This window comes from Dendrobates tinctorius, unplaced genomic scaffold, assembly GCF_039654945.1.
Source record: "Dendrobates tinctorius isolate UK_male_01 unplaced genomic scaffold, ASM3965494v1 ptg000159l, whole genome shotgun sequence".
Lineage (NCBI taxonomy): Eukaryota > Metazoa > Chordata > Amphibia > Anura > Dendrobatidae > Dendrobates > Dendrobates tinctorius.
This window is the reverse complement of record NW_027361826.1, coordinates 6,038,482-7,191,914: the sequence shown is the minus strand read 5'-3', so window position 1 is coordinate 7,191,914 and position 1,153,433 is coordinate 6,038,482. Positions and strand designations below refer to the sequence as shown.

The window sequence follows — 1,153,433 nt, the reverse complement described above, 5'->3', positions numbered from 1 at the left end:
GAATAAAAAAAAAAAAAAAAAAAACACCTGCAAAAGTTTCCTAAGCAAGTAAAGGTAAAGGAAGACTGCTGACTTGACAGATTGTCCAGATGGCAGTCATTGACACATTCCACAAGAGGGTAAGCCACAAAAGGTCATTGCTAAAGAAGCTGGCTGTTCAGAGTGCTGTATCCAAGCATATTAATGGAAAGTTGAGTTGAAGGAAAAAGTGTGGTAGAAAAAGGTGCACAAGCAACCGGTATAACCGCAGCCTTGAAAGGATTAAGAAAACGCCATTCAAAAATGTGGGGGAGATTAACAAGGAGTGGACTGCTGATGGAGTCATTGGTTCAAGAGCCACCACACAGACGTATCCAGGACATGGGCTACAAGTGCCACATTCCTTGTGGGCCAAGGAGAAAAAGAACTGGACTGTTGCTCAGTGGTCCAAGGTGTTGTTTTCAGATGAAAGTAAATTCTGCATTTCATTTGGAAATCAAGGTCCCAGAGTCTGGAGGAAGAGTGGAGAGGCCACAATCCAAGCTGCTTGAAGTCTAGTGTGACGTTTCCACAATCAGTGATAGTTTGGGGAGCCATGTCATCTGCTGGTGTAGGTCCACTGTGTTTTATGAAGAACAAAGTCAGCACAGCTGTCTACCAGGGAATTTTAGAGCACTTCATGCTTCCCTCTGCCAACAAGCTTTTTGGAGATGGAAATTTCATTCTCCAGCAGGACTTGGCACCTGTCCACACTGCCAAAAGTACCAATAACTGTTTTACAAACAGTATCACTGAGCTTGATTGGCCAGCAAACGTGCCTGACCTTAACCCCATGAGGTATTGTCAAGAGGAAGATGAGAGACCCCAGGCCCAACAATGCAGAAGAGCTGAAGGCTGCTCTCAAAGCAACCTGGGCTTCCATAACGCCTCAGCAGTGGCACAGGCTGATCGCCTCCATGCCACACCGCATTGATGCAGTAATTGATGCAAAAGGAGCCCTGACCAAGTATTGAGTGCATTTACTGAACATACATTTCAGTAGGCCAACATTTCGGATTTTAAAATAATTTCGGAAGCTTGTGTTATAAAGTATTCTAATTTACTGAGATAATGACTTCTGGGTTTTCATTGGCTGTAAGCCGTAATCATCAACATTAACAGAAATAAAACACTTAAAATAGATCACTCTGTAATGACTATGAGTTTCACTTTTTGTATTGAAGAACTGAAAGAAATTAACTTTTTGATGATATTCTAATTTATTAAAAAGCACTTGTATATCACCTTCTCTGCTCCACAACTGATCCAAAACCCAACATCCTCCATAATCCAAACCTTCTATTTCCATCTCCAACACGTCTCTATCACTGCGCCACTTTTCTGCAATGCACTACCTCAAACAATTCAACTAATAGCTATCCCCCATGTTTTTAAGCGTACTTTCAAAACATCTCTTTAGACTGACCTATCACCTCAACTCACTAACCTGACACTCCCGTTCCATCATTCTTCCTCAGAATGTGATCCCGCATCCTGAACCCTCTCAACATCCTCCAGGCACCAAATAGCACTTGGTAACTGTACTTAGATCCAGGCTGATGACTGGATCATGTAGCTTATTTGAAATGCCCTATAAGGCCTCTTTCACACTTCAGTCTTTTGACGTCAGTTCCAAACCGTTAAAGTGTGAAAAAACGGATCCGTTGCAGATTTTGAAAAAAAAACTGTTGCACCGGATCCGTTTTATTGGACGAGAGAGATAGAGATTTTTGTGCAAGAATGGCTTTTGGGGTTAAATTAGATGAATGGAAATTCATCCGGGCATGCTCAGTTTAAAAAAGTGGAATCCGTTGACTGATTCCGTCATTTGACGCATTTGCCGCCCATAGGCTTCCATTCTAGCCAACGGCGGAATACGACGTATCCGTCACAATGCGTCTTTTCAACGCAGACAAAAAACGTTACTGAGACTGGGACGGAATGTCTTCCAACAAGACAATGATCCCAAACAGAGAAAAATCTACAATGGAATGGTTCACAAATAAACGTATCCAGGTGTTAGAATGGCCAAGTCAACGTCCAGACCTGAATCCAATCGAGAATCTGTGGAAAGAGCTGAAAACTGCTGTTCACAAACGATCTCCATCCAACCTCACTGAGCTCGAGCTGTTTGCCAAGGAAGAATGGGCAAGAATTTCAGTCTCTCGAAACGGATAGAGACATACCCCAAGCAACTTGCATCTGTAATCGAAGCAAAAGGTGGCGGAACAAAGTAATAAGTTAAAGGGGCCGAATAATATTGCACGCCCCACTTTTCAGTTTTTGAATTTCCACAAAAATGTAAAATAACCAATAAACTTCGTTCAACTTCACAATTGTGTCCCACTTGTTGTTGATTCTTCACCAAAAATTTACATTTGGTATCTTTATGTTTGAAGCATGATATGTGGGAAAAGGTTGAAAAGTTCCAGGGGATTGAATACTTTCGCAAGTCACTATGTGATAATTTGTGTTGTCTGTACATGTCTATGCTTAATTGTAAAGTGCTGCAAAATATGTTATTGCTATATAAATAATTATTAATGAAATTATGTTCAAATGAATGGTAACATTCAAAATGTGACAACTTATCCCACAAAAAAAGCCATCATATGGCTGGGCTGATGGAAAAATAAAGTTTTGGCTCAATGGAAGAAAAAAAGAAAGCCCATAAATGAAAATTGGATTAATATTGAAAACTGAATAAAACACAAATGAGGTGATGGGGAATGAAATAAGTGGCAGTAAAAGTTTCAGCCTGTTGGGTCATTTATGACATTCAAGTTATAAATAGAAGAAAGTTTGTATAAAGAGGAATGTGACATCCCCACCCACAATTCTCATTCTGTTGCCCGTACGTTTCATCAGCCTATTATCTCTCATAAATGATACCAGATTGTCCTGTCACGAACAGAAAACAGACCTAGTAATACCTTCATGTATAATAGACAAGCAGAGCGAGGTAATGGAAATGTGCACGGCTCAGGAGAAACCACAGTCATGCAAATGAGAGAGCAGGTTCTGTGTCTGCAGCCCATTCATAGCATCCAGCAGCAGCCGCCTCATTGTGACCCTCAGCTCATTATATGGCCACTACAAGAACAAGGGTCACAACTGCAGACAACAGGCGACAAACATAACGTGCACCGACTTTACGCCCCCGGCACGCACACCCGACTGTACGCACCCGGCACGCGCAACCAACTGTGCGCAACCGACTGTACGCCCCCGGCACGCGCAACCGACTGTACGCCCCCGGCACGCGCAACCGACTGTGCGCAACCGACTGTACGCCCCCGGCACGCGCAACCAACTGTGCGCAACCGACTGTACGCCCCCGGCACGCGCAACCGACTGTACGCCCCCGGCACGCGCAACCGACTGTACGCCCCCGGCACGCGCAACCAACTGTGCGCAACCGACTGTACGCCCCCGGCACGCGCAACCGACTGTACGCCCCCAGCACGCGCAACCGACTGTACGCCCCCGGCACGCGCAACCGACTGTACGCCCCCGGCACGCGCAACCGACTGTACGCCCCCGGCACGCGCAACCGACTGTACGCACCATCCAGACACTTTTAGTGTTACAGACATCATCTCTGCATATGGTTAATGGTTTATGTAAATGTAACCATGGCATTTACACAAACAGGACGATCACATAACTGTAGTTACTGTAAAGGCAAGTGGCGCCAGTGACGCGTCGAGCCCCTCAGTGACGCCAGTGACGCGTCGAGCCCCTCAGTGACGCCAGTGACGCGTCGAGCCCGCCAGTGGCACCAGTGGCGCGTCGAGCCCCTCAGTGACGCCAGTGACGCGTCGAACCCGCCAGTGGCGCGTCGAGCCCCTCAGTGACGCCAGTGACGCGTCGAGCCCGCCAGTGACGCGTCGAGCCCACCAGTGGCGCGTCGAGCCCCTCAGTGGCGCTAGTGATGTGTTGAGCCCCTCAGTGGAGCAGCCCGCACCATTCCTGGGGTCAGGCACTTGTCTAGGACACAGGCTTCTCTCTGTATTACAGGTTGTCTGACCTCCGCACTGAATGATTCTACCCGCAGGACACAGCACTAGCAGCCTGTACCGGAGGCCCCACATCCCGGCCCCCTGGTAAGTGACACGTCCACTTGTCCGTGCACTTACAGGGGGCCCAGCTGTCATATACAAGCCTCGTCCATTTGAGCGCTTACTTTACTGGTTAGGTCCAGGTCAGACTCTCCGTTCCTCAGCGGTTCTCCGTCGTAACTGCAATCCGAGTCCTCCGCGTCAGGCTCTGGAGAGAACATTGAAGCTGGGACCGGGGACTCGCACAGACTCAGCTCCGGCTGCGCTGCTGATGGAGACGCCATCTTGGAAACTCTAGCGCTTACCTTCCTGGCGCTCATTACCATGGACATGGTGCCCCGCCTCTGTGCTCTGACCCTCAGTCCTGATTGGCTGTTGCTGTGTGAGACCAACAAAACTGATATTAGTGAGACGCCCCTGCCAACAGTCAGAAAAGTTACGGTACACGCCCCCTTGTGGGCGGAGGAAATAACTTCTAGTGTGTGTGCGGTTGTGCGCAGCAGTGTGACGGTCTTGCGGGTGACTGCCAGCTTTAGTAATAATAGTGAGTGTATAGTGTGCGGCAGTGTGTGCGGTGCTGCGGGCTCAGTAATAATAGTGTATAGTGTGCGGCAGTGTGTGCGGTGCTGCGGGCTCAGTAATAATAGTGTGTAGTGTGCGGCAGTGTGTGCGGTGCTGCGGGCTCAGTAATAATAGTGTGTAGTGTGCGGCAGTGTGTGCGGTGCTGCGGGCTCAGTAATAATAGTGTGTAGTGTGCGGCAGTGTGTGCGGTGCTGCGTGCTCAGTAATAATAGTGTGTAGTGTGCGGCAGTGTGTGCGGTGCTGCGGGCTCAGTAATAATAGTGTGTAGTGTGCGGCAGTGTGTGCGGTGCTGCGGGCTCAGTAATAATAGTGTGTAGTGTGCGGCAGTGTGTGCGGTGCTGCGGGCTCAGTAATAATAGTGTGTAGTGTGCCGCAGTGTGTGCGGTGCTGCGGGCTCAGTAATAATAGTGTGTAGTGTGCCGCAGTGTGTGCGGTGCTGCGGGCTCAGTAATAATAGTGTGTAGTGTGCGGCAGTGTGTGCGGTGCTGCGGGCTCAGTAATAATAGTGTGTAGTGTGCGGCAGTGTGTGCGGTGCTGCGGGCTCAGTAATAATAGTGTGTAGTGTGCGGCAGTGTGTGCGGTGCTGGGGGCTCAGTAATAATAGTGTGTAGTGTGCGGCAGTGTGTGCGGTGCTGCGGGCTCAGTAATAATAGTGTGTAGTGTGCGGCAGTGTGTGCGGTGCTGCGGGCTCAGTAATAATAGTGTGTAGTGTGCGGCAGTGTGTGCGGTGCTGCGGGCTCAGTAATAATAGTGTGTAGTGTGCGGCAGTGTGTGCGGTGCTGGGGGCTCAGTAATAATAGTGTGTAGTGTGCGGCAGTGTGTGCGGTGCTGCGGGCTCAGTAATAATAGTGTGTAGTGTGCGGCAGTGTGTGCGGTGCTGGGGGCTCAGTAATAATAGTGTGTAGTGTGCGGCAGTGTGTGCGGTGCTGCGGGCTCAGTAATAATAGTGTGTAGTGTGCGGCAGTGTGTGCGGTGCTGCGGGCTCAGTAATAATAGTGTGTAGTGTGCGGCAGTGTGTGCGGTGCTGCGGGCTCAGTAATAATAGTGTGTAGTGTGCGGCAGTGTGTGCGGTGCTGCGGGCTCAGTAATAATAGTGTGTAGTGTGCGGCAGTGTGTGCGGTGCTGGGGGCTCAGTAATAATAGTGTGTAGTGTGCGGCAGTGTGTGCGGTGCTGCGGGCTCAGTAATAATAGTGTGTAGTGTGCGGCAGTGTGTGCGGTGCTGGGGGCTCAGTAATAATAGTGTGTAGTGTGCGGCAGTGTGTGCGGTGCTGCGGGCTCAGTAATAATAGTGTGTAGTGTGCGGCAGTGTGTGCGGTGCTGCGTGCTCAGTAATAATAGTGTGTAGTGTGCGGCAGTGTGTGCGGTGCTGCGGGCTCAGTAATAATAGTGTGTAGTGTGCGGCAGTGTGTGCGGTGCTGCGTGCTCAGTAATAATAGTGTGTAGTGTGCCGCAGTGTGTGCGGTGCTGCGGGCTCAGTAATAATAGTGTGTAGTGTGCGGCAGTGTGTGCGGTGCTGCGGGCTCAGTAATAATAGTGTGTAGTGTGCGGCAGTGTGTGCGGTGCTGCGGGCTCAGTAATAATAGTGTGTAGTGTGCGGCAGTGTGTGCGGTGCTGCGGGCTCAGTAATAATAGTGTGTAGTGTGCGGCAGTGTGTGCGGTGCTGGGGGCTCAGTAATAATAGTGTGTAGTGTGCGGCAGTGTGTGCGGTGCTGGGGGCTCAGTAATAATAGTGTGTAGTGTGCGGCAGTGTGTGCGGTGCTGCGGGCTCAGTAATAATAGTGTGTAGTGTGCGGCAGTGTGTGCGGTGCTGCGGGCTCAGTAATAATAGTGTGTAGTGTGAGGCAGTGTGTGCGGTGCTGCGGGCTCAGTAATAATAGTGTGTAGTGTGCGGCAGTGTGTGCGGTGCTGCGGGCGCAGTAATAATAGTGTGTAGTGTGCGGCAGTGTGTGCGGTGCTGCGGGCTCAGTAATAATAGTGTGTAGTGTGCGGCAGTGTGTGCGGTGCTGCGGGCTCAGTAATAATAGTGTGTAGTGTGCGGCAGTGTGTGCGGTGCTGCGGGCTCAGTAATAATAGTGTGTAGTGTGCGGCAGTGTGTGCGGTGCTGCGGGCTCAGTAATAATAGTGTGTAGTGTGCGGCAGTGTGTGCGGTGCTGCGGGCTCAGTAATAATAGTGTGTAGTGTGCGGCAGTGTGTGCGGTGCTGCGGGCTCAGTAATAATAGTGTGTAGTGTGCGGCAGTGTGTGCGGTGCTGCGGGCTCAGTAATAATAGTGTGTAGTGTGCGGCAGTGTGTGCGGTGCTGCGGGCTCAGTAATAATAGTGTGTAGTGTGCGGCAGTGTGTGCGGTGCTGCGGGCTCAGTAATAATAGTGTGTAGTGTGAGGCAGTGTGTGCGGTGCTGCGGGCTCAGTAATAATAGTGTGTAGTGTGCGGCAGTGTGTGCGGTGCTGCGGGCGCAGTAATAATAGTGTGTAGTGTGCGGCAGTGTGTGCGGTGCTGCGGGCTCAGTAATAATAGTGTGTAGTGTGCGGCAGTGTGTGCGGTGCTGCGGGCTCAGTAATAATAGTGTGTAGTGTGCGGCAGTGTGTGCGGTGCTGCGGGCTCAGTAATAATAGTGTGTAGTGTGCGGCAGTGTGTGCGGTGCTGCGGGCGCAGTAATAATAGTGTGTAGTGTGCGGCAGTGTGTGCGGTGCTGCGGGCTCAGTAATAATAGTGTGTAGTGTGCGGCAGTGTGTGCGGTGCTGCGGGCTCAGTAATAATAGTGTGTAGTGTGCGGCAGTGTGTGCGGTGCTGCGGGCTCAGTAATAATAGTGTGTAGTGTGCGGCAGTGTGTGCGGTGCTGCGGGCTCAGTAATAATAGTGTGTAGTGTGCGGCAGTGTGTGCGGTGCTGCGGGCTCAGTAATAATAGTGTGTAGTGTGCGGCAGTGTGTGCGGTGCTGCGGGCTCAGTAATAATAGTGTGTAGTGTGCGGCAGTGTGTGCGGTGCTGCGGGCGCAGTAATAATAGTGTGTAGTGTGCGGCAGTGTGTGCGGTGCTGCGGGCTCAGTAATAATAGTGTGTAGTGTGCGGCAGTGTGTGCGGTGCTGCGGGCTCAGTAATAATAGTGTGTAGTGTGCGGCAGTGTGTGCGGTGCTGCGGGCTCAGTAATAATAGTGTGTAGTGTGCGGCAGTGTGTGCGGTGCTGCGGGCGCAGTAATAATAGTGTGTAGTGTGCGGCAGTGTGTGCGGTGCTGCGGGCGCAGTAATAATAGTGTGTAGTGTGCGGCAGTGTGTGCGGTGCTGCGGGCGCAGTAATAATAGTGTGTAGTGTGCGGCAGTGTGTGCGGTGCTGCGGGCTCAGTAATAATAGTGTGTAGTGTGCTGCAATGTGTGCGGTGCTGCGGGCTCAGTAATAATAGTGTGTAGTGTGCGGCAGTGTGTGCGGTGCTGCGGGCTCAGTAATAATAGTGTGTAGTGTGCGGCAGTGTGTGCGGTGCTGCGGGCTCAGTAATAATAGTGTGTAGTGTGCTGCAATGTGTGCGGTGCTGCGGGCTCAGTAATAATAGTGTGTAGTGTGCGGCAGTGTGTGCGGTGCTGCGGGCTCAGTAATAATAGTGTGTAGTGTGCGGCAGTGTGTGCGGTGCTGCGGGCTCAGTAATAATAGTGTGTAGTGTGCGGCAGTGTGTGCGGTGCTGCGGGCGCAGTAATAATAGTGTGTAGTGTGCGGCAGTGTGTGCGGTGCTGCGGGCTCAGTAATAATAGTGTGTAGTGTGCGGCAGTGTGTGCGGTGCTGGGGGCTCAGTAATAATAGTGTGTAGTGTGCGGCAGTGTGTGCGGTGCTGCGGGCTCAGTAATAATAGTGTGTAGTGTGCGGCAGTGTGTGCGGTGCTGCGGGCTCAGTAATAATAGTGTGTAGTGTGCGGCAATGTGTGCGGTGCTGCGGGCTCAGTAATAATAGTGTGTAGTGTGCGGCAGTGTGTGCGGTGCTGCGGGCGCAGTAATAATAGTGTGTAGTGAGCGGCAGTGTGTGCGGTGCTGCGGGCTCAGTAATAATAGTGTGTAGTGTGCGGCAGTGTGTGCGGTGCTGCGGGCTCAGTAATAATAGTGTGTAGTGTGCGGCAGTGTGTGCAGTGCTGGGGGCTCAGTAATAATAGTGTGTAGTGTGCGGCAGTGTGTGCGGTGCTGCGGGCTCAGTAATAATAGTGTGTAGTGTGCGGCAGTGTGTGCGGTGCTGCGGGCTCAGTAATAATAGTGTGTAGTGTGCGGCAGTGTGTGCGGTGCTGCGGGCTCAGTAATAATAGTGTGTAGTGTGCGGCAGTGTGTGCGGTGCTGCGGGCTCAGTAATAATAGTGTGTAGTGTGCGGCAGTGTGTGCGGTGCTGCGGGCTCAGTAATAATAGTGTGTAGTGTGCGGCAGTGTGTGCGGTGCTGCGGGCTCAGTAATAATAGTGTGTAGTGTGCGGCAGTGTGTGCGGTGCTGCGGGCTCAGTAATAATAGTGTGTAGTGTGCGGCAGTGTGTGCGGTGCTGCGGGCTCAGTAATAATAGTGTGTAGTGTGCGGCAGTGTGTGCGGTGCTGCGGGCGCAGTAATAATAGTGTGTAGTGTGCGGCAGTGTGTGCGGTGCTGCGGGCTCAGTAATAATAGTGTGTAGTGTGCGGCAGTGTGTGCGGTGCTGGGGGCTCAGTAATAATAGTGTGTAGTGTGCGGCAGTGTGTGCGGTGCTGCGGGCTCAGTAATAATAGTGTGTAGTGTGCGGCAGTGTGTGCGGTGCTGCGGGCTCAGTAATAATAGTGTGTAGTGTGCGGCAATGTGTGCGGTGCTGCGGGCTCAGTAATAATAGTGTGTAGTGTGCGGCAATGTGTGCGGTGCTGCGGGCTCAGTAATAATAGTGTGTAGTGTGCGGCAGTGTGTGCGGTGCTGCGGGCTCAGTAATAATAGTGTGTAGTGTGCGGCAGTGTGTGCGGTGCTGCGGGCTCAGTAATAATAGTGTGTAGTGTGCGGCAGTGTGTGCGGTGCTGCGGGCTCAGTAATAATAGTGTGTAGTGTGCGGCAGTGTGTGCGGTGCTGCGGGCTCAGTAATAATAGTGTGTAGTGTGCGGCAGTGTGTGCGGTGCTGCGGGCTCAGTAATAATAGTGTGTAGTGTGCGGCAGTGTGTGCGGTGCTGCGGGCTCAGTAATAATAGTGTGTAGTGTGCGGCAGTGTGTGCGGTGCTGCGGGCTCAGTAATAATAGTGTGTAGTGTGCGGCAGTGTGTGCAGTGCTGCGGGCTCAGTAATAATAGTGTGTAGTGTGCGGCAGTGTGTGCGGTGCTGGGGGCTCAGTAATAATAGTGTGTAGTATGCGGCAGTGTGTGCGGTGCTGCGGGCGCAGTAATAATAGTGTGTGTAGTGTGCGGCAGTGTGTGCGGTGCTGCGGGCTCAGTAATAATAGTGTGTAGTGTGCGGCAGTGTGTGCGGTGCTGCGGGCGCAGTAATAATAGTGTGTAGTGTGCGGCAGTGTGTGCGGTGCTGCGGGCTCAGTAATAATAGTGTGTAGTGTGCGGCAGTGTGTGCGGTGCTGCGGGCTCAGTAATAATAGTGTGTAGTGTGCGGCAGTGTGTGCGGTGCTGAGGGCTCAGTAATAATAGTGTGTAGTGTGCGGCAGTGTGTGCGGTGCTGGGGGCTCAGTAATAATAGTGTGTAGTATGCGGCAGTGTGTGCGGTGCTGCGGGCGCAGTAATAATAGTGTGTAGTGTGCGGCAGTGTGTGCGGTGCTGCGGGCTCAGTAATAATAGTGTGTAGTGTGCGGCAGTGTGTGCGGTGCTGGGGGCTCAGTAATAATAGTGTGTAGTATGCGGCAGTGTGTGCGGTGCTGCGGGCGCAGTAATAATAGTGAGTGTGTAGTGTGCGGCAGTGTGTGCGGTGCTGCGGGCTCAGTAATAATAGTGTGTAGTGTGCGGCAGTGTGTGCGGTGCTGCGGGCGCAGTAATAATAGTGTGTAGTGTGCGGCAGTGTGTGCGGTGCTGCGGGCGCAGTAATAATAGTGTGTAGTGTGCGGCAGTGTGTGCGGTGCTGCGGGCTCAGTAATAATAGTGTGTAGTGTGCGGCAGTGTGTGCGGTGCTGCGGGCTCAGTAATAATAGTGTGTAGTGTGCGGCAGTGTGTGCGGTGCTGGGGGCTCAGTAATAATAGTGTGTAGTATGCGGCAGTGTGTGCGGTGCTGCGGGCGCAGTAATAATAGTGTGTAGTGTGCGGCAGTGTGTGCGGTGCTGCGGGCGCAGTAATAATAGTGTGTAGTGTGCGGCAGTGTGTGCGGTGCTGCGGGCGCAGTAATAATAGTGTGTAGTGTGCGGCAGTGTGTGCGGTGCTGCGGGCTCAGTAATAATAGTGTGTAGTGTGCGGCAGTGTGTGCGGTGCTGGGGGCTCAGTAATAATAGTGTGTAGTGTGCGGCAGTGTGTGCGGTGCTGGGGGCTCAGTAATAACAGTGTGTAGTGTGCGGCAGTGTGTGCGGTGCTGCGGGCTCAGTAATAATAGTGTGTAGTGAGCGGCAGTGTGTGCGGTGCTGCGGGCTCAGTAATAATAGTGTGTAGTGTGCGGCAGTGTGTGCGGTGCTGCGGGCTCAGTAATAATAGTGTGTAGTATGCGGCAGTGTGTGCGGTGCTGCGGGCTCAGTAATAATAGTGTGTAGTGAGCGGCAGTGTGTGCGGTGCTGCGGGCTCAGTAATAATAGTGTGTAGTGTGCGGCAGTGTGTGCGGTGCTGCGGGCTCAGTAATAATAGTGTGTAGTATGCGGCAGTGTGTGCGGTGCTGCGGGCTCAGTAATAATAGTGTGTAGTGTGCGGCAGTGTGTGCGGTGCTGCGGGCGCAGTAATAATAGTGTGTAGTGTGCGGCAGTGTGTGCGGTGCTGCGGGCGCAGTAATAATAGTGTGTAGTGTGCGGCAGTGTGTGCGGTGCTGCGGGCTCAGTAATAATAGTGTGTAGTGTGCGGCAGTGTGTGCGGTGCTGGGGGCTCAGTAATAATAGTGTGTAGTGTGCGGCAGTGTGTGCGGTGCTGGGGGCTCAGTAATAACAGTGTGTAGTGTGCGGCAGTGTGTGCGGTGCTGCGGGCTCAGTAATAATAGTGTGTAGTGAGCGGCAGTGTGTGCGGTGCTGCGGGCTCAGTAATAATAGTGTGTAGTGTGCGGCAGTGTGTGCGGTGCTGCGGGCTCAGTAATAATAGTGTGTAGTATGCGGCAGTGTGTGCGGTGCTGCGGGCTCAGTAATAATAGTGTGTAGTGAGCGGCAGTGTGTGCGGTGCTGCGGGCTCAGTAATAATAGTGTGTAGTGAGCGGCAGTGTGTGCGGTGCTGCGGGCTCAGTAAGAATAGTGTATAGTGTGCCGCAGTGTGTGCGGTGCTGCGGGCTCAGTAATAATAGTGTGTAGTGTGCGGCAGTGTGTGCGGTGCTGCGGGCTCAGTAATAATAGTGTGTAGTGTGCGGCAGTGTGTGCGGTGCTGCGGGCGCAGTAATAATAGTGTGTAGTGTGCGGCAGTGTGTGCGGTGCTGGGGGCTCAGTAATAATAGTGTGTAGTGTGCGGCAATGTGTGCGGAGCTGCGGGCTCAGTAATAATAGTGTGTAGTGTGCGGCAGTGTGTGCGGTGCTGCGGGCTCAGTAATAATAGTGTGTAGTGTGCGGCAGTGTGTGCGGTGCTGCGGGCTCAGTAATAATAGTGTGTAGTGTGTGGCAGTGTGTGCGGTGCTGCGGGCGCAGTAATAATAGTGTGTAGTGTGCGGCAGTGTGTGCGGTGCTGCGGGCTCAGTAATAATAGTGTGTAGTGTGCGGCAGTGTGTGCGGTGCTGCGGGCTCAGTAATAATAGTGTGTAGTGTACGGCAATGTGTGCGGTGCTGCGGGCGCAGTAATAATAGTGTGTAGTGTGCGGCAATGTGTGCGGTGCTGCGGGCTCAGTAATAATAGTGTGTAGTGTGCGGCGGTGCTGCGGGCTCAGTAATAATAGTGTGTAGTGTGCGGCAGTGTGTGCGGTGCTGCGGGCTCAGTAATAATAGTGTGTAGTGTGCGGCAGTGTGTGCGGTGCTGCGGGCTCAGTAATAATAGTGTGTAGTGTGCGGCAGTGTGTGCGGTGCTGCGGGCTCAGTAATAATAGTGTGTAGTGTGCGGCAGTGTGTGCGGTGCTGCGGGCTCAGTAATAATAGTGTGTAGTGTGCGGCAGTGTGTGCGGTGCTGCGGGCTCAGTAATAATAGTGTGTAGTGTGCGGCACTGTGTGCGGTGCTGCGGGCGCAGTAATAATAGTGTGTAGTGTGCGGCAGTGTGTGCGGTGCTGGGGGCTCAGTAATAATAGTGTGTAGTGTGCGGCAATGTGTGCGGTGCTGCGGGCTCAGTAATAATAGTGTGTAGTGTGCGGCAGTGTGTGCGGTGCTGCGGGCTCAGTAATAATAGTGTGTAGTGTGCGGCAGTGTGTGCGGTGCTGCGGGCTCAGTAATAATAGTGTGTAGTGTGCGGCAGTGTGTGCGGTGCTGCGGGCGCAGTAATAATAGTGTGTAGTGTGCGGCAGTGTGTGCGGTGCTGCGGGCTCAGTAATAATAGTGTGTAGTGTGCGGCAGTGTGTGCGGTGCTGCGGGCTCAGTAATAATAGTGTGTAGTGTACGGCAATGTGTGCGGTGCTGCGGGCGCAGTAATAATAGTGTGTAGTGTGCGGCAATGTGTGCGGTGCTGCGGGCTCAGTAATAATAGTGTGTAGTGTGCGGCAGTGTGTGCGGTGCTGCGGGCTCAGTAATAATAGTGTGTAGTGTGCGGCAGTGTGTGCGGTGCTGCGGGCTCAGTAATAATAGTGTGTAGTGTGCGGCAGTGTGTGCGGTGCTGCGGGCGCAGTAATAATAGTGTGTAGTGTGCGGCAGTGTGTGCGGTGCTGCGGGCTCAGTAATAATAGTGTGTAGTGTGCGGCAGTGTGTGCGGTGCTGCGGGCTCAGTAATAATAGTGTGTAGTGTACGGCAATGTGTGCGGTGCTGCGGGCGCAGTAATAATAGTGTGTAGTGTACGGCAGTGTGTGCGGTGCTGCGGGCTCAGTAATAATAGTGTGTAGTGTGCGGCAGTGTGTGCGGTGCTGCGGGCTCAGTAATAATAGTGTGTAGTGTGCGGCAGTGTGTGCGGTGCTGCGGGCTCAGTAATAATAGTGTGTAGTGTACGGCAATGTGTGCGGTGCTGCGGGCGCAGTAATAATAGTGTGTAGTGTACGGCAGTGTGTGCGGTGCTGCGGGCTCAGTAATAATAGTGTGTAGTGTGCGGCAGTGTGTGCGGTGCTGCGGGCTCAGTAATAATAGTGTGTAGTGTGCGGCAGTGTGTGCGGTGCTGCGGGCTCAGTAATAATAGTGTGTAGTGTGCGGCAGTGTGTGCGGTGCTGCGGGCGCAGTAATAATAGTGTGTAGTGTGCGGTGCTGCGGGCGCAGTAATAATAGTGTGTAGTGTGCGGCAGTGTGTGCGGTGCTGCGGGCGTAGTAATAATAGTGTGTAGTGTGCGGCAGTGTGTGCGGTGCTGCGGGCTCAGTAATAATAGTGTGTAGTGTGCGGCAATGTGTGCGGTGCTGCGGGCGCAGTAATAATAGTGTGTAGTGTGCGGCAGTGTGTGCGGTGCTGCGGGCGCAGTAATAATAGTGTGTAGTGTGCGGCAGTGTGTGCGGTGCTGCGGGCTCAGTAATAATAGTGTGTAGTGTGCGGCAGTGTGTGCGGTGCTGAGGGCTCAGTAATAATAGTGTGTAGTGTGCGGCAGTGTGTGCGGTGCTGCGGGCGCAGTAATAATAGTGTGTAGTGTGCGGCAGTGTGTGCGGTGCTGCGGGCGCAGTAATAATAGTGTGTAGTGTGCGGCAGTGTGTGCGGTGCTGCGGGCTCAGTAATAATAGTGTGTAGTGTGCGGCAGTGTGTGCGGTGCTGCGGGCGCAGTAATAATAGTGTGTAGTGTGCGGCAGTGTGTGCGGTGCTGCGAGCTCAGTAATAATAGTGTGTAGTGTGCGGCAGTGTGTGCGGTGCTGCGGGCGCAGTAATAATAGTGTGTAGTGTGCGGCAGTGTGTGCGGTGCTGCGGGCTCAGTAATAATAGTGTGTAGTGTACGGCAGTGTGTGCGGTGCTGCGGGCTCAGTAATAATAGTGTGTAGTGTGCGGCAGTGTGTGCGGTGCTGCGGGCGCAGTAATAATAGTGTGTAGTGTGCGGCAGTGTGTGCGGTGCTGCGGGCTCAGTAATAATAGTGTGTAGTGTGCGGCAGTGTGTGCGGTGCTGCGGGCTCAGTAATAATAGTGTGTAGTGTGCGGCAGTGTGTGCGGTGCTGCGGGCTCAGTAATAATAGTGTGTAGTGTGCGGCAGTGTGTGCGGTGCTGCGGGCTCAGTAATAATAGTGTGTAGTGTGCGGCAGTGTGTGCGGTGCTGCGGGCTCAGTAATAATAGTGTGTAGTGTGCGGCAGTGTGTGCGGTGCTGCGGGCTCAGTAATAATAGTGTGTAGTGTGCGGCAGTGTGTGCGGTGCTGCGGGCGCAGTAATAATAGTGTGTAGTGTGCGGCAGTGTGTGCGGTGCTGCGGGCTCAGTAATAATAGTGTGTAGTGTGCGGCAGTGTGTGCGGTGCTGCGGGCTCAGTAATAATAGTGTGTAGTGTGCGGCAGTGTGTGCGGTGCTGCGGGCTCAGTAATAATAGTGTGTAGTGTGCGGCAGTGTGTGCGGTGCTGCGGGCTCAGTAATAATAGTGTGTAGTGTACGGCAATGTGTGCGGTGCTGCGGGCGCAGTAATAATAGTGTGTAGTGTACGGCAGTGTGTGCGGTGCTGCGGGCTCAGTAATAATAGTGTGTAGTGTGCGGCAGTGTGTGCGGTGCTGCGGGCTCAGTAATAATAGTGTGTAGTGTGCGGCAGTGTGTGCGGTGCTGCGGGCTCAGTAATAATAGTGTGTAGTGTGCGGCAGTGTGTGCGGTGCTGCGGGCGCAGTAATAATAGTGTGTAGAGTGCGGCAATGTGTGCGGTGCTGCGGGCGCAGTAATAATAGTGTGTAGTGTGCGGCAGTGTGTGCGGTGCTGCGGGCGCAGTAATAATAGTGTGTAGTGTGCGGCAGTGTGTGCGGTGCTGCGGGCTCAGTAATAATAGTGTGTAGTGTGCGGCAATGTGTGCGGTGCTGCGGGCGCAGTAATAATAGTGTGTAGTGTGCAGCAGTGTGTGCGGTGCTGCGGGCGCAGTAATAATAGTGTGTAGTGTGCGGCAGTGTGTGCGGTGCTGCGGGCTCAGTAATAATAGTGTGTAGTGTGCGGCAGTGTGTGCGGTGCTGAGGGCTCAGTAATAATAGTGTGTAGTGTGCGGCAGTGTGTGCGGTGCTGCGGGCTCAGTAATAATAGTGTGTAGTGTGCGGCAGTGTGTGCGGTGCTGCGGGCGCAGTAATAATAGTGTGTAGTGTGCGGCAGTGTGTGCGGTGCTGCGGGCGCAGTAATAATAGTGTGTAGTGTGCGGCAGTGTGTGCGGTGCTGCGGGCTCAGTAATAATAGTGTGTAGTGTGCGGCAGTGTGTGCGGTGCTGCGGGCTCAGTAATAATAGTGTGTAGTGTGCGGCAGTGTGTGCGGTGCTGCGGGCTCAGTAATAATAGTGTGTAGTGTGCGGCAATGTGTGCGGTGCTGCGGGCTCAGTAATAGTAGTGTGCGGCAGTGTGTGCGGTGCTGGGGGCTCAGTAATAATAGTGTGTAGTGTGCGGCAGTGTGTGCGGTGCTGCGGGCTCAGTAATAATAGTGTGTAGTGTGCGGCAGTGTGTGCGGTGCTGCGGGCTCAGTAATAATAGTGTGTAGTGTGCGGCAGTGTGTGCGGTGCTGCGGGCTCAGTAATAATAGTGTGTAGTGTGCGGCAGTGTGTGCGGTGCTGCGGGCTCAGTAATAATAGTGTGTAGTGTGCGGCAGTGTGTGCGGTGCTGCGGGCGCAGTAATAATAGTGTGTAGTGTGCGGCAGTGTGTGCGGTGCTGCGGGCGCAGTAATAATAGTGTGTAGTGTGCGGCAGTGTGTGCGGTGCTACGGGCGCAGTAATAATAGTGTGTAGTGTGCGGCAGTGTGTGCGGTGCTGCGGGCGCAGTAATAATAGTGTGTAGTGTGCGGCAGTGTGTGCGGTGCTGCGGGCTCAGTAATAATAGTGTGTAGTGTGCGGCAGTGTGTGCGGTGCTGCGGGCTCAGTAATAATAGTGTGTAGTGTGCGGCAGTGTGTGCGGTGCTGCGGGCTCAGTAATAATAGTGTGTAGTGTGCGGCAGTGTGTGCGGTGCTGCGGGCGCAGTAATAATAGTGTGTAGTGTGCGGCAGTGTGTGCGGTGCTGCGGGCGCAGTAATAATAGTGTGTAGTGTGCGGCAGTGTGTGCGGTGCTGCGGGCGCAGTAATAATAGTGTGTAGTGTGCGGCAGTGTGTGCGGTGCTGCGGGCTCAGTAATAATAGTGTGTAGTGTGCGGCAGTGTGTGCGGTGCTGCGGGCTCAGTAATAATAGTGTGTAGTGTGCGGCAGTGTGTGCGGTGCTGCGGGCTCAGTAATAATAGTGTGTAGTGTGCGGCAGTGTGTGCGGTGCTGCGGGCGCAGTAATAATAGTGTGTAGTGTGCGGCAGTGTGTGCGGTGCTGCGGGCTCAGTAATAATAGTGTGTAGTGTGCGGCAGTGTGTGCGGTGCTGCGGGCTCAGTAATAATAGTGTGTAGTGTGCGGCAGTGTGTGCGGTGCTGCGGGCTCAGTAATAATAGTGTGTAGTGTGCGGCAGTGTGTGCGGTGCTGCGGGCTCAGTAATAATAGTGTGTAGTGTACGGCAATGTGTGCGGTGCTGCGGGCGCAGTAATAATAGTGTGTAGTGTACGGCAGTGTGTGCGGTGCTGCGGGCTCAGTAATAATAGTGTGTAGTGTGCGGCAGTGTGTGCGGTGCTGCGGACTCAGTAATAATAGTGTGTAGTGTGCGGCAGTGTGTGCGGTGCTGCGGGCTCAGTAATAATAGTATGTAGTGTGCGGCAGTGTGTGCGGTGCTGCGGGCGCAGTAATAATAGTGTGTAGTGTGCGGCAGTGTGTGCGGTGCTGCGGGCGCAGTAATAATAGTGTGTAGTGTGCGGCAGTGTGTGCGGTGCTGCGGGCGCAGTAATAATAGTGTGTAGTGTGCGGCAGTGTGTGCGGTGCTGCGGGCTCAGTAATAATAGTGTGTAGTGTGCGGCAATGTGTGCGGTGCTGCGGGCGCAGTAATAATAGTGTGTAGTGTGCAGCAGTGTGTGCGGTGCTGCGGGCGCAGTAATAATAGTGTGTAGTGTGCGGCAGTGTGTGCGGTGCTGCGGGCTCAGTAATAATAGTGTGTAGTGTGCGGCAGTGTGTGCGGTGCTGAGGGCTCAGTAATAATAGTGTGTAGTGTGCGGCAGTGTGTGCGGTGCTGCGGGCGCAGTAATAATAGTGTGTAGTGTGCGGCAGTGTGTGCGGTGCTGCGGGCGCAGTAATAATAGTGTGTAGTGTGCGGCAGTGTGTGCGGTGCTGCGGGCTCAGTAATAATAGTGTGTAGTGTGCGGCAGTGTGTGCGGTGCTGCGGGCGCAGTAATAATAGTGTGTAGTGTGCGGCAGTGTGTGCGGTGCTGCGGGCTCAGTAATAATAGTGTGTAGTGTGCGGCAGTGTGTGCGGTGCTGCGGGCGCAGTAATAATAGTGTGTAGTGTGCGGCAGTGTGTGCGGTGCTGCGGGCTCAGTAATAATAGTGTGTAGTGTACGGCAGTGTGTGCGGTGCTGCGGGCTCAGTAATAATAGTGTGTAGTGTGCGGCAGTGTGTGCGGTGCTGCGGGCGCAGTAATAATAGTGTGTAGTGTGCGGCAGTGTGTGCGGTGCTGCGGGCTCAGTAATAATAGTGTGTAGTGTGCGGCAGTGTGTGCGGTGCTGCGGGCTCAGTAATAATAGTGTGTAGTGTGCGGCAGTGTGTGCGGTGCTGCGGGCTCAGTAATAATAGTGTGTAGTGTGCGGCAGTGTGTGCGGTGCTGCGGGCTCAGTAATAATAGTGTGTAGTGTGCGGCAGTGTGTGCGGTGCTGCGGGCTCAGTAATAATAGTGTGTAGTGTGCGGCAGTGTGTGCGGTGCTGCGGGCTCAGTAATAATAGTGTGTAGTGTGCGGCAGTGTGTGCGGTGCTGCGGGCGCAGTAATAATAGTGTGTAGTGTGCGGAAGTGTGTGCGATGCTGCGGGCTCAGTAATAATAGTGTGTAGTGTGCGGCAGTGTGTGCGGTGCTGCGGGCTCAGTAATAATAGTGAGTGTGTAGTGTGCGGCAGTGTGTGCGGTGCTGCGGGCTCAGTAATAATAGTGTGTAGTGTGCGGCAGTGTGTGCGGTGCTGCGGGCTCAGTAATAATAGTGTGTAGTGTGCGGCAGTGTGTGCGGTGCTGCGGGCTCAGTAATAATAGTGTGTAGTGTACGGCAATGTGTGCGGTGCTGCGGGCGCAGTAATAATAGTGTGTAGTGTACGGCAGTGTGTGCGGTGCTGCGGGCTCAGTAATAATAGTGTGTAGTGTGCGGCAGTGTGTGCGGTGCTGCGGGCTCAGTAATAATAGTGTGTAGTGTGCGGCAGTGTGTGCGGTGCTGCGGGCTCAGTAATAATAGTGTGTAGTGTGCGGCAGTGTGTGCGGTGCTGCGGGCGCAGTAATAATAGTGTGTAGTGTGCGGCAATGTGTGCGGTGCTGCGGGCGCAGTAATAATAGTGTGTAGTGTGCGGCAGTGTGTGCGGTGCTGCGGGCGCAGTAATAATAGTGTGTAGTGTGCGGCAGTGTGTGCGGTGCTGCGGGCTCAGTAATAATAGTGTGTAGTGTGCGGCAATGTGTGCGGTGCTGCGGGCGCAGTAATAATAGTGTGTAGTGTGCGGCAGTGTGTGCGGTGCTGCGGGCGCAGTAATAATAGTGTGTAGTGTGCGGCAGTGTGTGCGGTGCTGCGGGCTCAGTAATAATAGTGTAGTGTGCGGCAGTGTGTGCGGTGCTGAGGGCTCAGTAATAATAGTGTGTAGTGTGCGGCAGTGTGTGCGGTGCTGCGGGCGCAGTAATAATAGTGTGTAGTGTGCGGCAGTGTGTGCGGTGCTGCGGGCGCAGTAATAATAGTGTGTAGTGTGCGGCAGTGTGTGCGGTGCTGCGGGCTCAGTAATAATAGTGTGTAGTGTGCGGCAGTGTGTGCGGTGCTGCGGGCGCAGTAATAATAGTGTGTAGTGTGCGGCAGTGTGTGCGGTGCTGCGGGCTCAGTAATAATAGTGTGTAGTGTGCGGCAGTGTGTGCGGTGCTGCGGGCGCAGTAATAATAGTGTGTAGTGTGCGGCAGTGTGTGCGGTGCTGCGGGCTCAGTAATAATAGTGTGTAGTGTACGGCAGTGTGTGCGGTGCTGCGGGCTCAGTAATAATAGTGTGTAGTGTGCGGCAGTGTGTGCGGTGCTGCGGGCGCAGTAATAATAGTGTGTAGTGTGCGGCAGTGTGTGCGGTGCTGCGGGCTCAGTAATAATAGTGTGTAGTGTGCGGCAGTGTGTGCGGTGCTGCGGGCTCAGTAATAATAGTGTGTAGTGTGCGGCAGTGTGTGCGGTGCTGCGGGCTCAGTAATAATAGTGTGTAGTGTGCGGAAGTGTGTGCGGTGCTGCGGGCTCAGTAATAATAGTGTGTAGTGTGCGGCAATGTGTGCGGTGCTGGGGGCTCAGTAATAATAGTCTGTAGTGTGCGGCAGTGTGTGCGGTGCTGAGGGCTCAGTAATAATAGTGTGTAGTGTGCGGAAATGTGTGCGGTGCTGCGGGCTCAGTAATAATAGTGTGTAGTGTGCGGCAATGTGTGCGGGTGACTGCCAGCTTAGTAATAATAGTGAGTGTGTAGTGTGCGGCAGTGTGTGCGGTGCTGCGGGCTCAGTAATAATAGTGTGTAGTGTGCGGCAGTGTGTGCGGTGCTGCGGGCTCAGTAATAATAGTGTGTAGTGTGCGGCAGTGTGCGGTGCTGCGGGCTCAGTAATAATAGTGTGTAGTGTGCGGCAGTGTGTGCGGTGCTGGGTGCTCAGTAATAATAGTGTGTAGTGTGCGGCAGTGTGTGCGGTGCTGCGGGCTCAGTAATAATAGTGTGTAGTGTGTGGCAGTGTGTGCGGCGCTGCGGGCTCAGTAATAATAGTGTGTAGTGTGCGGCAATGTGTGCGGTGCTGGGGGCTCAGTAATAATAGTGTGTAGTGTGCAGCAGTGTGTGCGGTGCTGCGGGATCAGTAATAATAGTGTGTAGTGTGCGACAGTGTGTGCGGTGCTGCGGGCTCAGTAATAATAGTGTGTAGTGTGCGGCAGTGTGTGCGGTGCTGCGGGCTCAGTAATAATAGTGTTTAGTGTGCGGTGCTGTGGGCGCAGTAATAATAGTGTGTAGTGTGCGGCAGTGTGTGCGGTGCTGTGGGCTCAGTAATAATAGTGTGTAGTGTGCGGCAGTGTGTGCGGTGCTGCGGGCTCAGTAATAATAGTGAGTGTGTAGTGTGCGGCAGTGTGTGCGGAGCTGCGGGCTCAGTAATAATAGTGTGTAGTGTGCGGCAGTGTGTGCGGTGCTGCGGGCTCAGTAATAATAGTGTGTAGTGTGCGGCAGTGTGTGCGGTGCTGCGGGCTCAGTAATAATAGTGTGTAGTGTGCGGCAGTGTGTGCGGTGCTGCGGGCTCAGTAATAATAGTGTGTAGTGTCCGGCAATGTGTGCGGTGCTGCGGGCTCAGTAATAATAGTGTGTAGTGTGCGGCAGTGTGTGCGGTGCTGTGGGCTCAGTAATAATAGTGTGTAGTGTGCGGCAGTGTGTGCGGTGCTGCGGGCTCAGTAATAATAGTGAGTGTGTAGTGTGCGGCAGTGTGTGCGGTGCTGCGGGCTCAGTAATAATAGTGTGTAGTGTGCGGCAGTGTGTGCGGTGCTGCGGACTCAGTAATAATAGTGTGTAGTGTGCGGCAATGTGAGCGGTGCTGGGGGCTCAGTAATAATAGTGTGTAGTGTGCGGCAGTGTGTGCGGTGCTGCGGGCTCAGTAATAATAGTGTGTAGTGTGCGGCAATGTGTGCGGTGCTGCGGGCTCAGTAATAATAGTGTGTAGTGTGCGGCAATGTGTGCGGGTGACTGCCAGCTTAGTAATAAGAGTGAGTGTGTAGTGTGCGGCAGTGTGTGCGGTGCTGCGGGCTCAGTAATAATAGTGTGTAGTGTGCGGCAGTGTGTGCGGTGCTGCGGGCTCAGTAATAATAGTGTGTAGTGTGCGGCAGTGTGTGCGGTGCTGCGGGCTCAGTAATAATAGTGTGTAGTGTGCGGCAGTGTGTGCGGTGCTGCGGGCTCAGTAATAATAGTGTGTAGTGTGCGGCAATGTGTGCGGTGCTGCTGGCTCAGTAATAATAGTGTGTAATGTGCGGCAGTGTGTGCGGTGCTGCGTGCTCAATAATAATAGTGTGTAGTGTGCGGCAGTGTGTGCGGTGCTGCGGGCTCAGTATTAATAGTGTGTAGTGTGCGGCAGTGTGTGCGGTGCTGCGGGCTCAGTAATAATAGTGTGTAGTGGGCGGCAGTGTGTGCGGTGCTGCGGGCTCAGTAATAATAGTGAGTGTGTAGTGTGCGGCAGTGTGTGCGGTGCTGCGGACTCCGTAATAATAGTGTGTAGTGTGCGGAAGTGTGTGCGGTGCTGCGGGCTCAGTAATAATAGTGTGTCGTGTGCGGCAATGTGTGCGGTGCTGGGGGCTCAGTAATAATAGTGTGTAGTGTGCGGCAGTGTGTGCGGTGCTGCGGGATCAGTAATAATAGTGTGTAGTGTGCGGAAATGTGTGCAGTGCTGCGGGCTCAGTAATAATAGTGTGTAGTGTGCGGCAATGTGTGCGGGTGACTGCCAGCTTAGTAATAATAGTGAGTGTGTAGTGTGCGGCAGTGTGTGCGGTGCTGCGGGCTCAGTAATAATAGTGTGTAGTGTGCGGCAGTGTGTGCGGTGCTTCGGGCTCAGTAATAATAGTGTGTAGTGTGCGGTAGTGTGTGCGGTGCTGCGGGCTCAGTAATAATAGTGTGTAGTGTGCGGCAATGTGTGCGGTGCTGCGGGCTCAGTAATAATAGTGTGTAGTGTGCGGCAGTGTGTGCGGTGCTGTGGGCTCAGTAATAATAGTGTGTAGTGTGCGGCAGTGTGTGCGGTGCTGCGGGCTCAGTAATAATAGTGAGTGTGTAGTGTGCGGCAGTGTGTGCGGTGCTGCGGGCTCAGTAATAATAGTGTGTAGTGTGCGGCAGTGTGCGGTGCTGCGGGCTCAGTAATAATAGTTTGTAGTGTGCGGCAATGTGTGCGGTGCTGGGGGCTCAGTAATAATAGTGTGTAGTGTGCGGCAGTGTGTGCGGTGCTGCGGGCTCAGTAATAATAGTGTGTAGTGTGCGTTGCTGCGGGCTCAGTAATAATAGTGTGTAGTGTGCGGCAGTGTGTGCGGTGTTGCAGGCTCAGTAATAATAGTGTGTAGTGTGCGGCAGTGTGTGCGGTGCTGCGGGCTCAGTAATAATAGTGTGTAGTGTGCGGCAGTGTGTGCGGTGCTGCGGGCTCAGTAATAAAAGTGTGTAGTGTGCGGCAGTGTGTGCGGTGCTGCGGGCTCAGTAACAATAGTGTGTAGTGTCCGGCAATGTGTGCGGTGCTGCGGGCTCAGTAATAATAGTGTGTAGTGTGCGGCAGTGTGTGCGGTGCTGTGGGCTCAGTAATAATAGTGTGTAGTATGCGGCAGTGTGTGCGGTGCTGCGGGCTCAGTAATAATAGTGAGTGTGTAGTGTGCGGCAGTGTGTGCGGTGCTGCGGGCTCAGTAATAATAGTGTGTAGTGTGCGGCAGTGTGTGCGATGCTGCGGGCTCAGTAATAATAGTTTGTAGTGTGCGGCAGTGTGTGCGGTGCTGCGGGCTCAGTAATAAAAGTGTGTAGTGTGCGGAAGTGTGTGCGGTGCTGCGGGCTCAGTAATAATAGTGTGTAGTGTGCGGCAATGTGTGCGGTGCTGGGGGCTCAGTAATAATAGTGTGTAGTGTGCGGCAGTGTGTGCGGTGCTGCGGGATCAGTAATAATAGTGTGTAGTGTGCGTAAATGTGTGCGGTGCTGCGGGCTCAGTAATAATAGTGTGTAGTGTGCGGCAATGTGTGCGGGTGACTGCCAGCTTAGTAATAATAGTGAGTGTGTAGTGTGCGGCAGTGTGTGCGGTGCTGCGGGCTCAGTAATAATAGTGTGTAGTGTGCGGCAGTGTGTGCGGTGCTGCGGGCTCAGTAATAATAGTGTGTAGTGTGCGGCAGTGTGTGCGGTGCTGCGGGCTCAGTAATAATAGTGTGTAGTGTGCGGCAATGTGTGCGGTGCTGCGGGCTCAGTAATAATAGTGTGTAGTGTGCGGCAGTGTGTGCGGTGCTGCGGGCTCAGTAATAATAGTGTGTAGTGTGCGGCAATGTGTGCGGTGCTGCTGGCTCAGTAATAATAGTGTGTAGTGTGCGGCAGTGTGTGCGGTGCTGCGGGCTCAGTAATAATAGTGTGTAGTGTGCGGCAGTGTGTGCGGTGCTGCGGGCTCAGTATTAATAGTGTGTAGTGTGCGGCAGTGTGTGCGTTGCTGCGGGCTCAGTAATAATAGTGTGTAGTGTGCAGCAGTGTGTGCGGTGCTGCGGGCTCAGTAATAATAGTGAGTGTGTAGTGTGCGGTGCTGCGGGCTCAGTAATAATAGTGTGTAGTGTGCGGAAGTGTGTGCGGTGCTGCGGGCTCAGTAATAATAGTGTGTAGTGTGCGGCAATGTGTGCGGTGCTGGGGGCTCAGTAATAATAGTGTGTAGTGTGCGGCAGTGTGTGCGGTGCTGAGGGCTCAGTAATAATAGTGTGTAGTGTGCGGAAATGTGTGCGGTGCTGCGGGCTCAGTAATAATAGTGTGTAGTGTGCGGCAATGTGTGCGGGTGACTGCCAGCTTAGTAATAATAGTGAGTGTGTAGTGTGCGGCAGTGTGTGCGGTGCTGCGGGCTCAGTAATAATAGTGTGTAGTGTGCGGCAGTGTGTGCGGTGCTGCGGGCTCAGTAATAATAGTGTGTAGTGTGCGGCAGTGTGCGGTGCTGCGGGCTCAGTAATAATAGTGTGTAGTGTGCGGCAGTGTGTGCGGTGCTGGGGACTCAGTAATAGTAGTGTGCGGCAGTGTGTGCGGTGCTGCGGGCTCAGTAATAATAGTGTGTAGTGTGTGGCAGTGTGTGCGGCGCTGCGGGCTCAGTAATAATAGTGTGTAGTGTGCGGCAATGTGTGCGGTGCTGGGGGCTCAGTAATAATAGTGTGTAGTGTGCAGCAGTGTGTGCGGTGCTGCGGGCTCAGTAATAATAGTGTGTAGTGTGCGACAGTGTGTGCGGTGCTGCGGGCTCAGTAATAATAGTGTGTAGTGTGCGGCAGTGTGTGCGGTGCTGCGGGCTCAGTAATAATAGTGTTTAGTGTGCGGTGCTGTGGGCGCAGTAATAATAGTGTGTACTGTGCGGCAGTGTGTGCGGTGCTGTGGGCTCAGTAATAATAGTGTGTAGTGTGCGGCAGTGTGTGCGGTGCTGCGGGCTCAGTAATAATAGTGAGTGTGTAGTGTGCGGCAGTGTGTGCGGAGCTGCGGGCTCAGTAATAATAGTGTGTAGTGTGCGGCAGTGTGTGCGGTGCTGCGGGCTCAGTAATAATAGTGTGTAGTGTGCGGCAGTGTGTGCGGTGCTGTGGGCTCAGTAATAATAGTGTGTAGTGTGCGGCAGTGTGTGCGGTGCTGCGGGCTCAGTAATAATAGTGAGTGTGTAGTGTGCGGCAGTGTGTGCGGTGCTGCGGGCTCAGTAATAATAGTGTGTAGTGTGCGGCAGTGTGTGCGGTGCTGCGGACTCAGTAATAATAGTGTGTAGTGTGCGGCAATGTGTGCGGTGCTGGGGGCTCAGTAATAATAGTGTGTAGTGTGCGGCAGTGTGTGCGGTGCTGCGGGCTCAGTAATAATAGTGTGTAGTGTGCGGCAATGTGTGCGGTGCTGCGGGCTCAGTAATAATAGTGTGTAGTGTGCGGCAATGTGTGCGGGTGACTACCAGCTTAGTAATAAGAGTGAGTGTGTAGTGTGCGGCAGTGTGTGCGGTGCTGCGGGCTCAGTAATAATAGTGTGTAGTGTGCGGCAGTGTGTGCGGTGCTGCGGGCTCAGTAATAATAGTGTGTAGTGTGCGGCAGTGTGTGCGGTGCTGCGGGCTCAGTAATAATAGTGTGTAGTGTGCGGCAATGTGTGCGGTGCTGCTGGCTCAGTAATAATAGTGTGTAGTGTGCGGCAGTGTGTGCGGTGCTGCGTGCTCAATAATAATAGTGTGTAGTGTGCGGCAGTGTGTGCGGTGCTGCGGGCTCAGTATTAATAGTGTGTAGTGTGCGGCAGTGTGTGCGGTGCTGCGGGCTCAGTAATAATAGTGTGTAGTGGGCGGCAGTGTGTGCGGTGCTGCGGGCTCAGTAATAATAGTGAGTGTGTAGTGTGCGGCAGTGTGTGCGGTGCTGCGGACTCCGTAATAATAGTGTGTAGTGTGCGGAAGTGTGTGCGGTGCTGCGGGCTCAGTAATAATAGTGTGTCGTGTGCGGCAATGTGTGCGGTGCTGGGGGCTCAGTAATAATAGTGTGTAGTGTGCGGCAGTGTGTGCGGTGCTGCGGGATCAGTAATAATAGTGTGTAGTGTGCGGAAATGTGTGCGGTGCTGCGGGCTCAGTAATAATAGTGTGTAGTGTGCGGCAATGTGTGCGGGTGACTGCCAGCTTAGTAATAATAGTGAGTGTGTAGTGTGCGGCAGTGTGTGCGGTGCTGCGGGCTCAGTAATAATAGTGTGTAGTGTGCGGCAGTGTGTGCGGTGCTTCGGGCTCAGTAATAATAGTGTGTAGTGTGCGGCAGTGTGTGCGGTGCTGCGGGCTCAGTAATAATAGTGTGTAGTGTGCGGCAATGTGTGCGGTGCTGCGGGCTCAGTAATAATAGTGTGTAGTGTGCGGCAGTGTGTGCGGTGCTGTGGGCTCAGTAATAATAGTGTGTAGTGTGCGGCAGTGTGTGCGGTGCTGCGGGCTCAGTAATAATAGTGAGTGTGTAGTGTGCGGCAGTGTGTGCGGTGCTGCGGGCTCAGTAATAATAGTGTGTAGTGTGCGGCAGTGTGCGGTGCTGCGGGCTCAGTAATAATAGTTTGTAGTGTGCGGCAATGTGTGCGGTGCTGGGGGCTCAGTAATAATAGTGTGTAGTGTGCGGCAGTGTGTGCGGTGCTGCGGGCTCAGTAATAATAGTGTGTAGTGTGCGGCAGTGTGTGCGGTGCTGCAGGCTCAGTAATAATAGTGTGTAGTGTGCGGCAGTGTGTGCGGTGCTGCGAGCTCAGTAATAATAGTGTGTAGTGTGCGGCAGTGTGTGCGGTGCTGCGGGCTCAGTAATAAAAGTGTGTAGTGTGCGGCAGTGTGTGCGGTGCTGCGGGCTCAGTAACAATAGTGTGTAGTGTCCGGCAATGTGTGCGGTGCTGCGGGCTCAGTAATAATAGTGTGTAGTGTGCGGCAGTGTGTGCGGTGCTGTGGGCTCAGTAATAATAGTGTGTAGTATGCGGCAGTGTGTGCGGTGCTGCGGGCTCAGTAATAATAGTGAGTGTGTAGTGTGCGGCAGTGTGTGCGGTGCTGCGGGCTCAGTAATAATAGTGTGTAGTGTGCGGCAGTGTGTGCGATGCTGCGGGCTCAGTAATAATAGTGTGTAGTGTGCGGCAGTGTGTGCGGTGCTGCGGGCTCAGTAATAAAAGTGTGTAGTGTGCGGAAGTGTGTGCGGTGCTGCGGGCTCAGTAATAATAGTGTGTCGTGTGCGGCAATGTGTGCGGTGCTGGGGGCTCAGTAATAATAGTGTGTAGTGTGCGGCAGTGTGTGCGGTGCTGCGGGATCAGTAATAATAGTGTGTAGTGTGCGGAAATGTGTGCGGTGCTGCGGGCTCAGTAATAATAGTGTGTAGTGTGCGGCAATGTGTGCGGGTGACTGCCAGCTTAGTAATAATAGTGAGTGTGTAGTGTGCGGCAGTGTGTGCGGTGCTGCGGGCTCAGTAATAATAGTGTGTAGTGTGCGGCAGTGTGTGCGGTGCTGCGGGCTCAGTAATAATAGTGTGTAGTGTGCGGCAGTGTGTGCGGTGCTGCGGGCTCAGTAATAATAGTGTGTAGTGTGCGGCAATGTGTGCGGTGCTGGGGGCTCAGTAATAATAGTGTGTAGTGTGCGGCAGTGTGTGCGGTGCTGTGGGCTCAGTAATAATATTGTGTAGTGTGCGGCAGTGTGTGCGGTGCTGCGGGCTCAGTAATAATAGTGAGTGTGTAGTGTGCGGCAGTGTGTGCGGTGCTGCGGGCTCAGTAATAATAGTGTGTAGTGTGCGGCAGTGTGCGGTGCTGCGGGCTCAGTAATAATAGTTTGTAGTGTGCGGCAATGTGTGCGGTGCTGGGGGCTCAGTAATAATAGTGTGTAGTGTGCGGCAGTGTGTGCGGTGCTGCGGGCTCAGTAATAATAGTGTGTAGTGTGCGGTGCTGCGGGCTCAGTAATAATAGTGTGTAGTGTGCGGCAGTGTGTGCGGTGCTGCAGGCTCAGTAATAATAGTGTGTAGTGTGCGGCAGTGTGTGCGGTGCTGCGGGCTCAGTAATAATAGTGTGTAGTGTGCGGCAGTGTGTGCGGTGCTGCGGGCTCAGTAATAATAGTGTGTAGTGTGCGGCAGTGTGTGCGGTGCTACGGGCTCAGTAATAAAAGTGTGTAGTGTGCGGCAGTGTGTGCGGTGCTGCGGGCTCAGTAACAATAGTGTGTAGTGTCCGGCAATGTGTGCGGTGCTGCGGGCTCAGTAATAATAGTGTGTAGTGTGCGGCAGTGTGTGCGGTGCTGTGGGCTCAGTAATAATAGTGTGTAGTGTGCGGCAGTGTGTGCGGTGCTGCGGGCTCAGTAATAATAGTGAGTGTGTAGTGTGCGGCAGTGTGTGCGGTGCTGCGGGCTCAGTAATAATAGTGTGTAGTGTGCGGCAGTGTGTGCGATGCTGCGGGCTCAGTAATAATAGTGTGTAGTGTGCGGCAATGTGTTCGGTGCTGGGGGCTCAGTAATAATAGTGTGTAGTGTGCGGCAGTGTGTGCGGTGCTGCGGGCTCAGTAATAATAGTGTGTAGTGTTCGGCAATGTGTGCGGTGCTGCGGGCTCAGTAATAATAGTGTGTAGTGTGCGGCAATGTGTGCGGGTGACTGCCAGCTTAGTAATAATAGTGAGTGTGTAGTGTGCGGCAGTGTGTGCTGTGCTGCGGGCTCAGTAATAATAGTGTGTAGTGTGCGGCAGTGTGTGCGGTGCTGCGGGCTCAGTAATAATAGTGTGTAGTGTGCGGCAGTGTGTGCGGTGCTGCGGGCTCAGTAATAATAGTGTGTAGTGTGCGGCAATGTGTGCGGTGCTGCTGGCTCAGTAATAATAGTGTGTAGTGTGCGGCAGTGTGTGCGGTGCTGCGGGCTCAGTAATAATAGTGTGTAGTGTGCGTCAGTGTGTGCGGTGCTGCGGGCTCAGTATTAATAGTGTGTAGTGTGCGGCAGTGTGTGCGGTGCTGCGGGCTCAGTAATAATAGTGTGTAGTGTGCGGCAGTGTGTGCGGTGCTGCGGGCTCAGTAATAATAGTGAGTCTGTAGTGTGCGGCAGTGTGTGCGGTGCTGCGTGCTCAATAATAATAGTGTGTAGTGTGCGGAAGTGTGTGCGGTGCTGCGGGCTCAGTAATAATAGTGTGTCGTGTGCGGCAATGTGTGCGGTGCTGGGGGCTCAGTAATAATAGTGTGTAGTGTGCGGCAGTGTGTGCGGTGCTGCGGGCTCAGTAATAATAGTGTGTAGTGTGCGGTGCTGCGGGCTCAATAATAATAGTGTGTAGTGTGCGGCAGTGTGTGCGGTGCTGCAGGCTCAGTAATAATAGTGTGTAGTGTGCGGCAGTGTGTGCGGTGCTGCGGGCTCAGTAATAATAGTGTGTAGTGTGCGGCAGTGTGTGCGGTGCTGCGGGCTCAGTAATAAAAGTGTGTAGTGTGCGGCAGTGTGTGCGGTGCTGCGGGCTCAGTAACAATAGTGTGTAGTGTCCGGCAATGTGTGCGGTGCTGCGGGCTCAGTAATAATAGTGTGTAGTGTGCGGCAGTGTGTGCGGTGCTGTGGGCTCAGTAATAATAGTGTGTAGTGTGCGGAAGTGTGTGCGGTGCTGCGGGCTCAGTAATAATAGTGAGTGTGTAGTGTGCGGCAGTGTGTGCGGTGCTGCGGGCTCAGTAATAATAGTGTGTAGTGTGCGGCAGTGTGTGCGATGCTGCGGGCTCAGTAATAATAGTGTGTAGTGTGCGGCAATGTGTGCGGTGCTGGGGGCTCAGTAATAATAGTGTGTAGTGTGCGGCAGTGTGTGCGGTGCTGCGGGCTCAGTAATAATAGTGTGTAGTGTTCGGCAATGTGTGCGGTGCTGCGGGCTCAGTAATAATATTGTGTAGTGTGCGGCAATGTGTGCGAGTGACTGCCAGCTTAGTAATAATAGTGAGTGTGTAGTGTGCGGCAGTGTGTGCTGTGCTGCGGGCTCAGTAATAATAGTGTGTAGTGTGCGGAAATGTGTGCGGTGCTGCGGGCTCAGTAATAATAGTGTGTAGTGTGCTGCAATGTGTGCGGGTGACTGCCAGCTTAGTAATAATAGTTAGTGTGTAGTGTGCGGCAGTGTGTGCGGTGCTGCGGGCTCAGTAATAATAGTGTGTAGTGTGCGGCAGTGTGTGCGGTGCTGCGGGCTCAGTAATAATTGTGTGTAGTGTGCGGCAGTGTGTGCAGTGCTGCAGGCTCACTAATAAAAGTGTGTAGTGTGCGGCAATGTGTGCGGTGCTGCGGGCTTAGTAATAGTAGTGTGCGGCAGTGTGTGCGGTGCTGCGGGCTCAGTAATAATAGTGTGTAGTGTGCGGCAATGTGTGCGGTGCTGCTTGCTCAGTAATAATGGTGTGTAGTGTGCGGCAGTGTGTGCGGTGCTGCGGGCTCAGTAATAATAGTGTGTAGTGTGCGGCAGTGTGTGCGGTGCTGCGGGCTCAGTAATAATAGTGTGTAGTGTGCGGCAGTGTGTGCGGTGCTGCGGGCTCAGTAATAATAGTGTGTAGTGTGCGGCAGTGTGTGCGGTGCTGCGGGCTCAGTAATAATAGTGTGTAGTGTGCGGCAGTGTGTGCGGTGCTGCGGGCTCAGTAATAATAGTGTGTAGTGTGCGGCAGTGTGTGCGGTGCTGCGGGCTCAGTAATAATAGTGTGTAGTGTGCGGCAGTGTGTGCGGTGCTGGGGGCTCAGTAATAATAGTGTGTAGTGTGCGGCTGTGTGTGCGGTGCTGTGGGCTCAGTAATAATAGTGTGTAGTGTGCGGTGCTGCTGGCTCAGTAATAATAGTGTGTAGTGTGCCGCAGTGTGTGCGGTGCTGCGGGCTCAGTAATAATAGTGTGTAGTGTGCGGCAGTGTGTGCGGTGCTGTGGGCTCAGTATTAATAGTGTGTAGTGTGCGGCAGTGTGTGCGGTGCTGGGGGCTCAGTAATAATAGTGTGTAGTGTGCGGCAGTGTGTGCGGTGCTGCGGGCTCAGTAATAATAGTGTGTAGTGTGCGGCAGTGTGTGCGGTGCTGCGGGCTCAGTAATAATAGTGTGTAGTGTGCGGCAGTGTGTGCGGTGCTGGGGGCTCAGTAATAATAGTGTGTAGTGTGCGGCAGTGTGTGTGGTGCTGTGGGCTCAGTAATAATAGTGTGTAGTGTGTGGCAGTGTGTGTGCGGTGCTGGGGTCTCAGTAATAATAATGTGTAGTGTGCGGCAGTGTGTGCGGTGCTGCGGGCTCAGTAATAATAGTGTGTAGTGTGCGGCAGTGTGTGCGGTGCTGCGGGCTCAGTAATAATAGTGTGTAGTGTGCGGCAATGTGTGCGGTGCTGCGGGTTCAGTAATAATAGTGTGTAGTGTGCGGCAGTGTGTGCGGTGCTGCGGGCTCACTAATAATAGTGTGTAGTGTAGTGTGCGGCAGTGTGTGCGGTGATGCGGGCTCAGTAATAATAGTGAGTGTGTAGTGTGCGGCAGTGTGTGCGGTGCTGCGTGCTGCGGGCTCAGTAATAATAGTGTGTAGTGTGCGGCAGTGTGTGCGGTGCTGGGGGCTTTGTAATAATAGTGAGTGTGTAGTGTGCGGCAGTGTGTGCGGTGCTGCGGGCTCAGTAATAATAGTGTGTAGTGTGTGGCAATGTGTGCGGTGCTGGGGGCTCAGTAATAATAGTGTGTAGTGTGCGGCAATGTGTGCGGTGGTGCGGGCTCAGTAATAATAGTGTGTAGTGTGCGGTACTGCGGGCTCAGTAATAATAGTGTGTAGTGTGCGGTGCTGCGGGCTCAGTAATAATAGTGTGTAGTGTGCGGCAATGTGTGCGGTGCTGCGGGCTCAGTAATAATAGTGTGTAGTGTGTGCGGTGCTGCGGGGTCAGTAATAATAGTGTGTAGTGTGCGGCAGTGTGTGCGGTGCTGCGGGCTCAGTAATAATAGTGTGTAGTGTGCGGCAGTGTGTGCGGTGCTGCGGGCTCAGTAATAATAGTGTGTAGTGTGCGGCAATGTGTGCGGTGCTGGGGGCTCAGTAATAATAGTGTGTAGTGTGCGGCAATGTGTGCGGTGCTGCTTGCTCAGTAATAATAGTGTGTAGTGTGCGGCAGTGTGTGCGGTGCTGCGGGCTCAGTAATAATAGTGTGTACTGTGCGGCAGTGTGTGCGGTGCTGCGGGCTCAGTAATAATAGTGTGTAGTGTGCGGCAGTGTGTGCGGTGCTGCGGGCTCAGTAATAATAGTGTGTAGTGTGCGGCAGTGTGTGCGGTGCTGCGGGCTCAGTAATAATAGTGTGTAGTGTGCGGCAGTGTGTGCGGTGCTGCGGGCTCAGTAATAATAGTGTGTAGTGTGCTGCAGTGTGTGCGGTGCTGCGGGCTCAGTAATAATAGTGTGTAGTGTGCGGCAGTGTGTGCGGTGCTGCGGGCTCAGTAATAATAGTGTGTAGTGTGCGGCAGTGTGTGCGGTGCTGCGGGCTCAGTAATAATAGTGTGTAGTGTGCAGCAGTTGGTGCGGTGCTGGGGGCTCAGTAATAATAGTGTGTAGTGTGCGGCAGTGTGTGCGGTGCTGCGGGCTCAGTAATAATAGTGTGTAGTGTGCGGCAGTGTGTGCGGTGCTGCGGGCTCAGTAATAATAGTGTGTAGTGTGCGGAAATGTGTGCGGTGCTGCGGGCTCAGTAATAATAGTGTGTAGTGTGCTGCAATGTGTGCGGGTGACTGCCAGCTTAGTAATAATAGTGAGTGTGTAGTGTGCGGCAGTGTGTGCGGTGCTGCGGGCTCAGTAATAATAGTGTGTAGTGTGCGGCAGTGTGTGCGGTGCTGCGGGCTCAGTAATAATAGTGTGTAGTGTGCGGCAGTGTGTGCGGTGCTGCGGGCTCAGTAATAATAGTGTGTAGTGTGCGGCAATGTATGCGGTGCTGCTGGCTCAGTAATAATAGTGTGTAGTGTGCGGCAGTGTGTGCGGTGCTGCGGGCTCAGTAATAATAGTGTGTAGTGTGCGGCAGTGTGTGCAGTGCTGTGGGCTCAGTATTAATAGTGTGTAGTGTGCGGCAGTGTGTGCGGTGCTGCGGGCTCAGTAATAATAGTGTGTAGTGTGCGGCAGTGTGTGCGGTGCTGCGGGCTCAGTAATAATAGTGTGTAGTGTGCGGAAGTGTGTGCGGTGCTGCGGGCTCAGTAATAATAGTGTGTAGTGTGCGGCAATGTGTGCGGTGCTGGGGGCTCAGTAATAATAGTGTGTAGTGTGCGGCAGTGTGTGCGGTGCTGCGGGCTCAGTAATAATAGTGTGTAGTGTGCGGAAATGTGTGCGGTGCTGCGGGCTCAGTAATAATAGTGTGTAGTGTGCGGCAATGTGTGCGGGTGACTGCCAGCTTAGTAATAATAGTGAGTGTGTAGTGTGCGGCAGTGTGTGCGGTGCTGGGGGCTTTGTAATAATAGTGAGTGTGTAGTGTGCGGCAGTGTGTGCGGTGCTGCGGGCTCAGTAATAATAGTGTGTAGTGTGTGGCAATGTGTGCGGTGCTGGGGGCTCAGTAATAATAGTGTGTAGTGTGCGGCAATGTGTGCGGTGGTGCGGGCTCAGTAATAATAGTGTGTAGTGTGCGGTACTGCGGGCTCAGTAATAATAGTGTGTAGTGTGCGGTGCTGCGGGCTCAGTAATAATAGTGTGTAGTGTGCGGCAATGTGTGCGGTGCTGCGGGCTCAGTAATAATAGTGTGTAGTGTGTGCGGTGCTGCGGGGTCAGTAATAATAGTGTGTAGTGTGCGGCAGTGTGTGCGGTGCTGCGGGCTCAGTAATAATAGTGTGTAGTGTGCGGCAGTGTGTGCGGTGCTGCGGGCTCAGTAATAATAGTGTGTAGTGTGCGGCAATGTGTGCGGTGCTGGGGGCTCAGTAATAATAGTGTGTAGTGTGCGGCAATGTGTGCGGTGCTGCTTGCTCAGTAATAATAGTGTGTAGTGTGCGGCAGTGTGTGCGGTGCTGCGGGCTCAGTAATAATAGTGTGTACTGTGCGGCAGTGTGTGCGGTGCTGCGGGCTCAGTAATAATAGTGTGTAGTGTGCGGCAGTGTGTGCGGTGCTGCGGGCTCAGTAATAATAGTGTGTAGTGTGCGGCAGTGTGTGCGGTGCTGCGGGCTCAGTAATAATAGTGTGTAGTGTGCGGCAGTGTGTGCGGTGCTGCGGGCTCAGTAATAATAGTGTGTAGTGTGCTGCAGTGTGTGCGGTGCTGCGGGCTCAGTAATAATAGTGTGTAGTGTGCGGCAGTGTGTGCGGTGCTGCGGGCTCAGTAATAATAGTGTGTAGTGTGCGGCAGTGTGTGCGGTGCTGCGGGCTCAGTAATAATAGTGTGTAGTGTGCAGCAGTTGGTGCGGTGCTGGGGGCTCAGTAATAATAGTGTGTAGTGTGCGGCAGTGTGTGCGGTGCTGCGGGCTCAGTAATAATAGTGTGTAGTGTGCGGCAGTGTGTGCGGTGCTGCGGGCTCAGTAATAATAGTGTGTAGTGTGCGGAAATGTGTGCGGTGCTGCGGGCTCAGTAATAATAGTGTGTAGTGTGCTGCAATGTGTGCGGGTGACTGCCAGCTTAGTAATAATAGTGAGTGTGTAGTGTGCGGCAGTGTGTGCGGTGCTGCGGGCTCAGTAATAATAGTGTGTAGTGTGCGGCAGTGTGTGCGGTGCTGCGGGCTCAGTAATAATAGTGTGTAGTGTGCGGCAGTGTGTGCGGTGCTGCGGGCTCAGTAATAATAGTGTGTAGTGTGCGGCAATGTATGCGGTGCTGCTGGCTCAGTAATAATAGTGTGTAGTGTGCGGCAGTGTGTGCGGTGCTGCGGGCTCAGTAATAATAGTGTGTAGTGTGCGGCAGTGTGTGCAGTGCTGTGGGCTCAGTATTAATAGTGTGTAGTGTGCGGCAGTGTGTGCGGTGCTGCGGGCTCAGTAATAATAGTGTGTAGTGTGCGGCAGTGTGTGCGGTGCTGCGGGCTCAGTAATAATAGTGTGTAGTGTGCGGAAGTGTGTGCGGTGCTGCGGGCTCAGTAATAATAGTGTGTAGTGTGCGGCAATGTGTGCGGTGCTGGGGGCTCAGTAATAATAGTGTGTAGTGTGCGGCAGTGTGTGCGGTGCTGCGGGCTCAGTAATAATAGTGTGTAGTGTGCGGAAATGTGTGCGGTGCTGCGGGCTCAGTAATAATAGTGTGTAGTGTGCGGCAATGTGTGCGGGTGACTGCCAGCTTAGTAATAATAGTGAGTGTGTAGTGTGCGGCAGTGTGTGCGGTGCTGCGGGCTCAGTAATAATAGTGTGTAGTGTGCGGCAGTGTGTGCGGTGCTGCGGGCTCAGTAATAATAGTGTGTAGTGTGCGGCAGTGTGTGCGGTGCTGCGGGCTCAGTAATAATAGTGTGTAGTGTGCGGCAATGTGTGCGGTGCTGCGGGCTCAGTAATAATAGTGTGTAGTGTGCGGCAGTGTGTGCGGTGCTGCGGGCTCAGTAATAATAGTGTGTAGTGTGCGGAAATGTGTGCGGTGCTGCGGGCTCAGTAATAATAGTGTGTAGTGTGCGGCAATGTGTGCGGGTGACTGCCAGCTTAGTAATAATAGTGAGTGTGTAGTGTGCGGCAGTGTGTGCAGTGCTGCGGGCTCAGTAATAATAGTGTGTAGTGTGCGGCAGTGTGTGCGGTGCTGCGGGCTCAGTAATAATAGTGTGTAGTGTGCGGCAGTGTGTGCGGTGCTGCGGGCTCAGTAATAATAGTGTGTAGTGTGCGGCAATGTGTGCGGTGCTGCGGGCTCAGTAATAATAGTGTGTAGTGTGCGGCAGTGTGTGCGGTGCTGTGGGCTCAGTAATAATAGTGTTTAGTGTGCGGCAGTGTGTGCGGTGCTGCGGGCTCAGTAATAATAGTGAGTGTGTAGTGTGCGGCAGTGTGTGCGGTGCTGCGGGCTCAGTAATAATAGTTTGTAGTGTGCGGCAATGTGTGCGGTGCTGGGGGCTCAGTAATAATAGTGTGTAGTGTGCGGCAGTGTGTGCGGTGCTGCGGGCTCAGTAATAATAGTGTGTAGTGTGCGGTGCTGCGGGCTCAGTAATAATAGTGTGTGGTGTGCGGCAATGTGTGCGGGTGACTGCCAGCTTAGTAATAATAGTTAGTGTGTAGTGTGCGGCAGTGTGTGCGGTGCTGCGGGCTCAGTAATAATAGTGTGTAGTGTGCGGCAGTGTGTGCGGTGCTGCGGGCTCAGTAATAATTGTGTGTAGTGTGCGGCAGTGTGTGCGGTGCTGCGGGCTCACTAATAATAGTGTGTAGTGTGCGGCAATGTGTGCGGTGCTGCGGGCTCAGTAATAGTAGTGTGCGGCAGTGTGTGCGGTGCTGCGGTCTCAGTAATAATAGTGTGTAGTGTGCGGCAATGTGTGCGGTGCTGCTTGCTCAGTAATAATAGTGTGTAGTGTGCGGCAGTGTGTGCGGTGCTGCGGGCTCAGTAATAATAGTGTGTACTGTGCGGCAGTGTGTGCGGTGCTGCAGGCTCAGTAATAATAGTGTGTAGTGTGCGGCAGTGTGTGCGGTGCTGCGGGCTCAGTAATAATAGTGTGTAGTGTGCGGCAGTGTGTGCGGTGCTGCGGGCTCAGTAATAATAGTGTGTAGTGTGCGGCAGTGTGTGCGGTGCTGCGGGCTCAGTAATAATAGTGTGTAGTGTGCTGCAGTGTGTGCGGTGCTGCGGGCTCAGTAATAATAGTGTGTAGTGTGCGGCAGTGTGTGCGGTGCTGCGGGCTCAGTAATAATAGTGTGTAGTGTGCGGCAGTGTGTGCGGTGCTGCGGGCTCAGTAATAATAGTGTGTAGTGTGCGGCAGTTGGTGCGGTGCTGGGGGCTCAGTAATAATAGTGTGTAGTGTGCGGCAGTGTGTGCGGTGCTGCGGGCTCAGTAATAATAGTGTGTAGTGTGCGGCAGTGTGTGCGGTGCTGCGGGCTCAGTAATAATAGTGTGTAGTGTGCGGAAATGTGTGCGGTGCTGCGGGCTCAGTAATAATAGTGTGTAGTGTGCTGCAATGTGTGCGGGTGACTGCCAGCTTAGTAATAATAGTGAGTGTGTAGTGTGCGGCAGTGTGTGCGGTGCTGCGGGCTCAGTAATAATAGTGTGTAGTGTGCGGCAGTGTGTGCGGTGCTGCGGGCTCAGTAATAATAGTGTGTAGTGTGCGGCAGTGTGTGCGGTGCTGCGGGCTCAGTAATAATAGTGTGTAGTGTGCGGCAATTTATGCGGTGCTGCTGGCTCAGTAATAATAGTGTGTAGTGTGCGGCAGTGTGTGCGGTGCTGCGGGCTCAGTAATAATAGTGTGTAGTGTGCGGCAGTGTGTGCAGTGCTGCGGGCTCAGTATTAATAGTGTGTAGTGTGCGGCAGTGTGTGCGGTGCTGCGGGCTCAGTAATAATAGTGTGTAGTGTGCGGCAGTGTGTGCGGTGCTGCGGGCTCAGTAATAATAGTGTGTAGTGTGCGGAAGTGTGTGCGGTGCTGCGGGCTCAGTAATAATAGTGTGTAGTGTGCGGCAATGTGTGCGGTGCTGGGGGCTCAGTAATAATAGTGTGTAGTGTGCGGCAGTGTGTGCGGTGCTGCGGGCTCAGTAATAATAGTGTGTAGTGTGCGGAAATGTGTGCGGTGCTGCGGGCTCAGTAATAATAGTGTGTAGTGTGCGGCAATGTGTGCGGGTGACTGCCAGCTTAGTAATAATAGTGAGTGTGTAGTGTGCGGCAGTGTGTGCGGTGCTGCGGGCTCAGTAATAATAGTGTGTAGTGTGCGGCAGTGTGTGCGGTGCTGCGGGCTCAGTAATAATAGTGTGTAGTGTGCGGCAGTGTGTGCGGTGCTGCGGGCTCAGTAATAATAGTGTGTAGTGTGCGGCAATGTGTGCGGTGCTGCGGGCTCAGTAATAATAGTGTGTAGTGTGCGGCAGTGTGTGCGGTGCTGCGGGCTCAGTAATAATAGTGTGTAGTGTGCGGAAATGTGTGCGGTGCTGCGGGCTCAGTAATAATAGTGTGTAGTGTGCGGCAATGTGTGCGGGTGACTGCCAGCTTAGTAATAATAGTGAGTGTGTAGTGTGCGGCAGTGTGTGCAGTGCTGCGGGCTCAGTAATAATAGTGTGTAGTGTGCGGCAGTGTGTGCGGTGCTGCGGGCTCAGTAATAATAGTGTGTATTGTGCGGCAGTGTGTGCGGTGCTGCGGGCTCAGTAATAATAGTGTGTAGTGTGCGGCAATGTGTGCGGTGCTGCGGGCTCAGTAATAATAGTGTGTAGTGTGCGGCAGTGTGTGCGGTGCTGTGGGCTCAGTAATAATAGTGTGTAGTGTGCGGCAGTGTGTGCGGTGCTGCGGGCTCAGTAATAATAGTGAGTGTGTAGTGTGCGGCAGTGTGTGCGGTGCTGCGGGCTCAGTAATAAGTGTGTAGTGTGCGGCAGTGTGCGGTGCTGCGGGCTCAGTAATAATAGTTTGTAGTGTGCGGCAATGTGTGCGGTGCTGGGGGCTCAGTAATAATAGTGTGTAGTGTGCGGCAGTGTGTGCGGTGCTGCGGGCTCAGTAATAATAGTGTGTAGTGTGCGGTGCTGCGGGCTCAGTAATAATAGTGTGTAGTGTGCGGCAATGTGTGCGGGTGACTGCCAGCTTAGTAATAATAGTGAGTGTGTAGTGTGCGGCAGTGTGTGCGGTTCTGCGGGCTCAGTAATAATAGTGTGTAGTGTGCGGCAGTGTGTGCGGTGCTGCGGGCTCAGTAATAATAGTGTGTAGTGTGTGGCAGTGTGTGCGGTGCTGCGGGCTCAGTAATAATAGTGTGTAGTGTGCGGCAATGTGTGCGGTGCTGCTGGCTCAGTAATAATAGTGTGTAGTGTGCGGCAGTGTGTGCGGTGCTGCGTGCTCAGTAATAATAGTGTGTAGTGTGCGGCAGTGTGTGCGGTGCTGCGGGCTCAGTAATAATAGTGTGTAGTGTGCGGCAGTGTGTGCGGTGCTGCGGGCTCAGTAATAATAGTGTGTAGTGTGCAGCAGTGTGTGTGGTGCTGCGGGCTCAGTAATAATAGTGTGTAGTGTGCGGCAGTGTGTGCGGTGCTGCGGGCTCAGTAATAATAGTGAGTGTGTAGTGTGCGGCAGTGTGTGCGGTGCTGCGGGCTCAGTAATAATAGTGTGTAGTGTGAGGCAGTGTGTGCGGTGCTGCGGGCTCAGTAATAATAGTGTGTAGTGTGCGGCAGTGTGTGCGGTGCTGCGGGCTCAGTAATGATAGTGTGTAGTGTGAGGCAGTGTGTGCGGTGCTGCGGGCTCAGTAATAATAGTGTGTAGTGTGCGGCAGTGTGTGCGGTGCTGCGGGCTCAGTAATAATAGTGTGTAGTGTGCGGCAGTGTGTGCGGTGCTGCGGGCTCAGTAATAATAGTGTGTAGTGTGCGGCAGTGTGTGTGGTGCTGCGGGCTCAGTAATAATAGTGTGTAGTGTGAGGCAGTGTGTGCGGTGCTGCGGGCTCAGTAATAATAGTGTGTAGTGTGCGGAAATGTGTGCGGTGCTGCGGGCTCAGTAATAATAGTGTGTAGTGTGCTGCAATGTGTGCGGGTGACTGCCAGCTTAGTAATAATAGTTAGTGTGTAGTGTGCGGCAGTGTGTGCGGTGCTGCGGGCTCAGTAATAATAGTGTGTAGTGTGCGGCAGTGTGTGCGGTGCTGCGGGCTCAGTAATAATTGTGTGTAGTGTGCGGCAGTGTGTGCGGTGCTGCGGGCTCACTAATAATAGTGTGTAGTGTGCGGCAATGTGTGCGGTGCTGCGGGCTTAGTAATAGTAGTGTGCGGCAGTGTGTGCGGTGCTGCGGGCTCAGTAATAATGGTGAGTGTGTAGTGTGCGGCAGTGTGTGCGGTGCTGCGGGCTCAGTAATAATAGTGTGTAGTGTGAGGCAGTGTGTGCGGTGCTGCGGGCTCAGTAATAATAGTGTGTAGTGTGCGGCAGTGTGTGCGGTGCTGCGGGCTCAGTAATAATAGTGTGTAGTGTGAGGCAGTGTGTGCGGTGCTGCGGGCTCAGTAATAATAGTGTGTAGTGTGCGGCAGTGTGTGCGGTGCTGCGGGCTCAGTAATAATAGTGTGTAGTGTGCGGCAGTGTGTGCGGTGCAGCGGGCTCAGTAATAATAGTGTGTAGTGTGCGGCAGTGTGTGTGGTGCTGCGGGCTCAGTAATAATAGTGTGTAGTGTGAGGCAGTGTGTGCGGTGCTGCGGGCTCAGTAATAATAGTGTGTAGTGTGCGGAAATGTGTGCGGTGCTGCGGGCTCAGTAATAATAGTGTGTAGTGTGCTGCAATGTGTGCGGGTGACTGCCAGCTTAGTAATAATAGTTAGTGTGTAGTGTGCGGCAGTGTGTGCGGTGCTGCGGGCTCAGTAATAATAGTGTGTAGTGTGCGGCAGTGTGTGCGGTGCTGCGGGCTCAGTAATAATTGTGTGTAGTGTGCGGCAGTGTGTGCGGTGCTGCGGGCTCACTAATAATAGTGTGTAGTGTGCGGCAATGTGTGCGGTGCTGCGGGCTTAGTAATAGTAGTGTGCGGCAGTGTGTGCGGTGCTGCGGGCTCAGTAATAATAGTGTGTAGTGTGCGGCAATGTGTGCGGTGCTGCTTGCTCAGTAATAATAGTGTGTAGTGTGCGGCAGTGTGTGCGGTGCTGCGGGCTCAGTAATAATAGTGTGTAGTGTGCGGCAGTGTGTGCGGTGCTGCGGGCTCAGTAATAATAGTGTGTAGTGTGCGGCAGTGTGTGCGGTGCTGCGGGCTCAGTAATAATAGTGTGTAGTGTGCGGCAGTGTGTGCGGTGCTGCGGGCTCAGTAATAATAGTGTGTAGTGTGCGGCAGTGTGTGCGGTGCTGCGGGCTCAGTAATAATAGTGTGTAGTGTGCGGCAGTGTGTGCGGTGCTGCGGGCTCAGTAATAATAGTGTGTAGTGTGCGGCAGTGTGTGCGGTGCTGCGGGCTCAGTAATAATAGTGTGTAGTGTGCGGCAGTGTGTGCGGTGCTGGGGGCTCAGTAATAATAGTGTGTAGTGTGCGGCAGTGTGTGCGGTGCTGTTTTGGCTCAGTAATAATAGTGTGTAGTGTGCGGTGCTGCTGGCTCAGTAATAATAGTGTGTAGTGTGCCGCAGTGTGTGCGGTGCTGCGGGCTCAGTAATAATAGTGTGTAGTGTGCGGTAGTGTGTGCGGTGCTGTGGGCTCAGTAATAATAGTGTGTAGTGTGCGGCAGTGTGTGTGGTGCTGTGGGCTCAGTAATAATAGTGTGTAGTGTGAGGCAGTGTGTGCGGTGCTGTGGGCTCAGTAATAATAGTGTGTAGTGTGCGGCAGTGTGTGCGGTGCTGGGGGCTCAGTAATAATAGTGTGTAGTGTGCGGCAGTGTGTGCGGTGCTGCGGGCTCAGTAATAATAGTGTGTAGTGTGCGGCAGTGTGTGCGGTGCTGCGGGCTCAGTAATAATAGTGTGTAGTGTGCGGCAGTGTGTGCGGTGCTGGGGGCTCAGTAATAATAGTGTGTAGTGTGCGGCAGTGTGTGTGGTGCTGTGGGCTCAGTAATAATAGTGTGTAGTGTGTGGCAGTGTGTGTGCGATGCTGGGGTCTCAGTAATAATAATGTGTAGTGTGCGGCAGTGTGTGCGGTGCTGCGGGCTCAGTAATAATAGTGTGTAGTGTGCGGCAGTGTGTGCGGTGCTGCGGGATCAGTAATAATAGTGTGTAGTGTGCGGCAATGTGTGCGGTGCTGCGGGTTCAGTAATAATAGTGTGTAGTGTGCGGCAGTGTGTGCGGTGCTGCGGGCTCACTAATAATAGTGTGTAGTGTAGTGTGCGGCAGTGTGTGCGGTGATGCGGGCTCAGTAATAATAGTGAGTGTGTAGTGTGCGGCAGTGTGTGCGGTGCTGCGTGCTGCGGGCTCAGTAATAATAGTGTGTAGTGTGCGGCAGTGTGTGCGGTGCTGGGGGCTTTGTAATAATAGTGAGTGTGTAGTGTGCGGCAGTGTGTGCGGTGCTGCGGGCTCAGTAATAATAGTGTGTAGTGTGTGGCAATGTGTGCGGTGCTGGGGGCTCAGTAATAATAGTGTGTAGTGTGCGGCAATGTGTGCGGTGCTGCGGGCTCAGTAATAATAGTGTGTAGTGTGCGGTACTGCGGGCTCAGTAATAATAGTGTGTAGTGTGCGGTGCTGCGGGCTCAGTAATAATAGTGTGTAGTGTACGGCAATGTGTGCGGTGCTGCGGGCTCAGTAATAATAGTGTGTAGTGTGTGCGGTGCTGCGGGCTCAGTAATAATAGTGTGTAGTGTGCGGCAGTGTGTGCGGTGCTGCGGGCTCAGTAATAATAGTGTGTAGTGTGCGGCAATGTGTGCGGTGCTGGGGGCTCAGTAATAATAGTGTGTAGTGTGCGGCAATGTGTGCGGTGCTGCGGGCTCAGTAATAATAGTGTGTAGTGTGCGGCAGTGTGTGCGGTGCTGCGGGCTCAGTAATAATAGTGTGTAGTGTGCGGCAATGTTTGCTGTGCTGCGGGCTCAGTAATAATAGTGTGTAGTGTGCGGTGCTGCGGGCTCAGTAATAATAGTGTGTAGTGTGCGGCAGTGTGTGCGATGCTGCTGGCTCAGTAATAATAGTGAGTGTGTAGTGTGCGGTGCTGCGGGCTCAGTAATAATAGTGTGTAGTGTGCGTCAGTGTGTGCGGTGCTGCGGACTCAGTAATAATAGTGTGTAGTGTGTGCGGTGCTGCAGGCTCAGTAATAATAGTGTGTAGTGTGCGGCAGTGTGTGCGGTGCTGCGGGCTCAGTAATAATAGTGTGTAGTGTGAGGCAGTGTGTGCGGTGCTGGGGGCTCAGTAATAATAGTGTGTAGTGTGCGGCAGTGTGTGCGGTGCTGCGGGCTCAGTAATAATAGTGTGTAGTGTGCGGTGCTGCGGGCTCAGTAATAATAGTGTGTAGTGTGCGGCAGTGTGTGCGGTGCTGCGGGCTCAGTAATAATAGTGTGTAGTGTGCGGCAGTGTGTGCGGTGCTGTGGGCTCAGTAATAATAGTGTGTAGTGTGCGGCAATGTGTGCGGTGCTGGGGGCTCAGTAATAATAGTGTGTAGTGTGCGGTGCTGCGGGCTCAGTAATAATAGTGAGTGTGTAGTGTGTGGCAGTGTGTGCGGTGCTGCGGGCTCAGTAATAATAGTGTGTAGTGTGCGGCAATGTGTGCGGTGCTGCTGGCTCAGTAATAATAGTGTGTAGTGTGCGGCAGTGTGTGCGGTGCTGCGTGCTCAGTAATAATAGTGTGTAGTGTGCGGCAGTGTGTGCGGTGCTGCGGGCTCAGTAATAATAGTGTGTAGTGTGTGGCAGTGTGTGCGGTGCTGCGGGCTCAGTAATAATAGTGTGTAGTGTGCGGCAATGTGTGCGGTGCTGCTGGCTCAGTAATAATAGTGTGTAGTGTGCGGCAGTGTGTGCGGTGCTGCGTGCTCAGTAATAATAGTGTGTAGTGTGCGGCAGTGTGTGCGGTGCTGCGGGCTCAGTAATAATAGTGTGTAGTGTGCGGCAGTGTGTGCGGTGCTGCGGGCTCAGTAATAATAGTGTGTAGTGTGCAGCAGTGTGTGTGGTGCTGCGGGCTCAGTAATAATAGTGTGTAGTGTGCGGCAGTGTGTGCGGTGCTGCGGGCTCAGTAATAATAGTGAGTGTGTAGTGTGCGGCAGTGTGTGCGGTGCTGCGGGCTCAGTAATAATAGTGTGTAGTGTGAGGCAGTGTGTGCGGTGCTGCGGGCTCAGTAATAATAGTGTGTAGTGTGCGGCAGTGTGTGCGGTGCTGCGGGCTCAGTAATAATAGTGTGTAGTGTGAGGCAGTGTGTGCGGTGCTGCGGGCTCAGTAATAATAGTGTGTAGTGTGCGGCAGTGTGTGCGGTGCTGCGGGCTCAGTAATAATAGTGTGTAGTGTGCGGCAGTGTGTGCGGTGCTGCGGGCTCAGTAATAATAGTGTGTAGTGTGCGGCAGTGTGTGTGGTGCTGCGGGCTCAGTAATAATAGTGTGTAGTGTGAGGCAGTGTGTGCGGTGCTGCGGGCTCAGTAATAATAGTGTGTAGTGTGCGGAAATGTGTGCGGTGCTGCGGGCTCAGTAATAATAGTGTGTAGTGTGCTGCAATGTGTGCGGGTGACTGCCAGCTTAGTAATAGTTAGTGTGTAGTGTGCGGCAGTGTGTGCGGTGCTGCGGGCTCAGTAATAATAGTGTGTAGTGTGCGGCAGTGTGTGCGGTGCTGCGGGCTCAGTAATAATTGTGTGTAGTGTGCGGCAGTGTGTGCGGTGCTGCGGGCTCACTAATAATAGTGTGTAGTGTGCGGCAATGTGTGCGGTGCTGCGGGCTTAGTAATAGTAGTGTGCGGCAGTGTGTGCGGTGCTGCGGGCTCAGTAATAATGGTGAGTGTGTAGTGTGCGGCAGTGTGTGCGGTGCTGCGGGCTCAGTAATAATAGTGTGTAGTGTGAGGCAGTGTGTGCGGTGCTGCGGGCTCAGTAATAATAGTGTGTAGTGTGCGGCAGTGTGTGCGGTGCTGCGGGCTCAGTAATAATAGTGTGTAGTGTGAGGCAGTGTGTGCGGTGCTGCGGGCTCAGTAATAATAGTGTGTAGTGTGCGGCAGTGTGTGCGGTGCTGCGGGCTCAGTAATAATAGTGTGTAGTGTGCGGCAGTGTGTGCGGTGCAGCGGGCTCAGTAATAATAGTGTGTAGTGTGCGGCAGTGTGTGTGGTGCTGCGGGCTCAGTAATAATAGTGTGTAGTGTGAGGCAGTGTGTGCGGTGCTGCGGGCTCAGTAATAATAGTGTGTAGTGTGCGGAAATGTGTGCGGTGCTGCGGGCTCAGTAATAATAGTGTGTAGTGTGCTGCAATGTGTGCGGGTGACTGCCAGCTTAGTAATAATAGTTAGTGTGTAGTGTGCGGCAGTGTGTGCGGTGCTGCGGGCTCAGTAATAATAGTGTGTAGTGTGCGGCAGTGTGTGCGGTGCTGCGGGCTCAGTAATAATTGTGTGTAGTGTGCGGCAGTGTGTGCGGTGCTGCGGGCTCACTAATAATAGTGTGTAGTGTGCGGCAATGTGTGCGGTGCTGCGGGCTTAGTAATAGTAGTGTGCGGCAGTGTGTGCGGTGCTGCGGGCTCAGTAATAATAGTGTGTAGTGTGCGGCAATGTGTGCGGTGCTGCTTGCTCAGTAATAATAGTGTGTAGTGTGCGGCAGTGTGTGCGGTGCTGCGGGCTCAGTAATAATAGTGTGTAGTGTGCGGCAGTGTGTGCGGTGCTGCGGGCTCAGTAATAATAGTGTGTAGTGTGCGGCAGTGTGTGCGGTGCTGCGGGCTCAGTAATAATAGTGTGTAGTGTGCGGCAGTGTGTGCGGTGCTGCGGGCTCAGTAATAATAGTGTGTAGTGTGCGGCAGTGTGTGCGGTGCTGCGGGCTCAGTAATAATAGTGTGTAGTGTGCGGCAGTGTGTGCGGTGCTGCGGGCTCAGTAATAATAGTGTGTATTGTGCGGCAGTGTGTGCGGTGCTGCGGGCTCAGTAATAATAGTGTGTAGTGTGCGGCAGTGTGTGCGGTGCTGGGGGCTCAGTAATAATAGTGTGTAGTGTGCGGCAGTGTGTGCGGTGCTGTGGGCTCAGTAATAATAGTGTGTAGTGTGCGGTGCTGCTGGCTCAGTAATAATAGTGTGTAGTGTGCCGCAGTGTGTGCGGTGCTGCGGGCTCAGTAATAATAGTGTGTAGTGTGCGGTAGTGTGTGCGGTGCTGTGGGCTCAGTAATAATAGTGTGTAGTGTGCGGCAGTGTGTGTGGTGCTGTGGGCTCAGTAATAATAGTGTGTAGTGTGAGGCAGTGTGTGCGGTGCTGTGGGCTCAGTAATAATAGTGTGTAGTGTGCGGCAGTGTGTGCGGTGCTGGGGGCTCAGTAATAATAGTGTGTAGTGTGCGGCAGTGTGTGCGGTGCTGCGGGCTCAGTAATAATAGTGTGTAGTGTGCGGCAGTGTGTGCGGTGCTGCGGGCTCAGTAATAATAGTGTGTAGTGTGCGGCAGTGTGTGCGGTGCTGGGGGCTCAGTAATAATAGTGTGTAGTGTGCGGCAGTGTGTGTGGTGCTGTGGGCTCAGTAATAATAGTGTGTAGTGTGTGGCAGTGTGTGTGCGATGCTGGGGTCTCAGTAATAATAATGTGTAGTGTGCGGCAGTGTGTGCGGTGCTGCGGGCTCAGTAATAATAGTGTGTAGTGTGCGGCAGTGTGTGCGGTGCTGCGGGATCAGTAATAATAGTGTGTAGTGTGCGGCAATGTGTGCGGTGCTGCGGGTTCAGTAATAATAGTGTGTAGTGTGCGGCAGTGTGTGCGGTGCTGCGGGCTCACTAATAATAGTGTGTAGTGTAGTGTGCGGCAGTGTGTGCGGTGATGCGGGCTCAGTAATAATAGTGAGTGTGTAGTGTGCGGCAGTGTGTGCGGTGCTGCGTGCTGCGGGCTCAGTAATAATAGTGTGTAGTGTGCGGCAGTGTGTGCGGTGCTGGGGGCTTTGTAATAATAGTGAGTGTGTAGTGTGCGGCAGTGTGTGCGGTGCTGCGGGCTCAGTAATAATAGTGTGTAGTGTGTGGCAATGTGTGCGGTGCTGGGGGCTCAGTAATAATAGTGTGTAGTGTGCGGCAATGTGTGCGGTGCTGCGGGCTCAGTAATAATAGTGTGTAGTGTGCGGTACTGCGGGCTCAGTAATAATAGTGTGTAGTGTGCGGTGCTGCGGGCTCAGTAATAATAGTGTGTAGTGTACGGCAATGTGTGCGGTGCTGCGGGCTCAGTAATAATAGTGTGTAGTGTGTGCGGTGCTGCGGGCTCAGTAATAATAGTGTGTAGTGTGCGGCAGTGTGTGCGGTGCTGCGGGCTCAGTAATAATAGTGTGTAGTGTGCGGCAATGTGTGCGGTGCTGGGGGCTCAGTAATAATAGTGTGTAGTGTGCGGCAATGTGTGCGGTGCTGCGGGCTCAGTAATAATAGTGTGTAGTGTGCGGCAGTGTGTGCGGTGCTGCGGGCTCAGTAATAATAGTGTGTAGTGTGCGGCAATGTTTGCTGTGCTGCGGGCTCAGTAATAATAGTGTGTAGTGTGCGGTGCTGCGGGCTCAGTAATAATAGTGTGTAGTGTGCGGCAGTGTGTGCGATGCTGCTGGCTCAGTAATAATAGTGAGTGTGTAGTGTGCGGTGCTGCGGGCTCAGTAATAATAGTGTGTAGTGTGCGTCAGTGTGTGCGGTGCTGCGGGCTCAGTAATAATAGTGTGTAGTGTGTGCGGTGCTGCAGGCTCAGTAATAATAGTGTGTAGTGTGCGGCAGTGTGTGCGGTGCTGCGGGCTCAGTAATAATAGTGTGTAGTGTGAGGCAGTGTGTGCGGTGCTGGGGGCTCAGTAATAATAGTGTGTAGTGTGCGGCAGTGTGTGCGGTGCTGCGGGCTCAGTAATAATAGTGTGTAGTGTGCGGTGCTGCGGGCTCAGTAATAATAGTGTGTAGTGTGCGGCAGTGTGTGCGGTGCTGCGGGCTCAGTAATAATAGTGTGTAGTGTGCGGCAGTGTGTGCGGTGCTGTGGGCTCAGTAATAATAGTGTGTAGTGTGCGGCAATGTGTGCGGTGCTGGGGGCTCAGTAATAATAGTGTGTAGTGTGCGGTGCTGCGGGCTCAGTAATAATAGTGAGTGTGTAGTGTGTGGCAGTGTGTGCGGTGCTGCGGGCTCAGTAATAATAGTGTGTAGTGTGCGGCAATGTGTGCGGTGCTGCTGGCTCAGTAATAATAGTGTGTAGTGTGCGGCAGTGTGTGCGGTGCTGCGTGCTCAGTAATAATAGTGTGTAGTGTGCGGCAGTGTGTGCGGTGCTGCGGGCTCAGTAATAATAGTGTGTAGTGTGCGGCAGTGTGTGCGGTGCTGCGGGCTCAGTAATAATAGTGTGTAGTGTGCAGCAGTGTGTGCGGTGCTGCGGGCTCAGTAATAATAGTGTGTAGTGTGCGGCAGTGTGTGCGGTGCTGCGGGCTCAGTAATAATAGTGAGTGTGTAGTGTGCGGCAGTGTGTGCGGTGCTGCGGGCTCAGTAATAATAGTGTGTAGTGTGAGGCAGTGTGTGCGGTGCTGCGGGCTCAGTAATAATAGTGTGTAGTGTGCGGCAGTGTGTGCGGTGCTGCGGGCTCAGTAATAATAGTGTGTAGTGTGAGGCAGTGTGTGCGGTGCTGCGGGCTCAGTAATAATAGTGTGTAGTGTGCGGCAGTGTGTGCGGTGCTGCGGGCTCAGTAATAATAGTGTGTAGTGTGCGGCAGTGTGTGCGGTGCTGCGGGCTCAGTAATAATAGTGTGTAGTGTGCGGCAGTGTGTGTGGTGCTGCGGGCTCAGTAATAATAGTGTGTAGTGTGAGGCAGTGTGTGCGGTGCTGCGGGCTCAGTAATAATAGTGTGTAGTGTGCGGAAATGTGTGCGGTGCTGCGGGCTCAGTAATAATAGTGTGTAGTGTGCTGCAATGTGTGCGGGTGACTGCCAGCTTAGTAATAATAGTTAGTGTGTAGTGTGCGGCAGTGTGTGCGGTGCTGCGGGCTCAGTAATAATAGTGTGTAGTGTGCGGCAGTGTGTGCGGTGCTGCGGGCTCAGTAATAATTGTGTGTAGTGTGCGGCAGTGTGTGCGGTGCTGCGGGCTCACTAATAATAGTGTGTAGTGTGCGGCAATGTGTGCGGTGCTGCGGGCTTAGTAATAGTAGTGTGCGGCAGTGTGTGCGGTGCTGCGGGCTCAGTAATAATAGTGTGTAGTGTGCGGTAATGTGTGCGGTGCTGCTTGCTCAGTAATAATAGTGTGTAGTGTGCGGCAGTGTGTGCGGTGCTGCGGGCTCAGTAATAATAGTGTGTAGTGTGCGGCAGTGTGTGCGGTGCTGCGGGCTCAGTAATAATAGTGTGTAGTGTGCGGCAGTGTGTGCGGTGCTGCGGGCTCAGTAATAATAGTGTGTAGTGTGCGGCAGTGTGTGCGGTGCTGCGGACTCAGTAATAATAGTGTGTAGTGTGCGGCAGTGTGTGCGGTGCTGCGGGCTCAGTAATAATAGTGTGTAGTGTGCGGCAGTGTGTGCGGTGCTGCGGGCTCAGTAATAATAGTGTGTAGTGTGCGGCAGTGTGTGCGGTGCTGCGGGCTCAGTAATAATAGTGTGTAGTGTGCGGCAGTGTGTGCGGTGCTGGGGGCTCAGTAATAATAGTGTGTAGTGTGCGGCAGTGTGTGCGGTGCTGTGGGCTCAGTAATAATAGTGTGTAGTGTGCGGTGCTGCTGGCTCAGTAATAATAGTGTGTAGTGTGCCGCAGTGTGTGCGGTGCTGCGGGCTCAGTAATAATAGTGTGTAGTGTGCGGCAGTGTGTGCGGTGCTGTGGGCTCAGTAATAATAGTGTGTAGTGTGCGGCAGTGTGTGCGGTGCTGCGGGCTCAGTAATAATAGTGTGTAGTGTGCGGAAATGTGTGCGGTGCTGCGGGCTCAGTAATAATAGTGTGTAGTGTGCTGCAATGTGTGCGGGTGACTGCCAGCTTAGTAATAATAGTTAGTGTGTAGTGTGCGGCAGTGTGTGCGGTGCTGCGGGCTCAGTAATAATAGTGTGTAGTGTGCGGCAGTGTGTGCGGTGCTGCGGGCTCAGTAATAATTGTGTGTAGTGTGCGGCAGTGTGTGCGGTGCTGCGGGCTCACTAATAATAGTGTGTAGTGTGCGGCAATGTGTGCGGTGCTGCGGGCTTAGTAATAGTAGTGTGCGGCAGTGTGTGCGGTGCTGCGGGCTCAGTAATAATAGTGTGTAGTGTGCGGCAATGTGTGCGGTGCTGCTTGCTCAGTAATAATAGTGTGTAGTGTGCGGCAGTGTGTGCGGTGCTGCGGGCTCAGTAATAATAGTGTGTAGTGTGCGGCAGTGTGTGCGGTGCTGCGGGCTCAGTAATAATAGTGTGTAGTGTGCGGCAGTGTGTGCGGTGCTGCGGGCTCAGTAATAATAGTGTGTAGTGTGCGGCAGTGTGTGCGGTGCTGCGGGCTCAGTAATAATAGTGTGTAGTGTGCGGCAGTGTGTGCGGTGCTGCGGGCTCAGTAATAATAGTGTGTAGTGTGCGGCAGTGTGTGCGGTGCTGCGGGCTCAGTAATAATAGTGTGTAGTGTGCGGCAGTGTGTGCGGTGCTGCGGGCTCAGTAATAATAGTGTGTAGTGTGCGGCAGTGTGTGCGGTGCTGGGGGCTCAGTAATAATAGTGTGTAGTGTGCGGCAGTGTGTGCGGTGCTGTGGGCTCAGTAATAATAGTGTGTAGTGTGCGGTGCTGCTGGCTCAGTAATAATAGTGTGTAGTGTGCCGCAGTGTGTGCGGTGCTGCGGGCTCAGTAATAATAGTGTGTAGTGTGCGGCAGTGTGTGCGGTGCTGTGGGCTCAGTAATAATAGTGTGTAGTGTGCGGCAGTGTGTGCGGTGCTGCGGGCTCAGTAATAATAGTGTGTAGTGTGCGGCAGTGTGTGCGGTGCTGCGGGCTCAGTAATAATAGTGTGTAGTGTGCGGCAGTGTGTGCGGTGCTGCGGGCTCAGTAATAATAGTGTGTAGTGTGCGGCAGTGTGTGCGGTGCTGGGGGCTCAGTAATAATAGTGTGTAGTGTGCGGCAGTGTGTGTGGTGCTGTGGGCTCAGTAATAATAGTGTGTAGTGTGTGGCAGTGTGTGTGCGGTGCTGGGGTCTCAGTAATAATAATGTGTAGTGTGCGGCAGTGTGTGCGGTGCTGCGGGCTCAGTAATAATAGTGTGTAGTGTGCGGCAGTGTGTGTGGTGCTGCGGGCTCAGTAATAATAGTGTGTTGTGTGCGGCAATGTGTGCGGTGCTGCGGGTTCAGTAATAATAGTGTGTAGTGTGCGGCAGTGTGTGCGGTGCTGCGGGCTCACTAATAATAGTGTGTAGTGTAGTGTGCGGCAGTGTGTGCGGTGATGCGGGCTCAGTAATAATAGTGAGTGTGTAGTGTGCGGCAGTGTGTGCGGTGCTGCGTGCTGCGGGCTCAGTAATAATAGTGTGTAGTGTGCGGCAGTGTGTGCGGTGCTGGGGGCTTTGTAATAATAGTGAGTGTGTAGTGTGCGGCAGTGTGTGCGGTGCTGCGGGCTCAGTAATAATAGTGTGTAGTGTGTGGCAATGTGTGCGGTGCTGGGGGCTCAGTAATAATAGTGTGTAGTGTGCGGCAATGTGTGCGGTGCTGCGGGATCAGTAATAATAGTGTGTAGTGTGCGGTACTGCGGGCTCAGTAATAATAGTGTGTAGTGTGCGGTGCTGCGGGCTCAGTAATAATAGTGTGTAGTGTGCGGCAATGTGTGCGGTGCTGCGGGCTCAGTAATAATAGTGTGTAGTGTGTGCGGTGCTGCGGGCTCAGTAATAATAGTGTGTAGTGTGCGGCAGTGTGTGCGGTGCTGCGGGCTCAGTAATAATAGTGTGTAGTGTGCGGCAGTGTGTGCGGTGCTGCGGGCTCAGTAATAATAGTGTGTAGTGTGCGGCAATGTGTGCGGTGCTGGGGGCTCAGTAATAATAGTGTGTAGTGTGCGGCAATGTGTGCGGTGCTGCGGGCTCAGTAATAATAGTGTGTAGTGTGCGGCAGTGTGTGCGGTGCTGCGGGCTCAGTAATAATAGTGTGTAGTGTGCGGCAATGTTTGCTGTGCTGCGGGCTCAGTAATAATAGTGTGTAGTGTGCGGTGCTGCGGGCTCAGTAATAATAGTGTGTAGTGTGCGGTGCTGCGGGCTCAGTAATAATAGTGTGTAGTGTGTGCGGTGCTGCGGGCTCAGTAATAATAGTGTGTAGTGTGCGGCAGTGTGTGCGATGCTGCTGGCTCAGTAATAATAGTGAGTGTGTAGTGTGCGGTGCTGCGGGCTCAGTAATAATAGTGTGTAGTGTGCGTCAGTGTGTGCGGTGCTGCGGGCTCAGTAATAATAGTGTGTAGTGTGTGCGGTGCTGCAGGCTCAGTAATAATAGTGTGTAGTGTGCGGCAGTGTGTGCGGTGCTGCGGGCTCAGTAATAATAGTGTGTAGTGTGAGGCAGTGTGTGCGGTGCTGGGGGCTCAGTAATAATAGTGTGTAGTGTGCGGCAGTGTGTGCGGTGCTGCGGGCTCAGTAATAATAGTGTGTAGTGTGCGGTGCTGCGGGCTCAGTAATAATAGTGTGTAGTGTGCGGCAGTGTGTGCGGTGCTGCGGGCTCAGTAATAATAGTGTGTAGTGTGCGGCAGTGTGTGCGGTGCTGTGGGCTCAGTAATAATAGTGTGTAGTGTGCGGCAATGTGTGCGGTGCTGGGGGCTCAGTAATAATAGTGTGTAGTGTGCGGTGCTGCGGGCTCAGTAATAATAGTGAGTGTGTAGTGTGCGGCAGTGTGTGCGGTGCTGCTGGCTCAGTAATAATAGTGAGTGTGTAGTGTGCGGTGCTGCGGGCTCAGTAATAATAGTGTGTAGTGTGCGGTGCTGCGGGCTCAGTAATAATAGTGTGTAGTGTGCGGCAGTGTGTGCGGTGCTGCGGGCTCAGTAATAATAGTGTGTAGTGTGCGGCAGTGTGTGCGGTGCTGCTGGCTCAGTAATAATAGTGAGTGTGTAGTGTGCGGTGCTGCGGGCTCAGTAATAATAGTGTGTAGTGTGCGGCAGTGTGTGCGGTGCTGCGGGCTCAGTAATAATAGTGTGTAGTGTGTGCGGTGCTGCGGGCTCAGTAATAATAGTGTGTAGTGTGCGGCAGTGTGTGCGGTGCTGCGGGCTCAGTAATAATAGTGTGTAGTGTGCGGCAGTGTGTGCGGTGCTGCTGGCTCAGTAATAATAGTGAGTGTGTAGTGTGCGGTGTTGCGGGCTCAGTAATAATAGTGTGTAGTGTGCAGTGCTGCGGGCTCAGTAATAATAGTGTGTAGTGTGCGTCAGTGTGTGCGGTGCTGCGGGCTCAGTAATAATAGTGTGTAGTGTGTGCGGTGCTGCGGGCTCAGTATTAATAGTGTGTAGTGTGCGGCAGTGTGTGCTGTGCTGCGGGCTCAGTAATAATAGTGTGTAGTGTGCGGCAGTGTGTGTGGTGCTGCGGGCTCAGTAATAATAGTGTGTAGTGTGCGGCAGTGTGTGCGGTGCTGCTGGCTCAGTAATAATAGTGAGTGTGTAGTGTGCGGTGCTGCGGGCTCAGTAATAATAGTGTGTGCGGTGCTGCGGGCTCAGTAATAATAGTGTGTAGTGTGCGGCAGTGTGTGCTGTGCTGCGGGCTCAGTAATAATAGTGTGTAGTGTGCGGCAGTGTGTGCGGTGCTGCTGGCTCAGTAATAATAGTGAGTGTGTAGTGTGCGGTGCTGCGGGCTCAGTAATAATAGTGTGTGCGGTGCTGCGGGCTCAGTAATAATAGTGTGTAGTGTGCGGCAGTGTGTGCTGTGCTGCGGGCTCAGTAATAATAGTGTGTAGTGTGCGGCAGTGTGTGCGGTGCTGCGGGCTCAGTAATAATAGTGAGTGTGTAGTGTGCGGCAGTGTGTGTGGTGCTGCGGGCTCAGTAATAATAGTGTGTAGAGTGCGGTGCTGCGGGCTCAGTAATAATAGTGAGTGTGTAGTGTGCGGCAGTGTGTGCGGTGCTGCGGGCTCAGTAATAATAGTGTGCGGCTGTGTGTGTGGTGCTGCGGTGACTGCCGGCTCATCAGGGCCGGACTGAGACTAAAATTCAGCCCTGGCATTTGACGTTACACAGGCCCTCTAGTCACATGGTGACTGTATAATATCTTTGCAAAACACAAGCAGCGGAGACACCATCACGTTTCTCAATGCAAGCAATGACTAGCCAGGTCTTTCCCCGGAAGGAACAACCACGGGAAGGGCAGTCTCCAATGAAGGAAACCACCTATGCCAAAACATGGTATCCATCCACAGACGGCTGTTTCAGGGTATTTGCCCCTCATCAGTGTGGAGTAGGAAACTGGCCAGTAGGAGCAATGCCTAATAGAAGACTGTGAAAAATGAGGATGAATGAACTCATGGAGATCAACATCCAACACTGCGGAGACACCATCACATGTTTCTCCACACTGATGAGGGGCAATACCCCGAAACAGCTGTCTGTGGATGGATACCATGTTTTGGCATAGGTGGTTTCCTTCATTGGAGACTGCCCTTCCCGTGGTTCCTTCCCGGGGAAAGACCTGGCTAGTCATTGCTTGCGTTGAGAAACGTGATGGTGTCTCCACGGCTTGTGTTTTGCATGCTTTACATATTTCCCATAAGGGATGGGGGCATTGCTCTAGAATCACTGCGTTGAGAAATGTGGCGCCCCTGAGGCTCAGTCGCCACAGAGGTACTGCACCTTCTCCTAAGGTGTAGTGCCCCTCCAAATAGGTAAGTTGGGAACTCCTTTCCACACTCCAACACCTGCACCCACACACAGGATAGTTCAGCAATGGACCAGATTGCGGCTCCATGCTTAGAGGGTAGCAGAACACCATTCGTGGGTCCTTGCTTCGTAACACGAGATGTGCTAGGAGGTGGGTGGAGTTAGATATAAAAGAGTGGGAAAGTTTAGAATTAGAGTTCAGTCTGTAGGTCAGTCAGAAGAGTCTGAGGACGGATCCCTGGAGGAGGGATGGAGGAAGGACTGCTGCAGCCGCCTCAGTGATCTGAGTCGGCTGGCACGGGAAAGGAACAGAGGGAGAAAGACGTAGAACTGCAACCTAAGCTTCCATAAGAGAGAGAAGGAACAGCGCGGAACGAGGGAGTAGGAGAACAGACAGGAGTTGTGGGTTGGAAGAGGAACCCTGCCTATAGGTTCTCAGCGCAAGGCCGGGGCCCAGTCCCCGAAGTTGTATGGACACTTATGGTTCTGCAGCAGACACCGGTGGAGTAGTTGGCTGTAAATGCACTACTCCCATCCAAGACTTGGGGAACAACAGCATCTGTATACAGAGCCGGGACTCAGGATAAAGGGAGTCCCTGAAGTAGGCTACAGCTGTCTGCCGTACAAGGAGAGTTGTTAGGAACATCTGACAGGAGGAACTTCAGAGTACCACGGTACTGGAGCTCTTCACACTAAAAGGCGCAATAGAGGAGTAGTTCAGGAAAGGTACATGTTGGCGGAGTGTTGGAGAGGAGAAGCCTGACTTGCCCGGGAGGTTGATTGAGTCTCTGCCCCGGAATCAGGCACCAGTGTGTACCACGAACTGTGAGTAAAGCTTTGGAACTACAAGCCCTGGTGTCTTCCATTCAATTGTGCGCCAACGCCGCCAGCACTGCTACATCTGGGTAACAACATTCCTCACACCGCCTGCGCCTATACACTGCCCTGGGGTTACAGCTTCACCTGTGGGAAGCTACACCATCTATGCTGCAACACACTATCAGCCCCAGAGGATCTGCACGCAGCGTTGGCTTAACATCTTGCTTGCCAAACACCACAGGTGGCGTCACAAACTATTCCATTTCATTAACTGCAATTCACCATTCACTTAGGTGCCCAGGGCCACGGACCGGGTCACCACTGCTGTGACACATCCCACTGACACCGGCCCGGTACCGAGTACCCCACAGCCCTGGGAGGGCGACCCAGAAACATGTGATGGTGTCTCCGCAGTGTTGGATGTTGATCTCCTTGAGTTCAGTCATCCTTATATAATATCTTTGTACACTTGTAGGTTACAAGAAGTGAGAGGAGATTAACACGACTATATAACATGTAGTCACAGCTGTGCCCAGTATTTCAGCTCAGTCCTATTAATTGCTTTTAGGTACAGTACTCCTCCCAAAGCTCTGTCCCCTTTTGTACGCACGGCGACAGAATTTCTGGAAGAACTGCTATCCATTGGGCAACCAGACCCCCTGGTCATAGCTGCCCCTATCATACTTCCCAACTTTTGAAGAAAGGAAAGAGGGACAAAGACTGCGGTGCACGCAGCGCGCCGCTGCAAATGTTAGGCCACGCCCGGCTACACCCATTTCGCAACTAGTCACACCCATGTCCACGCCTAATCGCACCCATTTAGCACTGCTGATCACACTGACTGGTACTGAGGGCACAGTGGTTGGCATTATGGGCACACTAATTGGCACTAAGGAAGAGAGAAAACAGAGAGGGAGAGAAAAAAGAGAAAGAAAGGCGAGAGAGAAAGAAAGAACAGAGAGAGAAAAAGAAGAAAGAACAGAGAGAAAGAAAGAGAAGAGAGAAAGAACAGAGAGAGACAGAGAAAGAGGAAAGAAGGGGAAAGAAAGAACAGAGAGAGAAAGAAAAAAGAAAGATTAGAGAGAGAAAGAAAGAACAAAGAGAGTGAAAGAAAATGAGGGAAAGACAACAGAGAATGAGAAAGAAATAACAGAGAAAGAAAGAAAAAGAGAGAAAGAAATAAAGAAAGATTCTATAAAGATACTATAGCAGCCCGGCTCCCATTGTAATGCCCACCTGAGCCTCCCGATGCAGGACATATCATGATCCGCTCACATGGCCGGCATCCCCGATTCCAAGGCGATCCTGCTGTCGGAGGAGGACACGGTAATGGATCTGAAGCATTTCTGGTTCTGTCACATTCTCCTCAAGAAATTATCTCATTTCCGGTCAGCTTCCAGCACATCACTTCCGGTGGAACGTCATGTGTGTGTTTTAAAATGCTCCTCGGGGCTCCGCCATGTACTCCTGTGTCTGTGGGAAAAGCCCGCTTTGTATGCTTCGTACACACTTGGCTCCGCTCCGTACATCCCGTACACATATGGCTCCGCTCCGTACATTCCGTACACACGGCTCCGCTCCGTATACCCCATACACACGGCTCTGCTCCATACATCCCGTACACATATGGCTCCACCTCGTACACACGCGCCTCCGCTCCGTACACCAAGAACACACATGGCTCCGCTCCACACACCTCATACACACACGGCTCCTCTCCATACACTTCGTACACACACGACTCCGCTCCTGATTATGTGACCCCTGACTCCTCCCCTCCTGTGACCTCATCACAGGTCCTGTGAACAGAGAAGAGATCAGGCAAGCGACGCTGTGAGTGGCTGCGGGGCGAAGGTCTCATGCTACAGCGAGGATGGGGTGCGTGGGGAGGGCGTGGCGGCTTATCTCCTTGCAGTGCGGGAGGGTTGGAAACTATAACCGCCATGCCCGCAGAGGGCTGGCGGCAGGAGCAACAGCCAGGCCAGTGGCCGCATCAGCTGGCAACCTGCCAGATGATCGGGCGCTGCCGCCCACGGCCCACATGACAGCAGCCCACATGACAGTGGCCCAGCGGGAAAATGCCCGGTTGGTTATATTACCAATCCGGGCCTGCTACACACTCACTATTATTACTGAGCTGGCAGTCACCGCAGCACCACACACTGCCGCACACTACACACTCACTATTATTACTGAGCCGCAGGCTCAGTAATGCTTCAGATCCATCACCGTGTCCTCCTCCGACAGCGCAGACAGCAGGATCGCCTTGGAATCGGGGATGCCGTCCTTTTGAGCGGCTCATGATATGTCCTGCATCGGGAGGCTCAGGTGGGCACTACAATGGGAGCCGGGCTGCTATAGTATCTTTATAGAATCTTTCTTTATTTCTTTCTCTCTTTTTCTTTCTTTCTCTGTTCTTTCTTTCTCATTCTCTGTTCTGTCTTTCCCTCTTTTTCTTTCTCTCTCTCTGTTCTTTCTTTCTCTCTCTAATCTTTCTTTTTTCTTTCTCTCTCTCGCTGTTCTTTATTTCCCCTTCTTTCCTCTTTCTTTCTCTCTCTGTTCTTTCTCTGTCTCTCTCTGTTCTTTCTTTCTTGCTCCTCTTTCTTTCTTTCTCTCTCTGTTCTTTCTTCTTTCTCTGTTCTTTCTTTCTCTCTCGCTCTCCTTTCTTTCTCTCTTTTTTCTTTTTTCTCTCTCTGTTTTCTCTCTTCCTTAGTGCCAGTCAGTGTGCCCATAATGCCAGCCACTGTGCCCTCAGTACCAGTCAGTGTGATCAGCAGTGCTAAATGGGTGCGATTAGGCGTGGACATGGGTGTGACTAGTTGTGAAATGGGTGTGGCCGGGCGTGGCCTAAAATTTGCAGCGGCGCGCTGCGCGCACCGCAGTCTTTGTCCCTCTTTCCTTTCTTGAAAAGTTGGGAAGTATGATAGGGGCAGCTATGACCAGGGGGTCTGGTTGCCCAATGGATAGCAGTTCTGCCAAGAATTCTGTCACCGTGCATACAAAAGGGGACAGAGCTTTGGGAGGAGTACTGTACCCAAAAGCAATAAATAGGACTGAGCTGAAATACTGGGCACAGCTCTGACTACGTTATGTAGTCGTGTTAATCTCCTCTCACTTCTTGTATCCTACAAGTGTACAAAGATATTATATAGTCACCATGTGACTAGTGAGCCTGTGTAACTTCAAATGCCAGGGTTGAATTTTATTCCCAGTCCGGCCCTGCCACAATGTATGGTGCTGTCTCCGCTCCGGAGAAAGTTTCATACTCTGCTTAGCAGTCTATAATGAACATCTACATATTAGGTGGAGTTGGTGCGAATTGATTCACACATTGTATCTGTGATCTGTAGTCACTGGCACGAGAAGGGAGTACAGCCTCTTACCCGATGGTATCTGCGGCTCTTCTTTTGATTAACCAAGAAAATACAGCTGGCTGTCGGGTTCTCATGAATTGGCCAATTTGTGCGCCAAGTGCCTTCTTTTTTTAATTTATTTTCTATATCAGTAATTCAGTTCCAATTTCATATATTCAATGTTTGCATATTCTAGACTTTCAGAGAGCTTCTTATTTGATTAGCTGGCCTGGCATGATGTCATTGTTGTGGCATGACGCACGTGACATCATGCCAGGCCAGCTAATAAACAGTGGATGCTGGCACGCAATAGGCGATAATCCCTCCCCCATATCTGCGGTGACACAGAAGACTGTTGTGCGAATTGGAGGTGCGTATCAATTGGCACCAACTTTATCTCTTAGGGCTTAGACAGATCACGTTGCAATCTTAGGACTGGCCATCAGCTCTCCTGTCCGGAGCACGACAGCTGCATAGAAATACATGCTGACACGATCAGGAAAGGTGTCGGGCCAGTCCGAAGATTGCGATACGATCCTCTAACAAATAATCCGGCCTTCTGTCTGCGCCGTCAGGGACTTAGTTCTATAGAAAAATAGTAAAAATATTGTGAAATCACAACAGGTAAATCAAATCCAAAAGATGTGCCAGATTTATTTCGAGACATGTCCAATACATTTGGCTTATTTTACGGCAGCATACTTTGGGATCAACACTTGAATATCAGAAATTTTTTCCCATCCCCCATTGTGACACGAATAAAACCTTCCCCATCTGATATGACACCTCTCTCTTTAGCTTCAAACTGCACATAATGTTGGGGGAAGCGACCATAATCTGTGCTCATTTGAAACGCCTACAGCAAAATGGGAGGAGGCACAACGGTCCTCATTAGAGATAAGCCGTTCCACTCACGGGACTTCGGTCCAGGTCAACGGTACCTGACCAATCTCTTACCATCTGTGAAAAATACTGATGGAAAATACTGACCAAATACTGAACGTGTGAAAGTGGCCTTAGGCTGTGTTCCCACAGTCAGTATTTGGTGAGTTTTTGATGTAGCAGATTTTCTACACCTATTATGAAAATTAGGCTACTTATGGCTTGTTGTTTTTTTCTCATCCCGTTTTTATTACATTACGACACTGCAGTTATCTCTTGCTAATGCGTCATATTTTAAATAAAATTGGGTGGTTTTTGATACTTCCTGGTGTTTGGCTTTGACTAAACTTTATTGATACAGTCATATGTGGATTACATGCATTTTAGCTCTGTGCAGAAAAAAAAACCCACATGCATTTTTTTCCCTGCTAATTTTCCCCATCTAATGTAATTCTATGGAAAAAATCTGCACATAGAATCATAGAATCATAGAGTTGGAAGGGACCTCCTGGGCCATCTGGTCCAACCCCCTGCTCAAAGCAGGATTCGCTAAATCATCCCAGTCAGATGTCTGTCCAGCCTCTGTTTGAAGACTTCATTGAAGGAGAACTCACCACTTCTCGTGGCAGCCTGTTCTACTCATTGATCACTCTAACTGTCAAAAAGTTTTTTCTAATATCTACTCTGTGTCTCCTCCCATTCAGTTTCATCCCATTGCTTCTAGTCTTTCCTTGTGCAAATGAGAATAAAGTTGATCCTTCTACAATGTGACAGCCCTTTAGATATTTGTAGACAGCTATTAAGTCTCCTCTCAGTCTTCTCTTTTGCAAACTAAACATTCCCAAATCCTGCAACCTTTCCTCATAAGACAGGGTTTGCAGACCGGTCACCATTCTGGTCGCTCTTTTCTGAACTTGCTCCAGTTTGTTGATGTCTTTTTTAAAATGTGGTGCCCAAAACTGGACACAATATTCCAGATGAGGTCTGACCAAAGAGGAGTAGAGGGAAATAATGACTTCACGTGATCTAGACCAGTGGTCCCCAACCTTTTTTGCACCAGGGACCGGCTTGAACCAAGACCATTCTTCCATGGCCCGGCAGGGCGGGGATGGAGGTGTGACAGGGGCGGGGCTTTGGTCATAAGGGGGCGTGGCTATGGACGCGGTTGTAGTTTAGCAATGCATACATACATTTAATTATAACATTTATAATGTGACTCAGCTCACCATAGGTTTTGAATGAGTGGGAGCACCTGGCTTGTTTCTGTTTCAGTGGGAGCACTGGGCTACTTCTACTGATGACCGTCACTGCTAATGATGATTGGAACCTACAAGGAAATGGAGCATTGAGCACTTAAGAACAATTGTACTGGAGTACTGTACATGCTGATTATTTTCTAATCATCAGAAAATGTATGTGTGGTCCCCCCCGTCCAGCTCTGTGTGGCTCCCCCTGTTGTATGCATGGCTCCCCTGTCCCATCCTGTATACATGGCTCTGCTCCCACTCTCCCATCCTGTATACATGGCTCTGCTCCCATCCTGTATACATGGCTCCGCTCCCATCCTCCCATCCTGTATGCATGGCTCTGCTCCCATCCTCCCATCCTGTATGCATGGCTCTGCTCCCACTCTTCTATCCTGTATACATGGCTCCCCTGTCCCATCCTGTATGCATGGCTCCGCTCCCATTCTCCCTCCCCTGTGTATATGGCTCCGCTCCCATTCTCCCTCCCTAGTGTATATGGCTCCGCTCCCACTCTCCCTCCCTAGTGTATATGGCTCTGCTCCCATTCTCCCTCCCGTGTATATGGCTCCGCTCCCATTCTCCCTCCCCTGTGTATATGGCTCTGCTCCCACTCTCCCTCCCTAGTGTATATGGCTCCGCTCCCACTCTCCCTCCCTAGTGTATATGGCTCCGCTCCCATTCTCCCTCCCCTGTGTATATGGCTCCGCTCCCATTCTCCCTCCTGTGTATATGGCTCCGCTCCCACTCTCCCTCCCCTGTGTATATGGCTCCGCTCCCATTCTCCCTCCTGTGTATATGGCTCCGCTCCCATTCTCCCTCCCCTGTGTATATGGCTCCGCTCCCATTCTCCCTCCTGTATATATGGCTCCGCTCCCATTCTCCCTCCCCTGTGTATATGGCTCCGCTCCCATTCTCCCTCCTGTGTATATGGCTCCGCTCCCATTCTCCCTCCTGTGTATATGGCTCCGCTCCCATTCTCCCTCCCCTGTGTATATGGCTCCGCTCCCATTCTCCCTCCCCTGTGTATATGGCTCCGCTCCCATTCTCCCTCCTGTGTATATGGCTCCGCTCCCATTCTCCCTCCCGTGTATATGTGGCTCCGCTCCCATTCTTCCTCCTGTGTATATGGCTCCGCTCCCATTCTCCCTCCCCTGTATATATGGCTCCGCTCCCACTCTCCCTCCCTTGTATATATGGCTCCGCTCCCATTCTCCCTCCCCTGTGTATATGGCTCCGCTCCCATTCTCCCTCCCCTGTGTATATGGCTCCGCTCCCATTCTCCCTCCCCTGTATATATGGCTCCGCTCCCACTCTCCCTCCCCTGTATATATGGCTCCGCTCCCACTCTCTCTCCCTTATATTTATGGCTCCGCTTGGCTCCCCCATCCTCCCCATCATACTTACCCTCACGTCGCTGAACTTCCTTCCCGTCGCTGCACGTCCCTGCATCTCGCGGCGCTTCAGCTTCTTCCTGTGCGGAGCGGTCACGTGCTACCGCTCATTAAGGTCCATGAATATGGATGCCACGCCTATGGGAGATGAGTGGCGTCCATATTCATGACCTTAAATTAGCGGTAGCACGTGACCGCTCAGCGCTGGATGAAGCCGCCGCTGGATGAAGCCGCCGCGGGATGCAGGGTGAGTATCAGCTGCTGCACCGCCCCCCGGCTCCCCTTGTGTCCGCGGACCGGCAAGGGCACTGCAACGGCCCGGTGCTGGGCCGCGGACCGGCGGTTGGGGACCCCTAATCTAGACTGTATGCTTCTGTTAATACATCCTAGAATTGCATTTGCCTTTTTTGCTGCTGCATCACACTGTTGACTCATATTCAGTCTGTGATCTATTAGTATACCCAAGTCTTTTTCACATGTGCTGTCACTTAGCCCTATTCCTCCCATTCTGTATATGTTTTTTTCATTTTTATTGCCCAGATGTAGTACTTTGCATTTCTTCCTGTTAAAAACCATTCTGTTAGTTGCTGCCCACTTCTCCAGTTTATTTATATCTTTTTGAATCCTCTCTCTCTCCTCTAGTATTAGCTATCCCTCCTAGCTTTGTGTCATCAGCAAATTTAATCAGTTTACCCTCAATTCCTTCATCTAAATCGTTGATAAAGATGTTGAACAATACAGGGCCCAGGACAGAGCCCTGTGGTACCCCACTTGAGACATTCTTCCAACTGGATGTGCAACCATTTACGACCACTCTTTGGGTCCGATCACTAAGCCAGTTATGAATCCACCTAACAGTTGCCTTGTCCATTCCATACTTAGTCATTTTTTCAATAAGGATTGTATGAGAGACTTTGTCAAATGCTTTGCTGAAGTCAAGTTATACTATATCTACAGCATTTCCTTGATCCACCCAATCAGTGATTCCGTCATAGAAGGAAATTAAGTTAGTCTGACATGACTTATTAGTTACAAACCCATGCTGACTCTGTTTAATCACTTCATTCTTATCCAGGTACTGACATACATGTTGTTTAATAATTTGTTCAAAGATCTTTCCTGGTATAGAAGTCAGACTCACCGGCCTATAGTTCCCTGGGTCCACCTTCTTCCCCTTTTTGAAGATAGGAACAACATTTGCTCTTCTCCAGTCTTCTGGCACTTCTCCTGTTCTCCAAGAATTTTCAAAGATTATGGAGAGGGGTTCAAAAATTTCTTCTGCTATCTCCTTCAGTACTCTGGGGTGTAATTCATCTGGACCTGGAGACTTGAATTCATTTAGGTTAGCTAAGTGTTTCCTCACTATCTTTCTGTTTATAGATATCCTGGATTCTTCTATTCCCTTAATAGGACAGTGAAGAACAGTTGATGTTACATTTCCTTTCTGAGAGAAAACAGATGCAAAATAGGAATTTAAAAGTTCAGCCTTCTCCACATCCTGTCTTACCATTTCATCATTTTCATCCTGTAAAAATCCTATAGCATCTTTGACTTTTCTTTTACTTTTGACATATCCCCAAAATCCTTTATTATTGCTTTTGACATCTCTTGCAAGCCTCAATTCATTTTCAGCTTTAGCTAATCTGATTTGTGCCCTGCAGGTTCTGCAGACAGCATTATATTCTTTTAGATATGCCTCCCTCTTTCCATTTTATAAACATTTTTTCTTCTTTTTTAGCATGTGCTTAAGTTCTGTGTTCATCCATCCTGGTTTCCTTAAATGCTTCCTATTCTTCCCTCTTTTCGGAATTGTTAACAACTGTGCTTTGAGAATTTCATTTTTCATGATTTCCCATCCTTCCTGGACATTTTTGTCTTTAAGGATATCCAGCCATTGGATCCCTCCAATTCTCTTTCTGAATCCCTTAAAATCTGCCTTTCTGAAATCTAACCTTGACGTCTGAGTCTTCACAGGTCTTCCGCCTCTAGTTATCCAAAATTCTAAAATAGCATGGTCGCTACCTCCTAGGGTCCCAGCCACTTTTACCTCCTCAACCATTTCCTCCCTGTTTATAAGGATTAGATCCAAGGTAGCAGTTCCCCTTGTTTTCTCCCCTACCTTCTGGAAGATAAAGTTGTCAGCAAGAGAGGATAAGAATTTCCTTGACCTGTTAGTTTTGCCTGAGAGAGATTCCCAACAAATGTCTGGATAGTTGAAATCTCCCATGACAACTATGTCATATTTTTTGGAGAACTTGGCCATTTGATGCATAAAGAGTTCATCCTTATCTTCAGCTTGCACAGGCGGCCTGTAGTAAATGTCTACAATGGTGTCCTTTCCATTGTTCTGTCCTTGTATTCTTACCCAAACAGTTTCCACAGAACTCCCAGTCTCTGAAGCTTCAATCTCTGTGCAGATATACGCGTTTCTAACATACAATGCGACACCTCCTCCTCGTTTATCAAGTCTGTTTCTTGCAAATAAGTTGTATCCTTCTAGTCTTGTATTCCAATCATGTGTATTGTCCGACCAAGTTTTAGTGATTCCAATGACATCATATTTCTTGTCCTGTGTTAGTAGTTCCAATTCTCCTTGTTTGTTGCCCATGCTTTGTGCATTAGTATAGAAACATTTTAGTTTGTGATTGGTTTCTCTTTCTCCAATATTTTTATTAATTAGATTCTTTTGTCTTTGTTCTTCCTTTCCACTTCTAATAGCAGAGTTCTCAATAGCATTTGTCAGGTGTATGGCTTTTTCTGGTCTTTTGCTTCCCTTCCCATGTTGTTCTAGTTTAAAGCTCTCCTTACAAGTGTAGCAAGGCGACTTCCAAATACATGTTTTCCAGTCTTCGTAAGGTGCACCCCATCTCTAGCAAGTAGTCCATCGTATAAATAATTCACTCCGTGATCCAGAAATCCAAATCATTGCTGACGGCACCATCGACGTAGCCAGTTGATCACCTGCAGAATCTTATTCCACCTCCTTGTTCCATGGCCATCCACTGGGAGGATGGAAGAGAAGACCACCTGCGCTCCCAGTTCTTTCACTTTCTTGCCTAAGTCTTCAAAGTCTCTGCAGATGGTTTCCAGATCATTTCTTGCGGTGTCATTTGTCCCCACATGTAGTAGCAGGAATGGGTAGTCATCTGTAGGTCTGAAGAGTCCTGATATCCTGTCAGACACATCTTTAATTTTTGCACCTGGAAGACAGCACATTTCTCTTGAAGTTATATCCGGTCTGCAGATAGCGGCCTCTGTTCCTCTCAACAGGGAATCCCCCATGACCACCACTCTCCGTTTCTTCTTCACAACATTTTTCTTTCTCCATCCAGGAGGACTCTGAAGGCGTACAAGGTTGCTGTTTGTTGGCAAAGTCTTATCATGATGTATTTCTTCATCGTTTTCCTGCGTGAGAGCCTGGTACTGGTTCCTGAGAAGTATGGGTGCTGACTGCCTCCCGATCCTCCTGCTTCTCTGGGTCACATGTCTCCATTCCTCTGTTTCTTCAGTTGCACTTTGAATTTCTTCTCTTTCTGTAACATGAAGAGATAATTCTGCTCTGTCCAAGAACTCTTCACCTTCCTTAATGATCTTCAACGTAGCTAACCTCTCTTCGAGATTTTGCAACTTTTCCTCCAACAGGGACACAAGCTTGCATTTGTGGCATGTGAAGTTTGGCTTTTCCACTGGTAAGTCTGTGAACATGTAGCAAGAAATGCAGCTCACCAAATGGCTCCTGGCCTCTTCCATATTGAGATTTCTTAAAAACAATGAAAGATGAGCCAAAGGTTTTCCGATTTCCTCTTTTCAGCTGCAACGGCCAAAACCCAGTGATCGATGAGCTCGCGGAGACTCTTCACTTATCCCAGAAGGCACTGGGAATATGCAAATGATCTCCTCAAGACTCTTCTCAGCATACCCACAAGAGAAATTGACATGTTGTGAATTTCAAAAAGGCACCACAGATCCATTGATGTGGCATAAATAAAATCCGCAGTGGGCATGAGATCTCTAGAAATCCCATCCACTTTGCTGGATTAGTTACATGCTGCGTTTTTGACACAGGTAAAATATTTAGGGTCAAAAACTGGTGGTGGGAACCCAGCCCTTAGGGTTTATGCACATGTTGACTTTTTCAGGCTTCTTACACCGGGAACTTGTGTGTGAGAAAGGACTAAAAAAACACCAAAAATAATGACCATATTCCCAACAATGTGAAAACGACTTGCTGTGCATATGGTCCATCTTTTGGCACTTTTAACAGCTTCAGGCATCAAAAGCCAGGAAGCGGCTACAAGAAATGTCCTGTCCACTCTTCTGGTGGTCTAAGGTCAGAAACCATCACTATTTTATATGTACAGTATAATGTAAAAAAGAACAATAAGAAAATAGGGGGGGAAGCCAGCACTGCTTAAGGTTAGAACGCATAAATTGAAGTGCATATGCACATAATATCCAGCTGTATTCAAAAATGAGATATTTGGCAAAAAAATTGATCAATTCAATTGAGCCACCCCGCCGCGCCAAGGCAATCTCGTGGGGGGTCCTACTCTACATTTATAATAAATACTGTGCCATTACGGCCTCCTAAGAGCATGACCACATCAAGTGCAATCTGTACCTGAACATTGCTGGATCGCTCCCATGAAGCCAGATGAAGCAAGTGCAGATGAAGGCCAACCAGGTCTGAACACAGACATATCAGGATTGACCTCCACACATTGCCCAACCAGCAAACATAGATGAAGGGCGATATTGGCCCAGACACAGGTGCACAATTAAATAAAGCTTGGGGCAGGGCGGGGCTGCCGTGTGTGTGCACAGCAGCCTAGATCCATCATAATGAACACAGAAAAATTTATAGCGGACATAGCCAAGCGTGCACGGCAGCAGTGGTGGTGAGCCACAAACCAACAACAAGAAAATAGGGGGGGAAGCCAGCACTGCTTAAGGTTAGAACGCATAAATTGAAGTGCATATGCACATAATATTCAGCTGTATTCAAAAATGAGATATTTGGCAAAAAAATTGATCAATTCAATTGAGCCACCCCGCCGCGCCAAGGCAATCTCATGTGGGGGGTCCTACTCTACATTTATAATAAATACTGTGCCATTACGGCCTCCTAAGAGCATGACCACATCAAGTGCAATCTGTACCTGAACATTGCTGGATCACTCCCATGAAGCCAGATGAAGCAAGTGCAGATGAAGGCCAACCAGGTCTGAACACAGACATATCAGGATTGACCTCCACACATTGCCCAACCAGCAAACATAGATGAAGGGCGATATTGGCCCAGACACAGGTGCACAATTAAATAAAGCTTGGGGCAGGGCGGGGCTGCCGTGTGTGTGCACAGCAGCCTAGATCCATCATAATGAACATAGAACAATGTGTCAGCAAAAAAAAACATCAGAAAGGACGTCCAAGTAGACGCCAGAAATGGTAGTTCGGGAAAAAAACACCATCATTTTAATGAAAAGTCTACACCTCCATCTATAGGACGTTGTGTACACATACCCTTAGGCCAATATCCACATCAATGTTTCAGGTCTATGATGCACCTGCCACCTGTGGTTCCTCGAGAGCCTAATGTATGTTTAAGAACCTATTGAGTTCAGGTCAGGAGACCCACGGATGGTCCATACTCAGACCATGAAACATGGATGTGTGAAACTGGCCTAATAAAATTCAAAAAACATGAAAACAGAAAGTGTCCATGGATTGTGTCTGCAGCAGCTCAGCTCCATTTAAGGGCTCATGCAGATGTCTGTGGATCTCGGTCTGATTACGGACAACAATGCACAGACTGGCTGTGGGACTGTCTCCAAGAAATATAAGAAACTGTCATGCTTTGGTCCGGAGACCTGCAGCCAGTCCGTGCATTGCGGTCCATAATCAGACCGAGATCCAAGTACAGGGTGGGCCAGTTATATGGATACACCTAAATAAAATGGGAATGGTTGGTGATATCAACTTCCTGTTTGTGGCACATTAGTATATGGGGGGGGACTTTTTAAAATGGGTGGTGACCATGGCGGCCATTTTGAAGTCGGCCATTTTGGATCCAACTTTATTTTTTTTCAATGGGAAGAGGGTCATGTGACACATAAAACTTATTGAGAATTTCACAGGAAAAACAATGTTGTGCTTGGTTTTAACATAACTTTATTCTTTCATGAGTTATTTACAAGTTTCTCTTTGTTTACAGCCATTAACATGTTGCAGAGGTTAACAAATGAGGAGCGGATAGAAATTGTGTTGATGTCTGGTGAACGCAGTACCCGGGTCATTGCAGCAGATTTCAATGCAAGACACCCTACCATTGCCATTTTATTTAGGTGTATCCATATAAAGGGCCCACCCAAAAAGTTTGCCTCATCACTGAACATAATGTTCTGTGTAAACTGAGGGTCCTGTTCCAATTTTTGTTTTGCCCATTCTGCAAATTCAGCGCGTCGTTCTGGGTCACCAAACATTCCCATTTTATTTAGGTGTATCCGTATAAATGGCCCACTCTGTACATCTGCATAACCCTAAAGGGAGTCTGAGAGCAGTATGATGTATGGGCAGAGACTGATTCAAGCGATATGTCACTTACTAAGCTGCTTGTTGGAGATTATCACTACAGAACTAGTCATCTGCCGTGATGTGGCGTTCTCCTGCTGTGTATAACCCCCCACCACAACTAATTAGCAGCTTTCTGCCTATGCAGAGTGCACACAGACCACTGCCAATCAGCGGTGGCTGTGGGTTATACAAAATTCAGAGAACTGCTATATCTGCAGAAAATACAACAGTGATTTTATCAAGCAGCCCAAAAAGTTATACATCCCTGGAATCAAGGCCTCTGTCCCTACATCATGCTGCTCTCAGATGACCTTGGTGACAGATTCCCTTTAAGTTACATAAACTGTACTGAGCTCTAATTCTACATGTAATCTAATTTACTGTGGATCAAACCTTCTGCATTAGGTGATGTCCCCTGCAAAAATCCAGAAGAAATCTAGGCCTTTTTCATAGGTCTCACTTACAACCCTTCCTCTATGCCTACACTGAACTTGTATGTATTTTTAAATGAAAACACCAAGAACTTGCATTCAACTTGAGTGTGCGGTGAATTTACTTTACTCAGGCCTTTTTCACATGTTAGTATTTGGCCTGTATTTTACATCAGTATTTGTAAACCATAACCAGAAGAGCAAGGACAGTACACAGAGAACTATAGCTGAAAGACTGACGCTTTCTGTGTTTTGCAGAACTTCCTGATTTTGGCTTTCAAATACTAATGAATTATTGGCCAAACCATGTGACTGAGGCTGGGGTCAGACTTGCGTGAAACTCGGACAAGTATATAAAGTATATATAACTGTTCTTTATTATTCAGCATAACTGGAGGTTTTTGGACTGTGTTTGAATGGTCTAGATGAAAATATTAAGTTTACTTTGGTGTATTCAGAGAAAGAAATACAATTTCTAGATGTACTTGTGAAATTGCAAGATATGAAGTTCTACTCATTTCTTCTTGTGTAGAGCAAGACAGGGAGGGGGGGAGCAGTTGAATAAGCCCCACGCATCGGACCGGACCGTGGCAGTTTACATACATCTGAACCGATATAAAAAAGGTATTTATGCATGAAAGGTGCGGGGTCAGGGGGAAGCAAAAGTACTAAGAGAATCCTTATGTGACACACAATTGAATGATGTCATTATATGATATCTCAAAAAAGGGGAGACAGATTCCCTTTAAAGGGAATCTGTCACCGGAAGATGGCGGGCTATGTAAATGCCCTGCATCTGGTATGATGGACAGTGTTTAAACTTTTTTTCACCACCCCATCCGTGGCCCCTGTCCACGAACTTTTCTGGAATTTTAGTAGTTCGACTACATAGTTTGCGCATGCGCAAAGCAATCTTGCTTCACGCACACGCAGTATGCTTTGCCCAACTGCAGGCAAAGCTGAAAATCATTACTGCACATGTGCCGGTACACTATGTCCCAGAAGTATTTTGCTGTGTTCCGGGACATAGTGTACCGGCGCATGCGCAGTAATGATTTTCGGCTTTGACCGCAGTTGGGCAAAGCATACTGTGCGTGCGCGAAGCAAGATTGCTTTGCACACGCGTGAACAATGGAGTCGAACTACTAGAATTCCGGAAAAGATCGCGGACGGGGCCACGGATGGGGTGGAGAAAAAAAGAAGAAACACCGCCCATCGAACCGGACACAGGCCATTTACATAGGCCACCAACTTCTGGTGACAGATTCCCTTTAAAAATCACTGGCCAATGTTGGGCCGATGTCTATTAGAAATAGATGAATATAAGAACCCACCACTTATTTCTTATAAACGTTAAAAAAAATTTAACGATAGATTGGTCCGTTTGGATATAGGTCCCAAAAGGTCTTCTTTTCAACCTTCCCTTACTGGTAAAAATTGAGTGGGATGTTATCCATGCATGGATGTATAAATTGCAATAATATGTTGAAGGGGGATTTTTTTTCATCCGGATACTAATCAAAAAATTTTTATTAATCATTTCTTAACTTGTTGCAGTGATTATGTAATCTACCTATTGCAATGTCCCTGTAAACTATGGTACGTGGGTGAAACCACGTGGGATTTTAAAACCTGAGTGAACCACCATAGGTATACAATAAGAAAGAAAAAAATGGATTTGCCAGTTCCAAAACACTATGTGGAACATGGCCATACTGAAAAAAATTTGAGATTTCGCCTTATAGATCATGTACCCTCGTTGAGACGAGGAGGTGACAGAATTAAGCTCTTGAAAATTAAGGAACTTAAATGGATTAGGAAATTGAATACACTGAGACCCAATGGGTTAAATGTTGATTACAAATTGCATATAACACTGACTTTTATATTTTGTGGTTTTCTTCCTCTTATTCTGCTCTGAATCTTGCCTCTTTATGGATGTAGTAATTTTGATGGAATTAATTTTATTTTTTCTTCTTTTTTTAGATAAACTGTGAAATGAGAAATTATTTCAAGAATCATGGTCTATGACTTACCCTATTCACACAGTTCCCTGTCAAATGAATTATATACGATCACTTCTTTGGTCTGCTTGTTATATTTATGATGTGTATTTTTGTTATTAAAATGGAAATCTTCTGGGCATGTTATATAGAAGTTCTTTTATACTCACATTTTGCTGGTATATGGCAAATGAGGTATATGATACCCTATTGGTATAAGGGGTTGAGATGATGCCTGTCACAGGGCATGTGTCTCCCCCATTTCCTTTTATGGTGGGTAACCAGCCCCAGCTAATCGGGGGGGGTGCACACCATTGCGGGTTCAGCCTCAGCCGTTTTTATGTAATGTTGAGTTTTGAACTTTCTAGTTATTTGTGGATCTCTTTTTCGAGATATTGAGGGCTGTTATATGCTCCTTTTTCATAAAAATAAATATATGGTCCATTGTATTACCATTTTTTACATCATGGGTAATAAAATATTTTTTGCCCTTAAAGTTGCTGCATTTGTGGAATTTCTAATACCCATGTTTGGATTTTTATCCACTTTAAAGTTGTGGACATGTATGTCTTGTGCAGTAACATTTGAATTTCCATTGCTCGTGTGTGAGCCTCTATTTAAAAATGTAGACTTTATTTGTCATGCGCAATCACGTTTTGCCAGAAATTGAAATGGAGTCGGTGATAGGAATCGTCTTCGGCGCATGCGCGGATTGATGTGTATTCCCGGTCATATGATCTTTGTGTTCTTTCCTGAGACATGCGCACTGTGCTTGGCAGGACGCCGACATAGGCGAGCGAGTATATAGAATGGGGTGAGTCATGACAATGATTTATGATATACAGCTGTATGTTAATTTTCAATTAATGTATAAATCGGCATTTACATGTTAATATATGTATGTTATGGCACTGCACTTTATTACATTTAGGTCCATGTGGACCTTTGATGCACTTTATGCAGGTCACTTTTATATGAACTATTATACTCTTTTTTTTGTATGTGATTTTGATTAAGCATGTTCAGTTTCCTGTACAGCATAAATACCTTGTATGTGCACTATTGTGCTGCTTGAGAAAGGCTCAACATGGGCCGAAATGTCGCTGTGATGGGCTACTAAAACTAAGCACCTTTAGGGTATGTGCACACGCTGCGGATTCCGCTGCGTTTCTGCAGCGTTTTTGGCCACTGCGGACCCGCAGCAGTTTTAGCTGCGGTGTACAGTACCATTCAAATGAATGGTAAAAAAAAAACGCTGTGTAGACGTTGCAGAAAAATCCGCGCGGATTTGCTGCGGTTTTGAAACCGCAGAAAGAAGTGACATGTCAATTCTTTCTGCGGAATCCGCTGCGGGTTCCTATCTCCACCATTGTGGAGATGGTGAATCCGCAGGACCAAACCGCAGGCAAAACCGCAGATAATCCGCAGGTCTTTTGACCTGCGGTTTATCTGCGGTTTTTGCAAAATCCGTGCGGATTAATCCGCAGCGGATTCCGCAGCGACTGCACACACCCTCAAAGCCTGAATCTGAACAGTGTGCTGCCTCCATTTTTGTTTGGATCTTACATACAAGGTTTCGTAGATGCCTGGGAGGGTTTTGCACCCTTAGGCCTCATACTCACTGGCGATAAAATCGGCCGATTGCAGATTTTTGATCGGATTGCACTCTGACCCATGTTAGTGAATGGGTGACATCTCACTTGCGATTTTTTTCTCAGCCAAAATCGGTCTGAGAAAAAAAATCACAGCATTCTGTGATTTGCAGCGCTTTTTGACAATAGAAGTCAATGGGTGCGATAAAAAAAGGACCAAAAACGGACCATCCGTTTTTTTAACAGATACATCACCATTCGGTGGTATAGAACACTGTAAATAGTCCTGTAAATGACTGTAGAAAAGAGTGGCTGGGAGAAAAAACGGATGGAAAACGGATGGAAAAAAAAAAAATCGCAAAATCGCATGACACTGGCATAACACTCCACCCTTTTTTCCAGTCCAGAAATCGGACCATTTTTTAAATCGCCAATGTTTATGAGGCCTTAGTGTGACTTTTTTTGTGCTTTTTTTTCTCCTTTTTGATATATTAGATATTATATGGGGCTTTGCGTGTGGAGTGTGGCGTGATACACATGCTTATATATAACTGTTTATAATTCAGCCTTATTAATATTTTTAATGAGTACATTCATAATAGCGGGCGATTTACTAAGTTTCTTTTCACAAATAACCTTTGACCTTTTATAAGTTCTAAAGCCACCCAGTAAAAAAGGTGAATGGGACTCTTTACAAATCTCATTCATATTAATGTCAACTTTAGAATAAAACCAACAAGCGTCAATCCTAGTGTGCACATGGCTCCTCATACAGGGCAGTGCCAGCCTCCATTGCCACAACACAACAGCAGCGTCTGAGCACCAGAGGCAGAATAGTCACGAAAGCGGAAGTTACAAAGAAATAACAGCTTCTCAGTCCAGGACCGCCCACAGGGAATTGCTCAGCCAATTAGGTTGCAGATCGAAACCGAGGCGTGGACCCTCGTGACGTCATCACAGCGCCAATCAGCGCTCGGAACCAAAGCCATGGGGCTGGTTCTGGTGAAATGCTAGGACCAGTGACGTCACACGGCTGGCGAGCTGCACAGGAACGGCTCTCCATTCGGTTGGGAGCGGGGAAGGATGTGAACTCGTGCGGTTAGTGGAGATCAAGGTTCCGGTGAGGAATTCTCTGCTCCCCGGGATCGTCTGGAGCAGGTCAGTGTGTGACTGAGGGACTTCATTACATGGGCATGATGTATAACAGAGACCGAGCACCCGGCCAGGTCAGCGCTGTCTGTGGCTACATGGCGTGGTGTCAGCTCCTGGGCCTCAGCAGCCATGGCCTCCTCCTCAGGGAACTTTACAGGCAGAGCCCTCTGTGCTGACAACTTTGTGTGGTGGTGGCCGATACTTCCTCTTGTCTGACAACTTCCCCTTGTGGCTCACAGATGACCTCTCCTGACAATCTCTCCTCAGACTGGGGTCATGTTGTCCGGGCTTCTTAAGTGTTTACACCAAGACGTGCCGTCTTCCCTACCGCGTCTCTATATGTGAAGCCATTGCTTTGTGTTATGTAGCACTGGCATAATCCACAGTGCAGTACAGAGAGGAGCCCCCCCCCACGGCCATCCTCCGGTCTGCTCCCCCCCCCCCACGGCCATCCTCCGCGGACCCCCCCCACGGCCATCCTCCGCGGTCTGCTCTAACCCCCCCCCCCCCGGTCATCCTCCGCGGACCCCCCCCACGGCCATCCTCCGCGGTCTGCTCTAACCCCCCCCCCCCGGTCATCCTCCGCGGACCCCCCCCCCCACGGCCATCCTCCGCGGTCTGCTCTCCCCCCCCCCCCCCCACGGTCATCCTCCGCAGACTGCCCCCCCCCGGTCATCCTCCGCGGTCTGCTCTCTCCCCCCCCCCCACCCCACGGCCATCCTCCGCGGTCTGCTCTCTCCCCCCCCCCCCCACGGTCATCCTCCGCAGACTGCCCCCCCCCGGTCATCCTCCGCGGTCTGCTCTCTCCCCACCCCCCCACCCCACGGCCATCCTCCGCGGTCTGCTCTCCCCCCCCCCCCCCCCCCCCCGGTCATCCACCGCGGTCTGCTCTCCCCCCCTCCCCCCCACGGTCATCCTCCGCGGTCTGCTCCCACTTTCTGCCCCCTCCTTGTACTCTTATTACTGCTTGGACAACCCATTCTCAATCAGCACCCCAGTCTAATAACACTTATACTCTCCTCCGGTGCTGAAGTGCGTGGCAGCCAAGCTCTCACTTCTTCCTGATGTCTGATTTGTCTGAAGGCAGGGAGAGTAAAGCCAGTGCTGATTGGCTGCAGGTATCACATGACATAACAATGTCACGCAATTCCCGGGAAAGCCATTGCTGACACCATTAGAATGGTGTTGGTATCGGAGGTGAGTATAAGTCCATGGTCACATGTTCAGTATTTTACATCAGTGTTTGTTCCACTCCTGATTTTGGCTTACAATCGGAGGAAAAGTATAGTAGAAACCCGTCACCACTTCCGTATTTATCACCCACTCCTGGTTTTGGCTTATAAATACTGATGTAAAATACTGAATCTGTGAATGTGGTGTGTTTATTATTTTACTGGGGGGAACATGCTGATTGAGAGAAATGGGATTTTCTGAGTTGTGGACAACCCTTTTAAGTTAAAGGAGTTTTTTGGGCCTGTAGTATTGCTTACTGATCCTTAGTATAGGTCAAAGGTATTGGGTGAGTGGAGGTTTGACACCTGGTGCCCCACCAATCAGCTGTTCTTAGCTTCTGGGGCGGCTAGATGTAACCACTGAATGGAGCTGCACAGCTCGGCATGGTTCATTGTGTAGCAGCCACTGCTTGGTACTGCAGAACAGCTCCTATATTTTACTGGCTGATGACAGCTGACTGGTGCCAGGTGCCACATGCCTACCAATCTGATACTGATGTCCTATCCCCAGGATTGTTTTTCGGTATTATATGCCCAGACACCCATTATAGCCAGCCTAATCCACCAATCTGTAGGTTGGGAAGGAAGAGAAAATTGGCCATATTGAATTGCAGCACCATTTTTTTCATCTGGGGAAAAGTGGTATCCATCAGCAACATTTAAAAAAACAAAACAAAGTATACACATTTGGCAGAGCCTCCTTGTGTGTGTGTGTGGGAGATTGGAACGGATGTCCGTCTGACTGCTATCTACAGTGATTGGACCCCCTTTCTCACTGGCGGCTTTCACAATTAGTGGACAGACTTCACTATTTGTTCGTTTTATCAATTTGTGACCCTTACACTATGGTCACACTAGGCATTTTTTTAATGCAAATTTTCAGCTGTGTTTTACAGTACTAAAGCAAGAAGGCAGGGCCTTCACCCTATTCTGTCCCCTAGCCTTGTCCCTACCTGCCAGTGGAGGTTAGCACCCTCATGGACACAAATGGCACCCCCCTGCCCGATGGCTGTCCCTATAAGACCCTATTGCGATGACATATGTAGGGACAAAAAAATGTATTGCGGTACTAGATATCTGGAGCCAATCCTCTGGACAGTATTCAACAGACAGCACAAGAAAGATTAGATTGAATATATATTCAGTGTCAGGATAGTGTTAGATTGTAGATACAGATATCATATGCAGTTAGTATACATGTATATCTCTCAACACAGGAACATATGCATAGCTCATCACATGTATCCATCTATAACCTTGGTAATCACAAGGTTCTCACCCAAGTACAACAAAACAATCCTATAGTGACATGTAGAGAGCAAAGCAATGCAACAGGCATCAATAAGTGACCTCCCAAAATTAGAACTGCACCCACTGTTGCCCAGGAGGGTGTAGGACCCTCAGACATAGGCAAAATACGTCAAAAGATGTGCACAAACTGCTCACAACGAAACCTAGCATGTGCAACACTCGACGCGTTTCTTCTCAAATAAGCTCATCAGGAGTACTGTACATGCTGCGCATTTCATCACGGAATACCGAAATGAAAAATGACTTGGCTCATAGAAGAGTAGATGGCCTTGTAATAAAGTGCCTCGTGCATGCTCTGATTAAAACATCCTGATGTGGATGCAAGATTTTGCCAAGCCCCACTCTATTACATTGCTATGTATATTTAGGCTGTGTTTTTGTTTTTTTTTTTTTTTTTTGCTGCATTTTACAGTACCGGCAAAAGCTATGTGATTTCAGAAATCTCATGGGCACACTTACGGTAATTTTTATTTTTTCCCCTATAGAGTTTGAGCACACTTACCTCTTTTGAAATCTGCAGCAGGTCCATCCTTTTCAGGGTTTTTTTAATCCATAAAAAGCAATGAGTGCAAGAACACAGTATGCAAACTTTGCTGTTTTTGGTGAGTAAAACTGACTTTATTAAACACGTATTATGGACATCACATGTAATCGGCAGACAAAAAAACACAGCAAAACCTGCTTTATGAACATAGCGTTTTTACTGCCCAGAGAACACTGCACGTGAGTATAGCCTAAAGAAGGGACAAAAAGTGTGCATGGACTTTCTGAAGTCTCATAAGCTTTTGCTGGTTCTGTAAAATGTTGCTTTTTGCAGAGAAAATGCAGCAAAACATCATGCTGTGTGAACAAAGCCTTATTATATCAAATTATCCATTTCTTTATTTTTTTGATCAGGTTATTGAACCCATGTAAACAGTAAGAGGTGATTGTGCCAGGCCAAAGAGCGCGGTGGCATGGAGGAAAAAGAGAGATGTGGAGAGAAATCCCTGTCTTCATGAAAGGTTTAAGAACCCGTTTTGTTGTTGTTCTCATACTTCACAAGGAATATTGCTCTGGACCATTTTCATAAAGGAACACGGCACTGTTTGTTTTTTGTCTTTTTGTTCCGTGTATGAAAACACGGGATATAAATCACATGAGCCATACTAGGACCTACTGTGCACACTCGCTTTAAAGGGCTTTTCTTGGATATCCTCTTCACTGTTTGTGGCTTGGCCCCAACTTTGATTTCCAACCATGAGCTGTGTACCGTGGAAAGGGGATAAGGCGAAATCTGGAAACGAGTTTCAGGAGCCTCTGCCAGCACACATCTACCACGAAAAGCAGCGCCGGGAGCTCTGTGCCCTTCATGCCTTGAACAATGTCTTCCAGGATGCTGGAGCATTTACTCGGGAAGCCCTTCAGGAAATATTCCAGAGGTGAGATGTTAAGGAAATACCTGTGATATGTAGACCACCAATCTTCATTGTCAGGAATATTGGGACAAGTTTATTATCTCTTAAACATAGAAAGCATAAAACTTGACTGGGCAGAAAAAAATGTTTCATAGTGGTGCACACTAGTGATGAGCGAACGCAGTCGGGTAAGGTGACTTCAGTGTGCTCTAATAATACAGGTGTTTTTCACAAAATTAGAATATCATCAAAAAGTGAATTTTTCACTTCTTCAATACAAAAAGTGAAACTCATATTATATACAAACAGAGTGATCTATTTCACGTGTTTATTTCTGTTAATGATAAAATGAAAACCTGGCACTCAACTTAATGCTTGTCGAGGCAGTTTATTGTAGTACCAGAATACGTTTCGGTCAATATAGACCTTCTTCAGTTACGTGCTAGTATGTTTGAAAGTAGCTTGAAGGAGGGCGCTTTTTATGTTGTTCACTGATAACGCCAGTGATCAAATGGTCAGAATGCTGCTGTAACGCAGGATAATCTTAATAGTTAAAAATATCAGCGCAGCCTGGTCCTCCTAGACGTGGGTAAACACTGGCGTTATCAGTGAATAACATAAAAAGCGCCCTCCTTCAAGCTACTTTCAAACATACTAGCACGTAACTGATGAAGGTCTATATTGACCGAAACGTTTTCTGGTACTACAATAAACTGCCTCACCAAGCATTAAGTTGAGTGCCAGGTTTTCATTTTATCATATATGGTTTGGGAACCTAACTTGGCACCACTACAGTAGTGCACACAGTGTTTTCTACTATTTCTGTTGATGATTATGGCTTACAGCCAATGAAAACCCAAAAGTCATTATCTCAGTAAATTAGAATACTTTATAACACCAGCTTGAAAAATGATTTTTAAAATCCAAAATGTTGGCCTACTGAAATGTATTTTAAATAAATGCACTCAATACTTGGTTCGGGCTCCTTTTGCATCAATTACTGCATCAATGCGGCGTGGCATGGAGGCGATCAGCCTGTGGCACTGCTGAGGTGTTATGGAAGCCCAGGTTGCTTTGATAACAGCCTTCAGCTCATCTGCATTGCTGGGTCTGGAGTCTCTCATCTTCCTCTTGACAATACCCCATAGATTCTCTATAGCGTTAAGGTCAGGCGAGTTTGCTGGCCAATCAAGCACAGTGTTTCTGTTTGCAAACCGGTATTGGTAGTTTTGGCAGTGTGGACAGGTGCCAAGTCCTGTTGGAGAATGAAATTTCCATCTCCAAAAAGCTTGTCAGCAGAGGGAAGCATGAAGTGCTCTAAAAATTTACTTGTAGATGGCTGTGCTGACTTTGTGTCACGACCCAACAGGGGTCAGTCCAGCAGACGGCATAACACACACTCAACGGGATGGTAAAGGGGAGAGGAAGGCTCTAACAATAAGGAATGAGGGATGGGACACCTCCTGAGCCTGTCCCTGCTCTCCCCTAATGCCGTAAGCAAGCCCCCCCCCCCTCCCCCACCATCATGTACCTCGTCCCTAACTGGTACCTCACAATGCCCTGGCTAGTGCACTGGCCGACAAGGGCGCTAGCTTCACCACTGAAAATAGTACAGGCATCGGGGATACTGACAAGGTAAATACACAAAACTTAGCTTCAGAATCCTCTGCCAAGCTCCACATCGCAGAGGATACAGAAACAGGACCCCCAAAATCCAGAGAAGAAGCAGATTCAGCGCTGAAACTACAAGGCGGGTCCACATGGAATAACATTCACCAGCAGTCAGCTGATGCGTCATGTGACTACTTAAAGGATGGTGGAAGTGGTCACCACCCACATCAGCTAACCAGCAACAAGCTGTCAGCAAGGAAAACTGACATTAACCCTTGCTGGCCTGAAAGGAAAAAAGCTACATTTAAATAGTGAAATCAGAGCTACCAGGCATCCAAACCTGAATCGTGACACTTTGGTCTTGATAAAGCACAGTGGACCTACATCAGCAGATGACATGGCTCCCCAAACCATCACTGATTGTTGAAACTTCACACTAGACCGCAAGCAGCTTGAATTGTGGCCTCTCCACTCTTCCTCCAGACTCTGGGACCTTGATTTCCAAATGAAATACAAAATTTACTTTCATCTGAAAACACCACCTTGGGCCACTGAGCAACAGTCCAGTTTTATTCGGTCGTCCATGACAGCACCACCTGAGAGGGGATCCGCCCTTCAGGAACAGGAAACCTACAGATACAAAAGGGCGGCACCTCTCCCACGCATCAGTTGGTTTCCTGTTCCTATAGGACGGGACTTCCTACAGATGGTCCATCATGGAGTCGTCGAGGGATTCCCAGGCCGGCTGACCGACCCAGGTAGCGAGGGGGTCTCCTACCTCGGTCAAGCTCAGGTCCCTGGATGCGCCACGGTGGGGCCGGGTAGGTCACCACGACAGTGGTTGGAGCAGGCGGAGCAGAGGGTCCGGTGGACAGCCGTCTCCATAGGGCCGGCACAAGGTATGTATGACCCCTGAAACCCCTCCTGTTGCATTCACCCGGTCTCCGCTTGCTCCTCTCTCTCTCTCGCCGGGGGCTGGCGGTCGCGCCTGTGCGGCGGGCGCAGGTCGGCGCATGTGGGGGCGGCAGGCATTCCGGAGCCGGGGGCGCCGTGCCGGCTCCTTTCCGCGCGCTCCCGCGGTCTTGATCGCGCGGCGGAAGTGACGCAGCGGAAGGGGCGGGGCCGGGAACGCCGAAACCGGAAGTCGGGTGCCGGCCGGCTTTCCGGCATGCGCCGCCAGTGCTCGGCGGTCTGGGGCGGCGCGCGGTACCCAGGGGGGGGGGGACGGAGCATGCGGGGGGGGAGGACCCGGGGGGGGAGGTGCCGCGCCAGAGCCCTGCTGACCCGGACACTGTGGGAGGCATTAAAAGCACAGGAGGTGACGCTGCTGGGGTGCTTCTGAAGGCCCAGCAATGGATTCGACAGAAGCCCCCACAGAGCAGCAGGACGAGGCGCAGGAGCGCCCAGAGAAACAGGCCACAGTGAATTTACATGCGAGTGGCCAGCAGAAGAAGAAACGGAAGGGCGAACAAAGCCACAGAAGTTCCTCCAGGATAAAGGACCCTCCTGCCTCCCTCCGTGACCCGGTACCTGCCTCATCTGCATGGGTAAGAGATCTCCGTGAATGTACCCTGATGCAGTGTTTTATTTTGTTCTTTCGCAGGCAAGGAAAGCTACGGGGAAGCAGAAGCACAGGGAATGTGCCCTCTGTAATTGCCCTTTGCCAGACGGACACCCTAAAAAGTTGTGTCAGCCATGCGTGCGACAAACGGTAGGGGTTGGATAGGGGTACCCTAGGGGTAGATTGACAGGCCCTTACACTCTTCCCCGTCCATACAGGTGGCGGAAGAAACACCGGACTTCACCACAAGCCTGAGGGAGATAATCAGGACAGAAATGAAGGCCCTATCTAAAAAAGACTCCTCTAAGGGAAGAGATGTTAACCTCTCTGGTTCAGAGTCCTCGGCCGCACCTGGAATCGATATCTCCTCAGATTCCCCGGCCTCCACTTCATCATCTTCAGAGGAAGACTCGAGCCGTTTCTGCTTTCCCTTAGACCAGATGGATAAGTTAGTTAAAGCAGTAAGGTCCACCATGGGGGTAGCAGACACAAAACCGGAACTTTCGGCACAGGACGTGATGTTCGGAGGCCTAGATCCCAGAAAGCGCAGATCCTTCCCGTTGAATGATAAAGTCCAGAACCTAATAGATAGAGAATGGAAAAAGCCTGAAAAAAGAGGTTCTTTGCCACCTGCCTTCAAACGAAGGTACCCGTTTGATGACCCAGTGGTAACCAAATGGGACAAGGCCCCTAAGCTGGACGCGGCAGTGGCCAAAGCCTCCAAAAAGTCCTCCATACCTTTCGATGACATGGCCTCCTTAAAAGACCCGCTAGATAAAAAAGCGGATTCTTTTCTGAAAGGAACATGGGAGATGTCAGCGGGTGCCTTGAGACCAGCGGTAGCGGCCACATGTACGGCCAGATCCTTGATGGTCTGGCTGGATCAGCTGGATTCCCAATTGAAGGATGGAACCTCAAGAGCATACATTCGAAAAGCTTTACCAGTTATCCAAAGTGCTGCTGCTTTTCTGGCTGATGCGTCAGCAGATTCTGCGAGGATGGCGGCTAGGACCGCAGGTTTATCCAACGCAGCTCGAAGGGCTCTCTGGTTAAAATGCTGGCCAGGAGACATCCAGGCCAGATCTCGACTCTGTTCCATTCCTTGTGAGGGTGAATACCTGTTTGGGCCCGTCCTGGATGAACTTTTAGAAAAGGCCGGGGACGATAAAAAGAAGTTCCCCAGTCTGTCGAACCCCTCTTTTAGACGCCCCTTTACCAGGAAAGGATATTTCCGTAGGAGGCCGTCCAGGGATCAGGGCAGATGGGACGACAAAAGAAGGAGAGGTACTGGATTCATGTTCGGAGGAGGGGGGCGCCAGGAAGGTCCAGCACGGGACACTAAAAAGCCGCCCCAATGACTAGTTGCTCCGGTAGGGGGGAGACTAGCTGCCTTCTACCCGGCCTGGGCATTAATCTCTAATAGCAACTGGATACTGGGGGTGGTAACTGCGGGCCTGCGACTAGAATTCTCCCGGGTTCCCCAAGATCGTTTTAAGGTCACTCCTCTTAGGTCATCCTCATCAGAACAGTCTGCCCTGGAAGCTGAAGTTCGGGATCTTTGCCATAAAAAGGTCCTAACTAAAGTTCCAGAGGAAGAAAGGGGGAAAGGTTTCTACTCCCCTTTGTTCCTGGTCCGCAAGCCAGACAGTTCCTTTAGGACCATAATAAATCTTAAATCCCTCAATGAATTCCTGGTCACACGTCCATTTAAGATGGAAACAATTAATTCAACAATAAAATTACTGTTTCAAAACTGCTTCATGGTGGTGTTAGATTTGAAAGATGCCTACTACCATATACCCATTCATGCAGATCATCAGAGTTTTCTCAGAGTGGCAGTGCAGTTAGATGGGTCAGTTCAACATTTCCAGTATGCGGCCCTCCCCTTTGGGGTGGCAGTCGCTCCCCGTGTGTTTACTAAAGTAGTAGCGGAAGTTATGGCCCATCTACGTGAATCAGACATTTTAGTAGTTCCCTACTTAGATGACTTCTTGATTGTAGGGAAAACGGCTAACCATTGTTTGCAACAGCTACAAAGGGCAAGGTCTGCCCTAGAACGGTTAGGATGGCTGCTTAACATTAAAAAATCTCGGTTACAGCCGATGAGAATCCAACAATTCTTGGGCCTCATCCTAGATTCCGAAAAACAGGAATGCCGTCTGCCCCCGGAGAAGCTGGTTCGCCTACACTATCAGGTCCTGAACGCTTCCAATAACCCGACCATGTCCCTCAGGAAAGCCATGTCCCTTCTAGGTTCACTTTCCTCCTGTATCCCGGAGGTCCAGTGGGCCCAGTTTCATTCAAGAACTCTACAGGGCGAGGTCTTAAGGCATCAAAAAATGCTTGGGGGTTACTTAGAGGGCCAGCTAACCTTGTCCCGAAACACAAGGGAGTCCCTAGAATGGTGGCTAGACGAGAATAAATTATCCAGAGGGGTTCCCTGGGAATATGACATATCCCGCATAATCACCACGGATGCTAGCCCTTCCGGTTGGGGGGCTCATATGGGGGAAATTCTGGTCCAGGGCCTATGGGAGCATAATCAGATAGAGATGTCATCCAACTTGAAAGAATTGACAGCAGTAGAGCTGGCGGCTAAAGAACTGCTTGTGTATCTACAGGGCCATCATGTGCGAGTGTTCTCCGACAATCTGGTCACCGTAGCGTATATCAACCACCAAGGCGGGACCTGTTCCAAATCCCTGATGAATCTAGCAGAACGGCTGTTCCAGCTAGCAGAGCAGCATTTCCTATCATTAACAGCTCTACATATAAAGGGGAAAGAAAACACCACGGCAGATTTCCTGAGCCGCAATCTCTTAAGGCAAGGAGAATGGTCCCTAAAAAACTCTATCTTCGACCTGATTGTACAGAAGTGGGGACTGCCAGAGATAGATCTCTTCGCCACCAAGGAAAACAGGAAAGTAAGGCAATTTTGCTCACTAAATCCCAGAGAAGACCCCCTGGCGGTAGACTCCTTGCTGATAAAGTGGGATTTCGGGCTATCATATGCCTTCCCTCCCCTATCGCTATTACCTCTAGTGGTGAGGAAAATCAGGAGAGACAGAGCGAAAGTTATAGTGATCGCTCCGTTTTGGCCCAGGAGGGCTTGGTTCTCATGCCTCAGGACCATGTCAGTGTCCGATCCTTGGGTCCTGCCGGAGATCCCGGATCTCCTATCCCAGGGCCCAGTCTTTCATCCTCAGGTGGCTGGCCTACATCTGACGGCGTGGAGTTTGAACGGACACTGCTGAAAGATAAAGGCTTCTCCCCAGACCTGGTTGACACTCTACTTAAAAGTAGAAAGATCACTACTACCAAGATCTATGTCAGAATTTGGAAGAGATTCCTAAAGAACTCTAGAGTAGTCGCTGGGGGTTCGGCTCCTATAAATCAAATCTTAGAATTTCTTCAGAAAGGTCTAGAAATGGGGCTCTCCACTAGTACCCTCAAAGTACAAGCTTCAGCCTTGGGGGCCCTCTTTAGCTGCAACATCGCGGGTAATTACTGGGTCAGTAGATTCATCAAGGCAGCAGGTAGATCCAGGCCAGTGGTGAAGGATAGATTCATGCCATGGGACTTGAACCTAGTCCTCACAGCCATGACAGAAGCTCCATTCGAACCCATCTCATCAGCCTCTATAAAAAACCTGTCCCTCAAGGTAGCCTTCCTGGTAGCTCTAACCTCAGCTCGTAGAGTAAGCGACATCCAGGCATTATCTAGGCGTCCTCCTTATTTACAGTTTAAGGACGATAGGGTAATACTCAGACCTGACCCGGCGTACTTACCGAAGGTAGTTTCTAGCTTTCATAGAACACAGGAAATAGTCCTTCCATCCTTCCTCCCTAATCCAGCTAATGAGAAGGAAGAGAAATTACACACCTTAGATGTTAGAGAATGCCTTAAAGAATATCTGGCGGTTACTGACCCCTGGAAAAAGGAGAATGCCCTATTTATCTCCCATCAAGGTCCCAGGAAAGGCTGTAGAGTGTCAAAAAATACACTAGCTAGGTGGATTAGAGAGGCTATTTCAATTGCATACACCTCAAAGGGCAGACCAGCACCTGCAAAACTGAGGGCGCATTCCACCAGAGCCATGGCGTCCTCGTGGGCCGAGAGATCAGAAGTCTCCATTGACCAGATATGTAAGGCGGCTACTTGGTCCTCTCCGAGCACCTTTTATAATCATTATAGGCTAGACTTGGGTGCTTCCACAGACCTCTCTCTTGGTATAAGGGTACTGCAGGCTGTAGTCCCTCCCTAAAATAGTTATTACTCTCTGTAAATCTCTCAGGTGGTGCTGTCATGGACGACCGAATAAAGTCTTAGTTACTCACCGGTTAACGGTATTTTTCGGAGTCCATGACAGCACCCGTATATTCCCCCCCCCCCTTTTGTAGTTTAAATTTGGATATGCACTTCTTTCTCTTATATGTACACTAGTAAGGAATAGTTGTATAAAAAACACTGTGTATAAATTTTGCTATTAACCATTGTGGTCCTCTTGTGCTCTGTAATCCAACTGATGCGTGGGAGAGGTGCCGCCCTTTTGTATCTGTAGGTTTCCTGTTCCTGAAGGGCGGATCCCCTCTCAGGTGGTGCTGTCATGGACTCCGAAAAATACCGTTAACCGGTGAGTAACTAAGACTTTTTTTCTCCTTGGCCCAGGTAAGACACTTCTGGTGTTGTCTATTGGTCATGAGTGGCTGGACACAAGGAATGCGACACTTGTAGCCCATGTCCTGGATACGTCTGTGTGTGGTGGCTCTTGAAGCAATGACTCCAGCAGCAGTCCACTCCTTGTGAATTTTTAGTGGCCTTTTCTTAACAATCCTTTCAAGGCTGCGGTTATCCCGGTCGCTTGTGCACCTTTTTCTACCACACTTTTTCCTTCAACTCAACTTTCCATTAATATGCTTGGATACAGCACTCTGTGATCAGCCAGCTTCTTTAGCAATTACCTTTTGTGGCTTACCCTCCTTGTGGAGTGTGTCAATGACTGCCTTCTGGACATCTGTCAAGTCAGCAGTCTTCCCCATGATTGTGGAGCCTACTGAAACAGACTAAGGGACCTTTTTAAACGCTTAGGAAGCCTTTACAGGTGTTTTTTGTTAATTATTCTAATTTACTGAGATAATGACTTTTGGGTTTTCATTGGCTGTAAGCCATAATCATCCACATTAACAGAAATAAACACTTGAAATAGATTACTCTGTCTGTAATGACTCTATATAATGAGATTTACTTTTTGCATTGAAGAACTGAAGTAAGGTAACTTTTTGATGATATTCTAATTTGTCGGCCGTCATCAGCGTTGATATCAGAACTTAATCATGTGTCATGCTGATGCTGGCAGTCCTAGGTCAGAGGCACCTGTGGCTTAATTAGGTCTCATCCAGGTTTCTGGTTTTCTCATAGGAGTGCAATCCACACTCTGGATAGCACTTGTACCTATGATAGCCTATGGGGCTATTGACATGTTCATTTCTTTATAAATATAGATATTCTCTCACAAAAATGAGTACACCTCTCACATTTTTGTAAATATTTTATATCTCTTTCATGGGATGACACTTTGATACAATGTAAAGCAGTTGGTTGTGCAGCTTGTATGACAGTGTTTAGTGTCCTACTAAATAGCTCACAACCATTAATGTCTAAACCGCAGGACATAAGGCTGTGTCCCCACGGCGTTTTTTTCGCGGTATTTTTAGCGGTTTTTCCTATAAAACCGCTAAAAATATGCTTCCCATTCATTTCTATGCATTTTGCACTTTTTGTGCATACTGATGCGTTGTTTACCGCGAAAAAAACACAGCATTCTCATTCATTTCGCGGATTTTTCTATTTCTATGCGTTTTGAAAATGCGTGGAAAAAACGCATCAAAAGCACATGGTTTCTGCGCAAAAAACGTGCAGAAAAAAAGGCGTGGTTTCTAGGAAGGGAGTCAGGTTTTCCAGCAAAAATTTTCTGCTACGTGTGCACTTAGCCTAAAAGTGAGTACATCCCTAAGGTAAAATGGCCAAATTATACCCAATTAGCCATTTTCCCTCCTCCGGATTCATGTTACTCATTAGTGTTACAAGGTCTCAGGTGTGAGTAGGGAGCAGATGTGGGAAATTTGATGTTATCGCTCTCACACGGGAAGGTCAACATGGCTCCTCATGGCAAAGAACTCTCTGAGGGTCTGAAAAAAAAAAAAAAATTGTTGCTCTTCCTAATGATAACCAAGGCTATAAGACGGCCAACACCCTGACGCTGATCGTGTAAGTGTATGTGCACACGTGGCGGATTCGTCTGCGGATTTTTCCGCACGGAATCTGCAGAATCCGCAGGTCAAAATACCTGCGGATTTCCTGTGGATTTCTAGTGAATTTTGTGCAGATTTGGCCTGCATTTTTACACCTGCGGATTCCTATAATGGAATAGGTGTAAAAGCCCTGCGGAATCCATACAAAGAATTGACATGCTGCAGAAAATAAACCGCTGCGTTTCTGCGTGGATTTTTCCGCAGCGTGTGCACAGCGGTTTTTGTTTTCCATAAGATAATTTGATGCTGTACATCCCATGGAAAACTGCTGCAGATCTGCACGGCCAAATCCGCTGCAGACCAGACGACTTTGCAATGTGTGCACATACCCTAACAAGACAGGGTCCACTCAGAACTGTAGTGGTAGCTTGGTGAGAATAGATAAAACTTTTAGTATATTAATAAATTGAATAAAAATGTGAATTTGGATAATTATAATATCTACTATATAATTATATCTAATAGATATAATTATATCTATTCCTTATTTAAGGAAGGCATATTTTTGCATTTTTATTTAGCTTTTATTAATATAATAAAAGTTTACTTTTAGCTATTCTCACCAAGTTACCACTACATTGATTTTGTGAGATTGGAAAATATTTGATCACCTGGGACCTAAGGGCCCCGTCACACATAGCGATCTCGCTAGCGAGATCTCTGCTGAGTCGCAAGTTTTGTGACACAACAGCGATCTCACCAGCGAGATCGCTGTGTGTGACAGTGATCAGCCCCCCTGCCGGTATCGCTGATCGCTGTAGGAAAGCCCTGGACTTTTCTTTGGTCGCTGGTCTCCCGCTGGCCAGCACGCATCGCTGAGTGTGACCGGCGGGAGCCCAGCGATCAGCTGGTAACTAATGTACACATCGGGTATCCAAGGGACGTGCGTCCCTTAGAAACCCGATGTGTACTTTAGTTACCAGCGCGCTGATGCAGGGAGCTGGTAACTAAGGTACACATCGGGTATCTAAGGGATGCATGTCCCTTGGATACCTGATGCGTACCTTAGTTACCAGCTCCCTGCATCAGCGCGCTGGTAACTAACGAACACAGCAACGCCGTGCACTCAGCGTCGCTGTGCTGATCGCTGGTGAAGCTGTCTGTTTGACAGCTCACCAGCGATCATGTAGCGACTCACCAGCGATCCTGACACGTTGATATCGTCGGGATCGCTGGTGAGCCGTTGTGTGACGGGGCCTTATGTCCTTGTTATCTTGTGCTAAATTGCACATAGAACAGGCCTCACCATGGTCGAACTAAGAAGCTGAGTGCACATGCTCGGCGTCATATCCAGAGGTTGTCTTTTCAAAATAGACTTCTGAGTACTGCTAGCATTGCTACAGAGATTAAAGGGGTGTAGGGTGCGCTTGTCAGTGCTCAGACCATCTGCCACCACACACTGCATCACATTGGTCTGCATGGCTGTCATCCCAGAAGGAAGCCTATTCTTAAGATTACGCACAAGAAAGAGCACAAACAGTTTGCTGAAGACAAGTAGACTAACGGCGTGGATTGCTACAACAATGTCTTGTGCTCTGATGAGACCAAGATAAACTTGGTTCAGATGGTGTCAAGCATGTGGAGGGGGCAACCAGGTGAGGAGTACAAAGACAATTGTGTCTTGCCTACAGTTAAGCACGGTGGAGGCAGTGTCATGGTTTGGGGCTGCATGAGTGCTGCCGGCTGTGTGGGACTACAGTTCATTGAGGGAACCATAAATGCCAACATGTACTGTGACACACTGAAGGAGAGCATGATTCTCTCCCTTTGGAAACTAGGCCGCAGGGCAGTATTCAAACATAACAACCCTAAACAAACCTCCAAGATGACTACTGCCTTGCTAAAAAAAACTGAGGGTAACGGTGCTGGACTTGCCAAGCATGTCTCAAGACCTGAATCGTATTCAGTATCTGTGGGGCATCAAAAGGAACGTGGAGGAGTGCAAGGTCTTCAACATCCACGAGCTCTGTGATGTCATGGAGGAGTGGAAGAGGTTTCTAGTGGCAACGTGACCTTCATGCCTAATAGTGTTAAGGCAGTGCTTGAAAAAAAATGGTGGACACACAAAATATTGACACTTTGGGCACAATTTGTCCTTTTTCAATTAGGGGTGCACTCCCTTTTGTTTCTAGACATTAATAGCTGTGTTGTGAGCTATTTTAGAGGGCGCAGCTAAATTACACTTTGATGCAATGTACAGTAGTCAGTGTACAGCATGTATAAAAGTGTATCCAAATCTAGGCGGTCCACTATAATGCGCACTTCCAACAATACTATATCCCAAACAACAAATGGAAGAAAAAAGGCGCGTAAGTTTTTTTTGTTCTTTTAAAAATAAACTTTTCATTGAAACATTCAAATATAAAAGCTGCTTAAAACAGGGAGAAGTGACAATGAGTGCCACATCACCGGAGGTATATGGGATTCCACAAAAATAAATGTAAATCAGTTACCGTATATACTCGTGTATCAGCCGACCCCCCCCCCCATTTTGCCACAAGAAACTGGGAAAACTTATTGACGTATAAGCCTAGGGTGGAAAATGCAGCAGCTACTGGTAAATTTCAAAAATAAAAATAGATGCCAATAAAAGTAAAATTAATTGAGACATCAGTAGGTTAAATGTTTTTGAATATTCATATTGAATCAGGAGCCCCATATAATGCTCCATACAGTTCGTGATAGCCCCGTAAGATGCTCCATACAAAATTTGCCCTATATAATGCTGCACAAAGGTTAATAATGCCCCCATAAGATGCTCCATAGATTATGCCCCAATAAAATGCTCCATAGATTACCCCATAAGATGCTCCATAGAATATGCCCCCATAAGATGCTCCATAGAATATGCCCCCATATGCTGCTCCATAGAATATGCCCCCATATGCTGCTCCATAGAATATGCCCCCATATGCTGCTTCATAGAATATGCCCCCATATGCTGCTTCATAGAATATGCCCCCATATGCTGCTTCATAGAATATGCCCCCATATGCTGCTTCATAGAATATGCCCCCATATGCTGCTTCATAGAATATGCCCCCATATGCTGCTTCATAGAATATGCCCCCATATGCTGCTTCATAGAATATGCCCCCATATGCTGCTCCATAGAATATGCCCCCATATGCTGCTCCATAGAATATGCCCCCCATATGCTGCTCCATAGACTATGCCCCCCATATGCTGCTCCATAGACTATGCCCCCCATATGCTGCTCCATAGACTATGCCCCCCATATGCTGCTCCATAGACTATGCCCCCCATATGCTGCTCCATAGACTATGCCCCCCATATGCTGCTCCATAGACTATGCCCCCCATATGCTGCTCCATAGACTATGCCCCCCATATGCTGCTCCATAGACTATGCCCCCCATATGCTTCCCCCATAAGATGCTCCATATATTGTGCCTCCATATGCTGCTGCTGCGGAAAAAAAAAAAAAAAAGCCATACTCGCCTCTCCTGCTCAGGACCCGGCACCTGAGATATTCACCTGTCCGGGGTCCATCGCTGCTCACAGCTGTCTGCTGCTTCCTGTGTCAGTGACTGCTAAACGTCACGGACACAGGACACAGCAGACAGCGGTGAGCAGCGATGGACCCCGGACAGGTGAGTATCGCTATACTTACCCCCTCCTGGCATGGTCTCTGCAGCCCCGCTTCTCCACGGTCTGCCTTCAACGGTCACGTAATACCGCTCATTACACTCATGAGTATGCGCATATTCATGAGTTTAATGAGCGGTACCACGTGACTGCTGAAGGCAGGAAGGGAGACCGTGGAGAAGCAGGGGGCTGCAAAGACCGCGCCAGGGGGGTAAGTATGATCTGACCCCCCCCCCCAGGTATATGGCTCGTGTATAAGCCGAGAGGGGGACTTTCAGCCCAAAAAAATGGGCTGAAAATCTCGGCTTATACACAAGTATATACGGTATATATCTGTCCAATAGTGCAGTAAGAAATAGATATACACTTCAATCAACAATCAAGTATTTAAGGGAAAAAAAGCTCCTGAAAAAATAGTACAAATTGACAATAACTGGAGAACAATACTCATATGACCAAAGAGAATATGGACTGAATGGGGATATTGAAGGCAGGAGACCAGTACATGACGGGAAGCCCTCTTCTAATAAACAGTGCTCTAGGTCAAAAGAGGATCCTAAATAATTTTCTATCCAGACCTGTCACATGCAAAACACATATACCGTATATACTCGTGTATAAGCCGAAGATTTTCAGCCCTTTTTTTTGGGGCTGAAAGTCCCCCTCTCGGCTTATACACGGGTCATATACCTGGGGGTCAGCGGGGGGGGCGGGGGTGTCACAGATAATACTCACCCATCCTGCTGCGGCCTCTGCAGCCCCCTCGTTTCTCCACTGTCTCCCTTCATGCCTTCAGCGGTCATGTGGTACCGCTGGAAGGCAGGAAGGGAGGCTGCAGAGATGTTCCAGGATGGGTGAGTATAGCGATATTCACCAGTCCTCGTTCCCACGCTGCTCACCGCCGTCTGCGGCTTCCTGTGTCCGTGATGTTTAGCCAGCAGGGGGCGCGGTGACGTGGTTAGTGCGCGCCACGCCCTCTGCTGGCTGAACAGTCACTGACAGAGAACGCGCAGACAGTGTTGAGCAGCGATGGACCCTGGACAGGTGAATATCACAGGTGCCAGGTCCTGAGCAGGAGAAGTGAGTATGGCATTTTTTTTTTTTTCCAGCAGCATATGGGGGCATAATATATGGGGCATCATATGGGGGCGTATTCTATGGAGCAGCATATGGGGGTATAATCCATGGAGCAGCATATGGGGGCATAATCCATGGAGCAGCATATGGGGGCATAATCCATGGAGCAGCATATGGGGGCATATTCCATGGAGCAGCATATAGGGGCATAGTCTATGGGGCAGCATATGGGGGCATATTATTCTATGGAACATCTTAGGGGGCCATTATTGACCTTTGTGCAGCATTATATGGGGTGTATTTTGTATGGGGCTCCTGATTCAATATGGATATTCAAAAACATTTAACCTACTGATGTCTCAATTAATTTTACTTTTATTGGTATCTATTTTTATTTTTGAAATTTACCAGTAGCTGCTGCATTTTCCACCCTAGGCTTATACACGAGTCAATAAGTTTTGCCAGTTTTTTACGGCAAAATTAGGGCGGGTCGGCTTATACACGTGTTGGCTTATACACAAGTGTGTGTGTGTGTGTGTGTGTGTATGTAATATATATATATATATATATATTATACACACACACACACACACTGCGTAAGCTGACCGTATTTCACACCTGCACAATGTCCTTTTAGTGTGCTTTTACTGCGGAAGTGGACTTAACATGCATATAATCTGCACAGAACTGTATCAATCAGCAAAAAAAATTGTCAGATACAAGGAATTGGTTTAAATAAAGCTGCAATATTTTTTTTATTACATGCCAAAAAGATGCAAAAACTGCAGTGTGCAAAATGTGATAAAAATTACAAGTAACTTAATTTACATAGTAGGTGCAGGCAGACACACACACACACACACACACACACACACACACACACACACACACTGCGGCTGATGACTGCCATACTCGCTGCACGGCTGAGCACCATTGTAGGTACATACAGCTCACTATGCCGCCCCAACCACTGGAAGTGGGCAGTCAGTGAGGATAGAACGTCATTTTCTCCCTATGGCTGCACTTTCAGAAAACCAGCCCACCATTATTTACAGTATATGCTATTTGCTGGCAGATTACTACGATTTCTGCAAGTAAGGTTCCACATACGCAAAAATATACCTGATAGGGTCTCCATATTGATAGTCTATTCTTAGGGGATCTTAGAACTATGGATTATGTACAGTTCTGCCTTTGCTGACTAGGGTCCGTGGCCATTGGCTGCCCATGCCATTGCTTTATGCATGGGGGCTGGATCCCATCTGCATCATGCATAATCCGGAAGGTCTTTCCATAAGGTTTCCTTCATATGTCTGTATAAAACATATACGGTACGTGAAATACCAGTGCCGGCGTCGTCAGTGTTTTTCCAGTATGAATAGAGAAAAAATAAAATTACGTTTGTCCTCTACTTTGCAATAAGCCAACAACTAAGTGAAAGAAAATTCACAAAATAATAAAGCATAAATGGATATTCATAGTCAATACAATAACCTACTCAAAAAATGAATACACCAAACGGAGTCCAAAATATTAAGACTCAAATTTATTACATAATTACAAATGAATAAACAGAACGAGACATGGTAAAATACCCTAATATATAATTACAGCAAAATACATATAAAAAGACATAGTGACCACTACAAATAGATATTCATACAAAAATGATAAGGATAATAATACTAATAAAGTGCATAATATATATGGGCTGAAAAATCAGCTACTCATAAAGTGCATAGAAAATATATAGTATATAAATCCAAATCATATATACCCGTAATGTGTGGCTCAATGTGTCCAGGCTCCCTCCAACGTACGTTTCGCCCACCGTGGATTTTTCAAGGAGTGTTTTCTTGTGGTTTGCATGGACACACGGTGCATGTAAAATCACGGATATGTGAATAGCATCATGGATCATAATGGGTACGTGTTGTATCTGTGAAAAAAAAAAATGCATACCGCACCTACTGGAGACACGGGGCATGTGAAGGAGGCCTAAGAAAGTGTTTTCTGCACTCCTAAGCCATGGTACCAGCCATACAGAGCTGTAATGTGGCAATGTGCACAGGTCTCTGGGATGTATTGTTGCTTTTCACTGGGGATGTTTTTTCACATTTTTCCATTATCTGGCTTATTGTTTTTTTTGTTTACGTTTTTACTTTTGCATAATACTTGTATTATTTCCTTTAAATTTCTTTCATGTTTGTGATTCTTTGCAGATTGTCCCCCAATACATTGGTGACTCCACATAAGAAAAACATGTTGGGAAATGGAAACTATGACGTTAATGTAATTATGGCAGCATTGCAGACAAAGGGTTATGAAGCGGTTTGGTGGGATAAGAGAAGGTAACTGTGTATAAATAGTGCTTGTATTGTACATTAGCACCCCACTATAAAGCATCGTGACCTCCAGTACTGTACGGTATGACGCTCGCTAGCAAGTATCGGAGACAATGACCTAGTTGCTGGAGCAATGATTTTAGGGCTTGGTAAGATCATGTTCCCAACTGGCAGATACTGTCACATTCAGCGAAGTGAGACTCGCAGAAAGAGCACTAAGGTTGAGGTCTTCCCATAATTAGGGGATAACTTACCATGGGAGAGAGCACCGCAGATCTGGAAGTGTCGTGCCCATCCTGCTGCACTTAGTTAAAACTGCAAGGATGGGTTTCTCAACAATGCCCCAATGAGATACTTCAAGTAAGGTGTGACCGTAATAAGCATTTGAAGGGGCTTTACACTCAGGCCAACAGTACAGGAAGGGGGCCAATATCTTGCTGGTTCTTGTGTTGTCATTGATTAGCTACAATAGTAAATTGTCACTACCATATGGCTTCACTGGAGGCGTACCAAGGGGTCTACAACGCTGGAGTATTGGAGAAAGAATGTGCATTTTCATAGCTGCTATATGTATTTTTTCTTTTACATTTTGTCAACTGGGTGACCGACTTTCCTAAGGAAAAAAAAAAGTTATTTAAAGTTAATGTAAGGCTATAGAGTATTAAGCTGAGCTATCCTCACTAGCTCTAACCACATGGTTATAGCTGTGGCCGCCATCAGGAGAGGAGATGATGTTGCTTGATCATCTGATCTGTGGTGGGTCGCAGATGATTTCCCGCTCTAGTCAACGGACTGCTGCAGCCATTCGAAGGTCCGAGTAAAGAGACATCATGGCCCCCTGTCCTGTTGGAGCCACAGGTTAGAGACAGTCAGTATATCAGTTACAGTACACGGGTAGTCTGCACTCCGTTCTTCTTCTGATGGTGCATGTGGGGAAATGGAAATGAAGCCGAAAGAAACCCCGACACTCACGTGTTGATAGTTCATTCATTCATTTAATCATATTTCACAGGTAGGTTTTTTTTTTTTTTTTTGTGCTTTTTAAGTAGCCAAACCACTACTATTATACATTTAGATGATTTGCCCTACAGATAATCAGTTGTAAGGCACATTTACAACTTTTTTTTTTTTTATAGAATATTTACGCAAAAAAAATGTGATATCAGGAATTTGAATTTCTATAGAGATAAAATCAAAATTGTTCAATCCCCATTGTAAATTTTGCTAAAAAAACCTAACTTGCAGTCTTTACACGCTCTGCAATATACCAATAAAACAAGAACAATTGAATTAACAGAATTATTAGAACAAGTGTTTCTCCAAATTCAGTAGAAAATGCCACACTTACTTACTTTTACAGTCTCACAATGATTCATCCTCTTCAAGACAAGCATCTTTTGTAGAGCCCCTTTGGCCGTTTTGTTATGCTGCAAATATGATGTGTAGCCAGACCCCAACTTCTAGGAGAATTCCTTAGGAATCTTAGCCCATTTCTCATGGGCAGCAGCCTCCAGTTCACTAATGTTCTTGAGTTTGCATGATACAATTTAGAAGTCAAATCAAAGATTTTCTATGGAATTTAAGTTAGGTGAATGTGACGGCTACTGCAGATTATTCAGAGACATCTTAATCCAAGCCATGGTTGACTTAGAGGTTTACTTGGAGTCGCTGTCCTGTTGGAAAGGCCAATACTATCCAAGCTTCAGCTTTTTCACAAAAGGCATGACATTTTTTCCTGATACTTCATTGCATTCATTTTGCCCTCCACACGCTGCAGGTTTCCAATGTGAAAGGAAGGAAAGCAGCCCCAGAGCATCACCAAGCCACCACTGTGCGTCACTGTAGGAAGGGTGTTCTTTTTAGCATTTACTTTATTCTTTGTCCTAAATACATAGCACTAGTCCACAGGCCTGCAAATTCTAGTTTTTACTCATAGCTCCAAAGAACAGAAACCGAAAACGTATGTATGGGTGGCGCTCATAGCAATCCAGCATCAAAAACCATAGAGGTCTCAAGGAGACCTCTGGTTGTCATGACGACGAACTGATGACCTCATATCACATGACGGGGGTCACCAGTGAGCGCATTTCTGGCCGTATGGCCGGGAGCACTTGATAAATGCCGCTGTCAGAGTTTGACAGTGGCATTTAACTAGTTAATAGCAGCGGGTGGATTGCGATTCTGCCCGCGGCTATTGCGGGCACATGTCAGCTGTTCAAAACAGCTGACATGTCCCGGCTTTGATGCGGGCTCACAGCCGGAGCCCACCTCAGAGTGGGGGTGCTGCCATCGGACGTAAAATTCCGTCCATTGGTAGAAATGAGTTAAAAAATTATGGGATCCCCAGCTTTTACAATATGTTGGTCCCTGGAGGTCCCAGCCGGGAGATATTAATTCCATATTTGCTATCATAATTTTATCTTTCCATAAATAGGAAGCATGACGTAGATATTGTCATCAATCTGACCAGTATTAATTTGGAGCTTCTGACGAAATCGGCAGATGATGTACGATGATGTGTCTAGTTCACCACTATGTCACAACGTCAAAAATATGTATCTCATATCGGTCATTTCTTTGTCAATTCTATAAATCAAAGTATTCATATTGGAGTCTGAAATTGAGCAGTTTGCTTGCCTTTCTGGTCACATTAAGGCCAAGGTTGATAAATTTATGGCTGGTAGAGACAACCTATCGCGTCTCCTTCAGCTGTGCCTGGTCTCCGATCCATCAAATAACCAGCTTTAATTACCTGTTTGCAGCAGAGGGAGGGTCCCCGATGCAGAGGTCATATGGAGTTTAATATAGTGCTGAATTTTGCTCCATTTAATCTATGATGAAAACTGAGATGGCTTTATAGATTTTACAATTAGCTTAATTATTGACATCTATGGTTTGATTCCTTTGACTCTGTGGATTGGATGGGTTGTTTCCAGCATCTAGTGAGAATTTCATATCAGCAGCAGCTTTTAGAAATCTATTTACTTAAAAAATTGGTGACAAGTTCAGTACTTATTTCGCCTGCTGTATATGGGCCTTCAGACTGGCGTAAGATCAGAATTACTGTCGATGTTATAAGGGATTTTCCTGAATCCCGTGTCGCTATGATTTAATTTTATGACTCGTGTATGTGCTTATGATGGGATTTACCAATGTAAGTCGGATCAGGACACACCTAAGTATGCTGAACACAAGAATTTTGTAATTTTTTTTTATTTTTTTTGTAATAAAATTTTTGCCTTATCTTCTGGATGTCAGAGTATCAAATATATGTTATGGTATTTTTTTATCTGATTCTATTTCTTACTCTCTCTGTAGGGATGTTGGCTTGATCTCACTCTCTAATGTTACTGGATTCATTATGAATCTTCCATCCAGTCTCTCTTGGGGACCCCTGAAGCTTCCCCTTAAGAGGCAGCACTGGATATGTGTACGTGAGGTCGGTGGCACTTATTTCAACCTAGACTCCAAATTAAAGAGGCCTGTGAGGATTGGAAATGACGATGATCTAAGGTAAGCTGGATAGTTAGTCATCTATGTAACCCTGGCTTCCCAGCAGAATCTGAGCAGTGTTTTTTTGTTTTCGCCAGTGTTTGCCCAATAAGAGAACAAGCTTTGGCATGAAATTTTTACAAGCTGTGTTAGAATACAAAATCATTAGCTTCATCAATGCCTTAAATAAATAAACCAAAAAGAATGAATTGTTGCTGATACCAAAGCCAAAAAATGAGTGCTTCAGCAGCAGTTCCTTTTTATTGACTTCACATATCCACAGTTCGCAGTCCAAACAGGGGCCGTGATGCACTGACTGCCTGCAGCATCCTGAATTGAATTTGGCAGCCTTGTATATGTTTACGATGCTGGCTAGTTCGGATAAGTAGACATGCGGACCACAAAACATACATGTGCACAATCAACCTTTGTTAAGGTTTCAGATTTTGAGATTTTTGTTACGTTTTGCATGTTACCCATGACTTCACCTTGCACCTCCAAGGAAGTCTGACAAAAAGAAAAGGTCCTCTGTGCCGAAAATTAAATACTGTGGAACGTATTGATGAAAGATTTTTGGAGTAAAAAGCTTTGAAAAGTTGCTAAATTCTGGCACAACACAAGGCTGAACTAAAATTTTGCATCTTATGGCATTCTCATGTCATTTTCGCCCAGCTCCGACAAAGTGGGTATACTGGAGAGGGATGGGGAGATTGTAACCCCTGCTTGTCAAAATTATGACAAGTTGTGGATGTTCCTTACACCCCAAATCTTACTACAGTCCCCAATTGAAGTAAGATTTCTGACGAGGCGTACACAGAGGTGCACGTCACTTGTCCAACGCTCCTGAGTAATTAACAGAGTACCAGCATGAAGAATTTCAATCTTGATGAATTGGGGGCCTGTGTTTTATACATTTCTCAACATTGATATTGCAACACCAAGAAGAAAAAGTCGTGGAATTATGGAAATCACATGATGGCTAGACATGCTAATATAGGAAGATGAGCTGATCAGGCAACATTCAAACTCTCTCTTTATGCAGGTTTTTCCCTTGAAATTCGATTTGCGGAGAAGTTATTCTCTGCGAATTTACTGTATATACTCGAGTATAAGCTGAGGCCCCTAATTTTGCCACAAAAAAACTGGGAAAACTTATTGACTCGAGTATAAGCCTAGGGTGGGAAATGCAGCATCTACTGGTAAATTTCAAAAATAAAGATGCTCCATACAAAATACGCCCCATATAATGCTGCATAAAGGTTAATGATGACCCCATAAGATGCTCCATACAAAAATATGCCCCATATAATGCTGGACGAAGGTTAATAAATGGCCCCATAAGATGCTCCATAGATAATATGCCCCATATGCTGCTCCATAAAGGTTTATGGCCCCATAATGTGCTCCATAGAATAATATGCCCCATATGCTGCTCCATAAAGGTTGATAGCCCCATACATATATATGCCCCATATGCTGCTGTTGCGTTTTTTTTTTTTTTAAAATGACATGCTCACCTCTCGTCGCTGGGGGCTAGGTGCCGGTGTCCAGAGCAGACAGGGACAGTGGCGTGCTATGGGGGTCAGGTGTCAGTGTCACCGCTGGCTCAGGCCCCCGGCACCTGCAATATTCACCTGTCCCTTTTGCACCGCCGTGCGCCGCTCTATCTTCCGTGTCTTTGCAGTGACTGTTTAGGCAAAGGGCGCGCACTAACCCCGTTATCGCGCCCTCTGACCTGAACGTCACAGCCAGAGGACGCGGAAGACACCGTGGCGGTGTAACGGGGCCAGGTGAATATCGCATGCCTCCCCCCGTCCTCCCCGTCATACTTGCCCCCTCCTAGCGCGGTCTCTGCAGTCTCTGCTTCTCCGATGGTCTCCAGCACCGGCAGCTCCTTCAGTGTTCAGTGGTACCGCTCATTAAAGTAATGAATATGCACATATTCATTACTTTAATGAGCGGTACCACGTGACCACTGAACACAGGAAGAGCTGCGGTGCCAGAAACCATTGGAGAAGCAGGAACTGCAGAGACCGCGCCAGGAGGGGGTGAGTATGATTTGACAGCCGCGCTCCCCTGCCGACCCCTGGGACAATGACTTGAGTATAAGCTGAAAGGGGCACTTTCAGGCTAAAAAATCGGCTGAAAATCTCGGCTTATACTCGAGTATATATGGTAACCTCCCTGATTATACTCTGGGTTCTCTCTAGACCCCAGAACATAATAAACATATATAAAAAATTTTTTAAAAAAATCTTAGCAATCACTGCCACCCGTCCGGTGCATCCTCTGATTCTCTGTCACTTGTGATGGAATCCTTGGGCCTCTCGCACTGTCGAACCTCTGACTGCCACGGCATTCCGGAAGGTGCTGCACAAGCAAGCTGGAAGTTGACTTTGTCTTCATGATCTCCTGTGAGCATTCCATTGCGAGCCGTGGGGGATCAGAATGTGTGGCAAGGACCAGACTGGTAGCATAAAGCATCAGAGAGTCTGGAGACTTGAGTGGTAAGGTTAGTATAAGAATTTTTTTTTTAACCAATATGGTCAGAAAAAATGACGTCTAACGGCCACATTTTGCTAGTCCTTGTAGAGGCGAATAATAAAGTCCAAATTTTGGTGCATTCTGATTTATTTATTTGTAGAACTCCATTCCACTCAACATTATTCTCTCATTTCTGATGTTATATGCAAATGGTTGAAAACTGAAACACATTTTTCCAAGCGTCTTGATTTATTCACTATCAAGTAGAGTTGAGTGACTTTGGTCGGATCGGGTTTCGTGAAACCCAACTGAAACAAAATTTGAGTCGGATGAAACTGGTCTGACTAGGACAAAAAAAGTCGGAGTTTCGTCCGAAACCCGACCCCAATGCAAGTCAATGGGGAATAAAAGTCGGCATTGAGCAGATGACATTCATCCACTCAATGCCGGCTTTTATTCCCCATTGATTTGCATTGGGGTCGGGTTTCGGACGAAACTCCGACTTTTTTTTGCCCTAGTCGGACCAGTTTCATCCGACTTAAATTTTGTTTCAGTCAGGTTTCACTAAACCCGATCCGACCAAAGTCACTCAACTCTACTATCAAGTGTTAGTGTCACATGCAGAAATACATTTTATTTTACTCACTCATATGGCGCCATTAATTCCACAGCATTTTACAGACATCATTGGCATTCTCTCCATTGGGGCTTACAATCTAAATTCCCTATCAGTATGTCTTTGGAGTGTACTGAGATGCTTTAAACACCTTGACATGTTTGATTCTGGGACTATTAATGGTATGACAGATGGCATAATGTACTGTAGCCAGATCCCTCTAGTCTTCATTCCGCGTACAATAACTCTGCGTTACATTGATTTGGTTGTGGGACCATTTGTGCCGCCACTTCTCCAAAGTGCCCCAGGAGACACAACGCCAGACCGCATGTTGCTCGTTTACTGTGAGCAGCCTGTAAGAGATAAACATGATACCATGGCCTGCAGTGTCTCCGGGCATGTTTTTCATTGTACACATTTGGGACATCATTGGTCACCAATTGTATAGTGAGCTGCCAGCAGCAGATCTTGATGATTTAGCCAAGTGCATTCAACATGGCAAAATTTTATTCGTACAACCATTAAAGCACCACTGCAGCATTATTTTCTTTTCACCACTGGAGTGGTACAACTAATATACTGAATATATTCGCGTAAAAGCTGAGATTTTCAGCCCATTTTTTGGGGCTGAAAGTCCCCCTCTCGGCTTATACGTGAGTCATATACCAGGGGGTTGGTGGGGGTGTCAGATCATAATGACCCCCGCTTCTCCCACAGTCTCCCTTCCTCCCTTCAGCGATCACGTGGTACCGCTCATTAAAGTCATGAATATGCGCATATTCATGATTTTAATGAGCTGTACCACGTGACCGCTGAACACAGGAGCCTGAGACCGTGAGAGAAGCGGGGGGGGCTGCAGAGACCGCGCCAGGAGGGGGTTAAGTATATGCAGTATTCAACTGTCCCCGTTCCAACGCTGCTCGCCACTGTCTGCCGCCTCTGTCAGTGACGGTCAGGCAGCAGAGGGCGAGATGACGTAGTTGGTGCGTGTCGCGCCCTCTGCTGCCTGAACAGTCACTGACAGAGGACCTGGCAGACAGCGGCAAGTAGCGTTGGACCGGGGACAGGTGAAATATCTTAGGTGAGGTGAGTATGTAATTTTTTTTTTTTTCTTTATTTGCAGCAGCTGCATCTTATGGGGGCATAATCTATGGAGCATCTTATGGGTGCATAATCTATGGAGCATTTTATGGGGCCATAACCTTTATGGAACAGCGTATGGGGCATATATATCTATGGGGCCATTATTAACCTTTGTGCAGCATTATATGGGGCATATTTTGTATGGAGCGTCTTATGGAGCCATCATGAACTGTATGGAGCATTATATGGGGCTCTTGATTCAGTATGGATATTCAAAAACATTTAACCTACTGATGTCTCAATTAATTTTACTTTTATTGGTATCTATTTTTATTTTTAAAATTTACCAGTAGCTGCTGCATTTTCCACCCTAGGCTTATACGCGAGTCAATAAGTTTTCCCAGTTTTTTGTGGCAAAATTAAGGGGGGTCGGCTTATACACGAGTATATACGATAAGTACCTTGGCTTTAGTAATTTTTACTTACCAGCCACTGTTATCAGAGCCGCTTTGATCCAGATCCGCCATCTTGTGACCACAACTTCTGAATGAAGCTGTCTATCTAACCTGTGATTTCCATCGTTCCACAACTCACCCTTCTCAGTGTTGCACTTTCAATGTTGAGGAATGTAGATATACTGTTCTGTGTAAAGGTTTTAGGCAGGTGTGAAATTAAATGCAGCAAAATAAGAATGCTTTATAAAATGGTGTCAATGGTTTATTTTTACCAATTTACAAAATGCAAAGCGAATGGGGGAAAAAGGTCTTAAGTCATTACTTAATATTTAGTGTGGCCACCTTCTGCCTTCACAGCAATTCTTTGAAGTACGTTTGCACAAAGTCTTGGATTTTGTAGAATAATAGTCAGGTATATGAGTAACCCAAGTACATTTTTCATATGTAGGGTGTAATTTAGTCATTAATGGGAATTTGTCAGTAGAATTAACCTAACCCTCCTGGACAGTCTATAGGAAATTGAATAAAATTATAACTTGATATGTGCAGTCATCTTATTCCTAAGATGTCCATGTTTTATATGTAAAAATGTAAGTGAGCTGTTAAGATCTATTGGCCGGACACTGATCACCCTGAGAATCTGCCTCCAGAGATTAGTTTAAATTAACTTGGGTGTTGGCAGTGTGACATGTAATGACTGACAGATTGCCCCCCCTAATATTACAAAAAAGCCTCCTTCATATAAAACTTGCTGGTGAAGAAAACGGTACCGGCCACTGGCGCTTGACGGTGTCTCTTCTCGATGACCCCATCGTGAAGTCAGACCTACAGAAGTCTCTCAACACATACTTTGCTGTTAACTCTGTTGTGAAAACAGACCCTTGAATGATGTGGGAGGCACAAGAGCGTGGTCGGGGGGGGGGGGGTTCTTATTAAACATGGGGCCCGTATAAAACGTGAACACACTCAGGAGATTGCTTGTCTGCTCGGGGAGATTGGCGACCTGGAAAGATCACACAAATGTTCCCTAACAGATGAGTCATTGCTGGTTAAACGCAAGTCACTCCGAACTCTACTCTTTTATGTAAGGCAAAAGCTGTTTTTTTTCCAAATGTAGTCGTCATTATTATGAGCATGGTAATAAGAGCAGCAAGTAATTAGCTATAGCCCTCCGGGTACAGAGATCCAACACGTAAGTTGCTTCTATCCTTTATCAGTTGTAACAACGCAAACATTTCCTTTCCGACATTACCGATGCGTTTAAAAGCTTTTATTTCTCCATGTACTCTGTGTATTAAAATAATCCGGTAACACAAAAGTTTGACTTCAAGTCCCACATTCAAACATACATAAGAGTCTGGGTTACTGACTTTGTCTTACACCAACACAGATTTTTTTGAGCTGCCCTTAACTGAAGGGGAATTACAGACAGTCATGAGAGTCCAAGTCTGTGAAGGGCCCCTGGCCCGGATGGGCTCTTCTTACCCTACAACAAATAGTTCTTAGAGTATCTTTCTCCTCATCTAATTTCCTGCTTCAATGCAATATTTGGCTGTCCCTCTTTCCTGGGGGATTCATTATGAGCTCATATATCACTCTTTCATAAGGGAGGAAAAGACCCATCTGTGTGAAAGTGCATTGCACCCGCTATGCTAATACATATTGGCAGAATAGGACAGCAAATTTTATCACCAGCGTCCCCCCAACATGTTTCACCGCTCTAGCGACGTCATCAGGGGATGGGACAAGCCTATGTCTTATCCACTGATGACGCCGTAGGCGTGGTGAAACATGTTGGGGGGACGCTGCTGCTAAAATTTGTTGTGCTATTCTGCCAATATGTATTAGCATACCGGGTGCAATACAGTTTATAAATATAAATTAGCAGCAATACGGCATAAAGGTACTGCAGACTTCTGAGACAGTTTAGGGACAAAACGTTTTATGCCCTTTTGTATATTCTTTATTTTAATTAATAGAAATATAAGTTAAATTTTATGGTCTTCTAGGGAGGGTTTATTTGGGGTTCTCCCCAGTTTGGCAATTACTCTGTAGTATAGGCCTGAAGTCAAACCTGTTTCCATGGATTTCTGCTCTGTACACCAAGCCAACTACCAGGCTAAAGGCAAATGGGGTCTTGTCTCGAGAATTTGCTATTCGCAGTGGTACACATCAGGGATGCCCACAATCTCGTTTAAATTTCATACTTGCATTAAAGCCGTTCCTCAAAAGGCTCCGGTCCAACATGAATATTAAGGGCCCTTGTATTTGCGGCTCTTCTTACAAGATCACTGCCTATGCAGATGATCTGCTTTTCTTTATTAATAATCCGGCCACCTCACTCCCAAACTTGATGGCAGACTTCCATACATACAATGGCCTATCTAATTTTAAAATCAATTTCTCCAAATTTGAGGCTTTCAACATTAAAACTTTTCCCTCCATTTTAGTGCCTCCGAAAAGTGCTTTCAGCTTAAAATGGGCTAATTCAGCTATAAAATATTTAAGGATAGAGACAGAAGTTTGCCATATTCTCTTAATTTCTCTACACTTCTTTAATCGGTACAGGGGGACTGCTCAAGCTGGATGAGTAATGCTTTTACATGGTTTGGTAGAAATGCAATCTTTATGACGAACATCCTTCTGAGTATCCTGTATGTCATTCAAGCCCTATCGATTGAGGGTCCCTCGTCCTTTTTCAGGAGTCTTGCTTCCGTTCAAGCCAAGTTCATATGGTGTGGTAAACCTTCTGTTTCAGCAGAAAAACGCTCAATTGTTCAAAGTCCTCAGTGGGCATAGCTTTGCCCGATTTCAGATCCTATTATATAGCTTCTCGCCGCTCTAGAATTCTGGATTGGTATAAGAATGGGAGAGAGAGAAACTGGGTTGGGATCAAGCAATGCTTTACTAATATCCCTTTGACAGCTATTCCTTGGTTTGACTTCTGTTAGGATTTTCACCAAACTTCTTATCCCACGATTGGGGCCACTGTTGCTTGCTATGCTCATCCCACGGTTCGTTCTCTTACCTTAGTTATCTTCCTCTATATTCCCTACTTTGGGTGATCCACTTTTTCCCCTGGGGATAAAATGCGACAGTTTTTCATGCTTGGATAAATGGGGCTTGCTTCAGAGTGTCTCACTTTGGGGATGGACATATCTGGCCTTCAAAGGAATGCCTTCTCATTCTCTGTACCCTCTCTCACCTGGGTACAGTAATATCAAGGCGCATTTTGAGATTGCGTTTTCGGATACAGGACCGTTAAAACACACTTTATCCTTTTTCTACTCCTTGCTTATCGAACCCCCAACCCAACCAGTTTTCAAACCCAATGAGAAAGTGGTTTGGGTCATTCTCTAACGAAAGATCAGTGGGAGCATATTTTCACCTTAACGCATAAATCCTCTATCTGCTACTGTGTAAATTTTTCTCTAGGTTGTAGAGTCCCAACTCGCCTGCACGCTCTTTCCAGAGGCAAGTCCCTTGTGTTGGAGATGCAGGGAGGAGGAGGGTGACATTTTACACTTTTTCTGGTCTTGTAGGCTTTTGAGTTTTGTTTTGTGGGTTGGGGGGGGAAGCCGTTGATATGGAAAACCATCTAATTTCTGACCTGGATCCGGTGCTTGTCCTTCTCCATCACTGGATGGATCACGTTCCTTTAAAAATCGGCAGGCGTTCTATATTAACGCTGTGCAATCAGAGCTAATGTGGTATAGCAGAAGTATACTCTATCTCATTACAAAAATTAACAGCAGCACTCGTCCTCTCGTAGTGCCCTGATCTCTGCAGCAGAGCGGTGCCTGGTTATAACTAACACAGTATAGCTGAGTTTGGCCCAGTGTGATGTCCTTTATGAATGTGCTCCATTGATTGGCCCAGTCATGTCCAGAAGCTCACAAATTTGTATGTTTTCTATTTTGCATTAAGCTACTGTGATGAAACATATCACTTTTTTTTTTTAACAAACAAGCTGCCACATTTTTTACTATTTTACTAATCAACTGATTTTTCTCTTGACAGAAATTTTTTACATCAGCAACTAAGGGGCAAAAACTGCGAGCTGCTCTTGGTAGTGCCAGAGGAGGTTGAAGTTCATCAGCGTTGGCGGACTGATCTGTAAAACATCCTTGTGACTTTTTTTTTTTTTTTATCATTATTATAATTTTCTCATTCACTACAGTTTTATTACCTGTTGTTGACAATCTGTTAATGGTGGAATTCGGTCTCTTCCAAAAAAAAAAAAAAAAAAAAATCAGATGAAGTGGAGCCCTTGGGCATTTTCTTTTTTGTATCTGACTGTGCAATATCCAGCAGTAACCCAAAGGTTACATTCTCTTGTCTGTATGGATGCCGGAAGAGGCTTGTTCATTTTCAGTATTTTCTTGAGCGTGCAGTGGAAACCATGTGGCATAGGTCCGTACGCGAGACTAAGAATAAGCCCATGCACACCAGTTTTAATGGAAGCTATACAGTGCAATCTTCATATATTTTTTTTTTTTTTTTTTCTTTTTTTTTTTTTTCAACATTATGGATTTATGCTGTCCGTTTTACAGGGCAACTGCGTGCTATCAAATGTTAACAACTGGCCCACCAGTAAACATGATATATTTTTTTCAATCTATGTACCATCTTGTGACATTTATAAAGAAACTGAGCCAAACTATTGTATGCACGATATCTAAACGCCTACGCTGTTGTTCTCAACTATTAAGTGCTCTTTTTTTAAGAATTCTGAAAATCCGGACATGACTTGGTGAGTGTAAATAGCACAGTCCCATATATGCAGCCGTTACCCCCGTGTCGGGACAGAATTAATGGTGCAATCAGGGGAGTTTACATGTGCAGCCAAAATATGGCCTGTTTCAGATACTTGAACATGTTTATGAAAATCCTTCTAGAAGGAGATGTGGTGACGGAGGATAAAAGTAAGTCTGTTTACAGGTCTGTTTACACCGATTACCTGTCCCACAATCAGTGCCAGCTTTGCAGTGTGGGGGGTAAAGAGGACGAAATGTGGAACATGGTGTCCTCCATTCTCTTTGTACAGTTGCTGCACCAAGAAAAACCCTTCTTGCCAGTCCTCATCACTTGTGATGTGGTAAGCTGCCTATTTAAGAGACCTACTTATCTGACATATCTGTGTATTATTTCATATGTAGGTAAATCAGACCTAAGTGTTACCTATCCACGCCTTGGCACAAGGAACAGCTGGATTTTTGTCCACAAAACGAGATTTTTGACCAAAGTAAGTGCTGTTACAAGAAAGCAACTTTAATGTTTAGCCTACGTTCACACATCCGTGTGTGACGGTCTGTTTGCGGACCATGATGTACGGACCGTCCGCGGGTCTACTGATCCAAAATTGATAGCGTTACAGGTATATATATGGGGTTGTCAGGTTTGGGTCAGGAGATCCACGGCAGACAGGCCATACATTAGTACTCAGACCGTGACGCGCAGATTTGTGAATGTAGCATTAGAGCCAGTATTTTGTTGGTAAACCAAGCTGTCTTCACTTACAGAGTACGTACACACGAGTAGCCATATTATAGATTTTTCCAGTGGATGTAAATGTTAAGAGTAGATGGATTTTGCGAATTTTCTTAGATTCTGCCCCACATTGTTCTACCGTATAGGTGAAAATATCTAATCGCGGAGTCCCAGCTCATTGAGCAATGCACCCTAAGGGCTTAAGCACACCTCCTATTTTCTCGGACAAGTGCTACCCTTAGGTATGAAAGCCATCCATGAAAACTATGATATTCTGTGGTGCTGTGCACATGTCCAGTTTTCTCCTCGCAACGAATGGTCCTTGGATTAAAATCTGACAGGTTTCCAATTTCTTCCAAGTGTCTGATCAAAATTAGCGCAGCACGGTGAAAAAAATTGGTCCATTGTTTTTGGGTTTTTTTGTTGCTCATGGACTAACAATGGAGGGATAGAATTTTCCCACCACCTTCTCCACTTCCGAGGAAAAACTGATGCCACTCTGACCATAGTAATCGGACCATTTTGCTTGGCTAAAGAGAAGATGGTTGACCCTGCCCTGATGCTTCTTTTAACCCATTGGGGCCAATGAAAAACTTGATCTAAGTACTCACCTGTTTGTCGTCTTATAGACTTAAGCTGGAACGGCAGTCGAGAATATCCAATGTAGCCCTATTCAGATTCCTACTCGTGGTGGTCAAGCAGTTAAGAAGCAAGGGGGTTGACTCTAGCAGGGGTGCCCCAGTGATCAGACCTTGCTCACCTATCCTGTGATTAGATTATATAAGTTATTGGACGACACTACTAATATAGCAATTTTTTTGTGTATGCATCTTATTTGCAAAACTTTGTCTCTTTGGTTATACATTGCAAACCCAGTTGTTAATGTGATCCTGCAGAGTCCGTCTATCTGACCCCTGCACTGTCTGTATGTAGGCAGGTATAGGGGGGGCAGACGGAGTGGAGCAACCAGTAACTGCAGTGACCAGTAACATAACTTATTGTTTCGCTGCCTAAAATCCATAGAGGCATAGTGGTTTGCAGAGGAGCTCTATCAGTAAGATATTTTTAATCAAGACTATTTGTAAAATTGCTTTTCTGATTCACTGGGGCAGTAGCAGACAAACACAAGTCTACAAAGCCTAGGGAAGGTGATTTAGGTGGTGTCTTAATCTGTGTTAATGACTGATGCTGTATGAACATCACTTTTTGTTGCAAGGAAATGCTGTCAACGCTTAGTTTATTTTAAGAGGCAAAATACTTAAGGTGTCTTAATTGGTTTCCAGCAGTTAAAGGTGACCTGTCACCAGGTGAAAAGTGGCCAGGATTTTTATTTGATTTTTGTTGTCTTGCTCCCCTGAGTAAGTATTTTTTAGTGTTTTTTTAAAGCCGACATGCCGTTCCAGAGATGTGCTCTTTATTTATTGCCACTTTTTATGGTCTTTTTAAGAGGGCGTGGCTTACAGGGTAATTATGGAGAGTAGCTTAAAGATGTGCCTCCTAAAGAATTTGGTGAGCCACACCCCCTTGGAAGACTTTTAAAAGTGGCAATCTGTAACAAGGCTCATATCCCTGGAACCGTATGGCAGATTTTAGAAAATCAAAAACTGGCATACTCAGGAGAGAAGGGGGCATTCCTAGAGTTGAGCGACTTTGGTTGGATCGGGTTTCGTGAAACCCGAATGAAGCAAAATTTGACTCGGATGAAACTGGTCCGACTAGGGCAAAAAATGTCGGCGTTTCGTCCGAAACCCGACCCCAATGCAAATCAATGGGGAATAAAAGTCGGCATTGAGCGGATTTATTTCCCATTGACTTGCATTGGCGTCGGGTTTCGGACGAAACTCCGACTTTTTTTGCCCTAGTCGGACCAGTTTCATCCGAGTCATTTTGTTTCATTTGGGTTTCACGAAACCCGATCCGACCAAAGTCGCTCAACTCTAGGCATTACATTAAAAAGTGGCCAGTTTTTTTCTTTTATCTGGGAAGAGGTCTTCTTTAAATCATCAGTTTTAGTATATAATTTTCTATTGTCCACACACCTGTTCTTGCAAAATCTGATAAAGTGATCGTTATTGGTTAGCGTAACTGATAAGATGTTGTTAGCACACATGATTTAGAAAAACGTCTTTCAGTGCTGCTATTAATGAAACCAAGGAATGGTTTTTGAGCAGAAACTTATTGTAAATGTATTTGGACTAGTTTGGTTTGATCTTGAAGTACAGGCCATGGTTACACAGCAGCCTTCATCTGCAAGGTCTTTATCACCAATGCTTATAAATTGGGGATAGCGTTATGCAAACAACTACTGTTGTAATGGTTGGTTTTTGTTTTCAGTTATACTGTGGGGAAAAAAGTAATTAATACACTGCTGATTTTGCATGTTTTCCCACCTTCAAAGAATGGAGAGGTCAGTAATTTTTTCTCGTAGGTACACTTCAACTGTGAGAGACAGAATTTAAAAATAAAAATCCAGAAAATCACATCATATGATTTTTACATTATTTGTATTTTATTGAATGAAATAAGTATTTGATGCAGTAGAAAAACAGAACTTAATATTTAGTACAGAAACCTGTGTTACAGAGGTCAGACTTTTCCTGTAGTTCTTGACCAAGTTTGCACACACTGCAGCAGGGATTTTGGCCCACTCCTTCATGCAGATGTTCTCCGCATCTTTCAGGTTTTGGGGCTGTTGCTGGGCAACATTGAGTTTCAGCTCCCTCCAAATATTTTTCTATTGGGTTAAGTCCTGGAGACCGGCTAGGCCACTTCATGACCTTGAAATGCTTCTTATGGAGCCACTCCTTAGTTGTCCTGGCTGTGTGTTTCTGGTCATTTTCATGCAGTAAGTCCAGGTCACGACCTATCTTCAATGCTCTTACTGAGGGAAGGAAGGAAGTTGTTGGCCTAGATCTTGTGATACATGACCCTATCCATCCTCCCTTCAATACGGTGCAGTGGTCCTGAATCCTTTGCAGAAAAAGCACCCCCAGAGAATGATGTTTCCCTCACCTTGCTTCACAGTTGGGATAGTGTTTTGAGTTGTACTCATCGTTCTCCTTCCTCCAAACACGGCAAGTGGAGTTGATCAAAAAGTTCTATTTTGGTCTCATCTGACCACATGACCTTCTCCCTTGCTTCCTCTGCATCAGCCAGATGGTCATTGGTGAACTTCAAACGGGCCTGGACATGTACTTGTGTGAGCAGGGGAACCTTCCATGTACTGCAGGATTTTAATAGATCACGACGTAGTGTGTTACTAACCGTGATGTTTGAGACTCTGATTCCAGCTCACTTCTGGTTATTGACCTGGTTCTCTCGTCTAGTTCTGGGCAGATTCCTGACCTTTCTTAGAAACATCCTTACCCTATGAGGCGAGATCGTGCATGGAGCCCCAGACCGAAAGATTGACAGTCATCTTGTGTGTGTTCCATTTTCTAATAATCGTGCAAGCATTTGTTGCCTTCTCACAAAGGTGCTTGACTATTGTCCTGTAGCCCATCCCAGCCTTGTGCAGGTCCTCAATTTGGCCCCTGGTGTCCTTAAACAGCTTTGGTCTTGGTCATAGTGGAGAGGTCGGAGTGTGATTGAGTGTGTGGACAGGTGTCTTTTTATACAAGTAATGAGTTCAAACAGGAGCAATTAATACAGGTAATGAGTGCAGAGTAGGAGGGCTTCTTAAAGAAACACTAACAGGTCTGTGAGAGCCAGAATTCTTGCTGGTTGGTAGGTGATCAAATACTTACAGTATTTCATGTAATAAAATGCAGTTCAATTATGTAAAAATCATACAATGTGATTTTCTAATTTTTATCTTTAGAGTCTGTCTCTCACATTTGAAGTGTACCTACGATAAAAATTACAGACCTCTCCGTTCTTTGAAGGTGGGAAAACTTGCAAAATCAGCAGTGGATCAAATATTTTTCCCACTGTACATTGGTTTTGTTCTTTTATGCTTAATTTCTCTTCCAGCTGAGGTAAGAAACTTCAGTAGCAGCTGTGTACTATAGGCTGCTAAGTATCGTGCTATGTTTTGCTGGTTATGTTTTATCATTGCAGGAACTGGTGTGTTAGAGTACTGCCCAATCTATTTGTACCACCCAAAAAAATCCTCTTAACTGGCTTGGGCCAGGGCTCCATAGACATTTCTACAGTGCAATTTATTACATTTTGAAATTACAGTAAAAAGGTGTGTTGTCACTAATATATGAAGCATAATAAGTCGCACATGTATAGACAGTGACATGTGGTTTCCCCCCCAAAAAAAATCCAACATACACATTCAGTTTGATTCTCCCTCTAGTACATAAGTAGCAATAATGCATATCTATCATGATTGCAAAGAATAATATTCACAAATCTAAATGTTTCCGTGAAGGCTAGGTCTTCATGGTAAATGGTTTACAGCTTACAACACATATGGTCTAGACTGGAAAAGTTGAACTTCACTAAAAAAAAAAATATTTTTTTTTTTCAATAAAGTCTGAAAATGGAGCGCAGAAACAGAAAATATAAATTGTTGAATTTTTTTATGCTATTTTCTGTGCTATTTGTTTACAGAGAAAATGTATTTTGTTATCCAAATATAAAATAAAGTAAGAACATAACCTTAGTGTGGTGGTTTTTTTTTTTTTTTTTTTTTTCTTTCTAATCATTCTTTAGGCTCTGTTTACAACGTTTTGCCCTTCAAAATGTCAAATGGTGCTTCATCCCATCTGAGCCATGTTGTAAGTGATATTCAACCACTTTTGGGGTATCCCAGCTTTCAGGAAAAATTGTATAACAAATTTTGGGTTCCATTTTCTCCTATTACTCTCGTGAAAATGATAAATTTGGTGTCAAAGTAATATTTCCAGGATGTCCTTCCTGACGGCACCATGGAGATCGTCCTTCTCATCCTTATAGGGCCAGTATTCAGGAAACACGCGAGAGGTTAAAGGGCTCCTCCTACCCACCACCTTCAGTGCTTTTCCAAGTACCACATCAGGCTTGATGCAACCAAATTTTTATTAAATTCCCATACAATGTTAAGACACAATAGTAATCGGAAATCATCAGGGAGGGAACTAACCGTGCTGTCAGGATGGACTCCTGGAAACCTAATTACAGGTAGTTCTAGTACCCATTTTCCAGGATGTCCCTCCTGACAAAACCAAGGAGAATACCAAAGTACCTGCTTAGGGTGGGACCACTGCATGGAGAACTTTCCTTCCAAAGTGCAGTCTGTTGACCTGACAACATGTCCAATTTATAGAGTTTACAAAATGTGTTCAATCTGGCCCAAGTTGGGGCCCTACAAATCTGCTCGACTGATGACCCCACTCTCTCAGCCCAGGAGGTGGAGACTTCTCTAATCGAGGGGGCCTTTAGGTTTTCCAGAGGGGAAATCCCTTCTGAACTGTACGCTAGGGATATTTCCAAAATAATCCACCTCGCTATAGTGTGTTTGGAAGCTTTCTTCCCCCTATTTTTGCCCCCATACAGAACAAACAGAATCCTGCCTCCAACTCCGAGTGGCCTCTAAGTACCTGATGACCGCCTGCCTAATGTCCAAGCATGGAAGAGGGATGCCTTCTGGATGTTAACAAAAGGAGGGTAAGATTATCTCCTGGTTTAAGTTCTGGACAGACACCACTACCTTGGGCAGAAAGGTCGGATCTAGTTTAAGGACTATTCTATCATCCAGAATCTGGAGGTACAGATCCCGAATGGACAGGGCTTGGATCTCCCCTACTCTTTTGGCGGTGGTAATGGCCACTAAGAATGCTGTCTTAAAGTTGTGTTCTTGATCTACTTGTGTGCTCTGCGGCCACGTAAGGTTTTTTTTAAAAAATTTTTTATACAAAGGGTGTTAAGGGCTATATTTAATTCCCACGTGGGCACAGATCGCCTTATATTAGGTCTTCTGTATCGCTTTAATCAACCTTGCCACCCACGGGTGAGATGCCAACGGATGATTGGAGAAGACTTGAGCATCTGGACTTTAAGTGTGCTTGGTCTGAGACCTTTTATATGTATATAGGTGGGAACCATGGAAAATATGACATGAATATGATAACTGGGTGCAACACTGTGCCAAGAAGATTAAATAAATAAAAATTGAGAAGAGACACACAGGAAAACATGCACACAACAGCAGAATGTCCATGTGGAAAAAGGGTGTAAGATGATACCATTACGCCTATGGAGACCAAGTTAACGAAGGTGGCGGGTTCTATGAATGCTTGGAAGCAAAAGGCGGACGATTTGGAAAACAGGATGCGCCGAAATAATATCCGCATTATTGGTCTACCTAAACGCTCGGAAGGTCAGCACCCAGAGCAGTTTCTGGAGGACCTCCCTGGGAGATAAATTCTCCTCTGTGTTTGCTATTGAAAGGGCTCAAAGGGTCCCTACAAAATCCCTGCCTCCGGGAGCCCCACCTCGGCCCTTACTGGCACGCATCCTCAATTGTAAGGACAGGGATGCCATTCTGCGCCTCACACGACTAAAGAGTCCCATCAAGTTTAACAATGCTGTAATATCTATTTTTCCGGACTTCTCCATGGAGTTGCAGAAGCAGCGGGCACAGTTCATCGAGATTAAGAAGCGGCTCAGAGACAGAAACATTATGTATTCAATGATATATCCGGCCCGGCTCCGAGTTGTTCACGGAGGTACTTCCGTGTTTTTCACTGATCCAGCGGAGGCAACTAAGTGGCTATGATCCCACGTGGGATCCCCAGCGAAGGAACCCTGATATGGCGACTGTTGATTGAGATCCTTTTGAGTAAAGGTATAATTGGAGCTCTCTCGGCGAGTATCCAATTACCAACAATACCGGACACTGTGTGCAGTGATGGTATCCCCTTGTTTATTTTTTGATAGGGGTGAGAGACTATGCTCCTATAATAGGTTCCTGTTTTGTTTTTTCTTTCTCAAGGATTGTAGTTTTTGTAGTTATTTAGGTAAATGCCGCAGCCAATGCCAATTTTATTCTCTAGGTGATATCTCTGCACTCTGTTTGGGTACCGCGATGCAACATTCGGATAGGCGGGAATGGGTTCTGAGCTGATTTGTATTACCTGGAATGTTAGAGGAATAAAAACCCCCCCGAAAAAAAAAATCAAGGTGTTCTCACAAATTAGACAATATCGCCCTCATATTGTGGCTCTGGTTGAGACACACCTGACCAGGGATACGGTTCGGTGTGTGCAGAAGCTGTGGGTACAGTGGTTTATACATGCTTTTCACACTAGTTACTCGAGGGGAGTCTCATTGTTAATACATAAAGATGTTCGGTGGGAGATCAGAGAGGCCCGGAAAGACCCTGAAGGACGGTTTGTGTTTGTGCATGCGCTGATCAACTCTCAGAAATATGTTATTTTGTGTATTTACAACCCTCCTCCGGCCAACATGTCAATTATCCAGAAGGCATTGAGTTTCGCCCTGAATTACCTGGATGCCCACGTCATTTGTATGGGAGATTTTAATTTGGTTATGAAATAATCATCTGGATAGGTTGAGACTGGGCGATGGAGTACAGAGTGGGACCCTCCCCTTGGCTGCTTCCCAGCTATCTCAATTTATGGCGGGTAGTGGGTGGCTGGATCTATGGAGAATACGTCATCCTGAGGCGAGGGAGTATGCTTACCATTCCTCCACTAAACGCTCTCTGTCCCGTTTAGACTACATTTTTGGATCCAGCAGCCTAGCAATATGGGTTGATAGTATTGAACATGGCAACAGGGGGGTTTCGGACCATAGTCCGGTTGTTCTTAAGCTTAAATATGGGCTATCGACTAATAGGACAACATGGAGGCTGAACCCCTTTTGGCTGAAGTTGATAAAATCGCCAGATAGAACGATCGATCAGTTGCGTTGCTTCGTCTCGTCCCACCCTGAACCCCGAGATATTAATCTATTTTGGGATACTCTTAAAGCTTATCTGAGGGGTTGTTTATCCTCTACGATCTCTTATATTAAGCGGGTGACATCGGGGATGGATGGAGAGATGGAGCGGCGTCTGAAAGATTCGGAGGCAGCCTACATATCTAATCAAACAAATAATAAGGTAGAGTGGTTGACTGCTCAAAGGCTATATACTCAATATATTGACACTAAAACCAAGCGTAAATTATTTTTTGCCCGGCAATCTTATTTTGAGATGGGGAATCAAGCAAGTAAATTTTTGCCGTATTTAGTACGACAACATAATACAACCAATAGTTTTGCAGATTCGCAGTCTGGATGGTACTTTAGTTTCTTCAACTGAAGAAATTCTGAAATGCTTCTCTGATTTATTATATTTCATTGTATAACTCTAAAACTGATAGTGATGGCCCGGAGTGTTTAAATTATCTGTCAGATATGGCGTTTCCCACACTAAGCCCTCCCCAACAGGCCTTTATGGATGCTGAGTTTACTTTGGAAGAGGTGGAGGATGCCATAAGGGATATGGCCTCTGGAAAGGCCCCTGGACCGGATGGATTTTCTGTTGAACTGTATAGAAAATACCAGGAAATACTGGCCCCCCTTTTGTTGACGGTGTTTTGTGAGATTTGGGAGGGAGGTTGCATGCCGGAATGCTTTTATGAGGCCAATATAATAGTTCTTAAAAAAGAGGGGAAGGACCCTCTAGATTGTGGATCTTATCGACCCATATCATTGGTAAATGTAGATTATAAGATTTTTACAAAAATTTTGGCCAAAAGATTGAACTCGGTCATATTGGACCTCATACACTCTGACCAAACTGGTTTTATGCCTGGTAAGAGCTCCTCCATTAATATTAGACGGGTCCAGTCGGTGGTCCAATATAGTTCTCTGGTACCGGACAACAAATGGGCGTTGGCATTGCTTGATGCGGCCAAGGCCTTTGACTCTTTAGAATGGCCTTTTCTTCGGGCATGTTTGCAGAGGTATGGTTTTGGTGATAAATTTCAAAAATGGTTCAGTATTTTATACATGAAACCCAAGGCCCGGGTCATTGTAAATAATTCCATATCTGAGCCATTTTCACTGCATAGGGGAACTCGTCAGGGGTGCCCCCTCTCCCCGGCTCTGTTTGCTCTTGAGGCATTGGCAATTCGCATAAGATCTTCCCCTAATATAGCTGGCATAGAGATAGCGGATCGGACAGACACCATAGGCTTATATGCTGACTATATGGTGATATTTATGGACAAAGCTTGGGAAACCCTGACAAAAGTGATTGCTATTATTAATAAATTTGGTAAATATTCTGGCCTATATATAAATTGGGAGAAATCCGCTCTGATGCCTCTCTCCCATGCTCCAATGCCACGACTTGAGACTCTTTCCTCATTGCCCATTGTAACCAGTTTTAAATACCTGGGTGTCCATGTTTCTCAAGACAGTAAATTGGATTTAGAACTTAACATATCTCCATTATTGGAGATGGTCAAAGCTAAATTTACGATCTGGGGTAAACTTCCACTGTCTTCAGCCGGACATATTAATTTAATTAAAATGATATTACTCCCCAAGCTTAGCTGTTTTCTCCAACATAGTGCTGTAGTGGTGCCCAGATCCTTTTTCGCTAATCTGAACTCCCAGGTCACATCCTTTATTTGGGGAAAAACCAGGCCTAAGCTTAAACTATCCACTCTGCAGAGACCGAAGAGGGGAGGGGGGGGCGGCGTTACCAGATTTCTTTCTGTATTATCTGGCTGGGCAGGCCAGAGCCATAAGCACATGGATGCCCGGCGTCCGCCTCCCTAATTCCGAAGATCTACTTCATGCCGCACGAATTAGTTGCCCACTGAGTTTTTTGGAAATGAGGAAAGCCAGTGTCTCACGATTGTTGCCCCTGCTCCGTCTAGCACGATCAATATGGAAACAGATCAAAAAAGTGGTTGGATTTGCGGATATTGTGGCTGAGATGCCCCTGTGGAATAATGGCTATCTCCCGATGCTACTTGAACATCCATCTGCTGAGTTTTGGGCTCATAATTACTTTTGTGGTCACCTCATAGAACAATGTACAAGAAGTTTCCACACAATGGTACCTTGTAAAAAGCCATCTTTATTTAAATACCAATGTCACAACATTAAAAAGAACATTAAAAAGAAAGGTGCTGGATCAATATGAGAGACAAAACGCATGTAAACACCATATAATGATATATTCATGGGAGGCTGCAAAAACAATATGCAGTGTGAACACCAAAGAGATTTTTTTTTTTTAATTTTTTTTTTTATATCTCTTTGGTGTTCACACTGCATTTTGTTTTTGCAGCCTCCCATGAATATATCATATGGTGTTTACATGCGTTTTGTCTCTCGTATTGATCCAGCACCTTTCTTTTTAATGTTCTTTTTAATGTTGTGACATTGGTATTTAAATAAAGATGGTTTTTTACAAGGTACCATTGTGTGGAAATTTCTTGTACATTGTTCTATGAGGTGACCACAAAAGTAATTATTGGTATGTTGTGGTACTATATCCAGTATTATTTATTAATAGCTGGTTTGGGCAATTTTTGTGAATATAGAGTTTTGGGCTCAGTATAGTGTCTTTACGATAGGTGATCTGTATGATCATGGAACTTTGATCTCTTTTGAACAATTACAGATTACTCGCAATGTCCCGAGGTCCCAGTTCTTTCGTTATTTACAACTAAGGACAGCTTTTCAGTCACCCATGAGATGTATGCGTATGGATGGCACTCTCTACCTTTGATAGGGATCTTTAAATAACAGGGCCCCCAGGGTCTCATCTCTTCTCTGTATACGTATATGCTGTCAGTGGGGACAGAATCTACCATAGACTCCGTTAGGAAGAAATGGGAAAGGCTCATCCCAGATACACAGGAAGAGGAATGGGAAGAAATTCTAGAGTCATCGATCAGAGTATCTCCATCTATTAACAGGATGATACAATTATATATTATGAACCAATCATATTTGACTCCAACTCGACTCTTTAAGATGGGCCGATACCAATCATCGGAATGTTTGAGATGTCATTCCGTAGATGCAGATTTTATCCATATGATTTGGAGTTGTCCTATCGTTGCACAATATTGGAGGGAGGTGACATCACTATTGACATCTCTGGTACAAGCTCCTGTTCCCCTTGAGCCGCTGGTTTGTTTATTTGGAGTATGGGATGAGGAGACATGGGGTCAATATGTTGGAATTTTCCTAAGGGAGACACTATTTATGGCAAGAAAGGTTCTGGCTTTGCGATGGATGGGGGGGTTATCTCCTCTTGGATCCTGGGTCAATTTAGTGAATTCAGTTATCCCATATGAACGTACGTTGTATCAGAACAGAGGCTGCCCAGGTAAATTCGAAAAGATTTGGGAGAGGTGGAATTCCTCTCACCTCACTCTATAGAGTGGAGATGTCACATAATAAATAGCTAGTTAGGTGAAAGTAGGCTGCAGAGTAGTTTTAGTTTTTGTTCTTGTAGGAATAGTCATGGTTTAGAAGTTAGGTAGATTTCATCGCTGGAATAACAACACAAGGTCATTGTGATTTAATAGGCATTATGCTTTATTTTATTTGCATATAACTGGTGTGTACATTTTACTTTTTAATGTCATAGGAAACATGCATATTTTGTATTATGCTTAACGTCATGTACCAATATGTGTATTGTGCACCTGTTTATGGTTCAATAAACGAATTTAAAAAAAAAAAAAAATCCAAAAGGCTAGACTGGACTTTGCTAAAAAAAAAAAAAAAACATCTAAAAAAGCCAACACAGTTCTGGAAGAACATTCTTTGGACAGATGAAACCAAGATCAACCTCTACCAGAATGATGGAAAGAGAAAAGTATGGCGAAGGCGTGGTACAGCTCATGATCCAAAGCATACCACATCATCTGTAAAACACGGCGGAGGCAGTGTGATGGCTTGGGCATGCATGGCTGCCAGTGGCACTGGGTCACTAGTGTTTATTGATGATGTGACACAGGACAGAAGCAGCCGAATGAATTCTGAGGTATTCAGAGCCATACGGTGTGCTCAGATCCAGCCAAATGCAGCCAAACTGATTGGTCGTCGTTTCATACTACAGATGGACAATGACCCAAAACATAAAGCCAAAGCAACCCAGGAGTTTATTAAAGCAAAGACGTGGAATATTCTTGAATGGCCAAGTCAGTCACCTGATCTCAACCCAATTGAGCATGCATTTCACTTGTTAAAGACTAAACTTCAGACAGAAAGGCCCAAACACAAACAGCAACTGAAAACCACCACAGTGAAGGCCTGGCAGAGCATCAAAAAAGAGGAAACACAGCGTCTGGTGATGTCCATGAGTTCAAGACTTCAGGCAGTCATTGCCAACAAAGGGTTTTCAATCAAGTACTAGGAATGAACATTTTATTTACAATGATTTAATCTGTCCAATTACTTTTGGTCCCTTAAAAAACAGGGTGGCACATGTTATCCCTTTCTGTCATGTGACGTACTATCCCGTCCATGTGCCCTGGGACTTAATCCCCAGGGACGGGATAGTACGTCACAGCGATCAGCGGCGCCCACATGGTGAGCGCCGCTGATCGCGGCCGGGTGTCAACTGATTATCCCAGCTGACACCCGGCACAATGTGTAAGGGGCGGTCACGGACCGCCCCCGGCACGTTAACCCCTTGCACACCGCGATCAAACACGATCGCAGTGTACCGGGGGTTAAAGGGAAGCATCGACAGGGAGAGGGCTTCCTCCGTGCTTCCCTGAGCCCCCCACAGCAGCGCAATGTGCAGCGCTGCTGCAGGGGGCTCCATCCCTGCAGGTCCCCGAATCCAAGATGGTGACGGGGACCTTCGGGGGCCTGCAGGGAGCTGTCTTCCTCAGTGCCTGCAAAGCGCAGGCATGAGGAAAGCCTGTGCAGTGCCTGTGACAGATCAGCGATCTGTCACATGACAGGTATGTCCCCCCTGGGACAATGTAATAAAGTTAAAAAAAAAAAAAAATTGCTAAATTAAAAAAAAATAATCCCTAATTCAATTTTTGGAAATAAAAAAAAACAATAAAAGTACACATATTTGGTATCGTCTCATCTGTAACAACCCGCCTTTATAAAACTGTCCCACTAGTTAACCCCTTTAGGCCTCTTTCACACATCAGGTTTTCGCCGTCAGGCGCGATCCGGCGCTTTTGACAGAAACCGGATCCGGCGAAATGCAATGCCGGATCCGGTTTCCCCCCCATTGACTTGCATTTGCGCCGGATCGCGCCGGATGGCCATGCGTTTCATCCGGTTTTCGCCGGATCCGGCAATGTGTCGCGATCCGGCGTCTGGAAAAAACGGCTACTGTAACGTTTTTTGTCTCCGGCGAAAAAGCCGGACACGCCGGATCCGGCGCGTCCGGCTTTTTCACACAATGAAAGCCTATGAGCGCCGCAATGCGCCGGATCCGGTTTTTTGGTCTGAGCATGCTCAGTAGCTCTGCCCACAAGACATATATAAAAGCAAGACAGTGGGACCCACAGCCACACCCAACATGCCACCCAAGAAAGCAACCAAGCGAAGCAGAAGGCAGGAGACCACTGCAGCACCATCAGCACCACCACCACCCCAAATGGAGCAGCAAATGGAACATGCTGAGGAGGGGAGGCCAGCAGCAGATGAGAGACGGTAATTATCAAATCCCCCATTCCTCCAAACTAGGGCTATTGAATATCAAGATATTCATTGGCCCTTTGTTTCTCTTTATTCAACAGCCGCCCAATAGCTGCAGCAGCAGCAGCAATGGCAGCAGCTGGAACACCACCCACAGGCATGGAGTGTGGCCACCAGGAAGACAGCACATCATCTTCTGGGAGCCCTCCCTCGCATCGTCAGCGTTTGACGGTAAGTTTTTATTTCCAAAATCCATCATCTCTGTAATATATGTCTATTCATTGCCTTTTATTTCAAAACAGGATTCACAAGATGAAGAGGAGCTCCCAGAAGAAGAAGGAAGGGGTGGACAGACACCTGGAGTGGGCTCACAATTGGTAAGTTTTTTGCATCAAACGCAGAAACACAACATCACACAACACATAGAAAACAATGTTCTGCAGACCACACACAGCAAACAAATGCCTACATCCAAAGACATAACATTTTTTGTTTTCTTCTCTAGTCTTCCCAATCTGGTGCTCGGCCAAGAGGTCCTCGCAGTGCCTCCCAGGGTCGTCGGCGACAGCAACGCGGCGGTCACCAGCGTGTAAGTATAAATATTTTTGCTTTGTTTTTTTGCACTTTTTATTTCATTTCTTATGTGGAGGCTAATTATGTTATTTTTGTCTTTTTCTTTAACAGCCTTCACAGCGTGCTCCCGACTCTGACGGTGAGGATGGAGGACTCGATGTGGACCACCTCATCGATCTCGTCAGAGAAAGGGAGCCGCTCTGGAATATGGCTGACCGCCGCCATGCTGACCTTATCGTTACCCGACGACTCTGGGAGGAAATCTGTTCGCTCCTTGTGGGCCGCTGGGAGGACCTCGATGTTCGGGCCCAGATTACAGAGCGTAAGTATATACAGTACCGGTTGCTTGATGTAAACCAGTGTTTCCCGAACTCCAGTCCTCGTGGTCCCCACGGATCATGTGTTCAGGATTTCTATTTACTATGGAAATCCTGAAAACATGAACCCTGGGGACCATGAGGACTGGAGTTTGGGAAACACTGATGTTGTATACTAACCACTCCTTTCTCGTTTCAGGGAACAGAATTGTGAATCGGTGGCGGTCTGTGAGGGATCGTTTCAAGAAGGAGTTCAATAAAGAGATGCGGGCCCCAAGTGGATCTGGAGGACGCAGGTACAAGTACGCAGAAGCCCTGTCGTTCCTCCGGGAAACAATGGTCACCAGAAGGTAAATATTACACACCACATGTGAAAAAAAATGTTAGATGTAAATTTTTTTTTCAGCCAGGGCCATACCATGTCAGTATTTTAATTGGTTTTTTTTCTCTTTATTCCACAGCACGGTGAGCAGCACTCGGGAGCCTGCACGATTGGACCCTTCTGAGGCGATCCATGAGGGGACCGGCACCGAGGGACACTTCGACCGCCCCGGTACATCTGCACCTTCCCAGCCTTCCCACACATTCGACCCATCTGTCCCATCCACCAGCACAGGAGCATCGTGGCCGCCTACATTACATGAAGCTGCTGGTGAGGAGATCGCTTTCCCTTTACCCCACCCTTCTGCCCCTGCCACCTCTAGTACACCTGCGGGTACTGGGCGGCAGCGGCAGAGGGGTCAGGAAAAGACTTATGCGCCAGAGTTCTTGCATCTGAATGCATCTTTCCAGAACTGTCTAAAAGTCTTGTCAGAGCAAATCTCCGCAGGCTATCAGCAGATCAACTCCAGCATTCTGGAGGTGAAGACACTTCTGCAAACCATGCATTCAGAAGCAAGATCTTCGCCAAACCACACCTTTTTCAGGTCTGTTGTGGAGCGCATGGAAACGCTCTCTCCTGCCCAGCAGATGCATGTAATGCATTCATGCCACGCTGCTCTCCAGCAAGTTACCTCCCAACCTCCTCCTCCCACCACAGTAGTTCCTCCACCTGCACCCCCTCCAGCCACTTTCCATCCTCCCCCTCCTATTATATCCTCCCCCTCCTATTACATCTACACCCCCTCCAGCCACTTTCCATCCTCCCCCTCCTATTACATACCATCCACCTCCCCAGCACCAGCAACCTCCCCAGCACCAGCAACCTCCCCAGCACCAGCAACCTCCCCAGTACCTGCAACCTCCCCAGTACCTGCAACCTCCCCAGTACCTGCAACCTCCCCAGTACCTGCAACCTCCCCAGTACCTGCAACCTCCCCAGTACCTGCAACCTCCCCAGTACCTGCAACCTCCCCAGTACCTGCAACCTCCCCAGTACCTGCAAACTCCCCAGTACCAGACATCTCCCCACTTCCAGCAACCTGCCCCGTACCAGACATCTCCCCACTTCCAGCATCCTGCCCCGTACCAAACTCCTTCCCCATACAACTTGCCATCAACATCATCTGCTCCTACAGTCCCTGCCCAACCCTCCACTCCACCACCCACCACCTCTTCTGCTTCCCACATGTCCACCCATTCTGTAGTTTTTTCCACACCTTCACCTCTAACTGTTCCTTCCCCACCACGATCCCAGTCCTCTCTCCACACTCCCATTGTCGAAGTGTCCCACAGCCCCTCCAGCAGTATTTCCACCACACACTACACAGATTTATAATGTGTGTATTTAAATAAAAATGACCAGTTTTATGGTTTCAAAGCTTTATTAAACAAGTTTATTAAAATTTTAAAAAAGTTTACTAAAAAAAACATTTTTCAATAAAAGTTAAATTATTTTACACTGGTTGTCTGTCATTTCTTTCTGCGGCGAAAAAGGTTAAATACAGGGTATTTAAAAGGTGAAATGGTATTCAAAACTAGGTATATAACTGTGGGTAAATTTTAGCTTTTTGCCACAGTTGTGTTCCTGGTTGTGTTTGAAGCAAAGTATTTCACCTAAAAAGTTGTGTTTATTGTTGGTGATTTCCTAACAATGTACACAACTTTTGTTAAAAGGTGAAATACTTTGCATAAAACACAACCAGGTACACACCTGTGGCCTAAAGCTAAAAATAGAGACCATGACAAGATAGCCAACTTTGGTTGGCAAAGGTATATACTGTTGGTACAGAAGGTACACAAGTTTGGTTAGGGCACAAATCTTTCACACTCTGTCATCCTGCCTGTGTACTCTGCCTTGAGGTGACATAAAGTATAGTGCAAAATTGTCCCTCATTACTGAAACCGTCACAGAACTTCTAGTGGTAATGTCATGGTAATCTTGCAAGGTGGTTTCTTCAGAGGTGTCCTCAATGGAAATGGGTTCCTTGCAGATAACAAAATTGTGGAGTACCACGCACGCTTTGATCACCTCGTCCACAGTTTCTGTCTTGAGGTTGATCGCAGTCAATAGGACCCGCCATTTGGCTGTCAGAATACCAAAGGTACATTCAACCATTCTTCTTGCTCTTGTGAGGCGGTAATTAAAAATGCGTTTTGGTCTTGTCAATCCTCTGCTAGAGTACGGTTTCAAAAGGTGTTCTGACAGCTGGAAGGCTTCATCCCCTACACAGACAAATGGCATAGGTGGACCAGATGTTTGCGGCAGCAGTCTAGGTGGTGGGAACTGGAAGGTGTTTCCATACAGTTTACGCCCCATGGCAGACAGTTTGAAAACTTGAGAGTCATTGGAGCGGCCATAGGCCCCAATATCAACCGCAATAAATTTGTATTCCGCGTCAGCGATGGCCATGAGGACAATTGAAAAATATTTCTTGTAATTGAAATATTCCGATCCCGATCCAGCTGGCTTTACAATGCGGATATGTTTCCCGTCCACAGCGCCCAAGCAGTTGGGAAACTGACATATCTGTTGAAACTTGTCAGCAATTTCAATCCACCTCTCTGTTGTGGGCTCTGGTAAAAACTCTTCAGCTAAGGAGTCCCACAGTGCACGGCATGTGTACTTCACTATTCCAGATATGGTGGAAATCCCGAGTCTGTACTGGAAATGCAGTGACGAAAGGGATTCTCCAGTTGCAAGAAATCTGTGGGGAATTAAAAAACAATAAATTAGTTTTAAATCACAGCATTACATACCAAAACTGACCTATAACACTTGGAGATACAAACTACCACCAACAAGATTGCAGTGAAAGTGTGCTCTGATGCGAGCATATCCAATAAATGTGGCTTACCTTAAAGTCACCATCAGACGCTCTGCGGGTGAAACAGAGAAGCGGCAATAGGTGTCCGCTTTTCTTATGAGGTGTGCAATGCGCTCCACCAAGTAATCAAAATTCTCCATTTTCATCCTAACATATCCAAAAAATTTATCCGGGTTTCGTCGAAGGTCCATGCATAGTGTAGAATAGACCCCACGCGTCATTCTCTTGGCTGTGATGGGGTGGATCCACAAACGTCGTCTACGATGCCTGATGCGCCGCTGTCTCGCTCTCTCCTCCAGAACAATCGCCCTCAAACGATTCGCCTCCGCTATAAAATCCGCCAAATTCTTCAAAATATTTCCAATGACAACATCCATCTTCGCCAGTAACTTGCTCTTCTCTCCAACCTGCACTTTCTCCTCTACAACCTGTCAAAGAAGGGCTGTAGGAACATGCTATATATAGTTTTCCAGTAGCCAATCCTGTTCGGAAGGCCACAAGGGTCAATTTTAAAAACCGGATCCGGCGTAATCCGTCGAAAAACGGATAGAAAAACGGATGAACCGGATGAGACGGATCCGGTTTTGTCTGTCAAGAAAAAGACGGATCCGGCAGAAAACCGGATCCGTCACATCCAGTTTTACGAAACATTTGCCGGATCCGGCGTTCCGGCACGACGCCGGATCGCGCCTGACGCCGAAAACCTGATGTGTGAAAGTAGCCTAAGTGAACCCCTTAAAAAATAAAAATAAAAAACTAAGCAAAAAATGATTTATCATACCGCCTAACAAAAAGTGCAATAACGCGCGATCAAAAAGACGCATATAAATATCCATGGTACCGCTGAAAACGTCATCTTGTCCCGCAAAAAATGAGCCGCCATACAGCATCATCAGCGAAAAAATAAAGTTATAGCTCGCAGAATAAAGCGATGCAAAAATAATTATTTTTTATATAAAATTGTTTTCATTGCATAAAAGCGCCAAAACATAAAAAAAGACATAAATGAGGTATCGCTGTAACCGTACTGACCCGAAGAATAAAAGGGCTTTATCAATTTTACCGCAGGCGGAACGATGTAAACGCACCCCCCAAAAGAAATTCATGAAACGCTGGTTTTTGTTCATTCTGTGTCCCAAAAATCGAAATAAAAAGCGATCAAAAGCTGTCACGTGCCTGAAAATGATACCAATAAAAACGTCAACTCGTCCCGCAAAAAGTAAGACCTCACATGACTCGGTGGGTCAAAATATGGAAAAATTATAGCTCTCAATATGTGGTGATGCAAAAACTATTTTTACAATAAAAAGTCTTTTAGCGTGTGACAGCTGCAAAAAATAAAAACCCGCTATAAATAGTAAATCAACCCCCCCCCCTTGTTATCACCCCCTTAGTTAGGGAAAAATAATAAAATTAAAAGAAAATGTATTTATTTCCTTTTTCCCGCTAGGGTTAGGGCTGAGATTAGGGTTAGGGGTGTGTTGGGGTTAGGGTTGGCGTTATAATTGGGGGGTTTCCACTGTTTGGGCACATCAGGTGCTCTCCAAATGCAACACGGCATCTGATCTCAATTCCAGCCAATTCTGCATTGAAAAAGTCAAATGGTGGTCCTTCCCTTCCAAGCTCTGCCATGCGCCCAAACAGTGTTTTACCCCCACATATGGGGTATCAGCCTACTCAGGACAAATTGCAAAACAACTTTTGGGGTCCAATTTCTCCTGTTACCCTTAGGAAAATAAAAAATTGGGGGCAAAAATATCATTTTTGTGGAAAAAAATGATTTTTTTATTTTCACGCCCGGGCGTTATAAACTTCTGTGAAGTCCTTGGGGGTTCAAAGTGCGCATCACACATCTAGATAAGTTCCGTGGGGGGGTCTAGTTTCCAAAATGGGGTCATTTGTGGTGGGTTTCCACTGTTTAGGTACATTAGGGGCTCTACAAAGGCAACATGACACTTGCAGAGCATTCCATCAAAGTCTGCATTCCAAAACGTCACTACTTCCCTTTCGAGCCCCGACGTGTGCCCATACAGTAGTTTTCTCCCACATATGGGGTATCAGCGTACTCAGGACAAATTGGACAACAACTTATGGGGTCCAATTTCTCCTGTTACCCTTGGGAAAATAAAAAAATGGGGACTAAAATATCATGTTTGTGGAAAAAATATGATTTTTTTTTATTTTTTACGCCCGGACGTTATAAACTTCTGTGACGCACGGGGGGGTTCAAAGTGCTCACCACACATCTAGATAAGTTCCTTGGGGGGTCTTGTTTCCAAAATGGTGTCATTTGTTGGGGGTTTTCACTGTTTTGGTACATCAGGGGCTTGGGGCTTTCGAAATGTGACATGGTGTCAAGTCAAATGGCGCTGCTTCCCTTCTGAGCTCTGCCATGCGCCCAAATAGTCGTTTACACCCACATATGGGATATCGGCGTACTCAGAACAAATTGCACAATAACTTTTAGGGTTCTGTTACCCTTGGAAAAATAAAAATTGGGGGTGAAAAGATCATTTTTGTGGAAAAAATGATTTTTTAATTGTACCGCTGTACGTTATAAACTTCTGTGAAGCCCTTGTGGGTTCAAAGTTCTCACCACATATCTAGATAAGTTCCTTGGGGGGGGGGGTCTAGTCTCCAAAATGGGGTCACTTGTGGGGGGTTTCCACTGTTTCGGTACATCAGGGGCTCTCCAAACGTGACATGGCGTCCGATCTGAATTCCAGCCAATTTTGCATTGAAAAAGTCAAATCAAACGGCGCTCCTTCCCTTCTGAGCTCTGTCATGCGCCGAAACTGTGGTCCCCCCCCACATATCGGGTATCAGCGTACTCAGGACAAACTGCACAATAACTTTTGCAGTCCAATTTCTCCTGTTGCCCTTGGTAAAATAAAAAAAAATTGAACCTGAAGTTTTTTTTTGTGAAAAAAAGTTAAATGTTCAAAAAATTCCTGTGAAGCACCTGAAGGGTTAATAAACTTCTTGAATGTGGTTTTGAGCACCTTGAGGGGTGCAGTTTTTAGAATGGTGTCACTTTTGGGTATTTTATATCATATAGACCCCTCAAAGTGGCTTCAAATGTGATGTGGTCCGTAAAAATGAAATGGTGTTGCAAAAATGAGAAATCGCTGGTCAACTTTTAACCCTTATACAGTCATATGTAAAAGTTTGGGCACCCCTATTAATGTTAACCTTTTTTCTTTATAACAATTTTGGTTTTTGCAACAGGTATTTCAGTTTCATATATCTAATAACTGATGGACTCAGTTATATTTCTGGATTCAAATGAGGTTTATTGTACTAACAGAAAATGTGCAATCTGCATTTAAACAAAATTTGACCGGTGCAAAAGTATGGGCACCCTTATTTTCTTGATTTGAACACTCCTAACTACTTTTTACTGACTTCCTGAAGCACCAAATTGGTTTTGTAACCTCATTGAGCTTTGAACTTCATAGCCAGGTGTATCAAATCATGAGAAAAGGTATTTAAAGTGGCCACTTGCAAGTAGTTCTCCTATTTGATTCTCCTATGAAGAGTGGCATCATGGGCTCCTCAAAACAACTCTCAAATGATCTGAAAACAAAGATTATTCAACATAGCTTTTCAGGGGAAGGATACAAAAAGTTGTCTCAGAGATTTAACCTGTCAGTTTCCACTGTAAGGAACATAGTAAGGAAATGGAAGAACACAGGTACAGTTCTTGTTAAGCCCAGAAGTGGCAGGCCAAGAAAAATATCAGAAAGGCAGAGAAGAAGAAGAATGGTGAGAACAGTCAAGGACAATCCACAGACCACCTCCAAAGACCTGCAGCATCATCTTGCTGCAGATGGTGTCACTGTGCATCGGTCAACAATACAGCGCACTTTGCACAAGGAGAAGCTGTATGGGAGAGTGATGCGAAAGAAGCAGTTTCTGCCAGCACGCCACAAACAGAGTCGCCTGAGGTATGCAAAAGCACATTTGGAAAAGCCAGTTACATTTTGGAAGAAGGTCCTGTGAACTGATGAAACAAAGATTGAGTTGTTTGGTCATACAAAAAGGCATTATGCATGCGCTGTATTGCTGACCGATGCACAGTGACACCATCTGCAGCAAGATGATGCTGCAGGTCTTTGGAGGTGGTCTGTGGATTGTCCTTGACTGTTCTCACCATTCTTCTCTGCCTTTCTGATATTTTTCTTGGCCTGCCACTTCTGGGCTTAACAAGAACTGTACCTGTGTTCTTCCATTTCCTTACTATGTTCCTCACAGTGGAAACTGACAGGTTAAATCTCTGAGACAACTTTTTGTATCCTTCCCCTGAAAAGCTATGTTGAATAATCTTTGTTTTCAGATCATTTGAGAGTTGTTTTGAGGAGCCCATGATGCCACTCTTCATAGGAGAATCAAATAGGAGAACTACTTGCAAGTGGCCACTTTAAATACCTTTTCTCATGATTTGATACACCTGGCTATGAAGTTCAAAGCTCAATGAGGTTACAAAACCAATATAGTGCTTCAGGAAGTCAGTAAAAAGTAGTTAGGAGTGTTCAAATCAAGAAAATAATAAGGGTGCCCATACTTTTGCATCGGTCAAATTTTGTTTAAATGCAGATTGCACATTTTCTGCTAGTACAATAAACCTCATTTGAATCCAGAAATATAACTGAGTCCATCAGTTATTAGATATATGAAACTGAAATACCTGTTGCAAAAACCAAAATTGTTATAAAGAAAAAAGGTTAACATTAATAGGGGTGCCCAAACTTTTACATATGACTGTAACTTCCTAACAAAAAAAAATTTTGGTTCCAAAATTGTGCTGATGTAAAGTAAACATGTGGGAAATGTTACTTATTAAGTTTTTTTGTGTGCCATATCGCTGTGATTTTAGGGTATAAAAATTTAAGTTGGAAAATTGCAAAATTTTAAACATTTTCGCCAAATTTCTGTTTTTTCACAAATAAACTCAAGTTATTTGAATGAAATTTTACCACTAACATGAAGTACAATATGTCACAAGAAAACAGTGTCAGAATCAGTGGGATCCATGGAAGCGTTTCAGTGTTATTACCTCATAAAGGGACAGTGGTCAGAATTGTAAAAATTGGCCCGGGCATTAACCTACAAACCACCCTTGGGTGTTAAGGGGTTAAGGAGCTGAAATTCCTAAACCCTTCATCCAATTTTAATGTGGATACCCTCAAATGAAAGCTGAAAGTCTGAACTTCATCTGCATCTGAATTGTTTTGTTTAAAATTCATTGTGGTAATGTCTAGAACCAAAATTAGAAAAATGTCTGTCCAAATATATATGGACCTAACTGTAAATCCTGCCTGAAGGAAATCCAAAATCTTTGGAATATCCGGCAGGCTGGAGTCTATATTGCAACTGCCACATTCCGAACAGAATCTCTTCCAGATTTTATTATAGATTACCTAGGTGACCGGCTTCCTACTCGCCTGGATTGTAGTAATAATGTGGATAGACTCTGGGCCCTTAGGATGTTCCTCTCAGGATCCAAGCCGACAGATGGAGTCTTTCCAGGTCATGGTGGAAGACTGTACCTTGATGTATTAAGTCTTCCCTCCGGGAATCTTCCTGAGCAATCATGGAATGAGCGCTACTGAGGGAAATGCATATGACAGCGTCCAGTTCCAATTTTGGTTCAACGCGTCAATCCCTTCTGGATTGTCTGCCGGATTCAGGGAGTAAAATCTGATAACCTTTGAATTCTTTCTTGTTGCAAACAGGTCTGTACCCCAAAGTTGGCACAACTGCTGGAATACCTCCCCATTTAACTCCCACTCTGTATCCCAGATCTTCCATCTGCTCAAATATTCTGCCACGTCATTCTGGGATCCCTCCAGATGAACCACCAAGACCGATAGGACTGTTCTTTCTGCCCAGGCAAAGATCTTTGATGACAAATCTTGAAGCGCACGGTGATTCAGGCCTCTTTGGTGGTGCAAGAAGGATACTGTTGTCATGTTGTCTGACATGATCTTGACGTGCTGTCCTAACAATGGTCGATTCAGTCTTGGGGCTTCCCACACAGCGTGAACTCCCTGTAGTTTGACGGCTATGACTGGATCTCCAATAGCCAACTGCTCTGAAGTATCCTCCCTTCCAGATACACTCCCCATCCTTCCTTGCTGGCGTCTGTGGGCAGTACTATACAATGAGAATTAATCCACTGGATGCCCAGCCAAAGATTGTTGGGATGAGTCCACCAGAGGAGCAACTTCCTTATCGCGAGGGATAAGCACATTCCTTGGTTGAGCGTCATCTGCAGTTGGTCCCAGGAGGATAGAATCACCCTCTGTAATGCACTGGAGTGGAATTGGTCCCATTGGACACATTGAATGCAAGATGTTAGAAGATCTGGGACCTTCATTGAAGTCCTGATCGAACCGCGGCTCCCTAGGAACAGCTGGCCTAGCTGTCATGGCTTTGTTTTTCCTCTGGTAGGAAGGATGTTCTCAGCCTGGAATCTAGCAGGAACCCCAAGAAAAATTTCCTGGTTCCCAGCACCAAGTCTGACTTCTTCCAATTTAGAACCCAACGTAGACACTCCATTGATATTATCTTCCCCTTGTGAGCCTGAAGTTCTTCCACTGAATTGGCCAACAGCAGGAAGTTGTCCAGAAACAGAATTATAATTATACCCATCTTCCTTAAATAGGCCACGATTTCTGCAACCAGATTTGTAAAGACCTGGGGAGCTGAGAACAGACCAAAAGGAAGGCACTGAAATTGGAAGTGGCAGGTCCGATTTTGAATTTGTACTGCGAACCGCATGAATTTCTGAGAGGAGGGATGTATTGGCACATGATAATACTCACTTTTTAGCTCTAGTGTGCACATAACTGCATCTTTGTTTACTAGGGGATTTGTTGATCTTATTGATTACATCTTGAATCTCTTGTTTTTTACCCAGAAATGTACCGGTTTTAGGTTCGCCTGAGGGTTTCCTGATGGTGAATAGAGTTGAATAGTGGCCCTGGCCTTCATCTGACCAAGGAACTGGTATTATCACACCACCCATCCTATGCTGACCACACAAGAGAACTGGCGGACAGTGATCAAGGAGCTATAAACCTTTCGGGAGGGACCCCAGAAAACTACTGTGTACCTTTCTGCAATGGTTCTCAGTCCATTGGTCCTGGGTAATGTGCCACCCCCCTATGTGGATGGAGTCATTGTCTCCTTGGTACTGAGCCTAATCCAAACAGGGAGCCTCTACCCCTTCCCTCTTTTGGGTTACTCCACCTACACGATCTTCCTTTGCCTCTATATTACTGTTTCCGGGATGGCCTAGGTCTCTGAAAGGACTGAAAACTAGTTCTATCCTCAGGGAACCACATCTTTTTAGCGGATACCTTTTCTAAAATTTTGTCTAAGGCAAGCCCAAACACATTTTTAGAGGCGTTATCCCTTGACCAAGTCTTCATCCAGATGGCCCTGTGGGCCGCATTAGATAAAGAGCTGTTCCTGGCCACGAACCTGACCGCCTTGGCGGAAGCATCCACCATAAACCCCGTGGCGGGGTCATTAGAGCGAGAGAAGCTAGAATGTCTTTCCTATGTGTTTGTTTACTAAAATGTTCTTCCGGTTGCCCGATTAAACAAAAACAAGGATCTAGCAACTAAAGGTGGCAGCTATGTTGGCCTTCATTATTGCCACTGACTCTTCCCAGGCCTTCAGAAGATTACCCACCTTTCTATCCATCGGCTCTCTCATGCACGAGGAGTCCACAAATGGTATAGAAGTCTTCGTGGCCACCTTGACCATAGGAATGACAGTCTTGGGAATATCTTCCCATATTTTAATGTCCTCAGGTTCAAAGGGCAAACAAATCGTGAATTCCCTGGGGTATTAGCAGATGTTTCTCTGCGTCCTCCCACTCCTCCAGGATCATAGCTCGGATATGATTGTTTACCGGAAGCACCCGTTGTTTTTGGGATCTGAGACCCCCCAAACATCTCGTCCTGGATTGACTGCAGTCTTGGGGCTTTCTCCACCTGCATTTTGCTTCTGACTGCCTGGATAAGCCCGTCAGTGTCCTCTGACGCAAAAAGATATCTTATGCCCCTGTTCCGATTCTCTGAAATTACCTCTCCTTCCTCCTCTTGGTCCGATCCTATGAACTGGAGCTCCACTCCATCTCCAATCGCAGTCTTTTAGCTCGTGGACCTGGGTTGGTAGTCTAAGGTGGGGAGAGGTTAGAGATGGAGGCCTGGACCTCTTCGTGGATTATGGACTGCATCTCTGAAAGAAAAGACGGCTGCTCATCTCTAAAAATTTTATGTCACGCTGGCGCCTTGGCAGGTTGGCGCGAGCGAGGGGGTTGTGGCTCCACTGTGCCACAAACCAGACTACCCTGGAAAGGGCTTGACTAGGACAGCTACCTCCGTCTTCGCTGGAGCCTCTGATGGTGAGGTCAGGCTTGTGCGGCAGGTAGCTGCCAGGTACCTCTCCAGGGTGGTGTCTGGCTGTGGCTGCTGAACCAACTGGGAACCAGGACGCCAGGATAGGTGCGGGCGACTGGCAGACAGGCAGAGCATGGCGGGCATGGCTGAGGCACTGTAAGGCGGGCACGGCTGAGGCACTGGCAGGCGGGCACGGCTGAGACATAGGGACATGGGCAGGAAGGAGTGGTGTATGGAATAAGTAGAGACCTGTTAACACAGCAGGTGCATATACTGGCAGGAAGGAGTGGTGTATGAAGGAACAGGTTTGAACCTGTTCACACTGGAGAAGAACCGCAAGGCTGCGGTGAGGATCTGCAGTTAGCAGCAAGAGGTTCAGCAGAAGCAGAGCAAAGCAGAGCCACAGGAGTGCGGAGTACAGGCAGGGCTGTAGGAGTGCGCAGCATGGGCAGAGTGCGGAGCACAGGCAAAAAGAGAGGACACAAGGATAGACACAGCAAGGAAAGGAGCCACAGATGAGGAGACTGAGAGACCGAGGTAGGACTAAGTTCAGACAAGGTAATGGTGCGAGACAAGGTACTGGAACAAAGACACAGAGAGCCGCATATACTGCATCCTGGAGGGCAGAGCAGACAGATGCGAGACAAGGCAAGGGACAAAAGCACAGGGACCAGGATATACTGCCTCCTGGAGGGTGGACAGGACAGGTACAAGTCAAGGCTAGGAACAATAGCACAGGGACCAGGATATTCTGCCTCCTGGAAGGCGGACAGGTGCAAGGCAAAGCTAGGAACAAGGACACAGAGACCAGATTTTCTGCCTCCTGGAGGGCGGCAAGACAGGCACAGACACAGGACTAGGAATCAAGCCTCCAGAGAAGGCGAAACACAGGATAGGACCTGGCAACTTAGCAGCAAGACACTGAGCTAAGACATTGCTCAGGCTCCTACCACCAGGTGGACCTGCCCTAAATACTAGAGGCCTCTTGGTAATTAGCCAGGGACACATTAGACAGGTGCACCCTGATTCCATAAGAACCAGAGAGTTCTGATGCCACCCCCCCTATACATACAGCCAGGAAGCATGCAAAGAGCAGGCAGGAAGCAAGAGGCACACAGCATGGAGCCCGCAGCAGACAGAACACACAGCAAGGCCTGGAGCAGTGAGTAAGTTGGTGTTTGGGGGATGCGAGGCCATGCAGTGATGTCGGCAGGGTTGTTACATTTTAATGGTGCAGCCCTCACAAAGTAGTTTCCCATAAGCCTCAGGTAATTTCACATTACAAACAGGGCATCTCTTGGATTTCATAGTAGCCTTGCCAGACCTCTTAGGGGTAGGGAGTGCAGTGGCAGGGGTTCCCTTATCCTGATTAGTATAGAAATGAGAATAATCAGGCTCCTGCATTACTAGTGAGACTGCATAGATATAAATTACCAAGCAGTCCTGCTCTCTTCTGCCTGCTTCCTACATTGTGCCTGACCACATGCAAAGTGACCCCTGAGACAACGGCAATATTTTATTACCTGTCTTCTTTCTTCAGTGTTCCACCATGAAACGCACGCCGAAATCGGAAATTACGATGGTGTGTTCATGACATCACTGGATGTGCGCCAGTCCCTCATATCACGTGTCTTCCCGGAAGAGGTTGCACATCGCCGGCTGGCGTCTGATCTGAGAGCCCTCTTTGGCAGAAGGACCTCCTTCTTGGAGTGTTGACCGCGGGCCTGTTAACATAAGCTGTGCTGCAGGACTCCCCTGAGCCCTATCCGGTAATCTCTGCCTCGCTCTCCTGTCACGTGTCTCCCCCCCCCCCCCATGCAGGGAAAGGAAAACTACTGAGGGAGGTGGGTGGGAGGGGCCTTTTAACCTCTCGTGTGTTTCCTGTCCCTGTAAGGATGAGAAGGTTGACCTCCATGGTACTGTCAGGATTGACTCCTGGAAACCTATTTTTACCGGAAGATTTAATATCCATTTTTACTGCTTAATCTTATAAAATCCTGTAAAGCACCTGTAGGATCAATATGCTCACCAGACCCTTAGATCAATTCCTTGAGGGATATAATTTCCAAGTAGTGTCACTTTGTGGGGAGTTTCTACCTACTTGGCACTACAGTGGCTCCTCAAATTCAACATGATATCCACAATCTATTCCAGCCAAATTTGCTGTCCAAAAATCGAATATTGCTTCTTTACTTCCAAGCCCTGCCGTGTGCGTTTTTGAGTAGACCACAAATGGGGTATGTATGCTTTTGGAAAAAATTGCATATAAAATTTTGCGATCCATTTTATCCTATTAATCCTTGTGAAAAAGACAAATTTGCAGCTAAAACAACATTTTTACTTGGGCGGGTGGGACAAATTTTTATTTTCACATCCAAATATGATAAAATCCTGTGAAGCACCTGTGGGTTGAAAATATCCAACACACTTCTAGTTGAATTTATTGAGGGGTCTAGTTTTCAAACTTGGGGTCACTTGAGGGGAGGCACTACTGTTTTGGCACTTAAAGATCTCTGTCAATGCAACATGGTATTCGCAATCTATTCTTGCCAAATTTGTGTTCCAAAAATCAAATGGCGCTCCTTCCCTTCTGAACTGTCATTTGCCCAAACAGCAGTTGACTACATATGGGATATTGCAAAAATAGGGGAAAATTGACCTCACAAATTGATACTCAATCACCCACTGTGAAAATGAAAAAATTGGGGCTAATACAATATTTTAGTGGAGAAAATTATTTTTTTTCAATCCACTTTGCAATAATTTCTGTGAAGCCCTTGAAAGGTTAACAAATTACCTGACTTCAGTCTATTTTTAGTGGGTGGTGGGGTTCACTAACTATATAGGCCCCGCAATGATTTCAAAATGCTAACAGTTTGTAAAAAAAAAAAAAGTTAATAATTTTGCAGAGATGTTTTTGAAAATGTACAAATCCTAGAAAAATAGGTGTTTGAAAAGTAATGCTGACATAGTAGATATTTTTGGAACACTATTTACTGTATATACTGGAGAGTATAAGCTGACCCGAGTATAAGACTAGGCTCCTATTTTTGCCACGAAAAACTGGGAAAACTCATCCCTATCCTTGTAAGCATGGCTCCCATCAAAAAAGCGTAAAAAAAACCATCCTACTTGCCCTTCCTGCTCTCCCTTGCAGCGTCTGCTTCTTGTTCCGGTGCCAGCAGCTGCTTTATTTTTGTACGCGACACATGGAAGGGACGTCATGCGCTGCTTACAAGCAGAGCACAGCTACCGGAATACTCACTGCTCTTCACGCCGGGACTGTGTGCGTGGAGGGCAGTGAGTATTCAATTCTCTTTAGTAGCAAGCACCGTGTTGGCTGCAGCCGCTGTGCGGTCACATGTCCCTGCTACTTAAGGGAATGAATATTTTCTGCTCTCTCCATGCCTATGGGAGTGGAGAGAGGTGAATATTCATTGTTTCTTAAGTAGCGGGTACACGTGATCGCCCGGCAGCTGCTGGAACTTGGCGACTGACACTGTGCGCGCTATTACAGAGAAATGAATATTCACTGCCAGCGTAATGAATTTTCAGATCTCTTTATAGCAGTGGGCACAGGAGTTAGCTGCAGCCACCGGCTCCTGCCTCTGTAACCCCCTGCTCCACCGCTGCCATCGTAACCATGAATAAGGCTTGTTTAAGCTGAAACGCATACGTGTACCACTGGGGTGACCGCCATCAATTTTTAAAGTACCCTAATAAATCGTGGGTTTATGCATACTCACCCGCTGCCTCGTTGGGTTTCCTTCTTTTCGCTTGATTGCTCAGCCTGATCCTGGGCACTTCTGTACATGACTCATCTGGTTCCTGCTTCTACTCTGTCAGTGAGCGGACTCTCCTTCTTCCCTTCCCCCTCTCTATGCTAATACTTCCTATAGGGGGAATTCCTACGATATATAGGGAGATGTTGGCATACTTAATTCTGTTCAATATGAAGTGCTAAAATTAATATTATAATTAATAATATTGAGCATGATTAATTCCAGCCTGTCGGTTTGGCCCTCCACAACAGTCAGTCTTACATGTGGCTCCTCTGGAAAATTAATTGCCTACTCTCTTGGTCTATTGGGATGTTCAGATGTCCATATTTTTATTCACCATACACTCCAAAAAAAGAGAAGAAAAAAGTCATGTCCAGTTTTGTTTTATGTCACAAACTTCACAACTTCACAAATGCAAATTATGGTTAAAAAATCTCAGCACACCGAGGGGTATGTGCACATAATGTCTTTTTCAGACTTGAAGAATAGAATACAAAAAAACTAAAAACAACTTTATTTGTCAAACATATTTAAAAACGCTCAATGGTGTCCCAATACATCATTAATGGGAATCTGTCACCCCATTTTAGCCCTATCAGCTGCCGGCACCACCATCAGGGGCTTATCTACAGCATTCTGTAATTCTGTAGATAAGCCCCCCCCCCTGATGTATCCTGAAAGAGAAGAAAAACAAGTTAGATTATACTCACTGGGGGGGGCGGGTGCGACGGGTATTGCGGTCCGGTCCGGCGCCTCCCATCTTCTAGAGATGACGTCCTCTTTCTTACTTCTGCCGCGGCTCCTGCGCAGGCATACTTTTTCTGCCCTGTTGTGGGCAGAGTAAAGTACTGCAGTGCGCATGCGCCGCGAAAGGTCAGAGAGGTCCGGCGCCTGCGCACTGCAGTACTTTACTCTGCCCTCAACAGGGCAGAGTAAGTATGCCTGCACCGGAGCCGCGGCAGAAGTAAGGAGGTGGAAGGCATAGTATGAAATGGGAGGCACCGGACCGCGACACCCATCGGACCTGACCGGACCCCGGGGTGAGTATAATCTAACTTGTTTTTCTTATCTTTCAGGTTACATCGGGGGCTTATCTACAGAATTACAGAATGCTGTAGATAACCCCCCAGACGGCAGTGACGGCAGCTCATAAGGCAGAAAAAGGGTGACAGATTCCCTTTTAAATACTGTATAATATGATGTATACAGGGATATTAAGAGCCAAAATTGGTATAATTGCACTTGCGTAGACCTCAGGGGAAAAAAGCTATGACTATGTATAAAGAATAACAAAATGGCCTCAAGATCAATATAAATATAACTGAACAAAGCCCTAAATATATTTAAGGATTCTACGAAAACCCTCGGACAAGCCCTTCTGAATCCTTATGTTTGTCCTCAGTAAAATCATAACAGCTGTACTCCCCTCTGGTGTCAGTGCTGTTACAGCAATGTCGGCACTGGCTCTCCGGCGCTTTCATGACATTGTCACATGATTCCTGTGGCCAGTCAGCCCTGGCTTCATTCTCCCCGCCTTTGAATAAATCACACACATATGGAGGGAGAGTGGAGCAGCCGCTGATTGGCTGCAGGGATCATTTGACATAAGTTGTGACATTCCTACATACTATTTATTTTTCACACCCACTGGTGACCAAAAAGGTTACTGTCCTAAAATATCCTAATATGTTAATGGAAAGAGTTGAAAAACACTGATTTATACTTTCATATTTCACCCTACATGGGAGCATATAGTTTCCAACCAGAAGTGCCAATAAACTCATCAATTTCTTGGAAACAAGGGAGGATTAAGTATAAGACAATTACTCCATAGATTAAAAACATTGGAGGAATTTATATCACCTAGTGGCCAATAACTGCAGTACATGCAAATCAAACCTTTCTGTGCTACTAAACGTGAGGCCGATCTCACGAAGGCCACAAAACTTTTGATGGCGTAAATGGAATCTGTCACCAAGTTTTTGCTACCCCATCTGAAAACAGTATAATGCAGGGGCAGAGTCCCAGATTGCAGCGATGTGTCACTTACTGGGCTGTGTGCTGAAGTTTTGATTAAAAACTTTTTTTCTTGTCACCCATGACAGCACCAATGAGAGAGGGGATCCACCCTTCAAGGACAGGAAACTTTCAAGATAAAAAGGGCAGCTCCTCTCTCCGCATCAGTGGTTTCCTGTCCTTGACAGGGGAACCTTCACCTGCATGGCGGAAGCAGCAGCGTTGCTGAAGAAAGAAGACAAGTTACCAGACCTGGGCCGGTCGGTTGCAGCAGGGCACCGTCTCCGATTCGGCTGGCGCCAGAGGTACTGGAAGCGCCGCGGGGGAGCGATGGGGTGTCGGTCGTGCAGGAGAATGCGGTGCCATCACCGCATAGTTAGCCGACAGCCCTGCGTCCCAGCGCGGTCACAGAGAGCGGCCGGAAACCGGACGTCGCGCTCTGATGATGCAGCCGGGACCTTTCGCCCAGGAATACTTCTGGGGGTGGACACCAGAAGCTGCAGGAGACGCCGGCAGATCCCCTACAGTCATAGTACTTAAGGGTGGATTGCCGGCTAGGCAGGGGCACCAGTGTAGCAATGGAGGCACAGCAGCAGAGTCTGCAGCCACAGCAGCAGCATTGGGAGCCTCAGCAGCCACAGCGACCCCTGACGCCAGCCTCACCGGGGTGGAAGTTCCAGACTTTCCAGCGGGACACGAAGGTCCAAAGATTCCAGGATGGAAGATTACGCGGTCCCTAAAGGAGAGCTTTCGGACGACGTCCTGCCTCCTGTTCCAGTACCCTTCAATTTCCTCTGAGTGGTGAGTGAACTACGAGAATGCCATTTTAATAATGCAAATCTCTCCTCTGCCTGGCCTTCTGGTAGAAGCCCCCTAGAAAGTGTACAGGGAAATCGAAGCACAGAGCCTGCGCTTTGCGCTGGCAGGATCTGGCTATCACATGGCCCAAGAAATTATGCCAGGCGTGTATCAATGACACGATGGCCAATGAGACCCCTGACTTCTCTTCCACCTTAAGAACTCTCATCAGAGTTGAGGTGGAGAACTCATTAAAGTCCCGGTCCTTCTCAGGGGAAACACCAAGAAGGGATACGACCGAAGTGTCTCCCTCATCGTCGATGGCATCTGACAAGGGAGTTCAGCGAGATATTTCAGAATCCTCGTCAGAAAGTGACTCGGGCTTGGGTTATTGCTTCCGTCTGGAAGAGGTGGACAATTTAGTTAAGGCGGTAAGGTCCACAATGGGACTGATCAACCAGAAGCCCAAAAAGTCTAAGATGTCATGTTTGGCACCTTGGACAAGAAGAGGAAAAACTCTATGCTTATCAATGAGAAATTGCTGAATCTCATCAGTGAAGAGTGGGAGAAGCCGGATAGGAAAGGTGCCCTGCCATTCTCCTTCAAAAGGAAGTACCCCTTTGAGGATGAGGCCACCTCATCCTGGAGTAAGGCTCCCAAATTGGATGTTACCATATCCAAGGCCTCAAAAAGTTCATCCCTCCCCTTTCAGGACTCAGGATTATTGAAAGACCCTCTTGATAGAAAGGTTGACTCCTTTCTTAAAGCAACATGGGTGTCATCGGCAGGAGCGCTGAGACCAGCCATTGCAGCAACTTGCACAGCGAGGTCCCTCATGGTCTGGCTGAGCACATTGGAAGACCAGATGGCCGACAATTCATCCTGTGACGCCAATTAGGACCACGCTCCCAGTAATTAGTGGGGCGGTGGCTTTCTTGGCAGATGCATCGGCCAACTCCACCAGACTGGCCGCAAGATCTGCCACCTTATCTAATGCAGGCAGGAGAGCAGTCTGGCTAATGAGTTGCCCAGGCAAAAGGGAAACTATGTTCACCTGTGAAGGTCAATATTTATTTGGCTTGGCTTTGGATGACATTTTAGAAAAAGTGACCGATAAAAAGAAAGGGTTCCCGAAACCCCCCCTTCTCGTCCTTCAGGCAGTCCTTTTGGGGGAAAAGATACAACTGAAGGAGAACATCCACAAAACATGAGTCAGAGGTACTGAGCCTCTTAAAGAAAAATGTTCTGCAGGATGTGCCAGCAGAAGGGGAAGGCTTCTATTCTCCCCTGTCTCTAATAAAGAAGCCAGATGATACGTACAGAACGATTTTCAACTTGAAGGGCCTGAACAAATTCTTGAAGATTCCGAAATTCAAGATGGAATCAATAAAATCAGCAATTCAATTGCTCTTTCCGGGTTGTTATATGGCCATCCTAGACCTGAAAGACGCGTATAACCACGTTCCAATACACGTAGCGTTCCGGAAATGAGTGGCGGTACCAGTTGGGGGAACCACAAAGCACCTCCAGTACTAGGCCCTTCCCTTCGGCCTGGCAGTGTCCCATCGTGTATTCACGAAGTTAATAGCGAAGGTTATGGCCCACCTCATAGAAAGAAACTGACTGGTCATCCCATACCTGGATGACTTCCTAATAGTAAGCCGTTCTTTCACTCACTGCCACAGTCAAGTGAGAGACATAGCCACCATCTTAGAAAGCTTACAGTGGTGTTTGAACCTAGAAAAATCAAGATTGCACCCACAAAAGACACAAACTTTTCTAGGACTTTAACTCGACTCTTGCCAGCAAGAGTGTCGCCTACCAGAGTAAAAGAAGGAAAAGTTGCTCAGTCTCCTCTCCAGATCAATACAAGATCTAGTGATGTCCCTCAGAAGCACAGTGAAGTGGGGCTAAAGGCCCCTTTACATTTAGCGATGCACCAGCGATCCGACCCGGTCAGGATCATTGGTGCATCGCTAAATGATCGCTAGTGAGCTGTCACACAGGCAGACCTCACAGCGATGCAGCAGCGACGCAGTGCACGATACTCACCTTTCACACACAGCGATCCTGACGTCCTCCCGCCCGCCTCCACGCGTCGCTCGTCATCACAGCAGGAAGCCCAGCAGGAAGCTGACGATGAGAAATGGAGCCGGACATTCTTACACGATCAGCGATGGACAGCGGGGGAGCCGGTTGGAGGTAAGTGTCACACATAGCGATATCGCTATAACGTCACAAAATCGGTGACGTTATAGCGATATCGCTATGTGTAAAACCCCCTTTAATCCACTCGAGAGTTGCAGGGGTTCGTCTTGGAAAGCCAACATTCATTGCAAGGGCATCTGGAGGGTACACTGACACAGCCTTGGGAGGTTATACATTCACTCCGCTGGTGGTTGGGACTAAAGTCCCTTCGGGAGGGGGGGTCCTCTGGTTTCCTCACGTCACCAGGGTAGTTACCACAGACGCCAGTCCCAGGGGCTGAGGAGCACATCTGGATGACCATCTGGTTCAAGGAACATGGTCAGTGGTAGAAAAGAAAGCTTTCTCAAATATGTTGGAACTTCTGGCGGTAGAGAATGCGTTGCAGAGTCTCCTACTGTTCCTACAAGGCCATCTTGTGAAAATATTGTCAGACAACCAGGTCACAGTGGCATACCTAAATCATCAGGGGGGTACACAGTCCCATTCCCTAATATGTGTTACAATATAACAGCAGATTTTTTGAGCCACAGACCACTTCTGCAGGGTGAATGGTCCCTCAAAACAGCAATATTCAGATGTTTGTTGGACGTGTGGGGGAGGCCAGAAATCAACCTTTTTGCCACTCGGCAGAACAGCAAAGTAGAGAGGTTCTGCTCCCTGGATCCGAAAGAAAATCCCCAGGTGGAAGACGCCTGTTCGGATCAAATGGGACTTCATGCTGGCCTATGCCTTCCCCCCAATCTGTCTAATACCAGCAGTTCTCGGGAAGATCAGGCAGGATGGTGCTAGATTAGTACTCATAGCCCCCTTTTCTCCCAAGAGACCCTGGTTCTTTTGGCTGAGGAACATATCAGTCATGGAACCATGGGTCCTTCCGGAGATCCCGGACTTTCTAGTGTCATGAGCGCTTCAGAGGTGACAGGCTATCATCCTGCATCAGGCCTCAGAAGGTCTGAGTGCCTGTCCATACAGACTGCTCCCTGAACCATCTGCCTCTAGGACCCAGCGTCGACCTCCTCCTGCCCTGAGAAGTTTGGATCTATTTAGTTAGTGGCTCAGCTGTGACCCAGTGAGGGTAATGGCTTCATTTCCACTTCTGCTTGCTAGACTGTTGGACCTTCTCAAAGTGCTCCAGTTTGGTGTCTGGAATCCCTCTTCTGGTATCCGTATCTGGTGATTCAGCTAAGTGTTCCCCTGGTTGTCTCACCTTTCCGTCTTTAGCTTAGCGGAGACTGCCTAGCGCGCATCTCTCTCCCGTTCCCTATTCAGGACTAGGCCCCAGGGAGATTCAGGGCTACAGATTCCGGCTCGGCGATTGGTGAGGAACCAATATAGGGACTCGGTAGGAGTTCTAGGGAGATATCTAGCCTAGGGGTCTCCAAATCCCTTCCTTAGTGTCTGGGCCCCTTCCCCATTTCCCTTTATGTTACATTTGGTTTTCCCTCACTGTGCGTGACATCTAGCTCCAAGGGCTCGTGTTCCATCCACAGGTGACTGGGCTGCACTTAACAGCCTAGATCTTGAGAGGTCACTGCTAGAGGGTAAGGGATTTTCTACCAACCTGGTCTCTACCATGCTTGCTAGTAGGAAGCCAGCCACTACAAGAATGTATGGTAGGACCTGGAAAAAACTCTTATCAACTACAGGGTCTTCTCTGGAAGGAAAGGTGCCCCTAAAAGAAATCCTGGAGTTGCTTCAGAAGGGGCAGGAACAGGGCATGGCAGTTAGTACCTTGAAGGTTCAGGTATCAGCCTTAGGGCTCTGTATAATTACAACCTCACAGGTAATCAGTGGGTGGTCAGGTTTATTAACGCATGCGCTAGATCCAAACCAGTCGCGGTTGTCAAGTTCCCTCTTTGGTACTTGAACCTGGTCTTGACTGCTTTAACAGAACCCCCTTTGAGCCTTAACTGATGGGTCCATAAAACTGGTTGCACTAAAGACTTTACTCTTAGTAGCCCTTACATCAGCACGGAGAATAAACGATATAAAGGCCCTGTCAGCAGATTCTCCCTTTACCATGGTAATGGACGATAGGCATGATGAGGTTTTAAAACTATTCTATCTGCCTAAAGTAGTATCTAGGTTCCATAGGTCACGGGAGATGTCTCTACCTTCCTTCTGTCCTAACCCAAAGAATGATAGGGAAAAGAAATTCCACACCTTAGATGTCAAGAGATGCCTCCTTCACTATTTACTAGCAACAAAACCTTGGAGGAGGGATAGGGCTCTGTTTAATCTCCTTCCAGAGTTCTGGGAAGGGGATGGGAGCCTTTAAGGGTACCCTATCCAGGTGGATAAGGGAAGCTACCTGGTTGACCTATGTAGGCGCAGGAAGACCGGTCCCTGATGACCTGAGGGCCCACCCTACAAGAACGATGGCATTATCTTGGGCTGAAAGAGCAGACATGTCCATATAACAGATCTGTAAGGCAGCTATGTGGTCGTCACCTTCCACCTTTTATAGCCTGGATCTTTCTGCTTCTTCTGATCTCACGTCTGGAAAAAGGGTTCTACAGACTGTGGTCGCTCCCTAATAGAGTAATTCTCTTGTTGGTGCTGTCATGGGTGACAGGAAAACACATATATTACTTACCGGTAATGTATTTTTACGGAACCCATGACAGCACCCTTATATTCCCTCTGGTTACAAAGCCATCACCTTCTGGTTGGTGGGTTATTGTACATAGTTTTCCATTTAAGGTGAGGTTAAGGATAATTGATATAATCAGTATAGTTTGTATAAATGTATATACATGTGTGTACACTAACTCTGAGGTCCTCTCATGCTCTGTAATCCACTGATGCGGACAGAGAGGATCCGCCCTTTTTATCTTGAAGGTTTCTTGTCCTTGAAGGGCGGATCCCCTCTTTCGTTGGTGCTGTCTTGGGTTCAGTGAATACACATTACCAGTAAGTAATATATGTGTATCTGCAACACATCTACCAGCTCTATGAATGCCAAGCCCTGTATAAACCCCCCAAATAACATAGATTGGCAGGTTTCTGCACACACTGGCAGTTTTCTCCATATGCACAGTGGTGGGAGTGGGGTTGGACTACCTTTCAGCAGGCCAAGTAGTCCTTAGGTGATAAAACAGTGATTGTATCAAAACCTACAGAAAGCAGCCCAGTAAGTAACATATTGCTGGAATCTGGGTCTATATCTCTGCATCATGCTGCTCTCTTATTAGGCAGCAAAAACCTGGTGACAGATTTCCTTTAACGTACTGTAGGTCAGTGAATCCAAATTTATTCTATTCCTCTGATTATGAAACAACCACCCTACTTCTAAGGGACAGCCGTATTATCAATCTGAGTGCAGTCCAACAAAAAACCAGCTCACACCCTGATCAATGTTAGTCTATGAGTCCATGCACATATCTGATTTTTTTATTTTAATTTTTTTTCTATTCCATTGGTCAAAAATATTTTGCATGTCCCAGTTTGATCCAATATTTGGATCACATTCGCCCTTGCAAGTCAATGAGTCTATGGAAATCATAAAACTGCACTTGGATGGCATCAGAGTGGTCTATTTTCTGCATACTGACACAATGGAGAAGATGGAACAATGTTTTCCTCCATCTTCTGTGGGCTACGGCAGCTGACCCGCTGAGCTACATACTGTAAGTGAGGTGTATCTCAGTCCCACCAGGTGAGCTACTCCTGTCACCCTATTGTCCTCCATCACCGGATAAGACCCTATTGCCCTTTGATACATCACTGGTTTATTGAGAGAGAGTCTCGACTACCACCGATATCTCGGCAAAAATCTTGGAAGGGCGGAAGTTGATAAACAAATCTCTCTATATAAAAATGAATGTGTGTGTGTATATCACCAATCACGAAGCATCTTTCATTTCACCAGAAATGGCTGGTTAAAAGCTGAGCTGTGATTGGTTGCTATGACCAACAGTTTTCCCACTTGACAACACCTCAGCAGACTCTGACATGGTGGGAGAAATATAGCATCTTCAGGAACATAAGCTCCCAGCCATTGTCTGCCCCCTGAAAGGAACACATGACAGAAATAAAGACCCCCCCCCCCTCCTGTGCCCATATACCATCACACATCCTCCATCCTATAGGTACATCTTCCCTCTTAAAGGGATTATTGGCATGGAAGTCAGAGCAAATCCATCCAGCGCTTTGGTTTTGACCTCTCTTAACCCCTTCCTGACATCCGACGTACTATCCCGTCCATGGGACCCGGGCCCCTATGCCCATGGACGGGATAGTACGTCTACCGCGATCAGCGGCGCCCACGTGGTGAGCGCCGCTGATCGCGGCCGGGTGTCAGCTGACTATCACAGCTGACACCCGGCACAATGTGTCAGGGGCGGTCACGGACTGCCCCCGACACGTTAACCCCTTGCACACCGCTATCAAACATGATCGCGGTGTACCGGGGGTTAAAGGGAAGCATCGGCAGGGAGGGGGCTCCCTCCGTGCTTCCCTGAGCCCCCCACGGCAGCGCAATGTGCAGCTCTGCTGCCGGGGGCTCCTTTCCTGCAGGCCCCCGAATCCAAGATGGCGACGGGGGCCTGTAGGGAGCTGGCTTCCTCAGTGCCTGCAAAGCGCAGGCATGAGGAAGCCTTCTGCACTGCCTGTGACAGATCGCTGATCTGTCACAGTGATCTGTGATGTGACAGATCAGCGATCTGTCACAGAACAGTGATGTCCCACCTGGGACTATTTAATAAAGTAAAAAAAAAATAAAGTGTTAAAATAATTTTAAAAAAATCGCCAAATAAATTACAAAAAAAAAAAAAAAATATTCCCCCAAATAAATCCATTTTTTGAAAATAAAAAAACAAAACAATAAAAGTACACATATTAGGTATCGCCGCGTCCGTAACGACCCGCCCTATAAAACTGTCCCATTAGTTAACCCCTTTAGCGAACCCCTTAAAAAATAAAAATAAAAAATGGAGCAAAAAATAATGATTTATTATCATACCGCCAAACAAAAAGTGTAATAACGCGCGATCAAAAAGACGCATATAAATATACATGGTACCGCTGAAAACGTCATCTTGTCCCGCAAAAAACGAGCTGCCACACAGCATCATCAGCGAAAAAATAAAAAAGTTAAAGCTCGCAGAATAAAGCGATGCAAAAATAATTTTTTTTATATAAAATAGTTTTCATTGCATAAAACCGACAAAACATAAAAAAACGACCTAAATGAGGTATCGCTGTAACCGTACTGACCCGAAGAATAAAACCGCTTTATCAATTTTACCGCACGCGGAACGGTGTAAACGCACCCCCCCCAAAAGAAATTCATGAAACGCTGGTTTTTGTTCATTCTGCGTCCCAAAAATCGGAATAAAAAGCGATCAAAAAATGTCACATGCCCGAAAATGGTACCAATGAAAACGTCAACTCGTCCCGCAAAAAATAAGACCTCACATGACTCGGTGGGTCAAAATATGGAAAAATTATAGCTCTCAATATGTGGTGATGCAAAAACTATTTTTACAATAAAAAGCGTCTTTTAGCGTGCGACAGCTGCCAAACATAAAAACCGCCATAAATAGTAAATCAAACCCCCCGTTATCACCCCCTTAGTTAGGGAAAAATAATAAAAAAAATGTATTTATTTCCATTTTTCCATTACGGTTAGGGCTGAGATTAGGGTTAGGGGTGTGTTGGGGTTCGGGTTGGAGTTAGAATTGGGGGTTTCCACTGTTTGGGCACATCAGGGGCTCTCCAAATGCAACATGGCGTCTGATTTCAATTCCAGCCAATTCTGAGTTGAAAAAGTCTAATGGTGCTCCTTCCCTTCCAAGCTCTGCCATGCGCCCAAACAGTGTTTTACCCCCACATGTAGGGTATCAGCCTACTCAGGACAAATTGCAAAACAATTTTTGGGGTCCAATTTCTCCTGTTACCCTTAGGAAAATAAAAAATTGGGGGCAAAAATATCATTTTTGTGGAAAAAAATGATTTTTTTATTTTCACGTCCGAGCGTTATAAAATTCTGTGAAGCACTTGGGGGTTCAAAGTGCTCACCACACATCTAAATAAGTTCCGTGGGGGGTCTAGTGTCCAAAATGTGGTCACTTGTGGGGAGTTTCAATAGTTTAGGTACATCAGGGGCTCTCCAAACGCACATGACACCCGCAGACCATTCCATCAAAGTCTGCATTCCAAAACGTCACTACTTCCCTTCCGAGCCCCGACGTGTGTCCATACAGTAGTTTTCTCCCACATATGGGGTGTCAGCGTACTCATGACAAATTGGACAACAACTTTTGGGGTCCAATTTCTCCTGTTACCCTTGGGAAAATGAAAAAATTGGGGACTAATTGATCATGTTTGTGGAAAAAATACGATTTTTTTTATTTTCATGCCTGGGTATTATAAACTTCTGTGAAGCCCTTGGGGGTTCAAAGTGCTCACCACACATCTAGATAAGTTCCTTAGGGGGTCTCATTTCCAAAATGGGGACATTAGTGGGGGGTTTCCACTGTTCAGGTACATTAGGGGCTCTCCAAAGGCAACATGACACCCGCAGACCATTCCATCAAAGTCTGCATTTGACAACAACTTTTGGGGTCCAATTTCTCCTGGTACCCTTGGGAAAATAAAAAAATGGTGACTAAAAGATCATGTTTGTGGAAAAAATACGATTTTTTTATTTTCACGCCCGGGCGTTATAAACTTCTGTGAAGCACTGGGGGTTCAAAGTTCTCACCACACATCTAGATAAGTTCCTTAGGGGGTCTAGTTTCCAAAATGGTGTCTTTTGTGGGGGGTTTCCACTGTTTTGGTACATCAGGGGTTTTCCAATCGCGACATGGTGTCCGATCTCAATTCCAGGCAAAAACGTCAAATGGCGCTGCTTCCCTTCCGAGCTCTGCCATGCGCCCAAATAGTGGTTTACCCCCACATGTGGGGTATCAGCGTACTCAGGACAAATTGCACAATAACTTTTAGCGTCCTGTTACCCTTGGGAAATTAAAAATTGGGGTGAAAAGATCATTTTTGTGGAAAAAATATGATTTTTTAATTGTACTGCTGTACGTTATAAACTTCTGTAAAGCTCTTGTGGGTTCAAAGTTCTCACCACATATCTAGATAAGTTCCTTGGGGGGTCTAGTTTCCAAAATGGGGTCACTTGTAGGGGGTTTCCACTGTTTAGGTACATCAGGGACTCTCCAAACGTGACATGGCGTCCGATCTGAATTCCAGACAATTTTGCATTGAAAAAGTCAAACGGCGCTCCTTCCATTCTGAGCTCTGCCATGCGCCGAAACAGTCGTTCCCCCCACATATCAGGTATCAGCGTACTCAGGACAAATTGCACAATAACTTTTGCAGTCCACTTTCTCCTGTTACCCTTGGTAAAATAAAAAAAATTGAACCTGAAGTACTTTTTTTGTGAAAAAAAGTTAGATGTTCATTTTTTTTTTAAATATTCAAAAAAATTCCTGTGACGCACCTAAAGGGTTAATAAACTTCTTGAATGTGGTTTTGAGCACCTTAAGGGGTGCAGTTTTTAGAATGGTGTCACTTTTGGGTATTTTCTATCATATAGACCCCTCAAAGTGGCTTCAAATGTGACGTGGTCCGTAAAAATAAAATGGTGTTGTAAAAATGAGAAATCGCTGGTCAACTTTTAACCCTTATAACTTCCTAACAAAAAAAAAATTTGGTTCCAAAATTGTGCTGATGTAAAGTAAACATGTGGGAAATGTTAGTTATCAAGTTTTTTGGGTGCCATATCTCTGTGATTTAAGGGCATAAAAATTCAAAGTTGGAAAATTGTGAAATTTTCAAAATTTTCTCCAAATTTCCGTTTTTCTCACAAATAAACGCAAGTTATTTGAATGAAATTTTACTACTAACATGAAGTACAATATGTCACGAGAAAACAATGTCAATCACCGGGATCCATGGAAGCGTTCCAGAGTTATGACCTCATAAAGGTACAGTGGTCAGAATTGTAAAAATTGGCCCGGTCATGAACGTGCAAACCACCCTTGGGGGTGAAGGGGTTAAAGGGATCTCCGGTATGGAAGTTAGGACCGTTCCACTCAGCTCTGTGGTTCTGACCCCAGGGTCTCTTAAAGGGATCATTGGTAGAGTTGAGCGACTTTGGTCGGATCGGGTTTCGTGAAACGCGGCAAACAAAATTTGAGTCAAATGAAACTGGTCCGACTAGGGCAAAAAAGGTTGGAGTTTCGTCCAAAACCCAACCCCAATGCAAGTCAATGGGGAATAAAAGTCGGCATTGAGTGGATGAATGTCATCCGCTCAATGCCGACTTTTATTCCCTATTGACTTGCATTGGGGTCGGGTTTCAGACGAAACTCCGACTTTTTTTGCCCTAGTCGGACCAGTTTCATCTGACTCAAATTTTTTTTCAGTCGGGTTTCACGAAACCCGATCCGACCAAAGTCTCTCAACTCTAATCATTGGTATGGAATTTAGGGCAAATCAACTCTGCGCTTTGGTTTTGACCCCAGGTCCTTCTTAAAGGGATCTCCGGTATGGAAGTCAGGGCAATTGCCTTCAAATGCTCTGGTACTGACCCCAGGCTCTCTTAAAGGGATCTCCTGCATGGAAGTTAGGGCAAATCCCTCGGCGCTCTGATTCTGACCCCAGGGTTCTATTAAAGTGATCATTGGTATGCAAGTCAGGGCAAATCCACTCAGCACTCTGGTTCTGATCCCAGGCTCTCTTAAAGGGATCCCCAGTTTGGAAGTTAGGGCAAATCCACTCAGCGCTCTGGTTCTGACCCAAGTCCCCTCTTAAAGGGATCCTTGGTACGGAAGTGAGGGAAAATCCACTCTGCACTTTTGTACTGACCCCAGGCCTCTATTAAAGGGATCATTGGTATGGAAGTCAGGGCAAATCCACTCAGCACTCTGGTTCTGATGCCAGGCCTCTCTTAAAGGGATCCCCGGTAGGGAAGTTAGGACCGTTCCACTCAGTGCTCTGGTTCTGACTCCAGGCTGACTGGATGATGTGGGATATTGGGGGTAGTAGTCCGGTAGCTCTGGCTGACGGGATGATGTGGGACATTATAGTGAATGTGGCTATGCGGAGTGTGTGGGGCTATACACTCAGCTTTATATACACTCACTGGCCACTTTATTAGGTACACCTGTCCAACTGTGTGTTAAGACTTAATTTCTAATCAGCCAATCACATGGCGGCAACTCAGTGCATTTAGGCATGTAGACATGGTCAAGACAATCTCCTGCAGTTCAAACCGAGCATCAGTATGGGGAAGAAAGGTGATTTGAGTGCCTTTGAACGTGGCATGATTGTTGGTGCCAGAAGGGCTGGTCTGAGTATTTCAGAAACTGCTGATCTACTGGGAATTTCACGCACAACCATCTCTAGGGTTTACAGAGAATGGTCCGAAAAAGAAAAAAAATCCAGTGAGCGGCAGTTCTGTGGCCGGAAATGCCTTGTTGATGCCAGAGGTCAGAGGAGAATGGGCATACTGGTTCGAGCTGATAGAAAGGCAACAGTGACTCAAATTGCCACCCGTTACAACCAAGGTAGGCAGAAGAGCATCTCTGAACGCACAGTGCGTCGAACTTTGAGGCAGATGGGCTAGAGCAGCAGAAGACCACACTGGGTACCACTCCTCTCAGCTAAGAACAGGCATCTGATGGCTACTTTCAGCAGGATAATGCGCCATGTCATAAAGCTCGATTCATCTCAGATTGGTTTCTTGAACATGACAATGAGTTCACTGTACTCAAATGGCCTCCTCAGTCACCAGATCTCAATCCAATAGAGCATCTTTGGGATGTGGTGGAACGGGAGATTCGCATCAGGGATGTGCAGCCGACACATCTGCGCCAACTGTGTGATGCCATCATGTCAATATGGTCCAAAATCTCTGAGGAATGCTTCCAGCACCTTGTTGAATCTCTGCCACGAAGAATTGAGGCAGTTCTGAAGGCAAAAGGGGGTCCAACCCGTTACTAGCATGGTGTACCTAATAAAGTGGCCAGTGAGTGTATATATATATATATAATCATTATAATTTGTTATAACTAACCGTAGTTAGTTACTATGCCCGGGTAGCGCCGGGCTCTTCAGCTAGTTATATTAGAAGTAAGATATGGTGAGAAACCTTTTTCATATTACTGCATGCGGCGATTTATGCGTTTAATAAACTAAAAACTCAGAATGACCAAAATGTTTATGTTCCTAAGCAGATCTGCATTTTATATGGTCGTGTCTAGAGTTGAGCGAAATGGGTCGAAAAATTTCAAAAGTCGGCTTTCATGAAACGAAACCCGACCCTAGGATGAGGTCGGCCACGAGGTCGGCGACTTACGCTCCAAAGTCGCGTTTCAAAAGTTTGTTTTGCGCTCTTTTTCAGCCAATCAGGATCCACGGACACTGTGGGCAACGTGATGACATAGACAGGGGTCACCACCATCTTTCAGAAGGGCATGCAAGTGATTGGCTTGCTTTGGTGGGCGTCACAGGGGTTATAAAAGGGCATGCACGCCGACCGCCATCTTACTTCTGCCGATCTTAGCATAGGGAGAGGTTGCTGCTGCTGATTCTGTAGGGAGAGCGTTAGGCAGGGAAGAAGAAAAAAAACTGCTTCTGCTGCTAGCGATTTTGCCTGTACAACACACCAGTCACTGTGTGTGCAGTGCAAGGGGAGGCTATATTGTGGTGGATCAGCGGTGTTGGTTGTTAGGCTGCCTTCTAAGGCTTCCTGACAGCTGCATTGCTGTTTACCCACTGCTCTGCAAACTGCTTTTTTCAAAGCAATCCCAATTTTTTTTTTTTTTGTCCTGCTGAGGTACTGAGCGTGCATTTTTTCACACCATACAGCGTCAGTGGGCCTCACACAATCCAAAAGTGTCCATTGTCCACTAGTTTCTGCAGAAATTCAAAATCTCCCTTATCCTGTAGTCACTTTTTTCACACCTGTGCCATCGAGCCTGTGACATAGCGCTCTGATATTCAGTGGGCCTCACACAATCCAAAAGTGTCCAGTGTCCACAAGTGTCTGCAGAAATTCAAAATCTCCCTTATCCTGTAGTCCCTTTTTTCACACCTGTGCCATCGAGCCTGTGACATAGCGCTCTGATATTCAGTGGGCCTCACACAATCCAAAAGTGTCCAGTGTCCACTAGTGTCTGCAGAAATTCAAAATCTCCCTTTTCCTGTAGTCACTTTTTTCACACCTGTGCCATCGAGCCTGTGACATAGCGCTCTGATATTCAGCGGGCCTCACACAATCCAAAAGTGTCCAGTGTCCACTAGTGTCTGCAGAAATTCAAAATCTCCCCTGTCCTATAGACACCTTGTACCTTGTTTTACATTACTATATAGTTTGTTGGATTTTGTCTACATTTCTACAAAAAATGAGGAAGGCTGGTGGAAGAGGCCGTGGAATTGGGCGGGGGTTGGCAGCTGGTAATGATGGTGTTGGTGGTGGATCTGATGGTAGTGGCAAGAGCAAAATAGGACCAAATGCAGGAGGTGTTGAGCCTGCGTCATTGTCTGGCTCCATAAGGCTTCGAAGGCTTAGTTTTCTAGGAGTTGGCAAACCGCTTTTAAAGCCAGAGCATCAGGAAAAAGTTTTGTCTTACATTGCTGACTCAGCCTCCAGCTCTACCGCCTCCTCTTCTGAAGTTGTAAAAAATAAAAGCACTGAGTCGTCATTGGAGGCTCATGTTCATGAACCACACCTTTCCTTGTGTCCTTCACCCCAACCAAGATTGAAGGATGACGCAGGCCATACTACTGATTACTCCATGGAGCTGTTTCACATACCATGCCTGGATTATCAAGTGTAATGGTGAATTACCCAAGCCAAGATGAATCTGACATGGAGTGCACTGATGCACAGCCGCTGATAGATGATTCTGCTGGTACATTCACTCAGAGCACTACATTGTCCTCGCAGTGTACAGAGCCAGATTCTGACCCTGATGAGACTCAGGTGCCCCTTCCCGCACACTAAACCACCATACACGGTGACACAGAGGAAGGTGCACATGACATTGAAGAGGAGGTGATGGATGACCCAGTTGTTGACCCAGATTGGCATCCATTGGGGGAAGAGGGTGCTGCTTCCAATAGCTCAGATGAGGAGGAGGAGCATCCACAGCAGACATCGACATCGCAACAGCTGTTATCTGGCAGGCCCGGAGCACTCCCAAAGACAGGTTCCAAAAATCAAAAGAGTTGCTGGACAGCTTGTCCAGAGGGTCAAAAGATCACAGCGTGCTAGGCCGCAAAATGTCTGCCAAAGTAGGAAGAGTGCAGTGTGGCACTTTTTTGAACAAAATCCTCATGATCAGGCCAAGGTTATCTGTAAGAAGTGTGCAAAGACCTTTAGCCGAGGGAAAAATCTGAAAAATTTGAATACCAGTTGCATGCTTAGACATTTAACCAGCATGCACTTGCAAGCGTGGACACAACACCAAACCTCAAGTGCCACATGTGCAACTGATCACAAAGAAGGTAGTCAACAACGCTACATTGTTTCCCCCACTGTAAGCCCACCGGTTAGCACAGCAGCAAATGTTGAGGTGTCGTTGCAAGGACACAGCAGTCAGGGAATCCCACTGTTATATCAACGAAATACTGAATCTAGGCCATCAGAAAGAACACCAACTCCATCACCATCATCAACCCTCTCTGTCCACCCTGTCCACCGCTACTTCCACCATATGCAGCTCTCAAGTCCAGCTCACCCTCCCAGACACTATGAGTAGGTCAAGAAAGTACTCAGTCTCTCATCCGCGTACACTGGGTTTGAACGCCCACATTGCCAAACTAATCTCGTTTGAGATGATGCCCTATCGGTTGGTGGAAAGCGCAGCTTTCCGCGAACTCATGGCCTATGCAGTACCACGCTATGACCTACCCAGTCGCCACTTCTCTCGCAAAGCCATCCCAGCCCTCCACCATCATGTAAAAGACCGCATTGTTCATGCACTCAAGCAGTCAGTGAGTGGAAAGGTGCACCTCACAACTGATGCATGGTCCAGTCGGCATGGCCAGGGCCGTTACGTGTCCATCACTGCGCACTGGGTTAATGTGGTGGATGCAGGGTCCACAGGGGACAGCGGTGGTGGGCCAGTGCTGCCTAGCCCACGGTATAGGAAACAGTTGGCTGTAGGCGTTCGACCCTCCTCCTCCTCCTCCTCCAGAAGCGAAAGCTCGTCCACAGAGCGCAGTCGTACGAGCACTCCATCTGCAGCTGCCACTGTTGCACACGAGGTGTCCCCCTATCGAGCAACTAGTGGAAAGCGTCAGCAGGCTGTGTTGCAGATGATGTGTTTGGGCGACAGACACACCGCCGAGGTGCTGGCCGAGTACTTGAAGCGACAAACTGAGTCATGGCTGGGCAGTGTACATCTTGAGGCAGGCAAGGTAGTTAGTGATAACGGCCGTAATTTTGTGGCAGCCATAGCCCTTTCAAAACTCAGCCACATACCTTGCTTGGCACACACCTTGAACCTGGTGGTGCAGTGCTTCATCAAAAATTATCCGGAGTTAACAGCCCTGGCCCAGAAGGTGCGAAGACTGTGCGCGCACATCCGCCGGTCGCCTGTACACTCCGTATGCAGAAGCTGCAGCGATTGCTCCACCTTCCCAACCACCGCCTCATTATCGACATTGCAACAAGGTGGAACTCCACCCTGCACATGGTGGAGCGGCTGTGCGAGCAGAGGCAGGCCATAATGCATTTGTGGGAGGATACACGGCCAGGCACTTTGAGAGCAGACATGGAGTTGACAGGTGTGCAGTGGTCGAAGCTGAAAGACCTCTGTAAAGTCCTTCAGTGTTTTGAGGAATGCACACGGCTGGTAAGCGCAGACGACGCCATCCTAAGCATGAGCATCCCACTTATGCGTCTGCTCATGCAAACTTTGACGCACCTTAAGGAGCAGGCGTCTGCAGCCAATGTTGATGACGAGGAGGAGGGAATCCTTGATGACATTCAGCCATTGTCTGCTCAGGGACCTCTCCTGGACGAGGTGAAGGAAGAAGAGGAGGAGGAGGATGATGATGGGGATGATTACTTAGGGGAGGAGGATGCATCTCATGGGGCAAGTGAAAATGTTGGCGTGGCAAGGTCTGGTACAAGGTTTGTGCGTGACTGGAGGGATGTGGATTTGCCAGAAAGTGTTCCTCCACCCAGCACTCGCAGTGCATCATTGACACCGGGAACACTGGCCTACATGTGAGATTATGCCTTGCAGATCCTAAAAAGGGACCCCCGCATTGCCAAAATGATGAACGATGACGACTACTGGTTGGCCAGCATCCTGGATCCACGCTATAAAGGCAAATTACAAAACCTCATGCCACAGGAGAACCTTGACCTAATATTGGCTAATAAACAAGCAACTCTGGTAAATCGGTTGCTTGAGGCATTCCCAGCACACAGCAGCGGTGATGGTTCTCACACGAGCCGTACGGGCCGGGGGCAGCTTGGCAGAGGTGTTCATGGTGCACACAGCAGAAGTGGCGTTGGAGACAGGGGTTTCATGACAATGTTGTGGACTGATTTTTCAAGTACCGCTCACACAACTGGTAATACTGCATCGATGGAAAGTGACAGGAGACAGCAGTTGTCAACTATGGTTACAAACTACTTTTCCTCCCATATCGATGTTCTCCCACACAGGTCATTCCCCTTTGACTATTGGGCTGCTAAACTGGACACCTGGCCTGAATTGGCACAATATGCCTTACAGGAGCTCGCTTGCCCAGCTGCAAGTGTGCTATCGGAAAGAGTCTTCAGTGCAGCTGGATCAATCCTGACAGAAAAAAGGACCCGTCTGTCAACCCAAAATGTGGATGATCTAACCTTCATTAAAATGAACCATGCAAGGGTTTCCAAGGATTTTGTCCCACCTTCCCCTGATGACACATAGGGTGACAGAAAAATGGCTTGCTTTGGTCCACCTCTTCCTGGGACTTGACCTATTTCGCCTTTTGCATCAGCTGAATGTCCAACATCAACATATGCCACTTTCTAAAACTCCCTAACTGTGCTGCCTCCCCCCCCCATGGCCTGGGTCACCACCTAGCGCACGACACCGTGCGAGTGCCGTTGCCCTGGACAGGTGGGTAGGCCGACTCTTGGGCGCGGGTACTGGCACAGGGTCCCTCATAGTGCAATCAAGTGTCTCTGACGGTGGTGGTGCACACTCGCCGTCAGACACACCGCCGTACTATGAGGGGCCCAGTGCCAGTACCGACGCCCACGAGTGGGCCCCCCTTGCTTGGGCAGGGCCCCAGCATTTGCAATCTTTACCTCTCCCTGCTCCTCCGCTGTGTAGTCTGGGCTGTCAAATCCATACTGGGCCTGACACCGTCTGAGCCTGCCTCCTGATGTATAGACATATATTTTGAATGTGTATGCTATCCATACATGTTATCCGGGGATACGGTACCTTTTCTAACCTTTGTGCAATCACGTGCAATCCATACTGGGCCTAACACCGTCTGAGCCTGCCTCCTGATGTATAGACATATATTTTGAATGTGTACGCTATCCATACATGTTATCCGGGGATACGGTACCCTTTCTCACCTTTGTGCAATCACGTGCAAGCCATACTGGGCCTAACACCATCTGAGCCTGCCTCCTGATGTATAGACATATATTTTGAATGTGTACGCTATCCATACATGTTATCCGGGGATACGGTACCCTTTCTCACCTTTGTGCAATCATGTGTAATCCATACTGGGCGTGAGAACGGCTGGCGAGCTGTTAAGCAAGCTACAGCACCTGTGGTTTGCACACGTAAGTTTTTCATTTTTTCAGGAATGACGGTTAGGCCTAATTCCGGAACTGCGGTTGACCTGCACTTACTGGGAAATCATCGTTTGCGGGTAATAATTGTAATCAGTGATCCCCATCACTAACGTTGTTCAGCGGGTTATCTGCACCTGTTAGCGACAAACGCTGGCCTTTTCAGTGTAGCGCACATGCAGCCACGGACATGTAAGGGCATGACACACCAGTTATTGGCCAATCTCATGTGCCAGAGCCTCACGTGTCCCTCTAGTAAGCCGGACTCGGACCGCGGGGCATGACGGAGTCTCGTTCGTTAACGGAATTAAGCTTGCAATGTGTGCATCTGTTCTGTAGCTGGCATGGTTGAGGTTTCCCAGGTGGAGTCGAATTTAACCGTATGCTCCACTCCCACTCCCACTCTGGTGGTGCCCTTCTGGACATTCCTTTAAGGTTCAGCTTTGCAACCATACTGCCCACGTAAAACAAACACTTTGCCTTCATTAACACTGTTTGGAGAGTCATGACTCGTGGGAATAACGCCGCTCAATCAGTTAACCTGCTAGAGAGATCCTTCGTTGCTCCCAAGCATGACATCACACTCCCTAGGAGGAAGGTAATGCCACTGTGGCGACCGTACTCCTGGGGGCGACACAAGTGCACTGATGCCCAGCCACTGCTCGATGAATCTGCTGGTACATTGACCCAGACCACTACATTCCCCTCGCACGCTACACGGCCTGAATCTGACCCTGATGAAACTCAGGTTACCCTTCCCATATACAGTTCCATCTTACACGGTGACAAAGAGGAAGCTGCAGATGAAAGTGCAGGTTCGGCCCACCCGCCATCAGACACACCACCGTGCTATCAGGGGCCCTGTGCCAGTGCCGTCGCCAACGAGTGGGCCCCCCCTGCTTGCTCAGGATCACAGCACTTGCAAGGTTGAAATACTGTGCAGTGAGATGGAAGATGGGGACAACGAGGAGTCCAGACTAGTACAGGGATTCCCTAGCGAGGAGACTTATTTGATTGTTTTCAATGTTGGGACAGCAATTTTTGGGGAGCACTATACTCTGGAGAATGATAGATGGCGCCCACCATACACTGGAACATTCCAAAGGTGGACATCAGACACTGGAGCAGCATTTACAGGGCCCATTATAGACTAGAGCATTAGAAATGGGGCCCATTATGTTTGGAGCATTATTTGGGCCCATAAAACAGTGGAGCTTCATCCATGGGGACCAACATATACTGTAGCATTATGTGGAGCTCATCATATACTGTTTCAAACATTATATGGGACCAATGATTCTGTATGGAGAAATAGATGGGCCTCGTCATGAGATGTAAAAAGTGAAGTATTTTTCATTCTACTATACCGCTATTTCTCTGCCGTATCGGAGCATGATGAGTTGTGGTATGTGTTAAAGGGGCGCTCTTTCGCCCAGGGCACATGAAAACCTGGAGCCAGCCCTACCCCCCCACAACTTTAGCCAAATAACCCCCATTTTTCAGTGCGTAACTTGTATTATGAAGTTAATTAAGGTTGACAAGCTTAAGTAAGAAGAATTGATGCTTTTGGCATTCAAATGAGCACTGTAGGTGTGTTTCCTGTCCTCCTCTCACTGCCGACTTTTATTCCCCATTGACTTACATTGGGTTTCGTGTTTCGGGACGACCCCGACTTTTCCCTATAATCGGCCGATCTTGCTCGACCCGACTTTTGGAAAAGTCGGGTTTCACGAAACGAAACTCGACCCTAGAAAACCAAAAGTCGCTCAACTCTAGTCGTGTCCTAAGGGAGAAGAGTATTGGAAGAATATTGTTCAATACATGAGTTCAACGTGAGCAGAACTAAAGTCTTGCTGCTCGGAGCTTCACAGCGCAGCCAGTCATCTGAATACCCCGGCCAACCTGCTGGCTTTCCCTCTATCTCACCCTATTGTTTGGTTGACAGCAATGGCTTCATTGAGCCAGAGAGAGGCGCATATAGGTGGAAACCAAGCAGGTGGGAAGGTGCACTTAAATGATTTTCCCTGCCGTGATGCACTGAGCGCCCATACTTGGTTTCAACAGTCATCCGGTGCTCACGGAGTCCCTTTAAGACATTATATGTATGTAGATCGAGCGGACACTGCTAGTTTAAAAGGGCGGCAGGTGCCGCACTCTCAGTGCATCGGTCAGGAACTGTCATAACGCGATTAATCTGCAGATTAACTATATTTGCAGGATAATAGCAGGATCAAAAGTGACCGGTTCGCTTTAATTCCCAAATTTCAAACACACTTCTTGGTATTTTTCTGATCTCTCTTTAAATGGCCTTCAGCTTGATCTCAAGCGATGGTGACTTTATGGATGCACGATCTGTAGGAAGATCAATCTTGTACAAACCTAAATAGTTTCTCCACGGTCTTCAACGCTGTTATCTTGATGGTAACAAGCTGTCGGGTTGCTGGTCTTTTCATCTTCTCCTTGTTCCTTCTATTCTTCCTACCATGATGTCCTTCTCCAGTGATTGCTCTCTTCATATGATGTGTCTAAAGTAGGAAAAAGTCAAAGACAAAGTCATAGCTTGGTGATCCTTGCTTCAAGTGACATCTGGCTTGATTTGTTCCCAAATGTATTTTGTTCTTCTTGCCATCCATGTTATTGATAATATCCTTCCCAGCACCACAATTATGTACATCACTAGAGAAAAGACCACACTATGTACGAGCCGTGTCTTCGTCACCAGTGAAATGTTCCTCAATTTGTAGTCCTTGTCCAGTGGCTTCACTGTTGATTTGCCTATAACTATTCTCCTACTGACCTCCAGTGTCGTTGCTGCATCTTGAGCGATGCGAGTAGGTTTAAATCCTTTAAACTTCCAGTCCAGTTTCTTTGTGTTGAGTAGCAGTCCCATGTTTCAGCTTTCCATCTTGACACTTCGTAATAAGTCCTTCCTTTCATCTACGCTTGTTGCTATCAATGTCATATCTGCGTATTTAACCCCTTCCCGACATGCGCTGTACTAAAACTGCTCTGCGGGAGATGCGTTCCCGCATACAGGAGTACTAGTATGGCGCACTGTTCATGCGGCCTCACACGGAGTGCTGCGGCGATAGGGTTCGGGTGTCAGCTGTCTCAGCAACGTCCACGATCAGTGCTAGCAACGATCGTGGGCATTTAACCCCTCTGTTGCCGCTGTCAGTAGTGACAACGGCATAGAGAAGCACTGCAAAGGAAAGGGGCTCCCTGCGCGCTTCCCTCAGAGCAACACGATGCGATAGCGTTTGTTCTGATGGTCTCCATGAAGACCCCCGGCTACAGTATGGCTGCAGGGTCCTGCAGGGAAGGTGGCCCGTGAGGCATGCCTCCTTCCCTGCCTGTCAGATTGCTGATCTGATACTCTTCAGTGCAGTGTCAGATCAGCGATCTGATGTAATATATTAATGTCCCATACTGAGAAAATGTAAAATAGTTAAAAAAAAGTGTAAAAATATATTTTTTTAAATCCCTAAATAATTTTTTTTTCAAATACATTTATTTATGTAAGTAAAAAAATCAAAAGTACACACATTTAGTATCGCCAAGTCCATAATGACCCGCTCTATAAAACTATTCCACTAGTTAACCCTTTCAGTGAACACCGTAAAAAAAGGCGAACAAAAAAGTGCAATAAAATGCAATCAAAAACACGGATGTAAATAAAAATGGTACAGTTGAAAACGGCATCTTGTCCCGCAAAAACCAAGCCGCCATACAGCTCCATCAGCAGAAAAATAATAAAGTTATAGCTCTCAGAATAAAGTGATGCAAAAATTAATTATTTTTCTATAAAAGTTTTTGTGTAAAAGAGCCAAAACATAAAAAAAAATATAAACGAGGTATCGCCGTAATTGTTCTGACCAAAAGAATAAAACTACTTTACCAATTTTACCACATGCGGAACTGTATTAAAAAAAGAAAACAACAATTCCTGAATTGCTGGTTTTTGTTCATTTTGTCTCCCAAAAATAGGAATAGAAATCAATCAAAAAATATCATGTGCCCAAAAATGGCACCAGCAGAAACGTCAGCTCGTTCTGCAAAAACAAGTCATAACATGTCTCTGTCGGCTGAAATATGAAAAAATTGTAGCTCTCAAAATATGGTGCTGCATAAGCTAGTTTTCAAAATAGAGTCTTTTAGTGTGTAACAGCAGCCAAACATAAAAACCCAATATAATTCTGGTATTGCTATAATCACACCGACCCAAAGAATAAAGTCGCCTAATCACTTATACTGCACGAGGAACGGCATAAAAAATAAATGAAACCAATTCTTCACCTGCTGTTGATTTTTTTTTTTTTCATTTTTCCTCCCAAAGACCGCAGGCTTGGCACACATTTATCCTGCGCTCTGCACTGAGCACTTACACCAGGGTTTCCATGTAAGTCTCTGAAATACGGGATTCAGACAGAATCTCTGGTGGAAGATTCCCGATAATGAGGCAGGTGGAGGCACTAATTATTCCAGCATATTTTACATTCAAAAAGTCAAATGGCGCTCCTTTCATTCCAAGCCCTGCCATGCGCCCAAACAGTTGTTTTCCTCCACATATGGGGTATCTGCGCACTCAGGAGAAATTGCACAACAAATTGTATGGAGCAATTTCTCTTGTTGCCCTTATAAAAATGCAAAATTTGGAGCTAAAAAATATTTATCTGAGAAAAATGATTTTTATTTATTTAATTTTTTTCAATTGTCACGGCTTAACGTTAAAAACTTCTGTGAAGCACCTGTGCTCATCTAGATAAGTTCCCTAAGTGGTCTAGTTTCCAAAATGGGGTCAGTTCTTGGGGGTTTCCACTGTTTAGGCGCATCAGGTGGCTCTACAAACATGTAATGGCGTTTGCTAATTATGCCAGCATATTTTACATTCAAAAAGTGAAATGGTGCTCCTTACATTCCGAGCCCTGCTGTGCACCCAAACAGTAGATTTCCCCCACATATGGGGTATCTGCATGCTCAGGAGAAATTGCACAATAAAATGTGTGGTCCATTTTCTCCTGTTACCCTTGCGAAAGTAAAAAAAAAAAAAAAATAGGTATAAAGGAAAAAATTTTTAAAAGTAAATTTTTATTTTTTCCTTCCACATTCCAAAAATTCCTGTGAAGCACCTGAGGGGTTAACAAACTTCTTCAATGTGGTTGTGAGCACCTTGGGGGAGTTCAGCTTTTAGAATGGTGTCACTTTTGGGTATTTTCTGCCATATAGACCCCTCAAAGTGACTTCAACTGTGAGATGGTCCTTAAAAAAAATGGTTATGCAAATTTTGTTGGAAAAATGAGAAATCGCTGGTCAATTTTAACCCTTATAACTTCCTAACAAAAAAAAAGTTATGTTTCCAAAATTGTGCTGATGTAAAGTAGACATGTGGGAAATGTTATTTATTAACTATTTTGTGCGATATATCTCTCTGATTTAAGGGCATAAAAATGAAAAGTTTGAAAATTGCAACATTTTTGCCAAATTTCTGTGTTTTTTTTTTTTTTTTTTAACAAATGCAAGTCATAGGAAAGAAATTTTACCACTATCATAAAGTACAATATGTCATGAGAAATCATTCTCAGAATCACCGGGGTCCGATGAATCGTTCTAGAGTTATTATCTCATAAACTGACAGTGGTCAGAATTGTAAAAATTGGCCTGTCAGGAAGGTGAAAACAGACTTTGGGGTGAAGGGGTTAAAATAGTTGATTATTTGTTCAGCAGTTTTGAATTCTTCTTTTTCGGCAAGTCCAGACATCCTGAAAATAGCTTCTGCATATACTGTACTGTAAATTGAAGAGAAATGATGGCAAGATGCAGCCATGTCTGACGCCTCGCTCTACTTTGAACCATGCCGTGTCACCATGTTCTTTCTGTTCAGACTGTTGCTTCTTGGTCAATGTAAAGGTTCCCAATGAGGCTGATCAGATGGTTCGGCACATCCTTATCCTTCATGGTATTCCAAAACTTATGGAAATCTACACAGTCAAGGGCTTTGCTGTAAAGGGCCTGTCACACTAAGCGATATCGCTAGCAATATCTCTATAACGTCACTGGTTTTGTGACGTTATAGTGATATTGCTAGCGATGTCGTTATGTCTGATACTTACCTCCGACCGGCTCCCCCGCTGATTATCGCTGATCGCGCGAGAACGTCCTGGGCTGTTTCTCGTCGTCAGCTTCCTGCTGGGCTTCCTGCTGTGGAGACGAGCGACGCGTGGAGCCGGGCGGGAGGACGTCAGGATCGCCTCGTCTGACAGGTAAGTAGCGATCCCCGTCCCCAGCGATGTCGCTAGTGAGATCTGCCTGTGTGGCAGCTCACTAGCGACCACTTAGCGATGTACCAGTGATCCTGATCGCGTCATATCGCTAGTCGGGATCGCTGGTGCATCGCTAAGTGTGACAGGACCTTAAGTCAATTAAGCAAAAACAGATCTTGTATTCTTTGGCCTTTTCCATTATCTGTCTAATGTCAGCAATCGCATCTCCTGTTCCTCTGCCTTGAAATTGGGTGGTTGACAGCTTAAGCAGTTGATAAACCGTTGTATTGCAATCCTTTTGTACAATCTGACCTGTATTGTTTCCTGATTTCAAGATTTCTCTAATTCGAACACAAACGTTGTGTTGCCTGGTTGGAGCCCCCCCCTTTCAATTATTGTGTCAGTATTGCACATTATGTTGTGCCCACAGAGATGACTATTTTATAGTACCAAAATAGATTTAATCCTTGTTACATTATGGTCTTGGATATGTTTTGCTTCTTGTAGAATATGTTGTATTTAGGAGTCATTCTCTACAATGTATGTAGCCGAGCGCTTATTATTTCTTGCTATATTTCCCACTTTGCTGTTTGTTACTATGTTATATATTTTAAGGCCATGGAGTTTCATGATTGCCATTTCATTCTACTATTTTTATCTGATGGTTTTAGTGATTCACTTATGACGCCTTTGTAGCATTTTAGTGACTTAATAGTTTACATCTCTATACATATTTACCTTGCACTTCTCCCGCTCGGTCTGGTGCAGCTTCCACTCTGCAATTCCTATTTTTGTCTTGTCTAATTGCATATACGTCAATAAATGAACTTATATTTTTCATATTTTCTCGTGGTCTATCCCATAATTTCTCATAAACGATGTCTGTTTGTGGTAGGTGCTCGCTAGCAGTTGCACTATTCTATTTTAGGCCGAGCTATTACAGAAACAATACGGACCCACTGATAAAAATCTGATCCAAAACACTGATGGAGCTTGGTCCGCCTTATTCCCTTGTGAGAGGAGAAGTGATGAGCCTGAATGAGGCCTTACGGTGCTTTCACATTGCGTTTTGTCACTTGTTCGTTGATCCCATCGGGGGGGCTTATGTCTGAACCCTCTATCTCCCCCCCCCCCGCAAAACGGTATTCTGATGTACGCGCCAACGGGGTCATAGATTATATTGGTGCCTACACTGAATAGGCATCATTTTGGGGCGTGCACACCTACTGGAGACTGACACCTAGACGCAGAGGGTTTGGACTTATTTCTCTACGTGAGCAATGAATGTGTGACAAGATGCAAAGTGAAGGTACCCTTAGAGATCACAGCATGGAAGGACATGTGCACAGATTTGCAGTTAAGAGGGCAGGGCAAGGTTTGAGGTTATCTCGGGTCACAAAGGGAAAAAGACAGGCAATAGACAAGGAGGAAAGCACCGTATTGGAGTGGTGCTGATGCAGGCAAATTAAGGCAGCAGAACTCTGCATAGGAACACAGCCACCACTGCAGTTGAGCAGCAGGACATGATCAGTGCTTATAAGCTTTTTTGTATAAAAAAGAACAAAAGGGATGGCACTCACCGTTCTGAAGAAGTGAATTTATTTTCAGATAAAAAGCATAGGCTCGGGAGAGATGTGTGAACTGTGGACAACGGCCGTTTCACGTGCGCTTCAATGGTTCCGTTGAAGCGCAGTTGGCGTGAAACGGCCGTTGTCCACAGTTCACACATCTCTCCCGAGCCTATGCTTTTTATCTGAAAATAAATTCACTTCTTCAGAACGGTGAGTGCCATCCCTTTTGTTCTTTTTCATACAACGTAGCTATGCATGTTTTTCTTTGGATTGAGCACCTGTTCTGTGGGTAGCTGACGTCCAGCCCAGGTGTGTGTTTGTACCGCACTATAGTGCACATCAAGCTGGCGGCAGTGGTGCCGAATTTTCTTCTTATAAGCTTTTGTCAGTGGAGCTTGCAAGCATAGCACTGAAGCTAGCCAGGATCGCACTCTAAGCTCCTGATCCAGGCCAGCATCACAGCTATCATGCTCAGTCGATGCTGCAGAAGAAAGTTGCCACATATAGCAGCATCGTGGCGCACAGTTCGGGCACAGTGGTGAGACTATGCTGCTAGTCTGAAGTATTTCTGAAAAGTCACAGTAGGACAGACTCTCTAATACACATAGCCCAAAGATGTTTTACATTGGCAGTGATAAGCACCAATCTATAACATAATCGTAATCCGTGCCCATTTACTTCTGTTCAAGTGCTGAAATAATATGGAGGGCTTAGGAACGACCCTTTGTAAGGAAACCCTTTGTAGCAGGATGTTTAGTTTACATGGACAGCTGAACTGGTGACCAATGTAAACTTTTAGGTTTGCATAAAAGATCAGCATTAATCAATAGGTACAGCCTCACAAAGTAGCTCTTGAGCAGCCATGAAATAGACATGCGGGTCTACTGCCATTACACTAATCCATAACATTTGGTTATACGATATCCAGGATCAGTGAATTTAATGTATTTTTTTTTTCACGATCATAAGCACAATTTTACTTTTGCACAAAGGGGCAAAGTGATCTCAGCCTACTAAGTGTCCATACGTGTGGCATCCTTTTGCATCAGTTCCTACATCAATGCGGCGTGGCATGGACACGATCAGCCTGTGGCACTGCTGAGGTGTTATGGAAGCCCAGGTTGCTTTGATAGCAGCCTTCAGCTCATCTGCATTGTTGGGTCTGGTGTCTCTCATCTTCCTGTTGACAATACCCCATAGATTCTCCATTGGGTTTAGGTCAGGGGAGTTTGCTGGCCAATCAAGCACAGTGATACTGTTTGTAAACCAGGTATTGGTACTTTTGGCAATGTGGACAGGCAGGTGCCAAGTACTACTCGAGTATGACATTTTCAACTCCAAAAAGCTTGTCGGCAGAGGGAAGCATGAAGTTCTCTAAGATTTAGTGGTAGATGGCTGCGCTGACTTTGGCCTTGATAAAACACAGTGGACCTACACCAGCAGATAACATGGCTCCCCAAACCATCACTGATTAATTGTGAAAACGTCACGCTAGACCTCAAGCAGCTTGGATTGTGGCCTCTCCACTCTTCCTCCAGACTCTGGCACCTTGATGTCCAAATGAAATGCAAAATTTACTTTTCTCACGGAGTGTGTCAATGACTGCCTTCTGGACATCTCTCAAGTCAGCAGTCTTCCCCATGATTTTGGAACCTACTGAAACAGACTAAAGGACCTTCTTAAATGCTTGGGAAGCCTTTAAAGGTGGGGGTTTTTTTTATTATTCTAATTTACTGAGATAATGACTTTTGGGTTTAAATTGGCTGTAAGCCATAATCATCAACATTAACAGAAATAAACACTTTAAATAGATCACTCTGTTTGTAATGACTCTACATAATGAGTTTCACTTTTTGTATTGAAGAACTGAAATAAATGCACTTTTTAATATTGTAATTTTGAGAAGCACCTGTATATCTTGAAAAAAAATCCCCTTCTGTCTATTGTGTATGTAATCCTCTTGTTTCATGTTATCCATAAATTCATGAAAAAAAAAAGTTTGAAAATGGCATCGGCCGCACCTGTGCAGTAGCAACTATCTGCCTGCGCGGTAGAATCTATCGGATTGCTGATAGCTGCTACTGTGCAGGCGGCGCCATTTTAGTGGAGACAATTTTTTTTTTCTCTAGCAAGATGGCGCTGCTGGCACTTGCGCAGTAGCTGCTATCGGATCACTGATGGCTGCTACTGCGCAGGTGCAGCCGGCGCCATTTTCAAACTGATTTATGGATAACATGAAAGATTTTTTTCTTCTTCAAGATATCTATACAGTGGGTACAGAAAGTTTTCACACCTCTTTAAATTTTTCAGTTTCATTGCAGTCGTTTGGTAATTTCAAAAAATTCATTTTTTTTCTCAATGTACACTCTGCACCCCATCTTGACGAAAAAAAAAACCACAAATGTAGAAATTTTTGCAAATTTATTAAAGAAAAACTGAAATATCACATGGTCATAATTATTCAGACCCTTTGCTCAGTATTGAATAGATGCACCCTTTTGCGCAAGTACAGCCATGAGTCTTCTTGGGAATGATGCAACAAGTTTTTCACACCTGGATTTGGGGATCCTCTGCCATTCTTCCTTGCAGATCCTCTCCTGTTCCGTCAGGTTGGATGGTGAACATTGGTAGACAGCCATTTTCAGGTCTCTGCAGAGATGCTCAATTGGGTTTAGGTCAGGGCTCTGGCTGGGCAACTCAAGAATGGTCACAGGGTTGTTCTGAAGCCACTCCTTTGTTATTTTTGGTGTGTGGTTGGGGTCAGTCATGTTGGCAGGTGAACCTTCGGCCAAGTCTGAGGTCCACAGCAGTCTGGAAGAGGTTTTCATCCAGGATATCTCTGTACTTGGCCGCATTCATGTTTCCTTCAATTGCAACCAGTTGTCCTGTCCCTGCAGCTGAAAAACACCCCCATGGCATGATGGTGCCACCACCATGTTTCACTTTTGGGATTGTATTGGGCAGGTGATGAGCAGTGCCTGGTTTTCTCCACACATACCGCTTAGTTATCACCAAGAAGTTCTATCTTCGTCTCATCAGACCAGAGAATCTTATTTCTCATAGTCTGGGAGTCCTTCATGTGTTTTTTGCAAACTCTATGCGGACTTTCATATGTCTGGCACTGAGGAGAGGCTTCCGTCGGGCCACTCTGCCATAAAGGCCTGACTGGTGGTGGGCTGCAATCATAGTTGACTTTGTGGAACTTTCTCCCATCTCCCTACTGCATCTGTGGAGCTCAGCCACAGTGATCTTGGGGTTCTTCTTTACCTCTCTCACCAAGGCTCTTCTCCCACGATTGCTCAGTTCGGCTGGACAGCCAGGTCTAGGAAGACTTCCGGTGGTCCCAAACTTCTTCCATTTAAGGATTATGGAGGCCACTGTGCTCATAGGAACCTTGAGTACTGCAGAAATTATTTTGTAATCTTGGCCAGATCTGTGCCTTGCCACAATTCTGTCTCTGAACTCCTTGGCCAGTTTCTTAGATCAAATGAGAATCATGAGGTCTGACATGCACTGTAAGGTCTTACATAGACAGGTGTGTGCCTTTAAAAATCAAGTCCTATCAGTTTAATTAAACAGCTGGATTCCAATGAAGGAGTAGGACCATCTCAAGGAGGATCACAAGGAAATGGATAGCGTGTGACTTAAATATGAGGGTCTGAGCAAAGGGTCTGAATACTTATGACCATGTATGATATTTCAGTTTTTCTTGTAGAAATTTTTGCAAATTTATTAATTTTTTTTTTTTTTTTCCAGTCAAGATGTGGTGCATAGTGTACATTAATGAGAAAAAAAATGAACTTTGTTGAATTTAAAGGGGTAAAGAGTAACGAGGAATGCCGCCGCCTGACTACACATGCCGGATCCCGCCGCTGCCTGCCCACCCACCTCCATGCAGTCACAGCCGGCAGGAAAGACCGCGGCTTGAGGCCTGTGCTGGAGATTGGGTGCGGCCACCCTCTGGTGGCGCCGCACACCATCTCCAGCACAGGTCGCAAAACACCGTCTTTCCTGCCGGCTGTGAGAGGGGTGTAATGAGGGGGAGTAATGAGAGGGATGCCGCCGCTTGACTACACTCGCTGGATCCCGCCGCTGTCTGCCCACCCACCTCCGTGCAGTCACAGCCGGCAGGAAAGACTGCAGCTTGAGGCCTGTGCTGGAGATTGAGTGCGGCTACCCTCTGGTAGCGTCGCACACCATCTCCAGCATAGGCCGCAAAACACCATCTTTCCTGTGACTGCACGGAAGTGGGTGGGCCGCCACTCCTAGAGCCACAAAGCTGCCCCCATCATGATGTTACTGCCCTCCCGACGCGATAGCATCGGGCACACATCTAGTATTAAATATTCAGCATGTAAACTAGGGGGCAGGTCATCGTGGGATCAGTGACCTGTCAGAAGCCATACAGATTAATATGTAATCAGAGCACCACGTGAAGACCTCCCACAGGCCGCCTCGGAGCACGAGAATATCATTAACTCAAAACTGAAAATAAAAGTTAAACAACAACCACAAGATGGATATCATTGACCAAGGTAACATTTTAATCAGTATAACGGCGCCAACCTGACACTGTCCGGTTCCCTTTAAAAACATAGACGAACAAGACAGGGTTACACACTGTTGCACCAACTAATGCTATAGCAATTGACCTGTTAGCTTGTATTATTAGACAACATAATTGGATGGAGGGTTTTAAATATGTAAATCTGAAAGAAAAGATTTCTCTTTATGCAGATGATCTCTTATTTAATTGCTGGTCAGGAGCGTGTGGAGGTTAAACCTGAAATGTCTGTCTGGACCTGGTTGGCCTTTATCTGCGCTCACCTTTCTGGCTCCATGGGAGTGATTCAGAAATGCTTCAGGTACAGTTTGCATTTAATATGGTCTTGCTTTTAATACATTTAGGAGGCCGCAATGGCACAGCGAATATAAAAAACGTAGAGTAGGACTGCCCCATATGAGATTGCCTGGGCGCGGCGGGGTAACACAAATGACTGATCAATTTTTTGCTAAATGTCTCATTTTGAAATAGTTAGAAATTAATATGTGCATATTATGTATTGCGTTCTGACCATAAGCAGCGCTGGCTTCTCCCCTTTTTTTACAATACAAAATTTCACTTCCAATTGAAATGGTATCGGATATGGTGTTAACTGAGCACCCTAGGGTGCTAACAGAGTGACTGCGGCATACTCAAATATGTTTGAATCGCTGCTGCTGCATGTCTCACAGCTGTTCGACAGCAGCAATACATGCAGGTATTTCCTGTTTGTTAGGCAATCCCTGCTTGTGTTGCGGCTGTCGAACAGTCGTGAGACATGCAGCTGTAGCCACTCGAACATAGTATTCGAGTGCACCAAAGCTTTTCTGAGCACTTTTGTTAAACACTACTCGGGACTTTTTTTCCGATCTGTATATCTCCTTGAATAGGAGTGTTGGACGCTTTGGTAAATGCAAAAGATGCTAAAGGCCTTATACCTTTCATGTATAACTCCTCATTATTAAAAATCCTGGTAGGCCCTATGGAAGTAGTGAAATCCAGATGGAAGACGAATATGGGACAAATTACTGAGAGATGGAATATTTTACAATCAATATGCAAAGTATCAATAAATACGGCCCAAAGAAGATCCCAAATATTTATCAGACTATATAGAACTCCCAAACTGCTATATAGGATGGGCCTCAGGACAGATGATTGTTGCCCACATTGTAGGGAACATGGTGCAGACTTGGTCCATATGTTTTGGTCCTGCTCACACTTGGTTGGGTTTTGGGAGGAGGTGGGAAGATTGGTTAGCGAGGTCTTTAAAATTCAAATAACGTATCTCTTAGCCCCAAACAGAGAGTGTGTTGGACTATGTGGGAGAAATTGGAAACTCATCCCCATTACATCTGGCTATAGCTAAAATACAGCAAAAAATAAGGGAGTTTAAAACATAACTTAATAAATTTGTTTTAAAAAACTTAAAAAGACAAGTACAATAATAAAAAGGAAAAAGCAAAAATTGCTAGTAATATGGTGCGCAAAGAACTTATCACCTCAACCCCTATATCAGGACTGAATAGGGGTAGTGTCTCTGTGTAATAATTAATTTCAAACTTCTGAAGATGGAAGAATGGATCAGTGAAAAAAAAATGGACCAAATGTGCAACAAATGGATTGCAACCCTAGGTCCCCACTAATCCAAATGTAGCCTCAAAGGACAGTAATGGGGAAATTATCACTCAGCTTCTATGACCTATTCATTAACTGATGTTGTAGCATGTATGGTGGTTACAAATCATCCCACTCTCATACAGATAATGAGCTACCGCACATACAATTCTGAGTGATTAAACACACAGATTTCATGCATAATATGATCCTATTTGGGGTAGTCAAATGTATTACTAAGTAAAGCTACAGTATCAACTTTCTATTATCAATAAATTCTCCGAGTGGTTAGTTACCATTTCTGATGGTCACACCGTTAATCAAACACAAAACATAGAATGAAATTCCTTTAGGACAAAGACCACAACCATAGATAACTGCTGTCATTTATAATGAAAAAGGAATGCTCTCACCCATTAGGTCAGAGGATTGCCATACGACTGCAAGAGTACCAGTGTCAGTGTTCTGGGTAGAGGTCCCCTTTAACTATCTCCCGACGCCTTTCTCCATGATTCATCACGGGAGTTTGCCATAAACACTGTGGTTCATCATACCACACACACGAGGAAAAAAGGCAAATCGGACATAATTTCACACAAAATCCCAAAAATGGGCTGGACAAAATTGTTGGCACCTTTCAAGTTAATATTTGGTTTCACACCCTTTTGTGGTAAATAACTCCAATCAATCACTTCCCATAACCGTCAACAAGCTTCTTAGGCTACGTTCACACGTAGCGGAAATTAGCGCGAGAATTCCGGATTCCATTCCACAGGAAAATCGCATTTTAAATTCCCGCGCAAAAACTAGCATTTTGCAAGCATAATTATCTTGCAGAATGCTAGCGTTTTCCAAGCAATCGGGAGCATCGCTCGGAGAACTGATTGACAGGTTGGTCACACTCGTCAAACAGTGTTTGACGAGTGTGACCAACTGTTTACAACTGATGCTGCCTATGCAGCATCAGTAGTAAAAGATAGGATGTAAAAAAATAATAGAACAATATTTATTTTTTTAACCGTCCGATGTCCCGCCTCTCTCCACGCTTCTGGTCCCAGTAATCCTTTGCGAGAATGACCGCGATGGTGTCCGTTCTCGCGGGATCACGACGTCTTGCGGCCATTCGCGATGACATCAGAGCGTGACGTCTTGCAGTCATTCGCGATGACGGAGCGCGACGTCATAGCGAATGACCAAGATATTGCGATCCCGCGAGAACGGACGCCATCGCGGTCATTCTCGCAAAGGATTACTGGGACCGGGAGCGTGGAGAGAGGCGGGAAGGCTGCGTGGGACGTCGGAAGGTAAGAATAACAATATTTTTTATTTTAAATTCTATTTTTTACAGGGATATGCTGCCCGGAGGACAGTCTCCTCTCCTCCGGACCGCAGGTACCATCCGCAAATGTTCTGCTTACTTTTCGCATGGTGTGCACAGCCACATGCGGAAAGTAAGCAGAACAATGCATTCCTATGGGTGCAGGATCGCCGCGATTCCGCTAAATTAATGAACATGCTGCGTTTACCGCGAAGTGACTCCGCCGCGGAAAAAAATGCATTAGCACAGCATTGCGGAATCCCATAGGAAGGCATGGGATGCTTATTTTTCGCGGCAAAATCGTGTTTAAAACCGCCGCGAAAAACGCTACGTGTGAACTCAGCCTGACACCTCTCAACTGGAATTTTGGACCACTCTCTTCTTTTGAAAACTGCTCCAGGTCTCTCTTATGTGAAGGCACCTTCTCCCAACAGCAATTTTAAGATCTCTCCACAGGTGTTCAATGGGATTTAGTCGGACTCCTCTTGCTGCCACTTCAGAACTCTACAGCGCTCTGTTTCCATCCATTTCTGGGTGCTTCTTGAAGTATGTTTAGGGTCTCCTGGAAAACCCATGACCAAGGACGCAAATCCAGCTTTCTGACGCTGGGCACTACATTGCAACCCAAAATCCATTGGTAATTTTCAGATTTCATAGTGCTTGCATACAGTTCCAGAGGCAGCAAAACAACTCCAAAACATCTTTAAACCTCCACCATATTTGACTGTAGGTACTGTTTTCTTTTTAGACCTCATTCCATTTTAGGTAAACAGAATGATGTGATGCACCAAAAACCTTACCTTTGCCTCATCTGTCCACAAGAGGCTGTTCCAGAGGGATTTTTCGCTTACTCACTTACATTTTGGCAAACTGCAGTCTAGCTTGGTTTTGGCAGTAGTGAGGTCCTCCGCTTTATCCTTCTATAGCGATTTTCAGTCAAATGCCAATGGATAGTTCATTTTGACACTGATGTAGCCTGAGAATGCAGGACAGCTTGAGTTTCTTTGGAACATGATTGGGGCTGCTTATCCACCATTGGACTATCCTACGTTGCAACCTTTCATCAATTTTCTCTGCCATCCATGGAGATTAGCTACAGTGCCATGGGTTATAAATTTATTGATTATGCTGCGCACTGTGGACAAAAGAACATCAAGATCTCTGGAGATGGACTTGTAACCTTGAGATTCTTGATATTTTGCAACAATTTTTGTTCTCAATTCCTCAGTTCTCTTCTCTATGCTTAGTGTGGCACACACAGACACACAATACAAAGTTTGAGTCAACCCCTCTCCTTTTTATCTGGTTTCAGGTGTGATTTTCATATTGCCCACACCTGTTGCTTGCCACCGGTGAGTTTGAACAGGGATCACATGCTTGAAACAAAAGTTATTTATCCACAATTTTGGAAAGATGCCGACAATTTTGTTCAGCCCATTTGACATTTTATGTGAAATTGTATGTTTTTTTTTCTTGTGTTCCAACACATAGGAAATAAACGTGTGTGTGTATAACACATGAGTAATTGCATTAATTTTTTGGTAGCATTTCAATGGTGCTTACACTTTCGACTGATTGTACATCAAAAAGGGGGCCATTGCAAAATTTGGTAAATAAGGTGGGGGGGGGGGGGTTTATGGATTAAATGCCCAGTGGTAGTGTTAGAGGTACTGGAAAGATGCTGAATTTAACTTTCTTCTCCTCTAAAAGCAACCTAATATTTCAGATATGAAACACCTTACTGTATGGTTCTCATATTTAAATTGTTGTCTAGATATTGTACTCAGTATAATATTAAAATGTGTTCTGATAGACAAGAGAGAAGGTTGGGAGCGAAAGATTAGGACAAGAATATATGCACAAACAATAATTGATACAAAATTGTACTCTATTTCTTGGGACTGTACAACATGATTTTTTTTATCAACCATTTTGGAAGACGTAAAGGTTTGCTCAATAAAAAGGTTTTTAATTAAAAAAAAAAAAGGACAATGGTCTATGTATTTATGTGCAAGAAAATGAATATTTATGAATAGTTATGAGTAAATCGCTGCCATTTGAATGAGACTCCAAGTAGACATAATGTAAAAGGCCTACAACAGCAATAAAACAAATGAGAATTCTCTCTCCTTCCAGCTTTAATAGTTTCAAAAATAAAATAGAACACACAAAAGCACGAAAACCGTTCCAACACAATCGTCTCTTCAGGTAAAAGTCCTGCAGAATGAATATGTTCGTGAAGTTATACTCTGGTGGTTACACCTTCTCCCCTGTGAAATATCAATTCCCCCCTCCAATGGGGTGTTGGTCTATTCAATGTTTGTAGAGAACAAACCACAATTTCTCTCCCAGGCACGTAGTACATGTAAATTGTACAGTCGCTGGTTGGATTCTGCACAGTCACCAATTTATAAGGAAATTTTTTTTTCCCCCGCCACAATTTTTTTTTTTTTAATTAAGCAAACATTTTAATTTTTATTAATGGTTAGTTTTTCATGGGGCAAACACTAAAATATTTACACCTTAAAGAAGTGAAAGGCACCTGCATAAAATCAATATACAACTTTTCATGACAAAATGTTGTATAAAGGAATGACTACATTGGAGTGCACCAGAAAAATCCTTATGTCATGCTACGAAAGGTTCCGCCATGATTTGTCAGTAACCAGCGTAACCAAGAATTGCAAAATTTCTATTGTCTCAGATGACAGCACACTGGATTGGTGAACACCGGGCATGCAGAGGACCCAAAGACGTGGCCAGCTGAGGGAAGATGAGTCTAATTTCTTGATCTCCTGGTAAATGAAATGAGAAAAAAAAAATTCTCAAGATGACTAAATGTTGTGTAAATTATATTTTTCCAGGTATTGGAGGGAGAGCTCCAGACATCCCTGTTGATGGTCCTAGGAGAATCTAAGTAGGGGAAGAAAAAAAAACCATGTCAGAGTCCAGCAAAACTGTTCACTTATATTTTACTATATATCTTAAAGAGGATCTTTAACTAAGGGTACTGATCACAAAGTGTACTAGTGGCTGCAAAGTGCAATAAAGTGTTTATTTTTGCCTCTCTGTTAAAGAAATATTAGGAATTGAAGTCACTAATGAGTTAGATTTTTACAAAAGTTAAGTGGGCGTTAACAGATAGTTTTCACTGAGGGCGTGTATGATGCTGATCAATCAAACAGGAGGTAGAAAACCACTCCCCCATCATAGCTCAGAGCAAGTTTCTCAGTGTGAGATGTAACTATACAGCTCTGCTCTCCTGGTCTGATTACAAACTGCTGGGCGTAAGAGCAGAGATGCCCAACACCTCTCAGATAAGGCTGTCATATGTCTCACACAGGAGCAGCTTGCTCTGCTCTCACTGCAGAGCAATTTCAAGTTTGTGAGCACAACAGACTTAAAAGAGGTTGTGTCACGATAAAGAATACATTTAACCAAGCAGAAAAGGTGGAAATAAATTACAAAACTATTTTAGTTATTAAAAATTATGCTCAATTCAAATAACCAGTTTCATCTCCCTGGTGCTATTTCATCTGCAAGCTTTATCCGTCCTTTGAGTGACTGAAGTGTGTGTAGGGGGAACAGTGTGTGTGTGTGTGTGTGTGTGTGTGTGTGTGTGTGTGTGTGTGTGTGTAGGGGGAACAATTACATGCTTCTGTGCCTCCAGGAATCTGTTCCCTGCCTGAGATGAGGGCAATAATAATAATCTTTATTTATATAGCGCCAACATATTCCGCAGCGCTTTACAGTTTAACAGTTTCAAAACACAAGTCATAAGTAACAACGCTAACAATACAATAATTAAAGCAAAATAAGACGACCCTGCTCATGAGAGCTTACAATCTACAATGAGGTGGGGGAGAAACAGAGTACAGGTGTGTATTTACAATGGTGTATTTACAATGAAGGTCCAGCCATCTTGCGGGAGTGAAGGATGGATGGAGATAGTGAATGGGCTACACACGCACACTTACACAGAGAATGACTTTGATTAGTGAATGTGATAGGCCGCTCTGAACAGGTGTGTTTTGAGGGAGCGCCTAAAACTATGCAAATTGTGGATAGTCCTGATTTCTTGGGGTAGAGCATTCCAGAGGATAGGAGCAGCACGGGAGAAGTCTTGGAGTCGGGAGTGGGAGGTACGGATTAGTGCAGAGGTTAGTCGAAAGTCGTTTGCAGAGCGCAGCGATCGGGCAAGGAATATACGTTATGCAAAATAGGGATGGGGAGTTAGGGGGACCTCTTATGATGTGTAAGGAGGTGTGCGAGGACCATCTCGTGCCTCCTCTCTCATGAATACCGAGCACATGTGTCACGTGCGGCTTCCTAACGTTTTATTAATGTAATGTGCGGTTTTCTAATGTTCTTGTATTGTGTAACGTGCTGTATTATAATGTGATGTTCTCTTAATGTTTTACTACTGTAATGTAAATGTACTTTAGCTCAGGGACAGGATGGGGTACAAAGCTTCAGGGATATAGGGAAAGGATTTCCTGCCTTAGGGCAGAGCCCGGGCAGTCTTGCCCAGGGCGAGACAACAGGGAGAATAGAAGGTTTCCCCAGTAATGGGAATGAATCTACTCTAGACTGGCGAGCAGTGCGGACGGGCACTGGCTTAACGGAATCATCTTCAGGGGGAATTCGGGACCTGAGACCAGAAAGGGAAGCTGCTGCCATGTAACATACGGATGGGACGCCAATTGTTCACAGGGACGACAGGGAAAGTTCAGGAAGCTTTGCCCTGTGAGTACTGTGCCCCTGCTGTGACTGTTTAATAAAGTTTAATCGTTGGAACAGGAGCTTGGCTCTGTGGTGTTTCACGAAAACGGGACTCCCGCAACTGAAAGGAGTACTCTGCTACACACAGGACAAGTGAACGTGGAACGGAGGTAATGAACTGTACAGCCATACCGAAGTCTGTTTAAATTTTCATGTACAAGGTGCCGGGGTGCTCGCTTACTGTTGCTTGGTAGACTCGCCCAGGTCGCCTTGTTACACATGCTCGGCCACTCAAGAAAGATAAAGCTTGCAGACGGAATAATGCCAGGAGGCGCTATGGAGCATACTTCAGAAGCTGAAAGCTTGTTGTTTTTTGAATGGAGCATAATTTTTAACAACTGTAAATTGTTGATTGGTATGGTAATGGTAAATTGGTATGGTATGGTAAATTGTATGATTGGTCAGCATGACACCAGGAGAAGAAGCACACAAAGTCAGTGAACTCTCTCTGATAACACTGATAACACACACTTGGCGACTTACAAATTGCTTGCTTACACCAGACATAAGTATGATACTGACACATTCAGTAATAAGGAGAGCTGATAGACGTGTTTGTAATGTGACACAGTTAACTCAGATGCACTGCTCCTCACCCCACACAGACTCACGCAGGAGGTTAAACTAATATCAGAGCTGTATCATTACATCTCACACACTGAGAATCCTGTTCTAGGCTATGATGGGGCATGTTCGAGTGTTGCTGCTTGCTTATGGTTGGTCAGAGAAATACATGCCCCCAGTGAAAACTGTCTGACAAGACCCACTTGGACAAAAAGTTAACTCATTAGGTGCAAATACTTTGATAGCTAATATCTCCACAACAAAGGCAAAAAAATATTCCGTTCTGCAAACATTATTACATCATGTGAAATAAATTAAAACATGAAAAAATAGGAAAAAGGTCCTCTTTAAACAGTAATAACATGTCTTCCGATAAGTTCAATTATATTGGTTTCTTTAGGGCCTAGTTACACAAGTTTTTGGTCCTAGATGCTGTCCAATGCACACTGAGTATTTGGTGAGTTTTTTTACACCTGTATTTGCAGGCCAAAACCAGGAGTGGGTGATAAATACAGAAGTGATGCAAATGTTTCTATTATGCTTTTCCTCTGATTCTTCCACTCCTGAGTTTGGCTTACAAATACTGGGGTAAAAAAAAACCCCTCACCAAATACTGGATGTGTGCACATGGCCTAAGGCAGAAAATGGATGCTTGAATGAGGGTTAGTAACTTTTTACATGTATCACAACTGATTTTTTTTGCAAAGGCTTTTACCGACCCCCCTGAGTCTCAGTACTAAGAACAAGAGAATGATAAAAAGATAGGGGGCCTAGAAGTAGTGTTCCCATAACCCTGATTCAATTGTTATCATGGCCCACAGTCATAGCACAGAGGATCATCCTGGGCAGGAATAACAATTCTTGCAGTTAAATGTGACAGACTAGCAGTTTGTCTTTGTATATACATTACCTGTCTCTGTTGTAGCTGCTGCTGCTGTTCCATCTGCAATTTTTCTGTCTCAAACACTACTGGTAATACTAAAATCATGAATGAGGTGGTTCCTATCCATAATGCTGAGCGTGAAAAGCTGTGAAAAGCACACAGGAATTACTAAGCAAATAAGCAGAACGAATGAACTGTAATTATGATGTTCTTCAACCTAAGGCTCCATCAAAGGGGTTGTCCAAGCATAAAACATTCGTAACCGATCCTTCAGAGAGATGATCATTATCACATCGGTGGAGTCCATAGTCTAGAATCCCCACTTATCAGCTGTACCGGCTCCGACGGCAGCAGGATGTAAACACAGAGGAGGCGAAACAGCACAAATCTGTTTTATGTGTAGTTGTCGCTGACAGGTACTGCAGATCAGCTGCTACATCAATCAACAGTTCATCAGTGTTGGCGCTGGTTGTTAAACCCCACCCAACTGATGATGATCCAGCCTTAACAGGAGGTCATCAATATCCATATGAATGGACAACCCTTTAATCTTATCATGGCCTTCATTTAACATATAGACTGGATTGTAAACATAATTCAGGTGAATTACCTATAAATTTTTTTGGCAGCACAAACGGAGAAGTCAAACGTCACTCCTGCAGCACTTCGTAGACTGCCTGGAAACATCTCGGTCAGGCCCCATATCCTTTCTGATAGCGTCTCATCCAGCTAAAAAAAATAATCTACTTTACAGACAGCCCATTTCAAGAGGAATTCTGTTCAAAGCACTTCATTTAGGGCTCATTCAGACATCAGTGATTTTCCTCATACGCAAAAATACCTGACCAATTTTTATCAGATGTTCACCTGTTTAGTCAATTTATAATTTTTTTTACCATAAGAGTATTATCAGAAAAAAATAATTATTATATACTAGCTATGAACCCGTTCTACGCCCGGGTGGCGAGCATTTTTATTGGTATATGGTCTCCTATCCTGGTATGCATGGTCCCCCCTCATCCCCCAATCCTCCCCCAATCCTGGTATGCATGGTCCCCCCTCATCCCCCAATACTTTTCTGATGAAAGAGAAAATCAGTCAACACAAGGATAGCATTTGGGTGCTGAATGACTTTTCTCTCCTTACAGGGATTGTCCACTAGTTACAACCCTTTCTCATTCCTCATGTCTGATCTTGCTAAACCCATCTACGCTCACCTCCTGTGCTGGCACCGTCCTAGCAATGTCGGCACTCGTGTTCCCGGGGCTCACATGACGTTATGTTACATGAGCCCTGCGTCTATTCAGAGCTCGCTCCCTTGCCTTCAGACAAATCCAACCATCAACAGGAAATCATGGCTGCTCTGACTTCCTCTTGATGTTCGAAAGTGCAAGAAGCCGGTGCTGATAAGGTTGTGTCACACGAGCCCTGCACCTTATGTGAGCCCCGGGAGTGCCAGCACCGCTAGCAATGGAGGTGAGTATAAGTGATTTTATCATAACGGGGCCAATGAGGAATGAAAAGCAATCGACAACCCCTGTAAGAAATAACCAGTAAACACATTGTGGCTAAAGCTGTGGTCCGGCTTTTGCTTCTGTTATGTGGCAGTCTGGTAGGTCAGGGGTTCTGTTATTTATTCACTTGAACATTTTCTCCCACTCCTGTCTGTGGGCCCCGGGGTCACCGTCCACTCCTGTCTGTGGGCCCCGGGGTCACCGTCCACTCCTGTCTGTGGGCCCCGGGGTCACCGTCCACTCCTGTCTGTGGGCCCCGGGGTCACCGTCCACTCCTGTCTGTGGGCCCCGGGGTCACCGTCCACTCCTGTCTGTGGGCCCCGGGGTCACCGTCCACTCCTGTCTGTGGGCCCCGGGGTCACCGTCCACTCCTGTCTGTGGGCCCCGGGGTCACCGTCCACTCCTGTCTGTGGGCCCCGGGGTCACCGTCCACTCCTGTCTGTGGGCCCCGGGGTCACCGTCCACTCCTGTCTGTGGGCCCCGGGGTCACCGTCCACTCCTGTCTGTGGGCCCCGGGGTCACCGTCCACTCCTGTCTGTGGGCCCCGGGGTCACCGTCCACTCCTGTCTGTGGGCCCCGGGGTCACCGTCCACTCCTGTCTGTGGGCCCCGGGGTCACCGTCCACTCCTGTCTGTGGGCCCCGGGGTCACCGTCCACTCCTGTCTGTGGGCCCCGGGGTCACCGTCCACTCCTGTCTGTGGGCCCCGGGGTCACCGTCCACTCCTGTCTGTGGGCCCTGGGGTCACCGTCCACTCCTGTCTGTGGGCCCTGGGGTCACACTCCTGTCTGTGGGCCCTGGAGTCACCGTCCACTCCTGTCTGTGGGCCCTGGAGTCACACTCCTGTCTATGGGCCCCGGGGTCACCGTCCACTCCTGTCTGTGGGCCCCGGGGTCACCGTCCACTCCTGTCTGTGGGCCCCGGGGTCACCGTCCACTCCTGTCTGTGGGCCCCGGGGTCACACTCCTGTCTGTGGGCCCTGGAGTCACCGTCCACTCCTGTCTGTGGGCCCTGGAGTCACACTCCTGTCTATGGGCCCTGTAACATGGCAGCGAGCAGTGTGACCGCCAGGAACAGACCGCACTGACTGCAGCATCGCCCCATAATCACCTCCTCGTCATCCTCATCCTCCTCTTCCTCGGTGTCCGGGTTCCTAGCTCCGATGAGAGGGGTTTCCAGGGGCAGCTCAGACGGGGACGCCATGTCTTCTCAACGTGCGGGAACACTCAGGGGTCACACCACCGGAACGACGTCACTGGAAACAAATACCGGCACCACACGATAGGGGTGAGCGGTAAAACGCCGGCTGCCTCCTAGTGGCGAGCTCAGGATCTGCACGCCAGAGAGCAATAAAAATGCTGGAAAAGGGAATGAGTGCAATGTATGGAGGAGGCGACCAAGAGCGATGGGGAGGAGCACGTGGCTAGAAGAAGTATCTGATATGATAAATAAACACAGGTCCTCCTTTATCTCATGCCATCTGGGCCGCAGTCATACAAGAACCGAGACTTGCAGAAATGTAGAGACCCCCGGTAACACATTGCGGGTCTGGAGCACACGCCGCAGGTCCGATTACACAGCGTTAGGGCAGGAGATTTTTATAGATCCCATCCACTTTTTTGGAACTGTAAGGGTATGTGCACATGTTGCGGATTGCTGTGCGGAATTTTCCGCAGCCTTTGGCAGAATCCGCTGGTCAAAATCCACACGTTTTTATGCGGATTTCGTGCGGGTTTCGCCTGCGTTCTTACACCTGCGGATCCGCAACGTGAGCACATACCCTAAGACGCAGCGCAGGGTGAAAAATGAATCCCGAGCACACAGCCTTAGGCCACGCTCGCACGTTATAAGAATCATTTTTATTTCTATGGCGCCAACATATTCCGCAGCACTTTACAATTTAGGTCTCCTTCACAGTCCATTTTTTAAGGACTGCAAAAAACACACACACCCATTGTATCCTATGGTGGTGAGCACATGACTTTTTTTTTTGTTTTACTGGCAGCACCAAGCAAATGCGTGCCACTCACACACTGATGACATCGCCTCAATACCCAGCACTGATACCGGCGGAGCGGAGCATTCAGCTGCATCGAAATACATGCAGCCGCACACTCCGGTCCCGAGTGACAGCGACAGTGTCGGATATGGAGACGCGGGTTTCTCGCATTGCAGTTGCAAGTGTGACCCCGGCCTCACACATATCTCACAACCCAAGAGTGAGGATCCTGCTCGCAAGCTTACAATCCCTGAGGAAAGAGGGGAGACACAAAGGGTATGTGCACACTAGGGTGACCGCAAAAAATCGATGTCAGAATCTTGTTCGTCTGGACCCCACAAAACGATTCCCCTTTCCAGATATTGAGAGAGCCAAAATTTGAGCTCGATCAAACGACGTTAACCCGTGCCGCTCGTCGCTCAAAGTTTGTAAAAATCCAAATTGAGGTATTTTAAGATTTAGGTATTTTGCATAGTCTGTTAGACTATAAAGAATGTGACAACAACATTGCAGAAATAGCCCTGACCAAATTTTCGAACCATTTGTGGTATTTGAATGCAGAGTTGGTGGGATTATCGTTTTTTGATCCCACCATTACAGACAATGAAAAGTTGTTAATGGCTAATAAATTGCTCAGTAGCACAGATGAACCATCAGAGCACGCTAACCTACATGAGTTGATAATTTTACATAGTTATCTTATCTATTCTAGAGCTTTTGTTAAAGTAGTTTTTGAAACGTCAGAATATAATGCTCGGCATTTGCTTACAACTTGCAGGACATATTGCTTTTGTTCTTCATCTTTTGTCAGAAGGTCGTTAAAGTCCGTTACTTCCTACGTCTTTTAATTTTTCTTTCCTAACTTTTGGATTTACAACCCTAGCGTGCTCTGATGGTTCATCTGTGCTACTGAGCAATTTATTAGCCATTAACAACTTTTCATTGTCTGTAATGGTGGGATCAAAAAACGATAATCCCACCAACTCTGCATTCAAATACCACAAATGGTTCGAAAATTTGGTCAGGGCTATTTCTGCAATGTTGTTGTCACATTCTTTATAGTCTAACAGACTATGCAAAATACCTAAATCTTAAAATACCTCAATTTGGATTTTTTCAAACTTTGAGCGACGAGCGGCACGGGTTAACGTCGTTTGATCGAGTTCAAATTTTGGCTCTCTCAATATCTGGAAAGGGGAATCATTTTGTGGGGTCCAGACGAACAAGATTCTGACATTTTTTCCCCCCATATGAGATCCGGTCACCCTAGTGCACACGTTGCGGACTGCTGTGCGGAATTGTCCGCATATTTTGGCAGAATCCGCAGGTAAAAATCCGTGCATTTTTTATGCGGATTTTCTGCAGTTTTTGTGCGCACTAAATCCGCGGGTAAAACGCAGGCCTTAGGAAGGTATTTTCAGTCCAACTGCTATTTGTATGGAAAATGGACCTCACACAGACAGCTCTTCATCATTGCTGGTTCTCCAGTTTTCAGGAGTAGTTTGCTTCTTTTTGGTGGCTTTATTGTTTGTGGATTATTCTTTATGGATCAGATTCATCATTGCTATCCTGCCAGTTTGTTTGGTGTGACTACTAGTGATGAGTGAGCGTGCTCGAGTGCTAATCGAGTGTCTTCGGCACGCTCTAATACTATGTTCGAGTCCCCGCGGCTGCATGTCTCATGGCGGTCTAACAGCCACAACACATGCAGCGATTTTTTTAACAAGCACGTAACCCTGTTGAACAGCCGTGAGACATGCAGCCTTGTGACTCAGTATTAGAGCAAGCTGATAGATAGCACTGGAGCACGCTCACTCATCACTAGTGACGAACACTCACTAAGGCTAGTTTCACATTAGCGTTTACGGCCGTTGCTAAGCCCCGCCCCCCTGCTGCGCCTCCGCCGGTAGCTCCGCCTGCGGACGCATGACGCTGCATGCTGCATGCGTCCTGCGTCCCCTATCTTTAGCACTGGGGACGCAGGCTGTGCGCAGTATGCGTTTGGCGGCGCATGCGTCCTTTTGACGCTGCGCCGACCAGCGCCAAACGCAACAGGCTGCAATTTGGTGCGCTCAGTTCAGCGTCAAAAGGACGCATGCGCCGCCAAACGCATACTGCACACGGCCTGCGTCCCCAGTGCTAAAGATAGGGGACGCATGACGCATGCAGCGTCATGCGTCCGTAGGCGGAGCTACCGGCGGAGGTGCGGCAGGGGGCGGGGCTTAGCAGCGGCCGTGCGCAGCCCGACGCTGCAGCCGTAAACGCTAATGTGAAACTAGCCTTAGTGACTTTTTGATTTACAACAAATTCTTCAGTTTGTGCCTTTTTTTGCCAAGTTATCTTTTGAGGTTTGGTTTGTTGTCTAATTTTTACAGCAATGTGACTTTTCCAGATGTTTTAGGACTCGTGCACTTTGGATTGCACTTGGCCATGCAAGTCAGTGAGTGCGTGGGCAACACGGGACTGTACTTGGATGACATTTGAGTGTAGTCCATTTTCCACGGCCTGACAGATGGAGAATTTTTTTTTGTGCATCTTCTCCTCATCCAAAGAAATCGGACCACACTGTGACCAAACACCGGTTAGTGTGATTTGCATAATTGACTCATCGATTTTGAAGAATTTGACAAAAAAAATCAGCGAATACAAGACAAAAAAAGGAAAAGTGACTTCAAGACATTGCAAGGTCAAGGGCACCTGGTTCGATTTATGAACAAAACTAGTGGATCTGCTATGTGGATGGGAATACAGAGCTGCACACGGAGCCAGTCAAAAAGCAAATTGCGGGCGTGACTGATCTGATGAATTTTGAGGCTTCCGTGAATGTAGCCTTAGGCCGGTTGCACACATCACCTTTTTTGGCATGTGTGCAAGCTGTTAGTTTTGTGGATAACAATGAATGTGACTTTTCACGTCCTGGGTTTTTTTCAGGGAGGGTCTGAAAAAAAAGAGAGCTGTATCCTACTTTAACCCCTTCCCGACATGCGCCTTGCATGTACTGATATGCGTGAGCTGCGTTTCCACAAACAGCAGTACATGTACAGCGGCACGATCACGCGGCCTCATGCTGAGCGCGGTGTCAACTGTGTGAGAGCTGACACCCCGCAGCAATGCCCACGATTGGTGCTAGACATTTAACCCATCTGATGCCCGTTAGTAGTGACAGAGGCATAGATGAACATCACGCAGGGAATTAATTGATGGCAGGGTCCTGCAGGGAAGGTGGCTGAGAGCCTCCTTCTCTACTTGTCAGATGCGGATGTGATACTCTGCAGTGCAGAGTATCAGATCAGCGATCTGACACCATACAGTGATGTCCCAGGATGGGACAATGTAAAAAAGTAAAAAGTGTAAGAATATTTTTTTTAAAGTCCACAAATAAAGAAAAAAAAAATCAAATGTTTTTCCAATAAATACATTTAATTACATAAATAAAAAAATAAACAATAAAAGTACAAATATTTGGTATCACCTCGTCCGCAACGACCCGCCCTATGAAACTGTTAACTAGTCAACCCCTTCAGTGAACGCCATAAAAAAAAGAAAAAAAAAACGAGGCAATTAACGATGCCAAGGAACAAAAAGTGCAATAAAACGCAATAAAAAATACAAATGTAAATAAATATGGGAGTAAATATGGTACCACTGAAAACGTCATCTTGTCCCGTCAGCCGAAATATGGAAAAATTATAGCTCTCAAAATGTGGTGATGCAAAAACTAGTTTTCGCAATAAAAAGCGTCTTTTAGTGTGTGACAGCAGCCAAACATAAAAACCCAATATAAATCTGGTATCACTGTAATCGGCGTAAAAGAATAAATAAAACCAATTCTTCTGTGGCGCCCCCAGGAGTATGGCTGCCACAGTGGCTTTGCCTTCCTCCAGGGAGGATGATACCAGGCTTGGAAGCAGTGAAGGGTCTCTCTCGCAGCTAACCTATACATGCAACACAGTTCCACTCCAGGCCAGCAGGGGGGACTCTGAACCGGAATTGAAGGGAGAAGTGCTCTCTGGGGGCCAAGAGGAAGGAGTGGTCAGTTAGTGTGAGGAGGGCCATGTGTGTAGACATGTGGAGAGAAGCTGGAGGTTGAGCTGAGGAAAGAGAGCTCCCTCACAGCGAGAGCGCATGAACTGGAGCCTGGTCTCCACGGTTGTACGGATACTAACGGTCCTGCAACAGACACCAGAGGAGTAGGAGGCTGTAAGTGCCCTACCCCCATCTAAGACTCGGAGGCACAACAGCACGGAGTGAGCCAAGAGAGGAATAGCGGCTACGGCTGTCTGCCATACGAGGAGGGCTAGTAGAGGAGAATTAGGAGGAACTTCAGTGTAACTCAGTACTAGGAGTACTTCACTGAAATAAGCGCTAAGAAGGAGACTGCACAGTCCATCTGCTGAGAGAATCCTGAGCTGCTTCCAGGCTAGCCTGCTCCGGTACCATCTGTAATCAGGACCCTGGACTGCATTTAACAAGTAAAGGTACAGAAATTGCACCCCACTGTGTCTTTTGTCTGCTTCCTACCCTTCTGGCACTGCTACATCCCCGAGCCAACCACATCTACACTGCCCTGGGAATACAGCTTCACCTGTGGGGAGCTTTCATCTTTGCTGCACCATACCATCAGTCCCAGAGGATCTGCATGCAGCGTTGGCTTAACATCTCACTTGCCGAACACCACAGGTGGCGTCACGAACTATTCCATTAACTACATTCCACCATTCAAACTTCCCCTATTATTTTGGCGCCCAGGGCCACAGACCGGGTCACCGCTGCTGTAACACATCCCGCTGACACCGGCCCGGTACCGAGTACCCCACAGCCCTGGGAGAGCGACCCACTTCACCTGCTGTTGATTTTTTTCATTCTGCCTCCCAAAGATTGCAGTAAGGCTCGGCGCACATTTATCCTGCGCTCTGTGCTGAGCACTTACACCGGGGTTTCCGTGTAAATCTCTGAAATACGTGATTCAGACGGAACCTCTGGCAGAAGATTCCCTATAATGAGGCAGATGGAGGCACTGTGGATGATTTAGGACATGTGATCCGGTGGTGTCCGTCTTTTCAGGATTGCATAAAAGTGCCGTCGGCCATAGTTTTGTGCACTTCTGAAAAGGACAACGCTGAACAGAGGCTAGACAGAGTCCAGAGTAAGGCTATGTGCACGAGTTGCGGATTTTGAGTTTTTGCCACGAAAACGCATACAAAAATCATCCCATGTAATCCTATGGCATTCTGCACATGCTGTGCTAATGCTGCATATTTTTCCGCGGCGGAATCACATCACGGAAAAATATGCAGCATGCTCATTCTTTGTGCGGATCTGCTTACTTTCCGCATGTGGCTGTGCCCACCATGCGCAAAGTAAGCGGAAAATATGCAGATGGTACCCAGGGTCTGGAGAGGATTTGCTGCGGCTGTACGCAGCGTCCAATCCGCAGCAAATACTGAAGGAATACGCCCCATGGAAACATACCTTAATATGGCTCTACTTCCCTTCTGTGCTTTGCACTGTGCCTCAGAAGTAGTTTTCAACCATATATGAGGTATCGGTGAACTCAGGATACATTGAAAAACAATTTTGGGGGTCCATTTTCTCATTTTGCCCTTGTGAAAATACAAAATTTAGAGCTAAAAAAGATTTTTGCGGGAAAAATTTAATTTTTGCAGCTTAATGTTATAAACTTCTGTGAAGCACCTGGTGATTCAAGGTGTTCAATACACATTTAGATAAATTCCCAGAGGGGTCTAATTTCCAGAATGGTGTCACTTGTTGGGGGTTTCCACTGTTTAGGCACATCAGCGGCTCTCCAAACGCAGCATGGCTTCCACTAATTATTCCAGTAAAATTTACATTCAAAAAGTCAAATGGCGCTCCTTCCCATCCGAGCCCTGCCATGTGTCCAAACAGTAGATTTCCCCCACATATGGAGTATCTGCATTCTCAGGAGAAATTGCACAACAAAATGTATGGTCCATTTTCTCCTGTTACCCTTGCGAAAGTAAAACAAAAAAAATTAGGTCTAAAGGTAAATTTTTGCGAAAGAAAAGTAAATGTTTATTTTTTTCCTTCCAAGTGCCATAAATTCCTGTGAAGCGCCTGAAGGGTTAATAAACTTCTTGAATGTGGTTTTGAGCACCTTGAGGGGTCATGTAATTTTTAGGGATTTTCTGTCATATAGGCCCCTTGAAATGTGAGGTGGTCCCTAAAAAAAAAATGGTTTTGTAAATTTTGTTGTAAAAATGAGAAATTGCTGCTCAACTTTTAACCCTTAAAACTTCCTAACAAAAAAATTGTTTCCAAAATTGTTTTGATGTAGACATGTGAGAAATGTTATTTATTAACTATTTTGTGCAATATGACAGATTTAAGGACATGAAAATTAAATGTCTGAAAATTGCAACATTTTCGCCAAATTCCCATTTTTTTTTCAAAAATATATGCAAAGAAATGTTACCACCATCATGAAGTACAATATGTCACGAGGAAACAGTCTCAGAATCAGTGGGATCTGTTGAAGCATTCCAGAGTTATGATCTCATAAAGTGACAGTGGTCAGAATTGTAAAAACTGGCCTGGTCAGGAAGGCGAAAACAGGCTTCGGGGTGAAGGGGTTAATCTTCGTTGTGGCTCAAACTCACCAATGCAAGTCAATGGTCACGTTTATATAAAAAAAAAAAAAAGTACACCGTTGTCATCCCTCCACGCTTTGTATTTTTAATGAGTAGGAAACATTAAGATTCTTTCAAGCCTGGAAAAAGAAGGATGGCAGGTGACGCAATCCATATATACCCGATCACTGCCTGATCCCCCGCAAATTGTGTCTGCGGACCCTTGAAGCACTTGGCGTTGTGAGAACAGTGGAGTTCGTTCTTTGGGTTTTTGCACATCTGTTTTTTTTTTTTGTATGTTTGTGATACAGAATGATTTTTAAGGTCATGAAGTAAACTATGGACTAATTTATCAGAAGTCTCCCTATTAATATCAGGTTTCATTCTGAGGAGGAGAAACTAATCTGTAACTGGCAGCAGACCTCTTTTTTGTCCATGTGCACTGGTACATTGACCATAATGGGTGCGTGCACTCTCCATGTACGGTCCGTGGCTCCCAAGGATAGCAAACATCTGTATAATCGACTCGTCTGAATGAGCACTAAAGCGAAGGCTACAAGATAACATGTGTTGCCTGATATTAAGATTACATTTAATCATTTTTTTTGTGTTGCACCCTGAGACCTAGAGCAACTGACACTATAATAGTTTCCAAAAATCTATTTTCTGACACTGGCCACACGCAACTCGCTTGCCAAACCCTCCAATGCGAGTCGCATAGATCTTACCTGAGGTCGCCTGCAGATGAGCGTATGAAACATTATCTGAGCTTCATCCAGAAAACTTGGACCATTTTTAACAGTGTTCGATCCGTTCCCATACATTAATAAATGTAAATGATCATATACAGGTTCCTGGGTTTATAACAGATGTAGCCGTAAAAATCAGATGCCACTCGGATGGTCTGTTTGGGATCAGATTTTCCTTTACACACCCTTAGACTTGAATGAGCGAGTCTCAGCCAAAACTCGGGATAAAAGCAGCGCATTCTACAATATTTTTCTTCGGATTGAGAAAAATCATCTGAACAGCCCTATTGAATAACACGAGTCAGTGTTCTGTCCGACAGGTCTGCTTTATACTCTCATCTGAATGTGCCCTTATTCACAGCTGTAAACTGGCTGTGTCACTTCGAGTCCCAACAGCGGTTTCTGTTGTGCGATACATGTCCCCGTGCAGCCCCAGCTACTTGTACTGAACTGTGCGGAGGAACGTTAGTCTATAATTCTACAACAAATACAGTGTGTGAGACCACCAAGATTCATTACAATGCATTTGGAGTTTACACCTACAATTACAAAATAAAAATGTAAAAGACGACAAAAAAAAACAACACACTTTAAAATAAGCACTATTGTATTCAAAATTTATATAGAAATAAAACTATTAAAAATGCACCATCGGCAGGCAATATACACAAATGTCATATTCAATTAAGAAAAACCCCAAAACTCATGAGGTTTGACTGGTAATTTTGCTACTCGGGGAGAGATTGCTAGTAGAAATTACATTTTATAAATCTAACATTGAACTTTTATATACAAATAAATAATTGAACTTTATGGAATGAAGCTAAAGGTCTGCTGAAGTGAATGGGGAGAATGGTCCCAATAAGATGAAAGACTCCTGGAGCCGAGGTGGGATTAGGAGAGGAGCATTATCAATATTCTGGACGATGAACGTACTCCGTCGTGGGCCGATTCTGGATCATTTGGGTTTCCTTTCCGCATATTTCATTCATTTCCTTCGTCCACTCAAGCTCTTCATTTCCTCCAGCTCCTTATCCTTTAGATGGGATTCTGCTGTAGCCTCGGAGAGCTATTGATGTAGAAAATGGGAGAAAGATGAAACATATTGCATATTACAGCCTTCACATGCACAGGCTCACCCACCGTCCCACATTACTATAGAAGTGCTTCATGAACTTACTGACACAGCCATAGATCAGGATATTGCATGCAACCAAAGGTCGAATTATAAAGTCAACCATTGCACGGATCATACACTTATGCAACCATTTCCTCTACTACACGCTTACAGGCCACGGTGACAACTCGTTCTCGAATGCCGCTGCTGAAAGTGTCACTTCCATATACCTGATCTCCCTTGTTACCTGAGCACTTTCCAATCAGAAATGGATGTGTGCAACCGAGATGTATTACTGATGTACCATGAAGAGTAGGTAACACTTGTCAATGTTTCTCATAATAGAGAAAGAGAAAAAAACTTTATAAAAGGTAAAATAAAAATGTAACTGCTAACCATACTCTTCTAAGCAGGGAAAGGAAACCGTGAGCACAGTGCTTCCTCCATGTAACGGGGCATGACATTTTTAGAAGTACAAGTTATAAAAATAGAGTTCTAGACTGTGGGGCGTGGCTATGTAGTGGCTGAGAGAGGACGCATTCAGGGAGAGCTCCTCACATCCTGACATTGATCCGGTCAGTGGACTCGTGGTGCCGCGGCATACCTGCCGATATTGGACCCACTGGACTGTGGAACACGCCTGGACCCCCACGGGAGGCCGAATCTCGGCGGGCAGATAGCGGTAAAGGCCGGGGCAGCCGACAGGGCTTGCACGAGGCGGCGGCCATTTTCAGAAGCGCGCGCTCTGTCTGTGAGAGATGCGGCGCTGGCTCCCCCCTCTCAGCGCTGACAGGACGGTGAGCACATATCCTGTGGATCTGAAAGGGAGAAGCGGTGAGTGCTCTGGAAGATTGGGCCCCGCACTCCCCTTTAAGTCACCCAGCTAGTCGCTGTTATTACTCCAGGGTCCTCTGGACCCATCCCTGGCTGCTGTCTCTGTGGGCACTGTGGATCCCTCCCCAGTCATAAGGCCTCTCGGTCACTCCCTAGAGCCTGGATTTATCCTCCTGTGTGGCCCTTCTGCTCTGTGCTGGCCCTAGGACACTTGCTATTATTATATTACAGCACTGCTGTGCTCATAACTTGGACCTGAGAGTCCCCTGGACATACCATTTCTGTTACCCGGCTGTGCCATATTGCTATTGAAAATGAACCGCTCCAAGGGGGCAGGAGCAGCTGAAAAATTGAGAGAGTTTGCTAGACCTGACCATTCTGACACTACGCGGTCCCTCAGAAATAACCCCTCACAGGCTCAACTTAAAAACAGTCCCTCTGAGGGTGAAGAGGAGAGTGAGCAGGAGAAATTAACCCTCAAGCAAGCATTTGAACAACTGATGCAGGCCATCTCCTTAACTAGGACATCGCTGACAGGGAAAATAGAGGACGTGTATACCGAGGTGGGGCGTCTTCGACAAGATATGCAGGCCATGAGAGGGTGTATTACGGAGGTGGAGTCAAGGGTGTCCAAGGTAGAGGACACCATTGCACCCATGGAAGCCAAGCTTACGAAAGCGGCGGGCTCGGTGAACGCATGGAGGCAAAAAGCAGATGACCTGGAGAATAGAATGCGTCGGAATAACATCCGAGTTATTGGTCTGCCGGAACGTTCGGAAGGTCAACATCTGGAACAATTTCTGGAAGATTGGCACAAAACCTCTTTGGGAAATGATTTCTCCCCAACATTTGCTGTGGAAAGGGCTCATAGGGTTCCTACAAGACCTCTTCCTCCTGGAGCCCCACCTAGACCTTATTTGGCACGCCTTCTCAATTGCAGGGACAGGGATGCGTTTCTACGTCTAGCTCAACAAAAAAGTCCCATCAAGTTCAACAATGCCACGATCTCAATTTTTCCGGATTTCTCCATGGAACTTCAGAAAGAACGAGCACAATTCATGGAAATAAAGAAGCGGCTCCGGGGGAGAGGAATATCGTGTACTCCATGATCTATCCGGCCAGGCTCCGGGTGGTCCACGAGGGTTCTTCTATATTTTTTACAGATCCAGCGGAGGCGGCTGAGTGGTTGCGGTCCCACAGCGGGTCTGCTGCGAAGGAATCCTAACGTCTCTACTGTTAATCAAAATTCTTTTTATTGATGGTTTGAGTGGAGCTTTTTCCACGGACGTCCGGATTACCAACAATACCGGACACTGAGCTCAGTGATGGTATCCCTGTGTTTATTTCGTGATGGGAGAGCAGGACTTTGCTCCCGTATTGTTTTTCCATTTTGAGGTTTTTTTTTTATAGTGGTTTTATTTGTTTTCTAGGTATAATTCGCAGCCAGCAGCAATTTCAGTTTGTGGGTAGTGTCTCTAAATTTTACCCAGGTACTGATGTAGGCCATATCCAGTGGAGTAAATATGGGGTCTGAGATGATATGTATGACATGGAATGTGAGAGGTATAAAAACCGCCCAGAAAAAGATCAAAGTCTTCTCGCAGATCACATTGTGGCCTTGGTGGAGACGCATCTGACCAGGGATACAGCTCGGTGCGTTCAGAAGCCTTGGGTACAATGGTCTGTTCATGCATTTCATACTAGTTACTCGAGAGGAGTTTCACTGTTGGTGCATAGAGATGTTAGATGGGAAGCCAGGGAGACCCGGAGGGATCCTGAGGGTCATTTTGTCTTCGTATATGCATCGATAAATACCAGAGTTCTAGACTGTATAATCAGTTGATGATGGAAAGAAAGAACCCCAGATGTCACTCGTAGGTTGTTCATGGCATGTTTTTATACAATCATCAGGAATACCAGTCAAGATTCCACATTTAATATTGGGTCTGCAAGCCCTCATTCCATTATTTTCTATTTGTGTTCTACTTTGCTTTTCCAATTCCCAGGTGTCTATATTGTGCTGGGTCCTCAGTTACTCCTATTATAAAGATAATATATTTAAAAAAAATAAACACACCACTATCACACATTTTAACCAATCCGCATATAATATATATGGCTAGCTGACAACAAAATAGACGTCAGCTATGTTATTAAACTGGAAATCCTGATCATTGCGATCGTTAGGGATCCTCAGAATGAAAAGATTGCAGTGCTAAATAATGAGTGGGATGGCGCTACAGCTCCCTGCAGTCAGTGGATAGAAACAGTATAAAACTTTGAAGGTGGGCAATGCTAGACTTGCTCTGTTGCCCCTTCATAATCAGGAATAGTGACGTCTCTAAGGTTCGACCACCACTGATCAGAAGGTGTTGACATATTCCAGTTGTAAACCATCAATTTATGATTACAGAAGATCTTTACAAATAGTAAAAGAAGAGCGTTATAAACTTTGTTACAAACCTTGGCAATGATTCAACAGGACTGGCGATCTTCACACCGATCCTGATGAGTGGGTTTGGTGGAGTGCGAGGCTCAGGTTATCATCTATCCTATGGATAGGTGATAACGGTTTTTTTTTTTTTTTTTTTTAACACCAGCAAAAAGTTGCATCCACACTTATACAGGTGTCAGAGATTATATCACTTTAGACCATTAGTTACCATGTCCAAAAGCAACTCTACTTTCAGACGAAGCAAGTTATTCTCCTCCTCCAACTGCAGATTCCTCTTCTGAAGATGTTGGACTGACTTCTGTGATCCGGTACCCCCTGATTCTATCAGAAGAATGTAGTGTTATATCGAATCCAACAGAAAACAAACTGATTACATTTATCTCCTATTCACACCACTAGAATTTTACGATATTGAGCACTTTTTCCCCCCTTTGTTATGCACAAGCAAGCCAACGTCTAAATTCTACTACTGGACAAAAACCCTCAAGATGACACCGTAGACGGCCATGGATCAGCAGTACTCCAAATCCATTTCTAATTCCTCTAATCCGGCCAGAGTTCTCAGTCTTTTGGCTGATGAATTATTCAACCAAACAAACTAGAATGGCACCCATATGTAAGAAATCGGAGAAACTGATTGAATTTGACTTTTATAATAACCAAAATGTAACAATATAATTCTATAATAGATGATTTTAAGTAAAATAATGTAATGATTCCGAACTGCAACCCTTAAAGACTGGGTGATTTTTCTTTTGGTATGTTTGTCTCCCCTCACCCCTGCTTTAAAAATACATGACTTCTTTAATTTTCCGTTAACACAGACAAGTTAAGTCCCCGGACTACCTCTCTCGGACAGGAAGGTAGGTCACAGTCCCGACGTTGTTCCGAAGTCAGAGTTCCCATGCAGTGCGACGACCTGTGAATGCTCCCGCACCTCGGCTATTGTATCATCCTGCCGTGGCAGAGCGCGGTAGTGCAGGAAGATCAACACATTGGTCTGCACGGTGGACTCGTCAGGACCCCAGATTAGGCGATTAAATTTCATTCCTTATTTTAACACTTTTTGTGTGACTATAGGTGCATCATACATTGAGGAGGACCATCATACATTTTAGGGGCTACTGTGGGGGCCCTCAAAATATGGGAACCAATATACAACTTGGGTACTAATGTGGGAAACGTCAAAATGTGAGGACATCATACCCTGCCGCAGGGGAGGCAGCGGCCCCCGCCACACTCCACCCCTGCCGCAGGGGAGGCAGCGGGCCCAACATACTCTGTACAGGCAGTGGGCTCAGTGCTGAGATATCCGCTGGATGAGGAGTTTGTGCTGGTTGGGAATAGATGGAGACGGTGCTGGAAATATGAGAAGTCAAATGTGTCTTTGTTTTAATCTCTGCAGCAGAATCCTGGCTGGAGAAGTTGTCGTGTTGGTCTGGGACAGATGGAAAAGACGGGAAAAGTGAACAACTCCATAAGTCCATCAGAAAGAATGTCAGCTGTAAGTCACTATACTGTGTATATCTGTACTGCAATCTCCTATCTGTTCTGCAGAGCTGGTATCTACCACTATATGATCACCATATGGCTGTAATATCAGTGTTGATCTTTGTATAGTGATTTATTTTTAGTAATAGCATAGTCTTCGGCTGATGTTCCCCTATGCCCACCAGAGCATCATTAGCCACTAGGGCATCAGTGATGAAGACACATGAGCTACAGGTAAAGAATGGAGAGGACGACTTTACCAGGGTTAATAAGGTAATTCCAGAAGAGTTCTCAAGGTTCACTCTCATGGTTTGTACAAATATGAGCCAAAACATTGCCTGCACTCTAATAATGCACTTACCAGTAATCCACTGGCCATTTTCAAACTTCAGACTTTGCCCTGCAATACTGATACTGGGGGCCCCATAATCCAAACCAAGCTCCACCTCCTTTGTCGTACGGTCCAGCTAGAAGAGAAAAAAAAAAAAAAAAAAAAAAAGGATGAGATAGGAAATCTAAGTAATCATGGAATAAATAATAGTGTATCTAGTGCAAAGAGTAATTCATGGAGTAATTAATTCCTTCCTGACATGCCTATTCTCCGTGTTTGTTTTTTCCTCCCTTTGTTCTAAGATCCATAACGTATTTTTCCATCCCCATAGGGCTTGTTTTTTTGCGAGACGAGTTGTACTTTTGAAATGACACCATTCATTTTATCATGTGAATCAATTAAAAAAAGGTAATAAAAAAAAAAAAGTCAAGTGCAGCAAAATTGTGACTTTTTTTTCAAAGTGTATTTAGTGTTCATTATACAGTACCGCTTGTGTCACCATTTTCTGAGACTCCATAAAATTTTCATCTTTCGGTCGATGGGGCAGCGTGAGGGTATTTTTTAGGGGTAGACAATGTTCTGGTCACCTGTTATTGCATTTTTACAATGTTACGACGGCCAAAAAAACCATTATTGTGGCGTTTAGATTTTTTTTTCTCATTAAGCTGTTTATCCATCAGGTTACTTTTATCTTTTGATAGGTCAGAATTTTATGGATGTAACATCACAAGTGTATTTTTTATTTTCTTTATTTTTAATGGGGGGAAAAGGAGACTATTTGAACTTGGATTTTTTTTATATTTGTAATAATTTTGTCACTTCTCACTTTATTCATTCCCTTTGGCAACTTGAACTTGCAATCATCCGACAGTTTGAGCTATATAAAGAAATACTACAGTATTGCCCCCTATGAAGAACTGTCCTGACTGGCACAGGGGTCTTCAGCAGACCCCCCACGGTCATCATAACCCATTAAAGCCCAGCGACAGTGTCATGGGGGCGCCTATGGGCACGTAGAATGACGCTCCCACATGCGGTAAATGTGTCCATCTAGAAGTGGGAAACAGAACGCACAAATTGGGAGATACCCTAAGGAGGGAGAATGTTGATAACGCTCACCTGGTGGAGGGGTGACCGGCACAACTCCTATGTAGGCATTAAGAAAAGTAGCTGCTCCTGCCCCATGGCTGGTGTATGAATCCTCCGTGAGATACTGGGTCCAGTTGGATGAACACGTAGGTGGGCTGCACTGCAGGAGTGAATTCTTCAGAAATCATGAGGAAAAGGCTTTTTATTCACAACATGTTTCAATGTCGTTCCTGGAGTCTTTTTCAAGTGAAAAAAACCAAACTTTTTTTCACTTGAAAAAGACGGCGGTACGGCATTGATATTCGTTGAAAATAAAAAAAAAACAAAAAAAAAAAACCTTTTACTCATCACCATTTCTGAAGAATTGATTTAGTCCAGCAGCGCAGCCCACCTACGTGCTCATTCAACTGGATCCCATGCTGTAAGGGTCACTGTCAGAGATTGACAGTGGCATTTAATAGGTTAACGGCGGCGGAGCTTTGCTGCACACGCTACTGACAGACGAAGACTGAATAACACAGCTATCATGATGGGAAAAGTGGGCTAGTCAGGTAGCCGACATATGATGTAACTATGTCATATGTTGGTAAGGGGTTAATGACATCCTTACAAAGCCCTTTCCCACCCTGCGCAGTAAAACAATGTGCAGAGTCGTTAAAAACAGCAAGTTTTTTTTTTTAAAGCCACCTTCTTTCACGTGACAGTGCCTACCTTTGGAGCAGATTACACTTCCTTTTTTCTCATTAATAGTTTTTCAGTAGAAAAAAACCCTCCTCATATAAAAAGCAAAAATAATTAACATTGAAATAAATTGGAAAAGTCTTTCAAACTTTCTTAGCATTTGAAAATGATGTCTTCACATGACCGATGATTTTCTTGAAGCAGAAAACACTCACTGAATCACAAACTTCATTTCTTGCTATCCAGAAGCATTCCGTTAATATTCTCTTTGTCATCTACTATAACTAAATTAAAGTTTTTGTAAAAATAGGCAACTCTGCAGCACAGCCCCCCCCACACTGACTGCCAGAGATGAGCCGACAGCTGCCCAACAATCACACTCCGCTCCAGCACATCTCTGCAGTGAGGAGAGCAGACGTTCGTCGCTGCTATTGTGGGGGCGTGATCTTCTTTCCCCAGTGTGTTGCGGCTTATGATTGGTCAGTGTCAGAAAGCGAAAAGTACACGCCTCCAGTGAAATCTCTCTGGTAACGCCCACAGGGACTTTAGAGAATGTTAACTGTTGGGGTGTCAAACACTGACTGGCTGCTAATATCTCGCAAAAGAGAGACAAAAACAATAAAAAAAATCTCATTCTGCTCTGCAGCAGCCATTACATCATGTGTCCAGTTCAACATGAAACATTTGGTGAAAGGTCATCTTTAATTGCTTGGTATTTTGGAAACCTGAAGCTTTTAAAGACCACTCAAAAGCTTAAATGTATGAACAACAAATGAATAAGCTAAATAACATTTTGAGAGCATTACCGAACTGACCAAAACTCAAAGGCTCTCCCAAAGGATTAATTACTAAATGCATAGATACATAGGAGTACAAGCCAAAGTGTAAAGGAAATATCTTTATTTAAACTTTTAAAAGGAGAGTATCAGATATAGGCAAAAACCACACATAAATATCCTTCCTGAATAATCAAAGTCATGAATCATGATAAAAACACAAAAGAATATAGCAGTGGAGTCAGTATGGTGAACCACACTTCCCAGAAATATATATAATTGGATAGAAAAACAGTGGAACAAAGTCCTTTTAAGGGTATATGTTTCCACGGTCAGGAATGGCTCAGGATTTGACGCAGGTGAAATCTGCATCTGAGGTCAGTGGCAGGTCACCTGCGTTTTTGATGCGTTTTTCCCCATGATTTGTTTTGTCATTTGAAATAAAGCTAATTGAAAGTTGGCTTCTGGGAAGGAAAACAAAGGACTTCCTGTTTGCAGATATACCTTCCACGTGCCCCTGACATATGCCATATGGCAGCATACGCTTACTATAAAACACCAGTTGATGAATTCTATACTTAGTAAATTAGCTTTGTAAATATATTGTATGATTTCTCTTGTTCCAATTCCAAAATGCAACCTACAAATTCAGAGCAGCAGTCTCACAGTTCAGATTTTAGAGCCGAAATTTCCCCACATTTCTGCTTGTCTGCACAAAGTCCAAGCTTCTTATGTGCTCTGCTGCTGTAATCTGATGTAAGGACTAATACTCCCAGTGTATTATATGAGCTCAGATAAAATGTTAATCTCATTACAAGCTTAACCCCTTCATGACCGGAGGGGTTTTCGGTTTTGGGTTTTCGTTTTTCTCTCCCATTCTCAGAGCCATAACTTTTTTTTATTTTTCCCTTAATATGGCCATGTGAGGGCTTGGTTTTTGTGGAACAACACCATTGGTTTTCACATATCATGTACTAGAAAACTGTAAAAAAAAATTCCAAACTTTGATAAAAATATAAACAAAAAAAAAAAAGCGCCATTTTCCGATACCCGTAACATGTCCATTTTTCGTGATTTGGGGCTGAGTAAGGGCTTATTTTTTGCACCCCGAGCTGGTGTTTTTAATGATACCATTTTGGTGCAGATACGATCTTTTGATCACCCGTTTTTGCATTTTAATGCAATGTCACGGCAACAAAAAAAAAAAAACGTAGTTCTGGCGCTTTGACTTTTTTCTCACTATGATGTTTAACGATCAGGTTAATCCTTTTTTTGTATTGATGGATCGGGCAACTCTGAATGCGACGATACCTAATATGTTTATGTTTGATTTTTTTTTTGTTTTATTTTTAATGGGGCGAAAGGAAGGTGATTTGAACATTTATTATTTTTTTTTTTTTACTTTTGACACGCTTCAATAGCCTCCATGAGAGACTAGAAGCTGCCAAAACCCGATCTGCTCTGCTCCATACAGGCGATGACCAGTTTGCCTCCATGTACTAGAATTACTTGCTATGAGCACCAACCACCGGGTAGCGCTCACAGCAAGCCAGCAGTGACAACCATAGAGGTCTCCAGGAGACCTCTGGTTGTCATGCCAACAAACCGGTGACCCTCGATCACGTGACGGAAGTCACCGGTGGGTGGATTTCCTGCCCGATGGCTGGAAGCACGAGTTAAATGCCGCTGTCAGCGTTTTGACAGCGGCATTTAACGGGTTAATAGCCATGGACAGATCGCAGTTCAAAACAACCGGAGCCAACATCAAATGGAGGGAGCCCAACATCTGCGTACTATTATGCCTGACGTCAGAAAGGGGTTAAAGGGAATCTGTCACCAGGTTTTTACTACCCCATCTGAGAGCAGCATAATGTAAGGGCATGGACCAAGATTCCAGCAATGTGTCACTTACTGGGCTGCTTGCTGTAGTTTTGATACAAACACTATTGTCTGCTACAGATCTAGCAGTTCTCTAAACGCCGAGCTCTCTATAACCCCGCCCAAACCACTGATTGGCAGTGTTCTGTTTACACTGAGCATAGGCAGAAAGCTGCCAGTGGTGGGGGCGGAGTTACATGGAGCTCATTAATATGGAGGACTACATGGCAACAGATTTACTAGTCCTGTTACAAGAATATCCTGCTGATCAAACTGATTTTACCAAAAGTACAGCAAGCAGCCAGTGAGTGATACATCGCAGGAATCAGGGTCTCTGTCTCGACATTATGCTGCTCTCAGATTAGGTGGCAAAAACCTGGTGACAGATTCCCTTTAAACAGAAAACTGAACCATTAAGGCCGGGTCTTAATTTTGATGATCATCTTATATCATTATTAAAATGAAACTGCATCTAATCTGTTGTCCAACCCTTCCAAAACAGGTATGTATGTGTTCAGCTGATCTCAACATCCAATGATCGCACTTTTAAGCTCACGACTAGAAATGTAACATGACTGCAGGCAAAACACCCATCTTGGGTTGAGTCTGAAACAGCAAGTAAACAGGTTTAAATGAGAGACTAGAGGAAAAAAAAAAAAGTGATCCAGCTTGAGACGGAGGCAGCTGCAATTTTACAACTTAAAAATATGTTGGTTCTTCAAAAATCTCTTATAGCAAACACCAAGCACACCAGTGAGGAGGATCAACGCGTTTCAACTAAAAAATGTCTGTCATGATTTTTTTTAGTTGAAACGCGTTGATCCTCCTCACTGGTGTGCTTGGTGTTTGCTATAACCCCTTAATGACCGCCGATACGCCTTTTAACGGCGGTAATTGAGTGTACTAAAACCACAGCGCCGTTAATTCACAGCGCTGTGGAGAAAGTATATAGCGCCCCCCAGTGTCGGATCTTCTCCGGGGTCTCAGCTGCCAGGGGTAGCCGAGACCCCAGAGAACATGAATCGGTCGGTTTTTACTGACCCCGCTTTTGCGATCGCCGTTATTAACCCTATAACGGCGACCACAAAAAAAAAAAAAAAAAAAAGGCTGTGATTATGCATTAAATTTCTCTTTCCTCTGATGTGATCGCACATCAGAGGAGTGAGAAATAGGGTCCCCGATCACCCCCGGTACCTCTCCGTGGTCCTCACTTCCCTCCTGGTGGTCCCGCCGGCGTCCTCCGATGGGCGCCGCCATCTTGAAAATGGCGGGCGCATACACAGTGCGCCCGCCGGGAATCTGCCGGCTCCGGCTGGCAGATTCCATTCATTATTTTGATCACTATGATAAACGATCATAGTGATCAAAATAAAAAAAATAGTACATAACCCCCCCCCCCGTTTATCACCCCCTTATATAGGCAAACATAATGAAATAAAGAAAATATTTTTTTTTGTAAATTTTGTTGTAAAAATGAGAAATCGCTGGTCGACTTTTATCCCTTATAACTTCCTAACAAAAAAAAATGTTGCTTCCAAAATTGTGCTGATGTAAAGTAAACATGTGGGAAATGTTATTTATTAAGAAATTTGTGTGACACATCTCTCTGATTTAAAGGCATAAAAATTTAAAGTTTTAAAATTGCAAAATTTTCGCCATATTTCTGTTTTTTTCATAAAAAGACTTATCGAAGAAATTTTATCACTAACATGAAGTACAATATGTCACGAAAAAACACTCAGAATCAGCGGGATCCATTAAAGCGTTCCAGAGTTATAACCTCATAAAGGGACAGTGGCCAGAATTGTAAAAATTGGCCCGGTCATTAAGCTGCAAACTGACTCTGTCACTAAGGGGATAAGAGATTTTTAAAGAACCAACATATTTTTAAGTTGTCCAATAAAGCTTTGTAAAATTGCAGCCGCCTACATCTCAAACTGGATCAATTTTTTTTTTCCTCTTCTTCCTAATTGATGTGGATGCTCGCCACAGTCCGTGCTGGGCGTTGGCAGGCTTGGGGATTGCATTGCAGACAGGTAAGCTGACACTTTCTTTACTTATCCTAAATGTGGGACAGAACCAAAATCTGCGTAAAGCCCCTGATGGTGCAGTAATCCTATGTTGACTCCATTTAGACCTACATGACTACCATACCTATTTATTTTGGCACATGGACTAAATAAAAACATCGCCATAAAAAGAAAAATATAACACATACTGCGTGCAAGTTGGAAAGCGATGCCGATTTTCTAGCTGGCGTTTTCTTCGGACTAAAGGTGTTTCCAAATAGAGGCATCTTGCCTATTTTCCAGGTGGATTCCAGAGCGGAGCAGCTAGGCCTACAGTGTGTATACTCTCCTACAAAAAGAAAGAGGGAAAACCCGCACTGATTAATGCCATCGACCCTCAGTTTAGAGGTTGTACAGGCTAATGTCATGGTGCTCCTCCGGCAGATGTCAGATCCTCCAACAATCATGACGGCTGCACCACAGAGACAGGTAATAATGCAAGAAATAAAAAAGGACAGGACAATGGGCTAGCACGCTTCATCAGTTAGGGTATGTTCACACGTGGCTTTTTTTTTTTTTTTTTAAGTTTTTTCTTTTTTTCTGCAGCAAAAAAAATTGTTGTTTTAAAGTACCAGCAAAGCCATTTTGATTTCAAGAATCTCACGCACATGCCTGTGCTTTTTTTCTTTGCATTTTTTTTTTTAATCAGCAGCATGTCAATTCTTACAGTGTTTTTGCAGTATTCTTCACCCATTCTAATGAATGGGAAAAAATGAAAACGCAACGATTTTCCTGCAGGAAAAAAAAAACCCTGCAAAAATGCCACGCGTGAACATACTGAAGAGGTCTTGGTGTACACAGGGGTCAATGCACAGTCATGCTTCAATTAAACTCTCTCCATAGGCTTTAGGGCACATAGAGGGTGGGCTATAATCTCTATCAGCTCTGGATGGTTACGTCTCCAAAAGCAGCTACTGCAGGAAAAGGGCATTGCCAGCTTACCGAGGGGGTCCCAGTCATTGGCATTGCCCGGCCTTAGGGTACATTTCTGCAGTCACTATGTGACCGCAGACTTTTGAATCCTCACAGAGTGCAGTGAGGACGCTATTGCCGGTACTTGAACACAATGCATGCGATCTGCACACATGCGGTCACACACCGACTAGACTTTTTTGGCCTAACTCAATGCTTGTCATTGGATATAGAGAGTTCTATTTCCTATAATGCAAAGTGACTGTCCAATGTGTTCCCACCGGTTATGTATTTCTGTCATATCTAGCCGCAGCCAATAGCAGTTCATGATCCACATCCATGGCCTTGTTCTCTATCACTTTTCCATGTTCCAGTCATTCCCTATGGCACAGTCCACTGAGATCACCAGATCCTCATCTATCCTGTTCCTATAGAATGCATGGCATCAGTCATGGTCCCCTCGCCGTACCTTACCATGAGGGCAGGGTGCCTCTAGGCCAGTCTGTCACTGTTATGTGCTGATGCAAGTAGCCCCTCTAACATGCACGGTCCCAGTAATTAACAAGTGCTTTAAGAAATTATGATGATTTAACATCTACATCCCGGCAGACGGCTAACCATGATGTGCACACGACCTAAGGCTGAGTGCAGACGTACTTTTTGGACCTGTGGATTTTTCCACGCAGAATGGAAGAAATCCGCAGGTTAAATGACCTGCATTTTTCCTGCGGATTTCTTCCATTTTACATGCAGTTTTCATGCGGTTTTCCACTGCGGTCTACCCCCTGCGGATTTGGTGACAGGGGAGGTGGAAAACCGCACAAAAGAAGTAACATGCTGCGGATTTTGTACCGCAGGAAAACCGCACGAAAAAATCTGCAGCGTCTGCACAGCTTTTTTTTTTTTACATTGATTTAAAGGCTACTGTACATCACAATTTAGAAATGCAACGTTTCTGCGCGGTAAAATCCGCTGCAGAACCGCTGCAAATCTGCATCGTGTGCACACAGCGTAAAGCCTTATTATTCAGACCTCGGATTGTTCTTGCATGTAAAGACCCAGGCCAATGTTCTTCAGTGTTTAGGATAAGATTTCTATCACTGTCTCAGTTTTTACCATCAGATTTTCACTCTAAAAAAAATTTATTACAAAGCTTCTCCTACCCATTAGGACTTGTGCACACGTTGAGTTTTTGCATTTTTTGGTGCATAAACCGTGTTATACCACCAGCAAAATTACTGACATAGCTGAAATCTCATTCTGCTTTTATTTGAATCATCAGGGCCCCACAGAATAACACGAGCGCTGTCACAACAGCAGTGAGCAGCTGTGCGATCTTTACGGTGGCGTACATGAGCCCCTCCAATGTTCGGTACGGGCAGTAGACGGGCCCAATGCATTTGTCACACCACAACTCTGGGAGCAGGGCCGCCATCAGGGAATTACTGCCCTGACTGGCATATGGGGCCCGGTGGGCAGAGGGGGCCCGCATCGGGCCTGGTCCCTTCTGCTCACCGGGCACATACCGGCAGGTAAACCGGGCCCTCGGCGCTGCGGGAGCAGCTAAACATTATTGACATGCGGGCCCGTCAATAGTTAGCTGCCACTGCGTCAGCTGCAGCACGCACCTCGCCGGCGTCTGACGTCAGTGTCAGTCGCCGGCCAGAGCGTGCTGCAGCGTGGAGGGATAGAGCTTCGCCCGTCCCTAGAGTGCGGGCCAGGTAAGAAATTGTTTTTGTTTTGTTTTTTTTGACAGCGGCGATCCGGGGGGCCCAGGGGCAGAATGCTGGACTGAGGCAGAATGCTGGAGACTGGGGCAGAATGGAGATACGGGGCATGATTGGAGACAGATCGCACAGGATCATGGGGCAGGATGGATACAATGGAGATAATATGGGGAAGAATGGATACTCATGAGGGCGGGATGGGAGAACATATGGCTACAGCCAGGAATGAGACACACGGGTTCAGGATGGGGGATATTATTACCATAGGGGCTAATTAAGGGATATTATTACTGCAGTGATGTATTTAATTTTTTGAGTATACTGTTTTAAATGGGGGGGTGGTCCTGTTACTGTGCAGAGCGACACTATGTCGCCTTTTTTTCTTCATGTGGTGTAACGTAGAAGTTGGGAAAAAATAAGTAATGTGTTCTGCAAGCTGTGCTCTAGATAACTGTGTTATTTCCTGCAGAGACGAGTTCTAGCTGGAAGACGTGATGGCGATCTGTGCTGGATGAATGAAAAGCAAGGATGAAGGACTTCACCTAGAGACATCACTGGTGAGTCAGTGTGTTACCTGTACCCTGACACTATACACTGTATACTATATACAGCGGTCCTGTGTATAATGTCACCAGTGATCACTGTTACCTGTACATTATATACAGAGCTCCTGTGTATAATGTCATTGATCACTATATTACCTGTACACAGACGCTGCATACTAAATACAGATCTCCTGTGTATAATGCCAATTATGGTGATAGTATTATGTTTTTTTTATTAATGATCAGTATTGTAGTATTCAGTCACCATGTGGTGGTAATATGTGGTCTGGTCATGGAGTGGTGGTATTTGTCCCTTGTATGTGCTATTTGGTCACTTTGTGGTGGTAATATGTGGTCTGGTCATGGTGCGGTGGTATTTGTTCCTTGTATGTGATATTATTCGGTCACTATGGTAGTAATATGTTGTCTGGTCATGGAGTGGCGGTATTTGTCCCTTGTATGTGATATTATTGGTCATTTTAAAAATTGAAAAATAAATAAGAATATACCTAAAGTGTATTGCATATTCTAACAAATATTTAATAGGTTACAGTAGAGTACTGCCTGGCCAAAAGAGTCTACCCTGTTATGGTGGCGGCTTAAAAAAATCTTTTGTCCAAAGCAAAAGCTGCCGGCTATGTGTGTGATCTGGTGATGGGAACTGTTAATGTGTGACTGGTGAGAAGTGTTTTTCCAAGAGAGAGCGGTGGGACTGTGGACAGTTTGAGGGTGGACGGTGGAGCCTGGGCGGAGTCTCAAGGGGGCCCCAAAAATTTTGCCAGTATTGGGCCCCGAAATTCCTAGTGGCAGCCCTGCCTGAAATACTGCTCTTTTCTTACTTGTGATCCTCTTTCTACACCAATGCACAGCAGTGACTGACTGACAGACGGCACAGCGCTGACCGCTCTCCTACACGCGGAGCTCCAGCCCATTACCTGCCTCCCGCTCCCGACGTACTCCTAGAGTAGACACCGGACCGTATAGTGAGCGTTACCAACAAGCCAGATCGCGCATGCGCGCACACCACTGGACCCAACGACTGCGGCTAGGAGGGGGTGCAAATATTAGAAACACTAAATACAACTAAACAATGCTAAATTCTGTCCCTTATAAACCAGTTATTCTCTTAATAAATCTGTACCATTATTGCTTATGTGCTTAGAATTGAAATAAAACTATAGATATATAAAAGCTTGACCCCCCCTCCTTGAACGAATGGTTTAACCCCAAGCGTTCGTTGCTATAACAACATTTACGGGGTTTAACTGCCTCGCTGTTCGGACCATACCATTTGATAAAAGGTGGGGGATGCAATACAGCACTGAGGAGACGGGCAGGCCGCTGGGACACACTTTGTATATGTACGTGCGGTGTAGTAAGGCCGAGTAATCCGCGTCGTCGTGTTTATCATGGTACAGTCCGACTGGTTTCCTTGGTAGCCCAGGACGCCGGAAGTAGCTGGTGGCCACTGTAGGGTGGCTGAAGGTAAGGCAGCGATGTGTGGCGGGGAGAGGACACGACACTGGGGAGCAGTCACCAGCGCCGTAAACTGAGTGCACGGCCATATAGCGGGGTGTACCGTGAGGGTGAAAGCTGGGGCTGCCCGGATCCGTGTCATGGGGAGATCAGAGGGTTTCTATGTAGTAAAGGAATCTGGAAGGTTATCACCGCCTTAACCCTTGATATGCTCATGTCAGTAACTGACAGAAAAACGCCTTGATCGCTTTCTGTTTGCGCTCTGCAGCGTTATTACAGGGAAATCCATGATTTTATGAAGGTGCACCTGAAGTGGGTGCTTCCCCCGGGCCGGAGCACCTAACCCTGGTCTCATGTCCCCTGATCCTTCATATCCAGCCCCTGCACCCCCTTGTGAGGTCCCTGGCTTCAGCGGGTTACTGCCCCCCGCACCTATTCATGTTGTGCGCTTGATGTCGGGGTCACGGCCTTGATTGGCGATGTATGTAGACCAGCACCCTGATGCCAGTGTCCTCAGCACCGGCACAAAAACCGTGACAATGAGCGCAGACGCAAGATTGCCTCCCTGGTGGCAGCGAGATCGCCAGCAATCGGGAAGCGGGCTCTGAGAATGTAAATGACCTGAGGAGACAGACTTTCATTAGGTGCTATAGGTGGGATGAAGCACCTAACAGGACATTTACTTATTTACAAAATCACGGATTTCTTCGGAATAACAGTGCGGAGAGCAATTAGAAATATAACAATGCATTTATCTTTGTTACCTACATGAGCATATAAAGGGTTAAGAAGGGCTAGAAAGCATGCTGGCAGATTCCCTTAAAGGCTCATGCAGCCCTCCATGCAAATCAGTCTGATCTCGGACCGCAGTGCACAGTCCGGCCGCGGGGCTCCTGACCCGAGCATGATAGACTCACAAAAATACATGAATCTGTTGTGTTCCAGCTTAGAGACTCATGGCCAGTCCGTGCATTGCTGTTCAACATCGGACCGATTTGCACGGACGACCAAATGAGCCCATTAGAACAATAATTAGGAATCACAATTGCCATCTGTTCCCACACGTCCATCATCAGATGGTTTCCCTTATATGACAACTGGTTCAGTCAGATGACTCTATAACATGGACGACGATCGCATCACAGTGCCCAGACTGGCCGGCGGCTCTCCTGAGCATGACATAGAAATACCTGCTGTCATGATCAGGTCAGGAGAGCCTCCGAGCATTGTGGTCCGATTTATGCGGCCATCTGACCTCGGCCTTAACCTGAGCCTAGCCTCAAGGTCTGAGCAACTTTGAAATAATGACCAAATTGTGAGGGTTATCAAGGGAGGACATCCTGTAATTTAGCAACAGGGTCGTGAGGGTGCAAATCTCAATTATTTACATGGATAGCAAAGGCTAGTTTGTCTGATTTGCTCTTAAAGGGTCATCCCATCTTCACATGGGTATTGTTGGATAGTGCTTCTCAAAACAAGCAATTGTGCCGATTAACATTTTCTGCTTTCCTTGAGATGTTGACACTTTTCTTTTGTCTTGAAGCTGGCCAGGATCGCTAGAGCATGCTGGTTGCAGCTTCGGCGCAGTGCCTACAAGCAAGACAGTAGTGGTGGTCGGTCACCTTGACAACAAGCTGTAAACAAAAGAAAAGTGAAAATATCTCAAGAACGACTGCAAATTGTAACAGTCAATTTAAAGAATGCTTGTTTCTATAAAAAGTAAATCTTGGTAATAATAAACACAAAATTCTCCACCCCTGTAAACCATCAAAAGTGCCTAGACCATGGAGAATTGGAAGAAGATGGCCAGATCTGATGAATTCCATTTCTTTTCCATCGTGTTGGCCACTAGGTCTGTGTTTGATACATACCTGGGGGGGAGAGCTGGCACCAGGATCCACGTTGGGACCACTTTGCTCTGAGCAATGATTTTGCTGGGAAATCTTGGTTTCTTGGATTGGACTACATTCCGTTGCATGTGGATATTACTTTGACACTTATTGTCAGTAGTTTTCCCTTCTAGTCATGGGCTCTTTTAGCTGAATAATGACCTTGACGAAAAAACTCAGGAAAGGTTTCAGGAACATGACAAAGTGCAGGGTGGCGACTTTACCTCTAAATTCCAGGGATCTCAGTCTAAGCAAGTACTTATGGGATATGCCTGCCAAATTCCAGGCCTTACGGGGGTATTGCCATATACAAAATATGGCTACTATTAAAATTAGACTCGGCACTGAGAGTGGAGACTTGCTCCTTGGCAGCCAGGGGTGTCAGTGGGACAAGGACTGTCCTGAATAGTAATTTCTGAAAAGTTGTATTTGATAGGTCTCTCCTTAAAGGGAATGTGTCATGACATGTCACCTATATAAACTATTGCATACCACAGAAGAAAAAAAGCAGGACAAAGGCACAGCTGTATGACCTCGGGTTAATGAAGCTGCACACACATCAGGGAACACGGGTGCCACTTCCAAGGAAAATAGTCTGCATATCCATAGAGAAGAAAGTGGATAGGCACAATCCGTCCCGTGCAAAGAATATCCTTTATTGTGGCATCAAGTTACCAACAGCAGGCAGATAAAACCATGGAGCAAGTACAGACGATGATCGTTTCGCACTTACATTGCGCTTCAACAGGCCATATGTAGGACAAAGCTCACAACATATTTAAAAGCAACCATTGCCCTTGTCCCACCCACCAAACATCAGGTAACAGCATCTCATTAATTATGAACAAGTGGAAAGCAAAAAAAAAAAAATTGCAAAAGACAAATTACTTAAAAACAAATAAAAAAATCACAAAAACACAGCCATGTCGATTTTATCATTGAAACCTGATGGGCCTTGAGCACGAGTCCGAATAATCCATCTAGCCATGGATTCATGGATGTGAAATACTGAACGTGTGAACGTGGCTTAACAGGAATTAAATGAATGACTCTACAATCCTGGTATTAGCAGCTCATATTAATATAAAGCAAGAGAACTTTCAAAAATGATTATGCAGCCATTCTGTCACGGGTGTGTCAGAATCTGCAGACAGTCCTACTGCCTCTAGCTTCAGAAATTCTCTGCATTTGGCTTTGCAGACACCTCCTTAACCCTTCTGACTCTTTGACCCAGTGGCAACATTTCTCCAGCTCTAATTGACACACCTGGACTTGTGTGTTTATAGACTCCCAGACTGCTGCTGTGAGTTGTCAGTGATATTTCCATTTCCCCTTGTTGAGGCTTGGAGCTATAGCAGTCGGCCGTCTTCTTCTTTTGTGTTGCTAGGGGACATCTCTATTACATCTCTGAGTCTTCTCAAGATAAGTGTTCCCCTTGTTCATCTATCCCAACTGCCTTTAGTGGTAGTGGGGATCGACTAGTTGGACCACGTCATTCCTAACTAGGGCTTATCGCCAGGGCAAGGCAGGTTCCTGCTCGGCGATAGGTTCAGAACCTATATAGGGACATTTAGGGCAGACAGGGTGACCTTAGACCTGCCTAGAGGTTTCCACCCCCCCCCCCTCCCCTTCCCTAGTATTGGGCACATTTCCCCTCATCCCTTCATGTTGCACGTAGTCTTTCCTACGCTGTGCGTGACACATTCTTACAATAAATTCACCGGCTTCAATTGATCCCATTTAACTGTTCGTTCTTTGTTCTTAGTTTGACAATGGACTTAATTAATCGTCTGAATTCCCCTATGGCTCTTTATGTGGAAGACTTGACAGAACATCCTTTGGAGCTGGAGAGAAGAAGGGAAACAGCACGAAAAACTGTGTGCGAATCTCCAGCTTGTATCCTTGAATAATTGCTACTATAACAATATTTTAAATTAAAGGGGGTTTCCACTTATAGAAGAGTGGCTCTCAAACCTGTCCTGTCTGGTAAAATAAAATGAAGTAATACTCACCGTCACCAAGTCCAGTGTCAGCTGTCTGCCACTGATCCAGACTTAGTGTTTTGGCTGCAGCCGTGACACTACGTTGACAGCTCACATCTCTGCTGCTGCCAATCACTGAGCACAGCAGCTCATGATGCCTCAAAGATCAGCTGCAGTGGTGATGTGAGCTGTTGACATAACGTCACCACTGCAAACAAAACACTAATACCAAAGCAATGGCAGAGAGCAGGAACTGGACCAGGGGAGGGTGAGAGCTATATGATTTAGTTATGAATGCACCCCCCCCCAACCTTCAGACTCCAGACAGAAGGAATCAGGACGAGGGGACCAGTTTTGGAGACGACAGCCCTCCAAGACAGAATAGAGATTATGTGTTATACTTCCTGGCCCTGTGTAAGTTTAGAAAAATAATAATAAATAAGTAAAGAACAAAAAATAGATCTTTTTCCTTTTAAGTCCTTTAGGCTACTTTCAGACTTCAGGCTTTCGGTATCCGGCATGGTGCGGCGAAAAAACGGACTTCCGGATCCGGCGCCTGTTTCGACCAGATCCGGCTTTTTCCCCGTGCTATTTCATTACCGCCACATTACGCCAGATGGCAATGCAGCGCGTCCGGTTTTTGCCCTATCCGGTTAAAATAGCCGGTCCGGCGTCTGGAAAAAACATTGCATGCAATGTTTCTTCCAAACGCCGGACCGGTTTTTCGCACTGCGCATGCCCGGAAGACCTTCTCTGCCAGGAATATATCCGGCAGAAAGAAGGATCCGGTGTCTGCGTTTGCGGCAGGATGCGGTAGTCCGGTTTTTCGCCGCACCATGCTGGGACAAAAAGCCTGAAGTCTGAAAGTAGCCTTACTTTTTTAGGGAAAAAAATGTATATGTGGATCTATAAGAGTAGATCTGTATAAGTAGTTTGTCAGTTTGCTAGTTATTTTTGGTCACATCGCCTTGAAATTCTTTTTAATTAAAATCAAAGTTACCAGCCCAAAATTTATAGCAGTTCCGCACATAAGAAGGTATCAGAATTGCGCACTTTCTAAAACGTCCCTAGCCAATAGCTGGGAGACACCTGATGTTTAAGGCACCCCTCCCCTATTGGGAGGTGCCTTAGCAACTTTAGTTATCAGTGTGTATCCTCCTACCTCCTGTCTGCATTTGATCTTGTCCGTCCTGTCTGCATTTGATCATGTCCCTCCTGTCTGCATCTGATCCTATCCATCGTGTCTGCAACTTGTTTCTGAGTTTGTGCTGCCACTACCCAGACCTGAGCCTGATCTGCCTTGTTCGCACCTATACCACTATTTGCACCTGTGATCCTGTACCCGAGTCCTTCCTGTGTTCCTGTACCCAGGGTTGCCAGTAGGAATTTCGGGGCCCCATACTGGCAAAATTTTCGGAGCCCTCTTGAGACTCCGCCCAGGCTCAACCCCAGGCCTGCCTCCACCCCTCAAACTGTCCACAGTCAAAAAAAAATTTAAGCCGCCATCACGACAATGTAGACTTTTTTGGCTGGGTCCTAATTTACTCTAACCTATTAAACATTTTTTTTATATATCCAATACAATTTAGGTAAATTTTTATTTATTTTTAAATTTTTAAAATGACCAATAATATCACATACAGGGGACAAATACTGCCACACCATGTCCAGACCACATATTACCACCATATAATGACCAGATATACCACATACAAGGAACAAATACCCCACACCATGTCCAGACCACATATTACCACCACAGTGACTGAGTAATATCACATACAAGGAACAAATACCACCACACCATGTCCAGACCACATATTACCACCATATGATGACCAATAATACCTCATATTGACTGAATACTACAATACCAATCAGTAATAAAAATAACACAATACTAATATCACCATAAGTGCCATTATACACAGGAGATCTGTACTTAGTATGCAGTGTCTGTGTACAGGTAATACAGTCATCACGGTGACATTATACACTATATACAGAGCTCCTGTGTATAATGTACAGGTAATGCAGTGATCACTGGTGACATTGTACACAGGACCGCTGTATATAGTATACAGTGTATAGTGTCAGGGTACAGGTAACACACTGACTCACCAGTGACGTCTCTAGGTGAAGTCCTTCATGTTCGCTTTTAATCTTTATCCAGCACAGACCGCCGTCACTTCTTCCAGCCAGGGCTCGTCTCTGCAGGAAATAACACAGTTATATAGTGTATCGCTTGCAGAATACATTAATTATTTTTTCCCAAATTCGAAACTATACCAGATGAAGAAAAAAAGGCGACAGTGTTGCTTTGCACAGTAACAGGACCGCCCATCCATTTAAAACAGTATCATCAAAAAATAAAATAAATACATCACTGCAGTAATAATATCCCTTAATTAGTCCCTATAGCAATAATATCCCCCAACCTGCCCCCTGTGTGTCTCATTCCTGGCTCCAGCCATATGTTCTATCCTGCCCCCATGTGATGTCCCATCCTGCCCCATCTGTCCCATGATCCTTCCCCATCTGTCCCATGATCCTGCTCCATCTGTCTCCATCCTGCCCCATGATCCTGCCCCATCTGTTTCCATCATATCCATTCTGCTCCATGATCATACACTATCTGCCTCCATCCTGCCCCATGATCCTGCCCCATCTGTCCCTTGATCCTGCCCCATCTGTCTCCATCATATCCATCCTGCCCCATGATCCTACACATCTGTCTCCCATCCTGCCTCATGTCTCCCATTCCTCCCCCGTGTCTTCCATTCTACCCTTGTGTCTCCATTCTGCCCCGGGCAGGATGGAGACGCATGGTCCATGGGTCTCCATCCTGCCTGTGAAAACATAGTGCGGTTGCCACTTTCAATAAAAAAAATAAAAACCTTTGCTCTTATCTGACCGCGTTCCTGCGGCGATGATCTCTTCTAGCGTTTCAAGCACGCCCTTGCCAGTGAATGACAATGACGTCATACTGTGGCGACGTGCACGCTGAGGTCACTGCCAGCCTTCGATTGGCTGGCGGCTTTAACTATTGCCTTGTGGGCCCGCAAGGCAATAGAGTAACCGAACCTGCATCTCGGACGCAGGTTTTAGTTACTACAATCGGAGAATCCTGCCGCTGGGGCCGGATCAGCAGAAGAGATGGGGCCCAAAGCGGGCCACCTCTGCTGACTGGGCCCCATACACCAGTCAGGGCAGTAATTCCCTGATGGCGGCCCTGCCTGTACCTATCCTCCTTGTGCCTGATCCAGCATTTTTCTACCAGTCCTGTTTCCCTACCCCTTTGGAGTCCGGTGCTGTGACTCCGGTGTCTGTCCTGGAATAACATCTGGTGTACACCTGGGCTTTAGTCTAACCACACTACCAGGTGCTAATGTGAAGAACCAAGTAGTTGTTTACTTACACCCATCAAAGCTCTCCCCGGACTGTGGCACAGTGGTTCCTCAACCACATGCGTAACGCCGTAGCATGGTGATCCTTGTTTCAAATAACAAGTTTAGCTTGATTTGTTCCAACATTGATTTGTTTGTTCTTCTTGCCGTTCATGGTATTGATAACATCCTTCTCACATCACCACATTTCAAAAGGAGTCAATTGTTTTTCTCTTTTGTTTATCACCCAGGTTTTGCATCCGTATGTTACCACAGAAAATACCAAACTATTATTACGAGCCATGTCTTTATCGCGAGTTAATTGTTCCTCAATTTGAAGACGTTGTCCCGTGACTTCATTGTTGATATGCCCATAGCTATTCTCAGATTGACTTCCTGTGTCGTTGCTGCATCTTGAGTGATCATTGATCCATGTTGGTTGAAATCCTTTACAACTTCCATTATGTCGCCATCCATCATAAATGTTTCCCAGTTGTATTTAGCAGCGGTCATTACCTTTGTCTTCTTTGTGTTGAGTAACAGTCCAATGTTCGAGTTTTCCATCTTGACTCTCCGTAGTAAGTCCTTCCTTCCATGTACACTGTTAGCGTGGCTGGTCTGGAGCCGGAATCTCCAGGAGTGGACCCTCTGGGCCTTGGCACCGAGGGGCCCCGGGCGAGCTGCCAGGTGGAACAGACCCCTATACAGGGACCGTTAGGAGCAGGCCCAGGGGTTCGAGTACCACGGTAGCCTGTACTGAGAGAGGCGGCTCAGGATGGACTGGAGTATGACTGTGGGACTGAAGTGTAAATGACAGAACAGAGCTGGAACACAGGAGACAGGAGTGGAGTAAGACTGTAGACTGGAACGTGGAGGCACTGAAGTGTAGATGACAGGACAGAGCTGGAACACACGAGACAGGAATGGAGTAAGACAGTAGAGTGGAACGTGGAGGGATGGCTGGAGCAGGAACACAGGAGACAGGATTAGAGGAGGACGGAAGGACTGGAGCAGGATGGAACAGGAACACCGGAGGCAGGACTGGAGAAGGACAACAGGACGGAACAGGAACACTGGAGGCAGGACTGGAGTAGGACGGCAGGACTGGAGCAGGATGGAACAAGAACACCAGAGGCAGGACTGGAGTAGGACTGCAGGACTGGAGCAGGATGGAGCAGGAACACCGCAGGCAGGACTGGAGTAGGGCAGTGGACACGGATAGCCGGACTGCGAGGCTGCTGCAGGGAGCACATGAGAACGGGACTGTGAGACTGCAGAGAGCACATGAAGAAGCGAGGCCCAGTGTGCTAGGAAACACAACGATCAGGCGCCTCCCTCAGGGGGAAGCGGCCTGATATGCCGCTGTCTGGTCTGCCATTGGTCGGGGTGCTTCCGGGTCAGGGCGTAGCCGGAGCACAAGAAGCAGAAGGGAGGCGCGGCCGCTGCCTATGGCACATGCGCATTGCATGCAAAGATGCCGTCGGCCGCGCGCCAGTCAGAGGTGACCGCCGTGGCTGTCGGGCGGCGAGGGGATGTGGCGTGGGAGCGATGGCCGGGTGAGTATGCAGAGACTGTGTGACATACACTTGTTGCTATCAGTGTTGTATCGTCTGCATTCTCCAGCAATTTTGATTCGTTCTTTTTTGTGAGGTCCAGACTTCATGAAAACAGCTTCTGCTTATAAAATGAAGAGAAATGGTGACAGGGTGAAGGCTTGTCTGATGCCTCGCTCTACTTTGAACCATGCCGTGTTTCTTTTGGACTGTTGCTTCTTGGTCGATGTGAAGGCTCCTAATGACGCTGATCAGATGGTTTGATAAACCCATGTCCTTCATAGTATTCCAAAGTTTCTGGTGATCAACACAGTAAAAGGTTTTGCTGTAGTAAATGAATCAAAAATAGATCTCCTTGTTGTTATTCTTTGGCTTTTTCCATTACCCAGCAATCATATCTCTTGTTCCTCTGCCATTTCTGAATCCTTTGTCGAAGTAAGGCTGTAGTCATCTTTTTACGATCTTCAGTTGTATTTTATGGCATGAGGTATGAGTGCAATAATATGATCGTTTCCACAGTCAGTAGCATACGTGTGTATACATGTGGTAATAGTTTCATTCCTACTCAAAGAAGGTGAATAGACACAAAAATATTCAGAAAAAAAGATATAGTTTTATTAGATACATAAGAATAAGATCCATACAATGTAAAAAAAAAAAATGAAAAGAACTTGAGGGGATGAAAAAGTCCTATAAAGGGAAAACACAGATAGTGGTTATAATTAATAGATAGCGTTACACTTCCACAATGTGGCCGGAATAGAAAAAGTAATAAAGTCCTTAAAACCTTATTTAGTTTTACATAGTAATTCCCAGTGGATACAAATATAAAAGACCATGTACAAACATAATAAAAAGTGAAATAATGTGGAAAAGTTCAGTTACCAAATACAAGTACCCAGGGACTCCAATGTACTTTTCGCCAGTAGATTAATATGGGTTTTACTCTTATGCATCTAATAAAACTATGTTTTTTTTCTGAATATTTTTGTGTCTATTCACAATCTTTGAGTAGGAATGGAGCTTAACAGTGAATATTCATATAACTAATGTGCATTGATTAGTGATTTGTTTCACTTTGTTGTTGCTTATGTAGTAAAAGTAGTTGCGAAAAAAAAATTCTGCAATCCAAATTAATCACTTTCTTTGACGTACCTGTAAGCTTTCCTTGTTGGCTCTGTGGAATCAGTAAGCCAAAAGATGGCACATCTGGAGCAGCACTTAAACAGTTCTGTCACTGATGATTTGGTAAGGTTAAGTATTTTCTCCTTTATTCTAATAATTTTGTGTGGACCACAATGAAGACAAACTCAAAGTATGACGAAATTATTTGGCTAAACAAAAAAAAAAAAAACAACTTTATAGGTAAAAATAATGTGCTAAAAATTTAAAAATCAGCCATATCTGTGACTGTCACCCCAATAAATCGAGCACTGGCGGCTTCAGTGGTCTGTGTTAGGACTGGAATTTTTGGATGACTATGACTATGCAGTGAGGTATCTCTTGGCTAGCTCCCTGCCATCACAGCTCTGCCTCCAGCACTGACAAAGTATATCCTACTTTTATAATACACTCTATGCCTCTGCAGACTGTCTGTCCCTGTGTAGTACCCTGCCTGCCCAATTTTATCTTTTGCTGTCTGCACCAGAGTGTGTTTTTGCATCATTGTCATATGGTTCTTCTCAGAGCTCAACTCTCCTGCAGCTCTCCATGATGCTTGTAATTACTAGGCAGTGCAGAGATGAGCACAGTTTCTTGGTCACTGCTGACTGATCAGGGATCGAAACTGCAAATCCTGCTCTGTTGATACATATGACAATGGATTATTTTCTGCCATATGCGCCAACAGAGTAGGATGAACAATTTCACATCACTGATTTGTCAGCAGAAGGTAAAAATCACAACTCAACTCTGCACTGTCTAGTAATTGCAAGCTCCGTTAGAGTGCACGAAAGTTGAGCTTTGCTATAAAACAGTAAACTGATAGGCCACAATGTAAGATTTTGAACGCCCCCCTCCCCATCCTGACTAAAAAATCTATACATATATTTTATTTGTATATACGTCCCCCATCCTGGTATATATCTCCCATCTTGGAATATGTCCCTCGTTCTTCCGCTGATGTTTAATGTATAGGAGAAAACAAACCATTATACTCATTAGGGGAGTACATAGAAGTCATGGGGCTCCATAGAAGAAGTATAATGCACTCCCCATACTCATGCATAAAGTATACTGCATCCCCATAGTCATCCATAAAATATAATGCATTCCCATAGTTATCCATAAAATATAATGCACTGCACCCCATAGTCATCCATGTAGTAGTATGGCAACTGATTTCAAAATAAATACTCACCTTTCCTTCACTCCCTCACCTCCCGGCATTCTCTTGTGAAGCCAGCAGCTGAGTTCGGCATGTGACAAGAGCGCATGACATCACTGCCAAACGCACCGTCACGTTCACACAGATGTCAGCTGGTGGCCTGTGATTGGCCACAGCGTGTCTTGCCATGCGCAGGCCCCTGACCCGCCGGGCCCAGTCACAGTGGCGACCATGGTGTTTACCCTGCCTAAACTATTTTATCTTCTGCCCAGGGATGTAATGTACAGGGGCATACAACGCTCAGGAGCATAGACTTGGGTCAGGAGCATGTGAGGAGGTAGGGGTCTGCAGCACTGAGTAGATGCAAGTTCTACTGGGAACTCTAGTTATAAGGGCTCTTTTTCAAGTTATAATATTTCTGGTACTGGAAAACCAGCACCAGAGATATCCTTGTACATGTGTTTAATATGTGTGTCATACGTATGGCAACTGTGTGCCGCTGAGCTCAGTGAGTTCACTGTAGTTGACTGTGAGACTTTTTCTAAACGGTGCTAGCGGTGATCTCCTTGACGTCATCGCAGTTCAGGGACCCAGCTGGGAGTGCAGCCTCAGTGACTTGCGGTAACCTTCATGAGGTCACCGCTGGTTACTGATGCTGAGCTCACAGCAGCTTATTCTCCAGTGGTTTTCAGCATGGACGGTCACATCTTGGCACCATCCAGGTTGAAAGCTATTTATGGGGCAGGACGTTGGACAGGTGTGGGATATGGTTGTTTTTTTTGTTTGTTTTTATTACAGATGACCATGGCTTCAATTAAATGGGTGTTAGGTGAATATTTTTGTTTATTTTCTGGCTTCTATGTAATTGGATGTTAGGTGAGTATAACGGGTTTTTTTTTAAATAAAGTAAAAGTGTGTTTTGTTTTTATTTCAAATAAAGGACTTTATACTGACTTTGTGTTTATTTACAATATAATTTTAGGATTAGTAATGGATAGGCGTCTTATGATTGGAACGGAGTTGTAGTAGTGATATTACAACCATTAGGGGAAGCATCGGCAGTTAGCGTTGTCAGGATATATCCAGAGGTCAGTACATGGAGCAGCAGTGTAGTTAGAAGGATAATCAGGAATTGTAGTCAGGATATAGCCAGAGGTTGGTACACGGAGCAGTAGGATCTTAAGGATAAGCGGGAATCATAGTCAGGATGTAGATAGAGGTCCTTAAATGGGAGCAGTAGGATCTTGAGGATAAGCAGCACGTGGGAAGAGGCTAGACTAAAGACTGGGAGCTCAATCTCGCAATGAAGGAAGTGTAGTGCCAGGTTTAAGTAGGGTGTTCAATCAGGAACTTGGACTGGAGACATCAGGAACAACACAGGTACTAGTATCTGATTTAGCATGGAAGTGTCTAGCAAGCTGAATAGAGAGCTTGGCAAAGCACCAGAATTGGCACATCTAATAGATGCACCTTTTCTGGGACGGCTGCTTTTTTTAGACTGGGAGGGGAACACCAGCCACTAGCTGTCTGCTATAGCTTGACTGGTTGTCAAAAATGGGGGTACCTCACGCCGTTTTTTAAATTAGTGATTTAAATAATTAAATACTGCATGGGGACCTCTATCCTTGATAACCAGCCTTGCTGACAGCTGAGGGTTAAATACTCCCATCAGCCACCTGCTCTTGCTGTTATCAGGGACAGCAGGTGTAGGCTAATGGGAGTAGTAGTCCCATCAGCCAATGCCTGTGACCGGAGGTAACACTTCAACTTTCGACAGGTGAGGGATATGGTTATTTTTTATTTTTGTTTCTTTACAGGGGACAATGCCTTCAGGGGATTAGGTGTTAGGGCCCCGTCACACATAGCTATCTCGCTAGCGAGATTGCTGCTAAGTCACAAGTTTTGTGACGTAACATAGAATCTCACCAGCGAGATCGCTGTGTGTGACAGCGATCAGCGACCGGCCCCCCTGCCGGTATCGCTGATCGCTGTTGGAAAGCCCTGGACATTTCTTTGGTCGCTGGTCTCCCGCTGGCCAGCACGCATCGCTGCGTGTGACAGGCGGGAGACCAGCGATCAGCTGGTAACTAAGGTAAACGCAGGGTTTCTAAGCATGGCGCTGTGCTTAGAAACCCGATGTGTACCTTAGTTACCAGCCGCTGATGCAGGGAGCTGGTAACTAAGGTACACATCGGTTTTATAAGTGACGCACGTCCCTTAGAAACCCGATGTGTACCTTAGTTACCAGCTCCCTGCATCAGCGCGCTAGTAATTAAAGTACACAGCGACGCCGCGTGCTCGGCGTCGCTGGTCCTGATCGCTGGTGAAGCTGTCTGTTTGACAGTTCACCAGCGATCATGTAGCGACTCACCAGCGATCCTGACACATTGATATCGTTGTCGGGATCGCTGGTGAGTTGCTATGTGTGACGGGACCCTTAGTCTTAATTTTAAACCTGATTACAACTGTCAACATTGTCCCCTGCTTGCGCTGATCTCCGTGCAAGCAGGGGACAATGATGTGAGTGGTCTTCAGCACCCAGCTCCAGGGAACAGCGCAAACAGAACCGTTGATTTCCAGGCGCTGGTACGTATTCCGTGTGTCATCAGTATGCACATGTGCGCGATGTTTTGCAACCTGTGCTTCTGGTAAAAAATGGACATGTCTGCTTGTTTTGCCCACGAACACATGGTCTGTGGAAACAAACTGACATGTGTGCAGACCCTTTCATTTGAATGGGTCTACATGTGTAATTGTCTCCGGTATGTGTGAAAACTGTCACCACACGTACTGGAAACATGGATGTGTGAAAGAGCCCTTTCAACTACATGAATCTGGATGCACAGTGGGTTAGATAGAGATGAAAAAAAATACACAAAAGGTACAAGAAATGTTAGGTTGGTCTTAGCCTGTATATTAACAATAAGTATACATTTACTTCGTTTTTTGAAAAATAATGTGGGAATGATCCTTTAGTAATATTTATTCCATATTAATTTAACCCCTTCCCGACCCATGACGCCTACGTAGGCGTCATGGTATAAATCAGCCTCCTGCGGGTCGGGTGACCGGGGTCAATGAAAGGTCACCCGACCCGCGCGCGCGCACACACAGGACCCTTCATATTTCACCATGGGGGGGGCTTAGTCCCCACGTGGCTACGATCGCTCTTATTGGCTGTTGAAAGTGAAACAGCCAATCAGAGCGATACTAATATTTCATCAATGAAATTTGATGAAATATTACAATCCAGCCATGGCCGATGCTGCAGTAGCATCGGACATGGCTGGAGACACTAATTTAACTCCCCCACATCGGCTGGCGGGGGAGATGGGTCCCTGCCACGGACTGACGGCAGCGATCGGCTGCTGCTGTCACAATCTGCTCCCTCTCCGCTTCCCACCGCAGTCTGATCACTCCCCTCCCTCACCCTCCACGGTGCCTCCGAGTCCCGCTCTGGCTCCCGGTGTCCCGGCTCATGGGCGCCGCCATCTTGGAAAATGACGGGTGCATGCGCAGTGCGATTGTAATATTTCACCAATGAAATTTGGTGAAATATTACAATCAAGCAATGGCCGATGCTGCAATAGCATCGGCCATGGCTGCAGATACCGATGAGACCCCCCCACTGACTGATGACACCGATCGGCCGCTGCCACCGACTGATGGCACCGGTCGCCGCAGTCATCATCAGCTCCCCTCCCCCTTCCTTCTGCTCCCCCAGCCTTCCGATTTTCCCCCCCCCCCTCAACCTCCCTGGTACCTCCTGTCCCTCTGGCCCTCCCGGTGTCCCGCATTATGGGCGCTGCCATCTTGGAAAATGGCGGGAGCATGTGCAGTGTGCCCGCTCGAATCTGCCGGCTGCAGATTCATTTATTTATTTTGATCACTGTGATAAACTCTCACAGTGATCAAAATAAAAAAAAGTAAATAAACCCCCCGTTTATCACCCCCATAGGTAGGGACAAATAATAAAATAAAGAAAATATTTTTATTTTTCCATTAGGGTTAGGGTTGGAATTAGGGTTAGGGTTGGAATTAGGGTTAGGAATAGGGTTAGGATTAGAATTAGGGTTAGAATTAAGGTTAGGGTTAAAATTAGGGTTAGGGTTGGAGTTAGGGTTGGGATTAGGGTTGTAATTAGGGTTAGCGTTGGAATTAGGGTTAAGGTTAGGGGTGGGTTGGGGTTGGGATTAGTATTATGCTTGTGGTTAGGGTTAGAGTTGGGATTAGGGTTAGGGGTGTGTTGGGGTTAGAGTTGTGGTTAGGGTTATGATTAGGGTTGGGATTAGGGTTAGGGGTGTGTTGGGGTTAGGGTTGGAGTTAGAATTGAGGGGTTTCCACTGTTTAGGCACATCAGGGGGTTTCCAAACGCGACATGGAGCCACCATTTATTCCAGCCAATTTTGCGTTCAAAAAGTCAAACAGTGGTCCCTCCTGTCATGATCCAGGTTGGATCATGTCAGATAAAAGCACTAGTAACCTTTTTTTTTCTTTAAGCTGTGCTTAAGTTTGTGTTTTTGCCCCCAGTGGCCATTAGGATTATTACACAGTGGTGTCTTTTGTGCTAAGTTTTCCCCCGTTGGTGGTGAGCATCATTTAACTCTGGTTTCTTTAGTTAAGTGCACATGATTATAATGCAGGTGTGATTGCTCTGGCTCTGCTATATAAGAGTCTCAGGTGTTGCAATCATCCTTGGTGGAGGAAGGAGCTGGAGAGCGTTCCTTGCAGCACTGTCTGAGCGCTGGTGTGGAAGGAGTCATAGGGGATTTCCTGACAACTCTGACAGAGCTTGGTGGCAGCCATTCAGGAGGAAAGCTGCATTCTGGTGGTGGACTCCGTTGCCGGGAGCAAGAGCAACAGAGTAAAGCTAAGTGGTGTTTCCCTGTTTGTGTTTTTTCTTAGTGTGTATTAGTACAGCGGTGGGGCCAGTGCCTGTGCCACCCAGCTCCCTAGTAAGGGATAGGTGTAGGGTGTGCTAGGGCGACAGGTATCCTGTTTGGCGCCCGGTGCGGAACCGGCATAGGGAACGTTAGGAGTGTTAGGGACACTGACTCAGGGGAGTGCAGACGGTCTCCACGTCCCCGTTCCCTATAGCAGGGCCCGCCGTTGTAACTGTTTCCCCTTTCCCCGTGTCTTGTTGTTTTAGTTACCGGCCTGTGGGTCTTGTCACACAGGACAGTTTCATGTGCCGTGTCTTGTTGTTTCAGTTACCAGCCTGCGGGTCGCGTCACACAGGACGGGTCATCGTGACACCTCCATTACGAGCCCCAACGTGTGCCCAAACAGTGGTTTACCCCCACATATGTGGTATCAGCGTACTCAGGAAAAATTGCACAACAACTTTTGAGGTCTAATTTCTCCTGTTACCCTTGGGAAAATAAATAATTGGGGGCTAAAATAATTATTTTTGTGGAAAAAAATGATTTTTTATTTTCATGGCTCTGCGTTATAAACTTCTATGAAGCACTTGGGGGTTCAAAGTGCTCACCACACATCTAGATAAGTTCCTTGGGTGGTCTAGTTTCCAAAATGGGGTCACTTGTGGGGGTTTCCACTGTTTAGGTGCATCAGGGGCTCTGCAAACGTAACATGACACCCGCAGACCATTCCATCAAGTCGGCATTTCAAAACGTCACTACTTCCCTTCAGAGCCCTGACGTGTGCCCAAACAGTGGTTCCCCCCCACATATGGGGTACCAGTGTACTCAGGAGAAACTGGACAACAACCTTAGGGGTCCAATTTCTCCTGTTACCATTGTGAAGATAAAAATTAGCGGGCTAAAAAAAATTTTTTGAGGGAAAAAAAATATTTTTATTTTCATGGCTCTGTGTTATAAACTTCTGTGAAGCACCTGGGGGTTCAAAGTGCTCACTATGCATCTAGATAAGTTCCTTAGGGGGTCTAGTTTCCAAAATGGGTTCATTTGTAGGGGAGCTCCAAAGTTTAGGCACACAGGGGCTCTCCAAACAAGACATGGTGTCCGCTAACGATTGGAGCTAATTTTCCATTCAATAAGTCAAATGGCACTCCTTCCCTTCTGAGCCCTGCCGTGCGCCCAAACAGTGGTTATGAGGTACCAGCGTACTCAGGACAAACTGGACAACAAAGTTTGGGGTCCAATTTCTCCTGTTACCCTCATGAAAATAAAAAATAGCGGGCTAAAAAATAATTTTTTGAGAAAAAAAAATTATTTTTTATTTTCTCTGCTCTGCATTATTATCTTGTGTGAAGCACTTGGGGGTTCAAAGTGCTCACCACACATCTAGATAAGTTCCTTCGGAGGTCTAGTTTCCAAAATGGGGTCACTTGTGGGGGAGCTCCAATGTTTAGGCACACAGGGACTCTGCAAACGCGACATGGTGTCCGCTAACGATTGGAGCTAATTTTCTATTCGATAAAGTCAAATGGCGCTCCTTCCCTTCCGGGCCCTGCCGTGCGCCCAAACAGTGGTTTATGACCACATATGAGGTATCAGTGTACTCAGGAGAAATTGCCCAACAAATTTTAGGATCCATTTTACCCTGTTGCCCATGTGAAAGTGAAAAAACTGAGGCTAAAAGAAAATTTTTGTGAAAAAAAAGTACTTTTTTTTTTTTTTTGACGGATCAATTTGTGAAGCACCTGGGGTTCAAAGTGCTCACTATACATCTAGATAAGTTCCTTGGAGGGTCTAGTTTCCAAAATGGGGTCACTTGTGGGGGAGCTCCAATGTTTAGGCACACAGGGACTCTCCAAACGCGACATGGCAACCGCTAAATATTCCAGCATATTTTCCATTCAAAAAGTCAAATGGCGCTCCTTCCTTTCTGAGCCCTGCCGTGCGCCCAAACAGTGGTTTATGACCACATATGAGGTATCGGTGTACTCAGGAGAAATTGCCCAGCAAATTTTAGGATCCATTTTATCCTGCTACCCATGCAAAAATGAAAAAATTGATGCTAAAGAAAATTTTTGTTGGAAAAATAAAAATGTCCATTTTTTCTTCCATGTTGCTTTAGTCCCTGTGAAGCACTTGAAGGATTAATAATCTTCTTGAATGTAGTTTTGAGTAGCTTGAGGGGTGCAGTTTTTAGAATGGTGTCACTTTTTGTTTTTTTCTGCCATATAGACCCCTCGAAGTGACTTCAAATGTGAGATGGTCCCTAAAAAAATGGTTTTGTAAATTTTTTTAAAATAAGAGATCGCTGGTCAACTTTTAAGGCCGGCGTCACACTAGAGAGGAATACGAACGAGTGAGAGGCGATAAAAAAACGCATTGCCCACGGACCAATGATTCTCTATAGGGTAGCTCCCATCAGCCGTATTTTTCTCGCGTATTTTCTACGGTCCGTGCCAATCGCAGCATGCTGCTATTGTCAGCGTATTACGACTGTAGTACGCCAATGCAAGTCTATGGGTGCGCTAAAAATACGCATTACACACGGACCACCTGTGTGACTTGCGAGAAATACGCACCCGGTGTCTTTTAGAAAAGCCGGCAATTCAGTGCACTATACAGTAAAATCACACTTGCAGGTTTAATAAAGAAACGAAAGAATAGACATAGACACATAGAATACATATATATATACACACACACACACACACATGTCATTGAGACACATATATATTTGGGGACTCCCCGCAGCCTCAGTGACATCAGCAGGAGTCCCCGGCTGATCTGTGAATGAACTAATGACCGTGGGAAAAAAGTCAGAAACTTTCCCACGCTAATTAGATCATCTACAGGCAGCCATTGAGGCTGCGCAGAGCTGAATCAATTCATTTTGTAGTAGATTACAGTGAGGCTGGTCACATTAGCACCGGTCCTCATTGTAAACTATTTAACCCCTTCTGATGGATTGCAATGTGGGACATGACTGAACGGCGGAGAGGTAAGGATATTGGTGATTTTTTATGTTATTTTTGTTGCAGGTCATGGTTTTATTTTGGATTACCAGACTAATAAAAATTTGTCAAAAACTTGGTGTATTTATTTCATTAAAAGACTTTTTAATTAATGTGTGTCTGTGGTTTTTAACCCTTTCTTAGTATAGGGTTAATAATGGATTGGTGTCTTATTGACACCTCTCCATTATTAATCGGCTTAATGTCACCTTACAATCAAATGGTGACATTAACCCTTTGTTATATTAACCCATTTGCCACCACTACAGGGCAATGGGAATAGAGAGGATAAGTGCCAGAATTGGCACATCTTATAGATGCGCCATTTCTGGGGTGTCTGGGGGCAGATTTTTGTAGCCAGGGGGGGGGCAAAAACAATGGTCTCTCTCATGGCTATTAAAATCTGCCCTCACTCACCTGCTTTACCTCTCTGGTTGACAAATTACAGCGGGAGCCCACGCATTTTTTTACAACGAATTACCCCCTTAAATTAACACCTACACCTCCCAAATTTTGCACACAAACCCTCATCTAATTATTAGTCAGGGACATATAAAAAAAACATGAAATGAAATGGTTTACTGTATGTAAACCATGTGTCATTTCATGTCGGGTTGGGGAATGATTTGACAGAAGCCGGCAATTGAATTAGCAGCTATTCTGCTATGAAGAACTGTGTGAAATATAAATATATATATATGTGTCTCAATGCCATGTGTATATATATATATATATATGTATTCTATGCGTCTAGATCTATTCTTTCGTTTGGATTTGAAAACCTGTCATTGGGCTCCATTATAGGTCCGTTTTGCAAGCCTGCGAGAAAAAAACGGTATACGGATCACATACGGATTACATACGGATGCTTACTTGAGAAAAATACGCGGCCTCACCCTGACAACGGATAACATACGGAGCACTATTTAGGGACCAATTATGCGTGTTACGGCCGTACAATACAGTCCGTATTTTTCTACCTTATGTGTGAATCCAGCCTAACCCTTATAACTTCCTAACGAAAAAAAAAAATTTGTTTCCAAAATTGTGCTGATGTAAAGTAGACATGTGGGAAATGTTATTTATTAACTATTTTGCGTCACATAGCTCTCTGGTTTAACAGAATAAAAATTCAAAATTTGAAAATTGCGAAATGTTCAAAATTTTCGCCAAATTTCCGTTTTTTTCACAAATAAACTCAAAAATGATCGACCTAAGTTTACCACTAACATGAAGCCCAATATGTCACAAAAAAACTATCTCAGAATCGCTAGGATGCGTTGAAGCGTTCCAGAGTTATTACCTCATAAAGGGACATTGGTCAGAATTGCAAAAAATGGCCAGGTCATTAAGGTCAAAATAGGCTTGGTCATGAAGGGGTTAAGTCCAGACTTGCAGAAAACAGCAATTGTTTATTTTATAAAGGATAATAAACTCACTAGAAAAGCCCTTACAAAGTCATTTAATTCCAGGGTATGTGTCAAACATCACATCTTAATTTATATTTCCCATCATTGTCTTAATCCAGGTGATTGAATCTCCAGAGACATGTGGGACATTATGTGGACGTTTTACACCGTGGTCTAATCCTACGGAACAAAGGGAAAGGAGTAAAGGTACTGTGTGCACATTGTGGAAGAGCTCACCCACATTGAACCTGGAGGCATTTACTAGTTGTAATTTCTTAATTTCTGTTTTCTGATATTAGATCACACTCTACTAATTAAAAAAAAATTAAAAAAAAAAATATATACATATACATACACACACATACAAAATAGAACACAGCAGCACATGTGCATGAATCTAGGCCATGTGAAAACGCAGGAAAACATTAAAAACATTCAATTTAGATTAAACTTATAAATTTTTCAAATAATTTTTTACAAAAAAAAACATTTTTTTTTTACTTACAGTAAGTAATAGATGAATAATGAAGGTTCTTAATGCACAAACTGGCCAATTCATGTATACCCATCAACCACTGGATTTCGCAACTTGCACGTGTTCACACTAGAAGGTGCTGATCTCTTTTTTTTTTTTTTTTTTTTTTTTTTTGCTTATTTAAGTAAGTCTGGATGCTGGCTGCATCCAGTCTGATCTCTAGTGTAGAGCCGGGACCCATCAGAGGGAGGTCACCTCGCCGTGGTTCATGGGCATACATGAATTGGCCAGTTTGTGCACTAAGAACCTTCATTTTTCATCTATTACTGTCAGTAAAAAAAAAATTTGGGGTAAAATATTTGAAAAATTTTGAGAAGTTTAGTCTAAATTGAATGTTTTTAATGTTTTTATGTGTTTTCACATGGCTTAGATTCATGCACATGTGCTGCTGTGTTCACACTAGAAGGTGCTGATTTTTTTTGTGTGTGTATATATCACACACACACACACACACACACACACACACACACACACACACACACACACACACACACACTCAGTCATAGCCAAAAGTTTTGGCACCCTAGATATTTTTCCAGAAAATCATTGCAACAGCAAGTAGCCAAAACAAAGAAGTTTTATGTAGAACATTATATTTCAAAAGGAGACAAACTGCAGCATATAAAACACAAAAAAGTAAAAAAAAAACCTGAAAAGACAAAGTTACCTAAGTTGGCTAATTGGTGCAGAAAATCTGCAGCATCAAAACCCCACCAAGTACTCATCATGGGAACTTAGTTTAAATCCCAGAATAATTATAATGTTCTAAAAGGATATGTTCACATATTGAGGTCTTGTTGCATTTTTTTGTGCCGTGATTAAAAAGAGAAAATGATGTTTTGCCACAATTTACCAAAATCATGGCAAAAAAACATACCACAACAGCAATGTGTGAATACAGTCTAAGAACTCCATGCTTAAAAGAGTTTTAATCCAATGAAAAGTGTCTTATTTAGTCGATTAGGTATTATTGCTGGTTTAAAAGAAGCTGAAGAAACCTATAGCCTAAAATCATAATTTGTAATGGTATTTATTTCCAATTTTTGCACCAAATTATTTAAAATGGTGTACAAAAATCTTCATTTCACTATAAGAATAGCAAACCAACAGTCAAACATGGTGGTAGTGTAACAGTTTTGGGTTGTTTGACATCTGCAGGAACTGAATCAATATTGATAAAACAAGTAATTATGCTAATTTTGTAGGAAAATCCTCATAGAGAATGTCTGCCTGTCATTCATGTCCTACAGCTCAAGCGCTATTTGGTTTGGCAAACAAACAAGTCTTCCTTGAAAGGTTCAGAAGAAACCAAATTAAAGGAAATCTGTGTGCAGGATTTCACCCCCCAAACTTGGCTTGATGTTGCAGTGACTTGTGAAAGTATTCACCCCCTGCCATTTTTCATATTTTGCTACCTTACTGTCTGGAAATTCACTTTTTTATTTTAGGGTTTATATCAGTTCATGCAAACAACATGCCTACAACTGTGAACATTTAAATTCACGGTCCTGTGACCGTATACCGTGTGTGCACACCGCTGAGACCTGTGAGGTCAACAGGCTCGGCATTTATGTTTATACCTTGGGCGTCTCTGTGAGATTAACAGAGCTCGCCAGCGCACATTGGATGACATATTATCCGCGTGTGCTATACCGCCATATAGCGCGTCTGCCATTATATAGCAGCAGTTTAACACCTCTGCACGGTGGACCCCGGGCGGCGAACGTACTTTGTTATTTAATATTTAATGCGTTCCGCCGTCCCTAACAGGTTTAGTTGGAAGGTGTACCTTTTGTCACTGTCTCAAATCACTGACAAACTGAAACAGGTTTTGCCCAAAAATACCCCTGTATTTCGCACAATCTATCTTCCCCGTGACTCAGACCATTTTCCCTGTGACTTCTGCCGAAAATCATCCCCAGAGCATGATGCTGCCATTACCATGTTTCACTGTAGGGATGGTGTTCTTAGGGTGATGACCTGTGATTGTTTGGCTCCAGACATACTGTTTATCTTGGTGGCCAAAAAGTTCAATTTTGGTCTCATCTGACCACAGCACCTTCCTCCATACATTTAGGGAGTCTCCGACATGTCTTTTGGCAAACTCAAAATGAGCCTTAGAATTTTTGAGTGTAAGTAAAGACTTTTTTTTTCAGCCCACTTTTCCATAAAAGGCCAATTCTATGGAGTGTGTGGCTTATTGTGGTCGAATGGACAGATATTCCAATCTCTGCTTGGGAATTCTGCAGCTCAGAATTCTGTCTGACTTGTTTGGAGATAACCTTGGTCTTCATGGTGTTTGGTTAGTGGTGCCTCTTGCTTAATGATGTTGCAGCCTCTGTGGCCTTTAAGAAAAGGTAAAGTGTATATACTGACAGACATATGACACTTAGCTTGCACATAGGTGGACTTCCTTTCACTAAGCATGGGACTTATGAAGGTACTTGCTTGCACCAAAAGGGGTGAATACAAAGCACATGCCAATTTTTAGTTATGTGATCGCATAAATTTAATTTGAGTGAGGGTCACCATGTCCTAATCCTGAGACATATACTATATGTGGAAAAGCATATACCTGTAGACACGTCAGCCTGAATACAAACGGAAGGCTTCTGGACAACCTTGATGCATATTTCACAATCCAACCACTGCTTCGCTTTGAGGTTGTCCAGGAGCCTTCCCTTTGTATTCACTCTGACATGTCTACAGGTATATACTTTTTCCACATTAGGTCCTTATCTTGAGGTACATAAGCAGACATTTTGTTCTACACACCTGTATCCATTGACGGTCCATTCAAGATGGAATTTAGTTTTAGTTTTGGCAGTTACCATTCTGACACTCCATCTATCACCATGTATATAACCTAAAAAGCTATAAAGTTATGACTCCCAATAAGTCAATAAAATACAATTTTTATTAGGAAAAGCAAAAAGAACACAAATGCTAAGGATGGTCAGAAAAAATAAATATATCGTATATGCAAGAGTATACAAGAATTAACTTACGCAATATTGATAGAAAGTCAGTGGCAAGGGGTAGTCAAAAAGTGGCTAGAGTAATTCGATTTTGACTACGTCATTGATGACAGGTTTTATTTCATTTTCACTGAAACAACTTCTAAGCTAATTTATGACCTCATACTGTGATACAAAAAGGAAGTAGAAGCTAAACAGTTCCAAATTTTTAGCTTAGAATAACTGCGTTGAAATAAAAAGAAAGAAAATTCACCAAATGTTTCCATACATATGGAAATCAAGCCAAATGTTCGTAAGGGTGTGAACCAGTATGTGGTTTCACCAACAAAAAGGAGTATCCTGCATCCCGGTTGGGGTGTCCATGTTCTTCAGGTGTTGTGATCTGGAATACATCCATATAGTTTTATACTTTAAATTGTGCTCCATGTGCAATATTTTCTCAGGAAGAGGATGCTTTGAAGCTGGTTTTGCCCACACTTTTCTTCAACCCTTGTGCTCAAGTCTCCAAACAAGACCATATAGTCCTCTTTGCGTACAGCAGTCAGTTATTCAGATCAAAGTTGAAGCACCAATCCAGCGGGGTTTTTTTATTACAGCGCTAGAATGGTTCTTCTAGTCTAAGGTCCCTGACCCTAGTCTTATACGTAGCCGCCCCCATCTTCACCTTCTATCGCCACTTCGCTGGTCGATCTCCAGCAGTTTGTGACCTGCCGGATTGCTTCACTATTTGCTGCGTGAGCCTATCACTTTTTAATGCAAGTCTAGGACATCCTCATTCTGGCTCTCAGCCTTACATTGAGATCTTGAGACGTAACTTCTGACTTCCGATCTGGTAGAAGTTGCTGTCACAAGATGGTACCATGGACCGGAGCAATGTTGATAAAAGGTGAAGATGGCGGCGGCTAAGTATAAGGCTACCGGCAGGGACCTTAGATTAGAAGCACCATTCCAGTTCAGAAAAAAAACAACAACCCTGGAGTGGGGCTTTAAGTTGTTCCTGTTCTCGTTGTTTCTCAAAATAACAAAAGTCAATTAATAGTGGACATGAACGTTTCTACTATAGTGATGCATTTTTCTAATAATTTTGATATTTATGTGATTGACAGAATGTATAGAGAAAAAGATGGAGAGATTCACATGCAGATTGAAGAAATCTATGACAAAAACAGACTATGCAAAATATCCGAAAACACAAGAAAGTGCCAAGAAAGTAAGAAAAAGCCATAAAACAACCGCGCATTTGGGTATGTGCACACAAAGTCTTTTTCAGGGGGATTCCGCCTAGAATTCGCGTGAAAAAGCACCGCAAAAAAGCAAACAAACGTGCACATCAGTGTAAAAATGACATTACTGTGCACATTGTGAGGTAGCGCTGTCATTCAGTTAGGGGATTCTCGCTTAGCCGCCACAAAACCAGATCCGGCAGTGGTTTTCATAAAGCAGTATAGTCCATGAGGTTTATTCATCATCATAAACCAAAGCAATATGCAACAGCATATAAACAGCAGAGCGTCCATTATAGCTTCACTCTGTAAACCCTGTGTTCACACAGGTTGTACAATGTCCAGCATACAGGCTCTCTTAGCCTCATTTATCTCACCCATGTCCGGGTCTCCTCATGGCTGCTTCAGCTTACTGCAGACGTTCATTCCCTCCCCTGAGAACTCTCAGATACGTGCAGCCATTCACCACAGCCCCTCCATAGGCTGTTAGCCAGGAAGCTCCATCTCAGTGGGACCTTCCACACTGGACCAACCAGGTCCCTGCATTCCCCCATGTGACCTACCCTGGCCACCTTATATGGTCCGTAGCCACGCCCACCGGGTCACATGTCTATGACCTCATCACAGGTCCTTCACACACACATATGCACTTTACAATAGAGTTATTAAACACACCCCCAGGGTGGGTTTGTAGGTAACTAGTCCCTGACACATTGAACCAGCACCTCAGCAGTATCACTGCTGATTAACACACACACAAATCTCCATCTCAAGGCCACCCACCTTGAGATACATAACAGTCATTCAGTATCTTGCCATTCATCCACTCTCCTGGGACATCCTGGTTCATCCATTCATTCATCCATTCATTCTCTGGTTCACCAGTTGTGAGTTCCCCTTCTGGACTCCCTCTGGTGGTGACGGGAGGTGGTGCGGCTGGTTTGATCGGTGGAGATCTGCCACCTGAGAATGAGGATGACGATTGGATCTCAGGATTTTCAGATTGGATTTAAGACAGCCGAAGCCCTATTCAGTTGCTGGTGATTCCTTCTGGCTTGTCAGCTCTTAGTTTTCAGCCCTGTTCCAGTCATCTAAAGCTAAGTTTTTCTGATAATGTTCACACTTGATTTTGTTGGTCTATTCAGTTTTTTGTGTGGTCTGCCAGCCCCGGCTGGGGGCTGAGCTGAATTTCCACTCTTATTTATCAGTATTTTGCCAATTGGCTTTTTGTCCCTTACTAGTTCGATCTCTTTTTGCTCTGTCTCAGAATATTTCAGAGTGCTGATACAGTGGGAGAAGTCTAGTGACGTCAGGGTTAATTTTGCTATCAGAAGTGTTGGACATTATTTTTGTAGGGTTTTTTGCAGGTTGCAGACAGTGTCTTCCCTTTCCTGTCTAGTTAGTTTGGGCCCCATCATTTGCTCAGCCTATTTTCCTGCCTGTGTTTGTGCCTTCATCTTGTTTCACCGTCAATACATGTGTGGGGGCTATCTATTCCTTTGGGGTCTGCTCTGGGGGCAGTTAGTTTTCCCTTTTCTTGCTTTAGGCTTATGTAGTCCTCCGGCCGTGACGAGGCATCTAGGTTCATTGTAGGCACGCTCCACGGCTTTTGCTAGTTGTGTGGTAAGATCAGGGATCTGCAATCTGCATAGTTACCAACCACTCTGGTTTTCTGTGGCTTTGCTTGTTTTGCCTTTTTCTCCTCGGTGACCCATTCATAACAACACCCCCTAGTGGACATAGTGGTCACTACACCACATACCTCCCCCCTTTGTTCAAACTTGTGGGGTTGAACACACAACATTACATCAGGCTCTCGAGACCGGGCACTCATTACACCTTGCCCCACAGGTCGAGAGAACAGTCTCCATCTGTCATACGGCCTCATCTCTACGTTAGGCCTCCCCCGCCCCCAGCGGTCAGAGTACCGGCCCTTATCTTTGGCCCTCCAGTTACAGTCTGTCTGCATCATCAGACACTGTTTGGTCACCACATTCCTCTCCCTGTTTGTTCCGTTTCCCGACCATCTCCCCCGGTTGGTACGGTCATCAGTCTTAATCAGGCCTACTGTCTGGCCTGAGTCTGACTCATTCAGGGTCTCACAGGAACTACGGTCTCTCAACGTCATCCTGCCAGTCGAACTACCACTTGCTGACATTCTTCGGCCATCTGCCCTGTCACTTCTTGGTGGAACCCTTCGGGTCCTTACATCTTGGGTTGAAGGCGGCCGCCACTTGGTGTTCCGAACCTCTTTATTGATTCGCCGACGGTCCAGCCTCAACTGCTCAATCTCTTGCAGGTACCCCACTCGATACTCCAAGAGCATCTGAAAGTTTCTCAGGCTTTCCACGGAGCCAACCACCAGGACGGGAATCCTACCCTCTTCACTGGATACCTGGTCTTCATCATCAGGAGGGATCCTCACCCTCACCACACCGGAGCCATTTACGAGGTCTTGCATTACCTTCCCGAATCTTCCAATGATTCTTCCAATCAGACCTTTGGGAACCGGAACAACCTCTTTCCGCAAACCTAACCGATCCATAGCCTCTCTTGCTAACTCTAGGCGTCGAGCAGCTTTCATATTACTCCACCTAACCAACTGTTTGACATGGAGACACTGCAGTCGCATGTTTTTCAGGACAGCCACCCGCTTTGCTGTGTCTTCCCTGGCTGACATCACCAACTGCCGAGTCTCAGGCGCCCAGTGCACCTTACACGCTTTGACCGCCTCTTTGAAAGCCTCATGCACACCTTCCTCAGCACAGGCCTCTTGCATGTCTTTTGGTACATGAATCACAAACTTTAAGGTTGTGGCCTTGCTCTCTTCCTGGCCAGGAGGCTCTGGCTTTACCACGGAGACTTCCCTCACTACAGTTACCCCGAACGGGTGACTGTCTTCTTCAGTTCTCAGCTCCTCAACCTCACAAGTTCTCATCTATTCCCGACCGTCTGCCAAGACGGGCATCGGCAGCTCCGTTCCACCACCCGTCGGACCCGGCCGCTGTTCCTCACTGTCCAAGTTCTCCCGCAGAAGACCACTTACTGTTTCTTCAAGCTCCAAGACCTCTTTCTCGAGCTCCTCAACCCTGTGCTCGGCCATTTGTCTCAGGACTCTTTCTCGTTCGATATGTCCTTCCACTGTCTCCTTTATTAACTGTATCTCACGATCTTGTTCTCTTTTGGGCAGCACGTGGCACACTACTACATCTTTAATTATATTGTCAAAGGGTACCACTGGATCAGTCCCGTCAGCCGAGTGAACCGTCTCGTTACCGTTTAACCGTGTTTTTACCCCAGTCGTCTCATCTCCCAGCCCACCATCCGTTATATCACGAGATGTCAGGTCCGTAAGTTGGGCAGATGTACTTCTTCTTCCGGTCAGTTCTACCTCTGACCTGTCCACGTCAGGAGCCGTCACTGTCTCAGTGTATGCTGGCCCCACAGTCGAAACGTCTCCATCGTCCGACCATACGTCATCAAACTAAACAAAGTCCCGGCCCCTCTCCAAGGCATAGACTAAGTCCCGTGGTATCCCGCCCCCTTGGCACTCACCACCTATGGGCCCCTCAAACATCACTCTGTCTACTGTATAGTTCACCGTGACCCCATGTTTACAGCGAACCTGGACCATTCTCTCGGTCAGACAGAAAGTGAGAGGAGATCCTGTCAGAGTCACTTGTCACTTTGAGTCCAGCCAACCCGAGACTTCTTCTCGGTGCAGCATTACGGTACACACCTGTGGCCCGTCATTATCCGGAAAGAATATTCCACATTCAGAAAACAACATACACGAACATTGCTGTTCCTCTTTTGACACACCGGCCCCTTTCTGGACCACCCCAATTTGGGTCACTGCCCCCTCCCGGGACCCCACCCCTTTTTGGGTCACCTCCCCCCTCTGGGACTCCACTTCTTTTTGGGTTACCACCCCATTTTGGGTCACCGCCCCCTTCTGGGACTCCACCCCCTTTTGGCTACCACCCTGATTTGGGCCACCGCCCCCTTTCGGGATTTCCCCATGTCCGTTTTACCAGTCTCCATAGACCACAGTTCACACAACATAGTTTGTCTCTTTTACGATACCACACAAGTCCTTGTTGGCACCACCACAGCTCCTGCTGTCACTGATCACCGACACCACCTGCTGCTGTTCACACACAGCAGCTGGTGTCCTCTTCGTAATCTCGCCGAGTTACATGAAGCCGCTTGTCCCCTTTGTAACCCCGCCGAATTACAGAAGGCTGCTTGTCCCCTTCGTAACCCCGCCGAGTTACAGGAAGCCGCTTGTCACCTTCTTGACTCCCACTGAGCCACCGCAGGCTGAGTTGAGAAAAGAAGAAAAAAACACACCACACAAAACTCACGTGTCCTTTCTGTGTGCTATTCAGGACGTTCCGTCTCCGCCTGAGACTGTCCAACACACAGGGCGCATCGGGTGCTATTCAGGGAGCGGCCCTCCTCCCAGGGTTTCCCAACACACCGGTCTCACCAGGTCCAGGGGCTTAGCGGGTGCTCTTCAGGACATCCGTCTCCTCCTGAGACTGCCCAACACTCACGCCTCACCAGGTCCAAGGTCATACCACGTGCTCCAGGGATCCGATTCTTCTCCCAGAACCTCCCAACACTGACCCTCCAGGACCTTGCTCACTGAACCCTCCAGGTACACAGTCTTTCCCACTGACCCAGGTCAGTACAACACGAACGCCAGTCCGTTACCTGTGTCAGCCCCACAGGTCCTCGGATACCTCTTCTTCACAGAGGCACCCTATCAATCACCAGTCTCTTTCTCACTGACCCCGGTCAGTACAACACGGTTTTCACAACAGTCACCTGCTGGCCACGCAGGTTCTCGGACCCTTCTACCGCAGAGGTATCCTATAAGTCTCTTTCTCCTGGGGAAACGGCCGCACTGGGCTCACCGATCCAGACAGTGCCTTACTCACTAGGCCGCCCCACGGGGCTCACCGATCCGGACAGTGCCTTACTCACTAGGCCGCCCCACGGTTCCAGAACCACAGCCGGGCAGTGGCTTCCCCAACCGTCAGCCCTCCTGGCTCAGCGTTGCCCTTAGCAACCGACTTTGCTGTCCTCTTCCATTGCTCCCAGCAACAATGCTACAACAATGCCCATAACTTTCTCCACCAATTGTGAGGTAGCACTGTCATTCAGTTAGGGGATTCTCGCTTAGCCGCCACAAAACCAGATCCAGCACGGGTTTTCATAAAGCAGTATAGTCCATGAGGTTTATTCATCATCATAAACCAAAGCAATATGCAACAGCATATAAACAGCAGAGCGTCCATTATAGCTTCACTCTGTAAACCCTGTGTTCACACAGGTTGTACAATGTCCAGCATACAGGCTCTCTTAGCCTCATTTATCTCACCCATGTCCGGGTCTCCTCATGGCTGCTTCAGCTTACTGCAGACGTTCATTCCCTCCCCTGAGAACTCTCAGATACGTGCAGCCATTCACCACAGCCCCTCCATAGGCTGTTAGCCAGGAAACTCCATCTCAGTGGGACCTTCCACACTGGACCAACCAGGTCCCTGCATTCCCTCATGTGACCTACCCTGGCCACCTTATATGGTCCGTAGCCACGCCCACCGGGTCACATGTCTATGACCTCATCACAGGTCCTTCACACACACATATGCACTTTACAATAGAGTTATTAAACACACCCCCAGGGTGGGTTTGTAGGTAACTAGTCCCTGACACATTGAACCAGCACCTCAGCAGTATCACTGCTGATTAACACACACATAAATCTCCATCTCAAGGCCACCCACCTTGAGATACATAACGGTCATTCAGTATCTTGCCATTCATCAACTCTGAGACATCCATATAGCGCCCCCTAGTGGACATAGTGGTCACTACACCACAACATGTTCAGTCTTTTGTTACTTCTTTTAACCACTTCAGGGTATAACTGAGTTATTATCTCAAGTTTATCACCATAGGTCTCACATGAACTTACTGGGTCAGAATGCAAAGTTTGTAAAGGGGACCACAATCTGTAACAGGGACCCCAACTTTACATGTAAAGAAACTGTCTGGTCACTTAAAGCACCAGTTCACAGGTCAAAAACTGCAAGCTCTGCACCTCATATTCATATGTAAATATTACCATACACAGGGCCGGACTGGGACAAAAAAGCAGCCCTGCCACAAAAATCCCACCAGCCCACAAGCTATAACACTCATCAGCCCCAAACAGTGAATTTTTGCTATACTTTGTCGTCCCCTCATCACTCTCTTAAAGGAGTTATTTGAAGAGCCACAGGTGAATGGCACCACAGTGCGTATGATTGACCACAGCTCCATTTACATGGTGCTCTTCAAAGCTACGTTTCCCAGGATCATGGGGGTCCCAGCGGTCAGACCACAACAAACAGAAAGTCATCCCCTATCCCCACATAATGCTCCATACAGTATTATGTGCCCCATATATTACTGCATACTGTAAAATGAGCACCTTATATTACTTCATACAGTATAATGGGCCCAATATATTACTTCATACAGTATATTGGGCCCCATATATTACTTCATACAGTACAATGGACCCCATATATTACTTCATACAGCATAGTGGGCACCATATATTACTTCATACAGTATAATGGGTCCCATATATTACTTCATACAGCATAATGGGCCCCATATATTACTTGATACAGTATTATGGGCCCCATATATTACTGCATACAGTACAATGGGCACCATATATTACTTCATACAGTATAATGGGCACCATATATTACTTCGTACAGCATAATGGGCCCCATATAATTCTTCTCACCATACCCCGCTGCTCTGGTCTCCTCAGTGTATTCTGATCCTCCACACTGCTTGGCACAAGGACATCATTAAATTTACGTATATAATTGTCCACTTGTACTGATAGTAATAGTGATTTGTTTGTACCCTGTTGTCTGTGGCTGGCCCACTTTATGGGGGTGCTCAGGGCATATGATTATACACCAGTAAAAAGTATCAAAGGATCAATGTGACCGGTGCCGCCTAGTTTCCTACCCCTCTTATTCTACCGGTACTGTGGGCACACTGAATGGTACTGAGGAAAAGAAAGAAAAAGAAAGAACAGAGAGAGAAAAAAGAAAACAGAGAGAGAAAGAAAGAAGAAAGAAAGAAAGGGGAAGGAAAGAAAGAAAGAAGAAAGAAACAGAGAGAGAAAGAAAGAGGGGGCAGAAAAAAGGAACAGAGAGAGAGAACGATGGGACAGAAAAAAGTAACAGAGAGAAAAAAAGAAAGATGGGAAAGAAAGAGGGGAAAGAAAGAACAGAGAGGGAGAAAGAAAGAGGGGAAAGAAAGAACAGAGAGAAAGAAAGAGGGGGAAAGAAAGAAACAACAGAAAGAAAGAAAGAAAGAAAGGGGAAAGAAAAAAGAACAGAGAGAGAGAAAAAAATAAAGAAAGAGAGGGGAAAGAAAGAACAGAGAGAAAGAAAGAAAGAGAAAGAAAGGGGAAATAAAGAAAGAAGAAAGAAACAGAGAGAAAGAAAGAGGGGACAGAAAAAAACAGAGAGAGGGAGAAAGAAAGATGAGACAGAAAAAAGGAACAGAGAGAGAGAAAAAAGAAAGAGGGGAAAGAAAGAACAAAGAAAGAAAAAAAGAAAACAGAGAGAAAGAAAGAGGGGAAAGAAAGAACAGAGAGAAGAAGAAAGAAAGAAACAACAGAGAAAGAAAGAAAGGGGATAGGAAAGAAAGAAAAAAGAGAGAAAGAAAGAGGGGACAGAAGAAAAGAACAGAGAGAGAGAGAGAAAGAAAGATGGGACAGAAAAGAGGAACAGAGAGAGAGAGAAAAAGAAAGAGGGGAAACCAAGAACAGAGAGAGAAAGAGAGGAAGAAAGAACAGAGAGAAAGAAAGAGAAAGAGGGGAAAGAACAGAGAGCGAAAGAAAGAGGGGAAAGAAAGAATGAATGAAAGAACAGAGAGAAAGAAAGAGGGGACAGAAAAAAGAACAGAGAGAGAAACAAAAGAAAGAGAGGAAAGAAAGAACAGAGAGGGAGAAATAAAGAGGGGAAAGAAAGAACAGAGAGAGAAACAAAGAGGGGAAAGATAGAACAGAGGGAGAGAGAGAGAGATAAATAAAGAAAGAAGACAGAGAGAGAACAGAGAAAGAATAGAAAAAAAGAGGGGAAAGAAAGAGAACAGAGAAAGAAGGAACAGAGAAAAAGAAAGGAAGTCCTGCCCTGTATATATATCCACATCAGCGCAGGCAGATGGCGGCCCCCCAGTCCTGCCCTGTATATATATCCACATCAGTGCAGGCAGATGGCGGCCCCCCAGTCCTGCCCTGTAATATACATCCACATCAGCGCAGGCAGACGGCGGCCCCCCAGTCCCTGTATATACATCCACATCAGTGCAGGCAGATGGCGGCCCCCCAGTCCTGCCCTGTATATACATCCACATCAGTGCAGGCAGATGGCGGCCCCCCAGTCCTGCCCTGTATATACATCCACATCAGTGCAGGCAGATGGCGGCCCCCAGTCCTGCCCTGTAATATACATCCACATCAGTGCAGGCAGATGGCGGCCCCCAGTCCTGCCCTGTAATATACATCCACATCAGCGCAGGCAGACGGCGGCCCCCCAGTCCCTGTATATACATCCACATCAGTGCAGGCAGATGGCGGCCCCCCAGTCCTGCCCTGTATATACATCCACATCAGTGCAGGCAGATGGCGGCCCCCCAGTCCTGCCCTGTAATATACATCCACATCAGCGCAGGCAGACAGCGCCCCCCCCGTCCGTGTATATACATCCACATCAGTGCAGGCAGATGGCGGCCCCCCAGTCTTGCCCTGTATATACATCCACATCAGTGCAGGCAGATGGTGGCCCACCAGTCCTGCCCTGTAATATACATCCACATCAGCGCAGGCAGATGGGGGCCCCCCAGTCCCTGTATATACATCCACATCAGTGCAGGCAGATGGCGGCCCCCCAGTCCTGCCCTGTATATACATCCACATCAGTGCAGGCAGATTGTGGCCCCCCAGTCCTGCCCTGTAATATACTGTACATCCACATCAGTGCAGGCAGATGGCGACCCCCCAGTCCTGCCCTGTAATATACATCCACATCAGCGCAGGCAGATGGCGGGCCCCCAGTCCCTGTATATACGTCCACATCAGCGCAGGCAGATGGCGGCCCCCCAGTCCTGCCCTGTATATACATCCACATCAGCGCAGGCAGATGGCGGCCCCCCAGTCCTGCCCTGTAATATACATCCACATCAGCGCAGGCAGACAGCGGCCCCACCGTCCGTGTATATACATCCACATCAGTGCAGGCAGATGGCGGCCCCCCCAGTCCTGCCCTGTATATACATCCACATCAGCGCAGGCAGATGGCGGGCCCCCAGTCCCTGTATATACATCCACATCAGTGCAGGCAGATGGCGACCCCCCCCAGTCCTGCCCTGTATATACATCCACATCAGTGCAGGCAGATGGCGGCCCCCCAGTCCTGCCCTGTATATATATCCACATCAGCGCAGGCAGATGGCGGCCCCCCAGTCCTGCCCTGTAATATATATACATCCACATCAGCGCAGGCAGACGGCGGCCCCCCAGTCCCTGTATATATATCCACATCAGCGCAGGCAGATGGCAGCCCCCCAGTCCTGCCCTGTATATACAGGTAGTCCTCGACTTACGACGTTGATCCGTTCTTACGCGGCGTCGTAAACCGAATTTCGACGTAAGTATGTTCATACAGTACTGTACCATAATAACAGTACTGTACTGAAAAACACTTAGCCTATCCTAACACCTATCCTAACACAGTACCCTACATAATTATCAATAAACACATAGGTACAGTAAAATATTGTGCAGTACGTTTAATAATGAAATACTGTACTGTAAGTACTGTAACAGTAATAAACAGTGTACTCTAATAAAAGTATTAAGTTACGTACCGGTAACGGTATTTTTCGGAAGCCCATGACAGCACCACGAGAGAGGGGATCCGCCCTTCGGGAACAGGAAACCTACAGATACAAAAAGGGCGGCACCTCTCCCACGCATCAGTTGGATTACAGAGCTTGAGAGGCTACCATGGTTAGTACACCGCATATACACAATATATACAACCTATCTATCCTATTTACAATTCTTTAAACCATCTCCCACAGAAGGTGAAGTCGCAAAAACAATCCTCTAAAGGGGTGCACCCTTCTACGTGAACAAGGGAGGGAACACTAAGGGTGCTGTCATGGGCTTCCGAAAAATACCGTTACCGGTACGTAACTTAATACTTTATTCGGACTCCCATGACAGCACCACGAGAGAATTACAGAGATGTAAACTAAATTAGGGAGGGACTACAGCCTGCAGCACCCTTGGCCCGAAGGTGAGATCTGAGGAGGCACCCATGTCTAACCGATAGTGGTTAAAAAGGTAGAAGGAGAAGACCAGGTGGCCGCCTTACATATCTGGTCAATTGATACTCCCGATCTCTCTGCCCAGGATGATGCCATGGCACGGGTGGAATGCGCCCTCAGGTTCTGTGGAGCCGGACCGCCACCTGCTGTGTAGGCAAGAGAGAGAGCCTCCCTAATCCACATTGCTAACGTGCGGTTTGACACTCTATACCCTTTCATGGGACCTTGGAAGGATAAAAATAATGCGTTCTCCTTCCTCCAAGGATCTGTGGCTGCTAAATATTTAAGTAGGCATCTCTTAACATCTAGAGCCTGAAGTTTTAGTTCTGCCTTCCTTCCTCCCTAATCCAACCAATCCTAAAGAACAATCTCTTGTGTCCTATGAAAATGAGATGCTACCTTGGGAAGGTATGCCGGGTCTGGCCTTAGGATTACTCTATCCTGTAAGAATTCTGTGTATGGAGGTAATCTGGAAAGTGCCTGTATGTCGCCTATTCTACGTGCAGATGTTATTGCTATCAAAAAGGCTGTCTTAAGTGATATCATCTTTAGTGAAGCAGAATCCAGAGGTTCAAACGGTTTCTCTGTCATGGCTGTCAGGACTAAATTTAAGTCCCAAGGCATACACCTATCTTTGAGTATGGGTCTTGATCTGGTAACTGCCTTAATGAATCTTGCTACCCAATGGTTACCGGCAATGTTGCATGCAAATAAGGCCCCTAAAGCTGAAACTTGCACTTTCAATGTGCTAGTGGAAAGGCCCAACTAGAGACCCCTCTGGAGGAATTCTAGGATCTGTTTTACAGGTATTCCATCCCTGATATTAAACTCACAGGTGGACAGGAATCACCTCCAGGTTCTAGCATATATACCTGTGGTGGTTTGTTTCCTACTTTTTAGGAGTGTATTGATTACATTTTCTGAGAACCCTCTATCCCTCAATAGTGTCCTCTCAAACACCATGCCGTCAAACGGAGTCCCGCTACTTGTGGGTGGTTGACTGGCCCCTGGTAGAGGAGATCTGGAAGGTTCGGCAGTACCCAAGGATCGCCTACTGACATGGTCCTCAACCATGCAAACCAGGTCCTTCTGGGCCAGAAGGGGGCAATCAATATGACTCTTGCCCCGTCTTCCCTGATCTTCCTCACTACCAGAGGTAGAAGGTTCAAAGGCGGAAAGGCGTAAGCCAGCGAAAAGTCCCATTTTATTAGGAGGGCGTCCACTGCCAGTGGATTTTCCCTGGGATTTAGGGAACAGAAAGTTTTTTCCTTCCTGTTTTCCTTGGTGGCAAAGAGGTCCACCTCCGGTCGACCCCATTTGCGGACAATCTGATTGTAGATGTCTGAGTTTAAGGCCCATTCTCCCTGCCTTAGGGCCCTGCGGCTTAGAAAGTCTGCCTTCACGTTGTCTTTTCCGCTGATGTGGAGCGCGGTTAAAGATAGAAAATTTTTCTCTGCTATCTGAAGGAGACATTCCGTTATCCGCATCAGGGCGTTGGAGCGGGTTCCACCTTGGTGGTTGACATAGGCTACCGCTACCTGGTTGTCCGAAAGTATCCTCACATCATGGCCCTGTAGATACATAATGAGTTTTTTAATGGCCAATTCAATCGCCAGCAGCTCCCTCTGGTTAGATGAGATCTCAGCATCGGAGTTCCACTGTCCCTGTACCACTATGTCCCCCATATGGGCCCCCCAACCCCAAGGACTAGCGTCTGTGGTTATTACGCGGGTTATCTGTACCACCCAGGGCACCCCCGAGGCTAAATTTCCGACATCGAGCCACCACCTAAGAGATGTAATAGTTGAGGGGCTTAGCAATACCTGACCCTGCAAGAAGCCCTCTAAGGTTCTGCTATTAACCAGGACGTCATTCTGAAGGGCCCTAGTGTGGAATTGTGCCCACTTGACCGCTGGGATACATGAGGTTAGGGAGCCTAACAGGGACATAGACCCTCCATGACCCTCAGGCAGGCTATCAATTGCCCGAAGAACCTGCTGCTGTATCTGCTGTAATTTATCTACGGGTAACAGACACTGCTGGGTTTCTGAATTTAACAGCAAGCCTAGAAACTTCTGGACCTTTAAGGGCTGAAATCGGGACTTTTCGTAATTTATAATCCATCCGAGGTTCTCTAATCTGGACTTAGCTTTTTTAATCTGAGATAGACAATGGTCCACTGAATTTCCCACAATCAAAAAATCATCCAAGTATTGGATAACTAAGATATCAACTTCCTGTAAATGAGCCATAACCTCGGCCACTATTTTTGTAAATACCCGGGCCGCTGCTGAGAGACCAAAGGGAAGGGCTCTATATTGATAATGACGAATTATACCGTCTATTGATACCGCCACTCTCAGGAACTGCTGGAAATCTGCGTGGATGGGCACATGATAGTATGCGTCTTTTAAGTCCACTACCGCCATAAAACACCCTTCAAACAGCATCTTTATTGTAGAACTAATGGATTCCATTTTAAAGGTGCGTTTAACCAAAAATTAATTAAGGAAACGTAAATTAATAATCGTTCTGAATGTTTTATCCGGCTTTTGGATTAGGAATAAGGGAGAGTAGAATCCTCTTCCTCTCTCAGACTCTGGAACCTCTATCAGAACGTTTTTTAGACACCAGTTCAAGACCTCTGCTTCTAAAGCCGCTTGCTCGAAGGGTGAAGACCTTAAGGGTGTTGGTTTAAAGGTATCCCGTGGGACTTGAGTGAACTCCAACCTGAGTCCGGTGGATATCACATTGCGCACCCAGTCACTGTTGGTGACCTGTAGCCACGCTGGGAGGAAGGATGACAGTCTACCCCCCACGGGAATTGCTAGTCATTGGTTTTGTCTTTTACGCTCTCTCGACGAGCGTCTGAACATGAAGCCCGTACCTCTTCTCCTTCTATCCTCCCATCTGGGACGGTCTCTATTAGGTGAAGGGTTACGTCTTCTCCCTTGACCGAATCTCCTCCTATTAAACGGACGACGGTAAGATGCGGACCAAAGGTTTGGGAATTTCTTTTTATCATCCCCGGCCTTCTCCAGTAATTCATCCAGGACTGCTCCGAATAAATATTCCCCCTCACACGGGATAGTACAGAGTTTCGCCCTGGACTGAATATCTCCCGGCCAGCACTTCAGCCACAGGGCTCTCCGAGCCGCATTAGAGAGTCCTGCTGCCCTGGCGGCCATTCTGACTGCATCAGCCGAGGCATCCGCTAGGAAGGCTGCACCATCCTGGATTATTGGAAGGGCCCCCAAGATTGCCTGTCTAGATGTTCCCTGTTTTAACTGCGACTCTAACTGGTCCAGCCAGACCATCATGGACCTGGCCGTGCAAGTCGATGCTACTGCTGATCTTAAGGAACCGGCTGCCATCTCCCAGGTATTTTTAAGGAAGGTATCTGCCTTCCTGTCTAGAGGATCTTTAAGGGACCCCATGTCCTCAACGGGTAGCGAGGATTTTTTCGATGCTTTCGCAATAGCTGCATCTAATTTGGGGGCCTTGTCCCAAGTATTCATTGCTGTGTCGTCAAAGGGATATCTCCGCTTGAGGGCTGGTGGTAGCAACCCTCTTTTATCTGGCTTTTTCCACTCTCTGCGGATGAGATCCTGGATCTTTTCGTTTAGTGGGAAGACCCTACGCTTCCTCTGCTCCAGCCCCCCGAACATCACATCCTGCATGGATAATTGAAGCTTCGGCTCCTCCACCTCCATTGTTCCTCTGACCGCTTTTACCAATTTGTCTACTCGGTCGAGCGGCAGGCAAAACCGACCAGAGTCCTCTTCTTCTGAGGAGGACGAGGGAGATGAAATATGGGAGCCCTTACTTCTCCTCCACCCTGTCGAGGAATCCGACTCCATCGGGTCCTCACCCCTTACACTCTCTGGTTGGGACAGGGATCTTAGGGTTTCCTTCATCTCTGCCCTTACTATATCCCTTAAACACGTCACTACTGCGGGCGATTCCTCCGCCACTGTCTGCTGGATACAGGGGGGACATAACTTTTTGGGGCATGAATCTGGTAACGGGCATGCACAGAGTGCACATTCCCTGTGTCTGGTTTTACTCGTAGCTTTCTTCCCCTAGAATAAAACACAGAAGGAGGCCCCGTCACTGAGTGAACATTCACGAAGATCACTTACCAGTGCCACAATCAAGTACCGGAGAATGAGGGGGATTTTTCTCAGTCGATGTTCCTGTCCGCCTAGCGGAGCTCTTATGACTGGACTGGTCACTTCGTCCCGGATGCTCCTTACTGTCACGGGCCTCTTTCTTCTTCTGTTTGACCTGCCTAAGGTCATCCAGGGGCGGCAGTGAAGATTGTCGCTGTTGCTGCCGTTGCTGCTGCTTTTGCTGCTGCTGCTGCTCCTGCTCGCTCTCCATTACTGGCTTGCAATAATGTGGCCAAGGCAAGGCACCCATCTAGGGTCCTGCCTATATACCCCTCCTCCGGACAGCAGATATCCTCCTGCCACGCCCCCCCCTAATAGGGCCCCCCTCCCCAGCTGGCGCCGCTTTCGGCAGGGGAACCGGCGCTTACCGGCGTCCTCCCGATGGGCGCCGCCATCTTGGGTCTCCGTGCCTGCGCAGTGGCGCCGCCGACCCGGAAGCGTCCCGAGGCTCCGCCCCCTGACGTCACCGCGACTCCGACGTGACCGGAAGTCACGCGGGACGCCCGGGCACTGCACTATGGAGCGCTCCCCGGCCCCAACGCTCTGCAGCCGCGCCGCCCCCCCCCCGACCACCGCGATCGCGCCGCTGGAATTGGGAGTCCCATGGGGTATACTCACCGGCGCGGTCTGCTTATGGAGACGGACCTCCTCCGGACGCCGCTCCCTGCTGACTACGCCACTGCCGTGCCACCCATCCTGAGCCACCGTGGCGTCTTCCAGGAGCTCCGCACCAGGCCGAGGTAGGAGACCCCCTCGCTACCTGTACCGGCCGGCCGGCCTGGGATCCGGTCATCTGCAGGATCCCGTCCCCTCAGGAACAGGAAACCAACTGATGCGTGGGAGAGGTGCCGCCCTTTTTGTATCTGTAGGTTTCCTGTTCCCAAAGGGAGGATCCCCTCTCTCGTGGTGCTGTCATGGGAGTCTGAATAAAAAATAGTATGTACGTACTGTACTGTAACAAACAAAGAGAACAATTCCAAAGAGAGAACAGGCTTATTGGGAGGAAGCTGCAGAAGGTGCTGGAGATACTGGGGCAGCTGAGTCAAGAGGGGCAGCTGAGGTAGAGGGTACAGGTACAGGATCTGTTGCAGGCCTTTCTACCTTCTTGAAGTACTGCTGCAGGTTAGTCTGGAAGGAGACCATCTTCTTCTCCTCCAAGATCTCCTTGTAACACCTAAGGGAATCCATGACTCCTCTGGCAACCCTAGTGTACCTCTCCATGTTGGGATCCTCAGCCTCAAACCTTGACAACCCTTCCTGTATCAGGGCAAAACCTCCTGCCAAGCCCTGCCTTGTAAATCTCTTGGGTTCTGGGGTTGGTATGTCTTCCTCTTCCTCTGTCATCTGCTTCTCCAGTTGAATAAGGTCCTCAGCAGATAACTCCTCTCCATGAGATGCCAGTAGCTCTGTGACATTATCATTCTCCACCTCCAGATTCATTGTCTTACTCATAGCAACAACGTTCTTTATGACACTAGTCACTGACTCTTGAACCCCTGTGAAATCATTCACAAACTGGGGACATAGTTTTTCCACACACCATTCATACTGGTCTGCTTAACCTCATCCCAGGAATCAACAATGTTCTTCACAGCATCAAGGATGTTGTATGTTTTCCAGAAATCCTTTAGAGTCAAGTCCTTATTCTTTTCAGTTGCTCCTAAATCATTACCAATGACCCTTCGGAGGTAGTAGGCCTTGAATGTAGCAATGACTCCTCGGTCCATAGGCTGTATTAGGGCAGTGGTATTAGGTGGAAGGTAAACCACCTTGACATTAGGGTGAAAGTCATCCAGATGGGCAGGGTGTTCAGGGGCATTGTCCAGAATTAGCAACACCTTAAAGGGGATATACTTGGAGGTACAGTACCGCTCCACGCCTGGCACAAAATGGTTGGTGAACCAGTCCTCAAACACTGCAAGTGTCACCCATGCCTTCCTATTAGACTTCCACATGACTGGTAGTTGACCCTTCAAAATGCCCTTGAGTGCCCTTGGATTCTCAGCCTGATACACCAGCATGGGCTTCAGTTTGTAGTCGCCAGCAGCATTGCCCCCAAGAAGCAAAGTCAGTCTCTCCTTGCTGACTTTATGACCTGGTGCTGACTTCTCATCCTTAGCGATGTACGTACGGTTAGGCAAACGTTTCCAAAACAAGCCTGTCTCATCCACGTTGAACACTTGTTGAGCACAGTAACCCCCCTCTGTAATTATCTCAGCCAGTGCTTTAGGAAACTCACTTGCTGCTTTCTCATCACCACTAGCAGCTTCACCTTGCACTTTAATGTTATGGAAATTGGCACGATCCTTAAACCTCATAAACCAACCCCTACTTGCCACAAACTCTTCACTTTCACTTCCTTCCCCCTTTTCTCTTTTCAACGCCTCAAACAATCGCCTAGCCTTCTACTGAATAACCTTAAGGCTCACAGGGATACGGCGTTGATTTTGGTCTTCCAACCAAAGCACTAATAACCTTTCCATCTCAATAATAAGCCCACTACGCTGCTTTATCACTGTCGCTTTCATAGGAGCAGATCCTTTCACATGTTCAAGGATACGATCTTTATCCTTGATAATCGTAGCGACAGTCGAACGACTAAGTCCTAATGACCTGCCAATGTCTGTCGCTGTTTCCCCATTATCAAATCGCTTTATGATATCCAATTTCACCTCCATGGTGATGGCCTTCCTTTTCTTTGATGCACTGGCATCAGAAGAGTCTGGCTTACGTTTGGGAGCCATAATGAAGGGCGTTATGGCGTGCAGGAGACTCGTTTTCCTCGGTCTAGAACCGCGTAACCGAGTACAGTACAGTACCGTACTGTATTCTTCCGCTGCTGCACGTAGTTTGCGTTACGATGCAAAACCGCGTAAGTCGGAATAAGGCGTCGGAATAAAGCGTCGTAACAACGAAATGACATAACTTCAGACCGTCATAACCCGAGAACTAACTGCACATCCACATCAGCGCAGGCAGATGGCGGCCCCCCCAGTCCCTGTATATATATCCACATCAGCGCAGACAGATGGCGGCCCCCCAGTCTTGCCCTGTAATATACATCCACATCAGTGCAGGCAGATGGCAGCCCCCCAGTGACCAGTCCCTGTATATACATCCACCCTGGCAGATGGCGGCCCCCCCAGTGTGTGTATGTATATATATAATATATATATATTATCCATCATCACATCAGTGCACCCCCCCCAGCCTCTTTTAACTCACCCCCGGCCTCAGCCAAGGCCCACACTGCTTTGAATGAACTTCAGCCTGCCCTGAGCCCGGCGCGCGGGGGTAGGAGTCGAGTCGCGCACAGCAGCTCCCACTGCCCAGCCTCCTCTGGTCCCTGGATAGGCTGGATAAATTCCTGCTTCCTGGCCTGGGTGAGTCGGTGAACACAGGCAGCCAGTCACGGAAGAAGAGCATAGCAGAGGGCAGAGGCACGCGTTTTCCGGCTCTCCGCCCTCAAAGAACGTCCGACGACGTGCAGCACGTTCTCAACCCCCTAGGGTGCCGCTGCCTGCCGCCTTGCCAGCAAATTTAAAGGGCCGCCAGCAGGAAAAAAGAGGCCAGTGGTGGCGGCCGCCGCCGCATTATCTGGCAAGCGGCCAGAGGAGCGGGCGCCCAGCCAGCGGCCCATAACTGCATGAAAATGGCGGCCCAGCGGGAAAATGCCCGTTTGGGTAAGTGGCCTATCCGGGCCTGACCATACATAATAATATGTACATATTGTAAGGTAGCGCTGTCATTCAAGGTTGGGGACACTCGCTTGGCAGCCAAATAATCACGTCAGGCACGGATTTTCCATAAAACAATAACAATCCATGATGTTTATTCAGGCGTCATAAACCCACAGCAGCAACATAAAGTTCATATAATCAGCATAGCGTTCATGACAGAGCTTCCCTCTGTTAAGCCTGTGGTCACACAGGTTACGCAATGTCCAGTACTCAGGCTATTCAGCCTCACAGATATCTCACCCCGTCAGGGTTACCTCATGGCTGCTTCAGCTCACTGCAGACGTTCATTCCCTCTCCCTGGGAACTGTCAGATGCTTGCAGCCATTACTCACAGCATTCACGTGCTGTCAGGCAGGAAGCCCCATCTCCTAGCGGGACCTTCCACAACGGACCAACCGGGTCCAAGCATTCACCTATGTAGAATGATAGAATCATAGAATCGTAGAGTTGGAAGGGACCTCCTGGGCCATCTGGTCCAACACCCTGCTCAAAGCAGGAATGTGACCTACCCTGGCCACCTTATATGGTCTGTAGCCACGCCCACCGGGTCACATGGCTATGACCTCATCACAGGTCCTTCACACTCACATAGTCTTTTACTATCAGCGTTTTCAGACACACCCCTGACACATTGGAACAAAAGATTAGCTCTGCTGATCAGCAAATAAGCAAGCCTTCATCTCAAGGCCACCCACCTTGAGATACATTACGATCATTTAGCATCTTACTCCTATCAGGACATTGGAAATGCTTATACGCCTGTCCTGGGACACCCACACAGCGCCCCCTAGCGGACACAGTGGTCACTATGCCACAATATTCATTACTAAGCATGCACAAGAATAATTCTTAAAAGAAGTACTCCCGTGATTTTATTTTTATTCTCACATCTATTAACGGATAGTAATGTGAATGCAGATAATGAATTGCAATACTCATCGGTTGCCATCCTCGGCCATCTTCAATGGTGCTGCTTCGGTCTGCTGTAGCATCATGTAACCGAATTTGTAACGTTCCAGATCACAGACCGTGTTCTGTGCGGAGCAGTTGTTACTTTTTCTTTGCAAGTCTTTGAGACCCAGAAAGAGGCTAGGTACCTTGTTCTGTTTCACATACATTTACATGGATGACATTTAAAGGGAACCTGGCAGCACGATTTTGCATGTTAGGCCGGGGTCACACTTGTGAGTGCAATGTGAGAAACTCGCGCGAGTCTCTCACATCAATACCGACACTGCTACCGGCGGTACGGACCAGAGCGTTCAGCTGCATAGAAAGACATGCAGCCGCACACTCTGGTCCCGAGTGCTGATGGCAGTGCCGGCTATTGATGCGCAAATTTCTCGCATTGCACATGCAACTGTGACCCCAGCCTTAAATTAAAGGTATGATCATAATGGCGCTGTTATACAGATTAAATAGATACCTATAGTGAAGAAATCCGCATGATCGTACTTCTTTATTCAGCATTTTTTGTTTTGGTGCAATGCGCTTTAGGTGCATAGGGGCAGAACTGTGAGTAGGGTCTTTGGCTCCTTCCCTGGCCCCTTATTCACTGAAGGTATCAATTTATTTTGCATACAGCGTCGTTATGGCCATGCCTTTAATTTAACATGCAAAATCGTGCTGCCAGGTCCTCTTCAAAAAGTGACCTCTGCTCCACTCATCAGAGACTGATTCAGCAAGTCATAGATGTGGTCACATGACACTGTAGCGCATCGGTTCGTAGCTGGAAACAGCAGAAGACAGCAACCGGTGAGTATTGCAATACACTCTCTGCATACACATTACTACTGTATGTGCCAATAGATGGTAAAATAAATAAAATCATTGAAGTTCCCTTTAAAGGGAACTGGTCACCAGACTTTCCCATATAAAGTAGAGACAGCACTTGTACGTCCTTAAAGGGAACCTGTCATCAGATATAACTCTGTTAATGCAGTCAATCTGCACGCAACCGAATGCAGCGGGAAGAAAATTATCTGTATTCTCCCCGCCAGCATTCGGTATTCAGTCATGGTGGCGGTGCCGGTTCAGTCACTGCTCGGAGTGTACAGAGCGGCCGCTGTAACCACACCCTCGGCCCTGACTGACACTGGCTTTACATTGCGGCTGCCTATCAGTCAGGGCCGGGGGCTCGTTTACAGTGGTCTGACTGAACCAGCACTGCCCCCATCCTTATGACTGAATACCGAATGCTGCAGGAGACAATAAAGATCATTTTCTCCCTGCTACATTCGGTTGCGCGCAGGCGCCGGACAGCATCGTAACGCTGATAACCTGCAGATTAACTGCATATCTGCATGTTAACAGCGTTATTTCTGGTGACAGGTTCCCTTTAACTACAGCATTGTACAATGCAGTTTATATGTCCCCAATCCGTTCTGCAAGGCAAAAAAAAAAAAAAAAAAATACTGTCTGGTCCCATGGGCGTCTCTGGTTTTAGACCCCCTCTACTTGCGATCCCCATCTTCCTTTATGTGGATGATGCATCCTACATCATCCACACAGTGTCCTCCATCGAGCTCCTGCACAGGTATACTACTCTCTGCTCAGCCGAGGGCAGAGCAAAGTATTGTAGTGTGCATGCGCAGGGAAAGACTAAAGTGCGCCGGCGCATGCACACTACAGTACTTTGACTGGGATAAGTGATAAATTATGTTTATTGGACAACCCTTTTAATTGTATGTGGAGCACTACCAAAACAGTAATTCATAAAATAAAAAGTTTTGATGATAATTCATTAATATAAATCTTTAATATGTTTATTAGGAAATGAAACCAAGACTAGTCGAATTATGCCAGTTTCCAGGAATTTCATATAGTGACCCCTTGCCTTTGCCACACGATATATCACCATGTATCATTATTGAAAAAGTGCTGTCAGCCCATAAGAATACTGGGGCAAAGGTACGTCTGCATAACATTCTATATTCAATACTGGTATACTATTCGTTTTCCTGGACAGCGCCATACCATACCAAACAAGACTGGCCAACCATCTCCCGTGTAGGGCAGAGAAGAATCATTGGAATTTCAATAGCCAACCCTTTTGTTAGGCTGAGTTCACACGTGGCGTTTTTTTTGCGTTTCCGCGGCGGTTTTAACCGCGCGATTTTGCCGCGAAAACGCGAAAAATAAGCATCCCATGCATTCCTATGGGATTCCGCAATGCTGTACTAATGCTGCGGTTTTTACCGCGGCGGAATCGCTTTGCGGTAAAAACCGCAGCATGCTCATTAATTTGCGGAATCGCGGCGATCCCGCACCCATAGGAATGCATTGTTCCGCTTACTTCCCGCATGTGGCTGTGCACACCATGCGGAAAGTAAGCAGAACAATTGCGGAAGGTACCCACGGTCCGGAGGAGAGGAGACTGTCCTCCGGGCTGTGGGTACCATATCCCTGTAAAAAATAGAATTTAAAAATAAAAAATATTGTTATTCTCACCCTCCGACGTCCCACGCAGCATTCCTGCTTCTCTTCACGCTCTCGTTCCCAGTAGTCCTTTTGCGAAAATGCCCGCGATGGTGTCCGTTCTCGCGGGATCGCGAAGTCTCACGGTCATTCGCGCGACGTCATCGCGAATTACCGCGAGACGTCGCGATCCCGCGAGAACTGACGTCATCGCGGGCATTTTCGCAAAGGATTACTGGGAACGGATGCGCGGGACGTCGGAGGGTAAGAATAACACCATTTTTTATTTTGTTTTTACATTCTATCTTTTACTATTGATGCTGCATAGGCGGCCTCAGTAGTAAAAAGTTGGTCACACTTGTCAAACACTATGTTTGACGAGTGTGACCAACCTGTCAATCAGTTCTCCAAGCGATGCTACAGATCGCTTGGAGAACGCTAGCATTTTGCAAGCTAAATACGCTTACAAAACGCTAGTTTTTCCGCGGGAAAATCGCGGGAATTTAAAATGCGATTTTCCCGCGGACTGGAATTCCGGAATTCTCGCGGTAATTTCCGCGAGAGTTCCGGTACGTGTGCACTTAGCCTAAGGCTGTGTGCACACGCTGCGGATTTTGCTGCGGTTCCGCAGCGGTTTTGGCCACTGCGGACCCGCAGCAGTTTTTGCTGCGGTGTACAGTACCATGATTCCCTATGGGAATCAAAAACCGCAGTGCAGACGGTGCGGAATTTTCCGCGCGGATTATCTGCGGTTTTCAATCCGCAGAAAGAAGTGACATGTCAATTCTTTCTGCGGATTCCCCTGCGGTTTGCCATCTCCTCCATTGAGGAGATGAAAAACCGCAGGGCCAAACCGCAGAGCAATCCGCAGGTCTTTTGACCTGCGGTTTCACCTGCGGATTTTACAAAATCCGCGCAGATGAATCCGCACCTAATCCGCAGCGTGTGCACACAGCCTAAAGGGGACACAAGCTGCTGCCAGAGGTGTCGGACACCATGACTGAAGCATCATAGGCCCTTTATAGTCAATAGCGCCGATCTGGCACTGTTGTGTCATGTGACATTTCCACGAGGAGTTCCATTTTTCTGTAATACAGCAGAAAAAAGGAACTCTGAACACTATGTGAACCTAGGCTAATCTGTTAATTGTTTGGAGAAACTAAAAATTAATTTTAAGCCTGATATTTGCCTTCCTATCACCAGATTTGCTCCACCAGGGAACTGCATCGAATTCTTACTACTCCTGTCTTCCAGAAAATCCTTCTGGACTGCTATTGGTGGATCTTTCTAGACAGATACATAGTAAGGTTTGAACATCGCATATACATGTTACAAAGCAAATGTGTTACAAATATTATAAGTTGCGTGTGAACGTGGCCTAAGGATAGGCCATCAATAAAAAGTACCGGACAACTCTCTTGATTGTTGTGAAACAAAACTTTTTAAAAAGTTATCATATTTTGTTGGCATGATTAGCTTGTAGTGTGTGATTAAACATGTTTTTGTAGCCCGATGCAGAATGCCAAAGTACGCTGTTTGACCGGGTTGCGGAGAGCTACATCCAGTTGCTTATCTTGTGTCAAGGTTCTTATCATGGGGATGCTTTCCTTAATGTAAGTCTGTGTTGTTGGTGACAAATCATTGACTAATGCGCCATTATATCACTAGCCTATTGATGACTTAACCCCTTAACGACCAGAGGTATTTCAGTTTTTGCGTTTTCGTTTTTTCTTTCCCTTCTTCCCAGAGCTATAACTTTTTTTTATTTTTTTGTCAAAATGGCCATGTGAGGGCTTGTTTTTTGCGGGACAAGTTGTACTTTTGAAGGACACCATTGGTTTTAACATATCCTGTACTGGAAAGTGGGAGCAAAAAATCCAAGTGTGGTGAAATTGCAAAAATAAGTGCAATTCCACATTTTTTTCTTTTTTACCATGTTCTCTAAATGCTAAAACTCACCTGCCATTATGATTCTCCAGGTCATTACGAGTTCATAGACACCAAACATGTCTAGGTTCTTTTTTATTTAAGTGGTAAAAAAAATTCCAAAATTTGTCAAAAAAAAAAATTGTGCCATTTTCCGAGACCAATAGCGTCTTTGTTTTTTTGTGATCTCGGGTTGGGTATTTTTTTTGTGCGCCGAGCTGACGTTTTATTTATACTATTTTGGTGTAGATACAATCTTTTGATAGTCCGTTATTGCAATGTAGCGGCGACCAAAAAAACGTAATTCTGGTGTTTTGAATTTTTTTTCTCGTTGCGCCGTTTAGCGATCGGGTTAATTCTTGTTTTTTATGGATTGCTCGGGGGATTCTGAACACGGCGATACCAAATATGTGTATATTTGAATCTTTTATATTTTTATTTTGAATGGGGCAAAAGGGGTGGGTGATTTGAACTTTTATATTTTTTTAATATTTTTTAAAATTTGTTTTTCTACTTTTTGCATGCTTCAATAGTTTCCATGGGAGACTAGAAGCTGCAGTACTTGGATCACCTGTGTGATCACCTGTGTGTAGCAGAAATGCTTACTTGCTATGAGCGCTTCTGGTAAGCGCAAATTAAATGCGGCTGTCAGAGATTGACAGCGCTCATAGCAGTTCATCAATGACAACCATAAACGTCTGCAAGGAGACCTCTGGTTGTAATGCCAACCCATCGGTGACCCGCGATCATGTGACGGGTTACCGTTGGGCGGGAAAAACTGCGCACTTCCGGTAAGCACGAGTTCAATGTCACTGTCAGAAATTGACAGCAGCATTTAACTACCGATGTCGGAAAGGGGTTAAAGTGTAACTGGACTTTTAATTTTTATTTCATAAATTAATAGTACACATTTAAATGAGCAACTTTGTAATACCTGTGGGGATGTGACTCGCTTAGGTGCAGCGGGAGACAAATGTGAGACAGGTTCTTCCACAGTGCTTGCAGTTTATTCACGGCATAAACGCACAAGGCAACGTAACAGCAAACAAATAGCCTTTTAGCTCAGGCAAAATAACACAACGTCCGTAGTTGTAGACTCAGAGCAGGAGTCTCAGCACACATGGGAGGTTTAGTCCTCCCCACACACAGCTCCCTGGTTCAGGAGCAGGTCACATTATAAGGCTGTAGCCACACCCACGTTCCCAGCAGCTGACTGGTCACCTGACTGTGACCTCACCACAGGTCCTTCAAACAAAAACAATAACAATATCTGTTATGCTTTACTTCTGCCTTACATTATGGAGATAAGCCATTTATGAGACACATATCTCCCATCAATTACACGACCCTTAGCCCTGCCACATACCTCCCCCCTCTGCCTAAAGCCGTGGGGCTTGGCACTTTCACCTACCAGGCAAGGGATTCTGGAGAGGGCATCGGCATTACCATGTAGCTTCCCGGCCCTATGCTCTACATGGAAACTGAAGTCTTGTAGGGCTAAGAACCAGCGGGTGACCCTAGCATTCTTGCCCTTGGTTTCCCTCATCCACCTGAGTGGGGCATGGTCGGATATTAACCTAAACTTCCGTCCCACCAGGTAGTACCGTAATGTGTCCACTGCCCATTTTATGGCCAAACACTCCTTCTCTACAACTGAGTAATTTCTCTCACAAGAAGTCAACTTCCTACTCAAGTAGAGAACAGGATGCTCCTCCCCACGTATCTCTTGGGAAAGGACTGCACCTACCCCGACATCTGAGGCATCTGTCTGGAGGACAAATTCACGTTTAAAGTCTGGGGCCACCAAAACGGGCTGCTTACAAAGAGCTCCCTTCATTTCTTGGAAGGCTGACTCTGCTTCTTCGGACCAGCTGACCATCACTGACTTTGTCCCTTTAAGCAGATCAGTTAGAGGTGCAGCCATTGTGGCGAAGTTTGGGATAAACCTCCTGTAATATCCCACAATCCCCAGGAAGGCTTTAACTTGCTTCTTTGACAGAGGTCTCGGCCATGTTTGAATTGCCTCCACTTTATTGATTTGGGGTTTGATCTCGCCACGCCCCACTACATATCCGAGGTACTTGGCTTCTTCTCTCCCCAAGGCACACTTCTTCGGGTTTATTGTAAACCCCGCCTCTCTTAGAGCATCAAACACTGCTTGGACCTTTTCCAGGTGAGTCTCCCAGTCCGGGGTAAAGATGACGATATCATCCAGGTATGCGGCAGCGTATAGCTTATGAGGTGCAAGGATTCTATCCATCGCCCTCTGGAAGGTTGCTGGAGCTCCCTGTAGGCCAAACGGCATCCGGACATACTGGAAGCACCCGTCTGGTGTGGAGAATGCCGTCTTCTCCTTGGCTTCCTGTGCCATGGGGATCTGCCAATATCCCTTGGTCAGATCCAAAGTGGTTATGTACCTGGCAGGTCCAAGTCTCTCGATGAGCTCATCAACGCGTGGCATGGGATAAGCGTCGAACTTGGAGACCTCATTCAGCTTCCGGTAATCGTTGCAGAACCTCCATTCACCATCAGGTTTTGGGACCAGGACAATTGGGCTCGACCAGCCGCTCTTGGATTCCTCAATGACCCCGAGCTTCAACATACGCTGCACCTCCTTGGAGATTACCTCTCGCCGGGCCTCAGGAATACGATATGGTTTCACGTTCACCCGCACATGTGGCTCGGTCAGAATTTCGTGCTCCACCACCTTCGTGCACCCCGGCAACTCTGAGAACAGGTCGCGGTTTTTCTGGAGTAACTCCCGGCACTGCTGCTTCTGGGCCTTCGATAGAGTCTCCGCTATGGTAACGGCTCCAACCTCCCCTTCTAGGTTGCCCAGCAAGCACGGAGTTACCGCTGGCTCTCTATCTTGCCACGGCTTGATAAGGTTAACATGGTAAACCTGGTATGGCTTCCGTCTTCCGGGTTGGTGGATCTTGTAGTTTACGTCTCCCAGTTTCTCCACCACCTCATATGGCCCTTGCCACTTGGCCAAGAACTTACTTTCCACCGTCGGTATTAGCACGAGAACTCGGTTTCCCGGATTGAACTGCCTCACTCTGGCTGACCGGTTGTAGACCCTGGCCTGAGCCTCTTGTGCCTGGCGGAGATGTTCTTTAACAATGGGCATCACCTTCGCCACCCTCTGCTGCATCAGTGCCACATGCTCAATGACGCTTCTGTGGGGCGTGACTTCGGCTTCCCAGGTTTCCTTGGCTATATCTAGGAGACCTCGCGGATGCCGGCCGTACAGAAGCTCGAAGGGGGAGAACCCCGTGGAGGCCTGGGGAACTTCACGGATAGAAAACAGTAAATACGGTAAGAGACAATCCCAGTCTCTACCATCTTCCTCTATGACTTTTCTCAGCATGCTCTTCAGGGTCTTGTTAAACCTCTCAACAAGGCCATCTGACTGTGGATGGTACACTGAAGTCCTCAGCTGGGAAATTTGCAAGACTCTGCACAATTCTCTCATCACCTTGCTCATAAAAGGTGTCCCCTGGTCGGTCAGGATCTCCTTCGGCAAACCCGTCCGGGAAAACACATGGACCAGCTCACGGGCTATACTCTTCGCGGAGGAGTTTCTCAGGGGAATGGCCTCAGGATAGCGTGTGGCATAGTCCAGGATGACTAATATATACTGATGGCCCCGAGCTGATTTAACTAAGGGACCGACCAAGTCCATGGCAATTCTCTCAAATGGCACCTCAATAATGGGCAGTGGCACAAGAGGGTTCCGAAAATGAGATGTGGGGGCAGTTAACTGACATGTCGGGCAGGACCTGCAATAGTTTACTACTTCCCGGTGACACCCAGGCCAATAGAACCTCTGTACAATCCGTTCCTGGGTTTTTTCCACCCCCAGGTGTCCCCCCAAGATGTGTGAATGGGCCATGTCCAACACTTTTCGTCTATAGGGGCCTGGTACTATTAACTGCTCTGCCACCTCCTCCCTTATTTTCGTGACCCGGTACAACAATTCCCCACTCAACATAAAATGGGGAAACCTTGTGTCTGCTCCCGGCTCTTGTGCAACCCCATTAATGACGGTGACATTGTTAAAGGCTTCCCTTAGTGTGGGGTCCCTATGTTGGGCAGTCCCAAAATTCTCCCCGGCCACCCCTAACTCCGGGATGTCAGGTACAGGGGACCCTTCCTCTTCATCCCCAACAAGGACACATAAAGGGAACTCGTCTGCCTCTGGTGGTGGCGATACCTCAGTGGGGTGGATTGGTTCCCTGCTCTTGCTAGCACACTCAGAACCCATCCCCCACAGATCCCAAAACAGACAGAAATCCCGGCCAATAATTATGGGATGCAACAAGTCTCGAACAACGCCAACTTCATGCGACTCGGTGCCATGCGCCGTTTCAATCTTCACCCTAGCCATAGGGTAGTCCTTTGCATCGCCATGTATGCACCGAACACCAATCTTTTTACCCGGGAGTATGTTTAGAGGAAAACTGGCCCTCACAAGGGTCACCAAGCTCCCGGAGTCCAGAAGCGCCATTACTGCTCGACCGTTCACCTTCACGGGACACGCTTGTGGCCCCTTGTTAGGTAGCGAGTTCACACTGCAAGCTGGATATGCGTAGTATGAACTACGGCGTCCCATGCTGCAGTCCATCTGCTCGGTGGTCTGGGGACAACGGGCCGCTATATGTCCTGGCCCATGACACTTCCAGCAAATAACACCCGAGGGGACCTTGGGCACCGCCTCCCCCGCCCCTTTTGACCTTGGACGCACCACCCCTTTTTGTGACACCGCCCCCTGCTGGGACCCCCAATATGGAATGGGCTGCTTCCCCAAGGAACCTTCCATCCCCTGGTATCTCTCGACCAGCCCAACCATTTCATCAGCATTTTGGGGATCACCCTGGGCAACCCAAGTCTGTAGAGGTCTCGGCAGAGAATGCACAAACCGATCCATCACAACTCGCTCTACCATCTGTGCAGGGGAAGCCGACTCTGGCTGCAGCCATTTCTGGACCAGGTGCAACAGGTCAAACATTTGGGAGCGCGGGGGTTTGTCCCGGTGATAGGCCCAACGATGCACTCTCTGTGCCCTGGTAGTCATTGTTACCCCCAAGCGGGCGAGAATTTCCGCTTTTAATTTGGGATACTCTCTGGCATCTTGTACCGTCAGGTCAAAGTACGCCTTCTGGGGCTCCCCCGTTAGGTAAGGGGCCAGTACCTCCGCCCACCGCTCTGGCTGAAGTTTTTCCCTCTCAGCCACCCTCTCAAACACCGTCAGGAAGGCCTCCACATCATCCTCAGGGGTCATTTTTTGTAATGCGCGTCTTACCGCCTTCTCGACGTCGGTGGCATCAGCCCGACCTGGGGTTGGGGCGCTCGTCCTGCCCTCCTGGATGGCGGTTGCCAGAAGCTGCATCTGCTGCCGTTGTTCCTGCTGGCTTTGCTGGAACTGCTGCCGCTGCTCCTGCTGGCTTTGCTGGATCTGCTGTAACAACAGCTTGTTGGTTTCCTGCTGCAGTGCCTGGGACTGGACCAGGTGTTTCATGAGGTCCTCCATGATTCCAGGCAATGCTTGTTGCCCCGCTGCAAACTTCACCCAGGACATGCAGCAACTGTCTCAAGTCTCTGCTGGGACCGCTGCCCGCACGTGTACCACCAATTGTGGGGATGTGACTCGCTTAGGTGCAGCGGGAGACAAATGTGAGACAGGTTCTTCCACAGTGCTTGCAGTTTATTCACGGCATAAACGCACAAGGCAACGTAACAGCAAACAAATAGCCTTTTAGCTCAGGCAAAATAACACAACGTCCGTAGTTGTAGACTCAGAGCAGGAGTCTCAGCACACATGGGAGGTTTAGTCCTCCCCACACACAGCTCCCTGGTTCAGGAGCAGGTCACATTATAAGGCTGTAGCCACACCCACGTTCCCAGCAGCTGACTGGTCACCTGACTGTGACCTCACCACAGGTCCTTCAAACAAAAACAATAACAATATCTGTTATGCTTTACTTCTGCCTTACATTATGGATAAGCCATTTATGAGACACATATCTCCCATCAATTACACGACCCTTAGCCCTGCCACATACCGTACATACTGGAGTATAAGCCGAGATTTTCAGCCCATTTTTTGGGGCTGAAAGTCCCCCTCTCGGCTTATACTCGAGTCATTTACGGGGGTCAGCGGGGGAGGGGAAGCGGGGTGTCAGAGACCATACTCACCCCCTCCTGGCACACGGTCTCTGCAGCCCCTCTTCTCCTATGGTCTCGGTGCCGCAGCTCTTCCTGCATTCAGTGGTCACGTGGTACCGCTCATTAAAGTCATGAATATGCGCATATTCATGACTTTAATGAGTGGTACCAAGTGACCGCTGAAACCTGGAAGACCTGCGGCGCCGAGACCATGGGAGAAGAGGGGCTGCAGAGACCGTGCGCCAGGAGGGGGTGAGTATGACGGGGGAGCCATATTCACCAGTCCCCGTTCCATCGCTGCGGCCGCTCTGTCCTCCGCGTCCTCTGTGACGTTCAGCAGAGGGCGCGATGACGTAGTCAGTACGCGCCCTCTGCTGAACGCCACTGCAGAGACCCGGGAGACAGAGCGACGTGCAGCGATGGAGCGGGGACCAGTAAATATCGCTAGTGCCAGGGGCCTGAGCCAGCGGTGACCCTGGCACATGACCCCCAGCGACGAGAGGTGAGTATGTAATTTTTTATTTTTTTTTTCAATAGCAGCAGTAGCAATATATGGGGGTATTTATCTATGGAGCATATTCTTGGTCCACCATTATCTCTTGTGCAGCATTTTATGGGGGGTATTTATCTATGGAGCAACTTTTTGGACCACCATTAACTCTTATGCAGCACCACCCTCGGCTTATACTCGAGTCAATAAGTTTTCCCAGTTTTTTTGTGGCAAAATTAGGGGCCTCGGCTTATACTTGGGTCGGCTTATACTCGAGTATATACAGTATGTATTATCAGAGAGATCTAGATCTTCTTCTTTCTCCTCTTAGACTGATGTTTCCTTCTCAAAGATGTCAATTCCCAGGTAAATTTTGTCTTCAGTGAAGACTGATTATTACATTGCTGAGATAGACGACAGTTGATTTTTATAAGATTCTATCTCAGTAATGTATTACTCTGGCTTCACTCAAAACACATTTTACCATGGAATGAGAATTTTGAAAATTAATGATCAGTCCTGGATGAGAAAGAAACTGATTTGTTTGATAAGATATATTGCAAAGTTGCTTATTTTCATGTTTGCTATTAACTTATGAAATAAAAATGAAAACAGTTACTCTTTAAATCAAACATAAGTCTAATGGCATTTTATTGGCTTAAAACTTAAAGAGGTATTCTTATCTCCAAGATCCTATCCCACTATGTAGGAGGTGTAATAAGAATAATAATAATAGCAAACGCCTTCAATTAGAAATGTAGTATATAATTTTTCTGATTCGCTATTTTTTCTTAATGTGCAGGCATTGCAGGACCTTAGGTATCCATGGTTACTAACATTGATATACTGACAGCTAGCTAGATGGTAGTGGTCATAACCATGGATACCTAAGGTCCTGCAATGCCTGCACATGAGGAAAGAGACATAGTAAATCAGAAAATTCTATACTACATTTATAATTGGAGGTGTTTGTTAATATTATTATTATTACACCTGCTAAATATTGGGATAGGATGTTGGAGATAGGAATACCCCTTTAACCCGTTACTGACATGACAACAAGTTACGTCGTATGCCAGATCCTCTAGTTTGATGTGGGTCCAGGAACTGAGCCTGCATCTTTCCCAGCAGATGATGGCTCTAATACTCAGCAATCATCTGTATCTAACAGCCTTGCGTGCAGCAGAACTACACCAGCGACTGCTAACCTGTAAATACCATTGTTAATCTCTGACGGTGCCATTTACAATGCAGCAGCAGGGAGATGCCTCATTTCGTACTCCCTTTAGTGCCTTGTGATGTGATTGCAGAGCGCCGGTGTGGTGCCATGATGGCCGGGGGTCTGCTGAAGCCCCGTGTGCTTGTAATGACGTCACTCCTATGAATGCTAGCTTCTAGCTGATGTTCACAGGAGACAGTGATTTCTGCTATATGCAGCAACACTGTGGTATTACTGTACATAGCAAAAGCGATGAGACGATTGCAGGTTCAAGTCCCCTAAGGGGATCAACAAATACAGTAAAAAGTAAAATAAAAAGTATTTATAAAAAAAGTATATATATAATGTATATATATATATTTATTATGCTCAGATCACGCCCATTTTGCGCTGTTAAAAATAAAGAAATGAAAACATACAAATATGTGGTATCAATATGTCCTTAAATAGTCAAATCTATCAATATATAAAATTAATTAATCCAATTCATAAATGGCATAATGAGAAAACAAATTGGAATGCCAGAATTAAGATTTTTTTCGTTCACTGTAACATTGCATAAAATTGCAATAAGCGGTGATAAAAAAAAATATTGTATTTTTTGTATTGTACTCCAAAATGGTGTTAATAAAAAAGTTATCTCAGGGTGCAAAAAATAAACTATCAGACAGCCCCTTAGACCAAAAATTAAAAATGTTACAGGTCTTTCGAAAATGGAGACAAAAGCTAATTTTTTTTTTAATTTCTGATTTTTTCCTCGCCATTTAGAAAGGAAAACACACAAATGGAAATTAGCCAAGACAGAAAGGGGATAAAGATGTAGTCCACTACTTGGACAACCCCTTCTTAAATGTAATAGTGCATCATAGAAATAAAAACCCAAAATGGATACTCCCCTCCTGCTTCGGCGCCATTCCAGTGATGTAACAACAGCATGTGAGCATGTATTTTTTCTTTCAGCTCTCTGAGGTATTAGATGACAGTCTCCAAATACTGAATGTGTGCACGTGGTATAAATGTATTCTTCCATTCCAAACAGGTTTTCCCATCTGTTCTGAGCCAGGCCGTATACAGCAGTTTTTGCTTTTCTTTTCCCCAATCGATGCACCAATTCCAATCAGATGATTTCAAAACTGAGCTCTGTAATCTATTGTGGCAATGGTTTGGAGGTAAGAAATGTCGGGTTTGCAGTTTACTTTATATGTATCTATCAAATAAAAAAACTAAAAGGAAATGTGAAAATGATCGATTTATTTATTGCAATTATATTAGGACATTGAATGTGAAGCCAACACCTGTGTAATGCAGGTTTCTTAAAAGATTTCTAGACTTTTTATGAAGACAAAAAGTTTGTTACATTTGTACCGTATTCCGAGCACCATGCCTGATATCTGTGTCATTTACCATATCATTTTACTTTTCTTCAGAGGATGTGAAAGGATGGCATGTTAAAGTTTGGGCCCCCCTGGTCAAAATTACTTTTGTTGTGAAAAGCTCAGCAAGTTGAAGATAAAGTTAAAGATTACACATTTCATTTGTATTTTAGGAAAAAAAAATGTATTCCGTATTTTTTTCATCTTTTACATTTTAAAAATGACAAAAAGGAAAGTGGGCCAATGCAAACGATTGGGCACCCTTGGAGATTTGTTTGCCTAGATAACTTTGACCAAGGTTTCAGACTTTAATTAGCCTGTTAAGGCCCCGTAACACTAAGGCCTCTTTCACACTTCAGTTTTTTACAATCAGTCACAATCCGCCAGGTTTTGAAAAAAACGGATCCTCAATTTTCTTTTGAGGATCCGTTTTTTTTCCCCATTGACTTCCATTAATGGCGGATTGTGACGGATTGCTGTCCATTGCATCCGTTTTTTTTGAGGATCCGCCAAAAGTTGCTGTCCGTCACCATCCTCAAAGATTTCAAAACGGAGCTTGCAACGTTTTTTTCTCTGGCTGATCCTCCTCATTTAACCCGAAATTCTCTCTCTCTCTCTCTCTCCTTTTCCAGGCTGCGATTCCTTTAAAATTCTTCATTTGTCGGATCCGTCAAAAAAATGGACAGGTGGCATCCGTTGTCATCAGTACTAAAACGGATTTGCCATCTGTCCTTTTCGCGGATTTTGACTGATGCAAAAAACTGAAGTGTGAAAGAGGCCTAAGCGATATCGCTAGCAATATCGCTATAACGTCACTGGTTTTGTGACGCAGCAACGATATCGCTAGCGATATCGCTATGTGTGATACTTGCCTCCGACCGGCTCTCCCGCTGGTTATCGCTGTTTCTCGTCGTCAGCTTCCTGCTGGGCTATCTGCTGTGGAGACAAGCGACGCGTGGACGCGGGCGGGATGACGTCAGGATCGCCTCGTCTGTCAGGTAAGTAGCGACCCCCGACCGCTGCTATGTTGCTGGTGAGATCTGCCTGTGTGGCAGCTCACTAGCGACCACTTAGCGATGCACCAGCGATCCATATCGTTGTCGGGATCGCTGGTGCATCGCTAAGTGTGACAGTACCTTTAGGGTTATGGCTTGTTCACCATTAGGAAAGGCCAGGTGATGAAAATTGTCCAGCTTTATAAAAATCCAGCCTCCTCTAACCTTGTGCCAAAAAAAAAACAGCAGCCATGGGTTCTTGTAAGAAGCTGCCTAGCACTCTGAAAATGAAAATGGTGGAGGCTCACAAAGCACAAGAAGGCTACAAAAAGATGGCAAAGCGTTTTCAAGTTGCCCTTTCCTCAGTTTGAATGTAATTAAGAAATGGCAGTTAACAGGAACAGTTGAGGTCAAGATAAGGTCTGGAAGACCAAGCAAAATTTCAGTGAGACCCGCTCTTAGGATTGCTAGAGAGGCAAATCAGAAGCCCTGCTTGATTGCAAAAGAACGTCAGAAACATGTAGCATACTCTGAAATTGTGGTACATTGTTCTACTGTTCAGAGACATCTGCACAAATATGATCTTCATGGAAGAGTCATCAAAAGAAAACTTCTCCTGAGTCCTCACTATAAAATTAAGCCTCAGAAGTATGCAAAGGAACATCTAAACAAGCCTGATACATTTTGGACACAAGTCCTGTGGTCATGAGATTGCAATAGAACTTTTTGGCCACAAAGATCAAATCTATATGTGGAGGAAAAAAGGCACAGAGTTTCAGGAGAAGAACATCTTGCCAACCATTAAGCATGGGGTGGATCAATCGTGCTTTGGGATTGTGTTGCAGTGAATGGCACAGGGAATATTTCACGGGTACAGGGAAGAATGGATTCAATGAAATTTCAACAAATTCTTGATGCAAGCATAACACCATCTGTAAAAAAAAAGCTGAAAAGAGAATGGCTTCTACAATTGGATGATGATCCTAAACAAACGGCAAAATCCACAATAGACGACCTCAAAAGGTACAAGCTGAAAGTTGTACATTGGCCCTCACACTCCCCTGCTCTGAACATCATTGAAAATCGGTGGCTAGACCTCAAAATAGAAGAGCATGCAAGGCGACCTAGGAATCTTACAGAACTGAAAGAATTTTCCAAGGAAGAATGGATGAAAATCCCTCAAACAAGAATTGAAAGACTCTTGTCTGGCTGCAAAAAGCATTTACAAGCTGTGATATAAGGTTCTCACCATGCAGGGTGCCCAAACTTTTACATTGGCCCATTTTCCTTTTTGTACATTTTAGAAATGTAAAACAAGAAATTATATAGATATTTTTGCCTAAAATACAATGGAAATGTGTCATCTGTAACTTAAGGCTTTTTAATCATCAACTTGCTTAACTGTTCACAATATCAGTAAATTTGACTAGTGGTGCCCAAACTTTTACATGCCACTGTAGATAAAATGTTCTCATAGGTATAATGGGTAAACCAGTTATTTCGAAAAATAAAAACTACCAGTACCCTGAGGTCACATGAGCATATTTCACAGTCCGTATGTAGACTGCAAATGTCAAAACCGGTGGCAGGTCCCCCAATCAAAACTTACAACTTCATATGTGTCTAGGAGGGCTCACATCTGCGTATAAATACGCCTAGTGCAATGCGATAAAAAAAAAATCGCATTGCACTTGCACCAATGTTAATCAATGAGTCCGTGCTGATCTGCGAGTTTCTCATAAAAGCTGGTCCCTGTCTTAATGAGACTTCATAAAGTATTGTCACTTTGGACTTCTGAGTGCTGTTAACTGTCGTTAAATGTATGTTTAGAAATCTCAAAAGATATTACTTTTATGATGTATATGTATCTTTAATACTGATTTAAAGGAATTTGGCCGATATCCAGAGTCTATAACACTTGGGACTATTTAAATTTGGAGCCAAAAGATGACACCACAAATATGAAAATAAAGCAAAAGAAAGGTGAGCTTTTATTATTGGAAAGTGAGAGAGCATGGAGGATAGTGCTTATTTTTGTATATCAGTTACAAATGTTTTCAAACAGTTTAAAGGGTTTTCCCATCCTCTTGGTTGGGTTTGCCTGTATAATTAAGCTTTTTTGTAATCTGCTGTTTATTAAAATTTTCAGCTGTTCTTAAATTATTAACACACTTTAATTTTTTGTTGTGTTTTTTTTCATACGTTTTTTTTTAGCTTACTTGTGTTGCAGTGTACATGCTAATAACGTTTACTGCCCCCAGAGTAAAAAAAATTAAAAGCAAAACAAAAACTACTTCCTGTAGAACCATACCTCTAGATTACGATATGATTGGACTGGAAAAAAAAAATCACACAGCACTCAGACCATGCGAGTGCTGTCCAATTTGTTACACACCGATGTCCTTTGAAGCAGTCAATTCTGCAGCCGCGTAAAGTAAAATCACAGCGTGACCCGACAGAAAAGAATAGATAGATTACATACAGTATTTACACATAGAATAGATAGATATACAGATGTCAGTGACCTACATACGGTATTATATATATATATTTATATATTACATAGAAGAATAGGGAGCAATTCTGCAGCCATGTACAGTAAAATCACAGCAGAACTCTACAGCATAGATGGATTACAGGCAGTATATACACATAGAATAGATATATAGATGTCAGTGACATATACAATTACTACAGTGCGTGTGGAGCTTACTGTACATGTATTTAATTAAAAGAATAATTTTCTGAAAAAAGTGGCGTGGGCTCCTGCCTAATTTTCTTAACCAGCAGAGGAAAAGCTAGAGGATGATGGTTATAGCCTGAGAAGGGGGGTAATACATATGGCGCTTCCCAGGCTATTAGTATCAGCTGACAGCAACCAGCAGAGGGAAAGCTAGAGGATGATGGTTATAGCCTGGGAAGGGGGGTAATACCTATAGTGCTTCCCAGGCTATTAATATCAGCTCACAGCTGTATAATTAGCTTTTACTGGCTATTAAAATGAGTGACCCCCCAAAAAAAGACGTAGTGTCCCCCTATAATTAATCGCCAGCAAAGGCTAGGCAGATATCTGTGGGCTGATATTAATAGCCTAGGAAGGGGCCATGAATATTGGCCTCCCCCCAGGCTAAAAACATCAGCTCTCAGCCACCCCAGAAAAGGTGCATCTAGAAGATGTACCAATTCTGGCACTTAGCCTCACTCTTCCCACTTGCCCTGATGCGGTAGCAAGTGGGGTAACAGTTGGGGGGGTTGATGTCACCTTTGTATTGTCATGTGACATCAAGCCCAGAGGTTAGTAATGGATAGGAGTCTATAAGATGTCCCCATTACTAATATCATAGTCATATTGTATAAAAACAGACACCCAGAATAAAGTCTTTTAATTGAAAGAATGACACAGACTCCTTTAATAAATCTTAATTAAACCAAATTTACAGCATAGACTATTTCAGTGAAGCCATTGTCCCCTGCAAGAGAAGTAAAATAAAAAAACAATAATATCCCTCACCCATCAGTCATTCTGTCCTACGCAGTAATCCATGTCTGGGGGCTGAACAGTTTTCAACCTGGATTGTGCCAAGATGCGACTGTCCTGGCTGAAAACCACTGGAGAATGAGGTGCTGCAAGCGCAGCATCAGTGACTAGTGACGTCATCGAGGTTACTGGCATTCACTCAGGCTGTGTACCCAGCCGGGCTGAACTGCGTTGACATCGTGAGTTCCCCGCTAGCACTGTGAGAAAGTCTTTTGAGGAGGCTGCGGGCTGCTAGTTTTAGGCTGGGGGGAGGCAATATCCATGGCTCCTTACCAGCCTGAAAATACCAGCTCCCAGCTGTCTGCTTTAGTAAGGCTGGTTGTCAAAAATGGGGGGACCCCACGCTGTTTTTTTAAATTTATTTAAATAATTAAAAAATACAGCTTAGGGACCCCTCTATTCTTGATAACCAGGGTTGCTGACAGCTGAGGGTTGCAGCCCCCAGCTGAGTTTTGCTTGGCTGGTTATCAAAAATACAAGGGAACCCACACAGATTTTTTTTATTTATTTACAGTGCAGGCCACTCCTGCTCTCACTGATATTGGCGGCAGCAGGCGTCGGCTGATAAGAGCAGTAGTCCAGTCAGCTGACAACAGTTACCGGAGGTAAATGTTATACCTACTGTCACAACTGCTGGCTCACAATGTCTTTTGACAGTGTGGGAACCGTGGCTGTCTGACCAGCAGTGATAATTTTACCGCCGATCAGAAGCTGTGTTTGCCGCGCTGTCATGCACATAACAGCATGGCAAACTGGATGTTTGGACCTACCCATTTAAGTGAATGGGGTCCGGGTTCAGTTTTGGGTCTGAGTTCTGTTCTAGTACCCAAACCCGAACATTTCCTAACTGTGCGGCCAAATCCTCCGGACCCAAACATCCAGGTGTTGGCCAATCTCTACCCATAACCTGTCTGATGTCACCGCGAGAATTTTCTCACGCTCGTGGTGCCATCAGGAAGGTTATAGGAGTTCACCGCGAGACGCTGCTCAGTCTCTCTGCTGGATGACAGCTTGTATAGTCACAACATGCAACCATGCAGCCTGCCATCTAGATGAATCGGTAGCAGTGTGGTGACATCCTGCTCTACTTGACTTTTCTGCAGCAAAAACACTGCAAAAAATGATACCTTCATTTTTGCAGCATTTCTTTCACCACCCATTCAAGTCAGTGGGTGAAAAACGCTGAAAAAATGCTGAAAAAAGTGACATGCTCCATGTCCAAAAAATAATGAAAAGCACAAAATACTGATGACAAAAAAACAATGTGTGTGCACGAGATTTCTGAAATCTCATAGGCTTTGCTGGTATTGTAAAAGCAGCTGAAAATTAGCATTAAAAAACGGAGCAAAAATGCCCAGTGTGAACATAGCCTAAATTGTAAAGTGCTTCTTTTTACAAGTTCTATCTGATAATAGCCATCGATGAAAATGGGAATAAACATTTTATCCAGTACCTATTTAGTAATATATATTTATGTTCTTTAGCTTGTGGTTATGTTTACCTTTGTTAGGCTACCTTCACACTTGCGTTTTTTTTGCGCTGCGTTTTTTGCGCACACAAACGCATTTAAAAAACGCATACAAATTCTGCGGGTTTTTTGCAGCATTTTTGTGCGCATTAAGCAAAAAAACGCAGCGTTTGTATGCGTTTGCATGCGTTTTCAATGCATTTGCGTTTTTTTGCACATTGTTTGTCGTCACCAAAAAAAATCAAGATAATCTTACAACACACACCACCAATGGGACATCAGTGGCGGTGTGGAATGGTAATATATAGACCCTGTCTACAGCCGTATTCTTCACGTTTGCTTGATTTTTCTCATGTCAACATGGATCTCCGCTGGAAGAGCTTTCACTTCAACTTGGATTTGGACATCGCGATGGCTAGGGCATATGCAGTTGCTTGCCATGAACCAAAGAAAAGAGAGAGACAGCGAAGACGGCAGCGGCGGCGTTTGTGGATTCATCTGATTGTTGAACTCCGGGAAAGCCGTGGGGTGTACCACACCCTCTACAGCGAGCTACAGGCAAACCCAGATAAATTTACAGATTATATCTGGATGTCCCAAGAAAGCTTCAGGGATTTGCTGGCTCGTGTCCAAGAATCCATCTGGAGACAGGACATACAGCTCCGTCGTGCGATTCCTCCTGCGGAACGGCTCCTGGTGACATTACGGTACGTAATATTTAAAAACAAGGGGAGGTGTCTCCTTTTTTTTTTTGTGACATGTACTAATCAAAACCTAGCCTAATTATTTTTCTTGAATGTACTAATTTTTTATTTTATTGTTTTGAAAAACCATATACAGAAATATTAATTTTACTTCTTTCTCTGTTTCACAGATTCCTGGCGACTGAAGAGACCCTATCTTCGCTACACTTCAAGTACCGTATTGGAATCTCCACCTTGTCTGGAATTGTTGCGAACACCTGCCGGGCTCTCTGAAACGTTCTTTGTCCAGAATTTATGCCGCTGCCCACCGCTGAAAAGTGGATTGAAATTGCTGACAAATTCTGGACAGTCTGCAATTTCCCCAACTGTTTGGGAGCTGTTGATGGTAAACACATACGGATCATCAAACCCAAAAGAACTGGATCGGAGTACTATAACTACAAAAAGTACGTTTCAACAGTACTCATGGCCATTGCGGATGCCGGATGTATGTTTGCAGCAGTGGACATTGGAGCATTTGGCCGTGGTAATGACTCCCAGGCTTTTAAAAACTCAGACATGGGCCGGAGGTTGTATGGCAACCAATTTAATTTCCCTATGCCACGGCCTCTTCCCCACATCGAAGCTCCACCACTGCCCTTTGTAATGGTTGGGGATGAGGCTTTTCAAATGTGTGCAAACCTACTGAAACCCTACTCCAGCCGTGACTTGGACCACACCAAAAAAATCTTTAATTACAGGCTGACCAGGGCCAGAAGAACTGTAGAGTGTGCTTTTGGGATTCTTGTCTCCACATGGCGAATTCTCGGCACAGCCATTAATCTTAAACTTGAAACAGTGGATGAGGTGGTTAAGGCGTGTGTGGTTCTACATAATTTTGTGATGGCTAAAGAGCACCTGACCTTTGAATTCGATGATGCTGCTCCTAACCCATTGCCTGAATTCACTCAACACCCTCTCAGGTCATCCGTTGAAGTTGGCCAAATGAGGGACCAATTTGCGGCCTACTTTATCTCTGATGTAGGACGGGTGCACTGGCAAGATGAAATGGTGTAAAAATGTTTTCGTGTGTGTATGTTAATAAAAAACCTGTTTTGATACCTGTACCGAGTGCACTATGTCTTTTTACACACCAATAAAATAAACAACTTCCCATGTATACCTGTGAATTCATGATGTTCTCACACCTGGACAGGTAAATAAACATACGAGTTAAACTGCAGCATCGCTAGTCTGCGTGAAATATATTGGTACGTAAGCGACGCTGCAGGTTAAACATCATATGTGTATTCACCTGCCCATGATTGATAAATAGTTATAATACTAGGCCTGGGTATTGGCCATATGATGTGTATTTTACCCATCAGTTGATTCAACACACACTTAGTAAGAGTATGTTGTTAATTACGGTACAAGCTATATCTATAATCCCCCTGGCTTAGTATCAAAATAAGTGAAATGAGGATCGTAAAAACAGCCCATCCTCAAAACACTTTTTATGACACCTTGCAAAGTTTAAGGCGCATTGTGTGTACGGTGCAGTGTGTGTAGGTGGCGCAAAAAATATTAATCAAACGTTATTATGGTAAACCAGAAATTTAAATTTATTTTTAACCAAAGAATTATAACAAACTATTTTTTTCTGCGTTTGGTGGCAGATGGTTGCAAGTTGGGGGTGTGCAGTGAAGATGAACAGCTTATAGTGGATGAAGGTGTTCTAGGGCAACAAAACTTGCGGGGGAAGGGAGGCCAGTGATGGGAATGGAGCTAGACACACTAGGAGGAGAGGACAGAGGTTCAGTGACAGTGGTCCTAACTGTTTTTTTTCTCCTTAAACCTGCCTGGACCTCCTTGGGCCCAATGCCCGCCTTGATTGTTGACCCCGCCTGGAACTTTGGGCAAATAAGGAATGTGGGTCCCCCGTCTGCTGCTGTGGCTGCTGCTGATGCTCTGTGGTGGCGGTGGCAGTGCTCATCCTTGCAGGAGGACTTGTGGCGGCAGTGATGGTCCAGGTTTGCGGAGTGGTGGTGGCAGGGCTAGTACATGTTATAGTGTTGGCGGCAGGGCAGTTCCATGTTTAAGAAGTGGTCACGGTGGCTGTGCTCCAAGCATGCATGGGGGTGGCGGTGGTGCTCCAGACAGGAGCAGCGCTTGCCATGGTGGTGTCGGTTAAGTGACCAGCAGCACTCAGACTTGTGGTGGTGTAACGGTGGGTGTCCTGGCTTTGAATAGAGGTGTCTGTGCAGTGGTATGCAACACAAGTCGATAGTGAGGTGAAGCGAGTCAATGGTGGCACAGTTGGAAATGACACCACTGACTGCTGCCCATACCGATTCTGCTGCATAGCCTGCAAGAAAGCATTGTTGCAGGCCTGCAGCATACTCAGCTGATGCTCAGGACTAAGGTGTTCCGCCATGCCCTTTTCAATTTTACTGAAAAAATGGTGCGCTGGTCTGTTGAGGTCGGCCTCCAGACGGTCAAGGTGCTGTGCGACAGAGTGGAAGCGGTGTTCCATGTGGTTAAAACCACGTTCCATGAGTGAAAAACCGCTTTCCACTCTGTCTGATAGCGACTTGAGGCTGGCATTAAAGGCCTCGCTCAAATGCATAAACTCGGGCAAGACATTCCTGTCCAAGGCCCTCTGCCGCTGGCGGGTAGTGCCCGCATAACCAGTGGCAGAGACCTGGGACAGGGAAACACCTGATTGACCAGCTTCCTGGTCAGCAGCTGTCCGTGTTGCAGACATGCAAGGTGCTTCCTGGCTGTCGGATGGCTGAGACGGGTCCGAGGTCGTCCGATGAAGGACCGCTCCAGGGGCAGGTTACAGGGTGCTGCTCCAGGTGCTGTGGAAGAAAGGAAAAACATTCCTATCATGCATTTACAAGAAGCATCAGCTGTGGAGTAGAAAAACACAGATTAATAAAAATAAAAAGCAAAAAATTATAATACTTACACTCTGGTGGCAAGGACCGGTCTTAGGAACTGCAAAGCTTGATCGTACTGGTATTTTGTTCTGGTCCTTTCCTCTGAACCACTGCGACCCTGCCCCTCAGCACGAACATCAGCGTTGAAGCGGTCCTTGATCGAGCGCCAACGTGCTCGGACTTTGTTCACTGTTGGAAAAACAACATTTAAGAATTATGTATGATGCACGATATATGCTACCATTAAACCCAACAGTGCCATCACGAACAAGAGTCAATGCGGCACAATACAGCAATACAATACCCAAAGTAGTCACTGTTGAGCCAGATGACACTGTTGGGTTTCCTGCTAGAATATATCTAGCAGGAAACCCAACAGTGCCATCACGGACAAGAGTCAATGCGGTACAATACAGCAATACAATACCCAAAGCAGTCACTGTTGAGCCAGATGACACTGTTGGGTTTCCTGCTAGAATATATCTAGCAGGAAACCCAACAGTGCCATCAAGGACAATAGTCACTGCGGCATAACAGAGCAGGGAAATACTTACTAAACGCCTTTTTGGAGGTTGCAGGGGCGCTGTCCCAGCCATCCATCAATGCTGCGGCCACCTCATTCCATAGCCGCCGGGTCACCACATTGTCTTTGTACAGCTGGTCACGGCTGTCCCACAACGGGGCACGCTCCTGGACCAAGCGGATAAGGTGCTCATTATCCAGGTAGACGTCTTCATCCCGTTGTGGAACCTAGAGAAAAAACATTCATTAGAATATTTGAATTTTGTGTGAATAAAAAGTTAAAAAAAGATCCAGAAAAGAGGAAAGATAGAAGATAAAAAATAAAGGACACAACAAATCATTTGATACTTACATTCCATATCACCACCGGGACTTGGCTTGGCTGCTCATGCTGTTCGCCCTCGCTAGTCGCGTCCGCTGAAGATGACAATGTCTGAAAAAAAAACCCAAAAATGTTAGATATTTTGAGAAGCAGCAGATATACTTACCAAACGCACGAAAATAATCACCTCGTTCTGCTTGCGTCAGTTCCTGCTGGGATGGTGAATATTCCGAAGACATACTGCATGAAAAAATAATACAAAGAATTAGTACATATACAATTTAAAAGGACAGGCATACATTAGATGTAATAATACTCACATTCTTGCCACTGCAGCTGGAATTGAAAATCGTGTCTTCTTTTGCAGTCTGCTCTCCAGGCTGTCTCTATAGTTGTGGTACAGTTCTGGCAGACACCTACTTTTATACAGACATGAAGTTTTTGTAGTTGGGGTTTTTTATATCTTGTCTAACCAATGGACACCTAAAAAACGCATGCGCAAAAAACGCATATGTGCGCATGCCAATGCGCATGCATGCGCACCCATAGACTCTAATGTTAATTTTTTGCGCAAAACGTGCGCATGCGTTCTTTTAAAGCGGTTGGGCGGACCAAAAAATGCAACATGTAGCGTCTGGAAATTATGGACGCACACTGGAAAAAAACGCAGTGCACAAAAAACGCATACAAACGCATACCAATGCGCATCCATGTTAAATATAGGAAAAAATCGCATGCGCACGTATGCGCAAAAACGCAGCGCAAAAAAACGCAAGTGTGAAACCAGCCTTATGATTATATGACTAATGTTTTTCAGGATTTTCAATATTTAGTTTGTTCTACTTTTTAAAGAAATCGTACATAAAATAATGAAAAATTGTGATTTCATGGAATCATATGATGCACAAACCATTGGTGAAAATGACCTCATAAAACATTGTTCTATCCATCCAAGTATGCCAACTATGTGCTTGGCTTTTGTCTTACTGGGTTCTTGGCATAGCCTAGAAAAGTGATTCTCAACTCCAGTCTTCAAGGGCCCCCAACAGGTCATGTGTTCAGGATTTCTTTAGTATTGCACAGGTGATGAAATTATTAGCAAGACATCAGAAATGACCACAATTTCTCTTTATAGTATTAAGCACAAATCATGACCTGTTGGGGGGCCTTGAAGACTGGAGTTGAGAAATACTGGTCTAGTGCACTGGGACAAAATGTGTCCATTACAGTCAATGGCCCCATCAGCGCAAATGTCTGAATGCCAATTTCCAGGCCCCGACAGAGCCACTAACCATAGGGTAAAACACAAAGTGTACCTTACTTTAGGTAAAATGAGATTCTGTTTTTTTACAATTTTCCTTTGAAGTATATTCGTCTAAGCAGGTTGTGACAATTTTTTTTGCACAATTTTATTGTGGCTTCAATTCTGAACTATTTGTGGCAAAAAGACCACCCTAAACCTGCTCTTATAAACGCTTTATAAAATGTTTTCAAAACTGATTGCAATTTGAAATGTATCCCATAAAGAGTTTCTTTCAACCATTTTTTTTTCATCTTTTATGTTTTTTTCCCACATTTATAGACTCAGATGCCCTTTGGTTTAGTTTATCAAATGCAGAAGAGCTCAATGGATTTTCATCCACCTTAGGTTTTAGATCCAGAAAGTGTTCTGTAATTAAACCATCTAGAAAGGTTTGTTGAACAAAAAAAAGTTACATATAAAGTCAAGTTTTTACTGCATAAACCACTACTAATTTACAATAACTGTCATGTATATATTCTCTTAGTGTTAGGGTACATTCAGACATCCGTTTTTCACGTATGAATCGATTACTATGTTTTTCATGGACAGAACTCATTCCTATGATAAAAGCCTAAAAAAACTCAAAAGTGTGTATAAACTCCCATTACATCCGATACGAATTTTAAAGATCAAAGCACCTAAACGAATAATCTCACAGTAACAGTATATTGCGGAAAATTATCCACAAGTAGTCTGACTCAGAGATTAATTAAAAAAAAAAAATCAGGGATGAACAAATATAAGGTGAAATCAAATACAATAGGTTTATTAAATATACATATAAAAATTGGTATAATAAAGTCGGCTAAAAAGCACTGAGAATAACAATACAAAGATGTGTTGAAACCTATGCTGGTTCTCAACGCATAGAGAATAATTCCAAAACAGTTGTCAGGTTGGCCACTAAGTGGGCAAGCATCCTGTGTGACTATTTAGAAACCAACATATATAGTAACTAATGGTCAAACAATAGCAGTCCAAATAAGAGCCAATATAATTGAACCAAAAATGTGTCCCAAAGAATACAATCCAAACTCTAAGTGAAATGCAGGGCAGATCCCATATGATGGAGACTGAGCAGCAATATAAAGCCACTCAGACACAATGCAGCACTAAGAAAGGAGTATAACAGTACAAATAAATAGCCACAGTGTGTACCATAATAATCACCATTGCTACCATTCACAACCTGCAACCTATTGTCATTTCATTCCTATAGAACTTGTATATGACATAGGTTTATCAAAGTATCTGTTAGGCGTCTGGTTTCTGAGTCTGCTCTGCAGGAATCCAGAGCCTCACATTCTGCGGTCTCCTGCTGTCTATCTACTGCAGAGAAGATTACTTTGCAGCAGACCGCTCCAGAGACTAAGTTCCTCTGTGCTCCTACTGGGCATGCTCACGAGGCGCTCTCCCATTGGAGATCGGGAGTCATGTGCCCAGGTCCTGCTCCAGATCTCATTGGTCCATCTCAGAGATCTGGAAGGTCCCACACGGCTATAAAAAGCGCGCATGACCGTTTGGCCATGCGCTAGTATAGACTTTTCAAGCTACATGTGTGAATGATGACGGATGTATGACTGGTGACTGACTCAATTGAAACCCCTTCCCTCTGATATTACGCATGTGGATAGGGAATTAGTGCAGCAGTCAGCGCCAGTCAGTGGCAAGCCTTAGGCCACTGTGCACACCGCACCTCTACTCTAGCATCCGACATTGCGCCTGCCTCCTAGCTTTGTCGACTAGCGGCCGTGCCCTACGCCACGCTGCAGTTGCAGCCCTCCTTGGCGTCCGCAGTAGCGATGCCGCACACACGGTAGGTCTAGACGGACGCAGCTCCTCTGCCTTGTGTCCTGCTCCTGTGACCAAATACTGTGTGTGCATTTCCCTGTGGCCTGTGACACTAACAGGCTCAGCGTTTTCGTATGTTTATGTTGTGGCGCCTCTGTGTGTGAACATAGCTCGCTTTGCGCACTTCGGGTGAAGTCTAACCCGTGTGCATTATACCGCCATATTGCTCGTCTGTCATTACCTAGCAGCGGTGTAACACCTACTGCACGGTGGACCCCGAGCGGCGTACGCACTTTATTATTTTTTATTTAGTGCGTTCCGCCGTTCCAAACAGTATCAGGATGATCATAATATAAAGTGCTGGTCATGTATACTATAAAAAGCTAAAGGCGCAGTAGTGCAGAGCAACATAGATAAATCCTTGAGGCCATTATTTACAATGGGACTGTAACAGGAATTAACACAGTAATGTGCTAGCTGCACCTCGACGCACGTTTCACCGTCTGGCTTCATCAAGAGGCGCGGATAATTTAAAACTGGGCAGATGAAAATAGATCCAACAAAAAGCAGCAGCTGTGAGAACGATCCTCCATGATAGCGCAGTTGCAGCTAATCAAGCTGAAGACACGTCAGCAGAGAGGGTCACTGCCACAGTCATATGTTCAGATGATATCATTACCTCGTCCATTCATTATGCCGATGGGTTCCACAGTCAATAATAGTACGTATCTCCAAAGTGTCAGCAATACGTAACTGAGTGTAACCACAGTGAGTCAGTGCCTTCACTGGCGTGATGCTGCGCCCGTTGACAACATCAGCGGGTGGCATCACATGTGATGGGAGGAAGGATCAGATGATCATTCCCCCCATCACCACGGCAATCAGACGTGGTGGAGCCGACCTCCCCGGCAGCGCATGGCAGGAGTGCGTCTATGCTGTCTATAGAAAGGGGTGAATACATAGAATCATAGAATCGTAGAGTTGGAAGGGACCTCCTGGGCCATCTGGTCCAACCCCCTGCTCAAAGCAGGATTCGCTAAATCATCCCAGTCAGATGTCTGTCCAGCCTCTGTTTGAAGACTTCCATTGAAGGAGAACTCACCACTTCTCGTGGCAGCCTGTTCCACTCATTGATCACTCTAACTGTCAAAAAGTTTTTTCTAATATCTAATCTGTGTCTCCTCCCATTCAGTTTCATCCCATTGCTTCTAGTCTTTCCTTGTGCAAATGAGAATAAAGTTGATCCTTCTACAATGTGACAGCCCTTTAGATATTTGTAGACAGCTATTAAGTCTCCTCTCAGTCTTCTCTTTTGCAAACTAAACATTCCCAAATCCTGCAACCTTTCCTCATAAGACAGGGTTTGCAGACCGGTCACCATTCTGGTCGCTCTTTTCTGAACTTGCTCCAGTTTGTTGATGTCTTTTTTAAAATGTGGTGCCCAAAACTGGACACAATATTCCAGATGAGGTCTGACCAAAGAGGAGTAGAGGGAAATAATGACTTCACGTGATCTAGACTGTATGCTTCTGTTAATACATCCTAGAATTGCATTTGCCTTTTTTGCTGCTGCATCACACTGTTGACTCATATTCAGTCTGTGATCTATTAGTATACCCAAGTCTTTATCACATGTGCTGTCACTTAGCCCTATTCCTCCCATTCTATATATGCTTTTTCCATTTTTATTGCCCAGATGTAGTACTTTGCATTTCTCCCTGTTAAAAACCATTCTGTTAGTTGCTGCCCACTTCTCCAGTTTATTTAAATCTTTTTGAATCCTCTCTCTCTCTTCTCTAGTATTAGCTATCCCTCCTAGCTTTGTGTCATCAGCAAATTTAATCAGTTTACCCTCAATTCCTTCATCTAAATCGTTGATAAAGATGTTGAACAATACAGGGCCCAGGACAGAGCCCTGTGGTACCCCACTTGAGACATTCTTCCAACTGGATGTGCAGCCATTTACGACCACTCTTTGGGTCCGATCACTAAGCCAGTTATGAATCCACCTAACAGTTGCCTTGTCCATTCCATACTTAATCATTTTTTCAATAAGGATTGTATGAGAGACTTTGTCAAATGCTTTGCTGAAGTCAAGATATACTATATCTACAGCATTTCCTTGATCTACCCAATCAGTGATACCGTCATAGAAGGAAATTAAGTTAGTCTGACATGACTTATTAGTTACAAACCCATGCTGACTCTGTTTAATCACTTCATTCTTATCCAGGTATTGACATACATGTTGTTTAATAATTTGTTCAAAGATCTTTCCTGGTATAGAAGTCAGACTCACCGGCCTATAGTTACCTGGGTCCACCTTCTTCCCCTTTTTGAAGATAGGAACAACATTTGCTCTTCTCCAGTCTTCTGGCACTTCTCCTGTTCTCCAAGAATTTTCAAAGATTATAGAGAGGGGTTCAAAAATTTCTTCTGCAGTCTTCTACAGTCAATCATTCCGCCTGTTAAGGGCTTATTAAACATCATAATGGGAATGGAGCGCAAAGGAAAGCAGGAATCCATGCAAGGGGTCAAACCTCATTATTAATTTTTCCTTTAAATATATAGGGGCAATTAAACTAGAAAATAGCTAACAGACATACCACAGGATATATCCATATCAGTCAGATCGAAGTAACCGTTATTGATATATATAGTACATAAATTCACAGTTTAGCATATGATAGATCTAAATAGGTCTAAGTAGAGATCCTCGCATCTTAAATGTGATTTTATCACATGTATCTATATAAACAATAAAATCCTAAAGATCATAATTACGGTAAAATATGGTAGCATCAACAGAGTTTAACTATAGCTGATCAACAATTCCATATTGATATCTGTTATTTCGTGCTCAAGAGAGGACCCCAATACGTTCAGTTGTGAAGATGACTCAATAGACCCGGGGCTAGTAATGATAGTGCTAGTAATCATGTACCAATTTTTATATGTATATTTAATAAACCTTTTGTATTTGATTTCACCTGATATTTGTTCCTCCCTGCTTTTTTTTTTTTTATTAATCTTTAGGTCAGACCACTTGTGGATGATTTTCCACAACATACCGTTACTCGTTCCTATGATAGTCTATAGGGCTCTTCACAAATCTGATTTTTTTTTGTCAGATCGAGTGGTCCATGCAAAATCGTGAAAACATGCCCGATTTTCATCCGAGTGTTGGATCAAAATTGCCAGTGTAGGTTGTGACAAAGTAGTGGAGGGGAGACATGTGTCACTACGCTTAATGGCGTCAGTGAAGTGAAACCCAGAATATTTTCCTCCAGCACACTATGTGTTGTGAGGATTAAGCTAAGTTGCATAAATGCGCTGTCTTTTATGTGGACATCCATTGAGTGGGTGGGAGGATGTTCACCTTATCTCCCCCTTGCAGAGCCCGCACAACTGTGTGCTGACAAGACCTGTGTGATGTAAGCAGAAAAAGGGAAAAGACCACTGTGAAATATGCACACCACTTGTAATATGTAAAAAGGAAAAACTTTGACAAAATGGAGTTAAAACATACGGTAATTAAAAACACGCATGTATCCCTTCCCCTTCTACAAGAAAAGGAGCCATGACAATAGACATTAGGTCTAAAATAGACCAGCCGGTGATATATCCAATGTAACAGCAATTTTACAATAATTTACATAGGTTACAATAAACCATCAAGCATGGTAGCAATTCTGAATACAATTATACTGGCTAAGGTAGTCAAGGCGCAAATATAAGATGCAAAATATATACTTATCTCTTATGTGTAAACAGACCCCTATGAATCAGGCAGCACACTCAAATGTAACAGAACTCTGTATTCAGGAGAGTAGATGCTGAATAAATAGCCAGAATCTCATTAAAATATAGTGCTACAGAGTCCCCTAACTGGAAAATCCATCAGCCCTGCGGAGCTAACAGGCAGGTGGCCACCATATATTTTTCATCTTATGTTTGCGCCTTGACTACCTTAGGCTAGTTTCACACTAGCAAATCTCATAGTCCTTTTTCAGAAAGGCAAAGTCACTTCAATACTGAGCTCAACATATTCCACAAGAAGGTATATCATGTGGAAAAAAAGTGAAACTAAGAGAAAATATTGATTGTTAAAAAATGATTCTTTATTAAATATTATTAAAAGGAGAACTTAAAAAGACAGGGCAAATGGCCTCCAAAAAAAGGGGGATAGGCTGCGGCAAAACAATATACAATGATGTAAAAAATAATAATAATAATAATACACACACATGAATAACCCTGTAGATTTGAATATAAAAATGATTCTTGCATGCAAAAGTAATAGTAATAATTCCTGCCAGAGTCAGTGCACCATAGTAGATGACAATAAACACATTGCTTGTTACTACTAGGTTTTGCAAAAAAGGCAATATTGCACGTTGCCCGTGTGGCTATGGAAAAATGTAGATGTAAATTAGATGTAAATATAAAGAGGTATTGACATGCAAAATAATCACTGCAGGGTTCAACATGCCTCAGTAGACAAAAGCCATTGTTTGTTACTGCTGAGTATCTGCAAAGGAAACAGTATTGCACATTGCCCATGTGACTATTAGCGTCCTGAGTGTGCTAAAGGGTTAATGAGTAAAGTGTGCCTGGCAGAGGGCTAATGGATACATAAAGCAAGTGGGAACATGATGGGGGAACCTGGTTATGGTAAAACTTTTGGCTGTGCCACACAGGGATAGATTAGGTTAATGTGTTGAGGCGATAGGTCAGTCTGAATAATTGTGTTTTCAGGGCACTCTTAAAATTGTGGGGATTGGGACTAATCGTATTGACCTGGGAAATGCATTCCAAAGAATTGGTGCAGCACGTGTAAAGTCTTGGAGACGGGAGTGGTAGGTTCTGATTATTGAGGATGCTAACCTCAGGTCATCAGCAGAATGGAGGGTATACTCAAACAAGGGAGGAGATGTATGGTGGTGCTGAGCCATGGAGGGCTTTGTAGGTGAGGGTAATAAGTTTATACTGAATTCTGGAGTGGATGGGTAGCCAGTGTAATGACTGGCACAAGGTAGAGGCATCGGTGTAACGATTGGTGAGGAATATGATCCTGGCTGCAGCATTCAAGACAGATTGGAGAGGGGAGAGTTTGGTAAGAGGGAGACCGATTAGAAGAGAGTTACAATAGTCGAGATGAGAATGAATAAGAGAAACAATAAGCGTTTTTGCAGAGTCAAAAGTAAGAAAAGGTCGAATTCTAGAGATGTTTTTGAGGTGCAGATGACAAGAGCGAGCCAGTGATCGAATGTGGGGGGCAAAGGAAAGCTCGGAGTCAAGTATGACCCCAAGACAATGGGCATGTTGCTGGGGAGTAATAGTGGAACCACACACAGAAATGGCAATGTCGGGTATAGGTACATTAGTAGAGGGAGGAAACACAAGGAGTTCAGTCTTTGACAGGTTCAGTTTCAGATATAGTGAGGACATGATGTTAGACACAGCGTTTAGACAATCGCCGGTGTTTTCTAGAAAGGCTGGCGTGATGTCAGGAGAAGAAGCGTATAATTGGGTGTCATCAGCATAGAGATGGTACTGGAAACCAAACCTACTGATTGTTTGACCAATAGGGGCAGTGTACAAGGAGAAGAGGAGGGGGCCTAGAACCGATCCTTGAGGAACCCCAACAATAAGGGGAAGGTGAGAGGAGGAGGAACCGGCAAAAGATACAGTTAAAGAGCGGTCAGAGAGATAGGAGGAGAGCCAGGCGAGAACGGTGTCCTTGAGGCCAATGGAACGGAGCATAGTGAGGAGGAGCTGATGATCCACAGTGTTGAATGCTGCAGAAAGATACAAGAGAATTAGCATGGAGTAATGACCATTTGATTTAGCTGTTAGTAGATCATTAGAGACTTTAGTGAGGGCAGTTTCAGTAGAGTGTAAAGAGCGGAAACCGGATTGGAGAGGGTCGAGAAGAGAGTTATCAAAGAGATAGCAGATGAGACGGGAGTGGACCAGGCGTTCCAGGAGTTTAGAGATGAAGGGAAGATTAGAGACAGGTCTATAGTTAGCGGCACAGTTTTGGTCGAGGGATGATTTTTTAAGTAGTGGATGTATGATGGCATGCTTAAATGAGGAGGGAAAGATACCAGAAGAGAGAGAGGTTAAATATTTTAGTTAGGTGAGGGGTGACAGCAGGGGAAAGGGACTGGAGGAGATGTGACGGAAATGGGTCACTGGTGCAAGTGGTTGGTTGAGAAGATGCAAGGAGCCTGCTTACTTCTTCTGTGACTGGTTCAAAATCAGAGAGTGAGCTAGATGCAGTGGGGGATGAGGACAGTGCATGGTATGAGGTGATTGGGAGATAATTTCCTGTCGAATCTGGTCAATTTTTTCTTTGAAGTAATTGGCCAGATCGTCAGCTCGGAGCTCCGTGGTTGAGGCCTGTACTCTTGGGTTGAGTAGAGAATGAAAAGTGTCAAAGAGACATTTCGGGTTATTGGACAGTGAGGTAATGAGAGTGTTGAAATAGGTTTGTTTGGAGAGATGAAGGGCAGTGTTGTATGTTCTAAGCATAAACTTATAATGGATGAAATCTTCGTGTAGATAGGATTTTCTCCACAGACGTTCGGCGCACCTGGAGTACCGCTGCAGGAAATGTGTTTGCTTTGTGTGCCAGGGTTGTCACCGTCTGTGTTGTGGTGTTCTATATATAGGGGGTGCAAATTCATCCAGGGCACTTTGAAGTGTTTTATTATAATGCTTCAATGCAGAATCAGAACATGAGAGGGACGAGATAGGGGCCAATGAAGACTGCAAGTTCTTCATAAGTTTCTGGGTGTTAATGGCCTGTATGTTTCTATAAATATGGACAGTGGGGGTGACCTGAGCAGCCTGGCAGTTCTTGATAGAGAATGAAAGAAGATTGTGGTCAGAGAGCGGGAGAGGGGAGTTTGCAAAATCATCCACTGCATAAAGCCGAGAGAAGACCAAGTCGAGGGTGTTTCCGTCTTCATGCGTTGGAGAATTAGTAAGCTGCGAAAGGCCAAATGAGGAGGTTAGAGATAAAAGGTGAGTAGCAGATGGGGAGAGGGGAAGAGCAATGGGGATGTTGAAATCTCCCATGATGAGGGTAGGGATGTCACAGGAGAGAAAATGTGGAAGCCAAGTGGCAAAATGATCCAGGAACTGATGGGAGGGGCCGGGAGGACGATACACCACCGCCACTCGCATGGAGAAGGGGGTGTAGAGTCTGACGGCATGGACCTCAAAAGAAGGGAAGACTAGTGAGGGTATTTGAAGAATAACCTGAAAGGTACATTTTGGTGATAGGAGCAGACCAACGCCTCCACCTGCTCTATTGTCTGATCTTGGGGTATGAGAGAAGTGTAGTCCCCCATATGAAAGAGCAGCAGCAGCGGTAGTGTCTGACTGCTGGATCCAGGTTTCAGTAAGAGCCAGGAGGTTAAGAGAATTAGAAAGGAAAAAGTCATGAGTGAAGGAGAGTTTGTTACACACTGAGCGAGAATTCCAAAGTGCACAATTAAGAGAGACAGATGGCATGCAGGGAATATTAATAAGATTAGAGGGATTTCTGAGTGTAGCAGTTGGGGGATTTGACTTTCTATAACATGGGGGACCAGGGTTGGGAGCAATGTCTCCTGCGACTAGGAGAAGGAGGATAGAAAGAGTGAGCAGATGGTTAAGTGATTTGTGAGAGCATCTCTCATGTTGAATGGTGGGACTGACTGGATCTGTGAAATTTAACAATGTGAAAAGAGCATGAGTGCTATACATAGGAGAGGAAAGGAGTGAGGGGCCGATATGGATGGAGCGTAGAGAGTTAATGCCAGGGCGGTGGATGTGTGTGAATGCAGCGGCCAGGATATAAATTACACAAATGCATATGGTATATATTTGTTGTACTCCAAATGTACAGGGAGTAGATGTATATAAATGTCTTATCTGTCTCCTGCCCTGTCTAACTGCCATGTTATAACTGCCAGTACTTTGATACATGTACTTAGATTATATGTGCATAAATGCTCCCCCTAGCTATGTCTGAATATATAGGAGGTTAAGGCTAAGATTTTTTTTTTTTTTTTTGCTCTCTCTCTTCTCGTTAATCAATCAAACTAAATTGAGACAGCAGGACCCAATAAAATGTTGTGGTCAGATAAACAGATGTCCAGCACTACATGGATCATAAAGCACTTTGAAAAGTTTCTTGACCTCACAACATAAGGGGACAAGCAGAGTAAGGGTACCGTTACACCTAGCGATGCACCAGCGATCCCGACTAGCGATATGACGCCGTCAGGGTCGCTGGTGCATCGCTAGGTGGTCGCTAGTGAGCTGCCACTCAGGCAGATCTCACCAGCGACATTGCTGGGGACGGGGATCGCCACTTACCTGTCAGACGAGGCGATGAAGACGTCCTCCTGCCCGCCTCCACGCATCACTCGTCGTCACAGCAGGAAGCGCCGCAGGAAGTGACCGACGAGGAATGGTCCAGCAGTTTCTCGCGCGATCAGCGATAAGCAGCGGGGGAGCCGGTCGGAGGTAAGTATCACATGCAGCGATATCGCTAGCAATATCGCTGCTACGTCACAAAATCGGTGACTTTACAGCGATATTGCTAGCGATATCGCAGTGTGTAACGGGGGCTTAAGTTGAAATAACTATATACCAGATGTAAGCTTGCATAGTTGAAAACTCATATATAGCATTCAAGATTAACTGCTTGCTGACATTGAATGGAGTGGAGAAACACAGGAGTTGATTCAGAGCAGAGATTGAAAGAGCTGGTTACATTGAATGGAGTGGAGAAACACAGGAGTTGATTCAGAGCAGAGATTGAAAGAGCTGGTTACCTGTATGAAGAGACTAGAGATGCGTGTCACATTCATCCATGTTATAACATCATTGTATACTGTTTTGCCGCAGCCTATCCCCCTTTTTTTGGAGGCCTTTTGCCCTGTCTTTTTAAGTTCTCCTTTTAATAATATTTAATAAAGAATCATTTTTTAACAATCAATATTTTCTCTTATTTTCACTTTTTTTCCACATGATATACATTCTTGTGGAATATGTTGAGCTTAGTTTCACACTAGCATTGGAGGAGCTGCGTAGGGATGCAAGGTTCCTCTGTGAAGCTCCGCCCACAACCACTCCTCCTCTGTTCAGCTCCACCTATGTCGGCATACGGCCTGCATACCTATCTTTAGCATTGGGCACGCAGGCCATGCCGATGTATGTTTTGTTTTGACGGTGCGGCGACCGCAACAAAATCCAAAACGACGGCATGGCCTTTTTACATATTATAAGTGGTGTGCATATTTCACAGTGGTCTTTTCCCTTTTTCTGCTTACATATCCTGCTTCCACTGATTTTACACCCCGTTGTTTAGGTATGTATATTATATTATTAGTTGTGCGCCTGGTGCACTTTTGTTATAAGACCTGTGTGATGTCACAGTCATGTGATCAGTCACATGGGGGAGGAGTCACATGGTCTGGGGCTTAAATAGCTGGGCTCCAGAGGCAGTCTTTGTTCAGCAGGACTGGAGGGAGGACCTCCAGTGGTTTTTGTCCTGAGGAGAAAAGGCTGAACCTGTTTTGTTGCAGAGCAGGCTGCTTCCCGCAAACGTATGGACTCTGTTACAGCATTTTGTTTTCTTTGTTGTTTTCCTGTTTTGTCTGAAGGGCTGTGTTTACTTTTCCCTTCTTGTTGGTTTATGCTGCCATATAATAAACCAACCGAAGATTTAAATGGACAGTGTTCCTGTTTTCTCCCTCTGTGTACCACCGAGTGAGTTGAACTACCATAAGGTCTGTTGGTCCAAGAAAATAATTTGGACAGCGCTAGGATAACATCCGTTTGTGATCTGTTTTTCACAGACTAGTTCATAAGGGAAGCTGGAGAAACTTTTTTTTCTCATCAAAATTGATGAAATTTAGACCAAATTCTGATAAAACTTGGAGCACACAGAGTAAAAACGCTGATGAAACTCGGTATCTTTTCCTCGTCATGAAAAAGAAAATGGACGTCTGAATAAGTCCTTACTCTTTGTTTCTTTGCTACTCTTGAGAATATACTGTATGGAAAGGAGATTTGTGGCAGAAATATTTGCAATTGTTTTTTAATTTTGTGAATAATTAAAAAGTTTTCACTTGCTAAAGTTAAATTAAAAGAGCATAGGTGGTTATGTTTTGTTTTTTTTAGTGTGACACTGGGTTGTCAGAATTTTTTGTCTGAATGCCGGCAAAGTATTTGGAGAAAGATAAAAACAAAGGTTCCATCCCAGTTTTTATACAGTTTTGGCTTTCTTGGCCTTTTTTCATAGAATATGAATGATAACACCAAAACTTATACTCCACTCATGGTTAGTGGTTGGGTGAAGCCATTTATTGTCAAACTACTTTGTTTTCTCTTTTTAATTCATAATGACAACCCAAAACATCCAATACACGGTGTTAAGAGATGGGGTATAAGTGAACTTTTGATCAGGGTCATTTGGCTTTCTTCTGGCGACTCGACCATGCAGCCCATTTTTCTTCAAGTGCCTCCTTATTGTGCATCTTGAAACAGCCACACCGCTAGTTTTCAGAGATTCCAGTATTTCAGCTGATGTTATTTGTAAGTTTTTCTGCATCCCAAACAATTTTCCTGGCAGTTGTCCCAGGTAAGGATGTTACCTTTAGCAGCCATTCAAACCCATTTGTGTCAACTTCTGTGCATGTTATCAGGACAAAATCACCACGGTATGTAAAATTTAATCAGGGTCATTTGAATGTTTTGGGTTGTCATTATGATTTAAAAAGAGAAAACACAGTAGTTTGACAATAAATGGCTTCACCCAACCACTAACCATGAGTGGAGAAAAAGTTTTGGTGTTATCATTAGTGTTGAGCGATACCACCCGATACTGAAAAATATCAGATCGGAATGGATCAGCCAATCTAAAAAAAAGTATCGGGTATCGCCGATTCCGATCCCGGAAGTCTCATTCAAGTCAATGGAACAGAAATATCGGAATTAGAAAAACCCCGTTTTTTCCTGTAGGTTAATTCTACATGAAGAAAAACAACTAATAATAATGTAGAATGTATTGTGGGAGGTGTAGGAGACATTAAAGGCATAGAGTTTTAGCCCAATCAAAAGGAATAGCAGTAATTTTTTTTTTTTTTTTAAGACGTTCGTAGTTACAAAGATATTGACTATGTTAAAGTCTTTAATATTTTGTCAGATATGTATGTTTCACTACTTCCATGCTCTTCACCTTCTTTTTTACTTCTCCCACACTTTCTCCTTCATCATCCTCAGCAGCAGCATCTTTTTCATCAACTTCTTCTTCTTCACCTTATTCATCTGCTTCTTCACCTTCTTCCTATTTTTTTTTTTTTTACATTCTTCATATTCTTTTTATTCAACTATTATTCGTCTTTATATTCTTCTACTTCATCTTCTTCCTATTCTTCTTCTTCATCATATTCTTATTTGTGTCAGACATTCCTGTAGTTGTAATCTATAACAGTTTGAAGAGTACACCTTCCGTTCAGCCTGTCACAAAAGATTTACAACAGGATTTGTCCGCGTTCAGTTGGGCCTGCAGCAGCAGGCCTTTTCCAGGGGCACCACGAGGAGGAACGGACTCGCCCCCATACACTGCTTAGTCTTCTTCTGCTTATAAATTAGATAATATCATTTGCTCAGATTTTTAGTCTTATGCTTAATGTTCTTCTGCTTTTGGTTTTTATGCTTCTTGTTCTTCTGTCTCTTGTTGTTCTGCATCTTGGTTTGGTGGTTGTCTTCATGTTCTTTGTCCTCTTGGTCATCTTCTTCAGGGTCATCTTTTAGGTATTCTTCTGTGTGGTCTTCAGGGTCGTCGTCTTCAGGGTCATTGTCAGGGAGATCCAGAGTGAGAATCAAAAACCATTTCCACAAGCTTGAACTTGGAAAAGTAGCAGAAGGTACAAGAAGGCTGAGGAACTGCCGAGAACCAGCTGACGGTGCTGGAACCCGGATGAGTAGCATAAGGAACAATAGCAAATGGAACTAGCGAGGACCAGCTGACGGTGCTGGAATCCGGAGGGGCAGCAGAAGGAACAAGAGCCAATGGCACAACTGTGGACCAGCTGACGGTGCTGGAACACTGTTTCTAAGCAGGAGGTACCTGTGCTACAAAGCACTACCAAGGACCAGCAGACGTTGCTGGAATTCGGATACCAAGAAGGAGGCACCTAGGCCAAAGGCTCTGCCGAGAACCAGCTAACGGTGCTGGAACCCGGATGGGTAGCAGAAGGTACCCAGGAAAAAAACAAAGTTGCAAGGCCGTGAGCCGGCCGCAGTTACCGAAACCCACTGTCCTACAGGGGGTGCTTGTCCTATTGGCACTACGGAACCAGCCTTTATTACCAGAACCCGCAGCCCACATAGGAAGCACCAAAACTGCAGGCACCATAGACTCAGCTAACCCGACCGCAACACGACAGGACAACGTATTGGTGGCAAAGTGACGTTGACACTACCCGGAAACAGCAGGCGTGCTGGAACCAGACTGGGCAGGAGGGAGTGCCCGTGCCAAAGACACTTCCGAGAACCAGCTGACGGTGCTGGAACCCGGATGGGTAGCAGAAGGTACCCAGGAAAAAAACAAAGTTGCAAGGCCGTGAGCCGGCCGCAGTTACCGAAACCCACAGTCCTACAGGGGGTGCTTGTCCTATTGGCACTACGGAACCAGCCTTTATTACCAGAACCCGCAGCCCACATAGGAAGCACCGAAACTGCAGGCACCATAGACTCGGCTAACCCGACCGCAACACGACAGGACAACGTATTGGTGGCAAAGTGACGTTGACACTACCCGGAAACAGCAGGCGTGCTGGAACCAGGCTGGGCAGGAGGGAGTGCCGGTGCCAAAGACACTTCTGAGCAGCAGCTGGCGATGTTACCCAGGATCAATCACGGAGCAGGCTGAGGCCTACTTGGAGCAAGTTTTACATCGGTTGTAAACTACAACTGATTGTAACCCTGCTCCACTTAGGCCTCAGGCTCTACTGTCTCTAGTATTTCCCCTGGCCTCCAACCCCGCAAGTTGCTCTGAAGTGGCGTCTGCCCAATCCACACTTGTTCCTGGGTTACAGGGGCTCAGTCACGTCAGTGGATCCCCTGATGTGTGTCCGGCAAGGTTTCCTGCTCATTCCTCATTCACACTACTAGTAATGGGAATGTGGATAGAGCAGGAGACATTGCCGGACACACATCAGGGGATCCACTGACGTGACAGAGCCCCTGTAACCCAGGAACAAGTGTGGATTTTGCAGACGCCACTTCAGAGCAGCAACTGGCGGGGTTGGAGGCCAGGGAAAATACTAGAGACAGTAGAGCCAGAGGCCTAAGTGGACCATGGTTAAAAATCAGTAGTAGTGTGACTGTGTAGGCAGCAGGAGACTTTGCCATCCACACAGCATGGGAGCAGCTAGCATTACTGAACCCCACTAACACAGGAGCTAGTGTGTTTTTCTCTGTGAAGACGGCACTTCTGAACACGAACTAGCGTTGTTGGAGCCCAGGTTGAGGCATTAAGCAGGCTGAGGCCTGATGTTGTTGGCATGTGGATGGAGCTGGAGACTTTGCCGTCTACACAGCAGGGGAACAGCTGGCGTTACTGAACCCCACTAACACAGGAGCTAGTGTGTTTTTCTCTGTGAAGACGGCACTTCTGAACACCAACTAGCGTTGTTGGAGCCCAGGTTGAGGCATGGAGCAGGCTGAGGCCTGATGTTGGCATGTGGAGGCAGCAGGAGACTTTGCCGTCTACACAGCAGGGGAACAGCTGGCATTACTCAACCCCACTAACACAGGAGCTAATGTGTTTTTCTCTGTGAAGACGGCACTTCTGAACACCAACTAGCGTTGTTGGAGCCCAGGTTGAGGCATGGAGCAGGCTGAGGCCTGATGTTGTTGGCATGTGGAGGCAGCAGGAGACTTTGCCGTCTACACAGCAGGGGAACAGCTGGCATTACTGAACCCCACTAACACAGGAGCTAGTGTGTTTTTCTCTGTGAAGATGGCACTTCTGAACACCAACTAGCGTTGTTGGAGCCCAGGTTGAGGCATGGAGCAGGCTGAGGCCTGATGTTGGCATGTGGATGGAGCTGGAGACTTTGCCGTCTACACAGCAGGGGAACAGCTGGCGTTACTGAACCCCACTAACACAGGAGCTAGTGTGTTGTTCTCTGTGAAGACGGCACTTCTGAACACCAACTAGTGTTGTTGGAGCCCAGGTTGAGGCATGGAGCAGGCTGAGGCCTGATGTTGTTGGCATGTGGATGGAGCTGGAGACTTTGCCGTCTACACAGCAGGGGAACAGCTGGCGTTACTGAACCCCACTAACACAGGAGCTAGTGTGTTTTTCTCTGTGAAGACGGCACTTCTGAACACCAACTAGCGTTGTTGGAGCCCAGGTTGAGGCATGGAGCAGGCTGAGGCCTGATGTTGGCATGTGGAGGCAGCAGGAGACTTTGCCGTCTACACAGCAGGGGAACAGCTGGCATTACCGAACCCCACTAACACAGGAGCTAGTGTGTTTTTCTCTGTGAAGATGGCACTTCTGAACACCAACTAGCGTTGTTGGAGCCCAGGTTGAGGCATGGAGCAGGCTGAGGCCTGATGTTGGCATGTGGAGGCAGCAGGAGACTTTGCCGTCTACACAGCAGGGGAACAGCTGGCATTACTGAACCCCACTAACACAGAAACTAGTGTGTTTTTCTCTGTGAAGACGGCACTTCTGAACACCAACTGGCGTTGTTGGAGCCCAGGATGAGGCATGCAGCAGGCGGAGGCCAACTTGCAGCTGGTTTTATAGTGGTTGTAGACTACTACTGATTGTAACCGTGCTCCACTTAGGCCTCTGGCTCCACTGTCTCTAGTATTTCCCCTGGCCTCCAACCCCGCTAGGTACAGCTCTGATCTGGTGTCAGCACAATCCACACTTGTTCCTGGGTTACAGGGGCTCTGTCATGTCAGTGGATCCCCTGATGTGTGTCCGGCAAGGTCTCCTGCTCTGTCCACATTCCCACTACTAGTAATGGAGGAACTTGAGTAGGAGGAGGAGTCAATGTGTACAGACTGGATTCCTGCAATCCGTGGAGTTGGCAGAACACGTACAGCGCCACTCTCCAGATCTGTACCAGGCTCCACAACATTGACCCAATGGGCAGTGAGGGAAAGGTATCATCCCTGTCCATGGTTACTGGTCCATGCATCGGTGGTCAGGTGGACCTTGCTACTGACGGCGTTTAGTAGCGCATGTTTTATTTTTCCCTCCACATGTTTCTGCAGGGCAGGGACGGCTCGCCTGCTGAAATAAAAGCGGCTGGGCACGGTGCATTGTGGGACTGCCAGTGCCATGAAGTCCTGGAAGGTGTCAGTCTCCACCAGCCTGAATGACAGCATTTCAAGTGCCAGTAGTTTGGCAATGCCAGCATTCAGAGCCTGTGCTCGGGGATGGTTTGCCGAGTATGGCCGCCTTTTATCCCATGCCTGTGCTACCGATGGCTGTCGAGTGGCCTGGGAGTGTGAGGATGACTGGGAACGTGTTGCTGTGGGTGGAATGTCACAGGGTCTCCGGACAACAGTGCCAGAGGTTCTTCCTTGTGAGGAAGCCGAACCAGCTGTGTGTGAGCTGGAGGAAGAGGCCCCAACACGAGCTGAAGAGGTGGTAGGTGGTGCTGTACGTTGGCCTACGTCTTCAGTGTGTCTGTGTAACTCCACCTCATGCTTGGTCTGCACATGTTTCCACATATTAGTGGTATTGAGGTTGCTGACATTTTTCCCTCTTTTGACTCTCTGATGACACAGCTTGCATTTGACAAAGCAAATCATCTGCAACTGTGTCAAAAAAGGACCACGCACTGCAAGTCTTGGGAACGCCCGTTTTGCCTTTTGAAAGAGGAATGCTCCTAACGGGTGCCGAAGTGGAGGCTACAGGCAACCAAGTCTGCCCCCTCCCTCTCCCTCCTGTTTTGGCCGTTCGGGGAATCTCTTCCTCAGAGCTGCTCCCACCACCTTCCTGTTCCTCACGCCATGATGGGTCAAGGACCTCACCATCTACACTCCCCTCTTCAAACACCAGCTTCTACTGGGTTGTCTTGCCAGCACCGTACGCACCAGAAAGTGGCACCTGTGTCTCGTCATCATCTGATGCGTACTGAGGTGTGCTGACCATAGGCACTGGCCCAACCGCCTCTTCAGATTCAGAGGGACAAAGAAGTTGCGCATCACTGCATACTCCCTCTTCTTCACATTCTGGAATGCCGCTTGGCTGGACCCCTCTTTCCAAGCCAACAGATTCAGAGAACAGAAGTAGAGACTGTGATGGCTCCTGTCCAGGGCTCTCTGACTGCCTGGGCACTTTGGCAGGTGGTGAAGAGACAGATGGTTGCTCTTCGGTGCTCTGGCCCTGAGGGGATGTGGAAGTCATTTAAGTCAATGCGTTAGCTGCCATCCATCCGACAACGGCTTCAATTTGTTCCTCCTGCAGCAGTGGGGTACGGCGCGGTCCTACAAAGCTGCGCATAAAGGACTGTTGTCTGCTAAAACTGGGGGCTGCTGACTCACTGGTGCCCGCAGCAGGCACAGAATCCCCACGTCCTCTCCCTGCAGAATCCTCACGTCCTCTCCCTGCTGAAACTCCACGCTCACGTGCCTTACTCCCTGCCTTCTTCATCTTGCTAGACTGATAAAGATAGGCAGAAAAATACAAAGGGGGGCTTAGTGTGCTTATTCCTGAACAGCTGGTTACAGGTAGAAGAAACACTAATTTTATGAAGTGTGTGTGGACTATACTTTAATAGGAGCTAATGTGGCCTACACAACTTTTAAATGTAGTGTTTGGTGAACTTTATTGTTTTTTTTTGTGAAAAAAAACTAAAAGGATGTGACCAAAGATTTGACAGTGATATTATCACCAACTTTTTGGAGCTATTACAATGCAGGCAGGTAACCTACAATGCAAAAGATGAGGCTCCCAAAAAATTGGGTAATACTAATCTGGCTGCAGCTGAAGGGCACAAGCCAGAAAAAAGGCTCCTCTATCTACTCCTATATAGTGTTTGCAACCAACCAATGTAGATGGATATGGATGGATGCACACTAAAAGGAGAAGAAAAAATGAGCTGCAATTAAAGAAAAATATGTGTGAGGCAGTGACGCACGCTGAGCGGCCTACAACAAGACGTAGCTGCAGGACACACTACTCAGCGTGAGCTGCACTCACACACAGTCCGAGACCTCTCAGACAGCCGTGAACAGTGCAGCTAAGCGGGCACTAGCACTGAAAGGCTGCAGAAAGGCTCCGCTGTCTACTACTAGTGTTTGCAACCAACGTATATGGATACGGATGGAAGCACACTAGATATAATTTTTTAAAAATAAGCAGCTCAAAAAGAAAAATATGTATGAGGCTGCAGTGAGGAACGCTGGGCGGCCTACAACCAGGTGTGGCCGCAGGACCCACTCCACAGCATGAGCTGCACTCACACAGCCCTTGCTGACAGCCGTGAACACTGCTGCTAGGGAAAAGAAAGCTACAGTGGTGGTTTATGTAGCCTGGGTAAAGCACAATATTGTTTTCAGAATCGCTATTTCTAACTGTCCCTCACAGTCTTCAACAGCAGCCTGTCCCTAACTGAATTCACAGCAGAGTGACCAGAAATGGCGGCGGCTTTTATAGTGCATCATGACATCATTTCAGCAGCCAATCACAGCCATACCAATAGTTAACATGCCTACATGCCTTACAGGATGTGCCCACACTTCTGAGGATTCCCATTGGCTGAAGCAAAGCGAGCGGGCTCATAGCATTATGGGAACTTCCGATTCCGGTATCCGATATGAAAAAAGTATCGGAAGTCAGTATCGGAATTCCGATTCAGCTAATATCGGCCGATACCCGATACTTGCGGTATTGGAATGCTCAACACTAGTTATCATTCATATTCTCTGAAAAAAGGCCAAGAAAGCAGAAATTCTGCCGGGGTATGTAAACTTTTAAGTACAACTATATATAATTTAACCCCCCCACAAAAAAAGTGTTTATATTTTGATTAAGAAAATAAAACAGAACAAGTTATAGGTGCACTTTTAACATTATTCCATCCAAAAACAATTACAAATATAATGGACAGGAACAGGAGTAAGTGACGCATTTCAAACACGGTTCTTTATGAAGCTTGATAAAGAACAAGTGTTCGAAACGCGTCGCTTGCTCCTGTTCCTGTCCATTATATTTTTAAATTGTTTTTGGATGGAATAAAGATTACTCTGAAAATTTTACCAGAAGCTGGAACATTTCCTCTTTTTCCTGCAATCGCTACACACGAGTGGTCGGCTCGTGGTTCCGTGCACACTGGACTCCTATAAATTTCAACGGTGAGCTGGCATTATCCTGTTTTCATACTTTAACATAACATATCATGGCATATTTTCAATGTGCACATTTAGGGGCAAATTCATAAATAAATGGCGTAGTGCACGCTCAGGCGTCTCCAGTCATGCTGGAGTAGAAGGCAAGAAATTCATTAAAAGGTGCACTCCACATAATGAATTTGGCACCTCTTCTGAGTGGGGGACTAGTTATCAGAAATGCTACACCAGTCAAGGACTGAAGTAGCATTTCTAGCATACAAACCTCTGGCACATTTGATGAATTTGACTGGCATATGTGGCCACGCTCCATCCCTTATCCTCCCCAGCTATCTCCAGAGGGAACTGATTCAAACTGTTGTGAAAATGCCAACAAATTTACACAAGTGACATAAAAGCTTTCATAGAATGGTAGAGTTGGACGGGACCTCCTGGGTCATCTGGTCCAACCCCCTGCTCCAAGCAGGATTCACTAAATCATCCCAGACAGATGTCTGCCCGCCTCTGTTTGAAGACTTCTATTGAAGGAGAAATCACCACCTCTCGTGGCAGCCTGTTCCACTCATTGATCACTCTGTCAAAAAGTTTTTTCTAATATCTAATCTGTCTCCTCCCATTCAGTTTCATCCCATTACTTCTAGTCTTTCCTTGTGCAAATGAGAATAAAGATGATCCTTCTACAATGTGACAGCCCTTGAGATATTTGTAGACAGCTATTAAGTCTACAAATTGGCCCCTATATTTATTCCATCTAGTTATTTAGCGATTTTACATTTTACTTCAATCATTTCTTGTTCATCTTTTATTCTTTAGAATTCGTCAGCAGCCAACCAGACTTCGTTACACAAGAAAGAGGCAACTATTTCATATGAACATCTGCAATTTTTGACAGGTAACAGTGAATCTTAACACAGCAGAACTCCTTTGATGCGGCATTAATGAATCGTAATAGTTATCGGATCATATATCACGCTAGATTATTGAACGATCTTGGAAAGGTATTAGAAACTAAACAGCAAGTTAAAAAAATAAAGTTTAGCAAACAATATCAAAATTAATTTTAGCATGCAATATGTTACTAGAATGTTGGTACCGGAAAAAATGGTACCCTTGTCATCAGTGTTTTGGACCAATGTACCATCTGTTTTTTTCTGGTAGGGCATAAGAAAAATCTACAAAACAAAAAAAACACAGTCATTTTTAGTGCATTTCTGATGCAGAAAGCGTATGTACTCCACATATGAAGCTTTGTCAAAGCCAAAAACAGGAAGTGTCAAAAACATGACAAACCAAAAACATACAAAAACCAGAGTGTCAAAAGCACGATAAAAGCGCAATGAAAAAATACAAGTAACTTAATTTACCTAATTAGTTCAGAAATGCTGCAGAAAATCTGAAAACTCAAAAATTGACCAAAAAGCTCATCATGGGAACGTAGCTTCAAGATTATAAAATAACAGATCGGAGGAATTCCATGTGCCATTTTTCATGTGACAGTTGAAGTATAATTTTTTTCTCACTTGTCATCCGTCAGCAGTATGTATACAATCCATTTTTTACAGCAGCAGCTATCATTTACAGGACCAATTTACAGTTTCTTAGGTTATAGACTTGCAATTTAAATAAATACTATTGTGACTCTGTATGGAATCCAATTTTTTTTTTCTACACACTCAGTTGAATGGGTGAATCTCATCTGATTTACAGAAGAAACTAGTGCTGGCTGGATTTTTTTCACACACATGTTCGGTCACTGAAAAAAAACAAACAAAAAAAAAACCCGATCCTCCGCACTGCCCCCCTTGAATAACATTGGCCCGAGTGCTCTCTTTTTTTTTTTTTTTCACGTACAGCACTCAGACCAAAAATATGGTTGTGTAAATGAGCCCTATAACTGGAAATTTCTCATCCAGGCAACACAGTTAAGGAAATGACAAACTTATTTTGTGAGTACACAATTTTTCAATTTTTCTGTATCAACTACAGAAGGAGAATGTTTCATTAAATTTAGAATAGAGTTTGAGTCAATTTTGATTTAATTTTTTTTTTTTTTTTTTAACAATGTAGATTTCGAAGCAAGAAAAGTAGCAAAGCTGAAGAAAGACACAGTAAACACCCAAACTCAAGAGGTAAAAGTAGCAATTATTATTACATCTCCCCACTCCTAATGGTCAGCAAATCTCCAGAAGCTGGGGGATAAAACGCATGGTCCAGGAATGGGCCAAGGCAGGATACGCTGATCACATTGACATCTGCAGCCAATCACTTGCCTCAGTACAGTTGTCAGGTGACTCATCCTGACCTTCTGTCCTGGGGAAAACAACAGGGGCAGTAGTATTGGGCAATGGAGGAATGAACTGGTGAGTAGACGTTCATTTGGTATTTTAAAAAATTTCCTGGCTTTGGTTACATTTTTATTTTAATGGAACCTCTCAGCTGATTGCTGCTGCCTAATCCTGGGACAGCAAGAATCAGAGCCTGGCTGTGTGATTGAAGCCAGTTTCTCTAAAACACATTTCAGAGAAAATATAGTTTGGACATCTGGTCGGGGACCATAGTCTGAGACAAGACTCTCTGGATTTTCGCTGCACCACTCTGAATGATTGAAATTTCTCTCCTATGTGTGTACATAGGAGAGACTTGTGAATCCTCACTTCACGAGCACTGCACGCTGTGAGGATTCACCGGTGCCGGCAATCATGTGACCACAAGTATGCGATATACATAGTCCCAGCCACAATCCGACTCTTTCCAACCTCGCTCAATACATCTGTATTGAGTGAGGCCGTGCCCATCTAGTTGGAATATGGCAGGGAGTATGTATATCGCACATAGAGTGATTGCAGACTTGTAATTTAAGACCTGACAACCCCTTTAACTTTTTCAGCACTTTGTGTAACTCTTCCATGAGATCAAACCAGACTGGACTTGCCTTTGTTAGCGCATAATTAGTCTACTTTTTAGAGTATACAATTTGTACTGAAAATGCATTTTTCTCCTACGCCTCATTGGGGGACACAGAGACAGTGGGTGTTATGCTGCTTGCCACTAGGAGGACACTACACCTTCTCGCTGGATGAGATATCTCCAGTTCATGCTTAGTGTCTGTAGGAGGCACTTGGGTCTGGTTTCAGACCCCACCGTTTTTATTTTATTTTTTAATTTTTCTGTAAATTTTTATTTTTTAATTAACGGAGTGAAGGGGGCGATGGTTCCTTTCTACGGCCCGCTCTCCCCTGAACCAACAACAGGCAAGCACGTGGATTAACCCTTCATGTACACTTTCCTGCGATGTTTGGGGCTGATTCCTCTAGCAATTGGCGATGATCCTTACAACCGGAGTCTGGTAATCCACGGATATGAGGGCAGGCACACGGAATGGAGAAGACTGGACAGCGCTTACTTAGGCACTGAATCAGCCCCATAGCTCTCCATCCCCCTATCATAGGGAGGATCGATTGAGCATGGCCCCTTTAAGAACTCCTCCAGCTCTGCTACATCAGCCCAGAAGGATGAGAACCTGCATCGATGGCCGGACAGCGCTGAGCACTGGAGTGGAGGTATGGGGTTGAGTCCTAGCCCCCTGGGAGAAGCGCTGATGTAGCATCAGTGGCGGTGCACCCCCCCATCGCGACCCTCCCCTCGGCGCTACCGCGGGTAGACCGAAAAATTTAGTCCCCGACTTCCTGGCCTGCTAGGCCTCAATTTTAATAGCGCCGCCCCGCCCACCGGCATCTTCCACGGGTAGGCTCAAAAATTTAGCCCCCGGCTTTTCCGGCCTAATAGGGCGCAATTTGAGTAGCGCCGCCCGCGCTATTATCGCCGCCCCCTCGCCTTGGCGCCTCTCATCCCTGACGAGACGCGCAATCCTAGTCTCGGGGCCATATCTTTTTACCTACAGCCTGCTCTGGACGAGCTGTGAGGCGAGCATTCTACCGGATACCGGGTGACACCGCAGGGACACCACTATTCCTCCCGGAGGACACAGGATAGGACCGGATAAGCTGCATCTGCCCTCAGATTAAAGCTTAACCCCATCCCGGCACGTTCCCTGCAGCTGCAGCAGACTCTGCCGTTAACCCTTTCAGGAGCACTATGTCTCAATCTAAGGAAGCTAAACGGGCTGCTAAAAAGCGCACTGCGTTTTCTTTCCATGTGTACCACTTGCAAGTCTGCCTTACCTAGTGCACAGACTAATCCGTTATGCACTGACTGTGAAACAGCCTGCGCCGCGACCTGCGCTCAGTCGCCCCTCGCCGCCGTTGCTGACGGGCCTCCTGCGTTTAGTACCCCTGAGTGGGCTGCATCCCTGTCACGGTCGGTGGAGTCTGTGATCCAGGCTATATTCTCCCTCCGGGAGGACTCTTTAAGCCAGAAGGCGTTCTTACCCCCGAGGAGGGCTCTGGCGGCGGGCGGGAACCGTCCAGCAGGGTCCGTACTCGTTCAAGGGATGGTCAGGCCTCTAGAAAGCGGACTCATGACGCTTCCCCTAGTCCCGTTCGCGCCTCTGCATCTGCGACTCCGGTCTCTCGCTCTCCCTCTCCTGGAGTTCTCAGCGAGCACGACTCTGAATTCGAGTCTGACACGTCAGCCCCTCAGAATCCCCCAACTGATCAAGAGTCGCTTGATTCTCTTATAGAATCAGTCAACAGGATTCTGAAGTTGGATGAGGATAATGTTCCCGCTCCAGCACATCCTATCTCACTTAAGAAAACCAAGTGTGTGCGCAGGTTATTTACCCGCCATCCGGACTTTAAGGAAGTTGTCCAAAAACCTAGGGATCGTCCGCATAAGCGGTTCACAGGGCAAAAGTCTACTCAGGCTAAATACCCTTTTGATCCAGACCTAATGAAGGATTGGTTACAGTCCCCTCCGGTGGACCCGCCTGTATCGCGCCTTGCTTCAAAAACGCTTCTATCCGTTTCTGAGGGTTCCTCAATCAAAAACCCCTCCGATCGTCAGATTGATTACCTGGCCCGTTCAGTTTTTGAAGCTTCAGGAGCAGCACTTTTTCCATCTTTCTCGGCAATTTGGGTCACTAAAGCAGTGGCCGCTTGGGCAGAGGTCTTGATCACTTCCTTCCAGGGCACCAATCTTCCTCCGGAGGCAACCACGGTCGCCAGGCAGATAATTCACGCAGTGGACTTTGTAGTGGACACCTCTTTTGATGCCGCCAATTGCGCTGCTCAAACTGCCGCTAATGCGATCTCCATTAGAAGAGCACTATGGCTCCGCGACTGGTGGGCGGATGCCACCTCTAAAAGATCGTTGACTTCTCTCCCCTTTCAATCGGGTCGTCTTTTTGGAGAGAAACTAGATCAGCTCATTTCTGATGCTACTGGGGGAAAAAGTAAATTCCTCCCTCAACAAAAAGCTGCTCGGCCGTTTCGCAACCAACAGCCGACGCGCTTTCGATCCTTACGCAACAACTCCAGTTGGTTATCCTCTACCTTCTCTTCCGGATCAGGTCCATCTCCACGCCCAGACAGAGTCTCCCAGGTCTCGTACAGACCTAGCCGCTCTTGGAAACCCAGACCTAGGGCTTCTGGATCCAAGGGAGCCAGATCTCAGATCTACCCAATGACTTGTTGCGGTATCTGGCGGACGCAGACAAAGTAGGCTGTCGCCTACTTTCCTTCAGCCACACCTGGCTCGCGATCGTCCACGACAAGTGGGTCAGGGAGCTGGTGTCCTCCGGATACAAGATAGAGTTTTCCTCTCTCCCTCCAACTCGCTTTTTCTTTTCATCTCCGCCCAAGGGAAAGACAAGAGCCTTCCTTCAGGCTGTTCAGGCTCTCTTAAGAGACGGAGTCATCATTCCGGTCCCTCATCACGAGAGGTTCAGAGGATTTTATTCAAACCTCTTTGTGGTTCCAAAGAAGGACGGCACGATGCGACCCATTCTGGATCTCAAACTGTTAAATCAGTTTGTCACGGTTCGGCGATTCCAAATGGAATCTCTCCGATCAGTTGTCGCTTCCATGGAAAAAGGAGAGTTTCTAGCATCCACGACATCAAGGACACTTACCTTCACATTCCGATCTGCCCGTATCACCAGCAGTTCCTGCGTTTTGCAATTCACGAGGAACACTTCCAGTTCGTTGCCTTGCCCTTAGGACTCGCCACTGCCCCCATGGTCTTTACCAAGGTCATGACAGCTGTCATGGCCATTCTTCACTCTCGGGGAGTAGTAGTGTTACCGTATCTGGACGACCTGCTCATCAAGGGTCCGTCCCTTTCAGCCTGCGAAGAATCTGTGGAGATAACAGTAAATACAGTTTCACGCCTGGGGTGGAAGATAAACTTCGCAAAGTCTTCCCCGAAACCGGCTCAGCAGATTTCCTTTTTAGGAATGATCTTGGACACTTCCCACAGGTTGGTCATTCTCCCTCCAGAAAAGACGCAAGCCTTACAACAGGCAGTGCGGACTCTTTCCCATTCAGGTTCTCACTCCATTCGTTTCAGCATGAGAGTTCTCGGAAAAATGGTGGCTGCCATGGAAGCAGTACCATTTGCACAGTTCCATCTCCGTCCCTTACAACACGCGTTGCTGTTAGCTTGGGACAAGAACCCGTTCTCCCTGGACCGTCGGATCCTTCTGCCCCTGCGGGTCAGACAAGCCCTCAGGTTGTGGACTCTGAGGTCCTCCCTGAATCAAGGGAGGTCTTTCCTCCCATTAAGATGGTTGGTAGTAACCACCGACGCAAGTTTTCTCGGCTGGGGTGAGGTCTTTTGTCACCACACGGCTCAGGGTCGTTGCTCGACCCGAGAATCACGTCTCCCCATCAACATTTTGGAGATACGAGCGATCAGATTTGCTCTACAGAGTTTCCACCATCTCCTCGCAGGTCACCCCATCAGGATCCAAATAGGACAACGCCACGGCTGTAGCGTATATCAACCGCTAGGGAGGTACCCAGAGCAGGATGGCCATGCACGAAGTGAGTCACATCCTCCATTGGGCCGAGACCAACCATTCACCCATCTCAGCAATTCACATCCCTGGCGTCGAAAATTGGGTGGCAGATTTTCTCAGTCGCCAAGGCATTGCCTCGGGAGAGTGGTCTCTTCATCCGGAAGTCTTTCACCACATTTGTCTTCGTTGGGGGACTCCAGATTGGCCTCCAGACTGAACAATAAGGTGTCTCAGTTAATTGCCCGATCGCGCGATCCATGCGCCATCGGAGCGGACGCCCTAGTTCTGCCATGGCACCGGTTCAGGCTCCCATACATCTTTCCCCCTCTTCCCTTGCTTCCGAGGATCATCATGAAGATCAAAGCAGAGGGGGTACCAGTGATCCTAGTGGCGCCAGATTGGCCGAGCATGGTATGCAGAACTAATACAGCTAGTCGCCGATGTCCCCTGGCGACTTCCAGATCACACGGATCTGCTTTCTCAGGGCCCGATTTACCACCAGAACTCGGGGCTCTGTCTTTGACGGCTTGGCCGTTGAATCCTGGATTTTAGCACAGGCTGGATTCTCTCTCGACATGATTTCCACCATGATTAGTGCTTGGAAGCCTTTATCCAGGCGTATCTATCACCGCACCTGGAAAATCTTCTTTTCATGGTGCAAGGATCATGGTCATTCCCCTCTGGTGTTCTCCATCCTGGGCATATTGGAGTTCCTTCAATCCAGATTAAAATCAGGCCTCATGCTTAGCTCTCTCAAGGGCCAAATTTCGGCATTGTCAGTGCTTTTCCAGCGAAAAACTGCCACCAAGCCTCAGGTCAGGACGTTTATTCAAGGAGTTTCCCATGTGACGCCTCCTTATAGAAGGCCATTGGAATCATGGGACCTTAATCTGGTTTTCGGGGCCTTACAGGAGGATACTTTTGAACCGCTGCAGGACGTGTCATTGACCATCCTCTCTTGGAAAGTGGTCTTTCTAGTGGCAATTACGTCAATCAGACGAGTTTCGGAATTGGCAGCTCTGTCCTACCGTTCTCCGATCCTGAATTTTCATCAGGACAAGGTAGTTCTTAGGACGCCCCCGTCCTTCCTGCCCAAGGTCGTTTCCTCTTTCCATCTCAACGAGGAAATTGTTTTGCCTTCCTTTTGTCCGGCGCCAGTCCATCGCATTGAGAAGGCCCTCCACACCCTGGATGTGGTTAGGGCGCTGAGACTGTACATCTTGTGGACGGCTCCCTTCCGCATGTCAGATGCCCTATTCATACTTCCTGAAGGGCATAGGAAGGGCCTAGCTGCTTCAAAAGAAACGCTAGCCATGTGGATTCGCTCAGTGATTCAGGAATCCTACCGTGTCAGGAATACGCCTGTCCCAGCCGGGATTAAAGCGCACTCTACCCGGTCAGTGGGCGCATCTTGGGTCACTCGGCACCAGGCCTCGGCACAACAGGTCTGCAAGGCTGCAACTTTGTCCAGTCTGCATACTTTTACAAAACATTACCAAATTCATTCTCAGGCCTCTGCGGATGCAGCTCTCGGCAGACGCATCCTGCAATCGGCAGTACCTCAGTGTTGACTCAGTGGTACATGAGGTATTAGCAGATGTATGCTCCCCAACCAGGGACTGCTTTAGGACGTCCCACTGTCTCTGTGTCCCCCAATGAGGCGTAGGAGAAATAGGGATTTTTGTGTATCACCGTAAAATCCTTTTCTCCGAGCCATTCATTGGGGGACACAGCACCCGCCCTGTTTAGCCTACTGGCTGATTTGTAGCATTCTTAGGTTTTGACATAGTTATGGTTATTGTTGACTGTTTAACCTCCTACTGCTTTTTCACTGAACTGGAGATATCTCATCCAGCGAGAGGGTGTATACTGCAGGGGAGGAGTTCACTTTTTTTCTGGTTTACTTAGTGTCCTCCTAGTGGCAAGCAGCATAACAAGCACTGTCTCTGTGTCCCTCAATGAATGGCTCGGAGAAAAGGATTTTACGGTGAGTACACAAAAATCCTTATTTTACAATGGAGTCATGCTCTTATTGCCATTTCTACACAATTGTGGTAAAAAGTTATTTTATTTTTCATGACTATCACCTATAATATCTTGATCAGCGGGTGTCCAACCATTGAGACCCCTTCAGTGATTGACTGAATGGGGAATGGTTTGCCCTGTTAGAATGATGCGGCAGTGCACGTGCTCAGCTTGTTCTCTATTCTTTGCCTTTGGGGCTTCCTGGCAGCCTCATTGAGAATGTATGACTGCAGATAAAAGTTCCCCGTCAGTGCTTAAAATGTTGCTTTCTGTAAATTGATTGGTGCGGTTCCCGAGTGATCAGGCACCCACTGATCAGATAGATGTATAGGGGATAACTTATTTTCATTGGACAAACCCTTAAAAGGCTCCTCAAGTCATTTGTAACTATCTACAGACTTAAGAAGTGCGTTGTGTTTTCAAAATTTCTCTAACCACATAACGTTTCTCTATTACTTGCAGTGTCATTCAGCTTCGCATAAAACAAACGTTGTACACATGGCGTTCAACCTGCATGGACACAGTCCTCTGGTTCAGTATTACCTGGAAAAGCAGAAAGCGGACTCACAAGCCGGCGTGAGCGTCCTAGTGCACTGGACCGAGACTCAGAAGCCGGCGTGAGCGTCCTAGTGCACTGGACCGAGACTCAGAAGCCGGCGTGAGCGTCCTGGTGCACAGGACCAAGACTCAGAAGCCGGCGTGAGCGTCCTGGTGCATAGGACTGAGACTCAGAAGCCAGCGTGAGCGTCCTAGTGCACAGGACCGTGACTCAGAAGCCGGCGTGAGCGTCCTAGTGCACAGGACTGAGACTCAGAATCTGGCGTGAGTGTCCTAGTGCATAGGACTGAGACTCAGAAGCCGGCGTGAGCATCCTAGTGCACAGGACCATGACTCAGAAGCCGGCGTGAGCGTCCTAGTGCACGGGACCGAGACTCAGAAACAGATACCATATCCTGTCCAAGAAGGCTTATATCCGCTTTATATTTTGTAATTGTCCTGTTTCCTAAATAGTTAGTAATTTATTCATTGTTATGTAAATATATCTCATTTTTTAAAACTCCAAAACCTATTGTTGGATACGGATTTTTGATAAGATAAAGGAAGAGAGATGTGTTAGGACTTAGGCTGGTTTCACATTTGCGTTTTTTAGCGCTGGAAAAAAACGCATACGTGCGCATGCGATTTTTCCCCTATATTTAACATGGGTGCGCATACCTGCGCACTTGTAAGCGCATGTATGCGATTTTCATGCGCTGCGTTTTTTTGGGGTGTGCGTTGGTATTTTCCAGACGCTGCATGTTGCATTTTTTGGCCCTTGAAAAAATCGCATGCGCACGTATGCGCACGTTTTGCGCTAAAAATGGCCATTATAGCCTATGGATGCGCATACGTGCGCACTGGCATGCGCAGGTATGCGCTTTTTTAGCGCAGCGTTTTTTGGGTGGTGTCCACTTTTTATCCTAGTTAGAATCTTCTAAAGTCCAAAAAAAAAAGGCTATATAAAGGAGGTGCCTGCCAAAACTCTGCCACTACTACACTAGACAGATTGAAGAGCAGACATTCAACCAAGAACCCATTATATCAGCGAAGAATGTGAGTATATTACATTATATGCCTGTCCTTTTAAATTATGTATGTACTAATGATTTTTATTATTTTTACATGCAGTATGTCTTCAGAATCGGAGTATTCCCCATCGCGGCAGGAATTGGCGCAAGCAGACCGTGAGGTGATTATTTTCGTGCATCTGGTAAGTATATCTGCTGCTTCTCCAAATCTCTTACGTTTTTTTCAACTTTCAGACATCGTCATCATCATCTGCGGACGGGAATAGTGAGGGCGAACAGCAGGAGCAGCGAAGCCAATTCCCGGTGGTTATACGTAATGTAAGTATCAAATGATTTGTAATGTTTTTTTTTTTTTTTTATCTTCTATTTTTACTCTTTTTTTTGTTTCTTTTTTTGTAACTTTTTAGTCAATTTAAATTTGATTATTCTAATGAATGTGTTTTGTCTAGGTTCCACAACGGGATGAAGACGTCTACCTGGATAATGAGCAGCTCATCAGCCTGGTCCAGGAGCGTTCGCCGTTGTGGGACAGCCGTGACCGGCTGTACAAGGACAATGTGGTGACACGGCGGCTATGGAATGAGGTGGCCGCAGCGTTGATGGATGGCTGGGACAGCGCCACAGCATCCGCCAAAAAGGCGTTTAGTGAGTATTTCCCTGCTCTGTATTGTGCCGCAGTGACTGTTGTCCTTGACGGCACTGTTGGGTTTCGTGCTAGGCGTATTCTAGCAGGAAACCCAACAGTGTCATCGTGGTCTACAGTGACTGCTTTGAGTATTGTATTGCTACATTGTGCCGCAGTGACTGTTGTCCTTGACGGCACTGTTGGGTTTCGTGCTAGGCGTATTCTAGCAGGAAACCCAACAGTGTCATCGTGGTCTACAGTGACTGCTTTGAGTATTGTATTGCTACATTGTGCCGCAGTGACTGTTGTCCTTGACGGCACTGTTGGGTTTCGTGCTAGGCGTATTCTAGCAGGAAACCCAACAGTGTCATCGTGGTCTACAGTGACTGCTTTGAGTATTGTATTGCTACATTGTGCCGCAGTGACTGTTGTCCTTGACGGCACTGTTGGGTTTCGTGCTAGGCGTATTCTAGCAGGAAACCCAACAGTGTCATCGTGGTCTACAGTGACTGCTTTGAGTATTGTATTGCTACATTGTGCCGCAGTGACTGTTGTCCTTGACGGCACTGTTGGGTTTCGTGCTAGGCGTATTCTAGCAGGAAACCCAACAGTGTCATCGTGGTCTACAGTGACTGCTTTGAGTATTGTATTGCTACATTGTGCCGCAGTGACTGTTGTCCTTGACGGCACTGTTGGGTTTCGTGCTAGGCGTATTCTAGCAGGAAACCCAACAGTGTCATCGTGGTCTACAGTGACTGCTTTGAGTATTGTATTGCTACATTGTGCCGCAGTGACTGTTGTCCTTGACGGCACTGTTGGGTTTCGTGCTAGGCGTATTCTAGCAGGAAACCCAACAGTGTCATCGTGGTCTACAGTGACTGCTTTGAGTATTGTATTGCTACATTGTGCCGCAGTGACTGTTGTCCTTGACGGCACTGTTGGGTTTCGTGCTAGGCGTATTCTAGCAGGAAACCCAACAGTGTCATCGTGGTCTACAGTGACTGCTTTGAGTATTGTATTGCTACATTGTGCCGCAGTGACTGTTGTCCTTGACGGCACTGTTGGGTTTCGTGCTAGGCGTATTCTAGCAGGAAACCCAACAGTGTCATCGTGGTCTACAGTGACTGCTTTGAGTATTGTATTGCTACATTGTGCCGCAGTGACTGTTGTCCTTGACGGCACTGTTGGGTTTCGTGCTAGGCGTATTCTAGCAGGAAACCCAACAGTGTCATCGTGGTCTACAGTGACTGCTTTGAGTATTGTATTGCTACATTGTGCCGCAGTGACTGTTGTCCTTGACGGCACTGTTGGGTTTCGTGCTAGGTGTATTCTAGCAGGAAACCCAACAGTGTCATCGGGGTGTACAGTGACTGCTTTGAGTATTGTATTGCTAAATTGTGAAGCAGTGACTGTTGTCCTTGACGGCACTGTTTTTTTTTATCAACAGTGGACAAAGTCCGAACACGTTGGCGTTCGATCAAGGACCGCTTCAACAGTGATGTTCGTGCTGAGGGCCAGGTTCGCAGTGGATCTGCGTCAAGGACCAGAACTAGATACCGTCACTATCACGCGTTGCAGTTCCTAAGACCGGTCCTTGCCACAAGATCGTAAGTATTATACATTTTGGGTTTTTATTTTTATTAATCTGTGTTTTTCTAATCCACAGCTGATGCTTCTTGTAAAGGCATGGTAGTAATGATTTTCCTTTCTTCCACAGCACCTGGAGCAGCACCCTGCAACCTGGCCCTGGAGCGGTCCTTCCTCGGACGTCCTCTGACCCGTCCCAGCCATCCGACAGCCAGGAAGCACCTTGCAGGTCCCACACACACACAGCTGGTGACCAGGAAGCTGGGCCATCAGGTGTTCCCCTGTCCCAGGTCTCTGCCACTGGTTATGCGGGCACTACCCGCCAGCGGCAGAGGGCCTTGGACAGGAATGTCTTGCCCGAGTTTATGCATTTGAGCGAGACATTTAATTCCAGCCTCAAGTCACTGTCCGACAGAGTTGAAAGCGGTTTTGCACTGATGGAACGTGGTTTTAACCACTTTGAACACCGCTTCAATTCTGTAGAACAGCGCCTTGACCGTCTGGAGGCCGACCTCAACAGACCAGCACACCATTTTTTTAGTAAGATTGAAAAGGGCATGGCGGAACACCTTAGTCCTGATCAACAGCTGAATGTGCTGCAGGCCTGCAACAATGCTTTCTTGCAGGCTATGCAGCATAATCGGTACGGTCAGCAGTCAGTGGTGTCCTTTCCACCTGTGCCACCATTGACTCGCTTCACCTCACTACCGACTTGTGCTGCATACCACTGCACGGACACCTCTCTTCAAAGGCTGGACACCCACCGTTACACCACCACAAGTCTGAGTGCAGCTGGTCACTTCACCGACACCACCATGGCAAGCGCTGCTCCTGTCTGGAGCACCACCGCCAATCCCATGCATGCGTGGAGCTCAGCCACCACTAGGCAAACATGGAACAGCCCTGCCGCTACAACAACATGTAGTAGCCCTGCCACCACCACTCTGCAAACCTGGGCCATCACTGCCGCCACCAGTCCTCCTGCAAGGACGAGCACTGACCAAGAAGAGCAGCATCAGCCACCTCAGCAGCAGCAGCCAACTCAGCAGCCGCCACCTCAGCAGCAGCAGCCACCTCAGCAGCAGCCGCCACCTCAGCAGCAGCAGCAACCACCTCAGCAGCAGCCGCCACCTCAGCAGCAGCAGCAACCACCTCAGCAGCAGCAACCACCTCAGCAGCAGCTGCCACCTCAGCAGCAGCCGCCACCTCAGCAGCAGCCGCAACCTCTGCAGCAGCAGCCGCCACCTCAGCAGCAGCAGCCATACCAGCAGACGGGGGACCTACATTCCATATTTGCCCCTACTTCAAGGCGAAATCAATCAAGGCGGGCATTGGGCCAAAGTCGGTCCAGGCACACAAGCCTACGGCGACATGCCATTACAACTAATGTAACTGAACAGATTTCCTCTCCTACAAGTGTTCCAAGTTTAATTCCCTTAACTGGACTACCTTCCCCCACAAGTTTTGTTGCCCCTTCCCCTCAAACACCGTCTTCAACTGCAAGTGTTGCATATTCCCTGCACACCCCCAAATTGAAACCATCTGCCCCCAAACGCCGTAAAAAATAATTTTTAAATTTTTTTTTTGTGATAAAAAATAAATTTACATTTGTGGTTCACCATTAATAAGTTTCATTAATGTTGTTTGCGCCGCTCACACACACTGATGGGTAAATACATGTTAAAAACCAACCCAAGGGCTAGTATAGTCATATGTGAAATAACATGGACTAGTATAGTCATTCCAAGGCCTAGTGTAATAACTCTAGTTTTACCAAATAGAATCTGGTTTCATGAAAAACAAATTGTTGAAACTTGTCTAAAAAATAAAGTTTCTTTCTAGTTTCACCACTTTGTTTTTAGTGAAACAAGATGCTAGTTGTTTAAAATGCTAGTTGTTAAAAATCGAGTTATTACAGTAGGCCTTGGTATGACTATACTAGGCCGTGGTATTTCACATATACTACTAGCCCCAAGGCCTAGTATACTCATATTTGAAATACCACGGCCTAGTATAGTCATTCCAAGGCCTAGTGTAATAACTCTAGTTTTACAAAATAGAATCTGGTTTCATGAAAAACAAACTGTTGAAACTTGTCTAAAAAATAAGTTTCTTTCTAGTTTCACCAGTTTGTTTTTGGTGAAACAAGATGCTAGTTGTTAAAAATCGAGTTATTACAGTAGGCCTTGGTATGACTATACTAGGCCGTGGTATTTCACATATACTACTAGCCCCAAGGCCTAGTATACTCATATTTGAAATACCACGGCCTAGTATAGTCATTCCAAGGCCTAGTGTAATAACTCTAGTTTTACAAAATAGAATCTGGTTTCATGAAAAACAAACTGTTGAAACTTGTCTAAAAAATAAGTTTCTTTCAAGTTTCACCAGTTTGTTTTTGGTGAAACAAGATGCTAGTTGTTAAAAATCGAGTTATTACAGTAGGCCTTGGTATGACTATACTAGGCCGTGGTATTTCACATATTACTATACTACTAGCCCCAAGGCCTAGTATACTCATATTTGAAATACCACGGCCTAGTATAGTCATTCAAAGGCCTAGTGTAATAACTTTTAATGGAGCAGATTACATTCATCCACTCAATGCTGACTTGTATTCCCCATGGACTTTCATTGGGGTTGGGTTTTGAGTGTTGTGTTTTGAGAAAATCACATACTTTGTTTTAAACTATTTGCACAATTTTATCTTGAAAAAAAATGGTTTCCTGATTCATGGCCTGCAGCTTTGCTCATTCCAATATATTTAACGCAGACTAGCAATGCTGCATTTTAACTCGTATGTGTATTTACCTGCCCAGGTGTGTGAACATAACAAAATTCAGTTATACATGGGAAGTTTTTTAATTAATCGGAGTTTAAAAAATATAGTGCACTCAGTAATGGTATCAAATAAGGATTTTTATTACCATAAACAACAACATTACACCATTTCATCTTGCCAGTGCACCCGTCCTACATCAGAAATAAAGTAGGCCGCAAATTTGTCCCTCATTTGGCCAACTTCAACGGATGACCTGAGAGTGTGCTGAGTGAATTCAGGCAATGGGTTAGGAGCATCATCGTCCAGTTCAAAGGTCGGGTGCTCTTTAGCCATCACAAAGTTATGTAGAACCACACAGGCCTTCACCACCTCATCGACTGTTTCAAGTTTAAGATTAATGGCCGTGCCCAGAATTCGCCATCTGGAAACAAGAATCCCAAAAGCACACTCGACAGTTCTTCTGGCCCTGGTCAGCCTGTAATTAAAAATTTTTTTGGTGTGGTCCAAGTCCCGGCTGGAGTAGGGTTTCAGTAAGTTTCCGCACATTTGAAAAGCCTCATCGCCAACCATTACAAAGGGCAGTGGCGGAGCTTCGGTGTGAGGAAGAGGCCGTGGCATAGGGAAATTAAATTGGTTGCCATACAACCTCCGGCCCATGTCTGAGTTTTTAAAAGCCTGCGAGTCATTACCACGGCCAAATGCTCCAATGTCCACTGCTACAAACATACATCCGGCATCCGCAATTGCAATGAGTACTATTGAAAAGTACTTTTTGTAATTATAGTACTCAGATCCCGTTCTTTGGGGTTTGATGATCCGTATGTGTTTCCCATCAACAGCTCCCAAACAGTTGGGAAAATTGCATACTGTCCAGAATTTGTCAGCAATTTCCATCCACTTTTCAGCGGTGGGCAGGGGCATAAATTCTGGGCAAAGAACATTCCAGAGAGCCCGGCAGGTGTCAGCAACAATTCCAGACAAGGTAGAGATTCCAATACGGTACTGGAAGTGTAGTGAGGATAGGGTTTCTCCAGTCGCCAGGAATCTGTGAACAGACAAAGAAGTAAAATTAATATTTATGTATATTATTTTTAAAAACTATAAAAAAAATATTAGTACATTCACGAAAACTAATTACCCAAGGTTTTGAATACTAAATTTACAAAAAAAAACATCAGACCACACCCCTTTGTTTTTAAAACATACCGTAATGTCACCAGTAGCCGTTCCTCAGGAGGAATCGCACGACGGAGCTGTGTGTCCTGTCTCCGGATGGATTGTTGGACACGAGCAAGCAAATCCATGAAACTTTCGTGGGACATCCGGATATAATCAGTAAATTTCTCCGGGTTTGCACGTAGCTCGCTGTAGAGGGTGTGGTATGCCCCACGGCTCTCCCGGAGTTCAACAATCGGATGTATCCACATACGCCGCCGTCTTCGCTGCCTCTCTCTCTTCCTTTGTTCATGGCAAGCAACTGCATACGCCTGAGCCATCGCGATGTCCAAATCCAAGTTGAAGTGAAAACTCTTCCAGCGCAGATCCATGGTCACGAGAAGAATCAAGCAAATGTGAAGAATACTGTAGACAGGGTGTATATATATTAACATACCACACCCACAATGAAGTCCCATTGGTCTTGTGTGTTGTTGAATGGTTGTTTTTTCTTTTTTGTGGGGTTTTTCCAAAATCTGTAAAAAAAACGCAAACGCACAAAAAACGCATACAAACGCGCAAAAACGCTGCGTTTTTTTCCTGCATGCGCATTAAAATGCTGGAAAAAAACGCAGCGTTTGTATGCATTTGTATGCGTTTTTTTAATGCGTTTTTTTGCGGGAAAAACGCGCTGCAAAAAAAAGCAAGTGTGAAACTAGCCTTAACGCAGTTATCATAAGCATAAATTACCTTATCTCAGGTTAAGTTGAGTTTCCACAAACACTGATATTTCCGTTCCAGTTGCTGAATAATGCTGCTGTTACCACAATATTTCTTCAATAGGGGCTTTCTCACACTGCCGTATGACATGGCTGAGCACTATGAGATGTTTTATCGTATTGCACTCGGCCCAGTGTTATACTATGGAGCAGTACAGATCTGATGTTTTTCTCATGCTGATTCAGCATAAGAAAAAAAAAATTGCAGCACGCTGCGAGTGCATCCTATGATTGCATTGCACTCACCCATACAAGACTATAGATGTGTGAAACCTCGGACTGCACTCGAATGATATCCAAGTGCAGTCTAATTACTGTGGACACCGGCAATGGAGGTGATGGAAAGATTACTTTCTCCGTCTCCTCTGCACCTGTCCTGTGATTCTCTCACGTGAGAATTGGATCACAGTAAAATGACCCTCATTTGCGTATGCCATCTGATTCTCTCGCATGAGTCATCGGATGCTACTCGCCAGTGTGACTGCAGACTAATGAATCCCCCCAGCGCTCACACTGTGAGTTATACATACTCCTGGCCAGTGGGCGTAACCTCATTCCATACACTTGTATTGAGCAGAGGCTGCGCCCCGTATAGCAATGCCAGTGGGTGTGTCCAACTAGAGGACACGGCATCAATAAATGCAAGTGTATGGAGCGAGGCCGCGCCGACTGGCAGGGGGTATGTATAACTCATACATATCCTCCGTTCCCGGGTCACAGAGTGACTGCAGATTTGTTGGTTTTCACTGTACAACCCCTTTAATTGCCATCTTAGATGCTAAGACACCGTCTCCTGACACTACTGCTCTCTGTTCTGTAGACTGGAGGCCACCTTAAACTTGACGTCTACAGAACAGCCAAGATCCTGACGCACGCGCAGAATGTCAGAGTCCCGACACAGTGACAACATCGCGTGGCGTTGGGACTTTGACATCCTGTGCATGCGTTTGTGCTATTACAGCACGTTGGGCCTCCCGAGCCTCACTGGTGGATTCCTCAGAATTATGAGTTAGGTGAGTATATTTTGTGGGGGCCCTTGTAAAGTGTGGGGTCTATTTAGTTTGGGGGCTAACAGGGACCCTATTATACAGTATGGGAGCAAAAGTGGGGCCACTATACATCGTGGAAGCTAATATGGGGGCTGTTATACAGTTTGGGGGATAAAGAGAACCTGTCATCAGGGTTATACAATAAAAGCCCACGGCCAAGACAGCGTTGGCACAGAATTTAAATAAGGAAGAAGATATACCGCAGATGTGCCATGGCAGAGCCGAAGACCCTACCCACAGTCCTGTCCTGATGCATGGAGACAAAAACTGGGCTATGGATTTCTTCACTGAAAGTATGCATTAAATCAATATACCAGCTCCATTATGGCAATGCCTTTAGTGTATGTATAACCCTAATGACAAGTTCACTTTAATGAAGGGGCCATTATACATAGTTTGGGGGCTAACAGGGACCCTATTATACAGTATGGGAGCAAAAGTGGGGCCACTATACATCGTGGAAGCTAATATGGGGGCTGTTATACAGTTTGGGGGATAAAGAGAACCTGTCATCAGGGTTATACAATAAAAGCCCACGGCCAAGACAGCGTTGGCACAGAATTTAAATAAGGAAGAAGATATACCGCAGATGTGCCATGGCAGAGCCGAAGACCCTACCCACAGTCCTGTCCTGATGCATGGAGACAAAAACTGGGCTATGGATTTCTTCACTGAAAGTATGCATTAAATCAATATACCAGCTCCATTATGGCAATGCCTTTAGTGTATGTATAACCCTAATGACAAGTTCACTTTAATGAAGGGGCCATTATACATAGTTTGTGAGCTAATGCTGGGGCAATTGTATAGTTTGGGGATTAATGTGAAGGCTATTATGCAGTTTGGGGCTTACTATGGGGGTCATTATACAGTGTGGGAACTAATGTGGGGGCCATTATACATTGTGAGGGCTTCTGTGGGGGTCATAATACTGTGCTTTGGGGGAGCAGTGGGGACATCATACTCTGTATAGTGGAGCTATGGGGGTATCATTGTTTACAGTCGAGCTATGGGGGGTATCATACAGTGTATAGCAGCGCTGTGGGGACATCATACTCTGTAAAAAGGAGCTGTGGGCCCACCATACAGTGTATAGAGGAGCTGTACATTGGGGGACTCAGTGAACATTATTAAATGTTAAGTGGGCACTATGAGTATTGTGTCCATCAAAGGGGCAAAATATGGACACTTTTCTAGGGCCTTTGAACAGGGCATTTTCTAGTGGACAATATTTCCATCTAGAGGGCACAATGGAAGCATTATTATGTAAGGGGCACAATGGTGGTCATTACTATGTGGGGTAGTAAGAGGAGCGCGGTTATTGTTCCACACAGCAGGTGCATTGATAGTGACACATATGGCAGCAGCAGCTCAGTATTGGGGTATCAGCAGGATGAGGAGTTTGTGCAGGTTGGGGATAGATGGGGATGGGACTGGAAATGTGAGAAGTCAAATATGTCTTTGTTGTAATCTCTGCAGATGAGTCCTGGCTGGAGAAGTTGTATAGTCTGTCTGGGCCAGATGGAAAATATGGGAAAAGTGAACGACCCGGATCAGAAAGAACATCAGTGGTTATGTCACTATACACTCACTGGCCACTTTATTAGGTACACCATGCTAGTAACGGGTTGGACCCCCTTTTGCCTTCAGAACTGCCTCAATTCTTCGTGGCAGAGATTCAACAAGGTGCTGGAAGCATTCCTCAGAGATTTTGGACCATATTGACATGATGGCATCACACAGTTGGCGCAGATTTGTCGGCTGCACATCCCTGATGCGAATCTCCCGTTCCACCACATCCCAAAGATGCTCTATTGGATTGAGATCTGGTGACTGAGGAGGCCATTTGAGTACAGTGAACTCATTGTCATGTTCAAGAAACCAATCTGAGATGATTCGAGCTTTATGACATGGCGCATTATCCTGCTGAAAGTAGCCATCAGATGTTGGGTACATTGTGGTCATAAAGGGATGGACATGGTCAGCAACAATACTCAGGTAGGCTGTGGCGTTGCAACGATGCTCAATTGGTACCAAGGGGCCCAAAGAGTGCCAAGAAAAAATTCCCCACACCATGACACCACCACCACCAGCCTGAACCGTTGATACAAGGCAGGATGGATCCATGCTTTCATGTTGTTTACGCCAAATTCTGACCCTACCATCCGAATGTCGCAGCAGAAATCGAGACTCATCAGACCAGGCAACGTTTTTCCAATCTTCTACTGTCCAATTTCGATGAGCTTGTGCAAATTGTAGCCTCAGTTTCATGTTCTTAGCTGAGAGGAGTGGTACCCAGTGTGGTCTTCTGCTGCTGTAGCCCATCTGCCTCAAAGTTCGACGCACTGTGCGTTCAGAGATGCTCTTCTGCCTACCTTGGTTGTAACGGGTGGCAATTTGAGTCACTGTTGCCTTTCTATCAGCTCGAACCAGTATGCCCATTCTCCTCTGACCTCTGGCATCAACAAGGCATTTCCGGCCACAGAACTGCCGCTCACTGGATTTTTTTTCTTTTTCGGACCATTCTCTGTAAACCCTAGAGATGGTTGTGCGTGAAAATCCCAGTAGATCAGCAGTTTCTGAAATACTCAGACCAGCCCTTCTGGCACCAACAATCATGCCACGTTCAAAGGCACTCAAATCACCTTTCTTCCCCATACTGATGCTCGGTTTGAACTGCAGGAGATTGTCTTGACCATGTCTACATGCCTAAATGCACTGAGTTGCCGCCATGTGATTGGCTGATTAGAAATTAAGTCTTAACACACAGTTGGACAGGTGTACCTAATAAAGTGGCCAGTGAGTGTATATAACTGTACTATAATCTCTTATATGTTCTACAGGACCAATATCTACCAATTTATGGTAGAACTTGCCTCAGACAACCATTAATAACCTCATACATAGCAGCCAATATGTGTAAGTGCTGAGATTTCTATGGGTGGCGCTCATACTCCATGCTCAATAAATCAAAATTATTTAGAAATTCTGTTTATTTTTCATCATTTGCACATCATTAATATGGTCTATTAATCCTCTAATTTCCAGAATTCTACAAGTTTTTCTTTCTTGGTGTTGCAATTACAATATGAGGGAATTTATATACCAATATTTGTTTTTCTTGGTTAAAAAGCATCATCAGTTTCCACAGAACTTTACAACCATCATTATTCCTGACCCTGTTATATATTGTATATATTCATGTATCGATCAATACATATCTGTATCTATAGCTCTTTATATAGATGTATCTATAGGCAGCTTCGCCTCTGCAACATAAGAGTGTCCTCCACTCTCTTTCTGCTTAGACTATGCAAAAAAAAAGCCTTAGGGTTCTGTTGCTTTTTTTTTTTATAAAGCAATGAAGCCCTAAGCAGTAACACAAGGGTCCACAATTTGACAAAATCTGAAAACAAAGGATTTTTCTGAGGGTTTGATATAGTAAAGACATCCCCCAGTTCTCACCTTACATTTCTTTCTAAAGTAAAAAGAGTTTAAAAAAAAACCTCCTCTATACTTACAGGTGCTTCTCACAAACTTAGAATATCATCAAAAAGTTAATTTATTTCAGTTTTCCAATACAAAAAGTGAATCTCATATATTATATAGAGTCATTACAAACCGAGTGATCTATTTCAAGTGTTTATTTCTGTTAATGTTGATGATTATGGCTTACAGCCAATGAAAACCCAAAAGTCAATATCTCAGTAAATTAGAATGCTTTATAACACCAGCTTGAAAAAATGATTTTAAAATCCGAAATGTTGGCCTACTGAAATGTATGTTCAGTAAATGCACTCCGTACTTGGCTGGGGCTCCTTTGGCATAAATAACTGCATCAATGCGGCATGGCATGGAGGCGATCCGCCTGTGGCACTGCTGAGGGGTTATGGAAGCCCAGGTTGCTTTGATAGCAGCCTTCAGCTTGTCTGCATTGTTGGGTCTGGTGTCTCTCATCTTCCTCTTGACAATTCCCTATGGGGTTAAGATCAGACGAGTTTGCTGGCCAATCAAGCACAGTGATACTGTTGTTTGTAAACCAGGTATTGGTACTTTTGGCAGTGTGGACAGGTGCCAAGTCCTGCTGGAGAATGAAATTTCCAGTGGACCTACACCAGCAGATGACATGGCTTCCCAAACCATCAGTGATTGTGGAAACTTCACACTAGACCTTGGAAATCAAGGTCCCAGAGTCTGGAGGAAAAGTGGAGAGACAGGCAATCCAAGCTGCTGGAAGTCTTGTGTGAAGTTTCCACAATCAGTGATGGTTTGGAGAGCCATGTCATCTGCTGGTGTAGGTCATTATGACAGAAAATACCCAAAGGTGACACCATTCTAAAAACTGGAACCCTCAAGGTTCTCAAAACCATATTCAAGAAGTTTATTAATCCTTCGGGTGCTTCATAGGAATTTTTAGAATGTGGAAGGAAAAAATGAACATTTAACTTTTTTTCTTTCACAAAAATGTTCCAATTTTGTTTTTAATTTTAACTAAGATAAAATAGCATGCCTATACCCCATATATGGGGGAAAACTACTGTTTGAGTGCATGGCTGGGCTCGGAAGCCATTTGACTTTTTGAATGCAAAATTTGATGGCGTAATTAGAGGACACCATGTTGCATTTAGAGAGTTCCTGATGTGCCTAAACAGTGGAAACCCTCCCCCACAAGTGACACCATTTTTTAAACTAGACCTTTCATGGAACTTATCTAGATGTGTGGTGAGCACCTGGAACCCCCAGGTGCTTCACAGACGTTTATAACATTGAGCCATGAAAATAAAAAATAAAATCTCACAAAACTTTTTTTTCCATTTCACAAATATAGAAGAAGAAAACGGGCCTCAAAATTTGTTGTGCAGTTCTCCCGAGTACAACGATACCCCATATGTGGTTGAAAACTACGGTACTTTTGAGTCACAGTGCAAAGTTCAGGAGGGAAGAAGCGCCATGTTGGAGTTCAGATTTTGCTGGAATGGTATGAGGATGCCATGTCACATTCGCAGAGCCCCTGAGGTGCCAGAACAGCAGAAACCCCCCATACGTGACCCCATTTTACAAACGCCTCCAGATGAATTCATCTAGTGGTGCAGTAATCATATTGACACCACATGTGCCACACAGAATTCTACACTATTAGGCGGTGAAGAAAGAATAGTTACATTTCTACCACTAAAATATTGTTTTAGCCCCAAGTTTTAATTTTTCTAAGGGCCAATAGGAAAAAAAATTGACCTTTGTTGTAAAAATTTCACCTGAGCGTGCCAATGCCCTACATGTAAACAGGAAATATTTTTCAGGCACAGTGCAAAGTTAAGAAGGGAAGAAGCGCCATATTATAGTGCAGATGTTATTGTTATGGTTTGCGGGTGCCATGACCCACTGGGAGAGCCCCTGAGGTGCCAGAACAGCAGAACTCCTCATAAGTGTCCCCGTTTTACAAAATACACCTCTTTATGAATTAATCTAGGGGAGCAGTGATCATATTGACACCACAGGTGTGTCACAGAATTTTATACCAATGCGCTGTGCAGAAAACATAATTACATTTTTACTTAAAAAAAAATTTGTTTTAGGCCCAGATTTTATATTTTCACGAGAAATGGGTAAAAATGGTGCCAAAATTTGTCCCACAATTACTGCTGAATGTAGAAAAGAGTGAAAAATTTAAAACGGGACGGAATACTTTCTGTAACCATTTGTACACCTCTAAAATTCATCTATGAGTGCAGTGATCATATTGACACCACAGGTGGGTCCCAGAATTTTATGCCAATGGGCAGAAAAAGCAAATAATTCCATTTTAAACACCAAAATTTAGTTTTATCCCAGATTTTACATTTTCACACTTGTAAATGGGTAAAAAAACAACAAAGTACAAAAATTTGTCCACAATTTCTGCTGAATGTAGAAATACCCCACATGTGTTTGTACAGTACTGCTTAGCCACATGTTGAGACTCAGGAGGGACAGAGCGCTAGAGCGCAAATTTTCCTAGAATAGTTTGCGGACTCCATATACAGAGCCCCTAAGTGCTAGAAGAGCAGAATCCCACCTCAAGTGACCCCATTTTGAAAATTATACCTATTTGGGAATTTATCTACAGGTGTAATGACAATATTGACTATTACTGAGTAAATTGCAAACTGCCGTTGTAGTGACCAGTACGCTGTAGTGACCTTAACTTTGTGGTGCCCAGCTCTTGCTTCTGGAGACACGCATCCATAAATTAGGTGGGGTGTCATCGCTACAAAAATGCCAAATACGTGGATGCTAAATGTGGTATAGACACACTGTGCGGCTCAGAAGGGAGGGGGGCATTTGAATTTGGGAGCTCTGAATTCGTTGGATTTCTTTTGGGGTGTGAGGAGCCATAGCGCTTTTACAGAGTCTTTGTGCTACCAGTAATGTGGAAGCCCCCTATATTTCCATTGACAGATGACAGACCTGATTGGGGATTTGCTTTTTTTGTGGATTGAGTTGAAGCTTTTATTGGGAACATTTTTCATAACATTTGGGATCACATTTATCCGGCATTCTACACAGAGCACTTACTTTAGGGTTTACATCTAAATTGCTGAGTGACGTGTGTCACGACTGCAACCGGGCCCAGCCGACGCCTCCACGTCGCCCGACCATGGCGACGTTGGGTGAGCGTCCCAGGTGGGGATGGAATGTGGACCCACTGGACCACATAGGGTAACCTGGACCTACCCAGACTAGGGAAGGGCAGTGAGCAGGGTTTGTGGCAGCTGAGCATGTGGAAGAGATGGTGACATGCAGAACTATATGACACCGCACAGCTTCAGGTATGAAGACATAAAGTTTACTCAAACGAAAACACAGTACATGAACAAAACATAACTATGCCAGGCTCGCAATTCCGCACATCAGAGAAAGGTACACATCTCAGGATAACAAACGAAGGCATGAGGACATCACGGGTTGATGCAGTCCAGGGTCATCTGGCACAGGCATACTAGGAAGGCCACTCAGGCCTCAGGCGTAGCACAGGCTCAGCAGGAGAACATCAGACACCGACCTCAGACAGATGTCAGACGATGACAGGGGTAATCACGGGTTGATGCAGTCCAGGGTCATCAGGCATGGGCATAACAGAATTGCCTCTTTCTCAGGCCTCAGGCGTAGCACAGGCTCAGCAGGAGAACAGACACCGATCCAAGACAGACGTCATCACAGGGTGGACTGTTGTGAGTTCATTTTTCCCCTTCACCGTCTATGTCTGATGAACTCCCTCTTCTGGTGAAGGAAGGTAGTGAGGCTGATTACCAAACACCTGATCTGGTAGATGATGACTGGGTAACAGGAAATTCTGACTGGATATAAGGCAGCCGACGCCCTTCTGAGTCGCTGGTGATTTCTCTGCTGGATTCTTGGAGACCAGTCTGATTCCTGCTTCCCAAAGATAAGTTTTTGCTCTGCTATTGAACTTATTAGTTTTGTTTACCTTGTTTTTTGGAGTTCAGCCATCCCCGGTCGGGGGTGTGCTGAGTTCCATTTTTGTCTCTGATCAGTTTGTCTCTTTGCTCTGTCTTCACAATTTACCTGAGTGCTGATATAGTCTTTTTGAAGTCCTAGCGACTTCAGGGCCTGTTTTTCCTATCAGACGGTTGGTAAATTTTTTTGGTAGGGTTTTTTACGGATTGCAGACAGCAGCTTTTCTATCCTGTCCTTTTTAGTTAGCTTGGGCCCCATCGTTTGCTCAACCTATCTTTCTATCTGTGTTAGTGTTTTCATCTTGCTTCACCGTCATTACATGTTGGGGGCTGCCTATTGCTTTGGGGTCTGCTCTGGGGCAGTTTAGATTTCCCCTTTCTTTCTTTAGGCCTATTTAGTTCTCCGGCTGTGATTGAGGGGTCTAGGGCATCGTAGGAACCCCCCACGGCTACTGTTAGTTATTGTGGATAGGATCAGGGGTCTGCAATCCGATAGCTACCAACCTCTATGGTTTTCTGGACTTAGCTTGTATTTTTGTTTTTCCCTCCTTCGGTGACTCATTCATAACAGAATCACCAGCCATACCGCAGATCCTAGGGTACTCAATAGCAGGAAAGAATTGTAAAAAAAAAAAAAGAATTTTTTTTTTGTGTATATTTTTTCCTCTATGTCTCTGAGAGGCCGTAGGGGGAATTTTTTTTTCTTTCTCAATGGAGATGAAGCAATTGTCTGATCGTGAGGAGAAGCTCACTGCTGAAGTGCGGGGAATTTCCGCCTATCTTGCTCATTCACATGCTACTGAACCAAAGATCCCTACTCTTGATGTGTTTTTTGGGGATCGGTCTAAATTTTTGAATTTTAAGAATAATTGTAAATTATTTTTTGCCTTGAAGCCTAACTCGTCGGGGAGCTCTGCGCAGCAGGATAAAATTGTCATCTCTTTGCTGCGAGGCGATCCCCAGGATTGGGCGTTTTCTTTGAAACCTGATGATCCTATTCTGAATAATGTGAACGCATTTTTTCAAGCCTTAGGGTTTGTCAGAAGCCGTAAAAGATACTATGGTGGGATTTCCTGTTCCCTCTGGTCTTGACGATTCTATGTCATTAGCCATTCAGGTTTGATCGGCGTTTGCGTGAACGCAAAACCGCATGAGAGGTGTTGCCACCTGTTGAACAAATGTCTGAACCTATGCAATGTGATAGAGTTTTGTCTAGGGCGCAACATCAGGAGTTCAGAAGGCGTAATAAGCTGTGTTTCTTCTGGGGTGATGCCTCGCATATTATTTTTGTCTGCCCTAAATGAGAGAAACGTTTTGCACACACATTTGCTGTGGGTGGTGTTCAACCTAAGTTTCTTCTGGCAATTACTCTGATCTGCTCCCTGTCCACATTTTCCGCTAAGGCTTTTGTGGATTCGGGAGCAGCTCTGAACCTGATGGACTTGGATTTTGCTAAACGTTGTGGATTTCCCATGACACCTCTGCGGATGCCTATCCCTTTGAGGGGTATTGATGCTACTCCTTTGGCGAAGAATAAACCGCAGTTTTGGACCCAGGTGGTAATGCGGGTCGCCCCAGACCATCAAGAGAATTGCAGATTTTTGGTGTTGCATAATACCATTGTTCTGGGGTTTCCCTGGTTGCAAATCCATAATCCAGTTTTGGATTGGAAATCTGTGTCTGTGGTGAGTTGGGGTTGTCGGTGTGCCCTTAGTGATGCTCCTGTTTACTCCAACTCTCCCCAGTTGCATGATGTTCCTGACTATTTGGCTGATTATTATGATGTATTTAGTGAGAATCAGTCTGCTTCTTTGCCTCCTCATAGGAGTTATGACTGTGCAATTGAGCTGAGCCCTGGGTGTAAATTTCCCAAGGGTCGACTTTTCAATTTATCTGTACCCGAACACGAGGCTATGCGATCCTATATTAAGGAGTCGTTGGAGAAGGGTCATATTAGACCATCCTCTTCACCCTTAGGTGCTGGGTTTTTTTTCGTGGCTAAGAAAGATGGGTCATTAAGGCCTTGTATTGACTATCGTTCCCTCAACAAAATTACGGTTAAATATCAGTATCCGTTACCCCTGATTTCTGATCTATTCTCCAGAGTTAAAGGTGCTTGCTGGTTCACAAAGCTTGACCTCAGGGGGGGCATATAATCTTATTCGCATTAAGCATGGGGATGAATGGAAGACGGCGTTTAATACTCCAGAGGGACATTTTGAGTACCTGGTGATGCCTTTTGGGCTCACTAATGCCCCTTCTGTCTTCCAGTGCTTCATGAATGATATTTTCCAAGATTTGGTGGATAAATTTTTGATCATCTATCTGGATGATATTTTGATCTTTTCCAAGGATTGGGACTCTCATGTGGAACATGTTCGGACTGTGTTCCGGATTTTGAGGGAGAATTCCCTGTATGTCAAGGGATCGAAATGCCTTTTTGGTGTAGAGAGGATTTCATTTTTGGGATTTATTTTGTCTCCGTCAACTATTGAAATGGACCCGACCAAGGTACAGGCTATTTATGATTGGGTTCAGCCCACTTCTTTGAACGCCCACCAGAAATTTTTGGGTTTTGCTAATTTTTATCGTAAATTTATAGCTAATTTTTCTGGTATTGCCCAACCATTGACTGATTTGACTAAGAAGGGTGCTGATGTGCTGAATTGGTCTCCGGAGGCTGTTTCTTCCTTTCAGGAGCTGAAGCGAAGGTTCACTTCTGCTCCGGTTTTGCGGCAACCTGATGTCTCACTCCCGTTTCAGGTAGAGGTGGACGCTTCTGAGATTGGTGCAGGAGCTGTTTTGTCCCAAAAAGATCCTGTAACATCTAAAATGAATCCCTGTGCTTTCTTTTCCCGAAAGTTCTCTCGATCCGAACGAAACTATGATGTGGGGAATCGGGAACTGTTAGCCATGAAATGGGCATTTGAGGAGTGGAGACATTGGTTGGAGGGAGCTAAACATCAAGTCGTGGTCCTTACTGACCACAAGAATTTGATTTACCTGGAGTCTGCCAAAAGCTTGAATCCTAGACAGGCTAGGTGGGCCTTGTTTTTCACACGTCTTGATTTTGTGGTCTCTTTTCTTCCGGGCACTAAGAATGTCAAGGCAGACGCCCTCTCTAGGAGTTTCTTTGCTGATTCTCCTGTTGTGACCAAGCCTGCTATCATCTTAGGTGAGGGGGTAGTTCTTTCTGCCATCTCGCCCGATTTGAGACGTGCTCTGGAAGAGTTTCAGGAGGACAAACCTGAGCGTTGTGCCATTGGAAAATTGTATGTTCCTGACCAGTGGAGGAAGAAAGTGATGTCTGAAGTTCATTGCTCTGCATTGGCTGGTCATCCAGGTATTTTTGGTACTAGAGATTTGGTGAGTTGGTCTTTTTGGTGGCCCGCCTTGTCTCGTGATGTCAGGAATTTTGTGCAGTCCTGTGGGACTTGCTCTCGGTCTAAACCTTGTTCTTGCTCTAGTGGGTTGTTGTTGCCTTTGCCGGTGCCCAGGAGGCCATGGACCCATATTTCAATGGATTTTATCTCTGATATGCCTGTCTCTCAGAGAATGACTGTTATTTGGGTGATTTGTGATAGATTCTTTAAGATGGTCCATCTTGTACCACTCCCTAAGTTGCCATCTTCCTCAGAGTTGGTGCCCTTGTCTTTGCAACAGGTGGTTCGCTTGCACGGGATTCCTGAGAACATTGTATCTGACAGAGGAGTTCAGTTTGTGTCTAGATTTTGGAGGACTTTCTGTTCCAAGCTGGGAATTCAGTTGTCCATCTCGTCTGCGTTTCACCCTCAGACCAATGGGCAGACGGAGAGAACAAACCAGACTTTGGAGTCGTATATGAGATGTTTTACTTCTGCTGATCAGGATGATCGGGTTTCATTTTTGCCCTTGGCTGAATTTGCTTTAAATAATAGAGCTAGTTCTGCCACTTTGATGTCACCTTTTTTTTGTAACTTTGGGTTTCATCCTCGATTCTCTTCAGGGCAGGTGGAGCCTTCTGCCTGCCCAGGTGTTGACACTGTGGTGGAGAGAATGCACCAGATCTGGGACCAAGTGGTGGATAAGTTGTCTCTCTCCCAGGAAATGGCCTAGCGGTTTTCCAACCGGCATAGGACCATTGGTCCCCAGTTTAAGGTGGGTGATATGGTTTGGTTGTCATCAAAGAATATCGCTATGAAGGTGGCTTCTCCAAAGTTTAAACCTAGATTTATTGGACCTTACAAGATTTTGGAGATTCTTAATCCAGTCTCTTTTCGATTGGCTCTTCCTGTTACATTTAAGATCCATAACGTGTTTCATAAGTCTCTGTTAAAGAGGTTTGTTGAGCCAGTAGTTCCTGTGATGGCACCTCCTGACCCGGTATTGGTTGAAGATAATGTGGAATATGAGGTTGAGAAGATACTGGATTCTCGCCTGGCTAGACAGAGACTCCAGTATTTGGTTAAATGGAAGGGTTATGGCCAGGAGGATAATTCTTGGGTCCCTGCATCCGATATTCATGCTGAAAGATTGGTTCGTGCCTTTCATCGGGCCCTTCCTGATCACCCTGGTGGCGTGGATGAGGGTTCAGTGACCCCTCCTCAAGGGTGAGGTACTGTTGTGAGTTCATTTTCCCCTTCACCGTCGATGTCTGATGAACTCCCTCTTCTGGTGAAGGAAGGTAGTGAGGCTGATTACCAAACACCTGATCTGGTAGATGATGACTGGGTAACAGGAAATTCTGACTGGATATAAGGCTGCCGACGCCCTTCTGAGTCGCTGGTGATTTCTCTGCTGTATTCTTGGAGACCAGTCTGATTCCTGCTTCCCAAAGATAAGTTTTTGCTCTGCTATTGAACTTATTAGTTTTGTTTTGTTTACCTTGTTTTTTGGAGTTCAGCCATCCCCGGTCGGGGGTGTGCTGAGTTCCATTTTTGTCTCTAATCAGTTTGTCTCTTTGCTCTGTCTTCAGAATTTACCTGAGTGCTGATATAGTCTTTTTGAAGTCCTAGCGACTTCAGGGCTTGTTTTTCCTATCAGACGGTTGGGACATTTTTTGGTAGGGTTTTTTACGGATTGCAGACAGCAGCTTTTCTATCCTGTCCTTTTTAGTTAGCTTGGACCCCATTGTTTGCTCAACCTATCTTTCTATCTGTGTTAGTGTTTTCATCTTGCTTCACCGTCATTATATGTTGGGGGCTGCCTATTGCTTTGGGGTCTGCTCTGGGGCAGTTTAGATTTCCCCTTTCTTTCTTTAGGCCTATTTAGTTCTCCGGCTGTGATCAAGGGGTCTAGGGCATCGTAGGAACCCCCCACGGCTACTGTTAGTTGTTGTGGATAGGATCAGGGGTCTGCAATCCGATAGCTACCAACCTCTCCGGTTTTCTGGACTTAGCTTGTATTTTTGTTTTTTCCTCCTTCGGTGACTCATTCATAACAGTGGACCCCAGGGAACTGGCGGAACATCGAGACACAGGCAGGACAGGAACACTGACATGGCAACAGGTAATCGGCTGGTTAGATCCAGGCAGAGCCGTCACCGGGAAACACTGGGAAACAAGGTTGGAGACTCCCCAGGAATACAGGCGGGGCTGACTCTGGAACACAGGCTGGACCACGGACTGGACATTGAGACACATCAGAACACAGGCAGGACAAGAACTCCGGCATGGCAACACAGGTCATCGGCTGGTTGGATCACAGCACAGTCATCACCGGGAAACAAGGCTGGAGACTCCCCAGGAACACAGGCTGGACCACGGACCAGACATCTGGACTCAGGCTGGACAAACTGGACTACGGACTGGACATCGAGACACATCAGGACACAGGCAGGACATCAGGACACAGGCTGGACATCAGGAAGGACATCAGGACTAGGATAGAACATCAGAACACTTGCATCAGACTCCGGACATCTGGCAGCATTCAAAAGGCTCTGGCCATTAGGCCGCGGTCATCAGGCTCCAGACACCTGGCAGCGATCAGCGGGCTCTGGGCATCAGGCAGGGAAGGATAGGATATGGACATCTGGTGGAGGATGTCAGGCACTGGACATCAGGCCACGGTCATCGGGCTCCGGACATCTGGCAGTGACCTAAAAAGGAACTCAAGCGGTCTGGTGCAAGCCCCGCCGCGTAAGACTGGAACTGGCCAGGGATTGCACTGAATAACAAGCTGAGCACAGAGTAGTATAAACTCATTGGACACACCGACTCCTACTTCCAAGATGAACCCAGGTTATGGATCGCCTTCCAGGGCAGTAGGGATACTCGCTACCGGGCCGCTTCTCAAAGGGGCAGTGTCACAGTAGCGATGACCCGATCCGTGGCCCTGGGCATCCAATAAAAGGGGATATTTCCAGAGGAAAAATAAAGTTTGTAAAGTGTTCGTGACTCTACCTGTGGTTTCTGGTCAGAAGTGACCATCGCTGCAGTGCAGATCCTCTGGGACTCATGGTGTGATGCAGCAGAGTTGGAATAGCTCTCCACAGGCAGAACTGTCGTCCCAGGGCAGTGGTGGTAATAAAGATGTTGTGTTTGATGAGGATAGTAGATGTAGCAGTGCCAAGTGGGTGTTGCAGAAAGAATTCAGAGGACACAGCTGGGTGCAGTTCCAAAGCTTTACTCACAGTTCTGGTGCGCACAGATGCCTGCTTGGTGCTGTGTCCTTCAGGTGAGGGCCCCAGTCAACTCCCAGGCAGATGGGGAACACCTTTCCAGCACTCCCTTCAGTATATGCCTTTCCTGGCCGTCTCACTGTGTTCCTTTCTCGCCTCTTCCTACGCAACACCTCACAGTCAGTGTCCCAGGCCAGCAGCCGCAGACCTTGTCGGATAACGTACTCTGTGCGTTTCCTTGCTCCCTTTTGGCTGCCTTTCTGGCAAAGATAACTGTGGTTTGTGGCTGAGGTACCTAAAGGTGCTTCAACTGTCGGCTTGCTAGCTGAGTCCGTTGTCCACTAAGCTAGGGGCCGATACCCTTCTGCGACCTGATCTTTCCACCTGACGTCCGTCAGCGTGGAACGAGCCCCACAGGCAGTATGGACACTGCTCCGTGCCTCTAGGATCCCTTCCCTCTACAGGGAACTTCCTTCTGTTACTGTCCTTCCCAGCAGCTCCTCCCGACCAGGAGCTGCTCCACATGTCCTATCACTTCTTCCCCTATGGGAAGACTGACTGAAATTCCCTTCTATTTTCCTGCTCTAACCTTCAAGCTCCACCCACCTCTCAACACCCTTTCCTGCCCAGCAGGGATAGAGCACCTGCTGCTATAGTGTGTGATAGATACGAGTGCTAGAGTACTGTTGGGTATTAGAGTGCTGTCAGGTGCCTCCACCTTACCTGGCAAGTCGGATACCACACCTCTGGGTGAGGTGCAGTACCTCTGTGGCAACTGAACCCTTAGGAGCGTCCCAGTTAGATCACAGAAAGTCAGTAGCAAAGAGTCAGTGTCACTGGGCACAGGGTTCAGGACACATTAGGACTTCAGAAACATGCAGCAGGAATCAGGACAAGGACTTTGGTATCAACACATAAACAGGATAAGTCCAGGAACTCAGACATGAGCTGTCCCAAAGCTGATAACAGAAATGGATCTGGGAATTCTGCCCCCAGAGCAGGTGGAAGACAGGCATCAGCTCACCTAGAACTGCAGGCAGGACGGACAGATGCTGAACACCCAACAGACATAGCAAGACTCAGAAACTTGATGCAAAGCTCTGGCAATGCCCCACAGGGAAGGGAAACTTTATATAGGAGCTGATTCACAGTGTTAGGTTGGAGCAGCAATTCTAGCATACACCCATTCCTCATAAAAGCAAAGGAGGTGTGGCCGCGCGCACCCTAAGCACAGCCAGACACAAATCAGCATTGCAAAGGACACCTGGCAGGAGCTGCAAGCATGAACACACATGGTAAGTCATGCACAGTGCAGAGGACCTTGCAACCCGCAGATAGCTTTCCACAGCTGTAGCCAAGGACTGCACAAGCGGGTGGTCATGCAGCGCAGCGAAACCACACATGCATGTACGGCTACGCAGCGGAGCCTGGAACTGAGCAGCATCCACACAGACAACTGACAACAGCATTCCAGCTCATTAGGGGAGAGGATCAAAGGGTTAAAAAAGATGTTGAGCAATTTGTCCTGAGTACGGTGATACCCCATATGTAGGGGTAATCCACTGTTTGGGCGCATGGCAGAGCTCGGAAGGGAAGGAGCGCTGTTTGACTTTGTCAATGCGGAATTGGCTGGAATTGAGATCGAACGCCATTTTGCATTAGGAGAGTCCCTGATGTGCCTAAACAGTGGAAAGCCCCCACAAATTACACCATTTTGGAAACTAGACCAGCCAAGGAACTTTTAAATTAATCCAATTTGTCCTAGAAAAAATCCGAAATGGCACTTCAAGCAAGAATATATATCAAACCAGAGTATATTTACTCCAGAGCGAAGAGATACATTATTAAAATCCAATATAATTCAATATTAAAAAAGACATACAAAATAAAACAAAAACAGGATGTCTCCAAAAGGAGACGTCACCACAAATATCAGCTTAAATAGACCACAACGTTTACAATTCATATGGCAAACAAATTTTTGTCAAAAGAATCCATCAAAAAATATATATATTATATATACATATACTGTGCGGCTATCATGGGTCAAACATATGCCCAGATTTTATAAAGTGAACTGTGCTAAAGTAAAGCCGTCAGATACCAAATATATATAAGACAATATAATGCCAAAATGTAAAACAAATATAGTGGGCTAGTCAATATCTCAGATGTGCCAGGTATTAACAATTTGTTTAAGATAGAATATACAATCCACGCTGGAACTGAAAGTGACATTTTTCTCACCCCAGTGGAAGGAGGACCGCCTATCATATTACTTCTTCAGGTACTACTCTTCCCATTACTGAATGTACCACTCCTGCTATTTCAGTGAGCTGTTCACATACCGCAACACGCTGTGATTCCCTTCTTTTACTGAAAGCGGTTATTGGATGAAAGATTGCTTATTACACTTTCGACATTGGTTTTGACATTTCATATTTTGAATTTACACTCGTGCTGCTTTAGTTTTTATTGGATGACTGCTGATTATGGTACTATAATTAGCGTCTTTTACTAATGATTAATATTATGTTCAGCTATATGGTAATGTGTGCCTATGACATTTGAGATTCTACTGTATATACCAGCTTATTTGGTTGCAACGATATTTTTGGAAGTAATACTCTTTTAAAGATCATTGGAACAAATATATTTCTTTCCCCTTATGAGTATTCCATGCGCACACTTTTATTGTTTATGAAAAACTTAAAGGGGTTGTCCCATGAACAAAGTACATTTTAATCAAAAGCTCATGGAATAATAATACATTTCACAATTGGAAGTGTTAAAAAAAAAAAAAGGTTCCTGAGCTGAGAATCTTCTAAGGCCAGGGTCACACGAACGTGTTTTCTAATACGAGAGAATTGGAGGCCCATTATGCAAATACTCTTTTCAGTGCACTTTGCGGCATCCGCAGTAATCAGAATGCACTGCGATGACATCTGAATGCAGTCCAATGTTTTTCCAGCACCCATAGACTTGTATTGGTGCTTGTGATCCGAGTCTCACAGCCACATGCAGCATGTGAAGATTATTTTCTCATGCCAAATCAGCATGACAAAAAAAATTGCACATCTGAGCTGCCCCACAGAATAACATTGGTCAGAGAGCTATGTCATATAACATCGCATAGTGTTGTGAACTCATTTTCTGGTCTGCCTCTGGTTTCTGGTGAGGGAGCTGGTTGTGCAAAGAGAGGAGTTGTGAGTTCTCTTTCCGGGCTCCCTCTGGTGGTGGCAGGATGTAGTGAAGCTGATCTAATTAGCAGAGACTTGCCACCTGATAGTGAAGAAGAGGATTGGACATCTGGAGTCACAGACTGGATTTAAGACAGCCGACTCCCTATTCCCATGCTGGTGTTTTTTTCCTGCCTCCTGAGGTCTTAGTTTCCAGCTCAGTTCCCACCTTCTCAAGCTAAGTGTTCTCTGCTAATGTGCACATTTGCTTTGGCTTGGTTTATTCAGTTTTTTGGGTGGTCAGCAAGCCCCGGCTGGGGCTGTGCTGAATTTCCATTCTTATGTCACTGTATGTGCCAGTTTGCTTTTTGTCCCTTATTAGATTGGCCTCTTTTTGCTCTGTTCTCAGAATATGCCAGAGTGCTGATATAGTGGGAGAAGTCTAGTGACTTCAGGGTATTTTTTGCTATCAGAAGTGTTGGACATTTTTGCAGGGTTTTTTGGCGTGATTGCAGACAGTATCTTTCCTTTCCTGTCCTTTCTAGCTAGTGTGGGCCCCATCATTTGCTCAGCCTATTTTCCTACCTGTGTTTGTGTTTTCATCTTGTCTCACCGTCAATACATGTATGGGGGCTGTCTATTCCTTTTAGGGTCTGCTCTGGGGCAGTTTTAGATTTCCCCTTTTCTTGCTTTAGGCTTATTTAGTCCTCCGGCTGTGACGAGGCATCTAGAATCATCGTAGGTACGCTCCACGGCTGCTGTTAGTTGTTGTGGTTAGGATCAGGGGTTTGCAATCTGCATAGTTACTAACCTCTCTGGTTTTCTGTGACTTGGTCTTATTTTCCTCCTCGGTGACCCATTCATAACAGCATAGCACTCGGCCGTGTTATACGCTTGTGTGAACAAGCCCTAAATATCACCCTGCAATGTACTGTGTAGTGGCTAACTGTGCAGAGCTGCTCCAGCTCATGGCTGATACCACAGCTCCATGCCAGAGGAAGCATAAGTCGCTTGTGATAAGTGAGTATACGGACAAAATAGCAGGGGCTGAGCACGTGCATTGGGGTTTCTGTCTAAATTCACAAAATGGGTGATTTAGACAAAAAACCATGACAGAACCATTCACTATAATGAGGCTAAAGCTGGAGTCACACTACTGTACAGTACGGCCGAGTGCTATGCGATAAAACACTTGGCCCAGTGTTACTCTATGGGGCAGCTCACATCTGCGATCTTCTCATGCCGAATCGGCATGCGAGAACAATCGCAGCATGCTGGGATTGGCAGCGAGACTCATCTCACTTGCACCCATATAAGTCTATGGGTGTGAGTGACAACGCACTACACTCGGATTTCATCCAAGTGCGGTGCGATATATACCAACACCAGAGGAGATGGATAAATTAATTTCTCCACCTCCTCCGCGGATGTGGGATCAGACCTCTCTGTGCAAGAGGATCGGAGCACAGTAAAATGACACTCGGTTCCCGCTCGCAGCAAAGCAGGAGCCGAGTGTCGTTAACATATCGCATCCGATGCTCTCGCATCGGATGTAATACTCTGGTGTGACTACAACCCAAGGCCGGGATCACACATGCGAGAAACTCAGATGAGTCTTGCATGTTAATACCCGGCACCTCTTCCGGCACTCGGATCGGAGCGTGCGGCCGCATAGCAATACATGCAGTCGCACACTCTGCTCCCAAGTGCTGGCGGCAGTGCCGGGCGTTAACATGCAAGACTCATCCGAATTTTTTGCATGTGTGATCCCGGCCTAATGGAGATACTTTGGACTCCACCTGGCCTCTCTTTTGGCTCTTTATCTTTTTAGCATACAAATGTGTAGTCGACTACATTGGTGCATGCCTAAAAAGATGGGACACTGCAGGAGCAGAGGACAGAGTCGAAAGGGACTACAACTGCCTCATTATAGTGAATGATTCTCCATGGGGTTTTATCTGAATCACATTTTTTTGAAAACCTGACTTACAGTCAATCAGCCAAAATGTTTTAAATAAGGAAGGCACTTCATGCAAAATGTTACAACAATCCCATAGGAGAATAAATATGGGGACAAGAAGAGATCAAAAATTACTAAACATTAAAAACATGCAATAAAAGAGCAGAAATGGCGAAGGGGACGATGAGCAGAATAGGGAGGTAGCAAAGTGAGTAGAATGTGGGGGGGTTATATATGTTGGGATAATGTTGGGAATTGAGCCAGGGCCGGCCTGAGAGATTACGGCGCCCTAGGCGAAACTATTTTGTTGCGCCCCTACTATTCTTGGCAGTAGATGAAAACTTGGGATATAAATTTAGGAGCAAAATAAACCACAACAACAATGATTAATTAACTCTCTCCTAACTCTTTAATCTTCTGAGAAGTTGTATAGGACAAATATATACAAAGTACTCAATAACACAAAACAAAAACGATCATAGGTAATTAAAATTTTTGTTTCCTTGCCTTTTTTTTGAAAAGGATGACACTAAGTCACCGAGATTAATTTGTTTAGCAACTTCAGATTCTATCGAAGTTGTTGCCAACCCAACCAACCTCTCTTGCGTCATATTTGCCCTTAAATATGTACACTTTTCTTTACATCCCTAAAACTTTTTGCCTTTTGAAAAGATTTTTTATAATTTCTTCTATTTTTTCTCTGGCGCCCCCTTTGGATCGGCGCCCTAGGCGGCCTCCTAGTTCGCCTATACGTTCGGGCCGTCCCTGAATTGAACCGATACACACTAATGCCATGACTCCCTAACATATGGATAAATCCCAATATCCCAAACGCCACTCTATAGTGCCTGAAATGTAACTCAGGTCTAAATCACCAAAATATATCAATAATGCCCTGGATCTATGCGGACAACAAATTCTGGATGGATGCGGCAAAAGCCACCAACACATTTCTAAAGGTCAGACAACAGACATATGGATAAGGTATAATGGGAGATTATTACCTGAGAAAAGCTGCCACTGTAGATGCCCAAGCGTCCACTCACCCAGACGCCTGTTTCACCGCCAGCTTCTTTCAAGGGAGTGTCAGGGTGAGGGGCAGTCACTTGTAAATATAAACGCCCTCCAATCAGCGCTTGAAAGCGTAAAGGAGAAGTTCTGCCAGTCTCATCGGCGCATATCACATCAGGCCTTCTCTCGATGACATACTTCCTGGCGACACTCAGTGGAGGGCTCTTATATTTATACGTGGCTGCCCCTCATCCTGGCGCCCCGTAATTTTTATGGCTTTAAATCAAAGAGTTATTTATTAACTATTTTGTGTGATATAACATTTCTTTCATGTCTACTTTACATCAGCATAACTTTTTAAACAATTTTTTTATTAGGAAGTTAACCAGTGGTTTCTCATTTTTCCAACCAAATGTACAAAACTTTTTTTTTTTTTGGGACCACATTACATTTGAAGTGACTTTTAAAGGCCTATTTGACAGGAAATATTCAAAAGTGACACCATCCTAAAAACTGCACCCCTTGAGGTGTTCAAAACCACATTCAAGAAGTTAATTAACTCTTCAAGTGCGTCACAGAAATTAATGGAATGTGGAAGGAAAAAAAATTGAACAATTAACTTTCACAAAAATTTTACTTTAGACCCCATTTTTTAATTTTTACAAGAACAACAGGCAAAAAAATGGACGCCAAAATTTGTGTGTACGCGATTTCTTCTGAGAATGGCAGGGCTCGGAAGGGAAGGTGTTCCATTTGACTTTTTGAATGCAAAATTTGCTGGAGTAATTAGCGGATGCCATGTCACGTCTGGAGAGCACCTGATGTGTGTAAACAGTGGAAACCGCCCACAAGTGACAACATTATGGAAACTAGACCCCTCAGGGAAATTATCTAGATGTGGGGTGAGCACCTTGAACCACCCAGGTGCTTCACGGATGTTTATGACTTTGAGCCGTGAAAATAAAAAAAAATTTTAAAAAAAATTTCCCACAAAAACATATTTTAGCCCCAAATTTAGCATTTTTATGAGGGTAACAGGAGAAATTGCACCATACAACACAGACGGTTAGGGGGGTGGCCACGAGGGACGTCAAACAGTAAAGGAAGGAAGTGAAGGTACCCGTGCCTGTGTGCGGAGTTGAGCAGCTGCTGTGAGGTGCTGCGGGTCATTGAGAGGACGGCCAATAAAGAGGACCTGTTGGACGCACTACAGTCTCTGTCTCAGTCTATTCACGGCGGTAAGAGGACCACCCCCCCCAGTCGGCTCACCTACCTACATTTGGCTTAGTCGGCAGGATCATCACCGCCAATACTCCATCTTCAGCGGTAAGCCTGCACCGAAGATCCAAAGGACCCAAGCTGAACAGGTTGAAGATCTCCCATGTGGATTACAAAATTGGACTGACAAGGGCAGCTAAGCCGAGCTCGCCCCTGGAACACTGCTGGGAAAGCAGGGTGCCGCTGCTGGAAAGCTGAGTACCCCCCCATTTTAAAGGACTACAGCGAAACCTGGGAGCAGTTGCCAGCGCAGCAAGCACTCACCCATCCTGGAGATCTGCAGCAGATGGAGGCCCCGACAGCTGGACCCGCGGAGCTGGAGCCGGAGGAGGAAGCAGAGGAGCGCTCGCCCGCGGCCCAGGCTGTGTCAGAGCAGCCGCCGGAGGAACTTTTGCCGACCCTCCCTGCGGGACCATCGGGCCTGAAGGATGGTCCTGCCGGACGGCGGGATAAAGAACAGCAATGGACCTCAGATGATGGGACTGGGAGCTGCGGTGCCGGGGAAGGTGAGCATTCCCCCAGCTCGGCCGGCAGCCCATCAAGCACTTCCCGCTCCCACGCCCCATGCTCCCAATGAATCTGCGGCCCCCACAGGGCCGACCAACGCCCTCGTCAATGACCCCAAGCCGCCCCACCCGGCGGTGCCCCGTCCCGCGTCACCAGCACAGAACAGACTCATGGCCACACCTGACGTGCTTCACGACCCGGCGGCCTATCCATCGGGGCCTGCCGCCACTTCGACCCCGCTCCAGACCGCCGCGGAGGCTGGGCCGCCAGGCTCTGCGGCCTACTTGCCGGCGCCTGCGGCCACACTCCATACCGCGGCTGCGGCCTGTCTATCAAGGCCCGTGGCCCCATTCCAGATCACGCCTGTGGCCGGGTCACCAGGCCCAGCGGCCTATGCGGAGCCGTCCGTCATCCGCATCACCAGGCCCCAGCCTTCCGGCTTCGCTTTCCACCGGTCAACGTCCTTGGCCTCCTACCTGCAGCCGTACCTGCAGGAGCTGAGGGCCGGACGTAGCTAAGCCTCAACATTGACGGAGATGGCGCAAGATGCGCGCCGTGGAACTATCTTCGGCCCCTTCTTCCGCTTTTAATGCATCTTCTGGGAGGGAGATGGACTCCTGGGTCTTGGGCAATAAGAACACTCGGGGCCCAGGAGCAGGCAAGACATCCCTGGAGCTCTGTGGCTGTGGAGTTCCTCGCTGCTGGCAGAACATCGGCTGTCAGGAGATGGCCTGGAGTATCCTTAAAAAATGGACTACCGGGACTGCTGTGCACTGTTGCACAGCAAGGGGACTGTTCCGTGTCCCCTCGGGGTAAAATACCCTACTCTTGTTGCAGCAGGGATGTGTGGAGGTGCTGTTCGCAAAGGAAGGGGGTGCACCATTGTTTATAAAAAGAAAAAATGTTTTTGACAATGTTTGCAATGTTGCATAATGATGCTGATAGAGATATAGATATAATGGAGAAAAAAAAGAGTGAATAGTTTTATACCAAGAGTAGTTCTTTAGTAAATAGGTAACGGAACTGATGAATAGTTTAAGTGTAGGATGATAATTAACCCCTTAAGCCCCAAGGATGGTTTGCACGTTCATGACCGGACCAATTTTTACAATTCTGACCACTGTCCCTTTATGAGGTAATAACTCTGAAACGCTTCCATGGATCTCGGTGATTCTGACATTGTTTTCTCATGACATATTGTACTTCATGTTAGTGGTAAAATTTAATTCATATAGCTTGCGTTTATTTGTGAAAAAAACGGAAATTTGGCGAAAATTTCGCAATTTTCCAACTTTGAATTTTTATGCCCTTAAATCACAGAGATATGGCACACAAAAAACTTGATAAGTAACATTTCCCACATGTTTACTTTACATCAGCACAATTTTGGAACCAAATTTTTTTTTTGTTAGGAAGTTATAAGAGTTAAAAATTGACCAGCGATTTCTCATTTTTGAAACACCATTTTATTTTTACGGACCACATCACATTTGAAGCCACTTTGAGGGGTCTATATGATAGAAAATATCCAAAAGTGATACCATTCTAAAAACTGCACCTCTTAAGGTGCTCAAAACCACATTCAAGAAGTTTATTAACCCTTTAGGTGCGTGTCAGGAATTTTTTGAATATTTAAAAAAAAAAATGAACATATACCTTTTTTTCACAAAAAAAATACTTCAGGTTCAATTTTTTTTATTTTACCAAGGGTAACAGGAGAAATTGGACTGCAAAAGTTATTGTGCAGTTTGTCCTGAGTATGCTGATACCTGATATGTGGGGAACCACTGTTTTGGCGCATGGCAGACCTCAGAAGGGAAGGAGCGCCGTTTGACTTTTTCAATGCAAAATTGGCTGGAATTCAGATCGGATGCCATGTCGCGTTTGGAGAGCCCCTGATGTACCTAAACAGTGGAAACCCTCCACTAGTGACCCCATATTGGAAACTAGACCCCCCAAAGAACTTATCTAGATATGTGGTGAGAACTTTGAACCCACAAGGGCTTCACAGCAGTTTATAACGTACAGCGGTACAATTAAATCATTTTTTTCCACAAAAATGATCTTTTCAACCCCAATTTTTATTTTCCTAAGGGTAACAGGACCCTAAAAGTTATTGTGCGATTTGTCCTGAGTGCGCTGATACCCCACATGTGGGTGTAAATGACTATTTGGGCGCATGGCAGAGCTTGGAAGGGAAGTAGCGCCATTTGACGTTTTTGGCTGGAATTGAGATCGGACACCATGTCGCGTTTGGAAAGCCCCTGATGTACCAAAACAGTAGAAACCCCCCACAAATGACACCATTTTGGAAACTAGACCCCCCAAGGAACTTATCTAGATGTGTGGTGAGCACTTTGAACCCCCCAGTGCTTCACAGAAGTTTCTAACGCCCGGGCGTGAAAATAAAAAAATCGTATTTTTTCCACAAACATGATCTTTTAGTCACCAATTTTTTTATTTTCCCAAGGGTACAAGGAGAAATTGGATCCCAAAAGTTGTTGTCCAGTTTGTCCTGAGTACGCTGACACCCCATATGTGGGATAAAACTTCTGTATGGGCACACGTCGGGGCTCGGAAGGGAAGTAGTGATGTTTTGGAATGCAGACTTTGATGGAATGGTTTGCAGGTGTCATGTTGCCTTTGGAGAGCCCCTAATGTACCTAAACAGTGGAAACCCACCACAAGTGACCCCATTTTGGAAAGTAGACCACCATGGAACTTATCTAGATGTGTGGTGAGCAGTTTGAACCCCCAAGTGCTTCACAGAAGTTTATAAAGCCTGGGTGTGAAAATAAAAAAATCATTTTTTTCCACAAAAATGTTATTTTTGCCCCCAATTTTTTATTTTCCTAAGGGTAACAGGAGAAATTGGACCCCAAAAGTTGTTTTGCAATTTGTCCTGAGTATGCTGATACCCTATATGTGGGGGTAAAACACTGTTTGGGCGCATGGCAGAGCTTGGAAGGGAAGGAGCACCATTTGACTTTTTCAACGCAGAATTGGCTGGAATTGAGATCAGACGCCATGTTGCATTTGGAGAGCACCTGATGTGCCCAAACAGTGGAAACCCCCAATTCTAACTCCATCCCTAACCCCAACACACCCCTAATCTCAGCCCTAGCCCTAACCCTAGCCCTAACCCTAATGGGAAAATGGAAATAAATACATTTTCTTTTAGTTTTACTATTTTTCCCTAACTAAGGGGGTGATAATGGGGGGTTTGATTTACTATTTATGGCGGTTTTTATGTTTGGCAGCTGTCACACGCTAAAAGACGCTTTTTATTGTAAAAATAGTTTTTGCATCACCACATATTGAGAGCTATAATTTTTCCGTATTTTGACCCACCGAGTCATGTGAGGTCTTATTCTTTGTGGGACGAGTTGACGTTTTTATTGGTACCATTTTCGGGCACGTGACATTTTTTGATTGCTGTTATTCCGATTTTTGGGACGCAGAATGAACAAAAACCAGCGTTTCATGAATTTCTTTTGGGGGGGGTGTTTACACCGTTCTGCGTGCGATAAAATTGATAAAGCCCTTTTATTCTTCGGGTCAGTACAGTTACAGCGATACCTCATTTAGGTCGTTTTTTTATGTTTTGCCGGTTTTATGCAATGAAAACTATTTTATATAAAAAATAATTATTTTTGCATCGCTTTATTCTGCGAGCTATAACTTTTTTATTTTTTTGCGGATGATGCTGTATGGCAGCTCGTTTTTTGCGGGACAAGCTGACGTTTTCAGCGGTACCATGGATATTTATATGCGTCTTTTTGATCGCGCGTTATTGCACTTTTTGTTCGGCGGTATGATAATCATTATTTTTTGCTTCTTTTTTTTTTTTTTTTTTTTTTTTTTTTAAGAGGTTCGCTAAAGGGGTTAACTAATGGGACAGTTTTATAGGGCGGGTCGTTACGGAAGCGGCGATACCAAATATGTGTACTTTTATTGTTTTTTTTTATTTTCAAAAAATGAATTTATTGGGGAATAATTTTTTTTTTTACCAATTTATTTAGCGATTTTTAAAAAAATATTTTTACACTTTTTTTTTTAAACTTTATTATATTGTCCCAGGTGCGACATCACTGTCCTGTGACAAATCGCTGATCTGTCACATCACAGATCACTGTGAAAAGAAAAGGGGGAGACAGGGCGCTTCCAATGCGAGAAAAGAGAAGAACAACAAGAAGAAACTCTCTGGAATAGGTGATATAAAAATGGTTAAAAATTGAGTGTTAAGACATAATAAAAAAAAAAAAATTCATGGGTGAAAAAAAAAAAAAATGCATAAATTTTTTTCTTTAAAAAACAAAGATGATGATATAAAGGAATTGAAAGGATAAGATATTAAAACACAGGGTCAAAATAAAATCAATAAAAAACATCATTGATGATATTAAGACCATTGGGCTCAATAGATTTGAGTTTGTAGATCCAAAAAAATTTTCTTTCTGCATAGTGATTGAAACCTATTGGGGATGTGGTCTGGTATGTGATCAATGGGATAAATGGTGGCTTTACTGAAATCTCTGGAATGTGTGGTGTCAAAGTGTCGTGAAAGTCCATGTTTTTGGAAGCCAATTTTGATATTGTGACGGTGTGAATTCATGCGACAATGTAGTGCTTGTGTAGTGCGACCTACATACAATCTGGGACAAGGACAGGAAATGACATATATAACATGAGAGGAATGACAAGTGAGGTGGAATTTGAGGGGAAATTTTTCAAGTGTAATGGGGTGGACAAACACAGACGTGCAGTGTGAAATGGTATGACAGCAAGCACAATTAGGACGGTGACACTTATAAATCCCTGGTGATGAAATGGTATGGGTAGTAGGCTTTTGGGGTAGAAGTCTGCTTGGAAAGTAAAGACCACCATCTAGAAACTTTCTCTGATCTACTTCTAGACCAGTTGAAAGATCTAGATAAGGAGCATACCTCTATCAACAAAAATCTTACTAATAGGGAGCAGGCAGCATTGACTAAGCTTGCGAAAAACTGCAATATTATCATCAAATCTGCTGATAAAGGCGGTGGTATTGTAATACAGGACAGGAAAGACTATGTACAGGAATCCTACAGGATTTTATCAATATTGATTTTATTTTGACCCTGTGTTTTAATATCTTATCTTTTCAATTCCTTTATATCATCTTCGTTTTTTAAAGAAAAAAATTTTTATGCATTTTTTTTTTCACCCATGAATTTTTTTTAAAATTTTTTTAAATTTTTTTTTTAAATTTTTTTTTTTTTATTATGTCTTAACACTCAATTTTTAACCATTTTTATATCACCTATTCCAGAGAGTTTCTTCTTGTTGCTCTTCTCTTTTCTCCACCTAGAAAAAAGATATTTGAGACTAGTTGTAGCTATTTACACATGATTTTAACCATTTTCTACTTACTTTCCAGTTTCACATGTAGCATAGTGGACTAATACCATGAGTTATATCCTCTGAAGCAAGTTCTAATCCACCCCAGGACTCGAGAGCCATTTTTTAATCTTTTACCTCGTGATCCCCCCCGTGTCTTTTTATTTTTTTAATCACGTTTTTTATACCAACACTCTTTTTATGGCATTTTAAACATCGTTTTTAATATGGTTGTAATAAAGTTTTATTGTTTTGTATGATTCATGTATATGTATCCATGCTGACGTGTCACCTCACTATTCTTGGCGCCTCCCCATTTTTCTTTTTTTTTTAATGTGTATATATACCCCTGCAATGAACTTCTGTAACATGCCCTGATGAAGTGAGCTGGGACTGGCTCAGGAAACGCGTTGGCAATAAAGATACCTTGAATTCTACCACAGCAGCGCAGTCTCTTATTGCACTACCAGCCTTCTCTTTTTAAATCACAGATCACTGTGACAGATCAGCGATCTGTCACAAGCATAGACGCAGACTTCCTCATGCCTGCGCTTTGCAGGCAGTGAGGAAGTCAGCTCCCTACAGGCCTCCGAAGGTCCCCGATCGCCATCTTGGATCCGGGGGCCTGTAGGGAAAGAGCCCCCCGCAGCAGCACTGCACATTGCGCTGCTGTGAGGGGCTCAGGGAAGCACGGAGGGAGCCACCTCCCTGCCGATGATTCCCTTTAACCCCCGGTACACCGCGATCGCGTTTGATCGCGGTGTACAAGGGGTTAACGTGTCGGGGGCGGTCCGTGACCGCCCCTAACACATTGTGCCGGGTGTCAGCTGTGATAATCAGCTGACACCCGGCCGCGATCAGCGGCGCTCACCACGTGAGCGCTGCTGATCGCTATGACGTACTATCCCATCCCCGGGAATTAAGTCCCAGGGCACATGGACGGGATAGTACGTCTCATGGCAGAAAGGGGTTAATGTAGAATGTTGCGAGGAATAGGGTAAATGTTGTACCCATCAAAAGTAGTGTATGTTGACACTCTGTACAGTATGAATAAGTTAGTGTTAAATGTTATGCGCATCTAAAAATGAGAATGTTCAACAGGTCCCGGGTACTAAGGGTACAGAGTAAAAAACGTCGACCATGACTATTTAAATTTGACAGGACAAAGAGACAGGCGGAATTGTAACAGACAGCAATCCATAGGTCAGGCCCGAATACCACGGACACCCCAAAAGGAAAGGAGGATGCTGATGATGACCTGGTAGGTTAGGGCCTCGGTCATTGCGCTCCAAATTTACAAAATGTCACAGGACGGGAGAAAAGTGGTAAGTATGCACCCGTAGAGGAATCTGGTTGGTCTTAGCCCAACCAGATGGAATTGTCATAGTGGCGTACGCGCCGGCGGGTAGCCTTAAGCTACTCGGAGCATGGTTGCTCCCAGTTTGGTTCAGCCCCCCGCGTATCGCGGACCTGGCTCAACAACCGGTCTGACAAAAGAAGGTGGGGAAGATTCAGAACGGAAAAGAGGAGAATGAGATTGTCGAGGGCCACAATGGTCAAAGGAAGGGGGAGTGTAGGGGAAGTGGGCTGACACACGGACCTGTCTGCAGAAGGAGGGTAAGGTATAGTGTTCTTTAGGTGGACTGTTGTATTTATAGAAGGGAGACAGCTGGAGATAGTGGAGATGGGTGTAATACTGAAGTTTGGCCACAAGATGGCAGTAGAGAGTTGTGAGAAAAGGACTGAACATCAGCTTATGGCTACGAAACTGCACAGTCATGGGGGTGGGGTTACAAGGACTCTAGGGGGAATTCCCAAGGAGGGGGATAAAAGGAAGACAGAGTTCTAGAAGCGGTCAGTCCAGGAGAGGAGCTCAGGAGAGGAGAAGACTAAAGGGAGAGGTGGACAAAGAAGAAGCTGGCAACAGAGACAGTCAGGGGGGTGACCCTGACGGGAGAAGCCACAGACAGAGAGAGCCTGGGGTACCACAAGACGGACGGACTCGGACGGGTGTAGCGCTGTGGTTGTAGGCCTAGGGCAGCCACAGTGAAAGAGCCGTGAGGGACGTCAAACAGTAGAGGAAGTAAGTGAAGGTACCCGGGCCTGTGTGCGGAGTTGAGCAGCTGCTGCGTGGTGCTGAGGAGTCGAGCAGCTGCTGTGTCGTGCTGCGGGTCGAGAGGACGGCCAAAAAAGAGGACCTGTTGGATGCACTACAGTCTCTGTCTCAGTCTGTTCGCGGCGGTAAAAGGACCACCCCCCCAGTCGGCTCACCTACCTACACATCCGCCATCTGTAAGCCTCAGGGTTTGTGCACACGCTGCGAATTTTGCTGCGGTTCCGCAGCGGATTTGGCCGCTGCGGGTCCGCAGCAGTTTTTCCTGCGGTGTACAGTACCTTTATTCCCTATGGGAATAAAAAATCGCAGTGCAGACGGTGCAGATTTTTCCACGCGGTTTTCCTGCGGTTTTGAAACCGCAGAAAGAATTGACATGTCAATTCTTTCTGCGGATTCTGCTGCGGTTTGCCGTCTCCTCCATTGTGGAGATGAAAAACCGCAGGGCAAAACCGCAGAGCAATCCGCAGGTAAAACCGCAGGTCTTTTGGCCTGCAGATTTACCTGCGGATTTTACTAAATCCGTGCGGCCAAATCCGCACCCCAATCCGCAGCGTGTGCACATACCCTTATGGTTCTTATAATCATCACAGTCTCTTTGGTATTTCTTACTTTTCACCGAGAATGTCCTTTTCCCATTTAATGAAGTCGGAGTCAAGTTCCTCATTTAATTTTTGTAACGCCTCACTAGAAAGGTTTTTGGTCAAGAATTCACAAACTTCTTTAATTTCTACTTCAATTTGTTTAATAGATTTCTCATTAGAATCGATGAGTAGACTTTGGAACAAGAGGAGGCTACTTCCTCCCATTGTTGTTTGAATACATCATCTATGTAAAAGGAAGGGATGACTTGTATGCACAAGCCTCTAGGAACTAGATTTTTAGAAATATAACGTTTTCGTCCTTTTTATAGTGGGCTTCTAACAATGTCTGTTACACGGATTTTGTTTCCCGCACTGATCCCATTCCCCTGGTGTTTGTTTTATTGATTTTTAATTGTGTTCTTTTTGTATTTTTCCATATATTGGACGATTGAATATTCCTCTCGGACTCGTGGCCCTTTCTTTTCTCCTCCCCGGTCATAAGATTCATGTGACAACTCTCCGTATTGTTATCTAAGGAACAGATTGGATAGACTTTTTTATTCTCTAATGAGTAGAGCTCCATATGTTTATAGCATATCCAGATATACATGAGATATAATTTATAATATATGTTCCTTCTTCCTGTCCTTTTATACTGATGTATTCTTTATGGGGATCCTTTCTGGGGGTGGGGATGGCGCCCACTGACTATATTTATCATAATTTTTTCATTTTTTCTGGGGCAGTCATGTGGGACATACATATTGCTTAATATAGGTCTCCCTGGGGCTCTGGGGCGTTATAGACTTTAGCTTGAATAGATGTCCACTTCTATATATGTATACTAGCTGAAGAGCCCGGCATTGCCGGGGCATAGTAAACAACTATGGTTAGTTATAACAAATTATAATGCTTATATTGCACATAAAAACATTTCACATCATATATTCAACACTACAGATTTGCAACACAAATTAACTAAACGATTACCCAAGTATTGATAGTGTTTTATTTTCAACTCATTCAAGAGCCTTTTGATAAACATGTTTGGTTTTTCCTTTCGGTGCAAACAGATCACGTAAAGTTGACCATGAGAAAAGCATGGAGATTGCAAATCGATCCCTACTACTTTCAAGGACTGTCCCTGAGCATTGTTAATGGACATTTCAAATAGTAGTTGAACTGGAAACTGGAGGCGTTTAAAATCAAAAAACAAATCAGATGGAATGAGTGGAATTCTTGGAATGAAAATGTCCTCTCCTTTGGCACATCCTGTTTCTAAGCTGTGTATCTAACCCTATCCTGTGTGATAATGTCTGCTGAGCTGTGTATCTAATCCTATCGTGTGTGATACTAACTGCTGAGCCGTGTATATAATCCTATCCTGTGTGATACCGTCTGCTGAGCCGTGTATCTAATCCTATCCTGTGTGATACTGACTGCTGAGCAGTGTATCTATTCCTATCCTGTGTGATGCTGACTGCTGAGCAGTGTATCTATTCCTATCCTGTGTGATACTGACTGCTGAGCAGTGTATCTATTCCTATCCTGTGTGATACTGACTGCTGAGCCGTGTATCTAATCCTATCATGTGTGTTACTGACTGCTCAGCCGTGTATCTAATCTTATTCTGTGTGATACTGTCTGCTGAGCCGTGTATCTAATACTATTCTGTGTGATACTGTGTGCTCAGCTGTGTAGCTAATCCTATCTTGTGTGATACTGTCTGCTGAGCCGCGTATCTATCTATTCCTATCTGTGACGCTTCAGGGATTTGGCTGCGTCCAAGAGTGGACCCACTGGGTCACGGAACTGAGGCCCCCGGGGCGAGCGCGCCAGGTGGAGTCAACCCCTATACAGGGACCGTTGGGGGCAGGCCCGTGGGGGTCAGACACCGCGACAGCTGGAACCAAGAGGGGCGGCTCGAAGGACTGGAGTGGCCACAGGCAGGACCGGGATACCGGACAGGGACCAAGGTACGGGACTCCGTGCGGTAAGCGCGGAGAGACGCACGGAGCGGTATAGCACCAGGAACAACTAGGACGACAGACAGACAGCAGGCAAGAGAACTGGACAGGGAGCGGGAAAGACACTGGAGGACGGAACGGAGACGGAGACCAGAGGGGACATAGGCTGCGGAACAAGGACCAGGCAGGACGGAGGACAGGCAGGAGGCAGGAAATAGAACACAGAGGCAGAGACAAACAAGGCAGGGACAGGGGAAACCACGAGACTGAGAGCGAGACTATAGACTAGCTATAGGCATCCAGATTAGTGCAGGGTAGGCACATGATAACCAGGCATCCTCCCCTTATGGGAGACGCCTGATATATCCCCTGCTGGCAGGTGATTGGCTGGCCGAGATCCGGCAGCCGCCCACCACAGGGTTAAGAAATCAGACGGGCGTGCGCCCGCTATCTAAGGCGCATGTGCGGGACCGCAGCTGCCCGGGAGGAAGGAGGAAGAGGGAGCACGCGTGAGCAGGGAGGAGCACAGCAGGCTGGATAAGAAGATGCAGCGGTGGGACCCGTTCACATTTTAGAAGGTTTAAAAATGTAGCTGTAATTTTTCATTTTTTCAAGGAAACTTACAAAATTTATTTTTTTGAGGGACCTATCCAGGTTTGAAGTGACTTTGGGGGTCCTATATATTGGAAAACCCAGGGGCGGACCTACCGCCCGTGCAGCCCGTTCATTGAACGGGGGCCCCTCCAGCACCAAATTCATGGCTCCCAACCTCCCGATTCCGCGGGACAGTCCTGTTTTTGACACCCCCCTCCCGAGTCCCGCAATGATGGGGCTGGGCTGCGTATTTTGTGCGCACAGGACCTGTGAGAGAGGAGGAGTCAGGGTTCACATTATCAGGGGCCTCTGTGTCTATATGGGTGGGCTATGTGTTCTGTGCGCACAGGACCTGTGATAGGGGAGGAGTCAGGGATCACATGATCAGGGGCCTGAGACTCCGTGTCTGTCTGTACTCTGCAGGACTCTGCTGCGCTGGTTGTCATGGTGCTGGTCTGGATGAGGTAAAGTTTCTGTGTGGGGTCAGGAAGGTTTTACAGTGTGGATGTAGCAGAGCTGTGTGTGTTTGAGGTGTACGGAGCGGAGACACGCATGTATGAGGTGGACAGAGCAGAGCCGTGTGTGTATGTGCTGTACGGAGCGGAATCACGTGTGTACGAGGTGTGGGGAGCGGAGTCGAGTGTGTACGAGGTGTACGGAGCAGAGCTGCGTGTGTACAAGGTGTACGGAGCGGAGCCGCGTGTATACGAGGTGTACGGAGTGGAGTTGAGCGTGTACGAGGTGTATGGAGCTGAGCCGCGTGTGTACGAGGTGTGTGTGCGGAGCCGCGTGTGTATGAGGTGTGTGTGCGGAGCCGCGTGTGTACGAGGTGTACGGAGCGGAGCCGCTTGTGTACGAGGTGTACGGAGCGGAGCCGCTTGTGTACGAGGTGTACGGAGCGGAGCCGCGTGTGTACGGGGTGTGGGGAGCGGAGCCGCGTGTGTACGAGGTGTACGGAGCGGAGCCGCTTGTGTACGAGGTGTACGGAGCGGAGCCGCTTGTGTACGAGGTGTACGGAGCGGAGCCGCGTGTGTACGGGGTGTACGGAGCGGAGCCGCGTGTGTACGAGGTGTACGGAGCGGAGCCGCGTGTGTACGAGGTGTACGGAGCGGAGCCGCGTGTGTACGAGGTGTACGGAGCGGAGCCGCGTGTGTACGAGGTGTACGGAGCGGAGCCGCGTGTGTACGAGGTGTACGGAGCGGAGCCGCGTGTGTACGAGGTGTACGGAGCGGAGCCGCGTGTGTACGAGGTGTACGGAGTGGAGCCGCGTGTGTATGAGGTGTACGGAGCAGAATTGCATGTGTATGGAGCGGAGTCGTGTGTGTACTTGGTGTACGGAGCAGAGCCGCGTGTAAATGGAGTATGCGGAGCAGTGTGTGTACGGAGTGGAGCCATATATGCACTGGATGTACAGAGCGGAGCCAAGTGTGTACGAGGCATACAAAGTGGGCTTTTCCCACGGACACAGGAGTACATGTCGGAGCCCCGAGGAGCACTTTAAATCTCGCACATGACATTCCACCAGAAGTGATGTGCTGGAAGCTGACCTGAAATTAGGTAATATCATGAGGCGATTGTGACGGAACCAGGAATGCTTCAGATCCATCACCATGTCCTCCTCCAACAGCGCGGACAGCAGGATCGCCTTGGAATCAGGGATGCCGGCCATGTTTGCGGATCATGATATGTCCTGCTCCGGGAGGCTCAGATGGGCATTACAATGGGAGCCGTGCTGCTATGGTATCTAGAATGTTTCTTTATTTCTTTCTTTCTCTCTCTGTTTCTTTCTCAGTCTCTGTTCTGTCTTTCCCTCTCTCTCTAATCTTTCTTTTTTTTCCTTTCTCTCTCTCTCTGTTCTTTCTTTCTCTGTTCATTCTTTCCCCTCTTTCTTTCTCTCTGTTCTTTCTTTCTCTCTCTGTTCTTTTTCTGTCTCTCTCTGTTCTTTCTTTCCCATCTTTCTCTCTCATTATCTCTCTGTTCTTTCTTTACCCTCATTCTCTCTGTTCTTTCTTTCTTTCATTTTTTTCTTTCTCTGTTCTTTCTTCCTCTCTTTCTTTCTTTTTCTCTCTGTTCCTTCTTTCTTTTTTCCTCTTTCTTTCTTTTTCTCTCTCTCTATTCTTTCTTTCTTTCCCCTCTTTCTTTCTTTCTCTCTCCCTCTGTTCTTTTTTCCTGTCCCCTCTTTCTCTCTCTGTTCTCTTTCCCTTCTTTCTTTCTCTCTGTTTTCTTTTTTTCTTTCCCCTCTTTCTTTCTCTCTGTTCTTTCTTTCCCCTTTTATTGTCTTTCTGTTCTATCTGTTCTTTCTTTCCCCTCTTTCTTTCTCTCTGTTCTTTTTTCTGTCCACGCTTTCCTTCTCTGTGTTCTTTCTTTCCCCTTTCTTTCTCTCTCTGTTCTTTTTTTCTTTCCCTTCTCTCTGTTCTTTTTTTCTTTCCCCTCTTTCTCTCTGTTCTTTTTTTCAGTCCCCGCTTTCTTTCTCTGTATTCTTTCTTTTTTCTGTTCTTTCTTTATTTCTCCTCTTTATTTTTCTTTTCTTTCCCTTTCTATCTCTCTGTTCTTTCTTTCGCTCTGTTCTTTCTTTCCCCTTTCTTTCTCTCTCTGTTCTTTCTTTCACTCTGTTCTTTCTTCTTTCTCTCTCCTTTCTTTCTCTCTATTTTCTTTTTCTCTCTGTTTTCTTTCTTTTCCTTAGTACCAGTCAGTGTGCCCACAGTACCAGCCACTGTTCCCATAATACCATCCACTATGCCCCCAGTACCAGTCAGTGTGATCAGCAGTGCTAAATGGGTGTGGTTGGGCGTGGACATGGGTGTGACTAGTCACAAAATGATTGTGGTCGGGGGCGTGGCCTAAAATTTGTGGCAGCGCGCTGCAGCCTGTCCCTCTTTCCCTTCTTCAAAAGTTGGGAGGTATGGCTATTTACCTATTCAAATTTACCATGTGGAGCGCCGCGGGGGCCCTGGCCTGGAGAGAAGCATGGCCTGGCTGCTCATGAATGGGGGGGCCCTGGCCTGGGGAGAAGCATGGCCTTGGCTGCTCATGAATGGGGGGGCCCCTGGGGAGAAGCATGGCTGCTCATGAATGGGGCGGCTCATGGGGGGAGAAGAAACATGAATGGGGCGGCCCACATAGGGGGAGAAGCAGCATAAACTGGGGGGGCGCATGGCGAGAAGCAACATAAACTGGGGGGGCCACATAGGGCGAGAAGCACTATGCCAAATGTAGACCGCATATGGGGGAGACCATTATGAAACAAAGGGAAATGGGGAGTGCTTATATACATTACCTAGAGGCTGTCTTGAGCTATATATGTTAATTCGAGGCTATGCTGGGCTGTATATATTACCTGGAGGCTGTTTTGGGCTGTATATATTACCTGAAGGCTATGCTGGACTGTATCTATTACCTTCAAGCTATGCTGGACTGTATATATTACCTGGAGTGGAGGCTATGCTGGGCTGTATATATCACCTGGAGGCTGTGGTGGGCTGTATATATATTACCTGAAGGCTGTGCTGGGCTGTATATATTAACTGGAGGCTGTGCTGGGCTGTATATATTACCTGGAGTCTGTACTGGGCGCTGTATATATTACCTGAAAACTGTTGCTGGACTGTATATTTTAACTGGAGGCTATGCTGGGCTGTATATGTTATTTGGATGCTATGCTGGGATGTAAATATTAAGTGAAGGCTATGCTGGGCTGTATACCATATTTTATTTGGAGGCTGTGCTGGGCTGTATATGTTAACAACTAGAGGCAATGCTGGGCTAGTGGGCTATACAGTATATGTTATTTGGAGGCTGTACTGGCCTGTATATATAATTTGGAGGCTGCAACTGGCAAATAATAAATACAGTCCAGCAGCACCCTACAGATATTATATCCAGCCCTGCATAGCCTCAATATTAGATAACAGCAAATAACTTTGTTGCCCTATTAAGGGCGGGGGGGGGGAAACTTTCTTGCACAGGGGCCCACTACAGTCTGTGTGCGCCCCTGGGAAGCCCCAAATGTGATACCTTTTTAAAAACAGCACCCCCTGACATATTGAAAACTGCTGTCAGGTAGTTTATTAACCCTTCATGTGATTTTCAGGAATTAATGCAAAGTGGTATAGCAGGAATGAAAAAGTGTTTGTTTACCACCTAAATGTCACTAACTTCTGAACAGACCGCTATAGCCGGGAGACTCTAAGGCCGCTATTTGGCCATGAACTGCTATGGCAAACATCAGGACCACACAATCATGATCTCGGTGTGTCAATTAGATTAAAGCGGAAGCCCCCACAATCTATTAACCATTTATTTGATGTAGTCACTTTTGACAGCAGCAACTAAGGGGTTAAACAGATATGGATGTTGACAACACTGATCATTTATGATACAGCAAGTTGTCAGCTATAGTATACAGTTGACAGCTGCTGGATTGTCACCTGTAAGGGGATGATATTCTCTTATATCTCAGGTCAGTTAAAAGACGTATTGGCTGTCATTAAGGGGTTAAGCTTTTATTGGAACTTTTTGTATAACGTTTGGGATCACATTTATCTGGCGCTTTATTTACGCTGAGTACTTATATGGGGTTTTCCATTTAAATCTCCAAATGACGCAACTCAGATGAAACCCCCTAATCATCCATTCACTATGAGGCAGCAGAGCTAGTCTGGACTCTGTCTGACCTCTGGTCAGCAGTGTCCTTTTCAGAAGTGCGCAAAACTGTGGCCGACAGAACTTTTATGCGCGCCTAAAAAGTCACCGCTGAATCATAGGCCAGACGGCGTCCACAGTGCCTCCATCTGTCTCATTATGGGGAATTTTTCACTAAGGGTTATGTCTGAATAACGTATTTCAGAGATTTACATAGAAATCCCGGTGTAAGCACTAAGTGTAGGGAGCAGGATAAATGTGAGGAGAGCCTTAGGCCGGAGTCACACTAGCGATAAAATCGGACGAATGCAATGCGATAAAAAAATTGCATTGCATTCGTCCCAATGTTATTCAATGGTGCTGCTCCCATCATGCGTTTTTTTATCGGATCCATTCCTCAGACCGAGACAATCGCAGCATGCTGCGATTGTCACCGATTTTCGGATCGGATTCGCCAATGCAAGTCTATGGATGCGATTAAAAAATCGCATTGAAAACGCACCACACGTGTGAATTGCGATTAAATCGCAAGACTTCTCCAGGTCAACAGGAAAGAGCATCAGCCATTGGCATTGGATGTCAATTTGATGCTTAGATGCAAATAAAATCGGTTCATCGCCGGAAAATGGGATGACAGACGGATCCCTGGACAAGAATTCTTTGTGCGATTTCGTACCGTTAAAATGGGACCGATTTTTTATTCGTTGTGTGTGACTCCAGCCTTACTGCGATCTTTGGGAGGCAGAATGAAAAAAAAAAAAAAAAACAGCAGGTGAAGAATCGATTTTATTTTTTACGCCATTCCTCTCATGGTATAAGTGACTAGACGACTTTGGTGTGATTACAGTGATACCAGATTTATAGAATTTGTTATGTTTGGCTACTGTCACACACTAAAAGACGCTTTTTTTTTGCAAAAACTAGTTTTTGAATTGCTATGTTTTAGTGCTAGAATTCTTCCATATTTCGACGACAGAGTCATGTGAGGGCTTGTTTTTTGCAGGACAAGTTGACGTTTTTAGTGGTACCATTTTCAGGCACATTGCATTTTTTGGATGGTGACAACACTGATCATTTATGATACAGCAAGTTGTCAGCTATAGTATACAGTTGACAGCTGCTGGATTGTCACCTGTAAGGGGATGATATTCTCTTATATCTCAGGTCAGTTAAAAGACGTATTGGCTGTCATTAAGGGGTTAAGCTTTTATTGGAACTTTTTGTATAACGTTTGGGATCACATTTATCTGGCGCTTTATTTACGCTGAGTACTTATATGGGGTTTTCCATTTAAATCTCCAAATGACGCAACTCAGATGAAACCCCCTAATCATCCATTCACTATGAGGCAGCAGAGCTAGTCTGGACTCTGTCTGACCTCTGGTCAGCAGTGTCCTTTTCAGAAGTGCGCAAAACTGTGGCCGACAGAACTTTTATGCGCGCCTAAAAAGTCACCGCTGAATCATAGGCCAGACGGCGTCCACAGTGCCTCCATCTGTCTCATTATGGGGAATTTTTCACTAAGGGTTATGTCTGAATAACGTATTTCAGAGATTTACATAGAAATCCCGGTGTAAGCACTAAGTGTAGGGAGCAGGATAAATGTGAGGAGAGCCTTAGGCCGGAGTCACACTAGCGATAAAATCGGACGAATGCAATGCGATAAAAAAATTGCATTGCATTCGTCCCAATGTTATTCAATGGTGCTGCTCCCATCATGCGTTTTTTTATCGGATCCATTCCTCAGACCGAGACAATCGCAGCATGCTGCGATTGTCACCGATTTTCGGATCGGATTCGCCAATGCAAGTCTATGGATGCGATTAAAAAATCGCATTGAAAACGCACCACACGTGTGAATTGCGATTAAATCGCAAGACTTCTCCAGGTCAACAGGAAAGAGCATCAGCCATTGGCATTGGATGTCAATTTGATGCTTAGATGCAAATAAAATCGGTTCATCGCCGGAAAATGGGATGACAGACGGATCCCTGGACAAGAATTCTTTGTGCGATTTCGTACCGTTAAAATGGGACCGATTTTTTATTCGTTGTGTGTGACTCCAGCCTTACTGCGATCTTTGGGAGGCAGAATGAAAAAAAAAAAAAAAAAACAGCAGGTGAAGAATCGATTTTATTTTTTACGCCATTCCTCTCATGGTATAAGTGACTAGACGACTTTGGTGTGATTACAGTGATACCAGATTTATAGAATTTGTTATGTTTGGCTACTGTCACACACTAAAAGACGCTTTTTTTTGCAAAAACTAGTTTTTGAATTGCTATGTTTTAGTGCTAGAATTCTTCCATATTTCGACGACAGAGTCATGTGAGGGCTTGTTTTTTGCAGGACAAGTTGACGTTTTTAGTGGTACCATTTTCAGGCACATTGCATTTTTTGATCACTTTCTATTCTGATTTTGGGAGGCAAAATGAACAAAAACCAGCAATTCAGGAATTGTTTTTTTTATGCTGTTCTGCGTGTGGTAAAATTAATAAGGCAGCTTTATTCTTTGGGTCAGTACAATTACAGCTTTACATTTATATAGTTTTTTTATGTTTTGGCGCTTTTATGCAATAACTATTTTATAGAAAAAATAATTATTTTTGCATCGATTTATTCTGAAAGCTATAACTTTTTTCTACTGAATGAGCTGAGTGGCAGCTTGTTTTCTTTCCAGGACGAAATTACATTTTCAGCTATACCATTTTTATTTACATTCTTCTTTATGACCACGTCTTATTAGAGCTGCAGATTTGTCCCTGCAGATTTGTAAACAAACACAGGTAAATCCGCAGGTCAAAAGTCCTGCGGTTTCACACCTCATAATGGATAAGGTGTGAAACCGCAGCGGATTCCGCACAAAGAATTGACATGCTGCGGATTGTAACCCGCAGCAAATCCGTGCGGAAAAATCCGCAGCATGTGCACAGCGGTTTTAGTTTTACCATTGAAAACAATGGTACTGTACAATGCAGCAGAAACTGCTGCGGACCCACAGGGCCAGAAACGCTGTGGATCCGCAGCAGAATCTGCACCGTATGCACATAGCCTTACACTTTTTGTTCGGCGGTGTGATGTAAAAGCATCTTTTTGCCTTTTTTAAAATTTTTACAGTGTTCTCTGAAGGGGTTAACTGGTGGGACACTTTTATAGGTCGGGTGGTTCCAGATGTGAGGATACCAAAATATGTGTACTTTTTAGTTTATTGTTTTTTCATAAAAATATTTGAGTATTTTTTTCATTACTTTGTAATTTTAAAATATTATTATTATTTTACACTTTACAGTATTTATTTTACTTTGTCCCTCTATGGGACTTTCAGTTTCTGCAGTCTGATCACAGTTCTAGTGCATTGCAATGCATTAGAACAGTGAGCTTACTTTCACAAAAACTTGTTAGTTTTCTAGTGCCTGGTGACCCAGATGTTGTCATGATGACATTGGATCACCATGGCAGCAATCAGGCCCCCACAATGACATCGCGTGGGGCCAATAGGAGGGCAGAGGTAGCTTCCGCCCTCTGCCTGCATTCTAAATGCTGTGATTGCACCCCTCCTGGCACAGAGTGCCGGGTGTCAGCTGTCAGAATCAGCTGACACTCAGCAGCAATCATGCACGCACAGCCTGTGTGCGCACAAAATCTCCAGGATGTATCCATACGTCCAAGGTCGGTAAGTATCTACCGACCTGGACGCATGGATATGTCCAAGGTTGTGACGGGGTTACATGGCAAAAATGTATTTTTTAAACTTTCTTGTCCCAATGTTGCAATATTCTGCAAGGAACCAGTGGTTTCAAAACACTAAGGCTATGTGCACACGTTGCGGATTCCGCTGCGTTTTTTCCCGCGCAGAAACGCAGGTAAAACCGCAGGTAAAGTGACCTGCGGTTTGGTCTGCAGTTTTGCCCTGCGGTTTCACACCTCTACTATGGTAGAGGTATGAAACCGCTGCGGAAACCGCACAAACAATTGACATGCTGCGGTTTGGAAACCGCGCGGAAAAAAACACACCGTCAGCACAGCGTTTTTGAAACCCCATAGGGTTTCATTGTACTGTACTTGGTCAGCGGAACTGCTGCGTTTCCGCAGGGGCAAAACCGCTGCGGAAACGCAGCAGAAACCGCACCGTGTGCACACAGCTTAGGGTATGTGCACACGGTGCAGCGTTTCTGCAGCTGCGGGTCCGCAGCAGATTTAGGTGCGTTGTACAGTACCATTGTTTTCAATGGTAAGCTGGAAAACGCTGTGCACATGCTGCAGATTTTTCCGCGCGGTTTTGCTGCGGTTTACAATCCGCAGCATGTCAATTCTTTAGTGCAGAAACGCTGCAGTTTCACACCTCATCCATTATGAGGTGTAAAACCGCAGGGAAAAACCGCAGGACTTTAATCCTGCGGATTTATCTGCGGTTTTTACTACAAAATCCGCAGAGCCAAAAAACTCCGTGTGCACATAGCCTGACTATACCTGTTGAAAAATCCCATGTACAATGCATCTTCCAAAGTGGTTTTTGGTGTTTTGGCATCTCAGGGGCTCTGCTAATTTTGTCTACACTCTAGTCAAACAAAATTTGCATTCCAAAAGCCAAAGGGTGCGAGCCCTCCTGTCACGAGTTTACCGCGACAGATAGGAGCCAGAAGACCATGCTTCATATTAAACGCAGGTTTCTTTTAGCAGTGCAGGGATTAGGCTGCTTTCACACAACACTTTTTTGCCATCAGTCACAATCCGTCGAATTTTGAAAAAAACGGATCCGGTGACTGATGCTGCTGGATCCAGTTTTTTCTCATAGACTTGTATTAGCGACGGATTCCGACAGATGGCCGCACGTTTCATCAGTCATTCGACGGATCCATCGGAAATTGTTTGTCTGTGCAGGGGTATGCGGGGGTCTATGCGGGGTTGTGCGGGGGTCTGCACGGGGGCCTGCGTGTGTTTGTGTGTGTGTATGCAGGCATCGTCCGATGAGACTACAAGTCCTATCAGGCTATGCCTACTAGTGACAGTGATTGATTGACACATTAGCCAATGATGGGACAGTAGTAGTCCCATCTTCCGGCTAATGTGTTGAATGTAAAAAAAAACAAGAAAAGACATACACATATAGTTCATATTCACCATATTCTGGCTAATCCCCAAAGCCATCGATCACCTGAAAAAAAAATTAAAATAATAAACACTATACTCCCTGTCCGACGTAATTTAATACGATTGTCCCACGACGATCTCCATGGCGAGCTGTCACATCAGCTGATGCGACCGCTCTCCAGTGATACAATGACGGAGATAATCCTCCGCATTGTATCACTCCGCCGCTGACAGGTCACCTGAGTTCACCGGTCACTTTGCGGCACTACAGCATGAGAATTTCTCATGCTGTAGTGCCATAAAGCGAGAGGCTTATCTCCAATGACACACTGCTGGAGGGTTATCTCTGGTCAGTGTGTCATGGGAGGCCTATACAGAGGTCACATCTGCTGATGTGACAGCTCTATAGGGGAGATCGTCCAGAGACAATCGTTATTAATGGGATTAAGTCAGACAGGGAGTATATTGTTGTTTTTTTAATTTTAGGTGATCGAGGGCTTCGACTGGATAGGCGTAAAATAAAAATTTTGAAAAAATGTGTCGCGTTTTATTTCATTACAATACTTTATTCTTATGTGTGTTTTTTAACCCTTTATTAATATAAGATTAATAATGGATAGGCGTCTTATTGACGCCTCTCCATTATTAACTGGGATTAATGTCACCTTACAATAGCAAGGTGACAGTAACTCCCTATTACCCCATATTCCACCACTACACGGCAGTGGGAAGAGAGGGGCTAAGTGACACAATTGGCGCATCTTAGAAATGCACCATTTCTGGGGCAGCTGCAGTCTGGTATTTGTAGCCGGGGGGCAATATCCATGGCCCCTTCCTAGGCTATGAATATAGGCTACTGTTACACCCGGTCCCCGTCCTGGCACTGCGCCCAGGTCTGCCGCTGTTACACCTGGCCCCCGTCCTGGCGCTACGTCCAGGCCTGCCGCTGCTCTCCGTTCTGGGCACTCACCTCGAGCCTCTCATGCTGCTGCTCAGTGTTCTGTCCTCCCTCCTGCCTCCTCCTGGCATCCTGTGAGATCTGTAGCTAAGGCTATTAGGGCACGCCCACCCGCTCTCATGCCTTCTTAAAGGGGCGGTGTGCATTATTTAAAAAATGCAATCAACCAATGGCAGCGCACTGGCTGCTATTTCTGGCCTCTCCTCCATAGGGAGAGCACCGAGTATCAATCATTGCTACATCCATTTCTCATGCTAACCTGTCTGTGCGGCATCTGCAGTCTCTGTGCATTGTCTAATGCTCTCTGTTTCCACAGCATATCAGTATCCTGTGTTACCTGGTTATATCAGCAACCATCTGGGCCTAAGTCATCCCGTTCCACCTATGGGTCACCCTCCCAGGGCAGCCGGGTACTCGGTACCGGGCCGGTGTCAGGGGGATGTGTCACAGCGGCGGTGACCCGGTCCATGGCCCTGGGCGCCCAATATCAATGTTGTGGTTTTTGTGGTTAATGGAATAGTTCGTGGTGTTCGGCAAGGGAGGTGTTAAGCCGACGCTGCATGTAGATCCGCTGGGACTGATGGAGTGGTGCAGCAAAGATAGTGTAGCTCCCCACAAGTGGAGCTGTAGTCCCAGGGCAGTGTAGGCGCTATGGATGAGGATAGGTGCAGGATGGTGTGGATGCTGGTACCCAGATGTAGCGGTGCTGAAGGTGTTAGTGACGAATGAATGGAGGACACCAGAGCTTGCAGTTTCAAAGCTTTACTCACAATTCGTTGTACACACTGGTGCCTGCCTCCGTGCCGTTTCCTCTGGGGTAGAGACTCAATCAACCTCCCGGGCAAGTCAGGGCTCTCCTCTCCAACACTCCGCCAACATGTACCTTCCTGAACGACTCCTCCAATGCGCCTTGTGGTGTGAAGCACTCCAGTACTTAGTAACCCTGGAATGCCTCCTATCTAGATGTTCCTAGAACTTTACTTGCACGGCAGACAGCTGCAGCCTGCTTGGGGGACGCCTCACTCCCGGCTCTCTATCTGTGTTGCTGTTGTGCCTCAAGTCTTGGATGGGAGTAACGCATTTACAGCCAACTACTCCACCGGTGTCTGCTGCAGAACCATAAGTGTCCATACAACGTCGGGGACCGGGCCCCGGCCTTGCGCTGAGAACCTATAGGCAGGGTTCCTATTCCAACCCACTCCTCCTCTCTGTTCTCCACTCCTTCGTTCCGTACTTGTCTCTCTTTCTTATGGATGCTTAGGTTACAGTTCTACGTCTCTCCACCTTCCTTACTTTCCCGTGCCAGCTAGCTCAGGTCACTGAGGCAGCTGCAGCACTCCTTCCTCCATCCCTTCTTCCAGGGATCCTCACTCCTCACTGAGTGACTTCCTACTCTGCCGACCTTCTGTCAGACTGAACCCCTAAGGGACTGACCTGTAATTCTAAACCTTCCCAACCTTTTATATGAACCTAAACTCCACCCACCTCCCAGCACATCCAGTGTTCCATGCAGGGAACCATCAGAGGTGCTCCTAATATATAGAAGAGAGGACCTCAATGTGATGTGCAAAACTACCCTGTTGTGTGGGGGTGAGTGTTGGAGTGTGGAAAGGAGTTCCCAACTTACCAGGATGGTGGGGCCCCACACCTTAGGAGAAGGTGTAGTACCTCTGTGGTGACTGAGCCACAGGGGCGCCACACCTACAGCCATCCGAGTCCAAGGATTGTTTGAAGGTCACTGGAACCGACTCCTTACCAACTAACCGGATCCAGGACCCAGCGCATTACAGACTCTGCTGTAACTTTTGTTATCCCTTTTGGTCCCGCTGGGACAGCTGCCACGTGTTCGGGGTCTAACTGGAGGTAGCATCTGTGTCCTCCGGGTATTCCATTCTGGCCCTGCCTGAGGGGCTGTACTACGGGTGCCCGGGGCTCACTAGTCACACCCCCTTTGGAGCCCCCCGGACCGTGGTCCCGAGGTTCCACTTAAAAAATAAAAATGAATGTGAACTTCACCATCTCTGCCTCCGCTTCCATTTGTTACACATTGCTCCGGCCATGGAATCCGCTGGACCCCAGAGGCATCCGACGGAGTTTTGCCAAGAGGTGACCCGTTTAAGAGATCAACAGGATAAGATCACGACGTATCTACGTAACCTGTCCATCCGCATGGATTCTCTGCAGAACCCGGCTGCTCCTGATTCACCTAGCAACACCCAGGTACCTGCTGTCATGACAAGCAAGGGCCCCCGCCTGGCGGCTTCTACCCGCTTCCATGGTGATCCCACTCAGTGTCGGGGTTTTCTCAATCAGTGTACCCTACACTTCGAAATATTGGGGCATAGTTTGCTTCTGACCGTGCCACAGTGGGCTTCATTATGTCACATCTAGCAGGAGAGGCTCTTGCCTGGCTGAATCCATTATGGGAGAGAGAAGCCCGCTGGTTAATGATCTTCAATCCTTCCTAGACACTTTTCGCAGGACCTTTGATGAACCTGGCCGGGTCACGTCGACCGCTTCTGCCCTGCTTCGCTTACGCCAAGGAACCCTCACGGTGGCTCAGTATGCTGTTCAGTTCTGCACCATCTCGTCTGAGTTATCCTGGAACAATGAGGCCTTGCTGGCTACCTTCTGGGAGGGCATATCTGGAAAAATTAAGGATGAGCTGGCGGGACGGGACAGGCTTTCCATCTTGGATGACCTGATTTCCTTGGCGACCCGGATTGACCTGCGTTTTCAGGAGCATTCCATGGAGATTAAGCGTGACAGGAGGTCCTACCACCTGGACTCTAATTCTTCCAAGACGTCTACCTCATCCTCTTCTCCTGAAGCTATGGAGGTAGATCGAGTAAGTCTGGCCAGCCGCCGCCAGGAGGCGCGTCGCAAAAACGGAAGCTGTCTGTACTGTGGTAGTTCCGAACACCTGATCCGCTCCTGTCCAAAGAAGTCGGAAAACTCCTGTGCCTAGGCTCAGTAGGAGAGGCCACCCTAGGTAGAGAACGTTCCTCTCCTTCGTTGCAGATCTCAGTCTCCGTGACCTGCGGAGCAATAAAATTTTCTGGACTCTGTTGGACTCCGGAGCCGCCGGAAGCTTTATCCAGCAGACGCTTGTGGATCGCTACCACTAAGGGTGGTTTCACATTAGCACTTTTTAAGCGCACGCACGGCCGGGGGTAGCTCCTCCTCCGAGCCGGCTCTCTGCCCGGCGTGCCCGCCCCTTGCTTGTAGCGCCGCCTCCTAGCGCACAGCGGCGCCTGCGATCGGCGCACCCTATCTTTAGCATAGGGTGCGCAGATCGTGCGCAGGCCGTGCGCTAGTTGCGCTTTGACCTGCGCTGCGCACTTTTGACGGTGCGCCGTGCGCGCCAAAATCCGAAAAGTTTGATTTTGGCGCGCACGGCGCACCGTCAAAAGTGCGCAGCGCAGGTCAAAGCGCAACTAGCGCACGGCCTGCGCACGATCTGCGCACCCTATGCTAAAGATAGGGTGCGCCGATCGCAGGCGCCGCTGTGCGCTAGGAGGCGGCGCTACAAGCAAGGGGCGGGCACGCCGGGCAGAGAGCCGGCTCGGGGGCGGAGCTACCCCCGGCCGTGCGTGCGCTTAAAAAGCGCTAATGTGAAACCACCCTTACCAGTTCAGACTCTTCCCAACCCGTTGCGGGTATCCGCTGTCGATGGCCAGCCCCTGACCGAACCTGTTCAGTTCCAGACTGAGCCAGTGGAACTCCGGGTAGGTCTTGTGCATTCTGAAAGAATCCGTTTTTGTGTACCCTGGTTTGTCTCACTCCTTGCTTCTAGGTTTGCCTTGGTTTCACAGTGTCTGCAAATGGAGATTCTGGCTTGGCTTTTATCCTAAGTCATGTAACTAGGCTCGTTAAAGGGTCAACATTGACTTTTAGGATTGCTACCTCCAATAGGTGGCACTAGAGTTCTAGTCCTCTTCCTCTCTGAAGAGACAATTTGCACCTTGGTTTCAGAAACATGAACCAGTCCTTAATTGGAGAACAGACGAAATTCTACGTTGGGGAGATTCCTGCTTGGACCGTTGTTTAACCCGGATTGAACCAGCTTCACCCCCAGTCCAACCTGCTACCCTGCCTGGATTACCATCCGCTTACTGGTCCTTCTCGGATGTCTTCGGGAAAAAAGAGGCTGAAAAACTTCCTCCCCACAGGTCGTATGACTGTCCAATAGACCTTCCTGGAACATCTCCCCATGGGAGAGTTTACCCTCTTTCCCAGGCAGAGACTCAGGCTATGTCGGACTACATCCAGGAGAACTTGGCCAGAGGGTTTATCCAAAAATCATTGTCACCGGCAGGAGCAGGCTTCTTCTTCATGAAGAAAAAGGACGGATCCCTGCGGCCCTGTATCGACTACCAAGGACTGAACCAGATCACGGTAAAAAACAGGTACCCTTTGCCTCTAATTTCAGAACTGTTTGACCGTCTCCGAGGGGCCAGGATCTTCACCAAGCTGGGGCTTACAATTTGATCCGAATCAGAGATGGAAGTGATTGGAAAACAGCCTTCAACACCCGTGATGGCCACTACGAGTACCTGGTAATGCCGTTTGGTCTAAGCAATGCTCCCGCTGTTTTCCAAGAGTTCGTCAATGACATTTTCAGGGATCTGCTTTACACCTGTGTTGTTGTCTACCTAGACGACATTCTGATTTTTTTCTACTGACTTGGTCTCGCATCGCAGACAAGTGCGCCTGGTCTTACAGAGGCTCAGGGAGAACAGACTGTACGCCAAGTTTGAAAAGTGCCTCTTTGAACAATCCTCTTTGCCTTTCCTCGGTTACATTGTTTCCTCCACAGGATTAAAAATGTCGGCTGTACTCAAGTGGCCTCGTCCGTCTGGGTTGAAGGCCATAAAGCGATTCCTGGGCTTTGCCAACTACTACAGGCAATTCATTCCTAACTTCTCCACCCGAGTGGCGCCCATCTCAGCTCTAACCCGTAAAGGTACAAATCCGAAGGATTGGCCTCCTGAGGCTGAGGAGGCCTTTGTTTCTCTCAAAAAGGCCTTTGCTGTCGCACCTGTTCTTCATCGTCCTAACTCCAATGAACAATTTTTTCTTGAGGTCGATGCCTCTTCAGTAGGTGCTGGAGCTGTACTAACCCAGAAATCGTCCTCCGGGCGAATGCATTCCTGTGGTTTTTTTTCCAAGGTTTTTTCTTCCGCAGAGAAGAATTATTCTGTTGGAGATCGGGAATTGTTGGCTATCAAATTCGCTCTGCAGGAGTGGAGGCATCTTCTAGAAGGAGCTCTTCATCAGGTAGTCGTATACACCGATCACAAAAACCTTGCTTACCTCCAAACTGCACAAAAGCTGAATCCTCGTTAAGCCTGCTGGGCTTTGTTTTTGCTTGTTTTAACTTTGTTCTTCATTTTCACCCAGCTGACAAAAATGTCAAACCAGACGCACTTTCCAGAGCCTTTTTTACCTCCTGATCAAGAAGAACCACAGCACATCATTGAACCCTCAAGGTTAGTCGCGGTCGCTTCTACTGATCTTGCCCGGCTCCCTCCCGGGAAGACTTTCGTGTCAGCTTCTGAGCATACTCGTGTCCTTCGGTGGGGTCACTCGTCCAAGTTGGCTGGTCACGCCGGCCAGAGAAAGACTCTGCAACTCATCTCCCGGTACTACTGGTGGCCTGCCATGGCTAAGGACATTCTGGAGTACGTCACAGCCTGTCCTTCCTGTGCTCGTAACAAGACGGCCAAGCATCTACCCGCAGGTAGGCTTCAGCCTCTTCCAATTCCATCTGCTCCCTGACAACATATCGTGATGGACTTCATCACAGATCTCCCGATCTCATCTGGCTGTTCTGTGGTGTGGGTATTGGTGGATCGCTTCTCTAAAATGGCTCACTTCGTTCCACTACCCGGTCTTCCAACTGCTCCTGAGTTGGTGGACCTGTTCATCCGGCACATCTTCCGTCTTCATGGTTTCCCGCTCCACATCGTGTCCGACAGAGGAGTCCAGTTCACCTCAAGATTCTGGAGAGCAGTTTGTAAACTGGTAAGAATTGAACTGGATTTTTCCTCAGTGTACCATCCCCAGTCCAATGGACAAGTGGAGAGGACAAATCAAATCCTGGCTGGATTCCTGCGTCACTTTGTCAATGCCCATCATGACGACTGGGTAGACTTACTGTCCTGGGCCGAATTTTCTTACAACAATCAAGTAAGTGAATCTTCTGGAAAGTCTCCCTTTCAGATTGTCTTTGGATTGCAACCTGGAATACCTCTTCCCATCTCCGGATCATCTGGCGTTCCAGCTGCCAATACTTTCTCCGAAGATTTTTCTAAGGTCTGGAGGGATACCAAAACTGCTCTGGAGAAAGCCTCCCAGCGTATAAAAGGCATGCGGACAAGAGACGTTTGGATGCACCTATCTTTCGCCCCGGAGACAAGGTATGGCTCTCTTCTAAGTACATCCGGTTAAAGATGCCATCCTACAAATTGGGTCCCCGGTTCATCGGGCCATTTGAGATCTTGAGACAGATCAATTCAGTCTCGTACAAGCTGAAGTTGCCCACTTCCCTACGTGTGCCTAACTCCTTTCATGTTTCTCTCCTCAAACCAGTAGTTTTGAGTACCTTCTTTAAGGATCCGGGTACCACTCCTGACCCTGTCTCGGAGGATGATGTTTTTGAGGTAAAACATATCCTGGCCGTAAAAAAGTAAGGGCTAAAACCTACTACCTGGTGGACTGGAAGGGTTTTGGTCCTGGGAGAGATCTTGGGAGCCTAGGGAGAACATCCAGGCTCATCTTCTCCTTAAACGGTTCTACGCAGGCTTGAAGAGGGGGTGTAAAGAGGGGGATACTGTTACACTCGGTCCCCGTCCTGGTGCTGCGCCCAGGTCTGCCACTGTTACACCTGGCCCCTGTCCTGGCGCTGCGTCGCCTGCCGCTGCTCTCCGTTCTGGGCACTCACCTCGAGCCTCTCATGCTGCTGCTCAGCGTTCTGTCCTCCCTCCTGCCTCCTCCTCCTGGCGTCCTGTGAGGAGATCTGTAGCTAAGGCTATTAGGGCACGCCCGCCCTCTTGCCTTCTTAAAGGGGCGGCATGCATTATTCAAAAAATGCAATCAACCAATGGCAGCGCACTGGCTGCTATTTCTGGCCTCTCCTCCATAGGGAGAGCGCCAAAGCAATGAGTATCAATCATTGCTACATCCGGTTCTCATGCTAACCTGTCTGCGCTGCATCTGCAGTCTCTGTGCATTGTCTAATGCTCTCTGTTTCCACAGCATATCAGTATCCTGTGTTACCTGGATATATCAGCAACCATCTGGGCCTAAGTCATCCCGTTCCGCCTACAGCCATCCGAGTCCAAGGACTGTGTGAAGGTCACTGGAACCGACTCCTTACCAACTAACCGGATCCAGGACCCAGCGCATTACAAACTCTGCTGTAACTTTTGTTATCCCTTTTGGTCCCGCTGGGACAGCTGCCACGTGTTCGAGGTCTAACTGGAGGTAGCACCTGTGTCCTCCGGGTATTCCATTCTGGCCCTGCCTGAGGGGCTTTACTGCGGGTGCCCGGGGCTCACTAGTCACGCCCCCTTCGGAGCCCCCCGAACCGTGGTCCCGAGGTTCCACTTAGAAAATAAAAACGAATGTGAACTTCACCATCTCTGCCTCCGCTTCCATTTGTTACAGCTACGCAGACAGCTGCGGGCTGATACTCATAGCCTGGGAAGGGGCCATGGGTATTTCCCCCTTCCCAGGCTACAAATATTGGCCCCTGGCTTTCCCCCTCTGGTGCAGAAAATTGCGTGGGAGCCCATGCCATTTTTTTTTTTTTAAATTAAAAATATTGTTCATTAATAAACATCGGCCTTGCTATTATTTATCTATTTATATCTATCCATAGGTATAGCCATAGATATACCTATGTTTTGATAGAATACAGATATATCCATAGATATATCTATAGATATACAGTACAGACCAAAAGTTTGGACACACCTTCTCATTCAAAGAGTTTTCTTTATTTTCATGACGATCAAAATTGTAAATTCACTCTGAAGGCATCAAAACTATGAATTTACACATGTGGAATTATTTAATTAACAAAAAAGTGTGAAACAACTGAAAATACTGTATGTCTTATATTCTAGGTTCTTCAAAGTTGCCAGCTTTTGCTTTGATTACTGCTTTGCACACTCTTGGCATTCTCTTGATGAGCTTCAAGAGGTAGTGACTAGTGTTGAGCATTCCGATACTGTATATATCGGGTATCGGCCGATATTCGCTGTATCGGAATTCCGATACTGAGTACCGATATTTTTTCAATATCGGATACCGGAATCGGAAGTCCCCATAATGCAATCAGCCACTGTTGTGGCTGTGATTGGCTGCTGAAATGATGTCATCACGATGTGCGGTCTGTGCCGACTGCGGGGGGTCTGTACGGGCCTGTGCTGGCTGTCGGGGGTCTGAACAGGCCTGCCGGGGGCCTGTGCCGGCTGTCAGGGGTCTGTACGGGCCTGCCGGGGGCCTGTGCCGGCTGTCGGGGGTCTGTACGGGCCTGCCGGGGGCCTGTGCCGGCTGTCGGGGATCTGTACGGGCCTGCCGGGGGCCTGTGCCGGCTGCCGGGGGGTCTGTACGGGCCTGCCGGGGGCCTGTGCCGGCTGTCGGGGGTCTGTACGGGCCTGCCGGGGGCCTGTGCCGGCTGTCGGGGGTCTGTACAGGCCTGCCAGGGGCCTGTGCCGGCTGTCAGGGGTCTGAACGGGCCTGCCGGGAGCCTGTGCCGGCTGTCGGGGGTCTGTACGGGCCTGCCGGGGGCCTGTGCCGGCTGCCGGGGGTCTGTACGGGCCTGCCGGGGGCCTGTGCTGGCTGTCGGGGGTCTGTAGGCCTGCCGGGGGCCTGTGCCGGCTGCCGGGGGTCTGAACGGGGCTGTCGGGGATCTGTGCGGGCCTGCTGGGGGTCTTGTGTGTGTGCAGGCATCGTCCGATGGGACTACAAGTCCCATCGGGCGATGCCTGCTACAATGACAGTGATTGACACATTAGCCAATGATGGGACAGTAGTAGTCCCATCATCCGGCTAATGTGTTGAATGTAAAAAAAAACAAAAAAAAAAACCATACATACTACATATATACTACATTCATACATACTACATACATACTACATATATACTACATTCATACAACGTACATACTACATATATACTACATTCATACAACATACATACTACATACTACATACATACTTCATATATACTACATTCATACAACATACATACTACATACATACTTCATATATACTACATTCATACATACATACTACATACATACTTCATATATACTACATTCATACAACATACTACATACTACAGACATACTTCATATATACTACATTCATACAACATACATACATTCTTCATATATACTACATTCATAAAACATACATACATACTTCATATATACTACATTCATACAACATACATACATACTACATATATACTACATTCATACAACATACATACTACATATATACTACATTCATACATACATAGTACATACTACATACATACAACATGCTACAGACATACAACATACATACTACATACAATACATTCATACATACAACATACATACTACATTCATACAATGTACATACATGCATACTACATACTACATACATACTACATTCATACAACATACTTACATACATAGTACATACTACATACATACAACATGCTACAGACATACAACATACATACAACATACTACATACATTCAACATACATACTACAACATGCTACAGACATACAACATACTACATTCATATAACATACTACATACATACTACATACAATACATTCATACAATACATACATATAGACATACAGTACATATAACAGAGTACATACTCACCATAACTTGTTACTTTGTTCCCCGAAGCCAATGTCATCTGTGTAAAAATATGAAAAAAACAAACAAGCAATATACTCCCTGATCTGCAGAAATCCACGAGTGTCCCATGACGATCTCCCGTAGAGAACAGCAGCATCAGCTGATGCGACCGCTCTCTAGGGGGCTCCTCCGCCACTGTAAAAAAATAGTCCCTAATCTCACTTTATGGCAAATGCTGCGTGGGAACTTTCTCACACAGCAATGCCAAAAGTGAGACTAGGGACTTTTTTTTACAGTGGCGGAGGAATACAGAGCGGAAGGACACCTACCTCCCATCATTGTATTCCTGGAGCCCCCTAGAGAGCGGTCGCATCAGCTGATGCTGCTGTTCTCCACGGGAGATCGGCGTGGGACACTCGTGGATTTCTGCGGATCAGGGAGAATATTGCTTGTTTGTTATTTTCATATTTTTTCACAGATGACATTGGCTTCAGGGAACAAAGTGACAAGTTATGGTGAGTATGTACTCTGTTATATGTACTGTTTGTCTATATGTATGTATTGTATGAATGTATTGTATGTAGTATGTATGTAGTATGTATGTATGTTGTATGAATGTAGTATATATGAAGTATGTATGTAGTATGTATGTATGTTGTATGAATGTAGTATGTATGTTGTATATATGTTGTATGTCTGTAGCATGTTGTTGTATGTATGTAGTATGTATGTTGTATGTATGTTGTATGTCTGTAGCATGTTGTATGTATGTAGTATGTATGTAGTATGTGTGTAGTATGTTGTATGAATGTAGTATATATGTAGTATGTATGTTGTATGTATGTATGAATGTATTGTATGTAGTATGTATGTAGTATGTATGTAGTATGCATGTTGTATGTCTGTAGCATGTTGTCTGTATGTTGTATGTATGTAGTATGTAGTATGTATGTATGTTGTATGAATGTAGTATATATGTAGTATGTATGTATGTTGTATGAATGTAGTATATATGTAGTATGTATGTATGTTGTATGAATGTAGTATATATGAAGTATGTATGTAGTATGTATGTTGTATGAAAGTAGTATATATGAAGTATGTATGTAGTATGTATGTATGTTGTATAAATGTATATATGAAGTATGTGTGTAGTATGTATGTTGTATGTATGTAGTATGTATGTATGTTGTATGAATGTAGTATATATGTAGTATGTATGTATGTTGTATGAATGTAGTATATATGAAGTATGTATGTAGTATGTATGTAGTATGTATGTATGTTGTCTGAATGTAGTATATATGAAGTATGTATGTAGTATGTATGTTGTATGAATGTAGTATATATGTAGTATGTATGTTGTATGAATGTAGTATATATGTATGTATGTTGTATGAATGTAGTATATATGTAGTATGTATGTTTTTTTTTTTACATTCAACACATTAGCCGGATGATGGGACTACTACTGTTCCATCATTGGCTAATGTGTCAATCACTGTCATTGTAGCAGGCATCGCCCGATGGGACTTGTAGTCCCATCGGACGATGCCTGCACACACACAAGACCCCCAGCAGGCCCGCACAGACCCCCGACAGCCAGCACAGGCCCCCGGCAGCCCCGTACAGACCTCTGGCATCCGGCACAGGCCCCCGGCAGGCCTACAGACCCCCGACAGCTGGCACAGGCCCCCGGGAGGCCCGTACAGACCCCCGACAGCCGGCACAGGCCCCCGGCAGGCCCGTACAGACCCCCGGCAGCCGGCACAGACCCCCAGCAGGCCCATACAGACCCCCCACCAGCCGGCACAGGCCCCCCGGCAGGCCCATACAGACCCCCGACAGCCGGAACAGGCCCCCGGCAGGCACGTACAGACCCCCGACAGCCGGCACAGGCCCCCGGCAGGCCTGTACAGACCCCCGACAGCCGGCACAGACCCCGCCTGCACGCACAGTGTCCACCCACGCACCGCCCACACTCTTCCACCCCCCCGGAAAGGATGTACAAGGAAAGAAAGGGTTTTTTTTAATTACGATATTTCTGTCCCATTGACTTGTATGGGACTTCCGGTATCGGAATCGGTGATACCGATACTTTTTGGGGTATCGGTCCGATCCAATCCGATCCGATACTTCTCAGTATCGGATGGTATCGCTCAACACTAGTAGTGACCGGAAATGGTTTTCACTTCACAGGTGTGCCCTGTCAGGTTTAATAAGTGGGATTTCTTGCCTTATAAATGGGGTTGGGACCATCAGTTGTGTTGTGCAGAAGTCTGGTGGATACACAGCTGATAGTCCTACTGAATAGACTGTTAGAATTTGTATTATGGCAAGAAAAAAGCAGCTGAGTAAAGAAAAACGAGTGGCCATAATTACTTTAAGAAATGAAGGTCAGTCAGTCCGAAAAATTGGGAAAACTTTGAAAATGTCCCCAAGTGCAGTGGCAAAAACCATCAAGAGCTACAAAGAAACTGGCTCACATGGGGACCGCCCCAGGAAAGGAAGACCAAGAGTCACCTCTGCTGCAGAGGATAAGTTCATCCGAGTCACCAACCTCAGAAATCACAGGTTAACAGCAGCTCAGATTAGAGAACAGGTCAATGCCACACAGAGTTCTAGCAGCAGACACATTTCTACAACAACTGTTAAGAGGAGACTTTGTGCAGCAGGCCTTCATGGTAAAATAGCTGCTAGGAAACCACTGCTAAGGACAGGCAACAAGCAGAAGAGACTTGTTTGGGCTAAAGAACACAAGGAATGGACATTAGACCAGTGGAAATCTGTGCTTTGGTCTGATGAGTCCAAATTTGAGATCTTTGGTTCCAAACACTGTGTCTTTGTGCGACGCAGAATAGGTGAACGGGATGGACGCTACATGCCTGGTTCCCACCGTGAAGCATGGAGGAGGAGGTGTGATGGTGCTTTGCTGGTGACACTGTTGGGGATTTATTCAAAACTGAAGGCATACTGAACCAGCATGGCTACCACAGCATCTTGCAGCGGCATGCTATTCCATCCGGTTTGCGTTTAGTTGGACCATCATTTATTTGGCAACAGGATAATGATCCCAAACACACCTCCAGGCTGTGTAAGGGCTATTTGACCAAGAAGGAGTGATGGGGTGCTACACCAGATGACCTGGCCTCCACAGTCATCAGACCTGAACCCAATCGAGATGGTTTGGGGTGAGCTGGACCGCAGAGTGAAGGCAAAAGGGCCAACAAGTGCTAAGCATCTCTGGGATCTCATTCAAGACTGTTGGAAGACCATTTCCGTGACTACCTCTTGAAGCTCATTAAGAGAATGCCAAGAGTGTGCAAAGCAGTAATCAAAGCAAAAGGTGGCTACTTTGAAGAACCTAGAATATAAGACATACTTTCAGTTGTTTCACACTTTTTTTTGTTAATTATACAATTCCACACGTGTTAATTCATAGTTTTGATGCCTTCAGAGTGAATCTACAATTTTCATAATCATGAAAATAAAGAAAACTCTTTGAATGAGGTGTGTCCAAACTTTTGGTCTGTACTGTATCTATCCATAGATCTGTCTGTGGGCGTTTTTAAAAACGGCTCCATTAAGAAACGGATGAAAAAACGGATGTGACACATCAGTTTTTCACAATCTGCGATGGATCCGTCGATCCGACGGATTATGACTGATGTCAAAAAACTGATATGTGAAAGCAGCCTATATCTCGTCAATTGAGAGCTCCTGGAAGCTTACCTGCTTAAAGGGGTTGTCCGGGCTTTTCACATAATCTCACTGCATATCTGGGCTGCAGAATGCTGACAATAAGTAATATAACTTCTGTGGCCAGTTTGCAGGGTTTGCTAGATATCATCTCTTGCTTGTAAGAAAAACGTCCTGGGGGGTGTGTTCTGGCATTGAAATGAGAACTGGCCGTTTCCTCCTACTCTACTAAAAACATGCCCTCTATAGCAACAACCCCACCCTCCATAGCAACAGGCCCTCCCCGACCACATGAACAAACCTAGCCCTCCTCACACAGTAACAAATCCTCCCCCTCTAGCAACCTTAGTGCAGAGAGCAGAACCACCCAGCTGCTCCTCCCCCAGACTCACGCTGAACATTGATCTATGGAAAGTGAAACTATTGAGGAGGAAACGACCAGTTCTCATTTCAATGCCAGAACACACCCCCCCTGGACGTTTTTCTTACAAGCAAGAGATATCATCTAGCAAACCCTGCAAACTGGCCATAGAAGGTAAATTACTTATTGTCAACATTCTGCAGCCCAGATATCCACTGAGATTATGTGAAATGCCTGGACAACCCCTTTAATGCTCTCATCTGTTTGGTATTGGCCACTCCCCTCTCCTATTTATATTGTCTTCTGGCAAGAAGGCATTGCCAGAGTTTGCTTTATGCTGCATGGTTCAAAAGTTTTGTTGTTTTAGGGGGTGTTTGGTGGATCTACTAGATGTTGCTTGGTTGTGGTTGTATGCAAATCTTCTTTACCTACTCCTCCTCTTCTACTCTTTTTCCCTTCCTTCACTTCCCGATGCTCTGCTCTGTTGTTGGGGTGTGAATTTCATATGATTGGTATTTTCCTTAGATCCTGTATGTTTTCCCTTGATAGTCAGGTTGGTGTATTTCCATACACTACTACTCCCCGCTTCCCTGGATGAAGGAAGGGAACAGACAATGAGGGGGGAGCATCAGGAACCCCACAAGGTATATGGCCCTGGCATCTTTACCATTAGAAGTAATCCGGGAAGCGGGGATAGATAGGGTACCCCATAGCATTAGGGACAGGGAAGGAGCCTTTTGCCCTGGGGATACCCGCCACCTCCCATGTGCTTAAACAATAGTATTCAAACACATATGGGGTAGTGCTGCGTTCGGTTGAAATTGTAAAACAGATTGTGGAATTAATTTTGCCCTATTAGTCTTGCGAAAATGAAAAAGTTTGAGGCTAAGGCAATATTTTAGTGGAAAAATCTTTTTTTGATTTCATAGCTCAGAGTTGTGTAATTCTGTGGAGCACCTGTAGATTCAAAAGGCTCACCACACCACTATGAATTCATTGATTGGTGAGGTCACTTGCAGGGGGGTGTTCTCCTGTTTGGCAGCAACTCAAGAGCTCTACAAACCTATTCCAGACAAAACTGAGTTCTAAAGTCTAATAGTGTTCCTTCCCTTACATTCTCCGCCATGTCACCAAACAGTAGCATCAAACAACATAAGGGGCATTGTTGCCTTCAAAAGAAATAGTTCAACAAATTGTCAGATTAATTCTCTCCCATTTCCCCATGTGAGAATGAAAAATTTGAGGCTAAACAAGTTTTTAGAGGGAATAACTATTTTAACTTTCAGGCCCAATGTTATGAAATTCTGTAAAGCACTTGTTGGCTAAAAATACTCACTGCACGCCTGGATGAATTCATTGAGAAGGGTTAGTTTCAAAAATTGGGTAATTTGTGGCGAGTTTCTCATTTCTTTGGCACTTTAGGAGCGCTGCATATGCAACATGGTGTCCACAATCAAGTCTAGCAAAATGTGTGTTCCAAAAATCAAATACCCCTGATTTCTTTCCAAGCCCTGCCGTGTGCTCAAGCATTAGGCCGGGGTCACACTGGCGAGGAATACGGCCGAGTGAGAGGCGCTAAAAGCACGCATTACACACGGACAAATGATTCTCTATGGGGTCAATCGCACCAGCCGTATATTTCTCATCCGTATTCTATGCTCCGTGCCAATCGCAGCATGCTGCGATTGTCAGCGTACTACGCCCGTAGTATGCCAATGCAAGTCTATGGGTGCGCAAAGAATACGCATTACACACGGACCACACGTGACTTGCGAGAAATACGCACCAGGTGTCTTTTAGCAAAGCCGGCAATTCAGTGCGCTATACAGTAAACTCACACTGACAGTTTTAATAAAGAAACAAAAGAATAGATATAGACACATAGAATACATATATATATATGCATTCTATGTGTCTATATCTATTCTTTGGTTTCTGTTTAGAAACCCTGTCATAGGGCTCCATTATATGTCCATTTTGCAAGCCTGCGAGAAAATCTCACCATACGGATTACATACGGATGCTTACATGCGCAAAATACGCGACCATACCTTGATTACGGATGACATACGGAGCACTGTTTAGGGGCCATTCATCCATATTACGCATGTAAAATACTGACCGTATTTTGCGTCGGTTAGTGTGACCCCGGCCTTACTTTTTGACTACATATGAGGTAAGAGTATTTAGGAGTACTTCCGCAACAAATTGTTAGTTCCATTTTCGCCTACCACTTCCATAAAAAAATGAAAAATTTGGGGCCAAAACAACATTTTACTGAGAAAAAAAAAGTATTTTTTTGTTTTCATGTCCCAATATTATAAAGGTCTGTGAAGCACCTGTGGGTTAGAAAATACTCACCATAACCCTAGATTACTTCCTTGGAGTAACTTATGGGGGTTTCTGTTGGTTTAGCACATTAAAGACTCTGCACTTGTGTAGTGCGGGGTGGTAGCTGTAGGTGAGGTACTCTTCTTTTATGTCCTGGCATGCTACATGAAAGTGTGGGTACTGGCTGGGTGTGGACTTGTGCTGTGAGGGCCTTAGGCTATGTGCACACACTGCGGTTTTTGCTGCGGATCCGCTGCGGTTTTGGCCGCAGCGGATCTGCAGCAGTTCTGCAGACGGTGTACAGTGGCATGTAAATCTATGTGATTTACAATCTGCTGTGCACATGCTGCGGATTTTTAACTACGGAAAAGACATGTCACTTCTTTTCTGTGGATTCTGCTGCGGTTTACCATCTCCTCCATTGTAGAGGTGATAAACCCCAGGGGAAAACCGCAGGTTACTTTACCTGCGGTTCCGCAGAAACAAATCCGCAGACCAATCCGCAGCGTGTGCACATAGCCTTACATCCATGCAAGCTGCATGTACCTGGCAATATGGGCTGACCAGAACCATAGGTTACACATTTCCATGAAGGATACTGTTGTTCTAAAGTAGAGTCTTAACTCAACGATAACTTAAGGATTATATACAAGGGATAGCGAGTACAAAGTTTGTGGATGTTTCCTCTACAGTATAAGGGTATGTGCACACATAGTTTTTTGTCTCTGCGGATTTTGTAGAGAAAACCGCAGGAAATCCGCAGGACAAAGTGCTGCGGTTTTTCTGCAGTTTATCTGCGGATTTGCCCTGCTGTTTTACACCTCATAATGGATGAGGTGTAAAACTGCAGCGTTTCTGCACCAAACAATTGACATGCTGCGTTTTGAAAACCGCAGCAAAACCGCGCGGAAAAAAACGCAGCATGTGCACAGCTTTTTTTTATTTCCATAGGAAATAAAGGTACTGTACAACGCAGCAGAATCTGCTGCGTTTCTGCAGAGCCAAAAACGCTGCGGAAACGCAGCAGAAACCGCAAAGTGTGCACATACCCTAAAGCATTTTCATTCACACGGTATCCTTCCTCTGTAGTTCTACTCCTGGGCTTTGCAGACACACCGTTTCATCCTACTTCACCACACCCCAGCTTCAACGCTACAGTGCTAGTCAGCAAGTCTCCTTAGGCTACTTTCACACATCAGGTTTTCGCCGTCAGGCGCGTTTCGGCGTTGTGCCGGATCCGGCAAATGTTTTGTAAAACCGGATGTGACGGATCCGGTTTTCTGCCGGATCCGTCTTGGGCATGACAGCCAAAACCGGATCCGTCTCATTCGGTTCATCCGGTTTTCGACGGATTACGCCGTATCCGGTTTTTAAAAAGGCCCCTTGTGGCCTTCCGAATGGGATTGGCTACTGAAAAACTATATATACCGTGTTCCTACAGCCCTTCTTTGACAGGTTGTAGAGGAGAAAGTGCAGGTTGGAGAGAAGAGCAAGTGACTGGCGAAGATGGATGTTGTGATTGGAAATATTTTGAAGAATTTGGCGGATTTTACAGCGGAGGCGAATCGTTTGAGGGTGATTGTTCTGGAGAAGGAGAGAGCGAGACAGAAGCGCATCAGGCACCGTAGATGACGTTTGTGGATCCACCCCATCACAGCCAAGAGAATGACGCGTGGGGTCTATTCTACACTCTGCATGGACCTTAGACGAAACCCGGAGAAATATTTTGGATATATTCAGATGAAAATGGAGAATTTTGATTACTTGGTGGAGCACATTGCACACCTCATAAGAAAATCGGACACCTATTGCCGCTTCTCTGTTTCACCCGCAGAGCGTCTGATGGTGACTTTAAGGTAAGCCACATTTATTGGATATGCTCGCATCAGAGCACACTTTCACTGCAATCTTGTTGGTGGTAGTTTGTATCTCCAAGTGTTATAGCTGAGTTTTGGTATGTAATGCTGTTATTTTAAACTAATTGATTGTTTTTTAATTCCCCACAGATTTCTTGCAACTGGAGAATCCCTTTCGTCACTGCATTTCCAGTACAGACTCGGGATTTCCACCATATCTGGAATAGTGAAGCACACATGCCGTGCACTGTGGGACTCCTTAGCTGAAGAGTTTTTACCAGAGCCCACAACAGAGAGGTGGATTGAAATTTCCGAAAAGTTTCTACAGATATGTCAGTTTCCGAACTGCTTGGGCGCTGTGGACAGGAAACATATCCGCATTGTAAAGCCAGCTGGATCGGGATCGGAATATTTCAATTACAAGAAATATTTTTCAATTGTCCTCATGGCCATCGCTGACGTGGAATACAAATTTATTGCTGTTGATATTGGGGCCTATGGTCGCTCAAATGACTCTCAAGTTTTCAAACTGTCTGCCATGGGCGTAAACTGTATGGAAACACCTTCCAGTTCCCATCCCCTAGACCGCTGCCGCAAACATCTGGACCACCTATGCCATTTGTCTGTGTAGGGGATGAAGCCTTCCAGCTGTCAGAACACCTTTTGAAACCGTACGGTAGCAGAGGATTGTCAAGAAGAAAACGCATTTTTAATTACGCCTCACAAGAGCAAGAAGAATGGTTGAATGTACCTTTGGTATTCTGACAGCCAAATGGCGGGTCCTATTGACTGCGATCAACCTCAAGACAGAAACTGTGGACGAGGTGATCAAAGCTTGAGTGGTACTCCACAATTTTGTTATCTGCAAGGAACCCATTTCCATTGAACACACCTCTGAAGAAACCACCTTGCAAGATTACCAGAACATTACCACTAGAAGTTCTGTGACGGTTTCAGTAATGAGGGACAATTTTGCACTATACTTTGTCACCTCAAGGCAGAGTACACTGGCAGGATGACAGAGTGTGAAAGATTTGTGCCCTTAACCAAACTTGTGTACCTTCTGTACCAACAGTATATACCTTTGCCAACCAAAGTTGGCTATCTTGTCATGGTCTTACTATTTTTACCTTTAGACCACAGGTGTGTACCTGGTTGTGTTTTATGCAAAGTATTTCACCTTTTAACAAAAGTTGTGTACATTGTTAGGAAATCACCAACAATAAACACAACTTTTTAGGTGAAATACTTTGCCTCAAACACAACCAGGAACACAACTGTGGCAAAAAGCTAAAATTTATTTACCATTTACCCACAGTTATATACCTGGTTTTGAATACCTTTTTACCTTTTAAATACCCTGTATTTAACCTTTTTTTTTTAACATATTTCGCCGCAGAAAGAAATGACAGACAACCAGTGTAAACAATAATTTAACTTTTATTGAAAAATTTTTTTTTGAGTAAACTGTTTTTAAATTTAAATAAACTTTTTTAATAAAGCTTTGAAACCATAAAACTGGTCATTTTTATTAAAATACACACATATTATAAATTTGTGTAGTGTGGGGTGGAAATACTGCTGGAGGGGCTGCGGGACACTTCGACACTGGGAGTGTGGCGAGAGGACTGGGATCGTGGTGGGGAAGGAACAGTTTGAGGTGAAGGTGTGGAAAAAGCTAGAGAATGGGTGGACATGTGGGAGGCAGAAGAGGTGGTGGGTGGTGGAGTGGAGGGTTGGGCAGGGACTGTAGGAGCAGATGATGTGGATGGAAAGTAGTATGGGGAAGGAGTTTGGTACGGGGCAGGTTGCTGGAAGTGGGGAGATGTCTGGTAATGGGGAGGTTGCTGGTACTGGGGAGGTTGCTGGTACTGGGGAAGTGGCTGGTATGTAATAGGAGGGGGAGGATGGAAAGTGGCTGGAGGGGGTGCAGGTGGAGGAACTACTGGGGTGGGAGGAGGAGGTTGGGAGGTAACGTGCTGGAGAGCACCGTGGCACGAATGCATTACATGCATCTGCTGGCTAGGAGAGAGCGTTTCCATGCGCTCCACAACAGACCTGGAAAAGGTGTGGTTTGGCAAAGATCTTGCTTCTGAATGCATGGTTTGCAGAAGTGTCTTCACCTCCAGAATGCTGGAGTTGATCTGCTGAAAGCCTGCGGAGATTTGCTCTGACAAGACTTTTAGACAGTCCTGTAAAGATGCATTCAGATGCAAGAACTCTGGCGCATAAGTCTTTTCCTGACCCCTCTGCCGCTGCCGCCCAGTACCCGCAGGTGTACTAGAGGTGGCAGGGGCAGAAGGGTGGGGTAAAGGGAAAGCGATCTCCTCACCAGCAGCTCCATGTAATGTTGTCGGCCACGATGCTCCGATGCTGGTGGATGGGACAGATGGGTCTAATGTGTGGGAAGGCTGGGAAGGTGCAGATGTATCGGGGCGGTCGAAGTGTCCCTCGGTGCCGGTCTCCTCAGGGATTGCCTCAGAAGGGTCCAACCGTGCAGGCTCCCGAGTGCTGCTTACCGTGCTGTGGAATAAAGAGAAAAAAGAAAACAATTAAAATAGTGACATGGCATGGCCCTGGCTGAAAATTTTTTTTTACATCTAAACATTTTTTTTTTACATCTGGTGTGTAATATTTACCTTCTGGTGACCATTGTATCCCGGAGGAACGACAGGGCTCGTGCGTACTTGTACTTGCTCCTGCGTCCTCCAGATCCACTCGGGGCCCGCATCTCGTTATTGAACTCCTTCTTGAAACGATCCCTCACAGACCGCCACCGCTTCACAATTCTCTCCCCTGAAACGAGAAAGGACAAAGTGGTTAGTATACAACATCAGTGTTTCCCAAACGCCAGTCCTCATGGTCCCCAGGGGTCATGTTTTCAGGATTTCCATAGTAAATAGAAATCCTGAACACATGATCCGTGGGGACCACGAGGACTGGAGTTCGGGAAACACTGGTTTACATCAAGCCACCGGTACTGTATATACTTACGCTCTTTAATCTGGGCCCGAGCATCGAGGTCCTCCCAGCGGTCCACAAGGAGCGAACAGATTTCCTCCCAGAGCCGTCGGGTAACTATCAGGTCAGCATGGCGGCGGTCAGCCATATTCCATAGCGGCTCCCTTTCTCTGACGAGATCGATGAGGTGGTCCACATCTATTCCTCCATCCTCACCGTCAGAGTCGGGAGCACACTGTGAAGGCTGTTAAAGTAAAAGAGGAAAATAGCAAAATTAGGCACCACACTTTAAGACATGAAATAAAAAGTGTACCAAAATTTAACTTAAATATTATACATTATTATTATTATTATTATTATACACGCTGGTGACCGCCACGTTGCTGTCGCCGATGACCCTGGGAGGCACTGCGAGGACCTCTTGGCCGAGCACCAGATTGGGAAGACTAGAGAAGAAAAGAAAAAAAATTATGTGTTTGGATGTTGGCATATTTGTTTGCTGTGTGATGTCTGCGGTACATTGTTTTCTATGTGTTGTGTGTAGTGTGATGTTGGGTTTCTGCATTTCATGCAAAAAACTTACCAATTGTGAGCCCACTCAAGGTGTCTGTCCACCCCTTCCTTCTTCTTCTGGGAGCTCCTCTTCAGCTTGTGATTCCTGTTTTGAAATAAAACCCAATGAATAGACATATATTACAGAGATGATGGATTTTGGAAATAAAAACTTACCGTCAAACGCTGACGATGCGAGGGAGGGCTCCCAGAAGAAGAGGTGGTGTCCTCCTGCTGGCCAGACTCCATGCCTGTGGGTGGTGCCGCTGCTGCCAGTGCTGCTGCTGCATCTCTTGGGCGGCTGTTGAATAAAGAGAAACAAAGTGCCAATGAATATCTTGATATTCCATGGCCCTAGTTTTGAGGAATGGGGGATTTGATAATTACCGTCTCTCATCTGCTGGTGGACTCCCCTCCCGTTGTTCAGCATGTTCGCTTTGCTGCTCCATTTGGGGTGGTGGTGGTGCTGATGGTGCTGCAGTGGTCTCCTGCCTTCTCCTGCGCCTGGTTCCTGTCTTGGGTGGCATGTTGGGTGTGGCTGAGGGTCCCACTGTCATGGTTTTATATATGTGTGCTGTGGGCAGAGCTACTGAGCATGCTCAGACCCAAAAAAACGGATCCGGCACATTGCGGCGCTCATAGACTTTCATTGTGTGAAAAAGCCGGATCCGGCGGGTCCGGCTTTTTCGCCGGAGACAAAAAACGTTACAGTTGCCATTTTTTCCAGACGCTGGATTGCGACACATTGCCGGATCCGGCGAAAACCGGACGAAACGCGTGGCCATCCGGCGCAAATGCAATTCAATGGAGGGGAAACCGGATCCGGCATTGCATTTCGCAGGATCCGGTTTTTGTCAAAAGAGCCAGATCGCGCCTGACAGCGAAAACCTGATGTGTGAAAGAGGCCTTACTTGGTAAGCAGTTCGGCATCCTATTTCTTCCACTACTGGCGCCCATGATCTACCACTCGGACCTCCACTAGTAACATGAACTCAGTCCTCAGGCTGTGTGCACACGTTGAGGATTTTGATGCGTTTCCGCAGCGTTTTTGGACACGTGGAATTGCATCAAATCCGCAGTGTAGTACAGTACCAATGATAGTCAATGTGAATTTGAGAATTGCTGTGCACATGCTGCAGAAAATTCTGCGTGGATTCGTTGTGTTTTTTTTCCCTCAGCATGTCAATTCTTTGTGGGGACATGCAGCATTTCAACACCCTTTGACTATACATTGAGTAAGGCAAATCCGCACATCAAAAAAAGCATGACAATCCGCATCAATTCTACATGAAATCCGCAAGTATTTTGGCCTGTGTTTTCTGCCAAGAGATGCAGATTCTGTGTGGAAAATTCCGCAGACCATTCCGTGTGTGCACATACCCTTAGGCTATGTGCACACGTAGTTTGAGGTCCTGCGGATTTTTCCATGCGGATTTGTAAAAATCCGCAGGTAAATTCTCAGGTGAAAAGGCCTGCGGTTTATCTGCGGATTAGCCTGCGGTTTCACACCTCTACAATGGAGGTGTAAAACCGCAGCGGAATCCGCACAAAGAATTGACATGCTGCGGATTTGAGCCCGCGGAAAAATCCGCAGCATGTGCACAGCGTTTTTCGGTTTACCATTGAAAACAATGGTACTGTACAACGCACCTAAATCTGCTGCGGACCCGCAGAGCCTGAAACGCTGCGGATCCGCAGCAGAATCCGCACCGTGTGCACATGGCCTTAGACCTGTTTCCTTCTACATTACAAGATTTAGGGTTCATGACTCTGCCTCCTTTCCACGGACTCTTCTCCACAAGACCACGATGTCTCGTCAGTTACTTCTCTTCAGGATCTCAGTATCCTTAGCCTTTGGTCTCCTTTTACTACTGATCACCCCTTTTAGGCAGCTCTACTAAGTTTGCACTCCAAGCTCAAACGCCCTCACTATCAGGAAGCAGTCTCTTTTTCCTAACACTAAATCCTCCCATTTGGGCTAGTCCCAAGCATAAACTCTAGCTTACCCTAACTTCACTATCTCTGTGATGTACAATGTCTGCAAGATATGTTTTCTGTTGCAATGTGCTAAAATCCTCCATTTTGTAAGAAGCTGCCTGCCAGTGTCTCAGTTACATTGCACACTGCAGCGGCTTCCCTTCCCCCCCAGGTGTTATAAATCAACTTCCTGCCACCCCATTTGGCTTCTCTCAGCCTCAGCTGAAAGAGGTAAAAAAAGTGCAGGAAAGGAAAACTCTTTGTTTGAAAGCAGGAGTTAGAAGTAAACCTTTAAGAGCCTGCCCTGCGAAAACCATACCAAGTAGAGATATGAAAATCATATTTTTGTAACCTGAGTGGTCCCAGCTTCGATACCGCGTATCTTTCGAAGTTCTACCCTGTCCAGAACATGAGATATGATTTGTTCCCAAATGGACGGTCATATCGCATAGATGTTTGATGTTTTCTTGATGTGCTCATTACGCTGGGAAACATGATACCACTGATGAGTCCATACCAGCTTCTCCCATAAAGTTATAGCTAATCTAAGTTTTGTAGCCAAAACATAACTTGGATGAGAGAGGTGGGATCAACCCAGAATGCACCTCTCCGTGATGTCACATAGGAAAGTCTATAAGGCATTCCCTGGCAAAACCAGCGGAGAAGAGCTCCAATCCTTGTGCTGAGCAGAACCCAGATGAGTGGAGACGTGCAGCTCCGCCTCCACCCCCCTTAAAGCCACATGGGATGCCTAACAACAACTGACTAAATGTGAGTGTACCTTCTTCTTTCATCCACTTTGCTTTATACTTGTCTAATGTACATATTTTATGTCTCAATTTTATAGCAACTTTTATCTGTAATCACTGCCCTACTTTTTCGGGGAATAAATGATATAATTATTTAGATCTGTCTCCATGCTCTAAGACTCGAACTATACGCCTTTGTTAGATAATCGCTACTAATTCAAGGGGTTTGCCACGGACCCTCTTAATTTAACACTGTGAATTAAGTAACCGTGACTGGTGGCAGCGCGTTGTGTATGGCTATTGCGGCTTGCTGGCAGTACAGAAGGGTCTTATATTGCTGAATAAGGGGCTGCGGCCACAGCATTGATAATTCCCTTACTGCAGAAGCCCAATTGCCGGTTCACAACAGGCAGTCCGTCCGGCGACTAATTATCCTAGGTGCAGTTCCCTGACTGACCTGAGGGTAAGGGGGCGCCGGAGAGCTGCGAGTTCCAAAGTGGAACTGAGAAAGTGGGATATACATAAATCCCCGCAGTACTTGGAAGATTGATAGCAGTGGTGGGGTATCCAAATTAAACTCCCCCTGCGGCAAATTGTAGAGCGAGAGTAGCTTGCTGGATATTTTTGTCACATGGTGCCAGTGGTGGGATAACTAAGATAAGCCCCAACTGTGCCTGTGATAGCCGTGTGCCGGCATTGTGTCTCGTCCCTCCGTCCGCTGATACACCCGTGTCAGCGGTGGGACTGTGACATAGTGGTGACACAGGGTCCGCTGTCCGTCGCGTTTTGGTGGCAGCGGGACCCCCGTTAGTCGCCTCCGTATTTGGACGGACGGCGGTGGGTCATTCGTCACAATCTCTACTACAGTCAACTACCTACATCTTTACACTACACGGTCTACACCTTATATACTATATTACATTATACATTACCTATAACAGTATGAATAACCATATGACAATATATTACAAGTCATACACGAAATACACAAAAGACACACACTTCATATTACAATACACACACAACGTGTCTTTAGGGGAGGGAACAAGACAGTACAGTCCACCATCCTTACACATGCATTATGGAGTCTGATGTCTGGGGGAGTATCGCTGGCTACTACTACTACTGAATGTTAACTGTGTATACTACCCTACTAAATATACTGTGACCAAATCCATTATACAGTAAGCAAACAGTGCAGAGATAGGAATCAGAAGATAACCAGGCTGAGAAAGACCGCAGTCATTCACTATGTGACTGCTGGTATGTGATAGTGTGTGACACGCAGCCTGTCAAAATTCCCCTATATTCCCATGCAAGTGGGTGGTCACATGATGGCATGTAAGTGATTTGCATTTTTACGGTCTTGTGAAGACTAGATTTTTTTTAAAGAGGTTGTCCAGTTAGTCTGCAATCACTCTGACTATGGGCTTGTGACTCTCCCAGTGCATGCAGGATTTGCCATTTTCTACCTCGGGAACAGCTGTCAAGCATGCAATACGCATACTGTTGGCAGTACGCGTCCAGGGGCACCGCTTTACTGCTCCCACTAGATTTGCATGTGACTGGAGGAGCTTTGCATGTGATGTATGACCCTCCTTTCTGGTCCCACACGCCACAGCTACATCACCAACTGGGGACATTCATAACTTCCTATAAATGAAGGGTTCTGCCAGTGGGCACTAAATCCCTGGAAAGTCCCTGTGCCCCCACTGCCATACACCTGAAGGCAGCCACCGTGTAACCTCCTCCCGAGTGATGGCAGCCACTGTGTAACCTCCTCCCCAGTGATGGCAGCCACCGAGTAACCTCCTCCCCAGTGATGGCAGCCACCGAGTAACCTAATCCCGAGTGATGGCAGCCACTGTGCAGCCTCCTCCCGAGTGATGGCAGCCACTGTGCAGCCTCCTCCCGAGTGATGGCAGCCACCGAGTAACCTCCTCCCGAGTGATGGCAGCCACTGTGGAGCCTCCTCCCGAGTGATGGCAGCCACCGTGTAACCTCCTCCCGAGTGACGGCAGCCACCGTGTAACCTCCTCCCGAGTGATGGCAGCCACTGAGTAACCTCCACCCGAGTGATGGCAGCCATCGTGTAACTAGTGATGTGTCGGTCGCGAACGATCCGACACAAAGAGCCGGCTCCCCGCGGTGAACGATGGGAGCCGGCACCCCAGTGAGGGCCACTAAAATCCTTGAATGGCTCTCACTGGGCCTAAAATCCCGGTGTTCGGCAGACGTAACTCCGCCCACCGGAAGAAAACTCCGCCCACTAAGTAATCTAATTGGTTCCTAGCGAGTGGGCGGAGTTTAGGACACCATAACACATATACAATAGGGATCCATTTAGGATCCAAAAGGAGTCGAAAAAGAGCTGGCTCTTTTTGGTGAGCGGAGCCGTGAGAGCTGGATCACCAAAAAGAGCCGGACTGCTCAGCACTACGTGTAACCTCCTCCCGAGTGATGGTTGCCACTGTGTCACGTCTTCCCGAGTGATGACAGCCACTGTATAACGTCTTCCCGAGTGATGACAGCCACTGTATAACATCCTCCCGAGTGATGGCAGCCACTGTGTAACCTCCTCCCGAGTGATTCAAGAAAAACACATCTAGCCCATAAACGGCAGCGCTTCCCAGGACTCACATCCAAAGATGATATTCCATATTTTTTTATTTCATAGGTTAAAAAGGAGATACAACGCGTTTCGGATACAGTGTATATCCTTCATCAGGTATCATAAAAACACAGTACAAATCCTAATAGTATAAAATTCACTCCCGAGTGATGGCAGCCATCGTGTAACCTCCTCCCGAGTGATGGCTGCCAGTGCTACCATGTAACCTCCTCCCGAGTTTTGGCAGCCATCGTGTAACCTCCTCCCGAGTGACGGCAGCCACCGTGTAACCTCCTCCCGAGTGACGGCAGCCACCGTGTAACCTCCTCCCGAGTGAAGGCTGCAAGTGCCACCGTGTAACCTCCTCCCGAGTGAAGGCAGCCATCGTGTAACCTCCTCCCGAGTGACGGCAGCCACCGTGTAACCTCCTCCCGAGTGATGGCAGCCACCGTGTAACCTCCTCCCGAGTGACGGCAGCCACCGTGTAACCTCCTCCCAAGGAGTGACGGCAGCCACCGTGTAACCTCCTCCCGAGTGATGGCTGCCAGTGTCACCGTGTAACCTCCTCCCGAGTGACGGCAACCACCGTGTAACCTCCCCCCGAGTGACAGCAGCCACCGTGTAACCTCCTCTCGAGTGACGGCAGCCACCGTGTAACCTCCTCCCGAGTGACGGCAGCCATCGTGTAAACTCTTCCCGAGGAGTAATGGCAGCCACTGTGCAGCCTCCTCCCGAGTGATGGCAGCCACCGTGTAACCTCCCGAGTGACGGCAGCCACCGTGTAACCTCCTCCCGAGGAGTGACGGCAGCCACCGTGTAACCTCCTCCCGAGGAGTGACGGCAGCCACCGTGTAACCTCCTCCCGAGGAGTGACGGCAGCCACTGTGCAGCCTCCTCCCGAGTGATGGCTGCCAGTGCCACCGTGTAACCTCCTCCCGAGTGATGGCTGCCAGTGCCACTGTGTAACCTCCTCCCGAGTGATGGCTGCCAGTGCCACCGTGTAACCTTCTCCCGAGTGTTGGCAGCCACCGTGTAACCTCCTCCCGAGTGTTGGCAGCCACCGTGTAACCTCCTCCCAAGTGTTGGCAGCCACCGTGTAACCTCCTCCCCAGTGATGGCAGCCACTGTGCAGCCTCCTCCCGAGTGATGGCAGCCATCGTGTAACCTCCTCCCGAGTGATGGCTGCCAGTGCCACCGTTTAACCTCCTCCCGAGTGATGGCTGCCAGTGCCACCGTGCAGCCTCCTCCCGAGTGATGGCAGCCATCGTGTAACCTCCTCCCGAGTGATGGCTGCCAGTGCCACCGTTTAACCTCCTCCCGAGTGATGGCTGCCAGTGCCATCGTGCAGCCTCCTCCCGAGTGATGGCAGCCATCGTGTAACCTCCTCCCGAGTGATGGCTGCCAGTGCCACCGTGCAGCCTCCTCCCGAGTGATGGCAGCCATCGTGTAACCTCCTCCCGAGTGATGGCTGCCAGTGCCACCGTTTAACCTCCTCCCGAGTGATGGCAGCCATCGTGTAACCTCCTCCCGAGTGATGGCTGCCTGCCCGTGCCACTGTGTAACCTCCTCCCGAGTGATGGCTGCCAGTGCCACCGTGTAACCTCCTCCCGAGTGTTGGCAGCCATCGTGTAACCTCCTCCCGAGTGTTGGCAGCCATCGTGTAACCTCCTCCCGAGTGTTGGCAGCCACCGTGTAACCTCCTCCCAAGTGTTGGCAGCCACCGTGTAACCTCCTCCCCAGTGATGGCAGCCACTGTGCAGCCTCCTCCCGAGTGATGGCAGCCATCGTGTAACCTCCTCCCGAGTGATGGCTGCCAGTGCCACCGTTTAACCTCCTCCCGAGTGATGGCTGCCAGTGCCACCGTGCAGCCTCCTCCCGAGTGATGGCAGCCATCGTGTAACCTCCTCCCGAGTGATGGCTGCCAGTGCCACCGTTTAACCTCCTCCCGAGTGATGGCTGCCAGTGCCACCGTGCAGCCTCCTCCCGAGTGATGGCAGCCATCGTGTAACCTCCTCCCGAGTGATGGCTGCCAGTGCCACCGTTTAACCTCCTCCCGAGTGATGGCAGCCATCGTGTAACCTCCTCCCGAGTGATGGCTGCCTGCCCGTGCCACTGTGTAACCTCCTCCCGAGAGATGGCTGCCAGTGCCACCGTGCAACCTCCTCCCGAGTGTTGGCAGCCACCGTGTAACCTCCTCCCCAGTGATGGCAGCCACTGTGCAGCCTCCTCCCGAGTGATGGCTGCCAGTGCCACCGTGTAACCTCCTCCCGAGTGTTGGCAGCCATCGTGTAACCTCCTCCCGAGTGTTGGCAGCCATCGTGTAACCTCCTCCCGAGTGTTGGCAGCCACCGTGTAACCTCCTCCCGAGTGTTGGCAGCCACCGTGTAACCTCCTCCCCAGTGATGGCAGCCACTGTGCAGCCTCCTCCCGAGTGATGGCAGCCATCGTGTAACCTCCTCCCGAGTGATGGCTGCCAGTGCCACCGTTTAACCTCCTCCCGAGTGATGGCTGCCAGTGCCACCGTGCAGCCTCCTCCCGAGTGATGGCAGCCATCGTGTAACCTCCTCCCGAGTGATGGCTGCCAGTGCCACCGTTTAACCTCCTCCCGAGTGATGGCTGCCAGTGCCACCGTGCAACCTCCTCCCGAGTGTTGGCAGCCACCGTGTAACCTCCTCCCCAGCGATGGCAGCCACTGTGCAGCCTCCTCCCGAGTGATGGCAGTCACTGCGCAGCTTGTCAGTCTTTGGCGAGAGGTGGGGATCCTGCTCTGCCCATTACAGCATCAGTCTGACGGCTGTTTTAGCTCAGTGCTATGTAGTGCACAATGACAGCGCCATTGCGCTGTTTTCTTCTGCTGATAAATATATACCATTTACTGCAATTTGAGCCGGTGCCGCAGGTCCGGTCTATCTACATACAACGCTTCTCTTTTCCCTGTAGCACAACACAAACCGCTCCTGTTCTGAGACAACAGCGCTGGCAGTCCGGGGCGGAGCTGCCTGCCTGCACGGTATGCCTGACAGACAACAGGTCTGCTTCACTAAGTGGGCTGCGAGACGTCACTGTTACATGAGCCCCGTCAGGAGTCACCACTGACACAAAAGCGCGGGAAAACTGACAGCAGGTCTGTTTCACTAAGTGGGCGGCGTGACGTCACTGTTACATGAGCCCCGTCAGGAGTCGCCACTGACACAAAAGCGCGGGAAAACTGAGGCGCAAAAACCAATTAACAACAAAACTTGTTCTCTCACGGATTCCCATATCTGCTTCTCACAATAGTACTAGGCGTGAGATTGCCCAGGACAACTCCAGTGCCCTGTACTCCTATTACTACTGAGCAGTCACATTAATCTAATACTTGGTGAGAAGGTGAGATTTTGTAATAAATCTGGTCTGTACACATGTACGTGTGTGTGTATATACTGTATATGTGTACTGTGTGTGTATACCCTGTGTATTACCGTGTGTGTACATACCGTGTATATGTGTGTGTACAATATATGTGTATATACCGTATGTGTGTGTACCGTGTGTATACAGTATGTGTGTGCATACCGTATAAATGTGTATGTATACGCATACTGTATATATATATATACACGTGTGTATACTGTATATGCGTGCACCATGTGTACACATATATACAGAGAAACGTCCTCATAACATAATGTTTCCGCCTCCATACTTGACAGTGGGGACGGTGTTCTTTGTGTCATAGGCAGATTTCTCTTCCTTCAAACGCCCTGTTGCGTTAATGCCAAAGAGCTCAATTTTTGTCTCATCTGACCACAGCATCTTCTCCAATTCACTCACAGGATCATCCAGGTGTTCATTGTCAAACCAGACGGGACTGCACATGTGCCTTCTTGAGCAGGGGGACCTTGCGGGCCACTGCAGAATTTTACACCTTTACGGCGTAATGTGTTACCAATGGTTTTCTTGGCGACTGTGGTCCTAGCTACCTTGAGATCAATAACAAGTTCCCCCTCGTGTAGTTTTAGGCTGATCTCTCACCTTCCTTATGATCAAGGATACCCCACGAGGGGAGATTTTGCATGGTGCCCCAGATCGATGTCAAATGATTTGTGCAGGTCTATGATCTTGTCCCTGACATCCTTAGAAAGCTCTTTTATAAAGGTGACTATGCTGTCGTTAATGCAGGTAACGAGTTAATAATAATCTTTAGTTTTATACAGCGCTATCATATTCCGCAGCGCTTTACAGTTTGCACGCATTATCATTGCTGTCCCCATCGGGGCTCACAATCTAAATTCCCTATCAGTATGCCTTTGGAATGTGGGACCAAACCGGAGTACCCAGAGGAAACTCACGCAAACACGGGGAGAACATACAAACCTCCTTGCAGACGTTGTCCTTGGTGGGATTTGAACCCAGTATACCAGCGCTAACCACTGAGCCACCGTGCTGCCCCGAATTGATTAGGAACGTCTAACTGGTCTGTAGGAGCCACAACTCTTAGGGTATGTGTACACGGTCAGGATTGTCAGCGCTTTCAACGCAGTGGATCCCCGCTCCGAACACATGCAAAATCACCGCATCCTATACATTAGACTGTTAGGCTAAGTGCACACGTTGCAGAAAATTTCTGCTCAAAAACCTAAATCCCTTCCCAGAAACCGCACCTATTTTTCCGCGGCGTTTTTTGCGCGGTTTTGATGTGGCTTTTTCCGCATCGGTTTCTAAAAGCATGGGAGAAGCCGAAACCGCGGAAAAATCCGCAAAATTAATGTGCATGCTGCGTTTTTTACCGCAATGCGTTTTTTTCGTGGTAAAAAACGCATCAATGTGCACAAAATGTGCAAAATGCATAGAAATGACTGTGCAGCTTATTTTTAGTGGTTTTATAGCGGTTTTATAGTGAAAACCGCGGTAAAAACCGCTAAAAAAAGCTGTGTGTGAACACAGCCTTACTTATCTTGCGGAGACTGAGCGTCTCCGCCAGATAAATAGACATGCTGCGGTCTATAAAGACGCACCGCATGTCCTGTTGGGCAGGTCTGCCGCCTGCGTGTTTGCACGCATAGTGGTGATGGGATTTCATAAAATCTCCACTATGCTGTAACATCTGGACGCTGCCGCTGTACGCAGCGTCCAATCCACAGCAAAAACTGAACGAATCCTAAGGCTATGTGCCCACGTAGCGATTCTGAAGCAGAATAACCCTGAGCAGAATCGCACATCCTGCTCCCGGGAAAACGCATGCTTTTTTTGACGCGCTTTTGTAAGCGTATGTCAAGCGTTTTTGCATGCGTTTTCCTAAGCGTTTTCGCCAATACAATTGATGTTATGCAGAATCGCACGCGATTCCGCAAAATTAATGACCATTCTGCATTTTTAACCGCTAAGCGTTTCTGCAGCAGTTAAAAACGCACCATTGGCACAACATGTGCGTTTTTCATTAAAAATCAATTGGATGCTTTTCTTAAGCATTTCTGCAGCAGAATCGCTTGTCTAAAAGCGCTGCAGAAACGCTTAAAAAACGCTACGTGGGCACACAGCCTTAACGTGGAAACATACCCTTAGGTTATGTTCCCATGGTCAGTAAACCCGCAGTGGCCAGATGTTACAGCATAGTGGGTGGGATTTCAAGAAATACCATCTCCTCTATGCGTTCAGAGATGCCCACGGCATCCCTGCGTAAACGGACATGCAGCACGTCTTTCCAGACCGCAGCATGTCTATTTATGTTGCAGAGACGCTCAATCTCCGCAGCGTAAATTTCCCATAGACTATCATTACATGTGGCAAAACCGCATTATCTTTATAATCACTTGCGTAGTAAGTGCGGGAACGCAGCTTACTATGCATATGAACTAATTTAAATAATGTCGTACCTTCTGCCACAGCCGGAAGTCTGAGTCCACTGCAGTTCTCGCAATGAGCTCAGCTGACCGTGAGAACTGCAGTGCAGGTGACCACCGGAGACAGAGTTATCTCCGGTGATCATCTTCAAGCTCCGCTGTGTCCGGATGTCATGCTGGATGGTGGCATAATGCCACTGTTCAGCTTGACATCCAGATGTAGCAGAGCTGGACTCGTCGTGGGACACAATGTACATCTCAGCGGACTGGTATGGTATATTAAATATCAGCATTAGAAAATCCTTTAAATTACAATATGGTTCAAGACGAAACAGAAAATCCAAAAATGTGGACTAGAACAATGACTAATGTCCAGAACACATAACCAGAACCATGAAAAACAATTGGTTACGTTTAAAATAATTTTTTATTAGTTAATATTTAAAAATGAACCAATTAGACCAAAAAATCCATGTACAAGGTGCCTCAAACAAGAGGAATGCAGCCACCACAGTATTAATATATGGACATATCCATTACAAAAATTTATTAACGTTATAAATAAAAATTAATATAAAATATAAATAGAGAGTATGAAATGTTGGATATATAAACAGACCATTCACAATTAAAGCAAGGAAAAAATAGTAAAAGTAGGCATGAATATCCTTATTATTAAATTTTCCCATACGCTCAATTGCTGAGTGATTCTAAATTGATAGCGCAAGATATACTAAGTCTCTATAGGAACCCTATACAAATTTAATGTGGGTATCGCTGAAAATCAGTGAAAGTGCTTACTAAATAAATTTACCCATAAAAGTGTGTACCAAGCAGGTCCATATAGAACAAAAGATCACAAAGTATAATCACCTATGCCAAATGACAGTTCCGTAAAAGTCCAAGCAAAGTGCTGTGTGCTAGTGGCATTTCTACATTTTTCTATCTACAGAAAAATAATTAAAAAAAAGTTATGACTCTGGGAAGAAGGGAAGCGGAAAACGGAAAATCCCAAGGTTGTGAAGGGATTAAATCTGTGATGGATCTATCGCATGACATATGCCAGTGCTCCACAATGGACCCCACTGAGTTATATTGAGGGCTGCCGGACTTTGTTGCTGTTCATATCTGTGCTAGAGAAGTAGACTCCTGATATGATTAGGCCCTATGATGGGGCAATTGCCTAACACTGTATTTGGGGGCCTTGTCATCTGCACAGTCTTGTGAGGATCAGTGAACGGAAATGCATTTTGTAAAAGAGGCAGCAATTTTGTTGCATTTATTATTAGTGCACCACAGGTATGACAAAAATCGACCCTGGGGTCAAACACACCTCTCCCATAGAAAAGTTGGGAGGAGCATCCATAACTGTGCTGAGCTCTGATTCACTAAATAGCAGCTATTGGGTTTCTGGCTGTGTATAGTGTCTATCTGGCAAAGGAAGAATAATGCAGCATGATTAGAATTGGTATTTTTAGCTTGGACTTTTTAGGGAAACAGTTGTTAAAGGGAACCTGTCACCCCCCCAGGCGTTTTTAAGTAGAATAGCCACCTTCAGCAGCACTAAGGCAGTAACGCAGAAATATTAACTTTTATAAATAGGTCCCAGACGGCAGCACAGGGGCATGATGGACGTCTATGGGAGGCGGGGCCCAGACGGCAGCACAGGGGCATGATGGACGTCTATGGGTTTGCGTGGCCCAGACGGCAGCACAGGGGCATGATGGACGCCTATGGGAGGCGTGGCCCAGACGGAAGCACAGGGGCATGATGGACAGCTATGGGAGGCGGGGCACAGACGGCAGCACAGGGGCATGATGGACGTCTATGGGAGGCAGGGCACAGACTGCAGCACAGGGGCATGATGGACGTCTATGGGTTTGCGTGGCCCAGACGGCAGCACAGGGGCATGATGGACGCCTATGGGAGGCGTGGCCCAGAGGGCAGCACAGGGGCATGATGGTTGGCTATGGGAGGCGGGGCACAGACGGCAGCACAGGGGCATGATGGACGGCTGTGGGAGGAGGGGCCCAGATGCTGCAGAGACATGATTGATCCCAGCAAAGAGCAAACATATGAACGGCATACTAGGGCACACAAATCACCACATTACCAGACGGAGCTATTTATCTGAAGTATTGCGGCATATGATTCAGCTATGGGAGGAGGGGCCCAGACGCTGCAGACACATGATTGACGGCGGGGAGGTGGCTACTTCAGGGGGACGCACCATACCTATGGGACGCATAACAGGTATGAGGACCCATTTATAAAAGTTAATACTTCGGCGTTACTAGTGGTCAGAAATGGAAGAGCCACCTTCACAGAGTGCAGCCTTAGTGCTGCTGAAGGTGGCTCTTTTACTTAAAAACGCCCAGGGGGGGGTGACAGGTTCCCTTTAAAACCAAATAGATATTAAAATCTGATAGACTAATTGTAAACTATATCACAGTGCCCTCTACCTGGAACCACTGCAGGAAAACAAACAGAACTACAAATCAGAGACCGTGTCCTTGTGACGTTCAGGAGTAGACAACGTCCAGGAGTGGATCCTCTGGATCGCGGATCTGGAGCCCCTTGGCCGAGCACGCCAGGTGATAACCGACCCCTATACAGGGATCGATAGGGGCAGGGCCGCAGGGGTCAGACCTGCGACAGCCGGGACCAAGAGGGATGGCTCAAGGACAAATAAGGATGCAGACGGGCTGGGATGCAAGGCGGAGACTAGGGTACCTGAGCAGGGGGTACCAGAGGAGGGAGGACACCGAGAGGAGCAGCAGGAGATAGGCACTGTTGGCGAGGGAAGGCAGAAGTGGAGGACCAGAGGCAGGAGAATCCGCGGACAGAGAGAAGACGGGGAACCAGTAACACCTGGAACAGGCAAGGGACTATAACACCAGATGCTAGGCAGAAGGTAGCAAGGGCTAAACTAAGAGAAGGCAGGCAGGAGGGATGGCAAGAGATGGACACAGAGACAAGGAAGACAGGGACCAGGAAAAGACTAGGCTAGAGGACTATAGAAGCACTATAGCGGCCAGAATAGTGCAGGGGCACCACACGATTACCAGGCGTCTTCCCCTTAGGGAAGACGCCTGAAATACCTTTAAACCAGGAAGTGGATCACCACGGCCCTGCCCCTCAGTGATGCCCCCCGCGGTGTGAAGAGAGCGGTCGGGCGCGCGCCCGCGGCCTAAGGGAGGCCCACGGGAACGCAGCAGAATGGGAGGGAGGATGGGAGGAAGCCCGGGAGGAGAAGCGCAGGTGAGACGGGGCTGCGGCGGGTGCCGTGGCTGATGGAATATCGGCGGGCAAAGCCGCCGATGTTACAGTACCCCCCTCTTTATGTCCCCCCCCCTCTGAGATTGGCCAAAAAATTTTTCAGAATAAGAGGGGCATTAACATTCTCTCGAGGCTCCCAGGACCTTTCCTCGGGCCCAAATCCTTTCCAATCAATAAGAAAAAGTGTCTTTCCTCTGACTCTTTTCATGGCCAAAATGTCCTTTACCTCAAAAACGTCATCTGACCCAATTGGCGAAGGGGAAGTGATGGGAGCAGATTGAAAGCGATTGAGAACCACAGGTTTCAGGAGCGAGACATGGAAGGCGTTAGGGACCCGGAGTGAAGCCGGCAACCTCAGTTTATAAGCCACCTCATTGATGCGTCCAAGTACTTCGAAAGGCGCGATGTATCAGGGACTCAACTTGTAAGAAGGGACCCTCAGGCGGATATGCTTGGTTGAAAGCCAGACTTTGTCACCATGATGGTATGGGGGAAGGTCCTTCCGTCTTTTGTCCGCATGTTTCTTAATCCGGGCACTGGCATTCACGAGGGCCTCCCTGGTCTCCCTCCAGACTTGTGAAAATTTTATGGCGAGAGCATCTGCTGTGGGGACTCCCGACGACGTGGAAAAAGGCAGCAGCACACCAGGGTTCTGACCTGAGACCACAAAAAATGGCGACTTGGCGGTTGATTCACTGGGATGATTATTATGGGCAAATTCAGCCTAAGGTAGGAGTGAGACCCAATTGTCCTGATGGGCATATGAAAAGAGACGCAAGTAGGTTGTCAGAACTTGATTAATCCGTTCCAATTGCCCATTGGTCTGTGGATGATAAGCAGAGGAGAAATCGAGAGATGTGCCCATAAGCTGACAGAGCCCTCCAGAAACGAGAGGTAAACTGGACTCCATGATCAGAAACAATCCGTTGAGGAAGGCCATGCAGCCTGAAGACCTGGTGGATGAAGATCTCGGCCAACCTCGGAGCAGACGGCAACCCGGGCAAGGGTATGAAATGGGCCATCTTGGAGAAGCAATCTGCATCGACTAGGATGGTAGTGCATCCAGCTGAGCGAGGCAGATCTGTCACGAAATCCTTTGCGATTTGCTGCCAAGGGGCCTTCGGAGCAGGTAACGGGTGAAGAAGACCAGCAGGCAGGCTCTCGGTACTTTGTTCTGAGCACAGATCGTGCAAGAGGCTACAAAGTCCATCACGTCCCGGCGAAGGGGGGGCCACCAATAGTAACAAGAGAGAAGCAGGAGGGTCTTCTTGGTCCCAACGTGTCCAGCAACCTTGGAGGAATGCCCCCAGCGCAGCACCTCCGGGCGTTTGTTCTGAGGAACGAAGGTTTTGCCTGGCGGAGGAGTAGAGAAACTTAGAGGAGCAACGGTAATAACTTTGGCAGGCTCGATGATATATGATGGACCCTCATCTCCCTCAGGCGACTGCAGAGACCTGGAGAGTGCATCTGCTTTGATGTTCTTATTCCCAGGTCGGAAATGAAGCTTGAAATCAAAAAACGGGAGAAACATAGGGCCCACCTGGCTTGCCTGGAATTGAGTCTTTGAGCGGACTGCAGATAGGCCAGATTTTTGTGGTCCGTGAAGATAGCAAAAGGGTGCACTGCCCCTTCAAGCAGATACTGCCACTCCTCCAGGGCCATCTTAATGGCCAGCAACTCCCGTCCCCAATGGAGTAATTACACTCAGCAGGCGAGAAGGATTTAGAAAAAAACCTGCAGGGAACCAGGCGCCCAGATGGTGCCTGCTGGGAAAGGACCGCCCCAGCTCCACTGGAGGAGGCATCCACCTCTAGGATAAAGGGCCTACTGGCCACCGGGCGATGTAAGATCGGTGCTGATGCAAAGGAGCGTTTCAGGGCAAGGAAGGCGTCCTCGGCCTTGGGAGACCAGCTTTTAGGCTTAGTTCCTTTGCGGGTCAGGACCGTGATGGGCTTGGTCACTGTGGAAAAGTGAGGAACAAACTGTTGGTAGTAATTAGCGAATCCGAGGAAGCACTGGATAGCTTTTATACCAACTGGACGAGGCCACTTGAGTACCGCAGACAGCTTCTCTGGGTCCATCTTCAAACCAGAATCGGTGATTATATACCCCAAGAAGGGTAACGAAGTTTGCTCGAAGAGACACTTTTCAATTTTTGCATAGAGATGATTCTCCCGAAGCCGATGCAGGACCATGCGTACACTTCTCCGATGAGAGGATAGATCGGGCGAGAAGATGAGAATATCATCTAAATACACTACCATGCAGGAATACAGTAGATCCCGAAACACCTCGTTAACAAATTCCTGAAACACAGCCGGAGCATTGCAAAGACCAAACGGCATGACTAAATATTCATAATGACCATCACGAGTATTGAAGGCCGTTTTCCAATCGTCCCCTGCACGGATCCGGATTAAATTGTAGGCACCCCGCAGATCCAACTTCGTGAAGATCCGAGCTCCTCTCAGCCGGTCAAAGAGTTCAGGGACAAGCAGAAGTGGATATCGATTCTTAACGGTGATGTTGTTCAGGTCCCGGTAGTCAATACATGGACGAAGTGATCCGTCTTTCTTCCGAACAAAGAAAAAACCCGCACCAGCAGGGGAGGAGGATTTCCGGATGAAACCCTTGGCCAAGTTCTCCTGTATATATTCTGTCATAGCCGTGGTCTCTGCAGGAGATAGTGGATACGTTCTCCCTCTGGGAGGGGTAGCTCCGGGAATCAGGTCGATAGGGCAGTCATAGGCCCTATGCGGTGGTAGGGAATCCACTTCCTTTTTGCTGAAAACATCGGCGTACGCGTGATACGGTGCAGGAAGGCCCGGGAGACCGACTGGCTCAGGCAAGGAACGAGGATGGGCGATGGCCCGCAGACAGTGTTTATGGCAGGAGTCACCCCAGCGCAGAATCTCACCAGAGCGCCAGTCGACAACCGGCTCATGCAGCCTAAGCCAGGGTAATCCAAGGAGAACAGCATGGGATAAATGAGGCAGGATGTAAAAAGCGATCTTCTCGAGATGGAGCGCTCCAATTTGTAGGTCCACTTCGGCAGTCACCATGGTGATGAGCTCAGGCAGTGGTTTACCATCGACAGAGGAGATAGCACGCGGGTTTTTTAGGATGACCACTGGAATCTGGAGTTTATCAACCTCTTCTTGGCGAATGAAATTACCAGCCGCACCCGAGTCCACATACGCCTCCACAGATCCACGCTCCCGACCTGCAATAATCAAAGCTGAAAGGGTAAGGGGCAGAGAGGAATTATGAACACCTAGGGAGGCCTCTCTTACCTGGCCTAGGTGGAGGCGTTTCCTGGTTTCTCAGGACAGGTACGCACAAAGTGGTTGGCTCCACCGCAGTACAGACAGAGACCATTCGTCATCCTCTCTATGAATAAGTCACCGGAGGAGGAAAAAACAAAAATACAACCTAAGTCCAGAAAACCGGAGAGGTTGGTAGCTAGCGGATTGCAGACCCCTGATCCTATTCACAACAACTAACAGTAGCCGTGGGGTGTTCCTACGGTGGTCCTAGACACCTCGTTCACAGCCGGAGAACTAAATAAACCTACAGAAAGAAAGGGGAACTATAAACTGCCCCAGAGCAGACCCCAAAGCAATAGACAGCCCCCAACATGTATTGACGGTGAAAACAGATGAAAGCATAAAACAGACAGAAAGACAGGCTGAGCAAACGATGGGGCCCTCACTAACTAGATAGGACAGGAAAGAAAAGCAACTGTCTGCAATCACGCAAAAACCCTGCCAAAAATAATGTCCAACACGTCTGATAGAAAAAGCCCTGAAGTCACTAGACTTCAAAATCACTATATCAGCACTATATTCTGAAAACAGAGCAAAGAGATCAACTGATCAGAGACAAAAATCGAGTTCAGCCAGTCCCAACCAGGGCTGGCTGAACACAAACACTAAGTAAACCAGACAAAATCTCATGGAACAATAGCAGAGCAAAAACTTAGCTTTAGTAGAAAGGACTAAACTGGAGGCCAGAGCTCAGAGCAGAGAGGATCACCAGCAACCCAGCAGGGCGTCGGCGGCCTTATATCCACTAGGAGATTCCGGATGTCCAATCACACTCCACCTGTTCAGATGACAGGTTTTTCCCATCCAAATCAATTTACCTCCTTTCACCAGCAGAGGGAGTTCATCGGACATCAAAGGCGAAGGAGAAAATGAGCTCATAACAGTACCTCCCCCTTGAGGAGGGGTCACCGAACCCTCATCCACACCACCAGGGCGATCAGGATGGGCCCGATGAAAAGCACGAACCAATCTTTCGACATGAATATCGGATGCAGAGACCCAAGAATTATCCTCCTGGCCATAACTGTTGTGAGTTCATTTTCCCCTTCGTCACTGAGGTCTGGTGAACTCCCTATTCTGGTAAAGGAAGGTAATGAGCCTGATTATCAGGCACCTGAGCCTAATGAGGATGACTGGCTGAGTGGAGTCACGGACTGGATATAAGGCTGCCGACGCCCTTCTGCCCTGCGGGTGATTTCTCTGTGGACTTCTAGGACACCAGTCTGATTCCTGCTCCTCTAAAGCTAAGTTTTCTGCTTTGCCTGTTAGCATTAGTGTTTTGTTTTTGTTTTCCTTGCTTTTCTGGATTCTGCCATTCCCTGCTGGGGTGAGCTGAATCTCCTTTTGCCTGCTGCTCTGTCTTCAGAATATTCCTGAGTACTGACATAGCTTTTTTGAAGCCTAGCGTCTTCAGGGCCTTTTTCACTGTCAGTCTGTTGGCTCTTATTTTCATAGGGTTTTTCACGGATTGCAGACAGCAGCCTTCCTGTCCTTTCCTATCTAGTTAGCTTGGGCCCCGTCTTTGCTCAGTCTATCTTTCTGTCTGTGTTAGTGTTTTCATCTTGCTTCACCGTCATTATATGTTGGGGGCTGCCTTTTGCTTTGGGGTCTGCTCTGGGGCAGTTTAGATTTCCCCTTTCTTTCTTTAGGCCTATTTAATTCTCCGGCTGTGATCGAGGGGTCTAGGGCATCGTAGGAACCCCCCACGGCTACTGTGAGTTGTTGTGGATAGGATCAGGGGTCTGCAATCCGATAGCTGCCAACCTCTCTGGTTTTCTGGACTTAGCTAGCATTTCTGTTTTTGCCTCCTACGGTGACTCAATCATAACAGAATCACCCGCCATACCGCAGATCCTAGGGTACTCAATAGCAGGAAAGAATTGTGTTTAAAAAAAAAAAAAAAAAGTGTGTGTATATTCTTTCCTCTATATCTCTGAGGCCGTAGGGGGAATTTTTTTTTCTCTCAATGGAGAAAAAGCAATTGTCTGATCATGTGGAGCAGCTCGCTGCGGAAGTGCGGGGAATTTCCGCCTACCTTGCTCATTCGCATGCTGTTGAACCAAAGATCCCTACACCTGATGTATTTTTTGGGGATCGATCTAAATTTTTGAGTTTCAAAAAGAATTGTAAATTATTTTTTGCCTTGAAGCCTAATTCGTCAGGGAGCTCCGCGCAGCAGGTTAAAATTGTCATCTCTTTGCTGCGTGGCGATCCCCAGGATTGGGAGTTTTCTTTGAAACCAGATGATCCTATTCTGACTAATGTGAACGCATTCTTTCAAGCTTTGGGGTTGTTGTATGACAAACCTAATGCTATTGATCAGGCTGAAAAGACCCTGTTGGCATTGAACCAGGGTCGAGATTCTGCAGAGTTGTACTGTCAAAAGTTCCGAAAGTGGGCGGTCATACTACCTGGAATGATAATGCCTTGGCTGCTCTCTTTCGGAAGGGTTTGTCAGAAGCCGTAAAAGATACTATGGTGGGATTTCCTGTTCCCTCTGGTCTGGACGATTCTATGTCATTAGCCATTCAGGTTGATCGGCGTTTACGTGAACGCAGGATTGCACGAGAGGTGTTGCCACCGGTTGAACAGACGTCTGAATCTATGCAATGTGATAGAGTTTTGTCTAAGGCGCAACGTCAGGAGTTCAGAAGGCGTAATAGCTGTGTTTTTTCTGTGGAGATGCCTCGCATATTATTTCTGTTTGTCCTAAACGAGAGAAACGCTTTGCACACACGTTTTCTGTTGGTGGTGTTCAACCTAAGTTTCTTCTGGCAATTACTTTGATCTGCTCCCTGTCCACATTTTCCGCCAAGGCTTTTGTGGATTCGGGAGCAGCGCTAAACCTAATGGACTTGGATTTTGCTAAGCGTTGTGGATTTTCGATGACACCTCTGCAGACGCCTATCCCTTTGAGGGGGATTAATGCTACTCCTTTGGCTAAAAATAAACCTCAGTTTTGGACCCAGGTGGTCATGCGGGTCGCCCCAGACCATCAAGAAAATTGCAGATTTTTGGTGTTGCATGGTCTGCATGATGCCGTTGTTCTGGGGTTTCCCTGGTTGCAAATTCATAATCCAGTTTTGGATTGGAAATCTGTGTCTGTGGTGAGTTGGGGTTGTCGGTGTGCCTTTAGTGAGGCTCCGGTTTTTTCCACCTCTCATCAGTCGCATGATGTTCCTGACTATTTGGCGGACTTTTATGATGTATTTAGTGAGAATGAGTCTGCGTCCTTGCCTCCTCATAGGACTTATGACTGTGCAATTGAACTAAGCCCGGGGTGTAAATTTCCCAAGGGTTGGCTCTTCAATTTACCTGTACCCGAGCACGAGGCTATGCGGTCCTATATTAACCCCTTCACCCCCAAGGGTGGTTTGCACGTTCATGACCAGGCCAATTTTTACAATTCTGACCACTGTACCTTTATGAGGTCATAACTCTGGAACGCTTCCATGGATCACGGTGATTCTGACATTGTTTTCTCGTGACATATTGTACTTCATGTTAGTGGTAAAATTTCATTCAAATAACTTGCGTTTATTTGTGAAAAAAACGGAAATTTGGCAAAAATTTTGAAAATTTCGCAATTTTCCAACTTTGAAATTTTATGCCCTTAAATCACAGAGATACGGCACACAAAAAACTTGATAAGTAACATTTCCCACATGTTTACTTTACATCAGCACAATTTTGGAACCAAAATTTTTTTTTATTAGGAAGTTATAAGGGTTAAAAGTTGACCAGCGATTTCTCATTTTTACAACACCATTTTATTTTTAGGACCACATCACATTTGAAGCCACTTTGAGGGGTCTATATGATAGAAAATACCCAAAAGTGACACCATTCTAAAAACTGAACCCCTTAAGGTGCTCAAAACCACATTCAAGAAGTTTATTAACCCATTAGGTGCGTCACAGGAATTTTTTTGAATATTTAAAAAGAAATGAACATCTAACTTTTTTTCACAAAAAAAATACTTCAGGTTCAATTTTTTTTATTTTACCAAGGGTAACAGGAGAAATTGGACTGCAAAAGTTATTGTGCAATTTGTCCTGAGTACGCTGATACCTGATTTGTGGGGGGGAACAACTGTTTCGGTGCATGGCAGAGCTCAGAATGGAAGGAGCGCCGTTTGACTTTTTCAATGCAAAATTGGCTGGAATTCAGATCGGACGCCATGTCACGTTTGGAGAGTCCCTGATGTACCTAAACAGTGGAAACCCCCTACAAGTGACCCCATTTTGGAAACTAGACCCCCCAAGGAACTTATCTAGATATGTGGTGAGAACTTTGAACCCACAAGGGCTTTACAGAAGTTTATAACGTACAGCGGTACAATTAAAAAATCATATTTTTTCCACAAAAATGATCTTTTCACCCCAATTTTTATTTTCCCAAGGGTAACAGGACCCTAAAAGTTATTGTGCAATTTGTCCTGAGTACGCTGATACCCCACATGTGGGGGTAAACCACTATTTGGGCGCATTGGCAGAGCGCGGAAGGGAAGCAGCGCCATTTGACGGTTTTGGCTGGAATTGAGATCAGACATCATGTCGCGATTGGAAAACCCCTGATGTACCAAAACAGTGGAAACCCCCAACAAATGACACCATTTTGGAAACTAGACCCCCTAAGGAACTTATCTAGATGTGTGGTGAGAACTTTGAACCCCCAAGGGCTTCACAGAAGTTTATAACAAAGCCGTACAATTAAAAAATCATATTTTTTCCACAAAAATGATCTTTTCACCCTCAATTCTTATTTTTCCAAGGGTAACAGCACCCTAAAAGTTATTGTGCAATTTGTCCTGAGTACGCTGATACCCCACATGTGGGGGTAAACCACTATTTGGGCGCATGGCAGAGCTCGGAAGGGAAGCAGCGCCATTTGACGTTTTTGGCTGGAATTGAGATCGAACACCATGTCGCGATTGGAAAACCCCTGAAGTACCTAAACAGTGGAAACCCCCCACAAATGACACCATTTTGTACACTAGACCCCCAAGGAACTTATCTAGATGTGTGGTGAGCACTTTGAACCCCCCAGTGCTTCACAGAAGTTTATAACGCCCGGGCGTGAAAATAAAAAATTCGTATTTTTTCCACAAACATGATCTTTTAGTCACCATTTTTTTTATTTTCCCAAGGGTAACAGGAGAAATTGAACCCCAAAAGTTGTTGTCCAATTTGTCCTGAGTACGCTAACACCCCATATGTGGGAGAAAACTACTGTATGGACACACGTCAGGGCTCGGAAGGGAAGTAGTGACGTTTTGGAATGCAGACATTGATGGAATGGTCTGCGGGTGTCATGTTGCCTTTGGAGAGCCCCTAATGTACTTAAACAGTGGAAACCCCCCACAAATGACCCCATTTTGAAAACTAGACCCCCTAAGGAACTTATCTAGATGTGAGGTGAGCACTTTGAACCCCCAAGGGCTTCACAGAAGTTTATAATGCCAGGGCATGAAAATAAAAAAATCGTATTTTTTCCACAAACATGATCAATTAGTCCCCAATTTTTTTTATTTTCCCAAGGGTAACAGGAGAAATTGAACCCCAAACGTTGTTGTCCAATTTGTACTGAGTACGCTGACACCCCATATGTGGGAGTAAAGTACTGTATGGACACACGTCAGGGCTCGGAAGGGAAGTAGTGACGTTTTGGAATGCAGACTTTGATGGAATGGTCTGCGGGTGTCATGTTGCCTTTGGAGAGCCCCTAATGTACCTAAACAGTGGAAACACCCACAAATGACCCCATTTTGGAAACGAGAACCCCTAAGGAACTTATCTAGATGTGTGGTGAGCACTTTGAACCCCCAAGGGCTTCACAGAAGTTTATAATGCCCGGGCATAAAAATAAAAAAATCGTATTTTTTCCACAAACATGATCAATTAGTCCCCAATTTTTTCATTTTCCCAAGGGTATCAGGAGAAATTGGACCCCAAAGGTTGTTGTCCAATTTGTCCTGAGTACGCTGACACCCCATATGTGGGAGAAAACTACTGTATGGACACACGTCGGGGCTCGGAAGGGAAGCAGTGACGTTTTGGAATGTAGACTTTGATGGAATGGTCTGCGGGTGTCATGTGCGTTTGGAGAGCCCCTGATGTACCTAAACTATTGAAACTCCCCACAAGTGACCCCATTTTGGACACTAGACCCCCCACGGAACTTATTTAGATGTGTGGTGAGCACTTTGAACCCCCAAGTGCTTCACAGAATTTTATAACGCTCGGACGTGAAAATAAAAAAATCATTTTTTTCCACAAAAATGATATTTTTGCCCCCAATTTTTTATTTTCCTAAGGGTAACAGGAGAAATTGGACCCCAAAAATTGTTTTGCAATTTGTCCTGAGTAGGCTGATACCCTACATGTGGGGGTAAAACACTGTTTGGGCGCATGGCAGAGCTTGGAAGGGAAGGAGCACCATATGACTTTTTCAATTCAGAATTGGCTGGAATTGAGATCAGACGCAATGTTGCATTTGGAGAGCCCCTGATGTGCCCAAACAGTGGAAACCCCCAATTCTAACTCCAACCCGAAACCCCAACACACCCCTAACCCTAATCTCAGCCCTAACCCTAACCCTAGTCCTAACCCTAATGGAAAAATGGAAATAAATACATTTTTTTATTTTATTATTTTTCCCTAACTAAGGGGGTGATAACGGGGGGTTTGATTTACTATTTATGGCAGTTTTTATGTTTGGCAGCTGTCGCACGCTAAAAGACGCTTTTTATTGTAAAAATAGTTTTTGCATCACCACATATTGAGAGCTATAATTTTTCCGTATTTTGACCCACCGAGTCATGTGAGGTCTTATTTTTTGCGGGACGAGTTGACGTTTTTATCGGTACCATTTTCGGGCACGTGACATTTTTTGATCACTTTTTATTCCGATTTTTGGGACGCAGAATGAACAAAAACCAGCGTTTCATGAATTTCTTTTGGGGGGGTGCGTTTACACCGTTCCGCGTGCGGTAAAATTGATAAAGCGGTTTTATTCTTCGGGTCGGTACGGTTACAGCGATACCTCATTTAGGTCGTTTTTTTATGTTTTGTCGGTTTTATGCAATGAAAACTATTTTATATAAAAAATAATTATTTTTGCATCGCTTTATTCTGCGAGCTATAACTTTTTTATTTTTTCGCTGATGATGCTGTGTGGCGGCTCGTTTTTTGCGGAACAAGATGACGTTTTCAGCGGTACCATGGATATTTATATGCGTCTTTTTGATCGCGCGTTTACACTTTTTGTTTGGCGGTATGATAATAAATCATTATTTTTTGCTTCGTTTTTTATTTTTATTTTTTAAGGGGTTCGCTAAAGGGGTTAACTAATGGGACAGTTTTATAGGGCAGGTCGTTACGGACGCGGCGATACCTAATATGTGTACTTCTATTGTTTTTTTTTTTTTATTATTTTCAAAAAATGAATTTATTGGGGAATATTTTTTTTTTTTTTTTACTAATTTATTTGGCGATTTTTTTTAAATTTATTTTGACACTTTTTTTTATTTTTTTTTAACTTTATTACATAGTCCCAGGTGGGACATCACTGTCCTGTGACAGATCGCTGATCTGTCACATCACAGATCACTGTGACAGATCGGCGATCTGTCACAGGCAGTGCCGAAGGCTTCCTCATGCCTGCGCTTTGCAGGCACTGAGGAAGCCAGCTTCCTGCAGGCCCCCGAAGGCCCCCGTCACCATCTTGGATTCGGGGGCTTGGAGGAAAGGAGCCCCCCGCAGCAGCGCTGCACATTGCGCTGCCGTGGGGGGCTCAGGGAAGCACGGAGGGAGCCCCCTCCCTGCCGATGCTTCCCTTTATCTCCCGGTACACCGCGATCATGTTTGATCGCGGTGTGCAAGGGGTTAACGTGTCGGGGGCGGTCCGTGACCACCCCTGACACATTGTGCCGGGTGTCAGCTGTGATAATCAGCTGACACCCGGCTGCGATCAGCGGCGCTCACCACGTGGGCGCCGCTGATCGCGGTAGACGTACTATCCCGTCCACGGTCATACGGGCCCGGGTACCGTGGACGGGATAGTACGTCGGATGTCAGGAAGGGGTTAAGAAGGCGTTGGAGAAGGGTCATATTAGACCATCCTCTTCACCCTTAGGTGCCGTTTTTTTTTTTTTGTGGCCAAAAAGGATGGTTCTTTAAGGCCTTGTATTGATTATCGTGCCCTCAATAAAATTACTATTAAATATCAGTATCCGTTACCCCTGATTTCGGATCTATTCTCTAGAGTTAGAGGTGCTTGCTGGTTTACCAAGCTTGACCTCAGGGGGCGTATAATCTTATCCGCATTAAGCAGGGGGATGAATGGAAGACGGCGTTTAATACTCCGGAGGGACATTTTGAGTACCTGGTGATGCCTTTTGGGCTCACTAATGCCCCTTCTGTCTTCCAGTGCTTCATGAACGATATTTTCCGCGACTTTGTCGATAAATTTTTGATTATCTATCTGGATGATATTTTGATCTTCTCCAAGGATCGGGATTCTCATGTGGAACATATTCGGACTGTGTTCCGGATCTTGAGGGAGAATTCCCTGTATGTCAAAGGATCGAAATGCCTTTTTGGAGTACAGAGGATTTCATTTTTGGGATTTATTTTGTCTCCGTCAACTATTGAAATGGACCCGGCCAAGGTACAGGCCATTTATGATTGGGGTCAGCCCACTTTGTTGAAGGCCCTCCAGAAGTTTTTGGGTTTTGCTAATTTTTATCGGAAATTTATAGCAAAATTTTCTAGTATTGCCAAGCCATTGACTGATCTGACTAAGAAGGGTGCGGATGTGTTGAATTGGTCTCCGGAGGCTGTTGCTTCCTTTCAGGAGCTGAAGCGAAGATTTACCTCCGCCCCGGTTTTGCGGCAACCTGATGTCTCACTCCCGTTCCAGGTAGAGGTGGATGCTTCTGAGATTGGTGCAGGAGCTGTTTTGTCCCAAAAGGATCCTGTAACATCTAAAATGAATCCCTGTGCTTTCTTTTCCCAAAAGTTCTCTCCATCTGAACGTAACTATGATGTGGGGAATCGGGAACTGTTGGCCATGAAATGGGCATTTGAGGAGTGGAGACATTGGTTGGAGGGAGCTAAACATCAAGTTGTGGTCCTCACTGACCACAAGAATTTGATTTACCTAGAGTCGGCTAAACGCTTGAACCCTAGACAAGCTAGGTGGGCCTTGTTTTTTACACGTTTTGATTTTGTGTTCTCTTTTCTTCCTGGAACTAAGAATGTCAAGGCAGACGCCCTCTCTAGGAGTTTCTTTGCTGATTCTCCTGTGGTGACCAAGCCTGCTACCATCTTAGGCGAAGGGGTAGTTCTTTCTGCCATCTCGCCCAATTTGAGACTTGCTCTGCAAGAGTTCCAAGAGGACAAACCTGAGCGTTGTCCCAGTGGAAAGTTGTATGTTCCTGACCAGTGGAAGAAGAGAGTGATGTCTGAAGTTCATTGCTCTGCATTGGCTGGTCATCCAGGTATTTTTGGTACTAGAGATCTGGTGAGTCGCTCTTTTTGGTGGCTCACCTTGTCTCATGATGTCAGGAATTTTGTGCAGTCCTGTGGGACTTGCTCCCGGTCTAAATCTTGTTCTCGCTCTAGTGGGTTGTTGATGCCTTTGCCGGTCCCCAGGATGCCATGGACCCATATTTCAATGGATTTCATCTCTGATATGCCGGTCTCTCAAAGAATGACTGTTATTTGGGTGATTTGTGATAGGTTCTCTAAGATGGTTCATCTTGTACCACTCCCTAAGTTGCCATCTTCTTCTGAGTTGGTGCCCCTGTTTTTGCAACAGGTGGTTCGCTTACACGGGATTCCTGAGAACATTGTATCTGACAGAGGAGTTCAGTTTGTGTCTAGATTTTGGAGGACTTTCTGTTCCAAGCTGGGAATTCAGTTGTCCTTCTCCTCTGCTTTTCACCCTCAGACCAGTGGGCAGACAGAGAGAACAAACCAGACCTTGGAGTCGTATTTGAGATGTTTTTTTTCCGCTGATCAGGATGATTGGGTTTTATTTTTGCCCTTGGCCGAATTTGCTTTAAATAATAGAGCTAGTTCTGCCACTTTGATGTCACCTTTTTTTTGTAACTTTGGGTTTCATCCTCGATTTTCTTCAGGGCAGGTGGAGCCTTCTGCCTGCCCAGGTGTTGTCACTGTGGTGGAGAGAATGCACCAGATCTGGGACCAAGTGGTGGATAAGTTCTCTCTCTCCCAGGAAAAGGCCCAGCGGTTTTCCAATCGACATAGGACCATTGGTCCCCAGTTTAAGATTGGTGATATGGTGTGGTTATCATCAAAAAATATTGCTATGAAGGTGGCTTCTCCTAAGTTTAAGCCTAGATTTATTGGACCATACAAGATTTTGGAGATTATTAATCCGGTCTCTTTTCGTTTGGCTCTTCCTGTCACATTTAAAATCCATAATGTGTTCCATAAGTCCTTGTTGAAGAGGTTTGTTGAACCAGTTGTTCCTGGGGTGGCACCTCCAGACCCTGTATTGGTTGAAGGTAACATGGAATATGAGGTAGAGAAAATACTGGATTCCCGTCTGGCTAGACGGAGACTCCAGTATTTGGTTAAGTGGAAGGGTTATGGTCAGGAGGATAATTCCTGGGTCTCTGCCTCTGATATTCATGCCAAAAGATTGGTGCGTGCCTTTCATCGGGCTCACCCTGATCGCCCTGGTGGCATGGTTGAGGGTTCGGTGACCCCTCCTCAAGGGGGAGGTACTGTTGTGAGTTCATTTTCCCCTTCATCACTGAGGTCTGGTGAACTCCCTATTCTGGTAAAGGAAGGTAATGAGCCTGATTATCAAGCACCTGAGCCTAATGAGGATGACTGGCTGAGTGGAGTCACGGACTGGATATAAGGCTGCCGACGCCCTTCTGCCCTGCGGGTGATTTCTCTGTGGACTTCTAGGACACCAGTCTGATTCCTGCTCCTCTAAAGCTAAGTTTTCTGCTTTGCCTGTTAGCATTAGTGTTTTGTTTTTGTTTTCCTTGCTTTTATGGATTCTGCCATTCCCTGCTGTGGTGAGCTGAATCTCCTTTTGCCTGCTGCTCTGTCTTCAGAATATTCCTGAGTACTGACATAGCTTTTTTGAAGCCTAGCGTTTTCAGGGCCTTTTTCACTGTCAGTCTGTTGGCTCTTATTTTCATAGGGTTTTTCACGGATTGCAGACAGCAGCCTTCCTGTCCTTTCCTATCTAGTTAGCTTGGGCCCCGTCTTTGCTCAGTCTATCTTTCTGTCTGTGTTAGTGTTTTCATCTTGCTTCACCGTCATTATATGTTGGGGGCTGCCTTTTGCTTTGGGGTCTGCTCTGGGGCAGTTTAGATTTCCCCTTTCTTTCTTTAGGCCTATTTAATTCTCCGGCTGTGATCGAGGGGTCTAGGGCATCGTAGGAACCCCCCACGGCTACTGTTAGTTGTTGTGGATAGGATCAGGGGTCTGCAATCCGATAGCTGCCAACCTCTCTGGTTTTCTGGACTTAGCTAGCATTTCTGTTTTTGCCTCCTACGGTGACTCAATCATAACACATAACCCTTCCACTTAACCAAATACTGGAGTCTCCGTCTAGCCAGACGAGAATCCAGTATCTTCTCAACCTCATATTCCACATTACTTTCAACCAATACAGGGTCAGACGGTGCCACCACACGAACTACTGGCTCAACAAACCTCTTTAACAGAGACTTATGAAACACGTTATGGATCATGAATGTAACAGGAAGAGCCAATCGAAAAGAGACCGGATTAAGAATCTCCAAAATCTTGTAAGGTCCAATAAATCTAGGTTTAAACTTTGGAGAAGCCACCTTCATAGAGATATTCTTTGATGACAACCAAACTATATCACCCACCTTAAACCGGGGACCAATGGTCCTATGCCGGTTGGAAAACCGCTGGGCCTTTTCCTGGGAGAGAGACAACTTATCCACCACTTGGTCCCAGATCTGGTGCATTCTCTCCACCACAGTGTCAACACCTGGGCAGGCAGAAGACTCCACCTGCCCTGAAGAAAATCGAGGATGAAACCCAAAGTTACAAAAAAATGGTGACATCAAAGTGGCAGAACTAGCTCTATTGTTTAAAGCAAATTCGGCCAAGGGCAAAAATGAAACCCAATCATCCTGATCAGCAGAAATAAAACATCTCAAATACGACTCCAAAGTCTGGTTTGTTCTCTCCGTCTGCCCATTGGTCTGAGGGTGAAACGCAGAGGCGAAGGACAACTGAATTCCCAGCTTGGAACAGAAAGTCCTCCAAAATCTAGAAATAAACTGAACTCCTCTGTCAGATACAATGTTCTCAGGAATCCCATGCAAGCGAACCACCTGTTGCAAAAACAAGGGCACCAACTCTAAGGACGATGGCAACTTAGGGAGTGGTACAAGATGGACCATCTTAGAGAATCTATCACAAATCACCCAAATAACAGTCATTCTCTGAGAGACAGGCATATCAGAAATAAAATCCATTGAAATATGGGTCCATGGCCTCCTGGGCACCGGCAAAGGCATCAACAACCCACTAGAGGGAGAACAAGGTTTAGACCGGGAGCAAGTGCCACAGGATTGCACAAAATTCCTGACATCACGAGACAAGGCGGGCCACCAAAAAGACCGACTCACCAAATCTCTAGTACCAAAAATACCTGGATGACCAGCCAATGTGGAGCAATTAACTTCAGACATTATTCTCTTCCTCCACTGGTCAGGAACATACAATTTTCCACTGGGACAACGCTCAGGTTTGTCCTCCTGAAACTCTTCCACTGCACGTCTCGAATCGGGCGAGATGGCAGAAAGAACTACCCCCTCACCTAAGATGGTAGCAGGCTTGGTCACAATAGGAGAATCAGCAAAGAAACTCCTAGAGAGGGCTTCTGCCTTGACATTCTTGGTGCCCGGAAGAAAAGAGACCACAAAATCAAAACGTGTGAAAAACAATGCCCACCTAGCCTGTCTAGGATTCAAGCGTTTGGCCGACTCCAGGTAAATCAAATTGTTGTGGTCAGTAAGGACCACGACTTGATGTTTAGCCCCCTCCAACCAATGTCTCCACTCCTCAAATGCCCATTTCATGGCTAGCAGTTCCCGATTCCCCACATCATAGTTGCGTTCAGATGGGGAGAACTTTCGGGAAAAGAAAGCACAGGGATTCATTTTAGATGTTACCGGATCTTTTTGGGACAAAACAGCTCCTGCACCAATCTCAGAAGCGTCCACCTCTACCTGAAACGGGAGTGAGACATCAGGTTGCCGCAAAACCGGAGCAGAAGTGAACCTCCGCTTCAGCTCCTGGAAGGAAGAAACAGCCTCTGGAGACCAATTCAGCACATCAGCACCCTTCTTAGTCAAATCAGTCAATGGTTTAGCAATACCAGAAAAATTAGCTATAAATTTACGATAAAAATTAGCAAAACCCAAAAACTTCTGGAGGGCCTTCAAAGAAGTGGGCTGAACCCAATCATAAATGGCTTGTACCTTGGCCGGGTCCATTTCAATAGTTGACGGAGACAAAATAAATCCCAAAAATGAAATCCTCTGTACACCAAAAAGGCATTTTGATCCCTTAACATACAGGGAATTCTCCCTCAAAATCCGGAACACAGTCCGAACATGTTCCACATGAGAGTCCCAATCCCTGGAAAAGATCAAAATATCATCCAGATAGATGATCAAAAATTTATCCACAAAGTCCCGGAAAATATCATTCATGAAGCACTGGAAGACAGAAGGGGCATTATTGAGCCCAAAAGACATCACCAGGTACTCAAAATGTCCCTCCGGAGTATTAAACGCCGTCTTCCATTCATCCTCATGCTTAATGCGAATAAGATTTTATGACCCCCTGAGGTCAAGCTTGGTAGACCAGCAAGCACCTTTAACTCTGGAGAATAGATCAGAAATCAGGGGTAACGGATACTGATATTTAACAGTAATTTTGTTGAGGGAACGATAGTCAATACAAGGCCTTAATGAACCATCTTTCTTGGCCGTGAAAAAAAACCCAGCACCCAAGGGTGAAGAGGATGGCCTAATATGACCCCTCTCCAATGACTCCTTAATATAAGATTGCATAGCCTCGTGCTCGGGTACAGATAAATTGAAAAGTCGACCCTTGGGAAATTTACACCCAGGACTCAACTCAATTACACAGTCATAACTCCTATGAGGAGGCAAAGACGCAGACTTATTCTCACTAAATGCATCATAAAAATCAGCCAAATATTCAGGAACATCATGCGACTGGGGAGAGGTGGAGAAAACAGGAGCGTCACCAAGAGCACACCGACAACCCCAACTCACCACAGATTTCCAATCCAAAACTGGATTATGGATTTGCAACCAGGGAAATCCCAGAACAATGGTATCATGCAAATTATGCAACACCAAAAATCTGCAATTTTCTTGATGGTAAGGGGCGACCCGCATTACCACCTGAGTCCAAAACTGAGGTTTATTCTTCACCAAAGGAGTACCATCAATACCCCTCAAAGGGATAGGCGTCCGCAGAGGTGTCATAAGAAACCAACAACGTTTAGCAAAATCCAAGTCCATCAGGTTCAGAGCCCCTCCCGAATCCACAAAAGCCTTAGCGGAAAATGTGGACAGGGAGCAGATCAGAGTAATTGCCAGAAGAAACTTAGGTTGAACACCATCCACAGCAAATGTGTGTGCAAAACGTTTCTCTCGTTTAGGGCAGACAGAAATCATATGAGAGGAATCTCCACAGAAAAAACACAGCTTATTACGCCTTCTGAACTCCTGACGTTGCGCCCTAGACAAAACTCTATCACATTGCATAGGTTCAGACATTTGTTCAACAGGTGACAACATTTCTCGTGTACTTTTACGTTCACGTAAACGCCGATCAACCTGAATGGCTAATGACATAGAATCGTCAAGACCAGAGGGAACAGGAAATCCCACCATAGTATCTTTTACGGTTTCTGACAAACCCTTCCGAAAGAGAGCTGCCAAGGCACCATCATTCCAGGTAGTATGGACCGCCCACTTTCGGAATTTTTGACAGTATAACTCTGCAGAATCCTGACCCTGGCTCAATGCCAACAGGGCTTTCTCAGCTTGATCAACAGCATTAGGTTCATCATACAACAACCCCAAGGCTTGAAAAAAATGCGTCCACATTAGTTAGAATAGGATCATCAGGTGTCAAAGAAAACGCCCAATCCTGGGGATCGCCGCGCAGCAAAGAGATGACAATTTTAACCTGCTGCACAGAGCTCCCCGATGAGTTAGGCTTCAAGGCAAGAAATAATTTACAATTATTCTTAAAATTCAAAAATTTAGACCGATCCCCAAAAAACACATCAGGAGTAGGAATCTTTGGTTCAGCAGCATGTGAATGAGCAAGATAGGCGGAAATTCCCCGCACTTCAGCAACCAGCTGCTCCACACGATCAGACAATTGCTTAATCTCCATTAAGAAAATTCCTCCTACGGCCTCAGAGAAAAAGAGGAAAAAATATACATAAAAAAAAAATTCTGACACTTTTTTTTTTTTACAATTCTTTCCTGCTATTGAGTACTCTAGAATCTGCGGTATAGCTGGTGATTCTGTTATGAATGCGTCACCGGAGGAGGAAAAAACAAAAATACAAGCTAAGTCCAGAAAACCAGAGAGGTTGGTAGCTAGCGGATTACAGACCCCTGATCCTATTCACAACAACTAACAGTAGCCGTGAGGTGTTCCTACGGTGGTCCTAGACACCTCGTTCACAGCCGGAGAACTAAATAAACCTACATAAAGAAAGGGGAAATTAAACTGCCCCAGAGCAGACCCCAAAGCAATAGACAGCCCCCAACATGTATTGACGGTGAGAACAGATGAAAACACAAACACAGACAGAAAGACAGGCTGAGCAAATGATGGGGCCCTCACTAACTAGATTGGACAGGAAAGAAAAGCAACTGTCTGCAATCACGCAAAAACCCTGCCAAAAATAATGTCCAACACGTCTGATAGAAAAAGCCCTGAAGTCACTAGACTTCAAAATCACTATATCAGCACTCAGGTATATTCTGAAAACAGAGCAAAGATATCAACTGATCAGAGACAAAAATGGAGTTCAGCCAGTCCCAACCAGGGCTGGCTGAACACAAACACTAAGTAAACCAGACAAAATCTCATGGAACAATAGCAGAGCAAAAACTTAGCTTTAGTAGAAAGGACTAAACTGGAGGCCAGAGCTCATAGCAGAGAGGATCACCAGCAACCCAGCAGGGCGTCGGCGGCCTTATATCCACTCAGAGATTCCGGATGTCCAATCACACTCCACCTGTTCAGATGACAGGTTTTTCCCATCCAAATCAATTTCACTACCTCCTTTCACCAGCAGAGGGAGTTCATCGGACATCAAAGGTGAAGGAGAAAATGAGCTCATAACACCTCTCCCTGCGCCGCTGCTCAGATAACCTGATACGATCTATCTGTATGGGCTCGGGAGTGGCGCTAGCAGAGGGTGCAGAGGATCGGGGAATGGGAGCTTGATACAGCCTAAAGGGCTTTCTCTCCCTAGCAGACTCTCGAGCGCGTTCTTGAAAGCGAAGATCTATACGAGTAGCCAGGGATATGAGGTCCTCCAGGGTGGTGGGGGTGTCTCGCCCGGCCAGCTCGTCCTTGATTTTGCTAGATAGTCCTCTCCAAAAGGTGCCCACTAATGCCTCGTTATTCCATCCCAGCTCCGAAGACAATGTCCGAAAGCGGATGGCGTACTGTCCTACAGTAAGGGAACCCTGACGGAGGTTAAAAAGGGCCTCCGTAGTAGAAGCTAGGCGTCCGGGTTCCTCAAAAACAGTACGGAACATCTCCAGAAAACTCTGGATACTGGAAACTACGGGATCATCCCGCTCCCACAAAGGATTCACCCAGGCTAAAGCCTCTCCCTCAAGGTGGGACACTATAAAGGCCACCTTGGCGCGATCTGTGGGGTACTGCTGGGGCAGGAGCTCAAAGTGCAGTCTGCACTGGTTTAAAAAACCCCGACATAACTTGGGATCCCCACAATACCTGGGAGGCTTTCCCAGATGAGGAGGTGCAGACGAAACTGCGTCCTGGGGTAGGGTTGAAGTGGTCGCAGAGGACTGCAAAGCAAGCAGTCGATCATCTACGGATGCCATATAACTCAAGATGTGAGATTGAGCGTCCCGCTGCTGCGTTAGCTCCTGCTGGAGGCTGGCTAAGAGAGGAGCATGCCCTGGGTCAGTGGTTTGCAGGGCGGAAAGCCGGGTGTCCATTGATTTCATAAAGGACATAATCAGGGTCTGATTTTCTCGTAAGAAAAGCAGTTCCTTCTGCGTAGCAGCCGCAGTACCAGCGGGGTCCATGGCCTGTTAATATTGTGACGTTCAGGAGTAGGGATCTTTGGTTCAGCAGCATGTGAATGAGCAAGATAGGCGGAAATTCCCCGCACTTCAGCAGTAAGCTGCTCCACACGATCAGACAATTGCTTAATCTCCATTGAGAAAAAATTCCCCCTACGGCCTCAGAGAAATAGAGGAAAAAATATACACCAAAAAAAAATTCTGACACTTTTTTTTTTTTTTACAATTCTTTCCTGCTATTGAGCACCCTAGAATCTGCTGTATGGCTGTTGATTCTGTTATGAATGAGTCACCGGAGGAGGAGAAAACAAAAATACAAGCTAAGTCCAGAAAACCGGAGAGGTTGGTAGCTATTGGATTGCAGACCCCTGATCCTATACACCACAACTAACAGTAGCCGTGGGGGGTTCCTACGGTGCCCTAGACCCCTCGTCACAGCCGGAGAACTACACAAGCCTAAAGAAGGAAAGGGGAAATCTAAACTGCCCCAGAGCAGACCCCAAAGCAATAGACAGCCCCCAACATGTATCGTCGGTGAAAAACAGATGAAAACACAAACACAGACAGAAAGACAGGCTGAGCAAACGATGGGGCCCAACTAACTAGATAGGACAGGACAGAAAAGATGCTGGCTGCAATCCGCAAAAAACCCTACCAAAAATGTCTCAACCGTCTGATAGGGAAAAAGGCCCTGAAGTTGCTAGACTTCAGAATCACTATATCAGCACTCAGGTATATTCTGAAAACAGAGCAAAGAGATCAACTGATCAGAGACAAAAATGGAATTCAGCCAGTCCCAACCAGGACTGGCTGAATACAAACACTAAGGAAACCAGACAAAATCTCATGGAATAATAGCAGGGCAAAAACTTAGCTTTTAGTAGACAGGAACTAAGCTGGATGCAAGAGCTCAGAGCAGAAAGGATCACCAGCAGCCCTGCAGGGCGTCGGCTGCCTTATATCCACTCAGAAATTCCAGATGTCAAATCACACTCCGCCTGTTCAGATGACAGGTTCTTCCCATCCCAATCAATTTCACTACCTCTCTTCACCAGCAGAGGGAGTTCATCAGACATCAAAGGTGAAGGGGAGAATGAACTCACAACACACTGCCTCCCTGTATATACTGCATGAGCCCCACACTGCCTCCCCATGTGCAACATATCACCCCCATAGCCTCTGCATGCGCAACATATCACCCCCATATTCTCCCCATGCGCAGCATGTCACCCCCATAGCCTCCCTATTTGCAGCATGACATCCCCATAGCCTCCCCATGCCCACCCAAAAATCCCATACATATGGAAAAAAAAACAAAACAAAACCCCACATACTCACCTAGGTCCTATTCCCCGTCGCTCTGTTTCTGCCCGTTTTGGTGTCTCTGGTGCGCTGACTCTTCGCAGTACAAGGCTGACACGATGAAATGGCATCCTCGTGTTAGCTGTTTCACACGCTGATTGGTGGAGGAATTGGCCGAAAAGTGAAGACCATTGGAGCAGGAGGGGCTTCTTAGGCTGGGATCATACTACTGTCTGTGATGCGAGAAACTCGCATGAGTCTCTCGCATCAACACCCGGCGCTGCTGCCAGCACTCAGGACCGGAGATGCGGCTGCATAGAAATACATGCAGCCGCAGCTCCGGTCCAAAGTGCCGGCAGCAGCATCGGGTGTTGATGCGAGAGACTCATGCGAGTTTCCCGCATCACACACAGTAGTGTGATCCCGGCCTTAGGGTGAGAATAGTTTTTCTTTTATCATGATGGATTCCCCTTTAATTTTTTTTTATAAGCTGGAAAATCCGTGAAATGGTAACTAGAATCATCAATAATACAGTGTCCTTATGACGTACTGTACAGTATCTAATATACTTTGTGTAACACTGTACTACACTGAGTTAGTAATGTAGTGATACAGTTTGTGAAAGAAAAGGACACTAGTGTTATAAAACTTGTAACTTGTTCAAAATTTGGAATGTGTCTTAACAGTTACCACAATTCTGAATGCTATTTAACATATCTACCATTCTTTCTTGATTGTACAGGTCCATTTGTTTTTTTTTATTGCCACTATGAAAACAATGGAAGATCAAGTAGTGGATGAAGAAATAGGACTTAATGACAATGATGTAATTATTTTAAAATTTCACTTGTGTTTCAACAGAATTAGCATAAATTAAAAGTACAAGTAAATATAAAAAAACTTTGTTCCATACCTTCTCAGAAATTTGTTGCTTTCTCCATTTATATGAGTCTACAGGGTACAGACAAATAATTTTATTCATTTTTTTCTTCCACGTGATAAAGTAAAGTATGTTGTTGTAAATCTGTGTCTTATTAGAGGATTCTATACTTACTGGAATTTCTTTTATAATTTTGCAGGTCATGATTTTTTCTGTGTTTTGAAAATAAATACAAAAAATTGCAATTAAGTTCCTAGAAAAAAAAATTCCTGCAAAAAACCCCAAAATGATTCTAGAAAGCATTGTTCCAGTGGTACTAATATGGCTGCAACAACTATCTTGCAACATAAGTTTGCTTGGTGTAACTGCTACAGTACTGCGACAAGCATGTTGCAAAAAATCTGATGCTGTTGAACTTCTTATAGCGACTTGCTTGTTGCAGTGCCCTCAAGGTCACAATGCGACCCCATTCACTTGTATTACACTGTGATGAAGTAGCAATACCTAGTAAACTTTAGTCATGTTACAAGTCTTGTAGCAAAAGTCACTGTGTGACTGTAATAGCCTGCAGGAACGTGGGGAGGCTGAGCAAGGGTTAGGGGTACTTCACACTAAGCAAGATCGCTAACGAGATCGCTGATGCGTCACCGATTTTGAGACGCATCAGTGATCTCGCCAGCGATCTCGCTGTGTGTGGCACGCATCAGCGACCACCCCCCGCCTGGTATTGATTGTGCAGCAATGTCCTGGGCCATTATTTTGATTGTTGGTCTCCCGCTGGCCAGCACGCATCGCTGCCTGTGGCTGAGGGAGACCAACGATCAGCGAGCTCCCAGCGCTGTAAGCAGACGCTGGGAGCTGGTATCCAAGGTAAATAGCAGGTAACTTAGCGCGTGCGTCCCTTAGTTACCCGCTGTGTACCCTGGATACCAGCGTGTCTGGCACGGTACTGAATCCAACGATAGATGCCGCCGGAACGAAACTTCGCTCCACGGCGTACAAAAGTCCTTAGTAGTCAGGCTCTGGCCTAGCCGTCATCGCTCTCTGTGTCGCACACTCAGTGCAGTCTCTGCCTTCAACTGGGGTCACCTCCTAGCATGGAGGGTAGCGGGGAGCTGTCAGTCGGTCATCCACGAACGATGGACCTGAATGCAGGGGTCTGTCAAGTATGTCGTCACTCTTGGGCAGAGCGGGTGCAGTACTCACTGTCTCATAGTGTACGGCACCTGGCTTAGCTTCGCACACTCCGCTCTGCTGGCACAGCTAATTCCCCCAGCACCTATTCTGGACAGCAGCAGCACGGCCTGTCACAGGGCCAGCACTCTCTGGAGGGGGAAGCAGAGCGCGCCCTTCTCTGCGCGCTGCACTTACTTGGCGCCAACCCCTCCTGCAGCGCGCGCTTTTCCTTCTTATACCCTTGTGTCAGCGTGCTCCCCTTAGACTCTCCCCACCCCTTCCTGAAAGCAGGAAGCCCTGTCTGTCTTCTCTTTCCCTCCTGTAGCAGGGGAAAGTCCGCCTCCTTCAGGCTTCCCCCTGGAAACAGAGGATGCAGCCTTCCTAGTTCCAGACCAGGCACGCAGTTACCCACGGTACAGTCAACCTCCTTACATGGCCCCAGCCTAAAGAGAATCTTTCACCCTTTTAGCATGTTGATGGAACTTGTTACATGAAAAACGCTATTAACCTGCAGATATGGTGTTAATTTACTGGTTAATAGTGTTGTGAACCTGCCTGGCTCCAGAACTTAAAGCCCCGCTCCCGGGAGAAAATGAACTTTATTCCCGCCGGCAGCGTTCGTGTTCAGTCTCCGCTCTGTGTATAGAGAGAGAGGTGGCTCTAACTGCTCCCCGACTCTGACTGACAGCAAACTCAGCATTGTGGCCAGCTGTCAGTGCCAAAATGCTGTTAACCTGCAGGATAATCCCATATCTGCAGGTTAACAGCGTTTTTTCACTTGACAGGTTCCCTTTAAACTGGCTGGATCTCGAATAGCTGCAGATCTAAATTAAATTTTAATGTCCCATGTCGGTTGCAGAGATATTAGCGTGTAAAGTTTAGGTTATAATTTAGGATAGGTGATCATGAAACGTGTACTTCTTTCTTATATGTTGTTGACCAATCATAAGTAGGCAGCAGCATACAGGTAAAGTTTCACACTTGCGTTGGGCAGAGCTGCGGAGGGCTGTGTACTTCCTCTGTTGAGCCCCGCCCACTGCCACACCTCTTCCATTCAGCTCCGCCTACGTCAGCATTCGTCCTGCGTGCCTATCTTTTGACGCTGCACCGAACGCCAAAAAGTTGCATTTTGTTGCTGTCGGCACAGTGTCAAAATGACGCATGCGGAGGCATCCGCTTACATTCACATGGCCTGTGTACCCAATGTTAAAGATAGGTACGCATTACGCATGCTGATGTAGGCAGAGCTGAATGGAAGAGGTGCGGCAGTGGGCGGGGAACCAGCCTAAGGAAAAAAAAAAATACATGCCGCTTCACAATAACTTAAAGTGCACCTGTCACCTGTTTTGGCCGCTAGAAGATGCGGCCACTGCCTTTCAGGGCCTATCTACAGCATTCTATAATGCTGTAGATAAGCCCCCGGTCCGACCTGCCAGATAAGTGAAATAAGTCTTATTATACTCTCCCGGGGGGGCGGTCCAGTCTGATGTATGTCACAGGTCCGGGGCCTCCTTTTCTTGCGATGCCGTCCTCCTGCTTACTTCATCGCTCCCGGCATTGCACTTCTGTGCAGGCGTACTTCTTTGCCCTGTTGAGGGCAGAGCAAAGTACTGCAGTGCGCAGACGCTGGGCCTCTCTGACCTTTTCCGGCGCCTGCCTGCGTACTTCTGTACTTTACTCTGCCCTCAACAGGGCAGAGAAGTACGCCTGCGCAGAAGTGAGGAAGCATGCAGGAGGGAGGCGTTGCAAAAAGATGGGACCTGCGACACCCATCAGACCGAACCGCATTGGACCGCCCCCCCCCCCCCCCCCCGGGTGAGTATAATAAAAATATTATTATATTTTTCTAATCTTGCAGGTCGGACGGGGCTACAGCATTATAGAATGCTGTAGATAAGCCCTGGAAGGTAGTGGCCGCATCTTATAGCGGCCAAAACAGGCTACAGGTTCCCTTTAAAGACAGGATTTCTCCTGTGTAAAACATGGAATGACAGACAGCCCTGGCCTCACTGCTGAGCTGTGTGTGATTACAATGTGCTGGAAAGTAGAGCAAAAAGGACAGTGATTACAAACATCTTTCAGTTTTCATCTCAAGCAGCTATTGTCAGAGAGACAGTGAAACATCAGCACTATGACAGGCGAGTTGCAGACGTGCTTGTAAGGAGACAAACCTCTACTCTACTGTCCTTCACCCACACTGACTACAAAAGCTGAAGTAGTGTTAGTATTCACACTCATCTCTGTTTTACTTCCCTAAAATTGTAATTACACACAACTCTACAGGGAAAACAGTGAAAGTAGACTGTCCTTACATGTCTCACGCAGGAGAGAGATACTGTGGGGTGAGTGCTTTTTTCCCTATTGTATGTTGCTGCCCGTTTATGATTGGTCAATGTTATACAGAGGAAGAAGTACATACCTACAGAGACAAATCTCTAGTAAGACCCAATTACATTTATCATGAATCATTGCCTGAACTTTATGAGCGGATATCTCTGTAATGGAAATTAAAGAAATAAAAATACATTTTGTACTGTTCTGCAGCCACTATCTTATGATATATGTGCAGCAACTAATAGAGTGGTATTTAACAGGGAAAAATGAAAGATTCTACATCTGGACAAGAAAAACTAAAAACTAAAATTACACGTACAGATTGGGAAGAATAGAACTAAGCAACTGCACGTGTGAAAAAGACTTGGGTATACTAATAGATCACAGACTGCACGTGAGTCAACAGTGTGATGCAGCAGCAATTTAAGGCTAACGGTTTAGGATGTATTAAGAGAAGCATACATCACATGAAGTAATTATCCCCCACAATGCCTCCTTGGTCAGAACTCATCTGGAATACTGTGTCCAGTTCTGGGCACCACTATTAAAAAAAAAGACAAAACTGGTGCACATTCAAAGAAGAGCTAACAGGATGGTGAGCGGACTGCAAAGTATGTCCTACGAGGAATGGTTAAAGGATCTGGGAGTGTTTAGCTTGCAAAAAAGAAGGTTAAGAGGAGACTTAATAGCAGTCTACAAATATCTGAAGGGATGTCACAGTGTAGAGGGATCATCCTTATTTCCATTTGCACATGAAAACCCAAGAAGCAATGGAATGAAACTGAAAGGGAAAAGATACAGATTAGATATTGGAAAAAAACTTTTTGACAGGGTGATCAATGAGTGGAACAGGCTGCCACAAGAGGTGGTGAGTTCTCCTTCAATGAAAGTCTTCAAACAGAGGCTGGACAGACATTTGCCTGAGATAGTTTAGTAAATCTTGCATTGAGCAGGAGGTTGGACACAATGACCCTGGGGGTCCCTTCCAACTCTAACATTCTGTGGGGCCAGTTTAACATCCCAAAACTGGTGAATAGTCCTCTGTGAACGCTTGAGCCTAAATATATGTGAATAAGGCATTAACGTATAAAAAAACCCTTGTTTTAATTTTTCATAGCTGTTGTAAATATAGTTATGTAGAGATGCAGTATGTCTTTTTAATCTTTTTTCCATTTTAAAATTGGTGTCATAATGATGCAATAAAATCATGTGTATAATAGAAAAGCAAATTTATAACAATGTTATCTTTTTCATACTTTATTTAGGAATCTTTTTTTCAAGATATTGATATGTTACAGAAGCATGGTATCGTAAGTATTAGCTATTAACTAACATGTTTGTCATTTCAGACCTATTTAAAAGGAATTCTCACTTTTGCAGAAATTTCTGCAACAAATCAACATGTAAATACATTAACTGTTTTGTGTTTATGTCTAGTGTTCAGAAACTAATATTCTAAAGAGTAAGGTCAGATGGTGCAGTTGTGAAGTGGTTAAAAAATTAGATGGACTGCATATGGATTTGAGTAAACAAGCATTGTCCTTTTTTTTTTAACTGCATCACCCAAATTAGGCAAAAGAGGTGTTAGTCTAGGGTCAAATTCAAGTAAGCATCTGAGCTGTTAAACAGCAGAGTAGTGTCCAGGTCATAAAATACAGGTGATCAACCAGGAATTAAACACACCAAGAACAAAATAACAATACATAATAGGCAAAGGCAGAATTTCACTTAGGCCTCATTCAAACGTCCATGTAGTATCCGTTTTTTTTCATGGACAAAAGACATATCCATTATAAATCTATGGTGATATTCACATGTACTTGTTTTTTTCAAAGACAGTGTGTCCCTAAAACACACGGGTGCATGTCAGTTTTTTCCTGGTATTATGGATGAATAAGGCCAATACAAGTCTATGGGCCTGTGAAAACCATGTACAGCACACAGATGGCATCAGTGTACAATCGGTGCAATTTAACATTGCAAAAGATAGGAAAAGCTAAGTAAATGATTATTTATCCATTCATGAAAAACACTGATAAGAATGGACCCACTGATGACACAATGTTCCAAAACACTGATGACATTGTTAATTTTTCATGTTCGTATGTGGAGTCGGGAAGCAATTTTTTCCCCCCATGTGAAGCTTACTGTTTGACACATGGGTTTTTTTTGCCTTCCTCTGGATCAACATGTTAGGGCAAGTAAGGATAGAATATGGATTGAACTAGATGGACTTAAAGTCTTCCTTCAACCTTAATAACTATGTTACTATGTATTTAAACACTGATGTCTGAATGAGACTTGAGCGCCCCGAGCTAAGCAACTGGCTGGTCATTACGACTTGAATTGAAATATACATAAAGCAAAAACGGAATGTTGCACACTGCCCAGCAAGAGAGATTACTCTCCACCACCCTTACCTGACTGCCCTTAGCTCCTCACACCCAGTCAGATTAGCAGCGGATAACTATAGAAGCAGAAATCCATTTGACCAAGGAGAAGTGACTACATACACCCACTAAAACGTATAGACAATGAACATACAGTGAAAGCACACTTGTTTAAAAAGGGACTGTTGGCACAGAATGACTGTTCAAAATAAGTTCCGCTGCTCTGTGCATCATGGTGTAGTCAATCATTAATATACAACTTCCCAGCTCATTCTCTTCCCTCAATCCCCACACTCCTATTTTGATTGACAGATTTGGCTTTATAAAGCCAGAAAAGGTGGAGATAGATGGAAACCAAGCAGGTGGGAAGGTGTATATAAATGATTCACCCAGCCATGAATCACCAAGGGCCTGTACTTTGTTTGAACAGTTATTCTATGTGGATAGTCCCTTTAAGCAAAACTGCAAGTAGTCAACCACTCCATTTTTTTTAATCGTGTCAAGTCTGTGTTCTAACTGGTCACAGTCCTGCTGTCGGTGTTTCTATGTATATAACCTCAAATGCTTTTAAATAGATGAGAGGCCATTTTAGGGTGTGGCCAGAAGGCACAGATATAATGCAGTTTGGCAATCATGCAGTTAACTTCTTGCATAAAAATGCTTTGAGTGTTTGACTTTATGACACAAGTGTAATATTCATAGTATAATGCTAACATTAAAAGGGGTTGTCCACTACTCGGACAACTGTTTCATAAACAAAATGTTTTGCCCCTTATAAAGCTGGTTTTATACTTGCCGTGTTTTTGCTGGCCGTTTTTGTGGCCTCAATGCATTTCTATGGGGCTGCAAAAATTAGGAGGAGGGCCGTGCTCCGTATGTCCGTGAAGGCAGGGCTGTGGAGTCAGAGTCATGGAGTCGGTATAAAATGAACCGACTCCTAAAATATATAATAAATTGGGTACAGTAGTTCAATGCAGAATGTGCTGATTATTTTTTCATAGGAATTTGGGAAAGTTATGAAATGTCCTATAAATGGTTGTTCTATTCCTGATCTAAGGCTACATTCACACAGCGTTTTTGCTGCGTTTTTTGAGTATACGTTTTTCAGTTGCAAAAGCAGATCAGCTTTTTAAAAAAACGCATCACCTGAAAGGTTTTTGAGCTAATAGATAATGTTTTCAATAGCAAAAGCAGATTAGAAAAATGCCACACAAACTGACATGCTCATTCAGCCCAAAAACGGATCCTCACAAAACGATGTGTCTGAATGTCATATCTTGAAACCCATTGACTTTGCTGGGATGCCCAGAGTCCCTGCATTTTATTGCAAAAAACGGATCCGCAAAAACACTGTGTGTGAATCATGACCGTAGCCAGCGAGGGGCAGGGGGGGCAGCTGCCCCCCCCCTAGAAGCAGGGGCACGCACCTATCAAAACTCACTTGTATGATGCAGTGCTCCCGTCCTGCACCGGCTCCAGACTGCAGAGGGCAATCTCCCCTCCTCTGTCCTGTCTTCTGCCGTCTTCACCAGAGAGAGGAGGGGGAGGGGTGCCTGCCCTGCACAGTATCCGATTCCTGGGCACCAGAGCTGGAGAAAGTTGTGCACACGCTGCAGCTGGCAATAAGAGATAGTCTGCAAGAGGGACATGCTGGAAATCTGATTGGAAAAGTGAGGAAATTGGTTATTGCCGCCAGAACCCCTAAAATTGATTCCATCTTTAAGAGCCGTGCTGGGAAAGGGGTAATTGTCGATCAAGCCACTCGTTGGGGCAGCACCTATTTAATGATTGAGCGATTGCTTGAACTAAAACCGTTTCTTATAGATATGGCAAACCCTCAGGTAACCCTAAATGAAGGTCAATGGACACAGGTGGCTGAATTGAAGGAATTGCTTAATCACCCATTTACCGTGACTAAAAATTACAAGCTGAGGATTTAACTCCTGACATTTTCATAAGGGAGTGGAAGAACTTGTTGTTTTACCTGTCCCAAAGAGGAGGTTTAATCACAGATGGCATTTCTGCTTCAATGAAACAGAGAGAGACAAAGCTATTGGAAAATAAAATTTTCCTGGCAGCTGTTTATGTGGACCCAAGTCATCGTATACTGCTTGATGATCAACAGCTTACTAAAGGAAAGAAGCTCTGACTGAGGTAGCAGTTAGGATGTGTGGCCTACAGGAGGACTGCCAGGCGCAAGAGGATTTGGGTCCTGACAGTGCTACTGCTGCCATATCTTCATCCTCATCAGATGAGGAGTTTGACTTTGACAAGTATTTGGATGACATGGAGCAGGCAAAGTGTTGCCGCAAGGAAAAAGATTTCACTCCATCTCCTATAGCAAGCAGATTGACCATATTTCAGCAAAATGTTTCACTTGCTCTCAAAGAAATAGAAAAATTCAACCATTCATCAAAACTGACTGTGCATGAGGCAATTCCTTTATACCCGGAAATTGTTAGAGATGTTGCCCATGTGGTTACGGCTTTACCTCCAACACAAGTTGGTGTAGAGAGGTTGTTCTCTAGCCTTAAAATTATTAGGTCAGATTTGAGGTCATCTATGAAGGAGGATCTGATGGAGGCAATTCTATTTCTTAGGACAAATTCATAGAATGCACAAATGTTATTTAGTATGTTTTTGTTGAAAACTGTTTTTTGCCACTCACAGTTTATTACATAGTGTTATATATACATACAATATATATATGTAATCGATATTACATAGTGTATTACATATTTACAATTTATTACAGTTTTTTTGTTCTAAAGTTGTATTCCAATAAATATATATTATGTTCTATCTAAATATCTTGATTATTGTGTCATAAAAATTATTAAATGTCTGATGTTCACTTGTACTACAATACATTTTTCACTTAAATATAAGCAATAGTCGGAGTCTGTGTAAGGGAAATTGAGGAGTCGGAGTCGCAGGTTTGGCTTACCGACTCCACAGCCCTGCGTGAAGGTTGTATTTGCATCCGTGAAAAGATATCGAGCTTGCTCGATATTTTTCACGGCTCACGGACACGGCCGCAATGCATTTCAATGATACTGCAAAAACATTGTTAGCTTGTTTTTGCTACACCGTATTTGCGGATCGCTGTTTTTTCCCCTGCTATTTGTTATAACAGGGAAAACTGGCGATCCGAGAAGGTTTTTTGTGGCCCGTTTTTGCAGAAGAACGTGGAAATTACGGCCGTACGGCCCGTAGAAACGGGCCTCAAAAACATGGCAAGCGTAAAACCAGCCTAACAGCTGTTCTCTCCTCTAATGCCATCAGTGTTCCAGCAATGTTGGTTCTGGCTCTCCTGCAGCCAATTAGTGGCTCCTTTAGTGTCCCCTACTTCAGACAAATATGACACCCCAAGGAAATGAAAGCAGCTGCATCTGACACTCAGAAGATACTAGTGCATTCTGCGATATTTCATCTCCATGGCAGTGCAGCCATTAGGGCAATACTACTCTTAATTATTGGTGTATGGGGACCGGTGAGTAGAAGCAAAGAGGGGGGCACGGTTTCCCACCTCCCTTTTTCTTTTGCTCACTGGGACCCAAGAGCAAGTGTGGGTTTCTGCTGAGATCTCGTTGACAAAGGGAGCTTTCCAGGGGCTCCCCGGCTGTCAACAGAATGGCAGCACGTGCCGCTCGGTGCTCCCTCTGCCTCTTCTGTGACGGCATTTCTCCGGCACTTACGCTCGCTGGACACCGGAAATGGAGCTGCAGATGATTGTATGAGAGGCAAGTATGAATTTTTTTTTTAAATAAAATTAATAAATAAATTGAGATTGGGGGATGGGGTAGAGCAAATAATTATGAATGAGACTGGGGGTGGGGAACATCAAATTGAGGGTGGGGTTCTGTTACTGTGCAGGATGGCACTATGTCGCTTTTGTCTTCATCTGACAGTGTAGAGGTTGGGGAAAAAGTGAGGAATGTGCTCTGGAAGATGTGCTTGGTGTGTTACTTTCCAAAGGACGAGTAATGGCTGGAAGAAGTGATTGCAGTCTGCACTGGATGAAGAAAAGCGAAGATGAAAGACTTCAACTAGAGACGTCACTTGTTAGTTATTGTGTTACCTGTACACTTACTGTCACGGTCCCTGCCGCCACGGCTACTTACCGGCGCGGTCCCGTGTACGAGCGCGTCCCGACTCCTCTGCGCGCCTCCCGGCGCACTCCTGCTTCTCGGTGCATCCCCGCGCCTGACATCTGGGTCTCCCGGCGTCGGCCTTGCGCGCCTGCGCCCTACGTCTCTCCTGGCGCTCAGGCTTCTGGGAGCTGTGACGCGGTAGCGCCGCCCTCAACATGGTGGCGCCCACCGACTACTTCTGCTCGGCGTCAGGCCAGGTAAGACGCCTGACTATCTCATGTGGTGACGTTGTCTTCCCTGTCAGCACTCGCTCTGTCCTCAGGCCCTGTACTCTATCCTCTGTTCCTGTCTGCGCTACCTCTTGGTAGCTCCTTTGTGTGCACCTCCTGTTTGCTCTGTGTTCGTCCTTGCTCCTGTGTCTCTCCCTGTCCGGCCTCTCCCAGCTGTCTGCCTGGTGTATCCTATGTCCCCTTGTCTACCTGTCGTCCGCTTCAGCCTCCCGTTCAGTGTATTACCTGTACTTTGCTCTCTTGCAGCCTCCAGTCTCCGCCATCCTCTGGTGCCCCCGGTCCTGCGCTCTGCCCTTGCTCCGTGCTCCCTGTATTCTTCTGTACCTTAGCAGCTCGGATTCTTCTGTCCTTCCTTCCTGGTGTTTAGCCTCAGTCGCCCCTTTGGCTCCGGCTGTCACGGTTCCATCCTCTGTAGGCCTGCCCCTAACACTCCCTGTATAGGGGGTGGCCACACCTGGTCAGCTCGCCCTTGGGGGCTCTGGAGCCGTGACCCAGAGGGTACACTTCCGGGTTGTCATCATATCTCTTCTCCGAAACAGCATACCCGTAACAGCACAGTCAGGCCATGGATCTCGCTGGAGCTGCGGCTACTCAGAAAGAGTTGTTTTTTCTCCAGGAAAATCAAACGCGCATAATGTCCTTTATGAAAACTATGGACTCGCGCCTCTCCGCTCTCCAATCCTCTGACCCGGGTAACACCGCCCAGCTGGCGGGCTTGCAACAAGAGTTGGCTCAGCGGCGTGACACTCAGACACATATCCTCAGTTACATGGCTTCGGTGGATGGTCGATTGCTTTCCTTGCAGTCGGCTGCCTCTTCTCCCCCTCCAGCCGCGGTTTCTCACCCCCCTCCGCGGTTGGCTAAACCACCCTGGTATAATGGTGACGCCAAATTGTGCTGGGGTTTTTTGAACCAATTCCGCCTCCATTTTGAGCTTCTGCACCAGCAATACCCCACGGATCGAGCCATGGTGGCCATCATCTCCCATCTGGAAGGGGACGCTTTGTCTTGAGTGAATCCCCTCTGGGAGCATGAAGACCCTGTGGTCACCCAGTTATCCATTTTTATGGACACCTTTCGTCGGGTGTTTGACAAACCGGGTCGTCTAGCCTCCACCACAGAGGATCTGTTTAATCTTTGCCTAGGTTCTCAAACCGTGGGCCAGTACGCCATCCAGTTTCGGACCCTGTCCTCCGACTGGAACAACGAGGCGTTGGTGGGGGCATTTTGGCGGGGTCTTTCGGGCCGTTTAAAGGATGAGCTTGCTGGTCGCAACAACCCCACAGCCCTGGAGGATTTCATTTCTCTAGCCACCCGGATTGAGCTCCGGTTTCAGGAACGAGCTCATGAGAGAAGGCTTTCTTGTCCGTTGCCTTCTGCTCGCAGACCACCCAGTCCCCGACCCAGGACCCTCACTCCTGCCTCTGCACCCGAGCCAATGCAGGTGGATCGCTTTAAGCTCTGACCAGTGTCGTAGGGAAAGAAGTATCCAGGGTCTTTGTTTCTATTGCGGCAGCAGTTCCCATTTGCTCCAAACTTGTCCTGATCGTCCGGAAAACTTCTCCGCCTAGGTCAGGTAAGAGAGACCTCCCTAGGTGTATGTGATACCTCTCAACCCCTCACTGTGACGTCCGTCTGCGAGTCTGGGCTGCAGTAAGACAGCACCCCGAGCAACCCCGATACCCTTTACCCCTATACAGGGATCTGGATTTACAGCAGCCCAGGAAGTAGCTGTCTGAATAAGAGCAGCGGACCAGAGCAGGACAGTCGCCAGAAAGGGGTTAAAAAACGGGACCAAAAGCATAGTCAGGAAACCAAGTCTAACCCAGGCGGGCAGCAGAGGTACAAAAACGGCAGGCCATAGCAGAGTCAAATCCAGGCCAAGGTCAGAGTCGTAAACCAGGAGGGCGGCAGAGGTACAAAATCGTCAGGCAGGAGCAGAGTCAGAAATCCAGGCAAAGGTCAGAATCAAAGATAGCAAATAAATTAGCACACTGGGGAAACCAAGACTATATCTGGCCGCCAGCAAGACAGGCCCCAAGGTATTTGAAGGATCAGGCTATCCCTCACAGGTTCACAGTCTGATGATGTCATTTGGACCGCCCCCAGGACCAGGCCAGATGGTGATGTACCAACCCTTTCATGACTGACAGGAGTGGAGCCTGCGCCCACCAGATGCCAGCGCAGGAGCCCCTTCTCTGTCACCACGACCCACGGGGAAACCACGGCGCCTCCTAGTGGCAGAGGCAGGAACAGCCGTCCCCGAGTCTGATGGTGACGTGACCGTCCGGCGCCTCCTAGTGGTTGAGACCGGAACAGCAGTCCCTGTATCTGACGGCGACGTGACAGTCCGGCGCCTCCCAGTGGCCAAGGCAGGAACAGCAGTCCCTGAATCTGACGGAGACGTGACAGTCCGGCGCCTCCCAGTGGCCAAGGCAGGAACAGCAGTCCCTGAATCTGACGGAGACGTGACAGTCCAGCACCTCCCAGTGGCCGAAGCAGGAACAGCAGTCCCTGTGTTTGACGGCGACGTGACACTCACTTTGTCTGTCCTTTTGCATGCCGGTGGTAAGCGGGCTTCTTTGGTGGCCTATGTGGACTCGAGAGCCGCTGGAAATTGTATTAGGCTTGAAGAGGTCACCAAATTTTCTGTCCCCGTGAGGACCTTGGAAAGTCCCCAGGTTCTCGCATCCGTGGATGGTCGACCCTTGCAAGAGACTGTTACGCTTGTTACACAAGAAGTGGAGCTGCAAGTAGGGGCCCTGCCCAAAGAGAAAATTACGTTCTATGTCTTAGCAGGTATCTCTCACCCTATCCTACTCGGCCTTCCTTGGCTGCATCTCCACGAGCCCACCTTAGATTGGCATAACGGTAACCTTTTGTGCTGAGGGGAGTCCTGTCGGGATCGTTGTCTGCTGTCGGTGCGTCCTGTAGGTATTCCCCATCCTCCCTCTGTTCCCTCCGGACTGCCTTTTGCATACAGTGCTTTCTCGAATGTTTTTCACAAAAAAGAAGCCGAGACTCTTCCTCCGCACCGTCCCTACGATTGCCCCATCGAGCTCGTCCCGGGTACCACTCCTCGTGGAAGGATTTATCCCCTCTCCTCGGCAGAGACCCAAGCCATGTCTGAGAACGTCCAGGACAATCTGGCCAGAGGCTTCATTCGGAAGTCTTCGTCCCCTGCAGGAGCAGGCTTCTTTTTGGTGAAGAAGGATGGGTCTCTTCGCCCATGCATTGACTATCGTGGCCTAAATTGCATCACAGTGAAGAACAAATATCCACTGACACTCATCTTGTGCTCTTTGATCGCCTGAGGGGAGCACGAGTATTTACCAAGCTCGATCTACGAGGAGCCTATAATCTTGTTCGCATATGTTCCGGGGATGAGTGGAAGACGGCGTTCAACACACGAGACGGCCACTACGAGTATTTGGTTATGCCGTTTGGTCTCTGCAACGCACCTGCAGTATTCCAGGAACTCGTTAATGACATCTTTCGAGATCTCCTCTACTCCTGTGTAGTGTTCTACTTAGATGACATCTTAATCTTCTCCCACGACCTGTCCACACATCGTCGACATGTCCGCCAAGTTCTCCAACGCCTCAGGGAGAACCACCTTTTTGCCAAGTTGGAGAAGTGCATCTTTGAGCAAGCTTCGTTGCATTTTCTTGGTTAAATTGTCTCGAGCTCGGGGTTAGAGATGGATCCTGAGAAAGTCTCGGCTGTCCTCAATTGGCCACGTCCCCTTGGAGTAAAGGCAATCCAGCGTTTTTTGGGATTTGCCAACTATTACAGGCAATTTATTCCCCATTTTTCTTCTCTGACCAAGCCTATTTCTGCTCTCGTCCGCAAAGGGGTCAACCCCAATCATCGGCCTCCTGACGCGGAAGCCGCCATTGAGGCTCTGAAACAAGAATTTGCGAACTCTCCTGTGCTCCACCACCCAGATACCAATAGGCCATTCATTCTCGAGGTTGACGCATCCTCAGGTGGAGCAGGAGCAGTCCTTCTGCAAAAATCCTCCTCGGGCCGTTTTGTCACCTGCGGGTTCTTTTCTAAGGCCTTCTCCGCTCCTGAACGAAATTATTCCATTGGAGACAGAGAGCTGTTGGCCATAAAAATGGCCCTCGAAGAGTGGCGCCATCTTCTCGAGGGAGCCGTCCATCCGTTCATCATATTCACGGATCATAAGAATTTGGCCTACATTCAGTCCGCCCAAATGCTCAACCCACGGCAGGCCAGATGGTCTTTGTTTTTCGGGCATTTTGATTTTGAACTCCACTTTCGACCAGGAAATAAGAACATCAAGGCTGACACTCTATCCCGGACATTTTTGTCGGTGGATAAGGAGGATGGACCTGCGCATATTATCGACCCTGCCAAAATCCTTACCGTGGCCCCACTGAGCGTGGTTTCCCCACATCCGGGTAAAACCTTTGTTCAGAGTGAAGACAGACTGAAGGTCCTACGTTGGGGCCATTCGTCTAAGTTTTCTGGACATGCAGGAGTTAAAAAAAACTCTCTCTCTCATCTCCCGCCATTATTGGTGGCCTTCGCTTCGCAAAGATGTCCTGGATTTCATCGCCTCCTGTTCCTCTTGTGCCAGGAACAAAGTCCCTCGACACCCTCCTTCGGGACTCCTGCATCCGTTAACCATGCCTGCGAACCCGTGGACCCACATTGCTATGGACTTCGTCACCGATTTACCTCCTTCCTCAAGATGCACGGTTATCTTAGTGGTCATTGATCGGTTTTCCAAAATGGCCCACTTCGTGCCTTAGCCAAGCCTGCCTACTGCTCCCGAGTTGGCGAAGATTTTCTTGCTCCACGTCTTCTGACACCATGGCTTCCCTCAGCATATTGTCTCGGATCGAGGGGTCCAGTTTACCTCCCGTTTTTGGCAAGCTCTCTGCGGATTGATGAAGATAACTCTGGATTTTTCCTCAGCCTATCATCCCCAGTCAAACGGTCAAGTAGAGCGAGTCAACCAGGCTCTAACATCCTACCTCCGGCATTCCTCCAATGCTCACCAAGATGACTGGGTTTCTCTTCTTCCTTGGGCAGAGTTCGCCTACAATAATCATCCAAGTGAAGCTTCCTCTAAGTCTCCCTTTTTTGTGGTTTTTAGACAACATCCCGGCATCCCCCTTCCCATTTTCCCCGCCTCGGGTGTACCGGCAGCGGACTCCTTGTCTGCAGACTTCTCTCAGATTTGGAGGGAGACCAAAGGAGCGCTTGAGAGAGCCAGTCTCAAAATGAAGAGGTATGCCAACAAAAAACGGTTGGACGCCCCTCCATATCTCCCAGGAGATAAGGTTTGGCTATCCTCACGGTATATCAGGTTAAAGATTCCCTCCTATAAGTTAAGCCCCTGTTACACACTGCGATATCACTGTAAAGTCACCGAGTTTGTGACGTTGCAGCGATATTGCTAGCGATATCACTGCATGTGATACTTACCTCCGACCGGCTCCCCTGCTGGTTATCGCTGATCGCGCGAGAAGCTCCTGGACCATTCCTCGTCGGTCACTTCCTGCGGCGCCGACGAGCGACGCGTGGAGCCGGGCGGGAGGACGCAGGATCGCCGCGTCTGACAGGTAAGTAGAGATCCCCGTCCCCAGCGATGTCGCTAGTGAGATCTGCCTGTGTGGAAGCTCACTAGCGACCACTTAGCGATGCACCAGCGATCCTGACTGCGTCATATCGCTAGTCGGGATCGCTGGTGCATCGCTAGGTGTAACGGTACCCTTAGGCCCACGTTACAAGTTGAAATTGCCCGCCTCGCTGAGAATCCCCAATGCCTTTCATGTATCACTCCTCAAACCTACAGTATTTAAACGCTTCCACTCAGTTTCTTCTCAAACTCCCCAACCTAGTAGTTCTGATAATATCTTTGAGGTGCAGGATATACTAGCCATGAAGACAGTTAGAGGAAGAACTTTGTTTTTGGTCGATTGGAAAGGTTTCGGTCCTGAGGAGAGATCTTGGGAACCCCGTGAGAATATTAATGCTCCTCTTATGAGACGATTTCTCACCAGCATTGGGAAGAGGGGAAGTAAAGGGGGGTACTGTCACGGTCCCTGCCGCCGCGGCTACTTACCGGCGCGGTCCCATGTCCGAGCGCGCCCCGACTCCTGCGTGCATCCTGGTGTGCTTCTGCTTCTCGGCGCATCCCCGCGCCTGACATCCGGGTCTCCCGGCGTCGGCCTTGCGTGCCTGCACCCTACGTCTCCTGGCGCTCAGACCTCTGGGAGCTGTGACGCGGTGGCGGCGCCCACCGACTACTTCTTCTCGGCGTCAGGCCAGGTAAGACGCCTGACTATCTCATGCGGTGACGCTGTCATCCCTATCAGCGCTCGCTCTGTCCTCAGGCCCTGTACTCTATCCTCTGTTCCTGTCTGCGCTACCTCGTAGTAGCTCCTTTGTGTGCACCTCCTGCTTGCTCTGTGTTCGTACTTGCTCCTGTGTCTCTCCCTGTCCGGCCTCTCCCGGCTGTCTGCCTGGTGTATCCTACGTCCCCTTGTCCACCTGTCGTCCGCTTCAGCCTCCCGTTCAGAGTATTACCTGTACCTTGCTCTCTCTTGCAGCCTCCAGTCTCCGCCATCCTCTGGTGCCCCCTGGCCTGAGCCCTGCCCTTGCTCCGTGGTCCCTGTATTCTTCTGTACCTTAGCAGCTCAGATTCTTCTGTCCTTCCTTCCCGGTGTTTAGCCTCAGTCGCCTCTTTGGCTCCGGCTGTCGCGGTTCTATCCTCCGTAGGCCTGCCCCTAACACTCCCTGTATAGGGGGTGGCCACACCTGGTCATCTCGCCCTCGGGGGCTCTGGAGCCATGACCCAGAGGGTCCACTTCTGGGTTGTCATCACATCTCTTCTCCGAAACAGCATACCCGTAACACTTACACTATACACAGGGCTCATGTGTATAAGGTCACTGATGATCACTATTACCTGTACATTATATACAGAGATCCTGTGTATAAAAGGCACTGGTGATCCCTGTATTATCCATACACTGACACTATACACTGTATACTATGTGCAGAGCTACTATGTATAATGGCACTTATTGTAATATTAGTGTAACCGGTTTACCGTGATAGAGAGAAGCCAGAAGCCCCCAGTGTCTGATGTCTTCTACTCCTGCACTGATTAGAAGCACTTCACTTTCATATTAAATGGAGTAAATGTCTTTTAGCAGTGCAGGGGTTAATCTGCTCAGCTGAGAGCTCCTGGTAGCTTCCTGCCTTAAGCCTCTCAGCTGTGCACTGTTAGCCACTCCCATCTCCTATATAATCTGGGCCCTAGCTAGCACTCGTTGTCAGTAGTTAGCCTATGCTGCATGGCTGGAGGTTGTTGGTTATTATTGGAAAAAGGCGTTTGGTGAATTTATCTGTTACTGTTGCTAGGTTTTGAGTGTGTGATAATTCACTTTCTTCTCCTACTTTGGTTTAACCCCTTCCTCCACTCCCACATGCATTCCTCTGTTGTATGTGTGAGTATATTTGTATGTTTGATATTTTCATTATCCCTGTTTGTATTACCTTGTTAGATATAGAAAATGGTTAGCACTCGACTAGGAAGTTGAATATACGGTGCTAGTGAAAAGGAGCCTTTGGTCCCGTAAATATGAAGTCAATATAGAATCACTGCACACGTGAATTATGCTTTAGTGAGCCTTTTTATTTAATTGACGGTGATGAAGCGACTGATAGGCAGGTAGGCACGGCAGGCACAGCTGAGACATAGGGCAAGCAGGCAGGCACAGCTTGAGACACAGGGCAGGCTGGAGTGATATATGAATGAACAGGTAGAGGCCTGTTCACACAGCGGGTGCTAGTACTGGAACAGACAGGAGGGGGTGGACCTGTTCACACAGGAGGTGCAGGCACGGATACAGGCAGGAGTGCGGAATAGGGGGAGCCGCAGGAGTGCGGAGCACAGACAGGGCTTGCACGGGTGCAGCGCCCAGACAGGGCTTGCAAGGGTGCAGCGCCCAGACAGAGAGGACACAAGGAAAGACACAGCAAGGAAAGAAGCCACAGACAGGGAGACAAAGGTAGGACAGAGTTCAGATAGGGAGACAGCACAAGACAAGGTACAGGGTCCAGGAAATGCAGCCTCCTGGAGGGTGGAAGGTTAGGTGTAAGACAAAGCTAGGACGGAGACACAGAGACCAGTATATTCTGCCTCCTGGCGGGCAGACAGAGAATACTAAGCAAGGCTAGGAGTATTCCTCCAGAGAAGGAGGAGATACACAGGAGAGGACCTGGCAGGCTCAGTAGCAAGATACTAACTGAATTTAGACATTGCTCAGGCAATGTTCCAGTGGGTGGGGCAGGCCTAAATAGTACAGGGCTCTAGGTAATTGGTCAGGGACACATTAGCCAGGTGCACCCTGACACAATAAGAAGCAGAGTGTTCAGGCGCCACCCCCCTATGCACACAGTCAGGAAACATGAACACAGCAGACAGGAGGCATGGCAAGGAGCTGGCAGAACACAGAATTCACAGCATGGCCTGGAGCAGTGATCAAGCTGGTGAGTGTGGAATGGGAGGCCATACAGCGATGCCATCAGAGTTGTTACAGTTACTTACTTTTTCAGTTTTTAAGAACAAATTCTTGCGTTTCTGATCATGAATTCTGAATGTGTTATATTCGTGTCGAATTTACGTTTATCGTTTTCTGAACATATTCGTTAATCTCTAGTAGCCACACCACCTTTTGCCCTGACTTCCGCCCCAGACTTACCCATTTGGGTGAAACTGCTTCAAACTGGTGTTAAAACGCCAAAGGTCACAAAATGTTTTTAAACCTCAGCTTACCATTTTACCAGTTTTTTCATGGACATAATAGAAAAAAATTGGAGTCCAGCTCAACAGGACTGAATTTTGCTTTTATTTTAATTTTTCAAAAGAAATTATAGTGCATACAAAAGAAAATTTTCACGGTTGACATGACCCAGTCGACGTGTTTCGACTGCACAAGCAGTCCTGTTGAGCTGGACTCCAATTTTTTTTCAATTATTCTTGATGTGAGGCCGTGTCTGAGCCCCAGGTGGATGAGCATAGAGCAACTGGGTGAGCTGGAATTAAGTTTTTATTTTCGTGGACATGCTTTGATCAATCACTTCAATGCAAAAGACAAATTAAGAAAACAGGGCTTACCATATTTTCATTGAAACTAATGGCAGGATGTGAAGGTTTTAAGGTAGAGGGGGAGGGTTAGAGCTGTTCACCCTGGTAACATACATTATTATTATAGGCCATTTATTCCATGGCGCTTTACATATGAGGAGGGGTATACATGAAAACAAAGTACAGTAATCTTAAACAATACAAGTCATGACTGGTACAGAAGGAGAGAGGACCCTGCCCGCGAGGGTTCACAATCTACATGAATCCTTTGCTGTGATTTAGAAACCAGTAGGTGTCATACCTGCTGGTGATTGCAACTGACAAAAAAAAAACAAAACTTAGTTTCCAGCACAACCAACTGGATAAAAGCACCACGAGAAAGGGGATCCGCCCTTCAGGGACAGGAAACCTACAGACATAAAAGGGCGGCACCTCTCCCACGCATGAGTTGGATTACAGAGCCTGAGAGGACCTCCATGGTTAATGGCAGACATATACTGTATATACACAATACTCTAACACCCAGCAATTTCACACACGTGAAAAAGGAAGAAGTGCACACCCACACGTGAAGGGAGGGAATCTAAGGGTACTGTCTTGGGCTCCGAAAAATACAGTTACGGTAAGTAAGACTATTCATCTCTCATGACAGCACCACGAGAGAATTACAGAGAGGTAAGAATTCATTTAAGGAGGGACCACAGCCTGCAACACCCTTATACCAAAAGGGGAGATCTGAGGAGGCACCCATACCCAACCTATAGGGTTTATAAAAGGTGGAAGACCATGTAGCTGCCTTACATATGTGGTTGATTGAGACCTCCGACCTCTCCGCCCATGAGGTTGCCATGGCTTGAGTGGAATGTGCCCTCAGACCCTCCGGTGCCGGCTTGCCACTCTATGTATACGCTAATGAAATAGCCTCCCTAATCCACCTAGCCAAAGTACTCTTTGACATTCTAAGATGCTTCCTTGCCCCCGGAAGGACAAGAACAAGGAATTATCCTTCCAAGGATTAGTGACCGATAAATACTCTAATAGGCACCTCCTAACATCTACAGTATGAAGCTTTATCTCTTTCTGGTTTCTAGGATTGGGGAGGAAGAAAGGGAGAACTATTTCCTGTGACCTATGGAATTTGGAGGCTACTTTGGGCAAGTAAGATGGATCTGGCCTAAGTACCACCCGGTCATCCAGGAACTGGGTATATGGAGGGAGTCTAGAAAGAGCCTATATATCACTCACCCTCTGAGCTGATGTTAATGCAACCAAGAAAGATACCTTAAGGGAGAGCACCTTTATAGAAACCGAGTCAATAGGCTCAAACGGGATTTATCATAGATGTGAGAACCAAGTTCAAGTCCTACGGCATAATTCATTCTTTAAGGATGGGCCTAGATCTACTTGATGCTTTAATAAACCTGGTCACCCAGTAATTATCCACAATATCAGAGCTAAACAAGGCGCCCAGGGCTGAAACTTCGACCTTAAAAAGGTACTTGTAGAAAGACCCATTTTCAGACCTTTTTGAAGGAACTCTAGAGTTTGACCTATCAGGACCCCTTCCCGACTCTAAATTCTGAGGTAGCTAGAAAACTTACTTCAGGTCCTGGCGTTGATTTTGGTCATGACCACTTTCCTACTTTTTAGGAGAGTGGCTATCAAATTGGGGGAAAAATCCTTATCCCTCAGTAATGCCCTCTCAAATTTCACACCGTCAGGTGAAGCCCCGCCACTTGTGGATAGCAGACTGGCCCCTGGGAGAGGAGATTCGGATGCTCCAGTAGTACCCACGGATCTTAGACCTACATGGTCCTTAGCCACGAGAACCATTCCCTCCTCGGCCAAAAGGGCAATCACTATAATCCTTGCCCTGTCCTCCCTGATCTTCCTCACCACTAGAGGTAAAAGGGCTAAGGGGGGAGGCATAACTCAGGCTGAAGTCCCACTTTATTAACAAGGCATCTACCCCCTCAGTGGCTTTTCTCTGGGGGTGGAGCAAACAGCCACCTCACTTTTCTGTTCTTCCTGGTAGTAAAGAGGTCTATGTCTGGCTAACCCCACATCCGCACAATTTGGTCGAAGATGGCACTTTTCATCGTCCATTCTTCCTGCCTTAGTAGTTTGCGGCTTAAAAAGTCTGCCCTGATGTTGTCGTTTCTTCTTGTGTGCAGAGCTATCAGAGACAGAAAATGTTCCTCTGCTACTTGGAATAGCCGCTTTGCCATTTCCATTAGGGGTCTGGACAGAGTTCCACCTTGGTGGCTGATGTAGGCCACCGCAACCTGAGGGATATAAGGATCCTCTTTACTGCCAGCTCCACTGCCGTCAGCTCCTTTACGTTAGAAGAACTATCTAACTGATGCCCCTATAGTCCCTTGACTACGACCTCCCCCATATGTGCCTCCCATTCTGTAGGGCTAGCGTCTATGGTAATCATCAGAGTTAAGTGATTTTCCCAGGGAACCCCCCCTGGACAGGTTATCCCAATCTAACCAGCACCCCAAAGACTGTATAGAGGGGCACAAGGTCACTAGTCCCTGCAGGTACCCCCTAAGGTTCCTATCATTAAACAACACATCCCACTTTATGATTTTGTATGAAACTGCGCCCACCAGACTGCTGGGATGTAGGAGGTTAGCAACCCCAACAGGGACATCGCCCTCCTAAGGGACATAGTGGGGTTGTTCGATGCTCTTATTACTTGGTGCCAAAGGTGAACCAATTCATCAGGCGGCAGACGACACTCCTGCCTCTCTGAGTCCAGAATGAGCCCCAAAAACTGCTGCACCCTTAAGGCTTGTAGCCAAGATTTTTTTAATGTTCAGTTGCCACCCCAAGTGTTCCAGAGCGGACATTATCCTTTATACCTGAGCTGATCCACTGACCTCCCTACAATAAGAAAATCTTCCAGATAGGGAATAATCAGGATGTTGGTTTCACGCAGTTGGGCCACGACCTCGGTAACAACCTTTGTAAAAACATGAGGGGCCACAGCAAGACCAAATGGGAGAGCTCCAAATTGGAAATGCTTAACCGAGTCTCCTATGACTACCGCCACCCTGAGGAACCGCTGATGATCTGCGTGAATAGGCACATGATAGTATGCATCTTTTAGATCCAACACTGCCACAAAAGTTTTTAATGATTAGCTTTATTGCTGATCCAATAGATTCCATTTTGAAGGGGCGTACTACCAAAAACCCATTTAGAGCCCTAAAGGTTATTGATTGTCCTGAAGGAGCCATCCAGTTTCCGAATCAGAAAAACCCCTTACTCTCTGGCCCAGGAACCTCAGCTATGACTGCTTTATGCAATAGCTCCAGGACCTTAGCCTCCAGGGCTCCCGGGTCTGATGGGGATGACCAAGAAGGGGTTACCGTGAACCTGTACAGTGGGATAGAAGAAATTTCCAATTTCAGCCCTGATGAAATCAGGCTACGCACCCAGTCACTATTGGTAATTTCAGACCAGGCCGGGTAGAAGGTTGACAGCCTACCCCCTACTTGGGCCGGCAGTCATTGGGGTGCTTTCTTATGCGCTCATGAAGAGCCCCCAAACATGAACTCTGTACCTTTATTCTTCCTCTCAACCCACTTAGCTCGGTCCCTAGCAGGCTTCCTACGACTAAACCTCCTACTGAAGAAACGCCTGTAGGAGGGGGTCGATAAAAAGAAATTCCCCAACCTATCATCCCCTGCCTTATCCAGAAGCTCATCATCCAGGAACGGTCCAAACAGGTAATCCCCCTCACATGAAATGGAACACAGTCTAGAGCTGGCCTGAATATCCCCAGGCCAGCACTTCTGCCATATCGCTCTCTGAGCCGCGTTTGAAAGGCCCGCTGCTCTAGCCACCATCCTGACCGAGTCCGCACAGGCATCAGACAAAAACGATGTGACACCGTGAATAACTGGCAAGGTGCTTACAATAGTCTCCCATGAGGCTCTCTCTTTTAACTGAGTCTCTAACTGGTCTAGCCAGATCATTGACCTGACCGTACACTTAGATGCCACCACTGGCCTCAGGGCTCCTGCTGACATTTCCCATGCCCCCTAAAGAAATGTGTCCGCCTTCTTATCTAGAAGGTCTTTTAGGGTCCTCAGGTTCTCAAAGGGCAGCAAGGATTTTTCTTGACACCACTGCCATATCAAGTTTTGGGGCTTTATCCCAAGTGTTTGCTGCAGGTTCCTCAAATGGGTACCTACCCTCTCTTAAATGCCAGAGGAAGGGAGCCCCTCTTCTCCAGCCTCTTCCACTCCCAGCGTATCAGAAAATGGATCTTCTTATTTAAGGGGAAGGATCTGCGCATCCTTTGATCTAGCCCCCAAACATGACATCCTGAATGGAACGTTCCGTGTTATGATGAGTCACCGAAGGAGGAAAAAACAAAATACCAGCTAAGTCCAGAAAAACCAGAGAGGTTGGCAGCTATCGGATTGCAGACCCCTGGACCTATCCACAACAACTAGCAGTAGCCGTGGGGGGTTCCTACGGTGCCCTAGACCCCTCGATCACAGCCGGAGAACTACATAGCCTAAAGATAGGAAGGGGAAAAACTAAACTGCCCCAGAGCAGACCCCAAAGCAATAGGCAGCCCCCAACATATAATGATGGTGAAGCAAGATGAAAACACTAACACAGATAGAAAGATAGGTTGAGCAAATGATGGGGCCCAAGCTAACTACATAGGACAGGATAGGAAAGCTGCTGTCTGCCATCCGCAAAAACCCTATCAAAATGAGCCAACTGACTGATAGGAAAAACAGGCCCTGAAGTCGCTAGGCTTCAAAAGACTATATCAGCACTCAGGTATATTCTGAAGACAGAGCAAAAGATCAACAGATCAGAGACAAAAATGGAATTCAGCTCACCCCCGTCCGGGGATGGCAGAACTCCCAAAAAACAAGGCAAAACAAAAACAAAACTGAAGAGTACAAAGCAGAGCAGAAAAACTTAGCTTTGAGATGCAGGAATCAGACTGGTCTCCAAGAATCCAGCAGGAAAATCACCAGCCAGGAAGAAGGGCGTCGGCAGCCTTATATCCAGTCCTCAATTCCAGCCACCCAGTCATCATCTAGCTGCCCAGGTGTTTGGTAATCAGCCTCACTACCTTCCTTCACCAGAGGAGGAAGTTCATCAGACCTCAATGGTGAAGGGAAAAATGAACTCACAACAGTACCTCCCCCTTGAGGAGGGGTCACCGAACCCTCATCCATGCCACCAGGGCGATCCGGGTGAGCCCGATGAAAGGCACGCACCAATCTTTCGGCATGAATATCAGAGGCAAAGACCCAGGAATTATCCTCCTGACCATTACCCATCCACTTAACCAAATACTGGAGTCTCCGTCTAGCCAGACGGGAATCCAGTATCTTCTCTACCTCATATTCAAATGTTACCTTTAACCAATATAGGGTCAGGAGGTGCCACCACAGGAACTACTGGTTCAACAAACCTCTTCAACAAGGACTTATGAAACACATTATGAATTTTAAATGTGACAGGAAGAGCCAACCGAAAAAGAGACCGGATTAATAATCTCCAAAATCTTGTAAGGTCCAATAAATCTAGGCTTAAACTTAGGAGAAGCCACCTTCATAGCGATATTTTTTGATGACAACCAAACCATATCACCCACCTTAAACTGGGGACCAACGGTCCTACGCCGGTTGGAAAACCGCTGGGGCTTTTCCTGGGAGAGTGACAACTTATCCACTACTTGGTCCCAGATCTGGTGCATTCTCTCCACCACAGTGTCAACACCTGGGCAGGCAGAAGGCTCCACCTGCCCTGAAGAAAAACCAAGGGTGAAAACCAAAGTTACAAAAAAAAGGTGACATCAAAGTGGCAGAACTAGCTCTATTATTTAAAGCAAATTCGGCCAAGGGCAAAAATGAAACCCAATCATCCTGATCGGCAGAAATAAAACATCTCAAATACGACTCCAAAGTCTGGTTTGTTCTCTCCGTCTGCCCATTGGTCTGAGGGTGAAACGCAGAGGAGAAGGACAACTGAATTCCCAGCTTGGAACAGAAAGTCCTCCAAAATCTAGACACAAACTGAACTCCTCTGTCAGATACAATGTTCTCAGGAATCCCGTGCAAGCGAACCACCTGTTGCAAAAACAAGGGCACCAACTCAGAGGAAGATGGCAACTTAGGGAGTGGTACAAGATGGACCATCTTAGAGAATCTATCACAAATCACCCAAATAACAGTCATTCTCTGAGAGACTGGCATATCAGAGATAAAATCCATTGAAATATGGGTCCATGGCCTCCTGGGCACCGGCAAAGGCATCAACAAGCAACTAGAGCGAGAACAAGGTTTAGACCGGGAGCAAGTCCCACAGGACTGCACAAAATTCCTGACATCATGAGACAAGGCGGGCCACCAAAAAGACCGACTCACCAGATCTCTAGTACAAAAAATACCTGGATGACCAGCCAATGCAGAGCAATGAACTTCAGACATCATTCTCTTCCTCCACTGGTCAGGAACATACAACTTTCCACTGGGACAACGCTCAGGTTTGTCCTCCTGAAACTCTTCCAGAGCACGTCTCAAATCGGGCGAGATGGCAGAAAGAACTACCCCCTCGCCTAAGATGGTAGCAGGCTTTATCACAACAGGAGAATCAGCAAGGAAACTTCTAGAGAGGGCGTCTGCCTTGACATTCTTAGTGCCTGGAAGAAAAGAGACCACAAAATCAAAACGTGTGAAAAACAAGGCCCACCTAGCCTGTCTAGGATTCAAGCGCTTGGCCGACTCCAGGTAAATCAAATTCTTGTGGTCAGTAAGGACCACGACTTGGTGTTTGGCTCCCTCCAACCAATGTCTCCACTCCTCAAATGCCCATTTCATGGCCAACAGTTCCCGATTCCCCACATCATAGTTACGTTCGGGTGGGGAGAACTTTCGGGAAAAGAAAGCACAAGGATTCATTTTAGATGTCACAGGATCTTTTTGGGACAAGACCGCTCCTGCACCAATCTCAGAAGCGTCCACCTCCACCTGAAACGGGAGTGAGACATCAGGTTGCCGCAAAACCGGAGCAGAAGTGAATCTTCGCTTCAGCTCCTGAAAGGAAGAAACAGCCTCCGGAGACCAATTCAGCACATCAGCACCCTTCCTAGTCAAATCCGTCAATGGCTTGGCAATACCAGAAAAATTAGCTATAAATTTCCGATAAAAATTAGCAAAACCCAAAAACTTCTGGAGGGCCTTCAAAGAAGTGGGCTGAACCCAATCATAAATGGCCTGTACCTTGGCCGGGTCCATTTCAATAGTTGATGGAGACAAAATAAATCCCAAAAATGAAATCCTCTGTACCCCAAAAAGGCATTTCGATCCCTTGACATACAGGGAATTCTCCCTCAAAATCCGGAACACAGTCCAAACATGTTCCACATGAGAGTCCCAATTCTTGGAGAAGATCAAAATATCATCCAGATAGATAATCAAAAATTTATCCACCAAGTCTCGGAATATATATCGTTCATGAAGCACTGGAAGACGGAAGGGTCATTAGTGAGCCCAAAATGCATCACCAGGTACTCAAAATGTCCCTCCAGAGTATTAAACGCCGTCTTCCATTCATCCCCATGCTTAATGCGAATAAGATTATACGCCCCCCTGAGGTCAAGCTTGGTAAACCAGCAAGCACCTTTAACTCTGGAGAATAGATCAGAAATCAGGGGTAACGGATACTGATATTTAACAGTAATTTTGTTGAGGGCACGATAGTCAATACAAGGCCTTAATGAACCATCCTTTTTAGCCACGAAAAAAACCCCAGCACCTAAGGGTGAAGAGGATGGTCTAATATGACCCTTCTCCAATGCCTCCTTAATATAGGATCGCATAGCCTCGTGCTCGGGTACAGATAAATTGAAAAGCCGACCCCTGGGGAATTTACACCCCGGGTTCAGCTCAATTGCACAGTCATAACTCCTATGAGGAGGCAAAGATGCAGACTCATTCTCACTAAATACATCATAAAAGTCAGCCAAATAGTCAGGAACATCATGCGACTGGGGAGAGGTGGAGAAAACAGGAGCATCACTAAGGGCACACCGACAACCCCAACTCACCACAGACAAGGATTTCCAATCCAGAACTGGATTATGGATTTGCAACCAGGGAAACCCCAGAACAATGGTATCATGCAAATTATGCAACACCAAAAATCTGCAATTTTCTTGATGGTCTGGGGTGACCCGTATTACCACCTGGGTCTAAAACTGAGGCTTATTCTTCGCCAAAGGAGTAGCATCAATACCCCTCAAAGGGATAGGCGTCCGCAGAGGTGTCATAGGAAATCCACAACGTTTAGCAAAATCCAAGTCCATCAGGTTAAGAGCTGCTCCTGAATCCACAAAAGCCTTAGCGGAAAATGTGGACAGGGAGCAGATCAGAGTAATTGCCAGAAGAAACTTAGGTTGAACACCACCCACAGAAAACGTGTGTGCACAACGTTTCTCTCGTTTAGGGCAGACAGAAATAATATGCGAGGCATCTCCACAAAAAAAACATAGCTTATTACGCCTTCTGAACTCCTGACGTTGCGCCCTAGACAAAACTCTATCACATTGCATAGGTTCAGACATTTGTTCAACAGGTGGCAACATCTCTCGTGTAGTTTTGCGTTCACGTAAACGCCGATCCACCTGAATGGCTAATGACATAGAATCGTCAAGACCAGAGGGAACAGGAAATCCCACCATAGTATCTTTTACCATTTCTGACAAACCCTTCCGAAAGAGGGCTGCCAAGGCACCATCATTCCAGGTAGTAAGAACCGCCCACTTTCGGAATTTTTGACAGTACAACTCTGCCGAATCCCGACCCTGGCTTAATGCCAACAGGGTCTTTTCAGCCTGATCAATAGCATTAGGTTCATCATACAACAACCCCAAGGCTTGAAAAAATGCGTTCACATTCAGAATAGGATCATCAGGTTTCAAAGAAAACGCCCAATCCTGGGGATCGCCGCACAGCAAAGAGATGACAATTTTAACCTGCTGCGCGGAGTTCCCCGACGAGTTAGGCTTCAAGGCAAAAAATAATTTACAATTATTCTTGAAATTCAAGAATTTAGACCGATCCTCAAAAAACACATCAGGAGTGGGAATCTTTGGTTCAGCAGCATGTGAACGAGCAAGATAGGCGGAAATTCCCCGCACTTCAGCAGCGAGCTGCTCCACACAATCAGACAATTGCTTCATCTCCATTGAGAGAAAAATTCCCCCTACGGCCTCAGAGATATAGAGGAAAAAATATGCACACGAAAAAAAAAAAATTCTCCTGCTATTGAGTACCCTAGGATCTGCGGTATGGCTGGTGATTCTGTTATGATGAGTCACCGAAGGAGGAAAAAACAAAATACCAGCTAAGTCCAGTAAAACCAGAGAGATTGGCAGCTATCGGATTGCAGACCCCTGGACCTATCCACAACAACTAGCAGTAGCCGTGGGGGGTTCCTACGGTGCCCTAGACCCCTCGATCACAGTCGGAGAACTACATAGCCTAAAGATAGAAAGGGGAAAAACTAAACTGCCCCAGAGCAGACCCCAAAGCAATAGGCAGCCCCCAACATATAATGACGGTGAAGCAAGATGAAAACACTAACACAGATAGAAAGATAGGTTGAGCAAATGATGGGGCCCAAGCTAACTACATAGGACAGGATAGGAAAGCTGCTGTCTGCCATCCGCAAAAACCCTATCAAAATGAACCAACTGACTGGTAGGAAAAACAGGCCCTGAAGTCGCTAGGCTTCAAAAGACTATATCAGCACTCAGGTATATTCTGAAGACAGAGCAAAAGATCAACAGATCAGAGACAAAAATGGAATTCAGCTCACCCCCGGCCAGGGATTGCAGAACTCCCAAAAAACAAGGCAAAACAAAAACAAAACTGAAGAGTACAAAGCAGAGCAGAAAAACTTAGCTTTGAGATGCAGGAATCAGACTGGTCTCCAAGAATCCAGCAGGAAAATCACCAGCCAGGAAGAAGGGCGTCGGCAGCCTTATATCCAGTCCTCAATTCCAGCCACCCAGTCATCATCTAGCTGCCCAGGTGTTTGGTAATCAGCCTCACTACCTTCCTTCACCAGAGGAGGAAGTTCATCAGACCTCAATGGTGAAGGGAAAAATGAACTCACAACAGTTCCGGGCCTAGACTCCACTATCCCCATAGTGCTCCTGACCGCTTTCACTAATTTATCTACGCAGTCTATGGGGAAACAAAAGTGGCCGAGTCATCTTCTGAAGAAGAGGATGCTGAAAAAGATGAACCGGGAGAGTCATCATCTCCAATACAGTCAGAGGAGTCTGACGTCCATTTCCCTTCCCCCTAGGGTACTCTCCCTGGGATAGGGACATCATGGACTCCCTCCCTTCCGCTCTAATAATTTCTTTTAGGCTCGTGGCAAAGTTAGGCTTCTCCTCTGCTACAGTCTGCTGGACACAGGACTGACAATTTCTTCGGACAGGAGTCCGGCATGGGGGACCCGCAAAGGGCACATTTCTTGTGTCTTGACTTCCCTGTATACATCTTTCCCTGGCAGGATCAGGAGAAATAAGGGGAAGACTACATCACCGAGTGAACTTTCACAAGATCACTTACCTGTGTTGCATCGGGTAGGTACCGGTTTACGAGGGGGGCACATCTCAGCCGACGCTGCTGACTCGTCCACTCTGGAGGAGCTCCTGCAGCTGCTCTCTGTTGAATCCTGACTTTCACCTGCCTGGCCATCACCCGTATTGTCACGGGTATTTTGCCGGGCTGCACGGGGCTTTCTGAACAGGCTGATGTTGCTGTGCATATTGTACCTGCTCCAGCTGCTCGGTGGACTCAATCTCAGAGATGAACTCAGAAGCAATGAATCATGTGCAGTGCCCAATTTAAATCCTGATGATTTATGCTGTAGGAACAAAAGGAGCGCAAATAGGGTCTTATCCGATAATAAAATACATATAAATATATAGTATCCACTCACCCCTTGTAGGAAAGGTAAAGCATGTAAATGATCAGCTACTGCACGTCCAAGGGCCAAACCAGTGACCACCGATATATAAAACCATATGGACCTTTTTTATGGACTTTATGCGCTACCGAACAATAGACACAATTCCAGTTATAATGAAGGATTGTTTTATTCCCAACGTGTTTCGAAGTAATGATGACTTCTTCCTCAGGGGATGACAGACATTATGATATATCTATCATAATGAAATTTTCTCGGTGACCATGCTTGTCCCCAATTACTGCTTTTTTAAATGGTTTTAACTTGTGTGGTGTTTTTGTTTTTTGTAAACATTAAAATATATTTTTCTTAATACATTTGTACTTTGTGTGGTGATTCTTCATATATGCATGGTCTTTTTCTCATACTGCCTTGACCAAATACTTACTTTCCACCATAATTTGCAAAATAAGACTTGCCAAATCAGACAAGGTGATTTCCTGGATTTGTTTTCTCATTTTGACTCATAGTTATGGTCTACGTATGATGTAAATTACTGGCCTCATCTTTTTAAGTAGGAGAACTTGCACAATTCATGGCTGACTAAATACATTCTTTCCCCACTGTTTTTGTAATTTTCATGGTGGAGAAAAAAAAAACACTAATTCACATATAAACTCAAACCGCTATCCGCTATTAATAAAAATAGCTAATTTCGCTACGATAATTTAGCCCTATAGGGACTCTAGCTCCCAACTATTATCCAGTAAGCTTCGCGACACCTCAAAGTGTGCTCCCAGTCTCCGTCCCGGCTTCCCAACTCTCTCTATGCCTTTAAACCTAAGGGAACTTACATCTCCATTAGGATTCTCCCAAAAATGTTTGGAAAGTCCCGACAATCTCCGTCGATTGACAGTACTGTCAGGCTTAGCAGCCGTAATATGTTCACCAGTTCTTTTCTTAAGGGGTATCACAGTGCACCCTATGTAGTATTTATTGCGCACCGCACACGTCGCCATATAAACAACATGTGTGGTGTTGCAATTAAATGCTTTAATCAAATATTTCTTTGTGGTTGCATTATTACAAAATTAATTTGCTCTCTCATATACCTACACAGGGTGCACTTCATTCCCCCATACTTGTAACACCCTTTTTGTGTCAACCATGTCGGTCTCCTATACGCACTGACAAAATGACTTGGGAATAAAACATTTCCTAGTGTTCTGGCACATCTGGGAACACAATGATAGCCTTTTTTCAAGATTTTGCCCAGAACCGCATTCTGGTAGAGAATGGGCAAAAACGTATGCATCAGTGCAACAATGTTATTATAGTCCTCACTATAGGTGGTTGAAAATGTAGGTATATTCTTTGCATTAACCTTGTCTACACGTTTTCGTCACCTAGTAAAGACTCTCTAGTTCCCTCCTTTACAGCATCCATTTTTTGTAACCTCTATTTTTTAATGTCCTTTCAATCTTTTGATTGATTTTCTCTGGTTAATGCTTAATCTGTGGAACAGTCTTTTAGCCCTTACCAACTCTCCTGTGGGCAAATTCCATATCTGTGGCTAACATTTTCATGGCATTTTGTTCACAATCTGACAAATCCATATTTGGAGCATCTGGTGTGGTGGGGAGATACATGACGCTCTGCAGGAATCCAGACCCTTACATTCTGTGGTCTCTTGCTCTTTATCTACCGCAGAGGAGATTGCCTTGCAGCAAATCTCTCCAGGGGCTAAGTCCCTCTGTCCTCCTATTGAGCATGCTCATGAGACGGTTTCCCATTGGAGATCGGGAGTCATGTGCTCAGGTCCTGCTCCAGATCTTATTGGTCCATCTCGGAAATCTGGAAGCTTCCGGAAGGTCCCGGCTGCTATAAAAAGCTCGCATGGCCGTTCCGCCATGCGCTAATATAGACTATACTGCTATGTGTGAATGGTGACGGATGTATGATTCTGGTGACTGACTTATTATGAAACCCCTTCCCTCTGATATTACGCATGTGGATAGGGAATTAGTTCAGTAGTCTGCGCCAGTCAGTGGCAAGCCTTAGGCCACTGTGCACACCGCACCTCTGCGCTAGCGTCCGACATAGCGCCTGCTTTGTAGCTGTGTCGTCCAGCCGCAGTGTTCTGCGCCGCGCTGCAGTTGCAGCCCTTCTTGGCGTTCGCAGTAGCGACGCCGCACACACGGTAGGTCTAGACAGACGCAGCCCCTCTGTTTTAGTTCCTGCTCCTGTGACTTTATACCGTGTGTGCATTTACCTGAGGCCTGTGACTAACAGGCTCAGCCTTTTTGTATGTTTTTGTTGCGGCGCCTGTGTGTGTGAACAGAGCCCGCTCTGCGCATTTCGGGTGAAGTTGAACCCGTGCGCATTATATTGCCATATTGCTCGTCTGCCATTACTCAGCAGCGGTAACCGTAACACCTACTGCACGGTGGACCCCGAGCTGCGAACGCACTTTATTATTTTTATTTAGTGCATTCCGCCGTCCCTAACAATAATTATATGGTGTGGCTCCATAGATGTATCCCCCCACACTCCCCTGTCTGATTTCATAAAATTTTTGAATGAAAAATCAGGCAAACATTAGATTTACCTGTGAAGTTCATGATGAAGAGCCTACTTATCTGGATGTTGTCCTGACAGGTAATGCAGAGTTGGACATTACTCACACCACCCTATTTAAGAAACCAATAACCCCTTTACCCCCAAGGGTGGTTTGCACGTTCATTACCGGGCCAATTTTTACAATTCTGACCACTGTCCCTTTATGAGGTCATAACTCTGGAACGCTTCCATGGATCCTGGTGATTCTGACATTGTTTTCTCGTGACATATTGTACTTCATGTTAGTGGTAAAATTTCATTGATATAACTTGCCTTTATTTGTGAAAAAAAAATGGAGATTTGGCGAAAATTTCGCAATTTTCCAACTTTGAATTTTTATGCCCTTAAATCACAGAGATATGGCGCACAAAAAACTTAATAAATAACATTTCCCACATGTTTACTTTACATCAGCACAATTTGAGAACCAAAAACCAAATTTGTTAGGAAGTTATAAGAGTTAAAAATTGACCAGCAATTTCTCATTTTTACAACACCATTTTATTTTTAGGGACCACATCACATTTGAAGTCACTTTGAGGGGTCTATATGATAGAAAATACCCAAAAGTGACACCATTCTAAAAGCTGCACCCCTCAAGGTGCTAAAAACCACATTCAAGAAGTTTATTAACCCTTCAGGTGCTTCACAGGAATTTTTTGAATGTTTAAAAAAAATGAATATTTAACTTTTTTTCACAAAAAAATGACTTCAGGTCCAATTTTTCTTATTTTACCGAGGGTAACAGGAGAAAATGGACTGCAAAAGTTATTGTGCAATTTTTCCTTAGTACGCTGATACCTGATATGTCGGGGGAACCACTGTTTCGGCGCATCGCAGAGCTCAGAAGGGAAGGAGCGCCGTTTGACTTTTTCACTGCAAAATTGGCTGGAATTGAGATCGGTCGCCATGTCACGTTTGGAAAGCCCCTGATGTGCCAAAACAGTGGAAACCCCCAACAAATGATACCATTTTGGAAACTAGACCCCCCCAAGGAACATATCTAGATGTGTGGTGAGAACTTTGAACCCCAAAGGGCTTCACAGAAGCACACGTCGGGGCTCGGAAGGGAAGTAGTGACGTTTTGGAATGTAGACTTTGATGGAATGGTCTGCGGGTGTCATGTCACGTTTGGGGAGCCCCTGATGTGCCTAAACTGTGGAAACTCCCCACAAGTGACCCCAGTTTGGAAACTAGACCCCCCAAGGAACTTATCTAGATGTATGGTGAGATCTTTGAACCCCCAAGGGCTTCACAGAAGTTTAGAACGTACAGCAGTAAAATTAAATAAACATTTTTTTCCAAAAAAAGGATCTTTTCCCCAATTTTTATTTTCCCAAGGGAAACAGGACCCCAAAAGTTATTGTGCAATTTGTCCTGAGTACGCCGATACCTCATATGGGGAGGGTAAACCACTGTTTGGGCGCATGGCAGAGCTTGGAAGGGAAGGAGCGCCGTTTGACTTTTTCCAACGCAGAATTGGCTGGAATTGAGATCAGGCGTCGCGCACATTTGGAGAGCCTCTGATGTCCCTAAACAGTGGAAACCCCCACAAATGACCCCATTTTGTAAACTAGACCCTCCATAGGAACTTATCTAGATGAGTGGTGAGCACTTTGAACCCCCAAGTGCTTCACAGAAGTTTATAACGCCCGGGCGTGAAAATATAAAAATCATTTTTTCCACAAACATAATCGTTTAGTCCCCAATTTTTTTATTTTCCCAAGGGTAACATGAGAAATTGGACCCCAAATATTTTTGTCCAATTTGTCCTGAGTACACTGCTACCCCATATTTGGGTGTCAACTACTATATGGGCACACGTCGGGGCTCTGAAGGGAAGTAGTGACGTTTTGGAATTCAGACTTTGATGGTTTGGTCTGCGGGTGTCATGTCACGTTTGGGGAGCCCCTGATGTGCCTAAACTGTGGAAACCCCCCACAAGTGACCCCAGTTTGGAAACTAGACCCCCCAAGGAACTTATCTGGATGTGTGGTGAGCACTTTGAACCCCCAAGTGCTTCACAGAAGTTTATAACTTAGAGCCATAAAAATAAAAAAAAAATCATTTTTTTCCACAAAAGATATTTTTGCCCCCAATTTTTTATTTTCCCAAGGGTAACAGGAGAAATTGGACCCCATAAGTTGTTGTGCAATTTGTCCTGAGTAGGCTCATATCCCATATGTATGGGTAAACCACTGTTTAGGCGCATGGCAGAGCTTGGAAGTGAAAGAGCACCGTTTGAATTTTTCAACGCAGAATTGGCTGGAATTAAGATCAGACACCGTTTGGAGTTTGCGTTTGGAGAGCCCCTGATGTGGCTAAACAGTGGAAACCCCCCAATTCTAACTCCAACCTTAACCCCAACACACCCCTAGCCCTAACGGAAATAAACACTTTTTTTTTATTTTATTATTTTTCCCTAACTAAGGGGATGATAAAGGGGGGTTTGATTTACTATTTGTGGAGGGTTTTTATGTTTGGCAGCTGTCACACGCTAAAAGACGCTTTTTATTGTAAAAATAGTTTTTGCATCACCACATTTTGAGAGCTACATTTTTTCCATATTTTGATAGACAGAGTCATGTGAGGTTTTTTCCTTACAGGACGAGTTGACTTTTTATTGGTACCATTTTTGGGCACGTGACATTTTTTGATCGCTTTTTATTCCAATTTTTGGGATGCAGAATGAACAAAAACCAGCGTTTCATGAATTTCTTTTGGGGGTGCGTTTACACCATTCCACGTGTGGTAAAATTGATAATGCAGTTTTATTCTTCAGGTCAGTACGATTACAGCGATACCTCATTTATTTTTTTTTTATGTTTTGACGCTTTTATACAATAAAAGCAATTTTATATAAAAAAATTATTTTTGCATCATTTTATTCTGCGAGCTATAACTTTTTTATTTTTTCGTTGATGATGCTGTATAGTGGCTCGTTTTTTTGTGGGACAAGATGACGTTTTCAGCGGTACCATGTTTATTTATATACGTCTTTTTGATCGCGTGTTATTGCACTTTTTTATTGGCGGTATGATGATAAAGCATTATTTTTTGCCTTTTTTTTTTTTTTTTGAAGGGGAAAGTTTTATAGGGCGGGTCGTTACCGACGCGGCAATACTAAATATTTGTACTTTTCTTTTTCTTTTTACAAATAAAAGTTTGTTAGGGAATATTTTTTTTTATTTAGGAATTTTTAAAATGTTTTTACACTTTATTATATTGACCCAAGTGGGGACATCATTGCATAGTGTCAGATCAGTGATTTGACAGGCACTGAGGAGGTTCTCTCAGCAGGCACTGAGAAAGCCACCTGCAGAACTCCGAAGGCCCCCGTGGCCATCTTGGATATGGGGGCCTGCAGGGAGGAGGCCCTCGGAACAATGCAATCACGTCGCGCTGTTCCGAGGGGCTCAGGGAAGCATGCAGGGAGCCCCCTTCCCTGCCCGCTGCTTCCCTATGCCCCCGGTACACTGCGATCATGTTTGATCGCAGTTTGCCGGGGTTAATGTGCCGGGGGTGGTCCATGACCGCCCCCGGCACATAGTCTCGGGTGTCAGCTGTGATAATCAGCTGACACCCGGCCGTGATCAGCGGTGCTCCCCCCGTACTATTCCGTTCATGGGACTTAAGTCCCAGGTCACATAGACGGAATAGTACATCCAATGTAAGGAAGGGGTTAATAGCAGATGGCGGTTTGAGTTTATATGTGAATTAGTGTTTTTTTTCTCCACCATGAAAACTGCTCATATGTTTTCTTGCAGTTTCAGACGGTTGATAGGATAAGTAAATGGAGACTAGGAGAGAACCATGTTGCAAAAGAATTATTTTTTCTCTCCTTTTTTGCTTTATCTTTTATATTTTTACCATTTAGAAAAAATATAGTTGCTGCACTGGGAAAATAGAGATGTCTTTTACAAACTTATTTTGCGTGGACAAGGAGGCGACAATCTATGTATAAGTCATGATTTTTGGTAGGCTGTCTCACATTTGAATTTGTAATGAATGTAAATTAATCATGTCAAATAACAGATATACATTGTTTCACTTATTGGAGTAGGTAAATAAGGATGTTTTTTATGTATTGTTTATATGCCTATGATTAAGAACTTTGTTCGAAACGCATCAAGCGTTTAGGGGCTGCGTCCCCGCATGATTTTATATTTTTGACATGAAAATATTGAAGATTTTAATGAAGAGACACCTGGTGCTGGAACTTTTTTCCTTTCTTTACTATTGCTAAATCTGTAAAGAAAGGGTTCCCGTCAGGGACATAAAACCAAGTGATACGTGGGAGAGGTGCTGCCCTTTTATGTCTGTAGGTTTAGTGTCCCTAATGGGCGGATCCCCTCTCTCATGGTGCTGTCATGGGAGACCAGAAAAAAAAAAAAAAGGTAAGTTTACTGAATCAAAATAAAAGTCCATTGAATGGTAAAACCTCAACACTGACGCATTTCTCGCGTAGAAACAAATAGATTACATTGTAGAAGCGCCACTGTTTTTTCCCCCATATGTTAATACAATGGAAGAAAAGCACCACACCTATGTAAAGGCTCTTTCACACATCCTGATATATTACAGTTACAGGAGATATTCGTGTCCATATGGAAATTAGGTGCCACATCATTATCAGATGCAGGAAGAACAGGGGACAATGATGTGCACTGTCTTCAAAACTTGAATAAAAAAGAAACAAAGACAGCACAAATATTAGTGCACACACCACACATAGCGAGTGAAAAAAGGCTTTTTTGAGAACAAATAGTACAAAAAGACAAAATCATTTAAAAAATTCCATAGAAAGCATATATAGACCTGCACAGACTCTTAATAGGTGTATATGCACAGGCTTACAAAGGTAAATAACCCTAAATAGATTGAGTGCGACTCCGGTGTATATTATTATTATTATTCATTTTTATAGCGCCATTTATTCCATGGCGCTTTACATGTTACATATAGACCAAGAATGACAAGTAGAGTAATAAACAGGTAATAAGCATAGGGGAAATATGTGGAAGGCAACAACTCTTGTTAAGAGGCTACTATAAGTAAGTATATTCTGACAAAAAATTATTTTACAATCATGAGAAAGAGAAACGATACAAAGAGTAATATAGTACAATAATGCCATAAATGGCAAAAAGGTGATGTAAAAGATTAACGATACCACATATTGACTCATGCTGTCAGCTGCAAAGAATATATTTAGTAAAGCATATTCTTGCCACAACACGGAGTATGAAAAAGCCTGAGGATCCCAACGCTTCTCGCTAACCCAAGTAGCTTTGTCAGGGGAAGTCAGTTTTGTCTTCAGCAGTTGGCACCAGGAATCGGCACAAATAGTACTGCGGATTCCCAGGAGCTGGTACGTGTCACACTGATGCCATCTGTGTGCGGGACACTTTGCGGCTCATGCTGCTGCTAAAAAACAGACATGTCAGCGTGGAAACACACATGTGCACAGACCCATTCACTTGAATGGATCTACGTGTTTAAGTATCTCTGGCACGTGTGTAAACAGTCACCATGTACTGGACACTGCTGTGTGAAAGAGGCCTTAGTGCAATTAGAAAAAAATTGTACCATACATGATTAGTATATATCATAGAACACAATACAATCATGACATTGAATGATTTATCCAAACCCCAGAACATATGCATTAAGATGTTACATAGCATACAACCTAACATTCTTTTTGATACTATCTCTGATTACTGTAGGTATACTGAGAAATGACAAAGAATTGAAAAAAAAAAAAAAATTGCTTTGCTTTTATGTTTAGGGAACGAATAAAAAGAACCCCAAATCCATACTAAATAGTACATATTGTGTGACATGATACAAATAAATATAGAATAAATCATTTTTATAATTCATTCCATTGGGGTCTAACGTGAGGATCCAATATGCCTTCCTTAATGCCAGTTACATAGTAACATAGTTAGTAAGGCCGAAAAAAGACATTAGTCCATCCAGTTCAGCCTATAAAATTCTGTCAATAAATCCCCAGTTGTATATGCCAATTTCTACACCTGATAGATAAAGAAGCTTTGTCCATTCCAAAAAGGATAAAAACAAAACACTGATAAATCACCTTTGTGCAGGGCAGTAGAGTTGAGCGAATTTGATCGGGTCAGGGCTCATTCGGCAAACTATAGCGCTTACTGAATAAGCTGCAGAGGGATCCTGAGTTCCTGGATTGCTCTGACTGATCAGCTTCGCAGCTGCATGTGTTGCGGCTATGTGACAGTCATGACACATGCATGGAGAGCCTGTTTGTTGGGCTCTCCATGCATGTGTCGTGACTGTCACACATCTGCGACACATGCAGCTGTGGAGCCAAACAGCTGATCAGCCAGAGCGATCCAGGAAGCCAGGTTTCCTCTTCAGCTTACTCTGTAAGGCTAGTTTCACACTAGCATATGGCCGAGCTGTGGAGGGATGTGGGCTTCCTCCGTGATGCTCCGCCCATGGCCGCACCTCCTCCGGTCAGCTCCCTCTATGTCGGCATGCGACCTGCGTACCCTATCTTTAACATTAAGTACGCAGGCCATGCCGATGCATGTGGATGCCTCCGCATGCGCCGTTTTGACGGTGTGGCGAACTGCGTCGAACGCAACGAGTTGCATTTTGGTGCGGTCGCCACACCGTCAAAACGACGCATGCGGAGGAATCCGCATGGCCTGCGTACCTAATTTTAAAGATAGGGTACAAAGGCCACGAGCCAACTGGAGGAGGTGCGGCCGTGGGTGGAGCTTCACGGAGAAACCCCGCCACAGCTCGGCCATACGCTACTGTGAAACTAGCCTAAGGGCTATAGCTTGCCGAATAAGCCCTGACCCGATCAAATTCGCTCATCTCTACAGGGCAGTAAAATGTTTAACTGTTCCCGAATTGCTATGGATATTAGCTAGATGTTCAGCTTTTTTTTTTTTAGTTTCCTCATGGTGTCTCCAATATAATACATATTACATGTTTGGCACCCTATACCATAGACCACATGATTTTACTCACAGTTGTTTTAATAAAGTGTGTAGTACTTTGGTGGGAAAGAAATTGACTTATTTTCAGCGTATATATACACACTACATCTATTCCCACCACACCTATAAAACCCTTTGGTGGATAGCCATGTACTAGTAACTTTGGGTTGGCGAGTTAAACTAGGTGACAGCAAGTTGCCCAGAGTAGAACCTCTATTGGCCACACAACAGCAAAAATCTTGAATAATAGATTCCAATATTTCATCCTGATTAATTATAGGGAGATATTTTTGAATATTTTTTTTTAAAATTTTTGTTGTATTGTGGACTAAATGATGTCGAGAAGATAGCGCATGCAGAAGCAGAAGAGAAATCTACATTGTTAGCTTTATTGCAAGGTGTTTTAATGGGTTCTCTAAATGCACGTTTAAACACTGGTTTTGTTATAACCCCTATCCAATAATACAGTTGGCTTTGTCGGGAACTACCCTTGCTTTTTTCAAATGGCAGAATGGTCTAATGTGAACAGGTGCCAGCTACATTGCAGACCGCGAGCTTTCAAATGTATGTAGGAAAAAGTTGAAACCGCACTTTCAAATGCAATAAAAGTGTATACATTCTTTATTACAAAGCCGTAAAAACTTATGAATACAGATAGGTGCACATTGTAAAATAGACTTGTTTTCAGCAACTGTATCACCGTGAGGCTGAGTTCACACGTGGCGTTTTTTTCGCGTTTCAGCGGCGGTTTTAACCGCGCGATTTTGCCGCGAAAACAAGAAAAATAAGCATCCCATGCATTCCTATGGGATTCCGCAATGCTGTGCTAATGCTGCGGTTTTTACCGCGGCGGAATCGCTTCGCGGTAAAAACCGCAGCATGCTCATTAATTTGCGGAATCGCGGCGATCCCGCACCCATAGGAATGCATTGTTCCGCTTACTTCCCGCATGTGGCTGTGCACACCATGCGGAAAGTAAGCAGAACAATTGCGGATGGTACCCATGGTCCGGAGGAGAGAAGACTGTCCTCCGGGCTTTGGGTACCATATCCCTGTAAAAATTAGAATTTAAAATTAAAAATATTGTTATTCTCACCCTCCGACGTCCCGCGCAGCCTTCCCGCTTCTCTTCACGCTCTCGTTCCCAGTAGTCCTTTGCGAAAATGCTCGCGATGACGTCCCGTCTCGCGGTCATCGCGAATTACCGCGAGAACTGACGTCATCGCGGGCATTTTCGCAAAGGATTACTGGGAACGGATGCGCGGGACGTCGGAGGGTGAGAATAACACCGTTTTTTTTTTTTTGTTTTTTTTTTACATTCTATCTTTTACTACTGATGCCGCATAGGCAGCCTCAGTAGTAAAAAGTTGGTCACACTCGGCAAACACTATGTCTGATGAGTGTGAAAAACCTGTCAATCAGTTCTCCAAGTGATGCTACAGATCGCTTGGAAAACGCTAGCATTTTGCAAGCTAATTACGCTTGCAAAATGCTAGTTTTTCCGCGGGAAAATCACGGGAATTTAAAATGTGATTTTCCCGCGGACTGGAATTCCGGAATTCTCGCGGTAATTTCCGCGAGAGTTCCGGTACGTGTGCACTTAGCCTGAGTCACAATCTAAGTTGAAGATTCACAGACCTGCTTTTTAAAAGATTATCCAAAGAAAATTGAACATATAATGGACTCTAAATGGAGTCTGTAACATGGTAGGGTTCACACACGCTAATGAATGTTAAATCAGGTGTAAAATTCATGCCATTTTGCTGTTTAATATCAGGCTCTAGAATTCAATAAATCTGTCACCAACAGACATCTTAGCCAGTTGTGTCCCCCCTCCCCCTTTGGGTGATCTTTTAGCTATTTCTATACCAAAGAACATAAACTAATGGACGTGTTGTTCAACAAAGTGTTTGACAGCACCTAAATAAGAGTTTGTTTTTTTTTTTTTTGCTGCAGTAATAGATATTTTTGTCTTATTGTACAGCCAATATAATTCATGTTGCAAACCACACATTGTATGCAATAAATGACATGTTGCGTATAGCAATTTATGAAATTATTTATGTTGTGATTCACACCATGTGTAGTAGTGAATAATTTAGTTTTAGCTGCAATTGGTATACATTGCATCTGCCATTTCCACATTATAAAAAAAAAAAGCAGCTTTGTTGTCAGCCTCCACTTAGACAGTGAACGTTCTTGTGGTGAGTTAAAGAGTTTTACTGACAAGATTGGCGTGCAGATCTTTTTAAATCCAGAATTGTGCTCTATAGGTCGCAGTCATGGTTAGGAACAAAATTTAGTCTCTTATAAATATCCTCGATCTGATCCACAAAGAAACAGATGTGATTAAGACTATAAAACTATCCAACATATCATTAAGTCTTATCTGTGTCTCTTCTTCTCCAGTCTTGGATAACATCTGAGGCCTTCTTTTTCATCACTGGTTAGGTTTTTTGGTCTTCTGAATTGTATAAAACTGTGTTCAGACTGTGCATCATCCTTGCTACAGGAATCACTGAGATCAGAAGATCAGAAAGGTCTGCGTTGGATACAATGAATTTCCAGTCTTGCTTTCTAGATTAAAAAGGACAGAGCTGGAAATAGTTATTCAATATAGACTTTGGTAAAAATAAATTATTTATAACACTTCTAATCATATACCTTGTTATTTTGGTAATCAATAGGGTCTCTTCCAAAAATTTTTATTTCTGTTTACTTGCATGAGGATGTTGCTCCTCATTTTATTAGCAGCAGCATCAAAGTTGGATAGCAAGGCTAGTAATAGATGTTTCAAGATCCACAATGCTTGATTTCAGAGTTTCTAAGATTCATGTTGAATGATTAAATCCATTACTTTACAACTGGAGTAAACATTTGGTTGAGATATTGTCCCATTCTTCCATGAAGTTATCAAAGAAAATAAAAGTAGGATTTTTTTTCAGCCTTAAACTACAAGGAACCATACTCATCTATGTCCTAACTGCCTGTTTTCTACAAGATATGCAGTCCATCCATTACTGTAATCAGTTGACCCTTGTAAATCAGGTGCATCAATTTAAAAAACCTGGGCCAGTTTGTGCGACCAATCGTCAGAGATAAATCTTGTACAGGTTTGATAGAGTCCACACTAGATCCATTAGGTAAAAAACAAAAAAAAAAACAAAAACAAATCAAAAGTAAAAAATACAAAAGTAAAAAATATGACGTGGCGGGATGGCTTGTACATTATTTTGATCAAAATTATGTTTACTAAATACCCTTATTATTATTACCTTTATGCATTATTTGCAGTATATATTTTTTACTTTTTAGTTCAGGATATTTGTGTTCTTTGCTTTTTGTTTTCTCTGGTTAATGGTCATGTGTTAATATGCACTTACATTGTGCATACACATTAACTTACTTTTCTCAGTTCAGATTTGTTTTTTATTCATTTCATTGTGCATTCAGTGCATATATGGGTGTGACCGCCCTTTTTCTGAGCTGGGAAAGCCATCCAGTCTGGCCTAAGCTGTTACTAGTGGTTCAGCCGCTCGATCCTTATTCACATTCACGTCACTTGACAAGTGAAAAGGTTTTAAATACTAGAGTAGGGACTGTCCCACAGGGGTTGCAGTGACGTGGTGGGATGGCTTGTACATTATTTTGATCAAAATTATGTTTTCTAAATACCCTTATTATTATTATTACCTTTATGCATTATTTGCAGTATATATTTTTTACTTTTTAGTTCAGGATATTTGTGTTCTTTGCTTTTTGTTTTCACTAGATCCATTAGGGTAGTAAGTGCACATGTTGTGGATTGTGCTGCGGATTTGGCAAAATCTGCAGGTCAAAAGACCTGCGTTTTATCTGTGGAATAGCCTGCGGGTTTCCCCTGCGGTTTGACACCTGTACAATGGAGCAGGTGTAAAACCGCTGCGGATTCTGCACAAAGAAGTGACATGCTGCGGATTTGAAACCGCAGCAAGTCTGCACAGAAAAATCCGCAGCACGTGCACTGCGGTTTTCATTTTCCATAGAAAATAAAGGTACTGTACAACGCAGCAGAAACTGCTGCGGATCCTCAGGGCCAAATCCGCTGCAGATCCACAACAGAATCCGCAGCGTGTGCACATTCCCTTAACATTCGACATATGTATTGTAGCTGTACGAAACCTTGTTCAATATCTGAACAGAAATTAATTGAATTTAGGTTTTACTTTTATTTTCCAACCAAATTCCAAAGTGGCATTTTGAGATTTAGACTACGTGCCCACGATCAGGAATAGTAGCATTTTGGACACAGTGTATTTTTGCTGCTTTCAAAATGCTGCATGTTACATTACAATTACAGTGGATGGGATTTATAGAAATCCCATGCCCACTGTGCTTCTATTCAACACTGTGTACGGTAAATTCATTAGTCGTGCGGGTTTACGAGCCGCAGCATGTCCATTTCTATAGCGGAGACTCTAATTTCCACTGCATATTTTCAGCAATAGGATGTCATTACATGAGTAAATCCGCATGTACCTAATCACCAGTGCAGTACATTAGAATGCGTTTTGGACACAGCGAAAATATGAGCGTACAAAACTCTACTATTCCTGATTGTGGGCACATAGCGTTATTGTTTAGCGGAGATTCTGCCAAAGGCTGTGTTCATACATCCCTGTTTAGTAAGGGTATGTGCACACGCTGCAGATTCTGCTGCGGATCCGCAGCAGTTTTGGCCCTGCGGATCCGCAGCAGAATTAGCTACTTTGTACAGTACCATTATATCCTATGGAAAATGGAAACCGCAGTGCAGACGGTGCGGAATTTGCTGCGGTTTCCAATCCGCAGAAAGAATTGACATGTCATTCTTTTCTGCGGATTCCGCAGCGGTTTGCCATCTCCTCCATTGTAGAGATGAAAAACCGCAGGCAAAATCTGTGCGGAAAAATCCGCAGACCAATTGGCAGCGTGTGCACTAGGGTGACCGCAAAAAATCGATGTCGGAATTTTGTCCGTCTGGACCCCACAAAACGATTCCCCTTTCCAGATATTGAGATAGCCAAAATTTGAGCTCGATCAAACGACGTTAACCCGTGCCGCTCGTCGCTCAAAGTTTGAAAAAATCCAAATTGAGGTATTTTAAGATTTAGGTATTTTGCATAGTCTGTTAGACTATAAAGAATGTGACAACAACATTGCAGAAATAGCCCTGACCAAATTTTCGAACCATTTGTGGTATTTGAATGCAGAGTTGGTGGGATTATCGTTTTTTGATCCCACCATTACAGACAATGAAAAGTTGTTAATGGCTAATAAATTGCTCAGTAGCACAGATGAACCATCAGAGCACGCTAGGGTTGTAAATCCAAAAGTTAGGAAAGAAAAATTAAAAGAGGTAGGAAGTAACCGACTTTAACGACCTTCTGACAAAAGATGAAGAACAAAAGCAATATGTCCTGCAAGTTGTAAGCAAATGCCGAGCATTATATTCTGACGTTTCAAAAACTACTTTAACAAAAGCTCTAGAATAGATTAGATAACTATGTAAAATTATCAACTCATGTAGGTTAGCGTGCTCTGATGGTTCATCTGTGCTACTGAGCAATTTATTAGCCATTAACAACTTTTCATTGTCTGTAATGGTGGGATCAAAAAACGATAATCCCACCAACTCTGCATTCAAATACCACAAATGGTTCGAAAATTTGGTCAGGGCTATTTCTGCAATGTTGTTGTCACATTCTTTATAGTCTAACAGACTATGCAAAATACCTAAATCTTAAAATACCTCAATTTGGATTTTTTCAAACTTTGAGCGACGAGCGGCACGGGTTAACGTCGTTTGATCGAGCTCAAATTTTGGCTCTCTCAATATCTGGAAAGGGGAATCGTTTTGTGGGGTCCAGACGAACAAGATTCTGACATTTTTTCCCCCCCATATGAGATCCGGTCACCCTAGTGTGCACATACCCTAATAGCATCTCAGGTAAATACCACACTTGATTCCACCAGCTGTCATTCAGTTCACATAATTAAATCCATTCCATATGGAGAACTCATTTGAGCAACGTGAATATGCTCAGACAACACTAACTGGAAGTAAAATCAATCAATAAATAAAGGTTGACATCCAGAGGTTATAATAAAAATGTATTAATATGGCCTAAATTAATAAAACCATAACATAAATCTCGATACCCCCTGCTATACAGCACAAAACAAATTACCATAAGCAAGAAAAAAAGCAGACATTCAGTTACTCCATTTAACAACAATTCAAGAAAATAAAAAATATCATACATCGATACCTACCCAGGTTGTATTGGGATACAATTTTCAAGAAAATACTTGACAATGATTGTAACATTGTAAGTTAAAGAGGCAAGTCTCTTGGAGACATTTTATCTCCCGGTCTCTATACTGAGAAAAATATCTCACATGGCTGATAAAGGTTTTTTTAATGTGGAAATGGCAGATGCAATGTTTGCACAATAGCAACTAAAACAGTCACTACAGCACAACATAATTGTGATCCAGACCATGTGAGATTTTGCATACAAGGTGCGATTTACAACTTGAATTATATTGGCTGAACTATACGATTATAAAAAAAAAAATCCAAATTTTACATGCAATCACAGCATGCTACATTTTTTCCCTATCCGATCGGAACAGGAGAAAAAAGTACCATTGAGAACAGAAACATAGGATTAAATTGGTACAAATGCAATCCAATTTTAAATTTATGATCAGACTTTGATCAGAATGGCATCCGTTTTTCTCAGAGGTGGTGAGAAAAAAAAAGGTTCTTCACCCTCTCCATTCTGTTAGTGGTGATAATCGGACGCACTCAGATGTGATCTAAGTACAGTTTGATGTTTTCCTCCTACCCATGGACTTGCATTGTTGACTTTGATCTGACACTAATCAAAATTGGCCGTGTCCCCGATTTTTTCCTTGGACCAGTAGAATATCATAAGTATGCGTGCTATCTGTAGAAGCCACGTATAGCATTTGTTCGATGTAATCATGTGCACAAGCCATTATTCAGGTGCAGACATTTTGTTGAACAGTATTAGGGCAGGGTCAGACTGCCGTATTTCTTGTGCGAGAATCGCATAGTAAACCTTGTCCTGGCTGTAGGCTCTCCTGGTCTGAGCTTGACAGCTGCATAGTTATCCATCATGCTGTCTTGCTCAGATCAGGAGAGGTGCAAGCCTGTCCGTGCAGTGCCATGCGATTCTTGATTCTCGCACGAGTTATACGGCTGCCTGACCCTGCCCTTAGGCTAATGTCGGTTCATTTATTTTCTTTGGTATAGAAAGGGTTAGTAGATCACCCAGGAGGTGCAATTGGCAAAGACATCTGTTGGTGAGAGAGGCTTACTGAATTCGAGAACTTGATATTAGACAGCCAAATGGTATGATTTTTAAACATGATTTAATATTATTTTTACTAATGTGTGTGAACACTCATGACAGCCTCCAATTAGAGTCCATTATGTGTCCAATTGGTTCCTTGTTTTTTTTTTAATGGGTTTGTGTATTTTTGTTTAATGGGTTTGAGCGTCTCCGCAAGATAAATAGACATGCTGTGTTCTATAAAGACGCGCCGCATGTCCGGATTCGTGGGTGTGTCATCCGCGTTTTAGTACGCATAGTGGAGACGGGATTTCTTAAAATCCCCTCCACTATGCTGTAAACATCTGGACGCTGCGGATTTAAGGCTGTGGCTGTACGCAGCGTTCAATCCGCAGCTAATCCTGATGTAATCCAGACCGTGGAAACATATCCTTACATGTGAGAATCAGAGCACAGCTGTAGAGAAGATGGGTAAATTAATTTGTCCATCTCCTCCATTGCCGGCGTCCATGGGAATCGCACTGCATTCAGGTGATGTCCGCATGCAGTACAATGTTTCACAATCACCTATCGGTGAATGTGATCCAACTCTCAGATGCATGCCGAATCGGCATAAGAAAACAATCTCAGATGTGAGCTACGCCGTAGTTTAACATTGGGTCAACGGTAATCCGATTTTTTATCGGATTGAACTCGCCCTAAGAGAAAATGTATAAGGGTATATGCACACGGTGCGTATTCTGCTTTGGAATTTTCTGCGCAGATTTCACTAAATCTGCAGGTCAAATGACCTGCATATTTCCTGCGTATTTAGTGCTTTTTTTGTGCGGTTTCACTGCATGTTTTGGGCAGTTTTCCCCTGCAGATTTCTAGAATGGAGCAGGTGGAAAACTGCACCAAAAGCGCACAAAAGAAGTGACATGCTGCTTTTTTCATTCTGCACCAAATCTGCGCAGAAAAAAAAGCAGCATGTGCACAGCGGATTTTGTTTCACATAGGCTACAATGGTGCTGTACATCACATGCAGTTCTGCTGTGTATAAGCAGGGCCAAGTCTGCTGCGTATATGCAGCAGAAACACACAGTGTGCACATAGCCTAATAAAAACATGTGCACCACTTCTGCATTTTCACCCACTCCTGGTTTTGGGTTATAAATACTGATGGAAAATACTGACTAAATACTGTGAAATAATGTAAATGTGGTGTAAGGCCGGGGTCACACTAACCGACGCAAAATACAGTCAGTATTTTACATGCGTAATACGGATGAATGGCCCCTAAACAGTGCTCCGTATGTCATCCGTAATCAAGGTGTGGTCGCGTATTTTGCGCATGTCAGCATCCGTATGTAATCCGTATGGCATCTGTATGGCGAGATTTTCTCGCAGGCTTGCAAAATGGACATATAATGGAGCCCTATGACAGGGTTTCTAAGGCCGGTTTCACACTAGCGCATTTTCAGCGCGCGCACGGCCGGGGGTAGCTCCGCCCCCGATCCGGCTCTCTGCCCGGCGTGCCCGCCCCTTCCTTGTAGCGCCGCCTCCTAGCGGACAGCGGCGCCTGCGATCGGCGCACCCTATCTTTAGCATAGGGTGCGCCGATCGTGCGCAGGCCGTGCGCTAGTTGCGCTTTGACCTGCGCTGCGCACTTTTGACGGTGCGCCGTGCGCGCCAAAATCAAACTTTTCGGATTTTGGCGCGCACGGCGCACCGTCAAAAGTGCGCAGCGCAGGTCAAAGCGCAACTAGCGCACGGCCTGCGCACGATCGGCGCACCCTATGCTAAAGATAGGGTGCGCCGATCGCAGGCGCCGCTGTCCGCTAGGAGGCGGCGCTACAAGGAAGGGGCGGGCACGCCGGGCAGAGAGCCGGATCGGGGGCGGAGCTACCCCCGGCCGTGCGCGCGTTGAAAATGCGCTAGTGTGAAACCGGCCTTACAGAAACCAAAGAATAGAAATAGACACATAGAATGCATATACAGTATATATATATATATATATATATATATGTATGTATGTATTCTATGTGTATATATCTATTCTTTCGTTTCTTTATTAAAACTGTCAGTGTGAGTTTACTGTATAGCGCACTGAATTGCCGGCTTTGGTAAAAGACACCTGGTGCGTATTTCTCGCAAGTCACATGTGTGGTCCGTGTGTAATCCGTATTTTTTGCGCACCCATAGACTTGCATTGGCGTACTACGGCCGTAGTACGCTGACAATCGCAGCATGCTGCGATTGGCACGGACCGTAGAATACGGATGAGAAATATACGGCTGGTGCGAGGGACCTCATAGAGAATCATTGGTCCGTGTCTAATGCGGGCTTTTAGCGCCTCTCATTCGGCCGTATTCCTCGCCAGTGTGACCCCGGCCTAAGACTATGACTATGGGTTCATTCAGAGAGCCTGTTTTGTGAACGAGTGCTATTTGTGTTTTTTTACAGATAGCACTTGTACTTATAAGGACTCGTGCAGATGATCAGATTACACTTGTAGCTACTGTATGTTATACCATGGGGCCGTGCGCATGGTCGATTTTTTTTTCCTCCGACCAAGGATGTCCAAGGAACAAATTGCAGCATGCATTATTTACATAAGCAAATCAGATTGCACTCGGCCATGGAAGTAAACTGGTCCTTCAAAAAAATTGGACTGCACTCAGAATGAACTTGGAGAATTTTTTTTCCGTCTTCTCCACATCCAAGAAAATCAGAAAACACTCTGATTAAATTCTGATCAGAGTCTGATTAGCATAACTGGACTGATTTTCGTGGATGAGAGAAAATACCTTTGTGTGGCCCTAGCCTAAATGTGAATGGGACTGTTCACATGTCTGTGATTTTCTGCGGACTGAGTGTTCCACGCAAAATCTTGTTAGCATATCCAATTTTGATGTGTGTTGGATAAAAATTGCCAATGAAAGTATATGGGTCTGAGAAAATATGGACAACATTGGGATGTTATCCATGTGCCGTTTGTTTTTAACTGAAGATAGGAGACGATGGAGAAACTTTTTTTTTTCACATACTACAAAATCTGATGAAACTCGGGCCAAACTCTGAGAAAACGCCAATGAAACTGACCAAAATCGCTGATGAAACTCGGTCAGTGTTTCTTGTACTTAAAAATTTTTTTGTTTGAATGAGGCCTTTGATGAAGGAGCGGCTGCCATCTTAGATGTGGGGCCACATATCTGAGCTTGGCATCCATTTTGGTCTAAGTTCATAAATTACAGGCAGCTAAAGGCTTCTATACCCCCAGGCGCTGTGTACTTAGTGAATACAAGCAGGATTTAGTGTTCCAATGCTAAATAGCCAGGGCATTGGTGTGATAATGAGGATAGGCCCAAAACAGAGCTTCAAAGCCCAGGTATGGAGCCGTGCCAGCAGGGGGCCAGATAAAGCCTGAGGGCTTCAATTAGAATGTGCCTGCTAGCAGACGCAAGAATATGCATCCTTTGTGTGTCCCAGACACTGTGGCTCCATCCTATGAACACGAATTATGAACTCATCTTTCGAGTTATGGACACATGAAAATATCCGAGTGACCCTGAGGGAATCGTGCATCTGGCAGTTTGACTCCCGAGTCGATGAGAGCACTGATTCCTGAGATATAGAGATTGGCCCTCTACAGTGACCCAATAGGGCCATGTTTGCACTCCACATGACCGGCAAAGCAAACCGCATTCACTGGTACCTCTCATGTTCTGATTCGATCATGCTGTAGAAAGTTATCCCCTTTCTTAGATATTGGAAATAAGTTCTGCAAAGAGCTAAAGGGTGGAGATTATTATCCCACCCTCTGACACAGGGGGAAGAACTCAGCGTGTTTAAGGGCTGGCAGCCCCTGGCATTCAGTCTTTCACAAAGAAGATCCAGACGATGATGATCTAAGAAGGACCTGGGGACAGACCTACCGAGGGGAGCAGTGGCCCATGCTTTGGGGGTCTGTCCAGCAACTAAGATTCTTGTACCTGTGGACTGCAGAGCTCCCCGGCAACCGCATGCACCCTACAATACAATCTGGTAAATTGACCTCCAGCTTAATATCTCTAAGCCTTGTACCCTATTGTTATATCTTTTCTCTGACTACAAATTTACTGTATATTTCTGTAATTATCTAGTGCGCCCTTAAGGCAATTAAACTATAAACTTAATCTTGGGCTGATGCTTTTACTCTGATCACGAATCTTAGAACCCCCAGCGGGTAACAGGACCTCCTCCCCGGTGACCATTTGCTCTAGGTGCAATTCCCTTACTGACCTGAGAGACAAAGGGGGGCGCCGGAGAGCTGTGCTTGTGTAATTACGTCACGGTGGTGACGTGGAAGGAACGGGTCCGCGTGTGTGTTCCTCCACAATTGGTGGCAGCGGTGGGATCAGAGTAATAGTGTGCGTGGGACCCCTACTCCCAGACACTAGAGACTACCAGCGGTAACTTTCACTGCTGGGGTCTTAAGGTCAGCCCAGCACTAGACGGTCAGAGTGCAAATATAATAAGTTGTGTGCGAGGCCAAGGTTGTAGCTGTGTCAGTAACCAGTGGTGCCCAAGATGGCGGAAGGCACCAGGAGTAAGGCAAAGGGGGAGGCCAATGCTATGGTCTATGAGGAGGTCGTGGTGGACAATACCAATGAAGGCGAGGGGGAGCTCAGCCAGGGCTCCACAAGGAGCCAGACCCCCATGCTCAGTCCCACAGTGGACTGCCCACCACCTGCCCACCCCAGCCTGTCCAGATCAGAGGCCCTGTTCCAAGCGGCTATGGCACAGCTCGAGGCTGGTAACGACGCCGCCCATGACAGACTCCTGGTGGCGGCGGAGAAAGCAGCAGAGCGTGAGCATGCCGAACGTGTGCTGCAGGCGGCAGAACGCCGTGAAGCTGCGGAGCGCCGGCACCGACTGGAGATGGCTCAGCACGGGCTCCCGCTGGACGCACCAGCCCCACCGGGGACCAAGGCTTCCAAGGTCTGGGCGGAGGACTTCCCCCTGCTTGAAAAGGATGGAAACCTGGATTCCTTTCTGCTGGCCTTTGATAGAACCTGCCTCCAACACCATCTGGCCCTGGATCAGTGGGCAAGGTACCTGACCCCCCGTTTGAGGGGTAAGTCCCTGGAAGTTTTGGGGGACTTACCTGCCGGGGAGGAGCAGGACTACAACAGCATCAAGCGGGCCCTGATCCAGCACTACAACCTCACCTCGGAGTCGTACCGCAGGAAGTTCCGGAGCCTGCAGCGGGGCTCCAAGGACACCTGGACCGACCACATGCGGGCCCTGCTGAGAGCTGCGGAGCGCTGGACCTCGGGTCTAGAGCTCACCACCCGCCAGGAGGTCCAGGAACTGTTTGTCACGGAGCAGTTCTTGTGGAACTGCCCAGAGGACCTCCAGCAGTTCCTCCGTGACCGGAAACCAAAGGAGGCTTCTGCTACAGCCGCCCTGGCAGACGAGTATGCCAACAACAGGGCCCCTGAGCCGAAGAAGCCTGCCAGCAGCACCTGGAGAGGGGGTAAGGCCAGTCCTGCCCCTGTCTCCCCAGCCCCCAGAGTGCAAGGGATGTACCCCCCTGCTGCCCTCTCCAGGCCAGGAGCAGAACCCAGACGTTGTCATCATTGCAACCAGCCGGGACACTTTAAGGCTGCGTGTCCCCAGCGCCATAAGGCCCCATCCCTGTCCCAGAAACCGTCCACTGTTTTGTGTGTGGGAGGGGGTGGTGGGAGGTCCCTGGACAATTACCAACCCGTCACCATCGGCCGCTCAGCGGTCATGGGACTGCAGGACACAGGCGCTGAACGAACCTTGGTACGTCCTGAGGTGGTGTCCCCTCAAGACTTGGTGCCTGGAAAAACCCTTTCCATCTCCGGAATTGGAGGTGTTGAACCGGCGCTGCCCGTCGCCAAGGTGTTTTTGGACTGGGGCGCTGGGAGGGGAATGCAAGAGGTGGGAGTAACGCCAAATATTCCTGCCAATGTGTTGCTTGGGACTGATTTGGGGCGGCTATTGTCTCAGTATGTGGCCACTGAACCCCCAAGTCCGACTCCCCAAGAATGTCATGTCTCTACTGTGAATGCTAATGTGTTGAATGTGCCTCCAACAGTGGAGGAGGGGGTGAAACCTGATGGTAAGCCATGCACTGACACTACACACAAAGGGCTCACAGTGAGAACAGGTGAGAAGACTGCAGGGTGGAGCTCAGAGGTGGAGGGAGGGGCTGCTATGGGCAGTATAGGGCCCCTAAGTTAATCCAGCCTGCTGAGTCTAGGTCCTCTGCAGAAGGAAGAACAGGCCATGGAGGGAGGGGGCGTCCCGGGAGAGGAGCCACCAGGTAAGACCCCAGGGCAGGAGTTCCCCACATCCGGGATGTCAGGAGGCCAGGGAAGTCTGCCTGACCCGGCGACTTGGTCGGGGGCCGAGGGGAAGCAGGCGCTACCTGTGGTCTCAGCGGTCGTGGCCGCTGTTACCAGGAGTAGGAGCACCGGAGCCCAAGGAGCCTCGCGGAGGTCCAACGGTTCCCCTCTCTCTGACCAAGTGGCTGCCGAGTCAGACAGCAGCCAGGAGACAGATCCCGGGGAGCTGACAGAGGAGGTGGCAGTTTCGTCAATTCTTGCCACATCGAGTCAGGGATTTCAGGCAGCGTTGGAAGCTGACGCTAGCCTGAAAGCTCTCAAGGAGCAGGCGGCACAGCCTCCCCTGGAGTCCGACCGTGAGCGAGTGGTCTGGGACCAGGGACGGCTGTACCGGGTAACGGTCCAGCAGGGTTCACCAGAGACGTGGCCCAGGGACCGACAGTTAGTGGTACCCTATCTGTTCAGTGCAGAATTGTTGCGGATCGCACACGAGATTCCCATGGCCGGACACCTAGGGATCGCTAAAACCAGGGCCAGGCTAGCTCAGCATTTCTACTGGTCAGGAATGAGGACCGAGGTGATTGCCTACTGCCGTTCGTGTGACACCTGTCAGAGGGTGGGGAAGGCGGGGCGGCGCCCCAAAGCCCCACTGGTAACTCTGCACATCATCGAAGAGGCATTCTCGAAGGTGACTGTGGATCTCATTGGACCTCTGTCCACTTCCAGCCGCTCCGGGAAATGCTTCATACTAACGGTAGTGGACTATGCCACCCGGTACCCGGAGGCGGTAGCTTTGTCGTCCATTCGGGCCGACAAAGTGGCCACTGCCTTACTGGAGATTTTCTCCAGAGTGGGGTTTACCCAGGAAATGCTCACCGACCGAGGGACCCAGTTCATGTCGCAGCTGATGGAATCTCTCTGTAAGCAGGTACAGGTGCAGCATCTGGTAGCCAGCCCGTACCACCCACAGACCAATGGCCTGTGTGGCGGTTCAATGGCACCTTAAAGCAGATGCTGAAGATGTTGGTCGACTCCCACGGGAGAGCCTGCGAGCGGTATCTCCCACACCTGCTGTTTGCCTACCGAGAGGTCCCACAGGCCTCAACAGGGTTCTCCCCCTTTGAGCTCCTGTACGGGCGACGTGTACGGGGGCCCCTTGCTCTGGTGAAGGAAGCATGGGAAGGGGATTTGGCTACCCCTGGAGTGTCGGTCATTGAGTATGTCGTGCGCTTCCGGGACAGAATGATGGCCTTGACACGGCTGGTGCATGACAATATGGCCCAATCCCAGGCTGACCAGAAGCGGTGGTACGACCAGAATGCTTGTGAGCGGACCTACGAGGTGGGTCAAAAGGTGTGGGTACTGGTCCCCGTACCACAAAACAAGCTTCAGGCGGCCTGGGAGGGTCCATACCTCGTGCACCAGCGGCTCAACGCTGTCACCTATCTGGTCACCCTGGACCACGCCCGTGGAAGGAGGAAGGCCTTCCACGTGAACATGATGAAGGCCCATCATGAGCGGGAGGCTTGTGCCCACCCAGTGTGCAACCTTCCCGATGAAGGAGAGGTAGAAACCCTCCTGGATCTGCTCACCCAAGCCAAGGCGGGTGGATCCATCGAGGATGTGGGGGTTGGCCACCAGCTCTCGGAGGACCAACGTTCCCAGCTGAGGGTCACCCTACACCCCTTTCGGGAGCTGTTCAGCAGCCTGCCCGGAAGGACTGAGACAGCCGTCCATGACGTGGACACCGGCAACCACCCCCCCGATCCGGCATTCAGCATATCGGGTCTCTTGAGGTGCAGCAGCACATGCGCCAAGAGATAGACGAGATGCTGAGGCTGGGGGTGATCCAAGTGTCCAACAGCGCGTGGGCTTCGCCTGTAGTCCTCGTCCCTAAAAAGGACCGAACTACGCGGTTCTGCGTGGACTACCGGGGGCTCAACGCTGTGACGGTCACCGATGCGTACCCAATGCCGCTCATCGATGACCTGCTCGATCGGCTGGCCAGGGCCAAGTACCTGACCATCATGGATCTGAGCAGGGGGTATTGGCAGATTCCCCTGACCCCGGGGGCACGGGAACGCTCTGCCTTTATCACCCCATTCGGACTGTACGAGTCCACGGTGATGCCATTCGGCATGAAGAATGCCCCTGCCACTTTTCAGAGGATGGTCAACACACTGCTCAAGGGACTGGAAGGATATGCGACCGCGTACCTAGGCGACATCGCTATCTTCAGTCCCACCTGGGAAGATCACGTAGAGCACCTGGCGCAGGTGCTCGGGCGGATCCAGTGAGCAGGCTTGACCATTAAGCTCGAAAAGTGCCAGCTGGGTATGAGTGAGGTCCACTACCTGGGGCACCAGGTAGGTGGGGGAGCTCTGAAGCCAGAGCCCAGGAAGGTGGATGCTATCGCATCCTGGCCCACCCCCAGAACCAAGAAGCAGGTGATGTCCTTCTTGGGGACTGCCGGGTACTATAGGAGGTTTGTTCCACACTATAGTGCCCTGGCCAATCCCCTGACGGACCTCACCAAGAAGAGGCTGCCCGTCGCAGTCGACTGGACAGTCGCCTGCGAGACAGCTTTCCAGGGGCTCAACACCGCCCTTTCTAGTTCTCCTGTACTACAGGCAGCCGACTTCACGCTGCCGTTCATAGTGCAGACTGACGCCAGTGACTTCGGCCTCGGTGCTGTGCTCAGCCAGGTCGACACTACGGGCCATGAACACCCCGTTCTGTACCTGAGCCGGAAGCTCCTGCCGAGGGAAGTGGCCTATTCCACGATGGAGAAGGAATGTCTGGCAATTGTGTGGGCCCTGCAGCGTCTGCAGCCATACTTGTACGGACGCCAATTCACCGTGGAAACAGACCACAACCCCCTCAACTGGTTACACACGGTCTCTGGGACGAATGGGAGGTTGCTACGCTGGAGCTTCTCTCTCCAACAGTATCACTTCACCATTCACCACAAGAGAGGCAGGGACCATGGTAACGCTGATGGGCTGTCCCGGCAAGGAGAGGGTGCGGAAGGGCGCATGGGGGATCACAGGAATGTGATACCCCCTAGCGCCCTCTAAAGCAGGGAGGTGTGATGAAGGAGCGGCTGCCATCTTAGATGTGGGGCCACATATCTGAGCTTGGCATCCATTTTGGTCTAAGTTCATAAATTACAGGCAGCTAAAGGCTTCTATACCCCCAGGCGCTGTGTACTTAGTGAATACAAGCAGGATTTAGTGTTCCAATGCTAAATAGCCAGGGCATTGGTGTGATAATGAGGATAGGCCCAAAACAGAGCTTCAAAGCCCAGGTACGGAGCCGTGCCAGCAGGGGGCCAGATAAAGCCTGAGGGCTTCAATTAGAATTTGCCTGCTAGCAGACGCAGGAATATGCATCCTTTGTGTGTCCCAGACACTGTGGCTCCATCCTATGAACACGAATTATGAACTCATCTTTCGAGTTATGGACACATGAAAATATCTGAGTGACCCTGAGGGAATCGTGCATCTGGCAGTGTGACTCCCGAGTCGATGAGAGCACTGATTCCTGAGATATAGAGATTGGCCCTCTACAGTGACCCAATAGGGCCATGTTTGCACTCCACATGACCGGCAAAGCAAACCACATTCACTGGTACCTCTCATGTTCTGATTCGATCATGCTGTAGAAAGTTATCCCCTTTCTTAGATATTGGAGATAAGTTCTACAAAGAGCTAAAGGGTGGAGATTATTATCCCACCCTCTGACACAGGGGGAGGAACCCAGCGTGTTTAAGGGCTGGCAGCCCCTGGCATTCAGTCTTTCACAAAGAAGATCCAGACGATGATGATCTAAGAAGGACCTGGGGACAGACCTGCCGAGGGGAGCAGCGGCCCATGCTTTGGGGGTCTGTCCAGCAACTAAGATTCTTGTACCTGTGGACTGCAGAGCTCCCCGGCAACCGCATGCACCCTATAATACAATCAGGTAAATTGACCTCCAGCTTAATATCTCTAAGCCTTGTACCCTATTGTTATATCTTTTCTCTGACTACAAATTTACTGTATATTTCTGTAATTATCTAGTGCGCCCTTAAGGCAATTAAACTATAAACTTAATCTTGGGCTGATGCTTTTACTCTGATCACGAATCTTAGAACCCCCAGCGGGTAACAGGACCTCCTCCCCGGCGACCATTTGCTCTAGGTGCAGTTCCCTTACTGACCTGAGAGACAAAGGGGGGCGCCGGAGAGCTGTGCCTGTGTAGTTACGTCACGGTGGTGACGTGGGAGGAACGGGTCCGCGTGTGTGTTCCTCCACAATTGGTGGCAGCGGTGGGATCAGAGTAATAGTGTGCGTGGGACCCGTACTCCTAGAGACTACCAGCGGTAACTTTCACTGCTGGGGTCTTAAGGTCAGCCCAGCACTAGATGGTCAGACAGTTTTAGGATGGTTTCACACATCCGGAAATTTCCTGTCCCGGAAAAAACGGTACTGCAGATATCAGTGTCCGTGTGTTTAATAGTTGCCGCACACGTGCGGCAACCATGTGCCTCATCAGAACCACACACACCGGCGCCTAAGAAGCAGCGGTACAGTTAGCGCTTTTCCCCGGCAGAGGGTGCTGAAGACCGCTCTCATCATTTTACCATGCTCTGCTGGCGATCAACGCAAGCAGGGGAGAATGATGAGAGTTGTATTCAAGTGATAACAATGAGAGCAGGTGGTGGCTGATGGGACTCTAGCTTCCTTTAGCCTATGCCTGCTGCCGCTAATAGCAGGGATAGCAGGCGGCGGCTGATGGGAGTAGTAGTTACCCACCGCCTGCGCTATAAATAAATAAATGAAAAAAATGGTGTGAGTTCCCCTGTATTTTTGTTAACAAGCCAGGCAAAACTGACAGCTGGGGACTGCAAAGGCTTGTAATCAAGAATAGAGGGGTCCCCACTCTGTTTGATTTTATTATTTAAATAAATAATTTTTGACAACCAGCCAAGCTAAAACTGACAGCTGGGGGCTGGTATTCTCAGGCTTCTAAAGGGCCATGAATATTGACCCCCCTAGACTGAAAATAGCAGCCCACAGCCATCCAGAAAAGGTGCATCAATTAAATGCTCCAATTCTGGCTCTTTGCCCAGCTCTTCCCACTTGCCTTGTAGCGGTGGCAAGTGGGGTTCATATTTATGGGGTTGATGTCACCTTTGTATTGCCTGGTGACATCAAGCCCACGACTTAGTAATGGAGAGGCGTCTATAAGACACCTATCCATTACTAATCCTATAATTTTATGGTAAATAAAGACACAGCAAGTATAAAGTCCTTTATTAGAAATAAAACAAAATATACTTATCACTTTTTATTTAAAAATAACAAACACAGAGTCACCTAATGCCACTGAATGCCTCGTCTCCTGTAATAATACAAAAATAAAACAACAACAATATCCCTAAACCTGTCCGTCGTTCTGTCCCACGCCGTAATCCATGTCTGGGGGATAGTTTTCAACCTGGATGGTGCCAAGATGCGACCATCCAGGCTGAGAACCACTGATGACTGAGACTCTGTGAACGCAGCATCAGTGACCAGCAATGACATCATCAAGGTTACCACAGGTCACTGAGGCTGCGTTCCCAGCCTGGCTGAACTGCGGTGACCTCAGCACCCTGGGAAAAAGTCAACGATTAGGTCACCGCAGTTCAAGCTCAGTGACTTCTCTGCAGATTACTGTGATAAATTCAGCCCGGCTGAGAACGCAGCCTCAGTAACTGGCGGTAACTTCGATGATGTCACTGCTGGTCACTGATTCTGCGCTCGCAGCAGCTCATTCACCAGTGTTTCTAGCAATAATAGGCAAAAGACAATTGAAGTATAAAAGGCAATTAAAAGGATATGAAGGCAAACCTTCTATATCAATTTCCCCCTTTTGTAAATGGTATAACCTTTGCCACAGAGTCAGCCGATATCCACAAAGGAACTACTGTCTCATGGGTCTAGTACCCTTAAGGGGGCTTCCTACCTGCTTCGCCCATCCACCCTCAGTGTGGGCACTCACTTTCCCCATCAGCAATGGCTATCTGGGGTCTATGATACACTACAGAAGGTTCAGCCTTAGATTCTTTTTTTATGCATACATTATTCAGTAGCTTAAGTAATACATATATTGGCGCTTTTACGGCTACATAAAACAATAAGCAAAACAACAAAATTTGCATACAAGTCTGTACAATGCCAAAAATCCATCCTGCTATGCCATTAAACCAATTTGCTGGATTTAAAAAAAGAATGTGTTACCTCACCAGGAGTCTCTGTTTGCACTGTGTTGTTTTAACCATTGGTCTCTAAGTTCACCTATTTTGTCCATACTGGCCCTGATCTGGAGATTGCCAGCAGGGTCGATATAATTACAACAGGTGGGACCAATTATTTGACACATTCCTCCTTCACATTTGTACCTTAGGCCGCGTTATAGTAAACTGAAACCAGGGATTAGCGGCCCATCCGATTATAGTCAATAAGGCAGATATATCACGGGGCACATCTTTTCCCCAAAACCTAGATTGAGTCCAAGTCTCATTGTGTGTGCAGTGTGGGATTAATACCTTCCATGGCTCCAGAGGTAAGGCTAAGTACAGCATATTCCTTGCAGATACTGGGCTGTGTGTACAGATCCAGCAGTCTTTCGGTTTCTGTCCTTCCATGTCCTTTATGAGAAGAGCATGATGCCGAATAAGTTTGTTGTCCCAGTCAGCATTTAAGAGTTTGTCCTGTGTCTCTGTAGAGTGCAGTAACCCTGTCACTGCCAGCAAGGTGATTAGGAGAACAGTCATTCTGTTGAAAGTGTTAGGAGTTGGATTTCTATGTTTACTCCGCAGGGATCCAGATCCTCACATTCTGCAGTCTCCTGCTCTTTATCTACTGCAGAAGAGATTGTAGAGGAGATTTCCTTGCAGCAAATCTCTCCTGAGGCTAAGTCCTTCTGTCCTCCTACTGAGCATGCTCATGGGACGATCTCCCATTGGAGATCGGTAGTCATGTGCTCAGGTCCCGCTCCAGATCTCATTGGTCCACCTCAGAGATCTGGAGGCTTGCAGAAGGTCCCGGCTGCTATAAAAGGCGCGCATGGCTGTTCCGCCATGCGCTAGTATAGACTTGCGGCTGTGTGTATGAGGACAGATGTATGATTTTGGTGAATGACTCATTATGAAACCCCTTCCCTCTGATATTACGTATGTGGTCAGGGATTGAGTTAGAATCAGCGCCAGCACTCCTCTGCTGCAACATCCACAGCTGCTAGCGTCCGACATTGCGCTTTCGTCATAGCTTTGTTGTTCAGCGGCAGTGTCCACGACGCGCTGCAGTAGCAGCTCTCCTTAGCGTCTGCAATGCGACGCCGCACACACGGTAGGTCTAGACGGACGTAGTGCCGCCGTCTTGGGCTACCCCTGTGACCGGATACCGTGTGTGTATTTATACTGAGTACTGTGTCCTCAACAGGCTCAGTCTTTGTATTTGTGTTTATTTTTACATCTCTGTGACTTAACTGAGATTGCTCTGCGCACCTGGGTGAAGTTTAACCCTGTGAGCATTACCGCCATATTGCTCCTGCCACCACTTAGCAGCGGTTATATCATCTACTGCACGGTGGACCCCGAGTGGCGAACGCACTTTATTATTATTTTTATTTAGTGCGTTCCGCCGTTCCTAACAGAAAGGACCTTCTTGCAGTGACTGGCGTGGATCCAGGTGGGCTTTACCTCAAGTTTTACTGAGGTGGATGTGATCAGCTGGATTTGGAAGGGGCCGTCAAATCGTGGGTCCAGGCTCCTTCTCACGTGTCTGCGTATAACCACCCAATCACCTGGATTCAGCTGATGCACATCTGCACTGGCATTAGGATCTGAAATGGATGAGAACACATGTTTATGCACCACATTAAGTCTTTTCTGCAAGGCCTGGACATAGGCTGTGATAGCACCGTGTTGCATTTGTAGCACCTGTGGGAAGTACAGACCAGTCTTTGGTGCACTACCAAACAGGACTTCAAAAAGAGACAAGCCTGTGTTTCTATTTGGAGTGTGTCTGACTGAAAAGAGTGCAAGAGGCAACACTCTACCCAGCTCTTTCCTGTGTCCCATTTAGTCTTTCCACTTTCCCACGCCTTTGTGGCCTATATGGTGTATGAAATGCTTGCTGTACACCCAGGGCCTTCATGACTTCCCTCATTATTTCTCCCATGAAGTGTGTACCCCTATCGGTTTCTACGGTTTCTGGGACACCATACCTGCAGATCAGTACTTTCATCAGTTTGTCTGCAGTCATTTTAGCATTTGTACATTTTACCGAATAGGCTTCCGGCCAACCAGAGAAGAGGTCTACACATACTAGGATATTTGCATACACTCCTACCTTGGTAGCTGTATGTAGTCAATCTGCAGTCTCTGAAACGGGTAGAGAGGCCTAGGTGTCGCTTTCTTAGGGACTTTTACTGTTTTACCTGGGTTGTGCTGTGCACAGATGAGGCATGATTGTACGAGTTTCGCGGCTGCATAACTGAAACCAGGAGCGATCCAGAAGGCATCTACCATGGCACACATGTGACTTTTTGAGGCGTGAGTGGAGCCATGTGGTGCTTGCGCCTTGATTGGGAACAGGGACTTCGGTAGGCACAATTTATTCTTATTCTCCCATACTCCGTTTGAGTTCAGCTCAGCTCCCAGTCTCCCCCAATGTTCCTTCTCTGTTTGGGCAGCCTGTTGCTGGAGAGATTTCAGGACATCTAGGCTCAGTGTTGCTGGAATACACTGACTCCCCGCCACCGTCCACTGCTCCCTAGACCGCCTTGCTGCTACTTTAGCAGCCTCGTCCGCCCTTCTGTTGCCCTCTACCTCCACGGAGTCACCTTTTGTGTGTGCTTTTACCTTGACAATGCCAACCTGGACTGGTAACATCAATGCCTCCATTAATCGTTTCACCAGCTCTGCATTTTTAATGGGCTTACCGGCTGATGTAAGGAACGCTCTGCTTCTCCAGATAGGGCCATAATCATGGGCTATTCCCCATGCATAATTCGAATCAGTGTAAATATTAGTGACTTTACCTGCAGCGGCTCTACACGCCTCAGTGAGTGCCTTCAACTCTGCCTCCTGTGCCGACATGTGAGGAGGGAGTGGTTCAGCTCGGATTACCTCATGTGAGGATACTACTACATATCCAGTGTAGAATCGCCCATCCTGGTGGTATCTGGAGTCATCTACAAAAAAACCCTCAAAATCTGCATTAGGAACAGGTTTTTCATGAATGTGTGCAAAACCCACTGTCTCCTGACTCATCAGTTCTATGCAGTCATGTTCATGCGTCATGTCAAAGTAGTCTTCCTCACTTGATAATACGGTCACCAATTCCCCCTTTTCTGAATCCACAGGCAGGAGGGTGGCTGGATTCAGAACGTTACACCTTTTGAGGGGGACATACTCAGGAATTAGTAGAGCACATTCAAGTCGGAGCTGTCTGGCCATAGACAGATGATTTGGTTGAACTTGTACGAGTATGGAATGGATGTTATGTGGGGAATAAATTGTCAAAGGAAAAGTCAGCGTGATCTCACATGCCTTGCCTAGTAGTAGTGCTGCTGCTCCTACCGCACGGACACACGTAGGTGACCCTCTGATCACTGGGTCTAATTGTGTTGAGTAGTAAGCTATTGGTCTCTGCTTCCCTCCATGTTGTTGTGTCAGTACTGCGGTAGCATGTCCTCCCTGCTCTGTGCAAAACAAGAAAAATGGCTGGTCATAGTTTGGCATGCCTAAGGCCTCTTTCACACTTCCGTTTTTTTACAATCAGTCACAATCCGCCAGGTTTTGAAAAAAACGGATCCTCAAATTTTTTTTGAGGATCCGTTTTTTTCCCCATTGACTTGCATTAATGGCGGATTGTGACGGATTGCTGTCCGTTGCATCCGTTTTTTTTGAGGATCCGCCAAAAATTGCTGTCTGTCACCATCCTCAAAGATTTCAAAACGGAGCTTGTAACGTTTTTTTCTGTGGCGGATCCTCCAGACACTCATTTAACCCGAAATTCTTTCTGGGTGCCGGACAAAAAAAAAAAAAAATTCTCTCTCTCTCTCGCCAGCATTTCCTTTAAATTTCCGCATTTTCAGGATCCGTCTAAAAACGGATCCTGTGCCATCCGTTCACATCAGTTAACAACGGATCCGCTTGTATGACTTTTTGGCGGATTTGAACTGATGCAAAAAAACTGAAGTGTGAAAGAGGCCTAAGGCCGCGGCTGACACAATGAGCAGTTTGAGGGAGTGGAAGGAATCAATTGCTTCTTGAGAGATCATATGGGTCTGATGACAAGCAGTCATAAAGTGGTTGCATCATTTGTGAAGCAGACCTTATCCAAGGCCTGCAGTAGGTCACCAAGCCTAGGAAAGTGCGTAGATGCGGATGTGACCTGGGTAGAGGGAGATTTTAAATTGCCTGTTTTCTGTCTTCAGTCACAAAGGGTTAATGTCACCATTCGATTGTAAGGTGACATTAACCCTTTGTTAGATTAACCCATTCGCCACCGCTACAGGGCAATGGAAAGCCCACACATTTTTTAACAACGAATTAACCCCTTAAAATAACAACTACAACTCCCAAAGTTTGCACACAAACGCTCATCTAATTATTAGTCAGGGACATATTAAATAACATGAAATGAAATGCTTTACTGAATGTAAACCATGTGTCATTTCATGTCGGGTTGGGGAATGATTTGATAGAAGCCGGCAATTTAATTAGCGGCTATTCTGCTATGAAAAACTCTGTGATATATATATATATATATATATATATATATACACACACATATATATACATATATATAATGTCTCAATGACTTGTGTGTGTGTGTGTGTGTGTGTATATATATATATGCATTCTATGTGTCTATATCTATTATTTTGTTTCTGTTAGAAACCCTGTCATAGGGCTCCATTATATGTCCATTTTGCAAGGCAGCGAGAAAATCTCGCCATACGGATGCAGACATGCGCAAAATACGCAACCACACCTTGCTTACGGATGACATACGGAGCACTATTTAGGGGTCATTCATCCGTATTACGCATGTAAACTATGGACCGTATTTTGCGTCGGTTAGTGTGACCCCGGCCTAATAGTACAATCTGCGGATGAGGTGATTGCCACTACTCAAGGATCCCTGCCATCGCTGCTGAATAGATGGCAAGGGATTTCTGTGGGAGGACTGTCCAACAATATTGTTTATCTTTATGAGTAAAGGAAAAAAGATACTGACAGTCAGGGTGCAGGGGTACAGAGAAAAATGCATTAGCCAAATCAATGACTGTAAAACATGGTGACGTTGCTGGGATCTGTCTCAGATGTGTGTGGATCAGGGATGATTGAGGTCACACTCTCTGTAACATCATTAATAGCCCTTAAGTCATGAACCATTCTATAAGTGTCAGGGGAACCCTTCGGTCCTTTTTTCTTAATGGGATACAAAGGGGTGTTGCAGGGGGAAGATCTTTGCACCAGAACCCCTGCCTTATCATACTCTTTAATATCCCTGCTCAGGGCCATTGATTTGGCTAAGCTCAAGGGGTATTGCTTTAAACAAGGAGGAGTGTTTCCTCTTTTTTTTTTTTTCCCCAATTTAATCATGACAGTAAATTCATAGGGGTATTGTTACTAACAATAAGTTTTGTAAGCACCGCAGTTCCAGCACCTCACTGTTTCTAGGTCCCTTGGTCACCTTATTATGTCTCCACTGTTTTCCTTGTGCTCCAGCATACATGACAGGTTGTCTTATCGTGGTTGTTTGCTCAACTACTTTAGCTACCTTAAGGAGGTCTTTCGGATCTACATATCTCCATTCAGGTCTGGCTGTCTGTACTGCGTCTGGTAAGTCTTTGTTCATACCGTCAATGAATGCATTCACCAGTATTCTAACATCAAGTGGGTTTATGCAAATGTACCCTATGTCCGTCCCACTCTCCTTTTTGCTGTGTCATGTTAGTCAGGAGTACAGACTGCTCTGTTTGTTCCACTGTAGCCCACTGTTTTAGTGACTCACAGTATGTCTCCCCAGACCGTGCAGATTTATCATCCATGCCCCAAGCCTGATTCTTTGCCACATCTGTGTGTGTCTTAATTATATGTCCTAGTGCGTAACCTGCCTTTAAACTCACCAACCTCTCTAGGTCTGCCCAGTGTGGCAGGGCTAAGGGTCGTGTAATTGATGGGAGATATGTGCCTCATAAATGGCTTGTCTCTATAATGTAAGGCATAAGTAAAGCGTACCAGATATTATTATTGTGGTTGTTTGAAGGACCTGTGGTGAGGTCACAGTCAGGTGACCAGTCAGCTGCTGAGTTTGTGGGTGTGGCTACAGCCTTATAATGTGGCCTGCTCCTGAACCAGGAAGTTGTGTGTGGGGAGGACTAAGCCTCCCATGTGTACTGAGACTCCTGCTCTGAGTCTACAACTACGGACATTTTGTGTTATTTTGCCTGAGCTAAAAGGCTATTTGTTTGGTGTTACGTTGCCTTGTGCGTTTATGCCGTGAATAAACCGCAAGCACTGTTGAAGAACCTGTCTCATATTTGTCTCCCGCTGCACCTAAGCGAGCCACATTCCCACAATTGGTGGTACACGTGCGGGCAGCGGTCCCAGCAGAGACTTGAGACAGTTGCTGCATGTCCTGGGTGAAGTTTGCAGCGGGGCAACAAGTACTGCCGGGAATCATGGAGGACCTGCTGAAACACCTGGTCCAGTCCCAGGCACTGCAGCAGGAAACCAACAAGCTGTTGTTACAGCAGATCCAGCAAGGCCAGCAGGAGCAGCGGCAGCAGTTCCAGCAGAGCCAGCAGGAACAACGGCAGCAGATGCAGCTTCTGGCAACCGCCATCCAGGAGGGCAGGACGAGCGCCCCAACCCCAGGTCGGGCTGATGCCACCGACGTCGAGAAGGCGGTAAGACGCGCATTACAGAAAATGACCCCTGAGGATGATGTTGAGGCCTTCCTGACGGTGTTTGAAAGGGTGGCTGAGAGGGAAAAACTTCAGCCAGAGCGGTGGGCGGAGGTACTGGCCCCATACCTAACGGGGGAGCCCCAGAAGGCGTACTTTGACCTGACGGTACAAGATGCCAGAGAGTATCCCAAATTAAAAGCGGAAATTCTCGCCCGCTTGGGGGTAACAATGACTACCAGGGCACAGAGAGTGCATCGTTGGGCCTATCACCGGGACAAACCCCCGCGCTCCCAAATGTTTGACCTGTTGCACCTGGTCCAGAAATGGCTGCAGCCAGAGTCGGCTTCCCCCGGCACAGATGGTAGAGCGAGTTGTGATGGATCGGTTTGTGCATTCTCTGCCGAGACCTCTACAGACTTGGGTTGCCCAGGGTGATCCCCAAAATGCTGATGAACTGGTTGGGCTGGTCGAGAGATACCAGGGGATGGAAGGTTCCCTGGGGAAGCAGCCCATTCCATATTGGGGGTCCCAGCAGGGGGCGGAGTCACAAAAAGGCGTGGTGCGTCCAAGGTCAAAAGGGGTGGGGGAGGCGGTGCCCAAGGTCCTCTCGGGTGTTATTTGCTGGAAATGTCATGAGCCAGGACATATAGCGGCCCGTTGTTCCCAGACCACCGAGCAGATGGACTGCAGCATGGGACGCCGTAGTTCATACTACGCATATCCAGCTTGCAGTGTGAACTCGCTACCTAACAAGGGGCCACAAGCGTGTCCCATGAAGGTGAACGGTCGAGCAGCAATGGCGCTTCTGGACTCCGGGAGCTTGGTGACCCTTGTGAGGGCCAGTTTTCCTCTAAACATACTCCCGGGTAAAAAGATTGGTGTTCGGTGCATACATGGCGATGCAAAGGACTACCCTATGGCTAGGGTGAAGATTGAAACGGCGCATGGCACCGAGTCGCATGAAGTTGGTGTTGTTCGAGACTTGTTGCATCCCATAATTATTGGCCGGGATTTCTGTCTGTTTTGGGATCTGTGGGGGAGGGGTTCTGAGTGTGCTAGCAAGAGCAGGGAACCAATCCAACCCACTGAGGTATCGCCACCACCAGAGGCAGACGACTTTCCTTTATGTGTCCTTGTTGGGGATGAAGAGGAAGGGTCCCCTGTACCTGACATCCCGGAGTTAGGGGTGGCCGGGGAGAATTTTGGGACTGCCCAACATAGGGACCCCACACTAAGGGAAGCCTTTAACAATGTCACCGTCATTAATGGGGTTGCACAAGAGCCAGGAGCAGACACAAGGTTTCCCCATTTTATGTTGAGTGGGGAATTGTTGTACCGGGTCACGAAAATAAGGGAGGAGGTGGCAGAGCAGTTAATAGTACCAGGCCCCTATAGACGAAAAGTGTTGGACATGGCCCATTCACACATCTTGGGGGGACACCTGGGGGTGGAAAAAACCCAGGAACGGGTTGTACAGAGGTTCTATTGGCCTGGGTGTCACCGGGAAATAGTAAACTATTGCAGGTCCTGCCCGACATGTCAGTTAACTGCCCCCACATCTCATTTTCGGAACCCTCTTGTGCCACTGCCCATTATTGAGGTGCCATTTGAGAGAATTGCCATGGACTTGGTCGGTCCCTTAGTTAAATCAGCTCGGGGGCATCAGTATATATTAGTCATCCTGGACTATGCCACACGCTATCCTGAGGCCATTCCCCTGAGAAACTCCTCCGCGAAGAGTATAGCCCGTGAGCTGGTCCATGTGTTTTCCCGGACGGGTTTGCCGAAGGAGATCCTGACCGACCAGGGGACACCTTTTATGAGCAAAGTGATGAGAGAATTGTGCAGAGTCTTGCAAATTTCCCAGTTAAGGACTTCAGTGTACCATCCACAGTCAGATGGCCTTGTTGAGAGGTTTAACAAGACACTGAAGAGCATGCTGAGAAAAGTCATAGAGGAAGATGGTAGAGACTGGGATTGTCTCCTACCGTATTTACTGTTTTCTATCCGTGAAGTTCCCCAGGCCTCCACGGGGTTCTCCCCCTTCGAGCTTCTGTACGGCCGGCATCCACGAGGTCTCCTAGATATAGCCAAGGAAACCTGGGAAGCTGAAGTCACACCCCACAGAAGCGTCATTGAGCATGTGGCACTGATGCAGCAGAGGGTTGCGAAGGTGATGCCCATTGTTAAAGAACATCTCCGCCAGGCACAAGAGGCTCAGGCCAGGGTCTACAACCGGTCAGCCAGAGTGAGGCAGTTCAATCCGGGAGACCGAGTTCTCGTGCTAATCCCGACGGTGGAAAGTAAGTTCTTGGCCAAGTGGCAAGGGCCATATGAGGTGGTGGAGAAGCTGGGAGACGTAAACTACAAGATCCACTAACCCGGAAGACGGAAGCCATACCAGGTTTACCATATTAACCTTATCAAGCCATGGCAAGATAGAGAGCCAGGGGTAACTCCGTGCTTGCTGGGCAACCTAGAAGGGGAGGTTGGAGCCGTTACCATAGCGGAGACTCTGTCAAAGGCCCAGAAACAGCAGTGCCGGGAGTTACTCCAGAAAAACCGCGACCTGTTCTCAGAGTTGCCGGGGAGCACGAAGGTGGTGGAGCACGAAATTCTGACCGAGCCACATGTGCGGGTGAACGTGAAACCCTATCGTATTCCTGAGGCCCGGCGAGAGGTAATCTCCAAGGAGGTGCAGCGTATGTTGAAGCTCGGGGTCATTGAGGAATCCAAGAGCGGCTGGTCGAGCCCGATTGTCTTGGTCCCAAAACCTGATGGTGAATGGAGGTTCTGCAACGATTACCGAAAGCTGAATGAGGTCTCCAAGTTCGACGCTTATCCCATGCCACGCGTTGATGAGCTCATCGAGAGACTTGGACCGGCCAGATACATAACCACTTTGGATCTGACAAAGGGATATTGGCAGATTCCCATGGCACAGGAAGCCAAGGAGAAGACGGCATTCTCCACACCAGACGGGTGCTTCCAGTATGTCCGGATGCCGTTTGGCCTACAGGGAGCTCCAGCAACCTTCCAGAGGGCGATGGATAGAATCCTTGCACCTCATAAGCTATATGCTGCCGCATATCTAGATGATATCGTCATCTTTACCCCGGACTGGGAGACTCACCTGGAGAAGGTCCAAGCAGTGTTTGATGCTCTGAGAGGCGGGGTTTACAATAAACCCGCAGAAGTGTGCCTTGGGGAGAGAAGAAGCCAAGTACCTCGGATATGTAGTGGGGCGTGGCGAGATCAAACCCCAAATCAATAAAGTGGAAGCAATTCAGACATGGCCGAGACCTCTGTCAAAGAAGCAAGTTAAAGCTTTCCTGGGGATTGTGGGATATTACAGGAGGTTCATCCCACACTTTGCCACAATGGCTGCACCTCTAACTGATCTGCTTAAGGGGACGAAGTCAGTGATGGTCAGCTGGTCCGAAGAAGCAGAGTCAGCCTTCCAAGAAATGAAGGGAGCTCTTTGCAAGCATCCCGTTTTGGTGGCCCCAGACTTTAAATGTGAATTTGTCCTCCAGACAGATGCCTCAGATGTCGGGATAGGAGCAGTCCTCTCCCAAGAGATACGTGGGGAGGAGCATCCTGTTCTCTACTTGAGTAGGAAGTTGACTCCTTGTGAGAGAAATTACTCAGTTGTAGAGAAGGAGTGTTTGGCCATAAAATGGGCAGTGGACACATTACGGTACTACCTGGTGGGACGGAAGTTTAGATTAATATCCGACCATGCCCCACTCAGGTGGATGAGGGAAACAAAGGGCAAGAATGCTAGGGTCACCCGCTGGTTCTTAGCCCTACAAGACTTCAGCTTCCATGTAGAGCATAGGGCCGGGAAGCTACATGGGAATGCCGATGCCCTCTCCAGAATCCCTTGCCTGGTAGGTGAAAGTGCCAAGCCCCACGGCTTTAGGCAGAGGGGGGAGGTATGTGGCAGGGCTAAGGGTCGTGTAATTGATGGGAGATATGTGCCTCATAAATGGCTTGTCTCTATAATGTAAGGCATAAGTAAAGCGTACCAGATATTATTATTGTGGTTGTTTGAAGGACCTGTGGTGAGGTCACAGTCAGGTGACCAGTCAGCTGCTGAGTTTGTGGGTGTGGCTACAGCCTTATAATGTGGCCTGCTCCTGAACCAGGAAGTTGTGTGTGGGGAGGACTAAGCCTCCCATGTGTACTGAGACTCCTGCTCTGAGTCTACAACTACGGACATTTTGTGTTATTTTGCCTGAGCTAAAAGGCTATTTGTTTGGTGTTACGTTGCCTTGTGCGTTTATGCCGTGAATAAACCGCAAGCACTGTTGAAGAACCTGTCTCATATTTGTCTCCCGCTGCACCTAAGCGAGCCACATCCCCACACCAGGTACACTTATGTCCGCTGTATTTCCTTTATGTGTCTGTAAAATGGGAATGGTTGGTTTTCAGGGTCAGGCAGCTGCTTCAGCAAAGCTAGCTGGTCAGAGGGGCTCCAGGGATAATACACCTGCATCTTTCTTATTCTAATCGCCCTTCTAGGTCCTGATGTGGTTGGTCGTCTGATGTCTACTGTCAGCTTACTCCTCAAAGGTCAATGTCCCCACTACCCACTAACCACACTATTATGTCAGCTTCTTATGTTACTACATATGATCTTGTCTGGACAGGATTTAGCGCAACTCGCTTAGGTCAGTAGCACAGGTCACACAAGTAGCTATTCAGTCTGGGTTTGTCTGAGTCTGACCACAGTGTTTACAAGTCCATCTGTTTTGTCTGGGTCTCTGTTTAAACTTTGTCAATCAAAACATTCATAATACACCTTCCACATTGCTGCACATTCTCAAACATCATTTATTCATTTGCTATTTTCTTCCTTTGTCTGTGCCTTTTGTACATCCAAACATTCACATTCTGGTATTTTTGCCTTTTTCAATATTGGTCCCACTTGTTTTACTGCTTCCTTCTTCTCTTTTACAATTTGCATAGCTGTCTTGGATCCCTTTGGGGGCACCGATTGTACACAGAAAAAGTTGCCCATGGCTTTAACCTTTTCTCCCGACAGCTCACCTTTCTTCTGAAATGCCCCTCTGTGTGCCTGGACCTTTGTCTTACAGGCCACACATAGCAAGTCAGAGAGAGCCTGCCAAGGTGTAGCGGGAAGGCTCCTTGCCTCTCACCCGGTAGACCTACAGGATGTAACGAGAAGGCTCTCTGCCTCTCACCCGTTAGATCAGCTGGCTAGAATAGGAATAGGCCTTTTTCCTTCCAGCTCAGCTCCATGGAACGTGGGAAGGCTGCTTCAACTTAGACAGCTCATCTTTCTTCTGAAATGCCCTTCTGTGTACCTGGACCTTTGTCTTACAGGCCACACATAGCAAGTAAGAGTGAGCCTGCCAAGGTGTATCCAGAAGGCTCCTTGCCCTCGCCTCTCACCCACAACAAAAAAAAACGCTGACTAAAGTTAGAAGGCCCAGGTGTGATAGGCCTCTAACCTACTTTATCAGCCATAGAGTCGGCTACCTCCTTTGTTGATCCATAATTTGCTATACAAATCAATCACACAACTAGAAGCAGGTTAAAACACATTAATGACCAAACAATCACGATTTCCTTCTAAATTAGGCACCATATTTTACTTTCAACTTCCAACTTCAACTTACAAAATTTCACACCACTTCAATTAAGTACTGTTGCTTTAACCCCTTAATGACCGACAATACGTCTTTTAACTTACGTGAGATATAAGAGAATAGCGTCCCCATACAGGTGACAATCCAGTAGCTGACAACTTGCCGCATCAGCCACAATCAGTGTTTGCACCATCCAAATCTTTTTAACCCCTTAGATGCTGCTGTCAATAGTGACAACATCATATAAATGGTTAACAGAGTGTGGGGGCTTCCTCTTTATCCTCATCGGAGATCTTGATTGTGTGGTCCTGACATTTGCCATGGCAATTCACGCGCAAATAGCAGCCTTAGAGTCTGACGGCTGTTGTAACATGTTCAGAAGTTAGTGGCATTTAGGTGGTAAAAATACACATTTTCATTTCTGTCATGCCACTTTGCATTAATTCCTGAAAATCACCTGAAGGGTTAATAAACTACCTGACTGCAGTTTTCAATATGTCAGGGGGTGCTGTTTTAAAATGGTGTCACTTTGCGGGGGTTTTCCAATATATAGGACCCCCCAAAGGCACTTCAGACCTGGAGAGGTCCCGAAAAAAATAAATTTTGTAAATTTCCTTGATAAAATGAAAAATTACTGCTCCATTTTTAAACCTCCTAAAATGCAAACAAAATAAAAGAACATTTTACAGACGATGCTGATGTAAAGCAGGCATGTGGAAAATGTTATTTATGAATATTTTTGTGTGGTATGACTATCTGGATTAAAGGGATAATCATTCAAAGTTTGAAAATTACTAATTTTTTAACATTTTTCTCATATTTCTGATATTTTTTATAAATAAAAACAAAACATATTGACTTAAATTTACCATTATCATAAAGTACAATGTGTTGCGAAAAAACATTCTCAAAATCACTGGGATTTGTTGAAGCGTTCGAGTTATTACCACATAAAGTGACACTGGTCAGATTTCAAAAATTTGGCTCCGTCACTAAGGGGTTAAAATGCACAAATCTCCTAGCGAGTATTTACGCCAAGGACAGAAACACAGAGAATCTTGAGCGCAGCTCCGTGAATCCTCCCATTAGACACTCAGCAGAGATAACGGAGAGGAGAAGCACAAACAATCGCACAGCGATTTCATTCCCCCCTCCCATCAGAATTTTAGAAATGTAGCGTCCTTCACACTAACAGAATGCAGCAGTTCTTTTAGACTTAATCAAAATCAATCTCTGCAAAACTCTCAAAATCACGGGATTTCACTATAAGAGCAGGTAACTGTATAATGTGTGTAACCGAGACTTGCCCTTTTCTGGCCAAATGCATCTGGGAAACTGCACGGAGTCTATCCCAGGCCCTGTGCTACACAGTACACCAGTACACAACCAGATAGTATAAGTATATTGCCAGAACAGATTGACAGATGACAATTATTATCTTATTACTATATTATTCAACTCTCATACGGACATACTCACTGCGCACTGATGATGTGGGTTCTTTTGAACCGTGTTGTACAGCCTTACCCAGAGATATGTAGAGATCCTTAGAGAGGTTGCAAATGCAAAATAATGTAAGAATAAATATTCTCACCTGCTGCAGCCGGATTTTGCATGTCCAACCTCCCAGGAAGCTCCCACATACAGATTCTGAATAGGCTGGTTTCCATGGTCCCCGTTGGGCGTCAAACTGTCGTAGCTGTTTTCGTTCTGACCCAGAGTCAGATATGACAGATCACCAGTGAGTCTGAATTAGTTTACGCCCTTAATTTACAAGCGCTTAGAGACAAGAGACTGCTCACACGGGCCGTGGCCAAATCACTTTATCTGACGTAATGAAATACAAGGCAATCTTTTATACCATTTACAACAATATGTAATTTTGTGGAGCTCATGTGGCCCCCACCTTCACCTCAGGGTCAATACCTTGTTTACAATGTACCCAGAACATGTTGTTGCTGACTATTGAGAACATATATGATAACAAGTATAGTCTCCTTGGAACAGAGACTAATAGTCTGCAGTGTCATAAGAATAATTCTAGCAATAATAGGCAAAAGGCAATTGAAGTATTAAAGGCAATTGAAGTATTAAAGGCAATTAAAGGGATATGAAGGCAAACCTTCTATATCAACATCATCAAGGTTACCACAGGTCACTGAGGCTGCGTTCCCAGCCTGGCTGAACTGCGGTGACCTCAGCACCCTGGGAAAAAGTCAGCGATGAGGTCACCGCAGTTCAAGCTCAGTGACTTCTCTGCAGATTACTGTGATAAATTTTGCCCGGCTGGGAACGCAGCCTCAGTAACTGGCGGTAACTTCGATGATGTCACTGCTGGTCACTGATTCTGCGCTCGCAGCAGCTCATTCACCAGTGGTTCTCAGCCTGGACGGTCGCATTTTGGCACCGTCTACGTTGAAAACTATTTATTCCCCAGACAAGGATTTCGGCGTGGGGCAGAACGACGGACAAGTGAGGGATATTGTTTTTTATTTTTGTTTTATCACAGGAAACAACTATGGATTCTGTTGAATTAAGCTCCAGAATTGGAGCATCTAATAGATACACCTTTTCTGGGTGGCTGTGGGTTGCTATTTTTAGTCTGGGGGGTCAATATCCATAGCCCCTTACCAGCCTGAGAATACCAGCCCGCAGCTGTCAGTTTTAGCTTGGCTGGTTGTCAAAAATGGGGGGACCCTACGCTGTTTTTTTAAATGATTTATTTAAATAATAAAAAAAACAGTGTGGGGACCCCTCTATTCTTGATAACCAGCCTTGCTAATGCTGACAGCTGAGGTTTGCGGCCCCCAGCTGTCAGTTTTGCCTGGCTAGTTATCAAAATTACAGGGGAACCCATGCCGTATCTTTCAATTATTTATAGCGCAGGCGGGTTATGAATACTCCCATCAGCTGCCTTCTGCTTTTATTGTTATTTGAGGCAGCAGGTGTAGGCTGAGGGAAGTAGTAATCCCGTCAGCCGCCGCCTGCTCTCTCACTGTTATCACTTGAATGCAACTCTCAGTATAGTATGAATCATAACACAAACAAAAAGCACAGAATGACAAATGTGCAAAAATACCTTGCAATAAGACATATAACAGTAGTCAGCAAGTGCTGATAAAAGGTAATAACAAACACAGGGTATTTAGTCTATACATTTTTTTGCAAAAAAATGTATACCAAGCTGCCTCACCAACGTCAAGGTAACCCGTATTGAAGCAGTCCCTATCTAATGTATTTAATACCTGAACATATGAACTGTGTCTAAATGAGCAGGATTAAGACAGGCGCTTTCTGGTATGGGCACGTGATGCAAGACAGCTCCTTATGTGCATGTCCAGTTTTTTTTCATGCTTATGCATGATTTGAGAGACCCCACCCCTCTCTTGTGTGACATGCACATAAGGAGCTGTCTTGCATCACGTGCCCATACCAGAAAGCGCCTGTCTTAATCCTGCTCATTTAGACACAGTTCATATGTTCAGGTATTAAATACATTAGATAGGGACTGCTTCAATACGGGTTACCTTGACGTTGGTGAGGCAGCTTGGTATACATTTTTTTGCAAAAAAACGTATAGACTAAATACCCTGTGTTTGTTATTACCTTTTATCAGCACTTGCTGACTACTGTTATATGTCTTATTGCAAGGTATTTTTGCACATTTGTCATTCTGTGCTTTTTGTTTGTGTTTCAGTCAGGGTGGAGTGAACATGGTCCAACAGACTTGTTCACATTGTGCATGTCACATGTGTGTTTTTAATCTAGTATGAATCGTAGCATAACCATGTAGTGGTGCACAATTAGGTTCCCAGACCAGTATATAAAGAAAATAAAATTTGGCACTCAACTTAATATGAAAAACCAGAGGTAATTTTAATGCAGTCCAATCAATATGACAGAAACGTTTCGGTCCCACATGAACCTTCGTCAGTCCCACTGCTTAAAGGAGAAAGAGGGGGAAGAGGACGAATCCAAAAACGGCAACTAGAGGTCATAGTGAAAAATATATTTATTTTGTGGTAATGCAAAGAACGACTAAAAAACATGCAAGTACTAGTTAGTCATAAATAAAACATGATCAGGACCCAGGGTGCCATATTGCCAATAATATAAGAATATTGTCATATAGAACATAAGAACATTATTTCATCAGGATGAAAGCGACAGAGACCAACAAAATCTCCTATAGGCATATATTGCTAAACTTGACCCTGAATAAGGGCAGATATTATATATAATCAATCGCAATCACACCAATACATGGTGATTTAACTGAAAACAGACAGTGCTGGCAAGAGAGGGGTCCCCGGGCCCGCCCCAACGCGCGTTTCGGACACACCTTCTTCAGGGGGCGCTCTAATAGCGTGCATGCTCAGTTTAAAAAGGCCAAAAACCGGAAATGAGCGCTGGATCCAAAACTGGAAGTCGTCATCCGTTGCTATAGCACCAGCCAAGCTATAAACTCCCACAGTTACGCAGAGAGTGCGGGCGGGTAAAGTGAGACCGTTGCCCGGGAGATGACCAGGCATCTACGACATAGCAGATGAGGAGGTGTGACGCCGCAATCACGTGGGGCTCCACGTGATCAAATGCTCATAGCTCCACAGTGCTAACGCGAGATGCCCGGACACCGCGCAGGCGCAGGAAGAAAATAAGGGAACAGCCTGACATTTTGTAAATGGGCGGCCAAATATCTAAAATGCTATAATAGCAGAAAAAAACTGTGCAAATACACGCACACCCAGTCAGACATAGACATGAAGCTGTTTAATTAAAGTGAACAATCACAAATAACATTAAGTATTAAATATTAACACACTTAACATTAGGAGACTAGGAAAATTGACACCACAATGCTATGCTGATAATAATACGTGCGCTAACTGCAAAGATTAGCAATATTGCCAAGTTGCCACGGCATCAATAATCATCAAATTATATTCACATGAAAATTAAATATAAATATAAGTATAAATATAAATTATGTAAAACCAATACCGGCAACCACATTCGACATAAACAGAATCAATGTCATAAATGGCAGAAAAAGTGCACATACAAAATTCACATATACATATAAAGTATCATAGAAAGAATCTTCTTGAAGATCCTAATTATGTACAGAAGCATAGTCCTCCACATGAATAATATAAAAAGAAGCCATTATGTGACCTCTACTTCATCTGTACCGCCACATGTCCATCCAATACGGTCATACTAGGGACTTCTACCATCCAGCGAATCAATTGGCTGGCCCGAGAGAATATAATGGAATCTAAAAAAATATATTAAAATAAATTTAAAAACAAAAAATGACACCAGACTGCATGTGGGACTCCAAGTAACAGTTATCCGAGGAAAGGAGCAAATGAGAGACTCTCATTCAACCCGTGAGGATGCACAGTTTTTAAAGTCCAGATCCATCTGGATTCAAGGCGTGCAAGTCTAGTGGATAATTTCCCTCCCCTTATATTAATGTCAATGGTATCAATACCCTTGAACCGTATCAAACTGCTGTCACTACCATGATGGAGCCTAAAGTGACGTGGAATAGTCTTCAGCGTGGATGCATCCTCGTGGCCCACCGACGCCTCAATGTCCAAAACATGCTCGCGCACACGCACCTTCAATTGACGTGATGTCATACATATATAGATAAGATTACACGGACACGTGGCATGGTAAACCACGTATCGTGTATCACAAGAGATGGACTTCTTGATCTTATATATCTTACAATTAGAGTCAGAGAAGGTGGTTGCGCGATCCATGTTAGAGCAAGCGACGCAGCGGCCACAGGGGTAGCACCCACATCGAGGAGTTACGTCATTAAGAAATGTAGCCCTGGGCTCCCCCATATAGAGACTACGTACCAAATGATCCTTTAGATTTCTGGCACGTCTGAATGACATAGAAGGTCTCTCAGGTAGTATTTTAGACAGTATAGGATCAATCCGCAAAATAGACCATGACTTATTAAGGGTCTCTCGAATCTTAGTAGCTTGAGAATTATAATTGGTGACAAACCTTATCTGGCGATCCTCAGAGGCAGAAGCTCCCCGCATATTATCATAAAGAAGAGATGAGCGGGAACTAAACCTTGCCCTATTGTATGCCTTTTTCACCGAGCGACGGCTGTAGCCCCGGTCCAAAAAACGATTCTTAAGATCCTTAAGAGTCCTGCCTGCACCAACATGGCATCCACCGCTTGTCGGGCAGGACTCTCCCTCCTTCATATGCATGCTGTAAACGAGTTAATGTATACTCACCTCCTATTTCTTCTCCTTTAAGCAGTCGGACTGACGAAGGTCCATGTGGGACCGAAACGTTTCTGTCATATTGATTGGACTGGATTAAAATTCCCTCAGGATTTTCATATTAAGTTGAGTGCCAAGTTTAATTTTCTTTGAATACAACTCTCATCATTCTCCCTTGCTCGCTCTGATCCCCGGCAGACCAGGGAAGAATGATGAGAATGGTCTTCAGAACCTGGCGGTAGGGAACAGCATTAACTCCACTGCAGCTACTCAGGTGCCGGTGTGTGTTACACTGATGATATCCCTGTGTGCCATAAGTGTGCGGGATGTTTTGCGGTTTGTGCTGCTGGTAAAAAAACAGACGTGTCAGCGTATTTTGCCCATGGACAAACAGTCCTTGGAAATACACTAACGTGCACAGACGCAGTCAATTGAATGGGTCTACATGTTTAAGTGTCTCCAGTGCGTATGGAAACTGTCACCACACGTACCGGACTCACTGACATCTGAAAGAGGCCTTACTAATGTATATGAGCCCATCTGTTTTCATAAAAGCTTTTTACTGATTTGTACTAACAAAGAAGAATATATACATTTTTATTGCAGCTTTTTCCTATGTTTAGTGATTTCAATGTGCCTGCCTGAAAGGTAACACATCCTTTATCTCAGTCTAGTTTGAGACATTAGTCTTGGCATAGAAAAACTGGTTTGGTGGAATTTAACCCTTAGTTATACACTACAGCGCGAGTTTTTATAGCTTTGTTTTTTGAAGTTGTAAGTATGGTTTAATCCAAGCTGCTTGAGGTCTATATGGAAATTTCATTCTCCAGCAGGACTTGGCACCTGTCCACACTGCCAAAAGTACCAATACCTGGTTTAAAAACAACAGTATCATTGCGCTTGCTTGGCCAGCAAACTCGCCTGACCTTAATCCCATAGAGAATCCATAACACCTCAGCAGTGCCACAGGCTGATTGCCTCCTTCCCACGACGCATCAATGTAGTAATTGATGCAAAAGGAGCCCTGACCAAGTATTGAGTGAATTTACTGAACATACATTTCAGTAGGGCAACATTTCGGATTTTAAAATAATTTTTCAAGCTGGTGTTATAAAGTACTCTAATTTACTGAGATAATGACTTTTGGATTTTGATTGGCTGTAAGCCGTAATCATCAACATTAACAGAAATAAACACTTGAAATAGATCACTATGTTTGTAATGACTCTAAATAATATATGAGATTCACTTTTTGTATTGAAGAAATGAAATAAATTAAGTTTTTGATGATATTCTAATTTTGTGAGACACACACGTACTATGTGTATATCTGTGTGTATGTGTGTATATATATATATATATATATATATATATATATATATATTTTGTGGGGAATGGATAGCTCAGCTGGGATCTTTGCTTTGGCACAAGCGTGTGGCTATGAAGTCACTTCAGCAGACTAGCAATATGGACACGGCATATTTATTGTGCACACTTGTTATCCAATGTTACACATGCCAAACATGAAATAAAACGTCTAAGGCCGTCTGGCCACTAACTAACAATAGCAGGCTAACTACAAAATAAACCTATATAACAGCAAACAAGTCCATGATATCTTACTGTGTCAGCTCCCAGCTCAGCAGACAATAGACTGAGAGATCCCAGCTCCTCCTGATTATATCAGCTGGACCAGTCAGGAAACCAAAACCTGGATTGAATTAGTGGAGGGGAACTACCAGTCCTTTCCATGCTGATCACTAAGGAAACCAGGACTGGATTACAGTGAAATAAACTGGCTTCATCATCAGTACAGGGAGACATATGAAATGAAACGGGGAGAAACATACCTGTTTTCTAGTACCTCTCCCCTTGGCACCTCACAATATATATATATATATATATATATATATATATATATATATATATATATATATATATACACTTACTAGCTGAAGAGCCCGGCACTGCCTGAGCATAGTAACTAACTGCATTTAGTTATAGCAAATTATAATTATCCTCTATCCCATAGTCCCGTGCCCATTTACCCATCATACATATCCACGATCCCATAGGCCCGTGCCCATATACCCATCATACATATCCTCCATCCCATAGTCGAGTGCCCATATACCCATCACACATCCTCCATCCCATAGTCCCATGCCCATATACCCATCACACATCCTCCATACCATAGTCCCGTGCTCATATACCCATCATACATATCCACGATCCCATAGGCCCGTGCCCATATACCCATCATACATATCCTCCATCCCATAGTCGAGTGCCCATATACCCATCACACCTCCTCCATCCCATAGTCCCATGCCCATATACCCATCACACATCCTCCATACCATAGTCCCGTGCTCATATACCCATCATACATATCCACGATCCCATAGGCCCGTGCCCATATACCCATCATACATATCCTCCATCCCATAGTCGAGTGCCCATATACCCATCACACATCCTCCATCCCATAGTCCCATGCCCATATACCCATCATACATATCCGCCATCCCATAGTCCCGTGCCCATATACCCGTCATACATATCCTCCATCCCATAGTCCAGTGCCCATATACCCATCACACATATACCCATCACACATCCTCCATCCCATAGTCCCGTGCCCATATACCCGTCATACATATCCTCCATCCCATAGTCCAGTGCCCATATACCCATCACACATCCTCCATCCCATAGTCAACGATTATGACACACACACGGGGCTTGATACACAAACACTTTTTCCCCATTATGTAGATGGCGCAAAATTGTTTGGTGAATTGGAACTCGCGGGGTTAAAATTTTGCCTCACAACATAGCCTAGGACACTCTTGGGGTCCAGACGTGTGACTGTGCCAAATTTTGTGGCTGTAGCTGCGACGGTGCGGATGCCAATCCCGGACATACACACATACATACATACATACATACTTGAGCTTTATATATTAGATATCTAATGCATAGGTGAAGGAGTTTCCCCTTTGTTTCCTCACTGGAGAGGAGAACAAGACTGTACCAGAGGAGTCCCTGATTTAGAGGTGCTCAGAGAGAACTTTGGGACTGCTCAGTTTCGAGACCTCGCCTTGAAATATGCCTTTGAAAATGTCATTGTATGTAATTGGGTTGCTCAAGAGCCGGTGGCTGACACCAGGTTTCCTCATTTTGCAGTGAGTGACTATTGAGCTCCTGTATCGGGTGACTAAATTGAGGGGTGGAAAAATTGTGGAACAGCTGTTAGTTCCGACATCATACCGGCGCAGAGTTCTAGATATGGCCCATTCACATATACTGGGTGGTCATCTAGGGGTAGAGAAAACTCAGGAGAGGGTGCTGCAGAGATTTTATTGGCCAGGTTGTTACTGTGAGATTATGAGTTATTGTAGGTCCTGCCCTACCTGCCAGATATCTGCCCCTGTCTCTCACTTTAGAAGCCCCTTAGTTCCATTGCCGGTGATAGAAATTCCCTTTGAGAGAATTGTATGGACTGATAAGGATGGTCGAGATTGGGACTTTCTGCTCCCATTCTTGCTCTTTTCCATCAGAGAAGTTCCATAGGCATCCACTGGGTTCTCGCCATTTGAGCTTCTGTACGACCGACATCCACGAGGGCTCCTGGACATTGCCAAAGAAACCTGGGAAGCCAAAGTCACGCCACACCGAAGCATGATAGAGCATATTACCCAGCTTTAGGAGAGAGTGGCTCATGTAATCCCTATCGTGAAGGAACACCTGCTCCAAGCGCAGGAGGCTCAAGCAAGGGTGTACAACCGATCAGCATTGCTAAGGCAGTTCCAGCCTAGGGACCGTGTGCTAGTGCTTATACCAACGGTGGAGAGCAAGTTCCTGGCCAAGTGGCAAGGCCCATATGAGATCATGGAGAATCTCAGAGACATGAATTATAAGGTACACCAGCTCGGTCGCAGAAAGCCATACCACCATACCAGATGTACCATGTGAACCTGCTTAAACGTTGGCAGGACTGGGACCCATTGGAAGCTCCTTGCCTGGAGGCCCATCCCGAAGCAAAGGTCAGGGAGGTCGTGATTGCAGAGACGTTAAAGCCGGCCTATAAGCAACAATGTCGAGAACTACTGCAGCAGAATCGTAATCTGTTCTCGGAATTGCCAGGGCGCACACAGGTCATTAAACACGACATACTAACGGAGCCGCATGTAACGGTGAACCGAAAGCCCTACAGAATCCCCGAAGCATGCCAGGAGATAATCTCACAAGAGGTGAAGAGGATGCTTTACCCCGGGTAATAGAGAAATCAAAAAGTGGCTGGTCAAGTCCCATCGTCCTTGTACCGAAGCCTAGTAGCGAGTGGCGGTTTTGTAACAACTACCGCAAGATCAATGAAGTGTCCAGTGTTGAAGCGTACCTGATGCCCCGCGTGGATGAACTCACTGAGCGACTGAGACCCGCAAGGTTTATCACTGCCCTCGACCTGACAGAGGGATACTGGCAGATCCCCTTGTTACAGACCACCAAAGAGAAGACGGTCTTCTCGACGCCGGATGGCTGCTTCCATTACATCAGGATGGCATTTGGTCTGCAGGGGGCCCCCGCTACCTTCCAGAGGGCAATGGTTAGGATCTTGGCGCCACATAGGAAGTATGCCGCAGCCTACTTGGATGACATCGTCAACTTCAGCCGTGACTGGAGTTCGCATCTCCCAAAAGTACAGGCGATCCTCAATGCCTTGAGGAAAGCTGGTTTTACAGTAAACCCGAAAAAGTGTGCCATAGGAAAGGAGGAGGTCGAGTACTTGGGCCACATCGTCGGGAGAGGCTTAATCAAGCCCCAATGAATAAAATATAGGCAATTCAGGAGTGGCCGCAATCGCTTTGCAAGAAGCGAGTGATGGAATTTCTTGGGATTGTGGGGTATTATCAGCGGATTATCCTGAACTTCACCATGATTGCCACACCGTTAACAGACCTCCTCAGGGGCACCAGGCCGACAGTGGTAAAATGGACTTCTGACACAGAGGGGGCATTTCAGGAACTCAAGTGGGCTCTCTGTAGGCATCTGGTTCTGGTCGCACCAGACTTTAAGATAGAATTTGTCTTGCAGACTGACGCTTCATAAGCTGGACTAGGAGCAGTGCTCTCACATGAAATAACCGGAGAAGAGCATCCCATCCTGTATCTGAGCTGAAAACTCTCTTGCAAGAAGAATTATGCAGTTGTAGAGGAGTGTGTGAGGGACGAGGAAGAATCCATTTTGGATTATATATTCAGGACATCTGGAATGTGCCCCACCCTTGCGTTCCCCAGGCCATAAAAGGCAATGCAATGTTTTCCTTATTTAACTTCAAGAAAAATCTCAATCACCAATCTCAGAAGCATCCACCTCTACCTGGAACGGGAGTGAGACATCCGGTTGCCGCAAAACCGGGGCGGAGGTAAATCTTTGCTTCAGCTCCTGAAAGGAAGCAACAGCCTCCGGAGACCAATTCAACACATCAGCACCCTTCTTAGTCAGATCAGTCAATGGCTTGGCAATACTAGAAAATTTTGCTATAAATTTCCGATAAAAATTAGCAAACCCCAAAATCTTCTGGAGGGCCTTCAAAGAAGTGGGCTGACCCCAATCATAAATGGCCTGTACCTTGGCCGGGTCCATTACAATAGTTGACGGAGACAAAATAAATCCCAAAAATTAAATTCTCTGTACTCCAAAAAGGCATTTCGATCCTTTGGCATACAGGGAATTCTCCCTCAAGATCCGGAACACAGTCCGAATATGTTCCACATGAGAATCCCAATCCTTGGAGAAGATCAAAATATCATCCAGATAGATAATCAAAAATTTATCGACAAAGTCTCGGAAAATATCGTTCATGAAGCACTGGAAGACAGAAGGGGCATTAGTGAGCCCAAAAGGCATCACCAGGTACTCAAAATGTCCCTCCGGAGTATTAAACGCCGTCTTCCATTCATCCCCCTGCTTAATGCGGATAAGATTATACGCCCCCCTGAGGTCAAGCTTGGTAAACCAGCAAGCACCTCTAACTCTAGAGAATAGATCCGAAATCAGGGGTAACGGATACTGATATTTAATAGTAATTTTATTGAGGGCACGATAATCAATACAAGGCCTTAAAGAACCATCCTTTTTGGCCACAAAAAAAAAACCTCCTCCAACGCCTCCTTAATATAGGGCCACATAGCCTCGTGCTCGGGTACAGATAAATTGAAGAGCCGACCCTTGGGAAATTTACACCCCGGGCTTAGTTCAATTGCACAGTCATAACTCCTATGAGGAGGCAAGGACGCAGACTCATTCTCACTAAATACATCATAAAAGTCCGCCAAATAGTCAGGAACATCATGCGACTGAGGGGAGGTTGAAAAAACCGGAGCCTCACTAAAGGCACACCGACAACCCCAACTCACCACAGACACAGACTTCCAATCCAAAACTGGAAATCTAAACTGCCCCAGAGCAGAACCCAAAGCAAAAGGCAGTCCCCAACATATAATGACGGTGAAGCAAGAAGAAAGAACAAAACACAGACAGAAAGATAGACTGAGCAAAGATGGGGCCCCAGCTAGCTTAGATAGGAAAGGACAGGAAGGCTGCTGTCTGCAATCCGTGAAAAACCCTATGAAAATAAGAGCCAACAACTGACAGTAAAAAAGGCCCTGAAGACGCTAGGCTTCAAAAAAGGCTATGTCAGTACTCAGGAATATTCTGAAGACAGAGCAACAGGCAAAAGGAGATTCAGCTCACCCCAGCAGGGAATGGCAGAATCCAGAAAAGCAAGGAAAACAAAACACTAATGCAAAAAGGCAAAGCAGAAATCTTAGCTTTAGATGAGCAGGAATCAGACTGGTTTCCTAGAAGTCCACAGAGAAATCACCCGCAGGCCAGAAGGGCGTCGGCAGCCTTATATCCAGTCATTAACTCCACTCAGCCAGTCATCATCATCAGCCCCAGGTGTTTGACAATCAGGCTCACTACAGTTCTTCACCAGAAGAGGGAGTTCCTCGGGCCTCAGTAGTGAAGGGGAAAATGAACTCACAACACCTTCTGAACTCCTGACGTTGCGCCCTAGACAAAACTCTATCACATTGCATAGGTTCAGACGTCAGTTCAACCGGTGGCAACACCTCTCGTGCAATCCTGCGTTCACGTAAACGCCGATCAACCTGAATGGCTAATGACATAGAATCGTCCAGACCAGAGGGAACAGGAAATCCCACCATAGTATCTTTTACGGCTTCTGACAAACCCTTCCGAAAAAGAGCAGCCAAGGCATTATCATTCCAGGTAGTAAGGACCGCCCACTTTCGGAACTTTTGACAGTACAACTCTGCAGAATCTCGACCCTGGTTTAATGCCAACAGGGTCTTTTCAGCCTGATCAATAGCATTAGGTTCGTCATACAACAACCCCAAAGCTTGAAAGAATGCGTTCACATTAGTCAGAATAGGATCATCTGGTTTCAAAGAAAACGCCCAATCCTGGGGATCGCCATGCAGCAAAGAGATGACAATTTTAACCTGCTGCGCGGAGCTCCCTGACGAATTAGGCTTCAAGGCAAAAAATAATTTACAATTATTTTTGAAACTCAAAAATTTAGATCGATCCCCAAAAAATACATCAGGTGTAGGGATCTTTGGTTCAACAGCATGCGAACTAGCAAGGTAGGCGGAAATTCCCAGCACTTCCGAAGCGAGCTGCTCCACACGATCAGACAATTGCTTTATCTCCATTGATAGAAAAAAAAATTCCCTCTACGGCCTCAGAGATATAGAGGAAAGAATATACACACACTTTTTTTTTTTTTTTTTTTAAACACAATTCTTTCCTGCTATTGAGTACCCTAGGATCTGCGGTATGGCGGGTGATTCTGTTATGATTGAGTCACCGTAGGAGGCAAAAACAAAAATGCTAGCTAAGTCCAGAAAACCAGAGAGGTTGGCAGCTATCGGATTGCAGACCCCTGATCCTATCACAATAACTAACAGTAGCCGTGGGGGGTTCCTACGATGCCCTAGACTCCTCGATCACAGCCGGAGAATTAAATAGGCCTAAAGAAAGAAAGGGAAAATCTAAACTGCCCCAGAGCAGACCCCAAAGCAATAGGCAGCCCCCAACATATAATGACGGTGAAGCAAGATGGAAACACTAACACAGACAGAAAGATAGACTGAGCAAAGACGGGGCCCAAAACTACCTAGATAGGAAAGGACAGGAAGGCTGCTGTCGGCAATCCGTGAAAAACCCTATGAAAATAAGAGCCAACAGACTGACAGTGAAAAAGGCCCTGAAGACGCTAGGCTTCAAAAAGCTATGTCAGTACTCAGGAATATTCTGAAGACAGAGCAACAGGCAAAAGGAGATTCAGCTCACCCCAGCAGGGAATGGCAGAATCCAGAAAAGCAAGGAAAGCAAACACAAAACATAAATGCAAACAGTCAAAGCAGAAACTTAGCTTTAGGGAAGCAGGAATCAGACAGGTGTCCTAGAAGTCAACAGAGAAATCACCCGCAGGGCAGAAGGGCATCGGCAGCCTTATATCCAGTCAGTGACTCCACTCAGCCAGTCATCCTCATTAGACTCAGGTGCCTGATAATCAGGCTCATTACCTTCCTTTACCAGAATAGGGAGTTCCCCAGACCTCAGTGGCGAAGGGGAAAATCAACTCACAACAGCGGGGTCTCCTACCACCCACCACAGCACCTCCAGAACCCAAGACAGCCAAGGTCCGAGCCGAGAACTTCCCCTTGCTGGAGAAGGACCGGGACCTGGACTCCTTTCTGCGAACCTTTGAGCGGACCTACCGACAGCACCATCTTGCCTCAGATCAGTGGGACAAGTACCTGACCCCCGTTTGAGGGGTAAGTCTCTGGAAGTTTTGGGGGAATTACCTGCGGTGGTGGAACGACCACATGCAGGCCCTTATGAGAGCTAAAGAGCACTGGACCAAGGGTCTGGAGCTCACCACTGGCCAGGAGATCCAGGAGGCATTTGTCAAGGAGCATTTCTTGGGGAACTTACCAGAGGACCGCCAACAGTACCTCCGTGATCGGAAACCAAAGGGCGCCTCTTATACAGCCACCCTAGCAGATGACTATGCCAACAACCAGGCCCCTGAAGCCAAGCGGGCCACCCACAGCACCTGGAGAGGGGGTAAGACTCATCCTACCCCTGTTTCCCCAGTCCCTAGAATTCAAGAGGAGCCCCATCTGCTTCCCTCTCCAAGCCAGGGGTAGAACACCAACCCAGACACTTCAGGGCCATGTGTCCCTAGCGCCAAAAACCGTCTCCTGTCGTGTGGAGGGTGGGGGTGGTGGGAGGTCTCGTGACAATTACCAGTCCATCACTGTAAACCATGCTGCTGCTATGAGACTGCGGGACACTGACACCGAGATGACCCTCATGTGGCCTGGGATGGTGTCCCCCAGGACTTCATACCGAGAAAAACTCGTCGTCTCCAGGATTGGAGGCGTCGAACAAGCGCTGGACTGGGGCACCGAGAAGGGAATGAGGGAGGTGGGAGTGTGGGTGAATATTCCCGCAAATGTTTTACTTGGGACAGATTTGGGGTGGCTAGTGTCACAGTATGTGGCTACTGAGACCCCAAGTCCTGGTCCCCCACTGCGTCTTGATTTATCTACTGCTAGTAATGTTGTAAGTGTGTTGCCTGTTCCTTCTGCGCCAAGGGGGGAGGTGGGAGCTGAGAGTCACTCCTGTGCTGACAGAACACATGCAGCATGCACAGATGAGACAGAGCCAGAAGACACAGGAAGGTGTGATAATGCCCCCAGGTGTGATGAGACAGTGTGCTCTGGAAGGAGACGTAGGGGGCAGGTAGCTCCAAGGTCAGAACCAGAGTTGGTGGGAGAGGCTGCCACAGGGATTGTAGGGGCCCTAGATGAGTTCAAACTGCTGGGTTCTGTGCAGCTGCAGGAAGGGGAACTTACCAATGGGGTTGGGTCTGTCACAGGAGAGGTGGAGCTTCTAGGTAAGGCCCCAGGGCAGTAGGTTCCCACACCTGGGATGCCAGGAAACCAGGTTGATCCAACTGACTCGGCAACTTGTGTGGAAGTCGAGGGGAGGCAGACACTACCCAGGGTTACAGCGGCAGTGGTCGCTGTCACCGGGAGTGGGAGTGCTGGAGCCCAATGAGCCTCACGGAGGCTCGATAGTTTTCCCACTTTTGATCAAGTGGCGGCTGAGTTAGAGGAAGGCCTGAAGACAGGTCTCGGGGAACAGACAGAAAACGTGGCAGTTTCATCCATAATGGCCACATCTACTCAGGGGCTTCAGGCAGCGTTGGAAGCCGACGACAGCCTGAAGGTGTGATGAACACCGGGGAAAGGAAGGAGGGAGGCAGCAATCTAGAGTCAGAGCACTTAGCTGCGACTGCACGAGAACGGGACCTGCGACACGTGACCACCGGGGGAGTGGCCGAAGGTGGAACTAACTCCCGTACGGGAAAGAAAATGAAAACGGGAGCCGGGAGCGAGGACAGACAAACCGAGATCAGTAACCAGAGAGTAACACAGGAGCCTAGGAGGGATAATTGCAACATTTCCTTTAATGGTACAATCTCTGCTCCTGCTACAATCCCTGCTTGCTGTCATCTAGTGCTACATTTCCTTTAATGGTACAATCTCTGCTCCTGCTACAGTCCCTGCTTGCTGTCATCTAGTGCAACATTTCCTTTAATGGTACAATCTCTGCTCCTACTACAGTCCCTGCTTGCTGTCATCTAGTGCAACATTTCCTTTAATGGTACAATCTCTGCTCCTGCTACAATCCCAGCTTGCTGTCATCTAGTGCAACATTTCCTTTAATGGTATATAACAGTGCCTACTGAATGTTTGCTAAATTCATTTGTTGCATTGAAGTCAATGCTTAAGCGCCCGTTACACATAGCGATATCGCTAGCAATATCGCTGTAACGTCGATTTTGTGATGTAGCAGCGATATTGCTAGCGATATCGCTATGTCTGATACTTACCTCCGACCGGCTCTCCCGCTGATTATTGCTGATTGCGCAAGAAGGTCCTGGACCATTTCTCGTCGGGCGCTTCCTGCTGGGCTTCCTATGGCGCTGACGAGCGACGCGTGGACGCGGACGGGAGGACGTCAGGATCGCCACATCTGACAGGTAAGTAGCAACCCCCAACCCCTGCTATGTCGCTGGTGAGATCTGCCTGTGTGGCAGCTCACTAGCGACCACTTAGCGATGCACCAGCAATCCATATCATTGTCGGGATCGCTGGTGCATCGCTAAGTGTAACGGTACCCTTACTGCTGTATATCCATGTTGGGGACAGTAGAGATGTTATCAAGTGCAAGGTGTTACTAGCCTCAAATCAGTTCCCACAATCCCTCTCACTTGATCCTCTACTCAGTCCTATATATTCAGATGCCTCCTAAGGAGGCACATGTGCAGGTCAGGCACATGTCTCCCTGCAGCATAAATATCACTGCAACAAAAGTATCGTGAAGATGCAGTTATTACTACGGCAGTTAGTCACGGCAGGAGTCAGGACCCCACACTATACACCTGTCTCTTTTGGGTATGTCTGCTGAGTAAGCACTTCTTATTACTTGTATCTAGCTTTTCTATTCACCCTACTACTCCTTCACCATGTTTACATATGCCCTCACAGTATTTGCTCCTTAATCCTTACTCTACTTCGCTATCCCCAAACCCCAGCACCCTCTAACCAAATAACCATCTCCCATTCCCTACTTTCTCCCCACCTGACCTCCTCTGCTGAACTGCTTCTCAACCTCAAATCTGTCCTAATGAAACCTAAAACAAGCTGCCCACTCTCCTTCTCCCATCTGCTCTCCCTTTCTCTGCTTCTCCTCACTGCTGGCGACATATCTCCTAATCCTGGACCCCCACAGCTCATAACCCCTATTACTACCCCTTCCTACTGCTCCCCATGTAATAAAAACTACCGCAATCTTTCCAACTTAAAACCTGTGCCATTGATACCCAACCCGTACATCTGGTGGCCTGCCCATACCATCCTCAGGCTAATGGTCTGTGCGAGCGGTTCAATGGCACCCTCAAGCAGATGCTTAAGATGTTGGTTAACTCCCACGGGAGCGACTGGGAGCGGTATCTCCCACACCTACAATTTGCCTACCGGGAGGCTCCACAGGCCTCAACGGGGTTCACTCCTTTGATCTCCTGTATGGGCGTCGTGTATGAGGGCCCCTTGCTCTGGTGAAAGAGGCATGGGACGGAGACTTGGCCACCCCTGGAGTGTCGGTCGTTGAGTACGTCAGTGCGCTTCGGGGACAAAATGGCGGCCTTGTCGCGGCTGGTGCAGGACAATATGGTTCAGGATCCGGCTGACCAGAAGCGCTGTTATGACCACAACGCTTGTGAAATGACCTACCAGGTGGGTCAGAAAATGTGGGTACTGATCCCTGTACCACAGGACAAGCTTCACGCAGCCTGGGAGGGCCCATACCTCTTGCACCAGTGGCTTAATGACGTCGCATACTTGGTCACCCTAGACCACGCCCATGGAAGGAGGAAGGCCTTCCATGTGAACATGATGAAGGCCCATGTGCGGGAGGAAGGAGAGACCGAAACCTTCCTGGATCTGCTCACCCAAGCCAAGACAAGTGGATCCATTGAGGACGTAGAGAATGGCCACCAACTCTCCGAGGACCATCGTTCCCAGCTGGTGGATACTTTATGCCCCTTCCGGGAGATGTTCAGCAGCCTTCCCAGAAGGGCAGAGTTGGCTGTCCATCACGTGGACACTGGGGATCACCCCCAGATTCGGCGATCACCATACTCTCTCAAGGTGCAGCAGCAGAGGCACCAGGAGATTGACAAGATGCTGAAGCTGGGGGTGATCCAGGCATCCAACAGCGCATGGACATCGCCCGTAGTCCTCATCCTCAAAAAGGACCGAATAACCTTGGTTCTGCGTGGACTACTGGGGGCTCAACACTGTCACAGTCACCGATGTGTTCCCTATGTCACTCATCGATGACCTGCTCGATCAGTTGGCCAGGGCTAAGTACCTGATCATGATGGATCTGAGCCTGGGATATTGGCAGATCCCTCTGACCCACGAGGCCCGGGATTGTTCTGCCTTTATCACCCCGTTTGGATGGTACGAGTCCACTGTGATGCTATTTGGCATGAAGAATGCCCCTCCCACTTTTCAGCGGATGTCAACACGCTGCTCCAGGGACTTGAAGGGTACGTGGCTGCGTACCTGGATGATATTGCCATCTTCAGTCCTACATGGGAAGATCACCTAGAGCATCTGACCCAGGTGCTTATTTGGATCCACATGGCAGGTTTGACTATCAGGTCAGAAAAGTGCCAGCTGGACATGAGCGAGGTCCTCTGCCTGGGTCACCGGGTAGGCGGGGGGTTCTGAAGCCAGAACCCGGGAAAGTGAATGCCATCGTATCTTGGCCCACCAACAGGACCAAGAAACAGGTGATGTCCTTCCTCGGAACCGCTGGGTACTATAAGACGTTTGTTCCACACTATTACACGTTGACCAAGCCTCTGACAGACCCCACTGAGAAAAAGCTGCCGCTTGCGGTAGATTGATCAGTCACCTGCGAGACCACTTGTCAGGTGCTCAAGACCGCTCTCTCCAGCTCCGCATTACTACAAGCTGCTGACTTTGTGCAGCTATTTGTAGTACAGACCGACCCCAGTGACTTTCATCTCAGTGCCGTGCTCAGCCAGGTCAACGCCACGGGCCAGGAGTATCCCTTCCTGTACCTGAGCAGAAAGCTATTACTGAGAGGTGGCCTACTCCACGATGGAAAAGAAGTGCCTGGCAATTGTGTGGGCCTTGCAGCATCTGCAGCCATACTTGTACGGGCATCCCTTCATCGTGGAGACAGACCATAAACCCCTCAGCTGGTTACACACAGTCTCCGGGATGAATGGTAGGTTGGTGCGTTGGAGCCTGGCGCTTCAGCAGTACAACTCCTCCATTTGCCACAAAAGGGGCAGCATCCATGGCAATGCTGATGGGCTATCTCGGCAAGGAGAGATTGCGGGAGTGCGCACAGGAATGTGATGCCCCCTAGCGCCCTCTAAAACAGGGAGGTGTGAAGAACAAGGGAGAATCCATTTTTTATTGTAGATTCAGGACATCTCCGTCCACTCCTGGAATGTGCCCCCACCCTTGCGTTCCCCCAGGCCATAAAAGGCAATGCAATGTTTTGCTTAATTAACTCCAAGAACAAGCCCTTTGAAGCTTGGTCTCCACTAATGAGCACCAGGGTGTGAACTCGTGTGCAGCTGCAGCCAAACTGGATTATTTTGTCTGACTCAAGCACATGGAAACATCATGGCACAACTAATCACAGCAAGGCTCTGAGGTACTGAATCTGGAAAATGACTTATAATAACAGAATGTAATATCTCTGAGACTATTGCAAAAAACTAGCAGGATCTGGGAAAATCCTCCTGGTTCAAGACTGCACAGCAGCAGAGGGTCCGTTACTTTCTCACCTTTTTTTGACTATGGAATACTTTCAGAATCGACTGGCCTCGAGAACGCCTGATTAAACAGACAATTGGTTGTGTTGAACCCAGCTCTGCTGTGGATCTAAATCAACACATATTTACTGATGAAGAAACTAGAAATCTTCGTAAAACATTTTATAGTTTCAAGGAAGCACTTAAAGAAGAACTTCACTTTCATCTGGATGCTCATTTTCTCTCGATTTATTTGAGAGAAAATATCTGCCCCAGAGGTCTCAGAATAATGCATGAATCACCTTTTCCGGATGACTGTGAGTTCACAAATGACTGGAATAATATTGTAAATAATTGCATGTCAGAAATGTTAACTGCCCTCTTTAAAAAGAGGTCCCAGCTTTGCGATATAGCAACAATTAAGATCAAACAAATCTACAATGATCTTTTACCGTTTATAGCGCACCCAGAATATATGAAAATAAATTCAAATGTGACAACATTTATTATGCAGCTAGAAAATGACACGATAATGAAGAAATCCAAAAAATTACAGCGGGACAGGGAAGATTATAAACGAAAAAACAATAACGAGAATAAGAACTTAAAAAGCAATTGTTTAATTGCCTCTACTAAAAATGATTCTGCTTCACTACAGCCTATTAATAAACAGACCTATACTGTATCTCTTACAGAAATAAAGAAATCAAATGGTGATTCGGGTGGATCTAGCCCACAACCCCTCCATAGCAAATCAGCAATAGAGAAATAACATAAAACATAACTTTTAATAATTGATGTAAAAGCTACCAAAGATAGTAGTGCAAGTAAATCACTAAATCAAATGCCACAAATCATAATGGAGGTAACTGTATAAGTCTCTGTAACAGATTACTACCAATATATACATGTGGCTATTCCAAGTCCAAAATTTTAGAGAGATTGGACCAAAAAAATACTTGGACTAAACCAGTGCAAAAAAGGCCAAGTAAAAAATGAACAGTTTCCTTATCAGAGGAACTAAAGAGACCTCTACCCTGTAAAGGTTATCAAGGAATATGCCTATTCATGTATATAACAAAGACATCATAATAATAAGGCCATCAACATAATGTGAAAAGGAAAGATCTCACCACATGAAGATGGAGGATGTCCAGGATCAGATGTCCCATCAGAGTCATATCAGGTCAGGAAGAAAAGGGGGTTCACCCTATACAAGCCCTGTTTGAGCTACAAATACTGACACCCATGACTCCCGCCCTAACAAGGGCAGTCCACATCTAATCCCTATAAACCATAGCCCTACAAAGTCCCTGTGCATCCCGACGCGTTTCGTCACTTAATGACTCTTCAGGGGACCTATTAGCACAAATTGGGCATCATCACAGAGTATACAGGCTGCCTCCTAAGATGACAATGGAGTGAGGCAGACTGATAAGGAGGGCACTTAAATAAACTGCCAATCAAATAGAACACATCCACCTGAGATGACTTGGAACGCACGCCGTCCACCATTACCCCTTGTGGGACGCAGGCACATGATGAGTGTGTTAAGAAACGCCCACCTCCTATACCATGTAATAGTGTGTAAACGCCGGCGTATCCCGCGGCAAAGGCCGCCCTATTTCCGGTTGCGTCATACTGCCCAAAAGCAAAATGGCCGCCGCACTTCTGGTCATGCGCACTCATCGGTGCCAGCAAGAAAAATGACCGCCACACTTCCGGTCATGCGCACTCATGTTTAAGCAGTGCCAGCAGGGCGGAAGTAAAGCATGCGACAAAGGTCGCAATACTGCTAGAAGGCAATATCGTCATGCGCGCTTTAATCAGTCCGTGAGCCGATATTAAACAAGCGGATAGACAGATCATGCATCTCTAAAAGGCCTCAACCACCAAAATGATTGCGAAAAATAGTACCCAACAACCTAAATCATGGGATGGATATTGTCCCAATCAGAAGGCCTCAAGAGAGCATTGCCAGAATCAAAATAAAAAAAAAGGTGGAAAATAACAAAAATTCAAACTCAGAATATAAAGGTAGCAAACACATATGTAAAAAAGGGGGTATTTTACAGTATATACAAAGGAAATAATAAAAAACACACATATCAAACCCTAGATATAGCAGCCAAAATTGAGTTGGTCATTAAGCCCTCTTGGGGTCATGGTGTTCAAACAAAAGATCCACTTAGTCTCTTTTTGTAGAATGATGCGATCCCAATTACCACCCCTTGGTGGTTTTTTTACCCTTTCAATCCCCAGAAATTGGATGGAATTAACATTCCCTCCTTGACACTGATTAATGTGGCGTGAAATAGGGGTATCTCTCTTATGGATAATGTCTCCAATATGTTCCCCAATCCTACGTTTGAATTCCCTAATGGTTTTACCCACATATTCTTTGCCACATGTACATGTGGCCTTGTAAATGACTCCCTTGCTGCTACAATTAATAAATTCCCTAATTTGATATGCCTGTCCTGTAACATTACTGACAAAGCCAGCACCAGGGGAAATGTGGGAACAAGCAACGCAGTGGCCACATCTAAAGCAACCATTCACATTGGTGGGCAACCAAGTTGTACGGGAAGGTCTGGTGAAATGACTGTTGACCAGCCGATCCTTCAATGAACGGCCTTTCTTGTATGTGATTAGAGGTCGTATCGAAAGTTCTCCTCCAACATCCTTATCCATTAATAACACAGGCCAATGTTTGGCCAGGATAGCACGTACATCACTTGCTCCATTATCAAAAGTGGTAATCAACCTCATTTCACCTTTATTTTCAACTCTGGGTCTGGGTTTAAGGAGTTCCATTCTGTTTTTACCCTTAGCATGTTTGTAGGCCCATTTCAAAACATCAAGAGGATAACCCCTATCCAAAAATCTGTCTCTGAGTTCTCTCGCTTGTCTCTCAAAAGATTCATCTGTAGAGCAATTTCTACGTATCCTGAGGTATTGACCCTTAGGTACTCCACGTTTAAGATGTATAGGGTGACTGCTGTCCCACCTCAACAAAGAGTTAGTAGCCGTGGGTTTCCTGTAAGTGCAGGTGGTAATAGTGCCATCATTTTTCCTCTCAATCAATATATCAAGAAAGGACAATGAAGACGGGTCAATCACAGAAGTAAAAAATAGACCACACTCATTGTGATTCAGTGTATCTACAAATACAGAAAAACTATCCTTAGAACCCTTCCACAAAATCAGGATGTCATCAATATATCGAACCCACAGCTCGATTCGTCCCATGACATCCAAGCCACTCCTGAAGACCTGGGTCTCCTCCCACCAGCCCAGGAACAAATTTGCATATGCCGGGGCACATGGACTACCCATAGCGGTGCCCCTGAGCTGGTGGTAGATCTAATGATCAAACAAGAAGAAATTCTTAGTGAGACATAAACGAAGTAGTTTGATGACAAACTCGCTGTGGGCCCGGTATTGACATCCTCTGGTGTTCAAGAAATATAACACAGCTTCAAGCCCCTTATTGTGAGGTATGGAAGTGTAAAGCGCCTCCACATCAATACTACCCAGATTAACCTCAGGATCAACACATAATCCCTCTATTCTCCGAAGAAGATCAGGGGTATCCTGCACAAAGGATCGCAAAGAGGCGACGAAGGGTTTCAGGACACAATCTAAATAAATGCCAATGTTGTGGCTAATGCTGCCCATTCCTGACACAATAGGTCTCCCCTTTAAAGGGGAAAGACCCTTGTGTAATTTCGGTAGGCAGTAAAAGGTAGCAACTATTGAATCTTTAGGCATTAAAAAATCAAATTCAGATTTGTCAATAACTCTCATGGATAGACCTTCATCCAAGATGCTTTTAAGTTCAAACAAATAATCAGAGGTAGGGTTATGATCCAAAATCTCATAGCTCACTCTGTCCTCAAGGAGGGTCTCACACATTTTGGAATATTGTGTAGAGTCAAGGATGACCACATTGCCACCCTTATCTGAGGGTTTAATGACAATGCGGTCATCCTGCTCAAGCTTATTGATAACTGCCATTTCTGTTTTCGTACAATTATACCTGGAAAAGATCTTCTTTCCTTGTAAGGATTTCAAATCTTCTGTAACCAAGTTTTCAAAAATATCTATAGCAGACACATCTCCAATGGGAGGGGGCATTTTAGTGCTCCTGTTTTTTAAATCAGTAAAGGGACCCCTTCCAAGATCGTTGGGGTTCACTACACCAATACTAGATAACAGGCGTACGTCTGGCAACAAATCAACAGGAATCCCCATATCTATACAGGTACGGTTATCCTGTTGGAGAAAAAACTTTCTCCAACGTACCTTATGTAAAAACAAATTAAGATCTTTTATAGACCGAAACAGATCAAAGTCTGTACTGGGGATAAATGTAAGACCCTTTTGCAAGACCTGTAGTTCTTCACGGTTGAGCACCCTGGAGGACAGATTAACCACTTGTATACCGTTAGCGACCGATGAGGATGCTGAATTAGGGACACGACTGATAGGTAAAGTAATATTAGAATAGTTATCCACAGGAACGGTTCTTATTTCCGTACCGGATGTTGACGGTTCCTTAGAGGATAACTCTGATCTAAAAAATGCGATCCCGCAGTAGTGTCGGATCTATCCAGAGGACCACGATGACCACGGCCTCTAACTCTACCTCTATTCCTCCCCCTATTGCTTCTACCCCTTCCCTCAGTATCAGAGAAGTCAGTATCCGTAGAAGACAAATCAGTTTCAAGATCAATATTGTTAATACGATTACCAATAACCAAATAGGCCTTATTATCCTTAAAATCTTGTGCGTCCCTCAAATATTGGCGATGTTTACGCTCCTTAAGATGATATTGGAAACGCTCAAGATTAGTTTCTAACTTACTTTCCTTTAAGGAAAAATCAGTCTCCGTAGAGAATTTTTTGGTAACTTCAATTTGATCTCTCAAACGGTCATTCAAAAGACTCAAAGTTTTCTTTTCTTCCTCTAAAACAAGTTGCATAAGACGAAGGGAACTACTTGTAGCCTCTTTTTCCCATTTGGCAATGAAACTGAGGTTCTTATGTCGTGCTCCTGCAGAAATATTGATTCTTAATCCTCGTGGGACGATACCAGCCTTTAGATAATTTTTCGAGGCTCTGTACCTCCCACCAGGATATAATCTGGTCACGATATACCTTAGTGAGTTCTTTAAAGGCAACGCTATATGTGGGGAGATACTTTTTCTGTGTGAACGTATGTTCAGAAAATACCTCCTTTGCTTCAGCTAGCCATTGGTCCGCCTTTGCCGCGGGATACGCCGGCGTTTACACACTATTACATGGTATAGGAGGTGGGCGTTTCTTATTAACACACTCATCATGTGCCTGCATCCCACAAGGGGTAATGGTGGACGGCGTGCGTTCCAAGTCATCTCAGGTGGATGTGTTCTATTTGATTGGCAGTTTATTTAAGTGCCCTCCTTATCAGTCTGCCTCACTCCATTGTCATCTTAGGAGGCAGCCTGTATACTCTGTGATGATGCCCAATTTGTGCTAATAGGTCCCCTGAAGAGTCATTAAGTGACGAAACGCGTCGGGATGCACAGGGACTTTGTAGGGCTATGGTTTATAGGGATTAGATGTGGACTGCCCTTGTTAGGGCGGGAGTCATGGGTGTCAGTATTTGTAGCTCAAACAGGGCTTGTATAGGGTGAACCCCCTTTTCTTCCTGACCTGATATGACTCTGATGGGACATCTGATCCTGGACATCCTCCATCTTCATGTGGTGAGATCTTTCCTTTTCACATTATGTTGATGGCCTTATTATTATGATGTCTTTGTTATATACATGAATAGGCATATTCCTTGATAACCTTTACAGGGTAGAGGTCTCTTTAGTTCCTCTGATAAGGAAACTGTTCATTTTTTACTTGGCCTTTTTTGCACTGGTTTAGTCCAAGTATTTTTTTGGTCCAATCTCTCTAAAATTTTGGACTTGGAATAGCCACATGTATATATTGGTAGTAATCTGTTACAGAGACTTATACAGTTACCTCCATTATGATTTGTGGCATTTGATTTAGTGATTTACTTGCACTACTATCTTTGGTAGCTTTTACATCAATTATTAAAAGTTATGTTTTATGTTATTTCTCTATTGCTGATTTGCTACTCTGTATCGTGAGAATTTGTGGGTATTTAATCCACTTTTGTGCTGTATTTCTCATTATTCTTTGGGTATGGCAGGTTTTTTGTCAACTGGTCTAAATACGGACCAATGGCTAGCTGAAGCAAAGGAGGTATTTTCTGAACATACGTTCACACAGAAAAAGTATCTCCCCACATATAGCGTTGCCTTTAAAGAACTCACTAAGGTATATCGTGACCAGATTATATCCTGGTGGGAGGTACAGAGCCTCGAAAATTATCTAAAGGCTGGTATCGTCCCACGAGGATTAAGAATCAATATTTCTGCAGGAGCACGACATAAGAACCTCAGTTTCATTGCCAAATGGGAAAAAGAGGCTACAAGTAGTTCCCTTCGTCTTATGCAACTTCTTTTAGAGGAAGAAAAGAAAACTTTGAGTCTTTTGAATGACCTTTTGAGAGATCAAATTGAAGTTACCAAAAAATTCTCTACGGAGACTGATTTTTCCTTAACGGAAAGTAAGTTAGAAACTAATCTTGAGCATTTCCAATATCATCTTAAGGAGCGTAAACATCGCCAATATTTGAGGGACGCACAAGATTTTAAGGATAATAAGGCCTATTTGGTTATTGGTAATCGTATTAACAATATTGATCTTGAAACTGATTTGTCTTCTACGGATACTGACTTCTCTGATACTGAGGGAAGGGGTAGAAGCAATAGGGGGAGGAATAGAGGTAGAGTTAGAGGCCGTGGTCATCGTGGTCCTCTGGATAGATCCGACACTACTGCGGGATCGCATTTTTTAGATCAGAGTTATCCTCTAAGGAACCGTCAACATCCGGTACGGAAATAAGAACCGTTCCTGTGGATAACTATTCTAATATTACTTTACCTATCAGTCGTGTCCCTAATTCAGCATCCTCATCGGTCGCTAACGGTATACAAGTGGTTAATCTGTCCTCCAGGGTGCTCAACCGTGAAGAACTACAGGTCTTGCAAAAGGGTCTTACATTTGTCCCCAGTACAGACTTTGATCTGTTTCGGTCTATAAAAGATCTTAATTTGTTTTTACGTAAGGTACGTTGGAGAAAGTTTTTTCTCCAACAGGATAACCGTACCTGTATAGATATGGGGATTCCTGTTGATTTGTTGCCAGACGTACGCCTGTTATCTAGTATTGGTGTAGTGAACCCCAACGATCTTGGAAGGGGTCCCTTTACTGATTTAAAAAACAGGAGCACTAAAATGCCCCCTCCCATTGGAGATGTGTCTGCTATAGATATTTTTGAAAACTTGGTTACAGAAGATTTGAAATCCTTACAAGGAAAGAAGATCTTTTCCAGGTATAATTGTACGAAAACAGAAATGGCAGTTATCAATAAGCTTGAGCAGGATGACCGCATTGTCATTAAACCCTCAGATAAGGGTGGCAATGTGGTCATCCTTGACTCTACACAATATTCCAAAATGTGTGAGACCCTCCTTGAGGACAGAGTGAGCTATGAGATTTTGGATCATAACCCTACCTCTGTTTATTTGTTTGAACTTAAAAGCATCTTGGATGAAGGTCTATCCATGAGAGTTATTGACAAATCTGAATTTGATTTTTTAATGCCTAAAGATTCAATAGTTGCTACCTTTTACTGCCTACCGAAATTACACAAGGGTCTTTCCCCTTTAAAGGGGAGACCTATTGTGTCAGGAATGGGCAGCATTAGCCACAAGATTGGCATTTATTTAGATTATGTCCTGAAACCCTTCGTCGCCTCTTTACGATCCTTTGTGCAGGATACCCCTGATCTTCTTCGGAGAATAGAGGGATTATGTGTTGATCCTGAGGTTAATCTGGGTAGTATTGATGTGGAGGCGCTTTACACTTCCATACCTCACGATAAGGGGCTTGAAGCTGTGTTATATTTCTTGAACACCAGAGGATGTCAATACCGGGCCCACAGCGAGTTTGTCATCAAACTACTTCGTTTCTGTCTCACTAAGAATTTCTTCTTGTTTGATCATAAGATCTACCACCAGCTCAGGGGCACCGCTATGGGGAGTCCATGTGCCCCGGCATATGCAAATTTGTTCCTGGGCTGGTGGGAGGAGACCCAGGTCTTCAGGAGTGGCTTGGATGTCATGGGACGAATCGAGCTGTGGGTTCGATATATTGATGACATCCTGATTTTGTGGAAGGGTTCTAAGGATAGTTTTTCTGTATTTGTAGATACACTGAATCACAATGAGTGTGGTCTATTTTTTACTTCTGTGATTGACCCGTCTTCATTGTCCTTTCTTGATATATTCATTGAGAGGAAAAATGATGGCACTATTACCACCTGCACTTACAGGAAACCCACGGCTACTAACTCTTTGTTGAGGTGGGACAGCAGTCACCCTATACATCTTAAACGTGGAGTACCTAAGGGTCAATACCTCAGGATACGTAGAAATTGCTCTACAGATGAATCTTTTGAGAGACAGGCGAGAGAACTCAGAGACAGATTTTTGGATAGGGGTTATCCTCTTGATGTTTTGAAACGGGCCTACAAACATGCTAAGGGTAAAAACAGAATGGAACTCCTTAAACCCAGACCCAGAGTTGAAAATAAAGGTGAAATGAGGTTGATTACCACTTTTGATAATGGAGCAAGTGATGTACGTGCTATCCTGGCCAAACATTGGCCTGTGTTATTAATGGATAAGGATGTTGGAGGAGAACTTTCGATACGACCTCTAATCACGTACAAGAAAGGCCGTTCATTGAAGGATCGGCTGGTCAACAGTCATTTCACCAGACCTTCCCGTACAACTTGGTTGCCCACCAATGTGAATGGTTGCTTTAGATGTGGCCACTGCGTTGCTTGTTCCCACATTTCCCCTGGTGCTGGCTTTGTCAGTAATGTTACAGGACAGGCATATCAAATTAGGGAATTTATTAATTGTAGCAGCAAGGGAGTCATTTACAAGGCTACATGTGGCAAAGAATATGTGGGTAAAACCATTAGGGAATTCAAACGTAGGATTGGGGAACATATTGGAGACATTATCCATAAGAGAGATACCCCTATTTCACGCCACATTAATCAGTGTCAAGGAGGGAATGTTAATTCCATCCAATTTCTGGGGATTGAAAGGGTAAAAAAACCACCAAGGGGTGGTAATTGGGATCGCATCATTCTACAAAAAGAGACTAAGTGGATCTTTTGTTTGAACACCATGACCCCAAGAGGGCTTAATGACCAACTCAATTTTGGCTGCTATATCTAGGGTTTGATATGTGTGTTTTTTATTATTTCCTTTGTATATACTGTAAAATACCCCCCTTTTTACATATGTGTTTGCTACCTTTATATTCTGAGTTTGAATTTTTGTTATTTTCCACCTTTTTTTTTATTTTGATTCTGGCAATGCTCTCTTGAGGCCTTCTGATTGGGACAATATCCATCCCATGATTTAGGTTGTTGGGTACTATTTTTCGCAATCATTTTGGTGGTTGAGGCCTTTTAGAGATGCATGATCTGTCTATCCGCTTGTTTAATATCGGCTCACGGACTGATTAAAGCGCGCATGACGATATTGCCTTCTAGCAGTATTGCGACCTTTGTCGCATGCTTTACTTCCGCCCTGCTGGCACTGCTTAAACATGAGTGCGCATGACCGGAAGTGTGGTGGCCATTTTTCTTGCTGGCACCGATGAGTGCGCATGACCGGAAGTGCGGCGGCCATTTTGCTTTTGGGCAGTATGACGCAACCGGAAATAGGGCGGCCTTTGCCGCGGGATACGCCGGCGTTTACACACTATTACATGGTATAGGAGGTGGGCGTTTCTTATTAACACACTCATCATGTGCCTGCGTCCCACAAGGGGTAATGGTGGACGGCGTGCGTTCCAAGTCATCTCAGGTGGATGTGTTCTATTTGATTGGCAGTTTATTTAAGTGCCCTCCTTATCAGTCTGCCTCACTCCATTGTCATCTTAGGAGGCAGCCTGTATACTCTGTGATGATGCCCAATTTGTGCTAATAGGTCCCCTGAAGAGTCATTAAGTGACGAAACGCGTCGGGATGCACAGGGACTTTGTAGGGCTATGGTTTATAGGGATTAGATGTGGACTGCCCTTGTTAGGGCGGGAGTCATGGGTGTCAGTATTTGTAGCTCAAACAGGGCTTGTATAGGGTGAACCCCCTTTTCTTCCTGACCTGATATGACTCTGATGGGACATCTGATCCTGGACATCCTCCATCTTCATGTGGTGAGATCTTTCCTTTTCACATTATGTTGATGGCCTTATTATTATGATGTCTTTGTTATATACATGAATAGGCATATTCCTTGATAACCTTTACAGGGTAGAGGTCTCTTTAGTTCCTCTGATAAGGAAACTGTTCATTTTTTACTTGGCCTTTTTTGCACTGGTTTAGTCCAAGTATTTTTTTGGTCCAATCTCTCTAAAATTTTGGACTTGGAATAGCCACATGTATATATTGGTAGTAATCTGTTACAGAGACTTATACAGTTACCTCCATTATGATTTGTGGCATTTGATTTAGTGATTTACTTGCACTACTATCTTTGGTAGCTTTTACATCAATTATTAAAAGTTATGTTTTATGTTATTTCTCTATTGCTGATTTGCTACTCTGTATCGTGAGAATTTGTGGGTATTTAATCCACTTTTGTGCTGTATTTCTCATTATTCTTTGGGTATGGCAGGTTTTTTGTCAACTGGTCTAAATACGGACCAATGGCTAGCTGAAGCAAAGGAGGTATTTTCTGAACATACGTTCACACAGAAAAAGTATCTCCCCACATATAGCGTTGCCTTTAAAGAACTCACTAAGGTATATCGTGACCAGATTATATCCTGGTGGGAGGTACAGAGCCTCGAAAATTATCTAAAGGCTGGTATCGTCCCACGAGGATTAAGAATCAATATTTCTGCAGGAGCACGACATAAGAACCTCAGTTTCATTGCCAAATGGGAAAAAGAGGCTACAAGTAGTTCCCTTCGTCTTATGCAACTTCTTTTAGAGGAAGAAAAGAAAACTTTGAGTCTTTTGAATGACCTTTTGAGAGATCAAATTGAAGTTACCAAAAAATTCTCTACGGAGACTGATTTTTCCTTAACGGAAAGTAAGTTAGAAACTAATCTTGAGCATTTCCAATATCATCTTAAGGAGCGTAAACATCGCCAATATTTGAGGGACGCACAAGATTTTAAGGATAATAAGGCCTATTTGGTTATTGGTAATCGTATTAACAATATTGATCTTGAAACTGATTGTCTTCTACGGATACTGACTTCTCTGATACTGAGGGAAGGGGTAGAAGCAATAGGGGGAGGAATAGAGGTAGAGTTAGAGGCCGTGGTCATCGTGGTCCTCTGGATAGATCCGACACTACTGCGGGATCGCATTTTTTAGATCAGAGTTATCCTCTAAGGAACCGTCAACATCCGGTACGGAAATAAGAACCGTTCCTGTGGATAACTATTCTAATATTACTTTACCTATCAGTCGTGTCCCTAATTCAGCATCCTCATCGGTCGCTAACGGTATACAAGTGGTTAATCTGTCCTCCAGGGTGCTCAACCGTGAAGAACTACAGGTCTTGCAAAAGGGTCTTACATTTGTCCCCAGTACAGACTTTGATCTGTTTCGGTCTATAAAAGATCTTAATTTGTTTTTACGTAAGGTACGTTGGAGAAAGTTTTTTCTCCAACAGGATAACCGTACCTGTATAGATATGGGGATTCCTGTTGATTTGTTGCCAGACGTACGCCTGTTATCTAGTATTGGTGTAGTGAACCCCAACGATCTTGGAAGGGGTCCCTTTACTGATTTAAAAAACAGGAGCACTAAAATGCCCCCTCCCATTGGAGATGTGTCTGCTATAGATATTTTTGAAAACTTGGTTACAGAAGATTTGAAATCCTTACAAGGAAAGAAGATCTTTTCCAGGTATAATTGTACGAAAACAGAAATGGCAGTTATCAATAAGCTTGAGCAGGATGACCGCATTGTCATTAAACCCTCAGATAAGGGTGGCAATGTGGTCATCCTTGACTCTACACAATATTCCAAAATGTGTGAGACCCTCCTTGAGGACAGAGTGAGCTATGAGATTTTGGATCATAACCCTACCTCTGTTTATTTGTTTGAACTTAAAAGCATCTTGGATGAAGGTCTATCCATGAGAGTTATTGACAAATCTGAATTTGATTTTTTAATGCCTAAAGATTCAATAGTTGCTACCTTTTACTGCCTACCGAAATTACACAAGGGTCTTTCCCCTTTAAAGGGGAGACCTATTGTGTCAGGAATGGGCAGCATTAGCCACAAGATTGGCATTTATTTAGATTATGTCCTGAAACCCTTCGTCGCCTCTTTACGATCCTTTGTGCAGGATACCCCTGATCTTCTTCGGAGAATAGAGGGATTATGTGTTGATCCTGAGGTTAATCTGGGTAGTATTGATGTGGAGGCGCTTTACACTTCCATACCTCACGATAAGGGGCTTGAAGCTGTGTTATATTTCTTGAACACCAGAGGATGTCAATACCGGGCCCACAGCGAGTTTGTCATCAAACTACTTTGTTTCTGTCTCACTAAGAATTTCTTCTTGTTTGATCATAAGATCTACCACCAGCTCAGGGGCACCGCTATGGGGAGTCCATGTGCCCCGGCATATGCAAATTTGTTCCTGGGCTGGTGGGAGGAGACCCAGGTCTTCAGGAGTGGCTTGGATGTCATGGGACGAATCGAGCTGTGGGTTCGATATATTGATGACATCCTGATTTTGTGGAAGGGTTCTAAGGATAGTTTTTCTGTATTTGTAGATACACTGAATCACAATGAGTGTGGTCTATTTTTTACTTCTGTGATTGACCCGTCTTCATTGTCCTTTCTTGATATATTCATTGAGAGGAAAAATGATGGCACTATTACCACCTGCACTTACAGGAAACCCACGGCTACTAACTCTTTGTTGAGGTGGGACAGCAGTCACCCTATACATCTTAAACGTGGAGTACCTAAGGGTCAATACCTCAGGATACGTAGAAATTGCTCTACAGATGAATCTTTTGAGAGACAGGCGAGAGAACTCAGAGACAGATTTTTGGATAGGGGTTATCCTCTTGATGTTTTGAAACGGGCCTACAAACATGCTAAGGGTAAAAACAGAATGGAACTCCTTAAACCCAGACCCAGAGTTGAAAATAAAGGTGAAATGAGGTTGATTACCACTTTTGATAATGGAGCAAGTGATGTACGTGCTATCCTGGCCAAACATTGGCCTGTGTTATTAATGGATAAGGATGTTGGAGGAGAACTTTCGATACGACCTCTAATCACGTACAAGAAAGGCCGTTCATTGAAGGATCGGCTGGTCAACAGTCATTTCACCAGACCTTCCCGTACAACTTGGTTGCCCACCAATGTGAATGGTTGCTTTAGATGTGGCCACTGCGTTGCTTGTTCCCACATTTCCCCTGGTGCTGGCTTTGTCAGTAATGTTACAGGACAGGCATATCAAATTAGGGAATTTATTAATTGTAGCAGCAAGGGAGTCATTTACAAGGCTACATGTGGCAAAGAATATGTGGGTAAAACCATTAGGGAATTCAAACGTAGGATTGGGGAACATATTGGAGACATTATCCATAAGAGAGATACCCCTATTTCACGCCACATTAATCAGTGTCAAGGAGGGAATGTTAATTCCATCCAATTTCTGGGGATTGAAAGGGTAAAAAAACCACCAAGGGGTGGTAATTGGGATCGCATCATTCTACAAAAAGAGACTAAGTGGATCTTTTGTTTGAACACCATGACCCCAAGAGGGCTTAATGACCAACTCAATTTTGGCTGCTATATCTAGGGTTTGATATGTGTGTTTTTTATTATTTCCTTTGTATATACTGTAAAATACCCCCTTTTTTACATATGTGTTTGCTACCTTTATATTCTGAGTTTGAATTTTTGTTATTTTCCACCTTTTTTTTTATTTTGATTCTGGCAATGCTCTCTTGAGGCCTTCTGATTGGGACAATATCCATCCCATGATTTAGGTTGTTGGGTACTATTTTTCGCAATCATTTTGGTGGTTGAGGCCTTTTAGAGATGCATGATCTGTCTATCCGCTTGTTTAATATCGGCTCACGGACTGATTAAAGCGCGCATGACGATATTGCCTTCTAGCAGTATTGCGACCTTTGTCGCATGCTTTACTTCCGCCCTGCTGGCACTGCTTAAACATGAGTGCGCATGACCGGAAGTGTGGTGGCCATTTTTCTTGCTGGCACCGATGAGTGCGCATGACCGGAAGTGCGGCGGCCATTTTGCTTTTGGGCAGTATGACGCAACCGGAAATAGGGCGGCCTTTGCCGCGGGATACGCCGGCGTTTACACACTATTACATGGTATAGGAGGTGGGCGTTTCTTATTAACACACTCATCATGTGCCTGCGTCCCACAAGGGGTAATGGTGGACGGCGTGCGTTCCAAGTCATCTCAGGTGGATGTGTTCTATTTGATTGGCAGTTTATTTAAGTGCCCTCCTTATCAGTCTGCCTCACTCCATTGTCATCTTAGGAGGCAGCCTGTATACTCTGTGATGATGCCCAATTTGTGCTAATAGGTCCCCTGAAGAGTCATTAAGTGACGAAACGCGTCGGGATGCACAGGGACTTTGTAGGGCTATGGTTTATAGGGATTAGATGTGGACTGCCCTTGTTAGGGCGGGAGTCATGGGTGTCAGTATTTGTAGCTCAAACAGGGCTTGTATAGGGTGAACCCCCTTTTCTTCCTGACCTGATATGACTCTGATGGGACATCTGATCCTGGACATCCTCCATCTTCATGTGGTGAGATCTTTCCTTTTCACATTATGTTGATGGCCTTTTTATTATGATGTCTTTGTTATATACATGAATAGGCATATTCCTTGATAACCTTTACAGGGTAGAGGTCTCTTTAGTTCCTCTGATAAGGAAACTGTTCATTTTTTACTTGGCCTTTTTTGCACTGGTTTAGTCCAAGTATTTTTTTGGTCCAATCTCTCTAAAATTTTGGACTTGGAATAGCCACATGTATATATTGGTAGTAATCTGTTACAGAGACTTATACAGTTACCTCCATTATGATTTGTGGCATTTGATTTAGTGATTTACTTGCACTACTATTTTTGGTAGCTTTTACATCAATTATTAAAAGTTATGTTTTATGTTATTTCTCTATTGCTGATTTGCTACTCTGTATCGTGAGAATTTGTGGGTATTTAATCCACTTTTGTGCTGTATTTCACAACCCCTCCATACCAAAACTCCTATTACTAATCTGGACAATAATTCTGTCTCCAGTATCCCCCCAGATAATATGAGTACTCCAAAATCCTCTGGCAAAGCTCTTAATAAGAGTTTTCTTAATCACTCCGAAACCCTGCTTGAAGCAAGGGAACACCTTGAAAAGATTAAAATTCAGATTAACAAAAACATTGCTGATAAGGAAATGGAAAAAGTAAAAATGTCCTCCACCTTCAAAAATTCTTGTCCACCCACGAAAGGGGGCAATGTTTCCCTATCGGTATCTTCCCCCCTCCCCATTTCATTACTGGATTTATCTATACATGATACTACACCAAGCATGCTTTTACCCTCTCAACCTTTCAATACTAATGAGCTTGATACTGTGAATATTGCCACAACAAGTGCTATTACTTCCTCAGAAATTATTAATACCATTATACTGGATAACTCTAATGTTTCCAAAAATGGTATTGTGCCTTTTTTACCCTGTGCTCTCAAGAGCACACCTCAAATAGATCAGTTCTTTCTTCCAAAAAAAGGAAAAAGAAAAAATGCTTTAGAGGAACAAGAGGTGGGAGAAAAAAAGAAAGGAAAAATACTACCTTAACAAGTAGTGAGGAGGGTCATGCTTCTAATATTTCTAATATTTTTAATTTATCAGATTATGATCTTACCAGTAGTGAGACAGCCCAAAGGATTATCCTTCTGCCCTAATAATAAATCGAAGGATTTTGACCTCTTTTTGGACTTGCAGATTTTTATCAGAAAATTAACTCTCAAAAGACATTTTGCTAAAAACACCACAAAGGATTCTGCTGAAATGGATGAAGATGTTCATGATCTTTTTCATCTCGATGTACCTTATAAATCTAATTTTTATCCCCTTGAGGACAAAAGTCATCAGATTAATTCCTTCAGCGATATTGTACAAAAAGAGTTTGAAAAAATAACACGGAGGGGCATTAGTAAAAGGAAGAAACCTAATCTTAATAGACAAGAGAAACAAGCATTGAAATCCCTTTCTCTTAACAGTTTGATTGTGATTAGACAGGCTGACAAAGGTGGTGGGATTGTAATCCAAAATCGATGTGACTACATTAATGAAGCTCATAGAATTTTATCTGATACTAGCTACTACATTAAAAGCTCATTTAGCGATTATTCTAAATCTATTACAGCCTATAATGCTTTAACCCCTTCACCCCCAAGCGTGGTTTGCACGTTCATGACCGGGCCAATTTTTACAATTCTGACCACTGTACATTTATGAGGTCATAACTCTGGAACGCTTCCATGGATCCCGGTGATTCTGACATTGTTTTCTCATGACATATTGTACTTCATGATAGTGGTAAAATTTCATTCAAATAACTTGCGTTTATTTGTGAGAAAAACGGAAATTTGGCGAAAATTTTGAAAATTTCACAATTTTCCAACTTTGAATTTTTTTGCCCTTAAATCACAGACATACGGCACACAAAAAACTTGATAACTAACATTTCCCACATGTTTACTTTACATCAGCACAATTTTGGAACCAAAATTTTTTTTTGTTAGGAAGTTATAAGGGTTAAAAGTTGACCAGCGATTTCTCATTTTTACAACACCATTTTATTTTTAGGACCACATCACATTTGAAGCCACTTTGAGGGGTCTATATGATAGAAAATACCCAAAAGTGACACCATTCTAAAAACTGCACCCCTTAAGGTGCTCAAAACCACATTCAAGAAGTTTATTAACCCATTAGGTGCGTCACAGGAATTTTTTTGAATATTTAAAAAAAAATGAACATTTAACTTTTTTTCATAAAAAAAATACTTCAGGTTCAATTTTTTTTATTTTACCAAGGGTAACAGGAGAAATTGAACTGCAAAAGTTATTGTGCAATTTGTCCTGAGTACGCAGATACCTGATATGTGGGGGGGAACGACTGTTTCGGCGCATGGCAGAGCTCAGAATGGAAGGAGCGCCGTTTGACTTTTTCAATGCAAAATTGGCTGGAATTCAGATTGGACGCAATGTCACGTTTGGAGAGTCCCTGATGTACCTAAACAGTGGAAACCCCCTACAAGTGACCCCATTTTGGAAACTAGACCCCCCAAGGAACTTATCTAGATATGTGGTGAGAACTTTGAACCCACAAGGGCTTTACAGAAGTTTATAACGTACAGCGGTACAATTAAAAAATCATATTTTTTCCACAAAAATGATCTTTTCACACCAATTTTTATTTTCCCAAGGGTAACAGGACCCTAAAAGTTATTGTGCAATTTGTCCTGAGTACGCTGATACCCCACATGTGGGGGTAAGCCACTATTTGGGCGCATGGCAGTGCTCGGAAGGGAAGCAGCGCCATTTGACGTTTTTGGCTGGAATTGAGATCGGACACCATGTCGCGTTTGGAAAACCCCTGATGTACCAAAACAGTGGAAACCCCCCACAAATGACACCATTTTGGAAACTAGACCCCCTAAGGAACTTATCTAGATGTGTGGTGAGAACTTTGAACCCCCATGGGCTTCACAGAAGTTTATAACATAAAGCCATACAATTAAAAAATCATATTTTTTCCACAAAAATGATCTTTTCACCCTCAATTCTTATTTTTCCAAGGGTAACAGGACCCTAAAAGTTATTGTGCAATTTGTCCTGAGTACGCGGATACCCCACATGTGGGGGTAAACCACTATTTGGGCGCATGGCAGAGCTCGGAAGGGAAGCAGCGCCATTTGACGTTTTTGGCTGGAATTGAGATCGGACACCATGTCGCGTTTGGAAAACTCCTGATGTACCAAAACAGTGGAAACCCCCCACAAATGACACCATTTTGGAAACTAGACCCCCTAAGGAACTTATCTAGATGTGTGGTGAGAACTTTGAACCCCCATGGGCTTCACAGAAGTTTATAACATAAAGCCATACAATTAAAAAATCATATTTTTTCCACAAAAATGATCTTTTCACCCTCAATTCTTATTTTTCTAAGGGTAACAGGACCCTAAAAGTTATTGTGCAATTTGTCCTGAGTACGCTGATACCCCACATGTGGGGGTAAACCACTATTTGGGCGCATGGCAGAGCTCGGAAGGGAAGCAGCGCCATTTGACGTTTTTGGCTGGAATTGAGATCGGACACCATGTCACGTTTGGAAAACTCCTGATGTACCAAAACAGTGGAACCCCCCACAAATGACACCATTTTGGAAACTAGACCCCCTAAGGAACTTATCTAGATGTGTGGTGAGCACTTTGACCCCCCCAGTGCTTCACAGAAGTTTACAACGCCCGGGAGTGAAAATAAAAAATTCGTATTTTTTCCACAAACATGATCTTTTAGTCACCATTTTTTTATTTTCCCAAGGGTACCAGGAGAAATTAGACCCCAAAAGTTGTTGTCCAATTTGTCCTGAGTATGCTGATACCCCATATGTGGGAGAAAACTACTGTATGGGCACACGTCGGGGCTCGGAAGGGAAGTAGTGACGTTTTGGAATGCTGACTTTGATGGAATGGTCTGCGGGTGTCATGTTGCCTTTGGAGAGCCCCTAATGTACCTAAATAGTGGAAACCCCCCACAAATGACACCATTTTGTAAACTAGACCCCCCAAGGAACTTATCTAGATGTGTGGTGAGCACTTTGAACCCCCAAGGGCTTCACAGAAGTTTATAATGCCAGGGCATGAAAATAAAAAAAATCGTATTTTTTCCACAAACATGATCAATTAGTCCCCAATTTTTTTATTTTCCCAAGGGTAACAGGAGAAATTGAACCCCAAAAGTTGTTGTCCAATTTGTCCTGAGTACGCTGACACCCCATATGTGGGATAAAACTACTGTATGGACACACGTCAGGGCTCGGAAGGGAAGTAGTGACGTTTTGGAATGCAGACTTTGATGGAATGGTCTGCGGGTGTCATGTTGCCTTTGGAGAGCCCCTAATGTACCTAAACAGTGGAAACCCCTACAAGTGACCCCATTTTGGAAACGAGACCCCCTAAGGAACTTATCTAGATGTGTGGTGATCGCTTTGAACTCCCAAGGGCTTCACAGAAGTTTATAATGCCCGGGCATGAAAATAAAAAAATCGTATGTTTTCCAGAAACATGATCAATTAGTCCCCAATTTTTTTATTTTCCCAAGGGTAACAGGAGAAATTGAACCCCAAAAGTTGTTGTCCAATTTGTCCTGAGTACGCTGACACCCCATATGTGGGAGAAAACTACTGTATGGACACACGTCGGGGCTCGGAAGGGAAGCAGTGACGTTTTGGAATGCAGACTTTGATGGAATGGTCTGCGGGTGTCATGTGCGTTTGGAGAGCCCCTGATGTACCTAAACTATTGAAACTCCCCACAAGTGACCCCATTTTGGACACTAGACCCCCCACGGAACTTATCTAGATGTGTGGTGAGCACTTTGAACCCCCAAGTGCTTCACAGAAGTTTATAACACTCGGACGTGAAAATAAAAAAATCATTTTTTTCCACAAAAATGATATTTTTGCCCCCAATTTTTTATTTTCCTAAGGGTAACAGGAGAAATTGGACCCCAAAAATTGTTTTGCAATTTGTCCTGAGTAGTCTGATACCCTACATGTGGGGGTAAAACACTGTTTGGGCGCATAGCAGAGCTTGGAAGGGAAGGAGCACCATTTGACTTTTTCAACTCAGAATTGGCTGGAATTGAGATCAGACGCCATGTTGCATTTGGAGAGCCCCTGATGTGCCCAAACAGTGGAAACCCCCAATTCTAACTCCAACCCGAACCCCAACACGCCCCTAGCCCTAACCCTAGCCCTAGACCTAACCCTAACCCTAGCCCTAGCCCTAACCCTACCCCAACACACCCCTAGCCCTAACCCTAGCCCTAACCCTAATGGAAAAATGGAAATAAATACTTTTTTTTATTTTATTACTTTTCCCTAACTAAGGGGGTGATAACGGGGGGTATGATTTACTATTTATGGCGGTTTTTATGTTTGGCGGCTGTCGCACGCTAAAAGACGCTTTTTATTGTAAAAATAGTTTTTGCATCACCACATATTGAGAGCTATAATTTTTCCGTATTTTGACCCACCGAGTCATGTGAGGTCTTATTTTTTGCGGGACGAATTGACGTTTTTATTGGTACCATTTTCGGGCACGTGAAATTTTTTGATCGCTTTTTATTCCGATTTTTGGGACGCAGAATGAACAAAAACCAGCATTTCATGAATTTCTTTTGGGGGGGGTGCGTTTACACCGTTCCGCGTGCGGTAAAATTGATAAAGTGGTCTTATTCTTCGGGTCAGTACGGTTACAGCGATACCTCATTTAGGTCGTTTTTTTATGTTTTTGTCGGTTTTATGCAATGAAAACTATTTTATATAAAAAATAATTATTTTTGCATCGCTTTATTCAGCGAGCTATAACTTTTTTATTTTTTCGCTGATGATGCTGTGTGGCAGCTCGTTTTTTGCGGGACAAGATGAAGTTTTCAGCGGTACCATGGATATTTATATGCGTCTTTTTGATCGCGCGTTATTACACTTTTTGTTTGGCGGTATGATAATAAATCATTATTTTTTGCTTCGTTTTTTATTTTTATTTTTTAAGGGGTTCGCTAAAGGGGTTAACTAATGGGACAGTTTTATAGGGCGGGTCGTTACGGACACGGCGATACCTAATATGTCTACTTTTATTGTTTGTTTTTTTTATTATTTCCAAAAAATGAATTTATTGGGGGAATTTTTTTTTTTTCTAATATATTTGGCGATTTTTTTATAATTATTTTTACACTTTTTTTTATTTTTTTTTTTACTTTATTAAATAGTCCCAGGTGGGACATCACTGTCCTGTGACAGATCGCTGATCTGTCACATCACAGATGACTGTGACAGATCAGCGATCTGACACAGGCACTGCAGAAGGCTTCCTCATGCCTGCGCTTTGCAGGCACTGAGGAAGCCAGCTTCCTGCAGGCCCCCGAAGGCCCCCGTCGCCATCTTGGATTCGGGGGCCTGGAGGAAAGGAGTCCCCCGCAGCAGCGCTGCACATTGCGCTGCCGTGGGGGGCTCAGGGAAGCACGGAGGGAGCCCCCTCCCTGCCGATGCTTCCCTTTAACCCCAGGTACACCGCGATCGTGTTTGATCGCGGTGTGCAAGGGGTTAACGTGTCGGGGGCGGTCCGTGACCGCCCCTGACACATTGTGCCGGGTGTCAGCTGTGATAATCAGCTGACACCCGGCCGCGATCAGCGGCGCTCACCACGTGGGCGCCGCTGATCGCGCCGACGTACTATCCCGTCCATGGGCATAGGGGCCCGGGTCCCATGGACGGGATAGTACGTCGGATGGCAGAAAGGGGTTAATCATCGAGGGTCTTTCCCAGAATAATTTCAATTATAAAGAAAAAAAGTTTTTAAGCATTAAAAACCCAAGCATTCCTTTTTTTATCACTTACCTAAAGTACATAAAGGTCTTTGCAATCCTCCTGGCAGACCGATAATTGCGGGTATTAACTCTCTAACCTCTAATCTAGCTCATTACATTGATAGGATTATGTTACCACATGTATTTGAATTAAAAAGTCACCTCAGAGACTCAACTCATCTATTGTATCTACTCCAAGAAATCACTTGGAAACCACAATATGTTTTCATTACTATGGATGTGACTGAACTTTATTCTAATATTCCACATGATATAGGTGTGAATTGTTTTCATCATTTTTTAAAACCTGACATTAGACTTTCTTTGGCTCAAAAGGATTTTATTTTAAAAGGTATTGATTTTATATTGAAAAATAATTTTTTTACCTTTAAAAAAATATTTTATCAACAAGTTAAGGGGACCGCAATGGGCTCAAAGGAAGCACCTACTTTCGCTAACCTTTTCATGGGGATTTTTGAAAATTCCTTTATTTTGAATGAAAATTGGAGCAAAAATATTATTTTTTATAAAAGATTCATTGATGATTTATTTTTTATCTGGGACAACTCCACTAACAATGTTGAAACTTTTATTCAGACAATAAATTGTAATGACTGGGATCTTTCTTTTACAGCAGCTTACAGCAGTCTTTTAATTAATTTTTTAGATATTAACCTTTTTATTAAAGAAGACAGAATATGTAGCCAAACGTTTTTTAAAAAAGTACACACCAATGGCTACATTCATTTTAATAGTGGGCACTACAACAAATGGTTGAATAACATTCCTAACAATCAATTTCACCGGATTAGAAAAAACTGCTCATTGGATACTGACTTTAAAGATCAGTCCAATATTTTAAAGAAAAGATTTTTTGCCCAAAAATACCCTTCACACTTAATTAAGAATGCCTTTAAAAACTCTCTCAAAGTAAATCAGAGAGCATTGCTGGAGCCTAAAGAGCAAGTAATTACTGATAAGAACTTTTCAATGAATTTTATAACGCAATTCTCCATTGAACATAATGAAATCCGTAGAATTTTTCATAAGAATTGGCATATATTACTGAACGATCCCATTCTGAACAATATCCTTCCTAGGAATCCCGGGGTCACATTCCGTAGAGCCCCCACAATCAAGGATCTAATAGCCCCCAGCCGCCTGAGAGCTCATGCTAGCCCCATTAACGGTTACACCCTGAATTCAACTAAAGGAATCTTTAAATGTGGCACGAGGAACTGCTTATGCTGTTCTAATATAAATCATAAAGCTAATTATATAATTTCATTTTCTACTAAAGAGAAATTTATGATCCCTTTTGTTCTAAATTGTAACTCTGACTTTGTCATTTATGTCATTGAATGTCCCTGTGGTAAGCAATATGTAGGGAGGACCACACAACCCCTACACCTCAGATTGAACTCCCATCGGCATAATATTAAAAAAGGCCTGCTTACTCATGGCTGTCCAGACATTACGCTTTGGTACATGATAAGAATTCGAAATTATTAAAAATTAGCCCTATCGATCATATACCTAAATGTGCACCGAACAGATCAACGAAATTAAATAGAAAGGAAGCCTATTGGATCTACAAATTAGGGAGTCTGAAACCACAGGGTTTAAATGAAATAACTGAGGTTTTTACCTAGACAGTGGAATTTTTGTTCACCCCCATATTCACATGCTCTGTAACCAAAAAAAAAGAAGAAAAAAAAAACCAAAAACCTCATGTGTATAGATGGCTTCTGAGTTCTTTGCGATAATTTCTCTTTGTTCTATTTAAATTTAAAATTTTATATGCACTATTTGTGTCAGTTTCCCTTGTTGATAATGTTAACCTAGTTATGCAGTCCCCGCCTTGTGGTTTTTATATATTTTTTATAGATTTGTTTGCACTTAATGCAATACCTAATTGCAATTTTATATTTATAATTAATTTTACAATACTGTGCCTCCTTGGTCTAATGAAAAAAATTATTTATGTACTCTAAAAGAGTGTTATATATATGAAAATCCTGTATAGCCTCCTATCAGGTTTAGCTCCTTTTGCCCTTGGGAGCAATCACTTTCATACCTCTGTCTTAAACATTATCTCTGTTAGTTGCATTTTTTGAAGAATTTTTTGAAGAGTTTTTTTTTTTTTTTTTTTTTCTTTAATTAAGCCCGGGTAAGCGCTACTAATTCTACTAGTCTGACATGAAAGAATGACCCCGGCTGATAATAGTATCTCATTTCTCCTTTAACTCAGCTCCCATGCATATATTGCCTAGCCATAGAGATTAGTGAACAGTGCAAGAATGTTACTGCCACTCCTTCACAGTGAAAAGACTTATGTGTCACATGTTGAACACAAAAGCTGCCTGCGATCTTATCTATTAATGAAGCCACCCATTCACTCTGCTGCTTTATCCTGTGTTTTTACTTTGAGCAGTAGTGGGCTCCTGCACAGCGTCCTGTGTGTTGCTGCAGCTGATATTAACCCCCTTTTTTATGTGCTTCATGTTAAATCTAAAATTTGCCCATGATCTTTGTATCAGTGAAGTAATGAATCCATGCTGTCTGCGTTCTCATTCTGAGCAGCGCTGACTGCTGTGCAGCTTCTCGTGTGTTGCTGCTTTTAGCATCCTTTATTATTTTTTAAACCCATTTCCTCTATACTAAAAAATAACTTTATATTTAATTTTTTAGAATTTAACTAAAATTATATATTTTTTATTGGTAAAGAATTAAAATTATGTTTTTACTTTTTTCCCCTTTTTGTATAAAGATTGCAATGCTTTCAATGAAAAAAAGCGGTTTGCTGTTTCCATACGATAGTCCACTTGTAAGGTATCCACCTCTAAACAGGAATAAACTCCCCCCTTCCCTTTTTTTTTTGTTTAAATCGTAAATTTGACTTTATTATCTGTTTTGTAAACAAAAATTTAATCAAAAAATCTTTTAAAATACATATTCTTTTGTAATATATCTTAGGTTAACTGTTAATCATGTGGTGTCATTGAACTTTGACACTGCACCATCTGACTTGTTGGCACTCATTTTTTTTAAATCCAGCATCCTTTCAAACCTATTTATGTCTGTGATACCTGTATGTATTTGTGGTATTTCCTGATGAAGGGGGCATGAGACCCCTGAAACGCGTAGAATAAAACCACTGCAATCATACAGCATTCTCCTGGAATTTGTCTAAAGCGGCAGCGCGGAATATAGCTACAAACTCCCTTTGGATTCAATATCTCTGAGACTAGCTGAGCACACAATCGGAACCGACATTCCATCCCCCACACCCCGTGCCCAGCAGCCACCTGTAGCACTTTGCGTTATTGAGTAATAAAGCATAGCTACCAGGAATTACCGTATTTTCCAGGTCACCACCTGACAACACATTGGAGGACGTCCTTCTCATCCGTAGTGGGACAGGAAACCACGAGAGTTTAAAAGGATCCTCCCTTTCCCATCCCTCAGTGTTTTTTCTGTCCCACTGCCGATAGGAACGACGAGAGAAGAGCCGGCTGTTCCATGCAGATGGTCAGGATCGGGAGGCCCAGCCTCACCCTTCCTACCTGCGGAGATCTGCAGCTGACACCCGATGAAGGGTCCCTCAGCTTCTCCGGTGTAGCGCTGCTCCCGGACGCCGGGTCGCTTCCTCCTGACGGGGGCTCTCGACCCTGGACGCCACCACCGCCAAACCGCCACTGGGGTTTCAGAGCCCACAAGCGGTCCTCCTACAGGAGATTACCGCCAGGTGGAGCCGTTGTGTCCGGAGGGGCCGCTATGCCCGGAGGCAGGAGCGCGCAGTGGCAGGCGCGCGTCAGAGTCCGGGGGTGCCCCGGGGACCGACTGCCCCACTGGAGGAGGACGCGCAGTCAAGGCGCGCATCAGAGACTGGGGGGCTCGTCACTTCTGGTGCGCGTGTCACGGGCATGCCACTTCCGGTTGGACGCATCACTTCCGGCCGCGTCGCCGCTAGGACACCTCAGGCAGCGACCGTCCGGTGCCAAGCACACCGCGGCGGCATAGGCCCATCAGGAGAAGGGCAGGCGTCCGGAGGCTGGATCGGCAGCGCATCAGAGGCGGTATGCATCTTTGCTCCACAGGGCAGGCGGCAGGAGGGGCCTGTCACCGCTTACAGGTCTGTGTCTCCACAGTGGCAACAGACAGCAGCGGTTTCCATCACCTTCAGGAAGATGGAGGACCAGGCGAAGACGGAGACAGGAGCAGAGTGCCAGGGTCACATGAGTAACCTCTGAAGAGGTCACTGCAGAGCCCCGTAAGGATAGACCCCACAGAAGCCATATTTTATATGTTCTAGGGGGGAACCTCTACCTCTGAGGAAAAGGAGCCTAAGCGGAAGGATAAGAAGTGTCCGGTTTGCTCTAAGAACCTAAAGGACACGTGGCAGAAGACCCTCTGTGACGCATGTGCAAGGCGTATAATGGGGGAAGAGCAGGCTACTTTTATGTCTAATATGAGGGCGATAATTAGGGAAGAAGTGCAAGCCTCGGTATCCGGCTTAGCCACTTCCCAGACCCCGCAGGCGAACCCCCAGTCATCCAGTAAAAGACAGAGGGAGTCTGATACATCATCTCATGGCATTCTGTCTGACTCAGACGCAGAGGAGGAGGAGATTAGAGAACACCCAGAAAGGGGGAGAAAATGCCTGTTTTCGTCTGGGGATACAGACGAACTATTGGGAGCGGTGAGACAGACTATGCAGATTGAGGAACCCCCTCCTTCCCTCTCAATACAGGACGAAATGTTCAGGGGATTACGCTCCCAGACTTCGATGGTCTTCCCAGTAAACACCCACATACGGGCGATGATACTGGAGGAGTGGGAGGAGGCAGAGAAAATGATAACTATTCCCATGGACTTTTGGTCGCGTCTGCCGTTCGACCCTGAGGAGGTTAAAGTCTGGGAGGAGATCCCCAAAATTGACATTCCCGTAGCTAAAGTGTCAAAAAAGACGGCAATTCCGTTCGAGGATTCCTCAAGTTTGAAGGAACCCCTAGATCGGAAGGCAGACGGGCTCTTAAAAAGAGCCTGGGAAAGTTCAGCAGCGGTCATAAAGACAAATATAGCCGCGACATCGGTAGCACGCTCCATGCATCTGTGGATAGATGACCTAGAGGAGCATCTGTCAGATAGAACCCCGAGGGAAACCATCCTAAAGTCCCTCCCCTTACTTAAGTTAGCTACGGGGTTCTTGGCCGACTCCTCAGCATAATCAGTTAGGTTCTCGGCCAGAAGCCAGTCCCTGTCCAACACAGCCAGAAGGGCTATCTGGCTTAAGAGTTGGACAGGCGACATGCAGTCAAAAAATAAACTTTGCTCAATTCCCTTTTCGGGGGGCAGGGTCTTCGGGCCCGTGCTCGACGACATTTTAGTGAAAGCATCGGATGAAAAAAAGGGGCTCCCTGAGGAGAAACGTAAAAGATACCAGCCCTTTCGTAGACCCCGTTACAACTAGAGAACGGACTACAGGGGGAAAGGGAAGTCGGGTCAATGGAGCTACCGCAAAGGAGGCGAGGGTAGAAATAGGAACAGAGATAACATCTTTTCTGGCCCAGGGTCCAGTTCCCGGAAGAAATGACGCCACCAGGGTAGGGGGGGCGACTGCTCAAATTCTCGGGAGAATGGCAGAAATATACCTCCAGCCCCTGGGTATTACAGGTCATCTTAAAGGGGTACAAAATGGAATTCAACTCCCTGCCCCCGAACAGATTTTTAGTGACCAGTTCACGTCTCAGTTCAGCTTCCCCCATGTGGTTGGACATTCAAGATCTCCTAGACATGGAAGCAATTACTTCGGTTCCTGCCCAGGAGGAAGGCAGAGGACACTACTCGAGCCTCTTTGCAATAAAAAAAAACCCTCGGGGGAAACCCGAACCATAATAAACCTCAAACCTTTAAACAAATGGGTATCTTACAGGCGCTTCAAAATGGAATCGATAAGATCCACGATTCCTCTTCTGGGGAAGGGCGTGGTAATGTGCACGTTGGATCTAAAAAACGCATATTATCATGTCCCTATCCACCCGGATCACCAAAGATACCTCAGGTTCGCGGTCGAAAGAGACGGCACAATATACCACTATCAGTTTTGTTGCCTACCCTTCAGCCTAGCATCAGCCCCGAGGGTCTTCACAAAGGTAGTAATGATAGAGGTAGTGGCTTACCTAAGGGCCCGAAATATCATGGTGGTCCCATATTTAGACGACTTCCTAATTATAGCCGATTCAGCAACCCAGCTCAGGGTCGACTGTCAATCCTCAATCTCCACGCTGCAGAGTTTAGGATGGATAATAAATTGGTCAAAATCAGATCTCATACCCAAGCCCAGAGTAAAATTCTTGGGGGTCATGTTAGACTCAGAAAGAAGGATGTCGTATCTACCAGCCGAGAAACAGACTTCAATGCCGAAGAAGATTCGTCAGTTTTCAAAGAATCGGGTATCGGTCAGAGATGCAATGAGGATCCTGGGGCTGATGACTTCTTGCATTTCCTGTGTCAGATGGAGTCAGTTCCACTCCCACGACCTCCAACACACAGTCCTAGCGTCCTGGGACAGAAGGCAGACTTCTCTAGACAGCAAAATACTGTTAACCCTGCGGGCCAGAAGATCACTACTATGGTGGATCATTCCGAGAAACCTAAAAAGGGGTGTCTCATGGGTTCAGTCCCCGGAGGTTGTAGTGACAACGGACGCAAGTCTATTCGGCTGGGGCGGACACGTCGCAGGAAGATATTACCAGGGGCGATGGAGTCGGGAGGACAGCAAAAGATCCTCCAACGTCAGAGAACTACACGCGGTCTGGAAAGTGCTGCTCGTCGCCAGGTCTCACGTGAAAAACAAACACGTCAAAATCTTGTCAGACAACACCACAACAATGGCCTTTCTCCGTCATCAGGGCAGACCAAGACATCCCACACTTCAGGCCTTAGCAGATCAGATTTTCAGATGGGCAGAGAGGGAGGTCCTCTCAATCTCCGCCGTGCATCTGGAGGGCTCCCGGAACCAGATCACAGACTTCCTCAGCAGGAGAAGGGTAACTGCAACGGACTGGGAGCTCAACGACAAAGTGTTCAGCAGCCTGTGCGATCGTTGGGGACAACCAACGGTAGACCTGTTTGCGGACAAAGAGAATGCAAAACTCAAGACCTTCTACTCCCTGAACCCTGTGGGAAATCCGGCAGAAATAGATGCCCTATCACAATCTTGGAGCAGGGGACTGTTGTACGCCTTCCCGCCCCTAGCCCTTATCCCACGGGTCCTCAGAAAGACCTGCGAGGACAGAGCCAACGTTATATTGGTAGTTCCCTACTGGCCAAGAAGAAGTTGGTTTCCCCTACTCAGGAAGCTAGCGGGCGAGGAACCCATTTCCCTACCAAAAAGGAAAGACCTCCTCCATCAGGGTCCGGTTCTACATCAAAAACCGGAAGCCTTCCAGTTGTCAGCCTGGATCCTGAGCGGCAGGTCCTAAGAGCAAGGGGTCTATCGGACGAAGTCATTTCTACCCTACACGCAAGTAGAAAACCCGTGACCGCGGCAATATATAATACAATCTGGAAAAATTCTGCAGCTTTTGTGGGGAGGAGACAGTCGGAACTGACCAACCCGACATCCTGAAAATACTTGACTTCTTTCAGGAAGGGTTCAGGAAAGGCCTTAGACCCAGTACTCTGAGAGTACAGGTAGCAGCCTTGAGCGTGTTCTATGACACAGCCCTATCATCACACCCATGGGTAGCCCGGTTCTTGAGAGCGGTGCAAAGGCTTAAACCCCTAATTAGGAAGAGCATACCACCTTGGGACCTTAACCTAGTCCTCAATACGCTTTGCAAGCAGCCATATCAGATAGGGGCAGAGATAAGTATTCGTAATCTCGCTCTCTCAAAACAGCCTTCTTAGTGGCAGTCACCTCAGCCAAGAGGTTAGGAGAACTGCAGGCCTTTTCAACCCAGGATCCCTACTTACAGGTGTTTAGTGACCGTTTAGTGTTAAGACTCAACCCGGCCTTCCTACCCAAAGTCGTCTCAAACTCCAACATGAATCAGGAAGTAGTACTTCCTTCTTTTTTCCAGTCTCCCAAAAATAGCAGAGAAAAAACCTACCACAGCTTGGACGTAAAGGAAACTGTGCTCAGGTACCTGGAAGCAACCAGACCCTGGAGACAGGACAGCAATCTCTTTGTCCAGTTTAGAGTCCCTAATAAAGCGAAAAAGGCATCAAAAACGACAATCGCAAGGTGGATTAGATCCACTATTAGCATAGCCTACAAAGCACAAGGTCAAAATCCCCCGGGGAACCTAGGGCCCACTCAACCAGGGCCATGGCCGCATCATGGGCTGAAAGGGGGGGGAGCCTCGGCAGAGCAGATCTGCAGGGTGGCATCTTGGACTAGTCTTAGTATTTTCTCCAAACACTATAAACTAGACATAGCATCCACACAGCTGGCATTTGGGAAGAAAGTGCTCCATGCAGTAGTCCCGCCCTAGGACCAATATACTTTGGTACTACTCCAATGTGCTGTCAGGTGGTGACCTGGAAAACGGTATTTAGACCTACCGGTAATTGTGTTTCCAGGAATCCATCCTGACACCACTGTTAGATCCCTCCTGATAATAATTTCCATACAACTGTGATGTAACATGTGTATGAAGAATGTTGGTTTAAATAAAATCTATGTTTGCATCCATCCAGAAGTGTTACTTTGTGAAATCACTGAGGGATGGGAGAGGGAGGATCCTTTTAAACTCTCTTGGTTTCCTGTCCCACTACGGATGAGAAGAATGTCCTCCAATGTGCTGTCAGGATGGATTCCTGGAAACACAATTACCGGTAGGTCTAATTACCGTTTTTTGGACCATAAGACGCATTTTTTTCCCAAAAATGTTTTGGGGAAAGTGGGGGGTGCATCTTATGGTCACAATATACTCATTTGCGACCATGGCTGGTGCGGGTGCCGCGGGGCTCTGTGGTGTGGTGGTGGCGGCGGACTGTGCTCCGGTGCAGGGGCAGCGGCTCTCTGGTCTCCGTGGGGGGGCTCCGCCGGCATTTCCTCAAAGCCCGGAGACCCCCGCACATCCGTTGCTGGCTGGTGCCATGTTGCGGTGGCCTCCAGGAACATGGACGCTGGGAAGATGGCCGCCAGTCAGGGGACGATGCATGCTCAGGTTCAGATCTTGTTGCGAGATCTCTGGACGAGATCTCATTGCTGAGATTTGAATCTTGTCTCCCGAGATCTGAGCATGCACCGTCCCCGGACTGGTGGCCATCTTCCCGGCGTCCATGTTCCCGGAGGCCATCACAACATGGCAGCAGCCAGCAATGGATGTGCGGGGGCTTTGAGGAAATGCTGGCGGAGCCGCTGCTCCTGCACCGGAGTATAGCCCACCGCCACCACCACCACACCACGGAGCCCAGCTGCCCCAGCACAGTGGCCCAGCTGCCCCAGCACAGTGCCCCAGCTGCCCCAGCACAGTGGCCCAGCTGTCCCAGCACAGTGGCCCAGCTGCCCCAGCACAGCCCACCTGCCCCAGCTGCCCCAGCACAGTGCCGCAGCACAGAGCCCTCACCACCGCACCAGCCTGGACCACTGAATGACCCCTGTGACCACTCCACCTGTGCCGGATCACTTCCCTGGTAAGCTGAATTTGGACTGTAAGACGGACCCCCATTTGACACATTATTATTTTTCTCCCTATTTTCCTTCTGAAAATTTGGGGTGCGTCTTATGGTCCGGTGCGTCTTATAGTCCGAAAAATACGGTACATACGGCAGGCATATTTAGTCTCTATGCGCAGATAAAATCCAGCAAAATCCACTGGCACCACTGCCATTCCATTCAGAACTTTGGGCAGAAAGTTATGAGCCTTCATGGTTCTAGACAGACAATCATGCTCTCAGAGATGGGAGGAGAGAGGCTGCACAGGCCCAGGGGTGGGTACAAAGTGTGGGAGGGAACAACCTAGGAGATAAGAAACAGCTGCTCATTTTGAGCTTAGGCTTTCTACTGGCAGGAGGATCTGTTACCAGACGCAGCCAGGAAAACCACGTAACTAAGGTTTAGACCTGTGATCCATCAGCGCCTCCTTGTGGTCACATGCTACATAACATGGTAATTGCAACCTATCTATACCCTATCCTTGTACTACACTCTTGACTGCATACTTGTATATTGTTCTGTACATCTAATATATAAAGCTCAAGTGTGTGTATGTATGTATGTATGTATGTATGTGTGTATGTCCGGGATTGGCATCCGCACCGTCGCAGCTACAGCCACAAAATTTGGCACAGTCACACGTCTGGACCCCGAGAGTGTCCTAGGCTATGTTGTGAGGCGAAATTTTAACCCCGCGCATTCCAATTCGCCAAACAATTTTGCCCCTATCTACATAATGGGGAAAAAGTGTGTGTATCAAGCCCCGCCCCTCATTATGATGCCATAATGGTTGCCATGGCGACGCTGATGTCATCATAGGTTGCAAGCCCCACCGCTCATTATGATGTCATAATGGTTGACTATGGGATGGAGGATGTGTGATGGGCATATGGGCACTGGCCTATGGGATGGAGGATATGTATGATGGGTATATGGCAAGGGACTATGGGATGGAGGATGTGTGATGGGTATATGGGCACTGGACTATGGGATGGAGGATATGTATGATGGGTATATGGGCACGGGACTATGGGATGGCAGATATGTATGATGGTTATATGGGCACGGGACTATGGGATGGAGGATATGTATGATGGGTATATGGGCATGGGACTATGAGATGAAGGATGTGTGATTGGTATATGGGCACTCGACTATGGGATGGCAAATATGTATGATGGGTATATGGGCACGGGCCTATGGGATGGAGGATATGTATGATGGGTATATGGGCATGGGACTATAGGATAGAGGATGTGTGATGGGTATATGGGCATGGGACTATGGGATGGAGGATGTGTGATGGATATATGGGCACTCGACTATGGGATGGAGGATATGTTTGATGGGTATATGGGCACGGGCCTATGGGATCGTGGATATGTATAATGGGTATATGGGCACGGGACTATGGGATGGAGGATAATTATAATTTGCTATAACTAACCACAGTTAGTTACTATGCCCGGGCAGCGCCGGGCTCTTCAGCTAGTATATATATATATATATATATATACTTGTATATTTCTAGTGCGCCTTTTCAGCGATTAAATATAAAATTAATCTTGGGCTGCTCTTTTATCTGGATACACGAACCCCCACATCCGCACTCTCGGTTGGCCAATTGTACGCTACCCGGGTTTGTTTCTGACCTGCTATAAGCCTGTTGTCGGACGGGGCTTATGTCGAACGAGGAACTGGTGGCAGAATACCGTGCTGTGTTACTGAGGAACACTGGCAGTGACGGCCGGGAGGTTTGTATATATATCCCCAGCCTGGACTGGTGATGTATATTCCCACTCACTGGGAGTGCCTCAATAACTTATACCTATAAGGGAAGCCTTTCAGGTGACTATTTCCTCTCGTTGCAGTTCCCTGACTGACGTGGGGCAAGTGGTGGCACCAGAGAGCCAATTCCTGCTGGGTCCTTCTCTTCCCTCCCCCGAGGTGAGAGAAGTAGACACCCCCTTCCCCTGTGCAATCCGTCACAGAGTGTTGGCCATAAAGTGGGCCAAAGATACACTAAAGTACTACCTTCTAGGCCGTAGGTTCAAATTAGTGTCAGAACATGCCCCGCTGAAAAGGTTGAGTGAGAAAAAGGGTAAGAACGCCAGGGTAGCTAGATGGTCTTTAGCCCTTCAGGACTTCTGATTTCATGTAGAACACAGGCCAGGGAAGTTACATGGCAACTCGGATGCCTTCACTCGATTTCCTTGTCTTATGTCTGATGGTGCCAAAACCTCTGGCTTTGGGCAGAGGGGGAAAATACAGTATGTGACAGAGTCACTAGCTTTGTAGAGGAAGGGAGGTATGTGTCACTGCACTAGCAGCGGTCAGTGATATGAAACCGGAGTGTTTTGTGCTTCCAGCACACTATGTGCTGAGAAGCTGTGTACAGAGTTTTAATGGGCTGTTTTTTTGTGAGCACTTGCAGTGCGGGTGGGAGGGTGTTCAACGTCCCCTTTTTCCCTGGAGGAGCTGCAGGTGTTTGAGGACCTGCAGTGATATTACAATCATGTGACCAGCCATGTGATATATACAGTACCTGGACCTGTGGTTCAGTCTGTGAGTGGTGCTGTGGGGAGAAACTGTACTTCCCATACAATAATGTCTGTACAGCGTTGTCGAATTAATGGCGCTATATAAATTAGTAAAATAAATAAAAAATAAGGACTGGTAGTGGGTTTCCCTAACAGTGTGTGGGAGGACCCCACACCAACGAGGGCTATATGCTATAATTTTTGTTTTGCTTTTTTCAGTCATACCCGGAGGGCTGTGTTTTGTTTTTCAACACCGTGGGTTATGCTGCATATAATAAACCCACTGGTGCTTTACATGAATGTGCTTCTGAGTCTACCTGAAGGCTTCTACCGAGTGTGACAACCCCTCACACGTAGTGTTTTGTGTGCAGGCAGCGATCAAGGAACCCGGATAGAGGGATATACACACACACATGACTGTGGATTTTTTTTGTATATAATATATATATATAGAGAGAGAGAAGAGAGCCTGTTTTTTTTATATATAGGGAATGGAATGTGGGTGTTTTTCAGACACCCTTCTGGGAATATGGCTGAAAGTCTGTTGGTCCCTTTGTTTCTTCTTTAAATGAGTCTGTCCATGCCCCCCCAAGCTGCTGGGAGCTGCTCTTTAGCTTCACCCCAACCCGGCACTTTATTTAACCACTTCCAACTCCCTTAGGGCAGTCTCACACAGATAATTCCGATACCGGAAAAAACGGTACCGGAGCTATCCATGTCCATGTGGATACATGGTACATCCGTGTGGCACACATGTGGCAACCGTATACCACATATATGCCACATTAGAACCACACAGAGGCCGCCGGGGAAGAAGCGCTATAGTAAGCACTGTTCCCCGGTGGCTGGTGCTGAACATGGCTGTCATTATTCTCTCCTGCTCTTCTGGCAATAGCGAGCAGGAGAGAATGAATGAATGAAAAACCAACGTGGGTTCCCCCCCTGTTTGTGAACCAACCCAGCAAAATTCACAGCTGGGGGCTGCTATTCTCAGGTTGGTAAGGGGCCATTGATCTTGGCCTCCCCAGCCTAAAAACAGCAACCGGCAGCTGCCCAGAAAAGGCACATCTATTAGATGCGCCTCTTCTGGAGCTTTGTCGGGTTCTTCCCACTTGCCCTGTAGTGGTGGCAAGTGGGGTAAATAAGGGTTTAATGTCACCTTGCTATTCTAAGGTGACATTAAGCCCGGCTTAGTAATGGAGAGGTGTCAATAAGACGCCTATCCATTACTAATCCTAGAGTTATTCAAGAGTTAAATAAACACACACAATAAGAAGAAAGTATTTTAATGAAATAATACACTACACACTGTGTTTAAAGCTTTATTATACTCATTCCTTATCAACGCCATCGTTCTCCTGTAAAAAATTATTAAATAAACCAACAATATCCATATCTGTGCGGCAATCAGTCACGTCCCATGGTGTAAATCCATCTCGGGGGGTTAATCAGTTTACAGCTGGAGCGCTGCTAATGTGACCGCTTCAACTGTAACCTGCTGGGAAAGCGCCACTAATCGCGGCCGGGTGTCAGCTGATTATCACAGCTGACACCCAGCACTATGTGCCAGGGGCGGTCATGGACCGCCCCCGGCAAATTAACCCCTGGCACACTGCGATCAAACATGTTTGCAGTGTACCGGGGGCATAGGGAAGCTTCGTGCTTCCCTGAGACCCTCGGAACAGCGCAATGTGATTGTGCTGTTCCGAGGGCCTCCTCCCTGCAGTACCCCAGATCCAGTATGGCCGCGTGGGCCTTAGACATCCTGCGGGGAGTCGGGTTTCTCAGTGCCTGCTGAGAGCAGGCGCTGAGAAAGCCTCCTCAGTGCCTGTCAGATCGCTGATCTGACACAGTGCACGGCAAAGTGTCAGACCAGCAATCTGACACTTTATAGTGTCCCTACCTGGGACAATAAAATAAAGTAAAAAAAAAAAATTAAGTGTAAAAATAATTTTTTTTAAATTCCTAAATAAATAAAAAAAATATTCCCTAATAAATTCTTTTATTTGTAAATAAAAAACCCAAAACAATAAAAGTATACATATTTAGTATTGCTGCGTCCGTAACGACCCGCCCTATAAAACTGTAAAACTGTCCCACTAGTGAACCCCTTCAAAAAATAAAAAAGGCAAAAAACAATGCTTTATCATCATACCGCTGATCAAAATTGCAATAACACGCGATCAAAAGACGAATATAAATAAACATGGTACCGCTGAAAACGTCATCTTGTCCCGCAAAAATCAAGCCACCATACAGTTTCATTAGTGAAAAAATAAAAAAGTTATAGCTCGCAGAATAAAGCGATGCAAAAATAATTATTTTTTAAATAAAATTCTTTTTATTGTATAAAAGCGACAAAACATAAAAAAGATATAAATGAGGTATCGCTGTAATCGTACTGACCTGAAGAATAAAACCACTTTATCAGTTTTACTACACGCGGAACGGCGTAAACGCCCCTCCTCAAAAAAAGAAATTCATGAGATGATGGTTTTTGTTCATTCTGCGTCCCAAAAATTGGAATAAAAAACCGTCAAAAAAAGTCACGTGCCCGAAAATGGTACCAATAAAAACGTCAACTCGTCGCGCAAAAAATAAGACTTGACATGACTCTGTGGGTCAAAATATGGAAAAATTATAGCTCTCAAAATGTGGTGATGCAAATCTATTTTTACAATAAAAACCATCTTTTAGCGTGACAGCTGCCAAACATAAAAACCCGCTATAAATAGCAAATCAAACCCCCCATTATCACCCCCTTAGTTAGGAAAAAATAATAAAATTAAATTTTTTTTTAATTTATCTCCATTTTCCCGTTAGGGCTAGGGCTAGAGCTGTGGATAGGGCTAGGGTTAGGGCTATGGTTAGGGTTAGAGGTGTGTTAGGGTTAGGGTTGGGATTAGGGTTAGGGGTGTGTTAGGGTTAGGGCTAGCGTTAGGGTTAAGGGTGTGTTAGGGTTAGGGGTGTGTTAGGGTTACGGTTAGGGCTGAGATTAAGGTTAGCGGTGTGTTGGAGTTTGTGTTGGAGTTAGAATTGGGGGGGTTTCCACTGTTTAGGCACATCAGGGGCTCTCCAAACCCAACATGGCATCTGCTCTCAATTCCAGCCAATTCTGCATTGAAAAAGTCAAACGGTGCTCCTTCCCTTCCAAGCTCTGCCATGCGCCCAAACAGTGGTTTACCCCCACATATAGGGTATCAGCCTACTCAGGACAAATTGCACAACATCTTTTGGGGTCCAATTTCTTCCATTACCCTTGGGAAAATAAAAAATTGGAGGCAGAAATATCCTTTTTGTGGAAAAAAATGTTTTTTTTTTATTTTTAGGCTCTATGTTATAAACTTCTGTGAAGCATTTGGGGGTTCAAAGTGCTCACCACACATCTAGATAAGTTCCTTGGGGGGTCTAGTTTCCAAAATGGGGTCATTTGTGGGGGTTTTCCACAGTTTAGGCTTAGGCACATCAGGGGCTCTCCAAACGTGACATGACACCCGCAGACCATTCCACCAAAGTCTGCATTGCAAAACGTCACTACTTCCCTTCCGAGCCCCAACGTGTGCCCGTATAGTAGTTTTCTCCCACATATGGGGTATCAGCGTACTCAGGACAAATTGGACAACAACTTTTGAGGTTCAATTTCTCCTGTTACCCTTGGGAAAATAAAAAAATTGGGGACTAAAGGATCATGTTTGTGGAAAAAATATGATTTTTTTTATTTTCACGCCCGGGCGTTATAAACTTCTGTGAAGCACTTGGGGGTTCTGAGTGCTCACCACACATCTAGATAAGTTCCTTGGGGGGTCTAGTTTCCAAAATGGGGTCACTTGTGTGGGTTTTCCACTGTTTAGGCACATCAGGTGCTCTCCAAAAGCGAAGTGGCACCCAATCTCAATTCCAGCCAACTTTGCATCAAACAGCGCTCTTTCCCTTCGGGGCTCTGCCATGCGCCTAAGCAGTGGTTTACCCCCACATATGGGGTTTTAGCATACTCAGGACGAATTGCACAATAACTTTTAAGGTCCTGTTTCCCTTGAAAGAATGAAAATTGGGGTTGAAACGATCATTTTTGTGGAAAAAATATGATTTTTTTATTTTACGGCTGTACGCTATAAACTTCTGTGAAGCCCATGGGGGTTCAAAGTTCTCACCACACTTCTAGATAAGTTCCTTGGCGGTCTAGGTTCCAAAATGGTGTCATTTGTGGGGGTTTCCACTGTTTAGGCACATCAGAGGCTCTCCAAATGCGATATGGCTTCAAGCTAATTCTGCGTTGAAAAAGTCAAACGGCGCTCATTCCCTTACGAGCACTGCTGTGCGCACACACAATGGTTTACCCCCACATATGGGGTATCGACGTACTCAGGACAAATTGCACAATTACGTTTGGGGTCCTGTTTCCCTTGGAAGAATGAAAATTGGGGGTGAAAATATCATTTTTGTGGAACAAATATGATTTTTTAATTTTACGGCTGTACGTTATAAACTTCTGTGAAGCCCATGTGGGTTCAAAGTTCTCACCACATATCTAGATAAGTTCCTCGGGGAGTCTAGTTTCCAAAATGGGGTCACTTGTGGGGAGTTTCCACTGTTTAGGCACATCAGGGGCTCTCCAAACGTGACATGGCGTCCGACCTCAATTCCAGCCAATTTTACGTTGAAAAAGTCAAATGGTGCTCCTTCCCTTCTGAGCGCTGCCATGCGCCGAAACAGTGGTTCCCCCCACATATCAAGTATCAGCGTACTCAGGACAAATTGCACAATAAGTTTTGCAGTCTAATTTCTCCTGTTACCCTTGGTAAAATGAAAAAAATTGGACCTGAAGTAATTTTTTTGTGAAAAAAAGTTAAATGTTCATTTTTTTTAAACATTCAAAAAATTCCTGTGAAGCACCTGAAGGGTTAATAAACGTCTTGAATGTGGTTTTGAGTACCGTCAGGGGTGCAGTTTTTAGAATGGTGTCACTTTTGGGTATTTTCTACCATATACAGTTAGGTCCATATATATTTGGACAGAGACAACATTTTTCTAATTTTGGTTCTAGACATTACCACAATGAATTTTAAACTAAACAATTCAGATGCAGTTGAAGTTCAGACTTTCAGCTTTCATTTGAGGGTATCCACATTAAAATTGGATGAAGGGTTTAGGAGTTTCAGCTCCTTAACATGTGCCACCCTGTTTTTAAAGGGACCAAAAGTAATTGGACAATTGACTCCAAGGCTATTTCATGGACAGGTGTGGGCAATCCCTTCGTTATTCATCAAAAATAGATTTCAAGGAAAATTAGTTATATATACCTGCTCATAAACAAAAACTAATTTTAAAAATGTCTTTATTTTATTATTAAAAAAACACAAAACACACAAAAAACAAACCAAGCTACTTAGTGCTGATCAAAAAGACTCCAAACAATTAGCGTATTGGAGAACAAGGCAGGATAGGGAGACAATGGCCTATATGTCCCTAATAGGCTCTATATTGATCCCTGCCTGTCAGCGGAGGTTGGCACCCTCTTGAGACTCAAATGGCTCCCCCGCTCCACGGTGGCTGTCCCTACTCACCCTGTTTGATGCTATCTATCAGGATGAGTATAAAATGACCAATACAACAAAGAAACCTATTTGGTCAATCATAGTCCAAAAAGTAGATCTCAATTATCATACACCACCAATACTTAATATTGAGGGTACAGCCAGTAACCAGAGAAAAACAATTATTTTATGGAAAGTGTGGGAGGAGAGAAATGTTCTAGCTAAATGCCCTATTTGTTCCAGTCGCTACTTACCAGCAGAGCTTTTTCACCCTAATTTTTATTGGTGCCCCCGCTCCCTTTCGGCTATCCCTCAATGACTCTGTCAACTTCCACATAAACAAGATAGTCTCACAATTAGGTGACTTGAAGGTACTAGAATATGGGGATTAAATGGACTAATGACCAAAATCCTCCTCAGTCTAATAAGCAAATACTTGAAGGCTATCAGATATAAGCAGGCTCTCACACCCTTAAGAAAAAAGGGGGTAACAAAGGGAAAAAAAGGGGAATATATGACACAGCAATAGGTCTCCTGTCAAATATATCCCTTAACATTAATCTCAATAGATAGATAACTGGGGTATATATTATAACATCATATTTTCAAGCAGTTTAATCACCCCCACAATATAGGTATTAACCCAATAATTGCCATATGCCTCATATTGCACCATATCCATTTAGATCAGCCAATGTAAACGACTTGAAACTTAGCTTAATGCTGATTAAAACTTCATATCACCTCGACGTGTTTCCCTGGGAGTTCCTCAGGAGGCTCATGATAATTCCTTCATGCTCACTCAGAGCATCAGATGTGGCACCTGGTTGCAGGTATCAAAACCAGGAGTCAAAACCAGGAGTGAGCAAAAAATTCTTAAGTTGTGCACGTTTCCATTTTATACGTTGAGGGCTCATACCTATCACCATTAAAAAAAATCGGTCCAGACATGTGTCATGCAAATGGCATGCGATTTTCATGCGAATACAATGCGATTATTATCACTTACCATCCGAATGACATGCGAATGCTATCCGTATGCAGTGCAGTTTTAACATTAGCTTTTATATGGAGTAATTCTCTGTCATTTAAAGATAGTTTTCAAAGGAAATATTGGGTTGCTGAGAGCTGATGTTTTTAGTGTGGGAGAGGGGCAATATCCATGGCCCCTTCCTAGCCTATTAATATCAGCCTGCAGCTAGCTGTCTACATATTAGTCCTTAAAACCAAAACCGACCATGGGTACATTCCGCAATGACTAATTATACTGAATGCCAAAAGATACAAGAAATGGCACAAGGAATGTGAGATACAAAATATAAATAATTTTTATTCTTACTGAAATTCATATTACATATAATCACACATAGATGCCTCAAAATATCAAAATCGCTAGCAGCTTGGACATAGAAACACTTCCATATCCACTAAATAGACCATTAACCAGTACATAAATGGCATAGAAAACCCATTTAATCAGAAACTAATGCCGCTAAAAATCCATATTATATGAAGTGCCCAAAAGGCAGTTCACTTTTTAAACACAGTGCCTGAATTTCTATACAGCGGACACAATCCTATCCATGTGATGGGTAATAAACCTTAAAAGCACTACTAAATAAAAGTTAGCGATACCTGAATGCGTGTCCAAGCTGCTAGCGATTTTGATATTTTTAGGCATCTATGTGTGATTATATGTAATATGAATTTCAGTAAGAATAAAAATTATTTATATTTTGTATCTCACATTCCTTGTGCCATTTCTTGTATCTTTTGGCATTCAGTATAATTAGTCATTGCGGAATGCAGCTAGCTGTCTGCCCAGCCTTTGCTGGTTATTAATTATACGGGGGACCCCACATCATTTTTGGGGGGGTTCGCCACATTTTAATAACAGTAAAGGCTAAGTATACAGCTGTGAACTGATATTAATAGCCTCAGAAGCTATAAACATCTGCCCCAGCTGTCCCCTTTCCCTCTGCTGGTTAATAAAATTTCAGGGGACCCCACACCGTTTTTTTCAGAAATGTATTTATTTAGGAATTAAATACATGTACAGTAATCTACACAAGTACTGTACTAATAATATATATGACTGACATCTGTATATCTATTCTATGTGTGTGTATATATATACCGTATTTTTCGCTTTGTAAGATGCACTTTTTTTCCCCACGTTTGGGGGGAAAATGGGGGTGCGTCTTACTAAGCGGACATGCCTTATCATAGGCCGTGATCAGGGGGCATCCGGGTGTCCGGTTGTTGCTGGCCGGTGCTGCGTTGTGTGCCCGGCGCTGCCCGGGGCTCTGCCAACATTGTGCGACAGGCCAGAGCCCCAGCATTTCCTCCGTTCCCTGTGTGTGTGTGCGGGTAAAAAATGGCCGTCGGCGTGTGTGCAAATGGGATCTCGGGACCCAGCTCTCGAGAGATGAGATCTCATCTCTCGAGAGCTGGGTCCCGAGATCCCATCTGCGCACGTGCCATTTTTTACTGGCACCACCGCACACACACAGGGAACGAGGAAATGCCGGGGCTCTGGCCTGTCGCACAATGTCGGCAGAGTCCTGGGCAGCGCTGGGAACACAACGCAGCACCGCTGGGCACCAGAGACACCCGCAGCACCCCTGAGGCTCAGTCGCCACAGAGGTACTGCACCTCCTCCTGAGGTGTGGTATATCACCATCCAGGTAAGGTGGAGACTCCTGACCACACTCCAACACCTGCACCCCACACCACAAAGTACAGTAGTGTAGCAAAGCACTTTCGGCAGCTCCCTGCTTGGAGTATAGCAAAGCACCCATTGGCGGCTCCCTGCTTGGAACACGATACGAGCTGGGAGGAGTTAGATTACATTACAAGGAGCGGGAAGAGTAGTCAGTTGGTTGGAGAGTGAGGATCCCTGGAGAGAGGGATAGAAGTGCTGCAGCAGATCCTGTTAGGCGTCGGATTTCTGTCGCTGCACAGCAAGAATCCCGAGCCTTACTTCCAGCGGTCTCCCATTCCTCTCCAGCCACAGAGGAGGTTGCTCAGCATACTCGTCGGTCCAGGCGCTCTGCCCAGACCAGCTCCGTGGGTTTGCTTGCTGCTGCCACCTCTGGCGCAGCTATGACAATACATGCTGCTCAGCAGCGAGATTCTCCAGGGACTAAGTCCCCATGTCGGGCCACTGAGCATGCCCGTGGAGTGATCTCCCATTGGAGATCGAAGGTCACGTGCTCAGGTCCTGCTCCTGTTCGGATTGGCTCGTCCGAGAAGCCAGGTCCCGGACGCTCGTGGCTATAAAAGGTTCGCATGGCCGCTCGGCCATGCGCTAGGATAAGACTGTATTTACAGACTATGTGGAGTGAGTGATGTATGCATGTATGAATGTCTCTGGTGAATGACTCATTAAGAAACCCCTACCCTTGGTACGCATGTGTTGTGCAGCCTAGCCTGCTAGCGCCCAGGCTTAGGTGTAGGTAGGACAGAGGTTGAGTCAGGCATCAGTCCTCACCAGGGACTCGGCACACCTCAGTGCACGTGCTCCACTTCATAGCCAGCGTCTATAGCGGCGCTTGCGGCAGCGACGCCGTGTGCTCAGTGGGCCTAGAAGGACTCTAGCCACGTGTCCTTGGGGTAGAGTTCTGTGGCCGTACACTGTGCGCTCTATTGGCCGGGCTCTGTGAGCTAAACAGGCTCCGGCATTTACGTTCAGCGGTTGTGCGACTCTGTGCATTAACAGAGCTCGCACCTGTTCACATTGGGTGACGTAACCGACGTGTAACTGTTTTTACGCCGCTCTATTCTTCCGCCATTACTTAGCAGCAGTGTACCACCTCTGCACGGTGGACCCCAGGCTGCGAACGCACCTACTATTATTTTATAATTTGGTGCGTTCCGCCAGCCCTAACAGATCCCAGTGACCTGGGTCTGCTGGCACGGGAAAGGGAGAGAGCAACATAGTGTCAGGACTCTGAACATTTTTACCTTTTTGCATTACTGCCCTTTTCCAAGATGGTGTCCTTGGTCTCATGTGCATTGTGTCCTCCTGCTATAAAACTCCACCCCAGCCTTCAGTCTGTGCTTGAGTATTCTGCCTTGCATCCAGCTCCTGACCGCTGATTGCTCCCTGGCTATATACCGGCTCCTGTGAACCTGTGTGGTGATCCTGCTGCTCTGCTCTGAGTTCCTGCTGCATACTCCAGTTTCCAGAACTCTTCTTCCTCTGCTGCTCGTGTTTCACTTCATCTGCATTTGCTGGACATGTAAGCTGTTCCTGCTCTGCAAGAGCCTGAGACTATTTTCCTGGTCAAGCTAAGATAAGATTTGAACTGCCTTTTAAGCTTACCTATCTGTGTCTGGACTAAGACAAGGATTTATTCATGCCAAGTATCCTCAAGAATAACTGTGCTTCATAGACTTTTTGCTTGATTGCATCTTCCTCTAAAGTTCCTATAGACTGCTAAGCTGCTTCTTATATTTTCTCCAAGTGTTATGGACTTGAGTTTCTTTCTGCATCTGTTGTATCACCGTGTGTTAATATAGACTTTATCACTTATAAAGCTGTGTCCTGTAGTCATCTTGTTCCATGCACAGAGACTCCTGAGTTATCCACTATAATTATTACAGGATACTCAAGCCATATAAAGAGGAGACTGCTGGAACAATGACTGCAGAATGCAGACTAGAGCAGGTGTTTTCCATAATTAGATCACTGCAGAAAGATGTGGAAGGTCTACAAAAGAAGTTTGGAAGCTTTGAACAACAAGTGTTTGGACAGACTTTGCAGGACTTAAGCAACCGCATGGCAGCCCAGGAAAACAAACTTGCTGGCATAGAGTCCCAGTATGGACGGGCTTTTCAGGACATAAGCACGCAAATAGCTGCACAAGTAACTTTACCCGCTGGGCAACCGCCACCAGCTAGCCCACCCAAGTTGCCCCCATTCAGATTTAATGGTGATCGCGACAAATTTCGTGGCTTTGTGAATCAATGTATGCTATATTTTGATGTGCATGCCGACCATTTTCCTACTGATCGATCCAAGGTATTGTGTGTAATAATGCTACTGACCTCACGAGCGCTTGCCTGGGCGAATCCAATGATTGAGTCTCGTGACCCACGGTTAAATAACTTGGATGATTTCTTGGCCGCTATGGCATTAATGTTTGATGACCCTAATCGCCGTGCAACCGCCGAATCTGCTTTGTTGTCTTTACGCCAGGCTAAATGTTCTGTTATTGAGTATGCCACTGAATTCAGGAGATTAGCAGTAGATACCAATTGGGACAGTTATGCACAATTGCCTATTTTTAAGAGGGGTATGTCTAGTGTTGTTAAGGATGAACTAGCTCGCTCTGAGTCACCACAAGAGCTAGAGACATTTATACAGCATTGTGTGCGCATAGACATTCGCCTTACTGAGCGTAGGCAGGAGAAATTTGCTGCATATAACCGTATTTCTAACTTTTCCCTTCCTTCCAAAGAGCCTGCAGGTAAAACCTCTCGGGAGGGGGAGGAGGTGCCCATGCAAATTGATTCCGTTCAGAGGCGCGAGAGTAATGAGCGCCGGGAGCATCGCCTTCGTGAGAGTCTGTTTCTACTGCAGTCAGTCTGACCACTTTTTAATCAACTGTCCCAAGCGGCCTAATAAGGTGCTAGCAGCAGTAGGAGAATATGACAACTGTGATGATGAATCTGACATCTCTGAATGTAGCCTGCCTCTAAATGCTGTATTTCATTCACTTTCTATGACTTCACCCCCCAAGGAGCTGAAGGAGAAGAACTCTCACTGTTCTCTCCCTATTAAGATCCTGTGTTCAGGAGAGTGGATTTCCAGTGCAGCTATGATTGACTCTGGTGCAGGTGGCAATTTCATGGATATCGCATTTGCCAAGGAACATGGTATTAAAATTCAGCAAAGAGCCTCTCCAATTACCATGGAAACAGTGGATGGGTCACCTTTAATCTCTGGGCCTGTGGATCAGGAGACCGTACCCCTTGAAATTTTGTTGGAGCCTAGTCATCAGGAGCAACTTTCTTTCTTGCTAATTTCTTCTCCTCATTTTCCTGTGATTTTAGGCATTCCTTGGTTGCGTTCTCAGAACCCAAGTATCAACTGGGAAACCAAGGAGATCATCTTTCCAACAAGGAGCATCGCAGCATTAACAGAAGCTGTCCCTGAGTCCATAGCCTTAGAACCACATGTACAGGTATTTACTTTACCTTCAGCATATAAAGAGTTCTCTGACATCTGTGACAAGAAGAATGCAGATCAGCTTCCTCCACACAGGCATTATGACTGTCCCATTGAGCTGCTTCCTGGGGCAGCTATTCCTTTTGGTAATGTATACCCTTTGGCGGCACCTGAGCTTCAAGCCTTAAAGGAGTATATTGATGAAAATCTGGCCAAAGGCTTCATACGTCCTTCTTCCTCACCAGCAGGGGCACCTATATTTTTTGTAAAGAAGAAGGATGGGACCCTGAGACCCTGTGTTGACTATCGGGAACTTAATAAGGTAACCATACGAAATCGTTACCCTTTGCCTCTGATTCCCGAATTACTGGAAAGAGTCCGCCATGCTAAAGTGTTCTCTAAACTAGATCTTCGTGGGGCTTATAATTTGGTGCGTATTCGTCCAGGGGATGAGTGGAAGACAGCATTCAGATGCCGGTATGGACACTTTGAATATCTTGTGATGCCCTTCGGCCTTTGTAACGCCCCTGCAACGTTTCAACACCTTGCTAACGACATTTTCAGAGATTTGTTGGACCAGTTTGTGGTGATCTATTTGGACGATATACTAATCTTTTCTGACTCTCTACAGGAACATGAAATACATGTCAAGACTGTTTTAAGACGTCTGAAAGAGAACCATCTGTATATTAAGCCGGAGAAATGCGAGTTCCATCGTTCTGAGATACAGTTCTTAGGGTATATCATCTCTCCCCAGGGGCTGAACATGGAATCCGGTAAGATTCAGACTATCCTTGACTGGCCGGTACCCAAGAACGTTAAGGAGGTCCAACGTTTTATTGGTTTTGCAAATTTCTACAGACGCTTTATTCAAAATTTTTCTGATATTGTCCGTCCCATTACTTCCTTGACAAAGAAGGAAAAGCCCTTTAAGTGGTCATCACAGGCTCAAGAAGCTTTCGATCGGCTTAAGATCTGTTTCACCTCAGCACCACTGTTGATACACCCAGATCCAACACTTTCTTTCATTGTGGAGGTGGACGCTTCCGATAATGCTTTGGGGGCGATTCTCTCCCAAAGGACTGGAGAGAAGGGTCTGCTACATCCTTGTGCTTTCTTTTCCCGTAGACTAACCTCAGCAGAGAAGAATTACGACGTGGGAGACAAGGAATTGCTGGCCATTATTGCGGCTTTCAAAGAATGGAGACATCATCTGCAAGGAGCTGCACAACAGATCATAGTGCTAACTGACCATCGCAATTTAGAGTTCCTTAGATCCGCTAGATGTCTTTCTCCTCGTCAGGCTCGTTGGAACTTATTTTTAAACCAATTTAACTTTGTTATCTCGTACCGTCCAGGTTCTCGTAATGGGAAGGCTGATGCTTTATCCCGAATCCATGCTGCGGATTCCATACCTGGAGCCCCGCCCAAGACCATTCTATCGGATGCCAATTTCATCGGAGTTATCCACGACCAGGACTTGTGGAAGGAGTGCAGGGAGGCTTATGACGGTGATGTATTTCTGGCCAACCCACCAGTGGATATTAATCTTGTCTTTAAGGGTGGCATGTGGTTCAGAGATCGACGTATCTACGTCCCTGAGGTCGTCCGTCTGCAGATCCTCAAGTTGGTACATGACTCCAAGTTGGCTGGTCACAGGGGGGTACAGAAGACACAAGAGTTCCTGAGCCGATTCTTCTGGTGGCCAACGTGCCTGAAGGATATCAAGGACTATGTGCTCTCTTGCGAGGTATGTGCTCGTTACAAGACTCCTCATGTGGCACCTACGGGTCTTCTACAACCATTACCTGTTCCATCTCGCCCTTGGGGGTCTATATCAATGGACTTTATCGTGGAGCTACCCACATCGGGGGGCATGAATACAATCATGGTGGTAGTTGATCGCCTGACCAAAGCTGCCCATTTTGTTCCGTGCACCGGCCTACCCTCAGCTAAAGATACAGTGAACTTGGTTATACCGAATGTCTTTCGGTTACATGGGGTCCCGGATGAGATCATCTCTGACCGGGGAGTACAGTTCACTTCAAGATTCTGGAAGGGGTTTTGCTCTGCACTCAATATTAAGGTCTGTCTCTCTTCCGCTTACCATCCCCAGACTAATGGTCAGACTGAACGGACCAACCAGACGCTGGAACAATATCTAACATGCTATGTCAGCCATCTCCAGGATGACTGGTTGGAGTTGCTGCCATTAGCCGAATTTTCATATAACAATTCTCAGAGCGCCTCCACTAAATTTATACCTTTCTTTGCCAATCTGGGTTATCATCCGTGTATCTTACCTAGGTCGCCAATTAATTCTCCGGTTCCGGCAGTGGAGGAAAGACTGACTGCGTTGAGGCAAAATCTGGAAGTTCTGAAGGAATCCCTGACCACAGCTCAAGAACGTTATAAGAAATCGGCTGATAGATTCCGTAAACCTGCACCCATGTTCAAGGTAGGAGATTCCGTGTGGTTAGCAACTAAGAATCTGAAGTTAAACGTTCCTTCACAGAAACTTGGACAGAAATTCATTGGACCTTTCAAGGTCAACGGTATTGTGAGCTCTGTGGCCTGCCGGCTGAAGCTGCCTAGGACTATGAAGGTACACCCAGTTTTTCATGTATCTTTACTAAAGCCTGTATCTCCTAATACCTTCCAGGGACGTGTTGTGCCACCTCCGCAGCCTGTGGTGATTGATGACCAAGAACAATTTGTGGTGGAGGAAATTATTGATTCCAGGATTCGCAGGAATCGGCTCCAATATCTGATAAGATGGCAGGGATATTCCCCTGAGGAAGACTCTTGGGAACCTGTGGAAAACATCAATGCCCAACAGAAGATTTCTCGTTTTCATCGGAGATTCCCTGAGAAACCAGGTCCAGGATCGTCCTGAGGCCGCTTCTAAGGAGGGAGTAATGTCAAGACTCTGAACATTTTTACCTTTTTGCATTACTGCCCTTTTCCAAGATGGTGTCCTTGGTCTCATGTGCATTGTGTCCTCCTGCTATAAAACTCCACCCCAGCCTTCAGTCTGTGCTTGAGTATTCTGCCTTGCATCCAGCTCCTGACCGCTGATTGCTCGCTGGCTATATACCGGCTCCTGTGAACCTGTGTGGTGATCCTGCTGCTCTGCTCTGAGTTCCTGCTGCATACTCCAGTTTCCAGAACTCTTCTTCCTCTGCTGCTCGTGTTTCACTTCATCTGCATTTGCTGGACATGTAAGCTGTTCCTGCTCTGCAAGAGCCTGAGACTATTTTCCTGGTCAAGCTAAGATAAGATTTGAACTGCCTTTTAAGCTTACCTATCTGTGTCTGGACTAAGACAAGGATTTATTCATGCCAAGTATCCTCAAGAATAACTGTGCTTCATAGACTTTTTGCTTGATTGCATCTTCCTCTAAAGTTCCTATAGACTGCTAAGCTGCTTCTTATATTTTCTCCAAGTGTTATGGACTTGAGTTTCTTTCTGCATCTGTTGTATCACCGTGTGTTAATATAGACTTTATCACTTATAAAGCTGTGTCCTGTAGTCATCTTGTTCCATGCACAGAGACTCCTGAGTTATCCACTATAATTATTACACATAGACTGAAAGCCTGATTCTTCATAGAAAGAAAGGATTAGTACGGAACGTGAGGAGTAAAGAGAACAGAGGACGTGGGTGAGAAGAGAACCCTTCCTAGAAGTTCTAAGCGCAAGGCCGGGGCCCGGTCCCAGAGGTTGTATCGATACTAATGGTCCTGCAGCAGACACCGGAGGAATAGAAGTAGTGACCACTTTATTCCCACACAAGACTTTGGGGCACAACAGCAACTGGATAGTGAGCCGGGACTTAGTAGCAAGGAGTCCCCGAAGCAGGCTACAGCGGTCTGCCGTACAAGTAGAGTTCAAAGGAACATCAGACAGGAGGAACTCCAGTGTAACTCAGTGCTAGGAGTACTTCATCTAAAGGCGCTATAAGAGGAGACGCTCAGAAAGGCACAAGTTGGCGGAGTATTGGAAAGGAGTATTCCATCTGGCCTGGGGGTTGACAGAGTCCCTAACCCGAAGGACATGGCACGGAAGCAGGCACCTGTTTGTACAACAGACTGTGAGTAAAGCTTTGGAACTACATGCCCTGGTGTCCTCCACTTATTCCTGCGCCATCCTGTCCAGCACTGCTGCATCCCTTGCGCCTGGCACCGAACCAACTACGTGTCACCTCACTTACTCTGCCCTGGGACTCCAGCCCTGCCTGTGGAGGGCTATAACACCATTGCTGCACCACACCATCAGTCCCCGAGGACCTGCGTGCAGCGTCGGCTTAACACCTCCCTTGCCGAACACCACAGGTAGCGTCACGAACTATTGATTTCCATTACAAAACATCATACAAGCTCCCTTTTACTTGGGCGCCCAGGGCCACGGACCGAGTCACCGCTGCTGTGACAATTCCCATCTGAGAGACCAGCCCGGTACCGAGTACACCACAGCCCTGGGTGTGAGGGCGTCCCACCGGACACCCGGAGAAACCCGGCAGCAGCACTAGACCCTGCAGCAGCATAAGACCCCCGCACCAACGGCACACATCGGAGCCCCCCTTCATCTCTGAATGCGGCCTGCAGCATCACTCCACGAATGCCTCCTCCAACAGCAAGCCTGGGACCCCGCTACACCGCAGCCACCAACCCCGGTAAGCAATAAGATGCAAGGATTATAAGAGGCACCACCGTTTTATTAAAAAATATTTTTTTATTTTTCTCAAAATTTGTGGTGCGTCTTATAAAGCGAAAAATACTGTATATAACATGTATTCACTTCTGACTTGTCATGCTGTGATTTTACTGTACGTGTCTGATGAAGTGCCAGGTTTTCAATGAGATGGATGCGCAAAAATCGAACGGCACACGCATGGTTCAAGTGCTGAGTGGTTTTTTTTCTCGCACCCATTGACTTGCATTGGTGAGTCTCATCCAATATATGAGGACAATGACAGCATGCTGCAATTTTTTTCTCAGTCCGATCTGAGCGGAGAAAAAAAATGCAGATGAGCTGGGACTCCTAGAATAACATTAGTCAGAGTGCAATCCAATTTTTTTATTTGATTGTACTCGTCTGTTCTCGCAAATGAGTATGACTCCTGACTCTCATTGTTCCACTCCTGTTTTTAGTTTACAAATACTGAGGTAAAAACTCACAAAATACTCAATGTGTGCACATTGTCCTAGCACCTATTATTAACTATTTTAGGTCCTGCAAAGAATAAAATATTTTGCACACTTCTTTTACTAGAATTTGTATTATGTCCCTATAGGCTCACGCAGACATCTGAGCACGAACCGCAATGCTTGAATTTGCCATGGGGCTCCCAACTTGAACTACCAGCTTCATATACAGGTGCTTCTCACAAAGTTAGAATATCATCAAAAAGTTAATTTATTTCAGTTCTTCAATACAAAAAGTGAATCTCATATAGAGTCATTACAAACAGAGTGATCTACAGTATTTCAAGTGTTTATTTCTTTTTATGTTGATGATTATGGCTTACAGGCAGTGAAAACCCAAAAGTCTCTATAAATTAAAATACTTTTTAACACCAGTTTGAAAAATGATTTTAAAATCCGAAATGTTGCCCTACTGAAATGTACACTGTGTTCCAAATTATTATGCAAAACATATTTCCTCCTATTTTCTCTAAATTACCTATATGAATTGCAGTTAGTTATTTTCCAGTCATCTAATATTCTAGTATAATTGCAATGTTTTTGAACAAACTGCCTATGAAAACAGTATATTTTTAAAAATAAGAAACATCAAAATGCATGTTCCAAATTATTATGCAGAGCAGAGTTTTCAACCTTTTTATTTTTATTTTGAACAAAAAAATGGTCAATTGTGAAATTATAAGCATTATCAGCTTATTACAAAATGAAATCAAACAGTTTTCAAGTCAAAACTTTATTCTAGGAGATGTTACATTTGCACATAGGACCTCTTGTTGGAAAGAAGTTTCTGAACTCTCTCGTCCATTGAATTTGTCAGTTTTTGGATGTTTTGTGCTTCATTTGTTTTGCATGTGGACAGAATACCCTCCCAGAGCTGTTGCTTACATGTGAGCTGCCTCCCGCCATCATGGAGACTCCATGTGATGATGCTCCAGAGGTTCTCAATGGGGTTGAGGTCAGGGGAAGATGGTGGCCACACCATAAGTTTGTCCTCTTTTATGCCCATAGCAGCCAGAGATGCAGATGTGTTATTTGCAGCATGAGAGGGTGTATTATCATGCATGAAAACGATCTTGCTGCGGAAAGCACGGTTCTTCCTCTTGAACCATGGCAGGAAGTGCTGTTTTAGATCTCCATATAGATTATGGAGTTCATCTTTACCCCTTCAGGGATCCTAAAGGGGCCGACAATTTCTCTCCCCATGATTCCAGCCCAAAACATTACTCCACCTCCTCCTTGTTGGCGCCTTAGCCGTGTTTTCATGGGGTGTCCATCAACCAGCCATCCTCCACTCCATCCATCTGGACCATCGAGCGTTGCACGGCACTCATCGGAGAACAAAACAGTTTGGGAGTCAGTCTTCATGTCTCGTTTGGCAGACTGGAGCCATTTCTGCTTGTGTGCAGTGGATAGAGGTGGTCGACAGGATGGCTTACGCACAGCTGCAAACCTCTGAAGGACCCTGAGTCTTGTTGTTCGGGGGACGTTGGAGGCACCAGCAGCTTCAAAAACTTGTCTGCTGCTATGACAAGGCATTTTTGCAGCTGCTCTTTTAACTTGACACAATTGCCTGTTGGAAAGAGTCCTCAATTTTTCCTTATCAGTACGCACACATGTGTGCTGGGAATCAGCTACATACTACTTGATTGTGCGATGATCACGATGAAGTTTCTTGGCAATGTTGATTGTAGTCATGCCTTGACCTAAATACTCCACAATTTGTTGCTTCTCAGCAGCCGACACATCCTTTTTCTTTCCCATTTTGGCAAAAAATGTAGGCTGCTTAATAATGTGTAACAGCCTTCTTAAGTAGTCTTGCCTTTATTTGGACACACCTGCCAAACTAATTTGCACAGGTGTCTGCAATTGCTTTCAGTGATATAAAGAGCCCTGACACACATCATCATCAATGAGTTTAAATGACAAGCAAAAAAATTCTAACCTTATTACTCCTAAACTTTTTGCATAATAATTTGGAGCACAGTGTATGTTCAGTAAATACACTCAATACTTGGTCGGGGCTCCTTTTGCATCAATTAATGCATCAATGCGGCACGGCGGTGTTATGGAAGCCCAGGTTGTTTTTAAACTAGGTATTGGTACTTTTGGCAGTGTGAACAGGTGCTAAGTTCTGCTGGAGAATGAAATTTCCATCTCCAAAAAGCTGTTCGGCAGAGGGAAGCATGAAGTGCTCTAAAATTTCCTGGTAGACGACTGCGCTGACTTTGGTCTTGATAAAACACAGTGAACCTACACCAGCAGATGATATGGCTCCCCAAACCATCACTGATTGTGGAAACTTCACACTAGACCTCAAGCAGCTTGGATTGTTTGCCTCTCCACTCTTCCCCAGACTCTGGAACCTTGATTTCCAAATGTAATGTAAAATTTACTTTAATCTGAAAACAACACCTTGGACCACTGAGCAACAGTCCAGTTCTTTTTCTCCTTGTCACAGGTGAGATGCTTCTGGCGTTGTCTATTGGTCATGAGTGGCTTGACACAAGGAATGGTGTATGGTGGCTCTTGAAGCAATGACTCCTGCAGCAGTCCACTCCATGTGAATATTGCCCACAAATTTTTGAATGGCCTTTTCTTAACAATCCTTTCAAGGCTGCGGTTATACCGGTTGTTTGTGTACCTTTCTCTACCACACGTTTTCCTTCCACTCAACTTTCCATTAATATGCTTAGATACAGCACTCTGTGAATAGCCAGCTTCTTTAGTAATGACCTTTTGAGGCATACCCTTCTTGGGGAGTGTGTCAATGACTGCCTTCTGGACTTCTGTCAAGTCAGCAGTCTTCTCTATGATTGTTGAGCCTATTGAAACAGACTAAGGGACTTGATAAAACACAGTGGACCAACACGGCAAATGGCATTTCTTCTCAAACCATCACTGATTGCGGAAACTTCACAGTAGATCTCAATTAGTTTGGATCATGTGCCTCTCCACTCTTCCAGACAATGGGACCTTGACTTCAAAATGAAATGCAAAATGTGCTTTCCTTTTGGAGTGTGTCACTGACTCCATTCTGGATATCTGTTAAGTCAGCAGTCTTCCCCATGATTGTGGAGCCTACTGAAACAAACTAAGGGACCTTTGTAAACGCTTAGGAAGCCTTTGCAGGTGTTTTTTTTGTTACTTATTCTAATTTACTGAGATAATGACTTGGATTTTCATTGGCTGTAAGCCATAATCATCATCATACACAGAAATAAACACTTGAAATAGATCACTCTGTTTGTAATGACTCTATAATATGAGTTTCACTTTTTGTATTGAAGAACTGAAATAAATGAACTTTTTTAATGATATTCTAATTTTGTGAGAAGCACCTGTAATTTTAAGAGACTGACACGCTTAGGTCAGGAGTCCAGTGGCCAGTCTGTGCATTGAGATCCATGTTACACAGACTGTTGCATGAGCCTTTGTGAAAAACTGACAAGCAGCCGATAGGACAATGTTTAAATTTTATATGTATATTTTTTTCTTTTTGGGAAAATGTTAAAACACTGCTACTGCTTGTTTATGTTTTTTTTTAAACATACCATTTTTCCCACAGAATGTTGCAGATATTAAGAAGCTCAAAACTGTAGGAATATGTACAGTAAAGGGGATTCAGATGACAACAAAAAAGACCATGTGTAACATTAAAGGGCTTTCTGAAGCTAAAGTTGACAAAATAAAGGAAGCAGCAAACAAATTAATAGTGAGTTGTTCCATTAAAAATTTGCCAAAAGTCTGCACTCAATCATTTATTTTACAATATGTATTTTCAATTAGTATATTAGTTTTTTATGTTCTGTGCTCAGTTTCATTCAGAGACCACAATGGACATATCCTGAAGCCCTACCTGACCAGGCAATTTTTTTCCTTTTTGTGATGTAATTTTTTTCCTCCACTACCGAGAACCATGAAATTTTAGTTTTTCTGTCCTTATAGCTCTATAATGGGCTGTTTTTTTGTTTCATGAGTTGTAGATTTTGAATTACACCATTCAATGCAAAATTTAATTTACGGGAAAATAGAAAAAAAAATTCCAAGTGCAATAGAATTGTACAAAAACCATACAGTTCCGCAATTGTTTTTTGAATTTTGTTTTTACGGCATGCAGTGTGGTGTAAAAATGACCTGGCAGTATGTGAGAGTGTGTATATACCGTATATATAATGTGTGTATATATAGGGTGGGCCATTTATATGAATACACCAGGGTGAGGCTGGTTTCACACTAGCGTTTTATCATGCAGCACATCGTGCGCTATCGGGTGCACACGCAATGTTCCCCTATCTCTAACATGGCGGGCGCAGGGTCTTGTAATTGCACATGCTCATCAGCGTTTATGTGCGCTGCACATTTTCCAGGTGTGTGCCCAGACGCGCCGTACGCTACATGTTGCATTTTTTGTTCCAGCTACATCGTTAAAATCACGCACGCACGTGTGCGCACGTTATGCGCAAAAAAATAGCATTACAGTCTATGGGGTCGCTGGCGTGCGCTTGCATGCACGCACGTCAGCGCTTTTTGCGCACACGCGATTTGAGTAAACAATGTCTAGACACTTGTTTAAACCTCCCCCTAAACAAGCAACATTGTTTGGGAGGAGTGTTGATAAGAAGGTGTCTTCAGGGCCAGACCAATACTCTACAGACAGCCTTGCAGGGACCAGACAAGAACATAGAAGAGCCTTCCAACTGTGGATTCAAGCTTCAGCAGCCAAAATGTGAGTATTCTTCAACATAATGTCAGTGTGTCCTGTACAATTTATTATGTACTAGTGTTTTTTTTGTTTAAATTTCAGCATGTCTTCTTCTGGATCGGCCTATTCGCCATCTCGGCAAGAACTGGCCCAAGCAGATCTGTCATGGTTTGAACAGGGTTCTTGCCCTGCACTCACAGGGTTAAGTGTTTGTGGCCTCTTTCTGGATCTGGGAGGGGTATTTATACTCACTCTTTACCAGGGTTCTCTGTCAGCTATACTGTTGTTCTGGTGTGTCTGACCCCTGGTGTGCGTGTATTCTGCGTTGCTTGTTTGCTTCCCGTGTATGACCCAGTCTGTTCCCTCACTCTGTACTCCGTCTCTCGTTTTGGTACTAATGTCTTTTCTGGTTCTGACCTCCTGGCTTGGCTATTGTTACTCCGTTACAGTTTGTCCCTATTGTACCGTCTATTGCCCGTTCTGGTTTTCTGATCTATTGCTACGTCCTGACTATCCATTCTGTCTAACCCTTTGGTACTGTATTGCTATCTTGTGCTTTGCCCCCGGCTTTATCTGGTTTCTGTCTCTGTCTATGCCCCTTGGTAACATTGTCCTGTAGTTACCTTTCTAGGAGTTTCCCTCCAGCTCCTAGCTCTGTGGAGCTTAGGCCACGCCCCCAGCAGTCACGTGCTTCAGGTCCTGATACTCTGAAGCACGCATTGTCACCGCTGCTGCCCTGCTCCACAGGTATCTTTGAGTACTGTTTTTGTACTCAGGACACACGCACTGGCTCAGTGAGCAAGTGCAGTGCGGGATTCCTGACATTATAACTGACAGAGAACCCTGGTAAAGAGTGAGTATAAATACCCCTCCCAGATCCAGAAAGAGGCGACGAACACGTAACCCTGTGAGTGCAGGACAAGAACCCTGTTCAAACCATGATAAGATCGTGAGGTGAGAATCTTGCTGCCTTTGGGTAAGTATAGCTGCTGCATCTAGAAATGTGTAATAATTTTTTTTTCTTTACAGACATCGGACACGGGCAGTGAAGATGAAGTGCCGGAGCAGTCTGAGCGGGAGCAGTCTGAGCGGGAGCAGGCTAGCCAAGTCGCGGCAAGGAGACGCAATGTAAGTATATAGTCTTTCAATTTTTTTTTTTTTCCCTGTCTTTATTTTCATCTTCTATCTTGCTTCTTCTCTGTTTCTTTTTCTATCTTTTTCATTCTCCAAAATTACAAAGATTCTAATTTTTTTGTTTTTTTCTAGGTACCACAACGGGATGACGAAGACGTTTACATCGACAACGAGCACCTGATCCGCCTTGTTGAGGAGGGTATCCCGTTGTGGGACAGCCGTGACCAGCAGTACAAAGACACAGTGGTGACCCGGCAGCTCTGGAATGAGATGGCCGCAGCAATGATGGATGGCTGGGACAGCGCCTCTCCAACTTCAAAAAGGGCCTTCAGTAAGTATAAAGCTGCTCTGTGATGCTGCATTTATTTTTGGTCCTGATGGTAGTGGTGTGTTTGTTGCAAGATATATTCTTGCATCAAACACAACAATGCCTTCTGGAAAAACAGTGCTTTGTGTATTGAACTGCTGTCTTGAATCTGGTTTTATTTTTGGTCCTGATGGTACAGGTGTGTTTGTGGCAAGACATATTCTTGCATCAAACACACCAATGCCTTCTGGAAAAACAGTGTGTATTGAACTGCTGTCTTGAATCTGGTTTTATTTTTGGTCCTGATGGTACAGGTGTGTTTGTGGCAAGACATATTCTTGCATCAAACACACCAATGCCTTCTGGAAAAACAGTGTGTATTGAACTGCTGTCTTGAATCTGGTTTTATTTTTGGTCCTGATGGTACAGGTGTGTTTGTGGCAAGACATATTCTTGCATCAAACACGCCAATGCCTTCTGGAAAAACAGTGATTGCTTTGTGTATTGAACTGCAGTATTGATCCTGCTTTCACTCTTGCTCCTGATGATACTGTTGTGTTTGCTGCTATATATATTCTAGCAGGAAACATAACAGTGTCCTCAGAATCAACAGTGACTGCATTGTGTATAGAATTATTTTGTGATGCCGCATTGACTGTTTGCAAAGCTCTATCAGGTGTGTGTGCTGATAATGATGTTGCCTTCAGTGCATTGTATAACGTTTTTTCTTTGTTTTTCCAACAGTGAACAAAGTCCGCACACGTTGGCGCTTAATGAAGGACCGCTTCAACACTGATATTCGTGCTGAGGGACAGGTTCGCAGTGGTTCAGCGGCAAGGCGCAGAAGAAAGTACCGCTATCATCGCGAGTTGGCTTTCCTGAGACCGGTCCTTGCCAGCAGAGCGCAAGTATTATTTATTTTTTTTTTTATTACTATGTGCTTTTCTATTCCACTGCTGATGCTTCTTGTAAATGCATGATAGTAATGTTTTCCCTTTCTTTCCACAGCACTTGGAGCAGCACCCTGCAACCTGTCCCTGGAGCGGGCCTTCATCGGTCGACCTCGGACCCGTCCCAGTCATCCGACAGCCAGGAAACAACTTGCAGGTCAGCAACACGGACAGCTGGTGACCAGGAAGCTGGTCAAGCAGGTGTTCCCCTTTCCCAGGTCTCTGCCACTGGTTATGCGGGCACTACCCGCCAGCGGCAGAGGGCCTTGGAAAGGAATGTCTTGCCCGAGTTTATGCACTTGAGCGAGGCCTTTCATGCCAGCCTCAAGTCGCTGTCCGACAGAGTGGAAGGCGGTTTTTCACTCCTGTAACGTGGTTTTAACCACATGGAAAACCGCTTCGAGCGTCTGGAGGCCGACCTCAACAGACCAGCGCACCATTTTTTTAGTAAAATTGAAAAGGGCATGGTGGAACACCTTAGTCCTGAGCAACAGCTGAGTGTGTTGCAGGCCTGCAACACTGCTTACTTGCAGGCTATGAAGCAGAATCGGTATGTGCAGCAGTCAGTGGTGTCATTTCCAACAGTGCCACCGCTGACTCGCTACACCTCCCTACCGACTTCTGCTGCATACCACTGCACGGCCACCTGCATTCCAAGCCAAACCGGACACCACTACACCACCCCAAGTCCAAGTGCTGTTGGAGACTCCTCCGCCACCACCACTATGGCAAGCGCTGCTCCTGTATGGAGCACCACCACCACCACTGCACCACCTGCTTGGAGCAACACCACCACAGAACCTGCTTGGGACACCGACACCTATTCTTATGTTCAGAGCACCGCCACCATTTCTGCGTCTAGGAGCACCGACACCACCACTCAACATCATCAAAGGAACACCGCCAGCACTCCTCATCAAAGTAGCACAGCCAGCACTCCTCACCAAAGGAGCACAGCCAGCACTCCTCATCAAAGGAGCACCGCCAGCACTCCTCATCAAAGGAGCACCGCCAGCACTCCTCATCAAAGGAGCACCGCCAGCACGCCTCATCAAAGGAGCACCGCCACTACTCCTCATCAAAGGAGCACCGCCACCACTCCTCATCCAAAGAGCAGCGCCACCAATTCTCCTCCTAGGAGTCCCGCCAGAACTTCTCCTGCTCAGATCAGCGACACGCATCCTCCTTCTAGGAGCACCGACACGACTTTGTCTCCAAGTCTCCAAGGATCACCGCCACTTCTTTGAGCACCGACACGAGTTTGTCTCCTCGTATCACCTCCACCGCCGCCACTTCTATGAGCACCGACACAACTTTGTCTCCTTCTAGGAGCACCGCCACTGCCACTTCTAGGGCCACCGCCACCACAGAGCATCAGAGGGGTGACCCACATTCCCTCTTTTTCAGATCAACGCCACGGTCCACCAGCTCAAGGAGGTCGAGCAATGTAAGGCGGTCACACGGTGGAAGTCGGTCCAGTCAGGATACTCCTGCTCCAAAGGAAAAAAAAAACAACTTTGTCCATCCACCCTCTTCTCCTAATGTGTCTCAACCTGCCTCCATGTCCATTCCAGAGCTCCCTTCCCCAGTACTTTCGTCGCCCCTTCTCCTAGAACCCCTTCCTCAACTTCCAGCCGTTCCTCGTCTCTCCACACCCTCAAAGTATCCCAATCTTCCCCCAAATGTCATTCATAATAAAATCTTTTCATTTTTTTATTTGTGGAAAAATAAAAAATAAATGTGCAATTCTGCTTTCAAAAAATTTGGTTTGATTACTGTGTCAATCGCTGACTACACACACTGCACTGTACACACACTGCGCCGTACACTTAGCGTTTTTGACACCAGATATCTCCATCACTGAGACATGTTTCTTATGTCAGTCTTGGAGATATGTGTTTTCAAAAAAGCAAATCTATATGACTTGTATTTTCCACACCAGTCTCTACATTCTTCTAATATTGCACAGACTGGATCGAGCAGGGTTCCCCAACTCCAGTCCTCAAGGTCCACCAACAGATCATGTTGTAAGGAATTCCGTTTTTTTGGCTCATGTGAAGCAGTTATCAATGGAGCAATGGAATTACTTACAACATCTGTTGGTGGTCCTTGAGGACTGGAGTTGGAGTACCCTGCTGAATTCAGTCTGTGCAATATTACAAGAATGTAGAGACTGGTGTGGAAAATACAAGTCATATAGATTAGTGTTTTTGACACCAGATATCTCTGTTACTAAGACGTTTCTTGTGTCAGTCTTGGAGATAGGTGTTGTCAAAAAAAAAATCTGACTTGTATTTTCCACGCCAGTCTCCACATTCTTCTAATAATGCACAGACTGGATCCAGCAGGGTTCCCCAAATCCAGTCCTCAAGGTCCAACAAAAGATCATGTTGTAAGGAATTCCATTTTTTTTGGCTCATGTGAAGCAGTTATCAACGGAACAAGGGAATTCCTTACATTATCTGTTGGTGGTCCATGAGAACTGGATTTGGGGAACCCTGCTCGATTCAGTCTGTGCAATATTAGAATAATGTAGAGACTGGTGTGGGAAAATACAAGTCATATAGATTTGTTTTTTTGACAACACATATGTCCTAGACTGACGCAAGAAACATGTCTCAGTAATGGAGATATCTGGTGTCAAAAACACAAATCTATGTGACTTGTATTTTCAGCACCAGTCTCTTCAGTCATATAATATTGCACAGACTGAATCGAGCAGGGTTCCCCAACTCCAGTCCTCAAGGCCAACAAGCAATCATGTTTTAAGGAATTTCATTACTCCGGTGATAACTGCTTCACTTCACCCAAAAAAAAGGAAATCCTTAAAACATGATCTGTTGGTGGACATTTAGGATTTGATTTTGGAAACCCTGGCATAGAGGATGGTGTTGAGTGCAAGGCATATCTATTGTTACCTTACCTTTTTTTGTTACCATCATCATTTAACTATTTTTGAGACAAGGCAAAGGGATTGTAGATATACCTAGTAATTAACAACATACTCTATTTAAGTGTGTGGAATAAACTGATGACCTGATGCTGAAAATAAATGTTATATTTACTTCACCAATACCCTGGCCTTGTATCATCATCACTATCACACCTGGGCAGGTGAATACACATGGGTTTTAACCGGCAGCGTTGCTTAAGTCTCCATATATTTGAAGCAGACTGTATAGATGCTGCAGTTTAACCCCTTCACCCCCAAGGGTGGTTTGCACGTTCATGACCGGGCCAATTTTTACAATTCTGACCACTGTACCTTTATGAGGTCATAACTCTGGAACGCTTCCATGGATCCCGGTGATTCTGACATTGTTTTCTCGTGACATATTGTACTTCATGTTAGTGGTAAAATTTCATTCAAATAACTTGCGTTTATTTGTGAGAAAAACGGAAATTTGGCGAAAATTTTGCAATTTTCCAACTTTGAATTTTTTTGCCCTTAAATCACAGAGATACGGCACACAAAAAACTTGATAACTAACATTTCCTACATGTTTACTTTACATCAGCACAATTTTGGAACCAAAATTTTTTTTTGTTAGGAAGTCATAAGGGTTAAAAGTTGACCAGCGATTTCTCATTTTTACAACACCATTTTATTTTTAGGACCACATCACATTTGAAGCCACTTTGAGGGGTCTATATGATAGAAAATACCCAAAAGTGACACCATTCTAAAAACTGCACCCCTTAAGGTGCTCAAAACCACATTCAAGAAGTTTATTAACCCTTTAGGTGCGTCACAGGAATTTTTTTGAATATTTAAAAAAAAATGAACATCTAACTTTTTTTCATAAAAAAAATACTTCAGGTTCAATTTTTTTTATTTTACCAAGGGTAACAGGAGAAATTGAACTGCAAAAGTTATTGTGCAATTTGTCCTGAGTACGCAGATACCTGATATGTGGGGGGAAACTACTGTTTCGGTGCATGGCAGAGATCAGAATGGAAGGAGCGCCGTTTGACTTTTTCAATGCAAAATTGGCTGGAATTCGGATTGGACGCCATGTCACGTTTGGAGAGTCCCTGATGTACCTAAACAGTGGAAACCCCCTACAAGTGACCCCATTTTGGAAACTAGACCCCCCAAGGAACTTATCTAGATAGTGGTGAGAACTTTGAACCCACAAGGGCTTTACAGAAGTTTATAACGTACAGCGGTACAATTAAAAAATCATATTTTTTCCACAAAAATGATCTTTTCACCCCAATTTTTATTTTCCCAAAAGTAACAGGACCCTAAAAGTTATTGTGCAATTTGTCCTGAGTACGCTGATACCCCACATGTGTGGGTAAACCACTATTTGGGCGCATGGCAGAGCTCGGAAGGGAAGCAGCGCCATTTGACGTTTTTGGCTGGAATTGAGATCGGACACCATGTCGCGTTTGGAAAACTCCTGATGTACCAAAACAGTGGAAACCCCCCACAAATGACACCATTTTGGAAACTAGACCCCCTAAGGAACTTATCTAGATGTGTGGTGAGAACTTTGAACCCCCATGGGCTTCACAGAAGTTTATAACATAAAGCCATACAATTAAAAAATCATATTTTTTCCACAAAAATGATCTTTTCACCCTCAATTCTTATTTTTCCAAGGGTAACAGGACCCTAAAAGTTATTGTGCAATTTGTCCTGAGTACGCTGATACCCCACATGTGGGGGTAAACCACTATTTGGGCGCATGGCAGAGCTCGGAAGGGAAGCAGCGCCATTTGACGTTTTTGGCTGGAATTGAGATCGGACACCATGTGTAACGTCCGTCTGCGGTTCTGGGCTGCAGCCAGGCAACACCCCGAGAAACACTGATACCCTTTACCCCTATACAGGGATCTGGATTTACAACAGAGCCCAGGAGGTAGCTGTCTGAATAGGAGCAGCGGCCAGAGCAGGACGGTCGTCAGGGTGAAGTACAAAAACGGCAGGCAATAGCAGAGTCAATTTCAGGCCAAGGTCAGAGTCAAAAACCAGGAGGGCGGCAGAGGTACAGAATCGTTAGGAAGTAGCAGAGTCAGAATATCCAGGCCAAGGTCACAAACCAGGAGAGTAGCAGAAGTACAGAATCGTCAGGCAAAAGAGGGGTCAGAAATCCAGGCTGAGGTCAGAGTCAAACAGAAATCAATCACTAAGTAACACACAGGGGAACCAAGAATATATCCGGCGGCTTGCAAGACCAGTCCCAAGGTATTTGAGGGATCAGGTCATCCCTCACAGGTTCCTGGACTGGTGATGTCATTAGGGCCGCCCCCAGGACCAGGCCAGATGGAGTTGCAGTAACCCCCTGATGACTGACAGAGGGGCGGAGCCTGCGCCCACCAGATGCCTGCGCAGGAGCCACTTCTCTGTCACCACCATAACTCACGGGCGGACCACGGCGCCTCCCAGTGGCCGAGGCAGGAACAGCCGTCCCCGAGTCTGACAGTGAAGTGGCGGTCTGGCGCCTCCTAGTGGCCGTGACCGGAACAGCAGGCCTTGAATCCAACGGTGACGTGACAGACCGGCGCCTCCTAGTGGCTAAAGTTGGGACCATAGGCCCTGAGTCTGACGGCGACGTAATAGAACCATGGCGCCTCCCAGTGGCCGAGGCAGGAACAGCCGTCCCTGAGTCTGACGGCGAAGTGGCGGCCCGGCGCCTCCTAGTGGCTGCGACCGGAACAGCAGGCCCCAAATCTGACGGAGACGTGACACCATGTCGCGTTTGGAAAACTCCTGATGTACCAAAACAGTGGAAACCCCCACAAATGACACCATTTTGGAAACTAGACCCCCTAAGGAACTTATCTAGATGTGTGGTGAGCACTTTGACCCCCCCAGTGCTTCACAGAAGTTTACAACGCCCGGGCGTAAAAATAAAAAATTCGTATTTTTTCCACAAACATGATCTTTTAGTCACCATTTTTTTATTTTTCCAAGGGTACCAGGAGAAATTGGACCCCAAAAGTTGTTGTCCAATTTGTCCTGAGTATGCTGATACCCCATATGTGGGAGAAAACTACTGTATGGGCACACGTCGGGGCTCGGAAGGGAAGTAGTGACGTTTTGGAATGCAGACTTTGATGGAATGGTCTGCGGGTGTCATGTTGCCTTTGGAGAGCCCCTAATGTACCTAAACAGTGGAAACCCCCCACAAATGACACCATTTTGTAAACTAGACCCCCCAAGGAACTTATCTAGATGTGTGGATGAGCACTTTGAACCCCCCAGTGCTTCACAGAAGTTTACAACGCCCGGGCGTGAAAATAAAAAATTCATATTTTTTCCACAAACATGATCTTTTAGTCACCATTTTTTTATTTTTCCAAGGGTACCAGGAGAAATTGGACCCCAAAAGTTGTTGTCCAATTTGTCCTGAGTATGCTGATACCCCATATGTGGGAGAAAACTACTGTATGGGCACACGTCGGGGCTCGGAAGGGAAGTAGTGACGTTTTGGAATGCAGACTTTGATGGAATGGTCTGCGGGTGTCATGTTGCCTTTGGAGAGCCCCTAATGTACCTAAACAGTGGAAACCCCCCACAAATGACACCATTTTGTAAACTAGACCCCCCAAGGAACTTATCTAGATGTGTGGATGAGCACTTTGAACCCCCCAGTGCTTCACAGAAGTTTACAACGCCCGGGCGTGAAAATAAAAAATTCATATTTTTTCCACAAACATGATCTTTTAGTCACCATTTTTTTATTTTTCCAAGGGTACCAGGAGAAATTGGACCCCAAAAGTTGTTGTCCAATTTGTCCTGAGTATGCTGATACCCCATATGTGGGAGAAAACTACTGTATGGGCACACGTCGGGGCTCGGAAGGGAAGTAGTGACGTTTTGGAATGCAGACTTTGATGGAATGGTCTGCGGGTGTCATGTTGCCTTTGGAGAGCCACTAATGTACCTAAACAGTGGAAACCCCCCACAAATGACACCATTTTGTAAACTAGACCCCCCAAGGAACTTATCTAGATGTGTGGTGAGCACTTTGAACCCCCCAGTGCTTCACAGAAGTTTACAACGCCCGGGCGTGAAAATAAAAAATTCATATTTTTTCCCCAAACATGATCTTTTAGTCACCATTTTTTTATTTTCCCAAGGGTACCAGGAGAAATTGGACCCCAAAAGTTGTTGTCCAATTTATCCTGAGTATGCTGATACCCCATATGTGGGAGAAAACTACTGTATGGGCACACGTCGGGGCTCGGAAGGGAAGTAGTGACGTTTTGGAATGCAGACTTTGATGGAATGGTCTGCGGGTGTCATGTTGCCTTTGGAGAGCCCCTAATGTACCTAAACAGTGGAAACCCCCCACAAATGACACCATTTTGTAAACTAGACCCCTAAGGAACTTATCTAGATGTGTGGTGAGCACTTTGAACCCCCAAGGGCTTCACAGAAGTTTATAATGCCAGGGCATGAAAATAAAAAAATCGTATTTTTTCCACAAACATGATCAATTAGTCCCCAATTTTTTTATTTTCCCAAGGGTAACAGGAGAAATTGAACCCCAAAAGTTGTTGTCCAATTTGTCCTGAGTACGCTGACACCCCATATGTGGGATAAAACTACTGTATGGACACATGTCAGGGCTCGGAAGGGAAGTAGTGACGTTTTGGAATGCAGACTTTGATGGAATGGTCTGCGGGTGTCATGTTGCCTTTGGAAAGCCCCTAATGTACCTAAACAGTGGAAACCCCCACAAGTGACCCCATTTTGGAAACGAGACCCCCTAAGGAACTTATCTAGATGTGTGGTGAGCGCTTTGTACCCCCAAGGGCTTCACAGAAGTTTATAATGCCCGGGCATGAAAATAAAAAAATCGTATTTTTTCCAGAAACATGATCAATTAGTCCCCAATTTTTTCATTTTCCCAAGGGTAACAGGAGAAATTGGACCCCCAAAAGTTGTTGTCCAATTTATCCTGAGTACGCTGACACCCCATATGTGGGAGAAAACTACTGTATGGACACACGTCGGGGCTCGGAAGGGAAGCAGTGACGTTTTGGAATGCAGACTTTGATGGAATGGTCTGCGGGTGTCATGTGCGTTTGGAGAGCCCCTGATGTACCTAAACTATTGAAACTCCCCACAAGTGACCCCATTTTGGACACTAGACCCCCCACGGAACTTATCTAGATGTGTGGTGAGCACTTTGAACCCCCAAGTGCTTCACAGAAGTTTATAACACTCGGACGTGAAAATAAAAAAATCATTTTTTTCCACAAAAATGATATTTTTGCCCCCAATTTTTTATTTTCCTAAGGGTAACAGGAGAAATTGGACCCCAAAAATTGTTTTGCAATTTGTCCTGAGTAGGCAGATACCCTACATGTGGGGGTAAAACACTGTTTGGGTGCATAACAGAGCTTGGAAGGGAAGGAGCACCATTTGACTTTTTCAACTCAGAATTGGCTGGAATTGAGATCAGACGCCATGTTGCATTTGGAGAGCCCCTGATGTGCCCAAACAGTAGAAACCCCCAATTCTAACTACAACCCGAACCCCAACACGCCCCTAACCCTAACCCTAGCCCTAACCCTAGCCCTAACCCTAGCCCTAACCCTAACCTAACCCTAGCCCTAACCCTACCTCAACACACCCCTAGCCCTAACCCTAATTGAAAAATGGAAATAAATACATTTTTTTATTTTATTATTTTTCCCTAACTAAGGGGGTGATAACGGGGGGTTTGATTTACTATTTATGGCGGTTTTTATGTTTGGCGGCTGTCGCACGCTAAAAGACGCTTTTTATTGCAAAAATAGTTTTTGCATCACCACATATTGAGAGCTATAATTTTTCCGTATTTTGACCCACCGAGTCATGTGAGGTCTTATTTTTTGCGGGACAAGTTGACGTTTTTATTGGTACCATTTTCGGGCACGTGAAATTTTTTGATCGCTTTTTATTCCGATTTTTGGGACGCAGAATGAACAAAAACCAGCGTTTAATGAATTTCTTTTGGGGGGGGTGCGTTTACACCGTTCCGCGTGCGGTAAAATTGATAAAGCGGTTTTATTCTTTGGGTCAGTACGGTTACAGCGATACCTCATTTAGGTCGTTTTTTTATGTTTTTGTCGGTTTTATGCAATGAAAACTATTTTATATAAAAAATAATTATTTTTGCATCGCTTTATTCAGCGAGCTATAACTTTTTTATTTTTTCTCTGATGATGCTGTGTGGCAGCTCGTTTTTTGCGGGACAAGATGTCGTTTTCAGCGGTACCATGGATATTTATATGCATCTTTTTGATCGCGCGTTATTACACTTTTTGTTTGGCGGTATGATAATAAATCATTATTTTTTACTTGGTTTTTTATTTTTATTTTTTAAGGGGTTCGCTAAAGGGGTTAACTAATGGGACAGTTTTATAGGGCGGGTCGTTACGGACGCGACGATACCTAATATGTGTACTTTTATTGTTTTGTTTTTTTTATTATTTCCAAAAAATGGATTTATTGGGGGAATATTTTTTTTTTTTCTAATATATTTGGCGATTTTTTTTTTAAATTATTTTTACACTTTTTTTTATTTTTTTTTTTACTTTATTAAATAGTCCCAGGTGGGACATCACTGTCCTGTGACAGATCGCTGATCTGTCACATCACAGATCACTGTGACAGATCAGCGATCTGACACAGGCACTGCAGAAGGCTTCCTCATGCCTGCGCTTTGCAGGCACTGAGGAAGCCAGCTTCCTGCAGGCCCCCGAAGGCCCCCGTCGCCATCTTGGATTCGGGGGCCTGGAGGAAAGGAGTCCCCCGCAGCAGCGCTGCACATTGCGCTGCCGTGGGGGGCTCAGGGAAGCAAGGAGGGAGCCCCCTCCCTGCCGATGCTTCCCTTTAACCCCCGGTACACCGCGATTGTGTTTGATCGCGGTGTGCAAGGGGTTAACGTGTCGGGGGCGGTCCGTGACCGCCCCTGACACATTGTGCCGGGTGTCAGCTGTGATAATCAGCTGACACCCGGCCGCGATCAGCGGCGCTCACCACGTGGGCGCCGCTGATCGCGCCGACGTACTATCCCGTCCATGGGCATAGGGGCCCAGGTCCCATGGACGGGATAGTACGTCGGATGGCAGAAAGGGGTTAAGTAATATGTGTATTGTCATGCCCATGTGTGATAACTTTGTGAACTCAATATGCGTTATTTTGTGCGTCCTCCCTTCAGCATGACACCAGGCCTAGGTATGGTAGAAGTTGTATAAACTCTATTATGTCTCCAGTGTGCGTTCAAATTCAAGCCACAGTGGTGATCGTACAAATAATATTTATAGTCACATGTTTTGGTGTAATAAAACGTAAAGGATGCCAGTGCATCAACAAATCTTTTTTTTTTTTAAATTTGCCCATGTGACAAAAATATTAGTTGTATTATCTCCACCGTCGCTGCTAATTGAACACACTGTCGAGATGATAAAGGTCATACAACTTGTGTGTGTGTATGTATAGTCACCTGGTCAGGAGTACTAGTAAATTCATGATGCGCAAAACACAGCATCATAATTTCACTGGTACACCTGGCGAGTTGATAATAGTATTGGGAGTGTAAAAAGACACAATGCACTCAGTACAGGTATCAAAACATTGTTTTATTAACCAACAACAAGAAAAATTTTTTACACCATTTGCTCTTGCCATTCCACCCGGCCTACATCTGAGATCAAGTAGGCCGCAAATTGGTCCCTCATTTGGCCAACTTCAACCGATGACCTGAGAGGGTGCTGAGTAAATTCAGGCAATGGGTTAGGAGCAACATCATCAAGATCTAAGTTCGGATGCTCTCTAGCCATGACAAAATTATGTAGAACCACACAGGTCTTCACCACCTCATCCACTGTTTCCAGTTTTAGATTAATGGCTGTGGCGAGAATGTGCCATCTGGATACAAGAATACCGAAGGCACACTCAACAGTTCTTCTGGCCCTGGTCAGCCTGTAATTAAAAATTATTTTTGTGTGGTCCAAGTCCCAGCTGGAGTAGGGCTTGAGCATGTTTTGGCACATCTGGAATGCCTCATCCCCAACCATTACAAATGGCTGTGGCGGACCTTCGATGTTGGGAAGAGGCCGTGGCATGGGAAAATTAAATTGGTGGCCATACAATCTCCGGCCCATGTCAGAGTTCTTAAAGGCCTGGGAGTCATTTCCACGGCCAAATGCCCCAATGTCCACTACTACAAACATACAGTCTGCATCCGAAATGGCCATGAGTACTTTAGAAAAGTACTTTTTATAGTTGTAGTATTCCGATCCAGTTCTTTTTGGCTTGATAATCTGGATGTGTTTCCCATCCACCGCTCCCAAACAGTGGGGAAATTGCATACTGTCCAGAATTTTTCGGCGATTTCCAACCACTTTTTTGCGGTGGGCAGGGGCATGAATTCTGGACAGAGAATATTCCACAAAGCCCGGCAGGTGTCCGCTACAATTCCAGACAACGTGGAGATTCCAATACGGTACTGGAAGTGGAGTGAAGAAAGTGTTTCTCTAGTTGCCAGGAATTTGGGAAACAAAGAAAGAGCAACAAATATTACTTCTGTATATGGATTTTTAAAACACAAACAATAAATAAAAAGAAAAAAGTTAATAAAAATACATCTGCAGCCTTTTGTTCATTACATGCCATAAAAAAACGCAGCTTTTTGTTAAATACATGGCAGAACTATAATTCTGCCAGATTTGTAATAGTACATGTCACAACAAAGAAAATTCTGCAGGCATTGGTTTTGCAATACTACGTACCGTAATGTAACCAGTAGCCATTCCTCAGGAGTAATTGCACGACAGAGCTGCGTGTCCTGTCTCCGGATGACTTCTTGGACCCGACCAAGCAAATCGTTAAAGCTTTGTTGGGACATCCGGTTATAATCTGTAAATTTCTCCGGGTTTGCCTGTAGCTCACTGTAGAGGGTGTGGTACGCTCCACGGCTCTCCTGGAGTTCAATAATGGGATGTATCCACAAACGCCGTCGCTGCCGTCTTCGCTGCCTCTCTCTCTCCCTTTGTTGATGGCAAGCAACTGCATAAGCCTGAGCTATCCTGATGTCCAGATCCAAGCTAAAGTGAAAACTCTTCCAGCGCAGATCCATGTTTCACAAGGACAATGCAAGCAAATGTGAAGAATTCAGCTGTAAACAGGGTCTATATAAAGAATTTTCATAAGAGACGCCAACTGATGTCCCATTGGTGGAGTCTGTTGCAAGAATTTTTCAAGGATTTTTTCTCCTGTGAAAGTGACACCATTGAGCATAAAAAATGCAAACGCATGAGAAAACGCAGCATTTACAAGCGTTTGCACGCGCTTTTGACATGCATTTCATGTGCGCTCGATACGCTGTGCATTCCCAATTAATTTAGTTGTATCCATATAAATGGCCCACCCTGTGAATATACAGTATATATATATATATATATATATATATATATATATATATATATATATATATATATATATACACACACACACACAGTTGTGCTCAAAAGTTTACATACCCTGGCAGAATTTTTGCTTTCTTGGACTTTTTTCAGAGAAATATGAGTGGTAACACAAAAACTTTTTCTCCACTCATGGTTAGTGGTTGGGTGAAGCCATTTATTGTCAAACTACTGTGTAAAGCATTCAAATGACCCTGATCAAAAGTTTACATACCCTGGTGATTTTGCCTGATAACATGCACAGAAGTTGACACAAATGGGTTTGAATGGCTACTAAAGGTAACATCCTCACCTGTGACCTGTGATAATATCAAGAAAATTGTTTGGGATGCAAAGAAAAACCCACAAATAACATCAGCTGAAATACTGGACTCTCTGAAAACTAGCGGTAAAACAAAAACAAAATTGATGTTTTTAGTCACTGCACGTTCCTCAAAAATTGCAATCAAAACCAAAATTCTATCAATAAGACAATTTTGAAATGCTAAAAAAGTCATTAAACGGCTCCATCAATAGAAAAATTTTAAAAAAACCTGCAGCTTTCTTACATTGGAGACAAAAAAATATTTTTTTAACAAGTTTGGCATTGCCGAAATCGTATTGACCTGAAAATTATGGTGTCGGGTCATGTCTACTGCTCAATGAAAGCTGTAATAGCCACCATTAAAAAAAAAAAAAATTGTCGACATTTAAATTTTTTTTTTATGTTTGACGAATAAATAAAAAAGCTATTGGCTCATGAGAAAGGGGGAGGAAAAAATTAACATGAAAAAAACAGAATCGACCCCTGTCATAAAGGGTTTTAGGATTATGGCAGTCAATTGCAAAATATCATGGATATAGAAACACAGAGAGGAATATCATGGGTGTATAAGTACAGAGAATTATGATAAGTTCAGATATGTGGATGTGTTACATGCAGATTTGGCTGTGGTTTTTGGTGTAGATGTGCATTAGATTTAAGGCAACATAATACGTGACTGAATGGGACTGTTTATTCAAATTTAGAAATAAGATACCATACAACTAAAAACTTGCCATAATTTTATTCCTATATATTTATTTCTTAGGAGCCTGGTTTTCTTACTGCATTTGAATATAGTATGAAGAGGAAGATGGTGTTTCATATATCTACTGGAAGCCAGGAACTGGAGTAATGAATAAGTGACTTACCGGCTTTTCGAGCTTCAGAGTTCTAAAATTATGAACAATAGGAGGGTTTTCACTTAAATACTTTGTATGATTTAAAAATAGAGAAAAAAATACTTATCTCTATGATTAACCAATGCATGTAAATATTGGACCAGTGCTGAAGACTGTGTAAGCACTGTGTTATAGTCTGTGTATGTATAAAGCCATGACACTGGTATTGTCGATCCTCCAATGAAATATCTGCATTATAAGTCCCTATTATTCCTCACTCCAAGCCCCCACCCTTACAACAATTTTACCAATAAAACATGACACAGAAGTTTGGATAATTTGGCCACGGCAGCCCTTATTTAAACAAACAGATAAAATTCAAACGTTTAATACATAACAATGGTAGAGGCTTTGAAGCTCCAAAATCTGGTGATTGCAAAAAACCGAAACCATAAACCATAATTACTCCCAGCCATTACCCCACTGGCTCAGGATCACCATATCCTAATTAATCCCCCGGACCAATTTAGTACCAAGTTCAAGGACACCCCAACCGCCACAACTAGGGCACTTTGAACACCTCAAATGCCTGAGACTCCCATACCCCGCAATATTATGGCTCTTTCAGTCCCCTCCTGTAGGCCCAAATGTGGTACTATCAGGTACGCAGGATGCAGTGACGAGCCGAGAGTCGGTTTGGTGTTTTTTTAATAACGTTTATAGGCCTAAAGGGGACTTTCCTCAGTCTCAGCCTATTCAACCAAAGGGGGTAACAAGGGTTGCCCTCGCAGGGGCTCAATACAGTTCACACAAACAGGAGAACACGACTACGTCCGGCGAGAGCCGGTCACTATAGGGCCGCGGTATGGCCGACTACGGGTCCTTAACTATATAGTCAACTTAGCCGTCCTGACGTCCCTCGGTGTTCTGGACGGTGGTTCTTCGGCGGAGCAGCCGCTTGGCCCAGCTGCTGAAGAGTTGGCGTAGTCTTCCAGCGTTCCACCGCTCCTGTGGCGCTGGGGTACCTCCGGCCCCGGAGGAGTCTTTGGACGAGTAAGCCGCAGCCCCTGGATTGGGGCAAGCGGCAGCGATGCGGGGTGGCGGGTGACAGCCCACCTGTGAAGCTAGCTGCTGCGACAGGGACTCCGCAGTGAGCAGAGGCTCGGCCCTTGCCGCGGACCTGAGCGAGACTGGTGGCCGCCGATGGCACTGGACTTGCTGCGGCCACTGGTGAGAGCAGGGCGGCTGCGGGTCATGGGGAACAGGCCGCAGCGGGCCGGCAACGGCCGGGGGCGACCGTGGGTAGGCCACAGCCGCGGGCTGTGGTGAGGCGGCAGCAGCCGCGGGTTGAGCTGGGGCAGCAGTGGCCGTGGGCTGGAGCGGGGCAGCAAGTCTCGGACGGTCGTCTCGGCGCCGTCCCTCTGAAGTCCTCAGTGAGCGTCTTCTCTGGCACTGGTAAGTCGCTCTAGCTCTCAGTCGCTTCCATGGTCTCCTGCTGCCTCTTTCCCGGTCTGCTGACTCATCGTGACTGGCGCTCCCCGCCCCTTTTATACTGGCCCCTCCCCTAGCCCATCTGTCCATCTCAGCGGTCCGTCCCCGAACTCTATCCCCCGGCAATAGTTTCCCCCGGAACCTAGATGGTGGCTCCCTTGGTTCCGGCCCGGACACTCGAGGGGGCCGTTCCACCCACACTCCCCCACCCTGTATGCTCGCCAGTCCTCGGGCGAGGGTTTCCGTAGACTCGGGTTAGTCTTTTGAGACGACAGTCCTTGTCGCCATACGAACTGGTCCTGTTCGTAACGTTCAGGGGGTTTGCCAGCTGTTGACCGCTCAGAGTGTCGAAGCTCGGATGTAGTGGAGTCTTCTGGGGTGGTGGAGGGTGGTCGATTAGTTGATTCTGGTGGGATGTCCGGGTCCACTGTAGTGCCACTACTTGGGTGGCCCGCAGATACGACTGGGAATTCCTCTTCATCATCCAGGTCCCAAACCGTGGGCGGGGGTCGGGGACCTGGGGGGTCGGTTTGAGCCGCGGGGGATCAGTAGACGTACAAGGCCGTAACATGTTACGGTGCACAACACAAGTGAGAGGCGCGTTGTTTCCTTCAGATTGTATTTCGTACACAGGCCCGTCGGGACTTATCTGGCGCAACACTCAGTACGGGTTCACCTCCCATCGTGGCTCTAACTTGTTTTGGGCACGTTGATCAAGTACGAGCACCCGATCCCCAGTCTGGAAGTCAATGGGTGAGGGCAGCGCTCCCGGATGGGGGCCGCTCCTGCCGTGGGAATCCCATGCGTGATGGCTGTGGTACATCCAAAGTCGTCCTCGTGGCTGGCGAAGACACTGTAATTTGTCTAAGAAGTGTCTCTACCTGGGGAAGCTGGGCTGGCGCTAGGCCGAAAAGTTCGGCCCGCATTCTCTCCAGGATGGCTCGACCTTTCTCTTGGGCCGAAGATGCGGCAGTCTGTTGGGTTCGTACCGTTACTGCCCAGGGATCTTCGGGCTGCACCTTCAACTGGACCGCGGGGTCCGGCAGCATCTCCTCCAATGACCATACTAGTTTGGCCATTTCAGCCCGGGGCTTCAGGGCGATATCTTGGTCTTCCAGGTTGACACAACGCACAAGGACGGTCCCTTCCCGCACCGTGGCCAGAGAGTGGGCCACCAGGTTGCCAGGGTTCAGGCGCTCCGAGTAATATGGTTTCACCAGCACCTCCACACCCTCCAGTGGCATCGGGGCGCGGATCGGCAGAGCCACCACCGTCTGCCCTGGAGGAAGCATGAGAGGGGGGGCCGCTGGCGCGATGACCTTGCCCAGCGCCTCACCCTCCTGGCACTCCTGGAGCACTCGCGCCTCCTGCACCAACTGCTGGAAGACCTTCCCCTGGGCCGTGCGAGAACCCCACTGACTTAGGGTCTCCTGCGTGGGATCGTTGAGGAGTAGATTGCCGAATTCCCGCAGTATGTTCATGCCCAAGATGATTGGATGATGGTCGTTAGTCTCTCCTTGGGTTAGGACAACTCCCCGACGGCTGAGGGATTTACCACACAATGTCATCAGGAGCCACACCACTCCGGCGACAGGTACCGGCAGTTGGTTTGCGGCCACTAGTTGTATCATGGGCCCCCACTGGGGCCTCGCCGCTTCCAGGAAATGCTGCTGGAAGTAAGCTGCCGGCATGGCCGTTACTTACGACCCCGTATCCACTAGGCACCGAACAGCACGACCCTCGACTTCGGCCCATGCTATTGGGCACTTAGCGACCAGTTCTTCGGGACTTCCACCACCCCTTGTGGCTTCCGGCTCTGAGCGGTGTCTCCCATGCCCGGAGCCCTCTAGTTTAATGTCCGCTGGGGTGGGTATCTCCCATGCCGCGGACACTCCCGTGTGAAGTGGCCTAGTTATCCACACTCATAACACCGGGGCGGTGAGGCTCGGCCACCCCAGGTATTGCGAGGCCCCCAGGGCCGGCTGGGCGCGGGCTCCATTCTCTTCTTCACTTCAGCCACCCCGGACACTCTTCAGTTCTTGTCTCATTTCCTCAATCCATTGAGGCTCTTCGACAACGCTTACAGAAGCCTCCATGCTCTGGGCCTTCCCCACGGGAGCCGTCATCCCCTGCTCTTGCTCTCGTACCCGGGCCTGACTCCCCACTTCGGAGAAGGCTATACGTGGGTTCACCCGGACCTGTTCCCGCAATGCCTGCTTGATTAGCGGGTCCCAGAGTCCAGTCACTAGCAGGTCGCACAGGGTAATGTCGATGGGTCCTACCCCTATTCCGTCCTTCCTCTCTATGGCTGTGTATAGCTCCTGGAGGGCGTTCATATACTGGGTGATGGTCTCCCCCCCCGTATCCGACTGAACAACCGGGTTCTCAACTCCCCCACGTCTGTTGGATCCCCATGGGTCTCTTCCAGGATCTGCAAGACCCTGGCGAAGGTGTTGCGGTGTCCCGGGGGTCTCAACATCACTGACTTCCGGGCTTCCCCATCTAGCGCCATAAGGGCCACCTCAGCCTCTAAATCTGGAGTCATGGGGTGCATGCGGAAAAGGCCCCGCATACGCTCCGTCCAGCTCCACAACAGCGTATCGGAGCCAGGCCAGAGAACCAGGGCAAGTTACTTAGCATAGCCCCCAGGGAGATGCTGGAGCGGGGGCCCCCATTATCAGCAGCACCCTCGGCCCCACTCTGATAGGGCGCACCACCGTCTGCGCTCAGAGACTGCATCCTGCTGACTACGCCAAATGTGGTACTAGCAGGTACGCAGGATGCAGTGACGAGTCGTGAGTCGGTTTGGTGTTTTTATAATAACGTTTATAGGCCTAAAGGGGACTTTCCTCAGTCTCAGCCTATTCAACCAAAGGGGGTAACAAGGGTTGCCCTCGCAGGGGCTCAATACAGTTCACACAAACAGGAGAACACGACTACATCCGGCGAGAGCCGGTCACTATAGGGCCGCGGTATGGCCGACTACGGGTCCTTAACTATATAGTCAACTTAGCCATCCTGACGTCCCTCAGCGTTCTGGCCGGTGGTTCTTCAGCGGAGTAGCCGCTGGGCCCAGCTACTGAAGAGTTGGCGTAGTCTTTGAGCGTTCCGCCGCTCCTGTGGCGCTGGGGTACCTCCGGCCCCGGAGGAGTCCTTGGATGAGTAGGCCGCAGCCGCTGGATGGGGGCAAGCGGCGGCGATGCGGGGTGGCGGGTGACAGGCCACCTGTGCAGCTAGCCACTGCGACGGGGACTCCGCGGTGAGCGGAGGCTCGGCCCTTGCCGCGGACCGGAGCGAGACAGTGGTGGCCGCCAACGGCACTGGACTTGCCGCAGCCACTGGTGAGAGCAGGGCGGCTGCGGATGGCGGGGAACAGGCCACGGGCCGGAGCGAGACGGCAACGGCCGCGGGCGACCGTGGGTAGGTCGCAGCCGCAGGCTGTGGTGAGGCGGCAGCGGCCACGGGATGAGCTGAGGCAGCAGTGGCCGCGGGCTGCAGCGAGGCAGCAAGTATCAGACGGTCGTCTCGGCGACGTCCCTCTGAAGTCCTCAGTGAGCGTCTTCCCTGGCACTGGTAAGTTGCTCTAGCTCTCAGTCGCTTCCACGGTCTCCTGCTGCCTCTGTCCCGGTCTGCTGACTCATCGTGACTGGCGCTCCTCGCCCCTTTTATACTGGCCTCTCCCGTAGCCCATCTGTCCTTCTCAACGGTCCGTCCCCGAACTCTGTCCTCCGGGAATAGTTTCCCTTGGAACCTAGATGACGGCTCCCTTGGTTCCGGCTCAGACACTCGACGGGGGTTCCTTCCACACAATGCCCACAGATCAATGCCTACAGCATTCACGTGCACACCATCAGCCAACCAAAAATCACCCCCCCCTTTTTCTAAGACAGAATGGTGGTCTGCAATGCCCCATTGTGAGTAATAAAATTGGACACTGCCCTATTTACTTTTTTCAGGGCCTTATTGATCTTCTCAACTGACCGTGCTTTCCACCAACATTTTCTCGGGACGATTTCAGACCAAACTGTAACCATCCCGGAAAAAGACATCCAAAGGCGCAACAAGTCATGTTTAACATCCCTAATCAAATATCTTCCAAGATCATTACCCCCACATGTAACACTAAAATGTCAGGAACCCTATCCAGACGAGTACTATCGTGCACTTCCTGTAAAACCCCGGCTCCAACCCATACCTCTAAAACCAAGCCACCTGATCACCAACGTGCTCCTGGAAAACTAACCTCTTTCCTTACATCAGCCCGAAGCACTCCCCAGTGGACATATGAATGGCCCAGTGTTTATATAAAAAATATTGAAACCTGTAATCAAAAACAAGCAAACCACAATCAAACTCTAGGAACAATACTAAATGAACACCTACAGTAAATCAAAACCACACTCTAATTTAAGAAGGCAACCCTTTCACTAAACCCTGAGGTCTGATGTAACACTTTGACTCCCAGCATCCTCAAACATTTCCGAAATACTGAAGTAAATTGGTATTTAGACACAAAGGAATCGGCTTCATGACATAACAAAGGTCCTTACCAATTGGGCCCGAAAGCGTTAAAAAGCTACAGACAAGGTAAAGGACACATAGCTGATTTCAGAACTGCTTCTAAAATTATTTGCCTACCTTTTCCTGCCTGACCCATTTTCGATTTTCGAATCCAAAATTCTATTCCCCGGGCAGTAGCAACAACATCCACGGTTAAAAGTCCTTGCAACTAGTACCCCTATGAAAACCCTTCAATGCTTGTTTTACCAAGAAACTTTTTGTCAAATGCCTCTGACCATGCAAATTGAAGACAAAGGCTAAACCCACGATCAACCAGGAAACCTTTGCTGATGACCCGCCCTCCGATGCTACCTGACTAAGACACATCAGCAGCACTCCTCTTGATCGTCTTCAGATAACCTCTGATTGAAAGAACCCAACCAATCCTTTCATAAGTGCCATACTGACTGACAAGCTGCCCACGTGACAATAGCCAGAGAAGACCTAATCAGAGATTCAGCAGCTCGGAAACCATGCTTCAAAGGTCCGCAGGGCATTCTAACCACTTGTTCTCCGCATTCGGAGGCAACGGCCAAAAATTCTCCCACTGAAAATGAAATGGTGAATCAGCAATCATATTCTGTACACATGGCACATGCAGTAATATATGCATTTATGGAGAAACTTGCCAACGCCAACTGACGGAATACCCAAATCACTGGAGGTGAATATGCAGTGATACTATTAATTGCAAACACTGCCCCCATGTTATCACAGTTGAAATGTACAGTACTCTCCTGTTCTGAAGCCCCTGTTTCCATAAATGCACTGCCATCAATATGGAAAAAAAATTGAGAAAGGTAATATTTTTAACTAGCTCCAGACTAAACCATTCTTCAGGCCACCTGGCTGCACACCACTGACCCCTGAAGTAGGCCCCAACACCGAAGCTACCAGCTGTGTCCGTGTACAGATCATTCTCAGAGTTATCCATCACCTCATCCATTAGCAACGATTGCCCATTATATTGCTCCAAAAAACTCCCCCAAACTGTCAGATCCGCTTTTTGCTCAGCAGACAACCAAATGTAATGATGGGCCAACCACTGAGAAAATACTTTACCCATAGGGATAAGACGGCATGAAAAATTGAAATTCCCAAGCAGCGACTGCACTTCCCTCAACATTAATTTTTAACCTGCTGCACCTTGGCAACCTCAGCCCTCAACGCCACCACTTTTTCTTCCGGCAGCCAAAATTTCCAATTTAGTTAGTCGAAAACAATTCATAAAAAATATACACATAGATGGACCTTTGATTTTATCGGGCTCTGCCACTCACTCAGTAACTCCAAAAATGGTCTCACAACAATCAACAATAAGAAAAATCAACCAAGCAGTGGATGAGGGAGTCCAATAGCACACATGACAAGGAACAGCCCATGGATAATCATCTGTCCACAAAAAATGCCCCCTCCTAATAACCAGACACTAGTCTAATGAACGAGCAATAACCTAAAAGCAGACTCAAATTCAATATTGGCCATCAACTCTTCCCTCCCACAACTAAGGTTCCTTAACTAACCCGGACATATGCCCCAAAGCAACTTCCTTACTCAACTTCTCGGAAAGGACTAAAGCATACTGATCTGCAGATTTGAGGATCTTAAAAACAGATGGAATTTTAAACAAAGGAGGGGGAATCCTAAAACCTTCCTCAAAACCTGCCAACAACAAATCAACCTTTTCTCGATCAAGAAATCTATTTATATAAGGGAGCATCGTGGTTAATTTTACCGGTGTCACCCCCAATGGCATTACTGGTAGCTGACCTTGCCTTCTTGAAACATTTGGCAGCACCGTGGGAAGAAACACTGCAATGCGAAGACGAGATGCTTGAATTTGCAGAGCCCCAAATTTACACTGGCTTTCACTGAATTGCCAGCATAAACCTGGCTTTTGTAACCCCAGCTGTCCTGATTGGCTTCCGGTTCCTTGAGTCCCTGACTGTCTAGCTGACTGGCCGGCAACACCATCCCCGCTGTGAAAGGAATGACCATATCTGCTAGGAGCCATCACTCATAACCAACTATTGATCCTATTGTAATGTGAGTCGGAAAGCTTTTTACTATCGAAACTGCTCATCATACTACAGTCACGCTTGCCCCCTATAAATCCTATGGGCCTCACCAATAGAGTCCACATTGCAATACAGGGGTGAGCAATTCTCCGGCACTTTTTCACCTTGTTACACCGCTCCGACATACTCACCCGGCCTCCGCTCCCACGCCGTCTCTGCATATTCACCCAGCCTCCGCTCCCACGCCGCAGCCTCTCGCCACCCGACGGCCACGGCGGTCACCTCTGACAGGCTCGCGGCCTACGCCATCTCTGCATGCAATGCGCATGCGCCATAGGCCGCGGCCGCGCCTCCCTTCTGCTTCTTGTGCTCCGGCAGTGCCCTGACCCGGAAGCACCTTCGGACCAATGGCAGACCAGATGGGGCCATATCAGGCCGCTTCCCCCTGAGGGAGGCGCCTGATCGTTGTGTTACCTTGCACGCTGGGCCCTGCTTCCTCCTGTGCTCTCTGCAGCCTCTCGGTGCCGTCCTCGGTGTTTCCTGCAGCAGCCTCACAGCCTGTCTTCCGTGTTCCCTGCAGTATTCTCAGTCCTGCTCCAGTGTTCCTGTTTCCTCCATCTCCTGCCCTGTTCCTGTGTTCCTGTTCCAGCCTACTACAACCCTGCCTCCGGTGTTCCTGCTCCACTCAACTATCCACACTCCTACAGTCCTACTCCAGTCCTGTTCCATCCTACTCCAGTCCTGCCTCCGGTGTTCCTGTTTCATCCAACTATACACACTCCTACAGTACTACTCTAGTCCTGTTCCTGTGTTCCGGTTCCATCCTACTCCAGTCCTGCCTCCGGTGTTCCTGTTCCATCCAGCTATCCACTCTCCTACAGTCCTACTCCAGTCCTGTCTCCTGTTTTCCGGTCCAGCCATCTCTCCACGTTCCAGCCTTACAGTCTACACTTCAGTCCCACACTCCCACTCCAGTCCATCCTGAGCCGCCCCTCTCGTTACCGGCTACCGTGGTACTTGAACCCCTGGGCCTGCTCCTAACGGTTCCTGTATAGGGGTCGGTTCCACCTGGCATCTCGCCCGGGGCCCCTCGGTGCCACGGTCCAGTGGGTCCACTCCTGGAGATTCCGGCTCCTGAACACCCACGCTAACACACCTATAACGTTGGTCAGAAAAGCCTGAAGACAGTTAGTGAATGTTTGAGGAAACAAGCACCATATCTGCTACTCCTCATCTTTATATGCTGTCCTACGTTTTACTTTTATCTACATAAAAATTTTCCAATGGTAAAAGAGAAAAACTGCAAAATACTCGCCTTTCCAAATTTTTTCCCTTACTTCTTTTTTAAGATGGGCTTCCAGGGAACTTTCAAAGCAAACACAAACTTCCCCATGTGCCCTATCGTCAAGATGAATTCTATTCTACTTCTCCTTTTCGGTCTGCACTGAAACCGAGACTGGTCAGAAACTTGACTCAAGACCTCAATTTCATTGAGAGACCCTCTCTGCCTGCAAACTTGGGGACTAACCCACGTGACTAAGTGCCTAAGAGTTGCCCCACCCACTTCCAAATGAGTTAATAAATATCTAACATTCGCCAGCACTTCCCTAACCCCATCACCAATCATGTCTGGCCAACCTTCAAGTTCCAGTACTAAGCCTGTGAAGTGTACCCCTGGACTACCCGCTACTCCTGAAGACATAAAGACGAGGAAATAGACAAGACAAAGAATAATACCAGGCTGGAAAGGAGCTGTGATCCTCTAGCTGTAAATCAGGAATCCAAGCTCCCGTTTGCTTCTCAAAGTCTTACTGCTGAACCCTCAGCCATCTGGATCCGAAAGATGGAGGTATGGGGGAACTTGTTGTCTGGGCCCTAGGAGGCTGCACCATGCTGGAAGGGATCGGCATGAAAGATGAGGATGGACCAGTAAACTGCAGCTGGGGTGGTGACCCCACAGAGAACAGTCCCCTTTCCGATACTCGCCCTGCCTGGGACATCTGTGTAGCGCTGATATGGACCAGCAATAAGTATGGGGGAGCTGAAATAGGATTCCCCATATGGGTCTGTAACCCCCCAGGAAATAGGCTACTGCCTTTACCATTAGCATCTTGGGACATCCGGCCTTCATCTGGGGTTTCAGATTGGGATTTACGACAGACGACTCCCTCTATCCATGCTGGTGATTTTCTTCCTGTGCCTTCTGATGTCTGATGTCTCCTGCTCTTTCCCTGCATGGTTCAGCTAAGTGATTAATTTGCTATTCTGTTTGCATTTAATCTGGTTTTGTCTATCTCTGCTTTATGCGGGTCAGCCAGCTCCAGCTGGGGCTGTGCTGAATCACCGCCCATATGTTACTGCTTGTGCCAGTTTGTTTTGTCCCGTGTTACATAGTAACATACTAACATAGTTATTAAGGTTGAAGGGGGACTTTAAGTCCATCTAGTTCAACCCATATCCTATCCTAACCTGCCCTAACATGTTGATCCAGAGGAAGGCAAAAAAAAAACCATGTGGCAAACAGTAAGCTTCACATTGGGGAAAAAAATTCCTTCCCGACTCCACATATGGCAATCAGACTAGCTCCCTGGATCAACGCAATATTAAGGAAACTAGTGTATATACACTGTAATATTATACTTTTCAAGAAAGGCATCCAGTCCCTTCTTAAATTTTAGTAGGGAATCACTCATTACAACATCATATGGCAGAGAGTTCCATAGTCTCACTGCTCTTACAGTAAAGAATCCGCATCTGTGAGTATGCTTAAACCTACTTTCCTCCAGACGTAGAGGATGCCCCCTTGTCCCCGTCACAGGTCTAAGAGTAAAAAGATCATTAGAAAGGTCTTTGTACTGTCCCCGTATATATTTATACATTGTAATAAGATCACCCCTAAGCCTTCGATTCTCCAAACTAACCCCAAGTGTAATAACCTGTCTTGGTATTGCAGACACCCTAGCTCCCTAATAACCTTGGTCGCTCTGCTCTGCACCCGCTCCAGTTCAGCTATGTCTTTCTTATACACCAGAGACCAGAACTGTACACTGTATTCTAAGTGTGGTCACACTAGTGACTTATAGAGAGGTAAAATTATGTTCTCCTCATGAGCATCTATGCCTCTTTTAATGCATCCCATTATTTTATTTGCCTTTGCAGCAGCTGCCTGACACTGGCCACTAAATGTGAGTTTGTCATCCACCCATACACCCAGGTCTTTTTCAGTGACAGTTTTGCCCAGTGTTTTACAATTAAGCACATAATTATACATCTTGTTCGTTCTACCCAAGTGCATGACTTTACATTTATCCGCATTAAAGCTCATTTGTCATTTATCAGCCCAAGCTTCTAGTTTACATAAATCCTCCTGTAATATAAAATTGTCCTCCTCTGTATTGATTACCCTGCAGAGTTTAGTGTCATCTGCAGATATTGAAATTCTACTCTCTATGCCCCCTACAAGGTCATTAATAAATATGTTAAAAAGAAGCGGGCCCAAAACTGACCCCTGTGGTACCCCATTGCTAACCGTGAACCAGTCAGAGTGTGTTCCATTAATAACCACCCTTTGTTTCCTATCCCTGAGCCAGCGCTTAACCCACCTACACATATTTTCCCCTATCCCCATTGCTCTCATTTTATGTATCAACCTTTTGTGTGACACCGTATCAAAAGCTTTTGAAAAGTCCATGTACACCACGTCCATTGCATTCCCTTGGTCCAGTCCAGAACTTACCTCTTCATAAAAGCTTATCAGATTAGTCTGACAGGAACGGTCCCTCGTAAACCCATGTTGATATAGGGTCATCATGAGGTTATTCTTCTCCAGATACTCCAGTATAGTATCTCTTAGAAAACCCTCCAGGATTTTACCCACAGTTGAGGTTAAACTTACTGGCCTATAATTTCCAAGTTCAGTTTTTGTCCCCTTTTTGAATATTGGCACCACATTTGCTATACGCCAGTCCTGTGGTACAGACCCTGTTATTATGGAATCTTTAAAGATTAAAAATAATGGTCTATCTACGACTGTGCTTAATTCCTGCAGTACTCGGGGGTGTATCCCATCCGGGCCCAGGGATTTGTCAGTTTTAGTGATTTTTAGACGCCGCCGTACTTCCTGCTGGGTTAAGCAGGTGACGTGTAATGGAGAATTTTTATCCCTGATCATGTTATCCGTCATGGGATTGTCTTGTGTAAATACTGTTGAAAAAATGTCATTTAGCATATTGACTTTTTCCTCATCCTCTTCCACCATTTCACCCAGACTATTTTTAAGGGGACCAACACTATCATTTTTTAGTTTCTTACTATTTATGTAGTTAAAGAATCTTTGCTGTCTTGATTTGCTTTTTACAGAATTTATTTAATCTTCTGTATTTAGTTAATGCCTCATCACTACCTACTTGCTTTAATTCTCTAAATGCTTTATTTTTAGCTCTTATTGCACCCCTTACAGCTCTATTTAGCCATAGTGGTTTCCTCCTATTTCTAGCATGTTTATTCCCATACGGTATATATTGTGCACAGGTCCTATTCAGGATGCTAATAAACGTCCCCCATTTTCTTTGTGTATTTTTATTTCTCAGGATATCGTCCCAGTTGATTGCACCAAGATCATCTCTCATCCGTTGGAAATTTGCTTTCCTGAAGTTTAGTGTCCTTGTAACCCTCTACTACACATCTTTTTAAAGGACACCTGATAACTTATTATTTTGTGATCACTATTACCCAAGTGACCCCCAACCCTTACATTTGATATGCGGTCTGGCCTGTTGGTTAATATTAGGTCTAGCAGTGCCCCCCCCTCTTGTTGGGTCCTGAACCAGTTGTGAAAGGTAATTGTCTCTCATAGTTGTCAAAAACCTATTACCTTTGCTGGAACTGCAGGTTTCGGTTCCCCAATGTATTTCAGGGTAGTTGAAGTCCCCCATAATAATGACTTCTCCTTGAGTCGCTGCTTCATCTATTTGCTTTATGAGGATATTCTCTGTTGCTTCAATTATTTTTGGAGATTTACAACAAACCCCTATCAGTAATTTATTATTTCCCCCCCCCTCCCCAAATCTTTACCCACAGGGACTCTACATTTTCATTAGATTCATATATATGGGTTTTAAGGATGATTTTACATATAAATACACGCCTCCCCGTCGTTTATTTGTATGGTCATTTCTGAACAGACTATAGCCCTGTAAATTAACCGCCCAGTCATGGCTCTCGTCCAGCTATGTCTCAGATATCCCCACCATGTCATAATTATGTTCCAACAACATTAATTCCAATTCCTCCATTTTGTTGGCGAGGCTTCTGGCATTAGTATACATGCACTTTATGTATCTCTCTGTACCTCTATTCTTTCTTAAATTATTAACTGTTCTAACCCCACCATGCCACCCCCACCCCCAATTTCATTATTTGTGCCCAGGTCTCTATCTGCACTATCTTGCCCTCCTATAAAAGGAACACCCTCCCCCCGTCCCTAGTTTAAACACTCCTCCAACCTTCTAACCATTTTCTCCCCCAGCATAGCTGCACCATCCCCATTGAGGTGCAGCCCGTCTCTAGTGTAGAACCTGTAGCCAACTGAGAAGTCGGCCCAGTTCTGCAGGAACCCAAATCCCTCCTTCCTACACCAATTCCTGAGCCACTTATTAACCTCCCTAATCTCCCGTTGCCTCTCTGGCGTGGCACGTGGTACAGGAAGTATTTCCGAAAATACCACCTTGGAGGTCCTTGCTTTAAGCTTACAGCCTAATTCCCTGAAATCATCTTTAACATAGTAACATAGTTATTAAGGTTGAAGGGAGACTTTAAGTCCATCTAGTTCAACCCATATCCTATCCTAACTTGCCCTAACATGTTGATCCAGAGGAAGGCAAAAAAACCCCATGTGGCAACAGTAAGCTTCACATTGGGGAAAAAAATTCCTTCCCGACTCCACATACGGCAATCAGACTAGCTCCCTCGATCAACGCAATATTAAGGAGACTAGTGTATATACCCTGTAATATTATACTTTTCAAGAAAGGCATCCAGTCCCTTCTTAAATTTTAGTAGTGAATCACTCATTACAACATCATATGGCAGAGAGTTCCATAGTCTCACTGCTCTTACAGTAAAGAATCCGCGTCTGTGAGTATGCTTAAACCTTCTTTCCTCCAGACGTAGAGGATGCCCCCTTGTCCCCGTCACAGGTCTAAGAGTAAAAAGATCATTAGAAAGGTCTTTGTATTGTCCCCACATATATTTATACATTGTAATAAGATCACCCCTAAGCCTTCGATTCTCCAAACTAAATAACCCCAAGTGTAATAACCTGTCTTGGTATTGCAGACCCCCTAGTTCCCTAATAACCTTGGTCGCTCTTCTCTGCACCCGCTCCAGTTCAGCTATGTCTTTCTTATACACCGGAGACCAGAACTGTACACAGTATTCTAAGTGTGGTCGCACTAGTGACTTATATAGAGGTAAAATTATGTTCTCCTCATGAGCATCTATGCCTCTTTTAATGCATCCCATTATTTTAATTGCCTTTGCAGCAGCTGCTTGACTCTGGCCACTAAATGTGAGTTTGTCGTCCACCCATACACCCAGGTCTTTTTCAGTGACTGTTTTGCCCAGTGTTTTACAATTAAGCACATAATTATACAACTTGTTCGTTCTACCCAAGTGCATGACCTTACATTTATCCCCATTAAAGCTCATTTGCCATTTATCAGCCGAAGCTTCTAGTTTACATAAATCCTCCTGTAATATAAAATTGTCCTCCTCTGTATTAATTACCCTGCAGAGTTTAGTGTCATCTGCAAATATTGAAATTCTACTCTCTATGCCCCCTACAAGGTCATTAATAAATATGTTAAAAAGAAGCGGGCCCAAAACTGACCCCTGTGGTACCCCACTGCTAACCGTGACCCAGTCCGAGTGTGCTCCATTAATAACCACCCTTTGTTTCCTATCCCTGAGCCAGCTCTTAACCCACCTACACATATTTTCCCCTATCCCCATTGTTCTCATTTTATGTATCAACCTTTTGTGTGGCACCTTATCAAAAGCTTTTGAAAAGTCCATGTACACCACGTCCACTGCATTCCCTTGGTCCAGTCCGGAACTTACCTCTTCATAAAAGCTTATCAGATTAGTCTGACAGGAACGGTCTCTTGTAAACCCATGTTGATATTGGGTCATAAGGTTATTCTTCTCCAGATACTCCAGTATAGTATCTCTTAGAAAACCCTCCAGGATTTTACCCACAGTTGAGGTTAAACTTACTGGCCTATAATTTCCAAGTTCAGTTTTTGTCCCCTTTTTGAATATTGGCACCACATTTGCTATACGCCAGTCCTGTGGTACAGACCCTGTTATTATGGAATCTTTAAAGATTAAAAATAGTGGTCTATCTATGACTGTGCTTAATTCCTGCAGTACTCGGGGGTGTATCCCATCCGGGCCCGGGGATTTGTCAATTTTAGTGATTTGTAGACGCCGCCGTACTTCCTGCTGGGTTAAGCAGGTGACATTTAATGGAGAATTTTTATCCCTGATCATGTTATCCGTCATGGGATTTTCTTGTGTAAATACTGTTGAAAAAAAGTTATTTAGCATATTGGCTTTTTCCTCATCCTCATCCACCATTTCACCCAGACTATTTTTAAGGGGACCAACACTATCATTTTTTAGCTTCTTACTATTTATGTAGTTAAAGAATATTTTGGGATTATTTTTACTTTCTCTGGCAATGAGTCTCTCTGTCTCAATCTTTGCTGTCTTGATTTGCTTTTTACAGAATTTATTTAATCTTCTGTATTTATTTAATGCCTCATCACTACCTACTTGCTTTAATTCTCTAAATGCTTTATTTTTATCTCTTATTGCGCCCCTTACAGCTCTATTTAGCCATAGTGGTTTCCTCCTATTTCTCGCATGTTTATTCCCATACGGTATATATTGTGCACAGGTCCTATTCAGGATGCTAATAAATGTCTCCCATTTTCTTTGTGTATTTTTATGTCTCAGGATATCGTCCCAGTTAATTGCACCAAGATCATCTCTCATCCGTTGGAAATTTGCCTTCCTGAAGTTTAGTGTCCTTGTAACCCCTCTACTACACATCTTATTAAAGGATACATGAAAACTTATTAATTTGTGATCACTATTACCCAAGTGACCCTCAACCCTTACATTTGATATGCGGTCTGGCCTGTTGGTTAATATTAGGTCTAGCAGTGCCCCCCTTCTTGTTGGGTCCTGAACCAGTTGTGAAAGGTAATTGTCTCTCATCGTTGTCAGAAACCTATTACCCTTGCTGGAACTGCAGGTTTCGGTTCCCCAATGTATTTCAGGGTAGTTGAAGTCCCCCATAATAATGACTTCTCCTTGAGTCGCTGCTTCATCTATTTGCTTTATGAGGATATTCTCTGTAGCTTCCATTATTTTTGGAGATTAATAACAAACCCCTATCAGTAATTTATTATTTTTCCCCCCTCCCCTTATCTCTACCTAAAGGGACTCTACATTTTCATTAGATTCATATATATTATCACGAAGGATGGGTTTTAAGGATGATTTTACATATAAACACACGCCTCCCCCTCGCTTATTTGTTCGGTCATTTCTGAACAGACTATAGCCCTGTAAATTAACAGCCCAGTCATGGCTCTCATCCAGCCATGTCTCAGATATCCCCACCATGTCATAATTATGTTCCAACAACATTAACTCCAATTCCTCCATTTTGTTGGCGAGACTTCTGGCATTAGTATACATGCACTTTATGGATCTCTCTGTACCTCTATTCTTTCTTAAATTATTAACTGTTCTAACCCCACCCCCCATGCCACCTCCACCCCCAATGTCATTATTTGTGCCCAGGTCTCTATCTGCACTGTCTTCCCCTCCTATAAAAGGAATACCCTCCCCCCGTCCCTAGTTTAAACACTCCTCCAACCTTCTAGCCGTTTTCTTCCCCCTACCTCTAACTTTGTCATTTGTGCCAATGTGCACAATGACCGCTGGATGCTCACCAGCCCCTCCCAGTAATCTGTCAACCCGATCAGCGATGTGTCGAACTCGAGCGCCAGGTAGGCAGCACACCGTTCGACAATCCCTGTCTTTGTGACAGATTGCCCTATCTGTTCCCCTAATAATTGAGTCTCCCACTACCAGAACCTGTCTGGCCTGCCCTGCTCTCCTATTTCCCCCTTGCTGCAGCAGTGCTACTCCTGCACTAACACTCCCCTCATCTGCCAATTTAGCAAACTTATTGGGGTGTGCCAGATTAGGACTAGCCTCCCTGGTGCTCTTCCCTCTACCCCGCCTTCTAACTGTCACCCAGCTAGCTGCTTCATTGTCCTGCAGCTCCAACCTAGCATCCCCCCTCATCTATCCCATTGAGCGTCTGCTCAGTGAGCAGAAGACTCCTTTCCATATTGTCTATGGATCTCAGTGTTGCCAGCTGCACATTTAGATCCAGTATCTGGGCTTCCAAATGCACAACGTGCTCACATCTCGCACAGCGGTATGCACCCTCGACCGGCTGTTCAAGGATTTCATACATGCGGCAAGACGTGCACTGGATGGCATTGGCAATAGTGGAGCACATCCTAATGGGGATTGCACAAGACAATAAGATAAGCAAAAATAAATAAAAAGTATTAATAAAATATAACAACAATTCAGTAATACCTCCCTTGGAAACTCCCTGAATCCAAAGTCACTGCATCTCAAGTCACACACTTACCACGGTTCGCACTTACGCTCAGGTCACACTCAGCTCGTTCACACTCGCTAAGGCAGAAGATTTAAAAGATTTTTTTTTTACCAGTACACCACCCTGCTGCTCAATGCACTTCCAAAAGTTATATTGGTCTCTTTTTGCTTTGCTTTCAGAATATACCAGAGTGCTGATATAGCGGGGGCGAAGTCGTGCGACTTCAGTGTTTTTTTTGCATCAGACGTGTTGGACTTTTTGCAGGGTTTTTTGTGAGATTGCAGACAGTGTCTTTCCTTTCCTGTCTAGCCAGTGTGGGTCCCATCATTTGCTCAGTCTATTTTTCTGCCCGCGTTTGTGTTTTCATCTTGTCTCACCGACAATATATGTTTGGGAGCTATCTAATCCTTTGGGGTCTGCTCCGGGGCAGTTTAGATTTTCCCTTTCTTGCTTTAGGCTTAGTTAGTTCTCCGGCTGTGCCGAGGCGTCTAGGATCATCGTAGGTATGCTCCACGGCTACTGCTAGTTGTGTAGACAGGATCAGGGGTCTGCATCCGCTTAGTTAGCAACCTCTCTGGTTTTCTGTGGCTTAGCCTGGGCTTGCTATCCTCGGTGACCCATTCATAACACAAGTGCTTATCCTGCCTGCTGCACTCTGATGCAAATCCTGCTTGCTGCCCTCTAGTGTAATTCCTGTCTGCTGCACTCGGACACAAGCTCTGCTGCACTTGGATATGGACTTGGTCAGCTGCACTGTGATGCAAGCTTTGCCTGCTGCTCCATCCAGTCTGTCCTTTTGGGTCCAGCTGCTGCACGACCATTGGTCTGTCCTGGAGTGGCACCTGGCGCTCATCTGGAGCCAAGTCCATCCTCACCACCAGAGGCTCTAGTGAACAGTCAGGTGATCGATTAGTCACGCCACGTTCGTGACATAAAAGAATCTTAGCTTTCAATCTTCTGCAAGCTCCACACAGCAGAGGATTTGGAACCAGGGCCTCAAGCAGCTGATACATGCTGACACCAGAGACCTCCACACATTGGCTGGTCTCCAGAGAAAACCTCTATCACCAACAGTCAGCAGGATGTGTCAGGTAACTATTTAAAGGATGGTGGGAGTGGTCACCACCCACATCAGCTGACCAGCAACACAGCAGCTGCTAGCAAGCTGCCAGCAAGGAAAACTGACATTAACCCTTGCTTGCCTGAAAGGAAAAAAGATACATTTAAAATATAGCAGAACCAGAGCTGCCAAGAATCCCCAAATGAATCATGAAAGTACCCCCCTTTCAACGAGGAGCCTCTGGACCCTCAACACCGGACTTCACAAAAATTGACATCTCAACCCACTAGGATTCACCTCTGCAGTCACCTGATCCTCAAGTGATGGCAAATGCAGCCTAAAGGAGATGGCAATAGTGTAGGCTCTGAAGGCGCAACAAATGTCCAGAGCGCTGACCTGTGGAATACGTTATGTACCTGCATTACTGGAGGTAACTCCAGCGTGAAAGTTCCCAGGCTGAGAATAGCCGACACCCAATACGGCCCAATCACCCTAGAAGTCCAGGTCTCAGATGCGTACTTCCACCTGATGTTTTTGGTGGACACCCACACGTATTCATTCACACACCTGAACTTTTATTTCCATGCATGCGTTTGCCAATTGATATTGAACTCTTTGAGGAACAGACAACAAAGGCATCCCCCGTGTCACCAAACTCATACCCTCGCTACATACAGAGGAAACCACCACCCTCCCCTGACACATTCTCCTGAGTGGACTCCATGACTCGGTTTGCTTGTTGTGAGGGTTGAGTCTTGCCCCTACTCCCTGGAAGCACCTTAGCTGCCACCTCTTGCGAAGAGGAGGTAGGCTGAGAAGGACAGTAGAGATCAAAGCTCCCAGGCAACAGTTCTTACAAGACTGGTTATAACTAACTACTTCCCTGGACTGCCAATTTATGACCGGATTGTGACTCTTCAGCCAGGGAAGGCCTAAGACGATGGAAATAGACATACCCTCCAAGATGTAGCATAAGAGGGACTCTTCATGAAGAGTCCCTATATGCAGGTTAATATTATCTACGGCTTGGATCACATTCCCCTGGCTGAGAGGAACAGAGTCAATTGCCCAAACGTTTATGGATCTTGCCAGCGTCCTACCGATCAGACCATGGGTTTGAACAAAGTGAGAATCCGCCAAACTGACTCCAGCTCAACTATCCACAAGAACCGTTATGGTCTCAGCTTTCCTACCAACCACCACTTCAGCTGGAATGGTACACTGAGACATAAAGGTGGAGGAAATGTACACACCCTGGACTTCTCCCTCCACATGACCAGGGGAACGCGGCTTTTATGATGGAGTACATACTTTGGCGTGAGCTGGGTAGACAGAACAAAGTGAGAATCCACCAAACTGACTCCAGCTCAACTATCCACAAGAACCGTTATGGTCTCAGCTTTCCTACCAACCACCACTTCAGCTGGAATGGTACACTGAGACATAAAGGTGGAGGAAATTTACACACCCTGCATGTCTCCCTCCACACGTCCAGGGGAACGCGGCTTTTGTGATGGAGCACATACTTTGGCGTGAGCTGGGCAGACATTGATGTATTGATCAGTCAGACCTCAGAAAAACATGTCCCCATCCCACAGCGAACTGCAGGCAACCTAGTTTGAGAGAAGACTCCTCCCACCTGCATGGGTTCGTCCATCTGCACCATTGTGTCCTTGTCCCTAGAAAGAACAACAGGGGGTAGATTTGGTGTATGTCTCTCCCTGAGGTGTCTATCCACCCGAATAGCAAGGGCCATAGTGGCCTCCAACGACCCAGGTGTAGCATACTGCACCAGAGCCTAGCTGACAGACCCTGACAAAAATGCCTTCTAAAAGCACGGTCATTCAACTGCGTGCCAGTGGCCCATCTCCAAAACTCCGAGCAGTACTCCTCAGCCGGCCAACCTACCTGCTTGATTTTTCGGAGTCGAGACTCAGCCAGGGAGACGCCATCAGGCTCCCCATACACCATCGCCAATGCTGCAAAAAAACTTGTCCACCGTCCGCAAAGATAGTGAATCAGTCAGCAGGGAGAAGGCGCAGGTTTGGGGATCACCCTTGAGAAAGGAGACTATAATCTCCACAAGCTGTTCCTCACTCTCTCTGATGAACGAGGGCAAAGCCTAAAATATAACTCACAGACTTCCTTAAAGATCAAAAATGTATCTCTCCCTCCAGAGGACCTGTCAGGGAGAGATATCTTGGGTTCCGGTTGAGCCAAGACATGAGCAGAGACCATGAGCCCAGACACCTTCTGAAGCTGCTGTACCACCTGAGACCGCAGCTTCTTTAACTCATCCGTGAGGGTCTGGAAAAGGCAAGCCAAAGCCTCTGGTTGCACCATAGGTTCACCGGAATTAAGGTTCGGTTGGTGATAATGTCACAACCCTCTAGGGTAGGACCAGCGGACAGCACAACAAACCAACAACAGGGATGGAAAAAGGGGGAAGGCCCTAATAATAGGGAAAGAGGGATGGGGAACCTCTTAACAAATCTTGTGCCTATCTCTAAGCTCCCCTAACACCCTATGCGGGTCCTTCCCCCTGCCACTGTAAATGGTGTAAACACAGGGGGTAGTGACAAGCACGAGACAGACCAAGACAGGGAAAAAAGAAACTTAGCTTTCTAGCTTCTGCTGCAAGCTCCACGCAGCAGAGGATTCGGAACCAGGACCTCAAGCAGCTGATACACGCTGACACCAGAGAGCTCCACACTCATTGGCTGATCTCCAGAGGAAAACTCTCTTACCAATAGTCACCTGACTATTTAAAGAATGGTGGGAGTGGTCACCACCCACATCAGCTGACAAACAACACAGCAGCTGCCAGTAAGGAAAACTGACATTAAACCTTGCTGGCCTGAAAGGAAAAAAGCTATATTTAAATTATAGCGGAACCAGAGCTGCCGCGAACCCAAAAATTAATTGTGACAGTTGTGTAATGGAGGCCATCCTGAAGTGACACTGACTCCTGAGAGCGAAATAATGATAAACCCCTCCCCTTCCTGTTCCTATAATTCTTAATTCCTGGCCCACCCCTCACCTGATGTTAACCCAACCTCCCACCAACCTGTTGTCACGCCGGCCTACACCCACGCCGTGTGGTGGTAGTTGGGCTCCGGTCTCTCCTTTACACTGTTTATACATACTTTAGTACCTCAATATTTACCGCCATTTGTGAAGTATTTTTTTTAATTGAAGGGAGAAAACTACAAAAAAATAATATTACAATAGTTGGGTTTAAGAATGCAGCATATTGATATAATACTACTGACAATAAAATGCCATATAAATACTATGTTTGTAGACATTTTAATAATTTAATATCAAATTGCAACACATATCTGGACAAAAAAAGCAAGTTTGAGAAGGCATAAAAAATGAAAAAATCCATAGCTGAATTCTCTTAAGGGTGGTGCATTACTGTCTCTGACGAGGTCACCTGACCTGCAGCTGCACAAGGCACTGTGCAGCCACTGTTTTGTGGTGCTGTTCTTTATTGCACTGTATCTGCCATGGCTCAACTGGAAGTTTATTTTTAAGACACGTTTTTTAATGTTTTTATTTTTATATTTCACGTTACACAGTTTTGAGTAAAGTCATTATAAATCTGTATGCTTTCTTACAGCAAGCTATTAGGAGGTGGTATTGAAAGCATGGCAATAACAGAGACATTTGGAGGTAAACATTTTCCTTTATAAACAAATAGCTACATAATTTTCTAAGTAAAAGTGATTCATTAGGCATATTTATTAATACTGTTCAGTTAGTAGAAAGTGCAAAAATGTGCCACATTTATCATTATGATTCATGCCGTTTGATAAATCTGATATATCTTCAGACTGTCTAGTCTAAGTTTATAGGGCCTTATTAGTTGGCTTACATTACAGGATAATTTTGGCACAGTCTTGCTGTCACGGTTCCACCCCTTAGTGTCCCTGGGATGCAGTTACTGACATCTCAACCATCTTATCTGGTACAGGGGTATACTGAAACTGTCAGTACTATGATTGACAGCTAAGTCTTCTGGTCTGGTGCAGGGGTGTTGTTTGACAGCTTGGCCATCCAATCTGAGACTGAGAGGCACTGGATGTCTCCTCCAGGTGTTTATTATCCCAGGTCATTGCCAGGCTACTTAACTGGGCTGTTACTCTCAGACCTACTGTGTGGATTGTCTCTCTGTGCCTTGCATTCTGTTTGTAGATCTTTCGTTGCCTGACCTTGAACCTCGTTCTGACCATCCATCCCTTTAACCACTCCTGGTCTTATCCTCTATCCTCCTTGTATTCTGACCTTGGAATGTACCTGACTACACCGTTGTCTCTTCCTTCTGTTTATGACGTACCTTCCTGGCTTTTGACCTTGGACTCCGGACTATCCCATCTCATGGCTTGGATGTGAGAAGTGACTTAGCGTCACAGTTGTATGTTAGACCATATCCCATTTTCATAAAGCCATGCCCTGGTTTAGACAAGCCTCACCTTCTTGTCTGACAAGGTACAGCACAGGCAAGTGCAGGCGAGCACATTTTCGGTCCAAGTACGATCTGACAAAAATAAGATCACACTCGGATCAATGTTAGTCTAATCGATCGTGTGGATAACAGCTATTTTCCTTGGACCACAATGGTCTGAGAAAAAAGACTGCTGCATGCCCGAGTTTAATCTGATATTCGATCGCAGTCTTCATGCAAGTCAATATGTCCATGTAAAACATTGGACTGCACTTGGATGACATTTGAGTGCAGTGAAATTTCCATGGACTGACTGAATAGAGAAGATGGAGACATTTTTATCTCCATCTTCTCTTCATCCGAGAGAATTGGATCAGACAATGATCACACTCTAATCAAACTTTGATCAAAGTATGATTGGCATAATCAATCCATTTCTATCAGATTAGAGAATCTGTTGTCAACTGCACCTGCCCTATGTATCTAAATCACATAATAAATACACTAGCAGTCTTATTTTCAGTGTAAAACATACCTGGGTGCAATTGCATAGGTAGGCTCTGATTTGCTGCCTGTGGTTCACTCAATTTGAATCAAATGGCAGGTTCCCTTTTTAGAAGCAATTTTTTATTCTTCAAGAAGAAATTAACAAAACCTGTTTTTGTAGGGACCATTTCACTTTTAAATGCATATACATTAGAAACCCCCTAAGAAGACCGTGTTTTAAAAACTGAAAACTGCACCACTCAAGGTATTCAAATATGCATCAAGGAAAGGTATTAAACTGTCATGTCGGACGCTGTTCACACCACAGCATCCGGCAGGCAGAGGTAGTTCCACCTCCAGCCACTATAGCCTCAGTGGCGCCGGCCTGATCTTCAGGCTCTCGGGGGTTAATCCTGCTGGAGACCAGGTTGGATGGTTAGTCACGCCCACGGTCTTTAAATAGTCATGCTGGCCTATGGGCGTCGCCGATTATAGCTTGTGTTTCATACCAAGTGGTTCCGGTCTGGAGTGGAGGTGTTGCAGAGAGAGAGATTCATATCTGGTGTCGTATGATCCGTCGTTATCCTTTCTCCTTCCCATATTTGTGTTTAGTTGTGCCCTGTTCACATTACTGTTTATTCCTGTGTGTGTGCGGCGCAGTGCAGTTTAAGTTCTCCCTGTCTGTCATTATTTGTGTGGGAGCTTTGGTGGTGACTTCTCACTGGGTGGAGGGTGGAGGGTTAAGTGCAGGGCTGAGCAGGAGATAAGGAAAGGTCGGAGGCTCAGGCATTTGCACCTTCAGCAAAAACCCTGGGTTGAGGGTCAGACAGGGTTTCCCCTAGTAAAGGGACACCACAGGGGCCCCGGGTCTTGCAGCCTTAGTTGAACTTAGCCCCCGTGACATAAACCTTCAGATGCTTAACAGAAATTAACACAATGTGAAAGGAAAAAAGAAACATTTTATTATTGTTTACTAAAATGTTGCTTTAGCCACAAATTTTTAATTTTAACAAGGGTAATAGGGGTAAATCGACTCTCCAATTTGTTGTTCAATTTTTTCTGAGTACGGCAATAACCCATATGTGGGCAGAAACTAGTTGGGCACCTGGCATGGATTGGAATTGAAGGAGCGATATTGCTATCTTGGAGTGCAAATTTTGCTTGAATAGATTATAGAGGCAATGTCACATTTGGAGAGCAGCTGAGGTGCCAAAACAGCAGAAACCCCATCAAGTAAGACCTGTAGTGTAGCTACTGGGTGGGGGGGCAGAGTGGGCTGTTGCCACAGTCTACGTGCTCTGAGCGATCCCACCCGGAGCTACGCTAATGTAACTGTATCATCGTGCACAGTGAGCCCATACAGTTACACTCTGCCGCAGAGCAGGGAGAATCGATCTCCCTGTGCTGCCACCTGGCAACTTTGGAACCCTGAGCAGGAGGGGGGGCCCAATGCTAGCAGTGGCCAGCCCATCATTGCAAGTTCAACAGTATCGGGAAGATGCAGATACAGTAGACCCATCATTCCCCATCTATACAATATAGAATCTGCCTATGCGGGTGCATTATACTACAGAGTCTGCCTATGGGGATGCATTATACAATATAGAGTCTGCCTATGCGGGTGCATTATACTATAGAGGCATATGGGGGTGCATTATACAATATAGAGTCTGCCTATGGGGGGTGCATTATACAATATAGAGTCTATCTATGGGAGGTGCATTATACTTTATAGAGTCTGGCTATGGGAGTGCATTATACTATAGAGTCTGCCTATGGGGAGTGCATTATACTATACAGGTCTATGGGAGTGCATTATACTATATACGTAGAGTCTGTTTATGGGGGTGCATTATACAATATAGAGTCTGCCTATGGAGATGCATTATACAATATAAAGTCTGCCTATGGGGGTGCATTATACAATATAGAGTCTGCCTATGGTGGGTGCATTATACTATATAGAGTCTGGCTATGCGGGGGTGCAGTGTACTATAGAATCTGTCTTCTGTCTTCATACACATTGAGAGGGTGTGCAATCCAACATACAGCATAAACCACTTCTATCTTCCAAATAAGCAGACCATTCTCTTTAGTCTAACTTGTTTATTGATCAACGGGTAAAGAACCTGAGGTAAAACTATAAGAATCTGTTGAGTTTGAATTGTCTTTCTCAGGAAAGACTCTCAGCATATTGGATGGTTGCCAAATTGGTTGAGCTCGATCGAGTCAGGGTGATGTGACAAAATTAAGATAGACATGGGTATCTGAATTCAAGTCCCATATCTTTAATCAATCATGTCCAGCTTATATTCACCGCTGGAAGGGCGAACACATTAGGTCATCTTTATGCTCTGCGTATGTCAGGACTTGTTATGAAATTATTGATTGCAGTAAAATATCCTGTCATGCTATGTCAGATGTTCATTACAAATAAGTCCGTCAGGTGATTTTCCATTAAAAGGTAGAAGGGAACAGGTGTTCAATTATGTAAGGTCCAAATGTTCATATAATTAGTCCTATCTTACTAAGGTTTATAGCTGTATCTGATTAATTACCGTATATACTCGTGTATAAGCCGACCCCGATAATTTTGCCACAAAAAACTGGGAAAACGTATTGTCTTGCGTATAAGCCTAGGGTGGAAAATGCAGCAGCTACTGGTACATTTCAAAAATAAAAATAGATACCACTAAACGTAAAATTAATTGAGACATCAGTAGGTTAAATGTTTTTGAATATCCATATTGAATCAGGAGTCCCTTATAATATCCATACAGTTCATGATGGGCCCCATAAGATGCTCCATACAAAATACTCCCCATATAATGCTGTGCAAAGGTTAATAATGGCCCCATAAGATGCTCCAAGGATTATGCCCCCATAAAATGCTCCATAAGATGCTCCATAGAATAGGCCCAATATGATGCTCCATAGATTATACCCCCATAACATGCCCCATTAGATGCTCCATAGATTATGCCCCATATGCTGCCCCATAAGATGCTCCATAGAATAGGCCCCATATGATGCTCCATAGATTATGCCCCCATATGTTGCCCCCATAAGATGCTCCATGGATTATGCCCCATATGCTGCCCCCATAAGATGCTCCATACATTATGCCCCCATATGCTGCCCCCATAAGATGCTTCATAGACTATGCCCCCATATGCTGCCCCATAAGATGCTTCATAGATTATGCCCCATATGCTGCCCCCATAAGATGCTCCATGTATTATACCACCATATGCTGCCCCCATAAGATGCTCCATATTTTATGCCCCCATATGCTGCCCCCATAAGATGCTCCATAGATTAAGCCCCCATATGCTGCCCCCCATAAGATGCTCCATATATTATGCCACCGGCGCGCTATGGGGGACAGGTGCCGGTGTCGCCGCTGGCTCAGGGCCCCAGCACCTGAGATATTCACCTGTCCCCGGTCCATCGCTGCTTGCCGCTGTCTGCCGCGTCATGTGTCAGTGACGTTCAGGCAGCAGAGGGCGCGGCGTGCACTAACCATGTCATCGCGCCCTCTGCTGGCTGAATGTCACTGACAGAGGATGCGGCAGACAGCGGCGAGCAGCAATGCATCGGGGACAGAATAAATATTGGATATACTTACCCCCTCCTGGCGTGGTCTCTGCAGCCCCGCTTCTCCCACGGTCTCCCTTACTTAATTCATCGGTCACGTGGTACCGCTCATTAAAGGCATGAATATGCACATATTCATGACTTTAATGAGCGTTTCCACGTGACGGCTGAAGGAAGGGAGACTGTGGGACAAGCAGGGGGGCTGCAGAGATGCGCCAGGGAGGGTCAGTATGATCCGACACCCCCGCTCCCCCTCGCCGACCCCATGACGTATATGACTCGTGTATAAGCCGAGAGGGGGACTTTCAGTCCAAAAAAAACGGGCTAAAAATCTCAGCTTATACACGAGTATATAGATTGTTTCATGCTGATTTCAGAAATGACTTTTTCCTATCACGTAGGGTTTTTGAGAAATGATATGAAACATTATAATGTTCTGTTATAATTCTAAAAACTATATATTCTGAATTTTCCACTGAAATAACATAAATCGCTGATCTACACATATGTAAGTACTTATTATGCGAATTCCGTGCACGTGCAGTGAATCATTTGGCTGACCGTATGCGAAGCATACCACATCTCCTGGGCAGGGGAGGAATCAAAAGACAATACTGATATACTTAGAGCATGGCTGAATGGATCATGACCTTCAATTCATTACAGGGAAGAAGGCACCACTGCACAAAAGCGCACACTGAACCATTATAGTGATACTAGAAAATATTTATTGATGCAAAAGAGTTATACATTAAAATCATGATAAAAACATGACAAGCATCCCACAATTACATGGCAATAGAATATAACATATGAAAGGTACATATATTATAACTGCCTATAATGGTCTGATCCAAATATAACACTATTATCAATAAACCTCCCTGTTACTAGGCTCATGGGCACCAAGAGGTGGAAAGCTGTAATAAGGAGCAGACAAGTAGGTGCTCAGCCCAGGACCATTACCCCACGCGTATCGCCGCGACCAGTGCGGCTTCGTCAGGGGGAGTGCTATGTGGATGTGGTCTATTTTTGGTATTGCCCTATTGTAGGGTGCTCTATTCATTTTGGTGATTTTGTCCTTGTGGCTTATCGTGGCCTACATACTCTTAGGCTGAGTTCACACGTGGCGTTTTTTTCGCGTTTCCGCGGCGGTTTTAACCGCGCGATTTTGCCGCGAAAACGCGAAAAATAAGCATCCCATGCATTCCTATGGGATTCCGCAATGCTGTACTAATGCTGCGGTTTTTACCGCGGCGGAATCGCTTCGCGGTAAAAAACGCAGCATGCTCATTAATTTGCGGAATCGCGGCGATCCCGCACCCATAGAAATGCATTGTTCCGCTTATTTCCCGCATGTGGCTGTGCACACCATGCGGAAAGTAAGCAGAACAATTGCGGATGGTACCCACGGTCCGGAGGAGAGGAGACTGTCCTCCGGGCTTTGGGTACCATATCCCTGTAAAAAATAGAATTTAAAATAAAAAATATTGTTATTCTCACCCTCCGACGTCCCGCGCAGCCTTCCCGCTTCTCTTCACGCTCTCGTTCCCAGTAGTCCTTTGCGAAAATGCTCGCGACGACGTCCCTTCTCGCGGGATCGCGAAGTCTCGCGGTCATTTGCGCGACGTCATCGCGAATTACCGCGAGACGTCGCGATCCCGCGAGAACTGACGTCATCGCGGGCATTTTCGCAAAGGATTACTGGGAACGGATGCGCGGGACGTCGGAGGGTGAGAATAACACCGTTTTTTATTTTTTTTTTATATTCTATCTTTTACTACTGATGCCGCGGCGGCCTCAGTAGTAAAAAGTTGGTCACACTCGTCAAACACTATGTTTGACGAGTGTGACCAACCTGTCAATCAGTTCTCCAAGCAATGCTACAGATCGCTTGGAGAACCCTAGCATTTTGCAAGCTAATTACGCTTGCAAAATGCTAGTTTTTCCGTGGGAAAATCGCGGGAATTTAAAATGCGATTTTCCCGCGGACTGGAATTCCGGAATTCTCGCGGTAATTTCCGCGAGAGTTCCGGTACGTGTGCACTTAGCCTTACTAGTCAGCATGGATGGCTGTACATTCCATTTGGTTATTGGGTAGCGTTAGGCCCTTATGGTCCCCATCAGCCTAGTAACAGGGAGGTTTATTGATATATTGTTATATTTGGATCAGACCATTATAGGCAGTTATATTATATGTATCTTTCATATGTTATATTCTATTGCCATGTATTTGTTGGATGCTTGTCATGTTTTTATCATGATTTTAATGTATAACTCTTTTGCATCAATAAATATTTTCTAGTATCACTATAATGGTTCAGTGTGCGCTTTTGTGCAGTGGTGCCTTCTTCTTCCCTGTCTTGATTACTATTTCCACTGCTGCGGCACCTGACCTTTGTGTATAAAATGTTAATTGGCACAGTCAGTGTGCCCTATCTTGTTAATTGTAGACCTTCAATTCATTGACTCATCAATTTTAAATCTGAAGGCTGTTTTACTACACAACGGAAATATCTATCTTTCTATACCTATTGGACATACTGTACACATGAAAAAAATGTATGAGAATATGGAGTTACTGTTGATACACATTAATTATAGAAATTAAAACTGGAACATATGTGATGATCTAAAAGTTGTTGCACTTCTTCTTGAACTGCAGCTTGGATATACCAAGTATTGTTTTATTTGTGAGTGGGACAGTGGTGCACGAGAAATACACTATTTCAGAAAGGACTGGCCACTCCGCGAAAACCTGGTTGCTGGACAGAAGAATGTTAAACATAATCCTCTCAATCCAGCAAAGGTATTTCTCCCTCCTTTGTATATTAAGCTTGGGCTTATGTAGAATTTTGTCAAAGCAATGAATAAAGAATCGGAAGCTTTTTCTTACTTGTGACAGAAATTTCCAAGAATAAGTGATGCAAAGATTAAAGAAGGTATTTTTACTGGCCCACAGATCAGAGATATAATGAATGACAGTAGCTTTGATGGTCTTTTGCAAGGTGCTGAACAAGTGGCATGGAGAGCCTTTAAAGATGTGACCTTCAACTTCCTAGGCAACAGCAGGGCACCGAACTTTGAACAACATGCCCACAGCATATCATTTGATGAAATGCAATACGTCACTAAAATGCATTTTCTACATTCTCACTTGGACTTGACCTGCGTGACGTCAGAACACGTGACACTGCTAGGCTTCAGTAGCTATGGAGCTCGGTAGGGACCACAAGGCTTTTCTATGCATTTCGAAGACTTTTGTATTCTTCATCACAGGTCCTGTGCTGACGAGCACAAGCGTGAATGCTCAGCGCGTCCGGTGTACCGCTGAAATTACTGCACTGAATCTAACCAGGATTTCTTGAAGACCCGCTGTCACCGGCCGGGACAGCGTTGCCTAACTCCAATCTGCTATCAATGTGTGCCGAGGATCTTACTGACGTACCCTATAGGTGCTGCAGCACCGGGAAGATTTTTCTACCGTATAGAAGATACAGACTTCTTATCAACCTATAAGGTACTGTCTTCCAGTGAACAATTTCTGTGCATGTCATGCGCATCCCCTTCTTTGGAACAGACTTTGGTACCAGTGGTTGAGACTACCTATTAAATAGATTGCCCTACTAATCTCACTGTCCAGCGACTAGTGCAGTAGTGCATTTTTATTGTACTCCATGAGGTTTTACTTATAGCGCCAACCGACAGGACATTGTATGCTTTCATTGTGGCATTTTTTTACCATTTAGTTTTTAACAGTGACTGTTGTATTCTTAGAGTTAACCATCAGGACTCATGAGTCCTCTTGATTATTATTTCATTAAATATTGGGTCTTATTTAGTATCTACTTTCACTTCTATGTTTTTTCAGTTGATTATTCAGTCCTATCTCTCTCATATTTACAAGTAGTTTTAAGCGCAAATTTTTCTATTTTATTATACTATTTATTATTGATAAGCACGGTGACGCTTGTCTTCTATTTGCGGCTAAAAACTCTTGTGCACTTTAGCGCCACTGCATTATTTATTCCCAAGTTCCACCACAAGTGGTCTGAGGAAGAGTTTACTTTCCCTGGCCTTCCACACCTTGACCTCGACCTTGCGCACTTTCTCATCCTTGCTTGGGAATACTTTGGTTACGAAGCCTAGTGGATAGGGATGAGCGAGTAGTGAAATACTCGGACTCGCTGTACTCGTTACGAGTACCTCCTAATACTCAAATACTTGTAACGAGTAGCGAGTCCAATGTAAGTCTATGGGAAATGCGAGTAATGGGCTGTGTGTTGTGAACTCATTTTCTGGTTTACCTCTGGCCTCTGGTGAGGGTGGTGGAGCTGGATGTGTTGACAGAGGAGTCGTGAGTTTTCCATCAGGGCTCCCTCTAGTGGTAACAGTAGATAATGAAGCTGATCTAAATGGCAGAGACCTGCCACCTGAGGAGGAGGACTGTGAGTGGACATCAGGAGTCTCTGACTGGATTTAAGACAGCCGACTCCCTAATTTTGTGCTGGTGATTTTCCTGCCCTGAGGTTCTGGTTTCCAGTTCTGTTCCTGCCTTCTCAAGCTAAGTGTGCTCTACTTTTTTATCACATGAGATTTGGTCTGGTTTACTCAGTTTTTGTGGTCAGCCAGCCGCTGCTGGGGCTGTGCTGAATTTCCATTCTTATGTCTCTGTTTATGCCAGTTTGCTTTTTGTCCCTGATCAGATTGGTCTCTTTTTGCTCTGTCTTCAGAATATACCAGAGTGCTGATATAGGGAATTGAAGTCTAGTGACTTCAAGGTTTTTGTTATCAGAAATTGTGTTGAACATTTTTGGTAGAGTTTTGTGCGTGATTGCAGACAGCATATTTCTTTTCCTGTCCTTTCTAGTTAGTGTGGGCCCCATCGTTTGCTCAGCCTATTTTTCTATCTGTGTTTGTGTTTTCATCTTGTCTCACCGACTATACATGTTTGGAGGCTGTCTATTGCTTTGGGGTCTGCTCTGGGGCAGTTTAGATTTCCCCTTTTCTTGCTTTAGGTTTATTTAGTTCTCCAGCTGTGACAAGGCGTCTAGGATCATCATAGGTACGCTCCACGGCTACTGCTAGTTGTGTGAATAGGATCAGGGGTCTGCAATCCGCTTAGTTACCAACCTCTCTGGTTTTCTGTGGCTTAGCTTGTTTTTGTTTTTCCTCCTCGGTGACTCATTCATAACAGCTGTGTGTGTCTGCTGGGTTGGGCGGGGACTGTGCGAAGACTGTGCCAGGCTGTGCGGGACTGTTATGGCCTGTGCAGGACTGTGCTGGGCTGTGCAGGTACTGTGCGGGGACTGTGCTGGGCTGTGCGGGACTGTGCTGGGCTGTGCGGGACTGTGCAGGGCTGTGTGGGACTGTGCAGGTACTGTGCGGGGACTGTGCCAGGCTGTGCAGAACTGTGCTGGGCTGTGCGGGGACTGTGCAGGGCTGTGTAGATACTGTGCGGGGACTGTGCTGGGCTGTGCGGGACTGTGCTGGGCTGTGCGGGACTGTGCTGGGCTGTGCAGGTACTGTGCAGGGACTGTGTGGGGCTGGGCTCTACGGGACTGTGCTAGGCTGTGCGGAGACTTGCTGGGCTGTGCGGGGCTGGGCTGTGCGGGACTGTGCTGGCCTGTGCGGGACAGTGCTGGGCTGTGCAGGTACTGTGCGGGGACTGTGCCGGGCTGTGCGGGACTGTGCAGGGCTGTGCAGGACTGTGCTGGGCTGTGTGGGACTGTGCAGGTACTGTGCGGGGACTGTGCCGGGCTGTGCGGAACTGTGCTGGGCTGTGCGGGGACTGTGCAGGGCTGTGCAGATACTGTGTGGGGACTGTGCCGGGCTGTGCGGGACTGTGCTGGGCTGTGCAGGTCTGTGCGGGACTGTGCTGGGCTGTGCAGGCACTGTGCGGGGACTGAGCTGGGCTGTGTGGGGCTGGGCTGTGCGGGACTGCTGGGCTGTGCGGGGACTGTGCTGGACTGTGCTGGGCTGTGCGGGGACTGTGGGGGGGCTGTGCGGAACTGTGCTGGGCTGTGTGGGGACTGTGCTGGGCTGTGCGGGGACTGTGCTGGGCTGTGCCGAATATTGCGAGGCAAGTAGTGAAATACTCGCCAGGATTCAAGTACCGCATTACTCGCCAAGTACCGAATCCTAACGAGTATACTCGCTCATCCCTACTAGTGGACACTTATTTTGGTGTGATTGGCTGTCTTTCATGAGTACATCACCGGGTTTGATGTTCGGTTTGTCAATATGCCACTTCCTTGGCTGTAAGAAGGTGAAGAGATACTGTTTTCTCCATCTGTCACAGAAGGAATTGAAGAGACTTTGTACTTGTCTCCATTGACGTCTGTAGAGGTCCTTGTTGCTCAATTCTCCAAGTGGAGCACTAAGAGCGCTGGTTTTCTGAGTGAATAACATCGCTAGAGTGAGAATGGTTTGGATCTCCAGCGTCACTAGAAAGTGCAGTCAATGGTCTAGCATTTATCATGGCCAAAACTTCTGCCAAGAGTGTAGTTAATCTTTCGTGTGTGAGTCTTGTACTACCTGCTTGCAAGAAGATAGAGTCTAAGATTTTTCGTGCTATTCCTATCATCCTCTCCCAAGCACCTCCCATGTGAGAAGAGTGTGGTAGATTGAAGGTCCAGGTGCATCCCTGCTCACTCAAGTATCTTTCCACACTAGTAGTGTCTAGGTTGGAGGGAATTTGAAGTTCTTTCACTGCTCCTATGAAATTTGTGCCTTTATCAGAACGAATGTGCTTCACGGGGCCTCTGATGGCAATGAGTGCATTTATGAAACTTGAAGTGTCCTTGAATTCAATTACTTTGTTGTGGACTGCTCTAATGGACATACTTTCCAGGGGAACATAACTGCCCAGCGTTTTGGATTGGCTTGGAGTCTTCTAGTGTGCCGTGCAACCACAGACCATGGCCCGAATACATCAAGTCTGATGTTGGTAAAGGGAGGATCCGTACTAAGTCTGTCTGATAGGAGTTTGGCCATCTTTGGGTTTTGAGTCACGCCACAGAGTTTGTGACAAGTCACACAGTTGAAGATGAGTTTACTCACACATCTCTTTGATCCGACTATCCATAGTCCAGCAGTTTGCAGATTCCCTTCAGTAAACACTCGGCCTTGATGTTTCACCAAAACATGATGGAGCAGAGTCGTGACATGATGATATCAAGGAATTATTACAAAGTGTTTCTCCACAAATTCCACTTCTGCTTCTTGAAGAGACCTCCAATTCTTAACAGCTCATCTTGATCAATGATTGGATCAAACTTCTTCAAAACACTGTCTGTCTCTAGAAATGGGTTAATCTTTGTTGAGGTTGTCTATTTCTTTGGCGTAACACTCACGTTGTATGATACGAGTTATCACATTCTTGGCATTTTCCAGGTTTTAAACGGTAAAGGCATGCTTGCAATGGTGCCAACGTTTGCAAGGTTTCTGACAGGCAGGTGATGTTGACTTGTAAGACTGAGCCACATGTACAGTGTCCATTTTAGGACATGATCATATATCAAAGTCAAACATCAGAAATACTCTGTCTGATACTTGATTCTGATACTTGAGTCTGATACCTGACTCTAATACTTCAGTCTGATACCTGAGTCTGATACCTGACTCTGATACTTGACTTTGATACCTGACTCTGATACATGATTCCGATACCTGACTTTAATACATGAAACATTCAAACATCAGAATCAGAAGGTCTTTCAGATACCTTCAATGCAGTATTTGAATGGTTAATCTTATAAGAGAAGAAAAAAAGATCCATTCACTGCCAGTAGAGCTAATGACTGAGTTTTTAAATTCCTTGCTTATGGAATTTAAAATGTGAGTTCAAGCCCCAGTATAAGTAAACTTTTTTTTTTTAACTTCTGCTTCCTGGCACACAAATTCCAGTGATGTTTCACTTTGATGAGTGGAGAAAGTTACATATCATATGTCTAAATGAAAATCCAAATGATTTTTCCACTCACTGAGAGTTTGAAAAGCAGATTTCATTACGAAAGAAAATAAGCACTTTAGATCACTTGACCTAGTAGGACAATGGTAAGGTTGCTGGCTGCTGTCTCTAGCGTTAAGCTTTTTCTTGGTTCAAGTCCCATGTTTGTAATTTTTGTTATTTTTTACAGTTATGCAGGTTACCACACAAACTCCAATCCTGTTCCACTTTCAATATCTAGCATTCTTATTATCTTCCTGACTTGTAATAAAATAATCTATAGCCTAAGAGTGAAGCATCTGCATTCCACTTTTAATATCTGACATTCTAATTATCCTCCTGATTTCTAATAAAATAATCTATAGCCTAAGGGTGAAGCATCATTTTGGTTTAAAATAATAAGAAAAATAATTTAAGCTCAATTGATGGGATTTGAACTTTTGTTTAAAAGCCAGCACACTTAACCATTGTGCTAGATTGTCAATTAAAAGATATGAGTCTTCTCTTTGCTTATGTGACTGTCAATTTAAACATGTGGTGTAACTCAGCTGTGTGATTTCAGTGAATGAGTCTGATACCTGATACTTGACTTCAGTCAAACCATCAACATCATAATGTTTTTGTCTGAGACCTGACACTTGACTGCTTTCAAACATCAAAATCAAAATGTTTTTCAGATACCCTCAATAAAGTACTTGCATGGTTCATCTCATAAGGGAAGAAATAGGATCCTTTCACTGCCAGTTGAGCTGTTAGCCAAGTGGTTAAACTACTGATTTCTGGAATAGAATACTTGAGTTAAAGCCCTGGGTTCAAATCCCACATTTTAAACTTTTTTCTTTTTTTTAATTACCGTATGCAGGTTACCACACAAACTCCAATCATGCTTCACTTTTAATATCTGTAAATATACTTGAAATTAGTCCAAAGACCACATATATTCTGTCACTTCAAAATATCAGAAACAAACATTTTCGGGCCAATATTCCATGACGGTACCAAAAATCATGAAGAGATCCAGTATGAGAATAAAATATCAAATTTTATTGAAGAAACATTAAAAATGCTATAAAATTACAAAAATGCCCAGCAGGAGTCGCTCAAAACGTTCATGCCATTAGTTATTATAGTCACACAGACAAATGTGAATCCTTGCACATAAGTAATTATAAATAATTTCCAACAAGAGTAAAATATCTCTATAAATGTAGAGAATATTCACACCACAGTATTAGAAAATATATTGAATATACATCAGGCCCGATATATGTAACTTAATTAATTAACCTCAGTGTCAAAATAACTGAAAATATCGTGGCTGAAAAAAATACAAAAATACAGTGTAGTACTAGAAACCCACATTAAATTGCACCTGAATGGTTGTGGTCCGATCTGATATATGCTGCAGATTAAAATAAATGACCTCAATATCAGCAAGATTGAATAGTATCACAGCTGAAAACGTGCTAGAGGATTGCTGCATAAAGCCATAAAGGTTCAACATTAAGGTTCAAAAAATACTGTGTGGAAATAATCTGTGACAACACTACAGGCAACTCACTCTAAATGTAATAGAAACCCAAATTAAATTGCACCTGAATGATAGTAACCCAGTCTGATATATGCTGCAGATAAAAATAAATGACCTCAATGTCAGCATGATTAAATAATATCACGGCTGAGAAAATACTAGAGGATTGCTGCATAAATCCACAAAGGTTCAGCATAAAGGTAAAAAGGGTAATACCTATGAAAACGCTGATGCCAGGTCTCTGGTGAATGTGAATGACGCGATCTCCTTCACCCAAACACGTGTTTCGCACTAGCTTCTTCCGCCCCCGGATTCGGCCGAGACTCGCCAATGCAAGCCTATGGGTGCGAGAAAAAAAAATCGCACAGCACTTGGACCATGCGAGTCCTGTCCAATTTCTACACACCGGTGTCTTTTGAAAAGCCGGCAATTCATGTACCGCATACAGTAATATCACAGAGTGACAGGTTAGAATACAATACATGAATACATATACATTATACACGTCAGTGACACACACACAAATATATATGTATTTATACTAGATAGATAGACAGAGACAGATAGATAGATAGATAGATAGATAGATAGATAGATAGATAGATAGATAGATAGATAGATAGAAGAAAATCTGGCAATTCAGCAGTGACGGTAGTGTGAAATCACAGCAGGAGCCGACAGGATAGAAGACATGGATTACATACAGTAAATACAAATAGAATAGGTAGATATATGGATGTCTGTGACATATACAATTAGTACAGTGTGTGTGCAGCTTTCTGTACATGTATTTAATTTATAAAAGATTATTTTTCGAACAACAGTGGCTTGAGCTCCCGTGCAATTTTTGTGACCAGCAGAGGGAAAGTCGATGACTGAGGGCTGATTTTTAAAGCCTGTCAGTGATATGACATTACATAGTGATGTCCCATACTGGGACAATGTAAAAAAGTAAAAAAAATAAATAAATTGCAAAGTGTAAAAATATTTTTTAATGTAGAATGTAAAATATGCTGGAATAATTAGCGGCCATCATGTCGCATTTGCAGAGCCCCTGATGTGCCTAAACAATGGAACCCCTACAAGTGACACAATTTTGGAAACTAGACCCCTTATGGAACTTATCTAGATGTGTATTGAGCACCTTGAACCCACAGGTGCTTCACAGAACTTAATAATGTTAAGCCATGAAAAAAATCACATTTTTCTCACAAAAATCTTTTTAAGCTACAAATTTTGTATTTTCACAAAGGCAAAAGGAGAAAATAGACCGCAAAGTTTGTTATGCAATTTCTCCTGAGTTCACCAAATACCCCATATGTGGTAGAAAACTACTTTTCAGGCACAGTACAAAGCTCAGAAGGGAAGTAGTGCCATATTACAGTGCAGATTTTGCTGCACTTGTCTGAGGGTGCCATGTTACATTGACAGAGCCCCTGAGGTGACAGAACAGCATAACCCCCATAAGTGACCCCATTTTACTAATTAAACCTCTCAATGAATTCACCTAGGGGTGCAGTGATTATATTGACACCACAGGTGTGTCACAACTTTTATACCATTGGGCAGTGAAGAAAAAATAATTTACAGTTTTACCACCAAGATTGTGTGTTAGCCCCAAGTTTTAAATTTTCACACTGGGAAATGGGTAAAAATGGCACCAGAATTTGTCCCACAATTTCTGCTGAATATAGAAATACCCATTATATGGCTGTACAGTACTACTTTGCCATAAGGAGTGACTCGGGAGGGACAGAGCGCTATTTGCCTCCTGGAAAGCAGATTTTCCTAGAATAGTTTGCAGATTCCATATAAAGAGCCCCTGAGTGCCAGAAATGCAGAATCCCCCCTTAAATTACCCAATTTTGAAAATTATGCCTCTTTTGGAATTCATCTACAGATGTAGTGACGATTTTGACTCCATGGGTGTTTTCCAGAAACAAACAGCTGTGGACGTTACTGAGTGAAAATTGCAAACTGCCGTTGTAGTGACCAGTACACTGTAGCGACCAGCTCATGCTTCTGGAGACACGCACCTGTAAATTATAGGGGCTCTCATCACTACAGAAATGCCAAACATGTGGGCACCAAATGTTGTTTAGGCACAGTGGGGATCAGAAGGGAGGGGGGCAATTGGATTTCTAAGTGGAGCATTTGCTGAATTTGTTTTGGAGGGTTATGGCGCCATTTTGCTTTTCCAGAGCCTTTGTGCTACCAGTAACGTGGAAGCCCCCTATATTTCTGTTAACAGATGATGGACCTGAATGGGGATTTGCTTTTTTAGTGGACTGAGTGGAAGTTTTCCTTGGTAACATTTTAAATAAGATTTGAGATCACTTTTACCTGGCGCTCTACGCTGAGAACTTACTTTGGGGTTTCCATCTAAATCTCCGAGTGACGTGATTCAGATGAAACCCCCGATTAATCTATTCACTATAATTAGGGATGAGCGAGCATAATCGTGGGTATTCAGTACTCGGCGAGTAATGAAGTACTTGCGGTACTCGGAACATAGCGAGTATTTCACTACTCGCCTCGCACTACTCGGATCTCCCGCCCAGCATTTACCAATCACAGTAATGCCGCAGCCTTCTTGGTTGTGGGCGGCATTACTATGATTGGCTGGCCACCCAGCGTCATAGGCTATGAGTCATCATAGCCTGGCTCTACCTAAGCCCTGCCGCCGCCATTTTCTGCACATTGCATGCAGAACACAGCTATTGTAGGGAGAGTGTGAGCAGCTGCTAGGGAGAGTTGTGTTTATTTGCAAATCATCCAGAAATCCTCTGTAAAACCCAAAAGCTCTTTTCAGAGTTGAAAGTATAATGTCAGGGACTGAGTAGTGACAGTTTTCCCAGCTATTTTTGGGGTCTCATTTACCCCTGCAGGGCAGTTTTTTTTGTGCTGTTTCGGTGCTGTGTTCACAGCGAATAGGACGCACGCACAGTACTGCACAACTGACACGCAGCCAGCACCGCTGTCTTGTGTGGTGACTGGGGTGCGTAATGTCGCCTTAAACCTCAGGGCAATTTCTTAGTGGCAGCAACGCTGTCTTGTGTGGTGATTGGGGTGTATAATCTCACCTTAAACCTCAGGGCAATTTCTTAGTGGCAACACCGCTGTCTTGTGTAGTGACTGGGGTGCATAATCTCGCCTTAAACCTCAGGGCAATTTTTTTGCTGTTGCGGTGCTGTGTTCACAGCGAATAGGACGCATACACGGTACTGCACAACTAACACGCAGCCAGAACCGTTATCTTGTGTGGTGACTGGGGTGCGTAATCTCACCTTAAACCTCAGTGCAATTTTTTAGTGGCAGCACCGCTGTCTTGTGTGGTGACTGGGGTGCATTATCTCGTCTTAAACCTCAGGGCGACTTTTTAGTGGCAGCACCGCTGTCTTGTGTGGTGACTGGGGTGCGTAATCTCGCCTTAAACCTCAGGGCAATTTTTTAGTGGCAGCACCGCTGTCTTTTTTGGTTACTGGGGTGCATAATCTCACCTTAAACCTCAGGGCAATATTTTTGTGCTGCTGCGGTGCTGTTTGTAAAACACAAAGCATAACTAGGCTGTAGTGCTACCTTCCACAAAGCACTAACTGCTCCTTGTTCTCCAATCTCTGCATCTGAACATCTGCAACTATGGTAGAAAAATCCAAAATTCCTAAAAAGGCTGTTGTGAAGGGACAGGGACAGGGACGTGGACGTGGGGTTGTCATTGGTGCCCAACAAGGCACAGAGTCTGGGAGACCGAAGAAGGTTGATGCATCTAGGTTACTGGCGAAATTTCCCGGTCTGGAACATAAACGGGTCTGGAAGCCAGAAGAACAAGAGCATATACTGTCTTGGATGGCTGATAAGGCCTCAACGAAAAGTTCTAGCACCACCCAATCGTCCATAACAAAATAGTCTACTGTCCATACAGAGAACGCTGGGTCATCCTATTCTCAACCTGTTCCTAGTTCATCACCCGGTCAGGAGTCACAGGAAACATTTGACCCCAACCTTGGTCACTCCGAGGATCTGTTTGATCCATTTCCTTTCGTTGCCTCTGGCCTCTCATCGCGCAACATTGAAGAGGAACATGAGGGGGTATCATGTGTTGATGATGGACAAATATTTGAAACCCCACGTCCAGAAGAAAGCCACTTTCATCCACGTGATATACCAGGTGAAGAGGTGGAGGCTGATAGTGATGACACACAGTTGCCATCTGGCCAGTCACCAATATCAACACGGAAGGAGGATGACATGGATGACGAGGTGGTCGATGATGAGACCACCGATCCGACCTGGACCGTTGGCATGCATAGCCTTGCACAGCAGCACAGTGCTCTCACCAACGCCGTAACCGGGAAAGTCCATCTTACAACAGACACGTGGACAAGTACTTGTGGCCAGGGACGATATATCTCTGTCACAGCACACTGGCTCAACCTGGTGGAGGGTGGGACAATGTCTCAAACTGGTCCATCAACACATCCTACCCACGCCACGAATAGCGGGCCCAACCTCAATCAGGGTTTCCGCCTCACCATATACAGTACGTCCAGTCTCCCCTCTTCCTCCTCCTCCTCTGCCTCGTCATCCTATGCTGAATTACCCTCCACATCACTCCCAAGTTGGGAGCTGTGCAGCAGCGCATTGGCAAAGCGGCAACACGCTCTGCTGAAGCTGATCAGCTTAAGCTGATCTGCTTAGGTGAAACACCACATACTGCAGCAGAGCTGTGGCAAGGATTAAAACAACAGACCGATCAGTGGCTCTCCCCACTGCAACTCCAACCTGGTCTGGTTGTCTGCGACAATGGGCGTAACCTGGTGGCGGCTTTAAAGCTCGGGAAGCAGGTACACGTGCCATGCATGACTCACGTGCTGAATCTAGTGGTGCAGATATTTATAAAAACATACCCTGACTTGCCGTACCTACTTGAGAAGGTGCGCCGTATTTGCGCCCATTTCCGCCATTCCTCAACCGCTGTTGCCGGTCTTGCAGCGCTTCAAAAGCAATTTAATTTGCCAAATCACAGACTCATTTGCGATCTGTCAACACGGTGGAACTCAACATATCATATGTTGGCAAGGGTAAGTGAGCAGCAGAGGTCTCGTGCTGAATACCAGCTTAAACATGCCCGTCATACTGAGACTCAGCTCAGACACATAACAACTGTCGAGTAGGTGTGGATCGCTGATATTTGTGAGGTACTTGATAACTTTGAGTACTGCACCAAGCTTGTGAGCGGTGATCAGGCTCTTATCAGCGTAACCACCCCTATGCTATGTCTGCTGAAAAAAATCGCTGCAGAATCCAAAAATGGAATCTTTGCGTGCCGAGCAGCTGGGTATGGAGCAAGATTTCACAATGGATGATCCTACCCAGCCCAGCCAATATCATCAGGTAACATTGGGAGATGAAGATGATGATGAAAACAAGGAGGGAGAGGACTTCTTTTTCAGTGGTACCGAGGGGACACCTCATGCTACAGAGGGGAATCCCAACCCCAGCTTCATGTCTGTCCAGCATGGGTGAGCTGGAGAGGAGGAGGTGGAGGAGGAGAGTCAGTGTGAGAATGGGTATTATTCCTCCTTCTTGGGTCACAGAAGATTTGCCTCTTTGCAGCTTGGCACACATGGCACACTTAAAATCTAACTGTCTGTGCCAAGACTCTCGCGTAATCCACATTTTCAATAGCAACCTATACTGGATGTCCACCTTTCTAGACCCACGGTACAAGGACAAATTTCCTTCGCTACTGTTGCAGTCACCAAGGGGATTCACAATGGAATCCTTCAAGAAGGCCGTTGTCGATCATTTGATGGCAACAGCACCCTCAGACACCACTACTAGCAGAGGTACCAGCTCTGTGCAACAACATGAATTAATGGGAAGAGACACTCCAAGCAGGTCCAAAAGAGGTAGTGGTAAATGTCCACAAACTGAGCTATCTTCAATACACCGGCTCATCACCAAGGACTAGCTGGAACATTAGCAATGTGAATGAGGGAAAAGTTGAACAAGATGGTCAACGACTTTCTAAGTGACCATACCTGCGTCCTTCCTGACACTTCTGTACCATTTAATTACTGGGTATCCAAGCTGCATAGTTGGCCCGATCTCCCCTTATATGCCTTGGAGGTGCTGGCCTGCCCTGCTGCTAGTGTGATGTCAGAGAGTGTTTTCAGTGCCGCTGGGGCAATCATCACAGATACATGCACACGGTTGACTACAGAGAATGCAGACAGGCTGACTCTGATAAAATTTAACAAGGACTGGATTTCGCCACAGTATTTAAGCCCTCCAGAATCCCAATCTAAAGTCACCCGAAACGTTACTTTTTTAAAAAATTGGTGATCACGTCCATCCCTTCCCATACATGCCCCTTTTCTTCTTTTTACACATGTTTTCAAATCCTGCTTCTGCCACATGTACCTCATGGTCAATAAGCTAAAAACAATGTTACGTTAATTAATATTTCCCATCAGAGTCACTTGTGATGAGAGTGAGACCCTTCTTCCTTCCTCAACCATGGTATCATGCCCCTTGGGCTAATTTTTGGAGACACTATGTCTATGCCTGGACACTGGGCACTGGAACTACCGTGCTAGTAGTCTACTTGCAGTGGCAGTGGAACAACAAGGACAGTAGTACAAGCTTTATTATTGTGAATCCCTTGTGATAATGATGATGGGTGGCTTCTTCCTGCGTTAACCATCACACAGCCCCTAGGGCAGATCGCACTCCTTACACCACTTACCCACTTAGCTGTCAGAGGATCGCCTCCATCATCACTCGCTCTTACGGCACTTTTGATATATCACTGGCACTGCGTAAGTGGCGTACGAGTCCCGCTCTGCCGGCAAAAAAACCACAGGACTTCAAATAGTGTTTGATCCATCAATTTTTTTGCGTCCGCCGAGATGCCTGGACGGACCATGTAACGTTTTTTGTGGTGAAGGATCCGCACTTTTATAGTGCTCATGCCCGGAGGAATGAAGTCAGGTGGAAATTTAACCCTGAAATCATTTCTGGCGGACAGAAAAAATTCTCTCTCTCTCAACAGTGGATACTGGGTCGCTAATGTCTGCATGGCACCCCCACCCACCAAGGTACTATTTGACTCAGGCTCCATGCCCAGCGCCTAGTGCATGACCAGGCACATTTAAAGTGACTATGGTGTCACTTCTACTATCACACTGAATGCGATTAACTACTATACTGCAGTCTGTTACTGATGAAGGCCAGTGAGGCCGAAACGTCTATTATTTTCTGACTGCATTAAAAAATCCAAACAAATTTCTACAAGTTGAGTACCAAGTTTTCTTTATTATTCATGTATGGTGTGGGGCCCTACTTGAGCACCTTCTGAAGTTGAGCATACGGTGTTTTTCCTTTACTAGTATACTTGGTAAGACAGCTTTATTCTTCAGGTCAGTACGACTACAGCGATACCTCATTGATATCTTTTTTATGTTTTGGCGCTTTTACACAATAAAAACTAATTTATAGGAAAAATAATTATTTTTGCATCATTTTATTCTGAGAGCTGTAACTTTTTTATTTTTCTGTTGATGGAGCTGTATAGCAGCTTGTGATTTGCGGGACAAGAAGACGTTTTCAGCGGCACCATTTTTATTTACATCTGTCTTTTTATTGCACTTTATGTTTGGTGGTATGATGATAAAGCTTTGTGTTTTGCCTTGTTTTTTATTTATTTTTTTATGGTGTGCACTGAAGGGGTTATCTAGTGGGACAATTTTATAGAGCGGGTTGTTATGGACGCGGCGATACCAAATATGTGTACTATTAATTTTTTTATCATTTACATAAATAAATGTATTTATTGGAAACATTTTTTTTCTTTATTTAGGGATTTTTAAAAAAATATTTTTACACTTTGTAATTTTTTTTTTTCTTACATTGTACCAGTGTGGGACATCACTATGTAATGTCAGATCACTGACAGGCTATAAAAATCAGCCCTCAGTCATCGGCTTTCCCTCTGCTGGTTACAAAAATTAGACAAATCCACCAAGTATGACCGGGACACATGGTATCAATTATTAACTATAAATATACTTACCATCTATCCACAAGGATTTATAATGCACATCATCAACTATCATAAAAGATCAGCAATAACAAAAAGATGATCAAAAGGCAACTTTTACAAAAAATATATAGAAAATTTTATTAGAAAAACATGTTTTTAAAAAATACATAACACCAAATGAAGGGACAAGGGGAAATAGATGAACACACATGTATAGTGCGATTACACACAAAGAAATGACGCACACATCCGGCACATGGAATATTATTCACAATATGTGTCTAATAGATAAATATCTCAAAATGGTCTCTTGATTGCAAATGAATAGACTGCAGGCACCAAAGTATAATCATGTTGCCATCACGAAAATAAACGGTGATGTGAGCTGCCCCATAGATTAACACTGGGCCGGGTGCTATGTGATGCTATCTCGCATAGCACTCGGCCGTATTCTACGGTAGTGTGACACTGACCTTACAAAGAGAAACTGTTAGGAATGGCGGAACGCACTAAATAAATAAATAATAAAGTGCGTTCGCCGCTTGGGGTCCACCGTGCAGAAGGTGTTAACACTGCTGCTAGACAATGGTGGAGGTACAATATGGCGGTATGACGTACGCGGGTTAAACGTCACCCAGGTGTGCTGAGCGATCTGTTTATTCTCAGAGTCGCCTAAGTGTAATAAACACGAAAGGCTGAGCCTGTTAGCGCCACAGGACTCAGATAAGTGCATGCACGGTATACGGTCACAGGAACTGGACCCAAGGCAGAGGGTCAGCGTCCGTCTAGACCTACCGTGCATGCAGCGTCGCTACTGCGGACGCCGAACAGAGCTGCAAGCTGCAGCGCGGCGACAGATACTGCCGCTGATCGACAGTGCCCAGTAGCAGGCGCACTGTCGGATGCTAGCACTGTGGAGGATGCTATAGCGGCTTAAGACTTGCCACAGACTGGCGCAGACTCTAAAGCTAAGTCCCTATATACAATCGTAATATCAGAGGAAGGGGATCTTAATGAGTCATTCGCATGTTCATGCATCCATCATGATTCACACAGTAGCAACTAGAGAGTATACTATCGCATGGCCGAGAGGCCATGCGGACCTTTTATAGCCGTGCCCTTACGGGACCTTCCAGATCTCTGAGATGGATGAATGAGATCAGGAGAAGGACCTGAGCATGTGACTCCCGATCTCCAATGGGAGATCGTCTCGTGAGCGTGCTCAGTAGCGCGACGAGAGGACTTAGCCTCTGTAGTGTTTTGCTACTAAGCAGCCTGCATTGCTATTGCTGACCCAAAGGTGGCAGCAACAGCCAGACCCACAGAGCAGGTCTGGGCAGAGCGTCTGAGACTGCTGAGCCATCTCCCCTGCTCAGGGGGATAGACAATGAGAGACTGCAGAATGTGAGGATCTGGATTCCTGCTGAGCGGCTGTAGGAGCCCGACGCCTAACAGAAACGATGCTCCATGCCTCGTACACAGTGAATTAGTGAGACCCCCTAGTGCTCACGAGTTTGCAGCTAGTCCTTGGGTGTATGCAAACAAAAAAATTCTATGGAGTAATTTGATCATTAGACCCTTTCCTATTACATTAAGTAAATGTACAGTTACTTGAAAATATATATATATAGTAAATTAGTGCCTCCCTCCCAATTTCTTTGGCCATGTGATTTACCATTTAAATACACAGTATGTCTGAAACTCTTTGCTAACACATCAGGAGGATAATGAGAATGTCAGATATTAAAAGTGAAGCATGATTGGAGTTTGTGTGGTAACCTGCATAATTTAAAAAAAAGTTTTAAATGTGGGATTTAAACCCAGGGCTTTAACTCAAGTATTCTATTCCAAAAATCAGTAGTTCAACCATTTAGCCAACAGCTCAACTGGCTGTGAAAGGATCCTTTTTCTTCCCTTATGAGATGAACCATGCAAGTACTTTATTGAGGGTATCTGAAAAACATTTTGATTCTGATGTTTGAAAGCAGTCAAGTGTCAGGTCTCAGACAAAAACATTTTGATGTTTGAAAGCAGTCAAGTGTCAGGTGTCAGACAAAAACGTTTTGATTTTGATGTTTGACTGAAGTCAAGTATCAGGTATCAGACTCATTCATTGAAATCACACAGCTGAGTTACACCACATGTTTAAATCGACAGTCACATAAGCAAAGAGAAGACTCCCATCTTCTAATTGACAGTCTAGCACACTGGTTAAGTGTGTCGGCTTATAAACAAGAAACTATAAGTTCAAATCCCAGAAATGGAGCCTAAATTATTTTTCTTATTATTTTAAACCAAAACGATGCTTCACCCTTAGGCTATAGATTATTCTATTTGAAATCAGGAGGATAATAAGAATGTCAGATGTTAAAAGTGGAATGTAGATGCTTCACTCTTAGGCTATAGCTTATTTTATTACAAGTCAGGAAGATAATAAGAGTGTTAGATATTGAAAGTGGAACAGGATTGGAGTTTGTGTGGTAACCTGCATAACTGTAAAAAATAAAAAAAATTACAAACACGTGACTTGAACAAATAAAAACTTCACTCTAGATACAGCAGCCAGCAACCTTACCATTGTACTACTAGGTCAAGTGATCTGAATTGCTTGACTTCTTTCGTAATGAAATCTGCGTTTCAAACACTCAGTGCGTGGAAAAATCATTTGGATTTTCATTTTGACATATGATATGTGAGTTTATTCACTAATCAAAGTGAAACATCTCTGGAGTTTGTGTGCCAGGAAGCAGAAGTTAAAAATCAAAGTTTACGTACACTGGGGTTTGAACTCACCTTTTCTATTCCATAAGCCAGGCATTTAACCATTTAATGGATCTCTTTTCTTTGCTTATTAGATGAACCATTCAAATACTGCATTGAGGATATCTGAAAGACCTTTTGATTCTTATGTTTGAATGTTTCATGTTTTAAAATCAGGTATCAGAGTATTTCTGATGTTTGACTTTGATATATGATCATGTCCTAAAATGGACACTGTACACATGAATTTAATAAGCGATAGCATGAACAAGCGAGTTCCAAGTTGAGAACCTCCTCAAACGATGGGATTTGAAGCAATTGTCTGAAGTAACCATATGTAGAACGGATACCTGAGGGCAAATTTCCTCATCTGCATCTGGATCTACCGGTTCAAAGGTGTCTGACTCATCAATGTAGGGCGTTGAACGGTATAAGAATGCAGGGTCTGTAAACCAGGTTGTTTCGTTAAGGTGTCTTGATTCAATAGATCAAAGCAGGATTATGGTGTGTGGACACATAGTGCCATTGTTTTGGGCAAGTGGATCTCCTGATCCTTAGAACCTGATTGCTGACTTAAACATAAAAGCGTCGAGTTTTGTTGCAAATGTACCCCAGCACCACCTTGCTGTCTGAGTAGAACCCGACGTTCTTCATTTCCAGGGGAATTTCTGTCGAGATAATTTCAGCCAACTCTACTGCTAGCACAGCCACACTGAGTTCCAGTCTGGGTATTGTGTGCTCACAGATTGGCGCCAGGTTTGCGCATGGCATTGTTCTTTAATGTCAGTAGTTTTCAGATATACTACTGCTGCAATCGCTTTGGTTGAGGCTTCACAGAAGACATAGAGCCATTCATAGAGCCATTGTGTCTTGACTTCTGTTGATGGTACGGAAGCATATGGCCGTGCCACGTAAAGATTTGATAAGACTTCTAAAGATTTCTTCCATCTTGCTCACAAATCTCTCTTCGATGAAGTCTCTCAACATCATTTTACCTTGGATAGTTACAGGGGTTACAAAACCTAGAGGGAATCTCTACGCATGAAGGGTTTCTCGCCTTCATTGATCTGAAAGGTAAATGCATCCCTCTTCAAATCCCAGAGTAAACCAAGGCTCCGCTGCATGTGAAGGGAGTCTGTGTTTAAATACAATTCTTTTAGATCAGATGAGTAATCTTGAGAGGGAAAAGCTGCCATCATTTTTTTGCTGTTGGAAGCGATTTTGTGTAACCTCAAATTGAATAAAGCGAGCATTTCTTATGCCTTTTTAGGAGACTATAGTAGAAACAAAATAGGAAAGAGGAGGGGGCGCTCCTGGTGTGATACCCGGTGGTCAAATAGAGTAGGTTAGGAACAAAGTACACTAACCTGCTGTGGTTATGCTGCCGGCATAACCACGTTTGCAGAGCTTGCAGTGCTTATCGTGCACCATTCGTCATCCTGGCTTCCAGGTTCCAAGGTTAGCTGGTCACAAGGGGCGTCACGTGATGCTGATGTCACCACAGGTCCTCCGTCTTTCAGGTCTTGCAGATGGTTGGAAGCCTGCTGGGTCCGTGCTGCACCAAGCCGCTCACCCAAGAAGGGTGTAAAATACAAGGAAAGAGAAGTACGGCTGATTAGGGTGATCAGACCAAGACAGACACTTGTATTGGATGGAAAAGAAACTTCTTTACTTGGTCATTATCAGGCTGATGAAGGCGCATTCACCGCCGAAAAGCTTTGTGAGGACATAATGACCAAGTAAAGAAGTTTCTTTTCCATCAAAAACAAGTGTCTGTCTTGGTCTGAGCGCCCTAATCAGCCGTACTTCTCTTTCCTTTTTAGGAGACTGACTGTCGACTCATCAGTGGGTGTGGATTTCAAGCAGTCGTCATGTAGAAATCCTTCTCCAGAAATGATCTAACATCTGACCCGTACTTTGCTTCCCCCTCTCTGGCTGAATGTCTAAGGCCATAGATGGCGACAGCAGGGGAAGGGCCATTCCCGAAGATGTACACTCTCATCCGATACTTCACAATATCTTTGTAGGGGTCATTATCGCGGTACTAGAACAACCTCAAGTAGTTTCTACAGTATGTTCTTCTTTGACAAGGAGGCAATGAAACATCTGTTGTATGTCAGCCATAAATGCCACTGCATCTCTGCGGAAGCGAAGAAGTACTCCTAAAAGTCTGTTATTGAGGTCTGGCAAAGACAGAAAGACGTCAATTAGTGAGACACCTTCATATCTGGCGCTTGAGTCAAATACTACTCTTATCTGACCGGGTTTCTTAGGATGATACATGCCGAAAATGGGTAAGTACCAACATTCCTCGGAATCTTGAAGTACAGGTGCAATTTCTGAGTGGCCATTTTGGAATATTCTCTCATTGAAGGCAAAGAAGTGCTCTTTTGTTTCTGGTGCCTTCTGCAGTTTGTGTTTGATTGAGACAAATCGACCGTAGACAAGTTCTCTGTTGTTGGGTAAGTGTTGCCTCTGGGGTTTAAATGGTAGAGGTGCGATCCAACTCTTTGACTCATCTTTTGCCATCTCTCGATCCATGATGTACAAAAACAGTCTGTCTTCTATGGACATTGTTACCTTGTTGTCTTCTCTTGTCCTGTGGAAAACTGTGCACCCTATATGATCTTGGTCGCTGTCACATGTGTGGTCTTTACAGGAAGGATCAGCTAACGGACAAGGTAGAGGAGCATTGCGTGGCAATTCTTTTGCAAGGAAGCTACTCTTCCATGGCTGGAAGAGAGATGGACATCCATTTTCAAGAATATTGGTGACCATACTGTTGACTGAGGTCAGCTTGTGTGCTCCACCTAAATAGACGTCTCCCACAATGACCCATCCCAGGTCAAGTCTCTCTGCATATGAGGCGTTCTATAGGCCGTTAATCTGTCCTCTAGCTTTATAGACTTGTAGTATGTCTTTTCCGTGGATTAAGACAATCGGAGCTTCTTGGTCCAGTTTCGGAATCAGGTGGGCTATACGCTTCAAATAGGAATGGTGAGCTGCTACTTCTGGCTTAGGTATCTCAGACCTATTGTGAGGAATCTGGTTGCATTCCATTATTGATGGCAAGGCTATGCAGGTTTGACCGTCTACAGACTCTACCTTTAATCTGGTTACTTTTCTCCCCGCCATTTCGACAATAACCGCACATGTTTTCAAGGAGTAAGGAGAACCAGGGCCAGCAATGTTGAAGGTATCGAAGAGGAAGGACTTGGCTATAGACCTGTTGCTCTGATTGTCCAAGATTGCATATACCTTGATTGCCTTATCCCAGTGCCTCGCTGAGTAGACTCTGACAAGGCAGATCTTCGAGCAAGATCTTCCTGCTACAAGCTCTTTACAGATCTCTGTACACTGAGAAGTGACTACTGGGTTGTCTATATCAGTGCCCATTTGCTTTTTTGCCATACTCTTTTACTTGCAACGATACCCCTGAAGGTGGTCCAGGGTGTAAGGCTGTGTTGTGCTCCACACTATCACATTCTGCGCATTTCAGACTGGTTTCACAGTTGTTGCTGAAGTGCGAGTTTGTCGTGCAGCATCTGAAACATATCTTGTTGTTTTTTTAGGAAACCTTTGTGGTCGTCTAGAGACTTTTCCCTGAAGGCTCTACATTTTAGCAGAGGTTGTGGTTTGTTGTGTAGGGGGTAGTGTTTGCTGAGATCCTGAGGTTTGTCTTCCTCTGGAGAGGACTTACTTGCCCTGTAAGGAAACCCTGTGTAGCTAACATTAGTTTTGTGAACTGACACTGATGTTTTACAGGATATGACACCAGGGGTAGTAATACATGACATAGTGAAATCAAAACTGGGATCATTTCTAACTCTTGCCTGTTGAGCAACAAAGTCTACGAACACCCTGAAAGGAAGAAATTATACCTTTTGAGTCTGTTTATAACGGGACCTGTGACTGACCCACTTCCCTTGTAGGTTGTAAGGGAGTTTTTGAACAATTAGGTTGACAACTCTGGCAATGTCCAGGAATGCTAACCCTGGCAGGTCTCCTTTTGCCAGAGCAACCTGTACCTCCATTAACAAGTCACTCAGTTCCCTGAGCTTTTGATAGCCCTTATTCACTATTTTGGAAAAATCATCAATTATTTTATACAAAGCATTTTCTACAGCTTCCATTGACTCACAACATTCATCAAGTCTCTCCCACACCATACGAAGGCCAGTGTGTGGGTACTATAAGTTAATGTTTCTGATTCTTTTAGCGTGTTCAGCAAACTCGTTCCCAAGCCACTTTACCATTAGATCTAACTCTTCACTACTGGAAAGATCCAAGTCTCCGATGGTGTTCTGGAAGGAGGCTCGCCATGCTCTATAGCTTTCAGATCGATCAGTGAATTTTTTTTTTTTTATATATTTTTTATTTAGAAAATTTCAATAATATAACAGGAAAGGAAAATTCCATTTTCCAGAAATAGTAAAAGAAAGAATGAGATTACAAAAACAAACAATCGTAATAAAGCACAATGATAACATTACAAGGCTGCGGATTTGCAAACCAAAAGGGTTGTAAGAAGAGTTTAAAAGACAAGGGGCAGTGGTGGGGAGGGACACGGGAAGGAAAGGGGGAGGGTAATGAGTCAGAAAATCCTGCTTAAAATATAGAGGTTAACTAAGCGATTTGGGAAATCAAGCTCAAATCAAGGCATGAACATTACAGAACAAACTATATGTAAAAGAAAAAAAAAAAATGAATAACAAAAGAAATTTGTAGAGGGACAGTAATTAAGGATTACCGATTCTGCTTATTTGGTGATTCTCTGAGGCGTTCAACCAGGTTACCCATGCGTTTAGAGTCTTTAAGTTTTTAGATCCTGAAAGTCTAATTTTATCATATATACCGATTTGGTTGGCTTCTTTTATCCATTCTTTGCAGGTAAGGGTCTCTACATCTTTCCAGTGTCTTGCGATAGTTATTTTAGCTGCGTTGAGCAGGTGAGGTATCAGTGAGCCTTTTTTAAAGTGTAAATTTGAAGGATCCAGATTGAATAGAATGAAATTTGACGTTAATGGGATGTCTATGTTTAAGGTTTTCTTTACATGCTCTCTAACTCTCTCCCAGAAACTTTTAATTTTTGTGCATTCCAGCCAAATGTGAGATGGAAAACCCTTCTCTCTGGTGCATCTCCAGCAAAGAGGGGAGATTGAGCTGTCTATTTTATTCAATATGTCAGGTGTTTTATACCATCTTGATATAATTTTATAATTAAGTTCTTGGAATCTCACTGAAGATGTTAGGAAGTGGATGTTTTTGAAGATTGTATGAATATCTTCTGGGAGAAATTTTGTGTTTAGTTCTAATTCCCATTTTTTAATGAAATCGGGGATCTCCTGTGTTTGGGTTAGGTTTTTATTTATTTTGGCTATCATTTTCCCCTTTCCTTTTGTGTTCATAATTAGTTTAAGAATTGGCGGATCAGGTGCTGAGGTAGAAATGTCTGGGAGATAAAGATTTATTACTTCCTGTAGAGTTTGAATTTCCTCTTCTTTCAAGTGAAGGTTTTCAGTGAGTGAGCTGATCTTCTTGCTCATACATCTGCTTTTGTGCACCAATGAGTAAATCGGCATGTTCCTGAAGGCAATCGAGAGCCTGATTTTCCTCTTAAGGGATCTATATTTATTAGGGATCAAATGCATGAAAGGAGTGCCGTTGCATATATTTGGTATAAGATTCTTTTTTTTTTTTGTTTGTTTGTTTTGTGCCATAATCTGAGGGTATTCATAGTGTACGGGTTCGTGATATTATTGTATTTAAATCTATTAAATGGGGTGGGCCATAGGTAGTGTGCAAAACCATCATGAAGATCATTCAACTCAAGTGGAACCCAAAGTTTTGTGGGACAAGGGGATTGCAGCTCAATCACTCTTGATGTGTGGGTTGATAATCTATATCTTTCAAAATCAGGGAGACCTAAGCCTCCTCTACATCTTGATTTTACCAAGGTTTTATGGTTTATCCTATGGTTTTTATCTGCCCATATAAATTTTAAAATAATAGTTTTGAGTTTTTGAAAAAATTGTTGAGGAATGTCTTTTAGGAGGGTTTGGAGAAGGTATAGGACTTTGGGGAGAATTATCATTTTTATAAGGTTGGCTTTACCGAACCATGAAACTGGGACATCTCTCCAATTTGATAAGGCAGATTCGACCGAATAAAACAATGGTTTGATGTTTAAATCGAAAAGGCGTGAAGGAGAGCCGCTAAGTTTGGTTCCCAAATATGGAATGGATGAGCATTCTTTAAATGGCGAGAGTGATGCTAAATTACTTCTGTTTTCAGGAGATAAAGAAATATGCATGATATTGGACTTGGTGAAGTTTATTTTGAAGTTGGAGATAAAGTTAAAGAAGAGCAACTCAATGAGTAAAACCTGAATAGAGTTGTCAGGATCCACCAAAAAGAAAAGTATGTCATCTGCGTATGCTCCAAAAATTGTGGAGACCACAGTAGAAAATTGCGACCATAGATCCATAATAATAAAATTACTTCTCTTTATTAAATTATGAACAAGACAGGACAAAAAATGGGGAACTGTGCAAAGGACAATCAAAAAGTGCAATAGTATAAATGCTCATACAAGCAGGACCTGCCCCAGTCAGCCTGAACCATCATATACCGAGATAAATGCATATATTTCCTGTATAAAACTCCATATAAAGAGCATTATATATCTTACATAAAGAGGGGATCTCCTGTGTTTGGGTTAGGTTTTTATTTATTTTGGCTATCATTTTCCCCTTTCCTTTTGTGTTCATAATTAGTTTAAGAATTGGCGGATCAGGTGCTGAGGTAGAAATGTCTGGGAGATAAAGATTTATTACTTCCTGTAGAGTTTGAATTTCCTCTTCTTTCAAGTGAAGGTTTTCAGTGAGTGAGCTGATCTTCTTGCTCATACATCTGCTTTTGTGCACCAATGAGTAAATCGGCATGTTCCTGAAGGCAATCGAGAGCCTGATTTTCCTCTTAAGGGATCTATATTTATTAGGGATCAAATGCATGATAGGAGTGCCGTTGCATATATTTGGTATAAGATTCTTTTTTTTTTTTGTTTGTTTGTTTTGTGCCATAATCTGAGGGTATTCATAGTGTACGGGTTCGTGATATTATTGTATTTAAATCTATTAAATGGGGTGGGCCATAGGTAGTGTGCAAAACCATCATGAAGATCATTCAACTCAAGTGGAACCCAAAGTTTTGTGGGACAAGGGGATTGCAGCTCAATCACTCTTGATGTGTGGGTTGATAATCTATATCTTTCAAAATCAGGGAGACCTAAGCCTCCTCTACATCTTGATTTTACCAAGGTTTTATGGTTTATCCTATGGTTTTTATCTGCCCATATAAATTTTAAAATAATAGTTTTGAGTTTTTGAAAAAATTGTTGAGGAATGTCTTTTAGGAGGGTTTGGAGAAGGTATAGGACTTTGGGGAGAATTATCATTTTTATAAGGTTGGCTTTACCGAACCATGAAACTGGGACATCTCTCCAATTTGATAAGGCAGATTCGACCGAATAAAACAATGGTTTGATGTTTAAATCGAAAAGGCGTGAAGGAGAGCCGCTAAGTTTGGTTCCCAAATATGGAATGGATGAGCATTCTTTAAATGGCGAGAGTGATGCTAAATTACTTCTGTTTTCAGGAGATAAAGAAATATGCATGATATTGGACTTGGTGAAGTTTATTTTGAAGTTGGAGATAAAGTTAAAGAAGAGCAACTCAATGAGTAAAACCTGAATAGAGTTGTCAGGATCCACCAAAAAGAAAAGTATGTCATCTGCGTATGCTCCAAAAATTGTGGAGACCACAGTAGAAAATTGCGACCATAGATCCATAATAATAAAATTACTTCTCTTTATTAAATTATGAACAAGACAGGACAAAAAATGGGGAACTGTGCAAAGGACAATCAAAAAGTGCAATAGTATAAATGCTCATACAAGCAGGACCTGCCCCAGTCAGCCTGAACCATCATATACCGAGATAAATGCATATATTTCCTGTATAAAACTCCATATAAAGAGCATTATATATCTTACATAAAGAGGGAAACAATGCCCATAATCTATCATACAGGATAAATCTATACATTATCCCCAAAGGAGGTAACTCAAGGGGTTAACAAGATTAATAATGCTACCCTCGGGCCATATAAAACACATCTTACATATATAGAAAGACGGAAAATGGTGCAGCAAACAATACCAAGGCTGCACCGGCAGGCAAATCACCCGCCCTAGAAAGTAATGACCCAAAACTGTTACCTTAATAAGGCTCCAGGATGACCGGGAGGACCGCTCGTTTCCCCGACGCGCGTTTCGGAGCAATAAGCTCCTTCCTCAGGGGGCATAAATATCAGCCACAAATGCATCTTATTTAAATGCGCCCGCTGGAAATGCCGCAGCAAGCACCGTCCATCCCTCCCCCCTGCGGACACACCCCCCACCGGTGACGAGGCCGGAAACACGTGGGCCCACGTGATCCGGCACCCGACGTCGGCAGGATACGTCACACAAAGGGAGGAGACTGCGCGCATTCGCAGTATAATTGATGCGCGCACTGTTGGATTTACTAATATGATTAAAGTAATCTGTCAAATGTTGGGATAATTCAGGTTTAAAATATTTGTAGTATTCAATCGAAAAACCATCTGGACCTGGACTTTTTCCACCTGGAGATCGGTTTATCGCCTCTTCCACTTCTTCTTTAGTTATGGGACTATCTAAAAAATTAGATTGAAGGTCCGTGATTTGGGGAAGGGATAGGTCTTTTAAGAAATTTTGTGTTTTAACAGTCTTATCTATGGCAGAGCTATAATTCGGTTTTAAATTGTATAGATTTGAGTAAAAATCTGAGAAGGCCTTGGCAATATCTTCTGTTTTATAAAGTAGCTGATCTTTATTATTCTTTATTTTAAGTATGTGCGTGGAGTTAATTTGTTTCTTAATTACATTTGCTAGATATTTGCCACATTTATTTGCAGATGAATATGCTCTGAACCGAGAATATGATAAAAAATTTTCAAATTTTTGATTTAGGAGGGCCTTTAGTTCAACTCTTAAGTTATAGAGGTCTTTCTCTAGAGAGGGAAGCTGTGTTAGTTTGTGTGAAGCCTCTAGTTTTTTCTATCTGAGAGAGTTTCAGTAGTATTTCCTTTTCTTTTTCTTTTTTTGTTCTGGAACCCAATTTAATAAGGATTCCCCTAAGAACAGCTTTAAGAGCCTCCCAGGTGTTGGAGTTGCATTTGTCATGAGGGCGGTTTTCTTTGAAGAAATTCTTTATGCCTGTGGCTATATATTCTTGTGTGATGTTGTTCTTAAGTAGATTATTATTTAGCTTCCAGTTTAATGGCCCTCTTTTATGTGGATCTATGGCTGTTTTGAGAAATAATGGGGCATGATCTGAAAAAAGAATTGAGTCATAAGAAATGTTTTGTATGATATTCAATAGATGATGGGGGAGGAACAGATAATCAATTCTTGAATATTTGTTATGAACTGAGGAGAAAAACGAATAATCTTTTGTGGAGGGATGTATTATTCTCCAAGCATCTATCAAGAGTCTGTTATTTAATAGTTTTTTTATGTATCTGATTGTTTTTGCGGGAACTGTAGAGTGACCGTTTGAGGTGTCTAGAGAGGGGTGTAGAGGTACATTAAAATCACCTCCTAAAATTATTTGACCTTCTGCAAAATTATCTAAAATATCAATAATCTTCTTAAAGAATGGGCAATGATTGCTATTGGGGGCATATATGTTGACCAAGGTGAACAATTCATTGTGAATTGTGCACTTTAATAGTATATATCTTCTGTCTGTGTCATATATAGCATCCTTAAGTGTGAAGGGAATTCTCTTGTTTATAATTATGGATACTCCTTTATTTTTTTTTATTGGGGAATTGGCATTGAACCATTTGGTAAAAATTTTATTCTTAGTGATAGGTGTATAGGTTTGTTTATAATGAGTTTCCTGAAGAAAAACAACGTCCATCTTATTTTTTCCTAGATAGTTCAGAATTTGCAACCTTTTTTTCGGGATGTTCATACCTCTTACGTTGAAGGTAGCAATATTTAAATCAACCATTAAAGTATAATGGGGGCGTACTACTAAGTAGTTTCATTTTTTTAGCAGGACTTGGGGATAGGGCAGGGTTATATGGGATTAAACTAAACAATGGAGGTTTATTACAGAACATGAGCAACATGCTCGTGAATCTCAGAAAGAACCTGAGAAGGTTTTGCAGCTGGTTAGGATGTAGGCAACAATGCGAGCCCAACCAGGTATAGATGGAAAAGGGTGGTGCCTAGGCCTGTGGGGGCATGAACCTAGATATGACAAAACCCTCAGTTGATTTGAAAGTGTATGAGAATAAGTATAATTGCAGGTGAACAGACTCCCGGTGAGTCTTATTTGAACAGGTAATACCATAAACACAATGCAGCATTTTACAATCCATGGATGTAACTAAAAATAGTCAACTTAGACTATAATGCTAAATGCATACAACATGCCCAGACTTCTCCTGTACCCCCTCCCCTCCATGCGGGAGAGGGAGGAGGAAGAGGAGAGAGGGAAGAAATTCCATGAATATACTAGAAATATATCAACCAGCAAATAACAACATCAAAAGTAATTAGTGTCAGATTTGTAAAAAGAGAAAAACAGATGAGAAAGAGAAAAAATTGTCGAACATGTAAGCTGGTAAATGTCTCAGCAGAAGTGTAGAGCCATACACCAGTTTAAATTGACAACATCAGCTGACCTCTTCTTCCTCTTCCATATCCTTGTTGGGGGTTTTCTTGAGATCCTCATTCAATCTTCTCTTTTTCTTTGACTTGGAAGGGGTTGCTGTGGACCATTTTTCAATTCTTGGAAGAGGTGGAAGATTAAGAAAAACTTCCGCTGTGGCCCTGTCCGGGACATGAAGATTCGTCAGGTCTAGTTTTTGGAGGACAAATGGTAGGTCATCTGGGGTTCTGGCAATCAAAGTTTTGTTGTTCAGGGGAATTGCCAAGCCAAATGGGAAAATCCATCGATAAGCAATACCTTTGTCTCTCACCGCTCTTGTTATGGGCTGAAGCTGTCTTCTCAGATTCAGGGTTAGCTTTGTAAGGTCTTGAAATATTTGAATCGCGCTGTCTTCAAATTCTATTTTTTTCGCATCTCTTGCTTTTTGGTATATCTCCTCTTTTGTTCTGAAGCTTTGAAAACAACATAAGATGTCTCTTGGTCTGTCCGGTCCGGAAGGCTTTGGTCTATAGACTCTATGGGCTCTTTCTATTCCTAGGTCATTGTCGTCATTTTTTCCAATGATGTTGTTGAAAATTGTAGATAACGTAGTGAATATGTCTTTGTCTAGGATATTCTCTGGAAGCCCTCTAACTCTCAAATTATTCCGCCTCGACCTGTTTTCCAGGTCATCAAGGTGAATTCTCTGCAGAAATTGTTCTTTTTGGTTCTCTATTAAGATTTCTTTGACTCTTGTGGCGTGCGTTATAATCTGATCAGAGCTGGTCTCTAAACTCTGTACTCTGTCGTGAACAATCTTAACATCATTTCTGAGATCTGCTATCTCTTCTTTTACCGCTTGGGTGAAATCTTTAAATAGGTTTTTCATGTATTCAGCTGTGGGTAGGGCTTTAATATATTCCTTTATATCTGGATCATTTTGTATAGAATCCACATCTTCATCGCTATCTGACCAATGATTGGTTAGAAGTGGGCCAAACTTCAATTTGTGCGGGGCTCTCTGAGATTTACTGCCCATAGGAGTTTCAGTGGGCAGACATTTTTAAGGCTACTTTCACACTTGCTTTGTTTTGCAGCGCGTTTTTCCCGCAAAAAAACGCATAGAAAAAACGCATACAAACGCATACAAATGCTGCGTTTTTTTCAAGCATTTTTAAGAGCATGCATGAAAAAAACGCAGCGTTTTTATGCGTTTGTCTGCGTTTTTAGTGTGTTTTTACCGCGTTTGCGTTTTTTTCCAACATTAGTTGGCCCCTCACACTAACCCAAACCATGACTTTACTAACCCTAACCCTAACCCTGACCCTAACCCTAACCCTAACCCTTAACCAAACCATACCCTAACCCTAACCCTGACCCTAACCCTAATCCTGACCCTAACCGTAACCCTTAACCAAACCATACTAACCCTAACCTTTAACCAAACCCTAACCCTAACCCTAAACCCTAACTAGCCCTAAACCCTAACCCTTAACCAAACCATACCAGCCCAAACCCTAACCCTAACCCTTACCCTAAACCCCCTTAACTAACCCTAACTCTAACCCAAACCCCTAAATTCCATTGTCTAACTAATGGTCAACAAAAAAACGCATGCGCAAAAAACCGCATACATGAGCATGGCAATGCGCACATATGCGCACCCATAGACTTATAATGGGTGTCTTGCTGTAAAAAAACGCATTGCGCGCATGCGTTTTTTTGAGGCAAGTCGGACGCCCAAAAAATGCAACAGGATGCATTTTGTGCACCCGAGCGCACACCGCAAAAAAACGCATGCGCATAAAAACGCATACAAACGCATGTGTATGCGCACATAAGCGCATCCCATGCAAAATATAGGGGGAAAAAACGGATGCGTTTTTTAGCGCTAAAATACAGCGCAAAAAAACGCAAGTGTGAAACCAGCCTGAGCCTTGTCTTCATCTTGGTTTTTTTTAGTTGTCTTATGAGGCTTGCTTGGCTCATCAGTGTGAGTTTTAGTGGATCTTCCCATTTTGTGGTCTGATTTAATATAACTACACCGGGAGAAGTGCTAAGTAAGTGCAGAAGTAAACTACAGGGTGGGCCATTTATATGGATACACCTGGGTGGGCCATTTATAAAATGGCCGCCATGGTCACCACCCATCTTGAAAAGTTTTCCCCCTCTCATACTAATGTGCCACAAACAGGAAGTTGATATCACCAACCATTCCCATTTTATTTAGATGTATCCATATACATCGCCCACCCAGGTGTATCCATACAAATGGCTCACCCTGTAAAATGGGGTTTTGGGGGGGGAGGGGGCTAGAGTTAGGTATGGTGGGAGTTAGTAAAAGGGGGTGTGAATGGGGTCTTTTGATTGGTTAAGGGGACTAGGTATATAAGGGGAGATTGGAAGGGGCAGGGACAGTCTGTTGGTACATCTGAGTCAGGGACTCAATACCGTGATGGATGCTCTATTCCAGGACTTTACGAGGCTGGCAGCGACAAAATGCACAGCGTGGCTGCAGCTGTTGAGTGGCAGCAGCGACAGGTTAGGCTAGGTTCACATCGCATTAAACGGATGCGCTAACTCTGATGGCTAAAATCTATTTTTTTCTACAATCGTGTTAACGCATGCGCTGACGCATGGTACCATTGCGTCGGCATGCGTTAGTAATGGAAGTCTATGCACAGCGAACGCATCCGTTCGCTGTGCATTAGACCTAACGTACCTGAAAACGCGTTAGACCGCATTTGAAGGTGTGTCACAAAGTAACGGAACATTGCTAATGCATGCCGATTTTGACATGCGTTAGGATGCGTTACAATAATGGCTGGCAATGGGTGCATTATCGCATCCGTTACATAGCGTTAGTGCCACTTAGTAATGGATCCGTTAAATGGTTGGTACTAACGCGATGTGTACCCAGCCTTAGCTGTAGACCCGATGCCCCCAAAACTCCCTAGGAGGTTGCGGCCTCCTGAGAGAGCGAGCCCTGAACTGCCATCCATGGTGCGGAGTAAGGCGGGGAGCCCATCCAGGGACCATCCGAGTCAGGATGCGAGCAGCCGGGAGACGCAGGAGGCCTTGAATCTGCGCCAGTAGTCTGCTAGGATTGAGTATGCGTAGGAGCTGGGAGGTGACATCATCTTCTGGCGTGGAGGCGCCGGCGTCATACAGAGAGACAAGGTCAAGGGGCGCCGAGAGGAGGAACAAGGAAGTGACTGGAGTATCCGGGGAGCGAGGACATGAGCGGGCAGTCCAGCTCTCTGCCTCCTTGGGAGTACGGATTGTGGGGACTGGCCCTGGGAATGGAAGGCAAGGCTGCCATAGGTATGAAATGGGCCTGTTTAGAAAACCTATCCATTACGACCAACACCACCATATTACCCCGGGAAGGAGGGAGATTAGTAATGAAGTCCATGGACAGATGAGTCCATGGTCCCTCCGGAACTGGCAAAGGCACCAATCCCCCGGCCGGCCGGCAATGAGAGCTCTTTGAACGGGCACAGACCCCACACGCAGAAACACATTTTTTAATATCAGAACCCAATAAAGGCCACCAAAAAACCCTTGCCATTGCTTCACACGTGGCTGCAATGCCTGGATGAGCACTTAGTTTGGACTCATGAAATTCCCGCAGGAGCTTGGACCGCAACTGTTCGGGAATAGTTTACCTTCGGGTTTAGACATCGGAGCTAAAGTCTGGGCTTCCACAATTTCCCGCTCCAGCTGTGACAAAATCTCTGCCACAACCACCCCAGGTTGAAGAATGGAGGACGGCAGCTCAGGGGCGGACACTGGCTCAAAACTACATGATAAGGCATCCGCTTTAACATTTTTCGACCCAGGACAAAATGTGATTGAGAATTGAAATCGCAAAAAAAAGCGACCAACGAGCTTGCTTGGGAGTTAGCTTTTTAGCGGACTCAATATATGCCAAGTTCTTATGATCCGTGATCACGGTGATTGGATGAGCCGCCCCCTCCAAAAAGTGCCTTCATTCTTCAAATGTCAACTTAACAGCCAGGAGTTCCCTATTGCCCACGTCATAGTTTCTCTCAGCCACAGAGTACTTCCTGGAAAAGGCACATGACATCAGATTAGTCAAGGTAGCAGGTCCTTGAGACAATACTGCTCCCACCCCCACGTCCAAAGCATCCATTTCAACAACAAAGGGCTTGGATGGGTCTGGTTATACCAGAATTGGGCAGACATGAAACACTTCTTCAAAGTAAGAAAAGGCTGTTTAGCCAATGGGGACCAATTCATGACATCCGCCCCCTTACATATGAGGTCAGTGAGAGGTTTAACTCTCTGCGAAAACCCTTTGATGAATTTATGGTAATAATTCGCGAACCCCAAGAAGTGCTGTAGTCCCCTAAGGGCCCGGGGTTGAACCCATTCAACTATAGCCTGTACCTTCTTGGGATCAATATGAAACCCCTCAGCTGACACAATGAGTCCAAGAAAGGAAATTCTTGTACAAAGAAAGAACATTTTTCAAGTTTGACAAACAATTGATTCTCGTAGTCTCTGGAGCAGTTTTTAGATGACGCAAATGAGCATGCGTGTCAGCAGAATATATCAAAATGTCATCTAAATAAATTACCACAAAATGGCCTATGAGGTCCACAAAAACCACATTAATAAAATTTTGGAAAACCGCTGGGGCATTAGTGAGACCAAACGGCATCACCAAGTTCTCAAAAAGCCCCTCGGACGTGAGGAAGGCCGTTTTCCATTCATTCCCCTCCCGCACCCTTATCAGATTGTAAGCCCCCGGAGGTCAAGTTTGGAGAACCATTTTGCCTCAGAAAGTTGATTGCACAAATCCGGGATGAGCGGACGGGGATAAGTATTCCTTACGGTAATCCTGTTAAGTTCCCAAAAGTCAAGGCAGGGACGTAAACCGCCATCCTTTTTCTTAACAAAAAAGAATCCGAGAGCCATGGGAGAAGCGTAAGGCCTTATATGCCCCTTACGGAGGCTCTCAGCAATATACTCCTTCATAGCCATTCGTTCCAGGCCGGACAAATTAAACAAACGGGCCTTAGGCAGTTTAGCCCAGGGAATTAAATTGATGGCACAGTCATAGGGTCTATGCGGTGGTAAAGCCCCAGCCTCGCTCTCGGAAAACACGTCCCTGAAGTCCTTAAGGTACTCCTGAATACCCTCCAGAATAACAGACGACACAGAAACAGTTTTTGCAGGTTCAACGCACAAGATAGGTTTATGACAGGAATTGACACAATTAGATCCCCATTTGACAATAGCCCCTGTCTCCCAGTTAATGAACGGGTTATGTCGTTTTAACCATGGCATTCTCAGTATCAGACCAGAGGGCAGATTGTCCAAAACAAGCCACTTTAACTCCTCCACATGAGACGAACCAATTTGAAGGGAAAAGGTTTCGGAAATATAAAGAATCCCTGCTCGGTTGAGGGGAGACGAATCGATGGCAACGAATTTAAGTGGGGTCTTGAGCCTGACTATCCCTATCTTTCAATGGGAAACAACACGGGAGCTGATCAGGTTGATGGTGGGTCGCCCTCCCAGGGCTGTGGGGTACTCGGTACCGGGCCGGTGTCAGGGGGATGTGTCACAGCAGCGATGACCCGGTCCGTGGCCCTGGGCACCCAAGTCAATGGCGGATGATGTTTGTAATGTAGTTTATATGGAAAGTTCGTGACGCCACCTGTGGTGTTTGGCAAGTGAGGTGTTAGCCAACGCTGCGTGCAGATCCTCTGGGGCTGATGGTGTGTTGCAGCTTAGATGGTGTAGCTCCCCACATGTGAAGCTGTAACCCCAGGGCAGTGTATAGGCGCAGGCGGTGTGAGGAGCGTGGGTACCCAGATGTAGCAGTGCTAGCAGTGTTGACGCACAATTGAATGGAAGACACCAGGGCTTGTAGTTCCAAAGCTTTACTCACAATTCGTGTTACACACTGGTGCCTGCCTCCGTGCCGTGCCCTCCTGGGTAAAGGCTCAATCAACCTCCTGGGCAAGTCAGGATTCTCCTCTCCAACACTCCGTCAACATGTGCCTTTCCTGAACGACTCCTCTATTGTGCCTTTTAGTGTGAAGAGCTCCAGTACCGTGGTTCTCTGAAGTTCCTCCTGTCAGATGTTCCTAACAACTCTACTTGTATGACAGACAGCTGTAGCCTGATCAGGGACCTCCTGGATCCCGGCTCTCTATCCGTGTTGCTGTTGTGTCCCAAGTCTTAGATGGGAGTAGTGCATTTACAGCCAACTACTCCACCGGTGTCTGCTGCAGAACAATAAGTGTCTATACAACCTCGGGGACCAGGCCCCGGCCTTGCGCTGAGAACCTATAGGCAGGGTTCCTCTTCCAACCCACAACTCCTCTCTGTTCTCCTACTCCTTCGTTCCGTACTTGTCTTTCTCTCTATGGAAGCTTAGGTTGCAGTTCTACGTCTTTCTCCTTCTCTTCGCTTTCCCGTGCCAGCTGGCTCAGATCACTGAGGCAGCTGCAGCACTCCTTCTCTCCTCGGACCCGTCCTCAGACTCTCCTGACTGACTGTCCTCTCTCCTCTGGGACTCACCCCAGACTGACCTGAACCGTAATTCTAAACCTTCCCACTCTTTTATATGGATCTCAACTCCACCCACCTCCCAGCACATCTCGTGTTACGAAGCAAGGGACCACGAAAGGTGCTCTGCTACCCTCTAAGCATGATCCGCAATGTGATCAGTGCTGAACTATCCTGTGTGTGGGATGCAGGTGTTGGAGTGCGGAAAGGAGTTCCCAACTTACCAGGATGGTGGGGCACTACACCTTAGAAGAAGGTGCAGTACTTCTGTGGCGACTGAGCCTCAGGGGCGCCACATAACCCCCGTTAAACAAAGCATGTCCGCGGGCTGCAAGATAACAAAGTAGACAGCAAAGAAACATACAAAATTTTACAATGCATTACAAACTTTTCTTATACTAGTCTTCCTAGTATAGGAGGTATAATAGAAGAGTAGTAGACATATGTGGAGGCCAAGTATCAATAATATGTGTAATGGCCATAAAAGAGGATCAATAATATAAACCATATATCATGATCCACATAATTGAAACAGGACAAATGCAGGACAACTGCACATTTACTAAAAAGTACCAAACAAAAAAGCAGTCAAAAGATCCATAAAACTATGATATTTATTAAATATAATATTAAAACATTATTGGATATGGACACACAGTGTTTGGACAGGGAAAAGGAACAGCATATAAATGAACACGATGGTCATGAAGGGCCAACAAAGCTGCAAACACCCCGCCAGGATAATAGAATGCAGAGCTAGATGGTATAGCTAATATAAGTCAGGAGGTTATATAGAATGTAATATAACAAATCATACAGCAAGTGCTACAATCCTTCATAGGGAGTATACCCTGACAAGGTGCAAATACGCACATACAAAATTAATGTATAGTACACAACATGATGGTAACATAATAAACTGCATTACTATACCTGAAATACGGGGGGGAGAGCAGCAAGGTCGGTCCTATCGACCTTGCTGCTCTCCCCCCCGTATTTCAGGTATAGTAATGCAGTTTATTATGTTACCATCATGTTGTGTACTATACATTAATTTTGTATGTGCGTATTTGCACCTTGTCAGGGTATACTCCCTATGAAGGATTGTAGCACTTGCTGTATGATTTGTTATATTACATTCTATATAACCTCCTGACTTATATTAGCTATACCATCTAGCTCTGCATTCTATTATCCTGGCGGGGTGTTTGCAGCTTTGTTGGCCCTTCATGACCATCGTGTTCATTTATATGCTGTTCCTTTTCCCTGTCCAAACACTGTGTGTCCATATCCAATAATGTTTTAATATTATATTTAATAAATATCATAGTTTTATGGATCTTTTGACTGCTTTTTTGTTTGGTACTTTCTAGTATAGGAGGTACTCATCTTAAACGTTACAAACAATTCTATCTAAAATTTTTAATTCTAAGTGCAATTCTCAATTCAAAGTGCTATTCTCCATAACACATTTTACTCTCATTTCCTCTCTTTTCTTTCTCTAGACGCAAGATGCTGACCGCAAATAACTGGTCCGTCACCTGTCTACTTTCAATTCTTTATTCACATCCTAATTCTTCTATAAAAGCCATTTCTCAGTTACTAATACTCTTATAAAACACATTATCAAGTACTTTACAGTAAAACATTCAACAGTTATTCTTGTAAGTGCTGGACACCACTCCCAGCCGGGATCTCTTGCAGTGTCCTTTGAGGTAGACATCATCTTCGAAAAGTGTCCATGCAAAAACATTATCTTTGCAAAGTGTCTCTTATGTAAAACCAAGAAAGGGCACCTAAAGAGGTACAAACTATTTACAAGAAAGTTTTGAATCATACAGCGTCCATGATCTCCTCAGTTCAAAATTGAAGAACGCTGCCAATCAATGGGGCAACAAAAGTGCTACCAGAAAAACAAAAACATGATGAACAATAGAAAAAAATAGAAAAAGGCACAACTGGTGCAAACAAACCCTCCTGGGTAACGAGACTTGAAAGTTTCCTAATTGTGGTCCCCTCCTGGGGTTCTGGAAGCCAAACTGGAACTGTCTTCATCCTGATTCTGGTTTCTCACTAAAGGATCTTGAAGCTGTGGCAAATGGAACCCATGATGTATATCAATGCCCATCAACTGCTCTTCCTCGATAGGTGATTCCGTTGCTCTGGTACGAGGTCTAGCTCCTAGGGCCTCTGCAGCTTGTCGGCTCTGATAGGCAACTACCTGGGGACTTGGCAATGAAGGAATCCCGAGATCACCGTCCCAAAACGATCCAGACCCCCCCTCTGGCCTGTAGATGTCGGATCGGGCATGCCGGCGCCAACCGTACCCCTAGCAGCAGGGTCCTCCTCCTTCTCCCCATCAACCCATTTGGAAGGCCGGGGTATATACCTGGGAGTTCCCGGTGGTACGGTCTCTGCTCCGATGCAGGCGTGATGGCAACGGGTGCTGCTCAGTGAGACACTGGGGACGGCGGTGGAGCCATTAGCAGCTCCGGGTCCGCGGGGGTCGCTGGCGGGACCTGCGCAGCCGCGCCAGGTCCGGACAGGAGCTTCTCTTCCTCCGCTTCAGCTCCCTGGGCTGTGTACAACTCCTCCGGTATTAGCGGCAAAGAGGGGACAGTATACGCTGCCGAAGGCATGGCAGCGGCCCCAAGCTCCGCAAGGTCTGCCAGGAAAAGATCCTGTGCAGCAGCGGCGGGTACTGGTGTCGCGGGTACCGCAGGTGTAGGCCCCTCCTGGGTGCGCTGCAAGTTCAATGTCCATAGCGCTTCTCGCCTCAGTCGCAGGCGGTGCGTCAGCTGGATAATCTCGTCCTCCAGCTGTTGGTGATTCATCCCTGAGATCGGGTTGGAGCCGTCAGCCATGGCGCCAGGGAGATCCGTTTCCCTGTGCTCCGCAGGCCTCCTTCGGTTACTCCTCAAAATGGCGTTCTGGCGTTCTTCCTGCCTCTGCCCCTTTCCCGCCACTGGCTTCTTCTGCCCCTCCTTCCGGGGGCAGCGTCTTCTTCCAGCGCCTCCATACCAAGCCAGTATACGAACCCCTCGGGGGGGGTGGGTCATGTCGCTGTCACACAGTAATTCAGGCAGGGAAGGCCCAATATTCTTCACGGTCTTTTCCTAGGACCTCCCATCTCTTCACGCCCTTCTTCTCCGCGCCAGCGGCCATTTCTAATGTCCATTTTACAGCCTATTAAATCAGGTCTTCTGCACATTTTCAAAAGTTCAAAGTCCAACAAATTTCAGGCACACAGAACCCGATGGCATCGGGTCTCGTCATCCTGTTCGTGACGCCAAAATTGGGTCGCCCTCCCAGGGCTGTGGGGTACTCGGTACTGGGCCGGTGTCAGGGGGATGTGTCATAGCAGCGGTGACCCGGTCCGTGGCCCTGGGCGCCCAAGTCAATGGCGGATGATGTTTGTAAGGTAGTTTATATGGAAAGTTTGTGACGCCACCTGTGGTGTTTGGCAAGTGAGGTGTTAGCCAACGCTGCGTGCAGATCCTCTGGAGCTGATGGTGTGTTGCAGCTTAGATGGTGTAGCTCCCCATAGGTGAAGCTGTAACCCCAGGGCAGTGTATAGGCGCAGGCGGTGAGAGGAGCGTGGGTACCCAGATGTAGCAGTGCTGGCGGTGTTGACGCACAATTGAATGGAAGACACCAGGGCTTGTAGTGTCAAAGCTTTACTCACAGTTCGTGGTACACACTGGTGCCTGCCTCCGTGCCGTACCCTCCGGGGCAAAGACTCAATCAACCTCCCAGGCAAGTCAGGATTCTCTGTTGTGAGTTCATTTTCCCCTTCACTGTCGATGTCTGATGAACTCCCTCTTCTGGTGAAGGAAGGTAATGAGGCTGATTACCAAACACCTGATCTGGTAGATGATGACTGGGTAACAGGAAATTCTGACTGGATATAAGGCAGCCGACGCCCTTCTGAGTCGCAGGTGATTTCTCTGCTGGATTCTTGGAGACCAGTCTGATTCCTGATTCCCAAAGATAAGTTTTTGCTCTGCTATTGAACTTATTAGTTTTGTTTTGTTTACCTGTTTTTTTGGAGTTCAGCCATCCCCGGTCGGGGGTGTACTGAGTTCCATTTTTGTCTCTGATCAGTTTGTCTCTTTGCTCTGTCTTCAGAATTCACCTGAGTGCTGATATAGTCTTTTTGAAGTCCTAGCGACTTCAGGGCCTGTTTTTCCTATCAGACGGTTGGGACATTTTTTGGTAGGGTTTTTTACGGATTGCAGACAGCAGCTTTTCTATCCTGTCCTTTTTTAGTTAGCTTGGGCCCCATCGTTTGCTCAACCTATCTTTCTATCTGTGTTAGTGTTTTCATCTTGCTTCACCGTCATTATATGTTGGGGGCTGCCTATTGCTTTGGGGTCTGGTCTGGGGCAGTTTAGATTTCCCCTTTCTTTCTTTAGGCCTATTCAGTTCTCCGGCTGTGATCGAGGGGTCTAGGGCATCGTAGGAACCCCCCACGGCTACTGTTAGTTGTTGTGGATAGGATCGGGGTCTGCAATCCGATAGCTACCAACCTCTCCGGTTTTCTGGACTTAGCTTGTATTTTTCTTTTTTCCTCCTTCAATGACTCATTCATAACAGAATCGCCAGCCATACCGCAGATCCTAGGGTACTCATTAGCAGGAAAGAATTGTAAAAAAAAAAAAAGAAAAGTGTTTGTCAGAATTTTTTTTTGTGTATATTTTTTCCTCTATGTCTCTGAGGCCGTAGGGGGAATTTTTTTTTCTTCTTTCTCAATGGAGATGAAGCAATTGTCTGATCGTGTGGAGCAGCTCACTGCTGAAGTGAGGGGCGTTTCGGCGTATCTTGCTCATTCACATGCTGCTGAACCAAAGATCGCTACTTCTGATGTGTTTTTTGGGGATCAGTCTAAATTTTTGAATTTTAAGAATAATTGTAAATTATTTTTTGCCTTGAAGCCTAACTCGTCGGGGAGCTCCGTGCAGCAGGTTAAAATTGTCATCTCTTTGCTGCGCGGCGATCCCCAGGTTTGGGTGTTTTCTTTGAAACCTGATGATCCTATTCTGACTGATGTGAACGCATTTTTTCAAGCCTTGGGGTTGTTGTATGATGAACCTAATGCTATTGATCAGGCTGAAAAGGCCCTGTTGGCATTGAGCCAGGGTCGGGATTCTGCAGAGTTGTACTGTCAAAAATTCCAAAAGTGGGCGGTCCTTACTACCTGGAATGATGGTGCCTTGGCAGCTCTCTTTCGGAAGGGTTTGTCAGAAACCGTAAAAGATACTATTGTGGGATTTCCTGTTCCCTCTGGTTTTGACGATTCTAGGTCATTAGTCATTCAGGTTGATTGGCGTTTGCGTGAATGCAAAACCGCACGAGAGGTGTTGCCACCTGTTGAACAAATGTCTGAACCTATGCAATGTGATGGAGTTTTGTCTAGGGCGCAACGTCAGGAGTTCAGAAGGCGTAATAAGCTGTGTTTCTTTTGTGGTGATGCCTCGCATATTATTTCTGTCTGCCCTAAGCGAGAGAAACGTTTTGCACACACATTTGCTGTGGGTGGTGTTCAACCTAATTTTCTTCTGGCAATTACTCTGATCTGCTCCCTGTCCACATATTCCGCTAAGGCTTTTGTGGATTCGGGAGCAGCTCTGAACCTGATGGACTTGGATTTTGCTAAACGTTGTGGATTTCCTATGACACCTCTGCGGATGCCTATCCCTTTGAGGGGTATTGATGCTACTCCTTTGGCGAAGAATAAACCTCAGTTTTGGACCCAGGTGGTAATGCGGGTCGCCCCAGACCATCAAGAGAATTGCAGATTTTTGGTGTTGCATAATTTGCATGATACCATTGTTCTGGGGTTTCCCTGGTTGCAAATCCATAATCCAGTTTTGGATTGGAAATCTGTGTCTGTGGTGAGTTGGGGTTGTCGGTGTGCCCTTAGGCTACTTTCACACATCAGTTTTTTGCCGTCAGGCAGGATCCGGCTATTTTTAGAAAAAACGGATCCGGCATAAATTTTGGAGAACTGTAGAAACGGATCCGTTTTTTTGCTGGATCCGTCTAGCAGGTTATATCTTTTTCTGGGGGCTGGCCAATTGGATCTGAGCATGCGCAGACTTAAAAAAACCGGATCCGGTGGCTGGATCCGTCTTTTTCTGGATCCGGCGCATTCCGGCGCCCATAGACTTTCATTGTAGCAAAAAGCTGGAAGCGCCGGATCCGGCGCTTCTGGCTTTTTCGCCGGAGACAAAAAACGTTACAGTAGCCGTTTTTTCCAGACGCCGGAATGAGACAAGTAGCCGGATCCGGCAAAAAACGGATGAAACGCAATGCCATCCGGCGCGATCCGGCGCTAATGCAAGTCAATGGGGAAAAACTGGATCCGGCATTGCATTTTGCCGGATCCGGTTTTACAAAAAAAAGCCGGATCGCGCCTGACGGCAAAAAACTGATGTGTGAAAGAGGCCTTAGTGATGCTCCTGTTTTCTCCACCACTCCCCAGTCGCATGATGTTCCTGACTATTTGGCTGATTATTATGATGTATTTAGTGAGAATGAGTCTGCGTCTTTGCCTCCTCATAGGAGTTATGACTGCAATTGAGCTGAGCCCTGGGTGTAAATTTCCCAAGGGTCGACTTTTCAATTTATCTGTACCCGAGCACGAGGCTATGCGATCCTATATTAAGGAGTCATTGGAGAAGGGTCATATTAGACCATCCTCTTCACCCTTAGGTGCTGAGTTTTTTTTCGTGGCTAAGAAAGATGGGTCATTAAGACCTTGTATTGACTATCGTTCCCTCAACAAAATTACGGTTAAATATCAGTATCCGTTACCCCTGATTTCTGATCTATTCTCCAGAGTTAAAGGTGCTTGCTAGTTTACAAAGCTTGACCTCAGGGGGGCGTATAATCTTATTCACATTAAACATGGGGATGAATGGAAGACGGCGTTTAATACTCCAGAGGGACATTTTGAGTACCTGGTGATGCCTTTTGGGCTCACTAATGCCCCTTCTGTCTTCCAGTGCTTCATGAATGATATTTTCCGAGACTTGGTGGATAAATTTTTGATCATCTATCTGGATGATATTTTGATCTTTTCCAAGGATTGGGACTCTCATGTGGAACATGTTCGGACTGTGTTCCGGATTTTGAAGGAGAATTCCCTGTATGTCAAGGGATCGAAATGCCTTTTTGGTGTAGAGAGGATTTCATTTTTGGGATTTATTTTGTCTCCGTCAACTATTGAAATGGACCCGGCCAAGGTACAGGCCATTTATGATTGGGTTCAGCCCACTTCTTTGAAGGCCCTCCAGAAGTTTTTGGGTTTTGCTAATTTTTATCGTAAATTTATAGCTAATTTTTCTGGTATTGCCAAACCATTGACTGATTTGACTAAGAAGGGTGCTGATGTGCTGAATTGGTCTCCGGAGGCTGTTTCTTCCTTTCAGGAGCTGAAGCGAAGGTTTACTTCTGCTCTGGTTTTGCAGCAACCTGATGTCTCACTCCCGTTTCAGGTAGAGGTGGACGCTTCTGAGATTGGTGCAGGAGTTGTTTTGTCCCAAAAAGATCCTGTAACATCTAAAATGAATCCCTGTGCTTTCTTTTCCCGAAAGTTCTCCCCATCCGAACGTAACTATGATGTGGGGAATCGGGAACTGTTAGCCATGAAATGGGCATTTGAGGAGTGGAGACATTGGTTGGAGGGAGCTAAACATCAAGTCGTGGTCCTTACTGACCACAAGAATTTGATTTACCTGGAGTCCGCCAAACGCTTGAATCCTAGACAGGCTAGGTGGGCCTTGTTTTTCACATGTTTTGATTTTGTGGTCTCTTTTCTTCTGGGCGCTAAGAATGTCAAGGCAGACGCCCTCTCTAGGAGTTTCTTTGCTGATTCTCCTATTGTGACCAAGCCTGCTACCATCTTAGGTGAGGGGGTAGTTCTTTCTGCCATCTCGCCCGATTTGAGAGGTGCTCTGGAAGAGTTTCAGGAGGACAAACCTGAGCATTGTCCCATTGGAAAATTGTATGTTCCTGACCAGTGGAGGAAGAGAGTGATGTCTGAAGTTCATTGCTCTGCATTGGCTGGTCATCCAGGTATTTTTGGTACTAGAGATTTGGTGAGTCGGTCTTTTTGGTGGCCCGCCTTGTCTCGTGATGTCAGGAATTTTGTGCAGTCCTGTGGGACTTGCTCTCGGTCTAAACCTTGTTCTCGCTCTAATGGGTTGTTGATGCCTTTGCCAGTGCCCAGGAGGCCATGGACCCATATTTCAATGGCTTTTATCTCTGATATGCCTGTCTCTCAGAGAATGACTGTTATTTGGGTGATTTGTGATAGATTCTCTAAGATGGTGCATCTTGTACCACTCCCTAAGTTGCCATCTTCCTCAGAGTTGGTGCCCTTGTTTTTGCAACAGGTGGTTCGCTTGCACGGGATTCCTGAGAACATTGTATCTGACAGAGGAGTTCAGTTTGTGTCTAGATTTTGGAGGACTTTCTGTTCCAAGCTGGGAATTCAGTTGTCCTTCTCCTCTGCGTTTCACCCTCAGACCAATGGGCAGACGGAGAGAACAAACCAGACTTTGGAGTCGTATTTGAGATGTTTTATTTCTGCCGATCAGGATGATTGGGTTTCATTTTTGCCCTTGGCCGAATTTGCTTAAAATAATAGAGCTAGTTCTGCCACTTTGATGTCACCTTTTTTTTGTAACTTTGGGTTTCATCCTCGATTCTCTTCAGGGCAGGTGAAGCCTTCTGCCTGCCCAGGTGTTGACACTGTGGTGGAGAGAATGCACCAGATCTGGGACCAAGTGGTGGATAAGTTGTCTCTCTCCCAGGAAAAGGCCCAGCGGTTTTCCAACCGGCATAGGACCATTGGTCCCCAGTTTAAGGTGGGTGATATGGTTTGGTTGTCATCAAAGAATATCGCTATGAAGGTGGCTTCTCCAAAGTTTAAACCTAGATTTATTGGACCTTACAAGATTTTGGAGATTCTTAATCCAGTCTCTTTTCGATTGGCTCTTCCTGTTACATTTAAGATCCATAACGTGTTTCATAAGTCTCTGTTAAAGAGGTTTGTTGAGCCAGTAGTTCCTGTGGTGGCACCTCCTGACCCGGTATTGGTTGAAGGTAATGTGGAATATGAGGTTGAGAAGATACTGGATTCTCGCCTGGCTAGACGGAGACTCCAGTATTTGGTTAAATGGAAGGGTTATGGCCAGGAGGATAATTCTTGGGTCCCTGCATCCAATATTCATGCCGAAAGATTGGTTAGTGCCTTTCATCGGGCCCATCCTGATCGCCCTGGTGGCGTGGATGAGGGTTCGGTGACCCCTCCTCAAGGGGGTGGTACTGTTGTGAGTTCATTTTCCCCTTCCCCGTCGATGTCTGATGAACTCCCTCTTCTGGTGAAGGAAGGTAGTGAGGCTGATTACCAAACACCTGATCTGGTAGATGATGACTGGGTAACAGGAAATTCTGACTGGATATAAGGCAGCCGACGCCCTTCTGAGTCGCTGGTGATTTCTCTGCTGGATTCTTGGAGACCAGTCTGATTCCTGCTTCCCAAAGATAAGTTTTTGCTCTGCTATTGAACTTATTAGTTTTGTTTTGTTTACCTGTTTTTTTGGAGTTCAGCCATCCCTGGTCGGAGGTGTGCTGAGTTCCATTTTTGTCTCTGATCAGTTTGTCTCTTTGCTCTGTCTTCAGAATTTACCTGAGTGCTGATATAGTCTTTTTGAAGTCCTAGCGACTTCAGGGCCTGTTTTTCCTATCAGACGGTTGGGACATTTTTTGGTAGGGTTTTTTACGGATTGCAGACAGCAGCTTTTCTATCCTGTCCTTTTTAGTTAGCTTGGGCCCCATCGTTTGCTCAACCTATCTTTCTATCTGTGTTAGTGTTTTCATCTTGTTGGGGGCTGCCTATTGCTTTGGGGTCTGCTCTGGGGCAGTTTAGATTTCCCCTTTCTTTCTTTAGGCCTATTTAGTTCTCCGGCTGTGATCGAGGGGTCTAGGGCATCGTAGGAACCCCCCACGGCTACTGTTAGTTGTTGTGGATAGGATCGGGGTCTGCAATCCGATAGCTACCAACCTCTCCGGTTTTCTGGACTTAGCTTGTAATTTTGTTTTTTCCTCCTTCGGTGACTCATTCATAACAATTCTCCTCTCCAACACTCCGCCAACATGTGCCTTTCCTGAACGACTACTCTATTGCGCCTTTTAGTGTGAAGACCTCCAGTACCGTGGTTCTCTGAAGTTCCTCCTGTCAGATGTTCCTAACAACTCTACTTGTATGACAGACAGCTGTAGCCTGATCAGGGACCTCCTGGATTCCTGCTCTCTATTTGTGTTGCTGTTGTGTCCCAAGTCTTAGATGGGAGTAGTGCATTTACAGCCAACTACTCCACCGGTGTCTGCTGCAGAACCATAAGTGTCCATACAACCTCGGGGACCGGGCCCCGGCCTTGCGCTCAGAGCCTATAGGCAGGGTTCCTCTTCCAACCCACAACTCCTCTCTGTTCTCCTACTCCTTCGTTCCGTACTTGTCTTTCTCTCTATGGAAGCTTAGGTTGCAGTTCTACGTCTTTCTCCTTCTCTTTCCCATGCCAGCTGGCTCAGATCACTGAGGCAGCTGCAGCACTCCTTCTCTCCTCGGACCCGTCCTCAGACTCTCCTGACTGACTGTCCTCTCTCCTCTGGGACTTACTCCAGGCTGACCTGAACCGTAATTCTAAACCTTCCCACTCTTTTATATGGATCTCAACTACACCCACCTCCCAGCACATCTCGTGTTACGAAGCAAGGGACCACGATAGGTGCTCTGCTACCCTCTAAGCATGAGCCGCAATGTGATTAGTGCTGAACTATCCTGTGTGTGGGATGCAGGTGTTGGAGTGCGGAAAAGAGTTCCCAACTTACCAGGATGGTGGGACACTACACCTTAGGAGAAGGTGCAGTACCTCTGTGGCGACTGAGCCTCAGGAGCGCCACAATGGAGGAACCACTGTCCACCAAAGTTGTAGAAAAGAAATGACAATCGTGCACCAACAGTTCAATCTTTAAGAACACTTTAGAGTATGAGGATAAATGTACCTGAAGGGCTGGGCAGCTTCATCGCCCACTACCCAGAACTAGTCGTTTCCCGTCGACTTGGAGGATGACGGACAGGAAGGACACTCCCTCTTCCAATGTCCCTATCCTCCGGCGGCATCTCCTTTTCTTTTCCTTAAGGGTAACCGCGCCAATTTCCATCGGTTCAGGTGCGGTAGCAGTTCTTTTAGCACTGGAGAACAATGGGGTCTCATATTGCATCACCCCCCTTGCCCGTAGTCTGCAATCCATCCGTACCACCTGGGTTATAGCATCCTCCAGAGAATCAGGCAGAGGGTGAAGTGCCAGGGCATCCTTCAAATGTTTGGATAAGCCTCTCCAAAACAGACCCCGCAGGGCAGCATCATCCCAGGAGACCTCCGCAGCCCAGCGTCGGAATTCCAAGCAAAACCACTCGACCGAGTGCTTCCCCTGACCCACACTCATCACTAAGTCCTCTACCAAGCTCTGGCCAGAGGTGTATCTAGGCTTTCTGGCACCCTGGGCAAGAATTCGGTTCGGCGCCCCCTCCAAGCACACATGCGATTTGCACACTTAGTCATGTACCGACGAGCTGCTCTTCCTAATGCTCTCAATGTTCAGTGAAAAACTGAGAGAAGCAGGAAGAGAAGCTCGTTGTCACAGGACCACAAGTATGAAAATCGCATATGAGCGAAGTGTCCATGTGATGACTACTGGATCCTGCAGAGCTGAATTCTGACATTGCAGGCTTCTGAATTCTCACAATGAATGCACTGCTCACTTTTAGGATTCTCCCGTACCGGTGGCAAGAGTATACGGTCATGTCAGCACAAGCATGTGATTTATATACTTCTGGCCACATTCCGACTAGACAAGCCCGGTCTCACTTCCTTCATTTTCATTGAGTGAGGGCACACATGTCTAGTCAGCACGTGACCACATGTATGTAAATTACCAGCACGAGAGAATCCTAACAGCGTTCAGTGAGCACTGTGAGAATTCAAAAGTCTGCAGGCACATAGAGTGACTGCAGACTCATCACAAACCTGGACAACCCCTTTAATGTTCCTAACATAAATAAAAACATGAGAATAAGTCAGTTTCACAAATAACATTTACATCCAGGTACCTTATAAATAACGTTGTCCCTGGAGTCGTTCTTCTTTTCTTCTTCTTGTCCAGACCCCATGATGAGTTTTCTCATCCACACCCGTCTCTGCAGACTTCCATCTTCTCCGGTCTTCTGCAGCAAATCTCCACACAGTCCCCTTAAAGATAGAAGTGTCATTACAATGCTCCTGAATAGAGTTGAGCGACTTTTGATCTTTTAGGGTCAAGTTTCGTTTCATGAAACCCGACTTTTCCAAAAGTCGGGTCGAGCAAAATCGGCCGACTATAGGGAAAAGTCGGGGGTCCGACAGAAACACGAAACCCAATGTAAGTCAATGGGGAATTAAAGTCGGCAGTGAGAGGAGGACAGGAAACACACCTACAGTGCCCATTTGAATGCCAAAAGCATCAATTCTTCTTACTTAAGCTTGTCAACCTTAATTAACTTCATAATACTAGTTACGCACTGAAAAATGGGGGTTATTTGGCTAAAGTTGTGGGGGGGTAGGGCTGGCTCCAGGTTTTCATGTGCCCTGGGCAAAAGAGCGCCCCTTTAACACATACCACAACTCATGATGCTCCGATACGGCAGAGAAATAGCGGTATAGTACAATGAAAATACTTCACTTTTTACATCTCATGACGAGGCCCATCTATTTCTCCATACAGAATCATTGGTCCCATATAATGTTTGAAACAGTATATGATGAGCTCCACATAATGCTACAGTATATGTTGGTCCCCATGGATGAAGCTCCACTGTCTTATGGGCCCAAATAATGCTCCAAACATAATGGGCCCCATTTCTAATGCTCTAGTGTATAATGGGCCCTGTAAATGCTGCTCCAGTGTCTGATGTCCACCTTTGGAATGTTCCAGTGTATGGTGGGCTCCATCTATCATTCTCCAGAGTATAGTGCTCCCCAAAAATTGCTGTCCCAACATTGAAAACAATGAAATAAGTCTCCTCGCTAGGGAATCCCTGTACTAGTCTGGACTCCTCGTCGTCCCCATCTTCCATCTCACTGCACAGTATTTCAACCTTGCAAGTGCTGTGATCCTGAGCAAGCGGGGGGTGGCCCACTCGTTGGCGACGGCACTGGCACAGGGCCCCTGATAGTACGGTGGTGTGTCTGACAGCGGGTGGGCCGAACCTGCACTTTCATCTGCAGCTTCCTCTTTGTCACCGTGTAAGATGGAACTGTATATGTGAAGGGTAACCTGAGTTTCATCAGGGTCAGATTCAGGCCGTGTAGTGTGCGAGGGGAATGTAGTGGTCTGGGTCAATGTACCAGCAGATTCATCGAGCAGTGGCTGGGCATCAGTGCACTTGTGTCGCCCCCAGGAGTACGGTCGCCACAGTGGCATTACCTTCCTCCTAGGGAGTGTGATGTCATGCTTGGGAGCAACGAAGGATCTCTATAGCAGGTTAACTGATTGGGCGGAGTTATTCCGACGAGTTACGACCCTCCAAACAGCGTTCATGAAGGCAAAGTGTTTGTTTTACGTGGGCAGTATGGTTGCAAAGCTGAACCTTAAAGGAATGTCCAGAAGGGCACCACCAGGAGTGGAGCCTATGGCGTAATTTGACTCAACATGGGCAACCTCAACCATCCAGCAACAAAAAAGATGCACACATTGCAAGCTTAATTCCGTTAACGAACGAGACTCCGTCTTGCCCCGCGGTCCGAGTCCGGCTTACTAGAGGGACACGCGAGGCTCTGGCACGTGAGATTGGCCAATAACTGGTGTGTCATGCCCTTACATGTCCGTGGCTGCATGTGCGCTACACTGAAAAGGCCAGCGTTTGTCGCTTACAGGTGCAGATAAACCGCTGAACAACATTAGTGATGGGGATCTGGGATTACAATTATTACCCGCGAACGATGATTTCCCAGTAAGTGCAGGTCAACCGCAGTTCCGGAATTAGGCCTAACCGTCATTCCTGAAAAAATGAAAAACTTACGTGTGCAAACCACAGGTGCTGTAGCTTGCTTAACAGCTCGCCTGCCGTTCTCAGGCCCAGTATGGATTACACGTGATTGCACAAAGGTGAGAAAGTGTACCGTATCCCCGGATAACATGTATGGAGAGCATAGTGTACACATTCAAAATATATGTCTATAGATCAGGAGGCAGGCTCAAACGGTGTCAGGCCCAGTATGGATTACATGTGATTGCACAAAGGTGAGAAAGGGTACCGTATCCCCGGATAACATGTATGGATAGCATAGTGTACACATTCAAAATTTATGTCTATAGATCAGGAGGCAGGCTCAAACGGTGTCAGGCCCAGTATGGATTACACGTGATTGCACAAAGGTGAGAAAGGGTACCGTATCCCCGGATAACATGTATGGATAGCACAGTGTACACATTCAAAATATATGTCTATAGATCAGGAGGCAGGCTCAGACGGTGTCAGGCCCAGTATGGATTTGACGGCCCAGACTACACAGCGGAGGAGCAGGGAGAGGTAAAGATTGCAAATGCTGGGGCCCTGCCCAAGCAAGGGGGGCCCACTCGTGGGCGTCGGTACTGGCACTGGGCCCCTCATAGTACGGCGGTGTGTCTGACGGCGGGTGTGCACCACCACCGTCAGAGACACTTGATTGCACTATGAGGGACCCTGTGCCAGTGCCCGCACCCAAGAGTCGGCCTACCCACCTGTCCAGGGCAACGGCACTCGCACGGTTTCGTGCGCTAGGTGGTGACCCCGGCCATGGGGGGGGGAGGCAGCACAGTCAGGGAGTTTTAGAAAGTGGCATATGTTGATGTTGGACATTCAGCTGATGCAAAAGGCGAATTTGTTCAAGTCCCAGGAAGAGGAGGACCAAAGCAAGCCATTTTTCTGTCACCCTATGTGTCATCAGGGGAAGGTGGGACAAAATCCTTGGAAACCCATGCATGGTTCATTTTAATGAACGTTAGATCATCCACATTTTGGGTTGACAAACGGGTCCTTTTTTCTGTCAGGATTGATCCAGCTGCACTGAAGACTCTGTCGATAATGAGGCGGTGGTTGGGAAGCTGGAGCAATCGCTGCAGCTTCTGCATACGAATAGAGTGTACAGGCGACCGGCAGATGTGCGCGCACAGTCTTCGCACCTTCTGGAGCAGGGCTGTTAACTCCAGATAATTGTTGAGGAAGCACTGCACCACCAGGTTCAAGGTGTGAGCCAAGCAAGGTATGTGGCTGAGTTTTGAAAGGGCTATGGCTGCCACAAAATTACGGCCGTTATCACTAACTACCTTGCCTGCCTCAAGATGTATACTGCCCAGCCATGACTCAGTTTGTCGCTGAAAGTACTCGGCCAGCACCTCCGCGGTGTGTCTGTCGCCCACACACATCATCTGCAACACAGCCTGCTGACGCTTTCCACTAGCTGCTCGATAGGGGGACACCTTGTGTGCAACAGTGGCAGCTGCAGATGGAGTGCTCGTACGGCTGCGCTGTGTGGACGAGTTTTCGCTTCTGGAGGAGGAGGGTCGAACGCCTACAGCCAACTGTTTCCTATACCGTGGGCTAGGCAGCACTGTCCCACCACCGCTGTCCCCTGTGGACCCTGCATCCACCACATTAACCCAGTGCGCAGTGATGGACATGTAACGGCCCTGGCCATGCCGACTGGACCATGCATCTGTTGTGAGGTGCACCTTTCCACTCACTGACTGCTTGAGTGCATGGACAATGCGGTCTTTCACATGATGGTGGAGGGCTGGGATGGCTTTGCGAGAGAAGAAGTGGCGACTGGGTAGGTCATAGCATGGTACTGCATAGGCCATGAGTTCGCGGAAAGCTGCGCTTTCCACCAACCGATAGGGCATCATCTCTAACGAGATTAGTTTGGCAATGTGGGCATTCAAACCCAGTGTACGCGGATGAGAGACTGAGTACTTTCTTGACCTACTCATAGTCTCTGGGAGGGTGAGCTGGACTTGATAGCTGCATATGGTGGAAATAGCGGTGGACAGGGCCGACTGAGAGAGGGTTGATGATGGTGATGGAGTTGGTTCTTTCTGATGGCCTAGATTCAGTCTTTCGTTGATATAACAGTGGGATTCCCTAACTGCTTTGGCCTTGCAACGACACCTCAACATTTGCTGCTGTGCTAACCGGTGGGCTTACAGTGGGGGAAACAATGTAGCGTTGCTGACTACCTTCTTTGTGATCAGTTGCACATGTGGTACTTGAGGTTTGGTGTTGTGTCCACGCTTGCAAGTGCATGCTGGTTAAATGTCTAAGCATGCAACTGGTATTCAAATTTTTCAGATTTTTCCCTCGGCTAAAGGTCTTTGCGCACTTCTTACAGATAACCTTGGCCTGATCATGAGGATTTTGTTAAAAAAAGTGCCACACTGCACTCTTCATACTTTGGAAGACATTTTGCAGCCTAGCACGCTGTGCTATTTTGACCATCTGGACAAGCTGTCCAGCAACTCTTTTGATTTTTGGAACCTGTCTTTGGAGTGCTCCGGGCCTGCCAGATAACAGCTGTTGCGATGTCGATGTCTGCTGTGGATGCTCCTCCTCCTCATCTGAGCTATTGGAAGCAGCACCCTCTTCCCCCAATGGATGCCAATCTGGGTCAACAACTGGGTCATCCATCACCTCCTCTTCAATGTCATGTGCACCTTCCTCTGTGTCACCGTGTATGGTGGTATAGTATGCGGGAAGGGGCACCTGAGTCTCTTCAGGGTCAGAATCTGGCTCATTGCACTGCGAGGACAATGTAGTGCTCTGACTGAATGTACCAGCAGAATCATCTATCAGTGGCTGTGCATCAGTGCACTCCATGTCAGATTCATCTTGGCCTGGGTAATTCACCATTTCACTTGATAACCCAGGCATGGTATGTGAAAACAGCTCCATGGAGTAATCAATTGTATGGTCTGCGTCATCCTTCAATCTTGGTTGGGGTGAAGGACACAAGGAAAGGTGTGGTTCATGCACATGACCCTCCAATGACGACTCAGTGCTTTTATTTTTTACAACTTCAGAAGAGGAGGCGATAGAGCTGGAGGCTGAGTCAGCAATGTAAGCCAAAACTTTTTCCTGATGCTCTGGCTTTAAAAGCGGTTTGCCAACTCCTAGAAAACTAAGCCTTCGAGGCCTTGTGGAGCCAGACGATGACGCAGGCTCACCACCTCCTGCATTCGGTCCTATTTTGCTTTTGCCACTACCATCAGATCCACCACCAACACCATCATTACCAGCTGGCAACCCCCGCCCAATTCCACGGCCTCTTCCACCAGCCTTCCTCATTTTTGGTAAAAATGTACACAAAATCCCACAAACTATATAGTAATGTAAAACAAGGTACAAGGTGTATATAGGACAGGGGAGACGTCGAATTTCTGAACACACTTGTGGACACTGTTGGATTGTGTGAGGCCCAGTTAATATCACACCGCTATGTCACAGGCTCAATGTCGCAGGTGTGAAAAATGTCACTATAGGACAGGGGAGATGTAGAATTTCTGAACACACTTGTGGACACTGTTGTGTGAGGCCCAGTTAATATCACACCTCTATGTCACAGGCTCAATGTCGCAGGTGTGAAAAATGTCACTATAGGACAGGGGAGATGTAGAATTTCTGAACACACTTGGGGACACTGTTGGATTGTGTGAGGCCCAGTGAATATCACACTGCTATGTCAATGGCTCAATGTCCCATGTGTGAAAAATGTCACTATAGGACAGGGTAGATGTAGAATTTCTGAACACACTTGTGGACACTGTTGGATTGTGTGAGGCCCAGTGAATATCACACCACTATGTCACAGGCAGAAATTGGCTAGTGTATGACAAACTACAAGGTGTATATAGAATTGGGCAGAATAGGAATCTCCCTAGAGTGTAGGTCTGTAAGAACGGAACATGTCCTCGACTTATTCTTACAGAGTGACAGATTGCTTCGCTGTGGCCGTGATAACAGCCGTTACACGGTACTGAGAGAGGAGCGTGCACGTACACCACTGTCCGGTGTCTGTAAAATTGTTAAGCTCCGTGTTTTTTAAGTATACGGACTGACACGCTGTCTCTCTTTAGTTTTGAATGTGATCAACAGCAAATATACTTAACTGTTTGAAAAGCAGACAAAACTAGAAGGTGGAGGTCTGTAAGAACGGAACATGTCCTCGACTTATTCTTACAGAGTCACACACAGATAGCTTCACTGTGGCCGTGATAACAGCCGTTACACAGTACTGAGAGAGGCGCGTACACCGCTGTATAGTGTGAAAAAATGCACGCTCAGTACCTCAGCAGGACAAAAAAAAAAATTTGGATTGCTTTTAAAAAAGCAGTTTGCAGAGCAGTGGGAAAACAGCAATGCAGCTATCAGGAAGCCTTATAAGGCAGCCTAACAACCAACACAACTGATCCAGCAAAATATATCCTCCACTTGCACTGCACACACAGTGACTGGTGTGTTGTACAGGCAAAATCACTAGCAGCAGAAGCAGTATTTGGGGTCTTCTTCCCTGCCTAACGCTCTCCCTACAGAATCAGCAGCAGCAGCTCTCCCTATTCTGAGATCAGCATGAGTTACATGGCGGTCGGCGTACATGCCCTTTTATACCCCCTGTGATGCCCCCCAAAGCAAGCCAATCACTTGCATGCCCTTCTCAAAGATGGTGGTGACCCCTGCCTATGTCATCACGTTGCCCACAGTGTCCGTGGATCCTGATTGGCTGAAAAAGGGCGGAAAACAAACTTTTGAAATGCGACTTTGGCGCTAAAGTCGCCGAGCTCGTGGCCGACCTCACACTAGGGTCGGGTTTCGTTTCATGAAACCCGACTTTACCAAAAGTCGGCGACTTTTGAAATTTTTCGACCCATTTCGCTCAACTCTACTCCTGAATAAAAATATCTGCAATATACTGTCGTCTTACACTATTCCCCTCCCTCCTCATACTGTCTCCTCTAACATCCCACCTGTTCACCATACTGTCTCCTCATATATTTACCCCCTCACTCTCTATACTGTCTGCTCACACATACCCCTGCCTCCCCATACTGTCTGGACACATCCCATCACCCTCACTCCCCATACTGTGTCCACATACATTTTTCCCCATCGCTACTCATACTGTGTCCACATACATTTACCCGTTCGCTCCCCATACTGTCTGCACCCATCCCCCCACTCACCCCCATACTGTTTCCTCATACATACATACTCTTCATTTTGTGTCCTCAAATCTCCCCACACACATTAAATCACCCCATCCCCACTCCAAATCCCCCCACACACATTAAATCCCCCCATCCCCACTCCAAATCCCCCACACACATTAAATCCCCCATCTCCACTCCAAATCTCACCACACATTAAAGGGAAGGTGCCGTGTTTTTTCATAATTGAATGTAAAAAAGAAAATAGTTTAAAAAGATATTGTCCCCTAAGCTTGACTCAGTGGTGTGTATGGATTTTTTTTTTCTGTAGTAATGCAGCCACTGGGGGCTGCCATCTTACCTCTCTGGCTGCTGAACGACACTTTCCATGCTCATTTACGGCAGTCCCTGGACATAAGACATAACAGTCGGCTCCCGACCCTATCTCTATCATTGCAGCTGCATCAGGAGGGAACCGGCCACACCTCTGTGGGCAGCTCAATCACAGCTGTAGGTGTGGCCAGGCGCCATCTTATTAGAGCCCAGTGCTTTCCTGTTAGCTCCAGTTAAACTCTATTGCAAGCCCTGGATGCTGTACTGTTCCAGCATAACGGCTTGGATGTTAACTCTGCACATACCAGCTGTAAGAGAGGAACCAGGACGAGCTGCTGCCAAGCTGCTCTTTCCAAATCACCCGACCAGCTGCAGCCCCTGCAAAACATAGGAGGAGCTGCTCCCTGCTGTTTCAAAACACTTGGCAATCTGCTGGACATCTAATCCTCTCCTGTGTGATACTGACTGCAGAGCCGTGTATCTAATCCTCTCCTGTGTGATACTGTGTGCTGAGCCGTGTATCTAATCCTCTCCTGTGTGATACTGTGTGCTGAGCCGTGTATCTAATCCTATCCTGTGTGATACTGACTGCTGAGCCGTGTATCTAATCCTATCCTGTGTGATACTGTCTGCTGAGCCGTGTATCTAATCCTCTCCTGTGTGATACTGTCTGCTGAGCCATGTATCTAATCCTCTCCTGTGTGATACTGACTGCTGAGCTATGTATCTAATCCTCTCCTGTGTGCTGAGCCGTGTATCTAATCCTCTCCTGTGATACTGTCTGCTGAGCCGTGTATCTAACCCTATCCTGTGTGATACTGACTGCTGAGCCATTTATCTAATCCTATCCTGTGTGATACTGACTGCTGAGGCGTGTATCTAATCCTCTCCTGTGTGATACTGTCTGCTGAGCCGTGTATCTAATCCTATCCTGTGTGATACTGTGTGCTGAGCCGTGTATCTAATCCTCTCCTGTGTGATACTGTGTGCTGAGCTGTGTATCTAATCCTCCTGTGTGATACTGACTGCTGAGCTGTGTATCTGAAGGTACTGTCACACTTAGGCTAGTTTCACACTAGCGCTTTTGAGCGCAGCGACGGCCTGCGCACGGCCGCCGCTAAGCCCCGCCCCTGCCACGCCTCCGCCGGTAGCTCCGCCTACCGGCGCATGACGCTGCATGCGTCCTGCGTCCCCTATCTTTATCACTGGGGGCGCAGGCCGTGCGCAGTATGCGTTTGGCAGCACATGCGCCTTTTTGACGGTGCAACGGCGCAACCAAACTGCAGCAGGTTGCGTTTGGCGCAGGTCGGCGCACCGTCAAAAGGACGCATGCGCCGCCAAACGCATACTGCGCACGGCCTGCGCCCCCAGTGATAAAGATAGCGGACGCAGGACGCATGCAGCGTCATGCGCCGGTAGGCGGAGCTACCGGGCGGAGGCGTGGCAGGGGCGGGGCTTAGCGGCGGCCGTGCGCAGGCCGTCGCTGCGCTCAAAAGCGCTAGTGTGAAACTAGCCTTAGCGATGTACCAGCGATCCCGAACAGTGATATGACCCGGTCAGGATCGCTGGTGCATCGCTAAGTGGTCGCTAGTGAGCTGCCACACAGGCAGATCTCACCAGCGACATCTCTGGGGTCGGGGGTCGATACTTATCTGTCACACCAGGCGATCCTGCGTCCTCCCGCCCGGCTCCACGCGTCGCTCGTCGTCACAGCAGGAAGCGCCGCAGGAAGCTGACGACGAGATACAGTCCTGAATGTTCTCACGCTATCAGCGATAATCAGCGGGGGAGCGGGTCGTAGGTAAGTATCAGACATAGCGATATCGCTAGCAATATCGCTATAATGTCACAAGTTATAGCGATATCTCTTAGTGTGACAGGCCCTTAAGCCTATCCCGTGTGACACTGCTCTCCTGAAATACTCTGTGCTGCTGTCACCCTGCTCCCAGAATCCTTGCTGCCTGCCATCCTCAGTGACTGAAGACACCATTCCTCTCCTCAGATCCTGTCCTGGCGATGTGTGAAAGTGAGGCGACAGGGGCCTGATATATGGTGGAAGGAGCAGGGCGACAGCAGCACAGAGTATTTAAGGAGAGCAGTGTGCTGGTCTATGGGGGGCACCCTGATCGGTGCCAGGGAATGTACATAGAGCGCTGTGTTTTATACACAAGGATGGACCGTCTGCTTGTCTGCTCCACAGAAATCCAGGAAACATTTCTGCTGATTGGTGACCTGTTCTGATCCAGACTTTACATGAAAAGACAGTCAGTAACTTTGCAGGCCCCATCAAAATGGCTGCTCACTGTGTTCCTAAATGTCATCCTCTCTTTTCCCTTAGCAAACACCCAGAAGGGGAGGAGAGGAGTGACATCACACACATGTCAGCAGACTCCGCCCATATTTACTCCAGTGCAGTAATGTGAGCTAGTTGCACTAGGTTTTTGTGCCAAACTTCAGTAGCTGCTCCCCCTAGTGTTAACAAGTGGAAATGCCAAACTTTTTAAAATTATTTTTCATATTTTACAAAATTAAAAACAAATGATAATATTTTTTAAGAAAATGTAAACATTAATTCTTTACATTTTTTCAAATGCTGAAAAAAATTTTTTTGGATGTCACCTTCCCTTTAAGTACCCCCATCCCCATGCCAATTCCCCCCCCACATTAAGTACCCCCATCCCCACTCTAAATCCCCCCACACATTAAGCACCCCCATCCCCACTCCAAATGCCCCTCCACATTAAATAACCCCCATCCCCACTCCAAATCCCCCCACACACATTAAATCCCCCCATCCCCACTCCAAACCTCCCCACACATTAAGTACCCTCCATTCCCATGCAAATTTCCCACACATATTAAGTATCCCCATCCCCACTCTAAATCCCTTCACACATTAAGCACCCCCCATCCCCACTCCAAATGCCCCCACACATTAAATAACCCCCCATCCCCACTCCAAATGCCCCCACACATTAAATAACCCCCCATCCCCACTCAATTCCCCCACACATAATGTGCCCCATCCATTAAATAATCCCCCATCCCCACTCCAAATCCCCCACACACATTAAATAACCCTCCATCCCCACTTTAAATCCCCCCATACATTAAATAACCCCCATCCCCACTCCAAATGCCCCCACACATTAAATAACCCCCCACCCCCACTCTAATTCCCCCCACACATAAAGTACCCCCATCCATTAAATAACCCCCATCCCCACGCCAATTCCCCTCACACATTAAATAACCCCCCGTCCCCACTCTAAATCCCCCCACACATATAGTGCCCCATGCATTAAATAACCCCCATCCCCACTCTAAATCCCCCCCACACATAAAGTGCCCCCATCCATTAAATAACCCCACATCCCCACTCTAAATCTCCCCCACACATAAAGTACTCCCCATCCATTAAATAACACCCCATCCCCACGCCAGTTACCCTCACGCATAAAGTGCCCCCCTTCCCTTAATCTTCGGTGGTTTTTCAGCTCCACAGTGGAGCACACTTACCACCAGCATCCTGGACGCCGGCGAGTGACGTCAGCAGCGCGATCACATGACCTGATCACGCTGCTGACGTCGCTCTGACCTGGCAGTCAGAGCTTCAATTGTACTGGCGTCTGTATAAATGCCAGTATAATTGATACCTGGGAGCTGGCACACGCAGCTTCTCTTCGCCGGCTGTCAGCTTGACAGCCGACACAGAGAACCGCCGACTCCCAGGCTGGGGGGTGGCAGAATGCAGCCACCGGGGGGGCGAGACAGTGTGGACCCCCACATTAGACGGCCCGACAGAGCCCCCTGCCAGCTGCACCTGGGGCACATGCCCCGGCTGCCCCCCCTGAATACGCCTCTGTGTCTGGCTCATCATAAATACGCCCCAAAGCTTCAAAGAAAGCATCCACCGTCAATCTCTCAGGGGCAGAGGGGGGAAGGGAGAAAGCGATATGACAACCCCCACTCTTTGAGACTCATCCCCTGAAAAAAGAAAAAAAAAGTTTGCAACTTTCCTAGAAGGCTCTAAACTCCTTCTTGTCCCCTGAGAATGTATCTTGAAATTTGACAGGGGTTTCAGGGAATACGATGGCAACATCCCGGCCCCCCGCCCCCAGGTTACCAGAAGAAACAGCCCCTTGCATCGTATCGGCTAACTGCTGCTGGCTATGCGCCATAGTACGGTGTTCCACGTTCAGCTTTTGGAACATCTGAGTCAAGTGTTTAACCTGCTCAGACAGTGCCTGGAGGGGTCCATAATTCTCCCACCACCCCAGGGATGGATTGAGGAATGCAGCTGACTAAATATAAACAGTCAGTTATAGTGTCAGGGTGAGCATTAGGCAAGCACTCACCAGCAGACGAAACAGCCCGGGCCGCGGCGGACGGGAGTCCCTTGCAACTTGGCACTGCAGTGCTAAAACCGTTCAGGAGCTGAGAGAGCGCTGGGAGAGACAGCGCACCGGGAGTGGAGTGTGCTGACAGGACCTGCGGCATGTGACCACAGGTCAGAGGGGAAGGAGGCGGAGCCTAGTGCACTCAACCCGTGGAGACAGGAAAAACGCGACTGAGACCCCCGGGGAGACGGGGAGGCAGGGGACCACCGGACACCAAGAAATAAAGGGACGTGGTTGTTAGGACAGGTCTGAGACAAGCCAAGGTCAGTAACCGGGTAAAGCAATGCAGTAAAAAGGAAGCAGGCTCACAGGGAAAGTCAGAGACAGAGCAGAAGTCAGAAAACCATACAAGCAGATAAACAGTACCAAATCAGAAAGCCAGACACAACAGGGAACAAACCGGGTCAGAACCATACAAGCAAATCAGAACACAGGCACAAGGCACAGGCACACCGGGGTCGACACACTCAGCCGAGGGCAAAAGTATAACCGACAAAGCATGACCCCACAGAGAGGCTATAAAAAGCCTCAGAGAAGTCAAAGGGAGGCTGCCGGGAGTAGCCCCAGACATTCCAACCAGAACCAACCATGACAAGAACAGTATAGACTAGAGCAGACCTGGGCAAAGTGCAGCCCACAGGTCATATCCGGCTCTCTGGCTGTTCCAGTCTGGCCCACAGACCGAGACAACCGAGGGCCTGAAAACAGTGGCCCACAGGCCGCACTGTGCGCGCCCACTCATCTCAAAAAGCCTGCCCATTCGTCTCAAAAAGCCCGCCTGCCCACTTGTTGTCTCTGCCCACCCACTTGTCTACACCCACCTGCTCGCTGTCTCCTCAGTCACTCTCTATCCACGCTGACTGCATTGGTGGAAGAGGGGCCATCATGTCATAGCGTCAGCTGTGTACTGCAGAGAGTCAGCGCATCGGAGGCAGAAGCAGAGCTGAGCATCGGGGAAGGCAAGAAAGGTTTGTTTTTTTTAATTTATTTATGTGTATGGGATGTTTGGCTGCATATGTAGAGGCTATATGGCTCTTATCATAGGCATGGGGAGGCAATATGGGTCTTATCATGAACATGGGGAGGCTGTTTGGGGCTCATATGCTGGCCATGGGGAGGCTGTGTGGGCCTCATATGCTGGCCATGGGGAGGCTGTGTGGGCCTCATATGCTGGCCATGGGGACGCTGTGTGGGCCTCATATGCTGGCCATGGGGTCACTGTTTGGGCCTCATATGCTGGCCATAGGGACGCTGTGTAGGCCTCATATGCTGGCCATAGGGAGGCTGTGCGGGCCTCATATGCTGGCCTTAGGGAGGCTGTGTGGGCCTCATATGCTGGCCATAGGGACGCTGTGTAGGCCTCATATGCTGGTCATAGGGAGGCTGTGTGGGCCTCATGCGGTCCATAGGGAGGCTGTGTAGGCCTCATATGCTGGCCATAGGGAGGCTGTGTAGGCCTCATATGCTGGCCATGGGGAGGCTGTGTGGGCCTCATATGCTGGCCATGGGGAGGCTGTGTGGGCCTCATATGCTGGCCATTGGGAGGCTGTGTGAGTTTCATATGCTGGCCATGGGGAGGCTGTGTGGGCCTCATATGCTGGCCATGGGGAGGCTGTGTGGGCCTCATATGCTGGCCATGGGGAGGCTGTGTGGGCCTCAGATGCTGGCCCTGGGGAGGCTGTGTGGGCCTCAGAAGCTGGCCCTGGGGAGGCTGTATAGGCCTTAGATGCTTGCCCTGGGAGGCTGTGTGGGCTTCAGATGCTGGACATGGGGAGGCTGTGTGGGCCTCAGATGCTGGCACTGGGGAGGCTGTATAGGCCTCAGATGCTTGCCCTGGGAGGCTGTGTGGGCTTCAGATACTGTACATGGGGAGGCTGTGTGGGCCTCATACGATATATTAAAGGGGCTGTATTTGGGTTTAAATGGTATATAGGGGGAGGTTAGCATACTTAATTAAGTGATATAATTAATCTTAATATAATTATCTACTATATAATCGTCTAATTCTGTCTGTCTGTCTGTAACGGAAATCCCGTGTCGCTGATTTGTCGCGCCCGTCATGTCAGTCATAGTGGCACGTAGTTCAGTGACGTTAACTGAACAAGTTCTGTCAGTCAGTGTGATGTAGTTCAGTCACATTTACTGAACAAGTTCTGTCAGTCACAGTGCCACATAGGTCAGTCACGTTTACTGAACAAGTACATAGTTTAGTCACGTTTACTGAACAAGTTCTGTCAGTCATAGTGCCACGTAGTTCAGTCACCTTTACTGGACAAGTTCTGTTAGCCACAGTGCCATATAGTTCAGTCACGTTTACTGAAGACGTTCTGTCAGTCATAGTGCCACGTAGTTCAGACACGTTCACTGAATGTTCTGTCAGTCACAGCGTGCTGAACAAATACTTCTTTACTGTACACTATCACGATTTACGCTTCCTGTCTTCCAATGGGTCGTAAGCGAAAATACGCCAATGACGATGACAGAAAAGCAGCAGCACCAGCAAGGCAAAGACAACATTGAGAGCAAGAGACACTTGAACAAACTGCCGCCAGACAAGCCCAGATGTGGAATCTCACAGACAACGTCGGGAACAGGAGACACCACAACAAACTGCCGCCATACAAGCCCAGGATGCAGAATCTCACAGACAACGTCGGGAACAGGAGACACCACAACAAACTGCCGCCAGACAAGCCCAGGATGTGGACTCTCACAGACAATGTCGGGAACAGGAGACACCACAACAAACTGCCGCTAGGCAGGAACACGATGCGGCATCCCACAGACAACGTCGGGTGAATGAATCTTCACAATCCAGGGCAAACAGACAACAACACGATCGCAAAATTCGTAAAAAAACGAATGCTCTACCAACTAAGGCAAGCTCAGCAGAATATTCAACAACTTGCATGTTACATAACAGACAACGAAACTACAATTATTCAGCACTACTGTGGGAATATGAATGCAGCTTGCTCTAAATGCAACTCTCTGAATTTCATTGATGAAAAACCATCTGACAATCAGTTTACTCAATGCTGCCAAAAAGGAAGAGTTTTGCTACCGAGACCTCACTACTCAGATCTGTTTGAGCAATTGATGAAAGGAATGCATCAACACAGTAGAAATTTTATGGAAAATATCAGAAGCATCAACAGTTCTAATGCGTTGGCTTCATTTGATGCCAACACTGCACCGCCCCCTGGATTCGGACCGTATTGTTTTAAAATTCACGGCCAGATCTACCACCGCACTGGAACACTTCACCCAGAAATAGGACAACTGGATCGCCCGCCAGGGCGGTGGGGTACTCGGTAGCGGTCCGGTATCTCAGAGGGAAGTGTCACAATAGCGGTGACCCGGTCCATGGCCCTGGGCATCCATGCAAAGAGGTTAAGAGTGGCTGGTTAAAGTTTATAAGTGGATGATACGTGACGCCACCTGTGGTGCTCGGCAATGTAGGGGTTAAGCCGACGCTGCAGACAGAGCCTCTGGGACAGATGGTATAAGGCAGCAAGATGTAATAGCTCCCCACAGGTGGAGCTGTGGTCCCAGAGCAGTGGTAATAGGTGTTGAGGAAGAGGGTGCAGTGTTAGGCACAGAGATGTAGCAGTGCTGAAGGGGTTGCAGGAAGAATGCAATGACACAACAGGGTGCAGTTTCCGTTACCTTTACTTTGCTTTGTAAGTGCAGTCCAGGGTCCAGATTACAGATGGAACAGAGGCTGGCCAGCTTAGAAGCAACTTAGGAATCTCTCTATGCAGATGGGTTGTGTAGTCTTCTTTCTAGCGCTTATATGAGGTACTTGCAGTACTGTGCTACACTGAAGTTCCACTTGCTTGTTGTCTTTTAGAACTCCCTCGTATGGCAGACAGCTGTAGCCTTCTTCTTTGTTGTTGTGCCTCCGAGTCTTATGTGGGAACAGAGAATTTACAGCTTTGTATTCCTCCGGTTTCTGCTGCAGGAACATCAGTATCCGTACAACCTTGGAGACCGGGCTCCAGACCATGCACTACAGCTAGAAGTGAGCCTGAACTCTGCTCAATCTTCCATCTCCTCTCCTCACATCCACACACGTTTCCCTCCTCACACGAACTAACTAAATTTCCCCTTCCTGGCCCCCAGAGAGCAGCTCTTCCCCCAAGTTTGGTTCAGAGCTCCCTCTGCTGGCCTGGAGTGGGAACTGTGCTGTGTGTTGTGTTTACCTGATAGAGAGACCCTTCATTGCTTCGAAGCATGACATCACACTCCCTAGGAGGAAGGTAAGGCCACTGTGGCGACCATACTCCTGGGGGCGCCACATTCCCCCCTAGTGCAATTCAGTACTCCCGGACTTAAGAAAACATGCAGAACATATTAACAAATTAACAATTGTAACTGTAACAAGATTTCAAAAATGAAAAATTACAAAAACCAAAGCTCAAAAATAGTCCTTGTATAGTCCTTGTGACGATTAGTCCATGCGTCAATGTCCATGGTCCAATTCCTGAGCAGTTGGTAAACTATGTACAAGATAGTTTTGGACACACATAGTCCTGGGGCCCAATTGTCAATCAAAACAAACTGAGATTGCTCAAAAGTTCTTACAGAGTCTCTGTAGGCACATAAACTTGAAAAGTTGCATATTTACATGTACAGTTTACATTTTCTATTTGCACTTTAATCTCTATATCTAACTGGGATCTCACCTTTTGTACTACGGGTAGATCTGCGTAGCATGGGTACTTCTAATGGCCTATTTAGGTTTAGTGGGCCTGTTACTGCTGTTGGTAAACTGGGTAGTAGCCGTCTACGAACTCTTAGACTCACTGTGGGCATGACAGATTCACTACTGGCAGGGCGAGGATCCTCTTGCTCCACTGCTGGTGTGGCATCCGCTGCCTGAACTTCCTGATTTTCAGGGTTGTCTTGAGTCTCTGCTACTTCAGTTGCAGTAGGCTGGGGAAATATTAGGACAGGAACTACGATGGCTTGATCCATTCTTGTCCAGGTTGCAGGAAATTCTCCGAGTACAGTGTTGACCTTTTCTTCTTCTTCTAGGGGTTGAAGGTTGTTTTGTTCCCCCATCCTTTCCTTTAGCTGGTCAGGGCACAGTTTCAGATGATCCCTTGATACTGCTGATGAGGTTTCCCCTCCATCCTTACTGATAAGGCACACTTTGGTGTTGTCAAAGTTTGATGGTAGGACGGTGTAGGGTTCAGCTTCCCATTGGTCATCCAATTTATGCATCCTCCTTTTCCTCTTTAGGACTTGTTCTCCTGGTGACAAGGGGACTGCAGGTGCATGTTGATTGTAGTTCTTCTCTTGTTTTTGTCTCGCCTGAGCTAGACTCTTTTCTATGCACTCTTGTACTCTACGGTACTGCTGCTGCCATTCTGTATCCCAGTCAGCATCTGGTGATGTCACCTCAGGTGTAAGGACTCCCATATCCAAATCAATAGGCAGCTTGCCAGTCCTCGCTCTCATTAGGTAGGCTGGAGTGCAGTTGGTGGAATTCACAGGAATGTGATTGTAGAGGTCGACCAGATCTGGCAACTTCTCTGGTCACAGATTCCTTTCTTCCAAAGACAAGGTCTTCAGTAGATCGATCACCACTTGATTCATCTTTTCACACATGTCATTGGTCTGTGGATGGTACGGTGTTGTCCTGATCTTCTTGCAACCGTACAAATTACAGAATTCCTGGAACACTTCTGCCTCAAAGGCTGGACCTTGATCTGTAAGCACTCGCTCGGGATATCCGTGTGGTCGACAAAAGTGCTGTTGGAATGCTCTGGCTGCTGTCCTGGCTGTTTGATCATTGACAGGCACAACTACCAGGAATCTCGAGTAGTGGTCAACGATGGTAAGAGCATAAACGTAGCCTGAACGGCTTGGGACCAGCTTCACATGGTCCAGGGCTACCATCTCGAGTGGTTGTTTGGTTATTATTGGCTGCAAAGGAGCTCGCTGGCTGTTACGGTCCTTCCTGGGCAGGATACATTGTCCACACTCCCGGCACCAATTTTCAATGGCCTTCCTCATACCAGCGCAGTATAATCTCTTTCGGAGCAAGGCCTCCAACTTCTTCCATCCGAAGTGTCCAGCTCCATTGTAGTATGCTTCCAAGACCATTGATGCCTCCCTCTTTGGGACTACCACTTGCCAGACCAACTCATGAGTGCGGGCATTGATACTCCTCCGGCATAGCTTTCCCTCATAGATGAACAGCCGGCCTCTTTCCTTCCACAACTGCTGGGTTTCTTCAGGAGCATCTGGATCTGGGCGAGAGTCAGCTTGTGACAGTAGCTCCTTTACCAGGCGGACTGCGGGGTTGCTATCCTGGGTTTCTGCCCAGTCATGATGAGGCAATGGATTTAGGGTGGCCTCTTTCATGACAGACCGTCTGTTTCTCACTCCTTGGGCACGTTGGGCCGCAATTGGCCGGTGGAAGGCAGGTAACTCTATTTCTTCAAGTGCCTCAGGGTCTTCTCCTGCATCTGGCAGATTAGGCATTCTGGACAGCGCATCAGCATTATCATTCTTGTGCCCCGCTCGGTACTTGATGGTAAATTCATAGTTAGACAGCCGGGCCATCCATCGCTGCTCCAGTGCACCTAGTTTGGCAGTTTCGAAGTGAGTCAACGGGTTGTTGTCCGTGAAGATGGTAAACTTGGCTGAAGCTAGGTAATGCTTGAATTGTTCAGTCACAGCCCAGACTATGGCAAGGAACTCCAGTTTGAAGGAACTGTAGTTGTCAGGGTTCCTTTCAGTGGGACGAAGCTTCCTGCTGGCGTAGGAGATCACTCTTTCTTTACCATTCTGTACCTGTGAAAGTACTGCTCCCAGTCCGACGTTGCTGGCATCAGTATACAGAACAAATGGTTGGTCATAATCTGGGTAGGCCATCTCCTGTGAGAGCCATCTTCAGATGAGTGAAGGACCTCTCCAGTTCCTCATTCCATTCAAATGTAGGACTCTTCTTTCTGGCTTTCTTGGGCTGGCCCACCGGAAGATTTTGCATAGGCGTGGCTATCTCAGTGAAGCCTTTGATGAACCTTCGGTAGTAGCCTACCAACCCGAGGAATTGACGTACCTCATGAAGGTTGCTGGGCTTCGGCCAGTCCCGAATGACTGTGACTTTGTCAGGATCTGGTGCCACACCTTCTGCACTCACTACATGACCGAGGTACTGTACCTTGGGCTTCAAGAGGTGGCATTTGGATAGCTTCACTTTCAGGCCAAAGTTGGACAAGGCTTCAAACACCTCAGCCAGGTGCTTCAGATGGTCTTCATAAGTCTTGGAGAAAACAATGACATCATCAAGTTATAACAGAACTGTCTCGAAGTTCTTGTGTCCAAGACAGCACTCCATTAGCCGTTGAAATGTCCCTGGGGCGGTGCAGAGCCCGAACGGCATGTAGTTGAACTCGCAGAGACCCACTGGTGTGGTAAACGCTGTTTTCTCCTTGTCTGCCTCTGCCACGGGAACCTGCCAATACCCACTAGTGAGATCTAAGGTGGAAAAATAGTTAGCAGTTTTAAGTGCAGCTAATGACTCCTCAATTCTGGATAATGGGTAGGCATCCTTATGTGTAATGCTGTCAGTTTTTCTGTAATCAACACACATTCTCATGGTACCATCTTTCTTTTTCACAAAGACTATTGGGGCTGCCCAAGGGCTACAACTGTCTCTGATCACCCCAGCCTCCTTCATTTCCCACAACATACTTTTGGCACATTGATATTGTGTTGGGGGTATAGGCCGGTACCTTTCTTTAATGGGTGGATGATCTCCAGTGGGGATATGGTGTTGAACCCCTTTTGCCTTCCCAAAGTCTAGGGGGTGTTTACTGAATACCCGCTCATACTCCTGAGTCACTCAGTAAACCCCATTCTTTTGGTATGAAGGGGTGGAGTCAGTTCCCACCTGCAGCTGCTGACACCACTCCTCCAGCTGCTTTACAGAGCAATTGTCCACCTGGTCGGATGAGATCAAGGGTTCTGCTGCCCGTATTGCATTGTTACTGACAGTAAGCAGCTTAGCAACTGTGGCATACCGAGGTATTGTGGCCTCCTCTTCCCCACATTTCAAGAGGCGTACAGGTACTCTCCCTTTTTGGACATCAACTACCCCTGTAGCTGTCAGGACAGTGGGCCGGCTATCAGAGTACACTGGCTCTACCAATGCTTGGTAATCTTTTCCTCTGAGGCCGATGGCTGCCCGACACCAAATTAACATTTCACATCTGGGGGGTATCGCAGTGGGGGAGGGATCACTCACTCTGACACTGCCAATTTCTCCACCAGACAGTTCTACCTGCTGTCTTTGCATCAGGGCCTTGATCTCCTTCTGCAGGACTCGTTCACTGGAACCAGCAGTCTCTGCCACCTGTTGCAACAAAACAATAACCTCGGCAAGACAATTTTCAATCACATTAGTACCTAAGGTCATCATTGGATTACATTCTTGTCGATCAATGTCTACAACTATCAGACCTTGAGATTTTAACTCTATTCGCCCCACTTTAATTTTAATCTCTTTACATCCTACTTGCGGCAAAGACTGACCATTGCTGGCAACTACTGTGAGTTCATCACTTGGGCCACGGGTAAGTTCAGAGTCAGCCCAATACCGCTTGTAAAGGATATATGGCATAGTTGTCACCTGAGAGCCAGTGTCCAGCAAAGCGTTCATGGGGATGCCATCAATCACCACTGTGAGGACCGGTCGCCCTCCAACATACTTGGCTCACCAGTTCTTTGGGCCTTGTGGTCCTACTCCTGGGGGTTGGCCCTCTGCTCCAGGGTGGCAGAATCTTGCGATGTGGCCTGCCTTGCAGCAGCGACGACAGATGGGACGTCCGTCCTGGTCATAGCGATCGTTGTCTCTCCCTCGGCGTGGCGGGATCCTCTTCTTCCGTAGCCATGGGACATCCTCTGGACTGGAGGCCAGCTGGATCTTCTTCTTTGAGAACACCTGCATGGACTGCACAGTTTTGGCAAGTGCAGCCATACTTTTGGCCAGCTCTTGGACCTGAAGGCGCAGTTCTGTAGATGGATCATTATCCAGAGTTTGTGCATCAGCCCCCACAGGGCTGGGAGAGAAAGATGCTGCTTCTTGGTGGTATGTGATCGCTGGGCACCTAGGGGGCGCTGGACGGCTGACATTTGGTTCATGCAGCACCCGGATAGCCCTGTCTTTGAAGTCTGCAAAGTCTAGGTCAGGGATTTGTAGGGCTATGATGCGCAGCTGTGCTCTGTGGGTACTGGATAGGAGTCCTTCAATAAATTGCTCCTTTAACAGTCTGTCTCCATCTTCACACTGTCTGGGTCAATCTGGTTTATGGCTCGCAGCGCCTCCTGCAGGTTAAGAGCATAGTCCCGTATACTGTCTTGCGCTCTCTGCTTACACCCAAATAATCTCATTTTTATTTCAGCTGCAGTGTGGGTGTCAAAGGTGCTTCTTAACTTAGCCAGGATTTTTTTTTAACAGTCTGTTTATCAGTGTCCTGCCAGGCTTTTACTTCCCTTTGCGCTGCACCAGTTAGCTGGCCAATAAGGATGTTGGTGGCGCCCCTGAGGCTAAGTCGCCACAGAGGTACTGCACCTTCTCCTAAGGTGTAGTGCCCCACCATCCTGGTAAGTTGGGAACTCCTTTCCACACTCCAACACCTGCATCCCACACACAGGATAGTTCAGCACTGATCACATTGCGACTCATGCTTAGAGGGTAGCAGAGCATATTTCGTGGTCCCTTGCTTCGTAACACGAGATGTGCTGGGTGGTGGGTGGAGTTGAGATCCATATAAAAGAGTGGGAAGGTTTAGAATTGGAGTTCAGTTGAGTTCAGGTCAGTCTGGGGAGAGTCCCAGAGGAGAGAGGACAGTCAGTCACGAGAGTCTGAGGACGGGTCCGAGGAGAGAAGGAGTGCTGCAGCTGCCTCAGTGATCTGAGTCAGCTGGCACGGGAAAGAGAAGAGAAGGAGAAAGACGTAGAACTGCAACCTAAGCTTCCATAGAGAGAAAGACAAGTACGGAACGAAGGAGTAGGAGAACAGAGGAGTTGTGGGTTGGAAGAGGAACCCTGCCTATAGGTTCTCAGCGCAAGGCCGGGGCCCGGTCCCCGAGGTTGTATGGACACTTATGGTTCTGCAGCAGAAACCGGTGGAGTAGTTGGCTGTAAATGCACTACTCCCATGTAAGACTTGGGACACAACAGCAACACGGATAGAGAGCCGGGATCCAGGAGGTCCCAGATCAGGCTACAGCTGTCTGTCATACAAGTAGAGTTGTTAGGAACATCTGACAGGAGGAACTTCAGAGAACCACGGTACTGGAGCTCTTCACACTTAAAGGCGCAATAGAGGAGTCATTCAGGAAAGGCACATGTTGGCGGAGTGTTGGAGAGGAGAGCCTGACTTGCCCGGGAGGTTGATTGAGTCTTTACCCCGGAGGACACAGCACGGAGGCAGGCACCAGTGTGTACCACGAACTGTGAGTAAAGCTTTGGAACTACAAGCCCTGGTGTCTTCCATTCAATTGTGCGTCAACACCGCCAGCACTGCTACATCTGTGTACCCACGCTCCTCACACCGCCTGCGCCTATACACTGCCCTGGGGTTACAGCTTCACCTGTGGTGAGCTACACCATCTAAGCTGCAACACACCATCAGCCCCAGAGGATCTGCATGCAGCATTGGCTAACACCTCACTTGCCAAACACCACAGGTTGCGTCACAAACTTTCCATATAAACTACATTACAAACATCATCTGCCATTGACTTGGGCGCCCAGGGCCACGGACCGGGTCACCGCTGCTGTGACACATCCCCCTGACACCGGCCCGGTACCGAGTACCCCACAGCCCTGGGAGGGCGACCCATGTTCACTTTCTGGCTTTCAGACAGAGGATACACCTCAAACAAACTGCACAGTCTCTCTTTAAATTCGCTCAGGGTATGTGACTCCCCTGAGTACTGTGGTAGCCAGGCTGCTCCCGGTATATAGGGCATGGACAGCGGCATTATGGGGACTGCTGCGGTGGGTGCTGATTCTTGCGGTGCTCTGGAGGCAGCGCTGGCTGCTGGATTCTGCGGTGCCATTGGAGCCACAGCTGCGCTGGCCCCTGCATCTTGCAGCGCTGTGGGGGGTGCGGTGGCGTCCACCGCTGCATCTGCTCTTGCCTTAGACATTCTCCTCCCCCCTAGTGAATGTTGGCCAGGCCCTGTGTTGCGCTGGCTTACCGGCTGCCGCTCTGCAGGCTGAATGATCAGGCGATGCCGGGACCGCCGGCCTCTGCTCCTCACTTCCTGCACGCTGGCCTCTTCCCGCGCAGCACTTCACTTTTTTGCGCTTTTCGGCTGGCTCCGTCCATGACGGCCTGCCCCTTTGGCTTCTCGCACGCGCCAAGTGGCGGGGTAATGGCGGCAATTGCACAGATAGTCTATGGCACACAACACAGTCTCTGGCACACAGCACCCGGGGACTCCGGGCTCCGTAAATCCTGTTCGTGACGCCAAAATGGATCACCCGCCAGGGCGGTGGGGTACTCAGTACCGGGCCGGTATCTCAGAGGGAAGTGTCACAGTAGCGGAGACCCGGTCCGTGGCCCTGGGCATCCATGTAAAAGGGGTTAAGAGTGGCTGGTTAAAGTTTATAAGTGGATGATACGTGACGCCACCTGTGGTGCTCGGCATTGTAGGGGTTAAGCCGACGCTGCAGACAGATCCTCTGGGACAGATGGTATAAGGCAGCAAGATGTGGTGGAGCTGTGGTCCCAGGGCAGTGGTAACAGGTGTTGAGGAAGAGGGTGCAGTGTTAGGCACAGAGATGTAGCAGTGCTGAAGGGGTTGCAGAAAGAATGCAATGACACAACAGGGTGCAGTTTCCGTTACCTTTACTTTGCTTTGCAAGTGCAGTCCAGGGTCCAGATTACAGATGGAATAGAGGCTGGCCAGCTTGGAAGCAACTTAGGAATCTCTGTATGCAGATGGGTTGTGTAGTCTCCTTTCTAGCGCTTATATGAGGAACTTGCAGTACTGTGTTACACTGAAGTTCCACTTGCTTGTTGTCTTTTAGAACTCCCTTGTATGGCAGACAGCTGTAGCCTTCTTCTTCTGGATCACACGTTGCTGTTGTGCCTCCGAGTCTTATGTGGGAACAGAGAATTTACAGCTTTGTATTCCTCCGGTTTCTGCAGCAGGAACATCAGTATCCGTACAACCTTGGAGACCGGGCTCCAGACCATGCGCTACAGCTAGAAGTGAGCCTGAACTCTGCTCAATCTTCCAGCTCGTCTCCTCACGTCCACACACGTTTCCCTCCTCACACGAACTAACTATATTTCCCCTTCCTGGCCCCCAGAGAGCAGCTCTTCCCCCAGGTTTGGTTCAGAGCTCCCTCTGCTGGCCTGGAGTGGGAACTGTGCTGTGTGTTGTGTTTACCTGATAGAGAGACCCTTCATTGCTTCCAAGCATGACATCACACTCCCTAGGAGGAAGGTAATGCCACTGTGGTGACCATACTCCTGGGGGCGTCACACAGCCACCAAAATTTGCACAATTATAATACATCCTTGATACAAATGAGGCTACAGAACAAAGGATGAACCTGAAAGAAAATGAAAAGTGTGATGCTGAACTGATGAACCAAATTGCCGTACATTTACAAAAAATCAGCCCATTTGCTGCCACATATCACATGCTAAAAGACGTCGAAGCTGAGGAGGAACAGAGGAACGTAAACAGGATCCACAACTTTACAACAAACCACATGTAAGTGAGGTCGCAGTACTTTTTCAAAACGATGACGGAGAGCCTCCTTTTCAAAGGGATATATTAGTCCGTCTTAAGCCAGACCAAAACAACCTTTTGGTTCCTAAGACACAACGAATTAGCATTTTGCACAGCAACCTTGATGCTCTTCTGAATCTGCTATTCTTTCCAAGAGGTGATCAAGGGTGGCATGAAAACCTACACCAGCAAGGAACTTAAAGAAGAACTACAAAACTGCAGTACTACAGTTTTATTCTGTCTGTCTGAAATTACTTCAATCCTATTTTAAATGGTGGGAAACTGACACAACAGTACTTAGTCGACGCATAGGTTAAAAATGAAGCTAATCGTCTAAATTTCATACGAATGAACCAAAAACAACTTAAAGCTGAAGACTACTGCGTTCTTCAAGAACATTTGCAAAAACAATCAATTCAAAAGGGAATTCCAATTGGAAAAACAGTAATTCTCCTGTCGTCGTTTGAAGGTAGGCCCCGCAACATGCAACAGCCTTATCAAGATGCAATGGCAATACTAACAAAATATGGGAGACCTGACATTTTTGTGACAATGACCTGTAATCCTAAATGGCCGGAAATTACCAAAACTCTTGATCCCTGGCAACAAGTTGAACACAGGCCGGACTTAGTCGCACGCGTATATCGACTGAAACTCAGCAGCCTTTTGAAAGACATCAAAAATGGGCTTTTGAAACAGTCGTAGCAATGGTATACGTCATAGAGTTTCAGAAACGAGGTCTCCCACGTGCGCATATACTAATTATTTTAGACGCTGATTCCAAGTTTCGCACGGAGAAAGAAATAGAAATCGACAACATAGTGTGGGCTGAAATTCCTAGCCAAGAAAAGTATCCTGAACTGTATAATATTGTAGTCTCTCATATGGTTCATGGCCCATGCGGTGTAGCAAATCCAAAAAGTCCATGCATGGAAAAGGAAAGTGTACAAAAGGGTTTCCAAAGGAGTTCAAACAGCACACTGTTAAAGACTTGGATGGCTACCCATCCTACTGGTGACAACACATTGTTAACATTCTTCACAACAAAAAATTATAAATAACTCATGGATAGTCCCATACAACCCGTACTTATTAAAATGCTACAACTGTCACATCAATGTAGAAATCTGTGCTTCAATAAAAAGTGTAAAATATCTTTTCAAGTACATCTACAAGGGGCATGACAAATCTAACGTTGAAATACAACAGAAAACAGTCAATCACAATGAATCATCAACTTTTGTTGACTCAAGATATGTGAGTGCTCCAGAAGCTGCTTGGTGGATATCTGCATTTCCAATGCATTCAGTCCCATGCCATTATACGTTTAGCTATTCATTTACCAAATGCAACAGCAGGTTTATTTCTTTGAACATGCTCAAGTTGAAGATGTCTCAAAAACTGTAAGCACAACGTCAACGTTAATGGAATGGTTTTTGCTGAACCAACGTGATGACAACGCAAGGCAGTATTTGTATCGAGCGATTCCAGAGCATTACATTTGGAATAAAACTTGGAAGCCAAGACAACGATGTCTTAGCAGAATAATTGAACGCATGTATACTGTTAGTGTCAAGGATCAAGAAAGATATTGCCTTTGGCTGTTACTACTGCATGTGAAAGGAGCTACAAGTTATGACGATTTGAAAACAGTTAACGGAGTATTGCATGATACATTTAAAGCTGCAGCTTTGGCTTTAGGACTTCTATTGGATGATACTGTGTGGAGACTTACTTTAGAAGACTCAGTTACCCTACATATGCCTAAGCAACTTTGCAAATTGTTTGCCTACATCTGCGTATTTGGACCGCCTACAAATCCGGCTCAACTTTGGACAAATTTCAAAGAACATATAATTGAGGATTACTGCTTACGTCTTCACAACAGAAGTGGAAATTGTCAAAATTGCAAATCTTATGCCATGCAAAATGTCCAAAATGTCTTACTACTGTATGGAAAAACATTTTCAGACTTTAATTTGCCACAGCCTGCAATTCAAGTTCCACAAGTTCCAGAGTATGACGAAGCTTACAAATTATTTTTTTTGGCAGCAGAGAAAAGAAACTCCTTAAATGAACAACAACGGATTGCATATGACACTATTGTGGGCGCTATAGAAAAGCAAGCAGATGCAAGGCCAAAATGTTTCTTTATTGACAGTCCAGGAGGGAGTGGTAAAACATACCTCTATGAAGTTTTAATGCATCACGTTAGAAGGTTGGAAAAAGTCGTATTGCCATCAGCTACAACAGGTATTGCAGCAAACCTTTTACGAGGAGGTCGCACTATGCACTCACTCTTTGGGATACCAGTTCCAGTCAATGAAATCTCCATTTCCAGAATAAAAAAAAGACACATTTGCAGGAAGACAGTTAAACAATGCAACTCTTTTGATACTTGACATGTGCACCATGGCACTCAAATACGCTTTGAGCTTAATTGACAGACTTCTGCGTGAAGTAATGACTACAAATGTTGCTGAAAAAAATGAAATTCCGTTTGAAGATAAAGTTTTTGTCATTGGTGGAGATTTAGGCAATGCCTTCCAGTCATATCAAATGGAACAAAAATGGATGTTATCGAGTGCAGCTTAAAAATGGCTTACCATTGGAAACAGTTTAATAAACTCCAACTAATTAACAACATGCCATTGTCTGACCCAGAGTACAGCAACTGGCTTCTTAAACTTGGTAACGGTGAACTTAGCAATCAATACAACATTCAAGAAGACATTATTGAAATACCAGAAGACATGTTGTGCACTGACTGCATCGTAAGTGATGTTTTTGGACAACGTGTTGAAATTGATGTGAACGACCAAAGCAGTGATGAGAGAGCCTCTTCCTATGCAATTCCCAAGAACGATGACGTGGCTCTGCTAAATTACCATGTGATGGATAGAATGCCTGGAGAGTATAAGTTGTACAAAAGTGATGATTCGGTGGATGTAGACAATGAAGATGAACGAGAGCATTATCCAGTTGAATTTTTAAATAGTCTTACTCCATCAGGAATTCCATCCCACAGACTACAACTTAAAGTTGGAACAATCGTAATATTGCTGCGGAATCTAAATGCAAAAAATGGTAAATGTAGTGGAACTTGCCTTATTGTTACAACCTTATGTGTGCAAACTGTAAAGCGCTGCGGAATATGTTAGCGTTATATTTAAAAAAAAAAAAAATTATTATAAGAAAAATAAAGATTATTATAAGATTGTTACTGGACTCCATTCTTACGTAATTCAAGCAAGAGTGATCACTGGATCAGCAAAAGGAGACGAATTGTTCATTCCACGCATTGATTTATGTCCTTCGGACACCGCTCTTCCCTTTAGGCTTCGGCGTCGACAGTTTCCAGTAAAACCAGCATTTGCCATGAAAATAAGTCACAAGGTCAAACTCTACACCGTGTAGGCATATATATACCGGAGCCCGTTTTTGGTCATGGACAACGCTACGTTGCATTTTCAAGAGTTAAAATGAGATGCAACGTCAAGGTGCAGGTTCTTGATACCCCTTTACAAGGAAAGTTGCTTATAGATAGTCAAAAGGTATTCACAAGAAATGTGGTGTACAAAAATATTTTGGGTTGATATTGTTAGCAAATATATTATAGTGTCGATGTACTTCTTTATTCCGATGATTTATTTAAATACAGTTAGATATTCATGTAATGGTTTATATATTTTGATAATCTGTTTAATAATTTCGTTCAGTTGTATTAAGTCCTGTGAGCAATAACATTAAATGATAATGTATATATTTTACCTGGAAAATCCTGTGTATTTATTGCATTATTCTTAAATCTTCATAAATAAACTACATACATATTCTAGAATACCCGATGCGTTAGAATTGGGCCACCATCTAGTTAATATAATAATAATTAATATGTTGATATTAATATTGAGTAGAATTAATTTCAGCCTATTGGTTAGGCCCACCACAACAGTCATTTTCTCTCGTGTGGCGCCTCAAGAAAATTAATTGCCCACCTCTGGACTAGAGTCATTCTGTTTATGGTTCCTAAGTTCCTTCCTATACAACGAGCTCTAAAAAATGGCAAACTTGTTCTCCTCCTCTTTTATCCACTTAGACTTATCAGACATAGATGACTAGTGACTTACTTATCAGCCATTATGTAAGAAAGATACTTGTTTAAACTAAGCAATACAGTATATTTTCTACACTAATTCATAAAAGCAGTGTTACTTGGGGGACAAAAGCTAATTTGATGGTTTTTGCTGGATTGGACTGGTTAAAAAAGTAAGAACTCACTCATCACTCTATGTTTATGCAGTCCCCCTAACTCTTCCCAACTAGCAGGTGTGTCCGGCAGTAAATTATTTTTTTGCCTAGCCATCTTTAAACTTGCACAAGCAAAAATTTATTGCAATAAATTATATATTAATATTTACATACACAATTGTTATCTTTTCTCTCCTCAATATTTAGAATTCCGAACTGGGAAGACTCAGCTGTCTCATACACTTTGTGGTAGGTTTTTCTTTGCATTAAATTTCTCTTAGAATATATTTATATATTGTAAAAACTGATCTATTCAAACATAAACACATTACACCTAGTTTCTGTAAATATCATTGCCAAAATTGCAGCACAGTGTGTACTTTGCACCTTTGCTAGATTTTTTTTAGATTATATTACAAGTCCTCTGTTTACTATTCCCTTCCTGTGCCATAAATGTACTGCTAGGCATCTAGAACACTTAGGCCTCATTCAGATGTCCATGTTTAAGCACATAAGTGAAAAAATGGTACTGGTATTGTAAAGAGGAAGACCGGGCTGCAGGTACCTGTACCAAGCCGGGTCAGGAACTGTTGAGGCTGCCTCCCATGTTGCCTGGGGGAAGGAATGAGGGATCGGACCAACCTCATGACCCAGGTAGGAGGGGCGATAAAAAAGAAAAAGCGCGCACAGTGGCAGAAAGTTTGGCACGAACAGACACCATGCAGCAGGGTGAGCAGTGCGCTCTGCCTGCTGAGCACCTGCACTGTGATAAGCTGTGGTTGTTGGCTCCCGTCTCGACCATCAGGGCCAAGAAAGAAAGAAAGGTGTCACGCACTCAGAGACTGTGAGTACTGCACACATGAGGATGAGAGTCGGCCTAGTATTTGACATTCATTTGCAGCCTACTCTTCCATTTGCTGGATGCCAGCCCACGTTCCACCCTGAGAGTGCTGCGGCCTGGTTTGTCCTGGCCGCACAAGTTGATAGACTAGGGGCTCAGTGCAAGGTACCGGAGACCGACCGCTGCTGCCAGAAGACGGATCATTGTTCAAAGAACTCCCTCTGTGGACCTTTTCCCGGCCATTGCCGGTGCTATAACCCCTGCAGGGTCATCTGCGGTGGAGGAGCATTAAGAACATGATAAGTTTAATAACTGGACTGTTCATATTTCAAATTTGTTGTTTCTTCTACTATTCTTTAACCATTTATCTCCCTGCGAGGAGTTAATACTCTGCTTAAGTAAACTGTTAAGTTTGTTAACCCTTGCTCTGCCTCTTATCTGTCACTGCCTCCCGCAACCTGCTTACACATGGCGTAGTCGGCAGGATGCAGTCCACAAGCAGAGAGGTGGCAGATCAAATGGCCTTGGGTGTCCCAAGGGCCAGATTGCCACTGGGGGCCATGCTCAGCACTCTCCCAAAGTTTACAGTGAGCAATTTACTGCTATGGGATTGGTCCAAGTGGGTTAAAGGCATGCTAAGAATGCACCCCATGACCCCCGCTATGCAGGCAGATTGGTGTGATGGCCCTGGATGGGGAAACCAGATGTTCTTTCTTGTGAGGACACCTAAGGTGTCACAGGTGCTGCCTAGGGGGTGCTATCAGGGGACGCGTGAATAAGCGCAGGGTGTGCCTGCAGAAGTCACGCAGTGCACAAGGACCTGAGATTCGTGTAGTGAGCGCAGGACCTGGCACTAAGCGATCACATAACCAGGGGGCGGAGCCACCGCACGTGAGTTCAGGGAAGGACAGTGAACATGCAGAGCACAGGGCAAAGTCAGTAAACGTGGTTAAGGAGAGCCGAGAGTCAGAAGCCAGACGAACGCGCAGTAGCTGGGGACAAGACAAAGAGCAAACGGGGACAAGCCAAGAGGGTCAGATAACCAGGAGAGACAGAGCAGTATAAAAGCAGGATACAGAGGCAAAAGTCAGGGGACAAACCGAATCATACACACAAGGCACACAAGCACAGAGGCACACGTTTAAGGATGAGTCACCTGGGTCAGCAACCACTAACCGAGTATATGGAAGTATCACCGACACTAAATTCAGGTACTGCCAACATTAAATAGCCTCCCCAAAACCAAAGAGAGATGAACTGAATTAACCTTGACCTGACCAAGAATGGAGGCGGAACCATCCTGTCCAAAGTCATGATAATACCCCCTTCTCAACGGGGGTCCACCAGACCCCCAGGAAACCGGGCATGAAAGGAGCTCACCAGACAATCGGCATGAACCGATCGGGCAGGATCCCTGGATCGGTCCTCAGGACCATACCTCTTCCAGTGCACTAGATACTGGAGGGAACGGCGGACCAACCGGAAATCCACGATGCGCTCCACCTTGAACTCCTGACAATCCACCAGCACAGGCAGCAAGGGACTCAATCACGCTTCTTCCACAGCCCCCTGATCTCAGGTTGGTCAAGGTGGTGGGCCCCTGGGACAACACCGCCCCCGCCCCCACCTCTGAGGCATCAACCTCCATCACAAAAGGTTTCGATGGATCCGGTTGAACCAGAACAGGGGCAGTCATAAAACTTGTTTTGAGAGTGAGAAACGCCGCTACCGCTGAGGCAGACCAGTTCTTAAAGTCAGCCCCCTTCTGTGTCAAGTCAGTGAGGGGCTTGACCACCTGAGAGAACTCTTTAATAAACCTCTGGTAGTAATTGGCGAATCCCAAAAAGTGCTGAAGGCCCTTCAGGTCCCGGGGTTGAACCCAATCAATAATGGCCTACACCTTTTTGGGATACATACGAAAACCCACACTAGAGATAATAAACCCCAAGAAAGGCAGTTCCTGGGCGAAAAACAATCATTTCTCTAGCTTGTCGAAGAGTTGGTTCTCCCTGAGTCTCCGAAGAATCGCCCGACGGTGACCAATATGTGATTACTTATGCAGTGAATAAACCAGAATGTCATCCAAGTACAGTACAGACCAAAAGTTTGGACACACCTCATTCAAAGAGTTTTCTTTATTTTCATGACTATGAAAATTGTAGATTCACTCTGAAGGCATCAAAACCTTGAATTAACACATGTGGAATTATATAATTAGCAAAAAAGTGTGAAACAATTGAAAATATGTCTTATATTCTAGGTTCTTCAAAGTAGCCACCTTTTGCTTTGATTACTGCTTTGCACACTCTTGGCATTCTCTTGATGAGCTTCAAGAGGTAGTCACAGGAAATGTTTTTCACTTCACAGGTGTGCCCTGTCAGGTTTAATAAGTGGGATTTCTTGCCTTATAAATGGGGTTGGGACCATCAGTTGTGTTGTGCAGAAGTCTGGTGGATACAGTACACAGCTGATAGTCCTACTGAATAGACTGTTAGAATTTGTATTATGGCAAGAAAAAAGCAGCTAAATAAAGAAAAACGAGAGGCCATCATTACTTTAAGAAATGAAGGACAGTCAGTCCGAAAAATTGGGAAAACTTTGAAAGTGTCCCCAAGTGCAGTGGCAAAAACCATCAAGCGCTACAAAGAAACTGTCTCACATGAGGACCGGCTCAGGAAAGGAAGACCAAGAGTTACCTCTGCTGCGGAGGATAAGTTCATCTGAGTCACCAGCCTCAGAAATCGCAGGTTAACAGCAGCTCAGATTAGAGACTAGGTCAATTCCACAGAGAGTTCTAGCAGCAGACACATCTCTACAACAACTGTTAAGAGGAGACTTTGTGCAGCAGGCCTTCATGGTAAGATAGCTGCTAGAAAACCACTTCTAAGGACAGGCAACAAACAGAAGAGACTTGTTTGGGCTAAAGAACACAAGAAATGGACATTAGATCAGTGGAAATCTGTGCTTTGGTCTGATGAGTCCAAATTTGAGATCTTTGGTTCCCAACCACTGTGTCTTTGTGCAATGCAGAAAAGGTGAACGGATGGACTCTACATGCCTGGTTCCTACTGTGAAGCATGGAGGAGGAGGTGTGATGGTGTGGGGGTGCTTTGCTGGTGACACTGTTGAGGATTTATTCAAAATTGAAGGCATACTGAACCAGCATGGCTACCACAGCATCTTGCAGCAGCAGGCTATTCCATCCGGCTTACGTTTAGTTGGACCATCATTTATTTTTCAACAGGACAATGATCCCAAACACACCTCCAGGCTGTGTAAGGGCCATTTGACCAAGAGGGAGAGTGATGGGGTGCTACGCCAGATGACCTGGCCTCTACAGTCACCAGACCTGAATCCAATCGAGATGGTTTGGGGTGAGCTGGACCGCAGAGTGAAGGCAAAAGGGCCAACAAGTGCTAAGCATCTCTGGGAACTCCTTCAAGACTGTTGGAAGACCATTTCTGGTGACTAGCTCTTGAAGCTTATCAAGAGAATGCCAAGAGTGTGCAAAGCAGTAATCAAAGCAAAAGGTGGTTACTTTGAAGAACCTAGAATATAAGACATATTTTCAGTTGTTTCACACTTTTTTGTTAATTATATAATTCCACATGTGTTAATTCAAGGTTTTGATGCCTTCAGAGTGAATCTACAATTTTCATAGTCATGAAAATAAAGAAAACGTTTTGAATGAGAAGGTGTGCAAACTTTTGGTCTGTACTGTATATAACCACAAACTTCCCAATAAAATCAGAGAACACAAGATTGATGAGGTTTTGGAAAACCACAGGGACATTGGTCAGTGGTCAGACCAAATGCCATAACTAAATTTTCAAACAGCCCTTCTGAGGTGAGAAATGCAGATTTCCATTCATCCCCATCCCGCACCTGGATAAGGTTGTATGCCCCCTGCAAATCTAACTTTGAAAACCATTTGGCCCCGGACAATTGGTTAGACAAATCGGGAATGAGTGGGAGGGGATATGTGCTTCTTACAGTAATTTTATTTTGTTCCCAAAAGTCAAGGCATGGGCAGAGACCACCGTCTTTTTTTTTTCCAAAAAAAACCCTGCAGCAGCAGGAGACACGGAAGGGTGGATATGCCCCTTGTGGAGACTCTCAGATATGTACTCCTTCATGGCGCCCCGCTCGGGACCATAAAGGTTAAACAATTGGGCTTTTGGCGATTTAGCCCCAGGAATCAGGTCAATGACACAATCAAAAGGGCAGTGCTGTGGTAACCCCTCGGCCTGACTTTCAGAGAACACGTCCTCGAAGTTCTTCAGGTATACCCTCCAGAACCACGAATGATACAGACACAGAATTCAGACTTTTGTTTTCACAGCTGGACCCCCATTTAACAATAATAATAATACATTTTATTTCTATAGCTCTGACATATTCCGCAGCACTTTACATTTCAGAGGGGACTTGTACAGACGATAGACATTACAGCATAACAATAATCACATAGATCATAACAGATACCAAGAGGAATGAGGGCCCTGCTCGCAAGCTTACAATCTATGAGGGAAAAAGGGGAGACACGAAAGGTGGGTGGTAACAATTGCCCTGATTGTATGGACCAGCCATAATGTTAAGTGTGTAACAGTACGGACACAGAGGGCTAATAGATGTATAAAGCATGTGGGAACATGATACGGGGAATCTGGTTATGGTAAAACTTTTGACTGTGCCACACAGGGAAAGTTAGGTTAATGTGTTGAGGCGGTAGGCCAGTCTGAATAAATGAGTTTTCAGGGCACGCTTAAAATTGTAGGGATTGGGGACTACTCGTATTGACTTGGGAAGTGCATTCCAAAGAATTGGCACAGCACGTGTATAGTCTTGGAGACGGGAGTGGGAGGTTCTGATTATCTAGGATACTAACCTCAGGTCATCAGCAGAACGGAGGGCACTGGTAGGGTGGTAGACTGAAACAAGGGAGGAGATGTAGGGTGGTGCTGTGCCATGGAGTGCTTTGTGGGTGAGGGCAATAAGTTTGTACTGGATTCTGGAGTGGATGGGTAGCCAGTGTAAGGACTGGCACAAGGTAGAGGCATCGTGTAACGATTGGCGAGGAATATGATCCTGGCTGCAGCATTCAAGACAGATTGGAGGGGGGAAAGTTTGGTAAGAGGGAGACCGATTAGAAGAGAGTTACAATAGTCCAGACGAGAATGAATAAGAGAAACAGTAAGAGTTATCCCAGGCCTCCCAGTCAATTGACTGGATTATGACATTGCAGCCAAGGAAACCCCAAAACCAAACCAGCAGGGAGATTGTCCAGAACGAAACAGGCTATCTGCTCCAAATGAATAGACCCCACCTTAAGGACGAACTCTTTACTAACAGAGCAGATCCTGTCCTTGGTGAACAGGATTGAGTCAATAGCCACCACTCTCATGGTGTGTCCAACCTGACTGGCCCTATCTCACAGTGGGCCACAAACTTCGAGTCAATCAAGTTCACTGAAGACCCGCAATCCACAAAAGCAGAAGAGGAAAAAAAACAATTGTTCACACCTGCTTCCACTTTTAACAATAGTTTGAAGGCTGAGGAAAAAAAGTACCTGTGGGTCTGGATAACCTCTTCGGCAGTTACCCAGAACTAGTCATTTCCCGAGACCTTGGAATCTGGGGGGCAGGAGAGACAGTCCTTTATCCAATGACCCGACTCTCCACAATAGCAGCAGAGTTTTTTCTCACTGCGACTTCTCCTCTCCTTTTACTTCGTGGAGACAGCCCCTACCTCCATGTGCTCAACTGACGCTGAAGACTCTGACTTCACTGACAACAGAGGAGCATCTCGTTGCACAACACCTTTTTCTCAGCCTGTGGTCCATACGGACGGCCTGGGTCATAGCCTCCTCCAGACAGTCAGGCGGTGGGTGCAGGGCCAGGGCATCCTTTAGATGCTTGAAGAGACCCCGTCGGAATAGCCGCCTGAGTGCTGAGTCATTCCGGGAAACTTTGTGTGCCCATCGTCTGTACTCGGAACAGTACCACTCAGCTGAGCACGTTCCCTGGGTAAGACTCATAATTGTGTTCTCTACCAATCTCACCCGATCAGGTTTATCGTATATAAGACCCAAGGCCTCGAAGAACCAATCCACAGACATTCTCTCAGGAGAGGTAGGGGATAGGGAGAAAGCCCAGGATTGCGGTCCCTCACGTATCGGGGAAATAACTATCCTCACCCTTTGGCACTCATCACCCCAGGACCGAGGACGCAGAGAAAAAAGTAATTTAGAACTCTTTAAATACCTGGAATTCTTTCTTATCTCCAGAAAAAGTATCCGGAAGTTTGACAGAGGGTTCAGGAGAGGATAAGGACTCATCAGACATGGTACCCTCCCCATTGCCAGATGAGGAAGAGGCACCCCAAACAGCATTAACGGTATCAGCCAATTTCCTCTGCACCTGTTGGTGAGAAGCAACCAGCGCCCTTTGCTCAGATAGGTTCTGCATCATCTTGGTCAGGTTAGATACCTGATCTGACAGAGCATGCAGCGGGTCCATAGAAAACACACACACACACAAAAAAAACCCCTGAAAAATTGTATGGGTTGGTGATAATGTGATGACACCTAAGGTTTCACTGGCACTGCCTAGGGGGCGTTATCAAGGGCGTGAATGAGCGCAGGAAGTGCAGGCAGAAGGCACACATTGCACAAGGACCTGAGATTCGTGTAGTGAGCTCCGGATCTGGCACTAAGCGATCACGTAACCAGGGGGCGGAGCCACCGCATGTGAGTGCAGGGAAGGACACTGAGCATGCAGAGCACAGAGCAAAGACAGTAAACATGGTCAAGGAGAGCCGAGAGTCAGAAGCCAGACGAACGCGCCGTACCTAGGGACAAGACAAAGAGTAAATGGGGACAAGCCAAGGGGGTCAGATAACCAGGAGAGACAGCACAGTATAAAAGCAGGATACAGAGGCAGAAGTCAGGGGACAAACCAAATCATACACAGCAAGGCACACAAGCACAGAGCCACACGTTTAAGGACAAGTCACCTGGGTCAGTAACCACTAACCGAGTATATGCAGGAGATCCACGCCACGATCGCTAAGTGGGATGAGGTTGGCGTGGGTCCTCCTGTTGTAATTTTGACAGACCAACTAGTGGCAGAACTCAGGGATGCCCTGCTTAAACAGGCCTTGCGGGAGTGCTTGCGGGTCTATCTGCGCATGTCTTTTCAGGAAATCGGGGCGGATGCGTGTGCACACAAGCAAGAGCAGGGGATGGCAGCCTCGACAGGGAAGGTCCAGAGCAGGGAGGTATCTGCTCCGCCCACGGTTGAACCAGGTTGGGTTAGAGAAATACGGAAATAAATACGGGACATGCGAGAACAGTGGCCCGGCTTAAGAAACCCCCCCCGGAGATTCCAATCTCTTCCGGAGGCAGAACTAGCCCCAAGCTCCATCAAGAAATGGGACAATCCCGAGCAGCGAGACCTCCGATTTGTTTTAGGTGCGGGGACACTGGACATTATGCCCGTGGATGCGCAAGACGGGGTAGGCCACTGGCCCATCAGCTGTTAAACTAGTGGGCTGAGTGGCTGGTGGACACCGTCTGGAGCCTGAGCTGCCAAGAAGGAGAAAGGGACGACGATTTTGGGTGCACCACAGCCATAATTCACGAGATTCCCACGGGAAATTCCATGCCAAATCGGGAGCTCTATCGACAGATTCCGCTGCAAATGTACCAAGAAGTGAAAGAAATGTCAGCAGACATGCTACAGAGTGGAGTAATATGGGAAAATGGACGGAACCCTGCATTTTTGTGTTGACTACTGGCGACTAAATGCCTGTACAGTGCAGGACTCTTATCCCCTATGACAAATTGCGGAATCATTGTCTGCTCTGGGAAAAGCCATGTACTTCTCATCATTAGATCTGGCCAGTGGAAATTGGCAAGTGCCGGTGGCTGAGTAAGACCGGCCGAAGACAGTGTTCATACTGCCTATGGGGCTGCTAGAATTCAACCGGATGCCCTTCGGTCTTACCAGTTCTCCTGGAACCTTTCAGCGACTGATGGAGTGGTGTTTGGGAGATCTCAACTTTGAAGCTACCCTCATTTATCTGGATGACATCATCTTCTATGCAGCTACTTTTGAGGAGGATCTCCGACGGCTGGAGCAGGTGTTGGGTCAGCTGCAGAAGCACGGCCTGAAAGTGAAACCTCAGAAATGCCACCTTTTCTGCAAGCAAATTGAATACCTCAGACATGTTGTATCCACTGAAGGGTGAGACCTGTACGTGAGAAGATAGTGGCAGTACAGGACTGGCCCACCCCGAAGACAGTGAAGGACATGCGGGCCTTTCTGGGGCTTACGGGGTACTATCGCCGGTTTGTGAAAGACTTCTCTCATATTGTTAATCCACTGCTGGAGTTATTGAAAGGGGAGCTGTCTGCTGTGAAGAATCGGACCAGCCAGTGGGGGGGATAGTCAGGAAGAAGCCTTTGAAGATGGCCCTGACTGAAGCGCCTGTATTGTCCTATGCAGAATTCTCTCAACCTTTCATCCTTCACACTGATGGAAGTCTCCAGGGACTAGGGGCTGTATTGTTATAGATGCAGGACGGAAAGGAGCGAGTGATTGCCTACACGAGCCGGTCCCTCCATGACTCAGAACGGAACCCGGATAACTACAGTTCTTTCAAACTGGAATTACTGGCGTTAGTGTGGACGATGACCGAGAAGTTTGCTGAGTACCTGTCCGGATCTGAAATCTTGGTACGCACTGACAACAATCCACTGGCCCACTTAGAAAATACAAAATTGGGGACCTTGGAGCAAAGATGGGTGCCCCGTATGGCGAAATACCGATATGAGATCACATATCAAAAGGAGCTGAGAATACACATGCCGATGCTCTATCCAGAGTGACTCACGAGAGACCTGGATGTGACTGGGATGAAGAGTTGGAGGTGGAAGAAATAGCAGGGTTCAAGAACCTTGCCAGAATGTTGGTGGCGACGCAGGGACAGATCGAAGAGGCGCCGGGAAAACACCTGTTGGGACAACCTCGAGATGACTGGGTGCAGCTTCAGCAGGAAGATAGAGAACTTGCTCAGTTGAGGCAGTGGGTGGCCCTAAAACGACTCCCCGGCCGAAGTGAGAGAGACGCCCTGTCCCCAGGAACGCTGCAGATGCTCCGGCAGTGGGAGAGGCTTCAATTGGAAGATGGCTTGCTGTATCCGAAAGTGCAGTTGGTACGGGAGCTGTGGGGTTATCTGGCAAGATGTACTCCCAGAAAATTTGATAAGCGAGGTGGCCACGGAAGCTCATGAGAGAGGGGCCCACTTTGGCCCGGAGAAGACGTTCCAGTGGTTACAGAAGTTGGTCTACCATCCCCGATTGAAGGCTGCAGTAGAAGAGGCTTGTCGACAATGTCGAAATTGTGAATTAGCTAAACCCCCAGAACAGAGAGCCCCTATGCAGACCATTGTGACCTCTGCGCCGCTGGAACTGTTAATGATCGATTACTTGACCGTGGGCCCCACTCATCTTGGATACAAACACTGCCTTGTGATGACCGACCACTTCACCAAATTTTCTGTGGTGACTCCGACTGAGGACCAGATGGCCGTGTCAGCCGCGCAGGCCATCTGTTGAGATTTCATCCGAGTGTACGGTTGTCCGAAAATGATTCATTCATCAAGGCGCTTGCTTTCAAGGTCGTGTAATGGAGGAGCTCCACCACCTGTATCGCTGTATCGGATTGAAAAGTCCCGGATGACTCCCTAACATGCGCAGGGGAATGGAGCCTGTGAGCGTTTCATCCGGACACTGATTCAGATGTTGAGAACATTGGAAGAAGACAGGAAAGTTCATTGACCTGAGTATGTAGCTGAGCTGGTCTGGGTGTACAACAACTGAGTGCATAGCACCACCGGATATACGCAGTACACCCTGCTGTTTGGCCAAAAAGGACAGGAAATCAATGAGCTGGAGTTGGACCCAGAGGAAGACTACCCACGGACAGGGATATCCACCTAGGTCCGTGAACACCGACATCGCTTGCAGACTCTACATCGACTGGTACAGACCAAATTTCGGGAACTTGAGCACCATGAGATGATGCCCCTGCGAGGGACACCTCTCAAGGCTGGAGACTGAGTATTGTTCCGAGACAAGCGACCTTGAGGCAAGTTAGAGCATCAATGGGAAAAAAACTCTGTATCTGGTGAAACGCCGAATTGGATCTAATGGTTCCGTCTTTGAAGTTCAGCCTGAATGGGTAGAAGGGGCCCTTACCTGAGTAGTTCACCAAAGCATGCTACGTTGTTGCCTGTCACGTGAGCCTGAAAAAGAAGAGAGAGCACCAAGTATCCCCGAAATGCCCACTCCAGTGACCTTCGACTGCGATGAAGAAGAACCATCTGCCTCATCCTCTGACCTGGATGGTCTGCTACCCACTGGCCCAGGGGAAGTGCGAGAAGCTGAAACTCCCGAAATGGTTGCTCCCTTGAACTTGGACGCGTCCCCATCTTTGACTGCCCAACCTGATTCGACCACTCAACTTGACTTATGCCACACAGAATGAACGACAGCTGGTATACCTCCCAATCGTAATGAACAAGACCAATTTATTTTGCAGTGGATTATTCAAGAGATGGAGGAATGTCAACGGCGAGCTAAAGAAGAGGGGGAGTGTATGGAGGAAGATCTGGCTGCGGTTACCTGTACCAAGCCGGGTCCAGAACGGTTGAGGCTCCCTCTCATGTTGCCTGGGGAAACGAATGAGGGACTGGACCAACCTCATGACCCGGGTAGGAAAGGCGATATAAAAGAAAAAGCGTGCGCACTGCGCAGTGGCAGAGAATTTGGTGCAAAAAGTCAGCGTGCAGCAGGGTGAGCAGTGTGCTCCACCTGCTGAGCACCGGCACTGTGATAGGCTGTGGCTGACAGCTCCCGTCGCAACCATCAGTGCCGAGAAAGAGAGAGGTGTGGTGCACCCAGAGACTGTGAATGCTGCACACTTGCGGAGGAGAGACGGCTGAGTATCAGACATTCCCTGCCATTTGCTGGATGCCAGCCTACGTTCCACCCTGAGAGTGCTGCTGCCTGGATTGCTCTGGCCGCACAATTTGATGGACTAGGGGCTCAGCGCAAGGTACCATAGACCGACCGCTGCCGCCAGAAGACGGATCACTGTTCAAAGGACCCCCTCTGTGGACCTTTTCCCGGCCGTTGCCGGTGCTATAACCCCTGCGGGGTCATCTGCGGTGGAGGAGCATTAAGAATATGATAAGTTTAATAACTGGACTGCTAATATTTCAAATTTGTTGTTTCTTCTACTATTCTTTAACCATTTATCTCCCTGCGAGGAGTTAATACTCTGTTTAAGTAAACTGTTAAGTTTGTTAACCCTTGCTCTGCCTCCTATCTGTCACTGCATCCCGCAACCTGCTTGCAGTGTCATCAGTTGTTTGCATCAGTGTGTCATCAGTGTTTGGTTCATGTGTCTGTTTTTGCTTTCGGTGCATCATCTGCGTGTCCATTTTTACCATCAATGTGTTGTTCGTGTGTCTGTTTTTACCATCACTGTATCATTTGTGTGTCCGTTTTTACCATCAGTGTTTCATCAATGTGTCCAATTTTACCTGATTCTGACATCTGACACCCGGCAGTAAGTGCCAGGAGCGGTCACAGACTGCTCCTGGCACTTTAACCCCCGAAATGCTGCGATCTAAAGAGGTTGCATGATTCCGGGTACCGGCAGAGGGCTGACAGCCCCTCTGCCTTTGGATCAGAGACCCGGTAGCGTGACGCGGGGTCCCAATCGTTGCTATGGTAACCCGATATTGTCATGATGACATCCGGGTCACCAGACCTAGGAAACTTGCTGATCATGCCCAGTGCATGATGAGCAAGTTTGTCTGTCAGTGCAGAACTGAAAGTTACTACAGCATGGGGATGCTGCTGTAAAAAAATAATTGCCTCGTAGGGACAAAGTAAAAAAGTTAGAAAAAAGTTAAAAAAAATTAAAAATACTGTTTTTAAAAATCAAATATAATAATAACAATCAAATAATATTGTATCTCTAAATAACTATTTGAATTAAAAAACAATAAAAGTACACATATTTGGTATTGCCATGTCCACAACGACCCGACCTTTGAAAAAGTCCCACTAGATAACCCCTTTAGTGGACACCATAAAAGCAAACAATAAAAAACAAGGCAAAAAACAATGCTTTATTATCATACTGCCAAACAAAAAGTGGAGTAAAACACAATAAAAAGGCGGATATGAATAAACATGGTACAGCTGAAAACGTCATCTTGTCCTGCAAAAAACAAGCCACCGTAAGCTTCATCAGTTGAAAAATAAAAAAGTTATAGCTCTTAGAATAAAGCGATGCAAAAATAATTTTTTTCTATAAAATTTTTTTTATTGTATAAAAGCACCAAAACATAAAAATGATATAAATGAGGTATCACTGTTATTGTACTGACCAGAAGAATAAAACTGCCTTATCAATTTTACCACACATGGAACAGCATAAATCACCCCTCCCAAAAAAAAAGAAATTCCTGAATTGCTGGGTTTTGTTCATTCTGTCAAAAATCGGAATAGAAAGCTATCAAGCAACGTAATGTGCCTGAAAACGGTGCCAATAAAAATGTCAACTCGTCCTGCAAAAATACAAGATCTGACATGACTCTGTGGGCCAAAATTTGGAAAAATTATAGCTCTCAAAATGAGGTGATGCAAAATTATTTTTTTGCAATAAAAAGTGTCTTTTAGTGTATGACAACAGACAAACATAAAAACCTGATATAAATCTGGTATTGCTGTAATCGTACCAACCCAAAGAGTAAAGTCATCTAATCACTTATTGTTAGGAGTCAGATTTCTGCCCTGGCTATGCAGAGATCTAGACCCTTACATCCTGCAGTCTCCTGCTATCCGTCCACTGCAGGAGAGAATGCAGAAGAGTTTGCTTTTCAGCAACTCTCTCCGGAGGCTAAGTCCTTCACCCCATACTCTGAGCATGCTCCTGGGACAACCTCCCATTGGAGCTCAGGAGTCAGGTGCTTAGGTCCTGCTTCTGATTCCATTGGTCCAGCTCAGGGTTATAGAGACTTCCGGAAGGTCCCGTACACTATAAAAAGTGCGCATAGCTGTTCCGCCATGCGCTAGTATTTTCATACTGCTGCTGTGTGTATGGTAATGGATGCTTGGACTGGTGGATGACTTATTATGAAACCCCTTCCCTCTGATATTACGATTGTGTGAGTGATTGGGCAGCCGCCAGTAGCAGCGCCAGCGCGCTCCAGCCATACCTTGTGCAGCAGCTAAGCGTCCTGCATTGCACCAACGTCCTTGCAGCGCCTTGCTTGCGGCTCTGTTCACGCCGCGCTGCAGTTGCAGCTTATTTCTGCGTCCGCGGTTGCGACGCCAGCACACTTGTTACCACGGTAGGTGTCGGACGTAGTGATGTTTTAACTACTCCGGTTTTTGCCTACCGCATGTGTGCCGCTGAGTCCCTGTGTTACTAACAGGCTCAGCGTTACTTTTCTATTTTTCCTGTAGCAGCTCTGTGCACTTAACAGAGACTGCTTGATTGCACCTGGGTGATATAGAACCCCGTGCACATTACCGCCACAGTGCTGTGTCTTCTAGCTGCGGTTCTTCCATCTGCCGCACGGTGGACCCCGGGCGGCGAACACGTTTATTTATATTTTTTTAAGCGTGTTCCGCCGCCGTAACATAATACTAGCGCCAGGGTCTGGCTAGAGATGACAGAACAGCAGCAACTCCTCCAGTGTGTGCGACAGCTCGAGACTCGCTTGACCACCCTTGAGAGAGCTCTCGCAGCTTTGCAGGCCACGGATGCTGCTGTACAGGCACTTACTGATGCGGTCGGGCGGATGTCCATGTCCACCCTTGCGCCGACAGTTACCCGCCTCCCGTTGCCCGATAAATATTCTGGGGATGGCCCCTCCTGCAGGGGGTTTATCAGCCAGTGCGCGATCCACCTGGAGCTGCTGGCTGCGCAATTCCCTACAGAACGGGCCAAGGCGGCCTTTATTATATCCCTACTGTCGGGCAAGGCGCTGGAATGGGCTACGCCTTTATGGGAGCGGGGTGATCCCGAGATTCGGACCGCTGCCCACTTGCTGACAGCCATCAGGCAAGTTTTTCTCGGTCCCCGGGTCGCCCATGACACCTCTCTACAGTTGCTTGCCTTGTCTCAGGGGTCTCTCTCGGTTAGCCAGTACACCATCCGTTTTCGGACACTGGTGTCCGAGTTGGAGTGGTCCGACAAGGCACTGATCCCTGTTTTTTGGAGAGGATTAGTGGGGCATGTTAAGGATGCTCTCTCCACTAGAGCGATCCCTACCTCTCTGGAGGAGCTAATTTCTATCTCCTCCCGTATCGATCTCCGTTTTTCGGAGCGCGGTATGGAGCGAGCTAACTCCAAGCGGCGAGGTACCCCGGCTCCCAACATTTTTGAGCCTCTGGAGCTGCCCGAGTCAGAGGTTCTACCTCCCGAGCCCATGGAAGTGTCTCGCACCATTTCAGAGACACCTCCGGCTCACGGGTCCATATGCGGTTGCCACCACCTATACGCTGCTTCCCAGGAAGACAGTCCCCCGCAATGGTCTGACTGTGAGTCGGTAGGCGAAACTTTTGTTCCCCTTCACCAGCGGCCTAAAATTCTCGCGTGGGCACACGCGCCCAATGCGGACGGCCACCGTGGCTATATGCAGACCACGAAGTCTCTGGCCGGATCGTATTGGTGGCCGCACAGGGCTCGGGACGTAAAAAAATTCATTCGGGCATGCACTTTATGTGCCCGGGATAGCTTTCCCGAACGGAGTGTGGCGACGGCCGTCGATACACGGCGGCGTCCTCCTAAAACTCCCACTCCCATTTTCTCCCGGGTGTCCCTCCTGAGACCTGGCGACCTGGCCTCTGATTCCATCCGTATATCCCAGTTTTCGGTTTCACCTACCGGCACTTCAGACTCACCTTTTGACGAGTCTGAGGACTGTGCCACTGTCAGGCACAGGCTGGCGGATCGGAAGGTTCAGGGAGGGGGGGGGCCCTAGGAGGGGGGGTAATGTTAGGAGTCAGATTTCTGCCCTGGCTATGCAGAGATCTAGACCCTTACATCCTGCAGTCTTCTGCTATCCGTCCACTGCAGGAGAGATTGCAGAAGAGTTTGCTTTTCAGCAACTCTCTCCGGAGGCTAAGTCCTTCACCCCATACTCTGAGCATGCTCCTGGGACAACCTCCCATTGGAGCTCAGAAGTCAGGTGCTCAGGTCCTGCTCCTGATTCCATTGGTCCAGCTCAGGGTTATGGAGACTTCCGGAATGTCCCGTACACTGTAAAAAGTGCGCATGGCTGTTCCGCCATGCGCTAGTATTTTCATACTGCTGCTGTGTGTATGGTAATGGATGCTTGGACTGGTGGATGACTTATTATGAAACCCCTTCTGTTATGAATGAGTCACCGAAGGAGGAAAAAACAAAAATACAAGCTAAGTCCAGAAAACTGGAGAGGTTGGCAGCTATCGGATTGCAGACCCCTGATCCTATCCACAACAACTAACAGTAGCCGTGGGGGGTTCCTACGATGCCCTAGACCCCTCGATCACAGCCCGAGAACTAAATAGGCCTAAAGAAAGAAAGGGGAAATCTAAACTGCCCCAGAGCAGACCCCAAAGCAATAGGCAGCCCCCAACATATAATGACGGTGAAGCAAGATGAAAACACTAACACAGATAGAAAGATAGGTTGAGCAAACGATGGGGCCCAAGCTAACTAAAAACGACAGGATAGAAAAGCTGCTGTCTGCAATCCGTAAAATACCCTACCAAAAAATGTCCCAACCGTCTGATAGGAAAAACAGGCCCTGAAGTCGCTAGGACTTCAAAAAGACTATATCAGCACTCAGGTAAATTCTGAAGACAGAGCAAAGAGACAAACTGATCAGAGACAAAAATGGAACTCAGCACACTCCCGACCAGGGATGGCTGAACTCCAAAAAACAAGGTAAACAAAACAAAACTAATAAGTTCAATAGCAGAGCAAAAACTTATCTTTGGGAAGCAGGAGTCAGACTGGTCTCCAAGAATCCAGCAGAGAAATCACCAGCGACTCAGAAGGGGGCGTCGGCTGACTTATATCCAGTCAGAATTTCCTGTTACCCAGTCATCATCTACCAGATCAGGTGTTTGGTAATCAGCCTCACTACCTTCCTTCACCAGAAGAGGGAGTTCATCAGACATCGACAGTGAAGGGGAAAATGAACTCACAACACCCTTCCCTCTGATATTACGATTGTGTGAGTTATTGGGCAGCCGCCAGTAGCAGCGCTAGCGCCAGCGCGCTCCAGCCATACCTTGTGCAGCAGCTAAGCGTCCTGCATTGCGCAAGCGTCCTTGCAGCGCCTTGCTTCCTCTGTTCACGCCGCGCTGCAGTTGCAGCTTATTTCTGCATCCGCGGTTGCAACGCCAGCACACTTGTTACCACGGTAGGTGTCGGACGTAGTGATGTTTTAACTACTCTGGTTTTTGCCTACCGCATGTGTGCCGCTGAGTCCCTGTGTTACTAACAGGCTCAGCGTTACTTTTCTATTTTTCCTGTAGCAGCTCTGTGCACTTAACAGAGACTGCTTGATTGCACCTGAGTGATATAGAACCCCGTGCACATTACCGCCACAGTGCTCTGTGTCTTCTAGCTGTTGTTCTTCCATCTGCCGCACGGTGGACCCCGGGCGGCGAACACGTTTATTTATATTTTTTTAAGAGTGTTCCGCCGCCGTAACACTTATATTGCGCGAGGAACGGCGTAAAAAAAAAAATAAAACAAATTCTTCACATGCTGTTGAGTTTTTCATCCTGCCTCCCAAAGATCGCAGTAAGGCTCGGCGCACAGTTACCCTACGCTCTGCGCTGGGCGCTTACACGGGGGTTTCCATGTAAATCTCTTGTAGTGCAGTGCGACAGATAGGCAGGGACAATAGGAAAATTCAAGGCAAAGTGTCTTTAATGTCCCAAATGTAAATTACAAATGGAAAACAACGGTATCCTCCGAATCGCAGCCGGGGGGTCAAAACAGTCTGTATCCAAGACCCGTTGCCAGGGGTGACTGCCCACCGTGTAACGCTGAGGGTGGTGCCAGGCGTTCGCTTCCCTGCACATCTGCAGTTAAGTTCACACCTAAGCTGGATGTTGCAGAGCCACCTGCTCTGCAGTTTGCAAACCAACACTGACACACCCACCCCTTTGCTGCAGGGTTCTTAAATGGAATCTGTGGCCATAGGCCACTTGTCAGACCTGACTGGAGAGAGCGAACTGCTCTATCCTGTAGTTCGCTCCAAAAATAAAATCCCATGCCGGGTTTTCTTAAATCTGCCTTGGGCAAATAGCTTGTCCAAGACCAATCTTAGTTATATTCTGCACTGCAATCACAGCTATATCTGTGATTGCAATGCACTCCAGTGGGTTTAATATGACTCCGTTCGCATCCTGGGGGACACATATCGACCCTCGCATATGATCCCCCTCACCACCTCACACTCTGAAGTACGTGAATCAGACAGAACCCCTGGCAGAAGATTCCCTATAATGAGGCAGGTGAAGGCACTGTAGACACAGTCTGACTTTTGATCCGGCAGTGTCTGTCTTTTTAGGATTGCATAAAAGTGCCGTCCGCCAGTTTTGTGCACTTCTGAAAAGAAGGACACCTCTGAACAGAGGCCAGATGGAGTCCAGAGTAACTCTGTGGCCTCATTATAGCGAATGGATCCCTCAGGTGTGTCATTTGAATCACGTCACTCGGAGATTTAGATGGAAACCCCAAAGTAACTACTGAGCGTAGAGCGACGGATAAATGTGATCCCAAACGTTATGTAAAATGTTTACAATAAAAGCTTCAACTCAGTCCACAAAAGAGCAAGCCCTCACTCAGGTTCATCATCTGTTAACAGAAATATAGCGGGCTTCCAAAGTTACTGGTAGCACAAAGGCTCTGGAAAAGCAAAATGGCTCCTCACCCTCCAAAAGAAATTCAGCAAATTCTGCCCTCCCAATTCCAAATCCCCCCCTCCCTTTTGAGCCTCACAGTGTACCTAAACCACATATTGCATCCAAGTTTGGCATTTCTGAAGTGATGAGAGCACGCCTAACTTATGGGTGTATGCCTCGAGAAGCACGGGTTGGGCATAACGTACTGGTGACGGGAACATACAGGTCACTACAGCGTACTAGTCACTACAACGGCAGTATGCAATTTTGACTCGGTAACATTTATTCTGGAAAATACCCATGGAGTCATAACTGTCATTAAACCTGTAGATAAATTTCCCAAAGGGTATAGTTTCCAAAATAGGTCGCTTGAGGGGGTTTCTGCTCTTCTAGCAAGTAGGGGTTCTGTATATGGAGACCGCAAACTGTTCTAGGAAAATCTGTGCCCCAGGAGGCAAATGTGGTCTGTTCCTTCCGAGTCTCTCTGTATGGCTAAGTAGTATTGTACAGCCACATAGGGGGTATTGCCACATTCAGTAGAAATTGTGGGACAAATTTTGGTGCAATTTTTACTAACTTTTTGTGTGAAAATGTAAAATCTGGGGCTAAAACAAAATTTTTGTGGGAGAAATATATGATTAATTGAGAGGTGTAGTTTGTAAAATGGGGTATTTATGGGGGGGTTCTGCTGTTCTGGCACCTCATAGGCTCTCACAGAGTGGGTCATGGCACCTGTGTAAGAAGGGGCCAGGACGGTAATTGTGGCCGAGGACACCAGGGCCTTGGTGTCCCGGCCTCTTCCTACAGAAAAATCGTCAGCTTCTAACGGCGTACCTGCTCGGGGTTCTGGTTCACCATCAGGAATTTCACTGCGGTGCGACACAGCTCCTGCACACTCAGCTTCTGTGCACAGGGTAGAAAGAACGGACACAGATACTGGCTCAGTTGCCAACCAAACAGTTACATTAGAGTCCACACAGCATGCTTCCTGCACTTTCCCTTTCCTGCTTTCTTTGTCCTTACGCACATTACGGGGTAGTAGCGCCCTTGGCGGTACCGCAGCATCACTCCTGTAGGACCTCAGGACATAGGGGATCCCGTTCATCTGTTTCCCCTGGATTTACAAGCTTCAGCCCTTTTTAAGATCTACCACATGGGGAATACTCTGCGCCCTTCACGACTTTTGGACCACGTATTCCTTCATGTTCCTGCTGCTGTCGTAAACTGCAATTTCCCGGGTGCTCTGTTCTTATCCAGCACCCGTCTGACTGTGTCCGTGCTTTTCTTTTTCGTAGCATTGCGTAGCTGCTATGGTGTCCTGGACTAAGAGCCCTTGTGAGCACTTCAGGCGTGCTCGCCCTTCTGAACTGTTCCTATCTCCTACACTTGCTTAACCCATGGCAGCACCTCCTACAGTTAACCCTATGTGAATTTCCTATAGCTATACCTAACAAGACCCATTAGTATACCCCCATCTAGTGGCCCACTACAGAACTACACTTACCCATATCTAGAAACTCTATACTAATAGTGCCCTCCACAATTGAACCCGAAGGATGCACCAGCTTAGCCTAATCTATGCATTTATATGTAGAACACAATACAACACAATATATTACAATATGTACAACATGGTAACACATATAATGTGGCAGTACCAATGAGAATGGAGGTAATACACAATAGTGTAGCAGTACCAGAGCAAAATTATATCTATACAACATATTTATATTAGAACTCCTAAAAGGGGAGGTGGCAATAAAGGGTACGTTTCAATTCACTCCCCTACACCTGCAAACCATAACTGTAAAATCTGGCGTTCCTTGCCTTCTGAGATTTTCACTGTGCCTGAAAAATATTTCCCGATTACATGTAGGGTATTGGCGCACTCAGGAAAAAATGAACCTCAAGTTTGTTGCAAAAAAAAATCCTATTAGCCCTTAGAAAAATTAAAAACATGGGGATAAAACAACATTTTAGTGGTATAAATCTAATTTATTTCTTCACCGCTCAGTGGTATAAAACTCTGTGAGGGACATGTGGTGTCAATATGATCACTGCATCCCTAGATGAATTCATTGTGGAGCGTAGTTTGCAAAATGAGTTCACATATAGGAGGTTTCTGTTGTTCTGACACCACAGGGTTTCTGCCATATTGACATGGCACCCTCAAAGCATTTCAGCAAAATCTGAACTCCAATATGGCGCCTCTTGCCTTTTGAGCTTTGCACTATGGGTTAAAAGTAGTATTCTTCCACATATGGGGTATCGGTGTACTCAGGAGAAATTGCACAACAAATTGTATGGTGCAATTTTTTCATGTTAACCTTATGAAAATGCAAAATTTTGTGCTAAAGTAAAATTTTTGTGAGGAAAATGTGATTTTATTTTCACAGCTCAACATTATAATTGTCTGTGAAGCACCTGGTGGGTTAAGGTTCTCACCATGCATCTAAATACATGCCATGAGGGGTCTAGTTTCCAAAATGGAGTCACTTGTGGGGGGTTTACACTGTTTAGGCACATCAGAGGCTTTCTAAACGCGACATGGCATCTGTCAATTGTTCCAGCAAATTTTGCATTCAAAAACTCAAATTACGCTCCTTCTCTTCCGAGCTCTGCCATACACCCAAATAGTGATTTTCTCATTCATATGGGGTATCGGCGTACTCAGGAGAAATTGCACAACAAATCCTATGGTGCAATATCTCCTGCTACCCTTATGAAAATGCAATATTTTGTGCTAAAACATATTTGTGTGGAAATTTTTGCTTTTTTTATTTCTACGGGTCAACATTATAAACTTCTGTGATGCACCTGAGGCTTCAATGTGCTCACCACACATCTAGATCAGGTCCCTGAGGGGTCTAGTTTCCAAAATGGTGTCACTTGTGGGGTATTTTCACTGTTTAGACCCATCTGTGATACAACACGTACGTGCAATATAGACGTCTGAATGAGGCCTAATACACATTGCCATGCATTTACAGAGCAGGGATGGTCAGGGAGTTTTGCCCAAGTCAGTAGTATTGGATGTTGGCTGTATTATATAATATAAGTCCTGCTGCAATAACTCTGATCTTGGCTGCAGTCAATAGCAGCATGTGTATTCACAGGAGAAAGGGACTTTTTGTCACTCATTATCCATAAGAATGAATTTCACCGGTAAAAACCTAATAGCCGAAGACATCCGTTTTTCTCATTCTTAAGTACTATAGGTGTTTTTCACAAATAGCAATTTCATCTATAGGTAGTTAGAGGTAAAAACACACACAAAAACACCACATTAAAATTACAATTAAAACCCGTGTAAAAATCCCAGCCTGAGGCCACTTTCATGTTTAACATCTTGATGTGGCTTCATCAAAAATCTTCATAAAGTACAGCACAATGCATGTAGTTAAACAGTTTGTCCATCACTTGAACATTGATAGGTCATCAATATCTGATCGGTAGGTGTGTGACACTTGAACTTTAAAGTTAAAAAAGATGCGTACTGAAAACACTCAGCACATAGCATGCAATAGATTTTCAAAAAGGAGTTCTTCATGATAATACAGTTGGTGGCTGAGTTCCAACATAGTGTTCGATGCACGTGTATCATGCTAAGAAAAAAACACAAAAATTGAGCTTGGTTTGAATTGATACACATGCAGCATATAAATGCATGTTGACATTGGCCATAAAACATAAAACCTGCAAAAGACAAAGTGAGCAAAAACCCTGCTGTAACTAAATAAGTAAAAGCAAAAGTGCATCTAAACAACAGAGTTTTTAGTAATATTGGTTTTGATCAAAAGTAGCATGAAAGCTATCCCACCACGACACGGAAACTCTGTTCGGGATAGTCCTACACTGTCTAAAATTAAAAACCTTGCCTTGTGTCAAAGTTGACCTCCATGTTTACATGTGTACTTTGACACAAGGCAAGGTTTTTAATGTTAGACAGTGTAGGACTATCCCGAACAGAGTTACCGTGTCGTGGTGGGATAGCTTCATGCTACTTTTGATCAAAACCAGTATTACTAAAAACTCTGTGCTGTTTATATGCACTTTTGCTTTTACTTATTTAGTTACAGCAGGGTTTTTGCTCACTTTGTCTTTTGCAGGTTACATGTATCATGCTGACTGAAAGCAGAGGTTCCCAAGTTTTCAGACATACTTGACAAGATAGGCCAACACAGCGATTTAGAACGCAGATTTGCGATTAACAACAATCACATTCACAAATACTCAAAAAAATGGAAGACCTGGAACAACAAATTTCATATCAAATAGACTTAACTATATTTTGAAGTTTAAACCTGGGCACTTTAGTACTGGGATGTTGTATCTCCTTCCAAGAATGTTACCCCATAATAAGGATTGTCGATTTTTTTTTCTTTTATGTTGTTATTCGATATATGTTATTCTATGCCTATTTGTGGGTTCTCTAGTTTTTAAATTTTTTTTCCGTACCTGTACAAAGTTGTTTATTCCCCACTCCCTTCCCTCCCTTCCTACCTTCCTTTCCCTCCCCTGTTTATTTCTAAAAAACAATAAAATTATTTGAAAACATATATCATGCTGACAGAGTGTGTCTGCTAAGAAATTGCTATGCAATTGCGATGGGGCGATTCAGCCGATGGCCTACGAAAGGCCCCAGTCATCATCATGTTTGTACTCCTATGAAGACTATGTGTAATAGAACTTTCAATGTAACTTCCATTTCTTTAGTGATATACTAATGTTTTATATTGATTCTCCTAGTGACTGCCCAGCTTTCTGGACACAATGGATACTCTGGAGGGAAGGTCATATTTGTGGACACTGAAAACACATTGAATCCTTTTTAACTGTATATTAATTTTATTGTTTCATACAGAATTTTTTGCATATTGTCTATGCAGAAAAAAATAGTAATTTCTTATTCATATGCCATTCATATGTTCATTTTGTACATCCATATGGCATTTGTTTTCATACATTAGTTAATAAAATTTACAAGACCAGATACAATTTCTTATGTTAATAACTGCAATGTATCCTTAAAAATCAGATCCAATATTAATGATCCGTATTGGATCCAATTTTTTTTGCACTCCCATAGAATTACATAGGCGATTCTCATCCGAAATATGGAAGATAGTTGGGCATACTGCAATTTTTTTTATTTTTTTCCACACGGCCAATCCTTCTGTGTGAAAAACCTGTCATCTTAGCAGCTCTATTGGGTGACTATTCACTAATTTTATGGAAAGTGGAACGTCCCTAAGAATGTGAAAACCTAATGAGGTGACTTGGTGTAAGGTAAAGGAATATTCCAGCCAGAATATATACACTCATGTCTGGGGCTGGTGTGCTACACACGGATTCAAACCCCTCAGGTCCCATACCAGGAATATAGTGAACCAGACTATGAAATGATTGATACTGTTTTAGGTCTAGTGCAGGACCTGAGGGGATAGAGTATGACACAAAAAAATGCAGAGAGAGAGAGAGAAATCCGGTATCCTCATGTTCTGTTAGTTGTTTCCTGTCATGGATCACACTCTGTGGATATCTCTAAGCTTTTTATTACATGATGTGCAATCCTCCATTACAAGATATTTCCTAACAACAACTAACCAACAAGTTCCAAAAAAATGACTATAGTACATACATAAACGTAGTGAGAGCCCTAGAGGCCACATCATCATCTAATATGTAAAGCTTAAGTGTGTGTATGTATGTATGTATGTGTGGGATTGGCATCCGCACCGTCGCAGCTACAGCCACAAAATTTGGCACAGTCACACGTCTGGACCCCGAGAGTGTCCTAGGCTATGTTGTGAGGCGAAATTTTAACCCCGCGCGTTCCAATTCACCAAACAATTTTGCCCCATCTACATAATGGGGAAAAAGTGTGTGCGTATCAAGCCCCGCCCCTCATGATGTCACAATGGTTGCCATGGCAACGCTGATGTCATCATAGGTTGCAAGCCCCGCCGCTCATTATGATGTCATAATGGTTGACTATGGGATGGAGGATGTGTGATGGCTATATGGGCACTGGACTATGGGATGAAGGATATGTATGACGGGTATATGGGCAGGGGACTATGAGATGAAGGATGTGTGATGGGTATATGGGCACTCGACTATGGGATGGCGAATATTTATGATGGCTATATGGGCATGGGACTATGGGATGGAGGATGTGTGATGGGTATATGGGCATGGAACTATGGGATGGAGGATGTGTGATGGGTATATGGGCACTCGACTATGGGATGGAGGATATGTATGATGGGTATATGGGCACGGGCCTATGGGATCGTGGATATGTATGATGGGTATATGGGCACGGGACTATGGGATGGAGGATAATTATAATTTGCTATAACTAACCACAGTTAGTTACTATGACTGGGCAGCGCCGGGCTCTTCAGCTAGTATAACATATTGCTACATCCTTTCTCTTTTAACTGGAGGAACAATTAAAATAATAAAACTATGGATACCATGACCAAGTTAGAAATATAACATATTAAGTCCAGTTAGATATAATCCTTTGGGTGCGCTGGCTTTCTGATAATTCTGCCAGCTTTAGTAACATAAGATGTGTCGCTGTCTACATCTGGTAGTTCTTTTGATTCTGGTAATATGCCTTCTGATATTGCCTGTCTCTGGCCAGAATCCTCACCCTGATGGTCAGCTGTCACTGTTGGTACTTGACTTGTACTTGTTCCCTCATTTTTTTGGATGTCAGGATACTGTTCAAAAGGCCATGAATCATCTCTTTCTTGCGTTTTTCTCAGATATCTCCGATTTCTCCTTAGTCTTCTTCCTTCCTCTGTTAGAATTTCGTAGGACCGAGGTCCTAGTTTCTGGACAACTTTTGCCTTTTGCCAGTGTTTGTCAAATGTGCTGCTTGGCTGCAGACGAATGTTGTCATTTCTCTGGAGCTCAGGCAGATCCTTTGCAGATTTATTGTAATAGAAAGCTTGCCTATCTTGATTCTTCTGTAATTTAGCTTTGACGCTTCCCAGCAACTTTGGCTTTAACAGATGACTAGCAGTTGGTAAGAGTGTCTTTGTACGCCTACTCATAAGCCTCTGTGCCAGACTTCTGTCTAGGCCTTGGGTGGGTGTGTTTCTATGATCCATTATAGACAGATATACATCAGTATCCGCCTGTTTTGCTTTCTGCTTGAGTCTTTTGGCTGTTTTTACTGCTGACTCTGCTTTCCCATTACTCTGATGATATCTGGGAGAAGACGTCTGGTGTTCAAATTCTCATTTCTTGCTGAAGGTTTTGAAGTCTTCCTGTTACTATGGGCACCGCACCAGGCAGGACGGAGTTCTCTGGAGTGGACCCTCTGGACCGTGGCACCGAGGGACCCCGGACGAGCAACCAGGTGTGGCCGACCCCTATACAGGGACCGTTAGGCGCAGGTCCGGGGGTTCGAATGCCACGGTAGCCGGAACCAAGAGGGGCGGCTCGGAATGCATCCGGTAAACTGGACTGGAACAGGACAGCAAGCTGAAACCCGGGTTGGCACGGTTTGTGACGGGCAGGAGATACGGACTCGGGTAGGCAGTGCTGGAGCAGGTACGGAGACTGGACTGGAACAGGTCCGGACGCAGGACTGGAGCTGGTACGGACCCAGGACTGGAGCCGGTGCGAACACGGGACTGGAGCAGGTGCGGATACAGGACTGGAACAGGTACGACCTCAGGACTGGAGCAGGTGCGGACACAGGGCTGGAGCAGGTACGGACACAGGACTGGAGCAGGTACGGACACAGGGCTGGAGCAGGTGCGGACACAGGACTGGAGCAGGTGCGGACACAGGGCTGGAGCAGGTGCGGACACAGGACAGGAGTTGGAGGAAACAAGACAGATTAGCACATGGAGCCTGATGACAGGCGAGCGCACGGACCCTAAAGTGCTGTAGGAACAACAGCGGTAAGGCGCCTCCACTAAGGGAGGACGGCCTGATATAGCTGCCGCTGTGCCCCCATTGGCCCGGCGGCGCTATCGGGGCAGGGCTCCGCCGGAGGCCGGGTCAGATGGGAAGAGCCGACCGCGGCCTACGGTGCATGCGCGAGACCCGCGGCTGGTGACGGGCCGCACATAGAGGAATGCCGACGTCGGGGCTGGGAGGAGCGCGGCTGCCGTACGCGGTAAGTATGGCCGCGCGCGCTGGTGCACCTGGCGGGGAGCGTGGCAGGGGACCCGGGGGGCCGAGACAACAGGGCCAGGGACCGTGACACTTCCGAAGTAAACTGCGCCGCATTGTCCGAGAAAACGATATCTGGAATGCCATACCTGGCAAAATGGGCCTTGAGTTTTTTAATTACTGTTGTCGCCCTTGTGTCCTGCAACAAATCATGCTCCCGGAAGTTAGAGAAATAGTCCACTGTAATCAGGTAGTTTGTCATTCCATGTGAACAAGTCTGTTCCTATTTTTGATCATGGCCTATGTGGAATTTCATGCGGTTGCAATGTCTCCTTTGGTTGTTTATCACAGCAGGATGCACATATTTCACATTGTACTATATAATTTTTTATGTGGTCATTCATTCCTGGCCAATAAACCGATTCTTGTGCTCGATGTAGATATCCTTCCATGCCTAAGTGGGAAGAGTGCAATGTTTTCAGTATGTCTCTTCTGAGAACTTCTGGTATAACTGCCCTGTCTCCTTTAAAGATGATTCCTTGCTGCACTGACAATTCATCTCTTGTTTGGAAGAATGGTGAAACTTCCCTTGGAGCATGTTGCTTGTATTTTGGCAAGCCCTGCAAGATGACAGTCTTTAAACTCTGGAGACTTTTGTCCTTCTCTGTGAAAGACTGGATTTGCTTCAACTTTTCTTTTGACACTGCAAGATAGTTACACATATTGATGGTTTCAATGTCTTTCTCCTCATCATTTGTGATAGGAAGATAAGCTCTGCTTAGCATATCTGCAATCAATAAGTCTCTTCCTCAACATTACCCAATGTCAAAATCATATTTGTGAAGTCGTAAAAGCATGCACTGTAGTCTCTTTGGAGCATTTAGTAATGGTTTCTTTGTAATGCTCTCCTAAGGTTTGTGATCCGACTGTACTGTTACCCGTCGACCATAGGTGTACTGGTGAAACTTCTCCATCCCAAATACCACAGCCAGTAGTTCCTTCTCAACCTGAACATATCCCTGCTCTGTTGTTTTAAGGGCTCTGCTTGCAAATGTGAGTGGCTGTTTGTTTTGCATTAATGTGGCTCCAAAGCCTTTTTCTGAAGCATCACATTGTACCACTACTTCTTGATCTGGATCGAAATACTTTAGGGTTGATACATCAGCAATAGATTTCTTTACTGATCCGAAAGCAGTTTCCTGGCTTTCTGTCCATTCTCAGAGCACATGCCCATGCCCAAAAATCGTTGGACTCCAGAAACATCAGTAGGGGTAGGCAACTGTTGTATTGCTCTCACCTTTTCAGGATCCACTTTTACACCATTTGAAGTCAGACGATGTCCAATATAGGCCACTTTTGCCATTTTCAGTTTGATTTTGTCCAAGTTCAGCTTTATTTGTTTTTCTCTGCATCTGTCCAAAAATTGTATAATCTTCTGATCGTGATCCTTGATTGTAGATTCCATATCTTCACCTTCTCCCACTATTAGTATATCATCTGCTATTGTTTTCACTCCAGGAAGTCCTTCCAAAGCCTACATTAATGTCTGCTGGAACACCTCTGGAGCGGGTTTTAGTCCCATGGGCATAATAATAAAGTAACTTGGCACTCAACTGAATTGTCCTTTTTAAGTGAAGTTTTTATTTATGTGCAGTCCTACAAAAAGACCTTTCGGCCTACATTTGGCCTTCGTCAGTCTGCAACAATAAACATGAAACAAAAGCATAAAGTCATAACAAGTCCTCATGATAAATACAAAACATAAGGTGAAAAACATATATCAGACAGTTGATAACATTATTGTTAATATAAATGTCACATGGGCATTCTCAGCCATTTATAGTGACCAAATGGTGAAGAAAATGTTGTCAATAAACTTGATTCTTCAGTCAGTGCCACATGCCAAAATCCATTTTTCACATCACATACAGAAAATATTTTAGCTTTTGATAGATCTGGTAGAACATCATCTAATGTTGACATTGGGTAGTGATTTCTTTTCAGCGCCTTGTTGAGTGGCTTAGGATCAATGCATATTCTTAACTTGCCAGATGGTTTCTGCACTATGACCAAACTGCTGATCCAATCTGTGCTCTTATGGACTGGTGCTATCATGCCTCTTCTCTGTAAATCTTGCAGTTCTACTTTTAGTGGTTGCATTAAAGCTACAGGCACTCTTCTTGTAGGTAATCTGGTAGGCTGCATGGTGTTGTTAATTTCTAGCCTATATTTATCTTCAAAGCACCCATCACCTTCAAATAAATCAGCATACTTTGTTTTTATTTTCTGAATATCCAAATTGTGCTCTACTTTTAGTTTGGGATTTGGTATATCCTGGGAAATGTCAACAGACATAATGTTCTGAAACTGTACTTTTATTAAGTCCATTGCCTGAACAGCTTTTACTCCCAATAATGGCACATGGTTACCACTACGCAACACGGTAAATTCAACTCTATAACTCTTTCTTGTTACATGGGTTCTGTATTTTGAGCTTACATGTCCCCTTCGGTTTCAGAACACTTTTGTTGTACATCACCAGTACCTTATCAGTTGGCTCAATAGAAACCTGCTTGTTCAGCAGAGCAGATGGAATTACATTGCAGCTTGCTCCACAATCCAGCTGAAATCTAATGGGCTTCTCATCCAACAAGAATGTTGCATAAAGCTGCTTGGCATCCTTGCCTACTGACTGCCTGACTACATTGACTTTCTCTGATGCAGTTGTAGCCATGTAATGTCCTCTGCACTGTCAGTGTCTGGTGTCACAGTGTGGAGCTGTCTGTACTGTTTGCCTGTTCCCAGCCTGCAGACAGCTGAGAAATGATTCTTCTTGCCACATGACCTGCTGGTATCCCCATATGCTGAACACTTGGTTTTGTCTCTCTCATGTCTTTTCCCACAATACTTGCAGTGGACAGTTCTTATAGGGGAGCTTGGTCTGGTCTTTCCTTTCATAGATACTACATGAACCTTAACATCATCATTATCATTGGTGCCTGCCATCATCTTTAGGCTGTGTTTTGTCAGCTCAGCAGCCTTGCAGATTTGCATGCATTTCTCTAAACTCATGTCTTCCTTTCTCAGTAATCTTTCTTTGAGATGACTGTATTTTATGCCACACACTATTCTGTCTTTGATTAAACTCCAAAGCCACATGTTGCTGCCAGTCTCCTCAGCTCTGTCAGATATCTGTCCACATTTTCACCATCCTCCTGATGTCTTGTGAAAAAATTATATATTTTCACTGTCTCATTTTTCTTTGGGTCAAAGTGTTTATCAAATGCCTGCACAATATCTACTAGGAGGAGGTTGTCTGTGTCTGGGAGTAAGGTGTGGGCTAATTCTCTGCCATTTTCCCCAATATGGTAATAGAGCAGCTTTACTTTTCGAAAGTTTGTCATCACTGGGGGCCACTGTGAGATCCACATACAGTGTAAACTCTTCCTTCCAATGTCTCCAAGTCAGGGACAGTTTACATGAAGTGACATCCAGTCCCTGAGGGGTCTTCAGACTAGTCTCCATTTTGCAGTAATGTCAGGGAATCTGTACTTACAGGTGCTCTGATCCTCTGTGATCCTCTGTACAGTTCCAGCCTCACACAAGCTTAGAGGATTTGCAGGTTCTGTGCCCAACTGCCACCATGTTCTCTTAGACCTCTTTCACACATCAGTTTTTTGCCATCAGTCACAATCCGTCGTTTTGTCAAAAAATCGGATTCAGCAAATGATTGTGCTGGATCTGTATTTTTCTCTAAGACTTGTATTAGCGACGGATTGTGAGGAATGGCCACATGTTTCATCCGTCGTCCGGCGGATCCGTTGGAAAATTTTTGTCTGTCGGCTGGAGACAATGGACGAAGTAACGTTTTTTGTGTATGTCGAAAAGTCGGACAGCGACGGATCCAGCGCCATCCGTCGTTAACTATAATGGAAGCCTATGGGCGCGGGATCTGACGCTATCCATCAAAAAACGGAAAACGGAATTCAGTGACAGATTCCATCTTTTAAAACCGAGCATGATTTCCTCTTTCTTTATTTTAACCCCCACGTCTGCTTTTTCCATTCTGGCACCAAAAAATTATTCTCTCTCTCTTTCTCTCTCCTGTTCCTTTAAATTCCTACTCCTCCAGCTTCGAAGGATCCATCAAAAAAAGGATCCAGTGCATCAGTTTTTTGCAATCTTCACTGGATCCGATTTTTTCACACTTTGACGGATTGTGACTGATGGCAAAAAACTGATGCATGAAAGAGGCATTAGTTGTTTCCTGTCATGGATCATACTCTATGGATATCTCCAGGCTTTTTATTACATGATGACAGCAAAGGTCCCATAAATTAAAGGTGAAATGGAGACAAGGAAGAACCCTGCTCCAACACCAAATGCAAAAGCTCAAAAAACTAATGTAGAGCCAGGAGAAACAAAAGAGCATGCAATATTTTAGATATAAAAAATATCAAAATTCTTTATTAAATCACAATACTACAACATGGATAATAATGAGGTGCTCATAAGAAGTGTGGAGTAAAGCTTAGAAACTCGTTAAGGCCTTTCGGGCTCATGGTGTCAAGCTGGACAATCCACTTGACCTCCATTTGCCCGAGGACCTTTTTATAATCACCTCCCCTTATTCCCATGTGTAGGACATCAATCCCCCTAACCTTCAACAATCCCGCATCACAGTTGTGATGTGCCCGAAAATGTCGCGGGATAGTTTTAAGCTCTGAGGGATCAGCTACAGTACTGGCTGCGCCAATGTCCCGCACATGTTCCCGTACTCGCACCCTCAGCTCTCTGGTTGTAAGTCCAATATAAATTGTAGGACACGGACATGTGGCATAATATATAACATTTGTCGTGCCACACGATATCCGTTTTTTGATCTTAAATTCCCTCCCACCATCCGAGGAGCTGAAGGTGGAGCAGCGCAGGACATTGGCGCAAGTCAGGCAATGTCCACAAGAGAAGGATCCACATAACGGACCACTGGATCCAAAGAAGTTTTTAGGGGTAGGTACATAATGGCTTTGTACCAAAAAGTCGCCCAAATTCTTAGAGCGACGTGGCGTCATGGATGGGAAATGCCCCAGGACAGACCTCAGGGATGAATCCGTCTCCAAAATGGGCCAATGTTTTTGTAAGATGGCGCGCATATTGCGCCATTCGTGATTGAATGTAGAGCTGAATCGTATAGGTCCATCTCCATTCGGCATAACACTCTTCTTGGTAGATTGTAAAAGACCACTACGCGGGGTGTGTCTTGCCCTATTATAGCCCATCTTAACACACCTGCGACTATAACCTCTCTTCAGAAAACGGTCACTTAGATCGTGGGCTTGTCTCTCAAATCGGTCATCAGTGGAGCAGATGCGTCGCATGCGGAGGAATTGTCCGACAGGGATGGCCCTCACCGTGGCCGTATCATGGGCCGATGATGCATGTAATAAAGAGTTTACGGAGGTGGGTTTCCTGAAAACGTCCGTCTGGATGTGCCGACAAGAATCGACCTCCAGACGAACGTCCAGGAAATCCACACTCCTGTCATCATACTTATATGTCAGGCGAATGTTATGGCTATTATCATTCAGAGACCTCATGAAATCCCTGATCTGGTTGACAGTACCATCCCACAAAAACAAAATATCATCTATGAAGCGGTACCAGCACAGCACATGGGAAGCGTCCCGCGGGCCCTCGTCGCCAAACAACCTCCTCTCCCACGCGCCCAGGAAGAGGTTGGTGTTCGAAGGCGCACAGGCCGCCCCCATGGCTGTGCCCCGCTTCTGTAGATAAAAATGGTCTTTAAATGCAAAAAAGTTGTGGGTTAAGATAAAGTCGACCAGCTCTAGGATCAGTCCACACAGAGGGCCATCCAAGTTGGAGGTCCCCAAAAACAAGCGAACAGCATCTGCTCCCAACCGATGGTCGATGCAGGTGTAGAGACTTTCTACGTCGGCAGTAACGAGAAGGATGGAGGGTTCCACAAAGATGCCATCGACCCGCGCCAGGACGTCCGTTGTGTCACGGATATAGGATGGGAGTGTCTCCACCAATGGTTTAAGTAAAAGTCGATAAATCGACATGCAGGCTCACATATACCTCCAATCCCCAACACAATAGGACGCCCTGGGGGGTCGAGGGCATCTTTGTGGACCTTGGGTAGGAGATAGAATGTGGGGGTTCTGGGGGACTTAACCACCAGCCCATCCAAGACCTTTTTGGTGATGGTACCATTTTCAAAAGCCCTCTCCAAAATAACTCGAAGTTCATGTGCAAAGCTGACCCTAGGGTCTGAGGATAATTTTTGATATGTTGCCGGGTCCCTCAGTTGGCGAAACGCTTCCCTCTCATATTTACAATTGGGCCACACCACTATATTCCCCCCTTGTCAGCTGGCTTGAACACCACATCCTCCATAGACTGTAATTGGGAGATCACCAGACGTTGTTTATGAGTTAGGTTATCCGATCTCCATCGGGGGGGACAATTTCTTAATGTCCTCACTTACTAACTAAGTGAAAATGTCTACAGAGGGACTGATAGCAAAGGGGGGGAATCTAGTGGATTTGGGCCAAATTGAAGATGGAACCTTACTTACAGACTGGCCATTCTGTTCGGCAAGCAAATCCTCCAAGTCACGGATTGCCTCCCTCTCAGTATCACTCAGGGACCCGGGAACATGGCTTGCAGTATGAAGTTTTTTCAAAATCAATTTTCTTGAGAATAAATGGAGATCTTTCAGGGCTGTGAAATAGTTAAATGAGTTAGTGGGTGAAAATGTTAATCCCTTACCCAAAACCTCTAACTGTATCTCAGTAAATACATGATTAGACAGATTCAATACCTGTAAGTCACCCCGAGAGCTGCCCTGGGAAACCCCCGATCCAGACGCTTTATTTTTTGAAGATTGGTGAGTCTCAATCCTCTAGGACGAAGCTACTTTAGAGCCAGTGTCTGACCCAATGCCCCTCTGCCCCAGATCATCCTCCTGAGTGGAGATATTAGATCGTAGGGAGGCGGATCTTGACCGTGAGTAAGACGTATTCCTATACCTTGGGCATGAACGACCTGCTGTATCCCGCCATTTATACACTCTGGAAAGTTGTTTATCCTGGACATCCCTTTTACATTTTTTTGCTTTATTTGCTTGGATGTCTTGTGCCCATTTTTGTAAATCAGAATCAATCTGATCATTCAGTTTTTTCAGATCATCACTGGGCATCTCCTTATGCAAAATGGACTGGAGTCCATCAATTTCTGTTTCAATAGTAGTAAGAGATTCCTGGTCCATTTGTTTCAAGAGGACCATAAAACCTTTTGAACAGTTATTGATTAATTCCTCCCATTTATTCTTAAAGGTCTCATCCGAGACCGGAAATGAGGGAAATACTTGGATCCTAAGGCCTCTAGGTATTAACTCTTTCTGGATATACTGGTCAAGAAACTGATGATTCCACCATATCCTGGTGCGTTTACGCAACAATTCCTTAAAACGAAGGCTAACCTCCTGTAAATCCTTATTAGGAGTACCGCATTCCCCGTCCACACCATTCTGAAACACATCATTTAATTGCGGTCGGCGTCTGTATGCACGGTGCGCTCTGCCCCGGGTTTCCCGGCGTGTGCGCACTGTGTTAGACGCCTTTCCGTGGCGAAGGACCTGCAGATGCCATGGCGCATGCGCCACAAGTGCCGATGCCATTGGTGGATATCGGTCACATGACTGGGGTCAAGGGCTATTTTAAGGCCCTATCGGGACATCCTGAGCTATCTCCTCCTTGACAAAGCGGCGGGGGATGTCGCGAAACGCGTGTCGGGGGTTCCACAGCTGGGCGCTCCCCTTCCTCTCCTCCCTGGTAAGTCGTCACATGGGTTTCCTGCAAACTTCTGTGGGCACTTTTTATGGCTGTACTTCACCATACCCCTTTAGCAGGCAGCACTGGAATTGTACTTAGCCACTGAGCTTTAGTGATTTAGTTCCTGGATGTTGTAATGGTATTTCTGTATGTGACAAGACATGTGTTATACTCCCATTTTTCTACTTGCTGGGTTTTCCATCTCAGCTGGGGATGTTTGTTAGATTCCTGGGATTTATTGCCCACACTTCTTATGAGCACCTCATTATTATCCATGTTGTAATATTGTGATTTAATAAAGAATTTTGATATTTTTATATCTAAAATATTGCATGCTCTTTTGTTTCTCCTGGCTCTACATTTTTATTACATGATGTACAATCCTCCATCTATAATAATAAATGCCTTAAGCAGCTTCCGGTTGTAACAACTTCCGTCCAGTTGTAACCGGTGACGTCACCGCACACCTCTTTCCATGTTAACCCTCAAGCGGCGATGACGGCGTGAGTATGAGAGACGGAGTGAGAGAAGGGGTCATATGTGGAGTGAAGGAGTGAGTGGACGTGAGTGGAGATGGTGAAAGGTGAGAGGAGTGCGTGTTGAGGAGTGTGTGTGTTGAGGGTTAACATGGCAAGAGTTGTGATGCTATCACATCCTCCCGATGCGATAGCATCCGGCCATAATCTAGTTACAAGATATTTCATAACAACAACTAGCCAACAAGTTCCAAAAAATGACTATAGTACATACATAAACGTAGTGAGGCCCCTAGAGGCCACATCATCATGTAAGATATTGCTACACCTCACATAATCCCTGTTTCACACACTGAAATTTCTCACATCCTACACTAGACATTGCACAATATCAGTTTTACATAGAATTTATCCTGTAAGTGGATCAGGACACTACTTTGAAAAAGCATTACAGATGTTTTGATTTGTAGGAGTATAGATAGGGAAATCCCCATACTGGTTTAAGGAAAAACAACAACATATTGTTTGAGTCTTCTGCAAATTCCCAGTTCTAAGTTAATTTTAGCATTAGTATGATTCGTTGCATGTTATAGACTGTGTAGACATTACAGTATTTCAACAGTTGTCAATAACATATTTGTCACAGGTTTACAGCGACAGAGGAGCCAGAAGACCGCAGCGTCTGATGGCTCCTACTCCTGCTCTGAAAAGAAACACTTCACCTACAGGGTTTAATCGGCCATGTTGGGAGCTCTGAGAGTTAGGGCTCTCAGCTGAGCACAGTTACCCACTCCTCTTCTCTGTATAATCTGGGTCCTGAGTAATAAACATCCTCAGAGATAGCTTATGCTGCATGTCTAAGAGGATGGTTGTTTGGTGGTTATACAGTGGGGGAAACGAGTATTTGATCCCTTGCTGATTTTGTAAGTTTGCCCACTAACAAAGACATGAACAGTCTATAATTTTAAGGGTAGCTTAATTTTAACATCGAGAGGTAGAATATCAAAAATAAAATCCAGAAAATCACATTGCATAAATTATATAAATTTATTTTCATTTTACAGTGAGAAATAAGTGTTTGATCCCTCTGGCAAACAAGACTTAATAATTGGTGGCAAAACCCTTGTTGGCAAGCACAGCTGTCAGACGTTTTTTGTAGTTGATGATGAGGTACATGTCAGGAGGAATTTTGGTCCACTCCTCTTTGCAGATCATCTCCAAATCATTAGGATTTTGAGGCTCTCGATTGGCAACTCGGAGCTTCAACTCTCTTTATAAGTTGTCTATGGAATTAATGTCTGGAGACTGACTAGGTCACTCCATGACCGTAATGTGCCACTCCATGACCCCCAAAACATAATGTTTCTGTCTCCATGCTTGACAGTGGGGATAGTGTTCTTTGGGTCATCGGCAGCATTTCTCTTCCGTCAAACATGGCGAGTTGAGTTCATGCCAAAGACCTAAATTTTTGTCTCATCTGACCACAGCATCTTCTCCCAGTCACTTACAGAATCATCCAGGTATTCATTGGCAAACTTCAAATGGGCCTGCACATGTGCCTTCTTGAGCAGGGGGATGTTGCAAGCACTGGAGGATTTTAAAACATTACTGCGTAATGTATTACAAATGGTTTTCGTGGTGACTGTGGTCCCAGCTGCCTTGAGATCATTATTAAGCTCCCCCCGTGTAGTTTTAAACTGGTCTCTCACCTTCCTCATGATCAAGGATACTCCACGCGGTGAGATTTTGCATTGTGCCCTACGATTGACAGTCATTTTGTATTTCTTTTGTTTTCTTACTTTGCACCAACAGTTGTCTCCTTCTCACCCAGTGTCTTACTTATGCCTTTGTAGCCCATTCCAGCTTTGTGCAGGTTTATGATCTTGTCCCTGACATCCTTAGAAAGCTCTTTGGTCTTGCCCATGTTGTAGATGTTAGAGTCTGACAGATTAATTGAGTCTGTGGACAGGAGTCTTTTATAAAGGTGACTATGTAAAACCGCTGTCTTTAATGCAGGTAACGAGTTGATTACTAGTGTCTAACTGATCTGTAGGAGTCAGAACTCTTAATGGGTGGTAGGGGATCAAATACTTATTTCTCAATTTTCTGGATTTTATTTTTGACTAGCTGAAGAGCCCGGCGCTGCCCGGGCATAGTAACTAACTGTGGTTAGTTATAGCAAATTATAATTATCCTCCATCCCATAGTCCCGTGCCCATATACCCATCATACATATCCATGATCCCATAGGCCCGTGTCCATATACCCATGATACATATCCTCCATCCCATAGTCAAGTGCCCATATACCCCTCACACATCCTCCATCCCATAGTCAAGTGCCCATATACCCATCACACATCCTCCATCCCATAGTCCCATGCCCATATACTCATCACATATCCTCCATCCCATAGTCCCATGCCCATATACCCATCATACATATCCTCCATCGCATAGTCCCGTGCCCATATACCCATCATACATATCCGCCATCCCATAGTCCCGTGCCCATATACCCGTCATACATATCCTCCATCCCATAGTCCAGTGCCCATATACCCATCACACCTCCTCCATCCCATAGTCCCCTGCCCATATACCCATCATACATATCCTCCATCCCATAGTCAGCCATTATGACATCATAATGAGCGGCGGGGCTTGCAATCTATGATGACATCAGCATCACCATGGCAACCATTATGACATCATAATGAGGGGCGGGGCTTGATGCACACACTTTTTCCCCATTTTGTAGAAAGGGGCAAAATTGTTTGGTGAATTGGAACGCGCGGGGTTAAAATTTCACCTCACAACATAGCCTAGGACACTCTCGGGGTCCAGACGTGTGACTGTGCCAAATTTTGTGCCTGTAGCTGCGACGGTGCGGATGCCAATCCCGGACATACACATACATACATACACACACTTGACCTTTATATATTAGATATTCTGTCTCTCAATGTTAAAATTATCCTACCCTTAAAATTATAGACTGTTCACGTCTTAGTCAGTGAGCAAACTTACAAAATCAGTAAGGGATCAAATACTTATTTCCTCCACTGTATGCAAAGGCATTTGGTGGGTTTATCAGTGACTGTTGCTTGGTTTAGTAAGTGTGATAATTCCCTTTCCTTTTCCTACTTTGTTTTTCCCCCTTCCTCCACTCCCCGGTGCTTTCCTCTGCTATATGTGAGTGAATATTTGTATGCCTGGTTTTAGGTTGCCCCTGTTTGTGTTGCCTTGTTCGTCTGGTTGGTGTATTGCAGTGCACGGCTGCTCATCAGGCGGATTCAGGAGATAATGCAAGGTACGTGGCCCCGGCATCTTTACCTTCAGAAGTAACCCAGGGAACAGGGCGAGCTAGGGCGGTCCCTAGCGTTAGGGACAGGGAAGGATCCCCTGGTCCTGGGTCAACCGAGAACCAAGTCATGACAATAGGTTATATTGTTATCATACTATTTAATTTGGTGTCACAAAATGTATTGTTTTTTAGAAACAATTATTCCTTAATATTGTTTGTAGCCGCCCAGATCGTCTTCGAGATATAGCTGATCGATTTGGTGTGGATCATGATGCAATGCTTGACAATGTGTTATATGCCCGGGCTTATACAAGTAAGAGACAAAACATGTTTAAAATTAATACGAGTTTGCATCATACCCATCTATATAAAACACAGCTTGAGGCTAAATTCACATGAAAGTATGAAAAAAATCTGATTTTCATCCTAAAATAAACATACATATTTTTTATCTGTATTGTGATCATTAAAGCAGTACGCATAATTGGTATTATTCCATAGGGTGAACGCCATAAAAAATAAAATAAAAAACATGCCAAAAATATTGCTTTTTCATCATACTGACTCACAAAAAAGTGAGCATAAAAAGATCAAAAAGTCTTGTGTAAAAAAAAAAAAAAAAAAAAATGTAGAAATGAAAATGCCAAACCACCCGCAAAACAAGCCCTAATATGGCTCATTTGGCAAAAAATAAAAAAGTTACAGCTCTCAGAATGTATGGCAGTGTAAAAACAAATTCACTTTTGTAAAATATTGTTTTTAGCGTGTAAAAATAGCAAAAGCATTAAAAAAATTAAAAAATAATCTAAATCTGGTATCACTGTAATCGTACCGACCCGACAAACAAATTGATCTTATCACTTTTAGAGTATGTGCACATGTTGCGGATTTGGCCCTGTGGATCCGCAGCAGTTTTCCATGCGGTGTACAGTACCATGTAAATCTATGGAAAACCAAATCCGCTGTGCACATGCTGCAGAAAATTCCGTGCAGATTTGCTGTGGTTTATTTTCCGCAGCATGTCAATTCTTTGTGCGGAATTTGCAGCATTTTTACACCTCTTCCATTATAGGAGTAGGCAGGTGTAAAAACGTAGGCGAAATCCGCACAAAATCTGCAGAAAATCCGCAGGAAATCTGCACTAAATCCACAGGTAAAACTCAGGTCATTTTACCTGCGGATTCTGCCAATTCTGCATAGAAAAATCCGCACAGCAATCCGCAACGTGTGCACATACCCTAACTGTATGGTGAATGTTGCAAAAAATAAAAAAACAATAGCTGAATTGCTGATTTTTGTTCTGTGTTTGAAAAATATGAATAAAAAGCAAAAAAAAAAATTAGCTGCCCCAAAATGGTACCAAAAAATCTGCAATTCATCCCACAAACCATAAGCTGTCATACAGCTCTGTTCACCAAAAAATAAAAAAGTTACAGCTCTCAGAATATGGCGACAAAAAAACAAAACAAAACAGCTTTTTATAAAAAAGCAATTTTACTGTGTGATAGCAGCAAAACCTAAAAAAAAAATAAATCTAGTATTGCTGTAGTCGCACCGACCCGAAGAGTAAATCTGCCTTATAACTTATATCGCACGGTGGACCACACAAAAATAAAAATGAGAACTAATACTTATGTCTGTTTGTTCATTCTACCTAAAAAAAAAAAAAAATATCCTTCACTCTCCGCTGAGCGCTTACGTCTTGGTTCCCGTGTAAATTTCTCAAAACCATGATTCAGACAAAACCCCAGACGGAAACACTCACTTATGACGTAGATGGAGTCATTTTGGACCGGTCTGTGTTCAAGTGGTGTCCCATCATTTTAGGCATCTTTTTAGCGTTCAATTGTTAGCGACCACAAATCTGTGCACGTCTAAAAAAATGTATATAACCGAAGTAGATACCAAATGGACTCTAAAGTGTCTACATGTGCCTCATTATGGTGGGTGGTTCCATTCCATTGGGGATTTTGTTTGAGTTGCATTTTTGCATTTACTTGGAAACCCTGATATACCGTAAGTGCTCAACGTAGAACACAAGAATGTAATCCCAACCTTATTCTGGAAGCGATCAAAAATATTATATAGTCAAAACTATTACCAATAAAAACCCTAACTCATCCTGCACAAAACCAGCACCCACTCAGTTGCGCCATCTGTCACTGGAAATATTAGGGTTCCCACGTTACTGGTAGAACCGCCTCTGGAAAGTGACATTGCTCGCACCCCCTAAAATAAAATCCAGTGAATTCTGTGCTTCCAAATGTCCCCCGAGCCCCACTGTGCCTAAACTACAGTAAGCGGCCTGATAATTGGTATTATTGTAGCAGGGAGAGCGAACTTAACAATTTACGGGGTGCGTATCGCCAGAAGCACAAGCTGGACACAATGTATGGATGCAATACAGTGTATAGCGGCACTACACTCTATGGGGGCACAATGTATGGGTACTAAACTGGCATATTTGCAATTCTCAAGAAAAAAAGCCTGGTGTGGATGTTGAAAAACAGTCACTGCAGCCTTAGATTAATTTGAGAGGTGCAGTTTCTACAATGGGTTCACTTTTGGGGGTTTTCTGCTGTTCTGGCACCTTCGGGACTCTGCAAATGTTGCTCACAAACTATTCTTGCAGAATCGTGCTCCAAAAGCCAAATATTGTTCCTTCATTCTCAGCAGTGACGTGGCCAAACAGTAATTTCTGACAACATATGGGCCAGCACAGCATTCGCAAGAAGGAGAGCTCTCCTGTTCTGGTACCTCAGGGGCTCAGCTAATGGAGCCCACAAACTATTCTAACAAAATCTGCTTTCTAAAAGCCAAGTAGCACCCCCTCCCATTAGTTCCATGCCGTGTGCTCAAACAGTAGTGTACAACCACATATGGGGTACTGCCACATTTGGGAGAAATTGCATAACAAATGTGGGGTACAATTTCTCCCATTCCCAAGTGTAAATTATAAATTTGGTACTAAAACAGTATTTTAGTGGAAACAAAATAATTTGTTGTTCTAACATCTAAATATTATAAAATTTTGTGAATCACTTGTAGGTTAAAAGTGTTCAGTACACCCCTAAATTAAATCCTTGTGGGAGTCTAACTAGCCACGAAAATAAGGCAGGTCAAAAAAACAGCAATCCAAAACAAGAGAAAAAACCCTCAAATGACTTGAATACAAAATTAATACCTTTATTGAATGATACAGAACGGTATGTTAAATACAATCTTTCAAGGGCAACGTATCCCTATGGTGACGCAATAACATGTCTCCCTATCACGCTTCTCTGGGGGGCATGTTCTCGTGTTACTGGACACGGCGCCCAGAACTTCTGAACTCACGGTCTTCCAACACAGGCGCCGCACACATGTGCTTAATCAGTGGGGAAAAAAGTATTTAGTCAGCCACCAATTGTGCAAGTTTTCCCACTTAAAAAGATGAGAGGTCTGTAATAGATATCATAGGTAGACAACAACTATGAGAGTCAAAATAAAAAAAAAAAAATTACCTTGTCTGATTTGGCAAGATTTATTTTGCAAATTATGGTGGAAAATAAGTATTTGGTCACCTAAAAACATGCAAGATTTCTGGCTCTCACAGACCTGTAACTTTGTTCTTTAAGAGGCTCCTCTGTCCTCCACTCATTACTAGTGTTGAACGATACCACCCGATATTGAAAAATATCGGATCGGATTGGATCGGCCGATATCAAAAAAGTATCGGGTATCGCCGATTCCGATCCCGGAAGTCCCATTCAAGTCAATGGAACAGGAATATCGGAATTAAAAAAAAACCTTTCTTTCCTTGTAGGTTAATTCTACACGAAGAAAAACAACTAAGAATAATGTAGAATGTATTGGGGGAGGTGGAGGAGACATTAAAGGCATAGAGGGTTAGCCCAATCAAATGGAATAGCAGGAATACATTTTTTTTTAAAGATGTTCGGAGTTACAAAGATATTGACTATGCTATCCTTTTGTATATTTTGTTAGATATGTATGTTTCACTACTTCCATGCTCTTCACCTTCTTTTTTTACTTCTCCAACACTTTCTCCTTCATCATCCTCAGCAGCAGCATCTTTTTCATCAACTTCTTCACCTTATTCATCTTCTTCTTCACCTTCTTCCTATTATTCTTTTTTTTTTACATTCTTCATCTTCTTCCTATTATTCTTTTTTGTACATTCTTCATATTCTTCTTATTCATCTTCTTCCTATTCTTCTTCCTCATATTCTTATTTGTGACAGGCATTCCTGTAGTTGTTATCTATAAAAGTTTGAAGATTACACCTTCCGTTCTGCCTGTCACAAAAGATTTACAACAGGATTTGTCCGCGTTCAGTTTGGCCTGCAGCAGCAGGCATTTTCCAGGGGCACCACGAGGAGGAACGGACTCACCCCCATACACTGCTTAGTCTTCTTCTGCTTATAATTTAGATAATATATTTTGCTCTGATTTTTAGTCTTATGCTTAATGTTCTTCTGCTTTTGGTCCTTCTGCTTTTTGTTCTTCTGCTTCTTGGTCTTCTGTCTCTTGTTGTTCTGCATCTTGGTGGTTGTCTTCATGTTCTTTGTCCTCTTGGTCATCTTCTTCAGGGTCATCTTTTTGGTCTTCTTCGGTGTGGTCTTCAGGGTCGTCGTTTTCAGGGTCGTCGTCAGGGAGATCCAGAGTGAGAACCAAAAACCATTTCCACAAGCGTAAACTTTGAAAAGTAGCATAAGGTACAAGAAGGCTGAGGAACTGCCGAGAACCAGCTGATGGTACTGGAACCCGGATGGGCAGCAGAATGAACAAGAGCCAATGGCACAACCGTGGGCCAGCTGACGGTGCGGGAACACGGTTACTAAGCAGGAGGTATCTGTGCTATAAAGCACTACCAAGGACCAGCAGACGTTGATGGAACTCGGATACCGAGAAGGAGGCACCTAGGCCAAATGCACTGCCGAGAACAAGCTGACGGTACTGGAACCCAGATGGGTAGCAGAAGGAACAAGAGCAAATGGAACTAGCGAGGACCAGCTGATGGTGCTGGAATCCGGAGGGGCAGCAGAAGGAACAAGAGCCAATGGCACAACCGTGGACCAGCTGACGGTGCTGGAACGCGGTTACTAAGCAGGAGGTACCTGTGCTACAAAGCACTACCAAGGACCAGCAGACGTTGTTGGAACTCGGATACCGAGAAGGAGGCACCTAGGCCAAAGGCACTGCCGAGGACCAGCTGACGGTGCTGGAACCCGGATGGGTAGCAGAAGCTACCCCTGAAAAACAACGTTGCAAGGCCGCGAGCCAGCCGCAGTTACCGAAACCCACAGCCCTACAGGGTGCTTGTCCTATTGGCACTACGGAACCAGCCTTTATTACCAGAACCCGCAGCCCACATAGGAAGCACCTAAACTGCAGGCACCATAGACTCGGCTAACCCGACCGCAACACGACTGGACAACGTTTTGGTGGCAAAGTGACGTTGAAACTACCCGGAAACAGCAGGCGTGCTGGAATCAGGTCGGGCAGGAGGGAGAACCCATGCCAAAGACACTGCCGAGGACCAGCTGTCGGTGCTGGAACCCGGATGGGTAGCAGAAGCTACAAGAGTCAATGGAACTACCGAGAACCAGATGACGGTGCTGGTACCCAGAGTGGCAGCAGAAGGAACAAGAGCCAATGGCACAACCGTGGACCAGCTGACGGTGCTGGAACACGGTTAGTAAGCAGGAGGTACCTGTGCTACAAAGCACTACCAAGGACCAGCAGACGTTGCTGAAACTCGGATACCGAGAAGGAGGCACCTAGGCCAAAGGCAATGCCGAGAACCAGCTGACGGTGCTGGAACCCGGATGGGTAGCAGAAGCTACAAGAGTCAATGGAACTACCTAGAACCAGCTGACGGTGCTGGTACCCAGAGTGGCAGCAGAAGGAACAAGAGCCAATGGCACAACCGTGGACCAGCTGATGGTGCTGGAACCCGGATGGGTAGCAGAAGCTACGCATGAAAAACAAAGTTGCAAGGCCGCGAGCCAGCCGCAGTTACCGAAACCCACAATCCTACAGGGGGTGCTTGTCCTATTGGCACTACGGAACCAGCCTTTATTACCAGAACCCACAGCCCACATAGGAAACACCTAAACTGCAGGCACCATAGACTCGGCTAACCCAACCGCAACACGACAGGACAACGTATTGGTGGCAAAGTGACGTTGACACTACCCGGAAACAGCAGGCGTGCTGGAACCAGGCTGGGCAGGAGGGAGTGCCCATGCCAAAGACACTTCTGAGCAGCAACTGGCGATGTTGGAGCCCAGGGTCAATCATGCAGCAGGCTGAGGCCTACTTGAAGCAAGTTTTATATCGGTTGTACACTACTACTGATTGTAACCATGCTCCACTTAGGCCTCTGGCTCTACTGTCTCTAGTATTTCCCCTGGCCTCCAACCCCACCAGTTGCTGCTCTGAAGTAGTGTCTGCACAATCCACACTTGTTCCTGGGTTACTGGGGCTCAGTCACGTCAGTTGATCCCCTGATGTGTGTCTGGCAAGGTCTCCTGCTCTGTCCACATTCCCACTACTAGTAATGGGAATGTAGACAGAGCAGGAGACATTGCTGGACACACATCAGGGGATCAACTGATGTGACTGAGCCCCAGTAACACAGGAACAAGTGTGGATTTTGAAGACGCCACATCAGAGCAGCAACTGACGGGGTTGGAGGCCAGGGGAAATACTAGAGACAGTGGAGCCAGAGGCCTAAGTGGAGCACGGTTAAAAATCAGTAGTAGTGTGACTGTGTAGGCAGCAGGAGACTTTGCCATCCACACAGCAGGGAAGCAGCTGGCATTACTGAACCCCACTGACACAGGAGCTAGTGTTTCTCTCTGTGCGGACGGCACTTCCAAGCAACAACTGGCTGTGTTGAAGCCCAGGATCAATCATGGAGCAGGCTGAGGCCTACTTGGAGCGAGTAGAAAATAAGATGTAGTGTGATTTTGGAGGCAGCAGGAGATTTTGTCGTCCACACAGCAGGGGAACAGCTGACGTTACTGAACCCCTCTAACACAGGAGCTAGTGTTTTTCTCTGTGAAGACGGCACTTCAGAACACCAACTGGCGTTGTTGGAGCCCAGGATCAAGCATGGAGCAGGCAGAGGCCTGATGGTTTTTGAATGTGGAGGCAGCAGGAGACTTTGTCGTCCACACAGCAGGGGAACAGCTGACGTTACTGAACCCCACTAACACAGGAGCTAGTGTTTTTCTCTGTGAAGACGGCACTTCTGAACACCAACTGGCGTTGTTGGAGCCCAGGATCAAGCATGGAGCAGGCAGATGCCTGATGGTTTTTGAATGTGGAGGCAGCAGGAGACTTGGTCGTCCACACAGCAGGGGAACAGCTGATGTTACTGAACCCCACTAACACAGGAGCTAGTGTTTTTCTCTGTGAAGACGGCACTTCTGAACACCAACTGGCGTTGTTGGAGACCAGGATCAAGCATGGAGCAGGCTGAGGCCTGATGTAGTGTGATTTTGGAGGCAGCAGGAGACTTTGTCGTCCACACAGCAGGGGAACAGCTGACGTTACTGAACCCCACTAACACAGGAGCTAGTGTTTTTCTCTGTGAAGACGGCACTTCTGAACACCAACTGGCGTTGTTGGAGCCCACGATCAAGCATGGAGCAGGCAGAGGCCTGATGTTTTTTTAATGTGGAGGCAGCAGGAGACATTGCCGTCCACACAGCAGGGGAACAGCAGACGTTACTGAACCCCACTAACACAGGAGCTAGTGTTTTTCTCTGTGCGGACAGCACTTCCGAGTGACAGCTGGCTGTGTTGAAGCCCAGGATCAATCATGCAGCAGGCGGAGGCCAACTTGCAGCAAGTTTGATATAGGTTGTAGACTACTACTGATTGTAACCGTGCTCCACTATGGCCTCTGTCTCCACTATCTCTAGTTTTTCCCATGGCCTCCAACCCCGCCAGTTGCTGCTCTGAAGTGGCGTCTGCACAATCCACCCTTGTTCCTGTGTTACTGGGGCTCAGTCACGTCAGTTGATCCCCTGATGTGTGTGTCCGGCAAGGTCTCCTGCTCCGTCCACATTCTCACTACTAGTAATGGGAATGTGCACAGAGCAGGAGACCTTGCCGGACACACATCAGGGGATCAACTGACGTGACTGAGCCCCAGTAACACAGGAACAAGTGTGGATTGTGCAGACGCCACTTCAGAGCAGCAACTGGCGGGGTTGGAGGCCAGGGGAAATACTAGAGACAGTGGAGCACGGTTAAAAATCAGTAGTAGTTCGATTGTGGAGGGAGCAGGAGATTTTTGCCGTCCACACAGCAGGGGAGCAGATGGCGTTACTGAACCCCACTAACACAGGAGCTAGTGTTTTTCTCTGTGCAGACGGCACTTCTGAGCGACAACTGGCTGTGTTGAAGCCCAGGGATTACAGTTCAGGTGGTTGAAACATGAACACAACAGGAGACCTGGATACTGTTGCCAACCAATTATTTATTCTGGTAGAGGACTGGCAAATTCTGGCGAGATCCAGGCCTTGTTCATTTTCAGAAAAGTAAGCCGGTCAACGTTATCGGAGATAGTCGCGTGCGACAGTCTGTTAGTGGGTCGCCCTCGCACACCCAGGGCAGCGGGGTACCGGGCCGGTGTCGAGGCGGGAAAGTGTCACAGCAGCGGTGACCCGGTCCGTGGCCCTGGGCGCCCAATATCAATGGCGGTGATGTTAATGGTGTTAAAGTTTATTAGGTAGTTTGTGACGCCACCCGTGGTGTTTGGCAAGTAAGATGGTAAGCCAACGCTGCATACAGATCCGCTGGGACTGGTGGTGTGGTGCAGCAGAGATGGTATAGCTCCCCACAGGTGGAGCTGTAGTCCCAGGGCAGTGTAGGTGCAATGGATGAGGAGAGGCGCAGAATGGTGTGGATGCTGGTACCCAGGTGTTGTGGTGTGGGAATAACTGGAGGACACCAGAGTATGCGGTTCCAAAGCTTTGCTCACTGTTTGCAGTTCACACAACTGCCTGCCTCCGTACTGTGTTCTCCAGGTCAGGGCTCCAGCCAACCTCCAGGCAGGATAGGATTCTCCCTTCCCCACTCCGCCAACATGTACCTTACTGAATGACTCCTCCAATGCGCCTTTAGGTGCGAAGCACTCCAGTACTTAGTTACCCTGGAATGCCTCTCTCTAGGTGTTCCTAGTCTTTACTTATATGACAGACAGCTGTAGCCTGCTTCGGGGACTCCTCACTGCGTCCCGGCTCTCTATTCAGTTGCTGTTGTGTCCCAAGTCTATGATGGGAGCAAGGCGTTAGCGGCTCACTACTCCTCCGGTGTCTGTTGCCGGACATAAAGATCCAATCAACCTCGGGGACCGGGCCCCGGCCTTGCGCTATTTGGACTGGAAGGGTTCTCTCGCTTTCTCAACCTGCTTCCCACCGTCCTTCTATTCTCCTTCGTTCCGATCTGTTCTCTCTCTCTTATGGAAGGTTAGGTTATCAATCTTATCAGTCTCTTTCTCTGGTCTTTCTCGTGCCAGCAGCCCAGATCACTGGGACCTGCTGCAGCACGTCCCTCAGACACCCATTTTCTCTCTTCTCTCTCCTCCAAAAAACTAACCACTAACTCTCACTCTTGCCACTCTTTTATATCTAACTCCACCCGCCTCCCCAGCACCTCTCATGTTACGAAGCCAGGGACCACAAAAGGCACCCTATGACCTTTCCAGCATGGATGGGTCCCTGCTGAACTATCCTGTGTGTGGGGTGCAGGTGTTGGAATGTGGAAAGGAGTTCCGAGCCTACCTGGATGGTGGGGCACTACACCTTAGGAGAAGGTGCAGTACCTCTGTGGCGACTGAAGCCTCAGGAGAACCACATTAGTACACCACCTGCGGCACTAAAGACGCTTTCCGATAATACACTGGCAGCAGGGCAAGCCAGCACCTCCAATGCATACTGGCTAAGCTCTGGCCATGTATCCAGCTTTGAGACCCAAAACTTGAAGGGGGAAGAGCCATCTGGGAGTACACTGACAGGGCAAGACATGTAGTCTGTCAATATCTGACGGAAACGTTGCCTCCTGCTGACTGGAGCCGTCTGTGATGGTGTAGACATTGGTGGCGGACACACAAAACTTTGCCACATTTGGGCCATAGTGGTCTTGCCTTGTGCTGAGGCGCTGCCTCTGCTCCCTCTTTGTGCCAAGCTTCCTCCACTGCCCCGACGCACAGAGCTGCTTTGTAAAGCACTAGCAGCACTGCTGTCGGGTGGAATGGAGAACATGATGGACTGCACCAGTGTGTCTTGGTACTCCCGCAGTTTATGCTCCCGGTTCAACGGTGATATGAGGCTTTGTAAGTTGTCCCGGTAGCGAGGATCTAGGAGGGTGTACACCCAATAATCAGTCGTGTTGAGAATGTGGGCGATGCGGCGGTCGTTTCTCAGGCACTGCAGCATGAAATCAACCATGTGCTGCAGACTCCCAACTGCCAAAGAAACGCTGTCCCCTGCTTGAGTCATCATCTCTGCCTGCTCTGCATCACCCCACCCTCGCTGTACATGCTGACTAGAGCATTGTGTACCTACCTTCTCTGGAGAGATGTCTTCCTCCTCCATTGACTCCTCATCCTGCTCACAAAGTGTCCCCTGCCTAGGCCTTTGTGAGGAACCACGTAGCGCAGACTGTCCAGAAGCAGATGGCATTTGTGACTCCTCATCCTCCACCTCTTCCAAAACCTCCTCCCTTAGTGCTTGCAGTGTTTTTGAAGCAGGCAGATAAGGGGGACACTCATGCTGACTAGTGCATCATCTGCACTCGCCATCCACGTGGAATCATCGAAGGCACGCAAAACGAGGCAGATGTCCTTCATAGAGGCCCACTCAGTGGTGCTGAAGTGTGACCGGCGCACAGTGCGACTTGTTTGCGCCTGATGCAGCTGGTACTCCATGACTGCTGCCTGCTGCTCACACAACCGCTCCAACATATGTAATGTTGAATTCCACCTGGTGGGTAGGTCACATATGATGCGATGTTCCGGAAGGTGTAATCGGTGCCGCAGAGCAGCAAGGCGCGATCTTGCCGAGCTGGAACGCCGCAAGTGAGCGCACTCTATGCGGACCTTGTGCAGCAGTGCATCAAGATCTGGATAGTCCCTCAGAAAGCTCTGCACGACCAAGTTGAGCACATGTGCCAGACATGGGATGTGAGTAAGGTTGCCTAGGCCCAGAGCTGCCACCAGATTTCGGCCATTGTCACACACTACCAAGCCCGGCTGGAGAGTCGCCGGCACAAACCACACGTCGCTCTCCTGCTTGATGGCATTCCAGAGCTCCTGCGCTGTGTGGCTTCGATTCCCCAAGGAAATTAATTTGAGTACGGCCTGTTGATGCTTGGCCGCGGCTGTGCTCATATCGGTCGTAACAGGCTCCTGCAGCGCTGTTTCTGAGGAACTTGAGTAGGAGGAGGAGTCAATGTGTACAGACTGGATTCCTGCAATCCGTGGAGTTGGCAGAACACGTAGAGCGCCACTCTCCAGATCTGTACCCGGCTCCACAACATTGACCCAATGGGCAGTGAGGGAAAGGTATCGTCCCTGTCCATGGTTACTAGTCCACGCATCGGTGGTCAGGTGGACCTTGCTACTGACGGTTTTTAGTAGCGCATGTTTTATTTTTCCCTCCACATGTTTTTGCAGGGCAGGGACGGCTTGCCTGCTGAAATAAAAGCAGCTGGGCATGGTGTATTGTGGGACTGCCAATGCCATGAAGTTCCGGAAGGTGTCAGTCTCCACCAGCCTGAATGAGAGCATTTCAAGGGCCAGTAGTTTGGCAATGCCAGCATTCAGAGTCTGTGCTCGGGGATGGTTTGCCGAGTATGGCCACCTTTTATCCCATGCCTGTGCTACCGATGGCTTTAGAGTGGCCTGGGAGTGTGAGGATGACTGGGAACGTGGTGCTGTGGGTGGAATGTCACTGGGTCTCCGGACAACAGTGCCAGAGGTTCTTCCTTGGCGATCCTGTGAGGAAAGCCGAACCAGCTGGGTGTGAGCTGGAGGAAGAGGCCCCAACACGAGCTGAAGAGGTGGTAGGTGGTGCTGTACGTTGGCCTACGTCTTCAGTGTGTCTGTGTAACTCCACCTCGTGCTTGGTCCGCACATGTTTCCACATATTTGTGGTATTGAGGTTGCTGACATTTTTCCCTCTTTTGACTTTCTGTTGACACAGCTTGCATTTGACAAAGCAAATGTCATCTGCAACTGTGTCAAAAAAGGACCACGCACTGCAAGTCTTGGGAGCGCCCGTTTTGGCTTTTGAAAGAGGAATGCTCCTAACGGGTGCCGAAGTGGAGGCTACAGGCAACCAAGTCTGCCCCCTCCCTCTCCCTCCTGTTTTGGCCGTTCGGGGAATCTCTTCCTCAGAACTGCTCCCACCACCTTCCTGTTCCTCACGCCATGATGGGTCAAGGACCTCATCATCTACACTCCCCTCTTCAAACACTTGCTTCTCCTGGGTTGTCTCGCCAGCACCGTACGCACCAGAAAGTGGCACCTGAGTCTCGTCATCATCTGATGCGTACTGAGGTGTGCTGACCATAGGCACTGGCCCACCCACCTCTTCAGCTTCAGAGGGACAAAGAAGTTGCGCATCATTGCATACTCCCTCTTCTTCACATTCTTGAATGCTGTTTGGCTTTCCCCCTCTTTCCAAGCCAACAGATTCAGGGAACAGAAGTAGAGACTGTGATGGCTCCTGTCCAGGGTCTCTGACTGCCTGGGCACTTTGGCAGGTGGTGAAGAGACAGATGGTTGCTCTTCAGTGCTCTGGCCCTGAGAGGACGTGGAAGTCAATGAAGTCGATGCGTTAGCTGCCATCCATCCGACAACGGCTTCAATTTGTTCCTCCCGCAGCAGTGGGGTATAGCAAGGTCCTACAAAGCTGCGCATAAAGGACTGTTGCCTACTAAAACTGGGGGATGCTGACTCACTGGTGTCCGCAGCAGGCACAGAATCCCCACGTCTTCTCCCTGCAGAATCCCCACGTCCTCTCCCTGCAGAATCCCCACGTCCTCTTCCTGCTGAAACTCCAAGCCCACACCCACGTGCCTTACTCCCTGCCTTCTTCATCTTGGTAGACTGATAAAGATAGGCAGAAAAGTACAAAGGGGGGGCTTAGTGTGCTTATTCCTGAACAGCTGCTAACAGGTATAAGAAACACTAATTTTAGGAAGTGTGTTTGCGGACTACATAGGAGCTAATGTGGCCTACACAACTGTCAAATGGAGTGTTTGGTGAACTTTATTTTGTTTGTTTTTTTTTAAAAAAAACTAAAAGGATGTGACTAGAGTTGAGTGACTTTTGTTTTTTTAGGGTCGAGTTTCGTTTCGTGAAACCCAACTTTTCCAAAAGTCGGGTCGAGCAAGATCGGCCGATTATAGGGAAAAGTCGGGGTCGTCCCGAAACACGAAACCCAATGTAAGTCAATGGGGAAAAAAAGTCGGCAGTGAGAGGAGGACAGGAAACACACCTACAGTGCTCATTTGAATGCCAAAAGCATCAATTCTTCTTACTTAAGCTTGTCAACCTTAATTAACTTCATAATACAAGTTACGCACTGAAAAATGGGGGTTATTTGGCTAAAGTTGTGGGGGGGTAGGACTGGCTCCAGGTTTTCATGTGCCCTGGGCGAAAGAGCGCCCCTTTAACACATACCACAACTCATCATGCTCCGATACGGCAGAGAAATAGCGGTATAGTACAATGAAAATACTTCACTTTTTACATCTCATGACGAGGCCCATCTATTTCTCCATACAGAATCATTGGTCCCATATAATGTTTGAAACAGTATATGATGAGCTCCACATAATGCTACAGTATATGTTGGTCCCCATGGATGAAGCTCCACTGTCTTATGGGCCCAAATAATGCTCCAAACATAATGGGCCCCATTTCTAATGCTCTAGTGTATAATGGGCCCTGTAAATGCTGCTCCAGTGTCTGATGTCCACCTTTGTAATGTTCCAGTGTATGGTGGGCCCCATCTATCATTCTCCAGAGTATAGTGCTCCCCAAAAATTGCTGTCCCAACATTGAAAACAATCAAATAAGTCTCCTCGCTAGGGAATCCCTGTACTAGTCTGGACTCCTCGTCATCCCCATCTTCCATCTCACTGCACAGTATTTCAACCTTGCAAGTGCTGTGATCCTGAGCAAGCAGGGGGGGCCCACTCGTTGGCGACGGCACTGGCACAGGGCCCCTGATAGTACGGTGGTGTGTCTGATGGCGGGTGGGACGAACCTGCACTTTCATCTGCAGCTTCCTCTTTGTCACCGTGTAAGATGGAACTGTATATGGGAAGGGTAACCTGAGTTTCATCAGGGTCAGATTCAGGCCGTGTAGCGTGTGAGGGGAATGTAGTGGTCTGGGTCAATGTACCAGCAGATTCATCGAGCAGTGGCTGGGCATCAGTGCACTTGTGTTGCCCCCAGGAGTACGGTCGCCACAGTGGCATTACCTTCCTCCTAGGGAGTGTGATGTCATGCTTGGGAGCAACGAAGGATCTCTCTAGCAGGTCAACTGATTGGGCGGCTTTATTCCCACGAGTCATGACCCTCCAAACAGCGTTCATGAAGGCAAAGTGTTTGTTTTACGTGGGCAGTATGGTTGCAAAGCTGAACCTTAAAGGAATGTCCAGAAGGGCACCACTAGGAGTGGAGCCTACGGTTAAATTCGACTCCACCTGGGAAACCTCAACCATGCCAGCTACAGAACAGATGCACACATTGTAAGCTTAATTCCGTTAACGAACGAGACTCCGTCATGCCCCGCGGTCCGAGTCCGGCTTACTAGAGGGACACGTGAGGCTCTGGCACATGAGATTGGCCAATAACTGGTGTGTCATGCCCTTACATGTCCGTGGCTGCATGTGCGCTACACTGAAAAGGCCAGCGTTTGTCGCTTACAGGTGCAGATAAGTCGCTGAACAACGTTAGTGATGGGGATCACTGATTACAATTATTACCCGCGAACGATGATTTCCCAGTAAGTGCAGGTCAACCGCAGTTCCGGAATTAGGCCTAACCGTCATTCCTGAAAAAATGAAAAACTTACGTGTGCAAACCACAGGTGCTGTAGCTTAACAGCTCGCCAGCCGTTCTCACGCCCAGTATGGATTACACGTGATTGCACAAAGGTGAGAAAGGGTACCGTATCCCCGGATAACGTATGGATAGCGTACACATTCAAAATATATGTCTATACATCAGGAGGCAGGCTCAGACGGTGTTAGGCCCAGTATGGCTTGCACGTGATTGCACCAAGGTGAGAAAGGGTACCGTATCCCTGGATAACATGTATGGATAGCGTACACATTCAAAATATATGTATATACATCAGGAGGCAGGCTCAGACGGTGTTAGGCCCAGTATGGCTTGCACGTGATTGCACAAAGGTGAGAAAGGGTACCGTATCCCCGGATAACATGTATGGATAGCGTACACATTCAAAATATATGTCTATATATCAGGAGGCAGGCTCAGACGGTGTTAGGCCCAGTATGGCTTGCACGTGATTGCACAAAGGTGAGAAAGGGTACCGTATCCCCGGATAACATGTATGGATAGCGTACACATTCAAAATATATGTATATACATCAGGAGGCAGGCTCAGACGGTGTTAGGCCCAGTATGGCTTGCACGTGATTGCACAAAGGTGAGAAAGGGTACCGTATCCCCGGATAACATGTATGGATAGCGTACACATTCAAAATATATGTCTATACATCAGGAGGCAGGCTCAGACGGTGTCAGGCACAGTATGGATTTGACGGCCCAGACTACACAGCGGAGGAGCAGGGAGAGGTAAAGATTGCAAATGCTGGGGCCCTGCCCAAGCAAGGGGGGCCCACTCGTGGGCGTCGGTACTGGCACTGGGCCCCTCATAGTACGGCGGTGTGTCTGACGGCGGGTGTGCACCACCACCGTTAGAGACACTTGATTGCACTATGAGGGACCCTGTGCCAGTGCCCGCGCCCAAGAGTCGGCCTACCCACCTGTCCAGGGCAACGGCACTCGCACGGTGTCGTGCGCTAGGTGGTGACCCCGGCCATGGGGGGGGAGGCAGCACAGTTAGGGAGTTTTAGAAAGTGGCATATGTTGATGTTGGACATTCAGCTGATGCAAAAGGCGAAATAGGTCAAGTCCCAGGAAGAGGTGGACCAAAGCAAGCCATTTTTCTGTCACCCTATGTGTCATCAGGGGTAGGTGGGACAAAATCCTTGGAAACCCATGCATGGTTCATTTTAATGAAGGTTAGATCATCCACATTTTGGGTTGACAGACGGGTCCTTTTCTCTGTCAGGATTGATCCAGCTGCACTGAAGACTCTTTCCGATAGCACACTTGCAGCTGGGCAAGCGAGCTCCTGTAAGGCATATTGTGCCAATTCAGGCCAGGTGTCCAGTTTAGCGGCCCAATAGTCAAAGGGGAATGACCTGTGTGGGAGAACATCGATATGGGAGGAAAAGTAGTTTGTAACCATAGTTGACAACTGCTGTCTCCTGTCACTTTCCATCGATGCAGTATTACCAGTTGTGTGAGCGGTACTTGAAAAATCAGTCCACAACATTGTCATGAAACCCCTGTCTCCAACGCCACTTCTGCTGTGTGCACCATGAACACCTCTGCCAAGCTGCCCCCGGCCCGTACGGCTCGTGTGAGAACCATCACCGCTGCTGTGTGCTGGGAATGCCTCAAGCAACCGATTTACCAGAGTTGCTTATTTATTAGCCAATATTAGGTCAAGGTTCTCCTGTGGCATGATGTTTTGTAATTTGCCTTTATAGCGTGGATCCAGGATGCTGGCCAACCAGTAGTCGTCATCGTTCATCATTTTGGCAATGCGGGGGTCCCTTTTTAGGATCTGCAAGGCATAATCTGACATGTGGGCCAATGTTCCCGGTGTCAATGATGCACTGCGAGTGCTGGTTGGAGGAGCACTTTCTGGCAAATCCACATCCCTCCAGTCACGCACAAACCCTGTACCAGACCTTGCCACGCCAACATTTTCACTTGCCCCACGAGATGCATCCTCCTCCCCTAAGTAATCATCCCCATCATCATCCTCCTCCTCCTCTTCTTCCTCCACCTCGTCCAGGAGAGGTCCCTGAGCAGACAATGGCTGAATGTCATCAAGGATTCCCTCCTCCTCTTCCTCCTCATCTACATTGGCTGCAGAAGCCTGCTCCTTAAGGTACGTCAAAGTTTGCATGAGCAGACGCATAAGTGGGATGCTCATGCTTAGGATGGCGTCGTCTGCGCTTACCAGCCGTGTGCATTCCTCAAAACACTGAAGGACTTTACAGAGGTCTTTCAGCTTCGACCACTGCACACCTGTCAACTCCATGTCTGCTCTCAAAGTGCCTGGCCGTGTATCCTCCCACAAATGCATTATGGCCTGCCTCTGCTCGCACAGCCGCTCCACCATGTGCAGGGTGGAGTTCCACCTTGTTGCAATGTCGATAATGAGGCGGTGGTTGGGAAGGTGGAGCAATCGCTGCAGCTTCTGCATACGAACGGAGTGTACAGGCGACCGGCGGATGTGCGCGCACAGTCTTCGCACCTTCTGGAGCAGGGCTGTTAACTCCGGATAATTTTTGAGGAAGCACTGCACCACCAGGTTCAAGGTGTGAGCCAAGCAAGGTATGTGGCTGAGTTTTGAAAGGGCTATGGCTGCCACAAAATTACGGCCGTTATCACTAACTACCTTGCCTGCCTCAAGATGTACACTGCCCAGCCATGACTCAGTTTGTCGCTTTAAGTACTCGGCCAGCACCTCGGCGGTGTGTCTGTCGCCCAAACACATCATCTGCAACACAGTCTGCTGACGCTTTCCACTAGCTGCTCGATAGGGGGACACCTCGTGTGCAACAGTGGCAGCTGCAGATGGAGTGCTCGTACGACTGCGCTCTGTGGACGAGCTTTCGCTTCTGGAGGAGGAGGAGGAGGAGGGTCGAACGCCTACAGCCAACTGTTTCCTATACCGTGGGCTAGGCAGCACTGTCCCACCACCGCTGTCCCCTGTGGACCCTGCATCCACCACATTAACCCAGTGCGCAGTGATGGACACGTAACGGCCCTGGCCATGCCGACTGGACCATGCATCAGTTGTGAGGTGCACCTTTCCACTCACTGACTGCTTGAGTGCATGGACAATGCGGTCTTTTACATGATGGTGGAGGGCTGGGATGGCTTTGCGAGAGAAGAAGTGGCGACTGGGTAGGTCATAGCGTGGTACTGCATAGGCCATGAGTTCGCGGAAAGTTGCGCTTTCCACCAACCGATAGGGCATCATCTCAAACGAGATTAGTTTGGTAATGTGGGCGTTCAAACCCAGTGTACGCGGATGAGAGACTGAGTACTTTCTTGACCTACTCATAGTGTCTGGGAGGGTGAGCTGGACTTGAGAGCTGCATATGGTGGAAGTAGCGGTGGACAGGGCGGACTGAGAGAGGGTTGATGATGGTGATGGAGTTGGTGTTCTTTCTGATGGCCTAGATTCAGTATTTCATTGATATAACAGTGGGATTCCCTGACTGCTGTGGCCTTGCAACGACACCTCAACATTTGCTGCTGTGCTAACCGGTGGGCTTACAGGGGGGGAAACAATGTAGCGTTGCTGACTACCTTCTTTGTGATCAGTTGCACATGTGGCACTTGAGGTTTGGTGTTGTGTCCACGCTTGCAAGTGCATGCTGGTTAAATGTCTAAGCATGCAACTGGTATTCAAATTTTTCAGATTTTTCCCTCGGCTAAAGGTCTTTGCGCACTTCTTACAGATAACCTTGGCCTGATCATGAGGATTTTGTTCAAAAAAGTGCCACACTGCACTCTTCCTACTTTGGCAGACATTTTGCGGCCTAGCATGCTGTGATCTTTTGACCCTCTGGACAAGCTGTCCAGCAACTCTTTTGATGTTTGGAACCTGTCTTTGGAGTGCTCCGGGCCTGCCAGATAACAGCTGTTGCAATGTCGATGTCTGCTGTGGATGCTCCTCATCTGAGCTATTGGAAGAAGCACCCTCTTCCCCCAATGGATGCCAATCTGGGTCAACAACTGGGTCATCCATCACCTCCTCTTCAATGTCATGTGCACCTTCCTCTGTGTCACCGTGTATGGTGGTATAGTGTGCGGGAAGGGGCACCTGAGTCTCATCAGGGTCAGAATCTGGCTCTGTACACTGCGAGGACAATGTAGTGCTCTGAGTGTCTGAGTGAATGTACCAGCAGAATCATCTATCAGCGGCTGTGCATCAGTGCACTCCATGTCAGATTCATCTTGGCCTGGGTAATTCACCATTTCACTTGATAATCCAGGCATGGTATGTGAAAACAGCTCCATGGAGTAATCAGTAGTAAGGCCTGCGTCATCCTTCAATCTTGGTTGGGGTGAAGGACACAAGGAAAGGTGTGGTTCATGAACATGAGCCTCCAATGACGACTCAGTGCTTTTATTTTTTACAACTTCAGAAGAAGAGGCGATAGAGCTGGAGGCTGAGTCAGCAATGTAAGACAAAACTTTTTCATGAAGCTCTGGCTTTAAAAGCGGTTTGCCAACTCCTAGAAAACTAAGCCTTCGAGGCCTTGTGGAGTCAGACGATGACGCAGGCTCAACACCTCCTGCATTCGGTCCTATTTTGCTTTTGCCACTACCATCAGATCCAACACCATCATTACCAGCTGCCAACCCCCGCCCAATTCCACGGCCTCTTCCACCAGCCTTCCTCATTTTTGGTAGAAATGTAGACAAAATCCAACAAACTATATAGTAATGTAAAACAAGGTACAAGGTGTCTATAGGACAGGGGAGATTTTGAATTTCTGCAGACACTTGTGGACACTGGACACTTTTGGATTGTGTGAGGCCCACTGAATATCAGAGCGCTATGTCACAGGCTCGATGGCACAGGTGTGAATAAAGTGACTACAGGATAAGGGAGATTTTGAATTTCTGCACACAATAGTGGACACTGGACACTTTTGGATTGTGTGAGGCCCACTGAATATCAGAGCGCTATGTCACAGGCTCGATGGCACAGGTGTGAAAAAAGTGACTACAGGATAAGGGAGATTTTGAATTTCTGCACACACTAGTGGACACTGGACACTTTTGGATTGTGTGAGGCCCACTGAATATCAGAGCGCTATGTCACAGGCTCGATGGCACAGGTGTGAAAAAAGTGACTACAGGATAAGGGAGATTTTGAATTTCTGCACACACTAGTGGACACTGGACACTTTTGGATTGTGTGAGGCCCACTGAATATCAGAGCGCTATGTCACAGGCTCGATGGCACAGGTGTGAAAAAAGTGACTACAGGATAAGGGAGATTTTGAATTTCTGCACACACTAGTGGACACTGGACACTTTTGGATTGTGTGAGGCCCACTGAATATCAGAGCGCTATGTCACAGGCAGAAATTGGCTAGTGTATCACAAACTACAAGGTGTATGTAGAATTGGGCAGAATAGGAATCTCCCTAGAGTGTAGGTCTGTAAGAACGGAACAAGTCCTCCACTTATCCTTCCACAGTGATACACAGATAGCTTCACTGTGGCTGTGATAACAGCCGTTACACGGTACTGTGTGAGGAGCGTACACCGCTGTATGGTGTGAAAAAATGCACGCTCAGTACCTTAGCAGGACAAAAAAAAAAATTGGGATTGCTTTTAAAAAAGCAGTTTGCAGAGCAGTGGGTAAACAGCAATGCAGCTGTCAGGAAGCCTTAGAAGGCAGCCTATCAACCAACACCGCTGATCCACCACAATATAGCCTCCCCTTGCACTGCACACACAGTGACTGGTGTGTTATACAGGCAAAATCGCTAGCAGCAGAAGCAGTTTTTTTTTCTTCTTCCCTGCCTAACGCTCTCCCTACAGAATCAGCAACCTCTCCCTATGCTAAGATCGGCAGAAGTAAGATGGCGGTCGGCGTGCACGCCCTTTTATAACCCCTGTGACGCCCACCAAAGCAAGCCAATCACTTGCATGCCCTTCTGAAAGATGGTGGTGACCCCTGTCTATGTCATCACGTTGCCCACAGTGTCCGTGGATCCTGATTGGCTGAAAAAGAGCGCAAAACAAACTTTTGAAACGTGACTTTGGCGCGTAAGTCACCGACCTCGTGGCCGACCTCATCCTAGGGTCGGGTTTCGTTTCATGAAACCCGACTTTGCCAAAAGTCGGCGACTTTTGAAATTTTTTGACCCGTTTCGCTCAACTCTAGATGTGACCAAAGATTTGAAAGCGATAGTATCACAAACTTTTTGGAGCTATTACAATGCAGGAAGGTAACCTACAATGCAAAAGATGAGGGTCCAAAAAATAGGGTAATACTAATCTGGCTGCAGCTGAAGGGCACAAGCCAGAAAAAAGGCTCCTCTATCTACTCCTGTATAGTGTTTGCAACCAACCAATGTAGATGGATACGGATGGATGCACACTAATAGGAGAATAAAAAATGAGCTGCAATAAAAGAAAAATATGTGTGAGGCAGTGACGCACGCTGAGCGGCCTACAACCAGACGTAGCTGTAGGACACACTACTCAGCGTGAGCTGCACTCACACAGTCAGAGACCTCTCAAACAGCCGTGAACAGTGCAGATAAGTGGGCACTAGCACTGAAAGGCTGCAGAGAGGGTCCGCTGTCTACTCCTATAGTGTTTGCAACCACCGTATATGGATATGGGTGGATGCACACTAATAGAATAAAAAATGAGCTGCAATAAAAGAAAAATATGTGTGAGGCAGTGACGCACGCTGAGCGGCCTACAACCAGACGTAGCTGAAGGACACACTACTCAGCGTGAGCTGCACTCACACACAGAGACCTCTCAGACAGCCATGAACAGTGCAGCAAACTGGGCACTAGTAATGAAAGTCTGCAGAGAGGCTCCGCTGTCTACTCCTATAGTGTTTGCAACCAACGTATATGGATACGGATGGATGCACAGTGCACACTAATAGGAGAATGAAAAATGAGCAGCAAAAAAAGAAAAATATGTATGAGGCAGTGACACGCTGAGCGTCCTACAACCAGACGTGGCTGCAGGACACACTACTCAGTATGAGCTGCACTCACACAGACCTTGCAGACAGCTGTGAGCACTGCTGCAAGGCAAAAGAAAGCTACAGTGGTGGATTATGTAGCCTGGGTAAAGCACACTATGATTGTGAAAATCGCTATCTCTAACTGTCCCTCACAGTCTTGAACAGCAGCCTGTCCCTAACTGAATTCACAGCAGAGTGAACCAGAAATGGTGGCTGCGGCGGCTTTTATAGTGCATCATGACATCATTTCAGCAGCCAATCACAGCCATGCCATTAGTTAACATTCCTACATGCCTAACAGGACGTGCCCACACTTCTGAGGATTGTCATTGGCTGAATCAAATCAAACTGGCTCATAGCATTATGGGAACTTCCGATTCCGGTATTCGATATGCTAAAAGTATCAGAACTCAGTATCGGAATTCCGATACAGTGAATATCGGCCGATACCTGATACTTGCGGTATCGGAATGCTCAACACTACTCATTACCTGTAGTATTGGCACCTGTTTGAACTTGCTATCAGTATAAAAGACTCCTGTCCACAAACCTCAGTCACAATCCAAACTCCACTATGATGAAGACCAAAGAGCTGTCGGAGGATAGCAGAAACAAAGTTGTCTCCCTGCACTAGGCTGGGAAGACTGAATCTGCAAAAGGCAAGCAGCTTGATGAAATCAACTGTGGGAGCATTAATAAGAAAATGGAAGGCATACAAGACCACTGTTAATCTCCCTCGATCTGGGGCTCACCCCGTGGGATCAAAATGATCACAAGAACGGTGAGCAAAAATCCCAGAACCACAAGGGGGACCTAGTGAATGACCTGCATAGACCTGGGACCACTGTAACAAAGGCTACCATCAGTAACACACTACGCTGCCAAGGACTCAGATCCTGCAGTGCCAGATGTGTCCCCCTGCTTAAGCCAGTACATGTCCGGGCCCGTCTGAAGTTTGCTAGAGAGCATTTGAATTATCCAGAAGAGTATTGGGAGAATGTCATATGGTCTGATGAAACCAAAGTAGAACTGTTTGGTAGAAACAAAACTCATTGTGTTTGGAGGAGACAGAATGTTGAGTTGCATCCTAAGAACACCATACCTACTGTGTAGCATGGGGGTGGCAACATCATGCTTTGGGGCTGTTTCTCTACAAAGGGAACAGGACAACTGATCCGTGTATATGAAAGAATGAATGGGGCCATGTATCATGAGATTTTGAAGGCAATCCTCCTTCCGTTAGCAAGAGCATTGAAGATGAAACGTGGACGGGTCTTTCAACATGATAATGATCCCAAGCACACCGCCAGGACAAGGAAGGAGTGGCTTCATAAGAAGCATATGAAGGTCATGGAATGCATAGCCAGTCTCCAGATCTCAACCCCATAGAAAACCTTTGGAGGGATTTGAAAGTCCGTGTTACCCAGCAACAGGCCCAAAACATCACTGCTCTAGAGGAGATCTGTATGGCGGAATGGGCTAAATACCACCAACAGTATGTGCCAACCTTGTGAAGACTTACAGAAAACGTTTGACCTCTGTCATTGCAAACAAAGGATATATAACAAAATATTGATATTAACTTTGTTAATGACCAAATACTTATTTTCCACCATAATTTGCAAAATAAATCTTGCCAAATCAGACAAGGTTGACTTTCTGGATTTGTTTTCTTATTTTGATTCATTCTCATACACTGTGTGTATAATTATTAGGCTAATGAGTATTTTGATCACATGATACTTTTTATACATGTTGTCCTACTCCAAGCTTTATAGGCTTGAAAGCCAACTGCCAATTATGTAAATCTGGTGATTTGCATCTCTATAATGAGAAAGGGTCTGGTCTAATGACATCAACACCCTATATAAGGTGTGGTTAATTATTAGGCAACTTCCTTTCCTTTGGGAAAATGGGTCAGAAAAGAGATTTGACGGGCTCTGAAAAGTCCAAATTTGTGAGATGTCTTGCAGAGAGATGCAGCAGTCTTGAAATTGCCAAGCTTTTGAAGCGTGATCACCGAGCAATCAAGCGTTTCATGGCAAATAGCCAACAGGGTTGCAAGAAGCGTGTTGAGCAAAAAAGGCGCCAAATAACTGCCCATGAATTGAGGAAAATCAAGCGTGAAGCTGCCAAGATGCCATTTGCCCCCAGTTTTGCCATATTTCAGAGCTGCAGCGTTACTGGAGTATCAAAAAGCACCAGGTGTTCCATACTCAGGGACATGACCAAGGTAAGGAAGGCTGAAAATCGACCACCTTTGAACAAGAAGCATTAGATAAAACGTCAAGACTGAGCTAAGAAAGCGACCGGCTACCATAGGCAATCACTTTCTCCCGGCTGTCCTGCACCTGTGACAACACAGCTCTTAGTCCCTGGAGGCTCCCGTCGGTATGCAGGATGAACGGTTGCGAGAAATCCGCATACACCAATACCGGGGCGTCCGAGAGAGCACCTTTGAGATCTTGAAATGCATCCTCTTGCGATTGCTGCCACTGGATCTTCTGTCCATTCGCCCCGGCGGGAGCCCCCTTCAGCAGGTCTTGCAGGGCTCGAGCTCGGCGTGCAAAATTCTTCACGAATCGATGGTAGTAGCCGGCCAACCCCAAGAAGGCCTGCACATCCTTTACCATTTCAGGGGTAGGCCACCCCTGGACGGCAGTGACTTTTTACAGGGATGGATACCATGTTTTGGCATAGGTGGTTTCCTTCATTGGAGACTGCCCTTCCCGTGGTTGTTCCTTCCCGGGGAAAGACCTGGCTAGTCATTGCTTGCGTTGAGAAACATGTGATGGTGTCTCCGCGGCTGTTGATTTACATGCTTTTGCATATTTCCCATAAGGGATGGGGGCATTGCTCTAGATCACTGCGTTGAGAAACATGTGATGGTGTCTCCGCAGTGTTGGATGTTGATCTCCATGAGGTCACTCATCCTTATGTTCATATTTTTACAGGGATGGTGACAGATTTTTGTAAGGTTTTATGGACTGATGAAATGAGAGTGACTCTTGATGGGCCAGAGGCTGGATCAGTAAAGGGCAGAGAGCTTTACTCTGACTCAGACGCCAGCAAGGTGGAGGAGGGGTATTGGTATGGGCTGGTATCATCAAAGATGAACTTGTGGGACCTTTTCGGGTGGAGGATGGAGTGAAGCTCAACTCCCAGACGTACTGCCAGTTTCTGGAAGACACCTTCTTCAAGCAGTGGTACAGAAAAAAGTCTGTATCGTTCAAGAAAAACATGTTTTTCTTGCAGGACAATGCTCCATCACATGAATCCAAATACTCCACAGCGTGGCTGGCCAGTAAAGGTCTAAAAGAAGAAAAAATAATGACATGGCCCCCTTGTTCACCTGATCTGAACCCCATAGAGAACCTGTGGTCCCTCCTAAAATGTGAGATATACAGGGAGGGAAAACAGTACACCTCTCGGAACAGTGTCTGGGAGGCTGTGGTGGCTGTGGCACGCAATGTTGATCGTAAACAGATCAAGCAACTGACAGAATCTATGGATGGAAGGCTTTTGAATGTCATCATAAAGAAAGGTGGCTATATGGTCACTAATTGTTTTTGGGTTTTGTTTTTGCATGTCAGAAATGTTCATTTCTACTTTTTGTGTAATTATATTGGGTTTCCTTGTGAAAATAAACAAGTGAGATTGGAATATATTTGGTTTTTATTAAGTTGCCTAATAATTCTGCACTGTACTAGTTGCCTGCACAAACAGATATCCTCCTAAGATACCCAAATCTAAAAAAACCCACTCCAACTTCCAAAAATATTAAGCTTTGATATTTATGAGTCTTTTGGGTTGATTGAGAACATAGTTGTTAATCAATAATAAAAAAAAACATCAAAAATACAACTTGCCTAATAATTATGCACATCGTGTAGTTGTGGTCTACCTATGATGTCAATTACAGGCCTCTCTCATCTTTTTAAGTGGGAGAACTTGCACAATTGGTGGCTGACTAAATACTTTTTTTCCCACTGTATGTGGACATGGTAGGACAAGAGGGGTTTTTAACATCAGCCCCCAATCATCCCATTAACCACTTCTGATGAAGCTTGATGCAAATTTGCGTGAAGGGGTACTTGACATGTTAACATGATAGGTCTCCATGTTTTGGTCTTTTATGCTCTGTATCAGGTCCTGCATAACTTAGGTATCGACTGACCGGAATACTATGATATTACAGCACTAAGCGCTTTATACTCTATTATTAAAGGTTGGTCATTTACCGTAATTATACATGTTTCATAAAGCTATAATTTGATTCCTAGGTGATAAGCTATTGATTTCATAAATTACCTATGTACTGAGATTACACAGCACTAAAGTACCTTAGTCCTTCTTTCTTTAGTCACTTTGTCTTGCTTCATAGAGCCTCTAGGGCTTGCCTTATAGACGCCTTTTGCAGCTACATGCTTTACACCACCATGGATATTGTCCTGGTTCTTTCTTGAACTGATTCCCTTATACTGCATGTATAGTGTGATTATCATTGACTTCTTTTTAACCACTAGTTGGCACATGTATAATGTGTCTATGGGAGTCATTGTATTAAGAATAATTCTTATTTACTAGACATTTGTATGTATAAGCCTCTACTTTATGGCTAATTAACTTTTGATTATATATACACACTACTGTTCAAAAGTTTGGGGTCACCCAGACAATACTGTGTTTTCCATGAAAACTCATACTTTTATTAATCAAATGAGTTGCCAAATGAATTTAAAATGTAGTCCAGACATTGACAAGGTTTGAAAAAAAGATTTTTATTTGAAATAATTTTCTCCTTCAAAACTGTGCTTCCGTCAAAAAATGCTCCCTTTGCAGCAGTTACAGCATTGCAGACCTTTGGCATTCTAGCAGTTAATTTGCTGAGGTAATCTGGAGAAATTTCACCCCATGCTTCCAGAAGTGTTATGAGCTCATTTTCTGCTCCTCCAGTTGAGAGTTCTCCTTCCGTTCTCCCTCTGGTGGTGACAGGAGGTAGTGAGGTTGGTTTAAGTGGTAGTGATCTGCCACCTGATGAGAAAGATAACGATTGGATCTCTGGAGTATCAGACTGGATATAAGACAGCCGACGCCCTATCCTGCTGCTAGTGATTCAGTCTGCTTCTCAGGTCTTGGACTTCAGCTCTCTTCCAGTCTTTTTAAGTTAAGTTTGTTTTTTGCTAATGTTCACACTTGCGCTTGTTGGTCAATTCAGTTTCTTGTGTGGTCAGCTTGCCCCTGCTGGGGCTATGCTGAACTTTCACTCCTATTTATCTGTATTTGCCAATTTGCCTTTTTGTCCCTTATTAGATTGACCTCTTTTTGCTCTGTTTCAGAATATTTCAGAGAGCTGATATAGTGGGAGAAGTCTAGTGACTTCAGGGTTAATTTTGCTATCAGACGTGTTGGACATTATTTTTGGTAGAGGTTTTTGGCAGATTGCAGACAGTGGCTTTCCTTTCCTGTCCATTCTAGTTAGTCGGGCCCCATCGTTTGCTCAGCCTATTTACCTTCCTGTGTATGTGTTTTCATCTTGCTTCACCGTCAATACACGTGTGGGGGCTGTCTTTTCCTTTGGGGACTGCTCTGGGGCAGTTAGTTTTCCCTTTTCTTTCTTTGGGTTTATGTAGTCCTCCGGCGGTGACGAGGCATCTAGGAACAACGTAGGAACGCTCCTCTGCTGCTGTTGGTTGTGTGGTTGGGATCGGGGATCTGCAATCTGCATAGTGACCAACCTCTCTGGTTTTCTGGGACTTAGCTTTTTGTTGTTCCTCCTCAGTGACCCATTCATAACACAGAAGCCTCTCTGTTATGATTATGTAACCAAGGAGGATAACGGGGAATAGATTAGGCAACCAGATAACCAGAGAGGTTGGTAGCTAGCGGATTGCAGACCCCTAAACTGACAACACAACTAGAATTAGCCATGGGACGTACCTACGATGCCCTAGACGCCTCGGCACAGCCACAGAATTAACTAAGCCTAAAGAGAGAAATGGGAAAGCTAAACTGCCCCGGATTAGAACCCCAAAGGAATAGATAGCCCCCGAACATATATTGCCGGTGAGACAAGATGGAGCACAAAACACAGGTAGAGAATATAGTAAACAAATGATGGCTCCCAAACTGTCTAGATAGAACAGGACAGGAAAGGATACTGTCTGCAATCACGCAAAAAACCCTAAGAAAAATCCAACACGTCTGATATGCAAAAATACTGAGGCAACACGACCTCTCCCCAACTAGATCAGAACTCTGGTGTGAACTGGTTACTAAAAAGACTAACATACGCTGTGGCATATGGAACAGGGTCCAGCACGGGAACCAGGCTGAACTAACACCAGCCAAGCAAAAATCAGAGACAAGCAAAAATGGATCCAATGCAAAAAAAGATTCAAGAAGGCAAATAACTTATCTGAAAGATGCAGGACGGAGCAGGAAACAAGCAGACTTCAAAATATGCTCACGAAGCAAACCAAGTCACCCGCCAGAGCTGAGGGAAGGTTGTTCACTTAAATCTCCCCAGTCTGTAACACCTGACCTCCAATCATCCAGCTTAGGTGATTGACTTCTGTCAGCTAGACCAGCTCCATTACCAGGAGCAACCACCAGAGGGAGCCCAAACTCAGAAGCTAGGTCAAAAGTGTTCACAACACCTCTCCCACAAGTTGGTTTGGCTTGATGGGCACTTTTTGCATACCATACGGTCAAGCTGCTCCCACAACAGCTCAATGGGGTTGAGATCTGGTGACTCTACGCTGGCCACTCCATTACAGTTAGTATACCAGCTGCCTGCTTCTTCCCTAAATAGTTCTTGCATAATTCGGAGGTGTGCTTTGGGTCATTGTCCTGTTGTAGGATGAAATTGGCTCAAATCAAGCGTTGTCCACAGGGTATAGCATGGCGTTGCAAAATGGAGTGATAACCTTCCCTATTCAAAATCCCTTTTACCTTATACATATCTCCCACTTAACCAGCACCAAAGCAACCCCAGACCATAACATTAACTCCACCAAGCTTGACAGACGGTGTCAGGCACTCTTCCAGCATCTTTTCAGTTGTTCTGCGTCTCACAAATGTTCTTCTGTGTGAACCTAACACCTCAAACTTGGATTCGTCTGTTCATAACACTTCTTTCCAATCTTCCTCTGTCCAATGTCTGTGTTCTTTTGCCTATATTAATCTTTTGCTTTTATTAGCCAGTCTCAGATATGGCTTTTTCTTTGCCACTCTGCCCTGGAAGCCAGCATCCCGGAGTTACCTCTTCACTGTAGACGTTGACACTGGCGTTTTGCGTGTACTATTTAATGAAGCTGCCAGTTGAGGACCTGTGAAGTGTCAATTTCGCAAACTACAGACTCTAATGTAGTTGTCTTGTTGCTCAGTTGTGCAGCGGGGCCTCCAACTTCTCTTTCTACCCTAGTTAGAGCCTGTTTGTGCTCTCCTCTGAAGGGAGTAGTACACACCATTGTAGGAAATCTTCAGTTTCTTGGCAATTTCTCTGGAGTGATGGTTATTGGAAATGGGCCTGTATAGACCTATGAAGATATTGAATTACAAACCAGACGTTTGCAGCCAGAATAGTCATTTACCACATTAACAATGTATAGAGTGTAATTCTGAATCATTTAATGTTAGCTTCATTGAAAAAAACTGTGCTTTTTTTTCAAAAATAAGGAAATTTCTAAGTGACCCTAAACTTTTGAATAGTGTGTGTGTGTATATATATATATATATATATATATATATATACAGTTGTGGCCAAAAGTATTGACACCCCTGCAATTCTGTCAGATAATACTCAGTTTCTTCCTGAAAATCATTGCAAACACAAATTCTTTGGTATTATTATCTTCATTTAATTTATCTTAAATGAAAAAACACAAAAAGAATTGTCCTAAAGCCAAATTGGATATAATTCCACACCAAACATAAAAAAGAGGGTGGACAAAAGTATTGGCACTGTTCGAAAAATCATGTGATGTTTCTCTAATTTGTGTAATTAACAGCACCTGTAACTTACCTGTGGTACCTAACAGGTGTTGGCAATAACTAAATCACACTTGCAGCCAGTTGACATGGATTAAAGTTGACTCAACCTCTGTCCTGTGTCCTTGTGTGTACCACATTGAGCATAGAGAAAAGAAAGAAGACCAAAGAACTGTCTGAGGACTTGAGAAACCAAATTGTGAGGAAGCATGAGCAATTTCAAGGCTACAAGCCCATCTCCAAAGACCTGAATGTTCCTGTGTCTACCGTGCGCAGTGTCATCAAGAATTTTAAAGCCCATGGCACTGTGGCTAATCTCCCTAGATGTGGACGGAAAAGAAAAATTGACAAGAGATTTCAACGCAAGATTGTGCGGATGTTGGATAAAGAACCTCGACTAACATCCAAACAAGTTCAAGCTGCCCTGCAGTCCGAGGGTACAACAGTGTCAACCCGTACTATCCGTCAGCGTCTGAATGAAAAGGGACCGTATGGTAGGAGACCCAGGAAGACCCCACTTCTTACCTCGAGACATTAAAAAAGCCAGGCTGGAGTTTGCCAAAACTTACCTGAAAAAGCCTAAAACGTTTTGGAGAATGTTCTCTGGTCAGATGAGACAAAAGTAGAGCTTTTTGGGCAAAGGCATAAACATAGAGTTTACAGGAGAAAAAAGAGGCATTCAAAGAAAAGAACACGGTCCCTACAGTCAAACATGGCGGAGGTTCCCTGATATTTTGGGGTTGCTTTGCTGCCTCTGGCACTGGACTGCTTGACCGTGTGCATGGCATAATGAAGTCTGAAGACTACCAACAAATTTTGCAGCATAATGTAGGGCCCAGTGTGAGAAAGCTGGGTCTCCCTCAGAGGTCATGGGTCTTCCAGCAGGACAATGACCCAAAACACACTTCAAAAAGCACTAGAAAATGGTTTGAGAGAAAGCACTGGAGACTTCTAAGGTGGCCAGCAATGAGTCCAGACCTGAATCCCATAGAACACCTGTGGAGAGATCTAAAAGTGGCAGTTTGGAGAAGGCACCCTTCAAATATCAGGGACCTGGAGCTGTTTGCCAAAGAAGAATGGTCTAAAATTCCAGCAGAGCATTGTAAGAAACTTATTGATGGTTACCGGAAGCGGTTGGTCGCAGTTATTTTGGCTAAAGGTTGTGCAACCAAGTATTAGGCTGAGGGTGCCAATACTTTTGTCTGGCCCATTTTTAGAGTTTTGTGTGAAATGATCAATTTTTTGCTTTTTGCTTCATTCTCTTTTGTGTTTTTTCATTTAAGACAAATTAAATGAAGATAATAATACCAAAGAATTTGTGTTTGCAATCATTTTCAGGAAGAAACTGAGTATTACCTGACAGAATTGCAGGGGTGTCAATACTTTTGGCCACAACTGTATATATATATTTGTTTAGATGTGACTAAGATTTTTTGCCAGACGGTATCTATGGAATGTTATTTTTTATCCAGTGTACTGTTCTTTCATGGTTCATAATCCTCTGTGTTTCTTATTGTTTTTAAGTTACTGTTCTTTATCATTCAATAAAGGTATTAATTTTGTATTCATGTCATTTGGGGGTCTTTTTCTCTAGTTTGGATTGCTTAATTCTTTGAGGGGTCTAGTTTCTAAGATGGGGTCATTGTGGAGGGTTTCTGATGTTTTCGTATGTTATGGGAACTCCAAATGTGACATGGCATTCACAATCTATTCCAAACAAATTGAACTCTTTCCTTTCCTAGCCCTGCCATGTGCCCAAACAGAAATTTTTGACCACATATGGGGTCCATTTTATCCTATTATCCATTGTGAAAATTGCAAATTTTGGGCTAAAACAATAATTTTAATGAAAAAAAATGAAAATTTTCAATATGAAGACCGAATGTTATCAAATTCTCTGTAGTACCTGTGGGTTCAAAATGCTCACTATACCCCTGGATAAAATTTTTGAAGGGTGTAGATTCCAAAAAGGGGTAAGTTGTGGGTTTTTTCAAATGTTTAGGCACATCGGGTGCTCTCCAAACACATGATACCCGCAGACCATTCCATCAAAGTCTGCATTCTAAAACGTCACTCCTTGATTTCCGAGCCCTGCCATGCACCCAAACAGTAGTTTTCCTCCACTCATGGGATATCTGCGTACTCAGAGGAAGTTGCACAACCAATTTTAGGGTCCATTTTCTCATGTTACCCTTGTGAAAATAATTTAAAAAAAAATCGGTATTAAAAGAACATTTTTGTGGGAAAAATATTTTTTTTTATTTTTACAGCTCTATGTTATAAATTTCTGTGATGCACCAGGCGGTTCGGGATGCTCACCATACATCTACATAAAATTCCATGGAGGGGTCTAGTGTAGTTTTATCCCACATGTGAGGTATTGGCGTACTCAGGAGAAATTGCACAACAAATTTTGGGGTCTATTTTTTCCTGTTACCCTTGTGAAATTAAAAAAACTGGAGCTAAAGTAAAATTTTTTGAAAAAAGTTAAATATTCATTTCTTACTTCCAGATTGCTTTAGTTCCTGTGAATTACCTCATGGGTTAATAAACTTCTTGAATGTCAATTCAAATGTGATGTGGTCCCTAAAAAAATGGTTTTGTAATTTTTTTTGAAAAATTAGAAAATGCTCATCAAATATTAAACCTTCCAACTTCCTAACAAAAATATATGTTTTGAAAATGATGCAGATGTAAAGTAGACATCTGGTAATAAATTATGTATATATTGTGTCACGGTGTGAACTGTCCTCTATGCCGAGACCCGCTGGATGGCACTAACACCAGGACAAACAAGGGGAACACTGGGGAAATCAGATACAACGGTGGGCCCTGCACTAGGGAACATGGATATGTAGACCTCCTGCACTCCCCTGAGCCAGTGTCCCTGCACGCCTCACGTTCCCTTTACAGGCTCCTCACTTGTTGCTGAGCTGGATACCTAAGTCCCTAGCTCACCCTGCACCTATCCCTTACTAGTGAGCTGGATGGTGCAGAGACTAATCCCACCGCTGCACTAATACACACACAGGAAAAATATACAAACAGGGAAAACACCACTTAGCTTTGCTCTGTTGCTATTGCTCCCAGCAACAGAGTCTGGCACCCGAATACAGCTTTCCTCCTGAATAGCTGCTACTTCACCAAAGCTTTGTCAGAGCTGCAAGGAACTCCTCTCTGTAGCTCCTTCCCCACCAAGACTCTGACTGAGCTGCAAGGAACTCTTCTCTAGCTCCTTCCTTCACCAAGGATGGTTGGAAATGACCAATATCACCAACAGTGATTGCAACCACCTGACACTCCTTTATAGATAGGAGTCAGGGCAATCACACCTGCTAGTAATTCTCCTGTAATAACGCTAGCGGCCACCGGGGGGAAAACTAGAACTAAATAAACTACAATGTAATAATGCTAGCGGCCACCGGGGGCAAAACTAACTTTAAGCCAAAAGCTTAAAGGAATAAAAAGGTTACTTGTGCTAAATCTGTCACAATCCAGCATGGATCGTGACAGTACCCTCCCTCAATGAGGGGCCTCCAGACACTCAAGACCGCTTCTCATCCAAAAACCACCTACAGTGGGGACGCCCAGGTCCAGAGTTCACTCCAGCAACTACCTGATCTTCAGGTTTATGACAAACGTGCAACGCTGGTAGTGGCAATGTATGCTCCGGAGGCACCACACATCTCCAAAGCGCCGACCTGGGGAACGAGTTGTGTATAGGCAAGTTTGGGGGTAACTCCAGCTGGTAAGTCTCCGGGTCGAGGATGGCTGACACCAGATACGGCCCAATCACCTGAGAATTCCAGACCCCCGCAACACACTTCCACTGGATGCTTTTGGTGGCCACCCATACATGCTCGTTCACACACAGGTCCGGACCTGAACTTCTATTGCCATACATTTGTTTGTCACAAGGCAGTGAACTCTTTCTGGAACTGAGAACAGAGGCGTCCCCCTGTGTCCACACCACACTCACACCCCCGCAATTCACAGAGGGAAACACCACCCTCCGACCCCTCCTACTACGAGGCCTGCTCCTCTCAGGGCTGGCTAATGGCGAGGGTTAAGACTTGCCCCTACTCTCCAGCAGCACCTCTGCTGACCTCACTGGAGAGGAAGAGGTCACCACACTCACACCCCCGCGATTCACAGAGGGAAACACCACCCTCCGACCTCTCCTACTACGAGGCCTACGCCTCTCAGGGCTGACTAATGGCGGGGGTTGAGACTTGCCCCTACTCTCCAGCAGCACCTCTGCTGCACATACTGGAGAGGAAGGGGACTGTTGTAGAGAGACGGCAGAGACAGTAGCCCCCCGGGCAGCAGCCCTCACACGACTGCTCCCAGCTGACTACTTCCCTAGTCTGCCAATCTAAGGCTGGTTTCACATTAGCGTTTTTTTGCGCTGCATTTTTGCGCATACGTGCGCATGCGTTTTTCCCCTATATTTAACATGGGTGCGCATACGTGCGCGTTGGCATGCGCACGTATGCGTTTTTCGTGCGCTGCGTTTTTTTAAGATGTGCGTCCATGAAGTCCAGACGCTACATGCTGCATTTTTTGGTCCGCCCGACTGCTTAGAAAAAACGCATGCGCACGTTTTTGCCAAAAAATTAACATTACAGTCTATGGGTGCACATACGTGCGCGTTGGCATGCGCACGTATGCGTTTTTTTAAAGCATGCGTTTTTTAAGTCAACATTAGAGATGAGCTTTACTATATTGACTACTAACCCTAAACCATAACCCTAACGCTACTAACCCTAACCCTACCACTAACCCTAACCCTACCACTAACCCTAACCCTACTAACCCTACCACTAACCCTAACCCTACCCCTAACCCTACTAACCCTAATCCTACTAACCCTAACACTAACCCTGCTAACTCTAAGCATAACCCTAACCCTACTAAACATAACCATAACCCCTAACCCTACTAACCCTAACCCTATCACTAACCCTAACCCTACTAACCCTAACACTAACCCTACTAACTCTAAGCATAACCCTAACCCTACTAAACATAACCATAACCCCTACCCCTAATCCTAACCCTACCCCTAATCCTAACCCTACCCCTAACCCTACTAACCATAAACCCTAACCCTACCCCAAATCCTTTTTTGGGTGAAGACAAACAATGGAAAAAAATGCAAACGCACTAAAAACGCATATAAACGCATAAAAACGCTGCGTTTTTTCCTGCATGCGCATAAAAATGCTTGAAAAAAACGCAGCGTTTGTTTGCATTTGTATGCGTTTTTTCCATGCGTTTTTTACGCAAAAAACACGCTGCAAAAAAAAGCAAGTGTGAAAGTAGCCTAAGACCGGGTTGTGTTTTTTCGACCAAGGGGGGCCCAAAACGTTAGGTACGGGCATTACCTCCAAGACGTAGCATGACAGGGATTCATCCTGATGTCCGATACGCAGCTGAATGTCTTCTACGACTTGGTTCAACCTCCCCTGGCTCAGTGGGACAGAGTTAATGGTCTGGACGCTTAGGGGTTTGTCCAGCATCTTACACCTCCGACCATTAGTCTGGGAAGACCGAGCATCCACCAGACTGACTTCTGCTCCACTGTTCACAAGCACTGGTATGCCCTCAGGTACCTCGCCAATCACCACTTCTGCTGACAGAGTACCTTGAGAGGGCAAGGAGGAAATATACACTCCCAGCTCGTCTTCCTCCACACGACCAGGGGGACATGGCTTAGAATCATAGAATCATAGAATCGTAGAGTTGGAAGGGACCTCCTGGGCCATCTGGTCCAACCCCCTGCTCAAAGCAGGATTCGCTAAATCATCCCAGTCAGATGTCTGTCCATCCTCTGTTTGAAGACTTCCATTGAAGGAGAACTCACCACTTCTCATGGCAGCTTGTTCCACTCATTGATCACTCTAACTGTCAAAAAGTTTTTTCTAATATCTAATCTGGGTCTCCTCCCATTCAGTTTCATCTCATTGCTTCTAGGCTTTTCTTGTGCAAATGAGAATAAAGTTGATCCTTCTACAATGTGACAGCCCTTTAGATATTTGTAGACAGCTATTAAGTCTCCTCTCAGTCTTCTCTTTTGCAAACTAAACATTCCCAAATCCTGCAACCTTTCCTCATAAGACAGGGTTTGCAGATCGGTCACCATTCTGGTCGCTCTTCTCTGACAGTACAGAAATTTCGGCGAGAGCCCCACTGACTAAATCATTTGTCTGCTCATTAGTGTTGAGCGATACTTTCCGATATGGGTAAATATTGGATCGGACTGATACCCCAAAAATATCGGGTATCGCTGATTCCGATACCGGAAACCCATGCAAGTCAATGGGGCACAAATATCGGAATGAAAATAAACCCTTTCTTTCCTTGCACATCCAGTTCGGGAGGGGGGAAGAGTGTGGGCGGTGCATGGGTGGAGACTGTGCGTGTGTGCGGGCGGGGTCTGTACGGGCCTCTCGGGAGTCTGTGCGGGCCTGCCGGGGGTCTGTGCGGGCCTGCCGGGGGTTGTGTGTGTGCAGGCATCGTCCGATGGAACTACAAGTCCCATTGGGCTATGCCTGCTACAATGACAGTGATTGACACATTAGCCAATGATGGGACAGTAGTAGTCCCATCATCCAGCTAATGTGTTGAATGTAAAAAAAAAACCAAAACATAAATACTACATACATACTACATATATACAACATTCATACAACATACATACATACTACATACATACTACATACATACTTCATATATACAACATACATACATACATACTACATACATACTACATATATACTACATTCATACAACATACATACATACTACATACTACATACATACTACATATATACTACATTCATACAACATACATACATACTACATAATACATACATACTACATATATACTACATTCATACAACATACATACATACTACATTCATACAACATACATACATACATACTACATACATACTACATATGTGGTGCCCCCAGGAGTATGGTCGCCAAACTGGCTTTGCCTTCCTCCAGGGGAGGGTAATGCCAGGCTTGGAGGCAATGATGGGTCTCTCTCACAGTCAATCCATACATGCAACACAGTTCCACTCCTGGCCAGCAGGGGGAGCTCTGACCCAGGATTCAGGGAGGAGTGCTCTCTGTGGGCCAGGAGGAAGAGGAGTTAGTTAGTCTGTGGAGGGTGAAGTGTGCAGACGTGGAATGAGAAGCTGGAGGTTGAGCTGCAGCAGGCGAGCTCCCTCAGCTTCAGAGCGCAAAGAACTGGAGTCTGGTCTCCACGGTGGTACGGATACTAACGGTTCTGCCACAGATACCAGAGGAGTAGGAGGCTGTAAATGCCCTGCTCCCATCTGAAGACTTGAGGCACGACAGCAAAATGGATAGAGAGCCGGGGATTCAGAGAGTGAGAGGAGTCCCAGAAAGAGAGGCTACAGCTGTCTGCCGTGCAAGGAGAGTTCTAGGAACATCTGACAGGAGGAACTTCAGAGTAACTAAGTACTGGAGTGCTTCACACTACACAAGCGCTAGGAAGGAGACTGCACAGCCCGTCTGTGAGAGAGAAACCCTGAGTTGCTTCCTGGCTAGCCTGCTCCAATATCACCTGTAATCAGGACCCTGGACTGCAGTTATCAAGTAAAGGTACAGAAATTGCACCCCGCTGTGACGTGTCTGCTTCCTACCCTGTCGGCACTGCTATATCCCCGTGCCGATCACATCTACACTGCCCTGGGGTTACAGCTTCACCTGTGGGGAGCTACACCATCTAAGCTGCAACACACCATCAGCCCTAGCGGATCTGCACGCAGCGTTGGCTAACACCTCACTTGCTAAATACCACGGGTGGCGTCACGAACTTTCCATATAAACTAAATTACATACAACCATCACCGCCATTGATATTGGGATCCAGGGCCACGGACCGTGTCACCGCTGCTGTGACACAAATCTCCCTGACACTGGCCCGGTACCGAGTACCCCACAACCCTGGGTGAAGCCAGCGAGGGCGACCCACATATATACTACATACATACTACATACTACATACATACTACATATATACTACATACTGTGAGAATCATGTGGGAATAGTGGATGAGGGCAGGTATATCTCGCCCAGATACCTTTCCTATGTGGCCTAGTCTGATCAGTATATCACCTGGTTACTAATGAATAATGGGAGGCGGATATAAAAGGATGCCAGGTGGTTGTGTGTCTCAGCCTGGGGACACAGAGAGCCTGTCTGTGTGAGAGACACAAGTGAATGAAAGCAGTACCCACTGTAACTGTGGTTTGGCTGGACGGGAGAAGCCCGCCAGTTGGTAGTTAGGTTGTACCTTGTTTAGTTAGTGCCGGACAGGCAAGGATTTGTTTTATGTTTTTTATTCCTTTATGCATTGCTTTCAGCTTTAATAAACCTGACCCAGTGTCAGTTATACCCAGACCCCGGCTGTGCACCGGAGTTTCATGCTGAACGCACGTGACCTTTGACCCCAGCAAAGGCGATCCTGGAGTGTTTTATCACATTGTGGTGGAGAACACGGGCATCACGTTGGAAGCATGAACATGGAGGACGTGGTGAAAGCGCTGGTATAGTCCACTGCCGTCCAGCAAGAAGCTAATCAGGTGATGATGGCCCTGCTGAAGGAGTTGGTGGACATGACAGCTACCGATCGTTCGCTTCTCCAGCAGGTGGCGCAGCACCTGGCAAGCTTACCTGAGGTTAACCTGGAAGCCGAGTCGAGAGTGATTCACGTGAGTCGGTACTGGCAGAAGAAGACGACCAAAGATGACGTCGAGGCATACCTTACCACGTTTGAACGGACGGTGGTGCGAGAAAAATGGCGGAAGGCACGATGGGCCGGCCTGATTGCCCTGTTTCTTTCCTGTGAGGCCCAAAAGGCTTATTATGACTTAGAACCTGAAGCTGCGCAGGACTTTGACAAACTGAAAGCCGAGATCTTGGCCCGGCTGGGAGTGACGACCGCTGTCCATGCACAGAGAGTGCTCAATGGACTTATCAGCTGGATAAACCACCGCGGTCACAGATGTTTGACCTGATCCACGTGACGAAGAAGTGGCTACAACCCGAGGTGCTGACAGCGCCAGAGATAATCCAGAGAGTCGTCATGGACAAGTACCTGAGAGCTCTACCACCAGCCCTGAGGAAGTGGGTAAGCCATGGAAATCCTACGACGGCAGATCAACTGGTGGATCTGGTTGAACGTTACTCCGTGGCGGAAGGACTCTGAGACGACGCTACCCCTCCTCGTTCTTCATCATCTCCACGTGGAACCGGTAAGACTGTTCCAGGGAGTAGGGGAGAAGGAAAAATCCCTAAGACAGTGGGGGAGGAAACCGGGACTGCCCGCAATGCGGGCCGAGAGTAACGAACTATGGTCTAAGCAAGGGGCCCGTTAGGTGTTTCCGCTGCCAAGAGATGGGCCACATTGCTGCAAACTGTCCGGTCACTACTGAACCCATGCAGTGCGACATCACAGACTCTAAAAACCGCTTATCTATGGTTGCACGGGTAGTGAGTGTGAATGCCGGTCAAAAGGATGTGGAAAAACACTTGTGTGATTTAACGGTTGATGGCAAAAATGTGGTGGCATTGTTAGATTCGGGAAGTGTGGTGACTCTGGTGAAGGCCAGTCTGGTGTCAGCCCCGACTGGACCATCAGACAAATTTTCTGTAACGTGTGTGCATGGAGACACCTGTTCATACCTCACCACGGTCATATGCATTACTACTTCCTATGGGTCTGTGCAACATAAAGTGGGACTCGTCCCTGCGTTATTGCATGATGTTATCTTGGGTCGGGATTTTCCCCACTTCTGGCAATTGTGGGAGAATCAGTTGATGCCCCCGAGTAATAGTGTACATGATTCTTCTCCCAGGGCGCGTGTGGGTCCCGAACCCCTGGAAGAGGTCCACCCGGAAGACTCAGGGGAAGAGTCTGCTGGAAATGACCTGCAGTTCCCGTTTTCAGTCATGGCGGGTGATACGGAGGAGACCAGGGAAGAGGAGGAGGCCGACAGCCGTCCACCTCCCCGTTTGCCGGGTTTGGAAGTTCAGAAAGATGACTTCCAAAGCGAGCAAATAAAAGGATCCTACCCTTTCTCAGGCTAGGACAAATGTAAGAGTGACAAATGAGGTACCCATAGAACCTGGCTCTAGGCTGGCATATCCTTACATGGTCCTGGAGAATGATTTACTATATCAGATAGAGAAAAAGGGGGAAGACACGGTGCAACTATTAGTTGTGCCAAAACCCTACCGGAAGCAGGTGCTGGACGTGGCCCACAGACATGTGATGGGAGGTCACCTGGGAGTCCAGAAAACCACCGAAAGGATATTACACTGTTTTGTTTGGCCAGGCATGCATCACGATATTCGTGTATATTGTGAGTCTTGTCCTGACTGCCAAGCGTCTGCGCCTAAGCCCCTGTTCTGTAGCCCTTTGGTACCCCTACTTATTATTGAGGTCCTGTTTGAGAGGATTGGGATGGATTTAGTTGGGCCCCTTCCACGGTCTGCACGTGGACACCAACATATCCTGGTCCTCTTGGATTATGCCACTCGTTACCCGGAGGCCATCCCTTTGCGTAACACGGCCACCAAGACGATTGCCAAGGAACTGGTGCATGTGTTTAGTCGGGTCGGTACACCAAAACAGATACTCACCAACCAGGGGACTCCCTTTATGTCCAGGGTAATGAAGGAGCTCTGCCGGTTGTTACAAATCGAACCATTACGCACATCCGTGTATCACCCTCAAACAGACGGGTTGGTCGAACGGTTTAATAAAACTCTGAAGCAGATGCTGAGAAAGGCGATAGACAAGCATGGGAGGAACTGGGACTATTTACTTCCATATTGGCTTTTTGCCATCAGGGAAGTGCCCCAGTCTTCCACGGGGTTCTCGACTTTCGAGTTATTGTACGCCCGACGTCCTCGCGGACTGTTAGACGTCGCTAAAGAATCCTGGGAGGGTCAGGTCACTCTGTTTAAAAGGTGATAGATCACGTATCCCAAATGGAGGACCGTATTGCGGCTGTTATGCCTATTGTCAAAGAACACATGATGCAGGCTCAAGGAGCCCAAAAAAGAATCTATGATAGGGGCGCCAAGATCCGTACGTTTGCACCCAGAGATAGGGTGTTGATCCTGGTCCCCACGGTGGACAGTAAGTTCCTAGCAAAGTCGCAGGGCCCCTTTGAGATTAAGGAAAGAGTTGGTGAAGTAAACTACAAAGTATACCAGGCAGGTAAACGGAAACCTGAACAGGTTTATCATGTAAATCTGATAAAACCCTGGAAAGATCTGTCTGCCTAGCCAGCGGAGCAGGCCCGTCCCGTCAGCTCGCATACCGTACCGGAGGTACAGGTTGCAGAGACTCTCTCGGAGCGGCAAAAGACTGACGTCAGGCAGTTTGTACTTCACAAACAAAAGTTTTTCTCAGAAAAACCCGGGCAGACTATGCTAACGAAACATGACATCGTAACGGAACCTGGTGTCACAGTTCACGTGAAACCCTATAGAATTCTGGAAGCGCGCCGTGAAGCCATTTCCCGAGAAGTGAAGGCAATGTTAGAGTTAGGTGTCACTGAGGAATCGCACAGTGCTTGGTCCAGCCCGATTGTGTTAATTCCTAAACCGGACGGCACCATCCGGTTCTGCAATGACTTCAGGAAACTGAATGCGGTCTCAAAATTTGATGCCTACCCTATGTCCCAGGTCGACGAGTTAACAGATCGGTTAGGATAAGCCCGGTATATTATGACCCTAGACCTAACAAAGGGGTATTGGCAGATCCCTCTGGCGGAGGCTGCCAGAGAAAAGACGGCATTTGCTACGCCGGAAGGTTTATTTCAGTATGTGTATATGCCGTTTGGACTGCACGGAGCACCAGCGACCTTCCAGAGACTGATGGATCGAGTCCTGAGGCCACATAGGCAGTACGCTTCGGCCTATTTGGATGACATTGTCATTTACAGCTTGGACTGGGAGACTCATCTCCAGAAAGTACAAGCTGTGATTGACAACCTGTGGGAGGCAGGTCTAACCGCGAACCCCAAGAAATGTCACATCGGGCTAGAAGAAGCCCGGTATTTGGGGTATGTAATTGGGAGGGGTGTTGTTAAACCCCAGGTCGATAAGATTCAAGCGGTTCAGGACTGGCCGCAACCTGTCAACAAGAAGCAGGTGCAAGCCTTTCTGGGGATCGCCAGCTATTATCGCCGGTTCATACCCAATTTTGCAGCCATCACTACCCCCCTGACGGATCTTACCAAAGGGAAAGACTCCGTCATGATTAAATGGAATTTAGCGGCTGAAGAAGCCTTCCATAGCCTAAAACGGGCACTTTGCTCTCAACCCTTACTGGTTACTCCGGACTTCTGCAGCGAGTTTGTGGTACAAACGGATGCCTCGGATACCGGTATTGGGGCCGTACTGTCACAAGTGAGGGACGGAGTGGAGCACCCAGTCCTCTATCTCAGCAGGAAGCTGAATAAACATGAGCAAAAGTATGCAGTCGAAGAAAAAGAGTGCCTAGCCATTAAGTGGGCTCTAGAGGCCCTCAAATATTACCTGGTGGGATGAAAGTTCGGGCTGATCACTGACCATGCCCCTCTCAAGTGGATGCACTTGCACAAGGAACGGAATAGCCGGGTGACCCTGCAGGCCTACACTTTTACGATGGAGCACCGCCCAGGGGTACAGATGGGGAGTGCAGATGCCCTGTCCCGAGTGCACTGTTTGGCGGGTGTCATTTCTCGACCGGAGTGGTCTGAGCAGAGGGGGGGGGATATGTGAGAATCATGTGGGAATAGTGGATGAGGGCAGGTATATCTTGCCCAGATACCTTTCCTATGTGGCCTAGTCTGGTCAGTATATCACCTGGTTACTAATGAATAATGGGAGGCGGATATAAAAGGATGCCAGGTGGTTGTGTGAGTGTCTCAGCCTGGGGACACAGAGAGCCTGCCTGTGAGAGACACACATGAATGAAAGCAGTGCCCACTGTAACTGTGGTTTGGCTGGACGGGAGAAGCCCACCAGTTGGTAGTTAGGTTGTACCTTGTTTAGTTAGTTTTTTTCCTTTATGCATTGCTTTCACCTTTAATAAACCTGACCCAGTGTCAGTTATACCCGGACCCCGGCTGTTCGCCTGAGTTTCATGCTGAACGCACGTGACCAATGACCCCAGCAAAGGCGATCCCGGAGTGTTTTATCACAATACATACATACTACATACTTCATATATACTACATTCATACAACATACATACAACATACTACATACATACTACATTCATACAACATACATACTACATACATACTACATATATACAACATACATACATAGTACATACTACATACATACTACATACATACATAAAACATGCTACAGACATACTACATACATACTACATACAATACATTCATACAATACATACATATAGACATACAGTACATATAACATAGAGTACATACTTACCATCACTTGTCACTTTGATCCCCAATGCCAGTGTCATCTGTAAAAAATATTAAAATAAAAAATAACCAATATACTCCCTGAGCCGCAGAAATCCACGAGTGTCCCACGACGATCTCCCGTGGAGAACAGCAGCATCAGCTGATGCGACCGCTCTCTAGGGGCTACAGGAATACAATGACGGGAGGTAGGTATCCTTCCACACTGTATTCCTCCGCCACTGTAAAAAAATAGTCCCTAGTCTCACTTTTGGCATTGCTGTGTGAGAAAGTTCCCACGCAGCTTTTGCCATAAAGTGAGACCAGTGAACTATAGTAACCTCTCAGTGATGCACTGCAGGAGATCGTCGTCACAAGGCCTTGCTAGCACCGCTCGACTTGTCCACATGGGTAAGAGACACTGCTCCCGTGCACTTTTAATAAGACTGTGAATTCCTTCTGGGCACAATGCAAATTACAGGGTGTATAGGGGGTTTCTTAGCCTTAGCATCTGATAGGTGCCAACAGCACAGTAAAGGTACTGTCACACTAAGCGATATCGCTAGCAATATCGCTATAACTTGTGACGTTATAGCGATATTGCTAGCGATATCGCTGTGTCTGATACTTACCTCCGACCCGCTCCCTCGCTGGTTATCGCTGATCGCGAGAGAACGTTCAGAACCGCTTCTCATCGTCATCTTCCTGCGGCGCTTCCTGTGGAGAGACGAGCGACAAGCGTGGAGCCGGGCGGGAGGACGTCAGGATCGCCTAGTGTGACAGGTAAGTAGCGACCCCCGTCCCCAGCGATGTCGCTGGTGATATCTGCCTGTGTGGCAGCTCACTAGCGACCACTTAGCGATGTACCAGCGATCCTGACCGCGTCATATCGCTGGTCGGGATCGCTGGTACATCGCTAAGTGTGACAGTACCTTAAGGGATCACTGTCCCATTTGCTTGCACACATGTGGATGTTTACTTTAATCTCCTTATGAGATATGAGCAGCTTTATACACAGGCACCTTATCATGAGGCAGTACTTTATTAAATTCCTTTGTATTTATACCCTGTACCAGACGCTATTTACTGGTTGAGATTCTGTGCACATTATGTCGAGTGGTTTGCTGTTTCCACCTCTTACATATACTCATTGTATTTGTGATGATATGAATTTTATATGAATAAATTGATTGTATATTTTTGCACAAAAACGATGGTTTTGTGTGATTTCTCGTTAGAGTTAAAACTGTTTTGGGCGTTTTTGAACTCAGAAGGTCTTTTGTAGGTGTAAGTATGTAGTATGTATGTATGTTGTATGAATGTAGTATATATGTAGTATGTATGTATGTATGTATGTTGTATGAATGTAGTATATATGTAGTATGTAGTATGTATGTATGTATGTATGTTGTATGAATGTATTATATATGTAGTATGTATGTATGTATGTTGTATGAATGTAGTATATATGTAGTATGTATTATGTAGTATGTATGTATGCTGTATGAATGTAGTATATATGTAGTATGTATGTAGTATGTATGTATGTTGTATGAATGTAGTATATATGAAGTATGTATGTAGTATGTATGTATGTTGCATGAATGTTGTATATATGTAGTATGTATGTATGTATGGTTTTTTGTTTTTTTTTTACATTCAACACATTAGCCGGATGATGGGACTACTACTGTCCCATCATTGGCTAATGTGTCAATCACTGTCATTGTAGCAGGTATCGCCCGATGGGACTTGTAGTCCCATCGGACGATGCCTGCACACACACACACACAACCCCCGGCAGCTCGCACAGACCCCCGGCAGGCCCGCACAGACCCCCGGTAGCCCGCAGTGACCCCCCAGCAGGCCTGAACAGACCCCCGGCAGCCTGCACAGACCCCCGGCAGGCCCGAACAGACCCCCGGCAGCCTGCACAGACCCCCGGCAGGCCCGTGCAGACCCCCGGCAGGCCCGCACAGGCCGCGCATCATGATGACATCATTTCAGCAGCCAATCACAGCCATGCCATTAGTTAACATGGCTAACACAACTGGCTCATTGCATTATGGGAACTTCTGATTCCGGTATTCAATATTGTAAAAATATCAGAACTCAGTATCGGAACTCCGATACAGCGAATATCGGCCGATACCCGATATTTGTAGTATCGGAATGAGCAACACTACTGCTCACTACAGGGACGTACCCCTTCACCTTGGGGGACACCAGGCAACACCATGGGGACACCAACTCCTCCCACCTGCCTGGGTACGTCCGCGTGCACAAGCAAGTCCTGCTCCCCAGCAGGGACTCCAGGGGGCATATTCGCCAAAGCCGCAGAGGAGGAAATGTACACTCCCAGGTCGTCTTCCTCCACACGACCAGGGGGGCGCGGCTTCTGAGCTGCAACAGAAGAAGTTTTGGCGTGAGCCCCGCAGACCAGATCATCAGTCTGTTCAATACAGGGACGTACCCCTTCACCTTGGGGGACACCAGACAGCACCATTGGGACACCAACTCCTCCCACCTGCCTGGGCGCGTCCGCGGGTATGACCAAGTCCTGAGCAGGAACTGCAGGGGGCATATTGGCCAACGCCGCAAATTGGGTTTCTGGCTGAGCCAGAGGAGAGGCCCTAGACCCTGATAACTGCTGCTGGAACTGTTTCAACACAATATTCAGCTCCTCACCTCAGTGAGGCCCTCCAGCAACTGCTCACAGGTCTGAATTTGGCCCATGGCTCACCAGCAAAAAAAAATGTAAGGTTGGTGATAATGTCACGTGCAGCCGGATACACCGCCTCCAGCAGGGCGAATTTCAATAATTACACATGTACCTGGATACACCGCCTCCAGCAGGGCAAATTTACAGAGTAAAGGGGAACACCGGTGGAAACAGTTACAACGGTGGGCCCTGCACTAGGGAATGGGGACATGGAGACCTGCATTCCCCTGAGCCAGTGTCCCTGCACTCCTCACATTCCCTATAGAGGCTCCTTACCTGTCACCGAGCTGGATACCTTAACCCCTAGCACACCCAGCACCTATCCCTTACTAATGAGCTGGATGGTGAAGAGACTAAACCCACCGCTGCACTAATACACACACAGGAAAAATATACAAACAGGGAAAACACCACTTAGCTTTACTCTGTTGCTATTGCTCCCAGCAACAGAGTCCGGCACCCGAATACAACTTTCCTCCTGAATAGCTGCTACTTCGCCAAAGCTTTGTCAGAGCTGCAAGGAACTCCTCTCTGTAGCTCCTTCCCCACCAAGACTCTGACTGAGTTGCATGGAACTCTTCTCTAGCTCCTTCCTTCACCAAGGATGGTTGGAAATGACCAATATCACAAACAGTGATTGCAACCACCTGACACTCCTTTATAGATAGGAGTCAGGGCAATCACACCTGTTAGTAATTCACGTGTAATAACGCTAGCGGCCACCGGGGGCAAAACTAGAACTAAATAAACTACAATGTAATAATGCTAGCGGCCACCGGGGGCAAAACTAACTTTAAGCCAAAAGCTTAAAGGAAAAAAAGGTTACTTGTGCTAAATCTGTCACAATCCAGCATGGATCGTGACATATTGCTTCCTCTCAACTGGGGAGGTGCCTGAGCAACCTTCCTGTTTACAGTCTATGTTGTGAAAGATCGCATACCAGTGTAAGTCCTGTTTGCTGTGCTCTAAGTACAAATCCTGCTTGCTGCACTCAGATGTAAATCCTACTTGCTGTATTCAGATGCAAGTTCTGCTTGCTGCACTCCAGTGTGATTCCTGCCGGCTGCACTCGGATACAAACTTAGTCAGCTGCACTCTGATACAAGCTCTACCTGCTGCTCTACCATCCTTCTGGGTCCAGCTGCTGCGTGATCGTTGGTCTGTCCTGGAGTGTCACCTGGCATGCATCGGGAGCCAAGTCTATCCTCACTGTTATGATTGAGTCACCGTAGGAGGCAAAAACAAAAATGCTAGCTAAGTCCAGAAAACCAGAGAGGTTGGCAGCTATCGGATTGCAGACCCCTGATCCTATCACAACAACTAACAGTAGCCGTGGGGGTTCCTACGATGCCCTAGACCCCTCGATCACAGCCGGAGAATTAAATAGGCCTACAGAAAGAAAGGGGAAATCTAAACTGCCCCAGAGCAGACCCCAAAGCAATAGGCAGCCCCCAACATATAATGACGGTGAAGCAAGAAGAAAACACTAACACAGACAGAAAGATAGACTGAGCAAAGACGGGGCCCAAAACTACCTAGATAGGAAAGGACCGGAAGGCTGCTGTCTGCAATCCGTGAAAAACCCTATGAAAATAAGAGCCAACAGGCTGACAGTAAAAAAGGCCCTGAAGACGCTAGGCTTCAAAAAAGCTATGTCAGTACTCAGGAATATTCTGAAGACAGAGCAACCGGCAAAAGGAGATTCAGCTCATCCCAGCAGGGAATGGCAGAATCCAGAAAAGCAAGGAAAACAAACACAAAACACAAATGCAAACAGGCAAAGCAGAAACTTAGCTTTAGGGAAGCAGGAATCAGACTGGTGTCCTAGAAGTCCAAAGAGAAATCACCCGCAGGGCAGGAGGGTGTCGGCAGCCTTATATCCAGTCAGTGACTCCACTCAGCCAGTCATCCTCATTAGACTCAGGTGCCTGATAATCAGGCTCATTACCTTCCTTTACCAGAATAGGGAGTTCCCCAGACCTCAGTGAAGAAGGGGAAAATGAACTCACAACAGTACCTCCCCCTTGAGGAGGGGTCACCGAACCCTCAACCACGCCACCAGGGCGATCAGGGTGAGCCCGATGAAAGGCACGCACCAATCTTGTGGCAAGAATATCAGAGGCAGAGACCCAGGAATTATCCTCCTGACCATAACCCTTCCACTTAACCAAATACTGGAGTCTCCGTCTAGCCAGACGGGAATCCAGTATTTTCTCTACCTCATATTCCATGTTACCTTCAACCAATACAGGGTTTGGAGGTGCCACCCCAGGAACAACTGGTTCAACAAACCTCTTCAACAAGGACTTATGGAACACATTATGGATTTTAAATGTGACAGGAAGAGCCAAACGAAAAGAGACCGGATTAATAATCTCCAAAATCTTGTAAGGTCCAATAGATCTAGGCTTAAACTTAGGAGAAGCCACCTTCATAGCAATATTTTTTGAAGATAACCACACCATATCACCAATCTTAAACTGGGGACCAATGGTCCTATGTCGATTGGAAAACCACTGGGCCTTTTCCTGGGAGAGAGATAACTTATCCACCACTTGGTCCCAGATCTGGTACATTCTCTCCACCACAGTGTCAACACCTGGGCAGGCAGAACACCTGCCCTGAAGAAAATCGAGGATGAAACCCAAAGTTACAAAAAAAAGGTGACATCAAAGTGGCAGAACTAGCTCTATTATTTAAAGCAAATTCGGCCAAGGGCAAAAATGAAACCCAATCATCCTGATCAGCGGAAATAAAACATCTCAAATACGACTCCAAGGTCTGGTTTGTTCTCTCTGTCTGCCCATTAGTCTGAGGGTGAAAAGCAGAGGAGAAGGACAACTGAATTCCAAGCTTGGAACAGAAAGTCCTCCAAAATCTAGACACAAACTGAACTCCTCTGTAACTCATTGTATCTGAATACAATGTTCTCAGGAATCCCGTGCAAGCGAACCACCTGTTGCAAAAACAGGGGCACCAACTCAGAGGAAGATGGCAACTTAGGGAGTGGTACAAGATGAACCATCTTAGAGAACCTATCACAAATCACCCAAATAACAGTCATTCTTTGAGAGACCGGCATATCAGAGATGAAATCCATTGAAATATGGGTCCATGGCCTCCTGGGGACCGGCAAAGGCATCAACAACCCACTAGAGCGAGAACAAGATTTAGACCGGGAGCAAGTCCCACAGGACTGCACAAAATTCCTGACATCATGAGACAAGGTGGGCCACCAAAAAGAGCGACTCACCAGATCTCTAGTACCAAAAATACCTGGATGACCAGCCAATGTAGAGCAATGAACTTCAGACATCACTCTCTTCTTCCACTGGTCAGGAACATACAACTTTCCACTGGGACAACGCTCAGGTTTGTCCTCCTGGAACTCTTGCATAGCAAGTCTCAAATCGGGCGAGATGGCAGAAAGAACTACCCCTTCGCCTAAGATGGTAGCAGGCTTGGTCACCACAGGAGAATCAGCAAAGAAACTCCTAGAGACGGCGTCTGCCTTGACATTCTTAGTTCCAGGAAGAAAAGAAACCACAAAATCAAAACGTGTAAAAAACAAGGCCCACCTAGCCTGTCTAGGGTTCAAGCGTTTAGCCGACTCTAGGTAAATCAAATTCTTGTGGTCAGTGAGGACCACAACTTGATGTTTAGCTCCCTCCAACCAATGTCTCCACTCCTCAAATGCCCATTTCATGGCCAACAGTTCCCGATTCCCCACATCATAGTTACGTTCAGATGGAGAGAACTTTCGGGAAAAGAAAGCACAGGGATTCATTTTAGATGTTACAGGATCCTTTTGGGACAAAACAGCTCCTGCACCAATCTCAGAAGCATCCACCTCTACCTGGAACGGGAGTGAGACATCCGGTTGCCGCAAAACCGGGGCGGAGGTAAATCTTCGCTTCAGCTCCTGAAAGGAAGCAACAGCCTCCGGAGACCAATTCAACACATCAGCACCCTTCTTAGTCAGATCAGTCAATGGCTTGGCAATACTAGAAAATTTTGCTATAAATTTCCGATAAAAATTAGCAAACCCCAAAAACTTCTGGAGGGCCTTCAAAGAAGTGGGCTGAACCCAATCATAAATGGCCTGTACCTTGGCCGGGTCCATTTCAATAGTTGACGGAGACAAAATAAATCACAAAAATGAAATCCTCTGTACTCCAAAAAGGCATTTCGATCCTTTGACATACAGGGAATTCTCCCTCAAGATCCGGAACACAGTCCGAATATGTTCCACATGAGAATCCCAATCCTTGGAGAAGATCAAAATATCATCCAGATAGATAATCAAAAATTTATCGACAAAGTCTCGGAAAATATCGTTCATGAAGCACTGGAAGACAGAAGGGGCATTAGTGAGCCCAAAAGGCATCACCAGGTACTCAAAATGTCCCTCCGGAGTATTAAATGCCGTCTTCCATTCATCCCCCTGCTTAATGTGGATAAGATTATACGCCCCCCTGAGGTCAAGCTTGGTAAACCAGCAAGCACCTCTAACTCTAGAGAATAGATCCGAAATCAGGGGTAACGGATACTGATATTTAATAGTAATTTTATTGAGGGCACGATAATCAATACAAGGCCTTAAAGAACCATCCTTTTTGGCCACAAAAAAAAAAACGGCACCTAAGGGTGAAGAGGATGGTCTAATATGACCCTTCTCCAGCGCCTCCTTAATATAGGACCGCATAGCCTCGTGCTCGTGTACAGATAAATTGAAGAGCCGACCCTTGGGAAATTTACACCCCGGGCTTAGTTCAATTGCACAGTCATAACTCCTATGAGGAGGCAAGGACGCAGACTCATTCTCACTAAATACATCATAAAAGTCCGCCAAATAGTCAGGAACATCATGCGACTGAGGAGAGGTGGAAAAAACCGGAGCCTCACTAAAGGCACACCGACAACCCCAACTCACCACAGACACAGACTTCCAATCCAAAACTGGATTATGAATTTGCAACCAGGGAAACCCCAGAACAACGGCATCATGCAGACCATGCAACACCAAAAATCTGCAATTTTCTTGATGGTCTGGGGCGACCCGCATGACCACCTGGGTCCAAAACTGAGGTTTATTTTTAGCCAAAGGAGTAGCATCAATCCCCCTCAAAGGGATAGGCGTCTGCAGAGGTGTCATCGGAAATCCACAACGTTTAGCAAAATCCAAGTCCATTAGGTTTAGCGCTGCTCCCGAATCCACAAAAGCCTTGGCGGAAAATGTGGACAGGGAGCAGATCAGAGTAATTGCCAGAAGAAACTTAGGTTGAACACCACCAACAGAAAACGTGTGTGCAAAGCGTTTCTCTCGTTTAGGACAAACAGAAATAATATGCGAGGCATCTCCACAGAAAAAACACAGCTTATTACGCCTTCTGAACTCCTGACGTTGCGCCTTAGACAAAACTCTATCACATTGCATAGGTTCAGACGTCAGTTCAACCGGTGGCAACACCTCTCGTGCAATCCTGCGTTCACGTAAACGCCGATCAACCTGAATGGCTAATGACATAGAATCGTCCAGACCAGAGGGAACAGGAAATCCCACCATAGTATCTTTTACGGCTTCTGACAAACCCTTCCGAAAGAGAGCAGCCAAGGCATTATCATTCCAGGTAGTAAGGACCGCCCACTTTCGGATCTTTTGACAGTACAACTCTGCAGAATCTCGACCCTGGTTTAATGCCAACAGGGTCTTTTCAGCCTGATCAATAGCATTAGGTTCGTCATACAACAACCCCAAAGCTTGAAAGAATGCGTTCACATTAGTCAGAATAGGATCATCTAGTTTCAAAGAAAACGCCCAATCCTGGGGATCGCCATGCAGCAAAGAGATTACAATTTTAACCTGCTGCGCGGAGCTCCCTGAAGAGTTAGGCTTCAAGGCAAAAAATAATTTACAATTATTTTTGAAACTCAAAAATTTAGATCGATCCCCAAAAAATACATCAGGTGTAGGGATCTTTGGTTCAACAGCATGCGAACGAGCAAGGTAGGCGGAAATTCCCCGCACTTCCGCAGCGAGCTGCTCCACACGATCAGACAATTGCTTTATCTCCATTGAGAGAAAAAGAAATTCCCCCTACGGCCTCAGAGATATAGAGGAAAGAATATACACACACTTTTTTTTTTTTTTTTTTTAAACACAATTCTTTCCTGCTATTGAGTACCCTAGGATCTGCGGTATGGCGGGTGATTCTGTTATGATTGAGTCACCGTAGGAGGCAAAAACAAAAATGCTAGCTAAGTCCAGAAAACCAGAGAGGTTGGCAGCTATCGGATTGCAGACCCCTGATCCTATCACAACAACTAACAGTAGCCGTGGGGGTTCCTACGATGCCCTAGACCCCTCGATCACAGCCGGAGAATTAAATAGGCCTAAAGAAAGAAAGGGGAAATCTAAACTGCCCCAGAGCAGACCCCAAAGCAATAGGCAGCCCCCAACATATAATGACGGTGAAGCAAGAAGAAAACACTAACACAGACAGAAAGATAGACTGAGCAAAGACGGGGCCCAAAACTACCTAGATAGGAAAGGACAGGAAGGCTGCTGTCTGCAATCCATGAAAAACCCTATGAAAATAAGAGCCAACAGGCTGACAGTAAAAAAGGCCCTGAAGACGCTAGGCTTCAAAAAAGCTATGTCAGTACTCAGGAATATTCTGAAGACAGAGCAACCGGCAAAAGGAGATTCAGCTCATCCCAGCAGGGAATGGCAGAATCCAGAAAAGCAAGGAAAACAAACACAAATGCAAACAGGCAAAGCAGAAACTTAGCTTTAGGGAAGCAGGAATCAGACTGGTGTCCTAGAAGTCCAAAGAGAAATCACCCGCAGGGCAGGAGGGCGTCGGCAGCCTTATATCCAGTCAGTGACTCCACTCAGCCAGTCATCCTCATTAGACTCAGGTGCCTGATAATCAGGCTCATTACCTTCCTTTACCAGAATAGGGAGTTCCCCCAGACCTCAGTGAAGAAGGGGAAAATGAACTCACAACACCTCACCATCAGAGGCTCTAGTGAAAAGTCCGATGCTCGCCTAGTCACGCCCCTCCTGGCTCTCCGTGGTCTGTGGCAAAGTGGTTCCACAAACCACATCCGTGACAGTTCCAGAGCTATTACCTCATAAAGTGACACAGGCCAAATTTAAAAAAATTGGTCTGGTCATTAAAGAGGTACCATCCTATCCCAATACAGTGGGGAAAAAAGTATTTAGTTAGCCACCAATTGTGCAAGTTATTCCACTTAAAAAGATGAGAGAGGCCTGTAATTGACATCATAGGTAGACCACAACTATGAGAGTGAAAATAAGAAAACAAATCCAGAAAATCACCTTGTCTTATTTGGCAAGATATATTTTGTAAATTTAGGTGGAAAATAAGTATTTGGTCACCTAAAAACATGCAAGATTTCTGGCTCTCACAGACCTGTAACTTCTTCTTTAAGATGCTACTCTGTCCTCCACTCATTACCTGTAGTAATGGCACCTGTTTGAACTTGTTATCAGTATAAAACAGTCACACTCCAAACTCCACTATGGTGAAGACCAAAGAGCTGTCGAAGAACACCAGAAACAAAATTCATTAAGGTCTGGAGACTGGTTAAGCCACTTCATGACCTTAATGTGCTTTTTGAGCCACTCCTTTGTTGCCTTGGCTGTATGTTTTTGGTCATTGTCTTGCTGGACCAGCCATGACCCATTTTTAATGTCCTGGCAGAGGGAAGGAGGTTGTCACTCAAGATTTTACGGTACATGGCTCCATCCATTCTCCCATGGTCCTGTGCCCTTAGTAGAGAAACACCCCCAAAACATAATGCTTCCTCCTCCATGCTTGACAGTGGAGAAGGTGTTCTTTGGGTCATAGGCAGCATTTCTGTTCCTCCAAACATGGCGAGTTTCGTTAATGCCAAAGAGCTCAATTTTTGTCTCATTTGACCACATCACCTTCTCCCAATCACTCACAGAATCATCCAGGTGTTCAAGGGCAAACTTCAAACGGGCCTGAACATGTGCCTTCTTGAGCAGGGGGACCTTATGGGCACTACAGGATTGTAAACCTTTATGGCGTAATGTGTTACCAATGGTTTTCTTGGTGTCTGTGGTCCCAGCTGCCTTGAGATCATTAACAAGTTCCCCCCCGTGTAGTTTTAGGCTGATCTCTCACCTTTCTCATGATCAAGGACACCCCATGAGGGGAGATTTTGCATGATGCCCCAGATCGATGTCGATTGACAGTCATTTTGTGTTTCTTCCATTTTCTTACTATTGCTCCAACAGTTGTCTCCTTCTCACCCAGCATCTTACTTATGCTTTTGTAGCCCATTCCAGCTTTGTGCAGCTCTATGATCTTGTCCCTGACAGCCTTTTAAAGCTCTTTGGTCTTGACCATGTTGTAGAGGTTACAGTCTGACTGATTGAGTCTGTGGACAGGAGTCTTTTATAAAGGCAACTATATAAGACATCTGTCTTTTATGCAGATAACAAGATGATTAGGAGTGTCTAACTGGTCTATAGGAGCCAGAATGGTTGGTAGAGGATCAAATACTTATTTCTCACTGCAAAATGCAAATAAATTTATATAATTGATACAATGTGATTTTCTGGATTTTATTTTTGATATTCTGTCAATGTTAAAATGAACCTACCCTTAAAATTATAGACTATTCATGTCTTTGCCAGTGGGCAAACTAGCAAAATCAGCAAGGGATCAAATAATTATTTCCTTCACTGTAGGTATCCATGGTTATGACCACTGATAAAATGACAGTTAATTAGCTAGCTGCTAGCGGTCGTAACACAGATTCCTAAGATCCTACAATCCCTGCACATAGCGAATCATAAAAATCAAGCTACATTTCTAATTGGAGGTATTTGCTAATATTATTATTTTTACACCTACTACATATTGGGATAGGATCTTGGAGATTGGAATACCTCTTTAAGGTCAAAATTGGCTTGGTCACTAAGGGGTTAAATCACAGGTAATAGCATGGTGTACTAAAGGCATCCAGTTTCATCATTTTATATAAAGTACTGTACGTAGGGTTGAGTTTTACTTTTTCAGTGTCTCTTGTTAATTAGAACAGACAGTTGATTTAAAGATGCATAAAATGAAATGTGAACAGGCTCCAACATTTTTAAAATAGTAAAAAGGAAAAAAAGGTTATAAAAAAACTAGACAGATTATTACCAACCAACATGACCTCTTATGTGTAGGTAGAACCCAGGGGCTAGCCCGTGATTCGTCATATGGAAACAAGTTGTTTGCTGCAGACAACCCCTTAGTGATTGAGCCAATATTGACCTTAACCCCTTTCTGCCATCAGATGTACTATCCCGTCCATGTGCCCTGGGACTAAATTCCCAGGGATGGGATAGTACGTCATAGCGATCAGCGGCGCTCACGTGGTAAGCGCCGCTGATCGTGGCCGGGTGTCAGCTGATTATCACAGCTGACACCAGGCACAATGTGTCACGTGCGGTCACGGACCGCCCCGACACGTTAACCCCTTGTGCACCGCGATCAAACACGATCGCGGGTGTACCGGGGGTTAAAGGGAAGCATCGGCAGGGAGGGGGCTCCCTCCATGCTTCCCTGAGCCCCCCACGGCAGCGCAATGTGCAGCGCTGCTGCGGGGGGGCTCTTTCCCTACAGGCCCCCGGATCCAAGATGTATGTATATATTGTGTCACGGTGTGAACTGTCCTCTATGCCGAGACCCGCTGGATGGCACTAACACCAGGACAAACAAGGGGAACACTGGGGAAATCAGATACAACGGTGGGCCCTGCACTAGGGAACATGGATATGTAGACCTCCTGCACTCCCCTGAGCCAGTGTCCCTGCACGCCTCACGTTCCCTTTACAGGCTCCTCACTTGTTGCTGAGCTGGATACCTAAGTCCCTAGCTCACCCTGCACCTATCCCTTACTAGTGAGCTGGATGGTGCAGAGACTAATCCCACCGCTGCACTAATACACACACAGGAAAAATATACAAACAGGGAAAACACCACTTAGCTTTGCTCTGTTGCTATTGCTCCCAGCAACAGAGTCTGGCACCCGAATACAGCTTTCCTCCTGAATAGCTGCTACTTCACCAAAGCTTTGTCAGAGCTGCAAGGAACTCCTCTCTGTAGCTCCTTCCCCACCAAGACTCTGACTGAGCTGCAAGGAACTCTTCTCTAGCTCCTTCCTTCACCAAGGATGGTTGGAAATGACCAATATCACCAACAGTGATTGCAACCACCTGACACTCCTTTATAGATAGGAGTCAGGGCAATCACACCTGCTAGTAATTCTCCTGTAATAACGCTAGCGGCCACCGGGGGGAAAACTAGAACTAAATAAACTACAATGTAATAATGCTAGCGGCCACCGGGGGCAAAACTAACTTTAAGCCAAAAGCTTAAAGGAATAAAAAGGTTACTTGTGCTAAATCTTGCACACATGTGGATGTTTACTTTAATCTCCTTATGAGATATGAGCAGCTTTATACACAGGCACCTTATCATGAGGCAGTACTTTATTAAATTCCTTTGTATTTATACCCTGTACCAGACGCTATTTACTGGTTGAGATTCTGTGCACATTATGTCGAGTGGTTTGCTGTTTCCACCTCTTACATATACTCATTGTATTTGTGATGATATGAATTTTATATGAATAAATTGATTGTATATTTTTGCACAAAAACGATGGTTTTGTGTGATTTCTCGTTAGAGTTAAAACTGTTTTGGGCGTTTTTGAACTCAGAAGGTCTTTTGTAGGTGTAAGTATGTAGTATGTATGTATGTTGTATGAATGTAGTATATATGTAGTATGTATGTATGTTGTATGAATGTAGTATATATGTAGTATGTAGTATGTATGTATGTATGTATGTTGTATGAATGTATTATATATGTAGTATGTATGTATGTATGTTGTATGAATGTAGTATATATGTAGTATGTATTATGTAGTATGTATGTATGCTGTATGAATGTAGTATATATGTAGTATGTATGTAGTATGTATGTATGTTGTATGAATGTAGTATATATGAAGTATGTATGTAGTATGTATGTATGTTGCATGAATGTTGTATATATGTAGTATGTATGTATGTATGGTTTTTTGTTTTTTTTTTACATTCAACACATTAGCCGGATGATGGGACTACTACTGTCCCATCATTGGCTAATGTGTCAATCACTGTCATTGTAGCAGGTATCGCCCGATGGGACTTGTAGTCCCATCGGACGATGCCTGCACACACACACACACAACCCCCGGCAGCTCGCACAGACCCCCGGCAGGCCCGCACAGACCCCCGGTAGCCCGCAGTGACCCCCCAGCAGGCCTGAACAGACCCCCGGCAGCCTGCACAGACCCCCGGCAGGCCCGAACAGACCCCCGGCAGCCTGCACAGACCCCCGGCAGGCCCGTGCAGACCCCCGGCAGGCCCGCACAGGCCGCGCATCATGATGACATCATTTCAGCAGCCAATCACAGCCATGCCATTAGTTAACATGGCTAACACAACTGGCTCATTGCATTATGGGAACTTCTGATTCCGGTATTCAATATTGTAAAAATATCAGAACTCAGTATCGGAACTCCGATACAGCGAATATCGGCCGATACCCGATATTTGTAGTATCGGAATGAGCAACACTACTGCTCACTACAGGGACGTACCCCTTCACCTTGGGGGACACCAGGCAACACCATGGGGACACCAACTCCTCCCACCTGCCTGGGTACGTCCGCGTGCACAAGCAAGTCCTGCTCCCCAGCAGGGACTCCAGGGGGCATATTCGCCAAAGCCGCAGAGGAGGAAATGTACACTCCCAGGTCGTCTTCCTCCACACGACCAGGGGGGCGCGGCTTCTGAGCTGCAACAGAAGAAGTTTTGGCGTGAGCCCCGCAGACCAGATCATCAGTCTGTTCAATACAGGGACGTACCCCTTCACCTTGGGGGACACCAGACAGCACCATTGGGACACCAACTCCTCCCACCTGCCTGGGCGCGTCCGCGGGTATGACCAAGTCCTGAGCAGGAACTGCAGGGGGCATATTGGCCAACGCCGCAAATTGGGTTTCTGGCTGAGCCAGAGGAGAGGCCCTAGACCCTGATAACTGCTGCTGGAACTGTTTCAACACAATATTCAGCTCCTCACTCACCTCAGTGAGGCCCTCCAGCAACTGCTCACAGGTCTGAATTTGGCCCATGGCTCACCAGCAAAAAAAAATGTAAGGTTGGTGATAATGTCACGTGCAGCCGGATACACCGCCTCCAGCAGGGCGAATTTCAATAATTACACATGTACCTGGATACACCGCCTCCAGCAGGGCAAATTTACAGAGTAAAGGGGAACACCGGTGGAAACAGTTACAACGGTGGGCCCTGCACTAGGGAATGGGGACATGGAGACCTGCATTCCCCTGAGCCAGTGTCCCTGCACTCCTCACATTCCCTATAGAGGCTCCTTACCTGTCACCGAGCTGGATACCTTAACCCCTAGCACACCCAGCACCTATCCCTTACTAATGAGCTGGATGGTGAAGAGACTAAACCCACCGCTGCACTAATACACACACAGGAAAAATATACAAACAGGGAAAACACCACTTAGCTTTACTCTGTTGCTATTGCTCCCAGCAACAGAGTCCGGCACCCGAATACAACTTTCCTCCTGAATAGCTGCTACTTCGCCAAAGCTTTGTCAGAGCTGCAAGGAACTCCTCTCTGTAGCTCCTTCCCCACCAAGACTCTGACTGAGTTGCATGGAACTCTTCTCTAGCTCCTTCCTTCACCAAGGATGGTTGGAAATGACCAATATCACAAACAGTGATTGCAACCACCTGACACTCCTTTATAGATAGGAGTCAGGGCAATCACACCTGTTAGTAATTCACGTGTAATAACGCTAGCGGCCACCGGGGGCAAAACTAGAACTAAATAAACTACAATGTAATAATGCTAGCGGCCACCGGGGGCAAAACTAACTTTAAGCCAAAAGCTTAAAGGAAAAAAAGGTTACTTGTGCTAAATCTGTCACAATCCAGCATGGATCGTGACATATTGCTTCCTCTCAACTGGGGAGGTTCCTGTTTACAGTCTATGTTGTGAAAGATCGCATACCAGTGTAAGTCCTGTTTGCTGTGCTCTAAGTACAAATCCTGCTTGCTGCACTCAGATGTAAATCCTACTTGCTGTATTCAGATGCAAGTTCTGCTTGCTGCACTCCAGTGTGATTCCTGCCGGCTGCACTCGGATACAAACTTAGTCAGCTGCACTCTGATACAAGCTCTACCTGCTGCTCTACCATCCTTCTGGGTCCAGCTGCTGCGTGATCGTTGGTCTGTCCTGGAGTGTCACCTGGCATGCATCGGGAGCCAAGTCTATCCTCACTGTTATGATTGAGTCACCGTAGGAGGCAAAAACAAAAATGCTAGCTAAGTCCAGAAAACCAGAGAGGTTGGCAGCTATCGGATTGCAGACCCCTGATCCTATCACAACAACTAACAGTAGCCGTGGGGGTTCCTACGATGCCCTAGACCCCTCGATCACAGCCGGAGAATTAAATAGGCCTACAGAAAGAAAGGGGAAATCTAAACTGCCCCAGAGCAGACCCCAAAGCAATAGGCAGCCCCCAACATATAATGACGGTGAAGCAAGAAGAAAACACTAACACAGACAGAAAGATAGACTGAGCAAAGACGGGGCCCAAAACTACCTAGATAGGAAAGGACCGGAAGGCTGCTGTCTGCAATCCGTGAAAAACCCTATGAAAATAAGAGCCAACAGGCTGACAGTAAAAAAGGCCCTGAAGACGCTAGGCTTCAAAAAAGCTATGTCAGTACTCAGGAATATTCTGAAGACAGAGCAACCGGCAAAAGGAGATTCAGCTCATCCCAGCAGGGAATGGCAGAATCCAGAAAAGCAAGGAAAACAAACACAAAACACAAATGCAAACAGGCAAAGCAGAAACTTAGCTTTAGGGAAGCAGGAATCAGACTGGTGTCCTAGAAGTCCAAAGAGAAATCACCCGCAGGGCAGGAGGGTGTCGGCAGCCTTATATCCAGTCAGTGACTCCACTCAGCCAGTCATCCTCATTAGACTCAGGTGCCTGATAATCAGGCTCATTACCTTCCTTTACCAGAATAGGGAGTTCCCCAGACCTCAGTGAAGAAGGGGAAAATGAACTCACAACAGTACCTCCCCCTTGAGGAGGGGTCACCGAACCCTCAACCACGCCACCAGGGCGATCAGGGTGAGCCCGATGAAAGGCACGCACCAATCTTTTGGCATGAATATCAGAGGCAGAGACCCAGGAATTATCCTCCTGACCATAACCCTTCCACTTAACCAAATACTGGAGTCTCCGTCTAGCCAGACGGGAATCCAGTATTTTCTCTACCTCATATTCCATGTTACCTTCAACCAATACAGGGTTTGGAGGTGCCACCCCAGGAACAACTGGTTCAACAAACCTCTTCAACAAGGACTTATGGAACACATTATGGATTTTAAATGTGACAGGAAGAGCCAAACGAAAAGAGACCGGATTAATAATCTCCAAAATCTTGTAAGGTCCAATAGATCTAGGCTTAAACTTAGGAGAAGCCACCTTCATAGCAATATTTTTTGAAGATAACCACACCATATCACCAATCTTAAACTGGGGACCAATGGTCCTATGTCGATTGGAAAACCACTGGGCCTTTTCCTGGGAGAGAGATAACTTATCCACCACTTGGTCCCAGATCTGGTGCATTCTCTCCACCACAGTGTCAACACCTGGGCAGGCAGAACACCTGCCCTGAAGAAAATCGAGGATGAAACCCAAAGTTACAAAAAAAAGGTGACATCAAAGTGGCAGAACTAGCTCTATTATTTAAAGCAAATTCGGCCAAGGGCAAAAATGAAACCCAATCATCCTGATCAGCGGAAATAAAACATCTCAAATACGACTCCAAGGTCTGGTTTGTTCTCTCTGTCTGCCCATTAGTCTGAGGGTGAAAAGCAGAGGAGAAGGACAACTGAATTCCAAGCTTGGAACAGAAAGTCCTCCAAAATCTAGACACAAACTGAACTCCTCTGTAACTCATTGTATCTGAATACAATGTTCTCAGGAATCCCGTGCAAGCGAACCACCTGTTGCAAAAACAGGGGCACCAACTCAGAGGAAGATGGCAACTTAGGGAGTGGTACAAGATGAACCATCTTAGAGAACCTATCACAAATCACCCAAATAACAGTCATTCTTTGAGAGACCGGCATATCAGAGATGAAATCCATTGAAATATGGGTCCATGGCCTCCTGGGGACCGGCAAAGGCATCAACAACCCACTAGAGCGAGAACAAGATTTAGACCGGGAGCAAGTCCCACAGGACTGCACAAAATTCCTGACATCATGAGACAAGGTGGACCACCAAAAAGAGCGACTCACCAGATCTCTAGTACCAAAAATACCTGGATGACCAGCCAACGTAGAGCAATGAACTTCAGACATCACTCTCTTCTTCCACTGGTCAGGAACATACAACTTTCCACTGGGACAACGCTCAGGTTTGTCCTCCTGGAACTCTTGCATAGCAAGTCTCAAATCGGGCGAGATGGCAGAAAGAACTACCCCTTCGCCTAAGATGGTAGCAGGCTTGGTCACCACAGGAGAATCAGCAAAGAAACTCCTAAAGACGGCGTCTGCCTTGACATTCTTAGTTCCAGGAAGAAAAGAAACCACAAAATCAAAACGTGTAAAAAACAAGGCCCACCTAGCCTGTCTAGGGTTCAAGCGTTTAGCCGACTCTAGGTAAATCAAATTCTTGTGGTCAGTGAGGACCACAACTTGATGTTTAGCTCCCTCCAACCAATGTCTCCACTCCTCAAATGCCCATTTCATGGCCAACAGTTCCCGATTCCCCACATCATAGTTACGTTCAGATGGAGAGAACTTTCGGGAAAAGAAAGCACAGGGATTCATTTTAGATGTTACAGGATCCTTTTGGGACAAAACAGCTCCTGCACCAATCTCAGAAGCATCCACCTCTACCTGGAACGGGAGTGAGACATCCGGTTGCCGCAAAACCGGGGCGGAGGTAAATCTTCGCTTCAGCTCCTGAAAGGAAGCAACAGCCTCCGGAGACCAATTCAACACATCAGCACCCTTCTTAGTCAGATCAGTCAATGGCTTGGCAATACTAGAAAATTTTGCTATAAATTTCCGATAAAAATTAGCAAACCCCAAAAACTTCTGGAGGGCCTTCAAAGAAGTGGGCTGAACCCAATCATAAATGGCCTGTACCTTGGCCGGGTCCATTTCAATAGTTGACGGAGACAAAATAAATCACAAAAATGAAATCCTCTGTACTCCAAAAAGGCATTTCGATCCTTTGACATACAGGGAATTCTCCCTCAAGATCCGGAACACAGTCCGAATATGTTCCACATGAGAATCCCAATCCTTGGAGAAGATCAAAATATCATCCAGATAGATAATCAAAAATTTATCGACAAAGTCTCGGAAAATATCGTTCATGAAGCACTGGAAGACAGAAGGGGCATTAGTGAGCCCAAAAGGCATCACCAGGTACTCAAAATGTCCCTCCGGAGTATTAAATGCCGTCTTCCATTCATCCCCCTGCTTAATGTGGATAAGATTATACGCCCCCCTGAGGTCAAGCTTGGTAAACCAGCAAGCACCTCTAACTCTAGAGAATAGATCCGAAATCAGGGGTAACGGATACTGATATTTAATAGTAATTTTATTGAGGGCACGATAATCAATACAAGGCCTTAAAGAACCATCCTTTTTGGCCACAAAAAAAAAAACGGCACCTAAGGGTGAAGAGGATGGTCTAATATGACCCTTCTCCAGCGCCTCCTTAATATAGGACCGCATAGCCTCGTGCTCGTGTACAGATAAATTGAAGAGCCGACCCTTGGGAAATTTACACCCCGGGCTTAGTTCAATTGCACAGTCATAACTCCTATGAGGAGGCAAGGACGCAGACTCATTCTCACTAAATACATCATAAAAGTCCGCCAAATAGTCAGGAACATCATGCGACTGAGGAGAGGTGGAAAAAACCGGAGCCTCACTAAAGGCACACCGACAACCCCAACTCACCACAGACACAGACTTCCAATCCAAAACTGGATTATGAATTTGCAACCAGGGAAACCCCAGAACAACGGCATCATGCAGACCATGCAACACCAAAAATCTGCAATTTTCTTGATGGTCTGGGGCGACCCGCATGACCACCTGGGTCCAAAACTGAGGTTTATTTTTAGCCAAAGGAGTAGCATCAATCCCCCTCAAAGGGATAGGCGTCTGCAGAGGTGTCATCGGAAATCCACAACGTTTAGCAAAATCCAAGTCCATTAGGTTTAGCGCTGCTCCCGAATCCACAAAAGCCTTGGCGGAAAATGTGGACAGGGAGCAGATCAGAGTAATTGCCAGAAGAAACTTAGGTTGAACACCACCAACAGAAAACGTGTGTGCAAAGCGTTTCTCTCGTTTAGGACAAACAGAAATAATATGCGAGGCATCTCCACAGAAAAAACACAGCTTATTACGCCTTCTGAACTCCTGACGTTGCGCCTTAGACAAAACTCTATCACATTGCATAGGTTCAGACGTCAGTTCAACCGGTGGCAACACCTCTCGTGCAATCCTGCGTTCACGTAAACGCCGATCAACCTGAATGGCTAATGACATAGAATCGTCCAGACCAGAGGGAACAGGAAATCCCACCATAGTATCTTTTACGGCTTCTGACAAACCCTTCCGAAAGAGAGCAGCCAAGGCATTATCATTCCAGGTAGTAAGGACCGCCCACTTTCGGATCTTTTGACAGTACAACTCTGCAGAATCTCGACCCTGGTTTAATGCCAACAGGGTCTTTTCAGCCTGATCAATAGCATTAGGTTCGTCATACAACAACCCCAAAGCTTGAAAGAATGCGTTCACATTAGTCAGAATAGGATCATCTAGTTTCAAAGAAAACGCCCAATCCTGGGGATCGCCATGCAGCAAAGAGATGACAATTTTAACCTGCTGCGCGGAGCTCCCTGAAGAGTTAGGCTTCAAGGCAAAAAATAATTTACAATTATTTTTGAAACTCAAAAATTTAGATCGATCCCCAAAAAATACATCAGGTGTAGGGATCTTTGGTTCAACAGCATGCGAACGAGCAAGGTAGGCGGAAATTCCCCGCACTTCCGCAGCGAGCTGCTCCACACGATCAGACAATTGCTTTATCTCCATTGAGAGAAAAAGAAATTCCCCCTACGGCCTCAGAGATATAGAGGAAAGAATATACACACACTTTTTTTTTTTTTTTTTTTAAACACAATTCTTTCCTGCTATTGAGTACCCTAGGATCTGCGGTATGGCGGGTGATTCTGTTATGATTGAGTCACCGTAGGAGGCAAAAACAAAAATGCTAGCTAAGTCCAGAAAACCAGAGAGGTTGGCAGCTATCGGATTGCAGACCCCTGATCCTATCACAACAACTAACAGTAGCCGTGGGGGTTCCTACGATGCCCTAGACCCCTCGATCACAGCCGGAGAATTAAATAGGCCTAAAGAAAGAAAGGGGAAATCTAAACTGCCCCAGAGCAGACCCCAAAGCAATAGGCAGCCCCCAACATATAATGACGGTGAAGCAAGAAGAAAACACTAACACAGACAGAAAGATAGACTGAGCAAAGACGGGGCCCAAAACTACCTAGATAGGAAAGGACAGGAAGGCTGCTGTCTGCAATCCATGAAAAACCCTATGAAAATAAGAGCCAACAGGCTGACAGTAAAAAAGGCCCTGAAGACGCTAGGCTTCAAAAAAGCTATGTCAGTACTCAGGAATATTCTGAAGACAGAGCAACCGGCAAAAGGAGATTCAGCTCATCCCAGCAGGGAATGGCAGAATCCAGAAAAGCAAGGAAAACAAACACAAAACACAAATGCAAACAGGCAAAGCAGAAACTTAGCTTTAGGGAAGCAGGAATCAGACTGGTGTCCTAGAAGTCCAAAGAGAAATCACCCGCAGGGCAGGAGGGCGTCGGCAGCCTTATATCCAGTCAGTGACTCCACTCAGCCAGTCATCCTCATTAGACTCAGGTGCCTGATAATCAGGCTCATTACCTTCCTTTACCAGAATAGGGAGTTCCCCCAGACCTCAGTGAAGAAGGGGAAAATGAACTCACAACACCTCACCATCAGAGGCTCTAGTGAAAAGTCCGATGCTCGCCTAGTCACGCCCCTCCTGGCTCTCCGTGGTCTGTGGCAAAGTGGTTCCACAAACCACATCCGTGACAGTTCCAGAGCTATTACCTCATAAAGTGACACAGGCCAAATTTAAAAAAATTGGTCTGGTCATTAAAGAGGTACCATCCTATCCCAATACAGTGGGGAAAAAAGTATTTAGTTAGCCACCAATTGTGCAAGTTATTCCACTTAAAAAGATGAGAGAGGCCTGTAATTGACATCATAGGTAGACCACAACTATGAGAGTGAAAATAAGAAAACAAATCCAGAAAATCACCTTGTCTGATTTGGCAAGATATATTTTGTAAATTTAGGTGGAAAATAAGTATTTGGTCACCTAAAAACATGCAAGATTTCTGGCTCTCACAGACCTGTAACTTCTTCTTTAAGATGCTACTCTGTCCTCCACTCATTACCTGTAGTAATGGCACCTGTTTGAACTTGTTATCAGTATAAAACAGTCACACTCCAAACTCCACTATGGTGAAGACCAAAGAGCTGTCGAAGAACACCAGAAACAAAATTCATTAAGGTCTGGAGACTGGTTAAGCCACTTCATGACCTTAATGTGCTTTTTGAGCCACTCCTTTGTTGCCTTGGCTGTATGTTTTTGGTCATTGTCTTGCTGGACCAGCCATGACCCATTTTTAATGTCCTGGCAGAGGGAAGGAGGTTGTCACTCAAGATTTTACGGTACATGGCTCCATCCATTCTCCCATGGTCCTGTGCCCTTAGTAGAGAAACACCCCCAAAACATAATGCTTCCTCCTCCATGCTTGACAGTGGAGAAGGTGTTCTTTGGGTCATAGGCAGCATTTCTGTTCCTCCAAACATGGCGAGTTTCGTTAATGCCAAAGAGCTCAATTTTTGTCTCATTTGACCACATCACCTTCTCCCAATCACTCACAGAATCATCCAGGTGTTCAAGGGCAAACTTCAAACGGGCCTGAACATGTGCCTTCTTGAGCAGGGGGACCTTATGGGCACTACAGGATTGTAAACCTTTATGGCGTAATGTGTTACCAATGGTTTTCTTGGTGTCTGTGGTCCCAGCTGCCTTGAGATCATTAACAAGTTCCCCCCCGTGTAGTTTTAGGCTGATCTCTCACCTTTCTCATGATCAAGGACACCCCATGAGGGGAGATTTTGCATGATGCCCCAGATCGATGTCGATTGACAGTCATTTTGTGTTTCTTCCATTTTCTTACTATTGCTCCAACAGTTGTCTCCTTCTCACCCAGCATCTTACTTATGCTTTTGTAGCCCATTCCAGCTTTGTGCAGCTCTATGATCTTGTCCCTGACAGCCTTTTAAAGCTCTTTGGTCTTGACCATGTTGTAGAGGTTACAGTCTGACTGATTGAGTCTGTGGACAGGAGTCTTTTATAAAGGCAACTATATAAGACATCTGTCTTTTATGCAGATAACAAGATGATTAGGAGTGTCTAACTGGTCTATAGGAGCCAGAATGGTTGGTAGAGGATCAAATACTTATTTCTCACTGCAAAATGCAAATAAATTTATATAATTGATACAATGTGATTTTCTGGATTTTATTTTTGATATTCTGTCAATGTTAAAATGAACCTACCCTTAAAATTATAGACTATTCATGTCTTTGCCAGTGGGCAAACTAGCAAAATCAGCAAGGGATCAAATAATTATTTCCTTCACTGTAGGTATCCATGGTTATGACCACTGATAAAATGACAGTTAATTAGCTAGCTGCTAGCGGTCGTAACACAGATTCCTAAGATCCTACAATCCCTGCACATAGCGAATCATAAAAATCAAGCTACATTTCTAATTGGAGGTATTTGCTAATATTATTATTTTTACACCTACTACATATTGGGATAGGATCTTGGAGATTGGAATACCTCTTTAAGGTCAAAATTGGCTTGGTCACTAAGGGGTTAAATCACAGGTAATAGCATGGTGTACTAAAGGCATCCAGTTTCATCATTTTATATAAAGTACTGTACGTAGGGTTGAGTTTTACTTTTTCAGTGTCTCTTGTTAATTAGAACAGACAGTTGATTTAAAGATGCATAAAATGAAATGTGAACAGGCTCCAACATTTTTAAAATAGTAAAAAGGAAAAAAAGGTTATAAAAAAACTAGACAATCAGATTATTACCAACCAACATGACCTCTTATGTGTAGGTAGAACCCAGGGGCTAGCCCGTGATTCGTCATATGGAAACAAGTTGTTTGCTGCAGACAACCCCTTAGTGATTGAGCCAATATTGACCTTAACCCCTTTCTGCCATCAGATGTACTATCCCGTCCATGTGCCCTGGGACTAAATTCCCAGGGATGGGATAGTACGTCATAGCGATCAGCGGCGCTCACGTGGTAAGCGCCGCTGATCGTGGCCGGGTGTCAGCTGATTATCACAGCTGACACCAGGCACAATGTGTCACGTGCGGTCACGGACCGCCCCGACACGTTAACCCCTTGTACACCGCGATCAAACACGATCGCGGGTGTACCGGGGGTTAAAGGGAAGCATCGGCAGGGAGGGGGCTCCCTCCATGCTTCCCTGAGCCCCCCACGGCAGCGCAATGTGCAGCGCTGCTGCGGGGGGGCTCTTTCCCTACAGGCCCCCGGATCCAAGATGGCGACGGGGACCTTCGGGGACCTGTAGGGAGCCGACTTCCTCACTGCCTGCAAAGCGCAGGCAGTGAGGAAGTCTGCAGCAGTGCCTGTGACAGATCGCTGATCTGTCACAGTGATCTGTGATGTGACAGATCAGCGATCTGTCACAGGACAGTGATGTCCCACCTGGGACAATGTAATAAAGTTAAAAAAAATAAAATATTCCCCAATAAATTCATTTTTTGAAAATAAAGAAAAACAAAACAATAAAAGTACACATATTTGGTATCGCCGCGTCCGTAACGACCCGCCCTATAAAACTGTCCCATCAGTTAACCCCTTTAACGAACCCCTTAAAAAATAAAAATAAAAAACGAAGCAAAAAATAATGATTTATTATCATACCACCGAACAAAAAGTGCAATAACGCGCGATCAAAAAGGCGCATATAAATATCCATGGTACCGCTGAAAATGTCAGCTTGTCCCGCAAAAAATGAGCCACCATACAGCATCATCTGCAAAAAAATAAAAAAGTTATAGCTCACAGAATAAAGCGATGTAAAAATACTTATTTTTTATATAAAATAGTTTTCATTGCATAAAACCGACAAAACATAAAAAAAAACTAAATGAGGTATCGCTGTAACCGTACTGACCCGAAGAATAAAACCGCTTTATCAATTTTACCGCACGCGGAACGGTGTAAACGCACACCCCCCCCAAAAGAAGTTCATGAAACGCTGGTTTTTGTTCATTCTGCGTCTCAAAAATCGGAATAAAAAGCGATCAAAAAATGTCACGTGCCCGAAAATGGTACCAATAAAAACATCAATTCGTCCTGCAAAAAATAAGACCTCACATGACTCAGTGGGTCAAAATACGGAAAAATTATAGCTCTCAATATGTGGTGATGCAAAAACTATTTTTACAATAAAAAGCGTCTTTTAGCGTGTGACAGCTGCCAAACATAAAAACCCGCCATAAATAGTAAATCAAACCCCCCGTTATCACCCCCTTAGTTAGGGAAAAATAATAAAATAAAAAAAAGTATTTATTTCCATTTTACCATTAGGGCTAGGGTTAGGGCTAGGGATAGGGTTGGAGTTATAATTGGGGGGTTTCCACTGTTTGGGCACCTCAGGTGCTCTCCAAATGCAACATGGCGTCTGATCTCAATTCCAGCCAATTCTGCATTGAAAAAGTCAAATGGTGCTCCTTCCCTACCAAGCTCTGCCATGCGCCCAAACAGTGTTTTACCCCCACATATAGGGTATCAGCATACTCAGGACAAATTGCAAAACAACTTTTGGGGTCCAATTTCTCCTGTTACCCTTAGAAAAATAAAAAATTGGGGGCAAAAATATTATTTTTGTGGAAAAAAATGATTTTTTTTATTTTCACGCCCAGGCGTTATAAACTTCTGTGAAGCACTTGGGGGTTCAAAGTGCTCACCACACATCTAGATAAGTTCCGTGGGGGGTCTAGTTTCCAAAATGGGGTCACTTGTGGGGAGTTTCAATAGTTTAGGTACATTAGGGGCTCTCCAAACGCACATGACACCCGCAGACCAATCCATCAAAGTCTGCATTCCAAAACGTCACTATTTCCCTTCCGAGACCCGACGTGTGCCCATACAGTAGTTTTCTCCCACATATGAGGTATTAGCGTACTCAGGACAAATTGGACAACAACTTTTGGGGTCCAATTTCTCCTGTTACCCTTGGGAAAATAAAAAAAAATTGGAGACTAAAAGATCATGTTTGTGGAAAAAATACGATTTTTTTATTTTCATGCCTGGGCATTATAAACTTCTGTGAAGCCCTTGGGGGTTCAAAGTGCTCACCACACATCTAGATAAGTTCCTTAGGGGGTCTAGTTTCCAAAATGGGGTCATTTGTGGGGGTTTCCACTGTTTAGGTACATTAGGGGCTCTCCAAAGGCAACATGACACCTACAGACCATTCCATCAAAGTCTGCATTCCAAAACGTCACTACTTCCCTTCCGAGCCCCGACATGTGCCCATACAGTAGTTTTCTCCCACATATGGGATGTCAGCGTACTCAGGACAAATTGGAAAACAACTTTTGGGGTCCAATTTCTCCTGTTACCCTTGGGAAAATAAAAAAATGGGGACTAAAAGATGATGTTTGTTGAAAAAATACGATATTTTTATTTTCACGCCCGTCGTTATAAACTTCCGTGAAGCACTGGGGGGTTCAAAGTGCTCACCACACATCTAGTTAAGTTCCTTAGGGGGTATAGTTTCCAAAATGGGGTCACTTGTGGGGGGTTTCCACTGTTTAGGTACATCAGGTGCTTTCCAAACGCGATATGGTGTCCGATCTCAATTCCAGCCAAAAACGTCAAATGGCGCTGCTTCCCTTCCGAGCTCTGCCATGCGCCCAAATAGTGGTTTACCCCCACATGTGGGGTATCAGCACACTCAGGACAAATTACACAATATCTTTTAGGGTCCTGTTACCCTTGGAAAGAAGAACTGAGGGTGAAAAGATCATTTTTGTGGAAAAAATATGATTTTTTAATTGTACGGCTGTATGTTATAAACTTCTGTGAAGCCCTTGGGGGTTCAAAGTTCTCACCACACATCTAGATAAGTTCCTTGGGGGGTCTAGTTTCCAAAATGGTGTCATTTGTGGGGGGTTTCCACTGTTTTGGTACATCAGGGGTTTTCCAATCACGACATGGTGTCCGATCTGAATTCCAGCCAATTTTGCACTGAAAAAGTCAAACGGCGCTCCTTCCCTTCTGAGGTCTGCCATGCGCCGAAACAGTGGTTCCCCCCACATATCAGGTATCAGCGTACTCAGGACAAATTGCACAATAACATTTACAGTCCAATTTCTCCTGTTACCCTTGGTAAAATAAAAAAAAATTAACCTGAAGTATTTTTTTTGTGAAAAAAAAGTTACATTTACATTTTTTTTTTTTTAAATATTCAAAAAATTCCTGTGACACACCTAAAGGGTTAATAAACTTCTTGAATGTGGTTTTGAGCACCTTAAGGGGTGCAGTTTTTAGAATCGTGTCACTTTTGGGCATTTTCTATCATATAGACCCCTCAAAGTGGCTTCAAATGTGATGTGGTCTGTAAAAATAAAATGGTGTTGCAAAAATGAGAAATCGCTGGTCAAATTTTAACCCTTATAACTTCCTAACAAAAAAAATTTTGGTTCCAATATTGTGCTGATGTAAAGTAAACATGTGGGAAATGTTATTTATTAAGTTTTTTGCGTGCCGTATCTCTGTGATTTAAGGGCATAAAAATTCAAATTTGGAAAATTGCGAAATTTCCATTTTTTTCACAAACAAACGCAAGTTATATGAATGAAATTTTACCACTAACATGAAGTACAATATGTCACGAGAAAACAATGTCAGAATCACCGGGATCCATGGAAGCGTTTCAGAGTTAAAACCTCATAAAAGGACAGTGGTCAGAATTGTAAAAATTGGCCCGGTCATGAACGTGCAAACTACCCTTGGGGCTTAAGGGGTTAATGACAGGCCAATTTTTAAAATTCTGACCACTGTCACTTTATGAGGTTATAGCTCTGGAACGCTGCAACGGATCCCGGTGATTCTGAAAATGTTTTTTTTTGTGACATATTGTACTTCATGTTAGTAGTAATATTTCTTCAATTTTCTTCAATATAACTTGCGTTTATGAAAGAAGCTGAAATTTGGCAAAAATGTTTCAATTTTTCAATTTTCAAACATTTAATTTTTGTGCCCTGAAATCAGAGTTATGTCACACAAAATAATTAATAAATAACATTTCCCACATGTCTACTTCACATCAGCACAATTTTGGAAACATAATTTTTTTTTTGTTAGGATGTTATAAGGGTTAAAATTGACCAGCAATTTCTCATTTTTCCAACAAAAATTACAAAACCATTTTTTTAGGGACCACATCACATTTGAAGTGAGTTTGGGGGCCTAAATGAGAGAAAATATTCCAAAGTGATACCATTCTAAAAACTGCACCCTTTAAGGTGCTCAAAAGCATATTCAAGTAATTTATTAACGCTTCAGGTGCTTCACGAGAACTAAAGCAATGTGGAAGGAATAAAATATTTAACTTTTTTCACAAAAAAAAAAATCACTTTAGACCCAAACTTTATTTTCACAAAGGGTATCAGGAGAAAGTGGACTACAAAATTTGTTGTGTAATTTCTCCTGAGTACACTGATACCCCATATGTGGGGGAAATCCACTGTTTGTGCGCATGGTAGGGTCCACAAGGGAAATCGCATAAAAAATTGCAAATTTGGGGCTAAAACATAATTTTTGTAAAAAAAAATGAAAATTTTCAATATGAAGACCGTATTTGATCAAATTCTCTGTAGTACCTGTGGGTTCAAAATACTCACGATACCCCTGGATAAAATCCTTGAAGGGGTGTAGATTCCAAAACTTGGTAAGTTGTGGTTTCAAAATTTAAAATAATTGATCGGTAAATAGCGTAACAAGAAAAAAAAAAATGAGACGCCAGAAAAAAAAAAATGAGTCTGCACTTTAATCCCATATTGATTATATATCTGTATCTTGAATATGTTTTGTAAACAATTAAAATGCCAAAACTTGGGTCACTGTCCAAATATTTTTGAACCTAACTATATGTACACTCTGATGGTGAAAAAACACTAAGCAACAACTGGTATATTTTCTTAAATCATTGTTTTTTTCACAGGTGAACATCAGATGGAACTTATGGATTATGTGGCTGCTAAATTTCATGAAGAAGCTGGTATTTTTAAGCTTTTGGTAAACAAAAAGATTACAAATAAGTATCTTATCTATCCAGTAGGGTCCCAAAAAAAGGTTGCCACACAGTTGAAAGGTGGGATAAGGCTGGAGTCACACACAACGAATAAAAAAATCGGTCCGTTTTTTACGGTACGAAATCGCTCAAAGATTTCTTGTCCAGGGATCCGTCTGTCGTCCGATTTTCCAGCGATGAACCGATTTTATTCGCATCTAAGCATCAAATTGACATCCAATGCCTGATGCTCTTTCCTGTTGACCAGGAGAAGTCTTGCGATTTAATCGCAAGTCACACGTGTGGTGCGTTTTCAATGCGATTTTTAATCACATCCATAGACTTGCTTTGTCGAATCCGATCCGAAAATCGATGACAATCGCAGCATGCTGCGATTGTCTCGGTCCGAGGAACGGATCCGATGAAAAAACGCATGATGGGAGCAGCAACATAGAATAACATTGGGACGTATGCAATGCGATTTTTTATCGCATTGCATTCGTCCGATTTTATCGCTAGTGTGACTCCGGCCTAATAAGAAAGAAGGGTGCACCACCTAATAAACTTGTAAACTAGATATAGGGTGCTGCATCATGCATGAAATTTGTATATGTGGGAAAAGGAAAAGGTGGTTCATGCAAATATGATGTACACACCTGTGATATAAATAAGAACAACTTTATTAACACATACTGACATACAATTAAAAATATTTAAAACACATAAAGTAGTGTACATAACACCCCTGGATCTATGGTACAGTAGCAGTCAAGATGCACAATTGCAAGAATCAAAAAACAGCAATTATAATAGATGTGGTAGTGCTAAGGGACAGCAACATCAGAAAGAAGGAATATGAGAAGCTGGAGAAATACCAGGGCCTCAAAGGAGAACTGGGAAAGATGTGGAAGATTAAGGCAACTGTCACGGCCTTGCCTCCTCACCCGTCCGTCTCCGCCCCGTGGCACGCCCCCGACTTGATTCCACACAGCTCCCCGCCTGTGTGCTCGGGGTCGTGGCGCGTCTGCGGCCTGCGCATGCGCAGTCGCACTCCTCTTGCCGCGGGCCTCCTAGGAGGTTGTGACCCAGTGGTCCTGCCCCATCATGGCGGCGCCCATCGGGTATTTCAGCTCGACATTGGCGCTGGTAAGATGCCTGTTTATCAATTGTGGTGGTGCTAGCTTAGCGTCTCCCTTATTCTCAGGCCCCTCTCTCTGCCTCACCTGCCTGCCAGCGTGTCTCTGCCTTGCCTGTCAGCCCCGGGTTCCTGTCCTACCTACCAGCGTGTCTCTGCCCTGCCTGTCAAACCCCGTGTCTCAGTCTAGCTTCCTAGCTCTGTGCCTCCGCCATGTACGCCAGCTCCACGTCTCTGCTATACCTGCTTGCCTTGTGCCTCCACCTTCCTGCTTTGTGTCTCTAACCATACCCGTCTGTCCTGTGTCCATCTCTGTATTTCATTTTACCCTCTATGTTCTCTTGCAGCAACAAGCCCTGCCTGCCCATGGTCCTCCTGGTCCATCCAGCCTCCTGTACTCCTCTGTTCCTGGTACCTCACTTCTCCGTCCGCACCCCGGCCTTCCACTCTATCTCCCTTGTGTTGCCCTAAGTCGCCCCTTTGGCTCCGGCCATTGTGGTTCCATCCCCCTTGGGCCTGCCCCTAACATTCCCTGTATAGGGTGTGGTCTTTACCTGGTCCTCTTGCCCTCGGGGGCTATGGAGCCACGACCCAGAGGGTCCACTTTCGGGTTTCTCCCTAGAACCCTTACAGTAACAGTGATTCCAGTGGTGATAGGAGCACTTGGAGCAGTGACCCCTAAGCTGGAAGAATGGCTACAACAGATCCCAGGAGCAACATCTGAGCTCTCTGTCCAGAAAAGCGCATTCCTGGGAACAACCAAGATCCTGCACAGAACCCTCAAACTCCCAGGCCTCTGGTAGAGGACCCTAGAATGAGAAAGGACAACAAAGACCATCCCCAGAGGGAAGTTTTTATAATATATATATATATATATATATATATATATATATATATATATATATATACATATATATTCATATTCACATGGGCGTCCCCATAGAAGTAGCAAGATAGGAATAAAGATAGCCTGGCTAAGTATAAAAAAAATACTAGAAAAAAATATCACTAGAGAAGATCAGAAGCCCATATAATGTAAGGTGCTCTAGTTCAAATTGCCAAAAAAGTGTCCAAATGCATGGCTGCTGTACCAGGGATGGGAGAACAAGCCCCATGCATATCACTGCTCACGCAGCTTCATCAGGGTACGTGAGCTGTTCAGTGTCAAAAGGCACATAGTACTGGGTTACTAATAAAGGTATTGGTTACCGGTGTTTGCCTGTGATCTCTTGGCGTTACATAGAGAAGACAGGACTCAGCACATGATCAGTGTCTGGGACTCAGCCTGTGATCAGTGTCCAAGGTATGAAAGATCAGAGAAAGCTGATCTTTGGCGACCCATCAGCTGAAGTTGTGCATGTGGCTTCCGATCACAAATCTGTGTCTGAGTCCATAGGACAAACGCTGCCGATGTCAGAATACAATGAGTGCATATATCTGCAGGTAGCTGTTGGGCTGTGCTACTGTGCACGTGCATAGAGTAGGGGTGATGTGGGAGCAGTATAATGGCATTCTAAATTAACGATGGTTTTATGTAGTGTCCAAAATCAGCCCTTCTAAAAATGAGTGTAGATATATATGTAAGTGATATTGGGACATTATACTTAGCAAAACTAAATAGTATAGAGTTGAGGACTACTAAAGAATAGGCGATTAGTGGGCCATCTACAAAATTCATAAGGAAAGGTTTATAGTAATATGCCCAATATTTCATGACTCACAGTAAAGTTTATATGCAAACAATAAATAGATGGGTAACCCCTGTAAGATGGCCGCCTGATGAGTCATTGAGGGGAGATATGTGTCATCGCGGTTTTTAGCTGCGGTGATGCGAGCTTGGAAGCATGACCCAGCACCTATGGTGCTGAGAGAGTTGTTAGGCCATTCCAGGGCCGGGTTTTACGAGCAGTCATAAGAGATGTTAAATGAATCACAGGAACAAAGAATATAACTAAATTAATTAACACTGCCAGTAGCATAGCTATTTGTCAGGACAAATTATACCCAAAAGAATAAACCAAGAAGAAACTCTATATAAATACTTTTTTACAAAAAGGAGTGCTGACTTCAAAATATAGTACAAAAAAATTTCATTTATTGAGAAGAATACATTTAAAAATATGAAACATATTGAAACAGAGGTGAACAAAGCAAGATTCCTATACACACCCTAGGACCATGTTAATAAGGGGTCTATATTGATCAGAAACCAGAGAACAAAGTATATAATCTAGTATCCAACAAATTCAGAGTAACAAACCATATACGAGACATAGTTTCAATTGAATAACTAAAAAAGATACAAACAAAATGATTAGTAAAGTAAAAGAACAGAGAAATCAGATACAGATACCCCCATCATTTGAGATCTCCCCCTCTGATCCCCCCCATTCACACGTATCCTGGCACAAAGGGAATACCAATGGATAGTTACCCTGGACACAATGGCCACAAAAGGCCCTTAATGAGAAGCTGAGCTTAATTCCATTTTTATAAGACAAAATGATTTGAGTATCTGTATCTGATTTCTCTGTTCTTTTATTTTACTAATTATTTTGTTTGTCTCTTTAGTTATTCAATTGAAATTGTCCACTTCTGCTTGAGTGAACGAACACTATTGAGCATCATCCTCTCTCCCATCACTTGTCATGAATCAACATAGGATGTTCCCTTTTATCAGCATTACATCATCACTAGAGTTGAGCGACTTTTGGTTTTTTAGGGTCGCGTTTCGTTTCGTGAAACCCGACTTTTCCAAAAGTCGGGTCGAGCAAGATCGTCCGATTATAGGGAAAAGTCGGGGTCGTCCCGAAACACGAAACCCAATGTAAGTCAATGGGGAAGTGAGAGGAGGACAGGAAACACACCTACAGTGCCCATTTGAATGCCAAAAGCATCAATTCTTCTTTCTTAAGTTTGTCAACCTTAATTAACTTCATAATACAAGTTACGCACTGAAAAATGGGGGTTATTTGGCTACAAACTGTGGGGGGGGAGGGCTGGCTCCAGGTTTTCATGTGCCCTGGGCGAAAGAGCGCCCCTTTAACACATACCACAACTCATCATGCTCCGATACGGCAGAGAAATAGCGGTGTAGTACAATGAAAAATACCTCACTTTTTACATCTCATGACGAGGCCCATCTATTTCTCCATACAGAATCATTGGTCCCATATAATGTTTGAAACAGTATATGATGAGCTCCACATAATGCTACAGTATATGTTGGTCCCCATGGATGAAGCTCCACTGTCTTATGGGCCCAAATAATGCTCCAAACATAATGGGCCCCATTTCTAATGCTCTAGTGTATAATGGGCCCTGTAAATGCTGCTCCAGTGTCTGATGTCCACCTTTGGAATGTTCCAGTGTATGGTGGGCCCCATCTATCATTCTCCAGAGTATAGTGCTCCCCAAAAATTGCTGTCCCAACATTGAAAACAATCAAATAAGTCTCCTCGCTAGGGAATCCCTGTACTTGTCTGGACAGGTGCTGTAGCTTGCTTAACAGCTCGCCAGCCGTTCTCACGCCCAGTATGGATTACACGTGATTGCACAAAGGTGAGAAAGGGTACCGTATCCCCAGATAACATGTATGGATAGCGTACACATTCAAAATATATGTCTCAGGAGGCAGGCTCAGATGGTGTTAGGCCCAGTATGGATTGCACGTGATTGCACAAAGATTAGAAAGGGTACCGTATCCCCGGATAACATGTATGGATAGCGTACACATTCAAAATATATGTCTATACAGCATGAGGCAGGCTCAGACGGTGTTAGGCCCAGTATGGATTGCACGTGATTGCACAAAGGTTAGAAAGGGTACCGTATCCCTGGATAACATGTATGGATAGCGTACACATTCAAAATATATGTCTATACAGCATGAGGCAGGCTCAGACGGTGTTAGGCCCAGTATGGATTGCATGTGATTGCACAAAGGTTAGAAAGGGTACCGTTTCCCTGGATAACATGTATGGATAGCGTACACATTCAAAATATATGTCTATACAGCATGAGGCAGGCTCAGACGGTGTTAGGCCCATTATGGATTGCACGTGATTGCACAAAGGTTAGAAAGGGTACCGTATCCCTGGATAACATGTATGGATAGCGTACACATTCAAAATATATGTCTCAGGAGGCAGGCTCAGACGGTGTTAGGCCCAGTATGGATTGCACGTGATTGCACAAAGGTTAGAAAGGGTACCGTATCCCCGGATAACATGTATGGATAGCGTACACATTCAAAATATATGTCTATACAGCATGAGGCAGGCTCAGACGGTGTTAGGCCCAGTATGGATTGCACGTGATTGCACAAAGGTTAGAAAGGGTACCGTATCCCTGGATAACATGTATGGATAGCGTACACATTCAAAATATATGTCTATACAGCATGAGGCAGGCTCAGACGGTGTTAGGCCCAGTATGGATTGCATGTGATTGCACAAAGGTTAGAAAGGGTACCGTATCCCCGGATAACATGTATGGATAGCGTACACATTCAAAATATATGTCTATACAGCATGAGGCAGGCTCAGACGGTGTTAGGCCCAGTATGGATTGCACGTGATTGCACAAAGGTTAGAAAGGGTACCGTATCCCTGGATAACATGTATGGATAGCGTACACATTCAAAATATATGTCTATACAGCATGAGGCAGGCTCAGACGGTGTTAGGCCCAGTATGGATTGCACGTGATTGCACAAAGGTTAGAAAGGGTACCGTATCCCTGGATAACATGTATGGATAGCGTACACATTCAAAATATATGTCTATACAGCATGAGGCAGGCTCAGACGGTGTTAGGCCCAGTATGGATTGCACGTGATTGCACAAAGGTTAGAAAGGGTACCGTATCCCTGGATAACATGTATGGATAGCGTACACATTCAAAATATATGTCTCAGGAGGCAGGCTCAGACGGTGTCAGGCACAGTATGGATTTGACGGCCCAGATTACACAGCGGAGGAGCAGGGAGAGGTAAAGATTGCAAATGCTGGGGCCCTGCCCAAGCAAGGGGGTCCCACTCGGGGGCGTCGGTACTGGCACTGGGCCCCTCGTAGTACAGCGGTGTGTCTGACGGCGGGTGTGCACCACCACCGTCAGAGACACTTGATTGCACTATGAGGGACCCTGTGCCAGTGCCCGCGCCCAAGAGTCGGCCTACCCACCTGTCCAGGGCAACGGCACTCGCACGGTGTCGTGCGGTAGGTGGTGACCCCGGCCATGGGGGGGAGGCAGCACAGTTAGGGAGTTTTAGAAAGTGGCATATGTTGATGTTGGACATTCAGCTGATGCAAAAGGCAAAATAGGTGAACTACCAGGAAGAGGTGGACCAAAGCAAGCCATTTTTCTGTCACCCTATGTGTCATCAGGGGAAGGTGGGACAAAATCCTTGGAAACCCATGCGTGGTTCATTTTAATGAAGGTTAGATCATCCACATTTTGGGTTGACAGACGGGTCCTTTTTTCTGTCAGGATTGATCCAGCTGCACTGAAGACTCTTTCCGATAGCACACTTGCAGCTGGGCAAGCGAGCTCCTGTAAGGCATATTGGGCCAATTCAGGCCAGGTGTCCAGTTTAGCGGCCCAATAGTCAAAGGGGAATGACCTGTGTGGGAGAACATTGATATGGGAGGAAAAGTAGTTTGTTACCATAGTTGACAACTGCTGTCTCCTGTCACTTTCCATCGATGCAGTATTACCAGTTGTGTGAGCGGTATTTGAAAAATCAGTCCACAACATTGTCATGAAACCCCTGTCTCCAACGCCACTTCTGCTGTGTGCACCACGAACACCTCTGCCAAGCTGCCCCCGGCCCGTACGGCTCGTGTGAGAACCATCACCGCTGCTGTGTGCTGGGAATGCCTCAAGCAACCGATTTACCAGAGTTGCTTGTTTATTAGCCAATATTAGGTCAAGGTTCTCCTGTGGCATGATGTTTTGTAATTTGCCTTTATAGCGTGGATCCAGGATGCTGGCCAACCAGTAGTCATCATCGTTCATCATTTTGGCAATGCGGGGGTCCCTTTTTAGGATCCGCAAGGCATAATCTGACATGTGGGCCAATGTTCCCGGTGTCAATGATGCACTGCGAGTGCTGGGTGGAGGAGCACTTTCTGGCAAATCCACATCCCTCCAGTCACGCACAAACCCTGTACCAGACCTTGCCACGCCAACATTTTCACTTGCCCCACGAGATGCATCCTCCTCCCCTAAGTATTCATCCCCATCATCCTCCTCCTCCTCCTCTTCTTCCTCCACCTCGTCCAGGAGAGGTCCCTGAGCAGACAATGGCTGAATGTCATCAAGGATTCCCTCCTCCTCTTCCTCCTCATCAACATTGGCTGCAGACGCCTGCTCCTTAAGGTACGTCAAAGTTTGCATGAGCAGATGCATAAGTGGCATGCTCATGCTTAGGATGGCGTCGTCTGCGCTTACCAGCCGTGTGCATTCCTCAAAACACTGAAGGACTTTACAAAGGTCTTTCAGCTTCGACCACTGCACACCTGTCAACTCCATGTCTGCTCTCAAAGTGCCTGGCCGTGTATCCTCCCACAAATGCATTATGGCCTGCCTCTGCTCGCACAGCCGCTCCACCATGTGCAGGGTGGAGTTCCACCTTGTTGCAATGTCGATAATGAGGCGGTGGTTGGGAAGGTGGAGCAATCGCTGCAGCTTCTGCATACGAACGGAGTGTACAGGCGACCGGCGGATGTGCGCGCACAGTCTTCGCACCTTCTGGAGCAGGGCTGTTAACTCCGGATAATTTTTGAGGAAGCACTGCACCACCAGGTTCAAGGTGTGAGCCAAGCAAGGTATGTGGCTGAGTTTTGAAAGGGCTATGGCTGCCACAAAATTACGGCCGTTATCACTAACTACCTTGCCTGCCTCAAGATGTACACTGCCCAGCCATGACTCAGTTTGTCGCTTCAAGTACTCGGCCAGCACCTCGGCGGTGTGTCTGTCGCCCAAACACATCATCTGCAACACAGCCTGCTGACACTTTCCACTAGCTGCTCGATAGGGGGACACATCGTGTGCAACAGTGGCAGCTGCAGATGGAGTGCTCGTACGACTGCGCTCTGTGGACGAGCTTTCGCTTCTGGAGGAGGTGGAGGAGGAGGAAGGTCGAACGCCTACAGCCAACTGTTTCCTATACCGTGGGCTAGGCAGCACTGTCCCACCACCGCTGTCCCCTGTGGACCCTGCATCCACCACATTAACCCAGTGCGCAGTGATGGACACGTAACGGCCCTGGCCATGCCGACTGGACCATGCATCAGTTGTGAGGTGCACCTTTCCGCTCACTGACTGCTTGAGTGCATGGACAATGCGGTCTTTCACATGATGGTGGAGGGCTGGGATGGCTTTGCGAGAGAAGAAGTGGCGACTGGGTAGGTCATAGCGTGGTACTGCATAGGCCATGAGTTCGCGGAAAGCTGTGCTTTCCACCAACCGAAAGGGCATCATCTCAAACGAGATTAGTTTGGCAATGTGGGCGTTCAAACCCAGTGTACGCGGATGAGAGACTGAGTACTTTCTTGACCTACTCATAGTGTCTGGGTGAGCTGGACTTGAGAGCTGCATATGGTGGAAGTAGCGGTGGACAGGGCGGACTGAGAGAGGGTTGATGATGGTGATGGAGTTGGTGTTCTTTCTGATGGCCTAGAATCAGTATTTTGTTGATATAACAGTGGGATTCCCTGACTGCTGTGGTCTTGCAACGACACCTCAACATTTGCTGCTGTGCTAACCGGTGAGCTTACAGTGGGGGAAACAATGTAGCGTTGCTGACTACCTTCGTTGTGATCAGTTGCACATGTGGCACTTGAGGTTTGGTGTTGTGTCCATGCTTGCAAGTGCATGCTGGTTAAATGTCTAAGCATGCAACTGGTATTCAAATTTTTCAGATTTTTCCCTCGGCTAAAGGTCTTTGCGCACTTCTTACAGATAACCTTGGCCTGATCATGAGGATTTTGTTCAAAAAAGTGCCACACTGCACTCTTCCTACTTTGGCAGACATTTTGCGGCCTAGCACGCTTTGATCTTTTGACCCTCTGGACAAGCTGTCCAGCAACTCTTTTGATGTTTGGAACCTGTCTTTGGAGTGCTCCGGGCCTGCCAGATAACAGCTGTTGCGATGTCGATGTCTGCTGTGGATGCTCCTCATCTGAGCTATTGGAAGCAGCACCCTCTTCCCCCAATGGATGCCAATCTGGGTCAACAACTGGGTCATCCATCACCTCCTCTTCTATGTCATGTGCACCTTCCTCTGTGTCACCGTGTATGGTGGTATAGTGTGCGGGAAGGGGCACCTGAGTCTTATCAGGGTCAGAATCTGGCTCTGTACACTGCGAGGACAATGTAGTGCTCTGAGTGAATGTACCAGCAGAATCATCCATCAGCGGCTGTGCATCAGTGCACTCCATGTCAGATTCATCTTGGCCTGGGTAATTCACCATTTGACTTGATAATCCAGGCATGGTATGTGAAAACAGCTCCATGGAGTAATCAGTAGTATGGCCTGCGTCATCCTTCAATCTTGGTTGGGGTGAAGGACACAAGGAAAGGTGTGGTTCATGAACATGAGCCTCCAATGACGACTCAGTGCTTTTACTTTTTACAACTGAAGAAGAGGAGGCGATAGAGCTGGAGGCTGAGTCAGCAATGTAAGACAAAACTTTTTCCTGATGCTCTGGCTTTAAAAGCGGTTTGCCAACTCCTAGAAAACTAAGCGTTCGAGGCCTTATGTAGCCAGACGATGACGCAGGGTCAGCACCTCCTGCATTCGGTCCTATTTTGCTCTTGCCACTACCATCAGATCCACCACCAACACCATCATTACCAGCTGCCAACCCCCGCCCAATTCCACGGCCTCTTCCACCAGCCTTCCTCATTTTTGGTAGAAATGTAGACAAAATCCAACAAACTATATAGTAATGTAAAACAAGGTACAAGGTGTCTATAGGACAGGGGAGATTTTGAATTTCTGCACACACTTGTGGACAGTGGACACTTTTGGATTGTGTGAGGCCCACTGCTATCTGAGCGCTATGTGACAGGCTCGATGGCACTGCTGTGACAAAAGTGACTAGAGGATAAGGGAGATTTTGAATATCTGCACACACTTTTGGACACTGGACACTTTTGGATTGTGTGAGGCCCATTGATATCTGAGCGCTATGTGACAGGCTCGATGGCACTGCTGTGACAAAAGTGACTAGAGGATAAGGGAGATTTTGAATATCTGCACACACTTTTGGACACTGGACACTTTTGGATTGTGTGAGGCCCACTGATATCTGAGCGCTATGTGACAGGCTCGATGGCACTGCTGTGACAAAAGTGACTAGAGGATAAGGGAGATTTTGAATATCTGCACACACTTTTGGACACTGGACACTTTTGGATTGTGTGAGGCCCACTGATATCTGAGCGCTATGTGACAGGCTCGATGGCACAGCTGTGACAAAAGTGACTAGAGGATAAGGGAGATTTTGAATTTCTGCACACACTTGTGGACAGTGGACACTTTTGGATTGTGTGAGGCCCACTGATATCTGAGCGCTATGTGACAGGCTCGATGGCACTGCTGTGACAAAAGTGACTAGAGGATAAGGGAGATTTTGAATATGTGCACACACTTTTGGACACTGGACACTTTTGGATTGTGTGAGGCCCACTGATATCTGAGCGCTATGTGACAGGCTCGATGGCACAGCTGTGACAAAAGTGACTAGAGGATAAGGGAGATTTTGAATTTCTGCACACACTTGTGGACAGTGGACACTTTTGGATTGTGTGAGGCCCACTGATATCTGAGCGCTATGTGACAGGCTCGATGGCACAGCTGTGACAAAAGTGACTAGAGGATAAGGGAGATTTTGAATTTCTGCACACACTTGTGGACAGTGGACACTTTTGGATTGTGTGAGGCCCACTGATATCTGAGCGCTATGTGACAGGCTCGATGGCACTGCTGTGACAAAAGTGACTAGAGGATAAGGGAGATTTTGAATATCTGCACACACTTTTGGACACTGGACACTTTTGGATTGTGTGAGGCCCACTGATACCTGAGCGCTATGTGACAGGCTCGATGGCACTGCTGTGACAAAAGTGACTAGAGGATAAGGGAGATTTTGAATATCTGCACACACTTTTGGACACTGGACACTTTTGGATTGTGTGAGGCCCACTGATATCTGAGCGCTATGTGACAGGCTCGATGGCACAGCTGTGACAAAAGTGACTAGAGGATAAGGGAGATTTTGAATTTCTGCACACACTTGTGGACAGTGGACACTTTTGGATTGTGTGAGGCCCACTGATATCTGAGCGCTATGTGACAGGCTCGATGGCACTGCTGTGACAAAAGTGACTAGAGGATAAGGGAGATTTTGAATATCTGCACACACTTTTGGACACTGGATACTTTTGGATTGTGTGAGGCCCACTGATATCTGAGCGCTATGTGACAGGCTCGATGGCACTGCTGTGACAAAAGTGACTAGAGGATAAGGGAGATTTTGAATATCTGCACACACTTTTGGACACTGGACACTTTTGGATTGTGTGAGGCCCACTGATATCTGAGCGCTATGTGACAGGCTCGATGGCACTGCTGTGACAAAAGTGACTAGAGGATAAGGGAGATTTTGAATATCTGCACACACTTTTGGACACTGGACACTTTTGGATTGTGTGAGGCCCACTGATATCTGAGCGCTATGTGACAGGCTCGATGGCACTGCTGTGACAAAAGTGACTAGAGGATAAGGGAGATTTTGAATTTCTGCACACACTTGTGGACAGTGGACACTTTTGGATTGTGTGAGGCCCACTGATATCTGAGCGCTATGTGACAGGCTCGATGGCACAGCTGTGACAAAAGTGACTAGAGGATAAGGGAGATTGGATTGCTTTTAAAAAAGCAGTTTGCGGAGCAGTGGGTAAACAGCAATGCCAGCCTGTCAGGAAGCCTTAGAAGGCAGCCCAACAACCAACACCACTGATACACCACTATATAGCCTCCCCTTGCACTGCACACACAGTGACTGGTGTGTTGTGCAGGCCAAATTGCTAGCAGCAGAAGCAGTTTTTTTTTCTTCTCAGCAGGACAAAAAAAAAAAATTGGGATTGCTTTTAAAAAAGCAGTTTGCGGAGCAATGGGTAAACAGCAATGCCAGCCTGTCAGGAAGCCTTAAAAGGCAGCCCAACAACCAACACCACTGATACACCACTATATAGCCTCCCCTTGCACTGCACACACAGTGACTGGTGTGTTGTGCAGGCCAAATCGCTAGCAGCAGAAGCAGGTTTTTTGTCTTCTTCCCTGCCTAACGCTCTCCCTACAGAATCAGCAGAAACCTCTCCCTATACTAAGATCGGCAGAAGTAAGATGGCGGTCGGCGTGCACGCCCTTTTATACCCCCTGTGACGCCCACCAAAGCAAGCCAATCACTTGCATGCCCTTCTGAAAGATGGTGGTGACCCGTGCCTATGTCATCACGTTTCCCACAGTGTCCGTGGATCCTGATTGGCTGAAAAAGAGCGCAAACCAAACTTTTGAAACGCGACTTTGGCGTGTAAGTCGCCGACCTCGTGGCCGACCTCATCCTAGGGTCGGGTTTCGTTTCATGAAACCCGACTTTGCCAAAAGTCGGCGACTTTTGAATTTTTTCGACCCGTTTCGCTCAACTCTAATCATCACTATATAATAATTGTACATCTAGTTATTTATCACTGACACATCGTATATTTTGTAATATAGGTTGGTGTTTCTCTTTTTCTTGTTTGCGCTGTATGATTTTTTGGTGATCATGGATATGCATTTTATTATCTTTTATTCAAATCATGTACTGAACTGCTGTATTCAGTAATTTCGCACTTACTATGCACTTTGCTTTTTATATTGGAGTCATCAAATTTTATATTCTTTGTCATGCACTTTAGGTTTTCATATTCAGCAATTCCGTACTAATCATACACTGTGATCTTCATATTGAAGTCGCTATATTATATGTAATAAGTCCATTCTCACTTCTACTTTTTGCCTGTGTAGTGCATTGTGTTTCTTACCGTGGTCGTGGTGTGTGATAAGAGACACACAGTGTCCATTCCAAAATGGCAATTCTCTATGGTTTTCAATAAAATGGCCGCCGTTGTGCGCATGCCCTTTGGAACCACTTGCAGCTTCCTGTCATGCTCGGTCTCTACACTGTTAGTGCTCAGGTCTGTGGCGTCACAGGAAGTTTTTCCTTAACCTGCGCCCTCCCAGAGACGCCGGGCAGATGACATGTATTTCCGGTTTGCGGTCCACGCAGCGCATGTGCTGACAGGCGCGCCATTTACTAGTCTCAGTATAAAGGGGTTTAGTTTGGGGTGGACGCTTCCTTGGGACAGTAGTCGGATCCTCACAGTCACCGCTTTCAGCAGGTAGTTAACCCTTCCTTCACATGGTACTATGTGTAATTTCACATTATGAGCATTGATCTCTTTCATCTCATTAATAGTGAACTTATATTATAACATTGGCACTTCTTTGTAGTATCATCATGCACTTTGTCACACTAATATTAGTCCTGCTCATTGCAGCATTAAGAGGATAATATTTGCACATGCACTTTATCATTTGTATTCCCCTGATCATTTTTTATTCCCCCTTTCCTCTCATTCCTGCTTTATGTTTTTTCTTTTGGGGATCCACTTTTATATATTTACATATTGTGGTATTCTAACCAGCAGACTCATTATCATCAATTTTCAAAAAAATGTTTGTACTTCTATGATCTACTCAATTTTCGATATGACAATTTTATCTGTCCCTAATGCATTGCCTCCTCTTCTTGTGTCCTGTGTAATTGTTTACACCCTTACCCATTTTTATATTTTTCATTGTATCAATAATGAAAAAATATTTTTTAACAATCCGGTTGTAAATTCTGCCTTTTTTCTCCGTTTTCTCAGTATAAAAGGGGAAGACTAGTAGTTAAGATCCTTGTTGAAAAACCTGCATGCGAAACGCGCATCTGGGATTCCCCTGTGGACTATTTGTTTTCAGTTTATTTTCACTTTGTGCCAGAAAAGGCTCTGTTTTGTTTTGCCACCCGGAGCAACTTATGAAGTTAAATAAACTTACCTGGACTTTGCATGAAAACCACCTTCTCTGCCTACCTCTGGAGCAGCTGAGTGAGTACAACCCTCTACACCCCATATAAACACTCGTTATACATGTTTCGCATCATAAAAGTGCAATTCAAATGTTGATGTTGAAAGCGCAGTGGCAAGTAATACCATAGTGTATTGGAAATACAATAGCAATACTATCACACATAGTATAGGACGGACTAAGTGCAACACAAAGGGATAAGGGAAGGTGAACCAAATACTAAGAAAGGAGGAATTGGAGACCCCAAGACTGATCTAACGTCACCCTGTCTGTCCTACTGTCCCTATATAGGTTCTGCACCTATCGCCGAGCAGGATATCTATTCCCTGTGTGTCTCTGGCAATAAGCCCTGCACAGGGAAGGACAGGATGAACGCTAGTCAATCCCACTAACACTAGAGATATTAAAGGATAAATTAAACCAGGGGGACACTTAGCTTGAGAAGACTCAGAGCGACACACTGACACACTCCAAGAGGATGCTAGCAGACTGCTACAGCTCCAAGTCTCAAGAGAAAAGTGCAAATAGGAAATAACTCCCGCACCTCCCAACAGGAAGTAGAGAGCTATAAACACCCAGGTCGAAGTGTGGTCATTAGCACCAGGGGAGGTGGCCACTAGACTGCAAAGCAAACAACTGACACCTTCAGCAGACAAATGCAGTGCAATGGTCTGCATCCTCTGACACATTCCTGACAGTACCCCCTTCTATGAGTGGCCTCCGGACACTCAAGACCAGGTTTGCCAGGATAAGAGGTGTAGAACGAATGAACCAGCCTAGGGGCATTCACCTCTGATGCAGAAACCCACATCCTTTCCTCTGAACCAAAACTTCTCCAATGCACCAAGTATTGTAGGGAATGACGACGGAGGCGAGAATCTACAATCCTTGAAATTTGAAACTCTAGGTTTCTATAAATCATAACAGGGGTAAGCAGTAGGGGTGAGAGTTCAATGGGTTCCACATACTGTATCTCTTGAGCAAAGATGTATGAAAAACGTTGTAGACCTTAAGAGCCTGAGGTAGCCCAAGATGAAACGCTGTTGGACCAATGACAGTGGTTATCTTATAGGGACCAATGAATCTAGGTCCCAACTTCCAGGAAGGAACCCTCAACCTGAAATTCCTGGTAGACAACCACACAAAGTCATTCACATTCCGGTCCGGACCTGGCACGTGTTTACTGACAGTCATATGTTTATACCTGTCTCCCCTGACCCTGTTAGGACATTGCAGTCAGACACTTGTTCAGTCACGTCCCGATGCAACCCCAGCCATCAAAAACGACGAGAAAGGAGGTCTGCGCTTGCCTTACCACCTGGGTGGCCAGCAAGTACCGAGTTATGAAATTCTCTAATTACTTTGCGGAGCAATTTAGTTGGCGCAAATAAGCTCCCCAAAGGGCAGGAGGCAGGGGCGTACCCCTGAGCCTTCAACACCTTACCCTCCAGGTCAGTGTACAAGGCCAAGATGCCTACCCCCGTTTGCAAAATTGGGGCAGGGTCCTCCAAGTCAGACAAAAAGGCTGGTAAGGACCCTGTAGATACAGCAGAAGGGGAAATGTTTAGGCAGTTACCCTGACAGTAATCTCCCCACTTTACAATCTCTCTGGATTGCCAATCGACAGTTGGATTATGCTTCACTAACCAGTGCAAACACAGAACCATTGGAGTGTGGAGACCCTTCAGCACATAAGGGATTATTTTATAATGCGAAGACCCCACCTTCCATCTTATGTTATGAACAATTTGTGTCAGTGTTTTCTGCACGTGGTGCTGAGTCGATGGCGCAAATAGCAATAGGTTTAGCCAAATTAGAGCAGACAAAACCATTAGTTCTAGCAAACTCAGAATTCACCATACTGATTCCAGGTCCACTGTCTACAAACACAGAAATTTTTTCAGACCTGCTCTCTAGCGCCACCTCTGCTGTCAGGACAAAATGAGAATTGCAGGTTGAAGACGAACACACCCCGTGATTATCAAGCTCAAGGCTCCCAAGGGTTAATCAAGCATATTTTTGCTTTGGGATTGCAGGACATGCCCCAATAAAATGTACCTTCCCACAAAAAAAACATACACCCTTTTTCTTGCAAATGTCGCAGGAGCATGCGACGTGAATGCACCTCCCAACTGCATGGGTTCCTCTAACTCCGAAACTATAGGTTCACCCCCGGACCTTTCCTCCAACACCAGGATCTTGCCCTGGAAAGAGGGTTCAGAAGCAGGTGGTCTTACCCATCTGTTCCTCAGGCGTCTATCCACCGGAATAGCCAAGGACATGTCAGCTTCCAGTGACACAGGAGTTTATACACTGCTAATGCGTCCTTTAACCCTTCAGTGAGACCCTGAAGGAACTGGCTTCTGAGAGCTGGGTAATTCCAATTGGTGTCAGTTGACCACCTGCAGAATTCAGAGCTATAAGTCTCTACTGGAAGATTTCCTTGCTGAATGTGACACAGCTTGGATTGAGCCAAGGAAATACGGTTAGGATCATCATAGATAAGGGCTAGGGCCCTGAAAAACTTTTGCGCCTCATCTCCAGAGGACTAAGGACGCAGTTTAAAGTACAATTTGCATGCCTCTTTAAACACAAAAAACTTGTCCCTACCCCCAGCAAACCTGTCTGGGAGGGCAATTTTGGGTTAAAGCTGGACCCGACTACCTGCAACATCCCCCACAATAGGCGCCTGAAACCGCTGCCATTTCTGCTGAACCTCAGAATGAAGGTCAGTCACCTCCAGTGACAACCTCTGCAGCTGCTCTGCCAGCACAGCAACGGGATCCATGAACCCAGCAAAAGAAAAAAACATGTCAGTTTATTTTTTAGTTTTTTTTTCTTTTTACAAACGGTAGTGGCGGGTGTTAATGACATGCACAGTGTAGGACAGAGTAAGTGCAACACAAAGGAATAAGGGAAGGGGAACCACCAAATAAAGGGGGAAGTGGAGACCCCTAGGCTGATCTAACATCAGCCTGTCTGTCCTACAATCCCTATATAGGTTCCACATCTATCGCGGAGCAGGATACATAGTCCCTCTGTGACCCTGGCAATAAACCCTGCACAGGGAAGGACAGGATGAACACTAGGCAATCTCACTTGCACTAAAGACAGTAAGGATAAATGAAACCAGGGGGAAACTTAGCTTGAGTAGACACAGAGTGACACGCCGACGCCCTCCACACTCCAAGAGGACACTAGAGTCTGCTACAGCTCCATGTCTCAACAGAGAAGTGCAAATAGGAAGTAACACCTGCACCTCCCAACAGGAAGTAGGGAGTTAAACACCCAGGTCCAGGTGTGGTCATTAGTACCAGGGGGAGACAGATGCAGTGCAATGGTCTGCAGCCTCTGCCATATTGGTGACAAATGCCAATAAACATATATAAGGCCTCTCTATCGTCCTTATCCCCATTATAATAAACCGAGGATATAACTTAATAAAGCATCCTTCACCAACAGATATAGTATCAGGTACGCCTAGCTAAAGTACGTAAACAGGACTTATGACATGCTGCCAGGGGCGATATTATGGATGAAGGTAAGGAGTGATATTGCACAAGAGATGGATATCATTGCATAAAGATGTCTCCACATATTTCGAATGCCTAGCACAGACATGTGAACATGTTCATTTAAAGAGGCATCTATGGACATATATAAGGCCTCCATGCAACAAGTATCCATGTATTGTATTAAAGATACAGCCACATAGAGCATCCCTGGGCGTCAACACATAGTGTCAAGTATATAACTAACCAAAATGCAGATAGAACCTTTATGGTCCACAACCATTGGCGATATTATGGAAGTGGGTATGAGATAATATTGGTCCACAAGGAACTAATGTTCAATGATAATCTCTCCATGTACTTGTATATTATATGCCCAACATATGCGGGACTAGGGACTAGCGTATCAAGATGTAGAATATTAGAATGTTTAATGGTGGGATACCCAAACGGGGTCCATAAGACAAATAAACATGTTAAGGACATTAGTGCCACTCCCAACAGTTGGAAACAAGAGGATCTGCACAAGTGAAAAACGATTGGCCCATATCAGCGTAGTTGTTGCACATTTAATCACAGTTGACGATTTAAGTCACAGTTAAGTCGATTTAAGATGTCACGTAGATTTGATGCTCGCCTAGCTGTCAGGAGGGACTGAGTGCTCATCAGTGGGGATGTTTGGGCGTCAGTCATGAGAATCAGCCAATGACTTTGTAGGACACCCCTCACCTGTTCCCATTGGGCATTGTTGTCAGGAACACCGCACTGCACTTGCTCACTGAGCCAGTACGCGTGTCCTGAGTACAAAAACAGTGCTCAAAGATACCGGTGGAGCAGGGCAGCAGCGGTGACAGTGTGCTTCAGACTATCAGGACCTGAAGCATGTGACTGCTGGGGGCGTGGCCTAAACTCCACAGGAGCAGAGGAAGATAGAGAGAAAGCCCATGCTTGCGGAGCCCCCCGAAGTAGGGAAATAATGACCCCCACCCTCTAGAACTCGTCCCCGGTGGAGCGGGGACTTAGAGAGAAAAAAAAGCTTGCATCCTTCTCTGAAAGACCTGAACTCCATTTTATCCCCTGAGAAAGGGTCTAGCAATTTGACCGGAGATTCGGGGGATGCTAATGACACATCTCTACCCCCAGAACTAGGAGCCCCTGCATCGACAGCCCCCTGCACAGTAACCACCAACTGTTGCTGGGTATGAGCCATCGTGCACTGTTCCACATTGAGTTTATGGAACATTTGGGTCAGGTGCTTGACCTGATCAGCAAAAGCTTGTATGGGATCCATGAGGATAAACACTTTTTTTTTCCTTCAGAGGAAAAAAAAAAACTGAAATGGTCAGTAATGTCAGGAACACCGCACTGCACTTGCTCACTGAGCCAGTGCGCATGTCCTGAGTACATAAACAGTGCTCAAAGATACCTGTGGAGCAGGGCAGCAGCGGTTACAATGTGTGCTTCAGACTATCAGGACCTGAAGCACGTGACTGCTCGGGGTGTGGCCTAAGCTCCACAGAGGTAGGAGCTGCAGGGAAACTCCTAGAAAGGTAACTATGGGACAAGTTACCAAGGGGCATAGACAGGGACGGAAACCAAATCAAGCCGGGGTCAAAGCACGAGATAGCAGGACAGTACCAAAGGGTTAACCAGAGCGGATAGTCAGGACGTAGCAATAGATCAATAGACGGTACAAAAGGGGCAAACGGTAACGGAGTAACTATAGCCAAGCCAGGAGGTCAGAACCAGAGAAGACAATAGTACCAAAACGTGAGACAGAACAGAGTGAGGGGACAGACCGGGTCATACACAGGAATCAAACAAGCAATGCATTTTACCAGCACACCAGGGGGGTCAGTCACACAGCCAGAATAACAGTATAGCTGACAGGGAATCCTAGTCTGGAGTGAGTATAAATACCCCTCCCAGATCCAAAGAGAGGCCGGCAAAATTAACCCTCAGAAACCAGGACATTAACCATGTCCTAACCATGACAATTGTAGTTGGTTATAAATCTTAGGCCAGGGTCACACTTGCGTGTGCAATGCGAGAAACTCATGCGTGTCTCTTGCATCAATACCCGGCACTGCCGCCGGCACTCGGAAACGGAGTGTGCCGCTGCATGTATTTCTATGCAGTTGCACACACCGGTCCAAGTGCCAGCGGCAGTGCCGGGTATTGATGCAAGAGACTCATGCAAGTGTGACCCCGGCCTTAAAGTGGGATCCTGGACGTGGTTATGGGGAGTCAGTAAGGAGTCTTGGTTATGGTCTTTGGCTCTTTGGAAGGCTGAAATTACTTTTTATCAGATAGCCATGTTGTCGGAATCTCTCTGTCAGAGATCTTGCTTGTATATGGACGTCTTCATCCGAATTCTGAAGAACTGGCCTGCCGGGACCCCCTTCTTGGTATTTCAATGTGAAGCAAAAAAAGAAGAAATATGCAGCACTCACCGATATAGCTGAAAAACTGTGCGCCTTTATTTCACATAAATTCCATCAATAGATGTGTGGACATGCAGGACGTTAGAGGAATGCTAGGGGAGGGAGGTCCCGGACAACGGCCGTTTCGCGATTACTCGCTTCTACGGGTCCAGGTGAGGCGATTAGCTAAAGGTCATTCTCTTTATAGGATCACAGACCTTACTAATTAACATCCATAACAAGTTGTGAAACAAATATTTACAAAAAAATATATAGTTATACAATATACAGAGTGCAAGATACTAGTAAAGAATAAATCTTTCCATATCGATTTACAAGATAATCTTTATTTTCACAATATGAAAGGAAGATTATAATCTAAATAACTTTACATACAATTTTTTATATAACATTTTTTTATAAAAATACTGATAGATCGATCCGGTCATTTAGTCCCAAAGGACCTTGTGCGTTCACTTTCAGGATCCATTTTGCTTCCTGTTGCAATAAAGCTTTGTCATGGTTGCCTCCTTGAGGTGGAAAATTGACCTTTTCAATCCCTGCAAAACTCAAAATTTCTGGGTTAGCTTTATGCACATCTTGAATATGCTTAATTAATCGCAGTGAGCCCTTTCCTGATGTAATAGATCTATAGTGTTCACCAAAACGTATCGTAAGTGGTCTTATAGTTTTTCCAATATAAAAATAACCACATGGACAAAAAATATAAACCACGAATTTAGTTTGACAAGAGATGTAGTTTTGTACCTTATGTTCAATAGAGCCAAAATGTATAGAATTCCCTGTCAGATGAAGATGACAGTATTTGCAGTGACCACATTTATAATTTCCTTTTATTGATAAATCTCGTAGCCAATTTTTTTGAGGAGGACGAAGTCTATGATGTACTAATAAATCACCTATATTATGTGCCCTTTTGTATGCAAATTGAGGAACTAAATTACCATCTGTATGTAAGGATTTTTTCTGCATCAATGAGATGCCAATGTTTTCTCACCGCTGCATGTATTGCTCTATCCATTGCACTATGTTTGAAACAAAAATTAAATTGTTTTGTAGGTTTGACTACACTATTTAAGTTTTTAGTCCTTTCCTTTAATAAATCCATCTGAGAAAATTTTTTTTACCCTTTCATATGCTTCATTTAATAAAGTCATAGGATATCCCCTTTGCAAAAAACGTTGTTTCAGCTCAGAAATTTGTTCATTAAAAATGGTTTCATCATTATTCAGTTTTCTTACTCTTAGCATTTGACTATATGGAAGTCCCTTTTTAGTGTGTAATGGATGAGCGCTCTTATAATGTAAGTAATTATTTGTTGCGGTTTCTTTTCTAAACACTTCTGTTTTTAAAGAGCCATTTTTTATTTTAAATTTGACATCAAGAAAATCTATTGTGTTTCCCCCAAATGAAAATGTGAAGCGCATGTTGTCACTGTTCACATTGTTAATGTATTTTAACAATGGGCTATGCCCATCATGCGGGAAGTTAAGCGTCTCATGTGCGGTTGGTACCCACGGTGTGGAGGAGAGGAGAATGTCCTTCAGGCCCTGGGTACCATACCCCTGTAAAAAAAGAATAAAAAATATAAAATCGGGGTATATTTACCTTCCGACGTCCCGCGCTGCATTCCCGGCCTAAGCGTTCCCAGTAATCCCTTGCGGCAAGGTCCTGTGATGACGTGGTCTCGCGAGATCGCTATAGTAACGCGAGACCAACGTCATCACAGGTCTCGCAAGGCATCACTGGGAACGCTGAGGCCCGGGATGGCAGCGCGGGACGTCGGAAGGCATAGGCGGCCTCAATAGTAAAAAGCTGCTCACACTTGTTAAACACTATGTTTGACGAGTGTGACCAACCTGTTAATCACTTTACAAGCGATGCTTCAAATCGCTTGGAAAGTGCTTGAGAAAATAGCGGCAAAATCGCGAACAGAATCACGGTAAAATCGCGGTGAAATTGCGCGGAAAAAAACGCTCGATTTCTGGGAAGGAGTCCGGTTTTCAGTGTGCGTTTTAACACGCAACGTGGGCACATAGCCTTATATTATTTTTTGTCCATGTGGTTATTTTTATATTGGAAAAACTATAAGACCACTTACGATACGTTTTGGTGAACACTATAGATCTATTACATCAGGAAAGGGCTCACTGCGATTAATTAAGCATATTCAAGATGTGCATAAAGCTAACCCAGAAATTTTGAGTTTTGCAGGGATTGAAAAGGTCAATTTTCCACCTCAAGGAGGCAACCATGACAAAGCTTTATTGCAACAAGAAGCAAAATGGATCCTGAAAGCGAACACACAAGGTCCTTTGGGACTAAATGACCGGATCGATCTATCAGTATTTTTATAAAAAATGTTATATAAAAAATTGTATGTAAAGTTATTTAGATTATAATCTTCCTATGATATTGTAAAAATATAGATTATCTTGTAAATCGATATGGAAAGATTTATTCTTTACTAGTATCTTGCACTCTTTATATTGTATAACTATATATTTTTTTGTAAATGTTTGTTTTACAACTTGTTATGTATGTTAATTAGTAAGGTCTGTGATCCTATAAAGGAAGTGACCTTTAGCTAATCCCCTCACCTGGACCCGTAGATGCGAGTAATCGCGAAACGGCCGTTGTCCGGCACCTCCCTCCCCTAGCATTCCTCTAACGTCCTGCATGTCCACACATCTATTGATGGAATTTATGTGAAATAAAGACGCACAGTTTTTCAGCTATATCGGTGAGTGCTGCATATATCTTCTTTTTTTGCTTCACATTGAAATATTCATGTTTTTTCATGCAAGCACTGGTAATGTGGTGATTTGTGTGCCCTAGTATGCCGTTCATCTGTTTGCTCTTTGCTGGGATCATCCTCCTTCTTGGTATGCATGGGGTGAAAGCTTACATTTTGTAGCAGACTGTTTGAGGCAGTTGGCTTTCAGAAAAGATCAGTAAGTAAACGAAGACCGGAGATGATCACCTTCAAGTCTAAAAATGTGGTAGAGCTGGAGGAACAAGAAGGCGTCCAAAAATTATATTAGTTACAGTTGAGTTCGCTCAAAAATTGCAGACACTCTGACTCCATACCCAGCCAAACAAAGAAGAGATCAACAATAAAGCGATTCCAGTGTCAGACATTTTCATGAAACCAAGGGGATTGATAAACCACTGTTTCCTCCCAGCAGCCTAAAAAGATATTGGCATATGCTGGTGCACACTGGGAACCCATTGCCACTTCAGAAATCTGGCAAAAAAAGACCCGTCAAACAAAAAATATTTACAGCGAAGAATGTAATACATGAGATCAATCAAGAAGGAGTCATGCATATGGTTAGTAGGTTCTTGTTTGTCCAGAAAAAAAGTAGAGCATGGGTACCATCCTTGTGGCTGATGCAATAAAGTGACTCCACGTCACAGGTCACTAAGCACCTGGCCCGTTAGAACGATGTCCCGACAAACGAATGAATTGAGACTAGTCCCTGATGTTGGAGGGAAGTGTATAGACAATTGGTTGTAGGAAAAAGTCCATATACGTACATGCTTGTTCATACAGGCTACCTACGCTGTACACTATAGGACGGCCGGGTAATATTGTGATGTCTTTATGAATTCTAGGCAGCAAATAAAGTGTTTTTGTCACAGGATGCTCGACTCACATACATTTTTTCTCATTTGTAGAGATGATGCCATAGCTATGCGCTCGATTAAGAAGTTTGAGCAGTTTGTCTGCAAAAGCCATTGTTCAATCAGTTGGTAATTTGGTATAGAATTTGGTGTTCCCCTATTGTCTATGGGCCTCCTTTAGCTATAAAAGGGTAGGCCATAGCACTACATTGCCCCCCTTGTCAGCCTCCTTGATGAGAAATTCTTTGTTTTTAAGTGTGGTTAGAGCTGTTTTCTCACTGATGGTAAGATTACAGTATATGAAGATCCCATTTGTGGGGACATACGAAGAATATCCCTTTTAACAAGCTCAAAGAATATTTTTATCGCTGGTACCAAAGAATGTGAGAGTGAGGCAATTGACTTGTTCCTGTGTGTAAAGCACCTCTTACCTGTTGCTGAATCATTCTCATGTAGTAATGGCCTGGATTGGGGGATGGGCCACTGCCTACCGCGCACAGACGACACAGACGAGACGGAGGCAGATTTTCGGGTACAACAGGTCCGAGTTTATTGGCCGTCCTCCTGACGACCGTAGCAATACACCGCAGCACCTTTACAGCTCTCTGTATTCAGGCCAGGGTACCTGCACCTTCCTTCTGCCGTAGTGATGTTCTTCGCGGCCCTTTCACTGGGGCTGCCCTAGGCCTATCTACCACCAGCACTTCACCAGTCCGAGGTCATCGTCAATTTGGTACCCCCGGGGCCTCGTCTGTTCTGCGGTTCTTCGTGCCGGGGCCACCCCCCTGACTTTTCTCCTCAGTCCCCTGGTCGAGCTCCCCACTGCTGTTCGTTCCCCTTCACTGTCTCGTCTCCTCCTGAGCTCCTCCCAGGACTGGAACCCTCTCCTGTCCTATTTATCTCCCTCCTCGGGAAATCCTCCTGGGTTCCTGTCTCCCCGCCCCCCATGACTAAGCGGTTTCTAAAGCCATAAGCTGCTGTCAAGTCCTGTACTCACGCTCCCCCTGCCATTTTGTGGTCAAACTTAGGTACTGCACTCCTATTCCATTTTCCCCCAGCTGTTTCCCTTCTATTATTATAAACGTCCATCTACAGTGCACCCAGCATCCCTTCTTCCTACAGACAAGTCCGTCCATCAGGTCACCTTCCCTACACTCATGTAGGAGGTCAAGCAGATCCTGGAAAGCCTGTTTGTCCTCTGCCAAATTATGCACCATATCTGGTTTTCTGTACGTGACCTGAAAATTAAATTTCTGCAAAATAAGTAGAGATCTTTGATGAGATTAAATTAGTCAAGTATCCGGGTGGGAGAAAAGGTGAGACCCTTTTGTAAGACGGAAGTCTAAGCAGCGGATAGATCATAATTAGAGAGGTTGACAATATGTAAAGGAGAGGAGGTTACCTGTACCGCGTTATCCTGGATGGAAGCAGGAATAGTATTGACTATCTGCATCTGGTCCTCCATGGAGACAAGGCGGAAAATATATGCAAGTCTGTGTTGTGTTTCTATTAATTGTTTAAAAATTCACTAATAACTTATTGTTATGACCACATGTTATACTGAGACATTTTATAGTGCTAATGATAGTGTGACGACTCCTGGAGTGGACCCTCTGGGTCATGGCACCAACACACCCAGGGTGAGCTGACCGAGTTAGGACCACCCACTACACAGGGAGTGTCAGGGGAAAGCCCAAGGGGGTAAGGTACCACGACTGCTGGCACCAGGTGGCCGGCTCACAGGAGACACAAGTGAGTTTGTCTGCAGGAAACAGGAGATGTGCAGAGCAGAAGTGTGTGCAAAGCGTGGACACAGGGACACGCAAGGTATGGGACAATACAGGGCAAGTGTGCGGAAGCACGGAGAGTACAGGACAATACAAGGCGAGTACATGGGAGTGCATTAGACACAGGATAGTGCAGGCGGGTACACGAGGGTACGTATGGTGTGCACTGACAGGCACGCCCAGGTGCGAGCAAAGCAGGGCACGTGCAAAGGAGCATGCCAGAGTGCGAAGTTAGACAGAGGGTGTGCTGAGGAGCACAACAGGAACAAGGCAGGATCTGAGCATATGCAGAGGAGAATAACAGAGCACAAACCAGAAGCAGAGTGAGTGCAATGAAGCATGATAGAACACAAAGCAGAGTGTATGTATGGAGCATGTGCTGGGGAGCACGGCAAGACAGAGTACAGGAATAGAGCACAACGCAGAGGACCCAAATACAGCACACAGCCAGGCAAGGACCAAGCAGACCAAGCCAGGAATGACAATAATCAGGCACCTCCCATAGGAAGAGGTAGCCTGATATAGGACTTCTGGGTCAGGTCCTCCAGGACCATAGAGAGGACAGGGCTGGAGACAGAGCTAAGAAGAGCGCACGTGCGTACTCGGAACATAGCGCAACCCTAGGAGCGAGAGATGCGCGTGCGCACCTGACGGGACCCACGGAGCAGCCGCGGCACCGGAAGTGGTGACGACGGGCCCAGGGTCCCGCCCCCAGGTGAGAGCGGCGTGACAGGCAGCGTGACAGAATAATTTCTAACTACTACTTAGCTAGCTACAGCTTCAGTAAAATAGCATACATTGATTTATCAAGATTGCACACAAGTCAATGATTAACACTAGAAAAGCCCTTTTTCACACATTGCAATAAAAAAACATTTTTGACTAAACTAATTTTTTATTTTGTGGTCTTCTTTGAGGTAGAGAATGTATAAAATTAGATAAATGATGTTGCTACAAACATATTGGAGGTGGTAGATCAACAGGGTTCAAGAGATTTGAACCTTTTAGGAAGTGACCAACTCTGAAGCAATTATCTCAGAGCTAAAAAGTTGGGTCCCTTCCACTCTAGACTGAGATCCAGGGGGGGTTAAATATCATTTTTACTGTCTGAAGCTGTGAGGCTTTATAATTCTGTAATGTAGAGTGTTTCTTCAAGACTAGCGTCAGACGGCCCTTTAGATTCTTTTATCTGAGAGTATCAGGCCAATTGTGCAAATGACACTCACATCAAACTCTGATCAGTGTCAGCATAGTGTGATCCGATTCTCTCGAACAAGAGAATCGAAGCACAATGTGAGAAGAATATGGAGAACAAAATTTCTCCATCTTCTCAGTGAGCAGAAATTGGACTGCATCTAAATCAGATGTCATTTGAGTGTAGTCAGGTGATTTCCATGCACTCATTGGCTTGCATGAGTGAGTGCGATCCAAATATCGGATCAAACTCTAAGGCCTCTTTCACACATCAGGTTTTCGCCGTCAGGCGCGATCCGGCGCTTTTGACAGAAACCGGATCCGGCGAAATGCAATGCCGGATCCGGTTTCCCCCCCATTGACTTGCATTTGCGCCGGATCGCGCCGGATGGCCATGCGTTTCATCCGGTTTTCGCCGGATCCGGCAATGTGTCGCGATCCGGCGTCTGGAAAAAACGGCTACTGTAACGTTTTTTGTCTCCGGCGAAAAAGCCGGACACGCTGGATCCAGCGCGTCCGGCTTTTTCACACAATGAAAGCCTATGAGCGCCGCAATGCGCCGGATCCGGCGGCCGGATCCGGTTTTTTGGTCTGAGCATGCTCAGTAGCTCTGCCCACAGGAGATATATAAAAGCAAGACAATGGGACCCTCAGCCACACCCAACATGCCACCCAAGCCAAGAACCAGGAGCAGGAGAAGGCAGCAGACATCTGCAGCAGCAGCACCATCAGCACCACCCCCAAATGGAGCAGCAAATGGAACATGCTGAGGAGGGGAGTCCAGCAGCAGATGAGAGACGGTAATTATCAAATCCCCCATTCCTCCAAACTAGGGCCATGGAATATCAAGATATTCATTGGCCCTTTGTTTCTCTTTATTCAACAGCCGCCAAAGAGATGCAGCAGCAGCAGCAGCAGCAGAAATGGCATCACTGGCAGCAGCAACAGCAGCAGCAATACCCACAGCCATGGAGTCTGGCCATCAACAGGACAGCACATCTTCTTCTGGGAGCCCTCCCTCGCATCGTCAGCGTTTGACGGTAAGTTTTTATTTCCAAAATCCATCATCTCTGTAATATATGTCTATTCATTGCCTTTTATTTCAAAACAGGAATCACAAGATGAAGAGGAGCTCCCAGAAGAAGAAGGAAGGGGTGGACAGACACCTGGAGTGGGCTCACAATTGGTAAGTTTTTTGCATCAAACGCAGAAACACAACATCACACTACACACAACACATAGAAAACAATGTTCTGCAGACCACACACAGCAAACAAATGCCTACATCCAAAGACATAACATTTTTTGTTTTCTTCTCTAGTCTTCCCAATCTGGTGCTCGGCCAAGAGGTCCTCGCAGTGCCTCCCAGGGTCGTCGGCGACAGCAACGCGGCGGTCACCAGCGTGTAAGTATAAATATTTTTGCTTTGTTTTTTTGCACTTTTTATTTCATTTCTTTTGTGGAGGCTAATGTTATTTTTGTCTTTTTCTTTAACAGCCTTCACAGCGTGCTCCCGACTCTGACGGTGAGGATGGAGGACTCGATGTGGACCACCTCATCGATCTCGTCAGACAAAGGGAGCCGCTCTGGAATATGGCTGACCGCCGCCACGCTGACCTTATCGTTACCCGACGACTCTGGGAGGAAATCTGTTCGCTCCTTGTGGGCCGCTGGGAGGACCTCGATGTTCGGGCCCAGATTAAAGAGCGTAAGTATATACAGTACCGGTTGCTTGATGTAAACCAGTGTTTCCCAAACTCCAGTCCTCGTGGTCCCCACGGATCATGTGTTCAGGATTTCTATTTACTATGGAAATCCTGAAAACATGACCCCTGGGGACCATGAGGACTGGAGTTTGTGAAACACTGATGTTGTATACTAACCAGTCCTTTCTCGTTTCAGGGAACAGAATTGTGAATCGGTGGCGGTCTGTGAGGGATCGTTTCAAGAAGGAGTTCAATAAAGAGATGCGGGCCCCGAGTGGATCTGGAGGACGCAGGAGCAAGTACAAGTACACACAAGCCCTGTCGTTCCTCCGGGAAACAATGCTCACCAGAAGGTAAATATTACACACCACATGTGAAAAAAAATGTTAAATGTAACTTTTTTTTTTCAGCCAGGGCCATACCATGTCAGTATTTTAATTGTTTTTTTTTCTCTTTATTCCACAGCACGGTGAGCAGCATTCGGGAGCCTGCACGATTGGACCCTTCTGAGGCGATCCCTGAGGAGACCGGCACCGAGGGACACTTCGACCGCCCCGGTACATCTGCACCTTCCCAGCCTTCCCACACATTCAACCCATCTGTCCCATCCACCAGCACAGGAGCATCGTGGCCGCCTACATTACATGAAGCTGCTGGTGAGGAGATCGCTTTCCCTTTACCCCACCCTTCTGCCCCTGCCACCTCTAGTACACCTGCGGGTACTGGGCGGCAGCGGCAGAGGGGTCAGGAAAAGAGTTATGCGCAAGAGTTCTTGCATCTGAATGCATCTTTCCAGAACTGTCTAAAAGTCTTGTCAGAGCAAATCTCCGCAGGCTTTCAGCAGATCAACTCCAGCATTCTGGAGGTGAAGACACTTCTGCAAACCATGCATTCAGAAGCAAGATCTTCGCCAAACCACACCTTTTTCAGGTCTGTTGTGGAGCGCATGGCAACACTATCTCCTACCCAGCAGATGCATGTAATGCATTCGTGCCACGGTGCTCTACAGCAGGTTACCTCCCAACCTCCACCTCCCACCACTGTAGTTCCTCCACCTGCACCCCCTCCAGCCACTTTCCATCCTCCCCCTCCTATTACGTCTGCACCCCCTCCAGCCACTTTCCATCCTCCCCCTCCTATTACATCTGCACCCCCTCCAGCCACTTTCCATCCTCCCCCTCCTATTACATCTGCACCCCCTCCAGCCACTTTCCATCCTCCCCCTCCTATTACATACCAGCAACCTCACCAGTACCAGCAACCTCCCCAGTACCAGACATCTCCCCACTTCCAGCAACCTGCCCCGTACCAAACTCCTTCCCCGTACCAAACTCCTTCCCCGTACCAAACTCCTTCCCCATACAACTTTCCATCAACATCATCTGCTCCTACAGTCCCTGCCCAACCCTCCACTCCACCGCCCACCACCTCTTCTGCCTCCAACATGTCCACCCATTCTGTAGCTTTTTCCACACCTTCACCTCTAACTGTTCCTTCCCCACCATGATCCCAGTCCTCTCTCCACACACCCAGTGTCGAAGTGTCCCGCAGCCCCTCCAGCAGTATTTCCACCCCACACTACACAGATTTGTAATGTGTGTTTTTTAATAAAAATGCCCATTGGGTTTAAAACCTTTATTAAAAAAAGTTTTTTGCACTTTAAAAACATTTTACAAAAAAAAAATAACTTTTAAATAAAAGTTAAATTATCGTTTCACAATGGTTGTCTGTCTTTTCTTTCTGCGGCGAACTATGTTTAAAAAAAGGTTAAATACAGGGTATTTCAAAGGTAAAAAGGTATTCAAAACCAGGTATATAACTGTGGGTAAATTTTAGCTTTTTGCCACAGTTGTGTTCCTGGTTGTGTTTGAAACAAAGTATTTCACCTAAAAAGTTGTGTTTATTGTTGGTGATTTCCTAACAATGTACACAACTTTTGTTAAAAGGTGAAATACTTTGCATAAAACACAACCAGGTACACACCTGTGGCCTAAAGCTAAAAATAGTAGACCATGACAAGATAGCCAACTTTGGTTGGCAAAGGTATATACTGTTGGTCCAGAAGGTACACAAGTTTGGTTAGGGCACAAATCTTTCACACTCTGTCATCCTGCCAGTGTACTCTGCCTTGAGGGGCCACAAGGGTCAATTTTAAAAACCGGATCCGGCGTAATCCGTCGAAAAACGGATAGAAAAACGGATGAACCGGATGAGACGGATCCGGTTTTGTCTGTCAAGAACAAGACGGATCCGGCAGAAAACCGGATCCGGCACATCAGGTTTTACAAAACATTTGCCGGATCCGGCATTCCGGCACGACGCCGGATCGCGCCTGACGCCGAAAACCTGATGTGTGAAAGTAGCCTTACTGTATTGCTGCTGCAGTGCAGTACAGGTAACCTCCACCAGGGGGTGCTGGTAAGGGAAGAGGGGTTGCACACACAGCGTAACACCACTGAGCAGCAGGCGCCACCTGGTGGCGAAAGAGTGGTCAGACGAGCTGAGTCAGAAATAGAGAGGAAACGAAGTACCAGAGGTCACAGCAATACACGTAGTCAGAAACAAGAAAGAAGTAAAAGCCAGATGGGAGCAGAGATAACAGAGACTTGAGAGTCAACAGGTCAGAAAACAAGCCAGGTCCCATACCAAGAGGTACAAGCACAGGGAGCGAACACTAAGACAAGCAGGGTGGCAGGAAAGGGAAGTCACGGGATCAGAGTAAACGGGCAGAGGACAAAACACGGTATCAAGCGGTCAGCTGCTCTAGCCTGGGAGCATGAACTATCACTGACAATGGTCTGCAGGCCACAGCAGACTGAAATAGCCACACAGAACCCAAAATGAGGCAGAGAAGGTTAATCCCCACACAACCAGACTGGGGAGAGAATATCAAGAAACAAACCCCGGCCTGGATCAAGTCACTGACATGCTGCACTTTTTTTCCTCGGACCGAGGAAAAAAATAGTACCTGTGTGGGGGGGTATGGCTAGATATGGCTGAGTAAGGAAACATCCTCCTGAGCGCCTCCACTTTTATCCATAAACATCGACAAAAAACGCTCCAACTAGTGTAAAATGGTCAGGAAATCAAGAGCACATTCCTCAGCATGTGCCCTGTCCCACCATGGAGCATTCCTACCCCCACAGAAGTTGCATTGGGACCCTTGACCATCAGTAGATCTGGACCCAGAGAATGAAGTGGACCAGAGCTTTCCCCGCCTGTATCCAGTGGGACTCCCTCTCAGCACCCGCCGGCTGTTGGGTCCGGACCGGGATCAGGGATATCGTACTCACCAGCCAACTCCCTGCCAAGCCGCGGGAATCCCCGACTCTGCTTCCAGCACCTGTTACGATGATGCCACAAGATGCTTGCAGTAGTTGCGACGGAACACGGTCACCTCCTCTCCTGCTGCTGACAACCTCAGAGGGACAGCCAAGTTCCACATACTCACCTTACCCGTCTCTCTTGGGTGAGTTTTCAAGATGGCCGCCGCAATAGAGCTGGGGTTCTGAGGAGAGACCTCCTATCCTGTCAGAGGGACTGCATTTTGCTTCACTCCTGTGACCCCCTTATTGGGATTCTCATCTGCTGGACAGAGGCTCATCAAAAGACATGACCCCAGATCTTGAGGTATGTCATCCTGATGGTCTAATTTTCTATCCCATTTAAGGGTACAGTACCCTTGACATTTATTCTGCCCGCAGGGACTTGGGCACTTTGTCTATCCACCATAAATGATCCAATGGATGCACCTACCTTGCAGGGGCAGAACCTTGGCAGCAGCAGGGACACAGTGCCCAGAAGGGACCCTCATCAGCTGGAGGGGCCATCTCCTGCAGACCCCGACTTCTTTCCATTCTGGTCTACGGGCTCCCTGTGGGGTTCTCCCCCGCACTCTGCAATGGATATGCCCATCCCAGACATGAGTCGGGATAACCTGGGGGTGTTCATGCCTTCATCTGGACTCACAGCCAATCCCTGCCTCGGAGCAGGCCCTGATGGGGGTGGGGTGGGGGATGCTGTCCATCCCAATTTCGAGTTTCTACATAGCCCAAGTCTTCAAAATCAACAGTTCCAAAGGTCTTCTAACTTTGTGGTCCCTTGCCCTGGGTCACTGAGTGATGACAACAGACCTGCTTCTGTGGCTGATCTCCGCTTTTTCTTGCAGTCAATTCCCACCAAAAATGACATATTAGCTTTGATAAATCAAGTAGTTCTGGAGTGCAGACAGGAATTTGCTCATTTTCATACTGAACTCTCCTCTGTCTCAGCTACAGTTGACAAATAGCCTCATTATCAAGCCGCTGGTACCTGCTCTATCCAGAAACTCCAGTGGGACTACACTCCACTCAACTCTTTTCACTCCAACAAAATGTAGATGACTTGGAGAATAGGAACAGAAGTAATAATTTATGTAATCAGGGTCTGCCAGAATCCATTGTACCATCTGATATCCCTTCGGTGCTTACAACCATCTTCAATTACCTCCTTGGGCATCCCCCTGGTAGTGTTATCGAGCTGGACAGAGCTCATAGAGCACTACGCCCAATAGACCTGGATGATTCTCACCCCAGGGACATAATTTGTCAAATCCACTTTTACTCTCTCAAGGACCAGATTCTGCAGGCAGCTAGAAAAAAGCAATCCATTCTGTATAATATAGTGATGATCCGCGTCATACAGGATCTTTCTAAGCACAACTTGGCACAGCGAGCAACCCTCAAACCAGTATTGGAAACACTCAAATCCAGAGGGATCCCCTTTCGCTGAGGTTTCCCCTTCTCAATAATTGCGCAAAAAGGGTCTCGTTCTGTCAGCCTTCTCTATTCTGAGGAACTTTCTGCATTTCTTCAAGGTTTGGGTCTTCCTGAGATCTGCCTCTCCCCGTGGCCGGTTCTCTCTCGCAGTGTCACAGACCATAGAAAAAGGTCAAGATCCCCGACCACTCCACCGGATGTCTCATCCCAGCAGGGTCTCCCAGATGAAAAGTCAACACCAACATCACAGACCTCGAGACAAAGACTGACTGACTCTTGGCGTACTAGATAATTCAAGTCTGTCTTGAGTTTTTTCCTTAGCTACCACCTCTTGTTATTGAGGCATAGTTTTATATGTTCCTGAGATGTAGTGAATGATAATTTGCTGTGATTATGAATACCTGCTGATTAGAGATGAGCGACTTTGCCTTTTTTCGGGTCGAGTCGCAAAAGTCGGGTCGAACAAAATCGGCCGACTATAGGGAAAAGTCGGAGGCCGACTGAAACACGAAACCCAATGCAAGTCAAAGGGGAAGCAAAGTCGGCAGGGAGTGGAAGACAGTAAACACACCTACAGTGCCCATTTCAATGCCAAAAACATCAATTCTTATAACTGAAGCTTGTCAACCTTAATTTACTTACTAAGAATAGTTACGCATTGAAAACTGGGGGTTATTTGGCTAAAGTTGTGGGGAGGTTGGGCTGGCTCCAGGTTTTTGTGTGCCCTGGGCCAAAGAGTGTCAGTGCGACCCTTTAACACATACCACAACTCATGATGCTCCGATACGCCACAGAAATATAGGTATAGTACAATGACACATACTTCACTGCTTACATGACATGACTTATCTATTTTAAATTGTACAATAGTTCAAAAAAAGGACAGTATATTACTCCATACAATGTTATGGCCACCACATTGTGGGCCATACAGAATAATGAGCCCCATATATTTCTCCATACCAAATAATTAGTCACATATAATGTTCCATACAGTATATGATGAGCTCCACATAATGCTCCATATATAATGGGCCCCATTTGTAATGCTCCAGTGTATAATGTGCCCCTTAGATGCTGCTCCAGTGTCTGATCTGCCCCATTTACATTGCTCCAGTACATGATGGGCCTCATGGATGATGCTCCAGTGTATGATGGGCTCTAATAATGCTCCATATATAATGGGCCACATTTGTTATGCTCCAGTGTATAATGTGCCCCTTAGATGCTGCTCCAGTGTGTGATCTGCCCCATTTACATTGCTCCAGTACATGGTGGGCCCTATTTTTAATTAACCCAGGCATGGTATGTGAAAAGAGCTCCATGGAGTAATCTGCGGTGTGTGCTTCCACATCCTTCACTTTTGGTGTGGGTGAAGGACACACGGAAAGGGGTTGCTCCTGACCAGAAGCCTGCAGTTACGACTCAGTGCTTGCATTTTTTACAACTTCAGAAGAAGAGGCGATAGAGCTGGAGGATGTTTCAGCAATGTAAGCCACAAACAGTTCCTGATACTCCGGCTTTTAAAGCAGTCTACCTACTCCCAGAAAAAGGAGCCTTACAGGCCTTCCAGAGCTACACCGTGACGCTGGCTCAACACCTCCTGCCTTAGCTGCTATTGTGTTTTTGGCTCTACCAGCAGATGCACCACCACCACCATCAGTACCAGGTGGCCCTCCACTCCCACATCCGTGTCCTCTTCCACCATACTTCCTCATGTTTTTTAAAATGGATCCAAAATACCAGCAGATATATGGTACTGTGTTATGAGCTCATTTTCTGCTTCTCTAGTTGAGAGTTCTCCTTCCGTTCTCCCTCTGGTGGTGACAGGAGGTAGTGAGGTTGGTTTAAGTGGTAGTGATCTGCCACCTGATGAGAAGGATAACGATTGGATCTCTGGAGTATCAGACTGGATATAAGACAGCCGACGCCCTATCCTGCTGCTGGTGATTCAGTCTGCTTCTCAGGTCTTGGACTTCAGCTCTCTTCCAGTCTTCTTAAGTTAAGTTTGTTTTTTGCTAATGTTCACACTTGCGCTTGTTGGTCAATTTAGTTTCTTGTGTGGTCAGCTTTCCCCTGCTGGGGCTATGCTGAACTTCCTCTCCTATTTATCTATATTTGCCAATTTGCCTTTTTGTCCCTTATTAGATTGGCCTCTTTTTGCTCTGTTTCAGAATATTTCAGAGTGCTGATATAGTGGGAGAAGTCTAGTGACTTCAGGGTTAATTTTGCTATCAGACGTGTTGGACATTATTTTTGGTAGGGTTTTTTGGCAGATTGCAGACAGTGGCTTTCCTTTCCTGTCCTTTCTAGTTAGTCGGGCCCCATCGTTTGCTCAGCCTATTTTCCTGCCTGTGTATGTGTTTTCATCTTGCTTCACCGTCAATACATGTGTGGGGACTGTCTTTTCCTTTGGGGTCTTCTCTGGGGCAGTTAGTTTTCCCTTTTCTTTCTTTAGGTTTATGTAGTCCTCCGGCGGTGACGAGGTGTCTAGGAACAACGTAGGAACGCTCCACTGCTATTATTAGTTGTGTGGTTAAGATCAGGGATCTGCAATCTGCATAGTGACCAACCTCTCTGGTTTTCTGGGACTTAGCTTTTTGTTGTTCCTCCTCGGTGACCCATTCATAACAGTACTGTATCAGAAGCATACAGCTCTATACAGTATATGGATAACAGTAAATCTCCGTATATATTTCATGAGGCATACACAGACGCTCACAGGCTCGGTATGGATTCTCCAATAAAATAACAAGTTGAAAAAGAGGAATAGTATCACCAGATACAAGGTATATATAGTATAGTGTAAACATTCTGATTCTCAGTTTGCATTTCAGGATGCAGACAAACGCTCTCAGGCCCAGTATGGATTACACAAGAATATGAAAAGCTGTAAATGGGTTATGTAACACAAGCGTACACAGTGTATACAGTGTTGGTGTAATCTTAAAGTTCCAAATATATTGCCGGAGTAACAGACAGACGTTTACAGGCTCATTATGGATTACACCAGAATCTAAATAGCTAAAAAGGTTACTGTATCAGAAGCGTTTTGCTGTATACAGTGTTGGCCAAATTGAAAATATCGGTATATATTTCTGTAGTCAGCCTCAGACGCTCACTCAGTATGGTTTTGACCATAATAAAAAAAATGTAAAAAAGTTCCTGGCTAACAAGATAGCAAGTATATATTTTTTAGGGTATAATTGAAATCTCCGTATAAATAGTCCCGTAGTTACTCTCAGACGCTTACATAGTATGGATTTGACCGTAATGATAAATGTCAAACAAAGGTACTGTATAACAAGATACAAGCTGTATTGAGTATAGTATAAAAATTAGTTTCTCCGATTCACCGTATATACGTTATAGAAGGCGTAACCCACACACGCTCACTCACTATAGATGATGTAGGGAAGGTGGACTGAGACAAACCAGCCTGTAATGAGAAGCAGAGGTGTAGCGCAGTGTAGGTGTGAAAACGCAAAGATAAAGAGAAAGGGTGCAGTGTTTTAGCTTGCCCATTGGAGGGCAGTGGAGAGTGTAGGAGTGGGACTGAATAACTGCCATTGGTCAGAGAAACTGTTAGGTGATGGTGGGCGTAGTTACCCGAACTGGAAGTATAAATGGCTGAGGGAAGGTTCTGGAAGAGTCAGTCAGTGAAGGGAGCACAGTAAAGAGGAAGTTCTGCTGAGGAAATAGAGACAGTGGAAAGGCTCCAGAGGGGACTGACAGTTGAGGCGGTCATGGGGGGTGGCCCAGAGGACGGTAGCCGCAGCCGAAGAATGCCTGGGACTATCATACGGATGGTGTGCTCAGACTGGTTGCACCGCTGGTGGTTGGGCCTAGGCCAGCCACAGTGGAAGAGCCACAGAGGACGCCACGATTATAGTTACAAAGGAAGTGAAGGTACCGGGGCCTGTGTACAGAGAAATGTGAAACGGCTGTGGTGAATTGCTGTTGTCGACAGAAGGATGGGCACTAAAAACGGACCTGTTCAATACAAACTCTGTCTCAGTCTCGAGTTTGTCTGCGGCAAGAAGAGGGTCCCCCCCACAGTTGGTTATCCTACAGATGATACCTTAATACAAATTTTTGGAACAAGGTACTGTACCAGCACATACCAGGTGTGTCCTGTCTAGGCTTAAATTTCCGTCTATACTTCCGGAGTCAGACACAGACTCTCACAGGCTCACTATGTATTACACCAGAATTAAAAAAGCGTATTCATAGCGTACATCAGTATACAGTGTTGTGGTACTTTTAAATGTTCGTATATATTTCAATCTCAGTAAGCAAGTCAAGAATCTCCGCAACTGGAAACTACATGGATACAAGTATAGACGCAAAGTCAAGTGTTAGCAGAGATTTTGGAATTACTCATCGCGGGATAAACTCCCGGTATATGTTGCAGAGGCGATGCAGACCCTCAATTACTGTGTCTGTGGAGAAAGGGAAAAAGGTTCTTTGTGAAGAAAGGATTGCTTTATCGCAGTAGAGTGGATCACATCACTGTTACTCATCTCCATCAAATTGTGATCACAGGGAGAGATGTACCCATGGTCCTCAACGCCTATCATGATGTGTCTGGTCATTTTGGAGTGTAAAAGACAGAAGCCACAGGCCGTAGGCGATTGTATTGGATTGGCATGAGAGGACACATTGAAAAATGGTGGCAGGAATGTCACACGTCTGTGACTATCACAACTGTGAAAGGTGATCATAAACCACCACTGCATCCGCTTGTAAGTTGACGTCCATTTCAAATGGTAGCCATTGATCATCTGAAGGTAGAGGCCAGTAGGACAGGCCATAGCTACATCTTAACCATCATTGATCAATACACCAAATATCTAGTGGCCATCCCTGTGAAGGATTTAACTGCCCAGACTACACAGCAGTATAGCAGGGAGAGGTAAGTATTGCAACTTGCAAGTGCTGTGGCCATGACCAAGCAGAGGGGGCACAATCGTGGTCGACGGTACTGGCACAGGGCCCCTCATAGTACGCTGGTGTGTCTGACGGCGATTGGGCCCTCCCACCGTCTGAGACACTGTATTGTACTAAGAGGGGCCCTGTGCCATTGCCGTCAGCCATCAGTGGGCCCATCCACCTGTTCAGAGCAGCGGCACTTGCCCGGGTGCACCAGGTCTTGACCCCAGCAGTTGGGGGAGGGGTGGGCAGCCCAGTTATGGAGGTTTAAAAATTGGCATATGTAGATGTGTTGGCTCAACTTTCAGCTGCTGCAAAGGGCGTAATTGGGCAAGTCCGAGGAAGAGGAGGGAAAAACCGAGGCACTTTTCTGGTAACCTATGTGTCATCAGGGGAAGGTGGTACAAAATCCTTTGAAACCCATGCATGGTTCATTTTAATGAATGTTAGATCCACATTTTGTGTCGACAGACGGGTCCTTTTTTCTGTCAGGATTGATCCAACAGCTATGAAGACTCTTTCAGATAACACATTAGCAGCAGGGCAAGCGAGCTCCTGTAAGGCATATTGTGCCAGTTCAGGCCAGGCATCCAGTTTAGAGGCCTAATAGTCAAAGGGGAATGACCTGTGAGGGAGAACATCAATATGGGAGGAAAAGTAGTTTGTAACCTTAGTTGACAACTGCTGCCTCCTGTCACTTTTAATCGATGCAGTATTAGCAGTCGTGTGAGCGGTACTTGAGAAATCATTCCACAACATGGTCATTAAACCTGTCTCCGATGCCACTTCTGCTGTGTGCACCACAAACACCTGTTCCATTGTGCCCACTACGGCTCGTGGGAGAACCAGCACCGCTGCTGTGTGCTGGGAAAGCCTCAAACAGTTTACCAGAGTTGCTTGTTTGTTTGCCAATATTATCTCTAGGTTCTCCTGTGGCATGATGTTGTGTAATTTGCCTTTGTAGCGTGGATCGAGGATGCCAGCCAGTAGTCTTTCATCCCTCATCATTTTGGCAATGCGAGGGTCCCTTTTTAGGATCCACAAGGCATAATCGCACATGTGGGCCAATGTTCCAGGTGTCAATGATGCACTGCCCGTGGTGGGTGGAGGAGCAGTTTCTGGCAAATCCACATCCCTACAGTCACGCACAAACACTGCCCCTGACCTTGGAACGCCAACATTTTCTCTTGCCCCCTCAGAAGCATCCTCCTGCCCAAAATAATCATCCCCCTCATCCTTCTCCTCTTCCTCCTCTTCCTCCACCTCGTCCAGGACAGTTCCCTGACCAGACAATGGCTGACTGTCATCAAGGCTTCCCTCCTCCTCTTCCTCCTCCACTGCAGACGCCTGATCCTTAATGTGCGTCAAACTTTGCATGAGCAGACGCATAAGTGGGATGCTCATGCTTATGATGGCGTCGTCTGCGCTAACCAGCCGTGTGCATCCCTCAAAACACTGAAGGACTTTACAGAGGTCTTTCAGCTTTGACCACTGTACACCCGACAATTCCATGTCTTCTCTCAAACTACCTGCCCGTGTATCCTCCCACAAATGCATTACAGCCTGCCTCTGTTCGTACAGCCTCTCAACCATGTGCAGGGTGGAGTTCCACCTTGTTGCAACGTCTATGATTAAGCGGTGCTTGGGGAGGTGGAGCAATCGCTGCAGCTTCTGCATACGATTGGAGTGTACGGCCGAGCGACGGATGTGCGAGCACAGTCTTCGCACCTTATGGAGCAGGGACATTAACTCCGGATAATTATTAAGGAAGCACTGCACCACCAGGTTCAAAGTGTGAGCCAGACAAGATATGTGTGTGAGTTTTATGATCCCAGCAAAGAGCAAACAGATGAACAGCATACTAGGGCACACAAATCACCACAATAACAGATGGAGCTATTTATCTGAAGTATTGCGGCATATAATTCAGTCAAAAAATGGAGGTGCTTGCATGAAAAAACATGAATATTTCAATGTGAAGTGAAAAAGAAGAAATATGCAGCACTCACCGATATAGCTGAAAAACTGTGCGTCTTTATTTCACATAAATTCCATCAATAGATGTGTGGACATGCAGGATGTTAGAGGAATGCTAGGGGAGGGAGGTGCCGGACAACGGCCGTTTCGCAATTACTCGCTTCTACGGGTCCAGGTGAGTCTAGTTTGGGCTGTTGAGAGGAGTAGAAAAACATCAAAAATTTCAATCCGGAACAATTCTACCAAGAGATGTGAGTGTTCATTCAAAACGCTGCTTTTTGCTATTGGGCCCTATTGAATAATGAATGTTTTGAATTTTCTCCAAAAGTAAAGTAGTTGCAAACTCATCCTTTTATTTTTCAATAATTTTTATTGGCATTTTAAACATTTTTTAAAGGATATGGATCCAGGGTGAGGAACGACAGGTAGGGTAGAAAAACTGTTGCAGGGAAGGTAAATTAAACAAGGGAAAAGTGATAGGAAAGAAAACTCCCTGTGAAGACAGGGAATGCCCCCACGAAGTGAGGGAATAGACAGGCAGACATATACATACAAATACTGCTGAAATAAAGCAAATGTAGCCTTTTACCCTAGCATTCCTCTAACGTCCTGCATGTCCACACATCTATTGATGGAATTTATGTGAAATAAAGACGCACAGTTTTTCAGCTATATCGGTGAGTGCTGCATGTGTGTGAGTTTTGCATGGGCTATGGCTGCCACAAAATTACGGCTGTTATCACTGACTGCCTTGCCAGTCTCAAGATGTAGACTGCCCAGCCATGACTCAGTTTGTCGTTGCAAGTAGTCGGCCATTACCTCCGCGGTGTGTCTGTTGCCGCCCAAAGACATCATCTTTAGCACAGCCTGCTGACGCTTACCACTAGCTATTCGATAGTGAGACACCTCTTGTGCAACACTGCCAGCTGTGGATGTAGTGCTCGTGCGACTGCGCTCTGTGGACGAGCTTTCGCTGATAGACGAGGAGGAGCGAAATCCTACAGCCAACTGTTTCCTATAACATGGGCTAGGCAGCACTGTTCCACCTCCGCTGTCCCCAGTGGAGCCTGCATCCACCACATTAACCCAGTGCGCAGTGATGGACACGTAACGGCCCTGGCCATGCCTACTGGTCCATACATCCGTTCTGAGGTGCACCTTTCCACTGACTGTTTTAGTGCATGGACAATGCGGTCTTTCACATGCTGGTGGAGGGCAGGGATGGCTTTTCGAGAAAAGTAGTGATGACTGGGTAGGTCATAGCGTTGGACTTCGTAGGCCATGAGGTCGCGGAAAGCTTCGCTTTCAACCAAACGGTAGGGCATCATCTCTAATGAGATTAGTTTGGCAATGTAGGCGTTCAAACACAGTGTACGTGGATGAGAGGATGAGTACTTTCTTGTCCTACTCAGAGTGTCTGGTAGGGTGAGCTGGACTGGAGAGCTGCATATGGGGGAAGTAGCAGTGGACCGGATGAAGTGAGAGGGGGTTGGTGATGGTATTGGTGGTGATGGGCTAGATTCAGTGTTGTGTTGCAAAACCATTGTGATTCCCTGAGTGCTTTGGCCTTGCGACGTGTTGGAATAATGCATATTGATCTGTATGTATTGCAACAATTACTACTGTACTGTTTTATATATTGTGCATATTGTGAGATTGTTAACAAAGTTCAGTGACAAAAAAAAAAATAAAAAACACAGACAGGATGCCCCCTCCTTCTCTTCCCTTCTTGCTGTTGTAATGCTCCCATGCTGCAAGCCACAGCAGATACCAGACTGATCACATTTCATGCTGTAAGCTGTTCAACCTGGATATGAATAAATCTACATTCTGTGTTGCTGACTCTGGATGTTACGCTGATTAATCCGCTGCTAACAGGTTATGGGCCCAGAGTCCTAGAGTCCCAGATCCCCAGAGCACAGAGAAAAGAAAAGAAAGGAAGACAGCAAAGATGGCCACCAGCAGCAGCAACTCCATTAAGTTTACAGTACCAAGTCTCACTAACCAGAATTATCAATCCTGGAAATTCAAAGTGAAAATGCTGCTGATAAGAGAAGGTACGTGGAAATACACACAGGAGCCTAAACCTGACCCAGTATCACAGGAGTGGATAGAGATGGATCAGAAAGCACAAAGTACCATATCACTCAGTATAGATGATGATCAGATTGTGCATGTGTGTAAAAGTGAAACTGCAAGAGAAATGTGGGAGCAGCTGCAAAAGGTGCATGAGAGGATAAATGTAAGCAATAAACTTTATCTCATGAGAAAATTGTACCAGTCTAAACTACAGAATGGCCAGGATATGCAGGACTACATAACAAGCATTCTAGAGATTGTAGAACGCCTGAGAGGCATTGGGGAAGATTTCAAGGACTTTCATGTAGCCGCATTACTGCTTAGTGGTCTTCCAGAAAACTATGACACACTTGTAACCACACTAGATGCGCGCCCAGATGATGAGCTTACATTGGAGTATGTCAGAGGGAAGCTCATAGATGAATATAAGCGGAAAGCGGAAGGTGTAAACAGCAGGACATGCGATGCAGAATCTGCTTTACAGGCACAAAATCTAAATAACAGAAAGCACCTAAAAGAAACACGTGAATGTTTTGTTTGCAAGAAATCAGGACATTTGAAAGCCGACTGCAGAGTCTGGGAAAGCTAGAATGAATCAGCAGAAAAAGCAAAGCAGTCTTCAAAGGGTTAAAAGTGCTGTGTCTGCAGAAAATGATTCTGTGAATACTGAAACTGCATTTACTGTCAGTGTAAACACATCAAAGCATGCATGGTGCATAGACTCTGGAGCAACTAGTCACATAACTAATAACAGGGACTTCTTTTCTAAGCTTAACCAAAGTAAGTCAGAGAAAGTGATTATGGCTAATGGTAAGTACATGACTTCACAAGGTATAGGAGATGGTTATATTGATTGTCAAATCTCACCAACACAAAGCAAGAAGATCCCAGTAAAAGATGTGCTCTATGTGCCTAGTATTGAGAGTAATTTACCTTCTGTGAAGAAACTCACAAAACAAGGAAATTAAGTTACATTTAAGCATGATAGCTGCATCATCTCAAAAGAGGGCCACACACTAGCAGAAGGAAAAATCACAAATGAACTTTACCAGCTTAAATGCAAAGAGTGTGTGTATACTGCTCAGAAAGAAAGGCACAATAACTGCATTCATGTATGGCATAGGCGCCTAGCACACAGAGACCCAGAAGCAATAAGGAAGTTAGTTCAAAAGCAACTAGCTGAGGACAATACAATTGATCTATGTAACCAGATAATGAAATGTACTAGCTGCATCAAAGGGAAAATGTCTAGAAAAGCTTTTCCTAAGAGAAGTACTACAAGAACAGAACAGACACTATATTTAATACATACAGATGTCTATGGTCCTATGAGCAGACTCCTGGGAAGAAGAGATATTTTCTCACATTTATTGATGATCATTCAAGATATACAGTTGTCCATCTGCTTCACAGCAAGAAAGAAGTTCCAGAGAAACTTGAAGTATATCTAGCTGAGGTATATAATAAATTTGGGAGAATGCCAAAGATACTACGTGCAGATAATGGGACTGAATACACAAGTAATGAGACACAGAGCATTTTAAAGAAAAATGGAATCCTATTTCAGACCACTTTACCGTACAATCCTGAGCAAAATGGTGTTGCAGAAAGAAGGAACCGAACACTCTGTGAAAGTGGAAGAAGTATGTTGTTTGATGCAAATCTGCCCACAGCATATTGGGGTGAAGCAATCATGACAGCTTGCTATCTTCAGAACAGACTACCAGGTAAAGCTACAGAGAAAACTCCGTTTGAGCAATGGAACAGCAGAAAGCCAAACTACATCATATAAGAATATTCGGAAGTAAAGCGCTTGTACATGTTCCCAAAGAAAGGCGAACTAAGTGGGAATCTCACGCTAAGGAACGGATCCTGGTAGGCTACAGTGAAACCCAGAAAGGTTATAGGATTCTACACCCAGAAACAAACAAGGTCACAATAAGTAGAGATGTAGTGATTGATGAGAACTTTGTGTCCCCCCAAGTTTTGTGACATCATGAAAGTAGTCCAGCTGAAGTCACAATTACAAGACAATAACGAGGATGTAGAGGTCTGGCTGGATTCTTCAACCACTGAAGGAACAACAGAAAAATCAGGTGAATCTGAAATCAGGAGATCTTCTAGATCAAACAGAGGCATACCAGCTAAACGTCTATCCTACATAGTCAAGACACTACCTGAATCAGAGCCGCAGTCATGGAATGAAATGCAAGAACTACCTGTCCATGAAAGAACAAAGTGGATCAATGCTGCTAATGAGGAAATCAAATCCCTTCATCAACTTCAAACTTGGAAACTCACCAAGCTGCCACAGGGCAAAAAGGCAATCAAGTGCAAGTGGGTCTTCAAAACCAAATATGACTCTGAAGGTAAAATCCACAGATTTAAAGTAAGGTTAGTGGCAAAAGGATATTCTCAAAAGTATGGCGAAGATTACGATGCTACGTTTGCTCCAGTCGCTAAACAGACCACGTTCAGAGCTTTGTTAGCTGCAGCTGCTGTACAAAAGATGAATGTCAGACATTTGGATATAAAAACTGCCTTTTTAAATGGTGACATTGAGGAGGACTTATACATGACTCACCCTGAAGGTTATGTAAAAGGGGGTGAAGAGAATCTTGTTTGCAAACTACAAAAATCCCTTTATGGTCTTAAGCAATCAGCAAGAGCATGGAATACCAAGATGAATAAGGTCTTGTTGGAAGAAGGTTTTAAAAGAGGTCAAGCGGATCCATGCTTATACACAAAATATACAGATGGAAAGTGGATGTATATTCTCTTATATGTGGACGATGTGATTGTAGTTCATCAGGAAGACACAGAAATTGGAAAAATGGCTGAAATTCTGAACCAGCATTTTGAAACGAAAGACCTTGGAAATGTGACATATTATCTAGGAATCCAAATCCAGAGAGAGGGAGATGGAAGTTTTCTTCTAAACCAAAGTGCAAAATTTAATTCGATTCTGAATCAGTTTGGAATGTCAGAAGCCAAATGTATATCAACCCCAATGGAACCATCCTACCTGAAGCTGGAAGGAGAAGATGACCTGTTGCCAAACAATGAGAAATATCGTCAGGCAGTGGGGGCACTTCTATACATATCAACTATGACTCGACCGTATATCAACAACAACAGTTGGAATCCTTTGCAGATATGTGGAAAAACCACGCCAAAGAGACTGGAATGCTGTTAAGAGACTTCTCCGATATTTAAAAGAAACGCAAGATGTAAATTTAAAGCTGTCTGCAACGGCAGATCTAGAACTCACCGGCTATGTAGATGCAGATTGGGCTGGTGATTCGCATGATCGTAAATTCACAAGCGGATACTTGTTTAAAGTTGGAGAAAGTTTAATCTCCTGGTCTAGTAGGAAACAAGTGTCTGTTGCCTTGTCATCTACAGAAGCAGAGTATGTGTCCGCAGCCTATGCAAGCCAGGAGGTCATTTGGCTAAGACAATTGATGGATGATCTTGGCACACCGTCAACTCAGCCGACGGTGATTTATGAGGACAACCAAGGATGCATTAAACTTGCATGCAGTGAAAAGATCAGTGCTAGAACCAAGCACATTGACGTCAGACATCATCATATACGTGATTTGATAGATCGTGGCATAATTCAGTTTGTCTATTGTGAAACTGTTAAGATGGCAGCTGACCTTATGACAAAGCCATTGCCACGAGCCAGGTTCCAAGAATTGAGGACCACACCGGGACTAAGAGGATAAGTAGTTGTTGAGTGGGGGTGTTGGAATAATGCATATTGATCTGTATGTATTGCAACAACTACTACTGTACTGTTTTATATATTGTGCATATTGTGAGATTGCTCAGTGACAAAAAAAACAAAAAACAGACAGGATGCCCCCTCCTTCTCTTCTTGCTGTTGTAATGCTCCCATGCTGCAAGCCACAGCAGATACCAGACTGATCACATTTCATGCTGTAAGCTGTTCAACCTGGATATGAATAAATCTACATTCTGTGTTGCTGACTCTGGATGTTATGCTGATTAATCCGCTGCTAACATGACAACACCTCCACATTTAGTGCTGGTGGTGTGCTTAATGGTGGCGGTGGTCTTACAGTGGGGGTAGCAATGGAGCGTTGTAGGCTACCTTCAGTCGGAGCAGGTGCACATGTGCTACCTGAGGTTTTGTAGTCCGTCCACGCTTGCAAGTGCATGTCGATTAAATGTCTAAGCATGCAACTGGTATTCAAATTTCTGAGTTGTTTACCTCGGCTAAAGGTCCTTCCGCACTTCTTACAGGTAACCTATGCTTCGTCAGTAGGATTTTGGACAAAGAAGTGCCACACTGCACTCTTCCTACTATGGTAAACATTTTCTGGCCTTGCACGCTGTGCTAAGTTGACCGTCTGGTCAAGCTGTCCTGCAACTCTTAGATTTTGTTCCACGTTTTAGGACAGCTACGGGCCTGCTAGATAACCGCTGCTGCGATGTCAATGCCTGCTGCAGATCCTTCTCCTTATCTGAACTATTGCCAGCGCCACCCTCCTCCCCAATGGATGCCAATCCGGGTCCAGAACTGGGTCATCCATCACCTCCTCTTCAAAGTCATCTGCACCTTCCTCTTTACCTTCCTCTGTCACCGTGTAAGGTGGTATGCTATGCAGGAAGGGGCACCTGGGTTTCATCTGGGTCAGATTCTGGCTCAATAGACTGCGAGGGCAATGTAGTGCTGTGGGTCAATGTACCAGCAGAATCATCTAGCAGTGGCTGTGCATCAGTGCACTCTATGTAAAATTCATCTTGGACTGGGGGATTCTGGATTTGACTGGATAACCCAGGCATGGTATGTGAAAAGAGCTCCATAGAGTAATCTGAAGTGTGTGCTGCCACATCCGTAAATTTTGGTGGGGGTAAAGGACACAAGGAAAGGGGTTTTTTATGACCAGAACCCTGCACTGACGACTCCATGCTTGCAGTTTTCAACCGTTCAGAAGAGGAGGCAATAGAGCTGGTCGCTGTTTCGTCAATGTACGCCAAAACCTGTTTCTGATGCTCCGGCTTTAAAAGCGGTTTTCCGACTCCAAGAAAAGGCAACCTTACAGGCCTTCTTGGGCCAGAGGATGATGCAGGCTCAACACCTCCTGCCTTAGCTGCTATTGTGCTTTTGCAAGAACCAGCCGATGCACCACCACCATCAGTACCAGCTGCGCCCCCCTGGCCACGTCCGCGGACTCTGCCACCATACTTCCTCATGTTTGGGAAAATGTACCAATGGAACTGTTTGAAAAACGGACACGACTCTAAGGTGTAGGTCTGGAAAAATGGATAAACTCCTCGTTTTTTTTCCAGAGTCACACACAGGTAGCTTCTATTTGTCCGCAATACCAGCCGGAATACACGGTAGTGTGTGAGGAGCGTACACCGCTGTACGGTGTTTGTATGTAAAATTGACAAGCTCCGTGTATTTGTATACGGACTGATACACCGTCTCTGTCTAGTTTTGAGTGTAATCAAACAGCAGATATATGAAACTGTTTGAAAAATGAACACGACTCTAAGGTGTAGGTGTGGAAAAACGGACAAACTACTCTTTTTTTTTCCCCAGAGTCACACACAGGTAGCTTCTATTTGTACGTGATACCAGCCGGAATACACGGTAGTGTGTGAGGAGCGTACACCGCTAGACGGTGTGTGAAAAAATGAACGCACAGTAACTCACCAGGACCAATTAATAAAATTTGGAGTGCTTTGAAAAAAGCAGTTTGATCAGCAGTGTGCACACAGCAATGCAGCTAGCAGGTAGCCTTAAAAGGCAGCCTAATAACCACCAGCGCTGCTGCACACAACAAAAATCCTCCCCTTTCACTGCACACTAACTGTACAGTGAAAAGCGCTATCAGCAGAAGCAGTTTTTTTTTCTTCTTCCCTGCCTAACGCTCTCCCTGTTCAGAATCAGCAGCAGCACCTCTCCCTATGCTAAGATCGGCAGAAGTAAGATGGTGGTCGGCGTTCAGAGCCTTTTATACCCCCCTGTGACGCCACACAAAGCCAGCCAATCACTTCAATGCCCTTCTCTAAGATGGTGCTGGCCGCTGCGCGTCATCGCGTTGCCCACAGTGTGCGTCCTCCATCATTGGGTGAAAAAAGGCGCTGAAAGCATTATTTGAAACGCGACTTTGGCACGCTGATCAGCGACCTAATGGCCGACCTCACGCTAGGGTTGGGTTTCGATCGGCGAAACTCGCCTTTGGCGAAAGTCGGCGATTTTTGAATCTGACCCACCTGTTTCGCTCAACTCTACTGCTGATATCTTTCTTATACATATGACAAGACGGTGTGATATTGTTTCTTGGTTTATTGGTTTATCGGTGTTATTTCATGTCCTCTTGTATATTTGAAGGAGGCCCCCGGCCATGTCACCCAACCTGGCGACTCTTAAGCTCCTCTGTAACTATTCTTATTCCTTACTGCTTTTGTTTTGTGTTTTCGATATTTGTATTTTCTATGTGTTACCCTTCCCCTTCCGTCTCCCATGTGCTTATAGCAATCAACAAATCTTGACAAACCGTAGAATGTTGCATTTGGTAGAAATATCCATAGGCCCACCACGGCAGATCTAAATATTGCATCCTTCAATGTGAAGCTACTTTATACCCCTTAAAAAGGAGCCCAGTTTCTTCGCCATTTCCACATTTGTAAGATGCACCTCATCTGCTTTCAAGAAATTTACTTTAAGGTAAATCATTCTCCCCTCATTAAAACCGGTAATTAGACCTACCGGTAATTGTGTTTCCAGGAATCCATCCTGACAGCACACCTGAAGGACGTCCTTCTCATCCGTAGTGGGACAGGAAACCACGAGAGTCTAAAAGGACCCTCCCTCTACCATCCCACAGTGATTTCACAAAGTAACACCTCTGGATGGATTTAGACAAAAAAGAAATTTTATTCAAACCAACATTTTCCATACGCATGTTACATCACAATTGCATGGACACGTTTAACGGGAGGGAACTAATAGTGCTGTCAGGATGGATTCCTGGAAACACAATTACCGGTAGGTCTAATTACCGTTTTCCAGGTCACCACCTGACAGCACACCTGGAGTAGTACCAAAGAATATTGGTCCTAGGGTGGGACTACCGCGTGGAGTACCTTTCCCCAAAAGCCAACTGTGCAGAGGCCACGTCTAACTTATAATGTTTAGAAAACGTACTGACACTGGCCCAAGATGCGGCTCTGCAGATTTGTTCTGCCGAGGCTCCGCCCCTCTCTGCCCATGATGTGGCCATGGCCCTAGTTGAGTGGGCTCTAAGGCTCCCCGGGGGGCTCTGACCCTGTGCTCTATACGTTGTGCTAATAACGGATTTAATCCACCTTGCTATTGTGGAATTCGATGCCTTTTTCCCCTTATTAGGGCCTCTGAACTGGACAAAGAGATTATTATCCTGCCTCCAAGGCCTGGTTGCATCCAGGTACCTGAGCACTGTTTCCCTAACATCCAGGTTATGGTAAGCTTCCTCCTTGCTATTTTTAGGAAACTGACAAAATGAGGGGAGCACTACCTCCTGATTCATGTTTGAATCTGAGATCACCTTGGGGAGAAAAGCTGGGTCGAGTTTCAGGACTAACCGGTCATCGAATATTTGTAAGTAGGGATCCTGAACCGATAGGGCCTGGAGTTCCCCTAATCTTTTGGCTGACGTAACAGCCACTAAGAACGCTGTCTTCAGAGAGAGGTTACTGATAGTTATTTCTACCCCTAGCTGGTATGGCTGTCTACATAGCGCGTTAAGCACTAGATTAAGGTCCCAAGGAGGGACGGTCCTTCTTATCAAGGGCTTAAGTCTCTGCACAGCCCTTGAAAACCGGGCTATCCAGGGGTGAGATGATAGGGTTGTGTCATAGAACACGCTTAAGGCCGCAATCTGCACTCTCAGGGTGCTAGGTCTGAGGCCCTTTTTGAACCCTGCCTGTAGGAAGTCAAGGATCTTCGGGATGTGAGGTTGGTCAGTTTCGACTGTCGCCTCTCCACAGAAGCTGCAAAATTTTTTCCAAATTTTGTTATATATTGCTGCTGTTACGGGTTTCCTACTTGCTTGTAGAGTGGATATAACTTCGTCCGATAGACCCTTCGTTCTTAGGAGCTGCCGCTCAGGATCCAGGCTGACAGTTTGAGGGCTTCTGGCCTTTTGTGGAAGACCGGACCCTGGTGAAGAAGGTCTTCTCTTCTTGGCAGGAGAATGGGGTCTTCCCGTGATATCTTCCTGAGTAGAGGAAACCAGCTTCTTCTTGGCCAATAGGGAACTACCAATATGACCCTGGCTCCGTCCTCGTAGATCTTCCTGAGAACTCTTGGGATGAGAGCTAGAGGCGGGAAGGCGTACAGTAAGCCCCTGTTCCACGGCTGCGACAGAGCGTCTATCCCTGTCGGGTTTCCTGCCGGGTTTAGGGAGTAAAAGGCTCTGACCTTTGCATTTCCCTTGTCCGCAAACAGGTCTATTTCTGGTTGTCCCCAGCGATCGCACAGGCTGCTGAACACTTCTTCGTTGAGTTCCCAGTCCGTTGAGGTTATTCTTCTCCTGCTGAGAAAGTCCGCAACCTGGTTGCTGGTGCCCTCCAGATGTACTGCTGAGATTGAGAGGACCTCTCTTTCCGCCCATCTGAAGATCTTGTCTGCTAAGCCCTGTAGTGCCGGGTGTTTCGGTCCGCCCTGATGGCGGAGACAGGCTACTGTTGTGGTATTGTCCGAAAATATCTTGACGTGCCTGTTCTTCACTCGAGGCCAGGCGACGAGTAGTACCTTCCAGACCGCTTTTAGTTCTTTGAAGTTGGAGGACCTGTTGCTGTCCTCCCGACTCCATCGCCCCTGATAGTACTCTCCTCCGATGTATCCCCCCCAGCCGTACAGATTTGCGTCCGTGGTTACTACGACCTCTGGGGACTGAATCCATGAGACACCGGTTTTTAGGTTTCTCGGGACGGTCCACCACAGCAGCGACCTTCTGACCTGGGGAATTAATTGTATCTTCTTGTCTAGTGAGCCTTGCCTTTTGTCCCAAGCTGCTAGGACTGCCTGTTGCAGTCTGCGGGAGTGGAACTGACTCCATCTGACACAGGAGATACACAAAGTCATCAGTCCCAGAATCCTCATTGCGTCCCTGATCGACACTCGGTTCTTTGAGAATTGGCGGATCTTCCTTGGTATGTTGGTCTGCTTTTCTTCTGGAAGATAGGACATTCTTCTTTCTGAATCCAGCATGACCCCTAAAAATTTTATTCTGGGCTTGGGTATCAGATCTGATTTTGACCAATTTATTATCCAGCCCAACTTTTGCAGTGTGGCGATCGAGGACTGACAGTCGACTCTGAGCTGGGCTGCTGAATCTGCTACGATCAAGAAGTCGTCTAGGTACGGGATCACCGTGATGTTTTGGGCTCTTAGATAGGCCACAACCTCTACCATTATCTTCGTGAAAACTCTTGGGGCTGATGCTAGGCCAAAGGGGAGACAGCGAAACTGGTAGTGGTGAACCCTGTCCTCCTTCTCGACCGCAAACCTGAGATATTTTTGGTGGTCTGGGTGGATGGGGGCGTGGTAATATGCACTTTTTAGATCTAATGTGCACATTACCACCGCTTCTCCCAGGAGTGGAACCGTGGATCTTATTGACTCCATCTTGAAGCGTTTGTATGATACCCACTTGTTTAAGGGCTTGAGATTTATTATGGTCCTGGTCTCCCCCGACGGTTTTTTTATCGCGAAGAGGCTCGAGTAGTGTCCCCTTCCCTCTTCTTGCGTGGGCACTGGTATGATTGCCTCCATTTTTAGGAGGTCCTGGATATCTAACCACATGGGGGAGGCCGGACAGAGTCGAGAGCTGGTTACTAGGAACCTGTTTGAGGGTAGGGAGCTGAATTCTATCCTGTATCCTTGAGAAATTACCTGCAGTACCCAGGGGCTGGTGGTAACCTCCCGCCATTCTTCCTTGAACCTGAGCAGTCGCCCCCCTACACTGGTGGCGTCATTTCTTCCGGGAGCTAGACCCTGGGCTGGAGAAGATGGCATCTCTGCTCCTATTCCTACCCTCACCCCCTTTGGGGTAGCTCCATCGACCTGACTTCCCCTTCCCTCTGTAGTCCGTTCTCTGATTGTAACGGGGTCTACGAAAGGGCTGATACCTCTTACGCTTCTCTTCGGGGAACCCCTTTTTTTCGTCTGACGCCTTCTCTAAGATATCATCAAGCACAGGTCCGAAGACTCTGCCTCCCGAGAAGGGAATTGAGCACAGTTTATTCTTGGACTGCATGTCACCCGACCAACTTTTAAGCCAGATAGCTCTTCTGGCTGTGTTGGACAGTGATTGGGTTCTGGCCGTAAATCTAACGGACTCTGCTGAGGCGTCAGCCAAAAACCCCGTGGCTAACTTTAGCAAGGGAAGAGATTTTAGAATAGTTTCCCTCGGAGTTCTATCTGACAAATGCTCCTCTAAATCATCTATCCATAGATGCATGGAGTGTGTCACTGATGTCGCGGCTATATTTGTTTTTATGACTGCCGCTGAACTCTCCCAGGCCCTCTTCAAGAGCCCGTCTGCCTTCCGATCTAGGGGCTCCTTTAAGCTTGAGGAGTCTTCGAACGGAATGGCTGTCTTTTTTGATACCCTTGCTACTGCGATATCGATTTTAGGGACCTCTTCCCAGACCTTGACCTCTTCTGGGTCAAACAGCAGGCGAAGCCTGAAGTCTCGGGGGATAGTCAATTTTTTCTCTGCTTCCTCCCATTCATCCAATATCATGGCCCGTATATGGGTATTTATGGGAAGACCATTGAGGTCTGGGAGCGCAGACCCCCGAACATCTCATCCTGTATTGAGAGGGTAGTCTGGGGTTCCTCAATCTGCATAGTCTGCCGGACTGCCCCCAATAGCTCATCCGTATCGCCGGATGCAAAGAGATACTTTCTCCCTCTTTCCGGGTGCTCTCTGATCTCCTCCTCCTCTGCGTCTGATTCGGACAGGATGTTCTCAGAAGACGTGCCTGACTCCCTCTGCCTCTTCCTGGATGCCTGAGGGTTCTGCGGGGCTTGGGACATGGCTCCGGACACCGAAGCTTGTACTTCCTCTCTAATTATTGCCCTCATGTTAGACATGAGCGTAGCCTGTTCTTCCCCCATTATGCGCTTTGTACATGCGTCGCAGAGGGTTTTTTGCCATGTGTCCTTTAGCTTCTTAGAGCAGACGGGACACTTCTTATCTTTCTTCTTCCTTTCTGAAGTGGAGATTCCCCCCTGGAACACAAAGTACGTGTTCTGTGGGGTCTGTTTTACTGGGGCCCTGCCATGACCTCATATGAGGCTACTCACGCGTTCCTGTCTCCGTCTTTGCTTGGTCCTCCATCACCGATGGATAAGGTTCCCTGTGGCTGTCTGCCTGCGGAGACATCAAACCGTGTAAGTGGCCGGGAGGTGGTGTCTGGCCATTACACCGCAGGGCCTGCATACCGCTGTTGCGTCTTCTGTCCTGCCGTGCTGCCGATCCGCTCCACTGCACAGAGTCTGCCCCCTTCTCAGCGATGCCGGCACTTCCTGAATGCAGGGCGGTCGTCTTTAATGACGCGACCGGAAGTGACGTCCGGGTCCGGTGACACGACCGGAAGTGACGTCTGGGTCCGGTGACGCGACCGGAAGTGACGTCCGGGTCCGGTGACGCGACCGGAAGTGACGTCCGGGTCCGGTGACGCGACCGGAAGTGACGTCCGGGTCGGAAGGCCCGCCTCCTGGATGGCGCGCGCACACGCGCTCTTTATGGCCGAAAGTAGCGCGCCTCTGGCTCCCCAGGCATGGCGCTGTTACCGCTTACAGCGGGAAGGGGGAGAGGTGCGGCGATCCTCCGCCGGGGTCCGCCTGCGGGGCACGTGGAGTCCGTAGAGGCGGCCCCGGTACCTACATCGGTGGTGGCAGTGGCGTCCGGGGTCGAGGGCCCCCCCGTCGGGAGGAAGCGACCCCTTCTCCAGGAGCAGCGCTACACTGGAGGGGCTGAGGGACCCTGTGCCGGGTTTCAGCTTGCAGAGTTTTCCCGGTAGGAAGGGAAAGGCTGGGCCCCCCGATCCTGACCCTCTTCGCGGAACGGCTGGATCTCCTCTCGTCGTTCCTATCCGCAGTGGGACAGGAAAAACACTGTGGGATGGTAGAGGGAGGGACCTTTTAGACTCTCGTGGTTTCCTGTCCCACTACGGATGAGAAGGACGTCCTCCAGGTGTGCTGTCAGGTGGTGACCTGGAAACAAACATTACACTAACTGGGACTTTGCCAACAACCCCATTGTCAAGGCTCAGGATGGGACTTCCTTCTCCATCCTGGGTTTGTTGGGGTTAACTCTGCATGGCCTCCCTTTGGTTTGGGGAGGGCTATTTGTACTCGCTCTGGTGCTGGGCTCTTTGTCAGTGATACTTCTATTCTCGGCTGAGCAGCTGACCTAGTGACTCTGGTGTATACCATTTCCTCCTCTGTGTGCTTGTTCTGTAAATGATTCGGCTTGTCCCATGTTCTGTGTCTGCTTGGTGTTTCTGTACTGCTGTTATATCGCTGGTTCTGACCCTTGGCTAAGTTCTCTGACTTCCCTCCTGTCTACGCCCCTGGTTACCACGTTCCTGTCTGGTCTCTGACTTCGGCTTGTATTGCACTGTCCTTCTCTCTCATCCCTAGGCTCCTGCGTTACCATCCAGTTACTGATCTCGGCTCGTTTGACCTCACTCTCGGCTCTTCCGGCTTCCGCTTTCATTCTCTCTCCCGTACGGGAGTTGGCTCCACCTCTCGCCATTCCCCCGATGGTCACGTGTATCAGTTCCTGCTCTCGTGCAGCTCGCATTTAGCTTATGGCCGCACGCTCTGACTCTAGACTACTGCTCCCTCCATGCTCCCCCCGGTGTTCGTCACACCCATCTCATGTCTCTAAAGGCATAGCAATTGCAATTCATAGGTCCTTGAACCAACAGGTAATCGATTGCACCATTTACCCAAACGCTAGGTATATAATTTTCACCCTCTCTATAGAAGGCCAAATCTTTACTATCATTAATGCCTATACCTCAAACCAAGATCAGGCTTCCTTTACATCTAATTTAATAGACCTCGCCACTCCTCTGGTACGGGGTACCCTAATTGTTTGTGGTGACCTGAACACCACTTTCGACCCAACCTTAGACAATTCCAAGGGTAAATCTCACCTCTCCTACGTGATTATTAGACGTATTCAAAAATCCGTCCTAAATTTACAACTTTAAGACACATGGAGACTTCAATACTCCTCAGATAGAGACTACAGTTTCTACGCTTCCTCCCATGACTCGTATAGCCGCATAGACTATATTCTACTTCAACATAGTACCCTGACTGACCTCCTCTAGCATAGGAAATATCTTATGGTTAGACCACGCACCAGTATATTGCTCTACTAAGGTCTCTACTTTCACTAAGAATGTTTGGTCTTGGCTCCTCAATGAATCCCTTTTGTTAGATTCTATCTGTAGTGCTGACGTCCAGTCAACCATTGAGAACTTTGTTGTGGACCATCGTCTGACAGCTCTTCCCCACCAATTAAATGAGAGACCATAAAATGTGTTTTGAGAGGGATCTTCATCAAACATGGCACTAGACTCAGGCTGTGTGCCCACGATGCGATTTTTAAGCGTTTTTGCAGCGGTTTTCAGCGCGAAAACGTTTAAAAAACTCGTACAGAACACACCCCATGCATTCCTATGGCATTCCGCACATGCTGTGCTAATGCTGCGCTTTTTTCCGCGGCACAATCGCATCGCTGAAAAAACGCAGCATGCTCATTCTTTTTGCAGAATCGAAAAGAATTGCCGTGATTCCGCACCCATAGGAATGCATGAGAACCGCTTACTTCCCGCATGTGGCTATGCCCACCATGCGCAAGGTTAAGCGTCTCATGTGCGGATGGTACCCACGGTGTGGAGTAGAGGAGACTGTCCTCCAGGCCCTGGGTACCATACCCCTGTAAAAAAAAGAATAAAAAAATCGGGGTATATTTACCTTCTGGCATCACGCGCAGCCTTCCCGGGCCAAGCGTTCCCAGTAATGCCTTGCGGCAAGGACCTGTGATGACGTAGTCTCGCAAGGCATCGCTGGGAACGGGAGCGTCGCTGAGGCTGCGCGGGACGTCGAAAGGTAAATATACCCCGATTTTTTATTTTTTATCATTTTTAACATTCTATCTTTTACTATTGATGCCGCATAGGCAGCCTCAATAGTAAAAAGCTGGTCACACTTGTCAAACACTATGTTTGACGAGTGTGACCAACCTGTCAATCACTTTCCAAGCGATGCTTCAAATCGCTTGGAAAGTGCTTGAATTTCGCACGCGAAAATCTCGGCAAAAACGTGAACATAATCGCGGTAAAATCGCGCGGGGGAAAAACGCGCGTTTTCTGGGAAGGAGTCCGGTTTTGAGTGTCCGGTTTAAAACGCTACGTGGGCACATAGCCTTAAAAAGAAAAGGTCCCAAACCCACAGGGATGCTCTTCTGGAGGTCACTACGCTTGAGCAGGCACACAAAAATGCTCTCTTTATCAACCCTCAGGGAACTTCTTAGGGTTAGACTGGAGGTCAAATGTATACTGGGTTCTTCTTATAACTGTCTTTTGCAGATAGGGCACAATAAATTCTATGAGTACAGTAATAAGTCGGGAAGGATGCTGGCTTGAGAGTTACGGGATAAAATAGCAAAAAACCATATTTCCTGTATTAAAAACATGCATTGAACTCAGGTACACACCACTAACAAGATTGCCAAGGATTTGAAAAATGATTATTCCAAGCTATGTACTCTCCCTATGACAAACTCAAACTCGATCACCATGGCCACTCCCTTATTCCCCTTTAAATAGTTGACGGACGAGACTGTGAAGGATCTGGAAGCGCCTTTCACTCCCCAGGAACTTTTACTGATAATAAAAGACCTACAAGGTAACAAAAGCCCAGGTCCTGATCGTCTTGCCTCTAAATTTTATAAGTGCTTTCAAGATTCGTTGTTTTCTTTGATGGTCCAAGCATTCAATCAGATCTCGAACTCCACTCCTTTTCCTCCGCAGGCCACATCCACATACGTCACTGTCATGCCTAAATCCGGAAAGGACCCTCATTTATGTGCTAGTTACCGCCCAATCTCATTACTTAATGTCGATATAATGTATGCTAAATTAATTGCAAATAGATTAAACCCACACCTACCTGGGTTTATCCACCCAGATCAGATGTGTTTTGTCCCAATATGCCTTACGGCGGCATTTAAGGGTACTTATTCCTCACCCCGCTTTTTAATGGTGCAGAGAAATAGGGTTATAGCAGCCCCCAGAGTCGGAATTTCTCTGGGTTCTCGGCTGCCAGGGGTAGTTGAGACCCCAGAGAGCATGATTCGGGCCGGTTTTTACCAACGCAAGAGTTGCGAATGCCATTATTACCGCAATAACAGTGACCGTAAAAAAAAGTCTGATTTCCCATTTAATTTCTCTCTCCTTCGGCACCTCCTACATCCCTCCGTGATGTCCCCTGGACCAGCGCATGCACATTGTGCCCGCTGAGATCTGCCAGCCGACACACCGGCAACAATAGGACATTTTTCCTATTGGTTTATTTTGATCACTGTGATAGACCCTATCACAGTGATCAAAATAAAAGAAATAGTAAATCAACCCCCCCTTTATCACCCCCTTAGTTAGGTAAAAATAATAAAATAAAAATATTTATTTTCATTTTTACATTAGGGTTAGGGCTAGGGTTAGGGTTATGGTTGGAGTTAAGTTGGGGTTATAGCTAGGGTTAGGGTAGGGCTAGGGTTAGGTTTATGGTTGGGGTTAGGGATGGGCTAGGGTTAGGGTTGGGCTAGGGTTAGGGTTGAGGCTAGGCTAAGAGCTAGGGTTAGGCTAGGTTTAGGGTTGGGGCCAGGGTTAAGGTCGGAGCTAAGGTTATGTTGGTGCTAGGTTTGTGTTGGGATTAGGATTTTGTTGGGGTTAGGGTTATGGTGTTGTGGTTAGAGTTGTGGATAGGGTTAGGGGTGTGTTGGGATTAGGGTTGGAGTTAGGGTTGTGTTAGGGTTGGTGTTAGAATTGGGGGTTTCCACTGTTTAGGTACATCGGGGGTCCCTAAGAAAAATGTTTTTTTCAAAATTTTTGCCAAATTTCCATTTTTTTTTCATAAAGGCAAGGCATATCGAAGACATTTTACCATTAACATGAAGTAGACTATGTCACTAAAACACATTCTCAGAATCAGTGGGATACGTTTTAGCGTTCCAGAACTATAGCCTCATAAAGTGACAGTGGTCAGAATTGTAAAAATTGGCTTTGTCATTAAGTACCAAATTGGCTCTGTCAATAGGGGGTTAAAATCCTAGATATTATTAACTTTGCCAAATCTCATAAAATACCACTGATGGTATTATCACTCGATGCTGAAAAGTCTTTGGACAGGGTCTCGTGGCTCTCTATCGACCAAACCTTGGACTTTACCGGTGTGGGCCCTCCCTTTTATCCAAAATAAGTGCTCTATATCATTCCCAGTAAGCAAGTCTTAAAATTAATGGCTCACTGTCTGAACAATCCTCAATTAATAATGGCACATGTCAGGGATGCCCATTGTCAACTCTTGACTACATTCTGGTCATGGAGTCCCTTATGGGCATGATATGAAACAACCCTGGTATTCGCAGAGTGTAAATTAAGAATAGAGAATATAGATGTTCTTCTTTTGCGGATGACCTTCTGATTTATACTTCTAAGCCACATATCTCTCTCCCCTCATTAATGTTAGAAATAGACAAATTCGGGAAATGGTCAGATTTTAAAATAAATGCTGACAAATCTGAAGCCCTTAACATTTCACTACAGCCTCAGGTAATCAAAAATTTGAAGGACAACTTTCCCTTTAAATGGCCTGCTGACTATACCATCAGCTATCTGGGCATTCGCATTCCTTCAGACCTCTCAAAGTTTTTTTCGTCATATTTTCAAAGCTTCCTGTCTACATTAGATAAAGACTTTATCCAGAGGAACCGAACTGAGTTCTCTTGGTTTGGACATATCAATATCATCAAAATGACACTTCTACCTAGATTGCTGTACCTTTTCCAGACTATCCCAATTTATATTCCCTCCTCTTTTTGGCATAGAATTCAGCAAATTTTCAATTGTTTTGTCTGGGTCAGGAGTCGTCCCAGAATCAGAGCTAATATTTTGACAAGACCTAGGGATGCAGGTGGTACAGGAATGCCGGATTTTCGTAGATATTATTTAGGGGCCGCCCACTCTTGGGTCCTTGATCTGGTTCTCCTCCTAAAATCTGGGTTATAATTGCCCAAGACATTTGCTCTCTCTGTCCCTTCTCTACCCTTGATCTGGCCCTCTATCACTCATTATAAGTGTGGCACCCCTGAGGCTCAGTCGCCACAAAGGTACTGCACCTCCTCCTGAGGTGTGGTATCCCACCATCCAGGTAAGGTGGAGACTCCTGACCACACTCCAACACCTGCACTCCACACCACAAAGTAGTGTAGCAAAGCACCTTCGGCGGCTCCCTGCTTGGAACACGAAACGTGCTGGAGGTGGGTGGAGTTAGATTACATTTCAAGGAGTGGGAAGAGTTTAAATTAGTCAGTCAGTAGTTGGTTGGAGAGAGAAGAAGATCCCTAGAGAGAGGGATAGATGGATGGAAGTGCTGCAGCAGATCCCAGTGACCTGGTTCTGCTGGCACGGGAAAGGGAGAAAGAGCAACATAGACTGAAAGCCTGACTCTCCATAGAAAGAAAGGATTAGTACGGAACGTGAGGAGTAAAAGAGAACAGAGGACGTGGGTGAGAAGAGAACCCTTCCTAGAAGTTCTAAGCGCAAGGCCGGGGCCCAGTCCCCGAGGTTGTATGGATACTAACGGTCCTGCAGCAGACACCGGAGGAATAGAAGTAGTGACCACTTTATTCCCACATAAGACTTGGGGGCACAACATCAACTGGATAGTGAGCCGGGACTTAGTAGCAAGGAGTCCCCGAAGCAGGCTACAGCTGTCTGCCGTAGAAGTAGAGTTCATAGGAACATTAGACAAGAGGAACTCCAGTGTAACTCAGTACTGGGAGTACTTCATCTAAAGGCGCTATAAGAGGAGACGTTCAGAAAGGCACAAGTTGGCGGAGTGTTGGAAAGGAGTGCTTCATCTTGCCTGGAGGTTGACTGAGTCCCAGACCCGGAGGACATGGCATGGAAGCGGGCACCTATTTGTACAACAGACTGAGAAAAGCTTTGGAACTACATGCTCTGGTGTCCTCCACTTATTCCTGCGTCGACCTGCCCAGCACTGCTACATCCCCTGCGCCTGACACTACACCATCTAAGTGTCACCATATCTACTCTGCCCTGGGACAACAGCCCTGCCTGTGGAGGGCTATACCATCACTGCTGCACCACACCATCTGTCCCAGAGGATCTGTCTGCAGCGTCGGCCTAACATCTACATTGCCGAACACCACAGGTGGTTGCACGACTTATTCATTCACACTAAACATTTACAATGGGCACCCAGGGCCACAGGCCGGGTCACAGCTACCGTGACAACTCCCATTGAGATCCACCGGGCCCGGTACCGAGTACTCCACAGCCCTGGGTGTGAGGGCGTCCCAAACTTGGCGTCACGAACAGGATGATGAGACCCGATGCCATCGGGTTCTGTGTGGCTACGATTTATTGAACTTAAAAGTTTGTGGAGATGTGCAGAAGACCCAATTTGATAGACTTTAAAATGAACGCTAAAAATGGCCGCTGGCGCAGTGAAGAAGGGCGTGACAACATGGGTGGTCCTAAGAAAAGACTGCGAACTGTCCTGGGCCTCCCCTGTCTGAACTTCTATGCAACTGCAACATGGCCCACCCCCCCGAGGGGTTCTTATACTGGCTTGGTATGGAGGAGTAGGAAAAAGACGCCGCCCTAAGAAGAAGGGGTGAAGGCCAGTGGCGGGAAAAGAGCTCAGGCAGGAAGAAGAACGCCAGAACACCATCTTGGAAAGAGAAGGGAGGAGGCCTGTAGAGTGCGCGGAGGTTGAGTTGGATCTCCCCGGCGCCATGGCTGAAGGCTCCAACCCCGTCTCCGGGATGAACCGCCAACAGCTGTAGGATGAAATAACCCAGCTGATGTGCCATCTGCAACTGAGGCAGGAGGCCTTACAGAAGTTGAGCAGGCAGAACGCCCAGGAGGGGCCTACACCACTGGCACCTCTGGACCCGGTACCTTCACCGGCGGTACCTGCTGCCGCTGCACCGGACTATCCTCAGGCAGCGCAAGTATACACCTCCACGCTGTCCATACGGCTGGTCGCGGCCTGTCCGGAAGAGTCACCGGAGACCCCGAGAGCTGAGGCCGTGCTCCCGCCCGGACCTGACACGGCTGCGCAGGTCCCACCGGAGGCACCTGTGGACCCGGAGCCGCCATCTGCTCCACCGCCGCCGGCACCCGGACCAGCCACTCTGGTGGATATCCCTGCAGCTGCCCACCATCTCAAGCCTGCACCGGAACACCGCCAGGAGGCCCCAGGTATGTCCGAACCCCCAGCAGGGGCACCCTTGTCAGTGAGTGAAAGAAGATCCCGGGAGGAAAAGGAGGAAGAGCCTTATTATCAGCTGACCCTCCGAAAACTGGCAGCGGAACAGAGGGAGAGGGAACAGCGGAGACTGGCAGTGTTGGGTCCTGATCTGGACCAAAAGGAGAAGGTCCAGGCTGGTCACTATGGTCCCCGGGATGCAGCTGGTTGGGGGCAAGTCCTAAATGTGAACCACGAGAGAGGCTTCGGGTTCATTGCAGACTCCAAAAGAATTAGTGACCTTTTCTTTAATCGGTGGGATGTGGAGTTGCACCTGAGGAAGGGGCACCCTGCTAGAGACCTGCAGCCAGGGGAGTATGTGACCGGCATGAGGGGTTGAGAGGTTGGTATGCCACGAATATACGGCGGATACCTGAAGACCTACTGGCAACCTATACAGTAAAGAAGCTATATGTACCCCCAGGTGCTGGGAGGTGGGTGGAGTTAGATTTCATTTCAAGGAGCGGGAAGAGTTTAAGTTAGTCAGTCAGTAGTTGGTTGGAGAGAGAAGAAGATCCCTAGAGAGAGGGATAGATGGATGGAAGTGCTGCAGCAGATCCCAGTGACCTGGTTCTGCTGGCACGGGAAAGGGAGAAAGAGAGCAACATAGACTGAAAGCCTGACTCTCCATAGAAAGAAAGGATTAGTATGGAACGTGAGGAGTAAAAGAGAACAGAGGATGTGGGTGAGAAGAGAACCCTTCCTAGAAGTTCTAAGCGCAAGGCCGGGGCCCGGTCCCCGAGGTTGTATGGATACTAAAGGTCCTGCAGCAGATACCGGAGGAATAGAATTAGTGACCACTTTATTCCCACATAAGACTTGGGGGCACAACAGCAACTGGATAGTAACATAGTAACATAGTTATTAAGGTTGAAGGGAGACTTTAAGTCCATCTAGTTCAATCCATATCCTGTCCTAACCTGCCCTAACATGTTGATCCAGAGGAAGGCAAAAAAAACCCATGTGGCAGACAGTAAGCTTCACATTGGGGAAAAAAATTCCTTCCCGACTCCACATACGTCAATCAGACTAGCTCCCTGGATCAGCGCAATATTAAGGAAACTACTGTATATACCCTCTAATATTATACTTTTCAAGAAAGGCATCCAGTCCCTTCTTAAATTTTAGTAGGGAATCACTCATTACAACATCATATGGCAGAGAGTTCCATAGTCTCACTGCTCTCACAGTAAAGAATCCGCGTCTGTGAGTATGCTTAAACCAGACGTAGAGGATGCCCCCTTGTCCCCGTCACAGGTCTCAGAGTAAAAAGATCATTAGAAAGGTCTTTGTACTGTCCCCGCATATATTTATACATTGTAATAAGATCACCCCTAAGCCTTCGATTCTCCAAACTAAATAACCCCAAGTGTAATAACCTGTCTTGGTATTGCAGACCCCCTAGTTCCCTAATAACCTTGGTTGCTCTTCTCTGCACCCGCTCCAGTTCAGCTACGTCTTTCTTATACACCGTAGACCAGAACTGTACACAGTATTCTAAGTGTGGTCGCACTAGTGACTTATGTAGAGGTAAAATTATGTTCTCCTCATGAGCATCTATGCCTCTTTTAATGCATCCCATTATTTTATTTGCCTTTGCAGCAGCTGCCTGACACTGGCCACTAAATGTGAGTTTTGGTCCACCCATACACCCAGGTCCTTTTCAGTGACAGTTTTGCCTACTGTTTTACAATTAAGCACATAATTATACATCTTATTCATTCTACCCAAGTGCATGACCTTACATTTATCCCCATTAAAGCTCATTTGCCATTTATCAGCCCAAGCTTCTAGTTTACATAAATCCTCCTGTAATATAAAATTGTCCTCCTCAGTATTGATTAACCTGCAGAGTTTAGTGTCATCTGCAAATATTGAAATTCTACTCTCTATGCCCCCTACAAGGTCATTAATAAATATGTTAAAAAGAAACGGGCCCAAAACTGACCCCTGTGGTACCCCACTGCTAACCCTGACCCAGTCCGAGTGTGCTCCATTAATAACCACCCTTTGTTTCCTATCCCTGAGCCAGCTCTTAACCCACCTACACATATTTTCCCCTATCCCCATTGTTCTCATTTTATGTATCAACCTTTTGTGTGGCACCGTATCCAAAACTTTTGAAAAGTCCATGTACACCACGTCAACTGCATTCCCTTGGTCCAGTCCAGAACTTACCTCTTCATAAAAGCTTATCAGATTAGTCTGACAGGAACGGTCCCTTGTAAACCCATGTTGATATTGGGTCATGAGGTTATTCTTCTCCAGATACTCCAGTATAGTATCTCTTAGAAAACCCCCCAGGATTTTATCCACAGTTGAGGTTAAACTTACTGGCCTATAATTTCCAAGTTCAGTTTTTGTCCCCTTTTTGAATATTGGCACCACATTTGCTATACGCCTGTCTTGTGGTACAGACCCTGTTATTATGGAATCCTTAAAGATTAAAAATAATGGTCTATCTATGACTGTGCTTAATTCCTGCAGTACTCGGGGGTTTATCCCATCGAGGCCCGGGGATTTGTCAATTTTAGTGATTTTTAGACGCCGCTGTACTTCCTGCTGGGTTAAGCAGGTGACATTTAATGGAGAATTTTCATCCCTGATCATGTTATCCGTCATGGGATTTTCTTATGTAAATACTGTTGAAAAATAGTAATTTAGCATACTGGCTTTTTCCTCATCCTCATCCACCATTTCACCCAGACTATTTTTATGGGGACCAACACTATCATTTTTTAGTTTCTTACTATTTATGTAGTTAAAGAATATTTTGGGATTATTTTTACTTTCTCTGGCAATGAGTCTCTCTGTCTCAATCTTTGCTGTCTTGATTTGATTTTTACAGAATTTATTTAATCTTCTGTATTTAGTTAATGCCTCATCACTCTCTACTTGCTTTAATTCTCTAAATGCTTTATTTTTATCTCTTATTGCACCACATACAGCTCTATTTAGCCATAGTGGTTAACTCCTATTTCTCGCATGTTTATTCCCATGCGGTATATATTGTGCACAGGTCCTACGCAGGATGCTAATAAACGTCTCCCATTTTCTTTGTGTATTTTTATGTCTCAGGATATCGTCCCAGTTAATTGCACCAAGATCATCTCTCATCCGTTAGAAATTTGCTCTCCTGAAGTTTAGTGTCCTTGTAACCCCTCTACTACACATCTTATTAAAGGATACATGAAAACTTATTAATTTGTGATCACTATTACCCAAGTGACCCTCAACCCTTATATTTGATATGCGGTCTGGCCTGTTGGTTAATATTAGGTCTAGCAGTGCCCACCCCCCCTCTTGTTGGGTCCTGAACCAGTTGTGAAAGGTAATTGTCTCTCATACAGTAGTTGTCAAAAACCTATTACCTTTGCTGGAACTGCAGGTTTCGGTTCCCCAATGTATTTCAGGGTAGTTGAAGTCCCCCATAATAATGACTTCTCCTTGAGTCGCTGCTTCATCTATTTGCTTTATGAGGATATTCTCTGTTGCTTCCATTATTTTTGGAGACTTATAACAAACCCCTATCAGTAATTTATTATTTTTCTCCCCTCCCCTTATCTCTACCCACAGGGACTCTACATTTTCATCAGATTCATATATATTATCACGAAGGATGGGTTTTAAGGATGATTTTGATTTTACATATAAACACACGCCTCCCCCTCGTTTATTTGTACGGTCATTTCTGAACAGACTATAGCCCTGTAAATTAACCGCCCAGTCATGGCTCTCGTCCAGCCATGTCTCAGATATCCCCACCATGTCATAATTATGCTCCAACAACATTAACTCCAATTCCTCCATTTTGTTGGCGAGGCTTCTGGCATTAGTATACATGCACTTTATGTATCTCTCTGTACCTCTATTCTTTCTTAAATTATTAACTGTTCTAACCCCACCCCCAATTTCATTATTTGTGCCCAGGTCTCTATCTGCACTATCTTCCCCTCCTATAAAAGGAATACCCTCCCCCCATCCCTAGTTTAAACACTCCTCCAACCTTCTAGCCATTTTCTCCCCCAGCACAGCTGCACCCTCCCCATTGAGGGGCAGCCCGTCCCTAGTGTAGAACCTGTAGCCAACTGAGAAGTCGGCCCAGTTCTGCAGGAACCCAAACCCCTCCTTCCTACACCAATTCCTGAGCCACTTATTAACCTCCCTAATCTCCCGTTTCCTCTCTGGCGTGGCACGTGGTACAGGAAGTATTTCCGAAAATACCACCTTGGAGGTCCTTGCTTTAAGCTTACAGCCTAATTCCCTGAAATCATCTTTAAGGACCTTCCACCTACCTCTAACTTTGTCATTTGTGCCAATGTGCACCATGACCGCTGGATCCTCACCAGCCCCTCCCAGTAATCTGTCAACCTGATCAGCGACGTGTCGGACTCGAGCGCCAGGTAGGCAGCACACCGTTCGACGATCCCTGTCTTTGTGACAGATTGCCCTATCTGCTCCCCTAATAATTGAGTCTCCATCTACCAGAACCTGTCTGGCCTGCCCTGCTCTCCTATTTCCCCCCTTACAGGAGCAGACACTCCTCCGGCTTTCAGAGGACATGCCTTGCAGCAGTAGTGCTACTCCTGCACTGACACTCTTCTCATCTGCCAAATTAGCAAACTTATAGGGGTGTTCCAGATCAGGACTAGCCTCCCTGGTGCTCTTCCCTCTACCCCGCCTTCTAACTGTCACCCAGCTAGCTGCTTCATTGTCCTGGAGCTCCATCCTAGCATCCCCCCCTCATCTATCCCATTGAGCATCTGCTCAGTGAGCAGAAGACTCCTTTCCATATTGTCTATGGATCTCAGTGTTGCCAGCTGCACATTTAGATCCAGTATCTGGGCTTCCAAATGCACAACGTGCTCACATCTCGCACAGCGGTATGCACCCTCGACCGGCTGTTCAAGGATTTCATACATGCGGCAAGACGTGCACTGGATGGCATTGGCAATAGTGGAGCACATCCTAATGGGGATTGCACCAGACAATAAGATAAGCAAAACTAAATAAAAAGTATTAATAAAATATAACAGCAATTCAGTAATACCTCCCTTGGAAACTCCCTGAATCCAAAGTCACACACTTACCACAGTTCGCACTTACGCTCAGGTCACACTCAGCTCATTCACACTCGCTCAGGCAGAAGATTTAAAAGATTTTTTTTCCCTTTTACCAGTACACCACCCTGCTATGTACTTCCAAAAGGAGTTGAGCCCCAACCAGCTGCCCCTTATAAACCCTTAATTATGAACTCCCACCCTTAATTAACCCCTTGTGAATATAGTTACACCTCAAGATTTAAATGCAATATAGTTAACCCTTAAAAACACAGATAGTAAAATAAGAGATTAACCCTGTAGAGAGAAAAAATAGGTTAAACAAGCCCCCAAGCCCCCCAAAAATTGAACAGGTAGAAAGCACTCAGCAACCTACAATTCAGCAACTCACACAGGTATTTGTTATAGGTTTTCCAAACACCTCTTCACTGAATCTCAAGTCACACACTTACCACAGTTCGCACTTATGCTCAGGTCACACTCAGCTCGTTCACACTCGCTCAGGCAGAAGATTTAAAAGATTTTTATTTTTTTTCCCTTTTAGGCCTGTTTCACACATCAGTTTTTTTGTGTCAGTTAAAATCCGCCAAAATGGCGGAAAGCGGATCCGTTGCTAACTGATGTGAACGGATGCCACCGGATCCGTTTGCTGACGGATCCGATGAATGAAGAATTTTAAAGGAACCGCTGCCCAGGAAGGAGAGAGAGAGATAAAGAGAGAGAGAGAGGGAGAGAGAGGGGGAGAGAGAGAGAGAGAATTTTTTCTGTCCGCCAGAAATGATTTCAGGGTTAAATTTCCGACTGACTTCATTCCTCCGGGCATTCGTACTACAAAAATGCAGATCCTGCAGCAAAAAAAAGTTGCATGGTCCATCCAGGCATCTCAGTGGACGCAAAAAAATTGACGGATCCGCAAAAATTGGATCCAGCGGATGGCCATCCGTCAAGATCCGCCGGTAATGCAAATCAATGAGGAAAAAACGGTTGACTGATGGTCAAAAACGGAAGTGTGAAACAGGCCTTACCAGTACACCACCCTGCTGCTCAATGCACTTCCAAAAAAAAAAAAAAGAAAAAAAAAGTGAGCCGGGACTTAGTAGCAAGGAGTCCCCGAAGCAGACTACAGCTGTCTGCCGTACAAGTAGAGTTCATAGGAACATGAGACAAGAGGAACTCCAGTGTAACTCAGTACTGGGAGTACTTCATCTAAAGGCGCTATAAGAAGAGACGTTCAGAAGGGCACAAGTTGGCGGAGAGTTGGAAAGGAGTGCTTCATCTTGCCTGGAGGTTGACTGAGTCCCAGACCCGGAGGACACGGCACGGAAGCGGGCACCTGTTTGTACAACAGACTGTGAGTAAAGCTTTGGAACTACATGCTCTGGTGTCCTCCACTTATTCCTGCGTTGACCTGCCTGGCACTGCTACATCCCCTGCGCCTGACACTACACCATCTAAGTGTCACCATATCTACTCTGCCCTGGGACAACAGCCCTGCCTGTGGAGGGCTATACCATCACTGCTGCACCACACGATCTGTCCCAGAGGATCTGTCTGCAGCGTCGGCCTAACATCTACTTTGCCGAACACCACAGGTGGCGTCACGACTTATTCATTCACACTAAACATTTACAATGGTCGCCCAGGGCCACGGGCCGGGTCACAGCTAGCGTGACAACTCCCATTGAGATCCACCGGGCCCGGAACCGAGTACCCCACAGCCCTGGGTGTGAGGGCGTCCCATAAGGAAGTGCCACTGTCTTTCAGCGTATGTCACACTCTTAAAGCTATATATTCAGCGACCTCCAGGCACTTGGTGATTGCTCCATGGGGTCCCCTAGCCCCTATCATGGACAACCTGGGATTTCTGTCAGGTTTTTTCTGCCCATTCCTTAAGAGTCTGGTTTGCTCACATCCCCTTTCCCCATTTGAGAAATTATGCATATCCCCCTCAACTCCACATCATGCGACCTCGGTATTATACAGATTACTCTCGTCCTCGGATCAGGAGACCCTTCCCCACTTTTGCAGAGCCTGGGAGGCCTAGTTACAATTAAAATTTCCTCCCGAAAGTTGGAGGAGATGCTTCCATCTTTCCTATAAATCCTTACATGCAACCAGGGCACAGGAAACAATCTATACAATTGTGTCCAGGTGGTACCAGGATCCTATGGTTCTGTAAAAGTGGTTCCCAAGTGTTCCCAGCATGTGTTGGCGTTGCGGAACATATTTGATGGTCTTGCCCAGCTCTGGCCTCATTTTGGGAGGAGGTGCTCGGGGTGATTCTGGAGGTCACTGGAGTTGTGGTTCCTAAAAATCCTGAGGCAACGTTACTATTCATGGTCCCTCTGTCAGGTCAGGCTTTAAAAAATTGCTCTTAAGACATCTAGTCCAAGCAGCTAAAACGATCATACCACGCCACTGGAGGTCGCCAACTGACCAATGTCTAAAGGAGTGGTTCTCAGAAATTGCTGTGACAGAACGTATGGAACTGCTCATTGCCCATTCGAAAGAACAATGGAGTAAAATTGCTATGAAATGGCTGCACTGGGATTCCTTTTTAACCCCGCCCCTCTATAAATCCATCCTGGGATAACCCATCTATGTGTAAGCCATGTGTGACATGTTTATTAGAGCCCACCTTCAGAAGTTAAATCTACTTCAGAATGGCTCCTAGTTACACCCTTCCCTTTGTCCCCATATACTCCCCGGTGTTTCAGTCTAGTTTTCACTTTAGTTTTTATTTTTTATTGCATTTTTTTAATTACCGTATATAATATTGATTCTAATTGTATTTTTGTAGTTTGTCACATTTCTCCGTTGTACCACAAAAACTTCCAATAAAAATGTTTTAAAAAAAATAGTATTTGTGTACCGTCCCATAGACTAACATTGGTCGGAGTTTGACCCGATGTTTTGAAAATACGGTGGTATGAGTGAGCCCTAAGACACTCATGTGTAGGTAGGTGAGCCGACTGGGGGGGTGGTCCTTTTTCCCACCGCGAACAGACTTGAGACAGACACCGATGTGTGTTCAACAGGTCCTCTTTATTGGCCATCCTCTCGACGACCTGCAGCACCACACAGCAGCTGCTCGACTCCGCAGCACCACACAGCAGCTGCTTGACTCCGCACACAGGCCCGGGTACCTTCACTTCCTTCCTTTTCCTAATTTACGTCCCTTGCGGCTCTTTCACTGTGGCTGCGCTTGGCCTACCACCACAGCACTTCACCTGTCCGAGTCTGTCCGTCAGGTACCCCCGGGCCTCCTCTGTTCTGCGGCTTCTCCTGTCAGGGCCACCCCCCCTGACCGTCACTGTTATCAGTCCCTTCTGGAGCTTCTTCTCGGTCTTTCTCTCCCTTCATTCTTCTCTCCTGAGCTCCTCTCCCTGGACTGACTGATTCCTGAAACTCTCTACTCCTTCTTATATTCCCTATCACTGGGAATTCCCCTCTAGAGCTCCTGTAACCCTACCCCCATGACTCTGTGGTTCCGTAGCCTTAAGCTGATGTAAAGCCCTTTTCTCACTGCTCTCTGCTGCTATCTTGTGACCAAACTACAGTATTACACCTTCGTCTGTTTCTGCGGTCTTTAGTCTCCCCCTAGTGGCCAAACCCAGTACTTCACCATCCTCCTATTTATAGCTGTCTCCCAGCTTCATATCCAGCAGTCCACGTCAAGCACACTGTACATTACCCTTCTGCTGCAGACAGGTCCATAGGTCAGTCCACTTCCCCTACACATGCATAAATTAAAGGGAACCTGTCAGCATGATTGTGCTTAGTAACCTACTGACACTGTCAGGTTGACACCTTTATACTGATTAAAATCATACCTTGATTGATGAAATCCATCTTGTGGTTGTTCTTTAATCTTTATTTTCAGTTAATGAGACTCTCGTGCTTCAGGGCAGGCCTGTGGGGGGGTTCTTCACGTGGTGCTCTGTGTGACGCTAGTTACTTCTCATGGCCAAGCCATGAATCGGAGTGGTCAAGGAGTCCAAGGTCAGAAGCCAGGAGGGTACGTCTTAAACAGAAGGAAGAGACAAAAGCGTAGTCAGGTAGCGTTCTAAGGTCAGAGTACCGGGAGGTTAACGGATTAGAACTGAAGGGGTTAAACAGGTGGATGGTCAGAACGAAGTCGAAAGTCAGGCAACAAATCAAGTAAACAGAACACAAGGCACAGGAGAGCACAGAGCATAAACCTCACAAGATGAATGTACATCTGGCAGTGGTCTGGGAGAAGCTGGTCAGTTAATTAGGCATTGCAATTACCCGGGATAGTGAACACCTGAGACAGCCGACGCCTCCCATTCACAGATTGGCTAGTCGAGCTGCCAATCAACACACTGACAGCTCAGCACCCCCCTGTACCAGATTGGATGGCCATGCTGTCCATCAAAGTACTGACTACTGACAGCTTCAGCACACCCCTGTACCAGATCGGATGGCCGAACTGTCAGTAACTACATCTCAGACACCCTGAGGGGTGGAACTGTGACACTCTGTGGAGCGCCCTCACTCACCAGGGCCCTGGGGTATTCGGTAATGGGCCGGTTGATCTTCTCAACGGGAGGTTGTCACGGCAGCGGTGACCCGGTCCGTGGCCCTGGGGCTCCATTGCAAAGGGAGGTTGTTCCAGTGTGCTTATGATGGTGAAAGATTATAAGTGTTTCGTGATGCCATCAGTGGTGTTCGGCAATAGAGATGTAAGCCGACGCTGCAGACAGATCCTCTGGGACAGATGGTGTGGTGCAGCAGTGATGTTATAGCCCTCCACAGGCAGGGCTGTAGTCCCAGGGCAGTGTAGGTGAAGTGACACGTAGATGGTGTAGTGTCAGGCGCAAGGGATGTAGCAGTGCTGGGCAGGTTGGTGCCGGAATAAGTGGAGGACACCAGGGCATGTAGTTCCAAAGCTTTACTCACAGTCTGTTGAGCATACAGGTGCCCGCCTCGGTGCTGTGTCCTCCGGGTCTGGAGCTCAGCCAACTTCCAGGCAAGATGAAGTACTCCTTTCCAACACTCCACCAACATATGTGCCTTTTCTGAACGTCTCCTCTTATAGCACCTAAGAATGAAGTACTCTCAGTACTGAGTTACACTGGAGTGCCTCCTATCAGATGTTCCTATGAACTCTACTTGTACGGCAGACAGCTGTAGCCTGCTTCGGGGACTCCTTGCTACCAAGTCCTGGCTCACTAATACGTTGCTGTTGTGCCCCCAAGTCTTGTGTGGGAATAAAGTGGTCACTACTTCTACTCCTCCGGTGTCTGCTGCAGGACCATTAGTATCCGTACAACCTTAGGGACCGGACCCCGGCCTTGCGCTTAGAACTTGAAAAGGGTTCTCCTCTAACCCTGGTCCTAGTTCTCTTATTCTCCTTACGTTCCGTGCTAATCCATCTTTCCAATGGAGAATCAAGCTTCCTTTCTCTGTCTCTTTCCTGTGCCAGCAGACCCAGATCACTGTGGTCTGCTGCAGCACTTCCTTCTTCCATCCCTCTCCTGGGGATCTTCTTTGTCTCACACTCCGTCCGTCTGCATCCTCACTCTCTCACCGAGTGCAATGACTGACTGACTAACTCAACTCTTCCCACTCTTTTGTGTCAACTAAACTCCACCCATCTCCCAGCATGTTTCGTGTTCCAAGCAGGGAGCCACCAAAAGGGTGCTATGCTATACTCCAAGCAGGGAGCCGCCGAAGGTGCTTTGCTACACTACTTTGTGGTGTGGGGTGCAGGTGGTGGAGTGTGGTCAGGTGTCTCCACCTTACCTGGATAGTGGGGCACCACACCTCAGGAGGAGGTGCAGTACCTCTGTGGCGACTGAACCCTCAGGGGCGCCACATACCCCCCGTTAAACACAGCACGTCCGCGGGCTGCAAAAAAAACAAAGTTGACAAGACAGGAACATGCAAAATTTTGTAATGCAAAATAAACAGTTCTTATCTAACCTTCTCAATATGAGAGGCACAGTTTCTTGAACGTTGCAGACAATTTTTAACTATCTAAATTCAAAGTTATGCTACTTAAGTTAAAGTGCTATGAAAGCAAACTCACTACCAATTCAAGTAACACATTTTCTAGCAACACATTTCCTTTCTGTCATTTTTCACATTTTCTACTTTTCTTCTTCTTATCCTTAAGTGACAACTGCTGGTGTCTGGTTCATCATCTGCATATCTTTATCCAATCTTTATTCAAACATTGTAGCACATTATTTCTCTCTCAATGAAACTCTATAAAATCTGTCCTATCACTATCTAGGTTCTAGTCAAAAATATTAATCATTATTAGTAAGTGCAATGGTAGACACTGGTCCGGCCAATGTGTCTGGAAATGTCCTTATAACGAGGTAGTCCTTATTTCAAGGAAAGGTTCCTATGTAAAACCAAGAGAAAGCATCTAAAGAGGTGCAAACTATTTACAATTACAGTTCTGGATCACTCAGCGTCCATGATCTCCATAGTTCAAGTGTAAAGGCTGCCAATCAAACTGGGCAACAACTGGGAAGGAAACAAGAAAACAAAAACATGATAGCCAGAAAAAATAGAAAACAAGAACAAAGGTGAAAATACCCTCCTGGGTAACGAGAGTTAGTTTAAGTCGACATTATGGCTAGTTGTCTCCTCCTGGGGTTCTGATGAACTGCTGGTTCTCGTCTGGCATGGTGGCTGCCTGAGGTACAGCAGGTGTTGTGATATCAATGGCTGCCGGCGATGTCTCTGCTACCAGTAATTCAGTGGGAGGGGCAACTGGTACCAATGGATGTGGTTCCACATTTGCAGGTGATACTGCTACTCTGGTCCTAACATCTGGTGATGCCGCGACCTGTTGGCGTTGGTATGAGGCTACACGGGGGTTTTGCAGCTGTGGCCAAGGGAACCCATGATGCGTTTCAAAATCCCAAAGCTGCCTAGGCCTTTCTAAGCCTTGAAGGTGTCGGTTAGTACACGCCTGCTCCAACCGTACCTGTTGTGAACTCATTTTCTGGTTTACCTCTGGCTTCTGGTGAGGGTGGTGGAGCTGGATGTGTTGACAGAGGAGTCGTGAGTTCTCCATCCGGGCTCCCTCTAGTGGTTACAGTAGGTAATGAAGCTGATCTAAATGCCAGAGACCTGCCACCTGAGGAGGAGCACTGTGATTGGACATCAGGAGTCTCTGACTGGATTTAAGACAGCCGACTCCCTAATTTTGTGCTGGTGATTTTCCTGCCGTGAGGTTCTGGTTTCCAGTTCTGTTCCTGCCTTCTCAAGCTAAGTGTGCTCTGCTATTTTTTCACTTGAGATTTGGTCTGATTTACTCAGTTTTTGTGGTCAGCCAGCCCCTGCTGGGGCTGTGCTGAATTTCCATTCTTATGTCTCTGTTTATGCCAGTTTGCTTTTTGTCCCTGATCAGATTGGTCTCTTTTTGCTCTGTCTTCAGAATATACCAGAGTACTGATATAGGGAATTGAAGTCTAGTGGCTTCAGGGTTTTTTGTTATCAGAAAGTGTTGGACATTTTTTGGCAGGGTTTTGTGCGTGATTGCAGACAGCATCTTTCCTTTCCTGTCCTTTCTAGGTAGTGGGCCCCATCGTTTGCTCAGCCTATTTTTCTATCTGTGTTTGTGTTTTCATCTTGTCTCACCGCTAATACATGTTTGGGGGCTGTCTATTGCTTTGGGGTCTGCTCTGGGGCAGTTTAGATTTCCCCTTTTCTTGCTTTAGGTTTATTTAGTTCTCCGGCTGTGACGAGGCATCTAGGATCATCGTAGGTACGCTCCACGGCTACTGCTAGTTGTGTGGATAGGATTAGGGGTCTGCAATCTGCTTAGTTACCAACCTCTCTGGTTTTCTGTGGCTTAGCTTGTTTTTGTTTTTCCTCCTCGGTGACTCATTCATAACAGAATCACCAGCCATACCGCAGATTCTAGGGTACTCAAAAGCAGGAAAAAAAAGTGTCAGAATTTTTTTTTTTTTAATATGCATTTTTTCCTCTTTTTCTCTGAGGCCGTAGGATTTTTTCCTTAATGGAGATTAAGCAATTGTCTGATCGTGTGGAGCAGCTCGCTGTTGAAGTGCGGGGAATTTCTGCCTATCTCGCTCAATCACATGCTGTTGAACCCAAAATCCCTACTCCTGATGTGTTTTCTGGGGATCGGTCTAAATTTTTGAATTTTAAGAATAATTGTAAATTATTTCTTGCCTTGAAGCCTAACTCATCGGGTTAAAATTGTCATCTCCTTGCTGCGTGGCGATCCCCAGGATTGGGCGTTTTCTTTGACACCTGAAAATCCTATTCTGACTAATGTGGATGCATTTTTTCAGGCCTTGGGGTTGTTGTATGATGAACCTAATGCTATTGATCAAGCTGAGAAAGCCCTATTGGCATTGAACCAGGGTCAGGATTCTGCAGAGTTATACTGTCAAAAATTCCAAACGTGGGCAGTCCTTACTACATGGAATGATGGTGCCTTGGCAGCTCTCTTTCGCAAGGGTTTATCAGAAACCGTAAAATATATTATGGTGGGATTTCCTGTTCCCTCTGGTCTGGATGGCTCTATGTCATTAGCTAATCCAGTTGATCGGCGTTTACATGAACGTAAAACTACACAAGAGGTGTTGCTACCTTTTGAACAAATGTCTGAACCTATGCAATGTGATAGAGTTTTGTCTAGGGTGCAACGTCAGGAGTATAGAAGGCGTAATAAGCTGTGTTTTTTCTGTGGAGATGCCTCTCATATTATTTCTGTCTGTCCTAAATGAGAGAAACGTTTTGCACACACATTTGCTGTGGGTGGCGTACAACCTAAGTTTCTTTTGGCAATTACTCTGATCTGCTCCTTATCCACATTTTCCGCCAAGGCTTTTGTGGATTCAGGAGCGGCTTTGAATCTGATGGATTTGGATTTTGCTAAACGTTGTTGTTTTCCCATGATACCTCTGCGGACGCCTATTCCTTTGAGGGGTACTGATACTACTCCTTTGGCGGAGAATAAACCTCAGTTTTGGACCCAGGTGATAATGCGGGTCACCCCTGACCACCAAGAAAATTGTAGATTTTTGGTGCTGCATAATTTGCATGATACTATTGTTCTGGGTTTTCCCTTGTTGCAAATCCATAATCCAGTTTTGGATTGGAAATCTTTGTCTGTGGTGAGTTGGGGCTGTCGGTGTGCTCTTGGTGACATTCCTGTTTTCTCCACCTCTCCCCAGTCTCATGATGTTCCTGACTATTTGGCTGATTTTTATGGTGTATTTAGTGAGTGAAAGTCTGCGTTCCTGCCTCCTCATAGGAGTTATGACTGTGCAATTGAGTTGAGGCCTGGGTGTAAATTTCCCAAGGGTCAGCTTTTCAACTTATCTGTACCTGAACACGAGGCTATGCGATCTTATATTAAGGAGTCGTTGGAGAAGGGTCATATTAGACCATCCTTTTCGCCCTTAGGTGCTGGGGTTTTTTTCGTGGCGAAGAAAGATGGTTCATTAAGGCCTTGTATTGACTATCGTTCCCTTAACAAGATTATGGTTAAATATCAGTATCCGTTACCCCTGATTTCAGATTTTTTTCTCCAGAGTTAAAGGTGCCTGCTGGTTTACTAAGCTTGACCTCAGGGGGGCGTATAATCTTATTCGCATCAAGCATGGGGATGAATGGAAGATGGCGTTTAATACTCCGGAGGGACATTTTGAGTACCTGGTGATGCCTTTTGGGCTCACTAATGCCCCTTCTGTCTTCCAATCCTTCATGAATGATATTTTCCGGGACTTTGAGGATAAGTTTTTGATCATCTATTTGGATGATATTCTGATCTTTTCCAGTGTTTAGGATTCTCATTGGGAACATGTTCGGACTGTGTTCCGGATTTTGAGGGAGAATTCCCTGTATGTTAAGGGATCGAAATGCCTTTTTGGTGTACAGAGGATTTCATTTTTGGGATTTATTTTGTCTCCGTCAACTATTGAAATGGACCCGGCCAAGGTACAGGCCATTTATGATTGGGTTCAGCACACTTCTTTGAAGGCTCTCCAGAAATTTTTGGGTTTTGCTAATTTTTATCATAAATTTATAGCTAATTTTTCCGGTATTGCCAAACCTCTGACTGATCTGACCAAGTAGGGCGCTGATGTGTTGAATTGGTCTCCAGAGGCTGTTTTGGCATTTCAGGAGCTGAAGCGGAGGTTTACTTCTGCTCCGGTTTTACGGCAACCTGATGTCTCACTTCCATTTCAGGTAGAGGTAGATGCTTCGGAGATTGGTGCAGGAGCTGTTTTGTCCCAAAAAGATCCGGTGACTTCTGAAATGAATCCCTGTGCCTTCTTTTCCCGAAAGTTCTCCCCATCTGAACGCAACTATGATGTGGGGAATCGGGAATTGTTGGCCATGAAGTGGGCATTCGAGGAGTGGAGACATTGGTTGGAGGGAGCTAGACACCAAGTTGTGGTCCTTACTGACCACAAGAATTTGATTTACCTGGAGTCGGCCAAACGCCTGAATCCTAGACAGGCTAGGTGGGCCTTGTTTTTCACGCGTTTTGATTTTGTAGTCTCCTTTCTTCCGGGCACTAAGAATATTAAGGCAGATGCCCTTTCTAGGAGTTTCTTTGCTGATTCTCCTATTGTGACCGAACCTACTACCATCCTAGGTGAGGGGGTAATTCTTTCTGCAATCTCGCCCGATTTGAGACGTGCCCTGGAAGAATTTCAGGAGGACAAACCTGAGCGTTGTCCTATGGGAAAATTGTATGTTCCTGACCAGTGGAGGAAGAGAGTGATGTCTGAAGTTCATTGCTCCGCGTTGGCTGGTCATCCAGGTATTTTTGGTACCAGAGATTTGGTGAGTCGGACTTTTTGGTGGACCGCCTTATCTCGTGATTTCAGGAATTTTGTGCAGTCTTGTGGGACTTGTTCTCGGTCTAAACCCTGTTCTCATTCTAGTGGGTTGTTGATGCCCTTGCCGGTGCCCAAGAGGCCATGGACCCATATCTCAATGGATTTTATTTCTGATCTTCCTGTCTCTCAGAGAATGACTGTTATCTGGGTGATTTGTGATAGATTTTCTAAGATGGTCCATCTTGTACCACTCCCAATGCTGCCATCTTCCTAGAGTTGGTGCCCTTGTTTTTACAACAGGTGGTTCGGTTGTGTCGGACAGAGGAGTTCAGTTTGTCTCCAGATTTTGGAAAGCTTTTTGTTCCAAGCTGGGAATTCAGTTATCCTTCTCCTCTGCGTTTCACCCACAGACCAATGGGCAGACTGAGAGAACAAACCAGACTTTGGAGTCTTATTTGAGATGTTTTATATCTGCTGATCAGGATGATTGGGTCTCATTTTTGCCCTTGGCCAAATTCGCCCTAAATAATAGAGCTAGTTCTGCCACATTGATGTCGCCCTTTTTCTGTAACTTTGGGTTTCATCCTCGATTTTCTTCAGGGCAAATGGAATCTTCAGCCTGCCCAGGTGTTGACACTGTGGTAGAGAGAATGCAGCAGATTTGGGACCAAGTGGTGGATAAGTTGTCCCTCTCTCAAGAAAAGGCCCAGCGGTTTTCCAACCGGCATAGGACCATTGGTCCCCGGTTTAAAGTGCGTGATATGGTTTGGTTGTCGTCAAAAAATATCTCTATGAAGGTTGCGTCTCCAAAGTTCAAGCCAAGATTTATTGGACCTTATAGGATTTTGGAGATTCTTAACCCGGTTTCTTTTCGATTGGCTCTTCCAGTTACGTTTAAGATCCATAACGTGTTTCATAAGTCTCTGTTGAGGTTTGTTGAGCCAGTGGTTCCTATGGTGGCACCTCCTGACCCTGTGTTGGTTGAAGGTAATGTGGAATATGAGGTAGAGAAAATACTGGATTCTCGTCTGGCTAGACGGAGACTCCAGTATTTGGTCAAGTGGAAGGGTTATGGCCAGGAGGACAATTCTTGGGTCCCTGCCTCTGACATTCATGCCGATAGATTGGCTCGTGCTCTTCACCGGGCCCATCCTGATCGGCCCGGTGGCGTGGATGAGGGTTCGGTGACCCCTCCTCAAGGGGGGGTACTGTTGTGAACTCATTTTCTGGTTTACCTCTGGCTTCTGGTGAGGGTGGTGGAGCTGGATGTGTTGACAGAGGAGTCGTGAGTTCTCCATCCGGGCTCCCTCTAGTGGTAACAGTAGGTAATGAAGATGATCTAAATGGTAGAGACCTGCCACCTGAGGAGGAGGACTGTGATTGGACATCAGGAGTCTCTGACTGGATTTAAGACAGCCGACTCCCTAATTTTGTGCTGGTAATTTTCCTGCCGTGAGGTTCTGGTTTCCAGTTCTGTTCCTGCCTTCTCAAGCTAAGTGTGCTCTGCTATTTTTTCACTTGAGATTTGGTCTGATTTACTCAGTTTTTGTGGTCAGCCAGCCCCTGCTGGGGCTGTGCTGAATTTCCATTCTTATGTCTCTGTTTATGCCAGTTTGCTTTTTGTCCCTGATCAGATTGGTCTCTTTTTGCTCTGTCTTCAGAATATACCAGAGTGCTGATATAGGGAATTGAAGTCTAGTGACTTCAGGGTTTTTTGTTATCGGAAAGTGTTGGACATTTTTTGGCAGGGTTTTGTGCGTGATTGCAGACAGCATCTTTCCTTTCCTGTCCTTTCTAGGTAGTGGGCCCCATCGTTTGCTCAGCCTATTTTTCTATCTGTGTTTGTGTTTTCATCTTGTCTCACCGATAATACATGTTTGGGGGCTGTCTATTGCTTTGGGGTCTGCTCTGGGGCTGTTTAGATTTCCCCTTTTCTTGCTTTAGGTGTATTTAGTTCTCCGGCTGTGACGAGGCATCTAGGATCATTGTAGGTACGCTCCACAGCTACTGCTAGTTGTGTGGATAGGATCAGGGGTCTGCAATCCGCTTAGTTACCAATCTCTCTGGTTTTCTGTGGCTTAGCTTGTTTTTGTTTTTCCTCCTCGGTGACTCATTCATAACACGTACCCTTCTCAACAGGGCTTTCTTCCACTTCCCCATCTCCGTCAGCCTGGTGCCCCCGGATGACTCGTCCAACACCCCCATTTCAAGCTCCAGCAGGCCAGCCTCTGACAATGAGAATTCAGGGGGTAGCCCATTTGGAGTGCTGCCTCAGGTCCGTCATAAGCCCGGTGCGGGTCCTGGTGGCAGCGGTGGTAGTGGTGGCTGTCCGGGTAGGTATCGGAGACGGTGGTGGTGCAACTGGCAGTTCCCGGTCTGCGGGGATCTCCGGTGGGACCTGCGCGGCCGCGCTAGGTCCAGACGGGAGCTTCTCTTCCTCTTCAGCTCCCAAAGCTTCACACAGCAGCGGTGGCAACGGAGAGATGACAGTAGACGCTGCCGGTGACATTGCAGCAGTGTCAGACGTTACAGGGACTTCCTGGTAGAAATCCGGTGTAGCGGTGGCAGGTACCGTTGACACGGGTACCGCGGGTGTAGGCCCCTCCTGGGTGCGCTGCAGATTCAAGGTCCACAAGGCTTACTGCCTCAGTCGTAAATGGTACGTCAGTTGGGCAATCTCGTCCTTCAGCTGCTGGCAGTTCATCCTGGAAGCCGGGTTCGGGTCTTCAGCCATGGCGCCGGGGAGATTGAACTCAGCCTCCTCGCGCTCCGCAGGCCTCCTCCCTTCTCCTTCCAATATGGCATTCTGGCGTTCTTGATCCCGCCTTGGCTCCTTTCCCGCCACTGGCTTCTGCTCCTTCTTCTGGGGGTGGCGTCTTCTTCCAACTCCTCCATACCAAGCCAGTATACGAACCCCTCGGGGGGTGGACCATGTTGCTGTCGCATAGAAGTTCAGGCAGGGGAGGCCCAGGACAGTCCGCGCTCTATTCTTAGGACCACCCATAGTGTCACGCCCTTCTTCGCCGCGCTGGTGGCCATTTTTAGCACTCATTTTACAGTCTATTAAATTAGGTATTATGCACATTTCCAAAAGTTTTAAGTCCAACAAATCTCAGGCACACAGAACGCGATGGCATCGGGTCTCGTCATCCTGTTCGTGACGCCAAGTCTGAGCGCCCTCACTCACCAGGGCCGTGGGGTACTCGGTACCGGGCCTGTTGATCTTCTCAATGGGGGGTTGTCACGGCAGCGGTGACCCGGTCCGTGGCCCTGGGGCTCCATTGCAAAGGGGAGTTGTTCCAGTGTGCTTATGGTGGTGAAAGTTTATAAGTGTTTCATGACGCCACCTGTGGTGTTCGGCAATAGAGATGTAAGCCGACGCTGCAGACAGATCCTCTGGGACAGATGGTGTGGTGCAGCAGTGATGTTATAGCCCTCCACAGGCAGGGCTGTAGTCCCAAGGCAGTGTAGGTGAAGTGACACGTAGATGGTGTAGTGTCAGGTGCAAGGGATGAAGCAGTGCTGGGAAGGTTGGCGCCGGAATAAGTGGAGGACACCAGGGCATGTAGTTCCAAAGCTTTACTCACAGTCTGTTGAGCATACAGGTGCCTGCCTCGGTGCCGTGTCCTCCGGGTCAGGAGCTCAGCCAACTTCCAGGCAAGATGAAGTACTCCTTTCCAACACTCCGCCAACATATGTGCCTTTTCTGAATGTCTCCTCTTATAACGCCTAAGAATGAAGTACTCTCAGTACTGAGTTACACTGGAGTGCCTCCTATCAGATGTTCCTATGAACTCTACTTGTACGGCAGACAGCTGTAGCCTGCTTCGGGGACTCCTTGCTACCAAGTCCCGGCTCCCTAATATGTTGCTGTTGTGCCCCCAAGTCTTGTGTAGAAATAAAGTGGTCACTACTTCTATTCCTCCGGTGTCTGCTGCAGGACCATTAGTATCCGTACAGCCTTGGGGACCGGACCCCGGCCTTGCGCTTAGAACTTGAAAAGGGTTCTCCTCTAACCCTGGTCCTTATTCTCTTATTCTCCTTACATTCCGTGCTAATCCTTCTTTCCAATGGAGAATCAAGCTTCCTTTCTCTGTCTCTTTCCTGTGCCAGCAGACCCAGATCACTGTGGTCTGCTGCAGCACTTCCTTCTTCCATCCCTCTCCCGGAGATCTTCTCTGTCTCACACTCCGTCCGTCTACATCCTCACTCTCTCACCGAGTGCAATGACTGACTGACTAACTCAACTCTTCCCGCACTTTTGTGTCAACTAAACTCCACCCACCTCCCAGCACGTTTCGTGTTCCAAGCAGGGAGCCATCAAAGGGATGCTATGCTATACTCCAAGCAGGGAGCCGCCGAAGGTGCTTTGCTACACTACTTTGTGGTGTGGGGTGCAGGTGGTGGAGTGTGGTCAGGTGTCTCCACCTTACCTGGATAGTGGGGCACCACACCTCAGGAGGAGGTGCAGTACCTCTGTGGCGACTGAACCCTCAGGGGCGCCACACTCTGCTTATCTATTCTTCTGTATGGCTTCTGACAGGTCACTGATCCCTCATTGACCTGCCCCCTATTTTACATAATGAATATTATATATTGTAATATTGTGGGAACACTACGTAGAGAGTGGACCCTCTGGGTCACGGATCCGGAGCCCCTGGGCCGAGCACGCCAGGTGAAGACCGACCCCTGTACAGGGATCGTTAGGGGCAGGACCACAGAGGACGGAGGCGCGACAGCCGGAACCAAGAGGGACGGCTCCACGGACAAAAGGACTGGGAAGGTGACGGAGCGAATAACGAGCAAGGGCCAGTGGCACAGGGGAGGAACACTACGGGAGAGAGACAAGTGGAAGACCTAGGCGGACTGGAGACAGAGAACGGCACAGGGAATGGAAGGAAAACAGCGACCAGGCAGGCTGGGTGGGAAGGGAGACACGAGACTGAGGACGACAGGGAGAAACAGGCAGAGAGAGGTTAAACTACAGGAAAACTGTAGAGGCCAGAAGGTGCAGAGAAACTACACAATCATCAGGCGTCCTCCTGACAGCGAGGACGCCTGAAATACAGCACACCCCCGGAAGTGCGTCCCCTGGACCCGCCCCTCTGCGCCGCCCACCGCTGGAGAGAGGGCGTGGGAGGTGGCGTGCGCGAACCAGGGGGCGGGAGCCAGGAGCCGCCGTGAGGCTGAGAGGACGGCGGGCGCGTGACCGGACGGGAGCGCGCAGGTGAGGGAACGCTGCGGCGCGCGCCGCAGCAGCAGGGGCATCGGCGGGCATACCCGCCGATGTCACAGTACCCCTCCCCTTACGTCCTCCCTTACTGAGATTGGCCAAAAACTTTTTCAAAATGCGAGGGGCGTTGATATTCTCCCGAGGCTCCCAGGACCTCTCCTCGGGACCAAAACCCACCCAATCGATAAGAAAAAGGGTCTTACCCCGGACTCTTTTCATAGCCAAGACGTCCTTGACCTCGAAGACGTTGTCCGAGATCACAGGTGAGGGAGGGACGATGGAAACTGGTTGGAACCGATTCAGGACTACGGGTTTCAAGAGCGAGACATGGAAAGCGTTGGGCACCCGGAGCGAAGCAGGCAACCTCAGTTTGTAAGCCACTGCATTAATACGTCCAATCACTTCAAATGGTCCAATGTACCGAGGACTCAGCTTGTAAGAGGGAACTCTCAGACGGATATGTCGAGTTGAAAGCCAGACCTTGTCACCAGGATGGTATGGAGGCACGTCCTTCCGTCTCTTGTCCGCATGTTTCTTGATTCGGTCGTTGGCACTTTTGAGCGCGTCCCTGGTCTCTCTCCAAATCTGCGAGAATTCTTTAGCAAGAGAATCGGCTGCGGGTACTCCTGTAGAGGTGGAGAAAGGCAACGGAATACCTGGGTTCTGACCGGTTACCACAAAAAAAGGTGACTTAGTGGTAGATTCACTGGGATGATTATTGTGCGAGAATTCAGCCCAAGGTAAGAGCGCAACCCAGTCGTCCTGATGAGCGTTGGTGAAGTGACGTAGAAAGGTGGTTAACCCCTGATTAATTCGCTCCACTTGCCCGTTGGTCTGAGGATGATATGCGGAGGAGAAGTCAAGAGATGTACCCATAAGCCGGCAGAGTGCCCTCCAGAAGCGGGAGGTGAACTGGACCCCCCGATCCGACAGAATCCGCTGAGGAAGACCATGCAGCCTGAAGACCTGGTGGATGAAGATCTCAGCCAACTTCGGGGCGGATGGTAGTCCCGGTAAGGGAATAAAATGGGCCATTTTGGAAAAACGATCTGCCACGACTAAGATGGTGGTACATCCGGCTGAGCGGGGTAAGTCAGTCACGAAATCCATGGCGATCTGCTGCCAGGGGGCCTCAGGAACTGGCAACGGGTGAAGAAGACCGGCGGGCAAAGTCCTAGCCACCTTATTCTGGGCACAGATTGTGCAAGAGGCCACGTAGTCCATCACATCCTGGCGAAGCGTGGGCCACCAGTAATACCGGGACAGCAGTAAGAGAGTCTTCTTTGTCCCAACGTGTCCAGCAATTTTGGAGGAATGTCCCCAACCCAACACCTCTATACGTCTGCTTGAAGGGACGAAGGTCTTACCGGGCGGAGGGATAGCAAAATTCACAGGAGCCACGGTGATCATCTTAGTCGGCTCGATAATATAGGATGGGACTTCATCCCTCTCTGAAGACTGCAACGACCTGGAAAGGGCATCGGCCTTGACGTTCCTATTACCGGGTCGGAAGCGAAGTTGGAAGTCAAAGCGGGAGAAATACAGGGCCCACCGGGCTTGCCGGGCATTGAGCCTTTGGGCAGACTGCAGATAAGCCAGGTTCTTGTGGTCCGTGAGGATGGTAAAGGGATGTACAGCCCCCTCGAGTAAATACCGCCATTCGGCCAAGGCCATCTTAATGGCCAGTAATTCTCGATCTCCAATGGAGTAGTTGCACTCCGCCGGTGAAAAGACTTTAGAAAAAAAGCCGCAAGGAACCAGCCGTCCGGACGAAGCCTGCTGGGACAGGACCGCCCCTGCTCCAGTGGAGGAGGCATCCACTTCCAGGACAAAGGGTCTGCTGGTCACAGGCCGATGCAAAATGGGTGCTGACGAAAAGGAACGTTTCAGAGTTTGGAAGGCGTTTTCCGCTTCAGGGGACCAGGTATTGGGCTTCGTTCCCTTGCGGGTCAGGTCCGTGATGGGTTTGGTAACCGTAGAAAAGTGAGGCACAAACTGACGGTAATAATTTGCGAACCCAAGAAACCGCTGGATGGCCTTAATCCCCACTGGACGGGGCCACTTGAGTACCGCACCGAGTTTTTCGGGATCCATCCTTAGACCGGAGTCGGTGACGACATATCCCAAGAAGGGTAGAGACGACTGTTCAAAAAGGCATTTCTCGATCTTGGCGTAGAGTTGGTTCTCTCGAAGGCGGTGCAAGACCAAGCGTACACTTTTGCGATGAGAGGGCAGATCGGGGGAGAAAACGAGAATGTCATCCAGATAGATGACAACACAGGAATAAAGTAGATCCCGGAATACCTCATTGATAAATTCTTGGAACACAGCGGGGGCATTGCAAAGGCCGAATGGCATGACTAGGTATTCATAATGCCCGTCACGGGTATTGAAGGCCGTCTTCCACTCGTCCCCAGCACGGATCCGGACCAAATTGTAAGCTCCCCGCAGGTCTAACTTCGTGAAGATCCGGGCTCCTCTCAGTCGGTCAAAAAGCTCCGGAATCAACGGAAGGGGGTAACGATTTTTGATGGTGATTTTGTTCAGGCCCCGGTAGTCTATGCAAGGCCGCAGTGATCCATCTTTCTTCCGGACGAAGAAAAAACCCGCGCCCGCGGGAGAGGAGGACTTTCGGATAAACCCCTTGGACAGATTTTCGTGGATATATTCCGTCATGGCAGAGGTCTCGGCTGGAGAGAGGGGATATGTTCTACCTCTGGGAGGGACCGCTCCAGGAATCAGGTCGATGGGACAGTCATAAGGCCGGTGCGGAGGCAGGGAATCCGCCTCCTTCTTGCAAAAAACATCAGCATAAGCGTGGTATGGCACAGGAAGACCAGGGAGGTCAGCAGACTTAAACTGAGGATGGGAACGAACCAGGGTACGCAAACAGTTTACATGGCAGGCGTGCCCCCAGCGCAGGATCTCTCCGGAGCGCCAGTCGACAACTGGCTCATGCCGCCTAAGCCAAGGTAGTCCCAAGAGAATGGCGTGGGATAATTGAGGCAGGACATAAAAGGCAATCTTCTCAGAATGAAGTGCGCCAATTTGCAGGTTTACTTCAGTGGTTACCGTGGTGATGAGCCCAGGAAGAGGTTTGCCATCAACGGAGGTGATTGCTCGAGGGTTACTTAGGACGACCACGGGAATCTGGAGTCTGTCAACCTCCTCCTGGTGGATGAAGTTGCCTGCCGCGCCCGAGTCCACATACGCCTCCACAGAGCTACGCCCCCGACCTGAAATAAGTAGAGCTGAAACAGTAAGTGGAAGAGAGGGGGTAGAATCACCTAGGGGGCCCTCTTCTACCTGGCCTAGGCGGATGCGTTTCCCGGTCTCTCAGGGCAAGTGCGTATGAAGTGATTGACCCCTCCACAATAGAGACAGAGTCCCTTGGTCATCCTCTCCTTCCGCCGTAGTTCAGACAGCTTGATGCGATCTACTTGCATAGGCTCAGGGGTAGGGATACTAGGGGGAGCAACGGAGCGCGGAATGGGAGCTTGGTATAATCTAAAGGGCCTCTTCTCCCTGGCTGACTCTCTAGCGCGTTCCTGAAAACGCAGGTCAATACGGGTAGCCAGGGAGATGAGATCTTCCAGGGTGGTGGGAAGGTCACGCCCGGCCAACTCGTCTTTAATTTTACTAGAAAGGCCTCTCCAAAACGCACCAACCAGGGCTTCATTATTCCACCCCAGCTCTGAGGACAAGGTCCGGAAACGGATGGCGTATTGCCCTACCGTGAGGGACCCCTGGCTGAGGTTAAAAAGGGCCTCTGTAGAGGAAGCATGACGTCCAGGTTCATCAAAAACCTTACGGAATGTCTCCAAAAAACACTGAATGTTGGTCACCACCGGGTCATCCCTCTCCCATAAGGGGTTCACCCAAGCCAACGCCTCCCCCTCTAGATGGGAGATTATAAAGGCCACCTTAGCACGATCCGTGGGGTACTGTTGGGGTAACAGATCGAAGTGCAATCTGCATTGATTTAAAAATCCCCTACACAATTTTGGGTCCCCACAGTACCTGGGCGGTTTACCGAGACGGGGAGGAGGACAAGAGACGGCGTCCCGGGCTTGGGAGGAAGCGGCCGCAGAGGACTGCAAAGAAAGCAGCCGATCATCCACGGACGCCATATACCCCAAAATGTGAGACTGAGCATCGCGCTGTTGTGCGAGCTCCTGCTGGAGACTGACTAAGAGGGGTGCGTGCGCTGGGTCTGCGGTTTGGAGAGCGGAGAGCCGGGAGTCCATGGACTTCATGAACGACATGATACGGGTCTGATTCTCTCTAAGGAAGAGCAGTTCCTTTTGAGTGGCAGCCGCGGCACCGGCGGGGTCCATGGCCTGATTATACTGTAATATTGTGGGAACACTACGTAGAGAGTGGACCCTCTGGGTCACGGATCCGGAGCCCCTGGGCCGAGCACGCCAGGTGAAGACCGACCCCTGTACAGGGATCGTTAGGGGCAGGACCACAGAGGACGGAGGCGCGACAGCCGGAACCAAGAGGGACGGCTCCACGGACAAAAGGACTGGGAAGGTGACGGAGCGAATAACGAGCAAGGGCCAGTGGCACAGGGGAGGAACACTACGGGAGAGAGACAAGTGGAAGACCTAGGCGGACTGGAGACAGAGAACGGCACAGGGAATGGAAGGAAAACAGCGACCAGGCAGGCTGGGTGGGAAGGGAGACACGAGACTGAGGACGACAGGGAGAAACAGGCAGAGAGAGGTTAAACTACAGGTAAACTGTAGAGGCCAGAAGGTGCAGAGAAACTACACAATCATCAGGCGTCCTCCTGACAGCGAGGACGCCTGAAATACAGCACACCCCCGGAAGTGCGTCCCCTGGACCCGCCCCTCAGCGCCGCCCACCGCTGGAGAGAGGGCGTGGGAGGTGGCGTGCGCGAACCAGGGGGCGGGAGCCAGGAGCCGCCGTGAGGCCGAGAGGACGGCGGGCGCGTGACCGGACGGGAGCGCGCAGGTGAGGGAACGCTGCGGCGCGCGCCGCAGCAGCAGGGGCATCGGCGGGCATACCCGCCGATGTCACAGATATATTGAAAAGATAACTCACCTGCAGCATGTAGACGTTGGTGCTTGCGCTGCAGCATGAGCACATGTGTAATGTGCATTTACTTTTTTTATTTGATGCTATAAATTGATAAAAACAATATAATCTGTTTCAAAATGGTGCCGCCGTGCCTGTGCACTAGCAGCTAGCACCGACACCATTTTGCTAAAGGAAAAAAAATTGTCTCCACCAAGATAGCGCCGGCGGCGCCTGCACAGTAGCATCTATCGGATCGTTGGATAAGGCATTTTTATTCTTCGGGTCAGTACGATTACAGTGATACCTCATTTATATTTTTTTTATGTTTTGGTGCTATTATACAATAAAACTATTTTAGAGAAAAAAAATAGTTATTTTGCATCGCTTTATTCTGAGAGCTATAACTTTTTTGTTTTTCTGTTGATAGAGCTGTGTGGTGGCTTGTTTTTTGCGGGACAAGATAACATTTTCAGCGGTACCATGTTTATTTATATCCGTCTTTTTGATTGCGTTTTATTCCACTTTTTTGTTCGGCGGTATGATGATAAAGCATTGTTTTTTGCCTTGTTTTTATTTTTATGGTGTTCACTAAAGTGGCTAGTGGGACGGGTTTATAGGTAGGGTTGTTGTGGACGCGGCAATACCAAATATGTGTACTTTTACTGTTTGTTTGTTTTTTTCATTCAAATATATATTTAGAGATGCAATATCTTTTGATTTTTTTATTATTATTTTTGATTTTTAAAAAAAATATTTTTACAATTGTTTTAAAAAATGTTTCTACTTTTTTCTACCTTTTTTACTTTGTCCCACTAGTGGACAATCATTTCTTGCAGGTTGATCGCTTCTACACCATGGAGATGCAGCAGCATCCCCATGCTGTAGAAACTGTCAGCTATGCACTGACAGACAAGCTTGCTCATCATGCACTGGGCATGATCAGCAAGTTTTCTAGGTCTGGTGACCCGGATGTCATCATGACGACATCGAGTCACCATGACAACGATTGGGACCCCGCATCACGCCTCGGCGTCTCCGATCCAAAGGCAGAGGGACTGTAAGCCCTCTGCTGTCTCCCAGAATGCTGCGATCTTGTTCGATTGTGACCACTCTTAGCACTTAGTGCCGGGTGTCAGCTGTCAGAATCAGCTGACACCCGGCAGCAATTGCCTGCACACCCCCATGTGCGCGTGTGATCATGCAAAAACAATTATCCGTCCATGGTCAATAGGCCTAGGGCACATGGATGGATTATTACATCTGATGTCAGAAAGGGGTTAATGGAAATATAGGGGGCTTCCACATTACTGGTAGTACAAAGGCTCCAGAAAAGCAAAATGGCTCCTCATTCTCCTAAAGAAATTCAGCAAATTCTGCACTCCCAAATCCAAATGCCCCTCTCCCTTCTAAGCCTCACAGGATACCTAAACCACATATAGCGTCCACATGTTTGACATTTCTGAAGCAATAAGTTATGGGTGCATGTCTCCAGAAGCACGGGCTGGGCATAATGTACTGGTGACTGCAATGTTCTGGTCACTACAGCGTACTGTTCACTACAATGGCAGTTTGCAATTTTCACTCACCAACATCCACTGCTGCCTGTTTCTGGAAAACACCCATGGAGTCAAAATCGTCACTGCATCTGTAGATAAATTCCCAAAAGGTTATGTGGCGCCCGTGAGGCTTCAGTCGCCACAGAGGTACTGCACCTCCTCCTGAGGTGTGGTGCCCCACCATCCAGGTAACGTGGGAACTCCTAACCATGCTCCAACACCTGCACCCCACACAACACAGTAGTTCAGCAAAGCCACATTGCGGCTCCTTGCTTAGAGAGTAGCAGAGCACCTTTGGTGGTTCCCTGCTTGGAACACGAAACGTGCTGGGAGGCAGGTGGAGTTTAGAATACATAAAGAGCGGGAAGAGTCAGTCAGTCAGTCTGTGAGGGAGAGAGAGAGAGTCACTCGGAGAGGAGTGAGGATCCCTGGAAGAGGGATGAAGGAAGGAGTGCTGCAGCTGCCTCAGTGATCTGAGCCAGCTGGCACAGGAAAGGAAAGAAGGAGAAAGACATTAGACTGAAACCTGACCTTCTAAGAGAGAGAGGGATTAGTATGGATCGAAGGAGTAAAAGGGAACAGAGAGGCCGTGGGTTAGAGGAAGAACCCTGCCTAGAAGTTCTAAGCGCAAGGCCGGGGCCCGGTCCCCGAGGTTGTATGGACACTAATGGTTCTGCAGCAGACACCGGTGGAGTAGTGGGCTGTAAATGCACTACTCCCATCTAAGACTTGGGGCACAACAGCAACTTGGATAGTGAGCCAGGAGTAAGGAGTCCCCGAAGCATGCTACAGCTGTCTGCCGTACAAGTAGAGTTCTTGGGAACATCTGCCGGGAGGCACTCCAATGTAACTCAGTACTAGGAGTACTTCACTTAAAGGCGCTATAGAGGAGATGTTCAGAAAGGTACATGTTGGCGGAGTGTTGGAATGGAGCATCCTATCTTGCCTGGAGGTTGACTGAGCCCAGGACCCAGAGGACACAGCACAGTGGCAGGCATTTGTGTGAACTGCAGACTGTGAGTAAAGCTTTGGAACTACATGCCCTGGTGTCCTCCACTTATTCCCGCATCACTACACCCCGCACTACTACATCTGGACACCGGCCTCTACACTGCCTGTGCCTCTCCTCCATTGCTACATCTACACTGCCCTGGGACTACAGCTCCACCTGTGGGGAGCTTCACCAACTTGGCTGCAACCCACCACCGGTCCCAGAGGATCTGCATGCAGCGTCGGCCTAACACCTCACTTGCCGAACACCACAGGTGGCGTCACGAACTATTCATAAACTTTATTTCATTGTTCATTCGTCCCCCTTTTTTGCCTTGGAGTCCCAGAGCCACGGACCGGGTCACCGCTTCCGTGACAACTCCCATTGAGATCAACGGGCCCAGTACCGAGTACCCCGCTAGGCCCTGGTGGGGCGTTCCATTCTGGCATCACGAACAGGATGACGAGACCTGATGCCATCGCGTTCTGTGTGCCTAAGATTTGCTGGACTTAAAAAACTTTTGAGAATGTGCAGAAGACCCAATTTGATAGACTGTGAATTGAATACTAAAAATGGCCGACAGCCTGGAGAAGAGCGTGATCATATGGGTGGTCCTAAGAAAAGAGCGTGGACTGTCCTGGGCCTCCCCTGTCTAAACTTCTATGCGACAGCAACATGGCCCACCCCCGAGGGGTTCGTATACTGGCTTGGTATGGAGGCTCTGGAATAAGACGCCGCCCCAAGAAGGAGTGGCAGAAGCCAGTGGCGGTAAAGGGGCCGAGGCAGGAAGAAGAACGCCAGAACGCCATGATGGAAAGAGAAAAGAAGTCAGAAGAACGGGGGGAGGAGAAGTCACTCGCCCCCAGGCCGCCCCTGCGGAGGCTACGACCGCTGATACACCCTCTGCAACGCCCGCCACCACCTCACAGCAGATATTGCCATTGGATGAGCCCTGTCCAGAGGAGGTATATGAGGGTTCCGGAGCAGAATGGGGGGCCGGGACCACGTCTCCGTCTGGACCGGGCGCGGTTGCACAGGCCGCCACCGACGGCCCCGGCTGAAACTAGCCTTGCCCCTGCCCGAATCCAGCTGCGATCGATCCCATCAGCAACTCCGGAAGTTGCGGCTGCTGCCGTCCACCACCAGGTACCAGAACCGCAGCTGGGAGCGCCAGATGTGATTACAGCTCCGGGTCTGACCCTGGTTTTAGGAGCGGAAACCACGAATAGGAATGGCCCAATTGACCTCCGCCGGCGACCCCCGACTGCAGTGCCGCTAGCTGAGGTCCCGATGGACACAGAGGAATCGGACTCCGAGGTAGCAGTGTCAACACCGGCTGAGTCACCAACCGCAGCCGCAGTGCCATCGGTGGTAGCAGATATGCCGTCCCCGCAAGCAGTTGATGTTTCTATGGCTCTTTCAATTACTCCGACCAGCCCTTATCTCTCCCTTTGGGAGGCAGAGTACATGCGTTTGGCAAGCAACCAGCAACAAGATGAAGACACCCAAAGCTTCACCCCTGGTAGCGGTTCCAGTCTGGAAATCCCAGGAGGGGACCACAATTAGTCAAAATACTACTTTGAAGTAAATCTCCTAGCCCAGGAGGGTATTTGCACAGTTGTGCCATTGTTTTCTATTTTTGCACCAGTTTCCTATTTTTGGTTATCATGTCCTAGTTTATTTTCCCAGATTTGCCCTGTTTTGTTGGCAGCCTTCACACTTGAACTGTGGAGGTCTTGAACGTTGAATGGTCCAGAACTGTTATTGCATATAGTTTGCACCTCTTTAGGTGCTCTCTCTTGGTTTTACGTAGGACTCTCTTTTTGAAAGAAGATCTACCTCGACATAGGGACATTTCCAGATGCGATGGCCGGACCAGTGTCTATCTTTGCACTTGATAATAATGCTTAATGTTATTCTCTGAATAAGAAGCTAGAGCGTAATAGTGTATAATGAAAGTATTAATGCCAGATTTTATAGAAGTATATTGAGAAAGAGACATAGTGAATGTTTTACAGAATTTTTGAATAAAGATGTTGAGAATGTGAATGCAGAATTGAAAATTACAGGTGACGAACCAGGTATCTACGGTTGTCGTCCTAAGTCTAGGAGAGACAGTGAAAAGTAGAAAATGTGAGAGATAATGGAAAGAGATGTGTTGCTAGAAAATGTGAATTGATATTGACTTTGCTCCTGTAGCATTTTAAATTAGGTAGCATAATTTAAGATTTAGACAGTTAATTTGTTTGTAACATTCAAGAAACTGTGCCTTCTATATTAGGAAGTTTAGTATAAGAAATGTTTATTCAGCATTACCAAAATTTTGTATGTTCCTATATTGTCAACTGTGTTTGCTTTGCAGCCCGCGAATGTGCTGTGTTTAACGGGGGGGAATGTGGCGCCCCTGAGACTTCAGTCGCCACAGAGGTACTGCACCTCCTCCTGAGGTGTGGTGCCCCACCATCAAGGTAACGTGGGAACTCCTAACCACGCTCCAACACCTGCACCCAACACAACACAGTAGTTCAGCAAAGCCACATTGCGGCTCCTTGCTTAGAGAGTAACAGAGCACCTTTGGTGGTTCCCTACTTGGAACACAAAACGTGCTGGGAGGTGGGTGGAGTTTAGAATACATAAAGAGCGGGAAGAGTCAGTCAGTCAGTCAGTCTGTGAGGGAGAGAGAGAGTCACTCGGAGAGGAGTGAGGATCCCTGGAAGAGGGATGAAGGAAGGAGTGCTGCAGCTGCCTCAGTGATCTGAGCCAGCTGGCACAGGAAAGGAAAGAAGGAGAAAGACATTAGACTGAAACCTGACCTTCTAAGAGAGAGAGGGATTAGTACGGAACGAAGGAGTAAAAGGGAACAGAGAGGCCGTGGGTTAGAGGAAGAACCCTGCCTAGAAGTTCTAAACGCAAGGCCGGGGCCCGGTCCCCGAGGTTGTATGGACACTAATGGTTCTGCAGCAGACACCGGTGGAGTAGTGGGCACTAAATGCACTACTCTCATCTAAGACTTGGGGCACAACAGCAACTTGGATACTGAGCCGGGACTCAGGAGTAAGGAGTCCCCGAAGCAGGCTACAGCTGTCTGCCGTACAAGTAGAGTTCTTGGGAACATCTGTCGCGAGGCACTCCAGTGTAACTCAGTACTAGGAGTACTTCACTTAAAGACGCTATAGAGGAGACGTTCAGAAAGGTACATGCTGGCGGAGTGTTGGAACGGAGCATCCTATCTTGCCTGGAGGTTGACTGAGCCCAGGACCCGGAGGACACAGCACAGAGGCAGGCATTTGTGTGAACTGCAGACTGTGAGTAAAGCTTTGGAACTACATGCCCTGGTGTCCTCCACTTATTCCCGCATCACTACACCCCGCACTACTACATCTGGGCACCAGCCTCTACACCGCATGTGCCTCTCCTCCATTGCTACATCTACACTGCCCTGGGACTACAGCGCCACCTGTGGGGAGCTTAGCCATCTTGGCTGCAACCCACCACCGGTCCCAGAGGATCTGCATGCAGCGTCGGCCTAACACCTCACTTGCCGAACACCACAGGTGGCGTCACAAACAATTCATAAACTTTATTTCATTGTTCATTCGTCTCCCTTTTTTGCCATGGAGCCCCAGGGCCACGGACCGGGTCACCGCTTCCGTGACAACTCCCATTGAGATCAACGGGCCCGGTACCGAGTACCCCGCTAGGCCCTGGTGGGGCGCTCCATTCATAATTTCCAAAATGGGGTCACTTGAGGGGGGATTCTGCTTTTCTAGCACTTAGAGGCTCCTTATATGGAATCTGCAAACTAGTCTAGGAAAATCTGCTCTCCAGGATATAGCGCTCCGTCCCTCCTGAGTCTCTCCGTATGGCAAAGCAGTACTGTACAGCCACATATAGGGTATTTCTACAATCAGCAGAAATTGTAAGACAAATTCTGATGACATTTTTACCCATTTCCCAGTGTGAAAATGTAAAACTTGGGGCTAACACACAGTCTTGATGGTAAAAATGTAAATTATTTTTTCTTCACTGCCCAATGATATAAAAGTCTGTGACACACCTGTGGTATCAATATAATCACGGCAATCCTAGATGAATTCATTGAGAGGTTTAATTGGTAAAATGAGGTCACTTATGGGGGGTTCTGCTGTTCTGGCACTTCAGGGGCTCTGCTAATGTAACACGGCACCCTCAAAAAAGTGTAGCAAAATCTGCACTGTAATTTGGCATTTCTTCCCTTATGAGCTTTGCACTGTGTCTCAAAAGTAGTTTTCAACCACATACAGGGTAGCTGTGAACGCAGGAGAAATTGCACAACAAACTTTGGGGTCAATTTTCTCCTTTTGTACTTGTGAAAATGGAGCTTCCGCCAGGGTCGGGGGGATACTCGGTACCAGGCCGGTCTTTTCAGCGAATGTGTGCAGATTTGGCTGCAGCACGTGCAGATACTGCAGCCTCTGGTTAGCTAGCTGAGTCCTCAGTTTTTCCACTAGACTGAGGCCAGTCCCCTAACTGCGACCTGGTCCCTCCACCCGACCACAGTCAGCGTGGATACGGGCCCCACGGGTGGATTTCTCACTACCTGTGCCCCTGGGACCCCTTCTTCCTCTCTTCCACTGAAGCTTATCTTTCTGTTCTTCTGTCTTTCCTTTCTCTCTTTCCGTTATCTATGCTGGTCCATGGCTGAACTCCTCACTGCTCAAGTCCCCAGCATCAACTGAACACTTTCTCTCTAACTGTCACTTCCTTCAGCTCTCTCTGCTGCTTTCTCCACCCACACCCTCTGCCTAATCCCTCCCTGCGCCTGAGCGGTCTGGTGTTGGATGAAAGTGTCTGGGTTCTGGGTAGTGCCCCCTTCTTACCTGAGAGCAGAGTACCACACCTCTGGTTGAGGTGCAGTACCTCTGTGGTGACAGAACCTTCAGGGGTGCCACATACCCCCTCAATTAAACACGGCACGTCCTCGGGCTGGATCAAAGCAAAACAATGTTACCAACATGCAAAAATTTTGGTAATACATTACAATGGGATAACAGCTAGAACATGTCAGATAAGTAACTCTTCCCTTTATGGGAGGCATTTTACTTGAACGTTACATATAACTACTACATAAATACAACTTTAATAAAATTATTACCTATTTAACTTTACCATCATAAATTATCAAAAATATGAAATATAGCTCTTTTGTCATTAGAAATTATCTGCACATAGAATATAACTATACTATCAATAAAACTTTTCTATAAGGTGCCACAAAGTTCAGTAACATTATTTTACCATCTGTAAATATGAAAAAAACTTTATCTATCTAGCGCAATAGAGTTCAGTGTATCCCCACACTGGGGTAGTCTCTTTCTTTTTCTTAATTGCAATATGGGGGAACCCGTCTCAAACCTCCAATGTCAGCCCTGGGATTGGCTACAGGGCATAGTTGGTCACCTTTTTGGACCACGTCTTCGGCCACGCCAGACAGTTTTAGTTCTTTGATCAAGTGCAAAAGATAAAGTGCCATCTCCACACTCCACTCTAGAGGTTTTGTGTAAAACCAATAAGGAGCACCTTAAGAAGTGCTAACTATTTACAATTAAGTTCTGATCACTCATTGTCCATGATCACATTGTCTCTTTATTAACTTTAAGGAACAAACCTAACCAGGTTAATTTAACTATTAAACTATTTACATTAACTTCCTGCTACTGTATTTATTTTCTTTTCCAGGGCAGCCGGGGCGTAAGTTCAGGCTGCAGCTGAACCGCCAGTAGGTTCCCAATGTCTGCCATCCGGTCCCAGGCTATATGCTACTACCTGGCTGGGTTTTAAGTTTGACAGGGTTTTAGGGGTCCCACCAGGGTCTCCTCCACTACCGGGGCAATGTCCGTACCTGCTCCTCTGGTACCGGCCTTCTCCTCCTTCATCTCTGGGGATGAGGATGCTCGTTGCAAGGCCATTCTCTGCCCAGTCACCCTTTCTAGCAGGGCCGCTTTCCACTCTGACACAGCGGTGACTTGCAATTTCAGGAGCTGGCGGCTCATCTCCTCCACCTGAGCTCTAAGAAATTCCAGATCTATGGCGGTCGGCTGGTCCGGGTCCTCATCCTGTTGGCTGGGGGAGTCCTCTGCTGCCACCCCACGCTCCGGGTCACCTCCACTCGCCATCTTGTTTTCCGGGTTCCTAGCAGCACCCGAGCGTTGTTCCCGCTCTCTCCTTCAAGGGCGGACCTTCTTCCGCTTTCTGTTCCCGCCATCCCAGATCAGGAGGCGGATCTCTTTGGCTGACAGACATGTTCTCATTGTATAGAAGTATCTGCAGTGGGCGGCCATGATTTTTCACGCCCTGCAGTCAGATTCCACCCACGACGACACACCTTTCTCTTCCTGCGCGCCGTGGGTCTCAGTCATGGCAGCAATTTCACAGTTCACTAAAGTCTCTGGCACACAGGACCCAGCAATGCAGGGGTACGTATCCTGTTTGTGACGCCAAAATGGAGCACCCACCAGGGCCGGGGGATATTCGGTACTGGGTCGGTTCTTAAGGGGATGTGTCACGGGAGCAGTGACCCAGTCCGTGGCCTTGGGCATCCAATGAAAATGATCATAAAAGGGGAATAAGGTTTATAAGAGATAGTTTGTGACGCCACCTGTGGTACTCGGCAATATAGGTGTTAGCCGACGGTTCTTAAAGAGACTGCTGGGGCTGATGGTGATGCAGCAGAGTTGATACAGCTCTCCGCAGGTAGAGCTTAGTCCCAGGGTAGCTATAGGTGTAAATGATGATGATGGTGGTTGTGGTGCAAGGCAGGTGATGCAGCAAATAATCTAAGGACATAGCGGAGTGCAGTCTTCACACTTTTTACTCACAGTTTGATGTTACAATCCCCAGCCGTGATGTTGTGTCCTCCGGGTCAGTGGTACAGCCAGCTCTCAGGTAGTTTGGGGTACACTGGGGCAGAACCCCCTTCAGATGTTCCTTTCCTGGCCGTATCACTGCACTGGCTCCCTCCTCTCCTGCCCTGCACCTGTCACACAGTGCCCCAAGCCAGAAGCCTTGGATCTTGTCGGGCGATGTGCTCTAGGTCCCCCAGATCCTATACGGCTGCCTTTTCAGCGAATGTCTGCAGATTTGGCTGTAGCACATGCAGATACTGCAGCCTCTGGTTAGCTAGCTGAGTTCTCAGTTTCTCCACTAGACTGGGGCCAGTCCCTTAACTGCGACCTGGTCCCTCCACCCGACTACGGTCAGCGTGGATACGGGCCCCTAGGACCCCTTCTTCCTCTCTTACACTGAAGCTTATCTTTCTGTTCTTCTGTCTTTCCTTTCTCTCTTTCCGCTGTCTGCTGGTCCATGGCTGATCTCCTCACTGCTCTAGTCCCCATCACCAACTGAACACTTTCCCTCTAACTGTCACTTCCTTAATCTCTCTCTGCTGCGTTCTCCACCCACACCCTCTGCCTAATCCCTCCCTGTGTCTGAGAGGTCTGGTGTTGGATGCAAGTGTCTGGGATCTAGGTAGTGCCCCCTCCTTACCTGAGAGTGGAATATCACACCTCTGGTTGAGGTACAGTACCTCTGTGGCGACTGAACCCTCTGGGGCACCACAAAAATACAAAATTTGTAGCTAAAATAGATTTTTGTTGGGAAAAATTTGATTTTTTTATTTTCACGACTTAACATTATAAACTTCTGTGAAGCACCTGGGGGTTCAAAGTGCTCAATACATATATAGATAAGGTCCCAAAGGGGTCTAGTTTCTAAAATGGGGTCACTTGTGGGGGGTTTACCCTGTTTAGGCACATCAGGGGCTCTCCAAATGCGACATGGCATCTGCTAATTATTCTGGAAATTTTACACTCAAAAAGTCAAATGGCGCTCCTTCCCTTCCAAGCTCTGCCGTGTGCCCAAACAGTAGTATTCCCCACATATTGGGTATCGGTGTACTCAGGAGAAATTACACAACAAATTGTATGGAGCAATTTCTCCTATTACCCTTATGGAAATGCAAAATATGGAGCTAAAAAAAATGTATTTTGGAAAAATGTGATTTTTTTTTTATTTCCACGGCTCTATGTTATAAACTTCTGTGAAGCACCTGGTGGTTCAAGGTGCTCAATACACATCTAGATAAGTTTCCTAAGTGGTCTAGTTTCCAAAATGGTGCCACTTGTTGGAGGGTTTCCACTGTTTAGGCACATCAGGGGCTTTCCAAACGCGACATGACGACTGCTAATTTTACATTCAAAAAGTGAAATGGCACTCATTCCCTTTCAAGCACTGCCATGTATGCCCAAGCAGAAGATTTCCCCCACATATCAGCATGCTCAGGAGAAATTACGCAACAAAATGTATCATCCATTTTTTCCTGTTACCCTTGTGAAAGTAAAACAAATTAGGTCTAAAGGAAAATTTTTGTGAAAGAGAAATGTTTATTTTTTTTCTTCCACATTCCAAAAATTCCTGTGAAGCACCTGAAGGGTTAATAAACTTCTTGAATATGGTTTTAAGTACCTTGAGGGGTGCAATTTTTAGAATGCTGTCATTTGGGGTATTTCCTGTCATATAGGCCTCTCAAAGTCACTTCAAATGTGAGGTGGTCCCTAAAAAAATGGTTTTGCAAATTTTGTTGTAAAAATGAGAAATCGCTGGTCAACTTTTAACCCTTATAACTTCCTAAGAAAAAAAAAATTATGTTTCAAAAATTGTGCTTATGTAAAGTAGGCATGTGGGAAATGTTATTTATTAACTATTTTGTGTGATATGATTCTCTGATTTAAGGGCATAAAAATTAAAAGTTTGAAAATTGCAAAATTTTCAAAATTTTTGCCAAATTTCCATTTTTTAAACAAATAAACACAAGTCATATCAAAGAAATTTTACCACATAAAGAACAATATGTCACAAGAAAACAATCTCATAACTACCGGGATCCGTTGAAGTGTTCTAGAGTTATGACCTCATAAAATGACAGTAGTCGGAATAGTAAAAATTGGCCTGGTCAGGAAGGTGAAAAGAAGCTTCAGGGCGAAGGGGTTAAAGAAAAATGAAAATACACTGCTTTCCACTCCTATGGGTGTGGAATGCAGTGAATATTCAATTCTCTTTAGTAGCGTGCAGATGTGTTAGCTGCAGCAGCCGGCTCCTGCCTCCTGTGACCCGCTGCCACTCCCCCACCTCCCCACCACAGCCAGAGCATGTATATCTGGACTATAAGATGCCCCCCTCATTTTCCTCCACATTTTTGGAGGGAAAACGTGTACCTTATAGTTGCAAATATTTAAAGGGAAACTGTCAGCAGGACTGTGCCGAGTAACCTACAGACAGTGTCAGGTTGGCGCCGTTATACTGATACCTGGGTGATGAAATCCGTCTTGTGTTTTGTTATTTAATCTTTATTTGTAGTTTTCAGTTAATGAGATTCTCGTGCTTCGGGACGGCCTGTGGGGGGTCTGCATGTGGTGCTCTGCTTACATATTCATCTGTATGGCTTATGACAGGTCATTGATTCCTCAGTGACCTGTCCCCTTGTTTCCATACTGTATATTATATGTACTGAAAAAAATCATTCAGCAGGTAGGCGCCGGCGGCTGCGCTTGCGCTGCAGCATGATCGCATCTATAATGTGTATTAAATTGATTTATTTAGTCATACACATTTATTCTGTCTATCCAATAGATGCTATTGTGCAGTCGTGGCTGGTGCCATTTTGAAAAAGATTTTTTAGTTTTCAGAATAAATGTATATGACTAAATAAAAAAATTTAATGTTCCTTTTAACTGCTAGTTTTTGGGAAAAAATATTATTTTTAATCTTATTTAAAGGCTATGCTAACTTTGTCAATAATGTTCATGCTATGTTCAATTTCTGATCTTGATCGCAGATTATTGATTCTATAATGGCTCTATTCCGAGTGGATTTTAGTGGGCGTGGAGAGTTGGCTGAAAGACAGCAGAAACTAGCTCAGATGTTGTCTAGGCTTCAGAAGATTTCAGAAGGTGGGAGTTTCCGAAATTACTAACAATATATTATTTTGTTATTTTAAAATACAGCAATCTCTTCAACAAGCATGTTGCCAAATGCTGTGTGCATTTGTGTACAGGATTTAGAAGCAAATCCTCATACAAATTGTATTATTGCTATAGTTGATATACAGTGGGTACGGAAAGTATTCAGACACCTTTAAATTTTTCACTCTTTGTTTCATTGCAGCTATTTGATAAATTCAAAAAAGTTCATTTTTTTTTCTCATTAATGTACACTCTGCTCCCCATCTTGACTAATAAAAAACAGAAATGTAGACATTTTTTGCAAATTTATTAAAAAAGAAAACTGAAGTATCACATTGTCATAAGTAGAGTTGAGCGACTTTTGGTTTTTTAGGGTCGCGTTTCGTTTCGTGAAACCCGACTTTTCCAAAAGTCGGGTCGGGCAAGATCGTCCGATTATAGGGAAAAGTCGGGGTCGTCCCGAAACACGAAACCCAATGTAAGTCAATGGGGAATAAAAGTCGGCAGTGAGAGGAGGACAGGAAACACACCAACAGTGCCCATTTGAATGCCAAAAGCATCAATTCTTCTTACTTAAGCTTGTCAACCTTAATTAACTTCATAATACAAGTTACGCACTGAAAAATGGGGGTTATTTGGCTACAGACTGTGGGGGGGAGGGCTGGCTCCAGGTTTTCATGTGCCCTGGGCGAAAGAGCGCCCCTTTAACACATACCACAACTCATCATGCTCCGAAACGGCAGAGAAATAGCGGTATAGTACAATGAAAAATACTTCACTTTTTACATCTCATGACGAGGCCCATCTATTTCTCCATACAGAATCATTGGTCCCATATAATGTTTGAAACAGTATATGATGAGCTCCACATAATGCTACAGTATATGTTGGTCCCCATGGATGAAGCTCCACTGTCTTATGGGCCCAAATAATGCTCCAAACATAATGGGCCCCATTTCTAATGCTCTAGTGTATAATGGGCCCTGTAAATGCTGCTCCAGTGTCTGATGTCCACCTTTGAAATGTTCCAGTGTATGGTGGGCCCCATCTATCATTCTCCAGAGTATAGTGCTCTCCAAAAATTGCTGTCCCAACATTGAAAACAATCAAATAAGTCTCCTCGCTAGGGAATCCCTGTACTTGTCTGGACTCCTCGTCGTCCCCATCTTCCATCTCACTGCACAGTATTTCAACTTTGCAAGTGCTGTGATCCTGAGCAAGCAGGGGGGGCCCACTCGTTGGCGACGGCACTGGCACAGGGCCCCTGATAGTACGGTGGTGTGTCTGATGGCGGGTGGGACGAACCTGCACTTTCATCTGCAGCTTCCTCTTTGTCACCGTGTAAGATGGAACTGTATATGGGAAGGGTAACCTGAGTTTCATCAGGGTCAGATTCAGGCCGTGTAGCGTGCGAGGGGAATGTAGTGGTCTGGGTCAATGTACCAGCAGATTCATCGAGCAGTGGCTGGGCATCAGTGCACTTGTGTCGCCCCTAGGAGTACGGTCGCCACAGTGGCATTACCTTCTTCCTAGGGAGTGTGATGTCATGCTTGGGAGCAACGAACGATCTCTCTAGCAGGATAACTGATTGGGCGGCGTTATTCCCATGAGTCATGACCCTCCAAACAGCTTTCATGAAGGCAAAGTGTTTGTTTTACGTGGGCAGTATGGTTGCAAAGCTGAACCTTAAAGGAATGTCCAGAAGGGCACCACCAGGAGTGGAGCCTACGGTTAAATTCGACTCCACCTGGGAAACCTCAACCATGCCAGCTACAGAACAGATGCACACATTGCAAGCTTAATTCCGTTAACGAACGAGACTCCGTCATGCCCCGCGGTCCGAGTCCGGCTTACTAGAGGGACACGTGAGGCTCTAGCACATGAGATTGGCCAATAACTGGTGTGTCATGCCCTTACATGTCCGTGGCTGCATGTGCGCTACACTGAAAAGGCCAGCGTTTGTCGCTTACAGGTGCAGATAACCCGCTGAACAACGTTAGTGATGGGGATCACTGATTACAATTATTACCCGCGAACAATGATTTCCCAGTAAGTGCAGGTCAACCGCAGTTCCGGAATTAGGCCTAACCGTCATTCCTGAAAAAATGAAAAACTTACGTGTGCAAACCACAGGTGCTGTAGCTTGCTTAACAGCTCGCCAGCCGTTCTCACGCCCAGTATGGATTACACGTGATTGCACAAAGGTGAGAAAGGGTACCGTATCCCCAGATAACATGTATGGATAGCGTACACATTCAAAATATATGTCTATACATCAGGAGGCAGGCTCAGACGGTGTTAGGCCCAGTATGGATTGCACGTGATTGCACAAAGGTTAGAAAGGGTACCGTATCCCCGGATAACATGTATGGATAGCGTACACATTCAAAATATATGTCTATACATCAGGAGGCAGGCTCAGACGGTGTTAGGCCCAGCATGGATTGCACGTGATTGCACAAAGGTTAGAAAGGGTACCGTATCCCCGGATAACATGTATGGATAGCGTACACATTCAAAATATATGTCTATACATCAGGAGGCAGGCTCAGACGGTGTTAGGCCCAGTATGGATTGCACGTGATTGCACAAAGGTTAGAAAGGGTACCGTATCCCCGGATAACATGTATGAATAGCGTACACATTCAAAATATATGTCTATACATCAGGAGGCAGGCTCAGACGGTGTTAGGCCCAGTATGGATTGCACGTGATTGCACAAAGGTTAGAAAGGGTACCGTATCCCCGGATAACATGTATGGATAGCGTACACATTCAAAATATATGTCTATACATCAGGAGGCAGGCTCAGACGGTGTTAGGCCCAGTATGGATTGCACGTGATTGCACAAAGGTTAGAAAGGGTACCGTATCCCCGGATAACATGTATGGATAGCGTACACATTCAAAATATATGTCTATACATCAGGAGGCAGGCTCAGACGGTGTTAGGCCCAGTATGGATTGCACGTGATTGCACAAAGGTTAGAAAGGGTACCGTATCCCCGGATAACATGTATGGATAGCGTACACATTCAAAATATATGTCTATACATCAGGAGGCAGGCTCAGACGGTGTTAGGCCCAGTATGGATTGCACGTGATTGCACAAAGGTTAGAAAGGGTACCGTATCCCCGGATAACATGTATGGATAGCGTACACATTCAAAATATATGTCTATATATCAAGAGGCAGGCTCAGACGGTGTTAGGCCCAGTATGGATTGCACGTGATTGCACAAAGGTTAGAAAGGGTACCGTATCCCCGGATAACATGTATGGATAGCGTACACATTCAAAATATATGTCTATACATCAGGAGGCAGGCTCAAACGGTGTCAGGCACAGTATGGATTTGACGGCCCAGACTACACAGCGGAGGAGCAGGGAGAGGTAAAGATTGCAAAAGCTGGGGCCCTGCCCAAGCAAGGAGGGCCCACTCGTGGGCGTCGGTACTGGCACTGGGCCCCTCATAGTACGGCGGTGTGTCTGACGGCGGGTGTGCACCACCACCGTCAGAGACACTTGATTGCACTATGAGGGACCCTATGCCAGTGCCCGCGCCCAAGAGTCGGCCTACCCACCTGTCCAGGGCAACGGCACTCGCACGGTGTCGTGCGCTAGGTGGTGACCCCGGCCATGGGGGGGGGAGGCAGCACAGTTAGGGAGTTTTAGAAAGTGGCATATGTTGATGTTGGACATTCAGCTGATGCAAAAGGTGAAATAGGTCAAGTCCCAGGAAGAGGTGGACGAAAGCAAGCCATTTTTCTGTCACCCTATGTGTCATAAGGGGAAGGTGGGACAAAATCCTTGGAAACCCATGCGTGGTTCATTTTAATGAAGGTTAGATCATCCACATTTTGGGTTGACAGACGGGTCCTTTTTTCTGTCAGGATTGTTCCAGCTGCACTGAAGACTCTTTCCGATAGCACACTTGCAGCTGGGCAAGCGAGCTCCTGTAAGGCATATTGTGCCAATTCAGGCCAGGTGTCCAGTTTAGCGGCCCAATAGTCAAAGGGGAATGACCTGTGTGGGAGAACATCGATATGGGAGGAAAAGTAGTTTGTAACCATAGTTGACAACTGCTGTCTCCTGTCACTTTCCATCGATGCAGTATTACCAGTTGTGTGAGCGGTACTTGAAAAATCAGTCCACAACATTGTCATGAAACCCCTGTCTCCAACGCCACTTCTGCTGTGTGCACCACGAACACCTCTGCCAAGCTGACCCCGGCCGGTACGGCTCGTGTGAGAACCATCACCGCTGCTGTGTGCTGGGAATGCCTCAACCAATCGGTTTACCAGAGTTGCTTGTTTATTAGCCAATATTAGGTCAAGGTTCTCCTGTGGCATGATGTTTTGTAATTTGCCTTTATAGCGTGGATCCAGGATGCTGGCCAACCAGTAGTCGTCATCGTTCATCATTTTGGCAATGCGGGGGTCCCTTTTTAGGATCTGCAAGGCATAATCTGACATGTGGGCCAATGTTCCCGGTGTCAATGATGCACTGCGAGTGCTGGTTGGAGGAGCACTTTCTGGCAAATCCACATCCCTCCAGTCACGCACAAACCCTGTACCAGACCTTGCCACGCCAACATTTTCACTTGCCCCACGAGATGCATCCTCCTCCCCTAAGTAATCATCCCCATCATCCTCCTCCTCCTCTTCCTCCACCTCGTCCAGGAGAGGTCCCTGAGCAGACAATGGCTGAATGTCATCAAGGATTCCCTCCTCCTCTTCCTCCTCATCAACATTGGCTGCAGAAGCCTGCTCCTTAAGGTGCGTCAAAGTTTGCATGAGCAGACGCATAAGTGGGATGCTCATGCTTAGGATGGCGTCGTCTGCGCTTACCAGCCGTGTGCATTCCTCAAAACACTGAAGGACTTTACAGAGGTCTTTCAGCTTCGACCACTGCACACCTGTCAACTCCATGTCTGCTCTCAAAGTGCCTGGCCGTGTATCCTCCCACAAATGCATTATGGCCTGCCTCTGCTCGCACAGCCGCTCCACCATGTGCAGGGTGGAGTTCCACCTTGTTGCAATGTCGATAATGAGGCGGTGGTTGGGAAGGTGGTGCAATCGCTGCAGCTTCTGCATACAAACGGAGTTTACAGGCGACCGGCGGATGTGCGCGCACAGTCTTCGCACCTTCTGGAGCAGGGCTGTTAACTCCGGATAATTTTTGAGGAAGCACTGCACCACCAGGTTCAAGGTGTGAGCCAAGCAAGGTATGTGGCTGAGTTTTGAAAGGGCTATGGCTGCCACAAAATTACGGCCGTTATCACTAACTACCTTGCCTGCCTCAAGATGTACACTGCCCAGCCATGACTCAGTTTGTCGCTGAAAGTACTCGGCCAGCACCTCGGCGGTGTGTCTGTCGCCCAAACACATCATCTGCAACACAGCCTGCTGACGCTTTCCACTAGCTGCTCGATAGGGGGACACCTCGTGTGCAACAGTGGCAGCTGCAGATGGAGTGCTCGTACGACTGCGCTCTGTGGAAGAGCTTTCGCTTCTGGAGGAGGAGGAGGAGGAGGGTCGAACGCCTACAGCCAACTGTTTCCTATACCGTGGGCTAGGCAGCACTGTCCCACCACCGCTGTCCCCTGTGGACCCTGCATCCACCACATTAACCCAGTGCGCAGTGATGGACACATAACGGCCCTGGCCATGCCGACTGGACCATGCATCAGTTGTGAGGTGCACCTTTCCGCTCACTGACTGCTTGAGTGCATGGACAATGCGGTCTTTCACATAATGGTGGAGGGTTGGGATGGCTTTGCGAGAGAAGAAGTGGCGACTGGGTAGGTCATAGCGTGGTACTGCATAGGCCATGAGTTCGCGGAAAGCTGCGCTTTCCACCAACCGAAAGGGCATCATCTCAAACGAGATTAGTTTGGCAATGTGGGCGTTCAAACCCAGTGTACGCGGATGAGAGACTGAGTACTTTCTTGACCTACTCATAGTGTCTGGGAGGGTGAGCTGGACTTGAGAGCTGCATATGGTGGAAGTAGCGGTGGACAGGGCGGACTGAGAGAGGGTTGATGATGGTGATGGAGTTGGTGTTCTTTCTGATGGCCTAGAATCAGTCTTTCGTTGATATAACAGTGGGATTCCCTTACTGCTGTGGCCTTGCAACGACACCTCAACATTTGCTGCTGTGCTAATCGGTGGGCTTACAGTGGGGGAAACAATGTAGTGTTGCTGACTACCTTCGTTGTGATCAGTTGCACATGTGGCACTTGAGGTTTGGTGTTGTGTCCACGCTTGCAAGTGCATGCTGGTTAAATGTCTAAGCATGCAACTGGTATTCAAATTTTTCAGATTTTTCCCTCGGCTAAAGGTCTTTGCGCACTTCTTACAGATAACCTTGGCCTGATCATGAGGATTTTGTTCAAAAAAGTGCCACACTGCACTCTTCCTACTTTGGCAGACATTTTGCGGCCTAGCACGCTGTGATGTTTTGACCCTCTGGACAAGCTGTCCAGCAACTCTTTTGATTTTTGGAACCTGTCTTTGGAGTGCTCCGGGCCTGCCAGATAACAGCTGTTGCGATGTCGATGTCTGCTGTGGATGCTCCTCATCTGAGCTATTGGAAGCAGCACCCTCTTCCCCCAATGGATGCCAATCTGGGTCAACAACTGGGTCATCCATCACCTCCTCTTCAATGTCATGTGCACCTTCCTCTGTGTCACCGTGTATGGTGGTATAGTGTGCGGGAAGGGGCACCTGAGTCTCATCAGGGTCAGAATCTGGCTCTGTACACTGCGAGGACAATGTAGTGCTCTGAGTGAATGTACCAGCAGAATCATCCATCAGCGGCTGTGCATCAGTGCACTCCATGTCAGATTCATCTTGGCCTGGGTAATTCACCATTTGACTTGATAATCCAGGCATGGTATGTGAAAACAGCTCCATGGAGTAATCAGTAGTATGGCCTGCGTCATCCTTCAATCTTGGTTGGGGTGAAGGACACAAGGAAAGGTGTGGTTCATGAACATGAGCCTCCAATGACGACTCTGTGCTTTTACTTTTTACAACTGAAGAAGAGGAGGCGATAGAGCTGGAGGCTGAGTCAGCAATGTAAGACAAAACTTTTTCCTGATGCTCTGGCTTTAAAAGCGGTTTGCCAACTCCTAGAAAACTAAGCCTTCGAAGCCTTATGGAGCCAGACGATGACGCAGGCTCAACACCTCCTGCATTCGGTCCTATTTTGCTCTTGCCACTACCATCAGATCCACCACCAACACCATCATTACCAGCTGCCAACCCCTGCCCAATTCCATGGCCTCTTCCACCAGCCTTCCTCATTTTTGGTAGAAATGTAGACAAAATCCAACAAACTATATAGTAATGTAAAACAAGGTACAAGGTGTCTATAGGACAGGGGAGATTTTGAATTTCTGCTCACACTAGTGGACACTGGACACTTTTGGATTGTGTGAGGCCCACTGAATATCTGAGCGCTATGTCACAGGCTCGATGGCACAGCTGTGACCAAAGTGACTAGAGGATAAGGGAGATTTTGAATTTCTGCAGACACTTGTGGACACTGGACACTTTTGGATTGTGTGAGGCCCACTGAATATCTGAGCACTATGTCACAGGCTCGATGGCACAGCTGTGACCAAAGTGACTAGAGGATAAGTGAGATTTTGAATTTCTGCAGACACTGGACACTTTTGGATTGTGTGAGGCCCACTGAATATCTGAGCGCTATGTCACAGGCTCGATGGCACAGCTGTGACCAAAGTGACTAGAGGATAAGGGAGATTTTGAATTTCTGCAGACACTTGTGGACACTGGACACTTTTGGACTGTGTGAGGCCCACTGAATATCTGAGCGCTATGTCACAGGCTCGATGGCACAGCTGTGACCAAAGTGACTAGACGATAAGTGAGATTTTGAATTTCTGCTCACACTAGTGGACACTGGACACTTATGGATTGTGTGAGGCCCACTGAATATCTGAGCGCTATGTCACAGGCTCGATGGCACAGCTGTGACCAAAGTGACTAGAGGATAAGTGAGATTTTGAATTTCTGCAGACACTGGATACTTTTGGATTGTGTGAGGCCCACTGAATATCTGAGCGCTATGTCACAGGCTCGATGGCACAGCTGTGACCAAAGTGACTAGAGGATAAGTGAGATTTTGAATTTCTGCAGACACTGGACACTTTTGGATTGTGTGAGGCCCACTGAATATCTGAGCGCTATGTCACAGGCTCGATGGCACAGCTGTGACCAAAGTGACTAGAGGATAAGTGAGATTTTGAATTTCTGCAGACACTTGTGGACACTGGACACTTTTGGATTGTGTGAGGCCCACTGAATATCTGAGCGCTATGTCACAGGCTCGATGGCACAGCTGTTACCAAAGTGACTAGAGGATAAGTGAGATTTTGAATTTCTGCAGACACTGGACACTTTTGGATTGTGTGAGGCCCACTGAATATCTGAGCGCTATGTCACAGGCTCGATGGCACAGCTGTGACCAAAGTGACTAGAGGATAAGGGAGATTTTGAATTTCTGCAGACACTTGTGGACACTGGACACTTTTGGATTGTGTGAGGCCCACTGAATATCTGAGCGCTATGTCACAGGCTCGATGGCACAGCTGTGACCAAAGTGACTAGAGGATAAGTGAGATTTTGAATTTCTGCAGACACTGGACACTTTTGGATTGTGTGAGGCCCACTGAATATCTGAGCGCTATGTCACAGGCTCGATGGCACAGCTGTGACCAAAGTGACTAGAGGATAAGGGTGATTTTGAATTTCTGCAGACACTTGTGGACACTGGACACTTTTGGATTGTGAGGCCCACTGAATATCTGAGCGCTATGTCACAGGCTCGATGGCACAGCTGTGACCAAAGTGACTAGAGGATAAGGGAGATTTTGAATTTCTGCTCACACTAGTGGACACTGGACACTTTTGGATTGTGTGAGGCCCACTGAATATCTGAGCGCTATGTCACAGGCTCGATGGCACAGCTGTGACCAAAGTGACTAGAGGATAAGTGAGATTTTGAATTTCTGCTCACATTAGTGGACACTGGACACTTTTGGATTGTGTGAGGCCCACTGAATATCTGAGCGCTATGTCACAGGCTCAATGGCATAGCTGTGACCAAAGTGACTAGAGGATAAGTGAGATTTTGAATTTCTGCAGACACTGGACACTTTTGGATTGTGTGAGGCCCACTGAATATCTGAGCGCAATGTCACAGGCTCGATGGCACAGCTGTGACCAAAGTGACTAGAGGATAAGGGAGATTTTGAATTTCTGCAGACACTTGTGGACACTGGACACTTTTGGATTGTGTGAGGCCCACTGAATATCTGAGCGCTATGTCACAGGCTCGATGGCACAGCTGTGACCAAAGTGACTAGAGGATAAGTGAGATTTTGAATTTCTGCTCACACTAGTGGACACTGGACACTTTTGGATTGTGTGAGGCCCACTGAATTTCTGAGCGCTATGTCACAGGCTCGATGGCACAGCTGTGACCAAAGTGACTAGAGGATAAGGGAGATTTTGAATTTCTGCAGACACTTGTGGACACTGGACACTTTTGGATTGTGTGAGGCCCACTGAATATCTGAGCGCTATGTCACAGGCTCGATGGCACAGCCGTGACCAAAGTGACTAGAGGATAAGTGAGATTTTGAATTTCTGCAGACACTGGACACTTTTGGATTGTGTGAGGCCCACTGAATATCTGAGCGCTATGTCACAGGCTCGATGGCACAGCTGTGACCAAAGTGACTAGAGGATAAGTGAGATTTTGAATTTCTGCAGACACTTGTGGACACTGGACACTTTTGGATTGTGTGAGACCCACTGAATATCTGAGCGCTATGTCACAGGCTCGATGGCACAGCTGTGACCAAAGTGACTAGAGGATAAGTGAGATTTTGAATTTCTGCAGACACTTGTGGACACTGGACACTTTTGGTTTGTGTGAGGCCCACTGAATATCTGAGCGCTATGTCACAGGCTCGATGGCACAGCTGTGACCAAAGTGACTAGAGGATAAGTGAGATTTTGAATTTCTGCAGACACTTGTGGACACTGGACACTTTTGGATTGTGTGAGGCCCACTGAATATCTGAGCGCTATGTCACAGGCTCGATGGCACAGCTGTAACCAAAGTGACTAGAGGATAAGTGAGATTTTGAATTTCTGCTCACACTAGTGGACACTGGACACTTTTGGATTGTGTGAGGCCCACTGAATATCTGAGCGCTATGTCACAGGCTCGATGGCACAGCTGTGACCAAAGTGACTAGAGGATAAGGGAGATTTTGAATTTCTGCAGACACTTGTGGACACTGGACACTTTTGGATTGTGTGAGGCCCACTGAATATCTGAGCGCTATGTCACAGGCTCGACGGCACAGTTGTGACCAAAGTGACTAGAGGATAAGGGTGATTTTGAATTTCTGCAGACACTTGTGGACACTGGACACTTTTGGATTGTGAGGCCCACTGAATATCTGAGCGCTATGTCACAGGCTCGATGGCACAGCTGTGACCAAAGTGACTAGAGGATAAGGGAGATTTTGAATTTCTGCTCACACTAGTGGACACTGGACACTTTTGGATTGTGTGAGGCCCACTGAATATCTGAGCGCTATGTCACAGGCTCGATGGCACAGCTGTGACCAAAGTGACTAGAGGATAAGTGAGATTTTGAATTTCTGCTCACATTAGTGGACACTGGACACTTTTGGATTGTGTGAGGCCCACTGAATATCTGAGCGCTATGTCACAGGCTCAATGGCACAGCTGTGACCAAAGTGACTAGAGGATAAGTGAGATTTTGAATTTCTGCAGACACTGGACACTTTTGGATTGTGTGAGGCCCACTGAATATCTGAGCGCTATGTCACAGGCTCGATGGCACAGCTGTGACCAAAGTGACTAGAGGATAAGGGAGATTTTGAATTTCTGCAGACACTTGTGGACACTGGACACTTTTGGATTGTGTGAGGCCCACTGAATATCTGAGCGCTATGTCACAGGCTCGATGGCACAGCTGTGACCAAAGTGACTAGAGGATAAGTGAGATTTTGAATTTCTGCAGACACTGGACACTTTTGGATTGTGTGAGGCCCACTGAATATCTGAGCGCTATGTCACAGGCTCGATGGCACAGCTGTGACCAAAGTGACTAGAGGATAAGGGTGATTTTGAATTTCTGCAGACACTTGTGGACACTGGACACTTTTGGATTGTGAGGCCCACTGAATATCTGAGCGCTATGTCACAGGCTCGATGGCACAGCTGTGACCAAAGTGACTAGAGGATAAGGGAGATTTTGAATTTCTGCTCACACTAGTGGACACTGGACACTTTTGGATTGTGTGAGGCCCACTGAATATCTGAGCGCTATGTCACAGGCTCGATGGCACAGCTGTGACCAAAGTGACTAGAGGATAAGTGAGATTTTGAATTTCTGCTCACATTAGTGGACACTGGACACTTTTGGATTGTGTGAGGCCCACTGAATATCTGAGCGCTATGTCACAGGCTCGATGGCACAGCCGTGACCAAAGTGACTAGAGGATAAGTGAGATTTTGAATTTCTGCAGACACTGGACACTTTTGGATTGTGTGAGGCCCACTGAATATCTGAGCGCTATGTCACAGGCTCGATGGCACAGCTGTGACCAAAGTGACTAGAGGATAAGTGAGATTTTGAATTTCTGCAGACACTTGTGGACACTGGACACTTTTGGATTGTGTGAGACCCACTGAATATCTGAGCGCTATGTCACAGGCTCGATGGCACAGCTGTGACCAAAGTGACTAGAGGATAAGTGAGATTTTGAATTTCTGCAGACACTTGTGGACACTGGACACTTTTGGTTTGTGTGAGGCCCACTGAATATCTGAGCGCTATGTCACAGGCTCGATGGCACAGCTGTGACCAAAGTGACTAGAGGATAAGTGAGATTTTGAATTTCTGCAGACACTTGTGGACACTGGACACTTTTGGATTGTGTGAGGCCCACTGAATATCTGAGCGCTATGTCACAGGCTCGATGGCACAGCTGTAACCAAAGTGACTAGAGGATAAGTGAGATTTTGAATTTCTGCTCACACTAGTGGACACTGGACACTTTTGGATTGTGTGAGGCCCACTGAATATCTGAGCGCTATGTCACAGGCTCGATGGCACAGCTGTGACCAAAGTGACTAGAGGATAAGGGAGATTTTGAATTTCTGCAGACACTTGTGGACACTGGACACTTTTGGATTGTGTGAGGCCCACTGAATATCTGAGCACTATGTCACAGGCTCGACGGCACAGTTGTGACCAAAGTGACTAGAGGATAAGGGTGATTTTGAATTTCTGCAGACACTTGTGGACACTGGACACTTTTGGATTGTGAGGCCCACTGAATATCTGAGCGCTATGTCACAGGCTCGATGGCACAGCTGTGACCAAAGTGACTAGAGGATAAGGGAGATTTTGAATTTCTGCTCACACTAGTGGACACTGGACACTTTTGGATTGTGTGAGGCCCACTGAATATCTGAGCGCTATGTCACAGGCTCGATGGCACAGCTGTGACCAAAGTGACTAGAGGATAAGTGAGATTTTGAATTTCTGCTCACATTAGTGGACACTGGACACTTTTGGATTGTGTGAGGCCCACTGAATATCTGAGCGCTATGTCACAGGCTCAATGGCACAGCTGTGACCAAAGTGACTAGAGGATAAGTGAGATTTTGAATTTCTGCAGACACTGGACACTTTTGGATTGTGTGAGGCCCACTGAATATCTGAGCGCTATGTCACAGGCTCGATGGCACAGCTGTGACCAAAGTGACTAGAGGATAAGGGAGATTTTGAATTTCTGCAGACACTTGTGGACACTGGACACTTTTGGATTGTGTGAGGCCCACTGAATATCTGAGCGCTATGTCACAGGCTCGATGGCACAGCTGTGACCAAAGTGACTAGAAGATAAGTGAGATTTTGAATTTCTGCTCACACTAGTGGACACTGGACACTTTTGGATTGTGTGAGGCCCACTGAATATCTGAGCGCTATGTCACAGGCTCGATGGCACAGCTGTGACCAAAGTGACTAGAGGATAAGGGAGATTTTGAATTTCTGCAGACACTTGTGGACACTGGACACTTTTGGATTGTGTGAGGCCCACTGAATATCTGAGCACTATGTCACAGGCTCGATGGCACAGCCGTGACCAAAGTGACTAGAGGATAAGTGAGATTTTGAATTTCTGCAGACACTGGACACTTTTGGATTGTGTGAGGCCCACTGAATATCTGAGCGCTATGTCACAGGCTCGATGGCACAGCTGTGACCAAAGTGACTAGAGGATAAGTGAGATTTTGAATTTCTGCAGACACTTGTGGACACTGGACACTTTTGGATTGTGTGAGACCCACTGAATATCTGAGCGCTATGTCACAGGCTCGATGGCACAGCTGTGACCAAAGTGACTAGAGGATAAGTGAGATTTTGAATTTCTGCAGACACTGGACACTTTTGGATTGTGTGAGGCCCACTGAATATCTGAGCGCTATGTCACAGGCTCGATGGCACAGCTGTGACCAAAGTGACTAGAGGATAAGTGAGATTTTGAATTTCTGCAGACACTTGTGGACACTGGACACTTTTGGATTGTGTGAGGCCCACTGAATATCTGAGCGCTATGTCACAGGCTCGATGGCACAGCTGTGACCAAAGTGACTAGAGGATAAGTGAGATTTTGAATTTCTGCTCACACTAGTGGACACTGGACACTTTTGGATTGTGTGAGGCCCACTGAATATCTGAGCGCTATGTCACAGGCTCGATGGCAAAGCTGTGACCAAAGTGACTAGAGGATAAGGGAGATTTTGAATTTCTGCTCACACTAATGGACACTGGACACTTTTGGATTGTGTGAGGCCCACTGAATATCTGAGCGCTATGTCACATGCTCGATGGCACAGCTGTGACCAAAGTGACTAGAGGATAAGTGAGATTTTGAATTTCTGCTCACACTAGTGGACACTGGACACTTTTCGATTGTGTGAGGCCCACTGAATATCTGAGCGCTATGTCACAGGCTCGATGGCACAGCTGTGACCAAAGTGACTAGAGGATAAGGGAGATTTTGAATTTCTGCAGACACTTGTGGACACTGGACACTTTTGGATTGTGTGAGGCCCACTGAATATCTGAGCGCTATGTCACAGGCTCGATGGCACAGCTGTGACCAAAGTGACTAGAGGATAAGTGAGATTTTGAATTTCTGCAGACACTGGACACTTTTGGATTGTGTGAGGCCCACTGAATATCTGAGCGCTATGTCACAGGCTCGATGGCACAGCTGTGACCAAAGTGACTAGAGGATAAGGGAGATTTTGAATTTCTGCAGACACTTGTGGACACTGGACACTTTTGGATTGTGTGAGGCCCACTGAATATCACAGCGCTATGTCACAGGCTCAATGGCACAGCTGTGACCAAAGTGACTAGAGGATAAGTGAGATTTTGAATTTCTGCAGACACTGGACACTTTTGGATTGTGTGAGGCCCACTGAATATCTGAGCGCTATGTCACAGGCTCGATGGCACAGCTGTGACCAAAGTGACTAGAGGATAAGGGAGATTTTGAATTTCTGCAGACACTTGTGGACACTGGACACTTTTGGATTGTGTGAGGCCCACTGAATATCACAGCGCTATGTCACAGACAGAAATTGGCTAGTGTATCACAAACTACAAGGTGTATGTAGAATTGGGCAGAGTAGGAATCTCCCTAGAGTGCAGGTCTGTAAGAATGGAACATGTCCTCAACTTATTCTCACAGAGTGACACAGATACAGTGGGGAAAAAAAGTATTTAGTCAGTCAGCAATAGTGCAAGTTCCACCACTTAAAAAGATGAGAGGCGTCTGTAATTTACATCATAGGTAGACCTCAACTATGGGAGACAAACTGAGAAAAAAAAATCCAGAAAATCACATTGTCTGTTTTTTTTTCATTTTATTTGCATATTATGGTGGAAAATAAGTATTTGGTCAGAAACAAGCAATCAAGATTTCTGGCTCTCACAGACCTGTAACTTCTTCTTTAAGAGTCTCCTCTTTCCTCCACTCATTACCTGTAGTAATGGCACCTGTTTAAACTTGTTATCAGTATAAAAAGACACCTGTGCACACCCTCAAACAGTCTGACTTCAAACTCCACTATGGTGAAGACCAAAGAGCTGTCAAAGGACACAAGAAACAAAATTGTAGCCCTGCACCAGGCTGGGAAGACTGAATCTGCAATAGCCAACCAGCTTGGAGTGAAGAAATCAACTGTGGGAGCAATAATTAGAAAATGGAAGACATACAAGACCACTGATAATCTCCCTCGATCTGGTGCTCCACGCAAAATCCCACCCCGTGGGGTCAGAATGATCACAAGAACGGTGAGCAAAAATCCCAGAACCACGCGGGGGGACCTAGTGAATGAACTGCAGAGAGCTGGGACCAATGTAACAAGGCCTACCATAAGTAACACACTACGCCACCATGGACTCAGATCCTGCAGTGCCAGACGTGTCCCACTGCTTAAGCCTGTACATGTCCGGGCCCGTCTGAAGTTTGCTAGAGAGCATTTGGATGATCCAGAGGAGTTTTGGGAGAATGTCCTATGGTCTGATGAAACCAAACTGGAACTGTTTGGTAGAAACACAACTTGTCGTGTTTGGAGGAAAAAGAATACTGAGTTGCATCCATCAAACACCATACCTACTGTAAAGCATGGTGGTGGAAACATCATGCTTTGGGGCTGTTTCTCTGCAAAGGGGCCAGGATGACTGATCCGGGTAAATGAAAGAATGAATGGGGCCATGTATCGTGAGATTTTGAGTGCAAACCTCCTTCCATCAGCAAGGGCATTGAAGATGAAACGTGGCTGGGTCTTTCAACATGACAATGATCCAAAGCACACCGCCAGGGCAACGAAGGAGTGGCTTCGTAAGAAGCATTTCAAGGTCCTGGAGTGGCCTAGCCAGTCTCCAGATCTCAACCCTATAGAAAACCTTTGGAGGGAGTTGAAAGTCCGTGTTGCCAAGCGAAAAGCCAAAAACATCACTGCTCTAGAGGAGATCTGCATGGAGGAATGGGCCAACATACCAACAACAGTGTGTGTCAACCTTGTGAAGACTTACAGAAAACGTTTGACCTCTGTCATTGCCAACAAAGGATATATCACAACGTATTGAGATGAAATTTTGTTTCTGACCAAATACTTATTTTCCACCATAATATGCAAATAAAATGAAAAACAAAACAGACAATGTGATTTTCTGGATTTTTTTTTCTCAGTTTGTCTCCCATAGTTGAGGTCTACCTATGATGTAAATTACAGACGCCTCTCATCTTTTTAAGTGGTGGAACTTGCACTATTGCTGACTGACTAAATACTTTTTTTCCCCACTGTAGCTTCACTGTGGCTGTGATAACAGCCGTTACACGGTACTGTGTGAGGAGCGTACACCGCTGTATGGTGTGAAAAAATGCACGCTCAGTACCTCAGCAGGACAAAAAAAAAAAATTGAGATTGCTTTTAAAAAAGCAGTTTGCAGCTCAGTACCTCAGCAGGACAAAAAAAAAAAAATTGGGATTGCTTTTAAAAAAGCAGTTTGCAGAGCAATGGGTAAACAGCAATGCAGCTGTCAGGAAGCCTTAGAAGGCAGCCCAACAACCAACACCACTGATACACCACAATATAGCCTCCCCTTGCACTGCACACACAGTGACTGGTGTGTTGTACAGGCACAATCGCTAGCAGCAGAAGCAGTTTTTTTTTCTTCTTCCCTGCCTAACGCTCTCCCAACAGAATCAGCAGCAACCTCTCCCTATGCTAAGATCGGCAGAAGTAAGATGGCGGTCGGCGTGCACGCCCTTTTATACCCCCTGTGACGCCCACCAAAGCAAGCCAATCACTTGCATGCCCTTCTGAAAGATGGTGGTGACCCGTGCCTATGTCATCACGTTGCCCACAGTGTCCGTGGATCCTGATTGGCTGAAAAAGAGCGCAAAACAAACTTTTGAAACGCGACTTTGGCGCGTAAGTCGCCGACCTCGTGGCCGACCTCATCCTAGGGTCGGGTTTCGTTTCATGAAACCCGACTTTGCCAAAAGTCGGCGACTTTTGAAATTTTTTGACCCGTTTCGCTCAACTCTAGTCATAAGTATTCAGACCCTTTCCTAAGACACGCATGTTTAAGTCACATGCTGTCCATTTCTTTGCGATCCTCCTTGAGATGGTTCTACTCTTTCATTGGAGCTAAGCTGTGTTTAATTAGTCTGATAGGATTTGATTTGTAAAGGCACCTGTCTATATAAGACCTCACAGCTCACAGTGCATGTCAGACCAAATGAGAATCATGAGGTGAAAGGAACTGGCCAAGGAGCTCAGAGACCGAATTGTGGCAAGGCATACATCTGGCCAAGGTTACAAAAGAATTTTTGCAGTACTCAAGGTTCCTAAGAGCACAGTGGCCTCCATAATCCTTAAATGGAAGATGTTTGGAACCACCAGAAGTCTTCCTAGATCTGGACGTCCAGCCAAACAGAGCATTCGTGGGAGAAGAGCCTAGGTGAGAGAGGTAAAGAAGAACCCCAAGATCAATGTGGCTGAGCTCCACAGATGCAGTAGGGAGAAGGGAAAAAGTTCCATAAAGTCAACTATCACTACAGCCCTCCTGCAGTTGGGCCGTTATGGCAGAGTCGCCCGACGGAAGCCTCTCCTCAGTGCCAGACATATGAAAGCCTGCATAGAGTTTGCTAAAAAACACAAGAAGGACTCACAGACTATGAGAAATAAGATTCTCTGGTCTGATGAGACGAAGATAGAACTTTTTGATGATATCTAAGCGGTGTGTGTGGAGAAAACAAGGCACGGCTCACCACCTGCCCAGTACAATCCCAACAGTGAAACATGGTGGTGGCAGCATCATGCTATGGGGGTGTTTTTCAGTTGCAGGGACAGGATGACTGGTTGCAATTGAAGGAAACATGAATGCGGCCAAGAACAGAGATATCCTGGATTAAAACCTCTTCCAGTCTGCTCTGGACCTCAGACTTGGCCGAAGGTTCACCTTCCAACAAGACAAAGACCCTAAGCACACAGCTACAATAACAAAGGAGTGGTTTCAGAACAACGCTGTAACCGTTCTTGACTGGCTAAGCCAGAGTCCTCACCTAAACCCAATTGAGCATCTCTGGAGAGACATGAAAATGGCTGTCCACCAACGTTCACCATCCAACCTGACGGAACTGGAGAGGATCTGCAAGGAAGAATGGCAGAGGATCCACAAATCCAGGTGGGAAAAACTTGTTGCATCATTTCCAAGAAGACTCATGACTGTACTAGCTCTAAAGGGTGCTTCTATTCAATACTGAGCAAAGGATCTGAATACTTATGACCATGTGATATTTCAGTTTTTCTTTTTTAGTAAATTTGCAAAAATTTCTACATTTCTGTTTTTTTTCCAATCAAGATGGGGTGCAGAGTGTACATTAATGAGAAAAAAATGAACCTTTTTGAATTTACCAAATGGCAGCAATGAAACAAAGAGTGAAAAATTAAAAGGAGTCTGAATACTTTCCGTACCCACTGTACCTTAAAGAGAACCATCATCAGGATTTTATATCCAGAACTAATGGCATGTATGCAATATGTAAAGGTGCTTTAATGATATTTAAATCCTTATCCATTTATTATTATTATTATTATTATTATGCATTTAAATAGCGCCATTTATTCCATGGCACTTTACATGTGAAAAGGGGAAATATAGACAAGTATATTAAACATGTGTAAGACAAGGGACACACAAGTACATATGGAGAGGGGATCCTGCCCGCGAGGGCTCACAGTCTACAGGGATGGGTGAGGATACAGTAGGAGAGGGTAGATCATGTCGTGCGGTGGTTCAGTAGACTGAGGATCATTGCAGGCTGTAGGCTTGTTGGAACAGGTGGGTCTTCAGGTGCTTCTTGAAGGTTTCTGTTGATGGTGAGAGTCTGATGTGTTGCAACAGAGAGTTCCAGAGTATGGGGGAAGCACAGCACGGGAGAACTCTTGTATGCGGTTGTGGGAAGAAGAGATAAGGGGGAGTAGAGAAGGAGATCTTGAGATGATCGAAGGTTGTGTGCGGGTAGGTACCTAGAGACCATGTCACAGATGTATGGAGGAGACAGGGTGTGGATGGCTTTGTATGTCATGGTTAGGGTTTTGAATTGGAGCCTCTGGGCAATAGGAAGCCAGTGAAGGGCCTGACATAGGGGGGAGGCTGGGGAATAGAGGGGAGACAGGTGGATTAGTCGGGCAGCAGAGTGTAGGATGGACTGGAGCGGAGCCAGAGTGCTAGAGGGGAGGCCAGAGAGTAGGAGGTTGCAGTAGTCGAGGCGGGAGATGATAAGAGCATGCACTAGTGTTTTTGTGGTTTCGTGGTTGAGGAATGAGCGGATCTGGGAAATATTTTTGCGTTTGAGGCGGCAGGAGGAGGCGAGGGCTTGGATATGTGGTTTGAAAGAGAGCGCAGAGTCGAGGATCACCCCAAGGCACCGAGTGTGCGGGACTTGGGAAAGAAAGCAGCCATTGACATTGATGGATAGGTCTGGTGGAGGGGTAGAGTGAAATGGGGGAAGATGATGAAATCTGTTTTGTCCATATTCAGTTTGAGAAAGCGAGGAGAGAAGAAGGCTGAGATAGCAGACAGACATTGTGGGATTTCAGTCAGTAAGGAGGCGAGGTTGGGTCCAGATAGGTAGATCTGCGTGTCATCGGCATAGAGGTGATACTGCAAAACGTAGGATTCTATGAGCTGTCCCAAGCCAAAGGTGTAGATGGAGAATAGTAGGGGTCCTAGGACAGAGCCTTGAGGAACACCAACAGACAGGGGGCGAGGTGAGGAGGTGGTGTGCGAGAGGGAGACACTAAATGTTCGGTCTGTTAGGTATGATGAGATCCAGGATAGGGCCAAGTCTGTGATGCCAAGAGATGAGAGAGTCTGTAGCAGGAGGGAATGGTCTACGGTGTCGAAGGCAGAGGACAGGTCCAGGAGAAGGAGGACAGAGTAGTGTCGCTTGCTTTTGGCGGTTAGTAAGTCGTTAGTGACTTTAGTTAGGGCAGTTTCAGTTGAGTGATGCAGTCAGAAGCCAGATTGTAACCGGTCAAAGAGGGAACAAGAGGAGAGGTGGGAGGACAGTTCAAGATATACATGCTGTTCCAGTAGTTTTGAGGCATAAGGGAGAAGAGATATCGGGCGATAGTTAGACACAGAGGATGGATCAAGGGAGGGCTTTTTGAGGATGGGTGTGATTGAGGCATGTTTGAAGGATGAGAGAAAGACACCATTTGTAAGTGAAAGGTTGAAGAGGTGTGTTAGAGATGGGATGAAGACTGTGGCCAAGTTAGGGATGAAGTGAGACGGGAGTGGGTTGAGGGCACAAGTGGTGAGGTGTGATCTTGACAGAAGGGTGGAGAGCTGATCTTCTGTCATGGTGGAGAAGCTGGCTTTTGCAGAACAGGGCTGAGCGGCTAAGAGGGGCATTGGGGGCTGCGGGCCAAAGTTTTGTCTGATCGTGTCGATCCATTTTGCTCTTCTAGAAACATCCATAGTTGAAATTGTATGCTAATGAGCTGCAAATACAGTGGGTAAGCCCTGCACTTACAGCTTTCTTTTTCCCCCTTTTCCCTCATGTCACTGAAACATGTATGACCTAAAGACCTCCTGTCTCCACAGAGAGTGGGTAGGGAATAGTGAGACAGGGCAGGAGAGCTGTAGGCGCAGTACACATTCATTGCGACTTTATCTAAGACAGCAAAATTGATTTGTACAAGAAAGGCAAGGCTTTAATTTGCATTAAAGCTCCTTTATATACACGCCCTTAGTTTAGGGTATACAGTCGTGATGACAGGTTCTATTTAAGTATACACTTACAATTTTGAGACATACACAAAATTTTGGCTTTCACAAAGCTTGCAGCTTCATTGTTTTTAGAACTTTTAGCCCAATATTTCTATAGTTACTAAAATTGCATTTCAGCATTTCACAAGTTTTTAAACTTTTATTGACAAATACATCACGTTTATATACTATGAATATAAAATATAAATATATTTACAGTGTTTTCCCTTACTTTTCAAGACTTCTGCATTGCTGGATATCAACATCTGGGTCAATTTCTGATTGATAACAATCCATTCTTGCCTAATCAGTGCCTGGTGTTTATCCCAATTTCTGTGGGGTTGATATATGAACATTTTTAAGTCAGTGTTGTGCTTTAAAGGGAATCTGTCAGCAGGATTGTGCACAGTAACCTACAGACAATGTAAGGTCGGCGGATTAAAACGATATCTTGGTTGATGAAATCCATCTTATGGTTGTTCTTTAATCTTCTTTATTTTCAGTTTTTAGTTAAAGATATGCTCATGCCCTAAGGCGGGCCTGGAGGGGGGTCTGCATGTGGTGGTCTGATTAGGTATTCATAATGAAGACTGCTGACAGATCTCTGATCCCTCACTGACCTGTCCCCTAGTTTGCATAGTGAATATCTGTACATACTTAAAAAAAAACCTCTGCAGGCAGGTGCCAGCTGTGGAACCTGCTCTCCAGCATAATCACATGTTTTATGTGCCAATAATACATTTTATTCACATTATTCAGCTAGAAAAAAAAATTGAAAATGGCGCCCACCGCGCCTGCGCAGTAGCTGCTATTGGTGTCTAGCTGTGATCAGATATGTGTTACTGCGCAGGCGTGAGTGCTGCCATCTTGAAGGGGGAATTTTTGTTTTCTTCTCCAGTAAGATGGCACTGCATGTGCAGTAGCAGCTATCGGATCACAGCTATAGACACCGATAGCAGCTACTGCACAGGCACAGTGGGCGCCATTTTCAGATTGATTTTTTTTTTCCAGCTGAATAATATGAGTAAAATGTATTACTGGCACATAAAACATGTGATTATGCTGCACAGCAGGTGCCTCGGCAGGCAACTGCCTGCAGAAGGTGAACGGCGCCGGGTACAACAGGCAGGTAGGTAGCAACCACCAGCCTGTTAGTGCTTAGGCATTTTTTTTTTAAGTCCCGGATATTCCCTTTAACTACACCTTCCCACCTGCTTGGTTTCCATTTATTGCCACCCTTTTCTGGCTCTATGGTGGCACAGCTGTCAATCAAAGAAGAGGGGGAGATAGAGGGGCAGGTGACAAGGTATATTTAAATGATTTGCCCTGCCATGATGGCCCTAACGGCGGGACTTTGTTTGGACAGTCATTCTCTGCTGAGTGTCCCTTCAAGGTCTCATTCAGAGAAGAATATTATATAGATGTGTGCTATCCAAGCTAAAGTTATTAAGGCTGTTCAGATGACAGTTTTAACTTATCAGCCAAGTGTGTGTGTGAAAAAAATTGTAGAAGGCACTTATTTATTTCGTATGAGATTAGTCTCTCCCATTCATGTCCATGAATGCGCAAAAAAAATCGAATCCAATACGGATCATCCATATTGCATGTGAATTTGCCTGTGCAGAATTTCCGTGAATGCAGTGCCCATAGAAGGGAGGAAGAGGTATGGATTGTGAAGGGAGTGCAGGGCGCAGGCGCGGGATTCCGGCGCCATAACTGACACACATGGGAGGGGGTAGTATTATAATGAGGAGAGGAGGCAGGGATTTCATCCAGGCATCGCGAGCCCCAGAGCCTGGAAGAAGTCATTAACATAAAAACAGAATATAACATTTCTCAGCAACAAGACCATTAATATGTGGCATACAAGTAGGACTAGCTTAACATTTCTATGACCTGTATGCCCATATTAATAGGTTATATACGTCTTGGGGGTGACAGATTCGCTTTAAAGCACTGTTTTACAGCTTCTGTGTATATATTTTGTTAAGCTCATGAGAACAAATCCGATCTGAAACTACAATGAAACAACTTTTCTAATTGTGCCTTTTATTACTTTAGAGTACAATGTTGCTGTATTTATTACAAATCAAATGACTGCTGATCCAGGAGCAACAATGACGTAAGTTACAAGTATGCATGATGGAAATCACAAATATTCAAATCACATCATGGTGATGTGATTTAGATCACATCATATCGCATTCAGAGAGAAGGATAAAATGGAGGATGGATCTTTTCTGCATTACTGAAGACAGTAATATTGGTTTCCAAAAATTATAAACAAAGGAATCCAGGAGATAATTGGGTTGTCCTGTTGAAGAAGTTTGTTAACTTTGAAACGCATTGATAATTATAAATTGCAATTCTCTACACATCGCCTCCTGGATTTCTTTCTTCATAGTTTTTGGAAACTTATATTGGTGTCTTCGACAGTGCAGGAAAGATCCAGCCTCCATTTTATCCTTTTCTCTGTATGCTTCCTTGGATCTGCAGCAGCAGGTTTTCTGAACTTTTTATGGTGTTGTGCTCACCTGTCGCAGTTGTGGGACCACATCCCTGCACCTACTTTTCTCCCAACCTCTATCCAGGTAAGACCCTATTTTGTGCTATTGTTTTCCAGCTTTCCTATTACATCATATCACATGGCATTCCCACCAATCAGCTGTTATTTGCTACAGTGGCCACATGAAGTAAACACATGTAATAATGCTGCAGTACAGCTCATATTCAACAAGATTAAGAGGTCTCTGATGGGTACTGCAGAGGAGTCCTATTCAAAAGACCCAGAATCAGCTGCTACGCATTGATTGGGGCTGCACTTTGTTGCTCTGTTCCATGTGCTTACATCTGGCAACCGGAAAAGCAAATAATCTATCGTGGGACTGCCAGGTATCAGCCCTCCACCTATATACCATATCATATTGATGACCTATCCTACTGATAAGTCACCAATATGATATGACCAGACAACACCTTTACACCTGTCATGTTCAAGGATTTCAGATATGGCGAACAGGCATTTTTCTTAAAACAATCTTTATGTGTGGCTGTTTAGCCTTTATTTGCACCAAATTTATCGAGGTGCTTTATAATATTTGATAAACTTTGCGCTTCTTCATATATAACACTTGTGTCTAGAGCACTTTCTCCTACGTTTATTACATTCCTCAACTTGAGTGTGAATTTCAACTTTTTAAAAAACTTCTCCATCCACACGTCAAAAGTGGAAAAAAGCAGCATAAAATTGGAAAAAGTAAAAAAAAATCATTTGCAACAAAGTAGATAACTTTTTGGAGCAAGAAAACTAGTTCAAGAGCCTTGATAATTCTTCACCAATTGTCAGATATAATCTGTGTGATTACCTGTAACATGAAAAGAACCAGATATTTGTGATACACTATATAGACAAATGTATTGGAAACAACTATGGGGGCCTTACCTAAACTTTTCACACAAAGTTGGAAGCTTACAATTGTTTAAAATGTCTTGGTATGCATAAGCGTTAAGATTTCCCTTCATTAGAACTAAAGGGCCTAGGTCTACCCAGAAAAACACCCCCATAAAATGACCCTTCCTCCATCAGTTCGTACAATGTAGGCAGGTATGTAACGTTTTCCAGACATTTGCTAAACCCAGATTCATCAAGCAGACTGACAACTAGAAAAACGTATTGTGTCACTCCATAGAACAAGTTTCTTCTGCACAGTCTAGTGGCGATGCTTGGTATTGCGCATATCATTTGAAAAGTAATGCAATGCAGGTAAATTAGCACTTATCTTCATAGTCTTATAGCTCTGAGTTGAAGGGATTCGTATGATCTCATTCATACATTCTCTCAAATTATGCATAAAACAGGAGTCCACTTCTCCATTAATCCACTCCACATGCACCATCTAGTTTCAGGTGCCTTCCGTCTCACCTGTCGCAAAGTAAGGCTGGTTTCACACTAGTGTTTTATCGCGCAGCGCATCGTGCGCTATCGGGCGCACGCGCAATGGTCCTCTATATTTAACATGGCAGGCGCAGGGTCTAGCGCTTGCACTCGTTCATCAGCGTTTTCATGCGCTGCACATTTTCCAGGTGTGCGCCCAGACGTGCAAGGCGCTACATGTTGCATTTTTTGTTCCGCCCAACCTCGTTAAAAAATCGCATGCGCACGTGTGCGCACGGAATGCACAAAAAAATAACACTACAGTCTATGGGGTTGCATGCGTGCGCATGGACGTGCGTACGTCAACGCTTTGGGCGCAAATGCGATTTTAGAGTAAAAAATGTCTAGACAATTGATTAAACCACCCCCTACACAAGCAACATTGTTTGGGAGGAGTGTACATAAAAGAAGGTGTCTGCAGTGCCAGACCACTACTCTACAGACAGCCTGGAAGAGACAAGACAGCCTTGCAAATCAGAGCCCTTTGGATCCAAGCTGCAGCATCCAAAATGTGAGTATTATACCTAATGTCTGCCTGTCCTTTCAAATTTATTATGTACTAATGTTTATTTTTTTAAATTGCAGCATGTCTTCTGGATCAGAATACTCTCCATCCCAGCAAGAACTGGCCCAAGCAGAGCGTGAGGTGAGTAATCTTCCTGCCTTTGGGTAAGTATAGCTGCTGCCACTAGAAATGTGTAATAATTTTTTTTCTTTACAAACATCGTCATCGGACCCGGCAAGTGAGGCCGAACAGCGAAAGCAGCCTAGCCAAGTCCCGGCGAGGAGACAGATTGTAAGTATATAGTATTTGAATGTCCCTTTTTTTATTTATTTATTTTTTCTCTTCCTTTTTTTCTGTCCTGTTTTTCATCTTCTATCTTGCTTCTTTTATTTCTAATTTTCTATCTTTTTCCTTCTAAAAAATTTCCAAGATTATGTTTTTTTTTCTAGGTTCCACAACAGGACGAAGACACCTATCTGGACAACGACGCCCTGATCCGCCTGGTCCAGGATCGTGTCCCATTGTGGGACTGCCGTGACCAGCAGTACAAGGACACTGTGGTGACCCGGCAGATCTGGAATGAGGTGGCCGCAGCGATGATGGATGGCTGAGACAACACCTCTCCAACTTCCAAAAAGGCGTTTAGTAAGTATTTCCATGCTCTGTGATGCCGCATTGACTCTTGTTAATGATGATACTGTTGTGTGTCCTGCTAGATATATTGTAGCAATAAACACAACAGTGTCCTCAAGATCAACAGTGGCTGCATTGTGTATTGTACTGCTGTATTGATCCTGCTTTGACTCTTCCTCCTGATGATGCTGCTGTGTTTCCTGCTAGATATATTCTAGCAGTAAACACAACAGTGTCCTCAGAATCAACAGTGACTGCATTGTGTATTGTACTGCTGTATTGATCCTGGTTTGACTCTTGCTCCTGATGATACTGTTGTGTTTCCTGCTAGAATATATTCAAACAGTAAACAGGATCAACAGTGACTGCATTGTGTATTTTACTGCTGTATTGTTCCTGCTTTGACTCTTGCTCCTGAAGATACTGTTGTGTTTCCTGCTAGAATATATTCTAGCAGGAAACACAACAGTGTCCTCAGGATCAACATTGACTGCATTGTGTATAGTATTGTGTTATGAATGGGTCACAGAGGAGGAACAACAAAAAGCTAAGTCCCAGAAAACCAGAGAGGTTGGTCACTATGCAGATTGCAGATCCCTGATCTTTTTCCTACATTGTTCCTAGACGCCTCGTCACCGCCGGAGGACTACGTAAACCTAAAGAAAGAAAAGGGAAAACTAACTGCCCCAGAGCAGACTCCAAAGGAAAAGAGAGTCCCCACACGTATTGACGGTGAAGCAAGATGAAAACACATACACAGGCAGGAAAATACACTGAGCAAACGATGGGGCCCGACTAACTAGAAAGGACAGGAGATGAAAGCCACTGTCTGCAATCTGCCAAAAAACCCTACCAAAAATAATGTCCAACACGTCTGGTAGCAAAATTAACCCTGAAGTCACTAGACTTCTCCCACTATATCAGCACTCTGAAATATTCTGAAACAGAGCAAAAAGAGGCCAATCTAATAAGGGAAAAAAAGGCAATTTGGCAAATACAGATAAATAGGAGTGGCCGTTCAGCATAGCCCCAGCAGGGGCAAGCTGACCACACAAGAAACTGAATTGACCAACAAGCGCAAGTGTGAACATTAGCAAAAAACAAACTTTAAGAAGACTGGAAGAGAGCAGAAGTCCAAGACCTGAGAAGCAGACTGAATCACCAGCAGCAGGATAGGGCGTCGGCTGTCTTATATCCAGTCTGATACTCCAGAGATCCAATCGTTATCCTTCTCATCAGGTGGCAGATCACTACCACTTAAACCAACCTCACTACCTCCTGTCACCACCAGAGGGAGAACGGAAGGAGAACTCTCAACTGGAGAAGCAGAAAATGAGCTCATAACAGTACCCCCCTTGAGGAGGGGTCACCAAACCCTCATCCATGCCACCAGGCCGATCCGGATGGGCCCGGTGAAAAGCTCGAACCAATTTATTGGCATGAATATCAGAGGCAGAGACCCAAGAATTATCCTCCTGGCCATAACTCTTCCATTTGACCAAATACTGGAGTCTCCGTCTAATCAAACGAGAATCCAATATTTTCTCTACCTCATATTCCACATTGCCTTTAACCAACACAGGGTCAGGAGGAGCCGCCACAGGAACTACTGGCTCAACAAACCTCTTCAACAGTGACTTGTGAAATACGTTATGGATTTTGAACGTAACTGGAAGAGCCAATCGAAAAGAAACAGGATTAAGAATCTCCAAAATCTTATAAGGTCCAATAAATCTTGGCTTAAATTTTGGAGAGGCAACTTTCATAGGAATATTCTTAGATGACAACCAAACCATATCACCCACTTTAAACCGGGGACCAATGGTCCTATGCCGGTTGGAAACACGCTGGACCTTTTCCTGAGAGAGTGACAACTTATCCACCACTTGGTCCCATATCTGCTGCATTCTCACAACCACAGTGTCCACACCTGGGCAGGATGAAGATTCCACTTGCCCTGAAGAGAATCGAGGATGAAACCCAAAATTACAGAAAAAGGGTGACATCAAAGTGGAAGAAATAGCTCTATTGTTCAGCGCAAATTCGGCCAAGGGCATAAATAAGACCCAATCATCTTGATCAGCAGATATAAAACATCTTAAATAAGACTCCAGGGTCTGGTTTGTTCTCTCAGTCTGCCCATTGGTCTGGAGATGAAACGCGGAGGAGAAGGATAACTGAATTCCCAGATTGGAACAAAAGGCTTTCCAGAATCTGGAAACAAACTGGACCCCTCTATCGGACACAATGTTCTCAGGAATCCCGTGTAACCAAACCACCTGTTGTAAAAACAAGGGTACCAACTCAGCGGAAGATGGCAACTTTGGGAGTGGTACAAGATGGACCATCTTCGAAAATCTATCACCCAGATAACAGACATTCTCTGAGAGACAGGAAGATCAGAAATAAAATCCATTGAGATATGGGTCCATGGCCTCTTGGGCACCGGCAGGGGCATCAGCAACTCACTAGAACGAGAACAGGGTTTAGACCAAGAACAAGTCCCGCAGGACTGTACAAAATTCCTGACATCACGAGATAAGGCAGGCCACCAAAAAGACCGACTCACCAAATCTCTGGTACCAAAAATACCCAGATGACCAGCCAATGCGGAGCAATGGACTTCAGACATCACTCTCTTTCTCCACTGGTCAAGAACATACAATCTTCCCATAGGGCAACGCTTAGGTTTATCCTCCTGAAATTCCTCCAGGGCGCGACTCAAATCGGGCGAAATTGCAGGAAGAACTACCCCCTCACCTAGGATAGTAGTAGGCTCAGTCACATTAAGAGAATCAGCAAAGAAACTCCTAGAAAGGGCGTCTGCCTTAACATTCTTAGTGCCCGGAAGAAAAGAGACCACAAAATTAAAACGCGTGAAAAACAAGGCCCATTTAGCCTGTCTAGGATTCAAGCGTTTGGCCGACTCCAGATAAATCAAATTCTTGTGATCGGTGAGGACCACAAATTGATGTCTAGCTCCCTCCAACCAATGTCTCCACTTCTCAAATGTCCATTTCATGGCCAACAATTCTCGATTCCCCATGTCATAGTTGCGTTCAGATGGGGAAAACTTTTGAGAAAAGAAGGCATAGGGATTCATCTTAGAAGTCACAGGGTCTTTTTGGGACAAAACAGCTCCTGCACCAATCTCAGAAGCGTCTACCTCCACTTGAAATGGAAATGAGACATCAGGTTGCCGTAAAACTGGAGCTGAAGTAAATCTCCACTTAAGCTCCTGAAATGCTGAGACAGCTTCAGGAGACCAATTCAGCACATCAGCTCCCTTCTTGGTCAGATCAGTCAGTGGTTTGACAATATTAGAAAAATTACCTATACATTTACGATAGAAATTAGAAAAATCCAAAAACTTCTGGAGAACCTTCAAAGAAGTAGGCTGAACCCAATCATAAATGGCCTGTACCTTGGCCGGGTCCATTTCAATAGTCGATGGAGACAAGATAAATCCCAAAAATGAAATCCTCTGTACACCAAAGAGGCAAATCGATCCCTTAACAAACAGGGAATTCTCCCTCAAAATCCGGAACACAGTCCGGACATGTTCCACATGGGAATCCCAATCACTAGAAAAGATCAAAATATCATCCAGATAGATGATCAAAAACTTATCCACAAAGTCTCGGAAAATATCATTCATAAAGGACTGGAAGACAGAAGGGGCATTAGAGAGCCCAAAAGGCATCACCAGGTACTCAAAATGTCCCTCCGGAGTATTAAACGCCGTCTTCCATTCATCCCCGTGCTTGATGCGAATAAGGTTATACGCCCCCCTGAGGTCAAGCTTAGTAAACCAGCAGGCACTCTTAACTCTGGAGAATAAATCAGACATCAGAGGTAACGGGTACTGATATTTAACCGTCATCTTGTTAAGGGAACGATAATCAATACACAGTCTTAATGAACCATCTTTCTTGGTCACAAAAAAACCCAGCAACTAAAGGTGACGAAGATGGTCTAATATGACCCTTCTCCAATGACTCCTTAATATAGGATCGCATAGCATCATGTTCGGGTACAGATAAGATGAAAAGACGACCCTTGGGAAATTTACACCCAGGCATCAAGTCAATTGCACAGTCATAACTCCTATGAGGAGGCAAAGACGCAGACTTAATCTCACTAAATACATCAGAGAAATCAGCCAGATAATCAGGAACATCATGAGACTGAGGAGAGGTGGAGAAAACAGGAGCGTCCCTAAGAACACACTGACAACCCCAACTCACCACAGAGACAGATTTCCAATCCAGAACTGGGTTATGAGTTTGCAACCAGGGGAACCCCAGAACAATAGTATTATGCAAATTATGCAGCACCAAAAATTTATAATTTTCTTGGTGGTCTGGGGCAACTCGCATTATCACCTGGGTCCAAAACTGAGGTTTATTCTCCACCAAAGGAGTGGCATCAATACCCCTCAAAGGAATAGGCATCTGCAGAGGCGTCATGGACAAACCACAAGAAACTGAATTGACCAACAAGCGCAAGTGTGAACATTAGCAAAAAACAAACTTAACTTTAAGAAGACTGGAAGAGAGCTGAAGTCCAAGGCCAGAGAAGCAGACTGAATCACCAGCAGCAGGATAGGGCGTCGGCTGTCTTATATCCAGTCTGATACTCCAGAGATCCAATCATTATCCTTCTTATCCTTATCAGGTGGCAGATCACTACCACTTAAACCAACCTCACTACCTCCTGTCACCACCAGAGGGAGAACGGAAGGAGAACTCTCAACTGGAGGAGCAGAAAATGAGCTCATAACAGTATTGTTGTATTGTTCCTGCTTTGACTCTTGCTCCTGATGATACTGTTGTGTTTCCTGCTACAATATATTCTAGCAGTAAACACAACAGTGTCATCAGGATCAACAGTGACTGCATTGTCTATTGAATTCTTTAGTGATGCCGCATTGACTGTTTGCCAAGTTCACTCAGGTGTGTGATGATACAGATGTTTCCATCAGTGCATTGTATAACGTTTTTTCTTTGTTTTTTCAACAGTGAACAAAGTCTGCACACGTTGGCGCTCAATGAAGGACTGCTTCAACACTGATGTTCGTGCTGAGGGACAGGTTCGCAGTGGTTCATCGGCAAGGACCAGAACAAAATATCGCTATCATCGCAAGTTGGCGTTCCTAAGACCGGTCCTTGCCACCAGAGCAGTTTTTTTTTTGTTTTTTTTTAAATCTGTGCTTTTCTATTCCGGAGCTGATGCTTCTTGTAAATGCATGATAGTAATGTTTTTATTTTCTTTCCATAGCACGTAGAGCAGCACCCTGCAACCTGTCCCTGGAGCTGTCCTTCATCGGACGACCTCGGATCCGTCCCAGTCATCCGACAGCCAGGAAGCAACTTGCAGGTCAGCAACACGGACAGCTGGTGACCAGGAAGCTGGTCAATCAGGTGCTCCCCTGTCCCAGGTCTCTGCCACTGGTTATGCGGGCACTTCCCGCCAGCGGCAGAGGGCCTCGGACAGGCCTGTCTTGCCCGAGTTCATGCACTTGAGCGAGGCCTTTCATGCTAGTCTCAAGTCGCTGTCAGACAGAGTGGAAAGCGGTTTTTCACTCATGGCACGCGGTTTTACCCACATGGAACACCGCTTCCACTCTGTCGACCAGCGCCTTGACAGGCTGGAGGCCGACCTCAACAGACCAGCGCACCATTTTTTCAGTAAAATTGAACGGGGCATGGCGGAACACCTTAGTCCTGAGCATCAGCTGAGTGTGTTGCAGGCCTGCAACACTGCTTACTTGCAGGCTATGCAGCAGAATCGGTACGTGCAGAAGTCAGTGGTGTCATTTCCAACTGTGCCACCACTGACTCGCTACCGACTTCTGCTGCATACCACTGCATGGCCACCTGCATTCCAAGCCAAGCCGGACACCACTACACCACACCAATGCCGAGTGCTGCTGGACACTCCACCACCACCACCGCAGAACCTGCTTGGACCACCGCCAGCTATTCTCCTGTTCGGAGCACCGCCACGACTTCTCCGTCTAGGAGAACTGCCACCACTCATCATCAATATAGGAGCACCGCCACCACTTCTCCTCCTTCTAGGAGCACCGCCATCACTCCTCATCATTCTAGGCGCACCGCCACCACTCCTCATCATTCTAGGAGCACCGCCACCACTCCTCATCATTTTAGGAGCACCGCCACCACTTCTCCTTCTAGGAGCACCGCCACCTCTTTTCCTCCTAGGATCACCGCCACCACTTCTCCTCCTAGGAGCACCGCCACCACTTAGAATCATAGAATCATAGAATCGTAGAGTTGGAAGGGACCTCCTGGGCCATCTGGTCCAACCCCCTGCTCAAAGCAGGATTCGCTAAATCATCCCAGTCAGATGTCTGTCCAGCCTCTGTTTGAAGACTTCCATTGAAGGAGAACTCACCACTTCTCGTGGCAGCCTGTTCCACTCATTGATCACTCTAACTGTCAAAAAGTTTTTTCTAATATCTAATCTGTGTCTCCTCCCATTCAGTTTCATCCCATTGCTTCTAGTCTTTCCTTGTGCAAATGAGAATAAAGTTGATCCTTCTACAATGTGACAGCCCTTTAGATATTTGTAGACAGCTATTAAGTCTCCTCTCAGTCTTCTCTTTTGCAAACTAAACATTCCCAAATCCTGCAACCTTTCCTCATAAGACAGGGTTTGCAGACCGGTCACCATTCTGGTCGCTCTTTTCTGAACTTGCTCCAGTTTGTTGATGTCTTTTTTAAAATGTGGTGCCCAAAACTGGACACAATATTCCAGATGAGGTCTGACCAAAGAGGAGTAGAGGGAAATAATGACTTCACGTGATCTAGACTGTATGCTTCTGTTAATACATCCTAGAATTGCATTTGCCTTTTTTGCTGCTGCATCACACTGTTGACTCATATTCAGTCTGTGATCTATTAGTATACCCAAGTCTTTTTCACATGTGCTGTCACTTAGCCCTATTCCTCCCATTCTATATATGCTTTTTCCATTTTTATTGCCCAGATGTAGTACTTTGCATTTCTCCCTGTTAAAAACCATTCTGTTAGTTGCTGCCCACTTCTCCAGCTTATTTAAATCTTTTTGAATCCTCTCTCTCTCTTCTCTAATATTAGCTATCCCTCCTAGCTTTGTGTCATCAGCAAATTTAATCAGTTTACCCTCAATTCCTTCATCTAAATCGTTGATAAAGATGTTGAACAATACAGGGCCCAGGACAGAGCCCTGTGGTACCCCACTTGAGACATTCTTCCAACTGGATGTGCAGCCATTTACGACCACTCTTTGGGTCCGATCACTAAGCCAGTTATGAATCCACCTAACAGTTGCCTTGTCCATTCCATACTTAATCATTTTTTCAATAAGGATTGTATGAGAGACTTTGTCAAATGCTTTGCTGAAGTCAAGATATACTATATCTACAGCATTTCCTTGATCCACCCAATCAGTGATACCGTCATAGAAGGAAATTAAGTTAGTCTGACATGACTTATTAGTTACAAACCCATGCTGACTCTGTTTAATCACTTCATTCTTATCCAGGTATTGACATACATGTTGTTTAATAATTTGTTCAAAGATCTTTCCTGGTATAGAAGTCAGACTCACCGGCCTATAGTTGCCTGGGTCCACCTTCTTCCCCTTTTTGAAGATAGGAACAACATTTGCTCTTCTCCAGTCTTCTGGCACTTCTCCTGTTCTCCAAGAATTTTCAAAGATTATAGAGAGGGGTTCAAAAATTTCTTCTGCTATCTCCTTCAGTACTCTGGGGTGTAATTCATCTGGACCTGGAGACTTGAATTCATTTAGGCTAGCTAAGTGTTTCCTCACTATCTTTCTGTTTATAGATATCCTGGATTCTTCTATTCCCTTAATAGGACAGTGAAGAACAGTTGATGTTACATTTCGTTTCTGAGAGAAAACAGATGCAAAATAGGAATTTAAAAGTTCAGCCTTCTCAACATCCTGTCTTACCATTTCATCATTTTCATCCTGTAAAAATCCTATAGCATCTTTGACTTTTCTTTTACTTTTGACATATCCCCAAAATCCTTTATTATTGCTTTTGACATCTCTTGCAAGCCTCAATTCATTTTCAGCTTTAGCTAATCTGATTTGTGCCCTGCAGGTTCTGCAGACAGCATTATATTCTTCTTTAGATATGCCTCCCTCTTTCCATTTTATAAACATTTTTTTCTTCCTTTTTAGCATGTGCTTAAGTTCTGTGTTCATCCATCCTGGTTTCCTTAACTGCTTCCTATTCTTCCCTCTTTTCGGAATTGTTAACAACTGTGCTTTGAGAATTTCATTTTTCAAGATTTCCCATCCTTCCTGGACATTTTTGTCTTTAAGGATATCCAGCCATTGGATCCCTCCAATTCTCTTTCTGAATCCCTTAAAATCTGCCTTTCTGAAATCTAACCTTGACGTCTGAGTCTTCACAGGTCTTCCGCCTCTAGTTATCCAAAATTCTAAAATAGCATGGTCGCTACCTCCTAGGGTCCCAGCCACTTTTACCTCCTCAACCATTTCCTCCCTGTTTATAAGGATTAGATCCAAGGTAGCAGTTCCCCTTGTTTTCTCCCCTACCTTTTGGAAGATAAAGTTGTCAGCAAGAGAGGATAAGAATTTCCTTGACCTGTTAGTTTTGCCTGAGAGAGATTCCCAACAAATGTCTGGATAGTTGAAATCTCCCATGACAACTATGTCATATTTTTTGGAGAACTTGGCCATTTGATGCATAAAGAGTTCATCCATAGCTTCAGCTTGCACAGGCGGCCTGTAGTAAATGCCTACAATGGTGTCCTTTCCATTGTTCTGTCCTTGTATTCTTACCCAAACAGTTTCCACAGAACTCCCAGTCTCTGAAGCTTCAATCTCTGTGCAGATATACGCGTTTCTAACATACAATGCGACACCCCCTCCTCGTTTATCAAGTCTGTTTCTTGCAAATAAGTTGTATCCTTCTAGTCTTGTATTCCACTTCTCCTCCTAGGAGCACCACCACCAATTCTGCTTCTAGGAGCACCGACACGACTTCTCCTCCTTCTAGGAGCACCGCCACCGCAACCACCGAGAATCAGAGGGGTGACCCACATTCCCTCTTTTACCCATCAAGGCCACGGTCCAGCAGCTCAAGGCGGTCAAGCAATGTAAGGCGGTCACACGGTGGAAGTCGGTCCAGGCAGGAGACTCCTGTCCCAAAGAAGCAATAAAAACAAAAGACTTTGTCCCTCCCCCCTCTCCTCCTAATGTGTCTCACCCTGCCTCCAGTTCCATCCCTGATCTCCCTTCCCCCACTACTTTCGTCGACCCTTCCCCTAGAACCCCTTCCTGAACTTCCAGCCATTCCTCGTCTCTCCACACCCTCAAAGTATCCAAATCTTCCCCCAAACGTCCTTCACAATAAAAACTTTTTTTTTTTAAATAAACGTGCAATTCTGCTTTCACCTAATACGGTTCCATTAATGTGTCTTTCGCTGCCTACACACACTGCGCCGTACACACACTGCGCCATACACTTTGCGTTTTTGCCACCACATATCTCCATTACTGACACATGTTTCTTGTGTCAGTCCTGGAGATATGTGGTGGCAAAAACACAAATCTCTGACTTGTATTTTCACCACTAGTCTCTTCAGTCTGCTAATATTGCCCAGACTGAATAGAGAATGGTGTTGAGTGCAAGGCATATCTATTGTTACATTGCCAGGTATCATAAAAAGTTAATTGAGGATGGTGTGTTTTTACCATCATCATTTAACTATTTGTGAGACAAGGCAAGGGGATTCTAGATATACCTTGTAATTAACCACATCCTCTCTTCAGTGTGTGTTGAATAAACTGAGGAGATGATGGGGAAAATACACGTCATATGTACAATACCCTGGCCTTGTATCATAACTATCACACCTGGGCAGGTGAATACACATGATTTTTAACCTGCAGCGTCGCTTCAGTCTGCATATATTTCAAGCAGACTGTAGCGATGCTGCAGTTTAACTCATATGTGTGTTCACCTGCCCATGTGTGATAACATTCTGAAGTCAGGATGCATTAGTTTGGGCGTCCTCACTTCAGCATGACACCAGGCCTGGGGATTGTAGAAGTTGTATAACCTTTATTATCTCTCCAGTCTGCGTTCAAACTCAAGCCACAGTGGTGATCCTACAAATAATATTTATAGTCACATGGTCAGGTGTCATAAAAAGTAATGGGTGCTAGTGCATCCCCAAATCACTATTTGTAACATCAGGCCAGGTGACACAAATATTAGTTGTATTATCTCCACCGTCGCTGCAAATTGAACACAAACTGTAGAGATGATAAAGGTCATATAACTTGTGTGTGTGTGTGTATGTATAATCACCTTGTCAGAAGTACTAGTAAATTCATGATGCACAAAACATAGCATCATGAATTCACTGGTACACCTGGCCAGTTGATTATTGTATTGGAGTGTAAAAACACAGAGTGCACTCGGTACAGGTATCAAAACAGGCTTTTTATTAACATACACACAAGAAAACATTTTTACACCATTTGATCTTGCCATTCCACCCATCCTACATCTGAGATGAAGTAGGCCGCAAATTGGTCCCTCATTTGGCCAACTTCAACGGATGACCTGAGAGGGTCTGAGTGAATTCAGGCAATGGGTTAGGAGCTGCATCATTGAGTTCAAAGTTCGGGTGCTCTTTAGCCATCACAAAATTATGTAGAACCACACAGGCCTTCACCACCTCATCCACTGTTTCCAGTTTCAGATTAATGGCTGTTCTGAGAATGCACCATCTGGAGACAAGTATACCAAAGGCACACTCTACAGTTCTTCTGGCTCTGGTTAGCCTGTAATTCCCGGCTGGAGTAGGGTTTGAGTAGGTTTTGGCACATCTGAAATGCCTCATCCCCAACCATTACAAATGGCTGTGGCGGATTTTTGGTGTTGGGTACAGGCCGTGGCATGGGGAAATTGAAATGGTTGCCATACAACCTCCGGCCCATGCCCGAGTTCTTAAAAGCCTGGAAGTCATTCCCACGGCCAAATGCCCCAATGTCCACTGCAACAAACATACAGTTTGCATCCACAATGGCCATGAGTACTGTAGAAAAGTACTTTTTATAGCTATAGTACTCAGATCCAGTTCTTTTTGGTTTTATAATCTGGATGTGTTTCCCATCAACTGCTCCCAAACAGTTTGGGAAATTGCAGACTGTCCAGAATTTTTCTGCTATTTCCATCCACTTTTCGGCGGTGGGCAGGGGCATAAATTCAGGACAGAGAACGTTCCACAAAGCCCAATCTGGTACTGGAAGAGGAGTGAAGAGAGGCTCTCTCCAGTAGCCAGGAATCTGGGAAACTGAGAAAGAACAAAAATTAATATTTATGTATATGGATTTTTACAACACAAAAAAAAAAAATAAAAAAAAAATACATGGCATAAAAATAATTCTGCAGCCTTTTGTTTACTACATGGCATAAAAATAATACTGCAGTCTTTTGTTTACTACATTGCAGAACAATAATTCTGCCAGCTTTGGAATAGTAGATGTCACAACAAAGGAGATTATGCAGCCATTGGTTTTGCAATATTACGTATCGTAATGTGACCAGGAGCCGTTCCTCAGGAGGAATCGCACGACGGAGCTGTGTGTCCTGTCTCCGGATGGCTTCTTGGACACGACCAAGCAAATCACTGAAGCTTTGTTGGGACATCCGGGTATAATCAGTAAATTTCTCCAGGTTTGCCAGGAGCTTGCTGTAGAGGGTGTCGTCTGCTCCACGGCTCTCCCGGAGTTCAATAATCGGATGTATCCACAAACGCCGCCGCTGCCGTCTTCGCTGTCTCTGTCTCTCCCTTTGTTGATGGCAAGCAACTGAATAAGCCTGAGCCATCCTTATGTCCAGATCCAAGTTGAAGTGAAAACTCTTCCAGCGCAGATTCATGTTTCACAAAGGAAAATGCAAGCCAATGTGAAGAATTCAGCTGTAAACAGGGTCTATATAAAGAATTCCCATAACACATGCCCACTGCTGTCCCATTGGTGGAGTCTGCTGCAAGAATTTTTCAAGGATTTTCCTCCTGTGAAATGTGACACCTAGACAACCCATGCGCATAAAAAATGCAAACGCATGGAAAAACGCTTGAAAATGCATACAAACGCTGTGTTTTTTGTCATAATGCGCACGATGATGCGACGAAAAATCACAGCATTTACAAGCGTTTGCGAGCGTTTTTTGCATGCGTTTCATGTGCGCTCGAAACGCTACACAAAACGGCGCAAATGTGAAACTAGCCTAAGACAGAAGGGGGACATGTAATCTTGGTAGTGAATCTCTGTGGAAATGAATTTAATCCCAAAAAATTTTTATTATGCGCACTGGATAAAAGCATATTTCAATGCACATATAAAATTGTTTTGAGGTCAGCTTCCCAACTCAGAGTTTTGCCATTAAAGCTTCTTTCAAGGGTGTGACCTCCACTTCCTCACTTCCTGTCTAAATAGTTCAAAACACCAATCTCCATGAAAATACCAATATTGTTATAATACAAGTTCCACCACCACTAAGGATGCTTACAATCTTCGTTCATAGAAATTTTTCTCAAAAATTCTAATAAAACCAATATACCATATACAGTGGGGCAAAAAAGTATTTAGTCAGTCAGCAATAGTGCAAGTTCCACCACTTAAAAAGATGAGAGGCGTCTGTAATTTACATCATAGGTAGACCTCAACTATGGGAGACAAACTGAGAAAAAAAAATCCAGAAAATCACATTGTCTGTTTTTTTTTCATTTTATTTGCATATTATGGTGGAAAATAAGTATTTGGTCAGAAACAAGCAATCAAGATTTCTGGCTCTCACAGACCTGTAACTTCTTCTTTAAGAGTCTCCTCTTTCCTCCACTCATTACCTGTAGTAATGGCACCTGTTTAAACTTGTTATCAGTATAAAAAGACACCTGTGCACACCCTCAAACAGTCTGACTCCAAACTCCACTATGGTGAAGACCAAAGAGCTGTCAAAGGACACCAGAAACAAAATTGTAGCCCTGCACCAGGCTGGGAAGACTGAATCTGCAATAGCCAACCAGCTTGGAGTGAAGAAATCAACTGTGGGAGCAATAATTAGAAAATGGAAGACATACAAGACCACTGATAATCTCCCTCGATCTGGTGCTCCACGCAAAATCCCACCCCGTGAGGTCAGAATGATCACAAGAACGGTGGGCAAAAATCCCAGAACCACGCGGGGGGACCTAGTGAATGAACTGCAGAGAGCTGGGACCAATGTAACAAGGCCTACCATAAGTAACACACTACGCCACCATGGACTCAGATCCTGCAGTGCCAGACGTGTCCCACTGCTTAAGCCTGTACATGTCCGGGCCCGTCTGAAGTTTGCTAGAGAGCATTTGGATGATCCAGAGGAGTTTTGGGAGAATGTCCTATGGTCTGATGAAACCAAACTGGAACTGTTTGGTAGAAACACAACTTGTCGTGTTTGGAGGAAAAAGAATACTGAGTTGCATCCATCAAACACCATACCTACTGTAAAGCATGGTGGTGGAAACATCATGCTTTGGGACTGTTTCTCTGCAAAGGGGCCAGGATGACTGATTCGGGTACATGAAAGAATGAATGGGGCCATGTATCGTGAGATTTTGAGTGCAAACCTCCTTCCATCAGCAAGGGCATTGAAGATGAAACGTGGCTGGGTCTTTCAACATGACAATGATCCAAAGCACACTGCCAGGGCAACGAAGGAGTGGCTTCGTAAGAAGCATTTCAAGGTCCTGGAGTGGCCTAGCCAGTCTCCAGATCTCAACCCTATAGAAAACCTTTGGAGGGAGTTGAAAGTTCGTGTTGCCAAGCGAAAAGCCAAAAACATCACTGCTCTAGAGGAGATCTGCATGGAGGAATGGGCCAACATACCAACAACAGTGTGTGGCAACTTTGTGAAGACTTACAGAAAACGTTTGACCTCTGTCATTGCCAACAAAGGATATATCACAAAGTATTGAGATGAAATTTTGTTTCTGACCAAATACTTATTTTCCACCATAATATGCAAATAAAATGAAAACAAAACAGACAATGTGATTTTCTGGATTTTTTTTTCTCAGTTTGTCTCCCATAGTTGAGGTCTACCTATGATGTAAATTACAGACGCCTCTCATCTTTTTAAGTGGTGGAACTTGCGCTATTGCTGACTGACTAAATACTTTTTTGCCCCACTGTATACTTGAGTATAAGCTGACCCGAGTATAAGCCGAGGCACCTAATTTTGCCATGGAAAACTTATTGACTCGAGTATAAGCCAGGTATGTATTGACCCCTCATCCCTATCCTGGTATGCATGGCTCCCCGGTTCCTGTCCTGGTATGCATGGCTCCCCCCTCCCTGTCATTGTATGCATGGCTCCCCTGGTTCCTGTCATTGTATGCATGACTACCCTGGTCCCTGTAATTGTATGCATGGCTTCCCCTGTCCCTATCATTGTATGTTTGGCTCCCCAGTACCTGTCCTGATATGCCTGATATGCATGGCTCCCCTGGTCCCTGTCCTGCCTGCGTGCCCTCGCTGGATTTCGTTGGTTCCGGCGCCAGCAGCTCTTCCTGCGATCACATGGCCCCACTCATTAATGTAATGAATATGCACTTCACGCCTATGGGAGTGGAGAGTCATGCATATTCATTGCTTTAATGAGAGGGGCCTCGTGATCGTTTGGCCGGAAGAGCTGTTGATGCTGGAATGAACGAGATGCAGCAACGGGCGCGCAGGATGGTAAGTATGTGTGCTGGAAGCCAGTGACTGCGGCTGGCACTGTGCGCTATTACAGCAGCAACACAGTCTTTAGCCACAACTGCAGGCTCCTGCCTATGTGACCCTCTGCTCTGCTGCTCCCCCTCCCCTGCAGGCTTTCTGGGACAACTGACTTGTGTATAAGCTGAGGGGGCGTTTTCAGCACAAAAAAAATGTGCTGAAAATCTCAGCTTAATACACGAGTATATACGGTAATTTAAAGGTATAAATAAAAATACATTTGGAATATGTTGCGCTCGTGCCCAGACTGGATGACGCAAGTGAGGATTGTGGCCCCACTGTGCCACAAACCAGACTACCCTGCAGGAGTGTGACTAAGCAGCTACCTTGGTGTTCACTGGAGCCTCTAGTGGTGAGGTCAGGCTTGTGCGGCAGGTAGCTGCCAGGTACCACTCCAGGGCTGTGTCTGTCAATAACAGCTGATCCCACTGGGGGACTATACTCTAGTAACAGGTGCGGGCAAGTACAGACGGGCAAGACTGGCACGGCTGGCACTCTGGCAGGCAAGCAGGCACGGCTGTCCCTCTGGAAGGCAGGCGGCCATATCTGGCACTCTGGCGGGCAGGCGGGCACAGATCAGACTGGAGGAACTGAAACAATTACGGGTAAGTCAGGAACACAGGCAGGTACGAGTAGGAAAAGGAAGCAGGTAGGAACCAGTTCAGACTGGAGGGACAGGAAATTCAGACCAGAAGGACAAAGAACTGCAGGGCATGGGATGGTAGCAGAGCAGAACCGCAAGGTGCGGAATGGGAGCAAAGCAGAACCGCAAGGTGCGGAGAGCAGAGCAGAGCCTCAGGGTGCGTAGCAGAGCAGAGCTGCGGATCGGAGAGCAGAGCAGAGCTGCAGGGTGCTTACCACTGAGCCACCGTGCTGCCCTAATAATAATAAATCTGCATCCCTCGTGATGGAGCCATGTTGCCTTGGCTGCAGTCCTGTAGAGTCCCTGGATGCTTGGATGTCTTGGCTGAATCTCTGGCTCTCTCGGTCTCTCTATATAGAGGCATGTAACCTCTTTTAATAATTAACAAGTGTCCTTCATTCAGTATTTACATAAAAGGTAAGAATGGAGATAATAATAATCTTTATTTATATAGCGCCAACATATTCCGCAGCGCTTTACAGTTTAACAGTTCCAAAACACAAGTCATAAGTAACAATGTTAACAATACAATAATTAAAGCAAAATAAGACGACCCTGCTCATGAGAGCTTACATTCTAGAATGAGGTTGGGGAGATACAAAGTACAGGTGTGTATTTACAGGTGTGTATTTACAATGATGGTCCGGCCATCTTGAGGGAGTGAGGGATAGATGAAGAGTGAAGAGTGAATGGGCTATGCACGTACACTTACACATAAAATGACTTTGATTAGTGAACGTGATAGGCCGCTCTGAATAAATACGTTTTGGGGGAACGCATAAAACTATGCAAATTGTGGATAGTCCTAAATTCTTGGGGTAGAGCATTCCAGAGGATTGACGCAGCGTGGGAGAAGTCTTGGAATCGGGAGTGGGATGTAGGGATTAGTACAGAGGTAAGTCAAAAGTCGTTTGCAGAGCGCAGCGGTCGGTTAGCCGGTAGATAGAAATGAGGGAGGAGATGTAGGGGGTGCTGCACTGTAGAGAGCTTTGTGGGTGAGAACAAGTACTTTGAATTGGATTCTATAATGAATGGGCAGCCAATGTAAGGACTGGCGAAGAGCGGACGCGTCCGAGTACCGATTAGCCAGATGGATGACCCTGGCTGCTGCATTAAAGGGAATCTGTCACCCCATTTTTCGCCTATCAGGTGCCAGCACCACCATCAGGGGCTTATCTACAGCATTCTGTAATGCTGTAGATAAGCCCCCGATGAAACCTGAAAGATAAGAAAAACACATTAACTTATACTCACCGGGGGCGGAGTCAGGTGCTGTGGGTGTCGCGGTCCGGCGCCTCCTATCTTCATACAATGATGTCCTCCTCCTTGCTTCTCCCTCGGCTCCTGCGCAGGCGTACTTTCTCTGCCCTGTTGAGGGCAGAGTAAAGTACTGCAATGCGCAGGCGCCGGGAAAGGTCAGAGAGGTCTGGCGCCTGCGCACTGCAGTACTTTACTCTGCCCTCAACAGGGAGAATAAAGTACGCCTGCACAGGAGCTGAGGGAGAAGCAAGAAGGAGGACATCATCGTATGAAGATTGGAGGCGCCGGACGGGACGGTGACACCCATCGGACCGGACCGAACGCCGGGGTGAGTATAATCTAACTCTTTTTTCTTCTCTTTCAGGTCACATCAGGGGCTTATCTACAGCATTACAGAATGCGGTAGATAAGCCCCTGATGTCGGTGGCCGCAGCTGATAGGCGAAAAATGGGGTGACAGATCCCCTTTAAGTATGGACTGGAGGAGGGAAAGTCGAGTAACTGGGAGGCCAATTAATAGAGCGTTGCAGTAGTCCAGGCAGGAATGGATCAATGTGACAGTGTGGGTTTTAGTTGTTTCCATGGTGAGAAAAGGGTGGATTCTAGAGATGTTCTTTAAGTGTAAGCGGCAAGAGCAGGCAAGAGATTATACATTTATATGGGATGTGAAGGAGAGATTGGTGTCAAACATAGCACCCAGACAGCACGCTTGCTGCCAGGATGTTATTATGGTGCCACCCACAGAGAGGGAAATGTCAGATTTAGATAGGTTAGTAGATGACGGGAGCAGAAGAAGTTCAGTTTTTGAGAGGTTGAGTTTCAGATAGAGAGTGAACATGATGTTGGAGACTGCAGACAGACAGTCACTGGCGTTCTGTAGTACAGGGGGGTAAGGTCGGGGATGACGTATATAGTTGTGTGAAATTGGGTCGCCCTCGTGTCGCCCAGGGCTGTGGGGTACTCGGTACTGGGCCGGTGTCAGGGGGATGATGTGTCACAGCGGTGGCGGTGACCTGGTCCATGGCCCTGGGACCCAATGTCAATGGCGGTGATGATGTTTGTAATGTAGGTTATATGGAAAGTTCGTGACGCCACCTGTGGTATTTGGCAAGTAAGATGGTAAGCAAATGCTGCTTGCAGATCCACTGGGACTGATGGTGTGATGCAGCAAAGATGGTATAGCTCCCCACAGGTGAAGCTGTAGTCCCAGGGTAGTGTATAAGTGCGATGGAGGAGTGGGAGGCACTGAAGGGTGTAGATGATGATACCCCGATGTAGCGGTGCTGATGCGGGAATGAATGGAGGACACCAGAGCTTGCAGTTTCAAAGCTTTACTCACAGTTCGTAGTGCACACAGGTGCCCACTTCGGTACCGTGTCCTCCGGGGCAGAGGCCCAGCCAACCTCCAGGCAAGTTAAGACTCTCCCAGCCAGCACCCCGCCAACATGTGACTTCCTGAACGACTCCTCTATTGCGCCTTTTAGTGTGAAGAGCTCCAGTACCATGGTTCTCTGAAGTTCCTCCTGTCAGATGTTCCTAACAACTCTCTCACTTGTATGACAGACAGCTGTAGCCTGCTTCAGGGACTCCCTTCTCCTGAATCCCGGCTCTCTATCCATTTCGCTGTTGTGTCCCAAGTCTTGGTTGGGAGTAGTGCATTTACAGCCAACTACTCCACCGCTGTCTGCTGCAGAACCATAAGTGTCCATACAACCTCGGGGACCGGGCCCCGGCCTTGTGCTGAGAACCTATAGGCAGGGTTCCTATCCAACCCACTCCTCCTCTCTGTTCTCTCTCCACTTCGTTCCGTACTTGTATTTCTCTCTCTTATGGAAATGCAGGTTACAGTTCTACGTCTCTCCTTCTCCTTCCTTTCCCGTGCCAGCTGGCTCAGGTCACTGAGGCAGCTGCAGCACTCCTTCCTCCATCCCTTCTTCCAGGGACCTCTTGGACTCACCCCAGACTCTCTTCTCTCAGACTCTCTCTCTACGGGACTCCTTCTCCTACTCCTGTAAATCTATCTTTGCCAGTCTTTTATACTAACTCCACCCACCTCCCAGCACATCTCGTGTTACGAAGCAGGGTTCCACGAAAGGTGCTCTGCTACACCCAGAGCCTAAAGCTGCAATGTGGCCCTGCTTAACTATCCTGTGTGTGGGATGCAGGTGTTGGAGTGTGGCAGGGAGTTCCCACCTTTCCTGGATGGTGGGGCACTACACCTTAGGAGAAGGTGCAGTACCTCTGTGGCGACTGAGACTCAGGGGCGTCACATAATCAGCATAAAGATGGTACTGAAAGTCAAATCTGCTGATGGTCTGTCCAATTTGGGCCACGTAGAGAAAGAAGAGAAGGGAGCCAAGAGGAAGAGGAGATGACGTGGAGCCAGCGAACAAAACACTGAAGGAGCGGTCAGAAAGATAGGAATAGAACCAGGAGAGCAGTGTCCTTAATGCCTAGTGACTGAAGCCTAAATAGTAGGAGACGGTGGTTAACAGTGTTGAAAGCTGCAGAAAGGTCGAGAAGAATGAGCAGAGTGGTCACCGTTACATTTTGCTGTCAGAAAGTCATTGGTAACTTTGATGAGTGCAGTTTCAGTCGAATGTAGAGGGAGGAAGCTGGACTGTGAAGGGTCTAGGAGGGAGTGAGTGGAGAGGTATGTTATGCCGCGCTCACCAGGAGGCGGGGCTTCGGTCCCGACGTCACTCCCTCCGGTACAGCGGTCCCTCAGGGGCTCCCGTCGGGTGTGCATGCGCAGTTCTCGTCCCCGGGGCTCCTCCTCCATGTCACGTTTGCGCTTGCGCGCTCCTGTCAGTGCTGCCCCCGGGTCGGTCCTCTCTATGGTAACGGAGGACCTGACCCGGAAGCTGTAGTGGTCATGTGCTTTCTGGTTTGGATCTGACCCGGAACCTGTCATGGTCATGTGCTATATCAGGCTATCTTCCCCTATGGGAGGTGCCTGATTATTGTTGTGCTTCCTGGCTGGGTCTGCTTTGTCCCAGCCTGGCTGTGCGCTGTTCTCAGGTCCTCTGCTCTGTCTGGTATTCTATGGTGCTCCTAGCACTCGCTCTGAACTTTCACGTTGCTTCATGCTCAGTTGTGCCTCCTGGCACCCTCTAGTATCCTGTCCTCTGTACCTTGCTCAGTCGTGCCTCCTGGTACTCACTCTGTTCCTGTGCTCTATAACAGCTCCTGGCATGACTGCTGCTCCATTCAGTACTCTGTCGTGCTCCTGGCATGCGTCCTGCTTTGTTTACCTCCAGACGTATTACTCGCTATACGCCATACGTGCTCACAGCTACCTGTCTTGCACTATCCTGTAGTTAGCACACTTCCGTGTACACTCTTGGTGTTCCTAGTACTCAGTACCGTTCTTTAGATATACTCACCCGTGTCTCCTGTGAGCCACCCCTCTTGGTACCAGCTGTCGTGGTTCTGACCTCTGCGGTCTTGCCCCTAACGATCCCTGTATAGGGGTCGGTCATCACCTGGCGCGCTCGGCCCAGGGGCTCCAGATCCGCGAACCAGAGGGTCCACTCTTGGACGTTGTCTGCTCCTGAACATCACAGTATAATCAGGCCATGGACCCCGCTGGTATTGCGGCTTCCGTCCAAAAGGAGCTGGCGTTCCTCCGGGAGAACCAGACTAGAATTATGTTATTTCTCAAGTCCATGGAGTCCTATTTTTCTGCCTTACAGTCCTCTGAGCCTGGGAATGCTGCCCAGTTGGCCAGTCTCCAGCAGGAACTTGCGCAGCAACGCGACTCCCAGGCCCAGATTCTCAACTATATGTCGTTGGTAGATAATCGGCTCCTGTCTATACAATCCATTTCTGCCCAGGCCATGGTTCCTCTCTCGCTACCGTGCTTATGTAAGCCACCTCGGTATGGTGGTGACCCTGTGTTGTGTCGTGGGTTTTTGAATCAGTGTCGTTTCCATTTTGAGTTTTTGCCGCAGCATTACCCCACCGATCGTGCTAAAATAGCTTTTATAGTTTCTCACTTAGAGGGGAAGGCCCTTGCATGGGTTAATCCCTTTTGGGAGCGGGATGACCCACTCGTCTCTCAACTTTCCGTCTTTTTGGACACCTTCCGTAAGGTGTTCGACGAGCCGGGTCACCTCGCTTCCACCACCGAGTCACTCTTTAATCTCCGTCAAGGTACTCTAACAGTTGGACAATACGCAATATGTTTTCACACCTTGTCCTCCGAATTTGGTTGGAATAATGATGCCCTCGTAGGGGCCTTCTGGCGTGGTCTGTCCGGCCGAATCAAAGACGAACTGGAGGGCCGAGATACTCCTACCATTTTAGAGGACCTCATCTCTCTCGTGACATGCATTGATTTGCGCTACCAGGAGGGCACACGCGAGTCAGCAGAGAGAGAGGGGCCTCCCGCCTCTTCTCTTCCACGCGCAGTTTTTCCCATCCGTTATCCGAGTTATCTGCAGTAGATCCGGTACCTGAGCCTATGCAGGTGGATCGTCTCCAGATAGCTCAACGGCGTCATGTGAAGAGGCAGGCACAAGGGCTTTGTTTCTATTGTGGAGATGCCTCCCACTTCCTACGCTCATGTCCCAAGAGGCCGGGGAAGTTTCTCCGCCTGGGACTGGTAAGTGAGCTCTCGTCTGGTGTATGTGATTCCTCTTTACCCCTGACCGTGCCTGTGTCCCTGAATTTTGGTTCCGAGAGTTGCACTGTGAAGGCTATTGTGGACTCTGGTGCAGTGGGTAACTTTATTAGTCTCGAGGCAGTTAAGAAGTTTCGGATTCCTGTCAGATCCCTGGAGACTCCTAGGTCGGTAGTTCCGGTCGACGGTAAGCCCTTGCAGGATGCCGTTAACCAGGTCACTGAAGAAGTAGAGTTGCAGATTGGCACATGTCATCGGGAGCGGATCTCCTTCCACGTATTGCCGACTTCGGCTCATACCCTTCTTCTTGGTCTTCCTTGGTTACGTACTCATGGGCCGACCCTGGACTGGCAATCCGGTGAAATACTCCGTTGGGGACCTGTCAAAAAAGTTGCCTGCTGTCCATTCATCCGAAGAACTCTGCTTGCTCGTCTCAGGCGGTTACCGGTCCGCCGACCGCTAACCGGTCTGTGACGTGTGACATCGTCGAGAAGGGAGCTGAGAGTCAGTCTCCACATCTGTCAAGCAACCAGTCTGTGATGTGTGACATTGTCGAGAAGGGGGCTGAGAGTCAGTCTCCACATCTGTTAAGCAACCGGTCTGTGACGTGTGACATCGTCGAGAAGGGGGCTGAGAGTCAGTCTCCACATCTGTCAAGCAACCAGTCTGTTACGTGTGACATTGTCGAGAAGGGGGCTGAGAGTCAGTCTCCACATCTGTCAAGCAACCAGCCTGTGACTTGCGACATTGTCAAGATGGGGGCTAGGAGTCGGTCTCCACATCTGTCAAGCAACCGGTCCAAAGTAATTTCCGTGGCTTCCGTCAAGTTGACATCCCAGCGCCCGGGGGAGACCTTTGTGGCTAAAGGTAACCGTAAAGGTGTGTTATCCTGGGGACATTCTTCTCCGGTTGCCGGCCATGTTGGTGTCAAGAGGACTCTCTCCCGTTTATCCCACTACTACTTTTGGCTGTCTATTGCTCAGGATGTCAAAGACTTTGTGGCTGCTTGTCCGTCCTGTGCCAAGAGGGAAGTTCCCAAGCGACCATCCTCCGACAGCTCGCCTCTTAAGGCTGAATTGACTTTCAGTAATCGCACCACCGCTTCGGCCTCCAAGCATGTCAGTGTGCCTCTGCCAGTTCGTCCTATCTTGGGCGCACCTGCTTCCGACTCTCTGTCCCTGGAGTTTTCCAGGGTATGGCAGGAGACCAAATTTTCTTGTATTGAGACTCTGGATCTGATTGGTCCTCATGCAGTTAGGAAGTGTCTGGATCCCGCTCCTAGTGTCAAGGTGCTATTTTCCAGTTCTAGAGAGAGGGGGCGTAAAGGAGGGGGTACTGTTATGCCGCGCTCACCAGGAGGCGGGGCTTCGGTCCCGACGTCACTCCCTCCAGTACGGTGGTCCCTCAGGGGCTCCCGTCGGGTGCGCACGCGCAGTTCTCGTCCCCGGGGCTCCTCCTCCATGTCACGTTTGCGCTTACGCGCTCCTGTCAGTGCTGCCCCCGGGTCGGTCCTCTCTATGGTAACGGAGGACCTGACCCGGAAGCTGTAGTGGTCATGTGCTTTCTGGTTTGGATCTGACCCGGAACCTGTCATGGTCATGTGCTATATCAGGCTACCTTCCCCTATGGGAGGTGCCTGATTATTGTTGTGCTTCCTGGCTGGGTCTGCATTGTCCCAGCCTGGCTGTGCACTGTTCTCAGGTCCTCTGCTCTGTCTGGTATTCTATGGTGCTCCTAGCACTCGCTCTGAACTTTCACGTTGCTTCATGCTCAGTTGTGCCTCCTGGCACCCTCTAGTATCCTGTCCTCTGTCCCTTGCTCAGTCGTGCCTCCTGGTACTCACTCTGTTCCTGTGCTCTGTAACACCTCCTGGCATGACTGCTGCTCCATTCAGTACTCTGTTGTGCTCCTGGCACGCGTCCTGCTTTGTTTACCTCCAGACCTATTACTCGCTATACGCCATACGTGCTCACGGCTACCTGTCTCGCACTATCCTGTAGTTAGCGCACTTCCGTGTACACTCTTGGTGTTCCTAGTACTCAGTACCGTTCTTTAGATATACTCACCCGTGTCTCCTGTGAGCCACCCCTCTTGGTACCAGCTGTCATGGTTCTGACCTCTGCGGTCTTGCCCCTAACGATCCCTGTATAGGGGTCGGTCATCACCTGGCGCGCTCGGCCCAGGGGCTCCAGATCCGCGACCCAGAGGGTCCACTCTTGGACGTTGTCTGCTCCTGAACGTCACAAGGTAACTGATAAGGCAGGAGTAGACTAGGCGCTCCAAAAGTTTAGAGATGAATGGGAGATTGAAGACTGGTCTGTAGTTGTTTAAGCATGATGGGTCGAGAGCGGGTTTCTTCAGTAATGGAGTAACGATAGAGTGTTTGAAGGAGGATGGGAAAATGGCCGAGGAGAGGGAGAGATTAGTGATTGTAGTTAGGTGAGTTGTTGTCATGGTTTGGACAGGGTTAATGCCCTTCCCTCTAAGGGTTAATTGTTGTGGCCTTCTTTTGGATCTGGAAGGGATATTTAACCCACGCTGGACTAGGATTCTCTGTTATACTCCTGCCCTCATCTGAGTTAAGTTGACCCTGGTGTTTTGTGTGTTTGCGCCTTGTGCCTGCACTGCGTGTATGTTCCCTGGTTCTGATACGGTCTGTCCCTCACTTTGCTATTGCCTGTTGATTCTGTACCTCGTTGTTCGGCTCTTTTGGTAATTGACTTCGGCTTGGCTCCTGACTACATTTTTGTCTCACTCCTTTTGTCCTGTGCTGTTCTCCTGTTACTGACCTTGGTTAGTCTGACTCCGCTCCCAGCGTTGCCGGTTCTTACTTTCCGCCTTGTGCTTCCCAGTTTGCACGAGTACTATCACTAGCCTTTAGGACCTTCCTGCTCTGATCACGTGACCCCTCATGTCCTTGTCTGTGTCTGTGCTCACCGTCACTTCTGCCTGCTGCTTTCTCTATCCCTCCCCCTCTGGAGAGTATGCTCAGTAATCACAGTCTTCTTCGGTACTATCCTCTCTCTAGTGTGTATGCACCGCACACACTGTCTATCTCCTGACATTTATAACTGACCATACAGTCTTTTCCGGGTGGTGAGGTGCTAGTGGGTCGCCCTCACACCCAGGGCTGTGGGGTACTCGGTACCGGGCCCGATGAACCTCAATGGGATATGTCACGGTAGCTGGGACCCGGCCCGTGGCCTTGGGCGCCCATTGTAAATGTTCAGTGTGAATGAATAAGTCGTGACGCCACCTGTGGTGTTCGGCAATGAAGATGTTAAGCCAACGCTGCAGACAGATCCTCTGGGACCGATGGTGTGGTGCAGCAATGATGTTATAGCCCTCCACAGGCAGGGGTGAAGTCCCAGGGCAGAGTAGGTGAAGTGACACTTAGATGGTATAGTGTCGGGCGCAGGGGATGTAGCAGTGCCAGGCAGGTTGACGCAGGAATAAGTGGAAGACACCAGGGCATGTAGCTCCAAAGCTTTACTCACAGTCTGTTGCGGCCCAAAAGCCCGCATCCATGCCGTGTCCTCCGGGTCAGGAGCCCAGCCAACTTCCATGCAAGATGAAGTACTCTCCTCCAACACTCCGCCAACATATGTGCCTTTTCTGAACGTCTCCCTTTTGCGCCTAAAATGAAGTACTCTCAGTACTGAGTTACACTGGAGTTCCTTCTGTCAGATGTTCCTATGAACTCTACTTGTACGGCAGACAGCTGTAGCCTGCTTCGGAGACTCCTCACTACCAAGTCCCGGCTCACTATTGTTGCTGCTGTGCCCCCAAGTCTGGTGTGGGAATAAAGCGGTGACAACTTCTATTCCTCCGGTGTCTGCTGCAAGACCATTAGTATCCATACAACCTCGGAGACCGGACCCCGGCCTTGCGATGTGAACTTGAGAAGGGTTCTGCTCCAACCCTAATCCTTAGTCCTCCTCTCCTTACGTTCCATACTAATCCTTCTTTCTTATGGAGAGAGTTAGGTTTCTTATGGAGAGAGTTAGGTTTTCCTTCAATGTCTCTTTCCTGTGCCAGCGGACCCAGGTCACTGAGGTCGGCTGCAGCACTTCCTTCATCAATCCCACTCAGGGGATCTTCTTTCATGGACTGACCTCGTCAGACTCCTGTGACTAACTAACTAATTCCTATCCTCTTCCCACTCTTTTGATGCAAACTAAACTCCACCCGCCTCCCAGCACGCTTTGTGTTCCAAGCAGGGAGCCACCAAAGGGTGCTTTGCTACACTACTATATTGTGTGGGATGCAGGTGTTGGAGTGTGGTCAGGTGTCTCCACCTTACCTGAATGGTGTGGTACCACACCTCAGGAGGAGGTGCAGTACATCTGTGGCGACTGAACCCTCAGGGGTGCCACACTAGTTTATTATGGATCCGGTACAGGCTCTCACGGAGCAGGTTAATGAGCTCTCCCAACTTATGCACAAGCTGTCCATGGAGCAGCAAGCCCTGGTTCACTCAAAGAGATGTGGCAGGCGCTCTACAGGGTCCTGTTCCATTGGGGACTCAGGATGGGGGCCCCACTCATGTGTCCCTAGTGGACCCCGAACCACCGGTAAAGTTACATGACAATAAATTGATAAAAAATTGTTTAGGGTTTTTAAAGAGGGATATAGTTTGTTTTTTGAGTTATGTCCCCGAGCTTCTGGTAATGAAAGGCAGAGGGTGGGGATCGTTATGTCTTTATTAAGGGGGGCTCCACAGGCATGGGCTTTCTCTCTCCCTCCGCTTCTGAAAGTATGTCGGTGAACCTGTTCTTTGAGGCTTTGGGGCACATTTATGATGAGCCTGATAGAGTGTGTCTGGCAGAGGATAAGGTGATGAGTGCGACACAGGGGAGGCACTCAGCCGAATGGTTCTGCTCAGAGTTTAGACGCTGGGCCGCTGAAGTATCCTGGAACGACACTGCCCTGAGGGGGTTGTTCCACAGGGGCCTGTCCGACCATATACAGGACGCTCTGGCATTACATTCTCCCCCCGATACCCTGGAGGATGCCATGACGCAGGCTCTCCGTATGGAACGGAGACTCTGTGCTAGAGGAGTGATGCAGCAGGAGACCTCATTATACTCCAACCTGTGTGACACTGCATCCGTTCCTGAGCCCATGGAGGTTTGGGCTATCTCAATGATAGAAAGAGAGAGAAGACACTGCAGAGACAACCAACTATGCTTTTACTGTGGAGCCTCTGGACATTGGAAAAGGGACTGTCCCTCTTGTCCTTCTTCTGCTAAGCTGTCGGGAAATGCCTAAGTCTGGGTAATGATCGAGGAGGTTACCCGGACTACCAGGTACATTTTTCCTCACTTGCTAAAATTTTGCTCCAGGTGGAATTGGAACTTGTTGTTGGTCCTGTCATGACCACTGCCTTTGTTGACTGTGGTAGTTCCATTAACCCGAACTATGCCCGGGTGGTAACTCTTAATAAGATAGGGACAGTTAGGCTTAAGGATTGACTCATCTTGTCTCACCCAGAACGGAATTTGTTTCACATCTGAAGTTTTTTTCTCTGAAAGTGGGTTCTTCTCATGTGGAAAAATTAAGTTGTTCTGTTCTAGATAATTTGCCTGCTGGACTGGTACTAGGGATGCCTTGGCTTCTACGCCATAATCCTATCATTGATTGGGTGATGGGGAGATCACTCAGTGGGGATGTAAGGATAACGGTATATGTTGTAGCCTGGTACCTCTTGTCACCCCTGTAAAATCTGTATCTGTGTCGTCTGTCGGTCTTGAGGGTATTCCGAAATAATTGAAGGACTTTGTAGACGTGTTTTCCCAAAGCGAGGCTGAGTCGCTTCCACCACATAGACCTTTCGATTGTGCCATTAATTTAGTTACCCAAGGTTTGCCTGTTTAATTTGTCTGGGCCTGAGCATCAAGCCGTGAAGGATTACATAGTAGAGAGTCATATTCGCCCTTCTGTTTCACCCGTGGCAATGGGGTTCTTTTTCGTAAAAAAGAAAGATGGTGGTTTGCAGCTGTGCCTCGACTTTCAGTGACTGAACAAAATTACGGTAAAAAAACGTACTCTCTTCCCCTGATACCCGATTTATGTAATCAACTCACGGGGGCCATATGGTTCTCTAAGCTCGAGGGGCTTATAACCTTATAAGAGTCCGGTAAGGGGATGAATGGAATACAGCATTCCTGACAACTGATGGGGCTATTTGAAAACTTAGCTATGCCCTTTGGTCTCATTAACGCTCCTGCCGTTTTTCAAAATTTCATTAATGTTATTTTCTCTGACCTAATTGGGCGTTATGTGGTCATTTACCTGGATGACATTTTAGTGTACTCAGCGGACAGTCAAACCCACCTGCGCCATCTGTGTATGGTTCTTAGGAGACTCAGGGAGAATCATTTATATGCTAAACTGGAAAAATATTCATTTTTTATGCAATAACTGTCTTTTCTGGGTTTAATTCTGTCAGGGGAGGGATTCCGCATGGATCCTAAAAAGGTCTAGGTCATTACAGATTGGGTGCATCCTCATGAGTTGAAGGGGTTGCAGCGATTTTTTGGGCTTTGCTAATTTCTATAAAAAGTTCATTAAGAGTTTTTCACAGGTGGTAAAGCCTTTGATGGACCTCACACTCAAGGGGGCTGATATGAAAAATTGGTCCGTGGCTGCAAAAAATTCTTTCCTGACACTAATGAAATCTTTTACTTCAGCTCCTAAGTTGGTACAACCCGATCCGTCAAGACCCTGTATTGTTGAGTTTGATGCTTCTGAGGTGGGGGTGGGGGCAGTTTTGTCTCAGGTCCTTCCACACTAATCTGAAGCCGTTGCACCTTCTTTTCTAAAAAAGTCTCTCCGGCCGAGAGAAATTATGATGTCGGCAATAGGAAATTGTTGGCGGTTAAGTTGGCTTTTGAAGAATGGAGGCATTTCCTGGAGGGGGCCGTCCACCCCATTACCGTTATCACATATCATAAAAATTTGGCCTATATCGAGTCTGCCAAGAGACTGACTCCCAGACAGGCTCGGTGGGCGCTTTTTTTTCTCGTTTTCAATTTACCATCACATTCCGCAAGGCATCTAAAAATACTAAGGCTGATGCTTTATCCTGAAGCTTTGATTCAATGTCCCCTCCAGAACCCCCCTCCTCCATTCTTCAACCAGGAGTAGTGATAGCTGAAATCTCATTTGATTTGCAGAGAGAAATTTTGGAGGCCCAAACCCGGGCTCCTGGTAGTAAACCTCCAGGTAAATGGTTTGTACCAGAACATTTCCTGCAGGAGTTTCACGATTCTGTGTTATGTGCCCATCCTGGGATTGCAGCTATGCGGGGGGCAGTTGCTAGGGGTTTTTGGTGGCCCTCTATGGTATCAGATATTAAAAGTTCTCATACCTGGCCAGCTGGAGAATTGGTGTCTTTGCCAATTCCGGATAGGCCATGGACACATTTGTCCATGGACTTTATCACAAATCTCCCTCCTTCCAGGGGCAATTCAGTGGTATGGGTGGTGGTGGATAGGTTCCCCAAACAAGCCCACTTTGTACCTCTGCCCGCTTTACCATCTGCTGAAACCTTGGCCCGCTTATTTATAAAGTATGTTCGGTTGCATGGAGTGCCTGTGACTGTGGTGTCGGACAGAGGTGTGCAGTTTGTGGCCAGGTTTTGAAGGGCTTTTTGTAAGAAGCTGGGGATTATGCTGTCTTTCTCCTCTGCCTATCACCCGGAGTCTAATGGACAGACTAAATGCACAACCCAATCTTTGGAGCAAATTCTGAGATTCCTGGCCTCTTCCAGACAGGAGGACTGGTGTGAGGTATTGCCCATGGCAGAATTTTCGTTCAACTCTCGTGTGAGTCAGTCCACTGGAAAGTCTCCCTTTCAGGTCAACGATGGGTTTCATCCATATTTTGGGGAATTTTCCAGCATGGATTCAGATTGTCCCAGAGCCGAATGCATGGTGCAACGTTTGAGAACTCTTTGGTGGGAGGTTCAGACGAACACCTGTAAAGCCCAGAAAAGGTACAAACGATTTGCAGACAGAAGAAGGGCGCCTGGTCCGTCATTTGTAGTAGGGGAGAAGGTGTGGTTATCCACCAGTAATATCAAGCTTAAGATACCCTCTATGAAGCTGGGCCCCAAGTTTATTGGTCCTTACAAAATTGTGCAGGTAGTCAATCCGGTAGCCTACAGACTACAGCTGCCCACCTCCTTCAAAATATCTGATGTCTTCCACAGGTCCCTGATAAAGCCAGTGGGGACGGTTAGGGACGATTTCTCGTCTGATACTCCGCCAGTATTGGTAGAGGGACAGCTGGAGTATGAGGTGGGGTGCATCATTGATTCTCGGTGGGTGCGCCGGAAGCTCCAGTATCTGATACATTGGAAAGGGTATTCTCTTGAGGATCGGTCATGGGTCCTGGCCAGTTTGGTACACGCCGAACGACTGGTGCAGGCCTTCCATGCCAGATATCCAGAGAAGCCTGGGGGTCCGGTGGCCCCCCATTAAGAGGGGGGTACTGTAACAGTTCGCATGAGTACTAGTTCTATCCTTTAGGACCTTCCTGTTTTGGTCACGTGACGCGCCAGGTCCTTGTCTGTGCCTCTGCACACCGTCGCTTCTGCCTGCTACTTTCTCCGTCCCTTCCCCTCTGGAGAGTGTGCTTGGTAATCACAGTCTTCTTCGGTACTGTCCTCTCTCTATTGTGTCCTTTAGGACCTTCCTGTTTTGGTCACGTGACGTGCCAGGTCCTTGTCTGTGTCTCTGCACACCGTCGCTTCTGCCTGCTACTTTCTCCATCCCTCCCCCTCTGGAGAGTGTGCTTGGTAATCGCAGTCTTCTTCGGTACTGTGCTCTCTCTAGTGTGTATGCACCGCACACACTGTCTGTCTCCTGACAGTTGTGATGACTGGAGAGAGAGACTGGAGCAGATGTGAGGGCATGGGGTGGGTAGTGCATGTAGTCGGATGAGAAAAAGAGAGGAGTTTGGAGACTTCTTCTTCTGTGATGGGATCAAATGTGAAAAGTGAGCCAGGGGAAATGCAGGGAGGGATGGGAGTCACAGCACTTGGTGGTTGGGAGCGGATTTCCTGATGGATATGATCTATTTTTTCTATAAAGTGGGAGGCCAGGTCATCAGCACAAATATCTGTGATAGGAACTTGTGCTTTTGTCCTGAGGAGGGAGTGAAAGGTGTCAAAAAGTTTCTTTGGGTTGTTGGCTAGTGAGAAGATCAGGATGGTGAAGTAAGAGATGTTTGGCGAGGTGAAAGGCAGAATTATAGGTTCTTAAAATAAATTTGAAGTGGATGAAGTCTTCTGGTGTGCGGGTTTTTCTCCATAGGCATTCAGCACTCCTAGAGCATCGCTGAAGAAGTTTGAGTTTGCGATGTGAGCCAGGACTGTTTTACTCTGTGTTTGAAGGTTCTGAGGGTGAGGGGCGCTACTTGGTCAAGGGTGCTTCTAAGGGTACGTGCACACGCTGCGGAATCCGCTGCGGATTAATCCGCACGGATTTTGAAAAAACCGCAGATAATCCGCAGGTCCATAGACCTGCGGATTATCTGCGGTTTTGCCTGCGGTTTGGTCCTGCGGATTCACTATCTCCACAATGGTGGAGATAGGAACCCGCAGCGGTTTCCGCAGAAAGAATTGACATGCAATTCTTTCTGCGGATTCAAAACCGCAGCAAATCCGCGCGGATTTTTCCGCAGCGTCGGCACAGCGGTTTTTTTTTCCCATTCATTTGAATGGTACTGTACACCGCAGCTAAAACTGCTGCGGGTCCGCAGCGGCCAAAACCGCTGCGGAAACGCAGCGGAATCCGCAGCGTGTGCACGCAGCCTTAGAGTGTCATTGTAGTGATGAACAGCCAGATCAGGACAGGAAAAAGAGGAGATTGGGGACAGTGATGAGTGTGGGGAGTCTGAAAGTGTCTGAAGGGTTAATGGTTTGTAGATTTCTGAATGTGTGGTAGGTAGGAGTGTGCTGGGGTGGGGGAGGATTTATGAGTGTGAAGCAGAGAATATTGTGGTCACAGAGGGTAAGCTGTGAGTTATCACAGAGGGTAAGCTGTGAGTTATTTAGGTAGGAGATTGAACAGAGCCGGACAAAGACCAGGTCAAGGGTGTTACAATCCTTGTGTGTCTCAGAGGTTGAAAGTTGTGAGAGGCCTAGAGAAGTGGTTAGTGATAAAAGCTGGGATGCAGATGTGGAAGTGGGGCTGTTAATGGGGATGTTGAAGAGATGAGATCAAGTAGCATTACTTGATTATTTAATCTATTTGCATAGTTTTTCCGCCTCTGTTTTCAAAGTCAACAAACTATCTGGCCTAGACAATGCATAATTAGCATATCAGTAAACATCTCAAGTCATCAAGGATAAGAGCACAATATGTTATATCAAATGTAAACTGACAAGTCAATATTACAGGCTTACACTGTTAGGAGTCTGATTTCTTCCTTCCCTATGATGAAATCTAGACCCTACATTCTGCAGTCTTCTGCGTTTCATCTGCGGTAGAGGAGATTGCAGAGGAGAGTGCCTTGCGGCAACTCTCTCCAGAGGCTAAGTCCTCTGTTCCCTCCACTGAGCATGCTCATGGGACGAGCTCCCATTGGACTTCGGGAGTCACATGCTCAGGTCCTGTGTCTAATCCTATTGGCTCCTCCTGGAGCCTTGGAGATTTCTGGAAGGTCCCGTTTGGTATAAAAAGCGCGCATGGCTGTTCCGCCATGCACTAGTATTTCATACTTGCTGCTGTATGTTTTGTGATGGATGCTTGGACTGGTGACTGACTTATTAAGAAACCCCTTCCCTCTGATAATACGATTGTGTGAGTGTTTGGGTTCAGCCAGTAGCAGCGCTAGCGCCAGTGCGCATATGCTCCATCTTGCTCAGCAGCTTAGCGTCTGCATCGCGCCGGCGTTATTTGTTATGAATGAGTCACCGAAGGAGGAAAAAACAAAAATACAAGCTAAGTCCAGAAAACCGGAGAGGTTGGTAGCTATCGGATTGCAGACCCCTGATCCTATTCACCACAACTAACAGTAGCCGTGGGGGGTTCCTACGGTGCCCTAGACCCCTCGTTCACAGCCGGAGAACTAAATAAGCCTAAAGAAAGAAAGGGGAAGTCTAAACTGCCCCAGAGCAGACCCCAAAGCAATAGACAGCCCCCAACATGTATTGTCGGTGAAAAGCAGATGAAAACACAAACACAGACAGAAAGACAGGTTGAGCAAATGATGGGGCCCAACTAACTAAATAGGAAAGGACAGAAAAGATGCTGGCTGCAATCCGCAAAAAACCCTACCAAAAATGTCCCAACCGTCTGATAGGGAAAAAGGCCCTGAAGTCGCTAGACTTCAAAATCACTATATCAGCACTCAGGTATATTCTGAAAACAGAGCAAAGAGATAAACTGATCAGAGACAAAAATGGAGCTCAGCCCATCCCAACAAAGGCAGGCTGAACACAAAACACGAAGCAAACAGACAAAATCTCATGGAAAAATAAGAGAGCAAAAACTTAGCTTTCAGTAGACAGGACTAACTGGTTGCAAGAGCTCAGAGCAGAAAGGATCACCAGCACCCCTGTAGGGCATTGGCTGCCTTATATCCACTCAGTGATTCCGGGTGTCCAATCAGGTTCCACCTGTTCAGATGACAGGTTCTTCTCAACCCAATCAATTTCACTACCTCTCTTCACCAGCAGAGGGAGTTCATCAGACATCAACGGTGAAGGGGAAAATGAACTCACAACAGTACCTCCCCCTTGAGGAGGGGTCACCGAACCCTCATCCACGCCACCAGGACGATCAGGATGGGCCCGATGAAAGGCACGAACCAATCTTTCGGCATGAATATCGGATGCAGGGACCCAAGAATTATCCTCCTGGCCATAACCCTTCCATTTAACCAAATACTGGAGTCTCCGTCTAGCCAGGCGAGATTCCAGTATCTTCTCAACCTCATATTCCACATTACCTTCCACCAATACAGGGTCAGGAGGTGCCACCACAGGAACTACTGGCTCAACAAACCTCTTTAACAGAGACTTATGAAACACGTTATGGATCTTAAATGTAACAGGAAGAGCCAATCGAAAAGAGACAGGATTAAGAATCTCCAAAATCTTGTAAGGTCCAATAAATCTAGGTTTAAACTTTGCAGAAGCCACCTTCATAGAGATGTTCTTTGATGACAACCAAACCATATCACCCACCTTAAACTGGGGACCTATGGTCCTATGACGGTTGGAAAACCGCTGGGCCTTTTCCTGGGAGAGAGACAACCTATCCACCACTTGGTCCCAGATCTGGTGCATTCTCTCCACCACAGTGTCAACACCTGGGCAGGCAGAAGACTCAACCTGCCCTGAAGAGAATCGAGGATGAAACCCAAAGTTACAAAAAAAAGGTGACATCAAAGTGGCAGAACTAGCTCTATTATTTAAAGCAAATTCAGCCAAGGGCAAAAATGAAACCCAATCATCCTGATCAGCAGAAATAAAACATCTCAAATTCGACTCCAAAGTCTGGTTTGTTCTCTCCGTCTGCCCATTGGTCTGAGGGTGAAACGCAGAGGAGAAGGACAACTGAATTCCCAGTTTGGAACAGAAAGTCCTCCAAAATCTAGAAATAAACTGAACTCATCTGTCAGATACAATGTTCTCAGGAATCCCGTGCAAGCGAACCACCTGTTGCAAAAACAAGGGCACCAACTCTGAGGAAGATGGCAACTTAGGGAGTGGTACAAGATGGACCATCTTAGAGAATCTATCACAAATCACCCAAATAACAGTCATTCTCTGAGAGACAGGCATATCAGAGATAAAATCCATTGAAATATGGATCCATGGCCTCCTGGGCACCGGCAAAGGCATCAGCAGCCCACTAGAGCGAGAACAAGGTTTAGACCGGGAGCAAGTCCCACAGGACTGCACAAAACTCCTGACATCACGAGACAAGGCGGGCCACCAAAAAGACCACCTCACCAAATCTCTAGTACCAAAAATACCTGGATGACCAGCCAATGCAGAGCAATGAACTTCAGACATCACTCTCTTCCTTCACTGGTCAGGAACATACAATTTTCCAATGGGACAACGCTCAGGTTTGTCCTCCTGAAACTCTTCCAGAGCACGTCTCAAATCGGGCGAGATGGCAGAAAGAACTACCCCCTCACCTAAGATGGTAGCAGGCTTGGTCACCTGAAAGGAAGAAACAGCCTCCGGAGACCAATTCAGCACATCAGCACCTTTCTTAGTCAAATCAGTCAATGGTTTGGCAATACCAGAAAAATTAGCTATAAATTTACGATAAAAATTAGCAAAACCCAAAAACTTCTGGAGGGCCTTCAAAGAAGTGGGCTGAACCCAATCATAAATGGCCTGTACCTTGGCCGGGTCCATTTCAATAGTTGACGGAGACAAAATAAATCCCAAAAATGAAATCCTCTGTACCCCAAAAAGGCATTTCGATCCCTTGACATACAGGGAATTCTCCCTCAAAATCCGGAATACAGTCCGAACATGTTCCACATGAGAGTCCCAATCCTTGGAAAAGATCAAAATATCATCCAGATAGATGATCAAAAATTTATCCACAAAGTCTCGGAAAATATCATTCATGAAGCACTGGAAGACAGAAGGGGCATTAGTGAGCCCAAAAGGCATCACCAGGTACTCAAAATGTCCCTCTGGAGTATTAAACGCCGTCTTCCATTCATCCCCATGCTTAATGCGAATAAGATTATATGGCCCCCTGAGGTCAAGCTTGGTAAACCAGCAAGCACCTTTAACTCTAGAGAATAGATCAGAAGTCAGGGGTAGCGGATACTGATATTTAACGGTAATTTTGTTGAGGGAACGATAGTCAATACAAGGCCTTAATGAACCATCCTTCTTGGCCACGAAAAAAAACCCAGTACCTAAGGGTGAAGAGGATGGTCTAATATGACCCTTCTCCAACGACTCCTTAATATAGGATCGCATAGCCTCGTGCTCGGGTACAGATAAATTGAAAAGTCGACCCTTGGGAAACTTACACCCAGGGCTCAGCTCAATTGCACAGTCATAACTCCTATGAGGAGGCAAAGATGCAGACTCATTCTCACTAAATACATCATAAAAATCAGCCAAATAGTCAGGAACATCATGCGACTGGGGAGAGGTGGAGAAAACAGGAGCGTCACTAAGGGCACACCGACAACCCCAACTCACCACAGACACAGATTTCCAATCCAAAACTGGATTATGGATTTGCAACCAGGGAAACCCCAGAACAATGGTATCATGCAGATTATGCAACACCAAAAATCTGCAATTTTCTTGATGGTCTGGGGCGACCCGCATTACCACCTGGGTCCAAAACTGAGGTTTTTTCTTCGCCAAAGGAGTAGAATCAATACCCCTCAAAGGGATAGGCATCCGCAGAGGTGTCATAGGAAATCCACAACGTTTAGCAAAATCCAAGTCCATCAGGTTCAGAGCTGCTCCCGAATCCACAAAAGTCTTAGTGGAAAATGTGGACAGGGAGCAGTTCAGAGTAATTGCCAGAAGAAACTTAGGTTGAACACCACCCACAGCAAATGTGTGTGCAAAACGTTTCTCTCGTTTAGGGCAGACAGAAATAATATGCGAGGCATCTCCACAGAAAAAACACAGCTTATTACGCCTTCTGAACTCCTGACGTTGCGCCCTAGACCAAACTCTATCACATTGCATAGGATCAGACATTTGTTCAACAAGTGGCAACACCTCTCGTGCATTTTTGCGTTCACACAAACGCCGAACAACCTGAATGGCTAATGACATAGAATCGTCAAGACCAGAGGGAACAGGAAATCCCACCATAGTATCTTTTACGGTTTCTGACAAACCCTTCCGAAAGAGAGCTGCCAAGGCACCATCATTCCAGGTAGTGAGGACCACCCACTTTCGGAATTTTAGACAGTACAACTCTGCAGAATCCTGACCCTGGCTCAATGCCAACAGGGCCTTTTCAGCCTGATCAATAGCATTAGGTTCATCGTACAACAGCCCCAAGGCTTGAAAAAATGCGTTCACATTAGTTAGAATAGGATCATCAGGTTTCAAAGAATACGCCCAATCCTGAGGATCGCCGCGCAGCAAGGAGATGACAATTTTAACCTGCTGTGCGGAGCTCCCTGATGAGTTAGGCTTCAAGGCAAAAAAATAATTTACAATTATTCTTAAAGTTCAAAAATTTAGACCGATCCCCAAAAAACACATCAGGAGTAGGGATCTTTGGCTCAGCAACATGTGAATGAGCAAGATAGGTGGAAATTCCCCGCACTTCAGCAGCGAGCTGCTCCACACGATCAGACAATTGCTTCATCTCCATTGAGAAGAAAAAATTCCCCTTACGGCCTCAAAGACATAGAGGAAAAAATATACACAAAAAAAAAAAAATTCTGACACTTTTTTTTCTTTCCCCTTTCTTTTTTTTTCTTACAATTCTTTCCTGCTATTGAGTACCCTAGAATCTGTGGTATGGCTGGTGATTCTGTTATGAATGAGTCACCGAAGGAGGAAAAAACAAAAATACAAGCTAAGTCCAGAAAACCGGAGAGGTTGGTAGCTATCGGATTGCAGACCCCTGATCCTATTCACCACAACTAACAGTAGCCGTGGGGGTTCCTACTGTGCCCTAGACCCCTCGTTCACAGCCGGAGAACTAAATAAGCCTAAAGAAAGAAAGAGGAAGTCTAAACTGCCCCAGAGCAGACCCCAAAGCAATAGACAGCCCCCAACATGTATTGTCGGTGAAAATCAGATGAAAATACAAACAGACAGAAAGACAGGTTGAGCAAACGATGGGGCCCAACTAACTAAATAGGAAAGGACAGAAAAGATGCTGGCTGCAATCCACAAAAAACCCTACCAAAAATGTCCCAACCGTCTGATAGGGAAAAAGGCCCTGAAGTCGCTAGACTTCAAAATCACTATATCAGCACTCAGGTATATTCTGAAAACAGAGCAAAGAGATAAACTGATCAGAGACAAAAATGGAGCTCAGCCCGTCCCAACAAAGGCAGGCTGAACACAAAACACGAAGCAGACAAAATCTCATGGAAAAATAAGAGAGCAAAAACTTAGTTTTCAGTAGACAGGACTAACTGGTTGCAAGAGCTCAGAGCAGAAAAGATCACCAGCACCCCTGTAGGGCGTCGGCTGCCTTATATCCACTCAGTGATTCCGGGTGTCCAATCAGGCTCCACCTGTTCAGATGACAGGTTCTTCTCAACCCAATCAATTTCACTACCTCTCTTCACCAGCAGAGGGAGTTCATCAGACATCAACGGTGAAGGGGAAAATGAACTCACAACAGTTATTGCAGCGCCGTGCCAGCGGCTTAGTTCTTGCCGCGCTGCAGTTGCAGCTTTTCTCTGCGTCCGCGGTTGTGATGCTTCGCACCTTATCTGATGGTAGGTCTAGACGGAGTAGTCCTGCTGTTTAAGGCTACTCCTGTGACTGTGAATACCGCGTTTGTATCGCTGAGAGTCTGTGACTCTGAACAGACTCAGCGTTTATCTTATGCTTTATGTCTGCAGCTCTGTGAGTATAACAGAGCTTGCTGTAGTGCACTGGGTGATGTCTAACCCTAGTGCACATTACCGCCTTAGTCCTCTGCCTCTCTTAGCAGCGGTTTTTCCATCCACCGCACGGTGGACCCCGGGTGGCGAAGGCACTTCATTTATTTTTTATTTAGTGTCTTCCGCCACTCCTAACATAATACTAGCGCCAGGGTCTGGCTAGAGATGGCAGATTAGCAGCAACTGGTGCAGTGTGTGCGACAGCTCGAGGCTCACTTGGCCACCCTTGAGAGGTCTCTTGCAGCTGCGCAGGCCACAGATGCTGCCGTTCAGGCACTCACAGATGCCGTAGGGCGTATGTCCGTGTCCTCCCTTGTGCCGACAGTTACCTGCCTCCCGTTGCCCGAAAAATTCTCTGGGGATGGCGCCTCCTGCAGGGGTTTCATCAGCCAGTGCTCAATACACCTGGAGCTGTTGGCTGCGCAATTCCCTACAGAGCGGGCTAAGGTGGCCTTCATTATCTCCCTACTATTGGGCAAGGCCTTGGAATGGGCTGCGCCTTTATGGGAACGTGGTGACCTAGAGATTCGGACCGCGGCCAACTTGCTAACAGCCATCAAGCAAGTATTTCTCGGTCCTTGGGTCACGCACGATACGTCTCTGCAGCTGCTCGCCCTTACTCAGGGGTCGCTCTCGGTTAGCCAGTATGCCGTCCGTTTTCGGACACTGGCGTCCGAGGTTGAATGGTCCGACAGAGAGCTTATCCCCATTTTTTGGCAAGGTCTAGCAGAGCACATGAAGGATGCTCTCTCCACTAGAGAGTTCCCCACCAGCTTGGAGGAGCTAATTTCCGTCTCCTCACGTATCGACCTCCGTTTTTCGGAGCACGGTATGGAGCGGGCTCACTCCAAGCGAAGAGCTGTCTCAGCTCCTAAATTTTTTGTACCTCCTGAGCTGTCTGAGCCAGAGGTTATACCCCCTGAGCCCATGGAGGTGTCTCGTACCGATCTCAACACAGTCTCTGACCAGGAATCCATTTGCGGTTGTCCCCATGTATGTGCGGTTTCTCCGGAAGCCAGCTCCCCGCAATGGTCAGAGTCTGAACCGGTCACCGAGACCTTTGTCCCTCCTCACCTCAGGGCTCAAGTTCTTGCATGGGCGCATGCCTCCCATGCGCCTCACCATCTAGGCTACATGCAAATCTCGAAGCTCTTGGCCGGAGCATATTGGTGGTCCCATAGAGCTCGGGATATTCAAAAATTTGTCCAGGCTTGCACTTCATGTGCCCAGGTCAACCTTCCTAAGCGGAGAGTGGTGACGGTCGCCGATTCGCGGCGTTCAGTTACTTCGCCATCTCCTGCCATCTCCCAGGTGTCTCTTTTGAAACCTGGTGACCTTGCCTCCACTGATGCCTTCCAGGTGTCCCGGTTTACTGTAACACCTACCAGGACATCAAGCTCCCCTTCGGGTGAGTTTGAGCCCAGGATGATGGTCCGGAAGGCTCAGGGAGGAGGGGACCCTAGGAGGGGGGTAATGTTTGGAGTCTGATTTCTTCCTTCCCTATGATGAAATCTAGACCCTTACTTTCTGCAGTCTCCTGCGTTTCATCTGCGGTAGAGGAGATTGCAGAGGAGAGTGCCTTGCGGCAACTCTCTCCAGAGGCTAAGTCCTCTGTTCCCTCCACTGAGCATGCTCATGGGACGAGCTCCTATTGGAGTTCGGGAGTCACATGCTCAGGTCCTGTGTCTAATCCTATTGGCTCCTCCTGGAGCCTTGGAGATTTCCGGAAGGTCCCGTTTGGTATAAAAAGCGCGCATGGCTGTTCCGCCATGCACTAGTATTTCATACTTGCTGCTGTATGTTTTGTGATGGATGCTCAGCAGCTTAGCGTCTGCATTGCGCCAGTGGCTCAGTTCTTGCCGCGCTGCAGTTGCAGCTTTTCTCTGCATCCGCGGTTGTGACTCTTCGCACCTTATCTGATGGTAGGTCTAGACGGAGTAGTCCTGCTGTTTAAGGCTACTCCTGTGACTGTGAATACCGCGTTTGTATCGCTGAGAGTCTGTGACTCTGAACAGACTCAGCGTTTATCTTATGCTTTATGCCTGCAGCTCTGTGAGTATAACAGAGCTTGCTGTAGTGCACTGGGTGCTGTCTAACCCTAGTGCACATTACCGCCTTAGTCCTCTGCCTCTCTTAGCAGCGATTTTTCCATCCACCGCACGGTGGACCCCGGGTGGCGAAGGCACTTCATTTATTTTTTATTTAGTGTCTTCCGCCACTCTTAACATACACAAGCAAAAGTCTGTTTTCTTGACCAACCAGAAAGACCAATGCATAAGAACCTGTGCACACCTATAAAATATCAAAAATACAAACTTTATTGACAGAAAGCACAAACAGTGAGTTAAAAACAAGCTAAAAACATGGTTCTAACACCCTTCCCCATATAGGGACAACCAACATGATGGTACGCCCTGTATGGATGTGGAGAAACCCAAAGCATATACATGGATGACACTACAAATCAATAACAATGAAAGACAATCAAATGCATTGAATCACTGTATACAAATCAATAAATAACAATGATCTGAGAATATTAAAGTAAACTATGGTGGACTTAATAGCCCCATAAATATAAAACGATTGCCAACAATCAATATCTTATATCCAGGAACAAGTCACTTGATGGGCATCCCCAATAGTGCTCTCTGAATATATAAAAAAATGATGGAAATCATGTAGTGTAATGCTAGTGATGGGTAGACTAAATACCTCACTAAATCTCTGCTATGTAAAAAGGAGGAAGAAAACCACACAGGACGAAATACAAAAATGTGGGCTGTTGTAAAGTAGCAATACACATATAGGCATGCGGGATAATATGTGATAATTCCTATATTTGGAAGTGGATAATAACAAACATGCCCCAATTATAGAGAAAGCCCAGCCAAGAAAATTGTTTATGGTAAGCAAAACCTGCAAGTCCTGATGAAAAAGTGGCTGCAGAGATGGCTCCAAGGAAACAAGGAGCAGGAGGCGCAATGAGGAAGGGTGTGGGGAAAACCCCACGCGTAACGCTGCAGCAATGCAGCTTCGTCAGGGGAAGTGCTTGTCAGCCATATGAATCACCTTTATATAGTCAGAGCAATAAACATAATTGATTACCCGTAAGCTCGTGTCAGAATGGAGCGCATAACTCGGAAGCCGATAGTCAGATGATGCGCAGGCGCAGGAGGCTGTTTCGGGAACAAGTGACATCACCATACTCTCGTGCGTGCACAGGAGATAAACATCTCCGGCATAAAGTCAAGGAGACTGGCGCATGCACGGTGTGCCGCCACACACACTGACAATAAGCGTGATTATGTATGGCCAAAAGCGAAGCAAATAAGGACCAATGGGAAACTTATATCAAAATATGGACATAAAAGGACCAAGTGTATAAATATAGAATAATCAAGAGAAAATGAAGTAAAGCATCTGGGCAACTTATGAGCAATAAGCAACAGGAGAGGATATTATAGAGAACTAGCTGAAGAGCCCGTCGCTGCCGGGGCATAGTAACTAACTGTGGTTAGTTATAGCAAATTATAATTATCCTCCATCCCATAGTCCCGTGCCCATATACCCATCATACATATCCACGATCCCATAGGCCCGTGCCCATATACCCATCATACATATCCTCCATCCCATAGTCGAGTGCCCATATACCCATCACACATCCTCCATCCCATAGTCCCATGCCCATATACCCATCACACATCCTCCATCCCATAGTCCCATGCCCATATACCCATCATACATATTCGCCATCCCATAGTCGAGTGCCCATATACCCATCACACATCCTTCATCTCATAGTCCCATGCCCATATACCCATCATACATATCCTCTATCCCATAATCCCGTGCCCATATACCCATCATACATATCCGCCATCCCATAGTCCCGTGCCCATATACCCGTCATACATATCCTCCATCCCATAGTCCAGTGCCCATATACCCATCACACATCCTCCATCCCATAGTCCCATGCCCATATACCCATCATACATATTCGCCATCCCATAGTCGAGTGCCCATATACCCATCATACATATCCTCCATCCCATAGTCGAGTGCCCATATACCCATCACACATCCTTCATCGCATAGTCCCATGCCCATATACCCGTCACACATCCTCCATCCCATAGTCCCATGCCCATATAACCATCATACATATTCGCCATCCCATAGTCGAGTGCCCATATACCCGTCATACATATCCTCCATCCCATAGTCGAGTGCCCATATACCCATCACACATCCTTCATCGCATAGTCCCATGCCCATATACCCATCACACATCCTCCATTCCATAGTCAACCATTATGACATCATAATGAGCGGCGGGGCTTGCAACCTATGATGACATCAGCGTCGCCATGGCAACCATTATGACATCATAATGAGGGGCGGGGCTTGATACACTTTTTCCCCATTATGTAGATAAGGGCAAAATTGTTTGGTGAATTGGAACGCGCAGGGTTAAAATTTCGCCTCACAACAAAGCCTAGGATACTCTCGGGGTCCAGACGTGTGACTGTGCCAAATTTTGTGGCTGTAGCTGCGATGGTGCGGATGCCAATCCCGGATATACACACACATACATACATACACACCTACATTGAGCTTTATATATTAGACTAGCTGAAGAGCCCGGCGCTGCCCGGGCATAGTAACTAACTGTGGTTAGTTATAGCAAGTTATAATTATCCTCCATCCCATAGGCCCGTGCCCATATACCCAGCATACATATCCACGATCCCATAGGCCCATGCCCATATACCCATCATACATATCCTCCATCCCATAGTCCAGTGCCCATATACCCATCACACATCCTCCATCCCATAGTCCCATGCCCATATACCCATCACACATCCTCCTTCCCATAGTCCCATTCCCATGTACCCATCATACATATTCGCCATCCCATAGTCGGGTGCCCATATACCCATCACACATCCTTCATCTCATAGTCCCATGCCCATATACCCATCATACATGTCCTCCATCCCATAGTCCCGTGCCCATATACCCATCATACATATCCGCCATCCCATAGTCCCGTGCCCATATACCCATCATACATATCCGCCATCCCATAGTCCCGTGCCCATATACCCATCATACATATCCTCCATCCCATAGTCCAGTGCCCATATACCCATCACACATCCTCCATCCCATAGTCAACCATTATGACATCATAATGAGCGGCGGGACTTGCAACCTATGATGACATCAGCGTCGCCATGGCAACCATTATGACATCATAATGAGGGGCGGGGCTTGATACACACACACTTTTTCCCCATTATGTAGATAGGGGCAAAATTGTTTGGTGAATTGGAATGCGCAGGATTAAAATTTCGCCTCACAACATAGCCTAGGACACTCTCGGGGTCCAGACGTGTGACTGTGCCAAATTTTGTGGCTGTAGCTGCGACGGTGCGGATGCCAATCCCGGACATACACATATACATACATACATACGTACATACATACATACACACCCACATTGAGCTTTATATATTAGATGTTTTAATGGCCCATAAAATGTCATGATAAAGAGTCATTATAGAAGAAAACAGTATACACCAAAGAGCATTTGAAATTGCATATAGTATATCAGAAAGTGTAAAGAGAGGTGCCCATATAATACAATATGCAGATTCTAGTGGGCATAAAACCCATTTCATAATGTGAATGTTATATTGGTCGTATACATACTGTACATATGCATATACACACACATATGCGCATATATACACATACAAACACACTCAAGTGCAAATGCATGGATGTGTACATGTGCATATATAATTACTCATAGGAACCATGTATCTATATATATAAACGCCTTATCATGTCTGTCTGTAACCGAAATCGCAGGTCGCTGATTGGTCGCGGCCGCTAGGCGGAGCTGTCTGTAATGGTAAGCTGCGCCTGCCGCTGACTGTTCGCGGCCGCCAGGCTGCGACCATCAGCGTCGGGCGCAGTCGGGCACAGCGCTCAATGGGGCGGCAGGCCTTGATCTGTAAAAAAGAGAATTAAAATTAAAAAATGTTATTCTCACCTTCCGACGGCCTCCGATCTTCTTTCCACGCGCCCGGCCTCGCGGTCCCAGTAATGCCTTGCGCCTTAGACCAGAGATGACGTCACTCTCGCGAGAGTGCGACGTCATCAGCGATGGTTCGCGCAATGCATTACTGGGACCGCGAGGTCGGGCGCGTGGAAAGAAGATCGGAGGCTGTCGGAAGGTGAGTATATAACTATTTTTTTTTTAACAGAGACCACGCATACCAGGAAAGGAGGGTGAAGGGGACCATGCATACCAGGAAAGGGGGGTGAGGATGACCATACATACCAGCAAAGTGGGGAGGGAGGGGGACCATGCATACCAGGAAAGGGGGGTGAGGGTGACCATTCATACCAGCAAAGGGGGGTGAGGGGGGCCATGCATATCAGCAATGGGGGGGTGAGGGGGACCATGCATACCAGCAATGGGGGGGTGAGGGGGACCATGCATACCAGCAATGGAGGGGGAGGGGGACCATGCATACCAGCAATGGGGGGAGGGGAGCCATGAATACCAGGAAAAAGGGGTAAGGGTGACCATGCATACCACTAATGGGGGGGTTAGGGGGACCATGCATATCAGCAATAGGGGGGTGAGGGTGACCATACATACCAGCAAAGGGGGGTGAGGGGGACCATGCATACCACCAATGGAGGGAAGGCGGACCATACATACCAGAATAGGGGGGTGAGGGGGACCATGCATACCAGCAATGGGGGGAGGGGGACCATGCATACCAGCAATGGGGGGAGGGAGGGTGACCATGCATACCAGGAAAGGGGGGGTGAGGATGACCAAGCATACCAGGATAGGGAGGTGAGGGGACCATGCATACCAGAAAAGGGGGGTGACGGGACCATGCATACCAGGAAAGGGAGGTGAGGGGGCCATGCATACCAGGAAAGAGGGGTGACGGGACCATGCATATCAGGAAAGGGAGGTGAGGGGGCCATGCATACCAGGAAAGAGGGGTGACGGGACCATGCATACCAGGAAAAGGGGGTGAGGGGACCATGCATACCAGGGAAGGGGGTGAGGGGGACCATGCATACCAGGATTGGGGGGTGAGAGGACCATGCATTCCAGGAAAGAGGGGTGAGAGGACCATGCATACCAGGATTGGAGGGTGAGAGGACCATGCATTCCAGGATTGGGGGGTGAGGGGACCATGCATATCAAGACTGGGGGGTGAGGGGACTATGCATACCAGGATAGGGGGGGAGGGGTACCATGCATATCATGATTGGGGGGTGAGAGGACCATGCATATCAGGATTGGGGGTGCATTATTGCATTATTATTAAAACTTCATAAATAACCTACATATATATTCTAGAATACCCAATGCATTAGAATCGGGCAACCATCTAGTGGTTATTATATGGGCCAAATCTACACAGAAAGGAGTAATGGGTTAAATGTGTAAAATGAAAGGCACTTTTTGAATTACACCAAAGATGGCCATTCTAACTTTATTTTAATATGGTGAAACAACACCGATCAAACATATATGGTGCCCCTGGGCACTCTATATTTAGGTTCCTTCAGCTGCCATAATGGGCACATTGCAAAGAAGTAAATAGTATCAGTCAGTAACTGGGGAATCATCCATCCAAGGGAAGAACCACAGAATGCTTGTTATAAAAATCTGTCATTCAACAATTCGTTGGAAGTTCTGGTAAAGTTGTTGCCAAGTAGCTTGAAAAAAACAGGAAGGGTGTGTTGATGGAGCATTGAAAATCCATCATACGCTATCAAAAGCATATATTGATATGCCCGTGGTATATAGAAGCGATCAGCCTACACATAGTGATTGTCCTATAGTGGGACAAGGTGTAAAAGTAAGAAATAAATTTTAAAAAATATTTAAATAATTGTAAAAATAGTTTAAAAAATAATAAAAAAATCAATATTTATTCCATTAATAAATAAATATTTAAATAAAAAATCTAAAAAATAAAAGTACACATATTTAGTATTGCCACGTCCGTAACTGTCATGAATGGGTCACCGAGGAGGAAGGCAGGAACAGGCTAAGCCACCAGAAGACTAGAGAGGTTGGTAACTAAGCGGATTGCAGACCCCTGATCATATCCACACAACTAGCAGTAGCCGTGGAGTGTTCCTACGATGCCCTAGACGCTGGTATAAACTGGCAGCAAGCATAAAGATACTAACATAACAGGGGACTGAACAAGCTGCAACATATGGAGCAGGGCCCAGCGCTGCCCCCAGCAGGGAGCACGCTGAACTCTAGCAGCAAAACAGAAAGCAAAAAAAAGACACAACCAGATTAGATGCAAAGGATTAGCAAAAGAATCACTTGGCTGAACCATGCAGGTCAGGCAGGGGACAAAAGAACTCCAAATGCACACAGGGGAAATCACCAGCAACCTCCAAGAGCAGCCAGCTCAATTATATGCTCCCAGCCAGTAATCCCAGGTTTCCAATTATTGTCATCAGGTGGGGAACTTCCATCCACCTGGCCAGCTCCACTACTCTCAGCAACCACCAGAGGAAGCTTTGGCTCAGAACTCCGAGCAAGAGAATCCACAACAGTACCCCCCCTTGAGGAGGGGTCACCGAACCCTCATCCACGCCACCAGGCCGATCAGGATGGGCCCGGTGAAAGGCACAAATCAATCTCTTGGCATGGATGTCAGAAGCAGAGACCCAAGTATTATCCTCCTGGTCATAACCCTTCCACTTGACCAAGTACTGAAGTCTCCGTCTAGCCAGACGAGAATCCAAAATCTTCTCTACCTCATACTCCATATTACCCTTAACCAGTTCAGGGTCAGGGGGCGCTGCCATGGGAACGACTGGCTCCACAAACATTTTCATCAAAGATTTATGAAAGACGTTATGAATCTTAAACGTAACTGGAAGAGCCAAACGAAAAGAAACGGGGTTAAGGATTTCCAAAATCTTATAATGTCCAATAAACCTTGGCTTGAATTTTGGAGATGCAACCTTCATGGGAATATTTTTTGAGGACAACCGAACCATATCACCCACTTTAACCCGGGGACCAATGGTCCTATGCCGGTTGGAAAACATTTGGGCCTTTTTCTGAGAGTGGGACAACTTATCCACTGCTTGGTCCCAAATCTGCTGCATTCTCTCTACCACAGAATCCACACCTGGGCAGGCAGAAGCTTCTACCTGCCCCAAATAAAATCAAGGATGAAACCCAAAGTTACAAAAGAAATGAGACATCAATGTGGCAGAGCTGGCCCTATTGTTTAGCGCGAATTCGGCCAAGGGCAAAAATGAGACCCAATCATCCTGATCAGCAGATATGAAACATCTTAAATAGGACTCCAACGTCTGGTTTGTTCTCTCAGTCTGCCCATTGGTCTGAGGATGAAATGCAGAGGAGAAAGACAACTGAATTCCCAGTTTGGAACAAAAAGCCCTCCAAAATCTGGAAACAAACTGGACCACTCTGTCCAACACAATGTTCTCAGGAATCCCGTGCAAACGAACCACTTGTTGTAAAAACAAGGGGACCAACTCAGAAGAAGATGGCAACTTTGGGAGTGGTACAAGATGGACCATCTTAAAAAATCTATCACAGATCACTCAAATAACAGTCATTCTCTGAGAGACAGGGAGATCAGAGATAAAATCCATTGTGATATGGGTCCATGGCCTCCTGGGCACCGGCAGAGGCATCAACAAACCACTAGCACGAGAACCGGGCATAGACCGAGAACAAGTCCCACAGGACTGCACAAAATTCCTAACATCACGAGATAAGCAAGGCCACCAAAAAGACTGACTCACCAAATCTCTGGTACCAAAGATACCTGGATGACCAGCCAACACAGAGCAATGAATTTCAGATATTACTCATTTCCTCCACAGGTCAGGGACATACAATTTTCCCATAGGGCATTGTTCAGGTTTATCCTCCTGAAATTCCTCCAGGGCACATCTCAAATCAGGAGAGATGGTGGAAAGAACTACACCCTCATTTATAATGGTCGTAGGCTCGGTCACGTCAAGAGAATCCGCAAAGAAACTCCTAGAAAGAGCGTCCGCCTTAACATTCTTAGTGCCAGGAAGAAAGGAGACCACAAAATTAAAACGCATGAAAAACAAGGCCCACCTAGCCTGTCTAGGATTCAAGCGCTTGGCTGATTCAAGATAAATCAAATTCTTGTGGTCGGTGAGGACCACAACTTGATGTCTAGCTCCCTCCAACCAATGTCTCCACTCTTCAAATGTCCACTTCATGGCCAATAATTCTCGATTCCCCACATAATAGTTACGCTCAGATGGAGAAAATTTTCGAGAAAAGAAGGCACAGGGATTCATCTTAGAGGTTACCGGATCTCTTTGAGACAAAAACGGCTCCTGCACCAATCTCAGAAGCATCTATCTCCACCTGAAATGGGAGTGAAACATCAGGTTGCCGTAGAACCGGAGCAGAAGTGAATCTCTGCTTAAGCTCCTGAAATGCCGAGACTGCCTCTGGAGACCAATTCACAAAATCAGCGCCCTTTTTGGTCAAATCCGTCAGAGGTTTAACAATACCTGAAAAATTACTTATAAATTTACAGTAGAAATTAGCAAAACCCAAAAACTTCTGAAGAGCCTTCAGAGAAGTGGGCTGAATCCAATCATAAATGGCCTGTACTTTGGCCGGGTCCATTTCAATAGGAGACGGAGACATAATGAATCCCAAAAACGAAATCCTCTGTACACCAAAAAGACATTTCGATCCCTTAACATACAGCTTATTTTCCCTCAAGATCCAGAACACATTCCAGACATGTTCCATATGAGAATCCCAATCACTGGAAAAAATCAAAATATCATCCATATTAGTGATCAAAAACTTATCCACAAGGTCCCAGAAAATATCGTTCATAAAAGATTGGAAGACGGAAGGGGCATTAGTGAGCCCAAAAGGCATCACCAGGTACTCAAAATGTCCCTCCGGAGTATTAAACGCCATCTTCCTTTCATCCCCGTGCTTGATGTGAATAAGATTATATGCCCCCCTGAGGTCAAGTTTGGTAAACCAACAAGCACTTTTAACTCTGGAAAATAAATCAGAAATCAGGGGTAATGGGTACTGATATTTAACAGTGATTTTGTTAAGGGAACGATAGTCAATACATGGCCTCAATGAGCCATCTTTTTTGGCCACAAAGAAAAAACCAGCACCCAAAGGCGAAGAGGATGGTCTGATATAACCCTTCTCCAATGATTCCTTGATATAAGATCGCATAGCATCATGTTCAGGTAAAGATAAGTTGAAAAGCCGACGCTTGATAAATTTACAACCGGGCGTTAACTCAATTGCGCAGTCATAACTCCTATAACACATCAGAAAAATCAGCCAAATAGTCAGCAACGTCTTGAGACTGGGGAGAGGTGGAGAAAACAGGAGTGTCACTAAGAACACATTGACAACCCCAACTCACCACAGACAGAGATTTCCAATCTAAAACAGGATTATGGGTTTGCAACCAAGGAAAAAGCAGTACAATAGTATCATGTAAATTGTGCAACACCAAAAATTTACAATTTTCCTGATGGTCCGGGGCGACCCGCATTACCACCTGGGTCCAAAACTGGGGTTTATTCTCTGCCAAAGGGGTAGCATCAATCCCCCTCAAGGGAATAGGGGTTCTCAGGGGCACCATGGGGAAACCACAACGCTTGGCAAAGTCAGGATCCATCAGATTCAAAGCTGCTCCTGAATCAACAAAGGCCTTAGCAGAAAAAGTAGACAAGGAGCAGATCAAGGTAACTGCCAACAGGAACTTAGGCTGTACACTGCCCACCGCAAATGCGTGAGCAAAACGTTTTTCTCGTTTAGGGCAGACAGAAATAAAATGAGAGGCGTCCCCACAAAAGAAGCATAACTTATTATGCCTTCTGAACTCTTGACGTTGCGCCCTAGACAAAACCCTATCACATTGCATGGGTTCAGAAGTTTGTTCAAAAGGCAGCACCGCCTCTCGCGTACTTTTATGTTCACGTAAACGTAGATCAATTTGAATGGCTAATGACATGAAGTCGTTAAGACCAGAGGGGACAGGAAATCCCACCATAACATTTTTACGGTTTCCGCTAGACCTTTCCAAAAGAGAGCTGCTAGGGCATCATCATTTCATTTAGTAAGGACCTCCCACTTTCGGAACTTCTGGCAGTATAACTCCGCAGCATCTTGACCCTGGTTCAATGCCAATAAGGTCTTCTCAGCTTGATCAATAGCATTAGGTTCATCATACAACAACCCCAGGGCCTGAAAAAACACATCCACATTACCCAGAATAGGATCTCCAGATGTCAGAGAAAAAGCCCAATCCTGGGGATCACCGCGCAGCAGGGAGATGACAATTTTATCCTGCTGCACCGAGCTCCCCGATGAATTAGGCTTCAAAGCAAGAAATAGTTTACAGATATTCTTGAAATTCAAAAATTTTGACCGGTCCCCCAAAAACACATCAGGAGTAGGGATCTTTGGTTCTACAGCAGATGACTGAGCAAAATAGGCAGAAATTCCCCACACTTATGCAGCGAGCTGCTCAACAAGATCGGACAATTGCTTAGTCTCCATTAAAGAAAAAACCCTCCTACGGCTCCAGAGAAAAAGAGGAAAAAATGTATAAAAAAATTCTGACACCTTTTTTTTTTTTTTTTTTTTACAATTCTTTCTTTCTTTTGAGTACCCTAGAGTCTGCAGTGATTCTGTTATGAATGGGTCACTGAGGATGATGGCAGGAACAGGCTAAGCCACCAGAAGACCAGAGAGGTTGGTAATTAAGCGGATTGCAGACCCCTGAGCCTATCCACACACCTAGCAGTAGCCGTGGAGCATTCCTACGATGCCCTAGATGCTTCGTCACAGCCAGAAGACTAACTAAGCCTAAAGACAGAAAGATGAAATCTAAACTGCCCCAGAGCAGATCCCCAAAGGAATAGACAGCCCCCAAACATATATTGTCAGTGAGACAAGATGAGACACAAACACAGGCAGAGAACAGACTGAGCAAACGGTGGGGGCCAAGCTGTCTAGACAGGACAGGCCAGAAAAGATACTGTCTGCAATCATGCACAAATCCCTGAAAAAGTCCAACACTTCTGATATACAAAAAACCTGAGGTCACAAGACCTCACCCCCGCTAGATCAGCACTCTGGTATAAACTGGCAGCAAGCAAAAAGATACTAACATAACATGGGACTGAACAAGCTGCAACATATGGAGCAGGGCCCAGCCCTGCCCCCAGCAGGGAGCACGCTGAACCCTAGCAGCAAAACAGAAAGCAAAAAAAAGACACAACCAGATTAGATGCAAAGGATTAGCAAAAGAATCACTTAGCTGAACCATGCAGATCAGGCAGGGGACAAAAGAACTCCAAATGCACACAGAGGAAATCACCAGCAACCTCCAAGAGCAGCCAGCTCAATTATATGCTCCCAGCCAGTAATCCCAGGTTTCCAATTAACGTCATCAGGTGGGGAACTTGCATCCACCTGGCCAGCTCCACTACTCTCAGCAACCACCAGAGGGAGCTTCGGTTCAGAACTCCGAGCAAGAGAATTCACAACACGTAACAACCTGACCTATAAAACTGTCCCACTAGTTAACCCCTTTAGTGAACACCATTTAAAAAAAAGGCAAAAATACAATGCGTTATCACCATACCACCGAACAAAAAGTGGAATAACACGCAATCAAAAAGACGGATATAAATAAACGTGATACCGCTGAAAACATCATCCTGTCCCACAAAAAACAAGCCACAATATAGCTCCATCACCGGAAAAATAAAAAAGTTATAGCTCTCAGAATAAACCGATGCAAAAATAATTATTTTTTATATAAAATAGTTTTTATTGTATAAAAGTGCCAAAACATAAAAAAATTATATAAATGAGGTATTTGTGTCATCATACTGACCCAAAGAATAAAACTGCTTTATCAATTTTACCACACGCGGAACGGTATAAATGCCCCCCTCCCAAAAGAAAGAAATTCATGAATTGCTAGTTTTTGGTCATTCTGCCTCCCAAAAATCGGAATAAAAAGCAATCAAAAAATGTCATGTGCCCTAAAATGATACAAATAAAAACATCAACTCGGCCCGCAAAAAACAAGACCTCACATGACTCTGTGGGCCAAAATATGGAAAAATTATAACTCTCAAAATGTGGTGATGCAAAATCTATTTTATGCAAAATCTGTTTTTTGCAATAAAAAGTGTATTTTAGTGTGTGACAGCTGCCAAACATAAAAACCTGCTATAAATAGTAAATCAAACCACCCTTTATCATCCCCTTAGTTAAGGAAAAATACTAAAATAAAATAGTATTATTTCCATTTTCTCATTAGGGTTAGGGTTGTGGTTAGGGTTAGGGTTGGGGCTAAAGTTAGGGTTAGGGTTGGGGCTAAAGCTAAGGTTAGGGTTGGGGCTAAAGTTAGTATTAGGATTATGGTTAGGGTTGGGATTAGGGTTATGGGGTGTGTTGGGGTTAGTGTTAGAGTTAGAATTGGGGGGTTTCCACTGTTTAGGCACATCAGCGGCTCTCCAAACGTGACTTGGCGTTTAATGTCAATTCCAGCCAATTTTGCATTGAAAAGGCAAATGTCGCTTCTTCCCTTCCGAGCTCTGCTATGCGCCCAAACAGTGGTTTACCCCCAGATAAATGGTATCAGCATACTCAGCACAAATTGCACAACAACTTTTGGGGTCCAATTTCTCCTGTTACCCTTGGGAAAATAAAAAAATTGGGGGCGTAAAGATCATGTTTGTAAAAAAATATGATTTTTTATTTTACGGCCCTATATATACTTCTATGAAGCACTTAGGGGTTCAAAGTGCTCACCACATATCTAGATAAGTTCCTTAGGGGGCCTACTTTCCAAAATGGTGTCACTTGTGGGGGGTTTCCATTGTTTAGGCACATCAGGGGCTCTCCAAACGCGACATGGCGTCCGATCTCAATTCCAGCCAATTTTGCATTGAAAAGTCAAATGGCGCTCCTACCCTTCCGAGCTCTGCCATGCGCCCAAACATTGGTTTATCTGCATATATATGGATTATCATCGCACTCAGTACAAATTGTACCACAACTTTTGGGGTCCAATTTCTCCTGTTACCCTTGGTAAAATAAAACAAATTGGATCTGAAGTATTGGATCTGAATTCAAATGTGATGTGGTCCCTAAAAAATGGTTTAAACCTTATAACTTCCTAACAAAAACAAATTTGGTTCCAAAATTGTGATGATGTAAAGTAGACATGTGGGAAATGTTACTTATTAAGTATTTTGTGTGACATATCTCTGTGATTTAAAATTCAAAGTTGGAATATTGTGAAATCATATCAAAGAAATTTTACCACTATCATGAAGTACAATATGTCACGAGAAAACATTGTCAGAATCACCAGGATCCATGGAAGCATTCCATAGTTATTACCTCATAAAGGGACAGTGGTCAGAATTGTAAAAATTGGCCTGGTCATTAATATGCAAACCACCTTTGGGGGTAAAGGGGTTAAACTCAAACTGCTTTGCAAACAAGAAGAAGCACTGATGTTTGAAAGACTCCTAAAGACACGAGACAATAGGACTGAATTAAAACCATGAAGTCGTTATTTTACAGGTGTGTTCCAATACTTTTTTCCATATAGTGTATTACAACAGAATAAACCCTGCAAGTATATAAACATTTTGGGGGTATTTAGCATAAGGTTTTTTAAAGTTAGTCTTGTTTATAGCTGCATTTGTACAAAATTTAGCAGTGTTGTACTATGTTTGATAAATGTGAAACATCTTAAGATAATAAAACTTTTGTCTACAAATGTCACTCCTCTTTTTATGTCACCCCGTTACTAGACTGTATTTGCCCCTTTTTTTTCAACTTTTTAGAAAATCACAATTTATACATTTGGCTAAATTCTAATTTGCATAGATACCTGTAACGTGGCGTGGGGTGGTAGCTGTGGGCAAGGCACCCATCTGTGCCGCCCTGGTAAGTTACATGAAAGTGGAGGGCCTGGTGGCATATGTAGACTTCTCCTGTGAGGGCATTACGCCTGTGCAGCCACATGTGACTGATATTGCTGGTTTGGCACGACCAGATGTTTCACAGTACATTGAGGGAGACCACCATTCAAAAATAAACTCTTTGCTGAACGGCAAGTTGATGAGGATTATACACAAGGCATAGTGGGCACACACTCTTATGAACGTTCCCTTTGCAACTTGTAGCATTTTCCACACAGTTTTCTTCCTCAGTAGTTTTCTCCAGAAATATCTATGTTCACTGTTTCTCCCTACTTTATTACAACCCAGCTTTAACACTACAATCCTGATCAACAAGTGTAATCTACGTGTTCTGAGGTTCAGCATATTCTTTCCACTTCTGGTGCCCTAAAACTCCCACTTGGGACCCTTCACTAGTCGCATATACTCAGTTCTGCTTAAATACCTTCCAGCGTTATAAGCTCAGGTTCTCGTGGCTAGGTGTCCTCCCCAAGGACCTGTCTCCGGAAGGCCACTCTGTTTCCTAGTCTCTTCTTATTTGGATCTCGCTGTCGCTTTTCTTCAGTCTCCTCTCACTTAGGGTCACCCCAAAATGTGGCGCTGTTCACCATGGACCTTCAGGCCTGCTCACTATGCACTCCAGGCCCTATCTAACTCTACTCTATCAGAAAGCTCCTCACTGTTTTCCCACATAGCCCGTTCTATTCTGGGCTAGTCCCAAACATTAACTCTAACTGTTCCTTTAGTGAAACTACAGATATCTAACGCACACTACAATTCACATTACATATGAATAACGCTTATTACATAACATCTCATATTACACCACATAACACATTTCAACATTGAAAGTTGTCCCTTCAAGGAGAAACGTTGGCAATATGTCCATATCCTTACATAAGCACACCCACTTTTGAATAGTGTTGAGAGCATTGTAAAATGTGATAAAATTGCAATTTTTTTGTGCAAAAATTTGGTGTAAAATGCTTCATAAATTCTTCCTATTGCATATATTCCTCCAGACACTCGTCACTACCTGAAAATGTATAGGACGCATCCATTACATGAACTGCAATGAACACATTTTCTGATTGTCCATCAATTGTATGGGTAAAAGATAATGTGGCTGTTCCAGGAGTAATAATGAGATACATACTTGATACTTGTTCCAATGATTCTGTTGGAAAAGATGTCACTAGATTTTCAGTTCTGGCTCTTTATTCCTCTTAGGTCATTTGGAATCTTCTGTGTCTAATCCACCCCCTCCATGCTATGTACAGTCATGGCCAAAAGTATTGACACCCCTGCAATTCTGTCAGATAATATTCAGTTTCTTCCTGAAAATGATTGCAAACACAAATTCTTTGGTATTATTATCTTCATTTAATTTGTCTTAAATGAAAAAACACAAAAGAGAATGAAGCAAAAAGCAAATCATTGATCATTTCACTCAAAACTCCAAAAATGGGCCGGACAAAAGTATTGGCACCCTCAGCCTAGTACTTGGTTGCACAACCTTTAGCCAAAATAACTGCGACCAACCGCTTCTGGTAACCATCAATGAGTTTCTTACAATGCTCTGCTGGAATTTTAGACCATTCTTCTTTGGTAAACTACTCCAGGTCCTTGATATTTGAAGGGTGCCTTCTCCAAACTGCCATTTTTAGATCTCTCCACAGGTGGTCTATGGGATTCAGGTCTGGACTCATTGCTGGCCACCTTAGAAGTCTCCAGTGCTTTCTCTCAAACCATTTTCTAGTGCTTTTTGAAGTGTGTTTTGGGTTATTGTCCTGCTGGAAGACCCATGACCTCTGAGGTAGACCCAGCTTTCTCACACTGGGCCCTACATTATGCTGCAAAATTTGTTGGTAGTCTTCTGACTTCATAATGCCATGCACACGGTCAAGCAGTCCAGTGCCAGAGGCAGCAAAGCAACCCCAAAACATCAGGGAACCTCCGCCATGTTTGACTGTAGGGACCGTGTACTTTTCTTTGAATGCCTCTTTTTTCTCCTGTAAACTCTATGTTGATGCTTTTGCCCTAAAAGCTCTACTTTTGTCTCATCTGACCAGAGAACATTCTTCCAAAATGTTTTAGGCTTTTTCAGGTAAGTTTTGGCAAACTCCAGCCTGGCTTTTTTATGTCTCGGGGTAAGAAGTGGAGTCTTCCTGGGTCTCCTACCATACAGTCCCTTTTCATTCAGATGCCGACGGATAGTACGGGTCGACACCGTTGTACCCTCGGACTGCAGGGCAGCTTGAACTTGTTTGGATGTTAGTGGAGGTTCTTTATCCAACATCCGCACAATCTTGCGTTGAAATCTCTTGTCAATTTTTCTTTTCCGGCCACATCTAGGGAGGTTAGCCACAGTGCCATGGGCTTTAAACTTCTTGATGACACTGCGCACGGTAGACACAGTAACATTCAGATCTTTGGAGATGGACTTGTAGCCTTGAGATTGCTCATACTTCCTCACAATTTGGTTTCTCAAGTCCTCAGACAATTCTTTGGTCTTCTTTCTTTTCTCCGTGCTCAATGTGGTACACACAAGGACACAGGACAGAGGTTGAGTCAACTTTAATCCATGTCAACTGGCTGCAATTGTGATTTAGTTATTGCCAACACCTGTTAGGTGCCACAGGTAACTTATAGGTGCTGTTAATTACACAAATTAGAGAAGCATCACATGATTTTTCGAACAGTGCCAATACTTTTGTCCACCCTCTTTTTTATGTTTGGTGTGGAATTATATCCAATTTGGCTTTAGGACAATTCTTTTTGTGTTTTTTCATTTAAGACAAATTAAATGAAGATAATAATACCAAAGAATTTGTGTTTGCAATCATTTTCAGGAAGAAACTGAGTATTATCTGACAGAATTGCAGGGGTGTCAATACTTTTGGCCATGACTGTATAATATGTGCGTGATATCCTATGAAATATACAACACTCTAAAGACCATGATAACTTTTTGAATGGTAATAATAATAATTGTTTAACATATAAATTGTTTGCTCATATTTAGCCGTCAAAAACTTGTTTTGCTCTAGTTTTCAAGCAGATCCCAAAAAACCTATTGGAGGCCATATACTTGCACATGCTTCAACAACAAGAATCAGCTTAAGAAAAGGAAGAGGCGAGCTGCGTATTGCTAAAATTTATGACAGGTGATGTCAAAGATGTTCACATGGCTTTTTTTTACATCTCTGTGCCCATGTGTCCAAGTTCTCATTTAGATGTCAAGTTTTCTGGTATGACTTCTATGTTTTACATGTGCGGATTAAATGAGTTTTTACTGTGTTTCCGCTGGCGAAACAAACGAAAACAAATATGCAATTTTTATCTGTGGATTTTCTGCATCTCATTCAACTCAACAGGGAAAATCCGCAGTTAAGACATGTATTTAACGCAACATGCTACAGATTTCAAAAACACACCAGAGGTTAATTTCTATAGCATTAAATATAACCAGAGTGGGCGTGAGATTTACATAAATCTCATCCACTTTGCTGTTTCTGGAATACAAGTGTTGTGAAAATAACACCAAAAATTCTCACTGTGGTAACTTAGCTTATTAATCCACCACATCTGATTACATATGGGAACCATACTCGCTGTCAGATCCTTTGCACAATTGGATACCACTGGTGCTTCGCAACCTTTTAGACAAAAAACGGTACCGGAGCTATCCGTGTGTCTGTGTGGATACGTGGTACATCCGTGTGGCAACCGTGTGCCGCACGTGTGCCGCACGTGTGCCGCATCAAGACCACACGGACGGCCGCCGGGGAAGAAGCGCTACAGTATGCGCTGTTCCCCTGCAGCTGGTGCTGATCGCGGCTGTCATTTTTCTCTCCTGCTCTGCCAGCAACAGCGAGCAGGAGAGAAAGAAAGAATGAAAACCAGACATGGGGTCCCCCTCTGTTTGTGGACCAACCTGGCAAAACTCACAGCTGGGGGCTGCTATTCTCAGGCTGGTAAGGGGCCATTGATCTTGGCACCTCAGCCTGAAAACAGCAGCCCGCAGCAGGCCAGAAAAGGCACATCTATTAGATGCGCCTATTCTGGAGCTTTGTCGGGTTCTTCCCACTTACCCTGTAGCGGTGGCAAGTGGGGTCATAAGGGGTTAATGTCACCTGTTAATGCGACCGCTCTGACTGTAAACTACTGGGGAATGAATAGAAGCAGCCAGAGCATGCTCAGTAACTAGCGGTGACGTCACAGAGCCTGTGCGCGCTGCTACCCCTTCATTCCCAAGTAGTTTACAGTCGGAGCATTAGCAGCGCTCCGGCTGTAAACTGATTAACCCCCGAGATGGATTTACGCCGTGGGACATGACTGAACGCTGGACAGGTATGGATATTGTTGGTTTATTATTTTATAATTTTTTTACAGGAGAACGATGGCGTCGATATGGAATTAGGAGTATAATAAAGCTTTAGGCTATGTGCCCACGTTAGCGTTTTTAAACGCTCAGGAAACTGATCCCCTTCCCAGAAAACGCACGTTTTATTTCCGCACGTTTCTTGCGCGTTTTTTGCACAAAAGATGTGCGTTTTTGACGCGTTTTTTTCCGCGCGTTTTCTGGGAACATTGGAAAAGGCTAAAAACGCTCAGCAATGCGGAAATTAATGAGCAGCTTAGCGATTCCTGAGCATTTAGAAACGCATGCATTGGCACAAAAAGCCAAAAACGCGTGCAATTTAATGTGAAGCTTCTTTTAAGCGTTTCTGCAGCGTCTGAGCTGGCACAAACGCTGCGGAAACGATTGAAAAAGCGCAACGTGGGCACACAGCCTTAAACACTGTGTGTAGTGTATTCTTTCATTAAAAAACTTTGTTCTTATTGTGTGTGTGTCTATTTAACCCTTGAATAACTCTAGGATTAGTAAATGATAGGTGTCTTATTGACACCTCTCCATTACTAATCCGAGCTTAATGTCACCTTGCAATAGAAAGGTGACATTAACCCCTTATGACCCCACTTGCCACCACTACAGGGCAAGTGGGAAGAACCCAATAAAGCTCCAGAATAGTCACATCTAATAGATACACCTTTTCTGGGCAGGTGTGGCTGCTGTTTTTAGGCTGGGGGGGCCCCTTACCAGCCTGAGAATAGCAGCCCCCAGCTGTGAGTTTTGCTGGGTTGGTTCACAAACAGAGGGAGACCCCATGTCGGGTTTTCATTCATTCTTCTCTCCTGCTCGCTGTTGCCGGCAGAACAGGAGAGAAGAATGACAGCCGCGTTCAGCACCAGTCGCCGGGGAGCAACGCTTACAGTAGCGCTTCTTCCCCAGCGGCCGTCCCTGTACACGGAGGACAGTGTGAACTGTTCTCCGTGTGCCGTGTTCAGCACGTTTTGCGGACCTGACATGTCGTGTGTCCGTGAAAACAAGCTGGCATGTGCAGAGACACATTCATTTTAATGTGTCTACGTGTGTCAGTGTCTCTGGTACGTGAGGAAACTGTCACTACACGTACCGGAGCCACTGACATGTGAAATCGGCCTTAAGCAGACAGTCTCTTAACTAATCTGAAATTCATAACATTTTGTAGATTCTGAGATTCTGTACAGCTCTGTCAGGAAAAATGGCATGTTTCATCCCCCTGAAGATGAGAATATGGCCACATTCACATGTTGAGTATTTGGTAAGAAATTCTCACATTGATCTGCGGTGAACTCAGTGTATTTTCCCACAGTGCTGAGGTCTAGTGTTGAGCTTTCCGATACCGCAAGTATCGGGTATCGGGCGATATTAGCTGTATCGGAATTCCGATACTGACTTCCGATACTTTTTTCATATCGGATACCGGAATCGGAAGTTCCCATAATGCTATCAGCCCGCTCGCTTTGATTCAGCCAATGGGATTCCTCAGAAGTGTGGGCACATCCTGTTAGGCATGTAGGCATGTTAACTATTGGCATGGCTGTGATTGGCTGCTGAAATGATGTCATGATGCACTATAAAAGCCACTGCCGCCGCCATTTCTGGTCACTCTGCTGTGAATTCAGTTAGGGACAGGCTGCTGTTGAAGACTGTAAGGGACAGTTAGAATTAGCTGTAGCTTGCTTTTCCCTAAGCAGCAGTGTTCACAGCTGTCTGCAAGGGCTGTGTGAGTGCAGCTCACGCTGTGGAGTGGGTCCTGCAGCCACGTCTGGTTGTAGGCCGCCCAGCGTGCCTCACTGCTGCCTCATACATCTTTTTGTTTTTGAGCTGCTTATTTTTCAAAAATTCTATCTAGTGTGCTTCCATCCGTATCCATATACGTTGGTTGCAAACACTAGTAGTAGACAGCGGAGCCTTTCTGCAGCCTTTCAGTGCTAGTGCCAACTTAGCTGCACTGTTCACGGCTGTCTGAGAGGTCTCTGACTGTGTGTGAGTGCAGCTCACGCTGAGTAGTGTGTCCTTCTGCTACGTCTGGTTGTAGGCCGCTCAGCGTGTCACTGCCTCACACATTTTTCTTTTATTGCAGCTCATTTTTTCTCCTATTAGTGTGCATCCATCCGTATCCATATACGGTGGTTGCAAACACTCTAGGAGTACACAGCGGAGCCTTTCTGCAGCCTGTCAGTGCTAGTGCCCACTTAGCTGCACTGTTCACGGCTGTCTGAGAGGTCTCTGACTGTGTGTGAGTGCAGCTCACGCTGAGTAGTGTGTCCTGCAGCTACATCTGGTTGTAGGCTGCTCAGCGTGCGTCACTGCCTCACACATATATTTCTTTAATTGCAGCTCATTTTTTCTTCTCCTATTAGTGTGCATCCATCCATATCCATCTACATTGGTTGGTTGCAAACACTATATAGGAGTAGATAGAGGGGCCTTTTTTCTGGCTTGTGCCCTTCAGCTGCAGCCAGTTTAGTATTACCCAATTTTTTTGGAGCCTCATCTTTTGCATTGTAGGTTACCTGCCTGCATTGTAATAGCTCCAGAAAGTTGGTGATACTCTGACTTTCAAATCTTTGGTCACATCCTTTTAGTTTTTTTGCCCCCCAAAAAAAACAACAAAGTTCACCAAACACTACATTTGAAAGTTGTGTAGGCCACATTAGCTCCCATTAAAGTGTAGTCGGCACACACACTTCATAAAATTAGTGTTTCTTATACCTGTAACCAGCTGTTCAGGAATAAGCACACTAAGGCCCCCCTTTGTACTTTTCTGCCTATCTTTCTCAGTCTAGCAAGATGAAGAAGGCAGGGAGTAAGGCACATGGCCGTGGGCGTGGAGTTTCAGCAGGGAGAGGACGTGGGGATTCTGCAGGGAGAGGATGTGGGGATTCTGCAGGGAGAGGATGTGGGGATTCTGTGCCTGCTGTTGGTACCAGTGAGTCAGCATCCTCCAGTTTTAGCAGGCAACAGTCCTTTATGCGCAGCTTTGTAGGACCTCACCGTACCCCACTGCTGCAGGAGGAACAAATTGAAGCCGTTGTTGGATGGATGGCAGCTAACGCATCGACTTCAATTACTTCCACATCCTCTCAGGGCCAGAGCACCGAAGAGCAACCATCTGTCTCTTCACCACCTGCCAAAATGCCTAGACAGTCAGAGAGCCCTGGACAGGAGCCATCACAGTCTCTACTTCTGTTCTCGGAATCTGTTGGTTTGGAAAGAGGGGGCCAGCCAAGCAGCATTCCAGAATGTGAGGAAGAGGGAGTATGCAGTGATGCGCAACTTCTTTGTCCCTCTGAATCTGAAGAGGCGGGTGGGCCAGTGCCTATGGTCAGCACACCTCAGTACGCATGAGATGATGATGAGACTCAGTTACCACTTTCTGTTGCGTACGGTGCTGGTGAGACAACCCAGGAGAAGCAGGTGTTTGAAGAGGGGAGTGTAGATGATGAGGTCCTTGACCCATCATGGCGTGAGGAACAGGAAGGTGGTGGGAGCAGTTCTGAGGAAGAGATTCCCCGAACGGCAAAAACCGGAGGGAGAGGGAGGGGCAGACTTGGTTGCCTGTAGCCTCCACTTCGGCACCCGTTAGGAGCATTCCACTTTCAAAAGGCAAAAAAGACGCACCCAAGACTTGCAGTGCGTGGTCCTTTTTTGACACAGTTGCAGATGACATTTGCTTTGTCAAATGCAAGCTGTGTCATCAGAGAGTCAAAAGAGGGAAAAATGTCAGCAACCTCAATACCACTAATATGTGGAAACATGTGCAGATCAAGCATGAGCTGGAGTTACACAGACACACTGAAGACGTAGGCCAACGTACAGCACTACCTACCACCTCTTCAGCTCGTGTTGGGGCCTCTTCCTCTAGCTCACACACAGCTGGTTCGGCTTCCTCACAGGATCGCCAAGGAAGAACCTCTGGCACTGTTGTCCAGAGACCCTGTGACATTCCACCCACAGCACCACGTTCCAAGTCATTCTCACACTCCCAGGCCACTCGGCAGCAATCGGTAACACAGGCATGGGAGAAAAGGCGGCCATACTCGGCAAACCATCCCCGAGCACAGGCTCTGAATGCTGGCATTGCCAAACTACTGGTCCTTGAAATGCTGTCATTCAGGCTGGTGGAGACTGACACCTTCCGGGACTTCATGGCATTGGCAGTCCCACAATACACTGTGCCCAACCGCTTTTATTTCAGCAGGCGAGCCGTCCCTGCCCTGCAGAAACATGTGGAGGCAAACATAAAACATGCGCTACTAAGCTCCGTCAGTAGCAAGGTCCACCTGACCACCGATGCGTGGACCAGTGACCATGGACAGGGACGATACCTTTCCCTCACTTCCCATTGGGTCAATGTTGTGGAGCCGGGTACAGATCTTGAGAGTGGCGCTCTACGTGTTCTGCCAACTCCACGGATTGCAGGAATCCAGTCTGTACACATTGACTCCTCCTCCTACTCCAGTTCCTCTGAAACAGCGCAGCAGGAGCCTGTTACGACCAATATGAGCACAGCCATGGCCAAACGTCAACAGGCCATACTGAAATTAATTTCATTGGGGAATCGAAGCCACACAGCGCAGGAGCTCTGGAATATCATCAAGCAGAAGAGCGACGTGTGGTTTCTGCCAGCGAATCTCCAGCCGGGCTTGGTAGTGTGTGACAATGGCCGAAATCTGGTGGCAGCTCTTGGCCTTGGCAACCTCACTCACATCCCATGTCTGGCACATGTGCTCAACTTGGTCGTGCAGAGCTTTCTGAGGGACTATCCGGATCTTGATGCACTGCTGCACAAGGTCCGCATAGAGTGCGCTCACTTGCGTCGTTCCAGCACGGCAAGATCGCGCCTTGCTGCTCTGCAGCGCCGATTAAGCCTTCCGGAACATCGCATCATATGTGACTTACCCACCAGGTGGAATTCAACGTTACATATGTTGGAGCGGTTGTGTGAGCAGCAGGCAGCAGTCATGGAGTACCAGCTGCATCAGGCGCAAACAAGTCGCAATGTGCGCCGGTCACACTTAAGCACCACTGAGTGGGCCTCTATGAAGGACATCTGCTTCGTTTTGCGTGCCTTCGATGATTCCACACGGATGGCGAGTGCAGATGATGCACTAGTCAGCATGACTGTCTCCCTTATCTGCATGCTTCAAAAAACACTGCCAGCACTAAGGGATGAGGTTTTGGAAGAGGTGGAGGATGAGGAGTCCCAAATGCCATCTGCTTCTGGACAGTCTGCGCTACGTGCTTCCTCACAAAGGCCTAGGCAGGGGACACTTTGTGAGAAGGATGAGGAGGAGTCGATGGAGGAGGAAGACATCTCTCCACAGGAGGGAGGTACACAAAGCTCTAGTCAGTATGTACAGCGAGGGTGGGGTGATGCAGAGTAGGCAGAGATCACGTCTCAAGCAGGGGAGAGCAGTTCTTTGGCAGTTGGGAGTCTGCAGCACATGGTTGAATTCATGCTGCAGTGCCTGAGAAACGACCGCCGCATCGCCCACATTCTCTACGCGGCTGATTATTGGGTGTACACCCTCCTAGATCCTCGATACCGGGACAACTTGCAAACCCTCATACCAACGTTGAACCGGGAGCATAAACTGCGGGAGTACCAAGGCACATTGGTGCAGTCCATCATGTTTTCCATTAAACCCAACAGCAGTGGTGCTAGTGCTTTACAAAGCACCTCTGTGCGTCGACCCAGTGGAGGAAACTCGGCACAAAGAGGGAGCAGAGGCAGCGCCTCAGCACAAGGCAAGACCACTATGGCCCAAATGTGGCAAAGTTTTGTGTGTCCGTCACAATTGTCTACACCATCACTGACGGCTCCAGTCAGCAGGAGGCAAAGTTTCCGTCAGATGGTGACAGACTACATGTCTTGCCCTGTGAGTGTACTCCCAGATGGCTCTTCCCCCTTCAAATTTTGGGTCTCTAAGCTGGATACATGGCCAGAGCTTAGCCAGTATGCATTGGAGGTGCTGGCTTGCCCTGCTGCCAGTGTATTATCGGAACGCGTCTTTAGTGCCGCAGGTGGTGTACTAACAGACCGTCGCACGCGACTTTCTTCCGATAACGTCAACCGGCTTACTTTTCTGAAAATGAACAAGGCCTGGATCTCCCTAGAATTTGCCAGTCCTCTTCCCGACTAAATAATTGGTTGGCAACTGTATCCGGGTCTCCTGTTGTGTTCATGTTTCTACCACCTGAACTATAATCCCTGGGCTTCAACACAGCCAGTTGTCGCTCAGATGTGTCGTCTGCACAGAGAAAAACACTAGCTCCTGTGTTAGTGGGGTTCAGTAACGCCAGCTGCTCCCCTGCTGTGTGGACGGCAAAGTCTCCTGCTCCATCCACATTCAAACTACTACTGATTTTTAACCCTGCTCCACTTAGGCCTCTGGCTCCACTGTCTCTAGTATTTCCCCTGGCCTCCAACCCCGCCAGTGACAGCTCTTAAGTGGCGTCTGCATAATCCACACTTGTTCCAGTGTTACTTGGCCTCAGTCACATCAGTTGATCCCCTGATGTGTGTCCGGCAAGGTCTCCTGCTCTGTCCACATTCCCATTACTAGTAGTGTGAATGAGGACAGAGCAGGAGACCTTGCCGGACACACATCAGGGGATCAACTGACGGGACTGAGCCCAAGTAACACAGGAACAAGTGTGGATTGTGCTGACGCCACTTCAGAGCTGTCACTGGTGGGGTTGGAGGCCAGGGGAAATACTAGAGACAGTGGAGCCGGAGGCCATATTTGAGCACGGTTACAATCAGTTGTAGTCTACTACCTCTATAAAACGTGCTGCAAGTTGGCCTCAGCCAGCTCCATGCCTCATCCTGGGCTCCAACAACATCAGTTGGTGTTCAGAAGTGCCGTCTTCGCAGAGAAACACACACTAGCTACTGTGTTAGTGGGGTTCAGTAATGCCAGCTGTTTCCCTGCTGTGTAGACGGCAAAGTCTCCTGCTGCCTCCACATGCCAACACTATCAGGCCTCAGCCTGCTCCATGCCTCATCCTGGGCTCCAACAATGCCAATTGGTGTTCAGAAGTGCCGTCTTCACAGAGAAAAGCACACTAGCTCCTGTGTTAGTGGGGTTCAGTAACGTCAGCTGTTCCCCTGCTGTGTGGACGGCAATGTCTCCTGCTGCCTCCACATTCAAAAAACAGCAGGCCTCAGCCTGCTCCATGCCTCATCCTGGGCTCCAACAACGCCAGTTGGTGTTCAGAAGTGCCGTCTTCACGGAGAAAAACACACTAGCTTCTGTGGTAGTGGGGTTCAGTAACGTCAGCTGTTCCCCTGCTGTGTGGACGGCAATGTCTCCTGCTGCCTCCACATTCAAAAAACAGCAGGTCTCAGCCTGCTCCATGCCTCATCCTGGGCTCCAACAACGCCAGTTGGTGTTCAGAAGTGCCGTCTTCACGGAGAAAAACACACTAGCTTCTGTGGTAGTGGGGTTCAGTAACGTCAGCTGTTCCCCTGCTGTGTGGACGGCAATGTCTCCTGCTGCCTCCACATTCAAAAAACAGCAGGCCTCAGCCTGCTCCATGCTTGATCCTGGGCTCCAACAACGCCAGTTGGTGTTCAGAAGTGCCGTCTCTGCAGAGAAAAACACACTAGCTCCTGTGTCAGTGGGGTTCAGTAATGCCAGCTGTTCCCCTGCTGTGTAGACGGCAAAGTCTCCTGCTGCCTCCACATGCCAACACCATCAGGCCTCAGCCTGCTCCATGCCTCATCCTGGGCTCCAACAACGCCAGTTGGTGTTCAGAAGTGCCGTCTTCACAGAGAAAAACACAGTAGCTCCTGTGATAGTGGGGTTCAGTAATGTCAGCTATTCCCCTGCTATGTGGATGGCAATGTCTCCTGCTGCCTCCACATTCAAAAAACAGCAGGCCTCAGCCTGCTCCATGCTTGATCCTGGGCTCCAACAACGCCAGTTGGTGTTCAGAAGTGCCGTCGCCGCAGAGAAAAACACACTAGCTCCTGTGTCAGTGGGGTTCAGTAATGCCAGCTGTTCCCCTGCTGTGTAGACTGCAAAGTCTCCTGCTGCCTCCACATGCCAACACCATCAGGCCTCAGCCTGCTCCATGCCTCATCCTGGGCTCCAACAACGCCAGCTGGTGTTCAGAAGTGCCGTCTTCGCAGAGAAAAACACACTAGCTCCTGTGTCAGTGGGGTTCAGTAATGCCAGCAGTTCCCCTGCTGTGTAGACGGCAAAGTCTCCTGCTGCCTCCACATGCCAACACCATCAGGCCTCAGCCTGCTACATGCCTCATCCTGGGCTCCAACAACGCCAGTTGATTTTCAGAAGTGCCGTCTTCACAGAGAAAAACACACTAGCTCCTGTGTTAGTGGGGTTCAGTAATGCCAGCTGTTCCCCTGCTGTGTAGAAGGCAATGTCTCCTGCTCCATCCACATGCAAACTACTACAGATTTGTAACTTTGGTCAACTTAGGCCTCTGGCTCCACTGTCTCTAGTATTTCCCCTGGCCAACAACCACGCCAGTTACAGCTGTGAAGTGGCGTCTGCACAATCCACACTTGTTCCTGAGTTACTGTGGCTCATTCCTGTCAGTTGATCCCCTGATGTGTGTCCGGCAAGGTCTCCTGCTCTGTCCACATTCACATTACTAGTAGTGTGAATGAGGACTGAGCAGGAGAGCTTGCCAGACACACGTCAGGGGATCAACAGACGGGACTGAGCCACAGTTACACAGGAACAAGTGTGGATTGTGCAGACGCCACTTCACAGCTGTAACTGGCGGGGTTGTTGGCCAGGGGAAATACTAGAGACAGTGGAGCCGGAGGCCATAGTGGAGCACGGTGACAATCAGTAGTAGTCTACAACCTGTATAAAACCAGCTGCAAATTGTCCTCCGCCTGCTGCATGCTTCATCCTGGGCTACAACACAGCCAGTTGTAGCCTGGAAGTGCCGTCCGCACAGATATAAACACTCGCTCGTGTGTTAGTGGGGTTCAGTAACGCCAGCTGTTCCCCTGCTGTGTGGACGGCAAAGTCTCCAGCTGCCTCCAAACTCACACTACAATGCTTTTTCTCCTAGCTCCAAGTAGGCCTCAGCCTGCTCGGACTATTGACCCTGGGCTACAACACAGCCAGTTGTAGCCTGGAAGTGCCGTCCGCACAGATATAAACACTCGCTCGTATGTTAGTGGGGTTCAGTAACGCCAGCTGTTCCCCTGCTGTGTGGACGGCAAAGTCTCCAGCTGCCTCGAAACTCACACTACAACGCTTTTTCTCCTCGCTCCAAGTAGGCCTCAGCCTGCTCGGAGCATTGATCCTGGGCTACAACACAGCCTGTTGTAGCCTGCAAGTGCCGTCCGCACAGATATAAACACTCGCTCCTGTGTTAGTGGGGTTCAGTAACGCCAGCTGTTCCCCTGCTGTGTGGATGGCAAAGTCTACAGCTGCCTCCAACATCACACTACTACTGACTTTTAACCGTGGTCCACTTAGGCCTCTGGCTGTACTGTCTCTAGTATTTTACCTGGCCTCCAACCCCGCCAGTCGCTGCTCTGATGTGCCGTCTGCACAATCCACACTTGTTCCTGTGTTACTGGGGCTCAGTCACGTCTGTTGATCCACTGATGTGTGTCCGGCAATGTCTCCTGCTCTGTCCCCATTCCCATTAATAGTTGTGGGAAGGTGGACAGAGCATGACACCTTGCCGGACACACATCAGGGGATCAACTGACGTGACTGAGCCCCAGTAACTCAGGAACAAGTGTGGCTTGTGCAGACAACTCTGCAGAGCAGCAACTGCCGTGGTTGGAGGCCAGGGGAAATACTAGGGACAGTAGAGCCAGAGGCCAAAGTGGATCACGGTTACAATCAGTAGTTGTGTACAACCATTATAAAACTCGCTCCAAGTTGGCCTCAGCCTGCTGCCTGATTGACCCCTGGGCTTCAACATTGCATGTTGCTGCTCGGAAGTGTGTTTGCCACGGGTACTCCCTCCTGCCCAGCCGGGTTCCAGCAACGTTAGCTGTTTCTCGGCAGAGCCTGTGGCCTAGGTGCCTCCTTCATGGTATCTGAGTTCCAGCAACGTCTGCTGGTCCTTGGTAGTGCTTTTTAGCACAGGTACCTCCTGCTTAGAAACCGTGTTCCAGCACCGTCAGCTGGTCCACGGTTGTGCCATTGGCTCTTGTTCCTTTTGCTGCCCCTCCGGGTTCCAACACCATCAGCTGGTTCTCGGCAATGTCTTTGGCACGGGTACTCCCTCCTGCCCAGCCTGGTTCCAGCACGCCTGCTGTTTCCGGGTAGTGTCGACGTCACTTTGCCACTGATACGTTGTCCTGTCGTGTTGCGGTCGGGTTAGCCGAGACTATGGTGCCTGCAGTTTCAGTGCTTCCTAAGTGGGCTGCGGGTTCTGGTAACAAAGGCTGGTTCCATAGTGCCAATAGGACAAGCACTCCCTGTAGGACTGTGGGTTTCGGTAGCTGCGGCCGGCTCGTGGCCTTGCAACTTTGTTTTTCATGGGTACCTTCTGCTACCCATCCAGGTTCCAGCACCGTCAGCTGGTTCTCGGCATATCCTTTGGCCTAGGTGCCTCCTTCATGGTATCCGAGTTCCAGTAACGTCTGCTGGTCCTTGGTAGTGCTTTTTAGCACAGGTGCCTCCTGCTTAGAAACCGTGTTCCAGCACCGTCAGCTGGTCCACGGTTGTGCCATTGGCTCTTGTTCCTTTTGCTGCCCCTCCGGGTTCCAGCACCGTCAGCTGGTTCTCGGCAGTGTCTTTGGCACGGGTACTCCCTCCTGCCCAGCCTGGTTCCAGTACGCCTGCTGTTTCTGGGTAGTGTCAACGTCACTTTGCCACCAATACGTTGTCCTACCGTGTTGCGGTGGGGTTAGCCGAGTCTATGGTGCCTGCAGTTTCGGTGCTTCCTATGTGGGTTCTGGTAATAAAGGTTGGTTACGTAGTGCCAATAGGACAAGCAACAAGCACCCCCTGTAGGACTGTGGGTTTCGGTAACTGCGGTCGGCTCACGGCCTTGCAACTTTGCTTTTTTCCTGGGTACCTTCTGCTACCCATCCGGGTTCCAGCACCGTCAGCTGGTTCTCGGCAGAGCCTTTGGCCTAGGTGCCTCCTTCTTGGTATCTGAGTTCCAGCAACGTCTGCTGGTCCTTGGTAGTGCTTTGTAGCACAGGTACCTCCTGCTTAGAAACCGTGTTACAGCACCGTCAGCTGGTCCACGGTTCTCCCATTTGCTCTTGTTCCTTCTGCTACCCATCCGGGTTCCAGCACCGTCAGCTGGTCCTCGCTAGTGTCATTTGCTCTTACAGCTTCTGCTACCCATCCGGGTTCCAGCAACGTCTGCTGGTCCTTGGTAGTGCTTTGGAGCACAGGTACCTCCTGCTTAGTAACCGTGTTCCAGCAACGTCAGCTGGTCCACGGTTGTGCCATTGGCTCTTGTTCATTCTGCTGCCCCTCCGGGTTCTAGTACCGTCAGCTGGTTCTCGGCAGTTCCTCAGCCTTCTTGTACCTTATGCTACTTTTCAAAGTTCAAGCTTGTGGAAATGGTTTTTGATTCTCACTCTGGATCTCCCTGACAATGACCCTGAAGACGACGACCCTGAAGACCAAACAGAAGAATACCTAAAAGATGACCCTGAAGAAGATGACCAAGAGGACAAAGAACAGGAAGACAACCACCAAGATGCAGAACAACAAGAGACAGAAGACCAAGAAGCATAAAAACCAAAAGCAGAAGAACATGAAGCATAAGACTAAAAATCAGAGCAAATGATATTATCTAATTTATAAGCAGAAGAAGACTATGCAGTGTATGGGGGTGAGTCCGTTCCTCCTCGTGGTGCCACTGGAAAAGGCCTGCTGCTGCAGGCCAAACTGAACACGGACGAATCCTGTTGTAAATCTTTTGTGACAGGTTGAACGGAAGGTGTAATCTTCAAACTTTTATAGATAACAACTACAGGAATGCCTGACACAAATAAGAATATGATGAAGAAGAATAGGAAGAAGATGAAGAAGTAGAATATGAAGAAGAATAAAAGAAGAAGAATAAAAGAAGAAAAGAAGAAGAAAAGAAGAAGAATAAAAGAAGAATAAAAGAAGAAGAATAAAAGAAGAAGAAGAAGAAGATACTGCTGCTGCAGAAGATGATGAAGGAGAAAGTGTGGGAGAAGTAAAAAAGAAGGTGAAGAGCATGGAAGTAGTGAAACATACATATCTGACAAAAAATTAAAGACTTTAACATAGTCAATATCTTTGTAACTACGAACGTCTTTAAAAAAAAAAAAATCCTGCGATTCCATTTGATTGGGCTAAACCTCTATGGCTTTAATGTCTCCTACACCTCCCACAATACATTATACATTATTATTAGTTGTTTTTCTCCATGTAGAATTAACCAACAGGGAAAGAAAGTGTTTTTTTTAATTCCGATATTTCTGTTCCATTGACTTGAATGGGACTTCCGGGATCGGAATCGGCGATACCCGATACTTTTTTTAGATCGGCCGATCCATTCCGATACGATATTTTTCAGTATCGGGTGGTATCGCTCAACACTAGTGGTGGCTTATTAATATGATTTTAAAACCTTCCTAATAAATGTGAGTTTTATCTTTTTTCACTAATTTTGGTGCTGGAGACCCCCTCTTTTTTCCTTTGGATTTGGATTAGGTGAGTATAACTGTGTTTGTTATTTTTAAATAAAAATGGAAAAGTGTATTTTGTTTTATTTCAAATAAAGTACTTTGTACTTGCTATGTCTTTATTTACCATATAATTATCGGATTAGTAATGGATGGGATTCTTATAAATGCTTCTCGATTACTAAGCCGTGGGCTTGATGTCATCAGACAATACAAAGGTGACATCAACCTCCGCAAATGAACCCCACTTCCATTCGCTACAGGGCAAGTGGGAAGAGCCGGGCAAAGCGCCAGATGTGCCATTTCTGGGCAGCTGCAGACTGCTATTTTTAGGCTGGGGGGGTCAAAATTCTTGGCCCCTTACCAGCCTGAGAATACTAGCTGTCGGCTTTAGCAAGGCTAGTTGTTAAAAATGGTGGGACCTTATGACTTTTTAAAATTATTTATTTAAATAATTTAAAAAAACAGCATGAGGACCCCTCTGTTCTTGATAACCAGCCTTGCTGCAGCCCCCAGCTGTCAGTTTTGCCTAGCTGGTCATAGAAAATTCAGGGGAACCACACCGGATGTTTTTTATTTATTTATAGCCCAGGCGGCGGGTGATGAATACTCCCATCAGCAGCCACCTGCTCTCACTGGTATTAGCAGCAGCAGGTGTTGGCTCATAGGAGTAATAGTCACATCAGCCTCTGCCTGTTCTCGCTGTTATCAGTTAAATATATCTCAACATTCTCCCCTGCTCGGGCTGATCACCAGCGGAGCAGGGGAGAATGATGAGAGCCGTCTTCAGCACCCGGCGCCGGGGAACAGCGCTTACTGTACAGCTGCTTATTAGGCACGGGTGCATGTAACATAGTAACATATTAACATAGTTATTAAGGTTGAAGGAAGACGTTAAGTCCATCTAGTTCAGCCCATATCCTATCCTAACTTGCCCTAACATGTTGATCCAGAGGAAGGCAAAAAAACCCCGGACAAGTGTCCATGTGCATGTGTATGGGACATTTTGCGGTCCGTGCTGCTGGGAAAAAATGGACGTGTGAGCGTTTTTTGCTAACTGACACTTGAATGGGTCTACGTGTGTAAGTGTCTCCGGTACGTGTGAAAGCTGTCACCACACGTACTGGAGACGCAGATGTGTGAAAGAGGCCTAAGAAAATGTGCACAATTTAAAGAGACATTCCCCAACATTGAAAGGAGGAAGTATATGATCTATCAAGCAAATTGATCATCTTCTCACTTAGAAAATAATATGTAACTTGTATAGCCGGCATAAGACGCTGAGCCTAGTGATTGGCTATAGCAGTCACGTGCGCTGTAGCCATGCCACCATTACAGTCTGTGAACAATCACTGGTAGCAGGATCTGAGAGCCAGCATTAGAGCAGGAGCCAGTGAGTGAACCTCATTATTATTTTTAACCCTTGGAAACCTATTGGATAAAAAATATTAAAAAAAAAAACTGTTTTATTTTGATAGTATGTTAAATCCTAAAATGAAAAATTAGAAGATATCAGTAATATTTACCTTTTTTGTTGACAGCCCTGAGATGCCAGAAAATGAAGCCACATTTGCAATCACCGCTGGTGGTATTAATGATGCAAAGGAGTGATACCTGATATATATATCAGCTTTCCGTTTTCTAGTAATTTGCTTATATATCTACAGCAGACATGTTTTATGCTTTTTATTAATTGGTTCAATGATTTAATTTACAAAATAGGTTTACCATTAGTTATGAGCGAGCACGCTCGGATAAGGTGTTATCCAAGCATGCTCGAGTGCTAATAGAGCATCTTCAGCATGCTCTAATACTATGTTACAGTCGCCGTAGTTGCATGTCTCATGGATGTTCAACAGCTGCAACACATGCATGGATTGCCTATCAACAACAGGTAATCCCTGCATGTGTTGTAGCTGTCGAACAGCCTCGAGACATGCAACTACGGCGACTGTAACATAGTATTAAAGCTCGCTGAAGATGCTCTGTTAGCACTCGAGCATGGTCAGATAATACTATTTGTCATTTAAAGTAATTGTTTTATGTGTGTATTTATACATATATATGTATATGATGTCCATAGAAGCATTCTAGTGGCACTAACTTATAGCTAAACAATGTCTATAGGATAACACAGGTTTCTTATATATGCTGAAAATATGGTGGTGCTTAGCATCAAATTGCTGTTTCAAGAAAAGATAAAAATCAAGATGGCTTTCAGGAAAACTAAAATCTCTTTTTCTTAGTACAAAAGGCTTAAAATAACAGTACTTGCTGTTTAGTGCATTTTTAAGCTTTATGGATTAATAAATAAGAAAAGATTTTATTTTTGATGAGTAACGCCTCTTTTGTTATCTCTTGTTGGTATATTAATGTGTTGGCTTTTCTATATAAATCACTTATATAGCCTTTAAACTGTGGTGATATTCAAGAATTAAACAATTGAGGAATTGTTAATTTGTGCTTGATTGCTGTTCATCTTCATAAAAATAAATAAGTCAAGTTTTTAAAGCAGCAGACATTTCAGGGAACTTTGGTTTCTTTTTTCATCAAGCGTCTTGTATGTGGTTTGTTCAGTCGTTACCTGTGCGTTTTTTTTCTAATAGTCCTTGCCATCCATATATTTTTTTTAACAATTCTTTAGTTAAAATTTTTTTAAAAGTTAACAGTAAACATTTGAACAGATAACTGTTTCAATATAGTACTGAAGATGCAACATGTTGAACGCAAGTGCTAATGTTGGTACAAGGTATTTGCGTTACATCAAACGTCGACATAAAACAATTGGATAATATAAACAGTGTAATCTCTACACAGTAACTATAAGTTACAGTCTGAAAAAAGAACAAAAAAAGAAAAAAAGGGAGAATCAGGCAACAGGCGTTGGTAGCGAAAATAACTAGACTAGATAATTTTGTGGAGTCAAAAATCTGATCATATGAGAAAGCAAATGGCAGGACCATCAAAGCTAGTAGTGTGTAACATATATGTATGTATCTATTGGCCTTGTATATAAACAGGAAAAAATAAATCACAACATTGGGTGACAGAAAGGGAAGCAGGAGCTACAAGGATACAAGAGAGGTGATGGGAAAGGCATAGCATAAAGGGCGTCAGGCTAGACCACTGCAGCAGGAAAGGTGGAAAAATTACACATAACGGGCAGCTAACAATATGGAGAGTTGGGGAAGAGGTCAGTGGGGGATTGATGTTCCCAATGAAAGGGGAGTTCTCAGCCTCTGGGAATTTTTAGTCCAAGGTTGCCAGATTTTGAGGAATTGTGTGAATGAGTTTCCCAGCTAGATAATTCGTCTAGTCTCTGGATATGATTAACCCATTCGTTCAGAGTTGGAGGGGAGGGTTGCTTCCAGTGTAGTGGTATCAAATGCTTAGTTTCCAGCCATGTTTTTAAAGAGTGTTTTCAAATGGTTTTTGTGACTTTTTTTTAGGCCGGGATCACACATGTGAGAAACTCGGACACATCTCGCATACCCGGCACTGCCGCCGGCACTCAGGAGCACAGTTTTCGGCTCCAGGTATTTGTATGCAGCCACACGCTCCGCTCCTGAGTGCCGGGTATTAAGAAGCGAGACTCGTCTGAGTTTCTCGCATGTGTGATCCCAGCCTTACTGTCGTTTTGCTTCTTTTCTTTTATTTTTTTTTACTCCACTGAAGAATAAAGAAACCGCTAGTGGGGTTTTTTTTCATCAAAAACAATGGCAAAACGCTTAAAAAAATGTCCAGGCATTTTTTTATTTTCCCATTGATTTATGCTGTATAGTACAAAGTGGCTTCCGTGCATAAAACGGCAGAAGAATGGACATGTCACTTAATTGCTTGACAGTTTTAGAAACCTGAAATGGTTGAAACATAAACATATGCACAGTACATTGTTTTCAAATAAAAATGTTCATTGTTTTGAGTGTTTTGTGATAAGTTTTTCAGGCAGTTGATTGCAAGTATAATAAATTCTGATTTCAGTGTACAAACAGTATCTACTACAATATATATGATAAACCCACATATGAAAATGAGTGCACACAAAGGTCTTATAAGAGCTAGCAATTTATTAAATATACTTAAAATAAGATTTTTTTTTCTTTTTTTAATACAAAAGATACACATATACCAAGGCAGAATATTCCTAGAAGTAGTACCAGTAAGGCCTGTTTCACACTTCCGTTTTTGTGTCCGCCAAACGGATCCGTTTCCGTTTTTTGACGGAAACTGATGCAAACGGATCCGTTTTTTTAAAAACGGATCCGTTTTTTTGACGGATCCGCGGTAACCGTAATGGAAGTCTATGGGACAAAAAAACGGATCCTGCAAAAAATGGCGGATCCGTTTTTTTACGGAAAACAACGGATTTTGACGGATTTGAAAAAACGGAAGTGTGAAACAGGCCTAACATGTACAAAGTAAGAGATGTAAAGGAACATGAAGCCTCTGGGTGTAATGTGCGTTGGGGCAGGTGGACCAGGACGCATGTACTAGACCCCCTTTCACTGACATACCATCTTTTATATAAGTACTTACCTTATGCATTTTTTCACTAAATTATTTAGTACCAGTCATGACAGTGGTTATTTTACTTGGATTATTACATTGATGGGGTCCTTGGCCCTATTTGAAATCTGCCGTGTTACTTATTATTATTATTTATTTATATAGCACCATTGATTCCATGGTGCTGTACATGAGAAGAGTTTACATACAAATTACAGATATCACTTACAGTAAACAAGCTAACAGTAACAGATTGATACAGAGGGGAGAGGACCCTGCCCTTGTGGCTTATATTCTACAGGATGGTGGGGAAGGAGACAGTAGGTTGGGGGGGTTGCAGTAGCTTTGGTGTTGGTGATGCGGTAGCTCTGGTAGTGGTGAGGCGGCAGCAGGATCACTGCAGGCTATAAGCTTTCTTGAAGAGGTGGGTTTTCAGATTCCATCTGAAGGATACGAATGTGGTTGATAGTCGGACATTTTGGTGCACAGAATTCCAGAGGATCGGGGATATTTGGGAGAAGTCTTGCAGGCAATTAGGTGAGGAGCGAATAAGTGTGGAGGAGAGAAGGAGGTCTTACGAGGATCGGAGATTACGTGAGGGGAGATATCGGGAGATTAGTTCAGAGATATATGGAGGAGACAGGTTATGGATGGCTTTGTAGGTCAGTATTAGTAGTCTGAACTGGATACATTGCGGGAATGGGAGCCAGTGAAGAGATTTACAGAGGGGAGAAGCGGAGGAGTAGCGAGGAGAGAGATGAATTAGTCAGGCAGCAGAGTTAAGGATGGACTGGAGAGGTGCGAGAGTTTTAGCAGGGAGGCCACAGAGGAGGATGTTGCAGTAGTCGAGCCGGGAGATGATGAGGGCATGCACAAGCATTTTAGTAGATTGAGGATTGAGGAAAAGACAGATTCTGGAAATATTTTTGAGCGACAGGAGGTGTTAAGAGCTTGGATGTGCGGTTTGAAGGACAGGGCAGAGTCAAGGGTTACTCCGAGGCAGCGGACTTCTGGTATGGGGGGAAAGCGTGATGTCATTTATTGTGACAGATAGATCAGGTAAGGAAGATCTGTGAGATGAAGGAAAGATGATGAGTTCAGATTTGTCCACATTGAGTTTGAGGAAGCGAGAGGAGAAGAAGGAGGATATTTGCATCTCTTACTTTGTACATGTTACTGGTGCCACTTCTAGGAACATTCTGCTTTGGTATATGTATGTCTTTTGTATTAAAAAAAAAAATCTTTAAGTATATTTAGTAAATCATTAGCTTTTATGAGACCTTTGTGTGCACTCGTTTTCATACGTGGGTTTGTTGATTAGTTTCAGAGCGTGTCTCTCTAATGTTTTCTCCTTGTTTGCTCAGTCTTTTGTGTTGGTATTCATTATATATCATTAAATCTGGAAAATTTGTGGATACCATCCGCGATGCTGCATAAATAAAGGTCCAGGCGAGTTGAAGATAAAAAATGGTGGTTTATTCCCAACGTGTTCTGAATGCAATAGGTCTTCTTCCTCAGGAGTGCTAACGCAGAAGCGCGGATGGTAACCACGAATTTTCCAAATTTAATGTTATGATTCGGTCACTAGTTTGACCCGTGGGTCTGTAGCAGCTGTCAACCCTGATGAGTTTCTATGCTCTAATGTAAATTTGCATCTGCCTGTTTGGCAGCTTACTAGCGACACACCAGCGATCCTTTCCAGGTCGTATTGTTGTCGAGATCGCTGGTGCATCGCTAAGTGAAACGGGACCCTAAGTATTGGGCAGATGATCACACAGCTAACACAATTACAGGAAGTATAACAGTGTGTTGCAATCTTTACATAGAAACACACAGGTGTCTAATTACATCTGCTGAGCTCTGGCTGCCATACAGTTAATAACATCTCTAAACAAAACTGCATTGCAAGAAAGATATTAATCTTACCAGATATGCTTTACCCGGATAACAAACTCAAGTAGGGGAGTTAACAGGAGGACAGATAAACACGTGTGTTGTGAATTCGTTTTCTGGCCTACCTCTGGTTACTAGTGAAGGTAGTGGAGCTGGTTATATTGACAGAGGGGTTGCGAGTTCTCTTTCCAGGCTCCCTCTGGTGGTTACTGGAGGTAATGGAGCTGATCTAATTAACAGAGGCCTGCCACCTGATAATGAGAAGGACGATTGGACATTGGGAGTTTCTGGCTGGATTTAAGACAGTCGACTCACTCTATCCCTGCTGGTGATTTTTTCCTGCCTCCTGAGGTCTTAGTTTCCAGCTCAGTCCCTGCATGCTCAAGCTAAGTGTTCTTTTGCTATTGCTCACATTTGATTTGGTTTTGTCTATGTCAGTTTTGTGTGGTCAGCCAGCCCTGGCTGGGGCTGTGCTGAATTTCCATCCTTATGTTACTGTTTGTGCCAGTTTGTTTTTGTCCCTTATTAGATTGGCTTCTCTTTGCTCTGCTTTCAGAATATGCCAGAGTGCTGATATAGTGGGCGAAGTCTAGTGATTTCACGCATTTTTTCTATCAGACGTGAATGGCATTTTTTGCAGGGTTTTTTGCGTGATTGCAGACAGTGTCTTTCCTTTCCTGTCCTGTCTAGTTAGTTTGGGCCCCATCGTTTGCTCAGCCTATTTTCCTACCTGCGTTTGTGTTTTCATCTTGTCTCACCAACAATATATGTTTGGGGGCTATCTATTCCTTTGGGGTCTGCTCTGGGGCAGTTTAGATTTCCCCTTTCTTGCTTTAGGCTTATTTATTTCTTCGGCTGTGTCGAGGCATCTAGAATCATCGTAGGAAAACTCCACGGCTACTGCTAGTTGTGTGGATAGGATCAGTTGTCTGCAATCCGCTTAGTTACCAACCTCTCTGGTTTTCTTTGGCTTAGCTTGGTCTTGCTTTCCTCCTCAGTGACCCAATCATAACAGAATCACCAGCCTAAACCGCAGATTCTAGGGTACTCAAAAGCAGGAGAGAATTGTAAAAAAAAAGAGAAAGAAAAAAAAGTGTCAGAATTTTTTTTTTTTTAAATATATTTTTTCCTCTTTTTCTCTGGGGCCGTAGGAGGATTTTTTTTTCTCTAATGAAGATTAAGCAATTGTCTGATCGTGTTGAGCAGCTTGCTGCTGAAGTGCGGGGAGTTTCCGCCTATCTCGCTCAATCGCCTGCTGTTGAACCAAAAATCCCTATTCCTGATGTGTTTTCTGGGGATCAGTCTAAATTTTTGAATTTTAAGAATAATTGTAAACAATTTCTTGCCTTGAAGCCTAACTCATCGGGGAGCTCTGTGCAGCAGGTTAAAATTGTCATCTCCTTGCTGCGCGGCGATCCCCAGGATTGGGCTTTTTCTCTGACACATGGAAATCCTATTCTGACTAATGTGGACGCATTTTTTCAAGCCTTGGGGTTGTTGTATGATGAACCTAATGCTATTGATCAAGCTGAGAAAACCCTATTTGCATTGAACCAGGGTCAGGATTCTGCAGAGTTGTACTGTCAAAAATTCCAAAAGTGGGCGGTCCTTACTACATGGAATGACGGTGCCTTAGCAGCTCTCTTTTGGAAGGGTTTATCAGAAACCGTAAAAGATGTTATAGTGGGATTTCCTGTTCCCTCTGGTCTTGATGATTCTATGTCATTAGCCATTCAAGTTGATCGGCGTTTACATAAACGTAAAACTACACGAGAGGCGTTGCCGCCTTTTGAACAAACGTCTGAACCCATGCAATGTGATAGGGTTTTGTCTAGGGCGCAATGTCAGGAGTTTAGAAGGCGTAATAAGCTGTGTTTTTTCTGTGGAGACGCCTCTCATACTATTTCTATCTGCCCTAAACAAGAGAAACATTTTGCGCACACATTTGCTGTGGGCAGTGTACAACCTAAGTTCCTTTTGGTAATTACTCTGATCTGCTCCTTATCTACATTTTCCGCTAAGGCTTTTGTGGATTCAGGAGCAGCTTTGTATCTGATGGATTTGGACTTTGCTAAATGTTGTGGTTTTCCCATGATACCCCTGCGGACTCCTATCCCTTTGAGGGGTATTGATGCTACTCCTTTGGCGGAGAATAAACCCCAGTTTGGGACCCAGGTGATAATGCGGGTTGCCCCGGACCACCAAGGAAATTGTAAATTATTGGTGCTGCACAATTTGCATGATACTCTTGTTCTGGGTTTTCCCTGGTTGCAAACTCATAATCCTGTTTTGGATTGGAAATCTGTGTCTGTGGTGAGTTGGGGTTGTCAGTGTGTTCTTAATGACACTCCTGTTTTCTCCACCTCTCCCCAGTCTCATGATATTCCTGATTATTTGGCTGATTTTTCTGATGTATTTAGTAAGAGTAAGTCTGCGTCTTTGCCTCTTCATAGGAGTTATGACTGTGCAATTGAGTTAATGCCTGGGTGTAAATTTCCCAAGGGTCGGCTTTTCAACTTATCGGTACCCGAACATGATGCTATGCGATCTTATATCAAGGAATCGTTGGAGAAGGGTCATATTAGACCATCCTCTTCACCCTTAGGTGCTGGGTTTTTTTTGTGACCAAGAAAGATGGTTCATTAAGGCTTTGTATTGACTATCGTTCCCTTAACAAAATCACTGATAAATATCAGTACCCGTTACCCCTGATTTCTGATTTATTTTCCAGAGTTAAAAGTGCCTGCTGGTTTACCAAGCTTGACCTCAGGGGCGCATATAATCTTATTCGCATCAAGCACGGGATGAATGGAAGACAGCGTTTAATACTTCGGAGGGACATTTTGAGTACCTGGTGATGCCTTTTGGGCTCACTAATGCCCCTTCTGTCTTCCAATCCTTTATGAACAATATTTTCTGGGACTTTGTGGATAAGTTTTTGATCATTTATCTGGATGATATCTTGATCTTTTCCAGTGATTGGGATTCTCATGTGGAACATGTCCGGACTGTGTTCCGGATTTTGAGGGAAAATTCCCTGTATGTTAAGGGATCGAAATGCCTCTTTGGTGTACAGAGGATTTCATTTTTGGGATTTATTTTGTCTCCGTCGGCTATTGAAATGGACCCAGCCAAGGTACAGGCCATTTATGATTGGGTTCAGCCCACTTCTTTGAAGGCTCTCCAGAAGTTTTTGGGTTTTGCTAATTTTTATCGTATATTTATATGTAATTTTTCTGGTATTGTAAAGCCACTGACTGATCTGACCAAAAAGGGCGCTGATGTGGTGAATTGGTCTCTAGAGGCAATCTTGGCATTTCAGGAGCTTAAGTGGAGATTCACTTCTGCTCCGGTTCTATGGCAACCTGATGTCTCACTTCCATTTCAGGTGGAGGTAGATGCTTCTGAGATTGGTGCAGGAGCTGTTTTGTCCCAAAAAGATCCGGTGACTTCTAAAATGAATCCCTGTGCCTTCTTTTCTTGAAAATTCTCCCCATCTGATCATAACTATGACGTGGGGAATCAGGAATTGTTGGCCATGAAATGGGAATTTGAAGAGTGGAGACATTGGTTGGAGGGACCTAGACATCAAGTTGTGGTCCTCACCGACCACAAGAATTTGATTTATCTTGAATCAGCCAAACGCTGCTTGAATCCTAGACAAGCTAGGTGGGCCTTGTTTTTCGTGCGTTTTAATTTTGTGGTCTCTTTTCTTCCGAACACAAAGAATTTTAAGGCGGACGCCCTTTCTAGGAGTTTCTATGCGGATTCTCTTATTGTGACCGAGCCTACTGCCATTCTAGGTGAGGGGGTAGTTCTAGTTCTTTCCGCCATCTCGCCCAATTTGAGACATGCCCTGGAGGAATTTCAGGAGGACAAACCTGAGCGTTGCCCTATGGGAAAATTGTATGTTCCTGACCAGTGGAGGAAGAGAGTAATGTCTGAAATTCATTGCTCCGCATTGGCTGGTCATCCAGGTATTTTTGGTACCAGATATTTGGTGAGTCGGTCTTTTTGGTGGCCTGCCTTATCTCGTGATGTCAGGAATTTTGTGCAGTTCTGTGGGACTTGTTCTCGGTCTAAACCCTGTTCTCTTTCTAGTGGATTGTTGATGCCCCTGCCAGTGCCCAAGAGGCCATGGACCCATATCTCAATGGATTTTATTTCTGATTTTCCTGTCTCTCAGAGAATGACTGTTATCTGGGTGATTTATGATAGATTTTCTAAGATGGTCAATCTTGTACCACTCCCAAAGTTGCCATCTTCTTCAGAGTTGGTGCCCTTGTTTTTACATCAGGTGGTTTGGTTGAATGGGATCGCTGAGAACATTGTGTCGGACAGAGGAGTCCAGTTTGTTTCCAGATTTTGGAGAACTTTTTGTTCCAATCTGGGAATTCAGTTATCTTTCTCCTCTGTGTATCATCCTCAGACCAATGGGCAGACTGAGAGAACAAACCAGACTTTGGAGTCCTATTTGAGATGTTTTATATCTGCTGATCAGGATGACTGGGTCTCATTTTTGCCCTTGGCCGAATTCACGCTAAACAATAGAGCTAGTTCTGCCACTTTGATGTTGCCCTTTTTCTATAACTTTGGGTTTCATCCTCGATTTTCTTCAGGGCAAGTGGAATCTTCGACCTGCCCAAGTGTGGACACTGTGGTAGAGAGAATGCAACAGATTTGGGACCAAGTAGTGGATAAGTTGTCCCTTTCTCAGGAAAAAGCCCAACGTTTTTCTAACCGGCATAGGACCATTGGTCCCCGGTTTAAAGTGGGTGATATGGTTTGGTTGTCATCAAAGAATATTCCCATGAAGGTTGCGTCTCCAAAGTTCAAGCCAAGATTCATTGGACCTTATAAGATTTTGGAGATTCTTAATCCTGTTTCTTTTCGATTGGCTCTTCCAGTTACGTTTAAGATCCATAACGTGTTTCATAAATCTCTATTGAAGAGGTTTGTGGATCCAGTAGTTCCTATGGCGGCACCTCCTGACCCTGCATTGGTTAAAGGCAATGTGGAATATGAGGTAGAGAAAATATTGGATTCTCGCTTGGCTAGACGGGGACTCCAGTACTTGGTCAAATGGAAGGGTTATGGCCAGGAGGATAATTCTTGGGTCTCTGCTTCTGACATTCATGCTGATAGATTGGTTTGTGCTTTTCACTGGGCCCATCCTGATCGGCCTGGTGGCGTGGATGAGGGTTCAGTGACCCCTCCTCAGGGGGGGTACTGTTGTGAATTCGCTTTCTGGCCTACCTCTGGTTACTAGTGAAGGTAGTGGAGCTGGTTATATTGACAGAGGGGTCACGAGTTCTCTTTGCGGGCTCCCTCTGGTGGTTACTGGAGGTAATGGAGCTGATCTAATTAACAGAGGCCTGCCACCTAATAATGAGGCGGACGATTGGACATTGGGAGTTTCTGACTGGATATAAGACAGTCAACTCACTCTATCCCTGCTGGTGATTTTTTCCTGCTTCCTGAGGTCTTAGTTTCCAGCTCAGTCCCTGCATGCTCAAGCTAAGTGTTCTTTTGCTATTGCTCACACTTGATTTGGTTTTGTCTATTTCAGTTTTGTGTGGTCAGCCAGCTCCGGCTGGGGCTGTGCTGAATTTCCATCCTTATGTTACTGTTTGTGCCAGGTTGTTTTTGACCCTCATTAGATTGGCCTCTCTTTGCTCTGCTTTCAGAATATACCAGAGTGCTGATATAGTGGGCGAAGTCTAGTGATTTCAGTATTTTTTCTATCAGATGTGTTGGGCATTTTATGCAGGGTTTTTTGTGTGATTGCAGACAGTGTCTTTCCTTTCCTGTCCTGTCTAGTTAGTTTGGGCCCCATCGTTTGCTCAGCCTATTTTCCTACCTGCGTTTGTGTTTTCATCTTGTCTCACCGACAATATATGTTTGGGGACTATCTATTCCTTTGGGGTCTGCTCTGGGGCTGTTTAGATTTCCCCTTTCTTGCTTTAGGCTTATTTAGTTCTCCGGCTGTGTTAAGGCATCTAGAATCATCGTAGGTACGCTCCACGGCTACTGCTAGTTCTGTGGATAGGATCAGGGGTCTGCAATCCGCTTAGTTACCAACCTCTCTGGTTTTCTGTGGCTTAGCTTGGTCTTGCTTTCCTCCTCGGGGACCCAATCATAACACACGTGTGTCCTTATGAAATACACAGAATAAAATGGCATTTTCATTATCCCAGAATACACTGCTTCATTCCCACTGGATTGCTTCAATCCCACTGTGCATTGCTTTTGTTAAAGCACAGACTGTAAATGCTATCAAAGACACAGCTATAAATTCAGCCACCACTAGATGGTGCTAGCTAAACCCAGCACATAACCAGCACATAAACTAAACATATTTTCCATTTCAGAGGGCAGAACACTCCCCCTTGGCATTAACTAATGCCACTTCATTTTCCAGGTTTGGAGTGGTAAAGGCGTGCTTGCAGTGGTTCCAACTTTTACAAGACTTCTGACCGGTGTGTGATGTTGACTTGTAAGACTCAGCCACATGAATTAAACAAGCAATGGCACAAACAAGCGAGTTCCAGGTTGAAAACCTGCTGAAATGGTGGGATTTGAGGTGATTGTCTGAAGTCACCGTACTTAGAACGGATACCTGAGGGCAGATTTCTTCATCTGCATCTGGATTTACCAGTTCAAAGGTGTCTGATTCTTCACTGTAAGGCATTGAACGGTATAAGAATGCAGGGCCTGTAAACCAGGTCATGTCCTTAAGGTGTCCAGATTCTATGATTCTATGATTCTAGTTGCGTGGTCCGCAGGATTGTGGAGTGTGGACACATAGTGCCACTGTTTAGGACAACTTGATCTCCTGATCCTTAGCACCCGATTGCTGACGTAAACATAAAAGCGTCGAGTTTCGTTGCAAATGTACCCAAGCACTGCCTTGCTGTCTGAGTAGAACTCAACGTCCTTGATTTCCAGGTCAATTTCTGTCAAGCTAAGTTCAGCTAACTCTACTGCTAGCACAGCCGCACAGAGTTCCAGTCTGGGTATTGTGTGCTCCAGGACTGGCAGTATTGCCCGGCTCATAACAAGCCTTACATGGCATTGTTCCTTGATGTCAGTAGTTTTCAGATATGCTACTGCTGCAATCGCTTTGGTTGAGGCATCTCAGAAGATACAGAGCCTTTGTGTCTTGACTTCTGTTGATGGCATGGAAGCATATGGTCGTGCCACGTAAAGATCTGACAAGGTTTCTAAAGATTTCTTCCATCTTACCCACAAATCTCTCTTCTCCATGGGAAGTGTATTATCCCAAACAGACATCTCTTGGGTGAAGTCTCTCAACATCATTTTACCTTGGATAATTACAGGGGTTACAAATCCTAGAGGATCGACTCTGGGGGGCGTGGTTTGCAGGGGAAGGGAGCAGTCCTGTGTTTCAGGAGCTCCTGAAAATTCCCCTATTTTAAGCTACTAAAGTTTACAAAAAGTGGATTTATTGGACCCAAAGTACTTTGAATATATCTGGAACCAGCCACAAGAAGATGGGACCCATCCTGTGAGAAAAAACCTCCTCCCAGGACAAAGCAGCAGCAGGGAGCGTAATGGTGGATGTTCAGCCTCTGGAGGCAAGCAGAGGAGGTCTGCAGCTCAGGCGCCGACTCCTGGAGGAACTGCAGAGAAACCGGGGCTATCTAATTTACAGCTGACCCGCCGGACTCATACCGTGAAGAGATCTCTCCCCATCGCGTCCCCTGCATCAGCTGACTGCAGCGTGGAGAAGAGCAGAGAGGCCGCGGCGAGTTGTAGCTCCGGAGCACTGAGGAGAGGGGCCAAGATTGACTCAGCAGTCTCGCAGCAGCAGGAGCTTGATGGGACTTCCCCAGACAAACCAGGAAGAGCGAGATCCTGGAGGAGTGACGCGCCGGAGTTTATGCTGTTGGCACAAGCTGAAGCACTGCCTGCCTACAGACCACCTACAGAAAAGAAGCCGACACTGATTGCAGCTTTACCGCCAGATGACAGTAGTGTGGGGAAGCACCCGGGAGCAACGGTGACTTCAAAGGAGGTGAGGAAGCAGGCACAGCTGAGCGGGGACACTGATGATTCAGCAGTCTCTGCAGTGCCAATGCTGGCAGGGGCTGCTGTGGCAAGATGCGACATGGGAGATCGCTGTGGAACTGTACTGGGCCCAGACACAGGAGATCAGCTGACACCGCTGAGGAAAGTCAGCGGTGACTCAGTGGTCTCTGTAGTACAGCTGCTCACTGAGTCCTCCTCAAGGCAGAGAGGGGCAGGGGAATCCTCCGTTCGGATGCACCGGTTTTCATCCCCAGACCTGCATGCAGGGAGGGGGGCTGGGCACAAGATACAAAGTGGAAGAAGCAGGAGGGTCTCCTGCAGCCACTTGACACCAGGGAAGTTTTGTATAGCTGTAACGGGGAGGAACATTTTGACAACACAATTAATAGTCAGTTTATGGGGGAAGAAGCCCCTGTCCATATAAAAAATAAAGGCAAACGTCCATCCCAACGAAATAGGACCAAAGGTGATAAGGGGTGGTATACAGCCTTCTGCCCCCATTGCAATGAAGGGGGAACCTGGATACACTATACATAGTGATGACAATTTACTTGAAGGCAACCCTAATATCAAAGGAGATGATGAGTGTGTAATTAATCAGCCGGGGGACCCCTCTAAGCAGCTGTTTGATGATCAGAAGGCTTGGATAGAAGCCTTTACAGAAAGGAACAGGCTTTTTTATGCTAATCTATTTGAAGGTCCTAAGAACGAATCTAATACCACTGCTTTTAAAGGGGAAGTGTTCCAAAATATAGATGAAGGGTCACAGCTGAATGGTGGTACTTGCATAAATGACAGCAGATGTTTTGAACCTGCTCTATCACTCCATGATAACAAAGGGGCCATGGACGATCAATTGGGTCACCCAAAGGATGATTTAGAAAGTTTTTACTCTGGGGAGTCTTTTGGGGAGATTGATTCATATAAAGAATATGGGAGTGATTCCTCTGTTGATAAAGTCTCTGATGAGACTTTGTTTTCATACTCTTCTTCTGAGGAGGATACCAGATGTGAGATAACGACCTCACTAATAGACTCTATACCTGCCTCAGATGACTGCCCAACAGAAAGTTTTTTAGCCAGGATGTGTGGAGCCCTTTTGGAATCATTGGATGTTCCTACTAAGAATCTTATTACTCAGGGAAACCCTTCCAAACAACAAAAATGAATCTAGGGCATCTGAAATTTTTGTTAAAAATCTTTTTAAAGCTACCCTGCTGCGTTTAACGGACGATTCATATCCAAATTCTATAAATGATTCTGACAATGTTACAAAAAACTTAAAGATATCTGACCCTCTTAAAAATCATGAGACCCTACATTCAAACCATTCCCAGAATTTTTCGACATTTTCAGATTCCATGGATAAAATAAAATCTGACATTATCACCTTTAAAGATTCTCTGGCTAATTTTGAGGACTATAAAAGGAAAAACAATCTAAAGATCAGAGGTATCCCTGAATCAGTACAGCCCTCACAATTAAAGGAATATATCTCCTCGATGGCTTTTCATTTGATCCCAAACCTTAAGGAAACCAACTTGATAGAAAAGGTCTTCAGGATACGCAGACCACACTCTTTACCGTCAAATGTGAGCAGAGATGTTATTGTCTCGTTTTACCCGAACTGGATAAGGAATACTGTGAAGTACAGAATTCAGATGTACGGGACATCTTGTTCTCCAAGAACCATTTTTGTGCTTGCGACGCCATTTTGTTGTTTACAAGTTAAATTTTGTAACTTAACTAGATGAAAGTTCACGGTTGTCATGAAAGCAGACTGTTCCAGCTTTTACAAGATATGAGATATGAGACCCTGAAGAATGTGCTATTGTTCTATTTTTCTACGTCACGCAGCTAGGGACTTATTCCGATTTTCTTGCAATACTATTGGCTTATAAAGTAAAAGTATTACGATTCTATTGGTAGCTGTATACTTTGCATAATTAAGCAGAATGCCATGTAATGTGAGATTCAATAAACGAGGTTAGTGATCTGTCTTGATCCTCCCGTACAGAGACCCCCGTCTCCGTGTGGTCATTCCCAGCTGCTAGCAACGCCCTGTGGATTAATTTGGAAATCACTTGCTCAACCAATACTTTCTTGGAACTCTCAAAAGACCCTCTACTCCTACAGTCCCCGTATAACCACCTGACGTTCTTCAAGGACCTATCTAAAGCCACTCTACAAAAGCGCAAATCGCTTTACCTTATTACCCGTGAACTTCTGCATAATGGAATTTCCTATAATTGGACTCAAACCTCTACTCTGTAAGTGAATCACGCATCTAAAATAATCTCTGTTGCCTCTCCAAAAGAAGGACTCGATTTTTTAAGATCCACCGGAATAATCTCCACTGGGACCTCTTCTGTACACTTTTTACGGTCTAATTCAGATCTTCGTCCAAACTGAGCAGCTTGAAATCTATGACAGCTTTGCTTTTGGCCTTTTTTCTTTTAATCCTTTTTGTCGGAACTATTGTGTCTGAATAACTATATTCCACTTTATGGCATTTAAATGAACCGGACTCTGCATCCACAAGGTCTTAGGGTCACACTGTAGTGCACCCGGACACGACAGGTCTACATATATTTGTTAAGAGTTAACTATTTTGCATAGTTGTGTAGTTTTGCGATCTTACTCGTGTATTAATACTTTTTTCCTTTTTAGGTGCGGAAAATAAGTAACTTATATAGATGTATATATCATTTATCAGTATAAAGCTACACATGTATTCTTTGTAACTTAGAGTTATGTACATGTATGTATGCCTGTATTTCCCCTATCTTTATAGGGGTATTCTTTTATTTCTTTCCCTATCCCTTTTTTCCCTTAATTTTACCTCCCTATTACCCTTTTTTCCTACCTGGTCCCTCTTATTTTACCCACACCCTTTAAAAAAATTTAAAATGCCAATAAAGATCATTGAAAACAAATCCTAGAGGATCGTACAGGCTGTTTATCATGGACAGGACGCATCTACGTGTGAAAGGTTTTTCTTCTTTGTTGATCCGAAAAGTAAATGCATCTCTCTTCAAATCCTAGAGCAAACCAAGGCTCCTTTGCATGGGAAGGGAGTCCGTGTCTAAATCCAAGTCTTTTAGATCAGTTGAGTAATCTTGAGAGGGAAAAGCTGCCATTATTTTTTGACTGTTGGAAGCAATTTTGTGCAGCCTCAAATTGGACAAAGCGAGCATTTCTTGTGTCCTCTTTAGGAGACTGCCGATTCATCAGTGGGTGTGGATTTCAAGCAGTCGTCACGTAGAAATCCTTCTCCACAAACGATCTAACATCCGACCCGTACTTTGCTTCACCCTCTCTGGCTGAATGTCTAAGGCCATAGATGGCGACAGGAGGGGTAGGGCTGTTCCCGGAGATGTGTACTTTCATCCGTTACTCCACGGTGTCTTTGTAGGGCTCATTATCGCGGTACCAGAAAAACCTCAAATAGTTTCTATGTTCTTTTTTGACAAGAAAGCAATGAAACATCTGCTGTATGTCAGTCATGAATACCACTGCATCTTTGCGAAAGCGAAGAAGTACTCCTAGAAGTCTGTTGTTGAGGTCTGGGCAAGACAAAAAGACATAGTTTAGCAAGACACCTTCATATCTGGCGCTTGAGTCAAATACTACTCATCTGACCAGGATTTTTAGGATGATACACTCCAAAAATGTGTAGATACCAACATTCCTCAGAATCTTGAAGTACAGGTGCAATTTCTGCATGGCCATTCTGAAGTATTCTCTCCATGAAGGCAAAGAAGTGCTCTCTCATTTCAGGTGCCTTCTGAAATTTGCGTTTGAGGGAGACAAATCAACCGTAGACAGGTTCTCTGTTGGGTAAGCGTTGCCTCTGGGGTTTAAACGATAGAGGGACCATCCAACTCTTTGACTCATCTCTTACCATCTCTCGATCCATGATGTCCAAAAACAGTCTGTCTTCTATGGACATTGCTACCTTGTTGTCTTCTTTTGTTCTGTGGAAAACTGTGCACCCTATGTGATCTTGGTCGCCGTCACATGTGTGGTCTTCACAGGAAGGATCAGCTAATGGACAAGGTAGAGGAACATTGTGTGGCAACTCTTTTACCTGGAAGCTACTCTTACATGGCTGGAAGATAGACGGACGTCCATTTTCTAGAGTATTGGTAAGCATGCTGTCGACTAAAGCCGGCTTGTGTTCTCCTCCTAGGCAGACGTCTCCTATGAAGACCCATCCAAGGTCGTGTCTCTCTGCATACGAAGCATCCTGGAGCCGTTTATACATTCTCTAGCCTTGTGGACTTGTAGTATATCTATTCCCAGAAGTAGAGCTATTGGGGTTCCTGGATCCATTTCAGGTATCAAGTGGGCTATACGCTTTAGATGGGGGTGATGTGTCGCCACTTCCCGTGAAGGTATTTCTGACCTGTTGTCAGGAATCTGGTTGCACTCCAGGATGGTCGGTAACGATAGGCAGGTTTGGCCATCTATGGACTCCACCTTGTATTGGGTTGCTTTTCTCCCCGCCGTCTTAACGGTACCTGAACACGTCATCAGGGTGTAGGGAGAACCAGGACCTATAATGCTGAAATTGTCAAAGAGGATGGACCTGGCTAGGGACCTGTTACTTTGGTCATCCAGGATTGCGTATATCTTGAGGGTTTTGTCCTTGCGACCTGCAGGATAGACTCGGACAAGGCAGATTTTTGAACAGGATCTTCCTCCAGTGAGTCCCCTACAGATCTCTGTACATTTAAAGCTGACGTCAGGGGTGTCTTCGTTGGTGTCTTTCTGCTTCTCATCATGCTCCTCTGCTTGTGACAACATTCGTGGTGTTGATCCAGGGTGCATGGCTGTATTGTGATCCGTGCTGCTGCATTCTGCACATTTCACGCTAGCTTCACAGTTCCTGGTGAAGTGAGAGGTTGTGGCACAATATTTGAAGCAGATGTTTTTCTCCTTGAGGAAACCTGTGTGAGCCTCTAAAGACTTCTTCATGAAGGCTCTGCATTTTAGTAGAGGATGTGGTTTCTTGTGTAGAGGACAATGTTTACTGACATCCTGAGGCTTGCTCTCATCCGGAGGAGGTTTAGTCACGTGAGGAGGGCCTGTGGAAACAATGCTAGTTTTGTGGACTGCCATGGGTGTCTTACTGGGTTTGACACCAGGGGCAGTGGAACATGACAGAGTAAAGTCAAAACTAGGGTCATTTCAGATCCTAGATTGTTTGGTGACAAAATCAACAAATACAGTGAAAGGAGGGAATGATACATTATGATTTTGTTTATACTCTGAACCACATGTAATCCACTTTTCTTGTAGGTTGTAAGGAAGTTTCTGTACTATCGGATTGACACCCTTAGCGGTGTCTAAGAATGCCAATCCGGGCAAGTCTCCTTCCTTCTGGACAACCTGTGACTCATTCAATAAATCACTCAGTTCTCTAAGCTTTAGATAACCTTTAGGTCCTATCTTATGAAAATCATCAATTCTTTTATATAAAGCATTCTCTATGATTTCTACTGTCCCATAGTATTCATCAAGTCTTTCCCACACTTTACGTAGACCTGTGCGGGGATGCTTTACATTAATGTTTCTCAGTCTTTTGGCATGTTCGTCCGACTCACTTCCGAGCAACTTTACTAGGAGATCTAACTCCTCACTACAAGAAAGGTCCAGACCATGAATCGCATTCCGGAACGAGACTCGCCATGACCTATAGTTCTTGGGTTTATCAGTGAACTTTACAAGTCCCTTTGTAACCAGTTCTCGGCAGGCAAAGAACTTTGCAAAGTCCATGATGGCTCCGTCAGTGCTGACACGAGCCGGTGTGTTTTAGTCATGTCTAGTGTGCGGTGTATCACCATACCTGTAAGACGCTTCTGACTCCGGATAGTCTGTGCAGTACCTTGTTGGTGAAGAAGGTGTCTCTTTAAGGCGGGATGGGAGCTGTACCTTCTTTTCAGTGGAATGGTAGCTGTGGGCGACATCTCTGTGCTGGACATCTCCTTGCCTATGGTAGAGAGGTTCGGATTTGGATCGCTGGTAATCGGCATGGGCTGATTGATATGATGCGTCGGGGCTGTCATCCACGCTGGAATGTTGATGGACGTATTTGGGTCGCCCTCACACCCAGGGCTGTGGGGTACTCGGTACCGGGCCCGTTGGTTTCAATGGGAGTTGTCACGGTACCTGGGACCCGGCCCGTGGCCCTGGGCGCCCATTGTAAATGTTCAATGTGAATGTGTAAGTCGTGACGCCACCTGTGGTGTTCAGCAAGGAAGATGTTAAGCCGACGCTGCAGACAGATCCTCTGGGACAGATGGTGTGGTGCAGCAGTGATGTTATAGCCCTCCACAGGCAGGGCTGTAGTCCCAGGGCAGAGTAGGTGAACTGACACTTAGATGGTGTAGTGTCAGGCGCAGGGGATGTAGCTGTGCCGGGCAGGTTGACGCAGGAATAAGTGGAGGACACCAGAGCATGTAGTTCCAAAGCTTTACTCACAGTCTGTTGTGGCACAAGGGCCCGCATCCGTGCCGTGTCCTCCGTGTCAGGAGCTCAGCCAACTTCCAGGCAAGATGAAGTACTCCTTCCCAACACTCCGCCAACATTTGTCCCTTTTCTGAATGTCTCCTCTTATAGCGCCTTTGAATGAAGTACTCCCAGTACTGAGTTACACTGGAGTTCCTCCGGTTGAAGATGTTCCTATGAACTCTACTTGTACGGCAGACAGCTGTAGCCTACTTCGGGGACTCCTTGCTACTAAGTCCCGGCTCACTAATATGTTGCTGTTGTGCCCCCAATCTTGTGTGGGAATAAAGTGGTCACTACTTCTATTCCTCCGGTGTCTGCTGCAGGACCATTAGTATCCGTACAACCTCGGGGACTGGACTCCGGCCTTGCGCTTAGAACTTGAAAAGGGTCCTCCTCTAACCCTGGTCCTTGTTCTCTTATTCTCCTCATATTCTGTGCTAATCCTTCTTCCCAAAGGAGAATCAAGCTTCCTTTCTATGTCTCCTTTCTGTGCCAGCAGACCCAGATCACTGTGGCCGGCTGCAGAACTCCCTTCTTCCATCCCTCTCCAAGGGATCTCTCTTTCTCACTCTCTGTCCTTCTACATCCTCACTCACTGACCGAGTGTAAAGACTGACTCACTGACTCAACTCTTCCCGCTCTTTTGTGCGAACCTAACTCCATCCACCTCCCAGCACGTTTTGTGTTCCAAGCAGGGAGCCACCAATGGGTGCTATGCTAAACTCCAAGCAGGGAGCCGCCGAAGGTGTTTTGCTACACTACTTTATGGTGTTGGGTGCAGGTGTTGGAGCGTGGCCAGGTGTCTCCACCTTACCTGGATGGTGGGGTACCACACCTCAGGAGGAGGTGCAGTACCTCTATGGCGACTGAACCCTCAGTGGCGCCACATATTCTGTGACATGCTGCACTGGATCTTGCTGCTCTAGATCTGGTCTGGGAATGCTGCTGAGTCTCTCATAATCAGGATTCCTCATAGCTTCCAAACACTCATCCTTCAATACAAAAAGGGTGGGGGAACAAGAGGCGCAATAGTGCCCTATCACTAGTGACACTACGATGTGAGTGGTGTAATGCAGTTCCACTCACCTATTCCAGTTGTGTGACCCACAACTGGCTTGAAGACATAACACAGTATCAGCTGCTGCAGGACCTCCACCGACCACTCCAACGTGGAAAAACTGCCAGAGAATATGGGAAGCAAGGTGTGCCACAGTCCGCGCTGCTGAGTCCACAAAATCACCTGGGATGCAAGATGTTGTAACAAAGTACTTCTTTATTCCTTCCTACGCATTTCGGCGCCCTTCCTGGCACCTTCCTCAGGGTTATCCTAGGAAGGAATAAAGAAGTACTTTGTTACAACATCTTGCATCCCAGGTGATTTTGTGGACTCAGCAGCGCGGACTGTGGCACACCTTGCTTCCCATATTCTCAAACACTCATCCTTAGCTATTGCAGCTGCTGTCTCTTTTGCTGCAGCAAGTCATTCTAGTTCTGCCTGCAGGCGTGCGGTTTCGGCCTCTCTCTGCTTGCAGACGTGCGATTTCGGCTTGCAGATGTGCAGTTTCGGCCTCTCTCTGCTTGCAGACGTGCATTTTCAGTATCTTGATCTGCTTGTCTCAGCTTTAGATGCATTTGTCGTTCGGCTAAGGAGGATCTTGCCTAGGCTGCCTCGGCCTCGGCACAAGCGACAGCAGCGAGCTCTGCTATTGACGACCTGCCAGAACTTGTTCATGACCTCGTTTTGAGTGAGGATGTGCTGTGTTGAGACATTGTGAGCTCAGCTGCATACTGCTGAATATACTGGTAGAAAACTGAGTCTATACGTGGCAGGCTTCTGCGTGGCGGGATAGATGTAGCACTTGTTGGTGCACTCTCGATCTTTGTGACTGTATGGCAGCCGCTGCAGTATCCACAGGCAGTGCGGTGTGGGTACAAGCGGCTCCTTAAGTCGTATTCACTATCGCAGGCGTCTAGCATCTGTTTTACAGTTCTGCCTTCATACACGTTGACATAGTGTGCAATCTAGCATACAGCATAAACCACCTTCTATCTTCCAAAATAAGCAGACTGTTCTCTGTAGTCTAACTTGTTTATTGGTGAAGAATATAGAACATGCGGTAAAATTATAAAGAATACAAATGACATGGGTAAGTATTGGGCAGATGATCACACGACTAACACAATTACAGGAAGTATAACAGTGTGATGCAAACTTTACATAGAAACACACAGGCGTCTAATTACATCTGCTGAGCTCTGGCTGCCATACAGTTAATAACATCTCTAAACAAAACTGCATTGCAAGAAAGATATTAATCTTACCAGATATGCTTTACCCGGATAACGACCTCAAGTAGGGGAGTTAACAGGAGGACAGATAAACACGTGTGTCCTTATGAAATACACAGAATAAAATGGCATCTTCTTTATCCCAGAATACACTGCTTCATTCCCACATGCATTGCTTCTGTTAAAGACACAGACTGTAAATGCTATCAAAGACACAGCTATAAATTCAGCCACCACTAGATGGTGCTAACTAACCCCAGCACATAACCAGCGCATAAAATAAACATATTTGCCCTATCAGAGGGTAGAACATAGGCTAGGGTTAAATCTTAGTGCTACAAGTTCTGATAAGTAGAGATGAGTGAGATTGCAGCCAGAGCAAGCCAATAACCAGGGTGAAAGGGGCGTGGCCAGTTAGTGTGAGGTAAAATGGGTTGCGTGGCAATGGAAGCGGTCTTCTCGCCAGAACACTGATGAGGTACAGACTGCAAATGCTGAGAGGGGAGCGACAGGCCGCGGCTTGAAGAGAAAGGGTGGCATAGTGCGGGACTCACCAAAACCGGCAAGTACACAGGGGAGTGTGCGACCTCCGGAGCATCGCAGCTCTGACATCCAGAGAGCTGCACGTCGAGCAGAGCATTGCAGCGCAGCCCTTCAGGTGATGGCTGCTCAAAGAGACAATATACAGAGAGGAATCCTGCAGGGAGCTCTATTCTTTTGCTCCGCAGATATATGGACTAGGGGACCGCCCGCTCCCGCCAGAAGTGGGACCGTGTGCTGGTCGAGGATGCCAGCAGACACCACACCTACTGCCGCCAGCATCCTGCTACCCACGGTACCTTCAGAGAGTGACAGGCTGCAGAGCCACGATAAGCGAACTGTTAACCAGAGACTGTTAGTTAAACAACCATTTATTCAGTTTAGTTTTGTACCCTTTGGCCCTGCTATCTCCCTGCGCAGAGTTCCCTACTGTTGATTAAATAGTTAACCCCTGCTCTGCAGCATTTGTGTTACTACATTCCAGCACCTGCATATTACACACGCATGAAGGAGACCCAACCATGAGTGTCCACATCTCCAAAAATTATTGGCAGATACCACAAAAGTGGCATCAATTTCACCACAGTAGAAATAGTATAATAAGGACCAACAGTTGTTCTGCTACACCCAATCTAGCAGATGGACACCCTACATGGAGTGTTCACATTAAAAGAAATGAGGGCCCTTACACCACAGAAGTGGCATCAATTTTACCACAGTAGAAATAGTATAATTGGGACCAACAGTTTTTCCACTACGCCCAATCCAGCAGATGGACACCCAACCAGGAGTGTTCGCATTTCCAAAAATTATTTGCAGACACCACAGCATCAATTTCACCATAGTAAAAATACTGTAGTATAATAAGGACCAACATGTCTTTCACTACCCCCAATCCAGCAAATGGTCATCTATCCAGGAGTGTTCACATTTCCAAAAATTATTGGCAGACACCACTAAAGTGGCAACAATTTCACCACAGTAGAAATGGTATATTAGGGACCAAAAATTCTTCCACTACACTCAATACAGCAGATTAACACCCAACCAGGAGTATTCACATTTCCAAAAATTATTGGCAGACACCACCAAAGTGGCATCAGTTTCACCACAGTACAAATAGTATATTAGGGACTGACAGGTCTTTCAATACACCCAATCCAGCAGATGGACACCCAACCAGGAGTGTTCACATTTTAAAAAATGAGGGCCTGACACCACCGAAGTGGAATAACTGTCACGAGAATAGAAATAGTATAATTGGGACCGACACGTCTTCCACTACAGATAACCCACAGATGTAGACCAACTATGGCTGTTCACATTTCCAAACATTTGTGTTAACACCAGGAGCAGCAGCACCCACAGTGGCACCGAAGCCACACTAAAGCTATCACAGAGTGCAGTTACGTGACATTAGCGCATCACACTAAAAAATGCTATATCACCTAGTCTGTACAGTCTGCGATTGGGGTGCAAAAGTCCTTGGAGATCCATGACTTGTTCATCTTAATGAAAGTTATGTGGTCTACACTTTCAGGGGAAGGTCAGATGTGCTTATCCATCAGGATACCACCAGCAGTGCTGAAGACACGTTCTGAGAGAACGCTGGCTACCAGGCACAATAAAACCTCAAAGTCATGTGAGGCGAGCTCAGGCCACTCATCCATTTTGGAGGACCAAAATGTGAAAGGATCCAAACCCTCCCTGATGGTATTGATATTTAGTTCTAGATATTCCTGCACCATCCTCTCTATTCATTCACCACGTGTAAGACTTGGATTCTGTTGTGCTAGTGCATGAGTTGGTCTAAAAAAAGTGTCAAAGGACTCACAGAAATTGCTTCTTCCACTTCCACCACTGCTGCTGCTGCTAATGTTTTGGCATTGACAAATTGGCGGGCCGGAGGTTGGAAGTCTACAGCTGCAATGCAAACTGTGTGCTTCACTGCTGTCTTGGGGAAAAGCTATCTTAGGCTATGTGCCCACGTAGCGTTTTATTCCGGACACTAAAAACCGGACTCCTTCCCAGAAATCGCGCTTTTTTTCTGCGCGATTTCACCGCTATTATGATCGCGATTTTGCCGCGATTTTCGCGTGCGATATTCAAGCACTTTCCAAGCGATTTGAAGCATCGCTTGGAAAGTGATTGACAGGTTGGTCACACTCGTCAAACATAGTGTTTGACAAGTGCGAGCAGCTTTTTACTATTGAGGCCGCCTATGCGTCACGCGCTGCCATCCCGGGCCTCAGCGTTCCCAGTAATGCCTTGCGAGACCTGTGATAACGTTGGTCTCGCGTTGCTATAGCGATCTCGCGAGACCACGTCATCACAGGACCTTGCCGCAAGGCATTACTGGGAACGCTGAGGCCGGGAATGCAGCGCGTGACGCCGGAAGGTAAATATACCCCGATTTTTTATTTTTTATTTTTTTTACAGGGGTATGGTACCCAGGGCCTGGAGGACAGTCTCCTCTCCTCCACACCGTGGGTACCAACCGCACATGAGACGCTTAACTTCCCGCATGGTGGGCACAGCCACATGCGGGAAGTAAGGGATTCTCATGCATTCCTATGGGTGCGGAATCGCGGCAATTCTTTGCGATTCTGCACAAAAGAATGACCATGCTGCGATTTTTTCAGTGATGCGATTCCGTCGCAGAAAAAAGCGCAGCATTAGCACAGCATGTGCGGAATGCCATAGGAATGCATGGGGGGCGCTCTGTACACGATTTTTAAACGTTTTCGCAGCGTTTTCGCGCCGAAAATCGCGGCAAAACCGCTTAAAAATCGCTACGTGGGCACACAGCCTTAAGGTTGTGTAAAAGCGTGTTTTGATACTCCAGCATTCGAGGGTCCCTTTCTAGGGCAGGAATCATCTGGCAAAATTTGGCTTTATAATGTGGATCTAATAGTTATAAAACAAGTAGTCAGCATTATTCCTAATCATAACAATACGGGGATCATGTTGTAGATAGTGCAGCAAGAAGGCACTCATATGTCAGGCTCTACCATGAGGTCCAAGCCCAGGCTGTGTTGGTGGCTGGATAACAATGAGGCTCATTTCCTCCATCCCATCCCACCAAACATGAACAACAGAGAGGGGAGGATTATCCTCTTCATCCAACAGTTGCTCACCCATCACCTCTTCCTCCTCAATTTGTTCCTCGGATCTTGCACCTTCAATAACAGTTTGTCTGTTATCACCAGCCCCCTTCTATCACAGTAATCCACCCTCCCTTGGCACCCACCTGTATGGTGACAGTCTTGAACTTAGAGACAATGTTATCCCTTCCACATCCTCCTTTGCTTCCTCCTCTTCTTCTGGGACCACCATCTCCTCTCGCAGACTATTCAAAGTCTGCTCCAGCATACAGATGACCGGAATAGTGATGCTAATGATGGCGTCGTCAGCGCTAGCCATCTCGAAACTGTGCAGAAGGGTGCAGAGGTCCTTAACCTGTGTCCACTCTGTAAACGTGACATGCGCCACGTCCATACTGCGTTGGTCCAGGCTATACGACATAACATACTGCGTCAGGTCTTATCCCTGCTGCCAAAGTCGCTGCAACATTTGCAGAGTGGAATTCCATCGTGTTGGCATATCGCATATCTACCTGTTAACTGGCATGGACAAAGACTTCTGTATCGATGAAAGTTGATGAGCAGAGGGGTGCGAAGGGTGGAAAAGAGCACACAGCTTACGTGCTTTCTGGAGCAGCTCACCCAGGCCAGGGAAGTGGCTGAGAAAAACCTATACCACCAGGTTGAGGATGTGAGGAATGCAAGGCACGTGTGTGAGCGTGCCTCCCCATAGGGCCGCCACCAAGTCCGCACCGCTATCGGACATGGCCTTCCCTGGATGCAGGTTCAGCGGAGACAGCCATTAATCAAACTCAGCCTGGAGAGCTGTCCACAACTCTTCAGCTGTATGACTGCGATCTCCAAGGCATATCAATTTTAAGACTGCTCTATTGCGGTGAGCCCTGGCTGCGCAGTACGGAGGTGGTGGGGGTTTGCTCTGCACTATTGGAACGCGTATCTCGTTAAGGCAGAGGTTGAGGGCACAGTTGAATGCCATAGAGGAGATAGAGGAGGCAGAAGCAGTGGAGGAAGTGTTAAATGTAGAGGTTTGTCCTGCAAGCCTTGGGGACTCCAAGACTTGTGGAGCAGCGCCTGTCCCCACAGCCACCAGAGTCACCCAGTGCCCAGTCAGCGTGATGTAATGCCCTTTGCCATGCTTACTCGTCCAAGTGTCTGTGGTGAAATGCACTCTGGCAGACAGAGATTTTGTCAAGGAACGGGTGATGTTGTCTGCAACATGCTGGTGTAGCGCAGGCACAGCTTTCTTAGAAAAGTAATGGCGACTGGGTAACTGGTACTGTGGGACTGCGATGGCCATCAGCTTTCGTAAACCGTCTGTATCTACCAGGCGGAATGGCAGCAAATTGGAGATGGTGGAATTTAACCTCTTAGCTTTGTCATGCATCGGAAGAAACAATCTTTTAGGTGACCACAATTGCAGAACCGTGGACTGGCTGCAGTGCTGTGAGAGGGCGGAGTACGGTGACCCAGACAAACTGCAGTAACGTGAGAGAGTTGCAGGCAGAGATGTTACTGTCAATTGAGAAACTTGTGGTGTGAACATTATCTGAGATCGGTCAAAAACAGCATGCATGGACTTCCGGTTCCAGCACGTACATGAAAGGGAGTGTGTGAAAGGAGCTCCGTAACCCAGCTTCTCTCAGTGAGATTCCTGGGACCTATTCAACCTTGCGACAGGCTAATGACCTGTCTGTGAGACTCTCCAGGCATCTCCATAGGCGTATGGAGAGATTTATTAACAGAAAAGGGTCCCAGAAAAGTTTTTCTCCCCAGACACCACTAGAAGCGTGCAACAAGATGGCGCAGGACGCTCCAAAAGCAAAGAAATCTAGTAAGTCCTCGAGCACAGCACCACATACGATACAGACGGAGGAGGAAGTAGAGGGGGAACAACCAGCAGGACTTAAAGGGAATCTGTCACCCCATTTTTTGAGTATCGGCTGCCGGCACCGCCATCAGGGGCTTGTCTACAGCATTCTGTAATGCTGTAGATAAGCCCCCGATGTAACCTGAAAGATAAGAAAAATGAGTTATATTATACTCACCGGGGCGGTCCGGTCTTGGTCCGATGGGTGCTGCGGTCCGGAGCCTCCCATCTTCTAATGGTGACGTCCTCTTCTTTGCTGCCTGTCTTGGCTCCTGCGCAGGTGCACTTCTCTGCCTTCAATAGAGGTGTACGGAGCGGAGCCGCATGTGTACGAGGCGGAGCCTGGAGCTGTGTGTGTACAAGGTGTACAGAGCGGAGCCATGTGTGTATGAGGTGTACGGAGCTGAGCCGTGCGTGTTCGAGGTGTACGGAGCAGAGCCGTGTGTGTACGAGGTGTACAGTGCGTAGCCCGGAGCCGTGTGTGTGCGAGGTGTATGGAGCGGAGCCGCGTGTGTACGAGGTGTACGGAGCAGAGGCGGATGTGTACAAGGTGTACGGAGCAGAGCCGGATGTGTACGAGGTGTACCGGAGCGTAGCCGTGTGTGTAGGAGGTGTACAGAGCGGAGCCATGTGTATTTGAGGTGCATGGAGCGGAGCAGCGTGTGTACGAGGTGTACGGAGCGGGAGCAGAGCCACGTGTGTACGAGGTGTACAGTGCGTAGCCCGGAGCCGTGTGTGTGCGAGGTGTACGGAGCGGAGGCGCGTGTCTACGAGGTGTACGGAGCGGGAGCAGAGCCACGTGAGTACGAGGTGTACAGTGCGTAGCCCGGAGCCGTGTGTGCGAGGTGTACGGAGCGGAGCCGCGTGTGTACGAGGTGTACGGAGCGGAGACGGATGTGTACAAGGTGTACGGAGCAGAGCCGGATGTGTACGAGGTGTACCGGAGCGTAGCCGTGTGTGTACGAGGTGTACAGAGCGGAGCCATGTGTATTTGAGGTGCATGGAGTGGAGCAGTGTGTGTACGAGGTGTACGGAGCAGGAGCAGAGCCACGTGTGTATGAGGTGTACAGTGCAGAGCCCGGAGCCGTGTGTGTGCGAGGTGTACGGAGCGGAGACGGATGTGCATTAGGTGTATGGAGTGGAGCTAGATGTGTACGAGGTGTGGGGAGTGTAGCCGCGTGTGTACGAGGTGTACGGGAGCATAGCCACATGTGTATGAGTTGTACTGAGCGTACCCGTGTGTGTACGAGGTGTGCGGAGCGGAGCCGTGTGTGTACGAGGTGTGCGGAGCCATGTGTGTACGAGGTGTTCGGAGCGGAGCCGCATGTGTACAAGGTGTACGGAGCAGGAGTGGAGCCGCTTGTGTATGAGGTGTACAGTGCGGAGCCCCGAGCCGTGTGTGTACGAGGTGTAAGAGCGGAGCTGTGTGTGTACGAGATGTGCGGAACTGAGCCGCGTGTGTACGAGGTGTACGGAGTGAAGCCATCTGTATGGAGCAGAGCCGTGTATGTACGGAGCAGAGCCGTGTGTGTACAATGTGTACGGAGTGGAGCCGTATGTGTGCGAGGCATACAAACTGGAACCGTGTGTGTATGAGGTGTGCGGAGCCATGCGTGTACGAGGTGTATGGTGGGGAGCATTCATACCTCCCAACCAGCCCGGATCCAGCAGGACAGTCCCGATTTTGAGAGAGACTGCCCCAGCCGGGAGCTTACTTTTCCTGCGGACATAGGAGTACATGGAGGAGCCACAAGGAGCACTTTAAAACTCACACGGGACGTTCTACCGGATGTGACATGCTGGAAGCTGACCGGAAATTAGGTAATTTTGGGAGGAGATTTTGACGGAACCATGGAGGCACTTCGGGGAATGCTTCAGATCCATCACCGTGTCCTCCGACAATGTGAACAGCGGGATCGCCTTGGAATCAGGGATGCCGGCCATGTGAGAGGATCATGATATGTCCTGCATCAGGAGGCTCAGGTGGGCACTACAATGGGAGCCGGGCTGCTATGGTATCTTTATAGAATATTTCTTTCTCTCTCTGTTTCTCTCTCTCTGTTCTTTCTTTCTCTCTCTCTCTGTTCTTTCTCTCTAATCTTTTTTTTCTTTCTTTCTCTCTTTCTCTCTCTGTTCTCTTTCTTTCCCCTCTTTCTTTCTCTCGGTTCTTTCTCTCTCTCTGTTCTTTCTTTCCTCTCTTTCTCTCTCTGTTCTTTCTCTTTCTCTCTCTGTTCTTTCTTTCTTTCCCATCTTTCTTTCTCCCACTCTATTTCTTTATTCCCCCTCTTTCTTTCTCTCTCTGTTCCTTCCCCTCTTTCTTTCTCTCTACCACTCTGTTCTTTATTTCCCACCTTTTTTTTCTCTCTCTGTTGTTTCTTCTGTCCACTCTTTCTTTCGCTCTCTGTTCTCTTTATTTCTTTCCATTCTTTCTTTCTCTCTCCCTCTCTGTTCTTTTTCCCCTCTTTCTGTCTCTCTCTGTTCTTTTTTTCTGTCCACTCTTTCTTTCTCTCTGTCCTTTTTCTTTCTTTCTCTCTGTTCTTTCTTTCTTTCCCCTCTCTTTCTCTCTCTCTGTTTTTTCTTTCCCCTTTTTCTTTCTCTCTCTCTGTTCTTTCTTTCCCCTCTTTCTTTCTCTTTCTCTCTGTTCTTTCTTTCACTCTGTTCTTTCTTTCTTTCTCTCTGTTCTTTCGCTCTCTGTTCTTTCTTTCCTCTCTTTCTCTCTCTATGTTCTTTCTTTATTTCCCCTCTTTCTTTCTCTCTCTCTGTTCTTTCTTTCTTTCCCCTCTTTCTCTTTGTTCTTTCTTTCTTTCCCCTCTTTCTCTTTCTCTCTGTTCTTTGTTTCACTCTGTTCTTTCTTTCTCTCTATTATTTCTTTCTCTCTCTGTTCTTTCCTCTTTCTCTCTCTCTGTTCTTTCTTTCTCTGTCTGTTCTTTCTCTTTCTGTCTCTCTCTGTTCTTTCTTTCCCATCGTTCTTTCCCATCTTCCTTTCTCTCTCTGCTTTTTCTTTCTCTCTCTGTTCTTTCTTTCTTTCTTTCCCCTTTCTTTCTTTCTTTCTTTCTCTGTTCTTTCCCCTCTTTCTTTCTTTCTGTTCCTTCCCCGCTTTCTTTCTCTTTACCTCTCTGTTCTTTCTTTCTTTCCCCTCCTTCATTTTTTCTCACTCTGTTCTTTTTTCTGTCCACTCTTTCTTTCTCTCTGTTCTTTCTTTCTTTCTTCCCCCCTCTCTGTTCTTTCTTTCTTTCCCCTGTTTCATTCTTCCTTTCTTTCTCTCTCTGTTCTTTCTTTCTTTCCCCTCTTTCTTTCTGTTTCTCTCTGTTCTATCTTCCTCTTTCTTTCCCCTCTTTCTTCCCTCTCTAATCCTTCTTTCTCTCTGTTTTTTCTTTCTCTCTTTCTGTTCTTCCTTTCTTTCTCTGTTCTTTCTTTCTCTGTTCTTTCTTTCCCTTCTTCCTTTCTTTCTCTCTGTTCTTTCTCTCTTTCTGTTCTTCCTTTCTTTCTCTGTTCTTTCTTTCCCTTCTTTCCTTCTCTCTGTTCTTTCTTTCTCTCTTTCTGTTCTCTCTCTCTGTTCTTTCTTTCTCATCTTTCTTTCATACATACACTACTAATCAATAGCCTCCTTCACATGAACATGTTTTGCCACAGAGCGTGTCTGTGTGGATCACATGCGTGTCCGTGTGATCCACACGGAGACAAGTCCGTTTCTGGCCGGCACCACAGATGCCACATGGCATGAATCGTGGTATGTGTTAAAGGGTGGGCACACTGAGACTCTTTTGCCCGGGGCCCTCAAAAACCTGGAGCCGGCCCTGATTGCGATGCTACAAGAAACGTACATAAAAGAGCAAGATTTCTGCAGGATGGATAAAATGTGGGTAGGTTCTGTTTTGGGATCTCCATCGGTGAATAGGAAAGCAGGTGTACTGATTTTAATAAGCAAACAGGCAAACTGTAAAATAATATCTTGAGATTCAGACAAATCTGGAAGGAAAATAAGAGTATTATTAGACACCCCGGTGGGCAGGGTTAAATTATATAACATATATGCTCCAAATGGGGACAATAAAGTTTTTTTTAGAGAGCTGGAAACTCAAATATTGGAAGACGAGGAGGAAAAGATAATCATTGGTGGTAGCTTTAATACAGTTGTGAGTAACATTGAAGATAGATCTAGAGTGAAACAGAGACAGTAGTAGATCAAGTGACAGAGTGGTGGCACCAATCGTAGAAAGCACTGGGTTGATAGATATCTGGCATACATCTAAACCAATAGATCGAGAATTTACTTATTTTTCACAGGTTCACAACTCTTGGTAGAGAATAGATTATTTTCTGATCTCTCAAGACTTGATGAATAGGCTGAATGATATTAACATTCTAGATCTAATTATTTCAGATCATACCCCGGTCTCGTTATCCTTGCAGGACACTTTCCCAAAAGGCTCTGATATCTTATGGAGATTTCCAACGTTCTTGGCACAAGATGAAAATTTAAAAAATCAAAAAAAATTGGTGGTTAGAATTTGAATTAGATAATAGAGAACATAGGGATTCAGTGCATTTGTACTGGGATACAGCAACGGCTGTTTTGAGGGGAAAATAATTGGATATGTCAATTCTTTAAAAAAGAAAACAAGGAGAGCCTATAATGAAGCAAGTCCGAAAACTAGAGTAAGTTACACAGAATGTATCAATAATCCCTCAGTTTCCAATAGAGATAGATGGTTACAATCCAAATCAGAATTTGACCTTTGGTTGGACAGATCAGAAAAATTAAAGGGGCAAAGAAAATTGGCAGAATTCTTTAAATTTGGGAATAAGGCCGGATCTCTTTTGGCAAAAATGGCTAGAGGTAAAAGGCACATCCCTTATATAAATAATTTAAGAGACTCTGAGGGTATTATACAGGGTGACCCCCAAAAAATAAACAAAATTCTTAGCAATTTCTATTTATCCTTATACAAAAAAGGAGACCCGAATATGGCGGAGGGGATTCGCTTTCTTGAGTCCTTACAATTGCCTCAGCTTAATGAAACAGACAGAGGTACGTTAAACAGATTAATAAAGAAAGAAGAACTAGTCAAAACGATAACAAATTAGAAGAATAATAAGGCCCCTGGCCCGGATGGACTTCCAGGGGAATTCTATAAATAGTTGAAGGATTTTATAACTAATACTTTAGTCGAAGTTTTTAATTTCACATTACAAAACAAAATTTTGCTAGACTCGGGAAACATGGCTTATATTAAAGTTCTCCACAAACAAGGAAAAGATGAGAAAGAGCCAGGGTCATATAGACCGATTTCGCCGATAAATCAGGATATAAACATCCTGTCAAAAATATTGGCGTATAGACTTGCTGAATTATTACCAGACTTGATCGGCTCATATCAAGTAGATTTCATAAAAAAAAGGGCAGCGGTATTTAATATTAGAACAGTATTAGCGGTCCAAGATAGTCTCTTAGGGAAGGGAAAAGGAAGGAAAATTCAGCTCTCTTGGCACTAGATGCTGAGAAAGCTTTTGATAACATACAATGGGGATGGCTATACTGTATAATGTATTGGATAAGTTTGGAATAACAGGGACTTTTTGAAATTATCTTACTGCTTTGTATACTGCACCGCAGGCCAAGATTTACACCCCAGGTTTTCTATCTGAGACAATTCACCTGCAAAAGGGAACAAGGCAGGGGTGCCCACTATCACTGTTATTGTTTAACTTAGCCATAGAACCTCTTGCCCGATTTTTTATTAATTCAGAGTGTTTCGAAGGCATAAAGATGGGGGATGTAGAAGTCAAACTAACATGTTTTACAGATGATATGCTGTTGTTTATGGCAGACCCGGGGAGACACTTGCAGGGATTACTTGATAAATTGATATATTTTGGTGGCTCATTTTCAGGATACAAAATAAATGCAAGTAATTGCCAGCTCTTATATCTGAAAAAAAAATAGTTGATCCTGAGATAACTTCTTGTGTCTCAGTAGCACAAAACGTATAACATACTTAGGGGTGAAAATAGGTAGAGATGCTAGATCTCTATATAGATTAAATTATTCTAGTTTATTTGAAAAAATATTATTAGAATTGGAAAGATGGAGAAATCTAAACCTCTTGTTGTTTGGGAGAATGCACTTGTTAAAAATGGTTAGCTTTTCACGACTTTTATACCGACTGCAGACCATTCCATTACTATTAAAGCACTCTGACATGAAAAAATTACAATCGGCCTTCACTAAGTTTAGTTGGAAAGGCAAAAGGCCAAGGATTGCTTACAGTATACTAGCTTTGAAAAAAAGATGATGGGGGATTGCAGATGCCCTTGATTAGAATATATAATTTGGCAGCTTTGATGAGACACATTAGAGACTGGCGACATATATTTTTCCAATCTAGTTCTGGAGAAGGAACTAGCTAGTCCTTTGAACCTCAACACAATCTTACATACAAAATTTGCTCATCTACCGAACTATGTAAAAGCAAGCAGTTTGCTCAAAGACACATTGGGAGCATGGAAAGCTATTAGGGAACTGTTCAATCTCCATTTCCGTGTCTCCAAATATTTGATGATTTGGAAAGACCCGAACTTTTCAGAAGGAACACAGAATAAACTTTTTAAGGAATGGAAGGAAAAAGGAATCTGGGTTCTGGGGATATCTTACAACCGGCAGAGGGAAGATTATTGAGTTGGTCGGAATTTTCGGGCAAATTTGGATTACAAAATAATCAAAATTTACAATTTCTACAAATCACGACACATTACACAAATTTGGTGAAAAACCTGGGGAAGGTAGAAAGAATAAACAATTTTGATTCCATGATCGGACAGAGTACAGACTTGGAATCGCTTTCCAGCATTTATGACTATATTCGTGTCCAGATTCAGTCACCATGGTGCTCAAAAATATTTAAAACCTGGTATAAATCTATTCCAGATGAAGACTTAGGTAACAAAATACTGATCGGGTGGAAAAAAATAAGAAAGGTAATGATTAATGAGCAGTGGAGAGAGATGCATTATAAACTGATACACCAAGCAATATACGCTTTTAGCCTTACCTACAATGGTGCACCTGCTTATTATCTTACTAGTTGTCCAAAATGTAGTCTATACTAGTGTTGAGCGACTTTTGGTTATTTAGAGTCGAGTTTCGTTTCATGAAACCCGACTTTTCCAAAAGTCGGGTCGAGCAAAATCGGCCGACTATAGGGAAAAGTCGGGGTCGTCCCGAAACACGAAACCCAATGTAAGTCAATGGAGAATTAAAGCAAAACAGAAGCCGCGGAGACACCATCACATGTTTCTCAACGCAAGCAATGACCAGCCAGGTCTTTCCCCGGGAAGGAACAACCACGGGAAGGGCAGTCTCCAATGAAGGAAACCACCTATGCCAAAACATGGTATCCATCCACAGACAGCTGTTTCGGGGTATTGCCCCTCATCAGTGTGGAGTAGGAAACTGGCTGGTAGGAGCAATGCCTAGTAAATGTGACATCGGCGGCCGTGCCCGCCGATGCCCCTTTAGCGGCGGTGCCCGCCGCAGCTTCCTCTCACCTGCGCCCCCCGGGTCGCGCGTTTCTCCGCGCTGCTTGCCGCTCTGCTGCGGGTAACCGCGACGGCCTTAGGCCGCGCACGCGCGTTCCCCCGGCCTCTTCTGTTGGCAGGGGGCGGCGCTAGGGGAGGGTCTGTAGGGCGCACTTCCGGTCTCCGCATATATCAGGCGTCCGCTCTATTCTGAGGGCGCCTGATGATTGTTTGTGACTTGCAGCACCCATCGGCCCTACCTTCTTCAGTGTACCCTGCCTATCCTTGCTGTTCCTTTGTCTGCCCTGTTCTTGGTCCGTGTCCGTCTGCCTGTCTCCCCCCTGTGGTCCTCGCTGTACCTTTCCTGTAGGCTCCCAGCCATTTCCTACTGCCCTCCTCCTTGCTACTCCTGCTCTGTCTGCCTGTCCTCCGAGTCGTCCCTGCTGGCTCCGGCTGTCGCGGTTCCGCCCCCTGCGGTCCTGCCCCTAACGATCCCTGTACAGGGGTCGGTCTTCACCAGGTGTGCTCGGCCCAGGGGCTCCGGATCCGCGATCCAGAGGGTCCACTCTTGGACGTATTAGCCAGAGGCGTCACAGTATCATCAGGCCATGGATCCCGCCGGTGCCGCAGCCGCCACACAAAAGGAATTGCTTTTCCTTCGTGAAAATCAGAACCGGATAATGTCCTTTATGAAGTCTATGGACACCCGGTTGTCCGCCCTGCAGACCTCTGACCCCGGGCACGCTCCCCTCTTAGTCAGCCTTCAACAGGAGCTCGCGCAGCAGCGCGACGCCCAATCCCACATCTTGGGTTACATGGCATCCGTGGATGACCGTTTGCTGGCCCTGCAATCTTCTGCTGCCGCTGCAACTTCCTCCCCGGATGTAGCCTCTACTCCGGCTCCCCGTCTGGGTAAACCCCCCAGGTACAGCGGAGATCCCAAGTTATGCCGGGGTTTTTTAAATCAATGCAGGCTACATTTTGAGCTTGCCCCCCTTCAGTACCCTACTGACCGCGCCAAGGTGGCGTTCGTTGTGTCCCATCTTGAGGGGGAGGCCCTGTCCTGGGTGAACCCCTTGTGGGAGAGAGATGACCCCGTAGTGTTAAGTATACAGACCTTCTTAGAAACCTTTCGCAAGGTATTCGATGAACCGGGTCGCTTAGCATCCTCCACTGAGGCCCTTTTTAACCTCCGCCAGGGTTCCCTCACAGTGGGGCAATACGCCATCCGCTTCCGGACCCTCTCTTCTGAGTTGGGGTGGAACAATGAGGCTCTTGTGGGAGCCTTCTGGAGAGGCCTCTCCAGTAAGATCAAGGATGAGCTTGCCGGGCGAGACACCCCCACCACTCTGGAGGACCTTATTTCGCTGGCCACTCGCATAGACCTACGCTTTCAGGAGCGCGCTCGAGAGGCAGTCGGAGAGAGAAGGTCCTTTAGGCTGTATCAGGCTCCTGTCCCCCGTTTCCCTGTATCTCCTGTTAGCGCCGCTTCTGAGCCTATGCAGGTTGATCGTGTCAGACTGTCCGAGCAACGCCGCAGGGAGAGGATGACCAAGGGTCTCTGCCTGTACTGTGGAGGTGCCAACCATTTTGTGCGTTCCTGTCCAGAGAAGCCAGAGAGGTCGGGAAATGCCTCCACCTAGGTCAGGTAAGAGAGGACCCCCTAGGTGATCAAAATTCCTCTCTTCCCCTTACTCTTTCAGCTTTGCTAATTACAGGTCGGGGGCGTGGGTCTGTGGAGGCGTATGTGGACTCGGGTGCTGCCGGTAATTTCATCCGCCAGGAGGAGGTTGACAAACTCCAGATTCCGGTGTTGGTATTGAAGAACCCTCGCGCTATTTCCTCCGTTGATGGTAAACCTTTACCCGGACTCATCACCATGGTTACCGTCGAAGTAGACCTTCAAATCGGAGCTCTCCACCTCGAAAAGATAGCCTTTTATGTCCTGCCACAACTAGCCCATGCTGTTCTCCTAGGACTGCCCTGGCTCAGACGGCAGGAGCCTGTGATTGACTGGCGCTCTGGGGAAGTTCTCCGTTGGGGGCACTCCTGCCAGGAGCACTGCCTACGGGCTCTCACGCGTCCTCGTCCATGCTTGAAGCCTGCCGACCTCCCGGGCTTACCCGCACCCTATCACACGTTTGCCGACGTGTTCAGCAAGAAGGAGGCGGATTCCTTACCCCCTCATCGCTCCTATGACTGCCCTATCGACCTAGTTCCTGGTGCCACTCCTCCCAGAGGGAGAACTTATCCTCTGTCCCCAGCAGAGACCTCGGCTATGTCGGAATATATACAGGAAAATCTGGCCAAGGGGTTCATCCGGAAGTCCTCGTCCCCTGCGGGCGCAGGTTTCTTCTTCGTCCGGAAGAAAGATGGGTCCCTGCGACCCTGTATTGACTACCGGGGCCTGAACAACATCACGGTTAAAAACCGGTACCCGCTCCCGCTGATTCCTGAACTCTTCGACCGGCTGAGGGGGGCCAGAATCTTCACGAAGTTGGATCTGCGGGGAGCTTACAACTTAATCCGAATCCGAGCGGGGGACGAGTGGAAGACGGCCTTCAATACCCGGGACGGCCATTATGAATACTTGGTCATGCCGTTCGGTCTCTGCAATGCTCCAGCGGTGTTTCAGGAATTCGTAAATGAGGTGTTCCGAGACCTACTCTATTCCTGCGTGGTGGTGTATTTGGACGATATCCTCGTTTTCTCGACCGACCTCTCCTCCCATCGGAGAAGTGTACGCATGGTCCTGCAGCGCCTTCGAGAAAATCGTCTTTACGCCAAGATCGAGAAGTGCCTCTTCGAGCAAACAGCGTTACCCTTCTTGGGGTATATCATCACGGATTCCGGTCTTAAGATGGATCCGGACAAGCTGTCCGCGGTACTCCAGTGGCCTCGTCCGGTTGGCATAAAGGCCATCCAGCGTTTCCTCGGCTTCGCTAATTATTACCGGCAGTTTATACCCCACTTCTCTACAGTCACCAAGCCCATTACGGTCCTGACCCGTAAGGGGACGAAGCCTAACGTCTGGCCCTCTGAAGCCGAGGACGCCTTTCTTGCCCTGAAACGCTCGTTTGCTTCTGCTCCGATTTTACACCGTCCAGTGGCCAGTAGGCCCTTCATTCTGGAGGTTGACGCCTCCTCCACTGGAGCTGGGGCAGTTCTCTCCCAACAGGCTCCATCTGGACGTCTTGTCCCCTGCGGGTTCTTCTCCAAATCCTTTTCTCCGGCGGAGTGCAACTACTCCATTGGGGACCGGGAATTATTGGCCATTAAAATGGCGCTGGAGGAATGGCGATATCTGCTCGAGGGGGCAGTGCACCCCTTTATTATCTTCACGGACCACAAGAACCTGTCCTACCTGCAATCTGCCCAGAGACTCAACTCCAGACAAGCCAGGTGGGCTCTGTATTTTTCCCGTTTTGAGTTTAAGCTCCACTTCCGGCCCGGCAGTAAGAACATCAAAGCCGATGCGCTTTCCAGATCTTTGCAGCCACCGGAGAGGGAGGAGGATCCATCATATATCATCGAGCCGGCTAAGGTTATCTCCGTGGCCCCCGTGAGGTTCTCTAACCCTCCGCCTGGCAAGACCTTCGTTCCTCCAAACAAACGCCTGGAAGTACTGCGCTGGGGACATTCTTCCAAGGTTGCTGGGCACGTTGGGATTAAGAAGACTCTTTTGCTTCTTTCCCGGTATTACTGGTGGTCCTCTCTCCACCAGGATGCAAAGGACTTTGTAGCCTCCTGCAGGACTTGTGCTCAGAACAAGGTTCCAAGGACTCTCCCCTCCGGCCTCCTTCATCCGTTGCCTGTTCCAGAGGCTCCTTGGCAGCAAATCGCCATGGATTTCGTGACTGATCTGCCTCGCTCGGCTGGGTGTACTACCATCTTAGTCGTCGCTGACCGCTTTTCCAAGATGGCCCACTTTATTCCCTTGGTCGGACTGCCATCTGCCCCAAAGTTGGCCGAAATCTTTATCCACCACGTGTTCAGGCTACATGGTCTCCCTCTGCGAATCGTGACCGATCGAGGGGTCCAGTTTACTTCCCGATTCTGGAGGGCCCTCTGTCGGCTCCTGGGCACGTCTCTCGACTTCTCTTCAGCGTATCATCCTCAAACCAACGGCCAAGTGGAACGGATTAACCAAATTCTGACCACCTACCTACGCCACTTTTCTAACGCCCATCAAGATAATTGGGTCTCTCTTCTACCATGGGCGGAATTCGCTCATAATAATCATTCCAGCGAATCAACGTCCAAGACACCGTTCTTTGTGGTAACTGGGCTAAATCCTGGGGTTCCATTGCCCTTTTCCGCATCGTCTGGAGTTCCTGCAGCAGACACTCTCGCCAAGGAGTTTTCGCAAATTTGGAAGGAGACCAGAGAGGCGCTCGAGCTAGCCAACGTCCGAATTAAGAAACACGCGGACAAAAGACGAAGGGATCTACCTCCGTACCAGCCCGGGGACAAAGTCTGGCTTTCTACCAAACATATCCGCCTGAAGGTCCCTGCTTACAAATTAAGTCCTCGGTACATCGGGCCTTTTGAAGTACTTGGGCGCATTAACCAGGTAGCCTACAAATTGAGGTTGCCGGCGTCACTCCGGGTCCCTAACGCCTTCCATATCTCGCTCCTTAAACCTGTGGTCTTGAATCGGTTTCAACCAACCTCCATGTCCCCTCCCTCGCCAATTTGTTCTAACAATGTCTTTGAAGTAAAGGACATTCTGGCTATGAAAAGGGTCAAGGGTAAGACTCTTTTTCTTATCGACTGGAAGGGTTTTGGCCCAGAGGAGAGGTCCTGGGAGCCCCGAGAGAATGTCGATGCCCCCCTTATCATGAAAAGATTTCTAACCAACCTCAGAAGGAGAGGGCATATGGGAGGGGGTACTGTGACATCGGCGGCCGTGCCCGCCGATGCCCCTTTAGCGGCGGTGCCCGCCGCAGCTTCCTCTCACCTGCGCCCCCCGGGTCGCGCGTTTCTCCGCGCTGCTTGCCGCTCTGCTGCGGGTAACCGCGACGGCCTTAGGCCGCGCACGCGCGTTCCCCCGGCCTCTTCTGTTGGCAGGGGGCGGCGCTAGGGGAGGGTCTGTAGGGCGCACTTCCGGTCTCCGCATATATCAGGCGTCCGCTCTATTCTGAGGGCGCCTGATGATTGTTTGTGACTTGCAGCACCCATCGGCCCTACCTTCTTCAGTGTACCCTGCCTATCCTTGCTGTTCCTTTGTCTGCCCTGTTCTTGGTCCGTGTCCGTCTGCCTGTCTCCCCCCTGTGGTCCTCGCTGTACCTTTCCTGTAGGCTCCCAGCCATTTCCTACTGCCCTCCTCCTTGCTACTCCTGCTCTGTCTGCCTGTCCTCCGAGTCGTCCCTGCTGGCTCCGGCTGTCGCGGTTCCGCCCCCTGCGGTCCTGCCCCTAACGATCCCTGTACAGGGGTCGGTCTTCACCAGGTGTGCTCGGCCCAGGGGCTCCGGATCCGCGATCCAGAGGGTCCACTCTTGGACGTATTAGCCAGAGGCGTCACAGTAAAAGACTGTGAAAATGAGGATGAATGAACTCATGGAGATCAACATCCAACACTGCGGAGACACCATCACGTGTTTCTCAATGCAGTGATTCTAGAGCACTGCCCCCATCCCTTATGGGAAATATGCAAAACATGCAAAACAGAAGCCGCGGAGACACCATCACATGTTTCTCAACGCAAGCAATGACCAGCCAGGTCTTTCCCCGGGAAGGAACAACCACGGGAAGGGCAGTCTCCAATGAAGGAAACCACCTATACCAAAACATGGTATCCATCCACAGACAGCTGTTTCGGGGTATTGCCCCTCATCAGTGTGGAGTAGGAAACTGGCTGGTAGGAGCAATGCCTAGTAAAAGACTATGAAAATGAGGATGAATGAACTCATGGAGATCAACATCCAACACTGCGGAGACACCATCACGTGTTTCTCAACGCAGTGATTCTAGAGCACTGCCCCGTACATGTTGGCGGAGTGTTGGAAGGGAGCTTTCCATTCTGGTCCCGGAGGTTGGCAGAGGTCCTGACCCGGAGGACACAGCACGGAGGCAGGCATCTGTGTAACCTGCAGACTGTGAGTAAAGCTTTGGAACTGCACACTCTGGTGTCCTACAGTTATTCCAGCACCGCTACATCTGGGTACCAGCACCTACACCGCCTGTGCCTTTCCCCCATCACTACATCTACACTTCCCTGGGACTCCAGCTCCACCTGTGGGGAGCTTCACCATCTTTGCTGCACAACACCATCAGTCCCAGAGGATCTGCATGCAGCGTCGGCCTAACATCTATGTTGCCGAACACCACAGGTGGCATCAAACTATCTATATAAACTCTTTACCATTATACCACGCCATTTACATGGGCGCCCAGGGCCACCGTCCGGGTCACCGCTGCTGTGACACATCCCACTGACACCGGCCCGGTACCGAGTACCCCACAGCCCTGGGAGGGCGACCTATATGCCGACTGCTGATCGGGCGGCGTTATTCCCATGAACCTCCAAACAGCGTCCCTGAAGGCAAAGTTTTTGGTTTCCGGGGGCAGTATGATTGCAAAGCTGAACCTTAAAGGAATATCCAAAAGGGCACCACCAGGAGTGGAGCCTGTGGCTTAATTGGACTGCACCCGGGAAACCACTACCATACAAGCTACAGAAAAGATGGACAGATTGCAAGCTTTGTCTATTCTGTGTGTGGTGTGGTATGTCCGTTTGTAGTTATGCTAGCGATTTCTCAGCTTTATTCCGTTAACGAGACTCCGGCATGGCCCCGCGGTACGCGTCAAGCTTACTAGAGGGATACGCGAGGCTGTGGCACGTGTGATCGAGCAATAACAGGTCTAGCATTCCAGTACATGTCCGGGGCTGCATGCACGCTACACTGAAAGGACCAGCTTTTGTCGCTTACAGGTGCAGATAACCTGCTGAACTCCGTTAGTGATGGGGATCTGGGATTCAGATTATTCCCCGCGAACGATGATTTCCCAGTAAGTTCAGGTCAACCGCAATTCCGGAGTTAGGCCTAACCGTCATTCCTGAAAAAATTACGTGTCCAAACCACAGGTGCTGTAGCTTGCTTAACAGCTCGGCAGCCGTTCTCAGGCCCAGTATGGATTCAACATCATTGTAGAAAGTTGATAAAGGGTACAGTTTCCCCGGATAACACGTATATATGTAGCCTAGTTTACACATTAAAATATGTGTCTATAGATCAGATGTTCTCAGGCCCAGTATGGATTTGACCAGATTGTACAAAGTTGAGAAAGGGTACTTTATCACTGGATAGCAGGTATATATAGCATAGTTTAAACATGTAAAATCTCCGTGTTCTCAGTATGGATTACACAGCAATCTAAAAAGTGGAAAAAAGGAAATGCATTTGAGGCGTACACAACTATATACTTTTGGTGTTATTTTTAAATCTTCATATATATTTCTGTCTCAGTAATACAGTCCAGCCTCTCCGCAATAGGAAATGAGATGCATACAATTAGTGACATAAAGGCTATTGATTGCAGAAATCTAGGAATTATTATTCAAGGGAAAAACTTCCGTCACAATTCTCATAGGCGATGCTGACCCTCAATTAATTTGTGTGCTGAGACAGTGAAAACATTTTTTTGTGAATAAAGTCTTGCTGTATCGCACTTCCGTTGATTCCATCACTGTTACTCATCTCAATCCAATTTTTATCACATGGAGTGATGTAAACATGGTGCTCACTGGTTATCATGATCTGTCACGTAACTTTGGAGTGCAAAAGACAGAAGCCACAGGCCGTAGGAGATTCTATTTGATTGGCATGAGAAGGAATATTTTGAAATGTGCGCCGGAATGTCACACGTTTGTGAGTAGGAAAACTGTGAAAGCTGATGATAAACCACCACTGCATGTAATTGTGAGTCGACGTCCATAAGAAATGGAAGCCACTGATCATCTGGAGCTAGAGCCCGGCCAGCAGGACAGGGCATAGCTACATCTTAACCATCATCTTTCAGTTCAATCAATTTGTAGTGGCAGTCCCAGTGAAGGATTTGACAGCCCAGACTACACAACGGAGGAGCAGGGAGAGGTAAACATTGCAAATGCTGGGGCCCTGCCCAAGCAAGGGGGGCACACTCGTGGGCGTCAGTACTGGCACTGGGCCCCTCATAGTACGGCGGTGTGTCTGACGGCGGGTGTGCACCACCACTGTCAGAGACACTTGATTGCACTATGAGGGACCCTATGCCAGTGCCCGCGCCCAAGAGTCGGCCTACCCACCTGTCCAGGGCAACGGCACTCGCACGGTTTTGTGCGCTAGGTGGTGACCCCGGCCATGGGGGGGCCGCCCACTTAGGGAGGTTTACAAAGTGGCATATGTAGATGTGGGTCATTCAGCTGCTGCAAAAGGCGAAATAGGGGGTGTGGCCTGAGCTGTGATGGTGTGAGGAAGTGTCTGCTCAGGGCTCCTGCTCAACTACCTATATGAAGTGACTTTGAAGCAACAGGAATCCTCCAATCAAGAATTCCTACTCACAACAAGAGTCTAGAAGTCGCCTGGAGCATTTTGATACCAAGAATGTGAAGATTGGACCAAAAATAACGGAACTACAGCTACTGAGGAGGAGCGGTGTTGTTTTCCTGTGCTGAGCAGAGGAGAGGGGCCTGTAGCTGACTCCTGCAGAAGAAGAAAGGAGGTGGAGGAGTTTCACATCTACCGAACAGCTAGCCTGTTGTATCGGTGATCAGGAGGAGTGGAGGTGAGCGGGCTGTTTGTGTGCAGAGACCGGAGGACTGGCGCTTGTCCGTGGGTCCAGTTCAGGCCCGCGTTCTACACTACCCACTGTTGCCTGCCTGTTGGAGAAGGACAAGGGCTTCAGGAGAGAAGCATACTGCTGAATAGTGCAAGCCACCAGTGTTTGGTAATATTCCTGGACTCTGAGGTGGCTACGGAAGACCAAGGAAGGAGAAGAGCAGGACTTGAAGAGTGACGTTAGCAGCCGCGGCATCCACAGACCCGCCGCGGTTTTTGGGGTGTTGTACCACGCCGGTGGACATGATCCCGGGGGATCCCGCTTAGTAGGATCCGGAGAGATATTCTGAGCAGATCAAGACCGGGCACGAAGAAATCTGCTGAAAATTGGAGGAGTTATTGGCTAAAATCGTTGGCGGGGCAGGAGAAGCAGGAGCAGGCAGATGATTGACAGCTGCTGCCGGTGCGCAGATTCAATGCGGTCTAAGGTTTGTTGTGAGCCCTTGCCGATCCGGATCTCCGAGTTCTTTCTTGAGTGGGCCCCTGGGGAGGAGAAGAGAGGGTACTGGCACTGGATTTGAGTGACTGCCATACTCCCAGATTTGCCGCGATCGCTGTGGTGTTGCATTCCTCTTGCTGGCTTGATCCGTGGGAAATCCCTTTCTTTGGCGCCAAGGAGACTTTAAGGAAGAAGACGGAGTCCTGATATATTGGAATACAAGGAGAACTTTGTAATCCCTGATAAGCAGATATTGGTGGGTCAGGAGAGCGTGGAAGTTGAGCTTTACTGAAAGCGACTGTTTGATACTTGAGTGGAAGCTGAGCTTTACTGAAAGCAGCTGTTTGATATCTGAGTGGGGGCTGAGCTTTACTGAAAGCGGCTGTTTGATACTTGAGTAGAAGCTGAGCTTTAAATGATCACGGCTCTTTGATAGAGCTTTAAGTGTTCGCGGCTGTCTGATACTTAAAACCATTGAGGAAAAAGAGTGGAAGCTGAGCTTTAAAAATTCGCGGCTGTTTGATACCTAAAGTCAATGAGAATAGAGAGTGGAAGCTGAGTTTTAAACGATAGCGGCTGTTTGATACTTAAAACCACTGAGGATAGAGAGTAGAAGCTGAGCTCTAAACGATCGCGGCTGCTTGATATTTAAGGCCACTGAGGATAGAGAGTGGAAGCTGAGTTTTAAATGATAGCGGCTGTTTGATACTTAAGACTGCTGTGGATAGAGAGTGAAGCTGAGCTTTAAAAGATCGCGGCTGTTCGATACTTAAGGCCACTGAGAATAGAGAGTGGAAGCTGAGCTTTAGATGATCGCGGCTGTTTGATACTTAAAGCCACTGAGGATAGAGAGTGGAAGCTGAGCTTTAAATGATCGCGGCTGTTTGATACTTAAGGCTACTGAGGATATAGAGTGGAAGCTGAGCTTTAGGTGATTGCGGCTGTTTGATATTTAAAGCTACGGAGCTCCTGAACATAACCTATATTTTATTACTTATAATTTGGTACCTGGATAGCAGTACAAATTATATACTTTTTTACTATTAATCACCAGGCTCTAATAACCCAATCGACATTAGATATATATTATATGCTATTGTTAGATGCTTACTTGATTACTGTGGTTGTATATACTATATATTATTTCTATCCTCATAACTAATATTTCAAATCATATACAATAATCTTTGGTTTAGCTGCTTATTAGCAGTATATCCTACACAACTCTATATATAGGCTTTTGTTCTCTTTTCTCTTTTTAGGAAAGATATAGGATATAGAGATCTATAGGAAATCTTTAGTATTATTGTTGATAGGCAACGATACATAAGTCAGGTATTATTCTAACTTAGGCCTTTTTGAGGTTATAGAGTTTGTTTTTGTGATATCTCTAACTCCTAACTAATTTAATAGGATAATAATCCCTGTTGCCAATTTGGGTAGACCCTTGAGTGAATTCAGGATTCTAACTATCTGATTCATAGATACTATTAAGGTGATTATTCAATTACAAATAATCAGGAATTAATATTCTGTATATTAAACTGTCTTAATTCATAAGATGACCTCTTCAAACAGAAATCAAAAAGGAAAGCAACCTCCACATATGTCTTATAATAAACCTAGGGAAGACTCCCCCAACATATTAAGTCCTATGAAATCAAGGTCTCCATTAAAGAGGGATCCACAGGCTAGTCAGGTACCTACAACAGCTCAGAGTAAACCACCAAAAAAGGATATAGAAGGTAAAGGACTAGAGCCTAATCATCCTATTCAAGTGCCCACAATTAAAGAGGTTAACTCTGACGCAATGGATACTTCCAAATCCACAAAAAGAAAAGAACTTGAAAGTTCAACACCAGCTGAATCTGGAAACAACTCAGAATACTCTTCACCTGACGGTAGTCCAACTAGACAACGTACTAAAAAAGATCGACCTTCATCTCCTCAACCTTTAAAACAAGGGCTAGTTCCCACTGATCTAGATATACTTTTAGCCTCTGAAAAGGTAGTGACAGAAGGCTCTATGGCTAGATTTTGTAAAATGCTTAGTGACTCTATGGCTTTGGGATTTGAAGCTCAGAATAAGAAAATGGATGAAGTGAGTGACAAAATCACTAAGAGAATAGAACTGAATGAAAACAGGATCTTAGTTGTTGAAAATAAAATGGATACTTTGTTTAAACAGAATTCTGAATTGAAAATGGAAATACAGACATTGAAAACTAAATTGATGGATGTGGAGGATAGGAGTAGGAGGAATAATCTTAAAATAAGAGGTATCCCTGAAAATATCTCACAAGATGAGCTTTCCAACTCCACGAAAACTATATTTAAAAAGGCTCTACCTGATCTTCCAGATTTTGAATTCAGGATTGACAGAATCCACCATATTCCGCGTCCTAGAGGCTTGTCTGTCGATAAGCCGAGGGATACTATCCTCCATATGCATTATTTTGAAACAAAGGAAAAAATTTTACACTATATCAGAGACAAGGGAAACTTTCCAGGTCCTTATACCAACATAAGAGTTTTTGGAGATTTCTCCAAGGCAACCATGGAGTTCAGAAAATCTTTTAGAGAAGTAAATACAAAAATAAAAGATCTTGGCATTTCATATAGATGGGGTTATCCTGCTAAACTTTTGGTGTGGTATAGGGGGAAGACAATCCCTTTTTTTACACCAGAAGAAGCAATGCTTTTCGTCCAATCATTCCAGGATAACATTGGCTGAACTTATTGTTAAGAAGTACTGGGTTTCATTTTCATTATTTGGAATGTTTATAATACTTAAAAATTAGAAGGATTAATAGAAATATTAGGTGTAAGGGTAGGAGTTGAACCACTTTTTTTCATATAACCCCAAACTAGGTGAGAATCCTTCTAGGTTGGATTCCTCCAGGGGAACTCATTCGAGTTTATTTTTGGATTTTTTATTTTTCTTTTGTTTCTCTCTTTTCTTTCTTTTTTTTTTTTTTATTGTTGTTTGTTACACAGACTTACTGAAGTCTTATTTCTATCACTTGGTATTTACAGTGCTGTAGTTAGGAGTCTTATTTGGATTTGTTCCACTTCCTACTTTATTTCACAGCAACATAAACATGAAGCTTAAAATTTTGTCTTTCAATGTTAGGGGCCTAAATATCCCTTATAAAAGGCATACACTTTGGAGGGAGATAGAATATAGCAAAGCGGACATTGTATGTCTACAAGAAGTCAAGTTTACTAGGGAAAATCATCCGTTCTTTCAGAATAAGAAAGTTCCACATATGTTTCAATCCCTGAAAGGGAAAAAGAAGGCCGGGGTCATTACACTTATAAAGAATAATATTCCATTTGAATTAATAGAAGAAATCACAGATCCACAAGGGAGATATCATATCCTCATATGTCAACTCAATCATAAACTTTGCACAATAATTAATGTATACGCTCCAAATAAAAAGACCATTTCATATCTAAATAGATTAATGGGTAAGATCAATAAAGTTAAGAAAGGGATGCTTATGTTCGCAGGAGACTTTAATATAGTCCCTGATAGTACAATGGATTCTTCATCGCCAGTACACCATAAAGCACCTTCTCTTAGTAAATGGTTAATTTCTAATGAACTCTTTGACATTTATCGCTGACTGAATACTTCGTGTGAATACACGCACTATTCGGACACGCACAAAACATCATCGAGAATAGACCTAATATTGACAGATGTTTTTGCTATTTCTAAATTCAAAAAAATTAATATCTTGGGCAAATCTATATCAGATCATGTCCCTTTGCTGGCGGAGTTTGAATTAGGATCCTATTCAGAAAACATGTTTCTCTGGAAAGCTAACTCCACTTTATTTAAAAATCTCGAATATAAGGAAATAATTTCAAATACAATCTCTAACTATTTTAAAGAAAATGACGTTGGTGATATAAATCCGTTCGTTCTTTGGAACGCTCACAAGGCGGTCCTGAGAGGCCATTTGATTCAACTTTCGTCCATATCAAAAAGGATAAAAAGACAGACAATCACAAATTTACAGTCTCAGATAAAACTGAAAGAAGAGTTTCAAAACAGTTTGCCGGTTCCATCCTCGAGTGTTCACTCGGAAATACTGAAATTAAGGCAGGAATTAAGAACTGCAATCATTTCGGATTATGATGCAGTTATCAAAAATTCAAAATTTAAATTCTACTCATCTATTAACAAACCAACTGCATATATGATGAAAAGATTCAAACAAGAGAGAATTAATAAGAGAATAGTTAAAATCAAAGACAGCAACGGAAATGTTAAGACTCATCCTCGGGATATTGCAAACGCCTTTGCAGAGTTTTTTCAAGGCTTATACAATTTAGCTTCGGACGCTGAAACAACACAACCAGATGTTAAATTGATAGATACATTCTTAGACAAATTAGATCTCCCCCGAATTGATCCTTTAGAGTTGGAACATATAAACAGACCCATATCAACAGAAGAAATATTTGATGCGATTAATAAACTTAAAGCCCAGAAATCACCGGGGCCTGACGGGATTACCAATGAATATTATAAGACCTTTCAAACTATCCTAGCTCCTTATCTGGAAAACATATTTAACTTGGCTACCTGTCAGGGCTCCTTTCCAAAGGAAATGTTAGAAGCTGCGATTGTTATGATACCTAAGGAGAAGGGAGACCCTGACAAGGTTCAGAGTTACAGACCAATTTCACTCATTAATGGGGATGCAAAGCTGTACTCAAAAATATGGGCTGAAAGACTTAAAAAGTTTCTACAATTTTAATAAAAGACGATCAAATTGGCTTTGTAGAAGGTCGTCAAGCTGCTGACGGGAATAGAAGGATCATGAATATAATTACCGCTACTAAATTTTCTACAGATCCTTCAGTTCTAGTTACGCTAGACGCTGAAAAAGCCTTTGATAGGCTAGATTGGGTGTATCTAAAGAAAGCATTATTGAAATTTGGATTTAATGATCACTTCATTTCTTCAGTTATGGCCTTGTATTCAGAGCCTTGTGCAAAAGTATACACGAATAATCATTTATCAAAGTCATTTCCTATTTCAAATGGTACAAGGCAGGGGTGTCCCCTTTCTCCACTCTTATTTGTTTTGGCAATAGAACCCCTGGCAGAAAAAATCAGATCTAATCCTAACATCTTTGGCCTTGAAACTCCTCAACGCACATTTAAAATCAGTCTGTTTGCGGACGATATAGTGCTGACACTCTTAAACCCAGAGATTTCTATCACAGCATTGTCATCAGATTTAAAGCTATTCTCAAATATATCTTATTTTAAAATAAATCATTCAAAATCAAAGATTTTACCCTTTAACTTAAATCGTCAAGAAGTGGAACGTTTAGGAACTCTCTCAAGATTTTCGTGCAAGGAGGAGGAAGTTGGGTATTTGGGGATGAAGCTGACAAACAAATTACATTCAACTATGTCAATTAATCTTAACAACTTAATTCACAATATCACCACAGATTTTGTAAATTTTAAACGTATTGGTTTATCCTTGTTCGGGAAAATATTGGCTGTCAAGTCATTTCTTTTACCTAAGATATTGTATTTGTTTAGGATCCTTCCAGTATACATTCCTTCAGCGCAATTGTCAAAAATTCAAAAATTAATAAACTCCTTTGTTTGGGATGGCAAAAAATCAAGAATTGCGTCGAACATCCTTTAGAAAAGTAAAAAAATGGAGGTCTGGGGCTACCGAATGTAACAGCTTATTACCAAGCCTTACTGATTAAAGCTAGCGTTTATTGGTTTAGTCGTAATACAACACCTGCGTGGATCGCCTTGGAAGAAAGTCAAAGTAATAATGACATATTCCACAATATTTTCTTTGCTAATGTATTGGGTTCCCGACCAAGTTTGCCTTCTCATCCCATATTCCAAGCCATATTCTTGGCTTGGAAAAATTTTATTAGACCAGGGAGAAATTGGTGAGACAAATGTGTAATTTTCCACTAAACTTAATATCTATATCTTTTACAAGTGTACTATTCCAGAAATTTGGACTACATGTAATATTAAAAAAATAGGAGATATATACAATGGTACCTTCCTTTCCTTTAGTGAGATTAAAACAAAATTTAATCTTCCCTCCTCAGAATTTCTCTTTTTCACCATTCTAAAAAGCTACATTAAAAAATTCTCCCAAATTAAGCCACTAAATTTGGACATTATATCTTTATACTTGGGAAACATAGAGAAAATGAACGTTTGGAGCTTAAAGAACATATATAAAATTTTCAATAAAGACACGTTTATACTAAAGAGCGCATATATGAAACGATGGGAGTCAGAATTAAACATTACACCCACACTGGAACAATGGCAAGATGCCTTGAAGTTTTCTTACACAGCAACAATCTCAATGACACTACAAGAGTCTTACTACAAAATGTTCGTGAGATGGTATTATACCCCTTCGAAGCTGAATTTTATAAATCCAGGTAACTCCAACTTATGTTGGAGAGAGTGTGGAATGGTGGGAAACATATATCACATATTTTGGGAATGCCCTAAAGTTAAGAGTCTATGGAAGGAAGTATCTGTTCATATAAACACCTTTTTGGGAAGGAAATTGGTTATTTCCCCTAGTATGGCTCTTCTTTTATTAGATCTAGAAAATTTAGACTTTTCAGATACATTAATGATAGTACATATTTTACTAGTAGTTAAAAACTCAATAGCAGCACACTGGAAAAAAACGATATACCAAAATTCGAAGATATTTTTCACAATCTTCTGATACATAGCGCATTAGAAAGATGCTTTGCTCTACATAATAACTTCTTGGACAAATATAATAAAAAGTGGGAAGTATGGAATAAAACTTTTCTTACAAAAAACTAGTTTTGTTGTCACTGATGAATCCAGATAGGATCTTATTTTTCTTTTCTTTTGTTTATTTTAGATTTTAGACTTCAGATGTTAAGTTTTAGTTATATTCTTAACTTTTAGCTTTAAGATGTTTATGGAGTAATGGCTATAAATGATCACTCATTGAGTTTCCTATTGTATTTTCTTTTCCCTTCCCTTTCCTTCTGTATCCCATTTCCCATACCCTTTTTTCCTATGTTTGTTAAATTTGAAATACCTTAATAAAAATTATTGGAAAACAAAAGGCGAAATAGGTCAAGTTCGCGGAATAGGAGGAGGACCAAAGCAAGCCATTTTTCTGGCAACCAATGTGTCATCAAGGGAAGGTGGGACAAAATCCTTGGAAACCCATGCATGGTTCATTTTAATGAAGGTTAGATCATCCACAATTTGGGTTGACAGACGGGTCCTTTTTTCTGTCAGGATTGATCCAGCTGCACTGAAGACTCTTTCCGATAGCACACTTGCAGCTGGGCAAGCAAGCTCCTGTAAGGCATATTGTGCCAAATCAGGCCAGGTGTCCAGTTTAGCGGCCCAATAGTCAAAGGGGAATGACCTGTGCGGGAGAACATCGATATGTGAGGAAAAGTAGTTGTTAACCATAGTTGACAACTGCTGTCTCCTGTCACTTTCCATCGATGCAGTATTACCAGTTGTGTGAGCGGTCCGTGAAAAATCAGTCCACAACATTGTCATGAAACCCCTGTCTCCAACGCCACTTCTGCTGTGTGCACCACGGACTCCTCTGCCATGCTGCCCCCGGCCCGTACGACTCGTGTGAGAACCATCACCGCTGCTGTGTGCTGGGAATGCCTCAACCAACCGGTTAACCAGAGTTGCTTGTTTAGTAGCCAATATTAGGTCAAGGTTCTGTGGCATGATGTTTTGTAATTTGCCTTTATAGCGTGGATCCAGGATGCTGGCCAACCAGTAGTCGTCATCGTTCATCATTTTGGCAATGCGTGGGTCCCTTTTTAGGATGTGCAAGGCATAATCTGACATGTGGGCCAATGTTCCCTGTGTCAATGATGCACTGCGAGTGCTGGGTGGAGGAGCACTTTCTGGCAAATCCACATCCCTCCAGTCACACACAAACCCTGTACCAGACCTTGCCACACCAACATTTTCACTTGCCCCACGAGATGCGTCCTCCTCCCCTAAGTAATCATCCCCATCATCATCCTCCTCCTCCTCTTCTTCCTCCACCTCGTCCAGGAGAGGTCCCTGAGCAGACAATGGCTGAATGTCATCAAGGATTGCCTCCACCTCTTCCTCCTCGTCAACATTGGCTGCAGACGCCTGCTCCTTAAGGTGCGTCAAAGTTTGTATGAGCAGACGCATAAGTGGGATGCTCATGCTTAGGATGGCGTCGTCTGCGCTTACCAGCCGTGTGCATTCCTCAAAACACTGAAGGACTTTACAGAGGTCTTTCAGCTTCGACCACTGCACACCTGTCAACTCCATGTCTGCTCTCAAAGTGCCTGGCCGTGTATCCTCCCGCAAATGCATTATGGCCTGCCTCTGCTCGCACAGCCGCTCCACCATGTGCAGGGTGGAGTTCCACCTTGTTGCAATGTCGATAATGAGGCGGTGGTTGGGAAGGTGGAGCAATCGCTGCAGCTTCTGCATACGAATGGAGTGTATAGGCGACCGGCGGATGTGCACGCACAGTCTTCGCACCTTCTGGAGCAGGGCTGATAACTCCGGATAATTATTGAGGAAGCACTGCACCATCAGGTTCAAGGTGTGAGCCAAGCAAGGTATGTGGCTGAGTTTTGAAAGGGCTATGGCTGCCACAAAATTACGGCCGTTATCAATAACTAACTTGCCTGCCTCAAGATGTACACTGCCCAGCCATGACTCAGTTTGTCGCTGAAAGTACTCGGCCAGCACCTCGGCAGTGTGTCTGTCGCCCAAACACATCATCTGCAACACAGCCTGCTGACACGTTCCAATAGCTGCTCAATAGGGGGACACCTCGTGTGCAACAGTGGCAGCTGCAGATGGAGTGCTCGTATGACTGCGCTCTGTGGACGAGCTTTCGCTTCTGGAGGAGGAGGAGGAGGGTCGAATGCCTACAGCCAACTGTTTCCTATACCGTGGGCTAGGCAGCACTGTCCCACCACCGCTGTCCCCTGTGGACCCTGCATCCACCACATAAACCCAGTGCGCAGTGATGGACACGTAACGGCCCTGGCCATGCCGACTGGACCATGCATCAGTTGTGAGGTGCACCTTTCCACTCACTGACTGCTTGAGTGCATGGACAATGCGGTCTTTCACATGATGGTGGAGGGTTGGGATGGCTTTGCGAGAGAAGAAGTGGCGACTGGGTAGGTCATAGCATGGTACTGCATAGGCCATGAGTTCGCGGAAAGCTGCGCTTTCCACCAACCGATAGGGCATCATCTCTAACGAGATTAGTTTGGCAATGTGGGCGTTCAAACGCAGTGTACGCGGATGAGAGACTGAGTACTTTCTTGACCTACTCATAGTGTCTGGGAGGGTGAGCTGGACTTGAGAGCTGCATATGGTGGAAGTAGCGGTGGACAGGGCGGACTGAGAGAGGGTTGATGATGGTGATGGAGTTGGTGTTCTTTCTGATGGCCTAGATTCAGTCTTTCGTTGATATAACAGTGGGATTCCCTGACTGCTGTGGCCTTGCAACGACACCTCAACATTTGCTGCTGTGCTAACCGGTGGGCTTACAGTGGGGGAAACAATGTAGCGTTGCTGACTACCTTCTTTGTGATCAGTTGCACATGTGGTACTTGAGGTTTGGTGTTGTGTCCACGCTTGCAAGTGCATGCTGGTTAAATGTCTAAGCATGCAACTGGTATTCGAATTTTTCAGATTTTTCCCTCGGCTAAAGGTCTTTGCGCACTTCTTACAGATAACCTTGGCCTGATCATGAGGATTTTGTTCAAAAAAGTGCCACACTGCACTCTTCCTACTTTGGCAGACATTTTGCGGCCTAGCATGCTGTGCTATTTTGACCCTCTGGACAAGCTGTCCAGCAACTCTTGATTTTTGGAACCTGTCTTTGGAGTGCTCCGGGCCTGCCAGATAACAGCTGTTGCGATGTCGATGTCTGCTGTGGATGCTCCTCCTCCTCATCTGAGCTATTGGAAGCAGCACCCTCTTCCCACAATGGATGCCAATCTGGGTCAACAACTGGGTCATCCATCACCTCCTCTTCAATGTCATGTGCACCTTCCTCTGTGTCACCGTGTATGGTGGTATAGTGTGCGGGAAGGGGCACCTAAGTCTCATCAGGGTCAGAATCTGGCTCTGTACACTGAGAGGACAATGTATTGCTCTGAGTGAATGTACCAGCAGAATCATCTATCAGTGGCTGTGCATCAGTGCACTCTATGTCAGATTGATCTTGGCCTGGGTAATTCACCATTTCACTTGATAATCCAGGCATGGTATGTGAAAACAGCTCCATAGAGTAATCAGTAGTATGGCCTGCGTCATCCTTCAATCTTGGTTGGGGTAAAGGACACAAGGAAAGGTGTGGTTAATGAACATGAGCCTCCAATGACGACTCAGTGCTTTTATTTTTTACAACTTCAGAAGAGGAGGCGATAGAGCTGGAGGCTGAGTCAACAATGTAAGACAAAACTTTTTCCTGAAGCTCTGGCTTTAAAAGCGGTTTGCCAACTCCTAGAAAACTAAGCCTTCGAGACCTTGCGGAGCCAGACGATGACGCAGGCTCAACACCTCCTGCATTCGGTCCTATTTTGCTTTTGCCACTACCATCAGATCCACCACCAACACCATCATTACCATCTGCCAACCCCCGCCCAATTCCACGGCCTCTTCCTCCTGCCTTCCTCATTTTTGGTAGAAATGTAGACAAAATCCAACAAACTATAAAGTAATGTAAAACAAGGTACAAGGTGTCTATAGGACAGGGGAGATTTTGAATTTCTGCACACACTTGTGGACACTGGACACTTTTGGATTGTGTGAGGCCCACTGAATATTACAGCGCTATGTCACAGGCTCGATGTTGCAGGTGTGAAAAATGTCACTAGAGGATAACGGAGATTTTGAATTTCTGCCCACACTTGTGGACACTGGACACTTTTGGATTGTGTGAGGCCCACTGAATATCGCAGCGCTATGTCACAGGCTCGATGTCGCAGGTGTGAAAAATGTCACTAGAGGATAACGAGATTTTGAATTTCTGCACACACCTGTGGACACTGGACACTTTTGGATTGTGTGAGGCCCACTGAATATCACAGCGCTATGTCACAGGCTCGATGTCGCAGGTGTGAAAAATTTCACTAGAGGATAACGGAGATTTTGAATTTCTGCACACACTTGTGGACACTGGACACTTTTGGATTGTGTGAGGCCCACTGAATATCACAGCGCTATGTCACAGGCTCGATGTTGCAGGTGTGAAATATGTCACTAGAGGATAACGGAGATTTTGAATTTCTGCACACACTTGTGGACACTGGACACTTTTGGATTGTGTGAGGTCCACTGAATATCACAGTGCTATGTCACAGGCTGGATGTCGCAGGTGTGAAAAATGTGACTAGAGGATAACGGAGATTTTGAATTTCTGCACACACTTGTGGACACTGGACACTTTTGGATTGTGTGAGGCCCAGTGAATATCACAGCGCTATGTCACAGGCAGAAATTGGCTAGTGTATGACAAACTACAAGGTGTATATAGAATTGGGCAGAATAGGAATCTCCCTAGAGTGTAGGTTTGTAAGAACGGAACAAGTCCTCGACTTATCCTTACAGAGCGACACACAGATAGCTTCACTGTGGCCGTGATAACAGCCGTTACACGGTACTGAGAGAGGAGCGTGCACGTACACGGCTGTCCGGTGTACGTAAAATTGTCAAGCTCCGTGTTTTTTAAGTATACAGACTGACACATGCTGTCTCTCTATAGTTTTGAATGTGATCAAACAGCAAATATATTTAACTGTTTGAAAACTAGACAAATCTAGAAGGTGCAGGTCTGTAAGAACGGAACATGTCCTCGACTTATCCTTACTGTAGTGCTGACGAAAACTATGTCAGAGAGTGGACCCTCTGGATCGCGGATCCGGAGCCCCCAGGTCGAGCACGCCAGGTGAAGACCGACCCCTATACAGGGACCGTTTGGGGCAGGACCACAGAGGACGGAGGCGCGACAGCCGGAACCAAGAGGGACGGCTCCACAAACAAAAGGCCTAGAGAAGCAGCGGACAATATACTAGCAGGGACAGGTGGCTCAGGGAAGGGCTAGATACGAAATGGCAAGAGGAGCAAACAAGGCAAACTGGAGACAGGGGACGGGACGAGGAATGGAGGAACCGGAGAACCTGGACCGACTGGGGAGAGCGGGAAGGACGACACAGAGACAGGCAGGAAGAATGGGCAGGGATAGGACTAACTACAGAAGAACTGTAGGGGCCAGATTGCTACACAATCATCAGGCATCCTCCTAACAGCGAGGACGCCTGAAATATACCAGCCCCCGGAAGTGCGTGTGCTAGGCCGACCCCTCAGCGCCGCCCACCGCTGGAGACAGAGGAGGGGAGGAGGCGCGCGCGTGACAGAGAGCGGGAGGCAGGAGCCGCCGTGAGGGTGCGTGGACGACGGGCGCGAGGCCGGACGGGGGCGCGCAGGTAGGGAAGCGCTGCAGTGCGCGCTGCTCTGGAAGGGGCATCGGCGGGCATAGCTGCCGATGTCACAGTACCCCTCTCCTTACGTCCCTTCTTACTGAGATTGGCAAAAAACCTTTTCAGAATCCGGGGAGCATTGACATTCTCCCGGGGTTCCCAGGACCGTTCCTCGGGACCAAAACCCACCCAATCGATAAGAAAAAGGGTCTTACCCCGGACTCTTTTCATAGCCAGGATGTCTTTGACCTCGAAGACGTTGTCCGAGATAACAGGTGAAGGAGGGACGATGGAAACTGCTTGGAACCGATTCAGGACTACGGGTTTCAAGAGCGAGACATGGAAGGCGTTGGGAACCCGGAGCGAAGCAGGCAACCTCAGTTTGTAAGCCACCTCATTAATGCGTCCAATTACTTCAAACGGCCCAATGTACCGAGGACTCAGCTTATAAGAGGGAACTCTCAGACGGATATGTCGAGTTGAAAGCCAGACTTTGTCACCTGGATGGTACGGAGGCACGTCCCTCCGTCTTTTGTCTGCATGCTTCTTGATTCGGTTGTTGGCACCCTTGAGCGCGTCCCTGGTCTCTCTCCAAATCTGCGAGAATTCTTTAGCAAGAGAATCGGCTGCGGGTACTCCTGTAGACGTGGAGAAAGGTAACGGAATACTTGGGTTTTGACCGGTTACCACAAAAAAAGGTGACTTGGTGGTAGATTCGCTGGGATGATTGTTGTGCGAGAATTCAGCCCAAGGTAAGAGCGCGACCCAATTGTCCTGATGGGCGTTGGCGAAATGACGTAGGTAGGTGGTTAACACCTGATTAATTCGCTCCACTTGCCCGTTGGTCTGAGGATGGTATGCGGAGGAGAAGTCGAGAGATGTTCCCATAAGCCGGCAGAGAGCCCTCCAGAAGCGGGAGGTGAACTGGACCCCCCGATCAGACAGAATCCGCTGAGGAAGACCATGCAGCCTGAAGATCTGGTGGATGAAGATCTCGGCCAACTTCGGAGCGGATGGTAGTCCTGGTAAGGGAACGAAGTGGGCCATTTTGGAAAAACGATCTGCTACGACTAAGATGGTGGTACATCCGGCTGAGCGGGGTAAATCAGTTACAAAATCCATGGCGATCTGCTGCCAGGGGGCCTCAGGAACTGGCAATGGGTGAAGAAGACCGGCGGGCAAGGTCCTAGCCACCTTGTTCTGGGCACAGATTGTGCACGAGGCAACATAGTCCATCACATCCTGGCGAAGCGTGGGCCACCAGTAATACCGAGACAGCAGTAGGAGAGTCTTTTTAGACCCAACGTGCCCTGCAATCTTGGAGGAATGCCCCCAGCCCAACACCTCCGTACGTCTGTTTTGAGGGACGAAAGTCTTACCGGGCGGAGGAATAGCAAAATTCACAGGGGCCACGGTGATCATTTTGGTGGGCTCGATAATATGGGATGGGACTTCTTCCTTCTCCGATGACTGTAATGACCTGGAAAGGGCATCGGCCTTGATGTTCCTATTACCAGGACGAAAATGAAGTTGGAAGTCAAAGCGGGAGAAGTACAGGGCCCATCTAGCCTGCCGGGCATTGAGTCTTTGGGCAGACTGTAGGTACGCCAGGTTCTTGTGGTCAGTGAGGATGGTAAAGGGATGTACAGCCCCCTCGAGTAAATACCGCCATTCAGCCAACGCCATCTTAATGGCCAGTAATTCTCGGTCTCCAATGGAGTAGTTGCACTCCGCCGGTGAGAAGACTTTAGAAAAGAAGCCGCAAGGAACCAACCGTCCGGATGAAGCCTGCTGGGACAGGACTGCTCCAGCTCCAGTGGAGGAGGCATCCACTTCCAGGACGAAGGGCCTGCTGGTCACAGGCCGATGCAAAATGGGTGCTGACGCAAAGGAACGTTTCAGGGCTTGGAAAGCGTTTTCAGCTTCAGGGGACCAGCTGTTGGGCTTCACTCCCTTGCGGGTCAAGGCCGTGATGGGTTTGGTAACCGTAGAAAAGTGAGGCACAAACTGACGGTAATAATTTGCGAACCCAAGAAATCGCTGGATGGCCTTAATCCCCACTGGACGGGGCCACTTGAGTACCGCACTGAGTTTTTCGGGATCCATCTTTAGGCCGGAATCAGTGACGACTAGTGTTGAGCATTCCGATACCGCAAGTATCGGGTATCGGCCGATACTTGCTGTATCGGAATTCCGATACCGACTTCCGATATTTTTTCAATATCGGAATTCGGCATCGGAATCGGAAGTTCAGTTGATTGACGGCCTGACGTCATCATGATGCGCGGTGTGTGCGCATCATGATGCGCCGTCATTTCGGGCCTTCCGGGGGTCTCTGCCGGCCTGCCGGGGGGCTGTGCCGGCCTGCCGGGGGGCTGTGTGGACTGCCTGGGGTCTGTACCGGACTGCCGGGGGGCTGTGCCGGCCTGCCGGTGGTCTGTGCACCCTGTGGGGGTCTGTACCGGCCTGCCGGGGGGCTGTGCCGGCCTGCCGGGGGGCTGTGCTGATGTCCGGGGGTCTGTGCAAGCATCGTCCGATGGGACTACAAGTCCCATCGGGCGATGCCTGCTACCATGACAGTGATTGACACATTAGCCAATGATGGGACAGTAGTAGTCCCATCATCCGGCTAATGTGTTAAATGTTAAAAAAAAAAAAAAAAAAAAATACTACATACATACTACATGCATGCTACATACATACTACATGCATGCTACATACATACTACATATATACTACATACATACTACATACATGCTACATACATACTGCATGCTACATACATACTACATACATACTACATGCATGCTACATACATACTACATGCATGCTACATACATACTACATATATACTACATACATACTACATACATGCTACATACATACTGCATGCTACATACATACTACATACATGCTACATACATACTACATATATACTACATACATACTACATACATGCTACATACATACTGCATGCTACATACATACATACTACATACATACTACATGCATGCTACATACATACTACATATATACTACATACATGCTGCATGCTACATACATACTACATACATACTACATACATGCTACATGCATGCTACATACATACTACATATATACTACATGCATGCTACATACATACTACATGCTACATACATACTACATATATACTACATACATACTACATACATGCTACATACATACTGCATGCTACATACATGCTACATACATACTACATACATACTACATACATACTACATGCATGCTACATACATACTACATGCATGCTACATACATACTACATGCATGCTACATACATACCACATACATACTACATGCTACATACATACCACATATATACTACATACATACAATACATTCATACAATACATACATAGACATACAGTACATATAACATAGAGTAACATACTTACCAATACTTGTCACATTGTTCCCCGAAGCCATTGTCTATTCCGGGATAAATATTAACATAACAAACCACAAAAATACTCACCCACGATCCGAAGCAGTCCACGAGTGTGTCCCACGACGATCTTGGGTAGAGAACGGCAGCATCAGATGATGCTGCCGTTCTCTACGGGCTGCAGGAATCCAATGACGGAAGGTAGGTATCCTTCCGCACTGTATTCCTCCGCCACTTAAAAAAAAAAAGTCCCTAGTCTCACTTTATGCCATTGCTGTGTGGGAAATTCCCACACAGCAATGGCATAAAGTGAGACTAGGGACTTTTTTTTTTTAAGTGGCGGAGGAATACAGTGCGGAAGGATACCTACCTTCCGTCATTGGATTCCTGCAGCCCGTAGAGAACGGCAGCATCATCTGATGCTGCCGTTCTCTACCCAAGATCGTCGTGGGACACACTCGTGGACTGCTTCGGATCGTGGGTGAGTATTTTTGTGGTTTGTTATGTTAATATTTATCCCGGAATAGACAATGGCTTCGGGGAACAATGTGACAAGTATTGGTAAGTATGTTACTCTATGTTATATGTACTGTATGTCTATGTATGTATTGTATGAATGTATTGTATGTATGTAGTATATATGTGGTATGTATGTAGCATGTAGTATGTATGTGGTATGTATGTAGCATGCATGTAGTATGTATGTAGCATGCATGTAGTATGTATGTAGCATGCATGTAGTATGTATGTAGTATGTATGTAGTATGTATGTAGCATGTATGTAGCATGCAGTATGTATGTAGCATGTATGTAGTATGTATGTAGTATATATGTAGTATGTATGTAGCATGTAGTATGTAGCATGCATGTAGTATATATGTAGTATGTATGTAGCATGTAGTATGTATGTAGCATGCATGTAGTATATATGTAGTATGTATGTAGCATGTAGTATGTATGTAGCATGCATGTAGTATATATGTAGTATGTAGCATGTAGTATGTATGTAGCATGCATGTAGTATGTAGCATGTAGTATGTATGTAGCATGCATGTAGTATATATGTAGTATGTATGTAGTATGTATGTAGCATGCATGTAGTATATATGTAGTATGTAGCATGTAGTATGTATGTAGCATGCATGTAGTATATATGTAGTATGTATGTAGTATGTATGTAGCATGCATGTAGTATATATGTAGTATGTAGCATGTAGTATGTATGTAGCATGCATGTAGTATGTAGCATGTAGTATGTATGTAGCATGCATGTAGTATATATGTAGTATGTATGTAGCATGTATGTAGTATGTAGTATGAATGTAGCATGTATGTAGTATGCATGTTGTATGTATGTAGCATGTAATTTTTTTTTATTTTTTTACATTTAACACATTAGCCGGATGATGGGACTACTACTGTCCCATCATTGGCTAATGTGTCAATCACTGTCATGGTAGCAGGCATCGCCCGATGGGACTTGTAGTCCCATCGGACGATGCCTGCACAGACCCCCGGAGCCTGCACAGCCCCCCGGCAGGCCGGCACAGCCCCCCGGCAGGCCGGCACAGCCCCCCGGAGCCTGCACAGCCCCCCGGCAGGCCGGCACAGCCCCCCGGCAGGCCGGCACAGCCCCCCGGAGCCTGCACAGACCACCGGCAGGCCGGCACAGACCACCGGAGCCTGCACAGACCCCCTGGCAGGCCGGCACAGCCCCCCGAAAGGCCCGTACAGACCCCAGAGAGGCTGTACAAGGGCAGGAAAGGGTTTTTCTTATTCCGATACCGGAAGTCCCATAGACTTGAATGGGACTTCCGGTATCGGAATCGGCGATACCGATACTTTTTTTAAAGATCGGCCGATACCATCCGATACGATACTTTGAAGTATCGGACGGTATCGCTCAACTCTAGTGACGACATATCCCAAGAAGGGCAGTGACGACTGCTCAAAGAGGCATTTCTCAATCTTGGCGTAGAGTTGGTTCTCTCGAAGGCGGTGCAAGACCAAGCGTACGCTTTTGCGATGGGAGGACAAGTCAGGCGAGAAAACGAGAATGTCGTCAAGATAGATGACCACACAGGAGTAGAGTAGATCCCGGAATACCTCGTTGATAAATTCTTGAAATACAGCGGGGGCGTTGCAGAGGCCGAAGGGCATAACCAGGTATTCATAATGCCCGTCACGGGTGTTGAAGGCCGTTTTCCACTCATCCCCTGCACGGATCCGGACCAAATTGTAGGCTCCCCGCAGATCCAACTTCGTGAAGATCCGGGCTCCTCTCAGACGGTCAAAGAGCTCAGGAATCAACGGAAGGGGGTAACGATTTTTTACGGTGATATTGTTTAGGCCCCGGTAATCAATGCAAGGCTGCAGTGATCCGTCTTTCTTCCGGACGAAGAAAAAACCTGCGCCCGCAGGAGAGGAGGATTTCCGGATAAACCCCTTGGACAGATTTTCTTGGATATATTCCGTCATGGCAGAGGTTTCGGCAGGAGAAAGAGGGTAAGTTCTACCCCTGGGAGGAACCGCTCCAGGAATCAGGTCGATGGGGCAGTCGTAGGGCCGGTGCGGAGGCAGGGAATCCGCCTCCTTTTTGCAGAAAACATCAGCCTAGGCGTGGTATGGAGCAGGAAGGCCGGGGAGGTCCGTTGGCCTAAGCTGAGGATGGGAACGAACCAGGGTACGTAAACAGCTGGCATGGCAGGGGTGCCCCCAACGTAGGATCTCTCCGGAGCGCCAGTCGATGACTGGCTCATGCCGCCTAAGCCAAGGAAGTCCTAAGAGAATGGCATGGGATAATTGAGGCAGGACATAGAAGGCAATCTTCTCAGAATGAAGTGCGCCAATTTGTAGCTTTACTTCAATGGTAACCGTGGTAATGAGCCCAGGAAGAGGTTTGCCATCGACGGAGGTGATTGCTCGAGGGTTACTTAGGACGACCACGGGAATCTGGAGTTTGTCAACCTCCTCCTGGCGGATGAAGTTGCCTGCTGCGCCCGAGTCCACATACGCCTCCACAGAGCCACGCCCCCGACCTGCAATAAGCAGAGCTGAAAGAGTAAGTGGGAGAGAGGGGGTCAGATTACCTAGGGGGCCCTCTCCTACCTGGCCTAGGCGGATGCGTTTCCCGGTCTCTCAGGACAAGTGCGAACGAAGTGATTGGCCCCTCCGCAATATAGGCAGAGTCCCTTAGTCATCCTCTCCTTACGGCGTTGTTCGGACAGCTTGATGCGATCCACCTGCATAGGCTCGGGAACAGAGTTACTAGGAAGGGCAACGGTGCGCGGAATGGGAGCTTGGTATAACCTAAAGGACCTCCTCTCCCTGACTGACTCTCTAGCGCGTTCCTGAAAACGCAGGTCAATACGGGTAGCCAGGGAGATGAGATCCTCCAGGGTGGTTGGGAGGTCACGCCCGGCCAACTCGTCTTTGATTTTACAAGAAAGGCCTCTCCAAAAAGCACCAACCAGGGCCTCGTTATTCCACCCCAGCTCCGAGGACAGGGTCCGGAAACGGATGGCGTATTGCCCTACAGTAAGGGACCCCTGGCAGAGGTTAAAAAGGGCCTCTGTAGAGGAAGCAAGGCGTCCGGGTTCAGCAAAAACCTTACGGAACGTTTCCAAAAAACTCTGGATGTTAGTCACCACCGGGTCATCCCTCTCCCACAACGGATTCACCCAAGCCAGCGCCTCCCCTTCTAGATGGGAGATAATAAAGGCCACCTTGGCGCGGTCCGTGGGGTATTGTTGGGGAAGAAGATCAAAGTGCAATCTGCACTGATTTAAAAATCCCCTACATAATTTTGGGTCCCCACAGTACCTAGGCGGCTTACCAAGACGGGGAGGAGGGAAAGAGACAGCGTCCCGGGCTTGGTTAGAAGCGGCCGCTGAGGACTGTAAAGAGAGCAGCCGATCATCCACGGACGCCATATACCCCAAAATGTGAGATTGCGCATCGCGCTGCTGTGCGAGCTCCTGCTGGAGACTGACTAAGAGGGGTGCATGCGCTGGGTCAGCGGTTTGCAAGGCGGAGAGCCGGGTGTCCATGGACTTCATGAATGACATGATACGGGTCTGATTCTCCCTTAGGAAAAGCAGTTCCTTTTGAGTGGCCGCCGCGGCACCGGCGGGGTCCATGGCCTGATGATACTGTAGTGCTGACGAAAACTATGTCAGAGAGTGGACCCTCTGGATCGCGGATCCGGAGCCCCCGGGTCGAGCACGCCAGGTGAAGACCGACCCCTATACAGGGACCATTTGGGGCAGGACCACAGAGGACGGAGGCGCGACAGCCGGAACCAAGAGGGACGGCTCCACAAACAAAAGGCCTAGAGAAGCAGCGGACAATATACTAGCAGGGACAGGTGGCTCAGGGAAGGGCTAGATACGAAATGGCAAGAGGAGCAAACAAGGCAAACTGGAGACAGGGGACGGGACGAGGAATGGAGGAACCGGAGAACCTGGACCGACTGGGGAGAGCGGGAAGGACGACACAGAGACAGGCAGGAAGAATGGGCAGGGATAGGACTAACTACAGAAGAACTGTAGGGGCCAGATTGCTACACAATCATCAGGCGTCCTCCTAACAGCGAGGACGCCTGAAATATACCAGCCCCCGGAAGTGCGTGTGCTAGGCCGACCCCTCAGCGCCGCCCACCGCTGGAGACAGAGGAGGGGAGGAGGCGCGCGTGACAGAGAGCGGGAGGCAGGAGCCGCCGTGAGGGAGCGTGGACGACGGGCGCGAGGCCGGACGGGGGCGCGCAGGTAGGGAAGCGCTGCGGTGCGCGCTGCTCTGGAAGGGGCATCGGCGGGCATAGCCGCCGATGTCACACTTACAGAGCGACACACAGATAGCTTCACTGTGGCCGTGATAACAGCCGTTACACGGTACTGAGAGAGGAGCGTGCACGTACACGACTGTCCGGTGTACGTAAAATTGTCAAGCTCCGTGTTTTTTAAGTATACGGACTGACACACGCTGTCTCTCTATAGTTTTGAATGTGATCAAACAGCAAATATATTTAACTGTTTGAAAACTAGACAAAACTAGAAGGTGCAGGTCTGTAAGAACGGAACATGTCCTCGACTTATCCTTACAGAGCGACACACAGATAGCTTCACTGTGGCTGTGATAACAGCCGTTACACGGTACTGTGTGAGGAGTGTGCACCGCTGTATGGTGTGAAAAAATGAACGCTCAGTACCTCACCAGGACAAAAAAAAAAATTGTGATTGCTTTTAAAAAAGCAGTTTGCAGAGCAGTGGGTAAACAGCAATGCAGCCGTCAGGAAGCCTTAGAAGGCAGCCTAACAATCAACACCGCTGATCCAGCAAAATATAGCCTCCACTTGCACTGCACACACAGTGACTGGTGTGCTGTACAGGCAAAATCGCTAGCAGCAGAAGCAGTCTTTGGTGTCTTCTTCCCTGCCTAACGCTCTCCCTACAAAATCCGCAGCAGCTCTCCCTATTCAGAGATCAGCAAGAGTAACATGGCGGTCGGCATGCACGCCCTTTTATACCCCCTGTGACGCCCACCAAAGCAAGCCAATCACTTGCATGCCCTTCTGAAAGATGGTGGTGACCCCTGCCTATGTCATCACATTACCCACAGTGTCCGTGGATCCTGATTGGCTGAAAAAGAGCGCAAAACAAACTTTTGAAACGCAACTTTGGCGCTTAAGTCGCCGACCTCGTGGCCGACCTCATCCTAGGGTCGGGTTTCATTTCATGAAACGACTTTGCCAAAAGTCGGCGACTTTTGAAATTTTTCGACCCATTTCGCTCAACTCTAGTCTACACAGGACCAATTTATTACATGGTTTGTGGGAATGCCCAATTATTCAAAGATTCTGCGCTGAGGTAATTAAATACAGAGAATCTGGAAGGTTGAGATACCCAAAAATGTACAGGATGTGTTTTTCATTTTATTAGCCTGATAAGTGAATGAAATAATAAAATATACAGTGCTCCCGATGCTGTACATATTGTTCTGCTGGCAGCTAAGAAATGTATTTTGAGACACTGGCTGGAGAAGAAACCACCGAGTGTTTCAGAACTGATAGATACTATAAAATCCCTAATGTTGATGGACAAAATAGAGAATCCCAAACAGAAAAGAATACTGAAAAACTTTTCAAAAAATGGAGGACTTTTACTGAATGTAGTTATTCACAAGCAGAGATCAGTCAAATAATGGTAGCATTTAATGGTACAATATGGTACAATCTTGAGGATGTAGCTGGTAACTTGGGGATCTTGAGGTCATAATATTTGTTAATAGTTTCATCGCAAGTTCTGTATATGGTTCGAATGAAGTATTAATGTTGTAACATTCAAAAGGTTAAATTGAAAGTGGATGAGAGCAACATTGCATTGTTAAGATATACAGTTGTGGCCAAAAGTATTGACACTCCTGCAATTTTGTCAGATAATACTCAGTTTCTTCCTGAAAATTATTGCAAACACAAATTCTTTGTTATTATTATCTTCATTTAATTTGTCTTAAATGAAAAAACACAAAAAGAATTGTCCTAAATAGAGTTGAGCGACTTTTGGTTTTTTAGGGTCGAGTTTCGTTTCGTGAAACCCGACTTTTCCAAAAGTCGGGTCGAGCAAGATCGGCCGATTATAGGGAAAAGTCGGGGTCGTCCCGAAACACGAAACCCAATGTAAGTCAATGGGGAATAAAAGTCGGCAGTGAGAGGAGGACAGGAAACACACCTACAGTGCCCATTTGAATGCCAAAAGCATCAATTCTTCTTACTTAAGCTTGTCAACCTTAATTAACTTCATAATACAAGTTACACACTGAAAAATGGGGGTTATTTGGCTAAAGTTGTGGGGGGGTAGGGCTGGCTCCAGGTTTTCATGTGCCCTGGGCCAAAGAGTGCCCCTTTAACACATACCACAACTCATCATGCTCAAATAAGTCTCCTCGCTAGGGAATCCCTGTACTAGTCTTGACTCCTCGTCGTCCCCATCTTCCATCTCACTGCACAGTATTTCAACCTTGCAAGTGCTGTGATCCTGAGCAAGCAGGGGGGGCCCACTCGTTGGCGACGGCACTGGCACAGGGCCACTGATAGTACGGTGGTGTGTCTGATGGCGGGTGGGCCGAACCTGCACTTTCATCTGCAGCTTCCTCTTTGTCTCCGTGTAAGATGGAACTGTATATGGGAAGGGTAACCTGAGTTTCATCAGGGTCAAATTCAGGCCGTGTAGCGTGCGAGGGGAATGTAGTGGTCTGGGTCAATGTACCAGCAGATTCATCGAGCAGTGGCTGGGTATCAGTGCACTTGTGTCGCCCCCAGGAGTATGGTCGCCACAGTGGCATTACCTTCCTCCTAGGGAGTGTGATGTCATGCTTGGGAGCAACGAAGGATCTCTCTAGCAGATTAACTGATTGGGCAGCGTTATTCCCACGAGTCATGACCCTCCAAACAGTGTTCATGAAGGCAAAGTGTTTGTTATACGTGGGCAGTATGGTTGCAAAGCTGAACCTTAAATGAATGTCCAGAAGGGCACCACCAGGAGTGGAGCCTACGGTTAAATTCGACTCCACCTGGGAAACCTCAACCATGCCAGCTACAGAACAGATGCACACATTGCAAGCTTAATTCCGTTAACGAACGAGACTCCGTCATGCCCCGCGGTCTGAGTCCGGCTTACTAGAGGGACACATGAGGCTCTGGCACATGAGATTGGCCAATAACTGATGTGTCATGCCCTTACATGTCCGTGGCAGCATGTGCGCTACACTGAAAAGGCCAGCGTTTGTCGCTTACAGGTGCAGATAACCCGCTGAACAACGTTAGTGATGGAGATCACTGATTACAATTATTACCCGCGAACGATGATTTCCCAGTAAGTGCAGGTCAACCGCAGTTCCGGAATTAGGCCTAACCGTTAGAGTTGAGCGACTTTTGGTTTTTTAGGGTCGCGTTTCGTTTCGTGAAACCCGACTTTTCCAAAAGTCGGGTCGAGCAAGATCGTCCGATTATAGGGAAAAGTCGGGGTCGTCCCGAAACACGAAACCCAATGTAAGTCAATGGGGAATAAAAGTCGGCAGTGAGAGGAGGACAGGAAACACACCTACAGTGCCCATTTGAATGCCAAAAGCATCAATTCTTCTTTCTTAAGCTTGTCAACCTTAATTAACTTCATAATACAAGTTACGCACTGAAAAATGGGGGTTATTTGGCTACAAACTGTGGGGGGGAGGGCTGGCTCCAGGTTTTCATGTGCCCTGGGCGAAAGAGCGCCCCTTTAACACATACCACAACTCATCATGCTCCGATACGGCAGAGAAATAGCGGTATAGTACAATGAAAAATACCTCACTTTTTACATCTCATGACGAGGCCCATCTATTTCTCCATACAGAATAATTGGTCCCATATAAAGTTTGAAACAGTATATGATGAGCTCCACATAATGCTACAGTATATGTTGGTCCCCATGGATGAAGCTCCACTGTCTTATGGGCCCAAATAATGCTCCAAACATAATGGGCCCCATTTCTAATGCTCTAGTGTATAATGGGCCCTGTAAATGCTGCTCCAGTGTCTGATGTCCACCTTTGGAATGTTCCAGTGTATGGTGGGCCCCATCTATCATTCTCCAGAGTATAGTGCTCCCCAAAAATTGCTGTCCCAACATTGAAAACAATCAAATAAGTCTCCTCGCTAGGGAATCCCTGTACTTGTCTGGACAGGTGCTGTAGCTTGCTTAACAGCTCGCCAGCCGTTCTCACGCCCAGTATGGATTACACGTGATTGCACAAAGGTGAGAAAGGGTACCGTATCCCCAGATAACATGTATGGATAGCGTACACATTCAAAATATATGTCTCAGGAGGCAGGCTCAGACGGTGTTAGGCCCAGTATGGATTGCACGTGATTGCACAAAGGTTAGAAAGGGTACCGTATCCCCGGATAACATGTATGGATAGCGTACACATTCAAAATATATGTCTATACAGCATGAGGCAGGCTCAGACGGTGTTAGGCCCAGTATGGATTGCACGTGATTGCACAAAGGTTAGAAAGGGTACCGTATCCCTGGATAACATGTATGGATAGCGTACACATTCAAAATATATGTCTATACAGCATGAGGCAGGCTCAGACGGTGTTAGGCCCAGTATGGATTGCACGTGAATGCACAAAGGTTAGAAAGGGTACCGTATCCCTGGATAACATGTATGGATAGCGTACACATTCAAAATATATGTCTCAGGAGGCAGGCTCAGACGGTGTTAGGCCCAGTATGGATTGCACGTGATTGCACAAAGGTTAGAAAGGGTACCGTATCCCCGGATAACATGTATGGATAGCGTACACATTCAAAATATATGTCTATACAGCATGAGGCAGGCTCAGACGGTGTTAGGCCCAGTATGGATTGCACGTGATTGCACAAAGGTTAGAAAGGGTACCGTATCCCTGGATAACATGTATGGATAGCGTACACATTCAAAATATATGTCTCAGGAGGCAGGCTCAGACGGTGTCAGGCACAGTATGGATTTGACGGCCCAGATTACACAGCGGAGGAGCAGGGAGAGGTAAAGATTGCAAATGCTGGGGCCCTGCCCAAGCAAGGGGGGCCCACTCGTGGGCGTCGGTACTGGCACTGGGCCCCTCATAGTACAGGGGTGTGTCTGACGGCGGGTGTGCACCACCACCGTCAGAGACACTTGATTGCACTATGAGGGACCCTGTGCCAGTGCCCGCGCCCAAGAGTCGGCCTACCCACCTGTCCAGGGCAACGGCACTCGCACGGTGTCGTGCGGTAGGTGGTGACCCCGGCCATGGGGGGGGAGGCAGCACAGTTAGGGAGTTTTAGAAAGTGGCATATGTTGATGTTGGACATTCAGCTGATGCAAAAGGCGAAATAGGTGAAGTACCAGGAAGAGGTGGACCAAAGCAAGCCATTTTTCTGTCACCCTATGTGTCATCAGGGGAAGGTGGGACAAAATCCTTGGAAACCCATGCGTGGTTCATTTTAATGAAGGTTAGATCATCCACATTTTGGGTTGACAGACGGGTCCTTTTTTCTGTCAGGATTGATCCAGCTGCACTGAAGACTCTTTCCGATAGCACACTTGCAGCTGGGCAAGCGAGCTCCTGTAAGGCATATTGTGCCAATTCAGGCCAGGTGTCCAGTTTAGCGGCCCAATAGTCAAAGGGGAATGACCTGTGTGGGAGAACATCGATATGGGAGGAAAAGTAGTTTGTAACCATAGTTGACAACTGCTGTCTCCTGTCACTTTCCGTCGATGCAGTATTACCAGTTGAGTGAGCGGTATTTGAAAAATCAGTCCACAACATTGTCATGAAACCCCTGTCTCCAACGCCACTTCTGCTGTGTGCACCACGAACACCTCTGCCAAGCTGCCCCCGGCCCGTACGGCTCGTGTGAGAACCATCACCGCTGCTGTGTGCTGGGAATGCCTCAAGCAACCGATTTACCAGAGTTGCTTGTTTATTAGCCAATATTAGGTCAAGGTTCTCCTGTGGCATGATGTTTTGTAATTTGCCTTTATAGCGTGGATCCAGGATGCTGGCCAACCAGTAGTCGTCATCGTTCATCATTTTGGCAATGCGGGGGTCCCTTTTTAGGATCCGCAAGGCATAATCTGACATGTGGGCCAATGTTCCCAGTGTCAATGATGCACTGCGAGTGCTGGGTGGAGGAGCACTTTCTGGCAAATCCACATCCCTCCAGTCATGCACAAACCCTGTACCAGACCTTGCCACACCAACATTTTCACTTGCCCCACGAGATGCATCCTCCCCTAAGTAATCATCCCCATCATCCTCCTCCTCCTCCTCTTCTTCCTCCACCTTGTCCAGGAGAGGTCCCTGAGCAGACAATGGCTGAATGTCATCAAGGATTCCCTCCTCTTCCTCCTCATCAACATTGGCTGCAGACGCCTGCTCCTTAAGGTGCGTCAAAGTTTGCATGAGCAGACGCATAAGTGGGATGCTCATGCTTAGGATGGCGTCGTCTGCGCTTACCAGCCGTGTGCATTCCTCAAAACACTGAAGGACTTTACAAAGGTCTTTCAGCTTCGATCACTGCACACCTGTTAACTCCATGTCTGCTCTCAAAGTGCCTGGCCGTGTATCCTCCCACAAATGCATTATGGCCTGCCTCTGCTCGCACAGCCGCTCCACCATGTGCAGGGTGGAGTTCCACCTTGTTGCAATGTCGATAATGAGGCGGTGGTTGGGAAGGTGGAGCAATCGCTGCAGCTTCTGCATACGAACAGAATGTACAGGCGACCGGCGGAAGTGCGCGCACAGTCTTCGCACCTTCTGGAGCAGGGCTGTTAACTCCGGATAATTTTTGATGAAGCACTGCACCACCAGGTTCAAGGTGTGAGCCAAGCAAGGTATGTGGCTGAGTTTTGAAAGGGCTATGGCTGCCACAAAATTACGGCCGTTATCACTAACTACCTTGCCTGCCTCAAGATGTACACTGCCCAGCCATGACTCAGTTTGTCGCTTCAAGTACTCGGCCAGCACCTCGGCGGTGAGTCTGTCGCCCAAACACATCATCTGCAACACAGCCTGCTGACGCTTTCCACTAGCTGTTCGATAGGGGGACACATCGTGTGCAACAGTGGCAGCTGCAGATGGAGTGCTCGTACGACTGCGCTCTGTGGACGAGCTTTCGCTTCTGGAGGAGGTGGAGGAGGAGGAGGGTCGAACGCCTACAGCCAACTGTTTCCTATGCCGTGGGCTAGGCAGCACTGTCCCACCACCGCTGTCCCCTGTGGACCCTGCATCCACCACATTAACCCAGTGCGCAGTGATGGACACGTAACGGCCCTGGCCATGCCGACTGGACCATGCATCAGTTGTGAGGTGCACCTTTCCGCTCACTGACTGCTTGAGTGCATGGACAATGCGGTCTTTCACATGATGGTGGAGGGCTGGGATGGCTTTGCGAGAGAAGAAGTGGCGACTGGGTAGGTCATAGCGTGGTACTGCATAGGCCATGAGTTCGCGGAAAGCTGTGCTTTCCACCAACCGAAAGGGCATCATCTCAAACGAGATTAGTTTGGCAATGTGGGCGTTCAAACCCAGTGTACGCGGATGAGAGACTGAGTACTTTCTTGACCTACTCATAGTGTCTGGGAGGGTGAGCTGGACTTGAGAGCTGCATATGGTGGAAGTAGCGGTGGACAGGGCGGACTGAGAGAGGGTTGATGATGGTGATGGAGTTGGTGTTCTTTCTGATGGCCTAGAATCAGTATTTCATTGATATAACAGTGGGATTCCCTGACTGCTGTGGTCTTGCAACGACACCTCAACATTTGCTGCTGTGCTAACCGGTGGGCTTACAGTGGGGGAAAAAATGTAGCGTTGCTGACTACCTTCGTTGTGATCAGTTGCACATGTGGCACTTGAGGTTTGGTGTTGTGTCCACGCTTGCAAGTGCATGCTGGTTAAATGTCTAAGCATTCAACTGGTATTCAAATTTTTCAGATTTTTCCCTCGGCTAAAGGTCTTTGCGCACTTCTTACAGATAACCTTGGCCTGATCATGAGGATTTTGTTCAAAAAAGTGCCACACTGCACTCTTCCTACTTTGGCAGACATTTTGCGGCCTAGCACGCTGTGATCTTTTGACCCTCTGGACAAGCTGTCCAGCAACTCTTTTGATGTTTGGAACCTGTCTTTGGAGTGCTCCGGGCCTGCCAGATAACAGCTGTTGCGATGTCGATGTCTGCTGTGGATGCTCCTCATCTGAGCTATTGGAAGCAGCACCCTCTTCCCCTAATGGATGCCAATCTGGGTCAACAACTGGGTCATCCATCACCTCCTCTTCAATGTCATGTGCACCTTCCTCTGTGTCACCGTGTATGGTGGTATAGTGTGCGGGAAGGGGCACCTGAGTCTCATCAGGGTCAGAATCTGGCTCTGTACACTGCGAGGACAATGTAGTGCTCTGAGTGAATGTACCAGCAGAATCATCCATCAGCGGCTGTGCATCAGTGCACTCCATGTCAGATTCATCTTGGCCTGGGTAATTCACCATTTGACTTGATAATCCAGGCATGGTATGTGAAAACAGCTCCATGGAGTAATCAGTAGTATGGCCTGCGTCATCCTTCAACCTTGGTTGGGGTGAAGGACACAAGGAAAGGTGTGGTTCATGAACATGAGCCTCCAATGACGACTCAGTGCTTTTACTTTTTACAACTGAAGAAGAGGAGGCGATAGAGCTGGAGGCTGAGTCAGCAATGTAAGACTAAACTTTTTCCTGATGCTCTGGCTTTAAAAGCGGTTTGCCAACTCCTAGAAAACTAAGCGTTCGAGGCCTTATGTAGCCAGACGATGACGCAGGGTCAGCACCTCCTGCATTCGGTCCTATTTTGCTCTTGCCACTACCATCAGATCCACCACCAACACCATCATTACCAGCTGCCAACCCCCGCCCAATTCCACGGCCTCTTCCACCAGCCTTCCTCATTTTTGATAGAAATGTAGACAAAATCCAACAAACTATATAGTAATGTAAAACAAGGTACAAGGTGTCTATAGGACAGGGGAGATTTTGAATTTCTGCACACACTTGTGGACAGTGGACACTTTTGGATTGTGTGAGGCCCACTGCTATCTGAGCGCTATGTGACAGGCTCGATGGCACTGCTGTGACAAAAGTGACTAGAGGATAAGGGAGATTTTGAATATCTGCACACACTTTTGGACACTGGACACTTTTGGATTGTGTGAGGCCCACTGATATCTGAGCGCTATGTGACAGGCTCGATGGCACAGCTGTGACAAAAGTGACTAGAGGATAAGGGAGATTTTGAATTTCTGCACACACTTGTGGACAGTGGACACTTTTGGATTGTGTGAGGCCCACTGATATCTGAGCGCTATGTGACAGGCTCGATGGCACTGCTGTGACAAAAGTGACTAGAGGATAAGGGAGATTTTGAATATCTGCACACACTTTTGGACACTGGACACTTTTGGATTGTGTGAGGCCCACTGATATCTGAGCGCTATGTGACAGGCTCGATGGCACTGCTGTGACAAAAGTGACTAGAGGATAAGGGAGATTTTGAATATCTGCACACACTTTTGGACACTGGACACTTTTGGATTGTGTGAGGCCCACTGATATCTGAGCGCTATGTGACAGGCTCGATGGCACTGCTGTGACAAAAGTGACTAGAGGATAAGGGAGATTTTGAATATCTGCACACACTTTTGGACACTGGACACTTTTGGATTGTGTGAGGCCCACTGATATCTGAGCGCTATGTGACAGGCTCGATGGCACTGCTGTGACAAAAGTGACTAGAGGATAAGGGAGATTTTGAATATCTGCACACACTTTTGGACACTGGACACTTTTGGATTGTGTGAGGCCCACTGATATCTGAGCGCTATGTGACAGGCTCGATGGCACTGCTGTGACAAAAGTGACTAGAGGATAAGGGAGATTTTGAATATCTGCACACACTTTTGGACACTGGACACTTTTGGATTGTGTGAGGCCCACTGATATCTGAGCGCTATGTGACAGGCTCGATGGCACTGCTGTGACAAAAGTGACTAGAGGATAAGGGAGATTTTGAATATCTGCACACACTTTTGGACACTGGACACTTTTGGATTGTGTGAGGCCCACTGATATCTGAGCGCTATGTGACAGGCTCGATGGCACAGCTGTGACAAAAGTGACTACAGGATAAGGGAGATTTTGAATTTCTGCACACACTTGTGGACAGTGGACACTTTTGGATTGTGTGAGGCCCACTGATATCTGGGCGCTATGTGACAGGCTCGATGGCACTGCTGTGACAAAAGTGACTAGAGGATAAGGGAGATTTTGAATATCTGCACACACTTTTGGACACTGGACACTTTTGGATTGTGTGAGGCCCACTGATATCTGAGCTATATGTGACAGGCTCGATGGCACAGCTGTGACAAAAGTGACTAGAGGATAAGGGAGATTTTGAATTTCTGCACACACTTGTGGACAGTGGACACTTTTGGATTGTGTGAGGCCCACTGATATCTGAGCGCTATGTGACAGGCTCGATGGCACTGCTGTGACAAAAGTGACTAGAGGATAAGGGAGATTTTGAATATCTGCACACACTTTTGGACACTGGACACTTTTGGATTGTGTGAGGCCCACTGATATCTGAGCGCTATGTGACAGGCTCGATGGCACAGCTGTGACAAAAGTGACTAGAGGATAAGGGAGATTTTGAATTTCTGCACACACTTGTGGACACTGGACACTTTTGGATTGTGTGAGGCCCACTGATATCTGAGCGCTATGTGACAGGCTCGATGGCACTGCTGTGACAAAAGTGACTAGAGGATAAGGGAGATTTTGAATATCTGCACACACTTTTGGACACTGGACACTTTTGGATTGTGTGAGGCCCACTGATATCTGAGCGCTATGTGACAGGCTCGATGGCACAGCTGTGACAAAAGTGACTAGAGGATAAGGGAGATTTTGAATATCTGCACACACTTTTGGACACTTGACACTTTTGGATTGTGTGAGGCCCACTGATATCTGAGCGCTATGTGACAGGCTCGATGGCACTGCTGTGACAAAAGTGACTAGAGGATAAGGGAGATTTTGAATATCTGCACACACTTTTGGACACTGGACACTTTTGGATTGTGTGAGGCCCACTGATATCTGAGCGCTATGTGACAGGCTCGATGGCACATGTAAGCATCGTTCCTATTCTGCTGTGTTCCGGACTTTGCCCTTACTGTTGCCCTTAAGCCTGGCTTCGTTCGGCCATACTGGTTCCTGTGACATCACCGCCTGTTGGTCCCGCCCGCCGGGTTTAAATAGCTTTCCTGGACGTGACTACCTTGCTTGTATATCTCGTCCTGTACCTGATCTGCTAGCTGGGAGTTGCACGCTGTGCTACCTCCTTCCTTCCTGCTGAATCCACCTGGATTACCTGCTGCCTAACTGCCGCTGCCTGGACCTTCTGACGGGGTCGGCCTGAAGGCTCCTTCCAGCCCTGCCTCCACCGCTCACCGCTACTACAGCACTCACGGTATGCGCTGAAGATCTTGACTGCTGTGTGCGTTCCACCTGAGAGACTATCCCTGCTACCTTTGCACATCCAGTATCAATTACCTAGTGACTTTCTCTGCCACTGCACTGTGCCCGAAGACTCCCCTCCCGCAAGGGAGAGGGCTAAGTGACTGTCCTTGCCTGCATTCTTCAGACTGTGTCTGCTTACATCTACACAGTGCCGGTGTACAACTTGCTATCTACTGGACTGAGTTCTGCTGCTGTTACCACTGCTGTCATTATCTGGCTCTGCCAGCACCTGTGCTGTTCTGTGCTGCTTGTTTAATACAAACTACTTTCACGTATACCTGTGTCTGTGACTCTATCATCTAGCCACTGTCTTCATAGAAACCTACTATACATCATTACAGGATATACAAGCCACCAATATGGAGACCGCAGGTGTAGAGTCCCTGGAGAAACGTGTAAGCAAGCAGCTTGCTTTGATACGGCAGGATGTGGCAGGCATTAGGACCCAGCTGGACACGCTGGAGCAACGTATCGAACACAACGCCGGGGCAGCAGAGGCACAGTTGCAACGACTGGCAAATCGGATTACGGCGCTGGAACAAGCAGCTCCTCTTCAGGGTGATCGTGTTCTGGCGTTGGAGCAAGCGATTCCTATGCAGCTCGATCGGATTGCTGCTCTGGAACAGGCCCCAGCCGCGCAGGTAGCAGGTGTTGCCCGGGATACTACACCGACCTTCCCGAAGCTTCCACCCTTCCGGTTCGCTGGTGAGAGGGATAAATTCCGAGGATTTTTGAACCAGTGTCGGATCTTCTTTGCTGCTCATGCCCCACAGTTCACTACGGAACGCTCCAAAGTTCTGACCATAGTCATGCTGCTGTCTGGTAAGGCGCTCGCGTGGGCCAACCCTTTGATTGAGACCGACGACCCTCTGCTTAACTCTATGGACAATTTCATTGCCGCAATGACGCAGATGTTTGATGACCCGAACCGAGCTAATACTGCTGAGACGACGCTGCTGACCCTTCGGCAGGGGAAGCGTTCGGTGCTGGAGTATGCATTGGACTTCCGTAGATGGGCTTTAGACACCACCTGGAACGGGGCAGCCAAGCAGGCCATCTTCCGCAGGGGATTGTCTACGGCAGTTAAGGATAAACTGGCACGCGGGGACTCGCCCGTGCTTCTTGGGGACTTCATCAACCACTGCATCCGCATTGACAATCGACTCTCTGAGCGCAGACAGGAGCGCTGGTCTGATCTACGGTTTAATAACACTGTTCCGTTCTCTTCTCCCTCCAGAGATGTCACCAGCAGGAGGAATCCCGAGCCCGAGCCCGAACCGATGCAGGTGGATGCCGTACGTAGAAATCCTCTTGATGCCCGCAAGGAGCATCGCTTTAAGGAAAACCTGTGCTTCTACTGCGGGGGGACCGGTCACTTCATCTCCGAGTGTCCAGTCAGGAGACGTAAGACGGCTGCAGCTATCATTGATTGTAACTCCGAGGCGGGGGAGTCCTGCGTCCTAGATCTGAACAATTCGGGGGGCAGAGACAATCAGAGAGACCTGGACTTTGCCGATATGAATTCGCTGGCATCTCTTCCATTGAACGCAGTGGTGATCTCGATGACATCCGTCGTTTCCTCCTTCGCTACTAAGAAGAATTCCCACTATTACCTATCCTTGAGGGTCTGCTTCCAGGGTCGGTGTGTCGAGAGCGCCGCCATGTTGGACTCCGGGGCCAGTGGAAACTTCATGGATATCGCGTTTGCAAGGAAGCATGGAATCAGGGCAGTGAAGAGGGAGTCGTCAGTCTTGATGGAGACAGTAGACGGGTCACCACTTACATCGGGACCGGTAACCATGGAGACTGAGTCGGTGAAGGTATGCATTGGAGAGGAACATGTGGAACATTTGTCCTTTTTACTAATATCTTCTCCTCACTTTCCTATTATCCTGGGGTTACCTTGGCTCCAGGTTCAGAATCCTCACATCAACTGGGAGACCAGGAAAGTGCAGTTCCCTCCAAGTTCTAACAGCAACCCCGCTATTCCTAAGGTCGCTGCTATCCCCAAGGTAGTAGCTACGACTGAGGGACAATTACCAATGGAGTATCAGGATCTGGCAGAGGTATGTGATAAGAAGAGGGCAGATATGTTACCTCCCCACCGGCCTTATGATTGCCCGATAGAACTGATATCTGGGGCGGAGATCCCATTCGGGCGTATTTACCCTTTGTCTGGTCCTGAATTAAAGGCCTTGAAGGACTTCATCGACGAGAATCTCGCCAAGGGCTTCATCCGACCGTCTACTTCTCCTGCGGGTGCACCAATCTTCTTCGTGAAGAAAAAGGACGGGGGTCTGCGTCCTTGCATGGACTACCGTGATTTAAACAAGGTAACGGTCATGAATCGGCACCCGCTACCCTTAATCTCTGAACTACTGGAGAGGGTGAAGCAGGCTAAGATATTCACCAAACTGGATCTTCGGGGAGCCTACAATCTCGTGAGAATTCGGTCTGGAGATGAGTGGAAGACGGCCTTCCGCTGCCGTTATGGACACTTCGAATCACGGGTCGTGCCGTTCGGACTACGAAATGCTCCTGCAACCTTTCAGCATTTTGTTAATGACATTTTCCGAGATGTGCTTGATGTATTTATGGTTGTGTATCTCGATGACATTTTAATCTTTTCCAGTGATCTCGAGGAACATCGGCTCCACGTGAGGACAGTGCTGCAACGCCTGCTGCATAACCATCTTTACATCAAATTGGAGAAATGCGAGTTCCACAGGGCAACAGTGCAGTTCCTCGGTTATGTCATCTCTCCACAGGGTCTCCAGATGGACGATCAAAAGACCAGAGCGATCCAGGAGTGGCCAGCGCCAGGATCGGTGAAGGAAGTTCAGAGGTTTGTGGGATTCGCCAACTTCTATAGGCGCTTCATCCGTAACTTCTCTGAGATTGTGGCTCCCATCACCCAACTGACCAAGAAGGGGGTACCGTTCCGGTGGACTCCGCAAGCCCAGGAGGCGTTCACACGGCTGAAGGACAAATTTGTGTCGGCTCCCATCTTAAGACATCCAGACCCAGACCTGAGCTTTACTCTTGAGGTGGACGCATCGGATGTCGCCATCGGCGCAGTGTTGTCACAGAGAGGAGGTGAGAAGGCAGTTCTTCATCCTTGTGCCTTTCTTTCTCAGAAGCTATCCCCGGCGCAGAAGAACTATGACGTAGGGAACAAGGAGTTACTGGCGATTGTGACGGCATTCAAGGAGTGGAGACACTTGCTGCTGGGGTCCTCAACTCCGATTACAGTTCTTACCGACCACCGAAACCTGGAATTCATGCAGTCCGTAAGATGTTTGAACCCACGTCAGGCACGTTGGAGCTTGTTTCTAAACCAATTCAACTTCATCATCTCCAACAGGTCGGGGGCACGGAATGGTAAGGCAGATGCGCTATCTAGGATTGCTGCTCCTGAGGAAGTGATTAAGTCGTCTCCTAGTACTGTTGTGTCTCCCGCTCATTTCATCTCTGCAATCCATCATCAGGATCTTCTGTCTGAGATCAAAGCAGCATACGCAGCAGATCCGTTGCTAAGGCAACCTACCCCCGAAGTAAGCCTAAATTACAATGGAGGAGTGTGGTTACAGGAGAATCGGCTGTATGTACCAGAGGTGACAAGACTTGAAGTCCTCCGACTGATCCATGATTCTAAGATTGGGGGACATCGTGGAATAACGAAGACCCAAGAGTTCCTGGCTCGGTACTTCTGGTGGCCTTCGTACCGGAAGGACGTGGAGGGATACGTGTCATCCTGCGAGGTATGTGCTCGGTTCAAGACGCCTCGTGCGTCGCCTTCCGGGTTGTTACAACCCTTGCCTATACCATCTCGTCCCTGGAGATCCATCTCAATGGACTTTATTGTTGAACTACCGGTCTCCAAGGGTAAGAACACCATTCTAGTGGTCGTGGACCGCCTCACTAAGGCAGCACACTTTATCCCTTGCGCTGGATTACCCACAGCAAAACAGACTGCAGACTTGTTGATTCAAGAGGTGGTCCGTCTGCACGGAGTCCCGGATGAGGTGATCTCGGATCGTGGGGTGCAGTTCACGTCTAGGTTCTGGAGGTGTTTCTGCGCGGCTCTGGATATTAGAGTAAGTCTGTCTTCGGCTTACCATCCACAGACTAATGGACAGACGGAACGTACGAATCAGACCCTGGAGCAGTACCTCCGTTGCTACTTAAGTCATCTGCAGGACGATTGGGTAGATCTGCTTCCCCTGGCAGAGTTCACATATAACAACTCGCAGCACTCCTCGACTAAGCAGTCACCGTTCTTTGCTAATCAGGGTTACCACCCAAGCATCTTGCCGCAGTTCCCCAAGGAGGCTGCAGTGCCTGCTGTGTCTGACCATCTTTCTTTCTTACAGCAGAATTTGGAAGCTCTGAAGACCACCTTGACGACTGCGCAGGAAAGGTATAAGAGAGCAGCAGATCGTACCAGGAGGCCGGCTCCGGTGTATAGGGTGGGAGATACGGTCTGGTTGTCTACCAAGAATCTGAGGGTGAGGGCACCGACTGTCAAGCTGGGGCAGAAGTTTGTAGGGCCATACAAGATCGTGGCTCTAGTGAATTCGGTAGCGGTGCGTCTGAAATTACCCCCTGCCTGGAAGGTTCACCCGGTGTTCCATGTTTCCCTACTAAAGCCAGTTGTACCAAATTCTTTCCCAGGGCGTACTTCCTCTCCTCCAGCTCCAGTGCTCGTTGATGGACATGAACAATATGTCGTGGAGAAGATTCTGGATTCACGGATCTTCAAAAGGAAGTTGCAATATCTGGTCAAGTGGCAAGGATACTCTGTCGAGGAGAATTCCTGGGAACCGGTGGAGAATATCTGTGCTCCGCGGCTGCTGGAGCAGTTTCATCTAAGGTACCCGGACAAGCCTGGTCGAAGATTGTCCGGAGGACATTCTTTAAGGGGGGAATAATGTAAGCATCGTTCCTATTCTGCTGTGTTCCGGACTTTGCCCTTACTGTTGCCCTTAAGCCTGGCTTCGTTCGGCCATACTGGTTCCTGTGACATCACCGCCTGTTGGTCCCGCCCGCCGGGTTTAAATAGCTTTCCTGGACGTGACTACCTTGCTTGTATATCTCGTCCTGTACCTGATCTGCTAGCTGGGAGTTGCACGCTGTGCTACCTCCTTCCTTCCTGCTGAATCCACCTGGATTACCTGCTGCCTAACTGCCGCTGCCTGGACCTTCTGACGGGGTCGGCCTGAAGGCTCCTTCCAGCCCTGCCTCCACCGCTCACCGCTACTACAGCACTCACGGTATGCGCTGAAGATCTTGACTGCTGTGTGCGTTCCACCTGAGAGACTATCCCTGCTACCTTTGCACATCCAGTATCAATTACCTAGTGACTTTCTCTGCCACTGCACTGTGCCCGAAGACTCCCCTCCCGCAAGGGAGAGGGCTAAGTGACTGTCCTTGCCTGCATTCTTCAGACTGTGTCTGCTTACATCTACACAGTGCCGGTGTACAACTTGCTATCTACTGGACTGAGTTCTGCTGCTGTTACCACTGCTGTCATTATCTGGCTCTGCCAGCACCTGTGCTGTTCTGTGCTGCTTGTTTAATACAAACTACTTTCACGTATACCTGTGTCTGTGACTCTATCATCTAGCCACTGTCTTCATAGAAACCTACTATACATCATTACAGCACAGCTGTGACAAAAGTGACTAGAGGATAAGGGAGATTTTGAATTTCTGCACACACTTGTGGACAGTGGACACATTTGGATTGTGTGAGGCCCACTGATATCTGAGCGCTATGTGACAGGCTCGATGGCACTGCTGTGACAAAAGTGGCTAGAGGATAAGGGAGATTTTGAATATCTGCACACACTTTTGGACAATGGACACTTTTGGATTGTTTGAGGCCCACTGATATCTGAGCGCTATGTGACAAGCTCGATGGCACAGCTGTGACAAAAGTGACTAGAGGATAAGGGAGATTTTGAATTTCTGCACACACTTGTGGACAGTGGACACTTTTGGATTGTGTGAGGCCCACTGATATCTGAGCGCTATGTGACAGGCTCGATGGCACTGCTGTGACAAAAGTGACTAGAGGATAAGGGAGATTTTGAATATCTGCACACACTTTTGGACACTGGACACTTTTGGATTGTGTGAGGCCCAATGAATATCTGAGCGCTATGTGACAGGCTCGATGGCACAGCTGTGACAAAAGTGACTAGAGGATAAGGGAGATTGGATTGCTTTTAAAAAAGCAGTTTGCGGAGCAGTGGGTAAACAGCAATGCCAGCCTGTCAGGAAGCCTTAGAAGGCAGCCCAACAACCAACACCACTGATACACCACTATATAGCCTCCCCTTGCACTGCACACACAGTGACTGGTGTGTTGTGCAGGCCAAATTGCTAGCAGCAGAAGCAGTTTTTTTTTCTTCTCAGCAGGACAAAAAAAAAAAATTGGGATTGCTTTTAAAAAAGCAGTTTGCGGAGCAATGGGTAAACAGCAATGCCAGCCTGTCAGGAAGCCTTAAAAGGCAGCCCAACAACCAACACCACTGATACACCACTATATAGCCTCCCCTTGCACTGCACACACAGTGACTGGTGTGTTGTGCAGGCCAAATCGCTAGCAGCAGAAGCAGTTTTTTTGTCTTCTTCCCTGCCTAACGCTCTCCCTACAGAATCAGCAGCAACCTCTCCCTATACTAAGATCGGCAGAAGTAAGATGGCGGTCGGCGTGCACGCCCTTTTATACCCCCTGTGACGCCCACCAAAGCAAGCCAATCACTTGCATGCCCTTCTGAAAGATGGTGGTGACCCGTGCCTATGTCATCACGTTGCCCACAGTGTCCGTGGATCCAGATTGGCTGAAAAAGAGCGCAAAACAAACTTTTGAAACGCGACTTTGGCGCGTAAGTCGCCGACCTCGTGGCCGACCTCATCCTAGGGTCGGGTTTCGTTTCATGAAACCCGACTTTGCCAAAAGTCGGCGACTTTTGAATTTTTTCGACCCGTTTCGCTCAACTCTACTAACAGTCATTCCTGAAAAAATGAAAAACTTACGTGTGCAAACCACAGGTGCTGTAGCTTGCTTAACAGCTCGCCAGCCGTTCTCACGCCCAGTATGGATTACACGTGATTGCACATAGGTGAGAAAGTGTACCGTATCCCCGGATAACATGTATGGATAGCGTACACATTCAAAATATATGTCTATACATCAGGAGGCAGGCTCAGACGGTGTTAGGCCCAGTATGGCTTGCACGTGATTGCACAAAGGTGAGAAAGGGTACCGTATCCCCGGATAACATGTATGGATAGCGTAAACATTCAAAATATATGTCTATACATCAGGAGGCAGGCTCAGACGGTGTTAGGCCCAGTATGGCTTGCACGTGATTGCACAAAAGTGAGAAAGGGTACCGTATCCCCGGATAACATGTATGGATAGCGTACACATTCAAAATATATGTCTATACATCAGGAGGCAGGCTCAGACGGTGTTAGGCCCAGTATGGATTGCACGTGATTGCACAAAGGTGAGAAAGGGTACCGTATCCCCGGATAACATGTATGGATAGCGTACACATTCAAAATATATGTCTATACATCAGGAGGCAGGCTCAGACGGTGTTAGGCCCAGTATGGCTTGCACGTGATTGCACAAAGGTGAGAAAGGGTACCGTATCCCCGGATAACATGTATGGATAGCGTACACATTCAAAATATATGTCTATACATCAGGAGGCAGGCTCAGACGGTGTTAGGCCCAGTATGGCTTGCACGTGATTGCACAAAGGTGAGAAAGGGTACCGCATCCCCGGATAACATGTATGGATAGCGTACACATTCAAAATATATGTCTATACATCAGGAGGGAGGCTCAGACGGTGTTAGACCCAGTATGGCTTGCACGTGAATGCACAAAGGTGAGAAAGGGTACCGTATCCCCGGATAACATGTATGGATAGCGTACACATTCAAAATATATGTCTATACATCAGGAGGCAGGCTCAGACGGTGTTAGGCACAGTATGGATTGCACGTTTTTGCACAAAGGTGAGAAAGGGTACCGTATCCCCGGATAACATGTATGGATAGCGTACACATTCAAAATATATGTCTATACGTCAGGAGGCAGGCTCAGACGGTGTCAGGCACAGTATGGATTTGACGGCCCAGACTACACAGCGGAGGAGCAGGGAGAGGTAAAGATTGCAAATGCTGGGGCCCTGCCCAAGCAAGGGGGGCCCACTCGTGGGCGTCGGTACTGGCACTGGGCCCCTCATAGTACGGCGGTGTGTCTGACGGCGGGTGTGCACCACCACCATCAGAGACACTTGATTGCACTATGAGGGACCCTGTGCCAGTGCCCGCGCCCAAGAGTCGGCCTACCCACCTTTCCAGGGCAACGGCACTCGCACGGTGTCGTGCGGTAGGTGGTGACCCCGGCCATGGGGGGGGGGCAGCACAGTTAGGGAGTTTTAGAAAGTGGCATATGTTGATGTTGGACATTCAGCTGATGCAAAAGGCGAAATAGGTCAAGTCCCAGGAAGAGGTGGACCAAAGCAAGCCATTTTTCTGTCACCCTATGTGTCATCAGGGGAAGGTGGGACAAAATCCTTGGAAACCCATGCATGGTTCATTTTAATGAAGGTTAGATCATCCACATTTTGGGTTGACAGACGGGTCCTTTTTTCTGTCAGGATTGATCCAGCTGCACTGAAGACTCTTTCCAATAGCACACTTGCAGCTGGGCAAGCGAGCTCCTGTAAGGCATATTGTGCCAATTCAGGCCAGGTGTCCAGTTTAGCGGCCCAATAGTCAAAGGGGAATGACCTGTGTGGGAGAACATCGATATGGGAGGAAAAGTAGTTTGTAACCATAGTTGACAACTGCTGTCTCCTGTCACTTTCCATCGATGCAGTATTACCAGTTGTGTGAGCGGTACTTGAAAAATCAGTCCACAACATTGTTGTTAGCGCGGGTGGTCATGAGCGGGAACTCCGAGAGTGGACCCTCTGGACCGTGGCACTGAGGGGCCCCGGGCGAGCTGCCAGGTGGAACCGACCCCTATACAGGGACCGTTAGGAGCAGGCCCAGGGGTTCGAGTACCACGGTAGCCGGTACCGAGAGGGGCGGCTCAGGATGGACCGGAGTAAGACTGAGACTGGAGTTGGACGGCAGGAGCACTGAAGACAGGACTGGAGTAGGACGGCAGGAACACAAGGCAGGGCTGGAGTAGGACGACAGGAACACTGAAGGCAGGGCTGGAGTAGGTCGGCAGGAACACAAGGCAGGACTGGAGTAGGACGACAGGAACACTGAAGGCAGGAGTGGAGTAGGTCGGCAGGAACACAAGGCAGGACTGGAGTAGGTAGCGGGACTGAGAAGCTGCTGTGAGGAGCAGCCGAGACAGGAACTGCAGCAGCAGTGTGTGCACGAAGGAGCGAGGCCAGAGTGTCAGGAAACACAACGATCAGGCGCCTCCCTCAGGGGGAAGCGGCCTGATATGGCCCCGTCTGGTCAGCCATTGGTCCACAGGTGCTTCCGGGTTAGGGCACAGCCAGAGCATAAGAAGCAGGAAGGAGGCGCGGCCGCGGCCTATGGCGCATGCGCATAGCATGCAGGGAAGGCATCGGTCGCGGATCTGTCTCAGGTGACCGCCGCGGCCGTCGGGTGGAGAGAGGCTGCGGCGTGGGAGCGGAGGGCGACTGCGGCGTGGGAGCGGAGGCCGGGTGAGTATGGCAGAGCGGTGTAACAGTACCCCCTCCCCTAAGCCGCCCCCCCCGGAGGTTAACAAGAAACCTCTTGAGGATACGGGGAGCATTAATATTCTCCCGAGGCTCCCAGGATCTCTCCTCAGGACCAAAGCCCTTCCAATCAACGAGAAAGAAAGTCCTACCTCTAACCCTTTTCACAGCGAGGATGTCCTGTACTTCAAAAATGTTGTCGGCCCCCACCGGCTGAGGACCAAGATCAAGCGAGGAGTGGAAACGATTCAGCACCACAGGCTTCAGGAGAGAGACGTGAAAGGTGTTCGGGATCCGGAGCGAAGCAGGCAACCTCAATTTGTAGGCAACTTCGTTAATACGTCCCAGAATTTCAAACGGACCAATGTAGCGTGGACCCAACTTGTAAGAGGGCAGTTTTAGTGGGACGAATTTGGAGGAGAGCCAGACCTTGTCGCCAACACGATACGGAGGAGAATCCAACCTCTTTTTGTCAGCATAGTTCTTCATCTGATCAGCGGATCTCTTGAGTGATGTGTTGGTCTCAGCCCAAATCTTAGAAAATTCCGAGGACAAGGCATTGGCCGCGGGTACCTCAGAGGCAGGGGTTATCGGAAGAGGAACACCAGGATGTCTGCCAAAAACAATGAAAAACGGAGACTTGGCCGAAGACTCATCAGCATGGTTGTTATAAGCGAACTCTGCCCAGGGGAGTAAGTTGACCCAATCGTTCTGGTGGGCGTTAGAGAAGTGGCGTAAGTATCCAGTAAGCGTCTGGTTGGTATGCTCTACTTGTCCGTTGGACTGTGGATGGTAGGCCGAGGAGAAGTCGAGGGAAACGTTCATGAGCTTACAAAGCGAACGCCAGAACTTGGAGGTAAACTGAACCCCTCGGTCAGACACAATGCGTCGAGGTAGACCATGAAGCCTGAAGACTTGATGAATGAAGATTTTGGCCAGCTCTAGCGCTGAGGGAAGGCCCGGCAGAGGGATGAAGTGAGCCATCTTGGAAAAACGATCCACCACCACCAGGATGACTGTGCAGCCCGCAGAGCAGGGTAGATCGGTGATGAAATCCATGGCGATGTTCTCCCAAGGAACCGTAGGGACAGGCAACGGAAGCAACAAGCCGGACGGAGATCTCCGTGGCACCTTGTTTTTTGCACAGGATGGACAAGAAGCCACAAAGTCGAGTACATCTTGGCGAAGTGAGGGCCACCAGTAGTGACGTTTGATAAGGTCAAGAGTCTTCTTAGTTCCGGCATGGCCGGCCAGTTTGGAGGAGTGCCCCCATAGAAGAACCTTTTGCTTGAGATTCTCTGGCACAAGCGTCTTGCCAGGCGGAGGAGTAAGCCAGTTCACTGGAGCCACGGTGATGATCCTAGTGGGATCAATGATATGTGACGGTTCCTCCGTGGATTCGTGTGGTTGGAAGACCCTGGACAGGGCGTCGGCTTTGGAATTCTTGTTGCCGGGACGGAATCGGAGCTCGAAATCAAATCGGGCAAAAAATAAAGACCATCTGGCCTGGCGAGGGTTTAGTCTCTGGGCAGACTGGAGATAGGCCAGATTCTTGTGGTCCAAGAAGATGACAAAAGGATGTACAGCTCCTTCCAGGAGGTGGCGCCATTCCTCCAAGGCCAACTTGATAGCCAAAAGTTCCCGGTCACCGATAAAGTAGTTACACTCGGATGGAGAAAAGGCCTTCGAGAAGAAGCCACAAGGGTGCAGGCGACCGGAGACGGTTCTCTGGGACAACACCGCCCCGGCACCAGTCGAGGAAGCGTCCACCTCGAGTACAAAAGGTCGATCGCTCTCAGGGCGATGCAGGACCGGAGCCGTGGAGAAAGCCCGTTTTAGGGTCAGAAAGGCCTGCTCTGCCTCAGGAGACCAATCCTTGGAAGTAGACCCTTTACGGGTGAGCACAGAAATGGGTCTTGTGATCGCGGAGAAGTGGGAGACAAATTGCCGGTAATAGTTGGCGAACCCGAGGAATCGTTGTATCGCCTTTAATCCGACGGGGCGAGGCCATTTGAGGATGGCAGACAACTTCTCTGGGTCCATCCTTAGACCAGCGTCGGAGATAATGTATCCCAGAAATGGCAGAGAGGTCTGTTCGAAGAGACATTTCTCGATCTTTGCATACAGACGGGGCTCCCGAAGCCGCTGAAGCACCAGGCGGACACTCTTTCTGTGGGACGAGAGGTTCGGCGAGAAGACGAGGATGTCGTCTAAGTACACGACCACACAGGAGTGCAAGAGATCCCGGAAGATCTCGTTGACGAACTCTTGAAAGACTGCAGGAGCATTGCAAAGACCGAAGGGCATGACCAGGTACTCGTAATGGCCATCTCGAGTGTTGAAAGCGGTCTTCCACTCGTCACCTGCACGGATACGGACCAGATTGTAGGCTCCTCTGAGGTCCAGCTTGGTAAAGACCCGAGCCCCTCTGAGACGGTCAAACAGTTCTGGAATGAGTGGAAGAGGGTACCTGTTCTTGATGGTAATCTCATTCAAGCCCCTATAGTCGATGCATGGCCGAAGCGTCCCGTCCTTCTTTTTGACGAAGAAGAACCCGGCTCCTGCGGGCGAAGAGGATTTCCGTATAAAGCCTTTGGCGAGGTTCTCTCGGACGTACTCAGACATGGCGGTGGTCTCCACGGGAGATAGAGGGTAGATTCTGCCCCTTGGGGGGTTGAACCAGAAACAAGTTCAATTGGGCAGTCAAACGGCCGGTGTGGAGGGAGGACCTCCGCTTCCTTCTTATCAAAAACATCGGCGTAGGAGCTGTAAGCTGGAGGAAGACCCAGGAGGTCTGGAGGTGACCGTGGAGCGGCCGCCAGGCGGACAGGAATCAGACAGCGAGCTTGGCACGGGTGCCCCCAGCGGAGTATCTCCCCAGAAGACCAGTCGAGAACAGGCTGATGAGTCCTTAACCATGGAAGACCGAGTAGAATGGTGTGAGAGAGCTTAGGTAAAACGTAAAAGGCTATCTTCTCTCAATGTAAGGCTCCAATTTGCAATTCCACCTCTTCAGTGGCTAAGGTGACGGACACCTGTAGCGGTTTGCCATCCACGGTGGCAATCTGAATTGGGTTAGGTAGAGTGACTACAGGAGTTCGGTATTTGTCTACCTCCTCCGGCCGAATGAAGTTACCCGCTGAGCCCGAATCCACGTAGGCCACCTCGGAACCACGCCTCCCTCCTGAAACCAAAAGCACAGAAATCGTAAGGGGTTGAGAGGAATCATCATCATCACCTAGGAAGGCCTCTCTTACCTGACCTAGGTGGAGTCGTTTCCCTGTCTCTTAGGACAGGTGCGGATATAGTGTGACGAATGACCGCAATAGAGGCACAGACCTTGTGCCCGTCTCTCTCTCTGACGTAACTTGGCCAACCTGAGATGATCTATCTGCATGGGCTCACCCGAAGAGAGGGAAGAAGATCCGACTGAACGTGAGCTGGCCGACTGAGTGAAAGGAGAAACTGACCTGGAGGAGCGCCTGTCTCTCACTGACTCCCGAGCGCGCTCCAGGAAGTGCAGGTCAATGCGGGTAGCCAGCGAGATAAGGTCCTCTAAGGTGGACGGGGTATCTCGACCTGCGAGTTCATCCTTTATTTTACTAGAAAGACCGCGCCAGAATGCCCCCACCAAAGCTGCGTTATTCCAGCCGAGCTCGGAGGAAATAGTGCGAAAGCGAATAGCGTACTGTCCGACCGTGAGAGAGCCCTGGTGTAAGTTAAAGAGTGACTCAGTGAGAGAGGCTAACCGGCCCGGCTCATCGAAAACCTTACGAAACGTATCCAGGAAAACCGGGAGACTCGAAACGACCGGGTCGTCACGTTCCCAGAGCGGGTTTACCCAAGAAAGGGCCTCTCCCTCCAGATGGGACATGATGAAGGCCACTTTGGCCCGGTCCGAGGGGTATTGCTGCGGCAGCCATTCAAAGTCGAGACTACACTGATTTAAGAACCCCCTACAGAGCTTGGGATCCCCAGTGAAATGAGGCGGCTTGGCGAGGCGGGGCGTCGGAGGAGCAGTAGACGCAGGGGGAGGTGTCGGCACTGCAGCGGCAGCCTGGAGGGCCGACAAGCGACTATCAAAGGAGGCCATGTAGGACAAAATGTGGGTTTGAGTATCTTGCTGCTGACCCAGCTCCTGTTGGAGACTGGCCAGCTGAGTGGCATTTCCAGGATCGGCCACCTGTAAGGCCGACAAACGGGTGTCCATCGACTTCATGATTGACATAATGCGCCCCTGATTCTCCCGTAGGAATAGCAACTCTTTCTGGGTAGCAGCCGTAGTACCGGCGGAGTCCATGGCCTGATCGTACTGTTAGCGCGGGTGGTCAGGAGCGGGAACTCCGAGAGTGGACCCTCTGGACCGTGGCACCGAGGGGCCCCGGGCGAGCTGCCAGGTGGAACCGACCCCTATACAGGGACCGTTAGGAGCAGGCCCAGGGGTTCGAGTACCACGGTAGCCGGTACCGAGAGGGGCGGCTCAGGATGGACCGGAGTAAGACTGAGACTGGAGTTGGACGGCAGGAGCACTGAAGACAGGACTGGAGTAGGACGGCAGGAACACAAGGCAGGGCTGGAGTAGGACGACAGGAACACTGAAGGCAGGGCTGGAGTAGGTCGGCAGGAACACAAGGCAGGACTGGAGTAGGACGACAGGAACACTGAAGGCAGGAGTGGAGTAGGTCGGCAGGAACACAAGGCAGGACTGGAGTAGGTAGCGGGACTGAGAAGCTGCTGTGAGGAGCAGCCGAGACAGGAACTGCAGCAGCAGTGTGTGCACGAAGGAGCGAGGCCAGAGTGTCAGGAAACACAACGATCAGGCGTCTCCCTCAGGGAGAAGCGGCCTGATATGGCCCCGTCTGGTCAGCCATTGGTCCACAGGTGCTTCCGGGTTAGGGCACAGCCGGAGCATAAGAAGCAGGAAGGAGGCGCGGCCGCGGCCTATGGCGCATGCGCATAGCATGCAGGGAAGGCATCGGTCGCGGACCTGTCTCAGGTGACCGCCGCGGCCGTCGGGTGGAGAGAGGCTGCGGCGTGGGAGCGGAGGGCGACTGCGGCGTGGGAGCGGAGGCCGGGTGAGTATGGCGGAGCGGTGTAACAATTGTCATGAAACCCCTGTCTCCAACGCCACTTCTGCTGTGTGCACCATGAACACCTCTGCCAAGCTGCCCCCGGCCCGTACGGCTCGTGTGAGAACCATCACCGCTGCTGTGTGCTGGGAATGCCTCAAGTAACCGATTTACCAGAGTTGCTTGTTTATTAGCCAATATTAGGTCAAGGTTCTCTTGTGGCATGATGTTTTGTAATTTGCCTTTATAGCGTGGATCCAGGATGCTAGCCAACCAGTAGTCGTCATCGTTCATCATTTTGGCAATGCGGGGGTCCCTTTTTAGGATCTGCAAGGCATAATCTGACATGTGGGCCAATGTTCCCGGTGTCAATGATGCACTGCGAGTGCTGGTTGGAGGAGCACTTTCTGACAAATCCACATCCCTCCAGTCACGCACAAACCCTGTACCAGACCTTGCCACGCCAACATTTTCACTGGCCCCACGAGATGCATCCTCCTCCCCTAAGTAATCATCCCCATCATCATCCTCCTCCTCCTCTTCTTCCTCCACCTCGTCCAGGAGAGGTCCCTGAGCAGACAATGGCTGAATGTCATCAAGGATTCCCTCCTCCTCTTCCTCCTCATCAACATTGGCTGCAGACGCCTGCTCCTTAAGGTGCGTCAAAGTTTGCATGAGCAGACACATAAGTGGGATGCTCATGCTTAGGATGGCGTCGTCTGCGCTTACCAGCCGTGTGCATTCCTCAAAACACTGAAGGACTTTACAGAGGTCTTTCAGCTTCGACCACTGCACACCTGTCAACTCCATGTCTGCTCTCAAAGTGCCTGGCCGTGTATCCTCCCACAAATGCATTATGGCCTGCCTCTGCTCGCACAGCCGCTCCACCATGTGCAGGGTGGAGTTCCACCTTGTTGCAATGTCGATAATGAGGCGGTGGTTGGGAAGGTGGTGCAATCGCTGAAGCTTCTGCATACGAACGGAGTGTACAGGCGACCGGCGGATGTGCGCGCACAGTCTTCGCACCTTCTGGAGCAGGGCTGTTAACTCCGGATAATTTTTGAGGAAGCACTGCACCACCAGGTTCAAGGTGTGAGCCAAGCAAGGTATGTGGCTGAGTTTTGAAAGGGCTATGGCTGCCACAAAATTACGGCCGTTATCACTAACTACCTTGCCTGCCTCAAGATGTACACTGCCCAGCCATGACTCAGTTTGTCGCTTCAAGTACTCGGCCAGCACCTCGGCGGTGTGTCTGTCGCCCAAACACATCATCTGCAACACAGCCTGCTGACGCTTTCCACTAGCTGCTCGATAGGGGGACACATCGTGTGCAATAGTGGCAGCTGCAGATGGAGTGCTCGTACGACTGCGCTCTGTGGACGAGCTTTCGCCTCTGGAGGAGGAGGAGGAGGAGGAGGGTCGAACGCCTACAGCCAACTGTTTCCTATACCGTGGGCTAGGCAGCACTGTCCCACCACCGCTGTCTCCTGTGGACCCTGCATCCACCACATTAACCCAGTGCGCAGTGATGGACACGTAACGGCCCTAGCCATGCCGACTGGACCATGCATCAGTTGTGAGGTGCACCTTTCCACTCACTGACTGCTTGAGTGTATGGACAATGCGGTCTTTTACATGATGGTGGAGGGCTGGGATGGCTTTGCGAGAGAAGAAGTGGCGACTGGGTAGGTCATAGCGTGGTACTGCATAGGCCATGAGTTCGCGGAAAGCTGCGCTTTCCACCAACCGATAGGGCATCATCTCAAACGAGATTAGTTTGGCAATGTGGGCGTTCAAACCCAGTGTACGCGGATGAGAGACTGAGTACTTTCTTGACCTACTCATAGTGTCTGGGAGGGTGAGCTGGACTTGAGAGCTGCATATGGTGGAAGTAGCGGTGGACAGGGCGGACTGAGAGAGGGTTGATGATGGTGATGGAGTTGGTGTTCTTTCTGATGGCCTAGATTCAGTCTTTCGTTGATATAACAGTGGGATTCCCTGACTGCTGTGGCCTTGCAACGACACCTCAACATTTGCTGCTGTGCTAACCGGTGGGCTTACAGTGGGGGAAACAATGTAGCGTTGTTGACTACCTTCTTTGTGATCAGTTGCACATGTGGCACTTGAGGTTTGGTGTTGTGTCCACGCTTGCAAGTGCATGCTGGTTAAATGTCTAAGCATGCAACTGGTATTCAAATTTTTCAGATTTTTCCCTCGGCTAAAGGTCTTTGCGCACTTCTTACAGATAACCTTGGCCTGATCATGAGGATTTTGTTCAAAAAAGTGCCACACTGCACTCTTCCTACTTTGGCAGACATTTTGCGGCCTAGCACGCTGTGATCTTTTGACCGTCTGGACAAGCTGTCCAGCAACTCTTTTGATTTTTGGAACCTGTCTTTGGAGTGCTCCGGGCCTGCCAGATAACAGCTGTTGCGATGTCGATGCCTGCTGTGGATGCTCCTTGTCATCTGAGCTATTGGAAGCAGCACCCTCTTCCCCCAATGGATGCCAATCTGGGTCAACAACTGGGTCATCCATCACCTCCTCTTCAATGTCATGTGCACCTTCCTCTGTGTCACCGTGTATGGTGGTATAGTGTGCGGGAAGGGGCACCTGAGTCTCATCAGGGTCAGAATCTGGCTCTGTACACTGCGAGGACAATGTAGTGCTCTGAGTGAATGTACCAGCAAAATCATCTATCAGCGGCTGTGCATCAGTGCACTCCATGTCAGATTCATCTTGGCCTGGGTAATTCACCATTTGACTTGATAATCCAGGCATGGTATGTGAAAACAGCTCCATGGAGTAATCAGTAGTATGGCCTGCGTCATCCTTCAATCTTGGTTGGGGTGAAGGACACAAGGAATGGTGTGGTTCATGAACATGAGCCTCCAATGACGACTCAGTGCTTTTACTTTTTACAACTTCAGAAGAGGAGGCGATAGAGCTGGAGGCTGAGTCAGCAATGTAAGACAAAACTTTTTCCTGATGCTCTGGCTTTAAAAGCGGTTTGCCAACTCCTAGAAAACTAAGCCTTCGAGGCCTTATGGAGCCAGACGATGACGCAGGCTCAACACCTCCTGCATTCGGTCCTATTTTGCTCTTGCCACTACCATCAGATCCACCACCAACACCATCATTACCAGCTGCCAACCCCCGCCCAATTCCACGGCCTCTTCCACCAGCCTTCCTCATTTTTTGTAGAAATGTAGACAAAATCCAACAAACTATATAGTAATGTAAAACAAGGTACAAGGTGTCTATAGGACAGGGGAGATTTTGAATTTCTGCAGACACTAGTGGACACTGGACACTTTTGGATTGTGTGAGGCCCACTGAATATCAGAGCGCTATGTCACAGGCTCGATGGCACAGGTGTGAAAAAAGTGACTACAGGATAAGGGAGATTTTGAATTTCTGCAGACACTTGTGGACACTGGACACTTTTGGATTGTGTGAGGCCCACTGAATATCGGAGCGCTATGTCACAGGCTCGATGGCACAGGTGTGAAAAAAGTGACTACAGGATAAGGGAGATTTTGAATTTCTGCAGACACTTGTGGACACTGGACACTTTTGGATTGTGTGAGGCCCACTGAATATCAGAGCGCTATGTCACAGGCTCAATGGCACAGGTGTGAAAAAAGTGACTACAGGATAAGGGAGATTTTGAATTTCTGCAGACACTTGTGGACACTGGACACTTTTGGATTGTGTGAGGCCCACTGAATATCAGAGTGCTATGTCACAGGCTCGATGGCACAGGTGTGAAAAAAGTGACTACAGGATAAGGGAGATTTTGAATTTCTGCAGACACTAGTGGACACTGGACACTTTTGGATTGTGTGAGGCCCACTGAATATCAGAGCGCTATGTCACAGGCTCGATGGCACATGTGTGAAAAAAGTGACTACAGGATAAGGGAGATTTTGAATTTCTGCAGACACTAGTGGACACTGGACACTTTTGGATTGTGTGAGGCCCACTGAATATCAGAGCGCTATGTCACAGGCTCGATGGCACAGGTGTGAAAAAAGTGACTACAGGATAAGGGAGATTTTGAATTTCTGCAGACACTTGTGGACACTGGACACTTTTGGATTGTGTGAGGCCCACTGAATATCAGAGCGCTATGTCACAGGCTCGATGGCACAGGTGTGAAAAAAGTGACTACAGGACAAGGGAGATTTTGAATTTCTGCAGACACTAGTGGACACTGGACACTTTTGGATTGTGTGAGGCCCACTGAATATCAGAGCGCTATGTCACAGGCTCAATGGCACAGGTGTGAAAAAAGTGACTACAGGATAAGGGAGATTTTGAATTTCTGCAGACACTAGTGGACACTGGACACTTTTGGATTGTGTGAGGCCCACTGACGCTGTATGGTGTGAAAAAATGCACGCTCAGTACCTCAGCAGGACAAAAAAAAAAATTGGGATTGCTTTTAAAAAAGAAGTTTGCAGAGCAGTGGGTAAACAGCAATGCAGCTGTCAGGAAGCCTTAGAAGGCAGCCTAACAACCAACACCGCTGATCCACCACAATATAGCCTCCCCTTGCACTGCACACACAGTGACTGGTGTGTTGTACAGGCAAAATCGCTAGCAGCAGAAGCAGTTTTTTTTTCTTCTTCCCTGCCTAACGCTCTCCCTACAGAATCAGCAACCTCTCCCTATGCTAAGATCGGCAGAAGTAAGATGGCGGTCGGCGTGCACGCCCTTTTATAACCCCTGTGATGCCCACCAAAGCAAGCCAATCACTTGCATGCCCTTCTGAAAGATGGTGGTGACCCCTGTCTATGTCATTACGTTGCCCACAGTGTCCGTGGATCCTGATTGGCTGAAAAAGAGCGCAAAACAAACTTTTGAAACGCGACTTTGGCGCGTAAGTCGCCGACCTCGTGGCCGACCTCATCCTAGGGTCGGGTTTCGTTTCATGAAACCCGACTTTGCCAAAAGTCGGCGACTTTTGAAATTTTTCGACCCGTTTCGCTCAACTCTAGTCCTAAAGCCAAATTGGATATAATTCCACACCAAACATAAAAAAGAGGGAGAACAAAAGTATTGGCACTGTTCGAAAAATCATGTGATGCTTCTAATTAGTGTAATTAACAGCACCTGTAACTTACCTGTGGCACCTAACAGGTGTTGGCAATAACTAAATCACACTTGCAGCCAGTTGACATGGATTAAAGTTGACTCAACCTCTGTCCTGTGTCCTTGTGTGTACCACATTGAGCATAGAGAAAAGAAAGAAGACCAAAGAACTGAGGACTTGAGAAACCAAATTGTGAGGAAGCATGAGCAATCTCAAGGCTACAAGTCCATCTCCAAAGACCTGAATGTTTCTGTGTCTACCGTGCGCAGTGTCATCAAGAAGTTTAAAGCCCATGGCACTGTCGCTAACCTCCCTAGATGTGGACGGAAAAGAAAAATTGACAAGAGATTTCAACACGAGATTGTGCGGATGTTGGATAAAGAACCTCGACTAACATCCAAACAAGTTCAAGCTGCCCTGCAGTCCGAGGGTACAACAGTGTCAACCCGTACTATCCGTCGGCGTCTCAATGAAAAGGGACTGTATGGTAGGAGACCCAGGAAGACCCCATTTCTTACCCCGAGACATAAAAAAGCCAGGCTGGAGTTTGCCAAAACTTACCTGAAAAAGCCTAAAACGTTTTGGAAGAATGTTCTCTTGTTAGATGAGACAAAAGTAGAGCTTTTTGGGCAAAAGCATCAACATAGAGTTTACAGGAGAAAAAAAGAGGCATTCAAAGAAAAAAACACGGTCCCTACAGTCAAACATGGCGGAGGTTCCCTGATGTTTTGGGGTTGCTTTGCTGCCTCTGGCACTGCACTACTTGACCGTGTACATGGCATTATGAAGTCTGAAGACTACCAACAAATTTTGCAGCATAATGTAGGGCCCAGTGTGAGAAAGCTGGGTCTCCCTCAGAGGTCATGAGTCTTCCAGCAGGACAATGACCCAAAACACACTTCAAAAAGCACTAGAAAATGGTTTGAGAGAAAGCACTGGAGACTTCTAAGGTGGCCAGCAATGAGTCCAGACCTGAATCCCATAGAACACCCGTGGAGAGATCTAAAAATGGCAGTTTGGAGAAGACACCCTTCTAATATCAGGGACCTGGAGCAGTTTGCCAAAGAAGAATGGTCTAAAATTCCAGCAGAGCATTGTAAGAAACTCATTGATGGTTACCGGAAGCGGTTGGTCGCAGTTATTTTGGCTAAAGGTTGTGCAACCAAGTATTAGGCTGAGGGTGCCAATACTTTTGTCTAGCCCATTTTTGGAGTTTTGTGTGAAATGATCAATGTTTTTCTTTTTGCTTCATTTTATTTTGTGTTTTTTCATTTAAGACAAATTAAATGAAGATAATAATACCAAAGAATTTGTGATTGCAATCATTTTCAGGAAGAAACTGAGTATTATCTGACAAAACTGCAGGGGTGTCAATACTTTTGGCCACAACTGTATGCATATAATGTATGGTTTCTGATGTATATTTGATTGCATATTAATATGTCAAATCATCTAATAAAGAAGTTTAAAAAAAAATCAAAAACAGCAGGCATGTCCGCTTTCGTTACAGCTGCAGGCAGCCTCTCAGTTAGCGTGACTGGAGTGGGTAAAGAACCCAAGGTTCTGCAGTCGAAGACCTTTGTCTCAATAGTTGGCACGGTAACAGAGAAGGAGGAAGAAGCAGCAGATGCGATTGATGGGGCGGCTAATGGCTGTTGAGGTCCGCTGGTCCGCATTTTTGCACAATGGAATTCCCACAGTAAAGCATTTTGATAGCGCATGTGAAGGTTCATACATGTAGTAGTCAAATTATTGCACTTTTTACCTTGACTCAGTTTTTTTTTGCAAAGTTGGCAGATTACTTGAGTTGGCTCATCCTTTGCAGTGTAAAAAAAGGCCCAAGCTAGGCAACCCTTGCCACCCCTGCGAACTGCAGACCTGCGGACATTGCTGGACACGGGCACAGTTGTGGCTGAGGATGCATCGCTTGTCGTGGCTGCCTCACTATGTGTCTGTGGTGTACGGCGCAATGTAACCTCCTTCTAAAATGAGCTACTCAGCTGTGTGCCTCTATGTTCACGCCAACCAGGATCTAACACCTCATCATCATCCTCTGTGTTATCACATTCCTTGCCATTGGAGTCACCCTCCTCCTCTTCTTTCCTTGAGAGCACAGTACCGTCTGTATGAGACTCAGATATCTGACTCCCATTAGGATCACCTCCCCCCAGGGTTTAATGTCTGATGACGTGGGTCAGGATGCTATTTGGACCGTATTTCTTCCAGCCCTGGATCCAAGCTAAAAAAAAATTTGGCATCGGTGCAGATTACCTCCTCTTGACTCTGCGAAGCTTGTGAGTACACTTCTGATGAACATGGCATAAAATGTATGAACAGCTCTTCGTACTCACCCATTTGTGGTTCCGTACAATCAGTTGAACAGTTGGATAGTTGGGACGTGGGGGAAAGCAAGGGGAAATTTAGTGCCACCTCTGTCAACTGTACTGGGTGTGATGTTGAGGTGGAGGAAGAGAGGCCACTTGAAGCTGCACTTGCCATCCACTCGAGTACATTCTCTTTTTGGGCATCATCTATAAGGCGTACCGCTGTGCATCTGCCAAAGAAAGGTAGTAGTGTAGCCTGTCCAGTAACATAAGTTGTCAGTTGTATTTGCACAGGACGTGATGTTGCTTCACTAGTGCTTTCACAAATATTACCACCAACCCATATACACCTTGAAAACCAAGCCTAATTTCCCTTCCACCACGGCCTCGCTTTTTCCCAGTCATGTTGCTCAGATACTGTGGTAGGAGCACAGTATTAGCAACAGAAAATTAGATTTTAAACTGCACCACCTCTGCAAACAGCTGAATTTCAACTACAGTAAATTCAAAGTTGAAATATGGCGTGTTGTATTGTGTTAGTCACAGAAAAAAACATTGTTTGAGTGTGGATGAGGCCTGTATGACAAAGAAGTTATGCTACAAACTATTTTTAAAGTCAGGTCCCTTACTGTATGACGTTAATAACAGAAGAGTTTTTTGAGGTCTATGGATCAGGCCTCTATAACACACTAGATGCTACAAACTATTTTTAAAGTCAGGTCCCTTACTGTATAACATTAATAACAGATTTTTTGTTGTCTATGGATCAGGCCTCTATAACACACTAGATGCTGCAAAGTATTTTAAAGTCAGATCCCTTACTGCATGACGTTAATAGCAGAAGAATTTTTTGTGGCCTATGGATCAGGCCTCTATAACACACTAGGTGCTACAAACCATTTTTAAAGTCAGGTCCCTTGCTGTATGATGTTAATAACAGAAGAATTTGATGTGGCCTCTGGATCAGGCTGCAGCTTAATTTCAACCCAACCAAATGACAAAGTGTGAAACAGCGGGTTGTCTAACTTTTTGCAGCTGAAAAATTATAACTTTTTTAATGTGCCTTAGGTCTGCAGACAGGTTCATATCACCGCCACAAAATGACAACGTGAGATACAGCAGCGGTTGGTTGCAGTTATTTTGGCTAAAGGTTGTGCAACCAAGTATTAGGCTGAGGGTGCCAGTACTTTTGTCTGGCCCATTTTTGGAGTTTTGTGCGAAATGATCAATGTTTTGCTTTTTGCTTCATTCTCTTTTGTGTTTTTTTCATTTAAGACAAATTAAATGAAGATAATAATACCAAAGAATTTGTGATTGCAATCATTTTCAGGAAGAAACTGTGTATTATCTGACAAAATTGCAGGGGTGTCAATACTTTTGGCCACAACTGTAAATGGCTGTTCTATTCCTGATCTTATTCCTGATCTAAGGCTACATTCACACACAGTGCTTTTGCTGCGTTTTTTGAGGATGCGTTTTTCAGCTGCAAAAGCAGATCAGCTTTTTAAAAAAACCACATTACCTGAAAGGTTTTTGAGCTCATAGATAACGCTTTCAATAGCAAAAGCAGATTAGAAATCTGCTCTATCTATCCATTTATCCATATCTGTCTATCCATATCTTATCTGTACCAAAAAGAATGAAAGCCGGGTAGCACACAGACTAACACTCCTTTTTTTTTAGCACCAGTCAGGTACACCTCATAGCTGCCCAAAAGGACGCCCAGGACAGGCATTTCTCGTCTTCAGTAACACATCAATATCAATTGATATTTGCAATAAATAGACTGCATTTACCACATCTTAAGGTGCAGGCTTTATTTTCAAGTGTAGGGGTATGCAGTATAAGGTTCTGCAGCAGCTGAGGTGTGCAGTATGAGGTTCTGCGGAACAGTATGAGGTTCTGCCCCCCCCCTAGTTTTGATCCTGGCTAAAACCGTTTCTTATAGATATGGCGAAACCTCAGGTGACCCTAAATGAAGGTCAATGGACACAGGTGGCTGAATTGAAGGAATTGCTTAATCACCTATTTACCGTGACAAAAAAATTACAAGCTGAGGATTTAACCCCTGGCATTTTCATAAGGTAGTGGAAGAACTTGCTATTTTGACTGTCCCAAAGAGGAGATTTAATCGCAGATGGCATTTCTGCTTCAATGAAACAGAGAGAGACACAGCTATTGGAAAATAAAAATTTTCTGGCGGCTGTTTATGTGGACCCAAGTCATCATATATTGCTTGATGATCAACAGCTTACTAAAGGAAAAGAAGCTCTGACTGAGGTAGCAGTTAGGATGAGTGGCCTACAGTTGGGTCCTGACAGTGCTACTGCTGCCATATCTTCATCCTCATCAGATGAGGAGTTTGACTTTGACAAGTATTTGGATGATATGGAGCAGGCAAAGCGTTGCTGCAAGGAAAAAGATTTCACTCCGTCTCCTATAGCAAGCACATTGACCATATTTCAGTAAAATGTTTCACTTGCTCTCAAAGAAAAAGAAAAATTCAACCGTTCATCAAAACTGACTGTGCATGAGGCAATTCCTTTATACTTGGAAATTGATAGAGATGTTGCCCATGTGGTTACGGCTTTGCCTCCAACCCAAGTTAGTGTAGAGAGGTTGTTCTCTGGCCTTAAAATTATTAGGTCAGATTTTAGGTCATCTATGAAGGAGGATCTGATGGAGGCAATTCTATTTCTTAGAACAAATTCATAGACTGCACAAATGTTATTTAGTATGTTTTTGTTGAAAACTGTTTTTTGCCACTTACATAGTTTATTACATAGTGTTATATATATATATGTAATCGATATTACATAGTGTATTACATATTTACAATTTATTACAGTTTTTTGTGTTCTAAAGTTGCATTCCAATAAATATATATTATGTTCTATGTAAATGTCTTGATTATTGTATCATAAAAATGATTAAATGTTGGATGTTCACATTGTACTACAATAAATTTTTCACTTAAATATAAGCAATATATGTTGGAGTCGGAGTCGATGGAAGGGAAATTGAGGAGTCAGAGTCGGAGTCGCAGGTTTGGCTTACCGACTCCACAGCCCTGGGTGGGATACAGCAGGCAGTTTAATATTTTTTCACTAGTTACATGTGAATTAGAATGCTATACTTGTGCATGGATCACAATATAATCAGTGCTCAACACATGCTCTGCTGGCTTTGTCTGTGGATCTCAGTATGGCAAAAAAAAAAAAAAAAGCTGGAAGGTAAATTTAACAGCCACTCTGGACACTAGCTACCTACAATATCTGACTGATATATAACCACCTCTCTAACTAGCTAAAATGTGGGATACAGCAGACTTTTTCACATTTAGCTACTGAAAAAATATAATTTACAATGCTATACTCATGCATGGAGCGCTATAGAAGCAGTGCACAACACACTTGTAGGACTTGTGCCCTGCTGGCTTTGTCTGTGGACCTCAGTAATGGCCCAAAAAAGAAATTCTGAAAGGTATATTTTACAGCCACACTGGACACTAGCTAGTTACACTATCTGACTGATATACAACCAACTGTCTAGCTAACTAGCTGAAATCTTGCTGTTAACAGTGGCAACGTCAGGAGCAGCCTCTCTGCGCTGTTAGGCTATGTGCACACGTATGCAGAAAATTTCTGCATAAAAACACCACTCCTTCCCAGAAAACACGCGTTTTCGCTGCGATTTTTTCCGCGTATCCCCAGACACATAGAAAATAGCCAGAAATGCGGAATTTACAGCGAAATTAATGAGCATGCTGCGTTTTTTACCGCAAAGCGTTTTTTTTGCGATAAAAAACGCATCAATATGCACAAAAAGTGCAAAATGCATTAAAATGAATGGGAAGCTCCTTTTAAGCGTTTTTTTGAGTGGATTTTTTGGTAAATCCGCAGGAAAAACATGAAAAAAAATCGCTGTGTGTGAACACAGCCTTACAGTGTCAAAATGGCACTAAAACAAGATGTCTGCTATTTATATGGAGAGGGACATGTGATTTCAGCATCCAGTGACACAAGCTGTTGTGTCAGTACATTGTGGGTGTTTCCTGCACCTTGATTGGCTAGCCACAATGGGCACACGTAGAGTTAGGGAAAAAAAAATGACTGCTGTGCTTACAAGAACGCCGCGCCTCTGAGCTCTGGAAACCTCCTCCCCTCATCAAACGTGTGCCAAATGCTCATGATGCACTGCCATTATTGTTGCTAAAGTGCTGAAAATATTTTTGTGGCAATGCAAATATTTTCCCACACTTTAAATGAATGCTACCGATTTTTACAGATTTTATAAAATTTTGCTCGAGTTTCCGATCACGAATCCGAATATGCCATATTCGTGCTGAATTTATGTTTGTCGATTGTTTGCTGAACAAATTCGCTCATCACTACTGATTAGATCACCTATAGGGACTTCTCACAAAATTAGAATATCATCGAAAAGTTAATTTATTTCAGATTTTCAATACAAAAAGTGAAACTCATATCGAGTCATTACAAACAGAGTGATCTATTTCAAGTGTTTATTTCTGTTAATGTTGATGATTATGGCTTACAACCAATGAAATCCTAAAAGTCATTAACTCAGTAAATTAGAATACTTTATAACACCAGCTTGAAAAATAATTTTAAAATCCTAAATGTTGGCTTACTGAAATGAGGGGTTTAATCTCAACCTCTATCTGGGTGGTAGGTGTTGTTTCTCTCGGCTATTTAGGTAGACTGTAAAAGTATATGGATCGCCCTCACCCAGGGCGGCTGGGTACTCGGAGCCGGGCCCGGTGGATTTCAATGGGAGTTGTCACGGTAGCTGTGACCCAGTCCGTGGCCCTGGGCATCCATTGTAAAAGGGGGAAAATGTTGAGTGTGCGGATGATACTTAAAGTTTATTAGTGAATGATTCGTGACGCCACCTGTGGTGTTCGGCAATGAAGGTGTTAAGCCGACGCTGCAGATAGATCCTCTGGGACTGATGGTGTGGTGCAGTAATGATGGTGTAGCCCTCCACAGGTAGGGCTGTAGTCCTAAGGCAGTGTAGGTTGAGAGATCGTGAGGAGAGGAGAGCGGTGTGGTGTTAAGCATATAGCTGTAGCAGTGCTGAATGGGTTGGCGCAGGAATAAGCGGAGGACACCAGGGCATGTAGTTCCAAAGCTTTACTCACAGTCTGTTGTGCATACAGGTGCCCGCATCCATGCTGTGTCCTCCAGGTCAGGGGTGTCATGATCTGACAGTTTTAAATTGCACTGGGTGAACTTTTTTTACTTTGGAAAGTTCCAAGGTGTCTTGACTGTCCCCGGTGGTGGTGAGGTGTATTGCACTTTAGGTTTTTGTGCACTTAATTATGGATCAGGTGGGACACCCTATAAAGGTGTGCTAGGGGTGTGCAATCACTGCCTGTGATATTGTGAGAGTGTGTTCACTCTGTTTTTGGAGAACCTGGATGAAGGATGGAGCTGGTGAGGAGTCCTGCGCAGCTTAGCCAGGGGGGATGTGTTTCAGCTATGGTGTCTGGACGAAGGGCTGGCATGGCGTGGTGGAGTCGCAGTGATGGTGTCAGCGGGAAGTGTCTGCATGGGCTGGTGGAGTGGCGACTATGGAGAGTGGCACTCACCATGTGGGACTTGGCCGCTGAGCTGGACTCAAGCATGCTCGACTTCGTGTCAGCAGCTGAACTCATCCTTGGGACTCTGGTTCTAAGCAGCTGCAACTGGTGGTGGACTCCAAGGCTGCACTAAGGTGAAGGATCCTGTTATGGTGATGGATCCGGGTGGAGGAGAAGATGCACTCAGGTGGAGGGCTCTGTTGCTGGGAGCACACGCAACAGAGCAAAGCTAAGTGGTGTTTCCCCTGTATTGTCTCTTTCCTCATGTGTGTTATTAGTGCAGTGGTGGGATTAGTCTCCGCACCAACCCATTCCCTAGTGAGGGTTTAGGGTCAGGGTGAGCAAGGGCGTTAAGGTACGCGTGCGGCGACAGGTGCGGAGCCTGTTTAGGGAATGTAAGGAGTGCAGGGACACTGGCTCAGGGGAGCTTAGGAGGTCTCCATTTCCCCATTCCCTATCGCAGGGCCCACCATTGTTATAGTTTCCCAGGTTCCCCCTTTATTATTTGATTATTGTATGTATAACGTGTAATACCCAAATTCGCCAGGTGGAGGCGGCGTATCCACCTGCACGTTTTATTATTTAAATTCGCCCCACTGGAGGCGGTGTATCCAGGGTCACGTGTGTCACATGGGTTCGCCTTGCGGAAACATCTGCGTCCTAACACACGTGACCATGACATTATCACAGGCCCTACAGTTTTTTTTTCTGGTGAGCTTTGGCCATGTGGAGACCGCTGAGTAATTGCTGCCGGGCCTCACTGATGTGAGTGGGGAGCGGCAAGGTGTTTAGAGCCGCTGCAGCAGCAGTTATCATGGTCTGGGGCCTCTGCTCAGATAACCAGAGAAAAAAAAAATGGCGGCTGCGGTCTGGCAAAAGCCCCTAGAGTCGCTGCTGGGGAGCGGGACTTGCTCTCGCACGGGGAGGTACCCAGGCAGGTGGGAGGAATGGTGCCCCACGGAGCTGCCTGGTATTCCCCGAGGTGAAGGGGTACATCCCTGTGGTGAGCAGACTAGGTGTGTAGTCGCTGCTGGGGAGCGGGACTTGCTCTTACAGGGGACGCACCCAGGCAGGTGGGAGGAATGGTGCCCCACGGAGCTGCCTGGTATTCCCCGAGGTGAAGGGGTACGTCCCTGTAGTGAGCAGATTGGTGAATAGTCCGCGGGGCTCATGCCAAATCTTTGATGCCGCCCCTCCTGGTCGTGTGGAGGCGACCAGCGAGTATATATATATTTTCCTCCAGATTCCTGTGGCTATGGTACTAAAACCCCCTAGAGTCGCTGCTGAGGAGCAGGACTGGTTCATGCAGGCGGGCGCACCCAGGCAGGTGGGAGGAATGGTGCCCCACGGAGCTGCCTGGTATTCCCCGAGGTGAAGGGGTACGCCCCTGTGGTGAGCTGACTGGTGTGATAGTCCGCGGGGTTTTACGCCAAATCTTCATACCATCGAAGAAGCCGCCCTCCTGGTCGTGTGGAGGCGACCAGCGAGTGTATATTTCCTCCACTTTCCGGTCCCCTTCTCCTCCTGGTGTGTGCAGCAGGTGTGCTGCGGGGGAGTAGGGACAAATCTCTACCCTCGCCATTAACCAACCCTAAGAGGCGCAGTCCTCATGGTGAAAGGGTTGGAGGGTGGTGTCCCTTGGTGAATAGTGGGGGTGTGAGTGTGGTGACACAGGGGGACGCCTCTGTTGAGTCCAGAGTGAGTTCACCGAGTTATGACATATGTATGTGTGCAATAAACGTTCAGGTCCGGACCTGTGTGTGAACGAGCATGTATGGGTGCCACCAAAAAACATCTTGTGGAATTGTGTTGTGGAGTCTGATCAGCTCTGAGCAAACCTACACATACATTAACTCGTTCCCCAGGTCGGCGCTGTGGAGATGAGTGGTGCCTCCAAAAGGAACATATATTGCCAATATCAGCGGTGTTTGTCATAAACCTGAAGTGGCAGGTAATGGTGGGGTGAACTCAGGGTCTGGGCGTCCCCGCTGTGGGTGTTTCCCTAATGAGGGGTGGTCTTGAGGGTCCAGAGGCCCCTCATTAAGGAGGGGGTACTGTCATGATCTGACAGTTTTAAATTGCACTGGGTGAACTTTTTTTACTTTGGAAAGTTCCAAGGTGTCTTGACTGTCCCCGGTGGTGGTGAGGTGTATTGCACTTTAGGTTTTTGTGCACTTAATTATGGATCAGGTGGGACACCCTATAAAGGTGTGCTAGGGGTGTGCAATCACTGCCTGTGATATTGTGAGAGTGTGTTCACTCTGTTTTTGGAGAGCCTGGATGAAGGATGGAGCTGGTGAGGAGTCCTGCGCAGCTTAGCCAGGGGGGATGTGTTTCAGCTATGGTGTCTGGACGAAGGGCTGGCATGGCGTGGTGGAGTCGCAGTGATGGTGTCAGCGGGAAGTGTCTGCATGGGCTGGTGGAGTGGCGACTATGGAGAGTGGCACTCACCATGTGGGACTTGGCCGCTGAGCTGGACTCAAGCATGCTCGACTTCGTGTCAGCAGCTGAACTCATCCTTGGGACTCTGGTTCTAAGCAGCTGCAACTGGTGGTGGACTCTGCTCCAAGGCTGCACTAAGGTGAAGGATCCTGTTATGGTGATGGATCCGGGTGGAGGAGAAGATGCACTCAGGTGGAGGGCTCTGTTGCTGGGAGCGCACGCAACAGAGCAAAGCTAAGTGGTGTTTCCCCTGTATTGTCTCTTTCCTCATGTGTGTTATTAGTGCAGTGGTGGAATTAGTCTCCGCACCGACCCATTCCCTAGTGAGGGTTTAGGGTCAGGGTGAGCAAGGGCGTTAAGGTACGCGTGCGGCGACAGGTGCGGAGCCTGTTTAGGGAATGTAAGGAGTGCAGGGACACTGGCTCAGGGGAGCTTAGGAGGTCTCCATTTCCCCATTCCCTATCGCAGGGCCCACCATTGTTATAGCTTCCCAGGTTCCCCCTTTATTATTTGATTATTGTATGTATAACGTGTAATACCCAAATTCACCAGGTGGAGGCGGCGTATCCACCTGCACGTTTTATTATTTAAATTCGCCCCACTGGAGGCGGTGTATCCAGGGACACGTGTGTCACATGGGTTCGCCGTGCGGAAACATCTGCGTCCTGACACACGTGACCATGACAAGGGGCTCAGTCAACCTCCAGGCAAGATGAAGTACTCCGTTCTAACACTCCGCCAACATAAGTGCCTTTTCTGAACGTCTCCCTCTTAGCGCCTTTAGTGAAGTACTCACGGTACTGAGTTACACTGGAGTTCCTCCTGTCAGATGTTCCTATGAACTCTACTTGTACGGCAGACAGCTGTAGCCTGCTTCGGGGACTCCTTCCTACTAAGTCCCGGCTCACTCTTGTTGCTGCTGTGCCCGCAAGTCTTGTGTGTGAATAAAGTGGTGACAACTTCTATTCCTTCGGTGTCTGCTCCAGGACCATTACTAGCCATACAACCTCGGGGACCGGACCCCGGCCTTGCGCTGTGAACTTGAGAAGGGTTCTACTCTAACCCTAATCCTTAGTCCTCCTCTCCTTATGTTCCGTACTAATCCTTCTTTCTTATGGAGAGAGTTAGGCTTTCCATCAATGTCTCTTTCCTGTGCCAGCGGACCCAGGTCACTGAGGTCGGCTGCAGCACTTCCTTCATCCATCCCACTCAGGGGATCTTCACTCTTCCTCTGACTCTGTCAGACTGACTCAATCCTAAACTCTTCCCGCTCTTTTGGTGCCAACTAACTCCACCCGCCTCCCAGCACGCTTCGTGTTCCAAGCAGGAAGCCACCAAAGGGTGCTTTGCTACACTACTATGTTGTGTGGGATGCAGGTATTGGAGCGTGGTCAGGAGTCTCCACCTTACCTGGATGATGGGGTACCACACCTCAGGAGGAGGTGCAGTACCTCTGTGGCGACTGAACCCTCAGGGACACCACATACCCCCCCCATTAAACACAGCACGTCCGCAGGCTGCAAGTGAAACAAAGTTAGACAAACAAAGGAACATGCAAAAATTTTTTTTTTGAATGCTGATAAAGAATTCTTTTCTAAACTTCCCAATGTGGGAGGCACTCATTCTTGAAGGTTGCAAAACAGCTTAACAGACTATCTATAATTACCTAATTTTACAGTGCTATGGAAGTAAACTCACTACCAGTTATTATCGTCTACACATTTTTCTTTTCTTTATCTTCCACATTTTCTTTTACTGTCTCTGATAGACATAGGTGACAACCGCTGATGCCTGGTTCGTCACCTGTATTCAAATCTTTATTCAACATTATCAAATTCTGTAAAATATCCATTCCTAATCAAATACCTAAATACTACTATCAGTAAGCTTTCTATAAAATCTGTCAACACTTCTATAATACACATCATACAATGCATCACATTAAGACATCAATAATTCTTGCACGTGCTGGACACCGCTCCCTGCCGGGATTTCTTGCAGTGTCCTTGGGTTGGAGCTACGCTCCATGATGAGGTAGTTCTTATTCATAAAAGATCTATGTAAAACCAAGAGAGGGCACCTTGAGAGGTGCAACTATTTACAACACTGTTCGTGGATCATTCATTGTCCATGATCTCTGCAGTTCAATAAAAAATATGCTGCCAACGCAACTAGGCAAAAAATTGTAAAACCAAAGAAAAACATGATAACAAAGAAGGCACAACGGTGCAAATACCCTCCTGGGTAACAACTAGTCAGTTACTGGAGTGTTTCTTTATTAGGGGTCTCCTCCTGGGGTAGTGGAAGCTGGTTTCCTTGGCTGCTTCCAGGGGAGAACTGAAGGGCATCCTTTTCTTGTTGATTGTCCACAAATTGTAGGTATTCCTGCTCCCAAGGGGTTAAATTGGTGGCTGCCGGTGCAGATGGAATGGCAACCGGAGTGACTACTGCCTGCGAGGGTAGAATTTCAGCTGCTGCTGGTGGTAGCTCTGCTGCCAATGATCCCTCAGGGGTTGTAACAGGTACCAATAGATGTTCCCCAGTTTCAGGTGGTACCACAGTTAGCACTGCCGCTGCCTGTTGCTGCGGGTACGGTGCAGTTAGAGTGCCGCCACTCGATATCCTGGAAATCAAGGGTCCATTCCTGTCCAGGGGAGCAGTCCCCAACACCAAGATCATGGCAGGGGCTGTGATCCTACCTGGTATTGTGGCACCCCTGAGGCTTCAGTCGCCACAGAGGTACTGCACCTTCTCCTAAGGTGTAGTGCCCCACCATCCAGGTAGGCTGGGAACTCCTTTCCGCATTCCAACACCTGCACCCCACACACAGGATAGTTCAGCAGGGACCCATCCATGCTTTATGCTGGAAAGGTCATAGGGTGCCTTTTGTGGTCCCTGGCTTCGTAACACGAGAGGTGCTGGGGAGGCAGGTGGAGTTAGATATAAAAGAGAGGGAAGAGTGAGAGTTAGTAGTTAGTTGGTTGGAGGAGAGAGAAGAGAGAAGATAGGTGTCTGAGGGACGTGCTGCAGCAGGTCCCAGTGATCTGGGCTGCTGGCACGAGAAAGACCAGAAAAAGAGACTGATAAGATTGATAACTTAACCTTCCATAAGAGAGATAGAACAGATTGGAACGAAGGAGAATAGAAGGACGGTGGGAAGCAGGTTGAGAAAGAGAGAGAACCCTTCCGGTCCAGATAGCGCAAAGGCCGGGGCCCGGTCCCCGAGGTTGATTGGATCTTTAGGTCCGGCAACAGACACCGGAGGAGTAGTGAGCCGCTAACGCCTTGCTCCCATCATAGACTTGGGACACAACAGCAACTGAATAGAGAGCCGGGACGCAGTGAGGAGTCCCCGAAGCCGGCTACAGCTGTCTGTCATACAAGTAAAGACTAGGAACACCTAGAGAGGCATTCCAGGGTAACTAAGTACTGGAGTGCTTCGCACCTAAAGGCGCATTGGAGGAGTCGTTCAGTAAGGTACATGTTGGTGGAGTGGGGAAGGGAGAATCCTATCCTGCCTGGAGGTTGGCTGGAGCCCTGACCTGGAGAACACAGTACGGAGGCAGGCAGTAGTGTGAACTGCAAACAGTGAGTACAGCTTTGGAACCGCATACTCTGGTGTCCTCCAGTTATTCCCACACCACTACACCTGGGTACCAGCATCCATACCATTCTGCGCCTCTCCTCATCCATTGCACCTACACTGTCCTGGGACTACAGCTCCACCTGTGGGGAGCTATACCATCTCTGCTGCACCACACCACCAGTCCCAGCGGATCTGTATGCAGCGTTGGCTTACCATCTTACTTGCCAAACACCACGGGTGGCGTCACGAACTACCTAATAAACTTTAACACCATTAACATCACCGCCATTGATATTGGGCGCCCAGGGTCACCGCTGCTGTGACACTTTTCCGCCTCAACAAAGGCCCGGTACCGAGTACCCCGCTGCCCTGGGTGTGCGAGGGCGACCCAGTATTTCCCATGGATGTTCCAAGTCTTGCACAGATACCATCTGGGGATCAATGGTAGCGGCAACCTCCGGGGAGGCCTGATAAGTGAGCGGCAGTGGGGTCCCTCCCCGTACAGGATTGGGGCACGCTGGTAGGATCCTGTGCAGCCGCACCAGGTCCGGGTTGGGACTCGGTCCCTGCCCCACAGTTGGCTCCGGAACTCTCATATACCTCCTCCTAGCAGGCCGCATCCAGTGGCAGTATCGGCTTGGAGGTGGAGGTGGGCGCTGTAGATGGTATCGCAGCGGCCGTATGCCCCGCAGGGGCTGCTTAGGAGCAAGTGGTTTCTCTCCATAGTGTTCTTCCGGCCTCTTTCCTCCTTCCATCATGGCGTTCTTGCTTTCTTCCTCCTTCTTCCCTGGCTCTTTTCCCGCCACCAGCTCTCGCTCCGCCTTCTGGGGGTGGCGTCTTCTTCCTACTCCTCCATACCAGGCCAGTATATGAACCCCACTGGGGTGCGCCATGTTGCTGTAGCATAGAAGTTTAGGCAGGGGAGGCCCAGGACAGTTCGCGCTCTTTTCTTACTACCACCCAAGTTGTCACGCCCTTCTTCACCGCGCCGGCGGCCATTTTGAGAGTCCATTTTACAGTCTATTAATTTGGTTATTCTGCACATTCTCAGCAATATTTAAGTCCAATAAATCTTCGGCACACAGAACCCGGTGGCACCGGGCTTCGTCATCCTGTTCGTGACGCCAAAAATGGATCGCCCTCACCCAGGGCGGCGGGGTACTCGGAGCCAGGCCCGGTGGATTTCAATGGGAGTTGTCACGGGAGCTGTGACCTGGTCCATGGCCCTGGGCGTCCATTGTAAAAGGGGGAAAATGTTGAGTGTGCGGATGATGCTTAAAGTTTATTAGTGAATGATTCGTGACGCCACCTATGGTGTTCGGCAATGAATGTGTTAAGCCGACGCTGCAGACAGATCCTCTGGGACTGATGGTGTGGTGCAGCAATGATGATGTAGCCCTCCACAGGTAGGGCTGTAGTCCCAGGGCAGTGTAGGTCGAGAGATCGCAAGGAGAGGAGAGCGGTGTGATGTTAAGCATATTGCTGTAGCAGTGCTGAGTGGGTTGGCGCAGGAATAAGCGGAGGACACCAGGGCATGTAGTTCCAAAGCTTTACTCACAGTCTGTTGTGCATATGTGGCGCCCCCAGGAGTATGGTCGCCACACTGGCTTTGCCTTCCTCCAGGGGAGGGTAATGCCAGGCTTGGAGGCAATGATGGGTCTCTCTCATAGTCAATCCATACATACAACACAGTTCCACTCCAGGCCAGCAGGGGGAACTCCGAACCAGGATTAAGGGGAGGAGTGCTCTCTGTGGGCCAGGAGGAGGAAATAGTTAGTTAGTCTGAGGAGGGTGAAGTGTGCAGACGTGGAGAGACAAGCTGGAGGTCGAGCTGCAGAAGGCGAGCTCCCTCAGCTTGAGAGTGCAAGAACTGGAGCCTGGTCTCCATGGTGGTACGGATACTGATGGTCCTGCCACAGACACCAGAGGAGTAGGAGGCTGTAAATGCCCTACTCCCATCTAAGACTTGAGGCACAACAGCAAAACGGATGGAGAGCCGGGAGTGAAGCGTCCCTGATCAGGCTACAGCTGTCTGCCATGCAAGTAGAGTTCTAGGAACATCTGACAGGAGGAACTTCAGAGTAACTAAGTACTGGAGTGCTTCACACCACACAAGCGCTAGGAAGGAGACTGCACAGCCCATCTGTGAGAGAGAATCCCTGAGTTGCTTCCAGGCTAGCCTGCTCTGTTACCATCTGTAATCAGGACCCTGGACTGCAGTTATCAAGTAAAGGTACAGAAATTGCACCCCGCTGTGTCTTGTCTGCTTCCCCTACCCTGTTGGCACTCCTACATCCCCGTGCCAAACACCTTTACACTGCCCTGGGGTTATAGCTTCACCTGTGGGGAGCTACACCATCTAAGCTGCAACACACCATCAGCCCCAGAGGATCTGCACGCAGCGTTGGCTAACACCTCACTTGCCAAACACCACAGGTGGCGTCACGAACTTTCCATATAATCTACATTACAAACATCATCTGCCATTGACTTGGGTGCCCAGGGCCACAGACCAGGTCACCGCTGCTGTGACACATCCCCCTGACACCGGCCCGGTACAGAGTACCCCACAGCCCTGGGAGGGTGACCCAATTTGGCGTCACGAACAGGATTACGGAGCCCGGGATCCCCGGGGTCCTGTGTGCCATAGACTGTGTATGTGAAAAAGACTGTGTGAATTTGGCGCCAGTTGCTGCCATTGCCACGCTGCTTGGCGCGTGCGGGAAGAAAGAGGGGCGGCCTTCGTGGGCGGAGCCCGCCACAGAGCGCGAAGCAGTGAAGTGCCGCGCGGGAAGAGAGGACAGCGCACGAGAAGAGGAAGAGCTGAGGCCTACAGCCCGGAGCGTCGGGCCTGTGAAGTGGCCGCCGGTGAGCTCACACAACCCCCCGGCCCTGGCTTACATTAACTAGGGGGGAGAGAGAATGTCTGCGCCAGGCGGCGGTGCAGGAGCGGACGCCGTTGCCAACCCCGCGGCCCCGCCAGGAGGAGCACCCACTGCAGTGGTCCCCATCATGCCGCTGTCTATGCCCTACATACCGGGAGCGGCCTGGCTACCGCAGTACTCGGGTGAGTCACATACCCTGAGTGAATTTAAAGAGAGACTGTGCAGCTTGTTTAAAGTTTACCCCCTGCCTGAAAGCCAGAAAGTGAATATCCTGATTGGACAGCTAACGGGTGCAGCACTGAGGGAGGTGAAAGCCTGGCAGGACACCGATAAAGAGACTGTTGCAAAGGTCCTGGACAAGCTGAAGAGCACTTTTGACACCCGCACTGCAGCTGAAATCAAGATGAGGTTCTTTGGCTGCAAGCAGAGGGCACAGGACAATATCAGGGACTATGCTCTCAACCTGCAGGAGGCGCTGCGAGCAGTTAAACAAGTTGACCCTGACAGTGTGAAGGAAGAAGATAAACTGTTAAAGGAGCAGTTCATTGAAGGACTCCTGTCCAGTACCCACAGAGGACAGTTGTGCATCATAACTCTGCAAGACCCTGATCTGGACTTTGCTAATTTCAAGGACAGGGCTATTCGGGTACTGCAGGAATCCACTGACAGCCATCCATCACCCCCTAGGCGCCCAGCGATCACCTATCATCAGGAAGCAACATCCTTTCCTTCCATCCCTGTGGAGGCTGATGCACAGACTCTGGATAAAGACCCAACTGAGGAGCTAAGTCTTCAGGTCCAGGAGTTGACCAAGGGGATGGCTGCACTTACCAAAACCGTGCAGTCCCTGCAGGTGTCCTCCAAAGAAAAGATCCAGCTTACTTCCAGTCCAGAGGATGTCCCGTGGCCCCGGAGGAGGAGAACCCCACCACTTCGAGGAAGGAACAACGATCGCTATGACCAGGATGGGCGTCCCATATGTCGGCGCTGCTACAAGGCAGGTCATCTTGCAAGGTACTGTCCTTTAAACGAGCAACCCCTGGGGCAGAGGGCCAACCCCCAGGAGTAGGATTCCCAGGCCCAAAGAACTGGAGAGCCAAGTATGTGGGAGGGAGACCAATCCTTCCCGTGGTGATTGATGGCAGCCCCATGAACGCTTTGCTGGACACTGGCTCCCAGGTGACCACCATGCCCTATATTCTTTACAAGAGGTATTGGGCTGATTCTGAACTCACCCGTGGTCCCACTGATGAACTGACAGTAGTTGCTAGTAATGGTCAGACCTTACCACAGATTGGATGTAAGGAGATTACTGTTAAAGTGGGGAGGGTGGAATTAAAGTCTCAAGGTCTGATAATTGTTGATATTGATCGACGTGAATGCAATCCCATGATGACTCTTGGCACAAATGTAATTGAAAACTGTCTGTCCGAGGTTATTGTCTTGTTGCAACAGGTGGCTGAGACTGCTGGTTCCGGAGAACAACGAGTCCTGCAGAAGGTGATCCGAGCCCTGATGCAAAGGCAACAGGTGGAACTCTCTGGCAGAGAGATTGGCAGTGTCAGAGTGAGTGATGCTTCCCCATTGCAATACCCCCCAGATGTGAAATGTTGGTATGGTGTCGGGCAGCTATAGGTCTTAGAGGGAGAGATTACCAGGCATTGGCAGAACCAGTATACTCCGAAAACAGGCCCACTGTCCTGACAGCCAGAGGGGTGGTTGATGTCAGAAAAGGGAGAGTACCTGTACGTCTTTTGAATTGTGGGGAAGAGGAGGCCACAATACCTCGGTACGCCACAGTTGCTAAGCTGCTCACAGTTAATAACAACTCTTTGCAGGCAGCAGAGCCTTTGGTCTCATCCGATCAGGTGGAGGACAATGGCTCTGTGAAGCAGCCAGAGGAGTGGTGTCAGCAACTGCAGGTGGGAACTGACTCTACACCTTCATACCAGAGAAATGGGGTCTACAGAGTGACACAAGAGTATGAGCGGGTATTCAGCAAACACCCACTAGATTTTGGGCAGGCAAAAGGGGTCCAACATCATATCCCCACGGGGGACCATCCACCCATAAAGCAGAGGTACAGACCAATACCCCCAACACAGTACCAGTGTGCTAAGAGTATGTTGAGGGAGATGAAGGAGGCTGGGGTTATCAGAGACAGTTGTAGCCCCTGGGCAGCTCCAATAGTTTTTGTAAAGAAAAAGGATGGTACCATGAGAATGTGTGTTGATTACAGGAAAATTAACAGCATTACACATAAAGATGCCTACCCATTACCTAGGATTGAGGAATCCTTAGCTGCACTTAAAACTGCTAATTACTTTTCCACCTTGGATCTCACCAGTGGGTATTGGCAGGTTCCCGTGGCAGAGGCAGATAAGGAGAAAACCGCATTTACCACTCCAATGGGTCTCTGTGAGTACAATTATATGCCATTTGGGTTCTGCACTGCCCCAGGAACATTTCAACGGCTGATGGAGTGCTGCCTGGGACACATGAACTTCGAGACGGTCCTGTTGTATCTGGATGATGTCATTATTTTCTCCAAAACCTATGAAGATCATCTGGAACACCTGGCTGAAGTGTTTGAAGCTTTGTCCAATTTTGGCCTGAAGGTGAAGCCCTCCAAATGCCACCTCCTGAAGCCCAAGGTACAGTACCTCGGTCATGTGGTCAGTGCAGAAGGTGTGGCACCAGATCCTGACAAGGTCACAGTCATTCTGGACTGGCCGAAGCCCAGCAACCTCCATGAAGTACGCCAATTCCTTGGACTGGTTGGCTACTACCGAAGATTCATCAAGGGCTTTACTGAAATAGCTACCCCTATGCAAAACCTTCTGGTGGGGCAGTCCAAGAAGAACAAGCAGAAAAATTCCACCTTTGAATGGACTGAAGAGTTAGAGAGGTCCTTCACCAGATTGAAGATGGCTCTCACAGGTGACAAAGTTTTGGCCTACCCAGATTATGAGAAACCCTTTGTGCTGTACACAGATGCCAGCAATGTGGGATTTGGAGCTGTACTGTCGCAGGTACAGAATGGAAAAGAAAGAGTGATCTCCTACACCAGCAGGAAGTTGCGTCCCACCGAAAGGAACCCTGATAACTACAGTTCTTTCAAGTTGGAGTTCCTTGCCATAGTCTGGGCTGTCACCAAAAGATTCAAGCATTACCTAGCCTCGGCCAAGTTTACAATCTTCACGGACAACAATCCACTGACTCACTCTGGACACTGCAAAGCTAGGTGCACTGGAACAGCGATGGATGGCTCTGCTATCTAACTATGAGTTTACCATCAAGTACCGGGCAGGGCACAAGAATGCCAACGCTGATGCGCAGTCCAGAATGCCGAACCTACCAGATGCAGGAGAAGACCCTGAGGCTCTTGAAGAGATAACTCCCTTCCACCGGCCACTTGCGGCCCAACGTGCTCAAGGAGTGATAGACAGATGGTCTGGCTTGAAGGTGCTCACCCTGAATCCTTTGCCCCATCATGACTGGGCAGAAACGCAAGATAGTGACCCTGCAGTCCACCTGGTGAAGGAGCTGTTGATACGAGCTGACTCACGCCCAGAGTTGGATGCTCCTGAAGAAACCCAGCAGTTGTGGAAGGAGAGAGGCCGGCTGTTTATCTACGAAGGGAAGCTGTGTCAGAGGAGTATCAATGCACGCACACATGAACTGGTCTGGCAGGTAATAGTCCCAAAGAGAGAGGCACCAATGGTCCGGGAAGCATACCACAATGGAGCTGGACACTTTGGATGGAAGAAGTTGGAAGTATTGCTCCGGGAGAGGTTCTACTGGGCTGGTATGAGGAAAGCCATTGAGAGGTGGTGCCAGGAGTGTGGACAATGTAACCTGCGCAGAAAGGATCGAGACAGCAAGAGAGCTCCCCTGCAACCAATCATCACCAAATAGCCCCTCGAGTTGGTAGCCCTGGACCATGTGAAGCTGTTCCAAGCCGGTCGGGCTACATCTATGCTCTTACCATTGTGGACCACTACTCAAGATTCCTGGTAGTTGTGCCTGTCAAAGATCTAAATGCCAGGACAGCAGCCAGAGCCTTCCAAAAGCACTTCTGTAGGCCACATGGGTATCCTGAAAGAGTACTCAAAGATCAAGGTCCAGCTTTCGAGGCAGAAGTGTTCCATGAGTTCTGCAACTTGTATGATTGTAAGAAGATCCGGACAACACCTTATCACCCACAGACCAATGGCATGTGCGAGAAGATGAACCAGGTAGTGATTGACCTACTGAAGACATTGCCCTTGGAGGAGAGGAATCTGTGGCCTGAGAAGTTGCCAGATCTAGTAGACCTCTACAACCATATGCCAGTGAACTCTACCAACTGTACTCCAGCATACCTGATGAGAGCAAGACCAGGTAGGCTGCCTGTGGATTTGGACATGGGAGTCCTCACGCCGGAGGCCACATCGCCAGATGCTGACTGGGACAAGGAGAGGCAGCAGCAGTACAGAAGAGTACAGGAGTGTGTGGAGAAGAGTCTGGCCCAGGCAAGAAAAAAGCAGGAGAAGCTTTACAATCAGAATGCACCTGCTGTCCCCTTTTCGCTGGGAGAACTAGTCCTCAAAAGGAAGAGGAGGTTCCACAAGCTGGATGATCAATGGGAGGCTGAACCTTATACCATTCTGCCCTCAAACTTTGATAATACTAAAGTATGCCTTGTTAGTAAAGATGGAGGAGAGACCTCAGCAGCGGTATCCAGCGATCATTTGAAGTTATGCCCTGACCAGTTGAAAGAAAGAGCAGAAGAATCAGATAACCTCCAACCCGTAGAGGGCGAAGAGAAGGTCAGCACATTACTTGGGGAATTCCCTGCGAATTGGACTAGAATTAATGATGCAATAGTGGTACCAGTGTTGTTATTTCCCCAAGTGGAAGCACAGGAGGACGTGACTCGAGAGGATCAGGAAAATCAGGTAGCTGAAGCCACACCAGCAGTGGAGCCAGAGAACGCTCGCCCTGCCAGTGGTGAACCTGTTGTGCCCCTGGTGAGTCCAAGAGTTCACAGACAATCACGTACCCCTGTGCCATGTGGAATCTGTAGTAGTGTACCCAGCACCTCACACACTACACCAGTAGTTAGAACCGGACAATCGGTAAGGGCCACTACAGCACCAGTGTTACGCAGATCTACTCGTACCACACAGGGAAGACTACCAGTTAGGTTCTGCATATAAAGTAAATGTGAATATTGAAATTGAATGTAAATATGTAACTGTTTTTCAAGTTTTGTGCCTACAGGTAACCTGTAAGAGTTCCCTTTTGATTTTACCAGTTTGTTTCATGGGCACTGAACCACAGGACTTGTGTGTAGTCAAAAACTTTCTTTATAAATAGTTACCATTTGCCAGGAATGGACCATGGACATTGATGCTGGACTTATCATCATAGTACCATTTTTGGAAACACTTGGTTTTTGTAAATTTTTCCTTTTGAATCTTGCACAATTATTATTGTTCAATTGTTTGTTTCTTTTTGTTCAGCCCAGGAGTGCTGACTTTCACTAGGGGGGAATGTGGCGCCCCCAGGAGTATGGTCGCCACACTGGCTTTGCCTTCCTCCAGGGGAGGGTAATGCCAGGCTTGGAGGCAATGATGGGTCTCTCTCACAGTCACTCCATACATACAACACAGTTCCACTCCAGGCCAGCAGGGGGAACTCCGAACGAGGATTAAGGGGAGGAGTGCTCTCTGTGGGCCAGGAGGAGGAAATAGTTAGTTAGTCTGAGGAGGGTGAAGTGTGCAGACGTGGAGAGAGAAACTGGAGGTCAAGCTGCAGAAGGTGAGCTCCCTCAGCTTGAGAGCGCAAGAACTGGAGCCTGGTCTCCACGGTGGTACGGATACTGATGGTCCTGCCACAGACACCAGAGGAGTAGGAGGCTGTAAATACCCTACTCCCATCTAAGACTTGAGGCACAACAGCAAAACGGATAGAGAGCCGGGAGTGAAGCGTCCATGATCAGGCTACAGCTGTCTCCCATGCAAGTAGAGTTCTAGGAACATCTGACAGGAGGAACTTCAGAGTAACGAAGTACTGGAATGCTTCTCACCACACAAGCGCTAGGAAGGAGACTGCACAGCCCGTCTGTGAGAGAGAATCCCTGAGTTGCTTCCAGGCTAGCCTGCTCGGTTACCATCTGTAATCAGGACCCTGGACTGCAGTTATCAAGTAAAGGTACAGAAATTGCACCCCACTGTGTCTTGTCTGCTTCCTACCCTGTTGGCACTGCTACATCCCCATGCCAACCACCTTTACACTGCCCTGGGGTTATAGCTTCACCTGTGGGGAGCTACACCATCTAAGCTGCAACACACCATTAGCCCCAGAGGATCTGCACGTAGCGTTGGCTAACACCTCACTTGCCAAACACCACAGGTGGCGTCACGAACTTTCCATATAAACTTCATTGCAAACATCATCCGCCATTGACTTGGGCGCCCAGGGCCACAGACCGGGTCACTGCTGCTGTGACACATCCCCCTGACATTGGCCTGGTACCGAGTACCCCACAGCCCTGGGAGGGCGACCCACATACAGGTGCCCGTATCCATGCTGTGTCCTCCAGGTCAGGGGCTCAGTCAACCTCCAGGCAAGATGAAGTACTCCGTTCTAACACTCCGCCAACATAAGTGCCTTTTCTGAACGTCTCCCTTTTGCACCTATAGTGAAGTACTCTCAATACTGAGTTACACTGGAGTTCCTCCTGTCAGATGTTCCTACGAACTCTACTTGTACGGCAGACAGCTGTAGCCTGCTTCGGTGACTCTTTCCTACTAAGTCCCGGCTCACTCTCTTTGCTGCTGTGCCCCCAAGTCTTGTGTGGGAATAAAGTGGTGACAACTTCTATTCCTCCGGTGTCTGCTGCAGGACCATTAGTATCCATACAACCTCGGAGACCGGACCCCGGCCTTGCGCTGTGAACTTGAGAAGGGTTCTACTCTAATCCTAATCCTTAGTCCTCCTCTCCTTACGTTCCGTACTAATCCTTCTTTCTTATGGAGAGAGTTAGGCTTTCCATCAATGTCTCTTTCCTGTGCCAGTGGATCCAGGTCACTGAGGTCGGCTGCAGCACTTCCTTCATCAATCCCACTCAGGGGATCTTCACTCTTCCTCTGACTTTGTCAGGCTGACTCAATCCTAAACTCTTCCCGCTCTTTTGGTGCCAACTAACTCCACCCGCCTCCCAGCACGCTTTGTGTTCCAAGCAGGGAGCCACCAAAGGGTGCTTTGCTACACTACTATGTTGTGTGGGATGCAGGTGTTGGAGCGTGGTCAGGAGTCTCCACCTTACCTGGATGGTGGGGTACCACACCTCAGGAGGAGGTGCAGTACCTCTGTGGCGACTGAACCGTCAGGGGCGCCACATATACGTTCTTTCTGTGTTTTATCAAAACCAAAGTCAGTGCAGCCGTCTACCATGATAAAACACAGTGGACCTACACCAGCAGATGACATGGCTCCCAAACCATCGCTGATTGTGGAAAATTCACACTAGACCTCAAGCAGCTTGGATTGTTTGTCTCTTCACTCTTCCTCCAGACTCTGGGACTTTGATTTCCAAGGTCTAGTGTGAAGTATCCACAAGCAATGATGGTTTTGGAAGCCATATTATCTGCTGATGTAGGTCCACTGTGTTTTATCAAGACCAAAGTCAGCGCAGTCATCTACCAGGAATTTTAGAGTATTTCATGCTTCCCTCTACCAACAAGCTTACTGGAAATGGAAATTTCATTCTCCAGCAGGACTTGGCACCTATCCACACTGCTAAAAGTACCAATACCCAGTTTAAAACAGTATCACTGTGCTTGAATGGCAGCAAACTCACCTGACCTTAACCCCATAAAGAATCTATGGGGTATTGTCAAGAGGAAGATGAGAGACACCAAACTCAACAATGCAGACGAGCTGAAGGCTGTTATCAAAGCAACCTGGACTTCCATAACACCACTTCCATAACACCTCAGTGGTGCCCCAGGCTGATCGCCTCCATGCCACCCCGCATTGATGCAGTAATTGATGCCAAAGGAGCCCCGACCAAGTATTGAGTGAATTTACTGAACATACATTTCTGTATGCCAACATTTCAGATTTTAAAAACATTTTTTTTAAGCTGGTGTTTTAAAGTATTCTAATTTACTGAGATAATGACTTTTGGGTTTTCATTGGCTGTAAGTAGAGTTGAGCGATACCAGCCGATACTTGAAAATATCGGATCGGAATGGATCGGCCGATCTTAAAAAAAAGTATCGGTATCGCTGATTCCGATACCGGAAGTCCCATTCAAGTCTATGGGACTTCCGGTATCGGAATAAGAAAAACCCTATTTTTGCCTTGTACAGCCTCTCTGGGGTCTGTACGGGCCTTTCGGGGGGCTGTGCCGGCCTGCCGGGGGGTCTGTGCAGGCTCCGGTGGTCTGTGCAGGCCTGCCGGTGGTCTGTGCAGGCTCCGGTGGTCTGTGCAGGCCTGCCGGGGGGGCTGTGCCGGCCTGCCGGTGGGCTGTGCAGGCTCCGGTGGTCTGTGCCGGCCTGCCGGGGGGCTGTGCCGGCCTGCCGGTGGGCTGTGCAGGCTCCGGTGGTCTGTGCCGGCCTGCCGGGGGGCTGTGCCGGCCTGCCGGTGGGCTGTGCTGGCTCCGGGGGTCTGTGCAGGCATCGTCCGATGGGACTACAAGTCCCATCGGACGATACCTGCTACCATGACTGTGATTGACACATTAGCCAATGATGGGACAGTAGTAGTCCCATCTTCCGGCTAATGTGTTGAATGTAAAAAAAAAAAAAAAAAAATGTACATGCTACATACATGTAACATACATACTACATGCAACATGCATAATACATACATGCTACATACTACATGCATACTACATACATAATACATATATACTACATGCATGCAACATACATACAACATATATACTACATGCATGCAACATGCATACTACATATGTACCACATATATACTACATGTAACATACATACTACATATATACTATATATACTACATGTAACATACATACTACATATATATACTACATGCTACATACATGCTACATACATACTACATACATGCTACATACTACATACATAATACATATATACTACATGCATGCAACATACATACAACATATATACTACATGCATACTACATATATACTACATGCATACTACATATATACTATATATACTACATGTAACATACATACTACATATATACTACATGCTACATACATGCAACATACATACTACATACATGCTACATACATACTACATACATAACACATATATACTACATGCATGCAACATGCATACAACATATATACTACATGCATGCAACATGCATACTACATATATACTATATATAATACATGTAACATACATACTACATGCTACATACATGCAACATATACACACTACATGCTACATACATGCAACATACACACTACATACATGCTACATTCATACACACTACATGCTACATACATGCAACATACATACATGGTACATACCACATGCATGCAACATGCATACTACATATATACTGCATATATACTACATGCATGCAACATACATATATACTACATACAATACATACATATAGACATACAGTACATATAACATAGAGTACATACTTACCGTCACTTGTCACTTTGATCCCCGAAGCCATTGTCCCCTTGAGGAATAAATATCAAAATAAAAAAACACCAATATACTTACCCCGATCCGCAGAAGTCCACGAGGGTCCCACGTCGATCTTGCGTGGAGAACAGCAGCATCAGCTGATGCTACCGTTCTCTACCAGCTCCAGGAATACAATGACGGAAGGTAGGTATCCTTCCGCACTGCATTCCTCCACCACTGTAAAAAAAAGTCCCTAGTCTCACTTTATGCCATTGCTGCGTGGGAATGTCCCACGCAACAATGGCATAAAGTGAGACTAGGGACTTTTTTTTTTTTTTTTAAAGTGGTGGAGGAATACAGTGCGGAAGAATACCTACCTTCCGTCATTGTATTCCTGGAGCTGGTAGAGAACGGTAGCATCAGCTGATGCTGCTGTTCTCCACGCAAGATGGACGTGGGACCCTTGTGGACTTCTGCGGATCGGGGTAAGTATATTGGTGTTTTTTTATTTTGATATTTATTCCTCAGACGACAATGGCTTCGGGGATCAAAGTGACAAGTGACGGTAATTATGTACTCTATGTTATATGTACTGTATGTCTATATGTATGTATTGTATGTAGTATATATGTATGTTGCATGCATGTAGTATATATGCAGTATATATGTAGTATGCATGTTGCATGCATGTGGTATGTAGCATGTATGTAGTATGTAGCATGTATGTATGTTGCATGTATGTAGCATGTAGTGTGTATGTATGTAGCATGTATGTAGTGTGTATGTAGCATGTAGTGTGCATGTTGCATGTATGTAGCATGTAGTATGTATGTTACATGTAGTATATATAGTATATATGTAGTATGCATGTTGCATGCATGTAGTATATATGTTGCATGCATGTAGTATGTATGTAGCATGTATGTAGTATGTAGTATGTATGTTGCATGTATGTAGCATGTAGTATATATGTAGTATGTATGTTACATGTAGTATATATAGTATATATGTAGTATGCATGTAGTATATATAGTATATATGTAGTATGCATGTAGTATATATAGTATACATGTAGTATGCATGTAGTATTTATGTTGTATGTATGTTGCATGCATGTAGTATATATGTATTATGTATGTAGCATGTATGTAGCATGTATGTAGCATGTAGTATATATGTAGTATGTATGTTACATGTAGTATATATAGTATATATGTAGTATGCATGTTGCATGCATGTAGTATATATGTTGTATGTATGTTGCATGCATGTAGTATATATGTATTATGTATGTAGTATGTAGCATGTAATTTTTTTTTTTTTTACATTCAACACATTAGCCGGATGATGGGACTACTACTGTCCCATCATTGGCTAATGTGTCAATCACTGTCATGGTAGCAGGCATCACCCGATGGGACTTGTAGTCCCATCGGACGATGCCTGCACAGACCCCCGGAGCCTGCACAGCCCACCGGCAGGCCGGCACAGCTCCCACGGCAGGCCGGCACAGACCCCCGGAGCCTGCACAGCCCACCGGCAGGCCGGCACAGCCCCCCGGCAGGCCGGCACAGACCACCGGAGCCTGCACAGACCACCGGCAGGCCTGCACAGACCACCGGCAGGCCGGCACAGACCCCCGGACAGTCGGCACAGCCCCCCCGAAGGCCCGAACTGACGGCGCATCATGATGCGCACAGACAGCGCATCATGATGACGTCATTTCGGCAGCCAATCAGAGCCACAAAAGTGGCTCATTGCATTTTGGACTTCCGATTCCGGTATCCGATAAGAAAAAAGTATCGGTACTCGGTATCAGAATTCCGATAAGGCAAATATCGGCCGATACCCAATACTTGCGGTATCGGAAAGCTCAACACTAGCTGTAAGCCATAATCATCAACATTAACAGAAATAGACACTTCAAATAGATCACTCTGTAATGACTCTATATAATATATGAGTTTCACTTTTTGCATTGAAGAACTGAAATAAATTAACTTTTTAATTATATTCTAATTTTGTGAGATGCACCTGTATAGCAGGATGGGTCAAGGAAGTGGAACATATGTACCATGATAGATTACATACAGTTGTGTGAAAAAGTGTTTGCCCCCTTCTTGATTTCCTATTCTTTTGCATGTTTGTCACACTTAAATATGTCAGATCACCAAACAAAATGTAAATATTAGACAAAGATAACACAAGAAAACACAAAATGCAGTTTTCAAATGAAAGCCTTTATTATTAAGGGAAAAAATACAAACCTACAGAGCCCTGTGTGAAAAAGAGATTGCCCCCTAAACTTACTAACTGGTTGGGCCACCCTCAGCAGCAACTGCAGTCAAGCATTTGCGATAACTGGCAATGAGTCTTTTACAACATTCTAGAGGAGTTTTGGCCCACTCTTCTTTGCAGAATTGTTGTAATTAAGCCACATTGGAAGGTTTCCGTGCATGAACCCCCTTTCTAAGATCATGCCACAGTATCTCAGTCGGATTAAGGTCAGGACTTTGACTAGGCCACTCCAAAGTCTTAATTTTGTTTTTCTTAAGCCATTCAGAGGTGGACTTGCTGGTGTGTTTTGGATCATTGTCCTGCTGAATAATCCAAGTGCATTGCTGCTTGAGGTCACAAAAAGATGGCCAGACATTCTCCTTCAGGATTTTTGGTAGACAGCAGAATTCATAGTAACCTTTTCCAGATTGATAGATCTCAATTACTTTGTTTCTCATTTGTTCCAGAATTTCTTTGGATCACGGCATGATGTCTAGCTTTTTATGAGCTTTTGGTCTACTTCACTTTGTCAGACAGGTCCTATTTAAAGGGAATCTGTCACCGCATTTTCGACCAATAAGCTGTGGCCGCCGCCAACAGGGGCTTATCTACAGCATTCTGTAATGCTGTAGATAAGCCTCCGATGTAACCTGAAAGAGAAGAAAAGCAAGTTAGATTATACTCACCGAAGGGCGAGGTCGGGGGAGGTCGGTGCCTCCCATCTTCTAGAGATGAGGTCCTCCTCCTTACTTCTGCCGCAGCTCCTGCGCAGGCGTACTTTATCTACCCTGTTGAGGGCAGAGTAAAGTATTGCAGTGCGCAGGCGCCGGGAAAGGTCAAAAAGGTCCGGCGCCTGCGCACTGCAGTACTTTGCTCTCAACAGGGCAGATAAAGTACGCCTGCGCAGGAGCCGCGGTGAAGTAAGAAGGAGGACGTAATCTCTAGAAGATGGTAGGCACCTGTCAGGAACACCGCACTGTACTTGCTCACTGAGCCAGTGCGCATGTCCTGAGTACAAAAACAGTGCTCAAAGATACCTTTGGAGCAGGGCAGCAGCAGTGACGATGCGTGCTTCAGACTATCAGGACCTGAAGCACGTGACTGCTGGGGGCGTGGCCTAAACTCCACAGAGCTAGGAGCTGCAGGGAGACTCCTAGAAAGGTAACTATGGGACAAGTTACCAAGGGGCATAGACAGGGACGTAAACCAGATCAAGCCGGGGGCAAAAAAAGGGGATAGCAGTACAGTACCAAAGGGTTAACCAGAGCGGATAGTCAGGACGTAGCAATAGATCAGAAAACCAGAACGGGCAATAGACGATACAAAAGGGGCAAACGGTAACGGAGTAACAATAGCCAAGCCAGGAGGTCAGAACCAGAGAAGACAATAGTACCAAAACGTGAGACAGAGAACAGAGTGAGGGGACAGACCGGGTCATACATGGGAATCAAACAAGCAATGCAGAATACACGCACACCAGGGGGGGTCAGACACACATCCAGAAAAACAGTATAGCTGACAGGGAATCCTAGTCAGGAGTGAGTATAAATACCCCTCCCAGATCCAAAGGGAGGCCAGCAAAATTAACCCTGAGAAACCAGGACATTAACCATGTCCTAACCATGACAGTACCATACCGGACCGCAACACCCATCGGACAGGACCCCCGGGTGAGTATAATCGAACTCGTTTTTCTTCTCTTTTAGGTTACATCTGGGGCTTATCTACAGCATTACAGAATGCTGTAGATACAGTTGTGGCCAAATGTATTGACACCCCTGCAATTCTGTCAGATAATACTCAGTTTCTTCCTGAAAATGATTGCAAACACAAATTCTTTGGTATTATTATCTTCATTTAATTTGTTTTAAATGAAAAAAACACAAAAGAGAATGAAGCAAAAAGCAAAACATTGATCATTTCACACAAAACTCCAAAAATGGGCCAGACAAAAGTATTGGCACCCTCAGCCTAATACTTGGTTGCACAACCTTTAGCCAAAATAACTGCGACCAACCGCTTCCGGTAACCATCAGTGAGTTTCTTACAATGCTCTGCTGGAATTTTAGACCATTCTTCTTTGGCAAACTGCTCCAGGTCCCTGATATTTGAAGGTGCCTTCTCCAAACTGCCATTTTTAGATCTCTCCACAGGTGTTCTATGGGATTCAGGTCTGGACTCATTGATGGCCACCTTAGAAGTCTCCAGTGCTTTCTCTCAAACCATTTTCTAGTGCTTTTTGAAGTGTGTTTTGGGTCACTGTCCTGCTGGAAGACCCATGGCCTCTGAGGGAGACCCAGCTTTCTCATAGTGTAGTGGGCCCTACACTATGCTGCAAAATTTGTTGGTAGTCTTCAGACTTCATAATGCCATGCACATGGTCAAGCAGTCCAGTGCCAGAGGCAGCAAAGCAACCCCAAAACATCAGGGACCCTCCGCCATGTTTGACTGTAGGGACCGTGTACTTTTCTTTGAATGCCTCTTTTTTCTCCTGTAAACTCTATGTTGATGCCTTTGCCCAAAAAGCTCTACTTTTGTCTCATCTGACCAGAGAACATTCTTCCAAAACGTTTTAGGCTTTTTCAGGTAAGTTTTGGCAAACTCCAGCCTGGCTTTTTTATGTCTCGGGGTAAGAAGTGGGGTCTTCCTGGGTCTCCTACCATACAGTCCCTTTTCATTCAGACGCCAACGGATAGTACGTGTTGACACTATTGTACCCTCGGACTGCAGGGCAGCTTGAACTTCTTTGGATGTTAGTCGAGGTTCTTTATTCAACATCCGCACAATCTTGTGTTGAAATCTCTTGTCAATTTTTCTTTTCCATCCACATCTAGGGAGGTTAGCCACAGTGCCATGGGCTTTAAACTTCTTGATGACACTGCGCACGGTAGACACAGGAACATTCAGGTCTTTGGAGATGGACTTGTAGCCTTGAGATTGCTCATGCTTCCTCACAATTTGGTTTCTCAAGTCCTCAGACAGTTCTTTGGTCTTCTTTCTTTTCTCCATGCTCAATGTGGTACACACAAGGACACAGGACAGAGGTTGAGTCAACTTTAATCCATGTCAACTGGCTGCAAGTGTGATTTAGTTATTGCCAACACCTGTTAGGTGCCACAGGTAAGTTACAGGTGCTGTTAATTACACTAATTAGAGAAGCATCACATGATTTTTCAAATAGTGCCAATACTTTTGTCCACCCTCTTTTTTATGTTTGGTGTGGAATTATATCCAATTTGGCTTTAGGACAATTCTTCTTGTGTTTTTTCATTTAAGACAAATTGAATGAAGATAATAATAACAAAGAATTTGTGTTTGCAATCATTTTCAGGAAGAAACTGAGTATTATCTGACAGAATTGCAGGGGTGTCAATACTTTTGGCCACAACTGTAAGCCCTTGATGGCTGTGGCCGCATCTTATAGGCCAAAAATGGGGTGACAGATCCCCTCTAAGTGATTTCTTGATTGAGAACAGGTGTGGCAGTCTTCAGGCCTGGGAGTTCACACAAGAAGTTAATTGTGTGACAGTTTTAAAGTTGGGTTGTTCTGGATGCGGTGATATCAAATATGTGTATTTTTGTTTATTTTTTATATAAATATATCTATTTATTGATTTAATAATTTTTTTAATTTTTTTTTTTTTTTAATTATTTTACTTTTTTTACTTAGTCCCTCTATGGGGCTTTAACTTTTATTACTCTGATCACTTATATAATGCATTGCAATGCAATACCTGTCAGTGCAGCACTGAAGCCTCTTAAGGCCCCATTATGGATCGCCCGCCAGGGCAGTGGGGTTTTGAAGAAAAATATATCTCTTCCTTACTTACTTTCAAGTAAGTACACGGTTGAGAATTAAAAGTAAAAGCAATGTTGAATTGAGGATAAAATAAATCTTGTTTAATTGTTCACTCAAAAGTGATTACAAAAATGAGAAAAAGTAAGTTCATGACATGCAATAATTATTTGAAGAGAAAAACAAGCATTGTTCTTACATATAGTCTTGAGCAGCTGTTCAGTGTGTCTGTGTTCGAGAATCTCAAGGGATATGAGATCTCCCTGAACAGAGTTAGGTAGGCTTATATACTATTTAGCCCCCTAGACTTGTAAATGTCTGTTTCCACATAGGGTGATTTGCCACTATGTTTATAGCTTCTTCCATATTAGTAGAACTCTAATATCTTACAGAATAAGCATACAGCTATTTTTCAATATGCATATAATTAGCTATGCATTACCTTAGCCTAGGAAACTTAAACATATGGAGATTCATTGATCATCTCAGAATAACCACATATTGACAGTTCTGACAAGTGACCTATATGTTTGACAAGTGAGGTACAGCTGTATGAACCAAGGAATCCAGAATAGCTCAGTCACACTCTAACCAGAGCCTCTGCTAGCTGGACTAGACTCTGTATGTGAGAATTAATCTATATATTTTTTATCATAGAAATACTGATATTTTACAGTCTCCCCTGATTATGATTTGAGAAATATCATAATCAATCCTAACTCATTCTCTCACCATTCGTATCACATTCATTCTTTATTCTGAAAACCTTGTATCAACATCTGCCCTGAATGTCATCTGAATTTTCAAACCTATTGTAAAGACAAAAATTAGATCAGAGAGTTATATTTTTTTCGTTTTAACATCTCTCTTAAAATATCATCTTCCTTTTTCATTTCTATCTTTATATTCTTATAAATTCTCCTAATTTTACACATAATAACTATTTGATATATTATACACAGCAAAACTATGATAAATAAAATAACAATTGGATTAGATAATACATTTCCTGCTGCCATTTTCGCTGAAGACTGTGACCAACTAGTTACAGATTTTCCTAAATTTCTCCACCAAGATGAGCCTGACATACTCGTCCATTCATGTTCAATATCATTTAGATTACCTTGTTCATGTCTAAATACAATTTCAGCTTCTTTTAATTGTTTTGTCAACAGATTTAATAAACCCTTGTCTTTCTTTATCTCATTTGTCCACAAATCCCAAGGAAATGTATTGACTTGTGACAAATTGAACTGGATCGGAAGGATTTTCAGACGTCTTGAGCCTATTGACGTAATATTAATACTTCCTTCCTTCTTTGTGAGAGCTTTAACATTTCCTTCAATACAATATACACCTATTGTCAGATTTTCGGCATGTACACAAGATGAGAGGAATGCAGAAACTGCTTCTTTTCCTGACATGACTTGGAAACAAGTTTTGTTTGTGCTTACTGGTGTCACCAAGTCATGTATCGTGTGTACATTCCCAACTCTAGCATGACAAGAAGTATGATTATGGAAACATGAATGATAAATGACTTTATCCTGTCCAGGTAGACACATTACCTTGGAAACAAAATTTAAGCATGACGAAATGTCTAATTGTTCAGTGTTTATACCATCAAATGCAAAATCTGTGTACTGTAATTGATAATATAGCAATTGTGTAGGACTGACAGGAATTCCCAGAACACCTATAGGAACCAAGGTTTCTTGTCTTCCTGACACTGGAATCAGTGATGTTCCTACACAAATGTTCTGTTCGCATCCTATCCACTTATTTACCCACAAATCTGTATGGTTTAACACAAAGTTATATTCTATAGGCAAATTTCTCATTAGCCCTAAAGGGGTAATTCCACTTTGAAAGGCTTTTGCAATCATTTTCAGATTGGTGGAATATTCAATCTGAATTTCTAGACATGTTTTGGCCACTTGAGATTCCTGTTCACTTTCCATTAAAGCTAAAGTAGCATCTTGTAGATGTGATACAGAAGGTCCCAATACAGCAGCAGTGTTCAAAACCATCTTTTCAAGGACTTGATTCAAGCTTTTCTGAATCTTTACCCCTTTTCCTCCAATATACCCAATATTTTCCAGATCTGATTTAAGTGTATGAATGTCCATAGTGTTAATTAAACTTCCTACTGTTCCTAATCACCCCAAAATACCTTCAAACATTCCCCTCTTACTCCTAACCTGTGTTGAAGTTCTTTTCCCAAACCATTGTTCTATTCCCATCTCCATGTTAGTGAGATGTGGTTGACACTGGGGATATCTAGAAGAGATTTTCCAGTTAGACATGTTAAAATTCCATACCATAGTCAGAAACACTCCATCTCGTAATAGAGGTTTAGTTTAGAACTGATTGATCTGAAAAGGAGTAGATGGTTGAAATCTTGTCTGTGTGCATACATTATCTACTGCTGACCATATATTTACCTTTACATCTCTACATTGTTTGTAGTTATATTTCGTTAAAATGCAACACTGGTACAGTCCAGAATCCTTAGGAGATGGATTATCTACAGAAAAAATAAAATCCTTATTTAACCATCTCACGTTACCGGATTGACCTCTGTGGATAACATTTGTTGGACCATTTAAAAAACTTCCCAAAAATGATTTATCTTTGGTCCATGTTAACAGAGATTCTGAAGGTAGCTCTAACCTCATGCTGCATTTTAGTAATAAAGGAGACATATTTTCTTGACTATATACTGCTTGTGGTGTAACCCTTACTTCTGGAGCTATAGTATTTGAAACTGTAAAAACTACAGATACCTGTACTTGTACTGGTTCTCTTGTTATCTGAAAGTTCCATGTTTTTACCCAATCCTCGTCTCCTTCTGTAATAGAAAGAAATGAAGGATCCAAAACTTTCCCAAAAAGTTGTGCCTTTAGCCAAGCATCTGTCTTGGATGTTTCAACTTTCCCTTTTGCGATCATACCATTTGTAATATCGCCTGACCACTCAGCTTTCTCTTCACCTCTTATCTCTATATTCCAGAATAACACATCTGTAGGACTGCATTCCCATGTGCCTGTCTTATTATTGTGTATATAATCTCCTTGTAACTGTGTGAACTTCGTCTTAGGTCCTGTGGCTGCATGTAATATTATGTCAGTGTCGTGTATGAAGTGTAGCTCAATACAGAATTTTGCACCAAAACCCATGCAAATGTTTCCAGTAATATCTACTGAATCGTCCGGTATTGTCCTCATCTATTAAGTTTTGTAGATTCGTTCCTCTTGGTTTCCTTGGATGTAAAGTTCCTTTGAAAAGTTCATTTACTTCACTAGTATTTGTTCCATGGTGTAAAATATCTTCGGCGTAGATCACAGTTGAAACAGTACAAAACAGCAGAAATGTGATTCCCATCAGATAGTAGCTTTTCCTGGGAAATTTCTTTTTCTCCTGAAGGATTGGTGTTGAATCCCTTCCATCAAGGACGTGGAGTTTCGTATTCCTGTTCTTATCGGAATCTATTTCTTCCTAAAAGAAATGCAGTATCATTATTTTGCAATATACAGTTTGCATTGATCAACATGTACCCACAATTTTTGTTGTCTGCGGGTATTTTTAACCACCTTAGATGCTCGTTGCACAAGACTCATCACTTGACCCATGGTTTCGATGATTTCAAAGGGACCTTCCCAATTACTTTCCCAAGGTCCATTCTTCCTGAAAGTTTTAATCATCACTAGAGCCCCTTTCTTGAATTTAGATATATATGGTGGCTCCATTCTCTGCATTCTTGATGCAGCATGTGGAAGAATCATTTTCAAATTTTCCTGCAACAATTGCAACCATTTGGACCTTGCAACAGCATCTTTTTGTGGTGTAGACAAAAATGGTTCATGAGGAAAAATCAATGGCATTTTTCTTCCTGTCATCAGTTCAAAAGGAATAAACTGAGTTGTGGCAGAGGTTGTTCCTCTTACACTCAACAGTACAAAAGGTACTGCATCAACCCAAGTATTGCCTTTGTCCAATAACATCTTGGCAATTCTGGATTTTATTGTTCTATTCATCCTTTCCACAATACCAGCAGACTGTGGATGGTAGGGTACATGAAACTGCTGTCGTACCCCTAGAATAGCACAAACGGCTTGCATGATTTTTCCTGTAAAGTGACTTCCTCGATCAGAAGTGATCATTCTTGGGATCCCCCAAGTACAAAAGACATGATTAACTAATGCTCTAGCTGTAGACAAAGCATCATCTTTCCTGACAGGTAAAATTTCAACCCACTTAGAAAAACATCTACTACAACCTGTTATGGACGGCGGAATGCACCAAATATAAATAATAGTAGGTGCGTTCGCCGCCCGGGGTCCACCGTGCGGTAGGTGACAAGACCGCTGCTGGACAATGGCAGATGCACCTAGTAGGTGCGGTATTGCGCTCGGGTTAACGTCACCCGAACGCTAAAGAAAAGGCGCTGGCCCTGTTAGTGTCAGAGGCCTGCGTATGGCGTTGCAGCCGCGAACACCAACAGTTGCTGTTACTACAGCACAGCGGCAGAGGGAGCCGCAAGCGTCGGTGCCGAGAACCGGGCGCCGACGGACGCTAGTGTAGGCATGGAGCAAGTGGCGTGCAGCTTGCCACAACCTGGGACTGACTAATCCAACTCACTGTCACCATTCGTAATAACCAAGGGAGGGGATCATAATGAGTCAGTCACCAGTCCATACATCCATCACCATACACACACAGAATAATATGCTACACTAGCGCATGGCCGAGCCGCCATGCGTGCTTTTTATAGCGATGCGCTTCCGGGACCTTCCAGTACTTTGGGAAGGACCAATCAGATCCGACATAGGACCTGCACCTGTGACCCGTGCTCTCCACTGAGAGGACAAGTTGCGGGCATGCCCAGTAGCACGGCACGAGGACTTAGCCTCTGGAGCAGTTCCCTGCAAAGCAGGTTGCGCTACCATTGCTGCACCAGAGGTGGCAGCAACATCCAGGCTCACAGAACGAGTCTGAGGGGAATGCCTGGCTCGCCGTGATTGCTGAGCAGGAGTCTGAGCGGTTGGAGGAGAATGAGAGACTGCAGGATGTCTGGCTCTGGATTCCCGCTGTGCAGTGCCAGGAATCCGACGCCTAACATTATCCCCCCTCCTAGGGCCCCCCCTCTGAGCCTCACTGCGCTCAAAGGCCGCGATCAGGAGCGGTGTATGAATGTTTTCCACTGGCTCCCAGGTCCGAGCCTCGGGCCCATGACCCTTCCAGTCCACCAAATAAAATTTTTTGCCACGGACAAACCTGCGCCCCACGATGGCGTTAACCTCAAACTCATCAGACGATAAGTCTGATGACCAGGCAGATGACTCAGAAAACCGGACCATGTGAACTGGTTTGAGGAGGGACACATGGAACACGTCCGAAATGGCCAAATGTGGAGGAAGAGCCAGGCGGTAGACCACCGAGCTAAGTCGCTCGAGGACCTTGAATGGTCCAATGTATCGCGGTGCGAACTTGGGAGACTCGACCCGCAGTTTAATGTTTCGGGTGGAGAGCCATACCATGTCGCCAGGGGAGAAGCTTGGTGTGGGCCGCCGATGCGTGTCGGCGGACGCCCTCATCCTTTCTTTAGATGCCCGGATAGCATCCTGAGTGCGATCCCAAATGTCCCGGGCCTCCACTGCCCAGTCTGCCACCCTGGAGTCGGTGGAGGACCCTGGCATCGGGACAGGGACGCGTGGATGTTGACCATAGTTTAGGAGAAAGGGCGTCTGACCAGTGGAATCAGCCACCGCATTGTTTAGGGCAAATTCAGCCCAAGGTAGCAAGGATGCCCAGTCATCCTGCCTGGCAGAGACAAAATGCCGTAAATAGGTGACCAAGGTCTGATTGGCTCTCTTGACCAAGCCATTCGTCTCGGGATGGTAAGCGGAGGATAGATTTAGCTCGATGCTGAGTAAACTGCAGAGCTCCCTTCAAAACTGAGACGCAAACTGGGGACCGCGGTCACTCACGATTTTGTCCAGCATGCCATGTAAACGGAATACGTGCTTAATGAACAAGGTGGCCAGACCTCGAGCGGAAGGCAGGCGTGCGAGTGGCACCAGATGCACCATTTTGGAAAAATGGTCGGTGACCACCCAGATGACCGTACTGCCACCAGACTTGGGCAGGCCAACTATGAAATCCATGCCAACCATCTCCCAAGGTCTATCCGCCACTGGCAGGGGAAACAACAGCCCCGCCGGCCTCTGTCTAGAGGGTCTGTTCCGAGCACACGAAACACATGCTTGCACGTATTCCTTGACATCTCGAGCCATATGTGGCCACCAATATGACCTTGCCAGGAGTTCGGCGGTCCGTTTATTACCAAAATGGCCACCCACCCTGGAGGCATGTGCCCAGGCGAGGACCTCCGGCCGTAGCTGAGGAGGCACCAAGGTCTTGCCCGGTGGTACCGACTCGAGAGCAACTGGAGCCACGGTCGTAAAACTCTCCGGCGGGAGAATTAACCGAGGCTCAGCTTCTCCTTCTTCCGCTGAGACCACTGAACGTGAGAGAGCATCCGCACAGACGTTCTTCTCTCCAGAGAGGTAGTGGAGGGTGAAGCGGAATCGGGAAAAGAAGAGCGACCACCTGGCCTGACGGGAATTCAGGCGTTGGGTCGTCTGTAGATAGACCAGGTTTTTATGGTCCTTATATACCTGAAAGGGAAACCGGGCTCCCTCCAGGAGATGTCTCCACTCAGAAAAAGCCAACTTCATGGCTAGCAGCTCCCTGTCGCCGATGGAGTAATTTTTCTCCGCCGGTGAGAAGGTCTTGGAATAGAAGAAGCAGGGATGCTTCAGACCTTGAGCATCCTTTTGATAAAGGACTGCTCCTGCACCGACGGAAGAAGCGTCTACCTCAAGGATAAACGGCTTATCCACATCGGGACGATGTAATATGGGAGCGCCAGCAAAATGTGATTTTATAGCCGAGAAGGCCTTGGAGACATGTTCTGACCAAGCATTGGGGTTAGCTCCCTTCTTGGTGAGAGCAACCAAAGGAGCCACCAGTGTGGAAAAGTGTGGTATGAACTGGCGGTAGTAATTCACGAACCCCAAAAAGCGCTGCACCGCTTTGAGGGAATGGGGTTCCTGCCAGTCCATTACCGCTTGTAGTTTGGCAGGATCCATGGCCAGCCCCTGGGCCGAGATGATATAGCCCAGGAACGGCAAGGACTCCTGCTCAAACTGGCACTTCTCCAGCTTGGCAAATAGCGAGTTCGCCCGCAGACGGTCGAAGACTCTGCAGACGTCTCTCCGGTGGGTGGTCAAATCTGGCGAAAAGATGAGTATGTCATCCAGATAGACCACCACCGAGGTAGAGAGCATGTCGCGGAAGACGTCGTTGACAAAATCTTGGAAGACAGCTGGCGCATTACAAAGGCCAAAGGGCATAACCAGGTAATCGTAATGGCCATCCCTGGTATTAAAAGCTGTCTTCCATTCGTCTCCTTCGCGAATGCGGATCAGGTTGTATGCACCCCGCAGATCTAATTTAGTAAAGATCCGGGCCCCCCGCAACCTGTCAAATAACTCCAAGATCAACGGTAGGGGGTACTTGTTTTTAACCGTGATAGCATTGAGACCTCGGTAGTCAATGCAGGGGCATAACTCTGTACGAAGAAGAACCCTGCACCAGCCGGTGACACAGATTTTCTGATGAAACCCCTAACCAGGTTCTCCCGGATATATTGGGACATAGCCTCTGTCTCAGGGAGTGATAACGGGTAAACACAGCCTCGGGGAGGCTCTGTGCCTGGCAGGAGATCAATCGGGCAATCATAGGAACGGTGCGGCGGGAGCGTCTTCGCAGACTTCTTAGAGAAGACGTCCTCGTACTGGTGGTAGGGTTTGGGGAGTGCGGAGAGATCCGCAGGCACTTCAGTGGAAGCCACCTGAACGCTGCCCCTCAGGCACCTTCCTTCACAGTCCTTGCCGCAGCCCAGTATCCTCCCCGAAGCCCAGTCAATATGGGGGGAGTGGCAACGAAGCCAGGGAACTCCGAGGAGCACCTGATTGATGCCATTGGGCATAATAAGCAGGGACAGAGTCTCCTGATGTGAGGGTGAAATAGAGAGTCCGAGTGGGGCTGTCTGATGGGTCACCTGAGACGGTAACAGTGCCCCATTTACCACCCTAATGGTCAGAGGTTGGGAGAGTAACACCAGAGGGATAGCGTGTCTCTGGGCAAAAGTCGAGGACATAAAGTTCCCCTCGGCCCCGGAATCCAGGGTGACCTCTGCCTCCCAGGTGGAGGACCCACTATCTAAAGTACCCCGGAACACCGGTTTGGGTGAAAAGGGCCCCACATTAGATTGACCACCACCTACGGCCACTGAACGTGGTCGTCTTTTCGGCCGCTGAGGGCATGTGCCAGCCGAGTGGCCAAACTGTCGGAACTGATAACAGCGCACAGAGCTTCGCATCGGACGCGACTTAGTGCCGGTGCGAGACACCTCCATAGGCTCAGAGGAAGGGAGCTCCTGTGCGGGATATATCAGCAGCTCAGTAAAGGTGGGAGCCAAATTAACCCTACGTCTGGATTGCGCTCGTTCCAACCCGCGCTCTGTGAAGCGGAGATCAATGCGGGTGGAAACGGCAATCAACTCCTCCAGACTTGTGGGAATTTCCCTAGTAGCTGGGGCATCTTTTACGTGCTCAGCCAGGCCTCTCCAAAACACCGGGACCAACACTTTGTCCAGCCACTCTAACTCGGAAGCCAGTGTCCGAAAGCGGACAGCATGATGGCTAACCGAAAGTGACCCTTGTGTTAAGGATAACAGTTGGAGAGCCATATCGTGTGTGACCCGTGGTCCCAAGAAGACTTGCTTCAGAGCCGCGAGGAACTGAGCAGCTCCCTGGACCACGGGATCATCACGTTCCCACAATGGCGTGGCCCACTGTAATGCCTGGCCAGACAACAGGGAGACAATAAATCCCACCTTAGCCCACTCTGTAGGAAACCGTGCAGCCAGCAACTCCAGCTGAATGGAGCACTGACTAACGAATCCCCTACAGGAGGCACTATCACCCGAAAACTTATCGGGGAGCGGGAGGCGAGACATTGTCGGCAAGGGCAAAAGTGTGGGCGCACGTGAGACAGCCTCAGCGACTGTCTGAACAGCAGCTAGCGCAGCATTCGCAGCTGAGTTGGTGCTCTCAATAGCCGCCAACCTGCTCTCCAGCTGCCAAATGTAGCGCTGCAGCTGCTGCACGTCTGCCATTGCCAGCCAGACCCTGGCACTAGTGTAATGTTATGGACGGCAGAACGCACCAAATATAAATAATAGTAGGTGCGTTCACCGCCCAGGGTCCACCGTGCGGTAGGTGACAAGACCGCTGCTGGACAATGGCAGATGCACCTAGTAGGTGCGGTATTGCGCTCGGGTTAACGTCACCCAAACGCTAAAGAAAAGGCGCTGGCCCTGTTAGCGTCACAGAGGCCTGCGTATGGCATCGCAGCCACAAACACCAACAGTTGCTGTTACTACAGCACAGCGGCAGAGGGAGCCGCAAGCGTCGGTGCCGAGAACCGGGCGCCGACGGACGCTAGTGTAGGCGTGGAGCAAGTGGCGTGCAGCTTGCCACAACCTAGGACTGACTAATCCAACTCACTGTCACCATTCGTAATAACCAAGGGAGGGGATCATAATGAGTCAGTCACCAGTCCATACATCCATCACCATACACACACAGAATAATATGCTACACTAGCGCATGGCCGAGCCGCCATGCGGGCTTTTTATAGCCATGCGCTTCCGGGACCTTCCAGTACTTTGGGAAGGACCAATCAGATCCGACATAGGACCTGCACATGTGACCCGTGCTCTCCACTGAGAGGACAAGTTGCGGGCATGCCCAGTAGCACGGCACGAGGACTTAGCCTCTGGAGCAGTTCCCTGCAAAGCAGGTTGCGCTACCATTGCTGCACCAGAGGTAGCAGCAACATCCAGCCTCACAGAACGAGTCTGAGGGGAATGCCTGGCTCGCCATGATTGCTGAGCAGGAGTCTGAGCGGTCGGAGGAGAATGAGAGACCGCAGAATGTCTGGCTCTGGATTCCCACTGTGCAGTGCCAGGAATCCGACGCCTAACACAACCAATGCATACCTGAGACCATTTTTACCTGATGGTAACGGTCCAATGTAGTCGATATGTAACATAGACCATGGACCATCTGCAGGTGCGATTCGGAGTAATGGCGGTTTCTGTCCTTTTGGTCTTGGATTAATTTGGGCACAAATGAGACATGATTGAACAACACTTTGCACTGTCTCTTCCATCTTTTCCCAGTAAAATTTCTCTCTGAGAATGCCTAACAATTTTTGTTGGCCCAAATGACCCAAACTTTCATGATTGTATTTCGTGAACTCAACCTGTAGATGTCTTGGGACAACAGGACGCAACTCCCCGTTTAAGTCATGACACAAAACCCCGTTTTCACAAGCAATGGGAGGTTTTGGATCAACTCGGGAAGCAACAAGAGATGAGTCTTTTTCTTGTTCTTCCGCAAAAGAAGGGATATGCGTGTCTGTTCTTTGAACTGCTGAAACCTCGAGAGGTTCAGGTTCAAACACCTCTTCTCCTGTCAGGGCTGCCTCTTTGGCTACCATATCTGTGGTTGCATTTCCAACAGATAATTCATCATCAGATTTTTTATGGGCCGGAACTTTGACAATAGCAAAACCATTAGGGTTTTTTGATGCTATCCTGAAAATTGTCTTCAGTGTGTCACTGTGAACAAGAGTCTTATTAGATGAATCTACATAGCCTCTTTTTTCCCATACTAACAAGTAATCTGTCAGTGATCTTACAACATAAGAGCTATCACTGTAGATCGCAATGGGACACTGATCATCTGCTTCATTCAACTGTAGTACCATTTTTACTGCTTCTAACTCAGCCCTTTGAGCTGAAAAATGACTCGGTAATTTGTGTTTCACAACCTGTCCTCTTTTGGGATAAAAAATGGCATATCCTGAATAATAGTGCCCATCTAAATAGAATCTGGAACCATCTACAAAAATTGGTTCGTCTGTTACCTCTGCCTTCCGTCTGAAAAGTGATGGACTTGGATCCAGAAAAGACTGTAAACAATCATGAGTTTGTCCTTCATATTGCATCAGCTGAGGAAGAACATATTTGGCCTTGTAATCTACCTCAATTTGTTTGGGAGACAATGACAGTAACCAATCAGCAAATCTCTGATGTGACACACCTGGGATATTATTCTCAAAGAGAAGTTTCAGGATAGAATGAGGAGTTTGCAAAATGATTTTGTTAAACCCGACAATATGTTCGGTTGCTTTGACTGCAAAGTACACACCTACCAAGTGTCTTGCACAGGTCTCAAAACCTTTTTCAACAGGTGAGAGAAGCTTTGAAAAATAGCCCAAAATTCTCCACTCTTCTCCTTGTAATTGCAACAACACAGCAGAAACAGAAATCTCTGATGTGTGCACTTGCAAAGCAAATGGAGCCGAAGGATCTACCGTGGACAAAGCAGGAGCATTTTGCAAATTCATTTTCAATTGTTCAAATGAGGTTTGCTGTTCATCACCCCAAGGACCAAAGTAATCACTGTTTTCACCTTTCAAAAGATCATATAAAGGTCTGGCCTTGTCTGCAAAATTCTCAATGAAATCCCTTGAATAATTCATAAGACCTAAAAAATGTCTCAATGCCTTGTGTGATGTCGGAATTGGTAGGGAAGCAATTGCCTCAATTCTTTCCTGCAGTGGCTGCCTTTTTCCTGGACTCAACAGCACTCCTAAAAATCTGACCTCAGTCTGCATCAATTTGACCTTTTTGGTGTTCAATTTCAAACCTGCATCATGCAACAACTAAAACAATTCTGTCAGAAGAGAAACATGTGTCTCTTTATCCTCAGTGGACAATAAGATATCATCCACATATTGCAAAATGCAATCAGGCCTCAAAAATCTTGATAATACCTTTGCCAATGCCTATGAAAAACACTAGGTGACAAATGTGCTCCTTGAGGTAACCTGCAAAACAGATATTGCTCGTCCAAGAAAGTAAATGCAAACTTATACTGACAACTCTTTTCAAGAGGTATACTGAAAAAACCTTTACTGATGTCCAGTACAGAGAAGTATTTGGCCTTTTGCATTTAACCTTGCCATCATGTCATGAGTATCTGCCACAATTGGCGCTACATTGGATGTATGCTTATTAAACATCCGTAAATCCAATATCATTCGATAAGAACCATCAGATTTCAAAACACACCACAAAGGATTATTACTTACAGAATTAGCCTTTCGGATAACACCTTGATCTAACAATTCCTGTATGATCTTTGACATAGAATCAATTGATTCTGGAGGCAATTTATACTGACGCTGTGGCGGGGGATCTCTTCCTTCCACATTCACAATCACATTTTTCATTGTTCCAACCTCATTCCTGAACTGAGCCCAAAGAGAAGGAAATTGCTGTACAATTCCTGTCAATACCTCGTCATCATTAGTGTCAGGCCACAAATGGTCAGATGACACCACATCATTCAAGCAAATACTTCCAACATGGCTATAATCATTAGGGTCAATGACTACCGGTTTACAACCATTGGAATCTTTCCAGATCACTTGATTTCCTAGATCAACTACCCATCCGAATTTCTGCATAAAATCTGTGCCAAGTATATTTTCAGAATCACGACAATACCAGATTTCAATTTCTGTTTTGAAAGAACTAGGTATTTCCAATATCACATTGGGAACTAACGTTGCTTTAGTTCCACCTTTTCCACTGAAACCGACAATTGTACAAACTGATGAATCTGGATTTAGCTTCAAATCAAGGTTTGTAACACTTAACTGAGCTCCTGTGTCAATGAGGAATACAGCATTCTGGTCTGCTAAACTTACTGTGATAAATGGCCTTCCACAGTCATCCAATGTAACTCGAGTCACAAATTCCAATGGATGTGGTACAGGAATGGTCTGTGATTGTCAGAAAGATGGAGATGGGAGAAGACCAGTGTCATTTTTAAAAGACCTTGGAATTCTATCCCTTGACTCTGTTTCCTTCACTGTCATTTCTCTGATCTGTCTGATTAATGGTGCATATGGTGACTGTGTTTGTCTGTTGGCAGTATGAGTTGGTGCAGAAGATTGTAATGCAGGTGCGGAAGGTGTGGTGTATGATTTTGGCATGAGTCCGTTTTCCCTTCCAAGCTTACCTGTTCCTTGTGTACCCATCTCTGATTCTGCTCTCAAAAATTTCCTGCACTGCCACTTCAAATGTCCAGGTATACCACGAAAATAACAATGGATATTGTTCCTTTGTGTAGTATTTTTACCTCTATGCTCAATGTGATCCCTGCTCTTGGAGATTACTGTGGATCTAGGTTGCAGCTGGCTGTCTTCCTTCTCATGAACTACAGCTATTTTAGCTTTGACCTGGTTTTGTTTCATGGATCTCCTTATTTTGTCAATAAAAACTGTTGCTTCTTGCAATGATGGCTGAGTGTTAGCCAATTGCACTGAGGCAGGATCTAAGTACTTGAACTTTTTTACAAAAAATTTGATCATGGATGCCGGCTCTTCGTGAGGCCCGAGATCCATTACCATTCTGTAGGCCTGTTCAAATTTTACCAAAAAAGAGAATGGGTCTTCAGTAGAGTTGAGTGAAACGGGTCGAAAAATTTCAAAAGTCGCCGACTTTTGGCAAAGTCGGGTTTCATGAAACGAAACCCGACCCTAGGATGAGGTCGGCCACGAGGTCGGCGACTTACGCGCCAAAGTCGCGTTTCAAAAGTTTGTTTTGCGCTCTTTTTCAGCCAATCAGGATCCACGGACACTGTGGGCAACGTGATGACATAGGCACGGGTCACCACCATCTTTCAGAAGGGCATGCAAGTGATTGGCTTGCTTTGGTGGGCGTCACAGGGGGTATAAAAGGGCGTGCACGCCGACCGCCATCTTACTTCTGCCGATCTTAGCATAGGGAGAGGTTGCTGCTGATTCTGTAGGGAGAGCGTTAGGCAGGGAAGAAGAAAAAAAAACTGCTTCTGCTGCTAGCGATTTTGCCTGTACAACACACCAGTCACTGTGTGTGCAGTGCAAGGGGAGGCTATATAGTGGTGTATCAGTGGTGTGGGTTGTTGGGCTGCCTTCTAAGGCTTCCTGACATTCCTGCATTGCTGTTTACCCACTGCTCCGCAAACTGCTTTTTTAAAAGCAATCACAATTTTTTTTTTTTTGTCCTGCTGAGAAGAAAAAAAAACTGCTTCTGCTGCTAGCGATTTTGCCTGTACAACACACCAGTCACTGTGTGTGCAGTGCAAGGGGAGGCTATATAGTGGTGTATCAGTGGTGTTGGTTGTTGGGCTGCCTTCTAAGGCTTCCTGACATTCCTGCATTGCTGTTTACCCACTGCTCCGCAAACTGCTTTTTTAAAAGCAATCCCAATTTTTTTTTTTTGTCCTGCTGAGGTACTGAGCGTGCATTTTTTCACACCATACAGCGGTGTACGCTCCTCACACAGTACCGTGTAACGGCTGTTATCACCTGTAAAATAATGCATATCCTGTAAAATATTCAGGACTAGTTACCAGATAAAAATATAGTGGTTTATTTGGATTCTTCCATCAAAGAAAGGTTATTACAGAAAAACAGGTGAATAAAAATAAGTGAAAGAGAGATTGTCCATTAGATCATGCTCTGAGATCCCACATGGCAAAAGCAACATGTATTCTTCTTCTCTCCGGGATCTCACATGGCAAATGGCGTCTGTCTCTCAGTTCGGCTTCTTCGTAATAAAGTAACATACCAGCTGTTGAGTTATGTCATCTTGCGTCTGTGTCTCATGATGGTGAGGGAAGAAGAAGAGCGACCTCTACAGTTAGCCATGAATTATATACGTCTCCTAAAGCACGTGGTCTCTACATATATGGAGCTGTCTTTCTACCATGAGCCAAGCTTAAAAATAGCCTATGTCATGTAAGCTAAAGCATTCTACAGAACTGGGTGTAATAAGTAATATTTAACGAATTATTAATATTTAACAATTCCCCCTTTTGAGGGAGACAGACATTAATTGGAACCCTCAAATATAACGATCTTTTTTCTTCTTTTCTTCTTCTTTGACAAAATAATTTAATATCAATAATAATAATAATAATAATAATAATAATAATAATAATATTAGATTACCGTTATAAGTACTCAATGACATAATTGATGTGAATTCATGTTATGGTAAGCCGTGAACAATATTCATATAAAATATGTATAATTATACTTCCCTAAGTCTAAATTGAAGCATCTCAGGTCCAGTCATCATCATCTGATGTCATCTGGTCTTCATTTTGATGTCTTCTGTCTTCTTCTTGGTTCTTTTAAAAATACAGTTTTTCTCTAGCATATAGATGTTGTAGAAATCGTGTTGTGTATAAAATCAAAGTTCATAAATTCAAATGTTAATACGAAAACAAAGTCTATGCAGCTTTAATATCTGTGCAGTGTCACATTTTAAAAACCTGGGCTTACATTGGCTCGCCTTGGATATTCTGGAATCCATCGGTACTGGTCTTTGAACAGGTGTGACGTCTTTGGTCAGCAAAGCAAGGGTTAAAATGACTCTTCCTTGCTAAACATAGCACCATAACCAGTCCTTGTCCTAATGCACAGGACATATGTCAGGGTTGTAGCTTCCTGATAATTACCTTCATTGTTCACCAGCTTTCATCGAAGCTTTTCAGGTGATTGAAAACCTCTGGAACTTGATAAGAACGTGATAACACAGTTCTTCTCAGCATCATAGGATCATCGTCCTCTGGTTGTTAGGTTAGACACTTTAATCGTGACTGTCAGTGGTGGATACTGCACTTGTGACTGTCAGTGGTGGATACTGCACTTGTGACTGTCAGTGGTGGATACTGCATTTGTAATTAACACAGTCTATTACTCAGTAATCATAGCTTTGTTACCTTCTGGGATTTCTGGATCGCGGCATTCTTCTTCTTGCAACTGATAAAAATCAATGAAGTTTAGAAATGTGAAAAGTCTTTATTAACATAATTTCAGTATCTTGCTTGAAGTCTTCATTCCCTATTCTATACCAAATCTGGTAATTTCCCTATCCCATAATATCACAGCGTACCATAGCAATCAGTAATATCCATATAATTATTATCAGAATTTGTACCATATATGGATTTCAATATTTGAAATAATAAACGATAATACATTATTATCCGCATTTTTCATGTGATAGAACATTTTTTTATGTCATAGGTGTAATTACCTTTTTCAACCCATAGGTGTCACTGTGTTTTATGTAACCAGTGTTATCATCTTTATTAATAAGGAATATATTTATTATACTAATAATATGTAGGAATGTATAGCCATGAACCAAAATAAGAATATATGAGTGAGCGAATGAATGAATAAAAGAATTGTTGCATATAACTCAGAAGTGAAACATTTTCTTAGTAATAGAACCATATAATTGCTATATTTAATGAAGCAATATTCTCAGTAGATATTACTTTACTAAATATTGGTGAAAGAATTAAAAATAATGAAAAATAAGAATGAAAAATAAGAATAAGAATAAGGCCTTTATGTTGATGCAGAGTAGTTATGTCTTCAGTAACATATACCCTTAATATTTCCATGATCTGGATTATTTCATAATTGTCATAAACTTGTGTTACCAAAATATTCAAATTATGCAACTTTGCATGTAATTCCTCTTAGTGTAAAGAAATGACTCTTTATAATACTTGTTATTATACCCAATACTTATACCATTGTACCTTATTAATATTTTTTTCCTATTAAAATGTGTGAAGAAGAGTTATTAATCAAATGTGATGATGTAGTCAGGATAAAAAACATATTTTCCCCCTTAATACCAAAAAATATTGTTTCATGAAATAATTCATTTATCAAAACCAAAATTAAAAATAATTAATTTATAAATTGTGTAAATATTATACTTGCTTATACCATTATTTGTCTGAAGATGTGTAACCATTAAAATTAATTTGAATATCATAAAATTATCCTTTGGAAAAATTAATTTGCATAAACCATTTTGATGTGCGATTGCACTTTGCACTTATCCACTATTAACTAAATCAAGAAATAATAATTACTATAGAAATATAGAAATATATGTTGTATAGATAATATTTCATTATATATCCTAATATTCTAATAATTTAACTGATCTGCATATTTCTCCTAAAGATAAAAGCTTTTGGGGTTTTTTTTCTTTCCTCATTCAGAATCCTGAGGCCTCATACAAACGTATCACATTACTCGCTCAGCAGCTGCTCATACACTCAGTCACTGTCACTCAGACTGTGTCACATATTAACTTTAAACCAAATACCTCACATATGAAGGTGTGATGAATACACGTATTTTAACCCAAATTATCCTAATTATCAATGCATTGTAAACTATTTCAATTTAGTCTCTTAATATTTCTTTGAATATTCCCCAAATACACATGACATAAATATATGTATAGCTATACTTGACATTTAGGCCTGGAAAAAAAATTCCATTGCTTTGCAAAAGTTGAGACCCCCTTTAAAATTCTTTCCCTAAGGAACAGGGACATAGTATACTGGTATACTTGTATTATTAGAACAAGGTTCAAATTCCCCTGCTGTGGTTGTCATTCAAACCATGCAGTAAAGCACACACCCAGAACATTTTAAAAAGCAATTAGTTATTTCCTTTTAAGGGTTAGATATATAAAATCATGCAATATTGCAACTTCCTGTGTAAATAAAGGCATAAATCCTTGGAAGAGAATTTTTCTCGATTAAGTCCTGCTTTGAAATGAAAATTCTAAGGAAACATAAAAAATAAGGTTAATATCATATTCATATTCTAAATATTATTACTGATGTAGATTTTAATTTTCATTAAAAAATACAGTTCTACTATTTCTACTTCTACAAACACTCTATATATACTGTATGACTATGTATATATCCACAAACCATAAAACTACAGGATTATACTCTATAAAATAATTACATATAACTCACTAATTGTATAACACTGTTACACAATATATATTACTTTTTCTAGCCAATTCCTACACCCATACTTATTTCTCTGCAAAAAATATCCTGAAAGGTTCTTGCCATTTTAAAGCTGATAGATTCTTGGAGCAGAGTATTCAGTTTACAGGCCATGATGTCACTCACCACCTGTTTCTGTCTGTCAAATTCAGCCATCTTAGTTACAGAAAGAAAATCAGAACTCATCATTTTTCTTAATTCCATTTGTGTCTTTTCGGTGTTCCTTTGCATCATTCCATATGGCTTATAACAAACATGTGATTTTCTTTTTCTTTCTTCGTAGATTTGATTTTGGGGAAATCTCATTTTAGAAGGCTTTGCTAATACAGGCTTCTGATAAGATTTTACTCTGCCTGTCTTTACAAAATTAGCACAATTTACTTTCCTCTCACGATTCTCGTGTTTTCTGGCAAAATCAAGGGATTGCGCACATTCAAACAATGAATCTTTTTGTGACGCAATAACACGAGATGCAGGATTTAAAAACCAAAATTTGCTTACAAAACTCCTTATGAGGGACTGTGTTTTGACATTCTCACTCAGCATTCTATACAAACGTTCATATATGGACATGAACGTAAAAATACATTCCTTCCGACCAATTCTTAATTTTTGAAGAATATCAATATCTGGATGATTTTCATTTGATGAACAAAAAATGAGAATTTTTAATCTGTCTTTATCAGTTAAATTCTCATGTGTTTCACCAGATAACTTTAAAGACAATCTCCTAGCAAAATTTACAGGGATCCACATTTTGAACAACTGATTCTTCTCCTCGTTAGATAAATCAAGTTTATCAGAACAACTTTCAAAAATCTCAGAGTTCCTACAAACATCTATTTTGTTGTCATAAGCAGGAATTATTTGGCATATCTTTATCAAATCCTTCCTCACGCTACTTCGGATTTGGGCCTGTGAGTCTTCTATTTTTAGTGGTACGTCTTTCCCTTGTACGTCCTCTACGTCAGTTCTGAAGTCTCCTCCTACTTCTCCATCTTGTTCCACGTCTGCAAGGTCACCTTCAATAGCTGCTACTTGTAACTGTTTCTCCACATTACAGTGAATCTCGGGAACATCACAACAATCATTTTTAGATTTCTCTGTCACAGATCTATGAAATATATCTACCATCTGTAGAATATTTTTTAATCTCTCTCTTTCTCTATTGAAAAACTTAGAATCTAACCTCTGATTCTCGAGTTCACACTCGGCATATAAACTTAACCATAGAACTTCTGAATTAGAATTGTCTACAGACTTAAATTTCAATTTACTCTGCTTAGCAAGACAATTAATGACATCCATTTTATCTTACCTTGAAATGTCTCAGCTTGTTGTCTTCACACGTCTTGGCTTCAGCACGTCTGACACTTTGGCACTTGTAGTACTTCTCAATCTATCTGGCACTGATAGTCCTCACGTCTAGGTTCCGTCTGATTCTTGTGAATAGTGGAATTCCTGACAACTTGCACATATGATTTGACGTTAGCAAAGTCCAATCCCCCTTGTGGGCAAGTGGAGGGAAAATCCACAAAAAAGTACAAAAATTCAGATCTGGCTGGCTCTCCAATGTAAAATAATGCATATCCTGTAAAATATTCAGGACTAGTTACCAGATAAAAATATAGTGGTTTATTTGGATTCTTCCATCAAAGAAAGGTTATTACAGAAAAACAGGTGAATAAAAATAAGTGAAAGAGAGATTGTCCATTAGATCATGCTCTGAGATCCCACATGGCAAAAGCAACATGTATTCTTCTTCTCTCCGGGATCTCACATGGCAAATGGCGTCTGTCTCTCAGTTTGGCTTCTTCGTAATAAAGTAACATACCAGCTGTTGAGTTATGTCATCTTGCGTCTGTGTCTCATGATGGTGAGGGAAGAAGAAGAGCGACCTCTACAGTTAGCCATGAATTATATACGTCTCCTAAAGCACGTGGTCTCTACATATATGGAGCTGTCTTTCTACCATGAGCCAAGCTTAAAAATAGCCTATGTCATGTAAGCTAAAGCATTCTACAGAACTGGGTGTAATAAGTAATATTTAACGAATTATTAATATTTAACATCACCACAGCCACAGTGAAGCTATCAGTGTGTCACTCTGTGAGAATAAAACGAGGACATGTTCCGTTCTTACAGACCTGCACTCTAGGGAGATTCCTATTCTGCCCAATTCTACATACACTTTGTAGTTTGTGATACACTAGCCAATTTCTGCCTGTGACATAGCGCTGTGATATTCAGTGGGCCTCACACAATCCATAAGTGTCCAGTGTCCACAAGTGTGTGCAGAAATTCAAAATCTCACTTATCCTCTAGTCACTTTGGTCACAGCTGTGCCATCGAGCCTGTCACATAGCGCTCAGATATTCATTGGGCCTCACACAATCCAAAAGTGTCCAGTGTCCACAAGTGTCTGCTGAAATACAAAATCTCACTTATCCTCTAGTCACTTTGGTCACAGCTGTGCCATCGAGCCTGTCACATAGCGCTCAGATATTCATTGGGCCTCACACAATCCAAAAGTGTCCAGTGTCCACAAGTGTCTGCTGAAATTCCAAATCTCACTTATCCTCTAGTCACTTTGGTCACAGCTGTGCCATCGAGCCTGTCACATAGCGCTCAGATATTCACTGGGCCTCACACAATCCAAAAGTGTCCAGTGTCCACAAGTGTCTGCTGAAATTCAAAATCTCACTTATCCTCTAGTCACTTTGGTCACAGCTGTGCCATCGAGCCTGTCACATAGCGCTCAGATATTCATTGGGCCTCACACAATCCAAAAGTGTCCAGTGTCCACAAGTGTGTGCAGAAATTCAAAATCTCCCTTATCCTCTAGTCACTTTGGTCACAGCTGTGCCATCGAGCCTGTCACATAGCGCTCAGATATTCATTGGGCCTCACACAATCCAAAAGTGTCCAGTGTCCACAAGTGTCTGCTGAAATTCAAAATCTCCCTTATCCTCTAGTCACTTTGGTCACAGCTGTGCCATCGAGCCTGTCACATAGCGCTCAGATATTCATTGGGCCTCACACAATCCAAAAGTGTCCAGTGTCCACAAGTGTGTGCAGAAATTCAAAATCTCCCTTATCCTCTAGTCACTTTGGTCACAGCTGTGCCATCGAGCCTGTCACATAGCGCTCAGATATTCATTGGGCCTCACACAATCCAAAAGTGTCCAGTGTCCACAAGTGTGTGCAGAAATTCAAAATCTCCCTTATCCTCTAGTCACTTTGGTCACAGCTGTGCCATCGAGCCTGTCACATAGCGCTCAGATATTCATTGGGCCTCACACAATCCAAAAGTGTCCAGTGTCCAAAAGTGTCCAGTGTCCACAAGTGTCTGCTGAAATTCAAAATCTCCCTTATCCTCTAGTCACTTTGGTCACAGCTGTGCCATCGAGCCTGTCACATAGCGCTCAGATATTCATTGGGCCTCACACAATCCAAAAGTGTCCAGTGTCCACAAGTGTGTGCAGAAATTCAAAATCTCCCTTATCCTCTAGTCACTTTGGTCACAGCTGTGCCATCGAGCCTGTCACATAGCGCTTAGATATTCATTGGGCCTCACACAATCCAAAAGTGTCCAGTGTCCACAAGTGTCTGCTGAAATTCAAAATCTCCCTTATCCTCTAGTCACTTTGGTCACAGCTGTGCCATCGAGGCTGTCACATAGCGCTCAGATATTCATTGGGCCTCACACAATCCAAAAGTGTCCAGTGTCCACAAGTGTGTGCAGAAATTCAAAATCTCCCTTATCCTCTAGTCACTTTGGTCACAGCTGTGCCATCGAGCCTGTCACATAGCGCTCAGATATTCATTGGGCCTCACACAATCCAAAAGTGTCCAGTGTCCACAAGTGTCTGCTGAAATTCCAAATCTCACTTATCCTCTAGTCACTTTGGTCACAGCTGTGCCATCGAGCCTGTCACATAGCGCTCAGATATTCATTGGGCCTCACACAATCCAAAAGTGTCCAGTGTCCACAAGTGTGTGCAGAAATTCAAAATCTCCCTTATCCTCTAGTCACTTTGGTCACAGCTGTGCCATCGAGCCTGTCACATAGCGCTCAGATATTCATTGGGCCTCACACAATCCAAAAGTGTCCAGTGTCCACAAGTGTCTGCTGAAATTCAAAATCTCCCTTATCCTCTAGTCACTTTGGTCACAGCTGTGCCATCGAGCCTGTCACATAGCGCTCAGATATTCATTGGGCCTCACACAATCCAAAAGTGTCCAGTGTCCAAAAGTGTCCAGTGTCCACAAGTGTCTGCTGAAATTCAAAATCTCCCTTATCCTCTAGTCACTTTGGTCACAGCTGTGCCATCGAGCCTGTCACATAGCGCTCAGATATTCATTGGGCCTCACACAATCCAAAAGTGTCCAGTGTCCACAAGTGTGTGCAGAAATTCAAAATCTCCCTTATCCTCTAGTCACTTTGGTCACAGCTGTGCCATCGAGCCTGTCACATAGCGCTTAGATATTCATTGGGCCTCACACAATCCAAAAGTGTCCAGTGTCCACAAGTGTCTGCTGAAATTCAAAATCTCCCTTATCCTCTAGTCACTTTGGTCACAGCTGTGCCATCGAGGCTGTCACATAGCGCTCAGATATTCATTGGGCCTCACACAATCCAAAAGTGTCCAGTGTCCACAAGTGTGTGCAGAAATTCAAAATCTCCCTTATCCTCTAGTCACTTTGGTCACAGCTGTGCCATCGAGCCTGTCACATAGCGCTCAGATATTCATTGGGCCTCACACAATCCAAAAGTGTCCAGTGTCCACAAGTGTCTGCTGAAATTCCAAATCTCACTTATCCTCTAGTCACTTTGGTCACAGCTGTGCCATCGAGCCTGTCACATAGCGCTCAGATATTCATTGGGCCTCACACAATCCAAAAGTGTCCAGTGTCCACAAGTGTGTGCAGAAATTCAAAATCTCCCTTATCCTCTAGTCACTTTGGTCACAGCTGTGCCATCGAGCCTGTCACATAGCGCTCAGATATTCATTGGGCCTCACACAATCCAAAAGTGTCCAGTGTCCACAAGTGTCTGCTGAAATTCAAAATCTCCCTTATCCTCTAGTCACTTTGGTCACAGCTGTGCCATCGAGCCTGTCACATAGCGCTCAGATATTCATTGGGCCTCACACAATCCAAAAGTGTCCAGTGTCCACAAGTGTGTGCAGAAATTCAAAATCTCCCTTATCCTCTAGTCACTTTGGTCACAGCTGTGCCATCGAGCCTGTCACATAGCGCTCAGATATTCATTGGGCCTCACACAATCCAAAAGTGTCCAGTGTCCAAAAGTGTCCAGTGTCCACAAGTGTCTGCTGAAATTCAAAATCTCCCTTATCCTCTAGTCACTTTGGTCACAGCTGTGCCATCGAGCCTGTCACATAGCGCTCAGATATTCATTGGGCCTCACACAATCCAAAAGTGTCCAGTGTCCATAAGTGTGTGCAGAAATTCAAAATCTCCCTTATCCTCTAGTCACTTTGGTCACAGCTGTGCCATCGAGCCTGTCACATAGCGCTTAGATATTCATTGGGCCTCACACAATCCAAAAGTGTCCAGTGTCCACAAGTGTCTGCTGAAATTCAAAATCTCCCTTATCCTCTAGTCACTTTGGTCACAGCTGTGCCATCGAGCCTGTCACATAGCGCTCAGATATTCATTGGGCCTCACACAATCTAAAAGTGTCCAGTGTCCACAAGTGTGCAGAAATTCAAAATCTCCCTTATCCTCTAGTCACTTTGGTCACAGCTGTGCCATCGAGCCTGTCACATAGCGCTCAGATATTCATTGGGCCTCACACAATCCAAAAGTGTCCAGTGTCCACAAGTGTCTGCTGAAATTCAAAATCTCACTTATCCTCTAGTCACTTTGGTCACAGCTGTGCCATTGAGCCTGTCACATAGCGCTCAGATATTCATTGGGCCTCACACAATCCAAAAGTGTCCAGTGTCCACAAGTGTCTGCTGAAATTCCAAATCTCACTTATCCTCTAGTCACTTTGGTCACAGCTGTGCCATCGAGCCTGTCACATAGCGCTCAGATATTCATTGGGCCTCACACAATCCAAAAGTGTCCAGTGTCCACAAGTGTGTGCAGAAATTCAAAATCTCCCTTATCCTCTAGTCACTTTGGTCACAGCTGTGCCATCGAGCCTGTCACATAGCGCTCAGATATTCATTGGGCCTCACACAATCCAAAAGTGTCC

General features: G+C 46.3%; 6 protein-coding genes and 1 long non-coding RNA gene across 9 annotated transcripts in view; 4 read left to right on the top strand and 3 right to left on the bottom strand.

Moving 5' to 3' along the window:
• Positions 1-4,423, bottom strand: part of GTPBP1 (GTP binding protein 1) — a 100,051-nt gene extending 95,628 nt beyond the window's left edge. Inside the window, exon 1 of the mRNA XM_073549466.1 lies at positions 4,205-4,423. Within this exon, the coding sequence (XP_073405567.1) occupies positions 4,205-4,411 (207 nt within the window). The 5' untranslated portion in view covers positions 4,412-4,423. The remainder of the gene's footprint in view (positions 1-4,204) is intronic.
• Positions 4,424-4,582: 159 nt separating this feature from the next.
• Positions 4,583-71,608, top strand: LOC141052240 (uncharacterized). Its single transcript, XR_012220761.1, has 3 exons — positions 4,583-4,623; positions 69,552-69,643; positions 71,006-71,608. It is a non-coding gene; the product is annotated as an uncharacterized lncRNA (long non-coding RNA).
• Positions 71,609-73,557: 1,949 nt separating this feature from the next.
• Positions 73,558-107,481, top strand: JOSD1 (Josephin domain containing 1). Its single transcript, XM_073549465.1, has 5 exons — positions 73,558-73,772; positions 77,207-77,730; positions 94,097-94,225; positions 97,538-97,732; positions 106,370-107,481. Exons 2-5 carry the CDS (start codon positions 77,549-77,551, stop codon positions 106,467-106,469), a joined length of 606 nt encoding a protein of 201 aa, XP_073405566.1. The 5' UTR covers positions 73,558-73,772; positions 77,207-77,548; the 3' UTR covers positions 106,470-107,481.
• A 68,460-nt stretch (positions 107,482-175,941) lies between these two features.
• Positions 175,942-182,899, bottom strand: TOMM22 (translocase of outer mitochondrial membrane 22). The gene is made up of 4 exons (XM_073549464.1): positions 182,673-182,899; positions 180,661-180,779; positions 180,078-180,195; positions 175,942-176,734 (listed from the first exon to the last, which is right to left on the bottom strand). The coding sequence occupies exons 1-4, from the start codon at positions 182,763-182,765 to the stop codon at positions 176,672-176,674; spliced, it is 393 nt and encodes a 130-aa protein (XP_073405565.1). The 5' UTR covers positions 182,766-182,899; the 3' UTR covers positions 175,942-176,671.
• Positions 182,900-191,507: 8,608 nt separating this feature from the next.
• Positions 191,508-207,891, bottom strand: CBY1 (chibby 1, beta catenin antagonist). Of its 3 annotated transcripts, XR_012220773.1 has the most exons (6): positions 207,759-207,891; positions 203,789-203,928; positions 197,177-197,282; positions 195,533-195,645; positions 195,333-195,421; positions 191,508-191,987 (listed from the first exon to the last, which is right to left on the bottom strand). XR_012220773.1 is itself a non-coding variant. In XM_073549462.1 (5 exons), the coding sequence occupies exons 2-5, from the start codon at positions 203,864-203,866 to the stop codon at positions 191,907-191,909; spliced, it is 378 nt and encodes a 125-aa protein (XP_073405563.1). In that variant the 5' UTR covers positions 203,867-203,928; positions 207,759-207,891; the 3' UTR covers positions 191,508-191,906. The 3 variants fall into 3 exon arrangements, 2 of the variants coding, with proteins under 2 accessions (XP_073405563.1, XP_073405564.1); XM_073549462.1 differs by lacking the exon at positions 195,333-195,421; XM_073549463.1 differs by lacking the exon at positions 195,333-195,421 and having other exon boundaries at positions 207,663-207,812.
• Positions 207,892-208,128: 237 nt separating this feature from the next.
• Positions 208,129-308,358, top strand: FAM227A (family with sequence similarity 227 member A). Its single transcript, XM_073549461.1, has 14 exons — positions 208,129-208,308; positions 211,954-212,084; positions 218,272-218,357; positions 228,855-228,942; positions 233,355-233,458; positions 254,575-254,712; positions 256,423-256,521; positions 256,728-256,832; positions 266,062-266,191; positions 269,278-269,373; positions 278,451-278,560; positions 299,166-299,244; positions 300,420-300,481; positions 307,756-308,358. The coding sequence occupies exons 2-14, from the start codon at positions 211,961-211,963 to the stop codon at positions 307,912-307,914; spliced, it is 1,380 nt and encodes a 459-aa protein (XP_073405562.1). The 5' UTR covers positions 208,129-208,308; positions 211,954-211,960; the 3' UTR covers positions 307,915-308,358.
• A 157,955-nt stretch (positions 308,359-466,313) lies between these two features.
• On the top strand, positions 466,314-1,000,638 carry DMC1 (DNA meiotic recombinase 1). The gene is made up of 12 exons (XM_073549424.1): positions 466,314-466,516; positions 566,631-566,777; positions 583,661-583,743; positions 606,200-606,252; positions 689,936-689,977; positions 713,311-713,383; positions 728,563-728,654; positions 801,231-801,304; positions 901,813-901,927; positions 924,947-925,007; positions 985,054-985,170; positions 1,000,569-1,000,638. The coding sequence occupies exons 1-12, from the start codon at positions 466,514-466,516 to the stop codon at positions 1,000,636-1,000,638; spliced, it is 930 nt and encodes a 309-aa protein (XP_073405525.1). The 5' UTR covers positions 466,314-466,513.
• The last annotated feature ends 152,795 nt before the right edge of the window (positions 1,000,639-1,153,433 follow it).

Bases quoted from the DNA above. Each gene is read 5' to 3' on its own strand.
- JOSD1 (XM_073549465.1), top strand. From the start codon at position 77,549: ATGAGCTGTGTACCGTGGAAAGGGGATAAGGCGAAATCTGGAAACGAG. The intron at 77,731-94,096 runs GTGAGATGTTAA...GATTCTTTGCAG, and splicing joins CTTCAGGAAATATTCCAGAG to ATTGTCCCCCAATACATTGG. The intron at 94,226-97,537 runs GTAACTGTGTAT...CTCTCTCTGTAG, and splicing joins GTTTGGTGGGATAAGAGAAG to GGATGTTGGCTTGATCTCAC.
- TOMM22 (XM_073549464.1), bottom strand. From the start codon at position 182,765: ATGGCGTCCCCGTCTGAGCTGCCCCTGGAAACCCCTCTCATCGGAGCT. The intron at 180,196-180,660 runs GTAATTCACCTG...TGCTTTTCACAG, and splicing joins GCTGCCAAAAAAATTTATAG to CTTTTCACGCTCAGCATTAT. The intron at 176,735-180,077 runs GTAATGTATATA...TCCCCTACTTAG, and splicing joins AGCAGCTACAACAGAGACAG to ATTCTCCTAGGACCATCAAC.
- CBY1 (XM_073549462.1), bottom strand. From the start codon at position 203,866: ATGCCTCTATTTGGAAACACCTTTAGTCCGAAGAAAACGCCAGCTAGA. The intron at 197,283-203,788 runs GTATGTGTTATA...TTTCTCTTCTAG, and splicing joins CGCTTTCCAACTTGCACGCA to CTGGACCGTACGACAAAGGA. The intron at 195,646-197,176 runs GTAAGTGCATTA...TTCTTCTGATAG, and splicing joins AAATGGCCAGTGGATTACTG to AATCAGGGGGTACCGGATCA.
- FAM227A (XM_073549461.1), top strand. From the start codon at position 211,961: ATGGACTTAATTAATCGTCTGAATTCCCCTATGGCTCTTTATGTGGAA. The intron at 254,713-256,422 runs GTACGTCTGCAT...TCCTATCACCAG, and splicing joins ATAAGAATACTGGGGCAAAG to ATTTGCTCCACCAGGGAACT. The intron at 300,482-307,755 runs GTAAAAGTAGCA...TATTACTTGCAG, and splicing joins TAAACACCCAAACTCAAGAG to TGTCATTCAGCTTCGCATAA.
- DMC1 (XM_073549424.1), top strand. The intron at 801,305-901,812 runs GTAAACAAAAAG...TCTTGATCGCAG, and splicing joins CTGGTATTTTTAAGCTTTTG to ATTATTGATTCTATAATGGC. The intron at 925,008-985,053 runs GTAAGTTACAAG...GTTTTGCTCTAG, and splicing joins GATCCAGGAGCAACAATGAC to TTTTCAAGCAGATCCCAAAA.